General features: G+C 37.2%; 1 protein-coding gene, 3 long non-coding RNA genes and 1 pseudogene across 7 annotated transcripts; all 5 read left to right on the forward strand.

Annotated features, from left to right (window-relative positions):
* The first annotated feature begins 6363 nt into the window (after window positions 1-6363).
* Window positions 6364-513257, forward strand: LOC141279460 (uncharacterized). 4 transcript variants are annotated; one of them, XR_012333714.1, is made up of 6 exons: window positions 6364-6471; window positions 186345-186406; window positions 215799-215862; window positions 410950-411075; window positions 448836-448918; window positions 511413-513257. It is a non-coding gene; the product is annotated as an uncharacterized lncRNA (long non-coding RNA). The 4 variants fall into 4 exon arrangements; XR_012333715.1 differs by lacking the exon at window positions 6364-6471 and adding an exon at window positions 125984-126262; XR_012333716.1 differs by lacking the exon at window positions 215799-215862.
* On the forward strand, window positions 218673-220800 carry LOC101339110 (protein ILRUN pseudogene; annotated as a pseudogene).
* Window positions 250696-251689, forward strand: LOC141279459 (uncharacterized). The gene is made up of 3 exons (XR_012333713.1): window positions 250696-250707; window positions 250977-251044; window positions 251669-251689. It is a non-coding gene; the product is annotated as an uncharacterized lncRNA (long non-coding RNA).
* Window positions 513258-602793: 89536 nt separating the features above from the next.
* LOC141279524 (uncharacterized) lies at window positions 602794-697246 on the forward strand. Its single transcript, XR_012333905.1, has 3 exons — window positions 602794-604866; window positions 621947-622059; window positions 694493-697246. It is a non-coding gene; the product is annotated as an uncharacterized lncRNA (long non-coding RNA).
* Window positions 697247-887656: 190410 nt separating this feature from the next.
* On the forward strand, window positions 887657-992309 carry GRM3 (glutamate metabotropic receptor 3). The gene is made up of 5 exons (XM_019931535.3): window positions 887657-888124; window positions 908566-909421; window positions 966741-967807; window positions 978459-978633; window positions 992236-992309. Exons 1-5 carry the CDS (start codon window positions 887657-887659, stop codon window positions 992307-992309), a joined length of 2640 nt encoding a protein of 879 aa, XP_019787094.1.
* The last annotated feature ends 5478 nt before the right edge of the window (window positions 992310-997787 follow it).

Genomic DNA, 997787 nt, shown 5'->3' on the forward strand with positions numbered 1-997787 from the left:
CCAACTCTTGTTATTTTGGATAATAGCCATTCTGACAGGTGTAAGGTGATACCTCATTGTGGTTTTGATTTACATTTCCCGGATGACTAGTGATGCTGAGCATCTTTTCATGTGCCTGTTGGCCATCTGTATGTCTTCTTTGGAAAAATGCCTATTCAGCTCCTCTGCCTGTTTATTTTTATTTGTTGGTGTTGAGTTGTATGAGTTTTTATTTTGTGTATCTTGGATATTAACCCCTTATTGGATATATCGCTGGCAAATATCTTCTCTCATTCAGTAGGTGGTCTTTTCATTTTGTTGATAATTTCCTTTGTTGTGTAAAAGTTTTCTAGTTTGATTTAGGCCCTTTTGTTTGCTTTTGCTTTTGTTTTCCTTGCCTGAGGAGACATATCCAAACAAATATTACTCACAGTGATATCAAAGAGCTTACTGCCTGGGTTTTCTTCTAGGAGCTTTATGATATCAGGTCTTATATTTAAGTATTTAATCCATTTTGAATTTAGTTTTGTGCATGGTGTGAGAGAATAATCCAGTTTTGTTCTTTTGCGTGTACCTGTCCAGTTTTCACAATAGCATTTAATCGTATTTTAACTTTTTTTAGTGATCAATCTATATTTCCAACTTGATAGAAGCAGCACTAGACTAGGAGTCATAATATAACAACCTAGTTCTCTTTTTTTGTTAATTAACTCTATCATCTTGAGCCTGTTTTTCAGCTTATCTGGAACGTGTGTATTTAATAAAATTGGACTAGATAATCCCAGACAACCCCTGGAAAACTTAGAGTCTATACCTTACATAATATGGATTATTGAAATGGTGAAAACTGGAGGCGGGGGGGGCAAGAGTGTGGGTGCAGTAGAAGCTGGGTTAGAAAAGGGTAGATACAGGACCTGAAATTGGAATTGAGATCGGAATTGAGGCTGCAGTAGTATGAATGTGACTGGGAATTGCTGAGAGTTTAGGATGGTAGGTAACAAAGACATAGTCAAGAAGTGGAAATGAAAAGTCAGTAAGGAAAAACGTAGAGCAGATGTCCAAAGGCTGTATTGGAAATGCATATCCTGGGGTAAAGCAATTTTCAATGGCCCAGGTGCCCAGTGCTGGTCCAACATATTAAGGTTTGTTTCTGGAACCATCTAAACCGAGAATATTATGTCAAATTTTTCCGGTTGGAAAAGAGACTGGATTTAGCATTGGGATGCTTTGTAATCCTGCAGGCCTAAGAAACCTTTTGTTTTTTCTAAACCTGATTATATAGCCCCATTAACAGGGTCCAGAAACATATGGATGTCTAGAGATTTATCTTAGTTCAAATTGGAATAACCTACATTTATCAAAGAGTTCTATTTATTGTAAGAGCTCAAATGATTAAGTTATATGAGTTTTTAAAATTATATGTAGACAAAATATTCATGCAAAGCTCATAATGAAAGAAAATAAATATTAAATCATTAAAAAAAGGAGCACCTTACAGAAACATACTATTTTTAAAGAATCATATTACAAATGAATTTATTATGGAAGGATAACAGGGCACCTTCTCAACAATTTGGATCAGACTTGAACAGTTGATAGCTTTCCTTGTACCACCTGCCACTAAAGGATCTGGGGCTGGTCCCCTCCCATGCAGCATTAATAAGGAAAATTTTCTTAAGTTTCCTTTCTTTAGGTGGGTGATTCTCTTTGTTTGATCACAAAATTCCAGTGAACTTTTCATTATCGTTTATTTTACTCATAATCTTTTAAAATGTGTATATTATTCTTTTATTCTTTTAACTTGTCAAGGGTTTCCTATGAAAAGGATTGAGCCAAGAAGTCACATTCTTGCCTCATGCCTCATTTACAGAGTTCTCCTATTCAAGTTGGCTCAAAGAGAGGTACAGGGTATTTGTTTCCCCTAAGAAAACAAAGAGATCTACAGAATGCAATTGTTTCAACACTTATAAGTATTACATTTATTTTATATACTGTAACATATATATATACTTGCAAAAGAAAATAAAACTATGTTAAAATTTTATTGACATTTAATTAAACTTTAATAAAACTTGGAAAAATCTTGGAAAAGATTATTTTAATTTAATAACATTTTTGTATTCAAATTTTAAAAAGGCCCCAGTCAATTTCTTTATTCCCATTTCGTAATTATTATAGTTAACTGGCAAACAAATTATAAGGGATTATAAATTGATAGTTAGAAAATGCTACTTGTATATAAAACTATTCCTTCCTCTTTTTTTGGTGCTTTTTTGTTATACATATTATGTTTATATATCTTACAAAACCAACAATACATTGTTATAATTCTTTATATAATTTTATATCTTTCAAAGAAGCTAAGAGGAAAACAAGGAGGAAACGTATTTAGAGTTCATTATATTAAAATTTTTGTTTATCACATCTGGTTTTCTTTATTTCTTCTGGTGGATTTAACTTATCACCTGGGTCATAAAGGCAGTTTCCTTAGTGGGAGCTACACAGCTCTCTGTTCTTAAGGCCTCCCTTATGCCTGGGCAGAAGCATTGTTCTTCTTCTTTTGAGCAACCAGTTCTCCTGGGGTGACACCTGTGTTCTGTGAATGGAATGTTTGGTGGCCATGGTAGCCCTTGATCTTCTCAGCTTGCCTCTCATGGTGTGGAATCTTTGCCCTAAATATGAGCTGGTACTAAGGTGAATTGGGGCAGAGTGTTCTCAGGCTGCCATGTCTAGAGTAGGGCTTCTTCAATAATGGGTCTGGATGGAGGACGGGAGCCCCAGACATCTCAACTGCCCTTGCCTGGAATAGAGAGCTTCTGCAACACGGAACTGGATGAGGTGGGAGGGGATGATAAATGCTGGTGGCCAGGTTGGAACAGTAGCCATACCTGGGAACTGGGGAGAGAGGGAGCTCTGTCGTCTTGGTGGTACCTGCCATGAGTGTAGCTTCCTGAGCTAGGGTGGGGGAAGAATGGAGGATACAGTGACTCAGGTGTCAGAGACTCAGACTATTCACACAAGATGTAGTAAATTTTCCTCAGTAACTATTTCTGCATTCACTAAAATCCTTCAGGACACTTTTCAGAGACTTTGAATGGTTGTTTTCACCAATTACGGTTGTTTCACTGAGGGGAGGGTCTGTGGAGCTCCTTACACTGCCATTCTGGAAATCATCTTCTATCATTATATTTTGTCGTTCTATCAAGTGACTTATGATAAGAGTATAGTTGTTTCATGTTTTTCAAATTTCATTCTGACATTCTGTCTTTTTATCGGTGTATTTAGGGACATGAACATACCATAAAATAAACGTCTTCAAATTTAGGTCTGGCATTTCTTTTTGTTTGGTTGATTCCTCTTATTATCCTTACTCTGGTTCCCCTTTTTGCCTCCTTCTGAGTTATTTGAATATTTTTAAATTATTTAAATCTCTCTTCCTCTTTATGTCTTTGTATAATTCTTTTAGTGATCTAGAGATTGCAGTTATATACTTGTCTTTTCACTTCTACTTAGAAAGAATATTTTACCACTTCTAGTGGAGATAGAAACCTTAGCACAATATGTGTTGCTTTATTTCTCCCTTTGTGTTGTACTTGTTTATTACCCCTACATACATTGAAATTCCATCAGACAATGTTATAATTTTGACTTCAACCGTCAGATGTATTTTAAAGAACTGAAGTAGAGATGAAGAGTCTATTATATTTACCCAGGTGCTTACCATTTCTGCTGTTCTTCCCTCATTCCTAATAATGCAAGTTTACTTCTGGTGTTCTTCTGAAAATTTTCTTTTAGTGATTCTTTGAGTACAGGTCTGCTGGCAACAACTTCTCTTAGTTTCATTTCATCTGAAAGTATTTTTATTTCCCCTTCATCCCTGAAAGATATTTTCACTAGATACAGAAATCTAGGATTTCAGCACTTTAAATTTTTTGTTTCACTCATTCTGTCATCAGTTATTTCTGAAATAAAACTTGAAGCCAGCTTTCAAATTGTTATTCCCCCAAAATCAATGCATTCTTTTTTTTCTCGCTGCTTTGAAAGAGTTTTTTCTTTGTCTCTGATTTCCAGCACTTTTTTTTTTTTTTTTTTGCGGTACACGGGCCTCACTGTTGTGGCCTCTCCCGTTGCGGAGCGCAGTCTCCAGACGCGCAGGCTCAGCGGCCATGGCTCATGGGCCCAGCCGCTCCGCGGCATGTGGGATCTTCCCAGACCGGGGCACGAACCCGTGTCCCCTGCATCGGCAGGCAGACTCTCAACCACTGTGCCACCAGGGAAGCCCTCCAGCACTTTTATAACAACTGATGGGGATAGATTTCTTTGGTGTATTCTGTTTGGGGTTAATGAGTTTCTTGAATCCGTAAGTTTATGTCTTTCATAAAACTGGGGAAGTGTTCAGCTAATATTTATTCAAATATTTTTTCTGTACTAAGTTTCTCCTCTCCTTCTAGGGCCATTTGATTTTGTTCCATATGTTCCTTAAGCTCTGTGCATTTTTTTTCTAATATGTTTTGTCTCTGTTGTTTATATTAGGTCATTTCTATTAATCAGTCTTCAAGTTTGCTTACTGTTTTCTCTGTCATAACCACTCTGCTATTAAGCACATCCAATGAGGGTTTGTTTTTAAGTTATAAAATTTCCATTTCATTGTTTTTTTTATACTGTTCATTTTCTGAGCTTTTCTAGCTTTCTGTTCATTTTAAGAGTGATCACTTTTACTTGCTGCAACATTTTTTTAATAGCTGCTTTAAAGTCTTTGTCAATTCCAACATTTGTGTCATGTCATTGGCAAACATTGATCGTTGTATCATTTGCTTGTTGATATTTTCCTTGTTCTTTGTGTGCAAAGTACTTTTTAAATGTGTCTTGGACATTTTAATATTGTGCTATGAGACTCTTCTATCTTCTAAAACCTCTAGATAATGTTGATACTTCTAGTAGATAACAACTCTGGCTTTAAGCCATACGTTCCACTCACTCATCCATCCATCTCTGGATTGTGTTTTTAATATTTTGTTTTCTGTTTCCAGAGTGTGATATGCACTGGGATAGTCTGGGAACTGTCTGGTTGTCTGTGTCTTGGTTTAGTTTCCAAGTCTTTTGTCTACTTCTTAGGACAAATCCATGCATGCATATCTTGGTGGTTGGGGATGGTGTGAGGGGTCACCCGAAAAGTTTGTAAATAACTTTAAAGATTTTCTGTCTCAAGTTATTCTCTTTCTGTGATCTCCATAGTATCTTCCAATTCCCTGCAAGTCCCCTTGTAAGTTCTCCAGTTATAATGCCGGCACTTTATTTACCCTGTACTACTGCACATTTTCTTTGTCTTTCATTTAATAATAATAATTTTTAAAACATGTTTTGACCTTTTCTTCGGATGGAGTATAAGTATAGAAGTACTAGCCATTAGAGTCAACCTTTCCTTCCAGGCAATGTTGTAAAGATGATTTAGTACCAAAAGCAGACTCAATAGAGGACCCATTAATAGAGGACCCGTTATGCCATGACACAGAGCATAATAACACATGAGTTGAATCTGAATCATTTTTAGAAAGCAGTTATCATTTAATATGCAAATTATGTATGAAAAAGAAGTTCCTGTAAGACATCTGACTTGGAGCAGCAGTGAGTCATTTTAAAAACACCATTAGAGATGAAAAAATATACACCACCACATTTTTATACCATATTGCTTAAAGAAATACAACTCAAGATTTCAGTGAATTTTAAGTTCAAGATTAGGCATGATAAATTAAACTGCATTTACAAAGAATTAATGAAAAAGAGACCAAAGCAAAATAACTTAGTCCCACAGTCATTATTTTGGCTAGATTTTTACATTATTTTGTGCTGTGTCAACAATGTTGATGACTGTAAATTATCCACAGATCCCAAGATATGAAAGGATCAAGCACACCCATTCCAGACTATCTGCGGTGCCAAAATACCGTGTAGAAATAATATCTGAGCTCAAAAAAATCCACTTTGATATTCAATATATAATCTTTCTTGATAAACCTTGTAAAGGGAACAGTTTGTATATCAAATGGTAAAAGTGGCTTGCTTTAATTAGGGGCATTATTTCACAGTGTTTTGGCAAGCTGCCTGCGATGTATGTGTGTACGCAATTATGAGATCAGGAAAAGAAAGAGAACTCTTTTGATAATTTAAATCCATTGCTCCCCCTATACGATCACTTTCTGTGGGATCTAGGCTCTATCCAAGCCAATGTTCAATTAACACTAATATGGAAACTGGCTTCTATCGCTGCTGCAGTTCAGTCCACAGAGTGTGCAATAATAACCTAGAACAGAATTTTGGTGACCGAGGCAAAGCCAAATGCCAAGCCTGAATTATGATAGTTCTGCAGACAAGCCCTCTCACATTACCGCAAACGTTTTGTGGATGATAGCTGGAGTGTTTTCAATTATGACTCACATCATTTCATCTCCTTGAGTTATCTTCTCTGAACATCAAGTGGATATTCATATGGTATGTACATTTATGATTGTTGTGACCATCCTGTCCTTCCTTGGTAGGATAATCTCGGGTTTGTGTCTTACTTAAGGGTTTTTAGCATGCTTACTGAATTTTAAGGAATTTAAGCAATATAGTAGACACAGCATTTGGGATTTTGGTTTCTACTTAAAAGGCAGTCTGTTCCTTTGATATGTGTTACTTATGCCTTTACTTGATACTGGAAAATCTCAGAGTCAGGATCTAACTTAAAATGTATTTGAGAGACTGATGTAGTTACACTTAAATTAAATCTGATACTTAAAAGAGAATCTGCATACAGAGAAATTTGGTCCATGACTTGCTGTATGGTGAGGTAGGGGTGTGTGGGTGTGTGTGTGATCAATTTTACATAGCTAGAGAATAGTGTTATACTTAAAGTAGGTTGAGATGGCTTACTCTATACCCAGGAGTTATAATCATGTTCCCAATCAGCTATGAGGTTTTTTTTTTTTTTTTTAAAAAGACAATGTTTTATTGATAAAATGTCTGCTTAAAGGGTCCAAATTTATTTCATATATATAATCTTTCATGTTAAGATAAGCATAAGTTCTGGTGGCAGTCAAGTATATATGCTTAGTTATAGCAACAGAGTTGTTCATATTTGTTTCAAGGCCGAGTGTTGGATCTTTTATAAATAGTATTTTTTGTGGTTAGCTAATATTTTATTATAGATCTAGCCTGCTGTGTTTTTCCACTAGAGTGCTTGTATGTTTTGCTCACTAAATCTTCATATCTTTGTCCTAAAGCTTTATAATTTTTACTCCTTTTACTCCATCTTTCCACATCTTTTGAATGATTTTGCATATCACCACTGATACCAGCATCTAAAACAGTAGGCCCTTCCCTCTCTATTTGAAATCTGTGTGCCAACCTAAGAACTAATGTAACTGTAGTAGAATTGGTGTTCAAACTATCAAAATCATAGGTCATCAGAAACAAGTTACACAGGATTCTATCCAGATGGGTCTGTGTCAAAATATTTAGCTAGAATGTGAGGATAAAATGATTGATATTTTCCTCAGTGGTAATTTTCAAAATGATTGATTGGCTAAACAATATATTAAATCAGACTAATGTATATGAGATATGCATATCAACATTTATTACATACTTTCATATTATAATATATTCATATAAATGGAAGGCAACACTATTCTAAAATATAGCTATGGAATAAAGCTGTGTGGTACACTATGGTTACAGATCTGTATACAGTAAACTACTGGATTTGATATGCTTATCAATATTGTCATAAGACAGTGATGATAACTTATGATTTCTATTAAATAGTTTTGAAGATAAAGAGTTTAATCATTTTAGATATGTGGTCTTGGAGAATCCTGGTTTCTTTAAGCATCAGTTTGATGTGGTGTCAAATGCATAGCCAAACTGTAGCAGTCTTTCTAAAGCTCAAGATTTTACTGTAACTCAAAGAGTAATTAAGTCATAATATTGTTACTGTAAAATAATGAGGCATTACTTACAAACAAAACCCAATAATGGGCATGCTTCACATGCCCCTTAGTCCTTTACTTACTGCCTAAAAGTAACTGATGTAGTGAGCTGGCTTTGTGTTGTTTCAGGATTTCCAAAAGTATTATTGAAACTCTGGCTCATGTGTGGTATATGTCTTTTGTGAGGAGCTGAATATAAAAATCATGTGAAGCTATTTGTAAATATAGTTGTTCATATAATTACTTATGCAAATAAGATTTTGTGGCAAAGCTTTTAGTTGCTATTGTACTGACGGCATACATTGTCAGTATCTTCAAGCATACCTTCATAATAACGGAGTCACACTGAGAGAAATGTTTTATATCCCAACCATGGCAATTATTGTTATTGATAATTTTCTCTGTTGATATATTCCAGACTATCTGGATAATCAGAAGTAGTTAAACTATTTTCAATGGTACGCATATGTATTTTTATTTATCTACCAACAAACCCCTGATTTTGTAATTTAGAAGAGTTCAGTTTTACATGAGATGTTTTCCTTAAGGTTGTGTGAAAATCAAAGCTTATTTTGACTTAGATTAAATGACTGTATTCTGTGTTTCTCAACACACACAACAAAACTTAATTTCCTAAAACACACTAAAAATAGAGTATGATGTTCTTATGCCCACTTCCCATTCCCCTTCACTTCTCTGTATCACAAATTTTTCCTCCGTGCCAGATGTGCTGGAAATTATCAGTCCTTGTCCCAAGCGTCTTTTTAATATTTTCACGTAGTCCTCAAGCTCTGATAAACAGTTGCTTAAAGTGAGTTTGTATGCACATGCTTACTCAGGAGTTGGAAAGACATATTAATACAAAGGAAAACCTCAGTGTTTGAGTTTTCAATTTCATTATGATGCCAATTCCTGGATGCCTGTTTTACTTGTTAATCATAGAAGTGTGTGTTAACACAGCTCATCTCTCATTTGACTATTTTTCAGTTAATCTGTATTGTTAGCCATATTGCAGGTAAGGTGATAAAAAATATTTCCACTCTCTTTAGTGAGAATAATTACTTTTTGATGTCGTCAAATTGAATTTCTCTTCCCCAGTAAACATAAACAGGGTGACCATGATACCATATATGACATCATGAAACAATACAGCTACCTCAAGTTTGGTACTTTCTGACCACTAATGAGCAAACTATACTTACAAAAGTTGGCGCATGTGCTGAATTTTCCACAAAGGTGCATTTCATAGGCGTGTTTGTGTTGACTTGAATTACAAAAGCCTACCCCTTCCTGTCATATCCTAAGGGTTGCAAAAATTGGAGGATGGAGGTACACTCAGTTAACATTCTAATTTTTAACATTGACCATAGAGTCCTTTTTCCTGGAGAGAGGGTTAAAGAAAACAAAAGATAAGTAGAGACAATGAAACAGATGCATGTTCTTGATACGGGACATCACTAAAGTTGTTGATGAGACTGCAGGATTGAGAGCTACAAAGACTATGGAAATAGGAGTTGGGAAGATCTGATGTTACTGATAGGAAGAAAATGGTAAAGGAGTCCTACTATTACTTCAATCTAAGACATGAGCCTTGAAATGTGTACTGTTCTCTGTGTCACGTGATCTTTGATTCTCAAGGTACCATAGCTACAGTGGTTAATTTACAAATTCTAAGGCCAGACTTACTAACTCATTGACGGTGGGCATAATATGCAACTTTCTCTGTGTTGGTTTTATCATCTGTAAAACTGGGATGGAAACAATAGTACCTAATCTATAAACTTGTTTGGGAGATTAAATTAGACAAAATGTGCAGAGCCCTTAGAATAGTGTCAGGAAGTGAGGTATCACTGTGTAATTCATTGATTCTTACTTGTTAAAAGCACAAAGCTTTGGGGAAAACTTTTGTTTTGACTCCAGGTATTTTGGAATCCATGCTATGATCATGTAATGTGTCAGATAGGAGAAAGCATGTTGACAATCTTTTTATAATAGATAATCATAAACTTGAAAATACCTATAGTGGGACTTCCCTGGTGGTGCAGTGATTAAGAATCTGCCTGCCAGTGCCGAGGACACAGGTTCGATCCCTGGTCCGGGAAGATGCCACATGCCGCAGAACAACTAAGCCTGTGCACCACAACTACTGAGCCTGTGCTCTAGAGACCACGCACTGCAACTGCTGAACCCTGAACCCTGTGCGTTCTAGGGCCTGCGCTCTGCAACTACTGAAGTCGCGTGCCTAGAGCCCCGTGCTGCATAACAAGAGAAGCCACGGCAGTGAGAAACCTGCGCACCGCAACAAAGAATGGCCCCCGTTCGCCGCAACTAGAGAAAGACCGCGCACAGCAATGAAGACCCAACGCAGACCAAAAAAAAAAAAAAAAAAGAAAAGAAAAAAACAACCTATGGTTATTTCTGAATCTGTTTTACAAATTTCAGTTTTGAGTCATCAGCAAAATACTACTTTAGTACTATTACTACTAATCATAATAACAAAATCATAAAATCAGTGGTGCTTAGCACTGATTGCTTAGCAGTTTTGGGGAAAAATTCTGATAAAAGCCATGGGGTTTTTAGCAAAAAAGACACTGAAAATATGTAATAAATATGCCTCATTTTTTTTTAATTTTAGAAGTCTCTTTGAACTCACTGAATTATATCCTTCTACCTCAGGCTAAGAACTTCTGAATACGAGATAATCTCATGAGATATTTGGATACATAATTACACTTGTTTGCTTCGGCCAAGTTCAACTCCTTGACAGAAATAATACCTGATTACAACTGCATTATTAGAAAATGCTTAAGTAATATAGAATATGTTATTTTTAAGATGTGAAATTGTAAGATCATTGATGATGGAGTTACTCTCTGGGTATAATATCAGCTGTTTTAATGTTAAACATACAGATTTGAAAAAAGAGAAGCTACTTAGAATTTATCCATATTCTCTAAAGCCAAGCACAAGAAATAGCTTTCACACATTGATGCATCAGGCTGATGAGCCAGAACTCATGTAACCTTAGATCTAACTGTTGATTACATTCTCGGAGGCACTCCTGGCTCCAGAATGCTGCCTTAGAGACCACCATGTCTCCCCAGTGACTTGGCATATCTGTAAAAGGATAAAAGACTGGAGTAGAAAGTTGGGACAAGGAGGTGTTATTCTCTCCTGCTCTCATAATGTAGCCAATAAGTTTAGATTGCTTTCACAGAATTGCAAGACTAACTGGATCCACCAGAAAAAAAAAAAAATTCTACTGGGCTCCTTAGAAAAAAAAAGTAAAGAAAATCAGGAGTATCTGAGTAAATTAAGGATGAATAAATTGCCCACTTTTCAGCTAAAATACAGTTATCGCCAGTGCTTTGTAATCTCCAGTTACTTCTCAAGTCAAAATCACCTTTCCTCAAATTAGAGACAACAAATGAGTCTGTGCCAATCATGCTAGTTTGTATACAGTAATTATGCCTCTTACCCTAGTACTGCTTACTAATACAGGCTGAGTACACAGCGTGCATATGCAACACCACACATGAACTGCTGAAGACTTTGCAGCAATAGTGAAATGCCAGGCTCCATTTCCAGGAAGCCAGAAGGGTTTTCTCATAAGTGAAGTTTTCAAACAGGCAGCAGAACACTTGGCACATGATTTTTCTGATTATAACAGGCTATATCCAAAGCTAAAAGAAAAATAATCCTGAAATTCAATGCTGATTAAGGGAGTACAACAGAGTGAGATTACCAGATAAGTTTTTACTCAATGGAATTCTATTTTCCTACCTTGGACAATTCAGTTCACCTCTTTCCTGTATTATTTAGTAATCTTCCTAGGAGACACTAAGAGAATAATCATTTATAAGAGTTTAAGAAAATAATTTATCAAATATCTAGCACTGATTATTATCCAAAATGCCAATTATATTATTTTGGCCATAAACAGTGAGCTACAAATACATGAATAGAATTCAACTTCTGTTCTCCTCGTTTGGCATTATGTGTCACATCAGGTAAATTGCCACGTCCAAGACTGAATTTCAGATGAATCATAACTGTGTCTGCAGCTAAGCTTGGGGATTGTATTATGCTGATGGATATTTCCCTTCCATGGATGGCATTCACTTAATTAGAGGGGGTGCTGTGTACGGAGTTTGCCCTCATATTCTGAGGTCAGTATTTTTTTTAAAAGTCTAAAACTTGTTGACGCCACCTTTTCTGCTTGCACTGTGATTTTAGTTGGTGCAATACCAGTCATGGTTTCAAACTTTTTAAAAAGATAACCATTGCTATACATGAAAGTTATACTTTCGGTATGTACAAGAGAGAAGAGAAGAGCAGATCTAGTTGAAGAGTCAGATACTGGACGGAGAATCCTACCTTTTCGCTCCATCTCCTTCCAAGTTCTTGAGGGGCTGAAAACAGCTAACAGATAATTATCTTCTTTTCTTACTGTAACCTAAACTGACAGAAGCAGAGGATTCTCCCCCATTCACTCACTGAAAGAGTAAAAGACTTTAACTGTTCAGACAGAATAGCTAACAAGCTGTCATTCACTTTCTCTCACATCAGTGCTGTCTCCTGGTGTTTTACCTGTAATACATTCCTAAAATTTCCTCAGCAGCTCGAGTCTAAAGCGCACACTGGAACTCACATCGAAACACAGCTTACACACCAAGTGAGCAGATTCTATGACTTACACATCAGAAAACCCTGTATGGAGGCAAGAAGGAAAGCAACAAACAAATTCTGTTTTCACTCATCTGCACATTATATTACCCTAACTTTTACCGTTTCCAAATAATATGCAGATGGAAAATTAGGCAACTGTTAGGGCTGTTGTGATGGCAGGCGAAAACAGTTAAGGGATTCATTTTTCTTCCAAGAAAATCATACTTTGCCAATCCGTCTGAATTAGAGCCAAAGGATTACTTTTTATCTGGCTGTAACAAACTCTCCTTCCACCCGTCTTGAATGTGAAAAGAAACCAGCTTATTGTACTAAAAAGTACCATGCCCTCCAGGGTCAGCTACAATTGCCCAGCTTTGAAACTGGCACCGCAGCTCGTGTTTTTATAGGGGATAGGTGAACCAAGGACGAGGATGTGGTTCCTGCTTTTAAACTTCCTGTGTGAGCAGTTTCTAAATGAGCCTGAGAGCTTTAAGGTTCAGGTCTTTATGGGCCTTCCTGTGGGCACACGTATTTATTGGATTTTTGAAAACAAGAAGGTCCTCTGTTCTCCAGGATGAGGAAAAGGCTCTCACAGGAAATGATAGAGGCAGTGCTATAATTTATGACACCTCTGTCTCCCCCAAGGAAGTCCTCCTGAGAGCCTAATAAGGCACTCGGATTACAATGATGAGCAAGGATAGGAGAACTGAAATAAGGTGAATCACCTTATAAGGTGTGTCAGCTCGTATTCTGGACACATAGGTGCCGGTGATAGGACTGTTCCAGGCAGGAGTAGATTCATGAAACTCACAAGTACCTCTTTCTGCCCACCTCCAACACTTAAAAAGCTGTTAGAATCATGTTGCAGTACTGGATGCCTATATGTGTATGTGCACGTGCCAGCATTCATTGCTAGCTCCTGTTCACTAAATGTACACTTAGTACATTTTCCAGTATTAATGAAAGTGAGGAGTCATAGAATTTTGAAAGATGCTTTCCAAAGTCTGAATCAGATAAGGGAAACACTTAGTGGGACTTGGAAACAAATAAGAAAGATAAACGAGCCTACATTTCCATGTTGTCAGTTCGGGAGTTTGAGAACACGTCTAAAAACGGTGCTATTGCCAGGAAAGAAGCCTAGTAATAAATAGCTTTAATTGTCATGTTACATGAGAAAATGTAAAGTTAGGGTAATTATCCCTGAGGGAGTCACCTCATGAAATCCTGAGCCGTGGCATCTCCAACCAGATGATCGCTCCTTGAAGGACACAGCTATTTGACGGGTCCCTCTTACGGGGAAGTTGTAGGGATGTGGGAAACTTAAATGCTTTTTTCCTTTCTGTATAAAAGTGGTTTAAGCTACACATTTTGACTTGGCAGACAAGGTTCATGATGTTGATTTTAGATCTACTTGGGGGGAAATAATAAGAATCAGTGCATTCACCAGTGGATACAAGAATTCTTCCAGATTATTTAAAGCTATGAGAGGGCTCATAGCTTACGGCTGGAAAGAGCTTAGAGTTTTAAAAACTCATTTCCAGCATAGTCACAGCTATCAGTGCTTCTTGGTTTTTTGGGGGTTTTTTTTTTTTTTGGAAACAGGGATTGAACCCAACTTTTTTATATTTTCAAGCTTCACTAAAAGATATTGTGGAGTGTGATTAAGGAGACCTATAGAAGTTGCCAATCAGATATTCGTCTTAATGGAGATACTCAGGCTTACTTGCTTGCTTTCCAGTAACTTATCTGTAACATACACACATAAATGGACAAGTCAAGAAATAAAGTAACACCAACACCCAGAAGGACTTATAATACCTTCTTCCAGTCACTTAGACGACCTCCTCCCCCAATCCCATCTAGATTCCCAGTACTATTAGATTAGTTTCGTCAGTTTAAACTTTTATATAAATGGAATCATAAGAGCCATATTTTTTTTATATTTGACATCTGTTGTGCTACATTTTGTGGGTGAGATTCTTTTATGTTGTTGCACTTAACACTAGTTAGTTTAATTTTATTATTGGAAATTATTCCGTTGAATGAATATGCCACAGTTCTTTTATCCAATTCTACTATTGATGGATTTGGGGTTATTTTCAGTCAAGGTTAGTATGAACAATGCTGCTATACAGTTTCGTATACACAGTTTTTGGTAATCACATATATATATTTCTCTCGAGTCTCCATTAAAATTGGAAATCTAGGTAACAGGGATTATGTGTATTTAGCCTTCGTAGGCACTGCCAAACAATCTTTCAACATGGATATAAAACTTACACTCCTAACGCGGGAGAGTTCCAGTTTCTCCATATCCTTGCCAACACTTGGTAGCTTGGCTCTTTTAGCCTTTCTGATTGCTGTGCAGTATAATTCTGGGGGCTTTGTGTTTGTTTTTGTTGTTTTTTACAAGCAGGAGACCACTTTTACTGCTTGTTTAGACAGGCAGTGTGGGCGGGGCAGGAAGGGCAGGGGCCTTTCCTTGACAATAGAGGTGCCCTCGGCACATGTGCCCACGTTGCCAAGGAAAGGCATCTTCCTGCAGCAGGTGCAGAGTTGGTCCATCCAGCAGGTTGCTTCATGCTGCAGGGGTGAGTAGGGCCTGTATGAGGTAAAGGCCATTCAGTGGTTGAGCACTTAACCTAGGGAGGCCATGCCAAGGTCAGATACACACAAGAGATGCCCTGAGAAGAAGGTGAGGTTTTGGCAGGTGTGGAGGATGTTCCCAAACTGAGCATTGAATAGGACCTAGGTGATGCAAGTCGGCTCCTCCTGTTCCTTCTTCCAGGCACACAGCACCTGCCTGGACTTCACCTCCTGGAAGGTCTACCTATGCTCCAGCAGTCCCATGAGTGCAACTTCAGGGTCTGTGAGCACAGGTCCTGTTCTGTGTTGTGTTGATGATGTGGATCTCGTATTCCAGCTTGGGCATGATGGCATCACTGCACCAGTCGTCCTGGGGTATGAAATCTTCCAGGTTACTGTTGAGGTGTTCTCCAAAGTAAAGCATGCAGAGGCCATCCTATTCCATCAGACCAGGAAGTCCAACAGGCTTCCCTGTGGAAGGATCCTGTCTTTTCCAGGTGGGTGATATGGTCCCACTGGACTAAGCCCTTTTGATTGAGTTTTCTGCAATACTGTGCTGGTTGGTGAAAAAAGCTGGACTTGTGCACTTGGAGGATAACCTCATTGAAGGGTTGACCAATCAAGACCCACCATATGATACATCTCCATGTCTACGAAGCTGAAGGGACTGTTGGTGATGAGGAACAGCTGTTTCCCATGGGCCACCAGGTGGCTCAGGATAGCAATATTTACTTCATTTTGGGGATGTACTTCTCTAGGTCCCCACTCAATCCGCTGGTATATGAGGTCATGTCTTGTGTGGCATCTTGAATGACCTCCATCGCATCCTTGTATTGGTACACTTGGTCAAACTCCAGATCATGAGCCAGGAAGTGGTCTACCATGCAGAACAGTGACCTCTCTGGCAGTAGAAGATGTCCATGAAATGTATGATGGAGGGAACTTCGCTGTCCACCTGGTACAGGGGGTATGCTGGGTGCCCCCAAACAGGTGGATCACTTCCTCTTCCTGCAGAGTTGGAGGACCCTCGAGGCATTCCCCAGTTGCATATAATGGAAGGCATCATTCTTCATCTGAATACTCTTCTGAATGTCATAGTGGAGTCCCCAAAGGCAAACTAGAGGTTGTAGTCATACTTCTGAATCCCTTCTGAGCATTTGTACTGCTCAATCAGGATGTCATGTGCAGCACTGTAGATCGCTAGGTGCAATGCAGCTGTGTTCTGGGCCAGCATCTCTTCATAGTGAGAGCTATAGACCCTGACATCACTCATGTTCATCTCATTACTGGCATAGACAGCTGCCAGGTTCAGGGACTGCTGACCTTGCTGGGCGAGGGGGGTGCAGGAGGCCCTGCACCAGTTTCCGTATGTCCTGATAATAGCCTCCAGGTGTGCTCTGAGCTTGTCTCCTTGAGTGGTGGCAAAGCATGCACTACCCTGATCCCAAAGCCAAGAAAAGTGCCTCCCTGTTTCCTGTCAAGACACCTCCAGTCTGCTGTTACAGTACCCTAGTATTTCCCATTAGCTCATGAGTAAACCCTGGATGCTTCCAGTGACTCCTGATAGCAATGCTATCACCAGTTCTGATGCCTCCAGGTCACCTGCTACCATAGTCGGTGCCTCCTAAAAGGGAAAGAATTTTTTTTCCTCAGGAAGACATTGGGTAACAAAATAATTATTTTTTGTTTCAATTATTTTTTTCTTTTTTAAAATTGAGATATCCCTGACATATAACAATGTTAGTTTCAAGTATACAACTTAATGCTTTGACATGTGTATACTATCCTATGAAAAGATCAGCACAGTAAGTATAGTTAGCATCCATAACATACAGTTAACCCCCCTGACCTATTTTGCCCCCCCCAACTCCCTTACCCTCTGGTAACCACTACTTTGTTCTCTGTATCTATGAATTTGTTTTTGTTTTATTTTATTTATTAGTTGGTTTTATTGTTGCTGTTGTTTTAGATTCCACATATGAGTAAAATCATGCAGTATTTATTTGTCTTTCTCTAGCTGACTTATTTCACCTAACATACTATCTTCAAGGTCCCTCCATGATGTCACAAACAGCAGGATTTCATTTTTTTATGGCAGAGTAGTAGTCCATTGTGTTTGTGTGTGTGTGTGTGTATATATATATATATATATGTATATGTACGTGTATATACAGTATGTATGTGTGTGTATACACATATAAAATGTCACATCTTCTTTGTCCATTCAACCATCAATGTACTTAGGTTGTTTCCATATATTGGCTATTGCAAATAATGCTGTAATGAACACAGGGGTGCATTTATCTTTTTGAATTAGTGTTTTTGTCTTCTTCAGATAAATAGAAATGGAATAGCTAGGTCGTACGGTGGTTTTGTTCTTAAATTTTTTTAAGATTCTACATACTGTTTTCCACTCTGGCTGCGTCAATTTACATTCCCATTAACAGTGCACATCTTCTACATTCTCACCAGTATATATTAGCTCTTGTCCTTTTGATGGTAGCCATTCTAACAGATGTGAGGTGATACCTCATTGTGATTTTGGTTTGCATTTCCTTGATTAGCAGTATTGAGTACCTTTTACCTACCTGTTGGCCATTTGTATGTTTTCTTTGGAAAAATGTCTATTCAGATCCTCTACCCATTTTAAAATCAGATTGTTGGATTTTTAATATTGAGTTTTATTAGTTTATTTTGTATATTAACCTCTTAATAGATACATGACTTGCAAATATTTTCTCCCATTTAGTAGGTTGCATTTCCATTTTGATGATGGTTTCCTTTGCTGTACAGAGGCTTTTTACTTTGATATAGTCCCACTTATTTATTTTTGATTTTGTTACCCTTGCCTTTGGAGTCAGATCCACAAAAGCCTTCTAATACCAATGTCAGTGAGGTTACCAAGTACATTTTCTTCCAGGAATTTTATGGTTTCAGGTCTTACATTCAAGTCTTTAATCTAGTTTAATTTTTGCACATGGCATAAGATAGTGGTCAAATTTTATTCTTTTGCATGTGGCTGTCCAGTTTTCCCAGAACCATTTATTGAAAAGACTTTCTCCATTGTATATTCTTGGCTTTTCATCATAAATTTATTATCCATGTATGTGTGGGTTTATGTATGGTCTCGAGATTGTGTTCCATTCATCTATGTGTCTTTTTTCATGCCAGTATCACACTGTTTTAATTATTTTTTGTTGGTTTTGTTTTGTGTTTTTCTTTGTTTTATTTTAAATAGCCCACATTCCTTGTACCAACTTTAGAAGCTACAACAAAATATTAACAAGTCAATGATTTTTATTTTCGTAATTTTGCTTACATATGTATTTTATGATACCTTCCTCAAATAGAACCATACTATTCATATTGTTCTATAATATTTTTTACTTAACGTAGCATCACAGTGCTTTAATTAATGTAACTTTGTAGTATAGTTTGACATCAGAGAGCATGATATTTCTAGCTTTATTGTTCTCTCTCAAGATTACTTAGGCTATTTATTTTTTTGTTTTTATATGTGTGTGTGTGTGTGTGGCTGTATACAAATATTAGAATTATATACTTGCGTTGTGTGAAATGTGCCATTGACACCATGCACATTTACGGATTGCATTGAATCTATAGATGGCCTTGGGTAGTATGAACGTTTTAACAGTATTAATCTTTCCATCCCATGAGCATGAAATTTCTTTGCATTTATTTGTGTCATCTTCAATTTCTTTCATAGTGTTTTACGGTTTCAGTGTCCAGGTCTTTCACCTCTTTGGTTAAATTTTGCTAAGTTATTTTATTCTTTATGATGTATTTGTATATGGGATTGTCTTCTCAATTATTCTTTCTGATAGTTCAACATTAATGTATAGAAATGCCATAGATTTCTGTATATTGACTTTGTATCCTGTGACTTTACTGAATTCGTTTATTAGTTGTAACAATTTTTTGGTGGAGTCTTCAGGGTTTTCTGTACATAGTATCATGATATAAAAAAGTAACAGTAACAAAGATATTGGCCTAAAAAAAAAAGATATTGGCCTGTAATTTTCTTTTCTTATAGTATCCTTGTCTTGTTTTTGTATCAGGGTTATGCTGGCCTTGTAAAATGAGTTTGGAAGTTTTTCCTTGTCTTCTATTTTTTGGAAGAGTTTGAGAAGGGTTGGTATTAATTCTCTTTTAAAGTTTTGGTAGAATTGACCAGTGAAGTCATTTGTTCCTGGACTATTGTTTGTTGGGAGGAAAAATTGTTATTTTAAATTTTGGTTTTTGTTTTGTTGTTTCTTTTTCCTCCAGTAAATTTTCTCCAAAGCACTGAGACACAAGTCACTGGAGATCAGCTGAACAAATATATTGCCTTTATGCTTTTAGCAAAGGGAACTATCTTTTTTAAAGCTTTCATTATCAATAGTGTTTCTGTCTTCCCATGAATTATCATATGTCCTGGTGAGCTTTGTAGAGTGCTCATAAATAAGCTCCTGGAAGACGCCTATAAACATATCTAGACATATGGAATCTTAGTGGCAAAATAGCTTACGATAAAAGAGGGAGAGTCGCACATTCTCACTGTCCCCATCTTAAGTACACACATACAAGTGTAATATATTTGTACATAAAACATTGTTCTGACTTTCTAAAGAATAGAAGAGAAAAAGAAATTATTTAGGGCTATATGTGAATGCATCCACAAATTCCTACCAGGTTTTATAACACCAGACTATCAGTTTTCTCATAATAAAAGCTGTTCTATCTCTTGCAAAGTTCTTTCAAAGTTCAAATGAAATAACAACCATAAACCTCATTGCTTACCATGGAGGGGGAATATAAAATACAGAAAACTCAGCAGTAAAATTATGTCTCTACAATTCGTGCTGACAGCATGAACCAAGTTATGCAAATCATTGTTCACTTACAATGACTTTACACCTCTATTTATTTAGCACATATTACATCACCACAAAAGGCTGGAGCCTGAGCATTAAGTCTTTAACCAAGAGAAAAAGGGTCAAGAACAAAAATCTGTGTCGTGCCAGTGTTTCCACTGATTGGGTGACATTAATTCATTCATGCATTCAACAAGATAGCTTTGAGCACAATATGTTAAGGCATTATTTTTAAACACTTGCTAATTAACCTCTCTGAACTGCAGATTCTTCCTCCATATAGTGAGAGAAAGGGAACTGGTCTGGTCCAGAAGTGTGCTATCTATTAAGTTCTAAATTCTTTGATAAGAAATAGGCAACTGGGAGAACATACACTCAAACCAAGCCAACTCTAGAGAGAACACATATTTAGAAGGCACTAAAGAGAAGCATGTGATATGAATGGCATTCCAAAGATAATAGCTTTTACTGAGAACGATATTTTAGACATTTACATGATTTCTTATTAAATGTGGAAATTCATGCATCCCACACATCTGCAATTCCTGACTTTTCTTCATATATAATTGGAGACAATAATACAATATTTGATGGCCTAAATTTCCTGGAGGATTATAAAAAAGCTTCTTTGTTTTCCGTAGATACTCAATCTGTGAGCCACTTAGCACCCCACTAGGGTGATGCACGTGGACTCCTCAATTTGGCAGCTATCTTATTATACCTATCTTGATTTTTTTTAAAGCAGTTTGTCAGGATTGGGTATAAATTATGACAAATGTTATATGGATCTGTTCCTTCAGGTTGTGTCCTCATGTAGAATTTAACCAATCAGCTGTGCCTCCCCTCAGTAGTGGTTATCTTTGATGACTTAATACAGTTGGGCTTTAGCTTCACAAGATGTATGTCTCTCAAAACTATCATGTAAATGACTAAAGAAATCCTGTTTTGAGATACCACAGGGTTATTATGTACCACATGGACTATTTCAAAGGATGGCTTATATCATTCTCTCCATAGATTGTCCACAGGGGAAATATGCAGGTTGTATAATAGTGCTTTCCGCCCTTCTTTCACCCTGGGACTTAACCAGATCCATGTGTTTAGTGAGATCTGTAAGAAGAAACAGGCTCACACTATTTCATGCCTATAGGGGATAGAACCTAGTTTAAAATATATTTATTAGGACAGGAACATCCACTAGTTACCAATTAAAAGAATCCGGGCAGAAAGTGTGATTAAATGGGAAATTCTGGGTCTTTGCCAAAGCTAAATAGCATTTTGGGGGATAATATTTTGCATCTGCACGGGAATATGTTATTTTCAAAATATTTTGTAAATGCTATCTCAAGTAATTGCTAACATTCAATTTTATAGATAATTAGAGAATATATAATAAAAACAATAAAACAAGAACAGGTGGACTTTCTATGTGCCGCTCTATTTTGTGTGTATTATAAATCATAATTTATTTAATCCTCTCTATTACTCTGTCAGGTATAATTTATGTCTCTATTTTATACCTAAATAAAAAGAAGCAAAGAGATTAAATAACTTGTCCAAGGAAACAAATTTAGGAAATGGCGGGGCCAGGCATTCTGCTAATGTCACATCAATGACAGTTCAACTAGGCTAACGTCCTTTAGCTCTTTCGACAAACATGTTAATTCAAATAAGTCTAAGATTAAAAAAGAAAGACAGGGACTCCCCTGGTGGCGCAGTGGTTAAGACTCCGTGCTCCCAATGTAGGGGCCCCGGGTTCTATCCCTGGTCAGGGAACTAGATCCCACATGCCTGCCGCAACTAAGAGTTCACATGCCACAACTAAGGAGCCCATGAGCTGCAACTAGGGAGCCTGCCTGTTGCAAGTAAGACCCGGTGCAACCAAAGGAAAAACAAAACAAAACAATTCAGCAATCTTGAGCTATCAATTAAAGTGAAAAATAAATGAGCAGTATATTGGTTTAATGTGTTTTTTATCCCTGGTAATGATCACTTTAATTACACTTATCAAAATGTCCATAAGTGTTTTGAGTTTTTGATAGTCACTGAAAACACCTGATAGAGATTTAAGACTATACACTATAGAATTAACTAAGACTAGTTAATTCTATAGTGTAATTAACTAGAAAGTAGCTGAATGGACAAGGACCATATTTCCCTTATGTCTGCCTCAGGCCATCGTACTGGTTCTCACAAATAAAATGTGACCCAAGGTGATAGAAAAGAAGTTAGATTTTCTCTAGGCTTTCTTCTGCCATCTGCCTGTTTGAACATAATGACCAGGGCAATTGTGGAAACCTTTTGAGGATGCAGTAGGAGTCTGCAATATCCATTTTGAATTTCCATGCATGTAATGTTTTAGGATTATAACTTTGGGCATTGTTTATTTAACAATTTCCTTACCTTATATGAATGCCTATTCAATGAGTTACAATTTTAAAAGCAAAAAAATAAACAAAAAAATTATATAATTTTATATGTATTTTTGTATGGCAATATTGGGGAAATGAGTTTGTAGTTTCTTACCATTCTGAACTTCTGAGATTTTCCTCATTTTCCCACCAGCCCAGAGATGCAATTAAAGAGAAATTTTGGGGGTGGGGAAAGATCCATGGATCCTTCTGTTTACTTCTAAAAAAGAAAATGAGAAACATAATTTCAAATTAGCAGATAAGCATAAAAAAATAAAATTCAAATAAATGACAAAATAAGTATAAAACAAACAGAAAAAAATCAAAGAATAAATTCTAATATTTCACTCGTTGCAAGAAATTTAAATGTCTAAAAAGGACTTCTGTATCTAGCAATTTGGAACACTGTATATCCAGAAAAAACTTTCCCAATAAAGTATTTAAGGAAATACTGACTGTGGAGAATTCTTGACAAATGGCTTAATCTTTTTAAATTTTCACATCAAAACAGTAAAATTATTTAGCAAAAACAAAACTCATGGACAATATTTACAATAAAACTAGGCAGCAAGTTATTCCTATGGATCCCCAAATACAAGTAGGTTTAATTTTTAGGAAGACCAAAAGCCTGCATGGCACTCATATCTGTGAGGCAGAAAACAAAGAAGCTACAAGGTACCTGCCATGCCTGAAAGTGATAGATGTCACCCTGGGCCAACTTGAAAACAACAGCTGAAATGAGGAGGAGATTTGCTTTGTTGGTGAGCACAATGACTGCACAGTAACCACTAAAAAGCTAGGTGTTTCTAGCCATTCAAAACTCCCCGGACTGACTAGCCAGGGCTCCCTGCCAGGCCAAAGCTACACACAGAGGAGAAACTGCTGAGTGCAATCAAAATTAAGCAAGGTATGGACAGCGACAGAAAAAAAGAAAATGACCAGATAAAGTGGCGTTGAGTTAAGAGACCCATAAAATTTCAGAAAGCATGACAGTATTTTTTTTTAACACTCTTAGAAAATAAGAGCACTTTTAAGTTAGAAAAGTCTCTGAACCATGCCTCCTCTTAAAACATCAGAAAAACTATTTTCCATAAAAATAAGTAACAGATCATTGTCAAGGTCAAATTCCATACATTTATTATAAGACAAAAAGGTAATAAGGTGAAGAATAACATCCCCACAGAAAATGAAAAGTTTAAGATGAGTTTTAAACCACCTTATATCATTTGGAAATGAAAGAGCAACATAAATGAGAATTAAAGTAAGGCAGAAATATGGTGATACAACTCAAGAAATAACTAAAAGAAAAGAAAAATTACTTAATAAATGGCATCTTAATTAGAAGAAACACAAGTAAATAAATAGAAAATGACTTGTGAAATTTACATTAAGAGGACAATTATAAAAACCAAAAAGAACAATAAAAGGATTCAATAAAAAGTGTTCGTTATTGAAGATAGGCAAGGAAGATAAAAAAAGAGACACAATAGAACTTTCTGAACAAATCCAAAGCATGGAAAAAGAACAAATAGAAAAGAAAAAATGATAGCTTAAGAAATATTTCCTGTCATTAAAAAAATGGAAATTTGTACTGATGCCTGCTGGGTACCTATGAATTTTGATCCAGAATGATCAAACCCAGGAAATATTCTATTAAAATTTTTGGACTTAATAAAATTATTATAAACAAAAACTCATTTGGGTATCAAGACAAAAAAGGTACATGAACTAGAAAATTAGATTATCATTAGACTTTCAACAGCAGTGCTTTTTGTAAGAAAAATAGAGTAACATATTCAATATACTCAAGAAAATTTTTTAAATGTGAGTCAGTGTAAAATCCAGCAGAACTGACTTCCAGTATGAAGACATAAAGTTTTCTCAACACGGAAGAACTCAGGAAATTTTGTTCCCTTGATCCTTCTAGAGAAATCTACCGGAGAATGATCTTCAGACAACCAAAATGGCTATAAAGGCATCGACATGAGGAGGATGGAGAACATTAAACAGAATTACTTATAGACTTAAAATTGAAGAAGGGTTAAACATGAAATAGAACAGTATGTAATGACCATATGCTCAGGTATTATTGGTATAAAGCAATTATTAAAACTGGAGGAGGGCGTCCCTGGTAGTGCAGTGGTTGAGAGTCCGCCTGCCGATGCAGGGGACGCGGGGTTCGTGCTCCGGTCCGGGAAGATCCCACATGCCGCGGAGCGGCTGGGCCCGTGAGCCATGGCCGCTGAGCCTGCGCGTCCGGAGCCTGTGCTCCGCAACGGGAGAGGCCACAGCAGTGAGAGGCCCGCGTACCGCAAAAAACAAACAAGCAAAAAACTGGGGGAAGTTGGGAAAGCATATGTAAAATGTTAAACTGTTCTCAGTAATTGTGTATATACTAAAAGTGTTAATATCATTCTTCTGATAATATGTGTATAAAGTGGGAAAAATTTAAGTAATGCTATGGACTATATACATTTTACTATGTCATGTTCCCTAGAGAATTTGAATTCTCAGTGTAAAAGAAAGCAGTTATGAATGTAATATAGAACATGATATAGAAAAAGTCTGGTGGTCCTAAATTTGAATGGAAGTATCAGTAAGACCTCACGAAGCATAATGTCTCTTAAAAGTGCCTGTCTATCTCTATCTATTTATCATCTATCGTCAACATATATTCTTAGTTCAGTCCACTGAGGAGGCCTGAAAAGAATGGCCAGCCTAGTACCAGTGAGAGTCCTTACTACACAGATAGGGGTCTTAATTACTTTTTCTATTAAATAAAAGGAGTGCCTTTTAGACAAGTGACCAGTTCCAATTCTGGAGCAGAAAATGTCCAAGGAAAGCTTGGAACACGGTGTCACATAGGATAATGACAAAGATATCAAAGACACATCAAAAGGTCACATCAAAAGGATCAGGAGCTAATTTAAAAAGAATGCTCTTGCCAAAGATGGGACAATTTGAGCTTTGAAAATGATAATTACAACTGATGGTGACTAGTCATACATGTTGAGATAGATATATATTGAGGTTCTTCTTAGGTAAATTCAATTATTCAAATATTCTTTAATTTTTTTTATTCTAGAAAAATGATATCATGGAATTTGGATCTTAACTGTTGCAATGTTTAATATTGAAAGAAAGATACATTTTGTATTTTTTTAAGCTTGGGAATAAAATTGAGAAATCTTACAGGAAGAGATACTAGGATTACTCCACAGTTGCTGCCAGACTCCTCCAAATGATGACATTTGGGGTGGTTCATGAGGTTCCTTTTAAATGTCATCTTTGTGGAGATGTCCCTGATACTCTGCAGTAAGAGTTTGATCTTTCCTCCTCTAATCTTGTAACACTACCTATATTTCTCATGATGATTTCATATTATAGTTATTTATAGACATATTTTCTATATACCGTAAGAAATAATTTATTTGAGAAACAGATTCATGTCTCCTTTATCTTCATATCCTTTGTCCAGGGTCCTGTAAATAACAAAGAAGAAAAAAATCAATATTTGTCTTTTTAAGAAATCTACGTATCAGTCCTATCAATAATAATTTAAATACTTTGAAATTTGATCAGTTTAATTTCCTGTGTGCCTAGGGAATACATGTGGATAGCCTGATGTAACCAGTTGTAATATGCCAATTGTTCTGAACTAAAGACTAGAAATGATTTACATCATTGTGCAAATTAAGTAAAACAACATCAGAAGAATAAAGTGACAAAAACAAAGTGACTTCAAGAAATTAACCCTGAATAATTTACTAAACATGAAAGGGTTTATGAGTCAGTTATGGCATACAAAAGAAAGGGGCACAAAATGTACAGGTCATTGCTAAGCAAGGAGTTATAAATGTTTAAAGACACCTTGTTTAAATGAAGGGATAAACTAAAGAGTTTTTTGGCACCAGGAAGAGGCTTGGAACTTCTGTTTTGCCTTGTGCTCTACGGGAAGAAAAGCTTTTCTTTCTCGCTGGATCTCTTGCATGATAACTAAGCCATAGCAAAAGGAGAGAGGGTAGGTAGAAAAAAGCAGGGATTGGAGGGCTGACCTCAGGTTACTTTAATAGTCAGAGTTAGAGAGAAACAGAGGAAGCCACCAGAAACTGAGATGGAGTGACAGGAGGAGTGTGGGGAGATCCAGGAGAGGTCATGCCCTGGAAGCAGAGGGCTGCTTCAAACGTGAGAAGATGCAAAGATTTTCAAAGGTTCCAGATGGGTCAAGGGCATCTAGGACTAGTAACTAACCGTCAGTTTTAGTAAGGAAGAGTGTGTTGGTGATCTTGTAGGTAATGAATTTGGGTGAAACTATAGGGCAGAGGCCAAATTGGATATAGTTCAGAAGCAAATGAGAGGAAAAAAATTGAAGGCATGTACCTCTAGCACTTGCTGGAGAAGAATGTGAGGACAAAGGAGGCATTTTGGGGTTTGTTTTCAAGAGAAAGAGGGAGAGAGGGAGAGAAAAACTTTCAGTAAGAAATAGAAATTTCATTTTTTCAAGTGTGATTTTTGTATTTGTTTTAAAATGTGAACAATTACCCCGAAGACAGTATGGAGAAATCTTGGTTTTGAGATTATTAAGTTACTGACTCAGAGTATGATAATTAGAGGTCTGTTAATATATAAATTAATTATCTTAATAACTGACATCTTGCTACTTTCTTTAAAAAAAGATTTTTTTAAAAGAAAATTTTAATTAAAAATTTTAATTTTTAATTAAATTTTTAATAAAAATTTAATTTTTAATTTTAATTTAATTAAAAATTTTAATTTTTAATAAGATGAATGGCCATTAATGGAAAAGTCACACTTGCATACAATCTGATTTTTTAATAAAGTGCTTGGTTTCTGTGGCTTCATGTGTTTAAAAACATTCACTGAGAGTTTCTTTAAATTTTCTTAAGGGTATTTTTTTCTCTGAGTCACTGAACTATAATCTCCTTCCCTCAAGCTATGTTAGATGAGACTACATAATAAAATGTGCTGACACATATGAGTTCACTCAAAGACATGTACCATTTCCTGTTCCTTATGAATATCATATGCCAAATAACTATTCTGCTCGCCTCCAAACTGTATATACAGAGCAGGTCTGTTCCACTAACAACCTAAGAAAAGTAGTAATTAATTATAACATCATTCTTATTGTGCCAAAGGTTTATTACTACCACCTACAACCCTAAATGAAGTAATTATATACATATGTAATTTCAGTCATCATTCTTTAAATGCAATACGCTCTTCAAATGCTTGTGTGTTCTGGATTATTCACATTTCATTAAAGCGTGCAAGTCTTGCCAAAGCCTTCAACTCTTAGGAACCCCCTGGGGGATTAAAAATGGGATGAAACCAGTAAGCTCCCAGTGTTTTTCTATACTTAAAACTACATTTTCTGCCAGGGTCTGGACTATTTAATTATCATTGTTGAGCCATGAATCTACCTGAAACATTCTGCCTATAACTTCAATGAACAATGGAATTAACCAGCCTTTCTAAGGTTATTTTCTAGACGAGTGCAAATAATTATTTTATCAAAAGGTGATATTAATGAAAAGATACAAGTGTATCAAAACCTGTGCTGCTATGAAGACTAACACGGATCTTTGTTACATATTTAAATCTAAACCTCGAATGCCTATGTTCCCACACCATGCCCTGCTACCATTTCTCTATGGATAATACAAGGGTGGAAAGACAAGTATACATCATGACGATCTTCATGGATTGACTGCCTATCACGATCCAATTGATCACATAGAGACAGAGAGAAGAAAAAGACAGATATCATGACAACCCTAACCAGAGGCTTCTTGCCTGGCCTGCACGTACTTAGAGGCACATTCAGACCAAGAAAGGTATTAGTTAAACAGATTCTCAGAGTAGCAGAGCTCAGTGAGTGTCATTAAATTGAGGTTTTTAAGAACCAAGGATCCTGGGACCACTCTATTGCTTTATTGCTCTTCCAGGCTGTATGCATTTGTAGGGTGAATACAGGAAGCATTAGACTTAACAAAAATTAAAGGGTAGTTTAGTGACAGTGTTAGGCTGATAGAGCTGATACAAGATGTCACAACAATTGTAATTAAAAAGGAAACTCTATCCTATGGTCTAAGATATCCTATAAAGAAAAGAGGATGTGTTTAGTATTTTTTTAATTTATATAATTCCAAAGTTGTAGGATTGTTTCAAGCATATTGCAAAGACTCTACTATCTAATTACTATATTCTTTACTTTTTATCATTTTGTAGTAATTGCTTTCTCTCTTGCTATCTATGATATTTTTCTTAACCATTTGAAAGCAATAGAAATCATATTTTGTACCCTTAAATGCTTTAGTACCTATTTCCAAGGAACAAAGATGTAATCTTTGTTTCAACAGAGTGAAGTTGCCAAAATTACATAAATTAATATTGGTACTCTTAGCTAATTAATAGTCCATATCTAAATTTCATTCATTGTCTAATGTCTATATGCCTTTTTTCCCTCAGTAAAAATTGAATAAGTGATCACGCATTGTATTTAGCAGAAATGTCTCTTTATTTTCCTTTATTCCTCAGTTTTTCTTTGTCTCTCATGATTCTGAAAGAGCACAGGGCATTACATTTGTAAAATATCCCTCAGTTTAGATTGACTACTTCTTCACGATCAGGTTCATTCTGTATATTTCTAGCACTACAGTAATAGTGATTTTGTGCCCTTCTCAGTGCATTGCAGCAGTAAGCACATAATATCAATTTGCACCATTAATGGTAATACGAATTTTCATTACGTCATTAAAATGGAATCCACCATGTTATTACACAATAAGGTTACTGTTTTTCTTTTTGCAATTAATGTTTGTGGTGAGCTGCTTGGATGCTGTGTCATATTTTTTCATTGAACATGAATCCATTTGTTTTATCATCTACTGATGATTCATGTCTGAATCAGTTATTACTATCATTATTGTGAAATAGTGTTTTCTTCTCCCCCAAGAACTTACATATTTTTATTTCTTTAAATATAAAAAGTGAATTAATAAACATTCTCACGAAAATCGGGAGTAGCTAGAAACATTTTATTTACCCTTTATTTATTATAGTTATGAAATATTTTTACCAGCCTACTAAGAGGTAATGCAGGCATAAATGACCTACCAGAAAAGTCGGGAGATAATATCATCACTGCTTCTGGTCCATTGTGTGTAGCATAAAAAAATAACAAGGTAAACAATTTGCGAATTCTTTTAATGTAATGGTATGAAAATAGCTAGATACAATTGAAATGTAGATAAATCAATGGCTGATTGATTTATGCCCACAATAATAATGACTAGTTTTTAATAAAATAAATAAAACAATGAATACCCATAATAATAAAACAAGTAATTTCATATAGGTGAGAAAATAAATTAACAGTCCCAAACATGTGTGTATTACTTTACAAAGAATAAAATTACAAAACTTGACCAATAGATAAGGAATTATTTGAAAAACAAAGAGGTATATGTATATTTTGGAAACAAAGAGGTATATGTATATTTATGTGAAAGAATAGCTACAATTTTTAAAAGAATGATGTGGCTCTCGCTACCAAACATTATAATATAATAAAAATTAGAATAGTGTGGTGCTTGCATAAAAGTAGACAAAGGGAAAATGTAGATATCACAGAGTCTCCATTATAAATGAAACAATTATGTAATAATGGAAAAATTACAAGTGGATTATGGATTAATTATTACATGTCACTGTGAAAATTGGACAGCAGTATTTTGGGGGAAAGCAGGGTAACTTCTCACATTGTACACAAACAAAATTTCCTTTTTAAATGGGCTAATTGTGAATGGCTGACATACATTGAGTATATTATATACTATATATAGTATATAATATATACTATATATAGTATATAGTATATACTATTCATGTCCATAATAGTTTTTATTTTACACAATTCTGACACATACACTGGTCTTCTTTAGTACATTACCCTTTGTGAAAAGCATTAGAAGAAATATGCTCTCCATTTTATAAATGCAAAAAGGGATATTTAGAAAGCTTAAGAGATTTGTCATAGTATTGGGTTGGCCGCAAAGTTCGTTTGGGTTTTTCTGTAAGATGGAAAAAACCAAACGAACTTTTTGGCCAACCCAATACAGGTGTCTGGTTTCTGCAAAGATGAGCTTGATATCAAATCTTAGAATTCTTAATCCTATGCAAGTTAAATCTTGTTGCCTTTGTGCACTACTTGTGTATAGTTCAAGAAAAGCTCTCAACACCCCATAATTCTAAGAAGGAGATAATTTTCTAGACCATCGAACCGTTCTGAAATAGAATAGATATAGTTCTTTCACAAAGAAGCAATAACTGTTACTTAAATATTATACTTACCTTAATATATCTATTTCAGATACATCTATTCGTAATGTTTAAATGAAGAATCCATTGAAATAAGAATGAGACTAAAGAAACTTACTAAAATAAGAAGTGGGGAGGAATCCTAATTTATAATATAAGTCAATTGTTAAATGTCTACATGTACTAATTCAAGGTAGTTATTTAAAAGAAAGCTTAGTAAAAAAAAAATCTGTATTTTATGCTCCTGGAAAAGAGCAATTGTTTATTACAAAAAGAAAAGTGATGCTTACGGTAGAAGCTGTAGTTTAATAAATAGTTTAGTAAATGAAAAATTTTTAAATAAACTTAACTTTGAAAAATATGAAGCAGGGGCTTCCCTGGTGGCGCAGTGGTTGAGAGTCCACCTGCCGATGCAGGGGACACGGGTTCGTGCCCCGGTCCGGGAAGATCCCACATGCCGCAGAGCGGCTGGGCCCATGAGCCATGGCCGCTGAGCCTGTGTGTCCGGAGCCTGTGCTCCGCAATGGGAGAGGCCACAACAGTGAGAGGCCCTCATACCAAAAAAAAAAAAAAAAAAAATGAAGCAAATAATAAAGGGAAAGAAAACAATAAAACCAAAGACTATGAAATTTGAGAAAAAAGTTAAAGGTTTTTAAAATATTTACATTAATAATAATAAATTAGTTATATTACACATAGGGCCATACTAATAATGTGAATTTATTTTATTCAGTGGACATTTATATCCTGTTACTAATTCTATTTTCAATGTGCCAAATTAAACTTGGGGCATTCAGTCAAATCCTATTTGCAATGAATAATGTCGTGTATTTGAGAAATAGAGGTTCTTCGTTGTAACTAAATAAGAGGGCCTTAATTATTAGGGTTTCTACATGAAAACAAGAACAACTATCTCAAGAGAAAACGAAAATAGAATGCACAATGTAAGTAGCCTTCATAGAGGGCAGATCCATTATTTCTCAGCCATATGTGTCAGAAAACTAGTCTGTGGTCTCCATGTTTATTTCTTTTGTCCTTTTGCTCCCAATTCTCCAGTAATCTTATTCTCCACTGTAATTCAGTCACCCACTGCCGAGTTCAAATCTTAGACTTTGGCATTACCAATAAATATTACTTTCTCTAAAATTGCAGGTTCACTTTCCCAATTTCCTCAAACCCAACAGCAATCCCACAGATAGCAGATTACATTTCCATAGTAACACCAAAAATAACTTAAAATGTTTGATAAACATATGCAAAACAAAGCAAAACAGAACATTTTCTTAAAAGCTAGGAATATCAAGATAGTAAGAATTTAAAGACCAAGGAAGCAATCAGAGGAGGTTGCTTTTGGTTGGAACACATCCGCCAATCATGATGAAATACAGCTGAGTATCTGAGCTATAACTGTGAAGGCTCAAAGGGCCAAGGGAACCTACATCCATTCTAATAAGCACTGCCTCCCAAAGTGAGGAAGCTGCTAGATACCCATATGTAACCTAAGCAGGGAACATTTGGGTTATACTTTTCAGAACAGTGATGATTAGAGTTATCCTTTCAGGGAAAGTCATAGTCCTGGTTTGAGCATGGGAAAAAAATAAAGAGCTAAATCTTTTGCCCAGGAAACTGAACCCTTGGCCAGATGTCATATGAATTTCAGTTCGAATTTGTTTGATTATGAGTGGCAATGCAAGCATGGTTTCATTTTGTAGAACCTCAAGCACTTGGCAGAAGCAAATGAAAAGCCAAATACATCCTGGAAGACATACCTTCATTTTAAGCCTCAGTAGTTCCCTAGAAGCTATTGTAAAATGTCACCAAGGAGCACCAGGCAAAGAAAACCAAGCACACAGCAAAAAGTCACCATGACTGAACCCAACCAGTGACATAAAAGATAAGGAGTTAATGTAAAAAAAATCAGTTTCTTAAATTTTAAAAACAAGGAAATCTCTACAGGAAGCCAGAAACTATAAAATGACAAAGCAGATCTAAAATAACTGAATCTTACATTATTCATAGGTGCAACATAGTGAAACAATTATAACAGTATTTACAGTCAAAATAGCTTTCAATGCTGCATGGGTAATTGCTATATGACAGAGATAATATGGCAGATCAGCAAAAAGATCTTTTCAAACAAATACGCTGAGAAAACTGGATATCCTTATGGAAAAACCTTTCCTAAAAACAGAGAAAAAAATCAGTTATAGATGGATTCCAGAACAAAATATGGAAAGCAAAACTATAAAGCTTTAACAAAATATTATAGAGAATATCTTCACAACTTCACTATAAGAGTTTTTTTCTTGGGCAAAAATAAAGGAAAAGCCAGATAATCTTAGACACCATAAAGGAGAAGATAATTTTGCTTACATTAAATTAAACATGTGTTCATCCACAGTGAAGAATACATGAGTAAACAGAGGAGTTATGGAAATGAGGTAGGACATGTGTGGCACGTGTAACTGACAGGAGGAAATTTTTGAATTTCTGCAAATCTCTCTCTCACTGCACACCCCCCACCACCACCGCCTTCACATGCGCACACACACACATAGATAACCTAATAGGAAAAAGGAAAAAAAAAAATCTTGAACAAGCAATTCATGGAAGATGAACACCAAGTGGGTAATATAAGAAAAGGTATTTAGCCACATAAATAATCAGAGAAATGAAAATAAAAGCTGTAGAATAAATTACACATCCATCAGGTTGTCAAAATTGTAATGTCTGACAATACTGTTAATAATGGTAAGCAACAACTTGTATGATCCGTTTTTATGAAAGGTCCAGAGACTGTAAATCTGTAGAGATAGAAAGCAGACTAGTGGTTGCCTGAGGATGGAAGTGAGAATGAGGACTGATGGCTATGAGAAATATACTTAGGGTGATGGGAAAGTTCTAAAATTGTATTGTGATGATGGTTGCACAACTCTATAAGTTTATGAATTTACAAAAATCATTGATTTTTTAAATACTGGGAACAAGTGAATTCTATGGTATGTAAATTAAACGTGAATAAAGCTGTTAAATTAAAAAATAATAATGTGGAGGAACAAAAACTAACATGCAATGCTGATGGGAATGTAAATCAAAATAACCATGTTGGTGAAAAAATTTGGCATAATTTATTGAAGTTGAGAATATCAATACCCTATGACCCATCATTGCCAGTCATAGGCTATAAATTAGAAAATATCTTGCCCATTTGCAACAGTATATCTGAATAAGTATTGGAGAAGTGATGTCTGTCAGTAGTTCACTGAAAACATCCAAATTATTTAGTACACATCAATATAAACAAATTTCAGCTGAACTCAAGAGCACACTGTTGACAGAAGTAAAATAAAAGAATGCATAAAGCTTTATTTCATACTCATGTGGTTCAAAAACATGGAAAATAAAACTATACTTTTGGAAGACACACATATCTTGTTCAGGTGTACCTAGGTAGTAAGACTATAAACTTACACAGAAATATAATTCTCACAAAGGTAATAGATATAGCAGGGAGAGAGATTCAAAAACACTCAAAGAAGTGGATAATTCTGAGGTTATTGTGATGTTATAATTCTGATGTTATGGTTGAGAAAGGAGCTTTCTAGAGGTAGAGTAGTCCCAGCTTACATCTGTTTTGCTGATGTAATCATAATAGCACCTCCTTTTACCCTCAATTATGTCCAAGTTTGGAAGATAAATGATATAGTCATCAAAACTAGCGGACCACTAGGACATAACCTTAATTTGGGTTATGGGTGTGGCACTAACCCTAATTTGGAAGTTTCAGGAACTATATCACTGAGGAAGCAGTGTCAGTGCCTGGTTGGACCTAAGTTATGATTCAGATTGATCCAAGAGAAAAGATAATAGGGGTTCGTGACACACAGAAGCAATAACACATCAATACTCACAAAAAAGGGAGACCACTACGTTGGATAATTGAACAAATGAAAATGACCGAAGCCCAGAGTGTAGGAATTGTGCAAGAGAAGAGGGAAGTTATTTTGGGGTTTTTTTTTTTTTTGCATTCTTTTGTTTTTGTTAGTTTCTGGTGTACAGCAAAGTGATTCAGTTATACATATACGTCTATTCATATTCTTTCCCATGGTTTATTACAGGATATTGAATATAGTTCCCTGTGCTGTACAGTAGGACCTTGTTGTTTATCCATTTTCTATATAATAGTTAGCAACTGCTAAACCCAAACTCCCAGTTCATCCCACCCCACTCCACCTCCCTTGGCAACCACAAATCTATTCTGAATCTGTTTCTGTTTCATGGATAAATTCATTTGTGTTCTATTTTGTATTCCACATATAAGTTATATCATAGGATATTTGTCTTTCTCATTCTGACGTATTTCGCTTCATATGGTAATCTCTGGGTCTATCCAGGTAACTGCAAATGGCATTATTTCATTCTTTTTTATGGCTGAGTAGTATTCCATTGTATATATGTACCACATCTTCTTTATCCATTCATCGGTCAATGGACAATTAAGTTGTTCTTATGTCTTGGCTATTGTAAATAGTGCACCTGTGAACATAGGGGTGTATGTATCTTTTTGAATTATAGTTTTGTCCAGATATATCCCCAGGAGTGGGATTGCTGTATCATATGGCAACTCTATTTTTAGTTTTTTGAGGAACCTCCATAGTGTTCTCCACAGTGGCAGTATCAATTTACATTCCTACCAACTGTGTAGGAGGGTCCAAGAACAGAGAAGTTTTAATGGATGAGGATGGATCAATAAGCAAGACCCAGACAACTGGAGGGCTTTGTAGGCCAGTCTAAAGAGGACCAGAAGGCTCTAAAGAGATTGCATATGTTTGCAAAGGTAGTGAGCAGAGGAGCTGAAATGTAATAGCATATTGATCTATGCTCTCATTGTATATACGGCTGGAATTCTGGGGAAAATGTTTATGGAGCATGCAGAGGAAGAGAAACAGGACACTGAGAAGAAGAATCAGGGAGGAGAAAGATCAGGAGGGAATGATACCATGCAAGCTGAGGGGAAAAAGCTTTGAAAGGTGAAATATTCCACAGCATCATGTACCGTAGAGAAGTCGCATAAGGTAAATGGACCTGAAATTATGAATTAGGCTATTTAGGAGTGAAAATCAAAATTATGGATGACTCGTGCTCCTTTGTCAACTAATGCCGTCTTTTCTTACACTTGACATCTAAGCAAGAAGAGTCAAGGTCCTCATCAGCTTCTCACTGTTCATATTTCTATAAACAATTGATCCTGGGGACTACTGACTTTTCTTTCCAACTATCTCTGAAATTATTCATTTTTTTCTTCCTTCACTTCCTTTCTTTATAAATCAGATTATTATCCCTCACTTAAACAATCACTTTAGTATAATATCACTTAAATGTGGAGTCTAAAAATGCAACAAACTAGTAAACATAACAAAAAAGCAGACACAGATATAGAGAACTAGTGGTTACCACTGGGGACAAGGAAGGGGGCAAGGGCAATATTGGGGCAGGGAATTAAGAGGTACAAATTATTAGGTATAGAATAAGCTACAAGGATATATTGTACAACATGGAGAAAATATAGCCAATATTTTATAATAACTAGAAATGAAGCATAACCTTTAAAAATTGTGAATCACTGTGTTGTACACCTATAACTTATATAGTATTTTACATCAGCTATACTTCAATAAAAAATAAAAATAATCATTTCACCTGGTTAGAAGTAATTAATGAAAAGTGTATAAAGTTCTATTGTCATTTTACATCAAGTTGAGAAAGAACAGCCTTACACAGAGGCAGTTCTAGGAAAAATTGACAGATCTGACATTAAAAGACCAGAATAAACATATATTATGAAAGTAGTATAAAAATCAATGATTAAATTCTTTTCACTGCATTAATAATGCCAAGAAAAAGAAAACAATTCTTTTAAGTTGCTTTAAGTGAAATACTTTGATTGATTTTTATTTTGATCTAGTTTCATACCACTCATATTTAAATTTTTTAAGGCCTATGGAAAGAAGGTAAGGTTTTCTTAAGAAAATTGTGACTATCCTACACTGTATATCAAGTAGTTAGGGCAGGAAGGGTATTACCTAGTGGTTACAAGATTAGGTGATCAATTCTGACATGACTAACCAGTTCTGGTCTCAGATCTTCTTTTAAACTGTGGCTATAATTGTGCCTGCCATATGTAATTTCTTTGAAGCTTAAATAGATGTCTAGCACATAATAATTGCTGAATAGGTATTTATCATTTTTTACTAACTGATATACTTTTTATAATAATTAAATAATTTACTTTGAATCAGGGTTTTCTTTTTTGTAACATTCTTCTAACATGAAATCCTGTACATTTATAAAAACAAGTCGTGTGGTGAATATGGTTAATGGTTTGTATTTTATATACCAATTGGTACTAAGGATCTCAAATAAAATTGTTCTCATCTTAGAAGACAGGATTACCAATATTTTATGTAGAAAACTTCCTTCAGTTTTTTTTTTTTTTTTACTGGAGTATAGTTGATTTAAAATATTGTGTTAGTTTCTGCTGTACGGCAAAGTGAATCAGTTATACATAAACATATATCCACTCTTTTTTAGATTCCTTTCCCATATAGGCCATTACAGAGTATTGAGTAGACGTCCCCGTGCTATACAGTAGGTCCCTATTAGTTACCTATTTTATATATAGTAGTGTGTAAATGTTAATCTCCAATCTCCCAACTTATCCCTCCTCGCTTCCCCCCCGTAACCATAGTTTTGTTGGAAAACCTCCTTTACTTTTATCGTCTAACTTATATTTCCTTCTTCTCTGCTCTAATTATATTTTTCTTTCTTGGGACCATGAAACTCAGTAGAGAGTCATTATATCTACTTTCTGTCTTTCCTTTTTGGCCACCCCAATTCACTTACCAAGCCAAAAAATTCATCCTCAGTTTTCTTAATTCCTTGTCATATATCTACAATCCATAATTTGTTAAATCATTTTAGTTATTCTTTAAACTTTCTGTACTAGTTTACATATTCCTTTTAAGTCTTTAATTAAATATTAAGCAGATTCTGTAGCTGACAGTAGAGGTGCTTAATGTAAAACATGTGACTTTTTCTTGAAAGTCTACTCTATAGTTTTTTTATTTTTTATTTTTCCTGTTCCTCAATTTTTACATTCTGTTCCACCCAAGCAGAAACACTTTACAGTTTCCTGGTTGCCAAGGATCCATCTTCATTTTCTAATCACTTCAACAGATTCCTTCATATCCTGTGATGGTTTTATGAACCTATTTTCCACACAGATATATTTAAAAGAAAATCTGTTATTGAAGTATTTTTTCCATATTACCAGAGAGTATTGAATTTGCTGTAGACATATTTGTTGTGAGGCATGGTGCCATGTTTTGTTGTTGTGCAGATAAATGTGTCCTGGCACTGACAACGATTAGGACAAAATGCACCATTCTAATTGGCCAGTATACTCAGAGAATTTCTGATTCATTCATCTCTGGCAACAGAACTTCTTGCAAACACTGATGGTGAACGTCCATAGAAAGCAAATATTTGCAGAAAGGTGTTTAAAGGATATTTAAAAATCGGAGTGGAATTATTTGCCTAAGCAATGAAATAAAATGTACCTAAGCAATGTGAAATCTTCACAGTCTATACAGGGATAGAGTGCATTCTGGTTTGTGGTATGCACTGATTGCCCAGGAATCATCATCACAAGCCAATAAATGGACAGTCTGCTCTTACGCTTTGAGGGGCAAAAAGCTGGTTGTAAAGTGCTACAAACATATGAAATCCTTTCCCACTTGTGGCTGGCTGGTGGAAATTCACTGCAGAAGAGCAGAAAGAGATTTGACTTGGCTTTTCCCTTACCAAAGGGGGACCGGAAAATGAACGATTTTGAAAAATTAAAGACTCATCTTAAATATATGTATATTTTGTGATTCCAAAGTGGACTTCACAGATGTTTTATCTATAATTATCCATCCCCCCTACCCCTTTCTAATTATAGTGTGGAAAAAAATCAGTGATGCCCAAAAACTAGAATTAAAAAAAAACAGAAAAACTCTTACAACTTAAATGGTTTGAAATGTTTTGATTTTTTTCTACTTAGGGATTGTGAGAACAAGCTCCTAAAACTTTTTGCTTTTATTATTAACTTTCTAGAGTACTTTATTTCACCAAAAGAGAAAACAGAGTCTACAGTCTTTCTTATTCTCACAGTTGACTTTACATTTAAGACTTTGTTAAATCCATATTGTATTTTTCATATGCTGAAATTTATTGAATTCCAGGTACTCTGGTTGAGTTACTAATACCCAAGCCTGTGACAAGTGCAGGTGACTTTCTCATCTTAGTCATGGGGGCAGATAGAAAGTTCATGTACACATGAATGGGATCCGAGGAGACCCAGACACACAAGAGAATTCTTCACATCTTCAGTCCATACACTTCTCTGCTTTTTTTTTTTTTTTCCTAGTAGTTTTAATGGGTCAAGAGAGAGATGGGTCAAGAGAGAGAATTGCAGAGTCTGGCTCAACAGTCTAGAAGGGTCATTTGTTTTCATTGGAAGAGAGGAAGTGTAAGTACCTTATAGACAAGAATGATAAGTATAAGTACCTTATAGGCAAGAATGATAAGGTAATGTATCTCTCGGCTCTAATAGGCATTTATATCCTGATATATACCCTCTATACCTATATTTTCCTCTGACACAGTAAGAGAATCATACTTGAGGGACTTTTTCAAGGCAAATTATCGCCAGAAATGTGACAGCACAAGGAAAAACACTATTTCTTTGCCACTATATCATTTAATGGTACATTTCCCGACTACTTCACCTAACTTCCTGTGTGGGTCAAAGAGAGTGTGGCCTCTGTGTGGATATTCGCCTTGGCATAATTGTTGCCTCTCTGATTTTCTTCATCCTCTCTCACCTTACTGTGGCTGGAGGCCCCTTAATATTCAGGGAACCAGACCAAAATTAAACTTGTATTAAAGTTAGTCAAGGGGAAGACAGCATTCTGGTTGTGGACAGGGAAAGCTGAGATCTATCTCTGTATCGCAAGTCAGTCAGTCTGTAACTGGCCTCTTTAATTCTGCTATCAGCTCCTCTTCCTTCTGTTGATCCTTCTTCAACAATGAGACACTTCTACAAAGTTCTCAATCTCTCTCTCTTTCTCTCCTTTTCTCTTTAAAAATTTTCAAACACTTGATTTTTCGCTTAAAAATATTAAAAGATTCAGAACACAGCTAAACGATCTACAAAAATTTGCATGTAATTACATTATAACTGCTTGATAGTTAATACACTGCACATCAAAATAGTTGTTAGGTCAACTCTGTGCTATGTCTTGGTTTGAGGAGAGCTTTCTTTTTTTTCCTAGTAGTACTTTCTTAAATATTGATAGAACAAAGTTTTGATATATTGGGGGAAAAAAAAACATGTGACATAACTTTTGTGGTGGTTTGATGTCCTGCAAAATTGTCTCTTATTTACAAATAGCGCTCATTGCATGGCCTTGTTCATTTCAGCTTATCACATAATCACCACTGTAAAGGCATGTACATTCACTTGCAACAAACCAGTGTTTATTTACAGTTTTTGAGCGCAATGGAGTAGCACATTTATGATAAAAGAGCTCCTGGCATATCAGTACGCAGCCCAGTAATTGAAAACTACTTAATGCTTATAATTTTGACCTGTTGCTTCTGATCCAGTCTAGATTTTCTGCAGTAGCCAAGAAATTATGGCATATTTATCCATTGATGTGGCCAATGGGTAAGACAGGAGTTACCTAAAATTACTGGGAAATTATTAACTTTAAGGTACTGTGCTTAAGGCATCTTATATATTAGTTCATTTAATTCTCACATAAACCATGTGTTAAGATTATTTTGAAGAGACTTAGAGATATAAAGGAAGTTTCCAAGGTCTCACAGCCATTTAGCATGTGACCTGGATTTGGATGGGGGGTGTTTGCTCAGTGTCTGCCGTACTACCCCGTGAGTGGAATATATGTTCGGCCACTCATCTCTTTAAAACTTTTCTTTTTTTTTCTTTTTTTTTCTTTTTGCGGTACATGGGCCTCTCACTGTTGTGGCCTCTCCCGTTGCAGAGCACAGGCTCCGGACGCCCAGGCTCAGCGGCCATGGCTCACGGGCCCAGCCGCTCTGCTGCATGTGGGATCTTCCCGGACCGGGGCACGAACTCGTGTCCCTTGCATCGGCAGGCGGACTCTCAACCACTGCGCCACCAGGGAAGCCCCTCTTTAAAACTTTTCTAACTGTAGTTCTTGGTTCCTAACATCATTTACTGAGCCTTGTTCTCAGAGACAGCTAAGTTGGCAGAAATTTCATCTTTCCTAAGAGAAAGTCCTAAAGAGCAACACATTTATGGACCAGAAGAGCAGCCTTGCCTTTATATTATGTTTGATCTTTCCATTTAAGAGACCATTTTCTCATTAAAAACATGAGTGCAGTTACTTTCCATTTTTGTTAACACAAACAACAAAAAATTGGCTTAGCTGTAGGAAGGAAGGCAATCATTTAGCCATCTGGCCTGGAACTTGATCCTCTACCAAAATTGATGGAAACAGTGTATTTGGAGATAAATCCAGAGTTAGAGCCAGGAATTGAAAAGTTTTCCTATTTGTAGATCAGAGACTTCTTTCTTTGTAGAGAAAACTCAGTTCTCACTCTCAACTTTCAGAAGTTCCTCATGACTTGTATTGATACCTATTTCTTGGGCTACCCTTATATGTTGGCTTGTATTATACAAGCTTAGAGTTATATATATATATATATATATATATATGTGTGTGTGTGTGTGTGTATATATTAGAATTGACTTCGGGGTTTGTGAAAATTTTGTCAATTACTAGGAGATTACCTGTCCATATGTATATATTAGAATTGACTTCGGGGTTTGTGAAAATTTTGTCAATTACTAGGAGATTACCTGTCCACCCATCAGTTGGAGGAGCTGAATAAGCACCATCACCACTACCTACCTAATGCTCCAGGCAGCAGCATCAGTCATGTTAGACACTCTCTTTCACTTTTTCCAAAGTCTATTGATCTCACTTGTTCTTTATTTTAGGCTAGTGTATCACATCTCAAGCCTCAATCTTCATAGAAACCACCTGAGGATCTTGTTAAGGGCAGATTTGGATGTGATAGGACTAGATGTCTAATAACCTAGTTATTAATAATCTCAGTTTCTAATAATGGAGGTGGTGCCAAGGCTGCTGATCCAAAGGCCACTTTGAGTAGAAAGGCTTTAGCCCTGTTGTTTTTAAAATGTGGTCCTAGGCCAGCAGCGTTAATACCACCTCGGAACTTATTAGAAATTCATATCCTCAGGCCCTATCCTAACACCGCAATCTCTGAATCTGATGCCAACTAGAGTTGGAGGAATCACAGCTTTCGACAACTTTCTATCACTCCATTTCCTTTGCCACTTGTCTTAGCTCCAGTGCACATCAAATCTCTCTTAGACTAGCCAAAGGGCCCTCTAGCTGGTCTCCCTCAAATCTCATTTTGTTATAAGCCATCCTCTACATTACTACCACAATGATTTGTACACTAAAAATTGGAAGAGTTTGCCCTCCTCAAATCCCTCTAAGTGCTCCCTTTCTTTGCAAAATAAAGTCTAAAGTTTGTAACCTAGCATTTATAGGCTTACTAAAATAAATCCTAATGATTTGCAAACAGGAAGTGATAACTCAAGTTAAAATTTCTAGATAGAATATCATTCATAGATGTAAAGGGTCGTTATATGGGACAATTCATACAGAGAAATAAAAAAGATGATGGCTCAGGGAAATCAGTGTTCTTCATCTTGGTCTCCCTAGCTGTGAAAGAAGCAGGGGAAAAAATAAAATGATAAATCTGAAAAATGCTAGAGTAGGTTTTGCCTCTATTCAGGAAAAAATAGTGAGTAATGATGGTTCTTGTTGCTCTATGAGGATTGGTTGAATAATATCCGTCCACCTCTAGGTAAATTTTTGAAAGAAATTCTATAATAGGGAGAGGAAAATTTACGTCAAATTGTAGAGTTTGGAAAGTTACAAGTATCTGTATTTACTTTATTTCAATGCCAAACTTTTTTTTCTTTTAATATGAAGGGTATTAAAAAGCTGGTGTGCTTTTTCCAATCTTGGTGCCACAATTTCGCATTTTGGTGTGAGGAATAAAGTTTAAAAATGTTTTTCACACCCTCTCATTTTGGTTCCCCAGATCTGTTTCTTAGGTTAGGTAGATGAACCTACTATAAAGTTTCTTTCAGAAGTGCTCAGTGTGATATTTTCCTTTTCAAAACTGAGCCCATAAGTGTGGTTATGGTCAGTGTTGTTTAAAGGGATTTTAAGAACTTGCCTGATTAAGCCCATAATTAATTGAGTTTAAGACTACCTTGCTATGTTACAGATGTTTTCCTTTCATTTGAAAGCCTTTTACTTTTGCAATGATTTTATTTTGTTTTAAGGACATTGTCAAGTAATATAAGATTCACAGTTAATTAAAAGTTAGTTAGAAAGTTAGAAAATGAAGTTAAAAACTTCATTTTTTAAATGAAGTTTTAAAAATTTTAATTTTAAAATTTAATTTAAAATTTAATTTTAAAATTTAAATTTTAATTTTTAATTTAATTTAATTTAAAATTTAATTTAATTTAATTTAAAATTTTTAATTTAATTTAATTTAAAATTTAATTTAATTTAATTTAAAATTTAATTTAATTTAATTTAAAATTTAATTTTAAAATTTAAATTTTAAAAATTTTCTAACTTCAAAGTTAGAAAATGAAGAAAACTCTTTCCAAAGAAAACAGACTATGTAGTTTTATAAAAGCCTGCATCAAGGTTTGCATCAAGTTTTGGTAAAAGTTATTGGCAGTGGTGATGGTGGCCATTGGGTTAGATTAACTTTCTGATTAACTTTTTGTAAACAGATGAATGAACCTATTATAGTGAAAGATGAAAATGAATATATTATTTGTCCACATTATTTCTTTTGTGTAACTCTAAGGAAAAATAATTGACTTAAGAAAGCAGAGTCTTTTTGATGTCCTGTGAATCTAGATACTTGCAAATCATAATTATATGCAAAACAGGTTTTAAAAAAGCTGATTCAATTTTATGACTTTGTATAAATCACTTATTTTTCTGGGATTCAGTATCCTGAATTGTAGTATGGAGTAAATTATCTTTGAAGATTCTTCCAGCCTATAGTATTCTGATTTGGTAAGTGGTCAAGAAGTTAATGTCTTTTTTACAATGGAGGATGGCTCCATGATGTATTTATTCTTTACCTGACATATAGAAGCTCAATTAGTATTGAGAAGCTATATCTGGACAGCCTTTCAAGTAGCATTTTTGAGTACCAATTCTACTTTAAAATTTGTGTTGCATTCAGTTAGAACATTAATGCTGATCTCAAAGATCTATCAACAAGATCATTGCCTTATACTTTTGGCATGCTGTTTCCTTAACAGGGCAATAAACATCTCTATATTTAAAAAAAAAGTTTCAAAGATTCCACATAAATGTCCACAAAATATAATTCAAAAAACTCAGAAGAAAATGCAAATATGTGAAAGCCATGTTAATCATTTTTCAGTAGATTTGTCTACTTTCTCAGATTCATCTTTAATTTTTGAGCACAAATGTTAAACCATTCTCTTTCCTTGTAGCTTTCTACATAATGTGATCAGGAGATACACTGATGCATAGCATAAACAGTAGATGACTGTGTACACATTTGAAGTGATATCTGCCCTGTCTAATGTGAATCCATTGTATATATTCATATATGTGCAACTAAGAGCTCTTTTCTTTGTAAATAAAATATGTAAATAGCTGATTTGTAAGTACCTATTTCAGTTATCCAACTTTCACAGATGAGGAAAGTAAAGTAGAATTGAATGCATATCTGAGGCCAGTATATAATTGTAAGCAGAAAAGTCGTTGTTTTTTAAATGTTTCCCCGAAATGAATGAGCTAGAATTTCACAGTGAGTACCAGAAATCATAGCACCCACGTGGAAGCTATGTTGAGAGTGGGGGAACAAGGAACCATAATAAGTGGTGGACTTTGGGGTACGTTTGCCACGTAAAACCCCTCAAACAACACTGCATGGCATTTTGGCTCCTTGGATTTCATGAGATTCAGAAGGTGGATGCGAAGAGATACAAGTTTGGCAGAACGTTATAGCCATGTAGTACAGGTAATGTTGAGAGAATCAAGTAGGCTTATACAGAATTACATCATCCGCCACTTGTGAAATTAACCTGATAATGGAGTTAATCTTTTCCCTGCTTTTCTTCTCCATAAATATGTCGATGAGAAAAGTTTTTTCTATCTCATCGAAACATATGGTTAAAATAGGTAGTGTAGTTGAAAGTGCTTTCCAAAAGTACCAAGTAGTTTACAGTTCTGTAACATTGTTGATCATTAAATAGAGACAACTAAAGTAGACTAGAAATTTAACAAGTGCTACCCAGAATACAAATTCCTTAAATATATTACTTAACCTAAAACTAACAATAACTCTATAAAATACTGGTGGGTCCTCTTTTTAGCTTCATTTTACCAGCGAGAAAACAGGCTTGTCCATGTTCCTAGAGATCTTCAAGGAGAGCTAGAATTCATACCTAGGACGGATGATACCCAAAACCATCTAGTAAGTTCTAGGCACCACATTAAGTTACATATTTTTGTATTTCATAAATATTTAAGTATTGTGCTCAAAATCTGTTAAGGGGTAGAATTAGAATTCACACGAAGTCTGTGGGTTTCTATGTTTCTGTTTCAAGTTGTCAAAAACCACCATTACAATATTTCTTCCATAACTGAGCAGCTCTTCAAGAACTGAATATTTGTCATACGTAATTTTAATTTTACACCGAAAATAGTGCATTGCAAACAAGTGTAGATTCTCAAAAAACATTTTGAGATTTAATGTTAAGCATTTCTATTTTTGAATAGAAAGCAACCTACCGTATCTATGAAAAAGACATATGCCCAGGAATATAGACGCAGATGTAGAGAATGGACTTGAGGACACGGGGAGGGGGAAGGGTAAGCTTGGACGAAGTGAGAGAGTAGCATTGACATATATACACTACCAAATGTAAAATAGATAGCTACTGGGAAGCAGCTGCATAGTACAGGGAGATCAGCTTAGTGCTTTGTGACCAGCTAGAGGGATGGGATAGGGAGTGTGGGAGGAAGGCTCAAGAGGGAGGAGATATGGGGATATATGTATACATATAGCTGAGTCACTTTGTTATACAGCAGAAACTAACACAGCATTGTAAAGCAATTATACTCCAATAAAGATGTTTAAAAAAAAGCATATATTAATCCTTTGGCAGTCGTATCATTTGCAAATATTTTCTCCCATTCTGTGGGTTGTCTTTTCATTTTGTTTATGGTTTCCTTTGCTATGCAAAGCATTTGAGTTTAATTTGGTCCCATTTTTTAATTTTTGTTTTTATTTCCATTATTCTAAGAGGTGGATTGAAAAAGATATTTCTGTGATTTATGTCAAAGAGTGTTCTGCCTATATTTTCCTCTGAGTTTTAAAGTATCTGGTCTTACATTTAGGTCTTTAAACCATTTTGAGTTTATTTTTGTGTACAGTGTTAAAGAATGTTCTAATTTCATTTATTTACGTGGATCTGTCCAGTTTTCCCAGCCCCATTTATTGAAGGGGCTGTCTTTTTTCCATTGTATACTCTTGCCTCCTTTGTCATAGATTAACTGACCATAAGCGTGTGGGTTTATTTCTGGACTTGCTATCCTTTTCCATTGATCTATGTTTCTACTTTTGTGCCAGGAACACACTGTTTGGATGACTGTAGCTTTGTAGTATAGTCTGAAGTCACGGAACCTGATGCCTCTAGCTCCATTTTTCTTTCTCAAGATTGCTTTGGCTATTCAGAGTCTTTTGTTTTTCCATAAAAATTTAAAAATTTTTTTGTCCAAGTTCTGTGAAAAATGCCATTGGTAATTGGATAGGGATTGCACTGAATCTGTAGATTGCCTTGGATTGTATAGTCATTTTGACAGTATTGATTCTTCCAATCCAAGAACATGGTATATCTTTCCATCTGCTTGTGTCATCTTCGATTTCTTTCATCAGCATCTTATTTTCAGAGTAGAGGTATTTTTCTCTTTAGGTAGGTCTATTCATAGGTATTTTATTCTTTTTGATGCAATGGTAAACAAACAGCTCATGCACCTCAATATCAGAAAAACAAACAACCCAATCAAAAAGTGGGCAGAAAACCTAAATAGACATTGCTCCAAAGAAGACATACGGATGGCCAAGAGGCACAGGAAAAGATGCTCAACATCACTAATTATTAGAGAAATGCAAATCAAAACTACAATAAGATACCACCTCACACCTGTCAGAATGGCCATCATTAAAAGTCTACAAACAATAAATGCTGGAGAGGGTGTGGAGAAGAGGGAACCCTCATACACTGTGGTGGAATGCAAATTGGTACAGCCACTATGGAGAACAGTATGGAGGTTCCTTAAAAAACTAAAAATAGAGCCACCATATGATCCACCAATCCCACTCCTGGGCATATATCTGGAGAGAACCATGGTTCGAAAGGATACATGCATCCCAATGTTCATTGCAACGCCATTTACAATAGTCAAGATGTGGAAGCAACCTAAATGTCCATCAACAGATGAATGGATAAAGAAGATGAGGTACATATATACAATGGAATATTACTCAGCCATTAAAAAGAATGAAATAATGCCATTGGCAGCAGCATGGATGGACCTGGAGATTATCATACTAAGTGAAGGAAGTCGGAAAGAAAAAGAGAAATATTGTATGATATCCCTTATATGCAGAATCTTAAAAAAATGATACAAATGAACTTCTTTACAAAACAGAGAGACTCACAGTCTTAGAAAACACACTTATGATTACTAGGGGTGAAGGATGGAGGGGAGGGTTACATTGGGAGTTTGGATTCATATATACACACTACCATATTTATAATTGATAACCAACAAGGACCTACTGTATAGCACAGGGAATTCTGCTCAATATTCTGTGACAACCTAAATGGGAAAAGAATATGAAAAATCATAGATACATATATATATATCTGAATCACTTTTCTGTACACCTGAAACTAATACAGCATTGTTAATCAAGTATACTCAAATATAAAATAACAATAAAAAATTTTTTTTAAAACCCATACATAAATATTTTCCTATTCATCAAGGAAATATCATTATCAACAATTTTCTCTGGTTTTACAAATAATTTTTGCACCTGAAATTGTCATTAAAGTCAGGCTTGTTTGATAAAGTAAATAAGCTCTTCCTTCAACTCCTTGTCTAAATTAGCATCATCAGCTTTTGATTGAGATATTCAGACCCTAACTACAATTTGATACATGCTGAATACTACTACCCCCTTCCCACTAGCAAATCACTGTGTGATATAAAAAAGCCAATAATGGGAAATGGGTCTATTAAAGAAGACTTTTATTTGGTCTGAGATATGAAGCACAGGTGATCGTGACTAAATTCAGGAAGAGAAAATGTAAGCAACTAAAGGCATGAGGGCTTTGCACATGACAGGCAGGCAATTAAAACCAAACTAAAAAAATATATAAACAAATATTTTAAGAGTTGACTTGGGTGACAGGAATTACTCACAATGTTATGTCAGATACTGAATAGAGGAAGTGTATTTTTTCATTCATACCCGGACATCACACATTTCAGTACAAATTGCATCTGACAGCTATTATCAGAGAACTGATTACAGTGGTCTACACGTAAAAGGGTTAGTTTTTCTCTTATAACAAGAAATCCAGAAGTAGGCAGTTGCTATCGTTGTTTCTATAGTTCAGATATCAGGGCCAAGTCTCTGTGTTTCTCTTAGCCTTTTCATCACGGTTCTAAGACGGCCGCTACAGCTCCATCTATCCCTGTCTTAGGTACCAGGAATTATGATGGAACAAGTGCAATAAAGGATGCTTACCAACTGAGTCACATGTCTTTAAAGTGCTTTCCCTAAAACCTCATCCAAGGGCTCCTGCTTCCATTTCCTTGGCACCCTCATTGTAAAGGAGTCTGGACCATGGTGCTTTATGATGTGAGATTTGCCACTAACCCAGAAATAAGGATCCTATTACCAATGACAAAGATGAAAATATATGTGGGAGAAACAAGCAGTTATTTCTGTCACTACACCCTAGTGAAACTGCTTTACAACTGATATGAGGAGAAAGATTATATAATTAATAAGTTGTACTTATTAAATTGTGGACCAGTAACGAGTAATAGCATGAGTTCAATTATTAGATGGTGGCTGTGAGATATAAGAGTTGGTATTTTCCATCAGTCCGTTAAGACACATCATGAAGCATAAAAAGGGAATTCACTTAGTTCAACCAAATAGCTACAAGCATCAGTTTCAAATTTTCATCAAAGAATTTTGATGTTCCTTATACTTACTTTAATGTTATTAGCTTTTAAAGAAACACTAATCAAGATACAAAAAAATGCTTCCAGAAAAGAAATTAAGACTTCAAATGAGAAAGAGAACAATCAAATTTGCATGGCACTCATATGTTCTAATTTCAAAACCGTCTTCAATTTGTTTCATCATAATATTTTCAAAAGTAAAATACCCAAGTTATAGTAATGAAAATTAGTGAGAAATATATGAATGCTTTAAGTTAAGAAGCTTTATAATGTATTTCTCACCTTCCTTTAGATGTGGCTTTATCATTTGGACTGTAAATGGAGTAACAGTGTAGGGATATGGGGGATAAATCAGGCTATTCAATAAAATGTATATATTTGCAGGCTGACTTAAGTGACTGATATGTTTAAATATTTTCCTGCTAGATATATTTCCTGTTTCTTAAAAGATTTAATAGCAACATAAAGCCTTAATATTCTTGCAAGACTAATGTAGTCTATTTGGGCCTTTCTGTAGCCGATAGAAGTAACTAAAATATTAACAGTCCAAGTATAATTCCTTTTGCAAATCCCAGATAAGTTAATTAAAAGCAACTTAATTTAATCTTCCAAAACTGTGCTGTTTACATTATGCATCTGATTAGCTGCCAGAACACTTTTTATTCAGTAAATATGCCTTCATGCATTTTCCGATATTACATTTTACAGGTGACAGATGGCCCTAGCATGTATTCTATCTTGGCATGCAATCTAAATTCCTGATTCCAATGACCATTCATGTGTGGATTTGTGTGCAGATGTGTATGTGCATCACATAGAAATATGAACATCCACACCACACGTTCTCGTCTCATGCTGAAGGGAAAAAAGTTCCTGATTATTAACGACAAACAACCTACAAGGTCCGAACTCTGACTGTTTTATTTCTATAAAACAGAAGGGCTTCTCAGACAGCCTGAAGTAGATGGTTGGGAATATACTGTATTTCAAAAATTTAATGTTGGATGGTCCCTTAGAGGTCATCTAGTGTCCCTTATTTTAAGGAAGGGGCTTGAAGTTATAGCCTGGAGGGTTTAAGTCAATGAACAACATCATGAAAATAGAGGCAGAGAACCTCTGTTTGAGGTGGAAAATAGCATTACTCCAATCTTTATAAGAATGAAAAAGCTAGAAAATCTGAAAGTTAATTACTTTTTTTTTTAAGTCACCAGAGAACTGAAGTCACAGAGCAACCCAATAACCAAAAATCTGGGAAGAGCCAGGCACTGGCAGGGAGAAATTGGACCTGAACATTTGCTTACCTGAACCAAACACCACCAGATTCTATGTAAGCCTATAAAAAGCTACAGCTACAACTTCTCAGTTAGTTACTAAATATTGAATGCAGGCTAATGAGAATGTGAAGCCTCTGGGGGCAGGTACAGAGGGGTTCACAGACTCAGGCTTTGCCTCTACAAATGCCACAACACACTCATAGGCAACATCAGGGAGCATCCTGAGAAAGCATTTATTGAGTGCTGGCTCAGCCATGGAGGGTCCAGGAGTGGTTTACAGACATCGCTGCCAAAACTCCACCCAGCTACTGTCCCATCTCCCCTCCAGAATAAAAGCTTTCATTTGTAAGGGAAAAGCAATAAGAAGTGTCATCTAAGAGCACTGGTAGAAAACCATTCCAGCTTGGGGTGGGGAGGGGTGACAGGGAAGAAAATCTTTACCTCTGAGGATGACCAGGGACACATGCTATTAACAAACTCTAGAGTTGGAGAAAAGCAAGAGTTCTAAAGGCCATTCTTCTGAGACCGAGGAACACAGCACCATGCTGAGACTGTGGGTTAATCAGAACATGAGGGAAGATCCTTCCATCTCACCCACAACATGAAAAGTATTGCATAAGTAACAGTGGAATACAGTTGAGAAGTCTGCATGAGATATTATTTCTCAGGAACAGTGCAAAGGAAAGACACAAAGCCAATGGAGGAAAACAGTCATTGACAAAAATGCTCTGACAGTCTACTTGATAAAAACCAGCTATCACTAGAGGGCTTTAAACCTGTGTGTCACTCCTGTGTGTGTATGACTGAGTGTGACTATACCAACACACCTCACACCAGCCAGTTCTCTATTAGAATCACATAAAGCCATACACTGAAGGCCAAGTAGAAGTTTTTTTAAGAACAGAACATATTTACCTCAGTGACTACACTCCTTAAGAAGGTGTCAGTTTTCAACAAATGAGGCAAATAAAAAGGCAAGTAAAAACACAACAAAAGGAGATAAAATCATCATCAGACCAGTTGTAAAAATATAATTATGATAGGAAATTTTCTAAAAACCTGTTATGTTAAAGAGTCTAATAGAAAAGATAGACATGTAAGTTCAGACAGATAATTGCATCAGAGTGATGGACAATATAAGAGAAAATTCAAGTGGAAATACTAAAAATTAAAAACATAGTAACATAAAAAACAATAATGGAGAAGAGTAATGTAAGACCTTCAACAGCTTCATTGGTAGACTTGACACAGCAAAAAAAGTCACTAAAATCATCCAAAATGAAACAAAAATCAAAGAACAAAGCAAAAAGGAAAACAAAATAGCAAAAGAAACAGAACAGAGTGCCTAAAAATGGTGAAAAAATAAGTTTTGCATATGCATAATTGCAATTCAAAAAGATGAAGAGAAAATGAGGTGGATAAAACTTTTTAAGAAATAATACCCTCCCTCAAAAAAGAAATAATACCCAAGAAGTTTCCAAAATTATTGACAGACACCAAACCACAGACCCAAGAATCACAGGGACCACTGAGTAGAATAAATTAAAACATATACACACACGTATATCTAATTATATTCAAACAAAATGCTGAAAATAAAGTCAAATTAAAAAATCTTGAAAGAAGCCAAAGAAAAAAAGACATATTACTTATATAGGAATGAGGATGAGAATTACAACAGACTTCCATAAAAACCCAGGCAAGGAAGAACATAATGAAGTAACATTTTTAAGTGCTGAAAAAGAAAGGGGAAAAAAATCAACCCAGAATTCTATACCCAGTGAAAATATCCTTCAAATAAAGATAAAGATTTTCTAAAACAATCAAAACACCTGAAGACCTTCACTGTCAGCAGAACTCATCTAAAAATCTATTTTAAATGAAGTTTTTCAGGCAGAGAGAACATAAGAAAATTGTATCTACCCCCAAAATGGAGAGAATTGAAAATGGAATAAATGAAGATAAATGAAATTTATTTTATTTCTTTTTTTTAAATGTTCTAAAAGATAATCATGTAAAGCAAATATGGGAATAATGTATTGTGTGTTAATAGTATACATAAAATGCATTCACATGACAATGTTATGTAGGATGGGAGAGATATAGAGTTGCCAATCATTTAAATTATACATGGAGTTGTGTAATATTATTTGGAAGTTGAATCTGAGCAATTAAAAACTATATATTGTAAAACTAAGGGAAACTACCATTGTTTTTGTAATAGTATAAATAAATCAATCAATGAGATAAACTACAATCATAAAAATACCAATACAGAAGAAAGCAGGAAAAAAGAAAAAGAGAAACAAAGCACAGATTTAAAATAGAAATGATTGTCTTAGATAGTAATGTTATATATAACATACAAGTTAAAGGACAGAGATTGCCAAATGAGATATGTAAAAAGAATGCAAACCCAAATACATAGGTTGTCTACAAGACACTCACTTTATTTTTTTTTCCAGTTAGCCCTTTTATTTTATTTTATTTTGTTAATATATCTTTATTGGAGTATAATTGCTTCACAATGCTGTGTTAGTTTCTGTTGTACAACAAAGCGAATCAGCCATATGCATACACATGTCCCCATATCCCCTCCCTCTTGAGCCTCCCTCCCAACCTCCCTATCCCACCTGCTAGGTCGTCACAAAGCACCAAGCTGATCTCCCTATGCTATGCTGCTGCTTCCCACTAGCTATCTATTTTACATTTGGTAGTGTATATAAGTCAATGCTACTCTCACTTTGCCCCAGCTTCCCCTTCTCCCTCCCCCTGTCCTCAAGTTCATTCTCTATGTCTGCATCTTTATTCCTGCCCTGCCACTAGTACCATTTTCTTTAGATTCCATATATATGCATTTTTTTTTAGATTCCATATATATGCATTAGCATACGGTATTTGTTTTTCTCTTTCTGACTTACTTCACTCTGTATGACAGACTCTAGGTCCATCCACCTCACTACAAATAACTCAGTTTCATTTCTTTTTATGGCTGAGTAATATTCCATTGTATATATGTACCTCATCTTCTTTATCCATTCATCTGTTGATGGACATTTAGGTTGCTTCCACATCTTGACTATTGTAAATGGCGTTGCAATGAACATTGGGATGCATGTATCCTTTCGAACCATGGTTCTCTCCAGATATATGCCCAGGAGTGGGATTGGTGGATCATATGGTGGCTCTATTTTTAGTTTTTTAAGGAACCTCCATACTGTTCTCCATAGTGGCTGTACCAATTTGCATTCCACCACAGTGTATGAGGGTTCCCTCTTCTCCACACCCTCTCCAGCATTTATTGTTTGTAGACTTTTAATGATGGCCATTCTGACAGGTGTGAGGTGGTATCTTATTGTAGTTTTGATATGTATTTCTCTAATAATTAGTGACGTTGAGCATCTTTTCCTGTGCCTCTTGGCCATCCGTATGTCTTCTTTGGTGAAATGTCTATTTAGATCTTCCACCCATTTTTTAATTGGCTTGTTTGTTTTCTTGATATTGAGCTCCATCAACTGTTTGTATATCTTGGAGATTAATCCTTTGTCCGTTGTTTCATTTGCAAATACTTTCTCCCGTTCTGAGGGTTGTCTTTTCATCTTGTTTATGGTTTCCTTTGCTGTGCAAAAGCTTTTAAGTTTCATTAGGTCCCATTTGTTTATTTTTGTTTTTATTTTCATTACTCTAGGAGGTGGGTCAAAAAAGATCTTGCTGTGGTTTATGTCAAAGAGTGTTCTTCCTATGTTTTCCTCTAAGAGTTTTATAGTGTCTGGTCTTACATTTAGGTCTTTAATCCAGTCTGAGTTTACTTTTGTGTATGGTGTTATGTAGTTTTCTAATTTCATTCTTTTACATGTAGCTGTCCAGTTTTCAAAGCACCAATTACTGAAGAGGCTGTCTTTTCTCCATTGTATGTTCTTGCCTCCTTTGTCATAAATTAGGTGGTCATATGTGCATGGGTTTATCTCTGGGCTTTCTATCCTGTACCATTGATCTATATTTCTGTTTTTGTGCCAGTACCATATTGTCTTGATTACTGTAGCTTTGTATAAAGTCAGGGAACCTGATTCCTCCAGCTCCATTTTTCTTTCTCAAGACTGCTTTGGCTATTCAGGGTCTATTGTGTCTGCATACAAATTGTAAAGTTTTTTGTTCTAATTCTGTGAAGAATGCCATTGGTAGTTTGATAGGGATTGCATTGAAACTGTAGATTGCTTTGGGTAGTATAGTCATTTTCACAATATTGCTTCTTCCAATCCAAGAACATGGTATATTTCTCCATGTGTTTATTTCTTTCATCAGTGTTTTATAGTTTTTTGAGTACAAGCCTTTCGCATCTTTAGATAGGTTTATTCCTAGGTTTTGTATTCTTTTTGTTGTGATGGTAAATGGGATTGTTTCCTTAAATTCTCTTTCTGATTTTTTCTTGTTAGTATATAGGAATGCATTAATTTTGTATCCTGCAACCTTACCAAATTCATTGATTAGTTCTAGTAGTTTTCTGGTGGCACCTTTAGGATTTTTTATGTATAGTATCATGTCATCTGCAAACAGTGACAGGTTTTACTTCTTTTCCAATTTGGATTCCTTTTATTTCTTTTTCTTCTCTGATTGCAATGGCTAGGACTTCCAAAACTATGTTTAATAAGGGTGGCAAGAGTGGACATCCTTGTCTTTTTCCTGATCTTAGTGGAAATGCTTTCAGTTTTTTACCATTGAGTATGATGTTTGCTGTGGGTTTGTCATATATGGCCTTTATTATGTTGAGGTATATTCCCTCTATTCCCATTTTCTGGAGAGTTTGTTTTGTAAATGGGTGTTGAATTTTGTCAAAAGCTTTTTCTGCATCTATTGAGAAGATCATATGGTTTTTATTCCTTAATTTGTTAATATGGTGTATCACATTGATTGATTTGCATATATTGAAGAATCCTTGCATTCGTGGGATAAATCCTACTTGATCATAGTGTATGATCCTTTAAATATGCTGTTGGATTCTGTTTGCTGGTATTTTGTTCAGGATTTTCCCCTCTATGTTCGTCAGTGATATTGGTCTATAATTTTCTTTTATGTGATGTCTTTTTCTTGTTTTGGAATCAGGGTGATGGTGGCTTCATAGAACGAATTTGGGAGTGTTCCTCCCTATGCAATTTTTTGGAAGAGTTTGAGAAGGATGGGTGTTAGCTCTTCTCTAAATGTTTGATAGAATTCACCTGTGAAGCCATCTGGTCCTGGACTTTTGTTTGTTGGAAGATTTTTAATTACAGTTTCAATTTCATTACTTGTGAGAAGTCTGTTTATATTTTCTAATTCTTCCTGGTTCAGTGTTGGAAAATTGTACCTTTCCAAGAATTTGTCCATTTCTTCCAGGTTGTTCATTTTATTGGCATATAATTGTTTGTAGTAGTCTCTTATAATCCTCTGTATTTCTGCTGTGTCAGTTGTCATCTCTCCTTTTTCATTTCTAATTTTATTGATTTCCATCCTCTCCCTTTTTTTCTTGATGAGTTTGGCTAAGGGTTTCTCAATTTTGTTTATCTTCTAAAAAAACCAGCTTTTAATTTTATTAATCTTTGCTATTTTTTTCTTTGTTTCTATTTCATTTATTTCTGCTCTGACCTTTATGATTTCTTTCCTTCTACTGACTTTGTTCTTCTTTCTTTAGTTGCTTTAGGTGTAGGGTTAGATTGTTTGAGATTTTTGTTTCTTGAGGTGAGATTGAATTGCTATAAATTTCCCTTTTAGAACTTCCTTTGCTGTGTCCCATAGGTTTTGGGTCATCATGTTTTCATTGTCGTTTGTTTCTACGTATTTTTTTAATTTCTTCTTTGATTTCTTCAGTGCTCTGTTGGTTATTTAGTAGTAGTGCACTCAAGACTGCTTTGGCTATTCAGGGTCTGTTGTGTCTGCATACAAATTGTAAAGTTTGTTTAGCCTCCATGTATTTATGTTTTTCACAGTTTTTTTCTGTAATTGATTTCCAGTCTGATAGCGTTGTGGTCAGAAAAGATGCTTGATATGATTTCAATTTTTTTTAATTTTCTGAAGCTTGATTTGTGACCCAAAATGTGATCTATCCTGGCGAATATTCCATGTGCACTTGAGAAGAAAGTGTATTCTGCCAGTTTCAAGTGGAATGTTCTATAAATATAAATTAAATCTATTTGCTCTTGTGTCACTTAAAGCTTGTGTTTCCTTATTTATTTTCTGTTTGGATGATCTGTCTTTTGGTGTAAGTGGGGTGTTAAAGGCCCCTACTATTATTTTGTTACTGTCGATTTCCCCTTTCAAGGTTGTTAGCATTTGCCTTCTGTGTTGAGGTGCTCCTATGTTGGGTGCATAAACATTTATAATTGTTATATCTTCTTCTTGGATTGATCCCTTGATCATTCTGTAGTGTCCTTCCTTATCTCTTGTAACAGTCTTTATTTTAAAGACTATTTTATCTGATACGAGTATTGCTACTCCAGCTTTCTTTTGATTTCCATTTGCATGGAATATCTTTTTCCATCCCTTCACTTTCAGTCTGTATGTGTCCGTAAGTTTGAAGTGGGTCTCTTGTAGACAGCATATATATGGGTCTTGTTTTTGCCTCCATTCAGCCAGTCTTTTGGTTGGGGTATTTAATCCATTTACATTCAAGGTTATTACTGATATGTATGTTCCTGTTACCATTTTTTATTTTGTTTTGGGTTTGTTTTTGTGGGCCTTTTTCTTCTCTTGTGTGTCCTGCCTAGAGAAGTTCCTTTAGCATTTGTTGTAAAGCTGGTTCGGTGGTGCTGAATTCTCTTAGCTTTTGGTTATCTGAAAAGCTTTTGATTTCTCTGTCAAATCTGAATGAGATCCTTGCTGGGTAGAGTAATCTTGGTTGTAGGTTTTTCCGTTTCATCACTTTAAGTATATCCTGCCACTCCCTTCTGGCCTGCAGAGTTTCTACTGAAAAATCAGCTGATAACCTTATGGGGATCCCTTTGTATGTTATTTTTCTCTTTTCCCTTGCTGCTTTTAATATTTTTTCTTTGAATTTAATTTTTGTTAGTTTGATAATATGTGTCTGGTGTGTTTCTCCTAGGGTTTATCTGGTATGGGACTCTCTGTGCTTCCTGCACTTGGGTGACTATTTCCCTTCCCATATTAGGGGACTTTTCCACTATAATCTCTTCAAATATTTTGTCAGACCCTTTCTTTTTCCCTTCTTCTCCTGGGACCCCTATAATTTGAATGTTGGTGCATTTAGTGTTGTCCCACAGGTCTCTGAGATTGTCTTCAATTCTTTTCATTCTTTTTTCTTTATTGTGTTCCTCAATAGTTATTTCCACCATTCTGTCTTCCAGCTCACTCATTCATTCTTCTGCCTCAGTTATTCTGTCATTGATTCCTTCTAGTGTATTTTTCATTTTAGTTATTGTGTTGTTCATGTCTGTTTGTTTGTTCCTTAGTTGTTCTAGATCTTTGTTAAACATTTCTTGTATTTTCTCAATCCATGCCTCCATTCTGTTTCCAAGATTCTGGATCTTCTTTACTATCATTACTCTGAATTCTTTTTCAGATAGATTGCCTATTTCCTCTTCATTTATTTGGTCTTGTATGTTTTTACCTTGCTCCTTCATCTGTGATATATTTTTTTGCCATCTCATTTTTTTTTTTAATGGGTGAGGTTGTGTTCCTGTCTTACTGGTTGTTTGGCCTGAGGCTTCCAGCACTGGAGTTTGTAGGCTGTTAGGTAGAGCTGTGTTTTGGTGCTGAGAGGAGGACCTCTGGGAGACCTCACTCTGATGAATATTCCCTCGTGTCTGAGGTTCTCTGTTAGTCTAGTGGTTCAGGCTCGGAGCTCCCACTGCAGGAGCTTTGGCCCAACCTCCGGCAGCTTTCTTGGGGGTTCCTTCTCTCTCCTTGGGGGTTGAGGTCCCCCACCACCATCCAGCAGGTGCCTTAGTTGTGGGGAGATGTGAATTCCGTGTCTTCCCACCCCGCCATCTTGACTCCACCCCCCCAGAAACTCACTTTAAATATAAACATTGTACTATAGTAAACACGATAGCTTAAAAAAACAGCAAAAGAGAATAATAAAAGGATGAATAAAGATGTGTCATGCAAATATTTATCAAAAGATAGCAGGAATACATATATTAATATCAGAAGATGTAAATATCAGAAGGAATATTATCAATCATAAAGACAATTCTCACAATGATAAAAGGGTTAGTGCTCCAAGAATATATAATTTTTAATGTTTATGCACCTACATAGGGCAAAAAAAAAAAAAGGACAGAACCTAAAAGAAACAGAGACAAGTCCACAATTATATGTGGATTCATCAATATTACTGTTTCATAATTGGTAGAACAAAGAAGAAGAAAATCAGTAAGGATAAACATATCCTAAATAACACTATCAACCAAATTGACCTAGTTAACATTTATAGAACACATCTGAAAAACTGAATGCTCTCAGGATACAGATTCTTTATATAAGCCTTAATAAATGTAAAGAAAAGAAACCATATGTTCTTGGTACATAATGAATTTAACTAGAAATCATAACGCAGAGATATCTAGAAAATTTCTCAAATATTTGGAAATTAGGCAGCATATTTCTCAATAAATCTTGGATCAAAGTAGAAGTTTTGAAGGGAATTTTAAAGTATTTTGAACTAAATTAAAACAAAAATACAGCAGATCAAAATGTGTGAGACAGAGCTAAAGTATTGCTTAGGAGAAAATTTATAAAATGCTTATGTTAGAAAAGAAGAATGATCTCATATCAGTGATCTAATTTTCCAACAAGTAGAAAAAGAACAAGCAAATATGACTCAAAGTAGGCAGAAGGAAGGAAATGATAAAGATCAATGCAAAAAGCAATGTGGTTGAAAATGGAAAAACAGTAGAGAAAGTTAATGAATCCAAAGGGTGATTGTTGGAAAAGATGAATATAACTGATTAAGCCCTACTCAGACTGGCAAAGAAAAAGAGAGGAAACAGAATTTACTAATATTAGCAATGAAATAGGGGATATCGTGAGGGATCCCACAGACATTTTAAGGAAAATAAGAGAATCCTACAATTCTGTGCTTATAAATTTAGCAAATTAGATGAAATAATTCTTTCCTTGAAAAACACAGACTAATAAAACATGCAAAAATAAATATATAACCTTGGTAGTCCTGTATCTATTAAGAAGTTGAATTTATTGTTAAAAATCTTACAAGAAGAGAAATTTCCAGGCTTGGGTGATTTCACTGATGAACACCAACAAATATTTAGGGAAGAAATAATACTGATTTTACACAATTCCTTCCAGAAAATAGAAGAGGGAACACTTCCAAACTTACTTTCTGAGGCCAGCAGTGCTCTAATGCCAAAATCAGATAACGATGTTCTAAGAAAGCTACAAACCCAGCATCGTGAACATATACACTAAAATCCTGAATAAATTGAATTCAGAAATATATAAAAATAATTAAACATCATGAAAAAACAGGTTTCCTTCCAAGAATGCAAGGTTGATTCAATATTTGAAAAGTAAACATTATAATTCACCATATTAACAGAGTAAAGTAGAAAAAATATAAATATCTCATATACGCAGAAAAGAATTTTTTGATAAAATGAAATACCAATTCATGATAAATACTCTCAGCAAACTAGGAGTAGAATAAAACTTTGTTAACCTAAGACAGGATATCTACAAAGCCGTAGCAACAACAAAATTCTTCATCTCACTGCATGCTTGATTCTGAAAAACCCAATTGTTTACTACTAAGGTTAGTAAAAACGCAAAAATGGCCACTCTTGCCACTCTTAGTCAACACTGTTTTGGAAGTCTTAGCCAGTGCAAACACGGCAAAATACAAAAATCAAAGGCCTACTGAATAGAGAAAAAAAAATTTTTTTTTTCTATTTTCAGCATGGTTGTCTATGTAAAAATCCCCCCAAATTTAACTAAAAGCTGCCAGAACTAAGTGTGTATCCAATGTCGTATGATAAAAGGTCAATAAACCAGAAAAATCAATCACATCTCCATATACCATCAAAAAGCAACTGGAGTCTGAAATGAAACAAAAATAACTCTAAATATAATAGCATAAACAAAAGATATAGTTAGATATAAATATTAAAAGAAATGCTGGAACTCCATGCTAGAACCTAGGAAACAGTAATGAAGTAACAAAAGAAAAACTCTACAAATGAAGAGCTATAGCCTGGACATGGATTTCAAGCTTCAATATTATTAAGCTGTCAGTTGTATGTCATTTGCTCTATCGATTCAGTGCAAGCCCAATCAAACTCTTTGAAAGTTTTTTTTATCAATATTGACAACAGTATTCAAAATATGTGTGGAAAGGCAAAGTATCCAGAATAGGCAAATAATTTTGAAAAAGAAAAACTAAATTGGAAGAATCACCCTGCCCGAGTTGAAGATTTATTATAAAGCTACAAAAATCAGTACAGTGTAGTACTGGAAGGTGATAGACACATAGATTATGGGACACCAAAGAGAGCCCAAAGATACCTGTGTAAGTATAGCCAACTGATCGTCAATAGTAGTGCAAAGACAATTCAGTGGAGAAAGTATACTGTATTCATCAGATGGTGCTGGAATAGTTGGGCATTTGTTGTCTAAAAACAAAAAAAAAGGTGACTTAAATCTCACACTTTATATAAACATTAGCTCAGAATATATCACAGACCTAAATGTATGATATAAAACTATATAATTTCTAGAGTAAAATACAGGAGAAAATTTGCATGACTTTAAGTTTGACAAAGACACCAAAGACATAAGCAGAGCAGTAAAGTTTTAGAAAGTTGACAGATTTCTCCGTGACATTTACCCAAAGGAGTTGAAAACTCATGTCCACACAAAACCTGAACACAGATGTTTATAATCAGCTTTATTCAGAATTGCCATGACTTGGAAGCAATCAGTGTATGTTTCGGTAGGTGAATGGATAATAAACTGTACCACTACATCCAGACAATGGAATATTATTCAGTACTAAAAAGAAATGAGCTATCAAGCCAGGATAAGACATGGAAGAAACTTAAGGGCATGTTACTAAGTGAAAGAAGCCCATCTGGAAAAGACTGTATAGTATATGATTCCAACTGTATGACATTCTGGAAAAAGCCAAACTATGGAGACAGTGAAATGATCAGCATGTGCTAGACTTTGGGGAGGTGAGGAGGGGTCAATAGGTGGAGCGTGGAGAATTTTCAGGGCACTGGAAATACTCTATGATACCATAATGATGGATACATCTTATTATACATGTGTCCGAACCCATATAATATACAACACCAAGTGTGAACTGTAAGGCAAACTATACACTCTGGGTGATTATGATGTGTCAGTGTAGGTTCATCAATTGCAACAAATGTACCACTCTGGTTGGGGATGGTGATAATGGGGGAAGCTGTGCATGCGTGGGAACAGGGTGTACCTGGGAAACCTCTGTAACTTCCCCTCAGTTTTGCTGTGAACCTTCAACTCTTCTAAAAACGTCTATTTAAAGAATTGACAAATTTGACTTTATAATTTTTTTAATCGCTTTTTGGAATGTCCTCTTAAGTGACTGAAAAGACAAGCAACAGAATGAAAGAAAATACTTGCAAATAGCATATCTGATAATGACATTTATCCAAAATACATTAAAAAGTCTTTTAACATTCAACCATGAGAAAACAATGCAATAAAAAATGGGCAAGATATCTAAGTAGATACTTCACCACAGATATACAGTTGGCTATTAAGCGTATGAAATAATGAATATAAATAGTTAACAAACTGCAAATTCAGATCACAATGAGACACCACTGCAAACCTGTCAGGATGCCTAAAATTCAAAAAACAAAAAACTGGCAGTACCAAGGGCTGCTGAGGATATGGAACTCCTGGAAGATGCATACATTGTTGGTAGAAACGCAGTATTGTGAAAACAGTTGGACGATTTGTTTATAAAATGAAACTATGATATAACACTTATCCTCCTAGGCATTTAAATCAAGTAAGTTGATCCAAAAGACTGCATATTATATAATACTATTCATGTGACAGTTTAGAAAAACAAAAATCTAAAAATAAAAAAGAGATCATAGTGTGCCAAGCACTGAGGGTAGGATGAGCCCAAGGGTATCCCAAGGAAACAGTGGGGGGTGATGGAACTGTTCTATATGATAATGTGCCAGTGGATATATGATTATATGCATTTGTTAAAACTCATAGAACTGTACACCACAGAGTGAATGTTACCGTATGCAAATTAAGGATCAACCCTGATGAATGGGGAACCCAAGACGAGACGCAGACTGTGACAAATGAACCCAGCTGTATTCCAAATGCATGACATACCTACACTGAAGAAAGGGGAGAAAGGAGCTGTACACACACACACACACACACACACACACACACACACACACCCACCCACCCACCAGGAAAAGAAAGAGAAAAGAATATAGGGACAAAACTGATATGAGAACGGTAGACCCAGCTCCCCACCCTCTGGTTTTTTGTTCAGTGGCACACCGCCTCAATGATTTTCTCATCTCAGTTAACTTTAGTTTGGGAAGATTAAAATGAAAACCTAAGTCCGTGTAGATTTTTGTGTCTCCCTAGTTTTTGTAATCATGAAGTTACTTTGTCGCCTTTATCTGTTGGGAAGTGTAACTGTTTCAGATTTCCAAATTGAAAAGTGTCACCACCAACAGGAAAAGTGTGATTGCAAGCAGTGTTGTCTCCCTCAAAACTGCTCAAAAAGTAGCAGCTCTTCTGAGTGTTTTGAAAAGATCTATCCAATCGGTATATACTGTTTTGTTTCTTAGAATGCTCAGAATAAGCCACCTAGGCCTCTCGTACTGCAATTCCAACATCTAATATCTTGAGAGAAAAAATGCTATTATTTTCAAAAAAACTTACACTTTAGTATTTTCAGGGACTGTAGGCTTCTCCCATGATGCTAAAACATGCAGCTATGTGACCAGTCGACCATTGGTTAAGAAGCTTACCTCACCCCCACCTCAGCCTGCCCTTCTCCTGTCTCCAACCTGGTGTTCCACCTGCTCAGGTGTCTTTTTTCCTAAACACTTTGCCTAACATGTCAAATGAGTTTACACTCTTTAGCAATAACATGCTACTATTATTATTACTATCATCATCATCATCATCATCATCACTATCATTATTGGCTGTTCCGCTTGTTTGGGCTTAATCTGAACTCCCTACTTCCCCCATAAAACCTTCTTCTTCTTCATTTTGAACATTTCACCTCAGCCTTCTGAATTATACTTTTACCAAATGCTAAATTCAATTTTGTTATAAATTCACTTCCTCCTCTAGAGGAACGTGAGGCCATCCGTTTCACACAAGTTCTGCTGGTACTCCCTATTATAGATATGAAGGTGTCGGTTGGACAGGGGTGATGGGAAGGGCAGTTGCCCAGGAGACATCTAACTGTGTTCTGGTTACACTGTCACTGCATCAAAGCTTCATTTTCTTTAGGAACTAATGTGTCATTCCTTTGCTGGTGATCTTGGGAAAGTCACTTAATGTTTCACTGGATTTCCTGAAAAGAAGATGATTGGAGGAAATATGTTTAGAAAAGTCTTAGATCAATGCAAGTAACTCCAAAACGGTTTTTCTAAATTAGGGTTTCTAAACAAGTACACCTGAGAACAATAGAGACATGCATTAAAATAAAATAAAACAAGGACCTAGTAATAATGAAAACATGGGTTTTGATGGAATACTTCTCTTACAAGATATGGACCATCACACTTAGTGTATTAGGCAGAATAATGTACCTCTTCCACCTCCCCACCCCGTTACCGCCCCCCACCGCCGCCATCCATGCGCAAAGATGTCCACCCGAATCCCTGAAGCCTCCAGATTTGTTACATGGCAAAAGGGACTTTGCTGATGGATGAAAGGTTGCTTGCTAATCAACTGACCTTAAATAAGGAGATTATCAGGTGGAAAAGTGAGAGAGAAAGGCAGAAGAGTCTGTGAGAGATGCAGCACAGTAGGGGTCAAGAGACATGAGGCTTAAGAAGGATTTGACTTATCCCTGCTGGCTGTGAGTTGTAGGGGCTACGTGGGAGACTGGAGAAAGCCTTCTAGGGCCTAAGGGCAATCCTCAGCTGTCAGCCAGCAAGGGTGTAGGGATCTCAGTCCTACAACCACAGGGAACTGAACCTGCCAAAAACCTGCATGTCCCTGGAAATGGATTCTCCCCTTGAGCTTCCAGAAAGGAATGCGACTCTGCCTGAGCACATTTTGAGTTTAGCCTTGTGATACTCAGAGCAGACAAATCAGCCAGTCCCATGGGACTTCTGACCAATAGAACTGTGAGATAAGAAATTTGTGTTATCTCAAATTGCCAAGTTCATGGTAATTAGTTACAGCAGAAAGAGAAATTGAATATGCTTAGTAACTAGTTCTGCAGCCTTGGGCGTAGCAGTGCTCAACAGGGGTACAGAAAGCAGATTGTGGACTAAAATCCCATCTTGACTCACAGAGAGAGGGATTTTTACTGACCCTGCCATTCTTAAACCTGCACCTTTTAATTTTTGAATATAAACCTCAATCACTACATCTTTATATTAGTAAAATATTTCATAAAAGCAATCCAAATATAAATAACTGTTAAAGAAGCAATGAATACTGGATATAAATTCTGAAACAAATGCCGTTTATTCAGATTTTTGTTTTATTCGATGAATATGTCTCACAATTCACTATCGGTGGAAGTGCCCTAGATTCTCTTTCTTCTGCTTTTCCCCATTAATCATAGCCTATCTTAAAGTGACAAGAAGCAGATACGTGTCTTTGACTATTAGGGAAGTCTCTACCACAGAGATCATGAGAGGAGCCACTGAGCAGGGTTGACCTGAATCTTCATCCAGGCACACTCTTAATAGTATTATTGAAAATTTCCAAAAGCTCCACTGAACTTACTACTTCACAAGTTACGTAGGAGCTGTGAATCTGTGAAATATTGACTTCTTCCTATTTTAACAATTATCACAGCGGTTGACCTCCAAAGACCCACACTCTGTAGCCACTGCATGGCCTAAGGCAATCATTTGACTGTAGATACACCAGAGATAGAACCCTGGTTCCAGTCTGTGAATTCCGGCAGACCTTTGGATGCTTTAATTTTTAACAGAATCTTTAACAGAAGTGAGGCTCTCTTGGAGCACAGAAAAACAGGACTTAATGAAAAAATCCCAACTGGATCCTCCTGTATATATAAGTAAACAGATGAAAAGTTTTTTAAAAAAAGTTTATATTAAAAAGATTTGCATCTTAAAACTTCCCTTTCCTTCTTAAGGAGTGAAAACAAAGAAGAGTCTCGAGGTTGAGACCTCAACCCAGTGATAATGGCCTGCAGGGTTTGATACGAGCTTTGCATCCTTACTCAGCCAGCACAGTAGTCCTGAGCTTCGTTCCTTGTCTTCATCCACAAGAGATTTAGGTTTAATCTCTCAAATCCACTTTCCACTCCAGAGCTGGCCAGAGCCGTGAGTTCTATAGATTCAGCCTCTCAGATTCTGGGGTGAGAAAGTTTGAGCCACACATGACTTTTCATTGACCCCACCACTCAGAGGGACCAACCTATAGCTATCTGGGAGTTGTTCTGTACGGTTTAAAGAGAACTGACAGCTCGCTGAGCAGACCCTATCACTCACAGGACATTGTTACTTAAACATGAAAATCTTTCTTATCCATACCCAACTTTTTAAAATGCAAGCAATGCCTTGGGATCCTACTAGAAATGTAATTTGAAAAATAGGCTATATTTTGATAAGATGAAGGTATATTTCATAATGTCTTTCATAGTGTTGACGTTCCACATTTTAATATCATTGTACTTATGAATGTAAAACAGGTCAAACTTTTAGTTATTTTCTGCATGGGATTAGCACTTGGAATCTGCCCATAAAGGACCAATTTCATAGGTTCAGTTAGTCCATCGCACTTATCAAGGCTTTGTCCCAGTGTTTAGTCTCCTGCTAATGCCCTGACAGTGTTGATGGGCCATAGTGATGTTGACAGGCCACAGAACAGTTTAAATGCAAATGTTTATTTCCACCCAAAGCACCCATTTGGATAGGTACGTTGAAAGAATGCTTTTCCCAGGGGTTATGTAATCTCTATGTAATCAAAATATTTCATGTGAAAGCATCACAATGCCAGACTCAGAGCTTTGATCTTGAGAGCAGAACATTGAATCTATAAAGCAGAATACAATGCTTTTAATAAAGAAAAACAAAAGGCGTAGCTTTGAACATGAGTTGAATAATATTATTGCATGTTTTCTGCCAAGAATGATCATGGTTAAATGAAGGTTAAATATCTTTGTTTACAGAAAACACTCACAGAAGGCTACTCATCTTTTTTTTTTTTCTCTTGGCTCTATTGTAAGGTACCTAATGATAGGTCTTTGCACCTGACAAGGATGAGCACTTCTTGGTGAAGTTTGCCATCTTGTGGCAAATATGTTAATATAATTTACTGTGCAGGATTAGTAAGGAAGCCCGAGATTTAAAGTTTATTAGAAAATTTAATGGTGCAATAAAAGTATGTGTAATACAATTCTGTTTATCCAGAGTATTGGAAAAACTGGATGCTCTTGTTAACATTTTAAACAGCTTTGAATTACCACAGATATAAATATTTATATCTCTATGGTACTTTTAGCGGTACTACAAGTTAACAGTGCAAGCTCTGGAGACAGAGTGTCTGGATTCAAATCACAGTTCAACCGTTTTCTAGCTCTATAGCCTTGGGTAAATTAGCTTATCTCAGGATGCCTCAGTTTTTTAATATGCAAAATAGGGATAATTATAGTTACTACCTAAGGGTGAGATGATCATTATATGTAGCATGTAACAAATTTAGGACAGTGCCCAGCAAAGCTAATCTCTCTCTGTATATAGTAGTTATTATTGTTATTATTATGATTGGTGCCTTAAATTTTCTGGTATGGTCCTGATTATAAACAATCTATCTTATTGTTGATTAATATGTGATTTTCCTCATTTGGAGAGTGGAATGAAAAAAATGTGGAGAAAATAATCATATTTAACTGCTATGTGGTACTGATGATGTAACAGGCACTCATCTAAGTCCTTACCACGTACAAATTTACTTCATCCTTACAGCAAGATAGGTATAGTTATTGCCCCAATTTCACAGATAAAGAAATGAAAGCACAGAGAATTTAAGTAACTTTTTTTTAAGGCCACAGAGCTGTAAGTAACAGAGCCAAGATTTAAGCATTGATAATCTTGCACTGTCAGTTGTGGTCTTAAACACTGCACATATTTCCTCTTGGTATAACTTATATTTGGGAAAACTAGTAAATATTAGATACCTACTTTAGCTACAAAAAGAGATAGTAGGACAGTATCATACACATCTTCTTGAAAGTTAGTAAATTCCACTAGAAGTACCAGGTATTTGTTTTGTTTTGTTTTTTTGTTGTTTGCGGTACGCGGGCCTCTCACTGCTGTGGCCTCTCCAGTTGCGGAGCATAGGCTCCGGACGCGCAGGCTCAGCGGCCATGGCTCACGGGCCCAGCCGCTCCGCGGCATGTGGGATCTTCCCGGACCAGGGAGCGAACCCCGTGTCCTCCGCATCGGCAGGCGGACTCCCAACCACTGCACCACCAGGGAAGCCCAGTACTAGGTCTTTTAACTCTTATCTGTTCCAGTTCTACATGTGGCCTCTACTCCGTTTGTTCTTTTTTCTTTCCTTGGTTGTGTTATTACAGTCCGTTTTCAAAACGAATTTATTGGAAGTTTCTTCCTACTTGAATTTCCCATTTGAGCAATTTGATAGTGTACTGTGTGTCTGTTTCCTTTTTCTTCTCCTCTCTGAACCTTAGAAAAGAGAACATAAAACAATAGTTTGTTTTTTTTTTTCACATCTCTGTTGGAAATACTTTATTGGTGGAAACATTTGTTCAGACTTTTCACATGGGGCATTCAAGTAATGTTTACTGAACAATTGATAAATGAACGAATGCTATATTAATATATTGACTTGAGATGATAAGGTTAGGAAAATCACAATGTGAAAAACAACACATGAAGTTTCTAAAAGCATACGTGTCATCTACTCATCTCCTTGTCACAGTGGTCTTGAATGGCAAGCAGTGCAATTATTAATATCTGTGTATCTTAGCTCAGGAAGGAGAGTGAAGACTGTTTGCTTTGGCCAGGGTGGGGTTAATCTGAGAAGAGCCGAGCTCTTTGAGTATAACCTCACCAGTGTAGTGCATAGAAACACTTTTACACTTATCATTACTTCTACTGAAAAAGAAATACTTTTCTCTCACTATCTGTTTTGTTAGTAATATGTCACTAAACAGTTATTTTCCACCTTTGTGTTGTCGTTGCCGCCTTTGGAGAAGTGCTTCTTTTCTATTCTATTTTATCTTATATTTTCTTATCCTATAAGAAAAATCTGCAAAAGTCGTTCTTCCCTTTCAACAAGAAAAACAAGTTCTTCTTAGAGGACCTAAAAAGAGCAGAGTGGTCTCAAAATGACCCTTCCAAGTCTGCCTGGAGAGGAAATTGGAAAGCGGGTGGTTACAGGAGCGTAAATTTGGCATTTTCAAACACCAGTCGCGTTTATCCTTTTCCCTACTGTATGTTTTGATCTACGGTGATATTTGAGGTATAGAGGGTAGGAAAAGCTCCTGTGACCCACGTATCAATTTCCAGAAGGGAGTGAACTTTAGTGCTACCAGAAGTTCCAAACAGTGGAATGATTGTGTGGAAACAAAGGGCAGTTTTTACATTTGGTCTAAAGAGAGTAAATAACTGGAACCCATTACTAGGATATCCAATCTACACCGACTGATGCCAGGATGTCGTAAATTGTGGACCTACAGTTGGGTATTTCTTGAGATTAGTAAGATTTCCTTCATGCCATTCCCGAGCGAAAGATGGAATCAGTCAAGCCATGGTTTTTAATAGGTGTACATCTGAACACTTTCTCCTTGACAGGAACTCCTTTGTGGCCATACTTTTTTTTTTCTCCCTTCTACCTTTGACTTCAGTGTCTCTACTTCATTCTTAGCATCTTTCCCGTTGACTGGCTGGGACCTCATAATGGTCCAATTCACCGAGTGATAGGGAAGTAATGGCCAGTTTCGGAGGCCAGATAGGGAAGTAATGGCCAGTTTGCTTTACTGAATACAATTTCAGTAACTGAAAGCATTTGAAAATTCTTTTAAAATGATTACTTTATAGTTAGACCAACAAAAGCAACTAATAAACTTTGCTTGCTTCTTCATGGAGAGGATGGAAAAAGTTTACAAATATTGCTCTTGTATTTTCTGCAAACATAGAAATAGATGAAACAAATCAATGATTTATAAATGCTCATTACTATTATTCACGAAACCCTTCTAGAAAAAGTTATAGTATTCAGTGCCTCATGCCCCTCCAACTTCAAAGAGAAAATTTTATCCAGAGATAATGTATGATGTAAAATGTCTTGTACGTGCTTTATGATAGGTAGTAGTGACCGTGCTTTATCAGATCTGTTTTCAATGACGTTATTCTAGAATGTTTTCTTTCCAGATGATAATTGAGAAGCTAATACAAAAAAAAAAACGGTGTCAGGTACCACAACAGTGAGAGAACTTTGCTGTTTTCTGAGGTTTTGTTTTTTACTTTTTTTTTTTTAACGGAGTGTGCTGGATGTCTCTCTAATTTTGTTCAGATGCCTGCAGAACCTGGAAACGCTGTTGCTGCTATTGATGCATAACATAGTGCTATTGGTCTTTTTATATAAATAAAAAAAATATATATATATATATACACACACACACATACATATATAATTTGAATTTTTGGAAACTTTAGCTGTGCTGTCAACTTTGGAGACGTATCCCAGTTGTAACATGTTGGGTTGGCATTGTACAGAAATCAACAGCCATATTGGTCTAGAAATGTTAAACATAATTTTTTCCATTTGTACAGGGGTAACGCACTGTATTATATATGTAAGGTCTTATCTGCATGGCTTTGATTACAGAAACTAATAAAGTATTCCGTAAATAAAAAAAAAACAGATAATGTAGGTTAGTAAATGGTTAGAGTTCTATATAAATATGCTACCTTAAAACTACATTTCCACATAATTTAATTCTAATTTCACTGGCATTTTCTGACCACAGAAAAGAGTGGGATCATTTGAAGATTTCTACTGTTTGATCACTGAATTGCCAGTTTCTATAGCTATTTGTTAACTTGCCAGATAACCCAGCTACTAAAGTTCAGGTAACATTCAGCACATACTGACTGTCAAAAAATTAAACCATTTAAGTAAAATAAACAAAGTCCTTCTGGTGTACTGTTTTTCACAAATGGACTGAATAATGTGTCCTGCCAGTGGCTAGAAATAAGTTAAGGGCTCACATGTGTCCAGATGCTTCATCACTCAAAAATGATACTAGTGTTTTCCATTGTTTGTTTTTCATGTTTGTGTACTGGAATTCAGTTGAGCTGTATATTACTCACAGGTCATAAAAGCCAAAAATCACAAACTTGGATCTGTTGTGCTTCCAGTGCAAAATGCCTGTGTACTGGAGGAATCCACACAGAATTACACAGTATTCATGAGCCCACAAAACTGTAATGGACCAAATCAACATAGAAATACCATGCCAAGAGGAACTGAAAACAAAAATGTGAAATTGTTTAGTGTGCAACTAACATTTAAAATATTTTTTTCTTGAGTAAAAAGTATCTTTAATTGGAAATTTGTACTGTCACTGATGATATAAAATGAGAGTATTAAAAAAATTTACACTCTTTTTATTTATTTTTTATTGAAGTATTGTTGATTTCCAATATTTTGTTAGTTTCAGGTGTACAGCATAGTGATTCTGTTCTTTTTTGCAGGTTTTATTCCATCATGGGTTATTACAAGATATTGAGTACATACACTCTGTTAAAATATTATTAACTCAATTAATTTGAGTTGGCTATTCCAGGCAACTAATTTGGGAAATATTTTCTCCCTCCCTTCCCTCCTTCCTTCACTTCCTCTTTCTTTCTTTCTCTCTCTCTCCCTTTCTTTCTTTCTCTCTCTCTCCCTTTCTTTCTTTCTTTGTTTCTTTCTTTCCTTCCTTCCTTCCTTCCTTTAGAATGTAACTTTCAAATGTCTCAGGAATATACACAGTTTTTGGTGTTCACTGATTAAAGGTCACTATTATGAGGACACATATTTTGCAATAAATTAGTGCAGCCAAACTTACTCCCAGATTGTCTAGTACTTAATCTTACACAAGGATCTGTGTAAATTCTCTACTCCATTGGAAGCAGATAAGACAAAAGTTAAGAATTATAAAATGACAATAAAGTAATAAGCCTGGATAATTCACAAACAATGCAATCCCTGAAAGATCAAAACGTATCCTTGCATGTGGAGTAAGTCATCAAATCCCTGTTATATAAATCAGTATCTCCTTAAATAATATTTACAAAAGATGTACATAAAACACTAGGAACTACATAATAGATTTCTTTGACTGGAGCCTAAATCAGTGGTTCTCAGAACCCGGTACCTGGGATAAAAGCATTAGCATCAACTGAAAGCATTTTTAAAATGTAAGTTGTTGAGCCTCATCCTAGATCTACTGAATGAGAAACTCTGAGGCAGGACTCAGCAATGTGTGTTTTATCAAGTCCTTTGGGTGATTCTGATGTACACTAAAGTTTGAGAACTACTAGCCTAAATACCCTCCACTAATGATTCTTTCATTAGTTATCCCTGTCTATGTAGAATTCTGGTAAAAAGTCAAAACTATAAACACCTTTTTCCTCCATAAGTATGGAATAGGCACAAAAAAGTTATCATTTCTATAAATTAATTTCTACTTCATTACAGAAATTTATATTGGTTTTAGCAGTTGTTTTCTAACTCGAGTTATAGAAATCATTGAAAATAATGGCTCAGTTGCAATAGCCAAAAAGTTTGTCAAATGATCTCCTTTTTAAAATATACTCAGAATATTTTGAAAAGATCTAACCAGCATTAGAGAGGACAGGTGGTGGGGGAGGAGAGTGATGGGAGATTGAGAGGAGAGACAGAAAGTTCACATTTATCTTAAGAGGGCTTTACTTTCAGAAATGAGCATTTTTGGTTAATGATGAATTATTTAAGCCTAAATGTTAAATCATTTAAAGTTCCTTCCAATTAAAGCTTTACCTGCATCTCCTATGTTTTGATATGTAGAATTCTAAAAAAATATTCAGAAATTCTAGTTTTTATTCTTGTTTTACCTGACAGGGGAGTTTTTAAATATCCATATTTATCTGAAATCGGTTAGGCTTTTCTTAACTAAAAAATTATTTACTTTGTATTGTTATTGGTCTGTGTTTCCTTTAAGGTTTATTGACACTATCCTTGCCTGCTACTTCATGTTTAATATTTGTAACTATTCCATAGACACCTGAAAATAAATATTGTTCCTACATTCTAGGACATTTATGTATTTCAACCTTAACTGTTTTATCATTCTGATCTTTCTTTTCTCCTGCCCTGGGCATCCTGTACATTAATGAAGTTGATGAGAAATTCAGTTTTGTTTTAGACTGTCCTGTAGCTAGCTTATGAAAACAAAGGGAAAAAAAAACAAGTATGATAATGAAAAGTATGAATGGGAGAGGGGTTATAACCACAGAGCTAGAGATTCGTGTACATACTTATATGTATATTTTTAAACTTTATTGATACATAATATGCACATGATAAAATTCATTTTAATACAGATAAATTATGGTAATGATATGCAGTCATAATAAATGCAATTTAAAATTTTATTGTGTGCAACATTATGTAAACAACAGCACATTTTATATTGCATTTAAATGGATATTTAAATGCAATATTATATTCATTTCAGGAGTCCACATGATGAAAGTTCTGTTCATTCTGTCATCTGAAGAACTTTTGGAGGAGATGTCAATTTTATATGTAAATATTTAGGCAATTTAATGAGTATAAATATTTATTTTCAATGAATAAAATGAGGAATTTGACTTACTCTACTTAACTTCAAATAAAAAATCTAGGGGAAAGTAATCTAACATTTTAAACATATTTAAGCTCAATACAGAGATACTTTTATGAAAATAGCAGAATTTAATTTATGAGTTACCCTGGAAAATAGTATGCTTCGTTTCATAGGAACAGTTCACGCTATGACTGCTAGAGTTGCTATAAATGTGGCAGCAGGTTGAGTTAGATGACTTCTAAGACTCCCTCCAACTCTTGGATTGTACTATTCTGGGTGGGGCGGGGAGAGCGCGAGAGAGACAAAGAATGGAAAAAATACTTCTCTGCAACCATATTAGTTACTCTAATAAAAAAAATGTGATATATACTGTATTGCAGTTCATTATGAACTTTAAAACATTAATAACTAGATCAGTAATAAATTACATGTCACTGGAATTGAGAAGATGTATTTTCTGTTTCTTGTAATGCCACATTAAAATCACACTTTTTGTTTTGTGTTCCGTGAGGGATAGGATGTTGAGCTTACCCATGATACCCCTGGTAAATAAGATGGTATAATTTAGTGACTAATGAGGTACTGTGGGTTATTTGGAAAATCCATTTATATTCAAAGACTAGAGAAAACAGGTGAACATTCTTTAGTTCTGCCACATGGTTATTGATTTCTTTTTTTAAAAATAATTATACATTTTTATAGTAAATGTTAAATATAACCAAAGACATGGGATAGGAAGAAATAGAATCATGAAAGATAGGTTGAACTTGTATTTATTTTATGATTAAATTCTCTCTTTTATGCTTAAACTATTTTAGGTGGAACCTTGTACATACAGTTTGTCTAAACTGGGTTTAGTTAGAAGGCACCTAGAAGAACACTTACCCGATGGATTTGTTTTTTTCAGTTTTCATAGCTTCCATTTCATTTTTAATGAGATCCAAATGGCTTTTCGAATATATAATCATTTTAAGCGCTATGACATGCCTAAATGGACATTAGAACTTTTATCTTTTGTAATCTTAGCTACAGTACTCTTGTAATGAAGGATGTAAAGTCCTGAATCATTCTGGATTTAGGTATTTTAAATTGTTGGCAATAAATAATTAGAAATGAGAAACCACCCCAGGAAAACATCTCACTGAGCCCATTTATTAAACATGGACTTTTTTTGGCTCAAAAATAGTTGAAGTTATTCCATCAAAATGTCAAAATAAACCAGTCGACTTCTACAAATTAGGTTTGTCTGTTAATATTGCTGATGAGAAAAAGCAGTATCATAAAAATCACTTGGCGAAGCCATTTCCTGATGATATAGTTCATATATCCATAAATTTAACATTGTATCAATAATTGTGCTTGCTTATAAAGCCATACACAAAAGTAAAGCAAGTCAAAAAACAGAGATTTGGCAATCCAAAATGTATGTAAAATAAGAAGCAGTCATAGGTCAATTCTGAAATATTGAGAGTAAAATAACAAGTATATTTAACCATGGGACATATTAATATCAGTTTAAAATGTAAGAGTGTCATTTTGTATTTTTCCACATATCACCTTCGTGGATGATGTTACAATAAAATGTGGCTAATTCAGAAACCTGGAGTCTAGTCTTCCAAAAGCCTCAGGTAACTGAAAGTCTCCAAAAGTATAAATGGAAGAAGAGGAAAGGGTAGGAGGAGAAATATCACAAAGAGTCAGCCTTTCAAGCATAAGAAGCAAACAGAGAAGAATAGAAGGCTCAGTTAATCCGGTGCTCTATTTGCCAACTGATCAAAGAGAAAAAGCTTACTTCTTGTTGTCAGGCTTTTCTTTGGAATGGCAAGAAACAAAAATAAACAGAGCAAAAGACAAAATAAGCAAACACAGAAGAAGGAGACTGAGGAGGACGAACAGGAGGAAGAGAAGAGATTGTGGGAGAGAGGAAGTGTGGACATTGATGGTGAGGATAAAGGGAACTAAAACAAGGAGAGGACACAACAATTCTGGAGAACATTCAGTTACCTTCAGTAAAACCAAACATATGTGGAATTATGAAGTGGGAGAAGTTAGGACTTGGAAATGACCCTGTGCTAAATAACAAAAATGTTCCTAATGGGGCTTCCCTGGTGGCGCAGTGGTTGAGAGTCCGCCTGCTGATGCAGGGGATGTGGGTTCGTGCCCCGGTCCGGGAGGATCCCACATGCCGCGGAGCGCCTGGACCCTTGAGCCATGGCCGCTGAGCCTGCACGTCCGGAGCCTGTGCTCCGCAACGGGAGATGCCACAGCAGTGAGAGGTCAGCGTACCACAAAAAAAAAGAAAAAAAAAGAAAAAAAAATCAACCATGGTTTCTTTCCAGGTTTCAATAAAAGATAACTTTATTATTTAAGCTCTTCTAGGTCATTGAAAGTGATGGAATAATTCCCAGTAAATGTTGTGAAAATACGATAATCCTGGTACCAATATTCAAACTGCACAGCATGGAAAAGAAAACTATAGCTCAGTTTAAAATAAAACATAGATGCAAATTTCTAAATATATTATTTTAAAAAGTAAATAATGCATTAAAAGAATTCTTTATCAACAAATAGGTTTTATCCTAAAAATCCAGTTATTATTAAATAACTTATTAAAATATATCCTTTTTTTAGCCTCAGTATTTTAAAAATATATATAAATGTTTCTGAAAAGAATAATAATTGCACATTCATTTCTTTTTAAAAAATTTTTTTGGGCTGCATTGGGTCTTTGTTGCTGCACATGGGCTTTCTCTAGTTGCCACAAGCGAGGGCTACTCTTCGTTGCGGTACGCAGGCTTCTCATTGCAGTGGCTTTGCTTGTTGCAGAGCACAGGCTCTAGGTGCATGGGCTTCAGTAGTTGTGCCACGTGGGCTCAGTAGTTGTGGCTCACGGGTTTAGTTTTGCTCCACAGCATGTGGGATCTTCCCGGACAAGGGATCGAACCCGTGTCCCCTGCATTGGCAGGCAGATTCTTAATCACTGCGTCACCAGGGAAGTCGCACACTCATTTCTAAAATCAAACAACCAACCAACAAAGAAAAATTTTAGCAAGCTTTAAAACATTCTACAAACACTAAACTTGGTAAAAGACACCAGTCACTGAATAGCAAACAAGATCGTACTGTAAAGTGAAAGATTGAAATCATCTCATTGCAAATCAAAATGACAAAAGAAACATTAGTATTCCACACTGTTTTAGACATTCTGGAAAATACAAAAAACATGGTGCAGCTAGGTATACTTTTTGGAAAAAATAAACTTATTTGCAGAAACATGATTATATAAATATAAAAACTAAGATGAACAAAAATTCTACAAACAGCAAATGCTGGAGAGGGTGTGGAGAAAAGGGAACCCTCTTGCACTGTTGGTCGGAATGTAAATTGATACAGCCACTATGGAGAACAGTATGGAAGTTCCTTAAAAAATTAAACTACCATATGACCCAACAATCCCACTACTGGGCATATACCCTGAGAAAACCATAATTCAAAAAGAGTCATGTACCACAATGTTTATTGCAGCTCTATTTACAATAGCCAGGACATGGAAGCAACCTAAGTGTCTTTCAACAGATGAATGGATAAAGAAGATGTGGTACATATATACAATGGAATATTACTCAGCCATAAAAAGAAATGAAGTTGAGTTATTTATAGTGAGGTGGATGGACCTAGAGTCTGTCATATAGAGTGAAGTAAGTCAGAAAGAGAAAGACAAATACCGTATGCTAACACATATATATGGAATCTAAAAATAAAACAACCACAACATTGTAAAGCAATTATACTTCAATAAAGATTTAAAAAAAAAAAAACTACGATGAAGTCAAAATTCCAATAGTAGAAAAGAAAATTAAAAAGTGCCCGGAGATGGGACAAATATACATAACAACATGGCTTTCCTATATTCCAAAAATAACCTTTATAAAAGGTTATAGAAGGGTTGAATTTAACAAACTAACTTTACCTTCCATGCACAGGAAACATGTGGTTTCCATATTTTCTGTAACTGACCTCATTTTTCTCACTTATCCCTGTACTACTGGGAAGCATATGGGGACAAGGAATACAGGTGGTTGACTTTAACTTACTTATTAAGAGAACATGTCTGCTGTACTATATTTTGACTTATAGTCCAGCAACAAGTTATTTTAACTTTGAAATTCTTAATCACATCAGCTATTAATGCAAGATGCTATTCTTTATTGGGATGAAATATTCTTTATTGGGATGAAATAATTCTTTATTGGGATGAAACTTCATGTCTGCAAAACGTATAGAAATTATCCCAGAGACGGAAAGCTGGGACAAACAACTTATATGTGGCAGTTGTTCAATTTTAATTCTAAAGCTGCCTGAAATGTCCTCTAATATTGTTATAAAGGATAGACCCTCACATCTTATTCTGATATTTTGTGGGAAGATGTCATTTTTGTTGGTCTCTAATAGGGAGAACTAATGAGGGGCAGAATCAGGAAAGAACTTAAATCCACAAAATTCTCCCCCCAGAAGTTTTGCTCGTTTGGGATCACCACATCAAACACGGAAATTCAATTCTGTTACAAAGGTGAAAGATAATCCTCAAAGCAGGATAAATAAGAATGAAAAATAAAATATGTTTTAGCTGGCTATCACAAACTGTGTGATTAAATGTTTGTGTTTTACAAAAGCTAAAGCACGTTTTGTCAGTCATTTCCCCCATCAATTTCTGAGTTTGGCATCTAACCCATGAAATTAAATCCATTTATAATTAAGCCATCAAAAGAGTGAGTTTCTACAAATGTATTTAATAACAAAGGTGTCCTTATCCAATAAGCCTTTTGAAATCTTTAAATTGGGAGATTTCAATTCATCAAACCCATTCAGACATAAACGTTTTAAGTTCAAGATATCATATTTAGGGCAGGCTAAATGATGTATTAAGTATGATAAGCTCCACATTCTCTTGAGACATGCTTATTAAACTTATAAGAAGCTACTTGTAATATCAAGATGCATTAGTAATGCTAAAGGGAGAGAGTGTAAATATACTGGAGTATATTTTCCAACATTAAAAAAAATCTTTTTATAATCGCCAGCCACCTTAAAACATGTCACTGCATGAGTAGCAGTAAGCAATTTATGCTTGAAGCTCTGGTACACAAAGGTCACACATTTGATGATGAATGAAAATATATGCAATTAATGGTTCAATTTTATAAAGTTACCACAACTTACTGACTTTCTTCAAACAAATACAATATGGATAAGGAAAACAGTAAGTTTAAATAGGGGAAACCTTGCAGACACTACTTTAATACCATCAATATGTGTAAGAAACAGTAGTGATGTCAGCTCTCACTTCTGATTTAGGGAATTTGTGTCTTCTCTCTTTTTGGCATCATCAGTATGGTCAGAGTTTAGCAGTTTTATTGATCTCAAAGAAGCCAATTTGATGTCATTAATTTTCTCTAGTGCTTTTTAAAAATTTTTGCTCATCATTTTTTTTTTTTTACTTTTTAGAACAGCTTTCTTGAGATATAACTGATATATTAAAAACGGAATATATTTAATGTGTACAATTTGGTTAGTTTAGACATGCAAACACTTTGGAAACCATAATCACAATCAAGGTAATAGACCTATCTATCACCTCTAATTTTCTGTGTGCCCTTTTGTTGTTTTTGTAAGAACACATAACATGAGATGTACCCTCGTAACAAAATTTTCAGTGCACAATGCAGTATTGTTAACTATGGGAACTATGTCGTACAACAGATCTCTAGAACATATACATCTTGCATAACTGAACCTACTATTTATTGAAGTATAGTTGATTTACAATATTATGTTAGTATAGTGATTCAGTATTGTTTCCATTTTATACTCTACTATAGATTATTACAAGATAGTAGTTCTTTCCTTGTGTTATACAGTATATCCTTGTTGCTTATTTATTTCGTACATAGTTGTTTGTATCTGTTAATCCCATACCCCTAATTTGTCCCTAACACCTCTCTCTCCACTTTGGTAAACACAAGTTTATTTCTATGAGTCTATTTCTGTTTATAAATACATTCATTTGTACTATTTTTTAGATTCCACATTAATTGATAACTGATATAATATTTGTCTTTCTCTTTCTAACTTGGTTAAGCATAATATTCTCTAGGTCCATCCTAGTTACTGCAAATGACAGTATTTCATTCACATATATATATATGTATATGTATATATATATATGTATATATATGTATATATATGTGTGTATATATATATGTATATAAAACATCTTCTTAAGCCACTCATTTGTTGATGAGCACTTAGGTTGCTTCCATGTCATATGTCATGGCTATTATAAACAGTGCTCCTATGAACATTGGGTGCATGCTTCTTTTCAAATTAGTGTTTTCGTTTTTTCTGGATATTTACCTAGGAGTGGAATTGCTGGATCATATGGTAGTTCTATTTTTAGTTTATTGAGGCACCTCCATACTGTTTTTCATAGTGGCTGCATAATTTACATTTCCACCAACAGTGTAGGAGGGTTCCCTTTTCTCCACATCCTCTCCAGCATTCATTATTTGTAAACTTTTTTTTGTTTTTTGCGGTATGTGGGCCTCTCAGTGTTGTGGCCTCTCCCGTTGTGGAGCACAGGCTCCAGACGCACAGGCTCAGCGGCCATGGCTTACGGGCCCAGCCGCTCCACGGCATGTGGGATCTTCCTGGACCGGGGCACGAACCCGTGTCCCCTGCATCGGCAGGCGGACTCCCAACCACTGCGCCACCAGGGAAGCCCCTATTTGTAAACTTTTTGATGATAGTTATTCTCTCAGGTGTGAAGTGATGCCTCATTGTGGTTTTGATTTGCATTTCTCTAATAACTAGTGATGCTGAGCATTTTTCATGTGCCTGTTGGCCATCTGCATCTCTTCTTTGGAAGAATGTCTATTCAGGTCTTCTGCCCATTTTTTGATTGGGTTGTTTCTTTTTTGATATTGAGTTGTATGAACTGTCCGTGTATTTTGGTTATTAACCCCTGTCAGTTGAATCATTTGCAGATATTTTCTCCCATTCCTTAGGCTGTGTTTCCATTTTGTCAATGGTTTCCTTTCCTGTGCAAAAGCTTTTAAGTTTAATTAGGTCCCAATTGTTTAGTTTTGCTTTCATTTATTTTGCCTTAGGAGACTGATCCAAGAAAAAATTGCAGTGATTTTTGTCAAAGAGTTTTCTGCCTATGTTCTCTTCTAGGAATTTTATGGTTTCCATTCTTCCATTTAGGTCTTTAAGCCATTTTGAATTTATTTTTGTATATGTGAGGGTATGTTCTAATCTCATTGTTTTCCATGTGCTGTCCAGTTTTCCCAGCACCACTTGTTGAAGAAACTATTTCTCCATTCATTGTATATTCTTACCTCCTTAGATTAATTGACCATATGTGCATGGGCTTATTTCTGGGTTCAGCGTTGTATTTCATTGATCTGCGTGTCTGTTTAGTGCCAATACAATTCTGTTTTGATTACTGTAGATTTTTAGTATAGTCTGAAGTCTGGGAGGGTTATATCTCCAGCTTGTTCTTTTTTCTCAAGATTGCTTTGGCAATTTGGGACCTTTTTTGTAGTTCCGTATGAATTTTAGAATTATTTATCCTAGTTCTGTGAAAAATGTCATGGGTATTTTGAAAGGGATGGCGTTAAATCTGTAGATTGCTTGGGTAGTATGGGCATTTTAACAATATTAATTCCAATGCAAGAGCATAGGATATCTTTCCATTTCTTTGTATCATCTTCAGTTTCCTTCATCAATGTTTTAGAGTTTTCAGAATATGGGTGTTTCACCTCCTTGGTTAAGTTTATTCCTAGGTATTTTATTATTTTTGATGTGATTTTGAATGGGATTTTTTTTTACTTTCTCTTTCTTATGTTTCATTATTAGTGTATAGAAACAAAATAGATTTCTGTATATTAATATTGTATCCTGCAACCTTGCTGAATTTACTGATTGGTTCTAATAGTTTTGGGGTGGAGACTTCAGGGTTCTCTGTATAAAGTATCATGTCACCTGTAAATAGTGACAGTTTTACCTCTCCCCTTCTAATTTTTTTTTTTTTTGGGGGGGTACGCGGGCCTCTCACCGCTGTGGCCTCTCCCGTTGCAGAGCACAGGCTCCAGATGCGCAGGCTCAGCGGCCATGGCTCACGGGCCCAGGCGCTCCGCAGCATGTGGGATCCTCCTGGACCGGGGCACGAACCCGCGTCCCCTGCATCGGCAGGCGGACTCTCAACCACTGCGCCACCAGGGAAGCCCCTCCCCTTCTAATTTTGATACTTTTTCTTTCCTTCTTCCTTCCCTTCTCCCCGCCCCCCTCCTGCTACCCTTTCCCCTCCTCCCTTCCTTCCTTCTTCTTCTTCTCTTCTCCTCTTCTCTCTCTTCTTCTCTCTCTCTCTCTTCCTGTCTTTCTTTTTGTCTGGTTGCTGCAGCTATAGGACTTCCAATACGTGTTAAATAGCATTGGTGAGAGCAGGCATCCTTGTTCTGTTCCTGATCTTAGCAGAAATGCTTTCATCTTTTCACCATTGCGTATTAGGTTGGCTTTGTGTTTGTCATAAATGGCCTTTATTATATTGAGATATATTCCCCTATATCCACTTTGGTGAGAGTTTTTATCATGAATGGATTTTGAATTTTGTCAAATGCTTTTTCTGCGTCTATTGAGATTATTATGTGGTTTTTATCCTTCCTTTTGTTAACATGGTGTGTCACATCGATTAATTTGTGAATGTTGAACTATCCTTGTGACCCTGGAATAAATCCAACTTAATGTGTATGGTCCTTTTTATATATTGTTGGATTTGATTTGCTAATATTTCATTGAGGATTTTTGCATCTATATTCATTAGAGATATTGGCCTGTAATTTTCTCATTTTTTGTGTGTCATATTTGTCTAGTTTTGGTATCAGGGTAATAGACGCTTTTTGTAAAATGAATTTGGGAGTATTCTCTTCTCTTCAATTTTTTGGAGTAGTTTGAGAAGTATAGGTATTATTTTTATTTTTTATGCTTTGTAGAATTCACAGGTGAAGCCATCCAGTCCTGTACTTTTGTTTGCTGGGAATATTTTCATTGCAAATTCAATTTCATGTCTAGTGCTCTGTCTGTTCAAATGGTCTTTTTCTTCTTGACTCAGTCTTCTCAAGCTGTATATTTCTAGAAATATGTGCATTTCTTCTAGGTTGTCCAGTATTTTGGCATATAACTGTTCATAGTATTCCCTTATGATTTTTTGTGTCTCTGTGATATTGGTTCTTATTTCTCCTCTTTCATTTCTTATTTTGTTATGTTGGGTCCTCTCTTTTCTTCTTGGTGAGCCTGGCTAAAGGTTTATCATTTTTGTTTATCTTCTCAAAAGAACAAGCTCTTTTATTGAACTTTTCTATTTTTTTGCTCTATTTTATTTATTTCCTCTCTGATCTTCATTTTTTCCTTCCTCTGCTGACTCTGGGGTTTGTTTGTTCTTTATCTAATTCTTTTAGGTGGTAGGTTAGTTTGTTTGAGATTTCTCTTGTTTCTTGAGGAAGGCCTGTATCACTATGAACTTTCCTCCTGTAACTGCTTTTGCTATATCCCATAGATTTTGGAAAATTTTGTTTCCAATTTTATTTGTCTTGAGGTATTTTCTGATTTCCTGTTTGATTTTTGTCACTGATCCATTTGAGTTTTGGTAGCATGTTGTTTAGTCTCCATGTATTTGTTCTTTTCCCAATTTTCCTTCTGTACTTTATTTCTAATTTCATACAACTATGGTCAGAAAAAATGCTTGATATAATATCTATCTTCTTAACTTTGATGAGACTAGTTTGTGACTTAGTATGTGATTTATCCTGGAGAATGTTCCACGTGCACTTGAAAAGAATGTGTATGCTGCTTCTAGTGATGGAATAATATCCTATAGATACCAGTTAAGTCCTGCTGCTCTATTGTGTCATTTTAGCCCACTGCAGCCTCATGGATTTTTCTGTCTGGATGATCTGTCTATTGATTTAGTGTGCTATTAAAGTCCCCTACTATTATTGTATTATTGTCAATTTCTCCCTCTATGTCTGTTAGCATTTGTATTTTATATTTAGGCATTCCCGCATTGGATGTGAATATGCTATCAAGTGTAATATCCTCTTCTTGAATTGATCCCTTTATCATTATATAATGCCCTTCTTTGCCTTTTGTTATAGCTTTTGTTTTAAAGTCTTTTTTTGTCTGCTATGAGTATTTCAACCCCCACCCTTTCTTGTCATTTCCATTTGGATGAAATATCTTTTTCTATCCCAACACTTTCAATCTCTGTGTGTTTTTAGCCTGAAATGAGTTACTTGTAGGCGGCATATTGAAGGGTCTTGGGGTTGTTTTTTTTTAATCCAATCAGCCACACTAAGTCTTTTGATCCGAGCATTTAGTCCATTGATATTTAAAGTAATTATTGATAGGTATGTACTTGTTTTCATTTATTCCTTGTTTTCCAGTTGTTTTTGTAGTTCTTCTCATTCATTTCTTCATCTTTTTTGTTTCTCACATTTTGGTTTGATAATACTCATTTTATTTTGGTAGGGTTCATTTATTTTTGGTTTTTTGATTTGTGGTTATCATTAGGTTAATATATGTTGACCCATAATTATATCTACTTGATTTAAACAGATAGTCATTTAAGTTAAAACACATTCTAAAATATCTACTTTTTTCCCACATTTTGTGTTTTTGATCATGTTTTACATCCTTATGCTTTTCCTTTTACTGTTTATTGTACTTGCATTTGATTTTACAATTTTTGTCTTTTAATCTCTATACTGACGTATTTAAGTAATCTTCAATCCTTATTATATATTTGCCTCTCCTATTGGTATTTTCCCTTTGCTATGGATTGTTAATTCTTTCCCATTTAAAGAAAACTCTTCAACATTTCTTTTAGGATAGCTTTAGTATTGCTGAATTCTTTCAGTTTTTGCTTGTCTGAGAAGTTCTTTATCTCTCTGTCTATTCTAAATGATAATCTTGCTAGGTAGAATATCTAAGGTGAAGGTTTTTTCCTTTCAGCACTTTGAATATATCATGCCACACCCTTCTGGGCTGCAAATTTTTTGTAGATAAATCAGCCAATAGCCTTATGGAGATTCCATTGTATGTAACTCTGTTTTTCTCTTGCTACCTTTATAATTCTCTCTTTATCTTTAATTTTTGCCATTTTCATTATGATATGTCTTGATGTGGGTCTGTTTAGGTTCGCTTGTTTGGGACCCTGTGTGTTTCCTCTAACTGGATATCTGTTTTTTTCTTTAGCCATAATTTCTTCAAATACATTTTCAATACCCTTGTCTCTCTCTTTGCCTCTGGAACCTCTATAATGCAAATGTTGGCATGTTTGGTGTTATCCCAGACATATCATGTATTGCACTCATGGGGGGGGTGTCGTGGGTGTTTGTTTTTGGTTTTTCCTCTTTCTGTCTGCTGTTCTGATTGGTTGATTTCCATTATTCTATCTTCTAGACCACTCATGCTTTGTGCTGTGTCATTTAGTCTGATATTCACTGCTTTTAGAGTGCTTTTTATCTCATATATTTTATTATCTATTTTTGTTTGAGTCTTCTTTATATTTTCTAGTTCCTTGTTAAAATGATGTGTATTTAGATCAACTCTCTTTCCTAATTCAGTTAACAGCTTTATTACCATTGTTTTGAATTCTTTGGTAAATTATTTATGTTTCATTATTTATTTTTTCAGAGGTTTACTCTTTCTCTTTCAGTTAAGAGTAACTCCTCTGCCTTTTCATTTTACTTAACTTTCTCTGTCTCTGTGAATTTAGGTGAAACAGCTATGTATTGTGGTCTTGAAAGAGAGTTCTTATGTGGGAGCATCCCTGTGTAGACTGTGTGTGCCCATTGCCTTTGGTGGGAGGACTTGATTTGATGTGGATGCCAGCCATGTCTTTCCTCAAGATAGGCTGGCTACTGTCACCTTGGTAGGGGATGTGGCTGGTGATGGAGGAGCTAGAGCCTGCATAGAGTATGAGTCAGGACTTCTTCTGCTCAGTGGCTGTCATTTTCCTGTCAGGGGTGGGGTCTCCTCCCAAGTTGCTGGAGTGGAAGCCCTAAGGGTTGGACTTGAGCTGGCTGTGTTCCTTCTAAGTGTGTTTTTCTTTCTCCCCAAACTGGGGTCTTTGCTGAAGCAAGTGAAACTTATGTGCTTACAGAGGTCTAATGCTCTGCCTGTTTCGGCATCTGTGGCTCCTCTCAGACACAGCCCATGGCCACTTCCTTTCCCCATTATGATCAACGCAGATATGTGGCTAGGCTGTGGCATGGAGTGGACATGGCCAGAATGTTTACCTAGCTTAGGCCAAGACAAGCTTCTTTGTCTCTGTCTCTCTGTCTCTATCTATCTATACATTATATATATATAAACCTATCTATATATATATGAACCTATCTATATATATATGAATCTATATATATATAAAATATTACTAAGGAGATAAAAAACTCTCTTTAAATTTACTTTAAAAAATTTTCTTTGTTTAAGCAAAAATCTGATAACAGATTCTTTGTTTAATTTTTTTCTTTACCTTTTCCTTTTTTATTTAATTTTTTCACTATAAAAATGCTTACATAACTTCAAAGTCAAACCTACAAAACAAGGTTTTTACATAGAATTCCATGTTCTATCCATATCTCTTGCATCTAGTTCCACTCTACTCTTAGAGCACATTTTTTATTATTTTTTTTGTATCCTTCCTGCTGGAAAACATATTTTAAGCATATTCACATATGTGAATATTTGTGTTCCCAAATCTATGTCCATTCTTAAATAAGGATTGAATACCATTTGTAGTGTTTTGCATTTCACACTTGCCGCATATTCTGATTATCCTTACATAAGTGTATAGAGGGATATTTACTATTCTGTGTGGTTTTCTCTTGTGTGGCTCTTTATTCAAATAGCATCATTGATTAAAACTCATTTGAGTTTTGTTTATTTTTTTATTGTTGTTTTATTCTTTTGCTATTTAAAATATTGCAGTAATGCAAAATCTGATGCTATGTATTTTCATACTTGTACCAGTTTATTTTTGAGGACAGATTCCTAAGAGTGATTTTTCTGGTCAAAGAGTAAATTTGTGTATTATTTTACAGATATTACTGTTACTTTCCAGAGTGTTTGTGTCATTTTTCATCTTCTCCAACTTCATAAGAGTGTACTGACAAACTTTGCAGTTTTTGCCAGTGCTATCAGTAACAAATCATATCACAATATTTTTAATTTGCATCTTTTTTTTTTTTTTTTTTTTTTTTTGCGGTATGCAGGCCTCTCACTGTTGTGGCCTCTCCCGTTGCGGAGCACAGGCTCCGGACGCGCAGGCTCAGCGGCCATGGCTCACGGGCCCAGCCGCTCCACGGCATGTGGGATCCTCCCGGACAAGGGCACGAACCCGTGACCCCTGCATTGGCAGGCGGACTCTCAACCACTGCGCCATCAGGGAAGCCCCAATTTGCATCTTTTTTATGTGTGAGTTTAGAGGTCTCTTCATGTGAAATGAATCTAGGTCAACCATAAATGATCTTACTAAAAAGTTAAAAGTCTGTGGTGTATTAGTTTCCTAGGACTGCTGTAACAGAGTTCTACCATCTGGGATGGTTTAAACACAGAAATTCCTTGCCTTAGAGTTCTAGAGGTTAGAAATTTAAAATCAAGGTGTTAGCAGGGTTCATTCATTGTCAGTGCTCTGAAGGGAGAATCTGTACCATACCTCTCTGCTAGTTTCTCATGACAGCCAACAGTCCTTGTTCCTTGGCGTGAAGATTCATCACTCCAATCTCTGCCTCTCTTTCCACATGGTGGTATTCCTGTTTGTCTGTCTTCCCACGGCATTGTCTTCTCTACGTCTGTCTGTATCCAAATTGCCCTCTTGTTATAAGGACACCAATCACTGGATTAAGGGTCCATCTTTGTCCTGAATGACCTCAACATACCTTAGCCAACTACCTCTACAAACAACCCTATTTCCAAACAAGGTCACATTCTGTGGTACTAGGGGTTAAGACCTCAACATGTGTTTTGGGGAGGACACAATTCAACCTATAACACATGGGTGTTACCGCAATATGTTGGTAATGTGAGACAAAGACTGCTGGTATTCACAATATTTGATTTTCTTTTCCACAACACTTGGTTAGATAATATTTTATAGGAATTTTGCATCTGAGTAGGGACCTGTGATTAGTTCTCACCAATGGAATATGGATGGAAATGATGAAAGTGATATGTGATACATGTAGGTTGAGCAGTTAAGAGCCCAAAGGGCTTCTCCATTCTCTTTCTCTCTCTCTCTCTCTCTCTCTCCCCCTCTCTCTTACCTACTCTGCTGTCCAGACAATAAGAATGCAGTGAAGAAATTTACTGGCAGAGATATTACAGAGATAGAACCCAAGTTTATGAATAACTCCATGGAAAACAGCTTCTTCTATCCCTATTGGTATTAGAATATTATCTGAGTAAGAAAAAACTTTTATTATGTTATACCTGTAAGAGTTGAAGATTATTGAACAATTAGTAAAAGGAAACTTTAAGTAGGTGCTACAGATGCATAGTGGGTGGTCTGTGATGAAGAAACATATCCGCGGCCGAGAATGTGGTGATCCAAGTTATGCAGCCACAAAACCCTGAGTAAAGTTCTCACCTACAGCAATTTGGAAGGCATAACATAGGCATAACTTATTTAGCCTGTGTCTCTACTCATTGGCTCCTGGAGGCTCTTTTGACAATATATTATAAGAAAGATGATATCAGGAAATAGTTGGCCAGTTTGTGAGCAGAAATAAAAAGAGATAAATCTATAAATTTTAAACTTCTCAGAGTTTCAAAAGCCAATTGCTTTTCTCCACCCAAAAATAATAAATGGACATAAAAACAAGAAAGATCCAGTGAGATTCTTCAGTTGAAGTGCTTGAGTTGGTCTTGAAGTAAACATCAGATAAGGATGTTACCCACCCACGCAATGCATTTGCTCCAGGTGGTCCCTAGGGGCCCAGATTAAGCAGAAGGAAAACCATGGGACAAAAAAGGGCAACGCAATAAATTAGACTTGAAATCTCTGTCTAAAAAGATCTTTGGGTGTGGCTACTGGGACTTAAAGCTAACTGAGAACAAAGAGATGAGATGCATTAAAGGTTTTTAAGAGAATTAAAGTGCCAAAGAAACATTGAGTTTGTAATAAAAAAATTCCCGTGAACGTTGGAAGAGTCTTAAAATAACACTCACTTTAAACCCTGTAGAGATGGTGAAGGAATTTGATCCTTAGTGATTTGAAAAACTTTTGGAAATGTTTTGAAAATACTTAGAGTGAAAGTTTGTATAGGCTAAGGAGCATGTTTCTACTTACTGGAAGAACATTATTGAATGTATTGTCCGTAAGGTGTCTAGACCTAGCAAATGAAGGCTGAGTTATAAATACCTTTTAAACTGCCATTCCACTAAATAAATAAAAAATAGATAAATAAGACATTTCTTTTTTTCTTGGAAAAAATTTTTTATTCCCCAAAGTGCTTAATCAAATTAGAAACTACTTACCTCTGCTATGTTTAGGTAATCGGGCTTCTTTTCTTTATCTTCATGGTTCTTTGTGCTTTAATAGTTGCCTTGAATGCGTGAATTTTATTGCAGTTTGCGTACACTAGTTTCTGAAAGTAAATATGATATAAATAATATCTCCATAGTAAATTTGCCGTGAGAATTGATTTCAGATTATAATTTCTCCTAACCCTCCTGATTAGTTGTTTAAAGCATACGAAGTGAGTGCATGGGTATTTTATTTTTATGTGTTGATGGAAATTTATCGGCAGAACCAAAGTTAATGTAACAAAAAATTTACTGCTAAAGAAGAGGTTGTTGTATGCTGCACTTGTTTGAGGGCTGAATTTTTGAGGGCTGGATATTTCCTGACTTTAAGCAATTCCACCTATTTATATGCTTGTGTTAGGATTTCTTTGCTGTGTTTAATTACACAACATCAAAATCATATTAGATATGGATTGTAGTCATGACTCAGATTTTGTTTTCACTACATGCATTTGAAATTTATGTCGAGATTGTGAAGAAATGAGAAGAAAATGGGACACCAAGAACACATTGATAGAGACTAAAATAAAATTCTGACATATTCAGAAGTTAAATATTTAAGGAGCTAAATATTCATCAGTTATTGTTGAGGATGTGGAGATGCTGTGATTTAGATTGAGAAGAACATAATAGACTGAGTGTTGAGACAAGAAATGAGAGCACTGTTTCCAGAAATGTGTTTTATGAAAACGAGTTTGAGGGTTAAAATAAATTGTATACTGGGTTGAAAAACTTCAACAAGCTTCTTAAAGATATCCTTTAATGTGCTAATATATATTGTGAGTCAAAAAATTATGTGTTAAGTACGTGTTGGGGTATTTATGCAGAATTTTCTTACCTTTGGCATCAAAGCTCTTATTATGGGAGACTTTTCACCTCCAGTGTTTCAGGTATTGTGCTTTGGAAAATGACTTATTCTAAAAATAGAAACAACAATTACAGGAAAGTCTATGCAACGCTATCAATGTAAAGTAGTACAGTGACAATCAACTATAACATGCCCTATTTGAAAAATTTCATCCTGGGGAATTCCCTGGTGGTCCACTGGTTAGTACTCCGTGCTTTCACTGCCGGGGCCCGGATTCAATCCCTGGTTGGCGAACTAACCTCCCACAAGCCGCTCAGCGTGGCCAGAAAAAATAATTTCCTCCTGACTTTATAGTGAATGTATCTGATGCACCAAGTAAACATTCCTAATTATGCTTTGGAAATACTAATTTATTTCTTCAACCTTAGATTTCTTTTTTTGACAACAATATTGTCCCCACTCATTTTACATACATATGCTTGTACTTAAAGAGGCACCTGTGAGCAGATAAGTCAAGTAGCCTATACTGCCATGCAGTTTTAAAAACGTGAGTGGTATGTCTCAGACTTACACAGATGTGGAGCAGAGGACAACGGCAGTATCTTGGAGACAGTTACAACATTTGTGTTGGATGCATACTTATAGTTTTCTAGTATGAATTGCAATACACATATCTAGATGTTGGCCATGGTGTTTATTTCCCTGGACAAATAAAATGGCTGGCTATCAAACGATAACTCATGACATGAGGATAAGTGAATTGGAAATGTGTCAGAAATGGTGTATCTGAGAGAACACTTGACCAGGTGTCTAATTCCAGCAATATTGGATGAGTCATTTAATCTCTATGGATTTGCATAATAAGGAAGTTGTAAGAGATGTTCACAAGATACCTACAGTTCAAAAAGTTTATTGAAATCTTTGGTTGACTCGCTTTAAAAAAATTAGACGGTTATTATATCCCAGATATATTTGTGTGTGGCCAGATACTTAAGACTAAGTCAGTGATAATTTTTATTTTATGATGCACCGTGTCAAAAAAAATATGCTCCTATCACAACATAAAGATTTTTCTACATTTTTTATGTTGTGAGCGTATAGTTTACCCTAATTAATGTTTCTTTTGTAAATATAATATCACAAAAACATTGTAAATTTATCATTATCAGAGGTTTCTTCATCTTGTGTTTATAATGAAACTTTGATGAAAGGTTCTGGTAAACGACTCTGGTAGGAAGAGAAAAAATGGGTTTAAGGTTGGTGAACTGTGATCAGTGTTGGAATCTTTTAAAACCCAAGAAGTTATTCTTGCCAGATGCTGATAACCAGTGGAGCAAGAATTGCCTCCAAAAATCTAATACTGAATTCAAAATTAATAGACATTTGCTCGCTCGGCATTTTGTTTCCATTTCATTTTTATTGATCCTGGAGATCCTTGATTTAGGCTGTGCTCAACCCTTTATAAAGTGTTCTACCACCATCTAGTGTCAACAAACAGAAATTCACCATTTCAGTTTACAGATCTTTCAATGGATTAAATATTATTTGAAATTTGCACGATTTTGGCAGTATGGGCACTTCATGTCAACCCCTTAAAACAGGCAATATGGCTTTGTCAACAGATAAATTATACAAAATGGTGTCTAATGTTACTGGAAATAGGGCATTATATTTAATAATCAATTGGAATACTTATTAAGAACATTTCTAAGCTACAAAAGAAGCAAATAATTGATAATATACGTTTTAAATGCACTGAATGTATGGCATATTAAGTATCACACCTGAATGAACAATTGCCTATACTAAAACTCCTCTCTTCACTGTTCACTTCTACATTATGTGTATATTAGAACCCTTGTTGATGAATTCAGAACTTAAGACATTCAAAATTCTGCCTAATGTGTTAGAAATCTCCCATATTAGCTTGCACATGTTTCTGTATATTATTCAGCCAGTGTAGTCAATGCATCTAGTTACAATTCTGGTCAGTTTGCCTTCCATATCTTTATTAAACACATTTCAACTCGCCTGCAAGTTTTCATAGTATGACACCTGAATGGTGTCCTGATTTGATTATTATTTTATTTTATTAGCAATTAATGTTAGTAATTGCTCAGCATTTTCTATGCACAGTGCTCTAACTCATAACTTTTTGCCTATCCCAAAATCTTTTGGTCTTTTATTTTTATTCAACCTTGTAGACAGTATGATCAGTATTAAAAATTCAATATTGACCAAGTAGAAAATACAGCAATCAATGAGCTATTCATAGGTATATGTTAATAGCTTTACAAAAATTGCTGCTAACGTGCATATATTGTGTTAAGGGATAAGGTCATGTCCTTATTTTACTGAAACCTTTTGATACTTAGAACCTATTAACAGCCACAAAAAATTGTCAAAATATTCTATTACTTCTAATTATTATAAGCCCACCTGGTTCAGATTTTGACATCATGACTAAAGGAGTCATACCAAAAAAGAAAAATGACACTTTTATGCTAATCATATTTTATAACAATGGCCAATTGTGGACATAATCCTATAAAGAGTGAGATCAACAGACATCCTTAGAGCTGACTGTGACGTTCTGTGTTTGTAAAATGTGATCTCCGATCATCTGCCACTTCTATCCATTTGTACATAAGAGGACAATGTTGAAGTATTTTAAATACTGTCTAGAAGCTCATTCTGCCTAAATTTACATCTCTGTTCTGGGCCTCTTTCCTGAAATCCAGACTCACATATCAAACTGCCTAATCTGCATTTCTGCTTGACAATTTACTAGGCATCTCATCTCAGAATACACACATTTAAAACTAAACTCAACCTCTTCCCTTGCAATCTGCCCCTTCCTGTCTTTTCCATTTCAATTGCTAGAAATTCACACCTTCGTGTTTTGCATAATCCCCAAACCTTCACCCCTTTCTTCTGTCACACCCCATACTCACTGGCAACTTTCAAATGTAACTCAAATCTGATGGCCTCACATCACCACCACACCTACCACCTTGGCCTCAACCACCTGCAACAGACTCCTAACCGGTCTCCCTGTTTTACTCTTTTCTCACTTGTTCCTCCTCCATAGTCTTAGCTCAGTGAAGCAGCCAGAAAAATCCTTTCAAAACGTAGGTTTAATCATGCTATTGATACTTTAGTTCTTAAAACTTCCAGTAACTCCCCACACCGCTCAGCGGAAGGCCAACATTTCACAATGGCCAACACAGCCCGGCACATCCTTCCTTCCACATTACCTCTCAGCCATCATCTACTAATTCTCTTCCCCTCTCAGCCCTTCCCAAACACGCTGGCCTCCTTTTACTGCTTTGAACACACCACGGATGCTCCCATCCCTTGTCTTTACTGCTTCATTTACCAGAACCACTGTTGGCTCAGCACCCCATGATTCCATCCTTCTTCCATGACACTACTTAAAACATCATCTTAAACGGGATTTTCTCCAGCAATCTATCTATAAACCCTCATTCCACCCCTGATGTTCATTACTCTCTGCCTTACCTTCCTTCACGCTGCTTATCACCATTTAACATACCATTTAGGCTACTTTTGCTATTTTTGTTGCCTTGTCTCCACTGTCTAGAATATATACGTTAGGAACATATACACTTTTTCACTTTCATGCACTGTAATATTCCTAGTACATAGAACAGTGTCAGGCACTTATTAATAATATTAATATATTAATAATGGCTGAATGAATGGATGCAAAGAGTTTTCACCTAAAAAATGTTCTGGATTGATTTCAACCTAAGAATCACATAGCTTTGGGGCAAACTAAGTCAATTTAATTCATTTATAAAAATAAGCATTGAAAATTATGATCAGATGTTACAAATATTTACGCCGATACCCTCTATCCGAGAAGCCAAAGGTATCTATCTCTGTGGATTAATTCACAGGAGACAGAAAAGCAGGTCTGTCCTCCAGGCAAATAATGTTTCATTCACTTTCCTTTTATTGTTTCTAACTGAACACTTGGCTTTCCACCAACTAAATACACACTATCCTGTTTCATATGTAAAGTCCTTTTAAGCCTGGCAATAGTAGTTTAAGGTAGGATGTACTGTGGCATGTTGCAATGGAATGTAAATGTGTACACGTGATCAGGAAGAAGCCAAGAAGCGGCTTATTTGTTCCTGAGGTGTTTTGAGCATCTCTTAAATGTTTCATAGTAGCACGCTGAGAATGAACGAGAAAACAGAAGTGTGACGGGTGGGGGGACTTTAGTGTTCTTTCTTGCTTGCTTTCTCCGTCTCACGCTCTTGTGAGTAATAAATCACGTGTAGTAACTACTTATTTTTGACATATAGGCAGTAATAAAACACCAGAACTAATTGTTAATGAACAGTCAAACATAAAGAAGGAAGACAATCTGCCTCTTTTTACATGATATGAAGAGACAATATCTCTACAATACTGTCTGTATATGTATATTATAGTCTATGTCTTTTATTACTCAGTCTTTTCTAAACTCAATGATAATTATATGTTACAAGTTGAATTTGAATTAATCAAGACAAAGGAAACCACTGTATGTTTAAGGATATTTAGTACATTTACCGTATAAACTTAAATTTACTCATATCATTGCTAAAGCACCACCTTTCCTTCTGTGCTTAAGATTTTGGCGTATAAATACAATGCATCTATGTTTACTAACACCAAAGACAACCTGAATAAAGCTTTGAAAAAACCTTCAATTTTCTCTCTGAAAACTAGAAACTTTATGTGTTTATCAAAAATGAAGTAAAATTTTGCTTGATAATTTTTTTTGGGGGTGTGTGCTTTTTTTAACTTTGAATAATTTTTTTCAGTTTTATTGAAATATAATTGACATACAGCACTGTACAAGTTTAAGGTGTATAGCATGATTTGATTTACATATATCATGAAATTGATTACCACAATAAGTTTAGGTAATTTCCATCGTCTTGCATAGAGAGAAAAATAAAGAAGGAAAAGAAAATATTTTTTCCTTGTGATGAGAATTCTTAGGACTTAATCTCTTACAAAGTTTCATTTTTACCATACAGCAATGTTAACCATAGTCATTATGTTGTATGTTATATTGTTGGATCATTTTGACAGAAAAAAAATGCAATGCTATATTTTTCATTGACTGGTGAGAGGTTCTGATTTATTTCACTCTTACTGAGATTCAGAGTGTTTTCAAGAACTGTGAGTAGGCTGAACAGTTGCTTTGTGTAACTGTATCTCGCCATTGCCTACTATCTCAACATTAGCGATTTTAAATGAAATGTAATATCCTAGAGATGGTGGAAAAGTCAAAAGAAGGGGAAAGGATGGTGTGAAGGGTGACAACCCAATATTAAAGACATTGAAGAAATAACTTGGGAGAAGTATCAAAGTTTTATATATTTATTTCAACAGTTTTGAATCTGTATCCTTATACGTACAAATAGAAGTATACAGGGAGAAATTATTCCTTCTGGAATGTTTATGGGAAAATAGCACAAGGTTAAAATTCTTATTTAATTATAGACATTAATATTTTTGAATGATTTTGTTTACGTTTCATTTGTAATATTTCCCACCCGAAACAGTTAATAAAAGCATTAATTTTCCCTTTAGTTTTATCTTTATTGTAAAATTCTTCTTTATTATAAAATACTTTCTTAGAAAACGCTTTCAAAAATACAGAAGACAAATTACCAAAATTTATAGATGAATTCCTGTGTTTCCCATCACCCAACAGTCTCCTCAGGGAGAATATCAATATATTAGCCTCAAAATAAAAGATTAAAAATGGGAAATGAATAATAGAATTGCCAGACTTCACCAACTGATTTCAAATTTTGCTAAATTTAAGAAAAGAGGGTGTCAAAAACTGTTGATACAGAATAACACAAAATGAGCTATTACAAAATAATGAGATATATAGCTTCTTATAGAAGAATAGAATTAATTATACTGATGGAGATTACTCTTTCTTTTATAACCACCCCCCCACCAGAAAAACAGGTAATTAAATTGTAGCCAAATACCTTTAAAATACTTAATGTGAACAGGTGTTAATGATTGGAAAACTGACAATACAGTTTTGTGAGTGACATAAAAAATGCAGTGAGGTTTATTTATTTATTTTATTGAAATATAGTTGATTTACAATGTGTTAATTTCTGGTGTACAGCAAAGTGACTCAGTTATGCATATATATACATCCTTTTTCATATTCTTTCCATTATGGTTTATCACAGGATATTGAATAGAGTTCCCTGTGCTATACAGTAGGACCTTGTTGTTTATCACTCTACATATAATAGTTTGCGTCTGTTAGTCTCAAACTCCCGATCCACCCTTCCTCCACCTGCCCTTCCCCTTGCCAACCACAGGTCTGTTCTCTATGTCTGTGAGTCAAGTTGCTGATCTCTCAAGTTCAAATACATTTTAACAGTTTTGCATATTTACTTCCCTCGCCTCTATGTCTACTGTTTTTGACATCATATTTTACATCTTTTTGTTTTGTCTATCCCTTAACTACTTAATGTGGATAACTGGCCCTATCTGTCTAACATTTATCAATATGTATATAAACTGTATAAACTAGATATACTAGATATGCATATTTACATAAGGAAATATGTAAAGTGTGTATACCCTCCAAACTAAGAATTTAAGAACTTCTTAAAGAAATATAACAAATCCACTTAAACAGTCACGCTTACTGTTATTTTCATAAATTTACAAGTGAAGTTAGGTAATAAAAATATCATTACCAGTTTGTTCAGATTTATGTTATTCTTTAGGGAATATCTTTTTATTGTGTACAGTGTTAAATATTTGTATAAATGAGAAAAGAAGTTGCAATATACATTCTAGGAAAAGGAATAGATGAATAGAATTTCTGAATTCCATAACTGATTCTGACCACCCCAATGTATCTTCACCAAAGAATGAGTAATTTAGGCTGTCTCATTTTTTCTATCTGCAAATGTAAATAGGAAATATTTTAGTATCACCACAACTGTAATAGGGAAATGCAAGCTTTCTTAGTAATTTCCATCTAGGAACAGCAGTCAAAGTGATAACAGAATAGGGGATAGCAGGAGCTATTAAAAGAACGCTGATCGTGTATCTGTGGTTTTGGATGCCTTGTAACCGTGTGGCTCTTTTGGCTTCTGCTATCCTAAGGGAGGTATCCAAACTCATGAAACAGGCAGAATCTACATAAAAATTTTTTTGAGGAAGAATTTATAATAGATTTTATTTGGTTTAGCATTCAAAAGAAGACTGCATGGGAATGTATTAATACAGTATTCCATCATTAAGTGGGTCTTAATTCAAAATTAGAGCACATTACTTGTAAGTTATGTAAATAGAAATATTACATAAGTGATTTACTGAAGAGAAAATAAAGTGAAAGTAATGTGGATTTTTAGTCTTGATATATCTTCCATGTTTTATTAAATATTTAGATAAAATATCATAGGATCATTGAATTTTTTTATTAATTAGCTCCCTAATGAAAAATTTAAAAATATTACTGTATTTTAATATCATATTATGCATAGCTATCTGTTGCATTAAACTCCAGACGTGCTGTTCATATAGGAACAGCACATATATTATAGTTCATATAGGAACTATAATATGAATAGTGCTTCTTTGAGTTATTAAGTGTGTCAGTACTACATATATAGCATAAGACATGTATATGTCATATAGTATAAAATTTTAGAAAATCATTGTACTCATTCATTTTGCATTGATTCTGTCTTCAAAATCTCAATTAATATCTACTTCTGAGCATTCATTTATCTCTAAAATAAGGCGTTTACAGAGATTCATGTCTTATGGTAATACCATGAGATTTTCTTTTATCATAAATTTTTTTTTAAATTGCCAGTGTTTAAAATATATATGAAAGTATGTCACTTGCTGTAGGTGTTACAAGTAATTAACATTCAAGAATCATACAGTTCAAGGCAAAACAAATTAAAAATTAAAAGAAAAATAGAAAAGACATTTCAAGGCAGTAAGTGACTAATTTCTTAGCAAATTTTTTTCATATTCTTTTTGTCTATAGCTAACTTTTGATTCAGATAGTTTGTACACATCCAGGCATAATATATAAAACACATATCAACCAGTATGGCTTTGTCCCTCCTCAGTGAGAAGGGCCTACAGCCACAATGCTGGAAGGAGGTCCCAGAGGAGGCTCCTGCTGACAGGAATTACCTCTTAAATTGTTGGAACACAAAGAGTTCTATGTTATGCCACTTATGTCTAGTTGATTTTTGCCAATCTAGTATTTATTCTTCAAGAATTTTATAAACTGTACTTACAAGCAAAATCTTGTGTTTCCTCCTTATAATTGCCTTCCACCGGTTGTTAGCTGTTTCCATGAAGCCATACTAAGCTAAAGTATGATGGAGATTGTTAGATTTTGACAGGATACAATAAAGCATTGCACTGAGTTTATTTGCATAATTAACATTTTAGGGTCTTGAAGCAGACCTGATACATGTAACTGAAGAAAAAGGTGCTTTTAAGATTTCTTCTAATTAAGTAGTACATAATAAGGTCTGAAGATAGTAGTCACAGTGATTATAAACTGATAAGATAAATTTATTTATTTATTTATTTTGCGGTTCGCGGGCCTCTCACTGTTGTGACCTCTCCCGTTGCGGAGCACAGGCTCCAGACGCGCAGGCTCAGTGGTCATGGCTCACTGGCCCGGCCATGGCTCACTGGCCCAGCCGCTCCGCGGCATGTGGGATCTTCCTGGACCGGGACACGAACCCGTGTCCCCTGCATCGGCAGGCGGTCTCTCAGCCACTGCTCCACCAGGGAAGCCCGATAAATTTATTTTAAAAAATCATGATTGTGGGCTAAAACAGGAAAGTTCCTCTCACTCCACCTTCTTTCTTTATCACGATGCCGTACATACAGGGAAGCCGTACATACAGGGAAGCATTTAGGATAAGGAGGGACATGACTAGAGTGTTAGTTTGAATTATAAAGCTATTTTGATGTACCATTTTTCAAAGTCAGAATATTTTCCTTAATCAAAAGCAGACTATTGAAAAATCCTTAGAGAAAATAATCAGGACTTCCCTGGTGGTGCAGTGGTTGAGAGTCCGCCTGCCGATGCAGGGGACACGGGTTCGTGCCCCGGTCCGGGAAGATCCCACATGCCGTGGAGCGGCTGGGCCCGTGAGCCATGGCCGCTGAGCCTGCGCGTCCGGCGCCTGTGCTCCACAACGGGAGAGGCCATAACCGTGAGAGGCCCGCGTACCGAAAAAAAAAGAAAAAAAAAAAGAAATAATCAGCTTAACTCCTGTTTAAATAGTTCAGATTTTAAAAAAAGTTTTAATTGGAGAATCAAAGCACATTCACATTAATCAATTTGGAGAAAATTTTAAAGTTATAACCTGAGCAATATAACATAAAGTAGCAGGAAATGGGAAGCCCCTGAAGGTTATCACATTGGGAATTAAAGATACAATAGCATCTGAGGGGAATCCCATTGGCTGTTAAAATGTAGGAGAACAAGAAGAGCCTGAAGAAAGGAAAAATCTAAAAATATTTTGGGATGGTTCATGCGTGAGAGATTTGAGTTGTTATTTTTAAAAAAGAAAGCAGTGGATTAATTTATAAGACATCACTCAATAACATCTTCATAAGCACAAATCTATTTAGAACATAACTCATGTCCAACTCCCCTGCTCAAAAGCCCCAGATCACTTCCCACTGCACTAAGAATAAGATCAAATGTATTTTTGATTCTCTACAAGGCTTAACATGTCCTTGCTCCTGTCAAAATCTTCTACCGTTATTGCCCTTGGTCACTTAATCTATCTCTACTGAGTTTTGCTGTTCCTAGATGACAGCATGAAGACGGTGCTTGCTGTTTCCTCTTGTGAAGCTTCTCAACAAATGTACACATCTCCCTCACAGATCATTCAGCTCTGTGTTTCCATGCCACTTCCAAAGACCCAGAGTCTCCTCTATGCAAAAGAACATCCACCACACTCTATCATTTTACTTTGTTTTATTTATTTTTCATATCATTTATTACTACATGATTTTATATCTGTGCCATGGGAATGTGAGTTCTATGAATGCAGGAATATCATTTGCTTGTTCACTACTGTGCATGGAACATGGTTGAAACTCAGTAAACATTTGTCCAGTGAATAAGTGACTGTATAACTGCATATCTAGATCTCCATGTCCATATGTGTTTACATACCTAGCTATGATTTTTTAAACCTGCTGGGATTTTAAATCTGCATTATAAAAATGCATAGTTAAATATGCAAAATTTTGTGTATTAAAAAGTAAATATCACTGTAATATGACTATTTAAACATCATTACAGATATTCTTTCATTCTTATTTCACCAATACTTTCTACATGTTATAAAGTAATTTTTTTTGAAATGCAGTTTCATACATATACTGTTCATTTAAATATACTTACATAAATCCAGGGCCATTCAGTATATTCAGGGTTTTATATTGCTATTTCGTCCAGTATTATTTTTCCGAAAGACTAAATGTTATGTTCGTTTACTGTCCTTGTTTTTTTTCTTATATGAGCAGTCTTTATTTTTTTCTTTTTCCATTTTGGTTGTCATTCTGCTTACCCTCTGGCTGATAAGAAGCAGCTCCTGCCTCAGTCCTACCAAGTAACACATGTCAGTTACCTTTATGCATTTTTTGGTATCTTTCATAATTTATATACACGTATTGATACACAAACACACACATAGTTTGGGGTTTTTTAATCATTTTGGGGTTATTTTTGTTTGGTTTTGCTTTACACAATGGGACCATGTGATATATATATAAATATATATATATATATATATATATATGGCCTTTATCACACAACTTGGAGGATAGTTCTAATTTCTAATTTGAAAGGGCTGCAGTGTATTTTACGTTATGTATATAATCTATGTTATTTATCTTTTCCTCTAGTGATAGCTATTCCCTTTCATTTATTTTCTTGTCCTTTTATTATTCTTATTCTTTCTTCCTTTCTTCCTTCCTTCCTTCTTTCCTGCCTCTCCTTCTCCTTCTTTCCCTTCCCCCTTTTTCCCTCTCTCTTTCTTAACTTTCTTTTTCTCCCTTCCTCCCTCCCTCCCTTACTTCCTTCCTCTCTTTCTTTCTCTTTCTTTAACGAACACGATACATGTCCTTATATTCCCCCCCACCATGGATATTCTATGAAATAAATTGTCAGTTGGGATTGGAAAAACATTTTTAATGACTAAATTTTGTAACTACAACTTATTTAATCATTCTCCTATAGTAAATTTAGACTTATTGCTATGTTATACAAAGTAATACTGCAACAAATATTCTGATATTTACCTCCTTATATTCTTATGTATAAGTGTATCCCTCATTATTTCCTTGTGCGTGTATTAGTATGTATTCCAGCAGACATACTATGGTTTGAAATAATTATACAAGGAGTATGAATGTTTCAGTATTCTTGCTCCTTGATGGCAAATTATTTTGTATACTCACTACCAAATACTGTCGATTTTATCAGACCAATTCCAGCATTTATTCATTCAACAAATATTTAATGAACAAGTTGTGTGTTCTAGACTCAATTACTTGCTTTTCCGTCTTTTCAATTTAGAGAGTAAAATTGCTATTTTATGTTTGTTTAATATTTATCACTGACCAGTTTTTTTTCAAGTTTACTGCTTTTGTTCTTCTGTGAATACCTTACTCATATTGTATTCTATTACCATGTATTAATCTCTGAATTTAACAGATATTTATTGTGCAGCTACTATATGGGCAGACATTCTACCAAGTATGGGGATACAGGGTCAACGAGACAAATCAAATTTCTGCTTTTCATAGAGCTTACATGCCAAGGGATGAGGGAGAGGCAATAAGCGAATAAGCAAACAAGTAAATATTTAAAATGAGAGCCAGTTTTGGACATTTATGTTTGATATGACTGTTAGACATTCAAGTGGAAATTTCAACTACATAATTTACACATCTTAACTTAGTGGAGAAATCAAGATAAAAGACGTTGCTTTTTCTTTTGGAGTGTGAATGTTAGTGAATTATAAGGCCTTGGCCGATTTGGGGGATATGGGATTCTGAAAAGTTATTTGATGCCTCCAGTTCGATTCCAAATTCCATCTATATGTCTTCAGTAGAGCAATTTATGGAGCTACCGGTGCCGGCTGAAGTATGAGGCGTTGTCAGAAGCTGCTGACTCTGTAATGACAGTTCTCCCAGTAGAAAGAGCTGAGGCACAACTTTTATTCACTGCTCCTGAGTAGGAGGGGCTAAATATAGAGTGTTAGAAGAGGAAAGGTTACCCATGATGGAGATCATTGGAGGGGTGATATCAGGCTTTGTGACACACACATATTATCTATATATATAGACCTCCTTTATGTCAACTCATTATCATAATTTTTGGCTGCCTCCAAGGCAAAGAAAGCTACACTTTGAAGCTGTACATGCCTGGTAACAGAAGTCTTCCTCAAGGTTTTGATAAATGAGTGACAAATTTATTGTTTAGCCTTTCCTCCCTCAAAGGATTATTCCCAATAAAATATCCTGGAATTTGGACTTGTACCCCAAAGATTTACAGAGCCAAGTGAGGGCACTTTATGGGAGCCAACAGTAGAAAGGAAGAAGGAGCAATCCATCGAACAGACAAAATGGAAGGCAAAGAAAATTGAGAGAAATATAAAATATTAAAATAGGCTTCAATTGTAAAATAGAAACTATTTTATTTTAAAAAATACTTCTATTTAAGAAATTAGTAGGTGAATTGAATAATAGCATTGCCATTATTGAGACCTGAGTTTGTGGGCTAACAATCAAATGGAAGAAACATTTTGTAAACACAGTAAAAGTTGAAAGTGTTTCACTCATGAGGGAAAAGCAAGCGTCTTACGGGACTAATGCAGAAGATATAAATAAAACATTTTCCATAAGAAGCAAATGAGGAATGGAAAATAATTAAACAAATTAAGAATGGTATTTCTATGAACTAAAGGATTGAATTTGCAGAATTAAAACAGTCCGCAAATTTCAGGCAAAAGAACAGAGAGAAACACATCTAGATATATAGCATAATGATTCCTGAACTTCAGAATGAATATAATATCTTGTAAATTAAAAAAATTTTTTCTTAAAAAATGAAAAGAATGAAATTGACCTTATTTTCATCTATTACACCAAAAGTTAAAGACACTGGAATAACGTGTACAGACAACTAGTAAGAGAAAACAGACCAAGAATTTTAAACTCAGCCATGTGAACACTCCATTGTCATAAAAAGAAGGAAAAGGGCATGTAGTTATTTATAGCCTGTATGCTATTTAGGGCAAGATGCATGAGTCTTCGAAAATGTTTAAATGAGTTCCCTAAATAAAAAATGATCAGACCTCTTAGATTTGGGAAGATAAAGAGGATAGCTACATTGGTTAACAATATATAGAGCTTAATCTAAATAAATGACTAGGGGTATTTAATTTGAGTGTTGAATTAGGATTCTTGAAATGGACGTTCTCCTTTTTTTCCTTATAAAAGTCAAATTTATGATTAAATACAGACAGCAAAATTTTTATATCCTTTGAGTATTAAATATTTAAAATGAGAGGTGCATACATAATTCCTAACTGAAACTTTAGAGATATTGCAGCTTGTCTAATTTTTTTTAAGCTTTTTTTTTTTTAATTTTATTTTTGTCTGCATTGGGTCTTTGCTGCTGCGTGCGGGCTTTCTCTTTGTGGTGAGCAGGGGCTACTCTTCATTGCAGTGCGTGGGCTTCTCACTGCGGTGGCTTCTCTCATTGCGGAGCACAGGCTCTAGGCACGCGGGCTTCAGTAGTTGTGGCTCACGGGCTCTAGAGCGCAGGCTCAGTAGCTGTGACACACGGGCTTAGTGGCTCCACGGCATGTGGGATCTTCCCGGACCAGGGCTCGAACCCGTGTCCCCTGCATTGGCAGGCGGATTCTTAACCACTGCGCCACCAGGGAAGCCCTGCATCTTGTCTAATACTTAGAACAAATTTTATCAGTTATTACTTTATTTTTTTATGTTTACCCAAGTAATCCAACCACATGGTTTATATATAATGGCTGGACACCAATCTGGGGCCAAGTATTTATTTCACTTAATATAAAAAGTCTCTAAATGTATGTAAAATGTTTATTATTTCACTGTATAAACAAATTCCAAGTTCATAAATGGATAATATAAAAATGAAATTATGCCTTCCTCATTTTTATAGCATTATCATTAGAGGTGAATATTAGGTAAAAATAACTTCAAATTCTACTACTTGTTTTACTTAGATAACTGACTTAGAAGGAGATTTTGAGACTTAGTGAACTATATTAATGAAGAATTTAATTTCCTTTCCAATAAAGTATTATTATCACCTTTGGGAATCATTACTTAAGATAGGTAGGCAGAATGTGACGAGGGTTCCTAGTATTCATTAACATAATTAATGTTTTAGAAATAAGAACCCTGAATAAGCCATAAATTTGGCTTAAAATGGGTCTTCAAAATAAATACTCTGCTGTATATATCTAATCTATACCTAGATAGATCAATGAGACATAGGTAGGTAGGTGGGTAGACAGACAGACCTTCAGATAATCAGAGAGCAGCCCTGGTGATTTTCAAATAGACCACATTGAAAAAGCTTTAATAAGTATCCATGTACTATGGTGGTAGATAGACACAGAAGCAAAAGAGAAGACAAGCAAAAGGGTCCTAAAAGAAGTTGTTATTGGAAAAAGAAACAAGAGAGAACATGACTCCAAAAATACTTCTAAAACTGTGAAATAAAGGATGATACAATTGCCAGTGTACAAAGAGTCTATTGGAATAGGTGGTTGGAGATACTGAATGTGGATATGCTGAAGGTGTTCTGATAACGGAGGGGAGTAGCAGGAAGTATTAGTGACCTCATCTTTAGGAGAGTGGAATTCAGAAGCCAGAAATGAACTCAGTGTGAAGAGATGGCATAGGAAATTCTCAATCACAGCAGCAAGAGTATAAGGTGAGAGTAGGTGAAACAAACACATCCACTTGACACAGTAAATGGACTGCCACCTGCATTTCCATGTGTACTCCCTGTGTTATAGCTGAACCTCCCATTCAGAAAAGTTAAGTGAAACCAGCGGAAAGAATGAAAGGGACAGGGACAAGAAACCAGGCTATATTGAAAAAACATCTGCAACATGTATGTCCTATTTTTTAAAATATATTTCATTGGAAACTTTTTATATTCTACTTGGGGGGGGCGGTGTGTGTGTGTCCGTGTGTGTAAAAATGGGGGATGTACAGGTGATGAGAATTGGCGAAAGGAAAAAAAATGAAAGTAGAAAGCAACTTCAAACAAATCACTTGCTATAGCCTCAGGTGTTCTGTTTTGTTTGTTTTAAATATATTTCCTCTCCTTGACTCATTAAAATTTGAGAAATATCCATTTTATTCAAGTTTGAAATAACATATTCTGGTGACCTATTACTTAACTGTGAGTAAAGATGAACTATTAAAAAAAGATTTTGGAAAAGAGAAATGGAGTTAGTAAATATTGAAGAACTGATAAAAATAAATTGTGAGCTGGTTGGTCTTAGTAAATTATTTTTTATACAGGAGTTTATAATTAGATTAATCATATTTTGGTTCATAGCACAGTATTTAAATTGGTCTATGAATGCTTGTGTGTGTGTGTGTATTTACGTGTGTGTGTGTGTGTGTTTAAATTACCAATAATGTTCCTTGTCGTGTGATTGTTTCTGTCACTTAATCCTGCCTCCTAGGCAGAGGTATTGTGTACCATATATGTATGATATATATACTATACGTATTTCTATCCAATATTCATATTTATGTCACTGCATGTAGTCATCTTAACATGCCTTTTCCCTAACATTTTACGATGTATCCATGTTGTTGTATGTAGCTGCACTTCATTCTATTTTACTCTTATTATCATTATAGAAACATACCAGATGTATTAACTTTGCTCTTGATAGACATTTGGCATGTTTCTGCTTTTTGGTTATTATGAAAGTGTTACTGCAAAAATTCTTAAGTACCTTTTCTAGTGTAGCTGTGCAAGGGTTTCATATATATGTGTGTGTGTGTGTGTGTGTGCTTTTAACTATTTACATATCTTAGATTAATATTTGTCTCTATCTCCCTCTTTCAAATAGAGAAAGCCTGTAGCCTTTTGGCCACTTGGAGCAGGGTGAACTAAAGGAACTTTTAATATACCAGTCCTGTGGTGCTACAGTTTCTCTACAAACACAGATTTACAATAAAGTGCTCATGCCAAGCTTTTCCTAATGCTGTTTCCCTCTCAGTTTATTTTTTGAATAGTCTTCTCTTTCCGTGTTACTCACTGTACCGTGGTCGTAGCCCCTTGATTTTGTACAGAAAAACATAAAGCTGGACCCAACGTGTAATTCAGGAGGTAACCCAAAACACGGTCTTCTAGTTCGTATGGACTAGAATTGAGTGAAATTCTGGAAAGGCTGTGAACCGTCCTTCCAGAAAAAGCAGGGGCAGCTATTACATTTGCTATTACCTAAACATTCCTAGGTACCTTTGATCTCTTTTATTTAGTGGGTGGCAAAGGCTTTTGGTACAACTACAGAATTCACTGCTTTATTCCTTTAGAATTTGTGAACTAATCCTCTCGGCAGGCATGAAAAAAAATGCTAATGTACTTTAAATATATTTGGATGCCAATTTAGTCCTCACGGAGCGCTGCAGATGTGGATGCTTGACAAATTGTCACAGAACAAGTTTGAAAAATTGAGTCAGGTGGTTAAGAATACATCTTCAAGGGCAGCATCTGACTGAATACTTATGTTGCTTATAAAACATGTAGACTGCTTCTTATAAAGTAGGATATATATATCACTACATATATGCATACACACACTGTATATATCCTTTGTTAATATATATAAAACATGTATGTGTGTTATATCCTACTATATATATATACATATATTATATATTCTACTATACTATGTAATTGTTGTTTGCTTAAAGTTTGTTTAAGCAGGAAATATCCTAGTCGTTTCAGCATTGAAAACTCCAAGTCACATTGCTGGTCTAAATGCAGATAATAATAATAAAAAAGAATTTTTTTAAATTTTAAAAATAGATAAATGCAGATAATAATAATGCTATATGTACTCTTAGTCTAAACAGTGAGGAAACGATGGCAACTGTCAGCTTTGCATGTAGTATATGACCTCTTATGTCTAATAAGGGAACAGGGACAATGGATTCCCAAGGATTCTTTAATATGAAGGTATAAGCTCTTATCTGGTATAGTTAAACTATATGAAAAGGATGTATGTGAGCCTATCCTTCTTTGGGTTGTACGTATTAAAAAGATAAATGGAGATGTGCAATGCTGTTACTGCCATAATAGATTCCTAGTCCTATCTGGATTATTTATTGCTTTATTTAAACTCGTTTGCAAAGATAATATTTCAAAACTCAGGCAGCCAGTACGGCGCTGTTTAATTTACAAAGTGCCTATAACATCTAAACTATCATACAAGCCAGATATGTTTATAACTAACCTGTTGACTCAAACTGCCTGAATACAAGTGCATTCATTAATGTGGCAACCTCAACTATCCAGAAGGCTTGTAGGAATGTGGAAGCAGTATTGAGGTCAGGAAGTCAACGTGCTAAGGAAAAGATCTCAGACACTGTCTCAGAGCTTAGTCTAGTTTTGAGCAAAGTTCTTACAAGTTTGATAAGACCGTTTCCCAGCTCACAGAAGCTTATAAACAGTAAATAAGAAAGATGGATTGGGAAGAACTCAGTAGCTGCTGGTGGCCGACAGATCAAAGACAGGTCCTTGAATGGGGGTGGGGGAGAGCTGCAATGATTAATGAGACAGTCTTCCTCTTTAGAAGCTCACCTCCTAGATAAGGATAGCTCAACAGTGAATGAAAAAGAGTAATTATAAAAATCAAAACACACGGAAAAGGTCATTCAGTGGAAACGCAAAAAGATTAATATTTTCAACATATTTCAAAGTGACTTACCCTTGAGACCTTTGCTCTTTTGCTATTCACTGTAATAATTGATTCTTTTAATGATACCCTACCTCATTAAGATAAGACTTTTATTCATCCACTATATTTAAGTACATAAGGGATACATATTATTCTTGGGACAGCTATAAATGCTGTTTTTTAAAATAAAGATAAGCTCTGAAAAATTCAGCTTGAATCAGCTAGAAAATTATCTCATATAGAAGCCTATCCTCTGACAATGTAGGTTAAGATTCTTCACAGAAATTTAAAGTTATTTTGGCACCTCCAAGGCTATGGGAAAAGAGGCAATAGACATTCTTATGGATCTAATATACTTCCAGTGATTTCAGTAGTAATATCACATGTGAGATAGATAACTGTGTTACGCTTTGTAGTTATGAGAAAATTCCTTAAGATTCAGCAAGTAGATTTAATCAGCTCACATAGAGGGTAGCCCTGCCTGCATCATTAAAGTCATCAAAAATAGTTAACATTTACCTGTCTGGTTATTGCAGATTATAAGCTACTCTCAGCTCTCTTAATTGTTCTGGTAGTAAAGAAAAGAAGATAGTATCAGGTAAAAACTGTTTTTTGGGGCTTCCCTGATGGCGCAGTGGTTGGGAGTCCGCCTGCCGATGCAGGGGACACGGGTTCGTGTCCCAGTCCAGGAGGATCCCACATGCCGCGGAGCGGCTGGGCCCGTGAGCCATGGCTGCTGAGCCTGCGTGTCCATAGCCTGTGCTCCGCAACGGGAGAGGCCACAGCAGTGAGAGGCCCGCGTACCGCAAAAAAAAAACCCACAACAAAACAAAACAAAAAAAACTGTTTTTTGTTTTTTTATATCATTAGTTTAGGCTTTTAGACTATTTAGAGTTAAACTTCTTAACCTTTAGTATTATTTCTGCAAATGAGCAAGAACACAGGGACATAGCTGTGTAAGAGTTGTGTTTTGAGTTTAGTTTTATGAAAAGTTTAAAATATGACCAGAGGAATTAGGGAACACATTCAAGCAAGCATATCCTCCACTTGCTAATAAGGCTCTTTTCAAATAGCAAATATTTTAAAACATTGAATTAGTTAAATTAAGGTCAGATTTATGCAGCACTTTCATGTATGTGTTCACTGGTCACAGAGCTAATTTGAAACTGTGAATCATGAAAAAGAAAAATCTGAATAGGGTTGTTGCTTTATGTTTCCTAAAATGCTTCTACACACATGGTCTCATTCTATCCTCATTCATTCTAGAGCAAAGTGTTCTTATTATAAGCATTTTGAATTAGGAAGAAAAAGAGAATAAAAACTTCTCAGATGAGTAATACTGTTAAGTGTTACCTTTTGTGTAGCACTTATTATGCTTTTCATAGACTAATTTAATTCTTACAATCCTTAATATGAACATGTTATTAGAATATGTATTTCACAGATTTGATTTTTAATAAAGTCATCCCTTGGCATCTGCACGGATTAGTTCCAGGAGCCCCTGCGGATACCAAATCCAAGGATGCTCAAGTCCCTTAGATAAAATGGCATAGTATTTTCATATAACCTGCACATATCTTCTCGTATACACTTTAAATCATCTCTAGATTACTCACAATACCTAATACAGTGTAAATGCTATGTGGATAGTTGCCGGTGTGTGGCAAATGCAAGTTTTGCTTTTTGAAACTTTATGGAATTTGCTTTCCGAATATTTTCAATCCATGGTTGATTAAATCCATGGTGCAGAACCCGTGGATATGGAGGGCTGGTTGTAAATAATCTGTGCCCAAGGTCACGCACTTTATGAACGATGAAACCGGAATTCAAAGGCTGGCCTATCCGGTGCTGCAACTTTTTGTTAAATTTATATTATTACATGTGATCATAGTTTATTATCTATGTTTTACAAATGAGTAAATTGACATTCAAAACATGTCAATGAATTGATCAAATTCATTGATCAATCAAAGAATTGATCTTTGACCTAAAACCCAGACTTCTGATTTTAAATGCTGGGCTCTGTCTATATATTGTTGGCTTTCTACCATGAGTCTAATTCAAATATATTTGTGCTATTTTTGCTTTCTTTGCAGTTCACAGTAATCCTTTGTTTCTACAATGTGTCATCAAAAATATATGCAAACTGTATGACCTTTATGAAATAGCTATTTATTATATCAATGTTTAAGTAAAGCATGTTACTACTTGATTAGCAAGACTAGGGTAGGTTGATTTTTAATATAAGTATGCACAGAAATGTTGCAACAGTGATTTTTTTAATATAAATTCAAATTTCTCATTTATAATCTACAAATGCCTTAAGAGCACATATTAGTGAAATAATTTTTTGGCCATGCAATTTGTGTGCAGTTGTTATGATATTATGATGAATGGCTTTTTTCCTGCCTATGTTTTTCATTGTAATAATAAAGAAAACAAAGTTAAGAATTATGCTCTCCATGTCATTAAGCATTCAATTTCCTCTACAGACAGGAAGTAGTTCTAAGGTCACCTGTGCAAGTATATTTAGATACTTCAGTGAGTGTGGGGACCTGGCTGAATTGCAAGTGAGTTACAAATGAAATGGTGACCAGTCTTTCTTCCAAAAGGCCAGTGACTTTTTTGGCTTTTGTTTTACAATAAATATATGCCTTAGATACATCAACTCAACAGATGATGTATGTGATTAATTATGGGATTTCTGGTAAGGCTAGTATTTCCTTGCTCTCATAATATGAAAAAAATTCAAATATGGAAACAATCATTTAAGGTTTTTCTTGCCTCTTTGGAGAATAATAAATTTTATTATTTTTAATATTCTTGGTTGCAAACACCTTATTTTTTATAAATTATAAATTTTGAAAAGAGTGGAAGTTACGTGTCAAAGGGCTAAATGGATATATTAGAAATATCTGCTCAAGATCTGCTGATGCTTGCATGTAGTTTTGCTTGTAGTTTTCTACCCATGCATATGCTGCACCATTTTACATGGCTTAAGATACCAGTTAAGCCTAAAAAGACACATAATTGTAACATGTTTAAATTCTCTTTATTTTGTAGATACTAATGTGGTTTAATGAAAAATCATTCTATTCTTTGTGTGTTCTTTGTTGCTGAAAATCAGTGAGATGAGAACAAACGTACTTTTATTAGTGCCTTAAGTAAATAACCCTAGACCTAATCGTATTATAACTCATCCACGAACAATGAAAGGGCTACTCTTAAGTCCTCCTATAGGAGTTGCAGAGGGAGCAGAATAATTCAAAGAGATTCTGCAAGGTAAAATTCAAAAAACATATGATTTGGAAGAAATTAATACAGGATAATCTATATTTTAGGAGGAGAATTCTAGCAACAGATAAAACCATAGATAAGGAAGGCAAAATAAGGCTACATTGATGAGTAGCAAGTGTAGTTCACTTGTCTTGAAAATATGGCCAGAAAAAGAGCCCTGGCAATGGAAATAAGAAGGTAAGTATGAGAATGAAGATCATTTCTGATTTGGAATCACAGGAATTTGGTGACTTGATGAGTTAGAAAGGTGGGGAGTAGCAGATGATTGTGGAAGATTATAGTCCTATTTTCACACCTCAATCGCTGTGCCTGCAGTAGAGTTACAATGTAATTATAATGTGTGAAGCTTTATTGCTGTTATTGTGGTTACTATAGTCGGCTAGGTTTGGCTTAGTTGGAGAGACTATTGTCCCTGGTCTTGAATGCAAATTTTGAACGAAGACTCTATATGTTCTCTTAATCCTTAGATGCGAGGACTCTTTTCACAATTTTTTGTAACAGCCTATTTTGCTCCATGAATCAAAACACGTTTAAATCATTCTCTCCCATTTCCCTTGAGTAAGAAACGGTTATCTTACAGCTGTATTGGGCCAACCCCATGCTTAATTTCTGAGGGTATCTGGAATCCCAGTACTGACTGGATGGGCTACTAGTGGATGAATGAGATAGTTAGTGACCTCAAGTGTACTGCTCAATGTTTGAAGCTCCTCCGCCATCCCTAGGGCCACTTGTCTATTGATGTCTTATTGTTGGTACAAAAGTTTAAATAGCCTGTCCTGCCTATGTGACCAGTAGGACATGAAAGACCACAGTGGACTGACTCTCTTGAAATTCAGATTCCTGTGGTAAGCTGAATAATAGCCCTCCCAAAAGATATACATATCCTAATCCATGAATACTGTTCATGTTACTTTATATGGTTTAAAAAAAAGAAAAAGGATTTTGTGGGTGTGATTATGCTAAGTATATTGAGATGGGCATACTATCTTAACTATCCAAGTGAGTACTAAAGGCAATCACATCTATCCTTATAAGATTAAAGCAGAGGAAGATTTGTCACACACAAAAGAGGAAAAGGCAATTGGACCATGAAGGCGAAGACTGGAGTGATACAGACACAATGGACAACGCATCCATCCACTAGTAGCCAGGGAATGTGGACAGCCCCCAGACGCTAGAAGAGACAAGGAACAGATTCTCTCTTAGAGTCCCCAGAGGGAGCACAGACCTGCTGAAAGTTTGCTTTTATCCCAGTGGTGCTGAGTTTAGAATTTTGGCCTCCAGCACTAGGAGAGAACCCATTTCTGTTGGTTTCAAGCCACCAGGTCAGCAGTAATTTCTTATAGCAGCCACAGGAAATTCATATAGCTCCTCACACACGTGTAGGTGGCTTGTCATCTGAAGACAAAGTTTATTCTGTGTGACTAAGAAGTGTTCCAGGGGAATTAAGCCTGGAAATCTGCTGGGCCCTGTCACTTACCTGTGCTTTCTTTCTGTTTTATACCATGTTATTTGCCTTTATTATAGCCTTCATGAACATGCTCTGTAGAGGTTTGTGAGTCCTGTCAATTATCTGACCTATGTAATCTTTGCAGTTCATATTATAAATAAGATTTTTGTAACAGTTCTTGACTCAGTCATTTAAGTAATGGCTAACTAAGGGTTTGCTTGAGAGGAAGAAAGTGGGAGTGAGAAACTATTGTTGCCAGGATGGCTTCCTAGCCATCCCTGGGGTGAGGTCAGGAAAACACTCGGAGCATTGAGGTAGGGAAAATATATTGATGCACTTGCAGTTGGTAGATCCCAGGTATGGATGAATCATTAAATTAAAGACAATAGAAATTCAAGGAAGGACATGTGTAAAAGAGATTCCGTACTAAATGAAATGGCGTATCCAGGAATATATGACAGCGGACCACTGGAAGTATCCATTGCACACGTGACTAGGTGATTGGGATGCCATTGAGCCCACAAGAAATCTCCTTCAGGAGTTTCGTAACACCATAGCTGGATGAGCCCCTCCCTATAATCAGTTATCAGAGGGTGCCAAATATGCATCTAGGTTTAAGGATGGTAGCTCAAGAGTAGAGGACAGAAACTCAAATTGGAAGACAGCTGTATTACAATGCACTCATTGTTGTGATTTAACTGAAGATAAAAAGGATAAATCTGCTGAATGAGTAGAATTAAGATCCATCGGTATTGTCAATGGCATCAATAAACAAGAGCATAGCAATATTAATATGGTAATGCTTTTTATTATTTCTTGGGCAGTAGCCAATGGACTGGCAATAAAGTCTGAAAATAGGGCTTGGGTAAACTGGAAGATAAAAGGAATCCCAGATGGGGTGTTATGTTATGGGAGTGCTTATGGACTTGGAGGGAAAAATCAAAATGTGGTCAGACTAAGGGAAACTTTACTCTAGCATGTGGTCCTTATTCCCAAGGCGGTACACTTCTGTCTTAGCTGGATGCTGGTGTCTCAAAGAAGTGGTGATAGAATCCCTCCGGACTGGCTAGGCTGGACTGTCTATATCCCCTAAGACTATGTGACCTCTGCTGTCTTGGTTCTGTTCTCAATACCATAATAGTCATTTTGTGTAAGCATCAGACAGATTTCCCCTGTTCATACAGAACTAAGCCCTCAATCAAGGACGACTGCTTCCTAAAAGACAATTTAATTGTTTTTCATGGCTTTTCTAGTTCTTCCATGTAGAAGCTGCCATCAGGTCTGGGGCAAAAATCTCTTTAAGCTGCATTTAACTTTTCCAATGATATTCTCTCCAGTTATGGTGTTAAGATTTTATAATCCAATATTCCCTTCCACTTGCTTGATTTATTGTTCATTCTTTTCCCACACAGCTCATAAGTCTTTTCTGCCAAATCTCCCAATTTTCACTTTAACCATTGTTTTCACCTCGAAGACACAGTGCATCTATGTAGTTAGTTTCCTATTCTTAACAAATTTACATTTGCAAATGTGTAAATTTAACCTATCTGTAGATTAAAACCAAGAAGGAGAGCCTACCCTGTTTATAGTTTAGGGATAATTCAGTGATTATTGTTTAATCAAATAGAATTACCATACTAGCATTTTGTTCTAGATTGTCAAAAGTTCAGAAATAGCTGAAGTAAAACCAATAAATCACCAAAGCTGTAATTAGTAAAATTTTTTGTACACACACCAAGAAGACAGTTTGCAAACGGACCATTCAAACCAAAACATGGAATGAGGCTCAGGGGTTTATTGTTATAAAGCAGCTTAGATAGTGAGAAAACAGTGACTTTATTTTTCACAGCGATTGGTTGCAATAGTAGACTTTTCTTAACTCATAAGAACTGGTTACTGGTTACCTCATACCAACCTTGGGAAACAGTTCAGGTTTTGCTTATGATTTCCAGAGGCATGAACAAGAAATGACCCAGGTCCAATTTATCTTGCAATTTAAGATAAAGTGTGCTTTGTTTGTGGGACTAAACTGGTTTTGTCTGCTCAGGAATTTTCAAGGCTGGTCTCCATTTTTTTTTTTTTTTTGACAAGACAAACCTCCAAAGGTGTAAAGTTTATTTAAATTTGGAAAAAAACCCTAAAATATAATATCTGAATTTTATAGAAAATTTATTTTTGGTATATGAACTAGATATCTAGTTGCCTATATATTCTTAAACTGGTTATATCTCCACATTTAGTAGTACTCTAAGCAGCCTAATCTTTGAATTAGCAGAGTATTATTTTGAGAAAATATCTGTTTCTTCTTTGCAATTTTCCCTTTTTCTTCTTCTTCTTTTTTTGGGGGTGGGAGGTTTTATGCTCATTGTCACAGGAGAGAAAAGTTAGCAGAACTTTTTAAAGCTTTTTAGCAGAATTTTTTAAAGCTTTTAAAGAGTATTATTTTGAGAAAATATCTGTTTCTTCTTTGCAATTTTCCCTTTTTTTTCTTCTTCTTCTTTATGGGGGTGGGAGGTTTTATGCTCATTGTCACAGGAGAGAAAAGTTAGCAGAACTGAAAAAAAGAAAGAGCTTATAGATGTCTTTGCATTTATTTTTTAAAGCTTCAACTTTTAGAAGAAGGAAAATTTCAGGTACATAATGAGTATATTTAAGGAGCAAACAGGTAGAATTTATTTTTTATTTGCAGAAACATAAAGATATTTCTTTAAACTCAAGAGAAGGGCCAAGAAGAGTGACCCGTCTTTGGTCAGGGCGCTATGGAAGCAGCAAAATCACTATGAAGGGTAACTTCGTGGAACGTCTTAGCAGCCAGTATTTTAAGTTCCCACTGAAATCTGCACGCACCAAAGCTGTGTGGCAGCCACAAGGGAGTTACCCAACCAGAAGTGGCCACTGGATTGAAAATCGGGAGATTCAGCAATAACCCGTGTGAACAGAAGAAGTAGGGACACATCAACCTCTCTCATTAATGCCTTGGAAAGGCCTGAGACTCTGAAGTAGAATATAATCACAGGAAGTTCTTTTTTTGTCAGAAATTCAATGGTGGTGTTGAAAATAATATTTCTTCCACGATAACAAAAGTTATATGTCTTAAACAATGAGATACGGACAAAATTCCTACCTGTTAGATTAGGCGGCTTTTCTTGCAGAATTCTTTCTCTTTAACAGAGTAAATAGGAAAGAAGGCATGCAAATTATCCCTTGCTTTACAAAAAGAGATACATCTTCACTAGTTTTAATAAACATATGACCATTTGAAAAATTTATTTTCGTGATTCAATTAAAGCATTGGGTGGTTCAGTTAATACTTTTGGTCATGTAGTCATGTTTTTATCCTCAAGGGGGCACTTTAATATAAGCTAAACAACCTCCCAGAGGTATTTTCAATTCTCTATGAGCAAAATGCTTACTTCCCGGAGCATCTGTTTTTCATTACGATGATGTTTTCCATATGTAGTACCTGCACTCTGTTCAGTGTACTAAAAACTAAATAGAGTTGTCATTGTGTAAAATGAAGGATTTTGTTTAAGACAGGCAAATCCTAGTCTTACCTTTTCCTTTCATCATGGTTTCCTATTGAGATAGGCTTTGTCAGATCAATAAGAAATTGAAGAGTATTTTTGTTCTGTGAATAGTAAGTGAAATTTAATGCACGAGACTTGGTTGATTTCCTGGAATTATTTTTCACAGCTTTTTCTATTTTTCTCATGTTTGTATTTTAATCAAATATGTGTTTTTGGTTAATAGCTCAAACAAGTTACAAATTCCGTACAAAGGATGCTTCTTTCCACCCTGAACAATAAAGGTGTTGGGAGAAGTTCCAGAATACTGTCAAGGAAGAAAAATAATTTCCCCTCCACCCTTCTAATGTCTTAGCTGAGACCCCCTGTAATAAAAGACAGATTGACAGGAAAACAAAACAAAACAAAAAAACGTAAGTTCAATAACATGTATACCTCCTGTACACATGGGTGATATCCAGGAAAAACTGAGTAATGCCCCCAAAGTGGCCCAAGCCACCACCTTAAATACCATCTTGAGCTAAAGCAAAAGAAGATATTGGGCACTGGGAAAGCCAGCTGTGTGAGGCTATCAGGGCAAACATGGTAAACATAGGAGAATTTGTTATGCAGATTTAGGTCCTTGCTTTCTTCATTGATAAGAGCTTCTAGAGATCTTGTCATCTTTCTCTTGCTGGTACAGAGAGGGAGACACCCTTTCAAATGGAGATTGCTCTTATACAGGTAGATGTCTCTTACAGAATAACTTCTACTCAGCTTTCAGTGCTTTATTTCTTTGCCTGCTGTTTTTTAAAAATAATCATTCTAGGGCTTCCCTGGTTTCACAGTGGTTGGCGGTCTGCCTGCCGATGCAGGGGACATGGGTTCGTGCCCCGGTCTGGGAGGATCCCACAGGCCGCGGAGCGGCTGGGCCCGTGAGCCATGGCCACTGAGCCTGCGCGTCAGAGCCTGTGCTCCGCAGCGGGAGAGGCCACAACAGTGAGAGGCCCGCGTACTGCAAAAAAAAAAAAAAAATCAGTCTAAAATAATCCTTACTCCAATGAGACATATTTGGGGGTGGCAAATTTTGTTCCTCTCCGATACTCAATGCCATGTCAGTGGTAAATATTGAGGAGCAGGAAGGCCAGCCTAGATAGAAACATCTCAAAGCTAGAGCAGAGATAGAGACAGAATAAAGAAAAGTTACACACCCAGTTCTAGAGTATGTCCAAGACTGTAGTCATATGTGGCCCTCAAAGAAAAAAATCAAAAAGTAAAATTCCATTTTCTGGCACAGGTAAGAGAGGCATTGTCAAACCGAAGTCTGTGTACAAAACACAAAGTGAGGCCAAAGAAACTGAAACATCAGTCTGAAGCAGAAAAAGGTTTATTGCAGGGCCAAGCAAGGAGAAAGGGTGGCTCGTGCTCAAAAGACCCAAACTTGAACTCTGGTGGCTTTCAGGGAAGAGTTTTGAAAGCAACACTTGGGATGTGGGTTGCAGGGGGCATGACTTTCTTCTGATTGGTTGGTGGTGAGGTAACAGAGTGGTGTTCCAGGAATCTTAGTTATCCTCCTCCACCTGGGTAGGAATCTTAGTTTCTGCAGAACAACTCCAAGATAGGCATCAGATTGTTATGTATATCTCTTGAGGAGGAACTAGGACTGTTTTATCCCTGAACTTTTTTTTCTTGACTGCTTTTCCTTTGTTTCTGCATTTCCTCACTTCTCTAATTAGTAACTGCTGCTGCCTGCTCTTTGAAACTCAGGGAAGGCCTAGGAGACTAAAGCCTTTGTCTACAAACAAGAAACAGGGTGGGGGGGAGGGAGTGTGTCATGGAGGGGCTTTTGTACCCGGGAGGGCCCCACAGGGTCCTGCTGGGGTTCAAGTCCCCCTTTTCTTTGTTATTCCTCAATCCTGAGGGGAACACATGCAAGACAAGAAAGGCAATAAAGTATTGGATAGAGAGATTAATCATAAACTTGGCCGGGAAACTTGATTTTAGGGGGACTTGGTTTCAGAGGTACACAGCTCTGAAATGAATAGTTATGCCTCTTAAATTATTTGAAATGGATTTCCTTGATTAAGTACTGTTACCCGAAAACTGGGTTTGCCTCTTGGTGAGTGTTGAGCCAAAAGACACAACCAGGCCAAAGACTGGGAGAAGGAAGGTTTTATTACTTGAAGCAAGTAGGGAGAACACCAGGGATCTTTCCCAAACAGCAAGATTGGGGAAGTTTTAAGCTAAAAGTACAAGCATATTCATGAAGGCGTTTGGGTGGTAGACAGAGTCCAAGCTTGAGTTGATTGAAGTCAGGAGGGTCAGAAAAGGTCAATGTCATCCTCCCTAAGGTTCTGGTTGACCTGGTGGTTGAGCACTGCAGGCTAATCTTTACCATAAAAACAGAACTAGGAATCTTTACAACTGATGTTACAACTGATGTTGCTATTGTTACTTTTCTTGCCTGCAAACAGGCAGTGTCTCTGCATTCTTTTGTTGCCTTAACATCATTAATTGCTGAGACCCGTTCAAGAGCAAGCATCTTGGCCAGGCTTAGCTTACAAAAGGGCCTAGGCCAAAAATGGCTTCCCTTATGTAAAGAAAGCCATGCCTAGTTTTCTTTCTTTGGGGAACCCCAGCCCTATCTTTTATATAATATCTTAGTAGTTAAAAATCAGATTTAAATTTTTTTAGTGTTAATAACTATACTTGGGCTTCCCTGGTGGCACAGTGGTTAAGAATCCGCCTGCCAATGCAGGGGACACGGGTTTGAGCCCTGGTCCTGGAAGATCCCACATGCCGCGGAGCAACTAAGTCTGTGCGCCACAACTACTGAGCCTGCGCTCTAGAGCCCACGAACTATAGCTGTTGAAGCCCACGCACCCTACAGCCTATGTTCTGCAACAAGAGAAGCCACCGCAATGGGAAGCCCGTGCACCACAACCCCCCACTTGCCACAACTAGAGAAAGCCCGCACACAGCAATGAAGACCCAACGCAGCCAAAAAATTAATTAATTAATTAAAAAGTAACTATACCTTTACTTAGAATATTGACAGATAAATAAATTAGTGAATGATAAAACATAAAAATTTTAAGGTCTTTAATATATTTTCATGTTTATTTTCTAAGTTATAAATATTAACCATCATTTCTATCATTAACCATCAAAGTTAAATATTAACTAACATTTTTGCAAATATTTTTTCACTCTATGTACCAACAACTACTTTTAATATCAGAATGTTTTTTTATCACTCAGTCTTAAATTCAGGCTCTATGTAGGTTTAATTAAGATATTTAATTATAGAAAAAGTAATAAACCTATAAGTCATATAAAAAACAAAACTATGAAAAACACCAGTAAAACTTTGAAGATTATATTTGCAAGGAACTATCTTATTTGCTAATCTCAACTATGTAACTAGAAAAATTGCCTTATAAAGAAATGCTTTCCATTTGCTAAAACTCTTCACAGAATCTTTATTCAACATCATGCTATATTTCTTTAATATAAATTTAATATAGCTATCAAATATCTGTGTGCTATGTCAGGGTACTTAAGTTTCTATCCTAGTGTCCTTTATAAGTGAGCATTCCAACTCGAAACTTTCTACTCAAAATTTCAACTATAGGTTGTCAATACACTTGTAATTATTAAAGTTCAAATTTCATATGAGTTTTGAAGGGGAGCAAAATATATCACCCCAAAGTATGCCTCTTTGGCATATTGATTTTTTTAAGCTAGTTCTTTTTAAGAAACAGCAGACAGGGATGAAGCTCTGGAAACTGAGTAGGAGTTACCCTTTTGCTAGAAACATTTACATTTATATGGAAAATTTCCATTTGTAATGCTGTCTCCCTAACTGTAGCAGGAAGAGAAGAATAACTAAATCTCTAGAAACATTTACAAATGGAGAAGGTGCCCAATTAAATCTGCATAACAACCATACCCTTGTTTACTGTGCTTTTCCTGGTAATCTGTACCAACGCCCCAGTCCCACGACATCTTCTTTTGTCTTTAGCTGGAGATGGTATTTAAGGTGGTGGCTTTGGCTATTTCAGAGAGTTACTCTGTTTTTCTGGTTCTCTCCTATGTATAAGGAGGTATACGTAGTATTAAACTTTGTTTTTCTTGTATTAATATATCTTATATGAATTTAATTAATATACCAGCCAAAGAACCTAGAAAGGAAGAAGAAAAACTTTCTCCAACCCTTTCTTGGCAGCTAGAGGAAAGAAAACAAAAAAACATTGCTGAGAGTTGTATGCCATCCCTGGTGATCAAATTATCTTTGGGTTCAGTACATAAATTAGTATGTACTCTAGAATTATGGTTGAATATCTTTTCGGGGATTCAGGAGGGATCACAGGGCACTGAAAAAGCCACAGTAATGTGCAGATTCTGGGTTGATATATTTAGTCTCAGGGAGCAGTAACTTCGTGGAACCGTCACCGAGACCCAAGTCTACTGGCTGTCATTTCCTGGCACAAGAAAGATTCCAGTTTTTTTTAAAAAAACTACTAGAAACTGGAAATAAGAACTATCCATAAATACCAATATTTACTGATACGCATCATGTTCCAGGTATCTTCCCTGAAAAGATGGCTATAAAACTACTCAAAAGGATATGTCCACATTTGGGGCCAGCAGACTTTATTGGAGAAATATGAGAAAGAACACAAAAATCTGGCGCTCAGACACAGGAAACATGGGAAAATCCAAAGAAAGTAAAACATGTAAACATAAACATTACTTCTGAATATACTTTATCCAGTAGTTTTAACCGACAAGTGTATGGCTGCAAAATTAATTGTATTGAACATTAAAAACTGAAACCGTGGCCCCTTGATCCGTTGTTCCACCTGAGAGCACCCATTCTTAATAGCTTTGAGGGCTCGGATTATTTCAAGCTGGTGAATCTGCAGAAAATATTCATTTCTCACAGACATTCATTTGGCCTTGAGGCTCACAGCACTGGAGATTATAGTAATTGAACTTACTCACACCAGCTGGGTTACCCAGAGTGGACTCTCTTCTAAATACTTTGCTTCTATCTTAAGGCTACTGTATTATTAGGTAAGATGTGTAATTCATTACAGTGTGTAATTTCCACAAAACTAATAAAATCGAGAGTTTAAAAATGCATAAATGATGTTATAAAATAGACCTTTATAGGGCAGAAAGGTCTGGGAGAAAAAGGGAGTTTTATTTTTCTTCTTTTTGAAGTTGAGCTAAACTCTTGAAGCCCCGATTAACTGGGTGTCAAGATATCAAACAGGAGCTTCCCTGGTGGCGCAGTGGTTGAGAGTCCGCCTGCCGATGCAGGGGACACGGGTTTGTGCCCCGGTCCGGGAGGATCCCACGTGCCGCGGAGCGGCTGGGTCCGTGAGCCATGGCCGCTGACCCTGAGCATCCGGAGCCTGTGCTCCGCAACGGGAGAGGCCACAACAGTGAGAGGCCCGCGAACCGCAAAAAAAAAAAAAAAAAAAAAAAGATATCAAACAATAGGAAGGACTGATAAACTTTCAGTGAACTCTCCTCCCAGAGAATTTATGTTGGATAAATGATAAGTGAACTTTAAAGCATTAGGTTTTCTGTCTTCTCTTAACCTTTACAGCCCTTACATCCATTTTAAAAGAAAACTTCAAGTACCAAGCAGAGATCCAAAGAAAGATTAGAAAATGAAAATTGGACTACTAGTTTTCCTGGTGGAATGTTTCAGTGGTCTAAAACTGGCCAAATGATTCCATAAATTGTTTACCTTTCTTCCTAGAGCTAAAGGTAAACAATTTAGAAAAACTTATTTTTCCATGGTACACATGGCTTCACTTCAGGGAAAGTAAGGTGTAGGATAAATACACACATACACAATACACACCTATATATGTGAAGTAGTCATTTGTTTACATGACGGTGGTATTTTTCCAACTCTAAATAACATCAGGTATTTGCTCACTCTATTCTCTTCAGAAAATATTTTCTGAAACATATCCTGCATATTAATAATTGTGGATTTGTTATAAAACGCCTATGATTTGATATAAAAAGCCATCAAGAACCGGAACTAGGGCTTTTCCTGGGGTACAAAGATTAACATTAGGCCTAAAGAACCTATTGTATAGTCAGCATAGAAAGAATTACTCGAATTTGCTCCAGAGGTTGAAAATAAACATCCTGCTGGTATTTAAATGAATAATAATATATAAGGGAGGAGTGTTGCTATTTCTGCAAGTCATCTATGACAAAACAATTTCTGTGATTCTGTAAGTGAAGAGACCTGAAAAATACCAAGATGAAAGGAGTGTATCCTCAGGACTGGAACACATCTTAGTGTTTTTGGAGAAGGAATGTGTCAAGATGAAAAGAAGGGGACGCAGGTGCTGAGATACGCACACATTGTACAAAATCAGGAACTAAGTATGTCTGTTTTTCAGGAAAACTGACCAAGAGAGAGAAACACTGTGTAGTAGATACGTGTGCTCTAGTCACCAGGTGGAAAGGTACTGATAAGATTGATCTGGTGCAACAATGCATCTCTTAAGACTATCAAATTCTCTTTTTTCCCCCCCAATTATTTTTTGTCTAGAAGCTTTCATCTTTACCAAAATTCTTTTGAGAAGGTAGAGAATCTTTGTAGGAAAATACCTTGATAACAACTTGGGTCTTAGGCTAGAACATGAGGGAGCCCAGATGTTGACCAAATTAAGGGACCAAGAGAAAATATAAGATGGTAAGATGGGGGGAGGTAAAACCAGCTGAAGAAGTCTTGGAAGTCCACGTGTCTTCCTTATGACCTTTGACACTCTTCAACCCAGCAAGTGTGCACCTGCATGCACACTCACACCCACACCCACAGAGACCATGTCTTCAGTAGAGACTCCAAGGCTTCAAAATGTTGAAGTATCTTTGGATATGGTAGATGAGTTGGACTTATTAGACTAACATAGGTGGAATAAAGGCAATACTCACATGTTTCAGAAAGCAGAAAAGCATGTGGAAGTCAGTGAAATAATATGAAAGAAAAAAAAATAAATTTTCAACAGTAACAGGCTTTAAATTTGGTGGTTCAGCCAGAGTTAAGAAGGTCAATAAGATGCAGAGAGTGATCTAGCTCATACCTGGCTTTTATAAATCTGGAAAAGCCCAAGTATAATAAACACAGTGGTTTCCATCATCTTGGTTTGATGAGCATCATTCTCAAAGCAAACTCTTGATGCATTGATAGAGTGAGTTTTGAATCTGTGAATTTTAATGAGTCCTTTGGGCCCTGGTGAGCCACAAAATTCACTCTATGACGTCTCTGAAATTTTGTTATTTTTCTAATGTCTAAAGATGAAATAAATAAGAAAATGTGAATAAGAAGCTAGCTATCAAGGACTCTAGTTGTAAGTTGCTGAGTTTCTAACTAAATTGTTTTCTTCAAGGAACGGAACTTCTATGAATGTGGCTCTGAGCTCTACTTGTTTTTACTTTATCTATGCGCTCATATAATTTTATCTGAGAAAATGTTTCTGTTCCTTATTGTGAAACTTCTGAAAATGAAAGCAAAGGAAAACCATCAAAAGAAATGATCATCAAAATGCATATGGGAGGTGATTATGTTAATGCTAAGGGAATGAAGCATTGTTTAGGTTGGCATAATGGAAAATGACCAGTAATAAAATGCCTGTCTGTGTTTGAGGTGAAGGAGTTGATAACTGATGAGTGTAGACACTGGATGATTTGAGGTCGACCAAATGAAGAGAAATTTTGAGGATATGACTTTGCACATGTAGGTTTGGGAGTCATATGTGTGGTTCTATATTTCAAACCTAGGGGAAGAAATCATTTTTATAGGATATTAAGAATAGAAGAAAAAGTACAGAGGCATAGTGATAAAACTGGAACTGAGAATTCTTTTGAAACATTAAGAATGTTTTTGAATTCTTCAAATATGTTTCTTTAAAGCAAAAATCATAACTTCCCTATTAATTTAATTCCGGATCTCTTTAAATCTAAAGCGAGTGTGTTGTAGACAGCATATAGTTTGGGCTTGCGTCTTGTTTTGTTTGTTTTTTTAATATATTCAGTCACTCTGCGTCTTTTGATTGGTGAGTTTAATCCGTTTACACTTAAAGTAATTATTGATAAGTAAGGACGTATTACTGCCACTTTGTTAACTGTTTTCTGTCTGTTTTGTACTTCTCTTGTTCCTTTTCTCTTGCCGTCTTTCTTTGTGGTTTAATCATTTTTGTGGTGATGTACTTGGATTCTTTTCTCTTTATCTTTTGTGTATCTGCTATAGATCTTTCTCTTGTGGTTACCCGAGGCTTGCATCCAATCTCTCATAGTTCCAAAATCTATTTTAAGCTGATAACAACTTAACTTCGATACAAAAGTTCTACACTTTTATTTCCACCCCCTACACTGTGCTATTGATGTCAGCGTTTACTTCTTTTTATGTTGTGCATCCACTAAAACATTTTTGTGGTTACAATTATTCTTAATACTTTTGTCTTTTAACTTTTATACTAGGATTAAAAGTGATTTACATGCCATCGTTACAATATTCTGTGTTTGTCTGTATATTTACTTTACCAGTGAGATTTGTACTTTCACATACTCTCATGTTGCTGTTTAATATCTACGCATTTCAACTTGAAGAATTCCCCTTGGTAATTCTTGTAGGGCAGGACTAGTGCAGACAAACTGCCTCAGTTTCTCTTTATCTGGTAAAGTCTTTCTCTCTCCTTTAGTTTAGTGTACCATAAATGTAAATGCATACCCAATAAATGTTACTGAAGAAAGACATCGCATAAAAAAGGAGGTAGGATAGAGGAAGTAATAAGAGAAACTACAAGGGAAGTATTGAAGAATAAACCCATGAATAAGTGCAAGAAGAAAAAACACACCCTTACAGGGCATGAGGCCAAACAGCACACATTTATCACCTACTAGCGTCCAAGTCTTCTTTTAACCCTAAGAGTTACTATTTTTATTTAAAACTAGGACTCTGACAAGTATATAAGAAGTCTTACAATCCCGAACACTGTCCTCAAGTTGGCCTTTCCCCAACATTTTTCATTCCATAGTTTGAAAGTCTTTGTGCTCGGTAATGGGATGCCAGGGTGGAAAATTGAAAGGACACCATCATTGCTGAAATAATCAGAGTTCTGAAGGGAGATAAGCCAGTTTCAGAGTCTCTGTCTATCCAGAAAATGCACAATGAGTTTATTGTCTGGTCTGCCAATATTCAAAACAGCCTTTGATTGAGCAAGTGTATCAGAAATCCAAACTTAAGCAATTATCCTGGCATCCTGTAGCTGCCGGCAGTGTGCATAGCTGGACACAGTCATTAGTTTTTATGCTGCTTTAGAGCAAATGTGTTACCAGAAACTCAATTTACTCCTGACGGAATACTATTGAGCAACCAAAGCACGAAGACTGTCAAAGCCTTCCTCTACGTAAAGCAGGCTGCTGACCTAAGCTGCCCTGCTATCAGAAATATATTTATGTACCTAGGGATTTTTTAATACTCAATTTTTTTTGCCTCCTTATGCATTATTTTAAACATCTCATTCTGCTAGTGATAGTTAACATTAACAAAGAATATTTTTTTCTATATTAAAGTCCCTACTGCATGGATAATGGTACCCTATTCAAAAACATGGTGGGACAGCTGGCCTGCACATTGGTGGTGAAATAAAAGGAAGAAGGGTAACAGAAATGCATGCCGAGTTGAGGAATAAGTTTACAAGCAATGAATTGTGAATAAGAACTTCAGAGTTTGGAAACTCTCTTCACGTGCCTTCACGCCTGCCTCCACCAAATCCTGACATTTGTAACTTCTTCAAACGTGAATTTGAAAGACATGTCACAAGATGACAAAGAAAATCTCGGCCTGATGAACATGGGTATGTTGTAGTAGAACTATGTACTTTTGACTCTCGAGCAGCAAAACAGCTGAAATACTGATTGTTAGCCAAAAGTCCCTTCTTTCTGCTTAGCATTTACAACCTTGTTGTAAGATCAGGGAATATTTTTCCTGATTCATCCCAAACTACTGTAAGAGTTTCTCAAACAAAGAAGGAGTGTGGACTGGGGAAATTAAATATTCTATGAGGAGGAAAGAAAATGGGGAAGGGCATATGCTATTTAAGGAAAAATGAAGAATTCTGGGTTTAAGGCACACAACGTATGAATTTGAGAGAACAGATTGCCAGATTAACTTCAGTTCATATTTTAAAGAACATTTGATAGGTAGGTGATAAACAGATAGATTAATGCATGTATTTATTAAACAAACATTTAGTAAGTACTATATTCCAGGTGTCATACCATTCAAGTTCTGGAAATACAGCAGTGAGTAAGAGAGAGGCATTTTAAGCTAGCAAGTGGCTAATATTCTTATGTGAGTGATTCACAATAAACACATTGGGTTATTTCAGTGGTGACACACCCTGAAAAGAAATTGACGCAAGCTCCCATCAGCATACAAGCGAGATGGGTGTGTTCAACATTAGATATGGAGGTTAAGAAAGATCTGCCTGGGGAGGTGACATTTGAGTTGGCCAAGCGTAAGTAAGGCTAAGAGATGCTTCAGGCAGAGGACTGGCACTTGCAATGACCGCGAAAAAATAAGCTTAAGAAAGAAAAGAAGACCAGTGTGGCTAAATCTTATTGACAAAGGGTGAGGGTGCAGTTGGTAACAGATGAGAGAGAGACCAGGTCGTGGAGAAACTCTGAGGCTAGTAAAAAGACTACCTGTAATCACTGTGGCTTATAAGGAGACAAAGTTGCCAATTAAAGGACTTGTGGCTGCATGGCAGGAAAGAGACAATAATGACTTAGACAATGTATCCCATAAAGGTGGATAGATTTGAGATATATTTGCAAGTAGTATTAATAAGAGTTTCTTGATAAGTGGATGTAGGAACTGATGAAATAAAAAAGTATTAAGAATGAGTCTTGGCTTTTGATTTGAGCCCCAAACTGGAAACAACCCAAATATCCTTCGACAGGTAAATAGTTAAACAAAATGTGGTACGTTCATACTATGGTGTACTACTAGCAATAAAAAGGAAGCAACAACCACTGACATAAGCAACAACTTGTATGATGCTGAATTCAGGGGAATTATCAATACATTGAGTGAAAAAAGCCAATCTCAAAAGGTTATATATATGCTGCGATTCCATCTATATAGCATTATGAAACAGAAAAATTATAGAGATTAAGAGTAGTGGTTGCTAGGGATTATGAAAGAGAGAAGGAAGGTTGTAGCTGTGGCCTTAGAAAGGTTTCACTGTGGGATCCTTGAGATGAAAATATTCTGTGGCTCTGATGGTGGTCACACACACAAAAAAATCTATGCATGAGACAAAATTTTGTAGAACTAAAGACAGATAAATGAATGCCTATAAAATATGAAATCTGAATAAGATCAGTGGGTTATATGGATAGGAAATTTATGGTTATGACCTTTTACTAGTTATGCAAGATGTTACAATGGAGGGAAATGTCTCGAATGATAAATGGAATTTCTCTGTATTATTTCTTATAATTGTATGTAAATCTACAACTATTTCAGAATTCAAAATTTAAAAACGTTAGCTGCTGACATTATGAAGAGAAGGTAAAACCGAATAGCTACATTGTGAATGATGTCAGTGAGAAAATTCATGGGACGATAGCTGTTGGTTTTGTGGATTACACCATTTAAATTGCTCATTTAAAATTCTCTTCTCTTAGATTGTGGCTGCTTGTGCTACAAACAAAACTGGAAGTAATCCCCTGTGGTGTCTATATCTATTTTCCCTTAATGAAACATATTTTACCTTTGCATTGAAGTATAGCTACAAGGTGAGTTCTGTAAGTGCTTTCATATTGTGGATGATGCACCACTTGTAACAAAATTACCTGGTGTGTTTATAAAACAATGCAGAGGGACTTCCTTGGTGGCGCAGTGGTTAAGAATCCGCCTGCCAATGTAGGGGACACAGGTTCGAACCCTGGTGCAGGAGGATCCCACGTGCCGCGGAGCAACTAAGCCCGTGCGCCACAACTACTGCAGCCCACGCACCTAGAGCCCATGCTCCACAACAAGAGAAGCCACCGCAATGAGAAGTCCACACACCGCAGCGAAGCATAGCCCCTGCTCGCCACAACTAGAGAAAGCCCACACTCAGCAACGAAGACCCAATGCAGCCGTAAATAAATAAATAAATAAATAATAAAAATTTATTTAAAAAATGCAGAGTCCTACACTACCACCTGGCCTACTCAGAATCTGGGTGCACAGTAATGATCTCCAAGAAACAATTTAAGGCTTCTTTTAAATAATTCCAGCATTTTAATGCTAAATGTAATACCCTATTTATAGAGAGGAAAGTAGCGAGCATCATGGTTGAGTACTTGCTTTGAAGCCAGACAGGCATGTTGGATTACTTTATCCATCACTTCTTAACTATTGGAATTTCATCAAGTGTATTAACTTTTTAAAATCTCAACTTCTTCATTTTTTAAATACTAATGATAACACAGGATTTGTTGAGGATTCAATGAGTTAAAATTTTATATTGCTTGGAAAATTGTCTGATAAAAAGCTACATACTCAGTAATATCCATATCTATCTACCTCTTAATCCCTCTATCCATGTATGTATGTATCTATCTATTTACAGTATCTACCTTTCTTTTTCTATAAATTTTTGATATATAAATGATTATGATATGTTTCCTATTTTAAATTATAAACCTGTTAAGACAAAGACGTGGATATTTATTTATTTATTTTATATCTTACTAGGGTCCTGGATGTCCTGGTTGATTGCAAAAGTTCTTGATTGACATCTTCTTTAATGTTATATTGTTGACACATTTGGAAAAAGATGGGCATGTAGGTACTTTGTCCAATATTGTGAGAAGCAATTAATGAACTTCGTAAATTATTTCTTTTTTATATCTCTTTACGTAATTTGCTAGTTCATGTTTATAGCCAGGGTTTGACATTGACTTATCTTTCTAGGACAATTGGGCCCATTTTCTCTCATTTACCTTATCTCTAAATTGGCCCTAAAGGAAACGTAATTATGAATTAAATATTGACAGGGAATGATCCATTACATTCCAGCGTCTAATTTATGTGCTGTTAAATATTATGGATCCTTCAAAACAAATGAAAATTAAGTCACTGTTTTGAAATAAGTCATTTTTGTTGTTTATTTTATCTCATTTTTGAGCTTACAAAAAGTCAGGCATATTAGCTCAGTCAAATGTGAATATACCCCTGACAGGACTGGAGAGTTCACCAGCTATGCACATCTTGGCATAGGCATTTGTTGAAAACAAATTTTTTTTTTCCCATTCTCATTCTGATGACATCTTAAGAACTACTATATTTACAGAATCATTGTGGCAAATTAGTCTCTAAATGATGTATGAAATGAGATATCCTTGCCAACTTCAGTTAATGGGCTGAGATCTGCTATGCTCAGTTACTTCCTTGAATGTGTATGTGTATTTAAATTTCCTTTTTTTTTTTTACCATAAATGTATTTAAATTGTTTTTCAAAAATTAGCTAAGATATTGGGGTAATCATTTAGACCTAATAAATAATTATTGAGATTAACTTGGGAAATTCTATTGTGGCATAAAACTGCATCCACATATTATTTATGTGTGGAAATATAGTTTTATTTATTTAAGTTATAGGGGCCTCCCTGACATTTGTAACTTCTTCAAACGTGAATTTGAAAGACATGTCACAAGATGACAAAAAAAAATCTCGGCCTGATGAACATGAGTATGTTGTAGTATAACTATGTACTTTATACATACACTTAGGTCAATTATCTGCTAGGAATCTAAATTTATTCAAAGAATTCTGAGCCACATTAACAATACCTGAAAATTCTTGCCCTGTACTAACATCAAAGAGCTGAGTCACCCATGTTTAAGATCGATGTAAGACCACTGAGTTTGAGATTATCCACAGGTTTCAAAATTAATTTTCAAAGCATTAAATATTTTAAACTCTAGAGATTTGGAGGAGAGAGATGCACTTCAAAATTCAACTTAAAATTTGAATAATCGACTTTTTCCTTATTGTAAAAAAGATGCTAATTTTTTCTGACAATAATGATTTATTACTAGTCACCATGGATATTTTCAAATACCCCAGAAGGGTAAATGTATATTTAATGTAACAAAAATTATAAGTAGATGTCCAAAGAAGAAACTCAGTTATTGATACAGCCAGGATTCATAACTGTTTATCCTCACTTTTCCTTGGGCATATTTTAGTTTAATTCCCCTTTTCCCAGGGACACAACGTAAAGGAGAAATGGAGTTAGTACCCACTAGGCATGATGCAAGGAATAAAATTTTAATGCCAATTAATAATTCACAATTTCTACCTCATTTCTGTTAGATTTCAGAGGAGAATTATTTTCTCTCTTTTTTTCTTTTATTGAAATGTAGTTGATTTACAATGTTTTGCTAGTTTTTGGTATACAGCAAAGTGATTCAGTTATATATGTATGTGTGTGTGTGTGTGTGTATATATATATATATATATATATATATATTCTGTCTCAGATTCTTTTCCATTATAGTTTATTACAAGACATTGAATATAGTTTCATGTGCTATACAGTAGGTCCTTGTTGTTTATCTTTTTTATATACACAAGTTTGTATCTGCTAATCCCAAACTCCTAATTTATCCCTGTCCCCCTTTTCCCCTTTGGTAACCATAAGTTTGTTTTCTATTTCTGTGAGTCTGATTCTGTTTTGTAAATAAGTTCATTGTATCATATTTTAGATTCCACATACAAGATATCATATGATACTTGTCTTTCTCTGTCTGATGTACTTCAGTTAGTATGATATTCTCTAGGTCCATCCATGTTACTGCAAATGGCATTATTTCATTCATTTTTTATGGCTGAGTAATATTCCATTGTGATATATCTATGTATCTATATATATCTATATATATCCACATATATATATATATATCTTCTTTATCCATTCATTTGTTGATGGACATACTTCCATGTCATGGCTCTTGTAAATAGTGGTGCTATGAACATTGGGGTGCATGTATCTTTTCGAATTAGAGTTTTCATCTTTTCCAGATATAAGCCCAGGAGTGGGATTGCAGGATCATATAGTAACTCTATTTTTAGTTGTTTAAGGAACTTCCATGCTGTTTACCATAGTGGCTGTACCAGTTTACATTCCTACCAACGGTGTAAAAAGGTTCCCTTTTCTCCACACCCTCTCCAGCAGTTAGCATTTGTAGACGTTTTAATGATGGCCATCCTGACCAGTGTGAGGTAATACCTCATTGTAGTTTTGATTTACATTTCTTTAATAATTAGTGATGTTGAGCATCTTTTCATGTGCTTTTTAGCCATCTGTATGTCTTCTTTGGAGAAATGTCTATTTAGATCTTCCACCCATTTTTTGACTGGGTTTTTTGTTTGTTTGTTGATATTGAGCTGCATGAGCTGTTTGTCTCTTCTAAATTTACATAGACAAACTATTCAGTGCAACTTGAGAAACATAGCTTGATGCTTGTCCCTATCTTAAGTTGGGTTTCCCGTGAAAAAGACTTGGAGAAGAGACTCTATGCAGGGAGTTAATTGGAGAGTGCTGTTGGGGAAATCTGCAAGGAAGTAAGAGAAGGAGACTTGGATGGAGGAAGTTGAACTCCAGTGCATTTGGAAGAGAAGTCACAATCCATTTTATGAGAAGTTCTAGAGTTGGGACAGCTCTTAATATTTGTCCCAAGTTGAGGCAAGGGGGACAGGTCTTTATCTCCCCACACTGACCGAGTTTTGGGTGTGGTTTGCCCCTGGAGGGAGTGAAACCTAGGGTGAAGTAGCTCCCTTCGGCTAACTGCAAGTCCCTGTAAGCGTCTCAGCTGTGAGTCATTGGAAGCCCAACCCCCCCCCCCCCCCCCCAGAGCGTGAGTGCCCCATTCCTGAAGGGGAAATCTGGGTGATGCACACATCAGCCGCCACAGTCCAGCCCATGTGTGGCTCATATCCACTTGCTTCATAGTGTAGGTTCATAACATCTGGGAACAGCTCGTTCAAGATTCTCATTAATCTCTATAACTGAGAATTTTATAAGAGGAAGATGAGTGGAATAAATTGCAGGCCTGTCGCTCCAGCTGTTTTCAGAGCCACAGCAGATATTCAGCATTTTCTTCCCTTTGACCCATAGTTGACTCCTCTTACTCTGGTTTAACACCTCTGCTAGTCTAGGTGGCTTCCTGTGTGCCGTGAGCTAGACTCTCTTCCCTCAGGAGTCTGAGACCCCTGGTCACCATACTCTACTACCACATTTGTCTTTTTACTATCACAATTGGGCTGAAGTTTACCAAGAGATAGGCAAATAGATCAATGGGGACAAAACACATTCTTTTCCGTTACTACTTGGTGACAGCAGTCCTAACTCCTTCTAATGATCCGAGTTAATTATCCCTTTTACTTTGGTGACTCTGTTCCTTGCCTGCTCATCTCTTGGCCACAAGGAGCCCAAGGTTACCAGGGACAGCTCTAGTTTAAAGTTTAATGGGTTTTTTATGATACCCTCTAGTAGAAGTGTCTTTACTCTGGGAACTAGAGTAAACCCAGAGTCTAGAGTTGCAAATTACCCAAGTGGATTAACCTAGATGATCATAAGGAAGGCCCACTCCTATTTATACCCTAGGTTCCTGGATCCATATATTCTAATATTCTACCTATTAAGGGCATAACACCATGTAATAATCATTAATTTAAGATAGATAGATAGGGCTTCCCTGGTGGTGCAGTGGATGAGAGTCCGCCTGCCGATTCAGGGGACATGGGTTCGTGCCCCGGTCCAGGAGGATCCCACATGCCGTGGAGCGGCTGGGCCCGTGAGCCATGGCCGCTGAGCCTGCGCGTCTGGAGCCTGTGCTCCACGATGGGAGAGGCCACAACAGTGAGAGGCCCGCGTACCACACACACACAAAAAAAGATAGATAGATAGATAGCACATCCTGGATGATAGCATCTATTGTCACAGAATTACTCCAACCTGGCAACTCTGATTTCCTTTCGAAAGTTTCCTCCGTTAGCTCAGTGGTTCTACACTGGAGGTGACTTTGTCTGCTGTCCCACACCCCCATCCCGCCCCACAGGGACATTTAACAGTGTCTGGAAATAGTTTTGTTTTTCACAGCTGGGTGATGGTACCACTGGAATCTAGTGGGTAGAGTCCAGCAACCCAGCAATGCTGATAAATATACTGTAAGGCGCTAGAAAACCACCACACAAGAAAAGAATTATTTGGCCCAAAATGTCAATCATGCAGGGGTTTCGAAATCCTGCCTTAGCCCATTAGGCCAGTAGCTTCTGGCAGCTGTTGAATGTGATATGACTACTGTACTCACAACTACGTGCCAGCCACCATTTCTATTTCACCATAAAGTGGCTTCTTTGGTCAAAGGTGATATTACGTGGTGTGACGTCGGTCGGGCTGAATCAAATATTTTATCAGATCTTAGACAGTGGTTCTGCCCATGACGCTTTTAGTAGGAAAGGCTAATCCGTACCTGTGTCGTGTTTATCCAAGTCAATAAGAATTACTGCATTTCCAGGGTGTCATGTATCTGTTATAATCAATGAATCACTACATGGCTAATTAGCCTCTTCAAAAAATGATGTTTGATTAGGGGCTCGGTATTGATTTCTGTTTCTGTCACATTTGCCGAAAGTAGCAGCTAAATTCAGTTTGGAGAATGGAAGGCTAAGCAGTGTATCACATGTTTAGACCCTACCTCCGATGACCATGGCTGTTCTATTCATGAGCCTGTTCCCAGAGAGCTGAAGAAAGGGGTAGGTTGACATCCACTGAATGAGTTATTGGAACTGCATAGCTTTCTAGGGCCGCTTCCGTGTTGGATGCTCTTTGGTGTGTTAACGTGTGAATTGAAGATCATTATGCTTGGGACCCGCTCCCATATGACCATCGATACACCTCTTCTCCACACCTCCTCATCCGTCCCCGTCCTATCATTCTCCTTCAAGGCCCCATCCAGCTAGCCAAGCCATTTACTACTCCTTTTATTTCACATGCATACTTATTTTAAGCTACTTCTATTTAGCAAAAGTCAATAAGTAGGTGTGACACCTAAATAAGGCTCAGCACAGTGGGAGGGCTTCACCTCAGCATTACCTTTCAAAGCCGCGTCTGACTGAACGTTAATGAAGTAGCAATACATTTTTTGTTCACACCTGTACACAAAGCCACATCATCCATGAACTCCCCTTAGGTTAGATCCTCGTCCGTCATAAGATCGTAAGAGACTTCTTCTCAATATGAATGCAAGTGTGAGTTGACAGAGAGATCCATAATTTTAATATGTCTCAAATGGAGATATAAGGATTATACAGCATATCTTCTAGGTTTATTGAGAGAAAAAAAGAGATAATGAATAGGTAAAATCCATTGGACTAGCAGAAACTATGCTATTATTCGTATTTTTATCATATAACAAAATGAAAAGGGTATTATGGTAAGCAGAGACTCAATAACCAGATTAGCTATGTAACATTTGAGATCTTGAGATAAAAATAGAGAAAAGGAAAAAGAAGGTAAACATGAATGCTAGGAGCTCGATGTATATTATCTGAGAGGATTCAGGAGTTAATATAAGAAGGCTGTGTCAAAATGTAAAGTAACATACTGCTTCCTTCGTCAAGGAAGTCTTGATATAAAACAAAAAAACAAATAAACAAAAGATTAGTGAAACAGTTGCAAAGAATAATGCTCCCAGGACAAAATTGGATTATTTCACAATTTTTCTTTGGTTCTTTACACTCAGAAGAAAGGTGTTTTAGGCTGTCAAAGCAGATGTTCCCTAACTTCCTATATGTTGATGATCAGGTGAATTTCACTTTGCAGATTAGCTAATCACCTACACACACACACACATACACACACACACACACACACACCACTGCCTATAAGTTCTTGCCCTATTGCTGGCCCTGTGACCAAATCAAAATTTTGTAATACACGTGGATTTATAGGAAAAGTGACAGCATATATAGTTCCAATATATTTTACTTTAACACATCTGAATAAAGATGTGATGAGAATGACAGATGTTTGACACTGATATTAATGTTATGATATGTGCATTTCAAGAGGAAAATGAATCCCTTTATTTATAATCAATTTGCATGCATAATTTACCTTATTATTTTTATTTCAATAATACTAAGGCTGGATAGCATCCCTTAGGTCATCTTTGCTAGACACCTTACTGAGCAGTGGTATGAAATCAACTTAGAGTTAATAATTTAAATCATCCTCAAAATGACAGACCTGCACATGTATAACCAAATTAATGATATTTTGTCTGAAACACTGTAAAGTTAATGGTTTGGAATTGATGAGCTCTTAGGTTCTTTACTCTTCTAGGATTTGAAGATTGATACCTTCAGTTACAAATAATTCTCTCTGATCAAATGACTTTAACTCAAAGAATCAAATGTTTAATTACATTTGATTCTTTTTTTATTACAAATCTTTTGAACATACGTTCTGTTTCCACTAAAGATTTTGATACTTGCCAGTTTCTGTTAACTACTTTCTCTCTGTTAAGTGAAATTAGAGAATGTATATTTTATATTCTTCTTATAATGGCTGATTATTCCAAGACAGATGCTGTTTTGGTGGTTTGGTGCATAATCTGGCAGTCAAAAGAATTTAAGGTACTAGCAGTAAATCCTATGTCACTTGGCAACAAGATCTTGAATATAGCCCATTTTTCTGTGACTTTTTAAAATATAGTTTTCTTTAAGTCTTACTAGATGTTGCATCTGTTTCAGCCTATATTGAAATTCATATGAATGAAATATAAAAAATAAAATTCAAGAAGTCACACTAAAACTAAGATCAATTTTCTTTTTTATCCCCCGGATGGTTTCTAAACTTCTATACACTTTTTTTTGCAATTGAATTATTTATAAATAAATATCGAAACAATCTGGATTCTCTGAAATTATTTAAAATAGTTTCCTTATGTCTAGATTCCTAAAATTACTAAGGAAGGACTGGGACTTCCGATTATAAGTCAACCAATTTAAATAAACACCATTGACAAAGTATATTTAGAATGCATTCTGGTATTTTATGATCACCAAAATTGTATTTCATAAATACACAGTAGACAACATTTTTAATAAGAGTAGTTTTTCTATCCTCTTAGTAAAAGAAAGCTGGTTCCAGCTGCCTATTAATATTATAATTATCATAATAAAGCCCGTTACCTTCTCTTCTGAACAAAAGTAAACCATAGCTATACTCTGCCTGGTTAATATGCTTTTTCTAGAATTATAAGATATAATTCTCAATGGAAATAAGCTAAATCTTGAGTTCAATTCCCAAGGTATTGTTCTCTTGAGCCTAAATTTCAATTAGTTAATGAAGCAAAGCCAATATAGATACACCTATTCTTTTCTTAAGTAAAGGGTTTTTTAAATGAATTCAGGACTATTTAGAAGCAAAGTTCTAAACCAAAAGAGAGTTCTGGTATTGAGGAATACAGAAGTGTTGAGAGGAGCTTAGGACACAATATTTCAATTCGTCTTTGCAAAGATTATCACCCTAGTTTTAAAAACATACACAGAATATGTTATGCTAAAGAGAATATTAAACTAATCTATTTTCATTCTACTAATTATAATTGTATTGGTATAAAAATAATATATAGACCAGAATTTATCTTTTTTTTTTAAAATGCTTGCACTTTTCTATGAGATTGTGTTATGCGATTAGACTGAAATTCATTAAGTAAGGACAAAGTTCTGTTTTTGTCCTCAAGGACTGTAATGCTTATTTCAACAACTCATTTCTTATTAGCCTGGCCAATAGATGATCTCTAAAGCCCCGGGTGATTTTGTAAAATTCATCTAAGAATTAAAGAGGGCCTGATTCTCTTACTCATCATAATCAACCACCTGGAAAGATATAGTCTTCTGTTCCTCAAAGTATATCCCAGTCCATCTAGGTTTTAAATCCCTACAAAGATACTTTAACAGGAGTCTGTTTTCACTGCAAGATGAGGGATGGGTGAAGGCTACATGTTTCTGAGAGGAAGGTAAAACAATTGATCAGACACTTTCCTTTGAATAGATTTTGGTAGGGCTAACGCAAGATAAAAGACAAAACACTAGATTACAGAAAAAGAAAATACGCAATAGGGGCTAAATAGGAGGAAGACAGAGTGACTAGGAGATTAACGTTAATTCCTTTAGAGTTTTGACAAAGGCCAGTCCTGCTCTTCCTTAATATCGTTTCCAAGACTTGTCATAATATTCCTTGGCTCAGAGAAGTTCAGGATTGTCCCTGGCTCCTTAATCACTGTGGCATTTAACTTACCCTTTAAAAAAATGTTATATGGTGTCTTCGCCATAACAAAACCAATTTTTTTTTAAATTAAGGCATGATTTACTTGTAATAAATCCACAGATTTTAAATGGACAGTTGTAGATTTTGACAAATTAACACACATGAAGTTACCACCCCCAATAAAGATAGAGTATTTCTACACCTAAATCTGCTTATGCTCCTTTGGCAATGAACTCCTAAGGCAAATGTGATTTGATTTTTATAAGCACACCTTAGTTTTGCCTGTTTCAAAACATAAATGGGATAAAAAAAGTATATGCTCTTTTCTCTTTTGCCTCTGTAACTCAGTCTACTGTTTTTAAGATTCATTCATGTTATCAAGAATGTTGTAACAGTGTACCATAATTTGTTCATCTGTTCACCTGCTAAGGGATATTTGGGCTATTTCCATCTTGGGGCTATTATGAATATTTTATGAAAGTATGTTATAGTCATATGTTTTCGTTCTTTTGGTGAATACCTAGAAGGGGAATTCTAGGTATTCCAGTGCTAAAGAGTTTTCCAAATGGAACCATTTCCTACTCTCAACAGAAATGTATGAAAGTTCCAGTTGCTCCACAACCTCATCCACATTTGATGTTGTCAGCCTTTTTAAATTTAGCCATTCTGATTGGTGTGACATTTGAACTCTAGACGGTTTAATATCCATTTTTCTGATGGCTATGAAGTTGATCAACTTTTCATGCATTTATCGGAAATTTTTATATTTTCTTTGGTGTCCAAGTCTTTCCTCCTATTTTTATCAGGCTTCTGTCTTTTTATTATTGAATTGTAGGAGAGCTTTTTATATTCTGGCTAGCAACCTTTTATCAAAAACAAAAAGGTAATCATTTCTTCCGTTGAGAGGCTTGCCTTCTCATTTTTGTGAAAGTGTCTCTAGAGCAGAGGTCAGCAAACTATAGCCTATGGGTTAAATCCAGCTTGCTACCTGTTTTTGTTAATAAAGTTTTATTGGAACACAGTCTCGCCCATTAGTTTATGTATTGCCTATGGTTGCTTTCACACTATAAAAGCAGAGTTAAGTAGTTGTGACAAAGACCGTGTGGCTCACAAAGCCTTTAATATTTACTCTCTCTTCACAGAAAAATTTGACCAACTACTGCTTTAGACGAGCAGAATTAATTTATATAAAATACAATATTTTGAATATTTTTATACTTTTATGTTACTGTTTTTGTGCTATCTATAAGAACTTTGTCTAACGCACAATAATGAAGTTATTTCCTACATTTGTTTCTAGGAGTTTTATGAGTTAGAAAGCAAAGTTCCTCCCCCTGATGGGACTATCAAGTTGTTCCAGCATCATTTGTTGAACAAGATACCCTTTTCCTACTGAATTAACTTAGGTACTTTTGTCAAAAATCACTTGGCTATCTATATATTTAACTATCAAACCCTCTATTTTCTTCTGTTATTTTTGTATATCCTCACATTAATACCATATAGTCAATTTCTATAGCTTATAGTAAGCATTGAAATTATGTAGTCATTTTGTTTTCAAGATTGTTTTGCCTATTCTAGGCCCTTTGATCTTCCCTATTAATTTTAGTTTAGGCTTGTCAATTTCAAAAAAAAAAAAGAAAAAAAAGCCTTATGATATTCTTACCAGGGTGGAACCATATATCAACTTGTAGAAGGTAATCATCTTAGCAGTGTTAATTCTTCCAGTCAATGACCATGATATATTTTAACATTTGTTAGGTATTCCTTACAGTGCTAGAGTACAGTTTTGAACTTGTTTTGGTTCAATTACACATTAAGCAAATAGTAAACTAAATAAAACATTTAAAGCACAAACTTTCAGACCTTGGACTTTAGGCAACACAAAGCAGTGATCTCTGTGGTCAAGGTCTTAGCAATCTTTGTCTCAGACATAAATTACATTTTTCTGCTGCTCTAATAGATTAGCAAGTTCTAGAGGTCAATCAAACACTTGTTTCTTATTGAAGATGTGCACAGTACTGGTAGGGCAGGAAAGTGGGAAATAAACTGCTGTTAGTACCTAGGAATTTCTTACTTTTGGTTGATTAGGAGGACTGGCATTTCAGATGTGGTGATAATGGATACCTGTTGACTCGGATAAAGCAGGCTCTCAGAACTGTGATTTTTGGAGTTGGCATTGAGGCACTGTTGCTAAGAGCAGTTTGGGACAGATGGGACTAAAGGCTCATGAGATATAATGTCAGGAAAGTTAAAGTGTTTGTTATCCGTGATACCATAATCCATCCCACTAGGGGGATTGTGAAGCCCTACCCACCATGCTTTGTAGACAGTCACAGTGTTGAGTAAAACCATTTCTATGTATTCAAACTGGCCGAGGTTTATCTAGAATGCAACCTTCTGCCAGTTACCTTTCCCAATAAAATTATAACAGTAGTAGTTTAAAATGTTCACCATTCATTGATCAGGTTCTGTGTTGCTGGCATAGTACTAAGCACTTCATTTATGTTTTCTGATTTAATTCTCATAACACACCTAAGTTAAGAATCATTAATCCCAGTTTACAGATTAGGAAAGTTAGGTAACATTAGCCAAAGATTCTTGGATGAATCCAGTATTTGGATTAAAGTTTGTTTGAAAATTGTGTGCTTCAGGTGATTACACTATACCACCTCTTTGAAAGTAATTTCATAAAGGTCAATTTACCATGGAAATGTTTCAGAAATTTCAGTGATTCCCCCTAGTGTATAATTGGTTCTGACTCAAATTCTCAATCTTGAGAAAATAAGCAAAGTCACCTCAATGAGCTTAAGAAGGCATGATCGCATAACCAGCTATATTCAGCTAATAAAGATGAGGGTTTGCAACAATTCCTTCAAAGAAGTGAGATCATAGAGCTTCATATAGTTCTTCTATTTATAATCTTGGATAAAGAGCTACAACTTTCCTTGCTTTTTTTTTTGAGTCTGTATCATTGTTCCTTTTTCTTATTTTCCTTCCATTTCTAAAATAAGAAAAGGTCTTACATTTCAGCTCCTTCACACCAAACACCCATAAAGCTAGACATTACTGTGCCCTGAGTAAATTGCATCTACATATGAAGCAGCACATCTGCAAAAAAAAGCTGACAGATGAATCTTTCTGCAGAAAAATTGAGAACGCTGTTGGTGTCTGGTAGAAGCTTCATTTTTCTCATGCTGACTTTGATTACTTCCAGACCTGCTGCTGTCAGAGGAGCTAAAAGGGAAACTGAAAAACTTGATTAGAGCATCAGAGTCTGAGGCTGTGGAACCCAGGGCTGAAAATCCAGGCACCTCTTTTATTTGCAGTTTTTACTGTTCATAAATAAAGATGGGGGCAGATTTGGATAACTAAATAGGATGAGTCTAAAATTATTTTGAAAACAGGCCCCATGGCCTGTTTAATACTAAAATTTGGGACAGTTAGTAGACAATTTCTCTCTGATGCTGGGTGAGTGAGGTGTGGGACAATAGTGTAGACAAGGAACTGGGTCTGGAGAAGAGATAGGTTAGTATTAACCCACAGCGGTAGTCCTGAGACAAAGGACGTCTGAGTTTTGTGCTCTGAGCTAAGAAGCATTTAGGAAGCAGGTATTCGTCTGGATCCATAAATTCACAAGAACAAGTAGAGAGCAGGAACTGGTTCTGAAAGAAACTGTCATTCTAGACGCTACAGTCTCATAAGGCAGAACAAGTGGGTTTCGGGAGCTAAGACTTGGACCTATTCTCTGAAACAATGGTATAGATGGGTTAAAATTATCATGACACAACTATACTGAAGGTCACTGATGGTAAGAAGCCAAACGTAGCACAAATGAGAATCATTCCATTTACGTAGGACAGGCCTAAATTTAGCCTGATTTTATTATAAATAAACATATACATTTTAAAGATCATGAAGGCTTTTTTAAAAGCGTATTTCTAGGAAATTTCTGTCTTTGTATTTTAACATTAAATAAAACTGGCTATATAATTTTTTTCACAAATTGAGATAGTATGCGTGAAATATTCTGAATGGAAATAGATATTAACTTATGTGGTATATAAAAAATTCCCTTTGAGAGGCCTAGAGACAACTGAAATCAATGGAAAGTTATCATCTGGAGTAACTAAAGTGGGTGCAATGAGAGGTCTGGTGTTTGTTGGCTAACAGAGGACACAAACTATGTCTGCAAAGATGCCAGTGGAGAAGGAGACACATCCGTTTCCCATACAAGCTTCAAATCACGTCTCAAGAGTGCACTGTCCACAGCGCAGGCATTAAATTGAAATTGAGCTACCGCTCTCACTGAAACCAACTTTGTATTGTCTTCCCAAGTTTCTCAAGGTGGCTAATGATTCTTCTTAGTGAGGGAGACCAACTAGGGCAGAATATACTGAATCCACCAGGGAACGGTTTTAGGTCTCTACATTAAACAGGTGTGGAATTATGTGGACGATATGAATTTTTTACATCCAATTGAAAATGCCTGATGCATCTTCTCTCTCTTTGTGAGGTACCCGAAAGACCTCTAAATTTAGAAACAAGAAATTGGTTTCATATATCAACAGTGTCACTTAACAGCTCTGTATGACGTTGGTCAGAAATATCGCTCAGTGTTTCACTTTCCTTTGTTGTAATAATAAAATCTATACACGGAATTATTCTGAGGATTAAATTACTGAAAAACAACTAATAGGGTTTGTCATACAATGCAACTTATTATTTCAGAATCTGTTTGTTTCTTTTTCTATACTTACTTTGATGACGGAAATGAACTTCAGTAGGAGAAAGAAGAAAAAAGAACTTCCCTAGGAAGAAATGTTATAAACCTATGAAGAATTTGTGGCTTCTTGGGCATCCCCATCTAAATTAAGACTGTTTGATAAGAGGGAGGTTTTTTGTTGAGGACTGTTGAGGAAATGTTTTACTGTTTTACAGACATGTATTTGGGGATTCAAATTCTCTCTTACTTTGTAATTACTTTGATAGTATAATGCTGAGAGGGGTAAAACTAGACCCTGGAATTGAAGCAGGAAGTATCTATAAAGCGTTTGATCTCAGCCAAAAAGTTTTAGATAGCTAAAGGGGTCATTTACATTATTTTAAGTTGTCAACTCCATGTTGCCAGCATACGAAAACATTCAAGGACAGGGCAGTAGCTGTTTCTATTCAGTAATTGTTCATTATTGGGGCTGGACTACCCACTTTTCCATAAGTCTTGAGTATGTAAGATTGTGTGCAGAAGCAGGAGAAAGAAAACCTCAAATTCCTGTGTGTGTGTGAGAGAGAGTGTACATAAATGTGAGTGTGTGTGTGTGCATATGTATGAGTTGTATTCATGTGTATGTGTTGTGAATTTGTGTGAGTATGTGTGAATGAGTGATGTCTGTGAGTGTGAGTATAATTTAAGTGAAACAAAATTCCAGCAACTGTGATGATGTTGAACGAAACCAACTGTTGGTTCGATGAACAGAGATGCTATGCTGAAAGGAGATATATTATGACTGTTTGTTTTGTTACAATGGCTATCAACTTAAGCTTTAGCTTTAAGGCCAAATAAATTTGAATTCATATACTTATTATCAAATAAATAGTGCATGAATTCAAAGGGCAGAGATTGATAATTGAAATTGTAAATGTACCTTCATTCCTTCTGTAAGCATTTCTATCAGTTTGTGATGTGCATACACAGTTATCTACTGTATTAAAATGAGACTCTTGGCTCAGGCATTATGGAAAGTATAATTAATAAGTGATATCCATATACATAATATGTTGCCATAAAGACTAGATTGATTAATTCAACAATATTCAGAAATTTTTTTCCAATATGTTTTAGTAAGTCAATTTCTGCACATGGCTATGTGCAAAATAAGTCTGTAAATCTAATGCAGAATGATGCACATATGTTATTCAAAATTCACATCAACAGTAGTCTTACAATAAAAATGAATTACTTCAATACTGTTTAAATTTAACCTTGAAATTTGGTGGTAAGAAGGAATCTTAGAGTTGAACTAATCTACCACCTCACTTTATATGAGGAAATTTAAAGTCTCTTATTAGTCTCCTAAATGAGTTACTCTTTGCAAAACTCAGATCTATCATTAAAGTCCCATGACTGTAATACCTTTCAATGGAAATCATACTTCTTTGCCTTTAAACATTTTAGTATTCTATAAATTTAGGGATCTTAAGCACTTTGTCCCATTTTTCCTAGACAGGGAAATTTTAAGAGCAAAATGTGCTATTGGCACATGAGTTTTACGTAACTCTTAAAAGTCTTATATATCATAATGTGTGATGTGAGTTTTGATGTGTGGGTGAGATGGAAGCCTCTATATGTAGATATGGGACATACGCTTGGATGAATTGATGTAGGAGGAAGACTATAATTTTTACTCTATTGAGAACAGGTATAAAAATGTTACTGTCTATCTGGGAGTTATGAAATATGTTGTTGAAGCCTGATTGTGTAGAACTTTAACAATATGCTGATGATTGCCAATTCAACATTTTCCAGAAAAAAATCTTCTCGAGTTCTTGACCTATTTATATAATGTTTTATTTCCACTTGGACATCTCAGATTTACCACACCAAAACCTCTTCATCTTCTCTTCAAATCTCTTCCTAACCTGGATCTTTGTGTTAACACCATGATCTATTCAGTCAACCAAATAAGAAATCGAAGATTAATTTACGATTCACCTTTATTTCTCTCCTACTTTCAACCCAGTTAAGCCTTGTATATTTTATACCCTGAATATTTATTGTATCTCCTCTTCTTGCTTTAGTTCACATTCATGATGTTTTTCAACCAGATTAATCTGACAGTCTTTTTAACATTTTTTCTAATTTTAAATGTATTCTCAGTAAAAGGGTTAGATTAATTATTTTTAAACATAAATATCTTAATAATTACTTTTTTATATAAGATTCTTAATTGGCTTTCCATCATTTTAAAGAAGAAAGCTAAACTTCCCAAAATAAAAGCCAAGGCATTTCATGATTTGTTCCTTTCTTAAGTAATCAGGTTCATTTCCTGCTACTACTTCTGCCATTGTTCCAATAAATCTGATTTAACTGTAGATGATTGAACGCTCCACAGTCTGATAGCTCTATCCTTTGCATCTTCTTTTTCTCTGCTTGGTACAGGCTCTATCACTGAATCTTTAAAGATTCAGTTTAGATATCCCCCTTTTTAGGAAATATTACCTGATATGTTATTTACCCACTTGTCTGTGTTAGATGTCCCTCTGCAATACTCCCTTATTCTCCTTTGCATACATAGCATTTAATAAAACTATGTGTTTTAGTATGATTATCTGTCAGATTGACTAGGCAACCTTGTCCAAAATGAATAGAAAATAGTAATCTTATTAGACTCCAACTATGGCATTGACCGAGTACTGGCAACATCTACCTGTTCTGTATTCAACATAAGGAAGTGCTAACTTCCTTTGGTAGATGAGTCATTTAATGAAGGAGCTAGTTAAGATCCAGGAAGTACATTAATAAGAATCAGAACCTTAATGACAAGAAGAATCAAATCTCTTCTACCACCACCTTTTTAATTTTTTTAAGTAGAAAAATACCATCAGTATCACTGGAAATTTGATTAGTATTAGATTAAATATTCTGATATTTTATTTTTTAAAATACAGATTCACATATCCCTAGAAGCCTTTTACATGTGGAAAGTCTTCGAGGGCATCCCAAGAACCAGCATGGCATCTGTGTTGTCCTTTGTCAACAAGGCAGTCCTTGTAAGGCTGGGAACTAATGTTCTCCAGTTCCCTTCCTTATGTGAATCATCATTAGAGTTTACCACTGCAAGAAGGTGAAACAGAAGCCACTCCTCCCAGGAGATCATGGTGGCGAGGTGCAGTGCTTCGCACACCTCTTGGCGAGCTTCCACTGCACAGCTGTAGTACCCTCCCCTCTGCCTCTCATACTTCAGGCTGGAGTCCTTTACAGTTCTTTCTACCATCTTCTCATTACCATCACTCCCACAGTTGCTCCTGAGCTCTTCCCACATATGTATAATCCCTGATTCTTTTACTAAGCTGCTTTTTTTCTCTAATACCTCTAGTTGCTCTCTTTACCTGTCTGAACCCAGACTAATACATCATTAACAGAAGATTCACTCTTCAACTAACAGGGATATTCTTCATCGATGAAAGAATGGGCAGGTTGGTAGGACACACAGGTACTTAGAGGGAGTACAGGATCACCCACGTGTCTGCTGGATCAGTCAAGTTGATCCTTAGAATCAAACAGAAAGCAGAGTGAATACCAAGGGCATCCTTTATTCATATAACTAGACTTTCAGAAAGGAAAGACATTCCAAAAATTATCTATTCCAACATCTAAAAGTATAAATGTGGAAAGTGAAATTAGTGACTTCTTTCAAGGTAATTAACTTATTTCAGTTCACTCAGTAGGTTAATGGTAGTACTGGGACTAGAAAAGGTGATTATACCTGTGCTTGAAGAGTTTACACTCTATTAACTATGATTTGGTCAGAATGGTACTTTTTATTTATGAGTTAATAGCTCAGAGGAGGTGCACACACATATATTAATGAATAAATATATAATTTATATATATATATAATTAACATATAAATTAATGTTTATGTATGTCTAATTTAAATACTTGGCTTTGCTAGAAAACTAGCTACAATTGGAAAACCAGTGGCTTACTTTAAGTTCTGTATGTTCTCTGAGGCAATAGTATCTTCTCCTCTTCTACTGCATATAGATTGTTTGTATTATGGGAGTTTACATTGGCAAAAATTCAGAAAGATTATCAAAATATAACTAAATATATACCTTATCTGTTGGGAGTCCTGATTAATACCCCCAGGTCTGATGGTTCACTGGGAGAACTCATAGGATTCAAATAGTCTTATTCACAGCTGACTTATTAAAGTGGAAAAATACAAAACTCAATTGACAATGGGAAAAGTCTCATGGGGTGAAGTCTGGGGGGAAATAGGAACCAGCTACCAAACATCTTCTGTCAGTGGTGTCCACAAGACACACTCATCACAGTAACAAGTTGTGAGTACACGTATAAAGTTTGTTAGAGACCAGTGCCCAGAGATTTTTTTTGTGTTTTTGAGGGGCTGCTGCTGATCACATAGGCTTCCCCTGCTGGCAAGTCCCCAAATTCCAGACTCCCAGAAGGAAAGAAGTTGTTCAGCATGAACCATACTCTTTGTTCAGGGAGTTTAGGCATAGCAAGTCACTCTTATCAGTTAATGTTGGGGACCCTCCCCAAATCCAAGTTCCCAAATGCCAGCCAAGGGCCAACCTTGTAAGCAGGACTTCCAAAGGATAGCAGTCCTTCTGTGTTCATTCTTTTCTGCGCAGCCTAATATTCACAACTTGACGGAAAATGTAGCTGAAAAATGACCAAAACCCTTGCCATTGATGTTAGTATCTGAAGTTCAGGCAATTCCTGTTAGTTTAGGAATGTTGGAGAGAAAGAATGATTCTCTTTTTCTAGGATTTGATGAGATCCTTACTCTACGTAAAATAGCGGAAGGGCAAATGGTTTAGCAGATTTTTTTCCCAGCTTAATAGACATTGATTTCACAGTTGATTTTCCAATTTTATGCACTCACTGAGACAGTGTCACTTGACTTACAATACCGCATTCTGGTTGTTTTGGGGGCTTTTAAAGTTTTCTAAATTATTTTTTTGCTCTTATGAAAACAGAAAATTGTATATGTCAGTGTTGTAGCTTGGTTCATAGACACTATAAAACCAAAAATACAGTGTCACCCTCTTTTCCACACCTGCTTAGCAGTTAGGTATTTCCTTCTCTGGTACCTGCAGCTATCTGAATGTGTTTCTGTGATAATATATTACGTTGTTATATGAAAATTCATTATTGTATATCTGTCTCCTCCCACCCCTAAGCTGTGAGTTTCTCAGAGATTATGACTGGATCCAGAATTAGTACATCCAGAAATAGTAGCTACTATTAGCTGTTCAAAAATATTTATTTTTCTAATGAGTGAATTTTTTTGTACATATCTGTTTGTACTGAAGTACTGGCTGCTGGAATGAATAGCAGTCATTAGAAAACCAATAAATCAGCCCTTATAAACCTAAAATAAAAATAAGGAGACAAAATATAAAATAGACAACAGACTAAATGAAATATTCAGTGTACATTTTGTGTTTCTTTCTGCATGATTTACTTAAAAAGCTTTTAGGAGAGTCATTTTCTTATTTGAAAATAACTCTGATATTTAGATATTCCAGGATTGTTAGAAGAAGTTGATGTTCGGGTAATAGATGGCAAATATGTTTGAAACATTTAAACTGTAAAACTTCAGAGAAAGTAAAATGAACTTTTATAACCCTAACCCCAAGAAAGATTATAGTGCAAATGACTCCTAAGTAAATTGTGGCTGGATAAAGTGGAGAGAAGAAGAAGAATTCTCTTTCTCAAATTGGAAGACTGTTCTCTTTCTACCAAGAACCAGGAAATCTTATATAAGCCCTCCTACAACAGCAGGCATTTAGATTCATACACTCCTTGGTATTTACGAGCAGCTGTAGCTAGCAGAACTGGAGGAGACATCTACCTCCTGGAGTTTTAGAATTTGCAAAGATCTGCGCATAGCAAATAGGAACAGAAATAACTAGAGCTATGAAATGAACTTGATGAAAACAGTTCTTAAAATCGGTACTCTTGAATCAATTTCAACCCTGGAGCCTGAACATTTGCTGCATTTACAATGAAAGTCTTCACACAAGGACATGACCATTTGATAAGGCACTTAATTGGATGCATCAAAACAAGGGATATGACAGATGAGAAAAAGGGGACAACAAATTGTCTATTTCCCTAAGCATTCCCTGATTGAAGGCTTTTATCGATACCTAGCATGTAATTTTGGTAATAAATGTCAGAACCCCATTACAATTTTATCTGTTTAAGTTCACTTAAAAATTAGTAGCCATTAACTCTTTTTCCCCAAAAAAACTATACTGCTGCTGCCATCTGCCCAAATCCTTCAGTCTTCCAATTCCCCTTCCCCAGCTTTATTGAGGTGATAACTGACATGTAACACTGTGTAAGTTTAAGGTATGCAGCGTGTTGTAATGCAAAATGATTACCACAATAGTGTCAGTTAACACATCTGTAACTCAGTTAATTACCTTTGTATGCGTGTGTAATGAGAATATTTAAGATCTACTCTCTTAGTAACTTTCAAGTATATAACACAGTATTGTTGACTATAGTCACCATGTTGTACGTTAGATCCCCAGAATATATTCATCTTATAACTGAAAGTTTGTACACTTTGACTGACAACCCCCTGTTTCCCACACCCTGAGATCATGCAGTATTTGTCTTTCCCTGATTTATTTTACCAGCATAATGGCATCAAGTTTCAACCGTGGTGTTGCAAATAGTAGGATTTCCTTCCTTCTCATGACTGAATAATACTTCATTGCATATGTATGTGAATCTTTATTCATTCATGCATAGATGGACTTAGGTTGCTTCCATATCTTGGCTATTGTGAATAATGTTGCAGTGAACATGGGGTGCAGATATCTCTTCAAGATAGTGATTTCATTTCCTTCACTCCTTTACAACAGTGAGTAAAGCTGCTGGCTCATATGGTAGTTGTATTTTTAATTTTTTGAGGAACCTCCATACTGTCTTCCATAGAAACTGTCCCAATTTACAGCACCACCAATACTGTGCAAGTGATCCCCTTTATCTACATTCTTGCTAACACTTATCTTTTGCATAATAGCCATTCTAACAGGGGTAAGGTGATAACTCAGCTTTTGATATGCCTTTCCCTGATACTTAATGCTGTTGAGTACCTTTTCGTGAACCAACTGACCATATGTATATCTTCTTTGGAAAACTGTCTATTCATATATTTTTCCCATTTTTTAATTTGATTTCTTTTTTATTGAGTTGTATGAGTTCTTTACATATTTTGGATATTAACCTCTTATGGGACATATGGTTTTCAAATATTTTCTCCCTTTCTGTAGGTTGCCCTTTCATTTTATCGGCTTGTTTCTTTTGCTGTCTAGAAGCTTTTTAGTTTGATGTGGTCCAACTTGTTTACTTTTTATTTTATTGTTTGTATTTTTGGTGTCATATCCAAAAAATTATTGCTAAGACCAGCGTTAAAAAGATTTTTCTCTATGTTTTCTTCCAAGCATTTTTATGGTTTCAGGTCTTACATTTAAGTCTTGTTCCATTTTGAGTTAATTTTTGTGAGTAGTGTAAGAGAGGGGTCCAACTTCATTCATTTTCAGGTGGATATCCAGTTTTCCCAATACCATTTAATAAATAGACTACCCTTTCCCCATTAAGTATTCTTGACTCCTTTGCCAATTATGAATTGACATTAACTGTTGAATTGTATTCATCTCTACATGCTTAACCACATCTTTTGTTTGTTTTCTTATAAAAATCCAGGTATAAGCTATGTGTATTGTTCTACTTAAAGGTTTTCTTTTTTCTCCAGTATATTTGGGATAGAGGAAATTTTTCTTCTGTTGCTCTGGTCTCAGTGACTTGGTAGCTATTCCTCCTTCTGGTCATTATACCCACCACTACTTCTTACTCTGTGGCCTTTCCTCTGGGAATTCCTGGATTCCAGTACTACTGATGTGATGCTACAATACCTTTTGGGGTCTTAGAGGGGTGGAAGTGTGGGATAGACCACACCTCCATTTTGGATCATTTTCCTTTTTTTCCCAAAGTAGTTTATTCATTCACATGTTTAACTAAAAAATGTCTACAAACTGGTAGAACCAAACAGCTTGTATTAAAAAGCAACAGCTTTCTGCTACATTCCTCTTTCATTATCCCTCTCACTTCACTTTGAGAGTTATCTTTTTATTTTTTGAGGTAGCTGATCTAAATCTCTAAAAAAAAATGTGTTTGTAGCACTATTCCTTAAGTGGTCACATTCTAATGTATCCATTGATTTTGCTATGCCAAGTGAGGATTTAGCTACTGAAATTATTACTCTTTCCCTGGAACTCCTACCTTCATAGTATTGCCATTACTTTTAATTCACTTTTCCATTAGTTTTATATGTTTAAATGTTTATAATATATTTTTATGTCCTCTAACATCAACCATAAATGATACTGTTTTACACATTTGTCTTAGTTCATTTTATCTGCTATAACAAAATATCATGAACTGGGTGGCTTATAAAAAACAGTAATTTATTTCTCACCATTCTGGCTGCTGGGAATTCCAAGATCGAGACACCAGTAGATTCAGTGTCTGGTGAGAGCCTCCTTCCTGGTTCATAGAGGGCTAACTTCTCCTTGTGTCCTCATATGGTGGGAGAGGCAAGGGAGCTCTCTGGAGCCTCTTTTATAAGAATACTTGTCCCATTCATGAGGGCTCCACCCTTTTGACCTAATCATATCCCAATCACCCCCATCTTCTAATATCATCACCTTGGAGGTTAGGTTTCAACGTATGAATGGGGGAAGGGGCACAAACATTTAGACCATAGCAACTTTACTCCAGAAAACAAGGATATTAGAATTCTTTTCCTATAATGTTGTTTTCCTTTTCTTTCCATTTATTAAATTCTGTCATCTGTGCTTTTACTTTAGTATACTTAAGTTCAGTAATATTTCCATTCTCTTTTAAAACCATATGAAATCTTTTCTATTTTAAGTATAGGCTGATTCTAAAATTCTAAAATCCACAAAAATTTTCTAATCAGGGACTTCCCTGGTGGCACAGTGGTTAAGATTCCATGTTCCCAATGCAGGGGGCCTGGGTTCTATCCCTGGTCAGGGAACTAGACCCACATGCATGCCGCAACTAAGGAGCCAGCCTGCCGCAACTAAGACCCAGCACAACCAAATAAATAAATAAATATCAAAAAAAAATTTTCTAATCAAATATGTCTATGTGAAAATCAGGAGCAGTGGAACAAAATGATGTAATGTGATAAATAGGTGAAAGATAACCACACTTTTTTTTTCTTTTTCTTTTTCTTTTTAACATTCTTTCCATTGACAATGGGGTTGAAGACTCTTGCTTGGATCTGTCTGGGCTTTGTGACTGTTTTGACAAATAGAACATGGCAGAGCTCATGCCATGTCAGTTTCTAGGCCCAGAATTTAAGAGATGGCAGCTTTCATTTCTGTGACTTAGAAGACCATGTGAGATACCTCGAGTGCCATGGAAACACATTCTGGAGCTTCACTGTTGTGAGAGAGGACATGTAAGCACTTGTTTGACAGTCACAATGGGACCTGCACTTTTCATCCATTTCTTCCAAAGTAGTAGACTTAAGAGTGAATCAGTCTCGTACCCTCCATACCATCACCTACTATCTGAGTACCACTGAATGACCTCAGTTGATGCCACATGGAATAGCAGAATTATCCAGCTAAACAGTGTCCATATTGCTAATCTACAAAATTGTGAGATTTAATACAATGGTTGTTTCAAGATTTTTTTTTTAATACCACAAAAGATAACTAGGAGAGTATTACATTTCCTTATTTGTTCAAGATTTTTATTTTCCCAAAATTTTTATTGGATTTTTCTTTTTAAGTTGTCAGATTTGTATCTATTATATGATTAATTATTTTCAAATGATCCATCATATCAGCTATTCTCAGGATTCCTCTTAACCTCTGGAAATCCCCTTCCACATTCTCACCATCTTCCTTCTATAAACTGTAATGATTGATTCTTAGATCTGATACAAACCTGTCATCTTGGGACTTCCCTTTGTTGCTCTATTTAAATGAAGTGAAAGTTTCCTGAATCCCATATCTTCTACTTTTATGTTTCACTTACTTGCTTTGATAGAGTATGTTTACGAGAGAGAATGCTTCCGAGGTAAATGTTCTTACTCCTTGAATATTGAATGTATTTTGGGCTCTTGCCCATGACTGAATGGATTTAGAATTTAAGATTCAAATATATTTTCCCTGATCTTTAAAATATTTTTTTCATTGTATTCTAAAATGCTGCATGTATTTTATATGAGAAAGTCAATGTTAGTCTTATTCTAATTCCTTCTGGGTAATCTCTTTGGTGCTTTAGGTGTTTCTTTTCATTCCTTGTACTGAACTATTTTAGCAAGTGAATTTTTGCAGGTGAAGTGGTTTTCTGGTACATCCAAGCAATAGATTAGAGGGGAAAAGGATTCCTGCTGCTTTTATTCTCAATGTTTTCTTGTTTGTTTCTCTCAAAGTGTAGGCATTTTTTAAAATGGTATTTGAAGTAATTAGTGTTAAGGATCTGCTACTAGTGGATGACTCATCCAGGGAGTGATTGCTGTGAAAAAGATTTTTTTTAAAGTAGAAATAAAGAACTACAGCACAGGCTATTCCACTAACATTGTTACACAGTCAGCTGCTAGCTACTCTGGTTAAAATCAAGACACCTCACTCTAAATACACCATCTCCTTTCATTAGGCAGCACGATGGGCTCTCAGAAGAGATGGTGTGTTGTCTCTGAATGACTTAGTGGATAATTGGAAGGATTGTGAGCAATGATTAATAATGATACTTTTAAGTTTGACATTTTTTTTCCTCATTTCTGTGATTAAATGTTTGCTTCTCCCTCAAAACTCAGTTGAGAGAGCTCAGTAGTGCTGCATGAAGGTGCTACATTCGTAAGGGTTTAGAATTTTGCAGTTGTATACCACTCTGATTTTCACACTGTAAATGACAAGAATGCACAATGGAAAGGAAAAATTTAAATAAAATTAATTCAAATGAGAGATTTATAGGATTTCAATTGCAAACTGATGTTGGTAACGTAGACAAAATAACAACAAGTAGCCAAGACACATAAAAGTAAAGCCAATAAATCAACAATGCAAGCCAGAAAAAAAAAAAAGTAAAACTTCAGTTGTACACATTGTGATTAATGTGCTTTGTGCACACAGAGTTAATTGTTTGGCATTACCAAAGGCAAACCTCATGAGTGAAAGTTTTAAAAAATAAAAGTTGCAATGAATGAAGAATGCATTCAACATTCCTTATTTTCTTCCCATCTTATAAATGAACTTTTTTTTTTCTTCTTCTGTTTTTAGATCATTTGTCTCTCTTCTAAGCCATAAAAGTAAGGTGTTGACTGACTCTATCCTTTTAGATAAGATTTTTCTGTTTTGGTCTTCAAAAATGACTGATTTTACAGTTTTCAGTCAGAAATCAATTTACTTCCATATCTGCAACTCCTAGTCCACCATTAAACGAGAAAATATGGAAAACTACTAATGAGGAAAACTAGATGTTTAAAATATGTATAAATTCAAATTATTGCTGAGATACATTGACAGAGATACAGGTTTTTTGTTGTTGTTTTGTTTTGTTTTGTTTTTTTTAAAGCAATCCCATTTACAATTGGATCAAGAGAATTAAATACCTATGAATAAATTTAACCAAAGAGATAAAAGACCTATACACTTAAAGCTGTAAAACACTGGTGATAGAAATTGAAGAAGATACAAAAAAAAAGAACAGAAAAGATAGTCCATGCTCATGGATTGAAAGGATTAATATTATTAACATGCCATACTATCCAAAATGATCTACAGATTCATTGCAATCCTTATAAAAATTCCAATAGCATATTACACAGAACTAAAACAAATCATTCTAAAATTTGAATGGAAACACAGAAGACCCTGAATAGTCAAAACAATCCTAAGAATAAAGAAAGAAGCTGGAGGTGTCACACTCTCTGATTTCAAACTATACTAAAAAGTTATAATATCAAAACAGTGTGATAGTGGCACAAAAACAGACAGATAGATTAATGGAACAGAACTGAGAACCCAGAAATAAACCCACATATATGTGGACAATTAATCTACAAAAAAGAAGCAAAGAACATACAATGGAGAAAGGACGGTCTCTTCAATAAATCGTGTTGGGAAAACCGGACAGCCACATGCAAAATAAAAAACTTGATGACTGTCTTATACCATACACCAAAATTAACTCAAAATGGATTAAACACTTGAATATAAGACTTGAAACCATAAAATTTCTAGAATGAAATATAGTCAGTAACCCTTATTGACATCAGTCTTAAGGAGATTTTTGTGGATCTGACTCCACAGGCAAGGAAAACAAAATCATAAATAAACAAATGGTACTACTTCAAAGTAAGAAATTTCTGCACAGCAAAGAAAACCATCATCAACACACACAAAAATGGCAACCTACTGAATGGAAGAAGATATTTGCAAGTCATATATCCAATTAAGAGGTTAATATCCAAAATACATAAAGAACTCATACAACTCAACAACAACAAACCACTCAATTAAAAAATGGGCAGAGGGTCTGAATAGACATTTTTCCACAGAAGACATACAGATGGCCAACAAGCACATAAAAAGATATTCAGCATCACTAATCATCAGGGAAATGCAAATCAAAACCACAGTGAGATATTACCTGACACCTGTTAGAATGGCTCTCATCAAAAAGACAAGGAATAAGAAATGTTGGAGAGGATGTGGAGGAAAGGGAACTCTCATACACTGTTGGTGGGAGTGTAAAGTGTTGCAGCCACTATGGAAAATAGTATGGAGATTTTTCAAAACATTAAGAATAGAACTACCATATGATCTAGCTATTCTACTTCTAGTTATTTGTTCACAAAACACAAAAACATTAATTCAAAGACATATTTGTACCACTGTGTTCATTGTTTACAACAGCCAACATATGGAAACAACCGAAGTCTCCATTGTTGGATGAATGGATGTAATGGAGCACTACTCTGCCATAAAAAGAATGAAGTCCTGCCATTTGTGACAACATGGATGGACCTTGAGGATATTATACTAAGTGAAACATGTCAGATGGAGAAAGACAAATTCCAGATGACTTCATTCATATGTAGAATCTAAAAAGCAAAACAAAACCAATGAACAACCAAAATAAAACAAATTCATACAAAGAATAGATTAGTAGTTACCATAAAGGAAGGGGGTTGGGGTAGGTGATATGGGTGAAAGGGATCAACTCTATGGTGATGGATGGCAACTAGACTTGTCGTGGTGATCATTTTGTAGTGTATACAGATGTTGAGTTGTATAATGTAGATGTATACATTGAGATGTATATTGCTGTACAACTGAAACATATATTTTAAATCATATATTAAAAATAAACAAATACATAAATATAACTATATCAATGAAAATTGATGCTGAGATACACTGATAGAGGTTTATAGGGTTTTTATATGATGACACAACACGTTGCAAACATTTACAAATATAAATATCAGTAAAGTTTTGAGCGACAAATTTAAAAATATTAACCCTCATGTGAAATGCCATTAAAAACATTCTTTCCTCGATATTCTAACTTGAGACTACTAATAATACCTGTCCCATGTACTCCACAGAATAACTGTAAGGATTATATAAAATAATAAATATGAAAAACCCTTTAAAATACAAAGCATCGGGCTTCCCTGGTGGCGCAGTGGTTGAGTCCGCCTGCCAATGCAGGGGACACGGGTTCGTGCCCCGGTCCGGGAAGATCCCACGTGCTGCAGAGCGGCTAGGCCCGTGAGCCATGGCCGCTGAGCCTACGCGTCCGGAGCCTGTGCTCCGCAATGGGAGAGGCCACAACAGTGAGAGGCCCGCGTACCACCAAAAAAAAAAAAAACAAAAAAAAAAATACAAAGCATCATATTACTGTAAACTGTTTTCATTTTTATTATCTAAGATTTTGGCTACCTCTTATGAAGTGGAATCACAGATCCTATTGATAAAAAGAAAGACAGATAAAATCCCTGATCAAATCTATCAAGAATATTAAAGATCTTCATAGTCTCTTTGTTGGATTCAGTAAGACCTAATGCTTGTAATCCTCCCCACCACACACATATCCACTGCCCCTGGCCCCCAAATATAGGTTATCAGTGAGGGGTTGGTGCCACTTTAGAACCCCCTTGGTCTTTAGTATGTCTTCAGATCGTATACCCTGACACTTGAGGTCAGAGGAAAGCCATCTGAGTTTCAATTCACTCTAAAGACGTATTCAAACATACTTGAAATGCTCCATCAAATGTAGAGATGGTTTTAATAGCATTGACTAAAATCAGTTACTCTTTTAGTACATATGTCTTCTCCAACAAAATGAAGGACACATAATCGCCACAAGTAGAAACTATTTGGCACACTAAAGAAGGAGGCCCTAAAAATATGTCAAATGATATTATTAAAGTAATATATACTTTTTAAAACATTATTACCAGGCTGTAAATATTGATTGAAAGCTATACATTCATGTCTTCAGTCAAAGTAAATTGACTCACTACTTTTAATTAAAACAAGATACTTCTCCTTGTCTCTCACTCCCCTGACTCTGTACCCATGTGATAAGGCTTGTATAGCATCAATTTGTACTTGCCTCTACCCTCTTTCATTTCGATGTAAGTTTGTATAAGTCATCCCTGCATACCCAGATCCTAAATGCTGAATTTAACATAGTCAGCGTCAATAAATGTTAGTTGGATTGAATTGTACCTATTAGGTAATTATGAACTTTAAGGATGTGGACCTTATACATTGAACCTTTTGGGTGAAGGATGGAATTATATTTATTCTCTTCACCAAAAGCTATCATGCTCATGTATTTGAACTCTTTGAGATTTCAGAAATTCTCAGCAAATGATTACTGGCAATTCTATTTCTTGCAATTAGTCTGTTTTCAGCCATATAGCTGTTGCAGTTGCTGACAGGTGATCTATCACTTTGTCTCAAGATATTGTAGCAACTGAGTGAAAATTGCTACGTGAAACATTGTTATGATGTGGAAAGAGGGAGAAAGAAGTGTATGGGCATAGCCTCTAATTGCAGTGCCACTTCACCTGTCCTGAGGCATTGACATTCAGGGAAGTACGGTCTACTGGTTTCCAGAAACCAAGGTTCATGGCAAGCCTATTATCTTTTTAGAGATCATGGCTTACTTAACCCAATTCCGGAATAGTTTTCTCCATATTTGAAGTATTTTCATGAGAAGAATACTATTAATTGTTGATAAACATGGCAGATCACACATTACACATAGCCAGCACACCCAGTTATTTCTTTTCCATTTTGTTTAATGAATAGTTCTTTTTCATTTGATTATTTCTATTTTCTTCCCTCCTAAATAATTTCTGAAAACCTTTAAACTTTCTTATTTATTTATACCGCAGTCAGTTTCTAAAGGAATTTTAAGCTGCAAGAAGAGGCATTTGAATGGAGAAAAATAGCCATGCATAGATTTGCGCATGATAATGTTCAAACGCCATATTTGAAGCTACGATGGAAAGGGAACATTATTAAAAATATACATTTAATTACTGTTGATGTCTTCTGAGAATATTTACTGACCACTAATTTGGAAGATAGTGAGATTTAGCAGTAAGTCAAAAGAATTGGAATAAGAGTGACATTGTGCTGAGGTTTGAGTCCAGGTTCCAAAATTCCTTGCTATATGACTTCACACAAGTCGTTTAACCTTCGCTGATCAGTTTCCTTAGGAGCACAAGGAGTTTATAATAGAACCTACCTCAGAGCTTCTTTTGTGTGTGGATGTGATACACATAAGCCTTTTAGAATGTAAACATGTAAGAAGGTAATAAGTATTTTTTGCACGCATGGTACTTATACCTTATGTGCTTTGTATATCCATTAAAAAAATATTGTCAGAAAAAGAAGATAACGAACGTGAAGAATGAAGGGCATGTGTAAATGCACCCAAAGGATAATGCCTTGTAGATTACACATGATGAGTGCAACCTTGATAATATCTAATTAAACGAAACTAAACTATCCTTGTTCAAATATGTATTACATACTGACCCTTGCATTTTTTAGATGAGAAAACTAAGGCTTGATGTGACATAAGTACTTCCTCAGGTTGGTAGAAAATGTGTAGCAAGACTAAAAGCTAGGCTTTCACTAGAGCCCTCATTTAGCTGCCTCACCAGGTAATCCCTTTCGGTAAACTTCACATGAACCACTGGGTAGGCCACATTAGCCAATTTTCTTTCCAAAGCTCAAGAGCAATTTTCTTGAACCAAAGAGGGAAAATGAAATTGCACTCCTGAAAGTATAACAGACTGGTTCATATATGCTACTCTGGCACTTGAACTTACACATGTCATTTAGCTTCTTTGGATACATTTTCTAAATAAAAAACAATATCAATAACAACAACAAAACCTGAAAAAGGATAAACCTACAGTAGATGATCTCAAATACTTCATAAAAATTTGTTGTATTGAAAGGTGTGTTAGCTCCATCAGTAGTATAGTATGAAAGTCTTATTTGAAATAAGATGTTTTTTTTAGTCTAGTATTCATTTGTACTGTAAAGGGGCTTAAGAGCTCACTGGAAGGTACTTGAACTAGTTTCTGTTTTTGTCATTGCTATACAACACTGTAATTGTATTTGCTTCCAATAATGCCAGTATACATTTATTATATATATCAAAGTAGTGAATTTTTTATATTGCTCAATAGTCTTTAACTGGAAAATCAGAATAATGTATTAATCCATTTTAAATATTATTTCTGCACATTTGATTTCTCAGTAAAATAATTTCATAAAGGAAAGCACTTAACTGTTTCTGTACAAAATTTAATATTCATGAAAAACAAACTATTTTCATGTGCTTTTATTATGGATGTTATTATTTTTATGTATGTTATATATATTCATATACATATTATTCTTATATCTGCTTATGTAGAAAATAGTTTTATATTTTAATGTATTGAAAGCATTTCAAAAATAAAGGTCCTTCAGTGTATATATTTAAGAAATATAGCTGGAAACTGAAGTTTTGCCTGTACCAGAAACTCTCCTGAAAGAGATTCAACTAAAGGAAATCAAAGATGAGTAAGTCAGAAAACAAACAATAGGTACAGCTTAGAAAAGTTGAGGGTAGGTTTTGGTGTCACATGGCTCTCAGCTTAAAATCTGTTTCTTGCTCTTTTAGGCTATTTGAGACTCAACCTCCATCATTTTAGAATGTGACTACTATATCGTAATCAGGTTGAGTGATTCCCCAGAACCCATTTCTCTCTTGTCTCTCTCCAATAATCCATGGTTTTCACTTGCAGAGTCTGGTGGTGGCCCTATGATCTTTCTAAGGATAGAAGATGGACAGAGCCTTAACCAATGAATGCATCCCTTCTCCAATCCAAGTTTATGACCTAAATTGCTCAACCCGGAGTGAAACTCATCAGCCTGGCTTGATATATGGGAGTAAAAAGCACTGCCCCTCTTGGTAGTCATAGCAATCCCCATTACCACTGGAGGCATTTGTTGTTCCTTAAGCCACCCTGAAAATTCAGTAGATCAGGGCAGAGCTCAGAAAATTCTTGGGGGAAATTTACAGCTTTGATGTCACTGAGATCCAAATCTGGTGAAGCCCCCCACTACTTCCAGTCTTTTCAATTATGTGTACCAGTACCCTTCCTTTAGTTTTTCAGAACATTTGAGGTGAATTTTCATGTATTTGCAATGTAAACCCTTGACTTAGCGAGAAAATAATCCCCGCAGTCTGCGGGTCATAAGGTTTAACAATACAGGTTGACAATCCTTATCTCTATTCTCTGAGGACAGGTGTGCTTTAGAATTCAAATTTTTTTCATTTTTAAACAGGAGATGTAGCGCATATACTATATAATAGCTAACACTGCCAGAGGAATGGGTGGCAGTAACCTGTAATCAGACTCAGCATTTCTGCAGCAAAATGTGTGAGCAATCACAATTACTGTTTAAATAAAAAAAAAAAAAAAGACTACAGATAGCCTAGTGATTGTTCTTTGCAGACATTGCTAAAATGTGAATTTTGAAGAAAAATCTTGATGTATAGCTGTCTGGATTTTAGATTTGCAGCTAAGGACATGTGTTCTCTCTCTCTCTGTCTCTCTCTCTCTCTCTTTCTCTCTCCTCTGTACACACACACAAACACACATGTATGTAAATATATGTGGGTATAAATGTTATATCATATTATGGGTTCTTATCTGCTTTATAAAAAAGTCACGTTGTTCAGTTATTCATGATAGAGAATGCTTCCTCATGAATAAAATTTATAGTCAGATTACATCCTTATCTTTATTCTCATCATCTGCAATATGAAAAAGATGGATTATAGTTTACTCTGTCCTGTTTCTAAAATGTACTTAGACTAAACTAAGAGCAAAATTTGCTGGAATGTAAAAAATGTATTTTGGTCAGATATATTTTAATTGGACTTTTCACCATTTCCCTTCTTTGACACAAATCCTATTAAATATCATTCTGACATTCACTATGATAAGTAACCCAGCTCTTGGCAAACGTATGCTATGTCAGCAATTTTGTTTCTGTTTCTGATGAGTGATAAAAATGGCACAAGTGAGTCCTTGCTACAAAAATTTTCCGCAGAGGCAAAATAAGATTTTTACTCTTATAGTAGTTTTTCCCCCACTAAAATCATATGAACTATGCTAAAATAGATATAACACTCATGATGTAGTTAAGAAAACTGTGGGAACAAAGGAGTAAATATTGTATTCAGAATGTAATAGATAAATTTGAACTTCAGATTTTTCCTATTACCTATATTGATCTTTTTTTGGTAATTTATTCTGTGTGTTAGAGAATGATACCTTCTGACACAACTGAAGATAAACAATATTTTTTAAAAATTTCTGAAACTTTATTTCATTAGTTATTCCCAATAAACCTGTATTAGTCTCATCATTACTTTTCATATAAAAAGCTAGTAAATAAGGAAATAAGTGGCAATATACTTATTCTGAACGTATTTTCTTCTAAATATAAATTTACACCGTATTTGTAACTAGAAGAAAAAGAATTTGTCCTAGAAGATTGTGGTTATCATTATTAATAAAATTATGTGGTAAATATATAGTTTTTTTTTAAAGTTTCAGAGGACTATTCTAACCTAGCTTGATTTTTTTTTTTTTTTTTGTGGTGGTACGCGGGCCTCTCACTGCTGTGGCCTCTCCCGTTGTGGAGCACAGGCTCCGGACGCGCAGGCTCAGCGGCCATGGCTCACGGGACCAGCCGCTCTGCGGCATGTGGGATCTTCCCGGACCGGGGCACGAACCCGTGTCCCCTGCATCGGCAGGCGGACTCTCAACCACTGCGCCACCAGGGAAGCCCTCCTAGCTTGATTTTTGCCTTTGAAGTAGAAATAATTTGCCTTTTATATAGTCTTACTCTTAATTCACGAGTTTTATTAAGGTCTCTCCTCAAATATTTAGCATTCTGACTGTATCTGTCAGGACATAATTAAAAACCACAAATCCCACTGTAGCTATTTTAAGCTAGACATAAATTCATTAAAATATCAAGAGAGTCCATCAAATATCCCTACAGTGCTAGAGAACCAGACCAGGCATCTACACAGCCAAGAACAATGATCGTGTTATGCCACTTGTCTGCCCTAATGAACAATCTACTTCAGCTGCTACTGAGCACAAGAATGACAGCCACTAGTATAGCAGTGCTATTCTGACCTTGCATGTTGCTACACCTGCACGCTGGCTGTTTCCCATCACGCTCATGAAAATAGATTCCCTTGTAGTGTCTCATTCATGTTCCTCTCCTCCTAATCAACATCCCAGGGGATGTATGCAAACTGCGAAGCCCGTATCAAATATCTGAGCTTGGCTTCAAGGGAGTTGGGAATAGGTTGCTGGCTTTAACTTTACAGAGCAGACATTCGTAAAATGGTTATTCCTAAAATTTAGAAAAGTGTTTAAAATTCCTGGATGACCAAATAGCATGGGTTATTTTGGTCAAAATAATACAATTTGAAAATAATTTAAAATTAAAAAAAAAAAAACCTAAAAATCATAGTGTTACAATGCTGATGGTGGAAACAGCAGTGCTGGTAGTAGAAATACTAATTATTAATATTGCCACATTGGTGGATAGCCACGCCATTTCTGGTGACAGGGAAAGTGTATGCTGAATGCATATTGTCCTTGGGCTTCATTGCTATTACCTGAGGCATCAGTATCTTAATCTTGGGCAGTGGTAAATTTGTCTTAGACATCAGCGGTGTCTTAGACATCAGTTGCTTTGACAGTAATGAGGAGTGATGACATTGTTTTTGGTGGTCAATGGTAAAGGAGCCTCATGTTCTGCAAAGAGCAAAAGCAAGAGCTGTCCATAGCAAGGCCAGCATTGCCTCAGAAGACAATTACAAGTACTTTACATATTAAAGAGACCTGTTTCTTGCTGAACCAATAGGACACCTCTGAAGGACTCCAGCAATATTTGGAAAGAAATTGTGGGGAAGTTAAAGTCTCCACTAAACAGCTAATGTTAAGATTCTATTTCAACCCCGAGCTACATGAGGTCTGATATTCACATCGATTTCAATGTTTTGAAGTGACTGCATTCTCATATTATGAGGAAAATCATTACCAGTAAATCACAGAATCTAAATGTCCATGTAACCTGGAAATGTTTAGGTTGTCATATAATATATATATTGACTTTTAAATATTTGTAATAAAATTGAAATCTCCTATGGGAGGGAGCCCAACTTAGAAAAGAGCTAGTGCTTCCCTGGTGGCAGAGTGGTTAAGAATCCACCTGCCAATGCAGGGGACACAGTTTCGAGCCCTGGTCCAGGAAGATCCCACATGCCACGGAGCAACTAAGCCCGTGCACCACAACTACTGAGCCTGTGCTCTAGAGCCTGCGAGCCACAACTACTGAGCCCGCGCGCCTAGAGCCCATGCTCCACAACGAGGGAGACTACCACAATGAGAAGCCCGCGCACCACAACAAAGAGTAGCCCCCGCTCACCATGATTAGAGAAAGCCTGCGCGCAGCAACGAAGACCCAACACAGCCAAAAATAAAATGAATGAAATAAATTTATAAAAATAAAAAACAAACAAAAAAAAGAGCTAAATGCAAAAGATGTAAATGCAGAACTGCTCTGGAGGAAGCAGAGTTTCGGGGTGTGGAAAAGGACCCCACTCCCTCCACTCACCTCCACTTCCTAATCTCTCTCTGTCTCTTTACTTCTCACAAAAGTTTCTGGGATACTTCGCAAAACCATCTGTAAATTTTTCTTTTTAATGACACAGTAGGTTAGAACCGGAGCCTCAAAGAAGTGAAATATGGTTAGGTTGAGAGGAATTACATTTGTTGTACATGGATAGGACAGATTTAGGGATTCAAAGCTAATGAAAGTAAATTTATACTTAATATAGGGAAGAACTTTATAACTTACAGAACTTTCTAATAATGAAATAGGTAACTTTATGAGATTAATTCCCTGATGACTGGAAACATTCCGAGACCAGGTAATCACTAATCGTGTTCAAGGGGATTTAAATCTCAGGAAAGTAGTTGTCTTTAGGTTCCATCATCCTATGGCATGATTGTCTATATCATCTGCACAATGATCCTACACTAACTCCCTGAACAAACATCAGGTAAATTAGAAATATAATTAAAATTTTTTCCATATATCTTACATATTTTTAAATTCCAATGGTATAATAAACTCCACATTGTTTTTTCTTCTTTTTTCACTACATGAAGACCTTTATTTCTTTAAAATTCAACACTTTTAAAAGTAATAATTCTTGTTTTCTAGATGCTTCTGAGAAAAGTAAACTATAAGTGGAAATAAAATGTAAGTGCATTTTCTCAGAAATACTGCACTGCATATGCCTGTTTTTCTTGTTTGAGAGACCTTCCAAAGGAAGGAGAAAAGAACGTTTGTGAACAACATGAGATAAACTAAGAAGCACAACAGCACTGAAAGATAACATCAAGTTAACTGATTAACCAATTCAGGAAACACTATAATTCTGAAAGTAATAGATACAGCATTGCCAGGTTACAAAAACACATCGTGTTTTTCTTGTTTTGGGGAGACTAGGATGCTTTTTCTTCTGTGATTATTTCCACATAGCTTTTCTTTAGGAAAAATAAAAACTCTTGTTGCTTGTGTACACCATCTTGTGCTACTAAAATACATCTATTTTTCTGTGAGTTACTTTGAATAAAATATATTATTTATTTGTTGTAAAATATAAGAAGAAACATCATAGGATGGAAAGTTTACCAGCAAAACATATAAGTGTGATGGGCCCAACGTTTTACTTGTTGATATATAGCTTTCATTGATTTGTTACAACAATCTAGGATTTATCATTATCTTAAAAATTTCTTTCAAGGTATCTTCTTAACTGTGCTTCTAATTGAACTTTAATTCATTAAAAATAGAAATGATTACAATTCATGTTTTGCTTTAAATTGATATTATTTTCTGTTTATAGCATGTATTCTTATAGAGTTGAGGGTGTTACAAGAAGGGAGCTATGCTAAGAAACTAAGAAAATAGTGATTGAAACTTCTTTAAAGAATAAAAACTCAATGCCTATGAGAATAGGACCACTGTTTTTAAATACTCCAAGATACTTCTGCCAGTGGGCTATTAAGTCGTATCGTACAGGAGGTATCATGGAAGAGCATGATGGAGGGCAATTTTATAATAGTGGTTTTTCCAATAAAAGGAATTAAAATAATCCTCTAATACCCACAGAGACTGCTACTCTTACACAGGAAATATGTCTTCTAGATGATACACAGATGAATAACCTGGGCTTAAAAGTAAATGGGAGGAAGAGAGAGAAGGGAGAAGATAGCCAATATGGACATAGTGTATTGGAGAGAAGCAAAGTCTTCCATAGAACGGATTGATCATAACTTGACTCTTAAATCTGTGATGTGAGTATATATAACCTAATCTTCAGGGCTCCTCAGTTGTCTAGGAACCTAAAGACCTGGGGTTCTCCTTGGGGAGCATATGGAGGGAGTAGCAGCCCCAGGCCTGGGCCAGAGGCTTGCTGCCTCAGCATGGGAGTCAACACCTCAGCCCTAGCATCTGGGTACTAGCAGGGGTCAGAGGAAGCATGCCTGCAGTGGTAAGCTGCCCCTGATGGACCCAGAGGGAGCATCTCCAGCTCTCTTCTTGCTGCCAAGGAGAAGGATATGAATAAGATTCTGCTCAGTCTTGGCTGAGGTCAGACTGCCTATGGGCAAATGAAGGGAACTGGATTAGAGAATATAGAGGAAAGCTAAACCGGCTACTATAGGGGCTGCCAGATGCCTAGAAGCGATAGATGGAATGAAGTTCCCCAAAGCCTTTTCTCCACAGGAAGCTCTTTCTGAGAAAGAATCTAGGAGTTACAGGTACCAATCACAGAGTGATGAGCTGAGACCCTCACGAACAGAAAAAAAAACAACGTTGCTCCACCATGCTAGAAGAAATATTGAACTATATTTTCTTTCTGTAGATTCCACAGAAAATATTGTGAAATGGTTGTCATATGAAGGGTACCAATAGCATGCAGCAATAAAATGTAGAAAAAAAGGAATTATTATAAAAATATAAAATTAAGTACAAAATACTTGCATTCCAAAATTTTGATTTTTAAGTACCTGTCAACTTTTTAAAAATTGGTAATTTGTAGTGTTTTCATTTCTCATTCTAAATAAACATTCGTTTTATGTCTAATTTTGTATCGATTGTTTCATATTCTTGAAATCGGTTTTCTAAAACTGCATGTCTGTTTTGAAATTTGGGTAAAAGTACTGACTCCAAAAATCCAATGTTTCATGACATGGCTTCTGTTAGCACATGGGGAGGGTAATTTTTCACTGTGGCTGAACTTCCATTGCAGAACATATGGCAATAAATGCGTGTTATGCCTCCCCTTCGTCCAAACCACCCTCTTCTGTGGTCAGTGTGACAAGCTAAAATAACCCCACAGGTTTCCACAAACCCCTGTCAGGGAACCAAGCCAAAGAAACTAGATAATATTCACCAATACTTCATCCAGGGTAGCCATTATAGATATTGAAACTCAATGGTTTTGTGTATCAGTGTGTATAGTGAATAGAGAATGAGTTATGACAGAATATGGCTTCAGAGGTTCTCCTCATACTTTTTGTCTCACAGTAAAGAGATTCTTTATATCATGGGTTGGCGAACGATGGTCTATGGAATCCAGCCCTGTGGCTTTTTTTGAAAGGGCTGCAAGCTGAGTATGGTTTTTATATTAAAAGTTTGCATAAACAAACAAATAAAAAAGAATATGCGATGCACACTGTGTAGAGCTTGCATAGATTAAATCATTTGCTCTCTGGCTCCTTACAGGAAGAGATTGCATTCCCTGTTTTAGATTTTGCCTCAGTCATTAAAATCAGGTTAACTGCCCACTCTCACCATTTTCTCTTAACAAGGCTTATCCTTGTGGCTATCATAGTGGCCCAGCCTGGTTGTCCATATGGCTAGAATTTAAGTAAGGAAGATAGTGAGAAAAGTTTAGAGAGGAATAGGTGATTGGGAATAGGAAAGGAGTTTAGGAAAAAAGTAGGGTTAAAATTTTTTTCTGTTATTTTAAATTTATTTATTTTTATTATTTATTTTTTGTTGGCTGAATTGGGTCCTCGTTGCTGTGCGCGGGCTTCTCATTGCGGTGGCTTCTCTTGCTGCGGAGCACGGGTTCTAGAGCGCAGGCTCAGTAGTTGTGGTGCATGGGCTTAGTTGCTCCGTGGCATGTGGGATCTTCCCGGACCAGGGATCAAACCCATGTCCCCTGCATTGGCAGGCAGATTCCCAACCCCTGCGCCACCAGGGAAGCCCCTGTTATTTTAGATATGAGTTAGTTACTGATTTGCTACAGATCAGTGAGTATTTCGTAAGAACACGTTCTTATCCTTGTTTCCTCAATCTCTTGAAAAATCCTTTCTACGAGCAAATTCTCCCAATGTTGCCTTTTAATGGTGGCTCTTACTCTTGATCTGGAGGTAATTTTTCTGAGGTTTATAATAAATTATTTCACAGGTTTTCACACTGTGTTCCATGGTGTCCTAGAGTTACACTGAGATATCTCAGGGACAGCCTTGTGAAGACACAAGGAAACCAAGAAGATGTGAGGTTAGGCCTTCATGCATATTTCGTCTATATTCATTCCACCTGTATATATCTTACCTTTGCTGTAATAAAATTTTCATTTAAGTCCATAGCAAAAATACAAACAATCCGATTGAAAAATGTGAAAAATGGACAGAGGAAACAAATAGACATTTTTTTCCAAAGAAAATGTACAAATGGCCAACATGTACATGAAGAGATGCTCAACGTCACTAATCAGCAGGGAAATGCAAATCAAAACCACAATGAGATACCACCTCACACCTGTTAGAATGACTATTATCAAAAAGACAAGTGATGGTGAAGAAGTGGAGAGACAGGAACACTTGTGCACTGTTGGTAGAAATGCAAATTGGTCTAGCCACTAAGGAAAAGAGTATGGAGGTTCCTCAAGAAATTAAAAGTAGGACTATCATATCATCCAGCAATCCCTCTTCTGGGTATGTGTCCAAAGGAAATGAAAATAGGAGCTTGAAGAGCTATATGCACTACTCTGTTCATTGCAGCTTTATGCACAATAGCCAAGGTATGGAAACAAGTGGCCATGAACGGATGAATGGATAAACAAGATGTGGTATATATACACAGTGGAATACTACTCACTCATGAGAGAGAAAGAAATCCCGCCATTTGCAACAACATGGATGGAGCTTGAGGGCATTATGCTAAGTGATACAAGTCAGATAGAAAAAGACAAATACTGTGTGGTATCACTTATATCTTGAATCTTAAAAAAAAAGTCAAACTTACAGAAACAGAGAGTAGAAAGGTGGTTGCCAGGGGCTGGGGCTGGGGTAATAGGGAGAAATTGGTTACAGGGGACAAACTTTCAGCTATAAGATGAATGAGGTCTGAGGATTTAATGTTAAACCTCAAAACATGGTGACTATAGTGGATAACAGTATTTTATATAATTGAAATATGCTAAGAGGGTAGATGTCCTCACCAAAAAAAAAGGAAATAAATATGTAGAGTGTGTGGAGGTGATCGATGTGTTAATTAACTAGGTGGTGGGGATCTTTCACAAGGTATATGTACATCAAATAATCATGATGTACACTTTAAATATCTTAGAATTTTGTCAGTTATACTTTAGTAAAGCTGAAAAAAGATTTAAGAGGAAACATGTCTCAATAAAAAAAAAATCTTAAAAGAGTTGCTAGTTTAGACCAATTATTTTCTCTTCAATGCCGTGAACTTTTTCTAAATAGACTGCAAAGCATTTTGCAGTTTCATTCTCTAAGACATTTTCTTCAATCCTTGTTAAAATTGATTTAGAATTGACACTAAAATAGAAACAATGAGGAAATGTTAAATGTAGAAACTTCTCTTTTTTTTTCTTCCTTCCTTCTTTCCTTCTTCCTCTCTCTCTTTCTCTCTTATTTTTCTATTTTTTTCACAAGTGTCTAATAGGTTAAAAAAAACTCCCTCTAAAATATCCCTCGTATTCCACTTGTGTGATACTGCCTGGATAAAATTAGGGAAATGTTCAGTTACGGTTAATCTGTCAGCGGAAATTGCTTTCGTGTAATGGAGGGAAAGCTATTCTTACATTACAAAATGACTTTACGTCGGGTCATTATAATTAATACTTGCATGAAAATAAATTTTGCATTGCTGTGAGATCATGTTCTCCAGATAAATGTAATAGGACATGGAAATGTAGGGGATCACAACTTAATTTGTGAGAGATTGCCCCATGCACAGAGAAAAACCTTTAATTGCGGAGAAAGTTTGGAGCACAGTAATTTGGAGTCATCCAGGCTGGTGCAGAGCCAAAGCAGGTAAGCACTAGCTCATACCTTGCGTATTACCATGTTGGACATGGAGGGGGAAAAACAAAAGGCTGTTTCAGAGAAGCTTAGAAGATGGTGTGGTAAGGAGTACTTTTCTTTCGGCAGCCCAGCAATTTTATCATAGGGTTGGGAGGGCACAGGTAACAATTACTCTGTACCACCTTCTAGTTTCATTCAGTTTGCTCAGTCCCACCTAAAGTGCTCAAGAAAAAGAAAAAATGTTCATGTGCCTAGACCTCATACCCAGCCAACTTATTACTCTAGATAATAAAGAGGTATGTTGTAAAGAAAATATCACAGGCTTTGGAAACAAATATCTCCCAGTTGTGGCTCTGCCATTTTATAGCTATCATATATAGGGTTATTAGGGAGGATATATACATAGGGGTTAAGAAATTGAGGTCTCAAACCATAGTCCGTTTATTGAAATTCAGCTTTGCCACTTACTGCTGTTTAACTGTAGGCAGATTTCTTAACTTCAAGTCTTTGTCTGTCTATCTCTCTTTTTTTTTTCTCATTTCCCAAAGTGGGTGATAATGACATATGTACTTACTTCACAGAGTTTTTACAAAGATTAAATTATATGAAGCACTTAGACAAATGTTTGGTACATAGTAGATAGATAGATAAATGCTATCTATTACTATACGTACTATCCTAAGTTTATGATTAAATGAGATATTACATAAAAGTCATCTATCATTTTATTAGGCACTTAAAAAATAATTAGTGCTTTCTTAATATTCTACAGGGTTCAATTACTAATCTCACAAAAGATTATTCAAAACACCATTGAACGAAATGCTTATAATGGGTTGTAGTGTTCTAGAAATGAGGTTTTTTTTTTCACTCTAACTTTGCATACTCCATTTTAAACTCTATTTATCCCATGACTCTGAGGAACTTTAGCTAGGAGAGGGGACCATTTAATCTATTAGCAATATTTATCATGTAACTGCCTGCCCTCTTGTCTAGAGCATAGTAAGGACTATATCGAATCCACAGATTTTTGGAAGCTTTTGGAATTGTTACAGCGTGTTAAATGGACCATTTATAAGCAAGGCAGGAAAGTGTTAGATATACACAGTAAATTGTTAGATTTACACAGAAGTAAAAACCAAAAATCCATAGAATGTCAGGGCTATTACTAATCTAACCCTCATCTTTTGATAGAAAAGCAGTTAAGTTATCCCACAGAAGTAGTTTTTTTTTAATTCCTTTCCGTTACTCAAATTCTTTAGTGAGACACTTTCATGATCTCCCTTGGTGATTCGTTGTCAAGAAATCTACAACTTTCATTTGTTTCAAAAACATTTTCTTTTACTCACTTTGCTTTAGAGATTATAGCTATTCTATTGCACTGCTCTAGCAAGAAACTGGTATTGATGATTGAATCATACTCATTTTTAGCGCTCTACGATTTTATCTTTCAAATCCTCCAAGTTTGTCAATTCCCTTCTTTTTTACAGATGTTGAGGGTGAGTGACTAAAGGTCTGGATACTGTCATAAATATGTTGAATAAGTGACATAAAATTTACTTGCCCTCTCACTAATGTATATAGCATTTATATATTTTAAAGTTAAATTCTATATTTGTTAAGTTTGATTTGGTTGCAAACCATAGAAAACTACTTTGATTTGAGGCAAAAAGTGCAGTCTGTCAGAATACCCACTTGCAGACAAGACAAGAACCGTTAGAGAAGGCAGGACCTAAATACCATGCAGGATCACTATAGCAGAAAGAGGTAGGATAGCAAGAGTGTGATTAAGTTCAAGTTCAGCTCAATCCTGTTGACTCTTCTGTCAAGCTTCAGATTTCATAGAGTGATAACTATTTGGACCCATTTGGGTTGGATGTTTCTAGCTCCAGATTAATCAGTGGAGGATATAGGCTCAGATTTAACTACTGGAAAGAACAATTACAAATCAATAAATCAGGAAGAACTATAATATGTCTTTACCTCCTTTTTCTTTTTTTTTTTAGACAGCTATATTGAGATATAATGTACATATCAAAAAATTCAACCACATTAGTATACAATTCAGTCATCTTCAGTAAATTTATAAAACGTGCAACCAGAACCACAATCTACTTTTAGAACATTTCCATCATCCTTAAAATTCCCCACCAGCCAGCTTATAGTCTAACCTTGCTCCCACTTCCAACCCCAGGCAACCACTGATCTCTTCCTACCTCTATAAATTTGCTTGCTAATTTTATATGAACAAATCATACAATAGTAGACGTTTGCATCTGGCTTCTTTCGCATAGCATGAGTGTTTTGAGGTATGTCCATGATGTATCAGTATTTGGTTCTTTGTTTGGCTGAGTAGTATTTTATTGTAGACATGCATCACGTTGTGTTCACCAGTTGATGTTTGTATCAGTTCCAGATTTTAGCTATTATAAATAATGTGGTTATGAGCATTCACACACAAATCTTTTTGTGAACATAAACATTTATTTCTCTTGGATAATATTCATAGGAGTGAAATGCTGGATCATATGATGATTTTATACTTAACTATGAAGGAAGCTATTACGGGATACATGTTTTTTCTTCCAAGGTGGTTGTACCAAATTACAATTTACATTCTCACCAACATTAAGTTTCTCCAATTTCTGGCCAACACTTAGCATTGTCTATCCTTTATTTGTTTTGTTTTAACATCTTTATTGGAGTATAATTGCTTTACAATGGTGAGTTAGTTTCTGCTTTATAAAAAAGTGAATCAGCTATACATATACATAAATCCCCATATCTCCTCTCTCTTGTATCTCCCTCCCACCCTCCCTATCCCACCCCTCTAGGTGGACACAAAGCACCGAGCTGATCACCCTGTGCTATGCGGCTGCTTCCCACCAGCTATCTATTTTACATCCGGTAGTGTATATATGTCCATGCCACTCACTTTGTCCCAGCTTACCCTTCCCTCTCCCCATGTGCTCAAGTCCATTCTCTAGGTCTGTGTCTTTATTCCTGTCCTGTCCCTAGGTTCTTCAGAACCTTTCTTTTTTTTTTAGATTCCATATATATGTGTGTTAGCATACGGTATTTGTTTTTCTCTTTCTGACTTACTTCACTCTGTATGACAGTCTCTAGGTTCATCCACCTCACTACAAATAACTCAATTTTGTTTCTTTTTATGGCTGAGTATATTCCATTTTATATATGTGCCACATCTTCTTTACCCATTCATCTGTCGATGGACACTTAGGTTGCTTCCATGTCCTGGCTACTGTAACCAGAGCTGCAATGAACATTGTAGTACATGACTCCTTTTGAATTATGGTTTTCTCAGGGCATATACCCAGTAGTGGGATTGCTGGGTCATATGGTATTTCTATTTTCAGTTTTTTGAGGAACCTCCATACTGTTCTCCATAGTGGCTGTATCAACTTACATTCCCACCAACAGTGCAAGAGGGTTCCCTTTTGTCCACACCCTCTCCAGCATTTATTGTTTGTAGATTTTTTGATTATGGCCATTCGGACTGGTGTGAGGTGATACCTCATTATAGTTTTGATTTGCATTTCTCTAATGATTAGTGATATTGACCATCCTTTTATGTATTTGTTGGCAATATGTATATCTTCTTTGGAGAAATGTCTATTTAGGTCTTCTGCCCATTTTTGGATTGGGTTACTTGTTTTTTTGATATTGAGCTGCATGAGCTACTTATAGATTTTGGAGATTAATCCTTGTCAGTTGCTTCATTTGCAAATATTTTCTCCCAATCTGAGGGCTGTCTTTTCGTCTTGTTTGTGGTTTCCTTTGCTGTGCAAAAGCTTTTAAGTTTCATTAGGTCCCATTTGTTTATTTTTGTTTTTATTTCCATTTGTCTAGAAGGTGGGTCAAAAAGGATCTTGCTGTGATTTATGTCATAGAGTGTTTTGCCTATGTTTTCCTCTAAGAGTTTGAGTGTCTGGCCTTACATGTAGGTCTTTAATCCATTTTTAGTTTATTTTTGTGTATGGTGTTAGGGAGTGTTCAAGTTTCATTCTTTTACATGTAGCTGTCCAGTTTTCCCAGCACCACTTATTGAAGAGGCTGTCTTTTCTCCAATGTATATTCTTGCCTCCTTTATCAAAGATAAGGTGGCCATATGTGTGTGGGTTTATCTCTGGGCATCCTTTCCTGTTCCATTGATCTATATTTCTGTTTTTGTGCCAGTCCCATACTGTCTTCATTACTGTAGCTTTGTAGTATAGTCTGAAGTCAGGGAACCTGATTCCTTCAGTTCCATATTTCTTTCTCAAGATTTCTTTGGCTATTTGGGGTCTTTTGTATTTCCATACAGATTGTGAAATTTTTTGTTCTAGTTCTGTTAAAAATGCCAGTGGTAGTTTGATAGGGATTGCATTGAATCTGTAGATTGCTTTGGGTAGTATATTTATTTTCACAATGTTGATTCTTCCAATCCAAGAACATGGTATATCTCTCCATCTGTTTGTGTCATCTTTAATTTCTTTCATCAGTGTCTTATAGTTTTGTGCATACAGGTCTTTTGTCTCCTTAGGTAGGTTTATTCCTAGGTATTTTATTCTTATGGTTGCAATGGCAAATGTGAGTGTTTCCTTAATTTCTCTTTCAGATTTTTCATCATTAGTTTATAGGAATGCAAGAGATTTCTGTGCATTCATTTTTATCCTGCTACTTTACCAAATTCATTGATTAGCTCTAGTAGTTTTCTGGTAGCATCTTTAGTATTCTCTGTGTATAATATCGTGTCATCTGCAAACAGTGACAGCTTTACTTCTTCTTTTCTGATATGGATTCCTTTTATTTCTTTTTCTTCTCTGATTGCTGTGGCTAAAACTTCCAAATCTATGTTGAATAATAGTGCTGAGAGTGAGCAACCTTGTCTTCCTCCTGATCTTAGTGGAAATGGTTTCACTTTTTCACCATTGAGAAGGATGTTGGCTGTGGGTTTGTTATTTATGGCCTTTATTATGTTGAGGTAAGTTCCCTCTATGCCTACTTTCTGGAGGGTTTTTATCATAAATGGGTGTTGAATTTTGTTGAAAGCTTTCTCTGCATCTATTGAGAAGATCATATGGGTTTTCTCCTTCACTTTGTTAAAATGGTTTATCACATGGATTGATTTGCATACATTGAAGAATCCTTGCATTCCTGGGATAAACGCAACTTGATCATGGTGTATGATCCTTTTAATGTGCTGTTGGATTCTGTTTGCTAGTATTTTGTTGAGGATTTTTGCATCTCTGTTCATCAGTGATATGCCTGTAGATTTCTTTTTTTGTGGCATCTTTGTCTCGTTTTGGTATCATGGTGAAAGTAGCCCTTGTAGAATGAGTTTGGGAGTGTTCCTCCCTCTGCTATATTTTGGAAGAGTTTGAGAAGGGTAGGTGTTACCTCTTCTCTAAATGTTTGATAAAATTTGCCTGTGAAAGCCATGGTCCTGGGCTTTTGTTTGTTGGAAGATTTTTAATCACAATCTCAATTTCAGTGCTTGTGATTGGTCTGTTTATATTTTCTATTTCTTCCTGGTGCAGTCTTGGAAGGTTGTGCTTTTCTAAGAATTTGTCCATTTCTTCCAGGTTGTCCATTTTATTGGCATCTAGTTGCTTGTAGTAATCTCTCATGATCCTTTGTATTTCTGCAGTGTCAGTTTTTACTTCTCCTTTTTCCTTTCTAATTCTATTGATTTGAGACTTCTCCCTTTTTTTCTTGATGAGTCTGGCTAATGGTTTAGCAATTTTGTTTATCTATTCAAAGAACCACCTTTTCATTCTATTGATCTTTGCTATTGTTTCCTTCATTTCTTTTTCATTTATTTCTGATCTGGTGTTTATGATTTCTTTCCTTCTGCTAACTTTGGGGATTTTTGTTCTTCTTTCTCTAATTGCTTTATGTGTAAGGTTAGGTTGTTTATTTGATACGTTCCTTGTTTCTTGAGGTAGGATTGTATTGATATAAACTTCCCTCTTAGAACTGCTTTTGCTTCATCCCGTAGGTTTTGGGTTGTCGTGTTTTCATTGTCATTTGTTTCTAGGTATTTTTTAATTTTCTCTTTAATTTCTTCAGTGATCTCTTGCTTATTTAGTAGTGTGTTGTTTAGCCTCCATATGTTTGTATTTTTTACAGATTTTTTCCTGTAATTGATATCGAGTTTCATAGCGTTGTGGTTGGAAAAGATACTTGATACGATTTCAGTTTTCTTAAATTTACTGAGGATTGATTTGAGACCCAAGATATGATCTATCCTGTAGAATGTTTCTTGAGCACTTAAGAAGAAAGTGTAATCTGCTGTTTTTGGATGGAATGTCCTATAAATATCAATTAAGTCTATCTTGTTTAATGTATCATTTAAAGTTTGTGTTTCCTTATTTATTTTCCTTTTGGATGATATGTCTATTGGTGAAAGTGGGGTGTTAAAGTCCTCTACTACGATTGTGTTATTGCCGATTTCCCCTTTTGTGGCTGTTAGCATTTGTCCTATCTATTGAGATGCTCCTATGTTGGGTGCATACATATTTACAATTGTTATATCTTCTTCCTGGATTGATCCCTTGTTCATTATGTAGTGTCCTTCTTTGTCCCTTGTAATAGTCTTTATTTTAAAGTCTCTTTTGTCTGCTATGAGAGTTGCTACTCCAGCTTTCTTTTGATTGCCATTTGCATGGAATAGCTTTTTCCATCCCCAGACTTTCAGTCTGTATGTGTCCCTAGGTCTGAAGTGTGTCTCTTGTAGACAGCATATGTATGGGTCTTGTTTTTATATCCATTCAGCCAATCTATGTCTTTTGGTTGGAGCATTTAATCCATTTACATTTAAGGTAGTTACCAATATGTATGTTCCTATTACCATTTTCTTAATTGTTTTAGGTTTGTTATTTTCCTTTTTGTGTCTTTTCCTTCTCTTGTGTTTCCTGCCTAGAGAAGTTCCTTTAGAATTTGTTGTAGAGCTGGTTTGGTGGTGCTGAATTCTCTTAGCCTTTGCTTGTCTGTAAAGGTTTTAATTTCTTCATCAAATCTGAATGATATCCTGGCTGGGTAGAGTAATCTTGGTTGTAGGTTTTTCCCTTTCATCACTTTAAATATGTCCTGCCACTCCCTTCTGGCTTTCAGAGTTTCTGCTGAAAGATCAGCTGTTAACCTTTTGGGGATTACCTTGTATGTTGTTGTTTTTCCTTTGCTGCTTTAAATATTTTTTCTTTGTATTTTAATTTTTGATAGTTTGATTAGTATGTGGCTTGGCATGTTTCTCCTTGGATTTATCCTGTATAGGACTGTCTGCGCTTCCTGGACTTGATTGACTATTTCCTTTCCCATATTAGGGAAGTTTTCAACTGTAATCTCTTCAAATATTTTTTCAGTCCCTTCCTTTTTCTCTTCTTCTTCTGGGATACCTATAGTTCGAATGTTCATGCATTTAATGTTGTCTGAGAGGTCTCTAAGACTGTCCTCAATTCTTTTCATTCTTTTTTCTTTATTCTGCTCTGCAGTAGTTATTTCCACTATTTTATCTTCCAGGTCACTTATCCGTTCTTCTGCCTCAGTTATTCTGCTATTGATTTCTTCTAGAGAATTTTTAATTTCCTTCATTGTGTTGTGCGTCATTGTTTGCTCTTACGTCTTCTAGGTCCTTGTTAAACGTTTCTTTTATTTCCTCCATTCTCTTTTCAAGATTTTGGATCATCTTTATTATCATTTCTCTGAATTCTTTTTCAGGGAGACTGCCCATTTCCTCTTCATTTTTTTGGTCTGGTAGGTTTTTACCTTGCTCCTTCATCTGCTGTGTGTTTCTCTGTCTTCTCATTTTGCTTAACTTACTGTGTTTGGGGTCTCCGTTTTGCAGGCTGCAGGTTCGTCGTTCCCATTGTTTTTGGTGTCTGCCCCCAGTGGCTAAGGTTGGTTCAGCAGGTTGTGTAGGCTTCCTGTGGAGGGAACTGCTGCCTGTTTTCTGGTGGATGAGGCTAGATCTTGTCTTTCTGGTGGGCAGGACTGTGTCCAGTGATGTGTTTTTGGGGTGTCTGTGAACTTACTATGATTTTAGGCAGTCTGTCTGCTAATGGGTGGGTTTGTGTTCCTGTCTTGCTTGTTGTTGTCATAGGGTGTCCAGCAGTGTAGCTTGCTGATTGTTGATTGGAGCTGGGTCTTAGCGTTGAGATGGAAATCTCTGGGAGAGCTTTTGCTGTTTGATATTATGCAGGGCCAGCAGGTCTCTGGTGTACCAATATCCTGAACTCAGCTCTCCCACCTCAGAGGCTGAGACCTGACACCCAGCCAGAGCATGAAGACCGTGTCATCCACATGGCTCAGAAGGAAAGGGAGAAAAAGAAAGAAAGAAAGAAAGAAAGGAGGGAGGGAGGGAGGGAGGGAGAGGGAGGGAGGAAGGAAGGGAGAAAGAAAGAAAAAGAAAGAAAGGAAGAAAGAATAAAATAAAGTTATTAAAATAGAAAAGAATTATTTTAAAAAAGTAATTAAAAAAAAAAGAAAGAAGAGAGCAACAAAACCAAAAAACAAATCCTCCAATGATAACAAGCACTAAAAACTATACTAAAAAAAAAACCTAAAAACAAAATATGCACAGTCAGAACCCTAGGACAAATGACAAAAGGAAAGCTTTTGGGAAGCCTGAGGTCTTCTGCCAGCATTCAGTAGGTATTCTTTGGAGTTTTTCCACATGTAGATGTAGTTTTTATGTACTTGTGGGGAGGAAGGTGATCTCCATGTCTTACTCCTCCGCCATCTAGAACGCGCCTTCTTCAAATCCAAACACAGCCTCTCCACACCTTCCAAATTTGGATACTGCAGGGAGACATTCCTGGTTCCCGGTATTTGTGCCCCTTTGATCATCATCCACACCCCACTCCTATTCTTTTGGTTATATCTGTTCTAGTGGGTAGTGTTATGTCATTGTGCTTTTAATTTGCATCTCCCAGAAGAATAATGGTGTTAAGGACCTTTTCATGTGTTTATTAACCTTTATATATCTTCTTTAGAGAAATGTCTATTGAATTATTTTGCTCATTTTTAATTGGAATATTTGACGTTTTAATATTGAATTTAGAAGTTATTTCCATATTCTGTATCCATTTTTATATATTTTAGAAAATATATGATTCATTTAATTTATATTGCTCCATAATAAGTTACCACTAATTTAGGGGCCAAAACAGCACAAACATTTATAATCCCACAATTTCCATGGGTCAGAAGTCTGAGCATGGCTTAGATGAGTTCTCTGCTCAGGGTCTTGGAATGATATAATCAAGATTTTGACAGGACAGTATTTTCCTTTGGAGGTTCAAATGGGGAAAGATCTGCTTCCAAGTTCATTCAGGTTATTGGCAGAATTCATCTTCCTATTGATGTGTGAGTGTTGGTCCTGGCTTTTTGCTGGCTGTTGGCTGTTGGCTACTCAGTTGCTTAATACATGAACTTCCTCATCATGGCTGCTTAGTTCATCAAGCCAGTAAGAAGCTTGTTCAGCTGCTAAGACAGTCCTATACAACATAACTAGCAGTGGGAGTGGTATCTCATCACTGTTATCATATCTTTTAATTTGCAAGCATGTGAAAGGGCCTGCCTACATTGAATAGAAAGGAGTTAAACAAAGACATAGACACCAGGAGGAAACTATGGGGGATTATCTAATGTCTGTCCTCCATGTATCATTTGCAAATATATTCTCCCCGTCTGTAGGTTGTGTTTTCATTTACCTAAGGGTACTTTTTGAAGCATAAAAATTTTAATTTTAATAAAGTCCAATTTATCTTTTTCTCCCCTTCTTTTAAGGTTTATACTTTTGGTATTGTATCTGAGGAAACTTTACCCATCTGAAGATGTCGAAGGTTTTATTCTTTGTCTCCTTCTGGCAGTTTTAGTATTTTAGCTTTTATGTTTAGGTCAATGATCCATTTTAAGTTAATTTTGTGTATAGTGTCACGTTAGTGTTCAGTTCATTTTATTGCAGTTGGATATAAAAATGGTCCCAGAACTATTTATTGAAAAAACTCTCCTTTCTTCAACTGGATTTTTCTTAACATCTTGTTATTGACCATAAATGTAAGGGTTTATTTTGGACTCTTAATTTTGTTATATCCATATGGTGTTTTTATTACTGTAGCTTTGTGATAAGTTTTGAAACCTGGTAGTTTAAATCTTCTAATTTGCTCTTCCTTTTAAAAATTGTTTTGATTATTCTAGGTCCTTTGCACTTCTATATATATTTTAGGATTAGCTAACCAATGTGTATAAAAATTCTTGCTGGACTATTGATAGTGATTATATTGAATCAATAGATCAATTTTGGGATAATTACTACCTTAACAATATTGAGTCTTCCAATCAATGGCCATGGCAGGTCTCTCAATTATTTATACCTTCTTGATATCCTCTCAGCAATGCTTTGTAGATTTCAATGTACAAATATTACATGTGTTTTTATAATTTTTCTTAGGTATTTTACTAATTTTGATATTATGAATAAAATTATTTTGTTGGTATTAATTTTGGATTGTTTGCTACAATCCAAATATATAGGAATATATTTAATTTTAGTATATATATCTAGCATTCTGTGACCTCTGTAGTTTACTAGTTCCAGCAATATTTTTGTGGATCCTTTGGATTTTCTACTTATAAAATACCTTCTCTTTCTCTCTCCCTCTGTCTCTCTCATATGTCTCTGTCTCTACCTTTATCTCTCTTTTTTTCTTTCTTCCTTTCTTGCATTCACTAGAACCACCGGAACAATGTTGAACAGAAATGTCGAGTTTACATTCTTTCCTTGATCCTAAAGATAGTAGGAAAACATTGTCACTATTTTTTATGATACAAGTTGCAGGCCTTAAAAATGACCATAATGAGGTTGAAAAAGTTCCCTTCTAGTTTGTTAGATGTTTTTATTGTGAAAAGTTAGAGAATATTTTCAAATGCTTTTTCTGAGTTTATTGGAAGCATCACATGGTTTTGTCATTTATTCTATTTCTGATGCTGATGCAACCTTGCATTCCTTTTAGAAATTATGGTTGGCCATGATTTATAATCCTTTTTATATGTTGCTGGATTCTATTGGCTAATAGTTTACTAAGAATTTTGGTTTTATTTTCTTGAGCGCTATCTATCTATAGTTTTCTTTATTGAAATATCTTTATCTCTCTTTGATGTAATGGTAATACTACGCTCATAGAATGAGTTGGGGAATGTTCATTTGTTTTCTGTTTTCTGAAAGAGTTTTTGAAGTGCCAGTATTATTTCTTTAAATATTTCATAGAATTCTCTAGTACAAAAATATCTGGTTTGGGACTTTGTGGGAAAATTTTAAATAATTAATTCAATTTCTTATTCCCGAGGAAATTCAAAATTTTCATTTCTTTAGTCTTAGATTTTGTATTTTTCAGGAATTTGTCTATTTCATCTAACTTTTTGGCAGACTGTTGTTCATAATATGTCATTATAATCTTTTTGATTTCTATAGGGCTCATACTGGTTTCCTCTTTCATTTCTGGCTTTAATCATTTAAATGTCAGTATGCTAAATGTTTGACAATTTTCTTGACTTCTTCAAAAAAACCATCTTTTGGTGTATTGAGTTTTCTCAGTTTTCTATTTTCTATTTAATTGAATTCTGCTCTAATCTTTATTTTTTCCATTTTTCCTGCTTGCTTTGGAATTAGTTTATCTTTTTTTTTTTTCTATTTTCCTGCAGCAGAAGCTCAGTTTATTGATTTGAGACCTTTCATCTTTATTGATAGAGGAGATTACAGCTATATATTTCTCTCTAAGCACTGCTGTATCTGCATCTAATAAATTCTGATATGTTGTATTTTCATTCTCACACAGATTGAAATATATATTTTAAACTTATTTTGTGATTTCCTTTTTTAATCATGGGTTATGTAGGATTGTCTTTAACTTCCAAATATTATAGGTTTTCCCTGGTATTAATATAACCATTTCATCTCTCTTACAGATATTCTTTACATGATCTATTTTTCCTCCTTTTATTTTCAACTTGCTTTGTCTCTGTACCTAAGTAGTGTTTCTTCTAGACCCCATATAACTCAGGCTACCTTTTTTATTAAATCTGTTAATATCTTTTTTTCCCTTTGAATGGAGTACTTAGTCTATTCACTCTTAGTGTCATCACTGTTATGGTTGGATTTCACGCCATCTATTTTCTCTTTGCTTTCTATTTTATTCATGCAGTTTTTGCTCATCTCTTTCTCATTTAATGTCCTATTTTGTGTCAAACCATTTTTATCTATTTTATTTCTTCTGCTGATTTTTTAAAAACCCTTTCCCATTTATTTTCTTCCTTTTTTCTGAGGAATTAAAAGTAGATTTTAACATATTATACTCTAATTAAGAATAATACTGACTTAATTCTGGTAAAGTATAGACATGTTGTTTCTGTTGTTTCAATATATTTTCTTCCCCTCTCCTTTGTGCTTTATTGTCATATATGTTACATATGTTATAAACCCCACTATAGACTATTATACCTATTGCTCCATACAATTTTATAAGTTAATGAAACAAATGAGAAATATATCTATAGATTCTTTTATACTCACCCTATATATGCTGTATCTGATGTTCTTCACTTCTACTTAGAAATTCAAGTTATTTCCTGGCATCAGTTTCTTTCAGCCTGAAGGACATCCTTTAGTGTTTCTTGTAAGACAGTTTGATAGTAACAAATTCTCTCAATTTCTTTTTCTGGATAAAACATTATTTTACCTTTTTTTTTTTTTTTTTTTTGGCTGCACCACACATCATGCGGGATCTTAGTTCCCCAACCAGGGATTGAACCCATGCCCCACTGCAGTGGAAGCACGGAGACTTACCCATTGGACTTCCAGGGAGGTCCCAATTTTACCTTTATATTTTAAAAATAAAGTATTTTCCTTCCACTCTTTAAAGATATCTTTCCACTACATTTGGACCTCCATTTTTTGCTGATAGAAAGTCAATCACTAATTATATTTTTGTTCTCTTGTACACGATGAGTTGTTTTCTTTTTCTTGCTGCTTCCAGGATTTTCTTTTTTTCTTTGAATTTGATTAGCTTAACTATGATGAATCTCTGTGAGACTCTCTTTCTCAGTTCATTTCCTCATGCTTATTTTTAAGCTGGTTTTCCTAGGGTTGTCCCTGTGTCAGCACAATCAGTGTTCAGCCAAAAGTTGACAAGAGACTGTGTTCAAACCCCTCAGGTCAGAAGGGCTCACACTCTGAAGATAGATCTGTGTGTGTTCTGTAGAGTGCATTCAAATGCCAGGCCATTTTCAAGTCTTGGCTTTACTACTTTAGTTTCTGCCAAGCAGTCTCATATCATCTCTCTCTCTCTCTTTCTCTCTCTCTCTCATAAACACACACACAGACATACACACACACTGTATTGTTGAACCACACAGACAGAGCTGGGGTGAGATATGGGAAGAGTCCTCATCAAAGACCACTATAGAATCATCCAGTTTCTATGCAAACTTTAGCAGTTTTCAAGAATAAATGCTTCTCTGTATGTCTTTGGTCAATTTCCAGAATGCTGAAATACTTGTTTTTGACAGTTTTATCCATCTATATAGTTGCTTTCTGAAAAAGAATATTGTCCACTTTCTTATCTCATTAGGTGGAGGTTCTACATGTTCAACTAGTTAAGGTTTGATAAAACTAATTAAAATCTAATTAAACTAGGTAAAGTTAAATTAACTAATTAAAGCCTATGACTAATTATTTCCATGATACAAACAAAGAATGTAACATTAAGAGCCCAAGGAAAGATTATGAGTTGTCACGATGAAATACCAACAACAAAAGTCCTATACTAGCAGATATTTTTCTCCTAGAGGGAATTTGGCCCATAAAAATCATGTAGGGGATTTTATTATTATTAAAAATGTTTTAATGTACATTTCCTAACTGCTTCTTGCTGGTATTTAAGTATATAATTAGTTGTTATATATTAACTTTTTATACAATAACCTTTTAAAATTCTTTATTTTTTATTTAAGTCCACTAATTTTCTTTAGCTTATTTGAGTCATCTAACTAGGCAATCATATTATTTTCAATAGTATGAAATTTTTAATTATTTGAGTCAGTTTTAGTTCTTATTTTTACATTCTTTTTTTGGTTATTCTTTCTTAACATATTAACTACAATGTCCTATAAATGCTAAATACAAATGGTGTGAGCAAGTATGTTAATTTTTTCCTGTTTTAAAAAGAATGTCTCTAACATACATGATCATTAAATATGATACTAATTGTAGATTTATGATAGATACATTTTTTTCAAGGGAAGGAAGTTCTATCCTATTCCTGGTTTCCTGAGAGATTTTATCATGACTGGATGTTGTATTTTATGTTTATTTTTTTCTTCTACAACAGCTGAGATAATTATATGCATTTTCTCTTTTAATTTATTAATGTGCTAAATTACATCTTTTTTTTCCGTTCATATAATTTACTGCAGTTAGCACACAGTTTAAAAATTCACCAACACACCAATAGTACAAAAGTAAACAACATTATATGTTAGTACTTGCCTCAGGAAAATAAAACATACTGTGATTGTCAATGTTAGATGTCAGTCTAAGTTTTAGAACAAAGGAATAATGTGAAACTAATAAAAGGAAAAAGCAATCACTCACAATGACCACAAAAAGAAAATCCAAGAAAGTCCGTTTTCTGACAGACATTGTCTTCTCTAAATTAATAAAAATTACTTTAACATAAACTGTATTTAAGAAAAACTAAAAACTCTTTAAGTAACTAAAGATAATGCACCAAGGCCATTTTCACAGCTTTTATTTTTTTGTCTGTTTGCTTTAAATTCCATTACAGCCAAATTAACACACATTTGACCAAATATTTCCAAAACAGTCCAGCAACACACAATGGGGTTTTCCATTCAGTATCTTGAGTACAAGAATAGGCTGTGTTTACAGTAGTTAAGGAGATCAAATTCTAGTATTAAGTCATCCTTGCATTTTTCATGTAAATCAAATGTTCTATCATATATTTTTACACAATTTTTAGATATACTATTTATGAATATTTTATTTAGGAATTTTGCATCTGTATACATAACAGGGTAGGTTGGAGATTATCTATTCTTCTGCTAATCCTATACTATATCAAGTTCATACTATCCTTATAATATTAATTGATTTTTAAATATCTGTAAGAACTCATATATATTTGGATGGTTAATTGTTAACTTTGTGAAAACTTATTTTTAAATCATCTTAACCTGGAATAGTTTTGAGGAGTGGGTTGTATAGGCATATATTTTAACTTACTGATTTAATGTATTTAATGAGTGTATTTTACTTTTCAATTAACTTATTGCTTACTTGATATTGTATTTATACTAGGGTTATGACTGTATGTTTTTATACCTATTTGCCTAAACTATTTTAGTATACTCTTAATCATTTATTCTATCTGTGGTTAATTTTTTTCTAATATAGTTTATAAAAGACTCCTGCTTCTTATTCTGTCTCATCAAAATTCTCAATTTTTGTCTACTTTGTTGATCCTTTCAAAGAACCAGACTTTGGCAGTTCTGAACTTCTCTATTGTTTCTTTATTTCTGATTTTAGTGATAAGAATTTAAGACATTATATTGTTAATTGCTATTTCACTTGCATTCCAGAGGTTTGGATGTCATAATTTTTATTTTCATGTTTTTATCAGTATTTTCAAATTTTTATTATCATGTTTTCTTCACACTAGCAATCATGTAAGAATGTTTACTTTCTAATTTGAAGGTGCATGATTTTATACATATATATATATACATACATGTATATAATTATTTGGATAACTGTTGACTCATAAAGTATTCTGTATGCATACTAATTTGAGGACATTTGTTCTTATAGTTACTGTGATTGATGTGCTGCAGTTGCCCACTGTTTGTGTAACAGTCCATTTTTCTTTCAACTGTGTCAATTTTTGTCTCAAATCTTTCCGTATTCTTTGAGACCAGAGATAGGTCTCTCTCCCAGGAGGATTTCCCTCTGCCAGGACCCCTAGAATGCTATAAAACATTAACCTAATTTAAATGGACTTTGGCAACTACTCAAGAATTGTAAACTCAAACTAATTCTACATGAGGTCATGCATAGCATTATGAATGGTCAACAAAATTTTCCTTTTTCTATATTTCAAATTCTGCCTTGAATCCTGACTGATGTAATTTGTTGTTGTCAGATATTTTCGGTAGGAGGACTTTTTTAATCCAGATTTTCCTGAAGTTGCACCTCTTCGATGGTCTTATTTCAGGCAGAAGTCTTACTTCTAAGTAACCACTTTACCATGCCCAGAGCCTTGACTTCTGTCACTGGCGCAGACGTTCAAACCCAAAAGCTAGCTACTGACCTTAGTAAATGCCCTTAGGGCATTCGTGATTTCAGGGCTCTCTAAACGCTGCAGTTTTCCGCTTCTTCTTCACTTTCTGCTTCTGGGGATTTCACTCAACATCGTGCAAGGTCAGCTATACATTTAGAAATGGCATTTCTAGGCATTTTATGCCAGTAGTTTCTTTTTGTTTTTGTTTTTTTCAGGGTGTATAGTCAGCACTGTTACTGGAAATAGAAGTCACAATATAGTTTTTCAACAAAAAAGTTATTTTTTCAAGCTGTGAAAATAGCTACTTAAAAAAAATCTTTTATAAGCTCTCCTTTTTAAAACTGTAGACACTGACAGGAAGAAAAGATAAAATGTAATGAAGAACATTTATAGAATATCAATTGTGACCTAAGCAGGGTTCTTATCCCATATAACTGGATATTTCCTTCTTGATTTAGGAATTATTCAGAGATATTTCCACAAAATTGAGACAGGACTGCTGTGGACGAAGGGTGGAGTGGTAAGTGTGATGGATGTTTAATTCTATACTAATATTTGTGATTAAAAATTACAATTTAAACACAAGTTTATGATGCTTTCTTAGTATCTGCAAATGGTTTGACATTTTACAGACAATTGAAATGTGAAGCTCTCAGGGTAAAACTTCACTCCTTCCCTGTCCACCCATGTGCCTATGTAGAAAAAGTCCTCTACATAGGTACTCTTAGTCACCCCAATTACCACTCTTTTAATGAAGGCTCAAAATCTTTCATGTAAATAGTTACGATTACTTTCTAAACAGCCGCTAAAGCTCATAAATGTCAACAATACCAGATTACCTGGAATATATTTTTTCACTACTCAATATCTCTGTAGGACATTAGTTGTTAAACTCATGTGTTCTAACACATTTGATCGATGCTGGGTTAATTCAATGTTAAAAGATTCTCCTACCTCAAAAATTCTCCAGCTATTCAATAGATTAGTATGCTTGATAGTTTGAACACAGACTCCCTCAAACATATTTAATTACAGAGCCTGTTTTTGAGGAGCTTCTCTAGAATCCTGAACTTCCTCTCCACCCCAGACCATTTTTCCATGCAATATATCTTGAGAAATACTTTTCTTCTCTTTCATCCAAATCTCATAATATTACTCTCCAGATCAGAAATCCTCAATAAAACCCCATTTTCTGAAGACATGGGATAAGACCATTTATATCTTGTTCAAAATACTTAACCAGCATTGTTTGTATCCCTCACTTCTTGCTGCCACCATATCTGTTGCGCTACTCATTAGATACACCAAAACTTTTATTTCTCCCTAAATATTTCTCTCTTACTACTATTTCCTTTCAAACACAGTTTTCTCTGCTTAGAGAATCTTTTGCTATTCTATTCCTGCCAAACTTCTACTCATCTTCCAAGTATTCCTCAATTATTACCTGCCTTTAAAAAAATGTATCGTACATAACCAGTTATTCTCCCAATCTTTTGGGCTCTCAGAGTATATAGTTTATATATATATTATAGACTAGATCATGTTGTTAGCAATTATTTGTGTACCAATTATTTTCTTCTAGAATGTGAACTTCAATAGAACAAGCTCCTAGTCATCATTTCATAAAAGGATGATAGGAAAGGAATTGTCGCAGTTTTAGCTGAGATCCTAAGATAAGAGTTGTTTTTATATTCTAACAGTTATTGTAATCAACCAATATTGAATTTGCATAGAAGATAGATAAAAATGGCTTTTGTAACTATCACTCATTTTCTGGCTATGAAATTGATGATTCAAAAAGGAATTTGGAAATTGGGGATATTTATTTGCAGAGAATTTTGCCTTAAAAATAACAACCCATATTCCAACAGGGAAAGGAGAAAGGGAACTTTTCTTCACCTTAAATGGGGGCAAGGGAGGCTTCAAGGAGGCCATTTGGAGAGTTTGATATATGTCCCCTGGCATTTGAGGGCTACTATAAACTGATACATGCCCAGGAAATATAAAGCCTGGGAGTTTGAAATTATATGTGGCAACAGCATGGAGCATTAAACTTAGACAAGTAATGACATTTCTATAGATATAGATTAAAAAATGTGTTTCCCAAAGATCAAATGTGGCCATGTGAGACGAAAAAGAGAGGAATTGTCTGCAAGTCTCTTAAATGATTTTGACTTAGAAGATTTCTTAGACTGTGGGTCCCCACAGAGAGCATCTGAGTATAAGTGGACTGCCATGATAAGGGAGCTATAGGAAGAATAACAAGTGACCAGCTGTAGAGTAGAATTCTTTACGTACCATAAAGTACACTAGATAAGTGATAATGAAGAACTGGAAGATGTCTGCAATAAGCCCACAATACACTCTGAAAGAGAAATATTGTCTTTCTGTATCAGCCACAGCCAGAGGAAATAAATGTTAGTTCAAACGATGCTAATCTAATAAGACTTTCCCTGGTTTCCCACTCCTCTCTAACCTAGGCAGATGTCACAGAAAGACTGATATAAAAAGCCAAGTTGAGGAAATAAAGAAGCCCATCATGACCCGCTTTTCCCACTGCCAACAGAAGTGGAACAGGAGAAAGACATTGCATTCAAATAAAATTTGTAGATTTGACTATTCCTGAAATGAGATTATACTTGTGATCAGAAGTGACAGGAAGAATTTTCGTCATCTGAGCATAACTGCATAAATCATAGAGCTTGCCCTAGATTTTTTCTAAGGGTCGGGAGAAAATGGGATAGAGGAAAGGAAAGAGAATATAATAATCTTGGTTTCTATTCACACCCTCAAGACTTGATTTATAAGGGTTACTACAAAAATGCTGGTACTCAGCATAGAGTATGACATGTAATAGGCATTTGAGAAATGATTTATTGATTGAATGAGTTATTCTATTCTGCAGAATCTAGACCAAGTTTCTATTCAAACCATAGAAGCCATTTTAAAATTAAGATAATTTTATTTGGGTACACTAATGAAGAAAGCAATACACTTCTCCACTTCCCTCTGTTAGGATGTTCATCCTAGGTAACCAGCCCCCATACCATGAGCCCGGGTCACCTCAAGAGGCTGCATATAGGTCCTCCAGAAAACAGCCTTAGCTAAGGTCCAGATGGACAACCAGTATCATTGGTGACGTGTGAGTGCTCACATTTGAGTGAATGAACTTTCAGACAATAATCAGCCCTTAGGCACTGAGTCACCCCTCTATAACTTAATGAATTATCTCAGTAAGAACACTGTGAAGTCATCTCACAGATCAAGAAATCGAATATTGACAATATCACAAAAGCATCCACATCACTATGCCCCATTCCTCCAAGGCATCACTTACTACTTAGACTTTTGGTGTTGTATTTCAGTTTTGCTCTTTTTCAACTGTATATAAGTTATTTCAGATAGTAAGTACAATTTTTTGTTTCTAGTTTCATTTGCTAAATATTTTGAATGAAGTTTACTTATTTTTGCCTATGATATTGGTTTATTTTCATTATGGTATATTCTAATTTTTGAGTAAATTATGATTTATTTATGCATTCTGCTGTTTAAGGATATTGGGCTTCTCATAAATATTTTTTGGTATATGTCTATTGGTGCAAATGTTCAGTATATTTGCTGGATGTACCTAATAATAGATTTGCTTTCTCATAGGGCACATACCCCTTTAAGTTTAATAGATAAGGCTGTTAATGACCTCTGAGATGACTTCACAGTGTTCCTTTTTTTTAAAAAAGTTTTTTAAAGAATTTTTTTTTGATGTGGACCATTTTTAAAGTCTTTATTGAATTTATTACAATATTGCTTCTGTTTTATGTTTTGGTTTTTTGGCTGTGAGGCATGTGGGATCTTAGCTCCCCGACCAGGGATTGAACCCGTGAGAAGTCTTAACCACTGGACCACCCGAGAAGTCTCCAGAATGTTCCTATTGAGATAATTCATTAAGTTGTAGGAGGGTGCCTCAATGTCTAAGGGCTGATCATTTTATGAAAGTTCATTCACTCAAATGTGATCACTGACACATCACCAATGATACCGGTTATCAATTTGGACGTTAGCTAAGGCTGTTGGCTGGAAGACCTATATGTAGCTTCTCCAGGTGACCTGGCTCACAATATGGTGGCTGGTATCCTAGGATGAATATCGTAACAGAGGACAGGGGAGAAGTGTATTGCTTTTTATACTTAACTTCATAGTTCAAACATCACAATTTCTGCTCTGTTCTCTTTATAAAAGCAGTCAGGATAGCCCAGCAAGTTTCAGTGGTTGGGGGAGTAGAACTCAACTAATGACTGGAAAGAGACAAGTTTCTGGAAGGTTATGTATGAACTGAAATATTCTTTTATCTATAAAATTATAGAATTATAATTATAAAATTATCAAAAGATTTTAGCAGTACAGACACATGGTCTTTGTGTTTATAAAATTCTGAGAACCTTTTTAAGTGCTAAGATCTGGGAAAGAAAATGCTGTGAGGAGTCTCCAGCAATAATCGGGGGAAGGGTAAGAGACTGAAATAAGTCAGTAGCCTTTAAGTTTTACAGAAGGAGATGGAATTGCAAGATATTAAGGAAACAGAAGCAATGAAACCCAGTCATCTATTTAAGTCAAGACTTGAGTGAAGAGCTGAAGAAAAGTTTTCAGTTTTCTGACATGGGTGATTGAACAGATGGTAATGCCATGTGCTCAGACACAGGAGAGAAAATAGATATTTTTAGACATTCGAATTGAGGATTTCCCAGGAAAGCCCAGAAAGAGATGTGAGCAGCTAAATATGTGAATCAGAAGACTGAAAATTTTGGGATATAGCAAGTTTCCTGTCTTGAGAATACAGATAGTTTTTAAAACCCCAAGAACATATTTGATAATCCAGAGACTGTGTAGAATAAGATGATCAGAGACCAGCCTTTTGTGAACACCAACAGGTAAATAGATGAGAAGCCTGCCAAAGAGACTGAGATGGAACTATAGAAACAGGAGGAGAATCATGGCAGAGAGAAAGCATGAATTTTAGAGAGGGACCTTTGGGGAAGGAAGAGCCACTGGTATAAAATATTGCAGTGCAGTTAAGTTAAAGCCTGAAAAGACCATTAGCCTCTTCTTTTCTTCTTCTTCTTCTTTTTTTTTCTTTCTTCTACAAAATTTCTGTAGAGGATCAAAATGAGTTTAGGTGGCAAATGTGCATTCTTCTGGATTGAAGTGAACATCTAGAGTGAGAAGTTAGAGACTGCAAAAGTATATTGCTTTTTGAATCAATGAATGCATGAATGTATGAATGCATACATGAATGAATGAACAAGTGTTCATAGTTATTTCATGGCCATTAGAAAACAACTTGGAAGTTCACGGTGGAAAGTTTTAAATTAAGATTCTGAGTAATCTTGCAACAGGAAATTATTTTACTTTATTTAATCCAAATGTGCTCCAAATTATTAGATCTTGTTAATTTTTCATGAAATATTTGCAGAAGTATCATTTTCCTGAGAAATACTGACACTGACTGGGCTCAATTTTTTGAGCCCAGCAGCTCAACACTTTGAGGAAGAAAAGAGATAACAGCAGTAGCTAATGGTGTTTGTTAGGCTGCAGAACAAACTCATTTCATTTTATTTTGTTCTAAGATAGGAGAAATTTAAGCATGTCAATATCTCTGGGGAAAAATATACAAATTTAGATAGAGTTTGAAAATATGGGGGCAAAATTACCTGACAATGCGAAGTTCAGGGACCAGACCGGCTCCAAAATTAGACTGCTTAGTGCAAAGTTAGGCAATTTGAATTTTAGGTATTTATGAGAAAGATGGAGGAAACAAGTTATGGAAGCGACTGAGAATTGCACCATGCACTGCAGAGGTACAAACCCAAATCTGTCTCTAGCCAGAAGTCAGAGTGACAGCCTACAATCCATTCTGCGTGTAACTCTCAGAGGAGTGAACGCTAGGACACAAGCGAATTTATCTAAATGTTTGTCACTCGAAGAAAGCGAAGCAATTATTTAAATACCGAATAAGAATCGGTTGTCATAATACTATCCTCCACAAAAGTTTCTCTCCAATTAGATGAGCAGTATCTGCCCCATTCCTTGAAAATGTCTCTTCCAGAGAAATTTGGACTGGATGAGTTCTTTTTGCAAAGCTGTCTATCCTTGCTTGTCAAGTCCACTTTGTAGTAAGCTCTCTCTCAGTGACTATGAATTAGAAGGCAGAGGACTAACTTCTGCTACCAAACCAGCAAATCAGCACTACTTGCAGATGTGTGCATGTGTTTGTATGTGTCTCAAATCTTAAGATGAAAAGACCACTTAAATATTACAATAAGAAACAGGTACTTGCATTTAGCTTTCAGAAACACTCGTATATAATTATTTGATCAATCAAGGCTATTTTTTTAAAAACGAATATGATTCTCACTGAATTTATGAAACATTTTTAAACAACTTATATTGATTGCCACCTAATTTGATCCTGCATGCTTGCAATTTAGTTCATTTATCTAAATCCATTGAAAGGCAAATTATTGTGAGAAAATTGGTTCCATAGAAAATGTATGGATTTTGGATTTCCCTAGTGGCACAGTGGTTAAGAAACTGCCTGCCAATGCAGCCCTGGTCCGGGAAGATCCCACATGCCGTGGAGCAACTAAGCCCGTGTGCCACAACTACTGAGCCCACGTGCCACAACTACTGAAGCCCACGTGCTCTAGGGCCCATGCTCCACAACAAGAGAAGCCACTACAATGAGAAATTCGTACACCACAATGAAAAGTAGCCTCCGCTCGCGGCAACTAGAGAAAGCCCATGCACAGCAACAAAGACGCAACGCAGCCAAAACTAAATAAACAAATACATTTATTTTTTTAAAAAAAGAAAGTAAATGGATTTTGACAGCTCCTAATCAAATAAGAGTTTTACAGTTTGAACTTTCATAGCAACATCTTCTTGGTGTAGCTAAGCAAAAGTAAAGTGAGCAGAGTTGTATCCATCAAGGGTCTGACAAGTAGAAGCTGATCGGAGCAAAAATGCCTTGGAAATACCCAGAAAGAAATGCTGACAGCCATAAGGAAGTAATAATTAAGATGAAATAAAATGCTTTAGCAAAGCAGACTGATTTAGATCATCTTTTGAATTTACCAGGGAATGGGCTCTTGATTGAATAATCAATAAAAAATGACCTTTTGTTATTTATTTTTAGAGATGTGTGGTCCTTACTGAGGTTAACATGGCAATAAAGTTGTATTTTAGATTTTGATTTGTGAAGTGGGTGGTGAGAGTGGCAGGTTGGGAGGACCCCAAAAGCCGTTCCTCCTAGAGTGTGAATGCAATTGATTCAAAAACACAAGATTGATTTAAATGACGTGAACGGTGTTCTAGATAGTGCATTGATGGATTTGAACTTTTATGTTGACCAGAATTTTTACAGAATCAGTGTGATGGGAATAAGATAGAGTCAGGGGGGAAAAGCTGGGAAAGCAGATACATCAAAGTGAAAGAGGGGTGATAGAGATGGAGCAATGTTTTCTTTGTGGGCTCTGTGAGGCGCCATATAATTTATGAAGGTATGACTGCTCTCTCTGTTTCTTCAGTGATCTATACGTAGGTCGTTTGCTTGATTTGAAATTCTGAGTATCTAGAGGTCTGGAATAATATACCTCAAAAAAAATCCGTTCAAAAGTAAGTTGAAAGTAATAGTTGGTGGGGATTCTAAACAGGCTGGCTAATAAATGGAGGGTATGGGAAAGAATTCAAATGAGTAGGTTACGTCTTGAAAATACTTGACACCGGTTGTTACAGAGAAGGGTATAGACTGTAGTTTAGTAAATAATATTATACAAGCTACAAGATGCTGTGCAGGATTTATACACTGGTCAGCACATTTTATAAATATAATAAAACGTAGCCAATTTTGAGTGATTTATGTATATGAAATTTGGAATTAAATGAGCAAAATGTAGGGGTCATGATGCCCATTGAATATATACGCTGTAGCAAATAATATCATGAGAGATGTGGAAACATTATTGTCTTACACAGAAAGGAGTCTCTAAAGGACAGATCTAAACTCCAAATAGCTGTAATTATTTTGTCCTGTACTTTTGAAATTTAACCTATAATTAAAAATTCAAAGAGGAGACTTCTGAACATGGTATTTAGGGGCCTATATGATTCTAATCTGATAACTTTACACACCCCATAGTAACCTTCTACTTTGTCCATGAAATTCAGTGTTTATTCCTGTTATACTTATGCTGTTATGTCTCACAACCCATAAGCCCCACCATGCCACCAACCCCGCAAAACATATCAAAACTGGACCAAATGTTAAGACTTTGACTCGAATCCAATTTTCTTCATGGCATGGAAGATTTTGCATTTGTTCTACTCAAATTGTTATATACTCATGTTTTTTGATGAGTGTAGATCACTCATGCATTCATTCTTTCATTCATTCATTAAATCACTGATTTAGAAAAACATATCAAATACATAGATTAGCATACTAATACAGAAATTTAAGTGATTGGAGGAGAAAAACATAAACATAATTTATTAGTTGATTTATATATTATGTTAAAAAAGCACTTAGAACACAATTGAGAAACAAAATAAAGTATGGTCAGTTTACTAAAGCAGGCAGAGTGTGGTCAACAGGCCCCAGGAGACCCTCAATAATTCCTGTATCCTGTATATTCCTCTTCCCTTACGTGTAGACAGTACATACAACTCGCTTCTAATCAATAGAATATGGCAAAGGTGATGGGATGTCACATCTTTGATTACATACTTTATACAAGTTTCTTCCTTAGCCTACTGGAATGAGAAACTCACCTGCTGGCCTTGATGAAGCACGCTGCTGACACGAGCTGCCTATAAGGAGGGCCAAGTAGCATGGAACTGCAGGCAGCCTTTAGGAGCTGAGGGCTTCCATCCCCCAACCTCACGGAGTTGAATTCTGCCAACAACCATGTGATCTTGAAAGAGGATCCCCAGCCTTAGATGAGCACACATCCTCCACCAACACCTTGACTGCATCCTGGGAAACACTGAGTAGAAGACTAGGGTCAACCAAGCTAGAACTTCTGGCCCCCAGAGATTATGAGAATATAAATATGTACTGCTTTTAGCCATTTAGTTGATACTAATTTGTAATGCAGCAATAGAAAGCAAATACACAGAGGGAGCTAGAAAATTTTTTTTCATTAATCAAGTGCTTCTTGAGAAAAGTGATTGCTGAGCTGGGTCTAAAGAACGATTATTATGTGAATGGAAGTCTTCAACGTGTGTTGCAAACACAACACAAACTTTTCCATTCAATATTTTGGCATAAGCTGTTTTAAGGGCCTGGAATGATATAACTGTTCCTGCTCTGGCCCTTGTAAGAAAAAAATTTAAATAATGGAAACGATGCTGGCTCTTCATCTAAGAAATGGTACATATATACCTCAGAAAAAAAAACTAATTCGGGACATTTTGTTCCCTGGTCTGTCAGTTCATTGGTCATCTTAAAATTGTTGTTTCCTGCTTGTGCTCAAGTGATAATTTGTTTCCTGATATCCAAAGCTAAACCAACTGTGTCTTACTGACTTGCTAAGTGATTAAACAAGTATCACTCATATAATCCAGATGACAGCTCAGAATCTTCCAGTGCCGTATTTATATTTATTTGCTATGTCTCAGACACAAAATCCACATCCATCATTGACTTTCATAAGTCATCTATTAACACCAGGTATTGAGATAGTTTTGTAGTCTTTCTTAAAGATACTTAAGGTAGGAAAGAGGGCTCACATTGCATAGGACAGAAAATATCACACACACACATATACACACTTTTATGTTTATGTTCTCATGTGAACATTTTGGGCAATCCTGGATGCCTCCTGGAAATTTATTCTCTCTCACTTCTCAAACAGATCTCAAAAATTGGCTCTTTTCTTTCTTCCCAGATTCTTTTTTAGGGATTTTAAATTATCCTGTCTTTATTTCATTGTTTTGAGGAACAAAGCACAATTTCATATTTAAGCATTGCTCCAGGTCTTCCCTTCTGTTCCAGTTGGATAAACGAGTCAATTATATGTTTACATACATACATATATGTGTGTGTGTATATATATATATATATATATATATATATATATAATGTTCTCATCAAAAGACCTTATTTGGATTGACCAATGAATTAATATATTTTGAGTGGCTGCCCTCATTGTGAAGAAATCATACTTCCCAAACCAAAAACTTGTTTGGACAACCCAAGTCAGTGATATTAGAACTGTATTTTTTTTAACAGCAAAGTACCAGTCTCTGAGTTCCACTTTTTGGATATGGATTAAGGCGCGTTTGCCAGACCAGAGATGATTGGACTACAGAAAAGCAGTTATTCTTTGAAAGACCTTGATTATCTGAAATGTGTGCTGCGTATGCTTTATTACTACTAGATATGTACTTCAGATTTTGACTGGAAATAATACATCTCTTTATAAGTAATTCGTACTTTGGGCAAGTCCTCATGTTCTGAAGAGCAAAAATTTTTTCAAACATTAATGCTGGGACCTTACTTCTCAGCATTCAGAAAGAAGTTGGGATTAAATGTTAACTTGTTAAATGTTAAATGTTAAATGTTAAAAGTTTGGATTTTTACTTTAACTCATAATTAATTATTAGTGAGTGACCTAAAAGTTCAGTGTGAAGAATTTAGAGTTTTTTTCAGAAGGAATAGGAATGAATACAGAGAGATGTTCACAATCTGAACAGCAAAATGAGAGGAATAAATTATAAACAAGAAATAATTTTAAAAGTGAGAGAATACATCCTGTACTGACAAAGGAAATATGAGAAATTTCGAAGCCAAATGACAGAGTGTATGACATTCCCTCTGGCAGTGACACTTCCTCACCACACAGCCTGAGTTTGAATTTTAACTTACGTTTACTGGCTCTAGACTTGGAGCAAGTTTTTCAACCTCTCTGAACTATAGTTTCCTATCTTTAAAATGGGTATCTTACATAATTAAGGTTTATTTTCTTTACAACTTTCTAGTGTATAACACAGTATTATTAACTATAATTACTATGCTGTACATTAGATCCCCAGAACTTACTCATCTTTTAAATGGAATTTTGTATTCTTTGACCAACATCTCCCCTTTTCTCCCTTGCCCAGCTCCTGGTAACCATCATTCTAGTCATAATGCAAGTGCAAGTGCAAACTAAACTATGATGGTAGTTATTTTGCATCAAATCAACACATTGTACACCTTAAACTTACATAATGTTATATGTCAATTATATCTCAGTAAAGCTGGAAAAAAATGGGCACTTGCTTACCTCATAGTGTTGTTTCAGGATTAAATGAGTACTTGTAAGAGTGCCTAGAATGTACTTAGCATTCATAATAACGCTTGTTATTTTTGTAATGATAAGCATTACATATTATGTTTTTTCAACTCCTACTCTTGGGAGTGGGAGTTGAAAAAAACCTGATATTAACTGAGAGAATGATAAAATAAGGCATATAGGAAAGTACATCAAAAATAGGCAGTGGCAGGGACTTCCCTGGTGGTCCAGTGGTTAAGACTTCGCCTTCCAATGCGGGGGACATGGTTTCGATCCCTGGTCGGGAGCTAAGAGCCCACATGTCTTGGGGCCAAAAAACCAAAACATAAAACAGAAGCAAAATTATAACAAATTCAATAAAGAGTTAAAAAATGGTCCACATCAAAAAACAATCTAAGAAAAAAATAGGCAGTGGTGAAAAGAGAAGATAATCTCCTGATCTCTTGGTGGAATGCCATATACTGGAAGAATATAATAGTAATATAACTGTCTTCTTCTTTTCATCATTTTTTGGGGATATGGAATAAGGAATATGCTTCCATGGTAAAGGGATGTGGTAAGATATGGTATTATGTTAATTTCATTAAAAAGTTATGAGGATATAACAAGAGATGAAATTGGGAGGAGAATTATTTTCAGTATTCCACTCTAAGCACAAAGAAATATGGTGAGAGTGAGGGGCACAGTCACTAAACTGATGCCATTAATCCTGGATGGAACATGACATCACATTCGAAGCTCCTTTTTATTTTGCACTCACATCTTAATTATCTGTAGAAGAACATGGAAAATTTAAAAATTTCCAACTGTCTATCTTTGGTCACTCATTTGCTTCTTTGAGTTGCCTGATAGTGTTTACTTGATGAAAGGTGAACTAAGCTGAGTTATGAATTTTAAGGACATTTACCATGCCATAAAAAAAAAAAATCATGGAAAAATTGTGAAGAAATAGATTGGCTTCAAGAAATGGGTAACAAAAAATAGTTCAGATATTAGGTGCTATTGTAATTAAAGAGAGAGAGAGAAATAGCATTCTGCGTTGTATGCCTTGACAGTCTTCACCAAAACAGAGGAACTTTGAATTATTGTAAAACAGACCTGAACAATTATATCTAGTTTCTGTTCTAGGTAGAAGCTATTTCATAGAATTCCTTCTAGGGGCAGATCTTTATCTGGCCATAATTATCCCAGACCTCAAGTAAAGACAGGTGTATGTATTCACATGGCAGGAAGAGAGAAGAGGAAAGAATGGAATGTGAAATCCCGTATGAAATCTTGTTTTGATTCAGTTTCAGTTTCTTTGCTCTAAAGGCCTTCTATTACTTGAAATATTAAAAAAAAATCTTTTAAAGTTCAAAATGAGTTCCAATTGCTTCAGTGTGGCTGTTTCTTCTAAGAGTGAAGAAATAATAGAATGCCAGCAATTTAGATTTTTCATCACAAATCCATTGTTTTTACTGGGAAGGTTTAAATCTCTCTCCAAGTAACTTGGCCTTTTGAATAAAAGTATTTTTAATCAAGTATTTTAAGAATCTAGTTGATAGATTATGAAGACTTTTTAAAAACAGCTAAATGCTATTTTACATTTTTTGTGTTTATTCTTATTCTAAATTATTCATTATTTTAGCTGCTTCTGATGTTCCAAATTTTTCTACCAATACTGTTATCATTGCTTTTTATCATATACTTCAAACTCAGCAAAAACACAAAAAGCAAGCTATGCAAATTATTATCTCAATTTTGAAGGATTTCCAACCCTTTATTTATGTATAGACTACCGTGGGAAAAATAGAGTGTCATATACGACAGCATACAAAAAAGTGAATTGGAATGAATCCTTTAACTGGTTCCTTGTTTAAACCTATTTTGTTATTCTTTTGTTTTTGTTTTTTCGGTTTAGCTGACACATACGAGTAGATAGGGTCTAATATATTTATATATCTCATAAACCCACTTCATCAAAGGAGTGACTCCCTCTTCCAAAGAACTCTTGTCTCCTACCTGACTTTCCTTCCCAGAAATACTGTAGCTCAGTTGACAACTACAAACTTCAAATTGGGTCTCATCCAGGTCTTCACTCTTGTCCTTCAGGTAATAAGAACATAGGAAGATAGGACCATTAGCCAATAGAATATTTAGGCATTTTCTTTTTGTTATGTATATCTTCCATACCTAGGGGAAAAAAAGATAAAATGGAGAAGTATTTGAACCTTGAAAATGAAAACAATTCTGTAATACCCAAGAGGCTCACAGCTATTATCTGATGTAACTGTTTAAAAAAACTTTCACCTTATTATTTCTTGCAAATTGAATATTGCTATCATATAAACTGAGAAAAGTAAACAATAATGCTAATTACAATTAAATTTCCACATGGAAAATTTTTACATAAAATTCTGTGAATTCCTATCTTAATGTTAAAAACTACATATATTAACTTCATTTTACTGAACATTAGCAATAATTTGTACTTATAAAATTTGTTATTGATAAAAATATAACAGGAGGACTAAATCATTGTAAACTGTCTTCAAATTTAAACAAGCAGAATGCACTTAGTAGAAATGATAGCCAGAAAATAAGATTGCAAATGACAGATGCTGTTAGTGGTAAAAGTTGATACATATTAAAAAATTAAATGCATCTAGTCTTCATTGTGAAATTTATGAAGGAAAAATTCAAAGAAAATTTAAAATTCAAAGCAAAGAATGTAAATGATTTATCTTCACATTATGGAGGCTGATCAAAAATGATTTGAGTTACCTTCAAAAACTGTATCTCTAAATTAAATATTATGATTAAATTATTTGCATTCATCAACGTGAATTTTAAAATTTTAATCTGCAAGATTAAAAGGTCACTGTAAAACCTTATGACCAGTTGAAATGATGGGTTCAAAACAGTAGAATCAAAATATGTTATACTTCACTATCCATTCACAAATACTGAAGAATTCTGATTTGCCCAAAATTCTAAACACCCATCAAAAATTTAAACTCTCCTGATTGTTGTAATTGATAGAGGAAGTATATTTCCACATAGCTTTATTTATGGATGGCTGTACAATTTCCTAGTTTTGAAATACTGTTGATAACTAAAGTGTTGTAATTCACTTAATTGAGGAAAAAGAGAAAGGAAACACTTTTTTACTTGTTTTTTTAATTTACTTATTTATTTAATAATACCATGTTGTACAAAAGGCTCAGGGTGTTCAAAACACAAAGACACTGAAATCAGGATCAAGAGATGGAAAAAGGCGGGCTTCCCTGGTGGCACAGTGGTTGAGAGTCCGCCTGCCGATGCTGGGGACACGGGTTCGTGCCCCGGTCCGGGAGGATCCCACGTGCTGGGGCCCGTGAGCCCTGGCCACCGAGCCTGCGCGTCTGGAGCCTGTTGCTCTGCAACGGGAGAGGCCACAACAGTGAGAGGCCCGCGTACCACAAACAAACAAACAAAAAACAGAGATGGAAAAAGACAAATGTTGCAAGCTCTTTCACCAGTGGGCAGGGCACGTGACAAAAGGAGGAAGTGAGTCAGGTGGGCCTGGAGAGGCCACACCCTTCCTGAGAAACGGTCTCCTTCAGGCAGCTGCCTGGAAGGAGTGCATGGCCCATGGTCCCTCAAAGTATGACAGAAATGCAGATTTCCTGACTTATAAATAACCAAAGCAGAATTTTTTAGAAACTTCATGTTTGAAACTCTGAGGTTAGAAGTCAGGTGGTGGTTTTTCTTGGAGGGCTGAGGGCGTCCAGGAGGGGACACCAGGGGGATTGCCAGGAACGCTCTGTATCTGGATCTGGGCTGGGGACATGGGTGTGTGCAGTTTGTGAACATTTCATGGAGCCACATACTTACAATCTGTGTCTCCTCTCAGATAAAAAGGTAAAAAGAGAAATAAACAGAAGCATTCTAAGATATGAACAAAGCAAACATAAAATTTCAAAGTGTTTTGCAATTATTGAGCCATTGCTAGTTTTATTGAAATATTAGACATTTGAATGTTTTATACTATAATTACACACAGGCCTGCAGGTCATATTTATTAATGACTCTCATTTGAATGAGAGAGGAATCAAAGTAATTGAACAACATCCTGAACAACCACAGAAAACAACAATCTTAGCGCTGGATCCTTTTTTTGCTGATCTTAGTGTTTATCACTTCTTGTTGCTGTTCCCTGTGGTTCTTATGGATCAGCTGCTAACCATTTAGCCTCACATGTTGACTGTCAACTCCTGACTACTCCTTGGTTGCTACTTAAACCTTATGGACTTGCAAGTGAATTTGTCTTCTATGTCATCTTTATTGTCATTTTAATTTCTGTCAATGGATCCATTTCTGCCTTGACCTTCACATTTCACTTGATATTTACTTTCCTGGTTTCCTATCCTATTTTAGGATATAGCAACCTTAGCAAAGCTTTATCATGGATACTCTGGACAGTGTCCAAATTAAGTGTAGATTCTTGGCACCTCTATAAAATGACACATAATGGAAGATGTGACTGACAGTTTGTCCACCCCGATCAATGAGAACACTGACAATTTTCACATTTCAGCAGGAGGCTGGAAAAACTATGGATAACATGAATGTTTTTATGGCATAAAGAGCATGTAAAATAAATGAACAGCAACAACAAAGATAGACACTTGAGCAATCTCTCTCTTTTGGTAACCTAAAAATTTTCTTTTTGATCAAAGGAGCCAAAGTAGAATCTAGCCCAGAAAGCAAATGCACACTTAACCTTGACAAAACCTGAGAGAAGCCTGGATGGAATTGAACCTGGATGAAGCACGCATGCACGTGTGCGCATGCGCGCGCGCGCGAACTCACACACACACACACACACACACACACATCCAGAGAGTTAAGAGTGAACTTATTCATGGATTCATCCAACAGATATTTATCGAATGCCCAAAATGTGTCATCTGCCCTACTAGGCATGAAAAATTTGAAAAAGAAATATGAATAAAATAGATCCTAAAAAAAAGGAAATTCGGTGTCTAGAAATAAACACACCTATCAACAAGCAATGTATGATGTACAGTAATAGAAAAATGTGTGTATTAACATGGGAACATTGTGGAGAGGTATGTAATTTAGCTTGACGGTACTAGAGGAGAAGCAGAGAAGGCCTCCTGTAAGAGTAGACAGAAAAGCTAAACGTTAAAGAATTCTTTCATTTATTCATTCACTTCTTCAGAAAATATTTTTTTGAGAACCTGCTATATGTCAGACACTGTTGTTGGCAATGAACTAAACATTCTACGGAATGACTTATATTTCCAGTTTACATTCTATTGGATGAGAATCTAATGAGGCAAATAACAGGAGGTGAGTGTTAAGAGAAATCACCAGGTGATTTAATCTGGAGCTTAAAACGCAGGAAAGAAGCAATGAGAAATTAAGCCAGAGGGTGCGGAAGGAGAATGATCATAACATGGAAAGCCTGTAGCTCATGTGACTGTTTGGTACTGCTAGGAAATCAATTCACATATAGTTATGCATAGATCATAGTAAGATGTTGATTAACAAGTGTGATAGTCATATTATTTTTTTGATTGGTCCCTTAGCAATTATATGGAGTATGACAGAAGTTATGGAAGAAGTGTATATAGAAGCCCTATAACTTAGTATATTTCTGCATCTCCATATTGAATCTTCACAGGATGGCATCAAGTCATTTGTCTTTTAAACAATCTCTACAAATGAGGCAAAGTGTGAGAATCTCTGGCTGAGAAGACTAGAACTATATGTAACCATATTACATGGTGTTCTCCCCGGGTATCGTAGTACTTTAGCATGGCAGGATTGCAGAAATCCCATGTAGGGACCTTTTACAGAATATAAAAAATAAGAGGGTCTTGTAGCACCCAGATGTTACTAAACAGTATGGTTTTCTTTCTGTGGCACCATATTATTTTGTAACAATTATGCAGAAAAAGGGGACTTCCCTGGTGGCTCAGTGGTTAAGAATCTACCTGCCAATGCAGGGGACACGGGTTCGCTCCCTGGTCAGGGAAGATCCCACATGCCACGGAGCAACTAAGCCTGGGCGCCACAACTACTGAGCCTGCCCTCTAGAGCGTGCGAGCCACAACTACTGAGCCCACGTGCCACAACTACTGAATCCCGTGTGCTCTAGGGCCTGTGCTCCGCAACAAGAGAAGCCACCGCAATGAGAAACCCATGCACCACAACGAAGAGTAGTCCCTGCTCACCAAAACTAGAGAAAGCCCACGCGCAGCAATGAAGACCAAACACAGCAAAAAAAAAAAAAAAAAAATTATGTAGAAAGAGGAATAATGTAACTATTTAGATGCTGATCACTAGGCTAGATCAAAATATATTCTGATGTAGTGCTTATAATGCACTTGTCTTTCTAAAAGCTTTGAAGTGTTTGGGTGCAGGAGCACATCCTCTCATCTTGTCCCTGGATCAATTCCATCATAGTATGTTTAAGAGTTCAGGCCAGACAGCATCTTTTCTAGAAACCCAAGATGTTTGATTGCCAGGGAATTATATTCACACTTGTTTGAAGTGTATCACTTAATATAATACAGAAGACATCCTCCTAGAATGCTACTGGGAGAGGGCAAACATGACTAAGAAACTTGCCACAATGAGTTTAAATTTTGTGCAATAACTTTTTAAGTGCAAATAGTCTAACGATGAAGTGTCTAATACAGACAGTACTTCAAAGAGTAAGCACTCAATAAATATTGAACTATAGGAGTCCACAGTAAAATGGTTTGTAAAAAATAGAGAATCAACTTCACTGTCACCAAGATCTACTTCTTGAGGATCAAAGGTGCATTTAGGGCTTCCCTGGTGGCGCAGTGGTTGGGAGTCCGCCTGCCGGTGCGGGGGGCGCGGCTTCGTGCCCCGGTCCGGGGGGATCCCGCGTGCCGCGGAGAGGCTGGGCCCGTGGCCCGTGGCCACTGGGCGTGTGCGTCCGGAGCCTGTGCTCCGCAGCGCGAGAGGCCGCGGCAGTGAGAGGCCCGCGCACTGCCAAAAAAAAAAAAAAAGGTGCATTTAGTGCCACATACAAATATACATGAAGAGATATATTGCCAGGTTCTATGATTTTAAGAAAAAAGGCATAAATATTGAAACAAAACAGAAAAATAAAGCAAATAATTATAAAACTAGGGATTGGATAACTGACTTCTCACCTAGTTAGTGGTTCTTGAGTTTTCCCATGGAATATGACCCTTTATTGGTGATATTGGTGTTCAGATATTTCACAGATCAGGATCTATTTCACAGATCTTTAGATGATTGATAGGCTCTGGCATAGATAAGATAAATTGCAGATAATTCATACCTATATCTATCTATCTATCTAATCTTCTCGATACCACTCTTAGTTCCTTGCTATCAAGGGCAAGATATTTGAGAAACACTGACAAATCTCCAATGGGAAAGTGATTATGATTTTCACTATTTAATTTTTACCAAGTATCACACATATAAACACAGGTTCTTTTACAGGTCCAATCCATATGTATCACAGTTCTAAATATCAACTTGAGGAAATGCCACAGTTTTTACTTGTTTAAAGGTCATCTGGAAAAAAATCAGGAAACTTGTAGAAGTTTATTTTATTAATGAATGTATTTTATACTCTGTCTTACAAAGTTTCAACACAAAGTTTATTCTTATTGTAATAGCTCAAAATTTCAACACTAATATAGTCTAGCTATTCATTACCCTCTTTTATTGTGAAGCTTTGTAAATGCTTGTGAAATATCAGATAGATTTTATTGACTTGTCTGTCATTCTTTTGCTCAGTTTTTTTCCATCTTTTTAAAAATTGAAAAAAAAGTTATTAGTGTGTTTTAAGTTCCTACATACATAACCATCTACACATTGTTTTTCATTTAAATTCTAAACTTTTACAAATCAGTTTATTGACATGAACTGTTCACCTACTTCTCAGCATAATCACCATTAACAATCCCCATAACATTGTTAAAATACCCACTATTTGAAATGCTATTTCATATAACTCATAATTTTCAGAGTTACAATCTAGTTCATAGTGCCAGGTTCTGATTTTTTCAGCCTTTCCCTGGGCTCTTCACAGATGGAAACATTAATACTCATAGCTCTTCTTATTTCCCATCTGTGCCCAGCTCTCAAAGTTGGTCTCGTTGGTTCAGAAGCAGTTCTTACTGATGCTGGAAGCCATTACGCTGCTCTAACCAAAATCCTGTGTTATCTAGACAGTTTCTCACCAAGACCTGGGAGCCTCAGTGATGATCAAACTGCTTAGATATTTGCTACCAACAAGAGTCATGCCCCAGGTCTCTGGTAATAGGGCTCTCAGGTGCGTCAAAGCTTTTTCTACCTCCAAAAATTTCAAGTAAAGTAGTCTGCTTTTGTACCTCAGAACCATCCTAGAACTAGAGACCTATCTTGAAAACTTGTCCTTTGTTTTAGGATGATCAGTTTCCTTTCCTATTGTCATTTCCTCTTATGAGAATATAGCACTATTTTTCACTTCCAAACTCTTTAATGATTCAATTCCAGATACTTTATCTTCTCAGATTAGAAAAGTGAGTCAAATGACACTTTGGACACATTTCAAAATGATGAGACTTTAAATAGAGATTTGTAAATCAGATTTATATCCTGTAGATTACTTGGTTCAGAGAGACTCATGGTAGTTCTGAATATAAAGGGTCCAGCTTTCACTGAAATAACATTCATAAATTTTGAGGAAAAAGAAAGAGTCAGATAATAAGAAGTAAAAGGATAGGTGTATGAGAAGAAGGAGGGGGGAAAGGGGAGAAGGAAAAGAGGGAAAAAGAGGGAAATTAATACTCTTTAGTTCACTCTGAGAGTTTCTTTTATACTTAAGCTTTATGTACTGTGTAATTAATATTAACATCCCTGAGACATTAGCCACTGTCTCTACTACTTTAAGGAAACATAAAGTTTGAAGTTATGATGCTGATTGACACTACTAATTTGTAGTGTCTATTTCACAGCTGGTTTCGAGTATTAGACGGAGGGGCAAAAGTTCAGAACTTCATAGTCTATCACTTACTACATGTGTAAGCAGCTGGGAGCTGTTCACCATGAATGTGACTGAAAATAGAGGCAATTTAAAACTTCCTCAAAGATTGCAATTTGTATTTTATGATTTTAAACCTATCGACTTTTGAAAAATATGCCATCTTTCTTTTATTTTATATAATTTGTCTTTAAGTATCTTGTAGTTTATGTTGTGATATATCATTTCTGTGAAATGCCACTTCTAATCTTGTTCTCAGACTGAAATGTCTTCATCTATCCAGTCATTTCTTATTTCATTTATTTTCCTGGGATGGTAGAAATGACAAGTCCTAGCCAACTTCTGTAGATTGATGGATAAAAACATCAAGATGATTTGAGCCAGCACTAAAAATAACTCCCTAAATCTCCAAAGTGTCAAAACACTATAGTAATGTCCTCTGGAAATTTGTTTACTTTAAGGGATACATGTTTAACTTGGTGTTTTTTAAGAGAGTAGAGCTGCATTTAGAAGAACTGGCATAAAGGTTTATAGCTTCATTTATGCATTTAAATAAGCATCATTTAGGGTGAATGTAGTAACCTAAAAATGAATAATATAATTCAGCCTCAGGTATTTAGCCAATAAGTAATATCACATATGTGAGGTTTGTTGAGTAGATGCAACCTACATCAGGCTGTTGGTTTTTTTTTTCTTCCCACTTTAATTTACTTTATTTTACATATATTTTTGTGGCTACAAACAGCAATTGTATTCTCAATGAGCACAATGTGAAAAAAATACCCAGAGTCCTCCACAGGATGTGAAATGCTTTGATTGCTATGAATGTCTCTTCTCAATCGCTTTCAGACTTCTAGTATGAATATCCCCAAATCTTCAGCTTCCCAAATATATCACTTAAGTTTTGTTCAGTATGGAATCACTCCAACACTTGTGGCTTAAATCAACAAATCATTTTTTTGGTCTAATTCTGTGAGTTCACTGGGAAGTTCTAATTCAGGCAGCTCAGCTGATAATTGGTTAGCAGCAGGTTGGCTGGGTCTGTGATGCCTCAAACCATGTCTGGCAGCAAATTCAATACCAGCTGAGGGATGAGAATGACTTGGGTCGTGTTTCTCAGCATCCAGAGGCTGCTTGCCTCATTCACAGAGGAAGTGGTTGTGGAGTTCCCAGGAGCAGTAAGATGCTACAACATATAAGCAGTTTTTCCTTCTTTGTGTCACATTTACATTAATCTAATCAAGTCACAAGGCTAGAGCTACAGGTCAATATGGGAGCGGAATATGCAAGGGCAAAATGAAGGGATGGGTTATTGTCATTTTTGCGCATTCATTTTTACACTCATTGGGAGATAAGAATGCTAGAGATATGGTCTATTTATGTATTTAATAATTTATTAAAATTAAAAGCTTCCTAACATGTGCTAGGTTCCAGAGATACATTGGTAAATATAGAAGATATGTAGCATATAGCCTAGGGGGTATAGGTTTTAGTATCTTCAATGAGAAAAATACAGCTTACATGCCAAATGACACTGTTATTCTCATCATTATTGCTAAACTCTTTATGCTAAAATGTCACTAACTAAAATGTCCACAGGAGCAAGATAGCATGAATTTATAAATCAAACAAGGTATGTGACAAAGGGGATAAGGTGAAGATATTCTGAACTACTGGGTATGGGTTCTGCAAAAAGTATTTCAAAAGCAAATTTTTAAAATATTGAGACTTCTGAGAAAAATGTGATGATAGAATAAGATTCACATGCCACTGCTTGTGACCTTCACTATATGGCTCCCTGCATCCTCAAACCATCACTTTTTTTGGCTTTAATGAAATGCACTAGCCTTTTATATATGCCATGTATCATGCTTGGCCTTGAGAAGGTGATATTAAGCAAGATAAAAGCTGTTTCTCAGGAACCTCAGGTTGACTTTGACTTCTGGTTTTGACACCATGGTCACTTCTCCACTCTTTTCACTTTTAATCTTATTCCTTTGCCCCGTGCTTTCTGTTATATCTTTCTCATTAATCCCTCATCCTAGGCATGGTTTTTCCTGTTCCAAAGTCCAACCTGACAGCCTGTATGAATAAAGGCATAAAAACCAAGCCAACTGTTTCCCCTATAAATGAAGACTGTTTAATATGATCTTAACATCCAGTGGTTCCCTATTGATTATTCCTTATCACATTCCACGCAATGACTTTTACAAATCAATCCATCAATGTCATCATTACGTCATCTACATTACAGAAACATGTGAGAGATTAACCTGAATGTCTCACTAGCTTGGTAGCTCAATTTTTTTTCTGTATTTTTACTCATTCTTTCTGTTTCTATCCTAGCTTTTAAAAAGATCATTTTTATTGGTAAAATTATCCCAATTGTGCAAATACCTTACCCCAAACTCTGCTGTTTTCTTGAGGACTCCAGTGCATCAAGAAGTGGGACATTCTTCTAGCCCTTCACTTTTTCCAAGTGCTTTATGTTTTTATCACCCTCCCTGAAGTGTTGCTCAAGTGAATACCCTTTATCAACATGGCTAACCTCCAAATGATCTTCCTCATCTCTCTCTCCCTTATCCACAGCACTTTCCTTAGGCATCTATTTAGCTCTATTTTTCATTATAACCTATAATTAATTCCATATGTATTAGTTTCTGCTAAAACTTTTTCTTGAAATATTTTCTGGAATGTCAATGATACAGTAACTTCTTTTTTTAAATTGCAGTATAGTTGATTTACAATGTTGTGTTAGTTTCACATGTAAAGCAAAGTGATTCAGATATATATACATACATTCATATATATAAGTATATATATATTCTTTTTCAGATCTTTTCCCTTATAGGTTATTACAAAATATCGAATATAGTTCTTTGTGCTATAGAGAAGGTCCTCACTGGTTATCTATTTTATATATAGCAGTGTTTATCTGTTAACCTCAACTTCCTAATTCATCCCTCCCTGCACCCACTTTTCTCCTTTGGTAACTATAAGTTTGTTTTCTATGTCTGTGGGTCTATTTCTGTTTTGTAAATCAGTTCATTTGTATCATTTTTTTTAGATTCCACATATAAGCAGTATCATATGATATGTGTCTTTCTCTGTCTGGCTTACTTCACTTAATATAATAATCTCTAGGTCCATCCATGTTGCTGCAAAAGGCATGATTTCATTTTTTCTTATGGCTGAGTAATGTTCCATTGTGTGTGTGTGTGTGTGTGTGTGTGTGTGTGTGTGTGTGTATCACATCTTCTTTATCCATTCATCTGTTGATGGACACTTGGGTTGCTTCCATGTCTTCGCTACTGTAAATAGTGCTGCTATGAACACTGGGGTGCATGCACCTTTTCGAATTAGAATTTTCTTTGGATATGTGTATGCCCAGGAGTGAGACTGTAGGATCATATGGTAAGCCTATTTTTAGTTTTTTAAGGAACCTCCATACTTTTCTCCATAGTGGCTGTACCAATTTACATTCCACCTAACAGTGCAAGAGGATTCCTTTTTCTCCACACCGTCTCCACCATTTGTTATCTGTGGACTTTTTGATGATGGCCATTCTGGCCCATGTGAGGTGATACCTCATTGTAGTTTTGATTTGCATTTCTCTAATAGTTAGTGATGTTGAGCATTTTTTCATGTGTCTGTTAGCCATCTGTATGTCTTCTTTGGAGAAAAGTCTGTTGAGAATGCTATAATAACTTCTAAGTACAAAAACAGTTTCATAGAGTATATGATGAGATAATTGCAGAAATTATAAGCTCTCAAAAAGAAGTAGCCGGGCTTCCCTGGTGGCGCAGTGGTTGAGAGTCCGCCTGCCAATGCAGGGGACACGGGTTCGTGCCCCGGTCTGGGAAGATCCCACATGCCACGGAGCGGCTGGGCCCGTGAGCCATGGCCACTGAGCCTGCGCGTCCGGAGCCTGTGCTCCACAAAGGGAGAGGCCACAACAGTGAGAGGCCTGCGTACCGCAAAAAAAAAAAAAAAAAAAAAAAAAGAAGTAGCCAGGTAGTTTAGGAGCATTTACAACTAGATAAACCATTGTTTAAAAGCACAAATATATTTGTTAGTTTTATTTCAGGGGTAAAGGGAAGTGAGAAATCAGAAGGTCCAAAAATTTCATTAGATATATGAGGAAATGAGGTTCTTTAAGATTTTTAGTATTTGTATTGGCTGATCTCCTTACTCTTCCCCCAACAAATACACCCCATAAAAATAAAGCTGAAATATATATGTGTATATATGCATACATATATATTTTTCTCTTTTAGGTTAATTTATGAAAATCATGTATTTAAGATTTATCTATTTATTTTTAATATACCTCATGTTAGAAAAAATGTAGATGCCACAGGCATATTGGATATGACAAGATAGCAGAGTATTTATGGAATGTTGTTCTAGACATTTTTTGTGCTCTAGTTTGTCATATACGAGACAAGAATTTTCTATTCTGTGTGTATTAGTGAGGATTCTTATATTTGGACAGAACATCAACTCAAATTGGCTTAAAAAGTAATTTATTGGTTTATTTAATTAGAAATTCAGAGAACAGTCTGGCTTTAACGATGTCTGTCTGGATCCAGATCCTGGAATAGAAGAAACATCAATTCCTCATTTCCAGGACTTGCTTTCTTTTCCTGTGGCTTCCTTTCAGGCATGATCCCATTCTATTTATGTTGGCATAAATAGGCACAAGAAGCTCCAGGCTTATCTTTAACAATGTACCAAACTCAGGGAAAGAAAGAAGCAAAGTTTTGGGGATCGACTCTGGTTTGGTTTACACTGGATTACACAGTTCCATGTGACTTAATCACCAGGGCCAGAATAATGAAATATGCTGGTTAGCCACATGGTCTTTTGCTCATGTTTGGAGATGAGGAGTGTTTCAAGCACCATTCAATCTAATGGAAGTGAAAATGAGAAAGAGAACCAGAGCATTTTTACCAGAAAGGCCACAGAAATTGGTCAGGCAAACACACCAGGCTTTGCAAGAAATATTAAAAACATGATAGATATTCCAAGTCACGGTTTACATTTATCTTGGTTTTAAATGCCATAAAAGAAAAATAAACATTAGAAGAATGAAATAAAGTATCACTGATAGTGCATTTCCTCTAATATGAGTAAAAATTATGTAGGATGGGATCTGTATAGGTCTATGTTAAAAAAATAAATTCCAGTGAAATACAACTGTACACTTACTAATACTAGGTATTATTCAATCACTATATTTTTCTACATTGTTACTTCCATTTTAATAGGCTAGTCACCATAATATTACTTAAGGGCATTGTATGATACTTAATAGGTTCTAAACAACATTTCCTATTTAATTACATGAATACTGTAATTCCCATCCTAACAATATATTTTCATTTAAGAAGCTGACAACTCTTTCATTATGAAATAAAATTAATTAAGTGAACCCTGATCTAATTATGTAAGTGTTCCTTCTGACACGAAAATTAAAGTTTCTATTTCAGAATATAGCTGAGAAATAAGACTAAAGAGGTCAAATACTAAAAGTTTTGACATCTTACATATATTGTGTTTAATTATTTAACATTTAATATTGTGCATTCTGGAGTATGCAGTCATTAAGTCTTTTGTGTCAGTATACTAAAAATAAAACAAAGTGAAATAATCTAGTGAGTTTTATTGTACTTAATAATTTTAGTAATTTTTTAGTCCTAAAAAAAATGTCTATGACTGTCATCCTCCTGCTGCCAGAAAATTCTCAGCCAGTCTCAATGTTAAGTAATTACCACCATTTTTTTTTTTTTTTGGTCAATTTTGTCAGCAGATGCCTTGCATTCAGTTAAAATATGTGATATTTAGAGAAATGTTCTCTTTCATTTTCTTCTACTTAAAGAAAAATTAGAATGTCTTCTTAAAACAGATCACATTGTGAATTTCATGGTACTGAGAAACCAGTTATTTCTCTACTGAGGTTAGTAAAACCCTTTATTTTCACTACCTTTATATTTGTCCTGTATTTATTTTAAAACATTAGGTAGCACCCACACGATTTGAGTACTCAGCTACTCAAAATTTGTTAATGTCTCCAGCATTCTGTTATTGCTTTTGGTATTTGAAATATTTAAAAAAGAAGAAAGAGCATATAATGCTTGCATTCATCTAGTAAAGATGAATCATGTTTATATATCAAACAGAACAAATAAATCATATGCCAAAAGAACTACTTTGGAAATATGCACTGAAGAGTAGAATTTTTTTTAATGATCTCATGATATACCTTCTAAAAAAAGCAATCTGATACGACTTTCATTATTCCTTCTGTCATGAAAGTAATAGGACACATGAGTATTTAGAATACTTGAGTGTTTAAACTACCACATGCAAACTATTTGTTTCTCCTTTAGGAATATGATATTATCTTTTCACATTATGAGAATGATGAATGCTGTCTCTTCTCTTATGTGTGTGTCTTAAATGCATATGTCTCCTCTGATACAGGTGTTCTTAAATCTCTTTTTTTCCCCTGTAACAGATAAAATGAATTTGCTGACATAAATATTATATAAACTGTATTGAAAAACTATTTCTCCCAGGTATGATGTCAAGAACTTTACATGATTCTTGATTTCTGTTACAAAACTTCAAGATATGAATTACAATTTGTTTTACATATGAGGAAACCAAGCTTCACAGAGGCCAAGGAACTTGTCTAAGTTAGTTGAATTACTAAATCCTGGAATTAGGTGATAAGCCAAGTTTCACTGGCTAAAATCTACTTTCTCTCATGTGCCATCTTTCCTTCTCTATAAAATAGTTGCCTGTATTAAAAAAGAAGAAAGATGTCAAGTCAATAAACTAAAAAAAGATCAAAGTAAACCTAAAGCAAACAGAAGTAAGGAAATAATAAAAATGATTAGAATGGGAATTAATGAAATAGAAATAGGGGAGTATTGTAAATCAACAAAACCAAAGATTGATTTTTGAAAAGATTAATAAAACTGATAAACTTTTAGCTAGTCTTACCAAGCAAAGAGAGTAAGAGAGCAATATAGCAAGGGAGAGAAGACCCAAATTACTAAAATTTTGGAATGTAAGAGGGAAACTCATTACTAATATTAACAGAAACAAAGAGGAATGCTATGAAAATAAGGTCATATTATTAAAAGTGTACCAACAAATTAGTAACTTAGATGAAATGGATAAATTCTTAGTAAGTTACAAACTGTAAAAACTGACTTAATAAGAAAGGTAATCTAAGTAGATTTAACAAGTAAAGAAATTGAAGTGATAATTACAAAACTTCCAACAAAGAAAAGGTCAGGCATTGATAGCTTCATTAGTGAAATCTACCAAACATTTATAGAAGAATTAATAACAATCCTTCTCAGACTTTTCCAAAAACTAGAGGAGGAGGGGACACTTCCCCATAGATTCTATGAGATCACTATGTACCCTAATACCAAAACCAGACAACACATCATAAGGAAAAACAAAAGCAGAAACTACAGTCAGTACTCTTCAGACACAAGAATTCTCAACACAATACTAGCAAACCAAATCTAGCAACATAGAAAAAGGATTATACAGCATGATGAAGTGAAATTTCTCCCAGAAATGAAAGGTTGGATTAACATTTGAAAATCCATCAGTGTAATGCACCATGTTAATAAAGGACAAAAATTTGCATAATTATCTAAATAGACTCAGAAACAAATTTTGACAAAATCTACACCTTTAAGTGAAAAAAAAAGAGAAAGCATTCAACAAAATTGGAATAGAAGTGAACTTCATTCTGATAAAAGAACGTATGAAAAATCCACAGCTAGCTATGGTGGAATGACTGAATATATTACCTCTGAGATCAAGAATGGGATAAAAATGTGCTCTCTTGTGACTTCAATGCACAACTGGATTTTCTAGGCAGGGCAATTAGACAAGAAAAATAAAAATTAAAATGGTCCAGATTGGAAAGGAAGAAGCAAAACTGTTACAGAAATGCAATGAGATCTAGATATGATCTCATATATAGAAACTCCTTAAAAATCCATAAATATCTATTAGATGTTACATATGAGTTCAAAGTTGCAGGATAAATATCAATGTATTAAAAAAACAATTGTTTCTCTATATACTAGCATAAATAAAATTATGAAAACAATTTTACCTGCAAAAATGCCTAAGTGCAACTCCTAGTATGATAAGCAATTGTTTGGTTTTGTAAGAAACTACCTTACTCTTTCCAGTGGCATACAATTTTAGCAGATTTATTTTTGGAATATCTATTACAGGCTAGGCTTATTTCAGGCTACACTTCTAGGAGCTTGAAGAAAGGCAATGCACAAAACACACAACATTCCTTTCCTCATATAGTACTCATTCTCGTTGGAGGAGATAACCAATTAACAAAATAAATAAGTGAATAAAATGTATCAGATCTTAAAAAATGCAATGCAGAAAAAAGACAAGTGCGGAGGATAAGGAAGGCTGGAATTTGGGACGCTTTTTATAGGGAGGACAAAGAAGACCTTTGGGAGAAGACACCGGTGGAAACTCATCTCAAGTATTATGAAGTTTTAAAACTTCATATTTCCTGGTGCTTCAATATCCCAATGAACTTTCTGTGAGCACCCTGCCCAGGTAACCAGGTGCAGCACTGTGATAAGGCTGATCGTGCCACAAGTTCCCCTTCTCACCCTCCCTGACTGTGACTTCATGATATTCACAGGCACCCATGAAATCCCCTCAAGCCTTTTCCTTGTATTAATGTATTCCACCCTGCCCCCCAATAAAGGCACTTGCCCACAGGTCCTCATTCTCTCTTGGCTCCTTGGAACTCCTGCCGTATGGCAGCCTGCATGTGTCTCCCCTTCCAGGACCTGTGGGTATAAAAAATCTCTTTCACTCACATGGTGTTATTCCGTGATTCTACCTGACAGATCTCCCTAAAATCCCATTTAAGTTATAAAAGTATTCCTTACAACACACCTGGGCTATTTGAAGAAATCACATTCCAGATATTCCTTAACAAGTATGAAGTTAATTCCTCAGAAAGCATAGGAGCAGGGCCCTCCTGGCCACTAGGCACTGTAGGCAGAGTGTGGAGACCCCACGATATTTTTTAGGGACCCATAAACTTTTTAATTTATTTAATTTCTTTAATTAAATTAAAAACTATTTAATTTCTTCTAAAATCAGAAAAAGTGAATGTATTGAATAAAGAACACTTAACAATAGGGGAGGGGGCTGGGAGAGGGTTGGATTGGGAGTTTGGGATTAGCAGATGCAAACCAGTATATAAAGAATGGATAAACAACAAGGTCCTACTGTTTAGCACACGGAACTATAGTCAATATCCTGTGATAAACCACAATGGAAAAGAATATGAAAAAGAATGTATATATGTATAACTGAGTCACTTTGCTGTACAGCAGTAATTAACACAACATTGTAATTCAACTATACTTCAATAAAAAATAAATTAAAAAAAGAACATATAACTATAAATCCAGCCTGGATTATATTCCTTTTTTTAAAGTCATAAAATATAATTTTTAATTTTTTTTATGTAGAAAGGGGCCCATGAAGACAAATGTCCCTATGCCTAGAACCGGTAGGATGCATCCTGGAAAGAAGGTGAGTGCATGAGGGGAGCGAGGTAGAGAGAAATTCAAATAGTTGGGAGATTACTGGGAAAGAGCACAGAAGTCCTTAAGGCCATATTTACACTTGAGCTTTTAACCCTGAGCGAGATGAGAAACAATTAGAGAATTCTGAACATAAATTAACATTTTAAAAGGATCGTTATTGCTGTGCTGTAGAGAGTAGATGGTAAAGGCAAGTGGATTATTGAAGATACTGGCAAAATCAAAGTGAAATCATTCTCTGGCAGAGGTGACATGAAGTAGTCAATTATTGAATGCATTTATTCGTGTCCAACATCCAGAAATAGAAAGACTAAAACCACCAGATCACTAAAATAGTAATTAGCAAGAGTTTATTGTGTACATATAACAGTTTGTGAACTGAGAGCTCTCAAACCACCATGGGAATGAGGCTCAGAGGTACTGCTATAGGAGAGCTTATACAGTGAAAACGTAGAGGCTGCTTATTCTGTACAATGATGGGTTATAGCATTAGAGCTTCCCTAGTGATAGTGGATTGTTTAGAAGTGGACACCACTTGCCAATTTGGGGGAACAGCTTAAGTTTCATTTATGATTTTCAGAGGCATTTGCAAGAAGTCACCGAAGTTTTGTTTGTTTTGTAAAATAAGCTAAATTAAGTTTTGCTTATGTGGCCTAATTGATTTTGTCTGTTTAGGGAATTTTCAAGTCTGGCCTCTATTTTGTACTTAACTTTAACTTAAGTTAGAATTAAAAGGATTTGCTAATTGTTTGAGACTGGAGGCATAAGAGAAGGAGCATGTAGACTGATGTACTTAATTCTCCCAACCAAAAGGAAACTGGGGTCAACTACTATCTGCCTGCTTTTAACGTCTCCAGTAAAAGGCCATAGCTTCGCTCCAAAGATTCTTATTGTTAGCATCAGCTGCTTCTTCTATATTCAGACAAGTAAATGAAGAAATGTAAACAAAAAGTGTGATAATGACTGAATAGTGACAATGATGGCCATGTAGAAATTTTGGTGTTTTCTTTTCTCCAATCAGGAGACCTTTTGTATGTTAGGGTCATTTACTCTTTAGTTACCCATGATGGTGTTAGAAGCAATTGCAGTGAATACCGGATGTTGTCAGCATTAATGTCTATGCCAGTGATTTTCAAACAGATAAACAGTGCCGTCACTGCAGAGGGAATGAGATTGCTGAGATGAGAAGTGCATGATGGGCGTATCCCAGAGGGAGTAGCTAGGAGACAAGGTGGTGATGGGGGAAAAGGAGGGGGGTGTCATGTGGAACAGACCAGTAGAATGCCTGGTAGTATCTGAACATTTTTCTGAGGATGGGTTGGCTCCATTATAAGTAATGGCCCACTATCGGCATTTTTAATTAGGTTTTATAGTGATTCTTTGCTCTATTTCATTCTCTTGCCCTCTTGTGGGAGAAAAAAAAAAAGTATATGGTATTCAAGTCAGATTTCCAAGGGGAAGAAAAAGAAAAACAAACTCTAAAATGGAGATTGAAGTCACAACTATGGCTTCATTAACAGAATACTCAACAAACTGAACCACAAACAATATTCCGTTTTCTGTAGATTAGAACACAGACTTCTGAAAGTTAAAGTTTGCTTGAGAGTTGTTGGAAATGGGAATTTTTCCCAAGAGAGTATGAATTTACATTGTTTTCTGGTTAATAATGGAAAGCCAAGTGGAAAAAAAAAAATCCTCCAAGGGCTGACACTCTTAAGCCTAACCCAATCAGCAGGATAAGAAACTTCTATTGTCTTCCTGCAAATTGGTCTGTTCTAATTATAGCTCAAAGGAATTATCAGGGAAACTCCTGGAAACAGTAATTAGTCAAAAAAGATTGAGATGCCCCATCAAATATTTTAGTTTTAAGAAGATATGTTTCATATTTGCAGCCTCTTTTGAACAAGGGGCCCCAGGTGCTGGTGATATAATGAGGGCACTTTATAATACTGGGGCATGTGGTCTCCAAATAAGACAGACTCTAGCCTCTTCTGCCTTTTATGTACATCATTTTGCCAGTTGCTGGAGTTTGCTTTAGTTTCTGGCTTCTCTGTTGACCTGATTAGCTTAACTGAGTATTTAAATTTTATTTATTCATTACTTGCTTCTGCCAATTTCCCAAAAGGATTTCAGGTGAGCTTAACTGGAAGGCCTTTCACAGAACCCTCCGCATTGTTCCTGTTTGTAATTCACAAACCATTAACAGCTCTGTATAGGATGGCCTTATCAGGCCTCTCGAGTTTTGCAGTTTATACATGGTATTTGTACTATTTAATCCTGAGATGTTCTCTCTGCATATCTATTTGTAGTTTTTTTCTTTTTCTTTTTTTTTTTTTGGGGTACGCGGGCCTCTCACTGTTGTGGCCTCTCCCGTTGCGGAGCACAGGCTCCGGACGCGCAGGCTCAGTGGCCATGGTTCATGGGCCCAGCCGCTCCGCGGCCTGTGGGATCTTCCCAGACCGGGACACGAACCCATGTCCCCTGCATCGGCAGGCGGACTCTCAACCACTGCGTCACCAGGGAAGCCCCTATTTGTAGTTTTGATGTTTCATTTGGATTCTTGGATTTACATGTTCCGCATATCGACATTTATTTGTTTGAATGCTCTCACTTCTCTGCTACCAGTGGGCGTGGCGCGGGGGGAGGCGGAGTCAGCGGAGGCTGTGGAGCTGGGAGGGTGGGAGACTGGGGGTGGGAGGGGCGAAAGCACGAGAGTGAGTGAGTGCGTGGCTGAGTATTTACCCGCATGAGGCAGCGAGGCGCTGGGGCTTGCGTTAGGCGAGCAGCGTCTCGGCGCTCGCCAGCAGCTTCTCCCGGTCCCCGGACCCAGCGACGGCTTGGTTGTGAGGATGCGGGGAAGCGAGTGTCCGGCCCCACTCATGGAGGACATGGACCTGCACCCCGAGCTGCTGCAGAAGTTCACCTGCCTGGCACCACTGACGAGGACGTGCTCATCTCTGGGTTCCACCAGTTGCTTGGCTTCCAGCTCAACCCGGCCGGCTATGCCTTTTCCTGCCCGTGACACCAACCGGAACTTACAAGCAGCAGTTGGCGCCTATTACGACTAAGAGAGGCCAAACCTCAGTGTGCCTTCTGTGTCCTTTGTTGAAGGTGTCATCATAGGAGAAGGGGAGTCGATACCTCCTGATACTCAGTTTATAAAAACATGGTGGATGCAGAATTCTGGGGCAGAGGCCTGGCCTCCAGGAGTTTGTTTTAAATACGTCAGAGGAGACCAATTTGGACTTGTGCACGTGGTGATGGGGAGATCTCTAGAGCCCCAAGAGGTTGCAGATGTCAACGTCCAGGTGTGCAGCCCGGGCAGAGCAGGAATGTGTCAGGACAGCGGCGGATATGTGCGGCCACAGGACTCTACCATGGAGATGTCGTAGGGGTCCTTCTCGGTGTGGAGGTGGGTGGACTTTTAGGAGTAACGCAGCAGCTGTCATCTTTTGAAACGGAGTGCGACACACAGCCACATCGCAAGGTAGAAGGAAACTTCAACTCCTTTGCCTCTCCCCAAAAGAACCGACAATCAGGTGAAACAATTTAAAAGACCCTGGGGATTCCGGTTCGACTCCATCAGCAAAAACACATGGGCTCCTGTTCGTCACCACACCAAGCAAGATGGGAGTAGACCCTCACAGAACTCTGTGAATCTGTCCCCCAGCCGTCACGCAAACAGCTTGTCCATAAGGTAGGTGCCCTCGGAGAAGAGGAGAACGGGCAGGTGGTGGGCCTTGGGATTTGTGATACCCCTTCATGGCAAACCTAGAAGCCTAGAATGTTCTTTAAGACTGCTTAGCTCGCCTGCCAATGCAACAGCACAAATACCTACCCCCCCCCCCCCCCCACGTCCACGTCCTGTGGATATTATTCCATCCACGTTTGTAATTTACTGCTGTCTCTCTTCTCTGGTTTGGGTGTTGAAAGAACCAACTTCTTTACCTTTAGCATCAACAACAACAACAAAGTCAAAATCTCACCAGTCATTCTTCCAGTGTAAATGCATACTAAGTGTGGAGCCGAAACACAGCTTTGGAATTCGTTCCTACTGTGTTTGTTTTGGTTTTGGGTGGGGTGTTTTTCCTGAGGAAAAAGACAAGCTCAATTATTTATCCTAAATGTTGTTGAGCTTCCAGTTTATTTACCTTGTTTGTGTGAGTTTCCAGTTTATTCGCCTTGTTTGTGTGTCTTGTTGATATTTTCCCAGTCTCTTATGGCCCATCGACGTCCTCACTCAAAACCCGGAGTGGTCCAAGTGATATTTTGACTTTTCATGTGTGAGGAATAAGTGAGAGAATTGTTGAGTTAATCATCATTTTAAATATTCTGATTGTTCTAAGACAGACTTCTAGGTGTTGGATTTCTTGATCTGTTTCTTTCCGTGCTTGCTGATTAGACAGAGCCTTCCATGCTCTGCTAAGGTGAGGATGGTTCCTGGTTGTTGGTTTTGGTTGGTTGAATAAAGCCCTGATGCTGAGAGCTAAAAAAACAAAAAAAAAAAGTTTTTAAAATGTGTAATCTCTCTGGTCAAAATTATTTAGTACTTGAAATACCAATTTATCTTATTTGATTGGAAGTGCTTTTGGAGAAAACAGAAAAAAAAAAGTTTAGACCTTAGCACTCAAGGTAGCATCTGACGTAAGTTACCAACTTTACTGAGCTTTCCTTCTGTGAATTTAGACAGGTAAAAGCTGCTGAAACTATTTGTATTCTGTAGTATACATTGTGGTTCTGAAACTTTAGCGTAATTTAGAATTTCTTGCACTGCTTGTTAAAACACAGATTGCTGGTCTCGACACCAAGTGTTTTTGATTCAGTATCAGGTTTGTGTTCGGGAATTTGTTTTTCTAACAAGTTCCCAGGTGAAGGTGATACTACTGGCTTGAGAACTGCTGATGTTGTAGATTACGCCAAAGTTTAAGACAATAATTTTGCTCTTAGAAATTGTCTCTCTATTGGAAAAAAAGGCACGAAGCCTAAATTTTGATCTCAATATATTACTCCATGCAAGCTCCTTCCAAGGTACGTCTATTATTGGTGGCTGAAATTGTTTAACATTTAAATTCTAAATACAAAGCTGGTTACTTCTAAGACATGTATTGATACTATGTACAGAGAGAAAAAAGGCTTATTAAGACAGAATTCTGTTTACTTCATTGTGCCTGCTGTAAGAAATAGAATCATTGATTTACTGACTTCTTATGAATAAGCAATACTAGTTGAGAGTAGGTAAATTTAAAATGGTGTAAAAAATAATATAAAACCGAATGTTTTAACTCCACACACCCAGAGGTAATAATTTTACATTTTAGCATTTAATTTGCAGATTGTATATGTGTATATTTTATATATATTTATATATAATATATATAACATTTACATATTATTTTAATTCTGATTTATTTTACTTGATATTACATAGTAATTACTTATAATTACATTTTCCTACCCAAATATTCTTAAATAATTTTTAGTTACAGAGAAATCAATAATATATCAAAATCCCATCGCTAAACATTAGAGTTCAGCTGTTAATATTTACGTTGTAATGAGAATTTTATCACTCTTAATTACATACTTGTTGCCTACACCTGTGAAAATACCCACCTAATGCCTCATCTCTGTCTAACCAAAACCATTTAATCCAGATCCATCCACAGCCTGTAAAACTCTCTGTGACTTAAAACATGTTTTTTCTGGTATGATCCTCTTACCACATATGAGGTTTTTAAATTCTTTCGCTAGTTAGAGTCTCTCCTACTTAAAGTAAGATCTTTATGCATACAGAGCCATGGTAGTCCTTGAGTAAGTTTGTCATATTCCCACCTGTCAGTAAGCATTCAGCACATTTCTGCTCACTTGCTCTGTGACAACCTGGATATCATGTGTCTTTGGGAAAACATAGTCCCACTTAAATTTCTTCCTTCTAAATCTCCTGTTTAGGGACAGCTATGGTACCTATTACCATAAGGCCAGGGATTTTTGACGACAGATCATGGCAGAGTCTTGTCAGAAACAACTCATTTAGCAAAACTTCTGGCATGTGGCATTTATTCAGCCAGATGATTTTATACTCATGAAAAATGAGAACTTTTCTATACTTACAATTTGATTTTTTTTTTTTTTTTTTGCTTCATCTCATTTAACTCTTGGTAAAATCCTTGTGTGTCTCATCTGTACAAACAAAACATGATTTATAGCAAATCTCTTCCAACTCAAAACTGAAGATTCCCACCAGCTCCCTCTTTTAATATCCACCAAATTAGACAGTGATATTCTCTGTTATCTGGCCCAGTCTCATTATAACAGCGACATTTCTTCTGGTGATCCTTGTCCTTAAGGACTTGAAATTGCCTTCAGAACTAACCTGAGAGCATCAGGATTTATCTCCCACCTTGACTCCCATCTAAGGTCTATGAAAAACAGTCCCTGAACGGTGCTTGACACATAGTAGAACAACCAATATTTGTTGAATGAGTGATTCGTTAACACTATTAAAATTTAGCAGATGTTTTACTTTTTTTTACAGAAATTAACTTTCAGTTAACAGGGGGTCTGCTTGGTTTTCATGCTATAGTTTACTTATATTGATGTATTAATTTACAAATCATTTGCTTCCAAAAAGAGTTTGAAGTACAGTATATAAAATATTTGTATAAGTCCATTAAACAATAAAAGCATAATGGATGATTAAAGGGTATATTATGTTCCTCTTAAATATATTTAAAATCAAAAATAAGCTGAATTTGTCTTCCACATGCAAAATCCATAATGAATGGTGGGTGTCGGTGGTTAGAAAAAGGTGATTGACTTTAAATAAAAAATACCACTTAGTGATGATGATTATAACACATTTTAAATATGAGTCACTGTGTGCTAGCATTTATAGAATAAAAATTATGAAAAATTTAGATATATTGACATTTCTGGGTTTAGAATACTAACAATTCTTATGTCATTAAATATGTACTGTTCTTGGCAATGGGCATGAAAATATTGCCTAGGCATATGAAGTTATACTATTTTGAGAGTATAATATTCATTTCAGCATGCCAGTCTTTTTTTTTTTTTTTTTTTTGCTGTACGAGGGCCTCTCACTGCTGCGGCCTCTCCCGTTGTGGAGCACAGGCTCCGGACGCACAGGCTCAGCGGCCATGGCTCACGGGCCCAGCCGCTCTGCGGCATGTGGGATCCTCCCTGACCAGGGCACTAACCCGTGTCCCCTGCATCGGCAGACAGACTCCCAACCAGTGCACCACCAGGGAAGCCCCAGCATGCCAGTCTTAAATGCAGGGATTAAAATAATTTTTCTTTTTCAAAGTAATAAATTTATAATTCAACTGGCTTGCATCCTCATATTTTCCCCAGTACATGCAAAGGTGTTCAAATATTGGATCTGAAATAACTTGACGTTCTATTTAAATTTTGGTGAGTTAATGACAGCAGGAGATTAAAAAAGGAGCAAATACCTTGGGCAAGTGCCACTGCTCTGTTGGAGTTTTGTTTTAATGGAAGTTCATTTTTTTCTACTGGAAGACTGTGTGAGATTTAGAGTTTAAATATGAACCGTATAATTCATGAGTTAGCTCATGAAGTAATTTGCTTTAACTGTGAGTCTCAGTTGTATATTTCTTTTTTTCTTTTTTTAATGACATTTATTGTTCTCTTTCTAACTTTGCAAGCAATACATGTTCATTGCAGACAATTAGAAATACATAAAAACATGAAGTAAAATTAATAATCACCCATAATCCCCATCCCGCAGAGGTAACCATCATTAGCATTTTAATGCATTTCTTCCCGGTATCTACATATGTTTTTATACTGTATATCTTAATTTTATTTTTCTTAACATCTTTTTTGGAGTATAATTGCTTTACAATGGTGTGTTAGTTTCTGCTTTATAACAAAGTGAATCAGCTATACATATACATATATCCCCATATCCCCTCCCTCTTGCGTCTCCCTCCCACCCTCCCTATCCCACCCCTCTAGGTGGTCACAAAGCACCCAGCTGATCTCCCTGTGCTATGTGGCTGCTTCCCACTAGCTATCTATTTTACATTTGGTAGTGTATATATAAGTCCATACCACTCTTTCACTTCATCCCCGCTTACCCTTCCCCCTCCCTGTGTCCTCAAGTCCATTCTCTATGTCTGCATCTTTATTCCTGTCCTGCCCCTAGGTTCTTCAGAACCTTTTTTTTTTTTTTGAGATTCCATGTATATGTGTTAGCATACGGTATTTGTGACTTACTTCACTCTGTATGACAGACTGTAGGTCCATCCACCTCACTACAAATAACTCAATTTCGTTTCTTTTTATGGCTAATTGAAATATAATTAACATACAATACATTGTTAGTTCCAGGTACACAACAGCATGATTCAGTATTTCTGTACACTATAAAATGATCACCATGATATGCCTAGTTATCGTCTGTCACCATACAAAGATATTACAGTTGTGTATTTCTAAGTGTGCAGAAAATAAATGCCTACTTCATGGACGGTTGTCCATTAAGATTAAATAAAATCTGTCCATGAAAGATTAAATAAAATGTTACATGAAATGATTTTTCTAAATGCATAAAAGATTGTCATAGTACTTTCCCCAAATTTTATTTGTCATCTTGTCTAGTATTTCCAAGGATGGGAATGGTACTAAAACTATTCCTAAAAAATTCAAAATATTTACAAACAAGCAGAAAATTAATGCAGAAATATTGAAGAGGCAAAACAGCACGGATTTTTTGAGGAACACCTGTAAATTGGTAAAGCTAGAGGGAAGAGACAATGAAAGGAGGTAGTCTGAATGCAACTAGAAAGTTAGATACCTTCCACTCATACCCATTGATGACTAAATGATTCCTACCCAGACACTGCTCTTACTGACCCCAGAAACTACGCTAATTTTCCCCCTACTCCTGGACTGCCATTGGGCCATCTCTCTGCTTGGGAACATGGTATTGGCTGCACCAGAATCCGTTCATTACCTAACTTTTCATTGAATCTCCATAGACAGAATTAGCCTCTCGTAATCAACACATTCTGTATGTTTTATTTTTAGAGACCCATATCTATGGTCACCTTTTAGATGTAAACTTGTCTAGTACAAGAACTTAATTCCTAATCATCCTCATATTTTCAAAGCATCGGTCAGATTGCAAGTAGCAGATACAAGAGATATTTATTAAGCTGACTCCTAAATTTTGTAAAGTACATTTATTTAGCAAATTTTATTACTTTATTATGTTATTTAGCAAATTTTATTATTGCTGTATCATCCAGAGGCACATACAATTAGTACTGTCATTTAAAATCAGTGGGAGTGGAGGGGGATTTTGCAAGGTGTATTTGCTAATGTTCAGTACATACAGGAATTTCACAAACTAAATTCACATTATGAATATTCACATTAGGTACAGAGCATAAGCTCTAACTTGTGGACTGGGGTTACAATATTGTGGAGGAGCATTAGTAAGCTTACTTGCTTGCAGAAAAATATCACCTTCTTAACCTAACTTTTATCAGAAATAATGCTGACATTTTAGTCTTGATACTTTTTTTTTTTTTTTTGCGGTACGCAGGCCTCTCACTGTTGTGGCCCCTCCCGTCACGGAGCACAGGCTCCGGATGCGCAGGCCCAGCGGCCACGGCCCACGGGCTCATATGCTCCGCGTCACGTGGGATCCTCCCGGACCGGGGCATGAACCCGCGTCCCCTGTATCGGCAGGCGGACTCTCAACTACTGCGCCACCAGGGCAGCCCTAGTCGTGATACTTTTGACTCCTCTCTTTCAGTGGGTTTTGAACTCAGAGAAGGGGTAAGGCATTGTATATATTGACTCCCTTGAACTATAGCAAGGATAACTTCAGTCAATATAGTGGCAAGAAAAGAACAATTTATTATGGTTTTTTGCTTTAGATTTATACGTTTGCCTTTTAAAAAATTTTTGTTTTATATTGGAGTATAGTAGAGTATATTTTTTTATTAGAACGATATTTATTTTTTCTTTTTCATTATAGTTTATTACAAGATATTTAATATAGTTTCTTGTGCTATACAGGGAACTTGCTATACAGGGACAGGGAACTTGCTATACAGGGACCTTGTTGTTTATTATATTTATTTTTTTAATTTTTATTTTATATTGGAGTAGAGTTGATTAACAATGTTGTGTTAGTTTCAGGTGTACAGCAAAGTGTTTCAGTTATACACTTACATGTATCTATTCTTTTTCAAATTATTTTCACATTTAGGTTATTACAGAGTATTAAGCAGAGTTCCCTATGCTCTACAGTAGGTCCTTGTTGGTTATCTGTTTTAAATAGAGCAGTGTGTACATGTTAATCCCACACTCCCAGTCTCTCTCTCCTCCACCACCCTTCCCCGGTGCTAGCCATAAGTTCGTTCTCTAAGTCTGTGAGTCTGTTTCTGTTTCGTAGACAAGTTCATTTGTATCTTTTTTTTTTTTTAGAGTCCACATATAAGTGATATCATATGATATTTGTCTTTCTCTTTCTGACTTGCTTCACTTAGAATGATAATCTCCAGGTACATTCATGTTGCTGCAAATGGAATTATTTCATTCTTTTTTATGGCTAAGTAATATTCCATTGTCTATATGTACAATATCTTCTTAACCTTTCCTCTGTTGATGGACATTTAGGTTGCTTCCATGTCTTGGCTATTGTAAACAGCACTGCAATGAACATTGGGGTGCATGTATCTTTTTGAACAATGGTTTTCTCCGGATATAGGCCCAGGAGTGGGATTGCTGGATCATATGGTAGCTCTGTTTTTAGTTTTTTAAGGAACCTCCATACTGTTCTCCATAGTGGCTGTATCAATTTACATTCCCACCAACAGTGCAAGAGGGTTTCCTTTTCTCTACACCCTCTCCAGTATTTATTGTTCGTAGACTTTTTGGTGATGGCCATTCTGACTGGTGTGAGGTGGTACCTCATTGTAGTTTTGATTTTCATTTCTCCAGTAATTAGTGATGTTGAACATCTTTTCTTGTGCCTCTTGGCCATCTGTATGTCTTCTTTGGAGAAATGTCTATTTAGATCTTCTGCTTATTTCTTGATTGGGTTGTTTGTTTTTTTGATATTGAGCTGCATGAGCTATTTGTATATTTTGGAGATTAATCCCTTGTCAGTTTCATCATTTGCAAATATTTTCTCCCATTCTGTGGGTTGTCTTTTCGTTTTGTTAATGGTTACCTTTGCTTTGCAAAAGCTTAATTAGGTCCCATTCATTACTCTAGGAGGTGAATCCAAAAAGATATTGCTGCGATTGATGTCAAAGAGTGTTCTGCCTATGTTTTCCTCTAAGAGTTTTATAGTAGCCAGTCTTACATTTAGGTTTTAATCCATGTTGCATCTATTTCTGTGTATGGTGTTAGAGAATGTTCCAATTTCATTCTTTTACATGTAGCTGTCCAGTTTTCCCAGTACCAGCTTTCAAGGAGACTGTCTTGTCTCCATTGTATATTCTTGCCTCCTTTGTTGTAGATTAATTGATCATAGGTGTGTGGGTTTATTTCTCGGCTTTCTATCCTGTTCCATTGATCTGTAGTGACTTGGACTCTGAATCCACAACAAGGAGCAGAGAAAACAATACTCAAAATTGGATATTTTTAGAAATATGGGGATCCTTTATATATGTCATCTGATGATATATTTACTAGTGGAACTAAGAGCTTCTTATTAGGGTATATGTGAACTTGTAGAGAGATGTTAAAGCTGCATGTTTATTAGCACCTATTAGTATTTGTTATTGCTAATATATCAATAGAAGAGAGCATATTTTCTGTGACTGTGCTGAATCCATTCTCTGACTTTTACTTTTTAATGCTGGGAGAAAAATTAGATACTTACATTTATTTGAAGTATACTGAGTCCTAATAGATTTGAGTTCACAATCCAGTTTAGCCATTGACTATCTAAAAATGGGCAAAGTAAGACAATATCTGTTTTCTCATATGTTAATCTCAAATTCATTCTGTCTATCTCATAAAAAATACAATAGATAATTTATGGAAGGCATATAAACGCATTGTCTGTCACAGAAATGCTTCCTAAAATATTATTATTATGCTTGGAGTTGTGGAAATTACAAAGGATATGAATATTGGAATAATAAAGTTAAGTAGAGAAAAGAAATAAGTAACAGAGGATCGCATATGGCATGTTACCCATGTCCAAAACAAAGAATGCTAAGCAAGATGTTATGTAGACAGTAAATCTGATTCAACTATAAAAATTAAGGCAAGTGAATAAAGAACATAGTCAATTTGAAATTGTATTTATGTGTAGAGAAATGGTGGACAGAACAGGAGAGGAGCACATAGACTAAGTAAATCATTGCCAATGTATTAGTCCTCAGAGGAGAGGGCTAAACTAGTGCCAATCTTTGTGATTCTTTCTGTCTGTTTACCTGAGTTCCATAAAAACTACAAAAGAAATATGATTAAGTTGCTGTGAGAAAAAAGGATATGAAAAGTGATTGGCAAGGGAATATGTAAACATATTTTTGAAAATCTATTATTTCATAAAAGGATGAATTCAATATTATATCTAAGTTATTGGTCCTGAAAAACTCTTTTCAAAAGTCTAGGGCTTCCCTGGTGGCGCAGTGGTTGACAGTCCGCCTGCCAGTGCAGGGGACACGGGTTCGCGCCCCGGTCCGGGAAGATCCCACATGCCACAGAGCGGCTGGGCCCGTGAGCCATGGCCGCTGGGCCTGCGCGTCCGGAGCCTGTGCTCTGCAACCGGAGAGGTCACAACAGTGAGAGGCCCGTGTACCGCAAAAAAAAAAAAAAAAAAACTCTATAACAAGAGAATTGCAGTTGATTGTTCATGAATGAAAAATCTATAGGCCAGTTATCTAGATGTTCAGGATCTGACCTGCTTCAGGTTCTAATGATATTTTTGGAATTTGAATGCCTAGGTCTAAAAAGTTTGAAAAGGGCACAATGTTCAGCTAAAGATACGTTCTGATAAAATGAATATATTTGAGCAATTGTAATTCATTGCTTTAAAATGGTTCTTATCTAACAAATCCTATGAATGACTCTGAACTAAAATAGAATTCCTGCCAAGAACATGATTTTATTGAACTTCTCTGTCACAACCTGTACTATTTTTTCCAAAGTATTTGACTTAGAACATTATAACATTATAGACAGATACTTTTTAGGTCAGTGAATTCTTCTTTGATTATTAAATGATAAATATATTTTAAAAGTGGATGATTACTAAAATTATTTTGGAAGGTTTTCATTTTTTAGATGCCTACTGTCCAGGTTTTTTCATCCGTGGCACTGTTGACATTTGGGCCAGAAGTTCTTTGTTGTGGAAGGCTATTTCACTTACTGAAAGTTGTCTAGCAGCACCCCTGTCCTCAAAGCACTAAATGACAGCAGCACATACCAGATGTGACCATCAAAAATGTCTCCAGATACTGCCCAATGTTCCCTTAAGGGCAAAATTGTTTCTGTCCCTGCTGAACACCACTGCTATAGTGATTAGACTCTCAGGTAAACATTTTCAACTGTATGGGAGAAGAAAGTCCAAATACAGATGGGATTTCAAATTTCAGAAAACAGGTAGTATAGAGTTGAAGGAACAATGTGATTGACGTTTTCTTAATTTCTGTAAACTAAGCTTCTTAAGTGACCAATTTTAGGCCAGTCCTGACCTTAAAATGGGGAATGAGGGAGAAAAGGGTTGAAGTGGCATCTGATTTTAGACGCATAATCTGTGAATTATAAGGCATTAATTTGAATCATTCACCTCTCATTCTGGGTGATATACTCACCTTGAAGGAGGAACTGCTGAAACCTGAGCTGAGATGGTCCCCTGGGAAGAAAAGATATCCTTTGACTTTCACTACTGGCTGCTGTGGGGCCCTCCTCCTTTGCCCCAGCCAGAGAAAAATTCAGCAAAATTAATAACTTTTTTGAGTTGTTATGGCAGAGTTTTTTAGAAGTAATAAGTAAAGCTCAGATGAAAAAATTACTTCAGAAAAAGAAAAACAAACCTGTAAGAATTTTAAAAATATCAGATGTAGGAGAAACTCAACTTTCAGAACATTTCTTTCTTACAAAGATAAATATTGAGCACCTACAATATGCCAGGAACTGAAAAATGTGGAATGCAGCAAAGAATAAATAAGAAAAACAATCTATTTGTAATGCATACATTTTTCAATAGAGACATACCAAAAAATAACGAAATTGTATACAGTCAGCCTTCTGTAACCTCAGGTTCCTCAACCACAGATTCAACCAACCGGATTTTGCACTAAATTTGTGATTGGTGGTTTTGAGGAATCTGTGGACTTGGATCCTGAGGATATGGTGGGACAACTATGGGACTTGGGCATCTGCAGATTTTGGAATTCCTGGCGGGTCCAGGAACTGATACCCCACTGATACCTAGGGATGACTGTGGTACCTCAGAAGGTCATACTTGCTATGTAGAGAAGGAAAAATAAGGAGTGATAGGGTAAGCCTTTACAGAGCTTTAATAAAATCACTCACTGAAGAGTTGGTATCGACACAGACACTAAAAGGAAGTGGAGGAGAACATCAGGCACCAGTCTGAGGAAACAGCAGGGGCAGAAGCTCCGAGTGGGCGTGTGCCTGGGACTCTCCAGAGAACCACAGGGAAGGCAGAATTGCTGGACTGGACAGTCTGTGAGTGAGGATAGTAGATGATTAGGTCAGAGAGGTAACCGTGTGGTGCTGTGAAGGTCATTGTAAGGATAGTGGGCTTTACTCTGAGTGGGATGGGGAGAAATAGAAGGTTCTGAACAGAGCTTAGGCATGATCTGATTTATATCTTGTAGGTTCATCCTGGCTTTTACCCTGTTGATTACAAATGGAAGATGTATCAAGGTTAGAAACAGGACTGCTCTTGATACTCAAGAGGTATAGCAAGAAACAGGTGAAGCATTAAGGAGGCTTAAACCTGAGTTGTAGCAGTGGAGGTGATGAGAAATTTATGAATTCTGGCTATATTTTGAAAGCAAAATCATCTTATTTGCTGATAGATTGGATGGAGGAATGAGAGAAAGGACACTCCAAGGTTTTTGGCTTTAGTAACTAGTAGGTGGAGTTGACATTGTGGTATTAAGGAAGATTGCAGATGGGGCATACTGTAGGAGGGAGAGGTGGTGTCCACCTTTGAATCGTATTAGAGATGCTTACTAAACTTCCAAATGGGGTTTTCAAGGAGATTGTTCAAATGAGTCTGGATGTCAGCATATAAACACTTAAGCCAGGGTCTGGATGGTATAGACGTAAGAGAGCACGTATAGATGGAGGAGGTTTTCGAGTATGGAGCCCTAGGACCCTCCACCATCAAAGGGCAGACAGTAAGGAGGACAGCCAGAGCATGTGGTCTCTTAGAAATCAAGTGAAGGCAGTGCCTCAGTGCCACAGGAGTGGTACACTGTTTCAAATACTGGTAATAGTTCAAATAAGATAAAGAATGAGAATCCATCTTTAGGTTTAGCATTTAGAAGTCTTTGGTGAGCACACATTAACAGAATCTATGTTTTGATGCCAGCGAAAGCCTGACAAAAGTAGGTTTATAAGAGAATAAGAAGAATTTGAATACAGTGAGCACATATAATTAACTTGAGGATTTTGCTGTTAAGGAGAACAGAGGAATGGAGTAGTTGCTGAAGGAGATATGAACTAATGGGAGTGCTTTGTCAAGACAGAAAAAAAGAGTGTGATTCAATACCGATGGAAGAAACCTAGTGGACAGAGAAAAATTGATTATGTGGGAGAATTGTGGAATTTTGTTTGTAAGTAAATGTGGCGTGAAAGGGTGTGGACGTTCTCTGCTCATTGTTTCTATTTTACTGGTAATAATAATAACAATAATAATAATAAAGCAACTTCCTTAGTGCAGAATAAAATGTTGAATGCCTGAGGAGAGTGGAGGTAAGAATTCGTCATCTAGAAAAGGAGGAAAGTGACTGACCAGAGAAACGTAATATTACGAGCAGCATTAATAGTCGCATGAATATAATAGTCACAATTCTGTATTATTCTCCAGCTACATTCAGTTTCAGGGAAACAGGCTTGGAGTAAGTGACAATTTGCATTAAAGCAAAAGAAAAGGAATGGCATAGTTTTCTTGACAAAGCCAGGAAGGGCAAGGAAGTTAAGGGAATGTGGAAGGGAGGATTACAGTAATTGACTATGAATTTTAAAATGAGGAAAGAAAGAAGCGAGAACATGTGGCTGTCTGTTGTGTACTGAGTTCAACTTTGGGGTCATATGTTCATTTTCTGTTGACTACTTATATTTAATTGACTGGATCAGATTTTCTTTCTTTGTATATATATTTATTTTTATTGAACACTGGCCGCTGTTGAGACTGTGGACTCTGTTTTCTTCTTTTGAGCATCTTGATTCTTATTCACATGGCTGGCTAAACACTTTGAATTTGTGTAACCATAGGTTTATACTTTTAATGTGAATCTGTGTAAAGCTCAAGGTATTCCCTGAGCTGCTCAGGACGCATTCACCAGAGTCTATCTTCCATAATACCTGATTAAATCTTTATTTTAAGCTTTGTTAAAATCTAGTAGAGTGCGTTCTAGGAAATCCTTACTTCCATAGTAAGGATTTTCTCTTGTCTTAATTGCTTTCAGAGGAGTTAAGGAGGTTTCTCCAACCTGGCAGCAACAGAATTCATGTCCCCAAGACTGCTCTTTGTTCTAGTGTCTCTGTTCTGTCGTTAACCCAGAGCAGCTACTATCAGGAAAGCCTTACAGAGTTTCCCCCTGTGCATTTAGAGCCCAGCCCTGAGCCACAGCTGTGGCCCCATTACAAACATTAATTATTAGAATCTAATTCTTATTACTTGAGTGGGAGTAAGATTGTATTTCGTTATGGTTTTTTATAAAAAATTCATTGATTAATCTGTTTTTATTTGGGTTTTTTCTTACTGATTTTTGGGCCATAAATATTTTACATTTCATGATAATTGTCCAAACGTGAATTAATTTTTTTCATTCTCTACTTGTATTCAAATATATGAGTTAGAGTACGTGTTAGAATTAATGTTCATGGATAAAGAAGAGAAATACTTCTATAAAAATAATTCTAGTCAATCAATAACCATCTGCTTTTATTTAGCTTCCTTTTGTTTTAAGTAAACATACTCTTTTTATTAAAATATTAATCTACATTTAGAGTTTAACCCTTGTGTGTTCTAGTTACTTCCAAAAACTTTTATCATTAGGTCAGGGGAACAATAAAAATAAATGGTCTAAAAATGCATTCACAAATTTTAAAGATTCATATTTAAATACTATAAAAATGCCAGTTAAAACCAACTCACCCATTATATAATTTTAGCCCTTGAAAAAATATGGATGGGGTATGTTTGAAGAGTGTGTTTTTTTTTAAAACATAGCCTCAATCAAAAATTTATCTGCCTTTATAAAAAAATTATCTGCCTTTATAATATATTAGTCTCTCTATGTCAAATAAAAAGTATTGTCCTAAAACAGATCCTAATAAATCTGAATGATTGTTTTGTTTCCTTCACCAGGTGATTGCACAGTAACTCTTCTCGTTATATTATATTGAAAGATGCAAGCTTAAAATGTAGTTTATTGTAAGCATGCATATTGATATCATCAATAATAAGCAGATAGTTCTATAACACAGTGACTTGTGACTAATTTCCCATGCAGTCAATCATGAACGTTTGAAATATGATCTCTAGACTTAGAAAAATAAAGAAAACATAATTTCTACTGATTTTCTTTCTCTCTGACTGTAACTTGTATTCATCCATCAAGTTTTTAGGTATCACAAAGCAGCTTCTGGCTAAGTTCGTGATTCCCACATCACTGCATTATGAATGTCTTCAGGCTTCCTCATCCATTCTGTACTGTTAGAATTAGGTTTTCATAACCCTCACTTTTATGACTAATTAAAGATTTATCTAGCAGATCAGGAACAAGATAGCATTTGTCTCTCTCCCTTTCCTTCTCTCACTTTTCCCTTTTTTTCCCTTCTTCTTTCCTTTCTTATTATCCAGTCTCCCACAAGGAAGTTGATTTTCCCTTTGTAGGAAGGTTAAGCTTTCCTGGATTCATTATTGTTCCTTAAAAAGTCCAAGCTTTGCAAGACTCTTGATATTCCAGGAGGATTAGATCTCTAGTCATCTGTCTAGCTAATTAATCTGAGAGAATAATAGAATAATATTAACCTGTAATAAGTGCTCTAAAGAAAACAAAGAAAGAAGGAATAATAGAATTTATCTGTTCACAAGAAGGTCAAATGGTTACAGCCTGGGAATAAGCTCCTTCCTTAAGCCTCCAAGGTTCCAGGAAGACTGGAGGGGCCTAACCTTGCAGATGTTTACATTTGAAGGTTCTTGGAAACCTCAGTATGTCCTAAAAGAGCAGACACTTGGGGATATCTGTTTTTAAAGCAATTTTGATTGTACACTAAAGGTCTGGATTAAGGAGGATGTATTTTCAGGAACTGGCGGGCATGGCTGCCCCTTGATAAGCAGAAAAAATCGTATTTTCCTCATCTCTCACCTAACATGGTGTCCAACTCCTCAGGTAAGACGATTAGCTTGGCTCCAGATTCTGTAGATTAATGTGGTTTCCCATTTCGTGGTGGTGAAAGCCATAGTATCAACCATAAATCTTTTCCACTAAAATTAGAGATATATTGGAAAGTTACCAAGATTTTAGGGTAGCCAGATGCAATCCACAGTTAACTGTAGACAGAACAATCTCTGCTTCTGTCATCTTAGCTATAGAACCACTGCACCCTTTTTTTTTTTTTTTTTTTTTTTTATGTAAGTGCTGAGAAGATTTTAGATTTGGGTAGAGAAGAGAATCAGGGACTATGGCTCTACTTGCATTTAACAAGCAAATGTGGCTCCCAAGCCTTGTTATTCCAATAGCTTTGCTTTAGTTAGGCTGTAAAGATACTGGAAGCCCAAAGAGCTGCAAATAAAAATGCCCATCAACCCGAAATCAATCATTAAGAGATCATCCTATGCAATTCATTTGTTCCTCTCATCACTAGTAAATGGAAATTGGGATATTAAAGTTACCCATTGGTAGAACTTTAAACTGTAAAAGGAAACTGCTACCAACTGTGGCAGCATCAAACTATGTATGGGGTTAATAATGTATGTCAAAATAAAAGTTACGACAGCAATCCCATAACAGATAGGGCAGTCAAGTGATGAGTTTGATACCGTCGAGTGTGAGCTACCAAGTTGAAAGTATAAAGAGGTAGTGTCTTAAATGTGATTAGAATCTGATAAGAAAAGGATGCACATTGTTAGCTCAAGATTAGTCACTAAAAATAATTTTTCAAATCATAGTTAAGAATATAAGAGAGGAAATAAATGTGGCGCTCTAAAAGCTAATAATTCACTCTTTACATAGCAGGTTAGTCAGGACACACAAACATTAAGACCCCTATGCAAGATCAGACCCTGCTTCTTTTAAATGGGAGATTTTAGTTAAGTCAAATCACATTCTGTGTCTCACTTTAATAATCTGTAAAAGGATATATTAGGACTTTTCCCTTACAGACCTAACTTGGAGATGACCTTGAAGATGAAATGAGAGAATGTGAGTGAAAGTTTTTCATGTGTGAAATACCATAAAGTTGAGCTATTTTGGTGTTATATTTTTTATTATTTATGTTAATATTATTACTGCTAGTATACTGTATAATTCTTTACTGACACATTATCCTCTAAAGTATGATGAGTTAGGAAGATTCTGTTCCTCTTTAATTAAGAATTTACTAGAGTCCTTTTCAGTAGAAAAGGGAGGAAAATTAATCATGAAATAATCAAGCCATCGGAGAGACTTTGGCCTGCAATTAAAAATATTGATATTCGGGCAATTGCTGCCATTGAAAGCAGAAAAAAAGAAGAGGAGAAGAAGAAGGAGAAGAAATTTATCCACAAATACAGTCATCAGTCTAAGATCGAACTCTGTAATTGAACGGAAGGTACTACAGGCCTGAGCCCTATGATAAACTTGCAGTTGAGCTTAAAAGAGGGCATATAAATAATTAGCTTCAAACTTATAAGAAAACTACATTTTCAAATGGAAAAAATGAACTGATTGAATTAGCCTCAGTTGTAGAACATATTAAAATGTATTATAGTCTTTCATACTTACAGGATACATTCATGAAAATCTTGAAGCAGATTAACATTTTAAGAATGGAAACATATCACTTTTTAAAGCTAACATTTGCAAAGTGAAGCACAGAGTTCCAGATGGTGAGTTGTGGTCCAACAAAAGACCACAAGAGAAATTGAAATAGAGAAGTTTATTACTCACAGGTCCTGGAGGAAGTACATAGCACACCTCAGGGGGTCACACAGTGAGGTCAAGGCAGGGAAGAGAGTGGGCAGAGAGAGACAGGACCTGGGGCACATTCCTTTACTGGGTTCACAAGTGAAGTGCATTGGGGTTCCTGGGCTAAGGCTGGGTCGGTCAATTCAAACCAAAACCAATGTGGTTTTCGTAATCTCGTGAGGGTCTTATCTAAGTGGTATATAAGGAGAAGGCCCTGGGAAGTGGGGAAGGCTGTTTATTACAAGGGCTGTTGGGAAAGTCATTTAAGAAACGTACATTTCTTGTGCCTCTGTGGGCTGTTTCCTAGGGTTTGGGCTTGCATGAGGGGGCTTGTGTCAGTTTAAGGTCCTCACAGTCTGCTTGATCAAACAAAGTGGATGCCAAAGCAGCAGTACCATGGAGTAATTTGGCTGAACTCTAGACAAAACAAAACCCAGGTTCAAACTCGATGACATGAGCAATTCTGGCTAATGGATTAGAAAATATTTCATAAAGCAAAAGGATTTCTACAATAATTGTTGTTAAAGTCAAATATGCTTTCTGATGAAGGAAAATTTAAAACTTGCTATAGAACTTGCTAACAGGCAGGAATTTAACAATACTGTTGGAGACTTCTCCAGTGAGGTAGGATAACAATGGTGACGCAGGATACCTGTTGGGAAACACTGTGAGACAAAAATACAACTGGCATGTTTTTTCATGAGACACTGCTTAGCCTTCCAAGAGAGCATGTTAACACAAAATGCTGAAGACATATGTATGATCCAAGCTAACAATGCCTCCAGAGAGCAATCTGGTAATTCTTTGACTCCTGGGTACCTACAAAGTGCTTCCAGAAAGCACTGAGTGTCTACGGCCTTAGTTGGGAAGTATGTGAACCAAAATGCTATACTGTTCCACCAGGACCTGCCATTAACAATTGAAGTTACAGTGCAGAAGCAGAAGTATGTAAATCATTAACAGTGATAATCAAACAGATTATCCAGATGGATATTAAGGCAAGTACAATGATGTGTGCTGCAAGGGGTATATGTAAGTAAAATCTCTACTCCTCCCTCAGTGTTGCTATGAACAACTTCTCTAAAAAATAAAGTCTAAATTTTAAAAATACATATTGAGTTGTTTCTCACTGGAATTGACTCAGTGATCCAGTGTAGAATATTTGTGATGCAAGATGAGCCCAAGGCCCTTCAAACAGTGTTTCCCTAAATATGATTTATTTCAACTGATTTTGTTATAAATATTATTTTGTCAGTATTTACATGTGTCCTTTTCTAACAAATATTTAGAGAGCTGGTTAAATATAAACTCTATGACTAAGCAACTGCTTTGACACCAACATTCTGGTGTACGCTGCAGATGGTGTTCAGACTAAACCAATATTTTAATAACTTATAATAAGTAAATTGCCTGAAACGCATGTACAAACAGAAGTGTCACATTTCTGAGATCCAAAAATTAAGACTAAGTGCCCATTAAACTATTTACTGAAACTCTTTAATATTTATATCCATACTGTTAAAGCTCCAGGTCCATAACAATTGTTGGAAAACCAAAGAGGTTTCATAATATGATTTGGCAATGGAGGGAAGCCTCTTGCACTCTTGGTGGGAATGTAAATTGATACAGCCACTATGGAGAACAGTATGGAGATTCCTTAAAAAACTAAAAATAGAATTACCATATGACCCAGCAATCCCACTACTGGGCGTATACCTAGAGAAAACGATAATTCAAAATGACACACGTGGGCTTCCCTGGTGGTGCAGTGGTTGAGAATCTCCCCAGGGGACACGGATTCGAGCCCTGGTCTGGGAAGATCCCACATGCCGTGGAGCAGCTGGGCCCATGAGCCACAACTACTGAGCCTGCGCGTCTGGAGCCTGTGCTCCGCAACAAGAGAGGCTACAGCAGTGAGAGGCCTGTGCACCGCAATGAAGAGTGGCCCCCGCTCGTTGCAACTAGAGAAAGCCCTCGCGCAGAAACGAAGACCCAACACAGCCAAAAATAAATAAATTAATTAATTAATTAAAAAAAAAAAGACATATGCACCCCAATGTTCATTGCAGCACTATTTACAATAGCCAGGTCATGGAAGCAACCTAAATGCCCATTAACAGACGAATGGATAAAGAAGTAGTGGTACATATATACAATGGAATATTACTCAGCCATAAAAAGGAACAAAATTGGGTCATTTGTAGAGACGTGGATGGATCTAGAGACTGTCATACAGGGTGAAGAAAGTCAGAAAGAGAGAAACAAATATCGTATATTAATGCATATCTGTGGAATCTAGAAAAAAGGTACAGATAGATGAACCTGTTTGCAAGGCAGAAATAGAGACACAGATGTAGAGAACAAACGTATGGACACCAAGGGGGGAAAGTGGGGTGGTGGTGGTGGTGGTAGTGGAATGAATTGGGCGATTGGGATTGACATATATACACTAATATGTATAAAATAGATAACAGCCTGCTGTATAAAAAAAATGAAATCCAAAAAAAATAATTTGGCAAAACCCATAATTAATAGGCAAGCTGCTTTTTTATTGTCTACTCCTTAAAAAATATCAGTTTTTATAGAATGTAATCAATGGGAATACAAAGGTCATCCAAACAGCATCTTGAATAATGAGAAGGTCAAAGAAGCACAATCCTCAATCTTTAATATTTCAAATATAAAGCATCTAGGGAATTGGAACATTTGACTTCAGATGTTCTCTGTTCATGACAATGTTATAAGTGAGGGAGGAAAGTATAACACAGTAATGTGTTATCCTGACAAAGATTGTGAACAACAGTGGAAAAGGGAACATTTTCTATGCCAGTTTATCCTGGATGTTTTAAAAATGTTCAGATAGAGCACAAATGAAAATTAGAACCCCAAATATTTTATTCGAAGTAAATTGTAGTTAATATGTCAGACAAAAACAAATACCTTCGTATGCATGGACAGCAGTTTTCAACTTCTTATTTTGAACTAATTTTAGATTTTTAGAAGAGTCACAAAAATGTAGAGCTTTCCTATGTACCCATCATGCAGCTTCTCCTTATGGCAGCTTTTTACATAACAATAGAATCTTTATCAAAACTGAAAAATTAATTTTGGTACAATAATATTAATTAAAGGGTAGAAGTTTTTGGATTTTGCCAGCTTGTCCACATTACAGTTTGTTGTAATTTCCTCCTAGTTAACTTTTTTTTTAACATCTTTATTGGAGTATAATTGCTTTTCAATGGTGTGTTAGTTTCTGCCTTATTACAAACTGAATCAGCTATACATATACATATATCCCCATATCTCCGCCCTCTTGCGTCTCCCTCCCACCCTGCCTATCCCACCCCTTTAGGTGGTCAAAAAGCAGTGAGCTGATCTCCCTGTGCTATGCGGCTGCTTCCCACAGGCTATCTAGTTTACATTTGGTAGTGTATATATGTCCAGGTCACGCTCTCACTTCATCCCAGCTTACCGTTCCCAGTCCCCTTGTCCTTAAGTCCATTCTCTACGTCTGTGTCTTTATTCCTGTCCTGCCCCTAGGTTCTTCAGAACCATTTTTTTTTTTTAGATTCTATATATATGTGTTAGCATATGGTATTTGTTTTTCTCTTTCTGACTTACTTCACCCTGTATGACAGACTCTAGGTCCATCCGCCTCACTACTCATTTTCATTTCTTTTTATGGCTCATATTCCATTGTATATATGTGCCACATCTTCTTTACCCATTCATCTGTCAGTGGACACTTAGGTTGCTTCCATGTCCTGGCGATTGTAAATAGTGCTGCAATGAACATTGTGGTACATGACTCTTTTTGACTTATGGTTTTCTCAGGGTATATGCCCAGTAGTGGGATTGCTGGGTCGTATGGTAGTTCTATTTTTAATTTTTTAAGGAACCTCCATACTGTTCTCTATAGTGGCTCTATCAATTTACATTCCCACCAACAGGGCAAGAGGGTTCCCTTTTCGCCACACCCTCTCTAGCATTTATTGTTTGTAGATTTTTTTGATGATGGCCATTCTGACTGGTGTGCGGTGATACCTCATTGTAGTTTTGATTTGCATTTCTCTAATGATTAGTGATGCTGAGCATTCTTTCATGTGTTTGTTGGCAATCAGTATATCTTCTTTGGAGAAATATCTATTTAGGTCTTCTGCCCATTTTTGGATTGGGTTGTTTGTTTTTTGATATTGAGTTGCATGAGCTGCTTGTAAATTTTGGAGATTAATCCTTTGTCAGTTGCTTCATTTGCAAATATTTTCTCCCATTCTGAGGGTTGTCTTTTTGTCTTGTTTATGTTTTCCTTTGCTGTGCAGAAGCTTTTAATTTTCATTAGGTCCCATTTGTTTATTTCAGCTTTTATATCCTTTTCTCTAGGAGGTGGGTCAAAAAGGATCTTGCTGTGATTTACGTCATGGAGTGTTCTGCCTATGTTTTCCTCTAAGAGTTTGACTTTAATTTCTTTCATCAGTGTCTTATAGTTGTGTGCATACAGGCCTTTGGTTTCCTTAGGTAGGTTTATTCCTAGGTATTTTATTCTTTTTGTTGCAGTGGTAAATGGGAGTGTTTCCTTAATTTCTCTTTCAGATTTTTCATCATTAGTGTATAGGAATGTAATATTTCTGTGCATTAATTTTGTATCCTGTTACTTTACCAAATTCATTGATTAGCTCTAGTAGTTTTCTGGTAACATTTCTAGGATTCTCGATGTATAGTGTCATGTCATCTGCAAACAGAGACAGCTTTACTTCTTCTTTTCCGATTTGGTTTACTTTTCTTTCTTTTTCTTCTCTGATTGCTGTGGCTAAAACTTCCAAAACTATGTTGAATAAGAGTGGTGAGGGTGGACAACCTTGTCTTGTTCCTGATCTTAGTGGAAATGGTTTCAGTTTTTCACCATTGAGAATGATGTTGGCTGTGTGTTTGTCATATATGGCCTTTATTGTGTTGAGGTAAGTTCCCTGTATGCCTAGTTTCTGGAGGGTTTTTATCATAAATGGGTGTTGAATTTTGTTGAAAGCTTTTTCTGCATCTATTGAGACGACCATATGGTTTATCTCCTTCAATTTGTTAATATGGTTTATCACAGTGATTGATTTGAGTATATTGAAGAATCCTTGTATTCCTGGGATAAACCCCACTTGATCATGATGTATGATCCTTTTAATGTGCTGTTGGATTCTGTTTGCTAGTATTTTGTTGAGGACTTTTGCATCTATGTTCAACAGTGATATTGGTCTGTAGTTCTCTTTTTTGTGGCATCTTTGTCCGGTTTGGTATCAGGGTGATGGTGGCCTCGTAGAATGAGTTTGGGAGTGTTTCTTCTGCTGCTATATTTTGGAGGAGTTTGAGAAGGATAGATGTTAGCTCTTCTCTAAATGTTTGATAGAATTCGCCAATGAGGCCATCTAGTCCTGGGCTTTTGTTTGTTGGAAGATTTTCAATCACAGTCTCAATTTCAGTGCTTGTGATTGGTCTGTTTATATTTTCTATTTCTTCCTGATTCAGTCTTGGCAGGTTGTGCCTTTCTAAGAATTTGTCCATTTCTTCCAGGTTGTCCATTTTATTGGCACGTAGTTGCTTGTACTAATCTCTCATGATCCTTTGTATTTCTGTAGTGTCAGTTTTTCCTTCTCCTTTTTCATTTCTAACACTATTGATTTGAGTCTTCTCCCTTTTTTTCTTGATGAGCCTGGCTAATGGTTTATCGATTTTTTTTATCTTCTCAAAGAACCAGTTTTTAGTTTTATTGATCTTTGCTATTGTTTCCTTCATTTCTCTTTCTTTGATCTGATCTGATCTTTATGATTTCTATCCTTCTGCTAACTTTGGGATGTTTTGTTCTTCTTTCTCTAATTGCTTTAGGTGTAATGTTGGGTGTTTTATTTGAGATGTTTCTTGTGTCTTGAGGTAGGATTGTATTGCTATAGACTTCCCTCTTAGAACTGCTTTTGCTGCATCCCATAGGTTTTGGGTCGTCGTGCTTTCTTTGTCATTTGTTTCTAGGTATTTTTTGATTTCCTCTTTGATTTCTTCAGTGATCTCTTGCTTATTTAGTAGTGTGTTGTTTAGACTCCATGTGTTTGTGTTCTTTACAGAATTTTTCCAGTAATTGATATCTAGTCTCATAGCGTTGTGATCAGGAAAGATACTTGATATGATTTCAGTTTTCTTTAATTTACCAAGGCTTGATTTGTGACCCAAAATATGATCTATCTTGGAGAATATCCCATGAGCACTTGAGAAGAAAGTGTATTCTGTTGTTTTTGGATGGAATGTCCTATAAATATGAATTAAGTCTATCTACTGTAATGTATCATTTAAAGTTTGTGTTTCCTTATTTATTTTCCTTTTGGATGATCTGTCCATTGGTGAAAGTGGGGTGTTGAAGTCCATTACTATGATTGTGTTACCGTCGATTTCCCCTTTTATGACTGTTAGCATTTGCCTTATGTATTGAGGTGTTCCTATGTTGGGTGCATAAATATAATTGTTATATCCTCTTCTTGGATTGATCCCTTGATCATTATGTAGTGTCCTTCTTTGTCTCTTCTAATAGTCTTTATTTTAAAGTCTCTTTTGTCTGATATGAGAATTGCTACTCCAGCTTTCTTTTGATTTCCATCTGCATGGTATATCTTTTTCCATCCCCTCACTTTCAGTCTGTATGTGTCCCTAGGTCTGAAGTGGCTCTCTTTTGGACAGCATATATACGGGTCTTGTTTTTGTATTCATTCAGCCAGTCTATGTCTTTTGGTTGGAACATTTAATCCACTTACATTTAAGGTAATTATCGATCTGTATGTTCCTATTATCATTTTCTTAATGGTTTTGGGTTTGTTTTTGTAGGTCTTTTCCTTCTCTTTTGTTTCCTGCCTAGAGAAGTTCCTTTAGCATTTGTTGTAAAGCTGGTTTGGTGGTGCTGAATTCTCTTAGCTTTTGCTTGTCTGTAAAGGTTTTAATTTCTCCATCGAATCTGAATGAAATCCTTGCTGGGTAGTGTAATCTTGGTTGTAGGTTTTTCACTTTCATCGCCTGAGTCCTGTCACTCCCTTCTAGCTTGCAAAGTTTCTGCTGAAAGATCAGCTCTTAACCTTATGGGGGTTCCCTTGTATGTTGTTTTTCCTTTGCTGCTTTAAATATTTTTTCTTTGTATTTAATTTTTGGTAGTTTGATTAATATGTGGCTTGGCATGTTTCTCCTTGGATTTATCCTGTATAGGACTGTCTGCGCTTCCTGGACTTGATTGACTATTTCCTTTCCCATATTAGGGAAGTTTTCAACTATAATCTCTTCAAATATTTTCTCAGTCCCTTTTGCTTTCTCTTCTTCTTCTGGGATCCCTATAGTTGGAATGTTCATGCATTTAATGTTGTCTGAGAGGTCTCTAAGACTGTCCTCAATTCTTTTCATTCTTTTTTCTTTATTCTGCTCTGCAGTAGTTATTTCCACTATTTTATCTTCCAGGTCACTTATCCGTTCTTCCACCTCAGTTATTCTGCTATTGATTTCTTCTAGAGAATTTTTAATCTCCTTTATTGTGTTGTACATCATTGTTTGCTCTTTAGTTCTTCTAGGTCCTTGTTAAACTTTTCTTTTATTTATTCTCTTTCCAAGATTTTGGATCATCTTTACTGTCATTACTCTGAATTCTTTTTCATGTAGACTGTCTATTTCCTCTTCATTTGTTTGGTCTGGTGGGTTTTTACCTTGCTCCTTCATCTGCTGTGTGTTTCTCTGTCTTCTCATTTTGCTTAACTTCCTGTGTTTGGGGTCTCCTTTTCTCAGGCTGCAGATTCGTAGTTCCCATTGTTTTTGGTGTCTGCCCCCAGTGGGTAAGGTTGGTTCAGTGTGTTTTGTAGGCTTCCTGGTGGAGGGGACTAGTGTCTGTGTTCTGGTGGATGAGACTGTACGTTGTCTTTCTGGTGTGGAGGACCATGTCTGGTGGTGTGTTTTGGGGCGTCTCTGACCTTACTATGATTTTAGGCAACTTCTCTGCTAATGGGTGGGGTTGTGTTCCTGTCTTGCTAGTTGTTTGGCATAGGGTGTTCATCACTGTAGCTTGCTGGTCGTTGAGTGGAGCTGGGTCTTAACGTTGAGCTGGAGATACCTGGGAGAGATTTCATTGCTTGATATTACGTGGAGCCAGTAGGTCTCTGGTCTACCAACGTCCTAAACTTGGTCTCCCTCCTCAGAGGCACGGGCCTGACACCCGGCTGGCGCACCAAGACCCTGTCAGCCAAACGGCTCAGAACAAAATGGAGAATAAAAGAAAGAAAAAGAATAAAGTTATTAAAACAAATTTTAACAATAAAAAAATTAAAAAGTAATTAGAAAAGAAAGAAAGAGAGCAACCAAACCAAAAAACAAGTCCACCAATGATAACAAGTGCTGTAAACTATACTTAAAAAAAAAAAAAAAAGGACAGACAGAACCCTAGGATAAATGGTAAAAGCAAAGCTAGACAGACAATATCACACAAAGAAGCATACTCATACACACTCACAAAAAGAGAAAAAGGAAAAAAGAAAAAAATATATATGTATTCATAAAAAAAAGGAAGAGAGCAACCAAATCAATAAACACATGTACCAGTGATAGTAAATTGTAAATACTAAACTAAGGTAAACATAAAACCAGAAACAAATTAGATCCCGACAGCAAACCCCAAGTCTGCAGTTGCTCCCAAAGTCTATCGCCTGAATTTTGGGATGATTCATCTTTATTCAGGTATTCCACAGATGCAGGTACATCAAGTTGATTATGGAGGTTTAACCCGCTGCTCCTGAGGCTGCTGGGAGAGATTTCCCTTTCTCTTCCTTGTTCGCACAGCTCCTGGGTTCAGCTTTGGATTTGGCCCTGCCTCTGCGTGTAGGTTGTCTGAGGGCGTCTTTTGGGAAGTCTGATATCTTCTGCCAGCGTTCAGTAGGTATTCTGTAGGAATTGTTCCACATGTAGATGTATTTCTGATGTATTTGTGGGGAGGAAGGTGATCTCCACGTCTTACTCCTCTGACATCTTGAAGGTCTCCTGCAGTTCTTCCTCTCTTGTCCAGGTACCACAGATAGAGATCTAGGAGAGCCGACTTTAGTAAGAATTCTCACCCTTTGCTGTTTTCCCGGGCTGCTGTCTAGAGGATCCAGCGTGAGTGGGGTGTCCCAGTGAGTCATATCCTGCTTGCTTGTTGCTCCTGGGGGCTCTCGGTGCTGTCCTTTGGTTCCCTCTTCTGATACCAGGACTGTTAAAAGATAAAGTGCCCCTCCTAGCTAACTCTTAATTTATAACTCTTTATTTATTTATTTATTATTTTGACTCTTGACGATAACTGGTGAGATGTTTTGTAGAATGTATCTCAACTTGTGTTTGAATTTTTCATGATTAAAATTAAGGTTATGCATTATTGGGAAGGATACCAGAGAGGTGATATACTCTTCTCATTGTTTTAAATTAGGGGGTATAATGATGTCAACATTCATTACTGGTAATATTAACCATAACTACTTGGATCTTCCAGCATTCTCTGATTGTCAAGTTAGTATTTTTCCCTTTGTAATTACTAAATGTTTTGAGGGAGATCCTTTGAGATTATGCCAATATCCTGTTTCTGCTCAAAATCTCACCCACTAATCTAGTATTCGTAGTAGTGTTCTAATGTGTTTTTCTGTATCCCTCATTCCTTCTACGTTTAATCATTGGAATCCATCTATAAGGAAAAGTTATTATCCCCCAGTTATTTGTCTTCAGCATTGATTTAAATTGATATAGATTTATGGATATTTATTTTGTTTTTAGATTATCCAATACTGTTGTTACTTATTTTGTGGCTCAAGCCATTCCAACTTTGGGCATTGGGAACTATTCTTTTTCTTTTTTTCCAGTTTTATTGAGATGTAATTAACATATGATATCTCTGCCCTTTCAATATACCTTTACCAACCCACTCACCACACACCCCAACACAAACTTATTTATTTCATAGCATCTTCTATCAGTACAAGAGGCTCCAGGCTCATCTTGTACTTCCGTTGCTGTAGTTCTGGATCTTTTTTTTAAAATTGCAATGTGATATTTAGAAACTGAGGTTTGAGAGCTACAGTGCTTGTTGCTACTGCAGTGTCACTGCTTCTTACCTTTCTTGTGAATAGAGCTAGGAAATACATGTATATGTACTAACTCATACATACATGCACACACACACACCTCTGTTTGTACGTATATTTTAATAATATATTCAGGAGTCTGTATTGACACCTCTACCTCAAATTCAACATCCCAGTGTTCATTCTACCTTTTGCCCTTTTCCTTATTTGTAACTTCCTTTTCCTACAGCGAGAAATGTTAGATTTCTTATAGAAATCTTATCTATACTATATTTACTTATATTTTCCAACCTATTTTAAAAATAAAGTAGTTTCAAAAATTCCTCAACCAGGGCTTCCCTGGTGGCGCGGTGGTTGAGAGTCCACCTGCTGATGCAGGGGATGCGGGTTTGTGCCCCGGTCCGGGAGGATCCCACATGCCGCGGAGCGGCTGGGCCCGTGAGCCATGGCTGCTGAGCCTGCGTGTCTGGAGCCTGTGCTCCGCAACGGGAGAGGCCACAGTGGCTGGGCCCGTGAGCCATGGCTGCTGAGCCTGCGCGTCTGGAGCCTGTGCTCCGCAACGGGAGAGGCCACAGTGGTTAGAGGCCCGCATACCAGAAAAAAAAAAAATTCCTCAACCATACCTGTTTGAAACAGATTTGCTGACTAGAATACAGAGTTTCTGTGCAGTTCATTTTGTCTTTTCCTTTACAATATCCAATCGAAACATTATTTTCCCATTATAGAGGTTAGCTTCTTTCTTTCCCATACTCTTTAATTTAGTTTTTGATTTATTGGAAAACAGTTTGAATCATTTGTCACAGTTAATGTTCCATTTTCTCCCCCACATCCTATTGATATTTTACAATTTAAAATAGAATAAATCTAATTTTTTGTGGTGCATTTTTCTGTCAGTGTTGACAAATGCAGAGAGTCATGTAGTCATGAGCACAGTTTTGTGCAGAGGGATGTATTGACTCTCAAGTCCCCTGTGCTACCTTTCTATGCATGACTCCTATCCTCCCAGTCCTTGGCAATCACTGATTTGTCCATTTCCTGAGCTCTGCCCTTCCTAGAGTGTCATAGAAATGGAATCACATGACATGAATCTTTAGATAGCCTTTCAGTTAGAGAAATGTATTGAGGATTCATGTGCATGTCATTGCATGTCTCAACTGCTGCTCCCTTTTTGTTGTTCAAGTATCATTTCCTTGTATAACATGCCATGGTTTGTATACCAGTTGAGGGACATTTGAGTTGTTACCAGTTTGGGAAGGTTATGAATAAAGTTGCTATTCTATTTAGTCATATTTGAATCTTTACACTCTTTAAATATTTATTTGTGTTGTGATGGTAAAACTGCATTCTAAATGTCTTTTTATTTAAATGAAAGAGAAAATTTCTAAGGAGGTTCTTTCACTTATTTTATTAATACATGGTTGTGCACTGGCTTCAGAGCTACTCTAATCAAAGTTTGCAGACAAACTTTCTGTGTCACTTTAACATCTTTTATGTCAAGATAATTTAAGAAGCAACTAAGGTTTGACCTTCTGTGGTTGTAAATATTTTAATTTTCTCAAGAAATATTGACCATGTTTTAAAAGATTATTGAAAATAATATTTATAATGATTTTATTATCTCAAACACTAAAGTTAGTTTTTAATTATTTAGCTACTGCATAAAAGTCCAAATTCTTTATACAGTTCCATATTCGTATTTAAAGTAGTTCAGATTCCTTGTGTATATTTTGAATTAAATATTTCTGAAAGTTAAATTACTTTATAAAACCTATTTCATTCCAATTCCCCAAACTATTTTGGGAACGGGAAAGATAAGCTTTGTCTTCAAAAACTTAGTCACTATCTATCCTTTTCCTCCTAAAATGCATTTGAGAAAATAAAAAAGATTTTTAAAAAGCTGGTTACTGTTTCACAATGGAGCTGTCTAATAACTTTAAAAATTACACCGATTGAATGGTTACAAGACCAAGAACTAAGGAAAGAATTTTAATAATCCTTCCTTTATCTAGACACACTGGTGCTTTTTATTCCATAAATGAAATTTTACATTCATTAACATTGTAATAAGTAAAATAAATGCCTTTGTGGAAACTAACATTTCTCAGCTTCAGTTAAACTTCAGCATTACTTCTGTGTTAAGGACGTTGACAGAAAAGATAAATCAATTGTGTGTGTCTGTATACACACACACATATATATTTTTTTACCGACTTCATAGTTCTTCGTGTTGCTCTTTCATTTTTATGTGGTAAAAATTTTATTAAATTTATGTGTTTTTCGGCATTTTCACTTTTAAAATGGGTAGATCTATTATAAGTTTTGGTTCTAGTTAATGTTATTTAAAAATGATTAATTATAGTGTGTTTATTTGTTAGATATAAACAAAAATAAGTAAAAGTTTTCAGATGATACCAAATGACCCATAGATCCTTTTAATTTTGTATAAAGTGAAATAATAGCACATTATCTAATGGAGACTTACTGAACACTGGAGAATTTCTCATTTATGTCATTTTCAAAATTAGGCAAATTATTTAAAGATCTATTACTGTTGAATTGTCTTTGAGTGTTGGGGGTAATACTACATGAATTCTGTAAGTGTCCCAAAGATTTATAATACAATCATCTAAATTCTTGTAAATGATAAAGTTAGATATATTAAGCACAATTTAGCCTAGGAATTTCCCCTTAAATCTATGTATTTACATATACATACATGTATTGGCTTGGCCAAAAAGTTCGTTCGGGTTTTTCTGTACGATGTTATGGAAAAACCCGAACGAACTTTTTGGCAAACTCAATATATAAATATTTCAGTTCAGCTAAAATTAAACAATGCTCAAAACCCCTATAGTCTAAGAAATACAGTATATGTCTGTTTTTGAATAACTGACACCAAGTAATGGGGATAAAGATAATTGCCCACTGACAAGAGATTAGAATAATCCATTTACTCTAAAACACTATTAAATCATGAGTTCATATCATAATTATGAGTTCAGTCATAATGGAAAACTCACTTTACATTCAGCCAGGCTATCTCTCAGTGTTTTTCTTTTTAAATATATTATTGTCAGTATTTAAAGCAAACACTAATATTATTGGTATTCTTAAGATATTTAGTCTGTAATAATCTCCCCACATAATTCATTATTGTGAATAATGAGTTCCAGAAATTATAATCAGCAGTCACATGCTGACATACCTGGGTGGTGTGCTTAATTAATTTCATTGGATGCTCGGTGTGAGTAACAAAAGTAACTCTACTTGATTGGAAACACTATCAAATTTTGTAGTGTTCACATTACTCTTTTCTTTATCTAATAATAGAGAAAAATGAAGATAGAAGATTAATTCTGCCATCTAAAAATAGTATTTTTATATTAAATGGCTCTAAATATTGTAAGATAAGCTAATAGAAATGATTTCCCAAATTTTCATAAACTCACTTGATGTTCTTCTAAAAATGGCATATATTGAGAATAAGCAATGTAAAAAAAATGCGTAAGTTTCCTTTACACTCTAGTCTCAGAGTTTTGTTTTTTTGCTATTCTTTTCTGCCTCTTTAATTGCACTGGTAGGTGGTCTCTGTCATTTCAATTGCTTTCATATAAAAAATACCAAATTACAGTTGTCAAATTGTTATAATTATAGAGTATTTGTGAAAGACCCTTGTCGGCAGCATCTTGGATCTTTTGTTCTTAGCCCAAATGAGTTACAACTTAGAATGTCTCATTCTCGTCATCTTAAAAACATTTTGCCAAATTTCTTAATAACTGACTGAAATGGTCTAAAATTTATGTGTTCTTTCTCTGCTGAACTCTTTCAGCTTCATTAATTTAAAAACTATCTTTTCTTATTTCTAAGAACATTAAAAACATCTTGAGAATGCTAAAAAATCTGATTGTAGATTCTTAGGTAAGAAAAATATACATTTTGGAATGAAGATTATAGTCTTAAGGTTTTTTTTTTTTAATTTCCTGAGTTTCACAGAGTGAGCAAAGATGACTTTTATTTTTTTACACTATCATATAGTCCCCAAATTCAGTGATTATATGTTCCTATGTTGAAAATTTTTACTGTATGGCTAGCGTCTTTCCTAAATAAGAGCATAACATGGCATCCTTAACCTTTAAAAATCAACAAAAAACCTTACTCCTCAGTTCAGTCAATCATTTGCTTTCATTACTGATTTACAGTTCTTTGTAATTTGATTTTCAATTGTAGGTTTCTGATATTTTGATGCAATTCCAGTGTTCGTGACTTTTCTGTAACTTCTGTTGCCAACACTCTAAAATCCATGACGGTCCCCCTTCCGCCTTGGAGCGGTAGAGAAAGGTATTTATTGTCCTTGTCTAAGAAGTCGGTCTTCAGTGGAGAGGCAGCTGTAGTGGCAGCCTCTGAGCAGTCATGCAGTATACGTAAAGATTTCCTTTAGGATCAGAATAAAACTTAGGATATGAAGGATATTCATTTCAATATCTGAAATTACATAATGTTACCCTCCTTTTAATTAAAAAAAACTCATTTTTAAAATAAAAAAAAATTTTTTTACGTTGAAGGAGGAAACTTATTGGCACAGCTATTTTGTTTTTCCTTGTTAACAGGATGAAGCAGTGATTCTTAAGCAGTAGAAGCTTGTCTCTCCCAAACTAGTTTCATTATAGGATTAGAGGTATGTGGCATCACGTTAGAGAGGTTTTGGGGGACAAAGGAGGATGGGCAGGTAGTACTGAGTAAAAGTCTATCGCTGGTTGGGATATGAATCTTTTTTTGTGGCTGACAAAATATACACCTTTTACTAGTTCACTTTGATTCTACCTTAAATCCTGCAAGCTCACTTCAGTCCCAGTGTCTATTGAACAAGCAGTAACTATGTCACAGTTTCAAGGCATGTCTCAAAGCTGGAAACTTGCTGAATTTCAAAACGAACTCATCATCTAGATCTGCCGAATTCCTCCAACTTGGTCTATTTTTCTTTATCCTTTTACTTTATTTTCTCTCATCTCGTCTTCACTGAGTTTCTTGGGGGCAAGTATGAATTCCATCTGTAATATACATCTTCTACAGAGCTGAAAAGCACAACTCTCAGTGTTGCATGTGTGCATGTACGGATACTTTTCCCATTTGGAAAGTGATGTATGATACTCATAACTATAGGCTATATTAATAAATTGTACAAGAATGTAACTTTCTTATTTTAAAAAATGAGTCATTAGCCCACAAATGTAGCAAAGACTTAGTATCAGCCAACTAAGTGACTTGGTCCTTTTTCCTGAGATTACATCTATATTTTCAGATTAAAAAAATAAAGGCATTAGGGGAAGAGACACTAAGACCAGGACCTGGCATCTGCTGAGACTTATGTAGTTTCATCCCCTCTTCGATCTGGGTCCAGTCAGATTATTGTTTTCTTCCCTCCAGATACAGTCTTCTTTACATCCCTTGTCTTCCACTTTTCTCTTTTACTTTCTGTCTCTGTCTCTCCTTCTCCCTCTTCCTCTCCCTCCCTCCCGTTTTGTGTGCCACATACCACTTAAGTTCATAGGAATGAAAATGACTGAAGCAGAACTACCTTAAACAACATGAGTGTACTTCACAAACATAATAGTGAACAAAGGAAGCTAGACACAACAGACTGTATACTGTATGATTCCAATTACACAATTTTCCAAAATAGGCAAAAGTAACTTATGGTGTCAGAAGTCACAATGGCAGTTAACTTGAGGAGAGGTTATTAACAGAAGAGAAAATGAGGGGTGCTTCTGAGATCATGGTCCCTGTTGATTTGGATTCTGGTCACCTTGGTTTGTTTATTTTTTGAAATTCATTTAAATATACAGATGGATATTGACAATACGTACACATATATACACATATATATATACACAAGTCATACATACATACACATATATATACACAAGTCAAACTATCAAAATTATTTATATCTTCTAACTAGCAGGTGGTGATTTTAATCAGAGAACTAAGTCCTCCACATTTTCTACAAAGCATTTAAATCCACAGGGAAGGAGTGGGGAGGCAGGCATCTTACCCTGTATTCCAGTCAGCAATCCAGGGCTTGTTTGCTACATTAGCAATTCACTCTTGCTACATTTAGGCAGATTTACTAATACGTGAAACCTTGTATTCGATGCTCTTACCGTCTCTAATCTTCACCTCTAATATCTGTTTTTCTTAATTTTCTCTTATCTAGTGTTGCTTAATATTAGACACATGCGTTGAGAATGAACACATTTCATCACATGGTGTTATGAATCTGCCTTTTTACATTCTCCATTCCACATCCTTTTCCTTTTTTGTTTTAGTGTTCCAAGTGGAGGTATATAATCGTAATATAGATCCTTACAAGATTCCAAATTTAAAACATATGCAGCAACGGTAGTGTACCTAATCTGGCGTTGATTATATTTCCTGATATCTGACAAGTCTTCTCAATTTTTTTTTAGGTTTTGGTGGTAATGATGGAAGGAAACTTGTCAGTAACAACCCAGTAAAAGAGAGAATAATTAATTCTCAATTTAATTTATGAGCAATCAGGACCACGTTTGGGGTATATATTATTTGCTGGGGAAGTTGAAGAAAACATTGTCTCAAAGGGCATTGTTAACAAGGCTATCCGATTCTTAACTCTTTAATTAAGAAATCAGAATGGTCTTTTCATATTGGCTTCCTCATAAAAGGAGTTGAAAGCCCTCTTTTTAATTATCAGGGAATTATGTGGCAAATCTCTTTTCTCAGTAAATTTTGGAAGAATTCACTGGAGGCTCAGGTTTTCTTTGGCAGAAGATTTAATAATGAATTCAGTTTCTTCAAGAGATATCAGACTAGACAAATTTTCGATTCCTTCTTCTGGTCAGCTCAGTAAAGTGTATTTGTCATCCAAATGTATCAGCAAACTTTTTGCCAGCATTTTCTTATATCTCCTGCCACGGGGCTCACTCTTCTGAGGAATCACCCCATCTCCACACTACTTTCTGTAGTGCTTTCTATATTTAGCTGCTTTGGGCAACTGTTTTTGTATTACTATTATTTTTTTAATATGTTTTATCTTCTCTGAGATTAACTGAAAATGGGTTTGCCATTTGTTTATCATTTCACTTTTGCACAACATGCAAGATGAGAAGGGTATTTCTGTCTCTAACCACTCTGTTCACGACAAAGGTTTTCCCTGTTCGTTTTGGGAATAAAATTAAGGAAAAAATGTTTCCTTACCCAAATCTCTTCAGTGTTTTTTCTCTAAAATAGTGCCCACACTTACCACAAATTCAGGTTATTTGTGAAAGTACCATTTCCCAGATTCAAGAATTTGCCTTGAACAAAGAAGTAAATATGTGTGAGAGATAGTATTAAAAATTGGGGAAACAAGAATGAGAGTAGGAAATAGCAGTAATAAAACAACAAACCTGAGAGTATTGAAAGCATGAGCTGGGAGTATATTTTGAAATGGGAGAAAGAAAAAGAAAGTTAATGTGGCAAAGTTTTTGCTCAGAATGGCTGTGGCAGTGGATTTAATGCTTCGTAAGGTGCTTCTTCAGTCAACTCAGGAGTTTAAGATGACTGTAGACCAGTTTCCCAAGAGAAGTTAATCCCTTTACAAGAAAATTTCTATTCTTTTAAAATAGACTGTTTATCCTAGATATACTAATATCTGATTACTTGGAGCTACTATGCCTTCACCTCTTTTTCCCCTGTCTTTCTGTGCCATTTTGATGATTCTCCCTTTGTTTCCTTATCACCTCTGTTTCTTCCCAATTTCCAGGACAGAAGCTCTCATTTATTTTATTTTACTTTTTTAAAAATTGAAGCGTAGTTAATTCATAATGTTGTGTTAGTTTCTGGTGTACAGCAAAGTGATTCAGATTATATGTATATATATTCATAATTGTTTTCCGCTGTAGTTTATTACAAGGTATCGAATATAGTTCCCTGTGCTATGCAGTAGGACCTGGTAGTTTATCTTTTTTATATGTAGTAGTTTGTAGCTGCTAATCCCAAACTCCTAATTTATCCTTTCTCCTCTTTTCCCTTTGGTAACCGTTAAGTTTGTTTTCTGTGTTTGTCCATCTTTTTCTGTTTTGTAAATAAAAATTCTCATTTATACTTCAGAGTTCATTTAAAATTATGTTACGTGTCATTGTACTATTCATATTTTTGCCATATTTCTAAGAAAAAATCATGAAAAGCTTAGTATCCTGTGAATAAATCACAAGTATCACTGACAGGCGAGTGATTTATTTTGGGCTTTGAGCCCTGTTTTGCTATTTAGAATATAATACCAAGAAAACTGTCATTTATGTGAATGCTCGCACTGCTTTTACCTACAAGGTAGAGTGCTCATCAAGTAGAACTGATTCTTTTGGGGTGGCAAAAATACGCCTGTGAAAAGATACATCAGCAAAGTACAATTACAGTGCCAGCAGTTTTCATGCTCTGTACTAAGTACTGGATTGCTTTGTTATGCTGTATTTCCCTCCTGATGGTGTGGACATTGATGGGATAAAGCGTGTTGTTTTAAAACACTACCAACATAAATTTTTCTAAAATGAGATTTAACATGAACTCTACTACACTGTCTAGCACGATTACTGTATTTACCAAATATAGTAATGTGGTAAGATATTACTTATAATATGGTAAGATTTACCAAATGTACTAATTCATCAACAAAAGAGAAATATTGACTTCATTTCAAACAGAAAGGTTTATGTTTTATTTATTCAATTAAACTCTCATTCTCTTTTCTTTTCTCTGGAAAAAGAACAAGCCTAGAGGCATAAAAGAGGAAGCTAAGATTATAAATTCCAAAATATAATTCAAAGTACAAATTCTCAATACCATATTCACATCAGAAAATATGATTTCTCTGAAGTGTGCTGTCAAAATGCAAACTTCAGAAGCTACGTATTCCTTATATCTGCTTTGGATGTTATTTCAGGACATTCAGAATAATCCCTTCTTATCTTTGGAACTCAAATAGAAGCTCTTACATTTTTCCTTTTCTATACAAAGAAATGTTAAGGAAAGGTTATATTCTGAACATGTTTTAACTAAAAATATTTTAAAAGGAAAACCTAATGAAATTCACCCATTTATGTATCTATAACTGTCATCACAATGAAAAGATAGTAGTTAATTTTATCCTTGTGCATCTATGAATATATATTCTGATAAAAATCCGTTTTTGAAGAGAATAGACATGGATGGGGCCCATATTGGTCTTTTATAATTATTTCTACCTACAAATAATTAGGCAGATTATTTAAGATTCCTCATGGTTCCAAAAAGGAGTGGCACATAAAAGTTACTACTGGTGATTAACTTGATGTCTGGCAAAATCTCACATTATTGCTATCTCATCTATTTCCTATAATACTCTGACAAAGGACAATGTGAAAACCTAAAATAGCATTATAAACTAGGACTTAAAGGAAATGATACAATAGTACTAGAAGAGTTTTCCTAATTTCAATGCCAATCAATTGTGTTAAATAAATAAATGGAAGAGCCCTTTATCTCTGTGAAAATTGAGGTTTATACTAAGCAGAAAACTTGTCTCATTTCCTCTGCCTTGTAGTGTATACTTAAATGACTGTTCTTTTATGCTTCAAATTAGTTATCCTTCCCATTAGAAACTCTCATCCTCCATATCTTTTTATAAGACATTTTTTAAAAAGAAGTTTTAGGTTTACAACAAGAAATAAGTACAGAGATTTCCATAGCCTCCCTGCCGCCACACACACATAGCCTCCCCCATTATCAACATTAGTCACTCACATGTTATTTTATGATATTTTATTTACCAAGGATAAACCTACATTGACATATCATGATCACCCAAAGTTCGTAGTTTACCTTATGGTTCACTCTTGGTGTTGTACACTCCATGCATTTGTACAAATATATTATCACATATATACGTCTTTATGATACACAGATTATTTTCACTGCTCTAAAAATCGTCTGTGCTTTGCCTATTCATCTTCCCTTCCCCCTTTCCCTCACAACCACTGATCTTTCCCGTTGTTGCCATAGTTTTGCCTTTTTCAGAATGTCATGTGGTTGAAGTCATAAGGTATTTAGCCTTTTCAGATTAGCTTCTTTCATCTAGTAATATGCATTTAAGCTTTTTCTATGTCTTTTCATGGCTTAATAGCTTATTTATTTTCAGTGCTAAATAGTATTCCATTGTCTGGATGTAACACAGTCCATCCATTTACCCACTGAAGCACGTCCTTTTTTTTATTATTATTATTAAAGTATAGCATATGTATAATACAACCCCCCACCCCCCAAAAAAATACAGCTCCAAGAATTTTTACAAAATGGGCTTATCCACGTAACCAAAACACAGATAAAAAATTGTAACATTAGGAAAACTGACTGTTCCCTTGTGAGAATACCTTCTGGTGACCATTGTGATCATCACCCTCCCTCAAAAGTAAGCCACTGTTCTGATTTCTAACAATATAAATCAGTTTCCTCTATTTTTTAACTTTATAGAAATGGAATCATACAGTATATATTAATTTGTACATGCTTCTTTCACTCAGCAAGGTATTTGTGAGATTTACCATTGTTATTGCATATAATTGTAGTTTGTTCATTCTCAGTGTTGGACATAGTATTGCATTATGAATCTATCACAGTTTGTCCATCCTGCCATTGACAGAGATTTGGGTTGTTTCCAGTTTGGGCTATTATTTTCAGATCCATATATTTCAGAGATCATAACTAAAAGTTCTGTTGAGTAGATACTGAAGGGTGAAAGTGCTGGGTTACAGGGAATGTATATGTTCAATTTCATTGATAGTGTGTACTTCCATAGTAATTGTACCAGTTTACGCTTCCAGTGGCAGTGTATGAAAGTTCCAGTAGTGCAGGTTATTAATATTTTATTTTTTTATTGAAGTATAGTTGATTTACAATGTTCTGTTAATTTCTGCTGTACAGCAAAGTGATCCAGTTGTAATATATATATATTCTTTTAAAAATTATTTTCCTTTATTGGTTTATCACCGGATATTGAGTATAGTTCCCTGTGCTGTACAGTGGGACCTTGTTGTTTATCCATTCTACATATAATGGTTTGCATATGTTAATCCCAAACTCCCAGTCCGTCCGTCTCCCACACCCACCTTCCTCTATGGCAAACACAAGTCTTCTTTTTATCTGTGAGTCTGTTTCTGTTTCATAGATAGGTTCATTTGTGTCATAGTTTAGATTCCACATGTACGTGGTATCATATCGTATTTATCTTTCTCTTTCTGACTTACTTCACTTATGATAATCTTTAGGTTCATCCATGTTGCTGCAAATGGCATTATTTTGTTCTTTTTTTGTGGCTGAGTAGTAGTATTCCATTGTATATATGTACCACGTCGTCTTTATCCATTCATCTGTTGATGGACATTTAGGTTGTTTCCATGTCTTGGTTATTGTGAATAGTGCTGCTATGAGCATAGGGGTGCCTGTATCTGTTTTAGTTGTAGTTTTGTCCGAATATATGCCCAAGAGTGGGATTACTAGATTATATGGCAACTCAATTTTTAGTTTTTTTGAGGAACCTCCACACTGTTTTCCATAGTACCCACTGGAGCACATGTTGATTGCTTCCAAGTTTGGGCAGTTGTGAACAAAGCACTATAAACATCCATGTGCAGGTTTTTGTGTGGACACACGTTTTCAGTTCTTTTGGTTATATACCAAGGAGCGTGATTGCTGGATCATATGGTAAGATTATGTTTGGTTTTGTAAGAAACCACTTCCAAAGTGGCTTTACCATTTAGCACTAGCAGTGAATGAGAGTTCCTAGTACCCCACATCTTTGCCATCATTTGGTGTTGCCAGTGTTGCAGGTTTTGGCCATTCTAATAGGTGTGTAGTGGTATTTCATTGTTGTCTCCATTTATTGAAAGACTAAAATTCTTATTAAATAACAGGGTAGAGATTAGATGTTTGGGCTGGTAGTGATGCATTTTTGAATCTTGACAGGTGAAATGCTCACTAAGAAGTAATACCAGAGGGAGTGGAATGATGGAGAGAACTGGTAGTTGAGCAATTTGGGGACAACAATGAACACATTTGGTGCACTGCAGATGAATAGCACAATATTTAAGAATATTTGTTTATTTAGAAATCAAAAAGGCCTGAACTATGGTTGATTTTCTTTTACTTTTTAATTATATTGAAGTATAGTTGATTTACAATGTTGTGTTAATTACTGCTTTACAGCAAAGTGACTCAGTTACACATATATACACATTGTTTTTCATATTCTTTTCCATTATGGTTTATCACAGGATATAATTCCCTGAGGTATACAGTAGGACCTTGTTATTTATTCATTCTATATATAATAGTTTGCATCTGCTGATCCCAACCTCCCAATCCTTCCCTCCCCTGCTCCCTCTTTCCCTTGGCCACCATAAGTCTTCTCTATACCTGTGAGTCTGTTTCTGTTTTGTAGGTGGGTCTATTTGTGTTGTATTTTGGATTCCACATATAAGTGATATCATACGGTTATTTGTCTTTCTGACGTACCTCGCTTAGTATGATAATCTCTAGGTTAATAATTTTCAAACTGTTGTGTATTTGGTCAAATGTTTTAATCTTTATAGGCCTCAGCTTCCTTATTTTTAAATCACAGTAATTAAATTCTTTCTCATGTGGTTGTTGCTTAGAAGAGGTACACAAAACATTTAGTCCAGTGTCATGTATGTGCTGAACACTCACTACATGGTGGCTTTTTTATTTACTTTTTTATTCTGTTTCAATCCAAGTACTTTAAATGTTACCAGTCATCGACATGTGGGCTCTGAGCTGGGCTTATTCATGTTCAGTTATGAGCTGGACAATCCAAGAAAGGAGTTCTACCAGGACCCATGTAGATAGAAATAGACTTGAAGGATATGCAAGTTTGTGCTATACAAAATCCTGAATGTGGGGAGATACCTCCTATTTTGAGGAAACACTTTTCTAATGGAACCTATAGAAATACTACCCAAAAAGGTACAGGAAAATTCACACAGGATGTGTACATCTCTGATAATGTATTGAAAGAACAAGGGAAAAAGAACAAGGATGGCAGTATTCTCAAGGATGTAGGGATACATTACCTCTCAAAATCTCAGCCCAAAACCATCAGAACAGAACAGGAAGAAAATAAATATTAAAAAAATTAAAGAAAAGCTGAGATGAAAAGCTTCAATGAGAGATAAGGAAATATAAAAATAAAATAGCAAAATATAAATCCACAAAATAATGCTGATACTAAGGACAGTTAAAATTGTGAGGTGAAAGAAAAACCATAGAAATTCCTCTGAAAGCAAAATCATGAAAAGATAAAAGTAAGGGAGGAGATGACAAATTCTATTAATTCATGCTTTCTTTAAACATATGTTGAGTGTCTATTTCAGGAATGAAAGCACATCCATAAACAGATTGGTCACAAATAACCTTCATCCTGAAGTACTTTTATTAAAGCGGGAGAAACAAATAATAAACTATCCATAATAAATACGTCATATGGAATATAAAAAGAGCTTAGAAAGTAACATTTGAGCAAATTCCATTAAATCTAAAAAGAGAGGTAGCATATGACTATCTAAGCGAAGAACTTTCAAACATAGGATATAACAAATAAAAAGACCTTGAGTTGGGAATATTTCTGATATGTTTAAAGAAAAGCACGGTGCTTGTATCCAGTTTGAGAGGAGGAGGGAAAGAGTAAAAGAGCTGTGGTTGTTTTAAGACCTTGAAGGCCATTGCAAGGACTTTAACTTTCACTCCGTGTGACTGGAGTTTATGTGAAAGTCTAAAAAAGAAGAATGAAATGAAAGACATCTGGCTGTTGTGGCAAAAATAGGTTAGAGAGGTAAGATGACGTAAGGGTGGAAGCAGTATTATAGGAAAGAGATGCTGATGGTTGGACCAGTGCAGTAAGTAGCTTTGGGAGAATGTAAGTGGTCAGAATCCAGAAATAGTTTTTAAGTAAAACCAATACAATTACTTGACAAAATGTGCATGAAAGGTGAAAGGGAGAGAAATAGGAGTCAAACCACTGTCAACTGATACGGAGAAGATACTGTGTGGAGCAATTTGAAGGGGAGGATTGGTTCAGTTTGGGCCTTATTGATTTGTGGAAACTTTAAGACATCCTAGTAGAGGTGTGGAGTTGGATATACAAGGTTGTAGCTCATGTTTGGCTGTAGACATATATTTGTGCATCAAGAGTAAATAGGTGATATTATAAACCATGAGGCTAGATAACATCATCTAGGAGTGAGTATAGATAGAAAATGAAGGTCCATATAAGCAATTTGGATAGCAAAGGTGACTGGCAAACAGTGATGAATTAGGGGTTGACAGTTTTATTTTTTTCCAGCATTTAAAAAATATTGTTCTCGCTTCTAGCTTCCATTGTGTCTAGTGAGATGTCAGTAGTAATTTGGGTCATTTGAATCATTGTTCACTGCATGTGATGCGTTATTTTTCTCTCATTTTCAATAGTTTCCATTCATTTTAGTTTTCAGTGTTTGACTGTCATGTGCTTAGGTTTGGTTCCTTTTTATTCTCTTTGGTATTCACTGAGGTTTTGAACTTATAATTTTATGTCTCTCACTAAATTTTGGAATTTTTTGAGCATGCTTTTCATTTAAAAAATTATTATTTGGTTCTTTTTAAAGAGTTTATATTTCTCTGCTGAAATTTTCTCTTTAAAATTTAAGCATATGTTTCTTAATGTCCTTGAGCATAGTTATAATAGTTCTTATCTAGTAATTTTTTTTGTATGTTAAATCATTTTGGAAGGTAGTCTCAAACATTTCAAAAGATATGCTATATAAAGTCTGGATTCTAAAAATTATCTTTTTTTAATTGGTATGCAGCTAATCTGGCTAAAACCAAACTGTTAAAGCTCTGTTTTCAGTGTCTGGTAAGGCAAATTTCAAATTGGTGATTTTTATCTTAGCCAGGGTACTTGGAATCTGCCCTGTTCACCCCTGGTTCAAAGGTTAGTTAAACATTTGGATAGAGTTCCTTTCCGGAAATTTTCACCTTATTCTCCAGTGTATGTGTTTGGCCCTGTTTTTTCAAGTACAAGACTTCAGTGTTTAACTATGTTATGTGGCCACACTAGGGTCTGCCGTGATGATAAAATCTATAGAAACAGGAAACTCATACTGCCATTCACAGCCCCAAGTGTTGACTCCTTTCCAGTATCTGTTTGCTTTGTTCATTCTCCATGGACTCCATTGCCTTTTGCTCTTATTTTTTAGCATGTAGATTTGTCATATGTTAGAAGCTTGGATTGATCAGAATTATTTGGCCACACTGAAAGTAAATGTTTAATTATTTTCCTTTCAAATCTTGTTTTTAACTGTGAAATGAAAGCCTCATGCCCCTAATGAGGGCATTAAGGCCTCATCAGAAATCTTGCCAATGACACAGTATACACTGCAGTTTTTATTAATAACACTTGGTGATAAAAGAGAGAAAAAAGGTTTGGCCTTCCAATGCAACATACCCCTCATTATCCATTTCATCATTGACTTATTCATTCAACATAGTTACATTTGTAAGCCACACATTTATCTATGTACTTAGGATAGAACTGTTAAAAATATAACATCTGTCCTTATGGAGTTTATGTTGTAGGAGAATGACAGAAAGATAAAACAGTAGGCAATAAGTAAGAAAATTGTCTAGCATGGTAGAAGGTGAAAAATGCCATGTAAAATAGGGGGGCCTAGAAACAAAAATGTGAGAAATAGTGGTACTTCAGAGTTTGTAGCTGTAAGTAAGGTGCTACTTCATTGAGAAGTGGGGTTTTGAGCCCAATCATAAAGGAGACAAGTGAATTGCTACCCAAGTGGATATCTGGCTTCCAAGAAGGGGCTATGCTCTTTGTAAGAGAGGCCTCTAGAACCTGCAAGGAGCTCAGTGTATCTGGAACAGGAGGTGAGTAGCAGGAATTGAAGACAAAGACGTAACAGGGTGAGAAATTACGTAGGGCCTGTTTGCACACTGTACGGAAATTAGTTTTCAGAGTGAATGAAAAGAGGAGCCATTAGAAGGGTTCAAGCCTTGGACTGACATTATCTTAGACAAATGATCAGACTGGCTGCTTTATTAAAAATAGCCCGTAGAAAGAAACTTGGTGTGAGGCTATCAAAGTAATCCAAGTTATCCATGTTGGGGAGTCATACCAGGCTACTGCACGGTACAAGTGGGAAGCAAGTCCAAACTATAGATATATTTTAAAAGTAGACATGAAAGGATTTCATGGTGGATCAATATATGTGTGGAGTGTAAGAAAGGTAGAGGGGTCAAGATGACTCCAAAATTATTGGCCTGAGCAGCTAAGATTATTAAAATAAGGAAGCTTATTAAGGGATGTGACGATGGAGTAGGTGTGAGGGAGGGTGATCAAGAGTTCAGTTTTTTGTTGTTGTTGTTGTTGTTTTTTGCAGTACGCGGGCCTCTCACTGTTGTGGCCTCTCCCGTTGCGGAGCACAGGCTCCGGACGCGCAGTCTCAGCGGCCATGGCTCACGGGCCCAGCCGCTCCGCGGCATGTAGGATCTTCCCGGACCGGGGCACGAACACGTGTCCCCTGCATCGGCAGGCGGACTCTCAACCATTGCACCACCAGGGAAGCCCAAGAGTTCAGTTTTGACCAGGCTGAGTTTGAGAGGTCTTATTCGGCATCAAAGTGGAGAGGTTGAATAGCGGTAGATATGTGAATCTGGACTAAACATCTAGATATATGAATCATACAATGGTGTGAACTAGAGATACAAATTTGAGAGTTATGTACAAATATACACTATTCCAGCCATGAGAGTGGATGTCAAGGGAGTGAGTGTAGTCACAGTCTAGAGGAGACCCCCTGTGCTCTGGAGCTCTCCAACATTAACTCATGGCATCTTCAAGTTTTCTCTGCATAAATCTATGACTCTATCAGACAGAACATGAAAAATCACTGATTTGCGTAAGATCCTCATTTTACTTACGAACAAACTGAAAGACAGAAGGGTAAGTTTATCAAATGATTTATCCAGTGTCAAAGCTAATTGGTGATAGAGCCAAGACTAAATGCCTCAGTTATCTGACTAATAATTAAAAGACTATTTGTAAAACAAGAGGGAATAAGGCAGCAAGTGTTTCTTCAAAGACCCAAAGAATAGATGTCTCTGTTTATTAAATAATTAATTATAGAGTCCTGTGCTTAATTAAGCACAGACTCTGAAAGCCTTGCTAAAAGACACTTACATATAATTCAGTCTTAAGAAAATTCAAAACTATCCAATTGAGGGAGTGTGGAGTGTCTTGTGTGTATTCAGCGCCTTTCACCACACTTCCTTTACCATTTCTTATCAGTAACAGAATAAAAGAGAAAATAAAATTATATTGTAATTTCAGAGAAAATAATATACACAAAGGAATAGTCAGTGATGGTCTATTTGAATTTTATAGGAATATTTGCTGATTTTCTGGTAGACGCATGCTTGAAGTCCTAAATTCTCCTTTTATATATTAGATGGAAACATTCTATAAATACTTTATTTTTGATTTTTGAATAAAGCTATCCAGATAAAATAATATTTTACAATTATATGGAAACTTTTATATTAAAGAATATTTTCCTAACTTTGTAAACAACAACATTTCACATACTGCTGGATTTCAGCTGCTATTAGGACACTTGGCATTACCACCAGGCAATAATTCTCAGAGTGTAAAAAAAAAAAAAAAAGGTAATACCACATCCTATTCAGTGAACTGGGATCCTAAATACATGGAGCATATTTACTTTTAACCCTCAAGCAGTATGCACCCAATAAAATGTGAGCAATAATGTTATTTTCAGGAGTAGATATCTGTGTCTAGAAGAGTGAGTTTGAAAGTAGAAATGGACATTTTTCATTCTCAATTGGATGACTGTGTCATACTTTCTAAGTGCAAGACAGATTTTCTCTGCCTTTCTTATTCATGCAATGTGCTTCAATTTATAGAGTTTCAAGATCAACATTAAGCTACTAAGGAAATAATGCAGCAATGGATGACCAAATAGCCATGGTGAACGGTTGAGTGGAATCATCCCCGCTCATTTCACTAAGATTCTACTGGGAATTGTTATGACATCTCTGACCTACCAATATTTTCCATAATTTCAGCAATGAATTCTTCAGTATTGCTTGATTTTATTAGTGTTCCTGCATTAGATATATCAATTGGTGGGAACAAAGACAAGTTTAAATGATATACCCAAGGTAGAAAAGGAGAACTTTTACTTACTGTCTCCAATCTGCCTTCTTGAAGCTTACAGATTCCTCTACCTAGGGTTGTGGTTGGAAATAAAAGGTCACTACATTTATTCTCTCCCCAACTAATCAACCCGAGTATTAAGTTATTTTTATCTTAAGTTTGATCTATAATATATTTATCCTTCATGAGAACCCATTCTTTCAACATGTTCTCATTGTTTCACTCCACCTTTCCTAAGGCACCATTTCTATTCTGATTTTTTAATATGGTTCATTACTTATGTATCCAAGTTTTTGTGCAGCTGGCCCCTTTTTGGTTATCAGGTTTCACACTAAATTGCAAACAAAGGGATTGGAGAAAAACAGGGATTGTTTGTTAACACTAGTGTTCTGGGGGTCTCTATAGCATTAAGTAATTTTTAACAATTTAGTCATTTTTTGTTTTACATAGCACTTGATCAGTGCCCAGTTTTAAAAAGTCAAGAATAATGTTTCTTCTACACTTCCAAGTGTGATTCGTAGACAGTAGGTGCTGTCAACCAAAGTGGGATAGAAGTACACGACACGACTAAGCTTCTTCCTTGAATACTTCTCACACAGTCCTTCTAGGAGGAAAATATTATTTTCCAGATAAAATAAGTGAGGATAATAAAATATAAATAAGTTGCTTTTCTTTTAAAAAGTATATAGCATAGGTAATATAAAGAAACAATGGAGTCTGGGTCTTTAACTCATATTTTGCCCTTTGCCCTTATTCCTTTTTTTTTTAAATGCTGTTGCCACTTGCCTTTTTCACCATAGATTATTCTGAATGTTTTCATTTAATCCTATCATTTATATTGTGAACGTGTTTTTGAAACTTAGCATTGTGTGTGTGTGTGTGTGTGTGTGTGTGTGTGTGTGTGTGAGAGACAGACAATAGATTGGTCACGTGTACCTTTAATTTTTGTTAGTTTCTTTAATATTAATAAGAATTTAGATATCTCTTAGTTAAAAATCCTCATAATGGGTTAAGTGGGTGAAATTACTTGTCCAGGGTAATTTTACTAAGATATTTACTGGCATATACAAGAGTTTCCTTTTTGTATTCTACTGTATGTTTCTTTATGTTTCCCTATGATGAGTTCATTTTTGAATATTAGAGTGATAAATTACTCTGTGTTTCAAATCTAAAAGAAGAATGTGAATAAAAACAAATTTATTTTCTGTTCAAAACAATAAGAGCAAATTCAGAATGGGAAAAGAAAATGTGGGAGAGAGCTAAAATATAAGAAAAATCAGCAGATCATAGTCATCTGAATGACAGAAACATACATTAAAAATATAAAGTACATAAAGCTTTTACATTTACTTTTAGAGAAACTTTTAGTTTGTTATTTCTAACTTCTCTGAATTTCTCTGGGATTTTATTTTGCCACTATCATAACATTCATATATCTTTAATGTAGAGTTATATATATTTATTAAATTCCCTTAGCTGACCAAGTTGCCTTCAAGTCAACTTGTATATCAAGTGGCTCACCACGTTATACAGCTGTTCTTTGTATAAAGTAGGAATTCAATATTGCCTGACATTGTTGTTAATAAATATATTTATTAAATTCCCTTAGCTGACCAAGTTGCCTTCAAGTCAACTTGTATATCAAGTGGCTCACCACGTTATACAGCTGTTCTTTGTATAAAGTAGGAATTCAATATTGCCTGACATTGTTGTTAATAAATATTTTAGAAAATGAATGAGGGAATAAGGGAGTGAATTTATCCATAGGCTAATAGTTCCTGCCAAGTGTCGTTAGAGGTAAGTGGTTCATACTGCTGATGGAGGCCATTACTGATTTATGATTGCCAACCTCAGCTGGGGCCCCAGAGACACTGGGTGATTCTGTGTAAATTTCTACCACTCCCTTCAAATTCATTATCCAATTTACCAACCCTGTGTTACGTAGTGAATATTAAAGTCAGTAAACCGGAACTTCCTTAACTTTCTTACTTTCCCTCCATAGTCACAGTTCCAAGATACTGTATTTCATTGTGTGTGTGCATATACTTCAATTTAGTTATTGTGTTGTTAATAGACAATTGCCCATTGTCCTTATGTTCATATCTCACATAGGTATAACACAGTTGTAGTATGGACATTCTTATATCTTCCCCAGTGTTTTTTTTTTTTTTTTCCTGTACGTGGGCCTCTCACTGTTGTGGCCTCTCCCGTTGCGGAGCAGAGGCTCCGGATGTGCAAGCTCAGTGGCCATGGCTCACGGGCCCAGCGGCTGCGCGGCATGTGGGATCTTCCCGGACCGGGGCATGAACCCGCATCCCCTGCATCGGCAGGCAGACTCTCAACCACTGCGGCACCAGGGAAGCCCTTCCCCAGTGTTCTTGGGCAAGAGTTTAACTAGGTCATACACCTAGCAGTTGGATTTCTGGGTCAGAGGATATGCACAGCTTCAACTTTAGGAAATAATGCCACATTGTTTTCCAAAATTGTTGAAGCAATTTGCATTCCCGCCAATGGAATGTGAATGATCAAATTACTGTTTGTCTTTGCCAGTAGTTGATGGTGTCTCTAATAATTTGTGAATTTTACCAGTCTGGTGTTGTGGAAGTTACTTTATCTGCTTTAAGTATACAGTCCCCTGATTGCTAATGAAGGGCGACATTGTTAAAAAATCCTACCTATTGAGAATTCTGATTTCATCCTTTGTGGAGAGACTGTCCATAATTTTCTTGTGTCTTTTATTGCTATGCAGACGTTCTTTATATAATCTTGATACTTAGCCTCTGTCAGTTTTAAATGTTGTAAATATATTTTTCCAATTTGTCTTTTGTGTATTCATTTACTTTAGGGTGCTTTTGATGAATAACATTCTTTATTTTAATGTAGTTCAGTGTTTAGTAATTATTTTCCATTATCAAATTATCTATAACTTGTCAAATGATGCCCTGCATTAATTTCTGCAGCTATAAATTACTCTTGATGTTGGATAAGGCAGTTAATTCCCACTTTTACACTTAATGGCAATTAATGTAATTTAGTGACAGTTATTAATTCCACTTTGTCCGTTTAGTGATCACAAAATTTTCTTCTTATTCTCAATTAAAATTATTCCTTTTCCACTTGGATTTCTATTATTAATCCCCTTTAAGTTCCTTAGATTCCTAAAATTAAACTACCATAAACATGACATATCTTTCTATATTTTGTTTGCTGATATTTTGTTCCAGAGTTTTTCATCTATTGTGGCAATGAGATTGAGCACCAGGTTTTGTCAGGTTTATGCTGGCTTCATAAAATGGGTTTCTTTCTCTTCCTTTCTCTCTTGCTCTCTCTTTCCTATTATCTGAAAAAAAAAAAAGAGGTTAGTTTATTTCTTAAATACGTAGAAGAATTCAACAGGGAAATATCTGAGGCAAGTGTTTTCTTGGTAGGAAAGTCTCGGTTTTTAAAATAATTTATAGGTTTAGGTTTCTTTATAATTCTTTTTTTTTTTTTTTTTTTTTTTTTTGCGGTACACGGGCCTTTCACCGTTGTGGCCTGTCCTGTTGCGGAGCACAGGCGCCGGACGCGCAGGCTCAGCGGCCATGGCTCACGGGCCCAGCCGCTCTGCGGCATGTGGCTTCTTCCCGGAGTGGGACACAAACCCGTGTACCCTACTTCGGCAGGCGGACTCTCAACCACTGCACCACCAGGGAAGCCCCTATAATTATCTTTTTGATCTTTTTCATTTACTCTATGTAAGTTTGAATGCATTTTATTTTACTAGAGATTTATCTATATGATCAAATTAGATGACATAGTTATTTAAAATGGACTCAAAATTTTTAATGTCTAGAGTCAAAAACAATATCTATTTTTTTTTATTCCTTATGTGGTATATTCTTTCCTTTTCATTGTTCAGGCCTAATAACAGCTTATGAATTGTATTAATTTATTCAAAGGATCATCTTACATGATCCTATTTGTTGTATATCCTATTTGTTGTATATTTGTTTTCTATTTCCTGAATTTCTACTCTTATCTGTATTGTTTCTTTACTTCCACCTTCTTTAACTTTAACTTGTTATTTTTTCCTAATTTCATGAGAAGGTTGCTTAACCAATTTATTATTAACCTTTCTTCTTTTATAATATGTAGATTTTAAGCAGCAAGACCTGAAGCACATGTTTTCTTTGCAAGAAAGTTGGCTTTTGTTTTTGTTTTTCAACCATAGGTTTTAGTTTCTTTACAGTACAACGTCTTTTAGGCTATGTATTCCCATCTATGTATACTTTGGCTATATCCATCATATTTTGAGATACCTTACTTTTTTATTGAATGAAAGTTTCTGTGAATTTTATATTCAAAAGTTTCACACAGATGATTTCATATAATTCCATGAATCCCTTTTTTTCCCTACCCCTATGTTGTCCCTCCCCCCATTTCCTCTCTCCATTGGTAACCACTAGCTTGTTCTCTATATCTGTGAGTCTGTTTCTTTCTTGTTTTATTCACTAGTTGTATTTTTTAGATTCCACATATAAGTGATAGCATACAGTATTTATATTTTTCTGTATGATGTATTTCACTTAGCATAATGTCCTTCAGGTCCATCCATGTTGCTGCAAATGACAGATTTCATTCTTTTTCATGGCTGAGTAGTATTCTATTTTGTGTGTGTGTGTGTGTGTGTGTGTGTGTGTGTGTGTGTGTGTACGTGTACCACTTCTTTATCCATTCATCTGTTGATGGACACTTAGGTTGCTTCCATACCTTGGGGCAGTTGTAAACAATGCTTCTGTGAACATTGGGGTACAGGTATCGTTTTGCATTAGTGATTTTTAATTTTTTTTTTGAATATATACCCAGGAGTGGAATTGCTGGGTCACATGTTAGTTCTGTTTTTAGTATTTTGAGAAACCTCCATACTGTTCCATAGTGGCTGCACCAATTTACACTCCTGCCAACAGTGTACGAGGGTTCCCTTTTCTCCACATCCTTGCCAACATTTGTATTCTTTTTTTTTTTTTTTTTTGGCGGTACGCAGGCCTCTCACTCTTGTGGCCTCTCCCATTGCAGAGCACAGGCTCCAGACGCGCAGGCTCAGCAGCCATGGCTCACGGGCCCAGCCGCTCCGCGGCATGTGGGATCTTCCTAGACTGGGGCACGAACCCATGTCCCCTGCATCGGCAGGCGGACTCTCAACGACTGCGCCACCAGGGAAGCCCTGTAAAGGTTTTAATTTCTCCATTGACTGTGAATGAGATCCTTGCTGGGTAGACTATTCTTAGTTTTAGGTTTTTTCCTTTCATCACTTTAAATATGTACTGTCACTCCCATCTGGCTTGCAGAGTTTCTTCTGGAATATCAGCTCTTAACCTTATGGGGATTCCCTTGTATGTTAATTGCTGGTTTTCCCTTGATGCTTTTAATCTTTTTTCTTTGTATTTAGTTTTTGTTAGTTTGGTTAATATGTGTCTTAGTGTGTTTCTCCTTGATTTATCCTGTATGGGGCTCTCTGTGCTTCCTGGACTTGATTAACTATTTCTTTTCCCATTCTAGGGAAGTTTTCATCTATAATCTGTTCAAATATTTTCTCAGTCCCTTTCTTTTTCTCTTCTTCTGGGACCCCTATAATTCGAATGTTGGTGTGTTTAACATTGTCCCAGAGGTCTCTGAGACTGTCCTCAATTCTTTTCATTCTTTTTTCTTTATTCTGCTCTGTGGTAGTTATTTCCACTCTTTTATCTTCCAGGTCACTTACCTGTTCTTCTGCCTCAGTTATTCTGCTATTGATTTCTAGAGAATTTTTAATTTCATTTATTGTGTTGTTCATCATTGTTTTTCTGCTCTTTACTTCTTCTTGGTTCTTGTTAAACATTTTTTGTATTTTCTCCATTCTGTTTCCAGGTTTTTGGATCATCTTTACTGTTATTACTCTGAATTCTTTTTCAGGTAGACTGCCTATTTCCTCTTCATTTGTTAGGTCTGGTGGGTTTTTATCTTGCTCCTTCATCTCCTGTGTGTTTCTCTGTCTTCTCATTTTGCTTCACTTACTGTGTTTGGGGTCTCCTTTTCGTAGGCTGCACATTCATAGTTTCCATTGTTTTTGGTGTCTGCCCCCATTGGCTAAGGTTGGTTCAGTGGATTGTGTAGGGTTCCTGGTGGAGGGGAATGTTGTCTCTGTTCTGTTGGATAAGGCTGGAACTTGTCTTTCTGGTGGGCAGGACCATGTCCAGTGTTGTGTTTTGGGGTGTCTGTGACCTTATTTTGATTTTAGGCAACCCCTCTGCTAGTTGGTGCGGTTGTGTTCCTGTCTTGCTAGTTGTGTGGCATATGGTGTCCAACACTGTAGCTTGCTGGTCATTGAGTGGAGCTGGGTCTTAGCGTTCAGATGGAGATCTCTGGGACTGCTTTCACCATTTGATATTACATGGAGCTGGGGGGTGTCTAGTGGACCAGTGTTCTGAACTCTGCTCTCCCACCTCAGAGGCACAGGCCTGACTCCCAGCTGGAGCCCCAAGACCGGGTCAGCCACACGGTTCAGAAGAAAAGGGAGGGAAAAAAGAAAGAAAGAAAGAAAAAATAAAATAAAATAAAGTTATCAAAATAAAAAAAATATTAAAATTAAGAAGTAATAAAATAAAGAAGAGAGCAAGCAAGCCAAAAAACAAATCCAACAATGATAACAAGTGCCAAAAACTATACTAAAAACAAACAAACAAAAGGACAGAACCCTAGGACAAATGGTAAAAGCAAAGCTATACAGACAAAATCACACAAAGAAATATACACACCCATAAAAAGAGAAAAAGGAAAAATATATATTTATACATTAAAGAAAAGGAGAAAGAGAGCAACCAAATCAATAAACAAATCTACCAATGATAATAAACTCCAAATACTAAACTAAAGTAAACATAAAACCAGAAACAAATTTGACACAGAAAGCAAACCCCAAGTCTGCAGTTGCTCCCAAAGTCCACCACCTCAATTTTCGTATGATTCGTTGTCTCTTCAGGTATTCCAGAGATGCAGGGTACATCAAGTTCACTGTGGAGATTTAACCTGCTGCTCCTGAGGCTGCTGGGAGGGATTCCCCTTTCTCTTCTTTGTTCACACAGCTCCAGGGGCTCAGCTTTGGATTTGGCCCCGCCTCTGCATGTAGGTCACCTGAGCGCATCTGTTCTTTGCTCAGACAGGACGTGGTTAAAGGAGCAGATGATTCGGGGGCTCTGGCTCACTCAGGCCGGGGGGAGGGAGTGGTACGCAGTGCGGGGCAAGCCTGCGACAGCAGAGGCCGTCGTGACGTTGTAACACCCTGAGGCGCGCCGTGTGTTCTCCCGGGGAAGTTGTCCCTGGATCCCGGGAACCTGGCAGTGGCGGGCTGCACAGGCTCCCGGGAGGGGAGGTGTGGATAGTGACCTGTGGTTGCACACGGGCTTCTTGGTGGCTGCTGCAGCAGTCTTAGCATTTCACACCCGTCTCTGGGGTCCGTGCTGAGAGCCGCGGCTCGCGCCCATCCCTGGAGCTCATTTAGGTGGTGCTCTGCATCCCCTCTCCTCATGCATCCCTGAACAATGGTCTCTTGCCTCTTCGGCAGGTCCAGACTTTTTCCTGGACTCCCTCCCGGCCAGCTGTGGTGCACTAGCCCCCTTCAGGCTGCGTTCACACACCAACACCAGTCCTTCCCTGGGATCTGACCTCCGAAGCCTGAGCCTCAGCTCCCAGCCCCCACCCGCCCGGGCGGGTGAGCAGACAAGCCTCTCGGGCTGGTGAGTGCCGGTCAGCCCTGATCCTCTGTGCGGGAATCTCTCCACTTTGCCCTCCGCACCCCTGTTGGCTGTGCTCTCCTCCACGGCTCCAAAGCTTCCCCCACGCCACCCCCCATCCCCACCCGCGAAGGGGCTTCCTAGTGTGTGGAAACCTTTCCTCCTTCACAGCTTCCTCCCATTGGTGCAGGTCTCGTCCCTATTCTTTTGTCTCTGTTTATTCTTTTCTCTTTTGCCCTACCCAGGTACGTGGGGACTTTCTTGCCTTTTGGGAGGTCTGAGGTCTTCTGCCAGCATTCAGTAGGTGTTCTGTAGGAGTTGTTCCATGTGTTGATGTATTTGTGGGGAGGAAGGTGATCTCCACGTCTTACTCCTCTGCCATCTTGAAGGTCTCCCCCTGTATTGTATTTTTAAGTTTCCTTTTGTGGAAGGACCAAGAGGGTTCTCACAAATGTAGTGTAGTCTTTGCGGTAGAAATTGGGAGAGACCAGCAGCATAGACTGAAGGTAGGCCTGTGACCTGCACTGACTGCTTACCATAGTTGTAGCAGAAATCGGAGATAGGTTAGAGGACATAACATGAGGTCCATAAAGCATCTGGTACTGTGCTTTGTTTGCCATGCTCAGAACTTCTCATATTTCACATGAAACCTACTCTGTCACTAACTCTTAAGATGATGGTTGGAACTTATCTCTTAAAAACTTGTTTTCTAGGAGACGGTGAGGCATAGGCTAAGATCTTTTCCTTTACAGCTGCTTCTGGGAATATAACATATTCATCATCTCCCTCTTTTACTACCCATTCTATGTTTCCCTCACCCTCAGCTAACACTTCTTAACAGCTTCTTAACAGCTTATCTGTTGAGGTGACCCAAACTTTCATTTCTAAGAAGTGTAAGCCTTTGGTTTCCCTGCCCCTTACCAGGTTGCAGTTGAAACTTCATTGTTATCCCTAAATGTGAAATCAGTAAGAGAGGACTTAGTGAATCTTCCAAGTTTCAGACTTTTTCTACTTTCCCCATATATCATCACATCTAAATCTTTATGATACCTAGTTTGATACCCCAAATAGCATAGATTTCCTTTGATGGTTTATTGGCATGAGCGGTCCAGATTGAATAAGTGGCAGTTATATGGATGTTCATATGTTCATCATCTGAATTTCAGGTTCATCAGAATCCTTTACTTGTAATCTGGTTAAGGTGCCACAATCTGGAAAACAGGATCTCTGAGCCAAAATATCCTCTAGTTGTAAGGACAGGAGACACAAAACCTATAAGTGAGTCAGTGGAATGATGGTAGAAGAGCCCAATCCTATTTCTACCCCTCAATTTCTATATCCATATTTCTAGCTGTTTGCAACTCAGCAATCTACACTGACCATTGTTTTATCTTAAAGGACAAAACCCCAAAATTAAATGCCAGTCCCATGCTGGCATGTTACTTGATCCATTAATAACCCATTCCAGTATTTTATGAAGCCGACCGTTTTAAGGCAATGCGGGATGTGATACAGCCAATGGTTCTGAATATCCTACATCCTTTACGTAAAATCTTAGGCACAAAAATGTTAGATACCAAATTCCATGCTTATAAATCAGGCATTCTGAACACCAGTGGATAGTGATGCTGCGTGAAGCACTGTGAGTAGGAAAGGCTGTAATTTGTGTCTGTAATTAGTGTCACTTCTGTGAAAGACCAATGGCTTTGCTCCCCAGGGTTGAAGAGGTCCAATATGTTCTTCTTGACATCAAATAGCTATGTGGTCTCCAACTGTGATAGTATTATAGCAAGGACTCAGATCTGCTCTCCATTGATGGAGGGTCAGACATTCAGTAGAGGCAGATGCTACCTCAGCCTCAGAAAAGAGAACGTGCATACTTTTGGTCTCAAGCTTGGCCCCAGTTGTTGGCACCATGGCTGCTCTATTCTTTATTCCATTAGGGTGGCTGAGGGCAGAATTTCTTTGACATTCTTTTATCAAGTCATCCTGTCCACTTGGTTTCTTAGTGTCTTCCCTGCACTCTCTCATGAGTATTGACATGAGACAAAGTTCCACACACAGTGCACACTCACATGAGTCCCTATATGCATCTATTTTTCATACTTCTTGGTCTTTAATTTTCCTAATTCCACTCTTTCAGGCCCTTGATCAATTAGCCATGGCACCCTGTATATCCTTATTTCAGGCCAGTATTCCTCCACAGAAAGTATACATGAAAGAGTACTGCTGTATGTAGCCTGGGCACTTTTCTCTCATCATTCACCATTAGAGCCCTCTTGGATGGGACCTTAGCAGGACAGTAGTCAGTTTTTGACTTACACTAACATATCATATTGAACTATTTCTAAACCAATTCTAAGATTTTTCTCATTTATCGGCTGGTCACAGGGAAACATTTATAAGGCTTCAGTGGTAGTTGAGGGAGATATTTCAGTGCAACAGAGGCAGATGAAGTATAGGCAAGGGCTATACTTAACACTTGGATTAAAGCCACTTAGTCATGATGTACTATTCTATTTCTTTATTGCTGGATGCAATTAGCTAACATATTATGTTTTTATTATTTATTTATTTTTGGCTGTTTTGGGTTGTCTTTGCTGCACACGTGCTTTAGTTGCAGTGAGCGGTGGCTACTCTTCGTTGCGGTGCGCAGGCTTCTCATTGCGGTGGCTTCTCTTGTGGTGGAGCATGCGCTCTAGGCACGCGGTGTTCAGTAGTCGTGTCTCGCAGGCTCTAGAGAGCAGGCTCAGTAGTTGTGGCACATGGCATGTGCCATGGCATGTGGCTCCGTGGCATGTGGGATCTTCCCGGGCTAGGGCTCGAACCCGTGTCCCCTGCATTGGCAGGCGGGTTCTCAACCGCTGCGCCACCAGGGAAGTCCTGAGCTAACATATTATTGAATAATTTTAGCCTGTAGAATTATTTTTCTGTCTACTTTTGTTATCAGGATAATGCAGCTTCATACAGTGAATTAAGGAGTGTTCTGTTATTTTTTATATTCTGAAGAGTTTGTGTAGAATTATTACTATTCTCTTTTTTTCCTTAAATATTTGGCAGCAGTTATATGGCCTCGAGTTTTCTTTGTTGGAAAGGTTTTAACTGCAAATTTAGTTTCTTTAAAAAATAAAGGGCGGTTTAGCCTCTTCATTTCTTCTTAGTGAACTACAGCAGTTTTCTCAAGTAATTTGGCCGTTTCTTCCGTTTATTGTCCTGGAATTGTACCATACCCTTAACTTTCAGGTCTGTGTTGATGTCCTCTTTCCTGATACTTGTTATTTGTGCTCTCTATTTTTTTCATAGTCCGGTTTATTATCAATGTTGTTGATATTTGCAAACACATAGGTTTTGTTTTATTTACTTTCTCTATTGTTTTTCAGTTGTCAATTTTATTATTCCTTACACTTGCTTTTAGATTTATTTTTCTTTAAAAATTTTTTTGAGTGGCAGATTATTGATAGATCTTAATTCTTCTCTCATACAAGTATTTAATGACACAGATATTCCTCTAAACACTGCTTTAGATACATTCCCAAAATTTTAATATGTATTTAGTTCTTATTAAACTAAAATATTTTCCAATTTTCTTTTTGTTCCTCTTTGATTCATTCATTATTTAGAAGTGTTTTGTTTAATTTCCAAGTATTGTGGGTAGTTTTTAGCTAACCTCTTTTTGTTAATTTTGCATTTAATTCCGTTATTATCTCGAGAACATACATTGATTAATTCCAATTCATTTTTAAATGTGTGGTTTGTTATATGGAGCAGAATATGGTCTATCTTAGTGAATGTTCCATGTGCCCTTGATGTGAATGTATACTCTGTTGCTCTTAGGCTCTATAAATGTCAGTTAGATCAAGCTGGCTGATAGTGACTTTCTGGTCTTCTGTATCATTATTGTTTTTCTAGAGCTCTGATGTTAAGTTATATACATTTAGGATTGTTACGGATTTTTGGCTGATTTATCATTACCTACTATTCTCCTTTATCCTAGGGGATCTTTCTGTGCTGAAATCCATTTAATCTGATGCTAATATAACGATTCCTACTTCCTCTTGATTACTGTTGGTTTAATATATACTTTTCCACTTTTTTACTTTTAATGTCTTTATATTTGAAATGTGTGTTGTGGGATCTGTATGTGTGTTTGTTTGTGTGTGTGTGTGATCAAATAGACAAATGTAGTTAGGTTTAACTTTTTTACTTCTTGATTTTTATCTGATGATTTCTGTATTTTAATAGTTTTTTTAGTCTATAACATTTATTGTAATTATAGATGTTGTTGGATTAAAATCTACCATCTTGCTAGCTGTTTTCTATTTGTTCCATCAAGTCATTATTGAATTTTTCCCCCTGTTTTTCTGCAATCTTTTTAATGAACTAATTTTAGCACTTCATTTTAATTCCCATAATCTTTTTACTTAATATTTTTTTAGAAGTTTTTAGTGGTTTCCTTAGTATTTACTTCTTTATGAATGAGTCTGCCTTCAAATATTATAATAACACTTCATTATAGTTTAAGCAGTTTACAGTATACTCTCAATTCTTCCCTTACAACTTTTGTGATATTCTTGTTACATATTTTAGTTATACTTGTGCTATAAATATACACTAAAGCATGACTATTTTACTTTAGAGAGTCAGTTATCTTTACATGCATTGAAAATTAAGAAAAAAAGGAAATTTGTGGTTATCTGCACTTATTTCACTTCTAGCGCTCTTTATTCCTTTATACAGGTCCAGGTTTCTATCCAATTTCTAACTGTCTAAAAGAACTTTCACTAATATTTTCTATAGTCCAAGTCTGCTGGTGAAAAATTCCTTCCATTATCATTTGTAAATGAAAAAATCTGCTGTAATCTTTCTCTTTATTTGCCTGGATGTAATGCATTTTGTTTCTGTGACTGTCTCAAAGATTTTCTCTTTCACTTGGGTTGTGAGCAGTTTATATATGATATGCCTAGACATGTTGAGGTTATTTGTTGTTTTCTTTTGTTTTTTTAAAATCCTGTTTGGAGTTATCTGAGTTTCTTGGTTCTGTGAAGTTCCTATTATTAATTTAGTAAAAGTTATCATCTGTTATTTCTTCAAATGTTTATTTTGCCCTTTCTCTCTTCTTCTGAAATTTCAATTACATATATTAGACTGTTATGAGTCCACTGACATCATTCTTTTTTCTGTTGCTGTAGTTTTTTATTTCTAGCATTTCCATTTGATTATTTCTTATCATTTTCATCTCTCTGTTAAAATTACCTATCTGACCTTGAAAAATCTACCTTTTCCACCAGAGCTCTTAACATATAAATCATAGTTATTTTAAAATCTTACAATGCAGGTGGAATTTCTACAGGGTCATCTCTAATCCCTTTCTTATTTCTATAATAAATATTGCTCAGGGTCTGATATATATATGTATGTGTGTGTGTGTGTGTGTATGTATTTGCATATATATGTATATATATTTGCATTCTTAGAGAAAAATTAAAATGCATGCTCAAAATTAGTGTTGATTATTAATGGTTTCAACAAAATTAAAACAGCATATAAATATTATAATCACGAAGCAGGTACGAATAAAATCTCAGTCCTAACACTCTTTGATTTATGTAAAGGAAAGACAAATTATACGTGGAATTAATGAGGTGGCCACTATATATCTACTTAATCTGGTTTTAAATTGACAACAGTGTCATCTGTCAACTTTGGGAGAAAATAATAAAACATGCCAACAAGCAGAATTGGTCTGAAATTTATTTATATAATTTTTGCCTTCTGGTTATGGATTGTAAGTACAAAAATTAACTATAAAATATAAAAAGTCAGATATGTTTGATTTGATTATGAGCCTTGATTTAAACCGTTTTTCTAGTGATGGATTCACCACACATTTTACATTTTTCTGACCTGACTGGGGAAAATAAAATTGCTCCCAATGTTGGAATCAGACTTCCTTCTGAAGGATACAACACTCATGGCAATCCTTTATCTCTATTACCAGAGAAACGCCCTGGCAGAGAGTATGTTTGCAATTCCATTTTTATCACTCAGAATACTAAACGTTTTCTTTAAATATACAGCCTTAAGCTTGGAAGATTTTGTTTTATCTTTTATACAAAACATGAAAGGTTAGGATGGAACTGTTTATTCTATAGCGTATTTCCTATCTAGTATATATGACCAGTAAAATTTGAAAGGGGTAGCACGTTAGTAATGTTCTGTTTTGAATTTTAAAATTAAATCTTGAGGTAGTTTTTTCATTTTTCTTAAAGGTCGTCTAGCAATAGCCAGGGAGCTTAATACTGCAGAGCCAAGTATTTGATTCTCATATAGTACTTTGCAGTTGACCATTAAGTATACCACTTATCACTTCTAGTTCTGATCTTTTTCTCTGGGAGAAAGAAAGAAATTTTATTATGGTAATTAAGTCTTTGCTAAGCATCTCTGGAAGGTAAGGCTTTATAAAACATGTACATTTTGGCCTTTATATTAAATTGCTATAATCACCGATTTTTATTACCTTGAACTTTAATGGATTAAAATTAAATGTAGGCAAGAAAACATTAATCCTGTCATTTCACAATGATTTGCCAAGTTATGTGGAGTCTGCCCTCCTATGAAGTGACAATCCCTTCAATGAACATGGAAAATTCTATTTTTACTACCGACGAAGCTCTAAATGTGAATGAGGACATTGCATTTACATACTATTAACAGTCTAAATATGAATGAGGGTGCTTGAATATCACCTCAGATTTCATTGTCTTGTCTGGCTGAAGAGATTTTGAGTAAGGTTGATAAAATTAGAACATATGACAACTTGATCATCTTAGTATAAATTTTGTAACTAAGAGCATAATAGGACCTGATTCACTAAGAGCATAATACGGCCTGGAAAATTTCCTGAGATACTAAAAGATAAGGTAACTGAGAAAAGTATCCCAGAGTAAAAAGAATTCTATGAGTCGAGGGCAAATGTATGAGAGTTTTTCGTGCTACAGAAATTTTACAGCATTATCCCTGTTTCTAAATCCTGAACACTGGTCCTTTCAGCATAATTAGTAATTATCATCATAACAATAATACTAGTTATGACTAGCACTTATTATCATATTTGGTATACACATCTTACTGACATGACCCCTCATCCCTCCCCCACATTTCTGAAAGACAGGAATTTCAATTTTGAAACTATTTTGTAGTTAAGAAATAGAAGCCGGGAGGATAAGTAACTTGTTGAAGTTCACTCAGGATCTAAACACACTACTTTTCTTTACAACATCATGTTTTATTTTAAAATTGGAATAGAGGTAATGGGGATAAGTATGTCCTCTAGCTTAAACAATTAAAATTCCACTTCTGCACCATATTAAATTCATCATCATTTTCCCTGTTTTACCAACTAGCAATTTTGAAAGAGTCATTGACATTTATTCACCTCATTTCTTATTTGTACTATTACCAAAATACTGTTATTTCTTCCTTTGAAACATCTGTTAAATGCGTACTTTTCTATTTAATTCCATCACACTAATTCATATACCAATCTCAGAACACCATAATAGTCTCTCTCTGGCTCTAGCTTCAAATTCATACCCCTGCGAGCTAAATCCTTCTAAACTGTCACATTCATCAGATGCCCCCCATGATTGAATATCAACAAAATCTCCAAGATTCCTGATATAGTTTATGCCTTCATTATTGTGTCTCACACAAACTAATGAAATTATTCTCATGGTCTCCAGTTAATTGTTTTTGTTTTTTTTTGCGGTATGCGGCGGGCCTCTCACTGTTGCGGCCTCTCCCGTTGTGGAGCACAGGCTCCAGATGCGCAGGCTCAGCGGCCATGGCTCACGGGCCCAGTCGCTCCGCGGCATGTGGGATCCTCCCGAACCGGGGCACGAACCCGTGTCCCTTGCATCGGTAGACGGGCTCTCAACCACTGCACCACCAGGGAAGCCCCATTGTCTCCAGTTTTGCTCCCTTTTACTATACAAGTCACCCTGTCTCCATAGTAACTTTATTGAAAGGCAAATTTGACCATGTTTTTCCCTTATCCCAATGATTCAGTAACTTCCAAACATTAAAGGTTAAATCCAGACTGTTCTGCATGGTGAAGAAGTCCTGGATATCCTGTTGGCCCTTTCACAATCGTTCATTATTTTTCTCAAAAGTCATTTGCCGTCTTCTAACATTGTGTATTGATGATGACCTCTGTGCATTTTCTCATGGTGACTTCTTAACCAAGAATATTTTACACCACCCTTTTCCCACTTGCACTTCCTCCACATTCCCATCTCCCTTCCCTTGTACACACCTCATTTTTCAGGGCTCAAGTTAAGGCATATCTACTAAATGAAGCCTTTCCCCATGACGCAGATTGGATTGACTATTTCTTTTTTTTGTATTAAGGCAAAATTCATTGAACATTAAATAAGTTAACCATTTTAATTGTACAATTCAGTGGCGTTCAGTACATTCACAATGTTATATATTCATCATTTATACCAACTTCAAGGGTATTTTCATTATCCCCTAAAAAAGCCATTAAACTTGAGCAATTTGTGTCATATGGAGAATCTGTTGCCAAACCCAAGGTCATGAAGATTTACCCTTATGTTCTCTTCTAAGAATTTTGTAGTTTTACCTGTTACATGTAGATCTGTGTTACATTTTGAGTAATTTGGGGATATGGTGTGAGATAGGGATCCAACTTCTTTCTTCTGTATGTGTATATTCAGTTGTCCCATCACCATTTGTTAAAGAGACTAATTTTTTTTCTCATTGAATGGTTTTGGCACCATTGATTACTTGGACATAGATGTATGGGTTTATTTCTGGACTCTCAATGCTGTTCCATTGGTCTATATGTCTCTTCTATGCTAATAACACATTCTTCTGATCACTGTAGCTTTTAGTAAGTTTTGAAATCTGGAAGTGTGAGTCCTCTCAGTTTTTATTCTTTTTCAGGATAGTTTTGTTTAAGAAACTCTCTGTAATTCCATATAAATTTGAGGACAAGCTTTTCCATCTCTGAAAAAAAAAAGACTTAAAATTTTAATAGAGATTTATATCACTGAATCTGTTGATATATTTGAGTACTGTTGCCATCTTAACTCTTCCATTCCATGAACACTGTTGTCTTTATTTGTGAAGGTCTTCAATTTCTTTTGGCAATGTTTTGTAGTTTTTCATGTATGAATCTTCACTAGGCTGGATAAATTTACTCCTAGGTATTTCATTCGTTTAGATGTTATTGTGAATCAAGTTGTTTTATTAATTTCCTTTTGGATTGTTCATTGCTAGTGTACAGAAATATAACTGATATTTATGTATGGATCATGTGTCTTGCACTTTGCTGAGTTTGCTTATTAGCTATAATAGTATTTTTTATAGATTCCTAGGTTTTTAAAAAATAGCAGATTATGTTACCTGCAAACAGTTTTACTTTCTACTTTGGATGCATTTTATTTCTTTTTCTTGCCTAATGGTCTAGCTGGCTAGAACTACCAATATAATCATGAAAAAAGTGGTGAAAATGGGCATCCTTAATTTTTTTCTGATTTTAGTGAGGCTTTCAGTTTTTCAATGTTGAGTGATATTATACATAAACTTTTCTTAAATGCCCTTAATGAGGTTGAGGAAGTTCCTTTCTATGCCTAATTTGTTTAGTGTTTTTATTATAAACGCATATTTTCAAATGATTTTTCTGCATCGACTGGGATAATTATTTTAATGCCTAATTTTTTGTGTCAAATGGACGGAGCTAAGCCATTCCCAGGTAGCTGATAAACATTATTTCTGGGTGTGTCTGTCAGAGTGTCTCTGAAGGAGATTGGTATTTGAACCAGTGGACTGAGGAATATTGCCCTCACCAAGGTGGGTGAGCATTATCCAGTCTGTTGAAGTCCTGAATAGAACAAAAAGGAGGAGGAAGGATGAATTCACACTCTCTGTTTGAGCTGAGACATCCACCTTCTCCTGCCCTCAGACATTGGCCCTCCTGATTCTTGGGCCTTCGGTCTCAGGCTGGGACTTACACTATTGGCTCCCCCTACTCCCCAGTTCTCAGGCCTTCACATTCAGAATGAATTGTATCCCTACCTTTCCTGGCTTTCCAGCTTTCAGGTGGCAGATCATGAGACTTCTCAATCTTCATAACCATGTGAGCCAATTCCTATAATAAATTTTCTTTTATATACATCAGTATATATCCTATTGGTTCTGTTTCTTTGGAAGACTCTAAGATAATCATGTTTTATTGGTTTTCTTTTTTCCTTTTTTCTGTTAATGCAGTGTATTACAATGATTGACTTCTATGTTGAACCACCCTTGCGTTTCTGGGATATTTCTGGCAAATCTCACTTACCATGATATATAATCATTTTAATATGCTGCTAGATTTTGGTTTGTTAACATTTTGTTGATGATTTTTGTAATTATATTTATCAGTGATATTTGTCTGTAGTTTTCTTGAGATAGCTTTGTCTGGAATTGATTTCTAGTTTTATTCCATTGTGGTCATAGAAATACTTTATATGATTTCTATGTTTAAATTTATTGAGGATTGTTTTGTGGTCTAACATGGTCTACCTGAGAATATTGAAGTCTCCAACTATTATTATAGAACTATTTCTTCCTTTAAGTCTGACAATTTTTAGTTAATATGTTTTGTAACTCTCTTATTTGGTGCATATATGTATAAGTATTGTCCTCTTGATGAATTGACTCTTTTATCAATATACAGTATCCTTATGTGTATGTTGTAAGAGTTTTGACTTAAAATCTGTTTTGTCTAATATTAGTGTGCCCACACAGTCCTCTTTTGATTATTATTTGCATGGAGTAGCTTATTCCATCTTTTCATATTCAACCTGTCAACCTGTCTGTCAACCTGTGTTTGGATTTAAGTATCTTGTAGTTAGAGACATTTAGTTGGATTGTTTTCTTTTTAAAAGAATCCATTCTGCTGATATTTGCCTTTTAATAAGAGAGTTTCGTTTATTTGTATTTAAAGTAATTACTAACAAAAGAACAACTTATGCCATTTTGCTATTTTTTTCTATATCTTTTTTGTTTTTCAATTCCTTGGTTCTGGTCTTCTAATGTCTTTAATTTTAACTTTTTGTAGTGTACCATTTCAATTACTTTCTTATTTTACATATTTTTTAGCTATTTTCCTTGTGGTTACCTTGGGGACTAGATTTGACCTCTTAAACTTACAAGAATCTATTTTGAGTTAATATCTCTTTAGCTTCACAGTGTACAGAAACCTTGCTTCTATATAGCTCCTTTCCTCCCCCTTCATGTTGCCAAAATTATTATACTTTATGCATGGTGTGCCCCTTAACATAGATTTGTAAATATTGTTTTGTGCGTTCGTCCTTTAAATCACATGGCAAAAAAGGAGTTACAAACCAAAAATGCACTAATACTGGCTTCTGAATTTACTTACGTAGTTACTTTTACTGGTGTTCTTTATTTCTTCATTTGCCTTCAAGTTACTATCTAGTGTCCTTTTACTTGTTCCTGAAGGATTTTCTTTAACCGTTCTTATAAAGCACGTCTACTGGAAACAAAGTCACTCAGCTTTTGTTTACCTGGGAATGCCTTAATTTTTTCTTTAAGTCTGGAGGGTAATTTTTCTAGATATCGATTTCTTCATTGATAGTTTTTTTCTTTCTGCCCTTCAGAAATGTCCCTCATTGCCTTCTAGCCTTGGTTTCTGCTGAAAAATTGGCTGTTAATCTCTTTAACAACCAATTATAGGTGATTTGTCACATTGTTTTGCTGATTTCAGGATTGTCCTTTTGCACGTTTTTTTCTGTAAAAGTCTGTACTCTGTTGTGGGCAGTCTCTGAAGTCTGTTTTTTCAGCTTGTGGTCAGCTAGTGTCTTGACAGAGATTTCCTGTAACAGTTGGAGTCCAAACAAGACAGAAAACAAAAGAAAGAGGAGAAAAAGAAAGAAATGAGAAAAAATTCTCTCAGTATTTGCAAATTAGCTCTGAGATGGGGCACTCCTTCAGTGCTTAGGAGGGCCATGTAAAACTCTGCCTTAGTCTCACTGCTTTCCCTGAGATAAATTTCATTCAGAGTTGAAAGATTAAGTATAGCTCAGTTCTCTTGGAGTGTGCATCCTGCTGTGGGCATAGGCTTGGATTTTTAAACTTCCTGGTATACATAGTGCCTTCAGTATTCTAATTTCCCAGAGACACACTCTCTCAAGCTTGTCCTCTGAGATGTTTGGCATGTTTGTTTTCCTCAACTGTACACTTCTGCTCAGGGTTGCATTGGTTCATTCATTTGCCTCCCAGTGTTCTTGAGGAATGTCCCTTATGCGGCCACACTTCCATCCTGAGAAAGTTCCAAGGTAGGTAAAACAGTGTAGTTCCTAGACAGTTACAAACAAATGCAGTTTTGTCTACAACCAGAGACCAGGAACCTACACTGGGAACGTGGGCTACCCCTACTTTAAGACTGTCGCAAAGCTAGGGTGGAGGGTGGGACTAGAGCAAGTAAAAATGCTATAAAGCTTGCCAACAATTTTTAAATGGTCTTTTTCTTGATATAGCATTTATTTGCTTTGTTGCCATAAACCTTTGACTATTTTTCAGACTTCAGACAAAGTTGGTTCTGACAGTTTTTGCTCAGTTTTTTAGTGTATCTGTTGAGCTACCTACTTCACCATTTTCACTGATGTCTACCTGGGTTGACCACTTTTGATTGTGTCCCAGCTTTTTCCCAAAATAATTTCTCATTTTAACTTAAACATATTCTTAATTGCTTTACACATCAGTATTCCACTAATGGCCAATAACTTTCTTAAATGTAGGATCTGTCCTGAATCTAACAAAATGGCATATTGTGGGTGCTCGTGGATGTTTAGTAAATGAACTAACAAGTGTGACATATAATTGACTATAGCAAACAAAAACGCTCTATACATTTTATCATATGTAAATTTATCATTTAATCAGGTTATAACTGTTGAAAATATTATCACACTCAGAGTTTGAAATCAGATAAATTTGGTGAATAAAGAAATTCTATCATGGATTATGAAGTCTAGTAAGGTTTAGTTCATATATCAGATTGTTGATACAGGTAAAAATATGCCTCTGAATTTGTAGTGTTGGATTATAGCTCCAGTCGTTAAGCCACGCTCTCTATAAAGGTTAGTATGTTTTACTCCTAAAACATCAGTAACAGTCTTTCAGAAATGCAAAGAATTAAAATTGAACAATACATTTTGTAGATATAATCTTATAATTTGATCAGTGTTGAGATTGCAGTTATTTTTCTTGAAAACATTAATTTGTTTTAAATGTTGAGATTTAACTTTCCCAATTATAATAGGTTTACTAGCAGCATCCATTTTTAAAATTTAGTTCCTTTTTCTTAAGTGAGTTTTATTTAAAAACAGATGCTGCTAGAAAATATTTTGTTTTTCAGACTCCAGATTTTTTCAGGCCTAGCAAAATTATTTTATGAAAATTGTCACACTTGTTTTGTTCAGTCTCAAATCAAATCACATGTTTATTTGCAAGACATTATAGCAACAGTAACAAATCAAACGTATTTTCTTTTCCTCAGGATATATTTATTTTATATGGTTTCATATATTTACATTTATATAATATTTATACATTTAATCATCTCTACAAAGTTTCTTTTGTTATTTTGAACTCTACATAAATAGTACATTATTTAACTTCAGATTTCATATAGACCTTGCAAAATTACCCAAAACCATTAACAAAATAAATCTATCAAAATTTGGGATGATAATGAAGTTAGACTTCAGCTATTGATGGCTGATCCAAATCTGATTCACAGTTGTTCCTAGATTGTGTCTCATTAATGGGTCCAACTCAAAGCCTAAAGTGTTAAGTAGATCATCACCCTCTTGGTGCAGCCTAAATTCTCTTCTGCTCATTTCCCACAGCCCAGCACTGTGAGATTGCTGAGCACTGTTTAGGCTCTCAGTCTCTTAGTGGCTGCTTTGAATTGACTTAGGACCTTCAGAGAGAGCTCTCTTTGTAAATCTGTTCTCCATATTGCCTTTTTCTCTTAAATCTTGTCCTTCTAGCCCTAGGTGACTTGATATCCCAGAAATTCAATTTCTATCTCCTCAGTCCTAAGAGATTGCAGAATCTTCGGTTAGCAGATACTTTTCTGAGCTTTTCAGTCACTCATTCTATGCTGTTTACAAATCAAAATACTTTTGAATATGAGTCTTACTTCTGAGTATATTCTTTCTTTCTAGAAGCTTGGCTCTTTAAAGCCTGCCAACCTTGGTAGCTCTCTAATGCTTTCAAACAGAATTTTTGTTTTGTTATATTCAAATTAGCTACTTCTTGTTGGAGGGAGGTGTTGTTTGTACAAGATACACCATCATATACAAGGAAATTTTTGTTTTGTTTTCCTTCTTGAATGTTTATGCCAAACCTATTGTAATCTTCCATTCAGAAATCATTTTAAAAAATTTGGGGGTATAGAATTAGAGTAATATGTGTGTGTGTGTACATGTTAATTCTGGAGTGTAATAAACGTAGAGTAAAAATGTTTCCTATGACAGCATTGAGCAACAACAAAACTTCTTTTAATTAAAAATATATCTATAAGTTTACAACTAATCACTGTTTCTAGCAGTGAGTTTCCTCTTTTTGTTTATTTCTTCTATTAAACCAGTTGTTTTCATAGTCAGTTTAGAACCAAAACAGTTCAGATATAAATTTGTTTGATTTGCCTTTATATAGAATTCAAATTACCTCCTTCTTACTAATTAGGCATGTAACTTAATGTTTGAATGTGGCTTACTAGTAAGTTAATGACCATACCTATGACATAGTTTATATAGCATAAAATTCTTTCTGCTCTTTTTGATGAGCATCTATCTCAGAGTAACCATCTGATGAGGAAAGCAAATTACTTGTTCTCTTTAAATATCAAATTTTCCAGTGTCTCTCATAACGTGAATGCTTCTAATTCACAGTGTTGGGTGTACTTCTAGAATTTAAAAACTGATAATATTTATTATATATTGTGCATTAATGTGTTCATTATATATAATATATGTTTATGTGTAATAATACTGTCTTAGCAAGACTTTATTATTTCAAACTCTAGTAACACCAATTGAAATCTGTTGTATTTTAGGCAAATTAATTGACTTCTGTGGACCTTAAAATCAGAACATAATAGCACCTTAGTATAAGTTATGGTGAAGGTTAAATAAGTAAATATGCATAAAGTATATACAAATTTCTTAGAAGAAAATCTGGTATACAGTAAGCACTGATATCTGTTAGTCATCATCATTATCATTAGCATAGTATTATACAGGGTTTTTGATGCAAATCATGTAGACTTAATTGGATAATTCAAAAATATTTAACAGAAAATCTTAGCTGCACACAATTTTTAACCTACAGGCCAAATGTAGAACTGGTCCCCATATAATATAGGATTCCAAAGTAGTAAAATTATTGACATTGTTGTCACCATCATAATCATATCCGAGATTCAAGAAGCATTTTAGTTATATTTTGAAGTACATCTAAAAATAAATGGATACACATGCTTATTGCAGGGTGGAGAAGACCAGGAAAGCATATTGTTTTACGTATTGTTCAGTGTTGACTAAATGTAATATTTAATTTCTCTAGGTAAGAAGCAGGCCTAGATAATTGGATAAAACAGATAATATGTAAGAGCAAATATATAACAAGTGTCAAATAATTTCCAATACTGTAATCTTGGTCTTTATTATTGTACTTTGTGAGGTGATAGTACCAGCATGATCTTTGATCTTTTTTCCTGTTTTTTTCTTCAAGTAACAAGAAACTCATCAACATCCGTAGCTGCCTACTAGTAACAAATCTCTCTTCTTATTCATATTTACAGAAATTCTTAAACATTAATCATAGCTAGAACTTAAAAGACTATAGAATAATAAGCTATGCTATTCTGTAGATTTTTAATAATCCAAAAATTATTTGAACTATTAAAAGAGATACTTCATAGTGTAACTCTGTAGCATTGCTTCAATACGTTTTTTTCCTAAATATGATACTGATTTCTCCTTGAGTATGGTGCAGTCATGCCTTGTTTAGCTCTCTGTGTTATACAGTAGGTCCTTGTTGGTTATCTATTTTAGACATGGTAGTGTGTATATTTTAATCCCAAACTCCTGATTTATCCCTCCCCCCTTTTCCTCTTTGGTAACCGTAAGTTTGTTTTCTCTGTTTGTGAATCTATTTCTGTTTTGTATATAAGTTCATTTGTATGATTTTTTTTAGATTCCCCATATAAGCAATATTATATGATATTTGTCTTTCTCTGTCTTCATTTAGTGTGTGATAATCTCTAGGTCCATCCATGTTGCTGCAAAAGGCATTGTTTTCCTCTATTTTATGGCTGAGTAATATTCCACTACAGATATATATATATATATATATATATACACACACACACACACACACACACCACATCTTCGTTATCTATTTATCTGTCGATGGACATTTAAGTTGCTTCCATGTCTTGGCTATTGTAAATAGTGCTGCAGTGAACATTGGGGTGCATGTATCTATTTGAATGATGTTTTTCTGTGGACATATGCCCAGGAGTGGGATTGCAGGATCATATGGTAGCTCTGTTTTTAGACAAACAATCTTAAAGGGTTGGTGGATCAACATGTCCATCCTCTGATTTTCTTTACTTCATATTTTGCCATATTTGCCCTATCACATTTTCTTAATGAGGTTATAGTCTCTGTCAGATTAATATAAATTGCTTAATTAATTCCCCTCATATCATTAAAAATAATGAACTTCATTAATGCCACTGAGACTGAAAATAAATACGACATTAGAAAATCAAAACTCTTGTGAATCTCACTGTAGCAATTGTTGGAATAAAATATTCCAAGTAAATAATACTGGCCTACTTTGTGTAAAGTCTTCAATGTGTCTGTCTTTTCATAGTTGATACACATTTGTGTTATTTCATATTTTTAGCTATTATGATTAAAGTTTCTATAAGCAGTATAGTACAGACTATTGTACAGACATGTAATTTTATTTCTCTAGGAAAAATACCTAGGAGTGAGATTGGGGGTCATATGGAAAGTGAATGTTTAAGTGTATATGACAGTAACAGACTGTTTCATAAAGTCGCTAACTCGTTTTGGACTACCACCAAACATGTACGAGAATTCCAATTGGTACACCTTCTTGCCAACACTTGGTATTTTTGGACTTTGAAAACTTAGCCATTGGTCATTTTAATGGATGTGTAGTGGTATCTCTTTGGAATTTCACTTTGTCTTTCCCTGAGAAATAATTATGTTGAATGTGTATTTCATTTGTTCACTTCCTATCCATATATCTTTCTTGGTGAAGTATCTGTTCCAATTTTCTGTTGGGTTTTGTTGAACTTCTTAGGAATGTTAAGAGCTTCCTGAAGTCTGGTGCTAATTTGACCCATCTACCTAGGAGAGATACATTTAAGGTTTTTCTAATTTGTCTGGTAAGAATGAGACCTTTCACAGCTTTGTATGAGTTCCAGGGATTGTTCAGCCTACTACTTTCTTGTGTCATTTTTTTACCCGGCCTCAGATAAATTCCTTTCATTCATGTGTAGATCTTTAATACCTAAAGGACTTTTATCGGTACAGAAAAATTTACAGTTTATAGTTTGGCTAATGCTCACTTTCTTAAGTTCATAAAATATTGTCTTCATTATTTAATTATAAATTTTACAACTAATAAACTTGTCAATAAATCTCATTAATCAATTCTTAAACATCAATTTAAAGCATAATTAAATCTCTCAGAAATCATGATTATTGTATAATTAAACTCTTCTAAGTATTTAAAATACCAGATAAAAAAATAAATTACAAAAGTGTGATTAAAGTTATTATATCTGCTACTGTCAATTGCACACTGTTTTATTTCTTTATTATCCCTGTAGTCATTTAATCTGATATATTGGAGTACTTAATGTTTATATATTCAGGCTGAAGAAATAAGAACATTTGTTTATGGTTTCTGAGTTGGCAAGGCCAGAGTGATTTTCACTTTATGTCCATGGTAGGAAAAAAGGATTGCTTGAGTCTTCCATGTTAATTTGAACTTATGGTCTGTTAGACTGTTCTTACTTAAATAACCAAGCAATGTCCATCTTTTGTAATGTCACTAAAACTTTTCAAGCCTGTGGCATTTACTCTAGTCTGCTTCCTTCCCAACTTTACCAAGTCATATACATGATATTTGACCCCAGTTTAATATTTATATCATTATTACTCTTTGTATCACAGGGTTCATCAAGAGGTTTTATCTCCCAGAAAGTGAGAGGCTGATTTTGTTTATTTCATCTCCATCTAGGTACACTTGGATAATTTCTTTATTTGCTATGATCCACATACCTGAACACAGGTTTATTTCCTATACTCCTCCATCCCACCCAACAGGTTCGTTTATTCACAGTTCCACATCTCTCTTTACCCATCTAGGAGAAAATGTATTTATACTGTATAAGTGATGTATAATTAATAAAAGAAACCAAACACTTGCATATTATAGCATATATATATATATATGCATATATGTATATAATTATAGCATAATTGTATCTTCGTATGGTTAAACTTTATATCAACTCTTTTTGGTACTTTTTATATTTATTTTCATGATTGGATTATCAAACTATTCTCACAGCTTTTTGTACTCTCAACTTCCTTGAATAAAGTATAGTTATTTTCAATATTTGATGTCAAATTATAACAGTTTGAACAGGGGGAGGCCCTATTGGTGGACCCTTTGTCCTTCCAAAATTATTTTAGAGATTTAAAAAAATTTTTTTGGCACTAAGTACATATGCTAGATGTACATCTCTTTTTCTTGCATCACAACATGTAATGAGCTACTCTCCAAGTAATGGACATTTCTTTTAGAAGAAAATATTATTTCAAACCAAATCTTGATGATAAGGATATATAATAGATTTATTTCATTTAGTAAGCATTTATTTAGCATATATTACACAGGGTCGTTTTATGCAAGACACAACCAAATAAGATCCTTTTCTCTTAATTTTATATTAAATTTAACTCAAGTGGAATTATCTTATAATTTATTTTTATTACTATTATTGCTGTTGCTGCATTTATTAATCAATTTATCATAGTACTATGTTTATTTCCACTTATAGTGCGTAATATATAAAGAATTTAGGGTTATTATGTGATCTTAATATTTGCATACTTTCATATTTCAAGAACGAATACATGTTTTAGGGCTGAAGGTCATAATTTCAATTTGTTATTTCTTGTACACTAGGACTTTACGCAAAACAAAAATGTATTATCACTAATGTGTAGGCAATTACTTAGCTTGCCATGGCATGTTGCTTCAAATTTCAGGGTATCTCTGAAATAGCTGAAAGAATTAGAAATTATTGATATGCCTTCTGGTGCAGCAACTTGGCACGTTGATAGATTAGTATTCCCAACAAAACACCACTGTAATCACAAGGGTCAATGTACAGGTCTTTTTTTTGATCGTGCTTTATATCTTCTGCCTTGCTAAATCAGTAATTTAATATGGAACCCTTATCTTCAGAGAGCGAAGCTCATCACCTTGCCAATTTATTGGTCTACCTGTGCCTACATAGCAAGTAATAATAGAAAGAAAGATTTGGAAAAAAAAACAAACAAAAACGCACAAAGAGGCTATCAGAGATTTCGTTTTCTTTGTATTATTCCGTATGTATTTATTTGTCTTGAGTTTTGTCGGGGAGAAGGAGATGGGAGGAGATTGGCCATTGCATTGCTCCAAACTCAAAAATAGAAAACATTTGCTAATTGAGAGCAGTGTTTCTAGTAATCTAGTAAGAAGTATAGAAAAATAGTAATAATAAAGTCTTCTTTTCCTTCATTGTAGATAGTCGTAACTCAGCTATTTGCATTTAAACTGTATAAATATCCCAACATTTCTCATAAAAGGAAATCAGAAATGAAATCCTCACAATTGGTCAGATTTACTCTGATGGCAAACAGGTTATAAATGAAAATTAGTCATACATTGCTTAATTCCATTCTTAGAACACATAACATAATTAATATTTTTGACTCTTTAACAGGATAAGATTTGGGGGTATTAAGATATTCCTGCTGAGACTGATTTGAGTAGCATATGTGGCCACATATACTGGGAACAGGCAAACCTGTACTGTGGTCCATCATTTTTTTCCACTAACTAGAATATCATTTTAATCTCCCAGTGACTTAGTTTCCTTATTTATAAAAGGTGGTTGATGAATTAGCTAATATTTAATATTCTTTCATATTTGATCATTCTGTTTTTAAGTTTTCAAAGAACTTCTGGTGAAAGTAGGTCTGAAAGAGAAGAAAATGGAGAGGCTGATTTAGGATGGTGAGATGATATTCCAGCCACATGTCAAAAAAAAAAAATAGTCCTCAGTTTAAGCTTGTCAATTCTATATTTTATTTGTTCTGCAATATGTAAGAAAATTGCACACTGAATGTATGTCAGGCCACAAAATATTCATCAATAAAGTAGAAGAAGAGGAAAATGTACATGTAATCAGTGTAGCTACCCAGATGAGATCTTGTTACTATTAAGAATTATATTGCTCCTGTATTTTCCCTCTAATCATGCCTTTAATCATCCCAAGCCCAGATATATTTTTCTTCTTAAAGTATTCAAGCTCTAATTCCATTCAAGTAAATAGTCCTTGAAACCTAATATTCCAAATATTTAATTCCAAGTATTTCTCACCCACCTGTTTCCATAATTATTTCCATCGATTAATCTATTAAATACAAGGTCTTCGAATTTTGAACATCCCTCACACTTATGAGTCTATTACTGGGGAATATTTTATTATCAAATTTGGCCTCAATCCATTGACAATAATCTTACTTGCTTACATCCAGACATTACATATTTACACTTAAACCAACATATGTGGTGGAATAGAATACTGTGTGGCTGGAGTGTGGCGATGTTGCAGGGTAGTTTAGGATTGTAGCAGCTAGAACTGAAATGACACCTGGTGGACCCAATGCATATGCGATCCAGATAAAATCTTCTTGAGCCCCCCCAACCAATCTCATGGCCTATGAGAATCCAGGTCTTCCCTGAAGATTTTTGCTAATTTCATCAGCACTTTCATTCTCCTGGCCTCCTGTGCTTCTCAGGTGGTGACTTCTTAAATTGTCAACGTTTGTTCTGTTCCATGCTGAGGCTCACATGAATATTAGTTGCTGTTTTTGTTCTCTCAATCAAAAAATATTCACATAAAGCAATCATTTATTTAGGAGATGTACTTAATATTTGGCGGGAGTTTTGCATGGAATCATACATCATATTACTTGCATCAGAAAGGCTAAGCCATATTTATGAAACCCACAGTTGTTGCTTCCTTGCTTCTTTTCTCTTCACAGTGTCCTCCTGTTATGCAGAGCAGTTCAATTCTTAACTGACTATACATCCTTATTTGCAGGTCCACGTAATTGAGGTACACAGCAGGAAAAAATTATCCACAAGCACCACTCTCTTACCTAGTGTATTCCCTAGTGTGCAATACACTAGGGAAGAGAGTGGTGCTTGTGGATAATTTTCTTCTTTCAGAGACAGTATGTAAAAGGGATTTATTATCAAACAGAGCTGGATCCAAACCTGATTATACTGAGGGGAGAGAGGCTGTAGTTATGGACATTTGTGTATGATTTTTAGGAGCCAATCCAAGTAGAAATCCTTAACGAGACCAATGTCAAAGAGGCTATTTCTAACTCCTGGTAATTAACGTACACTACAATGACTGAATGATTATACATTGGCTTAGTTTCCTAGCAGTTAGGCTTCCTATAAGCATGTTAACTGAGATTAAGACATTGGCATTGGATTCCATCATAAGATCTCAGAGAAACAGAACACATTAAGCTACAATCAAAATTGATCAGTTACTCTAATCACAGTCTTAAGTATTCTTTCTCCTAAAGGTGGATACTTAACTGCCTCTTGTCACTGTAGTGTGTGGTGTGCAGAAGGAATTCGCTTTCTTTCTTTCTTTCTCTGTTCTGTCCTCAGGATACAGAATGACTGATGTGTCTGTGTTTCAGAAGGGGTCTTTCTCAGTTTGTGAGATTTTATACCCAATTCCCAATCTTTCTTGTAAGCATTCTGTCATGGCCCTTAGGAAAGAGATAGCAATTGGATAGAGATTTACCCTGAATCTAGGACTCCCAGAGAAACTAAACAGTAATTCCAAGCTGTACTTGAAAGTTGAAAAAAATTGTTAAAAGTTGGTCTGCTTTGTTCTCTCCAGTGTTTGGTGACTTCCCTCTCCATTTATTGCTGCCAAAGATGAAAGTTATGTGTTACATCTTTTCTGAAAGGAACTTCTCATATTTTGGATTTTTAGTAATTAGGTGGTCATTTTTTTTTTTTTTTTTTTTTTTTTTTGCGTTAAGTGGGCCTCTCACTGCTGTGGCCTCTCCCGTTGCGGAGCACAGGCTCCGGACGCGCAGGCTCAGCGGCCATGGCTCACGGGCCCAGCTGCTCCGCGGCATGTGGGATCCTCCCGGAGCGGGGCACGAACCCGTATCCCCTGCATCGGCAGGCGGACTCTCAACCACTGCGCCACCAGGGAAACCCTAGGTGGACATTTTGCCTAAGATCTCTGATTGGTTTAATATTTTTGTTTTTGGATTAATCTTAATTATTCTCACTTTTAGTGTTGGAGTGACATTTCCCTGCATATTTCTGTATTCTAATGGAAGCAGCAGTTTTAAGGCATGCTTTTTTGTTTGTTTGTTTGTTTTTTGTGGTATGCGGGCCTCCCACTGCTGTGGCCTCTTCCGCTGCGGAGCACGGGCTCCGGACGCGCAGGCCCAGCGGCCATGGCTCACGGGCCCAGCCGGAGCGGCATGTGGGATCCTCCCGGACCGGGGCACGAACCCGTGTGCCCCGCATCGGCAGGCGGACCCTCAACCACTGCGCCACCAGGGGAGACCAAGGCATGCTTTTTTAAACAGTAATCTCAGTTTGCAAAGTACAAATTTATCAATAGCAGGATATTTTACTAAAACATTCAAGATAATACAATATTTTAATATAAAATAAGGTGATCTCATGATAATGAATAACTGATATTCCAATATCATAAGAAAATAAAATTTTATAAGAATATTAATTACATGAAAACATTAAAGATGACTCCTTCTGAATGAAATTCTCACATGTACTAAGTACAATATGGATGAAACTTGAAGACATTATGCTAAGCAAAATAAACCAGAAACAAAAGGAAAAATACTGTATGATTCCACTTGCATGAAGTACTTATCATAGTGAAATTCATGGGGACAAAAAATAGAAAAACCTCCCCTGGCAGTTGCCAGGGGAGAGTTATTGTTTAATGGGGACAGAGTTTCAATTTGGGAAGATGAAAAAATTATGGAAATGGATGGTGGTGCTGGCTACACAACAGTGTAAGTTATATAATGCCACTGAAATGTACAGTAAAAATGATTAAAACACTAAATTTTATGTTTTGTATATTTGACCGTAATGAGAAAAAGGCAAAAATGTTATTTTCAAGTATGTATTAAACCCATTGACAAGTTGTTTTTTCTAAAGCTGAGATTAGGAAAATACAGGAGGAAATGAGAGCATCTTATTTTGCCGGAAAGTAATAAAGCGCTCAAGAAAAAGGAAGATGCAGTGTCAAAAAGACATAGAAGCCGGGCTAAAAACATTCCCAATGGCCAAAATTGGAACAATTTGAGCAACAGAGTAAATAACAGCATTGGATTATAACCCAAATAATAAAATAAATATGCATGAATCCATACTGATATAAGTAAATGATTGAATAAAGGCATAAAATGGTAGGAAAGGGACAACACCTCTTTGCAACATTAATAAATATAGAAAGAATAAAATAGAAAAACAACATTAGAAACCACCAGAGTAATAATTGCTGCAGGCAAGATCCACAGATCATGCTAATACTAGAGGGTGAAAGTTTAAGGAGAAAATATTTCCACAGTTTCAAAGGATATTTCTCAATATATTTTTTGATTTCAGGTGGAAGAAAGATAACATTATATTGGAGAAACATGTTTGATGATGTAGAGTTTGTATTTTTTCCCTTTGCGATACATATGGATAGATGTCACGTTCCCCTTGATGTCATGACTGAGAAGGGCACATCACTCCTGTAGTGTTCTCCCCCCAAATTCATGATGTCAACTGCCTCATGGAAAAAAAAAAAAACCCTCAAAGCCCCACAAATTGATGGAATCTACAAAATTCTAAACCAGTAGTTTTAAAAATTGTTAAGATCTAGAGTGACAAGACTGAGGATCTGTCATGGTTTGGAGGATGAACAGATCGATGACAGTTGAATTTAGTGTGGATACTGAGTTGTATCTCAGAATAGAAAAAGGATATTAGTGAAAGCATGGTGAAATATGAATAAATTCTGTAGTTTAGTTAATAACTAATTTCTTAGTTTCAGTAATTGTGCCATAGATATATAAGATGTTAGAATTAGGGCACACTATAGCCCGTTTTTGCAACTGTTCTGTTAGCTTAAAATTATTTCAAAGTAAAAAGTTTTTAAAATATAAAAATATCACCCATTTATTAGGACAGGACTTTGGGAGCAATCATTTCTCTCTTTTTTGGGGGGAGTTATTTTCGATATTTGAAAGTAACTAAAGAGTATTTACTTGGGTGTATATGCATCCATTAATTTATTTAAGGGTATTCTAATATTTAATTTTCACTGAATTACTTAGGTTTTACAACATATAAATAAATATAAAATATTAGTCATCTTTTTAGAATTTTTAATTAGCATTTTAATGTAATATTTAACACAGTTTCTCATTTTGCAGTCTTAAATGCTATCACATGTGAAATGCAATATACATTTTCTCCTTTCAATAAGGACTACCCGGAAAATTCACGTTAACATTGCTCTGTTAAAGTCTAATTCTTGTGTTAACTGCTGTTGGTGAGTAATTTAATTGTTAATAACTTACCAAAGCTTTATGAAGCTGATTGTTAAATTGTCATTATTTACCTTATTGTTCACAAAATGCTCAGAAAATAAAAAAACAGAATCTGAAGAACAGGACAATCTAAAAGGAATACTTTCTCTGCTCTCCTGTCTAGTGTTTAGTTACAACCATTTCTAAAATGAAAGAATATTTTCTAATTGTGAACTCAAAATCTACAATGAGAATATTAAAAGCAAAATGCTACCATTCTCTAACCAAACAAAAACAGATCTAATGCAGACATAGCATCTTCTTTCCATTCAAATCATTTCCAATCATTCCAGTGTTCTTCAGGGAAGCTTTCAGTCGCTAATCTATCAAAGCATGAATTGATAGAGCACAAAACACCAAAATAAATAAATATATAAAAACACTTCTTTGGGAATATGGAACCATCTGTTTATATTGCATACTCTTAGTTGCTATAAGAGTGGATTTCTGAATTGAAAGATTCATTCCCAAGGGCTGTAAGGCTGTCTATCACTTTGCTCGACAAAGCAGTAGAAAATCTGACAGTTGTCAGAAAGGATTTCGATGAGCTTTTCCTAAAAATAAAAGGGAAGAGCAAACTCTTTTGATCTTTGTCCAGGTGATCTCAGCTCTAGAACGTGCCAGTAGAGTGATTAGAAATGATCATTTAGGGCTTCCCTGGTGGCGCAGTGGTTGAGAGTCCGCCTGCCGATGCAGGGGACGCGGGTTCGTGCCCCGGTCCGGGAAGATCCCACATGCCGCGGAGCGGCTGGGCCCGTGAGCCATGCCCGCTGAGCCTGCGCGTCCGGAGCCTGTGCTCCGCAACGGGAGAGGCCACAGCAGTGAGAGGCCCGCGTACCACAAAAAAAATAAAATAAAATAAATGATCATTTCATTTTGAAAGATACTGCTAATTGATACTGAAATGATAATAATTTAGTCTCCAGAGTTAGCCTTGAATCAAAAAAGTAGATGACTTTTAAATCTGGGACTGTCAGTGGAGATTATTCTACATTCTTTTTTCACTCTACACTGGTTTCTAATTCTGCAGTCTTTGTACCTTATAGTGCTACCCCTGCAATTCTTTATTACTCATGTATACCTTTGTGTGGAAATTTGACTTGTGCTGCCCTTTGTTCCTCCCTTCTTTCCATCCTTCTTCTACTCCTTCCTTCTGAGAAATATCTGTAGAGTGTTTACTCTGCACTGGGCTCTAGGCTAGAAGATCAGTACACCACTGTGAATAAAATAGTCACAGGTTTTAATCATACACAGATTGTGTGACTTACTGTCTAGCAGATAAGAAAGACTGTAAACAACAAGTATAACACACATCGCTTGTATTCTACAATGCATCTCTTTAGCTAACCTCTGATATTAGCCTTAGGTGATATCAGTTGTGGTAGACAGTTCTGGTGAACCAGGCTTACCTGGTGCTGACACTGTCCCAATTCAAACACTGAGCATCTCATCCCATTTCTTTCCCAGTGCCTTCTCCAATACCACTATAACTATATTGGCAACTGTGCACGTGCTCACAGGAAGGTTTGGGGAGTTGAGCCCTTGTAGGCAATCCTCAGCCAGTGGAAGGAAGCAGCAGATGGATAAATGCTCCAGCCTTTCATCTATTAGGAAGTCATTTCTGGGAGCCATTTTGAAAAATTCTCAAGCGTTGTTAATAGAATTGAGCTTCTGTAGTTCACTAATGTGAAATATATAATGCACCCTGTTAGAGAACTTTCTTTATTCCATAAATCATTCACTTTGTTCCATAATATCTCTATTCTGGGCTCAATCCTCCCCTCCCCCCAAAAAAATATCTGCACCCAAGTCCTTATCTCAAGTTCTCCTTTTGGAGGATCAAAAATTTAAAAACTATACATTCATTGAATAAGTATGTAACTATAAATCAGATTAGTTTTGATGACTAATGAAAAGCGTGTTACGACAGAGAACTATTGGTGGATTTTTCGGTGGAGTGGGAAGGTTTGTGAGGAGTTAATTCTGCAGGCCTGGAATTGGCCTGAGCAGCTTTACTGAAATATCTATAGGGCACTGGCCCCTGCTTGAGGTATGAAACGCACTGGTTAATACAGTGGAACCTGTGATGAGTTTTGGGATTATTTGTTTCAGCTAGCTAGTGGTGTTTATTGAGATCAGTGAGGTTGATAATTTGTACTTTCGAGATTCCTGGAGGGCTCTGCCCCAGCACTCTTTACATAACCAGAAATAGGCCTATTATTAGCAAGGTAGAAGGATCTCCAGCTGAGACTCCATTTCAGGCTTCTAGGTGTTATGAGCCCACCTTGGTGGTTTCTGATCAGAGAGATAAAGAATATAGTCTATTATGGCTATTATAAAGCAAGAAAAATTAAAGCTTGAGTCTGTGATGCAACCATTGATCAAGATGCATATTCTTATTTTAATGCTGTTGCTGTATTATACCTTTTTTCTAAAATAAATAATAAATTAGTGAGCATAGACATTTTGGGTCCCATAAGTCTTTTCTAGCGATCAAATCTGTCTAACTCTCAGTGTTATACAGGAGTAAATCACATTTATCAATGGGGAAGCTACATTATTTTTTGTTGTTACTGCTATTAAGAGCAAAGTTTTCAATGTATTAACATTCAAAAAGAATCACTGTAATTTTCCATACTAACAAATTTAAAGAGGTAAACCTTATGATTATCTCAATAGAAAAGGCATTTGGCAGAATTCAGTATTCATTCCTGAGAAAAACTTTCAGCAACCTAGGAATTGAAGGACACTTTTTCAACCTGATGAAGAGCATCTTTGTAAAACCTCCCACTGACCTTATACTTAAATGTTGAAAGACTTTGATTAAGAACAAGACCAGGATATCCACTCTTACTACTTACATTTAATATTGTAGTAGAGATATAACCAGTGCAATAAAGCAAGGGAAAAACACATCCAGATTGTTAAGTAATAAATAAAATTCTTATTTGACATGAGATGATGACATAATTTTCTGTGTAGAAAATTTAATGGAAACTAAAATAGCATGCTAGAATTATTAATGGGTTTAATACAGTTTTAGGATGCAAATAATTGACAAAAATTTACTGTTTTCATACACTTACAATGAATAATCAAAAACTTAAAGTAATAAAAGCAATTTATAATAGCATAAAAATGTGAAATAAGAATAAATATGACAAAAGATATGTCAGATTTGTACACTAAAATTTGCAAAACATTGTTGAAAGTTATTTTAAAAGTTCTCAGTAAATGGAGAGATACACTTTCTTTATGGGTTGAATATCAATATATTTAAGATGTAAATTTTCTCCAAATTGAATTGTAGACTGATGCAATCCCAAAGTCCAAACAGGTTTTTTTTTTTCTGTAGAAATTAACAAGGTGAGTATAAAAATCGACTAGAAATGCAAAGGACTTAGGTTAACGAAAAATCTGATAAACAATGTTAAACACAGCCAACTTTCAAGATTCATTATGAAGTTACAGTTATCAAGATAGTGTGGAATTAGAGGTAGATAAACTGATTAATAGAATGAGAAAGAAAATCCAGGATTAGACTTATGTGTACATTGACAACTGATTTTAGGCAAATGTGCAAAGTATTCTTAAGAGAGAAAGAATAGTCTTTTCAGCAGATGTTTTTGAGACTGCGAGATATCTGTGCTTGTAAAGAGGTGTACACAAGTGTTCTTAACAACTTTGTAATAGCCATAAAAAAGAAACAACCTAACTGTTAATAAGTGAATGGATAAAAAAATTGTGGTGTATTCATATAATTGAATATTGCTCAGTGATAAAACCATATACTATAATACATATGTGAATTAATCTCATACTTATGCTGAGTAAAAGAAATCAGGCATAGGAAGGTACATACTTAATAATTCCATTTACATAAAACTAAGCTATTGTGACAAAAAGTATTCTTTACATATGTCCATAATGTACTGCTATTATTTTGTTTTAGAATGTCAGTTATCTTTTAAAGCGATTAAAATAAGTAAAAATATTTTATCTTTATTTTTAGCATTTCCAGAGCTCTGTATTTCTTTGTCTAAATCCAGAGTTCTATTTGGTATCATATTTTTGTTTCCTATAAAGCTTCTTTAACATTTCTTTTAGTACAAGTCTGCAGGCAGTATATCTTTTCTCAGTTTTCATTTGTTTGAAAAATCTGTATTTCCCTTTGTTTCTAAAAGATATTTTCTCTGGGTATAATATCTAGGTTAAATTTTTAAATTTTCTTTTTCTTTCATACTAGAAGGATGACACTCCAATGTCTTCTGGCTTAATTGCCTCTAATGATAATCTTTTGTATTTTATAGCTTTTTGCCTCTAGATAATGTACGTTTTTTTCTTTAATTGCTTTTAAAATTTCCTTTTTATGTTGGGTTTTCATAAGTGTCTTTGATGTACCTGGATGTTTGTATTTGAAATCCTGTTAATGCATGTGTGCGTATATTGGTTTTGATCTTGTTTTGGATTAATTCTGCTTCTTATATATTGTTTAATTTTTTAGTGTTCTTTGGAAAATTTCCTGACATTTTCTTTAAAAATGTACTCTCCTTTATTCTTTTTCTTCTGCAATTCCAATTACATTTTAAATAGTGTATTTTTCTTAATACCTTGTTCTATTGACTCTGTTGCAAAAGTTTTTTCCTTCTTCTTGCTCTTTTTTTGATGACGTGGGTTTTTTTTCATTGAATTCTAGAAAAACTAGGTAGCATACACACATGGAATACTGAATCAGTCAAATAGGAGCTGACTTGTGTTTAGGTTTGGTAATTACTGTGGTTGCTTTCAGGGCAACAAAGCCTCAATTTCGCTTAATCATTCCTTGCATGTGGGAGAAATAAAAGGATGTTTCACGGCCCTTATTACAAACCTAAGACTGGTTGTCTAAAGCTGAGAAATCTATAGCAGTGCATAGAATTTTTGACCAACATTATTGTCCATTTCATACAAAACAAATTCTCATCAAAGTTAACAGTGTTTACTTCGTAGACTCTTCTCAAATATCTAATCATAATGATGCATACATTTATTTACTTGCCAGCTACTGCACTGAAGCAGAGAGGATGGATTTACCTGTATAAGTGGGATAGAAAGCTAGGTATTAAGTTTGTACCCTGGCAAATAATATCAACAGGGAGTAAAAAATACACAGTGTTTGTATATCTCTGCAAGTGAAAATGGTGAAGTGAAAATAACTTATCAGGGCAAGAGTTTAACATGGAACATCATTTAACAAAACTAAACAACTAGGTAAGCTTCTTGTATGGGTCTTAACATTAGAATGAAGTAATTATTTTCCAAATGACACTGAAGTTGCAAAAACATATTCAAGATAACATATATTCTGTATGGACCTGAATGAATTTGTATCCTTAAATTTGTCTATTTGAGGATATCATTTACTACTTCCAAGTACATAATAACAATTGATGTGCTTTTTTAGGTTTTAGTATTTTCCTGTTACTGTGGGGTCACTTTACTTGATCATCGGGGAATTTAAAATTATACCTTAAATGCAACTTTTATTGTTGATCATTCTACTCTATAGGAAAACCAAAAACTAAAACCAAACCAAAACAAAAAACTTTTCACTTTGTTTATCCATTCACCAGTGGATGGGTATTTAGATTATTTTTAGTTTAACGCTACCATGAATAAACTTCAACAAATATTTTTATACAAGTCGTTTTGTGGGGATATGTGTTCATTTCTCTTTGGGTATATACTCAAAAGTGAAATTTCTGTATCTCAGGGTAAATGTATATTTAATTTTAGAAGAAACTTGCAGTTATCCAAAAGTGGCTGCACCACTTTAAATGCCTACCCACAGTTCATGAACGTTCCAGTCACCCTACATCTTAACCAGTATATTTAGTTCTAATTTTAGTCATTGCAGTGGGTACAAACATTTCATTGTAGTTTTAATTAGCATTTTTCTGATGTATAATAATGTTGGCACTTTGTTGCATGTTTAGTTGATATATATCTTCTTTTGAAGCTTATGTTCATATTTTTGTGTATTTTTTATTATGTTTATCTTATGGAATTTAAAAAATTTTATTTTTAATCTGAAATATGTATGTTTATATTCTAATATATCGATTTTTAAAAAATAGGCTTTTTTAATAGAAATCTTTTTTAAATTGAAGTACAGTTGAACTACAGTGTTTCAGGTGTACAGCAAAGTGAAATAGACTGTTTTTTAGAACAATTTTAGGTTTACAGAAATGTAAGAAGATAGTACAGATAGGGTGTAGTAACCTACACCCAGTAACTCCTGTGATTAACATCTTACATTAGTATGGTACATTTTGTATAATAATATTTATACATTATTATTAACTAAAATCCATCATTTATTTAGATTCCCTTAGTTTTTATGTAATGTCCTTTTTCTGTTCCAGGATTCCATACAGGATACCACGTTACATTTAGTTGTCCTGTCTTCTTAGGCTCTTCTTGGTTGTGACAGTTTTTCATACTTCCCTAGTTTTTGATGGTCTTGGCAGTATCGAGGAGTACTGGTTAGGTATTTTGTGGGATGCTCCTCTATTGGATTTTTAAAATTCTTTTCTTAAATTAGACTGTGGTTACTTCTGTGGTTACACAGAAGTAAAAATACCATTTTCCTCAGTATATGAAAGGTAAATACTAACAACATGATTTATCATTACTGACGTTGACCTTGATCACCTGGCTGGGGTAGTGTTTGTCAAGCTTCTCCACTGTAAAATTACTGTGTTTTTTTTTTTTTTCCACCTTTCCTGCTGTAATCAAATTGTTCCAGCGTTGGCCTTTAGGAACGCTTTCAGTTGGCCACTCTTTCTCTATGGCTTATGGGATATGTTGTAATGCTTTTTACTTGCTTGTTAATTTTTGTTTTGTTTCTATTCTTCTTAGAACTTCCTTACTTTCTGCTGCAGGCTCATCTAGTATATTTCTCCAGAGAGTCTTGGAGGTTTTACTGAAGAATGTTATTTGAAAATATGATCTGGGTACCACTTTGTTTGTTACTACTGGGGTGTGGTTTCATTTAGGTCATCTCACCTGACAGTGCAAGGACATACATGTGGGTACCAACCAGTATATAAATATAAATATCCTTATAAATATTTCTATATGTAATCATCTGTATCTACATGAAGTGAAGTATGAGTACATACCGATGTCTCCAACTCATCTGGTACCACATAGATCAGTCACATCTCATCCCCTTGCTTATCTATAAACTCCAATGTCAAAATGAAAAGAACTGGCTCCCACAATCCACCACCTATTTATTTAATTTAATTCCAGTATATGTATATAGTATCACAGTTATTAACCCATATCCACATGCCCTATGGAAATATTTTATAAACTAGGATACATACAACTCCTTTTGTCTTTAATCTTGCAGATTCTATTCATTCATTCATTTCCAAACTGGTTTATGTTGGCACCACTTCACCCTAATTTAAGTGAAGGTGTTTCATACGTTTTTAATACTGTTAAAGTCTCATCATTGTATGGATTCCTTACTAGGGTCTCCCAACCTCCAAAATGATTTTTTAAATTTTGCATAAATTCAAGTTTACTTGTTGTGTTTTAAAGTTTATGGGTTTTGACAAGTGCATAATGGCATGTAGCCACCATGACACTATTGTACAGAATAGTTGCACCATGCTAAAATTCCTCTCTGCTTCACTTATACAACCTCACAACTCACCCCAACCCCAGCTCCTGGCAGCCACTGATCTCTTTTGTCTCTGTATACTTGCCTTTTCCAGAATGTCACGTAATTGGAACAGTATGGTATCTAGACTTTTCAGACTGGATTTTATTTAACTTAGTAATATGCATTAAGGTTCCTCCAGATCTTTCATGGATTGATAGGTCGTTTATATTTTATTGCTAAATAATATTCCATTATATGGATTTCTACAATTAGATTATCCATTTATCTATTGAAGGACATCTTGTTTCTAGTTTTAAAGAAATTAGGACTAACGCTGCTATAAATACTCGCGGGCAGGTTTTTGTATGGACACAAGTTTTCAAACCAGGTGGATAAATAAATACCTAGGAATGTGATTTTTGGATTGCACGGTGAGATTGTGTTTAGCTTTGTAAGAAACTGCCAAGCTGTCCTCCAGAGTGGCTGTACCTTCTTACCAGAAAGGAATGAGAGTTTGCATTGGTCTGAATTCTCATCGGCATGTGGTTTTGTCAAGTTTTGTTATTTTAGCCATTGTTGTTGTTTAATTAGTGTTGTTATTTTGGCAGTTCTAATCGGGGAGTAGTGGTTTCTAATTTTTTAAATATATGTATTTCCTAATAATAAATGAGGTGGAACATCAGATATGTGTTTTGCAAATATTTTCTCCAAGTTGTGGCTTGTTGTTCTCTTGGCAGTGTCTGTTATGGACATCCATTTGTTCTAACACTATTTGTTGAAGAGATTACTCTTTCTCCACGGAATTGCCTCTGCTGCTGCTTTGTCAAAAATCAGTTGTCTCTATTTCTGTGGGTCTATTTTTGGGCTCTCTCTTCTGTTCCATTGTTCTGTATGTCTGTTCTTTCACAATACCACACTGTCTTCTTTACTGTAGCTTTATAGTGAATCTTGAGTTTGTCCTGCCAGTTCTGTTTATCCACATGGATATTCTTTCACTAATATCACACTGTCTTAATTACAGTATCCTTCTAATAATTCTTGAAATCAGGTAATGTGAGTCTTCCAACTTTGTTCTTCTTCTTCAGTATCATGTTAGCTATTCTTCATCTTTTAGCTTTCCATATAAACTTTAGAATCCGTTATCAATATTTTAAAAATTCCTCGCTGGGATTTAGATTGGGATTGAATTGAATCCATATGTTAAACTTGGAAGAATTGACATCTTAATTACAACGAGTCTTCCAGTCCATGAACAGAGACTCTATCCTCATTCATCATTAGTTTTTCTTGAGGGTCTTTTTTTAGATGTATATGTTATTTAGAAGTATCCTGCTTCAATTCTAAATATATAAGGATTATCCTGCTTTGTTTCCATTATGTACCTCTAGCTTATTTAGTTGATATCTATCATTTTAAATATGTTAAAGTTTGTGTTTTGACCCAGAGTGTGCATATTTTGGCCAACGGTTCATTGTTCTTGAGAAGAATGAACAATTCTTCTGCTGTTGTTGGGTAGAGTATTCTGCTGTTGTTGGGTAGAGTATTCCATAAATGTCAATTAGATCAAGTTATTTAACAAGAGGCAAGCAACTTAACTTTCCAGGATCCACATTTTTTTCTTTTAAATTCTGTAAAAGGCTTTGTAGTTCGAAAGTTCAGCAAATCTGTTTTGTATTTAGTGGCCTATAAAATATGTTTCTGCTACATGGTCGTAGAAGAGAGATATGGGATAGGATTAAAAAAATAGAACATGTTCATTTCAATATACTGCATCCTGGTAATTTTAATTATAATATGCAGCATGGGGGGACACACACACACACACACACACACATACACAAGAAAATGGAAAAACAGTAACAAATGCAAGATCTGCTTCATGACCTAGGTGGAGAGAAAAGTTGAAGGAGCCCCAGTCCTATGTAGGTGATATAGCCACACTTAGTAGAAGATTAAAGATTAGCAGTTCAGGGTAAGTCAGAATCCTCTAACGCTAAAAAGGTTAGCCTAAGAAAGGTTCTTGGGCATCACAGAAAATTTCTTCAAAGCAAAAGAATATAATTGGAAATCATCTGAAGACCCTATGGGTCTTTTCGTAATCACACAATTGAAGTTATCCTAAGAATCTACCAACATTTCTTGAGCTATTATAAATTCCCTTTCATAAATTTCCCTCCTATTCTAATGTTCATTTGAATATATATTAAATTGTTGAATACCAGTCTCTCATTTCTGCTCTGAATGTCATTTGAAAAATCCTTAAGTATCCGAAGGTCAGTAATGTTAAAATGAATATTTTCAACTGAGAGTGTCTCTATTTGTGGCAGACACTTACAAGGAGGCTGCATAATTTTCAGACTTTACTCCATTTAAAAGCACTTTCTCTTTCTGTATTCTATTCTGTCTCAAAGCCATACAAACTCATTTTCCATTTTTAGCACTTCAATTTACTCTTGAAAATTACCTTTTAATGCTCCTTAGTTTTCAACTAATGTAAACTTACTGTATTCTGAAATGAAAAAATAATGAAGGTTGCTTATACTTGGAACTCTTTTTGATATATATTGTTAAAAACCATATATAATCTTAATAGAATCAAAGAAATTCAACTCCCACTAGAATCATATTGTGTTACGTGTCTTAGTTTTCTTGTTTTAGCTTGGAACACACAGAAATGAGGTTGCAAAAGACATGAAGTCTTTCAAGACCTCTCATTCCTTTCACATAGCACTTAGCATTGATTCATAATATCTTAGATCTGATCGGGGCATAAGACAAACTGTAATCTCAATAAATATGCTTGTTTTTACAATAGAGACACTAATGTTCATTGATATAAAGTACATTTTCAGGAATTAGCCAGCTATTCATAGCAGAGCCTAGGCTTCAGTCAGATTTCTCTTCTTTTTTCCCATATCAGTACATAGTTTTCCATTTTGTTAGGTCTGGGCTTGTTTATTTGATTTTACCTTTTGGGCAGTGGGGATGCATGTCCTGCCTTTCTTTGAAAGTACAGCATTTAACTCTGCCACAGATAGTAAGAGATTAATAAGTAGCTATTGTGGTTGTGGCCTTTTATCACTTTAATTTACCCCTGAGACATTCCTGTGAGTTATGAAAAGCTGTTATAGTTTTCAAAATTTATAAACTATCACATTGATACACAAAGGTTTTTAGGACTAATATCAAAGTCTTTGTGGAATCGGGTCCAAAATTCAGTTCATTGACTTCTAATAATCATGCATTTTCCATAGAAACACAATGTCTTGTCACATAATAACATTTGATTTTTTTTCTCTTTTACTTTGGAAATGTCCACCATATTGGTAACTAGGAAAGGGGATAGCCACATCCCCAGACTATAGTACTATAATAGGAAAAGGGGAAAAAAAAGATTTAAAAAGTAAAAGTCGAGTATTTGGAATGTCAATAATAATAGCTATCATTCATATAGGAATTATGAAGTTGTTTAGCATGTTGCAGTTTTTTAGGAAATCTAAATTAAGCTATCAAAAAATAAGAATTAACTGTCTTTTTGATCCTCTCTATGAATGCATTGATCTTTTAACGTTTATTAAGCCTCTTAATCAGAATTCTTTTCACCTGAGATTAAATATTTTCCTGACATCTGGCTTCTAAATCTAATTGCCTGCTTTTCTCCATGAAATACCTTAATATTACAAAGGGTAACCTGATAAAAAATAATAAAGAATGGTGACCTGGCACATTTAGAAGAACCAGAAATATAATATTTCTTTTAGATTTAAAACATAGTTTTAAACTATAATGTAGTATTAGCAGCAAGTGTAGCAGAAGTGGCATTAGTGAGCATAGTTCCAGAAGTAGTAGCTTATATAGTGAGAATATTGGAGCAAATGCCTAGAAGCTTGTGTCCTACTCCACTCTCAATAATTGTTACTGTACTCTTGGCTAGGTCTCTTATAAAATTTTTAGGTTTTTTTGTGTTGTTTCCTTTTTTCTTGTATGAGATGACGGACTCGGCCTCTACATGCCTTTCCTACTGTAATATGCTGAATCTACCATCTAAACATCTGCATTCTGGTTAGAGGTGTTATCTAATTCAATTCTTTACAAATAGAGGGTTAATAAGCTTTAACAGGGAAGCTGGGATATACGACAGAAATGGGATCTAGACTGGTATCTCCCCCATCGGTGGTACTGAACTAAAAAAGAGACAGTAAGCCAATGAAAGCATATTGGAAAAACATTGAGTTGTGTAAACTTGAAATTTATGTAGAAGACAAAGCATTTCCAACAGAAATACTTTGGATTTGTGAAGACATTCGATTATAGGACTTTAACAAATGTTTAATGAATGAAAGGAGAAAAGTGAGTGTTAATTTGAGACAATGAATATAATTCGATTCTGAAGGTTGGGTTAATTGAATTTCCTTGGGCTATGAAAAAGAACCTGAATCCAGGAAATCAGAGGTCCAGTGCAAATTTAACTCCCATTTAGTTCGTAGGCCTTTTACTGCCTCAAGTCACTTTCTTCCGGAAGCTGTTTTTCAAAAGTGAAAGATGAAGAGAGCTATTCTGAATGTGGAGTGAAGTTAGGCCTGGAATCATGGAAAATAAAAGAATATTGTAAAATGGATTACCTATAACCATGTGACTCCAGTCGTATCTGGGGGGAGGAGACTGTACAACAGATGCCTAGTTTAACATGTGAAATACAAAATATATAGAAACAGCTCCTTATGACAGCAGAATTCAGCAGGACACACAAGTATATGTGAAGTGCCAAAGAAGCAACTCTATAGAACGGTAACTGAGTCTAGGAAGGTTAAGGGAAATTAGAGAGATTTCTTCTTAGGTAATTTTGAAACTCAGTTTTCTTTGTTTTTCATCAGGTTTTTGCTACAAATCTTAATGTCATAAGTATTGATGACAATATCATTTGAAATACTAGTTTTTTTAAAATTGTTTTTGTTAGATAAGGGTTTTTCAGGCTAAAGTTGTCAAAAATGAGATATCAACAACAGGTAGTCAAAGCACATGAATATGAACATGACAGAGAATTTCTAAAAACTATTTATGCATTGACTTGACTTCATGAGTTGCATGTATGTTAAAACCTAAAATACATGCTGGAAAACAGTGATTACTTAGAATTTATAACATGAGCATATACATTTTCGGAGAACTCAGTGATTGCAGTTGCAGAATGATGAATGTATAGAGTAATTGTGTACTTCTGTTCACAAGTGAAAAAATATTTTTTGTGAGAAGGATACAAATAGTCTCCACTCGTGAAAATAGACGAATTTGTTTTAAAAATATCATGTTCTCCATTTGTTCCTTTCTTGCTTGCTTTCTCAGAAGGTTATTTAAGAAAAAAAAACACATATGGAATAAAAATCTGGAGTATCAATCAGGGATTTTAGTTGTAAAGAGCATATTCAAAGTATATTGCGTAGCTTAAAGAATATCTAGGTGAGCTGAAAACAAACTTGGAGTCCTCACAGTTGGAAACAGTGACACAAAACAGAGACAGCTGAAGGAAAGGCTGCTGCCCTCAGTGGGCACAGGGTCTGCAGACAGTGAGCAGTGGATACAAACGTCATACCGGCACCTCTGATATGTCCACTTCTGGAAGCTGGATTTGCCATGGGGCCTGATTTCTTGTCACTAACTTATGATTGAAATTGGTGCCAGATGCTACGTGATTTATCTGTGCCCTCACTGTGCTGAATTATAAGGCTTTGAAAAGTGAAGGGAACATAGTAGCATGTTCAAAGGCAAATACCCCACTGGCAACAGCAGGCCATTTGGTAATCTCCTTACCTTAAAATGGGACAAATTAATGTTATGCAAGTTAGTGATTCACACATCTTTACGATCTGCAAGCTGTAAACTTGTTGAGCTATCGTGTCCAAGATCCTGCGGTTGGAGAGAGGGTTGGAACTGAGGCTGCTGTTGCTAGGTAGGTAAAAATATGTTGGGGAACACGCCCAGTTTCCAATTCTGCACATAAAGAGCTTGGAAGTCACCACTCCATGCTAACAATAAGTAAAAAGCTAAAGAGACTAAAAACTTAATAACTTTTTGGATCCCCAAGGGAGGGGAGAGCACAGGGAAAACCACTGCCCCCAAGATTGGAGAAACAGACAGGTGAATACAGGGAGTCACAAGGGGAGACTGCCATGGGAATCAGCACTGGGGTAAGAAAACCTAAACTGGAGTTGATGACTTTCTTGAGGCTTAGTGCAGGCAACTCTGAGAGCTAAAAATTCCAGAGGGACCCAGTCATCGGAAGGTACCCACAGTGTTGTAAGATTTACCTCTAGGAGTTTGACCAGATTCCCACAGTTAATATCAGAGGAAAACCCTTCATGTAGGGGGAAGAAGAAAGGAACCATTTTGTAATAAATCAGAACACATTGTTCTTCAACAAGATGGGCCCTCAGGAAAAGCTAATTAGTTAACCAGAGCCTAACATGCTGGCATATTATCAGAGCCTAACTGACCTTGGGGAAGAGAAATACCCAGCCTCAGTCAGCTCTAACCATCCTGTCCCACCTAAGAGGAGAGAAAATAACTGAGAAACACTTGGGAAGTTAAGAGGCCAGAGCTGTGGGTTCACTAAAATATTGAGACCTAATCATAATACTATATGAACTTTTCCCCTCTATACACACCTCACCACCATGTTAATAAAAGCCTGTTTATAGAAGTTCCTTTTATCTGGTACATCATGACCAGCTATCAAGAGTAAGTTACAAGGCATATCCAAAGACAAAAAAAAAAAAAAAAAATTGAAGGCAGAGCAAGCATCAGAACCAGTTATGACTAGGATGTTGGAATTATCAGACCAAGAATTTAAAATAACTAGAATTTATATGCTAAGGGCTATAACGGATAAAATAGAAAGCATATAAGAAGAGATGGACACTGTAAGCACAGAGGTGGAAATCCTAAGAACCAAAAAGAAATGCTAAAGATAAAAAACACTTGGGGTTATTAGTAGACCGGACCCAGCTGAGGAAAGACTCTCTGAGCTTGAGGGTATAACAATAGAATCCTGAAAAATGGAAAAGCAGAGAGAACAAAGACTGGAAAAAAACAGAATAGAATATCTAAGAACTGTATCTTACAGCTACAGAGGTGTAACATTTGTGTAATAAGTATACCAGAAGGAGGAGAAAAAGAAAAAAAAATATTTGAAACAATAATGACTGAGAATTTCCCTAAATTAATGTTAGACACCAAACCACAGATCTAGGAGGTTCACAGAAACCAAGCAGGATTAATGCCAGAAAAGCACCACATAGGAATACCATTTTCAAACTACAGAAAATCAGAGATAAAGAAAAAAATCTTGAAAGAAGCTACAGGGGGAAAAAGAATGTATCTATATAGGAACAAAGATAAGAATTGCATCTGACTTCTCCTCAGAAACCATCCAACAGGAAGATAATAGAATGAAATATTTAAAGTGCTGAGAGGATAGAAAACCCACTAACAGTATTCTTTACTCTGAAAAATTATTCTTCAAGGATGAAGGAGAAATTTAAGACTTTCCTGGACAAACAAAAATTGAGGGAATTTATTGTCAGACTTGCCTTGCAAGAAATGTTGAAATAAGTTCTTTAGAAAGAAGGAAAATAATACAGGACAGAAATACAGATCTACATAAAGAACAGAAGAACATGGAAGGAAGAATAAATAAAGTAAAAACTTTTATTATTTTTATTCTTAATTGATCTAACAGATAATAGTTTGTTCAAAAAATAATAGCAACAGTGTATTCAATTATGTATGTTTATGTATATACTTGGGGATATTTATATATCTATGTACCTATCCTTATGTATATGTTATATAAATGTAATGAATGAAAGCATTGGTAACAGGGATGGGGGGAAGAAATTAGGATTATTCTCTTATTCTAAAGCACTCACACTGCCTGTGAAATGATCTGGTGTTACTTGAAAGTGGGCTTGGATTAGTTGTAAGTGTATATTGCAAACTCTAGGACAACCACCAAAATAAGTAAAAAAAAAAAAAAGTAATTAGTACAACTGGTATGTTAAGAAGGAGAGAAGATGGAACCATAAAATCCTCAGTTAAATCCACAAAAGGCAGAAAAAATGTGGAAGACAAGAGTAGGAAGAAAGAACAAGGGCAACAAATTTTAAAAAGTTACAAATATGGTAGATGTTAATCCAGCTATATCAATAATCACTTTGAATGTCACTGGTCTAATGTGCCACTTAAATGACAGAGATTTTGAGAGTGGATTAAAAATGTGACCCAAATATATGTTGTCCATGAGAAATGCACTTTAAATAAAAAGATACATATAGATTAAAAGTAAATGGATAGAGAAAGTTATACTGTGTTAATACTAATCAAAAGAAAGCAGGAGTAGCTATATTAATTCCAAGCAGCCAACTTCAAAGCAAGGAAAGTTATCAGAGGTGAAGAAGGCATTTCATAATGTTAAAGGAGTCAATTCTCCATGAAGACGTAACAATTCTTAATGTGTATACACCTAACAACACAGTGTCAAACTATGTAAGACAAAAACTGGTACATCTGCAGGGAGGAATAAATGAAACCACTATCACAGTTAAAGAGTACAACACACCTCTCTCAGAAATGGACAGATCCAGCAATAAGGACATAGGTGAACTCAACAACACCATCAATCAATTGGATATTATTAACATCAGTAGACTGCTTAACCTAACAATAGGAGTATACACATTCTTCTCAAGATCACATGAATATTCACCAATATAGATCACATTCTGGGCCATAGAACACACCTTAACGAAATTTCAATATTAGAAATGATATAGTGTCTGCTCTCAGATCACAATGGAATTAAATTGTAAATCAATAATAGAAAACTGCAGAATCCCCAAGTAGGTGGAGAGTAAACAACACACTTTTAAATAACACATGGGTCAAAGAAGAAATCTCAAGGGAAATAAAAAATATTGTAAACTAAATGAGGGCAAACACTACTTAAAGAATTGGTAGGATGCAGCAAAACCAGGGCTTAGAAATTTACAGCATTGAATGCATATTAAAAACAGAGAGCTCTATAATCAATCATCTAAGTTTCCACCTTAGTAAACTATAAACATTAGGGCAAACTAAATACAAAGTGAGCAGAAATTGAAAAGAATAAGAATTAGAGCAGAAATAAATGAAATTGAAAACAGGAAATTAATAGAGAAAATCAATAAAACCAAAAGCTGTTTCTTTGAAAAGATCAATAATACCAGTAAGCCTCTAGCCAGGCTAAGAAAAAAGAAAAAAAGAAAAAAAAGAGAAAGGACCAAAGTTCTAATATCAGTAATTAAAGCAAAAACATCACTATAGATCCCATGGAAATTAATAGGATTCTAAAGGAACACTATGGACAACTGTATGCTCACTAGTTTGATAACCTAGCTGTAATAGAGCAATTCCTTGAAAGACACAGTCCTCCAGACACAAAAAAGATCAGTGGTTGTTGGGGGAGAAGGGAAAAGAGAAGAATCCGCAAAGCCCAGAGGATTATTTGGACAATGAAAATGATCTGTATTATGTTATAATGATGGATATATGTGATCATATATTTGTCCAAATCCGTAGAATGCACACCACCAAGAGTGAGACCTAAGGTACATATGCTACGGAGTTTGAATGGTTATAATGTGTCAGTGTAAGTTCATTCTTGGTAAGAAATATACCGTATACCGTTTTGGTGAGTGATATTGATAATTGTGGCAGCTACACGTGTGGGTGCAAAGTGTACGCTGGAAATCTCTCAAGTTTTTTGTAAATCTAAAACTGGTGCACAAAAGTTTTTAATTAATTGGCTAATTACCTAATTAATTTTTTGTTGAACACCCACACGCACAGAAATCTGTAGGGATGTGAACTTAAGAAAAATTAAGACTATCTAGTCACCCAAACCTCATTCTTCATTGTATGTACTTATCACACCATTAATTCTTTGGTTAGGAACAAATAAGATAAAATATTAAGAAAATCTGATTCAGTCTTTTTTCTCCTGCTTTTTATATGGATAACTTATTATATTTTAGCAAGTAATAGTACTTTATAATAATTTACTGTGTGCTAGGCACTGTTTTACATATTTTATATCTAATAACTCAATCATCACAAATTATGAAATACTTACTGAAATCTTTGATGCTGTTTTATAGATAGGGGAAATAAAGTATTGAGAGTTGAAGTAAGTTGCCCAAGACAACACAGCTAGTAAGTGGAGAAACTGAGCTTGAACCTATGCAGGCTGGGTACAGAGTCTGTTCCTCAGTGCTGTTCTGTTTTGCCTAAATTCGACCCTACAGTAGGAGTCAGGAATGCAAAGGGAAGGCAGTTGGGAGCTTCTGAATTTAGAAATGGCTATACTGTCAACAGTGTTTAATGATTAAAGCAACTAAAATCTATGTTTTCCTGGGACTATCCTGGGTTTTTAAGTCCCCCTTGTATTCTCAAAATTCCCTTGTTTGGGAAATAAATAACAAGTTCATGTTATAAAAAACGCATTTGTGCTATTAGAATACAGGCTTACATTTCAGAGTTAACAAACAGAATATGAAGTATTGAAATTAATGCTTCCACAGACCCTCTTATTCTTTGGAGGTTAGCTATTATACTTGCACATAAAATCAAAGTTTGATAAATATATGAACTATTTGGGAGCGCCCATACAAGTAGAGATTATTCATTGATATTATTGATGAAATTGATGCATGCTAAATTTTTCTTGCATATATTTACACAATACGGAAAGAATTCACTGACCTACTTTCCTGTTTTTAATTTAGTGATGAATTTTAGTGAATGAAAGTTGTGGTTTTTAATCTTACCTCACATTTGATAAATTATGAGAGATACGCAAAACTAGAATATAGATGAAGCTTCCAGTTTGGTTTAGGAAAAATATATTGTATGAATTTAAAATACTTTAAAATTTACCATCATTATTCTCCAAAATTCCAAACTGTATGGCCCTTTAAGGTATGACTAGAAAACTTCCAACACCCTTTGTGAAAGGAAACATTATGACATTACGTAAGTAGATTATAGCTGCAATAAGTTTATTATTTTATCAACTGAAGAACCTACTCAACCCTCTTCTCCCCCCACAAAACTTAGAAAAACCTTTGGAGAGTAATTTATAGATCGTGAATTAAATAATAAATCCTTCTCATTTATGTAACGTGGTGATTATAATAAATTATATATTTATAATTTGACCCATCAATGTATTTAGGTACCTCTATAAGAGATCAACAAACATTTAATATAAAATATTTTAAACCTATTTATATAAAACCAGTAAGCTACTGAAATAAAAGAGCACACATAGAAGTAAAGAACAAGATTTTCATAAAGGAGCAATAACACAATTTAGACAAGTTTACTCTAAAAAGTAAAGCATGAATGTATATAATTGGCATTGGGTAATTGGCACCATCACTCGGGGCTGGCTGACAATAAGTTTATATATGTATTTCATAAATCGCATGTTTTTCATTTTTCAATCTATTTTCTCATTTGAGTGATGGTTTTTGTGTTTGTCATGTAAGGTTATGAGTGATGTTAACGAGAGCATCTATCAGAAACACGGAAAGCATCAACCTTGTCATTACTAGGGCATAGGTTAAAGTTGCTTCTTAGCAAAATATGAGGGGAATCAGAAGAAGTGATTTGGTATTCTGAAGTAGAAAATTAGCTGCTTAAATGCGTTTTACAGTTTTCAATAGTATTTTGTTGAAATATTGTCGACAGAAAATTCCCATTTATTTAGGCTTCTCTAGTTCATAGACACTTTACCTCTAAACGTTTTGTTTCTTCATAAAGATATTTCATTTGTACTTTATATCCAAAAGGGTAAGGATTTTCTTCTTAGATAAATGAATAATTGAAGTGAACATTTCAAAAAACATCAGCTTTCTATATTTTCGTTTGGTGAAAGCCTCCTTTTCAAGATAAAACAAATAGTAGCTGTAGCCACTTTAAGCAATATTCCTATGTTAATGCGTGCAGTGTGTTTCCCATTCAAAGCCTGAAAGTGCCTCAATCAATCTTATTTATCACCTGGTTATTGAAAACAGAGCATGATTTCTTCCACCTTTCTGCTTTGCTTTGCAATGCTACTACAGTCAGACCAGATCAGGAGTAGAAAGAGTATATAAGTAAGTGGAAAACAGAGATTGCAAATACAAGAATGAGCAGGATTTGAAACTAATCAAGAACCTTGGCAGCTGGTCATATGCACCCCAAAGGAACAAGAATTAGCTCGTATGTGTGAGTAACACTCCTGGGATTGGATTGGGATGGTTCTTGCTTTTAGGGTGGCAGGGATGGGAAGCCCAGAGCACAAGAGTGGTTAAATAAGAATTCATAGACCTGGCGGCACTTTCTCAGACATGTAACACCTTGGCGAAAACTCAGGGTATGGGACAAGTTCACTGCTGGAGTGTCTCTTAGAAACCTGGGGAAAAGAATTGTCCACACTGAGCAAAGTGGAAATGCCTGAGTTTGCTTGGCACACAGTACAAGGAGGAGTCAAAATGGCTCAGAAAAGTGATTTTACAGGTAGGAATATATTATTATGTGAGACCAGACCACCTACCAGAGGATTATATTCTGCAAGAACGCCCAGAGGACACATCCATTCACCAAAGCCATCAGGAACACGTTGGTGGAAAGGATGCTGGCACTATTCTGTTCAATGGTGGCTTTCTTCTGTAGGCCAGAACTGATGGTAGGACAGTGATCACAGAGCTTGATATTATAGCAGTAGAGAAGCTGGGACCCCAAAGCAATAGAGAAGAGGTGGGAGTTTTTAACCCCCAGAAGCCAGGGGACCAAAATTGCTGTAGTGACTTGCATGTCAGAAAGATAAGCAAGGGTCTTGATCCACAGGGAGTTAAGCAGAAGGTTAATAGAACACAGTGTCTCTAAAAACAAATCAGGGAATTCCTTTTTCCTTTCCTTGGGAGTATATTTATTCTGTTGCAATATAAGTCTTTTCAAGATTATTTCTATATATAAAATCTTATATATACAAACATGTCAGTGTTCTCTACCAAACTGAGAGAAGCCTAAGGTGTAAAGCAAACTCACCATAGTCCGTTCTTCTCTTTGTTGTTCAGGGTGTGTTACGTCACCATTTGTGAGCACCCAAACTTATTTATCCATTCATTCATTTATTCATTGACTCAGTTGATGTTTCTGGAAGGTCTGTTAGCATGCTAGGTTAACTAGAGATACAACAGGGAACAAAGCAAAATTTCTGCCCACTTGGCTCTTTCGTTCAGTGAAAAAGAGGAACAGTAGAGAAATTATTGTGTAAAGTATTAGGTTGCTTTGGAGAAAAATAAAGCTGTGTTAGAGGAATGAGATGCCAAGAGTTGGTAGTGGGATGTAGCTTTCTTGTACTCTTTTCTCTCTCCCCACTAGTCTATAGAATAATTTTCACCCCAGGCTGCAGAAATTTTTAAAAATGTATAAGAGACAGTAGTAGTCACAATTTGTATTAATTATGGAATGGAAGATCCCATCATTGTTTGGTAGAGGAAACATTGGAAGAAATCAGATAAAAGAAGTTACTTCTCTGTGGACCATCACTGGGTCCTCTGTCTATATACTACCCTAAAGTCCTTGCACCAATATCTTGCACCTTTTTAGTTAAATTATAAGGCTCGTAAGAAAATAATTGATTTAAACTTCTGTTTGATCTTCGTAATAAATGTGTTCTGAGCATCCAGCTGAAAACAATGATTTCTCCAACGATGTAGATTTGAATATCCATAGACACACAAAAGTCAACCAGACATTCGAGTTCTCGTCTCAGGTTTTGATTTCCATGAAGTGTTTAAACATTGACAGAGTAAATTACTGTCATCAGCAGTAAAAGCTGACGCTACAGCCCTTTTTCCTCTTACCATAGCAAGGCAGTGATGGCTGCCGCTTGAGTGATAATAAGCTAATAATCTCACACACTGTTAAATTCTCTCACACTAATAGCCTAATTTAGTCAGAGCCAATGCCACACTGATCTTACTGGGGTTTCCAGTTCAGAGACGATAGAAATTGTCTCCAAAATAGAGATAATCAGTGACCCTTCTGTCTCTCTCATTCTCTCTCTCTTTCTCTTTTCAACACCAGAGAATATGTAATGCTTTCCCCTTGCTATTTGAAAAGTAGTTATCCTGCCTGCTAACAAATACCTCAGTCTTCATTGGCATTTGCTATTGCTCTGAAGAAGGGATTTGGCAGAAACTTGAAAAATGACAGTGGCATTATTAGGAAGACCTGATGTTCCATGGCTTTATTTTGTCATTCTGCCTTTTCCCAGTAGCTGGGTAGGAACACTGATGTGACAGCAAGCTACCTAACCTTATGTGACCTGGGATTAATTAGCTTGCCTGGGCCTTGTGGAATTATCCATAACAGCCAAATAGAAAAGAAATGACAAGACCATGCTGATAATATAAGTTACAGAACATTCAGTTTTGACAGAATTTTCATTTTGACAGAGACATTTCAAACTATAGTTTCATTCTTACTTAGAAAAACAAGGTTTTAATCTTGAAAAAGTGATTATATAATGCAATTAGATTAGGGATTTTGTTAATGATATGGGAGATAAATAACATATTGGTAAGTGTTGCTCTTAAATCACTGGTGAAGTGACCATATAACAATGACGCGTAAGTTGAAGTCGCTTGAAAGTCATATTTCCAGTTGGATCAAATGCACTCTGGGGCAGCCATCTGCAGTCAAATCTATGCTAGGTGCAGGTGATGGGAAAGTAAGAGAAAATGCCTCAGTGAAAAGGATCCTTTAATTAGATGCTGATAATCGTGACCAGATTGCTTGTGCTGTAGTCTCATGTCAGTATAATTCTCAGTCATATATTTATTCAAAAATGATAAGGCACTGAAACAAAAAGAGGCTAAATTTGAGTGCTCAGCCTAAGAAATATGGCTGCGTTTAAAAAGCTTTGGACTTAAAGAACCCTGATTAGGAGCAAGAATAAAACTACTGATGAGTAAGTCATGGAAAAGCAAAAGTATGGCTTTCATGTTCTTTCTGGCTGGCCCCGTACTGAGAGAGCAGATTTTTAGCCAGTATCTCTACTGTCGTCCTAGTGATGGGTGCTTTGGGCTCCATCTCTCTGGTTATCTCCAGATGCTTGGCTCCAAAAAGGGTATTTATGGCATCAGTCACTAGGGCAAGAATAAATGGTATAAATAAAACTCTATCACCAGAATCAGTACATTGGAGACAACAAACCAGAACATGGAACAACATTCCTCCAACTTGTAAACCATTCGTCTTCATCTGATTGCTTTTGTCTCATGCATATTAAACACACCTGGAATTTCCAGTGAGTATTTGGCTATGAGATCGGCCAGAAATTATTGATTAGATTGTCATTGTTGTGTGAGCTACAATTGTTGTTGTTTTCTTTCTCTGAAAAAAGGTCTAGAAAATATAAGTTATGCACAGATCCTTTACACTAGTTTTGATTTTGGTAGTTTGCTCTGTGTAATTAAAATCTTGGAAAACATTTCTTCATGGTACCATGGAATGCGGAAGCGATTTTAGTAGGCTTCCCTATTTCTGAGAGCTAAATTGACCCTAAAGCATTTTTGCAAGAAATCATAATACCAAATATTCAAAAGGAACCAAAATACAGACAATGAAACAAAGAGATGCTGGCGTATATTTATTTCTTCTGAAGTCTAAAATTAATGATAAGTAGCGTAATGATACACAAAAACAATATGGAAATATTCCAAATATTCCAGCCATGTTCAACACCCACTTCTTGCCTAAACAAGTACATCATTCTGGCAGTGCTTTTCTCTTCCCTGCATATTTTATTTTTCCTTCTCTACTGGCTCATTACCATCAGCAGACTTTTCCATTTCAAAACCGTTTGACTTGACCTTTGCCTCAAGTTTCTGCCCATTCCCCTGTTGCCCTTTATAGCAAAACTCACTGAGAGTATTATCCATAGTTGCTGATTACACTGCCTCTCCAAGTTCCCTTTAACCCACTCTAATCAGGTTTTACCCTAACATGACACTCTAGGTCTTTTGTCAAAGTAGCCAGTCACCTCCATGTTATTAACTTCAGTATCAATTCTCAGTCATAATCTTAATTAATGAGGAGTTTTTGGAATATTCAGAAGCTGTGCCTGGGTGTCAAGAGACCACTGCTCTTCTACCATTGTGCTTGCTGTGTTCCTTTTGCTTGGGCCCCCTTATTTCACCGTCAAGGTCAGAGAGTGATAGAAAATGATCCACCGCTGACCACATCTGCCATGCATTTGCTTTAATAATGAGAAAAAGGTTTGAGCTATTCACAAGAAAAAAATTGATGACCAGAAAAATAAGTATGAGAACAAGAACAAGAAGAAGAATGGTTTAGTTGAGTCAGCTGTTCAGGTGATAGATAAAGAATAAGATAAAAATCAGAATGAGGATATTGACAATGCTGCTATCAAATACTGTTGATACATAATTACCAGCTCAAGGATGGTAAGGTACTCTGGCTCAGGTGGCTGTATCAATTCAAAGTACCGTAAATCCCCTACTTATCCTAAAGTGGATACATCTAAATCTAATGATGTTTAAGAGGAATTGAAAAAGGATCATTGGTCATACCAAAAAGAAACTTTTTTGTTAACAGCTTTATTGAGATTCCTATACTCAGTTAATTCAAACCCCTTTGTAATTAATAGTAAGCAGTATCAAATTTCAGGATGCCTTAATTCTGCTCTATTTTGTATTGTATTAATAAACTCCCCACCATCAATCTTTCATTTAGTTATATACTTTTACATCCGTTTGATTTTAGAATTTTGAAAATATTTTTGCCTTAAATAAATCTTTTATAGGTTTACTATATGGCAGGTTTTATTTTCTCTCTTAATACACTCCGATAGTCTCTTCCTTTAAGAAGATGATTTTACTATACCTACATTTTATATCCTACCATGAAAATTTCTTTCCAGATTTTCAGCTGTGTAATTCATTATAAATATCTCTTCCAAACTCCAAAATATCTCTTCCAAACTCCAAGCTTTTTTTCCATTTCAATATTCTTCCATCCTGAACATAACCAGGAAATTAGCATGCTCTGTGTACCTACAGAAAAACATACTTTTTCTGACTGTCTAGAGTTCCACCATTTTAAAGCCTAAAGTTTTTTTACATTAAATACCATTTACCAATGGTTTCTGTTTTCTTTTTTTTAATTGCAATTCTCAATCATCTTTAAGACAAGAAAAATTCTTTTAAATTTTAATCTATTGCATGTCAGTATTCAGATTCAATAAAGCAAAAATCTTAGAAATCAAATTTATATCTTAAATATTGGCTGCATCTGGCTTCCTGATTTTGTGTCCTATGTGACATTTAAGATACAAATCAACAAAGCTTTCCTTTTTAATGTATATGTGGAAGACAACTTTTCATCACATTTTTGAAAGTTAGAGAATTCATTAGTAGACAGACCTGAGCTACACTGATGACATTACTGATGATTCTATTATTTATATTTTGAGGTTTTTTTTTTTTTCTCCTTTGTTGGCTTCTGTTGGTAGGCCCTCAAGCACGGAGATCCTGTCTCCAGATGTATCCAGACTCCTAACAAGCTCATTGAAGGCATTCTTTATTTCTGTGTGTTTTAACTCCAGCATTTTTCTTTCCCCCTTAGGATTTCCATCTCTCTGCTTACATTGTTCTTACAAAAGGAGGCACCTTTGTTCTTGCGTGCTGCCTACTTTATCCATTAGAGCCCTTAGCATATTAATCATAGTTGTTTTAAATTCCTCATCTGACTATTCCAACATTCCTGCCATGCCTGGTTCTGAGGCTTGCTCTGTCTATTCAAATTATGTTTCTTTGCCTTTCGGTATGCCTTGTAGTTTTTTTTCCGATAGCTGGATATAATGTGCCTGGTGAAAGGAACAGCTGTAAATGGGCCTTTAGTATTGTGGTGGTGAGGTATAGGGGGCAAGGGAAGCATTCTGTACTCCTATGATTAGGTGTCAGAATCTTTTAGTCATTTAGTCTTTTAGTTAGCCTATGCATCTAGACTGCGAACTTCACAAGTGTTTCTCTGTTTTTACCCTCGCCTCTCAGGTGGGGCAGGATGGCTAGAGTGGGCTGTAGTCAGGTACTTCCCTTCTCCTACATGGAAAGTAAGAACTGCCTGGAGTTGAGTATTTCCCCTCCCTCAGGTCAGCTGGCTTTGATAATATCCCAACAGGTTAGGCTCTGGTTAATTAGTTGCCCTTGAGGGCAGGCCTTGCAGCCCTGTACTCTGGTTATTATTTTCCTTTTCTTCCTTTTTTACTCCTTTCCTTTTGTTTTAGTGTTCTACCATGGTTTTTATTATTGTGGAAATTTCCAAACATTCACTAAAGTAGAAGGAATAGTATAATGAGCCCCAATATTTGCCAATTTCAAAATGGTTCCTGTGCCCCTCCCCTGCTGGAAAGGCGAGGGAGTTTTTCTCCATTTACTGTGGGAACCTTATTGAGTTCCTGGAGGTATTTTTTGTGAGGACCTTTCTATGGCTGGCTCTCTCTGGAATTTTTAACTCCCAGAGTTGTCTGCACAGAGCCTCCAGCAATTCGTCTATTACGGTTCAGGTTTTCCTATCCTGGCTGGAGGTGGTGATTTCTGCAGGTCTCTGCTCAGGTAAGCCATGACTCTCTGTGTTCACCAGTCTCTCCATTCTTGGGGGGCAGCAGTTTGCCTGTATCCTCTCCTCTCTTACAGACCCAAAAAAGGTTATTGATTTTTCAGTGGTGTTTTGTGTTTTTTTTGTTTTTGTCATTAGGACAGAGTGAGGACTTTCAAACTCCTTACTTGCAGAAATGAAACTAGAACATTTTTAAATTAATAGACTGTTTTGGAATACTTGGGGATTTACAGAACAATTAAGCAGAAACTACAGTGTTTCTATATACCCTCTTCCCCCACATATGGTTTCCCCTATTTGGTTTCCCCTGTTGTTCACATCTTGCATTCGTTTGACACATTTGTTAAAATTGATGAATCATTATTAACGTGTTATTGTTTCCTAAAGTTCACATTAGGGTTCACTCTTTGTGTGTTATAGGTCTGTAAGTTTAGACAAATGCAGAATATTATGTATATAACATTACAGTATTATATAGAATAGTTTCACTGCCTTAAAACTTTCTGTGCTCCAGCTATTCATCTCTTATGCCCTGCCCACCCCTGATCCCCAGCAATCACTGATTTTTTTTTTTTTTTTTTTTTTACTATATTCATAGATTTGTCTTTTGTGGAATGTCATTTACTTGGAATCGTACAGTATGTAATCTTTTCAGATGGGCTTATCTTGCTTAGTATTAAGCATTTAGGGTTCCTTCAATTTTTTTTTTGTTTTTTTCTTGTTTTTTTTTTCATGGTTTGATACTTCATTTTTTTCATTGCTGAATAATATTCCATTTGCCGGTTATACCACAGTTGTTAAATCCATTTACCTATTTAAGGACATCTTGGTCACTTCCAATTTTTTACAATTATGAGTAAAGCTGTATAACATTCTTGTGCTGGTTTCTGTGCAAATATGTTTTCAGCTTATTTGGGTAAACACTTAAAAGTGCAATTGGTGCATCATATGATAAGATATGTTTAGATTTGAGATAAACTGCCAAACTGTCTTCCACGTTGAAGTGGCTGTACAATTTTGCATTCCTGCCAACAGTGAATGAGAGTTCCTGTTGCTCCACATTCTCGTCAGCATTTGTTGTTGTCGGTATTTTGGGTTTTAGTCATTATAAATGTGCAGTGATATCTAATTGTTGTTTTAATTTGCAGTTACCTGATGACCTATGATGTTGAGCAGCTTCTTACATGCTTTATTTGCCATGTGTATTATTTCTTCCTCTTTGTTTTGTGTACCTTTTATGTACTTTCTCCTCTTACTGCATTTGGGAGGGCTTCCAGGACAAGTAGAGAAATTGTCTTGTTCTTGATGTTAGAGGGAAAGTATCTAGTTTCTCACTTTAAGTATGATATTGGCTATAAGACTCATTGCAGTTTTTTTTTTTAATCAAGTTGAGGAAGTTGCCCTCTATTTCTGCTTTGATTAGAGGTTTTGTGTTGTTTTATTTTTTCATAGTGGGTATTAGATTTTTTTCAAATAACTTTTCGGCATCTATTAATATGATCATATGATTTTTCTTATTTAGGCTGTTGATGGGATGGATTACATACCTGGAATAAATCCCACTTGTTTATGGTATATAATTATCTATTGAATTTTTGAATTATTGATTGAATTTTACTTATTAATATTTTGTTGAAGGTTTTTGCATCTGTTTTCATGAAGAATATTGGTTAATAGTTTATTTTTTTGTCATGTCTAGTTTTCGTATTTGGGTAATCATGGCTTCATTGAATGAGTTAGGAAGTGATTTCTCTGCTACTATTTTTTGGAACAAATCATAGAGAACTGGTGTCATTTTTCCTCAAATATTTGGTAGAACTCACTAGTGAAATCCTTAGGAAGGTTATTATTGACTTGTTTTTTAAGTAACTAAAGACCTATTCAGGTTATCTTTATCTCCTTGTGTGAGTTTCTTTAGATTATGCCTTTAATGGAATGTTTTATTTCATCTAAATTATCAAATTAGTGGGCATAGAGTTGTTTATAATATTCCCTTATTAACCTTTTAATGGCCATGAGATCAGTAGTGAAGGGCACTCTCTAACTTCTGATATTTGTAATTTGTGTCTTCTCTTGTAGTTTTTTGTCTTTGGTAGCCTGACTAGAGGCTTATAGATTTTATTGTTACAGGGGACTGAAAAAATGGTGATTCATGTTTTGCTTTGGCAACTAAAACTATCAGCTGGGTTAAAGTTAATGCAGAACATATACCTAGTGAATTTACTTTGGGAGAAGAAGTTTTGAGACAGACTGTTACTACTGCAAGTCATTTGTTATTAATTTCATATTATTAATGACTACAAGAAGCTTAATTCAGAAAAGGTGTGTAATTGTTTGCAATCGGTGCCATTGGAAGAAACAAAATAGATATTCTAGAACTTTCAGCATGGAGTGTTGTGACTATTTCTTTTATAAAAACATAATAGATAAGGTTTAAAAGTGAAATGAATAACATTTTTGGCCACTTAACATATCTTCTTGGGACAGAGAAACCATTAAAGGAGGCATGTTTATAAAATTCATTGCTAGGATATCTGAATGGATTAATGTAGTTTCCAGGGAGTATTTTCATTTGGACGTCCCAATTCAAATTTTCTGTAAACTAGTCAAACCCCACAGAACCAAGAAAAATTGAACCAACTGTCTGAGGTACAACAATCCAGCAGATGTCACATCAGTAGTTAAAAATAAATGTTATTTTTGTAAGCCACTGAGAATTTGTGGTTGGTTTTGCTGCAGAAGTTGTGTAGTCTAGGATGGGAGAGAGGGAAGCATTAGAACTATTATCTCTCTACAAATATTTTAACTTTCCAATATTTTATGTGTTTTATGTAGCTCTTATTCAAAAAATGCTTTAACGCTTGTGGCATCTGGTCCCTTATAGTCATGATGAATTAGACCAATTGTATAGTGTGTGTCCTCGAAGTTTTACGATCTATAAAACTGAGGTTTGTAGAGATAATTTTCTAGTACCTTGGAAAGATGAAGAAAGAACTTAAGTCTTTTGCTATTACTGCTAGTATATTTCATCACATGAACTTGTTTGAAAATTTATTAGGCCTCTACTATGTGAATTTTCCCTAGTTCGTACTTATATTAGTCATTTAAATGCCAATGCAATAAATCAAAAAAATAAAAAAACACTCTTCAAAGAGATACAGGCATTATTAACATATTCTTTGTTTTGAGAAGGCAGTAAACCATTCAGGAACCAGGCTCTCTGTGGTCATAAAAAGCACATAGATCATCTTGATTCTTAAAAGCCAGCTGCATCTGGCTTCCCAAATTGTGTCATAAGTGACATTTAAGACATAAAGTACTAGCATTTCCATCTGCAAAAAATTGGCAACTTTTTAAAAAAATATATTATTCCATTTTGGCTGTGTTGGATCTTCGTTGCTGTGCATGGGCTTTCTCTAGTTGAGGTAAGCGCGGGCTAGTCTTCGTTGCGGTGCGTGGGCTTCTTATTGCTGTGACTTTTGTTGTTGCGGAGTACGGGCTTCAGTAGTTGCAGCATATGGGCTCAGTAGTTGTGGCTCGCAGGCTGTAGAGCACAGGCTCAGTAGTTGTGGCATGGGCTTAGTTGCTCCGTGGCATGTGGGATCTTCCCAGACCAGGGCTTGAACCCGTGTCCCCTGCATTGGCAGGTGGATTCTTAACCACTGCACCACCAGGGAAGTCCTTAATTGGCAAATAGATGGACATAATTTTCACTTTTCTTGCCCAAGTCAATTTTTATTCACTTTTGTTAAAATGGTACTAATCTGTATAAAGGCCAGTCTTAAATTGTATTCGTCTCTGTGCATGGTCACTTTTCTTCTAAGAAATGAAAATGAATAGCCTTTGTATTCTGTATTGATGTCTTCAGAGATTGTCATTATATATATCAAATGTAGTATGTGTATATCAGACAAAAATAAAAACACAGTTGTTGACCTCAGAGTTCTTAAATTATAGAATGCCATTTAGTAAAAGTTTGATATATGGACAGCTCCTATTATTAATAAAACTTTTAAAGGAAATTATAAAATTCACTAATTCTATGAAAAGGAAATAATTTTTCCACTGCTTTATATTCATGAAATTTAATTTCATCATTAACCAAAAAGTTCCAAGCTGTCAATGAAGAAATGTCTTCAGCCTAATTAATGTCAAATTTTGGAAATGTGTAGTCTGTGCTGTGAATACTGATATTTCTGGTTAAGAGTAACAAAATTCAGACTTGGTAAGAATGTAAGAGGCAATGTATTACCTATTTGTCTCATGAAATGTATATCCTTAGTCGAAACTTGTACATAAATCTTCAGAGCTGCCCCATTGCCATTTAAATCCATTTACAAATTACTTTATCATTGCTCCACTCTAAGAGGAGGTGGTTTGTCTATCATTCTGTATTCCAAAACGTAATGAGGATGGTTGGAGAGTCCTTGGAGAGTTGACTTAATGCAATCTCAGGAATGATCGTGCTTTCACCAGCAGGGTTAGACATCTGTATAGATAGATATTCATGTCAATAACTTTATTCCAAATTGTGCTTGTATAAACAGGTTTTCACATTGAAGGTTAATATTATTTTTTGAACTATAAAAAGTATACACAACTCTGCTGAATAATTCTTTTCTTGGCTACTACAGAGTTCTTCAGGGTTTTTCTAAACCACTATGATCTCCAAATCCTCCTCGCATGCTGGCTTTTGCTATTTGGTCCATATTTTTATATTTGATTCTAAAAAAAAAATGTTCTACTGTACCTAAGATTTAGGAATGACTAATTTTGTCTTACATTTTATTTTTACTAAATTCAAAACTCCTATATTGAGCTAGGAACTGTGCTCAGCTCTAATGACTAGGCCAGTAAGGCCCTATAAGTTTCCCTTGGGAGTGGAGGAAGGAAGAGAGAGAGAGAGCAGTCATGAAAACAAGTAACTAATTGTTTATTGTAGTAATGGTGTTACAGAGTTAGGTAACATTTGCTTTATGTGGAAAAGGATGGTGCCACTAACTCTATGTAAGAAAGTATATTTATGTGCTACCAATAACCATCTGATTGTCCCATATAAAGCTGTAATCTATAAATCTATGTAACACCTCCTAACTTTCATTGCAAGTTAAATTGTTTTCTTATTTTCTTTCTTCAAGCATTAAACAATTCTAGCTGTATCATTTGATTTCTTAAGCAATTTTACTAAGAAGAGTACAGTATACATTATTTAATAAATGGGTTAACAACTATTTTAGTCATTTTGGCTTGAGCCAAGAATCTGAAATCACCTAACTTTAGCTATTTTCAAAGTTCTGAGTTACAGATGAATTAGAAGCCACCACATATGCACCACAGTTTCCATGAAGAGCCAAAGAGCCTTAAATTATTTTTTCTTACATTGTTTTTTGGTTGTTTTTGTTACTCAGTCTTCTTAATATCTTTTAAAAAAATCAGCCTGGTTCCTACTTTTTGGACTTCTTGAGCTATTAAAAATCTTATTTTATGAGGTGTAATGTATGCATAGTGAGTTGCACAGATTTTAGGTGTACAGTTTGGTCAGTTTTGACAATGGATTCACTCAGTGAAATCCACATAACTTAAAAAAAATAGAACATTGCCATTACTCAAGAAAGTTTCTTCATGCCCTTTTCCAGTTAATTCTTTCCTACCCCAAGAAGCAGTCTAATCTGATTGCTATCACCATGGGTTAGTATTTATTTATTTATTTATTTATTGACTTACCTAGAGCTTCACATAAAGGGAATCATAGGGTGTACACTGTTTTGTAATTGGATTTTTTCTCAACTTAATGTTTTTATATTTATCCATGTATTTGCATATATCACTAGTTTGCAATTTTTATGAATTTTTTAAAAATTATATGAGTATCACAAAGTTTTTCTATTGTCCTGTTGATGGACACTTGGACTGTTTCCAATTCTATTATGAACTAACTTTGTATAAATACTGCTACACAAGGCTTTTTGGAGACATATATTTTCATTTTACTGGAGTAAAATTGATGAGTCATAGGGTAAAGGTACTTACCACATTCTAAGACACTACCTAACAGTTTTCCAAAGTAGTTGCAAATCTTACATTCCCCAAAACCATATATGAGACTTCAGTTCCTCCACAACCTCTGTAACATTTGGTGTTGTCAGTCTTTTTCATCTTAGCCACTATAATGATTGTGTAGTGTTAACTCTTGTTAATTTGCATTTCCAAGGGAATGCTGCTGCTCCTTGGCAGCAGGTGACTCTCACTTCTGTTTCAACTCCAGGAGAGATAGTCATCTCCTTTGTTACAATTTTCAGCTGATTTCTTCTTACCAGCATCTAGGGCTGTTTCTTTGTCCTCGCACTACTCTGTTAAAGACTAAATCCACCACTGAGCTCATCTAATAGGGGCTGGTCACTCTTTTGGATTTTAGATCATTAGGTTTGCATTCCAATATAAGCTTTCTAATGGCTTAAAATAACTATGATTTTGAGTATTATTTGTCTTGTACTCATTTGGGGTTTAAGTGGCATTCTCTAGTGATTTTTTTTTTTTTTTTTTTTTTTTTACCAGCCTGGTACTATCTCAAAATGGCATTTTGAGTATAAGGTCTTAAGGTCTTAGCTTTGCTTATCTATCAATTAGAACACTTATGAAAATATAGGAAAAAATGAAATCTGCACTTGAAACTACAGTGAAAATCAATGGATCAGTACTTCTGCTAACAGCCACTGTGGGGACGACTAATTACTTCCTGAGGATTATAGTTTTCTCGAGTAAATTGTTGGAAGTGCGAGAATAAATAGGAACAGGTTATGTAAAATGTAAACTGCAAATTATACGTTTATGTTTTAGAAACTCATAAAATATGAAACTCAATAAAAATACAACTCAGTAGAAACTCATAAAAATATATTATAGACAAGAATTGGGCTACATCATATAAACAAGCATTCCTGCTTTAGGAGTGAAAATGAGAATGAATCAGCATGTTGGAAGTCACTGAATGAACAATCCTTATACCTTGTGAAATAGTATTAATCTAATTATCATTCATGATATGCACATAAGAAAAAAATCTTTAAAAAAGATCAACAAACACATAAAATAAAGAACGTGGGTCTACAACTGCATGACCAATGGAAAGGTATGTCGCTCTGAAAATTGGGAGCCAGGTCTTCATTGCAAACGTAATTTGCAACAATGAATCAAAGATAACTTAGAAAATGAATTTAAGTTCATAATAAAACACAGGTAAATGAATTCATGAAATTCACGCAGAATCTCACGAAGAGCAGAGAGATTAGAAGAAAAAATATAACATAAAAGGAAATTGATTAAATAAAGAAAAATTTTAAAAATAGAGATAAAATGACTGTATTAAAATCTTTATCGGGACCAGTTTGAAGCAAAATTTTAGCTTTAAAAAGTCAAATCACATGGATGCTGACCATTGAAAAGAAAGAGAGTGAGAAAATAAAATGGTTGACATGGAGGTAATAAAATGAAGATTCACTTTCAGGATGAGTGTTTTCTCAGTGATAGAAGATAAAACTGGAACAGACAAAAAACAATGTAAACCATAATTTAAGGAATAATTTGGTCAATTGAAATACTTGCATCTAAGATTTTAGATTATTTTTAAGTTTTTATAATGAAGTCATACTTTTAGAAAAATTTTAAAAATACAGAAAAAGAAGTAAGAATTATTCTTTCTCATCGTGAAGAAATAATCTGGCTTTCAAGTACCAAAGTTTACAAAATTGTCATCATACCAAACTTAAAGTACTTCATTTTTAAATAAAAATTATTGTAAAACTACAAGCTCCATAATAAAGACACTGTTTTGTTCACTTTTCAGAACCTGAAACAGTAACGTTTATATAGTAGATGTTCTGTACCTTTGTGATATTCACAAAACAGTGATAAATATTCACTGTTTACAATATTGTCCTATATACAATAAAGAAGTAAACAACATCTGTAGTCACACTGCAGCAATAATCGATGTAATGTTTGATGTATATATCTTCCCAGACTTTTTTATTTTAAAAGTGTGTGTGTATATTTTAAATGAGATATTGTATATACACTAAAAGGCGTATTGAATATGGTTTCAATACATTCTTCAATCCTTTCTTAGTAAGCACAACTTTTCAGAGATTCTTAAAGCCCAGGGCTAATTTTCAGAGAAGATATGTCCCTCTTCTAACTGTGGTAGAGGCAGGGCCAAAGACTTGGAGGAACTGAGCAGAGACCATTGAATGGGTTTATCTGTCTTTTTCTGATTTTGTACAGGCTTTAAAAAGGCCTCTAATGTTTTATTAAGGTCAAGCTGAAATTGTTTTCTAAAGGAAAACATAAATGTGAAGGTATTACAGCAACTGTGAGTTATATATTAAATAACTTATTTCCATTAAAAATGTTTTACTTTCTATTTAGCACATCAGGTATAGGAGAGAAATTTATTTTCTTAGCTAACAATATTTACCTTGTGTATCTCAGAGAATTGTGTAAGAATATGGTAAAATGCCTTATTTGAGAATACATTAAAGTTTAATTCATTTTAAATAATGAGTATTTCTTCAAATAAAGGATCTTTTAAAAGATCCTCCATAGAAAATGGCTTATGCAGCCATATCAGAAACAGACCTATTTTAATGCTCTCCTAGTGAAATGATCTGTGCAGCAGGCATTAAGTGTGCTATACTAAATACTCTTTATGCTAAAGAATGATTCTTGAGCTCCAGATCCACATAATATGTAAAACAGCCGATGATAACACTGTGACTGATTGGATCTGATCTGAATTACAGTTTTATGATTCAGTGCACTGCGCATTTCTGACAGGTGTGCTACAAACTGCATTGCAATCTGAGGCTGGGAGAGAGATTAAATTCTTGATTTACCTATCTGCAATTTATAGTCATAGGATTCATATCTTAGCTATCCTTAAATAAAAATAGCCATAGCGACGGTACTAAAAAGTGTTTCCTACTTAAGTGTAAATCAGCAGAGACAGTAAAATGAAGTGGTAATCACTTCAAGTCTTTTTTTTACTTACCTTACCCTGAGAGAGAATGTGTGAAGATGAATTACATAAACTACTGGAATGTTTCTGTATGTAGTTTATCTAAAAGTGTAATTGTTTCATCATATGTGGCTAAATAAACTCTAATTCATGCAGTGAAATATAATCAACATCTGTGTATATCAGGATACCTACATCTCTATAATAGAATATTGAATGAAAGTACCAAGTTGGAAAAGTATCACATTTCATTAGTACAAATTCTTAGAACACACAGAACAATACATACTATTTTTATGAATAAACAAATTAGAGTAAAAGTATACAGTACTTGCATGAGAATTATCAGCACCAATTTCAAGACTATTTAATCTGAGTTGGGAAAGAAGGACTTAACCTTTGTCAATAAAACATAAAGATGGGGCTTCCCTGGTGGCGCAGTGGTTGAGAGTCCGCCTGCCAATGCAGGGGATACGGGTTCGTGCCCCGGTCCAGGAAGATCCCACCTGCCGCGGAGCGGCTGGGCCCGTGAGCCATGGCCTCTGAGCCTGCGCGTCCGGAGCCTGTGCTCCGCAACAGGAGAGGCCACAACAGTGAGAGAGGCCCGCGTACTGCCAAAAAAACCCAAAAGAAAACAAAAACAAAAACATAAAAATGGGAAACAAGTCCTCAAGGTACTCAGGGAAGTAGTGGAGAAAGAGGTACTATATTGATATTTCACATTTAAATCTAGTAATAGTAGAGAGTAACGTATCTTCCATTTGTCAGCAAAGAATGATTTTTAGTGCTATTTTTGAGTATATGTACAATCCAAAATTTTTTCAAAAGGTACAGCAGGGCAGAGAATACTTTAAATAATGTCGGTACCAGAGAAATGGACTCCATTTTGTTTTTTCATAAGTTATCATCCAGAGCAATTCTGTTATGTATTTTCAGCCTATATTTGCAGCATTATATTTTTGATAGAAATATTCCTATAGACCCACACTTTTGTGGCCAAATGATCTTGTCATTTACAAAAAATACTACAATAGTTATGTTTATTTGAAATTATTATCAGCATGTTAGCAGTACTTTCAGAAAGTACTGAAAAAAAAATCTGATTGAACTCAATAGCACTTGCCCTGACTTTTTTTTAAGTTGATTTACAATGTTTTATTAGTTTCAGGTGTACAACATAGTGATTCAGATATATATATTCTTTTTAGATTCTTTCCATTGTAGGTTATTACAAGATATTGATTGTAGTTCCCTGTGCTATACAGTAAGTCCTTGTTGTTTATCTACTTTATATATAGTAGTGTGTTTATTTTAATCCCAAACTCCTAATTTATCCCTCTCCCCACCTGTCCCCTTTGGTAATCATAAGTTTTTTTCCTCTGTCTGTGAGGCTACTTCTGTTTTGTAAGTAAGTTCATTTGTATCATTTTTTTAAGATTCCACATATAAGCGATATCATATGATATTTGTCTTTGTCTTTCTCTTTCTCTAACTCACTTAGTATGATAATCTGTAGGTCCACTTGCCCTGACTTTTAAAGCCAGTATCTTCTCTGAGGCAGTATCTCTATTCCTCAAAAGGCAAGCAGATAAATCTCAGGTTAGGAAAACGTAGAAAGCTCTTTCCTACATTCTTATTGCCATTATTTCTTGGGGGTGGGGCGTGGGGGGAGTGAGTTGTGCATATTCTTAAAATAAAACATGCAAAGATACCTGCTGTTAAATATGATGCTCATATACCTTACCAGGAGGTAAAAAATAAAAGTTCATCTATACAAAATACTTGTTCATTGACATGTCACATGTCTGAAATTTCACCATTAAACATATTTTTCATTTGGGTTAAATATTGTCCAAGACTCTTCTTAAAACAGAATTGATTTACTCTGTTACCCAGGCTCCCTCAACATAGTAATGTATTAGTAATTAATGAAAATTATCATGAATTAACTCATTTTTAATCTAGTATGTTGAGCATGTACTTGATTAATGGGTGAATAGGTTGATATATTTTGTAAAAAAATTAGTGTCTTATAGATATGCCATGGTGATGGTGATAGAACAGATATTGTTATACTGATAAGGAAAAAGGTTTGTACAGAAATAAGTGTCTATCAAAAGACACAATTTATACCCAAGCTTTGTTTTTACAAACCAGGTAAGTACTTAGAGGATGTTCCTTGTTTTTCATATAACTCACACACGTGTGAGCACACATACACACATGCTTATTTGTGTGTGTGTGTATATTCTTTTTGACTTTTCTTAAAATCATCAAAAATTTTCCTACTTAAATGTATGACATGTAGGACAGTGAAATTCAATGGGGGATCTACCATTGTATATATTTATCAGTTAAGACATATAAAGTGTGTTTTTACATCAGAACTCTATGTTAACTTTAAGTCACTAAAATTATTAATCAACAATAAGGAAAACGACTTTAAAAAGATGGGACTTATGTACAGATTATTCTCATGTTAGTTCATGCATGAACATTTCCAATATTGATTTTCAATGATTCTTTTTGAGGAACTGTCTCTTTTTTTGTTTTTTAGTACCTGTCTTTTACATCTACCTTTCTTTTCCAGTTTTCTCAATGATAGCCTATGTGTGCACGTGTGTGTGTATGTGTGAGTGTATGTGAGTATCCTATTGTCTCTCTTCCACCACCCCTAAAATTCAAACTCCATGTTAGAAATTTCTTCATTTATTTTCCTGTGCTGCAGCCACAGGGCCTAAAAATATTCCTGGTATATGGGAGGCACTAAAAAATATATATATTGAATAAATAAAAAGTGAATACAAATGACTTATCCGCATTTGCACTCCATACATATCTCAAATGTATCCTGATTGACTTGCAAGATAAGAAATGTATGATTTACATAGAATTAAACATGTGCCTAACTTGTATCTCTTTAGAAAGAAAATATTTACAGGAAAGCCAGTATAATATTTGTATATTATACTGGGAAATAATACAGTTTGACTAAACTGTATTACAAGATACATATTTTTAATCAATCTAAAACATCAGGTAAAAAACCCCTGTAATTTTAGAAATTCTTCTTAACATTAGTACATTTACATCATTGAACATGTATATTGAGGTCTCTTGAACACACACACACAGACACACACAAAAAAACACACAAAAAAACAACTAGGTGATCTAGCCATTCTCAAAAGAAGTTTGTGAATATAAATAAAATCAGGGTTATGCTTAACATTATGAAGTAGGAATCTTGTCACTTATGGCATACAGTACAGAACATTTTGTAGAAAAATTAATATGAAAAGGTTTACTTAAAATCAACACTGAAAAATTGAGACCCTCTGGGACAGACAGATAATGATGTGAAAGCAGTTTTAAGACATAATACTTAAGGTTTTCAAAGTCTGTCCATCACTGCTGATGATAAAATTGTAGGCAATTTCAATCTTTCCTCCAAAAAACTAAAGTCAGCATCTCACTGGAATATCTTTTTTAAAAATAAATTAGGCAGTACTCTGTAATCCTTATTCCTGTGTTTAAAAATCATATGAAAGGGTGCTGATAAGAAGAAACCTTGTACCAGGAGGCTGACTAAACAAAATCAGTAAGCTCTATATTAGTCCCAGAAGGAAAACAACCCTATGAAGTGACACAGTATTGCTGACTCAAGGAATCCTTCACCTTTCAGAGCTGTCCTTAATTTCCTAAATATGATTGTAAGTTAGTGGTTGGCTAACAATAACAAAAGAATTCTAGGTATGTAGCATATTCAGAAGCACATAGATAACGTTTGCAAGATTTTTCCATAAAGTTGTGATGTCACATTTATAAGTTTTATTCACACTCAGCTTTTTTTTTTTTTTTTTTTTACTATGTAATAGAATGCACTTATCACCATCTAAGACAGCTATCATTGAATCTATGAAGGATGGTGAGCATGGTTGTACATGGCTCCCCCTTCCTCCAAGGCTCAATCTCTACCCAGCAATAACCAAAAATGAGTATGTTCTCTAGCAGTTCCCCAGGCCCCATGCTGGGATCAAATCCATCCTATTTATCTCATTAGGGTTATTTTCTGGTTAACTGTCTAGTTACGCTAATACATACCCTCTAAGTTTAGATAAGAGACAAAAATAACTCATTAAGATACTGAATGTATCATCTCTGTAGTGCAAACTTATAAATGTGGCATATATGAAGTCCTGTCACATCTCTACTCGTTTAACTTACCCAACAACTCTGTGATGTACACGTTGTAAAAAGTGAAGATCAGAAAGGTTAAGCCACCTGCTGAAAGTCACACAGCTTGTAAAGGCTAAAGCCAAAATTCAAAACTAGGTTGTTCCAGTCAAAATGTCACATTGTTAACCAAATGTTATATTACAAGTTCTGTTTTGGTTGTTAGGAATTATTTGTTTTAGCAGAATATATAATCTAGTAGCCTTAAAGAGAAGATGAATTGTTTTTCTTTTTACTGATAGTTTTATTAATTTTAAGAATAATTATACATTGGCTATTTGAGGGGTTTTAAATATAATCAGTAAAGGGTTCATATCAATTAAAATGTCCCTGGAAGAGTTCAAACAAAAAGTATGAACCTACAAGAACCAAAGAAAATGGGAAGATGAGGCTAACCACATGATTTAAGTTGATGGAGACATATCATTAATGGAACAAGAAAACTGAATCCAGGGTCAGAAATAAGGAAATTCAAGAAACAATCCATTTCAAAAAAGTACACACAAGAGTCTTCAAAACTTATGACATCAGGCACTTCTACAAGGGAAGTTGAGAATAGCTGACAGAGGATACTTTTTATAAATTCTAATTCACATTTAAATGTGGGTGTGTATGCATGCACGAGAGAGAGAGAGAGAGAGAGAGAGAGAGAGAGAGATACCTGAATACAGCCAATTTATGGAATACAAATAAGGTCACATGTGATTGGTAAATAGAGGAATGATATCACTAGAAGATGGACTGTATGTTGATTTATTTGAGAATTTTCCCAGCATTTGATTATTTTGTGCCAGCAAGCACCAGCAGTTGAATGCAGTGTTGCAGCGTCAGCTGAAAGCACCAAGCCACAAAAGTAGTGCACATACATGATGAATGTCCACTCCATGTTCTTTTTGGACCCAGTGCTATTGGGTGACCTTTAATTTTCCCAGAACTCAACAGCTTCAACTCTTCCTTACATACCCTTCTATTGAGCTATCTTTATTTTATTTTTTTAGGAAGAGCATATACTTATTATAGTGCTCCATTTATTGATGATCTGCTGTGTCTTTAACTGTACTAGTATTTTTCCTTAGGAATTGTTGTTAGTATTCTGGCTATAAGTTTCATTAATACTGAATATACTGTTCCTAATCCTATTTTTTTCATAGCTGTTTAATTAAGCAGCATGTGAAAATTTTTAGTAACAAATATATTACTTTATACATGTGATAAAATGTTGAAACTGCTGTGGACAGATTTTCAAGATAAATGTATTCTTTTTAAAAAGTATAATTGTATGCACACTGTGATTTCTTTTTTGTACAAAAGAGAAAATGAAACTGTATATAGATTTGCTTTTGTATCACAGAATATGTTTAAGAGACCTCCAGGTTGATAGGACAACAGCAGCTACCTAGGTCTGCATCTCCCAATATTTCCTCCTAAAACAAAATAGAGCAAGAAGAAGAAAAGAAAAAAATATGCACCAAAACCATGCCTTCATTGCAAGTTGGAAATAGAGAATGCTCAAACTTTAAAATTAGATAAAATGTGGGAAAGGTAAGTGCAGAAGTCAGTAGATTCCAGCGTACACTATACCCTGCTGCAAAGGCTTTGTGTTGAAAAGAGTAGGAAGAAAGAAAGAAAGAATGAGAAAGAGAGGGGGGAGTTGGTGGGGAGAGGAGAGAGAGAGAAGTGCTGGAAAGAGAAAAGAGAAGAGCTAGCCTTAGGCCTGAAGTTATTCTAAAACTACTGCCATTAAGAGTAGGACAGGGTTTCCCTGGTGGCGCAGTGGTTGAGAGTCCGCCTGCCGTTGGAGGGGACACGGGTTCGTGCCCCGGTCCGGGAAGATCCCACATGCCGCGGAGCAGCTGGGCCTGTGAGCCATGGCCGCTGAGCCTGCGCGTCGGAGCCTGTGCTCCGCAACGGGAGAGGCCGCAACAGTGAGAGGCCCGTGTACCGCAAAAAAAAAAAAAACAAGAGTAGGACAATTGTGAAAATACTTCCTAAAATAAAGTATCTTGAATTTTCACAGCATGACTTACAGAGAAAACTTAAAGTTCTCACTGTTTGAAGTGGCTGTCTTTGAAACATAGCATCTGAGAAAGAAAAAAGAAAAAAAGGAAAAAAAAGAGGTACCCCTTGGGGAAAAATAATGGAATATAACTAATATTTTAAATTATAATCCCAGATATCTTTTTAAAAATAAGTTAAGACTTGAATCCACAAATTGAAAGGGCAAACAGGAGAAAATTAACTGAGGATGATTAGCTCTTAGAAGTACCCTAATAAAACTATTAAACTTTGAAGATATTAAAAAATATTCAAGTTCTTTAGACAAAAAGATCAAATAAGTTACAAGGCAAAAAGAATTAGAACAATGTTCAGTTATTTAAAAGCAACATTCAGAGCAAGGCCACAATAGAGCAGGACATGCAAAAAATCAATAAAAGAAAGTGTGAACCAAGGATTTTGTATCAAGTTAAGCATTCCTTAAGTATAAAGGTGATAGAAAACGTTTTAAACATATATGAATTTAGGGAATTCTCTACTAGTGAGACCTCCTTAGGAAAACGAGAATGAGCTTCATTAAAACATGAGATGGCAGGGGAAAATTCAGCAACAGGACTGGTACTGAGCATTTTAATATATGCAATTTAAATTTAATGCTAAAATAATAGCAGGGATGAGGGTGAACTACTAATGTACAAATTCTATATGTAGTGACAAAGTACATTTTTTTAAATGGGAGGAAAAAAGTTAAAAAGGAAATTTGAATGAGATCATTGGTTTTCTTTTTTTATTGACGTGTAACATTGTATTAGTTTAAAGTATACCTATTGATACTTCTATAGACAATAGATAGGGAATAAAAGATAGCTTAAAAGCTGACAAACCATGTAGTTAAGTTTATGAAAAGTAGGAATTAAGGGCATAAAAACAGTATAAGTACAGAGGTAATAACTGGAACACAACTACTTTCCAAAATACGGTTTTACTTAAGGTCACATCATATAGAGAAAGAAGCATAAAATTATAACATAAACCATATCATTGTAAAATGTTATGACAGAAGGGAGACCAAACATATTTGGTACAACAATAAATGTGAATGGACTTACTTTACCTTTTTAAAGAAAAAAGATATTTAATTTGCTCACAAAACAAGACTCAGTCATGTTATATTTAAAAGGCAGATCTAAACAAAGTGACTTACAGAGGCATATTTTTAAGGGAAGGCCAAAGGTATAACAGGCACATAGAAACAGTAAGAAAGTAGGGGTATTATCAAACCTAGTATAATTTAAGTGCACAGGCATTAAAGGTGAAAAGGGACCTTTTTAATGCTAAAAGCCAAATTGACAAAAATGTTAATAAACCACACTAATGGGGGTAGAGAAGAAAATAACTGACCTAAGTCACTACCTTCTTCTGATTATCTGCTAAAGATTAAAGAAGAAAAGAACTCTACACATGTATTTTAATTTAGATATTTAATTTTCACAGCAGTATGGTTCAAAAATTCTGGTACTATGCATATTTGAAGATTGAGCAAGTGAATAAATATATTGATGATAAAAGTCAAGGTTCTCATTTTTAGAGAATATGGTTCCATGTAGAGAAAGGGGTAAACTAGAATAAACCCTGAGGTGTTGGTTTGGAATGGGTAATATCAGTAAGAGTTCATTGTCATTTCTTAGGTCTGGAATGACCTAGGAGCAATGACACCTTAAGAGAAATGAGCACTCCAGTCTCTTTGATAGGCGTTTCCAGATCCATTCTCAAATAAAGTAAAAGCTCCTTAAAGAAATGGTTGATTGGAAGGAAAGTGCAAGATGAGTCTGGAGCTTCTTGTGCAAGAAAGTAGTGGGTGCTAGAAATAAAAAGGGGTATTTCAAACAGACAAAACTTTATGTTTGTGAGATTCACGTATGTTGGTACATAAAGTTATACTTTATTCATTCTCATTGCTGCATCATTTCCTGAAGTTTGAATATATCAAAATGTTGTTATGTATTCCCTTATTTTTGGACACGGGTCCAGTCTATTTAGAATTGTGCTGTTATAAGTGATTTTGTACAAATCTTTTGATAACTGTGTACACAGCTATGTTGGGTATAAATCTAGGAGGACTGCTAGGTCATAGGGCATATATATGTTAAGCTTTGATAATACCGACTAGTTTTCTTAAGTGGTTATTGCAGTTTACTTTCCCACAAGCAGTGTGTGAGTTCTGTTTGCTCTGTGTTCTCTTCAAACCATACAATTTTCTTCCTTTTTGTGTTAGCCCTTTTGATTTTTAAAGAAGTCAGTAAAAAAAGATTATCACAAAGAAATGACAGTTAATTGACAGCAGACTTCACAGCAGTTACTCTGGAAACAGGAAAACAGTAGAAATATGTCTTCCAAGAAATCTCCAAGCTTCTGCCCTGCCTTCTTGTAGTCTGTCATCAGCACAACAAGTTGAACGATTTTTATCAAAACATTAAGTCAGGTCATGTAATTCCTCACCTCAAAACTATCCATTAGCTTTGCATCTCACTCTAAGTAAAAAAACAAAGTTTTAATATAGTATAGTGAGACCTTAATTAATTGGTCCTCTCTTAGGCTTCTTTCCACCTGCTTTTGGCCCCAACTGCCTAGACTTTCTTCAGCTTCATTGATCACACACCAAGCATGCTCCCAACTCACGTTCTTTGCACAAGCTGTTCCTTGGCCTGGAAAACTCTTCCCCCAAATGTCCACCTGGCTTCCTTGTAAAGTGTTTAAACAGCAAACGTCCTACCACCCCCTATCTTCTTTCCTGAATTATTTTACTCCTTAGAATGTATCCCCACCTAACATAATATATGCATAATTTTTATCAGTTTTTTAATCCATTGTTGTATAAGCACAGCTGAAAATAACTATCATATAAGAAAATCTTGAATAAATTGATAAATTAATATAATATTGAAAGTCAGTTTTTAAACTTACAGTTAACTGATTTGAAGAAAAATTGTCTTATTTCCTCTACTACTTTAAGTATATCTCTTTCACTTTGTCAAATTTTTAATATTATGTGCTGAGTTGTGCTTTTTCTTTGTATTTACACTACCTTGCATTCATATTGATTCTTGATATTGTTTGATAAGTTTCACAAATTTTGAAAAATCTTCAGCTTGTATTTCTTAAGACATTCATTCTTTCACTTTCTCTCTTCTGGAACTATTAAGTACACACATTCTGAATCTTCCATATCCCATATATTTCTTTCATTCTTGTCTGTAATTTTTATCTTTATATTTTCTTTGTATTTCTACCTGTGTATTTTCTGGGGTTTTTTGTGTGTGTGTGGTACGCGGGCCTCTCACTGTTGTGGCCTCTCCCGTTGTGGAGCACAGGCTCCGGACGTACAGGCTCAGCGGCCACAGCTCACGGGCCCAGCCGCTCCGCGGCATGTGGGATCTTCCCGGACCGGGGCACAAACCCACGTCCCCTGCATCGGCAGGCGGACTCTCAACCACTGCGCCACCAGGGAAGCCCCCTGTGTATTTTTTGATTATCAGTTTTCAGATTCCCTAATCCTCTCTCCTGTTAAGTCTTGAACACCTAATTGTAGTTACAGTGTTTTTAATTTCGAGGAATTGTTTCCTTCCTTTTTTTATACATGGGTTTTAATTCTCTGGTTTAATTCTCCATATTTTAATCTATTTTATTAAAATTGTTAGTTGTAATTTAAGTCCATTTTTGAAAACTCTAGTATCTTGATCACTTGTGGGTTTACTGCTTTGTCTGTGTTCTTCTTGATTTTTGTCATTTGGTCTTATTTCCTTTTATTTATGATATATTTTATTGAATGCAATGTGCGTGAATGATGGCAAAGGCTCTAGATGCTATTTTGTTTCTCCCCACTGGATTTCATTTTCTTCCTATAGGCAGATGGAATGTAGGCACATCATGTTATTTAGCTCAGATTTGTCTATTTTTTCCCCTTTTACTCCATTTACCTCTTTTCAGGGTCTCAACTAAAAGCCTAAGTTTTAACCATAGCCCCTCATTCTTGTCAGGCTTGTCATGTCAATTTTTTGTCTTCCAGCACTTTGAATTCTCTAGAAACTAATTAGTGTTATAGGCTTTAGTATCTGTTTTTAACATTCTTAAAATCTCGCCCCATGCATGTATTGTTTAGGAGTTGGTAAATATCTCAAGATGAAATGATACACAGAATTTGGTAATTTGATTTCCCTCAGTGATGCTCCTTAAGTCTTTGTTTTTCTCTGATAAATTTAAATACCTTTTAGTCCCTACCAGGAGTATTAATCTAATACAAGCTACACCATTCTAGTTAAATTCTAGCTAAATGTAAAAATTTCTGTAGAAATACACATACATTTTACAGTAAAATCTGCAGCTATTTCAAAGGTGAGCAAGTGGTGCTGATTGAGGTCTGAGAAATGAGAAAGTAAATTTCTTCTTCCATTTTCAGAGCAGTAAGTAGTAGCGATAGACTCTAACACCTCTCTTTCTCTGTGTCATGCTTTTAATTTTAATATTTTAGAGAATCTGCTGATACTCAATAATTATCATGACAATTGCAAGTTTTCGTGTTACACCACAGTAGTTTACAGAAATAAATAAGCATATAATTAAAAAATGTATACGTATATATGGATATATATCAATAGATAAGTTTTTATTGTGAAAGCAATAGAATGCTCCTAAAAACAATACAAAAATGCAAACAACAAATAATAATTCTCTGTAGTAAGCAAAAGAAAACAGGAAGCAAGACTGGCTACATAATTTGTCATCATTTGACCCACTGCAAAATGGAAACGCAGGACGCTTTTTTAAAAATTAAGAAATTCAAGACACCAATAGCAGAACATTAAGTAGATTCTTAAGAATAACAAGTCTTCCTTCTTTATTTCTAACGTTTGTAAATAGGCTAGAGTAAAAGCAAGTCTAAAAATTCCCTTCATTGTAAAGTTCTAAGTAATTTCTCTAATGAGTTGGATGATGCCCCAAATAATATGCATGCAGTAATATATAATCCACTGGGGAAAAAGTGCACATAATGAGAATGTATGTAAGAAGTATTGTTTTTTAAAAGGATATATGCGGGCTGTGTAGGAAAATAACTTACACCTTTCTCATCACAGAAAAAATGCAAAAACGTGCACTTTATTTATTAACTATAATGTATATCTTCTTGAGAGCTGCCTTTTTTTAAATGCTTGAATCCATTGTTTTTATTCTACTCTGTTATTCTGAGCCCAAATGTCCACAAACATTATAACTTCCTTTTCATATCATGATAGTTTTTCGTGGTAAAAACTAATTTACATGTATAATCAGACAGTGGAGTCTTACAGTGCTTCCAATTGGAAACAGATTTTGCAAAACTAAGTTTCAACCATTGCTTAATAATAAACAATAGTTGATGATGTAAAAAATTTCTCATCCATCATGCTCTTTCATGCTTTTGGAATGGCTTGTCCTGTTCCCCTGACCCGCAATGCTTTTATCATCCTGATTTAACTGGCAAACCTTTGGTTTTATTTCAGGACTCAGTTTAGACAGAAAGTGTTGTTGGAACTTGCTGGCTGAGTTCTGACTGATTTCCTGTGCTCCCATAGCACGTTATACAGACTTAGAGCATAGATGGGCCACGAGATACGGAATATCATGTATTGTCAGTCTGGCTGATTTTTATGGAAGTGCCTTGCTTTATTAATCTTTGTTATCCGAGCATGTAGTAGGTATTCAATAAATAACTGACCAAACAGAAGTGAACTAAACTAATTGTGTTTATAATGATACTCCTGAAATGTTTCTTGAGCGCCTAACATTTTTCAGACAATGGACAAATACCAGTGAGCAAGCCAGATTTGATCACTGCCCTTAACGGTGCTCAAAATAATGAAAAGGAAGATTAAAAATGAAAGAGAAATAATACTGTGATCATAGCTCTGAGGAGAGTATAGAATGTTATGGGCATGTAACGTGACCTTAGGACACCAAAATTACTTAACATAAAATTAAGTTGCTAAAGTGATGTATTCAGCATTTGCATTACAAATTATCAGATAGATTATGCAGACAGCTTATCTTGTTAAGTCTGTTTTCCCTTTGTTCTTACATAATGATGTCATTTCCTAATTTCAAACTTTTTGATTACCTTTGTATTCATATAAACCCCAAGGCAAAGAGATACAGGACTGCATATTTAAAAGCATAACTTAACTATCTAGGCTTTACACGTTCCCGTTCCAACTAACATCCCCTTATTAACACTCCTCGGCCTCCCTTTTATGATCCTAGCCCACCCCTTCCATTTATAGGCACCAAATCAGCATGGAATTAATATTACCTCCTTTCAAACAGAAAGAAAAAATAGTTAGATTTCTATAAAAATCTTAAGATATACCTGTGTAGTTGTCAGAAATCTATGACAACTTTTAAATTTATATTACTAAGACATGCCTTCCCATTATAAATGTTTACTACATTTGTTTATTTGTTCTTTGATAATATTAAAATATGTACTAATACATAGGTGTGAGAAATACGAAATCCTAGGTCAAATAAAAAGTGCAACATAATATATTAGTGTTAAAGCTCCTGTTTTAGGATATAGGTAAAATTATAATGACAGTACATCAAAAACTTTTCTTCACTTAGAAGCTTTGTTACGGAACGTTGTTGTTCTAGAGTTGTATCAGGTAGTATCATGTAAAATTACAAGCAAAATGGAGTCCAAGATCATCTGGTCAGTGCGATGATCTTCATATGTGCTTAGATATATCTTCACCTATGTAATATTTTCATACGTATAACTGAATTATTTGCTCTTCAAATCTGGCTTTTCTTAATATACAGACTGTGTCTTAGTTTATATCACTAGTGCATAATTTATATTAAAATATCATATACTCTATCTCTGTGTTCATTTGTAAAATGAGCATTCTTGATTTTGGCTACCAATGACTAAAAGCTATGTATGATTTTAAAGAGTGAATAGGGTCTTGGAGTACATACTACATGAGAAATAATGCTTTTCCTTCCCTGTACCTGCTATTCATTGTTGTATTATATTTCTCAACCATGGGTTTCTTTCCATGAGTGATTTTAGTAATTTAATCTCAGTTATTTTGGAGAAATTGCTGTTCAGGAAACTAGAAAATTAACTTCTGTTTTAAAGCCACTTGCTGGAGATGTAGGGGAAAAGTTTCTCGTCTTCAGGTAGAAAATCTTTAGAAATATTCTGTGCATTTTTAGTCTGTAAGTACAAATCTGTTAACTAGTTATAAATTAGAGAAGCAGAATTCCTCCAAACACAAGGAAGAAAATTCTTAGCCTTAGATAAGATAGCCCATATATGGGATTGTCTACCATCTGTGGAACTTATGCTACATATAAGTGTTGGAATAGTTACCTAATCAGAGTTCTGGTCTTCAGAGAAACTTGGGTGAGATAACCTTAAATTCCTCAAACTATAATAAATTTATTTTAAATGTGAGCTTTGGGGTTGGTAGTTGTTCAGTGGTTACCATGATCAACTATTCACTGCTTTTTGCTGCCATTCTTGAAAGACTGATACCTCAGAAGTACAATTTTGTCTCTCCGACCCACTGGGGGAGATAGAAAACTACTGCATGTACATACCCTGGCCTTTGATCCTAGAAAACTTACAAATAAATTAGTTTAGAAAAATGATTGTATTCTAGATGAGCTAAGAGTCTTCTTTGCTAAGAGCAGAGGAATAATATAGCAAATTAATTTTGGATACCTTATTTCTAAAGCCTACATGGCCAAGGGTATTACATGACACATCTGGGTTTAAGGTTTAAATTTCTTTGCAAAAGTCTTCTTTTTTTTTAAAGATAAATTTATTTATCAAAAGCAAAACTTGTGAACAGGCATTTAAAATGTTTAACATTGGAGTGATACAATAGTAAAATTAACCTGTGAAATTTTGAAGATAGAAAGGTCTAATTTAGTCTAAATAAGATCTGAAACACCTTTATGAAACTTATTTTGCTCAATCATTGTGGTTTTAAAGAAATTATGTGTATATTACTATGGCTCAACCTGCGGGGACAATTTTAAATACTTAAAAAAAAGTGCATTCTAAACTGTGCTATCAAATATAGTAGCCACTATCCACATGTGACTCTTTAAATTTTAACTGGCTAAAATGAGATACCATTTAAAATTTAGTTCCTCCGTCTAATTAGCCACATGTCAAGTGCTCAAAAGCCACATGTGGCTAGCTACTACCGTATAGGACAATGTAAAATTATAGAATATTACCAACATAATGGAAAGTTCTGCTGGACAGGGCTGGTCTAGTAACGTATGTAAGCAACCACCATAATAAAGTTAACCACGTAAATCTTGAAAACCTTCTGTAAATATGAAGTTTTTGTTGTTGTAAATTTGCTTCTAATCCAGGGAATATTTCAGATAACACAAAATACAAATCAGGTTTGAACTCTGCATACACAATTTGAAATTTAATCTCGCCTAGGTTATAAATTTACTTTTCTATATTAACTCTATTACCAGTAGTTTGTAAAATTATTTGCGAAAGTGAATGGTGAAGCCCAAGACTAATTTAGATGAATTAATCTGAAGTTAAAAATCTGGAAGAGTTTTTTGGCTTGAATTATCTACTTTTTAAGACCATTGTAGGCATAGCCTAAACATTTAAAGATATGCATAGAAATACTATAGTTTTATTAAACTAAAGGCAACTAATAGCAAATTATTTATTTGGAGAATAGAGTAAAAATTAAATCTTTTATCTTTATAAAACTAATTATACTGTACTTCACTAAAATACTCTAAAAGTTGAATTTAATTTTCAAAAGATATGAAAATATGTATCTGTTGTACCAATTGATCACATAAAACCATCTTAAACTATCTCAAAAGTCACAAAAATAACAAGACTTGTCAGCTTTTACACGAATTATATCGTTTGACCGACATTACTTTCTATTGAATTTCTTTGCCTTGTGAAAAATCAGAAGTTAATTAATGTCAGTTATTTAAGACACAGCCATGGGCCACAATCAAATGGCCATAACTAAAGATTGAACTCTCAGAAGGAAAAAATTTGCTCTTTGAACAATAATAAGGAACACTCTAAAACGAATGTAACTGAGGACCGTTCAACAGGTTGAAAGCTGAAAGATGGCATTGTAACTGACAAAATTGTTTCTTAAACACAAATAATCAAAAACAGTGAAATTATACAATATTTCCTATGGCTGAAACATTCAAGAACTTTTAAATAAAGTGCTTAAGTTAAAAATAAAATCCTAGTAAACAACAAGGATTTACTGTATAGCACAGGTAATATCTTGTGATAACCTATAACGGAAAAGAATCTGAAAAAGAATATATATATGTATAACTGAATCACTTTGCTGTACACTAGAATCTAACACAACACTGTAAATCAACAACAACAACAAAAAATCCTAGGAGGGGGTAAGCTGGAAGTCTTCATGGAGGAAGTGGCATTCAGTGTGAGGATTTAGATATGATAGTAGGTAGGGGAGGCTGGGCTGGAGAGCCGATGGTGATGGTGGGGAGGAGTAGTGCATTGCACCCTGAGTATAAAAAAAATAAAATTCTATTTATGAGCAAAATGGAATTATTTTTTAATTCCCCAATAATGCTGCCAATAACCTTTAAGATCACTTTTTTCTAATTGAATTTCTGATAAAAAATTTTTTCATTTAAACTTTGTAAGATTTAAACTTGTATGCATTTCAGTTAATAGAATTAATCATAAAAACAGTAAACATAATCTTTATGTAGATGTTTCAGAAACCAAAAAAAAAAAAAAGTTAGTGTTGAAATCTGGTCAGATTCTTTATGTTCATAGTGATATGTTCTTAAATTTAAATTACTTCAATGGAACCGAAAAATCTCCTAATATGATTTTCTGTGTTGACTCCTAGCAAACTTTCATGATAAAATATTACCAGAAGTTAATTAAAAGAATTCTCTTCTTATCAGAAGTAAATCAAAAGAACATAGGTCTCATCTCTGGAAAGCTTAAGTCAAACAATATGATGTTAATCCTATGAATCCCCTACTGATGGATGTGTAAGAAAGCCAGCATGGATGTTTTGGTTATATGTCAACCATACCACCCTTCTCAATCAGTGTAGCTTAACCTAAGCTCTGTACTGCCGATTCACTTGACATGTTGAGTGTCTACTACCTGCAAGTTCCTATGCTCGGTATTATGAGTTGCCTATCCAACTATGGTTCTCTACATCACTACCTATATCTGTATCACTGACGCTCATTTTCATCTGTCATTAAGAGCTAAAAGTGTTATTCTTGTTCTACATTAAAACAGCAATGAAAACGATCTTTAGGCGTTTACTACCATTCCCTTATTCAGAGGTTCTTATTGTAATACTGCCCATCACTTTATTCATGCGATGAAGCATGACACGTCTTCCTAATGCAATTCTGCCTCCCTTGTGGGCAGAAAAAGAACGTAGGCTATTTCTGTAGGTGTGAATGCAGAACTACAATACCACTACAAGAGGCTAATTTTGGAATTAATAACTTGAGAAACTTAGAGGATGGTACAGTAGTGTAAAAAAAAAAAAAAAAAAGTGACTGACATTCAAGTACTTCAGTCAGCTAAGCCAGTACCTCTTGCCTCTGAATGTCGAAGGGGTCCTTGCTGGAGGTGGCTGTGATTTGGATGTGGACTTCCTGAGGTCATATCTAAGACTGCGAATACAGCTATTGATAGCGGTCACACACAATTCCCAGTCATATCCAGTTTCTGAAAGATCATAAGTCTCGTACATGTCTTGGAGACACTCTTAGAGCGCGTTAATCTTACTGGTGTTAAGGGTGCACATGCCACACCCCAGGTTGCTATAGGCTTTACTTTTTATCAGGACTTCCTCTGTGAACAGGTTGCAAATAAGGTATCTGGCCTATAGCTCTGGGCAAGACTTTTGTTTTACTATATTCAGAACTGATTTTGGCATCCGTATACTTCTACATGGATTTCCAAAACATTCCAGTGTTTCATAAGAGACCATTGAATCATCAGTGGAAGTTTCTTTAATTCCTTCAGGGAGAGCACTGCTGTTCTGCTGAGAATTCCCATTTTTTCTTGTTTCTGAGACAGCTGCTTGCTGAGATAACTGGGACTTACTTTCACTGCCAGCACCCTTTCCCTGCTATTCATCATCGTCTTACATTTCCCCAGCTTATTTAGAAACAGCACAGTAATTTTCAGTCTTAAAAAACATCATTTGGGGCTTCCCTGGTGGCGCAGTGGCTGAGAGTCCGCCTGCCGATGCAGGGGACACGGGTTCGTGCCCCGGTCCGGGAAGATCCCACATGCCGCGGAGCGGCTGGGCCCGTGAGCCATGGCCGCTGAGCCTGCACGTCCGAAGCCTGTGCTCCGCAACGGGAGAGGCCACAACAGTGAGAGGCCCGCGTACCGCAAAGAATAAAAAACAAAGAAAACATCATTTGTCCTGTCATTATTTCTTCTTAAATCTCTTTCTTCCATTCCAGGTTTACTTTTTATCTTAATATAAACCATGCATAATATTTTCTACCACAGTCTACCGGTGGTAAACTTTTTCATTCATTCTTTTGTCTGGAAATACTTCTTTTTATCCTTGTCTTGAATGATACCTTAGTGGCATATGAATAACTGTTAATTTTTATAGATGAGCAAATGAAAAATATTTTTCAGTGTCTGTCCTCTATTGTAAATATGAATCCTGCCATTGGCATAAATTTTTGTAATGTCATTTTTATAATGCCTTTTCTCTTTTAAGAAACCTCTTTGCTTTGATTTTCTACACTTTATATACATATGAGGAGATATGTATGTGTGGACACACGTATATAGATATAGAAAGGGGTTTAGACAATCGTCTATATCTGTCTGTCAATAGAGGGAATAACTCATTGTGCTTCCTTAGCCAGTCTCTGTTATAACTACTCAACTCTGCCATTATATCAATAACATGAAAGCATCCATAAATAATATATAACTAAGGCTGTGTTCCAATAAAAATTCACTTATAAAAACAGCCAGTGGGCTGGATTTTGGTGCCCCTGATTGGATCACAGGTTCTTATTCTGATTACATAGAGAGAATTCAGGAATGTTCATGGTACTCTCTGAAAATGTCTATAAAAACCTATAAATACTATAAATATACAAGATTTTTTGTAAATGTGTATAAGTCTGAATATATACAAATATGTGTGTGTGAGAAGGGGGAGAGAGCATGTGCATGTGGATGTGGGTGAGAGTATGTTTGATGTGAGAGTATGTGCGTACACCTGTAATTTTTTCTCTGGGGAACGTCTCCATCTTTCTTCAAATGTTTGAAAGATCCAAGGCTCTAAAAACATTAATAAAATCACAGAAATATCCCTGATTTAGAATTTAGAATAGAAATTCTGAAACCCTACAATTCCCTGACACCATTTTCTCTTAACACGTACCCGTTCCAGCATAAAAATAATTCATTGCACTTTAAATAAGTTGAGCATGATATTCTGGGTCCTTTTTCACCTTAATGTGAGCATGGGCATGGAAGGGAGAGCAGGTAGGAGATATGTGAGAGGGAGTTTGATAAAGCATGATGCTAACATTCTTTTTGGATGATTCTAAAACTGTGCCGTGATATTTAAAGAACGTAAGGTCAACTTACTGAACTCTCTCAACTTACTTCCTTTCTCACTAATTTCAACTGCTAATTTTAACCTCCTATCAGCAAAACTGTTCAACTCCTGATGCAGAAACCAAACCACCATCTGCATGCACTCTATTATTTCCATCACTAATTGTTGGCTCCAAAAATATAAAAATAGTGCAACTACAGCTTAACTTCTGAATGGAATACAGGCTTTTCTTTTTTTCTTCCTTTGTTTTTTGATCAGCTGGGCTAAGATAGATCTACTAGTAAATGCAGGTGTTCATTTCGGGCTTTTAGCCGAAGTTTCTGCTTAAGGTGGCTGAATTGGAGTAGGTCATCACTGGCAGGTGTTTTTTTGCTTTAACTGTTGCTTACAAAATGAAGGTAAATTATAATACGGTGTAATGTTCTCATAATTTCTTTCTGAGCCTCTGTAATAATTTAGTTCTCTTTTCTATGTGTTCTTAGTTAATCATTAACAGTCATAAGCAGTACCTTATGATTGTGTCTATTTATGAATCTAGTTGGAACTCTTAAACTAACATTTGAGTGCAATATAACAATAGCTATCAATAAGTTTAAAAATCCACCTTGGTGAACAGTCTGACAGTCAAAAATGAGTTACATATACAATTTGAATATTTGTTGGAAAAAAATGAAATTAAGATATTCTGAGGTTAGATTTCAGGATCATATTTTAGAGTTTTATAACAACTAAAGCATATTGTTTATACATAATAGGCCTCAAAAATATTCTTCTCACAAATTAAAAAAAAAATAGAATAGACCTAAATTTGGAATTCTTGCTCATCTAATTTTATCCAGTATACTTCTGGAATAATTTCAGCCAGGTTGTTTGGATACTTTTTATTTTGTATGTATATAAATATATAACAAATATATCTATATAAACATCTGTATAAATACGTAGATAAATATATATGTATACATATGTGTGTGCGTGTGTGTGTGTGTGTGTGTGTGTGTGTGTGTGTGTGTGTGTGGCAATAACTAAATGCAACCAGAGTGAAGAAATTACAAATAATTACCAGCTGGGGATGATGATGTAGTTTTATTTTCAAGGGAAGACGAATAAAAATTTGACTTGGGGCTTCCCTGGTGGTGCAGTGGTTGAGAGTCTGCCTGCCGATGCAGGGGACATGGGTTCGTGCCCCGGTCCGGGAGGATCCCACATGCCACGGAGCGGCTGGGCCCGTGAGCCATGGCCGCTGGGCCTGCGCGTCCGGAGCCTGTGCTCCGCAATGGGAGAGGCCAGAGCAGTGAGAGGCCCGCGTACCGCAAAAAAAAAAAAAAAAAATTTGACTTGGTTCTGATTGAATCTGGGTTCCATGATCAGGAAAAATTGTGCCTTAATCTAAGGCTTGAATGTATAGAATTCCAGACATAGTACTAAGTGTGACGCAGAGTACATTGTGAAATAAAATATGGCAGCTTTAAAAGTCCCAGTTTTATTAACAACATTTTGTTTTTTATAACATTTCATGGGAAGAAGCCCTGCTCAGTCGAAGGGCTAAAGACATTATTAGTCACAGGACAGTTTGTAACTAAAGAGGAAAGATGCTTATCAAAACTGTATAATAACTTTTAGATCATTTTCATGTGAATAATGAAGAGGGTATAAATTACACCTAAGTTTTCTGTAGGAAAAGAGTTATGAACCTTTAAGCATCTGCGTAGATTTCTGTTTGGAAGGTAAAGCATTGACTAAAGCTGTTAATCCTTGTTAAGTGTCTTGCATTTCAGATTAACGCCAACTATGTTATATTTTTCAGTGTGTTGATATCACCCAGTAAAGATGATCTCATCATTAGCCTTTAAATTTATAAGTCCCAACAGAAGCATACTACATTTATGTTTTCCCCTTATAGCTGCGTATATTTTTGTAGATTTTGGAAAGTGGGGAAGGTAGTGTCCAAGAGCTGTAAAAAAGGAAGCAGGAAGTGCCTGTCACTATTTAAATACATTTGAAAACATTTCCTGTTAGTTAACCATAAGGGAATTTAGATTAAGGATATCCATGAGTGTATAAGTCAGACAAAGACAAATATGGTATGATTTTACTTATATGTGGAATCTAACAAAACAAAACAAATTAACAAACATAACAAAACAGAAACAGAGTCTAAATGTAGAGCACAACATCTGGTTGCTAGAGGGGAGAGGTTGGGGGGAGGAAACAAATAGGTGAGGAAGATTAAGAGGCACAAACTTCCAGTTATAAAATAAATGAGTCACAGGTATAAAATCTACAGTGTGGGGAATATAGTCAATAACTATGTAACACCTTTGATGGTGACAGATGGTAACTAGACTTACAGCGGTGATTGTTTTGAAATGTATAGAAATATCGAATCACTATGCTGTGTAACAGGAGCTAACATAGTGTTATAAGTCAATTATATGTCAAAAACAAACAGACTCACAGAAAAAGAGATCAGATTTGTGGCTACCAGATGTGGGGGAATGGGGAGAGGGAGAACTGGATGTGATAGTCAAAAAGTACAAACTTCCAGCTCTAAGATAAGTACTAGGGATGTAATGTACAACGTGATAAGTACAATTAACACTGCTTATGTTATATATATAAAAATAGTTAAGAATTCTCATCACAAGGAAAAAATATTTTCATTCTTTTATTTTGTGTCTATATGTATGGGATGATGGATGTTCACTAAACGTATTGTAATCATTTCATGATGTGTGCAATTCAAATCATTATGCTGTATGCCTTAAGCTTATCCAGTACTGTATGTCAGTTGTATCTCAATAAAACTGGAAGAAAAAAAATTTTTTTGATGAAACAAAAGAAAAGGAAGGAAGGAAGGAAAGAGTGGGTCTTGCAAGGAAGGCAGTAAGGGATTGGAAGGCTTGAAATCAGCTCAACTCTTCAGCTTAACCACAACCATTCTTGTTCATTCATCTACTTATTAATTCATCTTGACTGATGTTTATTACTTATGCAACACTAGATTCTCTTTCAGAAGTTAAGATTAGTAGGTGAATAGAGAATACAAAAATCTCTACTATTTTGGAGCTTATATTCTAGTGGAAGAATCCAAACCAATAAAGACGTGATACAGTACACGCGTAATATGTCACATGGTCATGAGTGTTGTAGGGAAAATATAAAGCAAAGAAGGAGGTTAAGTAGTGTATGCAGGGAGGGCCGGGGGAGATGAGAGAGGAGCTATGCGGGTCTTAGTGCAAAGGCAGTGAGGAAAGATCTGGGAATGTGGGTTTCTTTGTAATGACCTAGAGGAACAGGGATAAGGAGATACTAATATTAGACCAGTGGGGTGGCCTAAAGACTAATAATCATTTTCAAGACACTAGGATCACTTTTGGGGAACACTCGCTTCTCTTTTTATTCTCACAACTTTTCCCCATGACTTGTGTGAGCTAATTTTTTTCCTTCTGTTCAACTCTGCTTTAGCAGAATTTTCATGTTAATTCTTGGCCAGCACAGGCCCCATTGTACTACTTATCGGGTGTGCTACTTTCAGTTTCTGACCTTTTTATATGACATACTGCTGTAAAGACTGTAGAAAGGTTTGAGATTTTACTTTCAAGCTAACAATTTCACCTGCCACAATTTACTACCAATTTTGTAAGAGGGCTGCTGGCAAACCTGCCTTACCTGTTCCCCAGAAGGAGATAGTGTCTTTAATAACCTGGCATCCCCCAGAAGGAGACAGTGTCTTTAATAACCTGGCATCTGCCTTCTGCCCTGGAAGGAGATACTACCTTCCTCTTCCAAGGACCTTTGCTATACAAAATTCCTTGAAAAGATAGTTCAGAACAAAAGCTGGTCAGTGGTTCTTTATAAGCTGTTTCGAATCACAAAGGACCAGTGGAGGATTGTCTCCCAACAGCTTCATCATTGCTCTCTCTCCAACTTAACAAGTGCCAAGATTTCTTGCTACTATTAAGATTTGCAACCCTGACTCACTTCTCACTTAGCCAGAATGTCTTAATTCCTGAGTCTGCCTCCCTAACTCTATGGATCTTCCAAATCTAATATTCCATGTATGTTATTCTTATAATAAAATTTAATTCAAATTGTATTAAAATATAACATGATCTGCATCTTAGAAAAATTGAAGTAGCTGAAGTTTGATTTTAATATCCTAAACTTCTCATGTAATCCTTCTTGATAATATCTGTTTTATTATCTATTTTCTTGCCTTTAGGAAGGGATGTGAAAAATAATTTATTCTGTGGTGTTAATAATCAACAGATTGAATTAATTAACCAATCAAGGACATTTGTGTTTTAACAAGTGTCTAGTCAAAACTAAAGGAATTATCATTATTTGTATAAGTAGTAAAGATTAATAGAAAACTTGTTTTGAATCAGAAAGAGCCTTTTGTGACGTACCTATGGGTCTCTAATTCAGAAAAGGACTCCATCCTATGAGTACAGTATGTGGCCTTAGCTGCATGAAGCGGACCCAAGTGTATCAGATCTACTTTATCCAGAGCAGCAGTGCTTTTTTCTTTTACATATGGGTCCCCACCAAAGATTTCATTGAATTAATAGCTTTTCAGCTAAAGAAAGGAAAACATCATGAACAACAACAAAACATCTTCAGGTCACTGGTCTAATTTATTTGTGATTTGAAGCTGACCATACCTTGAGTTCTTTCCTCTTCTCTCCTATTATCTGTTAAACATCATTAATTGGGGAGGCAGTTGTTTGGAATAGATAATTTCTACCTATGTTTCCAGTGTTAACCACAAGAAGTGACTTTTTAAATCCAAATCTACCTCAGTAAAATATGGAAAAAGTACATTAGTTCATGATGATTTAGTGATTCTGTATTCTAGAGAACAAATGTTTGATAAATAGGGTGGGTAAATGCATTTTTAAATATTCAGATTATCTGAGGAGCATTTCATTTTACTTAAGGGGCATTTACTGCTAATTTCTACATAGAAAAGACACAGTATCTCTGTATTATATTTGATGTGACAGAATTCAGTGAGTACTGGAAACTGGTGACAATCTAAGAATGTGACTTTTGAGTTGTAGAACAGAGTCAAGTATCATGGGCATAAATGGTGGGAATTTGCATTATGACTTTCCACAAAAATTGGGACTTCTTTCTATGACTGTATTCCCTGATAACCCAATCACTTCAACTCAGCAGGACTTCTTTCTGTCTTAGTGACTCAATCATTAAAACTTCATGACAGAAAGAAACTTGATTATAACACCAGTAGAGGAGGAATTAATATTCCTTCACAGATATATAGATATATAGTCTTTTCCTGGGCTTCCCTGGTGGCGCAGTGGTTGAGTCCGCCTGCCAATGCAGGGGACACGGGTTCCTGCCCCGGTCTGGGAAGATCCCACATGCCGCAGAGCGGCTGGGCCCGTGAGCCATGGCCGCTGAGCCTGCGCGTCCAGAGCCTGTGCTCCGCAATGGGAGAGGCCACAACAGTGAGAGGCCCGCGTACCACACACACACACAAAATTAACAGGCCTTTTTTCCCACCAAGTAACTGTGTTTTTAAAGTTCAAAGCCAATTTTATTTTGATTACTATTCTTAAGGAGAAATGACTTTTAACAACCACTTAAACAGTGTCAAGGTTTTTGATGTTTGTAAAAATTCAGGCTAAAGTATTCACAATCTACAGAAAATTCTTCTCAGTCAGGCTCACACCACTGTCTCTCACTTTCGGGGCATATTTGCCTTTAGTCTGCATGATCATTTGCTAACTACATTGTGATAATATGTCTACTTTGGTTGGCAGCATTGAATCCTGTCTAGGCCTACGCTGTATCCCTCTAGGAGTTTCATAAATAAATCACTGTCACTTCTTTTATTGCCTATTAAACCTAGGAAATCAATATGCTTATCCCTGTGTGTGGGCTTACAGGAAGATTTCTCATAAAAACTGTCAAATAAGTACTGTTTGATAACTGAACTAGTTCCAATTTCAAGCATGTGAAGTCGCCATTCTGGAACACACTGTAGAAGCAAAATGTTAATACAAATTTAATCTAGATATTTAAAAGCACCATATGTATTCGTGTGGTAAGGCCTATCTGCCCTAAAAAGGCCTATCTGCCCTAAAAAGTAAATAACATTCTATCATTTGTCTCATTGAGTTTTCTCACAACTTGTCCTGCACGTCTCTACAATTGCCCCTCAAACCATTGTAGCAAATTATTTTATTTGCTTATTACTTGCTTTTTATTTTTGTGTGTATTTCATCTTTATTATACAGTATTGAAATAATCAACTTTGTAATTCCTGAATCAATTTTGGCAATTTTTATTTTTATCTAACTTGTATATTTTATGTCTATACTTTCAAATTTACTAGTATAAAGTTTATATATGAAAATATGTTAATTTTTAAAATACCTTCTCAATTTACATAATAGTTTATTTGGGTTTATTATTTTTTATTATCAATTTGCCAAAGAGCAAATCATTTAACTTTTTTACAGTTAGTATACTTGATTGCATTTTAATGGCTTATTGATAGTTTTTGTTTTTATTTTCTAAATTTTGAACTGAAGGACCATGAATCTCAAAACTGAAATGCAGCCAGACTTAGAAGGTGATTTATAACTTTAAATTCATATATTGGAAAAAAGGAAATACTGGAAATAAATGAGTCAAATATTTACTTCTTAGGGGAAAAAAACAACTAAACCCAAAAAGTAAAATTTAAAAAATTAAAGATATGGATGGCAATTAATGACATTGTAAACAAAAGTACAAAGAATGGACAAGTCAATTAAAAAGTCCATTTTACAAAATTACTAAAAATATTGATGAGAAAAATGGCAAAAACAATCAAGAGTTTAAAAGATGTAATTAGTATCAAAACCCCACATAGACTTAAAAAATTGTAAGAAAATATTATGAATAACTTTATGCCAATAACTGTAAAAAGTATACCGTTGTAAAATTTCTCAAAAAATCTTATCAAAACTGAACCAAGAAAATTTGAAATCTAATATCACTACAACTATCAAAGAAATGTTATCTAAAATTCCAGGGCTTCCCTGGTGGCGCAGTGGTTGAGAGTCTGCCTGCCGATGCAGGGGACAGGGGTTTGTGCCCCGGTCTGGGAGGATCCCGCATGCCGCGGAGCGGCTGGGCCTGTGAGCCATGGCCACTGGGCCTGCACGTCTGGAGCCTGTGCTCTGCAACGGGAGAGGCCACAACAGTGAGAGGCCCACGTACCGCCAAAAAAAAATAATAATAAATAAATAAAATAAAATTCCAAATCCTCTCTCAAAGGAAACTCTGGACTAAGACAGTTATAGTGAATAAATAATGAAAAAATAGCACCAAACTTATGTAGAACACTACAGAGAATAATGTTTTGATGAAGCTAGCATAAACTTGATACCTAAGAATCATTCAACCCTGTCAAGATATAAATACTCCCCAAATTATTCTGTATAGTCAATGTAATCACAATCAGTGTTCCAAACTTTACTGTATATTTTATGTAAAGCTTGACAAATGATTTTAAGTTTATATGAAATTTCAAAGACCAAGAATAAACATTTGGGAAATAGAAGATAATGAAGGATTTGCTTTATTGCATATTAAAATTTTGACAAAAATCCAGTCATTAATAACACAAGTTTTTGGTCCAGAAAAAGAGAAATAGACTGGTGGAATTCAAAAGAGAGTTCAAAAACAGGCACAGGACTTGATTTAGGAAAAATTGGCATTACAAAGCATTGGGAAAGAATGGTCCCTTTCAGTAAATTGTGCTACATCAATTGGATTACCTTATGGAAGAAAATGAAACTTGATGTCTACATTAAATTACAATGTATTGTAGATCAGTGTGTAAAATGCAAAATTATTAAGTTTCAGAAGTTAACTTAGGAGAATATCTTTATGGTCTTTTAGTAGGCAAAGATTTATTAGATAGGACATTAAAAATTAAAAATAAGCACTGAACATGATGGTAAAAACTGATAAACTGATCTGTGTGCAAGAGATGTGTTCCAAACTATTCATAACTGCATTGTGTTTATTAATCTAAAATTAGAAGCAACCCCAATTCCCCTTAACAGTAGGATGGATAGTTTTATTTATAGAATCATTCAGCACTGTAAAGATATAAATGAAATATGACAGATCATTAAAAATCAAGAAACTGTAGTATGCCTGAAAGTAACACAATGTTATAAATCAACTATACTTCATTAAAAAAAATCAAGAAACTGAAGCTACATGCAACAACACAAATGAATCTCACAAGTATGTTTGAAAGAAAGAAGCCAGAACCAAAAGTATACACCTCAAATGACTTCATTTATATAAAATAAAATGCGAAACTAAACAATGGTGCATAGGGATTTTAAAGCTGTAAGTAAATGCAAATAAATAATTGTTATAAATGTCACAATAGCGGTAACATTAAATAGGAAGATCATGATTGAAAGTTTGAGAGGGACTGTGATGTGCTAGACATATTCTGTTTCTTGACTTAATTGCCTTGGTTAACCACATGTTTACTTGGAGTTACATCATTAAGCTGTAAAACTCTGTGTTCTCCTTGTATTTATTATATCCAACACATAATGGGTTAAAAGAGAGAGGAGGAACAGTGAGAAGAGAGAGAGGACAGAAGAGGAGGAGGGGAGAGGCACTATGTTCTGCTAGTGTAATATGATGGTATTCCCGCTTAACTCTCCCAAAGTATATGTGATATATTAATTATGGTGTATTTAAATTTGAGTTTCCAGGTTCTACCTTAACCATAGTTTATCTTTAGCACTATTCAGAAAACTCCAAAATCAGGCTTATTAATGTTGTCTTTCAATAACTTACATACTTAAAGAGTGAACTACAAAACTGATAGTTTAGGCTGGCTAATAGCATTTTTTCATTTCATAGATATCCATGTTCTCTTGTTGTTTCCCAAGAGAGTCTTGAAAATATGAATTAAAATGTTACCAAGAAGCACTGTGTAATCTTTTTAAGCATAATTTTTAATTTTCTCTCTAATCTGTCCCTGTCTCTGGACACAAATGAACAAATGAATCTGATGACTAATTGGTACTATTTTAAGTCATAATTTTTTTTTACATTCTTAATTGAAGTAAAGCTGATGTACAGTATTATATGTTACAGATATACAATATGATTCACAATTTTTAAAGTTTATATTCCATTTATAGTTATTATAAAACATCGGCTATATTCCGTGTTGTAAAATATATCCTTGTAGTTTATTTGAACATAATATTTTGTACCTTTTAATCTCCTGTCTCTATATTGCCCCTACCCCCTTCACTCTCCTCAATGGTAACCACTAGTTTGTTCTCTGTATCTGTCAGTCTGCTTCTTTTTTGTTGTGCTCACTAGTTTTTTGTATTTTTTAGATTGCACGTATAAACACTATCATACGTTATTTGTCTTTCTCAGTCTCACTTATTTCACTTGGTATATTGCCCTCCAAGTCCATCCATGTTGTTGCTAATGGCAAAATTTCATTCTTCTTTTTGGCTGAGTAATATTCCATTGTATGTATATCCCACATCTTCTTTATCCATTCATCTGTTGATGCACACACAGGTTGCTTCCATCTCTTGGCAATTGTAAATAATGTTGCTGTGGTCATTGGGGGGCATGTATCTTTTTGAATAAGTGTTTTTGTGTTTTTCCACTGTGTACCCAGGAGTGGAATTGCTGGGTCATATGGTAGTTTTATTTTTTTGAGAAACCTCCATACTGTTTTTCTCAGTGGCTGCACCAATTTACACCCCTACCAATAGTGTACAAGGGTTCCCTTTGCTCATCATCCTTGCCAACATCTATTATTTATGTTCATTTTGGTGATAGCCATTGTGACAGGTGTGAGGTGATATCTCATTATGGTTTTGATTTGCATTTCTCTGATGATTAGTGATCTTGAACATCTTTTCATGTTCTTGTTGGCCATGTGCATTTCCTCTTTGGAAAAATGTCTGTTTAGTTCTTGTGCCTATTTTTTAATCGGGTTGTTTGTTTTTTTGATGTTGAATTGTATGAGCTATTTAAATATGTTGGATATTAATCCCTTATCTGTCATATCATTTGCAAATATTTTTTCCCATTCAGTAGGTTGTCTTTTCATTTTGTCAATAGTTTCCTTTGCTGTGCAAAAGCATTTAAGCTTAATTAGGTCACATTTGTTTATTTTTGCTTTTATTTGCTTTAGGAGGCAAATCCAAAACAACACTGTTGTGGTTTATGTCAAAGAGTGTTCTGCCTGTGTCTTCCTCTAGGAGTTTTATGATATTGGTCTTACACTTAGGTCTTTAATTCGTTTTGAGTTTATTTTTGTATATGGTGTTAGAGAATTTCTAATTTTATTCTTTTACATGTAGCTGTCCAGTTTTCCCTGCACCACTTATTAAAGATACTGTCTTTGCTCTAATGTATATTCTTGCCTCCTTTGTCGTAGATTAATTGACCAGAGTGTGTGGGTTTATTTCTGGGCTCTCTATTCTGTTCCATTGATTGATGTGTCTGTTTTTGTGCCACTACTATACTGTTTTGATGACTGTAGCTTTGTAGTAGTCTGAAGCCAGGGAGTGTGATTCCTCCAGCTCTGTTCTCCTTTCTCAAAATTGTTTTGGTTATTTGGGGTCTTTTGTGTTTCCATACGAATTTTAAAATTATTCTAGGTTTATGAAAAATGTCATTGGTATTTTGATAAGGATTCCATTGAATCTGTAGATTGCCTTGGGTAGCATGGTCATTTTAACGATATTAATTAATCCAATCCAAGGACACAGTATATCTTTCCATCTGTTTGTGTCATCTTCAATTTCTTTCATTAACATCTGATAGTTTTCCAAGTACGGGTCTTTTACCTCCTTAGGTAGGTGTATTCCTAAGTATTTTATTCTTTTTATGTGATGGTAAATGGGATTGTTCCCTTAATTTCTCTTTCTGATCTTTTGTGTATAGAAATGCAACAGATTTCTGTATATTAATTTTGAACAGACCAATTACCAGTCATCAAATTGAATCAGTAATTTAAAAACTCCCAACAAATGAAAGGAGTGGATGGCTTCACAGGTGAATTCTATGAAACATTTAGAGAAGAGTTTATACCTATCCTTTTCATACTATTCTAAAAAATTGCAGAGGAAGGAATACTTCCAAACTCATCTATGTGGCCACCATCAACCTGATACCAGAACAGACAATGATATCACAAAAAAAGAAAATTACTGGCCAATATGACTGATGGACATAGAGGCAAAAATCCTCAACAAAATATTAGCAAACCAAATCCAACAATACATTAAAAGGATCATACACCCTGATTAAGTGGGATTTATCCCAGGGATGCAAAGATTTTTTACTATCTGCAAATTAATCAGTGTGATACACCATATTAACAAATTGAAGAATAAAAATCATATGACCATCTCAATAGATGCAGAAAAAGCTTTTTACAAAATTCAACATCCATTCATGTTAAAAACTGTCCAGAAAGTTGGCATAGAGGGAACCTAACTCGACATAATGAAGACCATATATGACAAACTCACACCTAACATCATACTCATTGGTGAAAAGCTATAAGTATTACCTCTAAGATCAGACACAAGACAAGGATGTCCACTTCAACATAGTATTGGAAGTCCTAGCCACATCAGTAAGACAAGAAAAAGGAATAAAAGGAATCTAAATTGGAAAGGAAGAAGTAAAACTGTCACTATTTGTAGATGACATGATACTATACATAGAAAATTCTAAGGAAGCCACAACAAAACTACTAGAGCTCATGAATGAATTTGGTTAAGTTGCAGGCTATAAGATTAATTAAGTCATAATATTTTCATTCATGGTACCATTGTATTATTGATTCAAAAATAGTTATATGAAATTTGATAGCTAAGTAACTATTTGATAATATCTAATTCCATTGAGTTTTAAACCTGTTTTAGATTAAAAGTCTTTCCTTGAAGGAAATAACACTCAAATAGAAGCTCATTTTGTAGTAAAATGGATTAAAAAAAATAATGCTGTCCTCATTTTCATTTTGGAGGGCATGGCTAGTAGTCACAAACTCAGCCTTGCCTTCCATGATTTGGAAGAGTACAGTTTGAAAGTAATTCCATTAGTGTATTCTATATGTTAGTAGACATATAGAATTTCCCAACACTGAAGTAAAACTTCAATATAGTCTTAGAATCAGTATAGATAATAATTCACTTGGAAATAACAGTTATAGTTGTGGGTGATACAGTCAGTTTTCTGATGATGGCAAATGGTTTATTTCAGTTTTGTATGCTTCGGATTTGTCAGATGAGCCTCAGAGCTTTTCAACTGTTTTTTTTTTTTTTTTTTTTTTTGCGGAACACGGGCCTCTCACTGTTGTGGCCTCTCCCGTTGCGGAGTGCAGGCTCAGCGGCCATGGCTCACGGGCCCAGCCGCTCCAAGGCATGTGGAATCTTCCCGGACCGGGGCACGAACCCGTGCCCCCTGCATCGGCAGGCGGACTCCCAACCACTGCGCCACCAGGGAAGCCCTCAACTGTTTTTAACAACTAACGTCGAATTAGCAACTTCATTCAAAACTAAAAAAAGTGACTTTTTAAACTGGAAAAGCTGAGCTAATTAAAATGTAATGACAGGAGAAAAGATCTTCACTAGGAGGTGAAGTTTAATAGTCACCTACTTGATTTAGGTGCATCCAAAGCAAGAAAAACATACTAATTTGTATTCCGTTCTCATGAATCCTGGCAGCACAAAGCAAATTCTGGCAAAGAGTTTCTAAGATCATAAAAATCTTGCATTTCATTGAAAACTATTTTTGTTTGGAGTTTTAAAAGCTGGCTTTGCTTTTATTATTTATGTTTTCTTTATGCATTTGAGTGTCACAAGCTGTTTTGTACTAAAGAAAGTTTGGTCAGCATTCTTGGCAGGCTCCAGATCTAGATTTAAAGACTCTTTACTATGCTACTATTTCCACTCTCCCAGTCCTGTTTTCTCACCCAGTTTACAGCAATACTTTATCCAGCACCATTGGAAAGGTAATGAAATATGAACAATATGAAATCTAACTATAATTTTATTTTAAAGTAGCACTTTATAACACATTTACAGATGCTAAAAATATTTCTCATATTCTTTCTGTGTGCTATTCCTGATCATGGTATTATATCTTTTAGAATAATATATTGAAAATAATTTGACAGAAACAAGGAAGCCCTTTGATGTTTTGTGTGTTTATACTGATTGAAGGGTAAATAAAGAGGCTCCATTTTTGTCATGTTTTTTTTTTTTTTTTTTTTTTTTGCGGTACGCAGGCCTCTCACTGTTGTGGCCTCTCCCATTGCGGAGCACAGGCTCCGGACACGCAGGTTCAGTGGCCATGGCTCACGGGCCCAGCCGCTCCAAGGCATGTGGGATCCTCCCGGACCAGGGCACGAACCCGTGTCCCCTGCATCGGCAGGTGGACTCTCAACCACTGTGCCACCAGGGAAGCCCTTCTCTCATGTTTTGTTCATTTTTTTCAGTTGTCTTATTTTCTTCTCCTCCTACTAGTCACTATATTTTCAAACATACAATAATCTGTTTAACTAGTCACAAATACTCAGATTGACTTTATCATGATGTTTCATTCTTTGAGGGTATATGATCATGTTTTAATAACCCATTACTTGATAGAGTAACGGCACCATTTGTACAACAGACATGTTCCTGTACCCCAAGTATTCTAGTTTCATATACATACTTATTTCACTATTGCATAAGAATCATTAAAAATTTTTCAAGCTTGAAAAATAACAATAGTCATGTAATTTACTTTTTCCACTTTATAGTGTACTAAAAACAAGTTTGCCACTTTCCATATAAGATAATTAATAATATCTTTCCAAACCTTACCTGCTCTTAAAGCTCAAACATTGTAGAAATGATTCCTCAACATATTGAAAGTATTATGAATATAATGGTATATTTATTCCAAAGCAAATTATCTTCTTTTTCTTATATTTTCTGGTGTAGTTATTTTAAAACACATCACTAATATCATATCCTGAAATTCCAAAAGGTATAAGGTTCTGCATCTAAAGATGAGATTTCATAATGGGGGTAACCTTTAAAACAAATTACTAGAAAGATCAGCAAACAAAAATCTGCAGTTAAATTGTGTAACACTGTGGGACTGTGGCATCAAGTGAAGATAAGCCAGTAAACAAGAATCCTCCACTTAGAGTTAAATTCACTCAGCAGACGATTATACTAGAGATGTAGATACTAAGGTCTGTGGATGCTGATTTATGGCCTTTAAAAAAATGTACTTAAATGCACGCATCACACTTTTTTTTATAGAGAGAATTAAGTGGAGCAACATAAGAAGGAAACAACCTTGCTTCATTTATTATTTTTTTCTTTGGAAAGCTTGCAGAGAATAAAATACCTTTTTAAAAGAATTCTGCAGATTGAGGCAGTTACCATCTGTGGAATGAAGTTTAAGCTTTGTATCACCTACATAAATTGTTTTTACTTTTCTTTTATCTGTTTCAGTCTGCTTCTCTGACATGTATGGGCCAGCAGAAAGGCTCCCTGTTGGCTAATTTAACACCTGCAGATTGGGCTCATTATAAGCATAAAATCCGAATAACTGAGATGCTTAAAATTCCTTATGCCGGTTTGGAAGATTCTGCCAGCTCTAAAATGTCTGTGGCAGGCCGGAGCTCACTGAATGAATTTTGAATGGAACAAGTGAAATAGGTGATTGTCCCCATGTGATGATTCCAAGAGGTTATGCTCCCTGATAATTCACTGCTCTATTTCTGGAATTGAGGACATTTCACATGTGAAGGATTCCTTTGTTACTCAGCTTTAACCTGCCTATCTCAATGCATATTCATTAAACAATCTTCATGGGCCCTTAGGAAAGTCTGGGTAGATGGGAGTTCACAAGGTATAATCAGAAATAAAATGAACTCAATATTCTGGGAAGTTGGTTATCTAATAGGTGTCATAAAATGCATATGTTAAACCACCATTAAAAAGTTATATGTAAGCAGGTACGTCTTAATATAGTACAAGTGCCTAAGCATATGCAAGTTACAGGGATATACAAAGTGAAATAGAATTAAATAAGATTTCTCAGAGAAATCATCTCTTTAGCCTAGAGTTTGAAGAAAATGATGAGCGCAGATTTGTGAGGGCGAGTTGGCTACCTTCCAGTCAGCATCGATTTAATGAGGTAAAAATCCTCGTTAAATGGCCTCATAGCATCATTTATTTTGCCTTTTTTTTTTTTTTTTTTTTTGGCGTTACGCGGGCCTCTCACTCTTGTGGCTTCTCCCGCTGCGGAGCACAGGCTCCGGACGCGCAGGCTCAGCGGCCATGGCTCACGGGCCCAGCCGCTCCGCGGCATGTGGGATCTTCCCGGACCGGGGCACAGACCCGTGTCCCCTGCATCGGCAGGCGGACTCTCAACCACTGCGCCACCAGGGAAGCCCTATTTTGCCTTTTTAAAAATCACCCGTCATATTTGAGTTCTTTATTTTGTTTATTAAATTATTAAGCTGTAATGTCCGTGAAGACAGAGACCGTAATGTTTTTGTTCATAATTGTATTCCCAGAAATTAACATCATTCCCAGAAATTAACATGCCTCTATCAAAGTAGCTAACCATAGGCATTTGTTTACTTAATTAACAGAGGTGGAAAACAATTAAGTCATAAACAGGGTTCAGTATATTAGTAGAAAATAGCCCTTCACATTGCAGATATATTGTTGTTTTCTCCTAAATTTGGACTCAGAAATGAAACAGTTTTCTCCAATTTAGGTATAGTGATGCTTCCTTTTCCCTGAGGAATTTGAGGTAGACCTGCTTATAGGCTCTTTGTGTTGGTACAAATTGTTGTCATATAAGTGAACTCAAAGAAACATCAATGAGCACATAGCTAAGATTTAAAGTAAATCAATCAGAAATTATTTTGCTAGCACCTATTATTCCCAGTGAACCACCAAGAACATACAAAAGGTCCAGTTATAACAGATAAACCCTGCAAACAAATTGGGTTTCAAAAAAGCAGGTGACCAGCAAAATCAAGCAAGACTGCTTGCATCACTGCTTGAGTCATCTTTTCTAATCAAAGAATAGAGAAATTAATATTCATACTGTTTCTACAAACTTAAACTATTGGTGTCAAATACAAATCTTCAGTAAATGAGAAGTGTTAATAGAATATATTTTTGCCTTTTTAAGAGATGTGTGTTACTACACTGGTTAATAGAGAGTCAATTCTTTTGCTTCCTGGGACTAGGGATTTTACATTCAACGTGATATAGCAGAGGTGAGCACAGGGTCATCTCTGGACATGAATGGTCACTCGGGGACTTGTGGAAGTGCTGACATTTGAACTAAATCTTAGGAAGGAGTAAGAGTTAGAGTCAGGTGTGGGTGAGTCATCCAGATAAAAGTAATATTATAGATAAAAATATGTGTAAGCCGGGCATTGACATGATTAGGTTTGAATTATAGATGGTTTCCTTTGACAGCAATAGAGAAGATTAAAGGGGGAGGGAGAGATATTAGGGTGAATTTTTATAAAGTGAATATACCTTTGTAAATAGCACTGATATCAAGAAATGGAATGTTGTCCACACCTCAGAATTACCTGTCATTTTACCTTCCAAACACTACCCTGTGACAGGGAAACCACAGTTCTGACTTCTAAAACATTTGTCCTTTTTGCGTCTGTATAAAGGGAATAACACATAATGCACTTTTTATCTTTGTCATTTTTCATTCCACGTTAAATTTATGGAATTTGGCCATAGAGTTGCATGATTTAGGTATTTCTCCTCATTGCTGTAGAGTTGTATGACTGTAACACCATTTATTTATCCATTCTATTGTTGATACATATTCAGTTAGTTTCTACGATTTTGACTATTTCAAATATTGCTACTGCCATGAACATTCTAGTACATATTTTTGAGTGAACTTTTGTGTCTATTTCTTTTAGGTATAAACCTAGGAGTAGAATTCCTGGAGCATGGGAAATGTGTGTATGTACAATTTTAGTGGAGGTTGCAAAACAGATTTTCAAAGGAGTTATACCAATTTACACTTCCTCCAGCAGAGTAAGAGAGTTACATTCTCCAAAACTTAATATTATTGTCATTGTCATTATTTATCTTCACCATTCTGGTAGATGTATGGTGGGATATCATGGTGTTTTAAGTTTCATTTACCAAACGATCAGAAAAATTTGCAGATTTTCTATTGTGTATTTCTATATAGTCTCTCTCCATCCTGTTTATTAGTATTTTTTTAGAAATGTTGTTGGGAATACATTACTCCTTTGACTTTTCACTCTCTTAATAGTTTACCTTATAAACAAAAGTTCTTATTTTTACTTTAATTCTTTAATGGGTGAAACTTTTTGCATCCAGTACTTAATCAATCTTTGTCTTCTCTAGTATCACAGATAGCTAAATTTTTCTCTGCAAATCGTATTTCATGTATATATGAAATATATTTAAAATACATTCTGACACCACTCTTGAGTTCACTGTATCATCTTAATGTGCCTTGGCACACAGTTTAGAACTACAGGATATTGAGATTTTATGTTTTTGTTTTCTTTTTTCCTGTCAGCTTTAGTGTTATTTTTGAGGATTTTGCCCAATTCAACCCAACTATCAAATTTATTAGCAAATATATTGATAATTATTTCATATTTTCTCCTTTTTAAATCTGTCATGATTTTTCCATATTCAATCATGATGGTTATAATTTGTGTTATTTTTCCTCTCCTATTATTTTTCTTGAAAAAATTTTCTAGGGGTTATCAGTATATTATTTAAAAAACAGCCTTTTGGCTTAGTTGAAATTTCCTATTTTATATTTGTTTTTAGTTTAATTTTTAATAAAAAATACGCAGCATTTTAAAATTAGTACACACAAATATTAAACTTATAATTGCCTTAAGAAATAATAAATAAGTTTATTCACTTTTGTATTTCTCTCAGTACATTTTTATTTCTGAAATACGTTTTTTATTAATGCTTTTCTGATTACTAGCATCTCATTTCTGAGATTTTCATTTTAAAATAGTAAATTATAAGTTTTATCTGCTTTATGAGTATGTGTCTAAGCCATACTTTCATTGTGTGTAAGGATGTTATTCTCTTTATTCCTTTTTTTCTTACAAATTTTCATGGCATTTGACCTCAGTATTTTCAGTTGCTCATTTTTCTATGAAATTATATGTCCTAAAACATTAAGAATGAGACAGAGTTCAGGATAATTTTTCTAAGTTAACAAAGTATAGGAATAAAGATATTTATAATAGCTTTTTTTGATAACTCTGGACTGATAATTGTAGACCCTTTTTACCTTTTCATAGTGCTAATTTGTCTTTCTCTCTTTCCTTCTCTCTCTGTCTCTGTGTATGTTTTTCTCTCTATCTCTATTTCTATCTCTGTGTCTGTCTCTTGTCCTATATCAGTCTTGTTACAAGTTGTTGTTACAATTGTGTTGACTGGTTAAAAAAACTTCGGCGTTATTAATTTACTGTTTGTTTTCTATGCCATTGAGTTTTTTCTTAGTTATTTTCCTTCTTCTACATCCTTTGCATTTAATTTGCTTGTTCTTTTCTAGCTTCGTAAAATGAACATTGAGATAACTGATTTTAGGCCTTTACTCCTTTCTATGATAAGAACTTAAAGCTATATATTTCTCTCTGAGCATAATATTAGTTGTCTTCTACAAATATTGATATAATATGTTTTATGATTTATTTAAAATATTTTCTAATTTCACCTATATCATTTTTATCCATGTGTTATTAAAAAGAGAGTTGTTTATATTTCCAAATATAAGCTTTGTTAGGTATCTAATTTTCTTGATTCCTCATTTCCTCCTGTTGTGGACAGAGAACATAGTCTGTAAGTCTTCTCTCTTTTGAAATTTTATGACACTTGTTTTATGCATGGCTCAGTGTCTATATTGGTAACTCGGTAAATTGGTGCACTTGAGAAGAATTTATATCTGTAGGCACTGGATGTAGGGTCTATAAACATCATTTGGGATAAGGTAATTGATAGTAATATTCAGATCTTCCATATCTCCATTGATACACTCTGTCAACCACTGTTGGTCTATCAGTTACTGAGAGTAGTGTTAAAGATTACAGTTATGGTTATGGATTTGCTCTGTAGTTTTACCAGACCATTCTTCATGTATTTTGTTGTCCCATTATTTCCATGATTGGGGGAATGCATATTTATACACATTATGTTTTCCTGATATATTGAGCCTGTAATCATTAAGAAATGTCACTTTTGACCTCTGGTAATATTCCTTGTCTTGATACCTATTTGCTCCTATATTTAGATAATTACTTTAGTCATTCCATCTTTATTATAATTCAATACATAATTTTCCTTTCTTTAATTTCAATATTTTTGTGTCTTTAACATATATCTTTAGTAAATGCATATACTTGAGTTTAGATCTTCCACTTAGCATATGTATTTAATGTTTTCCCATGTCTTTTCATGGCTTGAAGATCATTCCTTTTAGCACTGGACAATGTTCCATTACCTGAATGTATCCATTTGCCTAATGTTTATCCATTCACCTAATGAAGGACATCTCGGTCGCTTCAAATTTTGGCAATTATAAATAAATCTATAAACATTGAAGTGCAAGTATTTATGTAAACATAAGTTTTCAGCTTATGTTTTTAGTTTATGGTAAATACCATAAATTGCAACTGTTAGGTTTTATGTTTAGTTTTGTAGGAAACTGTCAAGCTGTATTCCAAAGTGGAAGACTTCCAACATTCACAATGAATATGAATTCCTGTTGTTCCACATCCTCACCAGCATTTGCTGTTTTGGATATTAGCCATTCCGAAAGGAAGGAGTATGTGGTTTTTTTGTTCTCATTTGCAATTCTCTGGAAACATCTGATGTTGAGCATTTTATCATGTGCCTACTTGCCATCTGTATGTCTTTCTCGGTAAGGCTATTCAGATATTTTACCCATATTTTAGTTAGGTCATTTATTTTCTTCTGGTTGAGTTTTAAAAATTCTTTATATATTTTAGATATCTGTCCTGTACTTTATGTGTGTTTTACAAATATTTTCTCCCAGTCTGTGTCTTGTCTTTTCATTCACATGATAGTGTATTTGACAGAGCAGATATTTTAAAATTTAATAAAGTTCAACTTTTTTTTAATGGATTATGCATTTCATGAGGTAACAAAAATTTATCACCAAACCTAAGATCACCTAGATTTTCTTCTGTGTTATCTTTTAGGAGTTTTACAGCTTAGTTTTATATTATAGGTCTCTGATCCATTTTGAGTTGATTTTCTTGAAATCTGTAAAATCTGTGTTTGGATTCTTTGTTTCTTTCTTTTTTTGCCTGTGGGTGTCCAATTTTTCCAGCACTATTTGGTGAAAGACTATGTTTGCTCCATTGTAATTGCCCTTGTTCCTTTGTAAAAGGTCGTTGACTATATTTATATGTCTATTTCTGGGCTCTGTCTTCTGTTCCCTTGATTCGTTTGTCTATTCTTTCATAGTGTTTTGATTACTGTAGCTTTATAGTAAGTCTTGAAATCAGTTAGTCTCAGTCTTCCAACTTTCTTCTTTTCCTTCAATACAGTGCTGGTTATTCTGGATCTTTTGCTTCTCCATATAAACTTTAGAATTATTTTGTCAATATCCATAAAATAACTTGTTGGGATTTAGATACAGAATGCATTGAATCTATAGACCAAGTTGGGAAGAAGTGATGTTTTAACAGTATTAAGCCTTTCTATATATGAACATATCTCTTGATATCTTTAGTCCTTTATTTATTTATTAAAAAAATTTTTTTTACATCTTTATTGGAGTATAATTGCTTTACAATGGTGTGTCAGTTTCTGCTTTATAACAAGGTGAATCAGTTATACATATGTCCCCGTATCTCTTCCCTCTTGCATCTCCCTCCCTCCCACCCTCCCTATCCCACCCCTCTAGGTGGTCACAAAGCACCGAGCTGATCTCCCTGTGCTATGACGCTGCTTCCCACTAGCTATCTGTTTTACATTTGGTAGTGTATATATGTCCATGCCACTCTCTCGCTTTGTCACAGCTTACCCTTCCCCCTCCCCATATCCTCAAGTCCATTCTCTAGTAGGTCTGTGTCTTTATTCCTGTCCTACCCCTAGGTTCTTCATGAAATTTTTTTTTCTTAAATTCCATATATATGTGTGAGCATATGGTATTTGTCTTTCTCTTTCTGACTTACTCCACTCTGTATGACAGACTATAGGTCCATCCACCTCACTACAAATAACTCAGTTTTGTTCCTTTTTATGGCTGAGTAATATTCCATTGTATACATGTGCCCCATCTTCTTTATCCATTCATCCGATGATGGACACTTAGGTTGTTTCCATCTCCGGGCTACTGTAAATAGAGCTGCAATGAACATTTTGGTACATGACTGTTTTTGAATTATGGTTTTCTCAGGGTATATCCCCAGTAGAGGGACTGTTGGGTCATATGGTAGTTTGATTTGTAGCTTTTTAAGGAACCTCCATACTGTTTTCCATAGTGGCTGTACCAATTCACATTCCCACCAGCAGTGCAAGAGTGTTCCCTTTTCTCCACACCCTCTCCAGCATTTATTGTTTCTAGATTTTTTTGATGATGGCCATTCTGACTGGTGTGAGATGATATCTCATTGTAGTTTTGATTTGCATTTCTCTAATGATTAATGATGTTGAGCATTCTTTCATGTGTTTGTTGGCAGTCTGTATATCTTCTTTGGAGAAATGTCTATTTAGGTCTTCTGCCCATTTTTGGATTGGGTTGTTTGTTCTTTTGTTATTGAGCTGCATGAGCTGCTTATAAATTTTGGAGATTAATCCTTTGTCAGTTGCTTCATTTGCAAATATTTTCTCCCATTCTGAGGGTTGTCTTTTGGTCTTGTTTATGGCTTCCTTTGCTGTGCAAAAGCTTTCAAGTTTCATTAGGTCATTTGTTTATTTTTGTTTCTATTTCCATTTCTCTAGGAGGTGGGTCAAAAGGATCTTGCTGTGATTTATGTCATAGAGTGTTCTGCCTATGTTTTCCTCTAAGAGTTTGATAGTTTCTGGCCTTACGTTTAGGTCTTTAATACATTTTGAGCTTATTTTTGTGTATGGTGTTAGAGAGTGACCTAATCTCATACTTTTACATATACCTGTCCAGTTTTCCCAGCACCACTTATTGAAGAGCCTGTCCTTTCTCCACTGTACATTCCTGCCGCCTTTATCAAAGATAAGGTGACCATATGTGCGTGGGTTTCTCTCTGGGCTTTCTATCCTGTTCCATTGATCTATATTTCTGTTTTTGTGCCAGTCCCATACTGTCTTGATTACTGTAGCTTTGTAGTATAGTCTGAAGTCAGGGAGCCTGATTCCTCCAGATCCGTTTTTCGTTCTCAAGATTGCTTTGGCTATTCGGGGTCTTTTGTGTTTCCATACAAATGGTGAATGTTTTGTTCTAGTTCTGTGAAAAATGCCAGTGGTAGTTTGATAGGGATTGCATTGAATCTGTAGTTTGCTTTGGGTAGTAGAGTCATTTTCACAATGTTGATTCTTCCAATCCAAGAACATAGTATATCTCTCCATCTATTTGTATCATCTTTAATTTCTTTCATCAGTGTCTTATACTTTTCTGCATACAGGTCTTTTGTCTCCTTAGGTAGGTTTATTCCTAGATATTTTATTCTTTGCAATGGTAAATGGGAGTGTTTTCTTAATTTCACTTTCAGATTTTTCATCATTAGTGTACAGGAATGCCAGAGATTTCTGTGCATTAATTTTGTATCCTGCTACTTTACCAAATTCATTGATTAGCTCGAGTAGTTTTCTGGTAGCATCTTTAGGATTCTCTATGTATAGTATCATGTCATCTGCAAACAGTGACAGCTGTGACTAAAACTTCCAAAACTATGTTGAATAAGAGTGGTGAGAGTGGGCAACCTTGTCTTGTTTCTGATTTTAGTGGAAATGCTTTCAGTTTTTCACCATTGAGGACGATGTTAGCTGTGGGTTTGTCCTATATGGCCTTTATTATGTTGAGGAAAGTTCCCTCTATGCCTACTTCTTGCAGGGTTTTTTATCATAAATGGGTGTTGAATTTTGTCAAAAGCTTTCTCTGCATCTATTGAGATGATCATATGTTTTTTCTCCTTCAGTTTGTTAATGTGGTGTATCACGTTGATTGATTTGCATATATTGAAGAATCCTTGCATTCCTGGAATAAACCCCACTTGATCATGGTGTATGATCCTTTTAACGTGCCGTTGGATTCTGTTGGCTAGTATTTTGTTGAGAATTTTTGCATCTATGTTCATTAGTGATACTGGCCTGTAGTTTTCTTTCTTTGTGACATCTTTGTCTGTTTTTGGTATCAGGGTGATGGTGGCCTCATAGAATGAGTTTGGGGGAGTGTTCCTCCGTCTGCTATATTTTGGAAGAGTTTGAGAAGGATAGGTGTTAGCTCTTCTCTAAATGTTTGATAGAATTCGCCTGTGAAGCCATCTGGTCCTGGGCTTTTGTTTGTTTGAAGTTTTTAATCACAGTTTCAATTTCAGTGCTTGTGCTTGGTCTGTTCATATTTTCTATTTCTTCCTGATTCAGTCTTGGCAGGTTGTGCATTTTTAAGAATTTTTCCATATCTTCCAGGTTGTCCATTTTATTGGCATAGTTACTTGTTGTAATCTCTCATGGTCTTTTGTATTTCTGCACTCTCAGTTGTTACTTCTCCTTTTTCCTTTCTAATTCTATTGATTTGAGTCTTCTCCCTTTTTTTCTTGATGAGTCTGGCTAATGGTTTATCAATTTTGTTTACCTTCTCAAAGAACCAGCTTTTAGTTTTATTGATCTTTGCTATTGTTTCCTTCATTTCTTTTTCATTTATTTCTGATCTGATTTTTATGATTTCTTTCCTTCTGCTAACTTTGGGGTTTTTTTGTTCTTCTGTCTCTAATTGGTTTAGGTGCAAGGTTAAGTTGTTTATTCGAGATGTTTCCTGTTTCTTAAGGTAGAATTGTATTGCTATAAACTTCCTTCTTAGAACTGCTTTTGCTACGTCCCATAGGTTTTCGGTCATCGTGTCTCCATTGTCATTTGTTTCTAGGTATTTTTTGACTTCCTCTTTGATTTTTTCAGTGATCACTTCGTTATTGAGTAGTGTATTGTTTAGCCTCCATGTGTTTGTATTTTTTACAGATATTTTCCTGTAATTGATATCTAGTCTCATGGCGTTGTGGTCGGAAAAGATACTTGATACAATTTCAATTTTCTTAAATTTACCAAGGCTTGATTTGTGACCCAAGATATGATCTATCCTGGAGAATGTTCCATGAGCACTTGAGAAAAATGTGTATTCTGTTGTTTTTGGATGGAATGTCCTATAAGTATCAATTAAGTCTATCTTGTTTAATGTATCATTTAAAGTTTGTGTTTCCTTATTTATTTTCATCTTGGATGATCTGTCCATTGGTGAAAGTGGGGTGTTAAAGTCCTCTACTATGAATGTGTTACTGTCAGTTTCCCCTTTTATGGCTGTTAGTATTTGCCTTATGTATTGAGGTGCTCCTATGTTGGATGCATAAATATTTACAATTGTTATATCTTCTTGGATCGATCCCTTGATCATTATGTAGTGTCCTTCTTTGTCTCTTCTAATAGTCTTTATTTTAAAGTCTATTTTGTCTGATATGAGAATTGCTACTCCAACTTTCTTTTGGTTTCCATTGCATGGAATATCTTTTTCCATCCCCTTACTTTCAGTCTGTATGTGTCTCTAGGTCTGAATTGGGTCTCTTGTAGACAGCATATATATGGGTCTTATTTTTGTATCCATTCAGCCAATCTGTGTCTTTTGGTGGGAGCGTTTAGTCCATTTACATTTAAGGTAAGTATCAATATGTATGGTCCTATCCCCATTTTCTAAATTGTTTTGGGTTCGTTATTGTAGTTCTTTTCCTTCTCTTATGTTTCCTGCCTAGAGAAGTTCCTTTAGCATTTGTTGTAGAGCTGGTTTGGTGGTGCTGAACTCTCTCAGCTTTTGCTTGTCTGTAAAGGTTTTAATTTCTCCATCAAATCTGAATGAGATCCTTGCTGGGTAGAGTAATCTCAGTTGCAGGTTTTTCTCCTTCATCACTTTAAATATGTCCTGCCATTCCCTTCTGGCTTGCAGAGTTTCTGCTGAAAGATCAGCTGTTAACCTTATGGGGATTCCCTTGTGTGTTGTTGTTTTTCCCTTGCTGCTTTTAATATGTTTTCTTTGTATTTAATTTTTGACAGTTTGATTAATATGTGTCTTGGCATATTTCTCCTTGGATTTATCCTGTATGGGACTCTGTGCTTCCTGGACTTGATTAACTATTTCCTTCCCATATTAGGGAAGTTTCCAACTATAATCTCTTCAAATATTTTCTCAGTCCCTTTCTTTTTCTCTTCTTCTTCTGGAACCCCTGTAATTTGAATGTTGGTGCATTTAATGTTGTCCCAGAGGTCTCTGAGACTGTCCTCAGTTCTTTTCATTCTTGTTTATTCTGCTCTGCAGTAGTTATTTCCACTATTTTATCTTCCAGGTCACTTATCCGTTCTTCTGCCTCAGTTATTCTGCTATTGATCCCACCTAGAGTATTTTTAATTTCATTTATTGTGTTGTTCATCATTGCTTGTTTCATCTTTAGTTCTTTTAGGTCCTTGTTAAGTGTTTCTTGCATTTTGTCTATTCTTTTTCCAAGATTTTGGATCATCTTTACTATCATTATTCTGAATTCTTTTTCAGGTAGACTGCCTATTTCCTGTTCATTTGTTAGGTCTGGTGCATTTTTATCTTGCTCCTTCATCTGCTGTGTGTTTTTCTGTCTTCTCATTTTGCTTATCTTACTGTGTTTGGGGTCTCCTTTTTATAGGCTGCAGGTTCGTAGTTCCCATTGTTTTTGATGTCTGTCCCCAGTGGCTAAGCCAGCTTGGTTCAGTGGGTTTTGTAGGCTTCCTGGTGGAGGGGAGTAATGCCTGTGTTCTGGTGGGCAGGTCCACGTCTGGTGGTGTGTTTTGGGGTATCTGTGGACTTATTATTATTTTAGCCAGCCTCTCTGCTAATGGGTGGGGTTGTGTTCCTGTCTTGCTAGTTGTTTGGTATAGGATGTCCAGCACTGTAGCTTGCTGGTCGTTGAGTGAAGCTGGGTGCTGGTGTTGAGATGGAAATCTTTGGGAGATTTTCGCCATTTGATATTATGTGGAGCTGGGAGGTCTCTTGTGGACCAGTGTCTTGAAGTTGGCTCTCCCACCTCAGAGGCACAGCACTGACTCCTGGCTGCAGCACCAAGAGCCTTTCATCCACACGGCTCAGAATAAAAGGGAGAAAAAGAAGAAAGAAAGAAACAGAAAGAGAGAGAGAGAGAGAGAAGGAAAGAAAGAAAGAAAGAAGATAAAGTAAGATAAAATAAAATAAAGTTATTAAAATAAAAAATAATTATTAAGAAAAAAAACTTTTAAAGAAAAACTATACGGATGGATAGAACCCTAGGACAAATGGTAAAAGCAAAGCTGTATAGACAAAATCTCACACAGAAGCATACACATACACACAAAAAGAGGAAAAGGGGGGAAAATCATAAATCTTGCTCTCAAAGTCCACCTCCTCAATTTGGGATGATTCGTTGTCTATTCATGTATTCCACAGATGCAGGGTACACCAAGTTGATTGTGGAGCTTTAATCCGCTGCTTCTGAGGCTGCTGGGAGAAATTTCCCTTTCTCTTCCTTGTTCTCACAACTCCCGGGGCTCAGCTTTGGATTTGGCCCCGCCTCTGCGTGTAGGTTGCTGGAGGGCGTCTGTTCTTCGCTCAGACAGGACGGGGTTAAAGTAGCAGCTGCTTCGGGGGCTCTGGCTCACTCAGGCTGTGGGGAGGGAGGGGTACGGATGCGGGGCGAGCCTGTGGCGGCAGAGGCTGACATGACGTTGCACCAGCCTGAGGCACGATGTGCGTTCTCCCTGGGAAGTTGTCCCTGGATCCCGGGACCCTGGCAGTGGCGGGCTGCACAGGCTCCCCGGAGGGGGGTGTGGATAGTGACCTGTGCTCGCACACAGGCTCCTTGGTGGCGGCAGCAGCAGCCTTAGCGTCTCATGTCTGTCTCTGGGGTCCGCGCTTTTAGCTGCGGCTCGTGCCCGTCTCTGGAGCTCCATTAAGCAGTGCTCTTAATCCCCTCTCCTAGCGCACCAGGAAACAAAGAGGGAAGAAAAAGTCTCTTGCCTCTTCGGCAGCTCCAGACTTTTCCCCGGACTCCCTCCCGGCCAGCCATGGCACACTACCCCCTTCAGGCTGTGTTCACGCCACCAACCCCAGTCCTCTCCCTGCTCTCCAACCGAAGCCCGAGTCTCAGCTCGCAGCTCCGACCGCCCTGGCAGGTGAGCAGAGAAGCCTCTCGGGCTGGTGAGTGCCGGTCGGCACCGATCCTCTGTGCGGAAATCTCTCCGCTTTGCTCTCTGCACCCCTGTTGCTGTGCTCTCCTCCGCGGCTCCGAAGCTTCCCCTTCCGCCACCCGCAGTCTCCGCCCACGAAGGGGCTTCCTAGTGTGTGGAAACCTTTCCTCCTTCACAGCTCCCTCCCACTGGTGCAGGTCCCGTCCCTCTTCTTTTGTCTCTGTTTATTCTTTTTTCTTTTGCCCAACCCAGGTACGTGGGGACTTTCTTGCCTTTTGGGAGGTCTAAGGTCTTCTGCCAGCGTTCAGTAGGTGTTCTGTAGGAGTTGTTCCGCGTGTAGATGTATTTCTGGTGTATCTGTGGGGAGGAAGGTGATCTCCGTGTCTTACTCTTCCGCCATCTTCCCCTCCTTCTCTTTAGTCCTTTTTTGATTACATTCACCAGAGTTTTATAGTCTTTCTCCTATATATCTTGTACATGTTTTGTTAGATTTATGCTAAGTATTTTATTTTGGGGGTGCTAATGTAAATGGTATTTGTGTTTTTAATTTCAAATTCTACTTGTTCAGTGTTGGTCGTCCTTTTTCTAAAATTGTTATCTCTGAAATGGATATTTTCTGTAACCAATCTGTCTTTGATTTCATCAATACTTTTTTCAAATCTGTTGTTAAGTTCATATACTGAATTTTTAGGAATATATTAAAATTTTCAATTTTAGAATTTCCATTTGGTTCTCTTTCAGAGTTTTTTCTTAAGATTATATATATGCATTTCCTTACATATTTTAATTTATATTGGTTATTTTTAATTTGAAATTTTGTACAATATAATCAGAAGCCCTATTATGTCTCTAAAGAATGATTTTCTTCTGGCAGACAGTTAATCCCCAGACTGGATTTGCCTGCAGACAACAGGAACTGAAAGTTCTGCTGTGATTTTTCAGTTTCCAAAGCTTTTTCTTTGTTAGCACCCCTCTGGCCTTCCCTGTGGTTGTATAGTTTGGTGGTCAGCAAAGGGTTTGGATAGATTTTATATGCTGATTCTGTCACTCCCCTCCCTTGATGCCCTCCTTCCCATGTTTTCTTCTGTCTAGATTTTCACCCAGCCTCAAGCTGTGCTGTGACATATCAAGCCAGTAACCGGTGGCTTTCTGCCTCCCAACAGTGCATGTGTTAGAGATTGTCATGAATGAAGACTCAAAAATTTGTTGTTTTCACAAGTGTAGTTTCAATTATAGACTCCTCTTTAGTATTAGTCTTCTTTTGCTTACTTTCTATTGCCTTTAAGTTGATTTTTCCCCCAGATTTTTGGTCAGAACTTTAGTCTGAATTAACTACTTTATGTTGGTAGTGAAGGAATTCAGGACATGCCATCCTGATAGATGCTGCTTTGGTATATAGTATTTTGAGCTGAGGGCTCTCTCTGAACCCCTTCATCTGCCTAAAGAGAGCTTCTCCAAAAGGAACTCAGTCATCATATATCCCTTTCATGGGAGTTTCATGAACTGGGAAAGACTGACTCAATACAGAAAGAAAACCAGATGTCGACATCACACCTAGACAAACTTTTTACATTTTGGTATTTTATCAGTACATGGCAATATACAGCTCTTACCAAAACAAGACATTAAGTTTTGAACATTTTTTAAATTTTATTTATTTATTTAGGCATAAAATTGCTTTACAATGTTGTGTTAGTTTCTGCTGTACAACAAAGTGAATCAGCTATACGTACACATATATCCCCTCCCTCTCGGACCTCCCTCCCACCCCTCCCATCCCACCCATCTAGATCATCACAGAGCACTGAGCTGAGCTCCCTGTGCAATACAGCAGGTTCCTACTAGCTGTTTTACACATGGTATTGTATTTATGTCAAACCTAATCTCCCAATTTGTCCCACCCTCCCCTTCGCCACCATGCCCACATGTCCATTCTCTACATCTGTGTCTCTATTGCTGCCCTACAAATAGGTTCATCTGTACCATTTTCTATATTGCACATATATGCATTAATATACGATATTTGTTTTTCTCTTTCTGCCTTACTTCACTCTGTATGACAGACTCTAGGTTCATCCACATCTCTACAAATGACCCAATTTCGTTCCTTTTTATGGCTGAGTAATATTCCATTGTATATATGTGCCACATCTTCTTTATCCATTCATCTGATGATGGACACTTAGGTTGCTTCCATGTCCTGGCTATTGTAAATAGAGCTGCAATGAACATTTTGGTACATGACTCTTTTTGAATTATGGTTTTCTCGGGGTATATGCCCAGTAATGGGATTGCTGGGTCATACGGTAGTTCTATATTTAGTTTTTTAAGGAACCTCCATACTGTTCTCCATAGTGGCTGTATCAATTTACACTCCCACCAACAATGTAAGAGGGTTCCCTTTTCTCTGCACCCTTTCCAGCATTTATTGTTTCTAGATTTTTTGATAATGGTCATTCTGACTGGTGTGAGGTGATACCTCATTGTAGTTTTGATTTGCATTTCTCTAATAATTAGTGATGTTGAGCATGTTTTCATGTGCCTCTTGGCCATCTGTATGTCTTCCTTGGTGAAATGTCTATTTAGGATTTTTTAAATAAGATTCAGCGTATACTTACTCTACTATCCAGTAATTTTATTCCTAGTTATTGACTCAGCCTGAATCATCTGTGTTCTAGGAGACAGATGGTAAGAGGGAGGGAATTCTTCCAGGAAGTCTCAGGGGAGATATTAAGCTCAGGCACCCAAAGAGGCTAGACATCAAGGGGGAGTGTTTGATGTTCCAGGGATAGTAAGGCAGTGCTAGGGAGGAAGAGCTGAAAGGAGGGGGTCACAGCATGTCCTGGCAGCCTGGAGAGTGCTGTGATGAAAGGCCAGATAGCAGAGGTGATCAGGGTGATTGCTAGTTCGATTACTTTGAGCAAATAAGTTTGTTGATTAGGCAAATAAATTAATACATTAAGAATAATTGGATTTACAGTTATCTTACCTACTGAGAAATGATTTACAAACAAGGGAGGAAGAAAATGCTAGTTAGAACCTTGAGATTTTCATTTGGAATTGCAAGTATGGGTATGAACCCTTTTTTTAAAAAATAGACTATTCCTAATTATTCATGGATTCAGTATTTGAGAATTCATGTACTTGCTAAAATTTATCTCTAACCCCACAATAAATACAGCACCCCCATGGTCATTTGTGGGCATGGACAGACAGTGAACAGTTTGAGTTGAGTGACTTGCATGTTCCCAGCTGAGGTTGACCAAGGCGATGCTCTGCCTTCTGTTTCAGCTATCATACTGTTAACATGCTTCCTCTTCTTGGTCTGTTTAGTTCCATGGTGTTCATATTTTTGTGCTTTTTCTCAGTGCTTTTGCTGTTTCCAGTCATAGTGCTGAAGTTTGTCTAGTTTTCGTAAGGACAAGAAGGCTATGATGTGCCTTATGGAGAAAATATGTGTGTTAAATATGCTTCCTTCAGACCTGAATTGTTGTGCTGTTGGTCATGAGTTCAGTGCCAATGAATCAATGATATATATTGTGTATGATGTTTTTAAACAGAAACGCACATAAAACAATGAGGTTATATTTTGACCAGTTGGTGAAAATGTGACCAGAGACTCAAACGAGCCTAACCCTACATTCTCAGGGGCAGTGGTTCAGTATTCCCTAATTTGTAATTTGCAGTGACTTGATAGCACATAACTACTACTGTGAATAATGAGAATCAACTTTGTATGTGAGTGCCTGTGAATTATATTCACAGATGGGCATAGACTCATTGATATCCACTTAGCAATGTTCTTGGCTTCCAAATAGCATCTGCATTAAATCATAAGAATTTTTGTCCAAGAATACTTTATACTAAGAAGTAAAGATATGTTCAAAGAATGACAAAGACATCAAAAGTATATGTAAGCCTACTTGATGGTTCTCTCATTAAGCAGATCTAGGACATTTTTTTTTGTTTTTTGTTTTTTTTTTTTTTTTGCGGTACGCGGGCCTCTCACTGTTGTGGCCACTCCCGTTGCGGAGCAGAAGCTCCGGACGCGCAGGCTCAGCGGCCATGGCTCACGGTCCCAGCTGCTCCGTGGCATGTGGGATCCTCCCGGACCGGGGCACGAACCTGTGTCCGCTGCATAGGCAGTCGGACTCTCAACCACTGCGCCACCAGGGAAGCCCGCTATCTAGGACATTTTGAACATCAAAATCAGTGACAGTATCAGATGATACCCCATTTAGTAAAACAGGAACCTATGAGTCCATACTGATGTAAATATTTTAAATAAGGGAGGAAAAAACTCGTATTTAATAAAATAACTAAAAACGAGGGAATGATAGTCATAATTTGGAAGATTATAATCGTGGCTGAGGTTTTGCTGAGGAACAGTATGCAGGTGTGATATTGAAATCTCAATGATGACTTCACCCTAAAGAAACCTGAGTCTGGTTATGAGGCAACATCCTCCAGACCCAGAAAAGACTCATCCTCACAGCATGAAAAGCCTGCAAACTTTCAAGACTATTAAGGACATAACAGAAAGAGATATATGTGTGTGGGTTTATCTCTGGGCTTTCTCTCCTGTTCCATTGATCTATATTTCTGTTTCTGTGCCAGTACCATACGGTCTTGATTACTGTAGCTTTGTAGTATAATCTGAAATCAGGGAGCCTGATTCCTCCAGCTCCGTTTTCCTTTCTCAAGATTGCTTTGGCTATTAGGGGTCTTTTGTGTTTCCATACAAATTGTGAAATTTTTTGTTCTAGTTCTGTGAAAGATGCTATTGGTAGTTTGATAGGGATTGCATTGAATCTGTAGAGTGCTTTGGGTAGTAGAGTCATTTTCACAATGTTGATTCTTCCAATCCAAGAACATGGTATATCTCTCCGTCTGTTTGTATCAGCTTTAATTTCTTTCATCAGTGTCTTATAGTTTTCTGCATACAGGTCTTTTGTCTCCTTAGATAGGTTTATTCCTAGGTATTTTATTCTTTTTTTTTACAATGATAAATGGGAGTGTTTCCTTAATTTCTCTTTCAGATTTTTCATCATCAGTGTATAGGAATGCAAGAGATTTCAGTGCATTCATTTCATAACCTGCTACTTTGCCAAATTCATTGATTAGCTCTAGTAGTTTTCTGGTAGCATCTTTAGAATTCTCTATGTGTAGTATCATGTCATCTGCAAACAGTGACAGCTTTACTTCTTTTCTGATTTGGATTCCTTTTATTTCTTTTTCTTCTCTGATTGCTGTGGCTAAAACTTCCAAAACTATGTTGAATAAGAGTGGTGAGAGTGGGCAACCTTGTCTTGTTCCTGATCTTAGTGGGAATGGGTCCATATTTTAAGGAGGCAAGAATATACAATGCAGAGAAGAGAGCCTCTTCAATAAGCTGGGAAAACAGGACAGCTACATGGAAAAGAATGAAATTAGAACACTCCTTAACACCATGCACAAAAATAAACTCAAAATGGATTAAAGACCTAAATGTAAGGCCAGACACTATAAAACTCTTAGAGGAAAACATAGGCAGACCACTCTATGACATAAATCACAGCAAGATCCTTTTTGACCCACCTCCTAGAGAAATGGAATTATAAACAGAAATAAACAAATGGGACCTAATGAAAGTTAAAAGCTTTTGCACAGCAAAGGAAACCATAAACAAGATGAAAAGGCAACCCTCAGGGTGAGAGAAAATATTTGCGAATGAAGCAACTGACAAAGGATTAACCTCCAAAATTTACATGCAGGTCAATATCAAAAAGCAAACAACCGAATCCAAAAATGGGCAGAAGATCTAAATAGACATTTCTTCAAAGAAGATATACAGATTGCCAACAAACACATGAAAGAATGCTCAATATCGCTGATCATTAGAGAAATGCAAACCAAAACTACAATGAGATATCATCTCTCACCACTCAGAATGGCCATCATCAAAAAATCTACAGACAATAATTGCTGGAGAGGTTGTCGAGAAAGGGGAATCCTCTTGCATTGTTGGTGGGAATGTACATTGATACAGCCACTATGGAGAACAGTATGGAGGTTCCTTAGAAAACTAAAAATAAAACTACCATACAACCCAGCAATCCCACTACTGGGCATATAGCCTGAGAAAACCATAATTCAAAAGAGTCATGTACCATAGTGTTCGTTGCAGCTTTATTTACAATAGCCAGGACATGGAAGCAACCTAAGTGTCCATCGACAGATGAATGGATAAAGAAGATGTGGCACATATATACAATGGAATATTTCTCAGCCATAAAATGAAACGAAATTGAGTTATTTGTAGCGAGGTGGATGGACCTAGAGTCTGTCATACAGAGTGAAATAAGTCAGAAAGAGAAAAACAAATACCATGTGCTAACACATATATATGGAATCTAAAAGAAAATGGTTCTGAGGAACCTAGGGGCAGGACAGGAATAAAGACGCAGTTGTAGAGAATTGACTTGAGGACATGGGGAGCGGAAAGCGTAAGCTGGGACGAGGTGAGAGAGTGACACGGACTTACATATACTACCAAATGTAAAACAGATACCTAGTGGGAAGCAGCCGTATAGCACAGGGAGATCAGCTCGGTGCTTTGTGACCACGCAGAGGGGTGGGATAGGGAGGGTGGGAGGGAGATGCAAGAGGGAGGAGATATGGTGATATATGTATATGTATAGCTGATTCACTTTGTTATAAAGCAGAAACTAACACACCATTGTCGAGCAATTATACTCCAATAAAGATGTTAAAAAAAAAGAAAGAGAGAGAGTTAACAACTGTTCCAGACTGAATATTTATGAGACATGAAAGTTAGAAGCAATACTACCTTCTGTACAAGTATCTGCACTATAAGTTAAAAGGATATGTTGATGTGATCATTGGCAAAATTAAAATAGAGTCTGTGGATTGGAACATAGTGATAGTATTAGTGATGACTTCATAAACGGAAGGGTTGTATGGTGGTAAAGTAGGAGAGTATTGTTTTTATAAGATACATGCTGGAGTGTATTAAGAGTGATAGGGGATCATAACAGAAAACGACTATTTCACTGTGTTTTCCTTCTTTCCTTCCTGCCTTCTTGCCTGCCTTCCATCTATCTAATACGTAAGAGAGAACAATATTTCTCAATCTTTTTATCCTGAGGAAATCCTTGAAATAATTTTTAGGTTTCCTATAGAAAAAAAGAATTCCATGGCTCTTTGTAATTGAATGAGCTCGATTAGTTGTAGATATAATATTACAATAATAATTTTCAGTCCTATTTTAAGTTGAGAAATATTTTCCTGTGGCTGTGCTTATTTTCGCCAATTCATTAGTCTACTCGTTTTGTGTGTTTCCTCATCCCTGTAAATTATAGCCCCTTTAATGTAAGTCAGTGAGGTAGGTAAAGGAAGTTTTAGTTTTTTTCATTAAAAAATTATTTTGTATCCAAGTAAGTCTTATATTCTTATCATAAATTTCTGCTTTACAAGTTCCTAATGAAGTAGATATATAATACACAATTTGTTTAAGCGCAATTTTAAGCTTCCTCCTTTTTAAAACTTAAGGCAACTTTTCCTAGAGAGAGAAAAAAAGAAAAGGCAGTTAGGTGTAGCTTAAGCCCTCTTGACTTTAAATTTGTTTCTTTGTACAAATTTTAAAAACTCATAAGGCAAACTTAATAAGTTTTTGTTAAATTACGGCTTAAGGTAAAAATGGGCTTTAATTTTTTTAAGGTAGGCTCAATATGTCTAATTTAAATAAAAGTTGTAATTTGATTTCCATTAATGTTGTTAAATTACGGCTTAAGGTAAAAATGGGCTTTAATTTTTTTAAGGTAGGCTCAATATGTTTAATTTAAATAAAAGTTGTAATTTGATTTCCATTAATGTTATTGGCAGTAGCGAATTTACTCAACCGTAATCCTAATTAACATGAATACAAGTTAGTTTGAAACACAAATTTATTTAAGACTTTGACAAAACATTTTTTTCTTGAGTGATATTATAGGGGCTAATAAGTAGGCATAGTAATTTATTCAGAATTGTCATGTAAAGACATTGATTTCTTCAACTCCTTTTTTAGGCCTCTGATTAAAAAGTATTATTTTTGATACTAAAAATAAAGAATAAAACTTCTGAGATGTGAATCTGTGCCTAGGTTTTGCTGCACAAAATAGTTCTCAGTCAAAATTGAGAGACATACAAAGGGATTTATTTTCAATTGAAATTAAATGAATTTAATCTTGCCGAAGATACTTGTTATACAAAACACCTTGCTCACACACATAGGAAGCTAAAAACAGTAGCAAAATGTTCCCTGATTTCTTATGAATGGCAGGATATTCTTTCACAGAAATGGTGAAGAGATTTATTGCTTGCTTAGGACAGAGCAGTAAGTCTCAACTTGAGTATCATCACAATACAGCTCTCTGACTTTGTTTTCTCTCAAAGTTCAGTTCTCTGGCTGAGCAGAAGTTTCAGAAAAAGGATCACACCCGTTCAGTCTAGGAAGAGAAGGTAAATGCTGTTAATTTTGTTCTTCGGCTCTTCTCGTCTTTGGGTAGGACTTGAGACTTGTCGGTTTCCTTCCTTGTTCAAAAGGCTAACCAGCAGTGGAAATTTTTCAAGATTTCATGGGGTTTGTTTTTTGCAACAGGATTTTCCCAAAGATTTAGTTTCCCTTTAAATCCAAGCATCTTGTCACCTGAAGTCAAAACATTTTCTCCAAGGCCTTGCAGAGACTTATTCAACTGGTTTATGTGTTGAAAACTATCACTTAAGTAGACTAGTTTTTGAACTCATTCTTCATCTTCAAAACACTAAGCAAAATCTCGAAAATGTTTTAAGAAAAAAATTCTTGAAAGAATTTCTTCAATTCATCTTTCAGCTAAAGCATCCTGTCAAAAAGTCTTCCTCTGATAAACCATCAGATTTCTTTACTTAGCAGAGGATTTATGTTCTTTTTGTCCACATTTTCGCACAGTTTTTAAATGTGCTAGATGAACTGGTCTTTGACAATAAAGTTAGCCATTTTTATAGTGTTATCCAGAATTTTTTTTCATTTTTATCATCAAGAATTGTTGATCCAGCAATTCCACTTCTGGGTATTTATCTGAAGGAAATGAAAACAGTAACTCAAAAAGATATATGCACCACCATGCTTATTGCAGTATTATTTACAATAGCCAAGATATGAAGACAACCTAAATGTTCATCTATGAATGAATGGATAAAGAAAATGTGGTGTATATATGTACAATGGAATATTATTCAGCCATAAAAAGGAAGGAAATCTTGTCATTTGGAACAACATGAATGGACTTCCAGGGGATTGTGCTAAGTGAAATAACTCGGGCAAAAGAAAGACAGATACCATATGATCTCACTTATATGTAGAATCTAAATTTTATAAAATCTCATAGATGTAGAAAATAGATGAGTAGTTGCCAGAATCTGGGGGGAAAATAAGTTAAGGGGGTCAAATAGTACAAATTTCCAGTACTAAAATAAGTAAGTAATGGGGATGTAATGTACAGCATGATGACTATAATTAATAATACTATATTGCATATTTGAAAGTTGCTAAGAGAGTAGGTCTTAAAAGTTCTCATTTAAAAAACAAGTTCTCATTATAAGAGAAAAGAAATAAAAAAGAATTGTTGACACCTGTATCTTTCTGTGAAGATGCAGTTCTATATTGTAATGTTAGGATTTTCCTTCCTTTTTTTTTTTTTTTTTTTTTTTTTTTTTACCAGTTGAAACTTCTGAAACAAACTATTGATGGGGCACCATAAATACAGACGCCAATATAGTCCCTCTAAGACAGACCTTTCTGTCTAGGTATGAAGACAAAAATGCGAAGTATGTACTTTTGTTTGTCTCAGCAGTCCTTTGCAACAGAAGAAAAGTTCTCTTTAATTTCACCATCATTTACAAATCTTGAAAATGCTACGACATGATACTTACTGCTAAAATCTGTTTGCTCATCATCTGAATAGAGAAACTGCTGGTTTTCAGTTATAGTACAAAACCTTTTCAGCATCATATTGACTTTTCCTGCTGTTTGAGAATGTAATCTCTGAAATTTTATACACTGCAACTTGTCCTAGAATTTTACTCCCTATAATTTTACATGCTGGTATTATTAGATTCTCTCCAGTGGCATCAGTTTTCCTTTCCTGGGCATTAATTACTTTTACTGAGTAACTTGCTTCCTGATAATTTTTATTAAATGTGAATTTTAAAAATAAAACCTTTATTTTTGTTAGTTTTGAGATTCCAGTGGCACTTTAAAATAATCAGTACTTTTTTTGTTAAGTAACATTTTTAGTTAAGTTCTCTTCCAGTTTTGATGGATCTGTTGCTTTCTTTGTAAATTATTTGTTGCAGACCTCCTAAAAAAGAAATAGGACAACTTAGATCACCGACCCATGTAAAAAATGTTGCAAGTAGCTTTCATTACACAAGCAAACTTTTGTGTTTTTTGTTGCAATAGTGTATAAACATGCTTTAGAAGTTTACAATTTTTCATCCTAATCTTATCAGAACATAGGTTTAGGCTTAAGCTCTTCTTCTGTATCAAAAATCATATTTAAAAGTCACTATTTTGGATTGGCAAAGCAGTGTAAACACATATATTCATAAAACAGAAGGACATGATACGTTACAAAAGAGAAAAAAAAACACAATTCAACCCATATCTGACCTACATAATCCATGTTTTGCAGTGTTTAAAGAAAACCAGCAAATATGATGGTATGGAGAATGGCAAGTGAGTTGTGGTGTATGAAATGCCTATGCATATAGAATAACAGTCTCTCTTATGTTATATTACCTTGTAAAAGTTGTCCCTACCCTCAAGTTCGTCTGCATGAATTAAAGAGAAACTGAGGAAGGTAATTAGAGAGGAAAAGCTAACAGAGCTGCTTGGTCCACGTCCATTACTGTAGACTTTAATATCACATGGTGCTCCAAGTTTAAAAAAAAAAAAAAAAAACTAAACTTTTTCTCCACTACCACTATCTCTCATAAAACTTATAGTGACGTTTCATAACACCTTAGAGTCCTACAGAACTCCATTTGAAAACCCATTAATGTATATATGTGGGGGGTGTATTTAAAACTATATGTACCTAAATATTACTACTTTACTATATATCATTATATTACTATACATACATATGTTACCATATGTGTATATGTACATTAGTATACATGAATATACATACAGAGAAGGAGAAAAACCTGTGGGTTAGATAATAGCATTACATCACTGAAAAATTTTATGATTTTTTTTATAATTGTACATTGGTTAGATAATTATGTAAGAGGATGTCTAGAGTGCAGAAGGCAATGGAGCATGATGTTTCCCACTTACTTTCCAGTGGTTTGAGAGAGAGAAAGATACTAAATCCAATGGACAAAAGGTAATCAGTTGAGGACTCTCGAGAAAAGTATATGGACATACCTTACATTACTTTTGGAACTTTTCTAAGTTTTTATTTATATAAAAATGAAAGTCATATAGAATGTACCACAGTAAAAGTTAACTCTGTGGCATTGGATGGTAAAGAAGTGTCAGTGCAGCTTCATCAGTTGTAACAAGTGTACCTTTCTGGTGGGGGATGTTGATCATGGAGAAGGCTATGCATGTGTGGTGGCAGGGGTTATATGGGAAATCTCTGTACCTTCTGCTCCATATTGCTGCAAACCTAAAACTACTCTAAAAATGTAAGACCATAAAAATATAAAGCCAGTGCATCAAAAAATGGAAAAAATATTAACAGTCACAAGAAATGAAAAGTCTGCATGTACAGCACATGAAGACAACTAATTTTTCTTTTATTTTTGTAGCCTTCCTAGTTCCTAAATTAAGAATGCTATTAAAAAGCTGTAAGAAGTTCTTGTAAATTTTCATACTGATCTTCAAAAATAGCTATTTTTGAGTTAATCAGTTAAGGGTCACCTCCAGTATTAAAATGTAGAATTAACTGGTCCCTCTCTTAATTCCCCTTAATATTCAGGATATAAATTTATCACAGCCTCATAGCATTTATAACACTTACATTTAACATGTCTGAAGTCAGACATTGCCTTTATATGTTGTTGTGAAGCACTGAGTCTAATTCACAGTAGGGACATAATAGTTATTTAATTAATCAAAGTATGCATTAATACATTTTTGCTTTAAAAAATCATTTCATAACTGAGAAGTAATTAAAAATCAGTTTATTTGTCATCTACTAAAATTTTCACCAGAGATGATTTAAACTTTCATTAGTGAATTAAAATTAAACTGTGATAAAACAGTAATTTTCATATTCATATAAAGTGAATTTTTATAGAATAGAAGGAAATATAATTAGAAGTTACAAAACATAAGTTTTGGGGTTATCACTGATCTCTTGTGAGTTGAAATAGCCATCTCTGGTGATACCCACGATTCCTTTATTACTAATATGAGGAGATAGAGCTAAATAATCATAAAGGCTCCTCTCAGTTCTAAAATATTCTAAAGATTCTCACAAGAATCTAAAGCACTAGACATCCAAAATATACAAAACACACACAAACACATTCATGCACTCACTCATGTGTTCACACAGTCATACCTTACTTTTGGAAGTAAAGAATACCTAATGCATTTCAGTGCCAGTCATATCCAGGTAATAACTATGCTCTTTGACATTTCTCTAAGAACTCCAAGTATATTTAGATAAAGAAAAATAAATTTAGACCATTGTAATATCAAATCTAAATAGTCATGAGCTATACATTTTTTCTGTACCAAGTTTTGTATTAATTTTCCAAATGATAGGATTGAAAATTCTGTTTCAAGAAGATAAATTGACATATATTTCTTTTCCTTTTTCTGAATACACAATTAAAATGAAAGTAAATGAAATAGAAGGGTATAATATCACAATAAAAGAAAGGACAAATGGGGTACCACCAGGAGACAAATGTTTCAACATGATGTAAGTCCTAGAGAGCTGATCAATGAGGGGTAACCAAAGATTGAGGGCAGAGGAAGGTGTAACCAAATTCTTATAGAGAAAGGTCAAGCCAAAAATAAGACATACTTCCATGGGTAACCTTGGAAATGATCAGTATTAAATGCCAGGGGGCTTCCCTGGAGGCACAATGGTTGAGAATCCACCTGCCAGTGCAGGGGACACGGGTTTGATCCCTCGTCCAGGAAGATCCCACATACCGCGGAGCAACTACACCCGTGAGCCACAACTACTGAGCCTGCATGCCACAACTACTGAAGCCCGCGTGCCTAGAGCCCATGCTTCGGAACAAGAGAAGCCACCAGAATGAGAAGCCTATGTACTGCAATGAAGAGTAACCCCTGCTCACCACAACTAGAGAAACCCTGCACGCAGCAACGAAGACCCAAAACAGCCAAAAATAAAAAAATTTATTTAAAAAAAAAAAGGAAATGCCAGGAATAAGTCAGGTTAGATGTGAGTCAGGGGAGAAAACAAATATTAATGAAACTGTGTCTGGAATAGTAAACCTCTCCCCTCCAACACTGATGTAAAGCCTTTTACACAGAAAACTGACTTCTGCCACCCGGGAAAAGAGAAATAAAGTGAATGGCACCAGGGGAAAAAAGAGAGTTCTTCCCATATAGGCACTTAGGCAACCCCTGTTATAAAAACCAGCCCCATCCTCCAGTCACACCCTGGAGCATTGAATCCCTATCAACACACTGCACCAAAGTACACAGTGTTCCTGGGTCATTCTTTCATTGTCTCATTGTTGAATATCTCATACATTTGAGGAAAGCCTAAAACATGGCATAGAGAGAACAAGACATATAAACAAATAAGATCTTCCTCAAGTGAATAGAGAAATTTGAGAAGACTTTATATACAAAGACAGGGTGACGCTATTCAAAAGAGAAGAAATGAGATACAGAGACAGAGAAGTATTGGAAAATGGAAGTATGGTTGCTGAAAATCAGTAAAAAAGGGCAAATGGACAATATGTCAAGGAAGTAGAAATGAGTAACAGATGGAAAATATAAGGGGAAAGATGATAAAGGACATAGAAAATCAGTGTAAGGTGTCCAACATATGTGTAATAGGGGTTCTAGAAAGGGCAAAATGAAGAAATGTGTCTTCATTTTGAAGAAGCATCCCAAAGCCCAGGAAAACAAATGGAAATATAAATCCTGATTTTCTGATAAAGAACAGTGAAATTGCAGACAACTGAAAATAAAGAAATTTATAAGTTTTTTCTTTGTCTAGAGGAATGGGAGTGAGGCAGTATAAGAGGTTGAGGAAAGTTATCTGCAAAAGAATGAGAACTGAATAAGCATCGGTATTGTCATCATTAACGCTAGATCGTAGGTGACAGTAGAGTGTTGTTTGATAAATTCTAAGAGGCCATTTTTTTTTTTTTTTTTTTTTGTGGTACGCGGGCCTCTCACTGTTGTGGCCTCTCCTGTTGCGGAGCACAGGCTCCGGACTCTCAGGCTTAGCGGCCATGGCTCACGGGCCCAGCCACTCCGCGGCATGTGGGATCTTCCCAGACCGGGGCACGAACCCGTGTCCCTTGCATCGGCAGGTGGACTCTCAACCACTGCGCCACCAGGGAAGGGAAGCCCCTGAGAGGCCATTTTAAACCAGGTGTTCTATACTCAATATCTTCAATTAAGTTTGAGCCAGAATAATACTATTTTCAGACATGAGAGGAATCAGAGAACTTGCTTCTTCACATTTTATCTTTGGAAGTTGCTTATATGTTTAACAGTGTAAGGAGATAAACCATAAAAGAGGTCACAAAGGAAATGACATCAGAGTTCCAATTGCTTTAAGCAGGAGACCTAAAGATGGTAATCAGTCCATATTGAAGAAGGATTGCAGTTTTCAGGAGAGAGGTAGGTGTTTGGTAAATAAAAAGGAGTACTCAGTAGATCTCATATCTCTTTTTGAGTTTTTAGAACAATTTAAGGCAGGCAGTACAAGTTAAGAGGAGGGTGGGAAAGACATCATGGGGAAAAAAGCTATACAGGAAATAAAAATTATAGAACATTTTCTGAATTGGCAGAGAATACAGTTTACATTCTCACATCAAGGTAAACATTGTGTCCTAATTTAACTAAAAATAATGACATAATTAAAATTGGAAGATGAGTGAGGGAGTTGAGGATGTTTCGAGAAATAAATCTCTACCATAGTAGAGAAAGTCAATGAACCAAAATTAATACTGTAAGCATTCAGTTTTTAAATATAGAATTAAAAGGGGCATGGGACAGGGAATTTGCTTTTTGTTAAGAGTGCTACTGCTTTTTTTAAGCACTTGTAAGATTATTTTGAACCAATTTTTAGACCAATTTTTTAAACCAGTTTTTCTCATACAGGGATCATTAACATAATCAATTTACATTTTCTCATTTCATAACAAATTTGATACTCCTAACTACAGTGTCAAAAACAGTGGCAAATATCATTTATAATTATAATTACAGTAAATAAAACACATAGAATGGCTCCCTGGATCACATCTTGCTGTATTCTTTTCAAAACTCAAATGATGTTGTTTTGGTATATTAAAGTCTTCTTTTCCTGCCTGGTTCTTTAGGATATAAATGCCAGCTGTTGTGATATTTTGATTTGGTTTTTTAAAAACTCATTATATAACACTTTATCTCATTCCAACTTTAGGAGGCACTAACAGCCCTTAAGGTACAGAGCCATAGCATTTCCTTCTGGAACATTCAAAATTTCCTTGAAAAATGAAGGCAATTGCTTGTTTAAAAATTTTTCAGGAAATAATGCAATGAAAACAATGATATTTCATTTGCATCAGCCTCACAAACTTTCTAGCATCATCGTAGAGTGTGTTAGTCAAACTCAGGCATCTGCTGATACTCTAAGAGCAAATTTAACAACTAAATTCTCAGAATCATAGACTGAAGTCTGCCTGAATTAGTTTTGAAGTCCACTCATAACTTAGGATATCTTGAGCAAGTACTTACTCTGTACATTTCTGGTTTCCTTGTGTGAGCAACAGTATTAATCATTTCTATCTTCTGTATATGTTGTGAAGTTACACGTAAATGGTTTTGCACTCTTCCTGGCACATTTTCAGTCTGTAATTCATGGCAGGGCAGTGCTGTGGTTGCTTCCCCTGATGGTTCTGATAAACTTTATCATCATTGCAAATCCCGATTTTTTCAACAGAGCTTTTTGTTTTTCATGAGTGTTAGTTGACAGATCGGATATCATTAATTCTCCCTTCAAGCTAAAAATATGCATGGCTGCAGAAATGTCAACAGTAGGCAGATAGTTATGCCGAAAGAGATGACATGATGAGAAATTCAAGGTATGGCCACAGAGGAATATAACTGCGTTCCTTATGGCACTTGCAAAATGACTTTATAGATAATTCCAAATGAGCTGCTACTCTGAAGAGATGTCAACCCATGAGAACAAGTGTCAGGTAGCTGATGACTTCAAAAGACAATATATGTTCGATGCTATAAGTTTTGGTATGTCTTAGAAAATATTTATTTTGTACTGATCTTTCTGATGTCATAGGACAGAGATATTATGTACTGAAGAGAAAATTTATAGTAATAGCAGAAATACAAATTTACTCATACTACTCCTTATACATTCATAAGAAATTTAACATTTTTGTTCTCTATAAAGATCCAGATTTACTCACAACTTTAAACCTTGCTGGACTTTAAATGGAGAAATAAAATACAGCTTTATATGATGTCACAGTCTCTACAAATATAAAAATCTGTATTAACGATTTAGTCACTTATTTTTTTAAAATTTATTTATTTTTGGCTGCACTGGATCTTCTTTGCTGCTAACGGGCTTTCTCTAGTTGCGTAGAGTGGGGTCTACTGTTCTTTGTGGTGTGCAGGCTTCTCATTGTGGTGGCTTCTTTTGCTGTGGAGCACTGGCTCTAAGCACGCGGGCTTCAGTAGTTGCAGCCCACAGGCTCAGTAGTTGTGGCTCATGGGCTCTAGAGCGCAGGCTCAGTAGTTGTGGTGCACAGGCTTAGCTGCTCCGCGGCATGTGGAATCTTCCCGGACCAGGGCTTGAACCCGTGTTCCCTGCACTGGCAGGCGGATTCTTAACCACTGCGCCACCAGGGAAGCCCTGATTTAGTCACTTTTAGATTAACGTTCTGCCTTTCAGATGTCCTCATCCTGTTCTGAAATTCATCAAGATGACCTCATAACATACCAGTTTCTTCAGTGTTCTTATAGTGACAGGGGTAAGAAGGCCTTGATTCTTCTTTTGTTTTTCATTTCACCTTCCATCTATGCTGTGGTATAGCTGGTGTAGTCCAGATCCTATGCGGGTGACCACTGAGATGTGACTTCCCAGCTGGTCTTTGGTGGGCAGTATTCTGGATGCCATGGTACAAACTATTCGTCCCTACTCATCAAATCCTTCTTCTGATCTGTTTTAGCCTGTCTACAATTCTTGTAACCTTTCCATTTCCACACTGAAACTTCCGGATCTTATTCTATCCTCCACACAGATTTTTACAGGGATTCAGGACACAGACCTTAGGCTCGCTGTTGAGCTCCACCTGGCATTGCTCCATTTTTGTTTTGCTACATATTAGATATTCAACCCGTGAAACTGTATTTCCTAGAACTTATTGAATGAAATTCCCTAAGGGAAGGTGCCATGTTTATCAATCTTTATTTCTGTCTTGAATTCCTCAAATCCTAATAATCTGGTATGGTATCTGTCAGCAACAATTAATAATAATTAACTGAATCAATCAAACAAGCATGAATCAATTAATGTAGTGGGCAGACTAATTAATGAGCCATGGAGACAGACATAGGATGGGAAATCACAGTAAAGGTAAAGAATAGGTTCAATAAAGACATGATATTTTGGGGTGCCAAATGTGAGCTTATTGAGATGGATCATTTCCAAACGTGATGGAAATCATAGCCTATCTCTAGTAAAAGGTGAACTAAGTGATATAAAAATGACCTTGAAAGATGTGGAAGTGATTGAGGAAGTCTGATTTCAGGTAGCGGAAGGGTCATTGCTACTGATATTGAAGTTGTAAAAACCTTTAGTGAGGTGGCAATGGAAGGCTGTCAGCTTGCTGATGAAGTCCTCAAGGAGAGGGGTTGAATTTTGAGTGTCTGTCACTGACACCACATGTGAAGAAGTTGGAGTTAAGGTTTAGTGAAGATTTTCAAAAAGGTTGGTGGTGGCAGAAGTGTGATCTATAATTAGCATGGAAGTCTACCAAGTATTTTAAGGACTGGGAAAGGTAGAAAACAGAGCACTCTCCAGCAAAGGCAGCTGAAAGAGAAAGTAAAATTTCAGTTAAAGCAAAGAAGTTGAATTATTTTTTACAGAAATATTTGAAAATGTTAGAAAATATATTTTAATAGTATACTGTTACCTTGATGAACATCGGAAAAGCCCAGTGCATCTATGAAGATGGGAGTAGGGAGATGAGCAGCTTAATGGAATAGTGGTACAAATATTGAGTAACGTGTTAGGGAGGTAGAGTTCTCCTATTGTAAATAAGATGAAGGAAGCAGAAGTACAGGAGGAAATTAATAGTGGCATGAAGTTGATAGTGGCTTGGGAAGATGTACAAATGATAAATAGAAGTTGAATTCGTGAGAATATTGGATTCTTGACCAAACCCAAACTATAAAGGTCTCAGTTTTTATGTGGCAGAATTGCTCATAAATCTTGTGATAAGCAGCTATCTCAAATAAGTCATGGAAAATGTCATATATTAAAGCTTTGTTTAGGAATAATCATGTATATTGGGATTAGTGGTGCCATGTTCATTAATTTGCTTTTGTAAATGAAGGGGTAATGAATTAAATGGAGAAGCTATCTATTTTTCTTAAACTATACACTTTATTTTTTAGACCCAAAATATATGCTAGTACTCTATGGACAATTTTATTTATTGTTCTTTGATTAAACCATGAAAATATGTAACAAATACAAGTAAATTCAACAAATACAAGTAAATGTTATTTAACAAATACAAGTAAATTCAAAATGGAGTCACATGGTGACCTTAACAACCCTTAAAAACTTGAACACTGGTAAAATAGCAATACACAATACCGTCAAAGTCATGAAATAGAGCAGCGGTCCCCAACCTTTTTGGCACCAGGGACTGGTTTCATGGAAGAGAGTTTTTCCACGGACCAGGGGTGGGAGGTGGGAGGATGGTTTTGGAGTGATTCAAGCGCATTACATTTATTGTGCCATTTATTTCTATTATTATTACATTGTAATATATAATGAAATAATTATACAACTCACCATAATGCAGAATCACTGGGAGCCCTGAGCTTGTTTTCACTTGCCACTCACTGATAGGGTGTTTTTTTTTTTTTTAGAAATTTTTTTGAGAATCGTAGCTATTTTTTTTTAATTTATTTATTTTTATTTTTGGCTGCATTGGGTCTTCATTGCTGCGCGTGGGCTTTATCTAGTTGCGGCAAGCGGGGGCTACTCTTCGTTGCGGTGCATGGGCTTCTCATTGCAGTGGCTTCTCGTTGCAGAGCATGGGCTCTAGGTGCGTGGGCTTCAGTGGTTGTAGTACACGGGCTCTAGAGCGCAGGCTCAGTAGTTGTGGCGCACGGGCTTTGTTGTTCCGAGGCATGTGGGATCTTCCCGGACCAGGGCTTGAACCCGTGACCCCAGCATGGGCAGGTGGATTCTTAGCCACGGCACCACCAGAGAAGCCTTGATAGGGTTTTGATATGAGTCTGCAAGCAATGGGTTTATCATGGTCTCTGTGCAGTCAAACCTCTCTGCTAATGATAATCTGTACTTGCAGCCACTCCGCAACGCTAGCATCACTGCCTCAGCTCTACCTTAGATCATCAGGCGTTAGATTCTCATAAGGAGTGCGCAACCTAGATCCCTTGCATGTGCAGTTCACAGTAGGGTTTGCGCTCCTGTGAGAATCTAATGCCACCACTGATCTGACAGGAGGTGGCTCAGGCAGTAGTGCAAGCAATGGGGAGTGGCTGTAAATACAGATGAAGCTTCGCTCGAACACCTCCTGCTGTGCGGCCTGTTTCCTGTGGGGCTGTGGGAACCCCTCAAATAGAGGATGAACACAAAAGATTCATTCTGGCAGATCCATTTTTCAAATGATTTTTATATACTCTGAGGCACTAAAATGAAATTTTGGTTTCCAAAAGTTGTAAACCAAACCCCATCTTACTTAGAAGTTATTTTTTTTAAGATTTTATAGAAAAACTTTATTTTCCATCTCTTTACCTTTAGTTCAGAGGGGGCGATTCTTCTCTGCCCTGTCCTTCATTCGAGTTCTCCTAATACCTTCCAAATTTATTATTTGTATATACTTTCTATTTAGAAATGCTCCAAGAGATTCCTTTTTGAGTCCCACAGGTTCCCTAGGCACTGAGTAAGAATGTCATTCCCTACCCCCCCTTCCACCCCCATTTTACAGATGAAAAGAGCATTGTATAATGAGTTTACATGGTATGTTCATGTGAATTAATGGAGCCAAACTGAGAAACTAAGCTTTCTATTCCAAGTTAAGGTATTATATATAAACTTTTTATTACACTTCATTTCCTCTCTCTCATATCCAAACTCTGGCATCATCTTCAAACTGCAATTTCTTTGTACCTCAGATGTAAAATCCGTTTTTTCTTATGCCAACTTGTCACTGACTTTCTCCGTGTGGCTGTAACTGACATCTTTTTTCTGTGTGTCCATTGTTGGTATGTAAAATAAAATTATTTCTCAGCCTTAATAATTAGCTCATCCTAGAATTACAAAATCACATGCAAATTATAGATTATGCTCAGAAGCTAAAGATTTTTCCCAATTCGAGTGACCATGAGTTTGCTTTCCATACTATCTTGCAATAGAATAAAAACATTGTTACTTAACACACAAACCCTAATACAGCAGAATATAAGATAGTTCCTCAAGAGAGACTTCACTATATTCCCTCTTTTTTTTTTTTTTAGTTCTGTTAAATTGCAGTAAATTTTGTCAGTACTTCATTGGCAAAGAGAGAATCTAAATGTATCAGGCTCAGTTGTTTATCTTTCTCTAGAAGATGAGCGGAGAGAAGGCAACACGGCATGCTAACTTAACTAAGTCAAGACATCCAGATTTTAACTCCCATTCTGGCATCCACTTCCTTGAGACCTTGAGAGATCATATGAGCCTCAGTTTCCACAACAGTGGAAGAGTATGGTTTTAACTGCACCACCTATCTTAGCAGTGTTAAAGGGAGTGAAAGGAGAACACCAGTTTGATAGATCTTTAAAAAATATAGAGCACTTTAGAAATGCAATGTATCCGTAAAATGGCTACATGTCTGGTCTCTTTTTCTACTTCAGCTCTCACTATTCCACGGGAAAAAAACAAACAAAAACCCTGTAATACCCCAAACTCCATTTATTTCAAATCTTTAAATTCTCCACTAGCCTCTGAGCTATCTTACGTGCCATAATATTTAACCCAGAGACTTTTCCGTTCAGTCTTTATGTCACAATCAATGGAACATTACTTCCTGGAAGTCTTCCTGCCTATCCCCCTTCACCTATCTCACGTTCGCTTAGTTCCCATTTCTCTGTCCTCTGTGGTGTCCTCTATATTTCTCCATTCAGAGCACTTAAAACTGTGTGATGTAATTATATATTCACTTTTCTATATTCCTCAATAGATTGAAAGTTCTGAGAGTTGGAAAAATTGTCTATCTTATTCATCATTGTTTTCTCAGGATTTACTGCACAACATAGGGAACTGTATTCAATATCTTGTAATAACCTATAATGAAAACTAGTACGCAAATATATATATATCTATAACTGAGTCACTTTGCAGGACACCTGAAACTAACACAATATTGTAAATCAGCTATACTTCAATTAAAAATAGTAGTGTCCCTATAGCATAAGTTCAATTGGAGATAGAATTAGTACCTTACATGAAACATACTGATGATCTTTACAACCACTTTTTCTATTTTCTGAGCCACCATGGTGTTCTTCCTGCTGGGTGTATTCATTTTTAACCAAGTTTTGGTTGTGCTATTATCTGATGTCCTCTAAATTATCACATGTATACAGCCCCTTGCTGCTTTATTCCCTTGAGTTTGTTTGGGAGTACAAAGTCTCCTGGCCTAGGTTATTTTTTACCTTGTGCCAAGTACTTCATCTGGATGTCCTGCTCTATTATCTGCCAGTCACTCTAAGGTTCCAAATTCAACATTTCTGTTCTCAGACACGTGGTGTTTTTTTATGAAAAAGCAAGAGGCAAGGCACAGCAATTATCATACATTTTCCTAATTCGTGACTATTCAAATGTTAGATCAGCTTCTTTCCATGGATATTGAAGAGCTCTCTCTTTACTAATGTTTTTATAAAGGACTGTGGAGTTAACTATGTTATGGTGTCAAGGGAGGAATCAAGTTTACCACATAATACAGGACTGGTTATCTGTGTACCAGCTGGCTTCCCTTCCTAACGCTTGTATATGTTATTTGGCAGTGCGTGGAAGTGAAAGACATTCACCATTCACTTCTGTGAATTTCCATTTTTGTCAAATTCATCTACTCAGTTCTACGCTTTTATCTACTCAGCTTTCATGCTTTGATAGGAAATCAGGTGTCTTTTTCTTCAGTCTTTTAAAAAATAAAGGGTAATAGCGGTATTTTTAAATGTCAAAGTAAATTGAGAATCCAGAAATATAAATAAAATCTCTACATAGATAAGCAGATCAGTTTTCACATACCATACAGTTTTGAATGAAAATGATTGAGAAGTCAAGTATATTTTCCTACTTCCTCTTTCTGGTTTCTTCCGTTTAACACACACACACACACACACTCACACACACACACACACACACACCCACTCTCTCTCTCTCTCTCTCTCTCTCTCTCTCTCTCTCTCTCTCTCTGCTGTTTTCATTCCTCAGCATCCGTAGACTACATACTCCTGATGTTTCAAATTCTTCTCTATGCACAGCAGATAAAAACTGCATTGAGATTGATAACATTATAAATCCTCAAAGGGTTTAGTGAAAAATAATGTGGGCACAGCTTTGGGCAGGAATAGAATTTTAACATTCAGTGATGTTAGGTAATCTCCTCACAAATACTACCAGCAAGGACAAACCATCCTGTCATCAAACTTTACATTTAACATATGAAATTAATCAATGTGGTTGTCAGTCAGCTATCATGTTTTTTTTGGTTGTTTTTTTTTTTGACTTGTGGAGAATTTTATTTTTGCTGCTATAAACATCCATGCACATGCTAGGACTATGGTTTTTTTTAAAAGGCAGCCCTAGGCCTACACAGCATGCATCCTATGGGATGGTTATCACTCAACCTTTAGGAAGACATACCTAAGGCTTTAGTGTGCAGGGTTTCCGATGGTCCATTATACTCCGCTTTGATGAGGCAGAACTATCTTTCTACAACATCAGCTATACTTCCTATATTATCACCAGCTGGAGGAGAAAAAAGAGAAAGTAAGCACTTCTATAATTTCATTCTCTTACTTAATATATGCCCTATCTCCACAAAAATCATGAAACATCGAGGTGTAAGGATGTCTAAAGATTAGGAAAGCTATATTCTTATTCTGTTTTACACCAGAATCTGCTTTGACAGTTTTAGCTAATTGGCTAGTTGATTCATCAATGATTTCAGCAAAGCAGGACTCATGAAATTCACTGATTTATTTATTCATTCATTGAATATTTATTCCATCCTGTGTTCTGAAGATGTAACAGAGAAATAAAAAGCAAAAATTCCAGTGCTCATGAATTTTACCTTCTACTGGGAAAAGACACAAAGCAAAAATGATTAAGTGAAAAGATATGATGTTAGATATCAGTAAGTGTCAGAGATGAGAACAAAGCAAGCAATAAGGAAAGGATTTGCTGAAGAGAATGTTGAGGCTCAATTTTAAATAAGATAATTAGGAAACGTGTGATCAGAGGAAGAGTTTGTGAACAAAGCCTAAGGGAGAAGAGTTCAGGTGTTACTGATGGAAGAGCTTTCTAGGCAAAACAAAGAAAAACTAATCACCTGTAGATAGAAAAGCCTGTAGGTGTAGATTGTCCATATGTTTGAAGAGCAAAGATCCAGTGGCACTATAACAGAATGAATAAGGGGAATGATAATAATAGGACATGAGATCACAGAGCTAACTGAGTTGGAGGAGAAAAGTATAGATCCTGCAAAACATTGTAGGTTGCTGTAATGATTTTTGTTTTCTCTCTGAGTGGTATGGAAAGCCACGAAAGGGGTTTGAAGCATAGAAGCAGCATTATATGATTGTCATTTTAAAAGATATATGTCTATATATCTATATATTGGTGTAAATATAGATATGGATAATTTTCCCCCAGAAGCTCTGTGGGGAATACACATTTGAGTCAAGGGAAAAAAATTAGGAGACCATTGCAATTATCTAGACTAGAAATAGTGTTGGCTAAGGTCATGTCATTCTGGTGGATGTAGTAAATTATTACTTGAATTTTAAATATATTTTGAAGTAGCGCTGACAGGACTTGCTGCGACATTTAATGTTGGTTAGTAAAGAAGAAGAAGGGTCAAAGATGACAACAAGAGTTTTAGCCTAAACATCTAAAGAGTGGTGTGGTTGTAATCTAGATGGTGGAGATTTCAAGAGAAATAGGCTTTGGGGGACATGATAATTCTGTTTTGTAAATGTTAGGTTTGAAACGCCTTTTGAATATTTAGGTAGAGATTTTGAGTAGGTGGTATTGTATGAGTCTGGAATTCGGGGATTTGGGGGAGAGGTCCAGGCCGGAGAATACTTTTTTTTTTTTTAATCTTTATTGGAGTATAGTTGATTTACAGTGTTGTGTTAGTTTCAGGTGTACAGCAAAGTGAATCCGTTATGCATATACATATATGCAGTCTTTTTTAGATTGTTTTCCCATATAGGTCATTAGGGACTATTGAGTAGAGTGCCCTGTGCTGTACAGTAGGTCTTTATTAGTTATCTATTTTACATATAGTAGTGTGTATATGTCAATCCCAGTCTCCCAATTTATCCCTCCCCCCCTTATCCCCCTGGTAACCATAAGTTTGTTTTCTACATCTGTGACTCTATTTCTCTTTTGTAGATAAGTTCATTTGTACCCTTTTTGTAAATTAGGCTGGAGAATACTTTTATAGTTCATTGACGTTTAGATAATATTCAAAGCCATGGTTATCAAGGAGTGGATTTAAATAAGGGAAAAAAATCCAAAAGTTGTGTCCGGAGGTTCTACAGTGTTGACATATTGGGAAGTTAAAAGGCATAACCATTGATATAACAGGGGAACCACTAGGAGAGTGTAGTGCCATGGAATGCAGCTGAAGAGTATTTGTTGGAAAGTGGCTACACCTGAAACTAATATAATCTTAGATGTCAATTATATCTCAATAAAAAAGAAAGTGGGGGAAAAAAAGAAAGTGGGAGTGATTAATGTGTAAAATACTGCTGATAAGTGCAAGATGATGAAAGCTGAGAATTGCTATTGGATTTAGCAATGTAGAGACTACAGGTGAGTTTTTTTTTTTTTTTTTTTTTTTTTTTTTTTTTTTTTTTTTTTGCGGTACGCGGGCCTCTCACCGTTGGGGCCCCTCCCGCTGCGGAGCACAGGCTCCGGACGCGCAGGCTCAGCGGCCTTGGCTCACGGGCCCAGCCGCTCCGCGGCATGTGAGATCTTCCCGGACCAGGGCACGAACCCGTGTCCCCTGCATCGGCAGGCGGACTCTCAACCGCGGCGCCACCAGGGAAGCCCTACAGGTGATTTTGATAGGTATAGTTGTGGAGTAAAAGTCTCATTAGAACATCTTCATTGAGAATAGGAGAAGAGGAACTGCAGATAGTAAGTATAAACAGTTACCCTGAGAAGATTTTCTGTTAAATGAAGCAGAGAAAGAGTGATACTTAGGGAGAAGTGGGGCCAGTGTGTTTGTACGTGATTCAAGATAGACAGTATCAGAGAGGGGTTGTCTTCTATGGGATTGGTACCATATCAAAATTATCTCAGTTCATCTTTGACCTGTTTTGACTTTTACATTTTATTTTAATCATCCACTAGCCTTTCAAACCACCAACTCTGTTACAGTCTTCTTGAATTAGGAGACTTATTCAGTAATCTTTCTACCTATAGTACCAAACCATCAATAAAATTCTGGGTTCCAAACCCCACTTCCGTTGGAGTATGGTGGAGTTTTAATATAAATACAAATGCCTTTCTAAATAGGAAAAGGACAGTCATTTTTTTCTAAATGGAGAGATATAAACTTCATTTTCCTACATCTCAAAAAATAAACCCTAACATTAAAACAAGATAGGGTTATGTTTCTCTTTTAATTAATAGTTTCGCTTCCACTGTTACCTTTTGGATATAGGGTGGAAGTGTTTCGCTTTTGAGGTTGCTATTGAAAATGTGAACCTATAATTATTTTAAATAAGTAATTTATACTTCTCATTTTAATATACCACAAAAGAAATGTTTTGAGGAAAGGTAATGGTTCCTCAATAAATATATTTAAATGAACTTCTGGGGTACATTAATGACTAAAAAATAGCAATAGGTTTATAGAAATTTGGAATGGACTTGGAGATGTGTACTGTATTTGTCAACTCTTGTCACAAACAGTGCTGCATAACTAGCTACTTATTAATATATGTACCCAGCATCCATGAGGTGGAGAAATAAAGCACACTCTTATTAGGCAGGTATGCAAAGTCACTTGGCAGACAAAAATAGGAGGTGTGAAAAATTGTGAACAACAATGCAATCTACTTTCTTTCCATCCCTCTATTGCTATTTGCTATATTTTTCTGACTGATAGCAATGAACAGTTCAGAATATATCCTAAGTAGTAGACATTAAATATAAAATGATGATACAGAAAGTAAACTAATATAATTTTATTAAATAGAGAGTAACATTATGATTGAGGCCAGAGTTTTTAATAACAGGTAGATATGAATTCTTATGTCAAATTTTTCATTCAGTTAACCTGGTGTCCTTGAACAAATGTATCTTCTCTCTTTTTTCATTGAATTCATGATGGTTTGGATTTTATACTTTTATGTACACTTTTTTTTTTGGTCTGTTGCTCCTGGTAAACTAAAAGCTATACAAAGACATAGATGGTATCAATTTTGATCATCAGTGTAAAACTACACTTTAGCACATAATAGGAACTCAGTTAGAACAAGTTTAAGGAAAAAAGGAAGAAAGGAAATGATGAGTAAACAGTAGACAGATGAAAGGAGAAAGAGAACTCTAGGTGAAGGGGAAAACAGAAGAGTAGGCTCTGAGGTGAGAAGGAAGTGATAAAGAGACCTGAAAGCAGTCTGTCTATCCAGGGGGATTGGCTGAAAGGAAAATAGCAGGAAACATGGTTTAGAAATAATCCATATCTGCGGGTACAAGGACTCAAAAGCCATTTTTAATAGTTTTAAGAGCAGTGGGATTCTATTGATATATTTTAAGAAGGGAAGTTATATGATCAGATTTCCCTTTAAAAAAAATAGTCCTCTGGTGTCCACCAAAGAGGTTCTGGGAAGATGTGGTGTTGAACATACATATACTCATCCAGCTGCACACACATTCCTCCGTCACCTCTCCTGAGCCAAGCATCTCGGGGAGCAGAAAAGACCTGGGACTGTTTGCACATTCTAGGAGGGAGCCATTGCTGAACTTCCTCCCTGAGGCCCACTGAGACCCGAGAGAGTGCTGTGCAAGGGAGGTTGCCTGGCCTAGGTGTAAGCGTGTCCCATCTTCCCGATTCTCTGGAAGATAAGGACTGGGCTGAGTCCTGCTTCTGCTGCTGAGTCTGGGGGAGTCCTAGGAACTGGTGGAGTGGAGAGCTTCCTCCAGTTGCCTCCACTGTCCAGCCAGCCCTCAGGGGCGAAGTCTTTGTCTTTCTTGTGGAACATGGTGCACGTTACATCACACCAACACACATCCTGGGACTGAAAAATGTTGTTTTCCAGACTAATGAGTACAGATTCATAAATGGTAAGACAGTGCCTCTTGTGCCAGAAAATCAAGTAGAAATAATATTTCAAAGTATGAAGCAAAAATGAAATAATATAAAAAGCATGAAGGAAAAGGTAAGACTTGGAAAGAAGGTTCAGAATATCTAACATGATAATATAAGGACTTTCAGAAAGAGAAAAGAACTGGAGAAGGACAATAATTAGACAAATAAAAGAAGACAGTTTCCTTGAGCTAAAGAAAACTGAATATGCAGATGGAAAGGGCAAGAATGTAAATCTCAAGAGAAGTTTGACTGTCTCCACTACATCCGCAGGGCAAAGAAAGTGCCTGGCACACAGTAGGTACTAAACGGATCTTTGATATGTGAATTGCTAAGCCTGAAATTTGCTTCTGGCTGAAATGTATAAAATGCTTTTATGGTATAGTGATAAAATGACATATCATTTACTCAGAGGAAAGGGGATAAGATGGAGAAAAAATTGCAATTATAATCAAATAGGAAAGAAAGATGAAACCTTGGGTTTTTCTTCAATATGCCTGAATAATTTACTTTTAATACAAAAGGTGATTAAAATTTTTGATCGCTCATACAGACAGTTGATATCAATCAGTCATGATGATGCCATAACAAACCACCAATGGCCCAAAGTGATTTAAATGTATATTTAGGCTAAATATAAAGTTTAAACAAAAGCCTTTGTAACACTGAAATACTTGGCATATAATTATATGAATAAAAGTATATTATTTTTCAGCAAAAAAGATTATTTAATATTGTAGATTTAAAATTTCTTTTTGTAACCCACAAATACTTGTTAAATTGTAAGTAATGGGCTTTACATTGTTATGTAGCCATTGGGTGCTATGAGAATGGACAGGTTATCATGGAAAAAAAGATGCATCTCTGTGGTTTTGCCTTTAGTGGAGTATCAGATGTCCCTGTTGAATGAGTAAAACAGCATAGTATAAGGAGTAGAATATTGACTTTTATGATCTCTGGGTTCCTTTCTATTTCAAAAATTTTATGATTTTCTATTGATGACTGCTACATATAAGGATTGTAGCTGTTTCTCAGATTCTTAGGAAATTTGATAGTCTAGTTTCTCCCTAAAAGCTACTAATTTCATTGTTTGGGATTTTAATAATGTTCAGACTGGTCAAAAATACTGTAAATCACTTTTGACATCTCTCAAAAATGAACTATTTTTAGAAAATAAATTCCCCCAATACATATTGCAAACCGTATAGAGAAGTATTGGTTTCCCCTTTGAATTTGTTTGCCAGTAAGTCCAGATAATTTCATATGACTCCCATTCTTCTTCGATATATAGGAAAGTATAAAAAAGAAATAACAGCAAATTTCAGAGGTCTCTCAGGCCTGTGAACATCTCCTTTATGGCTTTTATGGGATAGACTCTCTCATGTCATATTTTTAACATGGTACTAATAGTAAATGTTTATTGACTTGTTTACTCCAGCCAATTTTCTCTATATCACCCATCATGTTGTATGATGTTAATTCATTACAAATGATGAAATATCCCATTGGAAGTATGCGTGTGCAGTACTGCCAAACTCAGGAAGGCAACAAAAGCATTTTTATTGGTACCATGTGCACATCTGATGAAAGGTTGCTAAATTGGTCTATAAAAAACCTCAAAGACAATTTATGGAACATAGACTGATCTTTGAGGTTTGCTTTGTAAAAAACACACAATGCAATATCATTAAACAGAATGATTATATGGAGAACAAAATAAATTTTCCTTGTTTCTGATCATATTCCACTGTGACTAAACAGGAAGGGAAAAATAATACCATTGGCAAAAGTGAAAATGTTTAACACAAGTACAGAAGCATGCAGATAGAAGACACCATGTGTACCTTTGCAAAATGCTAATGCAGTTTATTTTGCTGATTAAATACTAGTTTTTTTTAGGTAGAAAACGTTTGTTTTGTTGAGAAGTATATTATTTTAATAGGCAAAATGACATTGAGTGCTTTTCTCCCACTAAGAAGTTTAACATTTCCATCTAGTTTAATTTTCTAGTTAAATGATAAAGAGCTCCCCAGATATACCCATTTCCGTGTCTAATGCCCTTGCAATGTAATCTCCCACAGAGCTTGTTTCATCAAAGCAAAGTGAATCTTTAAGCTCTATAGTCACATGTGGGAAGAGCTGATATTTTAATGTTTTATTTACTTTTATTTATGTCTATTTCATAGAAACACTATACCGGTAAACCCAAAATCCTGAGGTTTTTTTTTTTTTTTTTTTTTTTTTTTTTTAACTCAAACAATGTATCCCTTCCTAAAATCGACCCTTGGACTACTTTTCTCCAAATATTTCTAGGGAATTCCAGTTATTGCTGTTCCTTTCCTATTTTCTTTTTTAATTTTCCACTTTAAGTCCCTGGACAAGCGCTAGAGCCCTGGGGAAATTTGAAATTAGGCTTTACTTGTGTTTACGTCCCTTTCCTCTCTTTTCTTACCAAATTATTTTTTTTAGATAGACATTATGTGAAGATTTCTGCACTCCCCTGCCCACCCCCCAGCCTTGATTGGATATCCGCCTCCACCTCCTTTTTGGGCAGCAGAAAAACTACAGTCACTCCACTTATATATATTCCATTTCCATTTAGACTGCTGTCTGTCTAATCTAAACTAAGAAACAAGTATTTGCATTAGAGAGAATGTGAAGTGACTAAGGTACCTTCTGTGCCTTCCTCAAATGGGTATTCACTTTAATAATATTCTTCTCTTACATACTTGGATAGGTCTGATTGGAGCAGACAGTTGGAAGCAGGCAGGACTTTCTGCCATAATTTAAATTACTGTATGGATGCATCCACCATCTGTGTCTCATCATGATGAGGGAGTTTCTGATTTTTTTTTGTCTGCTATTCAAAACGCAAATGAAAAGACAAGTCAACAAGAGTGGAAGAGAGTTTGGGTAAAAGTAGAGAGTGGTGGTCTGAGCCTTATCAAAACAAACTCTTGTCTGAAACTCAAAAGCATAGTTTTTTGGAGCCATAGTAAGGATCTGCCCTGACACTAGGTACTACATTTCTCAGATCATGATGTGTTCTCATGAATTTTTGACTAACAAGTTTTCCTCCAAGCAAAAATATTTCAGTAATATTGGCATTTATTAAGGTAAAAATCCACAGTGTTATCAGTGAATGAGGGGATTTATTCAAGCATTCCACAAAACTTTTGAGTTCCTATTATATTTATTGATGAGTAAAACAGTATTTTGTGTATATGCACAATATATTTGCTTATGATTTAGGATGCAGAAATTTTTAATAATGTGCAGTATTCTTCTATTTATTATTATGAACGCATTGTATTAATAACTATCACTTATAATAAAATGGATTTTATTCCTGAAATTTATTTTATTTTATTCACATAAAAGAAATATATTCATCTAGTAAACAAAAGTTTTGTGCTGGGAGATTAATGAAAAAAGAGCCACCCCTCATTCCACCCTTCTTGGTCCTCAGACACTATCTACAAAGTCAACTTGTAAGTCTTTTAGATCACTTTGTTTGATTTTATTCCTCCTTGGCAGTCACCATACTGCCTTAAAACAATAGACTTACACTACTAATTTTTCACTTGTCAATTGGAATGTCGCTTCTTGTGTTTTTCAGGTTGGAGCCATTGTTTCCTAAAACCCGTACCTTCTTAGATACCATCCCTTATTACTTCTGAGTTTATCTTTTGAATTTGCTAGAGCACAACTTCAAGCAACATCCTAAGAAAAGGGTATGAAAGAGGTAAATTTTCTGAATCTTTTTCTGTTTGAAAATGTTTTTATTCTACTACCTCAGTGGTTAACAGTTTGACAACTTATGGAAGTATATGTTGAATAATTTTTAACAGAGTTCTAACGTAATTGATATTATTCATTTTGAGCGCTGTTGATGTATGAATGTGTTTCTTTCTGTCTCTGTTTTTACATTCATTGATTTATTCCAATCCTTCGGTGTGAATCTTTCTATGTATACTATATTAGATTTTCAAGCTGTTTCATTTTTGTTCTCACTTTCTTTTTTATGTCTACTTTCTACAATATTTAGGTAACTTTTAAAACCTTCTATTTGATTTCAGTTAAAAACAATAATTTTGTCAATCATGTTTTTAGATCCAAAGTGTTCAGAAAAAAAATCTGCTATAGGTCTTTGTTGTTGAAATACAGAGGCAAAATCTTTTTTTAGGGGACCTGGAGCCTTACCACTGAACAAGATTAAAGAGTAATAGTACAAATGTAAAATAGATAGCTAGTGGGAAGCAGCCGCATAGCACAGGGAGATCAGCTCAGTGCTTTGTGACCACCTAGAGGGGTGGGATAGGGAGGGTGGGAGGGAGATGCAAGAGGGAGGAGATATGGGTATATATGTATATGTATAGCTGATTCACTTTGTTATAAAGCAGAAACTAACACACCATTGTAAAGTAATTATCCTCCAATAAAGATGTTAAAAAAATAAAATAAAAAAAATAAAGTAGTAGTAGTAGTCACAGTCATCATTAACATCATCATCATCCCAGTGTTGGTGATTATAGAAGGCTGTTGATTATAATAATACAGACTTCCTAGAGGGTACTTGTTTAGTAAATACCAAGAGCTTTAACAATATAAACATCAGCTAACCACAGATCACATATGTTTACTTCTAGAAATTTATAATTAGGAAAGTATAAGAATAACACCAAGAATACCACCAAAAGTATATTCAAGAGTAAGATAACTAATGGTAAAAATTGGGGAAATATATCAGTTAGTTATACTTAGGTGCAAGTTATAGATAATCCACTGCAAAGATCCTGAATTAATAGAATGACTTAATATTTCAAATTCAGTATATTAAAATAGGGAGATCCACCATCAATCAATTTAATGGCTCAGTAATATAATTAAGAGTTCAGATTTAACTCTATTGGCTCTTGTCTGCAAATAAACACTGGCAAGAATTATGGTGTTACAGTGATTGGTTAGAACAATCAAGATTTAGATAAATCTCTGAAAATGTAATCAACATGTTTATTTTTATTATATAAGTTTCAGCTGTACAGCATTATAATTTGACATCTGTATACACTACAAAGTGATCACCACTACAAGTCTAGTTACCCTCTGTCACCATACAGTCAATCCCCTTCATCCATTTTGCCAGCCACCAACCCCGTTCCCTTTCAGTAACCACTAATCTGTTCTCTGTATCTATGAAGATGTTTTTTTTTTATTTATCTGGATTCACATATGAGTGAAATCATATGATATTTGTCTTTCTCTGACTTATTTCACTTAGCACAGTACCTTCAAGGTCTACCCATGTTGTCACAAATGGTCGGATTTTATTCCTTTTTTTATAGCTGAGTAGTATTCCAGTGCGCGCATGTGCACGCGCGCGCGCGTGTGTGTGTGTGTGTGTGTGTGTGTGTGTACACCACATCTTCTTTATCCATTCATCTGTTGATAGATTCCTAGGTTGCTTCCATACCTTTGCTATTGTAAATAATGTTGCAATGAACATAGGGGTGCATATATCTTTTCAAATTAGTGTTTTTAGATCTAGGTCATATGGTAATTCTGTTCTTTATTTTTTGAGGAATCTCCATACTGTTTTCCACAGTGGCTGCACCAGTTTATATTCCTACCAACAGTGTATGACGGTTCCCTTTTCTTTCCATGCTCTCCAATACTTGTTATTTCTTGTCTTTTCATTAATGGCCATTCTGACAGGTGTGAGGTGGTGCAATTCAAAACCATCTTATTATGGTTTTGAATTGCATTTCCCGGATGACTAGTGATGCTGAGCATCTTTTCATGTGCCTGTTGGCCACCTGTATGTCTTCTTTGGAAAAATGTCTATTCGGATCCTCTGCCCATTTGTAAATCAGATTGCTTTTTTAAAAAAAAAGTTGTATGTGTTCTTTATATATTTTGGATGTGTTAACCCCTTATCACATATATGATTTGCACATATCTTCTTCCATCCAGTAGGCTGCCTTTTGATGATGATTTCTTTCACCGTGCAGAAACTTCTTAATTTGATGCAGTCCCATTTGTTTATTTTTGCTTTTGTTTCCCATACCTCTGGAGTCACATCTGCAAAAGCATCGCTAAGACCTATGTCAATGAATTTACTGTCTGTGTTTACTTCTAGGAGTTTTATAGTATCCAGTCTTACATTTAGGTCTTTAATCCATTTTGAGTTTACTTTTGTGTATGGTGTTAGAGAATTTTCTAATTTCATTCTTTTACATGTAGCTGTCCAGTTTTCTCAGCACCACTTATTGAAGAGATTGTCTTTTCTCCATTGTATGTTCTTGCCTCCTTTGTAGTAGATTAATTGACCATAAGTGCGTCGGTTTATTTCTGGGCTTTCTAGCCTGTTCCATCGTATGTGTCTGTTTTTGTGCCAGTACAATTCTATCTTGATGACTGTAGCGTTGTAGTATAGTGTGAAGTCAGGGAGCGTGATTCTGCCAGCTCTGTTCTTCTTTCTCAAGATTGCTTTGGCTATTCAGGGTTTTCTGTGGTTTCATTCAAACTCTAGAACTATTTGTTCTAGTTCTGTGAAATATGACACTGGAAGTTTGATGGGGTTTCACTGAATCTTTAGATTGCTTTGGGTAGTATTGGCATTTTAACAGTGCTTATTCCTTTAGTCAACGAACATGGAATATCTTTCTTTCACCTCCGTGGTTACATTTATTCCTAGGTATTTTATTCTTTTTGATGCTATTGTAAATGGGATTATTTTCTTAATTTCTCTGATAGTTCATTATTAGTGTATAGAAATGCCACTGATTTCCATGTATTGATTTTATATCCTGCAGCTTTATTGAATTGAATACTGAATTCTGTTTATTCATTTTAACAGTTTCCTGGTGGAATCTTTAAGATCTCTATATAGTGTTATGTCATCTGTTGTACAAATTGTGACAGATTTTTTCTTCCTTTCTAATTTGGATGCCTTTTATTTCTTTTTCTTACCTGATTTCTGTGGCTAGGACTTCCAATACTCTGTTGAATAAAAGTAGCAATAGTAGGCATCCTTGTCTTGTTTCTGATCTTAGAGGAGAATCTCTCAGCTTTTCACCATTGAGTATGATATTAGCTGTGAGTTTGTCATATATGGCTTTTATTATGTTGAGGTATATTCCATCTATACCCACTAAGTTGAGAGTTTTTATCATAAATGCATGTTGAATTTTATCAAAAGCTTTTTCTGCATCTATTGAGATGATATTGTTTTTATTCTTCAGTTTGTTACTGTGCTGTATCACACTTACTGCTTTGCAAATACTGAAAAATTCTTGCATCTCTGGGATAAATCCCACTTCACTGTGGTGTGTGATCCTCTTAATGTGTTGTTGGATTCAGATTGCTAGTATTTGGTTGAGGACTTTTTCATCTATATTCATCACTGATATTGGCCTATAATTTTCTGTTTTTGTGGTATCTTTGTCTGGTTTTGGAATCAGAACCATGGGGGCCTGGTTTTGGAATCCAAACCATGGGGGCCTCATAGCATAAGCTTGGAAGTGTTCCTTCCTCTGCAATTTTTTTGACTAGTTTTAGAAGGATAGGTGTTCACTCTTCTCTAAATGTTTGGTAGAATTTGCCTGTGAAGCCATCTGGACCTAGACTTTGGCTTCTTGGGAGTTTTTTAATCACAGATTTAACTTCAGTACTTTAATTGGTCTGTTCATATTTTCTATTTCTTCCTGGTTCATTCATGGAAGGTTGTACGTTTCTAAGCATTTGTCCATTTCTTCTAGGTTGTCCATTTTATTGGCATTTAGTTGCTTGTAGTAATCTCTTATAGTCCTTTGTATTTCTGTGATGTTGGTTCTAACTTCCCCTATTTCATTTCTGATTTTATTGATGTGGCCCACTCCCTTTTTTTCTTGATGAGCCTAGCTGAAGGTTTATCAGTTTCATTTATCTTTTCAAAGACCCAGCTTTCAGTTTCACTCATCTTTTCTATGGTTTTTTAGTCTCCATTTCATTTATTTCTGCTCTGATCTTTATGATTTCTTTCCTTCTACTATTTTGGGATTTGTTTATTCTTCTTCCTGTAGTTGCTTTAAGGATGTGGAATTTTGTCAAGTTTTTTTTATTCATCTATTGAGATGATTATATATATGATTTTTATCTTCCATTTTGTTAATTTGATGTATCACATTGATTTATTGGCACACGTTGAACCCTTTTTTGTTGAATGCCACTTGATCATAAGTGCATCGGTTTATTTCTGGGCTTTTAATTGCTGGATTCCAAAAGTAGTCAGTATTATGTTGGCGATTAGCATGGTGTTCAGGCCTGGAACTGGAACTGATTAAGTAGAGTTTTGACATTCCCTATGACAGTACAGGAATGAACCTGAGAAAGATCTAAAGCCAGGACCCACTGAGCAGTGCTTTTAGGTAATTGACTTTCACTTCATTCAGTCTCAAAGAGAATATTCAATAATTGTTTTGGTCTGGCTTGTGCACAGCACCTGGTAAAACAGACAGACATATAATTCAAGTCTCTAGAGTAGTTAAGATGGAGAGTTAGGCAGGAGTTATTGGGGAGTAGTGACAAGCACTGGAGTACAAAATAATAAAGGCAAGCTTCTAAAATTTGGCTAAATATGCAAAACTTGCGTATGTGGAATCACTTATCCTTCACATACCACTTACACCTCGAATACCTGAGGTGCAATATTTTGGGAGACTAGAATTTGATCTCCGGAAAAACTCCTATTTTATATAGTGATCTCTCTATGCTTCCATAACTTCTGTCACAAATGAAAATTTTCCTCCCCGGTGTCCTTCAGTGTCTTTCTATCAATGATATAATCATCCTTTCTGATAATCATGTAGGCAGTGTATTGTGCAACTCTAGCATTGTAAGAGAATTGGTAAATACTTAGAATAAGCTTTTAAGGATCGAAATCTCTGTTAAGGCATTTTGTTTATAAAATGAACAGTGTTACCTTCTAAATTAATTGGGAGTAGATGAGGAAGTTAGAATAGGATTCAATCTGACTTAGAACTTCAGTTCAGATAAACAGTAATCAGTGAGTAAATCTCAGCTGTGCATTTTAGATCTATGTAACTTCAGTGGGTGTTTCTGAAATTTACGTAATTTTGAGAAACTTTGGAAAATTCTACAGAATAAAAGAGAGACACAGTAGAGGCAATATCAATATTGAAAGAAGTTTCAACTTTGTTTTTTCATATACGGATGTGATGATTAATAATAATAATAAACCATTGATATGAATCTACTTAACCTCATTAATAGCCTTACTGACCCTTTTGTTGTTAAAAAGATAAACTCATGAGAGTGTTAAGGATTCATTTTTTAAAATGCAAGTGGCAGAAGTGGTGCTGAGATAGCAGACTGAATCAAGAAGAGAATAAATCTCAAAGGAAGGTTATATAACTCAAGATTAATAGGTAAAGCACAATCAATATCAAGGACTAACCACGGGTAACTTCAAATAGTCTGATTTTAGTACACCACATATTAAATTTAAAGAATTTTCAAGAGAGAAAGTTCTCCATTAGCAATCCCTGGAGTTTAAAATGCTGTAATTTTTAAGCAAAGGAGAAGACATAAGCTTGATCCACCTGCCAATATCTAATATTATACCATTATTATAGCATTATTTTTCTTTCTTTTCCCTTTGTCTCCAAACCCAATAATTTGATCAGGTTTCACAAGACATTTAAATTGCTGAGAACACAGGATATACTCAGACTCAACTGTCAGGTGTAGGTCATATAATTGAGGTCCTTTCTCCCTATAGAAAAAAGATCTATAAGATGTCCAAATACCCTGTTTATCAAAACTATTATTATACAGATTAATGGCTAAGTGCAAGGCCAAGAGAGGCCATTGACTTGGATTTGATTCCTAGATAAAATATTTACTAATTATGTTGTTCTGGTCATGTCATTGAAAATGTCTATGCCTGAGTTTTTTTCTCTATCAGCTTATATTCATTGAATCATTTTGAGGGATATATTAAAGAAGGTATGTAAAAAGTTACATAAAGTTTTATGACAACCTTAGCATATGGATCTAGTATAGATCACTCTCCAGGCAAAAATTCATAAGAACTATTCATAAAATATGACTAAAAATTCATTATATATCTAACTTTTTCAAATGGCCAAAGGATAGCTCTGTGCAGCTCTATTTACAATAGCCAGGACATGGACGCAACCTAAGTGTCCATCAACAGATGAATGGATAAAGAAGGTGTGGCACATATATACAATGGAATATTACTCAGCCATAAAAGGAAACGAAATTGAGTTATTTGTAGTGAGGTGGATAGACCTAGAGTCTGTCATACAGAGTGAAGTAAGTCGGAAGGAGAAAAACAAATACCGTATACTAATACATATATATGGAATCTAAGAAAAAAAAATGTCATGAAGAACCTAGGGGTAAGACGGGAATAAAGACACAGACCTACTAGAGCAGGGACTTGAGGATATGGGGAGGGGGAAGGGTAAGCTGTGACAAAGTGAGAGAGTGGCATGGACATATATACACTACCAAACACAAAATAGATAGCTAGGGCTTCCCTGGTGGCGCAGTGGTTGAGAGTCCGCCTGCCGATGCAGGGGACGCGGGTTCGTGCCCCGGTCCGGGAAGATCCCACATGCCGCGGAGCGGCTGGGCCCGTGAGCCATGGCTGCTGAGCCTGCGCGTCCGGAGCCTGTGCTCCACAACAGGAAAGGCCACAACAGTGAGAGGCCCACATACCGCAAAAAAAAAAAAAAAAATAGATAGCTAGTGGGAAGCAGCCGCATAGCACAGGGATATCGGCTCGGTGCTTTGTGACCGCCTGGAGGGGTGGGATAGGGAGGGTTGGAGGGAGGGAGACGCAAGAGGGAAGAGATATGAAAACATATGTATATGTATAACTGATTCACGTTGTTATAAAGCAGAAACTAACACACCATTGTAAAGCAATTATACTCCAATAAAGATGTTAAAAGAAAAAAAAAGGAAAGAATCTCAGAGTAGAGAGCTCAAGTTGATGTTGGTGGCCTTTGCAAGCATCAGACAAAGATACTAACCAAACTGAGGCCTTGGTTTTTGTCTGGAATATAGAGAAAAGTGATCTGGCCTTGAGTGCAGGTAGGCTGGAATGTATATGCACGGCCACTTATAAAGCCAGGGCACTTTTCATGATGTATCGTGTTTGAATAGGATCCATTCACTTTGATGTATACAGTGAAGTTTTTCTTTATGCAATGCTATGGGTGAGAAAAATAAAAAGATCTCCTGTGAAAACTTGAAACCCCAATCCTTGACCAAACATGAGAAGGAGTCAGAATTCTGGAGGAAAAAAACTTTAAAACTTTATTTAAAGGCCAAAATGAGTATCTAGAAGTAAAACGTACAGTGATTTTAAAAATAGCAGTAAATAACATGAGAATATTAAAAACAACTGAAGAAAATTAAAGAACTGTTAGACATAGGATATGTGCATTCATAAGGCACAGAAAGATAAACATACAGGAAGTAGGAAGGAGAAAGAAAGAGACATAGAGAATTCCAACACATTTATAATGGTATTTTTCAGATGGAAGAGTATGGGACAGATAATAGCAAAAGAGCATGGACTTGAACTTTATCGATTTGAAGAGCCAAAATAAGAAAAAAACCCAAATGCATAATTGAAGAATCCTAAGACGTAAACAGATAAAACATCAAGAAATATAATAATGAAAACCAAAAGGAATGAAACTTAGATGCAGTAGAGCAATAATAAAAGTTCAAGAGTCAATGTAACTATATCTTTGATTTTCTAAGAGTAAAAAATATCATCAATCTTGTTTTCTGTATTTAGCTCAGGAACACATTAAGCACGAGAGCAAAATTAAAACATTTTTCGGTACTAAGAGCTAATCGTACTTAAAATCTGACATCAACAAAATGAACAATGGCCCTGATAACAAAAATAAAAGATGTATCGATAAGAAACAAGAGAAAATAATAAATAAGGAAATTCTGCTTCTGGCCAAGATGGAATAACAGGAGCCAGATTTATGCTCACAAGTTGAACTATCAAAAAAGAAACAAAATTATGACAAAAAGTGGTTTTCAAGGCAGTGGCCATCACAAAATAAAGGAAAAGCATCCCTTAGGAATGAAAAAAAGAAAGATGAGCCCAGGACAGCCCAAGCTTACTGCAGTAATATAGTTTTAAGGCTGGAGCATAAGGAGGACAAATCCAGGTATGGTCCTGTACATCCTTGCACTAGTAACATGAAGTAGAGACCCCCAGGGGATCAAAGCAGTGAGAGTTCACAGCATAGAGGAAAGAGTTCCACAGAGACAGAATTCTGGAGATAGGTAGAAGGTTCCCTCGAATATTCAGCTGAGTACTTACCAATCATGCATCTGAGCAAACTAATCAAGGCCAGAAAATTAAAAAGGCACTTGAAGGAATTAGAAGTAATAGTGATTGACGTTTACACAGAGCTGGTAATAGTGTCACTTCCCATGAGTGATACTGGAAAGGCTCAGGATTCATAGAAGTTTGGGTAAAGTGTTGTTGAGCATATATTCTTTTTTGTTTCTTTAATTGGTTTATTTTATTATTTATTTTTGGCTGCGTTGAGTCTGTTGCTGTGCACACGGACTTTCTCTAGTTGATGCAAGCGGGGGCTACTCTTTGTTGCAGTGCGCGGGCTTCTTATTGTGGTGGCTTCTCTTGTTGCAGAGCACGGGCTCTAGGCGCATGGGCACAGTAGTTGTGGCACCCAGGCTCTAGAGCACAGGCTCAGTACTTGTGGTGCATGGGCTTAGTTGCTCCGTGGCATGTGGGATCTTCCCGCACCAGGGATCGAACCCGTGTCCCTGCATTGGCAGGTGTATTCTTAACCACTGCGCCACCAGGAAAGTCCCTTGAGCATATATTCTGAAGTTATAATAATTTGTTCAATGTCTTCACTGCTAATTTACAATATCTACATCAGTTATGGGTCATTTTTGTTTGAGTGATATATCCCCTCACCAAAGTTTATATTTTCCTGCTTCCTTTCTTGCTTGGTTCTCAACACATTCTGTGAGGCTAGCATTACCTTTAATTACTTTTTTTTGTTTTTGTTTTATTTATTTATTTATTTATTTATTTATTTATTTATTTTTGGCTGTGTTGGGTCTTCGTTTCTGTGCGAGTGCTTTCTCTAGTTGTGGCAAGCAGGGGCCACTCTTCATCGTGGTGCGTGGGCCTCTCACTATCGCGGCCTCTCTTGTTGCGGAGCACAGGCTCCAGACGCGCAGGCTCAGTAATTGTGGCTCACGGGCCTAGTTGCTCTGCAGCATGTGGGATCTTCCCAGACCAGGGCTCGAACCCGTGTCCCCTGCATTGGCAGGAGGATTCCTAACCACTGCACCACCAGGGAAGCCCTAGCAGTACCTTTATATAAAAGATACGCATACATAAATATAGCATAAAAATTATTTTATAGCCTACTTGTGATACATTACAGATTGAAGTATCTGTTCATTAGCCCTTCCTACACTTGGAGAAATGATTAACATATGTTAAACATTAATTTTTTTGATCTAAATTCTGATAACCAGAATCAATCTGTAGTTTACTTTGACTAATAATCTGTAGTCAAAGAGGTTATCTCAAGTTGTCTCTCTAGTGAGTTTGCTTTGTTCACTGTGCCATACAGTTGCATTGCTAATAGCACTCTTTCAAAATACTTCAACAGGTCTGTTGATTTTGAAGGGCCAAAAGATTTTGCCTAGATATGTATGGAAGGAGTGTTCCTGGACACTTACATATGTTAATATGTACACAGAAAAATAAGGCTTTCAGCAGTTTTGGCCTGCATAAAATAAACACTAGAGTTTGAGGAAAGATTCTTATTTTTCCTATTACACAGTTTTTTAAATCATGAATTACTCTCAGTGTTAAGTGACAAAATCAAAAAGTAAACACTATTCCAGAGAAAATAGTATTTTTAATACAGAAAAAACAGAGATTAGCATACATAGTAGTTTGAAGACATAAATCCTCATTCTAGCAAGTTTAAAGAAAGAAAAACTGTATGTAGGCTATATCCATAACTGTCTCGTATCATACATTTATGCGCAGAAAACAACAAGAAAACCATAACTTGATAACCAGAGGTGCTGGTTATACCCAAACAGCATCCCCATTGTGAACCAAACGCAGTTAGACTGTGCACAGAGATAATTGTGAAAGTTTCTCCCTTCTCTGTTTACTCTCATTTTTGCAAACTGAAAGTTCTTCTGTTTGATTTTCTTATGAGATCCTTTCCCTTGATAGAATTGAAATACTTGTACTGAACAACTTGGTAAAAGCTGAGGGAGCAGCAGGGAATGGGGAGCTTTGGGGTGGCGGAGAACAGAGGCAGGAGTCATAGTGCCATTTTCCTTCCCCCTCCTCCACTATGTAGTCTCGAGATTCATTCCCGTGTCTAAAATGAAGCCTTCATGCAAAAGCTCTTCCGGCTCTCATTCACAGGCCCCGGAATACAGCGTTTGCACGCGGATGAATGAGGTTCTGCAGCAGCTCAGGGTCAGTGTCTGAATTCCAGTGTATTCACTCCGTAGCGTTGTAAGGAATCCAAGAACACAATTCCTATGTTCTCTCTAGTCAGGAGGCGGAAGGCAGAGCTGCTGCATGCAGGCTGTGTTTTGAGCAGAACTAGAGACTGGAAAATACAGAAGCAAAGAACTGCATCCATCCTTGACCTGGTGGTGTGGTTCTTCCCTGTACCTTGCTTGCACTGAACTCACAGAAGGGAAGGAAAAGGAAACTCGCTGTGGTTTTCCCCATCTCAAAAGTGTTGTGACACCTCAACCTTTTAGTGTTCTGCTTTTTTTCTTTTTTTAATGTCCTGTTGTAAGTGTTTGGTTTACACTGTACGAGTGACACTAGTAGCTGTTCTGGATTACGTAGGTGCTCTTCGCCATCTCATCTCCTACACACCAGGGTGAGCGTACAGTGTCCTCCTCATGCTTTGCGTTACAACCTCTACAGACGTTAATCGATTTTGAAAAAGGATCATGGTTTCTGCTCTACTTTATAATCAAGACAAGTGTTTATTAAAATACTGTTTTGGAATGATGGCTGTAATGTAACAACAGTTTTCATAATAAAAGACATTCATGTTTAAAAAAAAAATGAAGCCTTGCACCAAATCAGAAATTTTCAAAGCCATAGAGATTCTTTGAGCTTTACTGGAAAAACCTCCAATGTTGTGATTTTGGGGGGATGGGGGAAAGATAAGAACAGTGGGACCCCTATTTTAATAGAGAAGCTTTGCTTTTAGCTGTTTTCTATTTGGACTTTGCTATGATTTAAAATTTTTAAAAAGGTTTAAGAACTACTTATCCAAGTGATGTCTAAGGTCTTTTATATCCCTATAATGCTATAAGGTTTTAATCCATGACTGCCTAAGTAAATAGCCAAACTAGAAGAATTAAATGATTTTTTTCCTTCTTAACTATTTCACATCAGTTTTAATATTCTTGCCACCTCATACACCCAGGTCACCCAAGTGATCTGAACAAAGTATAAATATTCTGCTAGCCCTGAAAAATTCCTTTAATTCTGGCTTGTAATTACAATATACTATTTTTAATTTAAGATCGTCTGTGTTCTTACAAGCATTGCATCAGTATATTTTCTCTATTGAAGATGTGAAATATTATAGATTGACCTTTTCACACTTTGATGTAATATTGGAATGATTCAGGCTACAGCAGTATAATTTACTGTCATCCATTCTTTGCTCAAGGAAATAAAACACAAATAGGATTTAGTTTGATTCTGTCCTGTTTCTCTCCTTCTGGCTCTTTTGTGATGCATCTTCAAGCAAATATCAATTTATTGATAATTGATCTGGAACATGTATCTCATCTTTCTGCCAACAACTGGGCATAGCTGTCCTCCACTTAAGATCACTACTAATTTTCCCATTTTGTCCTGAGGAGAAAAATACTCTTCTCTCTAAATCACTAGTGTAGGACCTATATTAGACTATGGTATTTAACAGCATTTGCTCAGAGGTTGAGAGGTGAAGAGAACCCGTATTTCTGGCCATGCAGCCTCTTCTGCCTATCTCAGTAGCTGACAGGGCATCTACCAAATCTGGCTAATTCAGTTGTGCAAAATTCCATGAAAAAGATCAGTCTAGGCTAAGTTATAATTTGCAGAATTTTAAGCAGATAAATTTGAAAAACTAGATGAAATAGATAATAGCTAATTTTTAAACGTTTTTTCCTCAGGAAGTTAACATACCTAGAGTACTTTTTTTCCCCTTAAAATATTCCTCATGAAAATCCGTCCCAATAGACACAGCAAGTTCAAACAGAACAATGCCAGAGAAAAACTAGGAAAAAAAAGAGAGACTCCCACAGAAGACACCATGGGGTTTCACAGGGGAACTTCACAGGGGAACTAAACCAATGATTTAAGAAACAGAGCATCCCAAACTACATGAAATTGTAGAGCGTCAAAACAGTTTTTGAAATTTGTTTATTTGGCATCAATGCAACATAGATACCAAAACCTGACCAAAAAATTACACCAAGAACAGGAACTACAAACCAAACTTACTTAAGAGTAGTCATAAAAAATTTTATAATATATTGAAAGAGTATCCTATCATGACCAAGTTAATTATTTCCAGGAGAGCAAGGGTAGTTTGATGTTAGGAAATCAGTTAATAAAATCCTAAATATAGTTCAATTCAAGCAGACTGACCATATGAACACCTCCACTAAGAATAAATGGCATTTGAAAAAAAATAACTATTCATGTTAAAACCCTAAACGTAAGAGGAATTCTTGGATATTTCTTCAACATGATAAAAATTCAGCTCAAATAAGTCTATATCTGGAAAATTGGAAAGTATCAATGGGAAAAGCAATACAAGCATTAAGAGAACTTAGTAAAATAGCAGATCATACAGTTAACACTCAAAAATCTAAAACTTTCCTGTAAACAAGTAAACATCAGGTAAAATACATAACGGATGAGAATATACACATATGTCAGCAATAAGATAAAAATACATAGGCATAACATTACCAAGAAACAGCCAAGTGTTAAATACAGAAAACTCTGTAGAGTCCTGAGAGATTTAGAAATAGAGTTGGAAAAAAATAGAAAATTATATCATGTTCTTAGATAGGAAGTCTTAACATCATAAAGATATTATATATTAATTCATAAAATGTAATGCAATCCCAGTACAAATACTTTTCCAGAGCTACACAAGTTGATTTTAAAATGTACTTGGAAGAACAAAAATCAAAATACTCAGGAATACCTGACAAAGAGGTATGTCCGGGGGGGGTAGAAGTGAGGAGCTGACGGTGTTCTAGTGTACAGGTATTAAAACATACTATAAGCTTATCATTAAAAGGTTTGATACTGGCATATTAATAGGCACACAGAAAAGTGGAACGAATAGTAAAACTAGAAGGACAACAAGTTGCATGTAAAATTTTTACCATATGATAATGTTCCGTTTGAAATTGTTGGAAGAAATGAATGTCTGTAACAACTGCTGTAGGATATCTGAGTAGTTATTTAAAAAAAAGATAAAGCGGATATGTTCACCATACTTTATGAGAGTATCTGAGATTCTGGATAAAAGGCCTGGGCAGAAGTAAAGAAACCAGCAGAACTGTTGGCAATTCCATTCTTTGTCCTAGACCCAAATCAATGTGAACATTTACTCACTAAAATCAATGGATAAGATGTTTATTGCTGCACTAATAAAGAGAAACTGGAAATAAGCCAAGTGTTCATTAATAATAGAATGGATAATTCTATTTTGGTATGTTTATACAAAGGAATTCTATACTATAGTGATATAATGAAGAACATCGCTACATGCGACAAAGTGAGTAAATTTTACAAACATAAATGTTGAAGAAACTAAAGAGAGTGAATACATTTAAAGGTAAAAACCAGGCATAACTAGAAGCCACAGTTATGGTACTTTTCGGGAGACGTTGTGACACTTTCTAGTATATTGGCAATGTTCTATTTCTGGATCTGGAGGCTAGTAAATGGAAGTGTTCACTTTGTAAAACTTGACTGTTTTGCTGCTGATTTGTTCACTTTTCTGTATGTCTGGTATCCTTTAGTAATTTTAAAAAGGTGGCTAATTCTCAACCTCCATTAATAAAGAATTTTGGATTTCTTAATGAAAAATCCTATATGTTTACAACTACAATAAATTAGTAGTACTAAGTATTCCACAGCTAAAATTATTGCAGGAAATATGGGAAAGCCCATATTTTTCCTTCCTCCCTAGAGAGGAAAAAGTAGAATGATTCATAAAATACCTTGCAGTAAGTTTGAGATGTACAGAATCTCGGCATCTATCTACCACATATTTAGTGACAGTATTTGCTTTCAGGCAAAATATCGAAAAGGAAAATGTCTTTTGAGTGCAGAATTAACATATAAGATCACATGTACATATTGTAAAATGTGTCATAAGAATGAAAAATAGAAGAATAATGGCTCACTTATGAGGAGTTAAATTAGCTTCATTATTGTGAAAAACACCTATCATTCTACTTAGATGAGATTTTGAAATTGCATTGATGCTGTAATGCATTGAGACTTTTAGAGATGTTGGGACCGGGTGAATGTATTTTGCATAACAGATGGATATGAATCTTTGAGGGCCAGAGGGTGGATTGTAGTATACTGAACAGTGGCCTCTGAAGTTTTCCTAGTCTCAGTCACCAGAATATGTGAATATGTTACCTTATATGGCAGAAGGACTTTGCAGATATGAATAAGTTAAGGATTAAAAAAAAACACCTAACATTCGAATGTTGGAATTATAACATATAGGTGATTTTTTTCCAAAGAAATATGAGATATTTCTTTCTTGCACAAGCTTACATTTTTTTTTTAACATCTTTATTGGGGTATAATTGCTTTACAATGGTGTGTTAGTTTCTGCTTTATAACAAAGTGAATCAGTTATACATTATGTTCCCATATCTCTTCTCTCTTGCGTCTCCCTCCCTCCCACCCTCCCTATCCCACCCCTCCAGGCGGTCACAAAGCACCGAGCCAATATCCCTGTGCCATGCGGCTGCTTCCCACTAGCTATCTACCTTACGTTTGTTAGTGTATATATGTCCACGACTCTCTCTCGCCCTGTCACAGCTCACCCTTCCCCCTCCCCATATCCTCAAGGCCGTTCTCCAGTAGGTCTGTGTCTTTATTTTTGTCTTACCCCTAGGTTCTTCATGATATTTTTTTTTCTTAAATTCCATATATATGTGTTAGCATATGGTACTTTTTTTTCTTTCTGACTTACTTCACTCTGTATGACAGACTCTAGGTCTAGCCACCTCATTACAAATAGCTCAATTTCGTTTCTTTTTATGGCTGAGTAATATTCCATTGTATATATGTGCCACATCTTCTTTATCCGTTCATCCAATGATGGGCACTTAGGTTGTTTCCATCTCCAGGCTATTGTAAATAGAACTGCAATGAACATTTTGGTACATGACTCTTTTTGAATTTTGGTTTTCTCAGGGTATATGCCCAGTAGTGGGATTGCTGGCTCATATGGTAGTTCTATTTGTAGGTTTTTACGGAACCTCCATACTGTTCTCCATAGTGGCTGAACCAATTCACATTCCCAAGAGCAGAGCAAGAGTGTTCCCTTTTCTCCACACCCTCTCCAGCATTTATTGTTTGTAGATTTTTTGATGATGGCCATTCACACTGGTGTGAGATGATATCTCATTGTAGTTTTGATTTGCATTTCTCTAATGATTAATGATGTTGAGCATTCTTTCATGTGTTTGTTGGCAGTCTGTATATCTTCTTTGGAGAAATGTCTATTTAGGTCTTCTGCCCATTTTTGGATGGGGTTGTTTGTTTTTTTGGTATTGAGCTGCATGAGCTGCTTGTAAATTTTGGAGATTAATCCTTTGTCAGTTGCTTCATTTGCAAATATTTTCTCCCATTCTGAGGGTTGTCTTTTGGTCTTGTTTATGGTTTCCTTTGCTGTGCAAAAGCTTTGAAGTTTCATTAGGTCCCATTTGTTTATTTTTGTTTTTATTTCCATTTCTCTAGGAGGTGGATCAGAAAGGATCTTGCTGTGATTTATGTCATAGAGTGTTTTGCCTATGTTTTCCTCTAAGAGTTTGAGTGTCTGGCCTTACATGTAGGTCTTTAATCCATTTTGAGTTTATTTTTGTGTATGGTGTCAGGGAGTGTTCAAGTTTCGTTCTTTTACATGTAGCTGTCCAGTTTTCCCAGCACCACTTATTGAAGAGGCTGTCCTTTCTCCACTGTACATTCTTGCCACCTTTATCAAAGATAAGGTGTCCATATGTGCATGGGTTTATCTCTGGGCTTTCTATCCTGTTCCATTGATCTATATTTCTGTTTCTGTGCCAGTACCATACTGTCTTGATTACTGTAGCTTTGTAGTATAGTCTGAAGTCAGGGAACCTGATTCCTCCAGCTCCGTTTTTCATTCTCAAGATTGCTTTGGCTATTCGGGGTCTTTTGTGTTTCCATACAAATTGTGAAATTTTTTGTTCTAGTTCTGTGAAAAATGCCAGTGGTAGTTTGATAGGGATTGCATTGAATCTATAGATTGCTTTGGGTAGTAGAGTCATTTTCACAGTGTTGATTCTTCCAATACAAGAACATGGTATATCTCTCCATCTATTTGTATCATCTTTAATTTCTTTCATCAGTGTCTTATAATTTTCTGCATACAGGTCTTTTGTCTCCTTAGGTAGGTTTATTCCTAGATATTTTATTCTTTTTGTTTCAATGGTAAATGGGAGTGTTTTCTTGATTTCACTTTCAGATTTTTCATCATTAGTATATAGGAATGCCAGAGATTTCTGTGCATTAATTTTGTATCCTGCTACTTTACCAAATTCATTGATTAGCTCGAGTAGTTTTCTGGTAGCATCTTTAGGATTCTCTATGTATAGTATCATGTCATCTGCAAATAGTGACAGCTTTACTTCTTCTTTTCCAATTTGGATTCCTTTTATTTCCTTTTCTTCTCTGATTGCTGTGGCTAAAACTTCCAAAACTATGTTGAATAAGAGTGGTGAGAGTGGGCAACCTTGTCTTGTTCCTGATCTTAGTGGAAATGCTTTCAGTTTTTCACCATTGAGGATGATGTTGGCTGTGGGCTTGTCATATATGGCCTTTATTATGTTGAGGAAAGTTCCCTCTGTGCCTACTTTCTGCAAGGTTTTTATCATAAATGGGTGTTGAATTTTGTCAAAAGCTTATGTATTGAGATGATCATATGGTTTTTCTCCTTCAATTTGTTAATATGGTTTATCACATTGATAGATTTGCCTATATTGAAGAATCCTTGCATTCCTGGAATAAACCCCACTTGATCATGGTGTATGATCCTTTTAATGTGCTGTTGGATTCTGTTGACTAGTATTTTGTTGAGGATTTTTGCATCTATGTTCATCAGTGATATTGGCCTGTAGTTTTCTTTCTTTGTGACATCCTTGTCTGGTTTTGGTATCAAGGTGATCGTGGCCTCGTAGAAGGAATTTGGGAGTGTTCCTCCCTCTGCTATATTTTGGAGGAGTTTGAGAAGGATAGGTGTTAGCTCTTCTCTAAATGTTTGATAGAATTCGCCTGTGAAGCCATCTGGTCCTGGGCTTTTGTTTGTTGGAAGATTTTTAATCACAGTTTCAATTTCAGTGCTTGTGATTGGTCTGTTCATATTTTCTATTTCTTCCTGATTCAGTCTTGGCAGGTTGTGCATTTCTAAGAATTTGTCCATTTCTTCCAGGTTGTCCATTTTATTGGCATAGAGTTGCTTGTAGTAATCTCTCATGATCTTTTGTATTTCTGCAGTGTCAGTTGTTACTTCTCCTTTTTCCTTTCTAATTCTATTGATTTGAGTCTTCTCCCTTTTTTTCTTGATGAGTCTGGCTAGTGGTTTATCTATTTTGTTTATCTTCTCAAAGAACCAGCTTTTAGTTTTATTGATCTTTGCTATTGTTTCCTTCATTTCTTTTTCATTTATTTCTGATCTGATCTTTATGATTTCTTTCCTTCTGCTAGCTTTGGGGTTTTTTTGTTCTTCTTTCTCTAATTGCTTGAGGTGCAAGGTTAGGCTGTTTATTCGAGATGTTTCCTGCTTAAGGTGGGCTTGTATTGCTATAAACTTCCCCCTTAGAACTGCTTTTGCTGCATCTCATGGGTTTTGCGTCGTCGTGTCTCCATTGTCATTTGTTTCTAGGTATTTTTTGACTTCCTCTTTGATTTCTTCAGTGATCACTTCGTTATTGAGTAGTGTATTGTTTAGCCTCCATGTGTTTGTATTTTTTACAGATATTTTCCTGTAATTGATATCTAGTCTCATGGCATTGTGGTCGGAAAAGATACTTGATACAATTTCAATTTTCTTAAATTTACCAAGGCTTGATTTGTGACCCAAGATATGATCTATCCTGGAGAATGTTCCATGAGCACTTGAGAAAAATGTGTATTCTGTTGTTTTTGGATGGAGTGTCCTATAAATATCAATTAACTCCATCTTGTTTAATGTATCATTTAAAGCTTGTGTTTCCTTATTTATTTTCATTTTGGATGATCTGTCCATTGGTGAAAGTGGGGTGTTAAAGTCCTCTACTATGAATGTGTTAATGTCGATTTCCCCTTTTATGGCTGTTAGTATTTGCCTTATGTATTGAGGTGCTCCTATGTTGGATGCATAAATATTTACAATTGTTATATCTTCTTCTTGGATCGATCCCTTGATCATTATGTAGTGTCCTTCTTTGTCTCTTCTAATAGTCTTTATTGTAAAGTCTATTTTGTCTGATATGAGAATTGCTACTCCAGCTTTCTTCTGGTTTCCATTTGCATGGAATATTTTTTCCATTCCTTTACTTTCAGTCTGTATGTGTCTCTAGGTCTGAAGTGGGTCTCTTGTAGACAGCATATATAAGGATCTTGTTTTTGTATCCATTCAGCCAATCTGTGTCTTTTGGTAGGAGCATTTAGTCCATTTACATTTAATGTAATTATTGATATGTATGTTCGTATTCCCACTTTTTAAATTGTTTTGGGTTCATTATTATAGGTCTTTTCCTTCTCTTGTGTTTCTTGTCTAGAGATGTTCCTTTAGCATTTGTTGTAAGGCTGGTTTGGTGGTGCTGAACTCTCTCAGCTTTTGCTTGTCTGTAAAGGTTTTAATTTCTCCATCGAATCTGAATGAGATCCTTGCTGGGTAGAGTAGTCTTGGTTGAAGGTTTTTCTCCTTCATCACTTTCAGTATGTCCTGCCACTCCCTTCTGGCTTGTAGGGTTTCTGCTGAGAGATCAGCTGTTAACCTTATGGGGATTCCCTTGTGTGTTATTTGTTGTTTTTCCCTTGCTGCTTTTAATATTTCTTCTTTGTGTTTAATTTTTGACAGTTTGATTAATATGTGTCTTGGCGTATTTCTACTTGGATTTATCCTGTATGGGACTCTCTGTGCTTCCTGGACTTGATTAACTATTTCCTTTCCCATATTAGGGAAGTTTTCAACTATAATCTCTTCAAATATTTTCTCAGTCCCTTTGTTTTTCTCTTCTTCTTCTGGAACCCCTATAATTTGAATGTTGGTGTGCTTAATGTTGTCCCAGAGGTCTCTGAGACTGTCCTCAGTTCTTTTCCTTTTTTCTTTATTCTGCTCTGCAGCAGTTATTTCCACTATTTTATCTTCCAGGTCACTTATCCGTTCTTCTGCCTCAGTTATTCTGCTATTGATCCTATCTAGAGTACTTTTAATTTCATTTATTGTGTTGTTCATCATTGCTTGTTTCATCTTTAGTTCTTTTAGGTCCTTGTTAAATGTTTCTTGCATTTTGTCCATTCTGTTTCCAAGATTTTGGATCATCTTTACTATCATTCTGAATTCTTTTTCAGGTAGACTGCCTATTTCCTCTTCATTTGTTAGGTCTGGTGCATTTTTATCTTGCTCCTTTATCTGCTGTGTGTTTTTCTGTCTTCTCATTTTGCTTATCTTACTGTGTTTGGGGTCTCCTTTTTGCAGGCTGCAGGTTCGTAGTTCCCGCTGTTTTTGATATCTGTCTCCAGTGGCTAAAGTTGGTTCAGTGGATTGTGTAGGCTTCCTAGTGGAGGGGACTAGTGCCTGTGTTGTGGTGGATGAGGCTGGATCTTGTCTCTCTAGTGGGCAGGTTTATGTCTGGTGGTGTGTTTTGGGGTGTCTGTGGCCTTATTATGATTTTAGGCAGCCTCTCTGCTAATGGGTGGGGTTGTGTTCCTGTTTTGCTAGTTGTTTGGTATAGGGTGTGCAGCACTGTAGCTTGCTGGTCATTGAGTGAAGCTGGGTCTTGGTGTTGAGATGGAGATCTCTGGGAGATTTTCACCATTTGATATTATGTGGAGCTGGGAGGTCTCTTATTGACCAGTGTCCTGAAGTTGGCTTGACCACCTCAGAGGCAGAGCCCTGACTCTTGGCTGGAGCACCAAGAGCCTTTCATCCACAAGGCTCAGAATAAGAGGGAGAAAAAGTAGAGAGAATTAGTAGAAGTATGAAGAAAGAAAGAAAGAAAGAAAGAAAGAAAGAAAAAGAAAGGGAGTAAGGGAGGAAGGAGGGAGGGAGGGAGGGAGGGAAGGAAGGAAGGAAGGAAGGAAGAAAGAAGCAAAGAAAGCAAGAAGGAAAGAAAGGAGGGAGGGAGGAAGGAAGGAAGGAGGGAAGGAAGGAAAAAAGAAAGAAAGAAGATACAGTAAAATAAAATAAAGTGTAATAAAGTTATTGAATTAAAAAATAGGAAAAAAAAGGGATGGATAGAACCTTAGGACAAATGTTGGAAGCAAAGCTATATAGACAAAATCTTACATAGAAGCATACACATACACCCTCACAAAAAGAGGTAAAGGGGAAAAAATCATAAATCTTGCTCTCAGAGACCACCTCCTCAATTTGGGATGATTCGTTGTCTAAAGGAGGGAAGGAAGGAAGGAAAGAAAGAAAGAAAGAAAGAAAGAAAGAAAGAAAGAAAGAAAGAAAGAAAGAAAGAAAGAAAGAAAAGTATAATAAAGTTATTAAAATTAATTATTAAGAAAAAAATTTTTTAAAAAAACATGGATGGATAGAACCCTAGGACAAATGGTGGAAGCAAAGCTGTATAGACAAGATCTCACACAGAAGCATACACATACACAAAAAGAGGAGAAGGGGAAAAAATCATAGATCTTGCTCTCAAAGTCCACCTCCTCAATTTGGGATGAATCGTTGTCTATTCATGTATTCCACAGATGCAGGGTATATCAAGTTGATTGTGGAGCTTTAATCTGCTGTTTCTGAGGCTGCTGGGAGAGATTCCCCTTTCTCTTCTTTGTTCTCACAGCTCCCAGGGGCTCAGCTTTGGATTTGGCCCTGCCTCTGCGTGTAGGTCGCTGGAGGGCGTCTGGTTTTTGCTCAGACAGGACGGGGTTAAAGGAGCCGCTGATTCGGGGGCTCTGGCGCACTCAGGCCGGGGCGGGGGTGGGGGGAGGGAGGGGCACTGCGTGCGGGGCGGGCCTTCGGCGGCAGAGGCCGGCGTGACGTTGCACCAGCCTGAAGCCCGCCGTGCGTTCTCCCTGGGAAGTTGTCCCTGGATCCTGGGAACCTAGCAGTGGCGGGCTGCACAGGCTCCCCGGAAGAGGGGTGTGGATAGTGACCTGTGCTCGCACACAGGCCCCTTGGTGGTGGCAGCAGCAGCCTTAGCGTCTCCCGCCCGTCCCTGGGATCCGTGCTTTTAGCCGCAGCTCGCGCCTGTCTCTGGGGTCCGCGCTTTTAGCCGCGGCTCGCGCCCGTCTCTGGGGTCCGCGCTGTTAGCCGCGGCTCGCGCCCGTCTCTGCAACTCCTTTAAGCAGCGCTCTTAAACCCCTCTTGCGCACCAGGAAACAAAGAGGGAAGAAAAAGTCTCTTGCCTCTTCGGCAGCTCCAGACTTTTCCCCGGCCTCCCTCCCGGCCAGCCATGGCACACTAACCCCTTCAGGCTATGTTCAAGCCGCCAACCCCAGTCCTCTCCCTGTGCTCCGACCGAAGCCCAAGCCTCAACTCCCAGCCCCGCCCGCGAGCAGACAAGCCTCTCGGGCTGGTGAGTGCTGCTCGGCATCGATCCTCTGTGCGGGAATCTCTCCGCTTTGCCCTCCGCACCCCTGTTGCTGTGCACTCCTCCGCGGCACCGAAGCTCCCCCCACCGCATCCCGCAGTCTCCGCCCGCGAAGGGGCTTCCTAGTGTGTGGAAACTTTTCCTCCTTCACAGCTCCCTCCCACTGGTGCAGGTGCCGTCCCTATTCTTTTGTCTGTTTTTTCTTTTTTTCTTTTGCCCTACCCAGGTACGTGGGGAGTTTCTTGCCTTTTGGGAGCTCTGAGGTCTTCCGCCACCGTTCAGCTGGTGTTCTGTAGTTGTTCCACATGTAGATGTATTTCTGGTGTATCTGTGGGGAGGAAGGTGATCTCTGCGTCTTACTCTTCCGCCATCTTCAAGGTCCCCCCCACATATAGGTGATTTTGACATACGCTAGTTTTACAAAAAGATACCTAGATCCTTATGCCTTTAGTGTTTATTTCTTTTAACTCATGAAAGGCTTCAGTTCTAGTATTATCTGTTTTCCAATACTATAAATGCTAAAAAAAAAAAAAAAAGTAAAGAAATCTGCTGATGTCTTTTGCTTGAGCATTGGCAATGTCTCCAATCCTAGGAAATTTAACCTGTGTCTGCCTCTATTCACTGTATGCCTGTAGCAAATGACTTAGAAGTATTTGGCTCAGTTTCATAGTATTCTATTGACACAGATTTCATTTTAACAGTCATATATCTTCACCAAATAAGGCTGTGGTGAAACTCAAGCCTTCAAGATAAATAGATTTCTATAGGAAAAAATATAGCAAGAGGTTGAAAAAGTTCAAGGAATCAAATGAATAGGGCATGACACTTGGTCAACATATAAAATGTGAACATCAAATGTAATATCAGTTATGCAGGAATAAGATGCATTTCCAGGGCAAATATGATTTATTCATTACATGCTGAAACATTATGTGAAAGGAAAAAGCATCCATCGTTGTAAGAAAGTGCTGTTTTCAGGCTACCTGATAGCCACGAAATCATATTCTCAGCACAATCAAAGCCCAAATAAAGACTTTAAAAACTGACAGCTTGCCTTTTATCCCTCTTCAATAAATAAAACTTCCGACTTTACATGTTGCAGCTTAGGACCATAGCGCAGGCCGCTGCTTTCTCAGAACTCTGAAAGAAAAACCACAACAATAAAAATGTTCTCTTTCTCAATGGCTTTTTAACTCATATGCAGTGTTTGTAAGAATGTAGTGTCTTTGAAAACCTTTCTTTTTGCCTACCAGGAAAGAAAATAAATACAAATCTCAACTGATTTTTTGTCCCAGAGCAAAATAAGATTATCCCAATTGGCATTTTTATTCAAAATTGAATATTAAAATCAAACAGCTCCTGGCAAAGACAGTGATGATCAAAGGCCAAGATTATGAAAACCAAGGATTTGTTTAAGAAGAGAAAAGAAACTACTTTGCCTTGTCATTAGAAGTGAAAATGATACCAACATATCAGTCTCCATATGGACTGATTGATTGATGTGGCAGAGACCAAATGCTCTGGTTGGCAAATGCTTAGCAGAAATCAGAGAATACTGTACAAGGAGAAAAATAAAGGACAGTGAGTATAAGCAAGGTGCTCTATTGTAAAATGTACTCATATCTTTCCATTCACGTATAAATCCTACTGACTATAAATTTGTGTATGGGGTTGCAATTGGGATTAAGATGTACAAACTTCCAGTCGTGAAATAAGTAAGTTATGGGATGTAATGGACAGCATTGGGAATATAATCAATAATATTTCTATAACTTTATATGGTGACAGATGGCTACTAGACTTATCATGGTAATCATTTCATAATGTATGTATTGAAATAAATGTTGAATCACTATGTTGTACACCTGAGATTAATAGAATATTTCGTGTCAACTACTTCAATAAAATATGAAAAGGAAAATAATTTCTCCACAGCAAAGAAACCATCCACAAAGTGAAAAGACAACCTACAGAATGGGAAAAAAATATTTGCAAACCAAATATCTGATAAAGAGTTAATATTTAAAATATATAAAGAACTCATACAATCAATAGCAAAAAGAAAAACCCAATTAAAAATTGGGCAAAGGATTTGAATAGATATTTCTCCAAAGAAGATATAGGAAAGGCTAACAGATACATGAATAGATGGTCAACATTACTAGTCATTAAGGAAATGCAAATTAAAACCATAGTGAGATATCACCTCATGCTTGTTAGAATGGCCATCATCAAAAAGACAAAAGATAACAAATGCTGGTGTGGATGTGGACAAAAGGGAACCCTTGTGTACTTATAAGTTGGTACAAGCACTGTGGAAAACAGTATGGAGGTTCCTCAAACAATTAAAAATAGAACTACCATATGATCCAGAAATTCTCCTTCTGGGTATGTATCCAAAGGAAATGAAAACACTAACTCAAAAAGATACCTGGACCCCCATGTTCATAGCAGCATTATTTACAATAGCCAAGACATGAAAACAACCTAGGTGTCCACTGATGGATGAATGGATAAAGAAGTTGTGATACACATACACACGTATACATATGTACAGTGGATATTAGTCAGTTATAAAAAATGAGAATATGTTACCATTTGCAGCCACATGGGTGGACCTTGATGTCACTATGCGAAGTAAAATAAGTCAGAGAAAGACAGATACTTTATGAGCTCACTTATATGTGAAGCCTGGAGAAAAAAAAAAAGAACTCATAGAAAAAGAGATCAGACTTGTGGGAACCAGAGACAAAGGGTGGGGAGAGGGGGGATTGGAGAAAGATGGTCAAAAGCTACAAACTTCCAGTTACTGTATAAGATAACTAAGTACTAGGGATGTAATGTACAACATGATGACTATAGCTGACATTGCTGTATGATACACAGGAAAGTTTAGAGAGAAAATCCTGAGTTCTCACCACAAGGAGATTTTTTTCCTCTTTTTTCTTCTTTCTTTTTTATTAAACGTATATGAGAAGATGGTTATCAGCTGAACCTATTGTGGTAATCTTTTCACAAAACATTTAAAATCAAACCATCATGCTCTAGGCCTTAAACTTATGCAGTGATGTATGTCAATTATTTCTCTATAAAACTGGAAAATAAAATTTCCACAACATCTATGACATCAATTTATCTTTAAGATGGACATAGGAACAACAATTAGTTTGGAAAGTGTAAAGATAAAGGCTGGGGAAAATATCTTTGAGAATTAGGTACATATATTATTTATCCAGTTATTGGAAATTTACAGTATGTAAAACATTGTTCTAGTCCCTGGAAAAAAACAGGAAAGAGGAGCAAAACAAAAAAAGAGTCTGCCTAAATGGAACTTACATTCTGAAGAAAGAGCTTTAAAAAAGAATAAATTATAAAAGCACAGCATGTCAATGGCTTCAAATGAAACAAAAACAATATTAATAAAAGGGACAAGTAGTGTGTGTTCATTATGGATGGGTTTGTTTCATACAGACTGGTCAGGAAGACCCAACTGATTAATTAGGTGACATTTATCAAAGACATAAAGAAAATAAGGAAATCTACAGAATTTTTGTTTTACTACAGAGTGAATTTTACTGTAAGTACAGTTAAAAAATAAATAAAAGAATGAGTGATGATCTGGGTCAAAAGTACGCCAGACAGCTTGAACATCAGGTACTATATAGTCCAAAGGTAGGAGTATGTTGATATATATATATATATATATATATATATATATATATATATATATATATATATATATTTTTTTTTTTTTTAGGATGATCAGTGACCCCAGTATACCTGGACAGGAGTGAGTAAGGGGAAGGTAGTAGAAGTAAAGATACAAAAATCATAGGGAGACAGATCATGCCAAGTCATCTAGGCATTTGGAGGAATTTTGATTTTACTCAGAGTTGTCTAGAAAGACATTGGGACTTTTGAACTAAGGGATGATATTATTTGACTTCTGTTTTAAAGGATTCACACTAGTTACTAAGTTGCTGGTAGACCAAAGAGAAGAACACAATCAGAAGATAATTGGGTAATTAATTAGATAAATAATTGAACCAAAATGATGATGTTTTGGACCTAAGCATTGATATTGGAAATAGCAAGGAAAGGTCAGATTATGGATATACTTTGAAGATAGAGCCGACAGGATTATCTGATGGGGTGTTTATGGGGTGAGTGATTATGAGAAGAATCAATGATGATTCCAAAGTTTTTAACTTTAGCGACTTAAATGATAAGGTTGTTTCTGCCTGTAATTTGGAAGGAAGAGGTAGAGTAAGTTTGAGGAGAAAGATGAGGCTTTTTACAATTTTGAATGTATTCATTCAAGTCATCTCTTGAACCCCCAAGAGATTCTGAGTAGACAAGTCAAGCAGGCAAGTCTATGAATGATTCAGACCAAAAAGAGAGTAGCCTGATATAGTTTCTTTGGGTTAATGGAACAGCGCTGTATCCTTATTGTGGTGGTTATATGGATTTATACATGTGATAAAATCTTACACCACTATGCACCCCCCCAAAATGAGTGCATATAAAAACTGATGAAACCCAAATAAGATCTGTGGTTAAGTTAATGGTTCTGTTCTAATGGGAATTCCTGATTTTGATCATTGTATTATTTGGATGGATAGTATTATTGGGGAATCTGGTCAAAGAGTACAGGTGAACTCTCTCTGCTATTTTTTCAACTTCTGAGTCTACAGTAATTTCAAAACAAAAGGTCTGAAAATGTAAAATAAAATGGGGATGGACTACTGAGTATGAGTTTTAGCGGCATACCACATGTACAAGTGCTCTTTTAATGGAGTAGGTGTTTCACTGCCTCCATGGCAAAGATTTCTATTGGTACAGGAAAGAACACCCTGCTTGAACTAATTTATGAGAAACTTTGAAGAGGGAGATTGGAAACAACTAAGTATACAGAAGAAATTTCAGGAATTTTGCTGAGCAGAGAAACTGAGTGTTAACTGGATAAGAATTAAGGATCAAGAGACTCTTTTTTTAGGTTGGATAAATTATACAGCTTTATATTCTCATTGGAATGATCCAGTAGAAAGTTTAGAAGGTTGAACTTAGATTCAGGAGGGAGAACACGATTGTTGGAACTGTGGCTTTAAGGAGAGAGGAGATGGTATCTGATGCTCAAGTGTTGGATTTGGCTTTATATCAGATCACAGGCAGATATATCCATAGCTAGCTAGCTATCTGTCTGTCTGTCCGTCTCTATATTTTGTTTAGGCGAGTGATATAGTTGAAAAAGTGAGAATATCTTGTAGGATTGAAAGATAGCATTAAGTTCCCATTTGAAACTAGTGGTCGTGAATATTACATAGGGTATGTTGTCTTAGTTTTGATTTCTTTTTGTCATATTCACTGGTGCGAATTTACTATGGCTGAGATTTTGTTCAAGTTTCTAACAAAGTAGGAAGGAGTGGGCAGGATAGTTTGGGATATTTTCTGGAAAGTGAATCTAATGATTATTGCTGGAGTCTAAGCTAGGTAAGAAGGAAATTACGGACTTTTGAGCAGTTTTACACACTACAGCTTGGTCACAGTTTGCGCTTAAATTATCTCTGATACTGCTTAGTATATTCTTTGTAAATCCGTTTTGGAATCAGATTAGGATCCTGCCTATAAAATCCACATTGATTTTCATATGTTTATATATATCATCGTGCCTCTGAAGCCAAGTAAATACAGGCATTTTTTTTAAGATAGAAATTCGTAGACTAAATTTTTTAATTCCCCAATGCGTAATAACCAGAGAGGTTAAAATGGTACATGTCCTCCTAAAAGAAATCATCACTTGTATTCAGATCGTCTTTGAAAAAAATAAAATATTATGTATGTAAACTTGCAGGCTTATAGACCACACTTTTCATTGCTTGCATGGCAAGTGAAGATTACTAATGGTACAAAAATAAAATTGTACTTTGGGGAAATTCCTTGGTGGTCCAGTGGATAGGACTTGCTGATTTCACTGCTGAAGTCCAGATTCAATCCATGGTCAGGGAACTAAGATCCCGCCAGCCACGAAGCGTGTCCAAACAAAAAAAGAAGGAAAGTTGCATTTTGGTGTCAATGCATATCTTTTTTTTTTTTTTGAGTTTCTTTTTTTTTTAACATCTTTATGGGAGTATAGTTGCTTTACATAGCTGTGTTAGTTTCTGCTGTATAACAAAGTGAATCAGCTATACATATACATATATCCCCATATACCCTCTCTTGCATCTCCTTCTGACCCTCCTTACCCCACCCCTCTAGGTGTCACAAAGCACCAAGCTGATCACCCTGTGCTATGCGGCTGCTTCCCACTAGCTATCTGTTTTACATTTGGTAGTGTATATATGTCATTGGTACTCTCTCACTTCATCCCAGCTTACCCTTCCTGCTCCCTGTGTCCTCAAGTCCATTCCCTACATCTGCGTCTTTATTCCTGTCCTGCCCCTAGGTTCATCAGAACCGTTTTTTTTTTAAGATTCTGTATATATGTGTTACCATACGGTATTTGTTTCGCTTTTTCTGACTTACTTCACTCTGTATGACAGACTCTAGATTCATCCACCTCACTACAAATAACTCAATTTCGTTTCTTTTTATGGCTGAGTAATATTCCATTGTATATATGTGCCACATCTTCCTTATCCATTCATCTATCAATGAACACTTAAGTTGCTTCCATGTCCTGGCTATTGTAAATACTGCTGCAGTGAACACTGTGGTACATGCTTCTTTTTGAATTATGGTTTTCTCAGGGTATACGCCCAGTAGTGGGATTGCTAGGTCGTATGGTAGCTCTGTTTTTAGTTCTTTAAGGAGCCTCCATACTGTTCTCCATAGTGGCTCTATCAACTTACATTTCCACAAACAGTGCAAGAGGGTCCCTTTTTCTCCACACCCTAGCCAGCATTTATTGTTTGTAGATTTTTTGATGATGGCCATTCTGACTGGTGTGAGGTAATACCTCATTGTAGTTTTGATTTGCATTTCTCTCATGATCAGTGATGTTGAGCATCCTTTCATGTGTTTGTTGGCAAACTGTATATCTTCTTAGGAGAAAGGTCTATTTAGGTCTTCTGACCATTTTTGGACTGGGTTGTTTGTTTTTTTGGTATTGAGCTGCGTGAGCTGCTTGTATATGTTAGAGATTAATCCTTTGTCAGTTGCTTCATTTACAAATATTTTCTGCCATTCTGAGGGCTGTCCTTTTGTCTTGTTTATGGTTTCCTTTGCTGTGCAAAGCTTTTAAGTTTCATTAGGTCCCATTTGTTTACTTTTGTTTTTATTTCCATTTCTCTAGGAGGTGGGTCAGAAAGGATCTTGCTGTGATTTATGTCATAGAGTGTTCTTCCTATGTTTGCCTCAAAGAGTTTTATACTGTCTGGTCTTATATATAGGTCTTTAATCCATTTTGAGTTTATTTTTGTGTATGGTGTTAGGGAGTGTTCTAATTTCATTCTTTTACATGTAGCGGCCCAGTTTTCCCAGCACCACTTATTGAAGAGGCTGTCTTCTCTCCATTGTATATTCTTGGCTCCTTTATCAAAGATAAGGTGACCGGACTTCCCTGGTGGCGCAGTGGTTGAGAGTCCGCCTGCCGATGCAGGGGACATGGGTTTGTGCTCCGGTCTGGGAAGATCCCACATGCCGCAGAGCAGCTGGGCCCGTGAGCCATGGCCGCTGAGGCTGCCCGTCCAGAGCCTGTGCTCCACAACAAGAGAGACCACAACAGTGAGAGGCCCGCGTACTGGAATAAATAAATAAATAAATAAGGTGACCGTGTGTGCATGGGTTTATCTCTGGGCTTTCTATCCTGTTCCATTGATCTATATTTCTGTTTTTGTGCCAGTCCCACATGGTCTTGATTACTGTACCTTTGTAGTAGTCTGAAATGAGGGAGGCTGATTCCTCCAGCTCTGTTTTTCTTTCTCAAGATTGCTTTGGCTATTCGAGGTCTTCTGTGTTTCCATACAAATTGTGAAATTTTTTGTTTTAGTTCTGTGAAAAATGCCAGTGGTAGTTTGATAAGGATTGCATTGAAACTATAGATTGCTTTGGGTAGTAGAGTCATTTTGCAATGTTGATTCTTCCAATCCAAGAACATGGTATATCTCTCCATCTGTTTGTATCATCTCTAATTTCTTTCATCAGTGTCTTATAGTTTTCTGCATACAGGTCTTTTGTTTCCTTAGATAGGTTTAGTCCTAGGTAGTTTATTCTTTTTCTTGCAGTGGTAAATGGGAGTGTTTCCTTAATTTCTCTTTCAGAGTTTTCATCATTAGTGTATAGAAATGCAAGAGATTTCTGCGTATTAATTCTGTAGCTTGCTACTCTAGCAAGTTCATTGATTAGCTCTAATAGTTTTCTGGTAGCAATTTTAGGATTCTCTATGTATAGTATCATGTCATCTGCGAATAGTGACAGCTTTACTTCTTCTTTTACAATTTGGATTCCTTTTATTTCTTTTTCTTCTCCAATTGCTGTGGCTAAAACTTCCAAAATTATGTTGAATAATAGTGGTGAGAGTGGGCAACATTGTCTTGTTTCTGATCTTAGACAAAATGGTTTCAGTTTTGCACCATTGAGAACCATGTTGGCTGTGGCCTTATTATGTTGAGGTAGGTTCCCTCTATTCCTACTTTCTGAAGAGTTTTTATCATAAATGGATGTTGAATTTTGTTGAAAGTTTTTTTTGCATCTATTGAGTTGATCATATGGATTTTATCCTTCAATCTGTTAATATAGTGTATCACATTGATTTGTGTATACTGAAGAACCCTTGCATTCCTGCGATAAACCCCACTTGATCATGGTGTATGAACCTTTTAATGTGCTGTTGGATTCTGTGTGCTAGTATTTTGTTGAGGATTTTTGCATCTATGTTCATCAGTGATATTGGCCTGTAGTTTTCTTTCTTTGTGACATCTTTGTCTGGTTTTGGTATCAGGGTGATGGTGGCCTCGTAGAATGAGCTTGGGAGTGTTCCTCCCTCTGCTATATTTTGGAAGAGTTTGAGAAGGATAAGTGTTAGCTCCTCTCTAAATGTTTGACAGAATTCGCCTGTGAAGCCACTGGTCCTGGGCTTTTGTTTGTTGGAAGATTTTTAATCACAGTCTCAATTTCAGTGCTTGTGTTTGGTCTGTTCATATTTTCTATTTCTTCCTCGTTCAGTACGTTGTGCATTTCTAAGAATTTGTCCATTTCTTCCAGGTTTCCATTTTATTGGCATCTAGTTGCTTGTAGTAATCTCTCATGATCCTTTGTATTTCTGCAGTGTCAGTTGTTACTTCTTTTTCATTTCTAATTCTGTTGATTTGAGTCTTCTCCCATTTTTTTTTGATGAGTCTAGCTAATGGTTTATCAATTTTGTTTATCTTCTCAAAGAACCAGGTTTTAGTTTCATTGATATCTCTGCTATTTTTTCCTTCATTTCTTTTTCATTTATTTCTGACCTGATCTTTATGAATTCTTTCCTTCTGCTAACTTTGGGGCTTTTTTGTTCTTTCTCTCATTGCTTTAGTCTAAGTTTAGGTTGTTTATTTGAGATTTTTCTTGTTTCTTCCAGTAGGATTGTATTGCTATAAACTTCCCTCTTAGAACTGCTTTTGCTGCATCCCATAGGTTTTGGGACATCATGTTTTCATTGTCATTTGTTTCTAGGTATTTTTTGATTTCCTCTTTAGTTTTCTCAATAATCTCTTTGTTATTTAGTAGTGTATTATTTAGCCTCCATGTGTTTGTATTTTTTACAGTGTTTTTCCTCTTATTGATATCTTGTCTCATAGCATTGTGGTCAGAAAAGTTACTTGATATGATTTCAGTTTTCTTAAATTTAACAAGGCTTGATTTGTGACCCAATATACGATCTATCCTGGAGAATGTTCCATGAGCACTCGAGAAGAAAGTGTATTCTGTTGTTTGTGGATGGAATGTCCTATAAATATCAATTAAGTCCATCTTGTTTAATGTATCATTTAAAGCTTGCATTTCCTTATTTATTTTCATTTCGGATGATCTGTCCATTGGTGAGCTGAGTTGTTAAAGGCCCCTACTATTATTCTGTTACTGTCAATTTCCCCTGTTATGGCTCTTAGCATTTGCTTTATGTATTGAGGTGCTCCTGTGTTTGGTGTGTAAATACTTACAATTTATTATATCTTCCTCTTGGATTGATCCCTTGATCATTATGTAGTGTTCTTTTATGTCTCTTGTAATGGTCTTTATTTTAAAATCTATTTTGTGTGATACGAGAATTGCTACTCCAGCTTTCTTTTGATTTCCATTTGTATGGAATATCTTTTTTCATCCTCTCACTTTCAGTCTGTATGTGTCCCTAGGTCTGAAGTGGGTCTCTTGTGGACAGTATGTATATGGGTCCTGTTTTTTTATCCATTCACCCAGTCTATGTCATTTGGTTGGGGCATTTAATCCACTTACATTTAAGGTAATTATTGATATGTTGTTCCTATTACCATGTTCTTAATTGTTTGGGTTTGTTTTTGTAGGTCTTTTCCTTCTCTTGTGTTTTCTGCTTAGAGAAGTTCCTTTCTCATATGTTGTAAAACTGGTTTGTTGCAGCTGAATTCTTTTCACTTTTGCTTGTCTGTAAAGGTTTTAATTTCTCCGTCGAATCTGAATGAGATTCTTGCTGGGTAGAGTAATCTTGCTTGTAGGTTTTTTCCTTTCATCACTTAAATATATCCTGCCACTCCCTTTTTACTTGCAGAGTTTCCGCTAAAAGATCAGCTGTTAACCTTATGGGCAATCCCATGTATATTATTTGTTGCTTTTCCCTTGCTGCTTTTAATATTTTTTCTTTGTATTTAATTTTTGGTAGTTTGATTAATATGTGTCTCGGTAGGTTTCTCCTTGGATTTATCCTGTGTGGGACTTTCTGTGCTTCCTGGACTTGATTGACTGTTTCCTTTCCCATATTAGGGAAGTTTTCAAATATAATCCCTTCAAATATTTTTCAGATCCTTTCTTTTTCTCTTCTTCTGGGACCCCTATAATTCGAATGTTAGTGTGTTTAATGTTGTCCCCAAGGTCTCTGAGACTCTCTTCAATTCTTTTTGTTCTTCTTTATTCTGCTCTGTGTTAGTTATTTCCAGTATTTTATCTTCCAGGTCACTTATCTGTTCTTCTGCTCCAGTTATTCTGCTATTGATTCCTTCTAGAGAATTTTTAATTTCATTTATTGTGTTGTTCATGATTGGTTGTTTGCTCTTTAGTTCTTTTAGGTCCTTGTTAAACTTATCTTGTATTTTCTCCATTCTATTTCCAAGATTTTGGATCATCTTTACTAACATTACTCTGCATTCTTTTTCAGGTAGCCTGCCTATTTCCTCTTCATTTTTTGTTGTAGTGGGTTTTTGCCTTACTCCTTCATTTGCTGCATATTTCTCTGTCTTCTCATTTTTTTTAAGTTACTATGTTTGGGGTCTCCTTTACACAGGCTGTAGGTTCATAGTTACCATTGTTTTTGGTGTCTGCCCCCAGTGGGTGAGGTTGGTTCAGTGGCTTGTGGAGGGGACTGGTGCCTGTGTTCTGGTGGATGGGGTTGAATCTTGTCTTTCTGGTGGGCAGGGCCACATCATGAAATTTTTGGGTGTCCGTGAACTTAGTATGATTTTAGGCAGGCTCTCTGCTAATGGGTGCAGTTTTATTCCTGTCTTGCTAGTTGTTTGGCATGGGGCGTCCAGCACTGGTGCTTGCTGGTCATTGGGCAGAGCTGGGTCTTCGCGTTGAGTGGGAGATCTCTGGGAGAGCTCTCACTGATTGATGTTACATGGGGCCGGGAGATCTCTGGTGGTCCAATATCCTGAACTCGGCTCTCCCACCTCAAAGGCTCAGGCCTGATACCAGGCCAGAGCACCAAGACCCTGTCAGCCACACAGCCAGGTGTACATGGGTATTTTCTTGCCTTTTGACAAGACTGAGGTCTTCTGCTAGCATTCAGTGGGTGTTCTGTAGGAGTTGTTCCACATGTAGATGTATTTTTGATGTATTTATGGGGAGGAAGGTGATCTCCACATCTTTTCCTCTGCAGTCTTGAAGGTTGCCCCTTTGTTTCCTTTGTGCTTGGTCCAGTTTCACTTGCTCACAGGGTGCTGAGTTTGAAGGCCTTGCACTTGTTGCTTCAGACCAGAGCTCCTCGTGCCAAATGGCTGCACCCAAACCCTCAGCCCCATCAATGCATAGCTTGGAAAAAAAAAAAAAAAAAAAAAACTAATTTTTAAACCCATAAGAGCACTGATAAAAATATATTTTTACTACTGACAATATATAAGTATTTTTTCTTATTGGAAGTATGTCCTCAACCCTTTTTGCCCTAACTTACAATAACTTTTTATTTCATACATTTTAAGTGATTTTTAAAAGACTTTTTAAAATCAGTCAATAGGAATTATTGTGGCTACTATGTGGTCCAGCACCATGCGTATCAACTAGGAAGAAAACAGAAAGAGCTAATTGCAAATAACAGTTATTAATTGAACATTTATTAATAAGTTCTGTGGTATGTTATTAATGCCTAACATTGGAGAAAATAATTAGATCATGTACATTAATGTCTTCCTTTTTAATTAGAGTTTATTTTATGGGGCTAAAGATAGTTGTCTCCCTTAATGATCAAGCAAAGCAATAGGGTAAAAAATCACCTTTGCAGTTTCTTGGTGCAGTGTCTCTGTGTTATATCTTTACCTTCTACTGGGTAAATGCTGCCTCAGAATTTGCTACCTGGTCATAAAGAGTCTAAACATAGGCATAAAATTTGTGCTTGTATATCCTCATGCTTACAAAATCCACATATAAGCTGTTGAATTTTGGAGATGAGATGGTAATTGCTACCTCACCAGAGACTAACTAGAAACCCTTATCTGAAAAGTACAGTAAACCATATTTTGATATGAGTAGCTCTTAATATAGTCAGGTCTCTAACTACTGCCTGCCAGAATGCCTATATGCAGAGAAAATTTTTATCTAGGTCAGTATGAATTATTATTAGTAGGCAATAAAATTCCAACTCAACAACTACCACCACACAACAAAACAAAAATAGAAAAGAAACCAAAAATAAAAAATAAGAAAAAAATAGCTTATACCTCAAAATTCAAGCTTAGATAAACTAAGATTTTTTTTTTTTTTTAAGAAAATCTCCCTAACTTGGGTGCACCGAGAAATGGAGACCAATTAAAAATATTTGGTTTGGCTAATCATACTTTCAGTAAAAGAAATATGATTATGCAAATGGTATCCTGAATTTAAAACCAAGCACTTCATGCCGTACTACATTCCTGGGAACACTGACCGTGGATTCTGAGAATGCCAGAAAATAATTTGGCATCTCCACAGTCTGAGGCTGAGACTCAGACTTGCCACTCAGACAGAGCTATGTGATCTTGGCTGCTCACTTCATTTTCTCTAAACCTGATTTTACCCAGCCACAGGGTGTGGTCATAAATAATGAAATGTGCTAACTCCTTCAGAAGACTGCAGATTGGGATCGGTGGACAATAATCATAATCCTAGTAGCTTACACTTTACATACTGTTTCTGATGTGTTAACGTATTTAATCCTCACAGTAATCTTATGAAGCAGGTAGTGTTATGAGGTTCAGTTTTCAGATGAGAAAATTGAGTTTCTGGAAGGTAAAGTAACTTGCCTAAGATATTCAAATATTAAGTAGCAGAGTTGAGTTTAGACCTGTGGTTATCTGGCTTCAGGACTGTAGAAATTAATTTATAAAATATAAAGATTTATGCAAAGCCTCGTTATTTTCTTATTGAATAAGTTCATAGCAATTGTCATGCTGACCAGAATGATATCAGCCACCAAAAATCCATTCCTTGAATTATTTAAAAAACACTAGAGACATATGAGAGGATTACAGAAAGATGCTACAGCCGCCCTTCAATACCTTGTGGCAGTAATCAAATGACAGGAAAAAGAAAATCTGTGTTCTAGGTCGTCTGGTTCCTTGAACAATTTTGCAAACATTGAAAATTTGACAAAACCCAAACTCAAATTGCCCCAGAAGTTTTCATCCATTTATTCTTTAAAGTATCTGTATTTCTAGGAAACCAAAATCTCCACTTGTCTAATTCAACTTGTCAAAATGTTTCTAAGGGCTGTGTGCTATTGTAGAATATTTATGATGATTCTTTGAGAAAATAAAGTGTTTTGACTAAAGGAAAAAACTGAAATAACATGAGTTGCTTTAAATACCATTTTACAGAAGGTCTGTTTGGTTGCAACTTGATCTCACATATCAAATCAGTTACATATCATTCCTTAGCTGTTTTATGCTATTAACAATGACCATAATTTATTCAATACTAATCACGTGCTAGGACCCATATTAAGAGTAACTGTAATATTCTCAAGCCTCTGGCTTGGATTATTCTCTGGTTCCCAAGCCTTGCAGCTGACCTTTACTTCCTTAATTAGCTAAGACTCTTTCAGCTATACGTATGAAGAATATAATGAAAATTGGTGTTAGCTAAATAGAAAATTTAATGGCTCCTATAAATGAAAAGGCCAGTGGTATACCAAATCAGGTCAGCTGGTTCTAGGGACTCAGAGCATCTTTGAGAAACTAATCTTATCTCTTTCCCCTCTCATCTCTTTATTCTGCTTTCTCATGTATTGTTTTTGTTAATCGTTTATTGCATAGTCTCTCTTCCAGTAGCTTCTGGCTTACATTCTAACAGCTTTTCAACCATCACAGGAAAGATTGTTTCTGTTTTTAGTAGTTTTAGCAGAGGTCTATATGGTTGTTTCTTTTTTGACCTGGTTTGAGAGAGAACATTTTACCTCATTCTGTGACTTGCAGGTGAGACTGACCACTACATGAAACAGTCACGGACAAAAAAAAGCCCTTCATGTCCCAATTCACAGTAATGGCTCACTGACAAGATCATCTCCCAAGCCAGGTCAATGAGAAACAATCTGGGGTCATTACTGAAACTACAGGAGAACAGAATAAATACTTACTGACAAGTTCAAAAGCTGTTAGAATATCACTTGGTATGTATGAAACACTTGGGCTATACATACACTAAAAAAAGTCATTATTAATCTGAAATTCAAATTCAGCTGCATGTTCTGTATTTTATTTGTTAAATATGGCAACCTTACTCAAGACATTATTTGCCTATATGATAAATTAATATTTTCAAATATGTTAATATGCATGTCCTAAAGGGGGCACTCATAAATAAAATGATAATAAACTAATAAGCCAAACAGTACATGGCAAGAGTGGCATTTTCTGTGTGCCAGGAATTATTCAGAAATCTTTTCATGCAGTAACTCATGTAATCTTGTAAAAACCCTATGAAGTAAATAATTTTATCATCTTTATTTTACAGAGAAAGAAATTTGGGCACAGAGAAGTTAAATAACTTGTTGAATGGGAAACAACCAACAAGGATGGAGCCAGTATTCAGCCAAGGTATGTGGCTTCAGAGAGTTCTTACAGGTAATCCCTTTAATCCTTTTGATAGTGTCATCTCTATTGCATTCCGGGGTGATTAACAAAGCTACTCCAGTGACCACCAAACTTCATATACATACATATACATATATTCATTCTTTTTCAGATTCTTTTCTCATATAAGTTATCACAGAATATTGAGTAGAGTTCCCTGTCCTAAACAGTAGGTCCTTGTTGGTTATCTGTCTTATATATTGTAGAGTGTGTATGCTAATCCCAAGCTCCCCCATGTTTCCCCTTTGGTAACTGTAAGTTTCTTTTCAATATCTGTAAGTCTGTTTCTGTTTTGTAAATTAGTACATGTGTATCATTTTTTAAAATTAGATTCCACATATGAGTGAAATCGTATGACATTTGTCTCTCTCTGTGTGACTTACTTCCCTTACTATGATAATCTCTAAGTCCATCCATGTTGCAGCAAATGGCATTATTTCATTCTTTTTTATGGTGGAGTAGTATTCCATTGTATATATGTACCACATCTTTTTTATCCATTCCACTGTTGATGGACATTTAGGTTGCTTCCACGTCTTGGCTGTTATAAACAGTGCTGCAGTGAACATTGGAGTGCATGTATCTTTTCGAATTCTGGTTTTCTCTGGATATATGTCTGGGAGTGGGATTGCTGGATCATATGGTCATTCTATCCTTAGTTTTTTTAAGGAACCTCTTTACTGTTCTCCATAGTGGTTGTACCAATTTACATTCCCACCAACAGTGTAGAAGGGTTCCCTTTTCTCCACACCCTCTCTAGCATTTATTGTTTGCAGACATTTTAATGATGGCCATTCTGACCAGTGTGAGGTGATACCTCATTGTAGTTTTGATGTTGAGCATCTTTTCATATGCTTTTTGGCCATCTGTATGTCTTCTTTGGAGAAATGTCTGTTTAGATCTTCTGCCCATTTTTGGATTTGGTTGTTTGGTTTTTGATTTTTTTTGATATTGAGCTGCATGAGCTATTTGTATATTTTGGAAATTAATCCCTTGTTGGTTGCATCATTTGCAAATATTTTCTCCCATTCTGTGGATTGTCTTTTCATTGTGTTTATGGTTTCCTTTGCTGTGCAGAAGCTTCTAAGTTTAATTAGGTCCCATTTGTTTTTGTTTTTATTTTCATTACTCTAGGAGGTGGATCCAAAACGATTTTGCTGCAATTTATGTCACAGAGTGTTCTGCCTATGTTTTCCTCTAAGAGTTTTATAGTGTCCAGTCTTGCATTTAGGTCTTTGACCCATTTTGAGTTTATTTTTGTGTATGGTGTTAGGAAGTGTTCTAATTTCTTTCTTTCACATGTAGCTGTCCAGTTTTCCCAGCACCACTTATTGAAGAGGCTGTCTTTTCTCCATTGTTTATTCTTGCCTCCTTTATCAAAGATAAGGTGACCATAGGTGCGTGAGTTTATTTCTGGACTTTCTATATTGTTCCATTGATCTATATATATGTTTCTGTGCCAGTACCATACTGTTTGGTTACTGTAGTTTTGTAATATAATCTGAAGTCAAGGAGCCTGATTCCTCCAGATCCGTTTTTCTTTCTCAGGATTGCTTTCTGTGTTTGGTTTTGTGTTTCCATACAAATTTAAAATTTTTTTGTTTTAGTTCTATGACAAATGCCATTGGTAATTTGATAGGGATTGCATTGAATCTGTAGATTGCATTGGGTAGTGTAGTCATTTTGACAATATCGATTCTTCCAGTCTAAGACCGTGGCATATCTTTCCATGTTTGTGTCATGTTTGATTTCTTTCATCAGTGTCTTATAGTTTTCAGAGCACAGGTCTTTTGTCTCCTTAGGTAGGTTTATTCCTAGGTATTTTATTCTTTTTGATGTGATGGTAAATGAGATTGTTTTCTTAATTTCTCTTTCTGATCTTTCATTGTTAGTGTATAGGAATGGAAGGGATTTCTCTGTGTTAATTGTGTAATTTTGTATTTAGATTTCTCTGTATTAAGTTTACCAAATTCATTGATGAATTCTAGTAATTTTCTGGTAGCGTCTTTAGGATATCTCAGTATAGTATCTTGTCATCTGCAAACAGTGACAGTTTTACTTCTTTTCCAATTTGGATTTCTTTTATTTCTTTTCCTTGTCTGATTGCTGTGGCTAAAACTTTCAAAACTATGTTTAATAATAGTGGTGAGCATAGGCAACCTTGTCTTGCCCATGCCCATATCAATCTTAGAGGAAATGCTTTCAGCTTTTCACCATTGAGAATAATGTTAGCTGTGGGTTTGTCATATATGGCCTTTATTTTGTTCATGTACGTTCCCTCTGTGCCCTCTTTCTGGAGAGTTTTTTGTTTCTTTTTTTTGTGGTACGCGGGCCTCTCACTGTTGTGGCCTCTCCCATTGCGGAGCACAGGCTCCGGACGTGCAGGCTTAGCAGCCACGGCTCACAGGCCTAGCCGCTCTGTGGCATGTGGGATCTTCCCGGACCAGGGCACGAACCCATGTCTCCTGCATCAGCAGGCGGACTCTCAACCACTGTGCCACCAGGGAAGCCCTCTGGAGAGTTTTTTTTTATCATAAATGCATGTTGAATTTTGTCAAAAGCTTTTTCTGCATCTATTGAGACAATCATATGGTTTTTATTCTTCTGTTTGTTAATGTGGCGTATCACACTCATTGATCTGTGCATATTGAAGAATCCTTGCATCCCTGGAATAAATGCAACTTCATCATGCTATATGATTGTTTTAATGTATTGTTGGATTTGATTTGCTAGTATTTTGTTGAAGATTTCTACATCTTTGTTCATCAGTGATATTGGCCTGTAATTTTCTTTTTTTATGGTATCTTTGTCTGGTTTTGGTATCAGGGTGATGGTGGCCTCATAGAATGAGCTTGGGAGTGTTCCTCCTCTGCAACTCTTTTGGAAGACTTTGAGAAGGATGGGTGTTAGCTCTTCTCTAAATGTTTTATAGAATTCACCTGTGAAGCCATCTGGTCCTGGACTTCTGTTTGTTGGAAGTTTTTTAATGACTTTTTCAATTTCAGTACGTGTGACTGGTCTGTTAATATTTTCTGTTTCTTCCTGGTTCAGTCTTGGAAGGTTGTGCTTTTCTAAGAATGTGTCCATTTCTTTTAGGTTGTCCATTTTATTGGCATAGAGTTGCTTGTAGTAGTCGTCTCTTGTGATCCTTTGCATTTCTGTGGTATCAGTTGTAACTTCTCCTTTTTCATTTCTAATTACATTGATTTGAGTCCTCTCCCTTTTTTTCTTGATCAGTTTGGCTAAAGGTTTATCAATTTTGTTTATCTTCTCAAAGAACCACATTTTATTTTTATTGATCTTTGCTATCATTTTCTTCATCTCTATTTCATTTATTTCTGCTCTGATCTTTATTATTTCTTTCCTTCTATGAACTTTGTTTTTTGTTCTCCTTTTTCTAGTTGTATTAGGTGTAAGGTTAGGTTGTTTATTTGAGATTTTTCTTGTTTCCTGAAGTATGACTGTATTCCAGTAAACTTTCCTCTTAGAACTGCTTTTGCTGCGTCCCATAGGTTTTGGATTGTCATGTTTTCGTTGTCATTTGTCTCTAGGTATTTTTTGATTTCTTCAGTGATCTATTGGTTGTTTACTAGCATATTGTTTAGGCTCCACATGTTTATGTGTTTTACAATTTTTTTCCTCCCTGTAATTGATTTCTAACCTCATAGCATTGTGGTTGGAAAAGACGTTTGATATGATTTCAGTGTTCTTAAATTTACCGAGGCTTGTTTTTGGCCAAAAATGTGATCTATCTTGAAGAATGTTCCATGTGGACTTGAGAAGAAAGTGTATTCTACTGCTTATGAATAGAATGTTCTATAATTATCAATTAAGTCCATCTGTTCTAATGTGTTATTTAAGGCCTGCATTTCCTTATTGATTTTCTGTCTGGATGATCTGTCCATTGATGAAAGTGGAGTGTTAAAGTCCCCACTGTTATTGTGTTACTTTCAGTTTCTCCTTTTATGGCTGTTAGCATTTGCCTTATATATTGAGGTCCTCCCATGTTGGGTGCATATATATTTACAATTGTTACATTTTCTTCTTGGATTGACTCCCTATTGATTATGTAGTGTCCTTCTTTATCTCTTGTAACAGTCTTTATTTTAAAGTCTACCAAGTGCAGTATTATCAATAAATTAACGAGACCCATTTGCCCTATTAACACAAAATCCAGTATCTCTCCCATTCCCAAGTAATGTCCTAAAAAAGGAAATCTAACTTCACCTGTAGAGAACTTGTGTTACCAAGTGCCACAACACTTGTTTCTTGTTGCTGCCCTGTAGCTTTAGAAGATCGTTCCTTAATACTGGGTTAGATCATGTTTTATGGTATTATATAGCCACTTATTGTGGCCCTGTATTCATGCACAGAACTCAGTGCTTCTACAAGAGAAGAATTCAGATGAGCCATTGGTTTTCCATGCTTGGGGTCTCAAACTTCAAAGTCTTAATCTAAATATTTTTCTGCTCCCTGGGGAAAAACATGATCTCCAGAACCACTCGCCACTGTATGGACCAGAATAGCCATAACCCTTCTAATTCACTCACGAAGGAAGTGAAGAAAACTTAAATTAAAATCTAGCAATCCTTTCTGGTTGGTCATCCTAATACATAGATTAGACTTTCTACCCATCACTCTCTAAAATCTAAATGTTCTATAAATATTGCAGGTGAGAACATGTGTAACTAAACTTCATTATAACAACTCAGTTCCAATTCTGTTCTCTCAGAAGAACATATTTTACAAAAGCTGCTGCTGCAGCTCAGTGGTCAACAGAATTAGTTAGAAGTTTTAAACTAGATTCATTTTTAAATTTTCTAACGAAAGGTTGACATTTTTTTGACTGCTTAAATACTGCTAAAATATGCATAACCTCCTGGCTGATTTCCTACATGTCTACTAAAAGGGAAGTCATTTTATTATTGAAAGTATCTGATTAAAACATATACAATCTAGGTGGTCTTTTATGGTCAATTTAGATGCCAAATACATATATGTATACATATATCTACATATATCTATGTAAAACCAAAGGTACCTTTTTAATCCATTCTGAAAAAAGTATCAGTACTATTTAGCAAAAGAATTTGGTGAAGAAAAATTAACTTACTGAAATGCGTTATATATCTTCATTTTCCCAGCTCTCTTCTTAAAATACCAATGTTACAATACAACAGAGTCACCATAATTTTATGAAAAATACATTTTTTTAACAAACATGTTTACCTGCTAAACAGAAGGCATTTATGCTTGCCAAGATAGGCAGAGTTTTCAAATACATTTGCAGCCAGCCACTTGCTACTGATCCTGCCAGAGGAGCAAGTGAGACAGACACAGTGCTGTGCCTCATTGTCATTCATTCTCTTCCTTCCTTAGCACCCCAGCTAGCTGCTGGGTAAGGTAGGACTTGTCTCAGGATGGAGCATCTTGGCTTTTTCTTTACAAAAACGCCTGGGTAGGGAGCTGAGTTGATACAGAAATAAATGGAAGAAAAACCTATAAGGATGTAGTTTCTTAAAGTGAATCTTAGCCCCCTGCATTATGATCACCAGTCTTCTTTGTAAGAAATATACATTCTTTGGGACTACATTGGATCCATTATTCCAGATCTCTCTGAATGGAACAGAGGAATTGATAACTTAAAGATTTAAGGCAATCCTCTAAAAATAAAGTATTTATATACCTTTTTTATGACACTGATCTATAGTATCAACTTGGCATATTATTCTGAAGAGTAATGTTTATAAACATATGTAGTCAGGTAGGTGTGGGTTCAAATCTTGACTTTGTCACTGAGAGCTGTCCATTACTTAACCTCTTTGAACATCAGTTCCCTGAATTGAGACAACTGAATGAGAACAAGTAAAGCAATTAACACAGTGTCTGGCACATACTGAGTACTCAATAAATATAAACCACTATTATTATGAAAAAATATCAAATAAACATATTACTAAGCAGAATTCATAATAAGCATGGATTTCTGTTTCAAAATAAGAGATTTTAAAGAAACGTTTCATTTTAATCTGGCACTTTCTTACTATGCTTTAAATCTACTCTGCCCATATTCAACCTTCTTTTGAAGGTTTAGGAAGGTCTGGTCTGTGGGAATAAAGACTTTTTCTATTTTTTTCTTTAAAGCATTGCTATTAACTAGTCCATCCTTTCTTTGAAGTCTTGCTATTATTAGTGCTTGCTATTTTCTAGTCCTTTCTTTGAAGTTGTGCTATTGTAAAGGCCCCGGACTCACCATGCCTTAGAAAATGACTAATGCTAAGTAAAATACACTTCAGACTAAGTTAGACACCAGAATGCCAAATCATTAATTTTAAAGAGAAAAAATAAATGTCAAAAGGATTGTGAATATACTCATATTGGCATGATCAGCATATTCTTTCTCTTAGTCAAGTTATAGAGAAGCCAAATATATTAAAAGACAGTATTTTTATTTAAAACGAAAAATCGTATTCACAAGAAATAAAATAAATACCAGACGCAAAGTCTGTTCTACAATCGGAATACGTTTGAATCAGGAGGACATTGTCCTAAAAAGGACATTGACTCAGAACAAAAGGAATTCCATAAACCAAATGTTAATGGCGATAGGTGTGGTATAATTTTGCTGCAGGTTCTGGAATCCTACAATTTTCTATAGCCATTTCCACTCAGGATTTAGCTTTGTCATCGACACTGGCAACTTTGAAATCCATTAGTTAAGATGTCCTTTCCTGTGGACAACAGATACAAGATCACCTCAAAGGTGTCCTCTTTATTGGTGTTTTTCTTCCCTTTTATTTTTCTTTGAAAACTGCAAGACATATTTTTTATAACTTTAACAAAGTTATTTTTAGTTAGATTAATACATTAAGCTGGGAAGACTATGACCTGTTCATGAGTCTTGCTCTGTCTTAAAAAATACTGTACATTTGTCTGTCTCTCTCCAACCTTCCATCCTAGTTTGGTTCACTAAAAAGACCTAGAAATAATAACAGCCCAGTAGGGATAGGTACCTGTGTCCCCAAAACTGTGAACTCTGAAATGCTGTAGCAACTAGTGCATCTTAAATTACTGGCTGACTCCAGGACTGGTATATGAAATGTTCAAGGTGAGTCGGTGATATTGCATCACAGCAAAGAAACAATAAATGTCTGATAGTGATATATCAAAAGGACTTCGGGACTAAAAGGAAGGAACTCCCACAAAGATGGGAAAATTTGTGCGACAAATGTAAAATCAGGTTCTATTTATTAATATACATGAAATATGTATTTTAAAGCATTGAGTCAATAAGGATACTTGAAGAGACGATATAGTAAAAGAAAATAGAACAATAATAAATAACACAAACAAAAAACTTTACTGGTCCCCACCTATGTATGTAGAGCATCACTTCTTTACCCTGAAGTTGGTAATTAATGGAAAATTTAATATCTTCCCTACTAATCTCATATTAATGACATTTTACTGTAACCCCGTAGCCCTAGCTAATGATGAAAATGTTTTCATAGAAAAATTTAGGTAATAAATGAGGAAGAAATACCAACATTAGGACATTGCCATTTTTAAATTTGTAATTAAATAATTGTTTCAGGCAGAGGAGTAAACAATTAGATGAAAGATTGATGGGGAACTTTACAAAGGACGAGTAATGCTATTGCCACCAGAATCCATGATCAATCTTATCACTATTAAAAGTAGGACAGCCAGATATCCGGATATTTTGTACCTCTTAGAAACATTATTCCCAAAGTTGAATCTGAGACTTCTAGATAATACTTCCAAGTTTAAAAAAAAAAAAAATTGTTCCTCCATCAATTTAAATGGCATCCAAAGGAAGGAGACAGACAAATCAAGAATGCAGTTCATAACACTGGACAACTTTCTTGGTTTTGCATTGTCAAGGGTGCAAAACAAGAAAAAGGAGGACTCGGAGAGAAGAGATCATTCTAGAGTAAGAGACCTCAGAAACATAACAACCAAGTCAATATATGTAACTTGAGCACCAATTTGAACAAACTGATTTTAAATAAATGTTTTGAGACAATTCAGAAACTATCAGTAAGAAATGGTATTAAACGCAAAGGAATTATTGCTATATTTCTTAGATAGGTGTGATAATGGAATTGTGCTAAAAAAGAGATGTATACATCATTTTATAGTGCCCTCCATATTCCTGGTAACATCCCTTCCCCTGAAGGCAGCTTCATCTGAAATTATTACAGCTACTCCAGTTTTATTTTGATTAATGTTGGCACGGTATTTCTTTCTTTAGGGAGATCTAAATTTCTGATGTATATAATTTTCCTTTGGCCTGAAAAAAATCTTTTAATATTTTTGTAGGTAAGGACTGTTTGCAACAAATTCCCTCAGATTTAGTTTGTCTGATGATGTCTTTATTTCTCCTTAACTTTAGAATGGTAATTGTACTAGATACAGAATTCTAGTTTGTTGGGTTTTTTGCTCTTTTTTTCCAACACTTTAAATGTTTTAATCCACTGTCTTCCTTTTTGCATGATTTATGACAAACAGCTGTATCTTAGCTTTTTATCTTTCTTCCATTTTAGGAAAGGTACTCTGCCACAGCCCTCACCCACTACCCCCAAGAAATAGGCTTCTTTCAAAATTTTCTCTTGGTCACAGGTTTTCTACAGTTTGAATATGATAGTGTATTAGTCTGCTTGGACTACCATAACAAAATAGCATAGACTGGGTGCCTTAAAAAACAGACTTTTTTCCCCTCATAGTTCTGGAGGCTAGTGGTCCAAGATTAAGGTGCCAGCAAAGTAGGTTTCATTCTGAGGCTTCTTCTCTTGGCCTATAGGCAACAGCCTTCTAGTTGTGTCCTCTCATAGTGGAGAGAGATGAAGAACAACCTCTCTGCTGTGTCTTCTTATAAGGCTACTAACCCTCAGTTAACCATAATTACCTCCCAAAGGCCCCATTTCCAAATACCATCGCATGGAGGATTAGGACTTAAACATATGAATTTTGAGGGACACATTCAGTCCATAACAGTAGGCTGTGATTAGTTTGTTCTCTGTTGTGTTTTCTGAGCTTCTCATACCTGTGGTTTGGTACTTGTCTTTAATGTTGGAAAGTTCTCAGCCGTTACTACTTTAAATATTCATCTCCTCCATTCTCTTTTTTAAAAGTTACAACTTTTAAAATTGTCCGATGTTGTTGGATGTTCCAGTCTACACTTTTTTTTCTTTGAGTTTCAGTTTTAGAAGTTTTAATTGATCTATCTTCAAGTGCATTGTTTATTCTCTTAGAAGTTTCTTCTGAGAATTCTGTAAAAGGCATTGTTCCCTAATTTAAGTTATCCATTTGAATTCTTCTTATTTTTAATATAAATATTTATAGCTATAAATCTTCTCTGAGTACTGCTGTAGCTATATCCTATAAATTTTGGAATTTTGGATTTTATTTTTCATTAATCTCAAAGAGATGTGTAATTTAATTTTTCCTTGTCCCATTGGTTATAGGAATGTGTTGTTTAATTTGCACATATTTGCAAATATCCTAAATTTCCTTCTGTTATAGATTTCTAATTTAATATCATTCTGATTAGAAAACATACTTTGTATAATTTCACTTGAAGTTTGTCAAGGCTGGTTTTTACATAGTTTATGGTCCTTGAGAATGTCCCACATTTATTTAAGAAGAATACATGTTCTTCTCCTGTTGGATGGCTTGTTCTGTAGATGTCTTTTAGGTCGAGCTGATTTATAGTGTTGTTCAAGTTTTCCGTTTTCTTATTATCTTCTGCCATACTGTTATATATGTCCACTATTGAAAGGAAGGTATTGAAGTCCCAAATAATATGTTCATTTGTCTATTTTTCCTTCAATTCTATCAGTTTTCATGCACTTGGGAACTGTGATGCTATGCACATATTTGTTTATAATTGTCATATATGCCTGGTGGGTTGACCTTTTTAACATTAAAAATGTCTCTAGTTCTTCTCTAGTAACATTTTTTGTCTTAAAGTCTTTTTTTTCCTGTTACTAGTATAGTCACTCAAGCTTAGTTGTTTCTTTTTGTTTTTTTTGTTTTCTGCGGTACGCGGGCCTCTCACTGTTGTGGCCTCTCCCGTTGCGGAGCACAGGCTCCGGACGCGCAGGCTCAGCGGCCATGGCTCATGGGCCTAGCCGCTCCGTGGCATGTGGGATCTTCCTGGACCAGGGCACGAACCCATGTCCCCTGCATCGGCAGGCGGTCTCTCAACCACTGCGCCACGAGGGAAGCCCTCGAGCTTAGTTTTGATTGCTGTTTATATGATTTATTTTTCCATCCTTTACTTTCATTCTATTTGTATTGAATATCTTTGAATCTGAATTGTGTCTCTTGTAGAGAGTATACAACAGGATATCAGTGATTTTTGAAATGCAGTCTGAAATCTGTGCCTTTCGATTGTATTTTAATCCATTTACATTTGATATGGCTATTAGTATGTTTGCATTTATATCTCCCTCTTGGTTTTTTGTTTACTATGTGCATCATGATTTTTTGTTTCTCTGTTGCCCCTCTTTTGTCTTCCTTTGTATTAAGTGGATATTTTTAGCATAACATTTTAATTCTTCTCATAAATTCTACTCATATTTTTTGAGGTTTAAAAATCTACATCAGTGGTTGTAAGAAAGTGAGAAAGGAAAATAACTATAACCCTCACTGAAGATGAATCACTATCCCTAGGATTTGTGCTATTTCCTTCTGGAGAACAGTCAGTTTCAAGCCCTAAATGAATCACTGTTATTTTCAAGGAATGTTACTGATGGGAGTGTGCTGTCTAATTGGATAAGGGGTAAAGGGAGTTGAGAACCATTGTTCTATATTAAGGAGGGTTGCACTTTATAAGTCACTAGGAAATATAAAGAACCACAACATAATGTAGGGCTTCATCGGGATGAAAGTATATTACAAAACTGAGAGTTGTATCAGCAGCAATTCAGCCCAATATAAAAGGAGTATCTGTATATTATACTATATATATATAGATATAGATATAGATATATACAGTTTATGCTTGAACAGCACAAGTTTGAACTACAAGGATCCACTTATATGTGGATTTTTTTCAATAAATGTGTATTACAGTACTACATGATCCATGGTTGGTTAAATCCTAGGATGCAGAACCCAGGGATGCAGAGGGCCAAGTTATGGGTGGATTTTCAACTCTGTGTGTCAGCACCCATAATCCTTGTGTTGCTCAAGGGTCAACCGTACATACATATATTTATGTATGTATACACATACGTATACATATAAACATTTATATGATGTATATTTTGTATATATGTAATTGTTACATAATAAGTAATGTTGAAATGCTTAATCCAGTTAGTTGCAAAAAAAACCTCATGGTTTTATATTCATCAGGATATAGGATACTTTAGGTGGATCTTGAATACAGGATGATAAATCAGTTTTTCCAGAAAAGCCACACAGTCAGTTTACCTGTTTAACTAATTGTTGTTGAGGATTGGATAAAATGGAGAGGTTCTAAGAGTTAAACCTGTTAAAGTAAACATCCAGGGTACTAATTTGGGACATTTCCATATTTGCTCCAAAAAATTTCCCCAGCCTTTTCCACAAAAAAGCCTAACAAAGCTTATTGAGGTACTTGCTTGAGAAACCATAGGAAAAGGTACCTCTTGTTTTTGTACGTCTAAGTTCTTTACTGATTACCTAGATCATCGCAGACCGCAAGTGGGAGTGGATGGTTGTACTCATGCCAGGAGAATCCCTCTGCCTGACTCCTGTCTTACTGAATAAATACTCCTTCAAGTTCAGATTTGCAGAAACTTTATTAAATAGCACTCTTTTCCAAATTTATCTTGAATTTTTGTTTTACTTAATTTGGGAGCAGTTATGTGTCTCAGAGCTGACCATGTATAGACAATGAAGGAAGTCTGAATTCCTTGCATTTCTAGTTCTCAGACATTCATAAACTTTTTGAAAGCAAAAGCATTATTGCCCATTACTACCAATGGAATATTCCCTATTAGTCTTGCCCACAGTGCCTTTCTGAAGAGCAGACTGAGATTCCCCACTGAGTTTTGAGCTTTGAATTCTGTAAACGTGCAATGCAGTTGTTCATTTGCATCCAAAAAGACATCCAAATACTGTAAAATTAGATTAGACATTTACTTGTAGCATAAGCATTTCCCATTTCTAAATGAATAGACATTGGCTATAATCTTAAAATATTAACTTTTAACTTTTAAATGGAGAGAACACTAAATATTGGAAAGCAATATTTATGTGTTAATAAGATCATTCTCTAAAAATGTCTTAATAATGAAAATAAACTTTGAATTATGTTTTCAAATAAACATAACTCTCACTGTTCACAGGCAATATTTTGATAAAACAATAGGCTTTTCCATAGCAGAAAGAATAAGCTTTTTTCTTTTTACACTTAAAACTTGTCAGGTTGTAATCCGAAAATGCCAAAAAAATTTTTTTAGTGCCATCACTGAGAGAAGTAATTCTTCTTACTTGGTAATTGGATTTAGTCAATATGTCTCAAAATACCATGATAACAGATCAAGAGTTTCAGTTTCTCAAGTTTATCAATTTTAGTACATGTAGTTCAGTTGCTGACTTGACCGTTTTTTGAAAGCTCCAGTGAAAAATCTGGAAAAGAAGTTAACAATAAAATATTTTTTAAGACAAAGCAGTTAAAGATACTTTAACTCTGAATGTGCTTTGCTTAGAGTGAAGCATGATAAGAAGCGGTAAGTGATAAAGAAGTAGCAAAGATAACCACCCAGTAAAAAAAAAAATGTTTATCATCTGAAGATAAAAACCTATGAATTCTGGTTCATTCTTTCTAAAATATCTACCACTTAATTCTTACAAATGGGTTCAAGTTATAGGACATACAAGGGTCAGCTTTAATTTTTGTTTAATAATTACCCCTTCTGCTATATTCTGTTAACCAAAAGAAATCACAGGGTTACCCATGTTTTAAGGGTTAGGAAAATAGACTCTCACTGATGCAAGAAGTTGTAAAGACATATTGCAAAGGCATGGATGCACAAAGAGCTAAATAATTAGGGCTCAATATGCATTGTGAAGGAATGAAAACCAAAATCACAATCTAAATTTATAATTCTGGTAATACTTTCATATATATTATGACATATTAAATAATAATAATATAATATAGTTAGTATAGCGTATTTCTTAGCAAATACCTGGCATCTCAACTATGTACTTCAGTGATTGTTGAAGTTCATTTATGATTTACTTTCTAACAAGCTCTTATAGGGCTAATGCACTATTCTGTTCACTAAATGAAAATCTATATCCTTTCAGCCTTTCTCAGCTAGGATCACAGGAGAGAATTAAGCCTTAAGGCCTTAAGGCAGCTATTTGGTGTAATAAATTACCTTTTTTCCTATGTATCTAGAATGGTACTAGGTAAGTAGTATGCTCTAGAAACTTGAGAACAAAAATATAATAGGTAAATAAATACAGCTTATTCAAATTACATGCTCTACTTTTTGTAAAATTAATTTGATTTTAGCAAATAAATTTTAATATTTAAAACTAGAGTTCTCACTTTCATTGAACATCTAGTGATCAATGTAATGAATCAGTATCTCGCTCTATTCCTGTTACATAGATTGTTTAATATAGCCAAATAGTTGGCTATATTAGTATAGTATAGATTGTTTAATATAGCCAAATATTTCCCAGCTACCATGTGCATATGTGAATACTACACTAAATTATGAGGACCGTTAGAATCATAAATTCAAACATCAAGGGCAAAAATAAAATGGATGTTTGGCACTACTCAGTAATGACACTATTTGTGCAGAAATCTGTTGCATTTTTGCTATATGAAAGGATTTTGTACATTAAAAATAAAACTAAAATGTATTTGTCATTTCTCACTTGGGAACTTTCTGTTTAAATGTTCTCTGTACCCCAGAGCAACGTCTGTCTTCCAGTGCCAGCAGCATCTCCATCCAGAGTCACAGCATTTGGACGCCATCTCAGTTCCTGTTGAGGATACAGGACAGAAGATGTAGAGAGGTTCATTGGTCTCAGATTACCAGATTTAGCAAATAAAATGATCAGTTTCTCAGTTAAATTTAAATTTCAGATAAATAACACATTATTATATGAGTATGTCCCAAATATTTCAAGGAACATCATTGTTCATACGGAATTCAAACTTAAGTGTGTGTCCTGTCTTTTACGTGGCAATCCTACATTAACCATGAAAGGCAATGTTTAGGGTTATGGGTTAAGAACTACCTATTGAGCACAAAACCCTATTGACAGATTCACCAGTGTATTTTTTTTTTTTTTTTAGCAAGTGTATTTTTTGTTGGTTTGCAATGAGCCAGGTCCTCAAAGTTGCCAAATTACAGGGCCCATAGCAGGGCACTTCTGCTCTGGTCAAATGCTGGTGCTTTGCCTGAGTCCTTTCTATTTTTCTACTCTGCCATTTTCAAACTTTTGGCTAGCTCCCTTTTTCATTCTATAACACACCATTGTCTAGAGACAGAAAAGGACCATTTTCCCCCACATGCTTATGTAAAAGCAAAGAAGCCTCTTGAAAAATCCCTCTTGTTCTTCACGGGCCCAAAACCTGAATGCCTTCCCGTGCCAATACCAGTCATTGGCGAGAAACGTGAACATCACTGCTAGTGTAGAACAGTGATGACCCCAGTTCTGTAGGGAAACAGTGAACAAGTGAAAACTGGACGTACAGGTTGCTACACAATCCTATGTCAGCCAATTCTTCTACTTTCCAAGGTAACAATTTCCTCTCTGTCTTTCTCTCCATTCATTCCTTCAACATACAGTTGTGAGGATTTCTATGTGCCAGGCCTTCTTGGTGCTGCAGATATTCCAGCATATAAACTCTACCAAACTTTCATAGCCCTTTCTTCCCTTTCCTGAATCAGCTGATGACTCCACTTAATAACTAAATAAGAAGACAGACATAATCAAATGGAAAGGATTCACTTTCTCAAAACAAAATCTACCTGTGTAGATTTTGCCTAGATTCTGCTGCCTGTCTTCTGTAATGGTAGAGGAGATACCGCTTTTTTTAAAGAACAGCGCTCCCCAACATATGCTCCAGGTACACATCATCCATCTCTCCCTCTCTACCAGTTCGTTCCATCAGCACAGAAGCACATTATATCATACCTCCATCTTGAAAACATATTCTCCCTTAACAGATGCATAATTTTTCAGCAACCACTCAATTTCTATCTTCCCCTTCTAAGCAAAACTCCTCAACAATATCGTATATACATTCTTCCAGTGCTTCGTGTCACATTCACTCTTTTACCTATTTCAGTATGGCTTGTGAAACTCTCTATTCCATCGAAGCGTCACCTGTCAACATGATTCACAGCCTTCCTTTGGACCATTCCAGGGGACATTTTCCTGTCTTCACCTTAGGCCACTTCTCGTGTGCTACACTTGACCACTGAATTCTTCCAAAAATACCCACTCCCTTCGTTTCCATGAGGTCTCACTCTTACTGTTTTTTCCTATTTTTATTTTTCATTCTTTCTCAGTCTGTATGTGTTATCTCCTTCTCAGAGGGATCCTTTAGGATTTGCTGCTGGCCTCTCTTTTCTTCCCTGCTATACCCTCTCCTATGGTGATCTTACAAATTTACATGGCTTTAAATACCATATATAGGATGATAATTCCCAAATATATATCTCATTGAACTATAGCCTTTATACATCTCATTGATTACCTGATTTTTCCATTGAAATGTCTCACAAGCATGACAGATTTAACAAAACAGTCTCTTGATTCTCTTTCCTCTTTTCCTAAAAGGTTAATCAGTCAGTTAATAATCCTGTTTCTCTGCTCATCTTTTTCATCTCAGTGAATTCCTAGGCAGGCCACCCAGTTATTTTAATCTGAATTCCTGCTCATTACCACCCATATTCACACAAACACATATATGTAACTTGTCAGTGGCAAATTCTGCTACCTTAGGTTAAAAATACACCATAAATATTTCTCTTAACTCCACTCGCACCAGCTTAGTCATGCTCATTTTCCATTTAGAATATGGCTATGGCCTCCTAAGAGATTTCTCTTTTCCCTCTTTCCCCCTTAAATTCATTTTACATAGGATAATCAAATTGATCTTTAATAATGTGGTCATGTAATAGACCTCTGCTACCTAAAGTTCTCCAGTGGCATCCATTTTTACTTAGAATAATGTCCAAACTTTTTCCCATCCCTTCAACCTTACCTTATGCTTCTTCCCTTTGTTTAGTACATTCCTACATACAGGCTTTCTGACAGTTGATAAAACACATCAAGTCCTTGCTTTACAGGTTTCGAAGAAGTACTGACTTTGAGTTTTATGTAGGGAGCTTAGAGTTTGGCATATAAAACTAAACTATCCATGCATTCAATAAATTTTTAATTCATGTACCCTTCCCTGGTGCAATGAAACAGCATAGAATTTCTGAATCAGCCAAGTTTGTAACTTTGGAGGAAGTGCAACTCGCTTTTCACATTAGAATCGTGCTCTTAAGTATCAACTCAGGCTCAGACTGACCTCAATTTCTGCAACCAAATGTGACCTGAAACAGAAGGATTTAACCGCCTCCCATTCGTGGGCTCAGCCCCATCATTGCTGCTCATTCAAACATGATGCTGTTTCATTTCTGACTCTTCGCTTAAAATTCTACTTTGGCAGTTTTACTTAGGCATATCACAGGCACTGAAATATTTATTTTTTAAGTGATAACAGTTTTTACCCTTAATGAGCTCTCATTTTCAAATTCTTCATCCCTGTCCCTCAGCTCTGTGCCTTTTATTCCAAGCTCCCATCCGTATCTGTCCACCCCATTCAAATACCCAATCTTATCACTGTTCTTCAGCTTTGAATGCTGTTTCACTCTGCCTTTTCTGGAATCTGACTGATAAGTAGATATTTCCCACGTGTGTGGTTCTATGTTGCTTTTATATTCTATGTTGTTGTCATTCCCTGTCCCAGAAACAAGGGCATTACCCCTAAAAGAGACTTTGTGATTTTTGACTCAGCTCGGAAACAGCAAACAATAACATGATAAGTTGCCTGATTCGGTTTGTTGGTGTTATGCCCTTTATTCCTTCAGCTTTGCCTTTGAACTCCTTCTCTTCTTAGCATTCTAGTATTTTCCAGAGTAGTAGACAGAAGATGCCATTCTTCATAACTCCCTACCTAGTCCAAAAGTGCAGCAGAGTAGTGATTAATGGTCGAATGGTTATGCCAGTTTCAATTTTTTATACAAAATGTTGAGTCACAAGAAATTCAAGAGAAATTGAATAGGTTGGAAATTACACGTATGTAACAAATTAAAGGGTCTATATTTTCTTAGTTTCTCCTAAAGAAACTCTATCGGAGGCAGTAACTAGTGTCAATAATTTGCCAAGGCTTGGGTTCCATCTTTCAAAACACTATAAATCATCCAGTTTTAGGTGACGGAGCCAATATTTTAAAGTGGATGCATTCACCAGATCTACAAATTAAGACATGCTCTTGAAACTGTAAATTCAAATGAGGAGTGTACCCAATCGATGGGTATCTATTTGCCACTCTAAAGTTTCCTCTAGAAATCAACAAAACAAGGTGGTGTTTTAGAAAGAAAACAGGGGGATAGATTGGTTCTAATCTGGGATTCAACATGTTCACGTTTATGATGGTATTAGTCTCCTATGGCTGCACTAACGAAGTACCGCAAACTTCGTGGCTTAGAACAACACACGGTCTCTTACAGATCTGAGGTTCAAAGTCAGCTTCACTGGGTCAAAACCAAGGTGTCAGCAGGACTGCACTCCTCTGGTGACTGCAGGGGATAATCTGCTTCCTTACAGGAATCAGGACCTGGATATTTTGGGGTCTACCCAAAGATTTCTCAGCCTACCACAATGACCTTGTGCAACCTCTGAATCTCAGTTTCTTCTATAAAATGAGGCTAATCAGGATATTTTTGAGAACTGAAGAAAGTGAAAAACATTAAACTTGTCATATCACAGGCAGTTACAGCTCGTAATTTACAGTTGTGATGAGCTTTACGGTTTCATGTAAAACCTCTTCTTGACACTTTCTGTAACGACAATTTTTCAAGAGAAAGTGTTGTTTAAAAAAAGAAGCAATTTTCCATGTTTGTATTTGACTGCATCTTATTGCTGTTTGAAGTATGCTATTACTTCTCTGACATTTTCCAGTTTGGTATTTGGAGTTATTAGAGGTTTTAGCATTTTAAAGAAAGGTAATCGAATCACTGATTGGCCAGACATAATAACACAAAGGCCAGCATATCTCTTAATGTTCCAAAAATTCATTTTGAGTGGATTGATGAGAATTATCTGGACTTTGTCATTGGAATTGCAGGCATCCCTGTTCTCTCTTAAACTTATTGGCCGCATCATCTCTTCCATTACAGGTAGAGTTAGACTTAGTGAAAATAGTACTGACAGTCTGAGTAGGTTAAAGGGGAATGCATCTCTTTTAAACCAGTTTAAATTATATATCTCAAGGTCTCTGAAAGTTCTTAAGACAGCTAAAGCTCTTTCAGAATATCGGAAGTGGCACAGGCTGTCAAATTGGTGCAAGCATTTGAGAGAGAAGTTGCTTCTTAGTAAGAGGGAGACACTGATTGAGACATATCAGCTTAATCTTATCAGAGACCTAGACCAGAGTTTGGAACAGTAAATTTATATCACACGTAGAGCTAAGGAACTTATCCTCTACTTTCGACCATAAACAGTATCAGCTATCTCACACTAGTGTTTATTTAAGTCATCTTATTATAACACCATATTGTAAAAGCCTGGCATATTGGAATTGGAAGATTTTTTTTTCATAAAACAAATTTTCATATAAACAGTGTTGATGCTTGAGTAGAAGTCTAGACTGTATCTTTACATTGCCAGATCTCTGGACATGATACTTATTTGTTGTGAAATATACCCCAAGATATTTAATTTCCAGATTTTACATGGTTGGCTTACTTTTCATTATTCGAGTCCTGATTCAGATATCACGTGCTAAGGAAATTACTTCACGAACACCTATTCTAAATTAGTATTTCCTACTCAGTAACTCTCTGTAACATCACCCTATTTTACTTTCTGCATAACATTTGTCTCTCTCTGAAATTACCTGTTCATTATTGTCTGTCTTCCCATAGCATGTAAGTTCCATCGAAAACAGAGACCTCTATACTTTAAGTGCCTAGTAGAGAAACCAGGTCCTCTAGGCACTCGAGTTGTCGAGTAAATGAAAGACCCAAAACAATCTGATGGAGGTAAAAATTGTTTTTGGATCTTGGCATTTTATGATTACACACTGTCTGATGTATTTGTATCTCTAGGATTTGCAAACTCTAATGACTTTCAATACTCAAGAGAGTCACTGGAGCCTGGCAGATTCAGAGAGCATTGGAGATCACTGTTCTCAAAGACCCTGGAAAGCAATTCAAGTACTGATTCCAAAGGAGAGTCATAGGGTCTATGTTATCTAGAAACATGACCTAACTAACAAGAGCCCTTCCTAGAGAAATGTTTTTAATTTTTGTGTTGACACAAGATGGAAGGGAAAGACTGTTTTTTCCTTTCACAGTCTTCTCTGATAGAAAGGGCATCAGTTGACTCAGACATATGCTGGAGGATAATTGACCTGCAAGAGATTTTCATACATTAGCTGAGATGCTTTGTTGTACCTCCTTCTAAAGAAGTCTGTGAGAAGTTCCTAATTGTTTATTTCTAGAATTTAAACCAGTGGCAAGATTACATTTGGTGTCCCTTCCTAAATGATTATTTTATTCCCTGCAGCACCAGACCATCATGTGAAGTGGAGGCTTCACCTAAAAGAGGAGGCCTGTTAGAAATCAAGATTTCTGTTACTGAACCAAATGTGTGTCCGCTTGCCTGTGTGCAGTAAAGCCAATCTGCTGACACCAGGTTTTGGTGAAGGACAGGTTCATTGCAGGAGCCACACAAGGACTCCTGGGAAGCTAAGGCATAAAAAACCCAAACTCCCCGATGGGTTTCAGGGAAGAATTTTTAAAGGCCAGGTGAGGAAGGAGAGTTGCAGGATATGTGATCAACTAGTGCACAATTTGCTGATTGGTTGAGGTGAGGTAACAGGGGGCTGTCACAGGGATTAACATGACCAATCCTCAGGGTCCAGCCAGTCTGGGGCCTGTGAGCTCATGGTTATCAAGTAGTTAACTTCTTCCATTTGGTGGGGGTTTTAGCATCTGTAAAGCAACTCAGGAAATGGGCATCAGATACTGTTATCTAGGTAATTCAGGAAGGAACTAAAGACTCTGTCCCTGCCATATGGCTGATTTACTGTTTAAATCGTTAACAGTTGTCCTGGCCCAAATGTTACTTTTGCAACTACCTTTTAATCATGAATTCTTGATCCAGGCTTCTGTGACTCAGGGGAGGCCTGAGAGACTATGGCTTTTCTACAAAAAAGAGGCAGGTGGAGGACAGGGGGATGGGATCGATCCCAGGAAGGCCCCATAGTGTCCTGCTAGGTTGCATTTCCACTCACAAATTTATACATATATGGATTGAGTGTTTCCAGAAACAACAAAAGTCTATTCTACTAGTTGTACTCATCCATATTTAGGATTGAATTTATCGTACTGTGAATTTGACCTGTTGTTCCAGTGATTTACTAGAGAAATAGGTAGAGAAAGCTACCAAATTGGTACAAAATTGTGAAATGCATTTTTGCCTCTGGTATCCAACAATCACACTTTTCCTGATAAAAGAGAACTACCTGTCTTCCACTCTCAGTGCATATACTTTTGTAGAGGATAAGTTCACTCAGCTCCAGAAGCAGGCCTTGACTTATATAAAATATTCACATTTCACTCCCTACCCTCCAGTTAGTACATAGATGAAAAGAGAAATTACATCATTTAGAACCTGAATCAAGGTTCATTTGAAACCAGTCCCATCCCTGGATTTTCCAGTTATGTCAGTCAGTAAACACCTTCTTAGTTTAAGCCATTGGGGGGGTAGGTTCATTTTTACATGCAGCTTAACCATTACCAATTAATAGTCCATGTGTGTTACATGTAATACGACTAACTCTCCCAGGAAGATTATGTTTAGGACCAAAGGCAAGGCAATATACAAGTTTAAAATAGATATATTGGGATTGACATGTACACACTGCTATATTTAAAATTAAATGCCTTTCCATGAAAGTAATTAATTAATAAAATAAATATATCTCAGGAGCTTAGAAGATTCCCAGTTAAGTAAAAGCTAAGTACAAATTTCCTTGTCTATGTCTGAGATTAAACACAGGGTCCCTCACTCCCACAAAAAGTTACAGGTACTTAAAATATTTAAATATGAGAAAAACAAATGTATATACATTAGATAGATGGATAGATAGATATGACAGGAGGAAAGGGAAAATAGTGAAAGGAATTAGTTAAAGAAAACCTCACTAAAAATAAGACAAAGCAGTTACAGAAACATACATGGCTAATAACAAAGATCAGATACCTTGTACATGTAAAGCCACAGATTTGTGTTTTATTAAAGTTTTTAAAAGTCAAGTGATCATTTGAAGAGATATTTAGAAAGCCACGGGATAAGAACCCTCCGCCTTGACTTGCTAGGTGAGGCCAACATATTTTGAGCCCCGGAAGGCCAATCAATGAATGAAGGGAAGACCTGCTGCTCCTTGATTACAGCCAGACCCAAATAACAAATGGCCTACGCCTCCTGGTACAGTCACATCTGTCTTCCCCTCAATACTGCAAGCTCCTCGCTGCAGAGTCTAATCACAGTCATCTTCATAGCCTCAGTACCTCACTCAATTGACACCGAGTGGTCACAGAAGATAGAGAATAAAATATACTAGCCTGAATTAATGAGTACATGAATGAATGAATGGATTGTTTACTTCCTACCAAATTCAAAAGATTGTCAATTTGACCTGACTTGTATCTTGAGAATTTCAGGTCACCAAAATCATAAATGCCCTTCAGATAGATTTTTGCAAAATTCAGAATAAACTGCAGAGTTGCATGTTCCATTTCTTTGTAAAAATACACTGTCATCTGGAGCACGCTCATTTCTGATAATTCTGCTGTTTGCACATCATCCCAGAAAAAAGAGTGGAACTGCCTATTAAAATAGCTGTATAATCTGCATCTGACATTCCTGAAATATGCTAAATAAATAATGAAAAAAAAACCTGCAGGAACAAAAAATCACCTAACCAAGGTAGCAGCCAAGTATCTTCAAAAATATTTAAATATTTATACTATTCATTATCTTCTCATGCAACTTACTGCTGTTTTTTTTTTTTCCTTTCCATTTGGAAAATTTATGAACTGTGTATTTTCTAAAAGATAAAATGTATATTTAGAAGCAAGTTTTTTACTAAGAAGCTAGCCCTTTTACAGCTCTCCTTTGGGAAAGAAAGAAACTGAAAGAGAGTATTACTGAAATATATTAAACTGTTATCCCATGATTGTGAATGGTTTTAAGACACAAGAAGAAAGTTTTTTGGAATTTTGAAGGCAAGAATAAATTGAGCACAGCCGAATTCAGAGTGTCCTTTGAACTCCAAGCTTTTTATTCTTACGATATAGCCAAGGTAGCATGTAAAGGTTTCAAAAGAGTAATTTTCCTTAAAATGAAAAAGCAAAATCTTTTCTACCTGCCTATAAACAACTCAAGACTCCGCTCTAGTGTAGCCCTAATTCACTTAGATTCTTCCAACAATTCTCTCAGCCTCGACTTTTAAAAGAGTAGCATAAAAGTTAAGATTAATAGAGCAATATTTCACAAATCTTAATTTTAGTAAAAAGTGTTTATTTGCATGGCTCCTTAGGAAGAGCTTTCTTATACTTTACCTAATTTGAATTTCTAAATAGCCTCTGTGAGAGTCACAAGAATAGTCGCCTTTGACCCCTTACAGGCGTCTGACTCCTTCACTCTTTTATCGTTTACAAGTATAAGATTCCATGAACCTTTCAGAGAAGACTACAACACAGACTACCCTCCATATGTGACTACGCAAATCATGAGGAATACCAACTCTTACGGTATCCACTGTGAAGAGAACATGGCATTATTCAAAGCATTCCATAATAAAATATATCTACAGGAACAGTGGTATTGTTCAAACAAAACATAAATACCTTATCAGGTATTTCTCCTAAGAGTATTAAAATTTTATTTTATTTTAATACTGCAAGTGATTTAAAAGCCACACTCTTTAAGGAGTCTCTTTCTGCCGTAGTTTAGGATATACACACATGCACACACACACAGGAAGAATTGACTTCAACCTGACTGGTTGAGAAAACAAAGTAACTATAGGTACTCATGCACTCACATACTCAACAACTAGTCCTAACTCTTGTACTTAGTGTAAAAAAATCATCAAGGTTTTATATTAATTCAAGTTTTTTTTAAAGCATACAAAACCTTGCTTAGACCAAAATAAAATGTGCCTCAGTATTTTTTTTAATTAAGCTAATTGTATTTACTTTTGTTTTTTTTAAGTACAATAAACTGCATCTGTTTTAAGTGTACAAACCATTGTGTTTGGACAGATAAATAAGTATGTGGAAACAAAGTCACAGTCAAGATACGGAATATTTCTGTCATCCTCAACAGTGTTTCCTCATCATTCAGCAGTCCGTCCCCTCCCTAGGCTCCCAAATCCAGACAACCACTGGTCTGCTTTCCATCAGTATAGATTAGGTTGTATTTTCTAGACTTTTATATAAATGTAATTATACAATAAGTAGATTTTATATTTCACTTTCTTAAAAATAGTGATTTTGAGATTTATCTTTGCTGCTACATGTATTAGTAGTTTGTTACTTTTTAATTGCTAAGTCGTATTTTGTTGAATGAATGTACCATAAATTTTAGTTCATTTTCCTGTTGATAAAAATTTAGATTATTTTTAGTTTGGGGTTACTGTCAATACAGCTGCTATATACCTTCACAAACAAATATTTTTGTGCATGTATATTTTTATTTCTCCTAAGTAAATATTGTGGAATTGCTGGGGCATATGGTTGGTGCATGTTTATCAACTTTAGAAGCAGCTACCAAAACTGTCAGTGTTCAGTAAATCTTAAAATCAAATTTTGTAGGTCCTCTAACTGTTAATAACGTTTTTGGTTTTTATAGGTTTTCAAAAAATAACAGTTAACTTTCTTAGAAGCATACTAGGATATTTTTTGGTATTCCGTTGAATCTATAGATCAATTTGGTGAGAATTGATCACTTAAAATAGTTAATTCTTCCAACCCATGAACATGGTGTTTTCAACATTATCTAGTCTTCTTCAATATTCCTCAGAAATAACTAGCTTTATTATAAAGATTTTGCATTTTTTATTAAATTAACTCCCAAAATCTTATGTTTCATGCCATTATGAAAGAAAATTTTGTTATATGCTTGTTATATGTTGCCAGATTCAATTTGCTAATTTTTTTTTAGTATTTGAGGGTCTGTGTTCATAAGCAATCTTGACCCATTGTTTTACTTTTTTGTAATATCTTTACAGGTTTGGTATCAGGGTAATTCTGGCATCATTTGAAAGAGTTTATAAGTAATTGATATCATTCCTTCTTCAAATGGTTCATAGACTTAATCAGCAAAAATATCTGGTCCTGGTACTTTTCTTCTGGGAAAATTTTTGAGTAAAATTTCAAAATTTTAAACAGACATAAAGCTATTTATATTTTTCATTTATTTGTGTCAATTTTGTTAAGTTGTAGATTTTCCATTAAGTTGTCCCTTTCATCACTGTTATTCTATTTGGACATAAAATTGTGCATAACATCATATTATTTTAATGGTTATGGAATCTATACTGAAAACCTTCTTTAATTCCTCATATGAGTAATTTGTACATTTTCTCTTTCTTTTTGTGTTCGCTCTTCCTAGAGTTTTATCAGATTCATTGATCTTTTTAATAACCATGCTTATGACTTTATTTTCTATCTTGTCTTTGTGCCATTTAACCAGTTCCTGCTCTTATCATCATTATTTACTTCTTTTTACGTGAAAAAAATACTTTTTACTTTTTGCTCTTTTTCTAGCTCCTTTAGATGGAAACTTCAGCAATGATTTAATTTCTTTACCATTGTCTCATATATTCATTTAAAATTTCATATTTCTCTAGGCATTGCTTTTAACTCCCATAAATATCGATGTATTCCTCATCATTCATTTTGAAATATTTTCCACTTTCTCTTGTGATTTCTTCTTTGACCCATGAATTGTTTAAATTTTTCTTATTTAATTTTGAAATACTTATGGTTTTCCTGGGTATCTTAGGGTTTTTTAATCTATAATTTGATTCTGTTATGGGCATACATACAGTATATCCTGTTTGATTCAAGTTTGTTTTTAATTCCTTTATGCTTGTTTTTTTGGCCAATCATGTTGACAAATGTTCTGTGTGCACTTGAAAATAACACAGTTGTAGGATATAGATATTTAAAAAAAAATTAGATCACTGTAGCTGATAGTACAAGTATAGGTGATTGGAAAAAATACTAACTTACCATTTTACATCAGTTGATGGGAGAACTTTTTTAAATATATCCTACTATAGTTGTGTTTCCCTTTCCTAATACCAGTTTTTCCTTCATATATCTTGAGGTTCTGTTATTATTCATATACACAGTATGGATTGTCATGTGTTCCTTATGAACTGACTCTTTTGTCATTATACAGTGTACAATTTTATTTCAAAAAATACTCTTTGATATTATAAATGAACTGTACTTCAATTAAAAATTTAAGTTAAAAAGAATAAAATGAGTCATAGACTCAACAACAACAACATACTCTTAAATACTTCATCTAATATTAATAGAACATTCTAGACTTTTCAAACTACTGCTTGTACTATTGATCCTCTGTATCTCTGGGTTCCACATCCTGGGATATGGAGGGCCAGCTGTGTTATGCCATTTTACATAAGGGGCTTAAGCATCCTCAGATTTTGGTATCTGTGAGGGTCCTGGACCATCCCCCTGAGAATGCTGAGGGATGACTGTATGTTATTTATTTTTCATCCATTTACTTTGAACCCGCCAGTGTCTTTATAGTGTTTTTTTCACCGTACCATGTAACTGGGCCCTGCTTTCTTCATTCTTACATTCTCTGCCTTCTTTGTGGAGTGTTTAGTCAATTAAAATGTTCTTTAAATTGAGGTATAATTGATATGCAATGTAAGTGCCAGGTGTACAACATAGTAATTCACAAATTTTAAAGGTTACATTCCATTTGTAGTTATTAAAATATTGGCTGTATTCCTTGTGTTGTACTATATATCCTTATTTATTTATTTTACACATAATAGTTTGTACTTCTAAATCCCTTACCCCTATCCTGCCCCTTACCCTGCTGGCAACCACTAGTTTGTTCTCTGTGTTTGTAAGGCTGTTCTTTTTGTTATATTAAATAGCATTATTTTTTAGATTCCACATATATGTGATATATTACAGGATTTGTCTCTGATGAATTTCACTTAGCATAATATCATTCAAGTGCATCCATGTTGTTAAAAATGGCAAGATTTCATTCTTGTTTATGGCTGAGTAGTATTCCATTGTGTATATATCCCACATCTTCTTTATCCATTCATCTGTCAGTGGACACTCAGGTTACTTCCATGCCTTGGCAATTGTAAATAATACTGCTGTGAACATTGGGGTGCATGTATCTTTTTGAATTAGTGTTTTTGTTTTTTTCAGATATATAACCAGGAGTGCAATCACTGTGTCATATAATAGTTCTAATTTTAGGTTTTTGAGAAACCAGCATACTGTTTTTCACAGTGGCTGCACCAATTTACGTTCTCACCAACAATATAGGTGAGTTTCCTTTTCTCCACATCCTTGCCAACATTTGTTATCCGTGGTGTTTTTGATGATGGCCATTCTGACAGGTGTGAGGTGATATCCCATTGTGCTTTTGATTTGCATTTCTCTGATGATTAATGATGTTGAGCATCTTTTCATGTGCCTGTTAGCCATGTGTATGTCTTCTTTGGAAAAATATATATTCAGGTCATCTGCCCATTTTTTAATCAGGTTGTTTGTTTTCTGATGTTGAGTCGTATGAGCTGTTTATATATGTTGGATATTATCCCCTTTTTTGCCATATTATTTGCAAATATTTTCTCCCATTCAGTAAGTTGTCTTTTCATTTTGTCAGTGGTTTCCTTTGCTGTGCAAAAGCTTTTAAGATTAATTAGGTCTAATTTGTTTATTTTTACTTTTATTTCCTTTGCTTTAGAAACAGATGGAAAAAATATTGCTATGATTTATGTCAGAGTGTTCCACCCATGTTTTAATCTAGGACTTTTTGGTTTCCAGTCTTTAGGTCTTTAATTCATTTGGAATTTAATTTTGTATATGATGTTAGAGAGTGTTGTTTACATGCACCTCTCCAGTTTTCTCAGCACCACTTATTGAAGAGACTGTCTTTTCTCTTGTATTTTCTTGCCTCCTTTGTCATAGATTAATTGACCATAAGTGCATGGGTTTATTTCTGGGCTCCCTATCCTGTTCATTGATGTATGTGTCTGTTTTTGTGCCAGTACCATACTGTTTGGAGTACTATAGCTTTGTAATACTTTCTGAAGTCAGGGAGCATGATTCCTTCAGCTCTGTTCTCTCTCAAGATTGTTTTGGCTATTCAAGGTCTTTTGCGTTTCCATACAAAGTTTAAAATTATTTATTCTAGTTCTGTGAAAAATACCATTGGTATTTTGATAGGGATTGCACTGAATCTGTAGATTCCCTTGGGTATATAGTCATTTTAGCAATATTGATTCTTCCAGTTCAAGGACATGGTGTATCTTTCCATCTGTTTGAGTTGTCATCAGTTTCTTTTGTCAGCTTTTTATAGTTTTCCAAGCAACTCTTTTACCTCCTTAGATAGATTTATTCCTGAGCATTTTATTCTTTTTGATGCTATGGTAAGTGGGATTGTTTCCTTACTTTCTTTTTCTGATTGTTTGTTGCACGTGTATAAAAATGCAACAGATTTCTGCATATTAATTTTGTATCCAGCAGCTCTCATGAATTTCTTGATGAGCTCTTGTAGTTTTCTGGTGGCATCTTTAGGATTTTCTATGTACAGTATCACGTCATCTGTAAACAGTGACAGTTTTCGTTTTTTCTTTCCTGTTTGGATTCCTTTTATTTATTTTTCTTGCCTGAGTGCTGTGACTAGAACTTCCAAGACTATGTTGAATAAGTGGCGAGAGTGGGTATCCTTGTCTTGTTCCTAATCTTGAAGGAAATGCTTTCATCTTTTCACTGTTGAGTATGAATTTAGCTGTGGGCTTGTCATATACAGCCTTTAATATGTTGAGGCATGTTTCCTCTATGCCCACTTTCTGGGGATTTCGGTGCAGACACTAATTTGAATACAATGCCATGGAAAACAATGAAGGCTCATTTAGTTTTCAAGAAAAAAGTAAAATATATGCATTTATTAATAATTATAATTATGTTTATCATGATGTGGGAACTTCAGTGGAATTGATTTTATTGGGACCGTCTATCATAACCATTTACGTTAAGCTATTTTAATTTTCATAATTTAGGAATTAGTAGAAGAAATGAATTCCCTTTTATCCTGGATTCTTTGTCTACCAGTTAAAAGTGAAATTAATGCTGTAATATGATATTTACATTATTAAAACCAAATATATAGTTATATTCATTGAATATCAATATATAAAAATAAAACAACTTTGCCAAGGTTCAGTAAGGACTACAATTATTAGCACTCTTGCCTTCTTCAGCAGTGCTGAGTACTGGCTGGCTGCACATACTTCTCCATTGCTGAACGACTTCCTGCTGCCTTTAATATGAATGTTGTTCTGACAGCTTTAGTCAACCATAAAATGTTACCAGCAGAAAACAGACTAAAATATTCAGATGGTTTGCCTAAGTATTCAATATTGTCATAAATATTAAGCTTGGTTTTCACTCTTCCCCTACATCAACCCCAATTATACTTTTCAAATAAAATTGAGCTACACAATAAAAAGCTTGGTAGGATATGATTAATTAACATCCATTTCCTCCAACAATGGGATCTTCCTCTTAAGAAAGGGAAAGCATGTGGGAAATATTCCGGGTTGACAAATTAGGCCAGGGAATATCTCTCACTAAATAAAAGGGTATATAAATTTAGCACTCAGTATTCAAATGGAAAATATATACCTGTAGGTATATTGCCTACCCCAGTTGAAATACTTATACAAAAGCAATTGTAGTAAAATATCAGGCAAGAATTCCATTATGCTTCGTTTTCATGAGTCAGGCAGTTAAGTGTGCTTGACAAAGGTAGGTATATTTGTGTGGGCTCTATCTCCACATACCAGGTAGCTAACTGTCATGAGCAGCTTAAAGAAATCTGACACACCGAAACCACTATGCCCCAGTGAAGAGTTTTGGGATCCTTTCCTTTAGCAAGTGAATATTGAGAGGCTTCATTCATTGGTAGCAGTGCACACCAGAGACACTGTCACACTCGCAGCTCTGCAGAGAATAGCATTCTGAAAGTCTGCTTTTCTGCTAATAGCTCTGATTGTCCTTGGTGTTGGGTATGCAAACAGACAAGCAGAGGCATACAGAGCCAGGAAGTGTTCAGAGTCAGACCCCACAGGCAGACCTGAATCAGAGGCAAGCATACTTAATGCTTCAGTGATCTGAGGGAGGACAACAGCCGTGCATCTATTTTCACCAAACTGGAGCTTATACAAACAAAACTCCTTCAGATGAATGAGCTTCAGTAAACCTAAACCACTCCAATCATTTTTGTGTCATAGGCAATGAACACAATGCCTGGATCAATAAATTTTTTACTCTTATTGAGACTTCCCATCACCATTAGTACCTTGTTTAATTTAGAAAATGTTCATAATATCTAAATTACTTTCAGATATATATAGAAAATGGCCTTATAGCTCTATCTTTTATGTTGATTTGTTTGCTTAGTATAGAGCATTTCACTTTATTTGACTGGGTAAAAGTAACTGCAAGGTTATGAAGAAAGAAATTCGTAATAGTTGAACTGGAGCTTTCACTCTGTCAATGAAAGAAAGGCTGACAAAAAATGAGGGGCTATTTTTCAGTGATAGAAATTTTGATGAAGAATGTTGACTAAATCAGGGGCTCTTTTTTTAACCCTCAACTTAGTTTATCATTAACAGCAGTCCAGCTTATAGGTTTATGTCTTACATTTCATCAGCTACATAAGTAGGAGATATATATATGAATACAAGTGAAAGACATTAAGAAATTCATTTTATTCCTTTGTTTTAAACTTCCCTCCAAATATATTTTAAACCAGAATTTCTAATAAGATGTACATCAGTTGTACTTCTCCCTCATTCCCAATCAGTTCTCTCAATTTTAAACTCTAATCTTGTAGAAAAAAGAAAATCACCAAAGATTAAAAGTCACCTAACATATCACCTCAAAACTATTTCCTATAAAAATGTTGATAGAGTAATTTATAGTATACATTTAATAAATCGGTGGATGCATAGAAAATAGTGCAATGCACATGAAATATGCATTGTAGATCTCAGATGTTGCTATCCTGTATTTTCTGTTTGGTAATCAATATTTTTCATTTAAAAATAGGTCCCAGTTATTACCTCATGTCACTAAATAGCTTACAAAATCATCAATAGCCATTTGTTATACGGTATACCTAATTTCATATAACCAGTCAACTAATGGAAGTTACGTGGAACATTAAAGGGTTAAAAGAACACTTTCAGGGAAAAAAACAAAGGAGCAAACCCTACCAGAGTGATGATAATTGTGATAAACAATACAGGAATTGAGAGTTGATCTAGATCCAGATTTTTGTTTCCTATTTTGGATCATGAGTTGCCAGAAATTTCCTATTTTGGTCAGGTTGCTTTGAATGACGTCTCTCAATGTTGACTGCAAATTTCTAAATAACACTCTCATCTATGTTTACAATATCTGCTTCCCTATTAACCTAAAATAATTTAAAGAAGAAGCAATTCGTTGCTATTTTGTACCACCAAGAAAAGGCACCATATTGTAGTATATAGAAAGTTTTACCTTAGCTCTCAAATTCATCATCTTTTGCTGAATAGAGACAGTATTGAAAGGAAGAATTGAACCCTACTTTATTGTATACCCTCAGCCACTTTATTAATGTAAGGCCAATAGTAAGTCTTATATTTTTTCATGATTTATAAAAAAATTAAATGGTAAATGGTTAAAATAGTGTTCTCCATTTGATTTAAACTGCAATTTTTATTGGATTAACTTCTCCAGTAATAATTTTGGCTTATTTAATTTTATCTTTTCATTATAAATTAATTTTCTTAAAGGTTTTTTAAATATTTGGGTGTTAGATGTGCTCATACCTGCAATAATCATGTTTTTATCTTCACCTCTCATCAGTGGATCTCAAGATGCAGCAGCTATTTCTGACATTTGCCATCTCTACTACACCCACATTTAAGACCGGATTTATATGCACCCCAACACTTTTGGATCTTTATATTCTTTGGCTTTCAGGTCCCAGTATACAGTCATGAAAACTGGAAGAAAAATCATGGGAGAAGTGAAACTGGTCTCTAACCACTTAACCTTTCCTGGAGAAGTGAATCTATATGAGAACATTGATATAATAAGTTATCATGGTATTACTCCTGAGAGACTAACTTCTAATGGTGTTCTTTTGAAAGGAATGCAAAATAACTAAATTTAAATTTGAGTGCTAGCTAAAAATAAATTGAATGCCTTGTGTCTCAGCGCTTAAAATGTCCCTCATGGGCTTTAAACCACTATCCACTATTATTGAGGGATGACTTCAAATTTAGAAGCCAGACACTTTTGTCATTAAAAAAACCTTTACTATAAAAATACTGCGAAGTTGCATCTAAACTGAAATATTATGGTGGGAATATAAAACCTGTTTTTTTGCCATCAAAGTCGTCTCTAGTCTCAATCTGAACTCTTTTCCTAAAACCAAAGACCACTCGCTTGATCATTATGGCTGATTTTCTTCATCCTACAATCCAGAGACAGTTTGATCAGTGCTACAATCTCTAACATCATAGACTCTTTCTTACACAAACTATTCCTTAATATCTTCTAAGCCTAGCTCTGGGTTAAATCTATCATCCATTCCTTGTACAGCACTCCTCTCTGCTCCTGTTCCTATTTTCCAAAGAAATTGTGGAGAAATACAAAACTCTAACTAAATCTGTGACTTTTTTTTTCCTTCCAGCCATAGCAGATTAGTTTGATCTTTCCCCCAAATTTGAAAATCTGGACAATATGCAAAATAAAAAATGTACTTTTAACAGTATTGAAGTAGGAAAGACTTGAATGGTCATGATCCTACTGAGATGAAATGCCCTAAAATGTGAGTAATACATGCAATGCTGCATTTCCTCTGAAAAGGTCAGTGCTTTAACCATAGCACTACAGACATATTAAATCAAAGAATTCTTTATTATGGGGAGTGGTCCTGTGCATTACAAAAAGTTTTACAACATCGTTAGTCTCCACCCACTAGATGCAAGTAACACCGTGACAGTTGTGACAACCAAATATGTCTCTAGACACTGCCCGATGTCCCTGGATAGGGGAGACAACATTTCCCCCAGTTGAGAACCACTGCTGTAGAGCATTCAGTGAATCAAGAGAAGCATTTGTGAACCCTGGACAGAACATTGGGTAGTTTTTAAGGGCTGGGGCACAAACTTCGCTATTCAGGGCATTCAAAATGAGCTCTCAGGTTAAACTCCTAACAGCTACCACCTAGCAGTACGAGTGAGCCAGAAATAGTTAAGTCCTGATTTTGGCTCCAACTTTGAATCAGCACACTTCATGTTTGGATTAAAATTATCTACCCTGGCCCTAATTGCCTAGAAGAGGCAAAGTTAATCCTCTCTGAAAGAAAAGATCAGCCAGGTCCTCAAACTATGTGAACACGTTTTTATATGCATATTTGACATTCAGTTGCATTAAAGTCATAAAAAAGAAAATAATTGACCAAAATCAAGAGGAAAAACAAGTCAATTGAAATAAATTCATGGAATTTATAGACATTGACTTTTAACAGATAAAGTTAAAATAACAGGTATAAGAAATTAAATTACAAGATGGATAATTACAGGACAGAACTGATGATGTGAAATAATAGAATGGAATTTATACTCTAGATCTAAAATCTGAAATTAAGAATGTAGTATATGGATTTAAAAGCACATTAGACACTGTGTAAGCAAGTGTTATTGAACTGGAAGATAGGTCAAACAAATAGGAAACCAGGGCCCAGAGAGATTAAAAAGATGAAAAATTCAGAAAAGAGTAAATGACATACAGTTATAACAAAACTTAATTCATGTGTGGTTGGAGGATGATAAGCAGAGGAGAGATATTGCGACAGAAGCAAGATTTAAAGATCTCATGACTTAGAATTTTCTAAATTTGATGAAAACATCAACCCACACATTTAAATTTTTTTTAATTCTGATGAACATACGTAGGAAGAAAAATATACCTAGGTACATCATAGACCATTGCTGAAAACCAAAGACAAAAGGAAACTTTAAAAGTAATTAAGAAAAAGAGACATTTTAAAAAATGGAGTAATAAAACAGGCAACAAACTTTCCAACTTAAACTGGAGGCTAGAAGGTAATTGAGAGATCTTTTCTGCCAACCTCGAACTCTCTATACAGTGAAAATATTCTTCAAAACTAAAGACCAAAAACTTCAAGCAATGAAAAAAATAAAGAATTTATCATCAGCGTAACTACACTAAAGATAATACTTAACGAAGGGTGTTCATTAAGCAAAAGAAAAGTGAACTTAGATAAAAGTACAAAAATTCAGGTAGAAACACAGAGCAAAAATGGCTAAATCCAGATGCATATGATTACGTACAGAACGATAATAATCAACTTTGTGGGGTTTAAAATGTATTGGAAATTAAAATACATGGCATGCATTCAACAGTCTTTTAAAAAGGTAGGAGGCAAGTAAATGTAGTGAGTGGTACAGCTTCTTTAGGAAATGTAAAAGTTTTCATTCATATTACATGCCATGTTTTATTCTATAGAGGTACCACTAAAAAATAGTAGCAGAATGTATTGCTAACAAGTTATTAGAGCAGGAGAATGGGAAAATAGTAGTTAATCAAACAGAAGGCAAGCAAAGAGAAAATGTAAATATACCATGAAAAGACAAATGTGAAATAGTAAGATGGTAGATTTACTGTTAAATATATCAATACTCACATTAAGTTTAAGCTGACCTTGTTATTAATTTATTCAAAAATATTTTTCTGGTGTCTGTTATGTAAAATATGCTACTGGATAATTGCCTACTGCAGATATGTATAAATTCTTCAGATAAGCTATGACATAGGCATTGCAATATACTTTTAATAATCCCCTAAAGAGATCTCATTATGCACACAGGTGTGTATTTCTCTCCGTTCCAAACTAAAATATTCTTGAAACGTTTACCAAAAATACTTTAAATAACATAAATGGCAGCAGTGTTTTATATAACCTGGCATAAAATGACACAATCCTTGCCCAAAATTATGTTTTACTTCCATCACTGCTTCTTTCCCAAAATGTTCTGAGAGCTTTATTCTCTCTCAAGTTCATTCATATGTCCTCCAGTTCTCAACTCTATTAACAAGATATATCCAGCATATTTCGTCTTTCTCTGTATTTTAAAGTTATCAAATATCTTTATATGGAAAAATAACACCAATGTTCAGGACCCTCCTCAAACCAGTTAAATCAAAGTCTCCAGTGCTGGTGCTAAAACTTTGGCATTTTTAATGCTTACCAGCTAAGAGGTGGCGTAAGGGAGCATTCTGTACTATTAGAAATGTGTATTTTCAACGGGCTAATGATTTCATGGGTCAGATCTTTTGTAAATATTTACTAAGATGTATACTCACGTGAATATTCATTTTATGTAAGTTAAAATGCAGTAAAACTTTTTTAAAAATCCAGACTTCCCCAGATGATTCTAATGCACAACTATATTTAAGAACTGCTAAAGCAAAGAGGAAAAAAAGAATATAGTCAAAAAAGAGTTGGGTGGTGAATGTAGATGAGAACTGGAAAAGATATAAAATATATAAGATGTATTCCCTAATACAGCATTAGTTGAATTAGGAAATGATTAAATATGGAATTACGTAGAAAAAAGAAACATGTCAGGTAATTAAGAAGTAACATAGACTGGAATAAGAAACTGGAATGGAAAGCATAATTAGTGCTTAGAAACTTGGGTGGAGGTGACTGCACTTGAAGTAAGAATAATGAGTTTAGTTCCTACTGCGTTTCAAGGATCTTAAAAATACACCAATAAATATGCCCTGAAGATAGTTGGAGAGTTAAGTGTGGCATTTGAGAGTCAGTGGTTAAGTTTGAAGATACAGATTTGGAAGTTTTCAAGTTTCAATTGGATAATGTATCCCTACTTGTCGGTGTAGCAAGAGATTAGCAAATGTTTTAGGACAAACCCTGGAGTACTAACAAGATCAATGGCCTGGAAAAGAAGAGGACTGAACCAAAAAGAATATGAGCAACATGAAAAGAGAAGAGAATCAGGACCTCAGATGCATGGAGCTAAAGATAAAAGTAGTTTTAGAGGAAGAAACTAACTGCCTGTGTCAAGAGATGTGATGTTGAGAGATCCAAAAGGGAAAAAAATTAGAAAAGGTCACTGAAGTTTTCCAGAAGAATAGCACATTAAAAGTAAGCAGTTTTGTGATATGAAAATGGAAGAGGACAAAATGCACAGGATTTTTAAAGAAGTCGTAAGATAATGAATCTATTGTATGTGGGGAAATCGATTAAAGAAATCAGGTATTATGCATTTTAGGAAAGAAATAAAATTAATAAAGATGGGAAATGATAATAAGTGCAGGAAGAGTTGAAGACCAGTGAACTCTTACAGAAATCCTAGAATTATGTGCTAAATACATTTTGCATCGAATATATAATAAAGCCAATAGTAATTACTTAATATATATTAATGAATAATTATGAATGCTAGACATGAATAGAAAAACCTTATACATACATTTCTGTTATAGAGTGGATATTTGGTTTGTGCAGCAGAGAGCATGAAAACCCTTTAAATAGGAGTATCAAAATTTTATTACTATGCACAAAAATTTTTGTTTAGGAAAACAAATTTAAGAAAGAACTTTGGGCAAAGCTGCTAATATTTTGCAAATAGAGCTTCATTCGTTTTTATAAGCTTTCATCAGTAGAAGTACATTGGTCTTGCTTCATAGTGCTATCTCTACTTCCTTCTGAGTAGTCAATTATATACATAGAATCATATTGCTGGGAGGTTTGATGAACTGCCTTTGAAACTACCAGTCATAAAAGAATTGCAAGTCTCAGTAACTTTCAAGTGAAGAAGATTTGAAAAGTGGCACAATGTCACAGTTAGAACCTTTATCCAAAAAAAAAAGATTTCCTAACTTGGTGAATGATGACAAATTAACGTTCAAACCCCTCCTTGCAAAAGCTAGTTTTTAATTTGGTTTCATGAGACTAAAGTGTCATTAAATATTTCTCTAGTAAGTTTAGATAGGTCATATCTTGTTTATCCTACAGCCATAAAATTCTAATTTCCAGTGTCCAGAAATTAGTAGGTATTTGGGCCTGTTCGGTAGAAGGAAATGTGTGTGTGTGTGTGTGTGTGTGTGTGTGTGTGTGTGTGTGTGTGTGTTCAAGTCAGTTCAGAAAATTTTTTTTTTAGGGATTGTCATTTCTTAACTGAAGCAACTCACTAGTCTGGTTTATGTCCTCAATGATGCATTGACATCACAGAAAAGTAAAATTTAAAGGGGTGATGTCTATTCCCATTTGAAACACAGAATTACACTCCAACTCAGGAGTGCACTATGGTCAACCAAGATCTCCAAGTATTCTTAAAATCCAAGAGAGAAAACAGATGGAAATTCACTTCCCAGTTTCTCACAAAGTTAACACAGCAATATTGTTATTGTTGGTCTTCATTTTTTTCCTTGGATGGTTGGTTGGTTGGCTTGTTTTTTCCAGCTTCATTGAGATATAATTGATATATAATATTGTATAAGTTGTATATTGTATACAGTGCATTCATTTGATACCCTTATATATTGCAAAATGGTTATCACCATAGCATTAGCTAACACCTCCGTCATGTCACATAATTACCATTTTTGTGTGCTGAAAACATTTAAGGTCTACTCTTTTAACAATTTTCAAATATGTAATACAGTAGTATTTACTATAATCACCATGATGTCCATAGATCCCTAGAACTTATAACTGGAAGTTTGAAACCTTTGACCAACATCTCCCTACTTCTTAAAACCCCCAGCCTTTGAAAACCACCATTCTATTCTGCTTCTACAAGCTTGGCATTTTTAGACTCCACATATAAGTGATATCATACAGTATTTGTCTTTATCTGTCTGATTATCTCACTTAGCATAATGCCCTCAAGGGCATTATTTCTATCCATGTATTGGCAAGGACAGAATTTCCTTCTTTCTCATGACTGGATGATATTCTGTGTGTGTGTGTGTGTGTGTGTGTGTGTGTCTGTCTGTGTGTGTCTGTGTGTGTCTGTGTGTGTCTGTGTGTGTGTATAGTACATCTTCTTTATCCATTTATCAGTTGAGGGACACTTAGGTGGTTTCCAAATCTTGGCTCTTGGGAATAATGCTGCAATTAACATGGAGTGCAGATATCTCTTCAAGATCCTAATTTCAGTTCTTTGGGATATATACTCACAGGCGGGATCACTAGATCACATAGTAGTTGTATTTTTAATTTTTGAGGAAACTTCATATTGTTTTCATAGTGGCTATACCAATTTACATTCTCAAAACCAGTGTGTAAGTGTTGTCTTTTCTCCACAGCATCGCTAACAATTATTATTTCTTGTCTTTTTGATAATAGCCATTCTAACAGGTATGATGTGTTATCTCCTGTGGTTGATTTGCATTTCTCTGATGATTAATAATACTGAGCACATTTTGTGTACCTACTGGCCGTTTGTGTCTTCTTTGGAAAAATGTCTATTCAGGTCCTCTGCCCATTTTTTTTTTTTTTTTTTTTTTTTGCGGTACGCAGGCCTCTCACTGTTGTGGCCTCTCCCGTTGCGGAGCACAGGCTCCAGACGTTCAGGCTCAGTGGCCATGGCCCACAGGCCCAGCCGCTCCGCGGCATGTGGGATCTTCCCAGACCGGGGCACGAACCTGTGTCCCCTGCATCAGCAGGCGGACTCTCAACCACTGCGCCACCAGGGAAGCCCCTCTGCCCATTTTTTAATCAGACGGCTTTGTTCTTATTGAGTTGTAGGGGTAATTAATATATTTTTGATATTAACCTCTTATCAGATATATGATTTACAAATATTTTCTCCCATTCTGTAGGTTACCTTTTTATTTCATTGATTATTATTTTGCTGTGCTGAATCCTTTTAGTTTGATTTCGCCCCCCTTATTAATTTTTGCTTCTGTTGCTTGTGCTTTTGGTATCACATTCAAAACATCCTTGCCAAGACCCATGTCGAGCAGCATCTTTCCTATGTTTCATTCTAGGAGTTTTACAGTTTCAAGTCTTATGTTTAAGTCTTTAGTCCACTTGGAGTTAACATTTGTGACTGGTATAAGATAGGATTCCAACTGAATTATTCTGCATATGATTATTCAGTTTTCCCAACACTATTTGTTGATGAGACTATGCTTTTCCCTTTGAGTATTCTTGGCTCATTTTCAAATATTAGTTGACTGTGTATGCAAGGGTTTATTTCTGCTCTCTTAGTTCCTTTCCATAGGTCTGTGTGTCTGTTTTTTTGGTCAGTACCATACTGCTTTGATTACAATACCTTTGAAATACAGTTTTAAATCAGGAAATGTGCTGCCTCCAGCTTTGTTTTTTCACAGAATTGCTTTGGCTATTTAGGGTCTTTTGTAGTTCCATACCAATTATAGGGTTGTTTTTTCTATTTCTGTGAAAAACGTCACTGAAATTTTTATAGGGATTGTAGTGAATTTGTAGGTGGCTCTGGACATTGTAACATTAATTCTTTTGATCCATGAACACAGGATATCTTTCCATTTGTTTCTGTCTTCTTCAATTCCTTTCATCAGAGTCTTGCAGTCTTCAGGATACAGATCTTTCACCACTTTAGTTAAATTTATTCCTATTTTATCATTTTTGATGCTATTGTGAATGGGATCATTTTCTGTATTTCTTCATCAGATATTTCGTTGTTAGTAAACTAAAGCACAACTGATTTTGCGTGTCAACTTTGCATCCTGCAACATCACTGGATTCTTTGATTAGTTCTAATAGAGTTTTGGTGGATTCTTTAGAATTTTTTTAGTATAAGTATAGTTGATGTACAATATTATATGTTACAGGTGTACAATATAGTGATTCACAATTTTTAAAGGTTATACTCCATTAGAGTTATTATAAAATATTAGCTATATTCCCTATACTGTACAGTATATTTTTGTAGCTTATTTTATACTTGATAGTGTTAGGGAATTAAAAGTTACAAGCTATCGTGCCCCTTGCCTTCCCTCTCCCCATTGGTAACCACTACTTTGTTCTCTTTATCTGTGAGTCTGTTTCTGTTTTGTTACATTCTTTCCTTTCTTTTTTTAGAATCCGCCTACAAGTGATACCATACAATATTTGTCTTCCTCCATCTGATTTATTTCACTTAGCATAATGCCCCTCCAAGTCCATCCATATTGCTACAAATGGCAAAATTTCATTTTTTTTTATGGCTGAGTAGTATTCCGTGTGTGTGTGTGTGTGTGTGTGTGTGTGTGTGTGTGTGTGTGTGTATCCCACATCTTCTTTATCCATTCGTCTGTCGATGGACACTTAGGTTGCTTCCATTTCTTGGAAATTGTAAATAATGCTGCTATAAACATTGGGGTGCATGTATCTTTTTGAATCAGTGTTTCTTCTGTTTTTTGTGGATATATACCCAGGAGAGGAATTGATGGGTCAAGTCGTAGTTATATCTTTAGTTTTTTGAGAAAACTCCATACAGTTTTCCACAGTGGCTGCACCAATTTATATTCCCACCATCAGTGTGCAAGGATTCCCTTTTCTCCACAAACTTGCTAACATTTGTTATTTATGTTCTTTTTGATGATAGTCATTGTGACAGGTGTGAGATGATATCCCACTGTGTCTACTCAGTTCTTCTGCCTATTTTTTATCAGATTGTTTGGGGGTTTTTTTGATGTTGAATTGTATGAGCTGTTTATATGTTGGCTATTAACCCCATATTGGACATCATTTACAAATATCTTCTCCCATTCAGTAGGTTGTCTTTTCATTTTCACAGTGGTTTCCTTTTCTATGCAAAAGTTTTTAAGTTTAATTAGGTCCTATTGGTTTCTTTTTGCTTTTATTTTCTTTGCTTTAGGAGAGAGATCAAAAAAAAACTTCAATTCATGTCAAAGCATGTTCAGCCTATTGTTTTTTTTAGGAGTTTTATGATACCTGGTATTACAGTTAGGTCTTTAATCCATGTAAAAGATTCTTTTACATGTAGCTATCCAGATTTCCCAGCACCACTTATTGAAGAGACTGTCTTTTCTCTGTCATATATTCTTGCCTCCTTTGCCATAGATAAGGAGATGGTCAGTTATTTCTGGGCTGTCTATTCCGTTCCATTGATCTATGTGTCTGTTATATGTCTGTTTGTGTGTCACTGCCATACTGTTTTGGTTACCATAGCTTGGTAGTATGGTCTGAAGTCAGGGACCATGATTTCTCCATCTCTGTTCTTCTTTCTCAAAATTGTTTTTGCTACTCAAGGTCTTTTGTGTTTCCATACAGATTTTAAAATTATTTGTTCTAGTTCTATGAAAAATGCCATTGTATTCTGATATGGATTGCATTGAATCTGTAGATTGCCTTGGGTAGTATGGTCATTTTAACAATTATTCCAGTCCAACAACACAGTATATCTTTTCATCTGTTTGTGTCATCTTCAATTTCTTTCATCAGTGTCTTAGAGTTTTCCTAGTACAGTGCTTTTACCTCCTTAGGGAGGTTTATTCCTAGATATTTTATTCTTTTTGATGGGATGGTAAATGGAACTGTTTCCTTAATTTCTCTTTCTGATCATTTGCTGTTAGTGTATAGAAATGTTACAGATTTCTGTATATTTTATATCATGTAACTTTACAAAATTCATTGATGAGCTCTAGTAGTTTTCTGGCAGTATCTTTAGGATTTTCTATATATAGTACCATGTCATCTGCAAACAGTGACAGTTTTACTTCTTCCTTTCCAGTTTGGATTCCTTTTATTTCTTTTCCTGGTCTGAGTGCTGTGGCTAGGACTTCCAAGACTATGTTGAATGAAAGTGGTGAGAGTGGCTATCCTTGTCTTGTTCCTGATCTTAGAGGAAATGCTTTCATCTTTTCACCACTGAGTATGATGTTAGCTGTAGGCTTGTCATATATGTCTTTTATAATGTTGAGTTATGTTCCCTCCATGCCCACTTTTTAAAGTTTTTATCATAAATGGATGTTGAATTTTGTCAAAAGCTTTTCCTGCATCTATTGACATGATTGTATGGTTTTTATTCTTCAATTTTTTAATGTGATATATCCCACTGATTAATTGTGGATATTGAAAAATCCTTGCATCCCTGGGATAATTCCCATTTGATCATGATGTATGATCCTTTTGATGTATTGTTAGATTTAATTTGCTAATATTTCATTGAGGATTTTTGCCTCTATGTTCATCAATGACATTGGTCTGTAATTTGTGTGTGTGTGTGTGTGTGTGTGGTATCTTTGTCCGCTTTTGGTATCTGAGTGATGTTGGCCTCATAGAATGAGTTCAGAAGTGTTCCTTCCTCTGCACTTTTTAAAAAGAGTTTGAGAGGTGTAGGTGTTAACTCTTCTCTAAATGTTTGGTAGAATTCACCTGTGAAGCTATCAGGTCCTCGACTTTTGTGTGTTAGGAGTTTTTTAATCACAGAATCTATTTCATTAATAGTCACTAGTCATTTCCTATTTTCTATTTTTTCCTGTTTTAGTCTTGGGGGAATGTACTTTCTAAGAATTTGTCCATTTCTTCTAGGTTGTCCATCTTATTGGTGTACAGTTTGAAGTTGTCTCTTATGATCCATTGTATTTCTCTGGAGTCAGTTGTAACTTCTCCTTTTTCCTTTCTGATTTTGATTTGGGCCCTCTCCCTGTTTTTCTTGATGAATCAGGCTAAAGGTTTATCAACTTGGTTTGTCTTTTTAAAAAAACTGCTTTTAGTTTCATTGATCTTTTCTGGTATTTTAGTCACTATTTCATTTATTTCTGCTCTGATCTATATGATTTCTTCTACTAACTTTGTGTATCATTTGTTCTTTTTTCTCTCGCTCCTTTAGGTGCAAGGTTACATTGTTTATTTGAGATTTTTCTTGTTTCCTGTGGAAAACTTGTATCCCTATAAAGTTCCCTCTTAGGACTGCTTTTTGCTGCATCCCATAGGTTTTGGATCATTGTATTTTTGTTTTCATTTGTCTCTAGATTTTTTTTCATTTATCTCTAGGTTTGTCTCTACATCTTTTCTTAATGTAGGCCTTTATTTCTATAAAAGTCCCTCTTAGACCTGTTTTTGCAGCATCCATAGATTTTGGTATGTTGTGTTTCTCTTTTTCTTGTTTCTAGAAATTTTTTGATTTTCATTTTGATTTCTTCATTGACCCATGGTTTTGCATAACTGTGTGGTTTAGTTTCCACACTTTTGTGAATTTTCCAGCTTTCCTCCTGTTATTGATTCCTAGTTTCATCCTACTGTGGTTAGAAAAGATACTTGGTATGATTTCAATCTTCCCGAATTTGCTAAGACCTTTCTTATGACCTATCACATGATCTATCCTGGAGGATATTGCTGTGCATTTGAGAAGAATGTGCATTCTGTTGTTGTTGCATGGTATGTTCTGTATATGTCTGTTTAAACCGCATGACTTTGTCATGTCTTTGTTAGTGTTTTTAAAAGCCACAGAGGGGCTTCCCTGGTGGCGCAGTGGTTGAGAGTCCACCCGCCGATGCAGGGGACGTGGGTTCGTGCCCCGGTCTGGGAAGATCCCACATGCCACAGAGCGGCTGGGCCCGTGAGCCATGACCGCTGAGCCTGCATGTCCGGAGCCTGTGCTCCGCAACAGGAGAGGCCACAACGGTGAGAGGCCTGCGTACCGCAAAAAATAAAATAAATAAATAAAAGCCACAGAGATATTTTTACATAGAAAAACTAAAAACACATAAAAGTATAAGAAAATCTAACACTAATCTGGTTCCCATTATTCAGATATAATTCCATTTATATTTTTTAATATCCCCCAGTAATTTTTCTATATATTGGAATCACTTTTATTAGATGTCTTCATTTGATCTGTCATCAAAGATGCTTCTAATTGTTATGTATTCACTGAATAATTTCTATGTTAGGATGTGCCAAAATATATTGAATTCCTTATTTCTGGACTTTGTCAATTTCAACATTCTACTCCCAGAAATAACCCTTGATTCAACTTCTAATTTAAAAACAAAAATTTTTTTAATAAATATTTTTAATTCATTTTTGTCAGGTAATTCTCCTAAAACTAGAATTACAAGGTTAGTGAATGTGAACATTAGTAATTCTCATTTTACATATCACCCTTCAGAAATGTTGCATCATTTCCTTTTCTACCTCATTATAGAAAGGCCTATTTCACTATATCATTGCCAAAAGAGAGTGATTTCCTTAAAATCTTTTCTCCTTTTATTAGCAGAAACACAAGAATATTGAATTTTTTTCATGATTTTAAAGAAAAATGTTTCCAATATGAATTAGCTATTTTTATTTCTTCTCTCGTGATTTTCTGGATATGTCTACCAATAGGTTGTCTGGCAATCTTAGTTTCCCAAGTTTTAGATGTTCTTAGTGTTCTGAATTTGAGAATGAGGAAGACTACATCAGAAGATGCTAGAAAACACTAGTTTTGAAATGGTAAGCCTAGTAGAGAAGCAGCAGAATGACGAATTTAATAGGAAATAAAAGTAACTTTTCATGATGTGACTATTAAGTATTAGAAGCGTGTCACCATCTTTTAGGAGTATTTTTAAAAATTGGAAATAGTTAAGTGATTTTGTCAAGGGGTGGAACAAGTGAATATTCAGGTGTTTCCAACTTCCAGATATTATCAGTCTGTGCAACCACAAAGGCAACTGGGCATTTTTCCTGGTAATGTAATCAATCTAGGAAAGAATTTAAAAATAAAGATAAAGTTACCTGATGCTATGCCCTTAGTAACCACACCCATATTTAAAATATTAGAGAAAAATTATTTGGACACTTCTATGTTCTTTTACTGTCCTAGATTTATTCTATTTAATTATAATTTCACAGGTTGCTTCTTGGGACAAATACTATTTTTAAAATGATTCCTAGAACATATTGGTTTCTTTTCTTCACGGAGTTGTGTAATTAATGTTGATGCTTCAGAGTGTGTGTTTTTCAACATTCACTGTGTCTTTGTTTATTACCTTTTAAGTAAAAGTATGTTCTTGGGGGCCTTTTGCCTATAGGGGGTTATTTACCTCTATATTATATGACCTTAGACTGAGGTCCAGTCAGTAATTTAGTTACTGTTGTTTTTTGGGGTTTTTTTGTTTTGTTTTGTTTTACTATTTTCTACTTCCTTCATGTCAGAATGTCACTATTGCCAATGGACATACACTTATTGTTTCTAATCCCACTGATTCCTATCCTCTCCCCACTTTTTTTGTTTCTAATCAACTAATGACAGTGTTCTGGGAAATTGAGAATATTAAAACTGTAATATCTGAATAATAAGGGATATATTAAATGTAAATTCAAAACATGACTACCATTAACTCCCTGCCCTGAAGTGTATCCGGCAGAACTATTTCTCAAGACTTAATTTACCAGATGGTATTACAGGGAAAATAGTTACTATTTTAGAGAATTTAGTCTCCATACCTTAAGCTTTCATAGTTGAGAATCCTCGAATTGAATTCATAGTAAATAAATACCTCAAAGGAACGGTATCAGAATGGAGATTGTTTCCAATATAAACATTCCTGAAGCACTTTTCATTTATTCAAGCACCACAGTCTACTTTGTAAGCAATTATTTAGCTTTTCCAATTGAATAGTACTTTCTACCTATTGAGATTCTGTGCATGCAGTTAGTAAGCCAGAGTGAGTTGTATTGAATTACATTCGTGTTTGGGCAACACATAGTCTGCTCAAGTGTATCTAAAAAATGGACCAGAGTACACTTTGTTTTAAACATTCCTAAACAACTGTCCAAGCAGATAGGCAACATGAATGAGTAGGACGATGAACACCATAACTCATACCTAGATCAACAATAATTAATGTTTTGTTGTATTTGTTTCCTCTCTCTGCCTACACACACATACACACACAGATGTACATATGTATGCAGGCATTATATTTATGTATCTATTTATATGTGTGTATATATATGTATAAATATAATTTCAAAATAACCTAAAGATTATGACAGTTTACACCTAAGTACTGCAGAGTGTATGCTGTGAAAATAAGGACATATCCCATTAATCATTCCTGTCAAGAATTATTCCTTAAACTTTGTCATTATGTCTTTTTAGTCTGTTAATATAGAAGCGCTCCCAAACTCTTTATTGTCATAAAAGAAAGACACCAAGGCAGGTATGTTTAATAATGTCCCACCACCTAGATTTGTCTTGTTGCTTTTGTGTGGTCATTTAATGTTTTGGTTTTTTTTCTATTTCCTATATCAGCATTAAAATACAATTTAGGTCTGGAGGCTTAACTAGATTCAGTATAAATTTTCATTTGTTTTAAAAAATCCATCATGGGTGAATATTTGTGGTATGTACTACATATTATCAGGTTGATCCACACTTGTGTTCCTACATTTGATTTCTTGGTTAATGTTATGGTCACCACATTCTCTGTTTTAAAGGTAAGGTTTTTCACCTGTGGGATGATACTTTGACAACATACAAATTCACAGTCCTTCGCCCCTCAAAGTTTCCCTAATTGTTTTAGCAGTCATCGGCAATCCTTGACCAAATAAATTTATTTTACTGAAGATGGAAAAATGATTTTTCTAATTCAAACATTTCTTTTATATTAATTTTATTCTTTTGTAAAGAAGTACTTTCTATCATTCACTGGAGATGAATTACAGTTACTCCTATAAAGGCATGGTCTATGCTTAATTTTTCATTTAATTACCACTTTTAAGAGTAATAGCCAGTGTGTAATAGTCACATGAATAGTGACAAATGAGTCTTCCTACTCTTTTAAGTTATAGTACACACACACACACACAGATGGTGCTAATAGATGGCCAGATAAATAGATAGCTTACAACAAATTACAAAATTCTTTTGATACTTAAATTGTCCCAAAGTTGAACAGTAGGAACCTGTTTTGTGTCATTTAGATATAACCATTTTAGTGTTCACCTTCTGTATTTTCTGCACCATACACATAATCATGCATTTCTGCAAGGAGTTTTTGTCCTTTTAATAGAGAATGGCATTTCAAACCCATTATACTTTGGTATAAAGTATGTTGCTTCTGAATATCGTTGTTTTTTTGCATTTTCAGTGGACAAAACCATACGCTTTTGTTAAAATATTTATGTAATAAGTTTCAGTGCACAACATAGTAATACTACTGCTGAAAAAATTACTGAATGACAAGATGTCTCTGCAGTCCTTTTCTGTCCTCAGGATAAGTGTCATTAAGGAAGTGTAGCATAAGGGGACTCTGTTCTTCAATCTATTTGGTTGTGTTGACAATTTGACCTAGAATTAGGATCAGTGGCCCCAGCTGTATTCAACTTGAGATTTAGCCTTCTCATCAAGTTTTTTGAATGTGTAAAATATTCATTTGGTTCTAAAAATGCAAAACTATATAAGAATATACGCAGAAAAGTTTTGCTTTTGACTCTGCAAAATGTTTCCTTCCAGTACATCTTTTGTAAATAAAATCAGCATCTGAAGATATGTGTACATACATATGTGTTTAAGTATGTACATTTATCTATATACTTTCCTAACTTCTTACACAAAAAGTAGCATACCATCTACCCTATCTATACTTTGCTCTCCTAATTTAACAATGTATGTACAATTACAAGTCCATACAAATGTCCTTCATTGTTTTTTATAGTACCGTGGTACTCCAACGGGTAGATTTTTTAAAGCTTTAAACTGTCTCTTACTTTGAATATTTGCCTTGTTTTAAATTTTTTACTGTAACCAACACTACAATGGATACCATCGGCATCTTTTTTCCCCCTTATTTACAAAGGACTCTATTTAGGTTGGACCCCTAGAAGTTGATTTGCTAAGTCAAAGTAAAAAAGCTATCTAGCATTTTGTGGTGTTAGTTTCCCCCACTAGTTTCCCCCGCTAGATTTTGTGTCATCTGGCCTGTAGACCAGTAAACTGTGACAATGGCTTTTTCCCCAGCAAATTTGCAAGGCCAGTAGAACTTGTTGTCGGCATTTTTGGATTTTAGATCTAAAAAATGAGAACATTTTTAAATGTGGGTTTTAATTTGAAATTTTTAAAGTGTTTTTCCTAGGTTTAAGGGTAATTTTTCCTGTTTTTCTTGTGTCAACTGTATTTTCAGTTATTCATTTTTCTATCAGAATTTGCTTTTCTGAAAGAGAGAGGGAAGGAGCGAGGGAGAGAAGGAGAGGGGGAGGGAGGGAGAGAAGGAGGGAGGAAAGAAAGGGGGAGCACGGAAAGAGAACAAACATAGGGGTTAAACTTCATCTATGATGAAAAGGTACACATTTCTTGTGGTTTTAGTTTGGGGTGGGTTTGTGTGTTTTTCCATGTCCAAGGTTTTTTTTTATGGAATCAAATTTATTCATCTTTTACCACTTCTGAATTTTGAGACATATTACGTAGGCTTCCCAATTCTGACATAAGATAACTAATACATGTTAAGCACTTGCATGGTTTCTTTGAAAATATTTATATATCTGATCGACTTGGAGTTTATCCTAGTGAAAGCTATGAAATACAGGTTCAATTTTAGGGTTTTTTTTTAATGACTATTATCTTCAAAATATTAATCAAAAACTTTTATCCCTGTGATTTAATTTATCACATACTATACTTCCATAGGTACTTGGGGCCAATTTTACTTTGGTGCCAGTGGTCTTTCTGATTATTCATGTACACACAACATATTGCTTTTATGAGAGAAGTGGTTTCTTTTTCTTTATTTTAATATCTAGTAGGGCCAATCGTCCTCTACCAGGGCCAATCGTCCTCTACCTTGTTGATCTTTTTTAGGGTCTTCCTGTCTATCCATGTTTGTTATTCTTTTCCATATGACATTCCTAATGAACCTGTTTACATATAGTGAAAATCTATGGTAATTCTATTGGGACCATGGTAAGTTTATATTTTACCTAGGGTAGATCAATGTCTTTACAATGTTTGATTGTTATAGTAAACAATTGTGCTTCCTTCCATCTTTTTAAGACAACTTTTGTGTCTTTCTGAAGAATTTAAATATTTTCCTTCTGTAGGTTTTGTACCTTTAATCTTAGGTATCATCTTTTACTGATTGTTTTTTAAAACAGGATCTTCTTTGGGATTATTGTTTGAATATCTGAAGGGTTTTGAATTTCCTAACTTTTAATACTCTGATACTGAAATCTTTGTATTGGTTTTTACTCTTTTTTTAAATTCCTCTTGAATTTTCCATACATATTATAAAAAGCAGGAAATTAAGCATGTTTCTTCTTTTCCAATTCTTATTGTTTTGAATAATAAGTCTAATTCAACCTTATATCAGTATAGATAGGATAGTGGCCCTTTTCCTTATTTTGGTGTTATTGCTCTATTGCTTCCTAGTATGTTGGATGTTGGTTTTGCTAGTGAGGCGTATACATTTTATCACGGTTAGAAAGTCACCATAATTTCTTATTTTATTGGTGTTTTGTTAACAAATAGTGGACTTTTTGAAAGTTTTTGTGTGTAGAGTATAAATTATATTAATGGATTATACTGTATTGAATCACCCTTGACTTTCTAGATTAAATCCTACTTAATTATGATACATTGTTTTTAATGTGCTTTTAGATTCTTCTGATATTATTTTATTCATGATTCAGCAAGATCAGTCTGTACTTTTCTTTTTTTATTACATATCTCTTATGCCACTGTGTCTCTAACATCCTTATAAAACGAATTGATGGCCTTGACTGGGTATAGCATTAATATCTTCATTCATAAAAATGCTCTGAAGGTTTTCTTGTCCTCCTTAATCTCTGTAACAGTTTGTGGCATTAGAATTACTTGCTTTTGCATGTGTGGTAGATTTTTCAGTGAAATTCAGTCTAGGTCTTTGTCTGCTTTTTCTTATCATACTTTTTAGAAATCTGAAAGTAAAAAAAACAATGGGTATATTAATGTTTTCCTGATGCATTATTGATACATTTTTTATCACAGAGCCTGAAAAATATTTTTGAAATGGAGCTTTTTCACTTATACCACTGTCTCAGCCAAAAAGACCATTTTTTTAAGATGGTATCTCTTCATTATTGTATTCTTCATCAGGTGATGATGAATAGATATGTTGTCTTGTTGATAGCTTATAGAACTTTAAAGCAGAAAGAGTGAAAAACACTTTTTTTTTTTTTTTTTGCGGTATGCGGGTGTCTCACTGCTGTGGCCTCTCCCATTGTGGAGCACAGGCTCCGGACGCGCAGGCTCAGCGGCCATGGCTCACGGGCCCAGCCGCTCTGCGGCATGTGGGATCTTCCCGGACCGGGACACAAACTCGTGTCCCCTGCATCGGCAGGTGGACTTCCAACCACTGCGCCACCAGGGAAGTCCCGAAAAACACTATTTATTAACTGAGATTGCTAACTCAGATCTTTTAAACGTCAGTTATTTTCTTTTCCTCTGCTTCTGATATCTGAAAGAAAGAGTGATGAATAATTACCAATCTGATAACTATTATGTATTTTGTCTATTAATTCACTAAAACAAACTCTGTTGATACTTTAATTTTTTAAAAACTTTCCGTGTTATGAATTTTTCTTCCCCACCTAACTTAATTGGAAAATTCTCTTCCCCATGACATCCTGAGATGTGATGTGCCCATGGAATTCTAAATCCGTTTCCTGGAATATGTTTATGCACAGCATGCAGAAACTTCCTATGTATTTTTTCTTCGCTCAGGGCATACTTCTTAATGACACATACCACCTGCTCAAAGCAAAAATTCTTTGTGATTTCTGAGTTACTCAAGGTCAGAAGCACATCTCAAAATCAGAGAATATAGTATTTTCAAATTTATGAATAATGCCCAATACCCTACCAGACTATGAAATCCAACGTCATTTTAAAGCACTATGTAAATTATTGATTGTAACGTGAATAGCAAGGATTCATTTTTTACCTTAATTATCGACATCAGGGTAGGAATATTGATAGGCCTGAGTAATTAAAATAGTTTAGATTATTTCTTTCAGAATTTTTGAATGTCTTACGCATGATTCAAGAATCAGTTTAGAGAAAAATGTGTGGTGTTTGAGCCCCATATTTGCTCTTTATCCTCTTTTCTTTTTTATATATTTTCCATTTATTCAGCAAAAATTTAAAAAGCATATGATATCCTTTACTTGGAAATGTACATATTTATATCTGTGTTATTTATGATGTCTTTCTTTATATTGTTGTGGACTTAATGTCCATGAAATAATCAATTCTGGTTCAATTCTAACCTGCTTAACATGGTAGCATACTAAAAATGATGAAATGCTTTCAGGTTTAGTGAGTTTAACTCTTGTCACTTTGCTATTAGAAGCCTAAGTGAAAACAAAGATCAATGTGAAAATAGGTGTCAGGATACTCAAAATTCTATAAACTGTGACACAGTAATTCTCATCATATAACTCTACCTTAAGAAAGCAGAAACTCAGCTAGTGACTTAAGTGTAAAGAAGTTCAACATTATTTAATGGAAAATTGGCAACTACTTATCCAATAATAAGGGACCAGGTTAATACTATATTTCTGAATTCTTGTGCTATATATTCAGTTGTGCAAAGATCAGCAAAGCTGATGATCCCTATTAGCACCTGTCAGTCAACACTTCAAAACTGTAAGCAAAAGCTTGCAAACTCAAAGTAACGCCTCAACTAAATGCATTGCCCCAACCCTGATAACTAAGTTCCAGCTGCATTGATGTGCTGTATGTTCCTTGGACATGCTGTACTTATTACTACCTCAGAGCCGTTGTACTCCAGTTACTATCACATTATCCATTTTCATCATCTTTATTACTGTTACCACTATTAGAAATCATCACATTGATATATTTCTCTTCTTTTTTTTACACTTAAGTATAGTTGTAGTTTCAGGTGTACAGCAGAGTGATTCAGTTATACATACATATGTATCTTTTTGTTCAGATTCTTTTCCCTTACAGGTTATATCATAAGATATTGAGTAGAGCTCCCTGTGCCGTATAGTAGGTCCTTGTTTGTTGTCTATTTTATATATAGTCGTGTGTATCTGTTAATCCCAAACTCCTAATTTCCACTCCCCCCCCCCACTTTTTTCCCCTGGTAATCATAAGTTTGTTTCTAAATCTGTGACTCTCTGTTTTGTAAATAAGTTCATTTGTACCTTTTTGTTTTTTGATTCCACGTATAAGCGATATCATATGATATGTGTCTTTCTCTGACTTACTTCACTTAGTATGATAATCTCCAGGTCCATCCATATTGCTGCAGATGGCCTTATTTCATTCCTTTTTATGGCTGAGGAATATTCCATTGTATATGTGTACCACATCATCTTTATCCATCCCTCTGTCGATGGACATTTCAGTTGCTTCCATGCCTTGGCTATTGTAAATAGTGCTGCCGGGAACACTGGGGTGCATGTGTCTTTTTGAATCATGGTTTTCTCCACATATATATGCCCAGGAGTGGAATTGCTGGATCATATGGTAGTTCTATATTTAGTTTTTTAAGGAACCTCCATACTGCTCTACAAAGGGGCTATACCGATTTACATTCCCGCCGATAGTGTAGGAGGGTTCCCTCTTCTCCACACGCTCTCCAGCATTTACGTTTATTTTCTTTTTATTATCTGTCTTTTTCTACTGGACTATAAGCTGCTGAGGCATGAGAGGCTGGCCTATTCTCTTCAGTACTGCATGTTAGCATAAACATATTTGTTGATACATTATAGGCACTCAAGTGTTTAACAAATAAATGAGTGAATAAAAAGTTAGTAATAGGATATCATGAAACTGTTAAAAAGCACTTGTGATGTTTCAGAAAAAAGCTTAAAACAATGAGTGTTGGCAAAATTGTATTTACCTTATATATATAAGCAGAGGGAAATGAACACATTAATGTTAAGGTTGATAACTCAGAGAAATATTAAAAATAAGAATGCTGCTTTTTTATTTGCTAAATCTTTTATAATGGGCATTATTACTTTTCGGGCATTATTACTTTTCAAATCTAAAAGTAAACACAATATCTGAAGCAAACAATAATATGATAGGAAAATCACATGAATGGAGACATTTCTCCCTTTTAACTACTTAATGCCTCCCCCTTGAATATACTACTGGAACACAACAAATTTTAGGAGAAAGAAAGTAACATACACATAACTTGGAAACCAAGATGTTCACAGATGCTAAAAAGCTGTATCTCGATAAAAATCATAAAGATTATCAAATGTTTGGTAAAGGATTTGATGTTCAAATACATTGCAACCAATGTTGATGGGAATGTTGTATGAGCATAAAAAGTTTATTTCCTTTTAAGATGTATAAGGCAGAAATATTTTATATCCCTTTATGAATGAGAAATTCATTACAGAATATCAAGAATCATTACATATCTGTTATGCCATTATGTCCCTAATATCCTTGTAAAATGAAACGACAATTGGATGTAATTTTCTTGACATGATTGGTTGTAAAATAACATTAAGTGGGTCAGAGCTCTAGGAATAAATCACAATTACCTTTTTCTTCTCTCCCAGAGATCTAGCCACTTAAATATGTTTTTAAATCATACTGTAAATAGAATTCTGACAAATACCAAAATTTTCCTAAACAATTTTGCCTAAAATTGACCAACTGCATTGTTTGAATGGATTGTATACATAATCAATAGTTTCCCTAAGTGATATCATCCACAGATCGATTCAAATTGTGCAGCAATCTAATATCACATTGACAGAGCAGTTATGGGCTTACTAAATGATTAGTCCCACTGTAATTTTCAGAAAAAATAAGTGCACTTTATTTCAGCTTGGAAATATAATTACACTCTTACTGCGCTCGACTAAGTATCATCAGAGAGAATACAGAATAAGGTACATTAGCAATGACATTACTTTGTTAGCTGAATTTTTTCTTATAAAATTATTTGATACTGAAGAGGGTATTTTTACAGTCAATTAAAACTTACATATTTAAGGAATGATATCTGTTTAATCACCTGAGAGTCACTGGGTTATCTTGGCAGTTCTTTTGACATAAATGAAAAACATGCAGGAAATGTTTCATTGAGGAAAGTAAAATTAATTATTTAATATAATAATTCCAGAGTCTCTTTTGATGGAAATGACAATCTCCACAATATTTTAAGAATTAAAGAGAGGAATGGTTTGAGGCTGTCATTAATTACCTTAGTTTTCTTTAATAAAGAACTCCAACTTTGTTCAAATCAGCAATAGGCTCAAATCAAATAATTGGGACTTTCTTTGGAAAGTTAGGAATCATTGGGAATGAACGCATCCAAGTAAGAATTAAGACATGATTAAAGTGAACTAAACAAGGAGGAATATTTTCTCATGTGAATGAGGTTGATATACAATGTGTTCAGCAGGGTGTAAGCAGCAAGTGACCGGTGAGTATTTTCCAGTGTGTCATAGTTCATCTTTATCTTGCCCTTAATTGAAATGAATTCTTTTAAATTTAATTATATCCATTTTTCTTAAATCTCTTTTTTCAGCTTTACTGAAATATTCACGTATAACATGTAAGTTTATGGTATACAGAGTGACAATTTGATACAAGTATATATTGCAAAATGATTACCACAATAAGGTTAGTTGATACCTCCGTTCCCTCATGTCCTTCCCATTGATGGTGGGGGGAGGAGAGAGTGAGAACATTTAACCCTCTTAACAACTTCAAGTATATATTAATGCAGTTTTGTTAATTATAGTCACCATGCTGTACATTATATTCCCAGAACTTACTGACTTTATAGCAGGGAGTTTGTATACTCTGAGCAAATTCTCCCCATTTTCCCCACTTCCAGCCCATGGCAATCACTGTTCTACTGCCTGACTATGAGATTGACTTTTATTTTTAGATTCCTCATATAAATGAGAACATAGAGTATGTGCCTTTCACTGTCTGCCTTTTTTCACTTCCCATAGTGCCCTCAAGGTCCATCCATGTCGTCACAAAAGGCATGACTGACTGCTTTCTCGTGGCTGAATAATATTGCACGATTGCCACTGTAGTTACAATTAGTACCTCTATTATTTTACAATATGATCATTTCTTTTTAGTGGTTAGAATAATTCAATTCTGGTCTTTTAGCAAGTTTAATGTTTGTAATCTGATGTTATTGTCTATATTCAGTATACTATGCATTTAGATCCCTAGGGCTTTTCCTCTTCAACGTCTATCCTATCTCTCCAACCCCTGTCCCCTGGTAACCACCATTTTATCTCTGTTTGCGTAAGTTGACTTTTTTATATTCCATATAGGAGTGACAGCTTGCAGTTTTAGCCTTTATCTGACTTACCTTACTTAGCATCATGCCCTCAAGGTCCATTCATGCTGTCACAAATGGCACGATGTTATACAGACCTTTCACACCTTGCTTAAAGTTATTCCTCAATAATTTTTTATGCTATTGTAAATATAATTGTGTTCTTTATTTTTTGCATAGTTCATTGTTAGTATATAGAAACACAGCGGATTTTTATGTTGATTTTTGTATACTACAAATTACTGAATTTGGTGATTAGTTCTAACAGCTTTTTGGTAGAGTCTTTAGCGTTTTCCATACATAACATCACGTTATCTGCCAACAGAGACAGTTTTACGTCTTCCTTTCCAGTGTGGATGCATTACGTCTTCCTTTCCAGTTTGGATGTTTGTTTTGTTTTTCCCTAATCGCTCTGGTGGGACTTCCAGGAATATGTTAAATAGGAGTAGAGCGTGAGCTCCTGGTCATACAGGAAAAGTTTTCAGTCTTACATGACTGAGCATGTTTGCTGTGAGGTTTCCAGGTTTCCCTATATGGCCTTTGGTATGCTGAGGCACAGTCCTTCTGTACCCATTTTGTTTAGTGTTTTTATCACCAAAGGATGTAGACTTCTGTCAAATATTTTTCTGCATTTATTGAAATGATCTTATGATTAATGTGGGGTATTGCATTTAATGATTTGCATATATTGATCCACCCTTGCATCCCAGGGAAAATCCACTTGATCGTGGTGTATGATCCTTTTAATGTACTATTGAACTCGATTTGCTAGTATTTTTGAGAATTTTTGCATCTGTATTCATCTATAGGGATATTGGCCTAGAGTCTTCCTTTCCTGTAGTATCCTAGTCTGACTTTGGTATCAGAGTAATGTTGACCTCATGAAATGAGTTGGGGAGTGTTCCCTCGTCTAATATTTTAAGAAGTATTGGCATTACTTCTTCTTTAAATGTTTGGTAAAATTCACCAGGGAAACAATAGGGTTGGGAAGTTTTTGATTACCGTTTAAATCCTTCCATTCAATATTGCTCTCTTCAGATTTTCTATTTCTTCATGATTCAGCCTTGGTAAGTTGTATGTTTCTAGGAATTTATTTATTTCGGTTATTCAATTTGTTGGCCTTTAATTGTTCACAGTAGTAGTATATGGTCCTTGTTTTTCTATGTTATTAATTGTAATGTCTTTCATTTCTGATTTGGGTCTTCCCTTACGTTCTCAGTTTGTCTGACTAAGCATTTGTCAACGTTTTCCTTTTATCTTAAAAAAACTAGCTTTTAGTTTCATTGATGTTTTCTATTGTCTTTTTTAGTCTCTATTTCATTCATTTCTGCCCTATTTTTGTCATGCCTTTACTTTTACTGACTTTACTTCTGACTAATTGTGCACTTTGGTGGTATTATCTAGTTCCTTGAGGTGTAAATTTAGGTTGTTTGAGATCTTTCTTTTTTCTAATGTATGAATTAACGTCCCTCTTAAAACTGCTTTTATTTGCTAGTTTGATATGTTGTGTTTCCATTTTACTTTGTTTCATGATTTGGACTTTTTATTTCTTTTTTTGACCCATTGATTATTCAGAAGCATGTTGTTTAATTTCCACACATTTGTGAATTTTCTTGTTTTCTTCCTATTACTGATTTTTTTTGTTTGATACAATTTTGGTTGGATAAGATACTTGGTATGATTGTAATACATTTAATACATTTGTTAAAATTGTTTTGTGACTTACGATACACACTGAAGAATATTCTGTGTGTTCTTCACAAAAATGTATATTCTGCAGTTGGGGTAGAATTTTCTGTATGTGTCTGTTAGGTCCATTTCATGTAGGATATAGGACAAGTGCAGTGTTTCCTTAGTGATTTTCTTTCTTTAAAGTATAGTTATTTTACAATAGTTTCGTGTGTAAAACATAATTAAATATTTTATAGATTATATTCCAATTTAAATCACTGCAAAATAGTAGCTATATTTCCCTGTGCTGTATATCTTGTTGCATATTTATTTTATACATAGCATTTGTATCTCTTAATCTCCTACCCCTATTTTGCCCCTCTCTCTCCACACTGGTAACCGCTAGTTTCTTCTCTAATATCTTTAAGTCTCTTTCTGTTTTGTTGTATTCATTTTTTTTTCAAGTTTCCACGTGTAAGTGATCACATATGGTCTTTGTCTTTCGCTGACATATTTCACTAAGCATAATACACTCCAGGTCCATCCGTGTTATTGTAAATAGCAGAATTTCTTTCTTTTTTATGGCTGAGTAATATTCTACTCTGTGGGTATGTGTGTGTGCGCGCGCACACACACACACACACACACACATCACCTCTTCTCTATCGAGTCATTTGTTGATGGACACTTAGGTTGCTCCCCTAGCTTGGCAATTATAAGCAATGCTGCTATGAGCATATGGGTGTGTGTATCTTTTTGAATAAGTGTTTTCATTTTCTTTGGGTACATACCCAGGAGTGGACTGCTGGATCATATGGTAGTTCTATTTTCAGTTTCTTGGGGACATTCCATACTATTTTCCATACTGCATGCAAAAACTTTAAATTCCGACCAACAGTGTACTAGAGTTCCCTTTTCTCCATATCCTCTCCAGCATTGGTTTCTGGTAGACTGTTTGATGATAGCCACTTTGACAGGTGTGAGGTGATATCTGATGGTTTTGATTTGCATGTCTCTGATGATAAGCAGTGCTGAGCTTCTTTTCATGTGCCTGATGGCCATCTGTATTTCTGCTGTGTAATTATGTCTATTCAGGTCTTCTGCCGATTTTTTTAAGCAGGTTTATTTGATATTGAGTTGTATGCGCTGTTTATATATTTTGGATTTTAACACCTTATCAGTCGTATCATTTGCAAATATTTTCTCCCTTTCAGTAGGTTGTCTTTTCTGTCAGTGGTTTCCTTTGCTGTGCAAAAGCTTTTAAGTAGGTCTCATTTCTTTTTGCTTTTAACTGAGGCAAAAAAATTACGTCAAAGAGTGTTCTGCCTATATTATCTGCTAGCAGTTTTATGTATTTTGGTCTTACATTTAGATCTGAAATCCATTTTGAGTTTATTTTTGTGTGCAGTGTGAGAAAATATTCTAAGTTCAGTCTTTTAGATGTAGCTATTCCATTTTCCCAGCACCACTAATTGAAGAGACTGTCCTTCTTTGTGATATCTTTGTCTGGTTTTGGTACCAGAATGAGTTGAGAAGTGTGTTTCTTCATCTGCCATTTTTTGAAATAGTTTCGGAATGGTAGGTGTTAACTCTTCTCTAATTGTTTGGTAGAATTCACCTGTAACCCCTTCTGGTCCTGAACTTTTATTTGTTGGGAATTTTTTAATTACTGATTCGATTTCAGTACTGGTAATTGGCCTGTTTGTGTTTTCCATTTCTTCCTCTATCAGTCTTGGGAGATGGTACGTATCTAAGAATTTGCCCCTTTCTTCCAGGTTGTCCATTTTATTGGCACAGAGTTGCTTGTAGTTGTCTCTTAGGATGCTTTGTATTTCTGCTGTGTCAGCTGTAACTTCTTTTTCCTTTCTAGAGTCCTCTCCCATTTTTTCTTGATGAGTCTGGCTAGAGGTTTATCTTTCCAAAGAAAGGTCAGCTTTTACTTTCATTGATGTTTGCTATGGTTTTGTCCCTCTTTCATTTATTTCTGCTCCGATCTTTAGATTTCTTTCCTTCCACTAAGTTTGGGTTTTGTTTGTTCTTCCTTCTCTAGTTGCATTTAGGCGTAAGGTGAGGTTGTTTATTTGAGATGTTTCTTGTTTCCTGAGGTATCGAAAACTGCCCCAGCTTCCCTAATTGTTGCCTCTATTTCTAGCTTAGAACCAACTAGAGAAAGCCAAATAGGCTCCCCTGACTATTCACACAAGATGCCCCACCAGGTAGCCCACCTCTGTCTTCCCCATGCCAACAGTCTCTGATCAGGGCCTTCCAATTTTCCACTCGAAAGCTTTTATACTTCTCCACCTGCCCTTGATTCTCTGCCAAATTCCAGTACTGGTGGCTTACTCCCTTCTTATAGCTCCTTCCTCATTTGGCTAGTCTTTGCTTATTTCCATAGGAGTCATAAGGAAAATGCCAATTATCCTCACAAGGAGCTACTGTGCCACACACACTCAAATGATAAAGTTAAACGGCTGACAGTTCCAAGTGTTTGTTAGTGAGAAAGCAGAGCAGTGGTTCTCACCCGGAGACCATGCCAAATGTTCCCTCGGGGCAAAAATTATCTGGAGACAGTTTTGGTTATCACAACTGGGGGACTGGGAGCTCTGCTACTGGAATCCAGTATGGATAGAGCCTAGGGATACTATTATAATAACGTCTCAAATGCATAGGAGATTCTCCTAAAACACAGCATTGTTCAGCCCCAAATGGCAGTAGTTAGTGCTGCTGCCGAGAAACTCTGATGTTGAGCAAATGGAACCCTCCGATGTGTACACCATATGATCCAGCAGTCCCACTTCTAAATACTTACCCAAGAGAAATGAAAGTGTTCATATGTTCACACAAAAGTTGTAGGGGAATATCCACAGAAGTATTATCTGCAATAATCAATAAACTAGAAACAACAAAAGGATGAATGGATACACAGACTTTGGTATCCATAACATGGAATTCTACTCAGCAATGAAAAGGGACAAAATATTACTATATATGCAGCACAGTGAATATCAGAAACATCACGCTAAGTAAAAGGAGTCAACACAAAAGACTTTATAGTGTTTGAGCCCACTTACACGAAATTCTAGAAAAGGCAAAACTATAGTGACAGAAGTTATATCAGTAGTTGCCCGGGACCAGGGTCAGGCAAGTGCATGGCATGCAAAAGGGGCAGAAACTTTAGAGGGTGATGGAATGATTCTATACCTTCATTGTGGTGATGGTTAAATACATATAATTACTAAACATCATCAAGGTTTACATTGAAAATGAGTAAGAATTATTCTATAAAATTTTATATATAAATATATATAGGGCTTCCCTGGTGGTGCAGTGGTTGAGAGTCCGCCTGCCAATGCAGGGGACACGGGTTCATGCGCCGGTCCGGGAAGATCCCACGTGCCGCGGAGCGGCTGGGCCTGTGAGCCATGGCCGCTGAGCCTGTGTGTCCGGAGCCTGTGCTCCGCAACGGGAGAGGCCACAACAGTGAGAGGCCCGCATACCGCAAAAATAATAATAATTTTATATATATATATATATATATATATATATATATATATATTTGAAATTAAAACAAGGAACTAGGAAGTATCCATTTGGGAATGATTAATTCTGTCAAATGCTCCCAGAGAGGCAAATAAGGTAGGAATGGAAACAAGAGGAGGCCATCGATGACCTTACCAAGAGCAGTTTGAGTAAAGTGGTTGGGTCAAAAGTCAGATTTTACCGGGCTTCACATAAACGGGAAGTAAGGAAACAGGCAATAAGTATACACTACCTTTTTGAGAAGTCTGAATTAAACGAGGAAGGGAGGGAGAGACTGCACGACAAGAGAGACAAGCACAAAGGCTAAAGGGAGAATATTCCAGAAGAGATGAGACTTAGTGAAGATGCAGAAGAGAAAGACTGAGGGGAAGGAATTAGGTTGAAAGCTTAACTGGGATGGTTGCCCTTGTTCAAGCCCCTCATCCAGAGTAGAAAAACGGAAATTAAGGTATGGTTGTATATACATTCGTAGGTAGGTAGGGCAGGAAGCTCAGAGAGATGGTGGCTTTCTCAATTTTCTCAGTAAACTAGGAAGCAAGCAAGTTTGGTTAGAGAGAAGGAGAATGGTGACCTTGAGAAGTGAAGTTTTGTAGCCAGAAGGGAGGAACTCAGTGTGATCTATAGCTAATAAAGGCCAAGAAAAGGATTGGGCAGTGCTAATGGTATTGATGAACTTGCAGACCATGAACTGGTAGTGGTTTATGTTTACAAAGTTGACTGATACATTTAGAAAGTATAGCCTTGGATGTTAACTAGACTAATTGTGGTAAAAATTGCACAATATATACAAATATCTGCTGTACACTTGAAACTACTGTTATGTTAATTACACTTTTAATTGAGGTATAGTCTTACAAATTTTATTAGAAGCCAGAAAGTTTAATTTCAGCATCGATCGCAGTTTTGCTTGGAAGGTGTGGCTGGAGGAAAGAGATATGAAGGTATCAAGAATTTTAGGGAGAGTATTGTTTTAGATTGTGGGATCCAGGACCAGTAGGAGAGAGTGTACAGGAAAGAACTATTTGTTATTTGTTAGGGTTACTTATCTGTTAGCAATACAACCCCTGCTTCTGTAAAGCACATATATATATATATATATATATATATATATATATATATATACACACACACACACACACACACACACACACACACGCCTAGTCTTAGGCTAAGACAATTTCAAAGAAACACCTTTTTAAGCATATGCTAAAGGAGGAGAATCCATACGATAGAGAACAGACAAAATTGGTTAGTTTTTTCAAAGGCCATCTACCATTGGTAGATTGGGTATGTTTTTTTATTTAAATTACCGGTTTTATATCTATATCTGTATATCAATTAGAAATGTTTCAAGGTTTATAGCTAATCCTTAGCCTGATTTCAACAAACGCTGTAAGTAAGAATTTGAGCATAATAGATCCCTTAGATGGTCTTGTGATTTATGACATCTTATCACTGTGACATAATGGTTAATACAATTCATTTAGTTTCATAAGTATACATAATGCTGTCATGTTGGACATGAAAAATAATCTGAGATGAACGGGAAAATATTTTCATACCGTTTTTGTAGTGTTGTTTTTATATCTTAAAACAACAACAAAGAAAACAGTCTTTCAAACCAAGTCCTTACTGTTTCATGTTTATGCAAAATAAAATAGTATACCTCACTTATTTTTTAATTTTATAAAAGTAAAGCAGTTTGTATATTGCGGTTTTCAATATATGTATATATTTAAGATACCTAAAATATAAAAATACTGATGAGAATAAAGTTACAATTTTGAAATTCTCACATAACATACCAAAAAAAGCCTCAGAAGACATATTTCTCATGTCTCAAGCTTTAACCGTTTCCACAGGCAATTCAGGCAACTCACTTTGCACTTGACAATATGAAGCCTGTAAATGAGTGTGTCTGGTGTCTGCAGGTATGCATGCCTGCTTCACACAAAGGAGCCACATGTAACAACGATTTACCATGCATAGAAACATATGCAATAATTGATGGGGAATGAGAGCCTTTTTATATGATGTGTTTCTTTTCAGATGTTCTGTGATCCGTGATACTGACACTTTCCAAGTAAAGCTCCAGGTCATTTACAAGAAAGTATTATTTTAGAAAATAAGTAGTTAGAAAAAATCCTACATCTGTACAAGCTAGGTTAAGCACCACTTTTGAAGGCAAGGGGAACTGCCTTTGTCTGGATTGTAAAACCTAAGTTTAGATAAAGAATCTGGCAAGCAAGCTGAAAGGCAGAAGGCATAAAAGGAACACGGTGTTATTAATGCTTATCACTCCTTAGGTCCATGCGGTTCAATGACAGTTTCAAAGGGATGTGCCGATAAACGATTTGCCTATAGCTTGGCACAGTGTGCTGTGATGCCAGTAAGCCTCTTGCGGAACAAAGAAAGCTAAGACACTTCTGAAGCTTGAACAGCTGAAGGACAGCTCTGAACCCAAGTGGCAGGTAGTGTTTCCCTCGGGCTTTTGTTACATATATATGTATGATACATAACAAATTCATATATATATATAAATATCTCTACGAGACTATATCAACGTGCTGTGTTAATAACAAAGTAGTAACCGCAATCGCTGCCGTAGTCTCAGAAGGTTTTATGGGAGCGTCTAACAAAACCTTAAGTGCTCAAGAAAATAGCACTGTTTTCACTTTACTGCAGATCTTAAATTTGCCGGATCTTTCTAAACTGGTACCACTGAAAATGCCACTGTGTTATCAGCAATGAGAAAAATGTCAGGAACTACAGAATATAAGCATTTACTTATTCTCCCAAATAAAATTCAGAGACAGTGAACTCCAGCTAAATGTTAGATCGTCATCTTGAATATGTATTATCGAGTAGGCAAAATATGCAAACGGTAGTTTAAAACTCATCGATATTTTACTCATTTTCTTTACCTGATGATCAACTGCTTTAAATTCAGAATACTAACTGTCCTGTACACAGGCCTGAACCTGCATATGACAGAATAAAAGTAAGTCAAAGGGAAAGTTCTATTCCCTTTATCTTCGTAGAAATTGAGTACTTTGTTTTATAATCCCTATGTTCAAATATGGAAATGTTAGTGGTTTAAAAGGGTTGTAGGGTATTTAACCAAAATGTATTTAACTTGTTACCTCTGAAGATTTAAGTTGATTTCGTTTATTTTCTTAAAACAATGGTGTAATGTGCATAGGACTCTATAGAAGTGTGTGAGCATATCCATAGAAAAGATTCCTAGAAGTGGAGATTCTAACCAAACATATATATATATATGCATTTTTAATTTTGTAGCTGTTGCTAAATGGTTTTCCAAACCAGTGGCACAAATGCATAGTCTGAGCACTAAAGCCTTAATGCCCTGTTAACCCATGTTCTGGGCCATATTGGGCATTACCAAAATGTTTCTTTTCAAAATAATAGGTGAAAAAAGTGACCCCCTCAGTGTTGTTTTGTCTGTATTACCTCACCTATGAATGACTGACTTTTATCTAGAGGATTATTACTTACTTATTACATTTCAGTATTTGTGTTTCTTGTAGGGAGTAAATTTTATTTTTTCATACTGATATATAACATAACAATAGAAGGCATACAAATCACAAGTGTACAGTACAAATTACCACCAAGTAAATCTGACATAATAGAACTTTACCATCATTTTAGAAGAGCCCCAGTTTTTCCTCTCTGCTGCTAACCTCTTCTCCAAAAGTAACCCCTATCCTGAAACGTAACAATACAGAATTGCTTTGCTGGTTTTTGAACTCTTTATGTAAAGAATCACACAGCTGATATCTTTTTGTGTCAGTGTTCTGTTTCTCAAAATTGTGTCTGTGAGATTTATTCTTCTTTTATGTTCCTTTTTAATTGCTGTATAGGATTTGTATAACTGTTACAGTGTATTTATCCATTGGCTACTGGACATTTGGAATGTTTTAAAAATTCTGTTATGAATAATACATTGTTAATAATTCCATACATTTCTGGGTTTTCAAAAATGTCATATCTGGTATTTTCTTACTAATTTCTATAACTTCGTTATATATGCTGTTATTATCTTCCCCCCCGTAGGTCTTACATTTTTAATCTCTTAAGAACTTTTTTCATATAAATGCTTAATTTTAAGTTATCAATCATTTCCTTTATTAAACCCGAGATTAAAACTTCTAACTATAAATTTTTCCTTGCAGTGAGTTTGTGAACTTATTTTCTGCTCTTATTTCCTAAAGACTCCTGTTTTACTCTTTCTTTCGTATTTAGATAATTCACCTGAACTTGATTTTTGAGTATGGGGGGAAGATGGGGAAAGGGGTCAGATTTCATTATTTTCATATATAGATATGCAAGTGATAGATAGCACACGACTTTTTAAACTGATCTTTCTCCACCGCTCTTCAATGCCCTCTTTTTTATATGTCTGTCTGTTTGTGGAGGTCTACTTGGACACTCGATATTGGTCTTGCTGTATATCCTTGTACCAAAAGTACATTGTTTAAATACTGTACCACCTTAATAAGAATTCTTGATACCTGTTAGAATAAGTCATTCCATATTGGCCTTCCCCTTCAAGATTGTATTTGCTCCTTTTGCCCCTTAAATTTCTTTCACACATTGCTTATATAGAATGATACTGCTTAATTTGCAAATATGAAGAGATACTGTAGTTATCTTTTATTTCGACCTTAATTTCCATGGGACTAGAAATATAATCTGTATGAATGATTATCTGTGTAATTCTTAGAATTTATTTCAGAATTCCCTTTTTGGCCTAGCAGGTTGTATAAATATGCCAAATGAACTTGAACTTGAAAAGAATGAGTGTTTGTTTTGCACTTTGGCAGGAGGCGGTGGAGTTTGGAGCCTGTTCTATATACTTCAATTATATTAAGTTGATACATCTTTTTCAAAGTTTCTATATCCTTATTTTTGACTTCCTATTCAAACATTTAAAGAGCAAACATTTAAAGAGGTATAGTAAAATCTTTGTGATTTTAGATTTGCCATTTTTTCCTTTTATTTATTAATGTTAAGTTTTGTATTATCTTCTGAGGATATGTTATTAGGGGCACAAACACATTTATAATTGTTATATCTTCCTGGGGATTAATCCCTTTAATCACTATGAAAGAGCTATACTCAATTTTCTGTTTAATATTAGTACAATGTATCTTTATCCCAATCCTTTATTTCATATTTCATGTATTTTTGTATTTGAGCTGTAATTCCTAGAAAAAGTGCAAGAAAAGAAAACAAAAAACAGTGCAGATGATTCCCTTCCCCGTCCTCTCATAATGGTACTATCATAAATAGCTATACTGCCCAAGGCACTCTACAGATTCAATGCAATCCCTATCAAATGACCAATGGCATTTTTTGCAGATCTGGAACAAAAAAATCTTGAAATTTGTACAGACACACAAAAGACCCTGAATAGCCAAAGCAGTCTTGAGGGAAAAAAACAGAGCTGGAGGAATCAGGCTCCCTGGCTTCAGACTATACTACAAAGCTACAGTAATCAAAACAGTATGGTACTGGCACAAAACTGGCACAAAAGCAGAACTATAGATCAGTGGAACAGGATAGAAAGCCCAGAAATAAACCCACACACCTATGGTCACCTAATCTTTAATGAAGGAGGCAAGACTATACAATAGAGAAAAGAAAGACAGTCTTTTCAATAAGTGGTGCTGGAAAAATAGGACAGCTACATGTAAAAGAATGAAATTGGAACATTCTCTGACACCATACACAAAGATAAACTCAAAATGGATTAAAGACCTAAATACTATAAAACTCTCTGGCATAAATTGCAGCAGTATTCTTTTGGATCCACCTCCTGTAGTAATGCAAATAAAAATAAACAAACGGGACCAAATTAAACTTAACAGCTTTTGCACAACAAAGGAAACCATAAACTCCATGAAAAGACAACCCATAGAATGGGAGAAAACATTTGCAAATGATGAGACCGACAAGGGATTAATCTCCCAAATACACAAACAGCTCATGCAGCTCAATATTAAGAAAACAACCCAATCAAAACATAGGCAGAAGATCTAAAGAGACATTTCTCCAAAGAAGACAATAGGCACATGAAAAGATGTGCATCATCACTAATTACTGGACAAATGCAAATCAAATCTAAATGAGGTATCCCCCCACAAAGGCCAGAATGGCCATCATCAAAAAGTCTACAGACAATAAATGCTAGAGGGTGTGTGGAGAAAAGGGAACCCTCCTACACTGTTGGTGGGAATGTAAATTGATACAGCCACTATGGAGGACAGTATGGAGGTTCCTTTCAAAACTAAAAATAGAACTATCATATGATTCAGCAATCCCACTCCCAGGCATCTGTCCAGAGAAAACCGTACTTTGAAAACATACACCCCAATTTTCTTTGCAGCCCTATTTACAATAGGGAAGACATGGAAGCAACCTAAGTGTCCATCGACAGATGTATGGATAAAGAAAGCATGGTACATATATACAATGGAATATTACTCAGCCATAAAAAAATCAAATAATGCCATTTGCAGCAACATGGATGGACTTAGAGATTATCATAGTAAGGGAAGTAAGGCAGAGAAAGACAAATAGCATATATCACTTATACATGGAATCTAAAAAAATGATACAAATGAACTTACTTACAAAATAGAAACAGTCTCACACACTTCAAAAACACACTTGAGGTTACCAAAGGGGAAAGGTGGAGGGGAGGGATAAATCGGGAGTTTGGTGTTAACATACACACACTACTAAATATAAAACAGGTAATCAACAAGGATCTACTGTATAGCACAGGGAACTTAACACTCTGTAATAACCTATATGGGGGAAAAATCTGAAAAAGAATGAATATATGTATAACTAAATCACTTTCCTGTACACCTGAAACTAACACAACATTGTAAATCAAATATACTCCAATATAAAATAAAAATTAACAACAAAAAAAGAAGTTTTGAGATACTTTGAAAATAGGACTTTAAGACCACTGTATTTCTAAATTCATCTTTATTTCCCAAGTGTAGTCTTTTTGGAAACCATCCTAAAGCATGGGTAATAAGTCAGACGCCCTCATCCTGAGAGGGTGTTGATCACCAATTTTTTCCACTAATCCCAGTAAACTTGCCAAAATACCTGCTCTGCCCATAGTTTCTCAGCCTCCTCTTAGAAACAGGAGCTATCTCAAAGGTCTACATGGCACCAAATGCATTTTTCCCATTTTCAAACGGGACAAACGTATTTTTTAAGAAATACCTGTACTTTACAATAGAGGAATTATATTCTGCTGTCCTACTTCTCAATAGTTGCCACTTCTTTTATATACCTGTACTATTTTTTTTCCCTAAACACTGGCCATTCATTCAAGTTTGAAATGAGTAAGTTGCATACGCTCAAGTTAAGGCACTTGTTTTATTCTGCATAAAGTTCCAGACTCTCTATTTTGACACCATTTTTGAAAACAATCTTTGCCAAAAATATTTATTTTTTTCTGTTGCATCTCTATTTCTTATTAAATGTTAGTAATAGCACTTAATTTTGAAAAAGTCTCTCTACTCATTTTAAGCTCTTTTAAACCACTTCTATTAGTTATCTTTTTTGACCAAAGAGAATGCATGATTGAATTTAATAAGATATTCAAGATGGATTTAAAACTTGAAACAAATAGATAAAAGAGCTTTAACACAGAACAATTAAAGCAAGACTAGTGAGAGATGAAGTGAAATGCAAAAGGATCTGAAGGGAGTCTTTGAATGTGATATTAAAGCAACTGTGAAAACTGATACCTATTGATGATTCCTTAATAGACCAGTCCTAAATAAGAGTAGTTCACAAGTTTACTTGAAAATAAATATATAACTAATTCTAGATTGCAAAGAAATAAACACAGGTATAGATATCTTTCTATCAAATGCCTTTTGTGAGTAAACCATACATCAAAAATAGAGGTATATGTCTTTTCTCCAGCTGGTGGTTTAAATGCAGTTAGTCTGATTTCCGTAAACTGCAGTCACAAATCAGTCTCATTGCGTTATTGTAATTATGTCTTGTATAAGGCAGAAATTAGAGGTTTACATAAACATGCAATCAAATACATTTCAGGAATCAGGAAAATTTTAAAAGGCTGCTTTTCTTCTTATGTTTAAGATACTTAGAAATTATTTCTCTTCTCAGTCTCAATTTCTTTATGCATAAAATCAGATGCTAGTAATACCTTACATAGATACTATAAGGGTTATTTAAAACAGATTACGTGGAGTGCTTAATACATACAGTGGCAATCTCTTTGTTATTGCTCAGCAAATGTTATTTGAATCTGAATATAAAATTGATCTAATGTCCAAACAATTTACATTCCATTTTCTTCTATCAGATACCATTTAAAATAAAATGTCAAGCTGTGCAACATATCTAAAATTGATTTTTTAAAATTTCATTACTATAAGCATGAGTGTTCGTGTCAGATTCTTACTGTTGTCTAAACAAACAGGAAGCGAAACTGGCAGCAAATGACAAATCATAACATAAAAGAAATGGTGCCCAAAGAAGATGTATGAGATGATCCATTAGATTGCAGAAAAATGGTTAGAAATTGTTTATAATTTTAAATATGTTGAGGCTTTCTTTATGATGTAGATTAAAAGAACCAAACCCAAATATTAGGGATCCTCCCTCAAAGCCCACCCACAATTGTGATACACTTGTCGCTACTGCTCATGGCTGAGTTTTGAACAGCACTGCGTGGCCCGTTGCTATTGTTTGCACCAAACATACAAGGACTCCGACATCAGAACAAATATACTCTGGGGGAAAAAAAAAATCGGAAAAGTCAAATGAAAAGTAAACGTAACAATACATTATTTAATACATAGCAGAGCATTTTTGTGTTTTTGATTTGTTTTTTGAAAAAACTATAGCCTGGTTTCCCAGTCCTTTGACTTTCCAGCTTAAAAACAAGTCGCCAAAGGAGATCACAAGTAATTAACTTTATATCATTAAGAGATTAATCAAAATGATTTAATGGTGTTATTTGGAAAGTCGTCTTTAATTTTTAAATGAATCTGGATTTTCCATAACTCAAGTGTTTTATGCTATGCTTACCGTGTTTTACCAATATAGACTTCACATATCTTTTACTTAATATGCAAAAATTCACAAAGAGCCTATAACATGCATTGGGACATATTTATTTTTGTTCTTTAGGACCAAGTATGGGACATTTTAAAAAATATTTTTATTGGGGTATAGTTGATTTACAATGTTGTGTCAGTTTCAGGTGTACAGCAAAATGAATCTGTTATACATACACATATATCCACTCTTTTTTAGATTCTTTTCCCATATAGGCCATTACAGAGTATTGAGTAGAGTTCCCTGTGCTATACATTAAGTTCTTGTTATTCATGTTATATGTAGTAGTGTGTATGTGTCAAGTGTGGAACATTTAAAACATTTTTCCATATATAGCCCCATTCTATCTTTTAGTTAATCACACCTACCTACTGTGTGATTAACTAAAAGATAGAAATCAATTAAGAAAGCAAAAACTCTTGAACTCCTTTCTGTTATAGCTTAGTTTCTAAAAATTCTATTCAATCTCTATTTCCAAATATTCCTGATAAAATCCTCATTTAGTTAAAATTATACTGGAAAATAAGGCTTTAGACAGTGAGCTTCTTTATTTTTCAAAAATAAAATGTATTGTTATTATCAAAACTTGAACATATGTTTTATTTTTTTAATTTTGAAATCATTTAGAGTAATAGGAAGTTGCAAAGACAGTATAGAAAGTTTCCGTGTAACCTTCACCCTGCATCCCTTATTGGTTACATCTTATTATGTAAACAGATTCAAAGGGTCACATACTGCATGATTCTATTTATATAAGATTCTCCAAACAACAAAAGTATAGAGATGGAAAACACATTAGTGATTGCAAGGGTTGAGAAGGGTGGGTAGAAGGAGGTAGGTGTGTCTATGAAGAGGTATTATGAGGGACATCATTGTGGTAATACAGTAATTCTGTATTGATTGCAGTGGTGACTACATGTATTTACACGTGATAAAGTTACTTGAAACTACACAGATACCTTATACCAATGTCAGTTCCTTGAGTTGGATATTATATTACAGACATTGAAAATGTAGCCAATAAGGGACAGCATGGCTCCTGTCTGCCCTGGCTGATCTAGCTACTGCTCCTGATGACAGCTGAACTTACCGGGTACAGAGCCCCCAGCATGTGATACCGTCCTTTGAGGGTGGCTTTGGATCACATGGACCTTGTGTTTTTGTGGAAGCAGCACTGATTCTTCTTGAATCAAATATTCTGGGTATGGGTCTATGTGCAACATTCCTGCATATACAGTCTCTCAGCCAGTGCCTCTATCCAAGGATACGTAGTGTTTTTGTCCATGAACCTGACGTACTGCATAAATCTAACATAAGGCACCCAATTGAAAGAAAATGGGGTGCAGCAGATCATGGGATACACTGGTGCTATCACATACTGTACCACCAGCAGCTGCTGGCTTGATAGAGTGATGAGACTGCTTTTTGAAGGTGCAGCACAAAGGACAAGTTAGACATATTGCCTATGATCTTTACCATCCTTCCTGATACACCATCCTCCGGCATGCAGTCTATACTCTAAGTCGAGAACCATTATTCTATATATACGCTGCTCCCAATAGAGAGAATACGTGGTTCTGGGAACCAAAGTTTGGAAACAGCGGTGTCCTGCTTATAATCATTTCCTATGACTTGAAGAATCTGTGCTTTCTGTCTCTTGTTCCCACAAGGAAAAGCACTTGCACCAGAATTTTTGTAAATGTTACATTAAATTTTAAGTTTCGCCCACTGCACGGTCACTTTGATCTTATGCACACAAGAAGGCAAGGAAAAGGGTAACCATTGGACAGGAGTAACTGACCCTGAACATCAGAAGGAGATAGAGCTGCTGTAATAGTTTAGGGCGAGGAATATACTTGGCCAACCAGGTGATCAACTAGGGCCTCCTCTGTCTCTTAAATCTTCCCTAACCAATTTTTGGCTTTTGAGAAGATGGAAGATAGTCTCATTTTTTCTCTTTTAATTTTTTTTTTTTTTTTTTGCTGCAGCATTCATGACATCATTCCTTGTTATTGATGGTCAGAAAATTCAGGATATATTCCAGTATGGATCACTGTCTAAGGATGGTGGGTTCTGCCAGCCTGATAGCTGCTGGCCGCTCGATGCAGTTTGCCTGCTGGGAGAACCCAACACCTAAAGTGATATCGAATGGAAGGAGTGTGGAAAATGTAGATATGCAATTACATAGTATTTATTACCTAAGTTGACTCAAAGCAGAAGCAGCAGAAAGAAGCCCTGTCTAACATGCAACCTCTCAGTGCTTAACTCATAATCTTCCTTGCCCTTGGTGGGGGTCTCAGCTCCCCTCTAGGCCTCCACTGATACATCCCCGCTGCCCTGCTGTTTCTTGGGCCCTGATGTTCCTAGCTTGTCTGACATCTTTCCACCTTTCAGTCTTTTTAATGTTCATTTTACATAGAAAGTCCAGAGTTTTTAGTTGTCAGTAGCTGGAAGAATAAGGGAAAGAACATCTATTCCATCTTCCCAGAAGCAAAATATCACATTGCGTTTTAATTCTGTTTTAACTGCTATACAAGGCTCACTTCTCTAAATTGGACGCATATTTAGGCTTTGGAGCCATTGTGTGCCCTCACGATTAATACCCATTTCCCAGTGCAAGGTGAGTCTGAAACCAAGCAGGACCTTGTGGGGCTCCTGGGCACAGATGCCTTTCTGTGCCCCCCATCTCTTGTTTGTAGGGAATAGACTCCAGCCTCTATGACCTTCCCTGAGTCCCAAAGGGCACATTCAAATAGTTGCTAATCAGGGAAGGGAGGGGATGCAGAGACAAGGGAGGAGCTGTCAGGAAACAATAGTGCGGCCCTGGGGCAGAGTCCTGGTTCCACCTCCAGGGATACACATAGCACTATCTTTGAGCTCTTTACAGAACTAAAACCCTCAACAAATGGAAGCTGTAGCATTCTTCATTCCAGAGAAGACCACCTGAGTCCAGATCAAAGGAACCAGAGAAGCTCTTCAAGAGATTAAACTGGGACCAGACTAAAGGTGTGCTGGGCCCTGCACACACCCAAATCTTATCAGCAACCCCGCCCTTGAATCATTGCTACAAAACTCCTCACCACATCCTCCCGGGTTGGGACACACAGTTTTTGGAGGCATGAGCCACTGTGTTCCCCTTTGCCTGGCAAAGCAATAAAGCTATTCTTTTCTACTTCACCCAAAACTTGCTCTCTGAAATCTGATTCAGCACCGGTTCACAGAGGCCGCGTTTTTGGCATCAAGTCCACTGGTCCTGCTCTCCCGAGTCTCCACTTCTCTCAGGAAAAGTTAGTCCTGTGATTACTCTCTTCATTTTGTTGATCTCTTCCACATTCACAGGCAAGTAGGTGGTGAGTTGGAGTGACAGTAACAAAATCTAGGAATTTCTTCTACTCTAGACACAACATAGGCATCAGGCTACCGGAAAAATTCGTGTAGGTCTTGGTGATGAAATTTTGTACCATCACTTCAGCTACTTTGCCTCCTGCTATATTTAGAGAAGCAGCAGAGACCTTAGGCATTCATGGGAAAGGAATGTTGTTCTATACATATTTACTTTTATTCCTTAAACCCATTTCTCAAAATGCCGTGTTTCCATATTTAGTTTGGTTTTTTTGTTTGTTTTTGCGGTACGAGAGCCTCTCTCACTGTTGTGGCCTCTCCTGTTGTGGAGCACAGGCTCCGGATGCGCAGGCTCAGCGGCCACGGCTCATGGGCCCAGCCGCTCCGCGGCATGTGGGATCTTCCCAGACCGGGGCACGAACCCGTGTCCCCTGCATCGGCAGGCGGACTCTCAACCACTGCGCCACCAGGGAAGCCCCATATTTAGTCTTGTATTCTCTATTCTGCACGTAGATAGCACAGGTATTTCTAGACTGTCCTCTAATTTCTGCCTATTGAATCAATATTTTTCTAGAAAGTCCCATCATATCTTGACATAAAACTTCCAATTTTAAAGGAACTCTGATCATAAAATTCAAACAGCATGCTCTTTTATCTGCAGGGGTTTTTTCTTTTTTTTTAGTGCATATACAGAAATCTCTGATTGTAAAACTATAGACTAAAAGTGTTTCTTAGCAGTGTGCTCTCTGTTTTCCCATGGCTTGCCCTATCCCCTTGCTTCCCACCCCCAGTGCACACTGGAAAGCCACGTCAGACATTATTGTCATGGCCTCGTACTTGTTTTTATATCCTTGCTGCTACAGTCTTTGAACTTTCTACTGCACGGCAATAAAACGGGCTCCATCTGTGATAACCATCTTTCCCACTGTTCATCTCCACCTCTGGCCCTCAGGCTTTCAAATCTAGGACTGCTAGCATGATTTTCTGGGATTTTACTCTATTTTCTATTTGCCTTGTTGCTTTATAACTATCCTTATGTCATTTTCATCACCCTGTTCCTATCTTCGATCAAACTTACAAAGTTCATGACCCATATGATAAAGTTGTCTTAACTAATTTCTCTTTGCTGAAACTACGGTACTTCACTAAGAAGCCATAAAGTTGCTGGGCCCTTTTGGGATTATGTCTGAGATTAGGGTTTTTTAAATTGCTTTTATACCAATCTCCCTAGACATTTCTTAGTAAGCTATATTTAAATATATAAAATGAAAAATATAAAGCATAAGTTCTGATTTTGCATAACCAGCCCTCACAGAGCGCATTATGGAGTGTTTCCACTGAGTTTAGTCATTTTTTTAGTCCACATTATGAGAGAACTAATACTGTGCTGGAAATAATTCTACTCTGATGAAATTCAGTGTTTCACCTACATTAAGAGAATATGTGGACAAATGTAAATGGAAAATAGCAAATCTGACTGAACCCTGATAAGGCAAATAGCGAGCCAATTTTTCTTTAATGTATTTTTTTCTGACTATTCATAATTCAGCAGAATTCTACTGAAGCTACTTAGTGCTGGACAATTTTTAAGTCAGGGAACAGACGGCAGGATGCCTGCTGCAGAAATATATGCCTTCCTGAGCAGCACATACTATTTTCATTTTGGATTTTCAAGTATCAAAGGAAGCATCTGCTTAAAGAAGTTCATCATGTACATGATAAAGATTCTTCGTCACAAAGAATACTGGGAAATGTAGTGAAAAGAATCTAGCAAAAGAAACAAAGATACGCAGAAGACTTTTTTGGCAAAGCGCCACTTTCTACTCCGTCGTTTTCCACTGTCTGATAAGCTTATACTTGCCAGAAGAAGTTTGTACTTAATATATAGATTTTATAAATTAATTTCAGTGAGATTCTCATGAGAGAATACTTAAATAGAATACCTTTTAATCAAGCAAGCCCTGAGTGGTAAAAAAAAAACTCAAGTGACCTTTCTTAGTTACCAGTAGGAGGGCACTTAGGTTGCAGAAAAGGTGGCCTCCTGTAACTGATTGACTCTGTAGAGCATTCAGATCATGATCTTTCCTGTATCTGGGGCAACAGAAATCAATCGCACAGCCCTGACTATTTTAGTTTGACTGCCATCAAATTTGTGTAAGGTTTTCAGCTGTGTACAGGTATGTGTTTAGAGAAACGATTACAATCTGATTGAAAACGTGCAATGGACCAACCCAGTCTATATTAGGCATCTGCTTCAAGAGTTTTTTTTTTTATATTTACCTCTATAGCAGGCATGAAATCATAGCAAAATAAGGAAAAATATAATTAAAAGAGTTTCAAGTTTACATCCTATTCATCAGAGAAGGAAGGAAAAATATTTAATAGATCAGCCTGCTTAAAATGAAGACACAAACAGGAAACCTTCACTATGAGAATTAGCTATGGAAATAGAATTTAAAATCAACACTGATAAAGAGTAGACCAATTATCCTTTAAATTAAATTAGGATTTTAGCACTACTGAACAACAGGCAGACACTAACTTAAGTGTTTTTACACCTCAGTTTTCAAGGAGATTGAGAAGAATGCTGAAAATCTTCTAATCGGTAGGCTCCATTCCCCTGCCGTATTCCTCTCTGTCAGTGATAGAAGTGTAGATAACAAGATAAGCCCAATTTTATTAGTTTCTGCAGGCACTATAAAACTATGAATATAGAGTGTGCTTTTCTTAAAAACCACTCACATCTTTTTATAAAATTGTCCCCATGCTTTCCCAGTCAGGTGGAGTCATGCCTTTAGGATGAGATATGGCAAATGTATTGCAAATATAATACCTTGTTAGAGTTTAAAATTTCTCTCACCACTGACCACATACCTGAAGTAAATTCTCCCAAGGCTAAGATTTTAAGGGAGTTATTATTTGCAAAATTAATTATGATTAATCACCACTGCTATGTGATACGCCCTCTCATGCTGAAAAGAAATATTTTAAAATTTTTCGTAGTTTTGTAGGTTTTCACTTCTGTGCTTTGGGCCTGTCTTCCAAACTTTATTATAATTTCTTTGAGGGGAGTCCTTTCTTTCCGTCCCCCACGGCATCAACTAAAATGTCTTAAACAGCTGAATATTAGTTTAATTAAATGTTCTACTTGATCTTTCACTTTGAAAAATTTTTTTTAAAAATCCATCACAATATAGTCACTCAATACCTTTGTGAATAAGTAATTTCTGTTACGTGGAATGTAAAACATAGACAAATCATAAAAAATGGATTGGTAAAAGGTAAATCATAGAACATAAATCCTTCCTCTCTGATATCTACCAGAGTTTTCTCATCACTTTTTAGCAACTGTTACATCAGTTGGTTTTCGTTTTGTTTATGTTTATTTTATGGCTTATAGACAATTGACCGAATAGAAATCTGCACATCCTAAGAAGCTTTTCAGCTTACAATATTTGAAAGAATGCAGTACGTAGCCCTATATTGACATAAAAGATCTTGCAAAACACTACAGCAAAGAGTTCCAGGAAAAAAGAGTAAATTTTATGCAATAGGTATTTTGCTTTTGGTGAAGAGTATTTTTTACTGGTTCAATTGTTGCTGTGGTTATTTTGATTTTAATTGAATATTTCCCTTAGCAGAGAGCATTGTTACATCGTAAATCAAGACAAGGTCAGTCCTTCCCAGCAGAAAATTAATCCTAGCTTACACAGAAGTCAACAGGAATTGAGAGAATATGATTAATATAATGCTAATTCCTCAGTTTTCTCTGCCTGGCTCTAGATTAATTAAATACCCAGGATCACTGCAACTCTGATAAGGCTCCAGTAATCTTATGGTCTCTGAAGGGTAGAATAAAGGATGAGCTAGACCATAAAATAGCTATGGCTTAAACTTCCTTCTCCTTGAAAGAAGCCTCAAATTTCAGCAGTTATGGGACCACAATGCATGAATTCATTGCTAGGACAAAGAGAAACATTTGGTTGAACTATATAAAATCGCCACTATTCTCCCATTTTGCCCTTAAAAAATTTCATATGTTTTGACCTGATAATCGTTTGAAATAATTGCTTTTAAAACAAAAAGGGATATGGAATCAATGCAAAGTATAATCTCCCTACAAATAAGCAGGAACCTCAGCAGTGATGAGAATTATGTAAACTAATAAACTTAACAGATACAAAAAATAAAACTTTTCCCAGGATTGGAGCTGCTAAAGAGTGAAAGGAAGATAAATTTTTATGGATACGTAATTGTGTTTCAATAGGGGTTTACTCTCATTACATAAAAGTCTTTTAAATGAGTACTCATTATTATCAATAGTTTTTGCTTATTGATTTATACTTCATCTTGTTTCTGGAATGAGTTCAATGGATTGGATGAGTTTTATGTGAGTCAGTACAAAAAAGAAAACCTTGCATACAAGTCATATTACAGTGTCCTTGCAGTCAAGTCCCCTCAGAAGATATATTATTTGCTTATAAAAATCTAGTGAGATAGTGAGCAATTATGTAAAGTTCAGTAAGACTTATGCAGTTTATTTCTTTGTCAAAGGGCATCGTAACCTTTAATTATGAAGATCACAGTCAAGACAGCAAAAAGAAATGCAGAGTTGAGAAATGGAAATAAATATATTTTAGCCATGTTACACAGAGTTAGCCTAGGATGCGACCATAATATTGATATAACTGGTTGCAACAAGCATAAAATATGTGGTATTCACCTATTCATTCTTTCAGTCATTCATTTATTTATTCATTCATTCCACACATATTTACTGAAGAATTCACACATGACAGAAACTATTCTAGGTACTGAGATGCCTTCTCTTGTGGAAGTGACAATCTCTTAGTACTACAGGATTACCTATGAACTCTGTGTTTTAGAAAAAGCTGTAATTAAGTTGTGGATGATGATATTCTAAGATGATATATAAGAATCTAACTTTCTTCCTGCTTCACTACTATGTACTTAGTAGAAGACACTATCATTTGTGTATATCAACTATTGCAGTAACATCCTAACACCCTCCTATAGTCCTCACAGAACTGCCCAAATATTTTTTTAAATATAAGCCAAATATTTCCCCTGCTCTGCTCAAAGCACTGTAATGTTTTCAAATTTCCTACCTCACTGAAAGTTAAATTTTTTTTTTAACCGTAGCTTTACAAGGGATAACTGTTACTATTCCTCTGACCTAAATAATTATGAACCTCTCCTTGGTTACTCCATCTATTTTTCTGGATCCTTTGCTTTTCCTCAAACATGACAAACATGTTCCTGCCTCAGGACCTTTGCACTTATTCTTCCCTCTGCTGGAACACTGTTTTTCCAGGTACCCACAAACCTCAGTTCCTTAGTTCCTATTGAACTCAACCTCAAAAGTGCTTTTTATCAGAGAAGCCTTTCCTGATCTCTTTATATAAAATAGCTCTGATCTCAGTTATACACCACATTACTCACCGAGATTATTAAATGTTGCTTTATGCTTCACACAAGCTAACATGAAAAACGCTTGTATTTTCCAACTTGGAGTTTTATAAAGAAGACAATTAAATTAAATATTAATATATGCAATGAGTCATGAATGCACTCAGATGTCGATATTTAGTTTCTCTCTAGGCATCTGGTGAGATTCTTTATTCAGCATGAATAAGGAACCATCACTTTTCCTTTTGTTTCTGGACGCCTGTTTGTCCAGGTTCATCTAATCCTCTTCTCTTTTTCATGGCCATCTTGTTCCTTGCATTGTACATTTTTATATTTTTTTGTTTCTAGTTATCTATTACTTTTTACAGAATTGTCTTAGTTTTCCATCTGCAATTCTGTGAACCTCACTTTGAGTACAGTATTTATCAAGTTCTGTGGCAGTATGCTTTTCAATAAATTGTGCAAAATTCTGTTTTCTATTCAACAACAAGAAACATATGCTATATATCAGACACTGTCCAAATACCAGAGACACCTAGAATAATACACACAGCCAACAATCAAGTAGATGGGAATTAAACTCCACCTTGTAAAAGAAAGAGTACCAGAGAATGTGTGGACATATTTTAAAACCACTACACAAACGTTTAAGGCTATGGCTGATCTCAACACAAAGCATGGAAACTTCTGTGTGGCCATAAACAAATTAAAAACTGCAAAAGGAGAGGTAAAGGAGCTGTGCTGGGTATCTGCCTATTAAAGAAACCTGGAGAGTTAACATGAAATATACCTGCAAACTCATTTTCCAGCCTCTCCTGCAATAAGGTTAGTCTTGTGACTATGCTGACCAATAAAATATGAATAAAAGCAGTGGGTATATTTTCCATGCCAACGTAATTATCTATCATGTTGTCTTCCCTCTTCTCTCTCCCCTATGTGGCTGGTAGTAAAAAAAACTCCAGAATGTCAGTGTCACATGATCAAAGAACTTTGGATCCCAAGTCAACATTTGGAGAAAAACTGCCCAGGAATCCACCTGGCACTGGACTTCACGTTAGTGAAAATATATACTTTTATGATGTCAAGACCCCGAGATTTCAGAGTTCATCAGTTACAGAAGAATGACTCATTCACTCCAAATAATCCAGAAATTTGAATTTTGAAGAGGTGTTCTTCTGTAACAAAACCATAACGTATGTGGCAACGGTCAGCAAATGTTGCAAAGGACCAGCGTGTAAATATTTTAGGCTTTCAGGCCTCTATGGTCTCTGTTGTAACTGCTCAACAATCCTGTACTCAGCCATAGACCAGTACATAAATGAATGAACATGGCTGTGTTCCAACACCATTTCATTTACAGCAACAGGCCAAAGGCCAGATTTGGCCCACAGGTAGTTATTTGCTGAACCATGGCTTACAGTGTGAAAAGGAAATTGGTAATGAAGGATAGAGATGCTGTGATCCATGATATACAGCAGCAAAATTTCTAGCCAAACTCTTGCTGTCATGATATTAGAGGTCAACCGTGTGCCTAGTGGGTTAGGAGGTCTAGCAAAAGTGATTTTAAAATCCTGGCACTTAGGGTGTTCTTGCTAATACTAAAAAGAGCTCAACAAAAAAGAATGGGTCACTCAGCACGTAAAAACGAAAAGTATCAGACATTTGAAGAACTGGAAAAGCTGAATATTTTCAGACCCTAACCAGAGAGATTAAATGTTAAATGGCTTTGAGCAAAAAAGAGCCAGAAAAGACCCTCGCTTGCATAAAGTGAATCAAGGATCACAAAACCAGAGTAAAAGGGTGGCCTGCACATCTGCTTTAGGGCCACTGCTGGGTTAAGGGAGGACGAGGGGACCAAAAAGCAAAATTGAACTGGCTGGAAGCACAAGTTTAGGTGCTTACTAAATTTTAAGAGACCTGTATTGCCAAGGAAATTATAAACTCAGAGGAAAAAAGCTTTGGAGGGGCTATTGACCACGGAGACTGTGTATGAAAGATCGCCCTGACTCCCAGAGGACAGGGTTAACTGCACTGTTTACCTGTGAAAAGTCTAGGCAAAGTCACACCTTTAACATTACCTGAAGGTGGACAATGCAAATTTAGTGTTAATGAAGAAGAGAAAGAGCACGAGAGGATCGGTGCCACGGTACCAAATGCTCCCGACCATCGCCAGGCACCTCCGTGCTTTGTGGCAGAGAAACATGGAGGAGGGACGCTAACTAAGGAGCCTGAGGGGGAGTTGAAGCAACTAGAGAAAGATGAAATCGACACTAAATTTGAAGATACTAAGGGGAAAAGGCAAAAAGACGATCATACAACAAACCTCCAGGAAGGAGATTGCAAAGTACTTGCCCTTAAAGAGCCCAACACTATAAAAAGAGACAGGTGCAGGATTTAAAGAGATACACTCCATTTCAGGCGTCCAATTTTAAAGAGGTAAGTTGCTTAATGGGGCAAGTTTCTTAATCAGCAAATGTGACTTTCTAAATTTCATGGAATAATCAGGGGAACAAGATGATAATGTCTGTTCATTAGTAGGATATTCCCAAACTGCTTCACTACTTCAGTGACCACGATTTTTAACTGAGCATTAGTGTCTCTGGGGGAGACAAAATATTTTTTCTTTATTTAGATGTGTTTTCTTATCTCATCCAAGGCTTGTGTTGGGGGAACAAAAGGCATGACTGCAAAAAAAAAAAAAGTCTTCCCAACACAGAGCTCCTGAACAGGAACAGGAAAAAACGAAAGGAAGGCGTGAGCTCTGTCAATTAGGTAGTGAAAGGGAAAACAGCAAGAGAAAGTGGAAAATGCAGAGTTCTACGTGTGGAAAGGCTGTCAACCTCTCCTGCAACACCAAAAGCAAACAACAAAACAGTGCTAAATTACTCTCCTTTGCCAGACTGACAGAAAATGTTGCCATTAAAATAAAAAGCATGTAAAATATCTGGACATCATCCAGAATGAAAACAAGAAAAGCCCACAGAGATGTACTGCAGAAAATCGGTAAAAAAAACTTACATGCAACTTAAATAAGGCACCCCCCCACCCCCACGTATACAAAAACAGCATCAACCCAAAGAAAAGTATAAATCTCCCCACTGAACAGAATTTAAAATACTGAAACAAGCATTCGAACATATGAAAAGTCACTTGGGATCAGAAATCAAAAATTAAAAATCAAAATGGATTTCTTATAAAAGCACAAGCTTCACCCAACTAAATTATGACTGTGAAATTTTCAAAAAAGGATAGCAAGAATTTTTTAAAAAGCATGAATATACCCATAAAGGGAGAGAGACGTGGGAGACTACTGTAAAAAGGTTATATATTTTTTAATTGAGATAAAAGTGACATATAACATTTTATTAGTTTCAGGTATACAATACAGTAATTCAACATATGCATATATTATGAAATGACCCCACTATTAGTCTAGCTAACATCCATCACCACACAGTCACAATGTTTTTTCATCGTGATGAGAACCTTTAAGATTTACTCTCTTAGCAGCTTGCAAAATACACGATATTAACTACAGTCAGCATACTGTACGTTACATCCCCACAACTTATTTTATAACTGGAAGCTTGTGCCTTTTGATTACCTTCATGTTATGTATTTTGATAACAGAAATAATGCAGCTAAAATTTGGGAGGAGAAGGGGGAGGAAAACAGAAAAACCACAAAAAACTCATTGTTTATAGACAATAACTATGTATTTAAGGATGCCACCCCCCCAAAAAAGTGATAAAGCAGATAGTGAAAGATAAAATAAGAAAAGAGGGAATTAAAGTCACTAGAGGAGATCTAAGTACCAAGGTGGCCCCTAGACAAACCATTCAACCTTCTTCAATATCCAGTTTTTTTTTATAAAAGAGCAGAGAATGCACATCCTATAGATAAAGAAACATAGCACATAAAACAAAAGGCCCATAATTATAAATTACAATGCAGTTGAACTAAACCTACCAATAAATGTGAATGAGCTTAATGTCTCCAGCATAATATGAGAAAAATTAGTTTCAATGTGGCACATACATGCACATAAAAAATATGATCATATATGATCCAGCAATCCCACCCTGGGGCATATATCTAGACAAAACTATAATTCGAAAAGATACATGCACCCCAATGTTCATTTCAGCACTATTTACAATAGCTAAGCCATGGAAACAACCTAAATGTCCATCGACAGATGAATGGCCGAAGATGACGTGGTGTATAAATACAGTGGAATACTACTGAGCTATAAAAAAAAATGAAATAATGCCATTTACAGCAACATGGATGGACCTAGAGATTATCATGGTAAGCGAAGCTAAGTCAGAAAGAGAAAGATAAATACCATATGATATCGCTTACATGTGGAATCTAAATTATGACACACATGAATGTTTCTACAAAACAGAAACAGACTCACAGACATAGAGAGCAGACTTGTGGTTGCCAAGGTGGAGTAGGGTGGGGGAGAGATGGAGTGGGAGATTGGGATTAACAGATGCAAACTATTACATATAGGATGGATAAACAACAAGGTCCTACTGTATAGCACAGGGAACTATATTCAATATCCTGTGATAAACCATAACGGAAAAGGATATAAAAAAAATATATATATATATATATGTATCTGAATCACTTTGCTGTACAGCAGAATTTAACACAACATTGTCAATCAACTATACTTCAAGAAAAGAAATTTTAAAAAATGAAAATAAAAACATGGTCATAATATTCCCAATGCTGAAAAGGAAACCAGCTAGATTTGACAGAATGAACTTTATAATGTAAAGGGGTAACCTATGTATGATCAAAAGTTCCCCTTTTGTTTTCCCACAGAGCGTTTTAGTTGCAGTTACTTAATCAGGAAACGTAACCTCACTGGCTTTCACACAGTAATCGAGGTAACAAGATGATACTGCATGTTCGTCAGTGGGGTGTTCCCAAGCTAGTTCAGCAGCCACGATTTCCAACGGAGCATTGGTGTCTTTTAGATTTATTTAGATGTATTTGCCTGTCTTTCCAAGACTTGTGAGATGCAGTCTGCATACACGCCTTCACCTCTCCTTCGGCACCATGCCCGATAACAAATGTTCTGTTACTTATCTCCCTAACCTAGTTATATATGTCCTTCCATCTGTCATTAAAGTAAGAGTTACTTGGCCTTCTTTTTCAGTGGTGTCTTGGTCACGCTGGCTTTGGTGTTTGTAAGCATTCTGGTTTTCTATATTTTATCTGAACTCTTAGAAAATATGGTCACATTTCCAAAGTTAAAAGGTCAACCTACACTATCTCCATACAAAGGACAACAGTTAATCCACAGGCAAAGTCAAAGAATTCTGCTATCATTCCCCATTCCAGCACACTGAAGGTGCACCCTTAAATCACATCATTCAGAAGGATGCAACGATAGATAATAATTGTGAACTGCAGATCATGGTTGCCAATATCCGTCATCAGAGACAGTGACTACATAGGTGGATCATCTCAACCATTTCCATTTGACACTAAATAAAGGACTAAGAAGCTCCTAAGAAAGAACATATAAAGATGAAAAAATAAACGTAAATATATGTTAGGACCCATGCGATAAAGCCTCTCGGGCTTAGGTTTACCCTACCTTCCTTTTAGAATTAGGGCTGCAGGAAAGAAAAATCAAAGATTTCTTTTTCATTAGTAACTCTGGGAGATTTTAATCATAAAGACACAGGGGCGTGTACCTGTTTAACATAGTGCAACACAAAAAGAGGGTGAGGCATTCTCCTTTTGCATAGAACACAGTAGAGCACAGAAAGGATGCCACGTTGCACAACTCCAGGGCAACTCAGCAGCTGTACATTGTGGCCTTCCTGAGTCCCAGGTGCTAATGACTTAGCAGGACTGTAAAAAGGTTCAATGACAGCCAGACCCGTTAAGAGCAGGAATTGATATAGGTGGTGGTGCCTGGCAAAGCCCCGAGGTACCCATGTAAAACTGGAGTGCCAAGCAGATACCTTGGCTCTAAATTAACCTGTGCACCTATAATATGGCAATTTATACAGATCCTACTGATTTTTAGAGGCTCATGAAACACAACTGCCAGCATCTTCCCCCCTTCTTGGGCTTAAATTATTAACTCTCCCTGGCAAAGTATTTCTTCAAGTCAGTTCTAATTCCCATGTAAGTGACAGCGTACAGGGTCGAAGCAGCATGTGGAGAACTGGGCAGAAGATCAGGTTCCTTTTGATGAAAGCCTAGTGGTACCCTGCAACCTCAGAGGAAATCAGTTGCAAGTCAGTGGTGCGAACCGAAATGTTTAATGAAGCTATCACTGAGGTCATCAGAAGGATGTGTCACCTTTCCCAGACACCACAGATGCTGCTGCTGAATATTTTCTGGACTTAAAGGGGAATCGTTTTCCCAAATGTTAACTGTTACTTGCAGTTAACCTTGGGTATGCGAGATTATTGAAGAAAATTAATTCAATAAGATTATTGTATGTAAAGTGTCAAGGAGACCTTGAAAATGCAGGTAGTTGACTTCACAAAAGTCTCTCCTATGCTCTTCATTTAATACTGTATTCCTTACGTGTGCCCACATAATTCACTTGCATGTCAGAGATCATTCATTTTATTAGCTAGCCTTTATACTTTTATTTAAAAAGCTTTGGTAAAACTCCTCATATTTCTCTGAACATACTCAAGTCTCAGATTGTTCCATTCATCTCCCTGATATTTCACAGCCAAATTCAGTACAATTTATAGAGCCCGTTTGAAGGCATTCACTTCATAAATGTATATTCTGAGAAAAACTCACAGTTATTAACTACTCACTAAATGGTATTTTTTCAAACCTCCAAATTTATACTGAGTGAATATATTTCTCCCAAACAATTTGGGAAGTAGGGGAAGAATTTATAGAAAAACAAACAGAAAGGCTGAATGAAGAAAGAGTCAGAGTAGGATCAGGGCTTCTCTGGAGACTATCAAAACCTTTGTGGACTTCTGTTGCACCAGCCTCATCTGGTGTTACTGCATAAAGCGTATCATCCTCAAGAATTCTAAAGCAAAATATCTAGTTGGCAAGTATCCGAATAAATCAGGATGTCTTAACAGTGAAGCCCCTCATGATATCAGTCAGTGTTCAAAGTGTCTGTAATTCACTTGGGCTGTTAATACTAATACATACCACTTCTAGTAAGCGGAAATGAATGCTCATTAGCTGTTGAGACTCAAGTCATCCTGCCTAGGTTTGAATTCTGACTCTGCTGGTTAACAGAGAAATACATTAGCCTCTCTTTTCCTTTGCTTTCTCAATTTTAAATGGGGATTATTATTGTGCTTACTTTATCAGATTGGGGTTTGGGGGGGGTTATTTGAATTTTATTTATTTTTTTATACAGCAGGTTCTTATTAGTTATCTATTTCATACATATTGGTCTATATATGTCAATCCCAATCTCCCAATTCATCAGATTGTTTTTAACATTAATTAAGTTGCTATACCTAAGATACTTCAAGTGTTACTTGGCAGAGAATAAGTTTTATAAAGCATTAGCTTTCTATGATTAAGACACAATTAAAATACAGTAAAATGTTGTATATCATCCCACAAATTAAGAAGGAGAATCAAGTTCCTAAAGGTAATTCCAACAGTAACTCTATTAATCTATGATAATAGGGTGTGGAGAAAAGGGAATCCTCCTTTGCTGTCAGTGGGAATGTAAATTGGTACGACCACTACGGAGAACAGTATGGAGGTTCCTTCAAAAACTAAACATAGAGCTACCATGTGATCCAGCAATCCCACTCCTGGGCATATATCCATAGAAAACCATACTTTGAAAAGATACATGCGCTCCAATGTTCATTGCAGCACTATTTACAATAGCCAAGACATGGAAGCAACCTAAATGTCCATCGACAGATGAATGGATAAAGAAAACATGGTACATATATACAATGGAATATTACTCAACCATAAAGAAATAATGCCATATGTAGCAACATGGATGGATTTGAGATTATCACAGTAAGTGAAGTAAATCAGACAAAGACAAATATCATATAATATCACTTACATGTGGACTCTCAAAAAATTATACAAATGAATTTATTTACAAAACAGGAATAGACTCACAGACATAGAAAACAAACTTACAGTTACCAAAGGGGAAAGGGGGAGGGATAAATTAGGAGTTTGGGATTAAAATATACACACTACTGTATATAAAATAGAGAACCAATAAGGACCTACTGTATAGCACAGGGAACTATACTCAATATCTTGTAATAAGCTATACTGGAAGAGAATGTACAAAAAGAATATATATATGTATGTACTGTGTAACAGAATTATTTTGCTGTACACTTGAAACTAACACAACATTGTAAATCAACTATATTTCAATTTTTAAAAATCTAAAATTTGTTTTTAAAAAAAATGATGCTTAACTTGGGCTAAGAAATATTTAATTATATTAAGAAAATATGTAGCCCGATTTATTGAAATTTTTTAAAATCAAGAATAACTGAGGAAGTTTTCAAAAATCAGGTATATTGACGTATAATTTTCATACATTAAAATTCATATTTTTAGGTGTAGAACTCAGAGACTTTTGAAAAACGTATACACTTGCTAATTACAAACACATTAAAGATATGGGATATTTTCAACACCACAGAAAGTTCTCTTCTGACACTTTATAGTCAATTCCCCCAACATCCCCACCCCCTGGCAACCAATGATCTGATGTTTTTACCCATGGTTTTGCTTTATCCAGAATAAATGGAATTATGCTGCATATAACTTACGTTCTTTTTCGTTTTTGAGGAGTCCATTGTGTGGTTGTACCACAGTTTGTCCATTCACCCGCTGACATGCATTTGGAATATTTCCAGATTTCAGCTTGTTACAAATAACCTACAGATATTTGTGTGTAATTATGCTTTCATTTCTTTGAGGTAAATATTTAAGAATGAAAAATAAGAGTTGTATGGTAAGTGTATGTTTAACTATTAGAAATTTCCAAATTGTTTTCTCAAGTGGCTAGATCATTTTGCATTTACACCAACAATGTAAGAAAATTACAGTTGCTGTGTATTTCTGCCAAAAAAAGAGAATAGACAAATAGATAAATAGAATAGAGAAGCCAGAAATATACCAACAGTAATACAGTGAGCTGATCTTTAACAAAAGGGCAGGCAACTCAATGGAAAAGGGAATGTCTTTTCAACAAATGGTGCTGGAACAAGTGGACATTCACATGCCAAAAAATGAATATGACATAGGTCATACACTTTTCACTGAAATTAACTCAAAAGAGATCATAGACCTAAATGTAAAACTATAAAAATTCTAGAAGATAAGACTTACGAGAAAATTTGATTGAGCTTATGGTTAGTGATGAGTTTTTAAATTCAACACCAAAGCATAATCCATGAAAGAGAAAAATGACAATTTGGACTTTATTAAAATTTATTAAAATTTAAAGTCTCTGCTCTGCAAAGACTGTTAAGAGAATGAAAAGAAAAATAAACTGAAAGAAAATATTTACAAAAAGGAAAGAAAATATTTATGAAACATATACCTAAAAACTGACTTGTATCCAAAACATGCAAAATACACTTAATTCTCAACAATAAGAAAGCAAGACCATTTTATAGAGTGCAAAACATCTGGACACATGCCTAACCAAAGCAGACATAGAAATGGCAAATGTATGAAAGGATGCTCAACGTCATATATCATTAAGGGATTGCAAATTAAAACAATAATGAGGTAACATATTGGAATGGCTAAAATCCAAAAAAACTGACAGTACCAAATGCTGACTAGGATATGGAGCACAGGAACCCTCACTTATTGCCGGTGAGAATGCAAAATGGTATAGCATTTTAGAAGACAGTTTGACAGATTCTTAAAAAGCTAAACATATTCTTACCATACAACTCAGCAATTACACTCTTAGGTATTTTACCAAATAACTGGAAACTGATGTCCACACAAAAACTTGCACACAAATCTTTAGAGTAGCTTTATTTTAATTGCCAAAACTTGGAAGCAGCCAAGATGTCCTTCAATGAGTGAATGCATACATCAACTGTAGTACACTGCAGTTCAAACACTGGAATATTTTTAAACAACAACAAAAAAAGTAATGAGCCATCAAGCCATGGAAATATATGGAGAAACATTAAACGCATTTTACTAGATGAAGTTCTAGTAGTTCAAAAAGGCCACACACAATATGACTCCAACTATATGCCATTTTGGAGAAGGCAAAACTATAGAGGCAGTGCAAAGAGCAGTGGTTGCTAGAGGTCAGAGAGAGGAGAAGAGGGATGAGTACGTGCAGCACCATGGATTTTTAGGGCACTGAAACTATTTTGTATGATACTGCAATGACGGATATGTACCAGTACGAGCATTTGTCAAAACCCATACAACTGCACGACAGACATAATGTCAGAAGTGTGGTTCATCCATTCAAAAATTTAAGTAGGGCTTCCCTGGTGGCGCAGTGGTTAAGAATCCGCCTGCCAATGCAGGGGACATGGGTTCGAGCCCTGGTCCGGGAAGATCCCACATGCCACAGAGCAGCTAAGCCCGTGCGCCACAACGACTGAGCCTGCACTCTAGAGCCCACAAGCTACAACTGCTGAACCCACGTGCCACATCTACTGAAGCCCGCACGCTCTAGAGCCCGTGCTCCGCAACAAGAGAAGCCACCGCGGTGAGAAGCCCGCACGCCACAACGAAGAGTAGCCCCCGCTCGCCGCAACTAGAGAAAGCCTGCGCACAGCGACGAAGACCCAACAGAGCCGAAAATAAATAAAATTAAATAAATTTATTTTAAAAATTAAAGTAATTAACTCTATCAATAAGCTGAAGAAGAAAACTATCACATGATCGTCTCAACAGACAATTATGAAGCACTGACAAAATCCAAATCCATTCCTGATAAAATCCCTCAGAAAAATTGAAATAGAAGAGAACTTCATCACCCTGATAAGGGGCGTATACAAAAACCTACAGCTGACCTCATATTTAATTGTGAAAGACTGAATGCTTTCCCCTAAGTTCAGGATTAAGACTATAATGTCTGCCATCCCCAGTTTGACAGAACAGTCATTGGAGGTTTCAGAATGCATCTAGATTGGAAAGGAAGAAGTAAAACTGTCTTTAAACTGATGATATGATATCTAATAAATATGCTTATCGAGGTTGCAAAATATAATACCAATATACATTAATCATTTGGAGTTCTATACACTAACAACAATTAGAAGTTGAAAATAATAATCCTGTTGATAATAATATCAAGTTATACGAAATACTTACGGATAAATCTGAATGAGTATGTGCAACTACTGAACACCACAAAATATTGCTGAGAGAAATTAAAGACCTAAGCAAATGGAGACATCATCTGTATCTTCATGGGTCAGAAGACTAACTGTTATTAAGATGTCAACTCTCCCAAACTGATCTACTGATTCAATAAAATCCTGTTGAATCAAAATGCCAGCAGCTGTTTTTGAAGAAATTGATGAAATTTAGTAATCTGTATAGAAATGCAAAGGACTAGACAACTTTTAAATAGAAAAACAAAGTTGGAGGAGTGACACCATGTATGTTAAAGACTTATGTAAAGCTACATAATAAGGACGGCATTGTATTGACATAAATATAGATAAAAAGATTGACAGAACAGGAAGAAGAATCTAGAAACAGGCCCACACTTACAGGGACAACTGACCTTCAACAATGATGCAATGACAATTGATAGGCGAAAAGTAGATTTTTCAACAAATGATGCTGGAACAATTGGATACCCACATACATAAAAATAATTTTTTCTTATTCAAAAGTTAACTCAGTTTGTTTCATAGGCCTAAAGATAAAACTTCAAACTATAAAACGTGTGGAAGAAAACATAAGATAAAATATTTGCTTCCTTGGGTGAGGGAAAGATTTCTTAGTTATGACATAAAAAGCACATACCACAGAAGAACAAATTGATAAATGGAACTTTATCAAAATTAGAAACTTATGCACTTTGAAAGATACTATTAAAAGAATAAACTGACAAGCCACATACTGGGAGAAAATATTTGAGAAGCGTATATCTGATGGACTTGTGTTCAGAATATATATAAAACACTCTCAAAGTTCAGTAACTAGAAAGCAAACCAGTTTTTAAAATGGGCAAACATTTGAAAACGGACTTCATTACAAAAAGAAAGCTATACAGCAAATAAGCTCATGAAAACATGACCCACATAATTCATTAGAAAATGTAACTTACCCACACAATTTATGAGAAAATGTAAGTTAAAACCATTTGAAATAACACTGCATAGCTATTAGAATGTCTAAAATTTAAAGCCTGACTCTATCAAGTGCTGTTGAGGAGAGAGAGGAGTGGGAACTGTCAACACATTTGCTGTAAAGTAAACGGTACAACCACTTTGGAAAGCAATCTGGCAGTTTCCTTAAAAGTTAAATATGCAGGTATCATATCGTCCATCCCTTATACCTCTAGTGATACACCCAAGAGAAAAAGAAAGCGTATATCCATACAAACACGTGTACAGTGATGTTCATAGCAGCTTGATGTGTAATAGTCAACGTCAAAAACAGCCATGTTCTTGCGATTTGATTTGATGACTATCTTTGGTGTTATGTTTGGATTCCTTTTTCTTTTTGGGGTGTATATCTATTACAGATTTTTGTTTTGCAGTTACTATGAGGTTTCTGTATAGCGGTCTCTCTCTCTCTCTCTCTCTCTCTCTCTATATATATATATATATATATGATTAAGTTGCTGATCTCTTAATTTCAAATGCATTTTAAAAACCCTGCATTTGTACTCTCCTCCCCTGATTACTATTTTTGATATCATATTTTACATCTGTTTTGTGTATCCCTTAACTGCCTGTTGCCTATATAGATGATTTTGCTACTTTTGTTTTTTAACCTCCCTACTAGATTTGTATGTGGATGATTTCCTACCTTTACTCTACGCTTGCCTTTACCAGTGAGCTTTTTCACTTCCTAATTTTCTCGCTTCTGGTTATGGCCACATGTTCATCGACAGGTCAGTTGATAAAGAAATTGTGGTATATCCATACAAGGAAATACTACTCAACAGTAAAAAGAACTAAATTGTCAATATATGCAGCAACATGGATGCATCTCCAAATTATTGTGATGAGTATAATCTGCACAAAAAAGAATACTGACAAACTGCAGTGGTTGTCTGGGATGGGAAGGGATGGGATAGAGGGAGTATAAATTAGTCCAGATAAACTCTCCAGTTGATGGATTTGTTCACTTCTTGATGTGGTCTTAGTTTCACGGGTGTACACATATGTCAAAATTTATCAAATGATGCTATTTAATATGTTCAATTTATTGTGTTAATTATATTCAACAAAAATTAGGAAAACAAAACATTTCAAGAAAAACAGGTTGAGAGGGAAGTTAGAGGAACAGTTCTTTAAAACAGGCTCAGTGTAGCCAAGTAATTCTTTCCATACAATACATCACATATAGTAATGGCCATTCCCCATAACTAAGATTCCATTTAATTCTATGAGCATTTATTTTCTACATTACTGAGTATTCCCTGAGTCTCAGATGCTGTGCTAACAGCTGAGAGTTTAAACAGGAAGTAGAGTCAATGCGGAATATTTTAGCGCAGTGGTTGAGAGCACTGGATTTATTGCACACTGAACTGGGTTCACCATCCATCACCCTTCCCTCCTAAGTGATCATAGGCCAAATACTCAAATTATCTAAGCTTCAGTTTCCTCTAGTGTAAAACAAGATTAAATGGGATAATGTATATCATGTTCTAACTAAAGCACGGGGTATGGTATGTGTTCAATAAGTTATTACTACTGCCGTATTACTATTAAAATTGAAAGCATTGCTTTTGAGCATATCACCAAGACTCTAGAGAAATAAAAGAACAAACTGATTTGCAGAACATTGAAAAGCTTTTAAGAGCTTCTCACTGAAGCTGTAATCATTTGTCAGTCTAAAAATCCACTTTCTGGAAACCTTCTGCCTTTAGTATCCTATTTTTCAGTGGCTAAAGAAACCCAGGATGCCTTTAAAATGTCCGAATGGTACACATGACACCAACTAGTGTCTCAGTTAGCAAACTGCAATTCAATTATCCACATACATGACGAAAAAAATAAAACTCCAGAACCCATTTTAAAGGCGTTCTCTCAGCTGTAGCAAAGATCACCTGCTGTTTGAAAGTTGTATTCAGCCAAAACAGCTAATATACTTTCAAATGTCTTTTTTTCTTTTCAGTTGGGACATAGAATGTCTCTCCTGGTAATCTTCAGAGATTTCTCAACAATGTCTAAATTTTGAAACATGAAATGATTGTATTTCTGATCATCCCCTTTGAGACAGGAGGCAGGCAGGGTAAAGGAACAAATGGAAGAATAAAATCTGTCTTTAAAGCATGATGTTCCTTCTAGAACATCAGCAGGAGGGACAGTTCCTGAGCAGGACTTAGGCTTGGCTGCAGTGCAAATCCCATTACTCTCTTCTTCAGAATTTCCAGGCTGAGTACGTACTTCTGTAGCCAGGAGGAGCCAATACTCAGAGGCAAAGATGTTTTATAAAAGTAAATCCAGAAAAATGTCTGTGCCAGAGGAAACTCTTTTCAAGCACCTAAGCTCCCTGAAGCTAAGGTCTAGGGGTGGTTCAAAAGTATAGATAATAATGTGGTATTTTGAGGCTGGAACATTCCCTGCCTAGATGAAGACTCTCCCCTCCCTCTACCCCTGCACCTGCCCAAATCACTGGTAGGACACAAACAGTTCATGCAGTTCTACTTGTTAAACCTTTACCACTGGTGAATTGGGCTAGTATACTGGTCAAGGGAATGCATTAGCTGGAATTTGAAACTTACAGAGGGAATAATTACAAGTGCAGAGGGATTGGACGGTTATTGCTAAACTGCATTGATGTTGATGCTGAAGAGAAAAATAATGAAATGCTGAAGGCAGTTATCCAGCATTTTAAAACCAAGTCTGAAAGCCAGAGGACCTTTCTGGTAGCATACAAAGCCCTCACCTGCTACATCGGGAGTACAGACAAAATATGGTATCCTGGACAGAAGACCAAGCCCAGGATATAATAGTCCGAGGGGCTGAGCTTCAGAAGGGTAAGTATTCTAGCCAGTTAAGTCTTTTAGGTCACGATAAAAGTCCTGATTGGGAAAACCTAGGAGTCTGACATATGGAAAGGAGACATCTGGGAGACATCCGCTAAGATTTTAGGTACCCCAGATACCACTGAACCTTCTGAGCCTACAGAGTGACTGACCTCTATCAAGAGCTAGCACTTCCCTCATGCTGGCAGGCCTCTCCCCATCAAGGCGACAGTTTCCCCCTAAGCATCTGTCCCATCTCCCTTCCCGACTAACTAGGCACATAGCTACGCTTAAGTCGTGGTATAGACTAGGTGGGGACATACCAGGCCTGTTAAGGAAGGCAAGATCATATATCCCAAAGGAACCACCAGACCTGTTTAGCGGACCTGAGGAAGCTGGAGGGATATGCACAGGAAATGATTCTAAGAGTGCTTGTTCAGGGGATCCAGAACAAAAACAAAAAGGTGGACACGGAAGAGTTTATAAATTTGCAAGCACTCTCCTAAGATACGGGATTTTAAACAAAGATTTCAGGAAACAGTTCCTCATAACACAGAAAAGAAGTGAAGAGAAGGTCTGTATTAAGCAAAGTTGAATTGCCCTGGCAGATGGTGAAAGAAAAAATTGGAAGGCTCAGATAACTGGGCATTCTTAAATAAATATACACTACGTGTTTAGAACACCCACCAGATGATTTTCTTCCATAGGAAGACACAAAGCCAAAAGAAATGCTGCTGGCAAGAGGCATGAAACGTTAACTGAAGGATAATTGCTTTACAATGGTGTGTTAGTTTCTGCTTTATAACAAAGTGGATCAGTTTTACATAGCAATTATTCTCCAATAAAGATGTTTAAAATTTTTTTTAAATAAAAAAACAGAAAACGTTAACTGAAGAGTTAACAGATGGTTCTTTTACTACATACAAAAGCTGAAGATCAGAGAGACTTGTACAGAGCTTGGCTTGCTAACACTAACCAGGATCACAGACACTTTAACAGTAGAAGCCAAGTAGCTGAGTTTGAAGGATATAAGCAAGTGTCTTATTGATTGATAAGGGTGCAGCCAAAGAGGCCTGACATCTAGAAAGTTATCAACTAGGCTAACAGAACCGTAGCAATCCCAGGGGCAAAATGGATGGTCATCCAACAAGAGTATCGCTCAGCACGTACAGGGATGACAGAGCGGCTGAGACCAGTCAGTCCCATAAGAAGTCTTGACACTTGACCAAGTTTGCAGACGCAAGTAAGTTTTTACACCTAAGAACCCTTTGCTAGAACCAAAACGCATTCACACCTGACAACCTTTGCGTCCTCCTCCAAAAGAAGGATCCTGCAAAACCACAAGTGATCGTGTTTCCTCAGTCCTTTGCCAAAGCTACACGTGGCCAGATAGTCAGGAAACTGTATTTCAGGAAGAACAAAACACCCATGTATTTCAAGGAATATGAGGAAGGATGTGAGTTGATATTAATATCTGGAAAAACAAAGTGTCACCTTGGCCCTGCTGCTACAGCAGAGAGTATACGGGAATCTGGAAAAAAGAGAATCGTGGCCAAGGTCTGATTTATGATGGGTGTTCTGAGCCTGTGGACCCACTCAGTAAGCTTTCTGCAGTTCCTGAATGTGTAACAGGGATTGACATACTTGGCAACTGGTGCAATTCCCACATGGAGTCCTTGGCATGTGAGGTAAGAGTTACTGTAGTGGAAAACACAAGTGGGTTGAAGCCTCTGAAATTTCCCTCACATAGCTAAAACAGTAAATCTAAAGCAATGTTACATTCTGGACTGGGTGGGATCAGTTAGTGCCAAACTTAAGGATCTTAAGGGTTTTGATAATATTCATCTATTTTCATTACTTTTGATAACTGCTACATTTGGACCTCCTTTTAACATCTTACTTTTTATGTTTATCATCTTCTTTTCTGATTCTCCCCCTTTCTGCCTTTTGAGAGCAAAATACTATTTTCTAAACAGATGTTTTGGAAATATGTTTTATTTCTAATGTTTTGATGCATATCTTTACATTTTAACCTGCATACTTATTGTTTAAAGGCTAAAATCATTCAAGCTATTTTCTTCCTCAACATAAAGATGCTAGCTTCTTTGTTTCACACATTGAATATCCTACTTTACTGTTTGCTTATTTTTAGCTGTATCTTTTTACAAAGTGAGTATTTTTATAGTCAAGAATAAATTAAATTTACCAAAAAATTGTTAACTGTCACGTTACTCTGGTATCTTGTATATCCTACATCTTCCCTCCACCTTCATTTTCCTTTTCACTGCAGTATATTTTAAAATGGTTCTTTAACAACATTTTCCGGTTATTCAGATATCACAATGTATCTTTAATTTATTCTTACACGTGAATGATAATTTAGCTGGGCATACATTTCTAGGTTCTTTTTCCTCAAAACTGAAAATATTGTTTTACTGCATCCCACTATAGGTTGTTGCTGAAGAGAATTTTGTTGTTTAATTCTCGTTTATTTTGTCAATCATCTGGCAGCTTTTGAAATGTTCTCTTCAATCTTGATAGTCTGCAGTTCAACTGTGATGTGTCTAGGTTATATTTGTTTCTGTGTTTTTAATTTTTCTTACCCAAAAGTCTAGCAGATACATTAAGGTGAAGATCAAACCTTCTCTAATATTTGAAAACTCTCAGCTTTTATCCCTTCCAATACTGCTGTTTCTCACTTTCTTAGTTTCTGTGTCCAGATCTCTTAGAATCTTGATATATCTCCCATGACTCTCATTTACTATTTGTCCCTTTATCAGTGATGTGTACTGGAGTGAATTCATTGGTGACATTTTCCTATTTCCTATGTTAGGTCCAGTCTAAAGCTTTTCCTGCCTCTTGAATTTTTTATTTTAATGAATATATTGGTTTAATTTTGAGATACTTTGTTCTCTCTCCTACCCACCTTTTCTTGTTTCATTTCTGTTTTGCTTCACAATGTTTTCTACAGATGTGATCACGTTTCGAATAAACTCTAAACATGCTCCTTTTGAACGTTATCAGATTGTTTTATAAAATCAGTTTCATTTAGAGTAAATTTGTCTTTTGATTGTTGATTCTGCTTCACTTAGCATGCTCTTTCTTCACCTCTCCACCTGTGTTAATTCACCAAGTTAAAATATGTGCGTTACCATCATTAGACGCTTTGTCTTCATGAGGGATGGCATGTTGGTTTACAGGAATCTGCTCTACACAGAAAGGGGTTTTTCTCCCTTCTTTCTTGCCCTCTTCCCTCATTTCCTGCACATCCTTCTGGGTCTGGTCATGTTGAAATTACCTCCAGCACCTCAACCTCCCCAGACTCTAAGTTAAGAAGCAGGTCTTAAAATAGGGGTTTAGACTGACATTTACAAAGTTTGAGTCTATAGTACATGCAGTAAGGGAAGCAATGTTAGCTTTTTTTTTTTTTTTTTGCAGTACGCAGGCCTCTCACCGTTGTGGCCTTTCCCGTTGTGGAGCACAGGCCCCAGACACGCAGGCTTAGCAGCCATGGCTCACGGGCCCAGCCGCTCCGCGGCATGTGGGATCTTCCCGGACCGGGGCACGAACCCGCGTCCCCGCATCGGCAGGCGGACTCCCAACCACTGCGCCACCAGGGAAGCCCGCAATGCTAGCTTTAAAAGTAGTATATCTGGGTTCTCCAGTGTCACTAGGCCCACACTTCTATAGAGGCAGCACGTGTAGGACATTAGTTTGCTTTCCTTTTCTTTGATGGGGAGCAGTGGTCGTTATCACTCTGGCACTGGTTTCATGAGTGACTCAGGTTTATTTCTCACCTTGAGTTGCTGTTCTTTAGTCCCAAGTACCACTCAGAGGTGAATTCCCAGACTCCATTGTCCACTTGGAGACCTGGAGCCAGCTGGGTCTATAGTTTCACATTTATTCATAACTTTCCTTTATCTTTTCCATTTTTAGTCCAAAGTTCAATTTAAAAAGTATAAAATTACTAAAACCTTTTATTTTCTTCTCAATGATATCCATTTGTAGGGAAAATAAATTCCCATGTATCAAAGTGATATTTTGATGAATTTAAAATAGAAATAGCTTTCAGTCCACTTTCTAAGAGAGTAATAGTTCAGAAAGAAAGAGCAGACAGAAGATTTAACTCTGTGAACATTAAGAGAATCTGTCAAGGTCTAATAAGTAAACTAGATGGTTCCGCCCCCAAAAAAGAGCAAACAGAGATTAGGAAAATTGACCCTATGAGCAAAAGTTAAAGAATTTGAAAACAAATTAAATTCCTTAGAGTAAAGATGAGCTAACAGAAGGAGGACTGATAAAAGACAATTAGATATATGGGGTCAAATATAATATTCCTCGGTAAACAGCAATCAGAATTAGGGAAGGAAGGGAGGGAGGGAGAAGGAAGGAAGGGAGGGAGGGAGGGAGGGGGCAGAAAGTGAGATAGGGAGGGAGAGGGGAAGGGGGAGGGAGGGAGGGAGGGGGAGGGGAGGGAGGGGAGGGAGGGGAAAGAAGGGAGGAAGTGAGGGAGGGAGGGAGGGGAGGGAGGGGGAAGGGGGAGGGAGGGAAGGGGGAAGGGGGCAGAAAGTGAGATAGGGAGGTAGAGGGGAAGGGGGAGGGAGGGGGAAGGGAGGGAGGGGAGGGGGGAAGGAAGGGAGGGGAGGGAGGGGGAAAGGGGGAGGGAGGGGGAAGGAAGGGAGGGAGGGAAGGAGAAGAAAGAGAGGAAGAGATGACAGAAAAAAGATAGGAGGAGAATTTAGTGAATAGACAAAAGTCCTTGATTCTAAAGATTGTGAGCTATTAATGCAGAATCTCAGCCACTGGTGATTATTCAGCAAAGTGTAAACAGCTCTCTTTCTGAGCCAGTTTAAATGTTCTTAAGTAGCAGCCTTAGCTGAGAACTTGACTTATTGAAGTTCCTTCTAGCTTAGTCATTCTCCGTCACATCTTGGAGCTAGATGTAGTGCCTCAAAAAAGTTCTTTCAACTTCTGCATGTGCTAGGCCTGAAAGTTTGGGCTAGTTTTGCTGAGACTCACACTTCAGTATTACTGATCTAAGAGGTTTGTGAGCACATATAAACCTTTGGATACTGATCTGAACTACACTCTAGGGCTTCTTGGGTTGTCTGCCACTTAATTAGACCTTCCACATAAGAAAAGAGCAATGGGGCTTCCCTGGTGGCGCAGTGGTTGAGAGTCCGCCTGCCGATGCAGGGGACACGGGTTCGTGCTCCAGTCCGGGAAGATCCCACATGCGGCGGAGCGGCTGGGCCCGTGAGCCATGGCCGCTGAGCCTGCGCGTCCGGAGCCTGTGCTCCGCAACGGGAGAGGCCACAACAGTGAGAGGCCCGCATACCACAAAGAAAAAAAAAAAAAAGAAAAGAGCAATGAGCTGGTGTCCCATCTCCAACAGATGTCTGTGCCAGATGCTCAAAGAAACACATACTCCATTGCCTATAATGTTGTCTATTGTTCATTTTTATACTGGGGCAAAGAAGCCTTTCTGAGAATACTCCTAGAATTTACAATAAAAACAAATAGAATGTCAACAGTTAAAAGGGCTAACCTCTATTTCAGTATTTTTGCTGTGTATGCTTTTAATGAATATTCTCTCTTCTCTATTGCTCTAGTGCTTGTATTTTAACTTCTACTTAATCCTTTTTGGTAATTCTAAATTGGAGTTCGTGTGCACCAAAAAGAGGCCCGATTATCCATGATACCCCAGGGCACTGGATGATGCCTGAAATACCACAGTCAGACACTCTGTTCACCTTAGGGCAGGCTTCGATAAAATGTGATGTTGAGAGCATTGATACTGATGCAGTGGAGAAAGACGGAAGAAAAGAACATGGCTGAGGAGCTGTGAAGAAAAAATAAATTAATAATAAATTATATCCACTGTGTTATTTTGCTCAAGGCAGCCTCATTAAAGCTTCCCATGAGGACATTAGAGGGAGGAATTCAAGGAGTACGTCCAGCCAGACAGTAAGTCCCACTTACTTAGAATTACTATAGACTTTTCCATTTAAAAATACCAGTAATATCACTATTCGTTATCCGATACCAACGTCTGATGAAAGAATATATTTGAGAATACTTTTCTAGAATTAGGTGAGTCTGCATTCAGAGGCCTCTTGGAATTGCAGTCCTATTCTTACTTCATATAGAATGAGGTATAAGAGAGAGAGCAAAGGTTTTGAAGGCAAATAATCCAATTTTTGTCACTTACTAGCTACGTCACAGTCTTTTAGCTCCTATGTGCCACATGGAGATTACAATAACTAATACAGAGAGTCACTGTTAAGTTCAGATGATAAAAATAAGCAGAGCACCTGGCACAGAGCTTAGTGCCTGGTTGGCGTTCAGTAAATATTAGTTTCCTGCCCACCACTCCTACGCTCACTACCAAACTTTTCTCTCAAGGATTATTTTTCATAGGGCCCATCATTTATGTCCCCTCGTATCTGATGTCTGACAGGTTATCAGCTAATGACATCCCGCCTTGGGATATTTAGATAACACTACCTTACTCTTCTCTATCACATTTTATGTAAAATCCAATGCCCTCTCTAAAATTTCAGCAAATTCCTAAGAGCTTACATTCACGGTTATGACTGGACGCTAGTTTGTGCCCCAGTGAACTCTCAAATTCCCTTACATTTCACCATCTGCTGTCATGTGTTTCTCTCAACTCCATGTGGGTCCCCATACCAAAAATCTTCTTCCCCTGATTTCTACCAAAAAACTAATTAATAAGCAACAGAGGCACATGCTGCAGAGATGGAAGAAATCAGAACAATACATACCCCTGTTCCTACACTTCCCTTGCCCGTCCAGGGTGGGAAATTTCTTACTGGACATGCTTTTCCTCAAGGTTCAGCCCCTAACTCCATTGCTTTTCCTTTTTCCCCTATTTGTTTCCCTTCATTATTCTCATTTGTTTACCCCCATCACTGAATTTACATTCATCTCTTAGTGTTTGGGTATCTTTCCTACAGTTTCCCAACTTGCTTCTTCAGAAGCTTATCTTCCACCCTGTATTAACTCAGTAGAACACACTGCTTCTTCACCAAAAAGAACCTGGTTCCCCACTATTAAAATTGTATTTTTCACATCACTTGAAGAGTGTTGAATACTCTTACTTACTGAAAGTATTATCAAGGACAATTCTTTTGTACATAAATGATTGAAAATATAAAGGTGAACTGTCTTTCCACAGGATATCAACCTAAGCTTCATTTCTCTTTTTTTCTGTTTGTTGTTGTTGTTCTTGTTGTTCTTGTTGTTCTACAGCAAACCACTTCTGCCATTCAAGGATTGTCTGATCCTTGACATATCACTTTCACATTCTACCCTGAATCTCTGTCCATGAATCAACTTATTATCACGGTCAAAACAAGTCCACCACAGAACATTCTACCACAGAACACTCAATACTAGAGAGCTCCAGTGCTGCTAGACTGTAGCCTCCGTGAAGGGAGCAGTTTTGTTTTATTTAGTGCTGAATCCCTGGAAGAGTGCAGTAGCCCTCGGGGGTCTCCAGTGCCAGTGTGAGATAAAGCTTGGTACTGGAGTTATCTGAAGATTCAACTGAGATGTGCGTGCAATATGACCTCTTCACTCATACGCCTGGCCCTTCAGTGCCCCTTTCCGTGACCTCTGTCTTTAGAAGTTGCTTAAATTTCTTTTCTTTTGTAGGTCAGGGCTCCGTGAGATGAAGGCCGTAGATACTAGTTCTCTAACTACCACAATGCTATAGACCGAGCATTCCCGTTCCCCCAGAATTAGTGTTAAATCCTAATGCCCAATGTGATGGTGTTTGGAGGCAGAGCCTATGGGACTTGATTAGGTCACGAATGCAGAGCCTTTAGGAACGAGAGAATGCCCTTATAAAAGAGGCCCCAGAGAGCTCCTTGACACCTTCCACCATGTGAGGATACAGTGACAAAAAGGGACATCTAGGAAGCAGGCTCTCACCGGAACCCGACCTTGCTGGTACCCTGATGATCTCGGACTTCCTAGCCTCCAGAACTGTGAGCAATAAATAATTTTCATAAGCCTCTCTGTTTGTTACAGCAGCCCGAAGGGACTAAGACACATAGTATCACTTCTGCCATAATCTACTGGTCAGAAAAACCCAGATTCAAGGGAGGGAACTACACCCCACTTTTAGATTGCATGAACATCTTCACCGGCAGCACATACACTGAGCCCTATCTCACTGATCCCTGTAGGGGCCAAGCTCCATACAGAACTGCATACGTACACGGTCTCATTTAATGCCCATAACAACTCACTGAAGTTATTCTGAGTCAGTCATGGGCAGCCGACTGCCATGGTCACAGTGAGTTGTAGAGTGTGCTACAGGCCCTTGTGGTCTGACCTTGGTGCCCAGACTCTTTATTATCGTGACATATAGGCTCTGATTTAGTTCACCAAAAGATTCTACTAGGAAGCTTTATTGCCATCCATCTTCCAGTGAATGGTCAGAAACGTTGATACGTTCATATATTTTTGAAAAGTCCACACAGTTGGTTTTGCAAACATCAGGTTGCAATATAACCTGCAACTGTGCTTTTCTTTTTAGTCCATTGCCAACTGACTACATGAACCCATGATATAGCTTGGACATTTACACTTGGTCATGGTCGCTTTTGAGGAGACAAAAGCTACCTGTGTTTACTTTCTCTTGGTTTTTAAAATTTACAAATACATATTGGCTTGATACTGGGTCACACGCTTGGGACAGAGCCTGAAACATCTGCTTGCTCAGAAGGGCATGTCATAATTATCGGAAGCTCCTCTTGGTGCCTTTAATAGCAAACACGCTGACACAATAATCCTGACTTCTAGCTGAATCTCTCCTGTCGTAAATGTATGCGAAGTTGTATTTGGCACATGAATATTTAAGTAAACTAAGATAAAGGAGAAATATTATAGCTTGCTTTCTTTCATGAGAAACCTTCAGAGTAATCTAGAGTATCCTGTATACCAAGCCTGCAAAACAAAAAGCATTATTCATTGTTGGCAGGAAGTTTCTTTTTGATATTAAAACATGATTCAATTTTTCCTAACTGAGCTTTTCTATTCTACCAAGAAGTCATGAGGGAAAAAATAAAAAGACTTCCACACCTGTAGAAGTATCGATAAATAATTAAAATGGGAGAGAGTAAAATTTGTTTTGTAAAAAACTTTATACCTTAGAATTGTGTGTGTTGGGGGTGGAGGGTGGTGCTCTGTTCAAAATTGTCCCTAAAATAAATAAAAATAAAATGAAATTTAAAACAACATTATATAGAGCTTAAGGCAATTTCACAGACCTTTAAGTTGTTAAATCCTACCTTCCTGTCTGAAAACTACTCTGACAAACTGATTTTTTTTTTTTTTTTTTTTTTTTTTACAGATTTTGAGACTAACAATACCGCCACCAAAAAACACTTCACGTTCTGAATTTCACATATTCAATGATGTATTTTCCTTTCATTATATAGTTTGTCTTTCTGTTAGGAACTCACTATGATTGAATGATATTATCATAGATTAGTCTTAACTTTCAATTCCACATGCATTTGCTTAGAAGGAAAGAATTTATTAGTCTCTCATCAAGTCCTTGCAGTTTGCCCCATGTTTATTTCAGCACATCGTGTTTTAGAAAAGCAGATCCAGCATTTGAAATTTCCCAAGTGTCTGTGAGAAAGAACTCAGTGGTGGAGGATACTCAAAGGAGAATGTGAACCTGCAGTTTAAAATTAAAAACAAAAGGATAATCCACAACAATGAGTCTTATTTCTTTTTCCTATTCTCCAGTCCTCTTTAGGGACTAGGAAAATAGAACGGGGCCCAGAATTATGATATTAGCTCAGAGCATAATCATATAAATAGGGCACACGGTCTGCAATCTTTGAGTTCCTTCCCTGGCGTGCCCCTGGTTGGTTAGGAGTTGTGCGTGTGTTGGAGCACTGACACAGCCTGACATACATGTTTTGCCCTAAGAAGGGAGAAGCACGATGCGTTTTTTCGACACTCTTTGAAATCTTTAATTAACATTTATACTGTTGGGAGTGGCAGAAATTATGTAAAACTTAGTCTAATATTACATAAAGATTTTTAGGATTAGACAAACTTTAGTACGATTTCAGAATAAAAGAAGACTCTTATTCTGGAGATTCAAATTAGCACCAGGAATAACTGCAAACTTTATAATCACTCTTTTTCAAAATGAAGTTACAATTTCCTATCCACACTTAGTAATCAAGGTAGACTTTGAATAATGATGAAGTACTTTCTAAACTCTAAATACAATTCCTGAAAAATGGTCTAAAACTTGAGAGCTCGGGCTCCCTTTGGTCTCTAGTGACTTGACTAGTTCAACTTCTAAGCCATGTACAAGTCATCCCTGAGTCATTCCAGGAGTTAGTGTGAAAGACAGTGACCGAAGTTGATGAACATGGGGCTTCATAAAAACAAATTCCTGCTATGAGGAAGAAATAGAAGAGGGACAGGTGCTTCTTAACTGAATAGTTGATTGAAATACCAAAAATAGGTACAGTATACATTGAAACACTGTCACTCTTATTGTAATAAAATACAAATCTCTTTTCCTGGGAGCCTAACAGAAATTGTAACTCAGTAGAGGGAAAACATGCAGACTGCTCTATTGATCTATATGAAGTAAAAGATAGTCAATTCGTAATAGCCTACTTCAGAACAATTAATGTCTTTCATTCTGAGTTGAATGTAGAGGAGAAAATGAGGGCACAGACAAGATAGCAATAAAGAGAAAGATAAAACATTGTTCAAACATGATCCTTCGATTAGTTTCCACCACAGAGGATCATGTAGAACACTGTCAAGAACAGAGAGCAAAGCAGGCCAGATGTCATATATCTGCCTGTAGCTGGCATTGACTGATCTACTCTGTCAAGATTATTCTGCAGTAATTAGATTAAGTTTTGATTTAGAGGTACTTATTCATATTCACAGTGTATTTAGTACGCTGGAATGATGAGTTGGTTCTCTGGAGAAAGAAGAAAACTCATAGGAGAGAAGACTATTTACTTGCATTTCTACTGAAGCATTATCAAGCACAACACAGTTACGCTGTCTCTTCAGTGTCGAGACAATACAACAGTATTTATTCAATAACATTGTAAGACATTATGCTAGAGTCCTAAATGCTTAGTAAACCTTCAAAGAGAACAAAGTGTTTTTTACTTTATGTAGTGACAAGTTCTCATATAATAATTTTGTTTACTTCCAAAGGGATTCAAGTTTTTGTACTTCAAAATCGAGACCAATACAGTCAAATAATATTTGGGTACGAAAAGTTACCTAAAGAATTTAGCAACATATACATAGCAAAAGTATTTTAGGTCCTGGATAAACAGCCCTGTCTACTATTCAACTCAATTCTGTGATGAATCCTCATTACTCCATATAGCTTTGACTTGTAATAAAATGTCATTCTCTGTGTTCATGGTCTTTATGTAAAGTTATAACCTTGTATTTGTTAAAATTTTGAGAAAAATTAAAATAAAAACAGTAGTTCAAGCCATTTCAAGATTCAGAGATGCTAAATATTTATTTTATCTTATATGTGGCTCTATGCTAATGTTTGGCATTAATATTATAAAACATTTAGACTTTGAACCAGGCAAAAGAATAGCTAAATGAAAGACAAAATAGATGACTGAAGATGCATTATATGATTTTAGAACTATACTTTTAAATTAGCTGGTATCATACATTTTTCCAACGATTTAACTGGGGTAACAATGATAACATTTCTTGAGGTATTTTAAGTTAATATATAGGGCATAATTGAAATACTAGACAATTAGATTGCAGTATTGAAAAGGAATCCAGTAGTTGGAGTCGGCACAGACTGTTCAGAAATTACTGAACCACATTGATGATTAATACATGTAGATAGGCTTTAAAATATTTTGTGCTACTAAATAAATATGAGAGATTTTACAAATGGAAGTCTGAACTTAAACTATATGATCGTGAATGTGTCAAGGGGAATAAATATAGACTAACATGATGGAAGACTAACATTTCTTCACAATGATGATCTAAAACTGGGTCTTACAGTTTGAGCAAGGAATATTTATTTAAACCATGAGGAGAAACAAAATATAAAGTCCAAACGTCAAAAAAAAAAAAAAGAAATTTGGTTAATTTAGATTACAAAGCCAACTGCCTTGAAACTCACAGGCTGCTAAATTTAAAGGGAACTTTTACGTTAACCCTTCTGCACCTTTGTAAGCCTCCAGCTTCTGAAAGAATGCAGATATCGAAGCTCATGACAAAAGCACACGTAACGCTATGTCAATTCATTCTTTTTACAAAAAGTTTTGCACAGAAGAGGAAACACAAATTTTTCTCAACCAGTTATTTTAGTTGCTGTAATTGGACAATTCAAAGAGAATCAAAGTCTCAAGAAATTACCAACATACTTAGGTAACAAGATGTCCTCATCTGGAAATCATAGAACCTTTGCTTTAGTTGAAAAGATGCTATTACCAGTCAGAATAGTCTGGGTGGTACAGTTTGGAACTCCCAGCTGTGTAACAGAGTTTATTTTATGTCTACCCAAGTGGCTAGCAAAATCCTGATTGGCAAAAGCAAGTTATTATATAAAATATTTATATCCAGTGTGATGAAAATGGTACTGGGTAGAAATAATTCAGTAAATGAAAGCTCTAGAACGCATCTAGTACTACTTACCACATTGGTTGGCATTAAAATCCTTCTCAGTAATCAGTTTTCTGAATTGCTTTATCCAAATGTTCAAGAAATACTGCTGTGGTAATAGCATCCCTTGAGGTACATTTTACTACTGCTTTCATATTTTCTATACTTTCATTCTTTTTAGTTTGCTATGTTTTACTAGCCTAAAACTTAATCATTTTTGCACATATAGTCTATTTTGTCCAGTTATTTTAAGTCTTCGAAAAATGCTCTTATGAAGGCCTGCTCATCCCACAGACAAGAATTAAGGTTCTATTTTTTTCGAGACCTAGAATTTCACCTACATATTAAGGTAATACAAAATTTCCACTTGCCTGTCTTAGGACCGGGACATATGATCAGCAAGAGAAAGCAATATCTATTGTTAACTTCTTTAGTTTAAGGAAATGAAGTAAATCATGCACATGTAAAATAATTACTGAAATAACTTTATTTTGGTATGCAAGTAAAAACTTGCATTGTTGGCAAAAAGAAAGAAAAATAAAACTCTCCACTGGGGAAAGTTGAGATTCCCACTTGGGTTTTAAAGTGAATCTACTGTAATCTTGTAAACTAATTTTTACTTGTACAAGGAAAATATCTTTATTTATACATTTTTTTTTTCAAATTTTTATTTTAAGAGAATCACATAGTCTTTTATATCAGTTGGATTTGTTAGCTAGCTAATGAAATCAGAAATAGTTGAAGTTTGGCTTGTAAAATAAGCTTCTTATGACAAAAATGTTTTTAATTTAGGTATAAGAACCCAATCATTTAAAGCCAGTATTCCACAAAGGATGTCCCCCCCCAACAAATATTTATAGTTTTGGGGTTACAGGGCAACAGTCATTCAATTATAACATGTATTTTAATATTATAACAAAGCTCTTTGCCACTGTTAATAGGCAAAAGTTCAACTTAGTAATGATTTGATCAAGAATAAGTACTGGTTTAACTTAAATTTCACAGTAATTTATATAGACACTAATATCCTTTCTTACGTAAATAATAACTGTCTAATGACTAAACCAGAATTTGTTATTTCATTTACATAGACCTTCCCATTGAGATTGATGCCTTCCGATTTCAACTATAATTTTATTTAAGGCCAAATGTAAGATACTTGAAGCTGATGCTATTAGACCAGAATTTGAGGTAACAATCTCAGATTTTTATTATTGATTAGGAATGTAAATTCAACCTTGAACTCTCCCTTAAAGTCATAAGACATATTTATCTGATATACAGAAAAGTAAAATACATCTCTAGTGGCCACAGTGTCCTCTCTGTAGGAATCTAGAAGATCTGTCTCTACTGTTTCTGATCAGACAGCAAAGTTCAAGGTGATGGAGGTCAAAAGTGAAATTCAACCATGAATACCCCTGACAGTAGGGAAAAGGGAAAACAGTTAAAGAAACCAAAGTGGACTTACAGGAACAAAATGTCAAAAGTGAATCTACAGAAGAGGCACAGAGGATGTACGTACCCAGGAGCAGGTACAAACAAAGGGGACAGCCCCTAAATATATTCTAGGAAAGCTACTCTGAATCCATTTCAGCGTTGGAGTCAAACAGACCTTTGTTTCACTCTAGGGTTTTCCTTTACTCTAAGCCTTCAGATCTAGATTCCAGGATGATAAAGAAAAGGCATAATATCTTCTAAGTAACAGCCCTTCCACTCTTGGAGGATAGAAGTATCACTCTTCAGTAGTCTTGTTAGTTCCAACTACATATCACCAGTTCTTTCCCCAAAATTCAAATGGTAGAATTGGCCCTTCACTTATTGGCCCTTCACAATTCCAGGCTTTTATCTTTGTTATGGGAAAGTTTCTTATTTGTTTGTTGTAATAACATATGAGCCCAAAATAAACCCAACACTATAGGTCATGACAGAGCAGTACACAATACATTGGTGCTGTCTTAATTTAGCACAATTTTTTAAATTACTGTATCTCAGGTAATATTACTTTATCTTTTCTCATAGCTTGATTTGGCTCTAGGATTGTATCTAGGTCGGAATTAATAGAGCACACTGACTGTCTTAACTAGGTACACAGTTATTTCCTCTGTATAGTTTTGTATATTTAAATAGTTGGCAAATCTTTTGAGGACGCCTTCAATATATACTACCAGGTATGATATTTTTATGTGCCCAGTATGGAGTTTTCGAATAGATAGCCGAATGGTCACTGAAAATTTTAAAACTAAACTGAAACACACACACACACACACACACACACCATTATCTTAATATATCACTGTCTTTAATAAATATATAAAGCATGTAGATAAGAAGTATATTTTATCTTTTTCAATCCACATGTTCACTCTACTCCATGATTCCTTCAAACTTTAATATGAACAAAATCAAACAATTTAGTAATAAGCATCTTACTAACAGCACATAAAGAACATTTCTCTCCTCGGAATTTACATGTATTTTTTTCAACTGCATTTTTCTATCATGTAACTGCTTTTTTAAATAAATATGACCCTTGTGATTCAACTAATTTATATTTTTAAAAAAGTGAAATAAACAAGATATATTATCTTTTCAAGGTCATCCAAATGATTATTGTGAGTTGAAAAAAACAAAAATGTCACTCAGCTTGAAATAAAAATTATGGCTCTGAATTCAGAACCAAGGTTAGAATGTTCATTTTTCCTTTACTTATGATGTTTGACTTACTCTACACTGGGAAATTAAATGTAAATTTTAAAAACTTTATTATTTCCCCCAAAATATTCTAGTTAAAAATAATTTTACTTGAATTTCTTGTGATTCTAGTGTGTACATGGCTACATAGGAGAGACCACAAATGTTGGCAGTGTCAAGTCCTATATTTGAACTTCACTTTCATTGTTACCAGCCAAATGACCTATGGCAGGGTCCTTTACCGCCTGACAAAATGGTATTAGCATTCTTGACTGTAAATATTTTTAACTCAATTTAAGAACTTCTTCCACCTTTGCTTTAAAATTTTATTCTTTTTGTTCAGCCTGGGTGATCTCATTGAGTTTCATAATTTTAACTTCTATCTGTAAGTTGATAACTCCTAAATAAATATCTTCCAGCAAATGCTTTGTCTAAAAACTCCGTAAGTGTACTCTGCTTGAGATTTTCATCTTTTGTAGCACAGACAATTCCAATGAACTTGCTCAACCTGAACTCATAATCTTCCTCTCGTACCTTTTTCTCCTCCTGTACCCTTACCTCAGTAGGTATAGAACTGATTCCTACTTGACCTACTACTGTCTAACACGCTCATTTTTTTCTCCTCTGCTTTAGCTACAAGAGTACTTGTTGCTGAGAGGTCAACCTTGCCATTCTCTTCCTTAAATACTTCAGTGAATCCCAATAACTTACAAGTTAGTATTATGGAATTTGAATTCAATCTTCCAGGACCTCTCCAGTTTCAGCTTTCACTGTTTCTTCACTCACTCTTTTTTGCTCACACTGAATTATTTGCAGTTCTCCACAAATATCAGGTTATTTCCAATTACTCTGACTTTCTTCACGTTTCTCTATTCATTTATACTTTCCCACCCCCTCTAACTAATTAACATCATCTCTTCAGACACAGGTTATGTGTCATCTCCTGCAGAAAACAAAACTCTTTATTTCCTTTTCCTCACTTCCTCTGACTAATATGCAATAAAAAACAAAAACCAGTAACAGGGACTTCCCTGGCAGTCCAGTGGTTAAGACTCCACACTTCCAATGCAGGGGGCATGGGTTCGAACCCTGGTCGGGGAACTAAGACCCCGCATGCCACCCGGCTCAGCCAAAAACAGACAAAGAATCATTATGTTGTACACCTGAAACTAATATGTTACATGTAAATTATATCTCAATAAAATAAGAACTAAAAGTGACCTGCAAGCTTAAAAAAAAAATGTAACAATTTTATGGCTACAAACCCAATTTATTTTTGAATAAAATAAATGGTTGTTTTATTGTTTTCTCTATGGTTCTCTATGGTTCTAATATTCCTAAGAATGTAAGAGGTATTCAGTGCCACTGAGGATGAATGAATAAATATGAATATGACATCTGAGCTAGGTTTTAAAAAGATAGGCAAGATCGTGACTTGTGCAAATGGCAGAAAGGTTGTTCCAGGCAATGATGTACCTTGAGCCCAGGCACGAGGAGGAAAGCGGAGTACATGCAAGTCAGTGTAAAGCTAGTCGAAGGGAAAGTGGTTCAGATTGCATGGTGCAAAGGCCACTGCCACTTGCTGTGTCCTCTCTGGGTACTTTAAAGTGTCAGGAGAGCCTGTCCAATCCAGGTAGCCCTCTTTACCTCAGCACTTAATATAGATAATAAGTGGATTTGTTAAGAATTACTGAATTCATACATAACAATAAGCACTATATAAAATCAACCAAAATATCATTTCATAATCATACAGTAGAAAGAACAGAGCCCTGTCTATGTCCATTTCCCACTTGATCAGGAGTTGAGAAAAGTCTTTTGCATGGATTTTTAATATGAATAATCTGTTCATGTTCTAAAAGGACGTCTCTGCTCTGGGCTTCAGTGCTGTCTCTCACATTGTCCTCATGCCACACCACTCTGTGCTGAGTGTTGTCACCCTTGCATTGCCGAATTTCTTCAGTCTCTGCTTTAAGTACCTTAAGTACCTTTAAGTACCTTAAGTACTTTTTTTTTTAATCAAAGTGATGGTTAAGCTAGTTTTGTTCCTCTCTGTTATGCTCTACAAAATGTCTGGCCTGTATCACTTGTTACTGTGGACTGATTTCTTTCTATTTGGGGGGACCTGAATTTTTCTGCTCTAATCTTAGGACATTGTGTTCTCCACCCATCTGTTTCAGGGTTCTGCCTACACAGCAGAGATGGGGGAAAAAAAGTTTTATATCCTACTTCTTTTGTTGGGCAGAGTAACTGCCAAATTGAATATGAACTAACTGCAGAAGCCCTACCCCTCGGGAATGTGGAGGTCTTGACATTTCACTTGTAACACAGTGACACCCGCCCTTATCCATCAACTCAGTTAATCTCCAAGAGACAACCTCATACTCAATGTCATGAAACTGAACAGGGAACATTTCTGGTAGCAAAATAGAATTTATGAAGCTACTACATTTGGAAAGTCAGATGAAGTCAAAAATCATGGAGAGTTTTATATTTTTTTATTTTCTTTTTTTCAGCTGGTTACTTTCTTTTATTCAGAATAGGCTTTAGGAGGACATAGAAGGTTTTAGAAAGAGTAGAAGGTTGGTATCTTAGTACCTATTTTTAACATGAATTTATAACCACCTCATGGTTCCCATTCTGGGTTGATATATATATATATATATATATATATATATATGTATGTATGTATGTATGTATGTATATGTCGTGTTTTGAAATCCATACGCATATTTGCTTTGTCACCTTTTTGTTATTAGCAGTAGGACTTACTTTTAAAAAAAAGTTTCCAGTAATTAATAAGTAATACTAAAGGAATCCAAAATTACTTTTGTATTACTCATTAAAAAATACTATTATAGACCTAGTGCTCATTGCTATTCAATTTGAAATCAAAGAGAATATTGAAATACAGCTCTTTGAGGTCTTATTAAATGGTAAATCAGTTCAGTCAAGGCACTTATCATTCTGATTACAAGATTATTTCTCTAGTGATAGATATTAACGTTGAGGTTAACAGTCTTGATGATAGAAAATACGTTTTAACAATTCCAAGCAGATATGAACACTGATCTGTGTGTGGTCACATAGCTAAACATTTCAGGATAGACTGGGATCACATGTTAGTCTCTGACAAATCCAACAATGTTTGCTTTTTAGCTCTGTCACATCCTCTTGAAACAGACATACATTGCTTATATCCATTCTTTTTTAGATTTCCTTCCCATGTAGATCACCACAGAGCATTGAGTAGAGCTCCCTGTGCTATACAGTTGGTTCTCATTAGTTATCTATTTTATACGTAGTGTATATATTATCAATCCCAATCTCCCAACTCATCCTACCCCCCTTCCCCCCTTGGTAACCGTAAGTTTGTTCTCCACATCTGTGACTCAAAAAATCATGAAGAGTTTTAAATGAAGGGCTGTATAAAGACTGAATAAAGGAACAAATAAAGGCCATTTCATGAAAATAGTGACATCAAGACAGTGATATTTCTCATGATAGAAAATAAGACATTTTTACTTTTATATTGAGATTCTTAAGTGGGATGCCAGTATTGTCATTATGTACATTAGTTTCCTTAAAAACACACCATGTGCTTCAAAAATTTAAATAGATTTTTCTTAAATGTTAAATTGGAATTTTTCATTAAAAGATGTGACCTTTTTTATAATCAACAAAAAAACTTTATTTTTTTTCAGGTTGTTTTAATACTAAAACTAAATAGCTGCTGAGCACCCATGCATTTATACCAGAGTAGTATCCACAGTAGTTATTGCTGGAGGACAGCCATACCTGCTGAAAGCATAAAACTTGGCCTGAATTTACCCTTGGAAATTGAAAACTCATAGTGGCATGTGTTACCTTTGATAACAGTGTTACTTGGCAGAAAAAAATGAATGATGTTCAGTCAACATCAAAAAGACACATTGGAACATATCAGACAAAGTTATTGTGACACAATGGAAATGTGGTATATATAAAAAAAAGATCCATTTGCGTTTAATTTTATCCAAGTTTGATCTTCTTTAGACAAATGTGACATCTGTAATTTTAATGAGGTGTCCTTAGCATTTAATTATCAGTTATTCATTGCAATGTTTTGGCTATCATGACACTTTATTATTTTTTCTATCATTTTTTTCTTTTGTTATTACTGGGTTCTCTGTATGATGTAGGATACCCCTATTTCAAAGAAAAATGACCAGTAGGATCTTAATACGGTAAAACATTAAATAAATTATATATATATATATAAATTGCATTATTCTGATATTATAAAATTTTCACCTATCTTGTTCACAGTGGTTATTTTGTCATTAGTACGCCTTGCCTTTAAACAATGTTAATACTGTCTCACAAACGTTTAAATTACTACATAGAAATGACTACTTCATAATAGTTTCTTCCTCTTTATTTTTATGTATAAAAAATTGTTACTTCAGTGTTCTAGATATAAAAACCTCATGACAGTTTGAATACATAAACAAGAATGACTTTAATGGATATTTTCCTTTGAAAAATAGCGATACACTGAAATACAATGCCAATTTCAAAATTTTGTCTTGAAACGTTTAAAGGCTCAATATTAGAGCAGTTGCTCTCATTTATGATTTGGGAAAATATAAATGCTACCAAATGTACCATAATGTCAATATGAATGGATTTTTCTGACACTGTAGAAGGTACTGTGGTATGCCAGCCAGATCTTCTCTTTAGGGCTGAAGCATTCATCCCCCAGATGCAAGGCCTTCTGCCTGTTGAATCAAGGAGGCTCAACCTCCTTGCCACAATTTCAAATACCCCTGAACGACTACAGCTTCAGACCTCCACTGGGGTCTGGTAAGGCCTGTGCTAAAAATACAACCCTTTTCAAACTCCCCCTCTGCCCAGCCCCACTTCCCTGACTCTCTTACAGGAATTACTGGTATTTCCTAATGTAGTGACACCATGTAAATGTCTATCTTGGAATCTATTTCCTGGGGAAAATGACCTATGAAAATTAGTGCTGGAAAACAGGCACTAAAATGAGATTTTAGAACTATACCATCCACTGTCCAGACACCATCCATCACTAGTGTTAGATAAAACAAAGAGTCTCTGGCATGTGATTTTCTCCACTGGTGAATGAGATCAGGGCATCATGGAAGGGAATGCTCTGGTGAGTACACCGTCTCAGACATTCCCAGAGTTTAAGGGAAGTGGCAATTATAATTACTACAGAACCAAACGGCTCTTACTGGATGCTACTGAAGCATTAGAGAAAAATAGAAAAAGAACAGCAGAGGATGATTATTTACTAATTCAAGGCAAAGTATGACAGCTGGAAGATCGCCCCCGTAAAATATAAAAGTACCGTATCTACTGCATCCTAGAGGTAGTAAAGACTGAGTATCAGACCCAGAACTTAAGAGTAGAAAAGCTCCCAAGAGGACTGAATTCTCACCTCCAGCAAATCTACTATGCCAAGGTCAGATTCATTATTGGGAAGGAGTGGGAATCAAAAATTATTAAGTTTGGAAAAATCTTTATTTACCGACAAAAAGCCCCACCTGCTCCAGAGCCCTTTGGTCCTGCAGAAGTGGCTCATTGCTCTTTGCCAATGGCTGGGGCTCCTCCTACTGCCGGATCATAAAGTTAGAATTTATTTATATGGGGGCATTGTTCATGATGCCGTATTTAAATTCCTAGCAAGAGCGTTTCCCTGGTGGCGCAGTGGTTGAGAGTCTGCCTGCCGATGCAGAGGACACGGGTTCGTGCCCCGGTCTGGGAAGATCCCACATGCCGCGGAGCGGCTGGGCCCATGAGCCATGGCCGCTGAGCCCGCGCATCCGGAGCCTGTGCTCCGCAACGGGAGAGGCCACAGCAGCGAGAGGCCCACGGACCGCAAAAATGAAATAAATAGATAGATAGATAAATAGATAAATAAATAAATAAATTCCTAGCAAGGACCTTCAGAGACAGATGCTAACATTCTATTAGGATAGCTCTTAGAATCATGGAAAGAGCAATGGCTCATACTTAGTGAAACAAAAATGCTATGAAAAATTCGTGGAAGAGTTCAAAAGGCTCAGAGATTAGACATGCTACGGTAGGTACACTATGCAAAGTCAAAAAATCCACAAGATAACTGTGTGTCACAGAGAAAACATGGAGGACCCTCTGTTTAGCAAAGTGCTAAGAAATGTGTTTGTGAGAAGAGCCCCAGCATTATTAAGATGCTCAGTGGTGGCTGTCTTCTGTAGGACAAGGATAACGGTAGGATTTTCTCTTACAGAAATGAGTTCCCTGATAGCAGTGGGGATGATATCATCTCCCAAAGAGTAAAGGCCATAGGGTGTTACTTAACCATCAGAGACAAAGTTGGAGCCATGATCCTAATAAGCAGCAGGGTTGAACTGGCAGTCAGGGTGGCCCGACCCATAATGCCTTGGAAGTGGTTAATAGAACACGGTGTTCCTAGGGAGAGGCAGGGTGTTGCTCCATCAACACAAACAGAGGAATGAAGTATGGATGACCTGGAGACTAAGAGCGGCTACCGCAATGAAACTCACAATCCCTTGCAGAGGATCCAGACCTGAGCCAATTTGCAGATCCAGAACCCCTTGATTAAAGGACTGGTCAGGTCTCCAGGAGGAAGGACTCTGTCCTACTACAGAAAGGGTGTGTAGTAAAATTTTTTCCAGCACTTTACCAAGGGAACCTATGTCCATTTACTAAAGCAACTTCACATTGAGGAAAAGGGAAGAGGTAGATTTTTTTAATGACTCTTGGACGGTGCTTGAGTTGAGAACTAGACCCAGCAAACTGAAGTAGCAACATGTCCTCTCCCTACCCCCACCACTGTTTTAATGAGAGAATGCAGAAGCCAGGCAGTAACTGTGTCCTGGCCTGTGCAGTTGCCAAGTAGGTCTACAAACATATTCTATGGTAATTTCCTTGGTCCCTAAATGTACAATTGGAATGGATGCACAATATAGTTGCCAGAACTCCCACACTGGTTCCATGGTTTGTGAGGCAGGAGCTTCATAGTGGGGAGAGCCAGATGGGAGCCTCTGAAGCTAACCCCACTTCCAGCCAAGATTAAATTAAGTACCTAGATTGTATCTCAAGAAGAACTAGCTAACTATTTACAATAGCCAGGACATGGAAGCAACCTAAGTGTCCATCGACAGACGAATGGATAAAGAAGATGTGGCACATATATACAATGGAATATTACTCAGCCAGAAAAAGAAACGAAATTGAGTTATTTGTAGTGAGGTGGATGGACCTAGAGTCTGTCATACAGAGTGAAGTAAGTCAGAAAGAGAAAAACAAATACCGTATGCTAACACATATATATGGAGTCTAAAAAAAAAAAATGGTCACGAAGAACCTAGGGGCAGGAAAGGAATAAAGACGCAGACCTACTAGAGAATGGACTTGAGGACGCAGGGAGGGGGAAGGGTAAGCTGGGACGAAGTGAGCGAGAGGCATGGACATATATACATTACCAAACGTAAAACCAATAGCTAGTGGGAAGCAGCCACATAGCACAGGGAGTTCAGATCGGTGCTTTGTGACCACCTAGAGGGGTGGGATAGGGAGGGTGGGAGGGAGGGAGACACAAGAGGGAAGAGATATGAGGATATATGTATATGTATAGCTGATTCACTTTGTTATAAAGGAAACTAACACACCATTGTAAAGCAATTATACTCCAATAAAGATGTTAAAAAAAAAAAAAAGAATAACTAGCTAAGTATTAAAAAGATGGAGGGGCTGAGTATTTAAAAGATGGAGGTCCCATCATATCCTCATTTACTTTCCATGCTGGTCCTTACACAAACCAAACAGGATTGAAGGATAACAATGGACTACTGCAGTAACCCCAACTGCAATTCCTGAGCCTGATGTGCTATTTTTGCTAGATCAACAGACCTGAGGTAAACTACCATGAATTTGAAGAATGTATTTTTTTCCTAAATCTATCAAGAAGCAGATCACATGCACATGGGACTGACTACAGTATTTATTTCGAGTTTTCCCCCAGGGCTAGCTTTACCCTCCTGCATTCTATCATATTGTCTGAAGTACTCTGCAACGTTTAGATCATCTTCACAATATTATATTAGTCCATACGTCGATGACAACATGTTAATCAAACAAGATTACTGGTTCATCCGTTTGGTTAATCAAATGAAATGAAAGCATGTTAATCAAACCAAAATACACATTTGTCCTAAATATGTTGGAGGCCTTTATAAAGTATATATACTCTAGAAGATTAGTATCAGTGAAATTTTTATATGTCTTATGGTCTGGGGCATTCCAGGACATGTCCTTTACAAAGGACACATTATTATTTTTTTTGAGTCTATTACCATTTATTAACAGATAAGTATTAATTTTAAATGTACTTCTCTTAATCTTGAACTTGACAAAGTTAGAAAAATACCAAAATAATTAAAGGACATTATTACATCACATATCCCACAGCTAAGGAAACACAATCTGACTGGACTCTTCAGGATCTAGAGGCAAGATTTGGGAGTTCTGCTCCAAATCCAGTAAATACATGTACTGGATTACACAAAAGGCTGCCAGCACTGAGTGGGACCAAGGAGAGAATAGAGCTCTGCAGCAGGCCCAGTTTTCAGTGCAAGCATCCCTGCCTCTTGGACCATATGATCCAGCATACCCCGTGGCTTTAGAAGTATGTACGGCGGGAAAAGATGCAATGTAGAGAATTCTCCAGCAGTAAAATTACAACACAGACTCCTAGACTCCTTGATCAAGGCCATGCCATCTGCAGCAGAGTTGAGTATCATTTGAAAACTGACCTGCATTGTCCTTCTGGGCCTTGGTGGAGATACGGCAAATGACCGTGCAGCCAGAATACCTCATAATGAGTTGCATTCCGTCCTAATGTAGGGTGGACCCAACAATAACACCGTGTAAGATCACACGGAACACGTGGGATGGGGCATGAGCAGGTACAGAAGGCACAAGGGTCTGGTTCACTAACAACTGAAGCAGATTTTTGTCTCTCGCATCTCAGAACTATGGCTGTGTCAGGGAGGATCCCTTAAAACTAGATGATGCGATGCAGGGGACGTGGGTTCTTTCCCCGGTCCGGGAAGATCCCACATGCCGCGGAGCGGCTGGGCCCGTGAGCCATGGCCGCTGAGCCTGCGCATCCGGAGCCTGTGCTCCGCAACAGGGGAGGCCACAGCAGTGAGAGGCCCGCGTACCGCAAAAAAACAAACAAACAAACAAAAAACTAGATGATGGAGGCAAAAAACAAAAAAAGTCACCCTGGGATCATAGATACATCAGCTCAGTATGTGAATTTGAAAAACTGCTAATGCAGGTTATCTTCACCCAGGGAAAGATGGTGAAAGTCAGCGGTGCAAGCCAGCCATAGGGGAGAGTCCTTGGAATGGTCAGAGCTTTGGACAGGGTAGACCATCCACTTCATACAGGGAAAATGGCCTGAAATAAGAATATCTGAAATCTCATAGGCAGCCGTGAATGACTTGGCTATCAGGTCAGGGACACGGAAAGATAAAGGCCGGAAAACTAGGAGGGCTGGGGAAAACGTATATATAGATCTATGGGAACTTCTTTGTATTGTATGTGAAAGGCCACCCAAGAGCATCACCAAAGAAATGGCACCAATAACATAGACAGAATGAGTCAGTCATTTGGTATCTGCCAGCCTCTGTCATTGGCCATCACAATGCTCTGGACTTGTGAACAGTAACATGGCGTCCCTTTCACTAAGCCTGATTTAGCTACTACCCATATTGAATGCCTAAATTTTCAGCAACAGAGATCAAATCTCAGATTCCAAAATACAGTAGGACATTAGTAACTATTTAATAATGGGTTATCAAAGAAAAAAAAGCCCTCATCTCTGTGGTGTAATATTTTCAGCATGGTGAACTTGAAGTTACCAACAGGACATTACTGAACTTAGAGACTTGAAGAGATGGGCACAGTCACCAGCTGAGACACAACTCAAGCCAACTCTAGCATGACACTGCCAGTACTGCACCATCCTTCCGGGAGACCAACAGGAACATGGTAGCAAGTTGATTACACTGGAAACTTTCCATCCGGGAATAGACAGCGAATCATCTTGACTGAGATCAATAATTATGTATATATTCCATCACTGGCTGCTTCTCCTACCCACAAGGCTTCAGTGAGCACTAATATCTACGTAAAGGTCAACAGAACGTTTGCTCCCCTGATATGAGATCCATATAAAATCATACTGAATATTAAAGAACCTCTCCCAGCAGAGGAGAATTGCTGTGGGAACATGATCATGGGACAGAGTGGTTCTACGACATACCATACAGAAGCTGCTGGCCCGATAGAACAATTAAATGGATTTTTAAAGGTGCAGCTACCTGCTGAGGAATGATCATCTTGAGCATATAAGGCGTCATCGTCCAGGACCCAGCATATACCACAAATCAATTACAGTTATATTTCTTTACCAGGTTAAATACATGGAGATGGAAGTATACATTATGGAAAATACATAATACATGGAAGGGAGATGTAGAAGAGATCATGGTTTTTAAGAATCCTGGTTTCCTTTCTTTGGAAATTAGTGCTTCCAGTTCCTGAAATTCTAGGTTCTGCAATTCTGGATGTCTTATTCTCATAAAAAGTAAATACTTCTCCAAGGGGATGAAGCAAGAGCCCCACTGAATTGCCACCTCTCATTCCCCAGCTGCACAGACGGTCGTCTGCTGAGCTCAGAGCTGAATTGCCCTCGGAGGAAGGTCTCTGCCTCACCCAACGTTACACCTTCTTTGCAGGGACAGCTGCACCGAAAGTTCTGACAACCTTACCTCGATTTTGGACATCTCTGAAGGACTAGCCCAGATCCAGAGTTTCACTTTTGCCAGATGAAGCCTCTGCTGCAACTGTCAGTTCAACTCCTCCCCCTACCCAGTCCTGTTCCCCTCACTCGCTCACAGATGCTGGTCCACAAGTCCCTCTTATTCAACTACTTGCTTGATAATCTCCATTCTAATATCTACTTCTGGCCAAACCCAAACTACGATGATACCACTGATCTCAATCTCATCTTCAAAGACTTGTCCCAAATTCTCTACCTTTTATTTTTCAGCCTACTTCATACCAAAGTTCTACGACTTTTTTTTTTTTATTCTTTCTTACTCGTACATCTTTAAAAAAAAAAAAAAAACCTGAAATAGTGCTCGTGAAATCTGGCATTCAATTTTCAGAGTACATTTATATTTTCTAAAAATGAGCATTTCATCAGGAGCAGGTATCCACCTCTGAATGAAATTACTCCATTCCCCTACCACCTCATCATAGATAGAACACAGTCTGGCTTCTCAGTAGATCTGAGTGTTGCAAAGGGAAAGCAACCAAGAAACTACTGTTCAATTTAAACAAAACCACCGACCTTTTAGCCAAGTCCCACATGTCATCTCTTGGTCTAAAATTGCATCACTAAAAATAGAAGTTTCCTTGTTCCTCTAAAATAGCTACCAAGATTAATGTACAGGTTTTCTTACAATTTTAACAAGTGTAGAGGTGGTGAAGCCTTCTCTTTTCAACTGTGAAAAAGGCTTTTGTGAATTATAAAGCCTATTTGACTTTTGAACACCTCGTTAAATCTTTATGTAGTTTTAGAACTTGCTGGAAAAAAGGACTACTCACTTTTCAAACCCATTCAGGGTATAAGTACTGCTGAAGTAAATAGGGTGTTAAAATAAAACTCTTAACTAGGCCATTATATTGGTGAGATAAACAGTACTGCCAGGTAAAATTTCTCATGTTAAATTGGTCTTTATTTCCCAAACCTCTTACTTTTCTTTCCTAAAGCTGTCTAGCACCATGAAAATTCACAGATCTCAGGTACCGGTTTTGTTTTTCCTTTCATTTTATCCCCCTCGTTTCAAAAAGATCACTTCCAGAGCAAAGAAGCAATGTTCTAGTTGGCTCCTAAACCATGTATTTTCAAGTAATTGGGAAAACTAGAATTGGGTCACAAGACAAATTTTTCTCTGTATCTATTAAAAGTGTACGGATAAGAAATTAGTCACAGAATCCAAGGTGCTTCTTGACACACCAATATGTAGTGTATGAGCAAGTATACTAAAGCAAGCAGTCAAGTTCGCTGCAAATGGTACATCACAGTACCCATATCTTGAATCAACCCCTACCTCCATAACTCAACTTTCTTCCCAATTTGTCCTTTATGTCCCTCGATTCTAATGATCAGCAAATCCTAAAGTCAATTACAGAATTCATCTCCCATTTTTTCTCCAATACTGCATAGGATTCTCACCACAGATGTAACTGCTATGTCATTTTTTAAAAGACTTGGAAATAACTCGAGTGTATAGTAGATTAATGATACTGTAATTGACCTTAACATAAAATCAACATCCAGTACATGCAGGATTGAAGAGAGGAAACATTGTTTAAATTATAAGAGAAACAAGCTTGTAATTTGTAACAGGACATCCAATGAAATACATCATTTAATGTGTCTTTAGGGAAATTACATTCAGGAAAATAGAAATACTTGACTTCCTGTTTCTCTTTCTATTTCTCCTCTCTCTTCCTCTCTTTCTTGTTGCCTGTAGGTGTAGTATTTCTTTTAGGACCTCAAACACAGCACTACACGAGTCCCGTAGAAAGCTTTCAATAGGAAATCAATGAGTAATTGAATTTAAAATTGATTGAATTAAAACACATTACAGCAATAAATCTGTATCAGCAGAAAGGCAAATCTATTTCCCAAACAAGATCAAAGAAGCAGACCAACTGCATTACGTGACTTCACTGAAAACTGAAGCTTCTAAAAGGCTCACAGAGTAAGATACAAAAATACATCTAGTAACTTCGGTAGAACTCTTTAGGAACTACAAGATCTTTGAACAAGATAAGGTAAATTTGAAGAAAATTTTTATTTGCTCTCGTAATAAATTCCAGTTAAATAATTATCTCACACCAGATAAGCAGTATATAATTCTCATACTTGAAAAAATAAACAGATATTGCAAGATTGTAATTCAAAATATATAGTTGCTGATACTAAGCCCGGCCAACTCACAAGCTTCAAAGATCTGACTTAACTCAGAACTCACTGTCCAACAGTCCCCGGAATCTATGGCAGATTGAGTGGAGCCAGTAAAGTGAGAAATGAACAGGCCTGAAGCATTTTAAAATGAAAGTGACAAGTTACACCAAACTGAGCAGTTTAATAGCTTTCTTATAGTGCATGACAGTGGGAAGTATCTTTTACTCAAGATTCAGTACAGTCAACTAGGAATTTAAAACCCTGGTATGGGTTCATGGGATGAATGAATTCCACTTGACTTTCAGTTCACTAAGAGAGCAAATCACCTCCCCTCTACTTGCTCTGTGTATCTGCTTTATAAACGGGTGATAATCTCATCTCCCCTTGCCTCTCAGCAGATGACGTGAGGTTTAAGTGAAGATTTTAAGGGGAAAATATCTATAAATAATGACAAAATGTTGTAACTGTCCTCAAGTGAATTCAACCTTTATACATCATTAAAGCATCCGTAGCTCTCTTTGGAATCTACCACAGGCTCATCATAACCAGATGTTTTGTTACTGTTGTTTATTTTTGCCTGCCTTTTTCTTACTTTATACCTGATGAGATTCTGAATAACGTGAGAGACTTCTAACTAAAGACTCAGTCCTCAGCTTCACACAGTTTACCTCCGTCCTCAACACTTTACCAGGAAAAAAAAAAAAGACACATGGGAACTACTTGTAACTACAAGATCGATTGATGGATTCATTTCTTTATCCACTAAACACTTAATATCTGTAATTCCTCAAGCCTTCTTTCAGACATTAGAAATACAAAGATGAATACGGTATCGTTTCCTCATGCTAAGATCTCACAATCTGTAGCCTGAAGATCCCTAAGGGGTTGGACTCTTCCTGACTCCTGGGGAGTAATCATCACCAGCATCCCACTCAGAGCCACTCAGTCTGGGAAACACCGGCTGTAATAACAGGCCTAGGACTATACCTTATGAGGCACTTCTGGCTTTTTGTGAAAGCAGTTTGTCCCCACATCACAACCCCATTCCATGACCTTTGCCTTTTTTCAGTCAAATTCTTATAGCCTCTGCACAGTAGGATTCACGACAGTTCAGTTCTCTAGTGAGGTGTTTAAGAGCCCCTACTGCATGGCTCTACTCTCTGGATTCAAATCTTGGTTCTTTCATTTACCAGCTATATACACTGAGGCAAGTATGGAAGAGTTCTATGACTCATTTCCCTCCTCTGTAAAAGAGTGGTAGTAATAGTACCTAGGGTGTTAGGAGGCAAATGAATTAATATCCATAAAGCACACAGAATGGCATGTGGCACATGGTAAGGACTCAGTGTCTACGAACCATCATCATCACTACTGTGTGCCGTGGATAAACGTACAGGTGGTCAGTAGCACAATGCTTAATACTGAAGGGTCTACTCCCAAAAGCCCAATGGCCCAATCAATTTGAATATTCCCTCAACATCCTTTCTGTGTAAGAAGAAGCTAGGCCAAGAATGGCTAACTTGATATCATAGAATGGAACTTCATAATTAATTGACTTTCCCTAGGACCCAGAAAATTTGATCTTGGAGCAAAAAGAGACACAGTCTCTAGATCTCTCTTCTAAACTGAATGGTATTTGCACTTACCCAGGGCCAGTGTGCACACTAGTAATGCCTTTGCAGAGAAACTCTACAGAGTCAAAATATCCTCTCATAAATCTGGTCCGCCTCCAGCATTCCTCCACAGTAGACGGTGACTCGAACCCCTACATTTACATAAGCCAGAAACCTTGCATTCACCCTTCATCTATCCTTCTGAGAACTTCATTTTCAACATCTATCTAATCAATCATGGATCCCATTGGACTTTGTTTTTGAGCTATCTCTGGAGCCTATCCCTGTTTTACCATTTTCATTCCCAGTCATCGTGACCCTTTACCTGAACTATAGTAACTTATGCCATGGCCACTTTGATTCCTCCTTAATTCATTCCCCCCCCCCCACAGCCACCAGAATAATCTACCGAAAACACAAATGTGAATGTGTCTCCCCTCTTTCTTATTAAAAAAATGACTTTCATGGTCCCTGGAATGAAATACAAGATCATTGTCGTGACCTACAAGGCCCTCCAGGATCTATAGATGACGTCGACCCAGGTCAAGGAACATCTTCCCCGACTTCTCTCACAGACTGGACTTTTCCAAATCCCCTAGGCAACCAAGCTTTCATCACTTTCACAATCGTGACCCTCTCCATCCAGAGAGCTCCCTAACCCACACATTGTCCCTATTCTTTTGACCTACTAACGCCTATTTCTCCCTCAACTATCCACTCTAGATCACTTTCTCAACGAGATCACACTAGGTCAGCTCATCTTTTAGAAATCAGTCATCTCCTTCCTGACACTTAACGCTGATATAATTGTTATTAACTGTACAGTTTATTTATCCTAGTCCCCCCACTTGTCTGTATTCCAGGACCCCTGGTTCCAGTGGATACCCAAAACCATGGATAGTACCAAAGCCTATATATACTATTTCCTATACATACGTACCTATGATTAAGTTTAAGATTAAGGCACAGCATGAGAATATCCAAATTGTCAGCCAGCATCACTGCAGGGCCATTATTAAGTAAAATAAGGGTTACTTGAAACATAAGCACTGCAATACCCCAAACAGTTGATGTGGTAACTAAGAAGGCTGCTAAGTGACTAATGGGCAGAGTATGCGGGACAAAGGATGATTGACATCCGGGGCAGGATGGAACGGGACACTGAGATTTCATCACGCTACTCAGAATGGCACATAATTTCAAATTTATGAATTATTTCTGGAATTTCCCATTTTCAGATCATACCTGACCACGGGTAACTGAAACCACAGAAAGTGAAACCTCAGATAAGGCAGGGACTATTGGATTAACATGTTTGCCAAGTTTAATGTAAGTTCCATGTTGGAGAGGGGCCTTGTATCTTCTATGCACAGTTGATGCCCATAGAGACTCAATACGGTTTTTGATCCACAAATAGTTCATGAGTTAATTGTGACTCCACAGAGTTACCGAAGGCCAATTAACGTTTCAGAGAGCTCTGATTTACTAAAATCTTGATTCTTAATTCCACATTTAATTTCAGAATAAGACAGAACCAACCTCAGTACCTAATGTCTCACTGTTCTTTTATTGACAGCAAATTCAGGTCTTGGTACTGGAAGTCTGCCCAACTCTTCACAAGAGAGCAAGGATTAGTACTTTATTCACATGCTAAAAAAAAATGATCATCATCTTTCAGAAAATCAAAGATATAAATGTTACCTCCATCTTTGGGACCTTCCATTTTGCCTGAAATGGAAGGAGCAAATTTAAGAACCAGTTTAAAGGCCTTCAACTGTGTGGAGTATAAGAAATTTAAAAGTATCCTTATATTTTCTAGGAAAACACATGTTTTAACTATGAAGAGAAATTTGGAACGTATTTCTCCCTTTGTATGAGAGTGTATTTAAACCCTGTATTAAGGCATTCTCTTTGCACTTTACATTTGCCTATGGCAATGCATCTTGCAGGATGATTTCTCTGCAAGAAATCTTTAAGATAATAACAAAATTTACCCCCATACCCTTCCAAATATGAATTATTAAAAGCAAGTATACCCTTGGTGTATAAATTTCAAAAATCATTAATGAATTTAAAAAGAAGAAATCATTTAGTCTATTTCAAGAAAAACACTTCATCTGTGTTTTCCACTTATATTTTTGGCCACTCCTTTTCAGCTTTCTTCAAAAATACTCCTTTTTCCAAGAGCAACTTAAACATTTATGTTCTCTTCGATTCTGACTTGGCAATCCTGGTAAATTTCATTTTTATTTACCAAATGTCTGCTTTCCATCCTGGGAGAGGATTATACTTCTCGACCCCTCAGAAGTCACAACTGGTGACTTGCTTTGACTATGGAAACGTGAGCAGAAGTTTTATGTGTTACAGGCAGAAGCTGGAAGGGTCCATCCAAGCTTCATCCCATTCTCTTTTTCCTCTGCATAATGGTGAATGAGGTTCCATATACAAGTTGTTCAGGAGGGCTGTATCCCAAAGATTTTTTAAAGTCAAATCCCAACCACCATAGATATGTAACAAAACAGAGAAGTAAAGCTTTGTTCCCGTGCAACCTTGAGGTTTGAGGGTGTTGTGCTATAGCGCAAGCACATCTACAAGGACTGACAGAGCTATCGTATTTCCTCACTCTCTTCCTGCTCTCTAGCTCTGTACTCATAGCTTTAGCTGCCACCTGTATGTTAATTATTTCCTCCCCCAAAATCTTTTTCGCCACCAGGAACAATCACCTAATCCCTATATGCATTTTCTCCATGCCTCCTGAACGATTTTATCGGGCTGCTCTTCAGGCAATTGATAATCATAACCAAAACTAACTTTGTCATTTTTCTTTCAAAAACGTCATCTCCTTTCCCTTCCTCCAATACCACTCATCTGTGAGACTCATCCTCAACTGCTGTCTCCCTCAGCCCCACTCCATATCCAATTGATTGCCAAGTTTTGTCAGTTCTGCAACCCAAAAAGAGTTGATTCCATTCTCTTCATCTCCTTGCCAGAGTTCTGGTTTAGACCCTCATCATTAATTTCCTACGATTTTAAGACAAACCAGATTGTCTCCATTCCCAATGTTGCACGATCTCAATTTATTCTCCAAATTTTCACCAGCGTGGTCTTTCTAAAATTCAAATGTGATTTTATCACTTCACTGCCTGGAATCTACCAGTGGTAGCCCAAGCATTCTGTACAATGTCCAAACCCTTCGCGGAGCATTTGAGGTAACTCACTATCTGACTCTAACCCACCTTTTTATTTTTACCCCCAGATGCACCACCACATTCATCTTACCAATATGCCAAACCTCTTCCAGACGCATCATGTTCTTTCTTTTTTTTTTTTTTTTTGCAGTACGCGGGCCTCTCACTGTTGTGGCCTCTCCCGTTGCGGAGCACAGGCTCCGGACGCGCAGGCTCAGCGGCCATGGCTCACGGGCCCAGCCGCTCCGCGGCACGTGGGATCCTCCCGGACCGGGGCACGAACCCGTGTCCCCTGCATCGGCAGGCTGACTCTCAACCACTGCGCCACCAGGGAAGCCCCGCATCATATTCTTTTAAACCTCTGTTACTTTTCATGTTTTTGTCTGTTAATGTTGCTTTCCTCCCAACACCTGAATGGCTAACTCTCCTCATCTCTCTGAGCGAAAATCACAACTCCGGACATCACCAAAAGCGGGAAGCAGATACAAATGAGTCCTCGTGGACCCTATCCAATGCATGCATATCATATAAGAAAAATATATAGACAGAGGGATACAAATACAACCAAAGGCTAATAGGTCATGAAAACAGACGAAGTGAGGGTCTTTAAAAGGAAGGATTAAATAAAAGTATTCAGTAAAGAAATCCAATTGGGTACAAATGAAAAATGTTCTATTGGAGTTAGCTATTACCTGGTACAGAAGCTAGTTTGCAGGAGGTTAAAAAGTAAATGGAAGGTGAGACTTGGAAACACAAAGTGCAAACAATTCTCCTAACAAAGGGTAGAGCCTTCAGGACAGAGAGACGTGGTTCAAGGGCTAGAGGGGATACCTTAGCGGGAGAGAAATTTCCTCAGTTTAGGATATCGGAGTTTGGAGACACATTAGTCAGAGCTGCTAGAGGGAAATTAGAGTCAAAGGCAATTCTTTTTAAGGGAGTGTGGGTCTCAGACAGTGGAATGTTAGCTAACAATGGACTTGCTGAGAAACAGGTATTGCTTTGCCTGTAGAAGAAGAGGAGGAATACAGGAGGGAACTTTATGTTTAGTCACGTCCAGGTTAAAGCAAGAGCAGTACTACTAAGTAGAAACAGCCTACAGATCTGAAGGTATTGGTGGGATGGTAGATGAAAGGTCACAGTTGACCTTTTGTAAACCACATCCATTGATTTCCTAAGAAAACCAAGACCAAATGATCAGATTGTTCTCAGAGTGATGAAGCAGAATTGGATTTACCACGTTCCAACCTGTTTTCAAAACAGTATTTTTAATATGATTTTACCAAGAATCCTTGACAAAATCATTTGACAACATAAAATGAATTGTCTGTCTTTAAAAGTCAGAATGATATAGGAAGCCATATTTGAATGACGTGCAGAGCTGGACAAGGTATAAACCATGCAGATGTATATACAAAGCAACAAAGAGCCACAATAAATCCTTGAAAGAAACAGAATCAGAGAGAGGTACCACAAGGCAACATCATTTGTTTAAATTGTTATTTTTTGCTGAAAAACAGCCATATTTGGGGGTGTAGAATGAGCTTTCCTTACTGGAATCACCTAATTCCTTTGAAATTCATTTTCCCTTTGCTAAGCTGACCTAACAAACCAGGATCCCAATCCCAGTATGTATAGATGTGTTGAAGATTAGTTAGACATTGCTTATAAAGCACATGGTCAACTTAGCAAAAATTATTCTATAGGTATAAATTATGGATCTATGTACAAACACAGAAAAATAAAATTAAATGCTAGCTATAATATACTGCTTTGGGGGAATATTATTTCTAAGAGCTCAGAATTGTTTCTAATTAAAACTATCTTTCCTTAAACCAAGTGTCTAGAGATTCTACAGGTTCCTTTTGGCTAAGAAATATTTAAAACTGTGTTAGCAAAACACCTCTGACCTTGGACTTTCAGATTGGAGCACGCTTTGTTACAAGTACCTAGGTTTGGTGTTATAATGTCTTTGAGATATTTTATTGTATTGAATTTCTCTACACAGTTTGGACTTATTCTACACAGTTTGGACTTATTCTTAGAGATGTAATAAAAATTTATGTGGATAGCTGCATAGTCAATTGCTCTTAAAACACTTCTGCATATACTGTCATTAAAAACTACACGGGGATGCGTGTACAACATCAAAAATCCACACGAATGTTCAAAAGATTTCCACAGTCAGGTGTCTCACAACATTCTTGTAGCATTTTCTTTTCCCTTTTAGTCACTGATTTATATGAGAAAAACATACATGTATCTGCCATTAGGGGGAAAAAAGTACAACATCTCTTTTTATGCTCTGATTAACGTTGAGACACTTCAAACATTGCAAAAAGGCACTTCTGATGTTTTAACTTCTAGTTTTCATAGCCCTTTACAAGTCTGATTTTTCCTTTACTCGTGCTACATCACTTTAATTTATTCTTGCTACTCGGCCCCAGAAACAGACGGAACAGCCTTAGGCTTGCGGGAGCCGTTTGACCAATTGCTAGTTGGCAGAGAGAGGAAACACTTACACACAGCTCTCTGGCAGCCTGTGTGAAATGCATCAGCTCCATCTAGGATGGTGGGTAAGGGCCCACATCAAAAAAAAATACACCATTACAACTGATACTAATAAGTCTCAGAGGAATTTAACTTGAATGGGAAAGTTCCAGTTCATTATCTTTTATCACTTAGTCACAACACCGTGCTAAATGATTTTTGTTAATATCTTCAGCCAAGCCATCACACAATGCCTTTTATCTTTTGTGAAAATTATTATCTAGTTTTTGCAATAAATAATGGGGGTAGAGACCAGATAGCTAGTTTAAGATGAGCATTTTAATGGTCAGGTCAACTAAGTAGAGCGTGTTCAATATCAGAGTCTTTTTTAGACACTTACTCAAGAAAAATAATGGAGAGTATACAATGGTGAAAAAAAAGTGACCACCTGGTAGAAGAAAAGAAGTACTAAAAGTCAGAAAATCATCCCAGATGCAGAAGCTACGTGACCATGTTACAGAAAAAAGCTAAGTTCTAAACCTCTAACTTGCTTTTATATTTTTCTACCCTATTAAAGCACAATCATGACAGACACATTCCCTGGAAGGCTAATACTTTGGCACCCAAAGCAATATTCTCCAACAATTTCTACTTGGGATTGAGCAGAGTGTAAAGACTGAGTGGAAGAAAGCCAAAGAACACTGCATATAACAGCTACTTATGAATTCTAGAGATGGGAGGCAAATGCCTAAATTATTCATTGAAAACAGGCAAAAAAATGTCATCTTCCTATATCAAGATCAATTCAAAACAACTACTTATAAAACTTACATAAGTTATCAGAATATCGCATTGTATTTTGTAGAGTTAAACACAATTCTTGGTGATACTTTCTAGTTATGCCTTCTGTATTTGCCTTCTCAGAGAAGCCTTTTGTAACTACCCAGTTTAAAGTAGTAGAGAGAGGTTACTTCATCCTTTACTTTCTTTAGTTTTTAAAAAAATTTCCTTATCTGAAATGCTATCATCTGCGTGTACTTGTCAACTTGGTTACTTTCTGTTTCTCTCCCCCAATAATGTCAGCGAATAGGATGTAGACATCTGCTTTACTCATCCCTGCATCCCAGCCCCTAGAACAAGGTTGGCCACACAGAAGATGCTCACGTCATTCCTGAATGAATGAAAACAGTTGGCTACTTTCACCTAAGTACCACGTTTCAGTTAGAATTTTTAACATGTATGCTTTTCAACTGAATTGAAAAACCTTATTTTATCTACCCTCCTACAAAAAAAAATTTTGTCTTAACAATCATAACAATCAAAAGAAAAAGTACAGAAATTTATCACATTATCACCACAGTAAAACATTCCTTCTATGTTTAATCTTTAATGTCTTTGAGTTGACCCATCTCTCTGGGGACAAGGCACACAATGTCTGCTGTTGCTATGTATTTGGGGATGTGGGTTAGGGGTGGGGACCATTTGAGAGGTTATCTTCTCCAACACTTCACATTCTCTTAAAACTTTAGACCAGAATCACTGGGGGTAGCATCTTCATACCAACACTGACCTGAACAGTACATAAGGGAAAGAAGACACTAGTAATTGATGAAACCTTACCTTGATCTCCTCAGGAGCTGGTCAAGTACGTGTCTCTGAATCTGCACTGCAGGGTTTCTCTCTAGAACTTACCTTAGTGGCTTTCTTCAGTTTCAATGAAACAGTAGCAGAAATATCTGTCAAATATATGACAAAAGTCATAAATACAGTAAGGTCAAAAATGAAAGAATATCATGTAGGATGGATATGACTTATGTCAACTTAACATTTAAACTCCCAAATATAATCAGAAGTTTTACCTTCAGGAAAGCCTCTGGGAAGACCTGGGTCTCCTACAAAATTGCTCAGCTTCCTAGGAGAAAGGAAAATGAAAGAATCAAAGAGAGAAGGAAAAGCTGAAATGGAAGCAGTGGTTAGTCAACTGTTGTAGAACCAGTTACAAAGCACACAGGTGGAAATGATTACTTCCTTTGTGAAGGCAATTTCACAGAAGGTCCTGATCCCAAAACCTTCCCATCACCTCAGTACTCATCTGTGGGTTGGTATTATTTTCTTTTTTTTTTTTAACATCTTTATTGGAGTATAATTGCTTTACAATGGTGTGTTAGTTTCTGCTTTATAACAAAGTGAATCAGCCATACATATACATATATCCCCATATCTCTTCCCTCTTGCGTCTCCCTCCCTCCCACCCTCCCTATCCCACCCCTCTAGGTGGTCAGAAAGCACCGAGCTGATCTCCCTGTGCTATGAGGCTGCTTCCCACTAGTTATTGATTTTACGTTTGGTAGTGTATATATGTCCATGCCACTCTCTCACTTTGTCACATAGCTTAAGTCTCTGTTCCCTGTTGATAGTAATAGCCCCTGGCGGAACTGTGACCTTAATTTGACTGAGTAACCTTATTTATGGAAGAGGGAGGAATAAACAAGAAAAACTGGAAGGGGTGAGTATAAAATACAGTGGGTGGTGAGATTCAAAAGAACATTTCACGTAGTCATGTGCTAACTTTTCTCTCCTCTCTTTCCTTTCTCTAACGCCAAGCAGTGAAGGAAGTGCTAGGGATGCTTTCGGCCTTTTCATTTGTTTTGTTCTCTACAACATGCAGGTCTGTTTTAAAAGGTGATGGATGCAAGAATTTCACTGCAAATAAAAGTTACAATACAATTACAGTATGTATAGCCTTCACCCATTTCCAGAACTTGAAGCAAAATGCCAACAAATTTTACCTAACCTTTTGCTACTTAAAGTAGATACTTTCTGCCCCCCACAAACACAGAGTTTTTCTTTCCTTCCAAAATCCAGTATTGTGTTTAAACTAACCAGTCTTGAAAATGTAACTTCATGAATGGCATTTAGCTTGTATCTCTATAATAGCAAAGTATTACCAACGTAGCAACTAAGAGTTTGAAGTTTTGAGAATTATTTATGGGGATCCTACCTATAATGTAATATTTTTAAATAGAGAGTTGTACAAAGGAAAGAGAGATGGGAGAACAGATAGACGGAGACACAGAGACAGAAAGACACAGAGACAGACACAGAGAGAATAAATCAGATCCAATCACGAACGGAAGCTCAAAATAGTTTAATTTTTTCCTTTGGTAACTATAACCTCCTTCCAAAGCTCTCCTGTTTTATTTGTCCTTCTTCTTCCTCCTTTCCCCGCAGCCCAGCCCTCTGGAATCAGAAGCGACCTAACTGCTTACCCTCTACAACACATCTTCCAGAGAAGCGTTAGGAGAAAATGGAACTAACATTTTAGTAGATATTATAAACTAGGTGTGTTAGGTATGCTATCTTACACAATTGCAAGTTCCTGGCTCTGTCATCATAACCATTTCACAGATAAGGAAGCTGGGGTTTCATAATTTGTTCACTGTTACCCAGCATCTAAGGGAGAGATCTGGATTCAGGTCCTGTTTTATCTGACCTTAAACTCTATGTCTTTTCAGCACAGGGCACAGTCTCTCCCTCCACCTCCTTATCCAGACTTTCAACTGGCCAGCAATTGGACTGCATTAACTAGCTCCACCAGAGGCTGAATAATGAGCGAGACTTAAAATGCTTTCCCTAAAAGGAGTGCACGTATTTACACAGGAGAAAACATCCTTAATTAGTGAAGGATTTCCTAAGGTAAACTTTCTGGGGTAAGCATCACTTTTCTGGTCGAGTGGCATTGGGGCTGGATGCTCCGCTTGATTCATTCATCAGATCATGGCTCTCAAACAGTCATATATATTTAGTCCCAAAAGACAACTAGCTAGGCATTGTGCTACACAGTGTATTTTTTTTTTTAGTGATTGTTACTGGCAGGCTTTGAAGCAGTTGCTCTAACATTTGGGAGAACAGTGTTTGCGGAGGGAATTTGATTCAGTTCTTAATCAATGCATTTGTCATGTTTCTAATTTTCTTTCCGTACCCTTCAAATGCTGTTGCTTCCGAGGCTTAAAACGAGATAACCTCAGTTTGATATTGTTATTGGCTCTCTTGTCTCCTGTAGGATATCTAGAGAGAGAGAAGCAACATGAACTCTTGGCAGTAACAGGCTTTTCCGAAGGAACTGACGCCTCACATTCTAGGGCCATTTGAACCGCTTTAGTCAGGCAACAAGGAGTAATAAATTAACCTCACTTGGTAGCCACTTCCTCAACTACAAATGGTGTTAATACCAGCATCCCACTGGGCAGCTGTCTAGAGCAATTAGTTTCACATATACCAAACAGTGTAAGAGGTCAGGGTCAAGTTTCCAAGCCAAAGTACGTGCCCTTGAATCTCCTTCTCTTAACTCCGTAGCTTTGTGGAATCCATTAACTCACTTGTTTTCCTTGCTTAGGTTTTTATTGCATAAGAAGGAAATACTTACAGTATCTACCTAATTACTCATATGATTAAATGAGTGATGCAAATGAAGTGTATAAAAGAGTGCCTAAAGCACTCTGTGATTATATGTGAAATATATTTGTAATTCACTTAGTACTTCTGAAACATGGTATTAATGTGTTGCATCATATGTGGCAAGAAGGGATTTATTGTCATCATATTCTGCAGGCTATGAAAAAACAGGATTCATGTGAGGCTAGTAGCAGAGCACGTGTTTGGGACGGCATTCAATCCGCATAGGACAAAACAGGTAAATGCTCAAAGCAGGTAGAATTCACCCACTGCATAAAGAGGGGACTTGAGAAAAGAGACGGCCGGAGCACTGCAGGCAGGATGAGAACTCAGAGTGGCTTCTCAGAACCAAAGAGGGTGACGTCACCCAAAGAGGGTGACGTGCCTTAAAGAAGAAAATCAGACTTCATAAAAAATTGCTCAACAGATTAGAAACAGCGAGTTGCAATGATGAAAGACAATAACCTAGAAGCTGTCTGAAAAGCAAACATGATTAAGGCAAAAGTTAGGAACGATTATAGACAAAGAAAGATTATGGTTGACCATACAGCTCTGTTTTAAATTGCTTTAACTGCATGAGGCACTGGTGAGAGTCAAATTTTGAAGGACCAAACTAAACTTGGAAAGAGACCCATTCTCCAGAAATGTTGAGACATGATCAAATATAAGTATAGTTGATAAAACTCTCATTTTCAGTGAGGAGCAATTCATCCACTGACGGCCTGGAGAGAGAGGAATGGGAAGTAGAGAAAAGCAGCGGAACAGAATATAGGAAAGTTTCAGAGACAAGTTCACCTATTAGCAAAAAAGTCTTTCAATACCACTGCTACCTGCCATCCCCCACCTGTGGATCCCCAGTCGCTGCCATCAGTGGCTACTTGAAATCAACCAGCCAAACATACAACCAAATACATGAAGCTTTTAAGAAATCTCTAGATTTAAAGATGAAAAGAGGTAAGAAGAGACAAAAAAAAAAAAAAAAAAAATCAGAAACATTCCAGAATTGCTAACCATTAGTAAAGATCCCCATTCCTACAAGATTCCCATGCCTACATGTTTGCCCTCTGCCCCCAATACATTTTCCCATGTGAACTGAACAATTTACTATATTCTGCTATGTCACCAAATGTTCTCTATTAAAGACTTAAGATATTAAATGTCTACTTCTAAAAATGAAAATGCCTCTGGGAACATGAAGGAACACCTCTTTTACATTTAGCAGAGAGGAACTGCATTGGAGAATTGGAGTTCTCATCAAAGCAGGGTGGAGGTGAGAAAAACTCAAGGAGGCAAGTCAGACCTCAGCATGGGTTCATTGAGAATATAGCGCGACAAAACGGCATCCACGCGTACAGAGAGAAGTAGAAGAAAGCAGAAAGGGAATAGAGGAGTACCACTGTTAAACTTTCGCTACATTTTAACTTGTTCTTTGGACCATCCTTGACCCAAGAAAGTAAAGAAACTCTTCTTTTGTGCTTTCATTTTAAACTGCATGGCCCCCAGAACTTGGGTTAGATTTTTTGATAAATCCTTTATTTCAGTTACACTCATTATCAGTTACGACGGTTCTGGACATTGCTTTCAAACCTAATTATGGAGACTTTTCTGGGAATGTGTACCCAATGTCTAAAGGCACTAGCAAAAAAATTTTTTTGATTGACATTAGCTAGAGAAGAGATTAGAAACTGCAACTGTGAGGGAGGAAAATGAGCATGGGTTCAGAGAGCAGTGGGTAGATGTTAAAGGTTCAAGCTCTTATACAAAGACAAGGACAAAAGGGGTCTCCTCAACCACCACAGCTACAGGAGGTATGGAAAACCTCAGCCTCAGCAACTCAGGATGCCAGGGAACAGAGTTCAGGGCTGGAAGAACAGCTGGAAATTTGAAGAAATCATGGCAGCAAGAGAACTGAAGGAATGCGGTCCAAAATCTCAGTATAAACCCTGCTCGAATCCCTGGCTGACAGTGAAATTACTCGTGCATGAGGAAGAACTCATGAAGCTTAATGGGACACTAGGCAGAGACCAGAGGAATCTACCCTTGAAAGACAGATCTGCAAAAGGGAACTGTGAGTTTGCTGCTTTTATAACTCAGAGCATTCCCTTAAACATGAGGTAGCTAACATTTAAAAGGACTGGCCGTACTATGCACTGCTGAGACTGTAGTACATAGAACCAGAACCTCATACATTGGTGGAGAAAACGTAAATTTGACCTGCTACTTTAGAAAAGAATTTGGCAGCATCAGAAATTGCTGTGTCCAATTACCATATGACCCAACAATCACATTTACATTTACCTAAGAATGAAAAAACACATCCACACAAAGATCTGTACATGAACGTTCATAGCAACTTAATCATGACAGCTCAAAACTTAAAGTAATCCCAATGTCCATTAATACATGAATGGATAAAACAAACTGTGGCGTGTGTGTGTGTACAGTAGAATACTACTAAGCAATATAAAATGACTGAACCCCTGATACAACAACATCATGGATCCATCTCCAAATCACTAAGCTGGGTTAAAGAAGCCAAATACAATAGAATATGTGATGTTTAGCCCTTTCGTATGAAATTCTAGAAAATGCAAACTAATCTGTAGCGACAGAAATCAGAGCAGTAGTTTCCTGGGTTGGAGAGGCGGGTTACATAGGGAAATAAGGCATCTCTGGGGGATAACAGACTTGATCTGTACTCTTAGTGGGGTAGTTATTATACAGGCGTATAATCTGTCAAAACTCATCCAACCGCACACTTAAAATGGGGCAGTTTACCATATATAGACTATACCTCACTGAAGTTAACAAATAGGGCGGTAACTTGTAGATTCTGGAGCAATTCAAAAGCAGTTTTTCATATGCCTTTGAAATTTTCATAATCTGGTTCTTTTTTAAAATAGCAAACTCAGCAATACTTAGGACTAGAAAACAAAGGGAGCCTGTTCTATTGATCTGACATTTGAATATTGCTTGCTTTTCTCCATTTCTTTTTCCCTCGTGTGCACAGCATTCTCCCTGTCCCCGTTCCTTTGACTGTCTTCTCATACTTCTAACATTGAAAAATGCTTATAACATGTAAGTTATTTGAACAGTTTACAAGTTCAATGCATTGAAAAATTGAGTTATTTATAGGAAAGACCTTTTTATAAATGAGTAAAGAAATATTGGGGGGAGAGGAAAAGAGGTAAATATTTTCTTTGTTTATTTCTACTGTGATATTTATAGAAGGGCCTTTATAATCCACTGTGGCAAATTTATATTTTTCTTTCTTCTCTATTAACAGAATCATAATTTTTCTTGGTAGAGCACTGCTCTCAGCTGCAAATCCAACAGATTAATAAATACAATAATCCCACTTAATTCTCCAGCCTCCTTTGGAATGAGGAATGGCCACAGGGCACAGTTTTGGTCAATTAGATCTAAGCAGAAATGGCTGAGCAGAGCTTATGAAAAAATGTTAATAAAGGCTGATGCACTTTGGATATGATATTTATGCTTGGTCTTCCCCTTCTTCATTCCTTTAAGTAGAGACACAGAAGCGAGTCAGAGAAGGCATCTTGCAACCACAGGTTAAAGGCTAAGAACAAAAGCATAAGAACGACTCTCAAGTTGATGGAGCAAAAAGTGAGCCCTGATGGCTTCCTGGAGCTACCAGGTCAACACTTTATTTTCTAATCCTGAACTTTTTGTTATGCAAAAAAACAAACAAAACACCGTATTTGATTACATTGAATTTTACATGCCACTGAACTTATTCCTAAATGATGCATGCAATCCCTCTACAATATCTCTTTTTTATAGATAAGAGGAGGAAGGCAAAGGAAGTTAAACAGCTTCTTTCACTAAGTTTTCCCTCTACTTTCTTGTCCCTTTTCATCTTTCAGTCTTACTGAGATACAATGGACATACACCACCGTGTAAGTGTGATATACAGCATAAAGTTTTCATTCATATTCATCATGAAATGATTACCACAAGAAGTTTAGTGGACATCTATGATCTCATATAGATACAAAATTAAATAGAAAAACAATCTTTTCCTTCTGTTGAGAATTCTTAGGATTTACTCACATATATAAACAGAGAAGTGTTACATAAGTACATCATGTTGTATATTATGTCCCTAGAACTTATTTATTCTCCCTCTATTTTTAATTAACGACCCAGTTCTGAAATCCAGGTCTTCTGACTCTCCATGCCATAAACGATTTCCCAATAGATGAAAAAGCCTATAGGAGAGAACCATTAAAACTAACTTATTTCTTCCAACATACAAGTTCACAAAAGCTAAAAGAAACCACTAGAGCTTAACACCTTGAACTATAGACATTTACATTTAAGGCTTTCATTGTGTGTTAAGAGCAGCTAGGATTTGGAGTTAAAAATACATAACAGGGGTTAAAAATACTAAAAGTTCAAGTATGTATCTTCCTGAGATAACCCCCCATTAAAACAATCATAGAGGAATAGCTCCACCAGTTATTAATAAATATTATGAAGCCACCATAATTAAAACTGTAGAGTATTAGCACGTGAATAAACAGACTATTCAAAGAGAATTAAGAGGGTAGAACTTCAATGATCTCACAGAAAAAAAAGGGAGGGAATACATGAGGTGACGTATATGTCAATTAACTTGATGGGGAATCCTTTTACATGAATACATATATTAAATCATTACTTTGTACACTATAAATAACTTACAATTTTTATTTGATTAAAATCAAATAGATCCAAGTTTGTATGTAAATTTAGTATACCATGATGTAATTAATGCTTTTATAGTCATGAAGTAATGAAGATCCATTCCTTATACCATTCAGAAGGATAAATTCCTCAGAGATCAGAAATTTGAATAGTGAAAAAAGGAAACTATATAAACATTAGACAAAAACATAGGTAAATTCTTCTATACTTTAGCCATGGGAATACTTCCCCAAGGACTCAAATCCAGATACACAAAAGAAAATGACTTAAATTTGAAAAATAGATTATGTAAAAATAAAAGTATGTTTCATAGCCAAAAAAAAGTCCACCGTAGTGGCATATGAAATAAAACCCCATAATTACATAATAATAATGTATGTCCAACTTATAGACAAAGTACTAAAGTCATTAAAATGTACACACTTCTAAAAATAAAGAAAAATTAGGTGTAACAATGTATAGTTCACAGATAAGGAAATATAAATCTCTCTTAACAAGATGAGAAGATACTCAACCTGATTCATCCTAACTGAATGCAAATTAAAACTAAATTGAGAGGGCTTCCCTGGTGGCACAGTGGTTGAGAATCCGCCTGCCAATGCAGGAGACACGGGTTCGAGCCCTGGTCCCCAAAGATCCCACATGCCGCGAAGCAACTAAGCCCGTGCGCCACAACTACTGAGCCTGTGCTCTAGAGCCCGTGAGCCACAACTGAGCCTGTGAGCCACAACTACTGAAGCCCATGTGCCACAACTACGGAAGCCCACGTGCCTAGAGTCCATGCTGCACAACAAGAGAAGCCACCACAATGAGAAGCCTGCGCACTGCAACGAAGAGTAGCCCCCACTCGCCAGAATTAGAGAAAGCCCGTGTGCAGCAACAAAGACCCAATGAAGCCAAAAATAAATTAATAAAAAAAAATAAATTGAGTTTCCATTTCTCACTTACAGATTGGAAAATATCAAAACTTTTGACATTATACTTTGTTGGCAAGGTTGGGTAAAATAATCATTCTCAGGTATTGCTAGTAGGGATGCAAAGTAGGAGAACCCATATGATAAAGAATTTGATGAGGCAACACCTGGCAAAATTATGCAAGCGTTTGAAACCAAGGGTAGTCATCAGTTTGCCATTAATATATAATAAACTGTCACCCGCCTTCACTGATCAAGCTCGCTTTGTTTTTACAAAAAACTTGTGTCCTCCAAACGTCATGTAGCCTAAACAATAAGATGTTTTTGCCCAAGTTGTCCAGTTCCAGGTCAAGCAGGTTAAGACTGGTTAGGACCACAGGTCCTCCAACTGGGCATGCATGAATGTCCACTCAGTGAACTTTTGACATCAGAGGCCAAAACTCCACCCTAAGAACAGGCTCACACCATCATTTTCTGAGCACACGTCCCAGGAAGAAGCCTGTAGCTTAGTCATGCCTGCACAGAAGGATGATTACCTCACCTTATTCTTATCTCCAGTTACCTTTTCCAGGCTCCCTATGGCTCAGCTTTATTCCCGAAATATCCTAACGCCTTGCCTTGGGGGAGGCAGATCTGTTCTCCTGTTTCCTCATTTGGCTGCCCTGTGGATAAACCATTGCCTGCTGCAAACCTCGGCATCTCAGAGTCTGGCTTGCTTCATGTCCAGCAAAGGAACATGCTTTGGTAACACATTGACACTTTGACCCAGCAATTCTCCTTCTAGGGATCAGCCCCAGAGGTATGCTGGCCAAAATTTTTAAGAAGCTTATGTACGAGAATCTTCATACAACAATGGGAACTGGTTGAATGAACTATAATTTGTCCTCAGAGTGGAGTACTATGCAGCTGTAATATAAAAATAAGTAAGGAATATCTGCTTTAAAATTCCAGCCCGTAGAGACTCTGAATTCACAAAGTTGTATTATTTTATGGCCTTAGAAGATTTGTGTTTCACATAGCATTTATTAAAATAAGTTTTAAATACCTAGTTTGCTTGTTAATAATTTATAAAGCTTTCAGCACACTGTATCTATTTTGGGTAAGAGGGGAAAAAACTTGGGATATACATTTTCCGTTCCAGTTCAATTTTTTTTTTCATGATTATAGAAAGCAAAAAAATGAATAAAAGAAGAAAGGGAAGGGAAAGGAATAGAAGGAGGAAAAGAAAGAAGAAAAAGATTATGATAGGAGACCACGCTGACCTATAGCCCTACAATTTCACCTTACGTTATTCTCTGTTGAGATATCGAAGCTTTGTATAATTATGTATTTCTAGCAAGACATAATGATTCCCTGAGAAATATAGTAGGCAAGAGAGCAGAATAAATAATGTTTTAACATAACCAGTTTTATATTTCAGTGCTACGTTCTAGTTATTTTCAGTAACGTATGTAATTTGAAAGTCTGTATTATGAATTGCTGGTTGGTCATAAAGATATTGGGACTATTGTACTTAAAATGGGTGGGGTGTGTGTGCACGCATGTGTGTGCTTGTTTCAAATGGTTACTACAAATTAACTGACTTTGGAGAGATTCTAAAATCTCTCCATCCATAAAAGTCTAATTAGAGAAGAGTTTTTACAGAATTTATGGTTAAAGAAAAAGCTATATTTAAAATATTAACATGTGTCCCACCTAAAGAAAAATATTTGGAAGTCTCATACCTGTATGCTTGTACACCCATGCAAAGTAAACTCACATTCCCTTAATCCCCTTCCTATGCTGGAAAGGCCTATACAAAGTTTGAATCTTCGCTATAAGACTATCTTGAGTATTACCTGGAGCAGCAGGATATTAATTACCTCTTCAGGGTATTAATGACCTCCACATTAATCTGTTAATAGAAAATCAGGCTAAGATCATGACTGTACCATCAAAGGAACATGCTCATGGAATCATTAACCAAACTAACAGTTTGATTAATGGATTTAATGAGTAAGTTAAGTTAATCAATGTACCATTAACTAAAAAACAGTCCAAAGAGATCACCCATGACTAACTGTTGCCTAAACAGAGCCTAAATTTAGACAACGTTTACATTATATTTAAGAGAAACACTGAAATGTTTAATATTATCAACCTGTTATCGACATTCTCCCATTCTAAACTGGCAAATCTACGCTGTAGAATTCTTGAACTCTGATTATATGTTCTTCAAAATAGGAACCACAATAACAGCAAAAAAGCAGTTAAGTATATCTATTGATGATCTAACCAGAAACACACAACAACAACCCAGCTGGTAGCCTAGAAAAATAAATCAATTACAAGAGTTTGCTAACAAAATACCATTAGACCCCATGTTTTCTGCTGAACTGATGGGCCATATGGTGATGGATTTATTCTATGTTGGCAGCAGGAAAATTTTACAGAACAGAAATTAGATTGACATTTTATTTTTGCACACTGCTAAGTTTAGTTATGAGCTAATTATATGTGAAATATGGTGTGTGACTGTTGATAATATATGGGTCTTGATTATGTTTTTAAACCAAAGAAATAATTTAAGATATATTTCCAGGCTGCATTCATCTGACAACGGATGTCCCCCGGGAGGAGAAAAGAGCAGGGCTGGTAGCTGCAGGTCGTCTGCAGTGACAAAAGCTCCTTAAAATTTGCTGTGCAATCTTCAGCAAAGCTTCCAGACAAACCTAGACTCCTAGCGTCAGTGTGGAGCCAACCTGGCTTTGAACAAAGACTAGGACGAAGGTGTCAAGGGATCAGCTAGCTGGCCTTGGCCACAGAATTGGTACAGTTCTGCCACCTAGTGGTTGCTCTGTCACACGTGACGTGGCAGCATTTACACGTGTGTGCATTCTGACTACATCTGCAAAGAAAACCATGATACTGGGAATGGCCAGCAAAAGCTTGGCAAATGACTTTCTACCATGTGAATCTAAGATTACCCAGGTTTTAAGAGATAAACACAAATGCACCTATATTTAATGTACAGGTGATCTGATCTTTCTCTGCCCACCATCCAACTTACCCCCAACCACTGACCTTCATAAAGACTAAGTTGTTGTTACCCACATGCACCATATTCTCTCAGGAATTTCTCTGGTACATAATCCCCTCACTCATCTTGGCTGCACTGAACATTCCCACATCTTTTAACTTGATAATTATATCTCCATGAAGCCTGCACTGACTCCTAGTCAATCTGTCATATGGCATTTTGTCATATAACTGGTCCCATTGTGACTGCCCTTTTGCACACCTGTCTTACTTTCTAGAAGCTAAACTCTTTAAAGGCAAGGATTTTACCTTTATATCTCTCTATTGCCTCAGCATTCACTGTGCCTGTGGCCCATGAATACATGATTTACTGATGTCTTGATGTGTGTACTCATGTGTGTGACCCTTTGCTAGGGGTGTTTAATTCCAAATTTAGCCCAATTATTTTATATAGAAATGAAGCAAACATTTATTGAATAACTATTTCCAGGCATGGTCTTCTAATGCTTCATAAATCCTATTTTTCAGTGTTTTCACATGATTCAAGTACATTCATGGCAAATACATGGTAAATTTGGTCCTTAGCACTATAAAGATTCCATTCCTTGCAAGGCCAGATTTCTTTTTTTTTTTTTTTAAGATGGACTGTAAAAGAAGATCTAAAGAAATTTCAAACATCATTTTAAGTTTCATCCTGCCTCAATGTGTGAAATGAAAAATAAAACTAGAAAGTATATACACTTTATTTGGAAAATAAATTTCCCTGGATTAGTCCTCTGTGAAAAACCTTTAATCTCAAATATGCAGGATAAATTTTCATGGTGGTCAGGAAAGTAATTTTGTAAAATTACCACTTTTACTTAACTTAGCTCACCCCGTCCTATCTTCAAGCCACACCTGCTTGCTTTATCGACCAAAATAAACATTTACTCATTTCTGGATTACATAACTGAAATAGTTACAGAACAGTCAGCTTAGATTTTTTCTTCCATTATCTGCCAAGCTAGCACTAAATCCTGGTTGAGAACGTTTATTGTCCAAAGATATTCTATAGAAGATAAAGTTTGATGCTTGAGGTTGCCATGCAGAGTTTATGAAACTATTGGTCGTGAAACAAAATCACCTTTGCATGTAGATGAGACATTTGATATGGAGAAGCAGAAACAGTGAAGGTTTAAAGGGCCATGAAAAATGATTAAGTGTGGCACCCTTTAGCAGGTAACTGAGTACAATTAATCATCAGAATGTTGTTATGTGACTGTACCTGCCTCATCTCTCAGGTCTTGGATGACTGTTCAGCAGATAACTTTTTTTTCTTTTTAACATCTTTATTGGAGTATAATTGCTCGACAATGGTGTGTTAGTTTCTGCTTTATAACAAAGTGAATCAGTTATACATATACATATATCCCCATATCTCCTCCCTCTTGCGTCTCCCTCCCACCCTCCTTATCTCACCCCTCTAGGTGGTCACAAAGCACTGAGCTGATCTCCCTGTGCTACGCAGCTGCTTCCCACTAGCTATCTATTTTACGTTTGGTAGTGTATATATGTCCATGCCACTCTCTCACTTCGTCCCAGCTTACCCTTCCCCCTCCCCATGTGCTCAAGTCCATTCTCTACGTCTACGTCTTTATTCCTGTCCTGCCCCTAGGTTCATCAGAACATTTTTTTTTTTTTAAGATTTCATATATATGTGTTAGCATACGGTATTTGTCTTTCTCTTTCTGACTTACTTCACTCTGTATGACAGACTCTAGGTCTATCCACCTCATTACAAATAACTCAATTTCGTTTCCTTTTATGGCTGAGTAATATTCCACTGTATATATGTACCACATCTTCTTTATCCATTCGTCTGTCGATGGGCATTTAGGTTGCTCCCGTGTCCTGGCTATTGTAAGTAGAGCTGCAATGAACACTGTGGTACATGACTCCTTTTGAATTATGGTTTTCTCAGGGTGTATGCCCAGTAGTGGGATTGCTGGTTCATATGGTAATAATTCTATTTTTAATTTTTTAAGGAACCTCCATACTGTTCTCCATAGTGGCTGTATCAATTTACATTCCCACCAACAGTGCAAAAGGGTTCCCTTTTCTCCAGCATATTCTTTGTATATTTTTTTGATGGTGGCCATTCTGACTGGTGTAGGTGATACCTCATTGTAGTTTTGATTTGCATTTCTCTAATGATTAGTGATGTTGAGCATCCTTTCATGTGTTTGTTGGCGATCTGTATATCTTCTTTGGAGAAATGTCTGTTTAAGTCTTCCAGCAGATAACTGATAAATTTAGAATCAACCAAATACCTTCTGTAATAATTTTGTTTAATATGATTTTTTTTTGTTTTTTTTGTTTTTTTGTTGCGGTACACGGACCTCTCACTGCTGTGGCCTCTCCCACTGTGGAGCACAGGCTCTGGACGCGCAGGCTCAGCAGCCATGGCTCATGGGCCTAGCCGCGCCACGGCATGTGAGATCTTCCCAGACCGGGGCACGAACCCATGTCACCTGCATCGCAGGCGGTCTCTCAAACACTGTGCCACCAGGGAAGCCCTGTTCAATAAGTTTTAAAGAGATAGAGAGCAGAATCATGTCAGTTATTATACAGTGCCATGTATATCACTGTATATATGTGAAATCTGGCTTCCAAATGCTTTTAAGGACATGAAACCCAAAGCAATGTCATCGTCCTTTGGAAGGGAATTTATATTCCATATAAATGCCATGTTGTCTTCAATTTAATCAAAATCAAATAAACCAGTATTTCCCTAAATAAGAACTAACTCTATTGCTCTCTCCCTTTGTGTCAGAATGCTGTCTTATTATTTTTTATTGCTAGATTTATTCTGAAATTTCAAACCTAAGAAAAGCTCAAGTACATCTTAAAAACCCAACAAGCCTTTAGCTCTATACCGAGAAGGAGTTTCCAAAACTGGATTATTAATATGTCCTGGGAAGTTTTAAAATACATAGATGCCTTGGTCCCAGTCAAGACCCACAGAAACAGAATCTGAGGTTAAGGCCTAGAATCTGTTTTAAAGTCTTTCCAAACTGGACAGCTACATGTAAAAGATTGAAATCAGAACACTCCCTAACACCATACACAAAAATAAACTCAAAATGGATTAAAGACCTAAATGTAAGGCCAGACACTAGCAAACTCTTAGAAGAAAACATAGGCAGAACACTCTATGACATAAATCACAGAAAGATCCTTTTTGACCCACCTCCTAGAGAAATGGAAATAAAAACAAAAATAAACAAATGGGACCTAACGAAACTTAAAAGCTTTTGCACAGCAAAGGAAACCATAAACAAGACGAAAAGACAGCCCTCAGAATGGGAGAAAATATTTGCAAATGAAGCAACTGACAAAGGATTAATCTCCAAAATTTACAAGCAGCTCATGCAGCTCAATATCAAAAAAACCAAACAACCCAATCCAAAGATGGGCAGAAGACCTAAAAATACATTTCTCCAAAGAAGATATACAGATTGCCAACAAACACATGAAAGAATGCTCAACATCATTAATCATTAGAGAAATGCAAATCAAAACTACAGTGAGGTATCATCTCACACTAGTCAGAATGGCCATCATCAAAAAATCTACAAACAGTAAATGCTGGAGAGGGTGTGGAGAAAAGGGAACCCTCTTGCACTGTTAGTGGGAATGTAAATTGATACAGCCACTGTGGAGAACAGTATGGAGGTTCCTTAAAGAACTAAAAATAAAACTACCATACAACCCAGAAATCCCACTACTGGGCATATACCCTGAGAAAACCATAATTCAAAAACAGTCATGTACCACAATATTTATTGCAGCTCTAGGTACAATAGCCAGGACATGGAAGCAACCTAAGTGTCCATCGACAGATGAATGGATAAAGAAGATGTGGCACATATATACAATGGAATATTACTCAGCCATAAAAAGAAACAAAATTGAGTTATTTGTAGTGAGGTGGATGGACCTAAAGTCTGTCATACAGAGTGAAGTAAGTCAGAAAGAAAAACAATTACCGTATGCTAACACATATATATGGAATCTAAAAAAAAAAAAAAAATGGTCATGAAGAACCTAGGGGCAAGGCGGGAATAAAGACACAGACCTACCAGAGAATGGACTTGAGGACACGGGGAGGGGGAAGGGTAAGCTGGGACAAAGTGAGACAGTGGCATGGACATATATACACTGCCAAACGTAAAAAAAACAGCTAGTGGGAAGCAGCCGCATAGCACAGGGAGATCAGCTTGGTGCTCTGTGACCACCTAGAGGGGTGGGATAGGGAGGGAGGGAGACGCAAGAGGGAAGAGATATGGGGACATATCTATATGTATAACTGATTCACTTTGTTATACAGCAGAAACTAACACTCCATTGTAAAGCAATTATACTCCAATAAAGATGTTTAAATAAATAAAGTCTTTCCAGGTAATTCCTTCCTATCTCACCAGTGGATGAACTGGTGTTTCAGAAGAACTGGTTCTCAGGTGTACTCCTCAGAGCAGCGAGAACAGCATCACCTGGGAACCTGTTAGAGATGCAAATTATCAGACCTGCTGAATCAAATGCTCTGATGGGCATTTGCATGTTAATGAGCCATTCCAGGCGACGCTGAATCACACCGAAGGCAATGTTTGAGATTTACTGGTTCCAAACAATGAGCTGAAAATTGAGGGTTCACTTAATTTAATACAACTGATCAAATGCTCACTATCTTGAAAACATGTAAACAAATGAGATCCTTAACCTTGTGGGGGGCACAATATAACTGGCTCAATTATGTCTTTGTGATCTTTTTTATGATTTTAAACGAATTATTTACTTGTCAATATCTCCATTTATAATCATTATTTATTTTCTTTAGATTATTATTATAGATCCCATATGCAATGAGTTAAGCTTAAACACACTTTTACTGAACAGACTTACATATCCTGAATAAATAGCTCTAAGAAATACCCCTTTGTTGAATTTCCAAAGTATTTTCTTTTTGTGGGAATCACAGAATTTAGAGGAACTACTAGGGGTGATAATTTTGCCTCATTTTATAGACTGAACAAATAAGAAGCAAAATTACATGTTGAAAATTATCCTAACATTGTGAGACAGATATCACTGTTTTGTTTTGTTTTTTGCGGTACGCGGGCCTCTCACTATTGTGGCCTCTCCCATTGCGGACGGAGCACAGGCTCCGGACGCGCAGGGTCAGCGGCCATGGCTCACGGGCCCAGCCGCTCCGCGGCATGTGGGATCTTCCCAGACCGGGGCACGAACCCGTGTCCCCTGCATCGGCAGGCGGACTCTCAACCACTGCGCCACCAGGGAAGCCCGACATCACTGTTTTAACAACATCAATGTAGAAGATAAAGTTAAATGACCTTCTGATAGACACTCATCTAGTAAGTATTGGGGCTCAGATTACAAACCCAGGTACTAGCATTTCCAGTAAATTCCTCTCTCATCCTCTTTGCATTAGATCCTACTGCCTAGTCTCTTGAATACACAGCGTAGGCACTCAATATATATTTGTGTAATTGAACTGCAAAGATTACCTCATTTCCAAGATGAGCAAGCAAGTCATTGATTTTCTATTAACTCACTCTGCAAAGAGGTATCTTAAGAAATAGTACTTGGAATTTTCAGCCATGACCGTCAAGTAGGAAAACCAATTCATCTGCATTGAGGATACTCATTTACGGAGGTTCAGAAATGAAGTAAAATTGGAAAAAATTCAGTATGATTCCTGGACGATACCCAGGGTTAATTGTTTTCCAGCATCAAAAGCTTGAATTCTCACTATTCCTCAGGCCCTAAAACATTATTAGTGCTACCACAATCTCAAGAGCTCATGTTATCAAATATCCCATCAACACTTCAAATGAGTCATTTATTTTTCTAGACAGACCTCAGCTGAACTATTGATCACTGTGAATTTGTGTATAATAAGCATGAATTCGTCCACAGCATTCAGAATGCCAGATACTTCACATTTCTTTATTATTTTCAATTATTTCAATCAAATCAAAACTGAATTCTAGCTGCCAATCATCATAGTTAAAGCCATTATCAATTCATTTTCAGGTCTTGCTCCCCACTATTGATCAGATGAGAACACTGAGGTTTGCGCCGTGCAGTTAAGTGAAGCTCTTCTCCCCACTCCCACCCCTGCTCTTTCATGTCAGTCACTGGAGCCTTTGGCCCCTGCTCAGGCCTGAGGCATGATGAGAAGACAGCTGCTTTCTATTCCTCCGGTGAGTTCCACATCACACCATCTATCACTTTCTAAATTCTGTCACTTCAGGGGTGCTTCAATGATTCAAGAACCAATTCTCAAAATTTCACAAGGTTCCACCCCTCCTGTCTCCCATATTCCAGTCTCAGGAATTCCACCTGTTTGTGAAGGGCAACTTGTCCCTCCAAACCTCAAAGCACAGAAATATCTCTCCTCCCTCCCTCCCTCCCTCCCTCTCTCTCAACATTCAACCAATTTGCTTAATGGACCAATACTTTACACCATCTTAGCAGAAAGACACGTGGATTAGGTGTCTGCCTGATTTTCCCATATACTATATAGAACACTACTCTCTCTCAGAAATCCCAAAAGGCCATTTTTACTTTCTTTGGAGCAGGAAGCGCCCAGACCTCAAAAAGTCTGGCTACTCTGGTGAGCCTACAGCAAATATTACTGTTAATAATAATAATCAATTAAACATAAGAAGCCAAATACAATATTTTAATATATGACCGTGTATATAAAGCACTTAATCTCTCAAACTCTGCATAGCCTAGAATTATTATAAACGCCTCTAAGGGCCTTTTGCTCTTTTTCTAAGTAACCTTAAAGATCACCTCAATTTCTTCCCCAGAGAAGCTCATGGAAACAGCAGAGCGGATCTATAGGAGACCTAGTCATCTTCAGACAGTGACATCTCTTCTCATGAGTAAGGGACCCAAAATATATGTATGGGTCCACCCCCATCCCCGACTCCCTCCCCACACACAATGTAGACTCTATACCTTACTCATGGACACTTCATATGACAAGGACTCTAAGGGTGGGGATTGAGGACAGGGGTTGATCCTGGTTTGGATAAACTAGGAAAGCTGACCATGTGCTAGGAAAACTGGAGCCTGACCTTGATAACTGGATGTGGAGAAGGAAGGAAGGAAGGAAGGAAGGAAGGGAGAAAGGGAGGAAGGGAGGAAGGGAGGAAGGGAGGAAGGGAGGAAGGGAGGAAGGGAGGAAGGGAGGAAGGGAGGAAGGGAGGAAGGGAGGAAGGGAGGAAGGGAGGAAGGGAGGAAGGGAGGAAGGGAGGAAGGGAGGGAGGGAGGGAGGGAGGGAGGGAGGGAGGGAGGGAGGAAGGGAGGAAGGGAGGAAGGGAGGAAGGGAGGAAGGGAGGAAGGGAGGGAGGGAGGGAGGGAGGGAGGGAGGGAGGAGGGAGGGAGGGAGGGAGGGAGGGAGGGAGGGAGGGAGGGAGGGGAGGAGGGAGGGAGGGGAGGAGGGAGGGAGGGGAGGAGGGAGGGAGGGAGGGAGGGAGGGAATGGAAAAGTCAAGGAACAATTGAAGTGTTCTGATCGCCTTGATGTTACTACCTTTCACTGACTTGGCTTTTCAGGGAAAAAAAAAAGAAATCTTACAAAACTATGGTGAGTTCAGTTTTGAACACGTTGAGTTTAAACGCCTCTGAGGCACGCAAGCTTCCTGGGGACCGTTCACATAGAGCTTCCCAATAGAAAGATATTCAGGTCTGGAATTCAGGAGAGCGGTCTGAGCATTACAACTTGAGCTTTGTACCAAAAAAAATGTCCAGCTTCAAGCTTCAGAAATTTTAAAATAATTAAAATCAAAAGGCAATTTAATCACTTTATTGCTTAAGCCTTATCTTCCCTTGCATCCTTCTAATCCTCAGAATTTAAATTCCTGCACCCTCTTTCCTGGAGAGAACTACCTTTGGATACAGCTTCTGTTCTGGGGTATGTGGAGGGGGTGTGGAAAGGAGGGGAGACTTGCTTTCAAAGCTTAATGCTGAGATATTTCAAAGTTTTAAATGAACTCCAGGGGATCTGAGTCCTTTTAATTGTACGTAAATGGCAGAAAAAGCACTCTGCATTTTATGGTCTTAATCAAAATTCCAGGGGGTCCAAGTATCAGTTTTTTAATGGTAATAAACAAAGAGCTTAGTTGATCAACTGATGTAAATAAGTCATCTTGATCCATCACGGATGGTGTAATTTTAATAAGTTGACACTTCCCTCAACGTTCCTCTCTCTTTTCTTCAATGAATGAAATCATCACGATCCAATCTATTATTCAAGCTACAAAGCTTTTACTCTGGCGATGCCTCAGCTGATATAATTTGGGCCTCTCTGCCAAATCATCCCCTTTCCTGCAAACTGACCCTGCCGGCTCTAGTTTGGACCTCGCTGACAGTAAAGAGCCATCTCATGTTTCTGCCTAGTGTTTAGAGCCAGGCAAGCCTTGTTTTTTGTTGTTCTTTAATTTTTATCTTATATTGGAGGATAGTTGATTTACAATGTTGTGTTAGTTTCAGGCGTACAGCCAAGAGATTCAGTTATATATACACACGTATCTATTCTTTTTCAGATTCTTTTCCCATATAGGTTATTACAGAGTATTGAGTAGAGCCCCCTGTGCTGTACAGCAGGTCCTTGTTGATTATTTTATATACAGTAGTGAGTATATGTTAACCTCCACCTCCCAATTTATCCCTCCCCCCCTACATTTCCCCTTTGGTAACGATAAGTTTATTTTCTAAGTCTGTGCGTCTGTTTCAGTTTTGTAAATAAGTTCATTTGTATCAGTATTTTAGATTCCACATAGAAGTGATATCATATGATACTAGACAAGCCTTGTTTTGAATGCTGGCTTTCTGCACAATCCCTGTGCTCCGGCCTCCACCCTACTTACTACCTAGGAAAACTCAGGCAAATTATTTAGCCTCTCTGAGAATCTGTTTCCTCGATGTAGACATGGGGGTAGTAATACCTATTTCACGTAATTGTCGGGTAATGTCTGTTGAGACACTTTGCATAATGAATGACACATCATAAACACTGAAACGTTCTCTTCCTTTTTTCTTCTCTTTTGTGCTTCCCTTCCTTCCTTCCACCCCCTTTTCACTACTTCCTCCTTTCCTTGACTATTCCTTTATTCCCTCTCTCTCACTCTCTCTATTCACCTCATTTCTCCCTCCTTCCCCTTCTAATTCTTTCTTTTCAATTATGAGAGGTGTTTTCACATAACAAAAGCCCATAACATTTGGGGCTTAAATTTTTCAAATTCTACCCCGTGAAGACAAAATATCCAGCTCCTTCAGTTTTGTCTCTCGATGCAACTCTTCCAGAACATGGGAGATACAGTAATAACAACATCAGCAGAACCACCCTGTACTGTAACTATGGAGGCAAGGACTAGAGACAACGACTCCCAATCCTTCTTGCAACCATGCAAGGAAGACAGTATTACCATGAATTAGAAGTAAGGAACCAAAGGGCCATGCAGGTAAATAAGCTGCCCCAAATGAAACAGCCACTGGGTGACAGATGTCAGTTCACCGACATTCCAATGCCTGCGTTTAGTTCTACAACTATGCCACTTCCTTGTAACCCTCACCAACACACAGGTGCTCCAAGTCTGCACCTTCCTACACACCATTCATCACACCTGGAATGTCCTTCATTTCCTGATCTACATGGAAAACTCCATCTCACGTTTCTCTGCCAGCTCAAATGTGCCCTCTTTTCTGAAGCGTTTCTGATGTTCAAAGGCACAGAGAGCAGCTTAGACTTCCCTGAGCCCAGAGGACATTCTATAGAACTCTCTATATAAATAACTATTAAAGCACCAGTAAACTGTGAAATCCTCAAGGGCAGAAACTATTCATCACTGAACCACAGTACCTATCACAGTGCTTCTTATACATTAGGGTTTCAATACATTTTTCAAATTCTCTACACATCGTCTCATTTCCCCTATTTCATGGCGTCTTCCATATCTATCTTATCTCTAAACGTTAGCCTGCCCCGGAACTCAGTCCTTGAACTCCTTTTTTATTGATTCATTTCTTTGTTAGATTATTTCAACCAGTCCCTTGACTCTAAATACTATCTAACTGCTGAGGGCGCTTGTATTTATTCAGTCTGAAACTCATATATTCAACTATGAATTTATCTCCCATTTAATAAGCTAGCTCACAATCAAAATGTATAAAACTGAGTCCCCTGGCTTCCCCATAATCTGTCCCTCTCCCCAGTCTTACCATCTACACTAATGGCAACTTCATCCTTCCACCCGTGGCATTTGGGTCATCCTTGACACTTCACTTTCTCTAAACCTTGCCTCCGTCCAAGAGTCACAATTCTTGCACCTGCATTATTACTACAGCCTCCTGATTTCTCTGTTCTCTGGAAGTCTGTTCTCCATATGACAGGCAGGTTGATCCTTTTAAGCTTTAGGACAAATCACCTCTTGGCTTAAAACTCCCCAATGACTTAATATCTCATTCGGAATCAAATTCAAAGATCTCCGATACAACGGTCTACCTTTCCCAATATGGTCCGCATCCACGCCCCACCTCTCTGATTTCATTTCTTTCTCTTCTCACTGTATCTCCATTCCAGCTTTCTTTCCTTTTTTTTTTTTTTAAGTGTACCAGGATAGTTTTATTTCTTTAATTAACTTTTATTGGAGTATAGTTGCTTTGTAGAGAAGTGGATGGACCTAGAGGGTGTCATACAGAGCGAAGTCAGTCAGAAAGAGAAATACGAATATCGTATATTAACACATAAATGTGGAACCTAGAAAAATGGTATAGATGACCTTATTTGCAAAGCAGAAATAGAGATGCAGACATAGAGAACAAATGTATGGACACCAACGGGGAAAGGGGTGGGGTGGGAGGAATTGGGAGATTGGTACTGACATAGATACACTAGTGATACTATGTACAAAATAGATAAGGAGAATATACTGTATAGCACAGGGAAGTCTACTTAATGCACTGTGATGACCTAAATGGGAAGGAAATCCAAAAAACAGGGGATATATGTATATGTATAGCTAATTCATTTTGCTGTGCAGTAGAAATAAACACATTGTTGAATCATGGTTTTCTCTGGGTATATGCCCAGTAGTGGGATTGCTCACTCCAGCTTTCTTCACGCTCTTTAGACAACTTCCCCACCTTAGTGTCTATGTACTTTCTGCTGCTTTCAGAACATCCCCTTTCCCCAAACTCTCTCGCTTTCTTCAGGTCACTGCTCATACGCTGCCCTATCTATGATAGCACACACCCCCATCGCCAACTGTTACTCTGTTGCTTTACAAGGTTTACTCATTTATTTTTGCACACCACTCATCACCATCTGGCCTAATGTAGGTCTACTTGATTATTTGTTCATTATCCACTTCTGGACTACACAGAAGATCCATGAGAGCTGGGACATTCTGGGTTCACTGCTTGATCTCATTGCCTAACACAGTACTAAACTCAGTAATGCCCAAGTATTTTTCATCAAATGAATGAAAGGATGATTATATCATTGGTGAAGTTATGAATGTGGCCTGCACTAAAACTCTCTCTCAACTTTCTGCCCTATTTTATTTTTCCCATCAGTTCACAATTTTTCTCTCCCACACACTGAAGCATAAAATGCAGTGAAATATCACACTGCTTCCTGTGACTTGGCGCTCAGCACACTGAATCCAACCCCATGATGCTTTAGAATACATGGACCACTGAACAAATGGATTAAGTCCTATTTGCTGAGCCAGAAATTTAACCGCGAACATTGGCCACTTCCTACACAGGGACTACTGATGGGGGAGAGCCTTGAAAAACAGCAAAACTCAGCGCAGACCTCCTGAAATTCTCCCCAGAATAAATGGTAATGACAAGTAGCAGGTGCGGTCGGGGAGGCTGATGAAGGGATTTGTAGAGAACTTAACAGCGAGTTGCCCTGAAATACGCTCTCCCCAAGCCTTCTTTGGATTGAGCTCAAAAAACTAAGAGTAGACTGAGTCTAAACCAAAACCCCTGGGGGCCAATTTCAACAGATTATCAAGCTACTGAAATGTTCTTTGAAATCTTTTTTTTTTTTTTTTTTTTTTTGCAGTACGCGGGCCTCTCACTGTTGCGGCCTCTCCCGTTGCAGAGCACAGGCTCAGCGGCCATGGCTCACGGGCCTAGCCACTCCGCGGCATGTGGCATCTTCCCGGACGGGGGCATGAACCCGTGTCCCCTGCATCGGCAGGCGGACTCTCAACCACTGCGCCACCAGGGAAGCCCCCCCTTGAAATCTTTTGAACTGAAATGAATTACTCTTCTGTTACCTTGTAAAATAATAATGATAAGAATGTTGGGCCAAACTTCATATAAAAATAAATACCCCAAAGAAGTAGAAATCTTGGCTCAGGGTCCACTGTGTCAATATAATTTTATGTATCCCCAGCCACTCTTTTATCCAGGCTATTATCTAAGTGATTTCTTTGGAGGGTAGGTCTATGTACATGCAAACAGGGTATGGTTAAAAAATATTACCTATATAATAAGTTTTTTAATAAGTTAATGTCAATGAAAGATTTCTTATTGAAACTTCATGCTCAAGAGAAATATTGCCTTAAGATTAAGCTTGCTATAGAGCATTGTAATAATGAGCATGTAGCCACAGAAAAACTCTTGGAACAAAAGGGTTCACTTCCCAGGCACAGGCCCCAGAAAATCGAGGACCTTCCTGTTGAGGTCACATGGTTCCATTATTTTCCTGAGACCCATGCTCTCAGTGAATCAAGCCATTTCAAGGGCAGACCACAAGTGTCCTTTGAAAAACAAGAAACTGGCAGGAATCCCTGAACTTAAACTATTTCAGAACTGATATTATTGATCGATTCTTGATGGCTTCATGTAAGCCTTTAACAGAAAGATCAAAATACAGCTGATCTTAACCTTTTCCTTAAAAAACTGCCTCATTTCAATACATGTGTATAGATGGCTCATTTTGTAGTCTTGACTGTCCTTGGCCCTCTGGGAGAATACAAAGAGGTATAAGACCCAATTCCTGCCTTTAGCGCCCTTATAAATGGAGACGTCTGAAAGCTATGACTGTGTTAAGAAAATCAGGAGATAGTATGTGGGATAAGCAAGAGATGAACGTCAAATGCTTTGGGAATTTAGATATTGCAAAGATCCCGTCTAACTGAAGATTCAAGGGAATTCACACACACGTTAAAGGTATCATAATTGAGTTGGACCTTGAAGGTTGAGCTGGGTTTGAGGGAACTTTTAAGGAAAGAAAGAAATCCTCAAACAGTAACTCAGGGAGAGCCAAGCCCAGGATACGTTTAAGGAACGAGAGACAGTCCACATAAGAGGTATCTTTTAAGATGACCCTTACCCCCTAATATTCACAACATCATATGGTCACCTCCCCTTGAGTATGAGATGGACCTACTAACTTGCTTCTAAGGAACAGAGAAAGGCCAAAGTGATGAGATGTCATTTCTACAGTTAGCTTACAAATGACTTTAACTTCCATCTTTCTGTATTCTTTCTATTGCCTTCTAGGCTTGCAAACTTTGATGAAGCAAGATTCCATATTGGAGAAGCCCATGTACCGAGGAACTATGGGCCACCTACAGCCAACGGTGAGTGAGAAACTGAGACCCTCAGTCAGATCACCTGGGAGGAACTGAGCCTGGAAGCAGATCCTTCCCCACTTGAACCCTGAGATGATTATAACTACAGCAGACACCTTGACTGCAGCTGTGAGAGACCCTGAAGCAGGAGATTGAATGAAGCCATACGCAGCCTTCTACCCTAAGGTACTATGAAATAACTGTTGTTTGAAGCCACTACATTTTGGGGTAACTTTTTATGCAGGGATAAATAACTTTTGCAGTCCAGACTGACTGTAAATTATTGCATGGAATAATTTTTTACATGGTGGTTTATTATTCTCAAGATCACTTTTCCATGCATTGTCATTTGACTTTTAACAATCCTTTGTGATTGAAAAAGCAAGTGAAAAACTCACTTTACAGATGGAAAAATTGCCCTGGTTTTATGGTTTATACTCACTGTCACATAACTAGCTAGTGTTTTCCTTTATTTCAGTGCTCTTTTCATTAGAACACTCAGAGGAACAGAGGGCTGAAAATTTTCAAGATTTAACATATACCAGGATTATAGTCTTTAAAGGGGATGAACAGAAATGGCAAATACCTGAGCACAAGGGAATTGGTTTTGCTGTTTATCTCCACCTTCCTCACTCTTAAATTATGAATGCATTATAAATACTGGATTTTATAGCTTTGTTTTGGTGTCTTTGTGCTTCTCCTAAGTCTGTCACCAAAATGTCAAAGTATGTTGACATTTCAGTTGATTTTGAATGGCCGTTAACTTTTTAAAAATTGAATAGATCTCATATGCAAACAGGCAGGCTTTCCATATGATACCTAACATATGTACATAATACATTTTACTGAATTTCCGAAAACTCCTGGCTGATCTATTAAATACTCAGTTAATGCTTCTCTCTCACAGTATCAACATTTATTTACTTATATTAATACTAGGAAATTATAAATATATACCTCCTCTTGTGAAGGAAATACACAGAACAAAAATGAACCTTTCTTATTAAATCAGTTATTGAAATGAATTCTACTCTGAGTAATACTTTCAAATAACACTAAATATTGCTGCATGTAGTAACATTTACACCCCCCAAAGCTCTCAGGTGTTTATATTTTTAAACACTGATGGATTTTATATTCTTTACTCTCAGCCCTCACTGTTAGTGTGTCGATCACTAGTTTATTGCCAAGTATGTTTTTATTTTTACTGGCACCTTTCATTTCTAACTTCCTTTTTCTGTGAAAAAGAAACTCAGAAAACAGCTGATAATTTTAATGATCGTGTTTAAAACAGGACTAACGGCTCTACACAAGAGTTTAAGTTAATTCAATGCAGGTGATGGGAGCCATCCTGCATGGGTTTGAAGCCCACCATTTAGTAGCTGGGTCACAGTAGACAAAAAATAAAAACTAATCTGTGCTTTTGATAATAACAATTCCAATCTTATGAAGGTGTGGGGATTAAATAAGTTAATATGTTGAATGTGAAATGAATCCCTAGTGGTGGGTGCCAGACATTATTAGTGTTTGATAAAAAGCTTCTTAGGTGATTCCAGTGAGCTGATATTCCCCTAACCCAGGGCTCTCACCTTGGCTACACCTGAGAATCAACTGGTAGCTCTTAAAAATGACCAGTGCTTGGCGCAGTGGTTGAGAGTCTGCCTGCCGATGCAGGGGGCATGGGTTCGTGCCCGGTCCGGGAGGATCCCACATGCCGCGGAGCGGCTGGGTCCGTGAGCCATGGCCGCTGAGCCTGCGCGTCCGGAGCCTGTGCTCCGCAACGGCAGAGGCCACAACAGTGAGAGGCCCGAGTACTCGCAAAAAAAAAAAAAAAAAAAAGACCAGCGCTTGGACCCTGTATTCATTTCCCATTACTGCTGTAACAAATTATCACAAGCTCAGCAGCTCAAATCGACATAAATGTATTAACTTACAGTCCGGGAAGCCAAAAGTCCAAAATGAGTCTCACTGGACGAAGCTCAAGATGTCAGAAGGGCTGTGTTCCTTTCTAGAGGCTCTAGGGGAGAATTCATTTCCTTGCCTTCTCTGGCTTCCAGAAACTGCTGGAGTTTTTGGCTGGCGGTCCCCTTCTCTTCGAAGCCTACAACGGTTGAGCTTCTCTCCTGCTGTATCACTCGAAGACTGACTCACCAGCTTCCCTCCCTCCACCCCCATTTAAAGACACCTCTGATTACATTGGGCCCACCTGGATATTCCAGAATAATCTAACGTAAGGTCAGCCAACTAACAACATTGATCCCATCTGTTACCTTAATTCCCCTTTGGCAAGTAAGGAATTCACAGGTTCTGGGAATCAGGACATAAACATCTTTGGGAGGCCATTATTCTGCTTACTGCAGGCTCCCACCCTCCAAAGACGCAGAGTTAATTGCTCTTGGCAGGGATATGCAGGAATATGCTTCACAAACTCACTAAGTGATTGTAATGTCCAGCTTCGTTTGAGAACTACTGATCTCAATTATTATCAGCGTTCCATGAAACAATGCCCATAAAATGTTCATGGGGGGGGGGGGGGCTTCCCTGGTGGCGCGGTGGTTGAGAGTCCGCCTGCCGATGCAGGGGACACAGGTTCGTGTCCCAGTCCGGGAGGATCCCGCATGCCGCGGAGCGGCTGGGCCCGTGAGCCATGGCCGCTGGTTCTGCGCGTCTGGGGCCTGTACTCCGCGGCGAGAAGGGCCGCAACAGAGAGGGGCCCGCGTACCGCAAAAAAAAAAAGGAAAAAAAAAAATGTTCATGGGGAAATGAGATTTAGAAAGCATTTAATTAAACACATTATATGTTAAAGACAGTGTGGAGTTCTGTAATAGAGAAATCTGTTCAACCTTATTTAACCAGTCTCTTAAACCTTTGGGAGTAATATCTGTTAAGAGTCCAAGGAATTATTTTTCTATGTGATGCTTTCGGGATTTAATGCTCTAGGGAGCAAAATGAGTGTAATGGTACTTGTTTTCTTTTCTTTACTTGGATGCTTTTTTAAAAATTCTTTTACTATTAAGCTATCTGTGGAATCCAGGACGTGTCAAAGACTAGAATCTACATTCAAGACAATCTACTCAGTATCGTGTTACCATACAGGTCATTAAGAACCAAATGGTCTATATAGTATAATTGAATCATTCTTTGAGGAGAGAGAAAAAGAGACAGCCAGAGAGCCCCCAAGAGAGAACTACTTTGTTAAATAAAACACTTGGTTTCTCATGCTAGTATCTGACGATTGAATTGTTGACACAAAATCATATAGTGACTTAATGGCACAAACAGAATTAAATCACTCTGTTTTATAAGATGTATATAGTGAATACAGTTAGGGCATACCTCAAATATCGTGAAAACCAGGTCCATATTTCCTAGAAGACTCACAAACAGATAAACGATTCCTTCTCAAACTTCTCAGCAGAAATCTACCTTCTTGTGTAGCAAGTCAATGTGGAACATATAGTGTTTAGGAAATTTTGTATCCATTGAAAAGAGACTCATTAATAACTGAAATAATTTGCCAGGTATATGATTATGTTTCAGAAGAGGGATAATTCAGGACAAATAAAGACACTAAATAAAGAGTTTTGATGGTAAAAGAGCAAGCAGGTACTTATGAAAGATTCTCACTTAAGATAAACTAAAGGGTTATTTCTGGTTATTGAATTATCTTCATCCCACAGTTGGACTGTCCTCCAAATACAATCTGGGTTTACAGTGCAGCCAGAGATTCTAGGGTCAGTTGTTAGAGACTGGCTGTAAAATTTTAGAGTTCAAGTTATTGTGGATCAATGCCTGCCTGCTTCCGAACTCAAAAAATACTGTTCACTGGGTTGTTTGTTTTTTGGTATTGAGCTGCATGAGCTGTTTGTAAATTTTGGAGATGAATCCCTTGTCGGTCACATCATTGGCGAATATTTTCTCCCATATATACACTCTGCTATATTTAAAATAGATAACCAACAAGGACCTACTGTATAGCACAGGGAACTCTGCTCAATGTTCTGTAACAACCTAAATGGGAAAAGAATTTGAAAAAGAATAGATACGTGTAACTGAATCACTTTGCTGTACATGTGAAACTAATACAACATTGTTAATCAACTATACGCCAATATAAAATAAAAATTTAAAAAAATACTGTTCAGGACCTTTTTTTCCATCTAGGAAGTGGCATATAGTGACATACGATGTACAGTGATACTGAACCACACAGCTCTGGAGCCAAACCCCTTATGTTAAATCCCAAATACACCTTTTATTGGATGTATGACCTTGGATAGGTTATTTAACTTCTATGGCCTTGGATTCTTCATCAGTAAAATGCATAAAGTGATACCTCAATGCTTGGAACTTAGCAAAAGATTCACTAAATGTTAGTTCTTATTTTTAGCTCATTATATTTATACATATTATAAAGTAACATGATTAAATGCTTAGACAAATTTAATTTAAATGTGCTATTTTATAAATTTTACTAAAAGTACATTTGCAGTTTATAAAAGAAGCTAAGGAATGAAGTGGAATTTCATTTGAAGTTCTGCTACATGTGATGTGCATAATTTTTCCACTAATTAATACCATTGATTTGTAGAAATAGAAGCTATTTTTAAAGCTCACTTCTCATATGTCAGAGAAAAACATGGAGTCCAAAAGAGATTAAGTGACTTTGCATATTTTTAAACACATAAAAAATAGAGGACAAAAAGGCAAAGTTGTAAAGATTTCAAGCTTAAACAATTTTACTCTATTAAGATCTAAAAACTACTTAAAATTCTTGAGGGAAGATTTATTGTACTTAAGTTTCTTCAAATGTCACATTCAGAAAACATGCACTGAATATCGTGCTAGTCACCAGTCACCACGCTAAATGCTGAACAAAAGTTGAACAGCAATAAAAAGGTATGTGGGAATTAATAAGATGAGATTTCTTTTGAGAGCGTTAGGATGGAAAAGGCCCTTTGACTCCAACATTTTTGTATTACTGATGAGGTCATCAACTTCTAGAAAATGTTTAAATAACTTGCTCATAATCCCTCAGCCAGCAAAAGACGTATTTAAGTTCTGTAACTCCCAGTTTGCCTACCCAGCAAATACTGACCTTCATAGGAGATGGTGAGGCATAAGGGAAACAAAGTTAACCAATCCTTACACGGAATAATGGAGGAGAAATGCACTATTGGAAAATGTTATTAGCATTAATAAGAAACCATATCTGAGCTTTCTCCTAGGATATAGGATTTTTTAAAGGTCTTGGATTTAAAAAGCAGATTTTTGATTTTGAAATTTCAACTAGCTATTGGCAAGCTAAGACAGAAACAATGATCAACTAGCAATTAGGGTAGGAGGCACAGGCCTCTTCATTTTTCTCTAATTGCCGACTTACGACCTGGGATTCTTTTTTTTTTTTTAATTTTTATTGGGGTATAGTTGATTTAAAATGTTGTGTGATCTGGGATTCTTGATCTGATCTTTTTCTAACCCATGCTATTCACCTCATTGCACTTGAGAACTGTCCTGTTTTTCCAATCTCCCTCTATTAGCTCATGCAGTGTAGTATTCACTGTGCTGGACTGAGAGCCTCACCAGGTTCTGTGTGTTATCCTGCTTCTGACTTCTGCCAGTGCACACACCTTGTCAGATTGAAAAGAAATCGTATTTTTTCCCTTATATTTGAAAAATGCAGTCTGAAAACATGTCTTCACTCAGCCACTGTGCACCTTCCCTGTATCCAGCACTGTGCTGTGCCTCGTTCATTACAGGGTCCCATCATTCCTCTTCTGCTCTATTATAATTATTTCTGATTGGATCTTCCTGTTTCCAAGCTTGCCTGTAGAGTGTTGCCAGATAATCTTCTTAAAGCCCAACTCTAGTTACACTTGACCCTGGAACAACACAGGACTGAACGACGAGGGTCCACTTACAAGTGGATTTTTTTCAATATTAAATACTATAGTACTACAGGGCTCATGGATGATTGAATTGGGGATGTGGAACTATGGATGTGGAAAAACTGCAGACGTGAAGGACCAACTATAAGTTGTGCTTGGATTTTTGACTGCAGGGAGGGTCAACACCCCAAACCCTTGTTTAAGGGTGTCCCCTGATTAAAAAATAAAAACACTGCACACACACACACACACGTGCAAGCACACACGCACACACACACGTGCAAGCACACACGCACACAAGAATGCAAGTTTTTAAAAAACAGTGAAAACTGAATAAGGTCTGCAATTTTAGTTAGCAGTAATGCACCACAGTCAATTTTCTGGTTTTGACATTACACTATAGCTCTATAATGTTTCTGGTTCACAAACTAGCTCTCAGAAACACAGGGCAAGAAGGGACCAAAGAAAGAAGGAGACCCCACCAGATTGGTAGGTGGCAGGTTTAATGAGCCAGGGAACTTACTTAGGAGGCTTGTTTCCGGCAGCTGCAAGACTATTCCCCTTGGGACAGCTCACACTGTGGGGACAGTAGGCAGAGTGTACATTCCAAGGAGAGGGGACGAAGGGAGGAGTCTCTAAACACCCAGATGCAACTCGTGGGTCAACCACTGGTCACATCTATCACATCTTATCACCTCGTCCAACAGATGTCACTACTGGAGGGAACTGAGGGATGGGTACCTGAGACTTTCTTCTAGGTATCTCCTATGAGTCCATAATTACTTCAAATTTTAAAACAAAAAAATAAAACTTGTAAGTGGATTTCTTCACATTTTCAAAATAAACATGATACTCCGTATTGTATCTCAGGTTACTCTCCAGAACAGAACCACTTATGATTTCCTAAATATGCCTAGTGTTCACTAAGACATTTTACCTTGACCTTTCAATGCTTTTCTCCCTCGTTTGATGTGTCACTTACTCTTTCAAGATGTACCTTAAATGCCGCTGCTACCTTCAAGCATTGCTTGATCCCCCATCAACTAAATACAGTCTCTCCCACCCATAAAATCTTGTCCCATCTCCCTTTTGACACTTATAGATAATTCAGTTTGAGGAGTGATTTTCAGCACCCACTAAATTGTGAACTCTTAGAGGGCAGATTTTGTGTCTCACTTATCTTTTACTGCCCCAAGACTCTAGTAAGTGCTTTGCTCAGTATTTATTAAAGTGATATGAAGAATTCCGCTTTCAATAGGTAAGTGAAAGTGGACGTCAGTTGTAATCAACTAATAAACAAAACATTTTACACACCAAGGAGCAAAAAACATGTCTTTTAACCTCGTGTAACTTTGAATGTCTCAGGTATCTTTTCTTTGAATATTTTTTGTTAGAAATGGCAGAAAGTGAAAATGTTGTTCAGGTACAGTGGATACATGCTCAGGAATTAAACTTGAATTTGCCTATGCAACATTCAGGCAAACTCTATGGTATAAATTGCATAGAAGTTCCACACCAATTAAGAAGAAAAGCCAGGGGGGACCATCAATATGGCAGAGGAGTAAGACGCGGAGGTCACCTTCCTCCCCACAAATACACTAGAAATACATCTACATGTGGAACAACTCCTACAGGACACCTACTGAACGCTGGCAGAAGACCTCAGACCTCCCAAAAGGCAAGAAACTCCCCACGTACCTGGGAAGGGCAAAAGAAGAAAGAAAAAACAGAGATAAAAGGATAGGGACGGGACCTGCACCTCTGGGAGGGAGCTGTGAAGGAGGAAAGATTTCCACACACTAGGGAGCCCCTTCACTGGTGGAGACGGGGGGAGGGTGGGAAGCTTCAGAGCCACGGAGGAGAGCACAGCAACAGGGGTGCAGGGGGCAAAGCAGAGAGATTCCCACACAGAGGATCGGTGCCAACCAGCACTCACCAGCCTGGGAGGTTTGCCTGCTTACCTGCTGGGGTGGGTGGGGGGTGGGAGCTGAGGCTCGGGCTTCGGAGGTCAGATCCCAGGGAGAGGACTGGGGTTGGCAGCGTAAACACAGCCTGAAGGGAGGTAATGCACCAGAGCTAGCCGGGAGGGAGTCTGGGAAAAAGTCTGGAGCTGCCGAAGAGACAAGAAACAATTGTTTCAGGGTGCGCGAGGAGAGAGGATTCCTTTCTCGTCTGCCCACAGAAGGGAGAGCACCACCACCTAAACGAACTCCAGAGATGGGCGCAAGCCGCAGCTATCAGCTCGGACCCCAGAGACGGGCATGAAACGCCAAGGCTGCTGATGCTGCCACCAAGAAGCCTGTGTGCAACCACAGGTCACTATCCACACCTCGCCTCCCAAGAGCCTGTGCAGCCCGCCACTGCCAGGGTCCCGTGATCCAGGGACAACTTCCTTGGGAGAACACATAGCGGGCCTCAGACTACTGCAACATCACGCCACCCTCTGCCTCCAGAGGCTCGCCCCGCATTCCGTATCCCTCCCTCCCCCCGGCCTGAGTGAACAAGAGCCCCCTAATCAGCCATTGCTATAACCTCCTCCTGTCTGGGTGGGGAACAGATGCCTGAGGGTGGCCTATATGCCGAAGTGGGGCCAAAACCAAAGCTGAAACCCAGGATTTGTGCAAAAAAAGAAGAGAAAGGGAAATGTCTCCCAGCAGCCTCAGGAGCAGTGCATTAAATCCATGCAATCAACTTGATAAACCCTGCATCTGTGGAAAACATGAGAAGACAATGAATCATCCCAAAATTGAGCAAGTGAACTTTGGGAACAACTGTAGACTTCAGGTTTGCTGTCTGCGACTGATTTATTTCTGACTTTCATATTTATCTTAGTTTAGTTTTTAGCACTTGTCATCACTTGTGGCTTTGTTTATTGGTTTGGTTGCTCTCTTCTTTTTTATTATTATTTTGTTTTTATTTTAATAATTTTTACTTATTATTTATTTTTATTTATTTTCTTTCTTTTTTCACCCTTTTCTTCTGAGCCGTGTGGCTGAAAGGGTCTTGGTGCTCCAGCCTGGTGTCAGGCCTGAGCCTCTGAGGTGGGAGAGCTGACTTCAGGACATTGGACCAACAGAGACCTCCCAGCCCTACATAATTTCAATCAGCCAGAGTTGTCCCAGAGATCTCTGTCTCCACGCTAAAGCCCAGCTCCACCCACTGGCCAGCAAGCTCCAGTGCTGGCCACCCCATGCCAAACAACTAGCAAGACAGGAACACAACCCCACCCATTACAGAGAGGCTGCCTAAAATCATACTAAATTCACAGACAACCAAAACTCACCAACGGACGTGGCCCTGCCCACCAGAAAGACAAGATCCAGCTCCAGCCACCAGAACACAGGCACCAGTCCCTTCCACCAGGAAGCCTACACAACCCACTGAACCAACCTCACCCACTGGGGGCAGACACCAAAAATAACAGGAACTATGAACTGGCAGCCTGCAAAACGGAGACCCCAAACACAGTAGGTTAACAAAATGAGAAGACAGAGAAATATGCAGCAGATGAAGGAGCAAGGTAAAAACCCACCAGACCAAACAAATGAAGAGGAAACAGTCTACCCGAAGAAGAATTCAGAATAATGATAGTAAAGATGATCCAAAATCTTGGAAATAGAATAGAGAAAATGCAAGAAATGTTTAATAAGGACCTAGAAGAAATAAAGAGCAAACAAACAATGCTGAACAACACAATAAATGAAATTAAAAATTCTCTAGAAGGAACCAATAGCAGAATAACTGAGGGAGAAGAACAGATAAGTGACCTGCAAGACAAAAGAGTGTAAATAACTACCGCAGAGCAGAATAAAGAAAAAATAATGAAAAGAATTGAGGACAGTCTCAGAGACCTCTGGGACAACGTGAAACGCACCAACATTTGAATTATAAGGGTCCCAGAAGAAGAAGAGAAAAAAAAAGGGTCTGAGAAAATATTTGAAGAGATTATAGTTGAAAACTTCCCTAATATGGGAAAGGAAATAGTCAATTCCAGGAAGCACAGAGTCCCATACAGGATAAAACAAGGAGAAACACACCAAGACACATATTAATCAAACTATCAAAAATTAAATACAAAGAAAAAATATTAAAAGCAGCAAGAGAAAAGCAACAAATAATATACAAGGGAATCCCCATAAGGTTAACAGCTGATCTTTCAGCAGAAACTCTGCAAGGCAGAAGGGAGTGGCAGGACATATTTAAAGGGATGAAAGGGAAGAACCTACAACCAATATTACTCTACCTAGCAAGGATCTCATTCAGATTCAATGGAGAAATTAAAACCTTTACAGACAAATAAAAGCTAAGAGAACTCAGCACCACCAAACAAGCTTTACAACAAATGCTAAAGGAACTTCTCCAGGCAGGAAAAACAAGAGAAGGAAAAGACCTACAATAACAAAACCAAAACAATTAGAAAACGGAAATAGGAAGATACATTTCGATAACTACCTTAAATGTAAATGGATTAAATGCTCCAACCAAAAGACATAGACTGGCTGAATGGATACAGACACAACACCCATATATATGCTGTATACAAGAGACCCACTTCAGACCTAGAGACACATACAGACTGAAAGTGAGGGGATGGAAAAGGATATTCCATGCAAATAGAAATCAAAAGAAAGCTGGAGTAGCAATTCTCATGTCAGAAAAAAATCGACTTTAAAATAAAGAATGTTACAAGAGACAAAGAAGGACACTACATAATGATCAAGGGATCAATCCAAGAAGAAGATATAACAATTGTAAATATTTATGCACCCAAAATAGGAGCACCTCAATCCATAAGGCAATTGCTAACAGCTATAAAAGGGGAAATCGACAGTAACAAAATAATAGTAGGGGATTTAACACCCCACTTCCACCAATGGACAGATCATCCAAAATGAAAATAAATAAGGAAACACAAGCTATAAATGATACATTAAACAAGATGGACTTAATTGATATTTATAGGACATTCCATCCAAAAACAACAGAATACACTTTCTTCTCAAGTGCTCATGGAACATTCTCCAGGGTAGGTCATATCATGGGTCACAAATCATGCCTTGGTAAATTTAAGAAAATTCGAATTGTATCAAGTATCTTTTCTGACCACAATGTTATGAGACTAGATATCAATTACAGAAAAAGAAAACTGTAAAAAATACAAACCCATGGAGGTTAAACAATATGCTACTAAATAACCAAGAGATTACTGAAAAACTCAAAGAGGAAATCAAAAAATACCTAGAAACAAATAACAATGAAAACACGACAATGCAAAACCTATGGGATGCAACAAAAGCAGTTCTAAGAGGGAAGTTTATAGCTATACAATCCTACTTCAAGAAACAATAAAAATCTCAAATAAACAACCTAACCTTACACCTAAAGCAATTAGAGGAAGAAGAACAAAAATACCCCAAAGAAAGCAGAAGGAAAGAAATCATAAAGATCACTTCAGAAATAAATGAAAAGGAAATGAAGGAAACAGTAGCGAAGAGCAATAAAACTAAAAGCTGGCTCTTTGAGAAGATAAACAAAATTCATAAACCATTAGCCAGACTCATCAAAAAAGAAGGGAGAAGACTCAAATAAACAGAATTAGAAATGAAAAAGGAGAACTAACAACTGACACTACAGAAATACAAAAGGATCATGAGAGATTACTACAAGCAACTCTATGCCAATAAAATGGACAACCTGGAAGAAATGGACAAATGCTTAGAAAAACACAGCCTTCCGATACTGAAACAGGAAGAAATAGAAAATATGAACAGACCAATCACAAGCACTGAAATTGAGACTGTGATTAAATACCTTCCAACAAACAAAAGCCAGGACCAGATGGCTTCACAGGCGAATTCTGTCAAACATTTATAGAAAAACTAACACCTATCCTTCTCAAACTGTTCCTAAATATAGCAGAGGGAGGAACACTCCCAAACTCATTCTACAAGGCCACGATCACCCTGATACCAAAACCAGACAAAGATGTCACAAAAAAATAAAACTACAGGCGAATATCACTGATGAACATAGATGCAAAACTCGTCAACAAAATACTAGGAAACAGAATTCAACAACACATTAAAAGGATCATACACCATGATCAAGTGGGGTTTATTCCAAGAGTGCAAGGATTCTTCAATATATGCAAATGAGTCAATGTGATACACCATATTAACAAACTGAAGGACAAAATCCATATGATAATCTCAATGGTTGCAGAAAAAGCTTGCAACAAAATTCAATACCCATTTATGATAAAAACTCTCCAGAGAGTGGGCACAGGGGGAACTTACCACAACATAATAAAGGCCATATATGACAAACCCACAGCCAACATCGTTCTCAATGGTGAAAAATGAAAGCATTTCCTCTAAGATCAGGAACAAAACAAGGTTGTCCACTCTCACCAGTGTTATTCAACATAGTTTTGGAAGTTTTAGCCACAGCAATCAGAGAAGAAAAAGAAATAAAAGGAATCCAAATAGGAAAAGAAGAAGCAAAGCTGTCACTGTTTGCAGATGACATGGTACTATACATAGAGAATCCTAAGGATGCTAGCAGAAAACTACTAGAGGTAATCAATGAATGTGGTAGAGTTGCAAGATACAAAATTAATACACAGAAATCTCTTGCATTCCTATACAGTAATGATGAAAAATCTGAAAGAGAAATTAACGAAACACTCCCATTTACCATTGCAACAAAAAGAATAATACCTAAGAATAAACCTACCTAGTGAGACAAAAGACCTGTATGCAGAAAACTATAAGACACTAATGAAAGAAATTAAAGATGACACAAACAGATGGAGATATATACCATGTTCTTCGATTGGAAGAATCAACATTATGAAAATGACTCTACTACCCAAAGCAATCTACAGATTCAATGCAATCCCTATCAAACTACCAATGGCATTTTTCACAGAACTAGAACAAAAAATTTCACAATTTGTATGGAAACACAAAAGACCCCGAATAGCCAAATCAATCTTGAGAAAGAAAAATGGAGCTAGAGGAATCAGGCTCCCTGACTTCAGACTATACTACAAAGCTACAGTAATCAAGAGAGTATGATACTCGCACAAAAACAGAAAGACAGATCAATGGAACAGGATAGAAAGCCCAGAGATAAACCCACGCATATATGGTTACCTTATCTTTTTTTTCTTTTTTTTGCAGTACGCGGGCCTCTCAATGTTGTGGCCTCTCCCGTTGTGGAGCACAGGCTCTGGACGCGCAGCCTCAGCAGCCATGGCTCACAGGCCCAGCCGCTCCACGGCATGTGGGATCTTCCTGGACCAGGGCACGAACCTGTGTCCCCTGCATCGGCAGGCAGACTCTCAACCACTGCGCCACCAGGGAAGCCCAGTTACCTTATCTTTGATAAAGCAGCCAATACACAGTGGACAAAAGACAGCCTCTTCAATAAGTGGTGCTGGGAAAACTGGACAGCTACATGTAAAAGAATGAAATTAGAACACTCCCTAACACCATACACAAAAATAAACTCAAAATGGATTAAAGACCTATATATAAGGCCAAACATTATAAAACTCTTAGAGGAAAACATAGGCAGAACACTCTATGACATAAATCACTGCAGGATCCTTTTTGACCCACCTCCTAGAGAAATGGAAATAAAAACAAAAATAAACAAATGGGACCTAATGAAACTTCAAAGCTTTTGCACAGCAAAGGAAACCATTAACAAGACAAAAAGACAATCCTCAGAATGGGAGAAAATATTTGCAAATGAAGCAACTGACAAAGGATTAATCTCCAAAATTTACAAGCAGCTCATGCAGCTCAATATCAAAAAAACAAACAACCCAATCCAAAAATGGGCAGAAGACCTAAATAAACATTTCTCCAAAGAAGATATACAGATTGCCAACAAACACATGAAAGGATGCTCAACATCACTAATCATTAGAAAAATGCAAATGAAAACAACATTGAGATATCACCTCACACTGGTCAGAATGGCCATCATCAAAAAATCTACAAACAATAAATGCTGGAGAGGGTGTGGATAAAAGGGAACCCTCTTGCACTTTTGGTGGGAATGTAAATTGATACAGCCACTATGGAGAACAGTATGCAGGTCCCTTAAAAAACTACAAATAGAACTACCATATGACCCAGCAATCCCATTACTGGGCATATACCCTGAGAAAACCATAATTCAAAAAGAGTCCTGTACCACAATGTTCACTGCAGCTCTATTTACAACAGCCAGGACATGGAAGCAACCTACTGACAGATGAATGGATAAAGAAGATGTAGCACATATATACCATGGAATATTACTCAGCCATAAAAAGAAACGAAATTCAATTATTTGTAGTGAGGTGGATGGACATAGAATCTGTCATGCAGAGTGAAGTGAGAAAGAGAAAAATACCGTATGCTAACGCATACATATGGAATGTAAAAAAAAAAAAAAAAAAAGGTTCTGATGAACCTAGAGGCAGGACAGGAATAAAGACACAGACGTAGAGAATGGACTTGCAGACACAAAGCGGGATGGTAAGCTGGGATGAAGTGAGAAAGTAGCACTGACTTATATACACTACCAAATGTAAAATAGCTAGCTAGTGGGAAGCAGCCGCATAGCACAGGGAGATCAGCTCCGTGCTTTGTGACCACCTAGACGGGATGGATATGGAGAGTGGGAGGGAGATGCAAGAGGGAGGAGATATGGGTATATATGTATACATATAACTGATTCACTTTGTTATACACCAGAAACTAACACAACATTATAAAGCAATTATACTCCAATAAAGATGTTAAAAAAAATAGAAATGCCAAATTAGGAAGGTCTCTAAAACTACACTTTGGTTTCACCCTCCCATAAATTCATTTCTTCTCAATATGCATGTTTTTCTCTTAGTTTACTTCATCTTCTCATTATTTCTTTCACTAAAAAAAAAAAAGGACCAGCAAATCCCTCCCGAGTCACTGGGGTGTAGTTCGTATCACATCAAATCTGCGGTTACCTCAATCTGAGGTTTCTATGTCACTGCAAGGTAGTATTGCAATTGTGAGGCTCAAATAATTATTTGTCCAGCACTCAGTTTGACACAGCATTATTTTTTCAGCACCTCTTTTGATGAAAATATATGGAAGCAAATAGACAATAATATAACAACATGAGAGGAAGCTCAATTTTTTAAAAATGTATGCATACCTGTTTACTTCCTGTGACTCTGCATACAGTTTCCAAATTTGCAAAAACAACTTGTTTTAATCCACTAATTACGGGAGGTTTTATTCAGACTTGTCTTCTACCTTGAGCTACTTCATTATTTGAGGTGATTAAGCCACTGACATTCTGTAATGAATTCACATTCAATGGAGCATTTTGAGGGCCTCTTAAATGACATACTGTGCCAGACACTCAATGGACTTTTTTGATTTTCTAGTCTCTGTGATGAATCTCAAATATTCCTTCCAACCCCAGTCGGTGTCTCCTTATTAGTAAAAAGGTTTTAAAGGATAAACTGGAGTTGGTGACATCATTATGGCTTGTACAGCTCACGAGTCCCATACAAGAATCAACCCAGGATCTTGCCTAAGTAGCACCAAGAGCTGATGAAACTGAATTGACTGAAAATTACTTCTTTAGTAATTACTTTTTCTCCAACATGTGTCAATTGATAATGTACTAAAGGGCAGCTTAAATTTTGCTTACCTACAGTTGATCGTCAGCTGAGGTCATGCTGTTAATTACGGAACTTTTAAATAAACTCCTCAGGCGACATGTGTATACGTATAGCTGATTCACTTTGTTATACAGCAGAAACTAACACAACATTGTAAAGCAATTATACTCCAATACAGATATAAAATAAATAAATAAACTCCTCAAACAATACAATCTCTTTACCTCCTCCACTGAAAAAGTTCTTCCAAAATTTGCAATGTCAGAGAGAAGGATATGTTTATCAAGAAAAGTGCCCTGCAAATATATGTTTTAATAATTATCTTTAGTTCAGAGCCATGGTGACTCTGTCCAATATAATCTAGAAAGAGCCTGATACAGCTTTTAAATTGGATGAATGGTTCTAAAGAAACCAAAGTTTTGGCCCCGCATAACTTCAGAGAAGCATTAGGAAATCCATTTATTTTAGTTCTGTGAGCTCATGAGGAGATAAACTTACATTAGTTTTAATTGCAGAGATTGAGGTTTCCTCTCAGAAAGGTTTCTTCAGTTCTACCCAGGAGTTATACGTAAAAATCTAGTTTCCCAGAGATCCCTCACCAGGGATAGAGAATATTTATAATCCAGAGATTTAGGGGAAAATAATACAGTTTGGTATGATCTGTGAAAGGTACTAGTGGAAGTGTAATCAATCTAATGGATAAATACTTTAATTGTATACCAAAAAGAAACAAGAATTTGATGATTTCAAGGTCAAGAAACATTCTAGGTACAGAGCATATTAATTCAGGTTTGTCTTGAGAAAGTGAATATGAACCCTGAGAATTAAATGAAAGCTTTTGAGGAAGCAAAGATATTAAAGCCGTTAGGGTTTTGGTATTATTGCTTCTACTTCATGTGTATCTGTACTTTCTATAACCAAAGAAATGTAACACTGAGCCCCTGCCCTCAGAGAGCATCTAGATGGAGCAAATTCCAAGATTTATTCACAGTAAATATTGACTACATCAAAGAAAAGTACTAAGGGAGAAATTAGAACATGAGCTGAAACCTAGAAGAATGTGTAAAATTTGTACCTCTGCTAATAAAATAAAATTTGCACTGATGTAGAAGAGAAGAAAGAAGGGAGAAACATGAGCAAATGCAGTGCCCAGGCTACCTAAACCTAAAGATTTTTTATTATAAAATTAGGTAAGAATTATTCCAGGCAGGGGCTTCCCTTCCCTGGTGGCGCAGTGGTTGAGAGTCCGCCTGCCGATGCAGGGGACACGGGTTCGTGCCCCAGTCCGGGAAGATCCCACGTGCCGTGGAGTGGCCGGGCCCGTGAGCCATGGCCGCTGAGCCTGCGCGTCCGGAGCCTGTGCTCCGCAACGGGAGAAGCCACAACAGTGAGAGGCCCGCGTACCGCAAAAAAAAAAAAAAGAGAGATAGGAGTCAGAAAAAATTTCAACATTCGTTATGTTATGCATAGGGATGTGGAACTGAATAATTCTTTTTTCATCTTTCAACAAAATGCTTATGTTCTAGCTTTAATCCTACCACTGACTAATGAAGTTCAGCAAATCACATTTCCCTCATTAGTAGTTACAGTAATATTGCAGGTAAAGTAAATACTTAGTTCAAATTTTTAACATATTTATATATTTAACAGAAATACAAGTTAAGGGAACTAATGTATCATTCACTCATTCTTTGTGGCAAAACAGACAAAACAAGGAGGAAAGCTAGCAGCACTACCGAGGTTTTCACATCTTTGGATGCGTGGAGTTGAGAATAACCAACAAAACGGCTGACCCAGGGGAATCAAGCTTCAGCTAAGGTGAGCAGACACCACTCCCAGTCGTCCTAACAATGAGGTCACCACGCATTGTCATAACAGTCTTGCAATGCGATAAATCACATGCAGGTAAAGCAAATAGTCGTTTGAATCAGAGATACAAGGGTCTTGGAGGAAATCTGAAGAGACGTCTCTTAAGAAGGGGTAAGATAATGACAGGAAAGAATTTGAATTAAAAAGGATTAATATTGAGTATGCATGCTCTCAGCTGCTGGGTCCTCACCGTATTTATTGTTTATCCCATCAATTTGCTTAAAAGTCATATCAAAATGTCAAGAATTTGCAAGCTAACACTATCTGACCATCACCCTTCCACACTTTGCTCAGGAAGAAGGAGCTGGTGTGGGAAATGATGGGTCTCATTGACCAGCATAACTGGTTGGGAATTAGAGCAACTGTAACAGCCTGTGGCTTAGATCAGTGGTTTTCCAGCTTGTCTATACAGTGAAATACAGAAAAAATTTTTAATGATTATGCCTGATTCCCGTCTCTACTGAGTTTGGTTTTCTTGATTTAAAAATCTAGCTTTTTTAATACAAACAGCTCATACAACTCAATAACAACAACAACAACAACAACAAAAAATCCAAACAACCCAATCAAAAAATGGGCAGAAAACCTAAATGGACACTTCTCCAAAGAAGACATACAGATGGCCAAGAGGCACATGAAAAAATGCTCAACATCACTAATTATTAGAGAAATGCAATCAAAACTACAATGAGGTATCACCTCACACTGGTCAGAATAGCCATCATTAGAAAGTCTACAGATAACAAATGCTACAGAGGGTGTGGAGAAAAGGGAACCCTCTTACACTGTTGGTAGGAATGTAAATTGGTGCAGTCACTATGAAGAACAGTATGGAGGTTCCTTGAAAAACTAAAAATAGAGTTGCCATATGATCCCGCAATCCCATTCCTGGGCATATATCTGGAGAAAAACCATAATTTGAAAAGATACATGTACCCCAATGTTCATAGCGGCACTGCTTACAGTAGCCAAGATATGGAAGCAACCTAAACATCCATCGACTGCAGAATGGATAAAGAAGATGTGGTGCATATATACAGTGGAATATTACTCAGCCATAAAAAATGAAATAATGCCCTTTGCAGCTACATGGATGGACCTAGAGATTATCCTACTAAGTGAAGTCAGTCAGAAAGACAAGTATCATATGATATCACTTATATGTGGAGTCTACAATATGTCACAATTGAACCTATCTATGCAACAGAAACAGACTCATAGACATAGAGAACAAATTTGTGGTTGCCACGGTCACGTGGGGAGGAACAGATTCAGAGTTTAGGATTAGCAGATGCAAACTACTATATTTAGAATAAATCAACAACAAGGTCCTACTGTATAGCACAAGGAACTATATTCAATATCCTGTAATAAACCATAATGGAAAATTTTTAAAATAGAGAAAAATCTAGATTTTTTTTAAAGCTCCCTAGGTGATTCTCGTCTGCAGCCAAGGCTGAGAACCACTGATTTAGATTTTTCTCTTTGCTCTCTTCCTATTGTGCAGGGACTTGGACTCTCCCTGTGAGGAGAGTGAGAGTCTAGGGGGAGTAGAAATGAGTCAACACTGATTATTACTTATGAGCTGGATTTTAGTATGTACATTGAATACATTCATTCGTGTTTATGATGTGTGAGGCACTGTTCTAGAGTCTTGGAACATAGAGTGAACAAAACAAAGAAAGATCTCTTCTCTTGTGAAGCTTACATTATCCAGTAGAGAACAATAAACAGTGAATACAATAAACAAATAAATCCCATTGTATAGTAAAAGGTGATAAAGTGCTATATAAAAAAAGAAAAAGTAGAGCAAGGTAAGGGGGACTGAGGACACAGGGAGAGGGGAAAGAATTACAACTTTAAATAAGGTCAACTGGGAGAACTTTCACCTGAACTTTGCTAGCACTTTCGTGTATTGTTTCTTTCCTTTTTTTCTCACAGTCTTGGGGTATCATGACCTACATGATGCTCAAAGACATAAAGCAAGCTGCTTAAAATCATGCGGTAACTAGATAGGTTTTAGAGTCACGAATAAAACTCAGGTTTCTGGGAGCCCAAAGCCGGTGCTCTCATGCACTTCACATGATCCCTTCTTATGCTGCATTCATGTTTTTATTTATCAAATCAATGCATCTGGATTGTGTTTCCTCCATTTATGCATCATATACTTCTTCCTGGCTTGTCAATCGGAACTAATGTTCCCAGGAGGTCGTCAGCACGTAATGCAAGCCTGCTGCCCCTGGACATTGATACCACATTCCAAAAGGATATGTATGATGTTTCTCCCTCTCTGAGTTAGTCTAGATATGTGCGGTTTGTAACAACCGTCAAAAGTGAAAAGCACAGCTTCTAATCTGCTGATGTTTAATGGCTGTCCTCTCACTGTAACCTCATGAGACTGAAGAGAGGCCTTATTTCCTAATACCATCACCTTGGGAGTTAGAATTTCAATGTGAATTTTGGGCGGAGGCAAATATACAGTCCATAGCAGAGGTGAATACAACACTTCTTGAAATCATCGCTTGAAACAAGTGATGATGATTCCATTCATAAATATGAGGTGGATATAAAACACAGATGTGTGTGTGTTTAAAATTGTATTTTTCCTGTGCAATGTTTTGACTCTACCATGATATGGGACACTAAACTTAATAGCCGTATATGAAATATCTGGCCTTAAATTAAAGCTGTTTTGTCCATTTCCTACTATCTTCATTAAATTACTGATTTTATCAAAAAGACTTCCTTGAGAGTTAAACAATCTTTGTTGCAAGGTAATATTTTAGACATTCAAAAGGAACATCCTTTGTGCTGTGTTTAGCATATCTAAAAATAATAATTAAGGAAAACAGTATGGGAACTGTGAATAGTCAATCTTTTTCTGTCTTTAAAATATATCTTTGGTATGTTTGTTCTCAAAATTCTTGTCCAAGCCTTTATCTTCCGTCACCAAGAAACTTATATAGGTCCCTCCAGATTTTCACTGTTGCTCATAGAATAAAACCCTGTTTGGCCCACAAGGCCTTGAGGGTCCGGCTCCTAACTACTTCTACACTTTCATCTCAGAGCATGTCCCGCCTTGATCACTACACCCCTTCTTTCTTTTCCTTGAATATACCCAGCCCTTCCCCACCTACAGACTTTGAATGTGTTCCCTCTTCTGCCAGGCTTTCTCCTCACTGGTTCATTGTCATCATTAAGGACTCACCTCAAATGTCCTGCCATTTGTAGACGTGTGTGTATTTATTAATCTAATATAACATCCACAATCCTATCTCTATTACATTATTCTGTTGTTTTCAATCTCCCACTTAAGAACCCCCCTTACCTTGTTTATTTGTTTACTTGGTTATTTTCTGCCTCATCCACTAGAAATAGGCTCCCTGAGCACACAGACCTGTATGCACAGACATCTATATCCACAGCATAGAACCCCGTCTTCGATCAATACTTGTCAAACAAAAACAATTGATGAGTAAATATCTGGATAATATGTGACAGACATTAAGACCTGATGCATTTGATCCACAATGTGTATAAAAGAAAGAGAAAAAGTGAGAAAAAATACGTGTGTCTCTGTGTAGGGGTACCGTGTGTATTCTGTGCAACCTGTAAGAATGAGTCGTTTAGTCTTACGTAGGAAGCACAGATACATAATTCTGGATGATGAATTAATACAGCTGTATCACTACTTCATTAACTCTGTAGTTCCAATCAGTTGTACAATGATTTTATATTTTGTTATATAACAACTACCTTTATGTGGTTTGGGGGATAGCTTACATTAACTCTGGGGAGAGTTATTGGTATATAGACACATCTCCACTTGTCCGTTGTGATCCAGTAATAAAAAGTGTGAGGCCACTGATGGCTTCTAATAAATGCCAGAGACTGATGAAATGTAGTAACAAAGCCATTAAACATGCAAAAGGGAAAGGACGTTTGACAGTTTTATGCTACTTACAGTTGGAGAATTCAGATTTAAGACATCTAACTATGGAATGCTACATTAAATGACACTGCTTTAGGTGGGCTGAAAAGAAATAGGGGAAGGAAAAAAACGATTCCAGTTTTGCTAAAGTTGGCTTCTGATGCAAAAATAGTCCACAAGACAAATTTGACATTTAAGGGAACGTTGTTTTGTCACAGAAGTGTTCCCAGAAGGGCAATACAACATTGCAGGGGCGACATTCACCTCCCCAGCAAGGGTGCAGATTTACCTTAACAAAATAATGATATGAGGGAAAATTAAGAAAGCACATTGCTTGGTTGAATGATATAGAGGGAAATTGTTCATTTAAAAATCCTGCCAACAGATGTATGCCATTATATATATTGATAGAGTGGATAAACAAGATCCTACTGAATAGCACAAACTGAATCACTTTGCTGCACAGCAGAAACTAATGCAACATTGTAAATCAACTATACTTCAGTTAAAACCCTTTTTTTAGGGGCTTCCCTGGTGGCGCAGTGATTGGGAGTCCGCCTGACGATGCAGGGGACACGGGTTCGTGCCGCGGTCTGGGAGGATCCCGTGCACCGCGGAGCGGCTGGGCCCGTGGGCCGTGGCCGCTGGGCCTGCGCGTCCAGAGCCTGTGCTCCACGGCGGGAGGGGCCGCGGCAGTGAGAGGCCCGCGTACCACAAAAAAAAAGAAAAAGAAAAAAACCATTTTTTTAAATCCTGCAAACAGATTTTGATGTGTGGTTGCAGATCTCAGGAATGTTTTGATCAGTCAAATACACCAGGAACATATGAGGACACAAACTGGAGATATCGAGACATACTTTCTACATTTACATCTGCTCCATCTCAAGCACTCCTTATATCTGGAGTTCTTTGTGACCAAGCTGAATGAAATCCTCTGGCATGAGAAGGTTCTCTTTTAAAATCATATTATCCTTATTTTTATAGATTATTTTTTCTCCTGTTCTCAGCTAAGGTACTAATATTATTCAATTGCTTCAAAGATATATTCCTTGCAGTTTGCAGACAATATCGGGGTATCGCCTCTAGTTAAGCCTTTATGAAAAAGCTGATTTGTCTATAAAAGAGAAAACCTGTGTAGCAGGACAACAAAAGACTTTCACACCACATTCTTAAATCTGAATGAACCTGCTGGCTTCATAAGGACACTAAAACAAAAATTAGCATTTTGCTCAAGCTTTCCTTTCAACAGTGCCCCAAAGCTATCTAATTCACTTCCTCTCATTCATTACTATTCTCAGATAAAAAGAAAGGGAAAAGAAACTCTAACGTACATATTAATATTCAAGTTTTGTGCAAGTAAATGTAACGTTCTCTGGATGAATGATGATGAGAGTTTCCACATGGAAATCTCTTGAAGAGTGATGCCAGTGAGAAACTTAGGCAGCAAGACTTTGATTTCTTTAAGGAAAAAAAAAAAGGCATCCAAATATTCCATTCTTAAATTATTACAAATATTGGTATTATTTCAACTTTGCAAACATCTAAACCATCATTTCCAGACTTAGGTAATACAGAATCGGGTGTACGGTCAGCTAAAAGAGAAGTAAATATGTTTCTCAAAATATCCCTGAGTAAATACTAGAAAATTATATTTAGATTATTTTAAAATCTTATTAAATACTTCCTGAATATTATGAAATGCTGATTACTAATCATACTTTCGAGACTACAGGAAAGTTGTGCCACCATCCCATCTCCATCCTTTTCGAAAAACATTTTCTAGCTGCCGCCATTCCTGTATTCACAGTGGCTCATTACGGCAGCTAAATGATTCTAACATGCGCTCGTTACGGCAGCTAAATGATTCTAACATGCGCTCGTTACGGCAGCTAAATGATTCTAACATGCACTCATTACGTCAGCTAAATGATTCTAACATGCACTCATTCTAACATGCGCTCATTACGTCAGCTAAATGATTCTAACATGCGCTCATTACGGCAGCTAAATGATTCTAAAATGCGCTCATTACGGCAGCTAAATGATTCTAACATGCGCTCATTACGTCAGCTAAACGATTCTAACATGCTCCTTTACATTAAAGCGCTACTAAATAACCATGGCTTGATATGTTACCCAGAGAAATGGTTCACTTAAACAAAGGGATATGAGAGAAAGTTTCATCCAAAGAAATAATTCTCAAATGGTAAAATATTAGGTAGTCTTGCCAGGGCACACATATAGAAACACAGCCCTCTACAACTAACATCACAAAATCTATCATCTGTTTTGCCCTTGTCCGCATGTGGCCCATTTCTCTGAGACTGTGGTCCTCCAATTTTAGCACACAGCCGAAGCACCTGGAAGACTTCTCAAAACACAGATTGCTCAGTGTCACCTCCAGAGTTTCTGATTCAATGGGTATGAGTTGGGGCCAAATACTGTATTTCTAATTATCTCCAAGGCTGCTGGTTGGTGGGCGCACTTTGAGAACCACTGATCTACGTTACCGATCTTCATGCTTGTCTGAAATCACCTAAGGAACTTTATTATTTTTTTAATCCTTTTTTATTGAAGTATAGTTGATTTACAGTGTCACGTTAGTTTCAGGTGTACAGCACAGTGATTCAGTTATACATACATATATATTCTTTTTCAGATTCTTTTCCCTTATAAGTTATTTCAGAATATTGAGTATAGCTCCCTGTGCTATAAGGTAGGTCCTTGTTAGTTATCTATATTATATATAGTAGTGTGTACATGTCAACCCCATTTTCTAATTTATCCCTCCCTCCCTTCTCTTTTGGTAACCTAAGTCTGCTTTCCGTGTCTGTGGGTCTCTCTCTGTTCTGTAAATAAGTTCTAAAAATACAGATGCCACCCACAGAGATCCTGATGTCACCTGCCTGCTCTGTGACCTAGAATCAAACAGCCTTTTTAAAAGATCCCTAGGTAATTCTAATGTGCGGCAAAGCTTTCAATCCACTACTCCAAGTACTTTAATGAGAATAACGCTAACATATAATCAGACAATACTGCTCCTATACTCCCAACCTTAATCTAACAACATTCAGTGTATGCTCATTCAACGCCAATTGTGTGGGCTAGGTGCTGCAGGTGGCCTGGTCTGCAGTGTCCTATGGGACCTGACCTCTGGAAATCTTCCTGACATCACACCTTAACACCCTCTGCCCCACCCACTGGCAGTCATTTGGCTCCAGGGACAAAGGCCTCCTTGCTGCCCCTTCAGTACCTCAATGTACTCCCAGCTCAGGGCCTTTGGACTCACCATCCCTCTTCCAGGAAGACTCTGCCCCTTCCTCTAGTTCTCAGCTCATCATCACTTCAAAAAGGACTTCTAACACCTCTATCTAAAAGAGTCCTGCCTTCCCTCAAATCCACTCCCTTTGTCCCCTTACCCTTCTTTATTTGTATTCATAGCACTTCTCAAGTAAAGAAACATTTATTTACTTATTGTCTGTCTCATTCCACTGAACAGAAAGAAGTAGAATCTATGTTTTGTTCACTGCTACATTCCCAGTGCCTAGAGATGTGGTTGGCCTATAACAGACACTAAATAAATATTATTGAATAGACAGGGATGCAGTGATAACAAGATGAGCATGACAACAAGAATGGGATCCATGGATTTCAAAAGCAAATGGGCACTGAACAATATAAGAACAGTCCACATGGCTAGGAGCACACAAAGGAAGAGCAGGAAACCCAGCCTGAAGTGGTCGGAGAAAACTTCCCAGAGGAAATGATTTCTAAACTGAAAACTGAAAATGAGTAGGCACCTTCCAGAAGGGTGGTAGAAAGTGCACAGAGTACGACACATTGATGAACTGAAAGAAGCTTAATAGATAATTCAGCGTGGGTCTACTAAATTTCCACCAGGAACAAAATGCAGTAGTTGAGCTATAAAATATACAAAGATGATTCAGATTGAAATCTGAGAGCATGAAATCCTGGAAGGCAGGAATCAGACTGATGGATTTTAAACATCTGTGTCCACCCTACTACTACTACTCTGCACACATAGTAGGCTCTCTGCTAGCACCTGGATGAATAAGTATGAATGAAGGAGTTGCAACTCATGAGGGTTCAGGGATCTCACTGACATCTCCCCAGTACCTTGCACACAGAAGGGTCTCAAAAAACTTTTTTGATCAATGATCTGAGATGAATGATGTTCACCATACTTTACCCAAATTCCAAACTATATGACTCATCCTACATGAATATTAATTAGATGTTATTACGGTTGTATCCCTCAAAAGCAAACAATAATTATTTCATTCCATTAAATTTCTCTACAAGCTACCAGGGTATGTGACTATGTTTCCAGCTTTGATTTTCTGCTAAATTTTCTTTATGAAAATGAATTCAGTAAATTATTTGGTGCAAGTTGTTTCTTTGTACTAACCAAAAGACACACAACTTTTTTTTTAAACCTGTCAACCTCACAGAATAGTACATCCAGGTTTTCGTAATCTTCTTATCCTATCTTTAATCTTGAGATACCTGACAAGTTGTTCTTTTACTGTGACAAAACTTAAAAATGACACTACAGAGAAAAACCACACTGAGTACTTGTCTGGTTTTAAAAGTAATTAACTCAGATTCAATACACATTAACTCTTTCAACTCCAGGCATCCTCTGTTAGGATCCTGAAGGTATGAGAAACATGATTCAGGCAAAAGGAACAATATCTAATAAACCCATTACAATTGTGGTCGACAGACTCTCAAGTGCTCCCCAGTGATCCCCACCTCCTGAATCCTCTCTCTTGGGTAATTCCCTCACCTTGACTGTGGGCTAGGCCTATCAATTCACTCTGGCAAATAAAACATGCAAAAGTGATGAAACGTTACTTCCAAGAAGAGGTGACAAAAAGACTGTGGCTTTCATCTTGGGCACACTCTTGCTCTATCCCTCTTTGGAGTCACCAGTCGCCCTGTTGGAGAGACACTCAGGTAGCCTAGGTAGAGGCCCACAGGGTGAGCATGGTGGTAAAGGCCGCCAGTGCCCACAGGAGTGAGCTAGGAAGAAATATCCCAAGGGAGACCTGGAGCAGCTCTGTGAGTGTGGAGAAGAATTCTATAGCTCCTGCGGAGCACCGAGACAGCTTCAGTCCCGGCTAACAACCTGACTGCAACCTCACGTGACATCCTGAACCAGAGGCCCCTAGCCAAACCCCAGCTAGATTCCTAATCCCTGGACTCTGGGGGATAACAAATAGTTGATGCTTTCAGCTGCTATGTTTCAGAGTCATTAGTAACTAGTTCAATAATGAACTCCAAGAAAGATGCCGTTATTTGATTTCTACCCTCATGTGGTTGCCTCCCAGGCTCCTTCCTCTCAGAACTAAGATAGCATTGTGGTTAAGAGCACTGACTCTGAAGCCCAACAGCTGAGTGTGAATCATGGCTCTGACTCTTTAAGTAAGAACATGTGATAATAGCATCTACCCCATGGGCCATGGTAGTAATTAAATAAGACGATAACTTAAAGTTCCTCACTGATACTGAATGTTCTGTGATTGTAGCTGCTTTTATTACCCATTCTTTACCTACCTCCCTATATTTACATTCTCCATGTCAGTTCTTTTCTCCTCTTTGTTTTATATCCATGTATTTCATTTCCCTCGCCTTCAAGCATTCTTTTAAGACATATGTATTGAACTCCAACTATTTGCTCTTATATAGACCATATTATATAGACAATAGGTGAATGAACAGATGGGGCCCAGCCCTTTTACGGCTTATAATTCTCTCCCCTCCTTCTATGATTTTCTGCCACTCTTCCTCACCACCACGGCATATTGTATTTTTGAAGTTACCTGGCCTTCGTTATTTTATCATTAGAAAGATTTATTGGGCATTGAAATAGTCTGTAGCCAACAGACCTGTCCATCTTCCTCATGTAAAGGTTTCTGGCATTGGCTTAAGCTCTTTAAGATCACTGAGTCTCAGATAAAATCCATTAATATAACTAAACCAGTTATATATTTTTTAAATCTTTAAAGAACTATTTTATAACTGACTTGAAATATCCCCATTTGAAAAATCTGTTTACTTTCTTGACTTCAGAAGTCCTTACAGTTACATTTGGAAACATAAATCCTATCCTATTAATAACCCCTACATTTCTTTATGGATTTATATCCTTTTTAGCAACTAGCTAAACTTAAAATATATTCTTTTTCACAGAAAATTTAAGCAATTTCAGTAAAGTGATATGAGCTCCTAAGAATTGCTCAGGGATTCTTCTGCACAAAGTTGAAAAATATTGCAAACTTCGAGCACAGTGAAAGGTGGCATGGCTGACTGCTTAAGACTACCAACCCTGGGAGCCACACTGCTTGGGATCAAATTCTATTCTTGCTTCTTAATTTACTTCACCTCTCGTGCCTGTGTTTCCTCATCTGTGAAAAAGAGACAACAAGGGTTTCTGCCTCGTAGAGTTTTTATAAAAATTACATAAGCTAATATCTCTAAATTGCTTAGAAACTAATACATAGTATATACCATATGTGTTGATTAAATAAGAATAAAATGAAGAGTTTGAGAGCTCTCTGAGATGGATATTTTTCTTTAAGAAACCAAACCATAAAAGAGAAAAGAAAACTTAATAATCGTAAGTGTTCCACCTCAGAGTCCTATAAAAATAACTAATCTGTTCTCAAACACAGCACACTCTTCCAAGAATATCTACAGCCAGGAGACACACAGTGTGCACTCCAAGACTGTCCAGGAGACAACAACGGTTGAAACAAGTGGACATTTGAATGATGATGTGCATAATCTGGAATCAAACCTATGTTCTAACCATATTAATCTAGATATAAGTAGAATTTGGAAGTTCTATAAAGGCAAACTTTACTTAATTCAGAATTTCTGGTTAGTAATGCGGTATCAGTTGAGCTGAAAATGTATGTGTGCATTTATTATTTGGCATATATTGAGGACCATTTCTTGGAAGACCAATATGAAATGTTGCTGGCTTTAGGAAGTTTACTCTAGAGGAGATCAAGTATCCATAAAAAACAGATTGTGTTGTGTGCTCTAATGAAGACACATAGCAGATATAGTGATAATGTAGTAAAAAGTAGAGGATAATATGGATAATAATAATAACCTTCTCAGAAGAATTAAAAACATAAAGACAGGAATAGACCTACAATAACAAACCCAAAACAATTAAGAATATGGGAATAGAAACATACATATCGATAATTACCTTAAATGTAAATGAATTAAATGCTCCCACCAAAAGACAGAGACTGGCTGAATGGATACAAAAACAAGACCCGTATATATGCTGTCTACAAGAGACCTACTTCAGACCTAGGGACACATACAGACTGAAAGTGAGGGGATGGAAAAAGATATTCCATGCAAATGGAAATCAAAAGAAAGCTGGAGTAGCAATTCTCATATCAGACAAAATAGACTTTAAAATAAAGACTATTACAAGAGACAAAGAAGGACACTACATAATGATCAAGGGATCGATCCAAGAAGAAGATATAACAATTGTAAATATTTATGCACCCAACATAGGAGCATCTCAATACATAAGGCAAATACTAACAACCATAAAAGAGGAAATCGACAGTAACACAATCATAGTAGGGGACTTTAACACCCCACTTTCACCAATGGACAGATCATTCAAAATGAAAATAAGGAAACACAACCTTTAAATGATACATTAAACAAGATGGACTTCATTGATATTTATAGGACATTCCATCCAAAAACAACAGAATACACATTTTTCTCAAGCGCTCATGGAACATTCTCCAGGATAGATCATATCTTGGGTCACAAATCTTGGTAAATTTAAGAAAACTGAAATTGTATCAAGTATCTTTTCCGGCCACAACACTATGAGACTAGATATCAATTACAGGAAAAGATCTGTGAAAAATACAAACACATGGAGGCTAAACAATACACTACTTAATAACGAAGTGATCACTGAAGAAATCAAAGAGGAAATCAAAAAATACCTAGAAACAAATGACAATGGAGACACGACAACCCAAAACCTATGGGATGCAACAAAAACAGTTCTAAGAGGGAAGTTTATAGCAATACAATACTACCTAAGGAAACAGGAAACATTTCAAATAAACAACCTAACCTTGCATCTAAAGCAATTAGAGAAAGAAGAACAAAAAAACCCCCGAATTTAACAGAAGGAAAGAAATCATAAAGATCAGATCAGAAATAAATGAAAAAGAAATGAAGGAAACAATAGTAAAGATCAATAAAAAACCTGGTTCTTTGAGAAGATAAACAAAATTGATAAACCATTAGCCAGACTCATCAAGAAAAAAAGGGAGAAGACTCAGATCAATAGAATTAGAAATGAAAAAGGAGAAGTAACAACTGACACTGCAGAAATGCAAAAGATCATGAGAGATTACTACAAGCAACTCTATGCCAATAAAATGGACAACCTGGAAGATGACAAATTCTTAGAAATGCACAACCTGCCGAGACTGAATCAGGAAGAAACAGAAAATATGAACAGACCAAGCACAAGCACTGAAATTGAAACTGTGATTAAAAATCTTCCAACAAACAAAAGCCCAGGACCAGATGGCTTCACAGGCGAATTCTATCAAACATTTAGAGAAGAGCTAACACCTATCCTTCTCAAACTGTTCCAAAATATAGCAGAGGGAGGAACACTACCAAACTCATTCTATGAGGCCACCATCACCCTGATACCAAAAAGAGACAAATATGTCACAAAGAAAGAAAACTACAGGCCAATATCACTGATGAACATAGATGCCAAAATCCTCAACAAAATACTAGCAAACAGGGCTTCCCTGGTGGCACAGTGGTTGGGAGTCCGCCTGCCGATGCAGGGGACACGGGTTCGTGCCCCGGTCCGGGAAGATCCCACATGCCGCAGAGCGTCTAGGCCCGTGAGCTATGGCCGCTGAGCCTGCAGGTCCGGAGCCTGTTTTCCGCAATGGGAGAGGCCACAGCAGTGAGAGGCCTGCGTACCGCAAAAGAAAAAAAAAAACAAACTAGCAAACAGAATCCAACAGCATATTAAAAGGATCATATAACATGATCAAGTGGGGTTTATTCCAGGAATGCAAGGATTCTTCAATATATGCAAATCAATCAACATGATACACCATATTAACAAGCTGAAGGAGAAGAACCATATGATCATCTCAATAGATGCAGAGAAAGCTTTCGACAAAATTCAACAGCCATTTATGATAAAAACCCTGCAGAAAGTAGGCATAGAGGGGACTTTCCTCAACATAATAAAGGCCATATATGACAAACCCACAGCCAACATCGTCCTCAATGGTGAAAATCTGAAACCATTGCCACTAAGATCAGGAACAAGACAAAGTTGCCCACTCTCACCACTCAACATAGTTTTGGAAGTTCTAGCCACAGCAATCAGAGAAGAAAAAGAAACAAAAGGAATCCAAATCGTAAAAGAAAAAGTAAAGCTGTCACTGTTTGCAGATGACATGATACTATACATAGAGAGTCCTAAAGATGCTACCAGAAAACTACTAGAGCTAATCAAGGAATTTGGTAAAGTAGCAGGATACAAAATTAATGCACAGAATCTCTGGCATTCTTATACACTAATGATGAAAAATCTGAAAAAGAAATTAAGGAAACACTCCCATTTACCATTGCAACAAAAAGAGTAAAATATCTAGGAATAAACCTACCTAAGGACACAAAAGACCTGTATGCAGAAAATTATGACACTGATGAAAGAAATTAAAGATGATACAAATAGATGGAGAGATATACCATGTTCTGGATTGGAAGAATCAACATTGTGAAAATGACTCTACTACCCAAAGCAATCTACAGATTCAATGCAGTCCCCATCAAACTACCACTGGCATTTTTTACAGAACTAGAACAAAAAATTACACAATTTGTATAGAAACACAAAAGACCCCGAATAGCCAAAGCAATCTTGAGAAAGAAAAACGGAGCTGGAGGAATCAGGCTCCCTGACTTCAGACTATAATGCAAAGCTACAGTAATCAAGACCATATGGTACTGGCACAAAAACAGAAATACAGATCAATGGAACAGGATATAGAGCCCAGAGATAAACCCACGTACATATGGTCACCTTAACTTTGATAAAGGAGGCAAGAATATACAGGGAAGAAAAGACAGCCTCTTCAATAAGTGGTGCTGGAGAAACTGGACAGCTACATGTAAAAGAATGAAATTAGAACACTCCCTAACACCATACACAAAAATAAATTCAAAACGGATTAAAGATCTAAATGTAAGGCCAGACACTATCAAACTCTTAGAGGAAAACATAGGCAGAACACTCTATGACATAAATCACAGCAAGATCCTTTTTGACCCACCTCCCAGAGAAATGGAAATAAAAACAAAAATAAACAAATGGGACTTAATGAAACTTCAAAGCTTTTGCACAGCAAAGGAAACCATAAACAAGATGAAAAGACAACCCTCAGAATGGGAGAAAATATTTGCAAATGAAGCAACTGACAAAGGATTAATCTCCAAAATTTACAAGCAGCACATGCAGCTCAATAACAAAAGAACAAACAACCCAATCCAAAAATGGGCAGAAGACCTAAATAGACATTTCTCCAAAGAAGATATACAGACTGCCAACAAACACATGAAAGAATTCTCAGCATCATTAATCATTAGATAGATGCAAATCAAAACTACAATGAGATATCATCTCATATCAGTCAGAATGGCCATTATCAAAAATTCTACAAACTATAAATGCTGGAGAGGGTGTGGAGAAAAGGGAACCCTCTTGCACTGTTGGTGGGAATCTAAATTGATACAGCCACTATGGAGAACAGTATGGAGGGTCCTTAAAAAACTACAAATAGAACTACCATACGACCCAGCAATCCCACTACTGGGCATATACCCTGAGAAAACCATAATTCAAAAAGAGTCATGTACCAAAATGTTCATTGCAGCTCTGTTTACAATAGCCAGGACATGGAAACAACCTAAGTGTCCATCATCGGATGAATGGATAAAGAAGATGTGGCACATATATACAATGGAATATTACTCAGCCATAAAAAGAAACGAAACTGAGTTATTTCCAGTGAGGTGGATGGTACTAAATTCTGTCATACAGAGTGAAGTAAGTCAGAAAGAGAAAAACAAATACCATATGCTAACACATATATATGGAATCTAAGAAAAAATAATGTCATGAAGAGCCTAGGGGTAGGACGGGAATAAAGACACAGACCTAGTACAGCACCTACTTGAGGATATGGGGAGGGGGAAGGGTAAGCTGTGACAAAGTGAGAGAGTGGCACGGACATATATACACTACCAAACGTAAAATAGATAGCTAGTGGGAAGCAGCTGCATAGCACAGGGAGATCAGCTCGGTGCTTTGTGACCACCTAGAGGGGTGGGATAGGGAGGGTGGGAGCGAGGGAAACGCAAGAGGGAAGAGATATGGGAACATATGTATATGTATAACTGATTCAGTTTGTTGTAAAGCAGAAACTGACACACCATTGTAAAGCAATTATACTCCAATAAAGATGTTAAAAAAAAAAACCCAAAAAACATAAAGACATAAGAGAAAAGTAAAGGTTGGAGTGACAGCTAAAGGCAGGTAACATGCCATGCAGAGCAATCAGACTCCACAAAGCATGGACAGGCATGTGAAATTAAAATCCTGTCTCAGAAATTAAAAGAATCTCAGTTTTGCTGTTTGTGGAACATATGGGAGAAGTTGGTGAAAAAGAACAGACACAAAGGCTGTGGGAGGGCTTGTATGCCACGGTAAGAAATGGATAGTTCTTACAGGCCAAGAAACACTCCATGATGATGAACTGCTTGTCAAATAAGTTTGGGAAGTGCTGACCAGCACGACTCCTTGGAGAGGACATTGCATCTCAGGGCACTAAGAGATCACAATGAAAAGAAACCATTTTTCAAACATAATTGAGTAGGCAAATTCAAATCGAGCTCCAATTTCTGGAAATAAGGGTCCTCAGGAACACAATTCAGAGAATGCTATTGGAGGCCATGGAAGGTAACACTGCTTTTGAAGTGGAAGACAAATTTGAGAAGAAAAAAAAAAGCCTCCACCAGGGAAGCCAGGCAGGAAATGACTACAGCGCTATGTAAGGAAATGGCAGTAGAAAGTCACAATAAAATCTTTGAGAGAAGCACACACTGTCTGCTTAAAGGTAGGGAGTAAAAGGGAGAGAAAGAAGTTTAAAGTGACCCAGAGGCTTTATCATTTAAAATCAGGTGATTGTTGTCTTCTGTTTAGGTGTCAAATACAAAAAGCGTTCAGAAAAATCAAGGTAAAAGAGAGACCCTATCCTCAAAAACTTATATCAGTAGATAGGTAGAGAATGCCCCACCCTAAACAGAGTAAATCTGTTAGAGGCATGGTTTCTTCAATGTTGGCAGACTTTGCTTGCTGAGCCATTTTTCCTATCTTGTTAAAGCCCCACCCCTGGTCGATGTCCTGTGTCAGTGCCCTTACAACCTTAAATTTCTTTTCCATTGCACTTCTTTCTCCAGAAAAGATTCCTTTCATTTATACTTAAGCGTGATCCCTTTTTCTCATGGATATTTCTAATTTAAGCCTTAGCTCTAACACACATTAAAGGTTTTACCTTTTGGATATAAAGCATATCAACAAAGGGAAGAAGTATAAATCCTTAGAGAAAAAGTAGGCATTGCCCTAAAAATCACTGGGCACAGGTGATGACCTACTCCTTGTTAAGGACAGCTCTGGACCTGTAAAAGGGATAAAAGTAACAGCCAATGAACTTTTCTCCAAACACCTGAGAAGTATACTTCAGAGCGTCATGAGAGTAAGTATAATGAGATGAACATTTCCTCAAGTGAGAGCCAGAATTATTTACATCAGAATAGACAGTGAAGTCTGCTTAAAAGTTGCAGATGCCTAAATTCCATCCCTAGGAATCTCTAGGTTGGAGACCAGGCATCTGAATTTTTAACTAACACCCCTAAATGACTCTTTCTGAACACTAATATTCAAGAACAGTCGACGAAATAAGACATATGGAAAGTATGTCAGGTAGAAGGTTTTATATAAAATATAGGCAAAGAACATTTGGTTAATCAGATTTGGGGCTATTTTTACCGGCAGTGGTAGAGAAGCCAGAAAGCAAATTTCATTCTGAACTTGCCTTAGGTAAGTTAATTACAGAGGGATTTACCAGTATTTCTCAGAATAGATTTACAATCAGCTTGGAACATTTTTATTATCTTGACTTAAGAAAGGATTTCATTTAAACCAATCCCATTTAAAATGGCTAGTCGATTTAATCAAATTTTAACCAAAACAGCGATTTAATTATTTGACATTACCTCTGTCTGCTGTTCACAAATTTAAAATAGGTGATCTTTTTATGTAATATATAAAATGTACATTTTAAAATAATTATTTTGGAATACATTCACAACATCAAAAAACTGAGTAATTACTTTGTTTGCTGTCAGCAAATGAATATGAGACTCTATGCAGTTAACCATCTCCATTATAAATATATAGATTTATTTTTTAATATGAAGAGCAAATTATTTGCATTTTGATTTTTCCATCAATAAAGAACAGATATTAACATATATGTAATATTATTCTGAAAAAACGTGCAGGCTAAATTTAAACTTCTCTAGAGACAAATGTTCTGTGTTTATTTTAAACACTGCATTGCGAGTATCTGCCCAGGTGAACATGAAAAATTAAAAATACATTTTTACACTGTTAACTGCCTTCATCTTATTCTTTTTGTTTATTCTTTAATCAGAAAATTATATTTTACTCACTCAAAGCTCACTTTTGCAATTTACTATCATTTAGGTAATACTTCTTATCCTTGGCTAAAAGTATGCATCATCAATGAACTTACTAAAACAAACTAATACCCAGGCTCCACCACTAACCAGTTTTTGATGGGTAGAGCTGGACTACTCTGTAGTTTAGAAACTCACTGGTTAATTCTAAAATCTGGCCAAGGTTGAAATACTCGGTTTACAGAAAAAAAAAAAAAAATCAGTTCTAGGTGTGCAGAAGACTCTACTGTTATTAGATTGGCTTTTCACATGGAGAGCTTTAATTAATTCAGTCAAGCAGTATAGGTGACTCACACCTGTTCACTGGTATTGTGTGTGTCTGTGCGTGTGTGTGTGGGAGGGGAGGGGTGTATTGAGATGTGTTTGTTTATTCATTTGCTTATTTTTACCATTAGCAATAACTACAGATTTCTGAATGTTTCACTCTTCACACCAATCTGTCTTAGGCATGGCTCTATGTTGCAAATTCAGATTTCACCTTACATGTCCGTATTGTTACTGCCACCAAATGTTAGAGAGAAAAGAATACTAAGGAGCCCTTCACTTGTTCTTAGGTATCATAACATTTATCTGAAAAGGTTTTTTTAATATAATATCTAAAATACCTTAAAACAATGTCCATCGACAGATGAATGGATAAAGAAGATGTGGTACATACATGCAATGGAATATTACTCAGCCATTAAAAAGAATGAAATAATGCCATTGGCAGCAACATGGATAGACCTGGAAGATTATCATACTAAGTGAAGTAAGTCAGAAAGAGAAAGAAAAATACCATATTATATCACTTACATGCAGATTCTAAAAAAAAAAAATGATACAAATGAACTTATTTACAAAACGGAAACAGACTCAGGGACTTAACAAACCTATGGTTACTTGGGGGAAGGGTGTGGGGGAGGGATAGTTAGGGAGTTTGGGATTGACATGTACACACTACTATATTTAAAATAGATAACCAACAAGGACTTACTGTATAGCACATGAAATTCTGCTCGGTACTCTGTAATAACCTAAATGGGAAAAGAATTTGAAAAAGAATAGATACATGTATATGTATAACTGAATCACTTTGCTGTACACCTGAAACTAACACAACATTGTTAACCAACTATACTCCAATATAAAATAATAAAAAAGTATAAATTTCCTGTGGAAAACAAAATACCTTAAAACTTGAAGGCACAACATACTGTAATCAAAATTAAGATACAGATCATTTTCAGGCTGGCAAATCTTGGTTTTAATATATCAAATCAAGATTATTTTTAGAATAGTATAAAAAGGCTACTTAATAAAACCATGAGAACATACTTGAAATACACAAAATGCAAATTTCAGGTTGAAATATGTGTGTGATACAATCTATTTTAGTGGGGAAAATGTGCATCAGTATATATATGGGGAAAAGAAAAAGGATATGTAGAAAATGTTAACACTGCTGACTTCTAGGTGATGACTGCAGGTGATCTCTGTACTTTCCAAATTTTCCCCCAGTAAATATCCGGGAAGGCAGATTATATCCAAACTGACTTTATAAGTTGAAATGATTTACACACATTTTTACATTAGATTTGTTTTCTAAAACTACATGTCATTTTTATTTTAAAATAATGTAAAACTAATTGTACCCATACTTTTCTAATTGTTGCATTCTTCAATTCAAAAGAGGAATGATTGGGCCTATTTTTACCTTAGGAAAGAGGAGCTAAGTTGAGTTGTTTTGGCGTATGCATCTTAGTTGGTTAGATTCACACATTTGCAGAACCCAGGAAGGCAAATATGTTCAAGACGATGCCGCAAAACAGCCACAAGCCAACTTTCATCTGAGCTACTCATTTTCTAATTTTTTTGTCTCTTTTTCTTCTATGCTCTTCTTTCATTTTTAATAGCATGTTAACAAAAAAAAATTAATTAACGGTATTTTATTAAATACTATGGGGTAAGTGTCTTCAAGGTGCTAAGCTGCTAACATATCTGAGATAAACTGTGCAGTCCTTCTTTCAGAGCCAATAAGCCAGATAAGCATGAAGCAATTTTTAAATCTCTGTTGATTTCTCTATCTTTAGAGAGTAACAGAAAAGATTTGTTGTCCAATAATTATCCTTAATTTAGGACCTCGTGATTCAAGAAAACTCTGCTTAATCGTATGAAATATAAGTAGCATGTAGAAGAAAAATAGGTCAAGTGAATTGATTTTTGAGACAGAGCCATAGGTTAATAACAAAGGAATTTTAAAGGTGAGAGACAGGGCTAAAATTAATGTAAATGAAGTAGAAGAAATTACTGGATATTGGACATTCATCAGTGACATCCTACATAGTTCATGGCTGATATAAGCTTTCTCTCCTAAACTTCTCTAATTGTATTTACCCAAGTTAGTGAGAATGGTAGCTACCAAGCAGCCATTTCCCATCCATTCTTCTGGATAAAAGGTATTTATATATAAATTTTTAAAGCTTAATTGTTCAGAAAATCATGTCCTTAATAACCAAGAATTAATAAAAACATATTTAGGAAGCATGTAATTCACATAATATAATGTTAACTAAAAACAGTGGGATACAAACTTACAAATAAGATAAAATAGCAATTATTTTAAGCTAAGCATGTATGCCAATGAGAAGAGACTAGAAACAAATATACCAAAATTATTATTTGTTAATAGTTATCTCCAAGTGGAAGAGTTAAAAGTGATCTTTAAATTACTTCTTCATTACTTCCTATTTTCTAAAATGCTTATTTCAGAAAGGAACTGTTCATTAAAATATAGTAATACCAAAAACATACATACAATATTTAGATATATAAGATGTAGCTAAAATAATTTGCAATGAGGAAAATTTAAGCTAATAGTCAAAGACCAAACAATCAAAAAAGACTTATTTAGACATACTAAACTTAAAGCTTAAGAATCAATACTATTTAAAAATAAATGATACAGTCAGTGGGGAGCAATAGAATTTAATGGAGGTAATTTCTTAATTAATCAACTTTTATATAGACTATTAGCTACATGACGCGAGGGGGAAAAGCATAGAGTTTGTGAGATCACAATCTGAACACACAGAAAATAAGAAATTGAGTAAGGTCCACAGGTGTTTCTTCTCAAAAAATAGGTGAAGACATACATATTTTTAATTGATTGTCGATGGTTCCAGAATGGAGGTTCTGATCGATGCACTAAGGCAGTCAAATGTACCATTTTAAGGTGAAAAAGGAATTAGATACAAAAAGAATATTCAGATGGAAAGGAGGCATGGGGTGTCGCTTTAGTGCCATCTCCCTCTCTTCTCAAGTGTCTCCACTTAAACACTTCCTCACAAGCCAGCTTATGAAGTCAAAACATCTTTCTACAGTCTATTATCCCAAATGACTTCTCTCAAGTTATACAAAAAGAGGCTACAAATTTAGCCAAAGCTCTCATCTACAAAACAGGCCTTCAACCCTTGGATGGGTGTTATCTTGAGAACAACCAGAGTAATCTTTTTTAAACTTCTCATTTTTTTTTTCTGCTCTGGTTTGTGGATTTATTCCATACAATTTGGCACCAAAGACGAAAGACTGCTTTAGATACGATTTTATCACAAGGGGAGCTTTCACAGGAAATGTATCCTAGGTCCCCAGGAAGAATACTTCAAGTCACAAATTTCATTAGGACATATAATCATCATGGGAAAACTCCCAATGTACCAAGTATGCGTGTGCACGCACACACACACACACATTCACTGTGAAAAAAGGAGGACAGGGCTTCCCGGGTGGCGCAGTGGTTGAGAGTCCGCCTGCCGATGCAGGGGACACGGGTTCGTGCCCCGGTCCGGGAAGATCCCACATGCCGCGGAGCGGCTGGGCCCGTGAGCCATGGCCGCTGAGCCTGCGCGTCCGGAGCCTGTGCTCCGCAACGGGAGAGGCCACAACAGTGAGAGGCCCGCGTACTGCAAAAAAAAATAAAAAAAGGAGGAGGACATAGTTTGCAGGAATAAGTCTTTAGCAATTAGCTGGAGGATGGCTTTCAGAAAGGGAAGAGGGTGATGCAGAATGGTGACAGGTAAGTCTGGTCGCTGGGCAAGAGCCAAATCAAAGTACTCTATGTGTCACCTGCCGGAGTGCTGACTCTATTCAGAACCTAAAGATTGGTATACATAAGCGTCATTCTGATGACAACGAAAATATGGTTTGAATGGTAGCAAAAGAAGAGGCAGGAGGATATATTGGGAGATTGTTGCAATCATCTATGGGAAAAACGATGAGGTTCTAATCTAAGGTGGTAAACTTCTAGAGAAAAGTCAGAATTGAGACACATACAGAATTAGAGTCAAATTTGATTTGGTTGGTGAGGCAGGTAGAGGCATCAAGGATGAGGCCAGGCTTCATCTCATCTTTTTTTTCTCAGGCATGGCTAGTAAATTTTACGTAAATTTGCAATCCTGAGGCAAATGGCATAAGCAAAAAGTTTTACTAGTCAATAAAAAGCAATTCTACCAGGGCTTCCCTGGTGGCACAGTGGTTAGGAGTCTGCCTGCCGAGCCACAACTACTGAGCCCACGTGCCACAACTTCTGAAGGTTGTGCACCTGAAGCCCGTGCTCCACAACAAGAGAAGCCACTGCAATGAGGAGCCCATGCACCGCAGCAAAGAGTAGCCCCCGCTCGCCACAACCAGAGAAAAGCCCACACACAGCAACAAAGACCCAATGCAGCCAAAAATAAATAAATAAAATTAACTAATTAAAAGAAACCAATTCTACCAATCCACTAGGAAGTAATATACTAAATAGAGTTGGAAAGCATTTTATTAAAATATTGAGATAAAATATTTATACAAAATTATATAATGCTTATACTAAGTACATTTAAAGGAAAACACAAACCCATTTTAATTTATACAGCCAGAAAAAGCCTGAAAGAATTTAAGTAGAAATTGAAAGATGTGATACCATTAACCAAGAGAGTAAATCCACACCATATGGAGGTAACCAACAGGCAGCTGGATATATGGGCCAGGGTTTGGGAGGGAAATCTTGGCTAGATTTCACTCAGGGTTCCTAAAAATATGTAAATTGGCAGTTGAAGCCACATGATCTTCTAAAATCTGAAGATGGGTGGCTTCTTGTGAAGTCAAATTGGTGCTTCTAATGCCTTCCCATCTGCTTCCTCATTGGCATCATTGGCAGCTGAGTGTCAGACTTCCATTCCTCAGAGCATCCATTCTGGGGCACACCTACCTTCACGAGAACTCTGCCCACCTCTGAATATTCCAAAATGTACCTTCTTTGTTCACTTTAATTTTGAAAAAGACTTGTTCACTTTCTTTCAAATTTCCATTTACTGCCACACCACAAACTTCTTATGGGCCAAAGCCAAGAACACAGAAAGTTTATACACTCTTCTTACATTTCTAGCTAGAAATCACAATGTTCATTTTCTTATCTATGCTTCACAATTATGTAGATCAGCTCTAATAAAGACCAGCCTTTTGAAGGTGTCTTCACTCCAATATCTAGTAAGATCTAGGATTATGAGTATAGGGGGCAGTTTGCTGTAGTGGTTAAATGCATGGGCTCTGGAACTATAGCACCTGGGTTCAAATCCCAGCTCTGCCATCTTCGAGCTCTGTCTTCTTGGTCAAGTGACTTGCTTCTGTGCTTTAACTTTCCCATCTATAAGCGGGACATAATTATAGTATGTACTTCCCAGTGTTGTCATAAGGAGTATATGAGCTGACACATGGAAACTACTAAAATAGTGTATGGTTCACGGTAAGTGCCACAAAAGTGTCAGTTATTATTTTATTATTTGCCATTATTAGCATTAATCTACCCATGAGTCTTTCATAGAGGATTCCTGATATCTGTCAAGACATTATCAAAAGAAGTTACAAATATATAGTTTATTAATATTGTCAGCTTCCTATTAGGAGAAAAAAGAATGTGAGTAAAGAATTTCTATTGTTCTCAGTGGAAAAATATGCTCAACTTTTATTCTATTATGATGCCTGTACATTTGTAATGTAAATCAATAATTTAAAGTTATATAATTAATATTTCATGGGTTATAGCTGTGGTCAATCACTAATAATTTCCAGTTATATATAACTTCAGTAAATATTTAATGTCTTTAGCCAAAAATGATCAGGGTGAGGAAGAAAATAGCTTTGACAAGTAGAAGTGCAGTTTTTTTGAAGTGAAGAACTCTCCATGTATTCAGCAGAATTGACCATTAATATAAAAAGGCAATCAGCTTTCAATGGCAGCAGCACCACCAGAGATATAGTTCTGTCAGCATCGTCATTACCAGACACTTATTGGTGATGGTGTTCACTTGTACAGAAGCCTTTGCTTCTCACAACACACAGCTACCATCATCTTTAATGTCACTGTGGGAGAATCTAGGAGTTGGTCTTCAACCCTACAAACTTCTTTCAGTGTCTTGTCTACTGTATAAGGATATTTTTTGAGAGCAACTGTAGACCTGGGGTTTGCTTTCTGCACCTAATTTGTTTCAGGTCTTATGTTTAACTTAGTTTAGTATTTAGACCTTATTATCATTGGTAGATTTGTTTATTGATTTAGTTGCTCTCTTCCATTTTTTATTTTATTTATATATACATATATTTTTTCTTTTTTCTTTTTGTGACTGTGTATGTGTATGCTTCTTTGTGTGATTTTGTCTGTATAGCTTTGCTTTTACCATTTGTCCTAGGGTTCTAACTGTCCGTTTTTTGGTTTTGTGTTTTTCTGTTTTTAGTATAGTTTTTAGCACTTGTTATCATTGGTGGCTTTGTTGTTTGGTTTGGTTGCTCTCTTCCTTCTTTCTCTCTTTCTTTTTTTTAATTATTTCTTAATTTTTTTATTTTTAATAATTATTTTCGATTTTAATAACTTTTATTTTAGTTTTCTTTCTTTCTTTTCTCCCTTTTCTTCTGAGCCATGTGGCTGACAGGATATTGATGCTCTGGCCGGGAGTCAAGCCTTAGCCTCTGAAGTAGAAGAGCCTAGTTCAGGACACTGGCCCACCAGAGACCTCCCAGCCCCACTTCATATCAAACAGCAAAACCTCCCCCAGAGATCTCCATCTCAACACGAAGACACAGCTCCACTCAACGACCAGCAAGCTATAGTGCTGGACACACTATGCCAAACAACTAGCAAGACAGTAACACAAACCCACCCATTGGCAGAGAGGCTGCCTAAAATCATAATAAGGTCACAGACACTCCAAAACACATCACCGGATGTGGTCCTGCCCACCAGAAAGAAAAGATCCAGCCTCATGCACCAGAACACAGGCACAAGTCCCCTCCACAGGAAGCCTACACAACGCATAGAACAAACCTTACACACTGGGAGCAGACACCAAGAACAATGGGAACTACAAACCTCCAGCCTGCAAAAAAGGAAACCCCAAACACAGTAAGTTAAGCAAAATGAGAAGACACAGAAATACACAGCAGATGAAGGAGCAAGGTAAAAACCCACCAGACCAAACAAATGAAGAGGAAATAGGCAGTCTACCTGAAAAAGAATTCAGAGAAATGAGAGTAAAAATGATCCAAAATCTTGGAAATACAATGGAGAAAATATAAGAAACATTTAACAAGGACCTAGAAGAACTAAAAAGCAAACAATGATGAATAACATAATAAATGAAATTGAAAATTCTCTAGAAGGGATCAATAGCAGAATTACTGAGGCAGAAGAACAGATAAGTGACCTGGAAGATAAAATAGTGGAAATAACTACCACAGAGCAGAATAAAGAAAAAAAGAAAGAAAAGAATTGAAGACAGTCTCAGAGACCTCTGGGAAAACATTAAACACACGAACATTTGAATTATAGGGGTCCCAGAGGAAGAAGAGAAAAAAAAAGGGACTGAGAAAATATTTCAAGAGATTATAATTGAAAACTTCCCTACTATGGGTAAGGAAATAGTTAATCAAGTCCAGGAAACACAGAGAGCCCCATACGGGATATATCCAAGGAGAAACATGCCAAGACACATCAAATTATCAAAAATTAAATACAAAGAAAAAACATTAAAAGCAGAAAGGGAAAAGCAATAATTAACATACAAGGGAATCCCCATAAGGTTAACAGCTGAACTTTCACCAGAAACTCTGCAAGCCAGAAGGGAGTGGCAAGACATATTTAAAGTGATGAAAGGGAAAACGTACAACCAAGAATACTCTACCCAGCAAGGATCTCATACAGATTCAACAGAGAAATTAAAACCTTTACAGACAAGCAAAAGCTAAGAGAATTCAGCACCACCAAACCAGCTCTACAAAAATTGCTAAAGGAACTTCTGTAGTCAGGAAACACAAGAGAAGGGAAAGACCTACAATAACAGACCCAAGACAATTAAGAAAATGGTAATAGGAACATACATATTAATAACTACCTTAAATGTAAATGGATTAAATGCTCCAACCAAAAGACATAGACTGCCTGAATGGATACAAAAACAAGACCCATATATATGCTGTCTACAAGAGACCCACTTCAGACCTAGAGACACATACAGTCTGAAAGTGAGGGAATGGAAAAAGATATTCCATGCAAATAGAAATCAAAAGAAAGCTGGAGTAGCAATTCTCATATCAGACAAAATAGGCTTTAAAATAAAGACTATTACAAGAGACAAAGAAGGACACTACATAACAATCAACGGATCAATCCAAGAAGAAGATATAACAATTTTAAATATTTATGCACCCAACATAGGAGCACCTCAATACATAAGGCAAATGCTAGCAACCATAAAAGGGGAAATCGACAGTAATACAATCATAGTAGGAGACTTTAACACCCCACTTTCACCAACAGACAGATCATCCAAAATGAAAATAAATAAGGAAACACAAGCTTTAAATGATACATTAAACAAGATGGACTTCATTGATATTTATAGGACATTCCATCCAAAAACAACAGAATACACATTTTTCTCAAGTGCTCATGGAACATTCTCCAGGATAGATCATATCTTGGATCACAAATCATGCACTGGTAAATTTAATAATATTGAAATCGTATCAAGTATCCTTTCGGACCACAATGCTATGAGACTAGATATCAATTACAGGAAAAAGTCTGTAAAAAATACAAACATGTGGAGGCTAAACAATACACTACTTAAAAACGAAGTGATCACTGAAGAAATCAAAGAAGATATCAAAAAATACCTACAAACAAATGACAATAAAATCACGATGACAGAAAATCTATGGGATGTAGCAAAAGCAGTTCTAACGGAAGTTTATAGCAACACAATCCTACCTCAAGAAACAAGAAACATCTCAAACAGTCAAACCTTACACCTAAAGCAATTTGAGAAAGAAAAACCAAAGAAAACCCCAAAGTTAGCAGAAGGAAAGAAATCATAAAGATCAGATCAGAAATAAATGAAAAAGAAATGAAGGAAATGATAGCAAAGATCAATAAAACTAAAAGCTGCTTCTTTGAGAAGATAAACAACATTAATAAACCATTAGCCAGACTCATCAAGAAAAAAAGGGAGAAAACTCAAATCAATAGAATTAGAAAGGAAAAAGGAGAAGTAACAACTGACACTGCAGAAATACAAAGGATCATGAGAGATTAATACAAGCAACTCTATGCCAGTAAAATAGACAACCTGGAAGAAATGACAAATGCTTAGAAAAGCACAACCTGCCGAGACTGAATCAGGAAGAAATAGAAAATATGAACAGACCAATCACAAGCACTGAAATTGAAACTGTGATTAAAAATCTTCCAACAAACAAAAGCCCAGGACCAGATGGCTTCACAGGCGAATTCTGTCAAACATTTAGAGAAGAGCTAACACCAATCCTTCTCAAACTCTTCCAAAATATAGCAGAGGGAGGAACACTCCCAAACTCATTCTACGAGGCCACCATCACCCTGATACCAAAACCAGACAAAGATGTCACAAAAAAAGAAAGCTGCAAGCCAATACCACTGATGAACATAGATGAAAAAAATCCTCAACAAAATATTAGCAAACAGAATGCAACAGTACATTAAAAGGATCATACACCATGATCAAGTGAGGTTTATCCCAGAAATGCAAGGATTCTTCAATATATGCAAATCAATCAATGTGATACACCATATTAACAAATTGAAGGAGAAAAATCATATGATCATCTCAAGAGATGCATAAAAAGCTTTTGACAAAATTCAAAAACCCTCCAGAAAGTACTCACAGAGGGAACTTACGTCAACATACTAAAGGCCATATATGACAAACACACAGCCAACATCATTCTCAATGCTGAAAAATTGAAACCATTTCCTCTAAGATCAGAAACAAGGTTGTCCACTCTCACCACTATTATTCAACATAGTTTTGGAAGCTTTAGCCACAGCAATTAGAGAAGAAAAGGAAATAAAAGGAATCCAAATAGGAAAAGAAGTAAAGCTGTCACTGTTTGCAGATGACATGATACTATACGTAGAGAATCCTAAGGATGCTACCGGAAAACTACTAGAGCTAATCAATGAATGTGGTAGAGTCACAAGATACAAAATTAATGCACAGAAATCTCTTGCATTCCTATACAGTAATGATGAAAAATCTGAAAGAGAAATTAAGGAAACATTCCCATTTGCCATTGCAACCAAAAGAATAAAATACCTAGGAATAAACCTACCTAAGGAGACAAAAGACCTGTATGCAGAAAACTATAAGACACTGATGAAAGAAATTAAAGATGATACCAACAGATGGAGAGATATACCATGTTCTTGGATTGGAAGAATCAACATTGTGAAAATGACTCTACTACCCAAAGCAATCTATAGATTCAATGCAATCCCTATCAAACTACCAATGGCATTTTTCTCAGAACTAGAAAAAAAAAAATTCACAATCTGTATGGAAACACAAAAGACCCTGAATAGCCAAAGCAATCTTGAGAAAGAAAAACGGAGCTGGAGGAATCAGGCTCTGTGACTTCAGACTATAATGCAAAGCTACAGTAATCAAGACCATATGGTGCTGGCACAAAAACAGAAATACAGATCAATGGAACAGGATATAAAGCCCAGAGATAAACCCACGCACATATGGTCACCTTATCTTTGATAAAGGAGCCAGGAATATACAAGGGAGAAAAGACAGCCTCTTCAATAAGTGGTGCTGGGAAAACTGGACAGCTACATGTAAAAGAATGAAATTAGAACACTCCTTAAAACCATACACAAAAATAAACTCAAAATGGATTAAAGACCTAAATGTAAGGCCTGACACTATCAAACGCTTAGAGGCAAACATAGGCAGAACACTCTATGACATAAATCACAGCAAGGTCCTTTTTGACCCACCTCCTATAGAAACGGAAATAAAAACAAAAATAAACAAATGGGACCTAATGAAACTTCAAAGCTTTTGCACAGCAAAGGAAACCATAAACAAGATGAAAAGACAACCCTCAGAATGGGAGAAAATATTTTCAAATGAAGCAACTGACAAAGGATTAATCTCCAAATTTTACAAGCAGCTCATGCAGCTCAATATCAAGAAAAACAAACAACCAATACAAAAATGCGCAGAAGATCTAAATAGACATTTCTCCAAAGAAGGTATACAGATTGCCAACTAACACATGAAAGGATTCTCAACATCACTAATCATTAGAGAAATACAAATTAAAGCTACAGTGAGGTATCCCCTCACACCAGTCAGAATGGCCATCAACAAAAAATCTACAAACAATGAATGCTGGAGAGGGTGTGGAGAAAAGGGACCCTCTTGCACTGTTAGTGAGAATATAAATTGATACAGCCAGTATGGAGAACAGTATGGAGGTTCCTCAAAAAACTAAAAATAGAACTACCATACAACCCAGCAATCCCACTACTGGGCATATACCCTGAGAAAACCATAATTCAAAAAGAGTCATGTACCACATTGTTCATTGTAGCACTATTTACAATAGCCAGGACATGGAAATATCCTAAGTGTCTATCAACAGATGAATGGATAAAGAAGATGTGTCACTTGTATACAATGGAATATTATTCAGCCATAAGAAGAAATAAAAATTAAATTATTTGCAGTAAGGTGGGTGGACTTAGAGACTGTCTTACAGAGTGAAGTGAGAAAGAGAAAAACAAATACCGTATGCTAAAACATATATATGGAGTAAAAAAAAAAGGGGTTCTTAGGAACATAGGGTCAGGACAGGAATAAAGATGCACACATAGAGAATGGACTTGAGGACACGGGGAGGGGGAAGGGTAAGCTGGGACGAAGTGAGAGAGTGGCATGGACATATATACACTACCAAATGTAAAATAGATAGCTAGTGGGAAGCAGCCGCATAGCACAGGGAGATCAGCTCGGTGCTTTGTGACCACCTAGAGGGGTGAGATAGGGAGAGTGGGAGGGAGAGACAAGAGGGTGGAGATACGGGGATGTATGTATATGTATAGCTGATTCACTTTGTTATAAAGCGGAAACTAACACACCATTGTAAATCAATTATACTCCAATAAAGTTGTTTAAAAAATTTTTTTAAATTTTAAAGGGATACATAAAAAAAAGAATTTAAGGTACATTATTTTACTTAATAGTTATTAAACTTGACATCTCAGCCCTGATGAAGCAATGATATTGTTTAATGATATTGATTATTTTAAGTTATTTAGAAGAAGGAGTATACTTTTCTAGGAGTCTCCCTCCAAAATTTTATCAGAATATTGTTGGTTCATTCAGTTGTAAGTCAATATAATGTACAATTACATCTATGACTTTTTTGAGTAATCCATGTGCAGCTTTTCGTTCTGAATTTCATAACTTCTTCATATTTAACTGGTTTTTTTCTGTCAATACATGTAGGAATTCTGCATTTTCAATAATTTAATTTGCCAGAACATTTACCACAAACCCGCTGTTATGTATCATCTTCCAGAAAATCTTTGCACTCTTTAACTGTCTCCGAATCAGCAATACTCTACAGTGTTAACTATTTTTTGTCGTTTGGGCTTTGTTATAGCACTCTATTCTCTCTCTCTCTCTCTCTCTCTCTCTCTCTCTGTGTATATATATACATATATTTGTGTGTGTGTGTGTGTGTGTGTGTGTCTCAGGTGATTATTTTTCATCTCTATTTATCAAAGGCTAGAGTATGAATTTAAATCCATAATAATAATACAACAGTCTTTGTTTAATGAATGCTAATGATTCCATAAGACATATATTCTTGGGGTTTTTTCCCAAAACAGGAAAAATTCTGCCTGCATCATCTTTTTAAAATATTATAGAATTCCTGAATGCTTAGGCTGAATCAAGAATGTCATATTCAAGAAAAAAATGAAGTGTTTATGGCATCTTAAAAGTTTTTCAAATTGAGTTGTGAAAATGTGTTATCTAAAACAATTTAGCTTTTCGTGTAACTTAATTTTTTTTCATGTGTTTCTTTGAATAACTCACTCTACATCCATGCTGATTTTTGTGAGGTGCACTAAACTGGTAAAGATAAAATATTTATGTTTTAAAAGCTCTAGAATTTGCTGATTTAAAAAATAGCAATTTGGGTATAAGCTACATCGCTGCTGTGATTTCTTCTTTGAATTTCTGACTCTAGATGCTGCATACACTGGTTTTTATGCCATTATTTTTGTAAGTAAATATGACATATTCTCATTTAGATCTGTTTTTCCAATTTTGTAGAGTTACTCTCTAATCCAGTTTTCTCTATTGATAAGTGACTTTAACTCTTCTACAAGTCTCTCAACAGCATGCATATCGGCAGGTAATTTCTCCTAGCTGGTGTTCAGTATGTGGATCCCATGATTTTCTTCCCCAACAGCTACACTAAAGTCCGTTTATTAGAAATATTTGGGCTACCCATATTTTTGATGCAATGGCAGGACCTTTTTGAGTATGGTTAATGAAATTTCAACATTGCTGCCTAAGAAACATCCATGATGGATCAATTATAATTTATAATTTGGATTTGCATTTCTAAAAGAAGACAAGAAACTAGCCACTTGTGACCAAACCTATGTATAAAATTACCGATTGCTAATGTTTTTAACGATCTTCTAGCCCACAAATAATTCAAAAGCATCTTATTTACCAAATTACTTTATCATGTCTTTACATAGTTTTTATGCCAACAATTCTCTTTTCCCACTCATCTATCATAGTTTTCATTATTAATTAAAACAAAAGAGCCGAACAGCATGTGTACAACTGTCATGGCAGGCAGGGTCTATGATGTCCTCAATGACCCCAACCTCCTGGTGTTCACAGTGTTGTGTATTTCCCTCCCCATGAGTGTGGGATGCTTAGTGACTTGCTCCTAAACAATATAAAATGGCCAAGGAGACAGGATGTCACTTCCATGAGGAATTTACATAAAATTGTGGCTTTTCTCTTGCTATCAGACTCTATTGCCTTCTAGGCTTACATGCTCTGATGAAACAAGATGCCATCAATAAAGTCAGGGTGATGTCCAACCAATAACCAGCTAGGAAGTGAGGCTCTCATTTCAACGATTCTCAAGGAAGTAAATTCTTCCAAAAACCACCTGAGTTTGCAAAGTACATCCTTCCCTGGATGAGCCTTTACATGAAACTGCAACCCTTGCTAACAACTTAATTGCAGCCTCATGAGAGCCCTTGAAAGAAGAGATCAGGTTAAGCTATGCCCAGACCTCTGACTCACTGAAGCTATAAAATTACAAATGTATGTTGTTTCAAGTCACAAATTTTATAGTGATTTGTTATACACCAACAAAAATCTAATACATTTGCCATAAACAAGTTTGAGAGAAAGCAAACTCATTCTGGATAAGCTCAAATAAGAATGGCAGAGTAATCAAGTACATTAAAGAATAATCCACTATTGTGGTACTTTCAGGGTCTTCAGTCAGTATTATTCTTTTGTTTTACAGAAGGAATGAATAATGTTGGGTGCTGGTAAGTCAGTGAAGTAGAAAGTTTTAAACATTCTTACAAATTGGTTTCATTCATTCAACAGTGTATTGAGCACCTACTGACCTATTGATGGATACAGTTCTGGAAACTGGCTGTGTAATGGAGAACAAGAAAGACAAGGTCCCTGCTCTCACAGGGCACACATTCTTGTGGAAGTAGAGTAAAAAGTAAACAAATACACTAAAAAGAATTTCAGGATGTAAGTTCTGGAAGAGCAGGGATGTATCCCCTTTTATTGCTACATTATCCTCAGACCCTTCAACAGTGACTGACCCATTGTAGGTATCCAAAAAATATTTGCTGAATAAATTAATATTTAATGAAATGAACAAAAGCAAGACAACATAGTGTAATAGTGCGACTAGAATAGTTACTTTAGATGGAGGAGCTAGTGGAGGCCTTACCGAGAAGCTGATATTTGAGTTGAGACATGAATGACATGAAGTCAGCCTTTTGAAGGTTTAAGGAAACAGCATTTCAAAGAAAGCCACAAGGGCAAAGACTGAGGATTAAGGGTACAGCCTGTGGCTGGGGACCAATTCACATGCATGCAAAGCAAATCAACCTATCCAACTACTGAGCCAATGGCACTGCAAATAAGCTTATTTCCTGAGGAGTCTTTCAGCAAAAGCAGAAAATACCATTAGAATGTCCAAATGCTCCAAGAAGTTATAAATAACTCTTCTTTGCCAGGGTTATAGGAAACATACTTAGTGCTTATTATGGGCTTAACTCTCCTCTGATTAAAAAGGTCATTAACCTTATGATTTTGTAAACTGAACATGCATTAAAGATATACCTTAATGAAAGCCTGTAACTTTACTGTAGTTAATTCACTTTATCTCCAATGTAGCACAGCATCCCCGTCCATCACTTCACTATACTTTTTGTAAGAATCATTTTCTTAATCTTAGAGTCAAATGGAAAGAGTAATTTGGCTAGGTTTAGCATCCGAGTGGTTTATTATATAAGAAAACTTCTGTAAGTCTCAGAACAATAATTCTAAAAATATTTGCACCTATTGTCTTTCGTCTTATACAAGTTTAAGGAAAGTTTCCAAAGAACAAGGAAATTTTCAAATACTTCATCATGTTGAATTCAGTTCTTCTGGCCATTCAGTTAGTCATCTGATTATATAATGTATTACATATAATAAATATATAAATTAAGTTCCTGTTTATCTATTCATTACACTACTATCAGAAAATACTGGGTTGGATTATACCAAATTAGAGTGTAAACTTTGGATGTTTTGTCTTACATATTAGCTATGTGGTACACTGAAATTATACTTTGGGAGAATCTAGCGGTACCTCAGAAACATAGCTGACATCTTCCAGAGCAGCTGACCAGGGTAGTTGCCAAAAATGATAATTAGCAGTATAGATATTTAACACCCCTTAATGATTATTTCATGTAAATGAGAATATATAGGAGGTACTTTTTGTCTTTATCACAACCATTAGTACTATTTTTACTAGGAATAGACATAAAGCAGAGAGCTAGGAGACTACAAGGCTGGAGCAACCCAGATGGCATCCTCAGTCTCCACTGTAACATTTCCAGATCTGAATCGAATATGGAGAAGTGAAAATTCCAGACAAGTGGAACAGGATGTTAGTTCCTGGCTCAGAACTCTTCTCCAGCATTTTTCTTCACATAACATTTATCTCAGCATCGTGCCAAGCTAAAGGTAAATAATGCTCACTCACCATGACAGAACCTCTGAACCCCCTCTTTAGGATTGCTACCAATAACTACTTCTAGAGTCCGCAGGGTATTTTTTTTTTAAATATCTTTAATGGAGAATAATTGCTTTACAATGTTGTGTTAGTTTCTGCTGTATAACAAAGTGAATCACCTATATGCACATGTATATCCCCATATCCCTTCCCTCTTGCATCTCCCTCCCACCCTCCTTATCCCACCCCTCTAGGTGGTCACAAAGCACCAAGCTGATCTCCATGTGCTATGCGGCTGCTTCCCACTAGCTATCTATTTGACATTTGGTAGTGTATATATGTCCATGCCACTCTCTCACTTCGTCCCAGCTTACCCTTCCACCTCCCCGTGTCCTCAAGTCCATTCTCTATGTGTGTGTCTTTATTCCTGTCCTGCCCTTAGGTTCTTCAAAACCTTTTTCTTTTAGATTCCATATATGTGTGTTAGCATATGGTATTTGTTTTTCTCTTTCTCACTTACTTCACACTGTATGCCAGTCTCTAGGTCCATCCACCTCACTACAAATAACTCAGTTTCGTTTCTTTTTATGGCTGAGTAATATTCCATTGTATATATGTGCCACATTATCTATTCATCTGTCGATGGACACTTAATGTTGCTTCCATGTCCTGGCTATTGTAAATAATGCTGCAATGAACGTTGTAGTATGACTCTTTTTGAATTATGGTTTTCTCAGGGTATATGCCCAGTAGTGGGATTGCTGGGTCGTATGGTAGTTCTATTTGTAGTTTTTTAAGGAACCTCCATACTGTTCTCCATAGTGGCTGTATCAATTTACATTCCTACCAACAATGCAAGAGGGTTCCCTTTTCTCCACACCCTCTCCAGCATTTACTGTTTGTAGATTTTTTGATGATGGCCATTCTGACCAGCGTGAGATGATATCGCATTGTAGTTTTGATTTGCATTTCTCAAATGATTAATGACGTTGAGCATTCTTTCATGTGTTTGTTGGCAATCTGTATATCTTCTTTGGAGAAATGTATTTTTAGGTCTTCTGCCCATTTTTGTATTGGTTGTTTGTTTTTCTTGATATTGAGCTGCATGAGCTGCTTGTAAATTGTGGAGATTAATCCTTTGTCAGTTGCTTCATTTGCAAATATTTTCTCCCATTCTGAGGGTTGTCTTTTCGTCTTGTTTATGGTTTCCTTTGCTGTGCAAAAGCTTTGAAGTTTCATTAGGTCCCATTTGTTTATTTTTGTTTTTATTTCCATTTCTCTAGGAAGTGGGTCAAAAAGGATCTTGCTGTGATTTATGTCATTGAGTGTTCTGCTTATGTTTTCCTCTAAGCATTTTATAGTGTCTGGCCTTACGATTAAGTCTTTATGAGTTTATTTTTGGGTATGATGCTAGGGAGTGTTCTAATTTCATTCTTTTACATGTAGCTGTCCAGTTTTCCCAGCACCACTTACTGAAGAGGCTGTTTTTTCTCCATTGTATATCCTTGCCTCCTTTATCAAAGATAAGGTGACCATACGTCTCAGGGTATGTTTTACATGTGCTCATGCACACAGTTCTCTCTGCTATCTTAGGATCCCATCATTTTCCTTTTATTTAATCCATATTTTCTGGTGAGGCTTACACGCCTCTAGGGTGACTTGCAGGCACCAATTGCTCTCTAAGGCTGCCAACAGTATCTTTCTCTGGTGCTCTAATGCCTTCTGTGAAAATCTGCTTCACCAAAAAGCTTAAGAGTAGTATATGGTTATGGAAAGTGTAACAGAAGGGTTAGCTACTGCAACTGCTGTGCTACTGCTACTACTTATAGTGTCTAAATATTTTGGTTCAGCCTTATACTTGGGCAATTAATATTTGTTCTAGGTTTTACCAAATGGGGAAAATACCTTTCAAGTTTTCACCTCCTTTTCTCACCACCAACAGGCTACACTCTTAAGTAAGAGTTATAAAGCAGTATTGCCTTTGTATTCCTCTCTTTCAGGAAGTATATGCTTCCTTCATATGCTTACTGTATCGTCTCCTGAGGGTTCAGATAGTAGTTTATTGGAATAATTTTTAACAATGATCTGAATGATATATATTCTGCAATACAGTTCACCACCCCTCTCCTCTAATTCTGAAGGATATTGCTCAGATCAAGTTTGTGGCTTCATGACTATTCCCTGAGAATGAGGTCTTTGAAAGATCTTTAAGTCCTACTGAAATAAGTCCTGAGTGAACCACACTCCACCATTGCTTTGGACATAACTGGAAATGCCTAAATTCCAGAGATAATATGTTTATAAAAATCATAATTTAGATTAGCACTCTATAACACAAGAAACTCGGACTGAGTCTTTTTCCTTTCAAATAATACTGGAATTGACGCATCCCCAGTTCTCAAAGCCATGCCTTTATCCATCCACATCCACGGCACTCTGTGAGGACAGCGTTAACCACGGTGCTAGGTCAACCTCACTCTTACCATTTCCGTGAAACTCTCATATTTTCTCACATACCCTCTGGAACACACATTTGCCCAGAAAGTAATTATACTGTATTGCACACTATTTGATTTAGAGCCATGCTGAATAACAGGCTCTTCTATCTCTAAGTTGCTTGAAAAAGAAATCTGTACCAAAGAAAAGTAAATGTTAAAATCATAAGTATAAAGGTGAAGATTTAATTTATCCTGCAAATAAAATTTAGCTATTGGACTATAGTATGTTTTTCAGATAATTTAGCTTGCACAATTAGTATTTAATAATCTGCTGTGAGGCTTGTCATTTTGTAACCTGAAATCCTGATCATAACCTGTGTAAACAAGAAAATTCAAGGTTGTACAATTATTTGGAGAGGAAATGAATATGAATGCCATTCTTCCCTTGACTGCAGGCTAAGAGAAATCTCAGGAAAGCAGGGCATCTACTTTTCTGCCCTGAGGTAGGTCTGTATGGTAATGCACTGTCCTGATTCTGAAGATGCCACTGCTGACCCATTACGAGTGAGCCACTGCAGTATTTTTCCATCAGCAGTGAGGATGTTCCCCTATTTTACCCGATTTTGATTTACTGGATTAGATCGAAGTTCTCTAAATGATTAGGTCTGTAGCTTCTGGTTAATATGGATATGGTCATGTGCCTATTGTCAGACTGTCATTGCAAAATGGGTCACTTGATTGTAAGCAGTGTCATATGGGGTCCCACGATGATCAAGTAAATATCCAGAACGTCTGAGCCCTCAGACAGTGGTGCCAAGGGAAGCACTGAAGGCAAGGACAACAGATTCATACCCAGAACACATGTCAGTCACCAAAAGACAAACACCTCCTTCCTCTAAGGTAGAAGGGATGTGATAGAAGAAAGCTACTTGCCCCGGAGGGACTGGCTGGCCTCCTCAATGGCTCAGTGCTGGTCTCTGCTGCTGACAGGTTAACATGCAGCTAAAGCAGTAGCTAGACGAACCTGTGATGGGGAACTCAGGCTCTGGGCTTAAATGCAAATTCTCCATTCTGCAACCAGAATCACTCTGTTTGTGGTCCTGAAACACAATCACTGGTATATGTATGAACAGAGGCTGGACACATCATCACATCCAGCGGGGTTGTTCAGTGCCTCCTCTATAGTGAATGCTGAACCCTAGGCACTGCCGTGGATACAAAAATCTGCAAGCGTTGAGCCGCTCCCATGAGCCTACCCTTCTGCAAAACTCTCCGTCTCAATTGTCTCCATCTTTTTCCATCCGGGCTCCTGACTATTCCACATGTATTTTTACCTCAGCCCAATTCTCTCTCCATGTCAAGTAAAAGACCAAGTGTATTACTTAATCCTTTCCAATGGAAGGATTTCCCTTTCACACTGCCCTTCAGGCCACACCTCCCGTCCATTTTTGGCTCACGCCAACTTATCAAGCTAACCCATCTATGAACCAGGACCAGGTATTTTCCACGTCTATCCTCCGGTCATAAAAACCCATCACAAGGTGTGAGCGTGAGAAGAACACTGGCCCCTGCAAAATTCATCATTGTAGCCAGTCCTGAAATCTTAACACGGTACGTCTCACTCTCCGGAGCATACGTATTGTAACACAAAATCCAAAGCACTTTCCACTTCCTGCTCCCCCAGTATTATTCACATGTTGTTATTAATTTACAGTGAATGAACATGATGCTCTGTGGAATGTCTAAATCAGTACTGTCCAATGGAAGTATAATGGGAATATATAAATAATTTAAAATTTTTCACCGATCACATTTTAAAAAGAACAAGTAAAATCCATTTTAATTACATATGTATTATTTAACCAATATCCAAAACTGTTCTTTGAAAATATAATCACTATAAAACTATTAATTAGATATTTTACATCATTCTTTGGTACTAAGACGTCAAAATCAGATGTGTGTTTTACACAAAACAGCACATTTGATTTGCATTACCCACATTTCAAGTGCTCACTAGCTACATGTGAACCTCCACTTTTGGCCAAGGTGGGATGACAAGGACCGGAATTACCCTCCTGTTAACTAAAAAGCCTGACAAAAATATGTGAAATAATAGTTTTCAAGACATTGGCCATTAGGGAACAAAGGACAGGGATTCCTTAGAGATGAGAAATGAGTGAGTTAGCCCTATGACTGCTCCAGCTTACTGTCTTGAGAGAGTTTCCAGGACATTGCCCAGGGAGAGGGAACCCCAGAGGAGTTCAGCAGACTCTCTGATTGAGAAAGGGTCCTGGAGTCCAAGGAGATTAAGGTAGCTACAGGCCTCAAGAAAGAGAACCAGAGAGGAGAAGGCTGCACAGAGAGAGAACCCCAGGGATCTTCAGGGGATCAGCACATGTGTGTAAGGAAATTACATAAGTCAGACAAATAATCACATGAAAGGATTAGTGGAAACATACACTCATACAAATCAGGAACAGTGCGCATTCCCACCATCCATGTTGGAAAATCTCAAGATTTAATGGACATCAGGAAGAATCCACAGAAGTGTCTTGCTTCAGCAGGGGTAATAATTAGGTCTAGAATAGACACTGCTGTTGTCCCTCCTAAAAAATCGAAAAAGCAAGACACAAAGGGATCAAACTATTTCCAAGTAACTTAGGTGCATCCCAGAACAAAAGTCAGGAGTATTTACAGGACTACGAAAACAGGCAGCAAACAAATTGGTAAAATTCACAACATCTGGCTTCCAAAGACAAGGCTTGCAAATAAGCAAGAAAAAAATGCTCCATCATGAGAAGAAAAATTAATCCACTGCCACAAAGCCAGAAGGGACACAGATCTAAGAACTAGCAGACAAAAACATGAGAGCAGTTGTAACTATATTAAGTTCAAACATGTAAGTTGAGAGGGACTTCCAGCTTCAGATTCAACAAGCTTGGAAGGTGTCACTCCTGTCCCTAAAACAAGAAAAACTGATACCAATAGAAAATCAATGACTTGTCCTGCACATTAGAGAACTGAGGTCACAGGACAAACCATCACCCTGAAATGTGAAGAGACAGGTGCATGCAGAGACACAACTGAAATCTACCTACATGGAGAAGAAATCTACCTACATGGAGAAGAAGAAGAAGAAACTTGCAGAAACACTGAAATAGTAAGTTTGATGAGCTGCTAGAAGCTGAATGAGGACTAGTAAGAGACCCAGAAACTCCTTGGGGGATGACCCTAGGGGGCCCTACATTTTTTTGGGCTTTCTCTCCAGGAACTGGACCAAGTCTCATCATGAGGAGTAGAGAAAGATCTCCCTGTGGCCATGGTAGGGACTGGGGAAGAGTAACCACTGGGAAATACATGCAGGTCCTTCTCCATATGAGAGGCCTTCTCTCCAAGAATAAGAACTTGGCCAGAGCACAATTCTAAAATCTTATGCCAGGCGGGGACAGGGGAAGGGAAATTTTCCCCACTCCAGGCCTCTATAGCCTTATATTTCATCTAAGGGGGTTGGTGGGAAATAGAATTAACACAGATCAGAACACTGCAGCCAAGGAAAGGAGTAGATGATAGTGGAGGGGAAAAAGCTATACCACTGAAGAAAACAACTGTGAAAACTACAGTCCCAAGACACAGGTCCATCAAAAGACGGAGGCTTCGTTGGAAGATCATACATTGCTTCCCATACACATACACACACCTTACCACCATAGCAACAGGCTCCAGCATAATAACAATAAATTACAGCTGAAGAACCTACAGCACCCAGACTCTGTCTGATGAAGAGCACATAAAGAAGTCTGACATCAAGAGGGGAGGAAAACAAGGACACCAGAGGAATTGAAGCCTCTGGAACCTACAGCTTCCACAAACATTCATCACAGCCCTACCTATATTAACATCAATCCTTAAAGGCCTATTAACTTCAGTTCTTATTACCCAATGTAACATGTCTGGCATTCAACAAAAAATGATAAAGCATGTCGAAAGCAAGGGGAAAAATACTCTCAAGAGACAAAGCAACCAGCAGAACCAGACTTAGACATGACACAGATATTGCATACTGTATGATTCCACTTGTATGATATTCTGGAAAGGGCAAAACTATAGAGACAGTGAAAATATCAGTGGTTGCAGGTGTTCAGGGAGATGGAGGGAAGGATGAAAGAGGGAAGCACGGGGGAGTTTGAGGGTGGTGAAACCATTCTGCGTGATATGGTAATGGTGGACAGATAGCACCATTCATTTGTCAAAAGCCATAAAATTTTACAGCAAAAGAAGGGAAATTTAAAGTGTGAAAAATTTTTAATCTACTTAGGAGGTGTAGGGGGTCCCAGAAAATGATACAGGCAGTAACAACACAATCTAATTCTATTACAAAGGTATGAAATAACGTAACTGAAAGGGCAAAAGAAAAAGACTTTGTTGGAAGTAACTTTGAAAATGAGTTGAGACTGTAAGAGTAAAGGCGACAGAAACTAAATAAGCACTCTACTCTGACTCACAAAATTGTTTACAGTGGGAGTGAAGGTTGACAATTCTGAAATGATTTACATGGATCTGGAGCTCTACAATGAGGTCCAGGTTTGGAGGATGAAGGGAACGAGATCCCTCACTGCTGGAGTGTGAATTCACAGATCAGCAAAGGGAGGAGGCTAGAATGATCCATTTGGTAAATGATTAGAGTTAGACAACTCAGTAAGAACTCAGGGTTAGCTTAATATAGATACAGATCAATACATATAGCAATACTTACAGATGTGTACATACATGAGTTGGTAAATACATAAATTTTCGTGCTCTGTTAGCTGAGAGGTCAAGCAAGCATTATCACTCTACAGCAACAAACAAATCTATTGCCTAGATCTTGGTTTCTAATAACATTCTCCTTTAAGAGGAACCAGGACTCCCTGGATAAATGTGTGATCCTAGAACTCAGGGAAGGAATACACAAGATGATCCTGGAGCAACGTAGAGTGCCAGAAAGTAAGAAAATTATAAATGAAAAACCCCACAAAGATGGGCATATGTCAAAGGGAGACAGGAGCTAACTTAAAGAGTCCTCAGTGGTCAAAGCTAAAACAATTTGAGCAACTAAATAAAGTAGAATAGGATTATAACCCAAAGTATAAAGTAAACGCCCAGGAGTCTACACTGATATAAATGATTCGATAAATAAATAGGAGAAAGTAGACAAGTCACCTTAGGAGAATTCCAAATAATTTATGTAGACACCCCACCTTCAAGGAGAAGAACATAATTCCCTTCTCCTTAAGTGTGGGCTGTGTATAGTGACTTATTTCCAAAGAGTACAGTATAGACACAAGGAAAAAAGAGTTAACTTTTCTGAGGAGAAATTTGACCAGCCTACCTCAGCCAGGTGACTGAGATTAAGACCAACAGTGATACAGCAGGTTAACAGTATGTACTCTTGATATGATGTGATGAAAATGGTACTTTACCTATCTGTTCTGCCTTCCAAAAACCCCAGCCTAACTATGAGGAAAAAAAATCAGACAAATCCCAGTTGAAGGACAGTTTATACACATCTGACCAATCCTTCTCAAAAAATGTCAAAAGTCACCAAAAATAAAGAATGTCTGAGAAACTATTACAACCAAGAGGGGCCTAAGGAGATAAGGCGGGAAAATGTAATGTGATAACCTGGATGGGATCCTGAAACAAAGAAAAGACACTATGTAAAAAGCAAGGAAATCTTAATGAACTATGGACTTTTGTCAATAACAATGTGATTTAGTAACTGCAGTAAATGTACCACACTAATGTAAGATGTTAATAATAGGGAAACTGGGAGTGGAGTATTGGGAACTCTCTGTTCTATCTTCGTAAGTTTTTTAGAACTCTAAAACTATTTTAAAATAAGAAGTTTATTTAAAACGTGTTAGTGACATGAGAGATATTTTTAAAAAGACTCCAATTAAACTTCTAGAGGTAAAAACTACAGTGTTACATTAGGGCCCAGAGAGACTTGGCCTCAGATGCAAAATTTAACGGGGTGCCAAAAAACTCAATATCAAGATAAAGGATATTTTAAAACAATATTCTAAAACTCATAATTAATGCCAAAAAAGTCCGTGATGAACATAATACATAAATTTGAAAGGATTCAAAAAATGCTGTGCCAAGCCATACTGGAGCCTGAGGCAAAAGGAAAAATGTGAGCCGTATACATGTTTTATGTATTTCCTCACTAGGTTTTCTCCAGAACATGAGAGTAATTGAAAAAATACTGAAAAAAATTTAAAGTACGTATATTAAAACTCACAGCATTATTTTAAGTTGAAATATCCAGGAATTATATTTACTTCTGATAAAGTTTATACTTATCAAACAAGTTACATTCATTCGTTTTAACTAACAACTCAAAACTGAAAATGAGATAAGCAAAACAAGTTTTTAAAAATATTATTGATGAGTTTCTGTGGATTAAATCCAGAAAAATAAAATTATAATATTCTGTTTGGGTTAAAAACAACAGTTTTAAAGTTAAAATAGTGTTGTGCATTGGAATATACCTACTTTTCAATTGTTCAGTATTTTCCCAGGATCGGTGAGGAATAGAAAGTTCAGCAAAAGACTCATATGCGTAGCCGCTAAGTTCCAGAGAAGAAACTAATATAATTCACTTGGGAAAGGATGGTACTTTCAGTCAATGTTATTGGAGCAATGATTACATCAAAGAAAAATTTTGACTCCTTTCTCACACCGTGCCAGAAAAATTAGTTCACAATTTACTGCAGACCTAAATGTGAAAGGCAAAATAATAAGTATTCTTGATATCACCTTCACAGTGGGTAATACAATTGTTTCTTTAATAGGATACCAAAAAGCAATAAAAATAAAAAAATAAAATGAATTGGACTTCATTGAATTAAGTATTTTTGTTTATTAAAAGACTCCATTAAGAGAGTGAAAAGATAAGCTACAGCTGGGAGAAAATATTCAGTGCATGTATTGAATCAAGGACTCATATTCAGAATATTTAAAGCATTTCTACAAATCAATAAGAAACAAAAAAGATCTTAACTGAAAAATGGGAAAAATCCTTGAATAGGCACATCTTAAAAGAGAATATCCAAATAGCAAAAAAAAATTACAGAAAAGAGAGTTCAAAAGTATTAGTCATCGTAGAAATGCAAATTAACACCACAATGAGATGTCACTGCATGTGTGTGTGGAACTCTGGGGATTACTTAAATAAGAACCAAAAATCAAAATCAAAAATATGAAAAAACTAACGGAATTATATCAAGAACAAATATCGCTTTTTTATTTAATGAAGAGAATGATATGTGTAGCTAAAAACTAAGCAATCTGGCAGGTGGCTTAAATGTTAGGTTTGGTTCATAGGAATTAGAAAATGTTAAATATCTTACACGATCACTTAAAATGAGAAATGACTAAATTTGTATTAATTCTTTATCACATGATTAATAGTTTTAGCTACCTTATAGCTTACACAGAATTTACACATGTAAATTTTGAAAGAAATTACACAAAACTTTGCCTATATGTTTTATCCAATGTGCTGTAAAAAATGTTGGTATTTCCAAAATTATTCTAGTTACATTTGAAAGAGGCAGCATCACTAATTTATGACATTTTTAGAAATTAATATTGAGAACTGACAAGTATCAATTATACTTAAGCTCGCTAAAGGGATATTTTTAGCATTTACCATTTTTCATCATGGTTTTTGCTTTGCTCTAAAGCCAGGCATTTTTTGACATTTCCATCAAGGGATGGAAGAGGTATAGTTGCTAACTGGAATTTTTCATGACTTCTATCACACCACATATTTCTAACACATATGTGAATTCAGACATACCCTACATGTTTCAATATCCTGTTTTTAAAGCCAGGCTTCACACTTAGCAGAAATATATATACGCAGGGAAAGAGAGGTTTAAAAAGCATTTTCTTAGTTTGCTGTTCTTTAGATTTTAAAACCCTGGGGTAATATCCATTAGCAGGACTTGGGGTAAAAGAGGGATATGCTTATCTTCCGTAAAACGGGAGAAAAATTATTTTGCAGACAGTTGCTGTTCAGATAGTTTTAAGATCAATTTTAGGAACAAATACATATGGAAGTTCAAGATCTGGAAGCTGTAAAATCTGTGCATATAGTCAACCAAAACAGGTTGAGGGGTACAGAATTGTATAAGTTTATGTCTTGGAAATTCTGTAAAGTTAAGATGAAATGATGGGAATATTTCACCTGCAAGTTGTCTTAGGCCTTGGAAAATAAGAGGTTAAGATAAAGGAAAAAAATTTCTACTTGTAAGTTCAAAATTGGTTCCTATTAATATATGCAAATTCAGGTACAAAATATTGGAATAATAGGTATCTAAATGTTGCTGCTACACATAGTAAATGAGATATTTTCTCAGTTTTGTAAATGACATGTAATAAAGGTAACTTAAAATGCAATTCGAATAATATTGCACTAGATTTTTCAAAGTGTATTTTTAATTATAAAGAGTCTATTTTTTTTTTTTCATCGTCTGGATGGGTTTAGCACCACCTCTCAGTTGGGTTTTAAAATGGGTTAAAAAATGATACTAGTAATTAGACTGAGGTCCATGTTTTAATATGGCCATTTTTTTGAGTCAATTCAATTTAATATATTTTTCACTAAACATTTCCTTTTGAAAGGGCATATTTTGAATTAGAAATAAAACACACTTGACTTTTCTTCCCCGGTTGAGTCTCTGAATGACAGGTTTGCTTAGTTGAATAGCTATGGCCCAGGAACATAAACTAATATCAATTTGCCTCCAGGGACACTTTCTTGACCTCTTGACCCCAGAGGAGTCTCAAAAACTGCATCTTGTGATCTGTCTTATGAGAGTGAGGAATAAATTGTTTTCATTTGTATGTGGTTTCTTCCCCCCCCACACAAAATCTGTTGGGTTGTCAGAGGAGTGCCTGTGTGCCTACAAGCTTATCACCCAAAAGTACTAAAAAGACAAAATATTTATTTCTGGATGCCATAAAGAAATCTCTCCCCCCATCCCCCTTTTTGAATGGTGAGGTATCTAGGAAATAAGATGTTCTGTCAGCCATTATCTAAGCTAAATATAGGAGATTTTTCAGGATTCCACTCCTTCCTTCTGCTGGTTGCATAAAGGACCCGGAAGAATTTAGTACTTCTTTAAGAACTAATATTTAACCCATCATCTAAAAAAGAAGACATCTCTCTAAATCACTATTATTTCATGGCCCTTTGAGGGCCTATGCACTTCAGCAGTTATAATCCCTTTCGATCAAAATTACACAGATATGTTTTGGAACTTATCTTACCCACTTCAGGATTTAAACCTTGATCTTCCCACTCTTCCCGGCTTCCAGCCCCCCACCATCCCACACTCTTACCTATGACAACTCCCTCTACTATAGCACTTATTTATTCATTTGTTACTTGAGCATATACTCTGTCCCAAGCCTTTCCTGGATACTGGAGAGATCAATGACTGAAATAAAGATCTATAAGGGAACGTAGAGAGATAAATAAGAAAATGAAAACTTAAAATATATAGTCTATTAGAAAGTAATATATACTATGGAAATTAAGGATAAGGGAGATTGGGAATATGGATTGCAATTTTAAATACAGTGGTCACGTTAGGCTTGGTAGAAAAAAAAAGACATTTAAATAAATCTTAGATGGGGTGAAGTAATTACCCCTATGAGGGAAGAACTTAACTAAGCAGAGGTAACAGCCAACAGAGAAGCCTGAGGCAGGAATAAAGTAAATATGCTCTAGGAATATAAAGAAGGTCCTTAAGCTTGGAGAGAGTAAACAAGTAGATCAACAGGAAGAATAGCAGATGAAGCTAGAGAGGTGAGTTAGATCATGCAGTGCCTTAGAGACCACTGTAAGGAATATGGCTTTTACTCTGAAACAATGGAAGCCAATAATATTAACATGATCCATCTTAAGTTTTCAAATTACTATCTCGAAAGTAGGATGCAGAAGCAGGGACTACTAACAAGAGCCTATTGCAGTAATCCAGGGAAGAACTGACGGTGGTCATAAAATGAAGATATTTTGAAGTAAAAGCCAACATGATTTCCTAAGCAAGAGGCTGTGTGGTGAGTAAGAAGAGGAAAGGAAGATTCCAAGGTTTTAGACCTGATAAATCACTGGTTCCATTCATCAACCATTTTTATAAGCGCAGGGAAAGAAAGAAACAGAGACACAGGGAGATGGAGACAATGAGAAAGGAGAAAATAAAAGAAAACTAGATGAAAAAAGTTGAGCATTAAATTATACATTTTTATTACTGGGTTGTGGGTGGTATAAGTGGAAAGGAAAGAGCTGAATTTGTATACTATTTCTTCCATTTATTAGGCAAACTTTTTAACTCCCTGACCTTCAGTTTACATGTCTCTAAAAGTACTTATCTTTTTATTAAGATGTTGTCAAGAGAATTAATTTTAAGATACCATAAAATCTTAGCATATTTTTCCTTCTATTTTCTTAACTGTTAATATTATTAAACAAGTATAATAAACTGAGATTGTTTAAAGAACAAAAAAAAGAAAAGTATGTAACTAGATTCTCCACATCAATAAACCAGCTCAGGAATTCTCAAACATATTTTTTCAGCTGTCATTAAATCTCTAGGTACTATATTAGGTTTACAGTCCTTATTTTTTCTCTCCCCATAAAAGCTTACCCCAAATTCATCTAAAATGATTATTTCTATTTCCTGAGATTAATGCACTATGAAGCAATTTCACATTAATATGTTCCTGTTGAGAGCTGAGCCTTTGTTATGATTTTTCCTAAGTGGAAACCAAAGGGACACACATATTACCAAACAGAAAAAGAAAAAATAAACTCAATACTGAAGTTAGTTCATGAACTGAGAACCTTACCAGGTAAACTCAAATCTACATAATGAAAAATGCCTAGAGCATTACTAGTTATCTAAATGGAAGAAACATCTCTCCTAGTATGTATTCCTGAGATTTTTTAAAAAGCCTATTCTTTAAATCCTTTCAACAAGCTTAAAGTAAGTTCAATAAAGGTTTCTTTTTCCCAGAAAGATTTCATTTCATATTTTAGACCATAATGTATATCTAACTCACAACCACAGCAAAACATAACTTATCTTTCCATGCATTCCCTAGTTATAAACCTAAATTTATATACAGAAGGCCTTGGCATTTGGAATACTAGTTAGCTGTTATTAAATGATTACAAATAACAAGTCCAATTACTTCATACTCAATGAAAGTTTGGAAATTAGTGAAAGAGGGATCAATGGGGGGAGAGGGGTAGGGAATGAGGAAGGAGCCAGTCAGATATTAAAGAAAGTTCTCCATGAAGAGAGATGCCAGATGGATACTTGGTTCTATACAAAAGGAATGAAGAGCTACAGAACGATGAAAATATATGTGAATATTTTTTAAAATTTTAAATTTAAAAATTTCTCTAGAAGATAATTGGATACAGCAAAAACAAACAAACAAAAAACCCACCTTATAATATATTGTGGAGTTTATAGCTTATCTTATGTGGAAATAAAACTATCACAGCAATAGATCTAATTTTTCCATCTTGTCTTTGACTATACTGTTTTAAGTTTCTTACATTATATGTGAAGGGATATAATACTATTCAAAAGTAGAGTGTGGTAAGTTAAAGATTCATATTGTAAACCCTAATATAACCACTGAAATATTTTTTAAAGAGAGAGATATAATTAATTATGCAGCTAAAATGAAATACAAAAAAAAAAAACTAAAACAAAGCAAGGAAAGAGAAAAAATGTGGAACAAAGAACAGATAAGACAGATGGAAAACAACTTGCAAGATTATAAACTTAAACATAACCATATCAATAACCACATTCAATGTAAGTGGTCTACATTCCAATTACATAAAAAGCAGAAATTTTCAGCTTGGAGAAAAAAATCAACACCCACAATACCTTATCTGTAAGAAACCCACTTTAAAAATAGAGACACAGGTTAAAAATAAAAGAATGGAAAGAGACATACCACACAAACCCCCAGACATAAGAAAGCTGGAGTGGCTGTTTTATTTTCAGAAATAAAGATACGCTTCAGAACAAAAATATCACCAGGGATAAAAAGAGATATTTTATAGTAATAAAGGGTCAATTCATCAAGAAGCTACACAAACCATAATTTATGTGCCACTAACAGGGCTTCAAAATATATGAAGCAATAATGGAAAAAAATAAAAGAGAAGTAGACAAATCCAAAATTTTAAGTTGGAGATGTCAATGCTCCACTCTCAGTAACTGATAATACAAGTAGACGTAACATCAGTAGTGATATACAAGTCTTGGACAAAACTGCCAATCAACTTGACCTAATAGACAGGGATAAAACTCCACCAAACCACAGCAGAATACACATTCTTTTCAAGTTTAAATGGAATAGTAATGGAGACAGACCATTTGTTGGGCCTTAAAATGTCATAATAAATTTTAAATTAATTAAACATTCCCAGAACTGAATTAAAGTAGAAATCACTAACAAATATAGAAAAATCCTCAAATATTTGGGAATTGAGCCACGCATTATTGAATAATGCTATTGAGTCTAAGAAGTCACAGAAGAAAATTAGATGTATTGAAATGAATGGTAATAAACATATATCAACAACACATCAACATTTGCAGAGTACAATTAATAACAATATCCACAGGCTTCCATGGTGAATCCTATCAAACAGCTGAGGAGGAAATAATACAAAGGTCTGGGAAAATACTGGAGTAGAAGAAGAAAGCAAACTACAGACAAGGAAACTACAGACAAGTATCTATTTTTCTAGGAATAGATACTAGGATTGGGGGAAAAAAGCCTTTGTATTCCCTAGAAAAGAATAGAAAGTATAGATACTAGAAATATAAACTTCAACTTGATAAAGGATATATATGAAAAAATTAATGATGAAAAACTGAATGTTTTCCTCTTAAGATCAACAAAAGGAAAGAATATTGATTCTTAGTACTTCTATTGAACAGTGCAGTGGAAGTCTAGACAGTGTGTAAGGCAATAAGAAGTAAAAGACAGGAAGACTGAAAGAAAGATGTAAAATCTCTTCACTCACACTTCATACCATCATGCATACAGAAAATCCTAAGGAATCCACAAAAAAGCTACTACAACCAATACGTGATTTTCACAAGGTTACAGGCTAGAAGAACAGCACCCAAACGTTAAATATATTTCAATATACTAACAACAAAAAGTTGGAAAAGTATAAAAAAAAAATTATAAAAGTATCCAAAAGCTTATACTAGGAAACTTGTTAATATTAAGATATCAATTCTCCCTTAATTGAAATATGGATTCAATATAATTTTAATCAAACTAGTAGGTTTTCAAGGATTTGAGAAGCAGATTCTAAAATTTACGGAAATGTAGTGTAAAAAACCTAGGAATGGAGTATAATAGGATATAAAGGAAAGTGGTAAACATTTCCATTTCCATGATAAATAACCACTGGAAATAATCTAGGTATAATAATCAAGAGAGTGTGTTATTGATATGAGGATAGTTAGGGAGGTAGAAAGTTCAAACACTGAACTATGCATATATAATAAATTGATTTTCAGCAAAAGTTCCAAGGGAAATCAATGGAGAATGAATAGTCTTAACAAACAATACTAGAAAAATTAAATATACACAAGAGGAAAAGAGGAACACTCACCCTACTGCACACTACATGCAAAAATATGAAATGGATTAAAGCTCCCCCAAAAATATAGAAGACAAACTTGGGTTACATAATAACTTCTTAGAAAAGAAAAAAATACAACCATTGAAATATTGAAAAATCATACTTCATCAAAATTTACAACTTTTGGTCTTTGAAAGCCAGCATTAAAAGCCAGCATTAAAATAAAAAATAAAAACAATCCATAGTCTGAAGGATAATTCCCAGTGTTCTCAGTACATATATTCAACAAAGAACTTGTACCCAGAATATATTTTTAAAATCTCTTACAACTATTAATAAGAAAAATACAATATAATCTGGCAAAATTTGAATGTACATTTCACAAGAATAGATATATAAATGACCAGTTAAGTACATGAAAAGATGATTAAAAACAACAGGTCAGGGAAATGAGTATTAAGTATAAATTTAATGAGATCCACTTGAATGGTTAGAAGTGAAAAGACGCCTCACAGGTTTTGGTGACGATGCAGTGGAGCTAGCTGTAGCTTTCATGGCTTGCTGCTGGAAATGTGAAGCAGTACAACTACTTTGGAAAATCATTTGGCATTCTCTCAAAGAGTTAAGCATGTACTACTCCCACCATGCAACTATTCCACTCGTAGGTATTCAGTCAATAGAAATTCAAAACATATGCTCACAGCAGCTTCACTCATTATAGCCAAAACTGGGGAACAACCTAATGGCCACTGACAAGGGAATGTAGAAAGAAATTTCAGTATATCCATTCAATGGACTATTATTCAGCAATAAAAATGAACAAACTAATGACACACACAAAGGAATCTCAAAACATTATGTTGACACATAAGCCAGATATAAAAGAGTGCATACTGTATAATTTTATTTATATTTAATTCAAGTAAATGCAAAACAGAGAAAGTATTTCCTGTGGCTTAGGTCTTCTGGAAAGTTCAGAAAGCAATCAGTGGTTGCCTGGGCCTGGATTTGGAGGAAAGTTTTCTATAAACGGACATGAAGAAACTTTTAGGGGTAATAAAAACTTTCAATATTTTAATTGTGGTGGGGGTTACAGGAATGGACACTTAAAATAGGCACAAGGAAAATAATAACAATCAATACCTAACAATCTGGTCAAATTAACTTTTGCTCTGTAAATGAATCATTTTAACCCACCCTGAATTATGTTCCCTATATGGTTAACAAAATAATACAGTTCCTGACACAGAGTAGATATTCAAAAAATATCAGTTACATTTTATTCAGTAATATTAAAGTACACAGGTAGATATATTTATTTTTACACTTAAAATATACTGTTCTATTTTTGATCCATGTTTAGGAATTGTCTCCCAGGCACCATGTAAAAACAAGTTATACTACCTTTAAACTTTCTTTGAGCATAATGGATTTTCATCAACCCTTAAAGTAAATTCACTAAAGGTTTAATTTTTCCACTTTAATTTAAAAATTCAATGATGTGTATCACTGTATTATGTCTTCCCATTGCCACTGCAGAAAGGAAAACCAGTGATCCATCAGAAAAGGTTAACAAAACTAGAGGACTGCAATTTTTCATTTAAGATCTAGAGTTTATACATTCTAAGAAATAGAAAAAGGCAGAGCTAAAAATACATTTAAAAGTCTTCTAAAGTAGACAAAGATAACTAAATAATTGAATTTACAATAGAAAAAATACACTCCCTCATTTCAGACGTGGTGCTATTCTATTAGCACTTTCAAGGCTTGTTTTAGCAAATGTATGCATCCCGGTGTTATAAAATTCATTCACATTGAGACCACCTTATGTGATGCGAATTGTCAATGCATTATTTTCTAAAATACCTTCATATAAGATGTACCTATACAATGTCAAAGTACCTAAATGATAAGTAAAAAGATTTAAACTTCGTAGCAGAATGAAGAATTTAAATCTGCAGTTTGTTCTACGCAGCCCAAAGTCAATGATCTCAGGAACTGTAATTTGAAGAGAAATTTAAACTGTGAAATAAAATGGGTGGACCAAGAACAACATAACGAATGATTCACTATCTTTTTTCTCAATTTTTAACAGCTTTATTGAGATGTAATTTACATACAAAAAATGCACATGTTTAATGTATACAATTTGCTGAGTTTAGATATATGCATACACCTGCAATACCATCACCATAACCAAGGTAATCAACAGATCCGTCACCTCCAAAAGTGTTTTGTCTCCCTTTGCTAGAGTTTTTGGTTTTGCTTTCTTTTCTTTTCTTTTTTGTTTTTTGGTTTAATGTTTCATTTTTGTAGTAAGAACACTTAAACATTTGTTAAGAGGGTAAATCTCAGGCTAAGTGCACAGTACTGTATTGTTAAGTATAGGCATTATGTTGTAGGTTTATTCATCTTGTATAACTGAAACTCTATATCCATTGCAAAGCAACTCCCTATTTTCCCTCCCCCCAGGCCCTGGCAGCCACCATTCTATTCTGTTTCTGCGTGTTTGACTATTTTAGATATCTCATATAAATGGAATCCTGCAGTATTTGTCCATTGGTGACTGCCTTATTTTCCTTAGCTTAATGTCCTCCAGGGTCATTCATATTGTTGCAAATAGTAGGATTTCCCTCTTTTAGAATACTGAATAATACACCACTGCATATATATATATCACATTTTCTTTATCCGTTCTTCTGTTGATGGACATTTGTCTCCACATCTTGGTTACTGTGAATAATGCAGCCATGAATATGGGAGTGCAGGTATCTCTTCAAGATTCTTATTTCATCTCTTTTGAAGTCTATCCAGGAGCGGGACTGTTGGATCATAAGGTAATTTTATTTTCAATTTTTTGAGAAACCTCCATACTGTGCTCTATAGTGGCTGTACCATTTTACCTTCTCATCAACGATGTAGAAGTGTTCAGATTTCTCTATGCCCTCACCAACACTCATCTCTAGTCTTTTTGATGATAGCCATTGCAATAGTTGTGAATTTATAACTCATTGTGGTTTTGATTTACATTTCCATATTGAGCAGCTTTTCATGTACCTGGTGCCTATTTGCATGTCTTCTCTAGAGAAATGCCTATTCAACTCCTTTGCCCATTTTTAATTGGATTGTTTTGTTTTTTCTATTGAGTTGTAGTTTTTATTATATATTTTATATATTAACCCTTTACCAGATAAATGGTTTGCAAATATTTTCCCTATTTTATAGGTTGCCTTTACTGTATTGATGTTTCCTTTCCCGTACAGAAGATTTTTAGTTTCATATTATTCCACTTGTCCATTTTCGCTTTCATTACCTGTGCTTTTGGTGTCATACCTAAAAAGATCATTGCCAAGACCAATGTCAAGAAGCTAATTCTCTTTGTTTTCTTTTAGTAGTTTTACAGTTTGGGGTCTTACATTTAAATCATTAATCCCATTTTGAGTTGATCTTTGTATGTATGAGATAAGGGTCCAATTTTATTCTTCTGCATGTGGATATCCAGTTTTTCCAACACCATTTATTGAAGAGACTATTCTTTCACCATTGTGTATTCTTGGTATCTTGTTGAAGATCATAGACTGCATATGAATGGATTTATTTCTGGACTCTCTATTTTGTTCCATTGGTGTATATGTCTGTCTTTATGCCAATAACATACTATTTTAATTACTGTAGCCTTGTACTATATTTTGAAATAAAAAATGTGATGTCTCTAGATTTGTTCTTCTTTCTCAAGATCATCTTGAATATTCTGGGTCTTTCATGTTTCCATATGAATTTCAGGATTTTTCTCCATTTCAGCAAAAAATGCCACTGGAATTTTGATGAGGATAGCATTGAATCTGTAGATCATTTTGGGTAGTATGGACATTTTAACAATTACTAAGTCTTCCAATCCATAAACATGGGATGTCTTGCCATTTGTTTGTGACTTCTTTAATTTCTTGTGTACGTTTCAGTGTAAAGGGCTTTCACCTCCTTGGTTAAGTTTATTCCTAAGTATTTTTTTTTTGATGCTATTTTAAATGAGATTTTCTAAATTTCCTTTTCATTTCCCTAGTTCATTGTTTGTGTATAGAAAAAACACTGATTTTTTGTATGTTGATTTTGTATTCTGTAACTTGACTGAATTTGTTGATTAGTTCTAAGAGTTTCTTGGTCGTGTTTGGTGTTTTCCGTATATATAAGATCATGTCACCTGCAAAAATAGACCATTTTACTTCTTTCTAATTTAGATACCTTTTATTTCTTTTCCTTGCCTAATTGCTCTGTCTAGGAATCCCACTACTATGCTGAATAGAAATGGTGAGAGTGGGCCTCCTTTTCTTGTTCCTGATCTTAGAGGAAAAGCTTTCTGTTTTTCACCATTAAGTTTGATGTTAGTTGTGTGTCTTTTATCTTTGTTTAAGGGAAGTTCTACAATTATCAAATTGAGGGACACTCTGCAGAGGAATCAAAGATTTTAAAAATCTCTATAACAAGGAACTCACAGTCTGGTGGAGGATCAGCTGACGGAGGAGTTTATTAGCTAAAGAGACATTATGACATTCAAAGTTTTTTTCTTCCCCTCTTCATTAAATATTATAAAATAAGGAGTAACTTAGAAGACGCTAAATGTGCTTTGGTGCTTTAGCTTCACCAAACAATTACATCCTGTATCACTATACATGATCACTTTATAGCAAGTGCTGTCATAGCTCACCAATACGTTGCAATCTCTTTATACAAGAAACTACCAACTCTTTGTTTGCACCATAATGCCTGGTGAATGTTAAGGACATTGTAGATGGACAATAAATACTTCCTGGTTTATCTGTAGGTTAATATATGTTATAGACTGAATGCTTGTGTCACCCCAAAATTCGTATTTGAAATCCAGTCCCCAGTTTGATGATATTTGAAGATGGGGCTTTTGGGAGGCAATTAGGTCATGAGGATGGAATCCTCATGAATGAGGTTAGCATCCTTGTAAGAAGAGGCCAGAGAGCTCGTTTGCTCTTTATACCATGTGAGGATACAATGAGAAGTCATCAGTCGGCAACACACAAAGAGCCCTCACCGGAACCTGACCATGCTGGCACCCTAGTCTCACACCACCACCCCCTAGAACTGTGAGAAATAAATTTCTGTAATTATAAGCCACCTCATCTATGGTACTTTGTTACAACAGCCCAGACTAAGATAACATACTTGGAATTATCCTCAGGAATAATAATCTTTCTTCCTTACCTCATATTTTAAGCATTACCTTCTCACTGACCTGTCTTTAATCTCCAGCTGTTTCATAGGAAATATGATGCCTTTGGGGTAAATAGATTGATTTCAAAGCAAAATTTTCATATTGCCACTTTTTATTCTAAAAATAGCATTTCTGGCATCCAGCTTTCATCATGTGAGCATCCAGCTTTGGCTTGGTCTATCAGGTAGTGCAGGGACAACAGATGTAATTGGGGCATGAGAATCAATAAACCTAGATTCTAGCTCCAGTTCCTTGCATCTCACTTTCCTCTTTCATAAAAAGAATGGTAAGGTCATTGTCTTAGGCAATTAACCAGACAAAGCGGGAATTCACAAGAACATTTTCTTGTGGCTTAGGGGTACCGGGAATTGTGTCATGTGAACAGCACTTCGTATGCATTACTGTCATCTCTGATTTTCAGCACATAATGAGTTATCAATCATGTCTTATCCTAAAGTATATGATGACAGACAAGATAGCATAGGTATTTTGACAATTTAAGAAAAAAGAAAAGCAATTTGACTTTCAATATGGTTCTAAAATTCCATTAGGCATTCCAGTGCCTGGTACAGACAAGAGGATTCATGAGTACATTTTTTTAAATGTCCTCTCTCACTATGTCTCTTTTGACTGCAAAGCTCTGTTACACAAAATGAACCTTAGGAAATAAAATGAAGTCAATGTTGGTGTCGGCCACTGGTTTCCAAATGTTGCTGCACGTACTAATGACCTAAAGATCTTTAAAAATACTAACGCTTGGCAGCACCCCAGATATTCTAATTTAATTGGTATGGGGTGTAACTTGGCTATTTCAATGTTTACAAAGCTCCACAAGTGATTCTAATGTGCAACCAGATTGCAGAACCACTATCCTGGGCAATTGCCCAATCTCATTTCAGTCGTCTTTCTCAAGCGCACCTTAGCTGCTGAAACTCTTTTGATGAAGTTACCCTCCTCTGAATCATTTTTTTTTTAACTTTGTGACTACTTATTTTATTTATAAATTTCGAGTCACTTTTTTTATGCATTACTTTTCTTACTGTGATATGTTAATGCCTTAACATTTGGTTCTAACAGTCCTTACTATGTCCACTAATTTCAAGCAAACCTTATCAACCTTTCCAGTCTCTTCTGCTAAGCACCCTCACCCCACCCCATCACCAACTAAGTTCCAATAATAAGTAATGAATACACATATTTAGGTTTCTAAATATGCCAGGAACTCTCTCAGCTCCTGCTTTTTGCACATGCTTCGTTTCATTTGCTTAGAGTACTCTCACCACCACCACTTTCCCTAATTCTTACTATAAAATAATGCTGCGAAGGTTTTTTTGCAGTGTAATGAATAAGTGAAATCTAATATCTGATTGCTGAATCAAAAAAAGTTTTCTCAGAGGAGATAAATCTCAAAGGATGAGTATGTCATTGGACAAACTGAAAAGTAAAATTCACACAGAAAAAATAGCCCAAGCAAAGGAATGGGGCAAAGGGGGAAGGCAAGTAGAAGAGTACAAAATTAAGCAGAAATTCATTGGTACAATGTGACTTAAGTGAAGTATATTCTCTGAGCAGAATCAATAACAGCCAATAGAACAACTCTCTTGGCCAGAGAGAAGGCATAGGTCAACTACAAAACATTTCTTTTGGCTAGATTCCAAGACTCAGAATACTTCTTCAGTAAAGATACACCCCCTTTTTCCTGCCTTCTTGCTGCTGTGTTTCATGCTTCCACTTTTCTCATCCTGTATAACTCTTTGGATCAATGACTCTACTAAAGGGTTGGCCAGGTTTTGGATTATAGGTGTTTCACAGAAAGATATCTCACATCTTAGCCTCAAGACCATGCACTGCTGCCTTTGGTAAAATTCATTCATGCTCTCACTTTGCCTAACCTGAAACTGGACACACAAGATTCCAGTCAGAGGCAGAGGCTCCCTCTTATCAGGGATGAGATGATACCAGTGATCTACATATGTATCAATTCAGCAGTCAAATTTAAATTAGAAAACAATTCTGGCTAACTTAATTTTTTAAATTTACTGACATTATTAGCTACCAATAACTAATTGCTAATAAATAATTATTAGCAAACCAAATCCAATAACACATTAAAAAGACCATACACCATGACGACCAAGTTGGATTCATCCCAGGGTCACAAGGTTGGTTCAACGTATGACAATCAATCAATGTGATACACCACAGCAACAAAAGACAAAACCCACATGATCATTTCAAAAGATGCAGAAAACAACATTCGATAAAATCCAACATCCATTCATGATAAAAAAACCCTCACCAAAGTGGCAATAGAGGGAATATATCTCAACATAATAAAAGCTATTCATGACAAACCCACAGCCAATATAATACTCATCAGTGAAAAGCTGAAAGCCCTCCCTCTAAAATCTGGAACAAGACAAGGATGCCCACTCTCACCACTTCTCTTCAACATAGTATTGGAAGTCCTAGCCCCAGCAATCAGATAAAAAAAGAAATAAAATGTATTCAAATTAGTAGAGAAGAGGTAAAATTGTCACTATATGCAGATGACATGATACTATATAGAGAAAACCCTAAAGACTCCACATAAAAACTACTAGAACTGATAAGCAAATTCAGCAAGGTAGCAGGATACAAGATTAACATATAGAAATCAGTTGTATTTCTTTACACTAACAATGAAACATCAGAAAGTGTATGTAAACCAAAAATCCCTTTTAAAATCTCATCAAAAAAATAAAATACTTAGGAATAAACCTCACCAAGGAGGTGAAAGATTTATATGCTGAGGACTACAAAACATTAATGAAGGAAATTGAAGGTGATTCAAAGAAATGGAAAGGTATCTCATGCTTTTGGATTGGAATAATTAATAGTGTTAAGTTGGCCATACTACCCCAAAGCAATCTACAGATTTAATGTGATCTCTATCAAATTACCCATGACATTTTTTCACAGAACTAGAACAAATAATCCTAAAATTTATCTGGAACTATAAAAGACCCAGAATTACCAAAGCAATCCTGAGGAAAAATAACGAAGTAGGAGGCATAACCCTCCCAGACTTCAGACAATGCTACAGAGATACATTAATCAAAACAGTGTGGTATTGACACAAAAACAGACATACGAATCAATGGAACAGAACAGACAGCCCAGAAATTAACCCACACACCTACGGTCAATTAAACTTTGACAACAGAGGCAAGAATATACAACAGGGAAAAGACAGTCTCCTCAACAAGTGGTATTGGAAAAGCTGGGCAACCACATGTAAACCAATAAAGTTAGAACACATCCTCACACCACACACAAAAATAAACTCAAAATGGCTTAAAGACTTAAATGTAAGACATGACACCATAGAACTCCTAGAAGAGAACACAGGCAAAACATTCTCTGACATACATCATACCAATATTTTCTTAGATCAGTCTCCCAAAGCAATAGAAATAAAAGCAAAAATAAACAAATGGGACCTAACCAAACTTATAAGCTCTTGTACAGCAAAGGAAACCACAAACAAAATGAAAAGACAACCTACAGACTGGGAGAAAGTATTTGCAAATGATGAGACCAACAAAGGCTTAATTTCCAAACCATACAAACTGCTCATACAACTCAATAACAAAAAACAACCCAATCAAAAAATGGGCAGAAAACCTAAATAGACATTTCTCCAAAGAAGACATACAGATGGTGAACAGGCACATGGAAAGCTGCTCATCAACACTAATTATCAGAGAAATGCAAATCAAAACTACAATGGGGTAGAAACTCACACCAGTCAGAATGGCCATCATTAAAAAGTCTACAAATAACAAATATTTGAGAGGGTGTGGAGAAAGGGAACCCTCTTACACTGCTGTTGGGAATGTAAATTGGTGCAGCCATTATGGAAAACAAAATGGGAGTTCCTCAAAAAACTAAAAATAGAGTTGCCATATGATCCAGAAATCCCACTTCCGGGCATATACCCAGACAAAACTACAATTCAAAACGACAGATGCACCCCTATGTTCATAGCAGCACTATTCACAATAGCCAAGACGTGGAAACTACTTAAACGTCCATCGACAGGTGAATGGATAAAGAAGATGCAATGCACTCGGCCATAAAAAAAGAATGAAATAATGCCATTTGCAGCAACATGGATGGACCTAGAGATTATCATACTAAGAAAAGTCAGAAAGAGAAAGACAAATACCATATGATATCACTTATATGTGAAATATAAAATACGACACAGTTGAACTTATCTATGAAACAGAAACAGACTCACAGACATAGAGAACAGACTTGTGGTTGTCGAGGGGGAACAAGGCGGGGAGGAAAGGATTGGGAGTTTGGGATTTGCAGATGCAAACTAGTATATACAAGGATGGATAAATACCAAGGTCCTACTGTATAGCGCAGGGAACTACACTCTATCCTGTGATAAACCATAATGGAAAAGAATATGAAAAAGAGTGTATATATATATATAACTGAGTCACTTTGCTGTACAGCAGAAATTAACACAACATTATAAATCAATTCTACATCAATAAAAATTTATTTTTTTAATTATTAGCTACCAGTGTGTAGCCTATAGAATCAGAAAACTACCTAGACAACCAGGCCTTGAGGAGGACAGGAACCCAGACCTCTCTGGAGACATCACTGAGAAATAGGTTTTAGGAAGGGTATTAAGGGAAAATATCAAATGTCAAAGGAAATATCTTTGAGGCTCTGACATCAGAAAGACTCAATTCCAAGTTGATTCCATTGGTGAGCTACTTACATTAGACTCAAAATCCCAGCAGTCAGATCGGCCTAACTTGAATCTCATGTGGGTACTTGGGCCAGTGGGACCAGGGGTGGGGGGGCATGGGAAATCAGTATATGTTACTGACAATTCCATCATGACCCATAAAATGGACATAGATAACTTTTTAAAAGAAAGATGGGGCACTGTTAACAATGACAGAGTAAAGGGTGACACACAGGCAAAATCACAGTATGTCTCCTATAATGTTTATGCTTCTTATGGATAAACCTGGCCACAAGAATGCAACAGGTATTAAAGTTATGTTCCTTTTGAGTACTTCTTTTTTAATAATCTACGACAGACTGTGTGTTTGTGAACTCTGCTATATGCTTCAAAGCCACATGTGAAGCCTTAGGCAGGGACTGAATGTACCCCATTCACCAAGTGAGCAATTAGCCCAGCCTTCCATGACTCCCCAACCTTGTAATCTCAGGATGGTACCTGATCATCCTACCTAAACATGTTCCTTAATTATACAAAAATCATATATATACAGGACTCCAGAAAAAACAGATTAAACAAGTGACAGAGAACTGACTACATGGAATAGGGCCTGGAGGTGTAAAGCAGCTCTTTCCCTGGTCCCCATGCTCAACCCCACTGATCTACCAAAGGTGTTCTGTGTTGTTTGTGGGAAAGTTGGAAGTCTGGTGGTTTGCTAAGCTCCGTACAGAAGATTAATGAACAAATATAATGTAAAGTTTTTTCCAATAATCTCCTTTTGTGCCAAGCTTGAGGAGACATTGGAGAGGACGCAGGAAAATATGTGAACTACGTAGAGTTTTGCGTCAGCATCCTTCCATCTCCCCACCTACCCTGTTTCTATGCCTGATTCTGACTCTGATGGACCCTTATAAGCTCAGCTTCCTCTAACCCTCCAAAGAGTTAAAACCAGACAAGGGTCTACTGTCAGTCATTTGCCCCTTAGTTTAATTTAGTCTGAAACTACCAAGCCTTAAGTCAAGTTGGAATTAAATGCTTTGTGCTCTGCCGAAGGAATTTAAGGCATCACCAAAAATGTCTGGGGGTGGGGCGCTGGGAGAGGACTGGGGTTGGCAGCATGAGCACAGCCTGAAGGGGTTAGTGCACCACAGCTAGCCAGGAGGGAATCCGGGAAAAGGTCTGGAGCTGCCGAAGAAGCAAGAGACTTTTTCTTACCTCTTTGTTTCCTGGTGTGCGAGGAGAGGGGATTAAGAGCGCCGCTTAAAGGAGCTTCAGAGATGGGCGTGAGCCGCGGCTATCAGCCCGGACCCCAGAGACGGGCAGGAGACGCTAAGGCTGCTGCTGCCGCCACCAAGAAGCCTCTGTGCGAGCACAGGTCACTCTCCACACCCCCTTCCGGGGAGCCTGGGCAGCCCGCCACTGCCAGGGTCCCGTGATCCAGGGACAACTTCCCCGGGAGAACACACGGCGCACCTCAGGCTGGTGCAACGTCACGCCGGCCTCTGCCGCCGCAGGCTCGCCCCGCATTCCATACCCCTCCCTCCCTCCCTCCCTCCCTCCGGCCTGAGTGAGCCAGAGCCCCCGAATCAGCTGCTCCTTTAACCCCGTCCTGTCTGAGCGAAGAACAGACGCCCTCAGGCGACCTACACGCAGAGGCGGGGCCAAATCTAAAGCTGAACCCCTTGAGCTGTGCGAACAAAGAAGAGAAACGGAAATCTCTCCCAGCAGCCTCAGAAGCAGAGGATTAAATCTCCACAATTAACTTGATGTACCCTGCATCTGTGGAATACATGAATAGACAACGAATCATCCCAAATTGAGGAGGTGGACTTAGGGAGCAACGGCAGATATATTTTTTTCCCTTTTTCTCTTTTTGTGAGTGTCTATGTGTATGCTTCTGTGTGTGATTTTGTCTGTAGAGCTTTGCTTTTACCATTTGTCCTAAGGTTCTGTCTGTCCGTCTTTTTTGTTTGTTTGGTTTTTTTAGTATAGTTTTTAGAGCTTGTTATCATTGGAAAATTTGTTTTTTGGTTTGGTTGCTCTCTTCTTTCTTTCTTTTCTTTTAAAATACTTTTAGATTTTTTTAACATTATTTTTTATTTTAATAAGTTTATTTTATTTTATTTTATTCTTCCTTTCTTTTATTCTCCATTTTATTCTGAACCGTGTGGATGGCAGGGTCTTGGTTCTCCGGCCCGGTGTCAGGGGTGTGCCTCTGAAGTGGGAGAACCAAGTTAAGGACATTGGTCCACAAGAGACCTCCCAGCTCCAGGTAATATCAGACGGAAAAAAACTCCCAGACATCTCCATCTCAACACCAAGACCCAGCTCCACTCAACGACCAGCAAGCTACAGTTCTGGACACCCTATGCCAAATAACTAGCAAGACAGGAACACAACCCCACCCATTAGCATAGAGGCTGCCTAAAATCATAAGTTCACATACACCCCAAAACACACAACTAGATGCAGACCTGCCCACCAGAAAGACAAGATCCAGCCTCATCCACCAGAACACAGGCACTAGTTCCCTCCACCAGGAAGCCTCACAACCCACTGAACGAACCTTAGCCACTGGGGGCAGACACCAAAAACAACGGGAACTACGAACCTGCAGCCTGTGAAAAGGAGACCCCAAGTACAATAAGTTAAGCAAATGAGAAGACAGAGAAACACACAGCAGATGAAGGAGCAAGGGAAAAACCCAGCAGACCTAACAAATAAACAGTAAATAGGCAGTCTACCTGAAAAAGAATACAGAGTAATGATAGTAACCATGATCCAAAATATCAGAAATAGAATGGAGAAAATATAAGAAACGTTTAACAAGGACCTAAAAAAATTAAAGAGCAAACAAACAATGATGAACAACACAATAAATGAAATTTAAAATTCTCTAGAAGGGATCAATAGCAGAATAACTGAGGCAGAAGAATGGATAAGTGACCTGGAAGATAAAATAGTGGAAATAACTAAAGCAGAGCAGAATAAAGAAAAAAGAATGAAAAGAATTGAGGACAGTCTCAGAGAATGCTAGGACAATATTAAATGCACCAACATTTGAAAGATAGGGGCCCCAGAAGAAGAAGACAAAAAGAAAGGGACTGAGAAAATATTTAGAGATTATAGTTGAAAACTTCCCGACAATGGGAAGGGAAATACTTAATTAAGTCCAGGAAGCACAGAGAGCCCCATACAGGATAAATCCAAGGAAAAACACACCAAGACACGTATTAATCAAACTATCAAAAATTAAATACAAAGAAAAAATATTAAAAGCAGCAAGGGAAAAACAACAAATAACATAAAAGGGAATCCAAATAAGGTTAACAGCTGATCTTTCAGCAGAAACTCTGCAAGCCAGAAGGGAGTGGTAGGACATATTTAAAGTGATGAAAGGGAAAAAACTACAACCATGATTACTCTATCCAGCAAGGATCTCATTCAAATTTGACAGAGAAATTAAAACCTTTACAGACAAGCAAAAGCTAAGAGAATTCAGCACCACCAGACCAGCTTTACAACAAATGCTAAAGGAACTCCTCTAGGCAGGAAACACAAGAGGAGGAAAAGACCTACAATAACAAACCCAAAACAATTAAGAGAATGGTAATAGGAACATACATATCAATAATTACCTTAAATGTAAATGAATTAAATGCTCCAACCAAAAGACATAGACTGGCTGAATGGATACAAAAACAAGACCCGTATATATGCTGTCTACAAGAGACACACTTCAGACCTAGGGACACATTCAGACTGAAAGTGAGGGCATGGAAAAAGATATTCCATGCAAATGGAAATCAGAAGAAAGCTGGAGTAGCAATTCCCATATCAGACAAAATAGACATTCAAACTAAGACTATTACAAGAGACAAAGAAGGACACTACATAATGATCAAGGGATCAATCCAAGAAGATATAACAATTGTAAATATTTATGCACTCAACATTGGAGCACCTCAATACATAAGGCAAATACTAACAGCCATAAAAGGGGAAATCAACAGTAACACATTCATAGTAGGGGACTTTAACACCCCACTTTCACCAATGGACAGATCATCCAAAATGAAAATAAATAAGGAAACACAAGCTATAAATGATACATTAAACAAGATGGACTTAATTGATATTTATAGGACATTCCATCCAAAGACAACAGAATACACTTTCTTCTCAAGTGCTCATGGAACATTCTCCAGGCTAGATCATATCTTGGGTCACAAATCAAGTCTTGGTAAATTTAAGAAAACTGAAATAGTATCAAGTATCTTTTCCGACCACAACGCTATGAGACTAGATATCAATTACTGGAAAAAATCTGTAAAAAATACAAACACATGGAGGCTAAACAATACACCAATTAATAACCAAGAGATCACTGAAGAAGTCAAAGAGGAAATCAAAAACTACCTAGAAACAAATGACAATGAAAACACAACGACCCAAAACCTATGGGATGCAGCAAAAGCAATTCTAACAGGGAAGTTTATAGCAGTACGGTCCTACCTTAAGAAAAATCTCAAACAACCTAACCTTATACCTAAAGCAATTAGAGAAAGAAGAACAAAAAAACCCCAAAGTTAGCAGAAGGAAAGAAATCATAAAGATCAGATCAGAAATAAATGAAAAAGAAATGAAGGAAACAATAGCAAAGATCAATAAAACTAAAAGCTGGTTCTTTGGGAAGATAAACAAAATGGATAAACCATTAGCCAGACTCATCAAGAAAAAAAGGGAGAAGACTCAAATCAATAGAATTAGAAATGAAAAAGGAGAAGTAACAACTGACACTGCTGAAATATAAAGGATCATGAGAGATTACTACAAGCAACTCTATGCCAATAAAATGGACAACCTGGAAGAAATGGACAAATTCTTGGAAAAGCGCAACCTTCTGAGACTGAACCAGGAAGAAATAGAAAATATAAACAGAGCAATCACACACACTAAAATTGAAACTGTGATTAAAAATCTTCCCACAAACAAAAGTTCAGGACCAGATGGCTTTCTTCTCAAACTCTTCCAAAATATAGCAGAGGGAGGAACACTCCCAAACTCATTCTACGAGGCCACCATCACCCTGATACCAAAACCACACAAAGATGTCACAAAGAAAGAAAACTACAGGCCAATATCACTGATGAACATAGATGCAGAAATCCTCAACAATATCCTAGTGAACAGAATCCAACAGCACATTAAAAGTATCTTACACCATGATCAACTGGGGTTTATCCCAAGAATGCAAGGATACATGAATATACGCAAATCAATCAATGTGATACACCATACTAACAAGTTGAAAAGAAAAACCATAGGATCACCTCAACAGATGCAGAAAAACCTTTCGATAAAGTTCAAACACCCATTTATGATAAAAACCCTCCAGAAAGTAGGCATAGAGGGAACTTACCTCAACATAATAAAGGCCATATATGACAAAGCAACAGCCAACATCGTCCTCAATGGTGAAAAAGTGAAACCATTTCCACTAAGATCAGGAACAAGAAAAGGTGGTCCATTCTCACCACTATTATTCAATATAGTTTTGGAAGTTTTAGCCACAACAATCAGAGAAGAAAAAGAAATAGAAAGAATCCAAATAGGAAAAGAAGAAGTAAAGCTGTCACTGTTTGCAGATGACATGATACTATACATAGAGAATCCTAAAGATGCTACCAGAAAACTACTAGAGCTAATCAATGAATTTGGTAAAGTAGCAGGATACAAAATTAATGCACAGAAATCTCTTGCATTCCTATACACTAAGGATGAAAAATCTGACAGTGAAATTAAGAAAACACTCCCATTTACCACTACAACAAAAAGAATAAAATACCTAGGAATAAACCTACCTAAGGAGACAAAAGACATATATGCAGAAAACTATAAGACACTGATGAAAGAAATTAAAGATGATACCAACAGATGGAGAGATATACCATGTTCTTGGATTGAAAGAATCAACATTGTGAAAATGACTATATTACCCAAAGCAATCTACAGATTCAATGCAATCCCTATCAAACTTCCAATGGCATTTTTCACAGAACTAGAACACAAAATTTCACAATTTGTATAGAAACACAAAAGACCCCGAATAGTCATAGCACTCTTGAGAAAGAAAAACAGAGCTGAAGGAATCAGGCTCCCTGACTTCAGACTATACTACAAAGGTACATTAATCAAGACAGTATGGTACTGGCACAAAAACAGAAATATAGATCCATGGAACAGGATAGAAAGCCCAGAGATAAACCCATGCACATATGGTCACCTTATCTTTGATAAAGGAGCCAAGAATATACAAGGGAGAAAAGACAGCCTCTTCAATAAGTGGTGCTGGAAAAACTGGACAGGTACATATAAAAGAATAAAATTAGAACACTCCCTAACACCATACACAAAAATACACTCAAAATGGATTAAAGACCTAAACGTATGGCCAGACACTATAAAACTCTTAGAGGAAAACATAGGCAGAACACTCTATGACATACATCACAGCAAGATCCTTTTTGACCCACCTCCTAGAGAAATGGAAATAAAAACAAAAATAAACAAATGGGACCTAATGAAACTTAAAATTAAAAGCATTTGCACAGCAAAGGAAACCATAAACAAGACGAAAAGACAACCCTCAGAACGGGAGAAAATATTTGCGAATGAAGCAACTGACAAAGGGTTAGTCTCCAAAATTTACAAGCAGCTCATGAAGCTCAATATCAAGAAAACAAACAACCCAATCCAAAAATGGGCAGAAGACCTAAAAATACATTTCTCCAAAGAAGATATACAGATTGCCATCAAACACATGAAAGTGCGCTCAACATCATTAATCATTAGAGAAATGCAAATCAAAACTACAATGAGATATCATCTCACACCAGTCAGAATGGCCATCATCAAAAAATATACAAAAAATAAATGCTGGAGAGGATGTGGAGAAAAGGGAACCCTCTTGCACTGTTGGTGGGAATGTAAATTGATACAGCCACTATGGAGAACAGTATGGAGGTTCCTCAAAAAACTAAAAATAGAACTACCATACGACCCAGCAATCCCACTCCTGGGCATATACCCTGAGAAAACCACAATTCAAAAAGCGTCATGTACCACAATGCTCACTGCAGCTCTATTTACAATAGCCAGAACATGGAAGCAACCTAAGTGCCCAACGACAGATGAATGGATAAAGAAGATGTGGCACATATATACAATGGAATATTACTCAGCCATAAAAAGAAACAAAATTGAGTTATTTGAAGTGAGGTGGATGGACCTAGCGTCTGTCATACAGAGTGAAGTAAGTCAGAAAGAGAAAATCAAATACCGTATGCTAACACATAGATATGGAATCTTAAAAAGAAAAAAAAATGGTCATGACGAACCTAGGGTCAAGACGGGAATAAAGACACAGACCTACTAGGGAATGGACTTCAGGACAAGGGGAAGGGGAAGGGTAGGCTGGGATAAAGTGAGAGAGTGGCTTGGACATATATACACTACCAAATATAAAATAGATAGCTAATGGGAAGCTGCCGCATAGCACAAGGAGATTAGCTCGGTGCTTTGTGACCGCCTGGGGGGGGGGGGGATAGGGAGGGTGGGAGGTAGGGAGATGTAAGAGGGAAGAGATATGGGGATGTATGTATATTTGTAGCTGATTTACTTCGTTATAAAGCAGAAACTAACACATCATTGTAAAGCAATTATACTCCAATAAAGATGTTAAAAAAAAAGTATACAAAGTTTTAGCCATAACGATTATCTCAATGCAGTATTTTTATTATAATAAGAATTTGTTTATGAACAAAAAAAATCACCTCTGTTTCAAATCTCAACTGCCCAACCATCCACAGATCACTGACTCAGCATTTTTCAAGTCTCCTAAGGAATTTCTCTCCTGCAAATTAAACTATTTACCTGAAAGTAGCCCTAAATCATTTTAGAAGACCTAACTCTAAAGAAAATGGTAGAGGCTAAGGAAAAACAAACAGTTTTCCAAAAGTTTTTTGTAAATGCTCCCTTTAATAATGTATAATTTTGTTATTCAAGCAACAGATGGGCACTGTTAAAATGAGAAATAAGAAAAATCACCTGTAATCCAACACATTAATACCCTGGGAATGATCCAGAAATAACTCTTTTTGACACTTTGGTATATAGCCTTTCAAATTTTTCTACACATAATCTGTCTATATTACAAATTAGATCATACTGTATATATTATTTTTAATCTGTATCATTCATTAAATAATATATCATGCACATCTTCCTGTATCAACAAATACAAATCTAAGACATATCAAGGCCCTCTTAGTATTCCAGTGTTTGAACACTATGTGTTAGTATTCATTTACCAATTCTTTATCTTTTGGACATTTTAGTTGTTTTCTTTTTTTTTTTTTTTAACATTTATTGGCTGTGTTGGGTCTTTGTTGTTGCGCACGGGCTTTCTCTAGGTTGTGGTGAGCGGGGGGCTACTCTTCGTTGTGGCGAGCGGGCTTCTCATTGCAGTAGCTTCTCTTACTATGGAGCATGGGCTCTAGGCACGAGGGCTTCAGTAGTTGTGGCTCGCGGGCTCAGTAGTTGTGGCTCGCAGGCTCTAGAGCGCAGGCTCAGTAGTTGTTGCGCACGGGCTTAGTTACTCCACGGCATGTGGGATCTTCCCGGACTAGGGCTCGAACCCATGTCCCCTGCACTGGTAGGCGGATTCTTAACCACTGAGCCACCAGGGAAGTCCCATTTTAGTTGTTTTGAAATTTTTTTTCTGTTATAAATATGATAAACCAGTGAATATTCCTATATAGGAAACCAATCATCTATTAACTATTCTTGAGTATCAGAATACAGCAATGTTTTATCTATCTGAAAACCACTTAGCAAAATCACAGGTATCTGAAAAGATATTCAAAACTGAACACTAAGTCAACTATTTTCTAAACCTACGTTCCTTGATTATCAAAATAATGTTCAGTTCTTTGCTCAGAATCATGTAATTTTATTCAAAGCACAATTAGAATTGCTTTGAAAAACAGAAACAGAAAAGAAAATAAAGTTATTAGAGGTAATTGCACTAAAAATAAGAGGCACTTTGTTGCCTTTGGATGTTAAGAAAAACATTCAGTAATAATAATGAATACTGTAATTTATTTTTTCAATTTACTTTTTATTGAAGTAGTGTTGATTTACTGTAATTTGAACACATAATATTCATTGGGTATTTTCTATGTGTTAGGTACTGTTCTAAGTGGTTTATATTCACTCTATCATTTAACTCTGTGAGATAGTTCATAATATTGTTATCCCCATTTCACAGATAGGAAAATTATGCTAAAAGCAGATGAGCACTTGTATTCTCAGGAAACAATGAGTAACACAGTAAACATACCTTGTCAAAGGGATAGTATATAGTAAATGTATACTATTGAATATAGTTCCATGTGCTATACAGTAAAACAGTGAGGTTTTACTGTATAGCACATGGAACTATATTCAATATCTTTTAATAACCTATAATAGAAAAGAATATGAAGCTGTACACCTGAAACTAACATAATATTGTAGATCAACTAGAGTTTAATAAATATTTTAAATTTTAAATAAATTAATTAAATACAGGTTTAATATTGGTGCATAACTAAGTGAAGATTCAGAAGCTGATATTATGAGAAATAGTAAGAAGGTAGGTTGCACGTTCACAATGAGTGTCAATTAGAATTTGCTCTATCAGAATAAAAGGAAATTGTTTATTCTATAAAAAATAAAGACAATAAATTAGACAGTATTAAGATACTTTTTCAGCAAAAACTGAGTAATTTGATGATTCCTCTCAAAAGTATCTGAAATCAGAATTAAATGTCAAAAAATTCTAAATGATTTTAAACAAAATTGGAGCTTATAACTTTGGCAATATATAGAATGATTTGATTTGTTGAAAAGCAAAGAAGTCACCCTTAAATAGTAAGATGGTAAAAGAAATTATTTTAGCCATAGAAATTCTGTAAGGAAATTATCACTAAAAAGATATTTACAAAAGTAAAAGTTCTTCACTTAGGTCATCGGATAATTATGGTAGAGAAATCAATTAATTCAATTTTTTTTAAATTGTGAGCACTTTTCTTTAGCTTTAGTTGAGTTATACAGTATAAGACATACTGTCTGACAAATATTTTCAGGTGATTTTGTCACAAAAAAACTTAAAATTTGAAAAAAAAATAGTAAATTCACTGCCTAAAAAAATCCAAGCTGGAATAATTTTGAACCTTTTACATCTGTCAAAGAATTATAGCTAAATATAAAAAAGTTTGTTCCTATCACGACTGATGGTGTTCAAGCTACATTAGGTCAAAATCTGGATTTATTAGAATTCTAAGACAATAAACTAGTGTTTCCAGTATTGCTCTATTCTACTCTGTGATGCATAGTGAAAATATTTGTGTTCATTTTTCTAAAGTAGACTCTATAATTTATGAATACACAGAGATGTGTAAGTGTATACAAATGCTATGAATCATTGCCATTGTGCAGAACTTTGAAAAAATATAGAATATAATGAATTTGATGACTGTTTCCCTTGCTAATGCACACTGGTTGAGTTCTGAACAAGTTTACAAAGTGGTGTTCTGTCAACTCCACTTCAAGATTTCTTTAAACAAAAGAGGAGCTCACCGTTCAATATGGGAAGAAAAAAGTGGCAACGCAATTTACTTTTCTCATCAATATTACACTGCCTATGAATACACTGCCTATGAATGAGACATTCCAAGGAAAGGGAAAGCTGGTTTATGACCTAGATGGAGAACTACATGAATTTATGTTGAACTGAAAGTTCTCATAGTAGTTATCAAAAACAATGTTTTAACATATTTTTCTAACATGAGTCAATGTGCAAAAAGTTTCCATTTTAATTAATAGCATTATGTAAATAAGCCACGAAAATAATAAAATTCGATGATTGCTTTGTTGACACTGATAAACTTAGGTTTTCTTCTAGTTTATGCAATAATCTTTTGAAGTTATTAATACTGTTAATATAAAAGTTAGTGAATTTTCTTGACATGGAAAGATGTGTTTTGATTGAGATATGTTTTTCAAAGTCAAATCATTACTAAAATAATGACTGAGTATTGTCAATGTGGATGTGAATACTGAAGAAAATGATTTTTTGGTACTTGACTCACTTACCTGAAATTTAAAAAATCTGTTTGAAACAACTTGAGTAGGTAGATTTATGTTTTCAGATGTAACCTAAATACAGATCATATATTTCCAATGTAAATGTATGGTTTAACTTGAGCTGTGCTACAGTGTAAAAACATACTCTCAATTTCAGAGACTTATTACCCAAAAACAAGAGATGTAAACTATCTCATTAATAAATGTATATTGCTTACATATTAAGTATTAAAATAATTTTTGGCATATTCAGTTAAATAAGTTATATTTTTTAAAAGTTCACCTGTTTCTTTTTACCTTTTTAATGTGGCTGCAGGAAAGTTTAAAATTCCATATGTGTGATTGCATTATACTTCTGGTGGATAGCACTGACATATGATAACTTTTTCTCCCTAATCTGCAGATTAAAAGATGTTTTAAACTGTCTTTAAGTTTGCCCAGAATGCTTTCATTTTAGTAATTTTTCTCTATAAAAGTTCTACTTATGTGGAAATTTAGAAAAATACAGAATAAAAAAAATTTTTAATTACCCATATATGAATTTCGAATTACTATCAATATTTTGATGTATTTTCTGGTCTTTTTCCTAAATCAGTCCCTTCTCTCTTTCTCTCAGGTTCCTCTCCACACTCCCAAGTAAAACAGAACACTATATTTTTTCCAAAATTATTTGAGCCATTGAGAAGAAATGAAAAGGGAATTCAACCTTAACCACAAGAAGATTAGAGAAGCTATGCCTTTGGGGGATTTAATGGTTAAAAGCAAAATATTCCTTTTCTCTGCAAAAGATACTGTCAAGAGAATGAAAAGACAAGCAACAGACTGGGCAAAAATATTTGTGAAAGTCACATCTGATAAAGCAGGGGTCCCCAACCCTTTGGCTGTGGACCTGTTAGGAACTGGGCCACACAGCAGGAGGTGAGTGGCGAGTGGGTGAAGCTTCATCAGCTGCTCCCCATTGCTCACATTACCGCCTGAACCAACTCCTGCCTTCCGTGGAAAAACTGCCTTCCACGAAACTGGTCCCTGGTTCCACAAAGGGTGGGGACCGCTGTGATAAAGGACTATTATCCAAAATACACAAAGAACTTTTAAAATTCGACAGTAAGAAAACAAAACAACCTGACTCAAAAATGAGCCAAAGACCTTGACTGAAACCTCACCAAAGAAGACATATGATGGCAAATAAACATATGAAAAGATACTCCACATCACATGTCATCAGGGAAATGCAAATTAAAAGAATGATCAGATATAATTACATACCTATTAGAATGGCCAAAATCCAGAACACTGACAATAACAAATGCTGACAAAGAGGTGGCGCAACAAGAATACTCATTCATTGCTGGTGGGAAAGCAAAATAGTACAGCCGCTTTAGAAGGCAATTTGGCACTTTCTTCCAAAACTAAACATACTCTTACCATACAATCCAGCAATCACACTACTTGATATTTACTCAACAGAAATGAATACTTATCTCTACACAGAAACCTGCACATAGATGTTTACAGTAGCTTTATTCATTATTGTCAAAACTTGGAAGCAAGAGAGATGTTCTTGGTGAATGAATAAATAAACTGTGATACAGCCAGACAATGGAATATTATTCAGCACTAAAAAGGAATGGGCTATCAGGCCATGAAATGATATGGAAGGAACTTAAATGCATATTACTAAGAGAAAGAAGCCACTCTGAAAAGGCTACATACCACATGATTCCAACTATATGACATGCTAGAAAAGACAAAACAATGAAGGCAGTAAAAAGGTCAATGGTTGCCAGGGACTGGGGGACTGAGGGATGAACCGGGGTAGCAGAGGATTTTTAGAGCAGTGAAAATACTCTGTATGATACTATGCATAGTGGTGGACACTCATCATTATCATCATTGTAATGTGTCCAAATCCACAGAATGCACAACACCAAGAGTGAACCCCAGTGTAAACTATGGACTTTGGGTGATTACAATGTGTCAGTGTAGGTTCATGAGTTGTAATAAATGTACCACTCTGATGGGGATGTTGATAATGGGGGGAGGCTATGCATATGCAGGGGCAGGGAGTATATGGGAAATCTCTGGACCTTCCACTCAATTTTGCTGTGAACCTAAAAGTGCTCAAAAAAATCAATGAATTTTTTTTAAGCATAAGATGTTCTATTCTCCTTTCTCTAAAATTAGGTAAGACTTTTTCCCCCTGGATTTTTTCTCTAGGCTTCCCAAAAGAAATAACGTATTTTAGAAGTTGTTAGATGTTGCTCCACTTAAGTGTGTTGAAAGCAGTTTATAAAGAAGATACCTAAAGTTAAATGATTTAAACACACTTGTACCATGATAGCTCCCTGGAAGAATAATTAGTATCTTAAGTAAATCATTAAAAACTTGTATACTTATGCCATATGTATTTCAAGCAATCATTTACAAACACAGAGCGTTTCTTACCATCATCACTATTATTAGTCATTGATAGAATATGCTTCTAACACTTCTCTCTACATAGAGCACAAGCTTATGTGTGCCTCTGAAGTCTTTCCATTTCATTTATTCAACAAACAATATATACTATCTATTGAAATAAAGGTAATTTCATGTAACTCCTTTAGTAATGGTACAATAATTTTAAAAAACTGATTACGAAGTGTGTTGTGTGCATTGGTGGTGGTGGTATTGTAATTATCAAAGAGGAGCCTCATAATACATTTCTATTTATTTTAGAAAGGTTAAATTAGAAGGTAAGCTTTAGGGTGGAATTCTCAATATTAACTATGTATAACATGTATTTGTTCTGTACCTAAAAGTGTGAAGTTTGCACAAATTCACAATACGATCAATTTAATTTCAGTCCAACCATGTCAACTTTTAAGTAGAAATTCAGAAACCTAAAATAAAGGCTTATTAGGTAACAAAGACACAGGCACTAACACTTGTCCCTACACTAAAGCCTATGCCACAAAGTCCGCGGGAACATGAATTTCTAGTCGACAAAAGTAACATCACTTAGAAACAGGTTATTTGCTTTACAAAATTAGCAACCATCCAGATATATTTTCATTTTGTTCTTCCTCCACTCCCTCTATAAAAGCAACATACCCTTCAAGGAGATGTAATGTATATTTCAGATACAGTGTATATTTCAACACAAAAGTGCATCCTTTCTCTTCCTTTATGGAGTAAGCCAGAGTGATGAATTTTAGAAATATCTTAACTTCTCCAACGGATGCAACTTGTCCTAAATTGAAGCATTTAAAGAGTGCATCGTTCTCACGTGTTTGGTAATCTATCTAAAGTACAAGCTATTAATGGCATGACTTTTGCTATTTTAAATAATGTTCTTATAGCTCTGTAACCAGTAAGAAATAAAACTGTTTTCCCTAAATATTTTGTTTTGTTATTTAAACATGATTAGTCTCATGCACTTTATCTGCATATTCCTTGGTGCAGAAGATGCTAATGTTACATTATTTTGAGTTAAAAGTTTGTGTTTGTGGCCTTTTCACTCCATTTACTGCTTGGCTTGTTGCATCAACAAGAAGTGATGTAGTTTAATTACTTTTATGAAAATGAACGTAAAACTGTTATTACTTTGCACAAGTTCTAATGGCAATACCACTTTGGAATGAACCACAAAAGCAGACAGAGTGAGTCACAGTACTTACAGCATGCAAAGTAACAGAAAGGAATTCTTATTTATTAGAACAACATTAGCCTTTCATGGTACAGAAAATTGATTATGCTTCCCTGATTCGTTTGTTTTCTTCATGCTCTATGGGGCTCTTACACGGCTTCTCTATAATTTACTAACTCGTTATTTCCCACTAGCAAGAGTATAGATATTACTTTCTTAGATGACACATTAGGGGAACTTAAAATGTAATCAAATCATAGAATTTAAAGCATCTAAACTCCTAGAATACAAATTTTTTATCTAAAGAAAAGCGCCATGCATTAAATTTCAAATAAACAGGAGAAGCAGGCTCTTTTGCTTCATTTCTGTGCATGTGATAATTAAGGAGATTGAAGGGGGTGAGGAGATGAGAAGAAATTTGTACAATTTGTTCATGACTTGCAGTAATTTTTTTCTTTCTTTCTCAGATAATTCCAAATGTTGTCTTATTCAATAATTAAAATGTATGACAAAATTGGAATTACCAATACCCCATAATTTTTACAAGGGAAGGAAGACATCTTCCAATGTTTGATATAAAGTATTCAAGAGCAGGTACTGAATAGTGAGGAACTGAGAAATTTAGTCTCTGAACTCAGACAAGCATAGATATGAAATTTATCTCCAATATACTAGCTCTATGACCTTAGGCAAGTTACTAAGCCGTAGCCAATGCTTTTTCATAAATTAAAGGACTTTATAAAGATTAAGAAAGAAAATACATATGAAGAACTTAACACAAAACCTGTTTAATAGTAGATATTCAATACAATGTATTACTAATGAACCCTTAATAAAAATCAGAGTTAAGTAGGCATACAATAGATGTCAGTTTTTATCATTGTTAGTATTACTGTTATTATGAGTACTATTATTTTGTCTTCCTCTCAAGCACTGTATAAGCAAAGAGCATCCTGCCCATCCATTCCTTTCACGGTTCCAAAGAGGATGATATTTCCACTTCTGGACTTACGTGGGATTTGAGGGGTTTTAAATTTCTTTATCATTGAGAGCATCAGCTCTATTTCTAGCATATGCGCTAGCTGTAGAGGGAGCATAGCAGAAGTATGAGGTATGAATATTAGTAAGATACCCGGGATCCATGCAGCAAAGTCTGCCAATGGCAATAATAACAAAAATTAGAACCTGTGCTTCACCCTTGCACAGCATTTAAACTAGCTTGAAAAATCTTCAAATTGGTAAAGGAGAGCCAGTGCTCTTCCACATACTTTCAGAATGAAAATGGCAGTCATATAAATGTTTGCCAGCCTCAACTTAAAGCCAATTTATTTTTGAATAATGTTGAAAATAACAAAATCCCAGTGGACTTTGCTGTAACAGAATTTGATCTGTTAGCAGACAGGACCTTCCCTATAATGCATTATAATCTTAGGAATCATCCTAGAAGATACGAAAGCAAAGAACAAAAAATATAATTTTAACATAAAAAATTTCGTTTGCCCTAGTATCCTCATAAGTAAATAGAAAAAGAGAAAGACTGTGTTTAGGGTACATTTGTAATTCCTTTTTTTCTTTTTAAGGTACACGGATGTGTGTACTTGACTAAATTTGCTAGGTAATTTATCACAGTCTGAGTATCAATTCAAAACTATTTATTACCTGAAATAATTAGAATGATCATTAAAAAACACAGAAGGGTATAATGAAAACCAAGAAAATGGAGGGATTGAGATGAAGTTTTCTTGTTATTGTTTTCCTTCCCTTATTTTCCTTGACTCACTCTAAAGGGTAGATGGTGCCTGTTAATAGTAGTAAGGAAAGAAAAATGCTGACTGATCTGTAACACTCAAAGCAAAGGGAAAAGAAAACAAAGCAAACATGCATAAGCCAAAGAAAACGAGCAAGTGGACAGAGAGAGGAAAAAGAAAATGGGACATGAGACAGCCTAACTAGAGAAATACAAACAAGGGGGATGGAAAGAATATCACACAACAAAAGAAGAGCTGGTACAAGAAAGGTATAGCATAAAAGAGTAATGAAAGAAACTCAGAGGAAAGAAGAAAGGGCGCAGCTGAAAATTTGTAACAATTTGAAAAAGTAAAGCAAAAGTGAAGAAAAAGAATGATCACAGCAAACTGTTGCCAGAAAAAAATTAAAAAAATAATAATAATAATACTCAAAGGACCAGATGCATTTTGAACATATTTTTCTTAAAATGGACAAAAATAAGAACACACTGAAATTACAAATGTAAAAATTCCTTCAGATAAAAACCAAGGTCAAAAAAGGGAAACACTCCAGGGAAGAAAGAGAAGTCTACAGGTCATTGGCACATCTTAAAAAGGGCTTTCACTGTTTCATGAACGTATGTTGCCAAACCTCGATGGATAAAGGGAGTGCTGGGTGTGGTCAAGTGGCTTTTTTGTGAAGCAACACAATGAAGATAAAAGATGTCCCTGATTTATCAAAGTGTTCAAGAAACCAAATCTTTCTCTTTGGACTCAAGAAAGGGATAACATTAAAAATCATTCAAGTGATAACATGATACAAACGAGATGATACTATGTCTTTGGAAAAGTGAAAGATAAAACAGAGAAAGCATCTATTAAATTTTTTTTAGGAGAAAGATGTAAAGTTAAGGGGAAGACACTATAAAATGTATTAGAGAGGCTCTATTAACAGGAGGTTAAGAGCAGTGGTTAGGCATAGTGATTACGAATCAGAAGGCCTAGGTTTGAATTCTGGTTCTACCACTTACTCAGTGAGTGATATTTAGCAAGGAGATAATCACTCTGTGTTTCAGTTTACTCATATATAAAATGGCTATCACAAAATTGTTCTCAAGATTAAATAAGATATTAAATATAAATCACTGGGCACAGTGCTTAGTATATAGTAAGTACTCAACCAGTATGTAATAGATGAAACAGAGCAAATGTGAAAAAGTCTTGGTAAGAACTGTAAAACAAGTAACTTATTCAGATCTTTAAATGTCTCCTTAATTTGTATAATTATGTCTTGGTAAATACCCCATTGTTACATAAGCATGTTGATGGAATTCCCTTTTTGAGGAAATTTACAATTACTTCATCTGGGGCTTTTTTTTTTTTTTTTTTTTGCTTTTAAACATTTATACAATCAACTCTGTGGAGAACATTAATAGGACAAAGACAAGGAATATGAATGAATGACACTATGGTGACAGAAACAAAGTAAATACTCGAAAACAAAACTCCACGGTGTGAAAGAAAACCGTGATTTATGCAAAGTACTTTTGTGTACAGATCACTTCTTAATAATTCTATGAATGCTTTTGAAGAGGAAATCAACTCCTGCCTTCTAATTTCTACCAATAGGTAGAAGTGTCTTTCTGATAAATGGCTATTTAGATCTAGAAGCGTTAAAAGAAACTTGTTTCAGAACTATAGATTTTAAGGAAAGTAAATAAACAAAATATGTTTGATTTCAAAATAAAGGTTCTAAATAATTATGGGTTGGCCAAAAACTGTGTTCGGGTTTTGCCGCAATATCCTACGGAAAACCCGAACAAACTTTTTGGCCAATCCAATATACATAGATGTGGAAAAATTCTGTGACAGCAAAAGGATTCATGACTCTGTGGATAGGAATTTTGTCTGTCTAAAGGTCATTCCTCCCACTATAATAAAAGTTCAAAGTATAATACCAATGTTCAGTAATATAAATTTGAGTATCTAAAGTATAAACATAATAGACACTTTAAATTTAAAAAGGTATAGATTACTGAACTATTGCCAGTCAAATATTTTCAGTTCTACTATTTTTCTATTTTTAAATTTATTAATTTCTGCTCTTTTGAATTCTAATCCCTGTTTTAACCTCTTAAACTTATATTGCTCCTTACCTAGTTCATTTCATACATGGATTTTCATTTTTTCTTTTTGATAAGTTCTTAAGATGACAAATTTTCCTGTGGGTACTAGTTTAGTTGTATGGCATAGGCTCTAATTCACAGTGGGGTTTCTTTTGATAATGCCTATAAATTCCAAAATCTTGGCTTTGATTTCATATATTTTTAATGTTTTTCATCTGCACTTGATTATATCAATAGAGAATTCTCATTACATCTAGAGAACAGGTATTGTTTTCTGTCTTATTCACTGCTTTTACTTCAGAGTAGGACAATATCATTCACTTGGTAGAAAAAATAATTAGTAATTTATTGATTAATTATAATTGATCTTAGTTCTAAGTTTAAAAAAATACGTCAAATGATAAACTGAATAAATTTTTTTCCACTCATTTAGAAGCCATTAAATATGACAGAAGACAAAGGAGGAGGTGGTGATTGACAAGGAGAAGCAGGGGGAGGGAGACTGAGGGAGGGGAAAGGAGGGAGAAGAGGGAAACAGTAACCTGGGATTCAAAAGCCTCAAGTTCTAGACACCATACCAAGTTCGTCTTCATTTTCTTTAAATACAAAACAGGGAAGTTCTCTTGCCCATGATATCTAAGATCCTCCTCTATATATGTGTTATGGTTCAACCTAAGATGATTGATAGACAGGTAGATAACATGCACATCTACATGCACATATTTACACACGAGTGTGTACTTTCATCAACTGATTAATCGCATAAGGAACAGAAAATTGCAGCTTTTCTGAATAAGAAAGAAAAACACCATCTAATTTGACAACTCAAGTGATAACTAAATTTCCCGGGCAAAAATACCTATCAACAGTTCATCCATCTTATTGCTAACACCTACGGTAACTGGGAACACATTATAACCTGAATCAGCTGGTCTGTCTTTGAAATGCTGACTCACCTTAAACGTGCTTTTCTATAACTTCTTGCTTTACATTCTAACTGTACCTAATGGAGCCACACAAGTAAAGCCATTCATTTTCATATAAAGTCATTGATGCAGCTCTTTCAGTCAGTGTAAGGCTGCAGGACCATGACTCAAACTCATATTGAGATAACATAGTAACAATAATATTCGTAATCATTATATTTGTTACTAGATGAAGTCTCTTCGCGATTCAATGATATTTCCACCAACCTGTTATCTAGTGAAGCACGTCACTGTGAGTCATAGGTCACCTCCTTCCTCGCAGAAAATCCTTGGCCTCCTCCCAGATGCCTGAGGATATTACTCTGCGCCTGCCAGAGACGCTCTCTTCAGCTCTCACGCAAGGCTCCTGGCCAGGTGCAAGCCTTTTACGCTCTGAAGTTTCTGAGCCAGAGAGACAATGGAAGCCACACAGCTGAGGACTGTGGCTAATGGGGGAGGTAGTGCCTCCTATAAAAAGGGCAGCTGCTACTCAGCTGTAACTTGTGATCCCACGTGGGGAGACTGGTCAGAACTTTTGAGAATTTTGGAAGGTAAAATTTTAAGTGAAATCTCCCGATTTGTATACGTTGGCAACTATTTCAAATTTTTCAAAGACAACATACAGAAACAAAGGTTAAAAAAAAGGGGGGGCTTCCCTAGTGGTGCAGTGGTTGAGTGTCCACCTGCCGATGCAGAGGACACGGGTTCGGGCCCCGGTCAGGGAAGATCCCACATGCCACGGAGTGCTGGGCCCGTGAGCCATGGCCGCTGAGCCTGCGCGTCCGGAGCCTGTGCTCTGCAATGAGAGGGGCCACAGCAGTGAGAGGCCCACGTACCGCAAAAAATTAATTTTATATATATATATATATATCTGTGGGTTGAATTCGACCCAAGGCTGCCAGTTTAAGTTTCTGACTCAGGCTTCTGATACAGCATGGCTTTTTTCAGGGTGCCCTGGCTGGGGTTAATGAGAGATCAAACTTTAGAAACAAAAGCCTACATTTATATTACTAGATATAACAAATTGTAAAAGAGAGGTATTAAGGATGTTTATGAGGCTTCATTTGCTGTCTTAGAGAACTTGCTATTTTAAAGTTATCGATATAAAATAAAAATTAAATTAAAAAATGAAGTTATAACCATAAATATTGGATTTCAAAATTTTCAGATTTTGTAACTTTTTGAGATGATGAAATGGTTTCCCAGGGTTGTGTTTAATTTAAATAGATCACAATGAGACTAAAAATAATTTTAGACAAAGGAGAATAACCTATTTATTCTAAGTCACTTTATAACCCCCACCTGTTCCTCCAGCAATTTTTCCTTTAAAGATGTTACATTCAACAGCAATACAGATGAATGGAACAGGATAGAAAGCCCAGAGATAAACCCACGCACATATGGGCACCTAATTTACGACAAAGGATGCAAGAACATACAATGGAGAAAAGACAGCCTCTTCAATAAGTGGTGTTGGGAAAACTGGACAGCTACATGTAAAAGAATGAAATTAGAACACTCCCTAACACCATACACAAAAATAAACTCAAAATGGATTAAAGACCTAAATGTAAGGCCAGACACTATAAAGCTCTTAGAGGAAAAACACTCTTTGACATAAACCACAGCAAGATCTTTTTTGACCCACCTCCTAGAGTAACAGAAATAAAAACAAAAATAAACAAATGGAACTTAATTAAACTGAAAAACTTTTGCACAGCAACAGAAGCCATAAACAAGACATAAAGACAACCCACAGAATGGGAGAAAATATTTGCAAATGAAACAACAGACAAAGGATTAATCTCTGAAATATACAAACAGCTCATGGAGCTCAATATCAAAAAAACAAACAATCCAGTTAAAAAATGAGCAGAAGACCTAAATAGACATTTCACCAAGGAAGACATACAGATGGCCAAGAGGCACATGAAAAGATGCTCAGCGTCACTAATTATTAGAGAAATGCAAATCAAAACTGCAATGAGGTATCACCTCATGCCGGTCAGAATGGCCATTATCAAAAAAGCTAGAAACAATAAATGCTGGAAAGGGTGCTGTGAAAACGGAATGCTCCTACAATGTTGGTTGGAATGTAAATTGATACAACCACTAGGGAAAACAGTATGGACGTTCCTTAAAAAACTAAAAATAGAACTACCATACGACCCAGCAATCCCACTACTGAGCATATATCCTGAGAAAACCATAATTCAAAAAGAGACATGTACCACAATGTTCATTGCAGCTCTATTTATAATAGCCCAGGACATGGAAGCAACCCAAGTGTCCATTGACAGATGAATGCATAAAGAAGATGTGGCACATATATACAGTGGAATATTACTCAGCCATAAAAAGAAACAAAATTGAGTTATTTGTAGTGAGGTGATGGACCTAGAGTCTGTCATAGAGAGTGAAGTAAGCCAGAAAGAGAAAAACAAATACTGTATGCTAACGCATATATATGGTACTGATGAACCTAGTTGCAGGGCAGGAATAAAGAGGTAGACATAGAGAATGGACTTGATGATGTGGGATGGGAGGGCGAAGCTGGGGCAAAGTGAGAGTAGCATCGACATATATACACTACCAAATGTAAAATAGTTGGCTGGTGGGAAGCGGCAGCATAGCACAGGGAGATCAGCTCGGTGCTTTGTGACCACCTAGAGGGGTGGGGTAGGGAGGGTGGGAGGGAGGCTCAAGAGGGAGGGGATATGGGTACATGTGTATGCATATGGCTGATTCGCTTTGCTGTGCAACATAAACTAACACAGTATTGTGAAGCAATTATACTCCAATAAAGATGTATTAAATAAAAAAGATGTTACATTCATTTTCAATCCCTTTTCCAACAGATGGAAATAATGATTCCTATAATCAAGAGCATGGATTAGCATTCAGTAAAGGACCATATAGCAAATGTTTTAGTAAATATTTTAGGCATTACAGATCATTATCGTCTCTCTTGCAACTATTCCAATATACATTGTAATGTGAAAGTAGCAAAAACAATGTGTAAATGAATGGCATGGCTGTCTTCCAATAATGTTTTATACACTTACTAAAATTTGAATTTTATATAATTTTCATGAGTCACAAAATATTATTATTCTTTTAATTTTTTCAACCATTTAAAAATATAACAGCTATTCTCAGCTCATGGATCATACAAAAACAGGTGGTGGGCCAGAACTGGCCCACAGGCTGTAGTTTGCTAACCTGATTTTAGAGCACATCGTTTCCAGTATCAAGATATCTAGAATACCAAATTCCTTGTAAATATTTAATTTTTAAATTATATTGCCAAATTGTTAAGAAAGTGGCTTGGCAAATGGAGAATCAGAAAAAAAGGAATTGGATTATTTGGAAAAACATTTCATCTATAAGCACATCCCACAAAAAAAGCATACCACATGGAAACTGCTAATCAAATACCCCTTTGCCTCCTCGTGAAGTTTTTTTGTTTTACAAATCCACAATCTAGCAGACAGTTTAAAATTCTAGTAGAAGTAAACCATACTCATCATTGTTTTGCCAGCTCTGACTTTGGCCAATTGTCCTTGAAGATATTTCTGACCATCTTATCTCCTACTAACATACTATAGAGGAAGATAATACCAGGGTTGTAAGAACAGTCCCCATCATATGGGCAACATGGGTGGATGCATTAGTAGATTTTTTTTCTTCTTGATCTTACCCTTTAAAAACATTTCAAGGAAAACTTGAAATAATTTATTAAATATGCTGGTGGGTTTCCTTTTTCAATTTCCTAAGCAAACAGTCATTATCCCTTACTTACAGGAATTAAAAACCACACTGCAGATTTATTTTGTACAATTGGTAGAGGTTGTTTATATCACCAAGGCATTATAAAATCATTTATCATACATTCTTCTTGTGTGTGCAGTTCTATTTTATGTACTACACAAGATGTTCCCTTTTGCAAAGGTGTTGCATCCAGAATAAATAAACCTCTGGGAGGAATGTGAGCGAGGCTGAAATTACCTATCAGAAAAATGAATGGTATTTTAATCATTCCTGTGTATCTTCCTTTATATATTTCAGACATTGCATTTATCGTGAAAATATATAAAAGTAAGAATACCAGACCAAAAGATCTTTTGCAAACGTCTCCTTGGCTAATAAAGTCCAGGGCCTGGACTCAGCATTTGGTACTTAGAGTTACCTAACGGCCTTTGGAATAGATAAGCTAGAGAGCTAAACTCACTTTTTCACTTTGTAAACAGCAATGGACGGATATCTGTTCTGGTTCAGAAAAGAAAAAAAACACCCTACAAGCTTTATAGAATTGTAGTAATAGTATGGCTTAGTTAACATTATTATGTTCTATTGAGATCCTGAAATGGAGGTATGATTAATTATTTCTACAGTATGGAAAATTTGAGGAAAGATCAATTTCTGTGTTAATTTTTCTTAATGCTCTCAGCTATTTCATTAAAATCCAAGAAGAGTTCGTTGCTTTTCTTCCTTGGAGAATTTACTGATTTTCTAAAATATTTATAGGTAGGTATCCTTCTAGTATCTTACTTGATGATAAATCTCATCAGATTTAATATCCAGAAACCAAAGGCCTCAGAAGTCATGAGTATATTTTTTGGTGGTGGTGGTGGTGATGGCGGGCCATTTGTGTGTGTGTGTGGGCGGGGGGTGTTTTGCCTCCATGGCCATTTGTTTAGACATTCAAATTACATGAAGAGAGATCATCCAAAGTGGAGCAATTGTTTAAATAGGGAAACAAAGGGATGTTTATACACTTTCTATATACACTTCTTTAAACACCTGTATAATTTCCACCCAAATTGTCATAGATCATTACTCCTTAGATTAATCAGCTGTAAATATGTAAAAACTGTTAATAACATTATCTAACTCAAATTTAAACACTTTAACCTTAAGGAATTCATAAGAAACTTCTGTCAAATGTTGCACTAAAAAACAGGTAATCTATGGTCATGTAATCCCCATGGTGTAGTATTCTAATAATAATAATTATTATTATTATTATTTGCGGTACGCGGGCCTCTCACTGTTGTGGAGCGCAGGCTCCAGACGCGCAGGCTCAGCGGCCATGGCTCACGGGCCCAGCCACTCCGCGGCATGTGGTATCCCCGTGGACCGGGGTACGAACCCGTGTCCCCTGCATTGACACGCGGACTCTCAACCACTGCACCACCAGGGAAACCCTCTAATAATTATTTTTAAAAATAGGTTCTGTTTTCACATTCTTTTATAATTACTTAGATTTGTCATTTAAGTGATATTTTCTAGAATTTCATCTTAGACCTGGAACTTACCAGTTTTGTTTTATCTAGTACTTACTTTATCCTCCTACACATGGGAACACATACTTTTTGAAACAATAAAGAAAACCTGAAGTTAAGTCACACTTTAAAGAACTATAATGAACCTAGCTCTTGTCTACCTGCCATCTAGCCTTAAAACAGAACTTTTGGAAATTCTTAAACTGAAAATATTCCCCTCGTAAGCATGGTTTATGAATATTAAGTCATTGTAAGGGAGAAAGTCCTGCAGCAGAAATCAAGAGGAAGATTTTTAGTGCTGGCTCTGACACCAATTAGTTATACAGTCTTTTAAAATCTATGTTTGTTCATCTTGTAAAATGAATTAACAAGGCCTGTACAATTGATAAAGCTATTTTGTGTCTTAAAGAAGTTAATACATATGGAAAGCTTTTGAAATTTATAAAATATTCTAAAATTTTAGTCTATTATTAAATCAATTCCACTTACATTTACTTATGCATTAATCTTCTATTATATTTAAAGTTCTATTTCACTTCAGTTATAGAGTTACCATTATTTAAAATAATGAATGTGTAATATGGGCAGGATTATTACCATAGGACAAATAAAATCAATCTGATAATTTGGAAAAAAATCTATATTTCGTCCACCCTTCTTTGCATCCTCAGCCTGTGTGTGTGTGTGTGTGTGTGTGTGTGCATGTGTGTGTTCTTTACATTGGGAGATATATGTTGAGAAATTCAAGCTCAAGGATTTACTTAACATCTATTCCTGACTGTGCTGGAGCATGTCCCCCAGGAAGAGGTGCTAGATTGAAGTCATAAAGTATTATGACTCACTTTGTTCATGACAATATCATCAACTGAACAGCAGCAACCAAAAGCAGTTCATTAAGCGTTGCATGATGTATTGATATTTCCTCGTCATGGATCTGGCTGTTACAGATTAGATTGTCTTAACCAAAGTATCATTTGGTCGTCTAACACATAAAGTTAGAATACAAGACAATGACATCTACACTGCTAGTGAACTAAAATTCAATCAGGATATTAACATCAAGAATATTAAGGATGTTGTCATTAAAGTTATTCATATAACACTGCTCTTGCACTCACTATTGGTTTGTAGGAGGATAATGATCTGTATGTATGTGAAATACTAAAATTTAAGATGAAAAGGCTCCTGAAACAGTACCTGAAACAGGCTTCAGAATTTAAAATACTTCAGTACATTAAACAGTATTTGTCAAACTGTTATTCGTTAATACTGTACATAATTCACAATTGCTTTCAAGAACACTCAATACAAATAAAATGGGTCACCAATAAGTCTCCCCTGAAAATACCTGTTGGGCTGCCCTGGTGGCGCAGCGGTTAAGAATCCGCCTGCCAATGCAGGGAACACGGCTTCGAGCCCTGGTCTAGGAAGATCCCACATGCCGCAGAGCAACTAAGCCCGGGTGTCACAACTGCTGAGCCAGCGCTCTAGAGCCCACGAGCCACAACTACTGAACCTCGTGTGCCTAGAGCTCGCGCTCTGCAACAAGAAGCCACCGCAATGAGAAGTCCGTGCACCGCACTCGCCACAACTAGAGAAAGCCAGCACGCAGCAACAAAGACCCAAGTCAGCCATAAATAAATAAATAACAAATAAATAAATAAATAAATTTATTAAAAGAAAAATATTTGTTAAAATTCCTGTGATCCAGGTTGAAATCCATAATGACTCCAAAACCTCTTCACAAGGCAACCTGCTCATACGGCCTGCTTATATTTGTAATCAAGTCTGTTTTATTCAATAGAAAACAAATCTCTTAAATAACACCTTTGACTGATCTTTAGGTGGCCTATGTATATCAGAGTCAGATATTTATTAGTTACTCACTCACAAGACATATGAGCCTTACAGCAATTCAAAGAGTAAACTTTGGATGTTATTCTCCAGTAGCATGGACTCCAAGAGGAAGGTAATACACAAGGAAATTTCCTCTGAGTCCAGATAGGGATACCCAAAACAAATATTACCAGCAAACATTGTACAATCTCACAACTGTAAACTAAAAGAAAGAAGAATGTTATCTACTAGAGGAATGGTATTTTATATCTTAATGTAATCAACTTTTACTTGTCTCAGGAGGTATGCATTGGGGTGTTTGTAGTGGTGGCTTTTTTATGACCCATCTCCTCCACTCTTAGCCCGAGTGACTAGATGGCTGGGTTAGAAGAGATCCAGCTTCCTTGTCTGAATACCTAGAACACTTGAAATAAATACCACAGTGTTGTATGTGTGATCAGTTCACCATTATTTCCTACGTGTAATTACTGTTGCTTCACATGAAACTACCTTAAAAGTGAAATCCATGTCTTATGCATATATATTCCTAGTCTAGCAATGCCCAGAGCACATGGAAGCCATGTACTAAATATTTACTGACCGTTTGTTGACTGATAGAAGCCAACTGATATTTAAATAGTACATTCAGTGGCCTGAGAAAACTATGGAATCCTGCCATAGGCTCATCATATGTGATCGTCTATTATAAATATTGGTAGCTCTGACAAAGATAATGGTACCTTTTTCTTAAGCCAATACTAATGTACTGACAATTCTGAGGTCTGAAAAAGTATCTGAATTATTTCAGGTCTTAATTTATAAACTAAGAATCTGTTGATTCAGGAAATTTCATTTTGGCCATATTTTCTTTTTAAAATTACAAATCAGTAATGTTACAGGAAAACAAAAATCATCAAGATGTGTTTGTGTATCAGAGTTACTTAAATAATAAACACTAATAGAGAAAATGCAAGAATCAAGCATAATTACTAGGTTATTTTCAAGAGCTCATCTAATTGAGATCATAATTATAGTGCTGCTTTAAGGCATAAATTTAGCATTCTTAATAAAGATGCAAGTTTTAAATGGTAACATTTATTATTTACTTTAGATACAAATTTTTATGGTCTCATTCACTTTCTAAGCAGTGAAAAATTTCTATCTTTTTAAACGATATCTCTCTGTGTCTCTTTTCCTCTCTCTCAATTTAAGAAATAAGAGAGCTTTGCTGTAGGCAAAAGCAAAGACTAATAATTAAATCACATAACATTTAGGGATTTTCATTTGTTTTTCAAATTTCTTCAGGTAGTTTTTTATTTATTGTTGAAAAGAAAACGTGTGTATGTATTAACAAAAAGAAGGTAGAAATAACATGACTCCCCATCACCTCTTTCTGACGTTATGTCTCTTGCCCCGGGAATGAAGACTATCATGGGCTTGGTGGTTCTTCTTCTTTGAGTATGTATGGCTTTTGGTAGGACACTTTGTTAATGACTCTTCTTAGGCAAAGGATCTCCTCTGAGAATTCTTGCCCAAAAAGGAACTGAAAGAATAGATTGGGGTATCAAGGTGTTATCAAAAAAGAAGAGATATAGGGCACTCACAGCCAGAAAACTCCTATAACAGAAACTCAGATCTTGTACGTCTCTACTCCTTCTCAGTCACATCTTATTTCTCATTGTTCCATTTCAGTCTAGGACTAGAAAATAGAGCAGGAAAGGGTGGTCTGTCCAACTACTATCAGCTCAATTAGTTGATTTTTCTTTGAGATATGTTCTTAATAGTAAATTGTCTCTTCCCTGGGTGAGACATTTTGACCATGATAGATATCTTTTATTTATGTTTTTTGGCCCAAATTTCAAAATCTGATTATTTATGAACATTAGGAACGTTTTAAATTTTAAACAAGGAAAAATAAAAGCATCTTGTGAGATATCCCTATGACACAGGCCACTTCCCTCATTAATCCCAATACCAAGATTAAGTCATCACAACTGCATTAAATACACATTACAAATTTTAATGATATTTTAAAGGCAAAGTCCAATTTAAACAAATCAAATATTATTAACACATCATGTGAAAAGCAAATTAATATGAACAATTTAGTGGGGCAAATGTTTCTTCATAAATATAATTATCCCTGAGTTATAAGTAATCTTATTATTATTGATAATAAATTGTACATTATTTAGTACCTGGAGTGCTCTGCACTGACTTTTGCATCCTTCTGACATATTTTCTCATACATATTTAAAATGTAAAGTATCCTAACTCTTTTGTATAAAATTATACATAAAAGCCATAGTCTGGTATATTTTAAGATTATATTGGTAAAGAAATGGCATGGTTAGCCTTTCCTATAGTAAAGGGAAAACAGCATTTATCTACATGTTACCAAAGTAATCATTTGAAAACTGAAAAAGATTTTTAATTTTATTAGCATTTTTAAATGGTTTTTATATATGAAGTTGCTCAATTTAAAATACCAAGATATTGGTAATACTGCATAGGATATCATCTACTTGGTATGGTTTCAGAATGGCTCCACTAGCATGTGTATTAGTTAAATGAAAATGGAACTTGTGTACTGGCTCTATTTCTAAAGGAAGGATGGAAGACACTTTTCAAACACATCTCTCTTCCTGGCTCTATAGTAGGCTTTCACTTAAATGATCTAATTTAAACTTCATGATGCCTCTACCCTAACACACTGAAATAATTATCCACATTTTTCAGATTAGGAAACAATATTTAGAGAGACCAAGTTATTTCTTTGTGGTAATATTTATTATAGCTCTTGATTCGTTACTTATATGCTAATGTTCTAACAAATTTAACCTATCTCACAAGAACGTATACGTATGATAAGCTAAAATAAATTTACAGTAAGTGAGGTTGAGGTATAGTAAAACTAAATGAAGTTATATATTCCAGACTCTAGAATTAGGATATACCTTCATCCAAGCCTTCAAGCAGGCAAGATTTAAAATATAGTCATTTATAGGACATAGAGTATCTACAAGTTAAAAATAAGCAGTTGCTTAGAAAAGACACATCTAATCAGAGACTAAAGAGCAATTACCTTATTTTTGTAATCTCCTGGCATGATCACTATCAACTGAGGAGTTTCACAAAACTATTTCTTACAACTCATTTAGTCTTATGATATTATACTGCCCTGGAACAAAGAATGGATATTTCAGCAGCAATCTCTTAGTTGATGGAGAAAGAAGATGCTCTTCCTTCAGGGAAATCCTATATATACACTGAAAATAATGTTTTTGAAAAATATTTACTACCGTAGAGAATGGTCAGAATAAATTGTTAAGTGGGAGATATATATATATATTTCACAATAAAATGTTAAAGTGGGAGAATATAAAATGTATATTCTACACTGATCATATTTAAGGTTTCCTATAAACTCCTTCCCAGATCTACCATAAATGCTTGTAATTTGCTCCTACTAGAAACCAAAGTAATGTCATTAAATAAGTAGTTAGATCATAGCTGTGTCCACCTGCAGCCATCAGGGGTTAAGTAACATTTGAATAGTATAACAAATAATCAAAATATATTAAGGTAAGATAAGCATGCTTAACAATTCTTTTTCAAATATAAGTCTTCTGTACTTTTTATTTCACCAAAAGAATGAGTTGGTAATTAACCTATGGTCAGAAGAGCTAAATTCCAATTTACCATAGTTCTCCATGACCTTAAGATGCACAAAAGCATAGCCCTTCTCAAGATAATGCATGTGTGCATAGATAAAAATAGAAATTAAAGTGTCATATGGAACATACCCTTCTTCCATTGATTGCCACTTGCCTGACAGGTCAGCTAGCTTCAGGCCAAAATAATTCATTTCAGGTCACTAGGCTAACAATTTCCAGTTTACAGTTCTCTAGTAAAAAGAATTCTAACACATTCCAGAAAATAGAGTACTACCTTCAAAACATTTTGGAAACCTGCAAAGTATAAACCAGACTTCATTAGTGCTGTAAAATTTAATGACACTTCCACTTATAATTGGTTTTTTTTTTTCTATTCAGGATTACATTATCTGGCATCTATGTCTTTCACAACTTTTATCCCTTTATCACAGCTCATTAGGCACGGAAAAGGGGAGATATGAAACACGAATTAAATGGCTTTACTGTTGGCCCTTTAGGCAAAAAAGACAACTCTACTCCCTAGAGAATTATCTAGACCCAAAGGTCAGTAGGAATTCTTTAGTTGTTTTTTATTCTACAGTATACTTGATATTTCCTACTGTCCTTGATAATTCTTCCTTGAATAAATATTATAGGACTTCAGTCTCATTAAATAGTCATGGCAGAAAAGCTGACGAACAAAAAAAGGACAAAGGAAAAAAATTACCACGCTAAAATTTAATGTATGTCATTTTTTTCTAGCAGGCAAAACCATATATATTTTTGCAGTTATACTGTAGATTTTTTTAGCATTTCCTCAGCTCTAGCAATATATTCTTCAATACAGATTTTAGAAGCTAAATATTATTTTATTATATGGATGTATTGTTATTTACTTAAATAACTTTGAGGTTATTTCCATTTTTTGCTATTCAAAATAAAGCTACAGTGTGTACCTTTGTGAACATATCTTTACACACAATTGAATTTTCTCATAAATTCCAAGAATTTTAATATTTAATTCAAAGCATGAAAAATTTTTTTAATTTGATTTCCAAAAGAGAATTTTATAGAGTTCCATCATTTCCTACTCAGAATGGCAGTATGAGCGCACCCTTTTTCAAGAAGTCCACCAAACAATAGACTTTTCTTTACTTTTGCCAATTTCATTGATAAATATTACGTCTCATGAAGTCATTTTCAGAAAGTGAAAACCTGTCAGAATTAATCTCCACCACAAGAAACACTAAAAGAATTTCTATAGGCTAAAGGACAAGGATATCAGATAGAAACTTGGCTTTACAAGAAGGAATGAAGAACACCAGAAAAAAATAACAACAGCCAGTAAATATTACAGGCCATTGAAATTATTATTCCTATACTCACACATACTTTTTGTTGTCTCCTTAAAGACATTTAGCCATTTAAAGTAAAAATAATAACAAAAATGGGTTTTACAGAATATTTAGAAGTAAATGACAATTGAAAATATATTGTTATAAATTTCTTAAATTGTTCCTTAAGTAATAGAATTTTTAGTGCTGTACGAGAGGAGAGGATAGTAACAGAATTTTTAATGTATGCTGTAATAAATTAAATATGCATATTTTATTATCTAAAGAAACACCCCCCAAAAGTACAAAGCAGAATAACTAAAATGCAACAAGATGAGATAAAGTAGAACCCTAAAAATACATTTATATACCTCCAAAAAAAGACAAAAAGGAAACAACTGGAGGACAATGAATGGATGAAACCAAAAACAAAAATCAAATACCAATATGAAATTCAAGCATGTCAATAATTACATTAAATTTTACAAACAAAACACTTCCCTTGAAACACAGACTATAAAGTGGGATTTAAAAAGCAAACAAGACTCAACCATGGTTACTTATGAAAAATAAATATACTTTAAACAGAAAAGTATGACAAATTTGAAAGTTAAAAGACTTTTTAAAAAGATTTACCATGCAAGCGTTGATCATAAGAAACCTGTTATACTATACTAATGTCTACCAAAAAGACTTGAAGATGAATAAATAGTATTACCAGGAAATTAGAAAGTATATTCAATGGGATGATAATAAAAGTACACAAATTAAAATTTATGAAACTCAGCTAATTCATCCTTAAAGAAAATGTAGTTTTCTTCTCCAATTTTTAAAATTGTGGTGAAATACACATAGCATAAAATACACCATCTTAATCATTTCAACCGTACAGTTCAGTGGTGTTAACTATATTCATAATGTGCAATCATCACCACTATCCATCTCCATAACTTTTCATTTTGTAAAACTGAAACAGTGGACCCATTAAACAATAATTCCCCATTCTCCCTGCTGCCCCGCCTCTGGCAACCACCAATCTACCTTCTGTCTCTGTGATTTTGACTACTCATATAAGTGGGTAGTATTTGTCTTTGTCTGTAAAGACAGTATTTGTCTTTTTGTGACTAGCTTATTTTACTTAGCATAATGTCCTTAAGGTTCATCTATTTGGTAGCATATGTCAGAACTGCCTTTTCTTTTTAAGGCTGAATAGTATTCCATTGTATGCATAAACCACATTTTAGTTATCCATTCATCTAGCAATGGATACTTGCGTTCGATCCATGTTTTTAGTTATTGTGAATAATGCTGCTAAGAATATGAGTGTATGAATACCTCTTTGAGACCCTCCTTTCAGTTCTTTGCATTCCTTTTATTTATTTTACTTTTTCTTGCCTAATTGCTCTAGCCAGAACTTTAAGTACTATGTTGACTGGAAGTGGCAAAAGCTAGCATCCTTTCCTTGTTCCTGATCTTAAAGGGCAAGTTTTCAATTTTTCACTATTGAGTATGATGTTCATTGTGAGTTTTTCATATATGACTTATGTTACGTTGAGGTAGTCTCTGTCTATTCCTCATTTGTTGAGTGTTTTTATCATGAAAGGGTGGTGAATTTTGTCACATGCTTCTTCTGTAACAATTGAAACGATCATGTGGGTTTCTTTTCCTTCATTTTGTCAATTTGTTGCATTACATTGACCAATTTTCATATATTGAATCATCCTTGCATTCCAGGAATAAATTCCACTTGGTCATTTTGTATAATCCTTTAATATGCAGTTGAATTTTGTTTGCTATTATTTCATTGAAGATTTTTGCATCAATGTCCATAAGGGATATTGGTCTCTAGTTTTCTTGTAGTGCCTTTGTCTGGCTTTGGTATCAGGGTAACATTCTTCAATAAATCTCTACTTAAATACATTTTGATTTAAGTAATGCAGTAGACTATTTCTAGACATTAGAAAAACAAGGTTGACCTTTTCTTTCAGCCAAGATGGAGTAACAGTGACCAGATCTACCCTACCTGAATCACCAAAAAAAATACAAAGGCTTTCAAAACATCAGACATTAGGCAATGAAGACAATGAGATGACCTTTATGATTGTTCCAGCTTACTACCAGGTGTAAGTTTGCATGCAGTGACTCAGGGAGAAAAACCTGACAGTGTCCCTAATGGGAGACAGAGCTGATTGTCGAAGGAAGCTCGAGTCTGTAAATCAGAATAATGGAGGGGAGAGATGCACAGAGAGAGAACCCCAAAGATGTGCAGAGAATCCCTCAAATAACTCATTAAACTACTGTTCAGTGCATGAGTGTGAGAAAACTACCCACATCTGTGAGGAGGAGTAGGGAATGACCTGAAAGGATTACAGTAAACAGTGCTTGGAGCTCCCATAGGGTTGGGAATAATGCCTGTTGGCAACGACCAGAGTAGAAAACCTCATAATGCACAGAGCATGTAGTACTAACAAGGGTATTGCTTCTGCAGTGTGGAAAAATTAATTATAGACTTTTAAAGCAAGACCCAAAGAGATCAACCTGTTTACACGTAACTGTACTCCAGAATAAAACCCAAGAATATTTTTAGAAATACAAAAATACCCCAAAAGGTAAATTTCACAAGGCCTGGCACAATGAAAAATCACATACAAAGACATCAAAGAAGCAGGAAAACACAACCAATAATGAAAAGAAGAAGCAATCATTTGCAACTGACCAAAAAATAATACAGATGATAGAATTAGTAGATAAGAACATAACTTATCTACTCCATTCCTACATTCAGGACACATGAAGAAAGACTGAATACCTTTCCTCAAGAAAAGCAAGGGAGGTATAAAAAAAAGAACCAAACCAAATTTCTAAAGATGAAAACTTAAATGCCTGAGATAAAAATATACTGATCGGCTATAATCGCAGATTAGACATTGAAGAAGAAATGCTGCATGAACTTAAAATAAAAATAAAATTATCCAAAGTCAAACCCGGAAGAAAAAGAAAAAAAGAAAGAAAAAATGAGGGAATTGTAAAATAACATTAAGCACTTAAAAATATATAGAATTAGAATCCTCAAAGAGAGGAAGACTGAAGAGTTATCTGAAGAAATAATGGCCAAAACTTTTCCAAATGTGATGAAAACTATAAACACAGATTCAAGAACCATAACAAATAAAAATCATGAGAAACATGAAGAAAATTACACAAAAGCATATCATGATCAAACTGCTTCAAACCATCAATAAAGACAATGTCTTAAAAGGAATCAGAGAAAAAGCCATACAGAAGAAAAAAGATAACAATGACAGATTTCTCATCAGAAAAAAAAAATGCAAACTAGGAGACAGTGTTAAAGCAACATCTTTAAAGAACTAAAAGAGAGAAAAGTCAAGTTATAATTCTTAAACCAATGAAAATCTCTTTAATAAAGTTAAAATACAGACTTGTTCAGACATACAAAACCTGACAGAGTTCATCACCAGCAGACCTGCATCACAAGAAATATTAAAGTAAGGTCTTAAAGCAAAATAAAATAAAAACATACACATTTTTAAAACTTGGGTCAAACAAAGCTTAAAGCAAGACCCAAAGAGGTCAACCTATTTACAAGTAACTGTATTCCAGAATAATGCCCAAGAATATTTTTAGAAAAACAAAAATACCACAAAAGGCAAATTACACAAGGCCTGGCATCCAATGAAAAATCACCAGGCATGCAAGGAAGCAGGAAAACAAAACCAATAATAGAAAAAATAATACAAAATATTCCAAAAGGTGGTATACAGTGGAATACATTGATAACTATTTTAGAAAATTCTTTGGCAGCTTCTTAAAAATTCATACATTTCCCTAACACATGACCCAGATATTCTACTTCCAGGTGCTTGCTCAAGAGGAATGAAAAAAGCACATGGCCACACAAAGACCTGAACCAAATGTTCATAGCTGCTTCATCAGTAACAGCCCAAAACTGGAAATAACCCAAATGTCCACCACCAGATGAATGCATAAACAAATTGTGGTATATCCATATAATGGAACACTATTCATCAATAAAAAGCAATGCCCCATTGATATGCATATCAACATTTAAGAATATTAAAATAATTATACTGAGTGAAAAAGTCAGACCAAAACAAAGTTTGTACTATATGATTCCATTTCTATAAAGTTCTAGAAAATGTAAATGAATCTGCAGGGAACAAAAGCAGTTAAGTGGCTGCCTGCAGGTATTGATTATGGAGAGCTATAGGAGGGAAGGATCACAAAGTAAAATAAGGAAACTTTTCAGTGAATGGTATGTTCAGTTTCTTGATTGTAGTGATGCTTCCACAGGAAGACACATCTTACCAAACTGTTTACTTCAGATATGTACAATTTATCATATGTTATACCTCAATAAGATGGTTAAAAACCAAAAGACGGTCCATAGGTACTAATATGAGAAAACGTTTACTATAAATCAATGTTTTAAGTCTGTGAAACAAGATATATTTTATCATCTTGATTTTGTACAAAAATATAGATACATATACATGTCTGTATAAACATAGAAAATATCTGCAAATAAAGGTTTATGCTCACAGCAGGGCACACAAGGAAAGTAAAGAAGGATTCAGAAATAGTAGTAGATTGTTGCTTTATATATATCATATTTTTAAAAGGAAACTATTAGTTTGACATTTAATTTGTAAAAATAAATGGCCTTAGAGAAATTAGGACTGTCTCATAAATTTTTTTAACATCTTTATTGGAGTATAATTGCTTTACAATCGTGTGTTAGTTTCTGCATTATAGCAAAGTGAATCAGCTATACATATACATATATCCCCATATCTCCTCCCTCTTGCATCTCCCTCCCACCCTCCATATCCCACCCCTGTAGCTGGTCACAAAGCACCAAGCTGACCTCTCTGTGCTATGCGGCTGCTTCCCACTAACTATCTGTTTTACATTTGGTAGTGTATTTGTGTTCATGCCATTCTCTCACTTCATCCCAGCTTACCCTTCCCCCTCCCTGTGTCCTCAACTCCATTCTCTACATCTGCATCTTTATTCCTGTCCTGCCCCTATGTTCTTCAGAACCTTTTTTTTTTTTTAGATTCCATATATATGTGTTAGCATACGGTATTTGCCTTTCTCTTTCTCACCTACTTCACTCTGTATGAGAGACACTACTTCCATCTACCTCACTACAAAAAACTCAATTTCATTTCCTTTTATGGCTCAGTAATATTCCATTGTACATATGTGCCACATCTTCTTTATCCATTCATCTGACGATGGACACTTAGGTTGCTTCCATGTCCTGCATATTGAAAATAGAGCTGCAGTGAACATTGTGGTACATGACTCTTTCTGAATTACGGTTTTCTCAGGGTATATGCCCAGTAGTGGGATTGCTGGGTCGTATGGTAGTTCTATTTTTAGTTTTTTAAGGAACCTCTATACTGTTCTCCCTAGTGGCTGTATCAATTTACATTCCCACCAAGAGTGCAAGAGGGTTCCCTTTTCTCCACACACTCTCCAGCATTTATTGTTTGTAGAAAATTTTTGAGGATGGCCATTCTGACCGGTGTGAGGTGATACCTCATTGTAGTTTTGATTTGCATTTCTCTAAGGATAAATGATGTTGAGCATTCTTTCAGGTGTTTGTTGGCAATCTGGATATCTTCTTTGGAGAAGTATCTATTTAGGTCTTCTGCCCATTTTTGGATTGGGTTGTCTGTTGTTTTGATATTGGGCTGCATGAGCTGCTTGTAAATTTTGGAGATTAATCCTTTGTCAGCTGCTTTGTTTGCAAATATTTTTTCTCATCCTGAGGGTTGTATTTTCATCTTGTTTATGGTTTCCTTTGCTGTGCAAAAGATTTGAAGTTTCATTAGGTCCCATTTGTTTATTTTTAGTTTTATTTCCATTTCTCTAGGAGGTGAGTCAAAAAGGATCTTGCTGTGATTTATGTCATAGACTGTTCTATGTTTTCCTCTAAGAGTTTGATAGTGTCTGGCCTTACGTTTAGGTCTTTAATCCATTTTGAGTTTATTTTTGTGTATGGTGTTAGGGAATGTTCTAGTTTCATTCTTTTACATGTAGCTGTCCAGTTTTCCCAGCACCACTTATTGAAGAGGCTGTCTTTTCTCCATAGTATATTCTTGCCTCCTTTATCAAAGATAAGGTGACCATATGTGCGTGGGTTTATCTCTGGGCTTTCTATCCTGTTCCATTGATCTATATTTCTGTTCTTGTGCCAGTACCATATTGTCTTGATTACTATAACTTTGTAGTATTGTCTGAAGTGCAGGAGCCTGATTCCTCCAGCTCCATTGTTCTTTCTCAAGATTGCTTTGGCTATTCGGGGTCTTTTGTGTTTCCATACAGATTGTGAAATTTTTTGTTCTAGTTCTGTAAAAAATGCCACTGGCAGTTTGATAAGGATTGCATTGAATCTGTAGATTGTTTTGGGTAGTATAGTCATTTTCACAATGTGAGTCTTCCAATCCAAGAAAATGGTATATCTCTTCATCTGTTTGTATCATCTTTAATTTCTTTCATCAGTGTCTTATAGTTTTCTGCATACAGGTCTTTTGTCTCCTTAGGTAGGTTTATTCCTAGGTATTTTATTCTTTTTGTTGTAATGGTAAATGGGAGTGTTTCCTTAATTTCTTTCAGAGTTTTCATCATTAGTGTATAGGAATGCAAGAGATTTCTGTGCATTTATTTTGTATCCTGCTACCTTACCAAATTCATTGATTAGCTCTAGAAGTTTTCTGGCAGCATCTTTAGGATTCCCTATGTATAGTATCATATTATCTGCAAACAGTGACAGCTTTATTTCTTCTTTTCCGATTTGGTTTCCTTTTATTTCTTTTTCTTCTCTGATTGTTGTGGCTAAAACTTCCAAAACTATGTTGAATAATAGTGCTGAGAGTGGACAACCTTGTCTTCTTCTTCTAACTTTGGGATTTTTTTGTTCTTCTTTCTCTAATTACTTTAGATGTGATGTTAGGTTGTTTATTTGAGATGTTTCTTATTTCTTGAGGTAGGACTGTATTGCTATAAACTTCCCTCTTAGAACTGCTTTTGCTGCATCCCATCGGTTTTGGGTCATCGTGTTTTCATTGTCATTTGTTTCTAGGTATTTTTTGATTTCCTCTTTGTTTTCTTCAGTGATCTCTTGTTTATTTAGTAGTGTATTGTTTAGCCTCCAGGTATTTGTATTTTTGACAGATTTTTTTCCTGTAATTCATATCTAGTCTCATAGCATTGTGGTCAGAAAGGATACCTGATATGATTTCAATTTTCTTAAATTTACCAAGGCTCAATTTGTGACCCAAGATATGATCTAGCCTGGAGAATGTTCCATGAGCACTTGAGAAGAAAGTGTATTCTGTTGTTTTTGGATGGAATGTCCTATAAATATCAATTAAGTCCATCTTGTTTAATGTATCATTTATAGCTTGTGTTTCCTTATTTATTTTCATTTTGGATGATCTGTCCATTGGTGCAAGTGGGGTGTTAAAGTCCCCTACTATGATTGTGTTACTGTCGATTTCCCCTTTCATGGTTGTTAGCATTTGCCTTATGTATTGAGGTGCTCCTATGTTGGGTGCATAAATATTTTCAATTGTTATATCTTCTTCTTGGATTGATCCCTTGATCATTATGTAGTGTCTTTTTTTTGTCTCTTGTAATACTCTTTGTTTTAAAGTCTATTTTGTGTGATATGAGCATTGCTACTCCAGCTTTCTTTTGATTTCCACTTGCATGGAATATCTTTTTCCATCCCTTCACTTTCAGTCTGTATGTGTCTCTAGGTCTGAAGTGGGTGTCTTGTAGATAGCATATATATGTGTCTTATTTTTGTATCCATTCAGCCAGTCAATGTCTTTTGGTTGGAGCATTTAATGCATTACATTTAAGGTAGTTATCAATATATATGTTCCTATTACCATTTTCTTAATTGTTTTGGGTTTGTTATTGTAGGTCTTTTCCTTCTCTTGTGTTTCCTGCCTAGAGAAGTTCCTTTAGCATTTGTTGTAAAACTGGTTTGTTGGTGCTGAATTCTCTTAGCTTGTGCTTGTCTGTAAAGGTTTTAATTTCTCCATCGAATCTGAATGAGATTCTTGATGGGTAGAGTAATCTTGGTTGTAGGTTTTTCCCTTTCATCACTTTAAACATGTCCTGCCACTCCCTTCTGCCTTGCAGAGTTTTTTCTGAAAGTTCAGCTGTTAACCCTATGGGGATTCCCTTGTATGTTAATTGTTGCTTTTTCCTTGTTGTTTTTAATATTTTTTCTTTGTATTTAATTTTTGATACCTTGATTAATATGTGTCTTGGCTTGTTTCTCCTTGGATTTATCCTGTATGGGACTCTCTGTGCTTCCTGGACTTGAGTATTTCCTTTCCCATATTAGGCAAGTTTTCAACTATAATCTCTTCAAATATTTTCTGAGTCCCTTTCTTTTTCTCTTCTTCTTCTGGGACCCCTATAATTCGAACGTTGATGTGTTTAATGTTGTTCCACAAGTCTCTACGACTGTCCTCAATTCTTTTCATTATTTTTTCTTTATTCTGTGCTGTCGTAGTTATTTCCAGTATTATATCTTCCAGGTCACTTATCCGTTCTTCTGCCTCAGTTATTCTGCTATTGGTTCCTTCTAGAGAATTTTTAATTTCATTTATTGTGTTGCTCATCATTGTTTGTTTGCTCTTTATTTCTTCTATATCCTAGTTAAATGTTTTTTGTATTTTCTGCATTCTATTTCCAAGAGTTTGGATCTTCTTTACTATTATTACTCTGAATTCTTTTTCAGGTAGACTGCCTATTTCCTCTTCATTTGTTTGGTCTAGTGGGTTTTTGCATTGCTCCTTCATCTGCTGTGTGTTTCTCTGTCTTCTCATTTTGCTTAACTTACTGTTTTTAGTGTCTCCTTTTTTCAGGTTGCAGCCTCATAGTTCCCGTTGTTTTTGGTATTTGCCCCCAGTGGCTAAGGTTGGTTCAGTGGGTTGTGTAGGCTTTCTGGTGGAGGGGACTAGTGCCTGTGTTCTGTTGGATGAGGCTGGATCTTTTCTTTCTTGTGGGCACGACGGCATCCAGTGGTGTGTTTTGAGGTGTCTGTAACCTTATTTATGATTTTATGCTGCCTCTCTGCTAATGGGTGGGGTTGTGTTCCTGTCTTGTTAGTTATTTGGCATAGGGTGTCCAGAACTGTAGCTTGCTGGTCGTTGAGTGGAGCTGTGTCTTAGTGTTGATATGGAGATCTCTGGGAGAGCTTTCACCGTTTGATATTACATGGAACCAGGAGGTCTCTGGTGGACCAATGTCCTGAACTTGGCTATCCCACCCAATAGGCACAGGCCTGACACCCGGCCAGAGCACCAAGACCCTGTCAGCCACACGGCTGAGAAGAAAAGGGAGAAAAAAAAGAAAGAAAAATAAAATAAAATAAAGTTATTAAAATAAAAAATCAAGAAATTATTAAAGATTAAAATGTAATAAAAGAAAGAGGAGAGCAACCAAACCAAAAACCAAATCCACCAATGATAACAAGTGCTAAAACCTATACTAAAAAAAAAAAAAAGAAAAAAAAAAGGACAGACAGAAGGCTAGGAGAAATGGTAAAAGCAAAGCTATACAGACAAAATCACACAAAGAAGCATACACATACGCACTCAAAAAAAGAGAAAAGGGAACAACATATATATATCTATGTATATAAAAAATAGGAAGAGAGAACCAATTCAATAAACAAATCTACCAATGATAATAAACTCTAAATACTAAACTAAGATAAACATAAAACCAGAAACAAATTAGATGCAGAAAGCAAACCCAAGTCTACAGTTGCTCCCACAGTCCACCACCTCAATTTTGGGATGATTTGTTGTCTATTCAGGTATTCCAAAGATGCAGGGTACATCAAGTTGATTGTGGAGACTTAATCCACTGCTCCTGAGGCTACTGGGAGAGATTTCCCTTTCTCTTCTTTTTTGCACAGTTCCTGGGGTTCAGCTTTGGATTTGGCCCCACCTCTGCGTGTAGGTCACCTGAGGGCATCTGTTCCCTGCCCAGACAGGACAGGGTTAAAGCAACAGCTGATTACGGGGCTCTGGCTCACTCAGGCCTGGGGGAGGGATGGGTACAGAATGCGGGGCAAGCCTGCGGGACAGAGGCCGGCGTGATGTTGTAACAGCCTGAGGCGTGGTGTGTTCTCCTGGGAAAGTTATCCCTGGATCACAGGATGCTGGCAGTGGCGGGCTGCACAGGCTCCTGGGAGGGGATGTGTGGACAGTGACCTGTGCTTGCACAGAGGCTTCTTGGCGGCAGCAACAGCATTAGTGTTTCATGTCTGTCTCTGGTGTCCGCGCTGATAGCTGTGGCTCGCGCCCATCTCTGGAGCTCGTTTAGGTGATGCTCTGAATCCCCTCTCCTCATGCACCCCGAAAAAATGGTTTCTTAACTCTTCGGCAGCTCCAGACTTCTTCCCAGACTCCCTCCCGGCTAGCTGTGGAGCACTAGTCCCCTTTAGTCTGTGTTCACGCCGCCAACCCCAGTCCTCTTCCTGGGTTCCGACCTCTGAAGCCTGAGCCTCAGCTCCCAGCCCTGCCCGCCCTAGCGGGTGAGCAGACAAGCCTCTCAGGCTGGTGAGTGCTGGTTGGCACCGATCCTCTGTGCGGGAATCTCTCTGCTTTGCCCTCTGCACCCCTGTTGCTGTGCTCTCCTCCGCGGCTCCGAAGCTTCCCCTCTGCCACCCGCAGTCTCCGCCCGCGAAGGGGCTTCCTAGTGTGTGGAAACCTTTCCTCCTTCACAGCTCCCTCCCACTGGTGCAGGTCCCATCCCTATCCTTTTGTCTCTGTTTATTCTTTTTTCTTTTGCCCTACCCAGGTACGTGGGGAGTTTCTTGCCTTTTGGGAGGTCTGAGGTCTTCTGCCAGCGTTCAGTAGGTGTTCTGTAGTAGTTGTTCCACATGTAGATGTATTTTTCATGTATTTGTGGGGAGGAAGGTGGTCTCTATGTCTTACTCCTCCACCATCTTGAAGGTCTCTCTGTCATAAATGTTTTAACTCATTCCTTCTCATTCCTCATTTGAATTTCAACAAGTATAACGATTATTTTTTATTCCAAGGTTTGTAGTAATAAGGGGTATTAGTGATAAGTGTTTGCTTTTGCTAAGGTTATTGTTTAATTTTTACAGTTTAGTCTTGTAGTCTTGGCTACACTATATTCCTTAGAGTCACGAAATCTTCTGAACATGAGGTAAATAAAAACAAAAGTAAAAATAATCATAAACTAAAACTGCCTAGAAATATAGCTTTTCATTTCAACTAGTAGTAAATTAAAATCTTAGTTAAATATTTAGACCCCGGTATATACAGATGGATTCTCTGTGTGAGTGAAATCTGAAATAAACAGAACAAAATAGCTAAAACAGCCAAAGTGTCAAATTTAAGGCTCAGAAATCTGGCTGCCTCTAGGGTATAATTGCATTTCTTTCCAGGGAACCTCACACCTTGAATTAATGAGAACATTGGATATGGTTTTTTTACCTTTATCTCCTTTTGATATGTAACAGACCAAAAAAAGAAGGAACTAAGAAAAATGGTTCTATGACTCTTTACCAAAAACAACCCTAGGCTGACATTTATAGCATATAGGTCAACTTAAGGACACAACAGATTCCTTATATATTGAAATAGCCAACATTTCAAAAGGCTTACACCCTGACAATGTTATATAATTCTTATAAATTAATAATGATTTTTAAGTGCCAAATCACCTATAGGTAATAAAAGAAACCTATGATTTCTGCCTAGATTTCTGCCTAAAAAATCATTTTTCATTGAGAATAACTTTGCAAAGTAATCAATTGCCAACTTAACCAATGAGTTGTAACAAATAGGTTTTGTTTTAAAAGTTCACTTGCAAATCTTACTGTTTGAAACCTGGAATACATTATTTTCTCTGCTTAAAAATAATGCTAGATTTAGCTCTAGCCAGGCCACTAAAGCCTACTTAGTGCCTAATTTAATACATATAGCATATTCTACAAGTACTAAAGAAGAGAAACACCATTTTAAATACTGATTTTCATAAATAAATAAACGACGAAGCTTTAACGTGGAACTTGAGAAATGCATCATCCCCTGCTAAAGTGATAGCTAGAACTTCCCACTTCCTATATATCCTCCCCCTAATACAAAGTAGAATCAGTACATAAAACTATGAAATGCCTTTATCTTGTTGATCACCTTTATCTCCCAATAGAATGTTAGCTCCAGGAGGCCAGGGAACATACTAAAGGGACAGTTCTCAACAACAACAAAAAAAAAGGTGGGGAGAAGGGGTGACTGTGTGGAGTCAATGTTATGATTGAGAGTTTGAGCAGGAAATGATGATACAAAAGATAAAACTAAAGGAAAATTAGAAACTCCAGGAGCAAGAATCTATATAGAAGCCACAGTTCAATTATAAGGTAATGATTTCAAATTAGATTAAGTGAGCTTTAAGAAAAATAGAATGTACTCCAATACAGAGGCAAAAATGATTAACAAGCTGAAAGATAACAAGGAAACAGTAATGAAGACAAATGTGTGTCCTGTCCACAGGAAAAAAAAAAAAGGCAATCATAAACTCCAGGAGATAAAAGCTGTGTAAGAAGACTGCTTTCAGAATATCATGCAAACTAAAATGTGGCATGGTTTTCAGCAATGGGTAGAATTCAAAAAGGAAAAATACATTTCAATTGGATATTAGACATAGGGATATACCTTTGGAATTCAGAAAACAGGATATAAATTTAGCAAATTAATGTTCTCTTCCCTGAACAAAATTTGTACAACCATAAGCAAATTTTGGTGAGTTGTCAACATTTAGAATTAACCGATAGACAAAACATCATGTTTAAAAAATAAAAAGAATCTGCTTTAACAATGTAGAAGTAAAGACATGTTTGACAAAAGTTAGTAGATAGGAATGGGGAAATTAGGAAGTCAAACTAACAGGAGAACTAATCACATATATAAACCTATATATAAATCTCATGGTAACCACAAACAAAAAATCTGTAATAAATACAAACACAAAAAAGAGAAAGGAATCCAAACATAACACTTAGGACAGTCATCAAATCTCAAGGGAAGTAAACAAAACATGCTAAGTGAAATAAGTCAGAGAAAGACAAACACCATATGATTTCACTTATATATGGAATCTAAAAAACAAACAAATGAACAAATATAACAAAAGAGAAACAGAGTTATAAATACAGGGAACAAACAGCTGGTTGCCAAACTGAGGAGAAAAGAAATAGGTGAGGGAGATTAAGAGGTATAAACTTCTAGCTGCAAAATAAATGAGTCACAGGTATGAAATGTACAGCGTGGGGAATGTAGTCAATATGTGATAGCTTTGGATGGTAATATATTATAACTAGACTCATTGTGGCGATAAGTTTGAAATATATAGCAAAAACGAATCAACTGTGTTGTGTAACAGCAAGATCAACTATACTTCAAAAACAAACAAACAAAACAATAAAACAAAATAAACAATAAAACAAAAAACAAACAAACAAACAAACAAATTCATAGAAAAAGACATCAGATTTGTGGTTACCAGAGGACAAGGGTGGGGAGGGGAGGAACTGGATAATGGCAGTCAAAACGTACAAACTTCCAATTATAAAATAAATAAGTGCTAGGGATGTACTGTACAACGTGATAAAGATAATTAACGCTGCTGCGAGTTACGTACAAAAGTTGTTAAGAGAGTAAATCATTAGAGTTATCATCACAAGGAAAAGATGCTTTCTATTTCTTTTACTTTGTATCTATATGTGATGGTGGATGTTCACCAAACTTATTGTGGTGATTACCTCATGGTGTATATAAATCAAATCATTATGCTGTACACCTTAAACTTATGCAGTGCTCTATGTCAATATTTTCTCAACAAAACTGCAAGAAAAAAATTTAATTCAAAATATTTTTCAAAGAACAGGAGCACTAATAGTCTCATAAAATGTATAGAGCCAAGAGGTACTGCCTACAATTGAAAGAATATATATATATAATTATAGATACCCTTTATATTATACTGTTAGAAATTTCATAAAGAAAGAAACTTAGAAAATGATGGAATAACTACATTGGGGAGTTGGCAGGTAGAAAATGATAGAAGTGAATTAATCCTCTTCTACCGTAACAGAAAAGAAATAATCATTTCTAGAACTGATAAATGAAGAAAGAGCAGTATAAGCAAACTGTTTCAAGATACTAGAGGTCCCCAAAACAAGGAAACAATTGTAAGAGGTTGCCCTGCTTGGCATTTGATGTTTCTGTGCCATTTGATTTTTAACCATTTGTGTGCAATATTTTTAAGAATATTTTATGTGATAAAGCAGAGATAAGTAGTCCACATATACCCTCAATAACACGTGCAGCAGGCTCAGTATGAGTTCTGCACAGGACTATATGAGCCAAACTGTGATTTGCAATTCCAGGAAATCATAGTTATTTAGGTGCAAAGAATCAGAGTCAGGGAGAGAGAAATGTTCTCTCATATCCACAGAATCCAGTCCCCATTGATGAGCTGAGCACCTTTTTAAGGTATTTACCTCCCAATTATGGGATAGACACCTCTTCAGACTTTAAAGCCACAAGCAGCTGGTCAAACCTCTGAAGATCAGCCTCGCCCAGTCCCCGCCATAAAAGCATTCTCTCTGGTTAACTGTTTCTCCATCAGTGTAATCTGAGCAGTTCTGTAGGGACTTTCAACTATGAAAATCAGGCTTGCTTCAGAGATGAGACAAACACGCATTGTCTAGTTTTTCTAAAACTAGAAAAATTTTTGGGCTTCACAAATATTTTTTTAAAGAAACTATATCTATATCTATATCTATATATATATATTAGATAACTGGAAATATTAAAGAGGAAAAAAATAGAGTAAGAGATAATGTGTTGACATGTTAGATGCATGTCTGGGGACTTTGGGGTAAAGGATGAAGGAAGTGAAGCAATTGCTCATGGAGGATCTGGAGAGAAAGGGAATAACAGGGGCAGAGACCCTGAGGATAGAAGATGCCTGGTAGGCTTAGTACAGCTGGAGTAGAGTGGTGGTGAGGGGCAGTAATTAGAGACCAGGAGAGAGACATAATCTGGGGGGTAGTGTGACTGGAGAGATAGGAACAGGTCATACTGAGCCTTGTGGGACAGAGTTAAGACTTAGGGTTTTACTCCAATGAAAGGAGAAACATTGGAGCTATTAAGCAGAAGATTAACATGATGTGATCACTTGGGCCACTGGGTTGACACTGTCTGAAAATGTGGAAAGCCAGAAACACGGAGACTAGTGGTGACGAGAAGTGGACAGATTCTGGTTTTACTTTGAAGGTGGAGATGATAGGGGAAAAAGAGAGGCATTAAGTACTAAATCAAACTTTTCAGAATAAAAACCGGAAGGATGGAGTTGCCGTTTACTAAGATATGGAACACTCGGAGAGGAAGAGGACTTGGACGGGGCATGTCGGGAGTTCAAAAATGTCTACTAAAACAATTCTCCTTAGATAAAAAGACATTATATTGGGGCTTCCCTGGTGGCGCAGTGGTTGAGAGTCCGCCTGCCGATGCAGAGGACGTGGGTTCGTGCCCCGGTCCGGGAAGATCCCACAGGCCGCGGAGCGGCTGGGCCCGTGAGCCATGGCCGCTGAGCCTGTGCATCCGGAGCCCGTGCTCTGCAACGGGAGAGGCCACAACAGTGAAAGGCCCGCGTACCGCAAAAAAAAAAAAGACATTATATCTATATTTTAACCATAGTAAAATTTGAGTGAATCCAAATATTCTTCTCTTTTTTAGGTAAATGGAAACATGACCATTTTCAGATTTCTAATGTTACTAAAAGTATCCATTTTTAGAGTTGTTTACTAGGCTCACCTATGGAGTCCTCCTCTCCTGTCCCAAATCCGTATTGCAGGAAAATCGACCTGGAACACAGCAATTAAGCATGCAGATGAACAGCTCATTTATTTTGGCCCTGCTAAAATATCATTAATCAAATTTATGAATGCAATGAAATCACTTCTTCCATGTTTATTAAAAGTCATTATGAAAATGTTATCTCTGGGTTCAGCTGACAGTTATCAACTTAATGTAGCTTTTAATCAATGGCAACAAAATCAATTATGTCACCATTGGGCACCTTAAGGAAGGTAAATTACTGCCAGTCAGAAAGTATTTTCCTTTGGATTTATATCCTCACAGATATAATTTTTTAAAAAAAAAAACTATAACCACAAAAAAGAGAGCAGAATCATGTTTTCCAGAGAGGTAGCGCTGTGTAAGGGAAAGGGCCCTTATTTAGGAGGAAAAAAAGCAGTCTGAGTTCCATGGTCCGCTATGTACCAGCAGTGTGACCTATGGGGAGGGGGAAGGGTAAGCTGTGACAAAGCGAGAGAGAGGCATGGACATATATACACTACCAAACATAAGGTAGATAGCTAGTGGGAAGCAGCCGCATAGCACAGGGAGATCAGCTCGGTGCTTTGTGACCACGCAGAGGGGTGGGATAGGGAGGGTGGGAGGGAGGGAGACGCAAGAGGGAAGAGATATGGGGACACATGTATATGTATAACTGATTCATTTTGTTGTAAAGCAGAAACTAACACACCATTGTAAAGCAATTATACTCCAATAAAGATGTAAAAAAAAGAAAAACCAAACAGTTTTGGCAGCAATAGAAAAAAAAAAAAGTCACCTGATGTTATTTAGCAGCAGATTCTCATTCTTTCGAATAACTTCTTAAAGCTTTACTATACAATATAAATGTAACATGGTATTAATCATAAATTACATATATGTGTTTTTATAAATATAGGCAATTATATTTTTATCACAGAACCTATTCATTTCCTCATTCAAATATCATTGCTCGCTTAGTGCCAATCAAACTTTGAAGTAAAGATCTTCATTTGCTTGGGAAATATACAGGTACATGTTCAAGGCAGGTGAAGGATGGGTGGGTAGATGAATGGACAGACAGATGAATTAATCACATGATAGTGTGCATGAAACTGCTTCATAAAATTTCAAGTGCTATTCCAATGTTGATTTTGAGTACTCACGTAAAGTATCCACCTGCCCCCACAATATACTTTTCTTTCTCCACAATAATGGGAGATAATAGATTTTAGATTTTAAAGGTGTCTTGACAATGCATTAATTAAATTAATCTCAAGCTACACTGCCACCTTTTGAGGAAAGTTGATATGCTTTTCTATTACCCATCCCATTGTATTCAGTACTTCCCATCAGAGATATGATTAAATGACATTAAGATTCTCCAACTCTAAAACAGAAATAAAGATATGTCCCAATCTAAATATAACCCTCATTAACATTTCTTAGGAAAAAAATTACAGTTAAAAAAAAAAAAAGAAATTCTCTTGTAATTTACAGGCAACAGAAATTAAATCCTATTGGCCTTATGCGTTAAAATCCCTAAGAAATTAGTAGTCCAAAATCAATCCTCCTCAATTTCTTACTCCACTCAACCTCAACAAGGTGAATTCTCGATACTGGAGAGAAGCAGCCTTCAGAGGCCACAGCCTTGGTAATTCTTGTGGATACTCAAGACTGAATATATTTATCACTAAGTCTCTCATGAGATGCCTTTTTAAAGGGTCTGAAAAGTTAATAGGACATACAATATTATCACGGTATTTGTCCCATATCCATGAAATTTAGGGAAAGAAACATTACCCATCTCTTAAAAGTTATCACACTCAATATTATGCTTCTAAATTCAGTACTCAATAATGCCAAGTATCACAGTAGAGCCTCAGTGGTATCGAGAGAGGGAAGGTGGATAGAGAGAATTTTGGTGTCAGTAGGGTCAAAATACCAGTCACTTTATCAGAGATGCTCAGAAACCACAGGCTGTGAGATTAAACTCAGTTCCACCAACGGGGTAATGACAGCAATAAGTCTATCAGGGGAAAATCAGCCAACTCTGCCATCTCCATCCTCAAGTTGCTTTTTCTGTATGTTTGTTTTTGCATTGTTTGGAAAATTGCAATACCAGCAGGCTCAGTCATTTGAAACCCTTCTTATCCTATTCAGTATACTTGAACCCTCTTAAAATTCATTTCTCCTCTGACTTCTGTATTTCTCGCACCCCACTGTTGAATCAGCAGCAGAGTATAATGACGCAACCTCCATAATAACTTGCAATGGATATTTTCATTCTTGTGCCTCATTAGCTAGTACTACTGTCTCTTATAGAAAACTTAGGTTTTAAATCTGCCTAAGAAAGCATTCTTCTTCTTCCCCACAGATGACTCAGCTAACTAATCATCAATAGATTTTTGTATTAAGTTTGCTGTTGATAATTGTGCCAGTGAGGACCAGCAGTGCTTCTCAAAACACTGTCATTTACCCCACACCTGTTAGAATGGTTATTAGCAAAAAGACAGGTGCTGGCAAGGATGTGGAAAAAAGGGAAGCCCTGGGCATTGTTGGTAGGAATGTAAACTGGTGCAGCCACTATTAAGAACAGTATGGAGGTTCCTCAAAAAATTAAAAGTAGAACTACCATATGATTCATCAATTCTACTTCTGGGTATTTACCTGAAGAAAATGAAAACACTAATTTGAAAAGACATAAGCATCCTAATGATCATTGCAGCATTATTTACAATAGTAAATAATTTACAGTAGAAACAATATTGTAAACAAGTATTCAGAATAGTAAATAATTTACAGTAGAAACAACCTAAGTGTCCATCAATGGTTAAAGCAGATATGGTACACATATGCAAAGAGAATGCTATTCAGCCACAAAAAAGACTGGAATCTTGCTATCTGTGACAACCGGATGGATCTTGAGGGCCTTATGCTAAGTCAAAAGAGGAAGAGAGAGAAAGACAAATACCATATGATCTCACTTATATGTGGAATCTAAAAAATAAAACAAACAAACAAACAAAACAAAACATCAAGTTCATAGATACAAAGAAGTGATTGCCAGGGGGGAGGGGGTTGGGGATGGATGAAATGGGTGAAAAGGGTCAAAAGGGAAAAATTTCCAGTTATAAAATAAATAAGTCATGGGGATGTAATGTATATCATGATGACTAGGGTTAATAATACTGTATTGCACACTTCAAAGTTGCTAAGACAATAAATCTTAAAAGTCCTCATCATAAGAAAAGAGTTTTGTAACTATGTGTGGTGACAGATGATAACAAAATGTTTGTGGTCATCATTTCACAGGGCATATGAGTGTAGAATCGTTAGGTTGTGCACCGAAAATTAATATAATGTTACATGGCAATTATATGTCAGTAAGGAAAAACACTGTCTTTCCTAGTATTTCCCTTTGCAATTGCCTGCAACCACAAAAAGGCTCATCAGACATTCTAACAATTCAATTTTTTAAAATAAACTTTATTATTCTAGAATAGTTTTAGATTTAAAGAAAAGTTGCAAAGATAGTACAGAGTTCCCATATACTCATACCCAGTTGCTTCTATTATTAACATCTTACTTTTTTTTTTCAACCAATTGCCACACCTTTTCTTGGCCCCAAACTCTCGGAGCGCTCATCGTCCTCCCTATAGATGGATTTTCCTGGCACACGTTGAGTCTCGACCTTGGATCTGGCTGGATTCTTACATCATTTGTGCTTTCACACGCACGGAGGAGGCTGCTCACATATACTACCTTTTAGGAGTGGGTAGAGATTTGCACATGAGCCACACGTGCTTAGAATGAATGAAATTGGAACATTCTCTAACACCATACACAAAAATAAACTCAAAATGAATTAAAGACCTAAATGTAAGACGAGATACTATAAAACCCTTAGAGGAATACATAGGCAGAACACTCTCTGACATAAATTGCAGCAAGATCTTTTTTGATCCATCTCCTAGAGTAATGAAAATAAAAACAAAAATAAACAATGGGACCTAGTTAAACGTAAAAGCTTTTGCACAGCAAAGGAAACCATAAACAAAACAAAAAGACAACCCACAGAATGGGAGAAAATATTTGCAAACAATGCAACCAACAAGGGATTAAAACCCAACATATACCAATAGCTCATGCAGCTCAATATCAAAAAAACAAACAACCTGATAGAAAAATGGGCAGATCTAAATAGACATTTCTCCAAAGACACACATATGGCCAAAAAGCACATGAAAAAATGCTCAACATCACTAATTATTAGAGAAATGCTAATCAAAACTACAATAAGGTATCACCGCACACCAGTCAGAATGGCCATCATCAAAATGTCTACAAACAATAAATGCTAGAGACGGTGTGGAGAAAAGGGAACCTTCCCACACAACTGGTGGGAATGTAAATTGGTACAGCCACTATGTAGAACACTATGGAGGTTCCTTGAAAAGCTAATATGAGAGAGGAACTTCAAGATGGCGGAAGAGTAAGACTTGGACATCACCTTCCTCCCCACAAATACATTAGAAATACATCTACATGTGGAACATCTCCTACAGAACACCTACTAAAAGCTGGCAGAAGACCTCAGACATCCCAAAAGGCAAGGAACTCCCCACGTTCCCGGGTAGGGCAAAAGAAGAAAGAAAAAACAGAGACAAAAGAATAAGGACAGGACCTGCACCAGTGGGAGGGAGCTGTGAAGGAGGAAAGGTTTCCACACACTAGGAAGCCCCTTCACGGGCAGAGACTGCGGGTGGCGAAGCGGGGGAGCTTCAGAGCCCCGGAGGAGAGCGCAGCCACAGGGGTGCAGAGGGCAAAGCGGAGAGATTCCCGCACAGAGGATCCGTGCCGACCGGCACTCACCAGCCCGAGAGGCTTGTCTGCTCACCCGCTAGGGCGAGCGGGGCTGGGAGCTGAGGCTCGGGCTTCAGAGGTCAGATCCCAGGGTGAGGACAGGGGTTGGCTCTGTGAACACAGCCTGCAGGGGGTTAGTGCACTACCGCTAGCCAGGAGGGAGTCCAGGAAAAGGTCTGGAGCTGCCAAAGAAGCAAGAGACTTTTTCTTGCCTCTTTGTTTCCTGGTGCGTGAGGCGAGGGGATTCAGAGCGCCACTTAAAGGAGCTCCAGAGACGGGCGTGAGCCGTGGCTATCAGCGCGGACCCCATAGATGGGCATGAGACGCTAAAGCTGCTGCTGCCGCCACTAAGAACCCTCTGTGCAAGCACAGGTCACTCTCCACACCTCCCCTCCCGGGAGCCTGTGAAGCCCGCCACTGCCACGGTCCCGTGATCCAGGGACAACTTCCCCGGGAGAACGCACGGCGCGCCTCAGGCTGGTGCAACGTCATGCTGGCCTCTGCCACTTCAGGCTCGCCCCACATCAGTAACCCTCCCTCCCCCCGGCCTGAGTGAGCCAGAGCCCCAGAATCAGCTGCTCCTTTAACCCTGTCCTGTCTGAGAGAAGAACAGATGCCCTCAGGCGACCTACACGCAGAGGCGGGGCCGAATCCAAAGCTGAAACTCAGGAGCTGTGAGAACAAAGAAGAGAAAGGGAAATCTCTCCCAGCAGCCTCAGAAGCAGCGGATTAAATCTCCACAGTCCACTTGATGTACCCTGCATCTGTGGAATACCTGAATAGACAACAAATCATCCTAAACTGAGGAGGTGGACTTTGGGAGCAACGATATATTTTATTTTTTCCACTTTTTCACTTTTTGTGAGTGTGTATGTGTATGCTTCTGTATGTGATTTTGTCTGTATAGCTTTGCTTTTACCATTTGTCCTAGAGTTCTGTCTGTCCGTTTTTTTTGTTTGTTAGTTTGGTTTGAAATACTTTTCAGGGCTTCTTATCATTGGTGGATTTGTTTTCTGGTTTGGTTGTTCTTTCTTTCTTTTTTTAATTACTTTTAAAAAATTTTTAATACTTATTTTTGTTCTTTATTTTAACAACTTTTTTATTTTATCTTTTTCTTTCTTTTTTTCTCCCTTTTATTCTGAGCTGTGTGGATGACAGGGTCTTGGTGCTCCAGCCAGGCATCAGGGCTGTGCCTCTGACGTGGGAGAGCCAAGTTCAGGACATTGGTACACCAGAGATCTCCCAGCTCCACATAATGTAAAACAGCGAAAGCTCCCCCAGAGATCTCCATCTCAACGCCAAGACCCAGCTCCACTCAACGACCAGCAAGCTACAGTGCTGGACACCCTATGCCAAACAACTAGCAAGACAGGAACACAACCTCACCCATTAGCAGAGAGACTGCCTAAAATCATAATAAGGTCACAAACACTGCAAAACATACCACCAGACATGGACCTGCCCACCAGAAAGACAAGATCCAGCCTCATCCACCAAAACACAAGCACTAGTCCCCTCCACCAGAAAGCCTACACAACCCAGTGAACCAACCTTAGCCACTGGGGGCAGATACCAAAAACAACAGGAACTATGAACCTGCAGCCTGCAAAAAGAAGACCCCAAACATAGTAAGTTAAGCAAAATAAGAAGACAGAGAAACACACAGCAGATGAAGGAGCAAGGTAAAAACCCACCAGACCAAACAAATGAAGAGGAAATAGGCAGTCTACCTGAAAAAGAATGCAGAATAATGATAGTAAAGATGATCCAAAATCTTGGAAATAGAATGGAGAAAATAAAGAAATGTTAAACAAGGACCTAGAAGAACTAAAGAGCAATCAAACAATCATGAACAACACAATAAATGAAATTAAAAATTCTCTAGAAGGGATCAATAGCAGAATAACTGCTAACTTCTGAGGCAGAAGAATGGATAAGTGACCTGGAAGAAAAAATAGTGGAAATAACTACTGCAGAGCAGAATAAAGATAAAAGAATGAAAAGAATTGAGGACAGTCTCAGAGACCTCTGGGACAATATGAAACACACCAACATTCGAATTATAGGGATCCCAGAAGAAGAAGAGAAAAAGAAAGGGACTCAGAAAATATTTGAAGAGATTATAGTTGAAAACTTCCCTAATATTGGTAAGGAAAAAGTTAATCAAGTCCAGGAAGCACAGAGATTCCCATACAGGAAAAATCCAAGAAAAAACACATCAAGACACATATTAATCAAGTTATCAAAAATTAAATAGAAAGAAAAAATATTAAAAGCAGCAATGGAAAAACAACATAAAAGGGAATCCCCATAAGGTTAACAGGCAATCTTTCAGCAGAAACTCTGAAAGCCAGAAGGGAGTGGTAGGACATATTTAAAGTGATGAAAGGGAAAAAACTACAACCATGATTACTCTATCCAGCAAGGATCTCATTCAGATTTGACTGAGAAATTAAAAACTTTACAGACAAATGAAAGCTAAGAGAATTCAGCACAACAAAACCAGCTTTAAAACAAATGCTAAAGGAACTTCTCTAGGCAGGAAACACAAGAGAAGGAAAAGACCAACAATAACAAACCCAAAACAATTAAGAAAATGGTAATGGGAACATACATATCGATAATTACCTTAAATATAAATGGATTAAATGCTCCAACCAAAAGACATAGACTGCCTGAATGGATACAAAAACAGGACCCATATATATGCTGCCTACAAGAGACCCACTTCAGACCTAGGGACACATTCAGACTGAAAGTGAGGGCATGGAAAAAGATATTCCATGCAAATGGCAATCAAAAGAAAGCTGGAGTAGCAATTCTCATAGCAGACAAAAGACACTTTAAAACAAAGACTATTACAAGAGACAAAAAAGGACACTACGTAATGATCAAGGGATCAATCCAAGAAGATATAACAATTGTAAATATTTATGCACCCAACATAGGAGCACCTCAATACATAAGGCAAATACTAACAGCCATGAAAGGGGAAATAGTAACACAATCATAGTAGGGGACTTTAACACCCCACTTTCACTAATGGACAGATCATCCAAAATGAAAATAAATAAGGAAATAAGCTTTAAATAATACATTAAACAAGATGGACTTAATTGATATTTATAGGACATTCCATCCAAAAACAACAGAATACTCATTTTTCTCAAGTGCTCATGGAACATTCTCCAGGATGGATCATATCTTTGGTCACAAGTCAAGCCTTGGTAAATTTAAGAAAATTGAAATCATATCAAATATCTTTTCTGACCACAACGCTATGAGACTAGATGTGAATTACAGGAAAAAGTCTGTAAAAAATACAAACACATGGAGGCTAAATAATACACTACTTAATAACCAGCAGATCGCTGAAGAAATAAAAGAGGAAATCAAAAACTACCTAGAAACAAATGAAAACACAATGACCCAAACCTATGGGATGCAACAAAACAGTTCTAAGAGGGAAGTTTATAGCAATACAACCCTACTTTAAGAAACAAGGAACACCTCAAATAAACAACATAACCTTACAGCTAAAGCAATTAGAGAAAGAAGAACAAAAAACCCCCAAAGTTAGCAGAAGGAAAGAAATCATAAAGATCAGATCAGAAATAAATGAAAAAGAAATGAAGGAAACAATAGCAAAGATCAATTAAACTAAAAGCTGGTTCTTTGAGAAGATAAAACAAAATTGATAAACCATTAGTCAGACTCATCAAGAAAAAAAGGGAGAAAACTCAAATCAATAGAGTTAGAAATGAAAAAGGAGAAGTAACAACTGACACTGCTGAAATGCAAAGGATCATGAGAGATTACTACAAGCAACTCTATGCCAATAAAATGGATAACCTGGAAGAAATGGACAAATTCTTAGAAATGCACAACCTTCGGAGACTGAACCAGGAAGAAATAGAAAATAGGAACAGACCAATCACAAGCACTGAAATTGAGACTGTGATTAAAAATCTTCCCACAAACAAAAGTTCAGGACCAGATGGCTTTCTTCTCAAACTCTTCCAAAATATAGCAGAGGGAGGAACACTCCCAAACTCATTCTACGAGGCCACCATCACCCTGATACCAAAACCAGACAAAGATGTCAAAAAAAAGAAAGCTGCAGGCCAATATCACTGATGAACATAGATGCAAAAAATCCTCAACAAAATACTAGCAAACAGAATCCAACAGCACATTAAAAGGATCATACACCATGATCAAGTGGGGTTTATCACAGGAATGCAAGGGTTCTTCAGTATACACAAATCAATCAATGTGATACACTATATTAACAAATTGAAGGATAAAATCCATATGATCATTTCAATAGATGCAAAAAAAACTTTCAACAAAATTCAACACCCATTTATGATAAAAACTCTTCAGAGTAGGCATAGAGGGAACCTACCTCAACAAAATAAGGCCATATATGACCAATCCACACCCAACATGGTTCTCAATGGTGAAAAACTGAAACCATTTCCTCTAAGATCAGAAACAAGACAAGGTTGTCCAATCTCACCATTATTATTCAATATAGTTTTGGAAGTTTTAGCCACAGCAGTTGGAGAAGAAAAAGAAGTAAAAGGAATCCAAATCGGAAAAGAAGAAGTAAAGTTGTCACCGTTTGCAGATGACATGATACTATACATAGAGAATCCTAAAGATGCTACCAGAAAACTATTACAGCTAATCAATGAATTTGGTAGAGCAGCAAGATACAGAATTAATACGCAGAAATCTCTTGCATTTCTACACACTAATGATGAAAAATCTGAAAGAGAAATTAAGGAAATTCTTCCATTTACCACGGCAAGAAAAAGAATAAACTACCTAGGAATAAACCTACCTAAGGAGACAAAAGACCTGTATGCAGAAAACTATAAGACACTGATGAAAGAAATTAAAGATGATATGAACAGATGGAGAGATATACCATGTTCTTGGATTGGAAGAATCAACATTTTGAAAATGACTATACTACCCAAAATAATCTACAGATTCAATGCAATCCCTATCAAACTACCAACGGCATTTTTCACAGAACTAGGACAAAAAATTTCACAACTTGTATGGAAACAGAAAAGACCCCGAATAGCGAAAGCAATCCTGAGAAAGAAAAACGGAGCTGGAGGAATCAGGCTCCCGCACTTCAGGCTATACTACAAAGTTACAGTAATCAAGGCAATATGGTACCGGCACAAAAACAGAAATATAGATCAATGGAACAGGATAGAAAGCCCAGAGATAAACCCATGCACATATGGTCACCTTATCTTTGATAAAGAAGGCAAGAATATACAGTGAAGAAAAGACAGCCTCTTCAATAAGTGGTGCCGGGAAAACTGGACAGGTACCTGTAAAAGAATGAAATTAGAACACTCCCTAACACAATACACAAAAATAAACTCAAAATGGATTAAAGACCTAAATGTAAGGCCAGACACTATAAAACTCTTAGAGGAAAACATAGGCAGATCACTCTATGACATAAATCACAGCAAGATCCTTTTTGACCCACCTCCTAGAGAAATGGAAATAAAGCCAAAAATAAACAAATGGGACCTAATGAAACTTAAAAGCTTTTGCACAGCAGAGGAAACCATAAACAAGATGAAAAGACAATGCTCAGAATGGGAGGAAATATTTGCAAATGAAGCAACTGACAAAGATTAATCTCTAAAATTTATAAGCAGCTCATGCAGCTCAATATCAAAAAAACAAACAACCCAATCCAAAAATGGCCAGAAGACCTAAAGAGACATTTCTCCAAAGAAGATATACAGATCGCCAACAAACACATGAAAGAATTCTCAACATCATTAATCATCAGAGAAATGCAAATCAAAACTGCAATGCAATATCATCTCACACCAGTCATAATGGCCATCATCAAAGAATCTAGAAACAATAAATGATGGAGAGGGTGTGGAGAAAAGGGAACCCTCATACACTGTTGGTGGGAATGTAAATTGGTACAGCCACTATGGAGAACAGTATGGAGGTTCCTTAAAAAACTAAAAATAGAACTACCATATGACCCAGCAATCCCACTACTGGGCATATACCCTTAGAAAACCGTAATTCAGAAAGAGTCATGTTCCACAATATTCATTGCAGCTCTATTTACAATAGCCAGGACACGGAAGCAACCTAAGTGTCCATCAACAGATGAATGGATAAAGAAGATGTGGCACATATGTACAATGGAATATTACTCAGCCATAAAAAGAAACGAAATTGAGTTATTTGTAGTGAGGTGGATGGACCTAGCATCTGTCATACAGAGTAAGTCAGAAAGAAAAAAACAAATACCATATGCTAACACATATATATGGAATCCAAAAGAAAAAAAAAATGATCGTGAAAAACCTAGGGGCAAGACGGGAATAAAGATGCAGACCTACTAGAGAATGGAGTTAAGGACACAGGTAGGGAAAAGGGTAAGCTGGGACAAAGTGAGAGAGTGGTAGTATATATATGGACATATAAACACTACCAAATGTAAAATAGATAGCTAGTGGGAAGCAGTCGCATAGCACAGGGAGATCAGCTCGATGCTTTGTGACCAGCTAGAGGGGTGGGATATGGAGGGTGGGAGGGAGATGCAAGAGGGAAGAGATATGGGGATATATGTATATGTATAACGGATTCACATTGTTATATAGCAGAAACTAACACACCATTGTAAAGCAATTATACTCCAATAAAAACGTTAAAAATAAATAAATAAATAAAAGCTAAAATGAGAACTACCACATGATCCACCAATCCCACTCCTGGGCATATACCTGGAGAAAACCACAATTTGAAAAGAAACATGCACCCCAGTGTTCACTGCAGCACTATGTTTACAATAGCCAAAACATGGAAGCAACCTAAATGTCCAACAACAGATGAATGGATAAAGCAGATGTGGTACATATATACAATGAAATATTACTCAGCCATAAAAAGAATGAAATAATGCCATTTATAGCAACATGGATGGACCTAGAGATTATCTTACTAAGTGAAGTGAGTCAGAAAGAGAAAGACAAATATCACATGATATCACTTATACGCACAATCTAGAAAATGACACAAATGAACTTATTTACAAAACAGAAACTTATGGTTACCAAAGGGGAAAGGTAGGGGGGAGAGGTAAATTGGGAGTTTGGGATTGACATATACACACTATAAAATATACACACTATATATAAAATAGATAATCAACAAGGACGTACTGTATAGCACAGGGGATTCTACTGAATACTCTGCAATAACCTATATGGGAAAAGAATCTGAAAAACAACAGATAAATGTATATGTACAACTGAATCACTTTGCTGTACGCCTGAAACTAACACAACAAATCAACTATACTCTAATATAAAGTAAATTTTTTAAAAAAAATCCTATAATACTCTGGTACATTTGTCACAAATAATTAACCAATATTAATATATTATCTAAAGTCCTTTCTTTACTCAGATGTCTTTAATTGGTACCTAACGTCCTTTTTCTATTCCATGCTCCCATACCACATTACATTTAGTCTCATGTGTCCTTAGGCTCCTCTTGGTTGTGATAATTTCTGAAATTCCTCGTTTCTGTTCATCTTGACTGCTGTAAGGAGCACCGGTAACGATTCAACTATTACTTGAGTTGGTTTCTTTCTTTCTCTATCTGATGTCCTAGTAGAGTTTGCTGAGTTTGACTTCTCTCCATTGACTTTCCATGGGTCTTTCTAGTCAAGAAGCTTGTTTTTCTCACTTCTCTAGATTTTCTCTTCTGCCGCCACCCACCGTAAGAGATATAAAATCAGTGAGTCTGGGTCCGTCCAAATTATTTTGTCCATTTTCTCTTCTTTTGTTGGGTAATTCCCACCATTAGAACACTCCTCTTTAGACTGACATGTAGTCAAAGCCCCAATCTATTGTTGTTCTATCTGTCTCATCTTTGTTGTGCCTTCCTACAGAATATGAATTCCATAAATCTCAAGCATGTTCCCTCAGGACAAAGGGAACGCCTGACTTCTGCTTGTAATTATCCACCAACTAATGGTATGAATATTTTGCACTCATATTCCTAAATTCCTCCTCATAAATGTATCCAAATTTCCTTGTAACCAAATGGCATAGCCATCCCAGTCCTCCAGGCATATTGACGCGAGTATTCTTACAAGGAATTCTCCATCTTCAGCTTTTTTTTTTTTTTTTTTTTTTTTTTTTGCGGTACGCGGGCTTCTCACCGTTGTGGCCTCTCCCGTTGCGGAGCACAGGCTCCGGACGCGCAGGCTCAGCGGCCATGGCTCACGGGCCCAGCCGCTCCGCGGCACGTGGGATCTTCCCGGACCGGGGCACGAACCCGCGTCCCCTGCATCGGCAGGCGGACTCTCAACCACTGCACCACCAGGGACGCCCTCCATCTTCAGCTTTAAGAGGTTTTCTCCATAGCCATTTGGATCCTGGTTCCTTAAAGCACAGTTATGTAATCCTGCTATTCTCTTTCTGTCAGAATTCTTTGAGTCCCAGTCATCTTTTCTGTCCTAGTAACAACTAAACCAATATTTCTCCTTTATGTTCTTTAGAGCAATTAGGCTCAGGTTCAATTCTTTCCCTTTTATATCTGACTCTCCTGGCCTTTAAGATCTCATTTTCCCCTTTACATTTGTCTAGTCTGTGAGCTAAAATATCAACTTTTCTAATAAGCAACTCTCTTTCTCCAACTCACTAAGCCAGTCTTCCTTTATTTTGTTTTCAGCTAATCATTCCAGTTGCTTTTTAATTGGCTGAAAAATCTTAATTTTTCTAGAGTTAAAAGCTACAACTTTTAATTGCCTTTTTAGACAGTGGGTTTGCAACAATGTAACTTTGAGCTATGATATTATCTTATCCCAAGAGGATAACATATTCTGTTCATTAAAAGAGCTTCCATTCATTTTTAGGTATTCATTCATAAAAATCTACCACATTTTCCTGGGAAAACCCATAGTTTGGGTCTGTGAAATCAGGATCCACAGCGAAAGTTTATCCAGCTAACAAGTCTCAAGTCAACTTGAGACCACATAGTTTATTCCTACTATAGTTTTATTTCTTGGCCTTGAAAGCAGCTGATGTAACATAGGGATGAGTAGAATGTTGGTCAGCTGGTCTAGCACTGCCCACAGCAGCCCTGGTACCAACAGCACAAAGCTAGAACCTCACTAGTATTCTGTAGAAAACGCAAAATTCAGATGCCTTGCAGTTTTAAAGCAACAAATATTGTTACTCCTTGCAAGGTCAGAAAGGACTAACCTTCGCTCCACCTGAAATACCAGGCCAAGCTGTGCCTATGAATCTCAAGGTCTTACTATCACAGTCTTACCTACAGGCATCTACATCCAGGAAGGCTGAAGTCACCTGCACAGCCCGAGTGCCTCTAAGGCACAGGTGCCTGTAGTCTTGCCTGAATAAAAACTGTCACTTTCCTGGGACAAAGTTATTATAGGTTTCGGTGACCCATCAAAGTCAAAATCCCACCTGGCCAATTTACTAAAGCCTGAGGCCTAATGTCACCCACCAAGGGAGCATGAGTTAAAAGCCAATAATAAAATTATAAAAAAACAGCCATATGGCATGCTATGCAGAGTTGCCACCTACCAAAGTCAAAAAACCAAGACTCCCACGTCTACCACTGCTTGGTAAACCAAAACCCTCTTGGATCATTTAGGGTCTCGCTTTGGTAAGGTACCTCTATCTCCACAGTTCTCTTTCTTCCCAGCTTCTACTCGTTACCTATTTATTGCCAAGGTATCTGATCTAATGCACAAGATTCAGAGGCTTGCATATTTAATGTATAACACTCTTCCCCCCTTACCGAAGTTCAGAACCAACTGAGAGCTGATCCAAAGGTTAGGAGAATGGAGATGCCCCCTTTATTACTGAGGAAAACTGTTGGGGTAGGCAGTAACTTACACATGCAGCCACAGTGAATTCCTACTAGTGCACCTCACAGTCGGGCTACCTACCATGTGTTAGGGAGAAAAACAGGATACCATCTTCATCTAATTTAAAAAGTTGGGTTTGTAAGGTGTGCCGTTATTTTACGCACCACTAAGAAAGAAATGAACCCTGCTTGTCATTTAAACTAGGACATACCATTAGTCATAAGATATATGTTTATTCAGAGATGCTAAGCTATTTTAAAGATGTGTCTTAGCATAGAGAACAGACTTGTGGTTGCCAATGGGGAGATGGGGGTGGGGGAGGGATGGATCAGAGGTTGGGATCAGCAGATGCAAACGATTATATATAGGATGGATAAACAACGAGGTCCTACTGCATAGCATGGGGACCTCTATTCAATATCCCATGATAAACCATAATGCAAAAGAATATGAAAAGAATATATATATATAACTGCATCACTTTGCTGTACAGCAGAAACTGTATAACATTGTAAACCAACTATACTTCAATAAAAGTATTTTTTTCGATGTGTCTTGGAATTGAAGAAATATGAAACAGGATCTGTACAAGCCGACAGACCCCACACTCAATAAGGAGAAGCAGTCAGGCTGCATGAGCCCTTTCCATCCCCCTGCACGTGAATATAATGATGGACTCCTCTGCTGAGGAGCAGTGAGACAGGGCAGAAAGGGGGGCAGAGCTATCCTAATTCTTAAATGCTTGGAAGTATGAAGCAAGGAGAAAAGAGATGCCCTCACTCAACCAAAAACTAATGCTCTGTTTCAGAGAATTTGCAATAGTTTCTAGACATGATGCCAAAAGTAATCTCAAAAACTTTTCATATGGGAAAAAGAAAAAACTTGTCCTTCACAGAAGAAAAGTTCTACAGGAAAAAAGAATCTAAATATGAAGTTAATATTTAGTTTTAAGGATTGGAAACAATATTACTATGTGGCAATTTCAATTTTAAGAGAATAATGAGAGCACAGTAAATACTTTGGAGCTATTATTTGCAATTTTCAAGCATTGAACCAGCATTTTAAGCAATCAGTGGAAATAGGACCTAGAACTTGATTTTATCAGAACAACATCATTTCATGTTTTGTCTAATAAGTTTAATCAGTCCTGACCGTTCATTTATCTAAATGGTCTCATGGTAACTCTCCTTTTAAATCAGAGATATTATAGTCTTAGTCTCTATAGCAAGAACAGATCGCTGATTTTCAGCTTTCAGTTGACTAAAAGCATGCTAGCTCAGTATTACAGATAAAGGGACACTCAGGAGCCTGATGAGAATGACCAGCAAAAGCAAATAAACAGCCAAATGATGATGGAGCCTGAAGGCGTCAGAGGCATTATATAAAAGCAATAGGGCTTCCCTGGTGGCGCAGTGGTTGAGAATATGCCTGCTGATGCAGGGGACACAGGTTCGAGCCCTGGTCTGGGAAGATCCCACATGCCGCAGAGCAAGTAGCCCGTGAGCCACAACTACTGAGTCTGCGCGTCTGGAGCCTGTGCTCCACAACAAGAGAGGCCGCGATAGCGAGAGGCCCGCGCATCGCGATGAAGAGTGGCCCCCGCTTGCCACAACTAGAGAAAGCCCTCACACAGAAACGAAGACCCAACAGAGCCAAAATAAATAAATTAGTTAATAAACTCCTACCCCCAACAACTTCTTTAAAAACAAACAAAAAAACAGAGTTCCTAGCTAGCCAGCCCTCAATCAACATGTACTATGAGTGTTGTCTTAAACCAGTGAGGCTCGGGGATTATTATTAGTGCAGCATAATTTAGTCAGTCCTGACAAACACACCTAATTAATCTCACCTCTAATAATCACATGTTTTTATAATTACACTGTCATTATATCAACCTTTATATGTCCTGCATCATCCTTCTATGGTTATCAGGCCAAGCAGGATGTTGGCAATTTTTTTGAAGTTCATTCATTCAACAAATATGTTCCAGACACTGTGCTAGGTTCCAGGCAGAGAACACTGAACAAGGAGACATGGTACCTTTCCTCATAGTTCATTATGAAGTTGACTGACTCATGGGGGAAGCAGGAGATCATGGATATTAACCAAAAAATTCTCTTAAAGTTTTGGCTTATTTAATTTTAAATTATATAGAGATCTATCATCACATACTCCCAATTATTACAGTCACAATAGGTTTAGAATCTTATTAATTTCCGAAGTATCTGAAAATCTCATTCCATCACTCCTTAAAGCTAAAACTTACCTGGGAGAGGAAATCATTACCTGGTTAAGCCCTTAGTAGGGATGGTTTATTTGAGTACACATTTTATACATGGCAAAGCTACTAAAGATAAAAGCCCTGTGAAAGACAGAAACTCAGCAGAATTTTGAAGGGGATTAAAGGTTAGGCATACAAGGAACAACCTAAATGTAGTGTATCCATAAGCACAGGGTGATTTGTGGTGAAATGGGTGAAGCAGAAAAGCATCATTCAGTGAATAAGGAGTAATGAGAGGCAGGCTAGGATCTCAGAATACATACTGAATTTAAAATCCATTCGCTTGACGGCAGTTCTGGTCTTACTACTCATTTGCTATACGACCTAGAATAAGTCACTTAACTTTTCTCTGCCTTAGATTCCTCATCTAGAAAATACGGACAGAGTTTTTTTAAGGAAAAAAACTCAAAGAGTTTAAATCTAGGTAAAATCTAGATGAGAAAGCATTGTGAAAAAACAGAAGTGCTAGTCAAAGGAAAAATGTTAATCTTTGGGAGTTTGGGATTAGCAGATGCAAACTATTATTTACAGAATGGATAAACAACAAGGTCCTACTATGTAGCACAGGGAACTATATTCAATATCCTGTAATAAACCATAATGGAAAAGAATATGAAAAGGAATATATGTGTATTTATGTGTATGTATATATTATATATATAACTGAATATATATTATATATATTATAATATATATGAATATATATTATATATATAACTGAATCAGTTTGCTGTACAGCAGAAACTAACACAACATTGTAAACCAGTGAGATTCACAAATTCACCACAACTATTTCTGCAAGAGAGAAAGTAAGGCAGGTCAATATTTTCTATTCTATGATAAAGTAACAAGGCTCTTGAATGTTTTACTCTGCCGGAATGTTTTACTTTCTATGTCAACTAGCAGGGATACAAGGCCACTCCTAGAACCATCACTCCGACTCACCTGCTTCCAATAATTCATTCCAATATCCATTATTGGAGTATTCCAAATATTCAATAATTCATTCCAATACTCACCTGCACTCCAGTAGTTCTTCAGTGGAAGAAAAAGGAACTGAGTTACAGCAGACAACAGAATTCAGAATAACTTGAGATGCACCTCCGAGAATGACAACCAGCTGGAACATCATCTTGGGATCTGGGCAGAAAAAAGAAGTTTGAGAAGCGCTCCATCAGCTGACTTCTCGGTAAGCCAAGAAGTAAGCTGTTCTTATTCAGCTGTTCTCTGATCTACATGTGTTCCTGGAACATCAGTTTACGAAATCATGCTCTTAGAGTATAGATGGGCAAGAGCAATTTCATTATTGGAGCAATACTCTAAGGAATAAAAATAATTCATTTAAGGCAGAAAACGGGATTTGCACTTTCTTCTCTGCAAACCTTAAGAACCACAACTTTTCACTACGTTCTAATCATTGCAACTAATAAGAGCACATTAATTCTACAACTTTGGGAATCAAAATAATTATGCTTTAAGAAAAATAATGAATCACAAAAGTAAAGAATTGGGACTAACACATAATTTTATAAACATTTCCTCCAAAACTTTAATCCAACCTTTCTTTTCAGTCTGAGAGATTCTAATTTGAACAGTATGGACTTTAGATGCTACTACTAATTTGACATTACATCTAATGGAAATGTCGTGCCCTCAGTGACTGAGTCTCCACTACCAAACGAAACCAGAGGATAAAAACAGCTGCCTAACTAAGGTTTTGACTCAATAACTGCAGCAAACTATGTTTTGCCTGAGAACAAATTTTCCTGAAATCTTGAATTAATTTTTTAAAATTCTGGACTAGAAATGACAGCAAATCTTCACATCTTACATTGACATTTGCGTGGTATCTCCACCTAGAATCTTTCTTCTCTTAAGCTGTCTTCCCACTAGATCAGACAGAAAAAATTCTTTATTATTCAGGACCATGATTTTCCTTATGGAAAAGGTTTCCCTAGTAGGTCCATTGACTTTCACATTAAAAAAAGAATGTGCTTATAAACCTGAAGTCATTATTGTTCAAACATATAAAAGGTTAAAGGAGGAAATATAGAGATAGGGGAAGAAAGTTTTTGTTTGTTTGCTTTTGTTTTTAATGAAAAGGATATTTCCAAAGTAGCAAGGTAAAATAAATGTAAATGCAGAATACTGTGGATCAAAGTAAAATAACCTGAACTATGATACTGAGAGCTTGTAACATCTCCCATGGTCATAAGGGCCATGGTTGGAACTTTCCTAAAAATAAAGCTTATATTGATTGAAAGTATTTTTCTGGCTATATGCCCCCTAACATCCACAGCTATATTGAACTAATCTATCCTAACACCCAGCATATAGCACATTGCCTGGCACAGAGCAGGCCCTCGATAAATATTTATTATTGAATGAATCCCCAAAACAGAACCACTAGAGGTATATCTCAGTGCACAACATTCACGCTTCAGGACTCAACACAACTTTTTTTTTCGCATACTTAAAATGCATTTAATATTTACTGAACATTCTCACAGATAGCTCTAATGGGCATCATTGTTTGGAATTTGTACGTATACCTATCAATACAAATAGTTTGCATTGAAAGTTAGGATTTTCTTTAAAAGGAAACATACTATTAGGCCCTAAAATCTTAAATGATCCATTTTGCTTTCAGATAAAGAATGAGCCAGGTACTAAGATAGTTAGTAACAGGAACTACAGTTGACCTTGACCCTAAAAAGTCACTTGGCCACAGGCTATAAAAGACCAAACAGTGAATGCCCTCAATAGGTAACCACAAAAATTTTCCCTTCCACAGATCTATTCGTGTCCCCCAGTTTCAAGTCAAAAGTTAGACTTGAATGATTGGGAATGATTGGGAGTTTGGGATTAGCAGAGGCAAACTATTTTTATAGGATGGATAAACAGCAAGGTCCTACTGTATAGAACAGGGAACTACATACAATATCCTGTGTTAAACCATAATGGAAAAGAATATGAAAAAGTATATGTATATATGTATATATATATGAATCACTTTCCTGTATAGCAGAAATTAACACAACACTGTAAATCAACTATACCTCGATAAAATTAAAAGAAAATTAGACTATGGGCTAGAACACTATCTCCAGCATAGAAGTGGTTCAAGAGGGAAGCAGTGAGATTATTCCCAGAGCCAGACACTGTTGGCTGGCTGACCCAACTGCCAATTCCATTCACCCTCTTTCTCCATGCCTCACACTAAAGAGGCTGGAGAAGTGAATTACACACTTTTCCAACCTAATATGTCGCTAGGGGCAGTCACATGAAAAGGTCTGGCCACTTAGACATAAATGATAATATTACTATGTGGTTTTGAGAAAGATCGCGCATCCTATACACCCAGGGTGAATATAGCCACCCTGCTGTCCTGCTTATTCTTGCCTCCTGAGTAAGTGATGTGACAGTTGGAGCTGGAGCAGCAATATTGCAACATGAAGGAAAAAACAGAATGCTGGATCTGACAACACTGAGTCACTTAAGCAATACCAAAGCTGCCCATTTCCATAGTCTTGATGTGTGAAAATAAACAAACTAGAAAAGCACTATTTGTTTAATCCATCGTTTGTTAGGCAATGTGTTAATTGCAACCAAAAAGCATTTCTCACTGATATGCTCCCCTTTCTCACACTTATGTATTTCAAAGCCTAGCCTTGAAGTGGAGAATTTGTGGAACAGTAGGCTCTTGCGGTGAGTCATTATATTCAAAGGCCATGAGCTCAGGATTTTCATTTTGATTAATATATAGTGGCCACTTCCACTAGGTCACTCTTGCTCCTAAAGGACATCTCTTTTATAGTCCATCACGTATTTTTAATGATTTGTTGACATTTCTGTTCACCATTATCAGAAGTGAAATCTTCAAGGGCAGAGTCCCTACCGTCTATCTTTGGTATCCTAGGCACCTGGCTTGGTGTCTGGCTCAGGACAGTTTCCAGTGGACGTTACTTGATTACATACATACGTACGCACGTAACTAACTGGAGCCTGCTCTGAACTGAATGGCTGACTTAGGGATGACCTACTCAGAATTTCATCGCTTCCAGGTATGAAAAGTAGATTTCAATTTTCAGGAAGGAAATAATCAACACAAGACCAAAATAAATAATATCACCAAAGATTTACACTGTTAACCTTCGCCAGAATCTCTGGGATTAAATTTATAGGTGATAAGGTAAACCCAGTTCACATGTTTTTCCTTCTTCTGAACTCCTTTTAGCATTTGCACTCTGCATCATTTATTGAGACTGGAGTCATGAGTCCAGAGTAAAAGCGGTGATTCTAACCACAAATAATCTGTATAAATTAACTCCCCCAAGCTGTGGCTATGCCAAGAGGCTTTCATTAACCTATAAAGCTCATAACCTTCATCAGATCCCATTATCCCTGCTCACCCCAAAAAAATTACTTTTAAAAAGACCTAAAACTAAAAACGATTTGCTTGTCATGAAAATACAGAATTCAGACAAAATCCCTAGGAAGGAATTCCAACCATTTAATCTTTTATTGATCAGGGGCCTATTAAGCTTTATAACATGTCAGGAAATTTTAGGAATTTGAGACAGGTAAGTGATTGCACACACATCCACTCCCCTCATAAAGGGGGTGAACCAAGTTAACAATCAATGAACCAGATTAATGAACCAGATTAACAATTGCAAACTCCTCTTACACAGAAATTTGGGAAGACATGCTATATCCAGGACTCAGTTTACTCAATTCTAAAAGTCGATATGATATTTTAATCTTTAAAGGTTAATTCATTCATTCAACAAATGTCTACTAAGCAAGTCTTCTCCAAGCCCCCGTCATCCACACACGCATCATCTCCATAAGTACCAGCACACAGTGGTAAACACGTAGCCACAGCGAAACTTCCAGTTTAATAAGGAAGACAAAGAAACAAGTATTTGAATTTCTTGTGATGAGTATCTTCAAAGCATCTACTATTTTTAATATTTATTTTTGTTTTAAAATTGATTTTATTTTTATTAATATGTATTCTAAAAATTAAAAACTTCCAAAGAAGCTACTTGTGGTTGACGGGTATTTTAATATTCGAACATTCAAGTTTAGAACCTTAATTCAGCTATTAACTATACAATATGCAGGACAAAAATGAAACACATAATAAACATCCAAGGATTCTTTCTTTTCTTTTTCCCTTGTGAAAATCGGGGGAAATGCAAAAGAATCCAGAGTACTGATCATATCATTTATATACCTAACAAGTGAGTTTCATCACGCACCACAAAAACAATTTGATTCTTTCCTCACCACTGCCCTTGCCTTTCTTGCCTATGGAGCATGTTGGTCTCTGTCCCCTTGGACGTCACTGAAAGCCAGAGCTTTGACTTTTAGATTGTTCCCAGATAAAAATTCCTTCCTTCTCTTTAGTACCAAAAGAAAAAACAAAAACAAAACAAAACAAACCCCACTAAACTCACATAGAATTAGGTTCCACGTCATGATCAAAATTCCTATGTCCATCTGAGTTAAAGTTTCTCCCCTCCTCCAGCACTGGAGAGGGGCAGGAGGGAAGCCTGCAGTGGGACCTGGCAGGCTGTCTCTTGTCCGCTCTGCCAGCTCTGCATCCTCAGCCTCCCTCCACCTCAATCAGGATATGAGTCCAACAGGTCAGAGATAGAAGACACGGCAGGACAAGAAAAGTCCCATTTGACCAGCGCTCATTTAGCACTGCTTTTTCCTGGGCTTAGTAAGTGTTCAAAGCTGTCTTTTCTTTCTCTCATTTATTTGTTTGTTTATTTATGGCTGCGTTGGGTCTTCGTTGCTGGGCGCGGGCTTTCTCTAGTTGCGGCAAGCGGGGGCTACTCTTCGCTGCAGTGCACGGGCTTCTCACTGCAATGGCTTCTCTTGTTGCAGAGCTCGGGCTCTAGGCACGCGGGCTTCAGGAGTTGCGGCGCGCGGGCTCAGCAGTTGTGGCTCGTGGGCTCTAGAGCGCAGGCTCAGTAGTTGTGGCGCACGGGCTTAGTTGCTCTGCGGCATGTGGGATCTTCCCAGACCAGGGCTCAAACCCATGTCCCCTACATTGGCAGGCGGATTCTTAACCACTGAGCCACCAGGGAAGCCCTAAAGCTGTCTTTTCTAATCCCATTTCAATCAGTTCTTTGAAGACCCTTGGGCTCTGGGGGGATTTCTCATTGCAGAGTGTGACCTGATTCTGGTGACGCTTTCGTGACTGGACACTTACTATCCTACTTAAAGCCCCTGGGTGTCTGTACATCACCTTCAGATTTCGCCCAGCCCCTTGTATATGAATTAGGAAAAGGTGCCTCCTCCAGACTGCTGAATTGCAGAAAGCACCCGCCCACCAGGTTGACGCAGCCCTGCACATAAGCGCTAGGCAAACAGTTCTTTCTCACCCTTCAACTGGGCGCTTTTCTGCAGAGCACAACCTCACAATCACATAGCCGCAGCCCTGTGCCCTCCGCAGACTGTCTACAGGGCATTCAAAGTTTCTCCACCAAGCCCTTCTGGTTAGGATCTAAGCAAACACATCTGCTCTGTGTGCTCATTCCCCCCATACACAGTGCATAGAAAACCCAGCCCTTCTACCTGTCACAGGTGGCAGTGCAGTTGCCTGCCAAGTTCAGCCTTTTCTTTCAACCCTCGGGGAGACAGATCTACACCCAGCCTCTTGCATTGTATATTTTTCTGCTGTGAATTAAAAAGCAATCTATTACATCACCCTAATTCCAGGGGAACATAGCAACGGTTTCCATGAAGCAGCAGCACCCCTCACTGGAGCTGAAGTGAGGAGACAGTACATAACCTCCCCCACCACACACAAACACACACACACACACACACACACATCCTCTACCTGCACATCCAGAGCACACCAGAAACTCTCTCGACTCCAATGTCCTACCTCTCTCAGCTTCTTGGACTTTAACTCTTTTATAATCCACATGGTTTAAAGAGACTTTGTTCAAATCCAGCACAGGGCATCTGGCAACTCTTGCTTTGGAATTTGGGGTAGCTGGCACCCTTTGCCTTAGAGCTTCCATCAAAATTAAGACTAGAATGTTTTCATTTTTATATTGTGTAACAGTAATTAAAATCCAAATTTACAGAAGATCCAAGGAGAAACATTTTGAAAGAAGTTGAAAAAAGGAATATTTATAAGCAAATTAAATGTAAATTTTAATATTTTAAATATGTGTATTATGTAGTTGTAGAGATATGTGTATTAGGCCTCCAGAACTGATCAGTCCTATTCTGGAAAAAGGGTTACACAGAGGAATTTAACAGTCACATGGCAGACGAGCAAGGGAAGTCTGAGGCAAGAGATACTTCCCAGATGATAAGAGGGTTCAGGTAGCCATATAATTTAATACCCAAACCTGACACTTTGGGGAAACAAAGTGAGCGCTGTGAAAACACCGAGCTGACAGATGTAAGCCAGAACTGTTCCAGACAAACTGGACACCCCCTATATGAATCAAAACAACTGCACACTGCTGACTGGTAGTTGAAACCAGCAATGAAATTGATTTCTAAATTGAGCCAATCAGTGGACATTCACTCCAAGAGGAACATTAGTGAGAGTGATCAGAATGGGGACATGGAAGGCATTTTAATTTGTAATTAATGACAGCACGTCAACTCTCAATGTTCTTTCTGAGTGAAGGATGGTATGATTTATGGGCCATATTCAAAGGGCATTATGCCAGAAGTCAGGACACAAGCTGTAAAGGAACCTAAGAAGAAATATCATGATTAATCATTCAAATAAATACAGTTGGATTAGTAAAAATTAAACGAATAAAAAATATAAACTAGAAAGAGTGGTCTAGATGTCCAAACACGTGTGTTTGACTTGAAAAAATCTGATAAATATGCTATACCAAGGTACTTAAAACAGGGGACTAGAATTGTTTAGAACTGGAGCCAGCTAGAATACTTAAGGGAGGATGGGGGAAAGGGAGAGATTTCATTTCCCAACTGGCATGCCATTTAGCTAGAAGTGGTACTTCGGTTCCATCCCTTGAAGCTTTTAAAAGGAACTTGGAAACATACACACACACGTGCACATGCACAAACACACACACACACACATCAAATAAACATGAAAATTAAAGCTATGTTCCCAGTTGATGATGAATTTAAGTTAAATTAAAAAGGAAGAATTAAAGTACAAGACTAACTGCCTTCAATTAAACATTATACATGGCTCGACAATTAAGATACCATTGATTAACTATAAACTAGAGACCAATAATAGTAACTAATAGTTAGCTGCATGCAGCTTCCATGGTATTACTCCTCAGAATAACTCTGAGGGATGAGAAATTATTATTCACATTTTACAGATGATGAAACCCAGATATTGTGAGGTTACGTAAACCTGTCCGAGGTCACAAAGCTAGGAAGTGATAGCGATTAGAGATTCAAATTCAGGGAGCATGCTTCTACCAGGCTGAAAAGCCCTTACATTCATCAATCCTTTGTGCATGGGTGGGAGAGGAAAGAGGGAAAGTGTCCCATAAGGGGAGATCTGGTCACAGATTGATAATTTGCTTCAGGATTTCAGTCTCTACACATCACCAACCTTAGTGTATTAAACAGCCTAGACAGAGGTTATGGCAATGCAGTTCAGCAAATACATCAGTGCTTTCTTTTGTGTGAACACAGCTACTTTTCTTTTTCAGTGAGATTAAAAAATCAGATCTCTCAATTTCAGCTGATTCTGATAAACTCTTGGAAAGGCAAAAGGGTATCTTCTGGAACATCCCGGAGCGGGGGAAAAAAAAAAAAAAGCTGCCAACGTGGCTCCGTGTGGGTATCCGAAGCCCTTGCAGTGTATACACCTTTATCTTCTCCATTGTTGTGTCATTGCTCCTTGACGTACAGCTGTCTATTGGAAAGACATTGTGAAATTCTCTCTTATGAAAGTCAAATGTGTTTGTGGTAAGATAACAGTAATGAAATACAAAGGAAGAGTGACTTTGCTTCTACTTGGGCACTCCTATTGCATTCCACAAAGAATGGTGTCGGAAGGGGAACTTCCAGCATTTTTAGAGTTTCACTATTTAATAACACTTCAATTTTTAATACATTCAAGTTTCTAGTTTTAGTGACATTCACAACGGAATATACAAGCACGCGTGTCTTCTAAATAGCCTTGGCTCTGTAAAAGAATCAGTGGTAAAACTGTTCCTGTAGTTTAGATGTTCTGGCTGGGTTACAAAAGCAGGCAGCTGTGTAACAAGTTAACATTAAATATTAAAGAATAAATGTAGCACTAAAGCATTAAGTTTAATTGTCTCTGGCTACATATAACTCAGTCTTTGGTGAACACAAAGTTAGTATATCAGGGTGGAAAAATTAATGACAGTGAAGTTTTGATTTTGAAATTAAACACAATGCATTTCTAAACATAGAAAGATGCCTGGAATTTTACCTTTAGGATTTTATCTGCAGCTCGGAGCCTATTAAGGCTATTTCCGTGTGCCTTTTTCTCTTTTGTGCCTACGTCACCGATTTAAGCTTTTTATTTATTTAATTTTAAGAAGAAAGAAGATGTTCTGTAGAAAGCATTGTGCCTGCTAACCACAAGTAGGACTAGAAAAGGACTAACCGGGGGGGAGGGGCGGTAGGGTCGTTGCAAGCAGGCGGTGTGGCAACATCGGATGATAAGAGGGAAGATTATACAGCACTCCCCTGTAATCTTATTCCACCCAAGAAATTTGGGAGAATGCGAAAAAGCAGCAGCCCAGCATTCTTGAAGGGGCGTGGCTTCCCTCCAGGGGCTGTCCAATCGAATTCCTTCAGAGGGAGATACCCCGAGAAGATTGATGAGGGTTGCTAGGAAACAGGAGCGTCCCCCTCCCGCCTGACCCAGAGATTGTTCTGCACAAGCCCTCTCCAGGGGCTCGCAATGTGCAGCTGAGCAGCGTGTGGGGCAGAGCTGCACATCGGCCTCGCAGGCTCGCTCCCTCTTTCTCCTCCAGCATGCGGTCCTCCGGTTGCTCGGGGACCACAGGAGAGTTCTTCCAGGGCTGACAGTCCAGGTTCCCCCGCAGGCCAAGGGCTCTAGCAGAGCTTCAAAGTTAGAGCCGACGACCTCCCTGCCGCCCCACTCCCCTTCACCCAACCCCTCCGAAATTCACCAACCTTTGCAGGCACTGCCTAAGGCTTTCAAACAGACGTGAAGCCGCCAGCAAAACCGCCCTGGCTTTCTGTATAATAATCTGCTCGTCTAGGTACCCTGGCTCACTGAAGACTCTGCAGATACACCCCTGTTAAGGGAGGGAGGAAGAGGGAAAGGGAGGAAAGGAGAAAGAGAAAATGAGAAGGAGAGAATGCCAGAAGGTCCGTGCCTCTGCCGAGAGTCCCAATTAGATGCGAAGAATTCAGCCCGGCCAAGGTGAAGGAAAGTTGCTTCCAAGCCTGGGAAGTGGGTTTGCCTGTACAGAGGAGAGGCACTCAGCTGGGAACTGCTCCCCTCCCCTCCTCGGAAGACCACTGGGTCCCCCCTTTTCCCAACCTCCTGCCTCTCTTCTCCTCCCACCCTCCCTTTTCCCACTCCCCACTGACTCGGAAGCCTGGATGCTCTACCACCAGGCAGTGGTCCAGCACGCAGCCTGGAGGGGGCGGGGGCAGGGGGCACTGTGACAGGAAGCGGCGCGCACAAGTTGGCCATTTCGGGGGCAAAATAAGTTCTCCCTTGGATTGGGAAAGGACAAAGCCAGCAAGCTACCTCTTTTGTGTCGAATGAGGAGGACCAACCATGAGCCAGAGCCCGGGTGCAGGCTCGGCCGCCGCCGCTGCCACCACGGTCAGCTCCAGTCCCTGCCGGGAGTTGGCGGTTCGAGGTAAGGGGCCCAGAGGAGGACGTGCCCCTCTGGAGGGCGCCCAGTGAGGGCGCGGAGGCTCGGGTGCCGCGTGGCGCAGGCTCAGCCGGGAAAGTTGAGGCAGAGCCCGGACCAGTCCCTACTGTTCTGCCGGGGATGGGAAGGATGGGGGCCAGAGGCAAGGTGGGTGTGCGTGAGTGAGAGTTTGTGTCTGCGCGCGCTCGTCTATGTCTCCGGGAGGGAGGCAGAGCTCAGGGCACAGATCTGCGGTCAGGGTGCCCAGGGCTGGAGAGGTGGAGGGACTAACTAGCGCTCGCAGACGCCCAGGGAGAGCAGTCTCATGAGCCAACCACCTCCAGCCCTGCCCTGGGCTCAGGATAGGTTTCTAATCCGGGATTCCGTACGCTTTGTGCACTGGAAACCGTGCGACCGACTGGCTGCCACAAGGGCGGTTTCCTTCCTGTGGGTACGAGGTTGCCAGGCGAGGTGGGCAGCGGTCAGTGGGACCTGGTCCTCGCCGCTTCTGGGAGACGCTCTGTTGCCAGAGGCGGCCAGAGGTTTGCTCTCCTGCAAGCAGGTTTGGCAAGGATCCCTAACTCGATGTCCTTTGCTCCTTTTGGCTTGAGCGAAAAAATCGAAAAGCCAGACGGGGAGCCTATCTCTTCATCGATCCTGTTCCAGTTTCTTATCTGACAGTGAGATAACACAGAGAGGGCGGGAGATTCGCGATCCAGAAATAGACTAGGAAATAGATCCAATAAGCTGGTTTCTTAAGGATTTCATTTAGATTTCCTTCTAGTTCCTTCCCTGGATTAGCAAACGTAGATTCCCAAAGGTATAGCACTCTCAGGTAGATATCTTAAGGGGACATGCCCCTGCCTTTTAAGTATTTCAAAGCATTGTGAATTTTAATAACAAACAATAAAACTGTATACTTCTAATGGTCTGTGCTCAAGTGCTCAGCTAATTTACTAATAAAGTTATTTATGCTGTTATTTGAATAGTGATATGTTTGACCTACACAGTGAGATAGTTACATATCAGTATAGTCAAAGCTGAGATTAGTGTGAGTTAAGGATCTCAGAAGCACTTCATTACTTTAAGTTTCTTGCCTTAAATTTATCTGTGCTACATGATCTTAGAAGTGTTCATTAGCGCTATGTTGTGTTTCTTTGGAAGAAAAAAAAGCATCGATTTGTAGAGAAATATTATTCATTTTCCTAAATTTAAGTCTGCTTTGGATTATCTGATCACATATTTTAAGGCTGTTACCCGGACTCTAATTGTTCACGTAAATATGTGTAATACAGGCATGACAAAACCATTTAGACTGCCAATACCCTAAACTCAGGTAGATTACACACTTCCTACCGAAGATGTTTAGGATACTTTATTTGTTAATACTTCTATAGTGCTATGCACATTTTCCTCAAAACGGCCCAAAAGAATTTGAATAGATTTTGGAAGTATTATACACCAGACTTTAATAAACTGATCTGTTCCCTTCCATCATGCGAGTGTCTGGTATTTACAAAGATTTCCCACACCTGTAGGTTTTAGCTGTTCATCCTTTCAAGTTCTGATCACCCAGCAGGAGGTACCTGGGTATTTTGAATAGACCCGCCCTAAGGCTGCCTTGATTTCTGTTCAGAGTAACACAGGTGCTCAGGATGCAAAGAGGAGAAGTCTTGAAATTTATATTTTCACAAATAAGACAATGAAAATTTCATAGTATCTACATTCATTGGGCTAAAGAGAATGATAAATGGTACAAATAACTTTTAGAATTGATAAGCCCCTCCCCCCCCAAAAAAAACCCTACTCATAAAACCTCTTGTTCTGTGAGCTAGATTCACACCAAGGAAATGTGAAACTCAACTTGCAGAAAAGTATGCCAACACAAGGAATAGATTAAATTTGGAGACAGGGAGAGAGAGTCACCCCTTGATTTAATTTAATGGAATTTGTCAGACTTCAGAAATATCTAATCAATACATTGAGAAAAGGTATGGAAGGCTACCAAAAAAGAAGATATTATAAATAATGAAAATATATCCTATGGTCTTTTTTAAAAGTTGCAGTGTACACATGAAAAGAAACGAGGGTAAGTCAGATGATTTACCCCTACAATTACCAAACATCAAAATGAGCCCACCTCTGATTTTATGTCACTGCAATTAAAATTGGTAAGTTAAACAAATGCAAAGATAGCATAAAATGCAGTGATCTTTATTTTTTATCAGACTTAAATTAATATTTTTATTGAATGAAAGAACTAGGATAATTGGCAAAAGGTCACGTGTCTCACTTCTCTACTTCATGACAGGTGATCAACCAGAACCACACAGAGTGAGGACAGTCTTATTTTGAAAGATTCCCAGCAATCACATTTTTACAACTTCCCTGGGTAACTTTTTCTCTTTCTCCTTTTATGTCAAGCTCTTTTTATCAAATTAAACCATTTTCTCTTTCTTGTCCATTCTAATAGATATCAGTCACAATATGTTACTTGATGTCTTTCTCCAGGGTTGTAGCTACCTCCTGCCAAAATATAGCCCATTATCTTGGGGATGAAATGTTTCATTTTGTTGTCCTGCGCTCAACATGGTCCCAAGATACCATTAAACAAAAGAAAATTACTACCTAATCTCCATTGAAAGCCAGCACAGTATGCATTTATGCATGTTTGAATATGGCCTGAGTTCCAGGCTAAGACTTGTTTTCTCCAGGGTTTACTCCCCAAAGAAGTAGTAATGTTTACCCATAGTTGTCTCACTTTGCTATTTTACACTCAGTTTAGTGTGCATTTTTGTCTCTCCAGAGACTCTGCTAAATGCTGCATTACATGAATTTGTTGAAATTGTTCCCAAGAAGTAGCATAAAATTGTAGAAGATTATCCACCAAGACTGTACACATAGAATGAGTACAATCATAGTCGTCATGGAGAAGGTAGAAACTATTAGGTCATCCCCCTCCTTCTTCTTCCAATGTAGGCTTGGTCCCCATAGCACACCGTATTTTGGAGTACTTCAGTGCAGTCTGATTTTAAATGGCTCACGTAATGACTTCTTCTAGCACCCTTGAAAGACTATTTCACAGTCTAATAGTTCTCCCTATCAAAAAGTTTGTTGTGATATTCAGCCTAATGTTCCTCTGGTCCCATTTGATCTTGTTACTTATCCCCTATTATAACCCCTCTGGACCAGTCCATTCTCTTGCCTGATTTACAGCCTTCATCCACCCTTTATACAGGACTTGTAAAATACAAAAGCTTTATAGAGTTACAGGAGAGAACCCAAAGGTGACAGTTTTATATCTGGACATCTTTTCTAAATATTTAAGATACATCTTTCAGGTCATTCATATGTATGTGTGTGATTATATATTCCCAATAATTTATTTTAGTAATGTAAGTGTGAGGAAACTTTTCATCTCTGACATTCATGACCTATGTGAATACTGAAATAAGTAACGTTCTATGTGGGTGCACATTTATGAGACATTTTCATTGCAAATGTGATGTCAACAGAACCCTGTCAACGCCCACACTACAAGGGAGTTCTGTGACATGCTGGTCTGATGCTCCACGGAGCCCCAGAAGCTGCTGGCATGTAAATTCCACTATTGAAATGAAAGTGATTTCCATAATTAATAGAATGTGCTAGGAATATAATAGTGTAGGTATTGATAGTTAAATGCATACATTAACATGATAGAGCAATTCTATTAGAATATAGTAGCCCCTTCCTGCTAAAACAATCTGAAAAGCCAGCAGAATTAGGCGTGAATTTATCACTATGCCGTATCATGAAAAGTAAGCTCAAATCATGCATACATCAATATGGAATCTATTTAGATTTATATGGAGGTACCATATGTGAAGGTTACTTTAAAAATAGAAAAGGCTGTAATAACCACAAGAGAGGAACAGGTTTTCACTTTGTTCACTTACAATCTGCTTCCAAGATCTTCATCCTTGTGTAGGATTCCTTAAGCGTCTCGAGCAAATATCTTGGTAGACTCACCATCCCACTCAAATGTTTCTTCAAGTCCCAAGCATTGAAAGGCAAGTTCTGCCAGACAGTAGAAGAGTGATAGGAATCAGGGAATCCGCTCCTGGGTTACACTTGGCAAGTCCAGAAAACACAGAATCAAGAGTGAGGTGAATCAGCAGCTAAAAACACAACTTACTGCTGTTCCTTTACCGCTTGGTGATCATTAAGATCGCATGTAGAAACATTTACATGGATTGTTAGGGAAACAAAAAGCAGAAGTGGCATTCCAAAACTGAATATAGCTTTAGAGGGATAAACTTAGACAGCATGGAACAAATAACTTTAAAACCAGTATTCTCTCTTCTGAAGCCCCGAAGTGTTTTTATAGTGCCACTTACCACATAGTGGTGAGTACCCTCAAAATGATTTTCCTTAGAAACAAAGGGGAAATTGATTCTCTCGGAATAGGAAAAGTAGGCCATTAATATACTTGTGACTTCTCCCTGGGACAGAGGCATTCTAAGAAGTATGAGTCTACACAGAATGTATCATGTCTCCACCAAATGAGTAATCTTTTTATTGAGCTGGAAATCGTACACTGAACTTTTAGGAACAGAAGAGAGAAAAAGATCTTGAAAACATTCAAACAGAATCTCTGCAAGCATAGACGAAAGCATCATATTTGGAAATAAAATCATATAGAGCGAGGTATCTCCACAGAAAGCTCACGTTTTTATTCCTTATTAGAATTTACTTCACTATCGTTGCCTCTGCACAATATTGCCTTTGCCAACCCGCCACACACACGCGACATTTCAGTAAATTCAGTTGGAAGAATAGAGGTGTGCACCAGACAGAGAGAAAATTTCAAAGCCGTGATACTAGACACATAGTTTGAAAAAAAATTACAACTTGCGTATATGCAGCATGGGAGTAGTATTAAGAGTATAACATTTTGATTAGATTACCCTAAAAAGAGATTAAAGAAAAGGTAGCTAATAGGGAAGCAACCAGTGAGTAAATATTATTAAGCAACTAGTATAAGCAAAACAAGATTCAGGACATACAAATGGGGACACACACACAAAATGTTAAAACACACACAAACTCTCATAAACATGTTGAAGGTATTCCAAAAATCAAACTTGAAACTCTAGAGAAGACGTTACAGGAATTAACATCTGAACAAAAAAGTCTGTTCCTTCATTTAAAAGATGTATTTAGATTTTAAATTCCATATATACATATTCTATCACCCTACGGAGACACTGTGCCACATGCTGTAAGGTGATGAAACTCTCATAATGTCATAATAATAGATAATTATTGACAAATTGCCATGTTCTGAGACCTCTGCAGAAACATTGCATTACCTGATTTAATACTCACAAAAACCCTATGAGGTAGGTGCTATGATCCCCACTTAATAGAAGAGGAAATGGAGGCCCAGAGATACATTTTCTGCAGCTCGGATAGTTAACAAGGCAAGAACTAGAATTCAAAACTTACTTTCTTATCCCAGGTCCTATTCCGTTTACTACTAAGCTACCTTGCCTCCCAATTTATGTTTTATGCGGGACTTCATTTCATTCACCGAATATTTTCTGAGCTCCAAGTAGAGGGACATACTTTGGTTAAAAAAGAGAGACAGACAGACAGACATGGTGAGAGAAATGGAATCCGGAACAGAATTCAACAGGCTCAGCCTCTCTCCTCCCCCAGAGAGACACAATCTCTTCTGAAGGGTGAAGAAACACAAACAGAAGAAATAAACTAAGAAATTATTTACAGTTAATTAGAACTAAGGGGGAAAAAAATGAGAATCAGAAATATTTCTCTCTTTATGACCTAACTACTTCCCACCAAGAAAATGAGCTGGTAAAAATGTTCTGCAGACTAGTACAAATTTGAAATTTCTTTACCCAGCTGAGATAGTCATTCATCTGTATCTAAGAAACTCTCAGCACTTCACACATTTGGGCGCTTATTCATAATATAGAATTTTCAGCTTGAAAAAGGAAGGGCTCGAGGGTTTCAAATTTTAAACACACTAAGAACAAGAGACGCAAAGCCACCTGCCAGAGATTCCAAAGGCTCAGTCAGTAGTGGGGCCCTGGGAAAACCCACAGACCCCGTGATTCTCTGACCTGGGTGCTTTCCCACAGGCAGAAAACCTGATGTCTTGGTTGCATGAATTTGTATTTCATTTCAGACAACCAAAGAGCTGAAATAGGAGTCTTTACCTGAAAGTCTTTCTCTGATTTGGGATTTGCCCTAGAGTATTTTATGGACATAAATCATAAATGGATATCACAGATCTGTCCCTCCATCTGGTGGAAGCAGTTTCTTTCGATTGTTAATAATACATAGCGCATAGATTATTAGTAATAGTTTGTATTTTGCTTAACAGTTTCCATGCACCATGTGTTGGTGAATATAACATAGCAGAAACTGCTTTCACAAAATATGTCGAAATACATGCCAATTCGGGAGATGCCACTACAAGGTCAGAAATGGAATTTTTATGTCTCAAGGAGGAAAGGAGACCTGGAGAATATAATTAACAGTTTCTATTTTGAAGCATCTTATTTTTCCTAAAAAAGCAAAGACCCTCTACATGCTTATGCATTAATCCCAGTGATTTCTGTCAAGTCCAGACCATACCTCACTTCAGAATAATAAGGAGTCAAGTCGTGGGACTTAGAGCCTAACACATATCCTCCACAGACTTTGCTCAAGGCCTGCCCTTGGGAAAGATGTTTTAAAGAAGTTAAATCCCCAACTCCCTCCAAAAGAATCTCTTCCACTACCTGTCTTGGTTCCTTAAGTTCTCTGAATTTTACCTAAAGTATTTCACCCGAGAAATACAAATGACTATATATTTATAGGTCCATGTAGTTCACCAACCCTCCAGCACACTGGATTTAAAGGTTCTTTTTTTTTTTCAGAAAAGCTAACTTCTTCCAGTTTGGTGTGGAGTGGCAGAAAGAACAATTATAATTTTGACCGATTTTACAAATTTGCCTGAGTAAAGTCCTTCGATGGCTATAATTTCCTGAACAAACATGATGCAGAAATTTGAGAGGAAAACAATCTTTCCTATAGTTATTGAACAAATGACTCCCTGCTAGGAAAGCCATTGAGGTGTTATAGAGTGCTCACCCGACCCACTTTTTTTCCTTCTAAACTTCTAAATGTGTATTTGTTGCTACGTGGTGTAGGCAGGGAATCTAATGATGATAAGTATGGTCCGCAGAGGGAAAGGGTTGGGATGTATGAACTAGGAGAGAAAGAACCCTGAGAGACCCAGGGCAGTTCCCCTTCGCCCTTCCCTTCCCACCCTCACAGTTGGTGCACAAACAAGTATCCACTCCCCTCCCTGTAAATAGTGTTTAGCAAATTATCGCCCAGAAGAGCCTACCTCAGAATCACCTTGAAGTCTACTTAAAATGAAGAATACTGGGACAGATGCATTCCGGACTAATTTCCTTTAGGTTCAGGAACGCATGTATCAAATATGCGCCCAGGTTGCTCTTATGCATACTCAAGTTTGAGAAACCCTACTGTTTCTGTCAGCTCGGGCTGCTATAATATCACATGCATAGACTGGGTGTCTTAAACAATTCTTAAACAATCCTTCACGTGGTGAAGAAAGAGAGCAAGCTCTGGTTTCTCTTCCTCTTCTTACAAAGATACTAATCCCATCATGGGAGCCCGCATGCTCATGACGTCACCTAAACCTAATTACCTCCCAAAGGTCCCATCTCCAAATACCATCAGGTTGGGGGTAGGGCTTCAACTTATGAATCTGGTGCACGGGAGTGTGGGGAATCACGGTACAAAATTATTCCCCACAGCAAGTCCACTCTAATTAGATTGACCAGTGGCCTCAAATAAATTCTGTGAGCCTGAGAATTAATTAATTAATTAAGTTCAGCTAATAGAGCACAGTCTCCATGACTTGGGTGAATAGATTCATTTTTTGGAAAACTCATACTGTTGTCACTGCAAAGGAATTTTTCTTCTATTACCTAAAGGAAATTCCACTAAGAGAATGCAAACACGTACAATACGTATCTTTTGGATATTCTTATTAGGAAACTTCCTCATTTTTGACCTTTATGCTGTATTTGGTAACGGCAATACTGAGATGTTAGAAAGGGAGGTTACTGGTGTTGGAAGCGGATCATCGAGGAAAACATTATTTCTATTTCTGAGAATAGAAATTCTTCTAGTTTGGTAACTGCACACTTAAAACTCAAATTGTCTTTGGAACTAGATCCTTGTGAGCTAGGGGATGTGGTGAAACGTTGTTTGGTCACAGTCATCCCTTTTGCCCTCCGGATCTGCAGAGCAGTAGCGAATGAAACAAAACAAAACTTCATTTGGCAACTTCTTATACATTCTCCGCTCAGTTTCTACTTCATTCAAGTGACTGGTTGCTTAGCTGAAGCTAGCAAGCCTCACAAATACTGCCAAAGATAGTTCCTAAGCAGCGTTCAGAGCCACATGGGAAAAATGCTGGAGAGTGGAAGGAGGGGCGGGCAGCAGGGGGGAGGGGGACGCTTAGGCGGGACCACCAGCTTTACTTCCTAGGGGGTCTAGGCCAACTTTTTGTTCATTGTTTTTCCACACTTAACAGATTTGCTGAAGAGAAAAGCAATAAAAAATAGACCACACCACCCCCCATTCTCCCAAACATTAAAAAAAATTTGAATTTTTAAAACATACACTGTGGCAGGTACAAAAATGTCCAACTGCTGAAAGCTACACTGTGTCCCTTGCAGAGCCTGGCTCCCTCACCCTCTGTGATGGTTACAGTGTTTATACCTGATAATGGTACTTCCCCGGGACTCTTCCACTGACACAGTAAATCTAGCTAAAGCTAAAAACCCATCACTACCCTACATTTCCAGATTCTAGAAGGGACACCATCATTTTCCCAGAAAGACGGTTCCAAGTCTTGGAATTGCCTATGACGTTTCCATTCTGTCTGGTTCTCTGTGAACTCCACCTTCGTAATTCATCTGTACACTGTGTTCTTTTCTCTCCTACTACTGTCAAAACCTTAACCCAGGTTATCAGCACTTGCCTCTCAAACTTCTCTAACAGGTTATCTCCTCCAATCTCTCCCTCTTCACGTATTATTTACTTATCAGATATTTAATGAGTGCCTATTACGTGTCCACTCTCTATTCTACAGATGTTACAGCAGCGGTAAACAACCCCAAAAAAACAATTTATGAGGATTTTTGTTTTCATTCAGCTTCCACTAAATAGTGAGAGTCAGGCAATAAAGAAGGGAACTAAGGTGCTACGGAGAAAATATAATGATGTGATGTAAGAAGAGGGGGAAAGTTGGAAAAGGCAACGTTACTACCAGATCTTGATGAATAACTGACTTTGCCATTCCATTCCTTGGTTTAAAAGGCATTAAAGATAAACTCATTACTTAAAAAGGAAGTCAGAGCTTCCTAGCTTGGCCATCAAGATCTTTTACAAGCAAAGATCTTGTCCTAATGTATATTTCCAACCTTCCTTCCTCAAGATGAGCCTCTCCTTTACTCAGATTTTACTCGGATTTCTCCCACAAAAGAGAACTTTGAGTATCTTTGTAAGTCAGAACTTCATTTAGAATGCACTTTCTTCTTCCTTTCTACAAACCGAAACTCTAAGGCCAATTAAAAATCTCACCTCATCTAAGTTCATACTAATGATGTTTTCATGTGTCTTACCAACGCAATTTTTTTCCAAAATATTCATGTGATACTCATCAGCTGGGGGCTTGAATCATGAAATCCTGTTCTGTCCTGAGTCATAGGTAGATAGAACAGCAATTTGGAGAATAAAATCAGAAGGCAAATTAATTTTGTTTCACATTGCACCTTTTAAATGCATTCAGTAAACTACATTACACGCTGATGTAATAGAACAAGAAACCTTAATTGCAAAGGAGTCTCCATTTGCAAACTTAGTATGCCTGAACGAATATAATAAATAAAAATTTGAACTTTAGAGTTGGATCTCCTCTTTGTCCCCAGAAGGAGCCTATTTCGGGTCAGAAGTTCAGAAAGAAAGCACCAACGCTCCTAAGGTTCTCTTCCACCCTTTCTTGTCCCTCTTACCAACTCAAGTTCTGACTCTTCCAAAGATGGAGGGGGAAGGGTGGCCATAGGCAGGAGACATGGGAAATAAGTTCTTATCTAACAAGCTCCACAATCTCTGGGTGCCCAGATTTTTAAGGCTTACTCTCTCTTTCATAGTGTGTGTGTGTGTGTGTGTGTGTGTGTGTGTGTGTGTGTGGTGTGTGTGTGTGTGTGTGTGTGTGTGAGTGTGTTTGTGTGTGTGGGGTGAGACTTTTTTCCCTTCACTGGGTATCTTCCATGCTGAAATATTAACATTAATTTCTCCCCTTCATATCTCACACTTTAAAAATAAGAATTACTGTTAAAATATTAATTTTAATCCATAACTTATACCATTTTCCTAAAGGCACTTTGCATCCCAAACAAAATAATGCCATATAAAAATTTTAAATTTTGGCATGAAAAGTGACATCAATTGAATTAAATACATCCTTACTGAATGTCCACTGTTTTCAAGGCACTGGGCAAGGTATTGAGGAGGAAGATACAGAGGAGAAAAAGTTACCGTGTCGTCCTAAGAATGTATAATCTTATAAAAGAGATGAGCTATGCATATATTTAACTAAAGTAACAGGAAAATTCAGGAGCTCACCCGTGAAACCCTTGAGTGAGTAACAATACTTGTGGTTGGCATAACTATGGAAAGTACCATGTGAAAAATTTGCTTCTGTCCTGGACCTTGAAAAATGGTTAAGATTTCAGAAAATGGAGACAGCCACTGTAGACCTATGCAAGGGTAGAGAGATGGGGAAGGGGGAGCTCTTGGGGGAGCAGTGTGTGACCTGACTGAGTTGACGAGTAGGGTGCATGCAGGCCAGGGGAAGGTAAAGCTCCGAGAGCATATGGAACAATGGCTAACATTTCTCCTGTAGGCCAAGGAAAGCCTCTGAAAGCATTTGAGCAGGGGAATCAAAGCACAATGTGAAGATAAATACGAGAAAATAAAGGTTTGGGAGTCAGGGAGATGAGTTGGGTCATTATGGCAACAGTTCAGGTAATGATGGCCTAAACTAGGGCAGCGGCAACAGGAATAGAAAACACAGAATGAATCTGACACAAAGATAAATAGTGCCTCGTAGGTAAGAATTACCTGTTGGGTGAAAAAGTCCAGCCAAAACAATTATGCTCATCGTCTTTCTCCTTCTACAATAGAAAGGGGGTCATGCGATATCAAAGCCCTGGTTTAATAAAGGGAAAGGGGGGGAGGGTTAAAAGGCTATTTTTCAGGAACTTGGCTGGAAAAAAATGTAATATTCAAAGTACTGACGATTTAAAAACAAGACTTAGAAATGAAATCAGTATCTTCTACATGGTTATGATTTGATAGCATTTATCCACAGACAGCACGTTAAGCCACCACAGTCTCTCACCAGCCTCCTGGACTTTTGTCTTCCCCTTCTAAATCCATCCACCAGGCTAGAGCTGGAAATATCTTAATACAAATCTGAGCATGTTTCCCTCTGCTTAAAACTCTCCAAAAATTTTCCATTGCCCTCAGGCTAATCAAAACATGCTTTACCTGGCCCACTAGGATCTGCATACGGCTCCAGCTTTCTGTCCCCTGCCTTTCAACTCACTCTTCTTTCCATCAAACTGAATGGCTTCAATGCCTTGCCCTCTCTCTCCTCAGGCCTTCCCATAGCTGGGCAACTTCCCAGAGCCTGGGCACACTCAATTTGAATTTTCAGGGCTTAATTAGAATTCTATATCACTTCTGACCACCTATAGTGTAATAGGTTAGTTCTTGCTGCTGTGCACTCCGCAAGTTCCCTGTACTTCTCTTCATCATGCTTTATGATAATTGTCTATTTCCCCACTGGGGTCTGTAAGTACTAAAAAGACAGAGACCACGCCTGCTTATTCACAGCTGTATCTGTTACCCAGCAGAGCAAATCACACATAGTAGAAGATCAATAAATATTTATTGAATCAACGGAGTAGGGGTTTAATTAAATCACTCTGGAGCTCATTTTCCTCATTTTAAAAATCGGATAGTGATCTTTAAAATTCCTTTTAGTCATATAGTTCCTGCAAGTAACCTTTGTCAATAAAGAGGATGGAATTCAGCATCCCAAGTCAGAATCAGTATCCTACTATACTCAAAAAATCAGTGGGTCCTATTTATAAATTTATATTTTAATTGCTGTTTAAATAGGAAAGTCATTGGAGGGATGAACTGGGAGTCTGGGGTTAGTAGATGCAAACTATTACATATAGAATGGATGGATAACAAGGTCCTCCTGTAGAGCACAGGGAACTATATTCAATGTCCTGGGATAAACCATAATGGAGAAGAATATAAAAAAGAATGTATATATATATATATATATATATATATATATATATATATATATGTATAACTCAGTCACTGTGCTGTCCAGCAGAAATTAACATAACATTGTAATTCAACTATACGTCAATTAAAAAATAAATAAGTAGCAAATCATTAATAACAATGCTAGTGAGATGTTTCCCTATTCCTCAACCTGTCCTCATTCTGCAAACCTTTCTCCTCTTTACTGCACCTTAAACAGTGAGATCTGGGTGAAAAAGAGATAGAGAAAAATAACCATAAAAACTGAGAGTTGAGTAAACTTCCCAAGAAAGTCACCTTCCAGGCAGCTTTCCTTGTCCCCAGAATTCTCATAAATGGAAACACATTTCAGACATTTTCATAACAGAGGATGCAGAAATCTCATTTGGTAATACTAATTTCCACCAGCTCCAGTGAATAACACCTCAAGGTGTTCCATTTAATGCAATCTCGCTCACAATACTCCTCAAAAATAAAATAAAGGTGGCTCACACACATATTCTCTACAGCATTTTTAGGAGAATTAGAAGCCAACTGTGAATAACAATAACTTTTATTGAATTCTTACTATATGCTAGGTACTGCTTATTTGCTTTAGTTCTATTAACTCATTTAATCCTCAGAATAGCCATCCATATGAGGTAGGTACTATTATTATTCCCATTTTACAGAGGAGGAAACTGAGGTACTAACACAAGTTTACATAGTAACAACATAGGTAGGATGTGGACCCAGCAGGTTTAGCTCATGAATTTGACCAGTTGACTATATTGCTTCTTTAGTGAAATCATCCCCAAACTAAAATGTATAAGATGCAAAAAACATTTGGAATAACTTATCTTCTATTCCTTGATTTGAAAAACAATACAAAACCTGGTAACATTCTGAGCTCTTTGTGAGAAATGAAAATCAGTAGTATAGTCAGATATTGGCCCAATTTGCTAACACTATTAACAGAATATGTTTAGCTGTTTACATTTATTATTTTCACGTAAAACCTTCTAATTCCAGTAGCTTGAGAGTCAGCTAAAACTAAAAGAACCACTTCTAAGGCCTTATTTCTTTACAAATAATTTGTTCTTTTGATTTCTAGAACTTGCCCACTCCTTGAAAAGGCAGAGTGACAATGCTTTTAATCTTTTTACTAGCGAGAGAGAATTTAAAGAAAAAAATCACTTCTCTTATTTTGGGGAGAAAGAAAAGATCTCAGATTCTTTTGTGTAAAACAAAAATAATTGATACATGGGTGAAACCAGTGGTCAAGAAAAGGCAACTGTCCTACTTTATTCCTTTTCCTGTCCATCCAGCTCTCAGAGTAGGTATCTTTACATGTATCTAATCCTTGAATTGATTTATTAAGCTGAGTTTACAAGCTAAAGAGGAAGAGGTCCAGAGGAGATAATTACAGAAATACAAATCAAGAGAGACAGCTTTGAAAGAATAGTAATTTTGCTTCTTGCAACTGACCTTAAATCCCTAGGAGGAGAACAGAACAGCTTAAAGCAACCTTTTCTCTCTATTCAGAAGTGATGGCGAATTAATTGTGCAGTTTAGCTGAACTTTGCTTTCCCTTGTATCCTAGGAGGAGATCTCTGACAGACTGGGAATTTTTGCTTGTTTGTAATGTAAACTCAGTATCGAGAGGTAGTTCTTCACACTGCATGGGCTCATTGGAAAGCCCTAATTCCCAAAACAAACAAAGAGGGAAAGCTGAACAAAATAATCCACCAGCAAAAGGGAAAATAGAAAAAATAGAAAAGAGAACGCTTGAAAAACAATCTTTATTTTGATCATTTGATTTTAAATAATGCCTGAGAACAATCCTGGTGACATCAGAAGTCTGACGACAAAATCCAAACTTGCTCATCAATGAAGGTGTATCCATTTACATGGATTCATCAGTTGCTTTGATTATAAAAGCACTTAGTGAAAATTTTGTCTATTTTTGGTATATCAACTAGTCCATGCAGGTCTAGCAAAAAGGAGGTTTGAGCGTTTGCTGATGAATAGCAACACTGCTAAGTACTAACTGTGAGAGTTAAAATTAGAGCATTACAATTCTAACTTCCTCAAATTGGATATTTCCACGCCTGCACATACCATTTCAGTTAGGTAATATTACCCTTATGATGCTAATTCTATAGCTTCCTTCCTTTAACCATGACATTTTTACTCATCCATTCAACAACTGTTTATTAAGCACATATATTGAATTTGTACTAGGTTAGGCACTGGCAAGCAAAGACAAAAAAAATAAAAACATGGTCCTTGCCCTCAAAGATCTTTATTTACAATAATAAAACTCTATATTTTAAGTTTTACTTAAGTATGAGTGGCATCATAGTCTTTCATCTACTATTTCAGGCAAAATTAGTCAAAAAAGGCTATAGGGACTGGATCTGCTTCCTTGGGCTTTCCTGAAACAATGCCAGAGGCTTAAGAGTCACCCCAAGCAAAGTACCTTTCCTGTTTTCTTAGTACCAAGGTTTGCTTAATGCTTTTATAGAGGAAAAACATGTTGCAATGTAAAATACAGAGATGACAACTGAGGGAATGCTCTGGGGGTCGAGTCCTTGATATCTTGCTATGTGTATAACTGCCGCCATTTACTTTAACTTCGTATATTTTTGGCACATCAATCTATTCTTCCCAGAAACTTGGACTAAGCACCTTCTGTACGTGCCTGACCCTGCAATAAGTGCTGGGGATCTGTACATTTGACCTTCTGGTCCTATGTGTGGAACTTAAAAGTCACATGGATAGTGTCTAACTTATTAATGACCATATGCTCAGGATTTTAAAAAATTCAAGATGTACTCAATGGAATGTAGACTCAAAGAACCATATTTTCTAATGTTCTTTTCCTGAGGTTAGAAAGAATTTGGTCTAATTAAGGAGGCACGGTATTCTCTGACAATTAAAAAAAACAAAGGAATCTGAATCAAATGGCACTGGAAAATGGACATGGGCCAGTTTGAATTTCACAAAATAAAAAGCATTTTTGCTGCCAATGTTGTTCTGAAATTGCAAACTGTGTTTTTTAAATGACTTATCAAAAATTGTTAAACCAATCAATAAGTCAACTGAGGCTAGAAACCACACTAGCTAGTAAATTGACTTACTAGCTATTGTAATTCCTCCATAAAGCAAAATAGGCACTTTCCTTTCACACTTTAATGTTTCTACAATTGTGATTTAATTCAATTTATGTGCATACTTTATGTAATAATTTTTTTTCCAAGTTATTCTTAAATTCATGGTGAATCTTACTATGGAGGGCATCAGAGCTAACGAAATACATTAGTTGCAAGCATGCTAACTGCCTAGCTTATAAACTATATGTTCTATAATAACTGCAAATATCTTAACCCAATTTACTATTAAATGCTTCACACTTTGCTACAAATGGAATGATAAACTCTTTTCTTCCATATACTTTCAAAATCCAAAATCACTTGCTTTGAAACACCTCATTAGCAGAGTCAGAAATTGTCTCTCAATCCCTTCATTATCCCTGCTTGAAAATAAGAACAGTGTCTTATTAATCTCTACACATTTCTTGTAGGGAAAGCCATAACCTGGTTGTTTCTATATCGCTGGAGTCTATAATAATGCCTTAAAAATAGTAAATGATTGTTGAATGAATAAACGATAGGCCAGAGGAAGAAATGTAAGAATAAACACCTTGGACACAATGAGCCCTCAATAAACGTGTTGAATTATAATGAGTTGCTTATGTTGACTGACAGGGTATATGGCCATAATTCAGTGATAAAGTTTTAATATTCTTCTGTAGTGGTTGCCTTTGTACCATAAAGAGGAAATTAATCAATGCTAATGAGTTTAAATTTTATTTTAATACTTAACTTCATGCATAGCTAACGTGTGTATATTTAAGAGTCCTACTATTTCAGTCTTTTGTTCAAACAGTCCTGTCACATACCCAACAATTTTTGTGACACTGTCTGTTAAAGAACGCCTCCTGAGTAACCTTTATCTTAAAGATGGATTTTTGAAGATATAAACTTAGGAAATACAACCTTTTCAGTGATTACTTTCTGCACATACTCTAATATTAAATTATTTTTTAATGTGTCCTTACCTTTATACTTTATCGTCAGCCCATCTAACCCCCAACGGTCCTGAGAGCCAAAACTAGCCTTTTGTCTCTAAACTGAACTTCTCCATTCAGATGCTTTACTAGAGTCTCCCATTTTTGTTGAAGTTTTTACTCTGTTGAGTTAAAGCAGCACATTAAATTCAAAAACTGGCTCAAATTTTGGGCTAGTATGAAGAAATATATTTTAATACAACAAATGAAGTTAAACAGTATTTTTTTTTTTTGCAAATGCTCAAAAACCTCTCACTAGAAATTCAAAATGTATTTGTAAACTAGTTATTATCTGATGGCAGAGACCGTTTTACCAACAATATCACTTTGAGTAAATGTAAATAGGGGAAAATAGAGGATCTCAGACCAAGTCCTAGAGACTGCTATTTACAGGTCACGCAAAAAAAAGGACCAAAGATACACTGAAGCAGTGGTCACTGAGGTAAGAGGCAAGCCAGAGAAAGTAGTGACCATCAAACAAAGAGGAAAGTTTTCCCAGAAGAAGGCTGTGCAAAACTGTAGTGATGCGGCTTGGGAGGGCAACTTAGTTGAGACAATGTATGGGACCAATGCTTTGGCATCTTGATCCTAGAAACGATTGTGATCAGTGTGTTTAGCATCTTCAAAGCCATTAGAAATTAGTGTGGAGTAGGGAGACAGAAAACTGTTTGGAGAAGACTGAGTCGAAAATTGGATTTGAGGAAGTAGATACAGTGATTACCCCCTCATTCGTACAGTTTTGCAGTAATGGTGGGCAAGGGAATGAAATAGTAGCTGGAGGAGAATGTGGGTCGAAAGGAAATCTAGAGCTCTTCAATAAATGCAATATATTGTGTGATTACAATATATCAGTACTGTCGGTATATGCTGAGGGGTGTCCTTATCCTAAGAACAGTGGGAAATCATTCAAGTACTTAAAGCGGAAGTGGGGCCATTCATTCTTTTATTTTTTAAAAAAAGCGCTCACTGGAATCCAGAGAATGGATGAATGGATTGAGGTCTGAGGGGTCAGACTGGATACAGATTGACCTGTTAACGGGACTTTGGTAACTGTGCAGAATGCAGAAGATGGGCATCTTTGGGCAAAGATGGCAGATGCTGACATGATGAGAAGTAGAACGATTTGGAGAAAACTTTTAGTAGCTAAAAAGTGAAAGCATGGTGATACATGGGTTATGGATATTGCATACCACCTTGATGTTTATACAGTTGTTCACAATGAATCAAGCCATCAAACAATAAGCATTTATCGAGTGCCCACTATGACAGCAATCTATCATCCCTTTTACGGAAGGCTTGAAATTATTTATGCATTAGACATAGAGATCGGATTCTAGACATTGTTTATCTCAATTGTTTTTCACACGCTAAAAAGAAACAAGCCATTGTTGGTGAATACCCATTGTGTCCTAGGGATGTGGGGACAAACAGTGCATTCAGAAGCTACCCGAGGCTCATCCAAAAGGGATGACAAAATCATCTCTACCCAGCACAGCCTGCACAAGTACGGTGCAAGCTGATGAAAGTTGCAGTTGGCTGAGAAGCCCATCAAGGGTGAATCACCAACACCACTGCAAGATTCAACAACACACCCACCTCCTCCTGATACCGGAGAACTAGTAAACCCAAAGTCACACGTATCATAAATTCCGCTCTTAATGACTGGGGACAGTGACAGCATTAAACTTGGGGAGGCCTGGCTAGCATCATACAAACACCAATGAGAGTGACTGATTTTAAAATACTATATTACAAAGATAAACTTTCATGCTTCTCTCCCTCCACTCTCGGGGAAAGATGGCTAAGACTTCACAATAAGTCTAACAAGTCTTACAGTGCAAGAATTTTATTCTCAGTATCAGTATTGATTATGGTAGCTGTTAAAGTCTGCTTAGAAGGACACATTTTTCATGAGTCAAACTATTATCTGATACATGAGGAAATCAATTCTGTTTTCTTCCACTGTTACCAAACCGAATATATTTAAGAGGGAAAACACAGTGAGGAAGACGAGCTCCACACTTGATGCTGGGAGAACCTGCTGTGAATACTGATTCTATCATTTGTAAATTGTGCTATCCTGAAAGCTATACTGAATCTCTCCAAACCTCAGCATACTGTCTACCTCACAAGGTTGTTCAGATCAAGGAAGGTAAAAATATAAAAATACCTGATAGGGCCTGGCACTTAGTAGGTGCCCATTAAATGTAAGCAGAATCTTACCAAGGCTGAATCGCCTCTGCCCCGAGAGTAATATCCACTCACGTAAGATTCTTACTCTTCACTCTAATAGTAACGGGACCCCACTATCCATCTAACTCAACTTTCTTTTGATAAGCCTGTATGGATATTAATTAAAATAGACTCATTCATCAAATGATTTCCACTTATCTTTTTGGAATTTTCTATATAGATCCCTCTATGAATTTTATAGTCTTCTCTATAAACCATATGTTCTGTTTCTTATGTTTATGAAGATTATATGTGTGATCTAAGTTTAAGAAAAGGAAGATTTCATATAAATTATCATTTGGTGGAGAGAGCAAAATAATGCAGAATATTTCTTGGCTTCTTTCAGGCTGAACTGCTGTAGCTTTAATAACTTCTGCACTGCAGTGATTATGAAACTAATGCGTATTTTTAAATGTTAACTCAGAGTGTCAGACGGTACTTATATTCGGCAAAATCTTAGGAGGAACAAGTTTGAGGGCTAACAAAAACGTGGGCTGTTAGACATATTTTCTGTTATTCACATTTCATGAAGATTCTTCAGCCTCTAATCATTTTTATCGAAATTGTACTGTAATCTTTACTTTCTGAGAGGCGTGAAGTCAGAAATAAGAACTTGAGGTTAATGTTAATTACAGGAGCCAGTTGAAATGTATTTTAACAAAAGCGTAGATATTGAAAGTCAAATAATTCCTTAGGGATTTTCAGCTTCACTCAATAGGCAGAGGAAGCTAGGATAAAATTTGGGGAATTAATAACCCATTTTATAGAGACAAAGAATCTTGCATCTCACAAGCACGATGATCTGATTAGCTTTTCTTTTCTCTACACTAACTCCAGAAAATGTCTTATTCATGGAAGCAAATGGAAGGATGCTTCAAGAAATCACACAGCTTCTTTACAGCCAAAAACACGACTCTATTCCCAAAACATCACCTCTCAGCTTAACACAATTAACCTTAAGAAAACTCAAATAAGCTCTTTATAGCTAATATGTATAATCATCAATATGTTTGTGGTTTTCTTTGTTTTCCATCTAAACCCTGAGCAATGCTAAATGAGGGGTTTTATATTTAGAAGTGAATATCCCTCACTGGAAGACAGAACTTGATATTTTTGGAGCTAATTTTGTTTTCTTTCTTATTCTCATTCCCCAATAGCCCTTCAAGTTTCGGAACCCCTTTTTTCTAATGAATTGTAGTATCCAAACCAGCTATTTTGGGGTTTTTTTAATAAGAAAATTAGCTTATTCATGAAGCACATTTTACTAAAAAGAGAAGATGAAGCTCACTGGTGAGCTTAATGATATTTTATCAGGGCAAATTAGGAAATGAATTCAGAGTTGCAGCCCCCCTGACGAGCATACTCTTACCTACTCTCATTATTTGTTTATTCCATATGGATACCTGTTCCTGGCAAGTGATCCACTTAGTGAATTCCTTGCCAAAATTCACACCAGATATTTTGTTGTATAACTTAACTACCCAGAATAAATCCTTGACGCTCAGGTTGTCATAGGAGACAATGAAATAATACGAGTAGGAACATTTATATAAAGCGTATTTCTTTCCGGAAGTTTGATCTCTTTCTGAGCTCAGTACCTCTGACAGGAAGGAGGCAGCAGGAAGCAACTTATCAAATCAAAGACTAGTGGATCTTCTCTAGTGCATATGTCAAAATCCCTCAAAATTGTTTTGTAAAATAACTGATGTTCCACATATCCCAGGTAACTAACAAGGCAGTACTTTCCCATCTGCCCAGACTAGTAGAGTTGCCTGACTGGCCCAAATTGTTACACAATTAAGAGCAGAGGATAGTGGATGATTCAACTAGGTTCTAAAAGCAGAAAGAGGGGGAAATACCTGTGTTTTGTGATATATGATATCAAGTAGTGAGTACTTTGCTTTTAGTTAAGAAAAACCAGTGCACATCACAGTAAGAATCCTAATTTATCCTTTAGTATTTTCCTTAGCCTGCTGCGCTAGCCACATTTTTCTGATTTCATCAGGTAGAGGAAGGTTATTTCAATAGACATTTAGCAAAGTTTTAACCCATCATATCATTGATGTGACCTATTTTTCAATAGAGCAAGAGCTTAACGTTTCAGCCACCTTTGGGGAGAGTGGAGGTTTGGGCTGCTTTATTCTGCTCTCTGAGGATGCTCCCCAGAGCAGGGAGAGCAGAGGCAAAACTGAGTATGCTCAAAGCAATGGGCCACGCATCACTCCTTTACCTTGGCCCCAGACTGTATATCAAAGTCACCTCTGCCTAAGCCCAAACCTCCAGGAAACTTTGAGGCAGCTTTCAGCTTCTCAAGTGCTCTGCCCCTGAGAACAGAAAGGCATGAAGTCTGTTATAACAGTTGGCATTGCTTTTTGATTGCAAGCTACAAGTACCCACCAAACCTTTCCGTCACTTTCACCCAATCAGTAAACAGCGGGCTCTTTTTTTTTTTTTTTTTTTCCCGGTACGAGGGCCTCTCACTGTTGCGGCCCCTCCCCTTGCGGAGCACAGGCTCCGGACGCGCAGGCTCAGCGGCCATGGCTCACGGGCCCAGCCGCTCCGCGGCATGTGGGATCCTCCCGGACCGGGGCACGAACCCGCATTGCCTGCCTCGGCAGGCGGACTCTCAACCACTGCGCCACCAGGGAAGTCCAACAGCTGGCTCTTTAAGCAGACACTGAAGGGAGCCAAACTGATGGCTTGCAGGGAAATTTTGGTAGCTAATCAGAGCCTTTCTTTTCCCGTTTGTACTTTTCATTCATACCTCCCCTACTTCCCCCACTCCCATTCCCCCAACCCTCCAAGTCTGACCCTGTTTGGTGAAATTCTTTTGCCTGGTTTATAGACACAAATTAAAGGCAAGTGACTTCATTAGATTCTTGACTCAGGTCCGCCTGCCATATTGCTGTTGATCTGTTTTTGCATGTCTTGGTGATTTCAATTGTCCACCACGCTAATAACAGGAGCATGTTATAATATGCTGCTTCAAATATTTTTCCCTACTACTGCTTTCTTAGGGTGCTTCTGGTTTCCAGAAAACAGCTGAAATGACTAAATATTTTTTATCACATAGGCCATCAGTTATGAACCAAGTTAGGTAATCAGCAAGCTTGTTTTCACATGAAAATGTACACACCTTCGGTCACACGCAGGCCAAGTTTTAACTATCAGGGAAATAATCCTCCTTTCATTCATATTGGCTTTAAAACGGTTTAAATTAATTCCAATCACCCTTTCCCCACCCCACTGGATGGGTTTAACACCCTTTGATGCTGTTGTTTGGGGCTTTTCTCTCACATGCTAATGAGGCATTCACTTTGCAACTTCACATAATCCCTGGACGATTCTCACACTTGCCAATGACCTCTTCTTTAGAGAGCAGTAAATCTTAGAGAGCGGAGGAGAGGGAAGTGAATTACTGGCCTAGTGTACACCTACCCTGAAAATAGATTCTGAAAATAGATTCGCTCTGGAAGAATAACTGTTGCTGAAAAAGAGACTCCTTCCTACCTGTCACGTACAGACTGTCCACGCTGTACTCAGAGCAAACCACGGTGGATTTTCTGCAGCCTGGTTAATCAGCAAGTGGTGATTTCAGAAAAAGCAGGAAGCCTGTCTCCTGGGAGCCTTGCCTTACCCAGTGGATACTCCTTGAACATGAATTTTACAAATGTCCAAAGACTAAGCTACTGCTAGCGCTCGCTTCTTCACAGTCATGGCTGAAAAGCCTTGATTAAGCTGGGTAAAAGGTGAAATATGGGAAAAAAGTCTCATCTTTCTACACCAGGGAAGTGAGTGTATTCTCCATGGTGTCTCCTGAGGCTCTCTCCATACCTTCCTCAAGCAACTTTTGGAGAATACCTAGATGGAGGCTACCCTCCCCAGTGGAGAAACTGAAGATGCTGAAGCAGTGGTTTCCGTATTAGCTGCACGTCAGCATCACCTTCAAAAGATCTCCATGGCCACACACTGCCCCCCAAGGATGATTAAAAATCAGGACCACTGGGGTTGGGAGCCAGGCATCGATATTATTCAAAGCACGATTCCAATGAACAGCCAAGGTTGAGAAACATGACATTACAAACCAGGGAAAGAACAAGTACCGACAACCAAGAGCACGGAGACACAACAGTTGGCTCCACTGCTGAGAGCGCCTCTGTTCAACACTGTCCACGTTACATCTCTCTCTTGTAGGAACACGTCTGCTGGGTCTAGAGCAAGAAAATCCTCACACTTGCCTACTCTTCTTTACACAATTCTGTTTTCCAATGTTTCCTTGTGCCCCATAAGTGGATCCAAGACTTAGCTGTGAGTGACTATCATTGTAGCATGACCCTTATTTCGTCTTCCAAAAGGGCAACCATAACTAGTAACATTGCACAGGTAAACATTTTTTAAATAATAATTGACATTTCTTAATGATCATCCAATTTTTTCTTACATCTTCTCCATCTCTTTCTCTTCCATCTATAAACATGCCCAATGTTTTAAAACGATATCAAAAATTCTTCCTGGGACTGCATATTCCTTCAACTCACTGCTCTCTTTTTACCTTTAAACATAATATAAGAGCAGAGCTACTTAGTCTCTCCATTTATTACCTCCACTTACTCTAACACTGTATTACTCCTTAGCTCTCTGTCGTTTGGCTTCTGTCCCCACCACCCCGCTGAATGATGTCTTCCTAGTCCTAGATTAACAATGAACTCCTAATCCAACGATCGCCAAGTCCAACAACTCCTCAGTTCTAAGGCTCCTGAAACACTCTGTAGCACTAGTTACTTTAAATCATCTTTTAAACCACCCTCATCACGCTGGTTTGTTTTCTATTGCTGTGTCATCTTTTCCCGATTTTGTCCCCTTCACCTAAGTATTTTACCAAGTTCTTTCCTCCATTCTCTTTTCTTTCGGTACCAATGAATCTGAAACTAAGGTCTACAAAATTTTGTGTCTATGTGTCTGCACATTTTTCTGACAAGAAGATGCATACCTTTCATCATATTCTCCAAGGATTTCACAACTCAAGTAGGGTAAACAATTCATAATAAACTCCCTCAGTTGGGAATCTTATCAACCCCTGTGGCCTCAACTATTAACTTCTAAGCTGATAACTTCTGGGGCTGTACCTCTCATCTCCCTTCCAAACTCCAGGTTTACATTTCCAAATGTCTGTCAGGCAATTCTACAGAATGTACAGGTAGCCCCTCAAAAGAATCACACCCTACCTCATCGACCAGCACCTCCTCAGGACTTTCCTATGTCTTTTAATGGAAGTCTCATGTTCCCATATGCCCAGTTATATGGCCTTGGAAAGCTAAAACAAGTTCTGTGCCCACATCTTAAATCAAAAACTCCATTTGGTTCTATTCCCAAATGGCCTTTTGAATCCACTCCTGTTTCCCACCTCTTCAGTCATTATCCTGTTTCAGGACGTTATTTCCACTTAAGTATCATATCACTAGAGTCTTTAACTTGTCAGATTTTCCAGCTTAGTTTATCCCAGGCTCCCCATCCTACACCCAACTTTCAAATCAGTTTTCCTAAACTTCTACCCCAATTACGTTTTTTCCCCTGCTTAAATTTTCAGTGACTCCCAATTTCCTACTGAGTTATTCAAGCCTTCAAGCTCCTTCATTGGGTGGTCCTAATTTACATTTCCATGCTCATCTTCTAATTCCCTTCCACACTTGACAACTCCCCATTCTCAGAAGACAGCCTGTATCTCCATTGCTTATATTATGCTCAGGACAAAATATACACTCTCCTATCACTTCCTTCAAAAATCCTACTCATCCCTCAAGGTTTATCTCAAATGCAGCCTTCATGAAATATGTTCAAACCTCTGAGTGAAATACAAAATATCTTTCCTTTTATTTCTTGGCCAAAAAAAAAAAAAATTTAAAACCCACTTAAATCTAATGTCACCCAAACCAAAATAAGTTCTTTTTTTTAATCCCTCAGCTTCCTACATGCTCCTTCCACGTGTTTCTGCAACCATTTTTAGTAGCACGACTTACTTCCTTGTATGGTAACTATATCCTCAAGTATCAATCCTTCCCCAGCTTTTCAATATTCAAGGGTAAATAACTTTCTTCTCATCTCCTTATCCGTTGAAGTTAGCACACTATCAAGCACAAAGTGGGGTGCACAATTAATCTTAAATACCTCTCAATTATGTGATTTTAGCAAATGCCGGGCCTGTTTTTTTGTTCCTAATAAAATTAATATTCAGTTTCCTAATTTCTCCCCTCTACGCCCTCACATGTTATTTGAGAGTAGACTCCATCTTACTCACCACATTCTCAATAATATCTGCCGAAATGAACTGACTGATTTAGGTTATTTGAGAAAACTTAGGATGTGTCAACACTGGGAACTGCTTTCATCTAAAGGTCTCAGTACTACTTCTGTGGCCGAAAAACCCGGCCTCTGTTCACGGATGCTGAATAGAAATACGGAGACAGAGCTTTGGAGGAGTGGAAAGGAACAGCTTTATTACTTTGCCAGGCAAACGGGGCCACAGCAAGCTAACGCTCTCAAGACTGTGCCCTGCTTCCTGGGAGTTGGAAGAGGTCTCACAGTTTTAGGGTGGAAAATAGGGCTGTAGATAGGGATTGGGTTCATGTAGCCTTGAGTTCTTCTTCTCCTCCTGGGGGCACTGAGATCATTAGGGCTGGCATCGTGTGATTCCAGAACAGGTTCGGGTGGTCCCCGAGGTTATCACTCCATGACATTCCTTCTAGAATGAAGAACACTCCCAGAGGAAAGGAGTGTTAGGGAGTGCTGTCTTGGCGGGGTAAACACCAGGTGCATAGTATAACCTTAACTAGAGGGCAATCATTCTCAGAGAGTGATTAGACAAGAAAGAGAGGGGCGGAAAAAAAAGTATCTGCAGGTTGAATGGGTGGAGAGAATAAGGGCTAACATGATGGGGGTGGCTCAACTAGCTCCTGCCACAACACTTCCAATCCTTTCAACTTTCTCACTTTCTGGTTCCCGTGTCAATTGCTTATTGTAGGGGAGGAAAAATAACTTTCCCTCTCTACTTCCAGGATTTGGGATGAGCCCCCCTCCCATAATAAAAAGACAGATTAACAGGAGAAAAACAGACAGAAGTTTAGTAACATGTATACCCCCCTATATACATAGGAGATACCCAGGAAAAGTGAGTAACTCCCTGAAATGGCCCAAGCCACCACCTTAAATACTATCTATAGTCAAAAATGAAAGAAGATGTTAGGGGGACTAGTCATGGAAGGTTACCAGGAAAAGCACAGTCTACGTGAGTAAGGTTGTTATGCAGATTTAAATTAGTTGCCTTCTCCATTGATAAGCGTTTCTAGAGATTTAGAATCATCCTTCTCTTCCTGGTAGAGACCCTTATAAATAGAGGTTTCCCTCATAAATGTAAATGTTTCTTACAAGAAGATAACTCCTACTCAGTTTTCCAAACTTCTCCCGTGCCTTCCATTTCTTAAAAATAACCTACTCAAAATACTGACTATAACAAAGCAGCACGTTTGGGGGTGGTATATTTTGCTCCCCTTCACTCATCAACTTCCTGAAAATTCCAAGCCTTGATTCATTTCTCTCAGTTTATTAGCCCTGCCTTAACCCTACTAGTTTCCCCCTCCCCTCCCCTCCCCTCCCCTCCCCCTCCCCCTCCCCCTCCCCTCCCCCTCCCCCTCCCCTCCCCCTCTGAATGTTTATGGTTAATCAACTCAACCATTCTCCTACTGGCACCCTTGATTCCTTTATGTCCTCATCTATTTACTGATCTTACCACACACACACAAAAAAAACGCCCAAGGGACATCCAGGCACGTGGAACTACTGGAAACTAACCAAGCAACCAACTAAAAAAAAAACCAACGCTTACCTTTATTAAACAAGTTTGACTTATATAGAAAGAAGCCTTAATTTTCCCACTGCTGCCACATGCCTTGGGATTTTTGTTGTTATTGTTTTTGCTTTGATTTGATTTGCTTGCTCCCTACCCCCACCCCTGGATAAAACCTCAGCCAGGTTGCACAGATCTTCTAATCAATGCTAGGTAATACAATATCTAGTCCCTTCTGAAGAGCATCCCATCCAGTCCAGTCCAGTGTGAAATCAATTAGGCAAATATAAAGCTTCTTCCTCCCTCCTCTCAGGACTGTTGGCACATGAGAAGCCTGCAGTGAAGGAGGAACTGCAGTTAGCACCTTTAATCTTCCTACCCTGCTTCCTCCCTCATTCCATAGGTCCTGCCTTGGCCCTTCCGTAACTGGGCTGAGGTAGGGATGTAGGGAAAAGAGGCAAATGCGCAATAAAAGTCTATCTTGGCAGGTAACGTTTGGGATTGGGCATCACTTCCTTTTGTGCATAACATTTACCCGAAGGTGACTTATGGGGGCACATGTGCAGTTTCCACTGAAGACTGTGCTCTTGCTTACCCTCCCCAACTTCACAATGGGGATGTCTGCAGCTTCCTGGTTGTGGCAGTACCTTTCCTCCAGATGCCAGCTCATCCGAAGTGGTTGCTTAGGGCAGGGTTCCTTTTAAGGAGACCATGGGTTGGCTCCCTTGTTGGGGAACACATCTGGTACATGGGAAGTACAACTTCACAGCACGAGTAACAGAAATACAACTAGCTCTCAAAGCATCCCATAGTCTTGCTGTTTTGCCAGCTCCAGCCAGGTCCTTAACTTCTGACTGTGTCCCCTAAACTGTAGCAGACTCAGGTCAAGTTTTCTGGGTAGTTTTCTCAAATGCCTTTTTTTTTCTCTTGGCTTATAACATGCAGAAGCACCCTACCTCTCTCTATGGGTATACTGAGAGTGGTCAACACACTGACAACCAACAATACCCTCTAAAAGAGAACCTCTTCTTCACTGTCTCTAAGATCAACAGTGACGTCTCTCTTAGACGGAAGAAAGTTGTTCAACTGAGGGTTACAAAACCAATTTCACAATCTTTCAGCCTGTCTTGCATAGATAAGCTGTTATCTGTAATATTGTTATCAGCTTTAGGGCTGAAGCCAAAGTGAAACAGGAAGAGCCTACATATATAGGCTGTATATATTGTCCTATTTCCCTACTGGGATCACTTACTTCAAAGACATCGTCTCGAAACCTCAGCTGAGTACTCGGCACAATCCATCCATTCCCCTAATTGCTCTTGCTCATCTCGTTCTTTGTTCTTCCTCTTTAGTTATTCCAGAGCTTCTCTTCTCTATTCAATTGTTATCACCCTTACCCACAGCAGGTGATCTTGCTTCCTACTTCATCTGGAAAACTTGTACCATCAAGGATGATTTCTCCAATTGTCCATCCATCTCAAAACTTACCTAAGTCACACCCATTCTTGCCTTTTTCAACCCAATGTCAAAGGGTGAGGTTTCCTATCTAATGTCTAAAACCGAACCATCCACCTTTTCAGGTTTCTCTGACTACCTCTTCTCATTTCCTTTATGCCTTCCTATCATGTCTTTTATATGCCATCTCCTTCCAGGTTGATTCCTCAGACAATGGCTTTTCTCACCCTATACACCTTTCTTTTTTTAAAAAAATTATATTGAAGTATAATTGATTTACAATGTTGTGTTAATTTCTGCTCTACAGCAAAGTGATTCAGTTATACATATATAGATTCTTTTTCATTATGGTTTACCACAGGATATTAAATATAGTTCCCTGTGCTATACAGTAGGACTTTGGTTTTTTATACACCTTTCTTAAATGACCACTTTTGTATTTATCATTTCAGCTATTGTCCCTATGCTGATGATTCCTAAATCCCTATTTCTTCATTGATAGACCTGTTCTGGACATTCCACCTGGACATCTCATAGACATCTCAAACTCAGTGTCCAAAACTCAATCTACTCTCTCTCCAAAAATATGTTCCTCCTCCATGGCTCGGAACCACCATCCACCCAGTCCTGCAAGCGAGAAATGTATGAATCAACGAAGACCCCTCCTTCTATCTTCACCTCTCTCTATTTAAGCATCCGCCAAGTCCAAGGGATTTTTAACTCCTAATATTTTTTATATCTTTTCCCTCCTAGCCATCTTTATCTCCCCTAAACTATAACTTTATTATTTCTAACCTCAAGTACAACAGCCTCCTAACTTATCTGCCTGCACTGAAGTTCTGTTCTTCTCAAAACCCATTGCATTAATCTATTGTTGTAGAACACGTTACACCAAAATGCAGTCACTTGAAACAACAAGCACTTATCATCTCACACGGTTTGAGAAGGTCAGGAATTCAGGAGCATCTTCACTGCGTGGTTTTGGCCCAGAGTCTCTCCAGAAGTCGCAGTCATAGTCATTTGAAAGCTTAACCAGGACTGCAAGATCCACTTCCAAGATGGTCTTCTCACATAGGTTCCGGCAGCAAGCCTCCGTTCCTTACCATGCGGGCCTCTCCTGAGGCTTCCTAATAGCCTCACAATAGGGCAGCTTTCTTTTCCAGAGCCACTGAATTTATTACAACTGCAAATCTATCAAATCTATCACCTCACCTACTGGAAATCTAAAAGATGCCTCTATCACCCACAGGCTCCAAAGTTTCTTTACATAGCTTCTAAGACTCTCAATGATCAGAACCCTAAGTATATCTACAACGTCAGTTCCCATCACTCTTTCTATATATATCTTCTGAAAACACTAAATTGCTTTTTGTTCCCTACACACTATGTTGTATCTTGATCCGAAGACGTTTCTCAGGCTACAATTTCTGCAGAGAATTTCCTGCCCTCTGTGACAGACTAAATTATATTTATTTATTTAGGCCTAACTTATCCATCACCTACTCTAGGAAGCCTTCTTAGAAATATGACTCCCACTTCCAGGCTCAGGACTCATCTTACTTCCCTATGATTATCATTACAATAACTTTTCTATTATAATAAACAATAATAACCAAGGCATATTCTCTTTATATGAATAGAATATAAGCTTGCTGAGGGCATCATATTACTTCTCTTGTGTCCCTTTTTAAATTAGGGTAACATTAGTTGCTACAGTAGCTCCTAAAATCTCACTGTGTATGTGTTTTGATGACATACTTCATTCTCAGGGCTTCTTGAAGAACCAAGAGTACAATTAAGGTGGGCTGGCCTTTGCTGGATAGAATAATCATCCCTCCTGGAAAGATACTAGCTTCTTCAAGTAGGATTTATAGGCCTAGGCCAGCCTGTGTAGAGAACCAGAAGTGGTGAGCCATGCTCAGTTACAAGTCTTTAAGCAAAACACCACATCCCTGATTCCAGAATGTTTTGTGTCTGCCTGATTTGGCAGCCTCAAGACAACCAGAAGGTGAAACTCAAGTAATCCTGGGCTGAGAACCAGAAAAACAAATCCAAGTGTACCGAAAGCTAATATCCTACCAGGGCCCTAGTAAAGCAGTACTAACAACAGACAGACAGAATTGGGCTTAACGTGTCCTGGGTAGGCTTGCAAATGGGGTTAGGAATGAAGATGAACTATTGTGATCAGTGTTCAGAAACCATTAGGCTAAAGAATTGTCCTCTAAATAGAATAATGATTATATTGATTTCTTGTCAAACTTGTTTTCCCCATTTTCTGGGTAGACACCTAAATCTCAAGAAAATATGAGGAAACCAAGATTCTTCTTGCTGAAGGAAGCACTGTATTTATTTCAAATTTTCCCATAGGTTTAGATGTCTCAGAATTTTTTCGTCTGAAATATATTCAAGGAAAAAAGATTCCAAAAATAATTCATAATATAGACTTTTTTAAATATTGAGATTTAAATTCTCTTTAATTTAAAAATGATCTTTATTCTGTTAATTCTTTTAATTATTAGAAAGACACGAGAGGTAAGTATTAAAAAACAGAAGCAGCGATAAATAAAGGTCTCAAATATCAAAAGAAGGACATGACTGCATTAAGTACAGTATCGTCCCATTAGAAGGGAAAAAAACCCTCTTAAGCCTTAGGTGGTTTTTTTTTTTCAAGCTAAAGCCCTCAGCAGAAGCCATATGAGTTTCATCAATATGTTTATATCATTCCAAGCCAAGAAATTCTGTAAATATTCCCAAAGTATCTGATGTAGCTTCTGGCAAGGGATAAAGTACATCTCACAGGGACCTTGAAAAAAAATGTCTGCTAGAAGAGTTGCCGATCTGATCAAGAAGATTTTAGCTTAAAATATGAAGAGGAGAAAAATACCCCAATAAAAGACTGAATAGCATAGAAAACAATATATATAATAATATAAAGAAACTAACATCAAGGAGGAAATACCAAGTAAGTCTTACAAAAGAAGTAGAAGGATATGGAAAATGTGAAAAATACATCTTCCGATCAATATACCAAGGCAGAGAGAATAAATCTAACAAACATAAATTTTGTTTTGAAACTGTGAAAATCTCACAGGTGTATTTTAATTTCAACGGTGTCACTAATGATGAGAATATGTAAATTAAAAGATATACCTTGTTAGAAAAAATTTAAATGGGTCAGAGATTAGCTTCTCTTTTAAGAAGATGCAGACAATCACTAAAAATCACAGACGTAACGGTGGAAAAGTAGCAAGATTTACTTGGGTAAACATAGAAGAAAAGAGGCAGAAATGTTATTGGGTGTTGAGCAGAAATGTAGGTAACAGATTTAGATGAAGTATACAAACAAAGCTTTTCTAATAAATCCTTGCACAGAGATGGGATAAAGTAATGACAAAGAGACACTGTTTATCTTTTCATCTGCTGGAAATCTGTTTTGGTCAAAATCAGAGTATCTAATATAGTCATGCCTTGATTTTGGTCACTCCTGCCTCTTCTCCAGCCTAGACCTTCACAACAGTAGGCAGCAAAACCTTCAACCAGCATTCCCAGCCTCTTACAGTCCCTAAGCCAGTCTTAATTAGGAAAGATCATGTATATTAAATTCAGACCCACCAGTAGCTCTAAACCCAGTGTTGACAACTGGCTGGAGCCCTAGGTATCTGGCCTAATTACTATCCTTGAGTCTTCTCCAACCCATTCTGCATTTCCTCATTTATAGGACTCGATTTTCACTTAATCGCCAATTACCATTAAAGGCCCTACTTGGGACAAGATTCCTAGCTTAAGCTCTAAACCAGTGGGCACCTTGACACCTTATAAAACTGTATCTGTTAGGAGGAGTAGTCCTAGACCCCTGCATTTCTAGTTGCCAGCCAATGCCCTGCTTAAAACTGAGAGAACAATCCTATTAACTCTCCTAAGCATCGTCTGGGGACTCTATTCCCCACACTTGACCAAACCATGCTTTGTAGTTCCAGATTTCTCTCTTGCCCCACTGGCCTTCTGCTGAGGTCAAGCACGTTTTGTCACCCAGCCTGTACAACACACGTCACCTGCTATTAACTTGCTCTTTTAGAAGACTACAGAAAAACAATGTATTTATCTGGAAACGAGGGTATCCTAAAAGAAAATTGCTTAGATCTTTATCAACTCTAACAGTTTACTATTCTGTAATTTTAAGTTTGGCTGAGAAGGAAGAACTCACTGGGGAACTGATGTGTGACTCTGGAGAAGGTAAATATATCAGCTAGCCAGATAAATAAACTCTAATCTAGGAAAGAATGTTTCTGAGATTTCAGAGAAATAGCAGAAGACTTTTAGATGAAAAAAATGGCTCACTAGGGATGAGAAAATCTAAAATTAAATTATGACTGTACAATTTTAAATAAGCTCATAAGAAAAAATAAAAATCATTGAAATAAATTATTATTGCTGGGCAGAGAACTCTCCAATACTGTGAGTTTTTTTAAAGCATAAGAATATTCACCATAATTTTATTTGTAAGAGCAAAATATTACAAGAGCCTACATTTCCCAAAGAGGAGACCAGCACGTGAATTTTAATGTATATAACAAAATATTTGGAAACAATTAAAATGATGTTGTATATAAATATTGCATGCTATGGAAAAAATCTTACAAATTAAAAAGGCAGGATAGAAATATGAATATGGCCCTAACTAAAGAAGACATATGCATAAAAAATGAAGTATGTTAATATATGAATCACTATTATTTCTAAAAATGAAGTATGTTAAGATATGAATCACTATTATTTCTAAGTGGTGGAACTGCAGTTGATTTTTATTTTTTATTTTATTCTTTACACTGGTCTCTGGCCTTCAAACTTCTTCACTAAAGATTCCTCTTATAAACAGAAATAAAAAGCATTTTAAAGGCCATGTGCAAAATGTGGAAAAAGGAGCCCCCAAATACAAATGGAATACAAAAGAACAGTACAAACCTTTAAAAAGCAGTGTCAGGAACGCAGAAGCGGTAACTCAGGCTTATGAATAACGCTAAGGAAGATGAAGAGAATTTTAAAAGTTATGTTTAAAACAAGAAGAATGAACTCTAGTCATTCCTCCAAACAGCGCGGGCCATGTTAACATTGCTTCTTTTTCTCTGTCCAAGCAAATCATCACAGTAAAGGACAGCACATGGCTAAGTGCGGGATTCCGGGGCAGCTAAGAATATTGTCAGGAAGCACCTAACTCAGTTAAATGATTTCATGTCTCCAAGCTCAAGAAATTTTACTGTCTGGAAGGAATTTACAGATATAATCATGACATACCAGACACTGTCTCTGAGAAATCACAGCAATTAGGAGAGGTGAGAAAAATCTGGAAATGGACAAATGTATATCCATTTCTCCAACGAGATGTATTATGAAAACCATATATAGCGATCTTAACATTGGTTTGAGAATAGACCTTTAAGGAGATTTCGATTCCTTAGAAGGTGAGTCCGAATATTTGCAGGGTAAGGCAAATGCAGTTAAACGTAAAATGTAGTTAGTAGACCAATATTTTATCAAAGGTGAAAAGAATATGGTATGATTCCTAAACTCCTTTCTAATTCTGAAATTCCACGGTAAACAGTGGTTTTCTTGATTTCACGTGGCATTTGGAAGTCTCTTATTATCAGTGAAGGCAAGATGGATGAACATAGACTAGAAGATTACAAGCTAGAAAAACATTAATGGCTGGAAAAATGTCCCACATCGTGTTGATTACATCACGTGGCCCTTGATTCATTCCCCCTCCGTAGTGACTTGCCATGGGACTCTAAGCTCTTAGCTAACCACTTTATATGATCAGAATGATAAATACATAGACGACACGCATATAATATCTATAGAGGTTAATTTGTAGAAGGAAATATGTCTAAATAAATTAATGAATCTGCATTCCCAAAGATTTTGATAATTATATGACAAAGCTAACATACACACATACACATAAATATTTTTATTAAATATAAAGAGCTGTGCCGTTTTTAAAAATAAGTTTGGAAAATACAGGATGAAGGAACTTCATTGTTAGCATTTCCCATAGAAAAGGAAAGGCCTGAAGATTTTAGTTATCTGCGTGGTCAACATAGCCAAAAGTATGATCCAGTTGGTGGGTGATCACACTGAACTAGGAATGGAGGAAGGAGGGGCAAGTAACAGGCAATTAACCAAATCCTACTTCACCCACATGGGCAAATGGACACAGTAAACAGCCAGTATTTTTAAAAAGAAGATCCAGATCTTTATTGTTTACAGTAAACTAGGAAGAAATAGAAAGAAGTAATGGTGTTGGTGCCAGTTGCCCACTCCCTATTCCTAGCCTTCCCCCCGACTCTCCCTCACCCATGCCCTTGAACCTGTCCATCAGAAACTGGATCTTCTGTTTGGGTTGTCTTTCCCATGGCTCACACCTTATTACCTTATGACTCTCAAAACATACCCAGAGAAGTTCCTATCTATTTATTCCAGTGACTTATTTTTCTAAGGAAGGCAAAGCTACCTGAAAATAAGAATCAGACTCTTTTGGTGGCGAGATCAGGTTAACCAGTGCAGACACCTTTATCTCTAACTTATTTACTCAAAGCCATACATTTAAAACAAAATATACTCAGGGTGAACTTTCTTCCTTTTACAGGGTAAGAAAATCACAGGGTAAGATAATTACAACACAATATTTTTAAAAAATCAAAAGATTTTTAAAAGTAGACTTCTTCTAATGGAAATTGCATGTGCAGAACAAGGAAGGCAGTGGTGCCCCTATCCTCTGCCGTGTCCTACTGCTCAGCCAGTATTTTGAGATCTGCTTGCTACATTTTGAAAGGCATATGAGGTTCTAGAAATAAGTCATCATGATGATCAAGCACACTGGAACCACAGAGCATGAGGACTGCTGAGGAAGCCGTGGTCATTGTGAAAGAAAAGATCTAGGAGGAATATCATAAGTAGCATAACACATTTTAAGACTCATATGTACTTGCTATTAGCTCTATTCAGAAGACCTCCAGAAGGATGAATAGTATTAATGAGCAAAACATATGGGAAAGTTGTAAAGAACAATCTTCAGACAATATGGCCTATTTTAATAAATATAAAAACAAACCTCCAAGATTTGGTCTGAAGAGTACAAATTGATGGATGATACGACAACTAACAGAGCACTACGGCCTCTACTCTCCTAAATTTCACCTTCCCCTAACAGTTCTTTTCTACTTCTTTCCAGCTGCCTCCACAATGCAGGCTTCAGGAGGTCTCTTCCCAGTTTAATACACCCTACTTTAATACACAGTATTGGACAACATCTTTTTTCCTTAGTGTAATTTAGACAGATTAAAGCTTTTTTTTTTTTTTTTTTTTTTTTTGTGGTACGCAGGCCTCTCACTGTCGTGACCTCTCCCGTTGCGGAGCACAGGCTCCGGACGTGCAGCGGCCATGGCTCACGGGCCCAGCTGCCCCACGGCATGTGGGATCTTCCCGGACCGGTGCACAAACCCGTGTCCCCTGCATCGGCAGGCGGACTCTCAACCACTGCGCCACCAGGGAAGCCCCCAGATTAAAGCTTTTAATATGACTTTGTTAAATACTAAATGGTTGCAGAGGAAGAATGATCACAGAGAATATAAGATCTGTATAAGTAAGAAGCCCAAGGTTCTGGGCTCACGCAGCTGGCCTGTTCTCAGAGCTCCCACAACCCTACCACTAGACATGCTCTGAGGAGTTAGCCATACTTGAGCCACCAAGGACAAACACAATTTCATAGGTCTCTCTCTTTGACCTCTCACAAGTCCTTGCCTGCCTATATGTAACAGGCACTATTGAACCATTGCCCTTGGCAGCCCAGATCCAGAGAAACAAAACACTGTCTCCTCTCCACCTAGGGTCTCTCTTCCTATTTTCCAACGCAATTCACGGTGCAGGTCCAATATTCAACTACATCTTCAGGCAGCACAATTAGCACAGCATAGGTACAGCAGGAATAGCACGTCCACACAGTAAACAGGATGTGTTCTCCTCACTGTATCTTCCATCAATTAGAGCTGTAATGAAATCATACAGCAGACTCCCCTTTATAGAAAGCTTTTCAGCACAAGTTATAGGACCCACAGTTCATTTATATCAGAGGGAATCTCCACACTGGCCAAGAGGATTAAGCCATCTAGATTAATTCTAATATCCTGTCAGTTTTCAGAAACTAAGATGAAAAGATACCATGTCTCATCTGCAGTTCCTTTTTCTCCGGATATTTCTTATACCATGTCACATTCATGGAATTACAGAGAAAGAATACGACATTGATGTGTCCTAGCATCAATTAGTAATAAACACAGTCTATTTTTATGTGTCTACATTATTTATCAATGGCTCCATTTTTATTTTAGGGAAGTTTCTGGTGGCCAGGGAGTAGAGTAGGGTGGGAAATTCATGCCAACAGCAGTTGGCAGGCATGAATGAATGGAGTAATGGCCCAACATTTCACATATGCCTGAGGAAATATTATAAATTCTCTGGTAGACATTTGAATTCTGGGGTAATATCTTTCCTCTGGGTTTTCCTGGTTTGAACCCTATCTTCTCTTTAGACTCTTCTATTCTATCTCCATGATTTCAACGAGCACAGAAACACTGACAAAGCTGAACCGAATGTAGAACTAGCCCTGAATTTCAAAGAACAAATAACCCATTTGAAAGCATAAACTTAGGTTGTATTCACAAGAAAAAGAGTTCTCGTGATAAGTAGGTGGTGTGTAACATTCGCATACCTGTGTCAGAAGTGAAGAATCACAGGTAATGACAAAGCAACCTATGCAGATCAGTGACACTGCCTCAAGTTGACAGCCCACACCAACAGGCTCACAGCCTCAGTGGTTAGTTCATTCATTCTAAACCGGAAGTCCAGTACCTTTGAAAGAAAAACAACTTCAGGATTTTTTAATAACAAGACTGAGTGGTTGTACGGCTCTCACACTTAACTAGAGTATTTGCAGAGCAGAGAGTATAACATCAACATATAGATACGTAGATAGATACACATATATATACGCATATACATATATCTACGTACACATATCCAGATATGATATCTGTTTATCTATATAGCTATAGATATCTCATATACATCAGTATCTGGTGTCACGAAAAAAGCAAAAATATAATGTCACAAAAAAAGAACTAAAATATAATGCATGCCATAAACATGACTATATAGCATTTGCATTTTATATGAAAGTCATTACAATATTACATAATCCACAGCTTGTAAGGGTTGCAAGTCTATGCACCCAATAAGATCAAATAAATGGCAAAGAAAGTAATGACCGTTGGATTCAAGTTAGTGCATACTTAAGAGAAATTCTGCTTATTATTTTTGGTTTGGGATTTCCACTTGCATTATTTTTTGTTTTGGGAGAATTCTGGTGCAGCGGTATGGGAGGGAGGAAATCAAAGGCATACTGTCATGAAGTAGAAAATCACACACAACATCCAGAAACCGAACCGAGTTCAATTTTCACCTGAAAAGAGCTGAACTCTTTATTCTCTGACTACACTTTTGGTTACTCATCAAGCATTTTTATCATTCCTTCAACCACTGTTTACTGAGCTCTTGCAATGTGCCAGAGAAGGAGATGGTCTAGAGATAGAAGGTAAGGTTCCTTCTCTCAAAATACTTAGAAAGAAGATAGTTCAGTAAAAAATGAAGCTCCAGTGTGATAAAAACTATGATAGAGGTAAGTCCAGAGTGCTATTCCAGCAAATAGGAGAGACGGCTAACCAAAACTGGAGGAAATGTTATGAAGGCTTCCTGGAGGATGTGACTGTTAAGCTTATTTTTGAAGGCTGAGTTGGCCAAATAGAGAAGAAAAGTCAGTGTTCCAGGTGGATGAAGAGCTAGTGTGCTGAAGAGCAGAGAGTGCAATTCAAGAAGGAGAGAACTTTGGTGTGAAGCAGAGTCAAGCAAGAGAGAAAATGGAGAAAAACTTTGTTTATACCTCCTGTGCTGAGTGGTTTAATTTTTACCCACTGAAGAGTCAAGACATTAAAGGAGGTGCCATTTTCAGATTTGCCTTTACAAAATTATTCTGGGTAGCAGTTTGGAAAAATGGATCACAAGGGGGCAAGCCTGATGTCTGGGAGACTTGAAGTAATCTACATGAGAAATGATGGGGTTTGAACTGACGATGGCCATGGAGAGTTATGGGAGCCAAGAGACTGCAGAAATACTCCTCAACTGTGAAGGACCTTCATGACCGAGTAGATGGAAATTAGCGGGAGAGGAGAAGAGGAAGGGGTGCCTTGGGGGTCTTGCCATAACATTCACTGAGATGGAAAGTGTAGAAAGAACTGAAGGTCTGGAAGTGGGGAAGACAACAAGTTCACTTTGACGTAGGTTGACATCGCAGTGCCTGAGGAGCATACAGATGGAGATGATGCCAGGCAGTTGTACAAACCAATCTGGAGCCTAGAAGAGATATCTGCTGATTTGGGGGGCATCAGCACATGGAATATCACTGATTGCATGAAGTCTTCAACAGGTGCTGTGTGAGAGGTAGGTGCGAGGAGGTTGAACACGGAGGACACAGCCTCTTGCCTAAGGAGAGTCCAAAGAGATGGGAAGACAGCCAGGAGATACAACGTCACTGATACCAAGGGAGAGGGGATTTTGAAAAAGACCTGCTATGGCGCAGACATCGTGCCAGACACTGTGGGGATTCCCCCAAAGAGTAAGAGTCTCTGCTTTGAATGAGGCCACAGAGAAAGCACGTGCCTATTTAATCATAATACAGGTTAGAAAGTGACAGATACCTTTAAAAAACAGTTCAGATAAGTGTCCAGAAGCTCAGAGGAGGGAGCAGCTATTTCCTTTTCAAACACAGAAGAGATACTGCAGTGGCTGTTGTATGAACACACAGTCATGGCTTTCAGTTTATATGGTATTCTTCAGATCTTTACTTAACCGCTCTTTTTTTCAGAAATCTGCTTTCATTATTATAGCTGCAAGTAATCTCCCCCTCCTTTGAAGACCTAAATATTGCATCTCAATTATGATATGTACCACATTCTCTTAACTATGGGATTTGTTGTTTTCTTATCTCTTTTACCAGATAGTAAAGCTCTTTGTGGTCCCAAACTCTGTGTTATCCGCCTTGGGACTGCTCTCCCCTTCCCCAGTGCCTGGACCAGCCCCTCACAGCATGATAGCCTTGCTCTTGGAGTCACTCAGTCCTGGACTCAAAGTCCATCCCAGCCACTTGCTCAGCTATTAGCTTCTTGACAATTCACAAACGGTTAATGTCCACTAAGCCACAGTTTTATAAATTGAAAGTGGGAATAAAATATTCCACAGAGGGCTATTGTGAGAATTAAATGTGATAATGTTTCTAAAACTACCCAGGAAATTATTTGGCACATGGTAAATATTCGGTAATGGTTAGTTTTCTTTCAGTGTGCACTGTGTAACAAATAAATGCTTTCAGAATGAATACATGGATGAGTGAACGATCTCATGGGGACACTTGTTTCTAACAGTTTTCTGACTCTTTTTTAATTCTTGAAACACTCACAACCTATTATAGCTAGGCATTCTCTACATCCATAATTTTCTTCCTTTCCATCAAAATTTTATTTAAAATTCCTAGAAATTTTGCCTTCAGCTACACTCTTTCTCCTTAGCAGTATCTGAGAAATTATACTGTGAAGTGGGCTGATTTCTTTTAGTAAAATTTCTAAGTAGTATGAAAATCAGAACTATGGTGATGGCGCTTAACCTAATCAGAGAATCAATTATTAATAATATCCTATTCTTCAAGAATTCAAGTTAATTGAGATTTCGCTGAATATTTGCATTCCTGTGCAGAAGCGCTAAGAAGCCAGGCAGCCGGGTTTTAAATCTGACCTGTGCCACTTTCTAATTTCGTGACATTGGGCAATTTATAAGGCCAGTTTCCTCATCTGTTAAATTATGGCAATAATCGACATCAGAGAGCTGCTACAAGGATTAAATGAGTACGTGCTTACAGCACTTGGCACAAAGTAAGCATAACATAGATGTTACCATTTACTTCCTATGCATTTATTCACACTTTGCTGCTTAGTGTTGTCTTTTATGTTCAAAGTTACAGCTAGGTTCATCCTCAGTATCTAAAACACCTCAATTTGCTTCTACTTGCAGGGTGTCTTCTAGCCTCAATTAATAAACTGCAGAAAACAAAATAGAAAGTGGTTTAAGGTTTATCAAATTATCTGAAGATTTCTTCAAGTACCAATTAAAGCAGCAGAGACAGTTGGCATGACGTACATTGTTTCCTCAAAAGTGTCCTTAAATAAAGCTTGGAGAACATAATAAACTTGTTTTCTTGCTGTTATTTCATATTACCAGTAAAGATTATAGAGGTCAGTTTCTAATCAGAAGTAAAATAAGACAATGGAGATAAAGCATCATCCGTCACAAAAACAGTAAAGCAAGCCCTGGTGTTCCTTGTAAGGGCCTGAAACAAGCTCTGGTGCTCTCTGCCCTCTGCCCCCTCCCCTCCCTCTGTCTATATCAGACAGATCTAGATACACAACCTACTGTATGATCTGGGCTAGTTAATTATCCTTTCTAAGTCTCAGTTTCTTTGTCTATAAGATCGAGAATAACTACTTCAAAAGCTGCTGTGAGGGTTAAATGAGATAATACAGTTAAATCCCTGAGCAACATACCTGGCAAACAATGAATGCTTAATATATGTAGCTTAAAAATAATAACCCTCAGTTTCAATAATGAACAAGATAGATTAGTTACGCCAGACTAACCCTCACACTATAAACAATTAAAATCCTGGACAAAATATAAAAAACAACTGTTCGCAGTCCCTGAGGAGCAACTAAAGCAAAAGCAAATTGAGAGGCTACGACCCTAAAGGAAGAGCCATACTTCATGTGGGTGTTTTCTCCGTAGACTCTCCCCAGGTTGCACTGGCAGGGGATAAAGCTGAGTCGGGAAGAAGGGGTCTTACTTCACTGAAGAGACACAAAGTCAGAGTGCAGGGCTGCCAGAGAAGCTGGAGGTCAAGGGGCAAAATCCAAGAAAGAAAGGAGCCCAGAAGGAGGACCCAAAATCTGGTTGCAAATTTTTCTCTAGTGGTACATGGGAAGGAGCTTTAAGAAGCCCAACACAAAGCAACAGTTGGGGAAACAGGGAAGGGCAGATATTCTAGAGATGTCTCATGCTGGAAAAACAGAGACTGGTGTATTCAAGCCCCTCCAAATTAGAGGGGCTGGGTTAATACATCAATCTTTGTGTTGTGAACCCACACAGCCTCACCTAAAAGTAGGGCAAAGGCAGGCATCTAAGAGACTAACCCATGGCCACTGCACCTGACTGGCCAAAGGAAACTTGATACTTAATTTGATGTCTATAAAATCCAGCGTTCATTCAAAACCAAGGCTTGCTAAAAACAGAATAAAATCACTAGAAGCCAAAAGAAACACAAAGAATTGAAATAGATGCCCAGGTGTTTCAGATATTAAAATTATCTGACGGATTTAAAAATAGTCATGATTAATATATTCAAGTAAGTAAAGAGGTGGATGGAAAATTTCAGTAGAAATGTGAAATCCCTAAGGATCAAACTGAAATTCCACAACTAAAAATATAAAAATTGAAATCAAGAATTCAGCAGATGAGTTCAATAACAGATTAGAAAAAGAATAGATAATTTAATGAACTGAATACATGACAATAAAAAGTGCCCAAATTAATGCCTATACAAGAAAAAAAGGATAAAAAAAATAAGAGAAATGTAGGATTCAAAGAAAAGGTCTGGCATACATGTCATCAGAGTACTTGGAGGAGAAGAGACAGAATAATAAAACTTAAATATTTGAAAAGTACTGCCCAGGAATTTTCCAAAATTAATGAAAAATGTCTAACTTTGTATATTTGAGATTTAAAAAACTGCAAATACTAAATAGGGGAAATATCGATAAGGCCACACTTAGGCACATTGTAGTAACACTATTAAAAGTCAAAGCATGGAGAGCAATTAAAAAGTACCTAGAGTGAGGTAGTATATCTTTAGTAAAAGAAAATATGTCAAATATGTAAAAGACAAAAACTAACATTGACATCTGACTCTTCAGTAGAAAAAATGTAGAAACAATGGCAATGGGCTGACATATTTAAAATGCTGCAAAAAAAATACTGCTAACCAAGAATTCTGCACTTCTCAAAATATTTTTTTTAAAAAATGAAGACAAAATGAATATATTTTTAGAAAAATAAAAATGGAGAGGTTTCTTTACAGGCAAATCTGCACTACAAAAAATACTAACAGGACTTCTGAGACTAAAGGAAAATGATCTCAGAGAAACACAGAACTTCAGGAAGCCTGAAAAAGAAAGGATATATTGATGGGTAAAAACTAAGTGCATATTGACTACTAAAACTAAAATATATACGGTTTGCCCTTGAACCACATGGGTTTAAACTGTTAAAGTCCACTTATCAGTAGATTTTTTTCAATAAATACATATTACAATACTACGTGATCCAGGGTTGGTTGAAATCGTGGATATGGAGCAGCAGATATGGAGGGCAGACTATAAAGTTATACGTGGATTTTCAATTGCATGGTGGGGGGATGGGTTGGCACCCCTAACCCTGAGTTGTTCAAGGGTCAACTGTAATGTCTTCTGGAATTTACAAAATAGAGATGTAAATATAATAGAAGTCTATATAAGTGAAAGATATGACAAGATTAGGACAAAAGGTGGAAGGGGAGAAATGGAATTAAATGGCTGTATTTAACATGTTCAGGAAGTAGTAAAAGTATGTTGTAATCAATAATGTGACCATAAAAGAGTAACAGAAGAATGTAAAAGTTAAAATCTAAAAGGAATTTAAAAATGGAATAATAATGAAGAATGATGAATTGATGAACATAAATGAAGCCAAAAGAAGGAGGGAAAAAAAGATAAATGACCCATAGTATAAATACTATGGATAACAAAATGGTCCACTTAAAGGAGTTAAGTTAGTGGTTATATTTAATGTAAATGGACTCAACTTTCCAATTAAAATACAAAATTTGTCACATTAGATAAAAAACAAAATGCAGGCATATTGTATTTATAAAGAAACTTGAAATGCATGGACACATTTGAAAGTGAAGCATTGAAGTAGAAGTGTGAAAATAGATATACCATGTAAATATTAACCAAAAGAAAAAATGATGTGGCTGTATTAATATTGGACATAGATCTTAACTAGAATAATAAGATATAAAGATGCATGTTTCAATGTAATAAAAGGGTTAAGTCCATAGGAAACTATAAAATCATAAATTTGTAAATACTTAATAGCATAAATTTCAAATTATATAAGGCAAAAGTTGACAGAACTAAAGAAGTAATATACAAATCCACAGACACAGAGGCAACTGTAACACACTATTTTAGTAACTGATAAAATAAAGTAGACCAAAAAAATCAGTTAACCATAGAGAAGTTTAGAACAACATTATTAACTAACTTGACCCAATTTGGTTTATAGAACACTACACCCAACAACTGTAGAATGAATATATATATAAATATACATATAATATATATTATATATAATAACTTTTTTTAAAGATAGTTTTTTAAATTTAAAATGAGGATCTTGTCTTTTACACTCACAAAGTGTTAAGAAATAAAAAGAAAGTTATGTCAGTCTTTCCAAGAATCTAGCATACCACGATATAGTCTTGAGCAATTAATTCTGTTTCTGCATTTATTCAAAACCTTGAATTCTTAGGATTTAATTCTGAGTCAACTCTATTATCTTCATCCCAACAGGCGTACATTTCAGTTACAACATGTGGAAAGTTACCAATAAACTTCTGAGATTTTAAAAAAGAGGGGGGAGGGAGAGCCAATAAACAGATAGTTCATTTATTCTAAAGTTAGTCCCATTTCAGACAAATGCTATCTTATTATAAGATTGAATACACTAATGAAATGTAGTAGAAAAATTAATTATAACTAGTAAGAGCCTACACATAAATTTATAATGGAAAAAGAAATGCTACATTTTTCCTGAAGAAAAGTGTTGCTTACCACATAACTTTGAAAGTTTTGGACCAAAATAACTCTGCTGGGAGAGCATAATGTTAATATTTTACACTTATTTAGAGAAAAAGTTTGTGACAAATATTTTTGTATAATACAAACACAATCTGAAGAAGATATAAGACTCCAGCCAAAAGAGTCAATGCATGGCTACAAGATACAGCTTTTGAAATAAAAAAAAGATTCTGATTTTTAAAAGGGAGCACTGAGAAATCACCCACACGGAAGTCTCTTAATGGGCCTTACAATAGATATTAGAAAATCTGAAGCTTAAACTTATTTAGCTCTTCCTAAGAAGTCTATCACTAGCTTATTAGTTTTTTTTTAATAAAAGCCCTTATATTTTTGCTCATAAATAAGTTTTTTAAACATCTGACAGACTATACCTTGTAACTTCATCATCCATCATTCAACAATTATCCACCAAGTGTATTCCACGTTCTAGGACTGAGCTAAGTGTTGGGGATAAGATAGTGAACCAGAAAGACTTTGTGAGTAAAGTGAATAAAAATAACAATAAAATATGGAAGTACAACAATGGAGAAAAACAAGTTTGTGAGACATAAGCTAACGACAGCAGGCAAGGGACCTGTTTTGGATGTAGGGTCACAGGAGCCATCAGTGAGGTGTTGACGTTTGAACAAGGAGAGTGGAGAGTGTCCCAGGCAGAGAGATCAGGCCTTACTTGAGTCAGAAAAGAAATTAGTCAAGGGAATTTCCTGGCAGTGCAGTGGTTAGGACTCGGTGCTTTCACTGCTGGGGGGTCAGGTTCGATCCCTGGTCAGGGAACTAAAATATCCCACAAGCCCTGCGGCATGGCCAGGGGAAAAAAAAAAAAGAAACGAAAAACGAAATTAGAGAGTAGTCAAGGAACTGAAAGAAAGCCTGTGTGACTAGAGCACATGGAGTGAGGGGAAGAGCGGGCTGGAGGGAGTCATCACCAGGAAAATTAAACGAAGTAGACAGATTCAAAATGTAGATTTTCTGGGTAGACTCAATCACCCTTGCTGATATACTACAAACAGGGGGTGAGGAAAAGGGAGAAAAGAAGGATGAACTCGTAAGTGTCTGCCTTGAGCATCCATGCAGATAACGGTACAATTTACTGGGCTTACGAAGGCTGGATGTGAGGGAAGAAAGGGAAAGGACAGCTTTGCAGAGTGGGGATCAAGAGCCTTATGGTGAACATGATAAATTTTAGTGAAAAATATTGAATTCAAGAACAAGAAGGCTTAGGTGAGAAGCTTAAAGAGTGGAATTTGCATATATAAAATGAGAAATCATTCTGAGGATTTCAGAACACTTGACCCCATTCCTTCTCTTATATGTGTGATTTGCCCTTTTGTGAAACACAGAAGGCTTTGGTTGGATATCTCAAAATTTCCAAAGAACAAGGAGAGGGTGTTAAACCTCTTTCAGGAGTAAAGCCCACCCTTACTCCAAAGAAGAGATTAAACATTAAGGAAAAGGATGAAAACGTGGCTGTAAGAATATACCTGAAATATCTGCACCATTTTTATTTAAATGTATGAAGGATGTGGGCAGAGTACACACATTCAAAGAACTACACCTGGTTATATGTCCACTTTATTTGCATACCAGCATAGAGTTAAATGGGGATTTTCTTCATTCCTCATGGACAAAGGGGGGAAACTATCTTCCATGAAATTCTAAGATTTTGAAGTTATTATTAAGATGAAACTTCCCAGGGGAGGCAGTTTTGACCTGACATGATTCCCATCTGCAGTATTCCCATATTGTTGGATGGTTACTTGTCTTTTCTCATCCTTAAGACTAAGTGTTTTAGTATTTCCATTTCCTCTCCCATCAGAGAGCTCTGAAACAAAAGCTGAGAAAGAAACTAACATCAAAAAGAGGACAAATTCTTTCAAAAACCCTTTACTCTCAAAAATTGATCAGCTAGAGCTAAGGAAGAAAGTAAAATGCTAACTCAAAAACCATCCTAACATGTAAGTTGCTTTTCTTGAATGCAAAAATTCCTGTCATTTTCCTGGATTATGTGTATATTTTAAATAGTGTTTCACCCTGGGGTTTATTATGTGAGTTTTGTTTGTTTTTATATCCATTTTGCCAAGTTCCTTAATGTATAATTTTCATGGATCTAAGTAGCAGTTATTTTTATCTCCTACTACAATAAACTACTGATTTGTATAATAGTAACTATTATCTTAATTGAATGTTTACTATGTACTAGAACACTGTGCTACAGTATTTCATATACTGTTTTGTTTAATTCTTATAACTACCCTATGAAGTAGGCATTATTATTACTAATTCCACTTTATGGACAGAGATAAACAGCTGTTAAATCTCTTGCTCAAGATTAAATTATGTAGCTAATAAACTGCTTGTTCCTTATTCACCAAGCGTACTTGTGGCTGTTTAATTAGACTTTGGACATAATGTATTTAGGACACTAAATATAATTTTAACATTGGCCTACAAAAAAGATAGGAAGATGAATCTATTATGTAAATCATTATTCTAAATTATATGTAGTCAAATTGAATTGTGTTTTTTATGTTCCACTGATTAAGATCATAAAGCATTCTCCCAGTCGCAGAAAGGTTTTCTCATTCATATATACTATACATATATTCATCAAATTATCGAGAACTTACTACGTATTAGAGGCACTTAGCATACTTCAGTAAATAAAACAGACAAAGATCCCTACATTCAGGTATCTTATATTCTAATGGAGGAAGATGAATAATAAACATATTACCTAGCTTAACAGGAAATTAAAATAAGGTGATAAGTGCCATGGAAAGAGAAAAAAACAAAAGGTCAGAGGAAAGCCATCAGTACTGCTAGGGTACAGGAAGTGGGGTTGCAATTTAAACAGGGCGGTTAGGATGGACCTCGTGGGGATACTCAAGAACAATTATCAGCAAAGTTCTCTCCAAATAATAATACATAATAATAATCTGTCTAAAAGTGCTTTCAGTTTTCAACGCTACTGTTTGTCTCATTGGACAAATTAAATATATATTGAAATAGGACAGAAATTGTTATGTCATAAAGGATATGAGGTTCTGTAAGTTTAAGGAACTGATGTTTTCTTTTTAAAGCAATTTGTGGTCAGTTGAGTAATGAGTTGTAACATTACAGAGTAAAAAGTTCTTAAAGTCACAAGGAGCTTTAGTTCATGAAATAGCTTGACCCCGCTAATGCTTGAATCAGAACTTTCTAATTTTAGAGGAATGGGAGTATTTTTACCAAGTCCATGGAAAATTACGCCAAATATTGTATGTGTACATGCACACACGAACATCAGATGGATTGAATATATGTGCTCATAAGCGTCCATGTATAAAGAACATATACATAAGTATGAATATTTGTTAAAAAACAGATTTGCCTGATTATTGCAAAAATAGAGTCATTGACCTTGGCACCATAAGGAAGTTTACTAAAGACCCATAGATTGTGTATCACATTAACATATCTTACATGGATCACTTAATTTTCTCTGAAAATTCTGCTCTTCCTCTACCACCGTTTCCCAGTCCGACAAACAAACATCCTAGATTCCTCTCTTTATCACACCTCATATCTGTTTGGCACGTCTCGTCTCTTCCTCCAAACCAAATGTAAAATCCAATCACTCAGTTCTCACCATCTCCACCACCGCTCTGCACCATCCTTCCCATTTCCCTTCCTGCTTCCACTCTTCACAACTCTCCCCATACCTTCACACATTCCATTCAACAGCCATTAGCATGTCGAAGTGTATAATTTTCAAAAAGCTAAAACCATAATTCCGTATAAATGTAGAATCAACACACATCAAAGATTTTTAACTAATTAATGACAGAACCAGTATTTTGAAGCTGGTTCACAAGATAGCTGGAGAAATACGGCATACGCGAAAAGCATACTGAAATAAGTTTGCTGATTTAGACATAAAACTGGTTAATGTCCTATAGTCAATGAAACTATAACCTCTGGGGTTATTTTTTTTACTGTCAAAAATCACTCGCATCTCTAATGGACGAAAATCTCCAGGTTCACACATAATGTCACAGAGGCGGGGCCCTAAACAAAAGTAGAAAGAATGTCAAACAGAGATACGTTCCCCTAGAGAATTAAATAATCCTTGAAATGGCCTACTGCACATCGTTCCTGTATAATAATCAAAGCACTCAAAGCCATCCTTTGGCCTTGTTTCCAAGTTTGTGATAATTTTTCTTAAGAAGCATAAATCAGATTCTATCCCTCTCTATTTTCAAACTTTTCTTCCTAGAATAAAATACAAATTTCCTACCATGGACTGCAGAGTCTACGTAAGCCGGCCCTTTGCATCTTTTCTACTCAACTCCTCAATCATGATGATCCTGCCACACGGATCTTGCTGTTCCTCGAACATACTTTCTTCAGCCCTTTACTCTTCCTTTTCTCTCTGCCTACTGCTCTTACACCAGATTTGGCAAAGGCTTGAATCTTTGCATCATTCAAGTCTCCGCTCAAATGCCCACGTGTGCGCGTGCACACATACACAAAACCACACCCGCCTCAACATTCCATCCCATCACTCTTATTTTTCTTCATAGAGCTCCCCATGGTATGATGTAATAGCATTTCTTTATGTTTCTACTTGTTTATTTTCGATCTCCTTTTTTAGAATATTAAGGAATTTTTGCCTCTTTTATCCTGCAAGTTATCCCTAGTACTTTTAATAGTGCCTGTTACATAATAGGCACTCAATAAATTTCTTTTTTATTTTATGATTGAAGTCGCACAGACACTAAAGAGCACAGACTCAAAAAGGAAATGTTGCTTTCTTAAAACATTGTTTCTTATTTCATAAGAGACAAAAAAATTAAAAAGTAATTCCAGAAAGCTATAGTAAAGCAATGCTATACCTGGGAGCAGGACAAGGGAAGGCACATCGGGTCAGGACACGGAGATTGGGCCGACGCACCACGAAATGGCAGAAAATCCAGGCAGCCCTCAGCGGCTGAGGATATGAACAAATCCAGACAGGTGGGCTTTTGTCATTGGAAAGGACTGTCTGATAACGGGTATCATAGAGTAGTGGACATGGTTCAAGGACAGTTTGGGGGTCAGACCACTATCATTCATTGAGAACTTGCTCCGTATGAGGCACTGTACCATGCACTTTGGCTATGTTATCTCACTTAGTCTTCACCAAAACCCTTTGAGGTGAGTTACGTAACACCTGTTTTTAAATAAGACCAAGGCTCTAGGAAGTAAAAGTTGCATAGGACTAGTTAAGTGGCACAGTCTGCATTAGGACGTGGATTGGTTTCAAATCCATGCACTTCATACGGATCTTTGCTGCTCCCCACTAGCCCACCCTCCCCGCCACACATACACACAGCAGGAGATAGGTGCTCAAGCAGGGACATCTTATTTTTTATTATTTTTTATTAAAGTATAGTTGGCATACAATATAAGTTAGAAGCGTACAACGTAGTGATTCACAATTTTTAAAGGTTACACTCCGTTTATAGTTATTATAAAACATAGGCTAAATTCCCTATGTCATACGATACATCCTTGGAGCTTATTTATTATAGACTTAGTAGTTTGTACCTCTTAATCCCCTTCTCCCATCTTGTTCCTCCCCTCTTCCCTCTCCCACTGGTAATCACAAGTTTGTTCTGTGAGCCTGTTTCTTTTTGGCTAGAGTCATTAGTTTTATTTTTTAGACTCCACATATAAGTGATATCAAACAATATTTGTCTTTCTCTGTCTGATTTATTGCATTTAGCATAATACCCTCTAAGTCCATCAACGTTGCAAATGGCAAAATTGTATTCTTTTATATGACTGAGCAGTATTCTACTGTATATATATATATACCGCATCTTCTTTCCTTCTAATATTTTCATTTGAATTTTTTTTTAATTTTTATACAATTTTTAAAGGTTACTTTCCATTTGCAGTTATTATAAAATATTGGCTATATTCCCCATGTTGTACAATACATCCTTGAGCCTATCTTATACCCAATAGTTTGTACCTCCCACTTGCCCACCCCTATATTGCCCCACCTCCCCAACTGATAACCACTAGTTTGTCCTCTGTTTCTGTGAGTCTGCTTCTTTTTTTGTTGTATTTGCTACTTTGTTGTATTTTTTAGATTCTACATATAAGTGATATCATACAATATTTGGCTTTCTCTGTCTGACTTATTTCACTTAGCATAATGCCCGTCCATCCATGTTGCTGCAAATGGCAATTTTTCCTCTTTTTTATGGCTGAGTAGTATTTCACCTCATCTTCTTTATCCATTCATCTGTCAGTGAACATTTAGGTTGCTTCTGTATCTTGGCTACTGTAAAGAATGCTGCTATGAACATTGGGATACATGTATCTTTTTGAATTACTGGGTTTTTTTTCGGGTACACACCGAGGAGTGGAATTCCTGGGTCATGTGGTAGTTCTTTTTGCAGTTTTTTGAGAAAACCTCCATACTGTTTTCTACAGTGGCTGTACCAATTTATATTCCCACCAACAGTGAAGGAGGGTTTGCTTTTTTCCATTCTTACCAACATTTGTTATTTGTGTTCTTTTTGATGACAGCCATTCTGACAGGTGTGAGGGGATATCTCATTGGGGTTTTCATTTGTATTTCCCTGAGGATTAGTTATGTTGAGCATCTTTTCATATGCCTGTTTTCCCTCTGCATGTCCTCTTCGGAAAACTGTCTACAGGTCTTCTATCAATTTTTTAATCAAGTTGTTTGGTTTTTCTTAATGTTAAGTTGTATGAGCTGTTTATATATTTTAGGTATTAACCGCTTATTGGTCATATCATTTGCAAATATTTTCTCCCATTCCATAGGTGGTCTTGCTTTGTCAATGGTTTCCTTTGCTGTGCAAAAGCGCTGAAGTTTAATTAGGTCCCATTTGTTTATTTTTGTTTTTACTTCCTTTGCTTTAGGAGACAGATCCAAAAAAATAGTGCTATGATTTATGTCAAAGAGTGTTCTGCCTATGCTTTCTTCCAGGAGTTTTATGGTTTCTGGTCTTACATTTAGGTCTTTAATCCATTTTGAGTTTATTGTTGTATATGGTGTTGGCGAAAGTTCTAATTTAGTTCTTTAACTTGTAGCTGTCCAATTTTCCCAGCACCACTTATTGAAAAGACTGTCTTTTCTCCATTGTACATTCTTGCCTCCTTCATCATAGATTAATTGACCATAAGTGCATGAGTTTATTTCTGGGCTCTCTAGTCTGTTCCACTGATTTATGTGTTTGGTTTTGTGCTGGTACCATACTGTTTTGATTACTATAGCTTTGTAGTATAGTCTGAAATTAAGGTGCATGATTCCTCCAACTCCATTCTTCTTTCTCAGGATTGTTTTGGCTATTCAGGGTCTTTTGTGTTTCCATACAAATTTTAAAATTATTTGTTCTAGTTCTGTGAAAAATGCCATTAGTATTTTGATAGGGATTTCACTGAACCTATAGATTGCCTAGGGTAGCATGGTCATTTTAGCAATATTAATTCTTCCAGTCCATAAGCACAGTATATATTTCCATCTGTTTGTGTCATTTTAATTTCTTTCATCAGTGTCTTATAGTTTTGGACAGGTCTTTTACCTCCTTACACGTGTTTATTCCTAGGTATTTTAATCTTTTTGATGCAATGGTACATGGGATTGTTTCCTTAATTTCTCTTTCTGATAGTTCGTTGTTAGTGTATAGCTTGTCATTAGAGTTCTGTGAATTAATTTTGTTCCTGCACCTTTACCAAATTCATTGATGAGCTCTAGTAGTTTTCTGGTGGCATCTTTAGGGTTTTCTATGTATAGTATCATGTCATCAAGCAGGGATACTTTATGATGAGGATGTCCACCTGTAGACTGCAGAAACACAGACCATGGACCAGGGTTCAGTAAGAAAACTCAGTGAAGCTGAGCGCTTGAAAGAAACAGGGCAGGATTATAGCCACCAAAGTCATCAGGGCCAGAGAAAAAGGTCAACTCTTAGAAAAATAAGAAGACAGGATCCTAAAATTCCTATGAGAAAAAAGGGCTTGATCACAATGAACGTAAGAGCTCAGCAACAAAAACCAATGCGTGATGTTAGAGCAGAACCGTCTTGGGATTAATGTGCAACTGCATTTAGAATTCCTGAAATACCTCACAACCATAGCTGAGAATGGTCCCTGGCCTGTCTTGTGGCATAACCCCATCGGTAGCACACAAATAATCTCAGAGAAAAAGGGGACCTAGGAAAAGAGCTAGACTATTATAAAAATTCAGTTCATTGCAATGACTATCTTTTGAGCACCTACTCTTTACAGAATATGCTGGACCTGACAGCACCAAGAAATAAGAACTATGTTCTCTGAGTCTTTTAACCACAGCTGAGCTTTGAACTTAAAGAGCATGTTGTTCAATAACCACACTGCCTATTTTCAAGTCATTACACTGGAAATGAAAGATAATCTCCCTTTCACTACAGCTCTGCTGTTTCACATAGGTAGTTGTGTATTAAGTTCATCAATCACTTCCACACTATGAATTCCAGAGGTTTTCATTAACGCTCGGTCATAGAAGACCACTGAATGATAATAAAGGTTGTTAAACCAATATGGATTGTGGAGGAGAGAAGTTAACTCTTGATTTGGATTGACAGCAGTTATTTTCCTCATCTAGATGTGTGCAGTTTTGCAAATAAGAATGGGATTTATCTGTAACAACAACTACCCAGATTATTCTCTCAGAAATAAACTCAGGCTTGAAAATCTGTCCCTCTGCATAAAGTTCTCTACTTTTGTACCAACTTCAAAAATCACAAGGAGAGACAAAAGTGAGCCCAGTTTTTCCTTCCCTCATCTGTTTAAAACGAAAAAAAAAAGACAAGGCATGAAATGGAAGAATTACATTAAAAGTATTAAACACTGATGCAGGGTACATTTATTTTTAAATATTTGATTTCATTTAAGAAGTAACTTTTTTATTTGGCTGTGAAACTTAGGTCATTCTTCAGGTTCTGCTGTTTTCCTGAGGAAAACTGCTATCCCAAAACAGTGCTTGCTGTCTACTGAGCTAGACAATGACTGCTCATCTACGATTGGTGGGGATATAACTGGTATCTTCACTTCCTCACACATTATGTTTGTTCACAGGCTACTTTCATGTTAATTCTTTCCAGAGCACTTATGTTGGGTAATGAAAGAAGATCAAGGGTCCCCTTTCATGGCTACAAAGTTAATTGCTGCATTCAGAGAGCATCTGCAATGGTGGTTTGTGTCAATGCTTATCAAGTCCTTAAAGGTATTCATTTGCTGATTCCTGGACAAATCACCGAAAATAAAGGAGTCCATAAATGTACTTCAATTACCTTGCTGATTTATTTATCCCTTCTTCCCCCAACTGAAGTTCACTGAACTGCAGACAAGAAAGACAATGAAATTGCTGGTGGATTAAAAATAGAGAAGTTGTCATGGAAAATGAACTCTTTCCTTTCTCCTATAAATAGATGAGAGATTTTGGAAAGGTGTTCATTATAAGGAGAATATAACTTGAGAGCTGGAAGAGCAGATTTTGGTTCAATTCTGAAAATTAAAATTACATAAGGCCTAGAATTAAAATCTTTCTATTCTGTTCATTTCTGCATTTATTTCTTACGTTTAATACGGTAACACGATGCTACATTGCGAAAAGGGTACAAGGGACAGACAACGTAAGACCAGACTCTGCCCTCAAGCAGCACAGGTAATTTTTACAATTAAAAACAATAAAATGAAGTATGATTACTAGAGAGGACTGCAGTAAATATGATAAAATTCTGAATTTGTAGCACTTACCAAAATGATTTAGAGAAGAGTCCCATACAGGGCATGGGACAAAGACACCTAGATCCTAGCCCTGCTCTTAATAATGTAGCAACTTAATCTGCATCAACTGAATTGAGTCATTCACTCTATGAAGGCAACACATTAAAGGAGAGAAAGCTGAGCTCTGGCTTCAAATGATAAACTGTCATTTACTCGCTTTGATACTGTAAGCAAGTTACTTAAGGCTTCTAAACTTTGGTTTCCTCATCAGAAAAATGGGAATAATAATGCCTACCTCAAATAACTATAGAGCAGATTAAAGGAGATAATATAGATAATGTGGCAGCTTTATTTGGTGTTCAAAAAAGACAGTCCTCTTCCCTCAGAGAGCACGATACCTGAATCTAAGGCAGGGACCATTAAGAGAACCATGGTACATTTTCAAGTTGTAGAAAAGCAACAATGAAAGTCCTCAGAGAAAACTAGTATCACCCATCATGAATAAAGCTTTTCATACAAAAATAGAAAACTACATATTACTTTAACTTCCACTTATAAAGAGCAAACGGACCTGTTGGAGTAGGAGTTAGCTCTGCTATCAAAGCTGATTAACTAATTTTCTATAAACACTTGCTGCTCTTCTGTTTAAAGGGCAAGTTACCTCCTGCCCTCTGTCGCTTCTTTGCACCTAAGTGCTCAGTCTGTCTGAGGTAGGCTGAATAATCCCCTACCCCACATACACACACACAAGATGTCCACGGCTTAATTCCCGGAACCAGTGAATGTTACTATACACGGCAAGAGGAACTTTGCAGATGTGATTAAATTAAGAATATGCGATGGGGAGACTATCCTATTCAGGTGGACCCAATGCAATTACAAGGGTCCTTATAAGAGGGACTCAGGAAGATCAGAGGGTGGAGAAAACCATGTGACAACTGTAACAGATTGGAGTGGTGAGGCCACAAACCAAGGAATGCCTCTAAAAGCTGGAAGAGACTGGGAATAGATTTTCCCCTAGAGCCTCCGGGAAAGAACCCTGCCAACGCCTTGATTTTAGCCTCATGACGCTCATTTCAAATTTCTGATCTCCAGAACTGTATGAAACTTGAAGCCACCAAACATGCAGTCAGCTATTATAGTGGCAATAGGAAACCAATATCTCTACACTGTTGACAGCTCATCTGTTTTATAAAGTTGAAATGCACCCCTTGCTTTTGGCTCTTCTGTATTAATAATGATAACAGCAACAGCACATGGCCTTTACAGAGCTCCTGAACTGTGCTAGACACTGAGTTAGACATCTTACCTACACTGTGCTATATTAAACCCATTTTACAGATGAGACAACGAAGGCCAGGATTCCAGCCCAGGACTATCTCATGCCAAAACTCATTACTTTAACCACTATGATCTTCTGGATCTCCTCCCTCTATCCCATCTTCTCTCCCTTACTCTTAGATCCCCATCCCATAGGTGGAAATCAGGGGAAAGATGCCTATTTCTTATATTTCTCCAAAATGAGGTTTTTAAAGAATGAAGACCTTGACCCATAACTGTGTGTAAACAATGATGCTATTTTTAAGGACATATACACCTAGAAAAAGAGAAGGAAAGGAGGAGAGGAGAGCAATGCATAGGGAGGGAAGAGGAGAGAAAAGTTTTGAAACTCTATCCCCAAATAAACATCATCGTCTGCTCACACGCAGGGGTTAAGTTGAGAACATCTTGAATAGGTGAAGAGAAGTAAGGATATACATAGTGTAGGTAAGCATAAACCGAAAAAAAGATATAAATAGACATAGCTTGTAGGCCGAACTAATGGAAAAACCAACCTGACTCAAGCAGCGAATTTGAATTAGGAAAGGATAGAAAGTTTGACACAAGTAAGTTGAGGTCAGTTTTCTAAGAAGCTTAACTGCCAGGAGGAGTTGAGACCTGATTTGTCAGAGGATGGAAAGCCTTTGTTCATTCTTGGGAGGGAGTGTGAGAAAATGAGAGGTATTTTTTTATATACAATTTTTAAAGGTTACTTTCCATTTACAGTTATTACAAAATATTAGCTATATTCCTGTGTTGTACAATACAACCTTGAGCCTGTCTTACACCCAATAGTTTTTACCCACCACTCCCCAACCCCTATATTGCCCTGCCCCACCTCCACTGCTGACCACTAGTCCATTCTCTGTATCTGTAAGCCTGCTTCTTTCATGCTATATTCACCAGTTTGTTGTATTTTTTAGATTCCACATGTAAGTGATAGCATACAGTATTTGTCTTTCTCTGTCTGATCTATTTCACTTAGCATAACGCAGGAGGGGTTTTTTGGTTTTGTTTTGTTTTGTTTAAAGAAGATGTTGGGGGTAGGAGTTTATTAATTAATTAATTTATTTTGGGCTGTGTTGGGTCTTCGTTTCTGTGCGAGGGCTTTCTCTAGTTGTGGCAAGCGGAGGCCACTCTTCATCGCGGTGCGCGGGCCTCTCACTATCGCAGTCTCTCTTGTTGCAGAGCACAGGCTCCAGGCGCGCAGGCTCAGTAGTTGTGGCTCACGGGCCCAGTTGCTCTGCAGCACGTGGGATCCTCCCAGACCAGGGCTCGAACCCGCGTCCCCTGCATTAGCAGGCAGACTCTCAACCACTGCGCCACCAGAGAAGCCCAGGAGGGTTTCTTTTTTTTTAACCTTTGCCTTTTCCACACGATCTTCCTAAAAGTTTAAGATCAGAATTAAAACTAAAATTTAGATAATTTTTTAAATGTTTAAAGTAATTCAATAACTCTTCCTGATTTTAAGTTCCTAATTTAGAGGTAATAAATAGTACTTAAATTTTAAATGATTTCTCTACTAAAAAACTGAAATCCTTTGCAGGCATACTTTCATAGACTATAAACAGTGCATCACATGATATTTATCCAGCTTTGAGAGGCAATAACTCCCTCTGTGGAATTATAAAGCTCTTTTAAAATAGGCAACAGCAGTCATCTCTGATGCAGAAAATGTTTGGGGACAGAAAAGCAAGGGAACTGACCCGAACTCTCCCGACTACTTTATCTATGTCTCTCATTAATCCTTAAATACTACAGGAGAATTTATTATCTCCATTTTACAGATGAAGAATCCAAGGCTCAGAGGATTTAAGTAACCTGACCACTCGTATAGATATTAATAGAAAAACTGAATCTGAGCTAAGAATGTGTCTATTCCACGGCAGAGAATTAAACGGAAACAGACATTTCCGTTGTAATTTCCTGTTCTCCATGCATTTCCTATAATAACAAACATTTTGATTACTTGAAAAAAACAATTGAACTAGGGGACTCACTGATTTACCAAGGTTTCCATGGCCCTTCCTCTCTGAAGCAAGTATTAACACATTTGTCTGACAAAGAACTATTGTGTCTGCACCACAATCTACTGTTGACATTTTGAGAGCAAAGGGTCCCTAGAAACATCCTTTCAGAGAAAACTTAGAAATAAGTCCCACCCCCTCCCATAGCTCTTCTACCTGGCATCAAAACTCCTTCCCTGAAACCTCTTAATTTTTTTTAAATTTAAAAATACCTGGAACCCCACACTACCATATATAAAATAGATAAACAACAACGACTTACTGTATAGCACAAGGAACTATATTCAATCTCTTGTAATAAACTATAATGGAAAAGAATTGAAAAAAAGAATATACATCTACATATGTATAACCGAATCACTTTGCTGGACACCTGACACTAACACAATATGGTAAATCAACTTCAATTCCAAAAATATACCTGGAACCCTAAAGCATAAATGCACATTTTCCAATTTTCTATTCAAACACTGGAAAAAAATGGTGAATGCCTGCTGAAGTGTTAGTTAATAACTGATTAAGACTTTTGCAAACCAGAAGAGCCCTTGAGAACACTTCTCCAGAACAGGGTCTCGGTGGCTGTATTTACAGCTCCCTCGTCTCCTAAGTGTCCTAAGACAGTTCCATTTCACGTTCTGTCCTATCTTCCTTGTTAAAGCATATGTCTTGAGATTCAGAAAACGTGGCCCCCCTAAAGGTATGTTTCTTTACGAGGAAGCTGTTCAGTTATGTAAATGTGTCGAGGGCATTACCCAGAGAAGGGGCACTAAGGAATTCTCTACGCCTCTCTGAAGATCTTAAATCAGATAAACAAAACCAGAGATTTTCAAGTAAAAAATGAACATTTAACCCTAAAAGAGAAATACAGTGGGAAAAGGCATTAGACTGCTTCAGGAAAGTGACCCTTGAGCTGTGACCTGCTTGTTAATTAAGAGAGACTGACATTCACAGAGAGAAAATTCACCCAAATCACATCAGCTACCTTAATAGATTCAGTGGAATTTTCTCTCAATCCACTTGATTAGTGGAGGCTGAAACCTACCAGCTTCTACGGGATGATTATATCGACTGGAAAAAAAAAAAAAAGCACAACGTGAGAGTTATGAGTTAAGTTTTATTTGGGGCAAAATGAGGACTACAGCCTGGGAGACAGCAACTCAGATTGCTCTGAGAAACTGCTCCAAAGAGGTAGGAGGGAAGGTCAGTATATATGATTATATATGCGATTTTGGTGAAGGGGCAATACATGTAATCAAGCATATTTTTTGCAGAAGGTTCTGCTAGTCTCGTGAAGGTTACCGCTAGTCACGAGGAGAAGACGTCACCGTGGAGGATTTTAGTGCTTATTTAGATATGAGATGCAAGAATTGGGCTCATAAAATCGTCTCCTGAAAATATCTGTCTGAAGACCTGTGCTGCCAGTTTTTGCCAGAGCACAGAGTGCCTCACTTCTGATCTCCACTCTGAACTCCTTCCAGGGGGTGTGGAAAGTCAGCAGCTGCAGCGGCTCATAATTTAATCCTTGTAGAGATAGATGGTAAGTGCCACCTATCAATTTGTAGGTGACAATTAGAAACAACACGTGTTCATCTGAAATCTTCACTTCCCTACCCCTTATGTGGGAATGATCATTCCCCCAGAACCGGACCCTGCATGGTTCTTTGGCTGTTTATTCTGGTGGTTTAATAACTGAGCAACTAGCTCCCTTAATGGCTACTCCTAAAATACCATCTCCCTACCTAAGGTCATCATCATGTCTCCCATGGAATGACAAAGCATACTGATAGGAGCCATCAAATGTAATACCAGGCACAAGGAACAAGCAGGTGTTTTAAAAAGCACAGAGTACCTACAGGTGGCGGTATTAGAGGGAATCTGTATTTTCTTTTTGTTTTCCAAATTTTGAAAATGCTTTACTTATTGAAGAAAAAAAAAAGTTATTTTTTAACAGAAACATAAATTATACGTTCTATCCCATGCTGAAATAGAATGCCAACAGAGCTCACTACAAAGTCCAGTTCAGCCGAAATTTAACAAAATGGTTTTGGAGGAATGTGGTCAAGGGAAAATTGTGGTGTCGAGAAAAAGGTCTGTGTCATGAGGTGAGGAGAATCAGCATTTCCAAAGGGGTCAAGGGGGTAAAAAAAAAAAAACAAAACACGGATCATTATTAACATCATCATTGTTTGGGGGCAAGAAAAGCTTGATCTGATCCAATGTTAATTTTTTTTTTTTTTTTGCGGTACGCGGGCCTCTCACTGTTGTGGCCTCTCTCATTGTGGAGCACAGGCTCCAGACGCGCAGGCTCAGCAGCCATGGCTCACGGGCCCAGCCGCTCCACAGCATGTGGGATCTTCCCGGACCGGGGCACGAAGCCGCGTCCCCTGCATCGGCAGGCGGACTCTCAACCACTGTGCCACCAGGGAAGTCCTAATTTATTATTTTTGAGAGTCCTCGGTGAATGCCTATGCTGCCAAGATCTCTGGTTGATGGGAAGCTAAGAGTGCAGGCTTCACTGCATGGTGTTCATGAACTTGGTGAATTTACCACAGTCCAGAGGCCAGATGTATGCTGCAGATATTTCCCACACACTGAGGGCAAGTCAACCTGTAAGTGGGGCTCCCATTAACCAAGCTCATGAAACTGATGTGTAAGGGTCTGATGTCATTTCATTAATTCGCAAAAATAAACAATGGTCTTAGAGACCTGAGTACCTAATTCTGCACAACTAGCCCAACTGATGCTTTTAGACAGACCTAATCAGGGGTCCAGTTCATAATCAGAAAACAACATTTGGTAGCAAGAATTCAAAACTAAGATAGGTAATTAAGGTATTCATTAAAAGCCAGTTTTCAAATTGCTCTGCAGAGCCCCTTCAGTTTCTGTTGAAATGGTTAATATGGGAGGTTTCTGTTCTAATCTTTAAAAGTGAAATGAAACTAGAGCCTACAGTCTTATTTTCAAATTCTTGGGAGAAGCCTCACGTCAGTCCCCAACCAGTAAACACAGCTTTAATTTTTCACTCTAATTTGCCCTGTGTTTTAATTAACAACCCTGAAGCTGCCGTGGAAAGTGTTTTCTACCTTTCTCAGTCTAAGCAAAAATTGCCTCACACTATTTGGTGAAGCCAGACAGTTATCTTATTTATGTCCCAATATCTTGACACAATGCAATTAAGGAAGCTAGAAAGTGGAGCACTAAGCAACACTGGGATGATTTTCCTAATGTTTTCCAGAGGATACTGGGCATTTCTATAATAATGTAATGTGACTGGGGTCACTCAAAAGAAATGATTGTTTCTACTGTCTTATGTCCTTCTTGGTGGCTGGGAGAAAAATAAATACTAATGTTCTGAGATACATGAATTCAAAAGCATTCAATTTACTTGGTATCATCAGTGCCATTAATTTATCCTCTACTAATTTGGAAAGTATGATTTAACCTGAGATTAACTGAACTTAAATGCAATAAAATTACATTTAAATTTAACTATTCTATATTTATGAATTTTTGTAATCCCAGACACAATCCAATTTCATAAAATTTTATTACTATTCAAATCATAAATACATTCTGTTATGCAGAATTCAACTGGAAAACACAGGTTTTCATTGACACTGTTTCTCATCCTAATAAACTAAGGCCTAGTAAGAAATTAAATATAATTAGGTAAACAATGCTTACTTTACATGCATTTTATTATATTCTTATTTTCTGAATGTCAAACAAGGTAACTCTTGCCTAGGATATTATAATAACCAGAACAACAATTTTCTTATCTATTGGATAAGAGAAACTTTACAGTAATAGAGAAGTGAGTCAGAAGAATGAATTTAAGGGCCTCAGAACTCAGAATCCAGAGACTAAAGCTAAAGGTTAAATTCTTTTGTATAAAATAAGACAAACTCGCACTGGTAGAGACACTGAGAATGAAAAAAGTGGAGCAAATCTCCTCTCCAGTGGTCCTCAAGTTTGAAGTAGTTTATGTTTGGTTTTATTGCATACTGTCGCTAAGACTGTTTCTCCTTTATTTTCTACGTGCTATGTTTCCTTTGTTTTTATTTATTTTTTATTTTTTTAATTGAAATGTAACTGACTTAAAATATTATATTAGTTTCGAATGTACAAAATAGTGATTCTCTCTTTTTATTCATTACAAAATGATCACCACTCAAGTCTAGTTACAATCTGTCACCATACAATGTTATTACAATATTATTGACTCTATTCCCCATGTTGTACATACATTCCTATGACTTACTTATTTTATAACTGTAAGATTGTACCTCTTAGTCTCCCTCACCTATTTCCCTCATCCTCCCATACCCCTTTCCTCTGGCAACCAACAGTTTGTTCTCTGTATCTGTTTCTGTTTTATGCTTGTTCATTTGTTTTGTGTTTAGATTCCCCACAGAAGTGAAATCAAACAGCATTTGTCCTTCTCTGTCTAACCTGTTTCACTTAACGTACCCTCTAGAGCCATACATGTTGTCACAAAGAGCAAGATTTCATTCTTTTATGGATAATACTCCATTTTATATATGTATAAAACAATTTCTTTATACATTCATCCATTGGTGGACACTTGGGTTATTTCTGTATCTTGACTAATGTAAAAAAATGCTGCAGTGATTATTAGTATGCAAAAATCTTTTCAAATTAGTGTTTTTTTCTTCAGAAAAATATCCAAAAGCGGAATTTCTAAATCTTATGGTAGTTCTATTTTTATTTTTTTGAGGAAACTCCATATTCTTTTCCTTAATGGCTATAACAATTTACATTCTCACTGACAGTGCACTTGCCAATACTTGCTACCTGCTGTCTTCTTGATAATATCTATTCTGACAGGTATGAGATATTAGTTATTTCACTGTGGTTTTGATTTGCATTTGCCTGCTTATTAATGATACTGAGCATCGTTTCATGTTGACCATCTGTATGTCTTCTTTAGGAATATACCTATTCAAGTCCTCTGCTCATTTTTTAATCAGATTGAGTTTTTCTTCTATAAGTTGTATGACTTCTTTATATATTTTGGATATTAACCCCTTAACAGATATATCATTTTCAAATAACTTCTCCCATTCAGTAGGCTGTTTTTTCATTTTGTTGATAGTTTCCCTCACTGTGCAAATTCTTTTTAGTTTGATGTGGTCTCATTTGTTTATTTTTGCTTTTGTTTCCCTTGCCTGAGGAGATATATCCAAAAAAACATCATCAAGACCGATGTCAAAGAGCATACTGCCTATGTTTTCTTCTAAGAGTTTCATGGTTTCAGGTCTTACATTTAAGTCTTTAATTCATTTTGAGTTTATTTTTGTGCATGGTGTGAGAAAGTTGTCCAGTTTGATTCTTTTGCCTGTAGCTCTCCAGTTTTCCCAATGCCATTTATTGAAGCGGCTGTCTTTTCCCCATTGTATATTCTTGCCTCCTTGGTCATAGACTAATTGACCATATAACTGTGGGTTCATTTCTAGACTCTATTCTGTTCCATTGATCTATGTCTGTTTTTGTGCTAGTACCATACTGTTTTGATTAATGTAGCTTTGTAATATACTTTGAAATCATGGCTTGTTATGCCTCCAGCTTTGTTCTTCTTTCTCAAGATTGCTTTGCCTATTCAAGTTTTTTTGTAGTTCCATATGAATTTTATGTTTGTTCCATTTCTGTGAAAAATACCATTGAAATTTTGATAGGGATTGCATTGAATCTGAAGATTGCCTTGGGTATTATGGACATGTTAACAATATCAATTTTTCCAATCCATGGGCACAGGATATTCTCACATCTAGTTTTATTTCTAGGTATTTTATTGTTTTTAATGAAATTTTAAGTGGGATTGTTTTCTTAATTTCTCTGATAGTTTGCTGTTGGTGTATAGAAATGCAACATATTCCTGTATATTAATTTTCTATCCTGCAACTTTACTGTATTGATTGATGAGTTCTAATAGTTTTTTTGGTGGCATCTTTAGGATTTTCTATGTATTGTGTCATGTCATCTGCAAACAGTGACAGTTTTACTTTTTCCTTTCCAATTTGAATTCCTTTGATTTCTTTTTGCTGTCTGATTCCTGTGGCTGGGACTTATGATATGATGTTAAATAGAACTGGCAAGAATGGGCATCCTTGTCTAGTTTCTGCTTTTAGAGGAAAAACTTTCAGCTTCTCACCTATAGCTTTCAGCTTTTCACCTATGATATTAGCTGTGGGTCTGTCATTAGTGGCCTTTATTATGTTGAGATATGTTGCTTCCATACCAATTTTGATGAGAATTTTTATCATAATGGGTGTTGAATTTTGTCAAATGCTTTTTCTGCATTTTTTATCCTGGTCCTGGACTTTTCTTTGTTGGGAGTTTCTTGTTACTGATTCAATTTCATTACTGATAATTGTTCATATTTTCTATTTCTTCCTCATTCAGTCTTGGGAACTTACATGTTTCTATGAATTTGTGCATTTCTCCTAGGTTGTCCATTTTAACGGTGGTTAGTTGCTTGTAGTAGTCTCTTATGATCCTTCGTATTTCTGTGGTGTCTGCTGTAACTTCTTTTTCATTTCTGATTTTATTGATTTAGGCATTCTTTTTTTTCCTGATGAATTTGGCTAAAGGTTGATCAATATTGTTTATCTTTTCAAAGAACCAGTTCTTAGTTTTATTGATCTTTCCTATCTTTCTTCAGTCTCTATATTGTTTATTTCTGCTCAAATCTTTGTTTCTTTCCTTCTACTAATTTGGGGTTTCATTCTTCTTGTTCTAGCTCCCTTAGGTGTAATGTTAGGATGTTTGAGGTTTTTCTTGTTTCCTGAGATAGATTTGTATCACTATAAACGTCCCTCTTAAAACTGCTTTTGCAGCATACCAAAATCAACGGATTTTGGATCACTGTGTTTCGGTTTTCTCCAGAAAACTTTTATCTCCAGGTATTTCTTTTATTTCCTCTTTGATTTCTTCAACAACTGATTGGTTGTTTAGTTGCATATTGTTTACCCTCCATATGTTTGTGCGTTTTGTAGGTTTTTTTCTTGTAGTTGATTTCTAGTCTGATACCACTGTGGTCAGAAAAGATGCTTGATATGATTTCAATCTTCTTAAATTTATTGAGATTGTTTTGTGACCTAGCCTATGATCTATCTCCAAAGACTATCCATCCATCTGCTCCATCTGATCTAATGTATTGTTTAAGGCCAGTGTTTCTTTATTGATTTTCTGTCTGGATGATCTATCCATTGATGTAAGTGGAATGTTAAAGTCCCCTACAATTATTGCATTACTGTCAACATCTTCTTTTATGCTTGTTAATAATTTGCGTATGAATTTAGGTGCTCCTACGTTGGGTGCATATATATTTACAATTGTTATGTCTTCTTCCTGGATAATCGCTTTATCATTATGTAATGTCCTTCATTGTCTCTTGTTAAGTGTTTGTTTTAAAGTCTATCTTGTCTAATAAAAGTATTGTTGTCCCACCTTTCTTTTCATTTCCATTTGCATGGAATATCTTTTTCCATTCTGTCACTTTGTCTTTGCGTGTCCTTAGATCTGAAGGGAGTCTCTTGTAGTCAGCGTATGTATGGATCTTGTTTTTGTATCCATTCAGTCACTCTGTCTTTTGATTGGAAGCGTTTAGCCCATTTACATTTAAACTAAGTATTGACACCTATCTATAATACTTATTGCATTTTGTTAATTGCTTTCTAGTTGTTTTGTAGTTCTTTTTTGTTCCTTTCCTCTTTTTTTGCTCTCTTCCCTTGTGATTTGATGACTATCTTTATATGTTTTCATTCCTCTTTTGTGTGTGTGTATCTATTAAAGACTTTTGGTTTGTGGTTACCACGAGTTTCATACATAGCAATCTATATATACATACATATACGTAGATTATATATACATGATTAAGTTGATGATCTCTTAAGTTCAAACACGTTCTAACAAACTTGCATTTTATTCCTCCTGCTATGTTTAGTGTTTTTGACATATTTTACATCTTTTTTGTTTTGTGTATGTTGTAGGGAGCCCAACTATTGTGGGCATAGAGGTGGGGCTGGCCCAACTGACTGCCAGGCCTTATCTTGTGTATCTGTGGGCAGGGCTGGCTTCCAGTCTGACTAGCTGAGTGGCCTAGGGGCCACTGGGGCTGGTGTCAACCCTTTGGTAGTTGGAGCCAGGTCCTGGTATAGCTGTCTGTGTGGCCTGGGTGGGGCTCAGTGCTGGTGCCAGCCTGCAAGTAGGAAGGGCCAGGTCTGAGGGCAGCTGGCTGCAGGACTCAGCAGAGGGGAGGACCAGGGCTGGTGCCCACCCACTGGTGGGCAGGGCTAGGTCCCAGTGCTAATAGGTTAGAGGGAGGACTCCAAAATGATACTTGCCAACACAAGTGTCTTCACGGTAGACTGGTAGAAAGAGATCTCCAAAATGGCTGCTGCCAGTTTCTATGTCCCCAGGAGGGGTCCCAGTTGCCCCCTACCCCTCTGGGAGGCCCTCTGAGATCACCAGTGTGTCTTACCCAGGCCCTTTACAATTACTACCTCTGGGTTGGGACTCAGAGCATGTGAGACTTTATGTGCGCCCTTTAAGACTGGAGTCTCCATTTCCTATAGCCATCATGCTCTCCTCCCATAAGCAAGTCCTGTTGGCCTTCAAAGCCAAATTTTCTGGGGGCTCATCTTTCTGGTGCAGGACCTCCAAGATGGGGAGCCTGATGTGGGGCTCAAACCCCTCACTCCTTGGGAAGAACCTCTGCTATTGTTATTATCCTCCTGTTTGTGGTTCCCCTACCTGGCAGGGAGTATCTTGACTATCCCGTGTTTCTGACCCACCTACTCATCTCACTGCGCTTTCTTGTTTACATCTTTGGTTGTGGAAAATCTTTTCTGCTAGTCTTCAGTGCATTCTCATAAAAAGCTACTCTTTAAAGTGTTATAAATTTGGTGTACCCATGGGAGGAAGTGAGCTCAGAGTCTGCCTACTCTGTTATCTTGGCCACATCTCTGTTTCCTTTTGTTTTCAAGTTAAAGTGAAATAACTTATTTCAAATCACCCATAATTTGCCCAACTACTTTATCTTCATGCAGTGTTTGCTAAATCCAGTGTACTCAAAGTGGAAAAGATATCCAACTATAATGACTCAAACTTATTCACTGACCTTTAAATTTTGGACCCAACAGTAAAATTCTCATGGGAAACAATCATCTATACATCTATAAATTTTACACAATTTCCAAGAATGTCCATGTGTTTTAAGGGTATATTTGCTGATGCTGAGGCTAGGGTTGGCTTCCCTGAATTAAAAAGAAGTATGCATTTTACAGAAAATTGACAACTCATTTGTACAGATTTTCCTTTTTGTATATCACATTGAATCTCCACAACAGTAGTGTAAGGGCAACATAATAGAGTCAACCCCCGCTTCATTATACTGAGGACACAGAGGAACTGAGAGACGGAGCCTTTTCCAAGGTCCCACAGCAAGGAAATATTTGACAGAGGAAGGGGTAGACGACCTAGGTCGTCTAGAAAAGCCCTTTTCACAGTTCTTATTCTCATGAAGTAAAAGATACTAAGCCTATCCGAGTGAAGTAAGTATGAGGCCATATAACAACAGAAAAGGAAAAAGAGAGAAATTCTTAGATTATCTACGAAACTGTCTTAATCCTTTGCTTCACTCCTTGGCTGAAACACTGAGAGCCCCAGGGATGGTAAACGTTGACCGAAGTGGCTGGAGAGGCCTGTATCACTGGTGGGGTCCATTCTTCTGGGGACAGAGCACAGTGTGCCCAGGTGGAAGAGGACCATTAAGTCAGGCTTGTATGAGCAGCTGCATATCCCTGCTACATGCCCTCGAGAAGCAAGCTTTCAATGTTCATCTAGACACGTGGAGAACACAAGGTTCTCGTATTTTCAAGAATCTAAGATTCCTAAATAGTGCTGATGGGCATAGGATTCACAGTCCAATGAGGTTCTGATAAAGACCAGAAACATGAGCTGAAGCTCAGCTTTAGACTCCTTAAAGAACTCAATTTTTTTCCTTTTGCCAATCTTCTTTACAAAATCCAACCCTCTCTACACTGTAAATCAAAGACCAGGCAAAAGGGAACAGAATCATCTCGATCTTCATCTTACCCTCTTTCTTTTCTTTTAATCTTTCTTTAGAAAGCATTTTGGCCCTGGTGTTTACTTGGGTGCCTGGCATTGCTATCATCTGAACCCATTTCCCTAAAATAAGAAAAATGATATGGTGCCAGGTTCAACAGCGAGCCTATGTATCAAAAAGTAGCTGATGTGGAGAGGCTGTGGAGAAAAGGGAACGCTCTTGCACTGTTGGTGGGAATGTAAATTGATACAGCCACTATGGAGAACAGTATGGAGGTTCCTTAAAAACTAAACATAGAACTACCATACGACCCAGCAATCCCACTACTGGGCATATACCCTGAGAAAACCATAATTCAAAAAGAGTCATGTACCACATTGTTCATTGCAGCACTATGTACAATAGCCAGGGCATGGAAGCAACCTAAGTGTCCATCAACAGATGAATGCATAAAGAAGATGTGGCACACATATATATACGATGGAATATTACTCAGACATAAAAAGAACTGTAACTGAGTTATTTGTAGTGAGGTGGATGGACCTAGAGTCTGTCCTACAGAGTGAAGTAAATCAGAAAGAGAAAAACAAATACCATATGCTAACACATATATGTGGAATCTAAAAAAAAAAAAATGGTTCTGAAGAACCTAGGGGCAGGACAGGAATAAAGACGCAGACATAGAGAATGGACTTGAGGACACGGGGAGTGGGAAGGGTAAGCTGGGACGAAGTGAGAGTGGCATGGACATATATACACTGCCAAATGTCAAATAGATAGCTAGTGGGAAGCAGCTGCATAGCACAGGGAGATCAGCTCGGTGCTTTGTGACCACCTAGAGGGGTGGGATAGGGAGGGTGGGAGCGAGGGAGACGCAAGAGGGAGGAGATATGGGGATATATGTATACGTATAGCTGATTCACTTTGTTATACAGCAGAAACTAACACACCAATGTAAAGCAATTATACTCCAATAAAGATGTTAAAATATATATATATTAGGAGGGAAAAAAAGTAGCTGATGGTAGGGACACTAAAGTTATTCTTCTGGAGAAAAAATCAGGCAAAACAAACATAAGAGAACAACCTCCTAGGAGATGATTTCCCACAAGCTGTATAAACTTTCTTGAGCTAAACAAATAATCCTAGAGATGAACTTTTGTTTTCCTGTTTTGGGGACACATCGTAATGATTACCTGTGGTTTTTCCTCCCTAAACCTTGACAATGAGACAAAATATGTTTTTCATTTTCCCTAGCTGAATGTCTTATAAAGATATTTTTGGAATCTGAGCTTTTCCCTTGTGAATGATTTTATAAAATTTAATATTGATTGTGTAATCATCAGATCTGAATTTATATCAAAGCCCAGACCCTCAAACCATGCCTAAGAAATTCCACCCTGAGACAGGCAAAGCCTTTGTTTGTTAAGGACCACTTTTACAATATCCCACTCACCAATGTATCTTAATACTCCACTGCCTCAAAGAGGTGGGAGAACCTGCCCTGTATTAAGTTGCTGTAGGCAAGTTTCATGAGATTTCAAAATATTTTTAGGATTTTCTCTCAGACAACACTCTTGAAATTCAACCTCAGATTATGGAGCAAAGAGATGGAGTAGACAGAAGAGAAAGAGCTATAACTGTGTGCTAGGAGAGTTAGCTTGTCTCCACAAGCCATAGAAACAAATCAGAAGAAGACAGCAGGGCTTCCCTGGTGGCACAGCGGTTAAGAATCCACCTGCCAATGCAGGGGACACAGGTTCGAGCCCTGCTCTGGGAAGATCCCACATGCCGCGCAGCAACTAAGCCCGTCCACCACAACTACTGAGCCTGCACCCGAGCGACAACTACTGAGCCCACATGCCACAACTGCTGAAGCCCGCACACCTAAAGCTGGTGCCTTGCCCTTGCCGCAACCAGAGAAAGCCCGTGCGCAGCAACGAAGACCCAACACAGCCAAAAAAAAAAAAGAAAGAAAAAAAGAAAGACATCAGTGTCCAAGTAAGACCTTGGCCCTCCTTGGTTGTGTAACTGGGACAGGTCTAGCCATGGGGGAGATCCAGGTTTAAGCAGTTAGCAGCAATTTGCTCAGCTTGGCTCAGTCATTATCCTACAAAGATGATTTCTCAATGTCTCACCTCTTCCCACTTTTTTTCACCTACCTCTTCTGAAATTCCTGGCCGCCTCTCACACATGAAGTGTCTGAGTAGCCTTACCTCAAACTATGACTTTAATTTGGAACAGGGAACCACTTACCCCTTAAAGAGAAACTGATGGTTTAATCAAAGCCTCATTTAGCAAGACCTTCTGCCTGCTTCACACCTCTGCTCAGGAGTGAAATGTCATTTGGGTCTTATGGAATACCCATACCCTGTATTACAACTGCAAGGAATACGAGGAGAGAAATTTCCACTTTGTTCTCTAGCAATGTGCATTCATTCATTCATCCCCATTCAACTTTTTCTTTTTTTTTGCGGTATGCGGGCCTCTCACTGTTGCGGCCTCTTCCGTTGCGGAGCATAGGCTCTGGACACGCAGGCTCAGCGGCAATGGCCCACGGGCCCAGCCGCTCCGCGGCATGTGGGATCCTCCCGGACCGGGACACGAACCCGTGTCCCCTGCATCGGCAGGCGGACTCTCAACCACTGTGCCACCAGGGAAGCCCCAAAGGCAACCTTTAAATACTGTTCACAAACATACCAAAGGGTAACATCAAATACTTGGAAGTTTGCAGTACAGCAAAGAACAGAATGGTGATTTATTTAATTTTAGTCAGTCCAAGATTAATTTCATGAATTTTACACCTAAAGGCTTCTGATTGCTATAGCTCTTACTGTGAATAAATTTTGCTCTTGAAAACTGATAATTCATTCTTCCACCTTGGAAGACTGAAAAGCCTAGACTTCTGAATCCATTTACATGGAAATTAACATTCTTTTCTCCCGTTTCTTTGAAATTTCTTTAGAGATTACCTTCCCTCATTCAGTTCTGACTGTACCAAACAGCCATTAATATAGTTTCCTTTTCTCTATATTCTCAAAGGCTTGGGGTTTAGAGAAGCCTCCAGTGTGCAAAAGTCTGGAAACTACGGACAAGTCAACCAATGTTAAAACTATGAACGAATCCCTTTCATCTTGAGAACAGTGTTGAATACATTGTTAGGCTAACCTCACGCAGGCATCTATTTCCTGGTCATCTACATTTGCTCTCTCCATACATGCAGCAGCCTGCTTCTGAAACCAAAAAGAGAGATTTAATAAGGAGCCGATACACAACACAGATTATATTTTGATATGCATAAGGGCTTCCCTGGCGGTCCAGTGGTTAAGACCCCGTGCTTCCACTGCAGGGGGCACAGGTCCAATTCCTGATTTGGGAACTAAGATCCCACACGCAGTGCAGCATGGCCAAAACAAACAAACAAAACAGTAATATTTTGATATGCACATGGAGCCTGGTAGGCAATGTTAACATACCAGTGAATGTTAGAAAGCCATTTGCAATTAGATATTCCAGCTACCGCTTTCTTCATTCCTTCCTTCCTCCTTTTAAATTGCCTTGCCTTTTTCTTTCAAGGTCATTTATTTTTCAGTCTTTGGACCATTTATTTTCCCATTAAAGTGAAACACAAAGAATGGGTTTCATTACATCTCAGACAAGAGATGTGCTGGTCGATGGGCACCAACATATAGGTTCCCTCATTGGAGAGCTCAAAGTCATCTCGATTTCCCATCTTTGAGACAGATTCTTCACAAAGGATAAGTGATTTGAAAATCAACGGTCATTTTACTGAAAGAGGGAGCTAATGCTAAACTGGCAGCATGGTCTAAGGCATCTCTACACTGAGAAGTAAGCAAGAAGACAAAGGTCTAGAAGTTGTAAAAAGAAAAAAACTAAAAAAGGCATACTGACCCATGTCCAAACACATATGCTATCAAATGTGGCAATAAAAAGGACACCAGAGTCTTTTCCTTTGTTTTGCATACATCTTTTTGAGAAGTTCCTGTTTGGACAAACTGTTGCAAACAAGAGGAAAAAATGTGAAATAAATAGAAATCATTCTGTCAAGTTTCTAATTTTTCTTTTTCAGGTCCCCTAACAATTTTGTACCACCAGGCATACAAGGCATAAATATCATCTGCTAGATCTCATCTCACTCCTTTGGAAAAAACTTGTGTCTAAACCATGAATTTCTATTCTGTTTTTCAAGATCACGAGGCAAGATTCTGCTGATGAAGTTTATTAAAATATAAAACTGGAAGATGAGACTACAAAAGACTAAAGCAAACACAAAAGTGGCAAAGTACCAGAAATGCTGCACTGGACTTCAGCCCATCTGAAGGACATCTACTCAGGATGATAAAACTCACCCTTTGCTCACACAGATCTCTGGGCCATTTAAACCAAAAATTATACGTTATACTTCTAATTCTAAGGATAAAGTGAAAATTACTAAGAGATATAATTTACAATGACTTCACTGAAATGGTAGACCATTTTCAAATCTGACATTTTTATATCTCGGGATTCTTTTTATCCTTCATGATGACGGCACAATGTAGTGCTAGAAATACTCCTTAAAGTTGAAAGTGAACAAAGCACCTCCTTTTTCCTAACTCGTTAACTCCATCAACAAAATGATATCCAGATTTCCTCTGCCATTTGTAAGCTATCATGCTAGTTGCTAAGAGTTTAGCAGAGTCTACAGTCTCAAGAAGTTTATGATCTAAAAGGACAGAGAGGGCTTCCCTGGTGGTGCAGTGGTTAAGAATCCACCTGCCAATGCAGGGGACACGGGTTCGAGCCCTGGTCTGGGAAGATCCCACATGCCGCGGAGCAATTAAGCCTGTGCGCCACAACTACTGAGCCTGCGCCCTAGAACCCATGAGCCACAACTATTGAGCCCGTGCACCACAACTATTGAAGCCTGCGCGCCTAGAGCCCGTGCTCCACAACAAGAGAAGCCACCGCAATGAGAAGCCTGCGCATCGCAACAAAGAGTAGCCCCTGCTCGCCGCAACTAGAGAAAGCCCACGCGCAGCAACGAAGACCCAATGCAGCCAAAAATAAATAAATTCATTTAAAAAATAATAATAAAATAAAATAAAAAGGACAGGGAGGATGGACATGTCATAGGCCACACGTGTTGCATGTCCATTACAGATGCTAAGAGCTCGGAGGAGGGGAGATCACTTCCAGCTGGTTTTGGTCAAAGAAGCCTTTATGGAAGGACTTATGGAAGGCAGTAGCTATTTTCAAATGAAACAGAGGGTGATACAAATCAAACTGATGACATTACTGCTAAACGTAGAGTCAAAGAAGTACAAGGGTCACATGGGGGCCGATGGGCCTGGTAGTCAGGTGCCCAGTAGGTAAATGAGGGAGAGATGAGAGGTTACTCTCAAGACTCCAAGGCGGTGTTCTTGAACTATGGACATTGACCATAGGCCAGTGTGGACAATAAGGGTTGGTTTCTTCAATTATCTTCTTTAATTATCAAATAATAGCAGTATTGGAAGTAAAAACTTTTGTCAATCAGAATTTCACCTTAACAAAAGAAGTATTTGCGTTCCTTTGTATTCCCTTCTAGGGATTTGTCCATATGGCTGAATATTTTTACCTAGAAGTTGTCATACAATTTTGCACATTCTAACATCAGATATATCTTTGCTGCTTTTTAAAATCTTCTTTTGAGGAAATACAGTTCCCTAGAAGACAGAATCAGACCTGCAATAGCTACTCAAGATTAAAAGCAGACACTGAATTTTATCTCAGCAAGAGTAGCTAAAAACAGAAATTATTTCTTGATGAGTTTTTAGAAATACACTTCTCTGGAAGGTCCTTAAGCATATGGTACACGCTCCACGTCTTGAATTTCCCAGAGCAACGCTGGTAACAGAGATCCTGTTCTACTGTCTTTCTCCCCCTCTGCCTCCCCCGTCCTCCTCAACTTCAGCACACTCAGACTTGTCAGATGTATCTTGATTCTGTATTTTTAGCAAATTGTCTTGAATCCAAGTATTCCCTCACTTACTTGAGTGTGCACTCAGGCAACTTTCTTAACCTCTCTAAGCCTTAGTTTCATTCTTTGCAAAACGAGGATAATACTAATACGTCCTCAGAAGATTGCCGTGATAAATCAAGGAGGGATTCCACGAGAGGCACTGTGTATCGTGGTTCAAGGCAGACTCTGAAAGCATCCTGCCTGGATTCAAAATTGTGTTCCGCTCCTTGCTATGGGATCTTGAGCAGGCTGTCAAACATCCTGCCTCGGTTTCCCCATCAGTACAACAGGAATGATAATAATACTGGCATCTAGGTACTCCTGTCTGTGTTGTTATGAGGAACAAAGGAGTCAAGTAGCTTGGAATTGTGCCTGGGACATGCAAGGGCTAGGTACTTTTTCATCAGTACTATGTAAACTGGTTGGCATACTATTTAGATCAGGTTAAAAAGCCAACAAGTGGTAACTATAGATATTACTTTCTAGTATTCAAGCAGAATAGTTATATCCTCTCTGGTAATCATTACTTGTTCTCATTCACTAAACCTGAGGGACATGAACCCAGTTAACTTAACCAAACAATTATATTTACCAAGCGCCAGGCACTGTTATAAGCACTTTACAAATAGTTGCTCATTTAATTTTCACAAGACCCCTATGAAATAGGTACTGTTGTTTCTTCGACTTTACAAATGAGAAGAGCGATTCTTGTATGTCACTGAGAAACTCCACGGCAATGAATCCATCCCAGTGCTAGTAGCTGATAGAGCTGGGATTCTAACCCTGGCTCTAGAACCTATGCCCTTAACCATGGCACTATGTAGCTTCCAAGAAAGGAAAACGTTCAACCCATACGCCCTTTTCTCATGCATTCTCCTGTGTCACATGCCAAGCACCGTAAGCCCCAACTTGACGTGGAAGATCTATGGGAATAAGGTCTCTAAACATTCAGGCTCCATGCCCGGTGGCCTCTCTGGGTTTGTATCTCCAGGCTCCTCCAAGCACTCCATCCTGAACTGGCCACACAGTTCAGGAGATGTCTGGGAAATTCCAAAAACAGAAGGCAGATGAGAAGCAGTGGGGCGTTTCATCTGTCAATGTCTTCACACAAGGATCTAAATGCTGAGTGAGGACACGTTGCCCTCCATGGAGAAGAGACCAGCTCCTGCAGGCTGGAGCTCGGCATTGACAGCCACCACTGGAAAGGAGGTAGGGAGGTTGCTAGCTGGGACAGACTCCTGGCAGAGGACAGACACCCCATGGACCCACCCAACCCAGAGCTGGCTTTACACACGTTTCCCCTCAGTACTATGCAAGAGCTTGCCCAGTCCACTACCGGAGGAAGACAGCTAAAGAAATTCATCTAGAAGCAAATCAGTTTCGAGGTAAAAAGGGCATAACTCCTAACGATGAATCATTAAGGAGCTTTCCTGACCGGAACGTGACTGAGGCTGGCCAGAGTCTAGTCGGAGCAAACCTTCAGAGTTTAAAATATTGATCATCTTGATTTAAAGGCTTTGTCTCCATAAAAGCAGAGTGTAGGAAAGTTCCTTGACAGTTTACTAGATACCTCGAACCTCAATCCTTCCCTGTCTCTCTCTCATATACACACACAGTACTATTCAAAAACAAATGTCTTAGCAACACGGATGGACCTAAAGGTCATCATACTAAGTGAAGGAAGCCAGACAGAGAAAGATAACGATTATATGGTATCTCTTAAACATGGAAACCAAAAAACTAAATAAATAAAAGAAACAGAGAGAAAGACAAATGAGCTTATTTCCGAAACAGAAAGAGACTAAAGATATAGAAAGAAACTTATGGTTACCAAAGGGGAAGGCAGGGGAGGGGAGGGATAAATTAGGAGGTTGGAATTAACATATACACACTAGTGTATATAAAATAACCTACCAGCACCTACTGTATAGCACGGGGAACTATACTCAATATTTTGTAATAACCTATAAGGAAAGAGAATCTGAAGAAGAATATATACGTGTATGTGTGTGTTTGTATATATATATATATATACACACACACATATATGCATATATATAACTGAATCACTGTGCTGTACACTTGAAAGTAACATGACTTTGTAAATGAACAACACTTCAATTTTAAAAAAAGAAAACACAAATGTCTTAATTTTTAGCCTTTTTAAAAAACTACAGAGGTTACTTTGTTTCAGTGCCTGAATTATCACCTAGGTGATATACTCAAGGTCTCACCTTTCATTTATAGTGAATGCAACCCTAAGCTTAGATTTCCCAGGTGCTATGGTGTGAGTGCATCTAGAGTTTGGCCCTGCTCCCCCAATTCCAGACCCTGGGTCCTAATCCCCAGTGCTCTCTGCATGCTGAGGTTTCTCAGCTACTCCAGTTCTCTGCCTCCCTTCCAGTCCCTGTAACTTCAATCAGTACCTCTGCCCCCCTAACCCAACCTAACCCAGCGGCTCCACAGCTGCCCCAGACATCTGTGCTCCCCACCCATCAGAACCCACTACTTCCCAGTTCCCACCTCTCAGAGCATCTCATCATGGATCCCGTGAGAGACTCTGCCTCTGGGCCCTCAGCCTGGTGACCCCTGTGAATCGAATTCTCTGGCATACCTAACCAGGCTTCCCATTTGACTGTCAGGTTCATATTGCCCTTTTATTTCAACATTCCCTTAACCTCAGGAGACAAACACCCCTTCTGTAAGGCCCCAGTCCTGGGGAACCTTCACAGGTGGGCCTAACTGAGTCACCTTTCCTCCCATCTCCCACCAAAGAAGGACAGCCCGGCCTCTGAAAGCAGCTCAGACCTGTCAGTTAGGCACGTCTTCTGTTTTCCTGAGGGGACACTTTAGACTTTGAAATGGTATTAGCAGGTATCAGAGTAAAAAAAATAAGTTCTATAGACATGGAACTGTTGAGATTTAAACAATTAGGATACATATCTGAGTTTTACCATAAATGTCTATTCATTGAAAAATTCAAACCAAAAAGGATATTCTAAGACTGGGTGGAGATGGGGAGGCAACGGTAGGATGGGAGCATGGAAAAAGGGTGAATTATCTTTGGATGGTTTCGCGAAAACAGCATTTGCCTTCCGAGGTGTTAAATGCATAGGCAAGCAAAGGAAATAACCCATTTAAGGAACCAACAGCATAGAGTATCCTGGTATTGAGAACAGAACTAGCATTTCATATTATCCTGCAATTAGAAATGAGCATTTTCTTCTATCTAAAAGCCAGTTTTGAGCATGGCCTTGTACCCATAGTTGTACAATAATTGACAGACCATTCGTTTATAATAAGAACAGGCTGGGAATACAGCTTCTATCTTCTTTTATTATCCTGGTAATTAAATTCACTTATAGTTTCTTTTTTTTTCATAATGCTAATGCAACCAATTAAAAATGTAAGTAATATAGTCCACTTGTTTTGTTATTTGAACTCCCCAGCTATGGGCTGGTAGGAGCTCTGGGAAGTGTGGCCTCACTGCAAATGCCCCCTATAGTTCAGAACCCAGTAGTAGGGGAACTTGGTCAATTATAGTCCCTGTATTTGGAAGTCTGAAAGGTTCATTCTCATTGCTGCCACAGAAAATAATCCATTAGTTCAACACCTGGACATTTTCTACGTACTTAGAGCTACTTGGCTGGAAGTTGTGGGAGATACAAAGATGGTTAAGACCAACTTATGCAACCCAGGCCCAAGTAACTCAAACATGAGGCAGACTTTATTTTGTCCCAAATGAGGCAAAATCAAAGGGGGTCTACAGCCCCTGAGTGTGGCCAGGATACTAAGGCAGGCCCATTCCTGGGAGACATGGAACTCCTCTGACAGCCAACTACGACTCCAGGGCCCCCGGACGGCCTTGCTGAGCCCTCTTCCATCACACAGGGGTCAAGGGCACACCCACCCAATGGCTTTTCTTTCTCTCCTTCACTGTGGATCAAACTGGCACCAATCTGCACACCCCCTGCAGCATTTATTATTTGTAGGCTTTTTAATGATGGCCTTTCTGACTCCAACAACAAGGACCTACTGTTCAGCACAGGGAACTAAACTTAATATTTTATAATAACCTCTAAGGGAAAAGAATCTGAAAAGGAATATAGATAGATAGATCTGAATCATTGTGCTGTATGCCTGAAACTAACATGATACTGTAAATCAACTATACTTCAATTTAAAAAAATATGAAAAAAAAAAACTGGTAGCAGTCTGATGAATTCCCCTGCTTTATCCAGCTAACTCCCTGTTTTTCTCACACAGCTATTTCCCCTAATAAAGTTCTTGCACATTTAATCCCATCTTGGCCTCTCTCTGTCTCTCAGAGGACCAGAACTGTCAATTTCCTATCTGACATGACTACCCATTTTTCCTGAGCTTTCCTTTTAAACTCTATGCTGTGGAAACCTGGCCTCATTGAAATCTGATTGTTAAAGTTGCTGCTTTAACAATCAGTTCAAATAACTACAACAACAATAACTGTTAACCTTTTAGTGTGCAAGCATTCTCTCGTATGACCACAGGAGAAAGATGTGACTATTATTCTCATCTTTCAAGAGGAGAAAAAGAGATTTAGAGAGTTAAGAAACTAGCCCAAAGCCACCCAGTTAATAAAAGATAGAGCCAGGACTTGCAACCATAAAATCTATGTTCACGGCATATCTTTTTAACCACTGTACAATGCTGCTAAGTAATTAACCTCCTAAATCAAGTATATTTATATAAGTTTGCAATCTTTGCATCTATTCAAAATTTGCCAGGGTTCACCTTATTGTTTGCTCAGCTATTCTCAAAGTGGCCCAAAACTTCCAAACAGTCTAGGATGAGTGTGGACACTGCACACGGCCATGATTCAGGAATACGTTTTTGCTGCTGCAGACATTCCTGAATTTTTCTTTGAACAAATATACTTTGAGACACAACCATGTCAGGCATTGGGCCATGATAATAAAGAACCCTCTTCTCTCTTTAAGGATGTGAAATTTTTAAAAAGAGGAGTCCTGTTTGAGCTCAGGTTCCACTCCTAAAGGATTCCAAACTCTCGACAACCATTTTACCACCTGATGGTCACAAGAACTATTTTTGGATCAAATTTTCCCCTCCTGGCCCCATTCCTGTAACTTCCTCTTGATTTAGAATCATTCCCTTTGATGAGTTTTCCCTCTGTCGGGACCCTGATGATTACTGTATTGGTCAGAAACAGCTAGTTAGAACAGAAGGGTCAAGCCTTTCTCCAGCCCCCAGAAGGTGCCATTCGCTGCTTGTCAATCACCTACATGAGGACATGCAGAGGGTCAAATATGAATGGGAACAGCTGCTGCTGAAGTCTCAAACGCCAGGAACCAACTCTTGGCTACCTTGCTTACACACTGCACAGTATCAAAATAATCTGTGACGAAGCAGTGGAGAACAATGGAAAGATGGGCTTTAACAGCAGACAGACTTGGGTTTGCAGCCTACTCTACCACTGACTGAGTCAGACCATAGCAGATTACTTAACCTTTCAGAACCTCCATTTCCTTGCCTGATCTTTGTGAGAACGAAATGAGGCATTATAAATGGGGGCTCAGTAAATGCCTCCTACTATCACCACTAGTTCCCCTCCCCCGCTACCAGGTGGTCGGCTCCTTCCAGACCCATTTCCAGGTCATAGAGCTGCGGCATATAACACAGTGCCCAGCACAAGATAGATGTTTAGTACATGTTTATAGAATGAATGAATGGATGGTTTGTAATCCAGACGGTGGGCCCTCCAGATGAACATTCCCATGGTGACCTCCCAGACCAAATCTATCTTCATCCATGATTCATAAAAGCAATTCTAATAACTCTTGGGCCTAATTCCAAGATGCCAGCTTACTCTAAAAGGCCAACGCATGTTAAGTTTAGAATACAAAGACAAAATTTTGATTTGTCACCTTGCGATGGCATTTAAGCATGAAAGGCCTAAGGACTAGGGGTGAGATAGGGTGTGACAATGGGAAAGCCAGGGAGATTATAAGGGAAAGAGAAAATATATGAAAGCTATGGTAATTTCATCTTGAAAAGGGGTTCATTCAAAGCACAGATTTAATAAATTATAGCAGCAAGCAGTTACATGGCAATTTTCATCTTCAAAGCTCTGGATCAACTGTCATCAAACTCTCTTTCCATGCAAATGAGCAATACTGATACCATTTGACAGCTGGATATGTGGAGATAGAGACTCAAATACATTTCCAATGTCACACAAGAAATGCAGTACTGGTCAAGATGGGTGTCCAAAAAAACAAAAGATGGGTGTGCAAACTTACGCTCATAGCACTGGACCTTCTTTGATCATAAGATATAAAGAAAACATCAATTCAGTGGTGGGGTATAAGAAAGAGATGAGAAAGAAAGAGGAGGAAAGAGAAGAGATAAATAGAATAGAGAACATTTACTGAATACTTAGGTTCCTAAGTATACTACATGCATTATTTCATTTACTTCTCAAAGCAACCCTTGGTTTGGGTATTACTGTGAGAAAACTCAGGGTGAGAAATGCTAAGGAGTTTGTCCAAATCAACCAGTACATGAAAAAGTTGAGATTCAAACCCAGTTTTGTCTGCCTATACCAGGCAGGAGTGAGCATGTGTGTGGGCACCTGCACGTTTGAGTCAAATGAGATTGTGAAAGGGAAACACTCTGTATTATAACCCAGCTGGCCTCTGTTCCAGATGTTGTATGCAGAAAGAGTTTCTGCTTGTTCATTTGCCCAATATTATTAGGCTTAGAGTTTGCATAAAGCAATTAGGAAAAAAAAAATCTCCAATTCCCCTGTTGGAAGAGTTGGAGTTATCCCAGTCAGGAAATATCAAACATTTAGTTTCACCTTTCATATCCCACCACTGTTGAAGGAATTAATGATTATTCCAGATTTATAGATCAAAGATTGATTTTTTCCAGTGTAGGCAGATGTTAGAACATAGAACCCTGGAGCTGAATGATGTGGGTTCAAATTCTAGTTCCCCCACTTGTGAACTGTGTGTCCTTGGGCTGGTTATTGTTATATCCTGCCTCAGTTTTCTGATCTGTAAAATGGAGCATAATAGTACGACAGAGGTCAGAAGGTGATAATGAAGATTAAGTGTCAATACATGTTCAGATACATAGTAAGTGCAAAATAAAAATTAGCTCTTAGTCTTCTTACCACAAAGTGCATCACTTGCTTAGTTCTTAAGTCTGGTTCTCTCATTAGTGGACGACGCTAACGCACCCACAAAGTCTTACTATCCACCACAGAACAGACTGGATTCATTTCAGTTTTGATCAAAACGAGATGTCATTGCCAAAGAAATGAACTTGATTGCTTTTAAACATCATGTCCCCATGGTGGAACATACCAAACTGTTCCCTCTTACTTCCATTCAAGTAAGTGTGAGCACTGACTTTTATTTCAATTCAAAATGGCATTTACAACCTCCAAGCTGATAGATACAGACAGACAGCAGAATAATGATCAGCAAATGGCTATCATTTGGTCTTGTTTCATTCTTCTGTCCACTTTTCTTCATCAATCTCTCCTTACAAAGGAGAACTTTTGCCTGCTATCACTGATACAAATTTATGAAACTATTAGCAAGGTATTTTGAAGTGCTTCTTGTTCACTTAAAATAATATGAACAATGGCTTCCCTGGTGGTGCAGTGGTTACGAATCCGCCTGCCAATGCAGGGGACACGGGTTCGAGCCCTGCTCCGCAAATATCCCACATGCCGCGGAGCAACGAAGCCCATGCGCCACAACTACTGAGCCTGCGCTCTAGAGCCCGCGAGCCACAGCTACTGAGCCCGCGTGTCACAATTACCGAAGCCCGTGCTCCTAGAGCCCGTGCTCCGCAACAAGAGGCCACGGCAATGAGAAGCCCCCGCTCGCCGCAACTAGAGAAAGCCCGCGCACAGCAATGAAGACCCAATGCAGCCAAAAATAAATAAATAAAAATAAATTTAAAAATAATATGAACAATAAAAAGAGCATCAAGTTCTCTAAAATGTAGGGGTACTGGTGTATGGCTAGTCGTTTCTAAATGCCTCACCTTCTAAAAGCAAACCGGCGCAATGGGAAATCCTTCGAGTTACTTAAAGGCACAGAGAAAAAGAGTTTGTCAAAGCTTACTAAACTCTAGGGGGGAAAAGATGGCCACAGAGGAAAGGGCTTTTGAAATATTAAAGAACAGGTAAAACTCTGCAGAACTTTTGATTTCCAAAACACAAAGGGAATATTCAGAACAGGAAGAAAACACCAGAAAGTCATTGTAAAGCAGTGCACATACCACCTTTCCAGTCAGTGACAGTAAGGGGAAAATACAGGATCAGCTTTAAAAAACAAAAAAAAAACACCTCACTAAGGGTATTTTATTGAGGTGCAGTCATTTGCTAGAGACCTCTTAATTCTTCTGGGTTCCTGAAACCGTCAGAAATTCTACAAGTGTGAATAGTTTTGTATAAGCAAAAAGAATGTCTTCATTGCTGAGTGTGATATTTTAGGCTTTACATATGCCTTATTAGGATTCTTTTAAATAAAATGAAAATGTCAATCTGCTACCATTTACATTCCTCAGCCTATCTGACCTTAAGTCATTATTTCAGGCTGGTATTTATCTTAGGGTTGTAAAGCAAGCATTCTCATCCGTGCACGAATCCCACATTGCAGTTTATCTCAACTAACCACCACCTAAGATTTGAATGTAATGACCTAGTCAATTAAATAAACACTGGAAGACAAACAGGGCATTGTTTGGTTTCAGATTTATTACAATCTGACCCTTTGAATAAGAATGATACATGGTGTGTGTGTGTGTGTGTGTGGGTGTGGGTGTGGGTGTTTGTGTCTGTGTGTGTGTGTGTGTGTGTGTGTGTGTGTGTGTGTGAGTGACAGAGACAGAGAGAGAGAAGGGGAGGATTAAAAGGACACTTCCACATCTCTGGTAAATCTAAGACATCATTTCTACTAGAAATAGTCCTTTGGTTTCCAAACACTTGAGACTAATTGCTGGTTCGCCAGGAGAGGATGGGGTATTATCTTCCCACCACACTGGTGCTGAGTACCATTGTCCTGACATTCTCCCAGAGCCACCTCCCATTTCTGTGAAGGCGAGTCTCCCTAGTGGCAGAGATTGTGTAGAGAAAAGAGCATAGAACTAGAAATCAGGACAGCTGGGATCCAGTAGCATAAATGCTATTAATTAGTTTGTGACCAAGGGCAACTCACTTAACTCCTCAAGGCCTTGACGTCCTCTATTAAATACAAGCAGCTGGAATAATCGTTAGTGGAGAAACCTCAGAATTTTCAATTTCTTTGCTTTGTCAGGACCGTTGTGTTGATAGAAAAGCTGAGGGCCTCCTACGTTCTCCAAATGAGATCAGAACTGAGCCACCACTGCTTTTGAGCTCTGAATGGCACTGGCTGCCTGGAGGTTGAATCAAAAACATTTCTGAATTCATGTGGAAGGGGGCAATGTCAGCAGCATCATGCTAAGCGTGTTGAATTTGATGTGCCGGTGAGGCACCAAAATGACGGTGCCCTTGAACAGTTGGTGACAACAGCTTTAGGCATCAAATGATGAATGGAAGCTGGGCTAAAGGTAACAAGTCATGGGAGTGGATGACAGTGAACTTGAAGAGTGAAAATGGAAAACACATGCAGACACACACACACACACACACACACAGATACAGAATACAAAGAAATAAGAGAAAGTTGGAGAGGCGGTAGTCTGGGGGCCTTGGTCATGCACTGAGATGTGTATGACAGAGCCTGGCCCCTCCTTCTGAACTATACGTCCACTCCTCAATTTGTATTCTACCACAGAGAGCCGCAACAGAGCCAAGCACAGTGGCAAATCACAACTATTCAACACCGAAAATAGCAGGTCCACACAGTAGGATCTGTGTGAAAGCATTCATTCATTCATTCAATAAATACTCATTGAGCACCTACTATGTGGCAAGTATTTTTAAATACAAGAAACCTAAGTGAGCAAAACTCTGCTTCTTAGCACATACCCTGTGGTAGAGAAAATCCGACCAGCAATAAAATAAGCTGGCCCTGTGTGCTATGAGAGGAATTAGAAAGTTTGTAGGAACAGGGAGGGGACCGACATAAGTAGTTTGGTGAAGCCTTTGCTTGTCTCAGGCCTCAAGGGGAAACTGACAGTCTATCGTATCAGCTGTTGGGGTCACCGAAATGCTCCTTGCTTACGCACCCATATTCATGCTCACTGGCTATATAGACAGCTGTCCTCCAAGAATCCCCATTGCTCAGGACCAAATCAGTAGCAAATTAATCCACTCAGCACAAGAGTTCAAAAGGGGTTATACAGGAGCTTAGTATTTAACAGATGAAAGCTTCCAGCATCCCAGCCTTCATGCTGGTTTGTTGATGAGTTTTTAATTTCTTCCGCATGGCCTCTTGGATGAAACACCAAGTAAGGGAAAAATCTAGGAGGCATTTATTTGACCCCTAAAAACCTGGAAATTTCTGCCCTTCCCTGACACACATAAAAAAACGAATCTGATCAAACAATATCTCCATATTTCTTTACACATCTTCCTCTATAAAGGATAGCTTTTCATTTCATAATAAATAATTTCATCATTGCTCTGGGATTCCAGTTTGGTACTTCAAATCTTAAACTTAAGCCACTGGGCTAAACCTAAAATTAAGCATGAAAATATATACATACTTGGATTTGAGCACAGCACTCCACTATAGCATAAGATTTAAGAGGAACCTAAAATCTCTCCCTACTAACGCACCAAAAGGTTAAATGTCTAATAGATATTTATTTCACCCATTCTTGTAATGACCTCATCATCTCCTTAAGACTTCTATCCTACACTTATTTGGTCAGAAGAATCGTCAGAGGTGTTTGTGAAAAATACAAATTCATAGCTCCTCTCTGCTACCACCAACTGTCATTCATGATATCTAGAATTATCCTCAGAAAGTACTTTTTTTTTTTTTTTTTTTTTGCGGTACACGGGTCTCTCACTGCTGTGGCCTCTCCCGTTGCGGAGCACAGGCTCCGGACGCGCAGGCTCAGTGGCCATGGCTCACGGGCCCAGCCGCTCCGCGGCATGTGGGATCTTCCCGGACCGGGGCATGAACCCGTGTCCCCTGCATCAGCAGGCGGACTCTCAACCACTACGCCACCAGGGAAGCCCAGAAAGTACTATTTTTAAAAAATGCTTTTTATTATCTAGCAAATGTGAGAAAGATTCCTCTTGATGATGTATGAAGTCTGTCTGTTAGACCCTTAAGTTATTACGTAGCTCTGCATGAACTCATCTGTGCCAGGACTTGCCACTATCTAGTTAATAAATTCACTACTTTATTCTGGAAGGCACTGCTGAGCACGTGATACGTGTCAGGGACTATATGTGAAGCTACAAGGGTGGCTAGGATGCAATCCCCGCCCCCAAGGAAGTGGCCTCTGGGCAAGCTCTAACTTGTCCATGACGCTAGAAAAATGGCTCAGGAACAAAATACCCCAAGTGTGAGTTACCCGGAACAGGAGGCTCCCACTGCACTTTTGTCAATGCTGCCTACATTGAGAGGCGCTTACTGGTAGTCTGAAAATGCTAGTTCTAAGGTCACAGAGCTCATTAATTAGAGTCAGGACTTCTGGTCTTAATTCAATTTACTTCTACTACACTGCTATTTACCCATTTAAAAAAACTACCTAGAGTTTAACTTTAGTGCAGTCATAACAGCTCCAAATAATGGAACTACTAACACTACTAATAGATAGTAGTATTAGACAAATAATAGTAATAGACAAATAATAGAACTACTAATACTACTGATCAAATGAAATTTGATTTTGTACCTGAAGCAAAGTACTTCTTCCAACAGCAATAAAAATTCACAGGGAATATAGAAATTGTGTTTGTTGAATGAATCCCAAAGAGGTCATCTCTCCATTATTCTCAATATAGGCAGAACTCTATGCCCTATAGTATCTCCAATTGAGTTCTACATTATTAAAAAATTAAAATTAAATAACCTGAGGAATATGGTTCAGATGATAGCCATAATGAAATTTAAAAGGAACGACAATAACACCTGTGAGAAAAGGTAGAAGAAATTGGAACTGGCAAGTCTAGAGAAGAGCAGGCTGGGGAGTGATGCTATCCTTCTAGGACATGGGACAACGCTGCACACAGAATGGTGACTGGCTGAGCCCCACTGGTACTGACAGCAGGAAAAAAAGAACGGGTCTAAGTACTCATTCCTTTCTTAGAGCTAACCTTAAAAGGGAGTTGAATGGATGCTAAGAGAAGTTGCTAAACATAGGATCGTATTACCAAAATAGAGCAGGAATAGTCATTCACTAAAGGACTTTCTACTACCAGAGTTTTTTTAAAAAAACTAAACATATATTTGCAGCTCATTGTGGGGATGTAAGTTGTGGTACAGTCCAGTGCCTGGTGCCACAAGGCTGTACTCTGAAGGAGCCTGAAGGTGTTTCTTGGACGCTTAGTAATTAAATGACATTTGGTCATCACCATTAAGCAAAGAAAACACTGAGGGCTCTGAAGATTTTGCTCCCTACTCCTCCCCCCACCCCTGTAGCCTTTACCTTGTTCCCCAGCTGTGCTTTCACGTTCATGCGCATCTTGGGCGTAGTAGATTGTACCGAGCTGTACTGCTTTCTTGAACCCTCCTGGCTGATGCATAATGCAAGATTTGTGTCCAAGACAGTGTGTGCGGTAGCAAATGGATTTTAAATCACAAGTGTTTACAATTATAGATCAGCACTGCAGGTCATTAATTATACATGAGGTAAATCTACGGAGAAAACGCATTTTTTTTCTAGACTTCCTCTAAGAGGTGCTTTGGTCACCATTTCACAGGAATGGATAGGTCGTGTGTGTGTGAACCAATGGTATCAAGAAAGTATAAAGATAAATAGATTAAATAGATCCCTCTGACACTGCTGGAAAACAAATTAGCCGAACGGTTCTTGATTCCCTCTACAAACCCGGAGTCTATCAAACTGCTTCCTTCCTGAGACATTGCTCACTAGCACTGACTGTCTGGGAAAGAGTTAGGAAATCATTTTCCAGGCAAAGCGCTAATAGCTTTCATTAGCACAGAATGTAACCGCCAGGTTTCAGAGCTCATATCATCTCTCTGTATAGCTTCTAAAAAGCCTTACTTGAAGACACAATCTCCGTGTTGTACAATCACCTTCCTGGGAGCTCTTTTAGTTTCTTCACATTGGAGAACTCAGCAGCAAGTAGCCCAACTCCCTCCTTGCTGGGAAGTTTTCCTAAATGAGGACTAAAATCCGTTGAATCTCTGTTCCTCGAATTCTAATGTGCATTTCAAACACCTGGGGATATTGCTAAAAATGCAGATTTTGATTCAATAGGCCTGTGATGGGGCCTAAGAGTCTGTTTCTAGCAAGATCCTAGTTAATGTCTCTGCTGCTGAGTCAGGGAATACACTCTTGAGTGGCCAGAGTTAGATGGTTCGAAAAAGCCAATTCAGTTTAGCATTCAGTTAATGAGCACTTGCTCTCTGCCAAACACTGTGTTGGGTGTGGTCTTCCAGAGTTACATCAGTACAAGACTGCAGTGTTATTGAGAGAATTTAGTTCAGTTAGTGGGATGGCATTCACAGCGTTTCCAAACTTCTCCACTGACTAAAAGAAAAAAAAAAAAATCTCTTGAGGCATCTGTTTAAAGTTACTCAGTAGAATTAAGGTGAAGCCTGAATAATAGCATTTACCAGGTGATTCTATCATTGGACTGGAAACACTTCTTAGCATCCCCAAAGGTTACAGGCATTGGACTTGACTAGATCTTAATGTGTTTCTTCTGCTTAATTGCTCTAACTTTGGTTGAGTTTCTTCACTTCTCTCCATCTTAATTTTCTTACCTAGAAAACTAAGGTAACAAGACTATTCTTTAACGATTGGTTTAAGGATTCAGTGAAATAATGCGTATAAAACCTAAGCACAGTGCCTGACACATGGTAGGTGTTTCAGTCGCTATGGCTGTGTAACAAATCATCCCAAGCTTAGTGCCATAAAACAACCACCACTACACCATGCTGTGGATTCTGTGGGTCAGCAATTTAGAATGGGCACCACAGCGTCAGGGTAGTCAGACTTTTGACGTGGTACCTCAGAGCTCCAAGCATGAGGTGAAGAGTGAGCAGGGCAGAAGCCACTTCTCAATTCCTGAGCTAGCTTCAAAGGTCACGCACGTCACTTCTACTACATTCTGTTGGTAACCACAAGCCCTCCCATCGGCAAGGGTAGGACGATCAGACTCCACCTATCAATGAGATAAGCAAATCTCACTGTAGATGAGCACGCAGGATAACCACCTTTGGAAAGGAAAGTCTGCCATGCAGGCAAACATTATTTCTCTCCTTCTTGTGGGCTAGAAACCTATCAAATAGTTGTACTATTGTGACATCTTTGACTCTACACTTGGGGGGCAAAAACTCAGTCCTGGGTCCTCCAGAGATCCCTGTTTAACCGCATCTTTGTCTAACTGCATCTATGTCTACCTCTTAGGCTAAGAATGTCTCCGGCAGTTTCTAGTTCACAAGCACAACTAAGTATATTGAGAGAGGCCCTTACCCCCAAGTGTGAAAAGTGATCACCTCCTTCAGTCACAGGATTTTGCAGATCACGACAGAGCTTTTCCAAAACAAAAGCCCGTTCTTCCTCATGAGCTGCACCCAGACTCTTTGATGGCAAGGGCCCTATCTCTGATCAGCCTCCATTTTCTAGATTGGGATTACACTGCAGAATGTGGTTTGGAGCCGGTACTCCAGCATGTTGCAAGATTTCAATTCCATTCTTTGTGTTCTCACACCACTTCTTGTCCTCTCCAGATTCTTTACTGAATCTAGTTCATCATCACTAATCCTTCCCTCCATATTTCACCCATTTAGACATTTAATAGCCTATTCTGCTTATCCAGAACAAGAGAAACTACAATTCTGAAAGCGCCCCTTTCCACTCTCCTTCCTCATGTCAAGTAAGTTACTTTCCAAGTACATAATTAAAAATGAAAGTACTAAGAGACATTTTAATGGCAAATTTCAGAATTCCTGCTCCAGTTAACTGTTTACGTTCTCTGTGCACCACAACTGGCAACCTACTGCATTTTGACACAGTCATTTTCTCTTGTACCACTCTTCTTCACGGAACTGGTCAATATTGACGATTCTGGAGTCATAACTATGTGTCAGGGGCCAGATCTGAGTACTGGGAATAAGGAACAATACTGAAACAGACAATGAAGTGTCTCTTTGGAAGCTGCAGCCAGGATTGAGGCAGGGGAAGCAAAGACCTGAGTGGGAATCAAATTTAAGCGGTAAACAATATGTCAAGATCCAGCCAAGGATAAAACCTATAGATTAGGAGAGAATCCAAAATGAGTAAAACAGTCTTCTTTTCTAGGAAAATTAAGTAACGTGCATGAGGAAGGCAAATGCAAGATATAACACAAGGCAGAAGGTGATGTAGCACAAGGAAGACATAAGCAGATTCACAGGAAATTTTAATGCAAGGCATGTCATTATAACCAAACAAGACTATGTCTGAGGAGAAAAACTCTCTGGAAAGACATACAAAGTCTGTTATGATCCCTAGATGTAACTCCTCCCCCTGCATCCCTCACCTCCATTCACCCGTGCTCCAGCCCCTTGTTTACCTAATTCTGAAATCCCACCAGTCCTTGAAGACGCCCTTCAGGCATCTCTTTCTCAGAAGAAGGCATTAGTTACTGGTCCCCTGTGCTCCCCTCAGCCTATTATACATAAAGCTGTCACGGTACATATGCCAGTGCCTCTGCACTTATCTGTATTTACCCATCTTCCTCATCAGCCAGTAATGTTCTTGAGGGAAGAAGCTACCCTTTTCCTCTTTACCCCTGTATATTTTGGTACAATGCCTGACACCTTGTAACACTGACCAAATGGATGTTGAATATATAAATGAGAGTCTGAAGTCAGGTCAAAAGTCTCATCAAAGTGAAAAACATTTTCAGAGAAAAGATGGTGAGATGTTACTGTTTCTCACTTCACACAGGTCAATGTATGTGAGTGTGAGTGTACATGAACTAAGCTAGGAGTCTAGATACTTTGGCCTGTAGACCCAATTTGGCCCACCTCCTATTTTTGTACAGAAAGTTCCCCTGGGACACAGATGTACCTACTTGTTTCTGTATTATCCATGGCTGCTTTCATACCCACTGCAGAGCTGAAGAGCTCTAACAGAAAGCATACGATCTGCAAAACCAAGAAGATATACTATCTGACCCTTTACAGAAAAAGTTAACCAGCCCACGATGCACAATGTTCAGAATGATAAAGTATAAGGTCTCCAAATGGCATGTTATATCCTGGAGACAATTTATATTGGTTCAAAAAAAAAAAAAACCCATTTTCCTATGAATAGCCCTCCATGTACTTTCTAACTACTTTGTATTACCCTGCTCCTACCCAGACCCTATTCCATACCTGCTACCTCCATTGCTTACTCAGTCTCTTACAGTAGCCACTGTACAAAGAATGTAGACTCTGCCCTCTAGGAACTTAGAATGAAGACACAAAAAACTAACTAGTAGGAACATCAGCGGTCCCTCTGCCTTGCACAGACCACCAAGGAGAAAATGTGACAGGAAGGCAGTTTCCGTGGATTACCGATAAAAACATTAATGAATTCACAGTGACATGAATGCACCTAGAGACTGTCACACTAAGTGAAGTAAGTCGGACAGAGAAAGACAAATACCATATGATATCACTTACATGTGGAATCTCAAAAAATGATACAAATCAACTTATTTACAAAACAGAAACAGACTCACAGACATAGAGAACATACTTATGGTTACCGAAGGGGAAAGTGAGGGGGGATAAATTAGGAGTTTGGGATTAATAGATACACACTACCGTACAGAAAATAGATAAACAACAAGGACCTACTCTACAGCACAGGAGACGGTATTCAGTATCGTGTAATAACCTATAATGGAAAAGAATCCAAAAAGGAATATATATAATGGATAATATATATATAACTGAATCACTCTGCTGTACACCTGAAACTAACACAACATTGTAAATCCAATTTTTTAAAAGCCAGGTCCTTGCAATTTGTAATGAGCCCATAAGATAGGCCAGAAAAAAGATGAATGAAAGTCAAATATATTTGGACTGCTCATAGTTTTGGCCATCATTTTTTCAATCTACTTGCAGCAAACGTGCACAAACTTGACTGTCTTGAGAACCTGGGAACCAGTAGCATTCAGAGATTCATCCCCTTCTTCCCCAGGCAGTGGGGCTGTTGAGCACATCAACGAATTAAACTCATCCAATCAGCTATCCGGTCTGAGGTCTTCCTGAGCCCTGGCTCTGGCACTCTGCCCTCCAACTGAGCTGACAGCCCTTCACATCATCTTCTCCCCTCCTCCCAGCAGGCTTCTGCTGGTTCCATCACTTGTGAGTACACAGGTGTGACTTTCCCCATATGTTTACTGTCCCTCATTTGCCACACACAGAGCAGGGCATGCACGTCCACATCTGTTCCATTGGTCAGGATTTTATTATTTAGCTAATGAGCAGGCAATGAAACTGGTAAGGTAACCGCAATTAAGCCCAGGCTTCGCACGGTGAAATGCAGTGGTGGAGATACAGAATTATTATTACAGGGTTTATACTGATACACAGAGTCCAAAGAAACTTAATTCCTTCGCTTCCAGAGGAGGTTTTTTTGCTAGGCTATCTTTTCCTAGTATAAAAATAGTACCTTCCAAGATAAGGAGTTTACAGTTGTCACAGTCAATTTATTCCCAATGAAAGCAGCTCTCTTTATCTGCTCTGATTCTATCTTCATAGAGTGAATTTGGATGCAGTCACCCAAAATTACTTCCGGTTAGCTTCCCATGGTGAACTCATTTTTAAGCAGATTTTTTTAGTTGAAGAATGCTGATGGCCTATGTAAGTAACAAGGCCTAAGAGTTTCTATTCCTTATCTGCACTGCCTGGGTTCAGATCCCAGCTCTACTGACTTCGAGCAAAATCGTCTCTTCCCATCTGTATACCTCGTGTCTTCACCTATAGAATGATGATGATATAGGGCTTACCACATGAGCATGTCAGAAGGATGAAGTGAGTTAACGTATCTAGTCTAACACTCTTAGAATAGCGCCTGCCATGAAACGTGTGCCAATAGTATTCTTTCTCACTCTAGATTCATCTCTATTTTTCTAGAGAGTATCCCTGTGCTATACATTGTTCAGCATAAAAGTGACCCTATCCTTAATGGCAGAAAAATAATTTTGAACAAAACGTTGCTTTATGCTTCTGATTCCAAGCACACTCTTTTCTGTCGTGGAGAAAAGCTAAGATTTCTAAAGTGTTAACTTTATCCTTTTTCATTAGCAATGGAGCCATTCACTTATGGCTCATACCTTGGTTGTCATTTAAAGGAAAACTATGATTTCATACATATATGTATAAAATTATATATACGTGTATGTATATGAATTTTCCAACAGACTCTGGGCAAGGTATTTGTATATGCTACTACAGAACAACAGAAATAATTCCATAAGCCACATGGAAAAAACTCTTTCCCATCATAATTCTCTCATTGCTTTGATCATATAAGATCAAGTGCATTCTTCCAATAACCCAGAATATCTAAATTACTATTAAAAAACTGTGTGTCTGGTTGCCATAGAGGAAAGCTATTACAAAATATGATGGGTCTCACTGGAGAGGAATGGCCCAGTATTCCTGTCTCCTAGAGGCTCATTTGTGTAGATCATACATGTTACTCCATTTATTTTGTGCACTTTCATAAGGAAAAGTAGATTTTTGGAAATCACACTGTGTCTTTCCCCTTAATAACTCTAGAAACCATCTAATTTCTGCCAAATTTTCAGAAAGGACAGAACTTCGAATCTTTCCTGAACCTTCAAATGTATACACATATGAAGAAACACACTCCAAAAATAATTAAGTAACAAGTATTGGTCAGACCGCCTTTCTTCCAACCGTTTTAGACTCCTAGATGTTAAAAATGGACTGCTTTGCAAAGCAGCCTACACCCCTTGCTTTTACTTTTTCATCACTTAATCTCTAAACCTTAGCATTCTATCTTCCACTGTAACTACTCTACATAAAAAACAAAAAATCCTTTGACGGTCATTTATGGCAACCTAATTGCCAAATACCAAATACTCATAAAATGGCCCTCTCTCTGCCCGCATCTTCACTAAATCCACCGAAACAATTTGATAGAGTCATTCATCACTACTAGATCATGACGAACTCGATTCTATGATGACACTTTTCTGAATGTTCTGGCTCTGTCTCCTAGCCTGGCTGTGCTTTTTACACATTCCTTCACATCTAGGCATTCCTAAATTTCCATCTTTGACCTACATCCTGTACAATGGCATCTCTCTCAGTGAACTCATTTAATGGCATGGTTTCAATTATTACCTCCACAAGCTGGATTCCGTTCCCACCCTCTCTAGAACTATAGCCCAGATTTCCAGCTATGTCTTGTATGCTACTGATGAAATACTGGCTGCCCAAATTCCAGAACTAAACTCATCATGTCACCTTCCCTTCCCGAAACAAGCTCCTCCTCCTGAAGTTCCTCTTTCTGTTTGTAATTCCATCTTTCTTTTGGTCACCTGGGTCTGAATCCTAGGAATCACCTTTGATTTTTCTCTCCCTCTACTCACTACAAAAATCAACTACTGAATTCTTTTTATTTTTTCCATGAAATGACTCACAGTTACAACCCTTTCGTTCCAGTTTCTAGGACCCCCACCACCATTAACTCCCTCCTGAACTTCTGAACCTGATTCCTGACAAGCTCCCCACCCGAGCATCTCTCCACACTGATCGACCGCGTACACGTGCATATGCATGTATGTGACCAAACAAGACTATGTCTGAGGAGAAAAAACCAGCATCATGTATGCACTGGCATTAACATCCTTCCCAGCTCCTGGCTTCCATGTTGTTATTCCAACGTAAGAAAATCTTGCCAGGAGCTAACAAACATGATGCCTACGTTTGTTTTCTATGCGAGTCTGTTTATGTTTTGTATATAGATTCATTTGTATTATTTTTTTGATTCTGCATAAGTGATATCATATTGTCTCTCTCCGTCTGACTCACTTCACTGAGTATGATAATTTCTAGTGCCATCCATGTTGCTGCAAATGGCAGTATTTCATTCTTTTGGTTGAGTGATATTACAGTGTATATTTAAATATATATACACATATGTATGTATGTGTGTGTGTATATATATATATATATACACATATATATATATGTATATATATATATCGTGTCTTCCTAACCCAGTCATCTGTTAATAGGCATCTGGGTTATTTCCATGTTTTGGCTATTGTAAATAGTGCTGCTACAAACACTGGGTTGTATGTATTGGAAAGATTAAATTTTAAGATGGGTATTATATTCTGTACGGACAAACTTTCAATTATTTAAAATATATATACTGAGACCCTTCCATATGTAAGATATACTAGAAGACACAACAGTGTAATTGGTAAGGTCCCTGACCATAAGGCGTCTACAAGTTAGCAGAGAAGGAATAAAATGAATAACTAAGTTTTAAGGCAATGTGTACTAGGTGTCTTAAGAACAGAAATATCAAAGTCCTATAATGTCAGGACTCAAGTACACCCAAGTATGGGGCAGATCCAAGCTAGAGGAGAAGAAAAATCTAAGGCATGTGAGAATGAGGGTTAAAGAAATGAACCTGGCTACAGAGGCAACAGTTCACGTCCAAAGGGCAAGGCAAGTTCAGGTGTGGTTCAAACCGAAGATTTTAATTCAGAGACTATACCTCAACAAATATGGCATATAAATAATGATACTAAGAACATAAACAATAATAGCAGCTAATATTTTTGAGCATTTACTGTATGGCAGGCAATGTCCCAAGGATTAACTAAGTTCATCCTCCCAACAGTCCTATGAAGTATTACTACTATGCCGATTTCCACATGAGGAAAGGAAGGCTTAAAAAGTTTCAATTACTTTTCAGTGGTCACTCAGGCAGCAGGAGTAAATGGTAGCTGGAGACTAGGAATTAAGCACCTCTTAAAGAAAGGTGGACGATCATCCTGGGTGACTATTTCACAGAATAGAGAAACAGCTGAATTAACATCCAGCACCGCACTCGCAAAAGCACAGGGCTAGTGTGATCTGGATAAGGGCTATGGACTCCGAAGATAGCATGGGGATCCAGACTGAGAAGGAGACAAATGCTGAGCAACAAAAGTGAGGCAGAAGAGTATATAAAAGATTCCACAGGGGAAAAAGGGATGGGGAGACAGTCAAGGCTGCGACTTACAAGCTCACTCTCTAAAACACTGGATTCCCAGTCTATGGAAAAAAGACTGAGCTTAAATCCAGAAAATGGTCAACTTGAGGCTCTTGTCATTCTTCCCTCCTGGAAGTGCTAGGCAGACCTGAGCCTACAGATAGGAGGCATCTGTCACTCCAGAGGGATGGGTCACATTTTAGAAGTGCACCCACATATAAAAGGGCCTCATGGATGAGAGTTGAGTTGGGTATTCAAGAAGCAGAAGGGCTTGTGAAGACTGGGCAAGAGAAAGGGATTTCTAATGAAGCAAAGATGCAACAGGGAAATAGGCAGCAGTTTTGTTGAGACCAAGTGTTTATTTAGGAAGGTAGTTAAAGAAAGTAGGGGTTGGGAACTCCATACAGCATCTGGTAGGATAAACGGTGTATAGTTGAGATCGTCAAGAGTCATTTTCTTCTACCTCTAACTACTAATTGTTCAAGAATGATAAAAGGACAGGTTAAACACCAGCGCAGCATGAGTTATACAGTGTGCGTCTTTCTAAGGCCTTTGATCCCTCCATCACCTCTATTGCTCACTGATTTCAGCCATTTCATTACTTTTTTTAATAGATGAACTTTATTTTTTTTTTACATCTTTATTGGAGTATAATTGCTTTACAATGGTGTGTTAGTTTCTGCTGTATAACAAAGTGAATCAGCCATACATATACATACATCCCCATATCTCTTCCCTCTTGCGTCTCCCTCCCACTCTCCCTATGCCACCCTTCTAGGTGGTCACAAAGCACTGAGCTGATCTCCCTGTGCTATGCGGCTGCTTCCCACTAGCTATCTATTTTACGTTTGGTAGTGTATATATGTCCATGCCACTCTCTCACTTTGTCCTAGCTTACCCTTCCCCCTCCCCATATCCTCGAGTCTATGCTCTAGTAGGTCTGTGTCTTTATTCCCGTCTTACCCCTAGGTTCTTCATGACATTTTTTTTTTTTTTTTTGCGGTACGCGGGCCTCTCACTGTTGTGGCCTCTGCCGTTGTGGAGCACAGGCTCCAGACGCGCAGGTTCAGCGGCCATGGCTCACAGGCCCAGCCGCTCCGCGGCATGTGGGATCTTCCCGGACCGGGGCACGAACCCATGTCCCCTGCATCGGCAGGCGGACTCTCAACTACTGCGCCACCAGGGAAGCCCAACATTTTTCTTTTTTTCTTAGATTCCATATATATGCGTTAGCATACGGTATTTGTCTTTCTCTTTCTGACTTACTTCACTCTGTATGACAGACTCTAGGTCCATCCACCTCACTACAAATAACTCAGTTTCGCGAGCCATTTCATTATTGAATTAGTTCTTTTTCTGGGAGAGGTTCCAGGCAGATAGGAGGGGACACTAAATCCATCGGCTCTGCTGCTTGGTAACAGTCCTGCCATTTGAAACCAGGGGTTAAAATGAAATCTGGAGATTACTTCTGGATTCGGTTTCTCTCCCCTATTTCTCCCCATCAATAACATGGAGTGAGTCATAAGCCATAAATCTCTTCACAGACATGTTAGGGTTAGATAACTCCAATATTTACTTGCAAAGAAAAAGAACCTCACACGCTCATAAATGTCACCCAGGAAATCTCTCTGCAGGCAGCTTCACGCCGGAACAACGCCCTCTAACGATGTCCTTCACAGACAAAAGTACACACAGATATATTTCCATTCATGACTAGTTGGGGATACCTGGTAAAATTCTTCTCATCCCCCTCTTCTCCTTTTCTCCTCCATCTTTCCTCGCTAATCATTTTTATTTGTATTTCCACTGCCACAGCTCCCTCCTCTTCCTCTCCCCCTCCACCCTGCATCCTCCCCCATCAACACACACACTGGCTCAAACAGAGCCACAGTTCCCTTATACACACACTCCAATGTATTTCCTTCCACTATACTCAGTAGAGAATAATAGGTGACACTGCAAAAGCTTTTCTCAAACCTACCATGTGTGAAAGTTTATCATAATTACTATCAGGAATGGTCTCACACATTTTGTTAAACTGACTGGAGGGGAAGGAATAAAGGGGGCAGGGAGGATGGTGTTTCTCTATTTGCATCCGAAACTGGATCAGAGTTTCAATGTCATAGTGAAGCTCCATCTACAAGAGACCACGGGGATCTGAAGAGAAACTATGTTAAAATAGCTGGGATGGGAAAGAGTGAGCACGTGTGGTTGATGATGACAACATGATTGCCCTGCTGTTACCCTGTGTCCTTCTCAGGCCTCCCTCCTCACTTAAGCGCCAGCCACCTGGCTGTCAATCACCGCACTCCTCAGTACAAGGAAACTCTCTGTGTGAAGCATTAGTGGTCATGAACATTACACATAATTAGAAATTTTATAAGTCAGACAAAATAACATCCCAGGGGCTAGCATTATGCTAAGATGTTTCATCTGCCTTCCAGTCGACGGTGACTTCTAATTCTTCAATATTGTTTGTCTGCTTCCTTATCTCCACTGCTAAATATTTGCTAATATGCATGCAAACCGTTACTAATACTGTAGCAATAATACTAATACAATACTAATACAATAATACTAATATCTTGACCTGTAGCAAATCCATCAAACATATTATTTTTTATATCTTTCAGCGTCTAACTTGCAAGCACTCATTCGGCCTCGCAACACTTTGCAAAGTAGGCGTTAGTAACCAAAACTCACAAATAACAAAACCAAGTCATGGAGCTACTAGTTCAATGAATTCTTAGTTCATACAACTAGTAAGCACTGGAATGTAAGATTCTCATAAAGCTGTCTATCAATTTGTTTCAATACACCACACTGCCTTCCACAAATAAAAAGAAATCTGGTAATGGGACTAAGCAATTACCATTTGAATGTAAAGGCTCTGAGGTGCACATTTTCCTATAACTAATAGTTATAATGCCCTGCAGAGCACTTCCCAATTCCTTAAAACACTCTCATAAATGGCATGTCCATCCTCAAAGCATCGCATAAGAGAAGCAGCACAGGCATTGGTCACATTTTACAGACAAGGAAACTGGGTTTAAGAGAAAAAGAGGTTTGCCCGAGGCTACGTGGTCATTAAGCAGTGGAAACACCATGAGTCTGCAGGTCTTCCCAGCTTACTTTCCCCACTGTGTTTAAAGCAGCTGTGAGCTGAATTAAGTTTCAAATTCTGTCTGATTTGTCCTGATATGATACAGTATGATATGACGTGATGATATGTAATACAGAAGAACACTTAGAGAGTACTGAAGAGCATGGGAGAGAAAACTGATGCATACACGCTGATTCTTACGGTGGGGGTGTGAGCATCCTTCGGGGCTAGCAGGTAGGTGAAGGTGAAAGAGTCAAGGTGCTCTCCAGGGGCCATGTTCTAGTTTATTCTTCCTGCAAGCAGGTGGTGAACCTTAACTCATTAAGGAGGGAAAGAAGGCAAGTTCTAAATCAATCTGATTGGCATCCTTGCCAAAGTTTGTGACATTTATTAGTTTGATGGAACAAACAAATCCCATGAGGGATAATGTCCTAACACAAAAGGAAGTTATATTTTGCTCAAGTAAATTCCACTTGCGTATTTTTGATGGAGGGACAGCAGTCCCCCAAGCATGATCCAAAGAGACCCACGTACTTGTCATGTATGGCTCTGCCGTACTTTGCAGGTGGCTTTCCAAGGTTCCCGTGCTTGCCTTCAGCTCAAGGGAAGGAAAAAGAATGTGGAGGCTATCTCATGAGTAGGTTTACAGAAGCCATATCCCACTCATTTTCCACTGGCTGAATTCAATCATGGGAGAGTGGGATGTATTACCTTCCTGTGCACCAAGGAGAGGAGAAACTAGATTTGGTGAATAACTAACACACTTTCCCCGAACTCTACCAAAATTTGCCTGTGTGTGTTTCTTTCGAATTGAATCCACACCTAATGAAATTTTCCTAACAGGCTCATCAGGAAAAGTCATCCTTATTTTTACTCTTGTGATGGAAGTCCTGAAACACTGTTATTAAGGCCCATAAAGGATAGAAACCAACCAATTCCACTTCAGAAATGACAGTTGCTGTGGTTCTTTCATAAATAGCTATATTCACCTGCTAGATCAGACTTTAGTTCCGCATGGAAACAGAAATAAGCATAGCCTTGGGCTCAAGAGGATGGACTTAGGAAACAGAAAGTTCCAGATCTGAATCCTGTCTTTTTTTTTTTTTTTTTTTTTTTTTTTGCAGTACGCGGGCCTCTCACCGCTGCGGCCCCTCCCGCTGCGGAGCACAGGCTCCGGACGCGCAGGCTCAGCGGCCATGGCTCACGGGCCCAGCCGCTCCGCGGCATGTGGGATCTTCCCGGACCGGGGCACGAACCCGTGTCCCTTGCATCGGCAGGCGGACTCTCAACCACTGCCCCACCAGGGAAGCCCCTGACTGTGTCTTTTATGGGTGAGAGCTAACATTTAATAAGTGCTAAGGACCAAGCCAGTTCTGAGCACTTCACATGTATAATCACAGTAACTTTCACAACAACAATTTCAATGTCGATCTTACGGAGGCTGAAACAAGTTTAGGGCCTGCTTCTCTTGCCCAAGGACACAATCGAATACAGAACTGGGCTCAGACCAAGAGCCTGAGACTCCAGTCCTCTGCTCCTCTCGCCCTTACTGCACCTCTCTGAACGCTGGCTACTTCACTTGTAAAACAGGACTAAAACCACACCTACTTCACAGGTTTCTTGCAAACAGTAAATGAGCAGGTATGTAACACAATGCCAGGCACATAATGAAAGGCTTGATTTGTTAGTTATTATTAAGCACAGTAAATAACTGCTCTTTCAGCATGAGCTCCAATCTACCGTAGTTTACTTTGTTCACCTTCAAAAAAATATATCTGAGGAGAATCTAATAAAAATATTCTTTATGACACATCCATTCGGCACACAGATCTCCAGAAATTTACCAAGGGGCAGCTTTTCTAGTAGTTAATAAGGGTTCACACGGCCTCTGCAGGGACAGGACATGACACAAAACAAATACGATCTTTAAAACGTCTATGGAAGAAAAGAAGATGAAATATATTGGTAAATTCCTAATGAAACAGTCAGCATTGCCTGATCCCTCAATCTATAAGCTGGCAGGCCAGACAAGAAAGATAAATACTCTCATTATGATTTCAGCATGCCCCGCCTCATTCTGTATGAAATCTATGGTACACATTTTCCCCACCACTTAGATGCTCCCTTGTCAGTTTCGACACAAGAACATTTCCCAGCTTTAGAGGTTCTGCTCTGCTGGCAATATTTTGTAGGCAGCAGTGTGGCAGAGCAGTTAGCATCCCTGGTTGACTGGCAAGGAGCTAAGGGCAGGAAGGATTCATATATTTATTTCTTTAGGATGCTCGGTGCCCACGACAGGGATGGACAGAGAATAGAGGGTCGGAAACTAGTGATGGCGTGATTTCCCACTGACTCTCTGTATCCACAGTCATTCCCCCTCCTAAGGTGACTCCTCTGCTCCCAGAGAGAACAGAAAATGAAACCATCCTGGCAGATGCCAAATTTCCCCATTTTTGGCTCAGCAAGTAAAATGTATGGATGTTTTTGAGCAAAGTCAAGGAGAACAGAGTGTGATGTTCATGGCACTGGGAGGAAACCAGTCTGACTAGGGCAAAGGTCACTTTTTAGAATGTGCGCTACAGAGCTGAATTCATGTGAGTATCAGGTAATGACAGAACTTGAAAGTCAAATACAAAGCCAGACACTCTGCTGTTCATTATCTCACTTAACTTTATTTCATCTTCACAACTTTCCTGTGAAGCAGATGATCTTGTCCGCATTTCATGGATGAGCGCTCAGAGAAGTTAAATGATTTGCCCAAGATCACAGGCTTCACAGGCATCCAAGCACAACTCATTTTTATTCTGAACCCAGTCTCCTGAGGCAGTAGGCACTGGAGTATACTGGAAGGTTTTTGAACTTGCCAACTCAATGCCTTATAATTACATGATCCACGGTACTGAAAGTAGCCCAGAACACCATATACTTCCTCAGAGTTACAGAATGTACCTACATTTTAAATCATACCACTATTTCCTGACCGCACAGTTATCAGATCGTGGGGCTGTAGGTTAAGGGCAGGGGAGGCACACCTGGGCCTTTCATTCTGCGATACCTGTTATACGAATGTTGCCCTTCCGACCCATACACCATGTAGTTGGATCTCCCAGGAACCTCTCGTCTCCTTAGTCCTCTCACATCTTTCCTGAACACTTCACACAATAAATCATTTAACTGCCATCAGCTCAAGGTTCTACCAACAGACCAAATGTAACAGCGAGCCAAGAACAGCTGGCTCTGATAAAAACTGATGGCCAACAATGAGAAAGGTCAATAAACTGAAAACAAAGAAGATAGAAAGGCTTTGGTAAATCATCACTTCCCAGTGAGATCACATCCACGCCATCCATAAACATCTGCCACAAGTAAGGATCGTAACGGAAGAACTAGAAGGTGGCTACGCTTACAGAGCAGCAGCCTGTAGTCTTTGAACCACTAGAATTAGATACTTCCGTTGATGTGATGGGCTGCTGACTGCGCCCAACCGAGGACATGGAAGAATCAATGGAAAATGAGTGGGATATGGCTTCTGTAAACCTACTCATGAGATAGCCTCCACATTCTTTTTCCTTCCCTTGAACTGAAGGCAAGCACGGGAACCTTGGAAGCCACCTGCAAAGTACGGCAGAGCCATACATGACAAGTACGTGGGTCTCTTTGGATCATGCTTGGGGGACTGCTGTCCCTCCATCAAAAATACGCAAGTGGAATTTACTTGAGCAAAATATAACTTCTTTTGGTGTTAGGACATTATCCCTCTTGGGATTTGTTTGTTCCATCAAACTAATAAATGTCTCACAAACTCTGGCAAGGATGCCAATCAGACTGAGTTCGAACTTGCCTTCTTTCCCTCCTTAATGAGTTAAGGTTCACCAGCTGCTTGCAGGAAGAATGAACAAGCACATGGCCCCAGCAGAGCACCTTGACTCTCTTTCACGCAGGTCTCTGGGTACGAGCTACCTGTGGCGCATTCAGCCAAAGGCATCACTTAAACTCGAGGAAACAGCTTTACTCAGAGCTGACACCCCAGCAGTCTTTAGAAAGCTAAAGGAAAAATCACAAATCATGCATACTTCTGTCTCTAGGAGGCAAAAAAAAAAAAAAGAGAAAGAATTCCTACATTGATTGATGATAATTAACCCTTAATCAATGCAGAGGTTAATCCACATATAATTTATAGTCTGCCCTCCACATCCACAGTTCCTCCACATCAGAGGATTCAGCCAACCAGAGACCAAGTAATACCACAGTATTTACTACTGAAAAATATCCACAGAGAAGTGGACCCACAGATTTAAACGCCACATTTTGCAAGGACCAACTATATAGACATATACCAACTTGCCACATTTGAATGGAATTAGAAAGTAGAAGGGTCTTAACTTTACCTGAAGGGAATGAACTGAAAGAGCGATTCTCAAAGAGCTGTCCGGGACCAGCAGCATCCACCTCAACCGAAAACTTGTTGAGAAGTCAAGTTCCTGACCCCAGGCCAGATCTCCTTAAATAGAAGCCCTGTGGGCGGAGCCTGGCACTTCGTGGTTCAAGGAGCCCTCCAGGTGCTCCCAATCATGCTCTATTTGATAACTATTGAACTAAGACAACCTACATGCACCTTTCGACCTTAGCTACAGTAAAATCAGAGCCAAAAGTACACACAGAAGAAAGGAAAAGGAGATTTATTACCTAGGGTACAAGAGTAAATGATTAAGTCCTTTCTACCAGTTTTGCACCCTTCCAGAACTTACATATTTTTCATTTCTTTCTTCAGTTTCCTCATCTCTAAAACGGGAAGAATAATGTCATTTAGTCCACCAGGAAACTGTGAGGATTAAACCAAATAATGTTTGGATTCATAAAATGTGCCTCACACAATTGTGAGCATTCAAACATATTAGCTATTATTAAAGTTCAAATTAACGCTAAAACCAAAACATCCAAACCTCAAGAAAATGTCCACAAGGCTAATCAAATTTATGCAAACCAAACATAAATGAGAAAATTTACAAATCAGGAGGAAAAAGCCACCAAATACAAATGAGGAAGAATAGTACACCAACTATAAATGAAAAACTGTACAAACTGGGGGAAAAAAAGAGAAAGTTTCCCAATTGTGAAGTGAGTAACAGCTGGAGAGGTAGTTAATGAGATCTGATAAGCACTCCATTAGTCCGGCTTCAATTTGGAGGAGGAAAAAGTAAATGTAACTAACCTGCCCTTCCTTGGAATAACTCATTCTGGGGGTAACTCAGCTCTCTTAACCTGGAAAATCAAGACTGGGGAGCAGAAGATGAGATAAAATATTCCACAGCAAAAATGGCCACCAAGTCCATTTAAAAAGCAAGAATTTTTGACAAAAGAAAACTTTCCAAACAGCAAGCTTTATTGCCAGTGAAAAACATAAGACCTAAACAGAATTTTAAAAAAAAACAAAAAAAACTCTGCCTATCCAAAATCAAGTTTCAGAGGAAACTTTGTAACCTGAAACCCAACTGAGTTTTTTTTAAGTTCACGAGGAAATTTCAAGAAATGATTCAAGATTCAAAATTCAAATTATGGCAGAAGTGAGAGTCGATTTCAGTGAAGCAAAACGCTCTTAAAAATACTTGCGTTATTTCAAAAATCAATCGTCTAACTGGCTGAAGGCTTGGAAAAGCAGAAAGAAGCCCTTTTCAAGGACTTCCAACTCATTGACTTCATTCATCCAGAACCTGCCCTGATTGATCTGTCATCTTCCGCCCAGGGCAATAGAAATAATTTTCACTTCATCCTTTCGTCCCTGTGGTGTTCTATTCTTTAGTGCATTGTGAGCATGTCAACTGCAGAGGTAGAGATCAACCTGTACAGTTCATGTCTAATTCAACCTTTGCAGGCACATGAAGGCAGAAGTATACGTATATGTGTGGATTGACCTTGGCAGTCACGCAAAGAGAAAAACGGTCATCTTGATCCCACCATTTTCCCCCTTGTGCTGTGTTTTCCAGAGCCCGCTCCTCCCAGACCTTGTCAAAGCATAGAAACAGTTCATGCATTTAAAAGAATAAAGTGGGCTTCCCTGGTGGTGCAGTGGTTGAGAATCTGCCTGCTAATGCAGGGGACACGGGTTCGAGCCCTGGTCTGGGAGGATCCCACATGCCGCGGAGCAAACTAGGCCCGTGAGCCACAACTACTGAGCCCGTGCGTCTGGAGCCTGTGCTCCGCAACAAGAGAGGCCGCGATAGTGAGAGGCCCGCGCACCGCGATGAAGAGTGGCCCCCGCTTGCCACAACTAGAGAAAGCCCTCGCACAGAAACGAAGACCCAACACAGCAAAAATAAATAAATAAAATAATAATTACATCTGCAAACATCTTTTTAAAAAAAAAAGAATAAAGTGTGTATTAGAGGGCAGAGATAAGCGTGTTACAGAGTTACTCAGAAGAACAGGTGGTACAGGAAGTTAATATCTGTAGCCAACTATGTTGAGTTACCCACAAAGAAAGGTGTTTCCAAAGACGAGCCAGGGTGAGGGACAGGAGAGTTGAGTTCCGGTTTCAGCTCTGCCCATTTGCTTTGCTACCTAAAACAAGTTAATCCTGCCTCAGGGCCTATTTCTGCATCTTTAAGGACAAAAGAGTAAACTATATCAGTGGTTTCCAAATCTGGATACTCACCAGAAGCCTTTAACTGTATTTCTTGGCACCACCCCAGATCTTCTTCATCAGAATCACAAGAAATAAGGCCCAGGATATCTATTTTCCAAAAAATTCAGCTCTGTAATGGTTCGATTAGATGATCACTAAGGACCATTTTTGTTTTATATGTTGTATGCCCGGCATTGATTTGTACTCCAAGTAAAGAACAGAGAAGAAATGCCTTTTACCATCAAAAAACTTTAAATATAAATGGGAAGCAGTACTCCCAAGTTGTTCCGGTTTCCTACTGCTGAGTAGCAAATCACCCAAAACTTAACGGCTTAAGATGATGGCATTAATTTTCCTCGTGAAGCTGGAATTTTGCCAGAGCTTGGTGGAGACAGCTCACCTCTCCTCCACCTGGAACTCTTACACATGGTCTCTTCATGTGATGCTCAGCTTCTTCCCAGCAAGGTGTTCGGGCTCTAAAGGTGAGCATCCTGAGAGGAACGTCAGCAGCAGCGGGAGGCCTTGTCGCTTTTACACCCTAAGGTCACAAAGCAGCTGGCACTCCCACCTCATTCTCTTCGTAAGGAAGACATAAAGTCCCACCCAGGTTCAAAGGGATGGAAAATAGACTCCGCTTCTTGGGAGAGTAGCAAGTTTCTGGAAGAGCATGTAGGACCAGAAATATTCTGGGAAAATATAACCTGCCATACCAATGAATGAAGCAGAAGACGTGTGGCAGAGAATAGGGGAGGATGGTAAGAAATTGGACTGGAAAGGCACAGTATACCAGAGTATATATAAAAGAACTTGAAAATCAGGAAGAAGAGTTTAGACATGCTTAGGTAGGAACTTGAGCCACTGAAGGGTTCTGAGCAAAGATTTCTTTGAGCAAAGGATTCTTATGGAATTCCACCCTCAAAAGAGATCCATATAGGAAATAAAGGTGAGCTTTGCAAAGTGCACTAGGGAGTGTGTTATAGGCCTAGAGAATTGAGCTCTGTTTCTTCTCTGTGACCTCTCTCCGTTTCTACGGCTATAAATTAAAAAAAAGGGGAACAGTGGGAACACTTTGGGTATCTACCACATGACAGACAGTTTGAAAGTATTATCTTGTTTAAACATCACAAGAACAATCAGAGTTTAATATTATGATCCCCACTTTCCAGATGAGGAGACTGAAGCTCAGAAATGTTAAATAACTTGCCCAAAGTCAAAGAGCTTAGAATCCACACAGCCACGATTAAAACACAAGTCTGACTACGAAGTATGGACTTTCTCACTACGTCATGCCAGATGGCCTCATCATTTTGAAGGTGGAAATTATAAAACATTATGTGTGTCATGCAAAAATATAAACGATGTAGTAGTTTCTCTCTATGTTTTACTGTCAGGCAATGGAAACTGAAAGCAACAGAAAGATTCAAATAATAGTTTCTGCTTTGGGCTTGGAATAAGAACTTTTCTGAGAGAAAATTGAAAGGCAGGAGCTAAATTCCAAGTTACCATGATCTGTAAGATGTATATCCTCTCCCTCACCATGCACAGAGATGCACCTCAATGATTCAGAAAAGCATATCCTCTGAAGAATCCAAAGAAAACTTCAATAAAGCGGAGGGAATCTGTAGGGATTGCATGGTCCTTCATTTTTCCCCTTCTACTAAAAACAGTGTTGACGTCTCTTTTTTTCTCCCCTTTTGAAATCGCATTATTTTTCTTATTCTGAGATTCAATCTGCAACCTTGACCACACCATACCCCTGTGACCAGGGACAAATCAGAAGGTTGACAATGCTTGTTTTTAGAACTTTTATAGCAACTATTCACCCCTAAGTACTTAAAATGTCCTCTACTGATTGAAAAAAAAGTTTGTAATATTATTCTTGCCAGTGGAATTTATATTATAATAAGAGACTCATGGGTACAAAGAACAAATCTCATAGCACAATTGAAGGCTTAGTAAAAGGCTGAGCATTATTTAAGTTTCCAAACAACATGGGGAAGTATGATTAGCATTATCTCACAGATGAGAAAACGGAGACAGCAGGAGCTGTTTAAGATCACGTTCAAGAATGCTACAGCCTTTCTTCAAGGAGGGCTATAGCAGACACGGGGAGCCAGAAGATCTTGCCCTCCGTAGCAGCCTAATGTCATACGGGTGTCTCTCCCAGACCGTCTGGGCCCCTGCAAAACTTGCAGAGGGCTATGCTGTTGATTCTCCTCTGCAATGGAGAGCATGAAGAACTTCCCACAGCTAGGCCCCAACAAGAGGAAATGGTGCCCATAGGATCGTGAGGCTGAGAGGAGTTGCAAAGATGGCCCCCAACAAACCACTCGCCAACGGTTTCCACTAGGGCATCGGAGAGGGTTCCAACCTTCTGTTCCCATAGCAACATGGGGGTCTGGATGAGCACCACCATCTCAGAGGTAAGAGTTAAACTACGAGGTGTGGCGACATTCTGGTGCGTGAACAGATGAACGAGGAGCTGAATGTACCACCAAGGAAGTTACAAGAACTCTAGCATGGTGACCAAAACAAGTGCAGGGATACATTCTCTACCGTACAGAATGGGAGGTGCCTTACAAAACATACCCCAAAACTCCCTTGGAAGCACATGAATGGTGACCAGCAGAAGCAGAAACGGGCTCTGCTTTATTCCTCAACGCCCAGGCCCTTGGACTCCTAGCCAACTGTTCATGTTGGTTCCCTTTGCTGTGGCCAAATCTGGGTACACTGGCTGTCTTGGCATTTCATGGCCCAGTGTGATAAGCGGCTGATTTATGTGGAGGAGAAAAGCCAGGTTTTCTCATTTGCGTCTTTTACCTTATGGAGCTTTCCTTTCGATCTCGTACCTCTCCCTGGGCTGGCATTTGGGTCATTTCCTTCTCCAGTTGGCTTTCTCAAACAGCAGCCAACGGCCTGGGCGTTCAGCCACAGCAGAGGGCCAGGCAATGCTTGACTGAGATAAAGTGCATTGACTTGGCAGGTGTGCCCAAGGCCCCTGAGGGCAGTGGGAGGTGCGCTTTATCTAACTATTCACAGCCGTGCTGCTGGGGGAGAATGGGGCATTGGCCCAAGGATAGAGAGAGGCCTTTCTCATTTTAGCACCGGCCTACCTTGGAGAAGGCAGACTTAGGTTTAGAATGCCTCCGAACCTGGCAACTTGCACACCAGAGAATCTGACTGAACAGTCAGGAAGGTGAAAACAGTATACTCAGAAATCTTCCCCAGACACCTGCAGATCCCTTGGATCAAGGACTTGATGCCGCCTCACTCAGTGACCTTGGAGAAGCCACATGGCCTTGCTCTGCCTCCAATTCAACATGACATGCATGCCTTGCTACAGAGCTGCTCACCAAGAACTTAGCAGACTAAGAAAAACAACCTTTGGAATGAGAATTTTTTGGATGAAATGTGCTATGTCATTCTGATAGTAAAATGTATACTTACCCATTTTTTTTGACATTCATGGCTAGGAGGAATTTTTTAAAGAGGGGTCATATTGGGCTTCCCTGGTGGCGCAGTGGTTGAGAGTCCATCTGCCGATGCAGGGGACACGGGTTCGTGCCCCAGTCCGCGAAGATCCCACATGCCGCGGAGCGGCTGGGCCTGTGAGCCATGGCCGCTGAGCCTGCGCGTCCGGAGCCTGTGCTCCGCAACGGGAGAGGCCACAACAGTGAGAGGTCCGCGTACCACAAAAAAAAAAAAAAGAGGGGTCATATTTCCAGAGTTTCTAAATGAAATCTATAGTTTGACAAAAGCATGGGAACTTTTGTGTAAAGTTGAAGATAAAACATCCACCTAGGTGAGCTCACTGAGGACAAAGACAGTGTTTGTCTCCTCCACCTCTGTATCGAGTGCCTGGCATGTAAGTGCACTGATTAATATTGGCTGAAATGAATGATGGAGAGGACCATCTTGAACTATAGGGATATGCCTACTCCCATACTTAAAACAAAGTAGGCCCTCAAGTATTTTTATTTTTTTTCTTTTTTCCTTTTTTCCTCCCTTCCTTTTCTTCCAATGTTGCTAAAAATACAAAGCTCTTTCTAGGTAGGCAGCCAACATTAAATATCTTTCAATGATCTTGAGTTCCTGAGAATGTTTTTCTAATGTTTTCTTCATCTGGCTCTCTAACCTTTATTTTAAGACTAATTTGTTTGGGTTCCATCTTTTTTTGAAGGGCATTTTGTATACTTGGGGAAAAAAAAAATCAAACCAGGCAGTCAATATCAAAACACTGTCCAGTAAAACTATGGGGCATTTTAAAAAGAAAAGGGAGGAGATTCAGGCAAACAGACTAAGTCACTTATAAGGGTAAAAAAAAAACAAACAGATTGACATTACACTTTACAACAGCAATGGTTTACCAGAAGACAATTGAGTAATATATCTAAGTTGCTCGAGGAAAGCAAATGTAAGCTAAATATCTTCTGTCCATTCAAACTGACCTTTAAGTATAAGCGCCACAAAAAAGAAAGAAAACTGTCATGAACATGTAAGACTAGGATAAATATTATTCCATCAGCACTTCCTGAGAACTCTTCTGGAAAATGTGCTTTTCTAGAATCCGGAGAGGCACTGGCAAAAAGAATGTTGTTGCGTGTTGAATATATATTTACCTGTAGAACTGCTTTTTGTTTAATTTTTGTATGATAATTTCATAAATTGCTACTTTACTAAATTCTTTTTGTTTAGAGCAGTTTTTCCATTGATTCTTTTGGGAATCAAGCAAATAGAGATATTTTTACTTCTTCGTTTCAATTCTTGTACCTCTGTGTTTGAGTTCCATCCTTGGAGGGGGAGGAGGGTGGACAAATGAGAGAATGGCAGGATAGGTCTAACGTAGCCCTACACTGGGACACAAAACCAAAAACGTGACTAGTAGAGGGTCAGCCGTGTACAGAAAAAGATATATTTTTGAATGACTTCCATAGACTTCTATACTGTATATGAGAGGAGAGAGAAGTGTTGTTAAGTAGATAGACCTCTAGAATTCCAGAAATATTTTTCAACTTGAATTTAGGATGGAAAACAAAATGTGCAAGTAAGAGAATACTGGAGAGACCATTCAGCTCAACCCTTTGGTTCTATACACTGGAAAACTAAAGCTCAGAGACTCCCCAAGGCCACATAACTCATCAGAGTCCAGCCATGGCCTTCATCACATTTGTTTCACCTTCTAAGCCAAGATGAATCCCTAGCCTGGTGCATGTGCTAAGGCCGGATTTCACAGGGCTTATATCACTTTACTCAAAAGGAATATTGGACAGAGAGCCAGTAGTACTTTTAGTGATTCTTGGGTAAAGCAGACCATTTGGAATCAGCTTCTTTGAGTAACAGGGTTGGCAAACGTCACACAACTTTGGCCTGACAAAAACTGGAAGGAGACAAGTGTCTCAGACAGGCTTCAGATTCTAGTGTCAACTCTGCATTGATTTTGTAGATCAAATACAGCAGAGACCACCAACTCATTTCCATGGAGACAACATGCTCAGAGGACTTTTGAAGTCATAAACTGAGTTCTAGTCTTGGCTCTGATTTCAAGTGATTTAATAATGCAGACGAGACCACTCATGGCTTCAGGTCCTCAGAGGAACTGCAAGAGACATTTTGTGAGTCCACTTCCACATGTAAGTGTCCATGATTCCATTACACATCCCACCACCCTGAGAAAAATTTCAGCAGACACCCTTGAGCCATGTGGTAAAAAGTTAGCTGCCAAAAAAAATAATAATAATAAAAAATAAATTAAAAAATTTAAAAAAAGTTAGCTGCCACATCAGCTTAATTAATTTTCACTCCACTCAACAAAACAATGTTTTATCCATAAAATGTGCTCTCCTTTACAGTTTCTAAACCCTCACTAATAGGTCTCAAAACAGAAATGACAATGGACCCTCTAATATCTTAGGGGTCAAAAAGGATTTTAAAGCCATTATTTCAGGAGAAAATTGACAGGGGATTTTTTTTTCTTTTTTCTTTTTCGATCATATTTTCTATGAGCTCATTTTATTTCCTAAAAAGGCTTTTACATGGGCAATTGTGATATTTAATATCTTTCATCTCCTACATAAATCAAAGCCTCTTTCTCCTTATAGGTTCGGTGTGTTCTTGAGCTCCCACTCATTTGTCTACACCTTAGGTACTGAAGAGGTTTAGCCTCAATTACATTCAACAGAGTCCAGGTATAATCTCAGCAGAAGTACACAAACAGATAAATGAAAACCTCAGGCAGACTCTGTTGGAATATCTTGGTACCATCAGCTCTGGTTGCCATTTCTACTCAAGCCATTTCCTGCTTCGGCAGCCCACCCTGGCAAACATCCTAAATGGCTCATTCTCTCTGCAGTTTTAAAATAGCAACACGGTGAGGGTAACTACCATGGACCGTTTTTATTAATCGTTTCTTCAAGACCATATCGCAGTCCGATGAACATGGAGTTGTTCGCTGTGGTTGTTCTAAAAGCAGCTAATGGGATGTAATTGGAAGCAGCTTCGGCTCACTTACAAAACGCTTGCTCCGTTCATTGTGATTTCACAGCCCACTAAGCAGCGCAGCCCGGAGCTCATGTTTCCGCAAGGAACAGTCAGCATTCTGTTAGCCCGCCCTCTCCCCTGTTGTTTTGCCTGTCACCCTGTGGTTCACTTCACCTTTTTCAAAAGCTCAGTAGACAGAAGTAGTTGCCTTCCTCAAGACAACATCCTTTTTCTTTTTCCCTACCTGGCACCAGACAACCAGACAGCCTGTGGACACATCTATTATTTTCCTTTTTGCTTTTGTCTTAACCTTTCACTTGTTCACCATTGTTCTCAGAGCAACAGCATGTGGCCAATACACACCTTATGTGTCCTACAGCTAGCTGCCATCCATCCTTGCGGCTTAACAATGGAAGACCTCTTTGTCTGCCTTGGCTTACCCGGCTAGTATCCCTGACTCTTTCTTTAACAAACTGTCCCCTCAGGAAGGCACAGCATTGTCTAATGGGAGGAAAATCTCAGCAGGAATTCCAAATCATTTGTGGGAAAGTAACAGGTCTCTATGTAGAAGAAGAAAATATACCGGAAGAATCTAGCAGTGCGTTACATCCACAGAAATAGGCACCACATGTGGACTAGATTTCATCCAGGGCAAGAGCCCTTAACTAAGTGTTCAGTCAAGATCCTAAAATAGGGATCTCCTTACCCCATGGGATTCAGATTCTTCATATGAAAAAAATGAGAAGAACAAGGGTCAATGTGGACTATTTCTAAGGCTTTCCAATTGAAACATCTTATCATCTACAAATACTCACACATATTAAAAACAAGAACACGAATAGTGATGCCAAGGATAGTGGCTATTTGGAGGAAGGGGCAGTGGAGCTAGTACATTAAGAGGGATGAGACTTCCCTGGTGGTCCAGTGGTAAAGTATCCACCATCCGGTGCAGGGCACACAGGTTCGATCCCCCTCAGGGAACTAAGATCCCACATGCCGCGGGGCAACTAAGCCCACGTGCCACAACTACTGAGCTTGCACGCCTCAACTAGAGAGCCTGTGTGCCACAAACTACAGAGCCCACATGCCCTGGAGCCCACGAGCCACAGCTAGAGAGAGAAAACCCACACGCCACAACTAGAGAGAAGCCTGGCGCCGCAACAAAGAGCCCACGTGCCACAACGAAAGCTCCCGCATGCCTCAATGAAGATCCCACGTGCGGCAACTAAGACCCGACACGGCCAAAAACATAAAGAAAATAAATAAATAAAATATTTTTTAAAAAGAGGTATACGGTGAAATTTTTCATGGAATTAGGCTACTGTCCTGTTCACTGATTGTCACAGAATCCACTCAAAACCCCATAAAGAACCCTTCTCTCCTTTTGACTCACCCATGTCAAAGATACCTTCATTGTTCTTGACTCTCAACTGTCAAGCCTTCACAGCTCAAAAAATGCATCCCAGGGGAGTATTAGAGGGCAACTTTGTTTCGATCAACATGGAAACAGCATTGAACACACTCAGATGCTAAGGTTCTAGTGAGGGATTTCATATAAAGTCCACGCAACGTCAGTAATATTTAAGGAAATCCATATGCTCATTCTTTGTGCAGTTTTAACTAAAGGTGCTATCTCTCGTCAATAAACTCAGAGCTCAGTTTCTAATTCTTACTACACTACAAGTTTCCGACCTAATGAAGAAATAAAGTTTTTGAACAAAATCTGCTTTCCCTGGGTATTCAGTTTTCCTCTGGGTGTCATGTGACATACCATCGTTTGGGTAGCATCTGTGTGTCCCACCGCAGGCCTTATAAAGTGGCGGCCCTCCCACTGTGAAATGGGTCACTGGCAAGCTGTGGAGGGGATGCTTGGCTAGTTCAGCATCTACAGCACTGGGATAATTTTGCAGGAATTGCAGACAGGAATTGCAGTTCAGGGCTTTTGAAATTCCCCAAGGTTATTACTCGATGTGTTTGCTAAACAGTAAGGTGGAAATGGCTTGTGCTAAGCCACAAGTTAAAGAAACATCTGGACAGTGGATGGACTTGGCTCCAAAGATGGCCATGGTGAGAAGGCTAGTGGGTGCCAGGTGTAGAAACAAATTCATGTTCAAAGGTCCCCTCCCTAGTTAGGATCATCTCCAAGAGTCACGGCCTAGAGGAAAGGGTCTCCTGGAACTAAACTAGAACCCGTACAGACTTGAGACAAAGTATTTTGAGGCAATAATACTTTAGGAATCTAAGTGAAGCAAACACAAATGAATTCAAAGAAAGAGAAGCACAAGAAAGACACTCAAGCCACTTGAAGGTGTCTTACAGTTCACGCTCTTCTTATCTGTTCCCTGGGATATTTGGACACAATTCTCAAAGGCAGGGAGTAATAAAAGGAAGGCCAAAGAACTGGGAATCAGACAGATCTGTTCTGCTCAGTGACCGAGGAGTCCTGAACAAGAGGTGCTGAAGTCTGCCCCTAAACCAGCCTTATTCATCTATTTACAGCAGAAATCTTGGGAAGAGTAAATGAGCACAGCTTACAAATAAGCTCAAAAAAATGTTAACTACATTTTCCATTCAGGAATGAGGATCTAGTGAAAAAGAAAACTGCGATTTACTGTAAAGTGTGAAAGAAACGAGAAAATAGTCATTTATAGCCAACAAATCATTCTGGCGCACCTGCTACGTGTTGCCTGGCAACACATCATCCATCGCTAGAAAAGACCATACTAACCTACACAGATCTGCTAGCTCTCCTAAGTTTAGCTACGATAACTGGTTTATTCAAAGCTTGCCAGGAAGAGTGTCCAACAGTTTACTTTATGACCAATAGCAGGCTTCTGCAATACAGACTACGACCAAACATGTGACACAAGTTCTGTCTAGAATGCAACTGGGACACATCAAACGATGGAAACTTCGCTAAGTGCCATGCGCTAACCAACTGAATTAACTTGTCCAGACTAGAAAATTATGCTGAGCTAAAAATGCCAACAGAAAGCATCACATGTTATGTTGGTGTTTCCTAGGAGCTAAAGAAAATGGTCTGTAAAAGAGAAGAGAAAAGAAGTGAATGGGTAAAGTGATTGAAACTGGTGATGCTAACACTAAACTTAGACTGACAGGAGATGTCTGAATCTGTTCAAGTGACCACAGGTAAAGGATACAAGTCTAGAGCAACATGTTGAATAGACTGAAGTGGAGAGAAGAGAGGTGTGTGAAGTCCAACTAGAAGGCAGCTGCGGCAGTCAGAAACAAAGGTCGATAGAAGGTTGATGTCATCTAACAGTAGCAACAGAGAAAAGAAAGCCAAGTTTGGAGCTAGTGTGATCAAAACAGCAATCAGGACTTGGTGAAGGCTTGAGCATAGAGAAAATAATGGGTACCTAAAAGATGGGATGAGAAGGATAATTAAAATCAACTTTCCATACAATTATTTGTGACCTTTATAAATATGAAAGCTCATGGTAACCAAAAACATGGAGCATAAGGAAGATAACAGAAGCAAATGCCTGGAGATATATTCTCAGGACTGCTACTTACTCACATTTTGATCTTGGGCCACGAATTGGTCCCTGTGGGCATCAGTTTTGCACTTGTCCAAAATGGCACCAGGCATCACAGAAGGCAGGATGGTCAGACTCAAAGATTAACTGCCTGTGGAAAAGGCAGTGGTACCTGCAGCCCTTGGAACTCCGCCAGGTGATTTGCCCATCGTACCTTGAAATGGTAATCTATCACAACCTGTGTGGGAGAAGCAAACGATTATGGCAATGAGGGCAGGAGTCTTTGGGTCCTCATCAGGTTTGGCACATTGGAGTGCTCTGCTAAAATCCATTTGGTTTACATTCCAAATTTAGCTTTTGATGGTTATCATGGTCTCAAGAAACCGTATTTTTACTGTACTTAGCCAGGATGCTGTCCCACTCATCCTCGTAGCCTTAGAACCTACCAGAGGGCCTAGCATGTAATACGTACAGTAAGTGATTTATTTTAAAATGTTAAACAGAATTTATTGAACACTGGAACATCAGAAAACCAAAGATTAGTTCCCTTTGCTTTTCAGAACTCAAACTATGAAAGCCTCAGTTGCCTCACTTCCCATGCGCCTGAAGTTCAGCTCCTCTCACTGGAGCTCGCTGTTCACCTTTCTGGTTCCGTCCAGCCTGAGCTGTTAAATTGCACGTACCGGGCTTCCCCGGTGGCACAGTGGTTGAGAGTCCGCCTGCCAATGCTGGGGACACGGGTTCTTGCCCCAGTCTGGGAGGATCCCACATGCCGCGGAGCGGCTGGGCCCGTGAGCCATGGCCGCTGAGCCTGCGCGTCCGGAGCCTGTGCTCCGCAACGGGAGAGACCACAACAGTGAGAGGCCCGCGTACCGCAAAAAAAAAAAAAAAAAAAAAAAAAATTGCAGGTACCGACTGTCAGATTGCTTATGACTGGTGTATGTGTCAATTACACTCCGATTCCTGGTTTTGCTTAAATGCAGGAAGGAAAACAAAGTGCCCGGCTTCCTATTATAATGAGAAGGTGGACTCTCTCTGCATCGCCCACACTCACTCTCGATAAAGTAAGTCACCTCATTTTCCACCAGGGCCTCTCACCAGGCATTAAGGGATTCTCTCATCAGGGCTGGTGTTGTCAAAAAGCCCACAGCTGTAAGTTTATGTCAGTACCCCTGTGGCCAATTTATCATAAAATCATTTTAAAAAATGAGCAGCCGCGTTCCCCATTCTTATTCACTTTAGCCTTGCTTTCTCTTTTTCAATTTTCACTGAAGTGTAACATACATACACGTCATCCGTCCTAATTGTGTATCCATCATAATGCTGCAGCTTGATGAATTTTAACAAGCTGAACACTCCCCGTGAAACAAGAACCCAGATCAATAAACAGAAAGTTACCAGCACTCAAGAAGCACTCTCATGCTTCTTCCAGTCATTAACTTCCCACATCCCCAAGAGTGAAATCCATCCTCATCCCCAAGAGTGAAATCCATCCTCACTTCCAACACCAAGCTAGATGACTTTAGCTTGGTTTTGGCTTTTATATAAGCAGATTCATACGATATGCACTCTTTTGCGTCTCGCCATCCCTTTATTGCCTGGGGAAATGGGTCTTCATGTAACAACAGAGCACCAAAATTTCATGCTGGTAACTTGGGCAGTATACAAGGAAAGCAAAGGAAACCCTGAGGCTGTGTTATAGGAAGACTTTGGTTAAACTTGGTCTTTTTTTTTTTTTTTTTTGCGGTACGTGGGCCTCTCACTGTTGTGGCCTCTCCCATTGTGGAGCACAGGCTCCGGACGCACAGGCTCAGCGGCCATGGCTCACGGGCCCAGCCGCTCCGCGGCACGTGGGATCTTCCCCGACCGGGGCACGAACCCGTGTCCCCTGCATTGGCAGGCGGACTCTCAACCACTGTGCCACCAGGGAAGCCCTTGGTCTTTTTTTTAAAACACAGATTAAGGTTGTTAGAACCAGTTTAAAAGTTCAAGCTACCCAAGAGACACGTGAGTCCAGCTAGTTGAAAACCTATGACTCGAGCTACAGCTGTGTGTTAGCAGCTCCCCGTATTTGGATGTAGACTAAGACAGAGGGATCAATTCTCCCCGAAAGGCAGGCAGGGACTGGCTACGGGGGCCGAAGGCAGTGCAAACTTGTTGGCACAGGCAGAGCAGTTGCTGTGGAATTTAAAGACACCATTAGTACAGCCACAAGGTCCCAAACCCTCTGTAGCTGAGGCCCCTAATGCTTGTGGGATCATGAAAATTAAGACAGTCTTGCTGGCAGAATCTTAGTAACTATCTGCTCTTGGCATACGAGTCAGTTAACGTCCTAGTCCAGACTGACCCAGAGTAAGAGGTTCCTGGCACCTCCCAATAAAACTCAATGTGACAGGAGAGAATCAAGGGAGCGGGGATGAAAACAGGTTTTTCGGAAGAAGCAGAATAAACCAATTGGCTATGAGCACCCTGCGTCTTTTTCTTAGGTGGTCACTTTCCATCTTCTGCAGGCATTTTCTGGTCCTTAGCACACATAAACACTGAACAATCTAGAATTCACTGGACATCTTAGAAGTTAGGGCCCACTTTGCATCACTCAGGCAGCCAGCAATTCCCCAAGGTGACAATTCTCCTTAACATCAGCCAGGAGAAAGACAGGATGCTTGAGGATTAGTACTAGGTGGTCTGTTCACTAAAGGAGGAAATAGACTAGGTAGTTAAAGGTATCCAGTCCTGGATCAACCGTAGCTTTGAACTAGAGATGGTTATATGGAGATTCCAGAATACCTCCCAAATTCACTGGAGCCGTTGACAAATTATCCTCACTACTATCATTCTAATAGTAGCTAACAATTATTGAGCTAATGTTACATGTTAATTATTTCATTTAGTCCTAAAAACAGCCCCACCAGATAGGTGCTAATTTTGTCTCCATTGTACACATGTGTAAAACGAGGCAGAGAGTGGGCCATATGCTAAGGCCAGGAAGTAGATTCCGACATTTGCTTGACGACAGAGCCCACATTGGAAAACAGTGGCTTTCAAGCCTTTTCTTTTTTTTTTACCATGACCCAGAAAGAAATTATTTTACACTGTAACCCAGAACATACACGCATACACACATAAATACACATGAAAAAAGTTTTAGAAAATCATATTCACCCTTACTCCATGCCTTAGATCATTGTTTTGATATTCACTAATATATTTTAAACTTTTCTATTTCCTTTTAAGATGCTCATTACAACTCACTCACATATTTCATGACAGAGGAATAGCTTGTGATCTGCAGTTAGAAAAACACCGTCTAAAGCATTATGCGGTACTGCTTTCCCAGGCTCTTCTTATTTAATTCTCTAGGAATGGACTTTACAACCACATGGTTAAATTTACCACCAGTGGTGTGCTGCTAAATGTTTAACAACTAGATCTTTGGGACTTGTGAAGGGGCTGGTTACTAACGTTTGCTGATTTCTGCACCGTAAATACTCCCACCGTGGCCAATTTGAAGCTATCAACATGACATCGCCGAACACGGACTGGGGAAGAAATATGGATGGGTGGCTCGTGAGAGCTCATACCAACCAACTAAAGCACACCAATACACTTCCCCAAAATTTCCAGCAAGAACTGAGAAAATAGGTTTTAAAGTCATGTCAGTGACTGGAAGGGTTGGAGATGATTTGTCAATGATAATTAATTGCCTATTTCATGGCAATTAGTCTAAGCCCACAACCCCACAGGGTCTAATATATATATCCAAGTTGTTTCTATTTGAGCATGGGGTTCTTAGCTGTTATAACTTGAAGAATATTAATCAGGCCCTGATACTTCATTGTCTGTACACTGAGGTATCTAAAATTCCATGATTAAAAATGTTTCTCTTTTTTTAAGCCAATGTTTTGGCCCATTTAAAACTCTGACCATTCCTAAATAGGTAACAAAGTAACTTGCATTAATGTGCTAAAAACTGATGGCTTAATATATCAGATGACTTCATTTGTGATAAGTAAGAGAATTGAGAAAATGGGAATTCTGATAAGAGTATGAAGGAATGGATGGCTTTGGAGTAGTTGCATTTCTAGGAAAACCCATCATAAATAGGGTAACACAATGGAAACCATCACAAACCCTGGTACCATCTGAGATGCAGGACAGCATCAGGCATCTGTGGAAGGGCATAACTGAGTAGGAGGAAAGTTACAGGATTAAATAAAATAATCTATTTAGAACATTATAGTTTCTGGCACAGAGTAGCTGCTCAATAAATTTTAGTATCTTTAAGGGAGGTTCTATTCAGGAATCATTTAATGAAAAGTGACATAGAACAGATGCCAAACTGACATAAGCAAAGAGGAATTTATCGCACATAACTGGGAAATCTTAGCTGGATTAAACAGCATGTACAATACTGTCAGGTCTCACTATTTCTCCATCTCTTGGCTCTGCATCTCAGACAGGCTCTTGCCTCATGGTGGTAAGGTGGCTGCCAGCCACTCCAGGCTTACATCCATTCCTCTACGTCACTCTGACAGAAAGAGGATGCTTTTCTCCTGGTGGTTCTAGAAAATGTTCTCACATTAACCCTGGTTAGCAATGATTTGGTCACAGGCTCATTCTGGAAGGAACTGCTGTGGTCAGGTACCTATCACACTCTGGTTAGTCATGTGTGTCACAAGCCACCTAGCAAGCCGGGAATGGATTCACCTTGCTTTATGAACGTAAGTGTTGGTTCCCAAAGGAAAACCGTGGTATGGTTTCCAGAAAAATTGGAAATGGATGCTGACCCATCAAACTACAAGGACAAATCCAGTTTTGTTCAAGCTGCTAAGAATTCTGTTTAAAACGGAAACATTCCCCAAATTTCCAACACCTTATTCAGCAAGTCAATTCAGGGGTGATACGCAAAAAGTTTAACAACTGACATCAAGTTAAGAAAATGAACAGCAACCACACCTCTTGGAGCTGGAACCTAAAGACCCGACTCTGCCAGCATTGAACACTTTTCTAGCTGGGCCATGAAGGAATTGAGGGAGGCAGTGGGGGAGTGAAAGTAGTCAGGGAAGCGGAGGAATATTCAAAGGGCTTGGTATCTTGACTATGCACCACCTGGATGAAAGTACTTCAATATTTTAACAACTAGAACAACTATACCAGTGTGTACCACCAGGGCTTCAGCCTTGACTGAATCTATTTGCAGCTATATCATAAAGAAGAACGTGCTGTCAGCTATGACCCATCTTACATTCAGAAGCATCGCCTTTGAATTAAGAGATTGTTCTTTTAGCAGAACTCCAGAAGGGGCAAAAAGGTTTTCCACTAACAAGATCTAGGATAACTACTGGGCATATATCCTGAGAAAACCATACTTCAAAGAGACATGTACCACAATGTTCACTGCAGCTCTATTTACAATAGTCAGGACATAGAAGCAACCTAAGTGTCCATCGGCAGATGAACGGATAAAGAAGATGTGGCACATATATACAGTGGAATATTACTCAGCCATAAAAAGAAACGAAATTGAGTTATTTGTAGTGAGGTGGATGGACCTAGAGTCTGTCCTACAGAGTGAAGTAAGTCAGAAAGAGAAAAACAAATACCATATGCTAACATATATATATGGAATCTAAAATAAAATGGTTCTGAAGACCCTAGGGGCAGGTCAGGAATAAAGACACAGACGTAGAGAATGGACTTGAGGACACAGGGAGGGGGAAGGGTAAGCTGGGACAAAGTGAGAGAATGGCATGGACTTATACACACTACCAAATGTAAAATAGATAGCTAGTGGGAAGCAGCCGCATAGCACAGGAAGATCAGCTCAGTGCTTTGTGACCATAGGGAGGGTGGGAGGGAAACACAAGAGGGGGGGAGATATGGGGATATATGTATATATATAGCTGATTCACTTTGTTATAAAGCAGAAACTAACACACCACTGTAAAGCAATTATACTCCAATAAAGATGTTAAAAAAAAAAGATCGAGGATAAATGCAAACATATACACACAGAGAGAAGTAAAATCAGACTATAAGATAAACCAAATAATATTGGAATTCATCTTTTCTTACCATTTTTTAATTTGTAACAAATATAATTTTCATGAACTCATCGTGACAACACTTCATAGTTAGACTTATTCTTCTACATTAAACCACATATTTACCATTTCTGGTGCTCTTCATTCTTTCCTGTTGATTTGATTTTCCATCTGGTACCATTTCCTCTTCCTTTGAAGTAATCCCTTTAGCATTTCTCTTCTGTAAGTCTGCCGGCAGTGAAATCTCTCAGTTTTAGTTGCCTGGAAAAAAGTTTTTATTTTACCTTCATTCTTGAAGTATATTTGAACTAGAAGTAGAATTCTGGGATACTTAACCAGCTTTTTCCCAGAACTTTAAAGATTCCATTGCATCATGGCCACCATTGTTTCTGATGAAAGTGATCCCTCGTTCATATTGTTACCCACTAATTGGGCTGTTCCACGACGTTTTCAAAGTTTTCGCTTTATTTTTGGTTTTATCAATTTGGCAATGATTTGCCTACGTGGGTTTTATTTGTATTTATCCTGCTTAGGGTTTGCTGAGCTTATTGGTTTTATAATCTTACGTTTGTCACCAAATTGGGGGAATTTTCAGCCATTATCTCCTCAAGTATTTTTTTCTTCTTCTTCCTCCTCTACTTATGAAACTCAGATTATACCTGTGTTAGACCACTTACTATTCAAAAGAACTCTGAAGCTTTAGTTAAATTTTTTTCAGTGTTTTTTCTATTAGGTCAGATTAGATAATTACTTATCATCGATCTTCAAGTTTACTATTTTGCCATCTCTAATCTGTTGTGCTCCCCTACATACACCCAATGAAGTTTTTATTTTAGATATTTACTAGATAATTAAATATTTATTTTGGATATTTACTTTTGTGTTCTAAACTTTCTGCAGCTTGTTTTCATACTTTCAATTCTCTGCTGAGACTCCTCATCTACTCATTCATTTTTTTTTTAAGTCTTTGAACAAATTTATCTTTATAATAGACTATTTAAAGTCCTTACCTGCTAAGTTTTGGGACCTTTTTCTAATGAAGGATTTCTCTCTCTACTTCAGGTCCCATTTTCCTGTTTTCTTACATGTCAAGTGATTTTTGGTTGTATACTGTGGAATTATATTGCAGGCAGGCTCAAGTATGTCAACTTCCTTTAAGAGTTTTCAGTTTTGCCTTAGCAGGTACTTAAATAACTGTGGATCATTTTAGCTGTGTTAAGTTTAGTTTTATTCTTTGTTAAGGCAGGTGTATTTTGGATGTAGTCCTAGGGCATGCCCCTTATTCCAGAGCTTGATTCTTACTCATGCAGGGTAAACTTTCTGGGAATTTTATTGAAAGTGCAATAATGCCCAGTGTGTTGTCTCTACTCCATCTGGGCTGGAACTCCAATACCTCTCTGTATACATGACCTCTGATATAGATATTTCCCTCTCAACCCTGTTGCAGGAAAATGATCTCTGCCAGGCCTCACTGAGTCTCACTCCGTGTATCACCAGCCTAACCCTTGCACAACAGACCTTAGCCTCACCATTTCCATGTGGCTCTCTGCCCCACAAATTGCAACCACTTCAAAAGCCAAGAACTCTAGTCTCTGCCTCTGGAGGCCGATGAGGCTGCCACTGCACCATGGCAGAGAAGCACTCTCACGCAGCATGTTGGGGAATAGGGTAATCACGGCACTTGCCTTGTGCGATTCTTTTTCTCAAAGATCATAGTTTGCCTTGTATGTTTTGTCCAGCTTTATAGCTATTTTCAGCAGGAGGGCAAATCTAATACCAGATATTATGACACGGCCAGATGCAGAAGCTGGCTACAGATACTCTAAAGAGTTCATTTAGCACCAGGCAAAGATAGTGCTGTTTCAAACATTTTACCATTTACGTACTGAGGAGAATTTGATAGATGGGGGTGAGATTTTTGCGGAAACATGTGTGATACGCATTCTCTTTTGTAAGACCTGATTGGAAAATAATTATTAAAGTCTTCTTAAATCCTAATTCTGTATTTACTTTTCACTACTATCTTGAGTAATTTGCCCTACTTTCTCTCTCTCTCTACTCAGGAAGCAATAAGAGTTAATTCATTGTGCAAAACACTTTGACATTATTCACGAGGAAGGACAGTATACACACAGGACATGACTAATAATATCCACTTGACGGATCATATTGTTAATAGGTAAAAATGTTCTCCTGTGAATAATATTCCTCCATTTCTTCCCCTTCACTACTTTGTCCAGAGCTAGAAGGAAAGCTTTTGACAAACTCAGTTTCTGCACTCTCTGTTCACACTGACAAACCTGTAACTTCTAGTAGACCTGGCAGCTTCTAAGAGGAAAAGGACAAAGGTGCACTGCAGGGGCTTTGGGGAGGCTCCAATTCCAAGGCTGGTAATGGGGTTAGGAAACTTGAGGATGAAAAAACAACTGAAATAGCAACACACACACTCACACACACACAGACACACACACACACATGCACGCACACACACAGGAAAATAATCCACTCTTTGATATTTACAAAAATAAAGATTGACTTTGAAGGGAAGTAAATGAATCTTTAATATAATATATATTGAATGACCAACCCAAGTTAATATTATTGTTTAAGTAAATTACCAGCAATTACCCTAAGGACCAAAGTTTAGCATAACTGTCAACGTTTTCCTACCTCATAAAGACACTTCCCTCTAAATTCAGAAGATAAAGGAAACTGGAGACCTGATGTTTTGTGAGGTGGGGAGGGTTGTCCAAGGCCATTTAGTGAAGTGGGCATGTCTCCTTTTGGCAGCATCAGCATCGCTTTCTGGCTCCATCATCCCAGTTGGTAGTGTCCCCCTCTTCACTGTAGTCACATAGGGCTCCTGGGCTTCTTTTATCTTCTCTATGAATAAAACAGGCTCACAGGAAAGGGTCTGATCAATTTGTTCCCAGTTCTCGACTTAAGTTTTTGGTTATTTGAAATCTTTTATTTATGGTGGGATTTCAAGCTTCCTCAAACTAGGGAAACTTGAGAGAAAGCAGAACTATCCTCCCTAACTTCAAATCTTAATACATAGGCCTGGCCTCCACTCTTCTGCCTTGTCATTCATACTTTCATGGAACATAACCTGTTGGTTGGTGTGCTCTTTTCCATTCCTCCTAATCTCTCTCAGAGGGACAATGCATTTCCTAATCTTTCTAATTTCTCCAAGTGCTCTCAACTTTTCCAATTTTACTTTATCTTTTCCTAAAAAATCAGCAATTTAAAGGAAAGACCAGAGCTATTGAGGCCAAATTTCTCTAGTGCCAAAGTTGAATCTTGACCTATGATAGCATCATTTTGAACAAAAATAAAACGGATCTTTTCAGCTATCTTCTTTATTCTCTGAATGGAATTTCCAAATCATTTTACCAGTCTTCTGATCAATCTCTCAAAAACTTAGATGCTATTTAGAATTTACCATTTGGCAATAATGTACGTTAGTTGCTGTGGAAAATACAACATTGTCTGAGGCATTGACCTTGATATCCAGTAGCTTACAATCTACTGAGGAAAGAAGAACAAATTCCAATTGTTAGATTTCAATTTTAAATAACTATGTAAATAAATAGAAAATAAAATATATCATCATAATAAACATAGCACAAACTATAAGGAAATTAAGCAAATGGAATTAGGCCACCTTACAGCTGAAGTAATACAGAAGGCTTACAAGGAATAGAAATTTTAAGCTAGATCTGCTAAGAATGATTGCATATTAAGTAGTCAGTTTCTCATAATAATTTCTTAAACGAAGTAGAATGGTTCAGCGATACATCTTGCTATTAAAAACACCAGTATGGCTACAGCCTCTGTTTACCCATTTGAAAATGGTAGTCTAAGAACTAAGGTCATGTCTCTTGTTGCCTACAATTCTGGCAGCTGAAAACTCTATAATCAAATGTATAGCCAAATTGTACATGCTGGCACTAACCCTAAATTTTCTCCAGATCAGTTGGGTGTGCAGGCTTTGAGCACACTCAGAAGCCTTTCAGCAACTCAAGGGCTTATTTCTAGGAAAGAGTAAGAGTGGTTCTGGCATTAGATCACCCCTGGATAAACTACTTATTCATTGAGTCAAACTGGAGTGCATTTCCCACACTAAATCCCTGGGCGAAGTCAAGAGAGGAAGGAAAATATGTATTAGCAAATGCAGAATTCAGAAATGCTTCCTGCCCACATCTTTCAGGGGTTATATTCACAGCAAACCCCTAAGATTCTATTAATGCGCCAATTAATAAAACACTAGTGAGCAGGTTGCCTACAGAGTGGGCTACACATGCTTGTTTGTGGTGAGCACATCACTCATCGTCCCTGAATGGAGAACTTTCAAGTGCAGAGCTGCCACTCTCTGGCTGCGTATGAAGGTGGCTGCAGTAGGGAGTCTGTTTATCTGGGGAATGTGCTGCTGGCTGATTTATAATGAAAGGAACCTGAAAAGAAGTAGTGGATGCCCTTTCCCACAATCCGATAAACTGTTACACAGAGATAAACAGTTGCCTTGAATTAAGCGTGTTTGTCTATTTTTCAATGTTAAGTTTTAATTTCCTGTTCGTTCAATTTCTTAGGGCTTCATTTTAAATAACACTAAGTAATTTTAAATTATGCATGCCCCTACAGTCTTAATCATTTCAAATTCTGCTTTAAGGAAAAGGTAAATAAGAAAATATTAAGACTGTATTTAAACATTACTGTAACTGATTTTTAATTGGTAATTCTCTAAGACTGCGTTAAGTGCTACTTAAAGACGCCCTGTCAGAGAACTTAAGGAAAACTATTTTACATGACGTTGTTAGTCAACTTGTTTTTAAGTTCTGTATATCTAATTTTTAAACGTACATAATATATGTAATATGTCATGAATTGCTTTTTGAATCAAGCACTTAACAATTACCATGTTAAAGGTAATTGTAAACTTATTGTGAAGATTTTCACACATGGTGGAGATAGTTGGAAGAAACAGAGATGAGTACGTTTCCATCACTCTCTGTATAAAAATATCCAAACGTTTAAATTATTTGACAGCAGGCATAATGTTCATTTGTTTACAATTAAAGTTTCTATCCTAGGTATCCAGCTCATGGCCCAGCACACACAAAGTAGGTGTTCAATAAATATTTGATGAGTGAATGCGTCTCTGAAGCTCTGAAATAGGAAAATAGGCATGTTCCTTATTTAGTGTTCTCCCGACCGAAAACTGAAGTAAATGTAGGTCAACTTGAGGCCACATTTTTCTTCGCTTCTTACAGACCCGCCTCAGCTACAACTTTCAAATTCAAAGGCAGCATTCTCTCCTGCATGTATAAAATGTACTACCTGCTGGCAGTCCTACCATCAAAGAGCATAATAGGGGAAGATCATTTGTGATGATTGGCGGGTAATAAAATAAAACAACTGATTTCTGTACTTTAATTCCCACTTGCTATGCCACAAATAAAATAGTAAAGAGTCATTTGCAAACAGCATTATCATGGACCTGTGGATTCCTTCAAGAAATATTTATTGAATATCTTCTGGATTGCAGATACTATGCCAGGCCCTGGATACACAAAGATAAATAAAACACAGCCTCTACTTGTGAAACAGATAGACTGACACATACTACTACCTTCAGCATAATGGGATGTTTCATTTGAAGTCTTCTTTGGCTAAGAGCATCCTCTTAAGCGAGAATTAAGCTTTCCATAGACTACACGGTCATCTTCACTCTTTGTGTAGTCAAACTTCCTTCATATTCAAGAGATAGCTACATTTTTTATAGATAGATGGTTAAGACTATGTTGATGACCTTCTTTGAATTAACTATTCTCTTTTATTAGGCACATAAAACAATTATTTTATGAGGCAATTTCAGCTTCTTTATCATTAGTGATAATGATCGCAGTGTCTTTTACCTTCCATGGCAGTTTTGCTTCAAAGGGAATTGCACATAAAAATCAGAGAGAGACCAGAAACTGATATGAAACAAAAATTTCTACTACAGTATCAACCTCTTTAAAAATTATTATTATTAGATTTTCTGGTGCCCTGTGGCAGATATCCCAGAGAGGCTCTAGGTTAACACCGAGCATTCCAATCACTGCCTCTCCGAGTGCTGAGGTTCACACCTAAATAAACAAAACCAAACCCGATGACTTGTGTGTGTCAAGAAAACAGCCCTTCACTTGCCCCATGAAAAAGGAACAGAAAGCATGTGGAAAGCCAGGTTTGAAAGGGCACTGCTAACAGAAGGGAGAAATGTCAAAAATGTTGAAGTAAACACTGAACTAGCTCCTGTCTGTATATTTTTGCTGAGTTTTGTTCTTTCCTTCAAACCTTACAAATCCTAAAAGTTGTGCCATTTCATTTATCCCTAATGAGCAGACAAGGAAACAAATAGCAACTGTAATCACAAAACATTTCTTGAATTCGCTACAGCAGGAATATTAAGCAGGAAGTAAACAATTTGACTGGGGAAGGGAGATAGGAAAAAACTCTTGGCCTTTCCCGGTACTGACTGTAAGGTCTTAGATGCTAAGTGGGCGCTTACCAGACAAATGGTGTAGAAGGGCATTCCCAGGAAGTCGATGGGCACGGTGAACAGAAAGACTGGAGAGCTTGCCAGGTTCAAGATCACGGAGCATGCCAAGACCAAGCCCATCCTTCAACCTAGAGGCAAGGGGAAGTCAGTATAGATTTACAGGAGATGAGCACTGTGAACAGCAATTAAGATTATACATCAGATAGAGCACTTCCTCCAATGGAGCACCATTCAGATCGCTAACATTTCCTAGTACACCTGAGAGCACACCAGTGGTGTGCCTTTCAGGCATCCTGATTGAGCCGGGGAGCAGCCAGGAGAGACCCCCCCCCCCCTCCATAACAGCTCACCAATACACAGTCATGCACAGAAGTGGGAGAGCAGACAGGCACACATGACCACACTCACGAGAGCATGCAACTGTGCCCTGTCAGGAGACCGCTCCAGGAGTCCCTGCGCTACCGTCTCTCACCTGACTCTGAATGGAATAAGCTTACATCACCTAGGGGCCAAGGGGGTGGTCAAAGAGAGTGACTGTGCTGACCGATGTTTGCTCTACTGCCAGGGAGCCGGGTGTCAAGAGTACAACACTAGGTCCATTGGTTCCCGTGCGCATGCGACCAGACAGCTCCGCACCAGCATTTTAGAAAGTTCCCTGGAAAGACCCCAGGGGAAAAAACACGATCCCCCTGGAGGGCTTTGCCTGACTCCTAAAAGATGCACATGTTCGAGCCTATCATGTAAAAAGAAGCTTGACTGATGAAACTGTCCTGAGCTCCAACGTCCTGTGCAAACCCCAGAACTCATGCTTACCATGCTCCCTGAAATGTGAGGCCCATGTCAGGAGCTGCCTAACCCCAGCCACCAGGCATCGCACCTTCTCCATCACTGATGTTACAACTATGTTACAGGTTATGCAGTAACAAATTTTAGAATTTTGCACTCGAGGAAGGTTATCTTTCCCTAACTCACAAAACGGTGCTTTGGGGGCTGGCATCAGCTCCCTAGGAATCTATTGCTATGGTCCTGCTAGAGATAACGAGAGCCTGGCTTCGTGGGTAAAAAAAAAAAACAAAAAAGAAGGTGGCTTTGAAAGATGTTCAGCAGGTAGACTCTACAGAACTTTGTGGATGATGGGAAGAAAATAGGAAAGGTGGAAATGGGAAGGGCTCTTCTGTGCAGGTTTCTGGCTCGAGAGCCTGGGTACAGAGAAGAACCATTCACAGAGATAAGGGGGAGTTTATAACAGGTAGACCCTGAGGGGTCAGAGGGATGTGTCCCTTGAGCTGTTTAGCAGGCAATTAACCTAGGAATCAGTTAAGTGGTCGTTGAAACTGTGAACACTAATTAAGGTAGCCCAGGACTGCGGTGGGGCGGGGAATCTGAGATGTAGTCAGACATGCAGCATGAGCACAGAAGCCTAGGAAGTCGGAACACGGAGAGAAGAGTTAAGATTTCAATTAAGGTCAAGTCAAATGAGGATTACAAAGGGTTAAAGGAATTAGAAACTAGGAGATCAGTAGTCGCTTTCTCCAAAACCATTTTGTTAGAACAGTGGGGGCAGAACCTTGGCTGCGGTGACTGAGAGCATCTGGGGTGACAGCAAGTGGGGACAATACTGCGGACAATCCTTGTGAAGACGTCAGCTATGAAGGGAGGACAGGGCTGTGGCAGCAGAGATGCAGACAGAGGGACAGAGTTACCATTGTGTTCTGTTTTATTTCCAAACGGAAAGGGAAGAGTGGGTAAGAAGGAGTTGTTTACAGTTGAAAGACAAGGAATAAAGACTCATAACCAAGTTGCTGCCCTACCGATAGCAAAGTAAATGACTCAGAAGAGGGAGTGAAGTGAACTTAGCATTAGAAAACCCAGGGTCTGAACACTAACTCCCTTCTAAGTACACATTGTCAGGTCACTTTATCTCATTAGCCCTCAGTGCCCATTTCTGGGAGGTGGGACCACTAAGAGCTACATCACAGTGTGTTGTAAGGACTAGGCGAGAACACTTGCTGGGAGCGTGCCTGGTGCAATGGTCCATATGTGTTTAGCAGATGGTAATTTGAGTCATTATCCCACCAAAAGTCTGAATGGAGACCATCAATGTAATCACTGTTGCTTTCTTTACCGTTGTTGTTCATTTAATTTTTATCATCTCTTTAGGAACTTGCTGACAGCCTCTGCTAGCCTGTTCCTCGCTTATATGAAGGACAGAACAGAGATCCAGTTTGGAAATGAGAGAGGACTAACGCGCAGCATTGGTTCCATCCACTGATATCTCCCAGAGGTACAGATACGGGATTCATGAAGATGTTGACAAGACTCCAAGTTCTTACCTTAGCTTTGTTTTCAAAGGGACTTTTCCTTTCTTTAGGGGACCATAACTTTCTGAGGAGGGAGATTAAAATAGAAGGTGACCTCGTTTTAGGGGGCCTATTTCCTATTAAAGAGAAAGGCACTGGAACTGAAGAATGTGGGCGAATCAATGAAGATCGAGGGATCCAACGCCTGGAAGCCATGTTGTTTGCTATTGATGAAATTAACAAAGACAATTACTTGCTCCCAGGAGTGAAGCTGGGGGTTCACATTTTGGATACATGCTCAAGGGATACCTACGCATTAGAGCAATCACTGGAATTTGTCAGGGCTTCTTTGACTAAAGTGGATGAAGCCGAGTATATGTGTCCTGATGGATCCTATGCCATTCAAGAAAATATCCCACTGTTCATTGCAGGGGTCATTGGCGGCTCTTACAGCAGTGTTTCCATACAGGTAAGATTGGCAGTGCTGCTGGTAAAACACTGTACCTCTTTGGCTTTATGTCTTGGGAGAACAAGAGGAGAATATCCTAAGAGCTTCATCAATGGATGATATTAGCCATGCAATTGTTCATTGCTATGGGTCTCTGATAATATAGGTTTGCAGACAGAACAGTACTTTAGCAATGAAAATTGTTTAGAGATATATCAGGTAGCTACTGTAGCATAAAAAGCTACCCCCAAATTCAGGGACTTAAAACAACAATTACTGCTTATTATAGTTTATAAGTCTGAAGACTGGCTGGAGTGAGATGATGAAGGCTAATAGGTTCAGCTGCAGGTGGCTCTGCTCCCAGTTTGTCCCTTATCCTCCACCTGGAATCAGTGAGCTAGCCCGGGCATGTTTTTCTCAGAGTGATGACAGAGATGCAAGAGAATGCAAATTTAACTGTACGGTACAGGCCCCTCCCAAGCTTCTGCATGCCTCACAGCTGTGAACATCTCTCCAGGCAGAGCAACTCACAAGGCTCTGCCCAGAATCAAGGAGCAGGGAAATATGTGCTTACCCACAATACACGTGCCGCTAAGTACATCACAAAGGATGTGGATACACGGCAGAGTCATGACTGGAAGTCATCAATACAATCAAACACAGGAAAGTACAAAATCACTGAGCTTTATATTTTTCCACACTAATTTTTCCCCAAGCATTGTTTTAGTCAGAGATAAATTATAAACAATTTCTCGTGGTATAAACCTGAAAATGTATGCACAGAAGCCAGATAATTACTACCAAAGGAGAAAAAAACAGGGAACAATTTAGCACACAACTTAAACTAGATAAAAAGTTGATAATTGGTTCTCATCATTTTGTTAGGGAAAGAAGGAACGTCTTAGTCAAACTCTTGCAATGCTCACAGGGTCACAGAATTAGAGGTGGAAAACTTCCCAAGACCCAGCAATATTGGTTTCAGGAAAACTCCCATTGGTAGGTAGCACATGAATTAGAACTCAGATAGATCTTTTGTGCCTTTGGGCTCTTTCAACTGTCCTATGTGATTTCTATACGTCACTTCAATATTTTCCTGGTGAATGTGGCAGTAATAAAAGTCCATAAGAGTCACATATTGAATACTTTGCCTCCTACCAAATGACTATAATCAAAGCCCCAAGCGCTAAAGGAAGTCATAATACACACACGTTGTCTGTATCTGTCGCCGACCACTTAAATTGGTTCTATTTGCACTGGAGTAACCTTATTTCTATATCAGAGATTCATGGCATTTAAAATTATGCCTGCAATTCTGTGCTGTTCTAAATGACTACTGCAAATGTCTTCCCTTCTACGGTGTACACACTCGTATTATGGGTAATTAGGATAATTGGGTTTTCATAAACACCCTTTGACTTCATTAGATGGATAGAAAATACTGCACATCTCAAAGCATATCACGTTAATTTTGCCACTGTTTCTGTACTTGGATCAGGTAAGATGGAACTTGCTATGTAAGAAGAGAGAACTAAAATAATGCATATCTGTCATACTGCAATAATACTTTCACCAGATGAGGGCCAAACATTTTATAAATATTTATAGTATACTCAATATTACCACTAGTAAAGAATCACAAGTATGTTTGTCTGACCTTAGTTTCTCCCAATGCAGTAAATAGCACTCCGCAGCAGATGTGTAAATATCTATTTATCCAAAATAATTAACAAACTATGCTACTATAGTTTTAATCTAATTTTACTTTTTTATTACCTATAAACTCCTCAAAAGAGGTCAGGTTATCTTAAAAAAAAATGTAGGCTGTTAAAACCCTGCACTTGTTCACAAGGGAAAAAGCCACTTCTTAATCGTCACAGGACCTGGCTTATTATTTCACTCATCTGGTCCATATCACTATAAAGTCACAAATGCTGATATGGTTTTTGTCTCCACAATATAAATAAAGAAACAAAAACTATCATGCTATACGGAAAAGGTTTTGGCATCAGCAAGACTGGGGTTTGAATTCCAGCCCCGACACTTACTAGCTTACCTGTAAAATAAGGAAAAACCATCCACTTTAAGAAGTTGTCGAAAGGATACACTGAGAGAATCCGTGGGAAATGCCTTACCAAAAAACTAACAGATTCGATAAACAGTAACTATTATGGCCCTAAAATCATAGGAAAAAGCAGCGGAAGAGCCACATCTAACAACAGCTCCGTGGCCAAGCAGCCCCATGAAATCGTTGCTGGTTCCCCATGGGTTTCATCCATCAGTTAATCTGTATAAAGCTCCTTGTGTATGTATGTCCTGCCCTGTTGCAGAGGTTAGAGAGACCCCTGAAGTCGTAGAGAACACAGCCTTGACCTCGAGGAATGTGAATTCTGGCTGTGGGTACAGAACTATCATGAAATAACAGTGACTACTATTCGCAATACATTCATGGGGTTCACAAAGTAAGAATGACCTTTAGGAAGGTTTTGAGGATGACTGAGAGAATGAAAGTTGCACTAGAGGAAAGCTAATTGAACCACAGTGTGAATGAAAGGCTGGATCTGAGGAAACCCATCAGAAAGATATGGCAGATGTCTGTGTGCAAGAGGACAAAGACCTTGACAGGAGTAAGGGGATGAGCTAGAGAAGAAAGGAGAGAGAGGGCTTCACTCTCCGCTCCATTGTCCTCAGGCGCTCAGGCTCTGATTAGACCTCACGCTGGTCCCCTCGGCCAAAGTAAGCAGGGAGGTGGAGCCATCTGTCTACACACTGATCTCCAGGCAGCCTTCCAAGGAACCCTTCGCCACAGGGCCTTGCTTCCAGCTAAGCACCATGAACGAAGGGGTCTTAGGGGCTCTTATATAGCTGAGAATTTGAGTGTTATCCTTGTGAAACACATGTCTTTTAAAAAGAATCCTAAAAAAAAAAAGAATAGTCAACCACAATCCAAAGCAATAGATTCCTAACGGTGATTTTAAGACACTCTTGTACACAAGTGAGAGATATTTTCAAAGAGAGGATTTTTCTGGGGGCCCCTCACACTCACGTACTTTTGTTCCTGGACTGATTCTGATCCTCTGCCCTGGTGTCTGGTAACCGTGGTGACAGTGTACAGCTGGTAGCCGCAAAGATCCACGCCCATCGGTCACCTCTGCCATCCATTTTCAACTGCTCTGGACTTCCTAAATATTTACTGGAAAACGCCTGTGCTTGAACTAAGCTGGGGGAAGAAAAGAGGGTTAAACTGTAGAAAAAATCTACTAGTACGAAATCCACCACACAATTTCAAAGATTCCGCTCATCTAATTGTCACATCAAGTCCCAAAGCACAGCACAGAGTTTTCAGTCACAAAATTGTCTCTTGAGAGACAGAATGATCAAGAATGATCAAAGCTGTGCATCTTCTCTTTTGTGGTTGGCTCAGTTTAGACGTTATCATCTCCCCATTGGGCCCCAATAGCTTTATTGGTGGGAATGCTTCAGCAGGCACTTTTCTCTCCCGTTTCTGCTTCTCTCATTGTCTTCCTACTAAAGAAGAATGCTCCTAGAAGTCAGCAGAGGAGATATCCTCTGCTGTATTAGTTCATACAACAGGCAGTTTGCAGAAAGCGAAAACTGCGTGAAAGGAGAAATGCTTAATGATTCGCTGAGTTAACCTGTATCACCATCGATGAAAACCGGGACATTTTCCCAACACTCTTATTAAGTAAGACAAACCACTCTGTGGTGGTCCCTTGTCTAAAGCAACGGGACTGATTTTTAAATTTGGTAATCAATAAAAACTAGCAACAAAATCCTTCTTTATTAGCAAATATACGTGGGGTCTATTCATCCCCTCTGGTGAATAAGCTTCTTTTCAAAGCATTTTTAAGACTGTATTCTGCTCTCTTCTATAAGCCTGCAATCCACCCACTTGGGGGAAAGTAGTATTTATTCAGGAAGAGAATCAGGCTGGTTGCCTTTAGTGACGCAGTTGTCTACATGGTACTATTTTGAAGCAGTGTTTATGCTTGTGTTCTTGCAAATAGACTGCAGTTAGAACTCCTAAGTTGTTCAGTCAAAACAAAAAAAAATGTCTCTTGAGAGGTTCCCCCAAATGTTCCTCACTCCTTTCAGAGGATGTATATTTCCTCAGTCTTTCTTGCCTTACCAAAGCAAAGTTCAGCTGCAACAAGAGGACAGGCATTAATTGACCCAGTTATTGTTGCGTCCCTGAGCGTTAAAGTGACCTCGGCGACAAAAGGGTATTTGGGTTAGATAGCTCATAAGAAGGGCAGAAGAGAGCCTGGAAAGGATCTTACTACCTCTTTCGCATGCTTGGGAAACAGACCCTTTTTCAGAACTTTTAGCGATAGCCACATCCCAGGAACTCCTGACCCTGGGAGGTGGCCATTATGTCATTTATCATGACATGGATTTGGACATGCCACGCATGGCTCACGTCACGTCTCTGAGAAGAATAACTCAAACTAAATCCCTTGCAGTAAGTTTCCCAGATTTTACCTACATGGGGTACAAAGAACGGCCCCAAAAGACACTCACCACTCTATTATTCCTCCTCCACCTAATTCCACAGTGTGAAAGTGGACCTGTACTGGTCAATTTGTATTAAACGTCGCCCTCCCTCAATGATTCATTCCTCCTTTACATTCAAAGGCTGTGGGGAAGAGTCACACGTGAATTGTTGTTCTATTATAGGAGCGTCAGAAAAAGAGTTGAAGGACTTGGGGTTACAAAAGGCTTCATACGGTTAGCTGTGTCCGCGTATCAGGTAGACTACAGAGGGCAAAAGAATGGTTTTTCTGTGGATAAATAAATTTAACCTAGAGCAGAGTGTCTCAACGTTATCACGACTGGGCTGGACACTCCTGTTGCGTGGAGCTGCCCTGTGCATCGCAGGACGTTTAGCGGCCTCGCTGGTCCCTCCCCGCTGGACTGCATGCCAACAGCACCCTAAATTGTGACATCCCATAATGTTCCTATACACTGCCAAATTACAAAGTTATCCCCCTTTCCCTCTGACAATCACTGATTCAGAGCAGGGCATGTTCATGGCCAACATAAGGAAGAGTTATAAGAAACGATAGTCCTGAAGGACGAGGATGTAAGGAAATGAGTCCTTGGTCACTGGAGTTTATTCAAACAAAAGCTGGCCTGTAACTGAGGAGACCGAAGCAACATATCAGTATCTGAACTATGTTGCATTTAAGGGTATTTCTTAATTTTATAATTATACGTCGCTCGAGCAAAAGACTCTACTAGGATGAGTGATTATAAAGGCAGTGTCTAAAACACGAAGCAAAATAAATTACAGGCTCTCCTCCATCAGGATTAATTTGAAGAAGTCCAATCAATTGTTACTTCAGTTGATTATGGTGGCATTTGTGTGAATTTGGTGAACCAAGCATCTCGACTGTGTACTGATTACAACTAGGGCACTCATAAAATCATTTTTCATCAGAAAATAAGCATTTATTAAGCTTGTATATTTTAGGTTCAGCAAGAACACTATATGTAGACACTAGGTAATGTGAAGCAGAGAGCATGCAAAGTAAAATGTATAAATATTATTACAAAACAGAAAACAAACTTAGGATTACAAAGGGGAAAGGGGGGGCAGGGATAAATTAGGAGTTTGGGATTAACAGAGACACGCTACTATATATAAAATAGATAAACAGCAAGGATCTACTGTGTAGCACAGGGAACTATATTAATATCTTGTAATAGCCTACAAGGGACAAGAATCTGAAAGAGAATATCACTTTGCTGTACACCTGAAACATTGTAAATCAACTATACTTCAATAAAAAAAATTTATAAATAGTAGACATCTTGTAAGTCCCTGAGGCATCTATAAGCAAATGAGGAAATATCAAATCCATACATAAAACAGGTACAAGTGTAAGACCGGAGAATCAGCTGACGACATAAGTCCTAGGAGACGAGAGAGAATGATAGAATGAGCAGAAAGGAACGGAGGTGAAGAGGAAAAAGTCTTTTAGATCCGTGCGAACAGAAAGCCTGCCTTTGAAGTGTCCCTGGAAAGCTGCTTTCTCGTCTACCGATGTATACTACCTGCTCATTCTTTCCAAAAAAGGAGACCAGTGTTTCTTCCACCTGGAATGCACTGTCCCTCAGCTGTCCGTAGGCCTTGCCAAACCCTTCTCTCCTTCAGTTCTCAGCTCAAACCCTATCCCTTTTGAGAAACGTTGCCCAAGCACCCACGACCTAAGCACACACTTCCATTACTAGCTTATTAACCAGAGCTATTCCTTTGCATATCTATTTTCCCACCTAACTAGAAGCTACTTGAGTTTGGGAACCACATCTTTTGTCTTTGTGTTGAGGGCACCAAAGACAATGCCTCTACCACGTTGAGAGTAAACGCTTTTTGAACAAATTGAAAGAGCTAACAGAATGATATCCTGCTGCATGACCAGAAGGCATCCCTAAATGAATCTTTAGGGATGGGTGTTGCAGGTCACACGTGTTGCAGATCACACGTGGGTTGCAGATCACAACCACGACCTACCTATTCTAGATCAGTCTGGAAGACAGTAAATGAAAAATCAGCATTTTCCTACAACAGAAAACTGTGTTTGATACAAAAGCCAGATGATGTAGCAAAGTGAGCTTGTGGGACAAAAGTCCCCCCACCCTCCCCACCTCCACTGCCTACGCGCGTGCCACAAAAGGTGCTTTGATCTGAGAGTAGCAAGCGGTCCACTCCACTTGTCCTTAGACTGACAATTCCCAGAGACAACTACCCGAGACTCAGCATAGCTGGGCAGCCAGGGCCATTCCAGATTAGGTTAGAGCCCCATCCTTCCTCTAATCAAGCTCTCTGCAGTCTCTCCACATAAAGAATGTGCAGAGTGTTGACTAGGCCAGATAACACGCTTGGAGCTAACACAAAAGAGAAGGAAACATGATCCTGTACTTAAGAAAAGCAGAGTGACAGCATTAGAAATCCATTTACCAATCTATCTTTAGTGTCTCTATCACTAGAAAAGTAAAACTGAGAGCTGCCTTTAATGAGTTTAATATTGCAAATACAACAATCACAGCACGGATACAACTACATATTTTTACCGTGCCTTTTTAAAAAAGTTCAGCTCAGTGATTACAACTCCGGATGCAGACTACCTCAGATTTATTTGATCCTTCATTACCTCTCTCCTCATGTCTAAGACTGAGATATGAATAGTACCTCTTTCACTGGGCTATTGCATGAATTAAATGAGAAAATACACGAAAAACAGTAAAAAAATAAATAAATAAATAGTGGTCCACCATAATGAGAATTAAACATTTTAGTAGATATTATCTATTAGCTTTTTTAACATCTGCAGTGCAAGAGGAGTAGTTCCAAGAGGAATTGAGGTTCATGAAGGTCAAAAACCAAGTTCAAGCTTCTACCACTTTACAACATTAAAATCCGGATAGCTTGCCTCCGACACTGCCTCACCCCCTCACGTAGTCTAAGCTTCAGAAAAACCCGAATCAACAGTTATCTCTGATAGAATCTTTTATTTTCTTCCCAGACTTTTCACGCAAAAGCAATCTCACCAAGCTGATGTTTTGAAAACTCTTTCCATTGCTCCTGCTCTCCTCCTCCGAAAAAGGGCAATGCTGTTCAAGGACTTTATCACAGAGAGAGAGGCAACAGCAAGAGCAATTCAAAAATGCTTTTGTTCAGCTGCATAGCACAGGGAGATCAGCTCTGTGCTTTGCGACCACCTACAGCGGTGGGATAGGGAGGGTGGGAGGGAGACGCAAGAGGGAGGGGATATGGGGATGTATGTATACGTGTAGCTGTTCACTTTGTTATACAGCAGAAACTGACACAACACTGTAGAGCAATTACACTCCAATAAAGACGTTAAAAAAAATTAAATTCAAAAATTAAAAATACAATAGCTAAGGGGAAAAAAATGTTTCTGTTAACACTTTCATTGTAGAAATTTCTCGCCAGATGTAATTATCTAAGATGCACTATTTCTTCTCCTTTGCTTTGGAGTTAATTTATTCCTTAATTAATTCTCCTTCTGTCATGTGTTTATTTGGAAACTACTCGTGAAAAACAAGAGGTTATTCTCAGGACTACTGTCCACAGGGCAATAGAATGGCCCATGGCTGAGAACCAGCTTCTGTGGTGGTCACACATCTGTGATGGAGGTCATGAGATAAAAACCAAGGGACACAGGCATTCCTGAAAGATCAGCAAGTGTTTTATAATATGATTACAGATTAATCAGTAAGCTCATCAATGTAGGACTGCTGACACGTTCAGTTAAAACAAAGTCGTGATTTTGCTTTAACAATACAAAGTTCTCTTTCCGAATCACCATTAAATATGTGTCTTTTTAATGGAGCAATATGTACCAGGCTCAGTATTTCAATATGCAAAGAGCCAACGCTTAGCAGTTTATAATAATTAAAGTCCATTGATTTAATGTAATAGAAGTGCTTTTACTGGTCTGAGAAAAATGCAGTTGAAAACTTACAGAGTATTTTTCCAATGAGTGGACTTGGAAAATCTAAGAATATGTCCCAAAAACACCTGCAGTAAACTCTAAGTAAACGTTGCTACCCCAGGCGGGATAGTAGTGGGACTTTGAACACTAAAATTGTGCTGTCGCTATTTTTGACATCACCACCTGGTATATTATGGAAATCCCTCTGTTACTAGTGACAAAGTCTTGATTCACGCCAGCTCCTTGACTTTACATTCCCGCAGAGGGAACTGTAACACAGGGGAAAATACAATAGGCAGAACACCTTCAAAAATTACGTTCCAAACACCGACCAGATTTCCTTCCAAGCGGTCAGAATGGCAAAGCATCTTGAGACATTCGCCATCACTTAATAGGGTCGAATTTGCAGGGCACACATCCCAGGGGCTAGCCGGCCCCTCCCAAGCACTGTGCGTCCAATTTGGGTAGCTGCCATTAGGTTCACAATGAGCCCTCAGAGGATACAAACCATGCAGTTAAGCTTTCCCAGTGTGGAAAACAGATGTGATGGAACACGTAATCTACAATTTGTTCAGAATTTTTCTACAAAAAAGTAACTTTCCATCGAAATAAAACCACCATGTGCATTAAGCACATATTACCTATGTTGACACAGTCGTGTTAAGGAATATTATACAATATTATACAAGATTTAAAGAAATGCGACAATAAAGACAGGTTGGTACCATCCAGTGAATTTCAACTGTTATCAAAGTTTACTTATCTGGCTCTCACTTTTTGTTTCCAGCTTGAAGAAAGGCTTCAAGCTCTTTTTTCTGAGATGCTTCCAGGAATTTTAAAGTTCGTTAGCCTCTTTATAGTCTCCAAGGATGAAAATTATTTATGACCTTCTTCTTTCCAAGAAGAATTCAAGGTGACCTGTAATGACACAAACAGGAGAACAAATTAAGACATGAGTACTTGAGTAATTACCACCAACCAAATAAATGGTTTTGAGTGGACTCAAATTTTATTTAAACCTCTGCTCTTGTCCTTTCTATTATTAACTGACTCACTGTTATTGGGATTACAAGGTCCCTGGCCTTCAAGAACTCACAGCCTGAGTCAGAATGAATATGTCGTCCATCTGATTACCCTGCCCTGACTCTTTCTTTTCAAGTTGGATGTCATCCACTGTGGCCTTTTTAGAACATAATTGTGGTCATGTCATTCCCTTAATTAAAACTTTTAATGTCTTTTTTATCTCTTAAAGAAGAAAAATTCAAACTCTTTAGCATAGCGTATAACAAACTTAGCAGTGCAGCCACAGTCCTTCTATTTTTCCTCACCCTGCTAATCCCTACAGGGCACTGGGTACCCTGATAATATTGAACCATTTGCTGCTCTTAAAGCAAAAGCGCATTTGCCCATCTCTGTCTTTGTGCTCTTTTTTCTGCCTGAAAACTTCCTCTCCCTTCCTCTGCCTGATAACTGTTCACTTTCTCTTCAGGATCAAGTCTAAATGTTACTTCTACATGGGAGCCTGCCATGACTCACCTGAACGTGCTCCTTCACCTGTGTTTTAGTATAAGTACGTGTACACTTATCGCAAAATTTTATCCTTGTTATGTTTCTTTGTCCCCAAGAGACTACAACTTCCTAGGAGATAGTGGGGATACATTACTCAGCTTAGGACAACCTAAATTTGAGAATAGCACCTTGTATAACGAGCACTGATTGAAGTTTGCTGAATAAATGATTGCTGGCTTAGCCATTCTCATGACCTCCAACACTTTTTGAACATTAACTATGTGCTAGCCAGTGAGTTAAGTGCTTCACATATGTTATCACTTAATCCTTAAATAAATTCATAAACCAGAGACTACTTAATCCCTTTTTACAGATGAGAAAACTGAAGCTTAAGGAATTAAAATAACTTGCCTAAATTCATGCCGCTAGTGAGAGAAGGGGCTGGTTTGATTCCAGTCCTAGGCACTGAATGCTTATACCACTTGCTTTTGTACCTGCCAGTTCTGTTGAAGTAATGAACAGTTAACAGGAAAACCATGAATGACATAGTTCTATTTGCTACAAATAATATGGTATATAGCCCTCTGCCCTAAATTATCTCAAAGGACCACAGAAATAAATACGAATCATTTTTTTTAAAATTAAGCTACAGCCCTTAGCTCTTCCCACGCTTACCCAACAGCTTTTGGACCTTGGTTAACAGTCAAAAAGGATAGGAGTGCCTTTTTATTGATAGGACTAAATTTATCATATTATGTTATACAAGGGACTTCAGGGCCACAGAAAAATAGGGATTAGTTAACTGTGGCTCTGTTAAATCCTCAAGAGGCATTGTCAAAAATCAACATCCAAGGCACTAAAGGATGCGTTCTTAACAGGTCTGTTGGTGTCAAGTTATCCCTGGAGTCATTGTTTCTCAGGTGTCACTGGCAACCACTAATGCACACTGGACCAGATATGCCACAGACCTGATCTTACTGTCAGAGACTGCAATTCAAGCCCGTTCAGTTCCATGATTTCTCTTGAAAGTTAATTCATGGGGGGAAAAGGAGCAAAGAGCAGATACAGGCTGATTCAGTGGGCAAAATACCATCTCGTTCCCGTTCTAAGTACCTGCTAAGTCTAGCTGGAAGCAAAGGCATTCCTGAGATGGAAGACAGACCCTTGTCGAACGTGCGTTTCTTACGATGAGAAACCTGACATGTCTGATGATGCCAGTCTCCCAGAAAAATGTGATCCAAGGGATCCTACATGGTCTGCATAGCAGTTCAGCCTCAGTGATAAGCGATGAGAACACCAAAATGGCTAACCTTGCTATTCATAAAGTCCTTTGTCACAAAGGAAGAAAATGAAAGTGTCTGCCTATCTGAGTTGCAGACCACAGGTGTTGAGTGCAAATATTTCAGGAAAGGGAGGGATAGAAATCAGGGTTACTGAAAGCCATTTATGAAGGTTTCTGCCATGACTAAGGAGTCCTTTGTCTGGAACGTCCCTGCAAAATCATCAGGACTGAGTCATACCATTAATGGGAATGGCAGTGTAAATCTTTGACCAGAGCATTTTTTGTGCTCATGGCATGTAAGAATCAGTGGCTTCTGCAGATTAAACTGAGAAAACTGGCATTTGCTACCCTCCATTACATGATTTCCTAAATCCAGATTAATCTCTGACCTTCAAACATGGGCTCCAGTCAACTCTTTTCATGTAAAATATTCCCAGATGTGCTGTAGGCAGTGTGGTCCAAAAAATAAGTGACTAATCCTTTCTGCAATAACAATATGATTGGCATCCTTTATGGGCAGATAACTCATGTGATGGGAACAGCTTGAATTCCTCAGGCAGTTTCTCAACAACACATCACCTCCAGTTTCAGTTTAAAATCCAAGCCAATCTGGGATTTGGTACAGCTAACAGTGCCGCTTGATCAATCTGAACAGGAGGGTCACTGAGGTCTCTTCCCATCACAACTTTTAGAACTGGCTTTAGGTAATAACGTGGGTTCTAAGGTAGCAGATGGTTTAAAGTACAGTCGAATTTGTACAGCACTCTTCCGGGCTTATAAATAATCACTTAATTAAAAGAATGAAACAAAACAATCAGCACTGCATGTGTGACAAAACTATTAAAGGCGTAGGCTTATTCTTAGAAAACAGCCCCAAAGCGATATGGGAATAGCGTCGAATGCAAAGCCAAGCCCATGGACCTTATTGTCAAGTCTCCTAATTCCCAGGACAGCAGCAACGGCTTATTTTTCAAATGTATACAGTTCAGCTTTGCAGATAGCATGTTTCTTGGACAATCACCTTAGTGCGAAACTTATTTCTACTGGACACTAGACGTACATACGCCTTTTTGTCTTCTGCTGAAAAAAAAATGTTTGGCACTGTGTCACCACAGAAGGCATGACACTCACGTTTAAAATGGATACACCATGGATAACCTGAATGGGAAGAGTGACCCCAGGATGTGGGAGTTCACAGGTGACTCTGAATTTGCCAATTCACATTCCCTTTTTCCACAACCTCAAAGAATAGACTAGCCGAGCTCTTTCCCATAGTTTACATTCTTTTTTTCCCCATGATCAAAGCATCACTGAAATGAAGCATGACACCTGGAATTCTAAAGAGTCCCTGTGACTTGCTAAAAAATGTCGGGAGAAGTAAAACTCCCCAATAAAGTGGTTTTTAACTCAAAATTCCCAATGGTGAATAAGGATGGTTTGGATGCCTACAGTAGCATCACTTCACAGATCCCATGCATTTCAAGCCAGTTCAGCTGCAATTCAAGCCAGTTCAGTTCCATGATTTCTCTTGAAAGTTAATTCATGGGGGGAAAAGGAGCAAAGAGCAGATACAGGCTGATTACTGATTACGGGAAAGACATTCCCAAGAAAGAATAAGAACTGAGCAACTGATGTGAGCACTGAGTGCATCTGGTTGCTTACGTATCTTGTACATAACGCATTTGTCTCCAGAAAAACCTTACCTTATCAGCAGAGCTAGTAAGCGTTCATCTGATGAAGTCTTCCCTTAGGTATATGTTTATATGATTCCTACTTTAGGTTTATGTGGTTTGAGGACTAAGGCTCCATGGTAAGACCTTAGTTCGTCTTCCTTAAGACAAAAAGGCACCTTTGTAGCTCAAAGGAAATTGGTGCAATGGTCAGATCCCTGGGGTGATATTGACTTCCTTTTGTATATTCCCAGTTAGTTACCCAGAGATAATTTGGAGAAATTGGTGCAATGTCCAGATCCCCTTGGGGTGATACTGACTTCCTTTTGTATATTCCTAGTTAGTTACGCAGAGACAATTTGGAGAAATTGGTTTTAATGGTATGAAAACCTTTGCTTCAGCTACCTCAAGATCTAAGCCAATTGTCTATGTGTCCTCTCATTTTGGTAACTTGACAAGGATTAATGAAGGATCCACACAGCACAGAATATTGTTTATAGGTAGTGTTTGAGAGGAGCTTTACATTGCTTGCTGGTGGGTAGCTAGTTTGGGGGCGGGGGATTTCCCACAGAAGCTATCCTTGCAATTAGGAGAGGTCACATGAAAGACCAGGAAGCTATCAACTCATTTATTTAACAAACAATATGGAGCATCTCTCTGCAAGGCATCGAGGAAACAGAGCTTAACAATGTTCATTCCCTGTTTTTCAGAGTTTTCACTCCAGTAGAGGAATTAGTGAATGATCTAGAAGTAACCATACACTTTGATTAGTGCCATGAGGGAAATACATAAAGGAGTGACAGAGTCTCAGAAGATGGGCACACAACTTGGCCTGAAATGACAAATCAAGGCAGGTTTCTCAGAGAAGGGGCCCTTGAATGGATTCACTGAACAGACAAGTGGTAAAGGTCATTCTAAGCACAAGGAACAACACATGCAAAGGCGCATAGATTTGAGGAAATAACTATATAGAGAAACTATATAGAGTTGAGTTCATTTGGAGGGGAAAATCATGGGAAAATGGTAGCAGAAGTTCAACAGCGTGTACCATGGGTTTGGTGGACAACTCTTGCTGGTGAAAGCCATCTTAAATAACTCCAGCTTAAAACCGTGAAAATGGGACAAAGACAAACATACTCATTTCAGACCATAGCATCTACTGGAAAATGTACTAGTAGCCGGCCAAGCCTAGCACCTTAAGCATTTCTCCTCGAGTCAAAAAAAAAGGAATACATTTGTGACTTGAGAGGTTACAGTGAAAACACTGCACTACATAGTCTGGAATAAATTCAAACCACTCAGAAAGTGGATACCCCAAGGTGTTTGAACACTGAACATAAAACTATAGTACATGCTACGGTGTCTGCAAAACTTGTATGTGGCTTCTCAGGCCCTAGGAAACAACAGGCTCTGCCGTAAGGTCTTGGTGTTTCTCACATAAATCATAAAGCCAAACCTGATCATGAGATTTATAGCTCGAAGCTTTCAAACTCCCAGCTGAAATGTCCCCTGGTTTCTTAGACAACTGTTCTTACTTCTCTAGATGGTCAGTCAGTAAACAAACGTCTATGGAACCATCTCAAAGTATAGACTGACAAATGAAAAAGTATACTTTTTTTTTTTTTCCTGTACTCGGGCCTCTCACTGTTGTGGCCTCTCCCGTTGCGGAGCACAGGCTCCGGATGCGCAGGCTCAGCGGCCATGGCTCACGGGCCCAGCCGCTCCGCGGCATGTGGGATCCTCCCGGACCAGGGCACGAACCCGTGTCCCCTGCATCGGCAGGCGGACTCTCAACCACTGTGCCACGAAGGAAGCCCGAAAAAGTATACTTTTGATAACAAGGAATGATTGCTCATGGTCCTCCAATCAAGGAGTTAGTGCCTTGAGAAGTGAAAAAAGACAGACATACTATAACTTGAAATATATCGTTGCTATATTGTAATGAGAGGAATCCCATACAGCAGAGGCTAAGAGCTTGAATTACGGAATGGATCGAATAAGTGTGGGAAGTGGAGCATACTGTCAGATGCCTGGGATCAGATCCTGTCTCTATCACCTAGGGGCTCTTCAGTCTAGGTGCTCTGTGCCTCAGTCCCTCAATCTGTAAAATGGGATAATGGTAGTATCAGCCTCATAAGATTGTTATGAGGATTAAAAAAGATATATCTACAACAGATCTAAATTCATATATAAAGAGAGCAAACCGCTTAATAATCCCTCTTTGACTTTAGCCCCCTTGGATTTTTGGTGGACTTTTGCAACATTCAACTTTGCATGTGTTTCCTCATTTTTTTCCCTGGTTTTCTTAGCCTTTCTTCACTTGTGTAATTTTAACTTAAATCCACAAATATACATCTCTCCCTATGTAACACTACCTTATTGCCAGAGAAGGAGACTAGACTTTCGGAAAAATCAAGAGACTGGGCTCTAATCTTAACTTTTTGCTTATTGGTTGTGTACATTTTGGAAATTCACTTCACTCTGTGAGCTTCAGTTTCCTCACCTATAAAGCAAAAGGCTTAGATTATCTTCATGGCTTCTTCTAACTCTAAAACGTAATGATCTTATAGCTTATTTATATCTTTTTCCAAAGTCATTGATAAAAATGTAATCTCACTTGACCAACTCATACAGACTTTCTTCCAAGCTGTTCTCTTTTAGTATATTTAACTTTTTCATCCAATTCCTATCATTTTCCCTTTTTCACAAGAGTCCAAGTAATGTCACCAATACCTGTTGAAGTCACAGGCCATGGCTACAACTCCTCCGTAAATGGTTCAACTAATGTTGAAAAGACTCTAGTGAGGGGCTTCCCTGGTGGCGCAGTGGTTGAGACTCCACCTGCCGATGCAGGGTTCACGGGTTCGTGCCCCAGTCCGGGAAGATCCCACATGCCGCGGAGCGGCTGGGCCCGTGAGCCATGGCCGCTGAGCCTGCGCGTCCGGAGCCTGTGCTCCGCAACGGGAGAGGCCACAACAGTGAGAGGCCCGCATACGGCAAAAAAAAAAAAAAAAAAAGACTCTAGTGAAACTGATTCTTAGTGAATCCATGCTGATTCCTTGTAACTGTCTTGTTTATTTCTAGTGAAACTGATTCTTAGTGAATCCATGCTGATTCCTTGTAACTGTCTTGTTCATTTCTAGTGAAACTGATTCTTAGTGAATCCATGCTGATTCCCTGTAACTGTCTTGTTCATTTCTAAGTTCCTGCTTGCTCTCTACTGGAAAGTCTATTTTAGAAAATTACCAAACTGTATCATGGTTATTGATTTATATTTATTCCTGATTTCTACTTGCTGAATTTGCCCTTACTCCTCCATTTTTACCCTCTGACAGTCCTCCCGTTATTGGTTTCTCAGAAATTATTAATAATGATTATCTAATTTAATCTGCAATATCTTCCAGAACTCAGGACTGGAGGCAAACTTAATTGATTATGGGCTTCTCTTTTGGTCTTCTCTCCTACTTGGGTGTGAGAGAACTTTTTCATATATTTGCTTCACCATTTCCAGGTTAGGAAACATTCTCACTTAAGAGCAAGAAAGACACTGGGCAGTGTCTTTCTTTCACTCTTGTGGAACCAGCTCTCTCATTCAGCGATTCTATCTCTTCTCACCACACCTTCTCCAAAAATGTAATTAAAAAAAAAATAACAACAACAAAAATCACTCTATTTTCACATTTTGTGCTTTAGTCTCCCTAATCCTCACAGGTTCCTGCCAATCTTTTACGTAGTCCACGAGGCTGCCCCAGGACCTAACACACCTACAGGTTTCATCCTCTCACTAGTCCTTTCAACATTCAAACGCCCCATTGGAGCCTAGCAACCCAGTGACTTCTTTGGAGGTCTTGTCTCTTCTGTCTTATTGAGACTATTATGTCTTGTCTGAATTATTTTCTAAGTCTTCATATTGCTCTTAAGCTAGATACCTTTTTATTAGAGTTTCTAACCATGAGAAGTATATTTCAACTTTTCAAGTGGTTTTTTCCTAAAGGATATAACTAGATCTTTTTTCCTTCCTCCACTCCTACTAAAACTATAATTGGGTAACTTTCTGCCAAACATCCACATTATTTCCCCATCCTAAAACAATCTTTTATTTTTAAAATGATGTCCAATGTAGGAGTCCCCTTATTTCTTCATGGTTTCACAGAAGAAACCATATGGCCAGTAAAGTAAGTCAGGAACATTTCAGACACCCAGTTTTTAGGCAAATGACACAGGAAACACCCAGCTGACAATTATCTGGCTATCCCCCAACCCTAGTTTTAAGTTTTATGTTAAAAACGAAGCTCCTAATAGAATTAGGTGATCCATGGAGGAAACCACAACACTGCTTCGGTTCCTCCCTCCTGTCTTTCTGTGTTTCAGACCTCAGATTCGAAGTCACACAGAAGGCAGCAGACAGGAGGTTATGAGAGGACAGCCAGGGTCCTTAAGGTCAAAAGACCTGCTCTGAATCTTGATTTTGCCCTCACTTTCTAATCCTATCATTATGAACAAGCTTCTTCATCTAGCAGAACTCAGTTTGTGCATCTCTAAAATGGAGAAAACAATATTCATCATAAAAGGCAGTTGTGAATATCAAAGGAGAAAATATACACATAAATACCCAGTACATTAGCAACTGGTTTTACAACAGTATAAACATTTTGAAAATGCACAAACCAAACAAAGAACTTTATTCTTCTCTAGAAATCAGGTTGGGGTGGGTGAGGGAGGGAAAGGAAGGGAGATTTATAATCTGCTGATTTCTGTAGTATTTACTTTTTACATTAAGCATTTTTACTCTTGTAATCTAAGGAAACTAGTTTTAAAATGAACAGCTCACCATGACAAAAGGACTTCAACACTTTGTTCTATCATTCATTGGCAGCACATGTATTTCTAATGTAACTCTGAACATCGTAAGTTTGACTATATGATTGCTCCATGCTATTTAATATAGGTAATACAATTGAGATTATACTTACTTATGAGTGTTCCATTCTCATGTTTAGCTCACTAAATATGCCTCCTTTTTCTAAAGTAGGCTGTAGTTTCCTCATTAAACACACACACATATAACTATTCTTTTAATTATTGAAGTAGGGTTGATTTATAAAGTTGTGTTAGTTTCAGATGTGTAGCAAAGTGATTCAGATATATATGTGTATACATATTCTTCTTCAGATTCTTTCCCATGATAGGTTATTACAAGATATTGAATATAGTTCCCTGCGCTATACAGTAGGTCTGTATTATCTATTTTATATACAGTAGTGTGTATATCAGATAATTACTCTTAAAATGATGGCAATAGTTGCAGTTTTATTCTAACCCACCATCTTCCCACCCATGCTGCAGCTCACTGTGCTCCTTCGCAACCCAGAGAATCTTCTCCATATTTCCATCATTCTACGGTTACTTCACTGTCTTGTACAGTCTGCCTTGTTTGTAAATTGTTCTCAGATATCCTGGAGGGGTAGAATGAAGCCACAGGACCCTATCCGTCAAAAGACAAGAACTTTTTTCTTCAGCAGCTTTTCATGACTCACATCCCTCCGGGAGAAAAAAGTTTCAGCAGTTGAGGACCCTTTCACTGTGTTTCCTAGATGCCAGAAAATGATGTCTCTGGGCATTTTTCAGGGGCTTTCATTCTCTGCCTCCCTGAGGGGTTCAGGTCCTGATGAATAGAACCTGAAGATGAGAAAACTGTAGCATCCAGAAGAGATGGCCTCTCCAGTGTCACCCAAAAACTGCAGAATCAAGCCAAGCGCATGCACAGACAGGGCTCTTATCACCCGTCTGCCACAGTGGTACTTGCATCCGAAAGAAGCCAGGTACTCAGTACAGAAGTGCTGACAGTGCTGGCTCAGCACCATCTCAATCAGGCTAAGTAAACAAGCAACACCCCCCTGTTCAAATGAGCCAATAGAGGTCATTTTGTTCAGGGTGTCTAGGCGTGAGAAGAGAAAAAGTAAATGGCATACTAGCCTTCATCCATCCACTCACCTCCATTCCCCCAAATTCACTCACATCCTAGGATATATATTAAAAAAGAGTCTTTACCAAATGCAAAAAGTATCTGGATCCTAAATTTGCATTATATTGTGTGCTAGGGCGCCAGATTTTCTTGCTGTTCTCTTTGTAGTTACGTGAGAGGTACCAGGATTTGAAAAGATATGGAAAACATTTCTGATAGCTCTAGGCTACATTAAGGGTTGGTTTTAATAGCAGGCCCGATCTCTAAGAACATGCCACGTGGCTGTGTATGAATTTGGCTGCTGGTTTCTGTTGCCAGATGAAATGATGATTAATCAGGACTCAGCTGTGAGTTGTTTGATAGTACTTGTGCTCTTTGCTAACAGCTGCTTATTTCAAGCTGTGCTTCCTACACGTCAAATATAAACCTGAAACCACAATTTCCAGAAGGGGAATTTCAAAGTACGCATAGAGTATATTGGAACATTCAACGTTGTTTCCAATTAAAGTCCACTTAGTATATTATGTAACTAAAGTCAGTGAAAAGATAGAAATGTTCAGAATACATGAGGTAGGTAGCCAGGAAAAACAAAAACAAACTTGTTATTAGATTTACATATAATCTGTGTATATATTTTAAAATGTATACATTTCACAAATACTCTAAGTATAAAATGCTCCTTGATACGCTAGTGCCACTATCCTTTTTTATTCTGTAATAAATAAAAACAGTGAAATATTATTGACAGGTAAATAACAATTTTACATTCTTTATTCGAAATAAGTAAACATTTTAAAGTAAATGGTTCTTTTTTTGACCAGGTCCTCGACACTTCCTTATTTGCCTTTTAATCAAAAATATCATAAGAATAGCATTTGTATCCTTGGACTACGTATACTCCAAACAGAAACAAAATGTTGAAAAGGCAAAGAAAATGTTGGTCAAGCCCGTCAGAAGTTTAGAAAGGTATATGCCTAAAATTTGGCATGCACCAAAAAAAACGGATATTTTTTTTGTTTTGTCTTAACCTAGATAATAAATGTCTAATGTGGACTGTCCATGTGGCATACAGTTCCCAAATTAAACTCTTTCAGAGACTGCTGTTTTTAGCAAAAGAGGGGGAAGTGAGAATTAGACAACACCCAGCCTCTTTCTATACAACCGCAGCCAAGTTGTCTCAAAACCTAATTGGGCCAATTCACTGTAGTTCATTGTTAGACTGAGTTATAAGAGGACCCCAGAAACTTAAAACAACCTCACTGGGATACCTGAACAGGATTGATCCTGGTCCAGCGTCTATTATAAAGTCTAGGAGAGAAAGAGGAGTGCCCTTCCCATTTCTCTGTCTTTTCCCCACCCTTGAATTACCTGTTTGGGACCTACTCCCTAATACTCCAAATACAGAATCCAGGGAAGTATCTGGCAAAGCGTCCAGAAAAGCTTAGCGATCTAGAGGTGAAAAGGGAGCTGGGTAAAGGCCTGCTATCCTTTATCTTTCATGTGCAGTCAGTTCCCTCCGGGTTTCTAAAAATGGTACTTCCCCTGTCTCCCTCCCCCAGGTGGCCAACCTGCTGAGGCTGTTCCAGATCCCGCAGATAAGCTACGCGTCCACCAGCGCCAAGCTCAGCGACAAGTCGCGCTATGATTATTTTGCCAGGACCGTGCCCCCCGACTTCTACCAGGCCAAAGCCATGGCCGAGATCTTGCGTTTCTTCAACTGGACCTACGTGTCCACTGTGGCCTCCGAGGGCGATTACGGGGAGACAGGGATCGAGGCGTTCGAGCAGGAAGCCCGCCTGCGCAACATCTGCATCGCCACGGCGGAGAAGGTGGGGCGCTCCAACATCCGCAAGTCCTACGACAGCGTGATCCGCGAGCTCCTGCAGAAGCCCAACGCGCGCGTCGTGGTCCTCTTCATGCGCAGCGACGACTCGCGCGAGCTCATCGCCGCCGCCAGCCGCGCCAACGCCTCCTTCACCTGGGTGGCGAGCGACGGCTGGGGCGCGCAGGAGAGCATCGTCAAGGGCAGCGAGCACGTGGCCGACGGCGCCATCACCCTGGAGCTAGCCTCCCAGCGCATCCGCCAGTTCGACCGCTACTTCCAGAGCCTCAGCCCCTACAGCAACCACCGCAACCCCTGGTTCCGGGACTTCTGGGAGCAGAAGTTCCAGTGTAGCCTCCAGAACAAGCACAACCACCGGCGCCCTTGCGACAAGCACCTGGCCATCGACAGCAGCAACTACGAACAAGAATCCAAGATCATGTTCGTGGTGAACGCGGTGTACGCCATGGCCCACGCCCTGCACAAAATGCAGCGCACCCTCTGTCCCAACACCACCAAGCTCTGCGACGCCATGAGGATCCTGGACGGGAAGAAGTTGTACAAGGATTACTTGCTGAAAATCAACTTCACAGGTAAGCGAGGAGCCTTTAATCATCTTCTGTGGTGCGAACAGTGAATCAAAGAGGAATCAAATACCTCTGCCCCCGACTCAGAAATCTTTTTTTTCAGACCTACACAAGGGGCTCAAACTGTGAAATATTCCAAGATGCGATACAATGGCTTTTTGATGTTCTTACTTATTTTTGAGTGAATATCTTGGCTGGTACACCACATGAAATTGAAAGGCCCCCTAGGCTGCACTGATATGTGGTAGCTGCCTAGACGCGGGCCATGCTACATTTTATTCTCTTTCTTGTGATTAGCTGTAGGATATGACACGTGTGATATGGGCATTTAATCTTCTTTAGCAGAATTGACAACTCTCTAAGGAACATGAACTTCCAAGCTTTCCTTCTGGGTGATTTGACCAAAATAGTCTAATAACTTTCTCAGTGGGGGAGAGAAAAAAAGTCACTCTTTTCCCAGAGCCTAATTAGGGAGGGAGAGGGAAAGATACTCAGAGCATGGTGATTCCAGGCATTTGAGCTTATGTCTTCTGCTGTACAGCAACATTTCCATGTCAGTATTAAGGGCTGTGGATTTTCTCAAATGACGTTATGAAATGAAACTGTTTTCCTGGGAGCTTGACTTTAAGCAAACTGAAGACTGATGGAAGTCATTCTGATACAGACGTGAAATTCCAAAGGTGTATTCAAAGTGGCTATTGCTGCAACTTCATTTCTTTATAAATATGGTCTAAACATTTCTCAATATAGCACTGTGTTTTGATGCACTACTAATATATAAAAAGCAAGAAATCTTTAGAACTGCATTCTCTTCTAAGGTGCATGTGATATCAGTGCATTAAGGTACTAGTTTGGGGGATTTTAGCTGAATCCTAAATCCTAAAATGGTAAGTAATACTATTGGGCACAAAATATTTTGATGCCAAAAATAGTACGATGATAAAATGCTTTCATTGTCTAAATTGCTAATCATCTCCCATGCCACTAGGGCATCATTCTAGTCTGCAGAGTCTGTTTCAATTGATTTATCATCGAAGACATGAAAGTTTGTATGCTCAAATCATACTATCATTGGAGCAAGTGGCAGTTCTCACATCTCCCTTACAGATTTGACTCAGAAGTCAAATGGCCTGAAAAATGACCGGTAGTACTGAGAAAAGACCTCATGACAATTGGCTCCTATTCTAGAACTCTAACCCCTAAACTAGCCTTGAAAATAAGCACAAAAATTACCAGACTGCATTTTTGCACATCCTTTCTTCATTCCACCCAGAGGGAGCCAAAAGTAGCGGAGATCAATTATGTCAGTGTTCCCTGCTATTCATCTGATGGATACCATCTTTATCATTAGAATGACCACTATAAATGTTAAGATTAAAACTTTCCTGTGCCCTGTACTCCCACAGGTATATTCCATATAGGAGTGTGTGTGTGTGTGTGTGTGTGTGTGTGTGTGTGTGTGTGTGTTCCATACATTTATTTATTTATTCAGGATTTATCTCAAAATCCCAGATCATTTCACACTGACATCTCCAGAATATAAGATTGCACCACAGTGTCAGTAAAAAAGAATATCTTTACTCTAAATATAAATGAACTCTCAGGTATCTATAAATAGCATCTACAATGCACTTAATTCTTAAAGATGAATAAGATTAGCACCGTTCTCCCCTTTCAGACTAACCTTGGGGTAACCATTTATCTTCATGCACCACAAGTATTAATTAACTCTGTTATTGTAGTTCATTACTCCTTAGGATGCAAATATACAAATACATCCACTCATCAACAGCTAATAAAAAGAAACCTCTTGGATTTCAGAGAGCCTTTACAAGGTGTTTTCTGTAAGCAAAATATTTTCCTTCATTTCACTGACTGAGTCTTAAATGGCAAAGAAAAGTGAAGAAATAAGGCCATTATTTGGATAAATAAAACAACAGGATCTTCTTTCTTTTTTTATTTTTGAATTTGATTATATTTATTTTTTTATACAGCAGGTTCTTATTAGACATCAGTTTTATACACATCAGTGTATACATGTCAATCCCAATCGCCCAATTCATCACACCACCACCACCCCCCCACCACCACTTTCCCAGCTTGGTGTCGATACGTTCGTTCTCTACATCTGTCTCTCAAATTCTGCCCTGCAAACCGGTGCATCTGTACCATTTTTCTAGGTTCCACATACAAGCGTTAATATACGATATTTGTTTTTCCCTTTCTGACTTACTTCACTCTGTATGACAGTCTCTAGATCCATCCACGTCTCAACAAATGACACAATTTCGTTCCTTTTTATGGCTGAGTAATATTCCACTGTATATATGTACCACATCTTCTTTATCCATTCGTCTGTCAATGGGCATTTAGGTTGCTTCCATGACCTGGCTATTGTAAATAGTGCTGCAATGAACATTGGGGTGCGTGTGTCTTTTTGAATTATGGTTTTCTCAGGGTATATGGTATACTATATGTCCGGTAGTGGGATTGCTGGATCATATGGTAATTCTATTTTTAGTTTTTTAAGGAACGTCTATACTGTTCTCCATACTGGCTGTATCAATTTACATTCCCACCAACAGTGCAAGAGGGTTCCCTTTTCTCCACACCCTCTCCAGCATTTGTTGTTTGTAGATTTTTTGATGATGCCCATTCTAACTGGTGTGAGGTGGTACCTCATTGTACTTTTGATTTGCATTTCTCTAATAATTAGTGATGTTGAGCAGCTTTTCTTGTGCTTCTTGGCCATCTGTATGTCTTCTTTGGAGAAATGTCTATTTAGGTCTTCTGCCCATTTTTGGATGGGGTTGTTTGTTTTTTTAATAATAAGCTGCATGAGCTGTTTATATATTTGGGAGATTAATCCTTTGACCGTTGATTCGTTTGCAAATATTTTCTCCCATTCTGACGGTTGTCTTTTTCTCTTGCTTATGGTTTCCTTTGCTGTGCAAAAGCTTTGAAGTTTCATTAGGTCCCATTTGTTTATTTTTGGTTTTATTTCCATTTCTCTAGGAGGTGGATCAAAAAGGATCTTGCAGTGATTTATGTCATAGAGTGTTCTGCCTGTGTTTTCCTCTAAGAGTTTTATAATGTCTGGTCTTACATTTAGGTCTCTAATCCATTTTGAGTTTATTTTTGTGTATGGTGTTAGGGAGTGGCCTAATTTCATTCTTTTACATGTAGCTGTCCAGTTTTCCCAGCACCACTTATTGAAGAGACTATCTTTTCTCCATTGTATATCCTTGCCTCCTTTGTCATAGAGTAGTTGACCATAGGTGCATGGGTTTATCTCTGGGCTTTCTATCTTGTTCCATTGATCTATGTTTTTGTTTTTGTGCCAGTACTATACTATGTTGATTACTGTAGCTTTGTAGTATAGTCTGAAGTCAGGGAGTCTGATTCCTCCAGCTCCGCTTTTTTCCTACAAGACTGCTTTGGCTATTCGGGGTCTTTTAGGTCTCCTTACAAATTTTAAGATTTTTTGTTCTAGTTCCGTAAAAAATGCCATTGGTAATTTGATAGGGATTGCATTGAATCTGTAGATTGCTTTGGGTAGTATAGTCATTTTCACAATATTGATTCTTCCAATCCAAGAACATGGTATATCTCTCCATCTGTTGGTATCATCTTTAATTTCTTTCATCAGTGTCTTATAGTATTCTGCATACAGGTCTTTTGTCTCCCTAGGTAGGTTTATTCCTAGGTATTTTATTCTTTTCGTTGCAATAGTAAACGGGAGTGTTTCCTTAATTTCTCTTTCAGATTTTTCATCATTAGTGTATAGGAATGCAAGAGATTTCTGTGCATCAATTTTGTATCCTGCTACTTTACTGAATTCATTGATTAGCTCTAGTAGTTTTCTGGTGGCATCTTTAGGATTCTCTATGTATAGTATCATGTCATCTGCAAACAGTGACACTTTTACTTCTTCTTTTCAAATTTGTATTCCTTTTATTTCTTTTTCTTCTCTGATTGCCGTGGCTAGGTCTTCCAAAACTATGTTGAATAACAGTGGTGAGAGTGGACATCCTTGTCTTGTTCCTGATCTTAGAGGAAATGCTTTCTGTTTTTCACCATTGAGAATGATGTTTTCTGTGGGTTTGTCGTATATGGCCTTTATTATGTTGAGGTAGGTTCCCTCTATGCCCACTTTCTGGAGAGTTTTTATCATAAATTGGTGTTGAATTTTGTCAAAAGCTTTTTCTGCATCTATTGAGATGATCATACGGTTTTTATTCTTCAGTTTGTTAATATGGTGTATCACATTGATTGATTTGCGTATATTGAAGAATCCTTGCATTGCTGGGATAAATCCGACTTAATCATGGAGTGTGATCCTTTTAATGTGTTGTTGGATTCTGTTTGCTAACATTTTGTTGAGGATTTTTGCATCTATATTTATCAGTGATATTAGTGTGTAATTTTCTTTTCTTGTAGTATCTTTGTCTGGTTTTGGTATCAGGGTGATGGTGGCCTCATAGAATGTGTTTGGGAGTGTTCCTTCCTCTGCAATTTTTTGGAAGAGTTTAAGAAGGATGGGTGTTAGGTCTTCTCTAAATGTTTGATAGAATTCACCTGTGAAGACATCTGGTCCTGGACTTTTGTTTGTTGGAAGATTTTTTTTTTTTTTTTTTTTTTTTTTTTTGCACTATGCGGGTCTCTCACAGTTGTGGCCTCTCCCGTTGCAGAGTGCAGGCTCCGGACGCGCAGGCTCAGCGGCCATGGCTTATGGGCCCAGCCGCTTCACGGTTTGTGGGATCCTCCCGGACCGGGGCACGAACCTGTGTCCCCTGCATCGGCAGGCGGACTCTCAACCACTGCACCACCAGGGAAGCCCTGTTGGAAGATTTTTCATCACAGTTTCAATTTCACTACTTGTGATTGGTCTGTTCGTATTTTCTATTTCTTCCTGGTTCAGTCTTGGAAGATTATACCTTTCTAAGAATTTGTCCATTTCAATCAGGTTGTCCATTTTATTGGCATAGAGTTGCTTGTAGTAGTCTCTTAAGATGCTTTGTATTTCTGCGGTGTCTGCTGTAACATCTCCTTATCCATGTCTAATTTTATTGATTTGAGTCCTCTCTCTCTTTTTCTTGATGAGTCTGACTAATGATTTATCAATTTTGTTTATCTTCTCAAAGAACCAACTTTTAGTTTTATTGACCTTTGCTATTGTTTTCTTTGTTTCTATTTCATTTATTTCTACTCTGATCTTTATGATTTCTCTCCTGCTAACTTTGGGTTTTGTTTGTCCTTCTTTCTCTAGTTCCTTTAGGTGTAAGTGTAGATTGTTTATTTGAGATTTTTTTGTTTCTTGAGGTAGGCTTGTATAGCTATGAACTTCCCTCTTAGAACTGCTTTTGCTGCCTCCCATAGGTTTTGGATCATCGTGTTTTCATTGTCATTTGTCTCTAGGTACTTTTTGATTTCCTCTTTGATTTCTTCAGTGATCTCTTGGTTATTTAGTAACGTATTGTTTACCCTCCATGTGTTTGTGTTTTTTACGGTTTTTTCCCCTGTAATTGATTTCTAATCTCATAGCGTTGTGGTCAGAAAAGATGCTTGACATGATTTCAAATTTCTTAAATTTACTGAAGCTTGATTTGTGACCCAAGATGGGATCTATCCTGGAGAATGTTCCGTGCGCACTGGAGAAGAAAGTGTATTCTGCAGTTTTTGGATGGGATGTTCTATAAATATCAATTAAATCTGTCTGGTTTATTGTGTCATTTATAGCTTGTGTTTCCTTATTAATTTTCTGTTTGGATGATCTGTCCATTGGTGTAAGTGAGGTGTTAAAGTCCCCCACTATTATTGTGCTACTGTCAGTTTCCTCTTTTATAGCTGTTAGCAGTTGCCTTATGTATTGAGGTGCTCCTTTGTTGGGTGAATATATATTTATAATTGTTATATCTTCTTCTCAGATTGATCCCTTGATCATTATGTAGTGTCCTTCCTTGTCTCTTGTAACATTCTTTATTTTAAAGTCTATTTGATCTGATATGAGTATTGCTATTCCAGCTTTTTGTTTTGTTTTGTTTTTTGTGGTACGTGGGCCTCTCACTATTGTGGCCTCTCCCGTTGTGGAGCACAGGCTCCGGACTCACAGGCTCAGTGGCCATGGCTCACAGGCCCAGCTGCTCTGCAGCATGTGGGATCTTCCCGGACCAGGGCACAAACCTGTGTCCCCTGCATCGGCAGGCAGACTCTCAACCACTGCGCCACCAGGGAAGCCCAACTCCAGCCTTCTTTTGATTTCCATTTGTATGGAATATCTTTTTCCATCCCCTCACTTTCAGTCTGTAAGTGTCCCTAGGTCTGAAATGGGTCTCCTATAGACCCCATATAGATGGGTCTTGCTTTTGTATCCATTCAGCAAGGCTGTGTCCTTTGGTTGGAACATTTAATCCATTCACATTTAAAGTAATTATCGATATGTATGTTCCTATGACCATTTTCTTAATTGTTTTGGGTTTGTTTTTGTGGGTCCTTTTCTCCTCTTGTGTTTCCCACTTAGAGAAGTTCCTTTAGCATTTGTTGTAGAGCTGGTTTGGTGGTGCTGAATTCTTTTCGCTTTTGCTTGTCTGTAAAGCTTTTGATTTCTGCATCGAATCTGAATGAGATCCTTGCTGGGTAGAGTAATCTTGGTTGTAGGTTCTTCCTTTTCATCACTTTAAGTATGTCATTCCACTCCCTTCTGGCTTGTAGAGTTTCTGCTGAGATACCAGCTGTTAACCTTTGGGAGTTCCCTTGTATGGTATTTGTCATTTTTCCCTTGATGCTCTCAATAATTTTTCTTTGTCTTTAATTTTTGCCCATTTGATTACTATGTGTCTTGGCATGTTTCTCCTTGGGTTTATCCTGCATGGGACTCTCTGCGCTTCCTGGACTTGGGTGGCTATTTCCTTTCCCATGTTAGGGAAGTTTTCGACTATAATCTCTTCAGATATTTTCTCTGGTCCTTTCTCTCTCTCTTCTCCTTCTGGGATCCCTATAATGAGAATGTTGTTGCGTTTAATGTTGTCCCAGAGGTCTCTTAGGCTGTCTTCATTTCTTTTCATTCTTTTTTCTTTATTCTGTTCCGAAGCAGTGAATTCCACCATTCTGTCTTCCAGATCACTTATCCGTTCTTCTGCCTCAGTTATTCTGCTACTGATTCCTTCTAGTGTAGTTTTCATTTTAGTTATTGTATTGTTCATCTCTGTTTGTTTGTACTTTAATTCTTCTAGGTCTTTGTTAAACATTTCTTGCACCTTCTCGATCTTTGCCTCCATTCTTTTTCCGAGGTCCTGGATCATCTTCACTATCATTATTCTGAATTCTTTTTCTGGAAGGTTGCCTATCTCCACTTCATTTAGTTGTTTTTCTGGGGTTTTATCTTGTTCCTTCATCTGGTACATAGCCCTCTACCTTTTCATCTTGTCTATCTTTCTGTGAATGTGGTTTTTGTTCCACAGGCTGCAGGATTGCAGTTCTTCTTGCTTCTGCTGTCTTCCCTCTGGTGGATGAGGCTATCTAAGAGGCTTGTGCAAGTTTCCTGATGGGACTGGTCGTGGGTAGAGCTGACTGTTGCTCTGGTGGGCAGAGCTTAGTAAAACTTTAAACCACCTGACTGCTGATGGGTGGTGCTGGGTACCCTCCCTGTTGGTTGTTTGGCCTGAGGCAACCCAACACTGGAGCCTACCCCGGCTCTTTGGTGGGGCTAATGGCGGACTCTGGGAGGGCTCACGCCAAGGAGTATTTCCCAGAACTTCTGCTGCCAGTGTCCTTGTCCCCATGGTGAGGCACAGCCACCCCTCGCCTCTGTAGCAGGCCCTCTAACACTAGCAGGTAGGTCTGGTTCAGTCTCCTATGGGGTCACTGCTCCTTCCCCTGGGTCCTGATGCGCACACTACTTTGCGTGTGCCCTCCAAGAGTGTAGTCTCTGTTTCCCCCAGTCCTGTTGAAGTCCTGCAATCAAATCCCACTAGCCTTCAAAGTCTGATTCTCTAGGAATTCCTCCTCCTGTTGCCAGACCCCCAGGTTGGGAAGCCTGATGTGGTGCTCAGAACCTTCACTCCACTGGGTGGACTTCTGTGGTATAAGTGTTCTCCAGTCTGTGAGTCACCCACTCAGCAGTTATGGGATTTGATTTTACTGTGATTGCACCCCTCCTACCATCTCACTGTGGCTTCTCCTTTGTCTTTGGATGTGGGGTATCTTTTTTGGTGAGTTCTAGTGTCTTCCTGTCATTGACTGTCCAGCAGCTAGTTGTGATTCTGGTGTTCTTGCAGAGGGAGTGAGAGTATGTCCTTCTACTCTGTCATCTTGGTTCAGGCCGAGAGCATCACCCAACAGGATCTTCTTTTTGTCTCCTCGTTCAGTTACTGACTTTGATTCTACAATTTAGTTTGGCTGTGCAGACCTGACCACAAAGTGCTATTTTCACCTTCTCAATTTGCTCAAAATTGCCAATCATTCTCCATCTCTGAAGAGAATAGAAGGGTGAAAAAACAGACTCCAACTACAGAAAAGAGGGAATTTAGACCAGCCACCAGGTACATATGCATAGCAGTGAGACTTGGACTAGAAAATGCCTTACTACTGGAGGATACTGGGACAATGAATTAGCTAAATATGTATATTAAATAATAAGGCTAACCTAGTCAGCTATTGAAAAGCATGTCTGTTTTACATTTTTTTTCTGAAGTAGTATCTCTGATTTTCTAACTTGAATATTGAGGTAGTGGACTAGGCACAATAGTGAACGCTTAGCAAACACTACACAATCTTTGCTCAGATCAGAAAAGTCCTCTTCCAGCCAGCTGCCTGTAGTCCATGCATTTACTCCAGGATTCTTCTGACAGACAGTTATAGCCAATGCCCTTAGAGCTCTAGCCCTCTCAGGATGGAAGAGCTAAGCCTCCTGAGAATACTCCTCTGTCCCTTGGTATATCCCTACTAGCAAGTTCCAGCAATGGCCACCATGAGTATTCCTTGAAGTTAACCCAATATGAATATTCCTTTTGCAAAAGAGATTTGGCAGAAGTATGCTTTGCTAAAGATTCTTCTGAACAGTAAATTCTCCTGGCGTAAGATCTAACGACCTCTCTAGACTCATCTCCTGCCACACACCCAGCATTCACCATTCCTTCCATTAAGGAACTACTTGTAGTTCGCCAAGCATGCGCCCTTATTTTTGCCTTTGTGCCCTCTGTCTATGCTGTTTCCTCCACCTAGAACACTCTCACCCCAGCCCCTTCTGCCCTGTCTAGCACCTTCACTTATTCCATCTCAACTGCTACTACCCTGGTCCAAGCCAGCAACACCTCAACACTGCATCCCTAGAATAGTCTCCAAATTGATTTACTCTTAGCCACCTCCAACACAGCCACAACACAACAGCCAGGATGCCCTTTTATAGTGTAAGCCAGAGCGAGTCACTCCTCTGCTCAAAACCTCTTAGGGAGTTCCCCCATGTCACTCACAGTCAAAGTCAAAGTCCTTACAGTGTTCTACAAGGTCCTGCCTGATCTGCCCTCCCCCCACAATCCCTTGCTGCTCCTCTTTCATCACCTTTTACTCTCCCTCTTGCTCACTTCACTCCAGCCACCTTTGTTTCCAAACTTAGGGCTTTCCCACCCCCAGTTCCCTCTGATTGTAATGCCCTTTCCCCAGACATCTTACTTCCGTCAAGCTTTACTTAAACCCCAGCCTCTTATTGAGATCCACCTGGCAATCCTTCTTAAGACTGCAACTCACTGCCTCCAACCCCACCACATGTGCCCTATTTCCCTTTAACCTGCTCTACTTTTATTTACCCCATGATTTTTTCACCTTCTCTCATACCACATGAACATTTTCATGTTTATTCTTTATTGTTTGATCTTCACACTTGAATATAAACTCCATGAAAACAGAAATTATTGTCAGTTTTATTCACTGATGTAGCCCAAGCATAATAGATATTCAGTAAATATTTGTTGATTATAAATAACTCTTAACACCCAAATTCGTATTTCCTTCTGTATCTCCATTACTAGATTGTGAGCTTTTGTCAAGGCAGAGAACATATGTTTCATCTTTGATCTCAAATACCCAACACATTTTCGGGTACAGAGTTGCACATTATATCAATGTTTACTGAAGGAATACAGAATGAGAAAAACAGTCGATAGATTTATAATGTGATTCTTTTTGTGAAAATTAAATGTGTATGTTTTTTTCATTAACAAATTAATTTCAAGAAAGAAAAGTATATGCCTTCTAGAATGGCTGGCTTTTTTTTTTTAACCTAAGCACCGTCCATTAGTTATGTTCTATCTTCGTATTTGAGGCAAAATTAAAACCAAATAGCATTAGCAGTGGATCTCTTGTATGTCCCTGTTTTATAGATGAAGCCCCAAAAGTGAAGGTGATTTGCCCAAGATCATCATCTGGTTAGTGGCAGGGAACAAGGTTGAAATCCAAGTCACCAGATCCAGTGCCGCTTTTATACGTAACCCAAGAACTGTGGGAAGTTGAGGACTTTGATCCCAAACACCTAACACAGTTTCTGACATACTCTCACTATTAATGGAATGTTTATTAAAGGAATGAAAGACGATCAGTAAATAAGTTCAAAATGGGTTTCTTCTGTGCTCCTTTTCATTATCCCTTTAATGCTCCTGGGACACTTTCTCAATTATTTGGAGCTAAGGTGATTCATAAAACACCCAAACTTTGGAAGGTGAGCCTCAGACCCTACACCTTAGGATATTTAAAAAAAAAAGCTTCAAAGCATTTTTTATTAGTAAAATTTCTCCATCTGAAAGAGCCACGTCATCTTGAATTCTAAAATAAATATTTAAATGAGAATTATGTTTCGTGGCACGAGACTTTTCCAAATTATTTTGAATAAAATTCCATGCACTTATCATGTAAAAGGAAAGCTTAAACTACCCAAGGCAGTTCCAGACAGAGGAAACAGAGAGGGCTATTAAACTTTTAAAGAAATGCAATGTCACTGTCATTTTATGTGTTCACAGTACAATATAACCTCTCTCACTTTTTATTCTGAGACGAGTTCCAGAAAATGGAATAGACTAAAATCATAGAGTTACAAAAGGCCTTCCTGAAAGATGAACGTGCTTCTACTCCTCACTTGACAGAGGTGGAAATTCAGGATGTCAGCATTAAGATCTTCACTTACTGAAGCACATAAAAGTGAACTCAACTGTCAGGTGACGTGGTAACCAGAGTGCACCCAAATGAAAAGAAATAGGAAAGCACTCCCACTTACTGTGCATACTGCCAGAGGTGCTCCAAGACACAGCCGGCGTCGAGGATGCATTATCTTAGGAATAACACTCAGAACGTTCCTTTGCGTGATGTGCAGGCCTGGGTTAAAATGTTTGAGAATGGAAAAACTGAGAATTTTACACAACAGGAAATTTATCCAAGATCACATAGTAAATAGGTGACAGAGCAAACCATAAGGTCCCGAATGTAGCCAGTGATTCCAAAGATAAGTTTAGACTTTATGCTGGGACCTGGGGACCCAACGGTTAACAAGACAGACGGGGTCCCAGCTTCATGGAGCTTATACCAGCAGCCAGTCCACAGAACAGTCTCAAAGTAGAGAAGCAGAATTAGTGGGGCTGCATAAAAAAGAATGAAATAATGCCATTTGCAGCAAGGTGGATGGACCTAGAGATTTTCATACTAAGTGAAGCAAGTCAGACAAAGAAAGACAAATATCATATGATATCACTTACATGTGGAATCTAAAAAAATGATAGAAATGTACTTATTTACAAAACAGAAACAGACTTAGAAAACAAACTTATGGTTACCAGAGAGGAAAAGTGTGTGTGTGGGGGGGTGCGGCTAAATTAGGAGGTTGGAATTAACATATACACACTACTATATACAAAATAGTTAATCAACAGAACCTACTGTATAACACAGGGAACTATACTCAATATTCTGTATAACCGATATGGGAAAAGAATCTGAAAAAGAATGGATATATGTATAGGTGTAACTTTGCTGTACACCTGAAACTAACACAACATTGTAAATCCATGATACTCCAATATAAAATAAAAATTTAAAAACAGAATTAGTGGGGCTGCAATAGTAGGGTCTTGCCTTAAATTCTGTGTTCTATTTTGGTTTTGAGTTTTGCTTTGGATTGGAAAATCATTGTGTATCTTATTTCCAGAATAAATCTAAATTCACTGAACAAATCTTAATTCAAGCCTTATTCCCAAGGCTTGAATTATAAGTGAAGAGGGCATCTCCTTGTTACTGCTGGACCTGGTAGTCATAATGGGCTCGATAGTAGGACACAGCTGTGACAGGATTTTTGCTCATTCGTTTGTTAGTTGCTTTTCTTTCTCTATTTCTTTCTTTCTTTCTTTTTTTTTTTGTGTGTGGCACACTTATCTCCTGGTACCAGCAAAGAGACAGACTACTGAGATCAGAGGCCCAGAGCCTCACGGAGATTGTCTAGTTTTGTTCTTATGTTTACAATTGTCCATATCTGAAAGAGGGGCAGAGGCAGAAAATGAGTAGTCCAGCCTTGCTGCCCCATTCACCTCTGCGACTGACTCATTCCCATCGGTAGAAAATTCACTCCTGGTTGGAGGGGTAATCACAGAGCACAGGCTGGGAAGGGCAGATTTTCTGGGACACTGCACTCTAAGGAATATGTGTGAGCTGGCCCCAACCCAGCAAGGCTCTCCTCTTGAAAAGTCTGGGGCCATCCAAGGCACAGCGAGGAAGCCAAAATGGTAATGGCCACATCTTTAGATGAATGGGCTTTGAAGTTCCTGAAAGAGCAAACTGCTCTTGATCTCGCTTCCTCCCCTGGAACATTTGTAGTTCCCACAAAAGCACAGAAACTTGTTCCAGCTCTGCTGATCAAAAGCATTTTCAAAAACGTAAAGATAAATATCCTGTACTTTTTTTTTTGCCCCTTTCTCTCTGGTCAGCTTCCTGGGGTCACCAGAATAAGATCTAAACCCCCAGAGGACACCACTCATGTGATTACTTATTTGTTTATGCATCACGCATCTGTGCTTTGGTAGCCTAGAGGCTTGAGAAATGATTCTCATTGTAAGGTCACACAATGGAGAACAGGAGACTCTGGAAAGCCTAATTTTCCACTTTGGCCTGAGCTTTCTGCTACTGCTGCTTGTTATTATGATCATATGGTTCTTACTGTTATTACTATGATTATTATTTCATAAGCCTTAATTTTTCTTGATCCATTTGAAAAGCCATCCTGTCTGTGAAGAAGAAAAACATAACCATCCCCAATAAAGTATGAAAGAAACGGATTCTACCCCCTTGCTAATTGGAAGAAAAAAGTACAATGAATATGCTGTTTCCTCTGTGTGTCCAGACTTAGGGACACTGTAGTATATTTACAAGGACATCACCAGTAAAGGTGTCTGGAGGCTGAAGAAAATATTCAGAGCATTTTTTTTTTTTAATATAACTAACCATCTTCAAAAACAAGTTTAGCCTACATTTGTGACCTTTGGGACACACAGTATTATCCCACAATAACCTAGTCTTCTAAATGCTTCTAATCACTGGAAATATTATCACTTGAGTTGAAAATACATGCTTTTCCACTTTCATATATTTTTCTGCTAATATTCATCCTCAACACAACACTGGAACGCCAACACAGAGAAAGGAAGTATTTTCAGTGGGTTCAGAAAAAAATTCCTGACTAGGGTGGCAATCATATACTGAAATAGAAGGCTGTTCTCTAAGGAATTTTAAAAGATTAGACTGTCATCTAATGGAGCAACTGATTATGGGAAGTCTCCCAGAGTTGGGTTTAGTAAACCGTCCTAGGAACCTAGCAAAAGTCTCATAATGCCTGAGCAGGGAGCAGAGGTTCCAAAGGTTAAGGAAACTGATGTTATATGCTGAGGTAGGCACTGAGGAGATGGCTAAGCAACTCAAGGACAGGTCAGGTCACTCTTCTGACCTCCCTCTATTTTCTTTTAACACTTTATTTTATATTGGAGTATAGTTGATGAACAATGTTGTGATAGTTTCAGGCGTACAGCAAAGTGATTCAGTTATACATATACATGTATCTATTCTTTCTCAAATTCTTTTCCCACATCGGTTGTTACATAATATTGAGCAGAGCTCCCTGTGCTATACAGTAGGTCCTTGTTGGTTATCCATTTTAAATACAGCGGTGTGTACATGTCAATCCCTAACTCCCTAACCATCCCTTCCCCTCACCCTTCCCCCCTGGTAACCATAAGTTCATTCTCTAAGTCTGTGAGTCTGTTTCTGTTTTGTAAATAAGTTCATTTGTATTATTTCGTTTTAGATTCCGCATATAAGCGATATCATACGATATTTCTCTTTCACTATCTGACTTACTTCACTTAGTATGACAATCTCTAGGCCCATCCATGTTGCTGCAAATGGCATTATTTCATTCTGTTAAATGGCTGAGTAATATTCCATTGTATATATGTACCACATCTTTCTCTCTTCCTCTGTCGATGGACATTTAGGTTGCTTCCTTGTCTTGGCTATTGTAAACAGCACTGCAATGAACACTGGGGTGCCTGTATCCTTTCAGACCATGTTTTTCTCCGGATATATGCCCAGTAGTGGGATTACTGGGTCATATGGTAGCTCTATTTTTAGTTTTTTAAGGAACCTCCATACTGTTCTCCATAGTGGCTATACCACTCTACATTCCCACCAACAGTGTAGGAGGGTGACCTCCCTCTTACTTTAAACATTTAACAAATGTCCACAGTATCTTTAGTCACTATATGTGACATCACCAGGCAAGAGTCATCCTTCATCCTTCACATTTTTTCCCCAAACACCTAGCATTGTTCCTGAGGTAACAAAGACACTCCACTTAGGTGTGTTTCATTCCAAAACTATGATAGTTAAAGGATTCTTTTCACTGTCTAAGATAAATTAGAATTTGATAAGGTGGCAGAGTCCCCAGAAGTTATAGTACTAAATAACATTGCAGAATATTCAAATATTTAATTCCATCCAAAAACTATAAACAATTTTACTAGCACAGAGTTCACCCTACATTAAATTTGCAAAATAACATCTCAAATACAAATTTATATTCATCCACAAACTAAGCCACTGACCCAAGTATGATTAGATGTTCTAAGACTGGCCATTAATATTTTTCTTTATTATTTAAAAAAACATTTTCAGCTTATTGCGATATAATTGACACACAACATTTTGTAAGTGTAAAGTGTGCAGCGTGTTGATTTGACATACATATATATTACAAAGCGATTACCATCATAGCCTTAGCTAACACCTCCAGCCCATCACAGAATTACCATTACTTTTTCTGTGGTGAGAACATTTAAGAACTATTCTCTTTGCAACTTTCAAGTATACAATACAGTATTATTGGCTATAATCACCATGCTGTATGGATACATTAGATTCCCCCCAAACTTATTCATCTTATAACTGGAAGTTTGTGCTCTTTGACAAACATAATTGTTGTATTAAAAATAGTATAATTTTGAAACTTTTCAGAGAACCTTTGGTTTTCAGGGTGAATTAGTGTCAGGTACAGCAAAGGATGCAAAAACTGAGTAACTAAGTCCTTTCTGCACTCAAGCAGCTTCATGACTAGTAAAGGCAGTAAGGGAATATGACTTACACCATACAGCATTTTATCTTTGCCATTTTAAGAGAGGAACAACTAGAATAGTGTGTAGGTACAAAGGAGAAATCAGCAGTGAGCAGGGGTTTAGAAAAGGCTTCCTAAAAGACACAACACTGGATGTGACTAAGATTTCATTAGAAGTGGAGAGGGACAAGAAGATTTTCCAGGTGAAGCAATCGTTCCACACCAGCATCTCAATAACTTTTTAAATGTGTCATTTCTGTTTAACTTGCATTAAATTCAGACCTCTTTTGGAAACTAAAATTAAATAGTCAAGTACTGATCTGATTTTTTAGATTAAATCTGAAATGTGCCTTTTCAATCTCTTTCTATAAAAATGCATAAAATGTTCCCAAATCACATTGTTTGTGATCACCATCCTATTATCTTAACCCTGAACTTCAGCTAAAACCAGTAAAGTGTTCATCTGAAGAAGGGATGAAAAGAAAAAGAAACCAGAAATTATCGATTGCTACCTGCCTGACAATAGCCATTTTATATTTCATTCATTAATTCTCACCGAAATCCTGTCAGCTAAGTAGATATTATTTCCCCAGGTTTAAAGATTTAAATGAGAACCAAAGGAATTAAATCACTTTCTCGAATTTGCAAAGCTAAGTAGCGTCCAAAGCCAACCTAAGACTGTTTCCTAATCGCACACAATTTTCCACTGTTGCTTACGAAGGAAAAAAAAGTAAGTTTGTACTGAGAAAAAGGAGGCAGCCCCATTGTCACTCGGCTCAGCTTACTGTGTGCAGCTGCAGTTATAATAAAAAATTGCTCCAAAATGTTCATTATCCCCAAATGAATTTGTTAACTCTTTCATTAATTGCCATAATGGTGTCATCAATAAAGCATGACTCTTAGCTGAAGCCTCCGATTATATACTTCGCTCCTTCCTCTGAGCGCATCAGATTGCACTAGATCAATATTCATGATATCACACTGTTATTTCCGAGGATCAATAGTAAACTGCCAAAAAAGAGTAATCAGCCTATAGATCACTGTGTCTTAAATGCTCTTTAAGACTGCATTTTTCTTTCCTGTCACCCCATTGTCTCATTCTCATTATAAACCTTAATACTTAATTAAAAGTAAATTGATAAAAGAAAGTGGGAGAATACTGGGTCTGAAACCCTTCCAGAATTTCCATCCCAGACCATAATAATTTTGTGGGTTGATTTGTTTCATGTATTTGCATGTTTTTCCTGTTGTGTTCTTATGGTTGGGTAGTGGTGGTGGTTTTGTAGCACACACCACAAGTCAGGTTTCCTTTCTAAAAAGTTTTAATATACCTTTGGTACTTTCAGAAATTACAACTTTTTATTTTTAAGAATTTTTCTGTCACAAAATTTGTTTATAGGTTATCCGATCACTGATGATCACATGGTAGCACTATACCAGCTTCTTGGGGTACTTAAAAAATCTTCTCTGTCCCTAAAATATTATAGTCTAATAAAACCTTAATCTTTGATTATCTCAATTTTAATAAAAATAGAAAACAAAGAAAATTTATCATGTCTCAATCATCAATAAACAAGCTTTTGGATAATAAGGTTGTTTATATCCTCTTCATTTTTATTCATTAAGAACTCTGTGTCAACTCCAGAAATATTTTAAACAAAACAAAACAAAAAAGCCATATATATATATATATATATATATATATACACACACACACACACACGTATACACACACATATATAAAATGTTTCTAAAAGGAAAGCAAGAGTGCCAACTTCCAGAGATGAGTTCCTTCACTGCTTTTGCCTACCTAAATTCTCCTCTAAGTATATCCTATGGATAATCCCTCCTCCATTCAATTCCTCCCTTTTCAGTGCAGAAATTTATTAAGTTCTTTTTCTGTCCTTTTTCTTGCAAGGGTCTTTTACTGTTGAATTAATCCAGTAGCTAAACAGTGTAAAAAAAAATGTAATGGAAAGTCTACTTTGTTTTATTTTTCTTTAGAACATTATATCATAATTTTATTTAAAATGCTGCAGCAATTTTTAGGATTCTGACAGACACTTTTAGAAGTGCAGTAAGATCAATTCATTTGAAAACAGAAGTAAGAAAACAAGAGGTGGATATCCCAGGAGTAGATATCCACTCCTTTTTGCTGGTCTCTTCAGTTTAAATTTAGTCATCCAAGCTATTAGACCAGGGATTGAATGAATTAATACAATTCCAGGAGTGCACAGGCTCATCCCTTTTTACCATGTCTCAAGCCACAGCGTGGCAAGGAGTTTAGTTTCTTGTCCCTCATGTTTGATGGCCCATCACGAGAGCTCACTCAGTCAAGAAGCTAAAAATGAAGACTTTGCCAAAAATTCAGAACCCTAAAATCCTAATAATAGTTGTGAAGATGTATGTCATTTAACACTATTATTTTAAAAACACTTTTAAACACACTATAACTAGATCCTGTGAACTAGGTTGAGTAGATGTTATTATTTATCATTTTATAGGTGGGGAGAGGTGAAGTCTCTCACCCAAGGTCAAAGAAAAAGAACCCCTCCTGGATTAGAATTCATGTCCTTTGATCATTATTCAGTGGTATGTCCCCTCAACTTCCAAGGTAAAGGCAATGTAACAAAGCGGAAAAAAAATGTGACTGGAGGCAAAACCAGCCTGTTTATGTTCGTTGTTGGAGAATCTCTAGAGATTATGAGCACTAACCCGAGCAAGAGACTCTAAATCCACCAAGTTCATATTCATTCTGGATGTACCACTGCATGGCTGTGTGACCTGAGGCAAATCCCATAGCCACTCCAGGACTCATCTGTTAATATTTTAGAAACACTACAGATGTGTTAAATGCCAAACAGAACTAGCAGATATATGGCACTTTTGTCCTTGACCTTTCATATGAGTAAGGTGTTCCTGCATCTGGGAGGATTAAAAGTTGGGGTTGTAGTTAAAGAGGATGGCAATCCACATTCCACTCACACTGGGAAGACTTCCTGAAGGAAGTGGACTTCAAAACACCAGGTCAGTTTCATGTAGTCATTCAATATTAATTGCTGACCTTCTGTACATCAGTCCCAGCTCTAGATGCTAGGAGTCAAGCAATGAAACCTAACAAAAGCCCTACCCTTGTAGAGCTGATGTTCCATAAATAAGGTGGCAAATAGACAGCATGTCACATGGAGGAAAATCAAGCAAGGCTAGGGGACTATGGAATCCCAGTTGTGTGAGGGGGTAGTTTCTGTTTTATGTAAGGTGGTCAGGGGAAACTTCATGTAGGACCTGGAAGCAAGGGAGCAAGCCATGTGGACACACGGGGGAGAGCATTCCCAGGAAGCAAATAAAGCCTGAGGTGAGAGTCTGCTTGAAGTATTCAAAGAAGGCAAGGAAGCCGGGGTGGTTATCGGTGGAGTTAGCACAGAAGAGGTAGAGGAGGTGAGGTCAGAGAGGCAGTGGGGTCCAGATTCTGGAGGACCTTTTAAGGATTTTGGCTTTTACTCTGAGTTAGATTAGAAGCCATCAGGAGGCTCTCAGAGAGGTGACAGGAGCCACAGAGAAGGTTTAGAAGAGAGCACATTTTAAAAGTATGATTACCCATCCGAAAAGCTAATAAAGAAACTTAAAGAGGCCTGTCAAGGTTGGCATCCTAATACCTATCTTCTATAAATTCGGAAGATTCTAAGACATTTTAATTTCACAAGAGTAAACCTCTTGTTAAAATCTTCAAAGTACTCAACTAGAACCAGAATCCATTCTATTGTACACTACCAACAAAGCACAGATGAATTTACTTTTCATATTAAGTTGTGATTTTTATACTCCAGACTCAAAACTGGACAAAAGTACTTACCCGAATAACAATGTGGTTCTACAGAAATTTGTGCTCTCTCCAGCCAGACTTCCTACCATACAACTGTTGATCATATCTACAAAAAGAAAAAGATCACAGAGCAATGCTTGCTTAGCCCTGAATGTCACGGTGATAAGAGGATATTCTTTTCTTCGCAAACCTGTCTTCCCCACAGCACAAGGCCCCCACTCCAATTGTGTGACTTGAGTCAATCCTCAAATTGTTCTGGCCTCTTGCACTTCCTGTGCATAAAAGTGATAGTAAGGTGGCCTACTTCTGTCCCCATAATATTTATTATTAATGATAGGACCATCATAAAATGTTACGGGCTTCATTGATCAAAGTATTAAGTCATTTCTACTACAATTATTGAAGCATCTTTCTTATGTCAGACGCTGGAAAGGGGACAAATAAAAAGATGTGATTACTACCCTTGAACAACCACTAATCAGCTGCAAGAGGCAAGCATATATCTTGAAACATAATGTGAAGGCAGGATGCAGTAGAGGCTATAAGTATTAAGGCACTTTACATTTAAAAAACATACTTGTACATATAGTATCTCATTTGAGTTTTATACCGTTTGCAAATGAACTGTGCTTATTAAACACAGTGGAAGGTAATGCAAATTTCAACTGGGGATTGAGAAAAGAGGATTAGCTCAAGAAAGCCCTCTCAGGAGGAACTTGAAGAGTAAGACATTTTAAAATTGGGTAAATATTTGCACAAGTGTAATATGTAAGACACCTTAAAAATCCCCAACCATTGCCTTCTCACCCAAGGATGGAATCTCTTGCTCTTTGGTTTGTGATGACCTTGGATTTTCTATTCTGGGGAAAACTGCATAGATTATGGTCTGTGATAGTTTATTCAGTCTCACTCCTTGTCAAAAGGTCAAGATACTAGAAACTTCTGCTCAATGTTTCTTAAGAAAAAAACCCTGAAACTCATTATATGACTGTGGTCATCATCAACATTCAGGGACCTAGCAAGCACACACTTTGCTTTCAAGAGCAACATTGGTATAAAGTGAAATTTCAAAAATGACATTCTGCTAGAAATTGATAAATACTGCTTTTATCATGAAGAAAAGCATTGTTGATGTATCTTGTGTCATCAAGAGTTTCATATTCTGGTTCTGCTTCACTGATAATGACAAGGTAATCTTGCTTGGTTCCTCCAAATTGGAAACCACTTCGCATAATCTGTTGACTGAAAATATTCCCTCTGTAAGTTTGGAAATGTCCTCTTTCCCGAAGCCAATTTTTTCTTAATAACTTTGTCTAGAAGGTAACCCTAATTGAAGGTTAACTGCACATAATCAAGTGTTGTGATATAAATGAAATACACTGAACAGAGAATCAGGAGATGTGAGGTCTGCCCCAAGTTGTGACATTAACCAGCCCTGAGGTCTTGAAGCAAGTTATCCAAGCTCTCTGGTCCTCAGTTATGTCATATATCAAATAAAAGAATCTTTCTTGAAAAGAACCTTCTTTTTTTAAAAGAAAATTTTAATTAAAACCCTCATGTCTCTCTCTCTCTCTCTCTCTCTCTCTCTCTCTCTCTCTCTCTCTCTCTCTCTCTCTCTCACACACACACACACACACACACACATCACACACACATACATCCATTGGAATAAGTTCTCATCTTTTTTTCACAAAATCACCACAGAATAGTTCTACTTTATCTTTTAGTACCACTGAAACAATGGATCATTTTCCCCACTTCATCAAAATTTCATCGAGTCAATACTGTTTCTTATCCTATGGGAGCATCTTTAATCGACCCTGGCCAGTACGTCATTTTTCCTGTTTGTTTGGAGTTCAAAATAAAATTGCCCAGAATATCCATTTTCGTGTGAATTTCACCATAAGGGAAACAGCAGGTAAGAAGTAGAGAAGGCAGACCAGGAATTGACAGCAACTCATTTCAACCATAAATTTTTGTTTATAGCACGTGAGGTGCCATCTGATTGCTTTATAAGCCATCATTAGAGTAAACGTTCATAGTTCATAGTTCATAGTTCATAGTAAATTTACTGAAAAGCTGGAAAAAAAAACATGTAGCTTTATGTCTTCAATTTTTTTTCAGATTGCTAAAATAAAGAATCAACTTTTGAACTTTAAGACATTTTTAGCTTGTCCTAAAAGAACAAATAAAAGCAACTAAATCATTCTATGAACTATTTTTTGTTTCTCTAGCCTAGGTATTTGATTTTCCCTTCCTGAATGGTCCCCACTTTCCAGGAAGTGTCATCTCCAGGGACTGCTGAAGGTAGATTACTGAGAGAGATTCAGCAGTTTAGATGATACTCTTCTACCTACCTGATGCCCCCATGGCAAATAGGAGGCAAAATAGGCAAAAACTCTGAAGGATGTTCTTGATGCTACCTCACATCCATCTGATCCCACATGCTGAGAGGCTTCCAGAGAACTCGCATTGAGCAGATTCTTTTAGCAAAATGGGATGGAACCTTCGAGATTACTCAAAGTTTTCAAGGTCTTTTAAAAAATTCACCTATTTCTTAAACAGTATTATACTAAGAAATACAATATTGAAGACAGATAAAAGTGGAGTCACTTTGATTGAATTCAGAAAGCACTAGGAACCCTGACACCCATCTGATAGCCTGCTTCCTGTCTCTTCCTTCTCCTCAGTTCATTGTACTCATTTGCTAGACGAGGAAACCAGAGACATATTTCAATCAATAATAGAAAGTTTGTATAATAAATATATATTCCATCGATACATTATATAATATAGGACATATATAATAGAAGCTTCCCTACTTACAGATTTTAACCTTCTTAATTTTTATTCAGATTAGCAAAGTTATGATCTGGAATAAAAATTCTACCCACTCTACCACCATCAAATGAGGGCATGAGCAATTGCATGTGGCCATCGTGTCCACAACCACTGTACTTTGTTACTTTGAAGTGTTTTTATGAAAAGCGTTTACCCCATTTTGAAAGGTTAAAAGTAGCAAGAATGTTAACAGCTAGTAAGGAGATACGTTTGTAAGAGAAAAGAGATGTGAGATCGTTTTTTTAAGTGTTGAGAAAAGTGACCAATTTTGCAACGCACATACGAGATCAAGCATCGCTGATCAAGTTCTGCTGATCCTCACAGACAGCATGACTCAGAACGTGGGGAAGCCCACGTCCTTGTGCTGATGCAGTTGTGCATCGAGAGACAAGGAGAAGCAACCGACCAAAGAGGGGAAACTTTGGAGTGCGGGGCTACAGAATTGGTAATTTATCTCTGATGCCTATTAACCTTGTGACGATTCGTAAAAAAGATGTTAAGATTCCGATCAAGAACTGAAAACTGACTCTTTATAAATGCATTGCTGTTGAAACTTCTGTCCCAAGCCACAGGTGGTTCATTGGTTTCAAAGCCCATGTGAATCTAAACAGAATCAAAGTGAGCATTCAAGTTGTGAGGGAGAATATAGCTGCTGAGAAGATCCCCAGAGCATTTGCAGGGAACATCAAGGGTAATCCCATCCCAGCAGATTTCTGGTGCAGAAAAATCGGTCGATTTGGGAAGACAATAATATGCCCCTGTTACCACTTCATATGTTTAGTAAAAATGATAGGACTGTAGGTATAAACTCCCCTCAGTCACATTGGACTTAGGAACAAAGGATTTATGGACAGCTTTTGGGAGTCTAGTTATATTACAGAGAATATAATATTCATATATTTTCATATTATAGAGAACTAGTTTGCTCTATACAGTGAAAAAATAAATTTCTGAGTAACACTAAAACCCCCTTATCTTGAATGATTTGGTCTATCTGAAGGGCACTAAAATTTTTATTTTCCTTTGGAGAGACAATTTGGTTGACAGAATGAAGTCTAATCACAGTGGCCCTCATTATTATCAGAACTTCTTGAGTTATTTCCAAGTTCTGAGATTATTTTCATTTTTTCCCCTAATTTAAAAATACAACATAAAAATAAATTGTATTGTGTTTCAAGTCATAAAAATTTCTACTCGTCTGCTAAATGTGCAAAATTCTCCCCATAAAGCTAATTAACTAGATAAAAGGTCCATATCAGGCTTGAAGCAGTTCCTGTCTCTAAGGGCCTAACTCAGTAATTAATTATGTTTCTGAGAGTCTCTGAAAACACTTTTCCAGCTTCCTGGGTCTTTAGAAATGAAACATCTTGGGATTCATCCAAAATATCTTAATCTCTCAATCTGCTTAGAGTCCGGCAAGTTCCTACAAGGAAACAGAGCTAAATGTGAGTCCTTTATATCCTCATCATTTAACCAGTTATTTACCTCAGGGTTCAAGTAATACCAACTGAATTTTTAGTCAACCTCATTTTTCAAGCGTTGTTAACATTCAAGTGGCCATTCATTTGGGGTCAGCTTAGCACATTGGCTTGGTTGAAATCAAAGACAGTAATAAAGCATGAGTTAAGCACTGAAAGTGCAGAACAAATAAACAGATGTGCTGTTATTTAGTAGGCCACATCTTGGTCCCTACTAAAGTTCCAAATGTTAGGTAGGATGTGGATGGACATGTCCTACTGGCCAAGACTCTGGCAGCACTGCCTGCCATACCATCATGTTAACTTCATTCATCTATTGAGGAAAATACTTTGGCAACTGAAGACCTCCCAAGAGATATGGCATTTTATCAGCTAGAACCCTAGTTGTGTGTGAGCTGCTGAGGGCAAGATCCTGAAGGAATGTACATGGAGAGGGGATCTAAAGGAATTGGTACCCAGGAGGGAGGAGAAAGGCGAGGATTACCTTCCCCACTGAATCATTTTGCCTAGCCCTCTACTTTGGGCTTCCCCCCAAATCCAGACCAGATGGCTTTTTAAAGCTCCTCAGGGGAAAGTAGACTATAAACCATCTAAGCATAATCAAAAGATGTGCACAAATGACAGTGATTTTTTATAAAGCCCATGCATGCCTAGGTGTTAGCACCTCAAATTACATGGCTGCGTCACTGTCACAGTCTGAATGTACTCGTCCCCTCTATATTGTCTCCAGATTTCAAAAGCTTTCAAGTTATTCTTAAAGAAACAAGAGTAATAGAAACTTCAAAAAACAACTAGTAGAGGATGGGGTAGATAATATCAGAAGATATACACCTTCTTGAAGATATAAAGCTACCCTCCAAGGACTACTTGAAATGAAATGTTCTTCTCTTTCCCTTGGAATTTCATAGTGTCACCCTAACAAAGCTGAAGAGAGTTGGAATTTTTAATTACAGGCTCCCTTGCTATGTTTACCAAACAGCAAGTAGCCCTGAGGGTGGAGTTAGGCTGTTTAAAGTCATGTTTTAATCTCCTTTGTAATTGCAATTCGATCGCTGGTGTAAATTACCTAGTAGGCTTGCCACCTTCGGTGCCAGCCATTTCCCAGAGTGCATAATTTTGAATTAAAAGGCTGATATCCATCCAAAAGCTTCCCAGAATGTTTCATGGGCTCAGTGAATTATGCATTAAACAGAATTCTTTAAAAAGAAGGCAAGAGGTTCCTTTGATGTCAGCTAGGCTTTTTCATCATATTATGGACTATTAATTTCTAGAGTCTCTTAGAGGTCGTTTCTTGAAATCTATGTTCAATTTAGGACTTATTACTGATCTTTCTCTAACCTTTATATTTTATTTTAACAGCATCATACATCACCCTGAATATGGCAGGTTCTGGCAGAAACCTGGTGGTTCATTTCCTTGCGGGGGGCGGGTGGGGAGGAGGGAGAAAATGACAATTTGCTGCAAACACACCATCTGCTGGACAAAACGTGTATATCCTTTTAGGAACTTGCCTGCAGTTAGGAAAATGCTTCAAAAGCCTTATATAGGATAAGACCAATTAGGGAGATGACATGTATATGGGGGATCATCTGTGGGGCATCTCTCAGTTGTATTCAAGTGCCAACGGCCTCCTTTGAGGATTGTTTTAACACCCCGTAAGAGACAACCATTGGTTGGTATGTTTGAATTTGAGCTATATTCCCTATTCAAATGTAACATTACAGGTTGTAATAAGCAAAATTGACCCTAAGAAAATAAACAGGACCTCCCTTATGCAAAAGGATATAAGGACAGTCAAGTTTCCACCATCACGTGCAAATGCAGATTCTGGGGAAATTATTTATGTTTTGCAGAATTCCATATTACTATTCTCCTTTTTTTCCGTACACGAAGCACTTTGAAATTTATCAAGAGCTGTGCTTTTCTACACCCTTATAAGTTGGGTGAATATACACTTTATCGTTCAACACAGACACTTCTGAGAGTGAAAGAGAGCACTGTGAATAATTACAGCAGAGCAACGTGCATAAACTGGGACTGTCCTGGGCTAATTCAGAATAAAATGTCTCTCTAGTCAGAGGTGACCCGATCTCCTCACAAACAGAAACCAACTCTCAGTCTCTATCTACTGCCAACTTATGTTAGAGAAGAACAAAAATTAAAAGTTGAAATGATCCAGCACAGTGAAAAGGTTCCAGACTGAGGCAGTGAGGAGAAAAACTTGCGTTTTCATCACAAGTAGGTTCAGCATTGAAATTTTTCGATTCTGTTTTTCATGCATTAATTCATCCATGGCTAAATACCATGGGAAAGGCCAGATAAAGTTTCATGAGAACCTAGAAGGGATTTAAGTCCCTTCTAGCTGAATAGATACACTACCTCATGGAGGATGCAGAATTTTGAAGTGAGCTTTGAAAGACAAGCAGGATGTGGGGAGTGGGCACTCCAGTAAAGACAGCAGCTTTCAATAAGTAATGGAGCAAATCAAGAAAAGTACAGTGCTTCCCCATCACATCATTAATACTGCTTTTTCACAAACATTTCTTGAAGCTTACTAAGTATCAAACACTCTTGGACACACTGATGGATAAAACAGACATCGATTCTTACCTTCAAGAATACACAGGCTAGGGCTTCCCTGGTGGCGCAGTGGTTGAGAGTCGGCCTGCCGATGCAGGGGATGCGGGTTCGTGCCCCGGTCCGGGAGGATCCCACATACCGCGGAGCGGCTGGGCCCATGAGCCATGGCCGCTGAGCCTGCGCGTCCAGAGCCTGTGCTCCCCAACGGGAGAGGCCACAACAGTGAGAGGCCCACTTACCGCAAAAAAAAAAAAAAAAAAAAAAAAAATACACAGGCTGGTAAGCAGTAGGATTTGAACGTATCTATTTCAGAGGTCATTTCTGAATTAGAGACAAATTTGGGAATCATCGGCATATTTAAACTGACAGGAAACAGATAAGACGGCTTAGGGAAAACAATGTAGAGGAAAGAGGAAAAGGCACAGAAGCAGACCTGACTTACTCTAATACTGAGAAAAAGGATGAAGAAATTCTTGAAGGAAAAACAAAAACAAAAAGTTAGCTGGTATGGTAACAATTTTTAAAAAAATGAGTAAAAGGATCATACACCATGATCAAGTGGGGTTTATCCAGGGAATGCAAGGATTCTTCAATACACATAAATCAATCAATGTGATAAACCATATTAACAAACTGAAGGAGAAAAACCATATGATCATCTCAATACATAAGCTTTTGACAAAATTCAACACCCATTTATGATAAAAACCCTCCAGAACGTAGGCACAGAGAGAACTTACCTTAACATAATAAAGGCCATATATGACAAACCCACAGCCAACATCGTTCTCAATGGTGAAAAACTGAAACCATTTCCTCTAAGATCAGGAAAAAGACAAGGTTGCCCACTCTCACCACTATTATTCAACATAGTTTTGGAAGTTTTAGCCACAGCAATCAGAGAAGAAAAAGAAATAAACGGAATCCAAATCAGCAAAGAAGAAGTAAAGTTGTCACTGTTTCCAGATGACATGGTACTATACATAGAGAATCCTAAAGATGCTACCAGAAAACTACTAGAGCTGATCAATGAATTTGGTAAAGTAGCAGGATACAAAATTAATGCACAGAAATCTCTTGCATTCCTATACACTAATGATGAAAAATCTGAAAAAGAAATTAAGGAAACACTCCCATTTACCACTGCAACAACAAGAATAAAATACCTAGGAATAAACCTACCTAAGGAGACAAAAGACCTATAGGCAGGAAACTATAAGACACTGATGAAAGAAATTAAAGATGATACCAACAGAAGGAGAGATATACCATGTTCTTGGATTGGAAGAGTCAACATTGTGAAAACGACTCTACCATCCAAAGCAATCTACAGATTCAACGCAATCCCTATCAAACTACCAATGGCATTTTTCACAGAACTAGAACAAAAAATTTCACAATTTGTATGGAAACACAAAAGACCCCGACTAGCCAAATCAATCTTGAGAAAGAAAAATGGAGCTAGAGGAATCAGGCTCCCTGACTTCAGACTATACTACAAAGCTACAGTAATCAAGACAGTATGGTACTCGCACAAAAACAGAAAGATAGATCAATGGAACAGGATAGAAAGCCCAGAGATAAACCCACACACATATGATCACCTTATTTTTGATAAAGGAGGCAATAATATACAATGGAGAAAAGACAGCCTCTTCAATAAGTGGTGCTGGGAAGACTGGACAGCTACATGTAAAAGAATGAAATTAGAACACTCCCTAACACCATATACAGTGATAAACTGAAAATGGAATAAAGACCTAAATGTAAGGCCAGACACTATAAAACTCTTAGAGGAAAACACAGGCAGAACACTCTATGACATAAATCAGAGCAATACCCTTTTTGACCCACCTCCTAGAGAAATGGAAATAAAAACAAAAATAAAGAAATGGGACCTAATGAAACTTCAAAGCTTTTGCACAGCAAAGGAAACCATAAACAAGATGAAAAAACAACCCTCAGAATGGGAGAAAATATTTGCAAATGAAGCAACTGACAAAGGATTAATCTCCAAAATATACAGTCAGCTCATGCAGCTCAATATCAAAAAAACAAACAACCCAATCCAAAAATGGGCAGAAAATCTAAATAGATATTTCTCCAAAGAAGATATACAGATTGCCAACAAACACATGAAAGGATGCTCAACATCACCAATCATTAGAGAAATGCAAATCAAAACTTCAATGAGGTATCACTTCACACCAGTCAGAATGGCCATCATCAAAAAATCTACAAACAATAAATGCTGGAGAGGATGTGGAGAAAAGGGAACCCTCTTGCACTCTTGGTGGGAATGTAAATTGATACAGCCACTATGGAGAACAGTATGGAGGTTCCTTAAAAAACTAAAAACAGAAGTACCATATGACCCAGCAATCCCACTACTGGGCATATACCCTGAGAAAACCATAATTCAAAAAGAGTCATGTACCACAGTGTTCATTGCAGCTCTATTTACAATAGCCAGGATATGGAAGCAACCTAAGTGTCCATCGACAGATGAATGGATGAAGAAGATGTGGCACATATATACAATGGAATATTACTCAGCCATAAAAAGAAACAAAATTGAGTTATTTGTAGTGAGGTGGATGGACCTAGAGTCTGTCATACAGCGTGAAGTAAGTCAGAAAGAGAAAAACAAATACTGTATGCTAACACATATATATAGAATCTAAAAAAAAAAAAAGGTTATGAAGAACATAGGGGCAGGACAGGAGTAAGGACGCAGATGTAGAGAATGGACTTGAGCACACGGGGAGGTGGAAGGGTAAGCGGGAACGAAGTGAGAGAGTGGCATGGACTTATATATACTACCAAATGTAAAACAGCTAGTAGGAAGCAACCGCATAGCACAGGGAGATCAGCTCGGTGCTTTGTATCCACCTAGAGGGGTGGGATAGGGAGGGTGGGAAGGAGACGCAAGAAGGAGGGGATATGGGGATATATGTATATGTATAGCTGATTCACTTTGTTATACAGCAGAAACTAACACACCATTGTAAAGCAATTAGATTCCAATAAAGATGTTAAAAAACAAACAAAAAGAAAAAATATCTCATTCTTCTCTCCAATTTGGAAACGTAGGTAGAGCTCAGAAGAAATGAAGCTTGTCAAGGTGTACATCAGATGTAGCTTTAAGTTTTCTCCTTACCCAATAATTATCACAATAATTTTAAACTTACGAATACCTCTCTCCAAGGAAGCCTAAGTGCTCTGTGTGTCCCCTCTAATGTATTTCCCTAGGACTGTTATTAAATTATAAAATGATACGTTATTGAAAATTAAGCAAAAACACTATTACCATCTATGCTATATTCAGTTTTAGATTTCCCGTGGGGAAATACTCAGTTCTACCTTTTCACTTTCAGTGAGGCAAATCAAAGCAGAGCTACAATTCCAATCTTATTTATGAATATAAAATTACCTCGAAATATAGCTCAGTCATTCTCCCCAACTCCCTCCCGTATGGTATAACCTGTCATGCTGTCCATCATTTTTTAATGAATCTTTTTCAATGAGCTGTTTGCGGCCTGCTTCTGATTTCTCTTTATGTTAACCTTTACAGAAAATTTAAAGTATAACTTGGGCTGGAGGTCAGTGCAAGGAACAGCAAATATTTCTCAGATTTCCTGAGCCTAGTCAGAGCTCAGCTGTTGTCTTGTTAGGCTTTGGTTCATTTGTCCACTCAGTAAATATTTAATAAGCATCCAGTTAGGCCCGGTACCTACACATTGAGGCTAGAAAGGTGTCAGTGTCTACCCTCAAGAAAGAATCTTTTGGAGAACACACACGAGTAAAGAGGTGACTACAGTACAGTGTGATGAATCTACCCTACTTTGGACACAATTAACCTTTCACTTCCTTATTCAGTCCTCTTGAGGCTTCTATGGCTTCTATTTCTTTTCACAACACTATGCTTCGATGACTTCCATGATTCCATCCCTGCTTTGTCTTCTCCTTCCTCTTTGGCCCTTCTCTCTCAGTCTCCTTGGCAGGCTTCCTTTCCTCATCCTGTGTCCAGACTCTAATTGGGACGCCCAGAAGCCCCATCCTACCAATCCTCTCTGTAGAGTTATCTCATCAAATCCCTAACATTGAACACCATCCATGTAATGATGATTCACAAATGAATTTTCTCCATCCGTGACCTTCCTGCTGGCATATGGAATTGCATATTTAATGACTTCTTTGACATCTCATCTTGGATAGCCAAAAAATATCTCAAGTTTAGCATATACAACTCAAAGGTCTTTATTTTCACCTCTCCTGCCTGCACCAGCACACACACACACACACACACACATGCACAACCACTCCTTTACCAATTTCAGTTAATGGTACCATCATCTGTTTATTTAAATAAAATTTTATAGCCAATCCAAGATTGACTCTCTTTTCCTCATTCCCAGTGTTCAGTTCATGGTGCCACTTCAAAAGATATTTCCTAAATCTGACCACTTCTTACTGTCTGTACTCCTCTTCCAAGCCATCCATCTTCATCTCTTGCTTTGATCCCTGAAACTGGAGCTTAATGGTTTTCTTTGTCTCCGTTCTTATGCTCTTAGAGTTCATTCTCCACGTAGTAGCCAGAGTGAGCTGTTAAAAATGTAACTCTAATCAGAATATCCTCTGAACACTTTTCATTGATGATAGAATAAAATCTAAATACATTACCGGGGTCCATAAGCCCCTATAGGATCCGGCCCCATGCCTGCCATGCCAACTTCGTATCTTGCACCACTTTCTTTTTATTCTCTATGCATGAACCACACTGGCTTTCTTTTGTCCATCAAACACTCCAAGTGTGTTCCAACCTTAGAAACTGTATTTTCGGCTCCTTCAATCTACAATATTCTTCCTCCAGAGCCTCGAATATCTAACTCCTTCCTGTCTTCAAGCTCAACTCAAATATTACTTCCCTGAAGAATCCTCCCAACCATCATGACCCGTCATTCTCTACTCCATTACCTTGCTTGACTTTTTGTCATAACACTTACTGATCACAATTTGAAGTTAGAGTGTGTGTTTGGTTGTTTGTTTGTAACCCACTAGGATAATCTCCATGGAGGCAAGGATCGTAGGCATGTTGTTCACACATTTAGCCTTAGCACCTGCTGGGTGCTAGACAAATACATGAATCAATTCAAGTTAGAATCACATACTACGAGGATATAAAGGAGTGTCACATATCCTAATTTGGGGGGGGGGGGTCGCAAAAAATAATACATGTCTTGAGACATAAATAAGGATTAGTAAGAGGGAGTCAGGTTAAGGAAATTACATGTGCAAAGGAAAAAAGGCAAGAACGTGGAACTTTCAGGGAGTGGAAAATGATTCGGTACTCACAGAGCACAGAGCTTGAGAAGGATGGTCTGGGACAGAAGTAGTGGGGACACACGGGGAAGAGGAAAGAGGGGGAGGGAACCGTTAAGCATCTGTTAGAGAAGTAAAAGGATCGCATTGTCAAAGGCATCGAGTCTCTTGTTGAGGAGTTCGAACTATTTTTCATGAAGGCAAAAGCCCACTGAAAGGTTTTGATCAAGAGGGGACCTAGCAAATATGGTTTTAGGAAGATTATTCTTGCCACAGTGTGGAGAATGGATTGGGGTGGCGAAGGGATGGAGGTGGTCTCAACTAAAGTGTGGAAAGTCACTTACTAGGCTGAAAAGGCTCCTTCCCTGGAAGTCCATAAATGTAGTCTTTCTGAGCTGCTTTAGTAAATGGAATAGTAATGGAACCCGCCTCACGGGTTGCTCCTAGAAGTCAAAGAATTAATGCATGTGAATCAGGGAAGATGGAGAGAATTCAGGGTCTTTTTTTTTTTTTTTTTTTTTTTTTGCGGTACGCGGGCCTCTCACTGTTGTGGCCTGTCCCGTTGCGGAACACAGGCTCCAGACACGCAGGCTTAGCGGCCATGGCTCACGGGCCCAGCCACTCCGCGGCATGTGGGATCTTCCCGGACCGGGGCACGAACCCGTGTCCCCTGCATCGGCAGGCGGACTCTCAACCACTGCACCACCAGGGAAGCCCGAATTCAGGGTCTTTTAAAGTTTCTCAACCTCTCCCTTCACCCTAATTAAAAAGATGCAATTTTTAATTACTCACAATTAAAACTCACAAATATGGTCCCAGAAGTTATTAATCAATGAGAAGCTCAAAGCAGTAACACTAAATCTATCCAGAGACATTTATACCACAAAAGCAACTATCTGGATCTACTGACATAGACCATGCACTACACACACACACACACACACACACACACACACACACACACACACACACACACACCCCACACGGCTGTCTCCTTAGACATTCTCTCATATTGCAGACCGCGGTATTTCTAGTCGGATCACTGCTTTCCATGGTGACAGGAGAAAAATGAATTCCTTCTCAAATGTCCCATTTATAGAAATTTTCAAATCACACTCTGAAGGTGTTTGCTTATTTTGCCTAAAAGCCCTGGTTGCCATTCCTAATCATTCATTTAACAATTATCGAAATGCTCACTCTGTGTCTCTTACTGTGCTAAATAGTAAGGATGAATGAGACATGGGTTCTGCCTTCAAGACTACTAAATCAGCATGTGAAAATCACAGCAGATGAACTCAATGTTTATGGAAGCACCGTGAACAAATATGTAAGCTGGACTGCGGAGCCAAGATAGCATAGACCATAGTTCACAACACAGGTGCTGGAGTCATACAGACCAGGTTTGGTTCTCAGTCATTCACATACTAGTCTCATGACTCAACCTCTTTCATGCTCACTTCCCTCATCTGTAAATATCAATAAGGACCCGCTTTATTGGGTTAAATTAAATGAGATGATGTATGGCAAGCACAAGAGTGGATACCTAGCACAACTCCCATAGATGCATACGCAGCAGTAATCATAAATATAATGTATGATTCCTTCCTTACGTGAGTATAAGAAGGAACTGCTGAGAAGGTACTAGAACAAGGGCATTTATCATTCAGTAAAAGAAGATGCATGTCTGCCAAATGCCTCAGTGTCCAGAAGAAGCCTGCAGCCGTAGTCACTTCCCAGCAGCACCTACAATCCAGAAACTAGACACAACAATTAGCAATAAAAGAGGAAGGTCTGACCCAGCAATGCCGCACGATGTGGTCAGCTTCCTGGACATGCAGATGTATGCTTCTGACCGTGAGCTTCTCTTCCTGGCACCAAATTGCTATCTCGTTGACCAGACCTCTGATGGGTACTGGGCAAAGACGCCGTAGGGGATCCCCCAGCCATCACACAGTGACCCCAAAACATCTGTCTCCAACTTCATTGCTGTAAGATGTATCTGCCTGCAAAATGTATCCCGGCTGCCGAGCCTGCTCCAGTAACTCCAACTACTCCACTAGAAAGAAGACTTCACTTTCTGTGGCAATCATCACAGCCAGAGACGCTTGATGAATTCATAGGATGAAAATGAAAAAGAGAGTAATAGCTGTCAGTGTTTGTATGTCTTTATGCATGTGTGGGAAGCAGTAAATCTCAGGAAAAAAATAGTCTTCCATCTTTCCCCTTTATTCCTGCAACAAAGTTTTTGCAAATTTCTTCTCTCTCAAATCATACATTATCAAGGGAAGCTTTGGGGGGGAAAAAGAGGACTTTACATTCATTCCAATTGCTACCTTGAAAATGCTATTGCTTATTGCTTGCGCTTCAAATGAGTTACCATATAGTACATTTAAGGACAATCATACACCCGAAAGCCAGTAAAAGAAATACTCCAAGGACAATTTTGAACCTGTTTGAAGAAAAGTATTGAAAACTGACCACTGTAGCAGCAGCAATCAGAGATGGAGGGGCTGAGGTGAAGCTGATACCAGGCTGCCCAGCAGGCCCAGGGCTACAAACACATCACAATGGCTATAAGCAACCGAACAATGAACTCGCCTCCAAACTGCAATTTCTGCCGTGCAATTACTCAGAGGCCTTTGATCAAAGGTGTATAGTGTTCTAGCCCGTGAATGCCAAAATCACAAGTCATCGCCACCTCCTTCCAAAGCTGTCTGTCATTAACTCTGCAGTGGAAAGCACTCGCTATAGTGAAAATAGTCAAAACCGAAAGAGAGTAAAAGACAACGCAAACAAAAAACAAAGCAAACCCACATACACACACACACAAATCCCTTTCCACTCCACGCTCCGCAGAAGGTACTCTGAAATCAAAGTAAAGTGGGATCTGCCAAACTCTAGGTAAACCTGGAGATAAGAAAGAGTCCCCACTGCCCGTGAATTTATTCTTCCCACCCTTCCAAAAATTATGTTCCCAGATGACCATATTCAATCCCATTAACTAGAACAAAGCCTTCACCTTCTACAATATGATTGCAGACTTTTACAAAATGAACATATGATCGAACTCTTACAGTGATTTCCATTTATACTCCAGTCTCTATAACCAATAATCACACCCTTTCTGGGGGGAAGTTTTGATGTGGAGAAGGTTTCTGGCTCATAACACATGGAAAGGGTATAAATGTTGTGGGAAAGAAAACTAGGTAGTCACAATTCAATGGACATTTAATGCCAATGCCTGATATAGCTATGAGTGTGGCTAGTCCTGGTGGGAATAGACCAGACCTGCATTTAGGGCGTGGCCAAGGGCTCTCCGATTTCCATCTGGATCTCAGCCTTGGTCTTGTATGGAGAGGCGAGGAGGTGTTACCGTATCTCTAAGTCATTATCTTAAAATAGATAACGGAAATGAATGAAAACCTTAAATTGGGTTTTTGCAAATAAATTCATTAGGTAATACATATTAAGTACCTTATTCAAGCAGATAATCTACTTCATTTCCAAACATTTTTCAGTATTCAGAGGAAAGCTTTGAAGCGTTAACCCTAATATACAAAGTTTCTTCAGAGTGTTGCGACCCTATTTGTAGCACCATAATAATATACTGTAATAATATATACTATTGCCATATATGTTTATAAGAATTTTATCAACTTATCCGCTGATGTTTGGGGAGGTCCCTTGCTTTCTGCCTCATATTATTCATTCTTTCTTTCTTTTTCTGGTTCCTTTATCCATTCCTCTGGAACAGATTTTTAAGTGCTAGGTACAAAGGTTTTAACAATTAATAAGACAAAAATCCCTGCTATCAAAAATTTTATAGGTTCTCTGAAAGAAAAGGACAGATAGGAAAGCGGAACCAGAACAAACTCTCCAAAGCAAATGCTTCAAGCCTCCCAGGCTCTTTCTTCTTCAACATCCCCAAGGCCCACCTTCTAGCAAAAAGTCTACAGAGGTGCGGAGGGACAAAGTCACGGGTTCTTTCTTCCTCATTTCCACAGCGAAAATTATGTCCTGCAGATGAGGTCCAACATCTCTTCACTACTTCTAGCTTTGTGGGGGGGGTGGGGCGTGTGTGGGTGTGTGTGTGGGTGTGTGTGGGTGTATGTGGGTGTGTGTGGGGGGTGTGTGTGTGTGTGTGTTGACACCCAGTTCTAACAGAGATAGGTAAGGTTTCGGGGGGTAGGGTGGGATTCAGCTAATTCATAAGCAATCTGCAAAGTTGGAAAGGAGGACGATATCACAGATATTCAGATATATTCAGCCTGGTATCAGGCTGAATAAAGAGCAAACGGTTTTTTAACTAGAAAGAAACAGATTATGCTATAAACACTTAGGTGGTTTTAGTCTCATTTAGGTCAATGCAGTCTGCAATCTAAAGAACTATGGTTCTTAGATTAGCTATGGTTCCTATCATAATTACTGGAACAGACCTAAACCATCCACCAAGGCTCAGAGAACCAGCTGGCTGACAATACAGTGGCTACACAATGGCGGACACTGATTCACTCACTCATTCATTCATTCATTCGTTCATTTAACAAACATTTGTTGACTACCTACCAGAGGGCAGACACTCTAATAAACAAGCCTAGAGTTATGGAGCCTGTCTATACACTAGACACTGTCCTAAGTACTATCAATAATGCTCCCAGGAATCCCGTGGGTCACTGAAACACGAGTAAGTGAAGTAACCAGTAAGTGATGAAACCAAGATTCCAATGTAGGCAGGCAGGCTCCAGGGGAAAATGGTGCATGACACAGCCCCAGTTCACGTGGGGCTCTCAGTATAGACGGGGGCCCCAGAGCAAATAAACAGCTTATTGACTGTGAATCATTCTCTGCTAGAGGTGTACCCATGGGCTCTGGAATCCCAGAAGAGAGTTCACATATGGTCAAGCATCACCTGTTTACTTGCATTCTCCACCCACATAGTTCCTTCATTTACTCCCTCTCTCCTCACTTTGAAAAGAAAATCAAATTTGAAAATCTAAAATTTTCTTTCTAACTTAATAGGACTTTCTCCCTTTCCCTTGATAGGTGTTGAGGTAATTACACCTGGCTTAAAACAACTGTTTTTCAAGAACCTATTCTGTATTAGGCATTGTTTGAGGGGTGGAAGTTCAAATACTTCAAGTATGTATTTGAACTGCAACTCCCGCCAACCATAGCTGTTTTCTCATTAAGGCCCAGGGTTGCCTGGTCTTTCTCTGTTTCAAGAGATGAAAAAAATCTAAACTTTTCTCTCAATATTTTAATAAAGGATGCTAATTCAGGTGTTTTGAAAATACAGTGAAAGAAATACAATGTATTTCTCAGGCTGATCTTAGCCTATACATCTCAGGTTACAATTCCTGTTTGAAAGTTACTAAAGTTTGGTTTCTGCCCTTGAGGAGCTCAGAACATAGTGATAAGATAGTAATGGAAGAGAGAGACAGAAAAAAAAATTTATATGTGAGAGAAAGATGATAAGTTCCAAAGAAAAGGAACATTATACGTCACAGAGAGGAATTACACTTTCGGCTACGATCCAGCAAAGGGCAGCTGACGCAATATTTGTGCTGGCCTTGAAGGGTGTGAGCAATTTTACAGGCACTTACGGGTAACAAAGGGCATATGAAGCACAGGGACGGGTGAGTTAAGCTGCACAGGTGGAAAAATGCAGGCTGCATCATGGCAAAGAGGAAGAGGGCTGTTAGGATTTCTTCCGGGTTGTGAAGGGACAAAGTGAAAGATACAAACGGTGAGGCAGACTGGATTCTGCAGGACTGTGCAATTCATTGTGATACTTTATTCTGTAGGGTACAGTTCCAAGATACACCAATACACAAGATGTTAGGCATCCTTCAATAAAGTAAATAAAATAGAGTTTGGAAGTCCAAAACTTGGGGAAAGGCTATATACCACATCAATCTCTGGATGATTCTTGAAACAGATTCACAAGTTAGATGCTCTAAGAACTGACCCCTGCATCTAGTAATGAAATCTCTTTAGCTATGTTAACCTGGCTTATTATTTGATCACAGAACTTTTTTTTTCTTAGAACATTCGTTTTTACCCCAAAAGGAACAAAATAAAATTCCATCAATGTTGCTGGATGCAACAGGAAAGCCATTTAGGCCTTCATGCCATGGAGTGATGGGTTACTGGTGGTTGTGATGCCTTAAAGACCTTGTAAGAGGAGTGTGAACCAGGAAAAAGGGGAGAGACCAGTATGGAAAATCAACTAGGAGGCGATTACAATAGTCCATAGTAACAATAACGGTTTTCTATCATGTAGCGCTCCCTGTGTGCGCCAGCTATCACACGAGGTGCTGTTCATCTTGTACATATTGTAATGAGAGCCAGAATTAAGGTAAAAACAGTGGTCACTATCCAGTTTCAGGGAAAAAATAGATCAACCAGTATTCATCACCTCCCTTCCCATTGTCTCAGCTTCCTCTATAATGTTTCCCTGTCTTTTTTCCCCTAGCACAGGTGTATGTGCCCTGTAACTTCATTTGAAAGAAAACAAACATTTAACATTTGAACGCCGCCATTAAACCATTTTTCCAATAATTGAGATTCATTCCCCTCTCTTCATTGCTCTCTGCCCTTTCTTTAAGATACGTCATAAGCTAAATACTAACAGGGAAAATGGGTCATTAACTGTGCCAAATCCTATTTTCTCCTTTTCTTCTCCTGGGTTCTAACACATAAGGATCAAGAGGAAACAAACTTCCATTTTTGTTAATAAGTGAGCAAGTGCTTGATCTCCTTCCCACACCCCTCTCCCTACAAGACTGCTCTGATATTATAGCTAGAATACTAGGCAGAGGCCAGAAGCAGAAAAAAGGATTTGGTTTCCCACAACCCCTCTCTAAATAGCCGGATCTTTAGAGCAGATTCCAAGCCTACTTATCCAAACATCCATTTGCATGAGGAGTAACTATCAGGACTTCCTCCGCCCTCCCCCACCCCTCCCTGCCCCATACAGGGGGAACAGAGAGTTTGGAGAAGGGTCAGAGCTGCTAGGAAAGGCCACCGTGTCTGCATAGCCTGGAGACCAGAAGTACAAACATGGGCATGAAGATGGCCCAGGCCTGCCACGAGAGGTTGGCCCCTCCATCATTTGGCCATGGGAGGGAGAAGAGTACCTTCCTGTCTCTCTTCATCACTGCGATTCTGCCAATTAGGGAAAGACAATCCATGAATGTCGGACTTTGCCAATCACATCCGCAGATTCTCTCTTGTGGAGGAGAAAGATAAGATGGAAAAGGTTGTAAACTAAGGAGCAGAAATTCCCCTTTCTTAGGGTTGAGGGTAAAACATGATCTGGGAACAAAAGCATTCCTTTTTCCCCAAAGGATATTTTAGGAAAGACAGACAAAGCTTCTGCACAAAATTCTTTATCCACTGAGATATCCAATTCCATCATCAATAATGTATCCATGATGGCCTTTCATTGTCCTCTGACTATGATCTCTTTCAATATGAATAGCCCTGAAAGGGGTAACCTAAACAGAATCTAGTACAATACTTTGATGGGAATTGGTTTTGCCTAGGGCTACATGGGAAGCTGGGGTACTGGGAAAAAGTAGGCATGCTCAGAAAAAAAAGAGGAAGAAAAAAAGGAAATGGAAGAGCCCCAAGGACACTTGTGTCTCCTTCATAATTACACACCTGCCTGGATACTGATATGCAAATACTATCATGTTCTCCATCGATTTCAAGGATGACTTTGGGTAAAGTCCTGGATGGTAACAATGCTCCAACCCCTGGTTTTTCAGTAAAAATACCATCTGGGAAATGTGGGAATTTATGCAAGAAAATTATATATATATATATATATATATATATATATATATATATATATATATATATATGATTTTGTAATAGATAAAATTAACTTGGTGATAGAATCCTAACATATCACTTAAGCATAACAATTATACATTATATATAAGTATATATTAATATGTTATATAATAAATGCTATTGATACTATATGTCTATATTGTCTAATTATATCATTGATAATTACATATCAATATATTATATAATTATAATATAAGGGATATGTTAGAGTTCTATTAGCAAGTTACTTTAATCTACTTTATTACTTTTAACACAATTGGAGGAAGAGTGGAAGACATCTGAATTCAAATGATTTCTGAGGTTGATTAATTTCTAGGAATATTTTCTAAAAAGGAACAAAATAACCAGATTTATGATACCCTTTGCAGCCTTATTTTTAGAATAATTCAAAATAGAAATGACGGCACAAATTGGGGTGAAAACGTAAAGCAATTACTTTCCATTTTGTCACCTTAATTATTTCCAGCGGAACAGAAACCCTTTCAGGGAGATGTGGGTTTGGAATTTTTAACAGTGTGTGAAAGTGCTTGATGCCCTGACAAGGTCACTTAAAATATGGGAGTTCAATGACGCAGCCCTCTCAGTGAAGACGAAGACCCGGCTACCCTACGGTGGCTGAGGAAAAACATGACAACGTAACAATAGACCCACATGCTGGGAGGAGAAGTAATTGATTTTTCCCTGTATTCTCTTTGCAGGATACCACACAAAGAGTCAAATGCATGTCCAGACATGCATAAGGCAAGAGACTAGAAATTAATTTGCTGCCCCCATAGAACTTGCAGCTCCTGCATGCTAAGCTGCTGTGCTTATCTTTGGAAGTTCATCCTCGAAGGCTGAATAAAATTTCTGCTGTTCAGCTTTTTATATGAAGTAGTGTACTGTTTGCTTAAAAATGGAAAGCTCGTTTTATCAAGTATTCTTGCGACCGCGGTCATGTTCTTCAGAATATTAGCTCTGCAACTATTTTTCAAATGAGTTTTTTTTTATAGTTTGCACTGCTGACTTACTATCACCTCTCTGGAAGGGATTTTTCTCAGCCATTTTCACCTTCCGTCCATATCACGTTTCACTCTCCTGCAGGATTTAGAACTAGAGTCCAGCAGGCGAAGTGATTTAAGGGCAGGACAATGGGAAATGGGTGCCTTCTTTTTTTACAAAGTCATGGTCCTATACTTGCATCCAACTTTGTTTTGGGGGAAGCATATTTTTAATCTATGTTCTACTACGTGACGTAGTCACCTTTAAAAACATGAGGACAGATTAAATTTGTCCTCAGAATTCAGAATTTCTTTTCACAAAATTGAAAACCTTTGGTAAGTGTTGCAAAGTCACAGTGTTCTTGGGTGCTTAGGTTTGTGCCAGAGACATGACATTAAAGGGGGAGAAAATTCCCGCAGGGACCCCCCCTTCCCGCCTTCCCCACCAACAGCTCTCCTTGCTGTGAGTCTGCTCTAAAAGGGTCTACGACACCTACCCCTGCGACACACAAGAGAGTGCTGCTTTCCTACAAGGTGATTGACAGCAAGGAGACACGCAGCCAGGTTGACTGGTTTTTCAAAAGGGATAAAAGGAAAATCACGGAGATCTGTATGAAATGGGGTCTGTGGTAGAGGTGAGAGGAAGATGAGGATGGGGGGGTCAATAAAGCTGTTGATGAACATGAAAAGGAGAGGACTTCGAAGAAGGCTGAAAGGACTTTGTAAGCTGGTAATGACCGTAGGAAGAAAAAAAAAAGACTAGACACTCATAACCTCAACATTAAAACACCGATAAAGAATTTCTCTGGCATGGGTGTTTTCAATTTTTAAAGAGGTTTGAGATTATGAAAATATTTCTAAAACTCCAAACAGGTATTACCCTAGACCAGGGTTTCTCAGTCTTGGCACTGTTGACATCTGGGGCCGGATAACTGTTTGTTGTGAGGGTGTGTTCTGTGCCTGTGGACTGGTTAGCAGTGCCCCAGGCCTCTACCCACTAGATGCTACCCTGAGCCATAACAACCAAAATGTCTCCAGACATTGCCAAATATTTTTTAGGCGTGCAAAATCACCCCTGGCTGAGAACCACAGGTTTTTAACCTTGGCTGCATAATAATACAGTAAACCATCAAAACACAAGTGCAAGCCCATTTCCTAAGATTGATGTTGAATCGGGCTCTGGTATGGCTCAGTCACCAGCATGTGTTTGAAGTTCCCCAAATGATGCTATTCAGTCTAATAGGTCTAATCATGAGTTTAGGAAACAATCAGTGAATGCCTACTCCGTGCCCAGCATTGCCTTAGATCATGAGAGTACAAAGATGAATGAGACATTGTCCTTAGCCTCGAGAGGCTTAGGATCTAGTGAAGAGATGGACACACAGTAGATACCTTCCCAAGAGGTACTCAATTTCCTTAAAGTTAAATGTTCAGGACACTCTGTCAGCACAGAGGAGGAACTGGTAGCCTAATGGCACAATGTTTGAGGTATCACTACATTTCCACCAGAACTGCTAAAGTTCAAAAGCAGCACCATTCAGGGAGTGAAGCAACTGGGGCTCACATACATAGCAGTTTCACGCCTGCATACATGTACATATATTTGTACACTTGTACACCTACACACCTACACACACACACACCAGAAATGCACACATGGATTGGAACGGTCACAGCATGTAAGAGATGCTCTCTGTGCCTCTCCCAAATCCCCTTAGCACTCTGTTCTCATACATGTCAAGGGCTTCCTAATGTGACTCTCTGCCAGGGAGCTTCCTCTGGCCACAGGGCCGTGCTGTGCCTTACCTAGAGCAGCTGAAAGGCCTGAAGTTACCATCCCTGGAGCAGCCATCAACCAATGACAAACAAGAGCTGCTCCATCCAAGCTAGTGAGTGCCTGTGGTATTCTGTCCCAACCCCCATTCTATGCTGTCTCCCAAAGGACCACAGGGAGAAGGAGGCCCACTGGCGCTCATCCACATACTCTGTATTGGATTCATTCCTGTCTATATCTTATTTCTCCATTTCCCTATAAACTCCTGAATCAACTACTTGAACCCAAATCTAGTCTTAAGGTTTACTTCTGGGATAACCCAGCTAAAGATGCAGCATTATTCATATAAGCTAAAGACGTAAAAAAGAAAATACGCGTCCATCAACAGAAGCATGGCTAAATAAATTGTGGCACATCTATATACTAAAATGCTATACAGCGATAAAAGTCGACCAAATACACCTCAACACTACTTGAATGAATCTCACCCAACTTAATTTAGAGCAAAAGATATTAGAAATAACATAATCCATACTTTATGATTACTACATTAATCTAAAGTTTAGTATCAGGTGACTCTTGTTCATGGTCCTAAAAGGTAAGATGGTGGTTACCTTTGGGAAGAAGGAAGGGTGGAACAGGAACAAGGGGACTGGTAATGTTCCCTTTCCTAACATCCATAATGTTACGTAGGAGTTTTCACTTTGTGATAATTCTCTTATTTCTACCCTTTTTCTGTATATGTATTTCCATTAAAAGTTTTTAAATATCTCATCATAGGGCAACGTGAGAAAAGCAGTAGATGATGTAATGGAGATCGGGACTTGGGAAAGAAAGAGTAGAAAAAGATGTGATAGTTACATTAGCTCACATTAAAGAGGGTCCCTAACCAAAGATTCAGGGGCCACCGTGAACCTTCCAGCTAAAATGAAAAACATAAGCAAAGACAGGCCCTAAGCCTGCTCCCTGAACTGGGGTTGAGGGAGATGGGAATCTCACTAATTTCTACTCACTGCTATTTTCTCTGTGCCTTGCCGCCACACTCTTCATTCTTAGTCTAAGAGTAGATTGTTCCTTTCTGAGCTGCCTTGAGTGCTGAACGTTTCAGCCATAATATGTAGATTCTAGGCAGGGAAGCCAGTAAAATACATAATGAAGCATCGGAAGTGTTATCTGTGCTAACTTTTCAGGAGAACTGAAGAGGGGTCTTGACCAAAGTCTTAACACCCTAAAACATGCTTGTTCTTTCGATAGCTTTTCTAGAACACTCACTCTCGCTAGCACCTTAGGTACTTATCGAGCATTTTTCATGTGTGAGACAGCACCTCAACATCTAGATGGTGCTCTGCCCCAGAAGCTACTCTCAGTTGATAAATAACCATGGAAACGCTTCAGCAATTGTGTTCCTAATCGGTAGGTAAATTAATTACAGATAGCTGAGGGTTCATTTTTATTCTTTCCTATCTTCCTGCCGCATGATGTTTGTAAAAGATTCTGTTGGCTCTAGCCAAAGGATTTTGATTTCTTCACCCCTTGACCCCTAACAAGGTCTTTCAAAGGAAAAGCCATTTTCTGTCTTCTCATCTATGTATTTATTCCAATCCATCAAAATAGTTCACGGAAATTTCACTGATGGCCTGGTTGTAAAATTGGAGCCATATTGCTGCTGGTAGCTTTTGCAATCGTCATTAGTATTTATGGATGTGAACCCAAGCAGCGGCAGTTATATTCCCATTACTGAGAGCCTATTAAGAGCCACATTATTGTCCTACCTTAATTGGACTTCTGTCTGAGAGGAAAAAATAACTGATTTAATTTTCTCCTGCTATTGACCTATGATATTTGTAAGGCATAGACTTGCCTTGTCTCTATGAAATGAGCCCTAGGAGGGCTGGTCACCTTGGTACAAAACTTCTCAAATAAATCCATTTGAAACTGGGGTCAGAACTAATTGGTTGATGAGCTAAACCGAGAAGTCATTCTCCTGACTCAAGGCCAGATCAGGTTCCTTCTGTAAAATAAGGACCTGATTTTGAGGCATTAGGGGCAGTGAAGCAGATTTTGGAGAAGGTTCTAAGTCTTTGTGGAAAAAAAAAAAAAAAAAACCTCCGCCATCTTTCCAGTTTTTCCCCCCACCCCTTTAGTTTGGGTTTTTTCGTGCTGTTACAACAACAACGAAGGTGAAGTGATTTACTTTTCCATGTTGAGTGATGCTTGCTCCCTTGGGGAGATTCAACTGGAGAAATAGGAAACTCCAGAGCTTCCTGTATAGCTCAGCTCGAGAGAACCATGCTTCCGGTTCACTGGACTTGAACTATTTCCCAGATAAGCCATCTGACTCAGAGGCAATGCTAAGCGCATCAGGAAGGCGACAGGATCAACACTTTCACGCTGCTCTGTCACTTCAAGTCACCCCAGCAGCACCTGAGAAAGCGCTTGGTTTTCCTACCTGCCTCTCAGGCCGGTTGTGTTTGGATCAACATTCCGGTACAGAATGACTATTCTCCATTGTGAAATATTTGACCAACGTGGTTTACCGTTTTCTTCTAGATTCTCCTTTCATTCTTTTTCCTTCTAAGTATAGACATAGCAGCCCTTTATTCCAAACTACAGATCAGGACACTTCTGCTGACAATGGATTTTTATTCAAAATTTGTAATGTGTTCATTTGAAATACTTTAATATGCTTTCTTGATTTAAACGATTTAGACACTAGACCACATTTTGTTAGATATTTAACGAGACAAATTTAGTAAGGGGAAAATTTATATTAAAAAACAAAACTCCACCAAAGGACTATTTGCTTGTTCACCACCCACTTGTCAAGCACTTGTGATAATATTTGCAGCAGTATCATTTTCCTAATTTATTTACTTTGCAAGCTGACCTAGCTCAATTATTCTTTGTACTTTTTTCAACTTTATAATTTATTTTTATCAAAAGTACATAATTATTTTACGTGACTTTGACAAGCTTATAAGAAAGAGCAATAGTCTCTTGTCACCCTTTCCCAGGCCAAGTTCATTCAATTATTTACTTTGACTCTTTTGATAATGTCCTCCATTTTCTCTTTCTGTCTTTCTCAAAGGTCTGTTGATTGACTGTTGAAATTCCACAGAATGTTCTCAATTTTTTGTTTTATTTTCTACTTTCCTTCTCTTAGCATTTTGGTCAAAATTTAAGAGTTTTCTCAAATTTAACTTTCAATTCTTATACTGAATTTCTATTTCTGCTTTCATTTCCAAAAGTTCATTCTTGTTCTCTGAATGTTCCTTTTTAAGGATAGACTGTACCTATCTCATACACGCAGCATCTTTTCTTATTTCTCTGAGCTCGTTATTGTTTTAAAGCTTTTGTCTTTTGCTCCCTTCACTGCCTCTATTCTATCCAAGTTTCCTTTTCTGATGGTTTCAGTCTTTCTCTTTCAGGTTAGAAGTTTACTCAAATATTGGTGATCCTTGACTGTAAATGTATGTTTTCCTTTTTATTATTATATTTTGAATAGGTAATAAAATTATATGCTTCAAAACACAAAAAATATATAAAAGAATTTGGTAAAAATTTCCCTCCCATCTTTGCCATGCATCTGCTCGCTTCGCATCTCTTGCCATTGATAACTGCTATCCCTGGGCATCCTTCCAGAGTTCCTTTACGCATAGAAGAGAGAAAAGAATAGATTCTTCTGTTTTCTCCATTTACATAAAAGATAGCATATTAAATGTTAAATTAACTGTATTATACTTTGTTTTACAGATAATCGTGTGACTTTTAGATTTTTTTTATAGCTTCAAAATATGTGCAACATAGAACACTTCCTCATTTCTCTTCAGAGCTGTATAGTATTCCTTGTCTTCAGGTAAACTGGGTCTATTTATGGATATCTCATACAACTCCACTGGTTCTTTTCCATGCATTCATGAGTCAGGACGACACTGTTTTAATGATCGAGGCATTATAATATGTATTAATATCTGGTAGTGCTAATGCTCCCTCACTGCTCTTCTTTTTCCTGGCTATTCTTAATGAATTATTTTTCCATATGAACTTTGAGGTCAACTTTTTTTGTTTTTATAAAAAGTTGGAATTTTTATTGAAATTTATTATTTATATATTATTACTATCATCATTATTGTTATTAAAATCAACTAAGAGAGAATCAAATACTATCCAAGAACGTGGTATGTCTTTTCACTGATTCCAGAATTAGAGTTCACAAAGGTCTTTCACTTATTTTGTTAAATTTATCCTGAGGTTTTTTTTTTATTATTTTTGATGCCATTTAAGTGGAATGTTTTCTTTCTGATTATAATTTGTATATATAAACTAGTTTTTCCAATATATCTTAGCAAATCTCTTAGGAATTCATTGTATCAACAGAAGCAATTGATCATTACTACATTCCCAGTCCCCACATGGGAGAGTCAGGAGAAATAAATCTTGCAGCATTAGTCCCCTAGAATGACAAGATTAATTAATATATTTTATTTGTGTTTGGAATAGTATATCTTCAAATTTTAATTTTTATATACTCTTATTATGAAATATTAAACCATACAAATAATATACTTAACTCAGTGCAATTTATGAAGCACAACAATAAAATACTCATCCATGAAAAACACCCCATCCAAACAAGAAACAGATTATAATAAATTGGCATCCACTTTGTGCTCTTCCCTATCCCATCCTTTGCATACCACCACTCCATCCCATAGGCACTATCCTGAATTTTGTCATTATCATTCATTTACTTTATTCATTACCATTCATTTATCACTTCTGTATGTACTCCCAAATGATACATTTAGATGTGTTTATCTTACAACTTAGTGTTCTTTATCTTAGAACTTTATGAAAGTGGAGTTACATTGTCTTTTCACACATTATAGCTTTTAAAATACATTTACCTGTTGTCACTTTAATTTCACAACAATATAATATTGTTAATAATCCACAAAATAATTTGTGATTGCTGTTGGAAACTGGTGTTGATTCCAGTTTTTTTTTTTTTTCACTTATATACAGTACTACCAACATTCATTTACATGTTCCTGGTACATATGTGCAAGAATAGTATAATGCGACAAAACGTTCACAATTCGTTAATTCTAGGTGATTGCAATCAAGGTGATTGCAATTCTAGGTGATGCAATCATGTCCATCACACTTTTCTTTCATCATTACTGTAGCTTTGAAAATTTTCAAAATAAAAAGGTCAGAAAGTACTTGACCTAGCAATCCCATTCCTGGGTATATATCCAACAAAACCTAAAACACTAATTTGAACCCCAATGTTCATAGCAGCATTATTTACAATAGCCAAGACATAAACAACCTAAGTGTCCATCAACAGAGGAATGGATAAAGAAGCTGTGGTATATATATATATATACACAATGGAATACAACTCAGACATTAAAAAAATGAAATTTTGCCATTTGCAGCAACATGGATGCACTTGGAGGGCATTACGCTAAATGAAATAAGTCAGACAGAGAAAGACAAATACTATATGTTATCACTTATATGTGAAATATTAAAAAAAATACAGCAAACTAGTGAATATAATGTAAAAGAAGCAGACTCACAGAGAGAAAAAACTAATGGTTACCAGCAGGGGGAGGGGCAAAATAGGGGAGGGGTGTGGGAGGTACATACTATTAGGTATAAGACAGACTTAAGGATGTGTTGTACAACACAAGGAATATAGCCAATATTTGTAATAACTGTAACTGTAAAGTAACATGTAAAAATTGTATAAAAACAAAAAATTAAAACCTAAAAATAAAAAATAAAATTGCCACTAACAACAACAATAAAAAAGGTAGGAAGGAAAAAAAACTGATGAAAGTCTACCTATATTCTGCACCCACTGATTTAAAATAGCCTACAGAGCAACAGCCAGCTCTACCCACCACCAGTCCCTCCCATCAGGAAACTTGCACAAGCCTCTTAGATAGCCTCATCCACCAGACGGCAGACAGCAGAAGCAAGAAGAAATACAATCCTGCAGCCTGTGGAACAAAACCACATTCACAGAAAGACAGACAAGATGAGAAGGCAGAGGGCTATGTATCAGTTGAAGGAACAAGATAAAACCCCAGAAAAACAACTAAATGAAGTGGAGATAGGCAACCTTCCAGAAAAAGAATTCAAAAATAATGATGGTGAAGGTGATCCAGGAACTCGGAAAAAGAATGGAGGCAAAGTTCGAGAAGATGCAAGGAATGATTAACAAAGACCTAAAAGAATTAAAGAACAAACAAACAGATGAACAATACAATAACTGAAATGAAAACTACACTAGAAGGAATCAATAGCAGAATAACTGAGGCAGAAGAATGGACAAGTGACCTGGAAGACAGAATGGTGGAATTCACTGCCATGGAACAGAATAAAGAAAAAAGAATGAAAACAAATGAAGACACCTTAAGAGATCTCTGGGACAACATTAAACACAACAACATTCACATTATAGGGGTCCCAGAAGGAGAAGAGAGAGAGAAAGGACCCGAGAAAATATCTGAAGGGATTATAGTCGAAAACTTCCCTAACATGGGAAAGGAAATAGCCACCCAAGTCCAGAAAGTGCAAAGAATCCCATACAAGATAAACCCAAGGAGAAACACGCTGAGACACATAGTAATCAAATGGGCAGAAATTAAAGACAAAGAAAAATTATTGAAAGCAGCAAAGGAAAACTGACAAATAACATACGAGGGAACTCCCATAAGGGTAATGGCTGATTTCTCAGCAGAAACTCTACAAGCCAGAAGGGAGTGGCATGGCATGTTTAAAGTGATGAAAAGGAAGAACCTACAACTAAGATTACTCTACCCAGCAAGGATCTCATTCAGATTCGATGAAGAAATCAAAAGCTTTACAGAGAAGCAAAAGCTAAGAGAATGCAGCACCACCAAACCAGCTCTACAACAAATGCTAAAGGAACTTCTCTAAGTGGGAAACACAAGAGGAGAAAAGGACCTACAAAAACAAACCCAAAACAATTAAGAAAATGGTAACAGAAACATACATATTGATAATTACCTTAAACGTGAATGGATTAAATGCTCCAACAAAAAGACACAGGTTCGCTGAACGGATACAAAAACAAGACCCATATATATGCTGTCTACAAGAGACCCACTTCAGACCCAGGGACACATACAGACTGAAAGTGAGGGGATGGAAAAAGATATTCCATGCAAATGGAAATCAAAAGAAAGCTGGAGTAGCAATACTCATATTAGATCAAGTAGACTTTAAAATAAAGAATGCTACAAGAGACAAGGAAGGACACTACATAATGATCAAGGGATCAATCCAAGAAGAAGATATAACAATTATAAATATATATGCACCCAACAAAGGAGCACCTCAATACATAAGGCAACTGCTAACAGCTATAAAAGAGGAAATTGACAGTAGCACAACAATAGTGGGGGACTTTAACACCTCACTTACACCAATGGACAGATCATCCAAACAGAAAATTAATAAGGAAACACAAGCTATAAATGACACAATAAACCGGATAGATTTAATTGATATTTATAGAACATTCCATCCAAAAACTGCAGATTACACTTTCTTCTCAAGTGCACATGGAACATTCTCCAGGATAGATCACACCTTGGGTCACAAATCCAGCCTCAGTAAATATAAGAAAATTGAAATCATTTCATGCATCTTTTCTGACCACAACGCTACGAGATTAGAAATCAATTACAGGGAAAAAACCGTAAAAAACACAAACGCATAGAGGCCAGACAATACGTTACTAAATAACCAAGAGATCACTGAAGAAATCAAAGAGGAAATCAAAAAGTACCTAGGGACAAATGACAATGAAAACACGACGATCCAAAACCTATGGGATGCAGCAAAAGCAGTTCTAAGAGAGAGGTTTATAGCAATACAAGCTGATCTCAAGAAACAAGAAAAATCTCAAATTAACAATCTAACCTTACACCTAAAGGAACGAGAGAAAGAAGAACAAACAAAACGCAAAGTTAGCAGAAGGAAAGAAATCATAAAGATCAGAGCAGAAACAAATGAAATAGAAACAAAATAATAGCAAAGATCAATAAAACTAAAAGCAGGTTCTTTGAGAAGATAAACAAAATTGATAAACCATTAGCCAGACTCATCAAGATAAAGAGGAAGAGGACTCAAATCAATAAAATTAGAAATGAAAAAGGAGAAGTTACAACAGACAACACAGAAATACAAAGCATCCTAAGAGATTACTACAAGCAACTCTATGTCAATAAAATGGACAACCTGGAAGAAATGGACAAATTCTTAAAAAGGTATACTTTCTTAAACTGAACCAGGAAGAAATAGAAAATATGAACAGACCAATCACAAGTAATGAAATTGAAACTGTGATTAAAAATCTTCCAACAAACAAAAGTCCAGGACCAGATGGCTTCACAGGTGAACTCTATCAAACATTAAGAGAACAGCGAACACCCATCCTTTCCAAACTCTTCCAAAAAATTGCAGAGGAAGGAACACTCCCAAACTCATTCTATGAGGCAACCATCACCCTGATACCAAAACCAGACAAAGATACTACAATAAAAGAAAATTACAGATCAATATCACTGATGAATACAGATGTCAAAATCCTCAACAAAATACTAGCAAACAGGATCCAACAACACATTATAAGGATCATACACCATGATCAACTGGGCTTTATCCCAGGGATGCAAGGATTCTTCAATATACGCAAATCAATCAATGTGATACACCACATTAACAAATTGAAGAAGAAAAACCATATGATCATCTCAATAGATGCAGAAAAAGCTTTTGACAAAATTCAACACCCACTTATGATAAAAACTCTCCACAAAGTGGGCACAGAGGGAAACTACCTCAACATAATAAAGGCCATATATGACAAACCCACAGCAAACATCATTCTCAATAGTGTAAAACTGAAAGCATTTCCGCTAAGATCAGGAACAAGACAAGGATGTCCACTCTCGCCACTATTATTCAACATAGTTTTGGAAGTCCTAGCTACGGCATTCAGAGGAGAAAAAGAAATAAAAGGAATACAAATTGGAAAAGAAGAAGTAAAAGTGTCACTGTTTGCAGATGACATGATACTATATAGAGGGAATCCTAAAAATGCCACCAGAAAACTACTAGAGCTAATCTATGAATTTGGTAAAGTTGCAGGATACAAAATTAATGCACAGAAATCTCTGGCATTCCTATACACTAATGATGAAAACTCTGAAAGAGAAATTAAGGAAACACTCCCATTTACCACTGCAACAAAAAGAATAAAATACCTAGGAATAAACCTACCTAGGGAGACAAAAGACCTGTATGCAGAAAACTATAAGACACTGATGAAAGAAATTAAAGATGATACAAACAGAAGGAGAGATATACCATGTTCTTGGATGGAAGAATCAATATTGAGAAAATGTCTATACTACCCAAAGCAATCTACAGATTCAACGCAATCCCTATCAAATTACCAATGGCATTTTTTACAGAACTAGAACAAAAAAATCTTAAAATTTGTATGGAGACAAAAAAGATCCCGGAGAGCCAAAGCAATCTTGAGAAATAAAAACAGAGCTGGAGGAATCAGACTCCCTGACTTCAGACTATACCACAAAGCTACAGTAATCAAGACAATATGGTACTGGCAGAAAAACAGAAATATAGACCAATGGAACAGGATGGAAAGCCCAGAGATAAATCCATGCACATATGGTCAACTAATCTATGACAAAGGAGGCAAGGATATACAATGGAGAAAAGACAGTCTCTTCAGTAAGTGGTGCTGGGAAAACTGGACAGCTACATGTAAAAGAATGAAATTAGAACACTCCCTAACACCATACACAAAAATAAACTCAAAATAGATTAGAGACCTAAATGTAAGACGAGACACTATAAAACTCTTAGAGGAAAACATAGGAAGAACACTCTTTGACATAAATCACAGCAAATTCTTTTTTGATCCACCTCCTAGAGTAATAGAAATAAAAACAAAAATAAACAAATGGGACCTAATGAAAGTTAAAAGCTTTTGTACAGCCAAGGACACCATAAACAAGAGGAAAACACAACCCTCAGAATGGGAGAAAATATTTGCAAATGAATCAACGGACAAAGGATTATCATCTACAAAATATATAAACAGCTCATGCTGCTCAATATTAAAAAAACAAACAACCTAATCCAAAAATGGGCAGAACACCTAGATAGACATTTCTCCAAAGAAGAACTACACACAGCCAAGAGGCACATGAAAAGCTGCTCAACATCACTAATTATTAGAGAAATGCAAATCAAAACTACAATGAGGTATCACCTCACACCACTTAGAATGGGCATTATCAGAAAATCTACAAACAACAAATGCTGATGAGGGTGTGGAGAAAAGGGAACCCTCTTGCACTGTTGGTGGGAATGTAAATTGATACAGCCACTATGGAGAACAGTACGGAGGTTCCTTAAAAATCTAAAAATAGAATTACCATATGATCTAGTAATCCCACTACTGGACATATACCCAGAGAAAACCATAATTCAAAAAGATACATGCACCCCAATGTTCACTGCAGCACTATTTACAATAGCCAGGTCATGGAAACAACCTAAATGCCCATCGACAGATGAATAGGTAAAGAAGATGTGGTACATATATACAATGGAATATTAGCCATAAAAAGGAACGAAATTGGGTCATTTGTAGAGACGTGGATGGATCTAGAGACTGTCATACAGAGTGAAGTAAGTCAGAAAGAGAAAAACAAATATCCTATATTAACGCATATATGTGGAACATAGAAAAATGGTACAGATGACCCGGTCTGCAGGGCAGAAATTGAGACACAGATGTAGAGAACAAACGTATGGACACCAAGGGGTAAAATTGGTGGTGGATGTGGGGTGGTGGTGTGATGAATTGGGCGACTGGGATTGACATGTATACACTAATATGTATAAAATGGATAACTAGTAAGAACCTGCTGTATGAAAAATAAATAAAATTCAAAAAAATTAAAAAATAAAATAGCCTAATGAAAAATAGTGGCTATAAATGACCCAATTTCATTCCTTTCTATGGCTGAGTAATATTCATTGTATATATGTACCACATCTTCTTTATCCATTCATCTGTCAATGGGCATTAGGTTGCTTCCACGTCCTGGCTACTGTGAATAGTGCTGCAATGAACATTGGGGTACATGTGTCTTTTTGAAATATGGTTTTCTCAGGGTATTGGGTCATTTGTAGAGATGTGGATGGACCTAGAGTCTGTTATACAGAGTGAAGTCAGAAAGAGAAAAACAAACGTATATTGACGCATATATGTGGAATCTAGAAAAATGGCACAGATGAACCTATTTGCAGGGCAGGAACAGAGACGCAGACGTAGAGAACGGAAGAGTGGACACAGGAGGGGAAGGGGAGAGTGGGATGAATTGGGAGATTAGGATTGACATATATACACTGCCACGTGTACAATAGATAGTTAACGGGAACCTGCTATATAGCACAGGGAGCTCAGCTCTGTGCTCTGTGATGACGTAGATGGGTGGGAAGGAGGTGGGGGGAGGGAGGTCCAAGAGGAGAGGATATATGTATACATATAGCTGATTCACTTCTTTGTACAGCAGAAACTAACACAACATTGTAAAGCAATTTTACTCCAATTAAAAAAAAGTGCCTATATTTTGTAAAAGCCAGAGCTAAAGTCCTCATTTAGGCTCTTTAAAAATCCTATCAATGCTCTGTATATTCAAACGATTAAGAAAAAAATGGGAATTGAAATATTATTACCAGATTTTCATGAGTAGGAATCAATATCAGAATTCTTATGTTACATCAAGCTAAGTTTGTTTATTCTATGCTTAGAAAAGAGGCATTAAAAGTTTCAGGTATTCTGGGCTTCCCTGGTGGCGCAGTGGTTGAGAGTCCGCCTGCCGATGCAGGGGACACGGGTTCGTGCCCCGGTCCGGGAAGATCCCACATGCCGCAGAGCGGCTGGGCCCGTGAGCCATGGCCCCTGAGCCTGCGCGTCCGGAACCTGTGCTCCACAACGGGAGAGGCCACAACAGTGAGAGGCCCGTGTACCGCAAAAAAAAAAAAAAAAAAAAAAAATTCAGGTATTCCTTTTACATGTTACAAATAAGTAAAATGTTGACTATTTTAAAACATTTTATATCAAGTGTTAAGACCCTAGATGTGTTATTAGTTTTGTTATTCTCAACTAGGCCACCGGTCTGTTCCAATATTCAGTTAATGATATCAGATGATTTCCATAAAAGATTTATAAAAGGAATGTTTTACATCTTTAGTGTTTATATTATTAGCTCACATGCCAACAATCTTATCAATAACCCTCTCTGGCTCAGGTTACTCAAAACAACCAGTTTTGTCACCTTTCAAATACGTTATTTTTAAGAAACTTTATATTTAAGAATAGCTGTGAAAATAGTGAAATATTTAAAGCTATAAAACATTTATTTTACAAATCTTTTCCAGAATGACCTAATAACATCCACTGAACACTGGTGGAGATTGACTGTGTAGTTGAGAATAAAAAAAATTAATAACACATCTGAGGTTCTTATACTTGATGTAAACTATGTTAAAATATTCAACATTTTATTTATTTGTAACATGTGAAAGGAGTCTCTAAACTTTTTAATGAAACTTTTCTAAGCATGGACTAAATAAATTTAGTTTTCTGTGATCTAAGAATTGTGATATTGATTCCTACTCCTGAAAATATAGCAATAATGTTTCAACTGCTATGTTCATTTGTTCTACCATATTAAAACATAGTCTAAAGCTGTAGTAGTTGCAAAAAAGATCATACTGCTGTGGAAAGAGATCAAGAGAAACAACAAATAACAGAGAGAAATGAATTATCCCACAATTTAGTATCTGGCAAATGTTATAAACCAGTAGAAAATGATCAATTTATTTAGCATTTTTACATTTATTTATAATATAATCTGTTGATTAGGAAACAGAGTTAGAAAGGTTAACTTTCCTAAGGACATACAACTGTTCAAAGGCAGAGATGACAATCACACATGGTCCATCTAAATCCAAAAATCACGCACTCATCTACGACTACAGCGTGTCTCGCTATGAACTTGAAGCCAATCCCCAACTGCAGTACAGACACACACAGACATAGGCGATGGGTTTGAAGAATGTGGCAGAAAGCTAGGTGAAGTTTAGGAAAGTCACATGTGAGATAACAAGATCACTAAAGGAAAATAAATCATAATAAGTGAGGAATAAATGTGGCATATTGAATTACATTTGCTAACAGACTTTATATATGGTACAACACGTTACTGGAAACACCAAGCCTGACACTCTAGGGGCATCTAAGCATCCTATGTAGGCAAGAGCTATTAGGTGAAATGTGAGGTTTTCTTTTACCAAGGACCCAAGCAACTCATTGAGGGACCCTTTCCTCCATAAAATAACTAGATCCAAGAAGAGTAAGCTGTTCCCGCTGGCTGGAACAACATGAGCCCCAGAGAAGACAGGACGGAGCTCAGGGAGGAGGTAGTAAAGACAGCAAAGACCTGCAGAGTAAGAGACTGCAGTGTCCTGCAAATTCCCCTTTCTCATCCATAGCTGTAGTTGGGCACATCAGCTAAGCCACATTTCCCAGCTGCTCTCGAAGTTGGGTGCGACCCTGTAACTAATTTCTAGTCAATAAATGTGAATAAAAGCACGTGCCACTTCCAGGTTTATACTTTGAGGAAGCAGGTGTACCTAATTCATACTCTTTTTCTCCTTCCACTGCATGGATGCCAATGAGAAGGAGGCCCTAGGAATTGGTACAGCTTCAAGATGGAAGGAACGTGGGTTCCTGAATCCCTGTGTGGAGGAGGGATACCCACCCACCAAGACCTTAGCCTACTGCACAAGGGAGAAATAAACTTCCATTGTGTTTGAGCCCTTAAACAATTTGGGGTCTATTTACCAACACAGGCAAGCCTACCCTGACTAATAAAGATTGTCTGTGCATCAGAGACATCAGTTTCATTCTTCTATATTTAAGGAAAGACTAAAGGTCGGCAGTGTGAAATAGTAGGCACAGAGTAGACCAGAGAAGGTGGCATAAAAATGGTGAACAGAATGGTAGCTGATGTTGGCAAGAGAGACGTGATGAGCAGCAGCTGGAAGAGAGGAGAGAGGAACCAGAGATGCTTAGAGAGGCGCTGCTCTTAGGCACTGGCTATAAGAAAGGGACAGGGTTGAGGCCTACCGATCCCGTACAGTTAGGAACTGTAAAGCAATTACCTAGCTTCTACTGTAGGCGCCTTCAGAATATTCAGGTTGTATATATGTGGATAGGAGTATGCTATACACAGACACATGCAAATATGTAGTCAGAATGAACAGCCTCCAAAACATGAAAATACTACAGTTGAAGGATTATGGATGCGTGTTCTTTTTTTCTTTCCTTCTGAATTATCTAAACTGTTTAAAAGAAACATACCATCCATTTATAATGAAAATTTTTTTCTTGATTTGAAGGAGAAAAATTCTTCCTTTTAATTGTATAGCTTCATGAAAATATTTAATTTCTATACATAAATATATAAATACGTAATAGAGATGAGATTCGAAGTTTTGTCCAATTCCTACTGTGGAATCTTTCAAGAAATGAATATTTATATACCACATAAAATATGACTACATGTTCACCGGTTTCCCTGTTAAATAATCAGCTCCTTTGAAGGCAGACACTGTATTGTACTCATGATTATCACTGGCACTTGGCACACAGGAGGCACTCAGGAATGTTAAGTGAATGAATTTATGAATGCTTGAAGGCTCCAGTAGTTTTTAATATGTAAATTCAATGATAATTGATAAATTATCTCAGCCTTGGAATCCCTGTTCCCTGTTATTTCAGTTTTGCTAAGTGTATGATATAAAGTCATTGACCGATCACACTTAAGACACCTAAACAGTGTTCTTTTTTTTTCTTTTCTTTTACTTTACATGTCACAGCTCCATTCAACCCAAATAAAGGTGCAGATAGCATTGTCAAGTTTGACACTTTTGGAGATGGAATGGGACGTTACAACGTGTTCAACTTCCAGTACATGGGCGGCAAGTATTCCTACTTGAAGGTTGGTCATTGGGCAGAAACCTTATCAGTAGATGTCGACTCTATCCACTGGTCCCGGAACTCAATCCCCACGTCCCAGTGCAGCGACCCCTGTGCACCCAATGAAATGAAGAATATGCAACCAGGGGATGTCTGCTGCTGGATCTGCATCCCCTGCGAGCCCTACGAATACCTGGCTGACGAGTTTACCTGTATGGATTGCGGCCTTGGGCAGTGGCCCACTGCAGACCTATCTGGCTGCTTTGACCTTCCTGAGGACTACATCAGGTGGCAAGATGCCTGGGCCATTGGTCCAGTCACCATTGCCTGCCTGGGTTTTATGTGTACATGCGTGGTTGTGACTGTCTTTATCAAGCACAACAACACACCGTTAGTCAAAGCATCAGGCCGGGAGCTCTGCTACATCTTGTTGTTTGGGGTTGGCCTGTCCTATTGCATGACATTCTTCTTCATTTCCAAGCCGTCACCAGTCATCTGTGCATTGCGCCGACTAGGGCTGGGGACCTCCTTCGCTGTCTGTTACTCAGCCCTGCTGACCAAGACAAACTGCATTGCCCGTGTCTTCGATGGGGTAAAGAATGGCGCTCAGAGGCCAAAATTCATCAGCCCAAGTTCTCAGGTTTTCATCTGCCTGGGTCTGATACTGGTGCAAATTGTGGTAGTGTCTGTGTGGCTCATCCTGGAGGTTCCAGGCACCAGGCGGTACACCCTTCCAGAGAAGCGGGAAACAGTCATCTTAAAATGCAATGTCAAAGATTCCAGCATGTTGATCTCACTTACCTACGATGTGGTCCTGGTCATCTTATGCACTGTGTATGCCTTCAAAACGCGGAAGTGCCCAGAGAATTTCAACGAAGCCAAGTTCATTGGTTTTACCATGTACACCACATGCATCATCTGGTTGGCCTTCCTCCCTATATTTTATGTGACTTCAAGTGACTACAGAGTAAGTCTCGGAATGGTTTCTCCTTTTCCTTCTTCTTGTATCCTGCCACTGTTTTGTTATGTATAATTTAAAAGAGACTCCTTTTATTTCATCTCAGCAATTAGGTAGCTAAATTATAAATGCCATGATGAACCACCATATTGTATATGGAAATTAATTCAATATGTTTTAAAACATTTAATTAGTGCTTGCTATGTGGAAAGCACTGTGCTGGGCACAGAGAGGAACATAAATGTAAATGGCATGGTCATTCAAGCAATTTACAGTCTAGTGGGAGAAGAGTATAATACACACACACACACATACACGCACACGCCCCTTAAAACTTTTAATTTAATTTAGAAAGTGAATGACAAGATAATAAGACTTTAAATTAGACACGAGAGGACCTGGCTACCACAGATCGATCTGTAAATTAAAGCAGAGTTGCAACATTAAGCCAGGATCAGTTGAAAGATCTAAAAACTTTTCACTCAAGCTTCAAATAAGCATCATTATTTCTCTAAAACAAGTAAAATACAATATTTGTTATACTTTTTCTACAACTTTACTTCCTGTAGATGTGGTATATGTATGTAATCCCTGAATCGGTTAAAACTTTTACTGTCTATATCCAGGTAACCTAATTAAGTCATTACTCATATAGTCTCCAGTAATATTTAGTTCAGATTTGTGGGCTTCAATATAATGACCATCTCTCCTGAAAGAAAGAGTTCATAATTCCATCAAAATTTCTCAAACTGTTGAAACCATCAATCCGTTGCTCCCACATTTATACTTCTCATTTTCGTATCGCCCAATGAGTGAGTATGAGAATATTTCCCTCTTAAGGCAATTGGTTTTTATTCTCTATATTTCATTAAGTTTTCCAGAGGCCTTATGGTTTCCTTGTTACAACATGATTTCACAAAGTAAAGTGCCTCTGTAGGTTGGAATAGTGCTCAAATGTTTCTGTTTATCAGCAATTCCTACGTTACCAAGCTCTTGAATATTGCAGCTCAACAATAAGACAAAGCTACTTAAAGCAAGAGATCAAGAGACTGGCAAAGCTTGATGTGTCTAGTCTAGTAAATTATCCACAACGTTGTGACTCAAACCTATGGACCACATTAAAGGAGCAGCCAGAAAAATAAAGAATATACAATCAATGTTGGGATAACGGTCAGGCTTTCTATAAGACTACCTATAAAAATTTTTGAAAATCTGTCAAAAGAGAAGACATCAGAACTAAATCAACAAAATCAAAGGTCAGATTATATGCACACAGGAGTTCGTACCTTTCTAGTGTGGGGATTAAATGGAGAACTACAGTTAATGCATTTTAATGCCCCCAATTCTATCTTTTGTCTTTGTATACACATCCTCCTCCTATAGATCTGTAAGGATTTTTTTTTCAGTTCTTAGGAAGCCATCCTTAGTAGACAGGACTTGGGGTATTGGAAATGCAAAATAGTTACAATGCTATTTGTTGTATCCTCACATATGATTTGAAACTAGTCATTCTCCAAAAAGCTAATGAAAAAATAAAACAAAAATACTACCGAGAATAAAATTTAATTTTATTGAATGAACTAGCATTTATTCCTAAAACATAAAAAAATGACTTCTTCCTTTAACATGATAGCAATATCATGATTAAAAGAAATTAGCTGAAGATACCAGAAGTTTTGCCACATGGCAGAAATTACAAGGAAAATGGGGCAGAGGTTGTACAGTCGAGAGTTTTAAGGGCTATGCTAATTAAGGCAATGAATCCTACAGAGATCATCTGAGGTCTCACTTATCCTTGCAAATAATCCCAATCCTCAATTTACAAAAGAAATGAGACAGTAGACCAGAGCCTCCAACACAGAGGTTTTCATATTCAATCACACACTGAATCAACTGGGTAGCTTTGAAAAAAAATATTGATACCTGGGGCACAGCCCCAGATATTCTGATTTAATTGGCCTGATCTGTGGCTTAGACGTCAAGATTTTTCAAAGCCCCCCACGTGACTCTCATTTGCAGCCCGGATTGAAAATCGCTGCCCTAATGAATCACACGCTCTTCTTGTCCCACAGATATCTCTAGTTTGGCCGGCACTGTTTTGAAATTCTTTGAAATGTTTGCCAAAGTAAGAACATTGAGAAATTGTACATAACTATCTAGATTCTTGGCTTCTCTTAACAAACTAAAACATGTGGACCCACAATTAGCTGGCTGAGTAGTGCTTATGCCTCTAGACAGAGCACTCTCACTCCTGTTGCCCACAGCTCCCACCAGCCCCTGAATTCTTACACCTGGCTACCCTCACGTATGAACCTGCATAGCCCTATAGGTATTTGAACCCAGGACCCTTGTTTTAGACTGCGATTTAAAATTTCCTGGAGGGAAACCATGTGGCTCGGAGAGAATCAGCAGCATTAGAAAAGTACCCAATAATAATCTAAGTACCAGCATTAGGAATTTGGCCATCGGTCAACAAGGTTTATGACTCAGTACTTTGCCACCCACTGGGAGTTATAAAACAATATAAAGCACTATTCTAGTCTTCAAAAAGCTTACATCTCAGTTGGGAAAACAATAACAAGCATGAACGAATTCAAGATTAACACAGAATAGTTTATAATTAAATTGCTGATAGAAACTCTTAAATGCCTATTAGTTTCAAAAACGAGTTGGATCAGTAAGAGCTTGGTCTTTCCAGGAATCTCCTTAAAGAGGTGGGATTTCATCCTGTACCTTGGTAGGAAAGTGCAAGTAAGGTAGTTAGAGTATATAGGGCCTACGGGGAATATTCTTGAGGGAAAATAGAAATGAACCAAGAAGAATGCAATAATGTCAGTCGTGCTCAAATGGAAGACAGGGGGAGTCTAGTGAGAAATTAATGGGAACTGGCAGCTTGGTCAGATTATACCAGGTAGAGGAATTCATTTAAATGATGTTTAAGGGCTTTGAGGTCTTGTGATTTTTAAATTTTTCTTGTTTTCTTTTGGTTGGTTGTTCACTTGGGCAAAAAGTGACATGATTAAGGCAAGAGGGAAAGAAAGGAACTAAGTCTTCCTGACCAAATTCCAAGACCTTATTCTACCAAGTGCTTTGCATACATGAGCTTACGTTATTCTCATTAGCACCCTGGAAAGCGAATTTCATTATCCATTAGGAAGATGAGTAAACAGACTCAGAGGGCAATTAACTTCCCAGGTGGCACAGTTAAAAAATAGTAGGACTAGTGTTTTGGATCCAAATCCATGCCTTTCCCACTATATCACACACTTATCTACCCTTAATATGAAGAATGGACTTGTAGGAGTAAAACCTAGAACAAACAAGACTAGTCAACGCTGTAAGAGACATCAAGACGGAGCGAGCAAAAACTTGGGTAAGAATCCAAAACTTCAAAGGATCTTTGAGAAATATCCAGGCTGCCTCCTTCTGTACCACAACAAAACCATCCCAGAGAGCGTAAGAATCAAACACCGAGTCATCAGGGATCCAATACATAGTTCCAATGGTGTAAAGAAAAACTAGGTCACGTTTGGGTGGAAAGTTTACCGTAAAAAGTTTAAATGGTAATTACTGAGCATTTTGTTCATTCATGTCTTCCAAAAGTATCTGAGCATTTATCATGGGCCTTGGGGATACAGCTATCAACACAGACAAGCCCCTCCTCTTTTATAACTTACAATCTGGTGGGGAATGAGAGGAGCATAGAGATGGTGAGTAAATAATTAATAAGTGAGAATTCAGGATAACTCATGCAGTGGTGAGTACTATGACGGAAGGGAGCGGGGTTATGCCACTACAGTGCTTCCCAAACTTTAAGGCGCCTCCACCTGGGAATCTTGCTAAAGATTCTGATTCAGGAAGAAGGGATGAGGCCCAAGGTTCTGGATTTCTAGCAAGCTCCCAGATGATGGAGATGCTGCGAGGCAAAGGACCGTACTCTAGGTATCAAGATGCTGGATTCTTACTGGGGTTGGTGCAGGCAAAGCATTTTGCCTAGGCAGACTCGGAGGTGACTTCAGAATTTTTACAAGGTTTAAATACTTGCAGAGAAATTCCAATTTTCCCATGTTGACTATTTTGAAGATTTAAAGAAATGTATCACATCTCATTCTTTCAAAAAGTGTTTGCCACCCCTACTAGTGCCTATTTCATAATACCCTACCGAAAGATGGGAAGGAGCAAACCAGAGGAATTCTACCCGCTAGACAGAAGAAACAGCAAATGCAAACACCCCCAGGCAAAAATGTCTTAGAAAAGAAAGGTGTATCTGGCTACACTTTAATGAGTAGATGGGAGAGTGAGTTTATATGAGAGGTAGGCGGTTGGGAGGGTGGGCAGCTAGACCACATAGGACTTTATAGGCCATAGCAAAAAGTTTAGATTTTTGTTCTCTATGGAAAAAGAAACCACTGAAATACTTTTAAATGGAGCAGTTTAATGATCTCATATTTTGTGATCTCACATTTTAGGAAAAAAAAAATCAAGCTGCTAAAGACAACGTACGACAGAAAGGAAAAAGCCGGGGTGGGGAGAGCAGTTAAGTGACTGCGATAGGTCAGAGATGATGGGGGCCCGAGCCAAGGGTAGGATGTCAGTGATGGAGACAGAACCTGTGAAGGACCGAGAAGGGTTTTTAACCCACCCTGCAATCTAACAGGTTAGCCCGCCACAGATTCGGGGATGCTGACAGAAGACCTGAGACTCCTAACTCGGAGCCAAAGGACTTTTATTACCCGCAGCCACCACTGTGGCCAGAAATTCAGCATTTGTGTAGGTTGCGCAAGTCCCAATTTCCAGTAGGCAGTGCAGAGTGGGCCCGGTAACACGTGCATGAACAGTCATCACGATAGGATCAGTATTGCTGACTTTTTGCCTTCACTTTGAATACATCACAGCCCAGCACTGTTACCGATCCTAACCTTATTTAAAAGGTTGGTATTGTGTTCATCGTAGGCTTTTAGCATGAATTTTTATTTTTAAAAAATACTGCAGTAAAATATTATTTGTCTTGGGGCTTCCCTGGTGGCGCAGTGGTTGAGGGTCCGCCTGCTGATGCAGGGGACGCGGGTTCGTGCCCCGGTCCGGGAAGATCCCACATGCCGCGGAGTGGCTGGGCCTGTGAGCCATGGCCGCTGGGCCTGCGCGTCTGGAGCCTGTGCTCCGCAGCGGGAGAGGCCACGACAGTGAGAGGCCCGTGTACCGCAAAAAAAAAATTACTTGTCTTGATTACTGAGTTTTGGGTGCCTCCTTAAATGTGCATCTCAAGCAAGTTCCTCATTTGCCTCTTTCTGGTCCCAGCCCAGCCTTCTCCCTAACGGGCCTGGGTAGGCTGGTGACTTGGCTGTCTGTAACCAACAGAGCATAAAAATTCGAGTTCTTCCCTCCCCAGAGTTTCCCAGCATACTGGGTCTGGTGCATATGGATGGCAGCCACCCTTGGGGATGGGGAGACATTGTTCCTATCCTTCCTTTCTTCTTAAGGCAGCTGCGATCAGGATGGAGAGAGTAAGGGAGGAATCAGGCAGCACGGACATCTCCATGGCAGGAAGGAAGGCACATTTGCTCTGTGTTTCAAGCAGGCAGCAGCTACGCATGGCTCAACCAAACGAAGGTCCAATGTTTCTGAGCACCCAAAACCCTGAATTGAATGGCAACGTCGTCATTAATGTCACTGTTCATTTCAGTTTGGGGAACCCCTTGACTCAGAGGCCAGAGCCAGATATCGGTAGCTATCTGCCTGGGCCACGTGGTTTGCGGATTTCAGCTCACTCGCCACTGACTTGCACAGACAGCAACTTTTTTCAAGGAGTTCCTCTTAATCCAGGGCATTTGCTGTCTCATCGTGATAACATCTCTTAGCATCTTGCCTGGTTTTAGCCTAAGGGCTAAGCAAGCTTTCCAGGGCTGCAGCTGACTGCAGGAATTCATCCAGATTTCCTTGCGTCCGTCTCTCATTCTTTGGTGCAGCACTTCTGTCAGCATTTTCAACCCAGTCCAGGTCAGGAAGAGCCCAGATACCGGTCCGTGCGTCATCTCTGGCTTCCCAGAGCATTATCCTGTTTCAGGGCAATCTGACAGAGAGGGCCAAAGCTCCTTTTCTGCAGCCAGGTTCCACTGTAAAAAACTGAGACTTCTGTCATCGCAGAATGGATCTAAGTTTGGCGTGAGAGACTATACCAAGGGATGAGCCCTCAGAGGGCCTAGCTGTTGCCATTCTTCCTTCACAAGCACTGGTCGCCCTCTTCCCTCATTTCCCAAGGGAGCCAGCCAAAGTTTAAATGACTCACCTGGTCTCTGCTTCTCTGAAGGCTTCTCTTGTCAGTGTAGGGTCAGTGTAGGTGCTTGTCTCTGCAACTTTTATGTGAAAAAAGAGTACAACTTTCTGCCCACCAAGGACCTGAATCAGAATAGGGAGGAAATCCACGGCACCCCCAGAGGTGAGTCAGCAACAATTTCAGTACAGGTCTAGCAGCTCTATCCGAATCTACTTCCTGTTACTCAGCCTGCGAACCACCCCCCAAATCCTCTTCTTTAATGGCCATAAAGTGGAACGCTATTTATTGCCTGGTTGGCCGTACAGTTTGGTCAGCCTGTTTGCTACGGATCCCCATGGACTGCTCTCAAGGCCTGTTCATCAGCCCACGAGACCCTCAACCTTCCTCTTTGAGAAAGCCTTTCCGATCTCACTGTCACAACTGTCAAAGACCGAAGAGTCTGAGATTTTACTTGACTGATTCCAACTTAACATGTTAGCTTGCCACAGTTTTGTGGACGCTGACAAAAAGGACTCTGACTCAAAGCAATGGCAGTAGCCAGAGTTCCGCACTGGCTCTGGTTACCTGAGCCCCACTTCCCACAGGCTATGCAAAGGGCACCATGACCACGGCACAGTCAGCGGTGGCATTACAGGGAAGAACAGCTAGATTGGGGAATCTGAATCTTCTCTAATGAGTGATATGCTGGTCCTCTGTTCCACAGGCACTACCTCTATCTCCTAGGGCTCTTTGCTATAAAAAATACCATTGAAAAGAAAGTCCAGAACAAAGGTAGTCGGAGCCGCTGCTGGAAAGACATACAGAAGCCCAAGAGACCATACAGGATTATCTTCCGAAAGAACCAACAGAACTTGCTATTGGATTGGATGTGTGGGTGTGAGGGAAATGGCAAAATGAAGGATGACTCTCAGGTTTTTGGCTTGCACAAGGGGGTGGCATTTGGTGTCACTTAAATGGAGGTACCTGGAGGAAAGGATCAAGTTCTGCTTACATATTCATTCTGATTTGCCCACTACACATCCACAACAATATGCCAAGATGGCATTTGAATGTATAGGTCTGGAAGCCCAGAAGATAAGTTGGAACTAGTACTCCATGGATGAATACCATCCACGTAGGAGGTACTTAAGCCACGGAACTCAATGAGATGGTAAAGAGAAGAGTGTCCAAAACTGAGTTCTGAAACACGCCAGCACTTAGAATTCAGGTAGAAGAGAAAAAGTCAGCAACTCAGACAAGGAACTGTCCAGTGAGGGGAGGAGGGATCCAGGAAGTGATTAACCATGTCAAGTGTTTCTAGGAGCTTGAGGAAGATGAAAACAAAGCAGCATGGGCTGGGAGTGTTCAAAGACGCAGAACAAATAAGTATAGATAAACACAGACTCTTTATAGTGTGAGTTATAGAGGGAATTGGGCAACTGAGACTATGAGGCTGATACTTGGGCTTTGAAAAAAATTGAAAGGTATCAAATTTAAAGCGGGTATACTGAAAACCATGCAGCATAAACTATGACCAAAATGCACCTTTAGTTATGCTTCCCTGTGTCCCTTTAGTAGGTAGTGAGATTAGTCACCCCTCCACCCCTGGATGGAAATTCCAGTGGATACATCCAAACACTGACTGTTCACCTTATGTGAGACACCATCCTAGTGCTGGGGATACATCAGTGAATGAAAACTCTCATGACCTTGGCAGGCCCATGAATTTGTGTGCCCTTAGGTGACATAAGGTCCTACAATCATTTTCAAAGGAAAAATGTCTCTAGTAGGAAACTGAAATGCCTTGTCCTATGTAGTTATCAAATCATATCATGACGTAACATTCAGTATCATTTTCTCCTGAGGTCTGGCCTGCCTTGGAGCTGCAGTGGTTGGCTTCCCCTTTCTCCCAGCTCACACTCCCCAGTCCACCAGTTGCTATGTCCCTCTCAGGACCGGTTAGAGAGTAATAAGGACTTTATGATCTCTAAGTCCGCAGTGGCTAAAGACACATCCTTGGGATAACCTGGAAGATGATTAAAGGGTGTTTTCACCTGATCATCAGAAAGGTCCTGCTGGCCTTTTTCTCCCACAAGTCCTTGAGGGAGTTGGCTGGCAATTCGCTACTCTGAGTCGTCACAATCCAGCTACTCCCCTCTAGCCTCCTTCTGAGAAGGACTCCAGGCCCCTCCATATGGGCCCCAGATGACCCACAATGGCTCACCTTTCCTGCATACCACTCCCGTAGCGTTTGTTTTCATAAATTTTTAGAGTAAAGGACTATCTCAGTACATCAGCCAGTCTCCTTGCTCTGCTACAAAAGTGACTAGCCATTTCTTACCTTCTAGATTTTCAAGACAGGAATCAGGCTCCCGGCCAGAGCATCCTCCCAACCACAGAAAAACCTCAAACCTTCTGTGAAGGGCCACAGTGACGCCCTCCTCTGTAAGCTTTAAGTGAAGAGATGGACACAATCCCCCTAAGGGGTGGAGGGCATGGAATTCACAGCACAGCTTTGGGCCGAGATCTCCTCACAGAAGCCTCCCTTCTCCTCTCCTTGTAATGTCTTAAAGTATGTGAGGAGTTTCAAAGTTATAGAAGGTTTTCTTGAAAAGTACACATCTGAACTTGTCTCACCCTCGCTGGGATATCTGATAGCTTTCACACTGGCACCACGGTCAAAATCAAGGCAGGAACAGCACAGTTCTAATATCATATTCTACATATATGTAAGAAGAAAAATTACGTCAGTAATGGACTTGCTATAAATAACATAGTTACGATTTATCAAGGCTTTTCCATCATGGAATGAGATAGTAGACTTTTCTGAGAAGCTGACAAAAGAGAGAAGAGCCTGAAACTGGGGACCAAGTTGGAAAGCACTGGAGTGGTTAGGGGAGCAAGAGCTTTAAGATAATGAGGAGAGGGCCTCCCTGGGGGCGCAGTGGTTAGGAATCCGCCTGCCAATGCAGGGGACACGGGTTCAATCCCTGGTCCAGGAAGATCCCACATGCCACGGAGCAACTAAGCCCGTGCGCCACAAGTACTGAGCTTGCGCTCTAGAGCCCGCGAGCCACAACTACTGAGCCCACGCACCTAGAGCCTGTGCTCCGCAACAAGAGAAGCCACCACAATGAGAAACCCGCACACCGCAACAAAGAGTAGCCTCCATTTGCCGCAACTAGAGAAAGCCTGCACGCAGCAACAAAGACTCAACACATCCAAAAATAAAATTAAATTAAAAAAAAAAGATAGTGAGGAGAGATTTACTTTCAGCAATCAAAGTAAAACCAGAGTCTGAAGAATTATGATACAAGCGTAACCTGATTTTTTAAAAATCAAAAACAGAAAGAGGTCTTCTAAAGTTATGTGGCTCTTCCGGTTAACTGTTCAGTCTCAGCTTCCTTTGATTACAGAAGAAGGTCAGACACTTTAGGGCATGAGAAATTACTGCTATCTGGTAATAGCATCGGCTGGGGAAAAAGGAAAAAGAACTCTAAAATGACTCTAGGATTTACCATAGTTACTCTGAGTAGAAACTGATAGAAGAAATAATTAATTTCCATTTTTCATACTGAAAGTGATTAAATATGTAGAATCTAATTTGGGATTTTCCAGAAAATCTATGGGAGCTGAAGCCAGGATAAATGAGGAGAGCGGAGAAGATGAAGAGTGCGGGCAAGGGAATGAAAAGAAGAGATGATAAAACCTAGTTCTGAGGTTTGCTTTCAGGGGAAGCAAAGAGGGCGCAAGGGAAAATTCTCTGTCAAGGGTGGGTGCATAGAAGCCTGGAGAACAGAAAGATGAAACAGCGAGTACCTGGTGTATCAAAATTCCAGAGAGATGCTAATGAAATAATTAAAAGAGTAGGTACCCCAGAAGAAAGTTGATAATGCCCCCCAGTGTTGAATAGGGAAACCAAGAGCTGATAGAGCTCCCAGCAAGAAAGAGAAGTGGAAATATGAAACAGGACCAGATTTGTTCATAATATAGTAAACCTTAAACAAGCCAAGTTGACTGACTCAAATTATCAGTTATCTGGTCACTTCATCATTGAATATTGATATTTTACTCTTTAAGATTCTGACTTCCAGTGGCTCTGCAGAAATATCTTTATACAAAGTAAAGAGGAAAACAAACAAAACCAGAAAATCTGTGTGAAGTCTTGGCAAGCCTTCAGGACACCAAACACAGAGAGTGTTTGCTTACAAATCCTAAGCAATGTTTCCATGTGCATCCCAAACTCAGAAGATCCAATATAATTGCTGTATTGGTTTGGCTAGAATAATAACAGAACTGTGGATGATTTGGGTTTTTTCAGTTTGCTCTTTTTTCAGTGCTCTCTTGAGTTGGCCACTGTATTGAATTTATAGTCAAGACACTTAACTAGGCAATCTTTTCTTATAGGTGCAGACAACGACCATGTGCATCTCGGTTAGCCTGAGTGGATTCGTGGTCCTGGGCTGTTTGTTTGCACCCAAGGTGCACATCATCCTGTTTCAACCCCAGAAGAATGTGGTCACACACAGACTGCACCTGAACAGGTTCAGTGTCAGTGGAACTGGGACCACGTATTCTCAGTGTAAGTATGGAACTTGACACTGACCCCTTCATATATAGTAGGGAGCAGGCTAGAAGGAGAAGCAACAGACATAGACAGAAACAGGCAACACACGTCCATCCCCATAATCAATCTCAACTCAATTTAGTAAGTGCTGGTTTGATCACTGTGTGCCAGGTACTGTGCTGGGTGCTAAGGATACAGTGATAAGCAGAAGAGGTCAAGGTTCGGTTTTGGCAGTACGCGGTCTAGCAGGGATGACAGACATTAAATCCATAACCACAAATGGGATTTTTGACCAAGCTGTAGAGCCAGAGAACCAAGTTTCTAGTCCTAACTTTGCAACTAGGTCAACAGGTAACCTTGAGCACATCACTTTACTGTTTCCTTCCTTAGTTGGCCTAGAGGGTTGGACTAGACTGGTGCTCTGTAAAGTATGTTCTGTGTCACACAGATGCTGAAGGTGCTTCATGAAAATTAGAAGAGGAAGATAATCAAATAAGGTGGAAAATGCTACATCCTAAATACCCACTTGGAAGTTCAAAGCACCTCCTTTGACATGAGCATGAAAAAGGTTTTTCAGAATCTCTACAGCAGGGAAACCTGTTTCACTTTGTTATTTACAGTTTCTTAAAAGTAATTGATCACAGTAAAATCAACTGCACAGCCCATGGAATACACTTTGGAAAACGCTAGAATAGATCTTCCTCCTATTTCAAAGACAAAGACACAATTTTTTTTTTTTAGCTGAGGAGGCAGTGCTCACTGAAAGATACCAGGGTAACTCCCAGCCAGAATTCTCTCACCTCCTGGCCTGCAAATATCTGCAACAGTAGCCTTGGAGAATCATTTAATTCTTCAGAGGCATCTAAAACACAAAGGTAGCTAAAGGGGACAACCTTTTAAGCCATTTTCAGCTAATCTATGGTATAAAGTAGGAGAAATGCACTGACAGAAGGATGAGGGGGAAGGAGGGGAGAGGAAGGGGAAGGGGGGTGGGGGGAAGGAGGGCTGGAAGTGACAGAGACGAATGACTACTTCACAATTTTGCCCCGAGCCGATTAGAAAGGAAACTTTGAAATAGCTCAGCGTCACAAAGTGAGCAATCGCATTAGTGCCCCAGTTTCTCCAACAAAGTGCACAATTTTATAGGGCTGCCCTTTTCCTGGCAAACAAAGGGAAGACTGACGGCTGACAGCACGTGTTCCGTGATGCGCTGTGTATACCACTCCTGCGTCTCAGCTGCTACAGAGATGGAGACCTTATTGCATTTTCAGCTAAATTTCCAGGTGTCACGAGGGCTGAGCCCCAGGACCTGGTAAAACTTGTGAAATAATTTTCCTTGCACCTTAAAGAAACCTGCTTATTTCTTGAGCAAACAAATCTCTTTTCCAACAGTTGAACTATGAAAGCTAGCCAGTCCAGACCAGAAAGAACTGGCATATAACTAATAATAATAACTAACAAAAACAACAATAATACAGCTAAGAGGAACTATCATTTATTGTTTCCTTTGTGCTGGGCACTGTGCTAAGTACTTCATACATGTGTGCACGTGGGATATAGCTTATTTAACGCTCACAACTCTTGGGGATCTACCCAAGGTCACACGTATTGAAAGTGGCAGAACCAGAACTTAAGAGCCAGTTTCTCTGATTTCAAAGCCAGGGCACCAAACCACCTTATCGTGCTACTCCATCCAGAAAACAAGCCGGGAAATTTCCCATGAACTACTTACTTGGTAGACTTTCCAGGGAGAACAAAAGGAAAATTACCCTAGGCTAGGCAGCATGATTTACCTCTGGGCAGGAAGAGTCTTGTTGATAGCTTAGAGCTCTTCTTGCCTGTTATTAAAACAATTTAGCAGAGTCCCTACGTCTTCCACAGACACTTTTCAGATCTCATACATCCGAACCTCGGTAATTTAGATATGGTGGCGTTTTCTAATGTATGTACTAGGAATTAATAAATTCCTGAAGAGTTAACAAGGACACTTTACCCAATCGAGTCTCCCCTCAGAATTTCAGAAATGTTCATTTACACAAAAACAATGGACTGCAACTGTCATGGACCTGCTTAAGCGGTCACTCGGTGTCTAATCTGCTAGTGGCCCAACTGATACTTCAAGGAAGGAGTCTATCCAGCCCAACATTTTAGGACTACTTTGTTACTCAGTGAAATTTAATTTTTTTCCTTAAAAAGGTCTAAATTTAGATCTCATTTTTCCCACAATTTTCCTCTAATTAATCCAAATCAAAGAAACGGCAGTAAAGTAACAGAGTGAAGTATTTGAGTGGTATCTCTCGGCATTTCAAAGTGCGTAAGTAACGAATCCATTGATCTTTTATTTGTATTTGTAGTTCTTTATCTTTTACTCACGATAGTTTAATATTTGTGGGCTCATTTTATCCCATGTGTACAAGATATCACAAGTTCTATTTTATAGGTGAGAAGATAAGAGAAGTTACTTCTCAAGGACATACAATGATTCAAGAGTTGACACTGGATTTCCTGACTTGTGATTAGCATCCTTCCTATTTTAACAAATTGGAACCACTGTCATGAAGTTCATTAAAGTCATTAAATGCCTGAATGCTTTCTATACACCAGATATTTCTAAGCACAGTGGTGAATAGGACAGAATCCCTGGTCCCAGGAAGGTTAGTGTCCGGGGCAGTGTTCTTCATACTGTAGAATGTAATCCATTAATGGGTCATGAAATTTATTTAGCACGTTTGACCAGCATTTTTTAAAAACGGAAATAGAGGGACTTCCCTGGTGGTCCAGTGGTTAAGACTCTGCACTCCCAATGCAGGGGGCACGGGTTCGACCCCTGGTCAGGGAACTAAGATCCCGCATACCGCACGGCATGGCCAAATTAATTAATTAATTAAATAAAATAAAACTGACCTGGACATTTAAAAATAATAATAATAAAAAATACAAAAATAAAAGAGAAGAGAATAAAGTATCTTAGAGTGCATCATATGTAACAGGGTAAATAGTATTTCACCAAGTTTGCTCAAGTTTATGTATGGGTACCAGGTTCAGGTAAAATATTTCTTTCTATGAACTGCAATCAAAGATATTTGAAAGCCACTTGCCTATGGGATCTAGTTCTATGTATAAACGTGTTACTGACCCACTATGATGAAAATTTAAGCAACTGGTTTAATATTTCAGTGCCTGTTTCCTCCATTATAGATTCAGCTCAATTAATATCCATCTCCCTCCTAAATACTGGGAAGTACGCTGTTTAAAGAATCAAGAAAAATCCTTAAACTGCTCTGCATTCATTAAGTACAGCGTATGCTTTTCCTAGGTTGTACATAATTTATGTTCTTCTGGTTAAGTATTTGCAGGCATTTTATTCCAATGGATTATTGTTCCCAGTATTGCTGCTGTTTTTCTGACCTAGTGCCTCCAGAGGTAAAAACAAAAACCCCATGTATGGATGAGAATAAGCTGGCATAGCAACGGAGTTACCCCCCGCACAGACACATTTAGTTATCTATTCCCTCATAACGAACTTCCCCCAAATTTAGTGGCTTAAAAGAAATCCCTTTTGTTATCTCTCCTGATTTAGTGGGTCAGGAATTCAGGCAAGGCTTGACTGAGCAGTCCACCTGCTATGCAAGGCCCTGACTGGGGTCCTCCTGTGGTGTCAGCTGAGACTGAACTGATCTGGAGGGTCCGCAGTGATTCACTCTCGTACATGGTGCCTAGGTGGGATGCCTTCTCTCCACATGGGACCCAGACAGCATGATAGAGCCCACCCAGATTCAAGGGGAGGGAGGCAGACTCCACCGCTCAAAGAATTTGTGGCCATTTTTATTATGCTGCGCTCTCCAAATCCCAAATCCAACCGGTACTGCACTCTTAGCAGGGATTAAGTGACATGACACACTTAAGCTTATGCAATACCAAGAAGTCACCTTGACTGGAAGCTGCGGCCGTATTAATTCAGGGTTAATTCTCTGGCGAGAGAGTAGCAGAGATACCACATCACTTTGGAGTCTAAGTGAGCTCCCTGACAGCAGCTAAGGTGGCTGACAGCAGAAAGAAGTTCAGTTAGCGGGTTTTAAAATCTGAGCAGTTGCTCCCAAAAGATAGAAAAGCACGGCCAAACTCAGAAGCAGGCATGGAAGAAAGAACATCGTTAAGGACATCTTGGAAAACTCACCATTTGAGAAATGTTTACATATTGCTGTATGCAAAAGAGACCAATTTTAGTTGTATCTGATTAACTACATACAGTGGGAGTCAGAATAATAAAAATGAAACAGTAATTTTTCTCCACTAAGTGTACCCATAGGCCAGTTGTCCCCAATATTTGTGTATTAAAAAAAAAAAACTCTTTGAAATGAAGATTCCCAGGCCCCACCCTTTGTATCATGGGGTCTTGGTAAAGGCCAGAAGTGTGGTCGGTAACAGATACTCCAGCTGGTTCAACAGAGATGGTCCAAGGAAAACGGTTTGAGAACCTTGGCCCAAACCATCCTGTCTGCTTCATCCACTGCTATCAGTGCAGAGCAGGGAGCTCCACTTAGATGCCCTCAGAGAGAAAGGAGGCCCTGGGTTCAGAGAAGGAAAGGGCCTTGAAGTCCCATCCTTTGCTTCATGATGCCAAGAGCCACATCCCAGCACAGTCATTTCCCCCATTGTTGTCCGAACCCTCCACAGAAGGCATTTCTCCCATAGACGCACCTGGCCACTCAAGAAACATTTACTGAAGGTGGGAATGCACCTTCCAATAGCAGTAGGACTCAGAGACCCTGAAATCCTAAGTTCATATTTATAATGCTGCTCCCACACCCACACACATAAGTAAACATCCTTTGTATTTGGAAGAGGAAAAAAAAAAAAAAAGAGGTCATTCTTTGTTTGGTTCAGCTTTAGAAGCAAAGGAGCTTCCCACAGCTGATTCCCAAAGACAGGCAATCAAAAACGTATGCTGAGAATCTTAGCATCTGCAAAGGCAATGATTTTTTCTTTTTTTAATTAAAAGCCTTCCCTTCGGCACTACACCTGACAGCATCTTGTTCTACCAGCATGGGTGCAGAATGTAAGCGAATGGTGTCATTGTGAGGGAGACAAACTGGATGCACACGTGAGGTTTGGCAGCATAAGATCCTATAGGCCCTGCGCAGGTCAGAATACTGCTGACGCTAATATGGGTTTGCATCAGCGTAGGCTGCGGGGAGAAGAAAGAAATGGAGTGTGTCCAACAGTCTTCAGAGCTATTATGTCCCCAGACGTGGTCCTACAGGGATGTGTATTTCCCTTGCTCACGGTGATCATTCAGATGTATGTATGTCATTATCATTAAATCAGCCAAGGGGCTTCTGCTAATTAATGATGCCCAGAGTTGGGTCCCGGAGGAGCCATGGGCACATGGAGATTGATTTTCTCTGCCACCACCTTATTCAGAAAGTCACTTGTCTAGGTGGTAATGTGCGAACTGCTCAATTAATAGAATTATTCTTTATCACTAAGCATCGGCACGTTATAAAAAGAAAGCAGCAGTCTAAAAAGATCGAGGGAACCGTCTTCTAGTTTCACAGTATAATTTGCCACAGAGCTTCAGCAACAGAAAGCAAGTACCTGAGGACAAGCCTTTGCATTTATCAATGGCCAAGCTTTGAAGATACCCCAGTTGGCCAGGGCAAGCCATTGTTCAACTCTGAACAGGACTTTATTTAAAAAAAAAAAGCACATAATGCCAAGTTTCTTCTCTACTGTGCTAGTCCAGAAAAACAGCATAATGTGCCTGCACTTTACAGTTCAGGGAGTCCCATGATGACTGGCCAGCAAATTAGGAAGTTATTTGGCAACCCAGACTGAAATGAACGTCTTCTTCGCCACAGGCGTAAGTATATTATAAACATAAATCCTCTCTGACCAACGTAGGAAGAGCCTAGAGTTGTCAGTAAGTTGAGCCATTTGCTTCCAGGCAGAATACACCTAGTACATCCAAATCAGATATACGTCAATCCATTTTCCCTTAAGAGAGCAAAGTCCACAGCACTCCTGAGAACCTCATTCTTTCTATTCCCCTTCATTCCCTCATTGAGGATGGGGGGATAGTCTCCAGCTATGATAGGTAACCCTATTATACGTTAGGAAATTGATGTTTAATACCTCTCCTTCTTTTATTTGACATTTCCATTTACTTCTCTCACAACCACTCTAAAGCAACCCTTAAATCATTTTCTCTTTACCTCTACTATTTTGCTAGGTTTTCCCCAGGCAGCTACAGCCCACCTTCTTTATTACACAGCCTGGAGCTGGAAGGGATGCTAAGGATCATTTATTCTAACAAACACATTTATAGATGAGAAAACCAGGGTCCCATCTATTAGGTACTTTAAGGAATTTGATAACTGAAGTCATAGATAAAACTCTCAAAAGCTGCTCTATGGCTCCTGTGGCCTCTGGATTTTCTGCCCCAGCTCAGTTACAAAATTCATCTCAGAGACTATCCTTTTTTTTTTTTTTTTTTCTTTTGCGGTACGCGGGCCTCTCACTGTTGTGGCCTCTCCCGTTGCGGAGCACAGGCTCCGGACGCGCAGGCTCAGCGGCCATGGCTCACGGGCCCAGCGGCTGCGCGGCATGTGGGATCTTCCCGGACCGGGGCATGAACCCGCGTCCCCTGCATCGGCAGGCGGACTCTCAACCACTGCACCACCAGGGAAGCCCTCAGAGACTATTCTGACAGTAAGAATCTTAGCATCTGCACATGCAATGATTTTTTTCAAGTTAAAAGCTTTCTCTTAAGCACCACACATGACAGCATCTTGTTCTACCAGCATGAGTACAGACTTGTGTTCCTCTCAAAAGCCCATACCAGGGAGTTCAACAGCATAAATCATGTCTCTTTGAGCCCCCGGTGATCCCCACGCCCAGGCTGCACACAGACAAGGTGTGGCATTGATATTCCAAAGAGGCTACACACTAAGTTTCTTAGAAAATGTGATTTGATGAAGACAAATGAATGTAGTTAATGTTTATGTCAGATATAACTTCTCTCATTTCCATAGTTTTTTAAAAGCATCACTTTCTTGAATTACATTACATTGTACAGTTTCTCTTCTGTATTGTACATTAGAACAGAATGTAAACACACTAGCTCAAAGAGAGTCCCTAAACCAGCGGGTCAGGTATTGTATGAGAGATACCTATAGTCATCTGCATTTCCACATAACCCCAAATTTATTAACGCCTTTGGGAACAGGGTACCGTGCTGAGAACTATGTATATATGTCAATAAAAAAGAAAATATGTATTTAATCAAATACTGCCCATACATGGATCTCAGATGATCAAAACCTTAAAAGAAAGCAAAGGGTCTAACCTCAATTTATTATATGCTATTTCTATGACTTCATTTTTAGTGAAATTCTCTGGAGGACATCTATAAATGGAAATATCTCTGCGCCTATAGCAGGAAAATGCCTACTCATATGGAAAAAAAATTTTAACATTTCTGCCTTACCTGGAATAATTTCAGAGCGTTTGGGAGAGAAACCACTAACCAAGTAAATGTGACCAATTTGATGGATAATTCACTCCTTCATTGAAGAAATTTTTGTGCCCAGGCTCAGCTCTAGGCACTGGAGATGTGGTAATGAACAAAACAGACCAACTCTACACTCACGGTGCTTGCATTCTAATCAGGCAAGAGGGGGCACAGAGAGACGAACCGACAGTGCTTAATAACTCAGGTGCTGACAAGTGATGTGAAGAAAATAATATGGGACATAGGCAAATAAGGTGGACTGAGGATACAGAGAGTTCCTGTTTTTATAGAGTGGAAGGAAGTGATAAGGTGACACTGAGCAGAGACATGATGGAAACGAAAGAAGGGAGCCAGGCCGATATCTGGGGGAAAGACATTCCACGCAGAGGGAACAGCAAATGCGAAGGTCCAAAGTTAGAAGAACATCTAAGAGGCCAATGAGGCTCTAGGGAAATGAATAAAGGTGAAAGTGACAGGAGGTTAGGACAAAGATGGAGCAGATCTTGTAGGATTCTGCAAGTCACTGTAAGGACTTTTACTTTTCTGTTGCAAGGACTGAGAAAACACTTGAAGGGTTTCATCGGAGCTGTGGCAGGACCTGACTTTAAAAGCATGGTTTTGGCTGTGTGGGCAGAATACAAGACAGCGAGTAGGCAGAGACCTCATTTAGGAGGCTACTGCCTAACCCAGATGATGGTGGCTTCCATCAGGTTGGTAGCAGTGGAAGCTAATACAGCGTGCAGTTGCTGTGGATAACTGGAAGGTGAGGCTGACAGGATCAGCTCCACTAGAAAGAAGGAGTAATTAATGCCTGACATTATTTGATTAGAGTTTAACCCTTTCGGCTTCTGGTTTGGATCCCCTAGATGTCGTAGCACTTATAGCTCCTATTAGTTGTTTGAGCCTTGGGGTGAATGAGTTTCTGCTCCTCGCCTGAAAACACATTTGGATAGAAAAGAGGGGAAACAGGAGATGTGAAGCAACTAAGAGGATGTGGGAAGAATGAAAAATAGGTAGAAGAGTACAAAAAAATGTTGAGTCTTCTTATTTAGAAATTATTGTGCATCCAACTTTGGTACTTCTTGGGGGACGGAAGAGAGAATAAAAGAACACGATTGGAAAGGACCGCATGATGTGGCAACAGTGGACTGAGGTATTAAGTTGAAGATCAAGTGGCATTTCTGTTCATGAGGTAATTAAGTTGCATCGCGGTCTATAAAAAGGTACATGCCGTATTTTCTCTTCCCATGAATCCTGTCTCCTAAGAAATGAATCACTGAATGAAGAAGTCTTTGCTTTCATAAGTTCTAACTTCACACTTGGAAACTAAATCTTATGTTTACAGATTTCTATCCAACATCATAATGAATATGATTTCCTCTTAAGACTACTAGTAACAGTTTAAGACAATTACTTTGGTCATAAAGGGGGAAACACCCCCTGAGAATCTAGCCCACTTTTATTACTAATGGAATCTCAGTCTCCCACTGAGAAATCTCTGACACAGCAAGGCTACCAAACAAGTGGCTAGCAGTGCCGCATCTGCCCAGACAACATCATCAACACATATACTTCTTTTGAAATGGGACCAAGGGGCCCTAGCACAGGTAAATTAAGGTGATGAGTAAAAAACCAGGTTCAATGACAAAGCAGGAGGACAAGGCAACAAATAACGGATGGAAATTGTATTCCATGACCACAGAATTAAAATATCTAAACAAGCAGACATGCTGGGAGAAATTATTTGGGGTCACCAGGAGCGAGGAAATGGAACAGATGGAAACAGACTGGAATGTCTTTTCTGTTTAAATGTTTGTTTTATTTTTTTCCAAGTCTGATCTATTACACAGAGTAACACGCTGATTCTCAGGAACCAAGTCTCCGTCACTAAATTGACTAACAGACTTGGCATCCCTAAGAATCTATTAAATAAATATGTTGAGCACTGATCGAGGGCCCAGTTAGAAAAAATCGGGTCATTTTCTCCAAAGTCTGGCCAGTCTCTGCTTCACTGGTACAAAAGTGGATTTCACGGCGCTAGACAAAGCTGCCACTTGGCTGCATTGATCTCTAAAGCTTCACCAAGTCTGTGAAGCAAAACGTGCCTTTTGATGGGTGTGAATGGTCCTTCTGTGGTCAGCTGTGGAACTGATTAGGTCTTTTACAGCTATCTTCACTTTTCACTTTAAGTAGCAAGAAGTACCACGTAAGCCTAGAGCAACAGCGGCTACTCACCCCCACTCCCAGAAGAGCCAAAAATAAGCCTGCACACCTCTTATTTCTGACAGAAAGGATGATTATAGAAATCTGCCTAACCTCACTTAAGAAAATAGGTTAAACTTACGCCATTAAAAATCTCGTGAGAATTTCATTAAAATCATAGAAAAGCTCATCACAAAGACACACACGAAAATGACGGCACTTTCCTCTTCCACGTATTTTACTACCTTGGGGAATAACAGATGGGCTAATCCAGGAGCATCTGTAAAATATTTATGAAAGGCAAAGTAATTGAGATGGTAAACTCATAAAACAGTAATTTCCTCTGCTATATTCAGCAGTATGTACTAAAACGAGAATTTTTTTTACATAATAAAAAATGCACTGGCAAAAGCTACAGATGAAACAGAAAAAGAGAAGCAGAAAAATAGAGGTTACAATCCCCTTCAATACACTAAAAAGTGTTTAGGGGGAAAAAATAACTGCAGAGTCTTGCGGGGCTTTTTGCCGTTGTTATTCTTTGCAAGAAGACCTTGAATTTGCATTGTCTTCCCCTCAAGAGTTTAGACATTCTAACATAGGGTGTTCCCTTTAATGTCCCTACAAAGCAGGTAGGTTATTCCAGGTTATTCTGTAACCTTCCATAATGATGTCCACAGGGCGTTTAGGAGAAGATTATGTGACACTAATAAGCTCGTGGCTATCTGGGCAGCCCGTGTACCTTACCTACATGGTCAAAATATACCCAATTTTTAAGAACTTAGAATGCAGTCAGCAAGCAAATCACAAGTGCACACTTAAGAAGAGAATTACACTAAATTCCAGAATAGTGTGGGGAACATCGCAGTAGGTTTCTGACACCATCTTTAAAAGTGCAGGTAGAGAGGGGATTAGACTAGTTCAAGGTCGACAGCAAGGAGCATTAACACACTAATCCCTGGTTCTCCTAGACGTACCCCCATGACACATCTTTCCTCTTCAACCTCTGAAAATGAAAAACCTGCACAGAAATAATAAAATTTGATCTTGGAAAAGATGAAGAGCTTAGTCCAAATGTCAAAGGCAGCATGCCTGCTATGGGATGCTCACAGCCCCAGCCAGTTCTTTGCAGACGTGGGTGATGGTCGAAGCCACCATGTGGCTTGAGAAGCAGAAAGGCCAACCTGCTCCAAAATGAGGCTGCCGAAAGGCCTCACATTTGCTGGTCATTTCTTCAGGATAATAGATTATTTCTTTCTTTAAACTTTCTCGGTTCCCCCATTCTTTGAAAGGCAACCATTCATACAATCATTCAGAAAATATTTATACAGTGTCTATTCCACGACCAGCAATAGGGATAAAATAATGAAAAAGACAAGCAGAGCCCCAGCATACTTTCTAGTCAAGAGTATAAGATGTAAGACACTAAGGAAAAAAAAAAAGGCAAGGAAAAAAACTCAGCTTTAAAATGGGATAACGTGACAAGAGAGAAACTGGCTGGTTACCTCAGACTAGGTGGCCTGATGACAGCCTTTTTCAGAGGGTGACATTTCACACGTGGATGACAGGAAGGAGCCAGATATGTGATTAAGAGAGGGAAGAACATTCCTGGCAGAGGCAACAGCTATTACAAAAGGCCAGAAACTGAGAAACAGGTATTCTGTGTTTGAGAACAAAAGCAAAAAAAGCGTAGGGGCAGGAGCACAGAATTAGGTGAATTCAGAAAGATAGGCATGGTCTGAATCGTGCTGGGATTTATAAACCACAGTAAGGAGAGCACAAAGAGAAGCCACAGGAGGTGTGTAGGTAGGTGACTTCCATTTAAAACTACTCTGGCTACTGTATAGAGAAAGCATTGCCGGGAAGCAAGGGTGGACACGGAGACCCCAGTAGTGCAGCTATTCCAGTGGCCAAGAGAGAGGGAATGCTGGCCTGGACCGGGGCGCTGGATGCAGAGACAGAAGTAGTTGGAGATGGAGCCTGAGTTGATTGGACTTGAGCATGGGTTTGACACGCAAGGAGAGACAAGAAAGGAAAGAGGCTTAAATGTTAGACTTTCGGTTTGGATAACCAGGCAGATGGTGAGACCATTCACTGAGGAAAGGAAGACTAAATGGGGACAGGTCAGGGAATCAAAAGTCATGTGTTGGCCACTTGATTTAGAAATGCCTATTAAACAGCCACATGGAGATGCCAAGTAGACAGGTGGTTACAAGGAAGCTGCAGAGAACGCACATATTGAATGGCCAGAAGCACTCTCGTTTGGACTCCGTTTCACCTTGTTCTTTCTCTTGCCTTACCTAGCTTTGATGAAGCGAGAATTAAAGTATACTAAGAAGCTTTGCAAAGAATAAATTAATGCCCTTGCATTTGGAATTATTATCACTATCACCTTCCATCCAGCATTTACCTGGCACACGCTATGTCTTCATTGTAGAAGTTTCAGGAAATGTGGATTATGCCATCCCTGTCCCCCAAGATATTGCAGCTTTTAGCGGGTTCATACTGTAAAAGAAACTGAACCTCATTCTAAAAATGATAAAAGGAAAAAAATCTCCAAAAGTGTTACCACGTCACATGACTCCACTGTAACCTTAGGCAGCCACACAGACTTGACTTCTCACAAACCTAGACAAGTAATCAGTGCAGAAGTGAAAGGCTGGAGTTTCCCTAGTTGGGGCAGTGTCTGCTGAAAGGCTTCAGTGTCCCAAAGATGGTGAATGTTCCCCCACTTACTGCCACATAGTATCAAATTTCATACTTAGTTTTTCCTTCGTGTTTAAAGAAATTCCTATGAAAAATGCAATTTCATTGAGCAAGGATATTTCCACTAGGATAGTGAACATGAACACTTTAGCATGACATGAAATTAGTTTATCTGATTATTAACCAAGAGCTATGCCCTTAAAGAATGGGACAGCTGACTGGGCAGCTTGACCTGAGCTGTGGTCAGGTAGCCAAGAGGGTCAGCTCCTCCCAGGCAGAGTGTGTCCAGATGGACAGGTCAAGCGATGGGACGTCATCAGCTCCAAAAGGTAATGTGAGGCCATCGCTAACTGATTCTCTTGGCCATACAGTTTCATCCTATGCAGGATGGGGCTCCTTGCTTTTGTTCTCATTCAGTAAAAGGAAAGAGCTTTGAGGGCAAAACAGGTATCACTTAACTGTCCCTAGATTTCTCAAAAAAACAAAACTTTTGTTTAAAACAAGTTCGGAGCTAGGAATTTTATCTAGGAACACGACAAGCCCTAAAAAGAATGAATATACATATCCGTATTATACTCACACCCTGACACTGTCGTCACTATTGTCATTAACAAGAGCATCATAACTTTGGAATGTCTTCCTGTCTGCAAACTATTATGAAATTGAAGTTCTTAGCACCACAGCCCTCACTAGAATTTTCACTGAGGTTATCCACTGAACAATGAAAGTATAGCAAACCATTCTCTCAGGCAGTAGAGTTCACGGATGACTTATGGCACTATGTAGAGACGTGCCTGCCCAGAGAGAACAAAATTAATTAAGGTATTGAAAATAGTAATTAATTTAACAGTCTAAGGAAACTGCAGTGAGCTTTCAATTTTGCACACTGTATTTTAACCAGTTTAAAGATTACCAAAGCTAATTTTAAACCCACAAGTGGCTTCTTTCAACAGTGATTATGCTTATCAACTCTCTCCAAGAGGTATGACAGTAATGGAGGTAAGTTCCAGGATACAAACTAATTTTGAGCAGAGCGCGTTTAGAAAGTTGACCTACTATAGCACTAGATCACCTAGCATTTTCCAAGGCCAAGTTAAAGTGAGTTTTTTACTTTTAACTAGTGTCTAGGATTATCCATGCCAGTAGCTCTGTGGCCCCCTTGATTAATCCAGAATTTTCTGTCCTGCTCTGTTTTCCAGCCTCTGCAAGCACGTATGTGCCGACGGTGTGCAACGGGCGGGAAGTCCTAGACTCCACCACGTCATCTCTGTGATTGTGAATTGCAGTTCAGTTCTCGTGATTTTAGGCTGTTAGATGAAAGTGCTCACATGCAGCTCCGGAATGCGGAAACAGAGCAAAAGAACACCCCTAGTACCTTTTTTTAGAAACAGTACAATAAATTATTTTTAAGGACTGTACAGTATATAGTGACGTGCTAGAACTTTTTAGACTGATTTTAGTGTCCCTATTATTAACAAGTCCCCAGAACATGGAAATAACCATTGTTTACAGAGCTGAGCATTGGTGACAGGGTCTAACAGGGTCAGTCTATTAGAAAATACAGTGGCGATATTAGGTAACTTTTTTTCCTATGAAGTTTTTTGTAGGTCCTTGTTGTAACTAACTTAGGATGAGTTTCTATGTTGTATATTAAAGTTACATGATGTGTAACAGGTTGTTTTTCTCAGCACAAAGTAAAAAGCATCTGTATTAATGCAAAGATATTGAGAATAAAACCTTCAAGGTTTTCCAGCATGGTGGATAATGGCTTGTACTTTTTTTTAATCATCCCAGATAATTTGAGTATGTTGACTTTAGACCATTTCTACTTTTTTAATGTCGGAAGAAATGATCTAACCGTGCTTCTCTTCACATCTAGATACACTGAACACAAGTTGTTACCCTACGAGGGAGCTGTGAGCAGATGTAGCCTTCTTTGCAGATCGCATGATCAGAATTTGACTGATGACAGCATAAATATCAGGGGATTACAGTGGCCAGATGATAATACCCTTGTTGGTTTCTTTAAGCCACATCTGTACGGCAGCCCAGATTTTGCCCAAATATGGCTCTGAGGCAAAGAGAGGGTTCCTCCATCCCTGCATTCCTCTGATTGCAGAGGCTGACCTGCCAGAGGAGGTTTGATGGCTCTCATTTCCCAAAACAACCTTAATTACTAGCAAGGAGCCTGGGGAAGCATCTTGTTATTCCATTGGAAAATCACTCTCATGGTTCACAGCTGAACGTAGCAACAAAAATGTAGCACATCTTCTTTTCCAATGCTTTTCCAAAGTCCCAAGAACCATGCTCAGGCATATAGACTCATCTCTAAACATGAATGTTTTACTAACCTAAATAAAGGAGCAAACAGGGAAAGCACGGATAAGCTACAACTGGCTCATTCTTACCAGCACTGTCCTTTTTCTCCCGGTAAACCCTTGAGTCACGAACCATTGATTCATGCAGAAAACTTCGCTGAGTACCTATCTGCTAGGTCCTGCACCAGATACCATGGACAGAGAAGGTATTCGTCTCCTGCAACTCATCTGACAACTTAACACGAACTGGGTGGCTTAGAACAACAGAAACTGGCTCTCAGTGTCATCAGGGTTGCACCCTCTTAGCTGCAGGGGAGAATCCATTCCATCCCTCTTCTAGTTTCTGGTGGCTGGCAGCTTCCTGACATCAAATCAGTCTAATCTCTACGTCTACCTTCATGTCACCTTCTCCTCTGTGTGTCCCTCATGAGGACACTTGTCATTGGATTTAGAGCCCACCGGGACAATGCAGGGTGATCTCATGTCAAGATCCTTAATGACATCTACAAAGGCCCTTTTTGGAAATGAAGTACCATTAGGATGTGTACGTATCTTTTAAGGGGTCACTCTTCAACCCACGACAGAGAAAAAGATGATTAACACATAGTTCTTGCCTTTAAGAAGCAACAAGACTGGAGAATATGCTAATGAGGGAACTGCAACTGAGGAAGGAAGAGGAGGCTATGAGGGACCCACAGGCTAAATAACCAGGGCCTGGTTAACCAAGACTAGTACTACTTTAAAAATATTCAGAAACAATGAGCAGGTGCAAAAAGCCAACAGGACTGGCCTTGAAGGAAATAAAGCGAGGAGTCCTATGTTAGAAATTCCCTTCTTCCTTCTGCATGCATTTGAATCAGCATCCTCATCAACGTGTTCAAAACTCACCAGATGCTCAAAGACCACAGTGCAAACAGTCTCTAAACTCTCATATTCAAAGAAGAACCTGGACTGGGGGGGAGTGGGTGGGGCAGACTGAGTCACAGATTCAACAGCACTAGATGGCAAAAAAGAAGTCTGTTGGCCTTCCCTGGTGGCGCAGTGGTTGGGAGTCCGCCTGCCGATGCAGGGGACACGGGTTCGTGCCCCGGTCCGGGAAGATCCCACATGCTGCGGAGCGGCTGGGCCCGTGAGCCACGGCCGCTGAGCCTGCGTGTCCGGAGCCTGTGCTCCGCAACGAGAGGGGCCGCAACAGTGAGAAGCCCGCGTACTGCAAAAAAAAAAAAAAAAAAGTCTGTTATGACAGAAACTGGCAGGACTCCTAGATAAGTGTACTCAGAATGAGCATCTGCTCAATATCAAGGCAACGGCAAGGCTGATGGGAGAGAAAATAAACTCAATCCACTGATGGGATGTGACAGGCTAAGGAAGGCAGTATCAGTTGGGTTGTTCAGAGACACAGCTAACGCCTAAAGTAATCAAATGGATCATGGATCTTTGTAAACAAGACAATGGGGCTGTGGGTGAATCCTGAGTGGGTGTTTCTGAGAGCTGGGTTTCGATCTATGGCCGCTCTATTTCACTCACTGCCTTTGCACTGAAAGTGCATTGACCGACAGCTCTCATCACCTTTTTCTCCCCTGCCTCGTACCGTGTTTCCTATTCAAAAGTGCATCCTCTAACGTGTGATCCCTAGAAGTAATTTTTTAAGGAACTTTCAGCATCTGTATGGAAAATAGCAGCTATAAAATCTTTTTCACATGAGGCATTTCAAACAAATAGGTTTTGGATGGATTCTTTTTTAACTCCGGTAATGACATTTCATTCTCTCAGAATATAAAACTCACTGAGCCGATCCATCTTTGCAAAAACATCCTGAATTTAAGGAACTCAAGCAGAATGCTCTATCCCACTCATAAAAAACATATCAGAACCTAATGTTATGGTTGATTATTGTCGGATTCCTGAGAGTTGACCGTGTCTGGAATGCTCCGTGTCCTCTCTAGTTCAAGTATTAAGATTCTCTTGCGCACTCAGGCTTCTCATGGTAAAATAAAAAGGTCCCATTTGCAAAGTGTGAGGCAAGCTGGTTTGCAGTCCACACAGAGGACAGATTAGGAGAGTGCCTGAAAGGAGTTAATTCAGCCAGTGTCCCTTTACAGTATGCACCCCACACTGCCCCTCAGCTCACCCCCTCTTTATCCACGCAACCACCACGAGAGTTCTGGGTGCCAGAGCTCTTCAGCAAAGGGCTAGAAACATGGAGAAGCCAAGAAAAGTGAGGCGCCAGGAAGATGCACCATCCGTACGGATTCTAACCTTCACAGCCCTAATAAGGCCCAAACCCATGAATAAGGCAGCTATCACTCCTGTCCTGTGACAGAAAGCTTAGATGTGCACAGTTGTCACCGGTTGGACTCGTTCATTTAAGCCAAGCAATGGTAATCTGAAATCAGCCATCTGAGACAGAGGAAATATTTACTCCCCTCCAAACCAAATTTACCAATATCCACAAGCTATTTTAGACAGGGCTCTTCATCGAAGAGTCACTGTTCATAAGATGAGGAAAATTCCAGCAAATGAAAAGCCAAACTGGGACATTTCGTTCAAGGCGACTGGAGGTCTGTTTCTTGAACCATCAATCACTGAAGGAATCCTACGTGTCTTTTGCAGCTCAGTCAGTCTTAAAATAGGATTTGGTAAATGCGTGTGGACTGAGGTGTGTGCAGCCTGAACACACGCAATGGACCCTCCAGGGCTGGCAGGGGACCCTCTCCAGTGCCAGAGCTCAGGAATCTAGGCTGACACTATATGCATCAATATACACTACTTCCACAGAGTTACTTGAAATAAATCTGTACGTAAGATTGAATATTATCTCCAAATCCAGTTACCTTAGCAACAAATGTCATAGAAACCACAATGAGAAAGGCTTTTAAATCAATTGTGCTGGTTGACTTTGAACCAATTCACTTGTTTTAGGTTTATCATTTCCTAATCAATATCCACAATCAAGTCCCAGAACTATAAAAGGAACTCAGAAGAGAGCCTAGCTTGGTCACCTGGTGAGTGATTAAATCATCAAGGGAGGGGGGTGGGTTATTTTTTTCTCGATCCTCTCTAGAGACTTGAGAAACTCTGAAGGTGTAAACTCCTAAAGGGCAAAAAAATTTGTGCAAACAGCTTCTTCCAAATAGTTTTGTTTGTGGGTTGTAGTTAGTAAAACCAGTGGTCAACAAACCACGGCTCGCAGGTCAAATCCTAGCCTAGCGTCTGTTTTTATAAAACCTGTGAGCTAAGAATGCTTCTACATTTTTAAATAGTTGGAGGAAAAAATCAAAAGAAATGTAACATTTCATGACAGGTTTCCACGCACATAAAGTACATTTATTTGAATGCAGCCACACCCATTTGTATATTGCCTGTGGCTGCTTTCGTGCTACAATTGAATTGTTGCAAGAGACCACATGACCTGCAGAGCTGAAAATATTTACTATCTGACTCCTTCCAGAAAAAGTTCGCTGGCCTCTGATCTAGACAATTGCAATAGTAACATCAATTAATATCAATTGCAATAGTAGTATCAATTAATTTTCAATTATTCGCCCTTATCTTTTACTTCCTTCATTTATGACCCTAAAATGAACTCATCTGAAAATGTTAAACCAAAATAAAATCCAGCAAGTGTGTAATCTCTGGCCACTTACTGTGAAGGTGAACTCCATTTTAGCATCCAAGGAATAAGTGAGGTGTTGGGATTTTTTTCAGTTTACTCCCCTTGAGTCCTTTTCTTTAGGGTGACCTTAATTTAGGACTTGGGCATGTAAACCTGAGATAATGTTCATGGTCAGTAGAAAATAGATGTGAGGATATGTAAGTCCTCTGAAGAAGTTCTACTCTATACATCTTCACTGTCAAAAGGTAAACGTCAGCAATACACTGACTTTAAACATGCCAATACAATGAAAAAAAGTAATGGAAAGTGTCTTGACTGTGTTGAGACCTGAGTTCAAGGATGAGGGCCTTTGAGACAGAATCAGATCAAGAAATGGGCCAGATGAGGCAATTTATACTTTTCACCTACTAAAACATCTGATTCTTCTGTATTGAAGAAACGTAAGCTGGTCCTGTCTGCACTGAAGTAGACAGCACTCTTAAGTGATAATAAAAACTCTAATGCAACTGGAAACACCCATGAACAGATAAACAAAGTGTAATTCCACCAATCAATGGACTATTACTCGGCAATAAAAAATAACTACTGCTACCCACATCAACATGGATGAAACTCAGAATCATTATGCTGAAGAAGCCAGACATAAAAGACTACATTCCTGCCTGACTTCATTTATAAAAAGTCCAAACTAAGCTGTAATGGTTAAAAATCAAATCAGGGGTTGCCTGGAGGCTGGAGAAAGGAAGGCTATAAGAAATCTTTGGGTGTGGTGAAAATGTTCTGTATGTTGATTATGGTAGTGATGTAACAGGTATAT

This window comes from Tursiops truncatus, chromosome 9 (genome assembly GCF_011762595.2).
Source record: "Tursiops truncatus isolate mTurTru1 chromosome 9, mTurTru1.mat.Y, whole genome shotgun sequence".
In the NCBI taxonomy this organism is placed as follows: domain Eukaryota; kingdom Metazoa; phylum Chordata; class Mammalia; order Artiodactyla; family Delphinidae; genus Tursiops; species Tursiops truncatus.

What these genes read in the sequence shown, in the direction of transcription:
- GRM3 (XM_019931535.3), top strand. Translation starts at nt 887,657, where the DNA reads ATGAAGATGTTGACAAGACTCCAAGTTCTTACCTTAGCTTTGTTTTCA. An exon ending in TGACTTCAAGTGACTACAGA is followed by an intron (nt 967,808 to 978,458) that starts GTAAGTCTCGGA and finishes CTTTTCTTATAG; the next exon opens with GTGCAGACAACGACCATGTG. An exon ending in TGGGACCACGTATTCTCAGT is followed by an intron (nt 978,634 to 992,235) that starts GTAAGTATGGAA and finishes TCTGTTTTCCAG; the next exon opens with CCTCTGCAAGCACGTATGTG.